General features: G+C 35.3%; 2 protein-coding genes and 1 long non-coding RNA gene across 50 annotated transcripts; 1 reads left to right on the forward strand and 2 right to left on the reverse strand.

Moving 5' to 3' along the window:
- Positions 1 to 31,238: 31,238 nt before the first annotated feature.
- On the reverse strand, positions 31,239 to 891,402 carry ADGRL3 (adhesion G protein-coupled receptor L3). Of its 48 annotated transcripts, XM_063705273.1 has the most exons (28): positions 889,661 to 890,713; positions 708,000 to 708,065; positions 598,265 to 598,492; positions 578,030 to 578,233; positions 507,788 to 508,001; positions 418,738 to 418,847; positions 364,993 to 365,007; positions 362,083 to 362,883; positions 283,768 to 283,848; positions 205,693 to 205,995; positions 202,814 to 202,917; positions 188,868 to 189,053; positions 185,859 to 185,897; positions 162,645 to 162,828; positions 161,625 to 161,747; positions 156,623 to 156,831; positions 155,471 to 155,647; positions 123,964 to 124,173; positions 120,148 to 120,368; positions 107,394 to 107,460; positions 105,490 to 105,581; positions 74,946 to 74,972; positions 72,208 to 72,376; positions 65,984 to 66,109; positions 59,295 to 59,391; positions 40,058 to 40,186; positions 35,507 to 35,524; positions 31,239 to 33,580 (listed from the first exon to the last, which is right to left on the reverse strand). In XM_063705273.1, the coding sequence occupies exons 3-28, from the start codon at positions 598,317 to 598,319 to the stop codon at positions 32,781 to 32,783; spliced, it is 4,761 nt and encodes a 1,586-aa protein (XP_063561343.1). In that variant the 5' UTR covers positions 598,320 to 598,492; positions 708,000 to 708,065; positions 889,661 to 890,713; the 3' UTR covers positions 31,239 to 32,780. The 48 variants fall into 48 exon arrangements, with proteins under 48 accessions (XP_063561343.1, XP_055241252.2, XP_055241251.2 ...); XM_055385277.2 differs by lacking the exon at positions 40,058 to 40,186 and having other exon boundaries at positions 889,661 to 891,103; XM_055385276.2 differs by lacking the exon at positions 364,993 to 365,007 and having other exon boundaries at positions 205,693 to 205,980.
- LOC101147574 (small ribosomal subunit protein eS12-like) lies at positions 321,817 to 322,248 on the forward strand. The gene has a single exon (XM_055385316.2). The coding sequence runs from the start codon at positions 321,825 to 321,827 to the stop codon at positions 322,224 to 322,226; it is 402 nt and encodes a 133-aa protein (XP_055241291.1). The 5' UTR covers positions 321,817 to 321,824; the 3' UTR covers positions 322,227 to 322,248.
- A 46,361-nt stretch (positions 891,403 to 937,763) lies between the features above and the next one.
- Positions 937,764 to 947,780, reverse strand: LOC115934293 (uncharacterized). Its single transcript, XR_004070107.2, has 4 exons — positions 947,661 to 947,780; positions 946,447 to 946,674; positions 944,022 to 944,075; positions 937,764 to 937,879 (listed from the first exon to the last, which is right to left on the reverse strand). It is a non-coding gene; the product is annotated as an uncharacterized lncRNA (long non-coding RNA).
- Positions 947,781 to 1,153,433: the final 205,653 nt, after the last annotated feature.

Here is a 1,153,433-nt window from a genome sequence, read left to right on the forward strand (position 1 = left end):
AATGAGATCAAACTTGCATGTCATTTATCCTAATATTGGGCATATAGTATCTAATAAATGTTAGTTATTATCAGTAATAGTAAAAATATTATCAGTAATAGTAAAAATAAAGAAAATACTGATATATGCATCCCATGCATACCTAGATTTACTTTTATTGATAATAATTGATAAATATGTTTCTTTTCTTTGACTACCCTCTATTTCATAGATAAACCAATGTTGCAGAATCAGTACAGAGAGAAAAATTGTAGGCAGACTTCTAAGATGCCTGTAATGACTCTTCCCTCATGTTATTCATGCCCTTTTCTAACTACCTTCACTTGCATCTGGGATGAACCTAGTAACCCACTTTCAGTGAACTGAGTAAAGCAAAGGTGATGGGATGGTACTACCAAGATTAGATTAGATGGTACTACCAAGATTAGATTAGTGATTGCCATCATGCTAGCACACCTCCCTCTTGTCTTTTTGCTTGTTTGCTCTGATGAGGCAAGCTGTTACGCTGTGAGTTGCTCTGCAGAGTGGCCCAAGTGGCAAGAAATTGACGGCAACCTCTGACCAATAGCCAGTAAATAACTGAGGCTCTCAGAGAAACTGATGTCTTTAGTGTGACAACCATGAGCAACTGAATTTTGCCAACAACCATGTGAATGGGCTTGGAAGGGGACTTTTTTTCCAGCTGAACCTTTCTTCATCTGCAGTCCTAAACCACACCTTGATTGCAACTTGAACCGGAACACTCAGTCTAGCCTCACCTGGATTCTCAAACTATGAGACAATACATGTTTTTGTTTTAAGCCACTAAGTTTAGGGATAGTTTGTTGTGCAGCAATAAATAACTAATATAAGGAGCAAGGACTTGAAACAAGAGCCATGTTTTCCAGTATACCAAATAATCTCTAAAGAGGAATTAGGGAACGTTAAGACCTTTATGTGTAAACTACAAATACAACTGTTTTGTAGAAGAGATTGTACTTACTCTTTTTTCAAATCTAAGCCTTGCTTTTATTTTTTTTTTAAGCATTCTTCTCTTCTTCCATAAAAATGAATCCAAACAATAATTATTTTAGAAACTGTCTTTGTACCCAACTGATGTATTTATGATATTAAAAATGACTTTTATGGGTTTAAAGGTTTTATAAAGATTTATATATGATTTTCTGGAGGGAAATTGGAAATAAAAAAGGATAACAATAGGATATTAGGCAATAAGCTCTCAAGTCCAGAAACAAAGTAATTTATCTTTGTAGCCTTAGCAGTTAGCACAGAATCTGGCACACAGAACACAACACAGATTTGTTTTTCTTGCTCTATGAAAACAATTGTATTTTTAAAAAATAAGAACTATGTAAATAGAGTACAGATTTTGGAGCCAGGACTATTTTATTTCAAATACTGCTTCTACCCCCACTAGCTATGTGACCTCAGGCAAGCCACTTACTCCCTTAGAAACTGAAAATTACAACTGAATTTCATTTTGTAAAAAGAAAAAATTAAGAAAGTTTGTTGAGAGGGATATAGTCCTTGTATTAGTCTGTTTTCATGCTGCTGATAAAGACATACCCGAGACTGGGAAGAAAAAGTTTTTTAATTGGACTTACAGTTCCACATGGCTGGGGAGGTCTCAAAATCATGGCAGGAAGTAAAAGGCACTTCTTACATGGTGGCGGCAAGAGAAAATGAGGAAGAAGCAAAAGCGGAAACCTCTGATAAACCCATCAGATCTCATGAGACTTATTCACTATCATGAGAATAGCATGGGAAAGACCAGTCCCCATGATTCAATTACCTCCCCCTGGGTCCCTCCCACAACACATGGGAATTCTGGGAGATACAGTTCAAGTTGAGGTTTCGGTGGGGACACAGCCAAACCATATCAGTCCTGATAGATATTAAAATATTATAACCATAACAATTTTAAATGAATGTTTATAGAAAAAGAATAGGCACACAGTTCAGTGACTCAATATTGAATGTCCATTAGTCAATCTAAGTACAGTTTGGTAATTTAAGAGTAGTAAATATAGGATTTCAAATAATTTAGGGAAAAAGGATATTTGGATAACAGGATGTTTAAATAACAGGATATATACAAAAAAAACAAAAGACATGGAATACTTAATGACACATATAAATTACCATGTTAAAATTCCAAAAATAAACTTGTTAGTATATTAAAATAATAAATTAATACAAACAAGACCACTAACCTGTAAGGAATGTGTTCAAAGAATATAAAGCATAAATCCATAGGAAAACATACAAGATTGCCTAGTACATCTGGGAAAAAGGACAGATTACCCCTCTTTTAAGTTGCATTTATGAAAGTCCATGTAAAGCACTGACTTATAATTGCTTATTGGTTAGATTGCCAAAGACGAAAAGTAATGGTAGTATCGAATGTGAGTCATGATGCACGGATGTTACCCAAACACCAGGGTTTGGTTGGGGTTCTAATACTCACTGCATGACCAGCCAATAATTGAGACAATGAATATTACAAGGGAAGAAGCCTTTATTCAGATGCTGCAGCTAAGGAGATGGAATATAAATCTTGAATCCATCTCCCCAGTTCTCTGACTATAATTGAAAGTTTATATAGTAAGGAAGGAATGTAGCTATGTGCAGGAAAATGGGAATTAGGGAGGGAAGGAAGAGGAGTTGGTCAGCAGGAAGCAGATGATCAGTTAGAAAAGCAGGAATTAGGGGACAAGGAAGAGGCATTTCAGTTCCTTAATACTATCTGGGAAGCCTGAGGGTTGGTTTCCTGAGGAGGGAATTCAGATAAGACAAATGCAAGTTTCAAGCTTTAAGACCAGGAAGGTCAATTTCTATGTTTATGCAAGCAAAAACAACAATAAAAACAAAAACCATCTGTAAACAAAAGTTCTATGGGGAAACTGAACCGGTTTCAGGGAAACAAACTTTTATAAATTCTATGTGAGAGAATACAATGAACAAGTCTTTATTGAGGGACACTTGTCACTATCTATGATAATTAAGAATCCACACACCACTCTAGGCCAGGCACAGTGGCTCACGCCTGTAATCCCAGCACTTTGGGAGTCGGAGGTGAGGTGCATGGATCACTTGAGGTCAGGAGTTTCAGATCAGCCTGGCCAACATGGTGAAACTCTGCCTCTACTAAAAATACAAAACATTGGCAGGTGGTGGCAGCTGTAATCCCAGCTACTTAGAAGGCTGAGGCAGGAGCATCACTTGAACCTGGGAGGCAAATGCTGCAGTGAACCAAGATCATGCCACTGCACTCCAGCCTGAGAGGCAGAGCAAGACTAACCTCAAAAAAGAAAAAAAAAAAAGAGAACCCACACACCACTCTTCTAGAAAATTCTGAGGAGGCCGGGCGCGGTGGCTCATGCTTGTAATCCCAGCACTTTGGGAGGCCGAGGCGGGCAGATCACGAGGTCAAGAGATCGAGACCATCCTGGCTAACACGGTGAAACCCCGTCTCTACTAAAAATACAAAAAAAGTAGCCGGGCGTGATGGCGGGCGCCTGTAGTCCCAGCTACCCGGGAGGCTGAGGCAGGAGAATGGCGTGAACCCGGGAGGCGGAGCTTGCAGTGAGCCGAGATTGCGCCACTGCACTCCCGCCTGGGCCACAGAGCGAGACTTTGCCTCAAAAAAAAAAAAAAAAAAAAGAAAATTCTGAGGAGATTATTGTAGTGGCATAAAGTTGGAGTTTCCAAAATCATATCGTAAAAAGAGACACAGAAAGTTGGATAGCAAAACAAAACCTCACAGCTAGCAAATACAACAAAAATGGATAATAAAGTATCTCCATGGACTCCAAAATACAAGCAGATGGAACGAACCACCAATAACAATATTATTGCAATGTACAACATCTCTAGGAGGTATGAGAATAAAGCCAATGGGCATCTAAATGACCTGGAAAAGATTCTCACCAGAAAACAATCACTACAAGTGAAACCTGGTAAGATGCAAAATCTAGATTGTTATAAACTCCACAAAGCAAACATGTTTTCTTCAACAACAACAAAAAAAGTAAGAAAAAAAGGGATAACAGGATGCCCAGGAAGCATTATATCTGGTTCCTGATTCAAGCAAACTATAAAACAACTGACAACTGAAAATATGCACGCTGACTAGCTAGATATTTGAGGATTTTTTAAAAGAACTTTTTAATATGTACAAGTTGTATCACAGTTAGGTTAAAATTAAAAGTCATTATCTCTTAGAGAGGTATATTGAAATACGTATAGTTGAAACGGCATGATTTGCTTTATAAAAAGCAATGCTAATCATAAAAATGATATTCTTCAAAATAAAATGGGAAGGGAAGAAGTGGATGGGAATATAGGTGAAATAATACTTGCCATTTGTTGATAATGATTGAAAGAGAATGCTAATTACTTGTGGGTTTTGTACTATTCTGTTTTAGTATATGTTTAAAATTTTTGATAATAAGTTAAAACTGCATACACCATTGACTTGGTAATTTTACTTCTATCAGTTTATCTACAGATACACTAACAAACGTAATTGTAAAGCAGATGTGAAATGAACGGCAAAAAATCTAGAACTAACTTAAAGGAGATGACGTACCTGGTTGAAAAACATAAACTGTTATAACAAATAATAGAAATATATAGGTATTACATAGCAAGTTTCCTGTGGACTAATCATAATGTTAAAAAAAGAAACTTGCAGCAAATTATTTCTCCTAAGTAATATATTAAATCTACATACAGCAGTCCTCCCTTAGCTATGACTTCACTTTTCATGATTTCAGTTATCCACAGACAACTGCAGTTCAAAAATATTAAACAGAAAATTCTAGAAATAAACAATTTATAAGTTTTAAATTGCATGTCGTTCTGAGTAGCATGATGAAATGTGGTACCATCCTGCTTTGTCCCACCCAGGATATGAATTATCCTTTCGTCCAGCATATCTATACTATACAGTATGAATGTATAGAAAAAATACCGTGTATATAGAGAGGTCAGTACAATCTTCAGTTTCAGGTATCCACTGGAGGTCTTGAAACATATTTCCTGAGGATAAGGGCAGACTACTATATATAAATTTAGGTCAGTGAGAAATATATAATTAAATAAAATGTGTGTATATACGCTTGTAAATATATATACACATATGTGTGCATGCACACAAAACCACACATACACATTGCATGTCCCTAGAATGGTTTTGGTAGAATATGTACCAAATTGATACCAGTGGCAAGTTTTATAACATGCTTTTTTGTTTTATTTTGTTTTCATTATCACTTATCCATTTATTCACTCATTCATTTAACATATATTAATTTAGCATATACTATTGCCATGTACTATTGTAGGTATTGGAATATGCTACTTAACAACATGGACATAAATCACTGTTCTCCCAGAAATATAATCTTGAGAGATGGATAATATACCAGATAAATACGTAAGAATTATAGTATGTCAAGAGACAAACAGAAAAGGAGTGGGAGAGGGAGACTGATGAATTTTTAGATAGAATGGCTAGGGAAAGCCACATTGAAAGGGCAACTTTTAAGTAAAGACTTGAAGGAAATGTGGGAAATAAGCTTAGTGATTTTCTTGGCAAAAAGCTGTAAAGCAGAGAGAACAGCAATTAGAAGATTCTGTAGCAAGATTATGCCTTCTAAATTTGAAGAACAGCTTGGAGATCAGTGTGGCTGAGAGGAATGTGGGGAACGGTTATAGGAGATGAATTCAGAGAGGAAGCTGGGCGCTGAATCTTGTAGTAAAGATTTAGTATTTTACAATGAGAGAGATGGGAAAGGGCATCAGATCTTTCTTGTTTCTGGAATATTCGCTTTGGAGATTTTTCTTTATAGTTGTTTTGTTGTGATTTATAAGAAGTTTGTATTATTTTTCATAGGAAGATCCTTATAAAAAGACATCTACAGTTGTCTTCATTTAATTTGAAAGTGTTATGATTTCCAAAAAAGGCTTTCTATTAGCTTGGCTGCCGATGGTCATTCATCTGTGTGAGAACCAATGAAATCAAACCTTGAGTCATTTTTAAATACTCATGAGTTTACCTCTAATAATCTTCACTATTCTTTCGTGTAACCACCTGCTAAAACTCATCTCTTCACTTATCACTACACTTAGATCTACTCTTTGTGTTCGTTCCTTGTAACTCTAGATAACAGAAATACCTGCATGTGGACACAACAAGAAGATGTTGCTTCTATGAACAGAAATTCACTTTCCCAACAAGTGGTTTTACCAACCAATCACTTATAATCTACTTGTAATTATATCATGCTAGTCACATGTCTTGTGTGTAGCCTAAAGAGCGAGTTACATCTTTCTGAAGTCTTTCAGTAAGACGGCATGTCCTCATGAAGAGACAAGTTATATCCCATATATGACCATCTCCTCCCTAATAAGACAGTAGAGCTTTCCTCCAATGGCTACCTCATGCTGTGTTTGCCAGTACAGCCCTTGCTAAACCTTATTTAGTGCTGGTTCCTAATTGAGTAGTTAAGTGTTGGTATAGACAGCTTTTATTTATGAGTCAAGAAAGAAAAGAAAGATGTGTGTTGCTATCAAGTTTTAATTGAAGCACACTTTACTCTCTTTTGACTAAGTACCTCATTGCCATTTTCATAATGATTACAACTTTGAGAGGAAGCTCTTCTGATAACTGCAGGCTGGTAATGAGAAAGCATGCTGTGCTGTAGCTAAATGACAGCTGAGATTTCCCCCACAATAATATATAATCCATGAAGAGATTAGAATTAAATGGAATTGTCCTGTTTTAAGGAGTCTAAAAGGAGCCTTTGATGTGAACTTGCAGCTTAATGTTGAAACGTAAAGCTCTGTCACCCTCTCCTTCTGTTTAAAGAAATGGCATGATTATTACTTCCCCTCACCTCTACCAAAAAAAAAAAAACCCAAAATATTAATTTTCACTGGATGTGCTATCAGTTAGGAATTATGTTTAACTGTCTATGACAGGAAAGTCTACATAACTATGACTAAAACAAGACATACTTATTTCCTCACTGATTAAGGAGGCCTGAAAGTGGACAGTTTACATTCGTACAGAAGCTGCAGTCAGCAGCAGGAACTTCGGCTTCTTCATTGTTTTTCCTTTGCCATCTTTCGTGCATGGCCTTTTTTTCTTTTTCTTTTTTTTTTTTTGCCCAGGCTAGAGTGCAATGGCAGGATCTTGGCTCACTGCAGCCTCTGCCTCCTGAGTAGCTGGCATTACAGACTCCCACCACCATGCCCTGCTAAATTTTGTATTATTTTTGTGTGTGTGTGAAGATGGATTTCACTATGTTGGCCAGGCTGGTCTCAAATTCCTGAGCTCAAGAGATTCGCCCACCTCAGCCTCTCAAAGTGCTGGGATTACAGGTGAAAGTCACTGTGCCGGCAGCCTATAACTTTCTATTTCAAGGTTTCCTAATGGTCCAAGACGGCTGCTAGAGTTCTAACTATCATAGCAACATTCCAACAAGAATAAGGAAGAAGAAGAAAGATAAAGGACTCATTGCTAGCTGAGGCAGCCCCCTGGAAAAAATATCAATAATGTCTACCTACATCTCATTGGCCACCTCTCACTATAAGAATCAGTAATATAGACTTTTAGCTGGGCTAATTGCATCTTTATAATATAAGGGTTTTATTAAAAGTAATTGCAAACACTGCAGTTGCTTTTGCACCAACCTAATAATAAGAGTACTTATAGTTTACTTGGCTGACCCCTGCTGATATTGATCCTGTCTTTTTAAAAGGGAAGCTCTGAATGATGGCTGGGTGTGTAACACATAGTTGTTTAGTCACTAAAGAGTGAGTTTACTCTGTCACTCCTTTCCAACATTTTAACTATAAAAGAGAGCATAATTGAAAGCCTGCTGATTGAGGATTGGTCTAGAAATCAATGATTGTGGACTTAGTAATGGATCCCTAAAGTTTTTTCTAATTTGATTTCCTTCCTTTATATCCTATCATTTATCTTCCAAATAAATATTTGGTTTATGCTTTCTTTAAGGAAACACAGAGTGAAGGTTAGTATGTTAAAGCTTTTGCTGACCCTGTTGTTAAGAAATGTGTTTAAAGGTGGGTACAGTGGCTCACACCCATAATTCCAATGATTTGGAAAGCTGAGTCAGGAGCATCACTTAAGACCAGGAGTTCAAGAGTAGCCTGGGCAACACAGCAAGACCTCCATCTCAGAAAGAATAAAAGAAAGAAAGAGAGAGAGCAATACATTTGAATATGTTTGATCTAGTCTTTCTGAAATTACTTGACCTTCAGAAACCACCCCCTCCTGCCTCTCCTTGAAAACACACATAACATCTCAAAGAACAGAAAAATATCAAAATAGTTTGGGAAACATGGAGATAAGTCTTAGAGGAGCTTCTTTATGCTTCATCGAGACAGAAATGTTATCATGATAGGGATTATTTTGCAGGCATGATAACTTTTTCTAACTCTTTGAATAAGAGATATAATATGAATACCAGTTTACTGGGAACCACTAAGCTTATTTTGAGATCAGTAAATCAGTTTTTTTTTCTTTTCCTTTGAAGAACTACAAAATGGAAATACTTATCCAATAGCTTTATCTTTAGCCCTTTGTATTTCAGTTTTTAACACAGTAAACCTTCTCTTGCCAACCCATGGTAGCTTTTGGTAGAGAAAAGAACCCTAGCAGAATGTGTTAAAAAATAAATAAATAAATCTCTGGTACTTGTAAGAGACACTCTTTATTTTTCCATTTTTTTTCCACATTACTTCGCTTCACCAAGTTCATTTAATGTAGTTTGGAGTTCCATTTAAAGTTCTAAGTGGATCCCTATATGGTTTATTACAAAGGAGATCACATAATAGCAGCTAAATAAAATGCAGGTCAGGTCTTCTATTCTTTCATTTAAAAAAACAATGTTTATTAGAATAGTTGGCAAGATGGTGGAATAGGAACAGCTCTGGTCTGCAGCTCCCAGTGAGATCAATGCAGAAAGCAGATGATTTCTTCATTTCCGACTGTGGTACCTGGCTCTTCTCACTGAGACTGGTTAGACAGTAGGTGCAGCCAACAGAGGACGAGTCAAAGCAGGGTGGGGTGTTGCCTCACCTGGGAAGTGCAAGGGGTCAGGGAATTCCCTCCCCTAGCCAGGGAAAGCCATGAAGACTGTGCCGTGAGGAATGGTGCATTCTGGCCCAGATACTAGGCTTTTCTCATGGTGTTCGCAACCTGCAGACCAGGAGATTCCCTCTGGCGCCTACACCACCAGGGCCCTGGGTTTCAAGCACAAAACTGGGTGGCCGTTTGGGCAGACACAGAGCTAGATGAAGGAGTTTTTTTTCATACCCCACTGGCACCTGGAAGCAAGACAGAACCCTTTATTCCCTTGGAAAGGGTGCTGAAGCCAGGGAGCCAAAGTGGTCTAGCTCAGCGGATCCCACGCCGACAGACCCCAGCAAGCTAAGATCCACTGCATTGAAATTGTCCCTGTCAGCACAGGAGTCTGAAGTCGACCTGGAATACTGGAGTTTGGTTGGGGGAGGGACGTCTGCCATTACTGAGGCCTGAGTAGGTGGTTTTCCCCTCACAGTGTAAACAAAGCCGCCAGGATGTTCGAAGTGGGCGGAGCCCACTGCAGCTTGGCAAAGCTGCTGTAGCCAGACTGCCTTTCTAGATTCTTCCTCCCTGGGCAGGGCATCTCTGAAAGAAAGGAAGCAGCCTCAGTCAGGGGCTTATAGATAAAACTCCATCTTCCTGGGACAGAGCACCTGGGGGAAGGGGCGGCTGTGGGTGCAGCGTCTGCAGACTTAAATGTCCCTGCCTGCTGGCTCTGAAAAGAGCAGTGGATCTCCAGGCACAGTGCTCAAGCTCTGCTAAGGGACAGACTGCCTCCTCCCTCATGGTGGTCCCTGACCCCCATGCCTCCTGACTGGAAGACACCTCCCAGCAGGGGTTGACAGACACCTCATACAGGAGAGCTCTGGCTTTCATCTGGCAGGTGCCCCACTGGGACAAATCTTCCAGAGGAAGGAACAGGCAGCAATCATGGTCGTTCTGCAGCCTCTGCTGGTGATACCCAGGCAAACAGGATCTGGAGTGGACCTCCAGCAAACTCCAGCAGACCTGCAGCAGAGGGGCCTGACTGTTAGAAGGAAAACTAACAGACAGAAAAGAATAGTCTCAACACCAACAAAAAAGACATCTACACAGAAACCCCATCTGAAGATCACCAACATCAAAGACCAAAGGTAGATAAATCCATGAAAATGAGGAAAAACCTGTGCAGAAAGACTGAAAATTCCAAAAGCCAGAACGCTTCTTCTCCTCCAAAGGACCATAACTCCTCACCAGCAAGGGAACAAAACTGGAAGAGAATGAATTTGACAAATTGACAGAAGTAGGCTTCATAAGGTGGGTAATAACAAACTCCTCCGAGCTAAAGGAGCATGTTCTAACCCAATGTAAGGAAGCTAAGGACCTTGAAAAAAGGTAAAAGGAATTGCTAACTATAATAACCAGTTTAGAGAAGCCAGGGAAACATAAATGACCTGATGGAGCTGAAAAACACAGCATGAGAACTTCATGAAGCATACACAAGTATCAATAGCCGAATCGATCAAGCAAAATAAAGGATATCAGAGATTGAAAATCAACTTAATAAAATAAATCATGAAGACAAGATTAGAGAAAAAAAGAATGAAAAGGAATGAACAAAGCCTCCAAGAAATATGGGGCTATGTGAAAAGACCAAATCTACATTTGACTGGCATACCTGAAAGTGACGGGGAGAATAGAAACAAGTTGGAAAACACTCTTCAGTATATGATCCAGGAAAACTTCCCCAACCTAGCAAGGCAGGCCAACATTCAAATTCAGGAAATACAGAGAATGCCACAAAGATACTCCTCGAGAATAGCAACCCCAGAAAACAGAATCCTCAGATTCACCAATGTTGAAATGAACAAAAAAATGTTAAGGGCAGCCAGAGAGAAAGGTCAGATTAACCACAAAAGGAAGCCCATCAGACTAACAACAGATCTCTCTGCAGAAACTTTACAAGCCAGAAGAGAGTGGTGGCCAATATTCAACATTCTTAAAGAAAAGAATTTTCAACCTAGAATTTCATATCCAGCCAAACTAACCTTCATAAGCAAAGGAGAAATAAAATCCTTTACAGACAAGCAAATGCTGAGAGATTTTGTGACCACCAGGCCTGCCTTATAAGAGAGCTCCTGAAGGAAGCACTAAATATGAAAAGGAAAAACTGGTACCAGCCACTGCAAAAACAGCCCAAATTGTAAAGACCATCAACACTATGAAGAAACTGCATCAACTAACAGGCCAAATAACCAGCTAGCTTCATAATGACAGGATCAAATATTAACCAAAACCATAACAATATTAACCAAAAATGTAAATGAGCTAAATGCCCCAATTAAAAGACACAGACTAGCAAATTGGATAAAGAGCCAAGACCTATTGGCGTTCTGTATTCAGGAGACCCATAACATGTGCAAAGACACACATAGGCTCAAAATAAAGGGATGGAGGAGTATTTACCAAGCAAGCGGAAAGCAAAAAAACAGCAAGGATTCCAGTCCTAGTCTCTGATAAAATAGACTTTAAACCAACAAAAATCAAAAAAGACAAAGAAGGACATTATGTAATGGTAAAGGGATCAATGCAACACGAAGAGTTAACTCTCCTAAATATATATGCACCCAATACAAGATCACCCAGATTCATAAAGCAAGTTCTTAGAGACCTACAAAGAGACTTAGACTCCCACACACAATAATAGTGGGAGACTTTAGCACCCCACTCTCAACACTAGACAGATCAATGAAACAGAAACTTAACAAGAATATTTAGGACTTGAAGTCAGATCTGGACCAAGCGGACCTAATAGACATCTACAGAACTCTCCACCCCAAATCAAAAGAATATACATTCTTCTCAGCACCACATCACACTTATTCTAAAATTGACCACATAATTGGAAGTAAAACACTCCTCAGCAAATGCAAATTAACAGAAATCATAACAGTCTCAGACGACAGTGCAATCAAATTAGAACTCAAGATTAAGAAACCCACTCAAAATTGCACAGTTACATGGAAACCGAACAACCAGCTCCTGAATGACTACTGGGTAAATAACAAAATTAAGGCAAAAATAAAGATGTTCTTTGAAACCAGTGAGAACAAAGACACAACGTACAAGAATCTGTGGCACACAGCTGAAGCAGTGTTTAGACGGAAATTTATAGCACTAAATGCCAACAAGAGAAAGCAGGAAAGATAATGCCCACAAGAGAAAGCAGGAAAGATGTGAAATTGATACCCTATCATCACAATTAAAAGAGCTAGAGAAGCAAGACCAAACAAATTCAAAAGCTAGTGGAAGACAAGAAATAACTAAGATCACAGCAGAACTGAAGGAGATAGAGAAATGAAAAACTCTTCAAAAAATCAATGAATCCAGGAACTGTTTTTTTGAAAAGATTAACAAAATAGACTGCTAGCCAGATTAATAAAGAAGAAAAGAGAGAAGAATCAAATAGATACAATAAAAAAGGATAAAGGGGATATCACCACTGATCCCACAGAAATACAAACTACCATCACAGAATACTATAAACAACTCTACGCAAATATACTAGAAAATCTAGAAGAAATGGTTAAATTCTTGGACACATACACCTTCCCAAGACTAAACCATGAAGAAGTCAGATCCCAGAATAGACCATTAAGAAGTTCTGAAATTGAGGCAGTAATTAATAGCCTACCAACCAAAAACAAAAAGCCTAGGACCAGATGGATTCACTGCCAAATTCTACCAGAGGTACAAAGAGGAGCTTTGAAACTAATCCAAACAATAAAAAAAGAAAGACTCCTCCCTAACTCATTTTATGAGGCCAGCATCTTCCTGATACCAAAACTTGTCAGAGACGCACAAAAAAAAGCAAATTTCAGGCCAATATCTCTGATGAACATCGATGCAAAAATCCTCAATAAAATACTGGCAAACCAAATCCAGCAGCACATCAAAAAGCTTATCTACCACAATCAAGTTGGTTTCATCTCTGGGATGCAAGGATGGTTCAACATATGCAAATCAATAAACATAATCCATCACATAAACAGAAGCGATGATGAAAGCTGCATGATTACCTCAATAGATGCAGAAAATGCCTTTGATGAAATTCAACACTCCTTCATGCTAAAAACTTTCAATAAACTAGGTATTGATGGAACGTATCTCAAAATAATAAGAGCTATTTATGACAAAACCACAGTCAATATCATACTGAATGGGCAAATCTGAAAGCATTCCCTTTGAAAATTGGCATTAGACAAGGATGCCCCCTTTCACCACTCCTATTCAACATAGTATTGGAAGTCCTGACCAGGGCAATCAGGCAAGAGAAAGAAATAAAAGGTATTCAAATAGGAAGAGAGGAAGTCAAATTGCAGATGACATGATTGTACATTTAGAAAACCCCATCATCTCAGCCCAAAATCTCCTTAAGCTGATAAGCAACTTCAGCAAAGTATTAGGATACAAAATCAATGTACAAAAATCACAAGCATTCTTATGCACCAATAATAGAGAGCCAAATCATGAGTGAACTCCCATTCACAATTGCTACAAAGAGAAAAATATACCTAGGAATCCAACTTACAAGGGATGCAAAGGACCTCTTCAAGGAGAACTACAAACCACTGCTCAAGGAAATAAGAGAGGACACAAACATGAAAACATTCCATGCTCATGTATAGGAAGAATCAATATTGTGAAATTGGCTATACTTCCCAAAGTAACTTATAGATTCAATGCTATCCCCAATTAACTACCATTGACTTTCTTCACAGAATTAGAAAAAAACTACTTTAAATTTCATATGGAACCAAAAAAGAGCCCATATAGCCAAGACAATACTAAGCAAAAAGAACAAAGCTGGAGGCATCATGCTACCTGACTTCAAACTATATTAGAAGGCTACAGTAACCAAAACAGCATGGTACTGGTACCAAAACAGAGATGTAGACCAATGGAACAGGACAGAGGCCTCAGAAATAACACCACACAACTACAACCAACTGATCTTTGGTAAACCTGACAAAAACAAGCAATGGGGAAAGGATTCTCTATTTAATAAATGATGCTGGGAAAACTGGCTAGACACATGCAGAAAACTGAAACTGGATCCCTTCCTTACACCTTACACAAAAATTAACTGAAGATGTATTAAAGACTTAAACAGAAGACCTAAAACCATGAAAACCCCAGAAGACAACCTAGGCAATACCATTCAGAACATAGGCATGGGCAAGGACTTCATGACTAAAACACCAAAAGCAGTGGCAACAAAATCCAAAATTGACAAATGAGATCTAATTAAACTAAAGAGCTTCTGCACAGCAAAAGAAACTATCACCAGAGTGAATCAGCAACCTGCAGAATGGGAGAAAATTTTTGCAATCTATCCATCTGACAAAGGGCTAATATCCAGAATCTACAAAGAACTTAAACAAATTTATAAGAAAAAAAACAACCCCATTAACAAGTGGGTGAAGGATATGAACAGACACTTCTCAAAATAAGACATTTATGCAGCCAATAAACATATGAAAGAAAGCTCATCATCACTGGTCATTAGAGAAATGCAAATCAAAACCACAATGAGATACCATCTCACACCAGTTAGAATGGTGATCATTAAAAAGTCAGGTACCAACAGATGCTGGAGAGGATGTGGAGAAATAGGAATGCTTTTACACTGTTGGTGGGAGTGTTCCACCGTTGTGGAAGACAGTGTGGCAATTCCTCAAGGCTCTAGAACCAAAAATACCATTTGACCCAGCAATCCCATTACTGGGTATATACCCAAAGGATTATAAATCATTCTATAGAGACACATACACACATATGTTTATCGTAGCACTATTCACAATAGCATACACTTGGATTCAACCCAAATGCCCATCAATAATAGACTGGATAAAGAAAATGTGGCACATATACACCATGGAACACTATGCAGCCATAAAAAAGGATGAGTTCATGTCCTTTGCAGGCACATGGATGAAGCTGGAAACCATCATTCTCAGCAAACTAACACAGGAACAGAAAACCAAACACTGCATGTTCTCACTCATAAGTGGGAGTTGAACAATGAGAACATATGGACACTGGGAGGGGAACATCACACACTGGGGCCTGTCAAGGGGTGGGAGGCTATGGGAGGGATAACATTAGGAGAAATATCTAATGTAGATGATGGGTTGATGGGTGCAGCAAACCACCATGGCACGTGTATACCTATGTAACAAACCTGCATGTTCTACACATGTATCCCAGAACTTAAAATACAATAAAAAAATTAAAAATGTTTATTAGATGCTTTCTATGGACAAGGCATAATTCTGGGCATAGTGTTAAATATTTGCAAAGTAATTGGAAATAATTTTTTGGCTAAGCTGTTTCTATCTAGCAGCAGTTATGTATTTATTATTCCACCGACTCTAATGGTGTACTCTAACTTAATATGTAGTAGTAAATAAATATCTAATGGGATAATTAAATCTCAATAGGGATATAATTGCTGAATAGCATTCTAATACTCTGGAGACACCAGAGCTTTAGCTCATTTAATCAAATAAATTTTATTATATGCATAGACAGCTTCTATTTTCTCTCTAAAGGATGGTCTTTACAGCACCTGTTTTTCTGTAACAGTCACATCAGTATGTATTTGTAGCACAATATGCTTAGTTACAATAGTCTTGAGAGTTATAATCCTTTTAAGCACTCCCTTCACTTGAAAGCATTTTCAAACACTTTGGGCATGCGACTACATAAGCCCCAAGTGTGATTTAATCCTCAGTATTGTGGGTTGATCTTGAAGCTGATACTCCTCTGAGAAAATTTAAAGTATATGTTGATTTTCTATGTTGTTATTTATCTGGGATAACAGGAAATGAAAGATGTCACCTACAAAACTATAGTTTACCAAAATTATGCAACTGCTTTAATGTGAAGCCTATATACATAGATAAGGATAGAGTTCTTTTTTTATAATTAAATTCCACAATTCCAAAATAAATCCAGACTTTTAAATCTAGCAAATCTTCAATCAAGCATTCACTTGAACCTTTTTTAACTTGATAAAATTTAATCTTATCTGTAATTAAATCACAATTAGGTTTTAATTATTCTAATTAAAGATTCGTATGATTTTCTTATGATAGTCTCCTCTGTAACTTGTTTTAAATTAAATCTACTGGAAATAACAAGTAATTCTTCTGATATATGTCCAAGTCACTGAGTCTCAGATTTGGAACATTTCAAACTATTTTTTTAATGAGACCACTCAATAGGTTTTTATTTTTGTCTAGGTTTTAATATTTCTGGAAATGCTTCAAGAGAAAAATCAAATTTTAGCAGCACGTCTTCTTTTTGTTTACTTATAAAACCTCAGACAACTTAGAATAAAACTGAGAATCCCAACAAATCAAACATAACTCTATATACAGATGGATCATTGAGCAGAAGAGGCAGAATTGTAATTGTTCTTAACTTCTGCATTCTTTTGGTAGTTGGAAATCCTATGGCATTATACAAGGAATTGTATCTTCTCCTTGACTCAAAGAATGTGCATCCCCCAGTGTATATTGCATACATACTCCTCTTAGAGTCTCTGTGAAATTGGAAAAAAAAATTCTAGGATTCCTTTTTGTTGGCTAGAATTGTGTATATATATACACACACGTACACAGCACTCATCCTACACTGCTTAAGTGTTGCTCCTGGGGAATGAACCCCCCGTGCTTTTGGCTTGCCCCAGACATGAGTCTGAAGCCCTCTGGCAAAAAGACTCAGAAGCTGGAGACTGGAAGTCACTGAGATGATGGAAGATAAACCTCAAAACATGTTTGGTCCTGGATTTATCTTCTCCTACTTCAAAGTGCACTGCATGTCCAAATATTGTGGTCTAGTAGAAGTTACTCTGAGTTAAGAGATAAGATAGTTGGGTCTTAGTTCTGATTCTGCTGTGTGAGTAAGCCAGGTCCTCCATTTCCCTGGGCCTATTGTCCCACAGTTCTGGAGGCTGGGAAGTCCTAGGTCAAGGAGACTATAATCTGGTGAGGGCCTTCTTTTTGTCTTTCAGACTGTCACATTTATCCTTCTTTGCTGCTGTTGGTGACTCTGCTCCACAGAGAACAATCTTCCCCTCTCATCCCTGTTGTGAATATACATATAAATATTTTTTTCACTTCTTTCTTTTCCAATAGCCGAGTGTGTTTGTGTTTGTGCGTGTGTGTGTGTGTGTGTTGTGTGATAAGATCAGTAGTCCATATTCAAATAAGATGCTTAGGCGCAAAGTACGCCTTGGGGAAAGTTCCCCCAGTTTTATCTGAAAGATTGTTTCAAGCTGAAAGAAGAATCCTTTTGAGTGTAACAGTTCTTTTATTTAGATGTGTATATTGTGGTGGTGTGTATCCCTCAGCTATAAGCCTTCAGACTTGGTGAGAGTAAAAGCCTTTCTGGATATCTCTTGCTAATCCTGGATTAAACCTAATAGCATTTTTATTTCTATCCTATTTTGAGAAAGAGTTTTCATCAAAACCAATTTAATTATATTTTCAAGTACATATAAGTGTTTAGAAAAAGTAGTATTTCTGTATTTGAAAATTTCAAATTTACAGAGTGAAATTTAATGCTTTGTTATGAAAATGAGAAGAGTAAATAGAAGAACTAAACTTTTTCTGATTTCCTAATGTTTACAATCAAGGCCTATTAAGGATAGCACAGAAATTAATTGCAACCAATAGAAATGTGCAGCTTTGTAATATTGATTGAATTGTGACTTTAACTTTTGCTTTTTATTAGCATTACACTGATGAAATGGAAATGGAATTGAGTAAAGATAAACAGTGAACTCAGTCAGATATGAAGCACGATTTAGATATGAAATAATGAAGTTCATAAAGTTCACGTCTCACACAGACTTGGCAAGCTATAGTATTGTAAGAACTGATGCTAATACCAGTGTATCTGGTCAGCTTCCCCCTCATACCAGCTTCTAGTAAGACTTTGCTGTTCTAGTCAAAGATATCGTCAGTAGCCTAGGGTTGACCAATCATGGTACCCAATCCTTTGGGCAAAACTGGTCCAGGGAAAGGTGAAAGAATCACGCATGGTGGATCTGAATCCTTCCTGGCAGCGTTCTAACCAGTTTCAGGGAAGAGACCTTTCATAGTCTCATGGAGCCATTTGATTGAAATTCCAAGCTGCTTTCAAACGTGCCTCTGTCTATGAAAAGAGGCGGTCCTGCTGCAACAATGATAGGTTACAATCCTTAAGTATTTATTATGTGTCAGGCACTATTCTAAACACTTTAGTAACTCATGCTTTTAACTCTATTACCCAGCAGACCTTTGTAGTAGATTTTATTATTTTCCCAATTTTACAGAGTAGGCAGCTGGGGGCAGACAGGAATTTGCTCAAAATCACAAAACTAGAAAATGGAGGAAGCAGGCTTTTAACTCAGGCAGTCTAAACTCAAAGTCTGGACACTCAGCCACCATAAAATTGTGCCTTTCAGTAGAAAAAAAATCAAGTTATTACACAGGGAGAAACAGAAATAAGACACAGAAAAAGTCTGTAGTGTGTTTATTGTCCTGGTTCCCAACCAGCTCTGGCACCAGCCAAAATCATCCCTGATGAGGTGAATCAATAAATTCCACTAATTCCATTAAAAGTACTTTTAATTCTATTAAAGCGTTGGTTCTTTATTTCGTTTACTTTAAGTAAATGTGAATTATGGCTCTATTATTTAAAACCAAAGTCTCCTGAAAAATACCTGGTAAGAAAGGAGAAACTAGACCACATATGAAACAGATACATCATGGTAGGAGGGTTTAGCAAGGTAAATAGAAAAAAATAACATAGGAAAATGTGCTGATTAGGAAACGCTGATCAATAATTAGCTCCACCATGAATGAGGTATGGTCTTGAAACATCAGATGTCCTCTGTAGTTCTCAGTTTACCATCTATAAAGGAATTGGACTAAATGGTTTCAAGAGTTGTTTCAGGTCTTCAGCCCTGTGAAGTTACATTATGCACAGAAAAGACAAATAGCTTAGAGTGATAGGTGGAGAAGCCCAGAGAGATGAACGAAAATGGCTAGAATAAAATGCAGCTGAGGTCTGAAGCAAACTGGGGCTGGGACTACTGAGAGACAGAAGGGAGACAGGAAAGAGCTGCTTGATAAGTAAATCTCTAGACCAAGTGAGACAAGGCACTGCTGATTTATGGAACAAAGAAACATCAGATAAAATATAAATGACTTTTATGCAACATAGAAACAAAAAGAGAAAAAGACTAAGGCTAAGATTAAACATAAAATGAAGACGGGAGTAAAATTGATAGGTAGGAAAAGAGAAAACAGATGCTGTATTGCAATGAGATTGAATACACCTTAGTCCAAATCTTAAGGGAGACTGGTTAGGGATGCGGCCAGATGCAAGTGATGATTGGATAAAGAAGAAAGCTCAAGTATTTACCTCTGTGAAAAGTAATGGAAAAGAAAATCATTCTAAACTTCACTTTATGTAAGTAATATAAATTAAGCATCTGTAACAAGCAGAATACATGATATAAATAATTTTTCTGCTCTCTTTAGAAAATATTATCTATCATTGCATAACCAAAGTAGCTATCATCAAAAAAAGAATAGTTTAGGGCTCCAAACTCTTCTAAAATATGTGTCAGTTATTTGTGTTAACAACTTGCATATCAGAGATGTCATGTAAATTGCACATGAGTTGATCATTTTCACCTGTGGTTCTTTTCCCTGTCATAGCAGACATAAATAATCCATTAAGGCATTATTTATGTCTTTCTTACTAATACTGTAGAAAACGTTTGAGGACAGTGCTCCAAACAGACATTACCAGTTGATCAGGGGTTGTCACTAGAGTCAAAAACTATTTTCCATCCCATCACATTATCCACAAAAGTTATGTGTTATTTGGTTTAGGCAATTTAGATGTATAATTCTATGTGTTATTCCAAAAATTGAGGGAGAATACTGGTGGGTGTGAGAATGAAACAGAAGTGATTTTTCTATCTAATGAATTGTTCTTATCTTCCATGCAGTCCTCCATACTATTCCTATCTAGAGAACCTTTTAGAAATCACTATTAATTATTTACTAAAACTTAAAAGAAGAATGTGAATTGGGTGGCCCACAAAAGCTAAATACAACACTTAAAGTCATATTGAAGAAACAATAATTATTATTTATTATGAATAAAAAAATGACAATCCTTCAGCTTATAGCTTTATTCTATGGAATTATAATCAACTCAGTTTTACAAAGAGTAGGTTTTTGATAGTTGTCACACTGTGCTAAATGCCATGTAGACATATGGTCTAATGATTGTTAAATTTTCCAGAAAAACTTGAAGATGCTTTTGTTCCATGTAAATAGTTCCTGATATGTGTCTGTGATTCTGCCTGATTTAAAATTAATAACTGACCTCTTTCTACTGTGTAATATTCATAATCCCCCCAAATGATGATAGAAACACAGATATTTTTAATAAGAATATTTATTCTGTGAATTAAATCATGAAAAAGATGATTTAATAAGCCAGTTGATTTGTACTTGAATAATATACTATCCATAAACCATATTTAGGCAATTAGCAGCATTCATCTGGGGACAAGAAATTTTCTATTTTGAATTTCCATATTCATCTTTCTTTCTTGCTTTAAAAAGTAAGAAATATTTAAAATGTTGTTTTTAAATGTTTTAAGAATATTTAAACATGATGAATGCAAATACCCAATATGTATTAAGCAATTAACTCTGTGATTCTCAGCCCCAACTGCACATCGAATCATTGGTAAAATCTAATCACATTAGAATTTACTTACACCTGAGAACCACCCCCGGATATTTTGATTTAATTAGTGTGGTGTGAGGCCTGGCCTTTTTTTTTTTTTTTTTTTTAATGTGCTTTAGTGATTCTAATGCAGGGAAGGCTGGGAAAATACAAAACTAACTACTCTATTGACGTTCATAATATTTGAAAATAGCAAGATAAGTTTAATCAAGGTCTTTGCAAAATAAGTGACTAAAATGTAACACTGAATTATTGTATTTTTCATAGGGTCAGTAATTAGTCTTGACTCTGTCTTCTTGGATATTATTCCAATTTTAAAAACCAAATAGTGTCATTATTTATTTTTAATCTTTTAGGCAATGTACGTACACATAGGTTACAACTGCAAAAAAATTCTATTAATTAAATAATTTTAGATTATAGAGACAAAGCCTAATAAATCATGAAAATTTGTTAAACGAAAATTTGAACTAAAGACTAAGTTAGGGCTGAAGAACTACCTATTGGGTACTCTGCTCATTACCTGGGTCATGGGACAATTCTTACCCCAAACCTCAGCATCACAAAGCCTACCCATGTAACAAGTCTGCATATGTAACCCCCTGAATCTAAAATAAAATTTGAAAGTATAAAAAAAAGTTTTTATGCATTTTTCCAGTTTGTCTATTTCTTCTTACTGTGTTATTCTGCATTAATGGAAATTAATGGAATTCTGTTTTCTTCAGTTACAATGGAATGATAGAATTAACAATGTGCTAAAGACTTTCTAAGATGTGAGAAATTACCAGCTTTAAGAGGCATAAAGGGTAAGACAAGGGGAATTATATTTGAGTATACCTTATCTTTTCTTCCCAATATTTAAAATTCATTGTTAATTTTTGGAATATGGGCTTGATTGGTGGAATTAAGGCTGTATACTAAATATCAAATACAAATTCTTTACATCTTATGGTAAGCAAAGCATGAATATCAAAATCAAAATAAAATATTTTAGTGAAATTTTTTTCCCAATTGGAAACATAAAGAGAATTAATATCTTGGAAATTCAGTATGAGTCTTGCTTTCAAATAATTTTGATTATCTGAAAGACCATGTTCATTATAAGAGTTATCTAATTCATAATTACACATTTTTGTTTAATACAATGATGTGTTTTGACATTAATACACTTAACACACAATCACCAATCTGGACACGATCTTTTATTTCAATGTATACATAAAATCTTCAGAGCAGTTAACATCCTTGAAACTTTTGGATAAAACATTTATATTTTCTACTCCCGTTAATGGCAGTAAATCCTGAATAAAGTGTCTCAGAGGTAAATAGAGAAGACAAGTTCACTTTTATCTTATGAGATATTTTAATCAAAGAAGATTATTTGCTAGCAATAAACTTTTTAGTATTATAATGAAACAAAAATTATAACTGATTTTTTTAAAGTATTTATAAAACTCAAAATGATATTGCTTCCTGGACATTCTTTAATTTTTCATTTTTTGTCATATGTACCTATGTGATTATTCTACACTTTACACAAAGATCAGCAAGTATCTCCAATTTCAACAGTCAGATTGTTTCACATGCTAAAAACGTTAGTTATCTCTAATAGCTATTTCCACCATGTCTTAGATAAGTGTTTATGAGGAAAATAACACTTAGGTAAAATCTTTTTTCATAATAAGCAATTACTTCATGTATATGTGTATATTTTACATATATATGCAATTATATATATGCAGTTACAGACATACGCATAAACACATAAGACACACAGACACACACATATATACACATATATACATACACACATATGTATGTGTGTGTGTGTGTGTATCGTTTTCCCATGACATTTTTCACCTAACATGCTGGACTAAAAGAGCCGTGGCTTTAGCTTCAGTACTGGTGTAACCATTACCAGCTTTGAGAATATGCTGTATTTATTTCCAAAAATCAAAACATATATATCTTTTGGTAAAACTGAGCAACATCTAGACATGTCTGTCTCCTTTCCTGTAATATATTCCCTAGTACCTAAAAATAACCACTTAGGGGGAATAATAAACCTGATCACAGGCATATGGAAGACATGGAGAAAGCCCAAGTGGCCTGATAGTAGCTGGAAGAGCCACAGAAGCATCATTGAGCACTTGCTTCAAATGCACAGCTTCAGACCCCTCACCCCCAAAGACTGACAAAAACCAAAATTTGCATTTTAACAAGATTTTCATTTCATTGATTTGCAGGTATCTCTGCAGGTATTTGCAGATATTTGCAGGTAGTCTCCTTTTCCCTCCAGTTGCTGCAGCCAGATAGATACTTGACATTAGAAGATAGGAAGCTATATTAAAATATAGAGATTCTACGGTTATGGCAGAATACTTAGGGCAGTATTCGTCTCAATTTTTCTTTCTCCACCTAAAGATTAGGAGCAGAAATTTAGTGGGGATACTTTAAAAATATTATTTTATCATGAGTTATAAAGCCAATTACTACCTGTATTGGAGGAGTCACACCTCCAGTATTTCATGAACATCAAATATTCAGAAAAAAAACTCAATAGTAACAAGAATATTTTGAGGGGTGTTTCACAAACTGTGTTTCATGGATCAATAGGTTTGCAATGTATTGCTCTTCAGATTCCTTGAGGATTTCAGGTGCAAACAGTCTTAGTAAACAGCACAATATATACTCCTCTAGGAGTTTTGCAGTGCAGTCTCTGAAATCCTACAGTTTAAAAATCTGTGTTGTGTTTTGTTTCACATCTCCCAAATGTATTTAAACTTAGAACCATCTTTTTTTTTTTTTTTTTTGAGACAGAGTTTCGCTCTAGTTGCCCAAGCTGGAGTGCAGTGCCATCTCTTTTTATCAGGTGCAAACTGCTGAATATAGACTAAAAAATGATGTGTTATCACATTGGAAATACAGTTGTTAAAACTGTTGTGTAAAGATTAAATTTTGAAAAATTGTGTACGTAAACTTCTAATTATTATACATGCCATAACAATCGAATGAGCCAGCCATACATATTAAGGTGGAACTTTAACTAGAATTTGATTTAAGAAACAGATTACTACTATCCAACCATTATTAGGGGTGAGAGGACTAATAGCGTCAACAAGACACCAACAAAATTTACTTAGTATTAACCCAGAATCTGTTTAAGAATTTTCTGGATGAAAATTTTATGTGTGCCTGGTACGCTATATATATATGTATATTACAGACAAAATGCTGTATTTAGATATTTGGAGATGAGAAACCCTATTCTTAGAGAAGTTAATGTGCTGAAACTTACAGAATAAGTGACAGAACCAGAATTCAAAAATCAGTCCTCTCTTTTCTCTCAATAGATAGATAGATAAGTAGAAATAGCTATATTGATCTCTTTCTTTCTCTCTCTTTATATGTACATATTATATTTATAGATATATTAAATACCTTATAAAGTGGGTTCACATAAACTTTTAGTTCCATGTTATTGCAACATTTCCTTGAATGCCTGTTTCCTCCCCTTAATTAAATGAAAAGGGTTTGCTTCATTTCTTTTCAACTAATCATTTAGTTGATGCAGTATAAAATGATTAATAAATAAATAGACTGAGAGATTTTGGTTCAAAATACAGTAGCTCTGTGACTGTGAGATCTGAATTTCAGTTTCCTCCATAAAAGGAGTACACAGTAATATGTTCCATTTTGTCATATTATTGGGAAGATCAAATGAGGCTACGTAAAGTGCCAGGCATACACTAGGCACTCAGGGGCTGCTGATTCTCTTCCATTTCCTTTGCAGAATGTTTCTTATGGAAATGCATTTTCAATATTATAAAAAAGTGGCTTCCGAATTCGACTTATCCAGCTGATATTTGTGCTCATTCAACCAACACTCAGAGTTAGTAAGCTAAATAATCAGAATCCGTGACACTACAGAATAATGATTATATGACATCTATCTTTGTGATCCAAAATATTTACTAATATATATACTACTTTTTATTCAAAAGAAGAATGACATGTCACAATGCATAGCTCTAAACTCTTATTTGGACCAGAGGTTCGTTGATGACTGACTGTCCTACTCCCTAGTTTGAGATGAGGAAAAATAAGACCAGGCAGTAGATATAAGACTAAATTTGATTATATCTCATTAATAGCAAATTTTAAGGTCAAACAGTAAATTCTTAATTTAACTTTCTATTTTTCTGGAAAAGAAAAATTGCTTTATAGATGCCTCTAGTGGCGGCAGTTCTCTGAAAACAAAGGTTAAAAAGGTTTTACATTATATTTCCAGTGCATGAAGGGGAGGGTGGCAGGGTGTGAGGTAGTGGACATAGGAAATATATTTGGAGCCCATGTTTCAGTTATTATCCTGAAATTTGAAACACTATCCCAAAATCAAAGTTTTGGTAATATCATATAATAACAGTAACTACATCACTTCTTGTTTACTGATATTTTTATTGAGGTTTGTAGCTCATGACTTTACATGTGATTGTACAGAGCATTTAAGGAAAAAAAAGGATGTAAAGGTTGTACAAGGGAAATATCCAATAGCTTGAAATCTGGTAGGTGTATATGAAAAGAATAATGCCATGTGTAAATATATGAGAATCCTAAGCGACCAAAGCCACAATAGCTATATTCTTGTTTCTAAAAAGTGACTTTCTTATCAACAAGGAATAACACAATTAGTTGTTAGTTTTAAAAATAAACTATTGTTTTTTAGAAAGACATATTTTGAATTAGATTTAATGCTTGGCGAGAGGGAAAACAGTATGGAAAAACTTCCAAGTTATCCATCCACTTCCAATGCATTTGCAGGAATTAAATGAAGGCAAATCAACCTGACTCTACAAATCTTGATTTTCTAGTTCACAGGCAAAGGTCAGCATTAAAATATACAAACAAGTGATACTTTATAAATGAACACATTCTGATTGTCTATAGTTGTTTCAAGACATATCAGCTTTTATTACTTAGGGTGATGAAGGAAATCTTTATTCTCAAATGAGACATGAAAACCAAATTTAAATGTTTTTTCTCATTTTTATTGATTCAAAATGTCATTCAATATGTAAACCAGTTTGACAACTTGAAATTCAGGGCATTAAAAAATACTCCAGAGGACTAGGCACTGGTTAGCCTAAGAATACACTCTGTCCTAGTCACTGTATCCTGAGTTCCAACCCCAAAGACCTCTACCTACTGTTAAAGCATTGAAGATACTGACTTAACTTTGTCAAACATCTTTTGATAGCAATCAATATATCTCATTTTGAAGTCAGGATCATTTTGCCTGTTTTACATTCAGATGAAACAGAGGAATTTTTAAATTTTAAAAAGCTATTTTAGGTCTCGGTTTTAAACGTATTTCCTTGCCAATGTAGCAAGAAATTTTGTAGTCTTGGATCATTGAGACAAACTTAACTCCTTTAAGATTTAAAATCCTCTGATTTTGGACTAATTGTAAATCTTTTGTAACCTCGTCTGTAGATCAAAGAGTGGAGCATCATCATTTAAAAATTATTCAATCTGAATGGCAATGTTTAAATTAAATAGTTAGAAGTCTGCTTTACTTTCCTCTCCTTTCAAATGCTTTCCTCTAGTATTCTAGAATGAAAGGCGCATTTGGAATACTTTTAGATGCATTTGGATTATGGAGTACTTTGATAACCCACCATGTACAACTGTATGTAGAATTTTATGAATTGACTACAATAATTAAAGGCAGAGAACTTGAGAGTAATATTTGGAGCAGAGTGGTTATTTGTTCAGTCTCAATGTAAAATTCATATATATAATAATAAATTATTCTATAGTGTGAATATTGCTTGGTTATGAATTATTTTGTACAATGTACATAATTCTAATATAATATTAATTTCATATGTATTAGAAAGATTCATAATAGAGCTTTAAAAGGTACAAAGCTACTAAAAGCATTAACTCTGTTGGTGTTCAATAGAGTCAGCAGATTAGAGAGTGAAGATGAATTGAGACAAAAAAGTTATATTTAAGAAACATTTATAAAATATTGATGTTTCCTTGAGACAAGGTATAGCTAGATAAGAAATATCTCAAGAGTGTTTAAAGTATTTAATGTTTCCCGTGGAATTAGCAGAATGAAATCAGAATATAGGAAACTCCAATTTTACTTTTCAGAATACATCTGTAACATTTGGTGTAGTGTATAAGATTTTTATCACTACAAATGACTTCATTATTCTTTCCTGGAAAACTTTTCTCTGTAACTCTAGTTTAGGTCCTGTCACCTTACCATAAGTTTGCTAGCTTGTTTGGTTTCTGCTCTTCCGTTGTTCATATTGTGGTTGAAGAGACTTGTTTATCCCAATAGAGATTTATTCATGTATAGTCTTTCTTGATTTCTTCACATAAATCAAAGTTCTTTCACAAGCCTTCTTAAAAATTAGTTTGCATTTACCTTTGAAATACTCTAACGGGACACAAATTATCAAATGAGAACAATGCTTTTGACATACTATTAAGAGAAAAAGAAACATCAAAACTTAGCTGAAATCAAGACATTTGAATAGTAACTTATAGGTGCTAGATGTGAAAGAAGTGCTGACTTTTAAATTTTTTTTAAACAAAGAAGGAATAGCAATATCTTTCAATGAGATTATGCGAAACTATATTAACTACCTATTTTATTTGCAGAAATCACAAAGTTTTAAATATCGTAAACAAGCTATTTCTTCTGCAGGCTGTAAATAAATGGAATCAGAGTGTGTGAGTATGTGTACAGGTGAAAGTTTCCCTTTTAAACCAAAGAGAGTGTTAATTAGTAAATAGGAAAGTTTCTTCTTATGGCCTAATCAGGAAAGAAGCAACTACCAACACATTTAAGTTCTGCTAGCCTACAAATGAAAATTTAGTTGTTTAATATTTTTAAGATGTTATAAAGAACATATTTGCTGATTACAAAGTTAAATTTAGTGTTGGGATCCATTGAATATATTTTATGAGCTCAAAAAAGCTTCTTATGTAAAATCCATTCGCACAAAAATGCTTCCATAAGCTATTGTGCAATGTTGCTGCTTTGCTTTTGTGCCATCTTCGTAATTTAATGATGTGCAGAAATCTAACATAAGCTATATTGAAAACGTTACTTAGAAATGCATAGTAATTGTTTATGTGGTAAGTTAAAATTATGAATTACTAAAAATGAACTAATTAAATTTTAACACCTTGGTCTACAATGTACTGGGAACTTCATATATATTCTTATCTCAAAAATTTTCTTAGAGAAGAAAGGATATTCATGCCAATATCTTCAGATTTGCTCAAAACTAAATAGCTGGACTTTGGGTTTTTGTTTTTTACACTCTTTAAATCTGAATTGACATGCATTATAGTTCTGTAGTGTTGGTTTTTTTCCCTCTGCAATACATCACAGGCCAAGTGCTGTGGCTCAAACCTGTGATCATGGCTACGCAGGAGGCTGAGACAGCAGGATCACTGGAGCCCAAGAGTCTGAGGCTGCAGTGAGCTGGGATTGTGCCACTGCCCTTTAGTCTTTGTGACAGAGCAAGACCCCATCTCTTTAAAACCACAACAAAAACATCCAAGCAGTAGCACTTCGGTACAGTACTGATAGACAACTTCCAAAAACTAATTGTTTTTTCATTATTAGGGGATGATATAGATTAGTCTGGAGTTGATCTTTAGAAAACTCATAAACAATTTTTCCTCTCCCTTTTGATCTTTACAGTAATGTAGAAAGTCAGTCGAAATTTTTAATGTCATTCCTTAAAAAAAAGCAAGCTAGTCAATAACATTTCAACATGTGTTGGGGGTCCAGGGAAGCTGAAGACAATGCCCAAAATGAAATATGTGGGTCCTTTATAAATGTTACTAATTCCCTTATATGCTTATATCTATTATGAAAAGTTTTGTCATACCAATTAAGTTAATATTAATAAGAATCTTAAACCTAGATCTTAAAGATCCTTTCCTTAATATGTCAACATTTTTAGTTATGATGGATATTTTAAAATACAGATGATAAACTACATCTTAATTTAGAGTCAATGTGAATTTTTTTAAGGATATTTCCCTTACGCGCTTTTTATTAATATATTTTCCTGATTATTGTTACTTCAAGATAATTGTTCTGTCAGTTCATTTTTGTTATTACAATTATTTTAGCACAGTAATTTATTATTCAACTTCAGTGTGTTTAATTATAATAGAGTGGAAACAAGAAGGGACGCCCATAAAATTCAATTCCAACGAATTTCTCCTTCACAAAATTTGGACTTTGCCGCAAATATTTATCAGTTAGGAACAGAGGTTGTGCAACAATCCATCAGTTTCAGAATTAACTAAACATGAGGTCCATTAGCTAGTGTCCCTGATAAAGTATCATGTGAACTAGACTTCAAAGAGGAAAAACAACCAAGTCTAAAAATGTGACAAAAATATTATTTGACAAGAAAGTAATCATTTGTTTGTTTCGGTGGCATAAGTTTTACTTCTAGCTGGCTAAATAAGCTGTATTATAGCGGTATAGTATATCTGTTTGATGGAAATTTACTTCTTACTGGAAATTCAGATGAACACATAAAAATATACAGATAAGCAGGTCATAAATGTCTCAGGATCTTAAAAAAATTGAGTCACAAAAGGTGGTAGAAAAAAGAAAAATTAAAAAATTATTAATTCATTCATCAATAGCTCTATAAGAAAATGTATATGAAGAAAAAGATTCAAGTTCAGGAATTCAACCCTTGCTAGTGCAAACAGGACAAAATGAATATGTTAGATATATGCAAATTTCTATTGAAATGTATGTAAAATTAGCTCCTTTATCCATTTTTTTAAATTATGGTTACATAATACTTGCAGGGGAAATTTCTCTCTGTTTTAATCTTTGGGATCTTAATTCTCTCTGAAAGCATGCCATTTATGATGTATAGAGTTCAAAAATCTCACTCTTTTTTCTTGATGCAAGAGCTTGGTAGTAACTTTATATGCTGAATGTTCTTCTGCACCAGTTTGTGTATTCAAGTGATCTTTCTTCAATTTGGTCTATGTAGAGCTTGAGAGGCTACCTGCTTCAAATTTCCATATAGAAACACAAAAATAATGGGCAGGGAGGTAGCAATGTCAGAAAATCAGCAAGCTGAATTGAGGTAGTTTCCCCATTTTTCTGTGAAACCAGCTTCTTACTGATAGAGTTGCTTTCATGTAGATTACTGTTTGACAAAACAAGCATTAAGTGCTCATAATCCACAGACCACATTTGTGTTTCTGAAGTTACCATAAACACATCTAAAAAGGATTCTTTTATTGCCAAATGTATTCTATGTATCAGGTGGGTTAAAAGCCTTGGACGTGCTAATATTGCCATAGTGTGGTGTGAGAAAACCTAATTACCATTAACGCTTGTGATTCTCCTCCAACATAAAATCTGTAGACTTAAAAAATATTCATGCCAATTCACTAAAAAAGAATGAGACATAAAATATTTTGAGGTGATGTGAAGGTTATGATGCACTCTGGCTCAGCAGAAATTTTTTTGTCATGTATTTATAAACTATATACAGATTATTGGCCATTCTCTAAACTTGATTTAAGATAGTCATTTATAGATGGATAGTGTTTAGATTTTTGAAAAAGGAAACCCCGAGATAAAACACACTACAGGAGAAATTATAATTTGGCAGGTTCCTTTTAGCTTTGCCCTAACAGGGGATCTGTACTTGGACACTGCTATAAAGGATCTGCAGTAATGAGAGATCTAGAAAGTTTCTTTGAAAGAACTTCTTCATCTTTTCCGATTTCCCTCATATATAGAATAAGAAAAAAACACAATAAAAGTCTTATTATATCTTTATAAAATGAATATTCTCTTTGCAGCTTTTAGCAAATTGAGGGAATTTGAATTTCTAACATCAAAATGCAATGTACAAAGGAGGAAAAAATATGACTCACCCAGCCCCCAAATTTGATATTTATATCTCTGATTGAATCTGGTTTTAAAGGTAAGCATAGTGACTGCAGCTGGTTTATAGATAAGCAAATAGTAACATATATGTTAACCTGCTCAACATTAAGTTATGCATCTGATTTCAGCCAAAATAAACATGCCCATTCCATTTTTCTGGTTTACTTTGTCGGCAAACCTGTATGATTCTGTGCTTAGCTTATTCATCTAGGCAGATTGATTTCTTTTGCATGGCTCATTTGGGCCACAGAGGATTAGCAAAGTTTATGTATTGAAAACAGAAAGAAAGAAAGAAAGGCGAGAAAAATAAAAAGACTGATTAATCATATAGTACATACATCAATACAATATCTTCTAAATCTCAATCAGTTGTTTATTGGTTGGCAAACAAGTTTCACTTTTACAACAAATATTAGTAATGAGGTCATCCAACTTTGAGACCATACAAAATGGATCATAAATTAAAAAAAATTATATGTGCTGCTAATTTACCTTTTGTATTCCTACATTACTCAAAATCCTGTCAAATAAATAAATTTTCCTGTTAATAAACAGAAGACTTTTTTTAAAAAAAATCACTTCAAAATAATTTGACCTTCCAATGCTTATGAGGGAGTGAATTTCCTCTAAAAAGTGGTAGTGCAGGTGCCCACTTGGGGATCAGACTGAGCATTCAGCACTTTAATGCCTATGGAAAACCGTTTTTCACATGCAGAAGCCCCACTAGTTCTATAGACACCTTTTGACTTCTAGAATCATAGCTAGCATCCTGGTGATGAACTGCTTGCCAAATATGCTTTGCATTACAACAGACGTGCCCTGTAAACATAAAAGTTTGTCCTGCTCTAATTTGCAAAAAACACTGTTGGAAATATTCTGACTGCATAAAGATATATAGTGAGGGAAGGAAGTCTAATTTTATTTATTTTATTTTTTTTGTAAAAAATAATTTGTTTGCATTACTAGAAAATGATTCTTATAAAGTGATAGTTCCATTTATTTATTTTTTGCCAGGTGAAATTTTAAAGGAATAAAAGGCAAAAAAGAAAAAAAGAAAATGAAGAAAGAGAAGAAAGGAAGGAAACTTTGCTCTCTTACTGGTAGACAAACTTGCAAGACCAGCACAAAAGAAAAAGAAAATTTCTTTTTTTTTTTTTTCTACTACATTAACAGGACTCAAATTCTGGAGGAACAGAAAGCAGACTATATGTGCAATGCTAGTATCTGTACATTACATAGAAATTGTTCAACTTTTTTTTCTGCCATTAGTTTTATCATCAGTTAATACAGCAAATCATAAAATATGCATTTAGCATATAATTCTAGAATTCCCCTCCATTTCATTATTAATTTTGTTGTTTTATTTTGTTTTCCACAGCTATTCCAGCTGTGGTGAATTCAGGTTGTGAGTGACCAAAAACCCTATGTGATACAGTTTTGCTTTGCTCTTATGTTTGTTTGTGCAGCACTCCAATCTAGATGCAGCATTGTTACTAATTTCAGACAATTGTTCTGGCCTTTTAAAAAGCAGGTCCTTGTAATTTTAGTAACACAGCATCAGAGATGTTAAAACATACACAACATAATTCAACAAGGCCACAACGAGTGCCATTTTCTTCATATCTTGTTCATTAACATAATGAAGTCTCCATCTGAAGGGGAAAGGACAAGAAAGGATGGGGTACAGGGGAATTTTAGCAGTTATCTTTCTCCTCTGGGCTGACCTAAAAATCCCATTAAAAAAAAAAACGTCTGAGAGTTTGTGTTTGTCTTTTGAGGACAGCATAAAGACTTAGGAGTACACACATTATTACCACTGCTTATATCAACTCAGAACAGTCAACAAGGTGTTAGCAGTTTTGTTGGTTTCAATTTCTGTGTCATCTTCTATAAACTAGTGACCAAATGAGCCGGTCCTTTTGAACTTCCCTCGGGAGGGGTCCCATCTTTGTTTGGAGGAACTATAAATCCATCACTGCTGCCGCGACCTAGCTGGTAGTAAGTATGCAGCTGATGGACGTGGTTTCTGGAGCCTAGGTTTGGCATGCTTTTGTAGTAAACATCTTCGGCATCACCACATTTGGCCGGTGGGGGTTCGGTCTGGGTGCTGGTGGTAACACTCTCTGTGGCGGCCACACCAGCCAGTGTCGGCATGCTGGTATAGAGAGAGTCTCTATGGGGTGACTGGAGATCTTCTGTGTGCTCGTTGGTTAGCAAAGGGAAAAAGCTCTCACTATGGTCTTGGGGGATCCGCCTTCTGGTATAATGGTGTGGCTGGTGGTTCTCGGTGGAGTATACTCTTGGGGGCAGCAAAGGAGCATCAGATTCCTCATGAATGAGTTCTAGGCCCAAACTCTCCTCGTGGTTAAACGAGGTGGCATCATCCAGGACAATGGCATCATCTTCCCTTCCACTGCCAAGGTTATTCACCAGCTTGTTCATCAGATTCCTGTTCTGTTCACTGGAGCGCTCATGGTTGTTCAGGTAAGAAGGGATATAGTTGGAAGTGAGTTCCTTCAGAATCTTTTTCTCTAGGGCGGTCTCGTTATGGTTATAGCCACGGTCTATGATTTGCACACAGTTGCTCAGGTATTCGCCGCTGGCAATGCTGTAACTATTGCCATGGTTACCATTCAGTGGTAGAGTATCCATGACACTTGTATCCCTGGCATTGTTCAGAAGCCCCTCTGAAAAAGATTACAAGATACAATGACATTTATATCCAACAAGCCATAGAACACACACACAAACACAGAAGCAAAAACATTCATCGACTATGAAATATGTATAAATTGCTAGCATTTACTTAAGTATAAAATGTTTGGAAGGAAACAGAAAATACTATTAAATCTATATATGTGTATAATTGGACCAGTGATTGAAACCATATAAATGGGAAAATCATATTTAAAGTAGATCTTTAAAAGAATTTTTAAAAACCTATAAATTATCAATTTGCAATTGCCACACAAACATTGGCTGACATTATTTGAAGTATATTTGGTTATAACTTGGACAAAATAACATAAAATTTTGGTGTAGTCATTCATAGCTTTCAATTTATACACATCAAAGTCAGTTAAATACTCCATTACCTTTAATTTTACAAATTGTCTTAGCATCAAAATAGGTATAATATTAACATAATTCATGTGTGGTACTTTGAATATACTGGTCAAAAGTAAAAGCAACAAGCAGTGTTTAATAAATTGATATTTAATTTTGTAAGATTAAAAATAATCCCTTAATACAAAACCACAAAAGGATTATGTTAAATTTCTCAGAATGATGAGGTCATGAAATAATGTTTAGTCAGATAAATGGCACATCAAAAGAATTTACACCGAGGAATTTTCGAAACAAAAGTATTTGGATTTACTTTCTAATTTTTTTTTCTGCTATAAGCATTTTGGCTGTTATTATATACTATCCCATCAGAGATTTTTTTAGGGTCATTAGGTAATACTACAAAAGAATGTGTAAAGACACAGGTATCTGGTGCCTAAAAACATTGTGTCAGTATTAATGTTACCATTATATAATGAGTGATGGATTTGTGTGCATGTTAAAGTTTGGGTTTAAAAGAGGATAAACATTTTATTCTGGTAAGAAACAGCTGCAGTGAAATAAATCTGACCACATATTTCTTCAAGGTTTTTGCATTCCATTGAATGAACAGAAATACAAGAATCTATAATAGCTTCATAAATCACTTCAAATGCAACCACAAAATGAAAAAACACATTTAACCAATATTGGTAAATAGGAAAGGGTGTTTATTTACAGAAATATTAATTGGAGAATTCTATTAAACTTCTTAATATATTGCTAACTTGTGAAAATATAGCATTCATTCTATATCTGTGATGCAATTATTTATCAAAACTCAACTAGTTCATTACTGGTTTAAATTATGTGATTCAAATATGCCAATTTTTATTTGGATTCCTGATGCATACTGTGTATTCAAGTAAGACAGTTTTCAAAATTAGCAATGCATAAAGTGTATTAATAAGCAGCCATCACAGACATAGGGTGAAGCGATTTATTTTCATTTTATATCTTGTAGACAAATCCACAATGTTAGGAAAAAATAAAAGTAAATGCTTCTTAAAGGGCTGTATGTGATGGGTGATAGCTTTTGCAGAAGCTGCTATGATATGCTTGATGGCTATGGTTGGATGGCTGATGCATTGAAACACGTGTTTATTATTTCGGTTTGTCAATGCATTAGGTACGGGCTGAAAACAGCCATAGTAAAATAAAGTGGATATGTTGCACGTGACACATTTTTATGATGGAATGTACTAATAAAAATTAAAAGTTTATGAATTACTTAGCAAAAATAAATGCTTAATTTAAAAACAATTTAACTCACACAAACATTACATGAAACTTAACAACTATGTTGATTATGTGACAATAAAAGAATCAGACAACAAAAGCGTCTAATCTCTATTAACATATATTTATATAAGTCGATTCATAGGCTTTTTAGTTTTTAAATTGTGAGATGAACTGTTTTTAATAACTACATCATCTATATGTGATGCAATAAAAGTGAACTAAAAAAAATTACATTTGATATGCAATGTTTAGCTTTACTCCCATACTTGTCTCTCTGTAGGGCTCTAAACGACAGCATGAAGAAAAGGAAAGAAAAAACAACAAGTAAGCTTACAGCGACAGTAGAAGAAACATGAGTAAAAAGCAAATTGATGATATGCAGAAAAAAGAGTCAAAGGAAATAATTTCCACTGCCCCAAAATTCATGAGTCTGGGTTACATGATTTACCATAATTAAAAATACTGAAATGTTAGTCAGAAAATAAGAAATCCCCCTTAACACATGCTAATATACCGAGTCTTTAACAAGCGTTTCCACCATTTGTAAATTTCAAACAAATACACACTTAAGATTATCGCATAAACCAAGGAGAGTAAAAATTTGAGGGCAGACCATGACTATTTTCACCAATATATTTCAATGTCACATATGTGTGTGTATGTTAGAGTATACCTGCTTCAAGGAATGTTATTTAATTTTAAATTTTTTCAGTAAAAGTATAAATAAAATCTGAAGCTTTTATACAGAGAGAAACCAGAACTGAAGACTTTCATAATTGTGTTCATTTTTTCCCGCCTTATGTATCTTCTCTTTTCCTGCACAAAAGTTATTTCTCTATTATACATATATGAATTTTTTGATCAGTTTTAAATAAAAACTGAGCAATATTGTCATTTTTGGAGCTCATATTCAAAGGTTGTGTAACTATGGAGAAAAAAAGGTTAAATTTATTTATTATTCTGAATACAGAAAATGTGAGAGGCGAAGAACGCAACCAACAATATTAGGTTTTCTTCTGGATTGTTGCACAATTGTATGCAATCAAACATTTTGAGAGTTGATCCTTTAAAAAACAATCCTATCAAAATTATTTTTTTAAGGAAAAAAACCTCTTATTTTAGCCTGGTTAACAGAGTTGTTCTTGCTGATTTTGTCTACAAAAAGAGTAAAGTATCATAAAATAAAAACCAGCAAATTCACTGGGCCAGATCATTTCAAAGGGTTCTATCTTACTATAATTTAATGACAGTTTAAAGAGACAGTTTTGGTTCTTTAAAGGTTGATTTGCTTCTCAGCAGAAAGATCAACAACATTTCAAAATGCAGAGGAAATCTCTTTTAAAGTTTCAAAAGAACTTTAAAGTAAGAATTTGAAAGGAAGGGCCAAGCCTGTATATCGAGAGATGTAAATGCTTGCAGGCTCATTATGGCTCATTCCTTAAATGAAAGCATTTTAGAACTGGAAAGCACATGAGAGATCATTGAAATTCAATTCCCACTTTTCAGAGAAGAGGAGACTGCAGCCCAGAGGGGCTGAGCCTTTATCTAACACCACCCTGCTAATATGGCAGAACTGGGATCAGAAAAAAGTCTTCCAGACTTCTTCCAATTTTGTCTGCTGCAATCTCCTTCACTTCACATCTGCCTTAGGCTTTGAAAACTATCACAGAAAATCTATTTATATACATTCTAAAATGATCTTGTATTCTTACCAACTATAATATATTCTTCACTATATTCTGTTCTAGGACTATGTTTCTTTAAAGTTTTAGAATTGAATTAAATTACTTTAAAATGTAAATTATTTTAGTAAAATCATGACTTCCTCTCTAAATTATGTTTTGTTGACAGGTTTTTGTATAATGTGATTTATCTTTACAAAAATTAAATTCTTAATGCTGACAAGAAGATAATGGTCCAGAAGTACTCTGCGTGAAATTTAAAATATTTCCAGATAGACTCCAAATTCAGTGTAATAAAAGTATATTATTCATCTTCATTCCTAATTCTGTATGCCTCAGTAACACAATAAACACATCTTTACATATTTTAAATAAATGGTGTTACAACCAAGAATAGGTACTTTAAATCAGAATGCGTCTATGCTTGGATAGCATTGGTGCAACTGAACCAGAGGACCCACAGAATAGAACCAAGTGGTAATTCAACATAAACCACTCCAGTACATACCGAGCCACCTATATTTCATGTAAGATTTCACCTTGCCAGTAAGAATATAAGTGCATTCATCTGAAAGCATAAGATTAGTAGCAATATGACAATCACCAAGATTTATTTTTGGTCAGTGGTAAAAAAGAATTATTTTAAGCACTACCATAGTTTCTTAACATCTTAAAAATATCAAAATATTAAATAGTGTACAATTCAACTTCTCACTCTGGAAAACATTAATAAAGTTATTTACTTTGGTTTTTTAAAAAAGTCAGTAAAAGTTATTGAATTTACTGGAATAAAAGACAAATCCATTCAGAAGAATCCTTTGTGTATTTATTGATAATCCAAGTAGCAATAACCAGTCATAGATCCCAAGAATAAATATTTGTATCAATACAGTATTATTTAAAATTCTTACATTGTGAGAACTGCAGTTTGATAGTTTTTATAGAAGTATTCCATCCTTGGGAAAATCTCATACTTTAAGATACCAGTAAAAATAAAGTAAGACAAGAAGGCAGATATTGAATATTGAATTAGGAAAAACATACAGATTAATCAGTTTTACTTTTTCATTATATAAGAAGTTAGAAATTATATCTGAATTAGCAAAAAAGCTAAACAAAATGTGGTCCAAATTTATTATTTGTTTTAAAATAAATACCTATGACTCTTCTATGTACTGAATACAGTAGAATACATTGAATTTCCAGATAGGGTGAAAATCTTCATTTAACATCATTCAAAATTTACTAATAGGTCAGCACATGTTAATATGTTTATAATGACACAATTACCTGTCACTTGTCCTAAGGAAAACAAAGAAAAAAGCAAAATAAAACAAGCCTTTATAGGGTTTACTAAATTGTTCTGCCAAAGCACATCTGATGAATTGTGTAATGTACAATTCATTGAGTGCTACAATGAAATAGGGACATTGAGATATAAAGAGACACTTTAGGTGGAGTAACCAAGAAGAAAAACCCAGATACTGTCTCATATTGATGGTTCTGATTCATTACAGAAATGGAAGACTAAAGGAAGACAGGTTGGCTGTTTCCAAGTATTTAAAGGATTGCCACAGACAACAGAAGAATGCTTTGCTCTTCTTTGCTCTAGAGGCCAGAGAAAAATTTCAGCTTAGTGGAAGAAAAAAATATATACACAACAAATGGAGTGTTTCAACAATAGAATATATGAGATTCTGAGGTGGGATGGGCCCCATTATAGGAAATACTTAAGCACAAGCTGACAGAATGTCAGCAATGATGTAAAGAGAATTCAATGAGCTCTATGCCATCTAATTCTAAAGACATGTATCCCTTAAGAAATTTGAAATTCAAAGTGAGCTGAATTATTTCATTGTATCGACAAACGACTTGCCTATATTCCTGTAGTCACTTTTGATTATTGACTTTGGTGTTTCTGAAATAATGTAAAATCATCCTTCGTATCTGGCAAGATGCCTCCTGGGGAAGCTCAGATGGTTTTAGACACACAATGGCCTTGTTTTAACAAATATATCCTTTTCTGCAATGGCACATTCTCACTAAGTTGCACACACTCACACCACTAATCTTTCACCTGTGACCCAGAAAGAAAAAAAAAAAACAAAGATTTCCACGGAGGATAGTAGAAATTTTATTAAAAATTGCCTAGAAAATTTAAATTCTGCCAATCACATTCAACTTGAAAGAATCATGGAAGTCTCTTTGTAATTGTGAATTTTCTTTCAAGTATAATTTTAAGTAAGTGGATCACTGACTAGGACTTTTATAAAACTTTTATTTGAATAATTTTCTCTTATGGTTTCTTTACATATGATGTATTTTAAGCTTTCTGTGTTCCTAACACATTTTTATACTCGGGAAAGGTAAAACCATGTCCGAATGCTTATATTGTAAGTGGTTTTAAAGAGATCTATGGTGGGTTTTTTTTTTTTCTGAGATACAATTAATTTTTGGATCATTTTCAAGCTGGAGGATGTACAGAGGAACCATACTCAAAAGCCTTGTTTTTAACATGTAGCCATAGAAGAAAAAGCAATTTTATGACCTGCCTGAGGCAGCTCTTACTGGCAATGGCAGAGCTAAGGCGGAACCCAAGCTGCTACTGCCCAGTACACTGTCTTTATCCTCCACTGCTTAGTTCAATGTAATTCTCCCCAGAGTTGATTGAAATGCTTTCATCAGTACTAATGGTTTGTGCTCAGAGTGTACTTTATGGTATAACAAAGTAAGATTTGTTTTCTTGATCTTGTAATATTAAGACTACTGAATCAAGTCTTCTTTTATATTACTTACCTTAAGAAAATATCTTATTTCTCAAAATAAATACATAGATATTTAATATAAAAATAAATGAACAACAAGTACTGACAAACCACAATACATTTTATAACGTTATGGAGAAACAAACACATATTGATGAATCAGGCATTTGTTTATCAGAAGGAATCCATTTTTTACTAAGGAAAACCTAAGGAAAGTGGAAAATAAAAGCACCAAGAGGGGTGGAATGCGAAAGGAGTCTGCATGTCTGCTTCCAAAACAAAGGCAGGAGAAAGAAAAATAGAATGTGCCCATAAAAGCTACATAAAATGGGACTCTCACTTGAAAAAATTAAGATAAACTCCAGCACACCTTGTGCGTTGTACATGCTGACAGAAGGGTTGTTACAGACTGCCGGTTCCCCAAGCAATGTATTATAGGGATTGTTAGTACCATGCGGACGAAGCAGGGCATTGCTTATAAGATGATTAGCCATGGCTCCTGGAGCAGCCCCATAGAAAGACAGAGAAAAAAAAAAAAAGGTCAATCAGGCAAATGTGTTTGAAAAAAAGAAAGGAAACATTTAGAATGACAACAATTGATACAGTCCTGATTACAGGCAGGCAGCTAACTAGACTAAAATAATATGCCACTTAGAGCACACATTTCCAACAATGCACATATCTGAGTCAATGGGAAAGAAAGAAAATGATTTACAATGTTGATTAAGCTACATTTAAGGTTTTATCTTTCCCAAGGTGTATGCAAGAATATATTCCCATGCTTGCTAAAAATTAAAATTAAAGTGAAAAAAAGCAAAATCTAATCATTCATACAAACAAAACACAAAACACAAAACAAAAGCCAAAAAAAAGTTTAAAACACACACAAAAAAGCAAAAATTAAACAAAACATTCCCTCATTCACAGAAACCATTGGGTTGTTTCCAATGAAAGTAAAAAAGGATAAAAGGCCGCATTTATGATAAAACACTCATTTGGAGAGCAGTTGTTGACACAACAGAATTTGACATTTCTGAAATTCTATGAAGAGGAATCATTTAAGATGAAATAAAATAAAATATAATCACTCATTAGTACACCATGGTAAGCATACTAATTTGGTGATCTTACAAATCTGATAAAAAATCATACAGATGCTATTTTTAAATATTTTAAATAAATTATTAACTTTATGATGTCAAGCAATATACACATATATAATTCCATTTTCCGTTTTCCATTTTCCAACTGGTTGTTTGGAATTTGACATAGCAATGAAACAATGTTAAATTCTTTCACCCTTTTGTGAATACTTTTTGTTCTTAGTTTCTAACACCGTCAGTATGAGTTGCAACTTTCCATCCTCCAAAGCCATTTAACCAAGAAGCAAAGATCAGAGGAGAAGTTTTATTAATATACTTAGGACATTTATGAAAATAATAGACAGAATTGTGTATTTGTGTTAGATGAATAAAGAAAGAAAAAGTCACAAAGGAAAGCAAAATACAAATTGCATGAGAATAGTCATGTTGAACTGACAGGTGTATGTTCATTTAAATATATGTATTAGAGGATGAAAACACAAGCTGTAGGCTGAGAGACAGATTTGTAAAACAAATTCACAAATATTTGTAATCCAAAAAAGAACTAGTATCGAGCATGCAAAAAGAAGTCTCAAAAGTCAACATTAAAAAAACTAATAGCAACAACAAACTCTTCAATTAGAAAATGGTTCAAAAGCATAAACAGATATTTCATGGAAGAGGATATACAAGTGGCAAATAATCTTATGAAACAAATTGTTATTGGCCTTAGAGAAATACAGGTTAAAACCCCAATGAGACATTACTACATATCTAAAATAAAAATGGTGAAAAACATTAAACGATGGCAAGAATGCAGAGAAATGATTATTCATACATCATTGGTAGGAATGTAAAATAGCACAGCCGCTCTGGAAAACAGTTTGGCAGTTTCTTATAAAACTACTTGTGCAATTACTATGACGCCCAGCAACTGCATTATTGAACATTTATCCCAGAGAAATGGAAATTTACATTCACACAAAAACCTGTACATGAATGCTCATTGCAACTTTATTTGTAGTAGCTCCAAACTGGAAACAACCCAAATTTCCTTCAACTGGTGAGTGGTCAAACAATCTGTAGTATTCCCATACCATGAAGTACTAGTCAACAAACAAAAGGAACAAACTGCTGATACACATAAAAACTTGGATAAATCTTTAGAGAATTATACTGAGTAAGAAAAGTAAATCCCAAAAGTTTACATACTGTGTAATTCCATTTATACGTGTAATGTTCTTGAAATGACAAAATAATAGAAATGGAGAACAGATAAGTGGTTGCCAGGGGTGAAAGATGGAGGATGGAGGTAAGTGAGTATTGTCATGAAAGGACAACATGAAGCATCCTTGTGGTGATAAAATTATCTACTCTGTATCTTCACTATGATGGTGTAAACATGAACTTACTTTGTGGGTAAAATTGCATAGAACTAAACACATACATACAAATACAATTAACTACAGGTTAAACTAAAGAAATCTGAACAAGAGTGGTGGATTGTATCAATATTAATATTCTGGTGTGATACTACGGTATAGTTTCACAAGATATGAGGGAAACTGGATAAGTGATACAATATTTCTCGGTATTATTTCCTACAACAGCATGTGAATCTACAATTATCTCAAAATGAAAAGTAATCTAGGCAGGGCACAGTGGCTCACACTTGTAATCTCAGCACTTTAGCAATCCATATTAAATTAATGAAACAAAAAAATGCCACTCCTAAAAAATGTTAAAAATGAGAAGGGAAGTGTGGGTAATAATATTTTCAGTCTTTTCTAAATTATAACTCTTTGTCAGAGTAAATTATCAGTCAACTAACAAATGTCTTAACCTCAACATTGAAAAAATGAACACCTCTTGATTTAAAGGACATTATCACTTGTCAGATCTCTAGAGTTGGAAGGCAGCAGTTCATTCAGGAAATAACTCATGTGATTGCATCCTGTATTTCCTGCAAAGAATTAGCATAGAACTGTCACAGAATTTTTCACTTTCTAAGTGTTCAATATTTGCTTTCTGAAGATATAAAACATACACATCTAAATGTTCTTACATAGTGCAATGGCAGATTTTCAATCTAGTGTGTAATGGGCCTATAAGGGTATTATTTTCCATTAATGAATTAAATATATGATATTTTATGAGAAAAAAGAGTTCATCATGGTGCCTTTTGGACAAAAAAATGAAAAATTGTACATCTTAAACATTTATATTGTTGATGTTCTACAAATTTAAGATTAATAAGAGGATTTAGTCTGCATAGCATATTAGAAAACCAAATTATCTGTAAATTGTACTTCCCATCTTATATTTATTATTCTAGATCTTTTTCAAGTAAAAAAGTAAAATTAGTTTTTTAATACAAATAATTTCTAAAATCACTCTAAATAAGCATTTAAATAGAAAATGAAAGGTATAAGTTAAAATGAACTAGTGTAAAAATCTTAAAAAACATAATTGCCCAAATTCTTTACACTCCCTCAAAGATTAAAAAAAGGGCAAAATGTTTATGGCTAAGGCTTACAGCTGCATCTCTCCGTATTTCCCTTCATTGCTATACATTATCTAATTTGAACTAATTGGAAAACAAATAATAAGGTAAGGAGATTGCACGCCACTCTTCCTCCTTGCTTTATATAGCTTCAAAAGTAAAATATTTCTTTGTCTTAAATACATATTTTTTTTCTATATTGATCTAAAAGAAGATAATTTGAAAAAAAGAAAAATGCACTTTTGAATAAGGAACAGTTGACTGGGAAGAATCAAAGGCAAGGAAGAAGCAGATGACTCAACTTTTTGGTTTCTGTGTTTATCATTCAGTTTATTGAAAAGCCAAGAATACAAGAACAAAAAAGGATTAATCATACAAAAAAAGAGGAGTTTCATACTGGAATTCTAATGAAACTATCAAAGATTTAAAAAATAATCTATGTGGTTATATCTATCCTGGCATAAGTTTCCTTTTCAGTTTTTGTGTAAGTGTTTTCTAATTTTTAATGTATTTTAAAAGTACTTTGATCAGTGAAACTATTAATCTGAGAAGACAGTTAGTTCTAAAGTTCATTTTATTTTTCCGTCATTTCTGCAAAGCTGGAAAATCCAGCAACAATGGCAGAAATACTATATAGCTAAGTGTATGACACAATGGTGGCTACATGGAACAATATTTAGTCTCAGCCATGTGGCTTTGGTAGGTTGCTTCTTCACATCTCAATGCAATCCAGAATCAGTTATTGATCTGTAGCTATAATGAGTGTCATGCAGTCATAATTGGAGATCTATTTGCTGGTTACACTGAAACCATATAAACACTTATAAAAAATAATATAAAACTGTTAAGGAAAATGCATGTCCCTCTTTACCGTTGTTATTAAGGACCTTTTCCTGACAAAAGAAACTAATCGCTACTTAAAAATCACTTGCTTCTTTACTGTCTAGCACTCACTTTCATGCCTCATGCACCATTTGAAATCAATGTAATTATTGTTTCTGAAATTAACTCTACAAATGGAGGGTTATAATTCAAATGAGGTCTTCAGCAACAGAAACAAAAAAGAAAGAAATGGAATTTGATGATTAGTGTTTTGCAAAGTGTATAAAACACAGACCAGCTCTGTGGGTTTGTTAGTATGAAAGAGTAAGGGATATGTCCGAGTAATCAAACAATTATCCCTCATTTGAAGCACCTAATGTAAGAATTAAATACTTTTCCGTGACTATTCAGGACTTGGAGTGACCTCAAGAGGACATACTTCCTATCGCTCTACCAAACAAGTACAATTTTCCTAGAAGGTACTATCTCATAGTTCCTACAGTCCACATTCACTAAGTAGAATGGTAGCACTGACTGTGCTGAAAACAAAACCTAGCTTGCTGCCAATGCCTAGATCTTTTAACTAAAATCTTGCACAGAAGCTGTCTTCCTCCCCCTTTTATGTGCAAAGTTACTTTTGTCTTTTCTCTGTACCTGCACTGCATTTCTCTTGCCTTAGCTGAAGTCTATTCTGTTTGCTTTTGGCTGTCTCCCCAGTTGACTTAAGTCACTTTTAATTCTAATACTGTCTTCCAGGATTCTGTCTACCCTGTCTCTTCCTCTTCCTTCCAACCAGCTTCTGATTTGTAAACTTCCCTTCTAATAGCTGCGAAATTGTTGAAGACTTCCAAGAACTTCAGTGTTTACAGACCATCTGTCACTGTTTTTCAGCTGAAAAGCTGGGCTTACCAGTTAGTCAGTTTGAAGACATACATACGATGGTGAATTTTGGGGGCTCAGGGAGGACGAGATAGTTACATTACATACGTGAAAAGAATGTTCATGGGCGCAGTGGCGGGCGCCTGTAGTCCCAGCTACTCGGGAGGCTGAGGCAGGAGAATGGCGTGAACCCGGGAGGCGGAGTTTGCAGTGAGCCGAGATCGCGCCACTGCACTCCAGCCTGGGCGACAGAGCGAGACTCCGTCTCAAAAAAAAAAAAAAAAAAAAAAAGAATGTTCATGTGCTAATTTTTCCTGGAAGGGAGGCATCATGAAAAAGAAATACACAGGGGTTTTTCACTGCTCTACACCAAGTGTCTAAATAGTCCCTAGAACTCAAAAAATATTTGTTTAAGTAATGAAAAATGTATGTGAAATTGATGGCATCTTGAAAACATAACATTAAATCAAAGTTATTTTATCCATTATGAGTAGTCTTATAATTTTAGTAAATTTTTTAAGAGTGTCAATTGTCCAGCTCCTAATGTAATTTATTTCCTTCTAATCCTGTACCAGGTACTCTACTATCTAAACTTTAAAAGCAGAAATAAACAATCAATCATATATTATTTGGAAATACAAAAGGCTACCTGAATACTAACTGTGGATAACAACAGAAAACAAAACAAAACAAAAAACAACTCACTACTTGCCATAACTCAAAGTAAAAAGCTCAAATTGGGGTTAAAAATAAAGTGGTTATGTAAAAATGACAGCTCCTTAATTATTTAACTCACAAACTCCTGGCTACGGTCTAGTCATGCTTGCTTATTTGCTGTCAGAAACAAGAATTAGCCCTTTAATAAAGCCATGGAAAATTATTTAAGATTGAATTACAACATATGTGTATCAAGCATGACATAGTGTCTCATGCCTGTAATCCCAGCACTTTGGGAGGCTGAGGTGGGTGGATTACTTGAGATCAGGAGCTCGATATCAGCCTGGCCAGCATGGTGAAATCCTGTCTCTACTAAAAATACAAAAAAATTGGCCAGGCGTGGCTGAGAGTGCCTGTAGTACCAGCTACTCAGGAGGCTGAGGCAGGAGGATCACCTGAGCCTGGGAGGCAGAGGTTGCAGTTAGCTGAGATCACACCACTGCATTCCAGCCTGGGCGACAGAGCAAGACCCTGTCTCAATAAATGAATAAATAATAAAGAAAAACAATATATGTGAATCATTACCATGGTTGTCAATAAAAGGCCAAGCACAAAATTTTTATTTCTGATGAAAGTGAGATACAAAGCAAAACTGATTTTCGTATTCCATATTGAAAAAATTGGGGAAGTTTCTTTACCACATATTTAGAAGAAAGTCAGATCCTAAAGCCACTGTAATAGATTCAGTTAAAATCATAGTCATTTTAAGAAGGGTTCTCTTCTTTTTTACTTTATTTATACCTGAAGATCTAGACTGATATAAAAATTGTGAATGAGTGAATTTTGAATGAAATAATGAGTCACACTCTTCTCAAATGTATAGTTTTAACACAAAACTGTGATATTTCTTTTCTTATGAAAATAGAATAGGTGTTTTGACATTGGGAGGCCCTGAATGACAGCACTGTCTGGGCTGGTTCAGTGTAATATATGTAACTGAGGACTGGAAATCTAAGGCTGAATGATGTGCTTTGAAACTGTAAAGTAAAAAACAGATCTGAAAAAGGATGACAGTTGGATCTCACTTGAATCTATCATTCAGAAACATAATTCAAACAACGCTTCTTCTTGACAGCAGGCTAACAAAAGTATACTGAAAAGATCTTAAAATAACTTGAATTGCCACTCTACTCTGCCCTCAGACTTTATTTTTTTTAATGCACTTACATTCTTGTTTGATCATATTGAATGGCCAAAGTTTTAGAATTCAAAATCTTGGTGATCTAATGAACTAACTGAATACAACCATTCATCAATAGTCATATAGCAATATGCCTCAATTTTAAAATTCTTATTTCATAAATATTTAAGATGGCAAATGTCCTGTTTGCTTTATCCTAATAAAATAGTTTTACTCTGATGGTTCTTCATTCTCTGATATCCTCCAGTCCGGTCCTTCATGTTTCTCTCTCCTTTGTCTTGACATACATTTCTTATGAAGTCATTTCTAATATATACATTAACGTATATAAATTAGAGTTTTGCATAAAACAGAGTTACTATTGAGTGATGTCTCTCTATTTTTGTTTTCAGACCTTAATTTTGGCCCACAGTGGAGACTTCATTTTTTAACAGGTATAAACAGTCTTTCTAATGGTTGTATCTTCTATGGCATTAGAACACTAACTTCAGTGTAAAGCAAGGGATCTTTCACAGGGAGGTGAGATCTATGAAGTTGGGAAATCCTTAACACTGCATGTAAAATGATTTAGGTATATGTTTGTACGCTAAATTGTGCACATTCTCATGTCTGCACTGCCTTCTGATGAAAGATTCCAATGGCTTTTATTTTCTTTACAAAGAATTAAAAAACTGGTATAAAGGAATAAGAGGTAAGTTTCTTTCCTTAGTGAGTAAAATATAATATAAACAAGAAAACTGAAAAAAGTAAATTAGAAGTACTCCAAATATATATTACATTTATATCACCTAATTGACCATAAGATTGCATTATGGAGAAAGGTTATAACTCAGAATTTATAACTGAATAAGATTTTTAACATCATCTAATCTACCACCATTATTTAATACATAAAGAATCACAGGCTGAGGTATTTATAATTTATTCAGGGTCACACATGACCTCTGGTAGTTTTATTTAAATATATCTAAATCTTTGATTTTCAAAATTTTTTAAAGATCCTCTTCCTCAAAAAATGTTTCAATGTAATTTTATTAGGAGCCTTGTAGGAGTTCATTAATCTTTCCATATACTTTTCGATAATATTCAATTACTTTATTTTCATATTCTTGTATTAAATTAAATTAAAATAAATGAATAAAAAAGAAAGTAAATAGACAAAAGAAGAGGCTTCCAGAATTACAGAGAACAGATTCAATAGGCATTGTCTGTTTTAAGTATTTTGTTTCCTATTTTTAGCTTTTTGGTGTAGCAAAACAATATCAACACACATAATCTACAGAAAGTACAAACAATGATTAGTTCAACTTTGTCGGGCTACTTTATAAAACAGGAATAACTATATAAATCAATACCAAGTCACTTATTAAAAAAAACAACGAATAGAATCTACATGACACCTTTCAAAGTTACATGTTTTAAAATCACAGAAACCATAATTTTAGATTTTAATGTTTTAATTTGAACAATGAAATTAGAGTCAAAAAAGAAATATTTTACTGAACGCTAAGAACTCTTTCATCATTTTTTTCTAAAGTCCTAAATTGAAGAGCTGACATCTTGATTTATCACACTGTGCACTTTTAATAGCCAACAAGTTTGCTATTAAATTTTAATCAACCTGCCTATTAAATTTCATTCAAATGGTTTGGAGATACTTCAGCTTCTTTTAATAGCTAATTCATTCACTGGGAATCCATTAGTATGGATTTCAATGACATATTTTCTCTAAAGTACAGATTAAGTTATTGTTAGTTCAATATAAAATGACATAGTCTGATTTCAGAGGTGTTGCCTCTGTTTTAACATACAAATCCGAAGATTCAGAGTTGGGAAGCCTAGAAGTTACCTCTTCAATTCCTCTTATTTTGTATTAATTGGCTACATATGTGTCTTCTTGTCCAGACACATGAGCTTTTCCACAGCAAATACTTAAAAGTCAAATTGCTGGGTCATATCTTGTGCACATTTTCAATTTATTGAAGTAACATATTGCCTAAATGCTGTCAAACGTGTTCATACAATTCACTTTCCCATGAACAGTGCACTTATTCTCTCAAATTCTTGCTAGGATTTAGCATTGTCAGACTGACATTTTTGCCAGTCAGATAGAGTATGAAATGGTATTTCATATCACTGTTACACTCTGCATTTCTTATTACTATAAAGGTAGGTAATTTTTCATATGTTTATTCGCTATAAGGGTTTCTTTTTTGTGAGTTGCCTGTTCTTATCTTTGGCCCACGTTTCTATTGGGTGGTTGAATTTCATTTATTAATTTGTAGACATTCTTTATACAACATGGGCACTAGCATTTTGTTTTTTATATATGTTGTTTACACTTTCTCCCAATGGCTTATGTGTTATGAGTACAGTTTCAATGTTGAGAAAATGATCTTATCTGTCTTTTTCTTATAGGTGTGATCATTATTATTTTGTTTTTAAAAATTCCTTCTTTAATCTAAAATCTGAACTCTAATTTTTAAAGTTTTAAGGTTTTATATTTAATATTTTTCCATATTATGCAACACAACACTATCATATTGCAAATGAGAAAACTACTGTCATTAGATATTCAGAGACATTATTCATATAATTAGCTAGAAACCAAAGCTCTTTAGAGATTTTAGGTTTTCCAACTGCTTAAGCCAACAGTGGTAGGATTGAAACTCAGAATTGTTGGTGAATCTGCTTCAAAGCAAAGTGGTTGGTTTGCAGAAGTGAGGGACTCTTATTAGTAATTTATTAATCTCTAAAGCTCATCTTTTGTAGTCAAAGCCATGTATTTCTGTGTTCTTTTAACTTGAACATTTTGAATTCTTTTGCATAGTACTCAAAGAATACTGAGTCTGAAAATCCTGGGGCAATTTTCCTTAACCACAGGCAAAATAGCAGTAAACCGCAGTTCTTTTTAGTAAATCAAAGGCACTTAGCAAAAAATATTTATCTTTGTCATTCACACAGTAGCAACTCAATTCATTTCCTCTAAATCAGATTATTCGATAGTCTGCTAATGGTATGTAGTCAATCCTATAGCTATATTTATCTGTTACTCACACATTGCTTGTGAATTTGTGCTGAAATAAAACAAAATGCAGAACAAATGAACGTATTATTAATAAAGACAAAATAATTTACCAAAGTGAAAAAAATATGACATTTAGTATAACTCACTGCCCAATATTGGTGTATTTTTAATATTGTGCAAATTATATAATCTTACATGCAGCAGGTCTGTCGTGACTAAAATTTGATCTTTTAAATTGGAAGCTATATTTGAAAAGTGTGTCTGAACAAAATAGACATGAATTCAAATAAGATATCCGTGAATAAAGAGATTTTTGATAATGTTACAGAAGGCTTATTTTATACTATGATCATAATCAGCTCTGTTCTATTTAGACTGAGGCTGATTCAGGAAACATATTGTTTCTATTTTTCTAAATCAAGATTGACTATCTTCCTTCTATCTATATATCCTCTCAAATCTTTCTTAATTCTCCAGTGATTTTCCAGGGTTGTAAATTATCTTCTATGAATGTGGTAGCTGACTTGTCTTACATTCTGAAGCGGCCACATTCCTTATTATGACAAATTATGAAGAAAGCTTATTATAAAAAATCATAGGAGAAGCTATCACATAAACAATTAAACTTTTAAATGGCATGTAGTATATAAAGCTGAGCTATATAAAGTGCAAGCCTTTGTATGCAATTCAACAGGAGCTAATTTAATCAAATACTACCCAATTATTGGTTGTCACAATTTAAGTACTTTCTTTCCAATGAGGCCTTTTTCTCTTTGCTAAACATATATCCTCCTTTCACATTTTAATTTTTTAGGTAATTGAATTAACTCCCATTTACCTCACAATAGCAGACAGAAATTAATACAGCCTATTTCTTAGAAAAATAATTTGAACCAATGATGACTCTGATAGAATTAACTTTGAATATTATATACGGTATTTATATCATCACAACCTTTATGTTTACAATATTAGCAGGAACATTTTTCCAGATGAGAGACACAGTTCAGGTTTTATTTGTTTTAAAATTTTGAATTATAAAACATATCATAGTTTTTGTTAAAACCAGAATTAGCAATACAATAATAAAAATTTTAATTTATAATATTATCACTGAAATTTTAACTGAAATATATATTCTGCTTATTCCAGGTATTACTGTATTGTCCTGACAGAAATGGGCACAGCTTCAAAAAATATCAAATTCAGGAGCACAAAGATCTGGGAAAAGCTATATCTTTTTTATTACTACATGATTATAGGGAAAAGCCATTTACCTGTTTTTCTAACATAATCTTTGCCCTCACCAAAATATTCATCCTTGTACTGAAATATAAAAATTTAAAATTAAAATAAAAACGATTCTACAAATAAAATACTTTGAAAGCTTCCAGGAAAGAAGAATGACAATGAAATTCTTATAATCTAAGCCCTACAATTGGACAATAATGTATAATAATTCAACATATTCTATGTCAAAAATAGTTTTGTAAAAGTAATATGTGGTTTGCCAATCTATATCCTCATATATTCAGTTTTTTCAAGCATTTTTTTCCTTACACGGATAGGAAGAATCCACTCTAAAAAAACTGTGCTTAGAACAAAATAAAATGGAAGCAAATGAATAATACATGAAGGAATTTTAGAAATAAAGATGTGAATAACTTTACTGTTAAGAATATCTATTTTCCATATTAGGTGATAAAAATAAAGGTCACTTTGAAATACTTCCTTCAAATGACTATATCTATATTCTAATCTTCAACTTCATGAAAAATTGTCATTATATGAAAAGAATGAATGTTTTTGTTATCCTGTATAGGGCTTTGTGGTCTGAAAGACCTTGTTTGGAATCTAGATGTTGCCTTTAATAGTCATGTGATCTTGGACAAGTTACTTTGACTACCAAGAAATTCAGTGTCTTCATGGATATACAGAAAATGGATAATAAATAATGAACAGAGTACAATATGCAAATGACTACACACACACTAAAGGAGAAACACCAAATTTATCAACAAATATAAGGAGGCATATTGTGTTCTATCAGAGAAAAGAACACCAGCAACTCCTAAGTTGGAATCTTCACACTTAGCTCTAAAAATAGGAATTTTTAAAAATTACATCCTCAGTAACTTACATGAAACAAATAGTAATATTTTAGAGCTAAGTGGAAATATTCTATAGCACTTATATTTAGAATTTATCAAGGTAGCTCACTGCAGCTTGTTTGATTCATAATAGAGGTAAGAAATACTGCTCATAATATGTGAGGTAATAACGTAATAAATCAATAAACGTGAGGAAATTAAATAGAATTTTTAAAATCTCTCTTTTTAAAAGGATCTATGAGAGCTTTAGGTTAACAATAATAATAAATACAAACTGTTTATTACTGTTTAGTTGGCTGTGAGAGACTGGATTACTTGGATGAGTCATATCAGAGACAAAGTTGAACACAATGCATAAGAAGGACGTGCTGAGTAAGCAATAAGAAGATTTTTTTTTCTTTTTCAGATCCTGCCAACAATTTATAGCCAAGGACCTTTGCCCTGGATTGATGGACATCAATATGTCATATATTTCATTTTGCCACTTGAATGGAGACTTAACTCTGAAAATTATTTGGCTTCCTTGGGTTAAAAACCTGGATATTAACAGCCTTGTTTAATTATCTGACTCAGCATCTCACTTAAAAAATCTGAGCCTATTTTGCCTTTGTGTTATTAAACTGATTTTCCTAACACAGCCTTCTTTATTTTATTGTTCCTTTTCTGATTGTGTCTATCAATAACATGTACATATATATCCTTTGTGTATATATATATATACACACACACATGTTCTTTGTGTATATATATATATGCACACATATATATACACATATTCTTTGTATATATATATCCTTTGTGTATATATATATATATACACACACACAGAACGCTGTTGCCTCATTTACACAGAATATAAAGAACAAAATTATAGACATACTAGACATAAATATAACAGTAATTCTCAAAATAAAAATTTACCTATGTCATTGAATACTTATATTTGCATTCATATCAGTATAATGCTTGTTCAAAATAAAAATAGTTTGTTATTTGGTTACTCTGATTTGTTAACTTGCATAGCTAACATTATTAACTGTGTTTGCAAATTTCATAAGTAGATGTCAGATTATATTAGGAGCTGGTTAATATTTACAACCAATGATTTTATAATCCTTCAGAACAGCAAAGCTTTGGGGCAATACAGACTATTTTATGCATATGAATCAAATTATATTTATTGACATTAATAAACTACAGTGAATGAGTATGAGTGTTTTGCCCTAGTAGCTTTAATTTATATAAATCATTAATTGCAGTAAAACATCACTTAGATTTTTTTCATTTGCATTTTTTCTTTAAAAATATAAAAGCAAAATATGTTTAGAAGCCTGAATATTAATGGGATGGCAGGTGATTTATTGTAAAGTTTCTTCTGCCTCAGTGACCAACCTCCTGGGAAAGACAATACATGCTCTGAGAAAACTTTTGTTAAAAACGGTTCTGAGCCACATCCCTGCTCCACTACATAACTGGTTATTTAGAAGAGCTGTCTGAATTGGAATAGTGTTCTCTAAGCTTCTGAAGGGAGAGGACAGGACTTAGAAGAAAAGTGAAGGCAGTGTTTGCTTATGTCATTATCTAAGGTAGGGAGAAGAAATATATTACCTTTATTTCTTCGATGCTAAAACATGGTTATAAATCAAAAGTGGGAAATACAAATAAGCAGATGCAATGTGCATTTAATTTCTAATTTAGAAGTGACAATTCAGTTTTATTATTTTATTTTTTTGTTAGCCTCCAGGGTAGCGCAATCTATTATTATTTATTTTACTTGGCATTCAGTTAACCACTTCATTCTTCCCACCGCTGCAAAATAAAAATGTAAACAAAACTACGGTAGTGAATGATGGATTTTAATATCTGATTATTTGAAGGCACTAGCAAGAACAAGTTTTCATTTTTTAGAAAGTATAAGTGAACTTCTGAATAAAACAATAATAATAATTATGTTCCAGGCCCTGTTGTAAGCAATTTACATATTAATATATTCATTTACTCCTCTCAAGGACCTTCTGAAGTGACAACTATTTATTTACCTATTGCATAGACCCTGAGAAGTTAAGCAATTTGCCAGAGGTCTCTGGATTAAAACTCAGGTGTCCATTCTTAGAACTATTAATGCAAAACTAAAATGAGTAAGTCAACTACTTGCAAATATCTATTTGATAGCAGCATCTTTCCCCTCTGTACCAACCATACTCCTAACAGGTGGGGTCACTTTTCAGTAGGTAGTAATGCCACTAGCTACGAGCCAAAATTTACCCTTAAAAATCTATGAAAATAAATCCATTGTCATAGGAAATCGCAATTTTACCAATTACATATATTTACTGAGAATGCTTCTGCAGATTAATAAAGGTCTGAACTCTGAAAAGAGAATCCATCAGCATTTATAAATAAGTGCCACACATCTACAGATCAGTCTTCCTATATATAACAACTAAATTTGGCTTAAATAAATATACCCTTACTAGTCAGATCTCTATGCATAAAAATCTAAACCAAATTAACTTGTGTGGGAGGTTGACAAGATGGAGGATAGGAGATCAGGGAAAAATAAAAACCCATGATGCTAGCCAAGCAATTGTTCCAGAAGAAAACAAAATGCCCTTTTTTCTAATTCTACCACTCAAATTGAATATTTTTACAATAACTTCAGGGCTGGGGTGGGAATGGGGCACTCTTTTGTGATTCAAAGATCCATATTGGTAAGAGCTACTTACCAAAACTTGATTTTCAAATGGAAGTCTCTAACCTCATTCTAACTAATTAAATAAAAATAAAATGAAAAATATAATATTTATGATGAGATAAAGCCAATAGATAAAATATTTATGATGACATAAAGCCTAATAAATATAATATTTACAACAAGATAAAGCCTAATTTCAGAAAATATCCTAATTTCTACATAGAGTTAATAAAAAAGTAGAAATATTTAACAATTCATGCCACTGTCAGAGGAAATGTCTCAGTAAACATTTCATTTTTGGATCAAACTGAAGTTTTAGAGGTATTGTTAATCTAAATAGTTCAAGGCTAGGCACACAGGCTCTTGTCTGTAATCCCAGCACTTTGGGAGACTGAGGCAGAAGGATTGCTTGAGGCCAGAACTTCAAGACCAGCCTGGGCAACATGGCAAAACCCTATCCCTAAAAAAAAGTTAAAAAAAAAGAAAATGGTGTGGGAGCCTCTAGTTCTAGCTACTCAGGACCCTGAAGCATGAGGATCACTTGAGCCCAGGAGTTCGAGGCTTCATTGAGCTACGATCATGCTATTGCACTCCAAACTGGGTGACAGAGGGAGACCCTGGCTCAAAAAAATAAAAATAGCCGGGCATGGTGGCTCATGCCTGTAATCCCAGCACTTTGGGAGGCCAAGGCAGGTGGATCACGAGGTCAGGAGTTCAAGACCAGCCTGGCCAACATGATGAAACCCCGTCTCTACTAAAAATACAAAAATTAGCCAGGTGTGGTGGTGTGTGTCTGTAATCCCAGCTACTCAGGAGGCTGAGGCAGGAGAATTGCTTGAATTGGGGAGATGGAGGTTGCAGTGAGCTGAGATCATGCCACTGAACTCCAGCCTGGGCAACAGAGCAAGACTCTGTCTCAAAAATAAATAAACAAATAATAAAATAAATAAAAGTAAATAAATAGATAAATAGCTCAAGATAAGATTTGACCTGCAGAGATTATTGGTAGGAGATATGGGTGGCAAAGACTACTCTAGCTACAAGTCCTTTCCACCACTACCAGAAAGTTGGAGCTACTAGAGATTTGAATTAGATTTCCAACAGCCCTGGGAGGAGACTGGGGATTGAGTGCTGACTACACCTTCAAGGTATGAGCAAAATAGTAAATATTTAAATGAACCAATGAATAAACCATCCTGAAGTCCTATGAGTTTGTAAAAACTTGGGTCTGGCCTAGAATACATCTTTGTTGAAACTCTCTATAATCAACCATCACCTTACAGCTCTTCTAAAGCTCCTTCTACTTGTGTATATAGTTGGATCGCTAAAGTTAACTTGATAGTAGTGCTGGCCTATTGGCCTCAAGGAATTCTGAATTTGTCTAAGTGTGTAACATTGTGCCAAAGAAGTTGGCTGGAGAAAAATATTTGAAAATGTACAGAAAACATTTTGTGAAACACCTTCATATTTATAGATATTCAAAGTACAATTTTAATGAAAGATTTTAAAGAGATAAAGTGATGAAACAACAAACCTCCAAAGAGAATATAAAGGAATTAATATACTCATTGAAAATTATTATATCAATAAATCTTCCAAGGTTTCACATGCTTCCAAGGAGTAAAATCCCAATAGTAATCAAATTTATCACATTGGGAAATCTAGAAAGGTAATCTCATACTTATGATACAACAAGCTGATTCAAGAACAGAATGTTTCAGATGGTTTAAAAAAATAAATACCATTGAAAAGTAGTTCTACACTGCATGATGTATTCTTTATTCCTAATGGATCCTAAAGATGATAATGATTGATTCTTGTTTGTAAGAATAGATGACAAGACATACAAAATTTTAAAATAATACTCTTTTAACGAATTGACCAGCGGAATGAACAGGGAAGAAAACCTAAATTAAAAATAGGACTAATTTTTGGACAACAGCTTCTCATTTTCAAGGGTCAGAACTATCTTAAAGACAAAAATAAGAGATTCAATACATCTAACTTACAAAGAAAGGAAAATGGAGTCTGAATTTAGAAAAAACCACTATCTATAAAAAACTAAATGAATGGGAAGTTAGAATATATGAAGATGTAGTATCTAGATTTTTATTTTAGTAATAGAGAATATAATCTTTTGAATAAACAAAAGTGAATAATTATGTTGCTTAGGTGGCTGTTTATCTGAAAAGATGAATCTTCGATGTCACCTACCTAAATATGATACACACGCCTGAATGCAGGGAAGATAGGACCCTGGGAAATAAGACAAGATTAAAGAAGGAGGTTAAAGACTATCTTCAGAGACATAATATGAAGAAACAAAATTTCAAGTAGCCCACTCATCTAAGATAAAAAAATAAGATGAGAATAAAACTAGGAGTTTCTGACTTGAGGGGACTAAGAAATTAATACAGGAAATGAAGATCACTATGAGTTCTAGCATGAATAAAGTCACTAAGTGAAAGGAAGAATATATATCCTGATGAAATGGTCACTACCTGGGCACCCTTTAAATTATAAATGCAATTTAATTCTCTACACAAAGTCATCATTAAATTAATTTATTCAACGTCACAAGAAATTGTATACCCTTCCTTTAACAGCTGTATGAAATATCTTTTAAAACTAGAGATTTTGATAAACAGACTTAAACATATGACCAGCCAATATAAACTAATATTATTTCCTTTAAATATATTTCAAATTGATCCCGTTATCCACAAATCACTATATTCAAAGTTTATTAAATTCTTGAGAAGCAATTAAAAAGGAAGAAACTAGTAGTGTTATATAGTGATTAACTTTAAGCCCATAAATAGTTTGCATTCATAGCAGTTTTTACTGAACTGACACACCTTACTATCTTTACATGAATTTAGACAATATTAGACAAAATAATAATTTTACATATTTTGTTTATCCTAATATACAAACAATTCATCATTAAAATCATATTACCTCATTCTTTGTTTAATCAATAATTATTCAATGGCTTCTGGGATCATCAAATGAAAGATAGTTCTATCAATAAATCCTATAGGTAAGGACAGTTCTCTTTCTTGGAACATGGCAGTAAATTTTCTTATATATGGAATTGTTTAAAGAATATAGAAAATTAGTCATATGTAAGCAAATTAATCCTAGGTTATGGAGGCATTTGTAAGTAATTTGTTCTTTATGATTTAAAAGTAATGTCAAAAAGTTAGAATACTCATATTAAAAGAAATTTTCACAAACTAAACATTAAAACTAAATTGAAAAAGATATGAATACTTGAGAGATATTGTCTAAATTAATATATTCTAGCCTATAAAAACAAACTAATAATGAAACAAAATACCAGGAGGTAGCTCTTTTATTTTAATACATTTTCTTAATATTTGGAGGAATATTGTCACTCACTATTCTTACTAATCAAGAAAAAGTGATGTAGATAATTTTAAATCATCACTAGGTTATAGTTACTATATTGTTGCCCCAAATAACACATGAAACTCAATTAAGATTATATTAAAACATGGATCCCTGCATCAGATTCAATTTTGACACTGCCTGTCCTAACTTCTTCATAAAGATAAGACGAAACTTACTTGAGTACAAATAATTGAGAGTACTAGTATCTGAATCTTTCTGAATCATAAGCCATAATTATTACATTATTTCTTCCTAAGTAGCATAAAATATAACAAAAAACTAACAGAAATAAGTTAAAAACAAAACAATAATTCTAGTTTGGGGATACAAAATAATAATAACGATCATAAAAATAACTTAAATTCATGCAAATGCCTCCTTCCCAGATAAAACTATATTCTAAATATTTCCCATTGCTGACTGTAGTAGCCTCTTGGTCTCCACAAGTGTTACATCTAGTCATTTTTACTGCAGCAAAATGAATTCTAATCATATCCCCACACATACACACACAGAAAGAGAGAGAGGTTGAGAGAGAAAGAGAGAAAGAGAGAGAGAGAGAATGCAAAGATCAAGGAAAAAAACTCAACCACAAACAAAACAACAGATTAAGGGAACTTCATTTCTTCATTTCAAAAATCTAAATGCCACCCAGGGAGCACTGAACCACAAGCACATACACAAAAATCGTAATATACCCAAAAGTATCTTTTCTCCTATATCTTTAAATATCCAATATTATCCAGATAAGTCTTTTAGATATTAAGATGTGATTTTTTCCAAGTACACAGGTTGGCTTAAGTATGTATTAGACAGTATACTTTTACTTCCGCAAAGACTATGAAATTGCTTTATATCTAAGACAATGTGGAACTCTATGATGCTTAGCCGACTATACAGCCACATAATTGCCCATTTTCACTGCTTCCAATGAGGCCTGACAGCTCTCCAGTTTATAGCAGCAGCAGATGACTAGGAAAAGAAGTTTCTTATTTTCTAATTTCCTTTTGGAAAAGACTTCTGGAAAATTCAGGATTTTTTTAAAAGCAGCTTATGAATAATGGAACACATTGCTACACTCAACCAAGTTTTATGTTCTTACAATATTTCTATCACGTGGAACAGGTTCAGAAGTTGCAAATAAAGCAATGAATTTAAGGACTTTTTAAGTAATCAGAAAAGTAATAAATATGAAAATTTATTTCTAATTACCTCTGTTGAGTGACGCTGAACTGTTTATGTCTCCAGTAATAAAGGAAGACTCTGACTGCTTTCGAACCGTGTCATTCCACATTCTACGGATTCGGCTCTGGGTGGGGGAAAAGGCAGAAAGAAAATGAACTCATGATGCAGTGAATTTTCACACAAATCATTCTTTTCTTTTCTGTCATAATTATATGAGACCTTTGTTTCTAGCATTTGCAAATACACAACTACATGTTTGCAGTACAGTAGCATGAGAACATCAGAAATAACTTTCATGATAATACATGGTTCTCATTAACTGTATTCCTAAATGCCTATATACCAAAGATAATTATAACCATGAAAAAAGAAATAAATGTAAAGTACTATACCAATTTAAATATGTTGAGTATATACAGAGGTATATATCTTCAGACAGTTAGAATTAGAAGATTTTAATTTCCAAGGTAAAACAAATTATTTTTACTATAACTTTTATTGGAATGGGAATGTTTAACTATGCATTAAATTGCCAGTTCTAACAAAAGATTTAGTTTAAGAAATCAGAATCTTGCAAAAGAGTTTGCTAAGAAAAGAAAATAGAACATTATTAAAATGCTACTGAACTTAAATTTTCCATAACTTTTAGGGGAAGATCAATGTAATTTTAGGAATTACGTAACTATCCTGACTTTTCTTTCTTTGAAGAAGATAAAGTTAGTTGATTCATTGCTTCCATAGGAAGTTTTATAGATAACTAAAAATTCTTAAATTATTATTGACATTCTTAAATTCAAATTTCTAAGGGTCAGATATTATAAACTTTTTCCATTGGGGGATTTTTTTCTTTTTTATTCTGTTATATCAGTTTACTGAGTTATGGGTCAAAAAAGTATTAACAATCTTGTGAGGAAGAAACAAAATATTTTCAGAAGTTTTTCCAAGGCTGAAATAGTTATAAGAAACATTGCTACTACTTATGAAACCATGCCTACAATGGGTTATGTTCCAAATACATTTGAACTCCTTGAATAATGGGAGTAACCAATCTTAGAATATTAGACAAGTGATTTTATGAATCTTGGAACATGCTTATTCTTCAGAAATATTGTTGTATATCACATTTTCCCTAGGTTGACAAATGCGTGCATGCACACACACACAGACACAGACACACACAGAAAACTAATAAACAAAAGGACAATGTTGGGAGCCAGTCTCTCACATTTGTTTTATTAGTTGGTTAATTAATTAATTAAAAATATTAATTACCCTCTATTGCCTGCCAAATACTAACCTATAAGATACAAATGTGAAATGTAAGCACAAAATGTCTTGACCCTTATGGAGATGTTAAACTAGTAACAGATTAGTCAAATTATCACAAAAATAAATGCGAAAGTACAATATGCCCACAAATCTCCATACGGTCATTAAATATTATAGCTGAAATATGATCAACCAAAATGACTGTCAATGGTAGGATGGATGAATAAACTATATAATAATATAAAGCAAAGAAAATTAAAAGCTCATAGCCTCCTGCAGTAATGTAGATGTCTTGGGAACAAAGGAAAACATAAAAGAGTATGTACTAAATGATTTCAGGTGAATAAGTATCAAAATATGCAAACTAAAATGTGCTATTGAAAGCTAAGATAGTGGTTATGTTTGGAGGTTAATGACTGAGAGGGGTTCAAAGGGTTTCCAAGGTATTCTCAGTATACTAATACTTGGCCTGGGAAGTGGTAATAATTAATTGTGCCATACACTTATGTTTTGCATATTTTTGTGACTATTCATTATATTACAGAATTTTTAAAGATTTTTACCAATTATACCATTTATTTTTACCATATATTAAGGGATATGTCCTTGTCTAGGGAGTCTGAGAACAATGCAGACTGAGGAAGTAACATTTTATCTAGGAGTTGATGAAGTTATTATTGTTAGGTGATATTTATATGAGCTGTCCCCATTATCTCATCTCCTATTAATCTCCCCTGTCTGCTCTAGCTGCACCTGTCCCCTTGCTGTTCTCTAACATGCCAGGCATGTTTGTGCCTCAGAGGTTGGCAATGTTGGTTGTTTTCTCTGTCTGGGGTGCTCTTCTCCAGATACAGGTATGCAAAATTCCATTATTCTTTTAAATCTAAAATATTTTTTTTCTGAAGGTATAACACCCTACTTAGAATTGTAGGCTACCCACACAATCCAATCACATCTCAGTCCCTTTTCCCCTACTACATTCCCCCAACAGTCACTAACATCTCCTATAATACCATGTATTATATAATTATTTCTTACATTTATATTTAATAGCTATCCATTTAATGTCTAATATTTAATGTCTTATGTCTGCATTAGGCTTGAGGCTCTATGAAAACAGAATTTGTGTCTTTTTTGTTCATTGAGGTACATATACTTGGCATATACATACATAGTGTATGTATATTATATATGTGCATGTGTGTGCATATACATCTATATCAATTAATTTTTTCTATGCTCTCTTTTCCATACTATATACCTTTCATATATTCACCCATCAAAACCTCACAAGAACTCCATGAGGTAGGTAATATTATACATTAGAAAAACCGAAGCACAGCGGTTAATGAACATGTCCGATGGCACAGACCTTATAACCAGCATTGGAATGCAGTCATCTGGCTCCTGAGTGCAGGAGGTTAACAACTCACTGCACTATACCAAATATAGTTTAAGAGGAAAAGGAGAAAAAGGAGAAGTATTGCAGGCAGAGGAAAAGGTATATAGTATATGGCACAGAGGCCACACTTATAACCAGGAAGGGTTTTAGAATATGGGAGTGAAAAACACAAGTCAGAGAAGACTACACACAATAAAATACCATTTTTAAACAAAGGTTTAAAAAAGGAATGCTGAACAAGATTTTTTGGAGGGAGAGAAATGATTAGAATAAGTTGTGGGAATGGAAAAACAAAATTAAGGAGCCTTTCTGGAGGAAGGCATAGGGATTTGTTAGGGAGGTTAAATAAAGAGGAAAACATATTGAAAATGTTCTATTTCCTAGGTTGGATGTTGAGTTCACATGTGTTCATCTTATTAAAATGTTTCAATATTTCATATACATATTTCACTTTTTTATTTTTCAAATATATAATAAAAAGCAAATATATCTAAAAATCAATAAAATATATGAAAGATAAATGACAAAACAATTACGAGAAAGTCAAAAGATATTATTTCAGTCCATAGTTTAAAAAAAGTTACACCCATTTCTGTGAATATATGTTTGTGTGACTGATGCATATTATAAAACTTTTATAAGTGATTAGGACCAGGAAGTAAGTTTGGAGGAGCAAGAGGTGAAGAGGATTTTTACTTTTTAGTCTTGGCCGTCATCCCCTGCATTATCCACAATGTAGCAACATAATGTTTACTACATGCGGATTATATCCTGTCACTTTCATTTCTAAAGTATCTCACTGGCTATCCAAAGTAATCATAATAAAATGTAATTTTAATACTGTTACAAATACCCAGGGATCTGTCTCTTTCCTTTTTCCTTGACTTTCTATCTCATTCTCCCTCTAACCCACTTTGGCCAATATTTTTTGTAAGTTCTCCAAACCGTAAAGGCTTTGCATTAGCCATTTTCTCACTTAGAATTCTGTTTCCCTGAATTTCCTTTTCTCCTTTCATTTAGAATCTTGTAACTCATACTTTGGCATAAGTATCACTTCCAAAGGTAGTCTTTCTCCAGCATTTAATCCAAGTAGCCACCTGGCTAATTGACATCATCATATTTTTGTTCTCCGTCAGCTTTCCCATTTGATATTTTTATTGGGTTGTTTGTTATTAATACATTTTCTGTCTCCCAACACTAGAATAAAAGTTCCAGATCACAGGGGAAGTTATATGTCTTTTAACCATTTTATCCCCAGAGATTAGAAGATTGATGGCATTATATAGGAGGCACTCAATATTTCTAAATAAAAAATCATAATATATAGAGATAGTTATTTTAGAAGTGCTCTTATGAGAAAGATGCATCCATACTCCCCAAATTTTGTCTTAATATCAATATTTTAGCATTTGCTTATGGGTGGCCATAATTAGTGGGAAATGCATTTATTAGTCTTACCTAAACAAATAATATAGATTTAAGTAACTATAACCTGACATAGGCTTGGCTGGTCATAGTTAATCAGAATTAGTACTATATTAAGTATAAGAAAAAATGTAAATTATTTTCCAAGAGTAGAATTGTGATATTACAAATTACAAGAGTAAGGAGAAAAATATGATACAACTTAAAAATATATATAATAATATTCTATAATAACAACAGTAATAAATGGTAGCCACCACTGTTTATTGAGCACCCACTATTTATTCTGTTTTGTGTATATTACTTCAATCTTCTTAGCAACTTAAGATGTCAGTATTTATTATCACCATTTTACAGATGGAAAAACTGAGTGTCAATGAAATTAGTAACTTGTTCTGTGTCATAGCTGGTACGTGGCAAGGCCAGGATTCAAAACAAGGTATACCCACCCACAGAGTTTATTATTATTCCATTGAGCTGCACTGCCTTAACTCGTAGTTTAGAAGTATTGCTAAACATTGCACAACTCTGTTGTAAAGTAGTAAATGAGACTCCTAAATATTATTATAATATTAATGATATATGTCCATAAAATGACTATCGGATGGTGGCTGATGAGCTCAGTAATGTGAAAAGCATGCGGGATCTAATCATGCTGGATGATATAGGGAATCTTAGCAATATCAATTGAAAAGTCGTGGAAAAGTTATTACAAAAAGAGGAAGAGCAAGGGATTATGAGTCTGAAAATAAAGGCATTAATTATAAAAGGGGCTCATGCTATAAGCATCATCCTGGTCTGCCCCCACTCTTATGTGAAAATTCAGATCTCTATTTGGCAAATTTAGTAGTCCTAAACTCAGAAATTTCCATCCATCTGAGTTGGGACAATTGTTCTTCTGATTTGCAACTTTACAACCTCAGTGTGGTGTGTAAAAAATAAATCAAATTCAGATTATTAATAATCATGCAATTATATTTAAGTTTCATGATTGTGGTTAGTAAAATTATTTAACATAGCCTGATATTTTTGACAGTTATATGTTAGTTTTTAAAATTTTAATTGGAAATATTAGATTGATATTAAAGACATGGTTTTATTTGTAAGATTAAAACTCAATTGGTGAGGAAACTGTTTATGAAAACACTGGTCATCCATTAATTTATAACTGTGTTCAAGTGCTAGCTAGGTGTGTATGACTAGTCTGACAGTTGATGTGTTTGAGACAATCAGATATATTAAATTTATAAATGATATTTAAAAGGTATAAATAAGTTAAATTTTCTAAGCATATAAATGAATTTAGGGAAATTTAATCTATTAAGCTTACAAGCCAATTGAACATCCATCAAATAAAAAATGAAGCAATCACTCTTATTTTATATAAAATAACCAAATTTATGAAACAATAATTAGATTTATAGGTTGAGCTAAAAGAGTTAAGAAAAATTAATTCTTAATTTATAAGTTTATTTATCAATTTAAACTCAAGCCTTCCTCAGAAAAATTTAATTGGCAACACTGAAAACATGCCTTTTTTTTCTACTGAATCATGCAATCTTAAAAACACTAGTCTGGGTGACTCACAGCTATAATCCCAGCACTTTGGGAGGTCAAGGCAGGCGGATCACTTGAGGCCAGGAGCTTGAGACCAGTCTAGCCAACATGGCAAAACACCATCTCTACAAAAAACACAAAAATTATCTGGGCGTGGTGGCACACGCCTGTGGTCCCAGCTACTCGGGAGGCTGGAGGCTGACGTGGGAAGATTGCTGGAACCCAGGAGGAAGGGGTTTCAGTGAGCTGAGATTGTACCACTGCACTCCAGCCTGGGCAACAGAGTGAGACTCTGTCTCAAAAAACAAACAAATAATACTAGTTTGCTAGCTTGAACCAAACTCACTCATGACCTACACCACTCTATGTCTTTTATTTGACTGGCTCATCTTAACATCCAAGAGTTGCTAAAATTTCTATGTAATAATCTTTGAGCTGATACTGTGCCCTGGGAAAAACGGCACACAGTTTACCCAAAAGCTTAAAATGTTTCTGGTAAGGTACTATGCTGCTATGTCTAGTGCTGGGCGAATGGGAGTGGAGCTTAGACCAGCTATGTTAATAATGCTGTTGTAGTATTCTTTGCTGCCCTGACTTTTCTTCAACTTCTCAGCACATAATATAGTTGAGTCATACTTATTTTTACTAAACATACCATATTATATGTAAATTGTGTCAGTTTGTGATAATTATTATACTAGTTAGAAGAATTATAAGAATTAGAATCATATCAATATATCACATTTCTATATATATGAAATGTTACTTTCTTTGAATTTTGGGTGAAACGGCAAATTCCTTTCTTTACCTGCTGCATTTATTGAACTGAAAACAATCTGAAGTCATTATTATGCAAACTTCAAATTTGCAGACTCAAATTCCATCATATTATTACAGTTTTAGTTTCTTCCATTTCTGTCAGAATCATTCCCATGTGAGACACAGTGAAACAACAAAAAACAAACGATGTGTTAAACACAGGCTAGAAATTAGCTCCAATCATAAGGGACAGTAACTGGTATAGTTAAGAATTACTTCATTTCAGTGAACAAATATTGTTTACCTGTGAGCCTGTGGAGTAGCGTCCAGGAGTTCGAGAACCAGATGTTTTCCCTGAACCAATGGAACTCTCTGTACTTTTGCCACTACAGCAATGTGTTCGCAGGCATTTCCCATACTCTTTTCGTACCTAGCCAATTAAATATTAACTTCTGTTAGCAAATAATTCATTGCAGGTAGGAACAAAAGTAGACAATGTATGTGAGTTTTATTTTTAGATAATGTAATTATTTCCTTGCCCTACAGATGTAAGAAAGTCTGTTCAGCATATATTTTACAATACAACATAATTACATTCATACTGTCAAGCTTGAAATTTTGCCTAACTGGAGCCTTTTAAAACACACACACACACACTCATACACACACACTCACACACCTCCCATCACATCATAGTGGTACTTTCTCTTAGTTCCAAGAACATATACTTAAGCCCATTGAAAATACTATTTTTAGCTTCATAAATTTGATATAAAGTAGCCTGTTGGTGGAAGGGCATGGTAGCTGTTGTTCTTTAGGTAGAAGCCTACTTAGGAAGTTACAGAGAGTGGGGTGGAGGAAGTAGGGTAAGAAGTGGGGGAGAGAGAAAGAGAGAGAGAGAAATATCAGAGAAAGTGAGAAAGCAGAGAAAAGATATTTAAAGACAAAATATGAATATGTTGGGCTAATCGTTTCTTCTAAGTCTATATTTCTCTGAAGTTTATTTCTCTTAAAAGAGATCAAATGTTCAAATTGAGAACAAAAATTCAAAAGATTGTAAATTTTGTCCTTCAAAATAGTTCTACTCAATAATCACAGAGAAATATAATTACTTTATAGCATTCTTGATTAAATACTTAATCTTGGTTGTAGTATAAAATTACAGGGAAAAAGAAGAGTTTCAGCTGATGTTTTCAAGCAGAGAAATATATCAACTTTTGGTAAAAATTTTATCATGTCTAAAATTTTTATTACTGCCTATTTAATTGAATAAGGCATATAAAAATAAACAGTAACTGCCTTAAATCACATATCTATTATCAGTAACAACAAAGGGACATCTTATTATATCAATTATATGTTCAGGAATTTATATTATGAAATAACATCATGTATATAATACTATTCTTAAGCCTTTATGTATTTGATTTCGCATTAGTGCATTTTTTCCACAACTTATGATAATGTAATATTCAAATAAGATTTTATTTAAATCAAAGTTTTGAACATGTGCTTTAAAAAGGGATGTTATTTAGAATCAAAAGCAAAAAAGGTATGTAAATGATACATTAAATTTAGTATTCCAAATGGGAACATTTCATCTTATTATTGTAAAATTCATTGTGTCAAAGATATAGGAGAATTAAAGACAGAACATATACAGATTTGCTCAAAGAACTCACATTTATTGAGTGCTTATTATGTGGTAAGAACAATGATAGAGATAGGGTCAGGTGACTCAAGCATAGAAGAGGAGTGGCTGCGGCAAGTAGGCGTGGGAGGCCAAGAAGGGCTTCTTGGGAAAGAGGGCTTCCCAGAAAGTCTTCAAAAGAGTGGCTGGAATTAATTTACAGAGTGAAGTTGAAATAAAGGATAGGGGAGAAGAGGAGAAAAAGGCATTCTCACCATAAAGAATAGAATGAAAAAACAGGGTTATGATGTGCTGGTCTTTAAGGCCTTTCTCTGCTCTGGTATGGCAAAATTACTTATTTTTAATTAAAATGCTACTGATTTGTTTTGCAACCAGTCTCTTCTGTGCTACATTTATCAATGATTAGAATTAGAGATAATTATTTTTGTTCAGTGTTTACAAGTCAGTCCATATTTTGTGCATTTTAAAAAAGAAATCGGGCTGTAGCCAGTTATGTGTGTTTCTAAGATGCATCTGTAGGGAGGGTGAAAAGAAGAAACTTCTACTTTTTAACTATTATGTGTCAGGAATTGTGCTAGGTATGTCCCTCAAAATGACTCTGAAAATAACTATTACCTTCATTTTATAGATGAGGAGATTGAAATGGGTTAAGCAATGAGAGTAAACTACAAGACTGAAAAGTCAAGCGATGTGCCTTAGGAGAAAAATCTAAATTTCATGGGTGCTCTACGATCAAAAAGCTCTAAGATGCCACATTTGGAACATGAAATCACTGACCAGCACAGGCATTGTATATTACTAATATTATTATTAAAGTAATCTATTAATTATCTCCTTTGTGTCTGGAAAGAATGAGGACAAATGCTTTAATTAGAACTTGAGAAGGCTTAAAATAATCTCTAACCAAAAGTAAGCATTATCAATGATAGTTTAGTAATTTCTACTGATTTATGAAGCATCTCTAAGAACCTAAACTTTGATCATAACTTCCCCCTGCAACATCCCACATTATTTTCCTGAGGTACACAGCAAATGATATATTTCCTTCTAGATGAGAAAGGGTATTTGAATGAAGTGATGTAAACCTAAACAAATATTTCAGTAAAATGAGGAATAAAGGCAAAGAAGAGAGAAAGAGAACCATTCTCCCTCCTGTTACAAAATCAGCAATATTGTTTAAGCCACAATAATTCATCGTGGGCTATTTGCATTTTCCAACAAAGATTAAATGTTCTGAACCGGTAAAATAAACAACCAGAAAATCAAGATATTTGGTGATGCCAAGTCTCACATTAGCTACATTACTTACTGAATCATTATACTGACTTTATTTTGCTGTGATTTGATTTGAAATGGTAAGCATATGTCTTAAAAAGAAGAAAAAAAATAACATGGACCATGTCCAGGAAACATTTTTTAGATTACAAAAAAGCAGTTATTTGATTGTTCAATCATTTGCATATTCTAATCTACTATTTCACATGGCACTGCATCTTAGTTACCCTAGTCAGATGATATCCTATTTTGGTGTGATGCTGTTCTAGAATATAGAAGACAGGAAAGATAATATACCTTACCAATAAAATATTTCTGATATTTCTCATATCAGAAATAAAATGATCATGGAAGCTCTGGGAATATATCAAATATTTGAATGTATGACAAAAGTAAAAGTGACCACTTTAATGTGACCAGTGGAAAACTGTTTACACAATCCATACTCAGAAAAAGACTGAGACACAAAAATTTTAATTTTATGAGTAAGTTGAAACAATCGACGAATAATTCAATAAGACAGCAATTTTCAAATATGAAATATTTCATATTTCTCTAATCAAAATATATAAGCAACTATACCAGTGATGGCATATTAGTGAAATTTAATCAGATGGCTTAAAAGAAAAAGTACCTCCTAACCATTTCTTCAGTTTCAAAGACAAGTACATGACAGTTTTTATACAAAATAAAAACCAAAAATAATTATACATTTTCTGTATTTTCTGATGTTGGCCCATATTCTTGACACCAAATACAAATGTGACCAAAGTTTTAAAATTCAAAACACAGAATGGATGAAAGAACAATATGTATTACTTGTTATTGTAAATCATGAAAATAAGCTTTCAAAATCAGGGCCTGGCAAGTTTTTCTATAAGGTCCAGATAGTCAATATTTTAAGTTTCTTGACTCAGGAGCCAAAACTAAGGATAGGGTGTATATACTTATTTTAAACTTTATGTATTGAAAATGTAGTAACCATTCCTGACTTCGTGGCTGTAAAAATAAAAGGCAGCTGGATGAATTTCGCTCATGAGCCAGTTTCCGGAACTCTGTTTTAATGAATCACAAAATGGAACTTGATGACATATATATTTTAAAATTTAACTTATGTTAAATATACTAAAAACTCTAAATTTGTTTGAGGGTCTTGAGATGTAAAATCTCTACCTGGGTACCAAATGCAATTCTTACTTATTCCAGTGATATGCTTACGTTAAGACAAGAAAAATTAAAATAACATTTTTATTAATATTGGGAAAACTGAAAGAGGCGTTGGCTAATAAAAAAATACTCAAAGCAAAAGAATGTGTGTAAAGTACAAAAATTTCTTTTCTGCTTTGTAGAAAATTTCCAAATTAACTTTAACATTTAAAAATTACTTCTTAATGAGTTAGTAAAAAAATTTAAATAAAATTTAAAAATTATGTTGGTCCAAATTTCCAGCTAATGTACAAAATAAAGATGACAGGCAAATAAATCTACTGTACTTCAGTATGTTATGACTGATCATAATGACCTAATATATTGCCTTTTTATCATGGGCAAATGCTACCATTTTCCTTAATCTCCTGATTTTGCTCACATTTTTTGCATATATTTCTCTTGAGCATCAGTTATGGCTTTCTTCTAACCAAATCTAGACATCTTCCTCAAGTTTTAGTCTCTCTGACTTCTCTGAAGTCTTTTAGAATACCAACCACTGACTTCTTCTTGACATTTTCTCCTATCTTTAATTCAGTGTATCATCTTGATTCTTGTTCTTCCTTACAGCTCTATTCTCACTCACCATTTACATGTCTCCTATTCTTTAAATACATTAAGTGTGGCAGACTGCCATCTATTCACCATATCCAATTTCTTCTCTTTCTGACTAAAAAAGCTATACTATGTTTTTCTGTCTCCCTTGCAGTTTAGGTGGTACCATCGATAGAATCCTATCTGATTAAAAAAAAAAAATGAGTAGAAGCCATGTGAACCACTTTCAAATCACAAAATCATCTCTCTCTCTCCCAGACTTCCTGTTGGATGTCAAAACCCAAGAGGACTATAAAATCATAGATTGAGGTTGTTTGAATCTTCATCAGCCTATGTCTCTTCATGGGGCAACCCCATCCAATGGGCAATGAGTAAAACATAAACATATGTTGAGGCAGGCTTCTGTAATTTGGGGGGTGTACATATTAATTATTTGGAGGGTTCATCTATTTTATTTTATTTTTATTTTTTTAAATATCCTGTTATAGCAGGATTCATCTATTTTAAAACAACCTCTTTTTAAGGAGAATTCTAATGAATTAGATTAGAATGCATCCATTCTAATGTAACCTCTTTTCTTTTCTGTAATCTACATTTAGAAACCTGACTCATCATTACTACTCTATTCTGTATTTTCGATCATGTCAACACATTTTAGATATCTACCACCATCTAAAATTGAAAAAAGAGTAGTGTTTTCTTTTATGTTTGTCCATCTTGACAAGTGGACACTCTTTTCAACCTCTTGTTTTGGTCCCACCAGTCTCTAAAACTAAAAATCCTAGAAAGGGATATCTTTACTTTTTATTTCCTTTGTTTTCCAAAGAAAAAGTATAAGTCTTATTGTTTCTTTCCCACAAATTTTAAAACATAATTTTCGATTTCATTTTCAGAGCCATTTCTTTGAATATTTTATAATTATTTTTACCCCCTCCATGTCACACATGAGTAAACTGAGACATGGGGAGGTTAATTAACTTGCCGAAAGTCACATACGTTTTTAAATAGAAAAACAGAGATTCAAACCCAGGCAATCTGGCTGAGGGGTCGTTGTGACTGGACCTATCCAGACCACATTTTAAATAAAGTTAAAGTGTATAAGATTGGAAAATCAATCTGGGGATTTTAAAAAAAGTAATAAAAATATTTAGTGTTTAAAATTAACTTTGAAAATTTATATATATATTATGTCCTTACAAATGTAAACATTTGCAAAAACAGATACATGCAAAAGATTGCATTCTAATAATTCAACTCTTAGATTTCATAATAAATGCTTTTAAGGGAAAGAAATATAGAGACCATTATTAACTATTCCATCATTCATTCAAAAAATATAAATGTATATTATTTTACCATAAGCTGTGTAGACATTTATATGTTCTAATGTAAACTAGTGTTTGAAGAAACAGAAATATATACACATATACACATGTATATTTCCTATACTGTGATATATATCCATATGTGTGTGTGTGTGTGTGTGTGTGTGTGTGTATAACTCATGCCTCCACAACATTTTCAGAAAATAATTACTTCCTAATACACAAATCCATTTGGCCACCAATGGGAATATTAAAGACTATAAAGTCAAATCTATAAGAAAATAATTTTTGTTCACTGTTTAAATCAGAAAATGTTTTTATTGTTTTTTACTGTTGGACACTCCCACCAACTATTATGCTTGTATTTTGTGTTTGTTTTGCTTTACTGTTATAAAAGATGAGTATCTTTATTTCTTGTAGACAAACATATCAAGAATAATATATTAGAATATGTTGTGGCTGCTTTGCTATCATGAAATGTATGCCATTTATATTTTAAAAAGAATTCTAGCTTACCTTCTTCTGTAGGACACAATGGAAAATAAATATAAACATTCCCTGTAGAGAATTGAAAATGGTGAAGAGATACGCCATGATGACTGTGCTTTCATTAATATACATGAGTCCAAAGGCCCAGGTCAATCCTAATAGGCAGAGAAGAGCTATTGCACCTATAACCCATGACCTGTAGAGAGAAATGAGAAAATTAAGGGTTATTAAATAATTGATCTTTAATTAACAACCATATCAGATCAACAATACGACACTGAAAAAAATGTTACAGTAACTTTTATTGACAGAAAATGTAAGACAGGTGGTGTAAGTACTTTAAGGTTTTAATGAGACTACAAGTTTTCAAGCTTCAGGAGATATATACATGAATGAAAATGTTATGAACACAGAAATTCATTTAAGCAAAAGCAGATTTGTACCATAAATTATTCATGTATTTGAAGCACATATGCAAATGGAATGAGGTGTAATTATGGTGAATGGCAACAGGAAAGCAGGCTATAAAGCTGTTAGTCTTCACTGGTCTCACAGTGGTAACATTTGTTTGATTGATTTCCCTCTATTAGTGCTTCTTCTGATACATTTTTACCTCGCTTTTTCAAAATTTCCTCTTTTTCCACAAAAATTTTATTGTTTACTGACAAAAATATAACTTGTATTAGGAGGAAATACATGGATTTGAAGTACATGTATGAATTTAATGAGCCCCACTTGTCTAATTCTATATTTATAAAGACTAAGCGTGAGGGATAGTAGATGGAAAAAATAGTTCCACTCTAATGGAAACATTGTTTCTACTCTTCTTCAGCCTTTGGATCACTCACTTCTACGGTATGTTGTAGTAGATTTTAGAAATCACTCATTTGGCAGCTTTGTTGAAAAACATTTTGAAGGCTCAGGGAACCTTCATTTCTTTGAAGTGTCTGTAAACTCAAGGGAGAAGATGAAGCTGAAGCTGAGAATGAAGATGGGGTGGTATGAACGGAGTAGTATAGAATAAAAGACAACTTCTCACTCCCACTCCATTCTCTTAGTTTCCTCCAAGATGTCATTTGCAAGAGTATAAGCAGGTAACAAAATTCATATATTTGTGGTTAAGTTATGTATTGAATATCAAGATAAAATGTTCTTGCAACAGATGGGACTCATAACTGAAATGAAATCCTTCTCAACTCCCAAGTATATGGGAGAACAGGACCAAATCAGTAGAGATCGCTATACACTAATAAGCCCAACCTCTTTATTCCCAGCATATCTTCCTTGAATAGGGTAAATTCATATTTCTTTCCAGCAGATTATTATCCTCCACTATAATGTCTTAGGAAGATATATTTACAGGGATGGAAACTTTGTAAAATGAAGGGAAAAAATCATATATGTTTATCATAATCTGAAGCTGAGTTCAATTTGTTTTTTAGAGAGAACTGCATCTTAAGAAAGATATGGTCCCAAAGTAGTTAATTATTAAAGTCTTATTAAAAATAATTATAAATATTTACTATTTTTCTCCCATAACAATCAGCCACTATATTTCATGTTTAAATGCCCACTATATTTAACATGTTTAATTGAAAACATCAACATTCTTGAATAAAAAATCTCTAAGGGAGTTTTGCTATTACATATTACATGTTTGCTTATATGAATTACAAAACATTTTAGGTGTTAATATTTTATTCTACAACTGGATTCAGAAGTATACTAACTTTCAAGGAAAAGCTCTCAGCTTCTTATGGACGTTGGAAAAAGAAAAAATAAGAATTGCCATTAAATCAAGGCAATATTGCCATTTAGATTTAAAAACAAAATAATAGGATCAAATACATAAGTCAGTCATTAACCACTGGAAAACACATGATGGGCCCAAGGGTTAAGTGGTAGAAAACTGCAATGAGCCCCGATTTCTAAAAAAAAAAAAAAAAACAAAAGAAGGAAAGCAAAAGCATGAAGAAGTGAAATGGCACTGGAGAAAAATGAAAACAAAGGACTCTTCACCAGAAGAACAAACTGAAAGTCTATAGCAAGGTTGCCCATAGGTTACCAATCTTAGTTTATTCTTGCAGGACTTGTAATTTTAAAATATGTATCCGAAAATGTCTAAATGTTAACATTTATGTTCATATTTATTAGATTAGTACAGACTTGTAGCTTTATTTCAGACACTGAAATATATTCATACAGATTAGATCATTAATCAAGTGACAGGTGTCAAATTTGAAAGGGATAATTTTGCATATGTAAAAATTAATTTTGAAGAAGGCATTTTTTTCTTTATTTATATTTAGTATAGCAATTCATTAATATCAATTGCAATTGGGTAGTTTTATACCCGTAAGATCATTTTGAAGATATACCAGTAAATGACAGAATAATTTTAGATGAATGATGCCCAAACAAACAACAGAAAAGCGGACGTATGTGGCACAGAGGAACACATCACAATGAAAGGGAAGCTATTAAAAGAGAAACAAGTCTGTACCACAGGAAATTGTTATTGCTGTGGCACTGAATTCAGGTGATATCCAATTAACAGAGGTGAAGCAGAATTTTTTTTGGCAATACACCTGCAGCATATTTATTCTGCATATAGGTTGTATGCCAGATTATTTTCCTGCACAGTTTGCTCTTCTGCCTCTATGTGAATGACAGAAGCTCTAATGATTTTTCAGTACTGATCTGACAGCTGGTTCATGGGACCACACTGATAAACGGAATTTATCAGCCATTCAGGTCATTCTTACTTGATGAAGGGTCTGTTATCCTCATAGCTAAAGAATGCATAGACATAAAGACAAGAACACCAACATTAGCATTTTATGACAAAGAATTTCATATGAAAAATATTCTCCTGGTCCCCAAAGGCCTCTGTCCCCCACCTCCCTAAAAGAAATCATTATCCTTTATATCTAGAAGGTAAATCCTAAAATGACCATGAGAACTTAAATAACAAGAAATAAAAGCAATTTTATAATACTGCAATATCCCTTCTAAGACTCAAAATTCCATTTTTTTATCATGTGCTCATATTACTTGTGACTTGAAAGAGACATTTATTTCTTAGAGATCACATTTCTCTAGAGAGTAAGAAATTTTATGAGCAATCTTGAAAAGGCTTGGGGGCATGCTTAAAATGACAGATTTCATGTCACCTAAAGGTATTCTTATTCCATAATATTAGTAGGTAAGATTACTTAATTATGGACAGTACGCTTCTAAGTAATTTTAACTTGGAGATGATTGACCTGAGTTAAATCTTAACATTATAGCCCTTAGAAAATAATCTATCTTGAGTACTTTAAAACTATTTCTGTTTGTGTTTTGAGTAAGATAAACCTGAATAATCTTTTGTAGTAATAGGAACAAACATACAATGCCTGCTTATTTTCACTTATGTTTACTAATTTTTTAATATCATTTGGATAAAATAAGATCCTAATACTCAATTAGTGAAGATAAGGAATGTTTTGGATCAATTTTTATAAACGTATTTTTTTGCTTGTGATAAGAAAAAGAAAGAAGAGAAACTGTTCCTTTCTCTTCTCACTTGCCAGAGGCAAGATAGTTTCCTATATTATGCATACACAAATAAAGCTCCTAGACAGGCTGCAACTGTGATGTATTTTGAATAAAGAGAACCACTGATGAAAACTCACTCTCCAGAATGATGAAATAATAAAGAATCGTATTTGAAGCCAGTTTGCCTGAGGTTTACATCCTAGCTCAGCCACTTACTAGCTGCCTATTTGATCTTAGACAAAAATTAATTAACCTGTGGTTGTGTCCTTTTATGCATATATAAGATGGTGATAATTATAATGCAAGTTTCTTGTGATAATGAAACAATTTATTATGAATAAAATGCTCAGAACCGTGTCTAACACAAAATGTGTTCAATGAATATTATATACGGTTATTATTATTAGACTATTCAAAGCTAGGGTAAAATCACACCGAAAATACAAAATTTCTCATCCAGAGAATAAAACCCCACATACATAAATGTTGAGTAAGTAAATTTATTTAAGGATATTTCAGGAGTAATATGATGCAGTAAAATAGATGTGGCTGAAATAAGTTGGTAAACGAAGCAGAGAGTGACTAGAACTGTACGTCCAATGGGGTGATCACTAGTCATGTCTGGCTATTTACATTTACATTCATTAAATGAAATTAAGTTTAAAATTCAGTTCCTCAGTCACATCAGTCACAACACAAGTACTCAAAAGCTTCACATAGTAGCTGCCATAATGGACATGTCCATCATCACAGAAAGTTCTATTGGTCAGTACTGGACGGGGACATTCAAAGAGAGTTTTAAGCCAAGAAACGGAAATCCAAGAGATATTTAAATAATGCCATGGATATGTGAAAGATAAAGAGAGAAGAATTTGTAAGAACTGATGGTATTTAACAGCTGTAAAACAGGCCTAGAAAGAAAAATCCTGTACTTATATTACCATCAAAAATTTATAAAACATAATAATGTGATATTTATTATATTATATGCATCCCATTGCATCAGTATATTCCATCTCTTATGTCCTGTTCACGATTCGAATAATTCTATCTTAATTCGTATAGTACAATGGCAAGAAAAGAAAGTTACAGAGGTTGACACATAGGCATCCATGCAAAAATGCTCTACAAAATGGACTGAGCTTTGTATAGATTTTAAATACATTTCATTATGTGTATCTTGGACACACAGCATGATGCTATGGGATACACGTAGATAGTAAAACGTTTACTATATTGAAGGAAATTAATGTATCCATCATCTCACATAGTTACCAATTTTTTGTTTGTTTGTTTGTTTGTTTTTGTAGCAGGGCAGCTAAAATCTACTCATTTAGAGTGAATCCCATACACAATACAATTTTATTACCTATAGCCCTCATGTACCTTATGTCTCTAGATTTGTTCATCCTACATATCTGCTACTTTGTTTCCTCTGACCTACATCTCCCCATTTCTTTCCCCTGCCCCTGCGTTTTGTTCTCTATCTCTGTACTATAAAAACGCTTTTAAAAATTAAAATACAAAGTTTGCAATGGTGAGGTGACATATTTTTTATTTTTAATATGAAATATCAAAAATAGAGATATCAGGGTGCAATTCAGCAGTTTTTATCAACTGGTGGGGACCATTTAGTTGCTCCATTTAATAACAAAGACAACAGCAACTCCAGCTTCACTTATACTTTGCTATAGTTACATGTAGAAGTAGTGTCCACAGAGATGTGGCCACAAGTGAACTGTGACATTTCTGGGTCTTGTCAATTAAAGGATTGGAATTGGTCTCCTCTTTACAATTTGCTGCTGTCCTTTGACTAAAAGACAGTGATGCAGAGCCTTAGGCATCAAAAAGGAAGCTGCTTATTTATGTGGAGCTGAAATACTAGGTTTAGACTGCCTACTATGAGACTCTCACAAAACAGAGTTTAAGGCACAATATTTTAGTTTACAGTGGCTTGATTTGTGCAATAATTAACAAAGCATTTATTTTATCCCAAAAATGAGATAAGTAATATACAATGATTTAAAATCTACAGATCACTAAAGATTACCTAGGATATGTCAGTACCCTCCATAATTTTTGTCAAATATTCTACTGGCCTAGATAATCTAGTTTTATAGTTTTCTCTAGCAAATCCAAATTAAATTGATGGTAATGTTGCCATGCTGTTGTTTCTTTTTAATTTGAAAAAGCAGATCCACAGAACTAGTTCTATAGCTGAATAATTTTTATTATGTTTTACTAATGATAATCCATTTAAACAAAATACCGTTACAGGTTGTATGACTAAAACAATTTTACTGGAGTATATTTAAGAATTTTGTAAAAATGTGTATGCAAAGGCCTAATATGTTCTTAGCAGATGTTAAGAGGAACTTATAGGTTTACCTTATCATTTATAAGTAGTGACTTACAGATTTCTCAAGATAAAACTATTCCTCATAGAAGAGAAAACAGGTAATGTATACTAACGCATCTGTATGTTGAATGGGCTTTTCCTCAATCAACAACGAGGCCTCCAAACTGAGGACTAAGAAGATTCAGTTACCCATATTCGAAAAGGAGCCAGCAGTAACCTGAGATAAAGGACTTCCACAAGCTTCACTTGATCTAAGAGACACTGCTTTGCCATACTACCAGGCCAGGTGCTCCAAGTCCTTATAAATGCAAGGGGACAAACAAGACCATTTTAGGACTGTAGTGTTCACAGAATATATTAAATAGTAGAAAGAAGAAACAACTTTTCTTATACTAATCCCCTAGCCACAGATCTTAGCAGGCAGTGGAGGAAGAATGTTTTACGTGGGATATGTTATTAAAGTTTTAAATTGGTCAGACATATAATAACACGAATAGATTGGCAACATTACAATGTATATCTAAAATAGCAGTAAGTGATCTGCTACCCAGTGGTTTAAGGATATTTATGATAGCATAGCTAGATTAGTGAGCAGAAAAAAAAATCTAAACATTTCATCTTTTATTCTATTACATTAAAAATGTTCAATCAAATGGTTATACTTATGATAGAAATCTTGACAGCTTAATATTTCTTCCAAATGTACCTTACGTTGATGGGACTATACCATCCTGAAATTATATTATTATATTTGTTCTTTGTTCATCACTATAGGAAGAATAAAAATAAAAGGCATTCAGAATTTTTTTTTTTTTTTTGAGACGGAGTCTCACACTGTCGCCTGGGTTAAAGTGCAATGGCACAATCTCGGCTCACTGCAACCTCCGCCTCCCGGGTTCACACGATTCTCCTGCCTCAGCCTCCCGAGTAGCTGGGAATACAGGTGCATACCACCACACCAGGCTAATTTTCTGCATTTTTAGTAGACACAGGGTTTCACTATGTTGGACAGACTGGTCTCAAACTCCTGACCTTGTGATCCGCCCGCCTCGGCCTCTCAAAGTGCTGGGATTACAGGCGTGAGCTACCGTGCCCAGCCTGGCATTCAGAATTTAATTCAATGGTTCTGAGTAAAATATTAATAATTTTTCTCTATGGTCATATAACAAATAAATAAGCATTAAAGATATTAAAAATTCTTCAAAAACATGAAAGTCACATAATATACAAGTAAACATTATAAATGATAGAGATCATTATATTTCAACTATGAATTTTATTACCATTCAAGTATTACTACCAAAAGCTATATTCCTATGTTTTGTTCATAGGAAATGTATTAAGAGGAGAATGAAATGAACCAAATAAATAAAATAAATGGTTTAGAATACATCACAAACATTTTAGAATATATCATAAACATTTTATCCCTATGACTCAATGATCCATATCAATATTGCAAATTTGAAGGCAAAACACCAATATTAAACTTTAAATAATAGATTGTGCGCTGCTTATGAATCAGGTAAGTCTGAAATTAGGAAAAACTGAGTATAATAAATTAAGACCAATAAATATCGGATCAATGACAGATAAGATTTTATTTTCTCTACAACTCAATATTATACAAATTACGTTTCCTCTACAACTCAATGTTATATAAGTTTCTTTAACTCAATATATTAATACTAGCAAAGAATTAATTTATATGTGAGAGAAGTTAAGGGTATCAATAAGGAGAATGAATAATGAAGTATTAAGTTGTACTTCATTTATACAATTAAATACTTATTAGAATTCAGTATCCCTCTCTATCAGATTTACAAAAATGAATTGGTAGGTTGCATGCAAATAAGATGCAGGCATACCTGAGAGATACTGCAGGCTCAGTTCCAGACCATCACAATAAAGTGAGTCACAAATTTGGGGATTTCCCAGTGCGTATAAAAGTTATGTTTACATTATATTGTAGTCTATTAAGCACGCAATAGAGTAAAACACTATACATACCTTAATTTAAAAATACTTTATTGTTAAAAAAAAGTTACCAAATTCTGAGGCTTCAGCGAGTTCTAATATTTTTGTGATGGAGAGACTTGCCTGGATGTTAAAAGCTGCTGAATGATCAGGGTGATGAGTTGCTAAGGGTTACGGGAGCTATAGAAATTTCTTAAAATAAGTCCACAGTGAAGTTTGCCACATCGATTAACTCTTCCTTTCCTGAAAGATTTCTCTATAGTATGTCATACAGTTTGATAGCATTTTACTCACAATAGAGCTTCTTTCAAAACTGGAGTCAATCCTCTCAAACCTTGTTGCTGCTTTCTCAACGAAATATGTAATATTCTAAATCCTTTGTTGTCATTTCAACAATGTTCACAGCATCTTTACCAGGAGTAGATTCTATCTTAAGAAACCACTTTCTTTGCTCAACTGTAAGAAGCATCTCTTCACATATTAAAATTTGACGATGAGATTGCAGAAATTTATTCACATCTTCAGGATCCACTTCTACTTCTAGTTATCTTGCTATTTCCACCACATCTGCAGTTATTTCCTCCACTAAAGTCTTGAACTCCTCATTCACCCACAAGGGTTGGACTCAAATTCTTCCAAAATCCTATTGATGTTAACATTTTTACTCCTCCCATGAATCACAAATGTTCTTAATGACATCTAGAATAGTGAATACTTTCCAGAAGGTTTTCAATTTAGTTTGTCCAGATGCATCAGAGGAACCACTATCTATGGCAACTATAGCCTTAAAAAACTTATTTCTTGAGTAATAAGACTTTAAAGGAGAAATTACTCATTGATCCATGGGCTGCAGAATGGAGGTTGTGTTAGCAGGTATAAAAATATTAATCTCCTTGTATATCTCTATCAGAGCTCTTGGGTGACAAGGTGCCTTGTAAGGGATCAGTAATATTTTGAAAGAATTTTTTTTTTTTTTTTTTTTTTTCTGAGCAGTAGGTCTCAACATGGGCTTAAAGTATTCAATAAACCATGCTGTAAACAGGTGTGCTGTCATGCAGGCTTTGTTGTTCCATTTATAGAGCACAGGCAGGGTAGACTTAACATAATTCTTAGGGATTTTCAGAATGATAGTAAGCACTGGCTTCAACTTACATTCACCAGTTGCATTATCTCCTAACAAGAGAGTCAGTCTATTATTTGAGGATTAGAAGCCTTGAAGCCAGACATTGACTTCTTCTCTCTAACTAATAAAGTTCCAGATGGCATCTTGTTCCAATAGAAGGCTGTTTTGTCTACATGGAAAATCTGTTGTTTAGTGTAGCTGCCTTCATCAATGATCTTAGCTCTATCATCTGGATAATTTCCTGCAACTTCTACATCAGCACTCTCTGCTTCACCTTGCAGTTCCATGTTATGGAGCTGGCTTCTTTCCTTAAATCTCATGAACCAGCCTCTGCTACCTTCAAACAAACTTTTTTTCTACAGCTTTCTCACCTCTCTCAGTCTTCATAGAACTGAAGAGAGTTAGGGCCTCGCACTGGATTAGGCTTGGCTTTAGAGATTGTTGACATTGGTTTGATCTTCTAACAAGACCACTAAAACTTTCGAGGCAATAAGGCTGTTTTGCTTTCTTATCATTCATGTGTTCAATAGATGACTACTTTCAATTTCCTTCAAGAACCTTACTTTGCATTCACAACTTGGCTAACTGGTTAAAGAGGATTGGCTTTCAGCCTATCTCAGCTTTCGACATGTCTTCCTCACTAAGCTTAATGGTTTCTAGCTTTTGATTTAGAGTTAGAGACACTTTCTTTCACTTGAACACTTACAAGCCATTGCAGGGTTATTCATTGGCCTAATTTCAATATTGCTGTGTCTCAGGGAAGAGGGGAACCCAAGGAGAGGCAGAGGAAAAGACAGAAGAACAGCTGGTCGGTGGAACAGTCAGAACACACACATTTATTGACTAAGTTTGCTGTCTTATATGGGTGAGGTTCATGGGGCCCTAAAATAATTACAACAGTAACATCAAAGATCAGTAACCACAGATAACCCTAACAGATATAATAATAATGAAAAAGTTTGATATATTGTGAGAATTACCAAAATGTGACATAGATCTATGAAGTAAGCACATGCTGTTGGAAAAATGGCACTGATAGACTTGCTTGAAATAGAGTTGCTACAAACTTTCAATTTGTAAAAAATGCAATGTCTGGGAAGTATTAATACAAAAAAGAGAAGCACAATAAAATGAGGTATGCCTGTATGCAATTTTTGAGTCTTATGTTTGAATAAAATAATAATATCATTCCATGATTATTTATTAATATTAAAGTATGAAACGCTATATGTCAGTGACTGAAAACACGGACGTGCAAACCAGCCTGCCTGAATTTGAATGCCAGCCGAGCATTTTAATAACTCTGCAATGTTTCGCTAATTGCACCTCATAGCCCTCTTCTGTGAAGTGGGGATACATGCTGAAGTTCCTTCATAGGACCATTGTGTGTATCAAGTAAAAGATCTTGGTAGTTTTATTTGCTACACAAAACTATGCAAATATACAAACTTTAATGTGCAAAAGTACCATATAAATATTTGCTATTATAATTGCTCTTGTGTATTGACCTTCGGACCTCAAAAAAGGGGCTGTAGGAAAAAATACATACACGATTCTGTATTAGGTTTATTAGGTTTTTTTTTAAAGTATTTTGGAAGTTATATATTAAGTGTAAATACAAAGAAGATGAGGGAGACACTGCCTCTGAGTTGATCTTTAATACATACATTTAAAGGGCCTCAGTTTATATAAAGTAGCATTTTCTTTTAGATTATTAGTTTAAGTTTAGTAAATGCTATGAATTTTCATACTCTGAATTGAAATGGAAGTATTTCCAAAATTCCTAATGAACATTAAAAGAGATAACCAAAGTACTTTGGTTTACATGAGAAATCTAAGTTTAATTCATGAATATATTATATCCTTAGTGTTGAAAAGTCCACTATATGACGGCAATGTTCTACTAAGTGCAATCATTTGACTATAAAGAATAAAAGACATAACATCACATGTGAAATGTTCCTGAAGATTCAATTAGAAATTTAAGCCCCAGAATTGGATTGTTTAATGTTTTTTTCTTATGACTTTTCAAAACTTTGAAATTTGAATAGGAAAAATGAAACAAATGAGAAGATGCCTGTATATACACATTTATATTTGTTTTTATTTTGTAATCAATGAAAACTTACTTTAGTCAGTAACGCTTCAAGAACCATAAAATATTTTTAGCAAGTTGACATATCTTACTTATTGATATTTATGATTAAAATTTATAATGTTTCCTGGTTCACTTTTGGAGGTCCAGTATTTTCTACACTTACATTGAGCCTTGAATTCCTTAGAACCTATAACTGTGGGGCTGATAAAATAGGGTCATTGGAATGTAAAGAGATGAAGTACTTTAAGGACTGTATTAGCTACTCTCAGGATTTCTTTTTTCCACTTAGAGAATATACAAACTTTTAATTTAAGTAAAATAAGTCAAGAAATTAATAACTTTTTGTAATCCTTGCCAAACATGCTCTGACTGGGTGAAATTCTGTTATATTCTTTTTCATACTGTATGGGATTTTCACCTCTCTCTTCACCAACTTCCAACAGAAACATTCATTGAATAAACAACAGATTATAAACTGCTTGGGAGAATAACTAGAACACAAGAAAAGCACAACTCAGTATTTAAAATACATCTGTACTAACTAAAGATTCCAACAAATTGAACTGTCAAAGGCACTGCAGCACAGTTGGAAGCAGGCAAGGTTTATTTAATTTTGGAAGTATCTTATCTTTTATAAGCCTCAGTTTTCTCACCTCCACAATAAATAAGATAATCTCACTGGGATCTTTTTAGAGTTCAGTAGACTCAAGAAAAGAATATTCGATAGTTCTTAAAAAGTTACAAATTAGTAAAAGCTTTTGAAGTATAATCTGAAGTACTGAATTTATCATTTATATGGAACAGTGAATGTCCATTGTAATTTTTCTTGTAAAGATTTTGAGAAAAATCACACTGCACATCTACTGCACAAGAGCTATTACTGTGTCAGTGAGCAGACCTGATTAATTACTTAAGAGCTCTATCTCAATTCTGCTTTTAATACAGAAGCCCAATGAGATATAATTATTCCTAATTCAAATTGTTAAAAGAAATTGAAAGATAATCTTCTTAAAAAAGTCAATGAGAAAAACATTAAGAAATATTATAGAACATTTAAACAAAATAATAATTCAAATTTTATAAATACATAAAAAGCTACATCACAAAATAAAAAATCTTAAATCAAACATATTCTAAGCCAAATGACAGCTTCAAAAATGTGTTAAGAATTAACATCAATTGGAGTTTACTCTCTGATCATAATAAAGTTAAATTAGATACCAATAACTAATAAAATATGTATATATGCATATGACTACATGACAATTATCCATTTGCTGCTCTCTCTAAGAAAGCCTCAAGCCCCACAACACTTTGCAAATAAGTTCTACCTAAAACTCAACGAAAAATTCTTCTTCTAATCTAGGTTAGGCCTAAATGAAAAAAGAAAAACTTTTATATATATATAAAGGATTTAAAAATTCAAATTTAGAAAAGCAAATGTAAAACGGCTTGGGTTTATAAAACCAGAAGTTATAATTATCTGTGAATAGTGAGAGATAAATCATAGAACCATTGCGATTACAAATCCAAAGTAATGTTAATGTTGGTTACAGAGTCACTTTCCTGCTCCACTGATAAGTGTCCAGGTGTTAAATTGTACATATGCCCACTGCTACGCAAACTCCTTCATCTTGTTCTCTTCAGTGTTTCCACACCCCAGCTGCATCACACACATGAGGCACATCTTCCCTTTCATAGAGCATATCAGGATGGTATCTCCTTTTGGCTTACATCAACCACCTTCTGTTTACAAATACCGTACCTACTGCCCCCAGTGCCTGAATTCTTCCAAGTCTTCTGCTTCCACAGACAGCCTCCCTCAGCCCCAGTTCCAGCAGGACAGGCCTTCCTCTAAAATGAAAGCTAGGGCAATGAGGTCACACTAGTCAGCATTCCGTCCTTCCTACGCCAATCCCAGCTGGGCTCCTACTTGTCTGCCACCTTCGCACTCAAGAAAGTTATATTGTTCTTCTCTCTCTCTCTCTTCCTCATTTCTTGCCAGTATTCTGCCTTTTCCTGACATCTATGCCAACAAAATATCTGGTCATTCCTAGGTCTTGTCTTGCACAGCCTTTCATTAATAATTGAGTGATTGCAATCACCACTGCGATGCTGAAAATCTCTTGGTCTTTTCTCCTCTAAATCTGTATATACTTCAGTGAAACTGAGTCTCTTCGGGGAACCAGGAATCTTATATCAGAGACTCCTCTCCTGACACCCTCAGTCTCCTAACTGATCTACTCAATAAGAATCTGTTATCCTGAGATGCCTACTGCTCTGCAAACTCTAGTAAGAACACAACACAAAGCTCTTGAGAGCTCTGTCTTTTCCTCTGCTTTTAATACGCCTAGACTCCATCACAGGGAGCCAAGGAAGCACCTGCTGGCCTTTGGGATGTCTGTTAAGATCTAGCACCTACCAGGTTAAAGTGTGTCATCCATAACTAGTTACATTTTATGACCTCCGTGCAGTACATGTTGCAGCACTGCTCAATTTGCAAACAGTGAAATTTTTCAGGAATCTATATTCTTTTGAATCTCTCATCTTAAGTGCCAGCCTCTTATTAGCATTAAAATGCTCTACTTTGAATTGCTTGAAACCGGGAGGCTGGGGGTTGCAGTGAGCCAAGATCACACCACTGTACTCCAGCCTGGGTGACAGAGCAAGACTCCATCTCAAAACAGAAACAAAAACAAAAAAAACAAAAAAAACAAAGCTCTACTTTTAGTATGTCCACATTAAATGCTCAACAAAGGGTTACTTAGAGAAAACATGGAAGATTTCTTTAAGAAAGGAACCATGCTTTCTTCTCCAGCACAGCCAGTGGGTTGAAGGCCTACTTCTATCCTCCTTTCCATTCTTTCAAGAAAAACTTTTATGAGTCTACTCATAAAAGTTTTTATAATATATTTTTTGTCCTCTGAAACTATCTTTACCAGGACAAAAAATTATCCTTACCAGAGTACAAAAAATACATTATACTAACATTTCACTTCAGAACTTAGTTAAAAGCCTTAAATAAGCTACTAAATAACAAAATGTAATGGTGCATAAACATCATAATCAATTAAGATTTATTCCAGACAGTAAAGAGAGTTAAATCAATCATGTCACTTACTTCATAGTCTAATAGATAGTCTAAAAAAAAAAAAACTCCCAAGTAAATTAAAAAAAACTATTTATGAACTTTAGTATTTTTCAAGAAAATACAAAACAATTTAGAAAACTAGTATATAGTAGTTTCCTTAACTTGGTGGAATCATTCATTTTTTTAAAAAAAATTCATAGCAAATATTATATTTAATGGGAAAACTTCAAAATGTGTATTTTTAAACTTCAGGACCCAAGCAAGGATGTAGGTTATCCTGGGACCTGCTCAACTGTGATCCAAATGAAATACCAAAATAAATAAATAACTGGTATAAACCTTAGAAGTATAGAGATAATTTTTAACTTATTATTTAAGTATGATATCATCATCTCCATAGAAAATACAAATGAGTGCAGAGAAAAGTTGTTCTATCTATTTAATAATGCTCAATACATTTGTCAGATATAAGATCAACATGCAAAAATCAGTAACATTTTCTTACTTAGTAATAATAAACTAAAAAATTAAAGGGAAATTAGATATCATACCTAATAGCAACAAAACAAAAAGAATCTATATACAAATTAACCCAGCAAAGAATGAATGGACATTAATGGAGAAAAATCTTAAAAACCTATAAAAGGATATAATGGAAGGCCTCAACAAAAGAAGATATAGACATGTGTATGAATGGTATGACTTAACCTCATAAAGATACCAGTTATTACAACATAATCCATATATTTAATGTAATTCTAATTTAAAAAGACAAATATATTGAAAGAATTTTAACAACTGATTCTGAAATTTATGTGAAGAAATAAAAAAATTCCTGAGTAGCTAAAACAGTTTTGCAAGAGATGATCAAAATGGGAGGACTCGCCCTACCAGATATTAAGCAAGTTCTAGTAATAATGTAGTAATGATAGAAAAACATAAAGTATGCCCATGGAACAGAAAAGAAAGCACAGAAACAGATTTAATGTAGGATACTGTGGTAGCATCAATGTTCAGAAAAAGGATGGATTATTTAGCAAATGGTGTTGGAAACTTAGCTCATTACATAAAGAAATGGAAAATATCCTTCAAAGAGATTAAAGATTGTAACATGAATTGTAAAACTGAGACAAATAAAATATAGAATAGAAAATAAAAGGACGGGCATGGTGGCTTATGCCTGTAATCCCAGCACTTTGGGAGGCCGAGGGGGCAGATCATGAGGTCAAGAGATGAAGACCATCCTGGTCAACATGGTGAAACCCCATCTCTACTAAAAATACAAAAATTAGCTGGGCATGGTAGTGCGTGCCTGTAGTCCCAGCTACACGGGAGGCTGAGGCAGGAGAATCGCTTGAACCTGAGAGGCGGAGGTTTCAGTGAGCCGAGATCAGGCCACTGCACTCCAGCCTGGTGACAGAGTGAGACTCCATCTCAAAAAAGAGAAAAAGAAAAAGAAAAGAAAAGAAAAAAGAAAATAAAAGGGAATGAAGGGAAAAATAAATTTTTAAATTCTTAGTTTAAAAGGATTTCAGTTAAAAGACTTTGAAAGCATACACCTTAGAGGAAAAAGTTGATAGTTTATATATTATAAATTATATACTTATTTATATTTGTACCAAAAGGAAAAATTAACAGAGAGGTAACAGACTTGAAGAAGATATTTGTAATAGCAAAAGCATTCAAAATGTATATCAGCAAGCAAAAGAAAAAGGAAAGGGAAGCTAACAGAAAAAAGTGGAAAAAATTAAAACCATTAAAGAAGAGAGAGAGAAAATCTAGTAGAAACAAATAGGCACACAAGTTTTACTAAAATGTCCCTGTGAAAATTAAGGGATATGCACATTATTAAAACTTACAGAATGGGAGATCTGGCAATTTTAGAAACCTTTCCACAGCTAATTGTGCAAGATGCAGTAAATTCAATGGAGGAAGAAAAATCAGAGCACTGTGATGATGACTGTTACAAAGAAAATGTGCTACCTTTTGAGTCATATCTTGGTATGTATAATATATTATCTAATATTATCAATACTTGTGCTAATAAATTGTTCCTTTTTATGCTCATGGGTTATTATCTTAATCTCATAATTAAATAGTTTTAAATTATAGCCTTAGACTGTCAATCTCAGTTGCGGAACAAAGAAGGTTTTTGAGTTAGCACATTGAAGTATCTGGTTTAAAATATCGACTTCCATAGGCAGCAATCCAGAGTATTGCAGAATGCATGCTAAAGTAGCACATTTATAAAAGTGCCAGGGACCTTGATGACAGACCTTTTTAGAATACATAGCTGTATGTAGTGGAGAAAACCAGCAACAATTGGTTCTCAGCCAAGAGAAAATTAGATTAGGAAATTTTCAAGTGAGGACTGAGCGGCTCAAGATGCTTAACACTCCACTATACTGTCTGCACATTTTAATTACAAATCCAATGATTTAATACAGTCTTTTGTCTTAGGTAACTCTGACTTGTGTACTTCCAGCACTTTTCAAATGAGGTAAAGAAAAAATAGCACTTTAAAACCAAGTAACACTCCTGCTGGAAACCACCGCCGAAAAATAGGAGAATGAGAAAAGCTGAAATCTGTTACCTTATTGTTGTTTTGCTTAAAGGGGAGGTATTTGCTTGGAATTGGGGGAAACTGATAAGCACCTGGAGTATGGTGACACGTTAGGCATTCCACTTGTGTAATCCACTAACCTTTGTGGTGATTAATTTGCTAATCAGTGATCATCTGTGGTAACTTCAATGATAGAGCATTTTACAGACTCCTTTTACGAACAGTGGTAAAATTGAACAGCTTGAGCCATGATTCTCAAGATTTATGTATAATAGTATTTTCTGGAATTTGGGGAGAATGTGTATGTATCTAAAGCAAAGCAGAAGTAGTGTTCTCACCCATCTACGGGGCCTTTCTATTGCTAATGAGTGTGATTCTATTGCCCAAGATTGTAAGTGACTGCATGAATATAGTAAGTAATGAATTTAGGCAACAAAAATTATAAAAAACTTGTATTATAGGCTATTCCTTCCATTATTCTGACATTTTTGTATACTTCCTAGACCAACTAATTTTCTACCATTTCCCTTTCTCCCCACAAATTATATCCTGTACTTTGAAACTCATGGTCCAAACTCAACAAATTCCCTTATATCCTAAACTTCATTTTTGGGTGTTTCTGTCACCTACTGCTTTTAAGTGAAATTGTTGCCCACTGGCAGCACTTTCCCTGAGGAGCACACAAACTCAAAGGATTGGTTCTCTCCCATCCCTCAGGTGGTGGAAGTGCCATCACCAGATCATGATTTCCCCAGTGTAAAAACCCCAAATCCTCTGAGGTTTTGCCATGAGCTATTTACTACTATCTTCTTGTTTTGGTAACTTGAACATTCCTAGACCTCTTCTTCTTCTGTCTCTCCATCTTTTCACCACATTATCACCCAATTCATGTTCATACCTTCCCCCATCACCAGCCCAGATACTATGACCATTTACTTTCTTATATCCCCTCTCCTTTTTAATGATTTGAAAAAAACACACATACATTGAGGTAGCTGAATAATGCTGAAGAAAAAACAAAACAAACAAACAAAAAAAAATTTTTTTTTTTGAGACAGAATCTCACTCTGTCACCAGGCTGAGGTGCAGTGGTGAGATCTCGGCTCACTGAAACCTCCGCTTTCTGGGTTCAAGCGATTCTCCTGCTTCAGCCTCCTGAGTTGCTGGGACTACAGGCATGCGCCACCATGCCCAGCTAATTTTTGTATTTTTAGTAGAGACGGGGTTTCACCACATTGGCCCGGATGATCTCGACCTCTTGACCTTGTGATCTGCCCACCTCAGCTTCCCAAAGTGCTAGGATTACAGGCATAAGTCACCATGCCCGGCCGTTTTTTGAAGACATGTTAAATTCATAACAACAAATTTCTTTCTTTCTTTCTTTCTTTTTTTTGAGATTGAGTTTCACTCTTGTTGCCCAGGCTGGAGTGCAATAATAGTGTGATCTTGGCTCACTGCAACCTCCGCCTCCCAGGTTCAAGTGATTCTCCTGCGTCAGTCTCCTGAGTAGCTGGGATTACAGGTACGCACCTGTAATCCCAGGCGTGCCACCACGCCTGGCTAATTTTTGTATTTTTGTAGTAGAGATGGGGTTCCACCATGTTGGTGAGACCATGTTGGTCTTGAACTCCTGACCTCAGATGATCTGCCCTCCTCGGCCTCCCAAAGTGCTGGGAATACAAGCGTGAGCCACTGCGGTGCCCAGCCTATAACAACAAATTTCTAGTGGCAATTAACAATATCTGAAGGCCAATCATACTTCCCCAGTGCATATGATTTCCCATTCCCCATAAGGAATATTTCACAATTCCAAACCTCTTTCCCATCACAACTCCCTCAGCTGAATACTTCCTAGTTTCTTGAAAAAATGGAAACAATCTGACAGTCGCAAATGTTTGCATTGTCCAAACCTGTCAATTTCTTGTACAGCTCCCAAACTCCTCCCCAGCTGCTGCTCCCTTTGATTCTTGGCTTCCATGACATGTTGTTTTTACATTTACCTCAGTGACTTTTCTTCCCAAGTCATCTTCACCAGAACAATATTCTTCTTGAGTAGTTTCACTCAGTAATTAACTTTACATACTAATAACGCTGAAATCCCTGTCTCTCATCCTGAGAAGATTACTGTACACTAAGATACCTCATAATTGCATTGTGCTGGCCAGATTTTATAGTTCATAATTTAAAATATTAATATAATCATAGGTGTTAAACACAGGGCCCTTAACGATCATTGCTATCCAGTCAATATCAGGATTAAAGCTTTTTGAGCATGGCCTAGAAAATTATCTAAACTGATATGTTTACTGAAATGGCAATCTCTTAAAAATTAAACACATTTTACTAGATTTATAGGTATGCAATTTGATGTGACAAAGAGTATATCTAAGAGTTAAGTAAATGGACAGTGAAGCCAGACTGTCTGTTGAAATCCTGGTTCTGGCACTAACTAGCTCTGAGGTTTGAGGTGAGTTAATTAACCTCTCAGAAACCTCAAAGGATTATTGCAAAGATTAAATAAATTACCACATGTAAAGAACTTAGAACAGTGCCTAGCACATAGTAAAACGTCAATGAACTAACTATTCTTATGATTTTGCACACATTTTCCAAATAGACACAATATTTAAAATTCAAGTTGATGTTTAATCAGGAGCATAGATTACAGTTGATATGAGGGCAGAACCAGGGAGCACCTGTCTTTTACTTCAGAATCTATGACTACGTTTTGAATATGTGACTCAAAATACAGTGGAATGTTTAACTTCAATGCCTCACAAAGTTTCACTTTATCTCCAAGAAGCTTTAAAAACAGGTTGGTTTGAATTTGGAGGCCCAAAGTCTTTCAGTCTAACATCACTTATTCAAGCTCTCGCACAACAAATTTTTTAAGTCAGCAAATTTTGGTCAATTTTCACATAAAATTATATATAGTAATACATATAATCATTGTACTAAATAAAGCCCTCAATTTAAAATAAGTTGTGTCATTTTAAAGAAAGCTATGTTAGGAAAAAAAAATGTATTCCTAGCTGGTTTTTGTTATAGCAGCCAAGCCAAACTCCTAAAAACCACAAGATTACGTTATCAAAGAGATTTCATGTTTATTTCACTTAGCCTTTAGAAGAAATTGTATTTTCTGATTAAGACTTTTAAGAACTTTGACTTTAAGTAATAACTAACTGGTGAAAAATTGGCTTTTATATTTTAAAAAAGTTTTGTTCATTTTTCTGAAAACCGTATTCAAACAAACAAAAAAAGACATGCTCAGAAATAATTAGAAAGAGATTTATTTGATACAGATCCAGACATACTACGCTAAAATATGATGCCTTTGGATCTGAGAAAACAGCAAAAGTAGGAAGGTCTCTTTGACATTCCCCTCACCCTTCTCCTCTGAAATAGACCATAAAAGAATTCTCTGACCTTTCTCTCTGAAGTAGATCATAAGACACTTACCCCAGAGATAACCACCCTATACCCAGAGGAAAGGAACATTTTTATACTCTAAGACATAGAGACACCCACAATAATCTGAATAAAAAGACCTTGCTAAGCTCTCCTCAGTTTATTAACATTGAATTGTAAGCTTTTGTCTTCCAATCATATTTCTCCACATATATCCACTTCTTCATCAAACTTACTAAAAAAATTCCCAAGTTTAACTGTGTTCGAGTCTCCATTTCCGAAAGCTCTCATAACATGTAAAACTTGTAATAAATAAATTTGTATGCATTTATCTTGTTAATCTTTAGTCATAGGAGTTTCAGCCATGAACCTAGTGACGGGTGAGAAAAGAAATTTTTTCTCCCTTATGGAATCAAATACTTTATTTTTGAATGTACAGTTCCAAATCCTATTTCTTGTGTAGTTGTTTAGGAGCTGAAACTACACTAAAATAAATAAGCTAAAAAGTCTATGAAGTCATTTTGGGATATTTTTGAGTTTTACCTATAGTGCACGAGACAATTTTACAAGTTGAAACTAAATATCATTAAAGATATGTACTTGGTTTTGAAACTTTATTCTAAAGTTTAAAATCCAAGGTAAATAAACAGCAATTACCTTTTAAAAGTGAATAAAAAAGATAAAAACAGAGTAAGTTTTAAAAATTTTATCCCTGAATCATAACTGGATTCTTTCACTAATATTTTAATGATATAAATAAGAGCAATTCTAAATATTAGAGTGAGTTCTACCTCATAAAGAATTTGAAGACAGATAAATTACAATAATTAAATGTTCCCATTTTCATAAGACTTCATTAAATTTTCATTACGTAGATAGAGCCACAGTAGCATATTAACAATAGAATATTAGACTTGATTTTTTAAAAACTTTTTCACAGCTTAAAAATATAGAAGGATAATCCTTTCAGGGAAATGACATTCTTATATTGTTCTTTCACAAATATATTTTCAGACACTATGTAGGGTGAGATATTTTTAAAATAAAATGTTTTTGTAAGAGTACTATGTATTCATCATACTAGCTTCTGAAAACTCAAGAGTGAAATGGTGTAATAAAAAATAAATATTTGTTCTTTGTACCTGATTCCTGGCACAGAGCTCCTAAAGCCCTTGGAATCTTCCACGTGCCTTCTGCGTACTAACGAGATGACTAGGTGTGTTGAGGGGGAAGGTGTGTGGCAAGGCGATGGTGGGAGGCTAGATAACTTCAGTATGGGGCCTCGTTCCCAGAAGGACCAAGCTAACATTAAAAGGGTAGAATGTTCAGCCTCCTCTCCCCTCCTGCACAATCACTGGGGAAAAAACGGGGGCTGGAGATAAGAGTAGCCAACGTTGAATCAATCATGCCTATGTGATAAAACCTCCATAATAACTTCCAAAGAATGGGTTTCAAGAAGCTTCTAGGGTGGTGAAAACATCCATATGCATGGGAGGGTGGTTTCCTAGAGAGGGCATGAAAACTACGCCTTCTCCTCCATACCGTGCCCTGTGCATCTCTCCCATTTGGCTGTTTCTGAGTTGTGTCCTTTATAATAAAGCTGTACTCAGAAGTACAGCACTTTTCTAAGTTCAGAATTGTTCTAGTAAACGATCAAATTTGAGGGATGGTCACTGGGACCCCTGAATTTGTAGTGGCCTGAGCAAAATGTGGGCATCCTGGGCACTCCACTGGCACCTGCTGCCTAAAGTGGGGGCGGTCTTGAGGGACAGAGCTGTTAACCTGTAGGTCTGCACTAATCCTGGGAGTTAGTTTCAAAACTGAATTGCATTGTGGGACACCAGTTGCTGCTGGAGCACTGGTAGATGTGTGAAAAAATGGCATGTATTTGGTTCAGAGGGGGTTTCAGAAAATACCATGCAAGTGCTTAAAAAAGAAAATGTTAAATTATGCATAATCCTGGCAGTAAAACATTATCATTATTAACTTCAGTACATTTCCATTTAGTCTCTTTTTTCTCTCTATATAACCATTTATTTCTGACAAACAACAATGAGTGTACATTTAATGTCCAAAAAGGTGTATTACACACAGCTATTTTATAAAGTACGCTTCATAAAATTTTATGATATATAACTATATTTTTAGAAAGATAGTTAAATAAAAAATTATAAGGTATCAAAATGTATGCCTTATTATTTCTTGAAAGAAATGAACTGTGTTGCTTAGTAATTTTCATTGACAAATAATTTTTCTCCAAAATATATAATTTATTTAGTTTCTTAAATTCATGAAATTACACAACAAAGCTACTAAATGTGTTTGACATCTAACTGATTTTTATTTGTTAATAAAGCCTTTCGACAGTTGCCTTTTCTAGAAAGCATATACAGTCATGTGTCATTTAATGACGGGAATATATTCTGAGAAATGTGTCCTTAGGTGATTTCGTAGTAGTGTGATTATAGAGTGTTCTTACACAAACTTAAAAGGTTTAGCCTACTACACATCTAGGCTATATGGTAAAGCTTATTGTTCTTAGGCTATAAACTTGTATAGCATGTTACTGGGCTGAATACTGTAGGCAACTGTAACACAAAAGTATTTGTATATCTAAGCAAATGTAAACATAAGAAAGGTACTGGAAACAAATGGTATTACAATCTTATGAGATCGCCATCATATATGCGATTGTCATTCACTAAAATGTCATTATGCAGTGCATTACTGTGTGCCTGGATATGCGTGTATCTATTTTGATTATATATATGCATATATATGTATATTTGTATCTATATATACACACACATGCATATGTACATATAGATATAAATAGATTTTATAATTGGAATATTAATTTTTAACCTGTAAATATATTACTATATATTAATATGAAGGAGAAAAATAGAAGATTAAAACAACTTCATAATAATGTTATATTTTTCAATATTACATAATTCTTTTCTAGGTAGATAAACGTTTTTCAACACACTGAATACTTATGAACCATGATAATTTATTGCACTACTTTAAAAGAAAACATCTACTGGTCAATAGGTTAGCAGGTCTCAGTCATAATTTTATCACATAAAGAAATAATGGTATTGTCTGCGTCCTTCTTATATAAGATCAGCCTTCGCTTGTACACTATACCCCATACTCTTTTGCCTACTCAAGTGTAGATGCCAGATGCCATACAATTTCTACTCTCTTTTCAATATCAACTAATTGTGTATTCTTACCAAATTAAAAGGAAGAGACTGTAACATATCTCATGCTTAAAAACAAACCAATTATTATCAACAACAACAACCTCCCCAACCTAAGATCTCTGTCCACTACTACATTTCTCAGCTCTTGTTTGCAGCAAAAGACTTGAAAAGATTGTCTTTACCTGTGGTTTTTAACTCCTCCCCTCCCATTCTCCCTTCACCCCACTCTAATAAGTCTTCATCAACGGCTCTGCCAAACAGCCTTTGTCAAGTTCACCAAAGATCTCCATGTTGCTAAATTCAGTGGTCAAGTCTAAGTTCCCATCTTATTTGAAAAGCTAGATTCACCTAGCTTCCAGGATCTGTAGATTTCTTCCTATCTCACTGGCTACTCCTCAATCCACTTTGCAGGTTCTACACTTCTAAGATCTCTAAAAGTCAGAGTGTCTCAGGGTTACAGTCCCTAGTCCTCTTATTTTCAGTATCTACCCTCAATCTCAATATCTTACCCAGTCTCATGGGTTTAAAATAAAATCGACCCTGACCCGTTTTCCCAAGGTTGTCTAGGTTTGAGGAGTGGCCAAGGGGTGCCTGGTTGGGAGAGGTAGAAAGAGCTTGAACGTGTGGGGCACAGTGTCCACATACCTGTGCATGAGGCCCCACATGTTGTGGTATCTAGCTGGAGGCAGGAAGAGAAGGAAGATAGGCAGTGAGCCAGGAGCCACATCCTGGCTCCTGGATGGAACTCTAAGATGTCAAAGGATTCTAAACTCATACTTGATCTTCCAAGTGGTTTTGAAGGTGTAATCTATCACCAGAGGAGGTTAGGAGATATATATATACATATATATAATCATTTTGTCCTCTTGCCCTGAGCTCTGCAAATGTTGAGAATGTCCTGTTCCCACAGCCCCTTTGCCAGACCTTTGCTTTCCCAGATTCCCTTGCAGCCGGGAGTGGTCGTTTGATTCAGACATGTGATGCCAGCAAGGGCTTCTGAGGAATATTTTACATCCTGAACATGTGAGACAAGCCCATGAGGAAAGGCTCATGAAGAGAATCCCTTCTCTTATCTCTTCTTTCCTGCTTTTCAATGCAACCAAGAAAGGATATAATGATGCTTGGAGCTGAAGAAGTCATTCTTGGACCACAAGATGATACAGTGAATGACAACAGCCAGCATTCCGAGGGTGATGTAACAGCTTTGGTCCTTGTTGACATTATTGAGCTTTTGAACCAACTCTAGAACACTTACTTCTGAATTTTAAGTTTCATGTATCACCAGTGTCACTATGATTTAGGACACCATAGTGGTCAGCATTTGATACTTCCAGCAGTGGCCATTCTAACAGAAACATACTTTTTAGTGACTAGTGAGATAAATTAGTTTGGCTGGAAAGTCACCACTTCAATTGTTTGCTCTATCTTTATGCCATTTTCACTGTTGTATTTTTTTCAAATCATCTCACTTTTATTTTCTTAATGTTTTAAAAGTAAATATATAACTGCCTTAAGCTTTAGAAAACCAGGATAATTTGCTATTATAGAAAATAATAGATATATAAAGTGAAACCAATACCAAAAATAAATAAAACATAAGTAACATTAAATGCAAAAAAAAAATAAAATCTATACATTGATGATTCCAAATTGTATCTTCAGCTTTCACTACTCCACCTTCCAACTCAGCATCTGCACTGAGATGTCCAGCAAGTTATCTTGCAAAAAAACAAAAACAAAAACAAAAACTGTCCTACCCCCAAAAGTGAAACCTCCACAGTTTTCTGCATTTCAGTAATAACCACTCACTGTTCTAGTACCCCAAGCCAAAAACCTTGGAGTCACACTCCACTCCATTCTCTTAGAATCTACATAAAAATGTAGGCTGGGCTCCGCGGCTCAGGCACTTTGGGAGGCCAAAGCGGGCTGATCACCTAAGGTCAGGAATTCGAGACCAGTCTGGCCAACTTGGTGAAACCCCATCTCTACTAAAAATACAAAAAATTAGCCGGGCATGATGGCACATGCATGTAATCCTGGCTACTCGGGAGGCTGAGGCAGGAGAATCCCTTAAACCCGGGAGGTGGATGTTGCAGTGAGCCGAGATCATGTCACTGCAGTCACTCCAGCCTGGGCAACAAGAGCAAAACCCTTTCTCAAAAAAAAAAAAAAAAAAAAATATATATATATATATATATATGTGTGTGTGTGTGTGTGTGTATATATATGTGTATATATATGTGTGTATATATGTATATATAAATAAAATAAAAACTAGCGAATTCTCTAAACTCTGAAACATATCCACAATTTTCATATTTCTCATTTGTTGAATAAATTAATAAACAAGGATAAAATCAAATTAAAGTTCATACATTAAAATTAAAATTAAAATATGTGAATAATATGGAACACAAAAGTTAATTATTATAACTATTCTCTGATTTATTCTACTCTTATGAAATCTTACTCTTCACCATTTGGGGGAAAAACTATAGTCTTATGAATAGTTAGTTTAAATTAATTCAGATTTTTAAGCATTTCCATAGTCTGACTGCACATTTCTTGTGGGATATAAAGGTAATCTGAGTCTAAGCTCTATAAAAAGAACAGAGAACCTGCTAATTTTTATGTTTTCATTATGAAGAAGACATTTTCCCCTTAGATAGGTTTTTAGACTTTTTCATCCTTAGCACTTGACTCTCCTATATCTGATAGAAACCTAATTATTTTGGGGAAAAGTGAAACTATAATTTGATCTCAAGGAATAATGTAAAACAATTCCATTGTGCCTATGGCAGTCATCCTTCAAACCAGTTTTCTCAAATGTGAGCTTCCAGTCGACAAAATATGTTAAATACACTTATGCATAAACCCTGATTCATAGAAAGATCATATGGGAAATTTAATGCATTTTAAAGAAAAGCCAAAAAAGAGAGCAGCCCTTTTACATCTCAGAAAACTTAAAACTATAGCCTAAAATAAAGGATACAATGAGATGGACAATAACACTTGCAGAATGAACAGCTTTTTGAATCAGTGACTGAAATTCAGTTTTCAAAGAAGTGATTGCTAAATGCATTTAAATGCTAAAATTAAGGCAATCAGCAAAGGACCCACTATTACCTTAGGAAAGTCTCAACTTGTCTGAAGCAAGTCTAGTAGTGTCATTAAAAATACACAAAGCTCCACACAATGTCGTTTGGATTGTATTACTCTTTAAATACACTTGGATCGCTTATGATATCATTATGGTGATTTCTAGTAATGTTTAAACACTGATCAAAGAAATAGAGGGAGACAGAAAAAAATGGGAAAACAGACAAATTAAATTCACTTTCAGAATTCTCTTTAAAAATGATTCTATCTTATTACAATGAATCAAATAAATGTATTATTGTTTCTAGCTAATTCTTAAAACTAAAGTATTCACAGTATATACATGGGCATGGAGAAGTACATTTGATTTTTAAAATTTGGGAAAACACATCTTCAGTATAGCATGTTGACCTAATAATCTTTTTTACAAAACGTGTAACAGTTTTTAAACGTACTATCTCTAAATATTTAAAATAATTAGAAATCTGTAAAATCTTGATTTTAATTGAATAGCTTTGATGGTGAAAGACAAACCATGAATAAAATATATAGAGATATAAGCTAATATTTTTGTTTGCATAGACAATTTTGAGCCTCCTTCTTAAAAATAAAAATCAGTATATCAGTATTTTTATCAGTAACTAGTATTTGAGAATAAGAAAGTTCTAAAAATTTTCCTCAAACTCATCCAGAAAACTCTGCAATTGATGAAATTTTTACTATACAACTCAGAGCTAGATTTACTGTTCTCATAAAGGCTTAAACTTTTAAGTTACTGCTTTGACTATAGTATAGAAACGAGATAATTTTAGAAAGTAGGCTATATATATTTATTATTAACATTAAGATGCATTTTTCATAAGTATATACATTATATTAATGTGAAATTGAAAAATTAAAGCATTAAAATATTCTTGCGATATTGTTGTATTTTTCAGGAATATGTCCATTTGATTTTCTGCCTTTACTTTTTTAGAACTCAACTACAAAGTACTAATATAATACTCACCAAGCTGAATGTAATTCTGACTTAATTGTTTTTACTAACATTTAGACACATGTTTCTTAAAGTAAAGGTTACCTTCTTAAGAAATATAATAAGTTATTACGGGTACTGGTAAGGTATTTTACTATTCATCCCTGAAGCTATTCAGAAGCTTTCTTAGATTTCTTAGCATATGGCAGGTGTCCAAGCTCAGTGAGCTCCAAGCTCACTTTTCCTCCAGAACTAAGAACAGAACTAGCTATTTATTAATCAAATGAGCATTCCACCCCTGGAGCCAATTCTTCCATAATAAGATAAGTTTGGCTTAAAAAAAGAAAGGATCATATCATGCATAATTCTTCATGATACCATATGGTAAACAAAGCCAGTCAAATTCTAATGGGATTTTGATAGAGGCTGAGCAAAGCTTCACCATTAAAAACACAAAGAATCAAAGGCAGCAGGGCATTTCCATACAGAGTGGTTAAAAATATTCAAACCATCCTCTACGGGCAACAAATTATATGCTGTATTCTTTACCTATGTGATTTCATGTAATTATCACAAAGCTCTATGAAATAGGTATAATTATTCCCAATTCAGAGAAGAAAGTAAGACCCAGACCTCTGATGTTACTTGCCAAGGTCGTGTAAACATTACAGGACTGAACAGAAATTCAAACCCAACTGGGTTTGACACTCAAGTTATTACTCTCCTTGACCATTATGTCTTCCTTGACAATTAGAGACTAGGGAAGAAGAAAAAAAAGTAAAAGGTGTATCTTTAAGCAAATACTTGTTTAAACCATCTGACAGAGTCTTTGCCAACCTATCACTCATATAAAACCTAAGGAGAGAGACTAGAAATTAGAAAACATGACCCGGTGACATCATAAGCCTTTATGCAGAAGTCCGTTGATGAGAAGGCGCAAAGGGACGGATACAGAAAAGCAAAGCCTGGTAGATTCCGTGTTCCCTTCACATAGGCACCAATGTTCTTTTCTACGTCTTAAAATGGCCATTATTTCATTTTTTCTTCAAAATAACTTGAGATGTTATTAAGCAAATTATTTTGAAATACATTTGTTAATTAATATTTTTCAATAATAGAAGTGGGTGATTAGAGAAACTATCAATTTTTATTTTGAAGGTAAATATCAAGAGAGTTCTAAAGGCTCCTTACAAATGTTTCACATGTCATAGTACTTCAGCCGTACTGTAAGTTAATTTTGTGCTGGTAACAATTCAATAACAGGTTTATTCATATTTATATATACTATTTTTAAATTAGGTTAGAGTTTTGCTATGATTATTGTAAGCACTGATTTTGACCTGTCAGAAACTCAATGAGAATATTCAAATGATTGGAATTCTTTCCTCTAACTATAACTACCTATTTGGATGAAAAAGAGACAAAGGACAAGTAAGCAAGCAGCAAACACTACAGGCATGTATTATTTAATTTTAATTACTTTTTAAGTTAAATCCAAGACTTGGCATTACCTCATTTCCCCTGTAATCATATTACCTATATTACTTCACTCTATTTTTTATTATTTTTTCCAGAGAATTCTTTAATATAGTAATGAGCCAACCAATTAAATGTTCTCTATTAAAATCAAAAGGGGTTTTCTATGATGACTTGCAATAAATTTAGAATTTTAAGAAGTTAATTTTTAAGATAATAAAATAATAATTTAATTAATTAGGATAAATAGGAGTCAGCCAGTCATAGCGTTAGGGAAAAGAAAGTGAGTAGAGAAACAGCAGAGATAAGATCTGAGGCAAAAGAGAGCATATCTAGAAGGGCCAGAGGGCCAAAATGCATAAAATGAGGCTGAAGAAAGACAACCGCAACTAGATCAGGGAGGTTTAATGGGCCTTGGCAGGAAGTCTGACCTTTAGTTAAGAGTAATGGGCTCTTTTGAAGAGTTTTACCTCAGAGTGTTGCATGATCAGATTTAAGTTTTTCAAGAGATCTCTCTAGCCGGTGAAGGCAGGGACAAGAATTGATGTGGACAGAGAAGTTAGGAGACCACTGCAGTGATTCTGAAGATGATAGCGGCTTAAAGAAAACAGTGGCAGTGAATATGGTGAGAAGCAAACACATTTTAGATAAAGGAGATACATGTGTGTGAAAGAACGTGTATAATCAAAGCAACAAATACTTGGTAACTGAATGAATGACTTGTTTTAGAAAGACACTGACTTCCAAAGGGCTTTACGTGGTGATTTTTTATTCTTAATGAATTGAACAAGGGGGCCTGTCTTGTTCACCATTTTACAAAAATTTTTGAAAAATACAAGTAAACATTAACTTTTATGCTTTCCCCAATATACTAAAAAAAAGTTTTCCAGATAAATGATACTTATATCTTTAAAGCGAACACTCTCACATTTACTATACCATTTTGAATACATATTATACAGAGCCTTATTCTTGTTTAAAAACATGCCAGATTTTCAGTTTTACTTAATGTTCAAAATCATTATTACTCTTCTTAACTCCTTTTTTCTTTAGCAATTATGCCCTGCTGATTTCTTTACAACCACTTCTTAAATTGTTAATATAATGTATTTTAAATAAAAATGAAATTTTCTTCAGATTCTGGAAAAGATTAAGGAATATTTTCTGGAGATACCTTCCTTGTTGTTTTTCTTCAACATGTCCTGTTATCCTGCCAAAGACTATCTTTCCTACCTCACTGAGGAGACTAGGCAGAAATCCCTCAATTCACTGAGCTACCCCACTTCCACCAACATATCTGCATCACACCTACTGTTATTTATTCCATCCAGTCTCAGTGCAAACGGATCCTCCTGTTTGGCTTCTTTTAGCTTACTGGAAAAATGTCCTTCCTGAAATCCAATGTAGTGGAATTGCTCTACCACTGTTCTGGATCACATTCTCTACACAACCTCAGATCACAACTATACAAGTAATTCTCCTTTCCTATATTCTTAATTTCTCTATCACTGGTTCTTTTCCATCAATATATCTATATTCATAATTCTTTCAACTTAAAACCATCCTCAGCCAGGTGCAGTGGCTCACGCCTGTAATCCCAGCACTTTGGGAGGCTGAAGCGGAAGGATAGCTTGAGGCCAGGAGTTTGAGACCAGCCTGGGTAACATAGTGAAAGCCCATCTCTATAAAAAACACAAAAAAATTAGCCAGGCCTGATGGTGCATGCCTCTGGTTCCAGCTGCTAAGGATGCTGAGGTGGGAGGATATCTTGAGCCCAGGAGGTCTAGGCTGCAGTGGGCTTTGATGGCACTACTGCACTTCAAACTGGGCAACAGAGCAAGACTCTACCTCTTGAAAAAATAAATAAATAAATAAAAATTAAAACAAAGAAAAAAAATCGTCTATACCCCTTCTAACAACAACCCAATTTATCTTCTTCATTTACTAAATTTTTAAAAAAGTATCATCAAAGGTTTATGTTCTTCTGCCCATTTAATGGTCAGGTATATGTCATTATTATACCCATTTCAAAGAGAGGAAGCCTCAGAAAGATTAAATACTTTCCAAAGAATATAACCTAGAAAACAGTTTAGATATAACTGAAATTAAGATATTTTCATTTAAGACTTTATTTGCTTTGTAATATAAAACTTGATGCTACCAATGCCACTAAATATAATTATTGATTTTTTCATGTTTAATTATTTTTCTAAACAATGATATCATAAAGATTCACCCACATTACCTAAAGAAATACATATGAACATTGTACAAACAAATTGATATTTTAAACTATGTGACAGTCCTAAATACAAATCATAAAGGTAAGCAAAAGTCTTTACCTTTTGTTGAATTAGACAAAAAAGTAAAAAAGAAAAAAAAATTACCTAAAAAGTATACTTGAAATATAGGACAAAGAATGATCCTTTTTGCTAATTTATAACCTAGTGCTACATAAATGTTAAAGTCTTACTCCCTTATTTCTGATAGTATTTAAATACATAATATAAATAATAAATAAAGTATTACTTATGTTTTATTTTACACTACAAAATAGGTACAAAGATGTAATTTGTGCTAATGTGGGTAAAAGTACAATATGATAAATTTATGTGCCTATTTAATTTATGCAAATTCAATTTCATCAGGAACAAATAGTCTAAGAAACCAACACTGTACTTTAGAAGGACAGTTTAATTGTACATAATTAAACAATACAATGACTATTATCTCAACTAAGTAATATTGAGAATTACAAAAGACTATCACTCATTGTAGATAATGTCTACTTTGCACCACTATATTTTAATTTTTCTAATTCCTTGGTTATCTTTTTTATTTAATGTAGACAAATAATTCCTTCAACAAAATTAACTACTTAATGTCAATACACCTTAGTCACTAAAGTCTTTAATATATTACTTTATTCTGTAAACATTCATTGAGGGTCTACTATGGGCCAGGAACTGTCAGGCACTGAATGTAGAAAGATGGAAAATGGGTGACATAATTGCTATCTGAGGTAGTTCAAGGAGAATGTCAGTAGCACAGAAAAGTCACAGATTACCTCATGAAACTTCTGAAAATACATTCATTTAAGTAAAAGCATTTAATAAATATAACACCAGCATAGGCAAATTATATGAAAATGCAATTTAATATATCATATCTTAATAACTAATTTGCATCTAAATATTACTATCTTTCTAAAATATTATACATTCCAAAGAAACACGATAATTTTGTTGTTATATCAAGGACTGCAACTATTTTTCTTTTCAGAAAATGTAAATTAGCTACTTTTTTTGCCTGTGTAAAGTACTACTACTGTTGAAAAGTAATGTGAATATTTTCATATTTCTGCATGGCAGATCTTTCTGAACGTACAAAAGTGGAACTTGGGTTAAAGAACAAACTTTCAAACTTGAAAGATTATTAAATAGATAAAGACTTCTGGAGAGATTTAGCTTTAGCTCCCAGGAGGTTAAGTGTTAATATTTCAAAGGGAGGTAAAACTTAGAGCCATATTTTTATATTACAAAGTATCTATTTACATTAGGAAGGTTTCTTTATCTCTCTCAGAAGGGGATGGCAGCCATCTAACAGCTCCTATATAAATGCCCACATTCATAATTCCAGGGTTCCTCTTCTGTGATGTAAAATATCCCTTTTGGTACATGTAGGTACCATCATCTGGCTCTCATCACATTGCTCTGGAGGGGGAGATAGAGTGTGAGGAAGTGATGCGGTAATTGCTCTAAGGAACAATAATCAGGCCAGGTGCGGTGGCTCGTGCCTGTAATCCCAGCACTTTGGGAGGCCAAGGCAGGCGGATCATCTGAGGTCAGGAGTTTGAGACCAGCCTGGGCAACATGGTGAAACCCTGTCTCTACTAAAAATACAAAAAAATTAGCAGGGCGTGGTCGTGGGCACCTGTGGTCTCAGCTAATCGGGAGGCTGGGGCAGGAAAATCGCTTGAATCCGGGAGGAGGAGGTTGCAGTGAGCTGAGATCACGCCACTGCACTCCAGACTGGGCAACAAGAACAAAACTCCATCTCAAAATTAAATAATAATAATAAAAAAGAATAACCTGCCCTAAATGGAAACGTTGTGTTTGTTTTCAGGACACAATGAATATAGATATTTAAAACTTATCATGTTCCAAATTAGAATTTAGGAGAAAAAGTGTCTTTGAAAACAGAACTTTATTATACTTATTTTCAGGCAGATCAAGTCACTTTGATAGTCAATCAATAATCTTATTTAGCAAAGACAATACACCCATATTCTTTATCCTTTTGTCATAAGATTTTGATATAATAGAAAGGACAGTTTGGAGTATAAATGTAATGCAACCTATAGAAAACAAAAATAAAAATCACTTACTTGATGTTATCAAGACAGCCTGATTCAGGTTTCAGTATAGCAGTATGATGAAACATTTTATATAAAGCAATCCCAAGGAAGATTACATTAAGCTGGAATGCAAAAGGTAGTGTTATGTAGCATAATTGGAGTAGGAACAAAAAAGCAAATTTATTCTCTGTAACAGATGAGTTCTTCTGGGAAATTAGGTCTCACTACACTTTTAAAGGAATTGGATCATAGATGACTTCCTAGTGTTTTAGTAAAGGCAATAAGCCAGTTTTGAGAATTGGGATACTACTGAGTTACAAAGCACTACTATGCCTGCTATGCCAAATCACACAAATACAAAATCAGCATCAGCTGGAATGATGCTGTGGAAATTTTGAAACAATTCAAAGTCTAGTGTATGTCAAAACAAAAACAATACTTTTTTAGGTGTGTTACTATTTCTACACTCTGAATATTTATCTAAATTTATTATTTAGTGACACATTTTCAAATACTGTATTACAAAAATACAAATACTAAAATCAATATATTTCTGTGTAGCTAGTTCAAAAGGATTATAAAATGTTGTTTAAATTCTGATGCTACAATAAATGAGGACTAAAGTAAAGGAAACCCCCAATGGTATTGTCATATCACTGGAAACAGAGAAAGCATAAAATTTGAAACAAAACAAAACAGAAAAACAGAAAGCTCTCATGTGAACTTCATATATCACACACAAGTAAACTGTATAAAAAACCACATAGTGAGTTGCCCTTTACCACTTGATTAATTTATGTATTCCACAACTTGGCAATAAAAGCCCTCCTGAAATACTCTCAAAAATACATGTTCGCAATACTTTATCAATCATCCCCGAATCCAAAAAATCTGCAAAATGAAGGTTGTTAAAAAAAAAAATCCATTCAGTGGCCAAAAAGCCTAACATGAAGTAAATCTATGTGGTGGGAAAACCTAATTTGAATTGACATAAGGCTCTCCATGGTCTTTCCACTATTTGCTCTTACCTTTCCTTTTTTTTTTTCTGTTGAAATACTGTATTTGATTACAGAGTGCTGCCTAGTCTCTGCTGTGAGTATTTGTTGATGTGTTTGATTTTGGGTAACTGCCTATTCCTCACTAGGGTTATTGTGTATTATGCAATATATGTACCACATTATCTTTCCAAAGTCTGAAAAATTTCTGATTCCAAAATACATCTTGTCCCAAAGATTTCAGATAAGAAACTGGAGACCTATATTTATCCAAAGTCAATAGGCTAACATTTTATTCACAAAATGGATAGCAACTTTGTATTTTTAAAATGATAAGTACATAAGCAATTATACTAACAGTTTTATCTAAATTAAGTTAATCCATTCTTGAAATCAGAATATTATGGATCTAAAAACAGAAAAGAAAACGTGATTACAGAATGCATCCTTAATGTGATTGTGCCATTCTCAAGTAAAATGTTAAAGTTTTGCTTTTAAATTTTAAAGTTTTCAAGATTCATATAAAAAACAAAGCTGATAGGAACAGTCAGGTGTTTTCCCACCTTTCTAAGTTCTGTCAGTTCCCAATTCAAATTATCCAAAAGAAAAATAATGGAAATACACTGTTTTCAACCTTAGAGTCATCCTTGTTCAAATATCTATAAAACCAAATGGATTATGTTGGATTGGACCCTTGAGTACCTATAACACTCCATAAGCTTTTGCAAATGAATATTTTCTTCTCCCACCAGTTTTGATTAACTATTTTACAACATAAAAGTAGACTATAATGAGTGTTTAATTGCTTGAATTATGTAGGGTCAAATAAGTACATGCTTTCCCCAAATTAACCTCTGTAAATTAAAGACAGTCAGTACTGGGATAGTGAAACTTTTACTTCTTGAGCTGGGAAACACATAGTTAATTAGGAATTCTTACCATAATTATCAAGGTTGCTGGCCCTATAAAACTCCAAATGAAGTAGGTGTCAAGTCGGAGCCAACATCTGCAATGAAACACAAGGGAGAGAAGGTATTCAAGGACTGGGTATGGGATATACATCGAGAGTGAGCGAGTGACAGAGAAGAATGTGAGCTGCAAAGCATTCCACTGGGAGACAGGAAATATTACATTGCTTGTTCATTTAAATGCTGAATTATGTGCCCAATTTCTGACAGCACTATTGATGGAGTAAGATAATTACCCCTGGAGGAAGCAGGAAAACATGGCACTGGGCCTATTTGCTAAGGCCTTTTGTGTCTGTCATAGAAACTTTAAAAAAAAAAAAGAGAAAGAAAGAAAAAGCCATACACATAGCCATTAAATCAAGTAGCTTTAAGCTATCCTTTTCTCTCCGATTATGGTGCTACATAACCTGTCTATCAGCTGTCAGGCAAAGTGACATTTTCCTGTCAGGAAGATCTGAGGAAATGCGGTACAAAGAAGAAATAAATTTGGTATCAGAAGATTGAAGTTTAATTAGGTTGGGCAGCCAACCTTTGAGATTTCTGGAGTCTTAAAAAGTGCATTGTTACTGCTCATACTTCTGGGGTTGCAAATGATCCTTAGCATCCCATGAAGTTGATTCATGACCCAAAAGTAAATTATTAATCACTTAATTTCAGCTACATTTAATACTCCCCCAATTTTTAAAACCTCTGGGAAATTACATTTTCATTCTTCAGGATGACAGGAAGACAAAATGGAAGTGACTAGTTATGAGAAAGATTAATGTAAATTTTGAACAAATTACATTTGATGTTAAAAATAATATCTTGAATTATTTGCCATTTTGCCATAATTGAGGCATCAGAAGAAAATAACTCCAGTGGTAAATATTCAAGACTCGTTTGCTACATAATATAAACATGGAAATCCTAAGTACTCAAATATTTCTGTGATTATAAAAGTTACTTAAACCTAAGCAATAATGGAATAACAGAAAAACTATTAAGAAGGGAAATTACAAATGCCTATCAAAAAAGTAATGAATAAATACAATATTTTCTATTCATATGATGAAATGTTATAAAACAGTTAAAAAGTAGGAAGTAGATCTACATATGTCAATAGGATAAAAAAAAAAAAAGTTGGGGGCTGGGTGTAGTGTCTCACATCTGTAATACCAGCACTTTGGGAGGCCAAGGAGGGTGATTCACTAGAGCCCAGGAGTTCGAGACCAGCCTAGGCAACATGGCAAAACCTTGTGTCTGCAAAAATTAGCTAGGCATGGTGGTGTGCCCCTGTAGTCGCAGCTACTCAGGAGGCTGAGGTGGTAGGATCACCTAAACCCGGGTGGTTGAGGCTTTAGTGAGCTGAAATCACGGCACTGTGCTCCAGCTGGGTGACAGAATGAGACCCTGTCTCAAAAAAAAAAAAAAAAAAAACCAAAGTTGAGTAAAAAAGTACGGTACAGAATCTAAACTATATCAAATGTATATATAATATAACATGTATATATACATGTTAAACATACACACACAGACATTAAAAACTATACACAATATATTTTTGATGGATATATATATGTTATTTAATGGAAAGAAAAAAAAATCACCAAACTCATGTTAGTGGTTGCCTCTCACATAAGAGTAGAGAGCACTAGAAGTGAACAAAATGGGCTTTAGCCATATGTTTTAGGTTAGTAATTACTGACAGCAAATACACTAAAATGCTAACAATTTTAACATCTGAGTAATGGAGGCAATGATGTTTATTATGGTTTTTGGCTTCCTTTACTTTGCTATAATGTTTAAACTTATTTAAGAGCTAGATTTTTAAGCAAAAAAAAAAAAAAAAAAAAAAAAAAAAGCCTTGAACCAAAACAGATTGCCTACAAAAAGCCCACTTTAAAACAATGAAGAGGCTAGCCACAGCGGCTCACCCCTGTTATCCCAGGACTTTGAGAGGCCACGGCAGGAGGATCGCTTGAGCCTAGGAGTTCAAGACCAACCTGGGCAATATAGTGAGACCTCATCTCTACAAAGAAAAGAAAAAAAAATAGCTGGGGATGGTGATGCATGCCTGTGGTCCCAACTACTCGAGAGGCTGAAGTGGAAGGATGGCTTGAGCCCAAGAGGTCCAGGCTGTGGTGAGTCACAAACCCGGCACTGTACTTCAGCCTGAGCAACACAGCGAGGCTTCGTCTCAAACAAAAACAAAACAAAAACGAAAAACGAAGTCTGGCCTTCTTCTATTAAGTTAAATACATGTAAACTAATTTCAGTAGAAGTACAATAGGCACTCTAACAGGAAACTGACTACAAGTTCTCATTTTTTATGTAGACAAGATAATTTCTTTATTCAAAGTAAACACAATAAACCTGTTCGAAAAAATGCTATTAGTGAAGCAATCAATGCTCAGTTAAACACCATTGGTTTTTTTGGATAATTAGTTACCCTTTTGTTGTGATGGTGTTCAAAAAACTTGGTCATATGAAACAGAAGTGTAGTGCTAAATATAAACAGAAACAAACCAGAGAATTCAAGGTTGGAATATGAACATTGTCTTCATTCTGACCGTAAGGCTAGCTTGTCACTAACGTAATAAAAGAGAGAGAGAGAGGGTGTATGTGTGTATGAGAGAGAGCGAAAAAGAGCGACAGAGAGGGAGAGAGAGAGAGAGAGACAGAAAAGAAACTCTTGGGGAAGGAAAATTTTCAAAGGTCTAAGTTCTGAACAAAGATCGTAATTGTATTTTCCCTCAGGGTAGAAACAATGAAGGAGGCTGGGCACGTGGCTCAGGCTTGTAATCCCAACACTTTGGGAGGCCGAGGTGGGTAGATCACTTGAGGTCAGGAGTTCGAGCCCAGCCTGGCCAACATGGTGAAATCCCATCTCTACTAAAAACACAAAAATTAGCCAGACCTGGTGATGCATGCCTGTAATCCCAGCTAATCGGGAGGCTGAGGCAGGAGAACCTCTGGAATCTGGGGGCAGAGGTTGCAGTGAGCCAAGATCGTGCCGTTACACCCCAGCCAGGGTGACAGAATGAGAGTTCATCTCAAAAAAAAAAAAAAAGAAAGAAAGAAAGAAAGAAAAAAAAACAGAAACAAAAACAAAAAAAAAACAATGAAGGACAAAACCAAAACATGGACATTTTCCCAGACTAGATCAGACACACACACACACACACACACACACACACAACTGCAGCCCATGAATGCTGCTGAAATTATAGCAACATGATATAATAGTAATAATACGTTTTAAGAATGACTTAATAATACAGCTTTCATTATTTTGTAGGTCAAATAAGTTTTTGAAAGCTAATATGAGAACTAAAACACATTTTCAGAAAAAGAAATGTGCTTCACAATCTTCTATAGAAGATTATTTTACAAGTTAAGGAATCTAAACAAATACCTTTAATTATATTATTAACAGTTGTCTTGGACTAAGGGAATTTTAAAATATTAAATAATCTCACCAAATGTTTTGTTAAAGTAAAATTATAGCCTTGCAAAACTTTGCTTTTTTGAAAATGGTCTCAGCTTAGCCAATGCTTTATTTGGAAATGTGCTTTTGGCATAGTAATCTTTTCTAAATGTAAAGGAGCATTTCAAAGTGATTATTTTTATACTTTGAGAAAAAATTTTATATCTATTTGGTAAAATGGATTTACATTTCCTTTGGAATTGAACAGTGAAAGAGGCAATATAAAATACGTAAAATGTACTTAGTAAATCATCCCTCCATGAGGGCTGCTGGGGCTTTACTCTTTTCTGGAAGGCTGTGTGGCAAGAATCCCTTTTCTAATTTGATTGCCATATGGCCACACCTGCTGTTGTTTCTGGCCACATGCTGGCTTTCTCAAAGCCTTCTGTGTTTCCTCCTCTTCCTATTAACTACCTTAAAAATTTGCATGATTCCTGTCCCAGTTCACTGTGCCTATGTTAAAACAATTCACTCAGCCTTTAAGGTGGAGAAGAACATTATGTGGGGTGTATATATACATGCCTGAGCACATATATCCTACCTCAGAGTTTTATAAGTCTGACCATTCAATGACATTTAGATACAAGGTAAAAAACACTGGTTAAGGTGAGACAAAGCTAGAAGAACAATTTATCACACTAAACACACTGAAGTCCAGCTTGTGAATGGTAAGACAGACCCGCTATTGAAGAATACAATTTATCTGAAAATTGCCTTTATCTACCTAGCAACATTTAATTTGTGAAATTAGTAATTTGGATTGGCCATTCACATTTAATTTTTAAGATATGGCAATTTCTTTTTTATAGATGAAATTCAATCATATGTATATCATCTATACATTATGTTTATAAAAGTACTGTAACAAAAGACATGAGACTTGAGAAAACAAGTGCATTCTGACCACACTCATGTTTATTATATATGTATATTATATATATCATGTAATATTATAAATATATTTATATATAAATGTATTTTATAAATATAATGTATTATATTTATATATATATGGCAAGATTGAGAGAATAAGAAAGGAATAAACTGGGCAAGAAAGAAGGACAGAAGAGAGAAAAGGGACAGGTATATATGCCAAGTATAATAAATCTAGGCCTCAGCTTATTGCATAATATGATTGTTAGGAATTTTTTTAATGCCATTTTCATTGCCGCACATTCATACATCTAATGTTGAAATGCTTTGCAAGCAAGTGCATGAATTTTTAGAAAAGGTTGGTGGAGTGATACAGGGATGGAGTGCAATCAGTGGTGGTCAAGACTAGCATTTGAGGTTCTGCTACAGTTTTGGATCCTAGAATTAAACACTACTTCTAATATATCAAAAATAGATTGTGTTGTCTTTATTTCCTCAACATGTTATATTTTTTAAAAGAGTTTCATTAGTTTTTTCAGCAAAATGCATCCTACATTCTATGATGGACTATAAAGATAAGAATTATGGCTATTATAATTTATTAATACTACTAAATGTTGAGTGATTGCCATGGTCTCATCTTAGTAGAAGATGATATCATAAGAATTGTGTACAAGAAGCCCCCGTGACACAAGTTTACCTATATAACAAACCTTCACACGTACCCCTGAACCTGAAAGTAAAAATAAAACAAGAATTGTAATCGCTACTCTAGTAAATGGTTGCTTTTTAATACAATCTATTTTGTAATTGAAAACGTTGCTGATCATGTTTGTATTTCTTTATTTGTATCAGCCAAATAATAGTACCAGTAATAATAAAAGGTCTAATTTAATAAATACTTAACTATGCTAGACATAGATATCTAGCATATATTTTACATATATACATACTGTTTACATACATACATACACGTTGTATATATATATACACTGATTCATAAATACGTACACACACACACACACACACACACACACACACACACAGTTTCAAACATCGGAAGAGTCTTGCAAGGTACTTATAATAACTCCCACTTTACAGATTAGGAATGTGATACTCAGGTAAACTACCCACAGCCACACAGATAATAAGTAGTTGAGACTGAATTTTATTCTAGTCTACCTGACTCCAAACTCTCTGTGGCTACTAGATGTTTCTCCAGAGAATAATGATATAAGTTATAAAACAACTAAAGGTGTAGATTGGTTGATAATTATAAATTCTCAATGAGTAGGTGAGAAATTTATATGCTGTATATAATGCACAGATTACTGAAACACGTCTTAAGTCAAAATATCAGATCTTTCTAAATATAAGGTCATCTCGATGTTAGTGAAACTTTTAGTATTATTAAACAGCTTCACTGCAATATGATTTATATATCATAAATCATTTATTTAACAGAGTATAACTCCAAGGTTTTTAGTATATTTAAGAGTTGTGAACCCATCAGCATAATCTAATTTTATATTTTCATTTTACCAAAATGAAACTCTGTACCCACCAAAAGTCACTCCCCATTTTCGACCTCCCACTGCTCTACAATGATCCATCCACAGTCTCCCCAATCTTAGCAACCACTATATTTTCTGTCTTTAAAGATTTGCCTATTCTGGACATTATATATATATGGGAACATATAATATATAGTCTTTTATAACTGGCTTTAGTCACTTAACATAATAATTTTAAAGTTTATGTGTTTTATGGCATGTGTTAATACTTCATTTTTATTGCCAAAAAATACTGCATCATTTAGGTATTACACATTTTATCTTTTCATCAGTTGATGGGCATTGGGTATTCCCATGTTTTGGCTAACATAAATAATGCTGCTATAAACTCTTGTATACAAGTTTTAACATGGACCTTAGTTTTTATTTTTATTTTTTATAAATGCTTAGGAGTAGAATTGCTGGATCAAAACTAGGTTTAACCTTTTGAAAATCTGCGAAACGATTTTCTGAAGTAGCTAGCTACACCATTTGACACTGCCACCAGCAATATATGAGGGTTCTCATTTTCCACATCTTCAACAATGTTTGTCACTATGTACCTTTTATTGTAGCCATCCTAGTGGATAAAGTCATCATATATTATACATGATCTTTAGATGTCTAATGATAGCTGTGGAAGTTGTTATACTTCTTTGGTACCAATAGGAACTCAGGTCCAATATTCAATTTTAAGTCTAACATTTCATTGCATTTTAAAAAAACAGCACAGTGGTCCTGATGATCTCTGATATAGTCCTGGTATTGATAACTTCTTAATAGAAAAAAGTTATGCTCAACCCAGAATTCTTAGATATGATGATAATTTTATATGTCCAATCAATCATTGGCTTTCTGGATGATAAAATGGTGACACAATAACCCTTCAGTATTTACTACACATACACATAACATGTTCTTGGCCTTGAATAAAATAGTATATAAACATACACATGTACTCCCTGTAGACATATTGAATGATGACCTTCATATGTCAATAACAAATACTTCTTCATTATCTGTATTATTTCCTACTGGCCAAGCTCTAGTCAAACACACCTGGTGATAACATTAAGCAAGGTAAATGCTTTATGTCAATGAAGTGTTATAAGAACATTTTATAACATCATATAATAATTGCTTAGCAAAATACTCCTTAAGTGAAAATATGATTCTCTATGAATTTGAAATGCTAAGGAATTGTGAACAAAATAATTAAATAAATCTATGCATATAACTTGCCTATACCATCAAGTTCAATCTTCCTTAACTAATCTCTTTCTTGAATAATACACTAATCTGATATTTTTTAGAAATCTATAATCACTTTTCTACCTACATGATTATGCTGGTTAGATGATGAAGTGAAAATAAGGAAGTCTGGGGTCTTTTAATTAACAGAGGAGAGAGTACCCCTTTTAAAGATACTCTTAAGCTAGTGAGCTGGGAAGACAAATGTAAAGTTTAATAGATAATTTACAACAATTTTCAGATCATAAAATTTGATTTCAATTATTTTTAACAGCTTGGCTATTCTTCTAGCACTCAAGAATGTTCTTATCGATTATAAATGTTCATGACTTCATCCACATATTTAGAAACTACTCATCAATTTTTTAGCCCAGATTTTCTCTCCTAGACAATTCTCTGGGCTTTACCCCTTCCCAGTGTGCTCTCTCCCTTTTCCTGGTACCCACTTCTAATTCCTTCTTCCAATCCACTCATGATGGTAACCACTGCTTTTTCATACATGAGATTGAGTCGAAAATGCTATAAACTATCAATGTGATTTTTTTAAAAGTAAAAATTTACTGTTCAAACAGTTTGCATATTTTGGTAATATTGGAATAATTAAAGTTTAAATGAAGTGATTAGTTTCAGGTCATAAAACCAAAGTATTTAGCACTGAATTTCCAAATCTGTCCTGATTGAATTACTGTTAAGTCAATGACAGCCTTTGCTATAATTATCTTCTGACAGTATCATACTGATGGCAACCCACTGAATATCCATATGAATAACAGTACGAGAGACATAAAAAGATATAAGAAAGAGATAAATGAAAATAAATGTCCATTATTAACAGCGCAGTTTATACCTGTGGTCTACTAGCAGAGTTTTTTTAAGATTATTGTTTTTTAAAATGGATTTTTTAAATATCTAATTATTTTAACCAAATGTTATTCTAAGTACATTCTTGAATATAATGTCAGTACAGATAAAAAGGTTTTGTTAAACAAATAATGGCTCCTTACAAGCACTGCAAATTGATGGCAAACTAAGCAACTTCTCAGAATCAAATTTGTATGCTTTGTGTGTATGTGTTTTATACATAATAATAAATTCAATAGCCCTAACAACATTTCACAGAAAAACATCAAAATCCATCAGCCAGATGGAATATGATATTTATCTCCATATCTGTCAAAATAGCATTTATTTAACCTATGAAACAATTTTATCTCTGATTTTATCTCCTGCCATTAATATAATTCTCTAAATTTTAGAAACGTAAGGTATTATTATTATATTAAAGGTTTCGGAAATAAAACCTCATTGTCAGTATAATAAATACATTAATAGGAGAGAAAAGGGAGACATGTCTATTATCTGAATTATTGTAATAGACATTCAGTGGTTTTATTCTAGATGTACTGTAAGAGGGCAAGACCGAAGAATAAAAACTTAAGAATCACGAAGTTCCAAAAACAAGTAAAAAAGATTTCCAAGGCATACAATTTTGCTGTATTGAGCTTAATAATAATTTAAAGAAAATAGTTGACAATATATCTCTGATTTCTGGCAAACTCCACTTTATTATAGGCTGTGGACTATACATTTTCATATTTAAAGAATCAGTGTAGTACATAGGAAGGTAACATTGCAAACAAACAAACTTGAGACAGCAGAGATGTGTGAAAAAAAGATGCACGTGGTGAGCATGGAGTGGGAAATGCCATATTAAATAAAATAAAAGCAGGCTGGGCATGGTGGCTCACACCTGTAATCCCAGCACTTTGGCAGGACAAGGCTGGCAGATCACCTGAGGTTGGGAGTTCGAGACCAGCCTGAAAAACACGGAGAAACCCCATCTCTACTAAAAAAATATAAAATTAGCCGGGCGTGGTGGTGCATGCTTGTAATCCCAGCTACTCGGCTGCTCGGGAGGCTGAGTCAGGAGAATCGCTTGAACCCGGGAGGCAGAGGTTGTGGTGAGCCAAGATCGTGCCATTGCACTCCAGCCTGGGCAACAAGAGTGAAACTCCATCTCAAAAATAAATAATAAAATAAAATAAAATAAAATAAAATAAAATAAAATAAAAGCAATATACAACAGCAAGAGAAACTGGAACAAAGAGTCTCGACGATAGGAAACAAGACATATAATTCTATATACAGAAATTCTTTGAGTTGTGTAAAAATTAATGGCTTATATTTTCACTGTGATGTCTTGATTAAGCCCTGATGGAAACAATCTGTTCACTTCAACTTCTCAAGTAAACACCATGGCTCAGTACTGGTTCTCTTTTCAATATCTGCTTCTTTAGTGGGAAAACAGCACTGTATAGATGTTGGATTGCATGAATTCCGAAAAAGTAGAAGTTAAACATTTTTTACATGTATTCTGAAGGCTTCTGTGTGGACAATTTATTTACAGTGTACCACAAGACACTAAAATGTGTTATGCCTGCCTGTGAAATAATTGAAATAATGAAATTTTCCCTTTCTTTTCCTATCTCTTTTCCATCTACCCTCCCTTTTCTTTGTATCTGTTTTGCTTCTCTTTGTGTTGGAAAAAGTGATAATTGCAAAACTGAACTATTATTAAGGCTTGTTTTAAATCAGTGTCTGGGAAATAAATTAGCCCCTAGTCTCACACAGTAATAATGTCAGTAAATGAGAGCTTCCAGTTACGGTGCAGGAAATTAAAGCAATGATGGCCAAAGCTTTAACAAAGTCACAAGAGACTACATATTATTGATTCTAAGAAAAGATAGATTTCTACTATCCAAAAAATGACATCTGTCTCAAAGTAAACGACTAAAACACAAACAAAACAAACTGAATGAGTTCAGTAGTAACAGGACAATTTCCAAATACCTAAGGAGAAAAAAACTGATGTAAAAGAAAAATGTAATTTGAAACTTCAAGAGAGCAAAATGGAGCTACTTAGCAACAATATTTGAAATAGCATAAGGTCACAAATAACTATATTACTCAATTTTGTGGTAGAAAATGCATTGAGAAAAATGTAAAGTCCCATGATCTAGGTGAAATGACTGCTAGGGGTTTCTTTTTTGTTTTGATGAAAATATTCTAAAATTAGACAATAGTGATGAGTACATAATACCACAAACATCCTAAAAACAACTGAAGTGTATGCTTTAAAGACTGAATTCTATGTTACATGAATATATCAAAGATGTTATTTTTTTAAAAAAAACAAACCTATATCAACCTAACACCCCTCCCCTAAGATATCTTTAGGGACAACCTCAGATAATGTGTTTTTTTCTTTTTTTTACTAATCCTAGTCTGTTTCACAGATGTCACTGGAATCAACAGAAAAATCACAGACTTGATTACAATTCACAAAGTTGAGATTAAAAAATAATAGTTATTGGCATATTTAGACAAATGGTTTTATATAGCCTGTCACTATACTCAAGACAAAGGACTCAACGGGAATAAGTCTTCTTTTAATTGTATTGTTGGTGCTTAAAATAGCATAGTTCACATATGCTGTTTTAACTATGCTCCCAATAATTCTGGCGTCCTCTTCTTGTCGTTCCCTTTTTATGAATCCTCACTTCTGAGAAGCAAGCTGTTTTATTGCCAACATGTTCAGACTGCTGATTGCCAGCGGAAAGTCATGAAATTTGGCTTATTAACTTCTGTACAAATTGAAGTTATCTAACCTCATCTGAGCCTACACTGCTGCTTGAAAATCTTTTTATTAATGTCTAATTGGCTCCTTAGCACATTTTCCATAGTGTTCATTTCAAAGCTCTCCAAATCTGTTCTCTTGACATGACCTCACCTATTCACTCAATAGAAATCAGCATCTTTTACTTGAAGGAAAAGTTCCTCTGCTTCAAAATGTACCTTGCCTGTCCTTTTCTTCACACTCACCTCAAAAAAGTGAGGTCATTTTACAATTTCAAAAAAAAAAAAAATCCTAGTTTATTTGAAATAACCTGACTTGGTTTATCTCAAATCTGCTACCAGCTAACTCTATAACCACAGGCAATGCAATTAATTTATCTAGTATTTTATTTTCTCACCTGTAAAATTAGTGTCATGGACTTTGCAAATTCTAAAACCACTTTTAGTAATAAATCAAGATTTTCCAATCTTGTGTTTAGTCTTGTGTCTTTCTACCTCCCAAGACTTTTTCCTTTCATTTGGCCCATATATACTATAAGGAATTTTCTCTCTATGAATCTCCTCCTATTAATTTGATTCTTCTCACCCTAGATATGCTTAAGACTTCATCTTTAAAATTTTCCTTCATGATTATCACGTAAGTTAATATTTTCACTATTTTTCAATCAACTTACTTCCAGGTGTAAATAACGCTCTTACTACTAACTTATGTCTTCACGCCTTCCAATTTGATTTCTGCTTCCAGTACTTTGCAAAAATGGCTGTTGCACTACTTGGGAGGCTGAGGCAGGTGGATCACTTGAGCCCAGAAGTTCCAGCAGCCCGGGAAACATAGAAACCTCTGGGGGCCTCTTAAAAAAACAGACTTGTTGCAGAGGTCAAATGGTTTCTTTTGTTTGTTTTTGTTTTTTACTTAAATTAATTTTGACATAAAACACCACTGATGGTGGTTTTTTGTTTTAGTTTTGTTTTGCTTCTTAGAGATGAGTTCTCACTCTGTCATCCAGGCTGGAGTAAGGTGGCATGATCACAGCTCACTGTAATCTCAAAGGCTGGGCTCAGGCGATTCCCCTGCCTCAGCATTCTAAGTAGCTTTATAGACATGCACCACTGTATCTGGCCACTGATGGTGTTTTGAAACACCATCTTGAGACTTTCTTCTCCCTTGCCTTGAATCTAAACCTCATGGTAATCTTTCTAAGCCTCTGCTTACCTCTTCTTTTTCTCTACTTGTATTTTTTTCTCCTGGGTCTAGTTCTAAATATGATTATTCATCAGAGGTCTATCTTGGTTTACTTTCTAATCTCTTCTCATAAAACTTTGATTTACTCTGGGTATCTCAACTGTTACATGTATGTAGATTGCAAACATATTTTTATCTGAACTCCATGCTAATATGCTTCACATCTTGATATATATGTCTTAACAGCTTAAAGCTATGTTGAAAGCAAAATTCATCACTCTACCTCAACGCCTACCCAGGAAAAAAGGGGAAAAACACAGGCTGTCCCTGCTCCTATACTCCTTCTGTTGATGACATAAAAGGCTTTCCAGTGACTTGAACGGACTTGTCAGGAAGAAGAGAAGCCAGCAATGTCAGGGACTGCACCATCCTATGCTAGCAAATAGCTCTTCATACAGCTAGTTCTTCCTTTGACTAATGTCTTAATGTTCTGAAGAAAAATAAAATTATGATCTCTTCATAATTACACAAGGTTATGATGTAGATGTAGAAAAATTACGCTGTTTTAAAACAGCATCATGATAAGTCTCAAGGTATTTTTTTCTTTTTACATCATAACCAAAGTATAACCATGGATTGAATTATACATATTTGCTGCCCAGTTTCTTCACTGTGAGGTAATATAAAGACCTTAGCTTCCAAGAAAATCCAACACTTTTATTTCACCTAGATTTAAAAAGAAAGAAAACAACAAACTTACACTTTATCTGTTCCATAACTCCTGTAGTCTACTGCAGCTGACACAGCCACAATGAGTGCAGGCATCCCATAGCCGACCAGATAAAAGTATTTCCTACGTGAATGTTCACTCTCAAAAACCTCCACCAGCATGATATAAAGCTGCACCCCCTCCAGGAACATCCAGGTGAAGGCAGCCAAGAAGAAGAAATGTAACAGGGCAGCGAAAACAGCACAGGCAATCTAGGAAAAGGAACAAATGATTTAGTCAAATCACTACCACATGGGATACTAGTCAACTGCCATAAAACCAAATTAAATATTTACCAAAACTGCATTACAATAGATCTGCAAAATAATAACCTAGGGAAGATTCTTAAAACACAGATATTAAAACTAATATACTTAAATATAACCTATCTTTGAAAACTGCCTTTAACATTAATAATGGCTTATGGATTACAGTGTATCATTAGAATAAAAAAATATAATACTTAGAAAAAATTCTAATAAGAGCCTATGAATGATAATTTCTGATATTACTGTAAATATTTTAAAATAGATTTTAAGAATTTTTTCTCTTGGCCATAATCATGAGTTACAGTTAGAGTCAGAGTTAGAGTTAGAACATACTAACATAGTAAGTTCTTCAATAGTCAATGAAAGAGAAACATTAAAACTAAGGGGAAAATTAAATAGTGTAGTTAATTGCAGTCTTTTCATGATGAGATTATTACTAATTGTTTCATGATGAAATTAATCATTAGTAATTGTTTGTTTATTTCTACCCTGCCTTGTTTCAAAAATGATTTAAGGTGGTGTTGGAAAATTCATGGTGAACATGAATAAAAATGGATCTGCTTAAAATTAAATGTTCCCAAACTGCTTTCTTTCTCTGATTTTTTGTTATTGTACTAAATATTGGTTTAGACAAGCTTGGTCAAAAAAGGCAGCCAGCTCTTATTTTTGTATATTTTCTAAAGTACTACAATTTTCAGCTGACCAACTATCAATTTCTTACTCTTAAGTCAGTTCCTTAATTCTCATTTCTTTGAGTTATTCTTCCTTATAGGAAACCCCGACTAAAATCTATAACTGCTACTAGAAAAGGTCAACAAACTTACAGAAGTTATCAGAGTAACAGAAATTCACCGATGAGTATGATCCTTATGAAATGAGACAAAAGGGCAGGTCAAATTTTGGGTGACAAAGATGACAATGAAGGAGAGATCAGCAAGTCTTACATCTGAGGAGCTAGAAAGAAAGCTGGTCCTAAACACTATGTGGAGTGCAGAAAAGGATACCTCGCTAGCAAGGAGAGGAAAGACAAGTTTTGCTGAGCTGCACTCTACCCATGTTTTTCATATCAATCATTGTTCTTTATATTACTTGTTAGAAATGAGTTTTGTGTAGTATGCAATATTTGGCAAAGTTTTTCATACCATATATATCATCAGGAAACAAAAATAAGAATAAGGTCTCTAAATGAAAAGAAATCACACAGCATTTGAATTGCAAGCTAACAAGAGAATAAAATGATACATTCTTGGAAAATAACACAATTTTCCATTTCTTGCTTTTTAGAGTTAGAACGTCAACTATTAATTTTTGTTATCATAAGGCTTTACTTTTTTGGGGAAAGAAATGTGTACTTTGATTGCTTATTCATAGGTATGCATTTATAGGGAAAGCTGTCACATTAGTATATGATGCCCAATTAAAAATATAATCACCATAATTGTACCCTTTACAGTCATTAATCATGAATGTGTAATCACAAACATGAATCCAACTGCATTTTTATTGTAAAGCACTCCATACATATGGACACATACCAGAAAACAGCATTAAGTAAGCGAACTATTTATTATGCTCAAAAGTCTTCTACAAAATGAAACTTTTCTGCTCTTTTGCAATTTTACTCATGATAACAAACTTGTAACATGTGCATAAATCTTAAGTAAACTGAAACTGGCTCACAAAAATTATAAGTGGGCATAAAGTCTGTGTAATATATGAAGATATTGTCTATTATTTATATTTTCTGTTTGGTTTTACCAACAGTTGGCTAGTGCTGTTCTTTTTTTTTCTTTTTTTTTCCCTTTTCTTCCTCCTTTCCTTGATATGACTAAATGTAGGTTGCAATAACGTACAAGGCTGGCAACTAAAGACGTGACCAGAACTCATGCAAATATAAAGTGCCAAACAAAATTTGGGAAGAGTTTACATATACTAAAAATGCTTTGCAGGTTGTACTATTTTCCAAAATACATCAATTAGAAAAACCCATTTTAGACCTGCAGATTTTAATATAATATTGGCTGTTTTTAAGGCATATTTCAAACTTTAAAGCATTATTCTATTAATTGGAAAAAAAGATATTCTTTCATTTTCTAAATAATTTTACCAAAGTTTCCTCAATATTGAGCCCTATGGTTAAAACAAAAGAAAAAATAAAGACAATATGTAGTTCCTTAGAAAGACAAGTTTATGAAATAATTTCCAAAGAAATGTACGTCTCCTTTATTGTTAATGGGAACACAAAATGGTACAGCCACTTTGGAAGACAATTTGTCAGTTTCTTTAAAGCTAAATATACTCTTACCATGTGATCCACAAATTGTGCTCCCTGGTTTTACCCAAAGGAGTTAAAAACATATGTCCACACAAAAACCTGCACACATATGGTTATAGCAGCTTTCTTCATAATTGACAAAAGCACAGATGACATCTTGGAAGCAACCAAGATGTCCTTCAGTAGGTGAGTAGATAAACTGTGGTACATCAGACAACGGGATATTATTTAGCACTAAAAAGAAATAAGCTATCAAGTCAAAAAAGGCATGGAGGAAATTCAAATATATATGACCATTTAAGAGAAGCCTTGGCCAGGCGTGGTGCCTCACACCTGTAATTCCAGCACTTTGGGAGGCTGAGGCGGGTGGATCGATGGAATCCAGGATTTTGAGATCGGCCTGAACAACATGGCGAAACCCTGTCTCTACTAAAAATACAAAAAATTAGCTGGGCATGGTGGCAAATGCCTGTAGTCCCAGCTACTCCAGAGGCTGTGGTGGGAGGATCGCTTGAGCTTGGGAGGTGGAGATTGCAGTGGGACAGGATCATGCCACTGCACTCCTGCTTGAATGACAGAGTGAGACCTTTTCTCAAAAAAGAAAAGAAAGAAAAACAAAGAAAGAAAGAGACAGAGAGATGCCAATCTGGAAAAGCTACATACTAAATGATTCTAATTATGTGACATTCTGAAAAGCCAAAACCATGGAGATAGTAAAAAAAAAAAAAAAAAAAATTAGTGGTTACCAGAGGTTAGTGGGAAAGGAGGGATAAACAGAAGAAGCACAGATGATTTTCAAGGCAGTGAAAAAATTATACTCAAACCCAGAGAATGTACAATACCTAGAGTGAAATCTAATGTAAACTATGGAATGTGGATGATAATGATGTGTCGACGTAGGTTCATCAGTTGTCACAAGTGTACCTCTCTGGTGGAGGATGATGAAGGACACTATGCATGTGTGGGAGCAGGGAATAGATGGGAATGTCTGTAGCTCCTGCTTAATTTTGCTGTAAAGCAATAACTGCTCTAAAAAACAAAAGTCTATTTAAAAATGGAATATACACCTTATTCATAAAGTTTGCTGCTTATTTATGACGATGGGATATGAAAAATGGAAAACTGAGTAAGGCCTGAAAATTAGGATCTATCTTAGATGACTAGAAGAAATGATACTTTCAAACATAAGTATTTTTAGTATTGGCAGTACTGAAAAGCTGGAAGTGGAAAAATTCTTCACTGGTATCAATGTAGGTTGCTTACTGGTTGGTCAGTTCGGTTGATCCCAATCAGGAAGAGCAGCTCTGCTACAAAGAGACTGATGCAGAGGTTCTTGTGGATGGTGTTACGGTCACTCTGGAGCCCGCGGAAAAAGCAAAATGTGAAGATGCAAATCAGGAGACAAACAAGGGACAGCAAAATTCCAACCCACGTGATCACATCCAGAAGGAGGTCATGGACCGCATCACTGTGCTGGAAACACAACGAAAAAGCCATAAGTTGCGCTTATGCATAACCAATTACAAAGTTTTATAAGGGCCTGGATGCACAAAGCATGATAGTAATAATGCACAAAATACCCTCTATACCCACAATGAGTAAAGTAACTTAATGATTTGGGTTTTCTCTTCCACAGATAAAGCATTTTGTCTTTTCTGTGAGGTGTAAATCAGTTTGATATTCAGAGACGCCAATAGCGTTTGCTTCTTTCTTAACTACAAGCATTTTCAGAATATAAGTAGTTAAAGCAGACCGACTTAATTCTGGCCAAAGATTTCAAGGTTAAAACATTTTATTCTTTAAATTTATATCACTTTTTTAGACTAATTTTCAGACCATCTCCAGTAGGGAATACTATTTACAATTTTAAGCTTTACACTTGGGGAAGTTGTATCTCAACTAATTTTTGAATCATCTAAGGAGTTTTAAAATTAAAAATGCAATTCCTTTGTCCTCTAAATCTTGTATCATAATTTCCAAGGTTGTGTCATATAAGTATGTATTTTCATAAAGATCCCCAGTGAATTCTAATGAATAGCCACACATGTGCACCATTTATTTTGGGGAAGATCTAAAAGAATTAGGATATTCATTGGATTTATATTCATATTGAATAGCTTAAAGACATCAGCAAGTTTGATCTTTGAAAGGTTTTGCATGAATAGAGCCTGTTATACATTGACAGAAAATAAATATTCAGAATTGCTGTATTAAACAGCAGCATATAGAAGACAGTAGAGCTAAGAAACAAGAAAAAGTTCACGAACTGTACTGAAACATCATGTTCTGGTTCTGTTAAAATAGTCCAGGAAGCTCCATGTCTGCCATGTTCCTTGGTTGTCAATTACTTCATTTCTGTCCTTGTTCTAAGATTCAGAACTCTTATTTCCACCTTAAGATATTTTGTCCCTACCCTAAAAAATCTTCTGTGAATCTTTAGAATTTATAGAGGCCCAACAAATAAGTAGATCAAGATGTTGGAGCAAAGTTGAGAAATTGTTTATGACTGTCAATTCTTTTCCTTCAAGGTTTTTTGAAGATCCCTAAATACCTAACTTCTATCAGTAGCAGAATAGATAAATGAATGGGTAAAAGGTTAATTTCTACAATGATATTTTAAAGAATAGTAGAAAATCAGTGTACTATATTTAAAGTCACAAACATGGATAATACACAAAAATCTAATATTATTTTTTTTAAAAAAGCAAGCATCAAAAGGATCTACACACTATGACAGCATTTTTGCAAAATTTTAAAAGATGAAAATCAATGACATTGATTTTTATGGATATATGCAAAATTAATAAAAGTATAAACATGTACATGGAAAAATTTTGAGTTGACAAGAAAGAGTTGTCTTTCTAATTGATACCTTTTTCAACTATATAGATCATACACACTGACTTTTGTTTTAGGATGGAAGTTGCCACATTTAGTTGGCTTCCACAATAAGCCCAATTTTAACCTATATAAATATTCACGTTTTCCAAATACTGCATGTTCTCACTTATAATCAGGAGCTAAACACTGAGTATTCATGGACATGAAGATGGCCACAATAGAAACCTGGGACTACCAGAGGTGGTAGGGAGGGAGGGGGCAATGGTAGAAAACCTACTGGGCACTATGCTCCCTCAATACCTGGGTAATGGGATCATTCATACCCCAAACTTCAGCATCACACAATACACCTATGTAACAAACCTGCCCATGTACCCCATGAATCTAAAATAAATATTGAAAAAAATTGATTTTTAAAGGCAAACATTTAAAAAACACATATCCAGGTTTTCTTCATTTTTTTTAACTTCATCCTTTCAAAGATTTTTCTGGATGTGGAAATTCTTAGAAGTAAGCCACCATTCTGTAATCTGAATCATAGCACTCCTCATACTGCCAGATACGACTTCACAGTTGTTATTTGATGAAGACCTCCACTAGAATACTGTCAATGAAGCAGTTTTGAAATATTCCTGCATAACTCTTGATATATTTCTCAGAAGGAGCTCAAGTCATGAAAGAAAACCACATGAAATTTTGCTTTAACTGCTTTGTTCTCCGGGGGATGCTACCAAAGCAGTGTTGGGTCTGCGACAGCTTAAATTACTTTTAGTGTTTGAGAGTGGAGAGTGGTTAGTGCTACCTGGTTCCCTGAATAGAGGGCTATTTGCTCTCTTCTTTGACTCAAAGGAAAGATGCTGCGATTGAGAATCAAGCACCAACGTTTAGCACAGCAGTCTTTCATAATGGAAAAATGGCAGGTATAACACCATCTCAAATGTATCCAAAAGACCTAAAACACCTTTAAAAAAAAAAAAAAAGAACAAGAAAAAAAGAAAAGAAACCAAAGAACTCCCACTTTTATCTGTGTAGGTGCATTATTAGAAATGTATTTGTTTTACTCAGTGCCTTAGTAGGCTCTTCAAAAACTCCATGTAGAGTTACTAAGAGAAGAATATCAGATCTTGAAATGTCAGTAGCAAAAATTTGTAACTCTCAAACATAGAACAAAAAAGCCTAGTAAATAATTCACCTTTTAAGTATGACTGTTTAGCAGGAAAACATCAACACCAACCACCTATATGTCCATGACACTGGGAGGGCAGCACTCATCAAATACAACTCAATACTTGAATTTTACCAGTAACATGAATGGGAAAGAACAATGGTGTATTAGTCCATTCTCATGCTGCTGATAAAGACATACCCAAGACTGGGTAATTTATAAAGAAGAGCAGTTTAATGGACTCACAGTTCCACTTGCAGGCTTCACAATCATGGCAGAAGGCGAAGGGGGAGCAAGACACGTCTTACAAGGCAGCAGGCAAGAGAAAATTTGTGCAGGGGAACTCCCATTTATAAAACCATCAGCTCTCATGAGACTTAATCACTGCCATGAGAACAGTATGGGGGAACCACCCCCATTATTCAATTATCAAATGTCACCTTCTCACAGAGGGTTTTTTCTGAGTCATCCTATCTAAAATTACAGACCCCTTTTCTGTATTCTGACTCTCTCTATTGCTTTTCTTGCATTATTTTCCCCTTACTCCTTATCACTTGATTATTGCAATTCAAGGTGATACTTGGATTAGGACACAGCCAAACCATATCAAGTGGACATTGAATGTAAATAACAGATGTAAATATGAAAAGCCTTGTTTATAATTAATAGTCTGCCATAATAGAACTTCTAGGAAGGCAGTCTGTGCATAGAAAAAAGCAAACTCCTTTCAAGAGGAAGACCAGTTGAATTAAACTCCTAGGTATAGTTGTACCAATGTGATAATGGCACAAGGATTCCTATTTCTGAGATTGCATATTTGTGAACACTATATAACTCAATCACCTATAAAACAAACTATATACCATTATGTACCTTGAGAGCAGGGATTATATCAATTTTATTAATATTACATCCTAGCACCTAGTACTGTGTTTGACATTTAAAAAATCTATAAAAAATATTTGGTTTTGAATGATTATATTCCCACTTCTATTAGGCTAAATGCTTTAGAGCTGGACCCTCTCATGTCAGTACAGTTTAAGCACCCATTTAATCTCCACTTGGATATTTAATAAGATATCAAATATTATATGCCCAAAACAGCTCCTGATCTTATCCTATTCTGCCCTCCTGCTTCCAATCTGCTCTTCCTTCTGTTTTCCTCATTTTAGCAAATAGCAACTTCATTCTTGAAAATGTTCTGGCCAAAAACTCAGGAGTTGTATTGACTCCTCTATTTCCTTCACACACTACATTTAATCCATCAGGAAATCTTATAGGTCTTACCCTCTAAGCCTGACAGGTTCTTATCATCTCAACTGCACCAACTTGATTGGAGCCATCTGATTTCTTATGAAGAGCCTCTTAACTGATCTCCCTACGTTGGCCCTAATCCCACTTCTCTCTATATTTAGCAGAGCAGAGAGATTCTTTTTATATATAAGTCACACGACATTGCTCCTCTAATCAAAGCCTCCAATGGCTCCCACTCAATGAAAATAAAACTAAATCTTTACAAAAGCCTTACATAGCCCTAAGAACTGCACCCCTGTGACATCATTTCCTATTTTTCCCTTCCTTCAGTGCCTCAGTTCATTCCACTTCCATTGACCTGCTCTGTTCTTTGAATGGTTGAGAGATATTCCAGCCCATGGTCTTTGCATCTGATGCTCCTTTGGACTGGAATACTCTTCCAAAAGATATCTGCGTGGCTTACTTGCCACCCTCCTTTTATTATTTATTCAAATGTCACCTTCTCACAGAGGGTTTTTTCTGAGTCATCGTATCTAAAAATACAGACCCCTTTTCCGTATTCTAACTCTCTCTATTGCTTTCCTTGCATTATTTTCCTCTTACTCCTTATCACTTACCTAAACTATATATTTTAATATTTTTTCTACTTATTTTCTGTGCCCTCCCCAACTAGAAAGAAAGCTCTAAGAGAATAAGTTGTTTCATCTCTTCTGATTACGAATCCTCCAGCTCCTGGAGAAATATGTAATATACAGTAGCTGCACAATTAATGCACTGATTGAATAAATGACTTCTCTTTAATCATCTCTCTCTTCTACAATGGATTTTGATTCAAACTACAAGTTGTATCATGCTGCCCACTAAACAGTCCTTGGGATTCTTCCTCTTAAATCATCAGCTCTAAAATGTTGAGTAAAAGATAAAGAAAATTAGAGCTAGAAAATAAGAAGGTTGTTACATCATAATACCTTAAGATATCCTGTAATGTCAGGGTGCCAAACAATTATAAAAATGAAGACAAAAGTACAGATGTAAATAAGAGGAATCTTGAGTAATTAATTCTTGGAGTCTAAAGCCTTGAATTTAATCTTGTCACTTCAATTTAGTCATTGTTACTTTTAACAAAGTACTTAATCTCTTCGAGTATCAGAAGCCTTATCCACAAAGCAGTAAAATAACTGAGGCTTCAGGATATTGTGGTGAGTAATTCACATAATATATGTGAAAGTAAGAAAGTGAGTATTTCTTTACTTTTTAAAATCTGAATGTATTCTGAATTTTTTCATGTTCAATAGCAATTTTCGTTTAATAAAAAGCCTATATAAATGATATAGAGAGGATCAGAAAAATAACCATAACAATAATAAATGCTAATGTTATTTTAACTAAGAACACCAAAAAATATTCCAATCAAGTATGAGTTATCTAATTTCACTTTATAACGTTTACAGCTTAGTTATTATTAAATATTTGTGGTACTTATAAATTAAGGCTATAAAAATGCCTATAGTGGTCAGGAATGGTGGCTCATTCCTATAATCCCAGCGCTTTGGGAGGCCGAGGAAGGTGGACTGCTTTGAGTCCAGGAATTCAAGACTAGCCTGGGCAACATGCTGAAACTCTGTCTCTACAAGAAATACCAAAATTAGCTGGACAGGGTGGAGGGTGCCTGTAGTCACAGCTACTCAGGAAGCTGAGGTGGCAGGATGGCTTGAGCCCGGGAGGTGGAGGTTGCAGTGAGCCAAGACCACGCCACTGCACTCCAGCCTGGGTGACAGACCCAGACCTTGTGTGGGAGAAAACAAAACAAAAAATGTCCAAAGCATCCGAAGAAAGCAGATGAAGACAGCAGATTTTAACTTTTGAATCTGAATTGCATCTTGATTACCATACAATTGCACTTATGACTTTTAAATGATAAAACAAGAAAAATACTAATTCATTTGTATACTTTTCCTTAAGTTAGAACAAAAAGACAAATAAAGTAGCAAATAAAGATGACACTAAAAAATTTTGTCAGGGACTATACCATAGACTAGTGTTAATTTTTGCAAGGAACTCTTGGAAAACTCATTAAAAAAAAAATAAACAAAATATCAAAGACTTCAAGGAAATTAGCTTCTTAAAGGAAGATAAGGAGATGTGAGAGAAAAATCAGAGGAGAATGACAGAATTATTCCTCAGAAGATAGTTTCAGAAAATTGAATGAATCTATCATCTCTAGAAAGAAATTTTTATACAAACAATAATTGTTTTTCAGACTTTCTATGAAGTTTCTATTCATATATTTGAAAGGCCAAATATTTTGTAAAATATTTGTAAAACTTACATGAAGCTTCTGATTTTCCTTTCATTTTTGTCTTAGCTAATCTGCTTTGTCTTTGTCACTGAGCACTCACATACCTCGAAAGTGGAGTGATGGGAGGAAAGGATGGCTTACACAATGAATGTCACTTGTGAAAGTGACTCTGTCCATGTAAAACCCTCAAATATACCATGAGGTACACTCAGTGATACTAAGTCCAAATTTCTGGAACAGGGAAATGTGACTTTTGCCTTATGATTTAAAAAAAATAATAATCACATAAAGTACACTAAGACTTTATGTGAAACTGTTGATATTTCTAACTTTATTATCAAAAAAGCAAGTAGGCAAATGAGATAGAGAGACAGATCTTAAAATAGTTTTCATTTTAACTATGTAAGTGTTTCCAGATGGGATACAAACTATACAAATTAATTGTGAATGATTCTGGATAGGTTTTTTTTCTTCTTTTTTGAAAAAAATAATTTTAGAGAGTTGCATTTTTCAGACTGCTTGAACAACCACCCTGTAATAATTATCAACTGCTTGCCAATAATTATCAAGAACCTGTTTTACTTTTTGCACAATAATGCATTATTTTAATGTTGAGCTGGATTTAGTAAAGGAGAATAATATGAGTTTAAAATTGTCTCTTCGATACAAACAAATGGAAGAACATTCCATGCTCATGGGTAGGAAGAATCAATATCGTGAAAATGGCCATACTGCCCAAGGTCATTTATAGATTCAATGCCATCCCCATCAAGCTACCAATGACTTTCTTCACAGAATTGGAAAAAACTACTTTAAAGTTCATATGGAACCAAAAAAGAGCCTGCATCGTGAAGTCAATCCTAAGCCAAAAGAACAAAGCTGGAGGCATCACGCTACCTGACTTCAAACTATACTACAAGGCTACAGTAAACAAAACAGCATGGTACTGGTACCAAAACAGAGATATAGATCAATGGAACAGAACAGAGCCCTCAGAAATAACACCGCATATCTACAACTATCTGATCCTTGACAAACCTGACAAAAACAAGAAATGGGGAAAGGATTCCCTATTTAATAAATGGTGCTGGGAAAACTGGCTAGCCATATGTAGAAAGCTGAAACTGGATCCCTTCCTTACACCTTATACAAAAATTAATTCAAGATGGATTAAAGACTTAAATGTTAGACCTAAAACCATAAGAACCCTAGAAGAGAACATAGGCATTACCATTCAGGACATAGGCATGGGCAAGGACTTCATGTCTAAAACACCAAAAGCAATGGCAACAAAAGCCAAAGTTGACAAATGGGATCTAATTAAACTAAAGAGCTTCTGCACAGCAAAAGAAACTACCATCAGAGTGAACAGGCAACCTACAAAATGGGAGAAAATTTTCACAACCTACTCATCTGACAAAGGGCTAATATCCAGAATCTTCAATGAACTCAAACAAATTTACAAGAAAAAAACAAACAACCCCATAAAAAAGTGGGTGAAGGATATGAACAGACACTTCTCAAAAGAAGACATTTGTGCAGCCAAAAGACACATGAAAAAATGCTCATCATCACTGGCCAACAGAGAAATGCAAATCAAAACCACAATGAGATACCATCTCACACCAGTCAGAATGGCAATCATTAAAAAGTCAGGAAACAACAGGTGCTGGAGAGGATGTGGAGAAACAGGAACACTTTTACACTGTTGGTGGGACTGTAAACTAGTTCAACCATTGTGGAAGTCAGTGTGGCGATTCCTCAGGGATCTAGAACTAGAAATACCATTTGACCCAGCCATCCCATTACTGGGTATATACCCAAAGGACTATAAATCATGCTGCTATAAAGACACATGCACACGTATGTTTATTGCGGCACTATTCACAATAGCAAAGACTTGGAACCAACCCAAATGTCCAACAATGATAGACTGGATTAAGAAAATGTGGCACATATACACCATGGAATACTGTGCAGCCATAAAAAATGATGAGTTCATGTCCTTTGTAGGGACATGGATGAAATTGGAAATCATCATTCTCAGTAAACTATCACAAGGACAAAAAACCAAACACCGCATGTTCTCACTCATAGATGGGAATTGAACAATGAGAACACATGGACACAGGAAGGGGAACATCACACTCTGGAGACTGTTGTGGGGTGGGGGTAGGGGGGAGGGATGGCATTAGGAGATATACCTAATGCTAAATGATGAGTTAATGGGTGCAGCACACCAGCACGGCACATGTATACACATGTAACTAACCTGCACATTGTGCACATGTACCCTAAAACTTAAAGTATAATAATAATAAAAAATAAATAAATAAATAAATAAATAAATAAATAAATAAAATTGCCTCTTCAACATATCATATTCTGAAATATTTGTAATATAGCTGAGTTTCTTCTTTTAATGAAAATGTATGAGTGTTCACCTTACTACTAACATATCCATGAGCATAAAACATTGATTTGAATCGTAAATTAAACTGAAGCCAGCAGGATTCCAAAAAGCCTATTTTCAGATAAACGTGGCATGAACTCTGTGAAAAAAATTCCTGGCATTGATCTAACTCTTGAGAACCAGGTCATCAGACACAGAGGTCACCTCACAAGCTCTTGGGAAAGTGAAAGGATTAATGGTCTGAAGAAATTAGGATTTCCTTTGCAGAACCTGTCATAGTTGGGTAACCCACTAAGAAGGACAATATTATTATATTTCTTACTTCTTTTTAGGGCAAATTAACTGAAGCAACCTACTAACAACATTCAAGTTTGTATCAAATTGAAAAACCAATCTAAATATTTTCATGCTTTAACTGGTAAAAGAGAAACACTAGCAAGTGTGTGCTCTTAAGAGCATACAACATTCATATACAATTGTCCTTTGAATTCAATGGAACTTATTTAGCAAAATTTCTGGCTTCAGAAGCATACTTATTATGCTTAGCACACTCTAAGTTATTGGCAATCTTCTTGCTTTGAATTAAAAAAAAAAAGCCAAACTAAACAAAACTATATTTGGTGTACCAGATTTGCAACTACCATAACAAATGAAAGAAAACAGCAGAAATTGTTAAAGGAAAAGGAATGATCAATCAATAGAAAGAAAATAATTTAAGAGTGTCTGGGATGAGAATGAAGGCAGGAAATGAAGCTAGGCAGATAGAAAATTTTATCCTTAGCATTTCTGAGTTAAATAAAGTGACTAATGATGATAGCAGTAATAACCAACACATAATTTTCAAAATGTCTGATTCTATTAGAAGAGCTTATTTATTTTCTTAAGGTACTCATTTTAATTCTATAAAACACTGTGATGTGATACTATTATTATCTCCAACTTACAGATGAAGAAACTGAAGCAAAGAGTATAGAGAATTTATCCACAATCATTCTACTAGTATGCAATAGAGATAGAATTAATAATAGGGCAACCAACTGCCCAGGTTTGCTCACTACTGTCTTAGTTTTAGCAGTAAATTTTTGCTTTCTGGAAAACCCTTCTCCAAGACATAAAAAGCCTCAGATTTCAGAGATGGATGCAGAAGGTTGAAAGAAATGTACAAAATCCACAGGACCACCTAGAAAACGGAGGCTGCATGCCACAGTATTTTTAGTGTTGAATGGATGAAGCATCAATTGTCCATTTTTCTTAATGGCTCCTGCAAGTTTTCTCCTGACTACTGATGTTGGTAATCAAGATCTGTGATCCTAACACCAGTTCATCCACTGTTGCATTACTCTAGATGATGTGACTTGAGTATTTAACCCACATGCATTGTGACCCAGAGCTCCTCTTTGATCTTGCCTGTGAATTAACTGTATTGATTTGTATGAAGATTGTGCTACTTTAATTTTTATATTGTGAATATTGTGACCATGTTTTCTTACAGTTCAGTGATGCAAATGAGTATGACTATAATACCAAAGCTAACATGACAATACTGAAAAAAAAGGCTAAACAACTGTGTTACTTTAAAAATACATAGAACGATCCATGGATCTAGATTAGGGAGAAAATCAAAACAGAGTAGTCTACAATAAATAGAAATAAATTTGAGACTAGACAGAAGGTAATATGAATACAATTGTGGAGCCTACATCTCACAAGTTTAGGATGAGACAGGCAAGTTTTTGTAAGTCAATCAAAACCATTTTTTATCTCCTCCCACCCCCCAAAAAAATCAACACTCTTTTGAAAATGGCAGTTGTTAAATTAGCTTGAATATACAATAAGAATAAACATTCATTATCATTTTGTTCCCTTGATTGCTCAACACACCTGAGTACAGTTACTTTTTTCTGATTCAAAGGTTGCAACTAAAAAGTCCTGAGGGTAAACAAGAGAGGAAATTTTGAGGACCAATATGCTGACCGCTTAGAGTGTAGAGCTGATTTTGTCAGGTCTTATTAATGATCATGGTGCTACAATATATCAAATGATACATTGAATCATGCCAGCAAAACCATGTTCCCTCTAGCTCTTCGGTATTTTGAATTCTAAAATGGAGTTTCAAATCATCTCCTTGATTTCTGTAAAGATTTTAATGAAACTTCAGATGACATAAAAGATGTAGCATCTTGTCCAAATTTAAAGTAGACTGTACTCATCTATCTGCATATTTCACAGACTGTGCAAATGTAAATGTTGGAAAATTCCATTCAGCCTATAAATGTCTTATAAGAGAAAATGAACAGTTTTTACCTATTAAATGTCCTGTACATCTTTACACAATATTAATAAAAAGGTATGTGGTTTTCTTAGCTATGATATTGCGGTTTTATAATGAAATTTTTTGGTCACTTTTCAGTTTCCCCAAAATGTGCAGAAGCACTTAATGAGCCTTTTGACTTTCTGGAAATGGGAGAAGATACGTGCTTTGAGACATATGCTGACAAGATGTCTATCATTGTGGCTGGCCATAAAAATATGTTAAAATATTGGCCTTCTGTAAAATTATATTTTCAAAGCATGGAGCAAAAGGAATGTTTCTCTTTGATTTTTAAATATATGACAGATGAGAACAAAGAAAAAGATTTCCATGAGACAGAAATGTAAATGATGTTTCTCTAAAACTGTTTAATGAACTCTAAAGAAGATGTAAGAAACCTAGAAAAAGATGAACTGACTCTACTTGAGTTGTTTGAAGTTCTGTGTAGTTTAGGACAAAAAGCCATAGAGTGAAAAAAGGACTCATTTTTAGGATTTAAGACTGCTTTCAAAAAATGTCACCAGAAAAGGGCAGTCAAGTTAAACAGGAATTTCTCACTTATTTACTAAAAGCTGTAACTTGTTTAGAATCTGCTCTGGTTTGAATATGGCCCCCAAAGTTCTTAAGTTGGAAACTTAATCCTCAATGCAACTGTGTTGATAGGTAGGAACTTTAAGAGGTGATTAGGTTATGAGGGCTCTGCCCTAATGAATGGATTTACATTGTTATCATGGGAGTGGGCAAGTTCGGCCTTCTCTTCCTCTCTTGCCCTCTTTAGCACCCTTATTCTCTTGCCCTCTGCCTTCTGACAAAAGTACCCTTGCCAGATTCTGGTGGTGTGCTCTTGGACTTCCCAGCCTCTAGAACTGTAAAAAATAAATCTCTGTTTTTTAAAAATTAATCAGTCTGTGATATTCTGTGATAGCAACACAAAGTAGACTAAAACAGCACAATTTCAGAAGGTAAAACTATGTGCTTTACAACTATTAATCCTGATGGTGTTTTAATTTATGTTGACATCCAATGTACTTGCAAGTGTTTAAAAATGATGGACATTTTGGACATAGACAACATATAGAATGAATTCATAGATGCAAAGGACTTGATTGAAAGGCAACTGGTCTACCAAAATAAGCATGTACATAAAAAGTGGATGGGTATTTTTGCAGAGCTGGGAATTCCTACAAGTCTAAAAAGCTATTTAGTAAAGCTACACAGTAAAATCGAAAGCATTCCATGCTCAAACCTTTTTGTTGAGAGGATATTTGGCTTTATGTTATCACATTGGACTGACACAAGTAATTAATGTAATATGGACTTAATGGGGGCAGAATTGTGAGTCAAAGTAAATTTTACTTTTGACTGTATTCATTTTCACCTCTATTAAAAAGAAAAGAAATGAAAGGCAAATATAAACATGCCATAGTTATTTTATTAAATAAAGGTAATATATGTTCAATTACTACATTGTATCTACCTTTTAAAAAAATTCTTATATTTACTTAAAAATGCACAATAATATAGCCTAAAAATTTAAATATCCAGTGAAGACTTAAAAAGCATTAAAACAAATGTCTGGATCAGAAGACAGAAGGAAAAATTAAAAAAATTAATACATTTTTTCACACTATTGGCCCTACTATTAACTAGCATTAAAGTACTATTAATTTTCATTGTTAAATAGTAATAACACATATGTGAATATTTATGGTGTACTAAGCATATTTTTGGTCTTGCAGTGCTATTTCCCATTGGCTGTCTAAAAACTTGGTCACCCTAACTGGTAGCTAAATATTGCAAGTTTTTAGCAACTTCATTAACAGTGGGAAGGTCCACAAATGCTTGCCTATATTTCCTTCTGTGACCAAATATAGGTGGCCCCAGATTTACAGTAGTTTGACTGATGATTTTTTGACTTTACAATAGGTGTATGAGGACATAACCCAGTCATAGACTGAGGAGCATCTGTATACTAACCCCCTTAGAACAGGACAGAGCAAGGATTTCATGGGTAAAAATGTCTTGACTATCCTTTGAATACAATGATTAAACCCAGAGATCTCACTGAAACAGAGTTTTCTGGGCTCATTTCTAGCTCTAAATTTTCTTATTCTCTGATAAAATAGATAACTTCTCCTGTTTGTTTTCACACACACACACACACACACACACACACACACACACACCCCTTTTGAAAGTACTTCTTAAAGGGGTTGGGTGATGTGGAGTGGGGTAGAATAGCTGAAGAGTAAGGAAAAGTAATCATAGAAATACCAGATATGAGTTACCCAGATATGTATATTTTCATCACTTTATCATTCTTACAGAGTCATTACCTTTGGCTTGGATGAAAAGAGAAATTCACCACAGTGAGAAAGAAAATTTTGAATCATAGATGAACAGAATTAGAATTAAAGGAGAAGGTAATTTTTTATATCTAGATTATAAAAACCATATAATAGACACTGCATGAGGCAAGAAATATTCAATAAAATTTTGGTAGATTCATTCTAAGAATATTTATTGGGTACCTATTATGTGCCAGGTACTGAACAAAACAATATAAGTATAAATATAAATATGTACATGTGCACATACACACACCCATGTCATTTTTATTTCATTTTCATTTGGTTTTCTTAGCTATAGCAATTTCAGAAAAAAAAGAATATTTATTAGACTCTCTTTTTTACATTCTCATGAATAAATGTATTGCATTTTAAGCAGAATGAGGATCTTCCAGATATTCTAGAGACAATTATCCCACAGGCTTAGTGACAATAATGTGAGATAATATAAAATTCAAAAAATAATTAACATCTTAAAAGTTCCATGAATTGGATTTTTAAATTAGCAAGTAACTAACTATAGGAGATCTTTAAATTGTATTATTTACATTGTAATGATACACAGAGTAAATTGGCAATCCCTTGAATTGTACATATCAAGATAGGCAAAATGGTTTAGTTTAGCCATATTTCTGTTAAAATACTTTTTTTTTCTTTTTGTGAGTCGGAGTCTTGCTCAGTCGCCCAGGCTGGAGTGCAGTGGCACGATCTCAGCTCACTGCAAGCTCCACGTTCTAGGTTCACGCCACTCTCCTGCCTCAGCCTCCCGAGTAGCTGGGACTACAGGTGACTGCCACCAAACCTGGCTAATTTTTTTTGTATTTTTAGTAGAGATGGGGTTTCACCATGTTAGCCAGGATGGTCTCAATCTCCTGACCTCGTGATCCACCCGCCTCGGCCTCCTAAAGTGCTGGGATTACAGGTGTGAGCCACCGGAACGGCCTCAAGTGCTTTTAAAATCTTGTTTATACAATTTGTCATTATTGTCTATTTTATAAAGCTATATAAATAACTATTCTGGAAAACCTAGCCTAATTCCAGTAGAGTCTAGTAGTTTTCTAACTTTATCACTTTATTTACTAGAGATAGCCAAATGAAATAGGCCAGAAAAAGGCCAGGTACAGTGGCTCACGCCTGTAATCCTAGCACTTTGGGAGGAAATGGCGGGGGGATCGCTTGAGCCCAGGAATTCGAGACCAGCCTGGGCAACATGGCAAAACCCCATCTCTACAAAAAATACAAAAATTAGCCGGGCATGGTGGTGGGTGCTTATAGTCCCAGCTACTTGGGAGGCTGAAGCCGGAGGGTCACCCAAGCCTGGGTCAAGGCTATGGTGAAACATGATCATGCCACTGCACTCCGGCCTGAGTGGAAGAGTGAGATCCTGTCCAAAAAACTAATAGGCCAGAAAAAAAGAAAAACAATTACGGAAATGTTGCCATGTTAAAGTAAAATTTTGTGATCTGGAACAAATAGAGTATAGTTAATAAACACCTCAACTAGTTCTTACCAAGAACAGTATACACAATTGAAAATATTTTGTAGGATATTAGGATGGAAAGGTTTCTATGTTTCTTCTGCTTGGTTGATTGATTATGCTTTCCTAAGCATGAATAAATTGGATGATTAGAACCATTATATTTAAATTTTTTTAAATAATAATTCCTTCAGTTAAGCAATGCTAAAATCATTTCACTAATGAAGAAGAAAACAAATCAATGAAAAAGTTTATTTATTTTTAGTACTGATTTATGATTGTACTTAAAACTAAATTTAGTGATACTGATATTGTGGGAATTCCCAATGTTCACATAACCAACATTTGAAAGAGTTGGGAAGTTATATGTAGTTATATCTTTCCACAAAGCTATTATTAGACAATTTCATTATGAAAAAAAAGAGTCTGTCACTTCTAAACCCAAGGCAAAGCACTGGCCTAAACATTTCTCTTTCAGGAAAAGTTTACCTGATTAGATGTAGATAAAATCATTATTTTTATTAGAATCTCAATCATGTGTTTGTGCCTTGAGAGTTAACTACATCCAGGATGAAGAGCTTTAAAGGCTTTGAGAGTAGTTAAATAGTGAATTAATAAGTCATGTTTCCAGAAAACCTTATAATTCTCAATACGATTCTTATAGATTTTGTTATTCAATCCCTAAAATAATTGACAAACTGTTAGAAAAAATTGTGATAGTCATATTTGATCAATTAATAATGGAACAAGAAATTCAGATGATTTGTCTAAGAACAAAAAGGAATTACTTAAAACACTGGAATCAGAAACCTAAGCCTCCTAATTTTTAATTCTTATTCCTACTTTCCTGAATTATAAACTTGGGAAATAAAGAATTGTGATGACAGTACCTTTTGTGATGCTATGGATTAAATGAGATAATCTATGTAGACATTAAAGGAATGATGTTCATCCTTATTATGAAAGGTCTTGAGACACTCTGGGCCCTTCTGAGAGTTGAAGTCTTCATCCAGTGTTCACATTTTAGGATCCCTTATGTACTTGATTACTTTTTTTCTTACAAAACTTTTCTCACTAGAATTGCAGACAGACCTCTAGCTGCCATTTTTAGCCAATTTTATTTGCTGAAGATGAAATAGAACCTAAATAGTTTAAGTGTGAGGATCCAAGCTATGCATAGGAGGATCACAGGATTCTTTCTGCTTAAAAGTTCTATTGTCCACTATTCATAATAGCAAATACATGGAATCAACCTAGATGCCCATTAATGGTGGACCAGAAAAAGAAAAATGTGGTACATATACACTATAAAATACTATGCAGCCATAAAAAGAATAAAATCAAGTCCTTTGCAGCAACATGGATGGAACTGGAGGCCATTATTCTAAGAGACTTAATGCAGGAAGAGAAAACGAAACACTGCACGCTCTCTCTTAAAGTGGGAGATAAATATCGAGTACACATAAACACAAAAAAGAGAACAATGGACACTAGGGCCTTCTTGAGAGTGGAGGGTGGGAGGGGGTGAGGATTGAATAACTACCTATCAGGTACTCTGTTGATTATCTGGATGACAAAATTACCTGCCCACTAAGACCCTGTGACATGCAATTTACCCATGTAACAAACCTGCACATGTATCCCCTGAACCTAAAATAAAAGTTGGAAAGGAAAAAAAAAATAGTCATAGTAAAATAAAAAAAATAAATTCTGCCATAATCCAGAAAAAAACTCAAAGAAAGCATGTTATTAAATAATATAAAATTTATTGAAAAAATATATATTGCAAAATAAAAAAAAACAGCCTTAGATCACGCTATCATAATTGTGTCTCTCATTTTGCTTAAACAAACTGTCCTAGGAAGTGATGTCACTTCCTCTAGGGTGTCTTCTCTGACTCTTCAAGGTCCAGGTAAAGCTCTTTCCCATGTGTTTCCACAGCATCCTCTATAGTTGTGAGAACTATAACACATTTCCCACAAGATGCTGATTTTGCTGATTAGTTGTCTATACTACTAAATAAACTGTAAGCTTTGCTTGTCACAAAGATGGTACTCAACTATTTGGGGAACAATAAAGGATGGATTGAGCACATTATAAATTAAAAAAATTAAAATTAATAGAACAAAGTTTCCAAATACGTTCCCACAGATTCCTCTTAATTACAAAAAGTTCAATGTTTCTGTACAATGTAACTTTTTAACGAAGTGATCCAAATTCAGTAATACAAATGACTAAATTGATAGTAACTGGACATCTTGATGCAACGGGAAGGATACAGCATCTACTACATGGTGTTCTTGACAAAAATGTTTTACCCAAATCTAATCATGAGGGAAAAAAATAAGAAAGGCTGTGACTGTGGAACATTCTACAGGTCAACTGACCTGGACTTTACAAAATATCATTCTCATGAAAGACAAAAACAGGCAGAAAGACATAAAAGAAGATTAGCAACAAAGAAAATGAAGGCAATGTATGATCCTTGGTTGGGTCCTGCTTGAAAAAACAATGACTCTCTTGGGACAACTGGGAAAATTTTTTGTGGATTATACAGTAGATTATAGTATTGTATCAATGTTAAATATCTTGTTTGTGTTAACAATAATGTTCTTAAAATATAATTGCTTGAAATTTCAGGAGTTAATATAATATCAGTAATCTACTTTCTATCTTTCTTTTTTTTTTTTTGAGATGGAGGCTCGTTCTGCCACCCAGGCTGGAGTGCAGTGGTGTGATCTCAGCTCACTGCAACTTCTGCCTCCCAGGTTCAAGCAATTTTCCTGCCTCAGCCTCCTGAGTAGCTGAGAATATAGGCCCATACCACCATGCCTGCCTAATTTTTTGTATTTTAGTAGAGACGGGGTTTCACTGTGTTGCTCAGGCTGAACAACTTACTTTCAAAAAGTCAAATAATCCAGCAAAATATACACACATGCACAACATATACAGAAAGCCAACTGTGTCAAATAGTTAGATATGAATTCAGAAAAAGGGGTATATGAGTATTTATTGTATCATTCTTCCAACTTTTCTATAAAAGTTCTGTAAAAGAGTGGAGAAAAAAGAAATAAAATGATTTCAATGGTTTGTTTTTCTTCAAATCCATAATTTTAGCTGCTCTCTTTCTACGAATAATTTTAGACATATCTTTTTCTTTCATGAATTTAAGAAGATATACCACAAGTTGGTGTCAATTCCCCTCCTCAGATAGAAAGATTATCTTTCTCAATATCTCTAGGTAGATTCTCTTTCTTCTTTTTTTCCTCCCTGCACTTCACAGAGATAAGTAATGGGGAAAATACATATAACTTTTACTCTTCTTCCTCCAATGATTTTTTTCCTATTCACAACAACTTCATCAGAAATGAAATAAAAGAGGATTTAGGTAATTGGTGGTCCACTGTAGATGGGAGAAAGCAGTAAGGAAGGCAGCTTTCTCCTTTTTCTGTTTTATAACAGGAAATGCACAAAAGAGAATTAGAGTCAAGGTTGATGTTCCAGGAGCCATCATGGTAGGAAGACAATTCTCCCATTATACTCATTCATATTTTGAAATACCCTTTCTCTGCCCATTGTATGCAAGCAAAATATAGTTCTACATACTCTCTACAACCTGGGGAATTAAAAGATCAGTGTTTGCAAGTGTCTGGCACAGAAGGAGGGAAAGCAAGTGGGCGAGGAAGGTGGCAGCTATCTTTTCTTAAGCAAAAGGGATGTGTTGTTTCTTGGTAGCCTGGGCAAAAATTTAACCAACTCTTAACAAATGGTTAATATCTAGTTCTAGACAATTATAAATGGTTAAGAACTAGCTCTAGATAGGAAGCCTGGGTAAATATGCTAACTGATCTCAAAATTTAGAGGGGTTAGACGTAAAGACCTGTATTGTAAAATACAGATTTATTTTAATGTAAAAACAAGGCCAGGTGCAGTGGCTCACGCCTGTAATCTCAGCACTTTGGGAGGCCAAGGCGGGCAGATCATGAGGTCAAGAGATCGAAACCCTCCTGGCCAAAATGGTGAAACCTCGTCTCTACTAAAAATACATAAATTAGCACGGTGTGGTGGCGCACGCCTGTAGTCCCAGCTACTTGGGAGGCTGAGACAGAGAATCGCTGGAACCTGAGAGGCGGAGCTTGCAGTGAGCCGAGATTGTGCCACTGCACTCCAGCCTGGGCGACAGCACCAGACTCCGTCTCAAAACAAAATAAAACAAAACAAAACAAAGAAAACCACTAATCCATATTTTTAGGAAGTATGTACATCATTACATCATTTAGGATCTGCACATGGGCATGGCTGAAGTTTCCTTCTCAGTAAATATAAAATTGGTAAATGTAAAATATTAAATATGTTATGTATTTATAAAACAGGCCATGCTGCTCCTCTGCTCAAAACTCTCCTGTGGCTTTCCAGAGCGCTCAGAGTAAAACCCAAACCCAGAGTCCTTCCTATGTCCTACAAAGTCTTCTGTTCTAGACCCTCCGGCCTGTTCTGCTAACATACTCTCTCTCACTTTTTCAACTCCAACCACACTGTTCTCCTTGCAGCTCCTCAAACATATCAAAATCATCCTGGTTCAGGGTCTTGTTTTTGTTCCCTCTGTCTTTCCCCAGGTGATCTTCAAGGCCTACTCTCTCACTTCCTTCAGGACTCTGCTCCTAATACTGAACTTGGACACAAGAGGAAGAAGTAAACAATAAAACAGCATACTAGCAAATAAATAATTTCAAATTTGAATAAGTGCATGAAGGAAATATATTATGACAAGAGTGCTCAGTGAGAAAACACCAAAAAATTCTTGGTTCTAAAACGTTAGCTTTTGGATAAAGTTAATATTCAAGATAATGTAGTAAAATCTTACGTTTTTGAAACCAGTTTCTTTTCAAGAAATTTTCTATATTTTGAGGTACTCAACATGCAAGTTATGTAGTTTTTCCTTAAATAAATACATTAGTTAAAGTACTATTTATACTAACGTATTATACTAAAGTATTAGCTATGATTTTTAATCTCCACCTCCACCTAAATCCCACCATACTATAGATAGCAAAATACAAAATGAGTGTAAGAACTAGGAATAGGATTGCGCAACCTTTAGCATCATAAATTCAATATTTTGTTTTCTAATAATAAAGCTAATTTCTTAAATTTTCTAAATTTCTAATAATAAAGCTAATTTCTTAAATTTGGGGCTTTAAAAAGTAAAAATATTCTTTTTGAAAAACAAGTACTTTCATGTTCAACTGTAGAGCCTTACAATGTTAAACTACCTAGTGTTTTCTTCTAGCCTAGAAAAAGTTTAGCCATAAAATATTCAACACACAGAATCCATGGTATGGAATTAAAATGTTCCAAACTGTGACTGTTTTGAATCAATCCTACATTTAGAAAGAAATACAATGGCTTTAAACAACAAATCAAGGCCCATACTTGGAATGAGGTGAAGTTGGGATGGGGTGATAAGATAATAGTAATCTTTAAAAAAAATACAATCATCAAACCAAAGAAAGTGAAGTCTTTTAAAGATAATAAAGATCAATGTCAAGTTGAATTGACAGGAGAGAGTAGGCAGACTTTTTGTATTATCTCCAAAGAATTATAATTTGACTAGAGAAAAGAGCTAGTAGTACAAATTATAAGACCATTTTCTGAGGCATTTGTTACGGTGCTCTACAAAACCACAGTAGAAATGTTAATTTAATTACTTTGAAACTTATGCTGCTGTAAATTAAAATATTCCCTCCACAAAGGGGGTTACAAAAGAGAATTACTACTAAGAGATGAACAGACATTTGGATTTAGTTTTTTAACATTCTTCTAAACAACAGAGAAATCTGCAATTCCCAATAATGGAAGGTTTTAAAATATCATAAACACTATATCTCAGTTAAGTATACAATTACATTACCTAAATTTTATAATGGTTACTTTTGGGTCTAAAAGAGAAGACAATCAAATGTTTCCTTAGACAGTAGAAGCAGGGGGAATTCAGTAGTTAACCAGCTGTGGTGCAACCTTGGGGTTTATGGTAGCAATTCAGAAAAGTTACAAGTAGATGAGACAGGCTCTTCTCACCTTTGGATGTTAGCATAATTGGGAATTCAGAGATAACCCTGACATGGTTTAGCTCTCTGTTCCCACCCAAATCTCATCTTGAATTGGAATCCCCCTGTGTGGAGGGAGTGACCAGGTGGGAAATGATTGGATCATGGGGGCAGTTTCCCCCATGCTGTTCTTGTGATAGTGAGGGAGTTCTCATGAGATGTGATAGTTTAAAAGTGGCAGTTTTCCCTGCTCTCTCTCTCTCACCACCTTGTGAAGAAAGTGCCTGCTTCCCCTTCACCTTCTGCCATGATTATAAGTTTCCTGAGGCCTCCCCAGGCATGTGAAACGGTGAGTCAATTAAATCTCTTTCCTTTATAAATTACCCAGTCTCAGTTATTCTTTATAGCAGTGTGAAAATGAACTAACACAATCCCTCACAGCAGTTAGTGTTGTGGTTTCTAATAAAGAAAGAAAGAAAGAAAGAAAGAAATAAAGAAAGAAAGAACCTTTACAACATTAGCATTAATAAACTTACAACCAATTAGAAACAAGATGAAGACAAAGCAAAACAAGACACTTTTTGGATATTTAAGAGGTCTTATACCATATAACATGGTTTTTCTTTTAATGAATTCTGTCCACTTGGTCAAAAAAAATTATTTTATATACCATAAAAGGCACTGGGGTTGCAAACAAGAAGAAAAGACATTCCCTAATAGGAGGAGGTCACAGTCTAGAGAAGATAAATATGTTTCAAGAGATGATTATAATATAAAATGATGAGAGGTACACAAAGTATTTTAGAAATATGCGAAAAGAAAGTTAACTTTTACTGAATACTCATTATGTGACAAGCACAGCTCCAAATCTCTAAATTTGCACAACTGCAGCAATTTCTGAATACACAGATTAGAAATTAGTAACATTTGTGAAACATTGAAAACGATAGTTTTTTATAGAAAGCAAGAGGCAGAGTGTGTTTTATTGGCAGACAGCATGTATGAAGGAAAGAAAACAAATGAAATAAAAAGATGCTATAGGATAATTTTACATCTGACTCATTAAAGCTTCAACATTTTTCAAATTGCAATTAGCTATATTTTTCATAAATTTAAATATTTAAGAAATAATCAAAACAAAGCTTTAGCTAGTTTTATTTGTATCAACAGTAGTGTCCTTGTACAAAAAAAAAATTAATTTAGTTTTTTTTTCCTAAGGTCTTTGTCAATTCCAAATTGTAAACTACTTTATAAATGTAACCTCCAGCCTGGGCAACAAGAGCAAAACTCTGTATCAAATAAATAAATAAATAAATAAATACACACATACATACATACATAAATACATAAATGTAACCGAGAGAAAAAAATGCACCATTAAATTAATAAGTAATCCTCTTTTATATAGAGAGATTACTTATAATTTGGCTATGCTTATTTATGGACTATGAGATGGCCAGGTGTAACTACTCTTTTATATAAAAGTTCTCACATAGCCAACTCTAATAAATTGAGAGGTATAAAATGACAAGAATTCCTTTATGCCAACAATAGACAAGCAGAGAGCCAAATCATGAATGGACTCTCATTCAAAATCACTACACAGAGAATAAAATACCTAGGAAATAGCTAACAAGGGATGTGAAGAATGTCTTCAAGGAGAACTACAAACTACTGCTCAAAGAAATAAGAGAGGACATAAACAAATGGAAAAACATCCCATCTTCATGGATAGGACGAATCAATATTGTGAAAATGACCATACTGCCCAAAGTAATCTATAGATTCAATGATATTCCCATCAAACTACCATTGACTTTCTTCACAGAATTAGAAAAAACTACTTTGAATTTCATATGGAATCAAAGAAGACCCCATATAGCCAAGACAATCCTAAGCAAAAAGAATGAAGCTGGAAGCATCATGCTACCTGACTTCAAACTACACTAAAAGACTACAGTAACCAAAAAAGCATGGTACTGGTACCAAAACAGACATATAGACCAATGGAACAGAACAGAGATCTCAGAAATAACACCACACATCTACAACCTTCAGACCTTTGACAAACCTGACAAAAACAAACAATGGGGAAAGTATCTCCTATTCAATAAATGGTGCTGGGAAAACTGACTAGCCATATGAAGAAAACTGAGACTGGATCCCTTCCTTATACCTTATACACAAATTAACTCAAGAATGGGTTAAAGACTTAAATATAAAACTCAAAACCACAAAAACCCCAGAACCAAACCTAGGCAATACCGTTTGGGACATAAGCATGAGCAAAGACTTCATGATGAAAACACCAAAAGCAATTGCAACAAAAGCCACAGTTGACAAATGAGATCTAATTAAACTAAAGAGCTTCTGCACAGCGAAAGAAACAATCATCAGTGTGAACAGGCGACCTACAGATTAGGAGAGAAATTTTGCAATCTACCCATCTGACAAGAGTCTAATATCCAGAATTTACATGGAACTTAAACAAATTTACAAGAAAAAAACAAACAACCCCATCCAAAAGTGGGTAAAGAATATGAACAGACATTTCTCCAAAGACGACATTTACGCAGCCAACAAACATAGGAAAAAAAGTTCAACATCACTGATCATCAGAGAAATACAAATTAAAACCACAATGAGATACCATCTCATGCCAGTCAGAATGGCAATTATTAAAAAGTCAAGAAACAACACAGATGCTGGCAAGGCTGTGGAGCAATAGGAACACTTTTACACTATTGGTGGGAATGTAAATTAGTTCAGCCATTGTGGAAGACAATATGGCAATTCCTCAAGGATCTAGAACCAGAAATACTATTTGACCCAGCAATCCCATTACTGGGTATATACCCAAAGGAATATAAATCATTCTACTATAAAGATATATGCACATGCATGTTTACTGAAGCACTATTTACAATAGCAAAGTCATGGAACCAAACCAATTGCCCACCAATGATAGACTGGATAAAGAAAATGTGGTACATATGCACCATGAAATACTATGCGGCCATAAAAAGGAATGAGGTCATGTCCTTTGCAGGGACATGGATGAAGCTGGAATACATCATCCTCAGCAAACTAATACAGAAACAGAAAACCAAACACTGCATGTTCTCACTCATAAGTAGGAGTTGAATAATGAGAACACATGGATACAGGGAGGGGAAAAACACACACCAGGCCCTGTTGTGGGATTGGGGGGTGAGGGGAGGGAACTTAGATGACAGGTCAATAGGTACAGAAAACTACCATGGCACAAATATACCTATGTAACAAATCTGCTCATTCTGCACATGTATCCTGGAACTTAAAGTAAAATAAATAATAATTATAATTGAGAGGTGTTTCTTTATTGAAATGACTTCCCCCAGCAGAAATTCATCACTAATTAGTTCAAATTAGTTTTTGTATTTAACTGTCATGTACTTAAAGAAAAGTCATTTCAAAGTATATTTGATCTTTGATATGGGATAGCTACAATGAATGAAAGTATATGTATCTTAATTTAGTAAGCATTCATTATTATGTAGTTTAATTTGTTTAAGTTATTATGTTCTAAAGTTTGAAGAACATATCTGAGGTACAAGTAATCAGTAACTCTAATTTAAAGTGTATTTACAATGTTTTTACTACTGTCTAGTTTGAAAGCTAAGGGCTAGATCACTGAAAAACAGTTACTCAGTATTTTCTTATTCAGACCTCTGGTGCTAAAGTCAAAGTTTTGAACAAATAATCAAAATAGGAAAAAATTAAAATTTAGAAACAAAACAAAAAACACCCACGCTAACCCACTATCCCCTACTCTGTAGAACAAAACGTAATGTTAGTGAAAAGGTAGAAAAGCTTCAGTGCTCCTATTTAATTTTCTAAGCAACGTTCAGCTGGAATCATGCCATTTACTTTTCTTGTCTGCCTGAGGGGACCTAGCTGAAATCTCTCTGAGCACCCCAGTGAACAATCAGCCTTGACATAACCTTCCCTTGATAAACCGTAAATTCTCCGAGGCCAGGGACCTGGTTTGCCTTACTCCCTCTATATTTTGTGGAGATGGGGTAATCTAAAATTTTAAATAGGGTAACAAGGAAAGCCTCATTGAGAAGGTAATATTTGAGCAAAGACTTGAAAGAGATGAGGAATCTTGGCAAGCGCTATCTTTGCGGTGGTGGGATGGGGAGTGTTGAGAAGAGAAAGACACTTAGGTCCAACTAGGACACATCTGATGTTTTTGTGGAAAGGCAAGGAGGCCAGTGGCTAGAGAAGGTGAGCAAGGGGAACAGTGGTAGGAGAGGATGTCGAGAGATGCTAATGCGGGCCAAGATTTGAGATTTTGCTCTTACTGAGATAAGGAGTCATTAGAGATTGAATCAAAGGTATGAAGTGCCTGATGATTTGCATTTTAAAGGGTTTTGGGAATAAATTTGAGGAGTGACATGATCTAACTCACATTTTAAAAGTATTCCTCTGGCAACTATTTGAAAATTAAATTAAGAGAAACAAAGAGGGAAACAGACAGCAGTTAAGGGGATATAGCAAACAAGCAGAGGGGAGATGATAGAGGTTTGAAACTAGGTGGTAAGGATGATGTTGAGAAGAGATCAAATTCTGGATCTGGCAGGAGATGCTGGTGGGATTGAATGTGCAGTATGAACGAAAATAAACAAATAAAAAATGATGCATGCTTTAGGACCAGAGCATCTGAAAGAACAGAGTAGCCTTTTACTAAAATGGAGAAGACTTAGATGAGAGAATATCATAAGTATATAGTTCTAGAATAGTTACATCAAGCCACTGGTGCAATCTGCGTCTGGAATTTTAAAATGGAGATAGAAATATGTGAGTCATGAGATGAGGTATACAGCCATATGACCATGACATCTCCGAAGGAGAAGGGCAGGTATATAGGATTATGCTCAGGACCAGAATGACAATGAGAGGTCAAGCAGATGAGGAGAAAACAGTAAAATATGCTAAAAAGGACAAGTTGCTGAGAAAGGAAAGAAACTAAGGAGTGGTGTACCCAAGGCAAAGTGAAGAACGTGTTGCAAGAATGCAGCCAACTCAAAGTGTCCATACATTAACTTATGAAATACATCTGATCTTTATAACAGGACACTTCTTTGATAAGCCCTCTCTGAGGACTCCTGGCTCACACAGATGATTTTCCCCTATGTCTCTAAATCACAGGGCAGGCCTTGGTTATAATTCTTATAAAATTATGACTCTAGCTGCAGTTTCTCTTCTGTGTCCTTCTTCCCTATCGCCACTTCTCTAAAAATATGAGCTTTTTGAGTGCCTGAAGTTTCCACTGGAATCCTTGGAATTCAGTGATACATCTGACAATTAGGAAGGAGGAAGTTACATTTATTCAGAGCCTACTGTGTATTAGGCAATGTGTCAGTATCTTCATGATGTTTATCTTAACTTAGGTGATCAGAAATGTGGATAAAAGAATAAAGAAAGTGTTGACTGAACACATATGACAAATAAAAGCAATTCAGTGCATTGGGAGAGCTCTGGAGTGGAGAAGGATGCATCAGGATACCACAGCTTGATGCCAATAGCTATCAAGATTATTGAGCTAACTCTTCTTGCACTCTTTCCAAATTCCTCAAACAAAATTCTCCAATATAACTTTGTTTCCTTTACAGATTTTCCTGTAGAGTTAGAAACTGACAACTAGAAGACATAAATATCTGTTCCAACTGGCTGCTGTACTTCTGTGTATGAATAAATTAATGTTCTGTTTGAAACATTAGTCTAAGGTAAGTTTGGTTAGTGTGTTTCTTTTTGAAACTCTAGAGTCTCCTTGTTTTCTGTTTTTCATTGATCGCTAACATTCCAAAATCATGTTGTAAGATCAAAATAGGGTTGACGCAAACAATCACAAGAGATTATGATACAAGAATTCCAGGACACACATGCTTTGTGATTGACGCTAAAGGAAAATATTGATTTCCATTTATTTTATCTCTTGTTGACACACAATAGTGGTCACAGTCAATGACTGTTATACAATGGATTGGGGAAAGGTTGTTAGGCAATGAGCTGAGCATAAAATGATATTTCATTGCTGCCTCAAATTTGATTCGTTTTTCTGAGTGTGAGTTTATTACCTAGGCTAGAATGTAGAATCTCGGAGCCAGAGTAATACAATCCAGATTTAAATCTATTACTTGTTAATATATAGCCAATCTTGCTAAGATGGATCAATTTGTGATGCTCTGACAAAATAGAGTTTGTAGTCCTTCGAACATCAAAATTTAAACTGTGCTGACACAGGTAAGGTAATTTTACTTTTAAGGTGCTAATTGAGCATGAATTTGTTCTCCCTCTGGTATACCTGCACCATCTCTCTCTAAATTTGAGTCAAATAAAATTCTGGATGAAATTTTTTTTTTTGAGACAGGGTCTTACTCTGTTGCCCAGGCTATAGTGCAGTGGCACAATCACAGCTCACTGCAGCCTCAATCTCCCAGGCTCAAGCAATCCTCCCACCTCAACCTCCCAAGTAGCTGGGACTACAAGGGTGTGCCACCACACCTGGCTAATTTTGGTGTTTTTTAAATAGAGATGAGGTTTCACTATGTTGCTCAGGCTGGTCTTGAACTCCTAAGCTCAAGTGATCTGCCCGCCTCAGCCTCCCAAAGTGCTGAGATTACAGGCTGTAAGCCACCATGCCTGGTCTGGATGAAATTATTTGGATCAATAACATAAGGTAGCTAAAAAATTTGCCATCATTTTTACTTTGTAAAATGTAAAGGAGATTAATACTTTCCCTATTTTTACTGACTGCAGGGAGAAGAGAATGTACATGCATATAGCCTTTCTATCGACCTCTATAACCAAGGTAATAAGCCATTTATATTTTTGTATCCTAGTATATCTGAAATATAAATCCTCTTCATGACTACCACAACAGCCCTTGTCTACGCCCTAGACACCCTTTACCAGGACTTACTGAAATAACTGTCACACTACAACCAGTCTAATCATTTTGTTTGTTTTGTTTGTTTGTGACACAGTCTTGCTTGGTCGCTCAAACTGGAGTTGCAGTGGTTGATCTCAGCTCACTGCAACCTCTGCTTCCTGGGCTCAACTGATCCTCCCACCACAGCCTCCTGAGTAGCTGGGACTACAGGCATGCACCATCACGCCCAGCTAATTTTTGTATTTTAGTGGAGACGGAGTTTTGCCATGTTGCCGAGGCTGGTCTCAAACTCCTGACCTCAAGTGATCCACCCGCCTCAGCCTCCTGAAGTACTGGGATTACTTGCATGAGCCACTATGCCCAGCCAGTCTAATCTAAAGTTGAAATCTAATTGACATCTATCATCCACATAGAATTGGGAATAATCTGTCTAATACTGCAACATAAACTGGTGCTATTATTGCTTAGAGATCTAGCAATTGTTTCTTAGTTGCCCATGGAATCACAGCAAAGATCCATATCACAGGTATATCCTGAGACCCTGGAAAGAGAGCCCTCAACCCTGGGCCTCCTACTTTTGAAGGGGTTGGGTAAACCACTGACTGTGAGCCAGGAGTCGGCTCTCCTGACACTGCCATGTACAGGTGCAGAACTCTGGGGATTCTGAGAATCCTAAGTTCAGATTGTGTGTCTTTGGTGATTATAAAGCTATATTTTGTTAAGTCAGGTTATATTTCATTTTTCTCAGCTTTATGTATTACTTGTAAATATTTAGACATGTAGGATATTGAGACTCCTACTCTGAGCCTGCAGATGTTAAGCCCATCTAAATTTCCACATTGTCCTGATTCAAGCACAAGAGATGGAAATAAATAAATAAGTAAAAATAAAAAATAAAATTTTATATTATGCCCTTCATGGCCACAGTCCTAATAAGTTCTTCAGTTCACCTCCAATTTCTAACTACAGTGAAAGCTGGTCAAATGAATTGGGTTATTCTTGTTATACCAACTAAAACAGAGGCAAAAGACAGGAAAGAAAGCATTCAGGGCACAAAACATGGCTCCAAGAATGGAATTCACTGTAAGCCTCCATGCTGAAACTGCCTGTTGCAACCTGAAACCAGTTTTATCCAATAGCTACTGAAACAACCTCCTTTGACTCCAAGACGCATCGCCTATCACTCACCAATCAGAGCTTGCCAGCTCTCCACACTTTACTAGTGCCAATGAACTTTCTGGGAAGAAAATATGTAACACTTCTTCTTTTTATGAAATCTCCAACCCTCTTTTTGTTCTTCAGGCATAAGGAAGACCACCCAGTCTGTGTGTATACCCTGAACTGCAATTCTTGCTTCCCCAATCAAATCTTAAATTTAGATATTTGTTTCTGTTTTTATTTTGACTTAAACACTAGCCTTGTTATACTTATCGTGTATTAATTCTAAACTCTTTTAGCATGCTCTACACACCATGATATATAACATCTTTATGTTTTCGCTCCTGCTGTTTTTTCTGATTGAAATGTTCTTCACAACTTTTCTGGCTAATACATTAATCTCTTAATATACAGCTTTTAAATCTCTAAGAACTTCTCCAGACTTTTATTATACTTATTCAATTTTCCCACAGTACACTGTTCAAACTTCATTCTTATCACTACCTTATTAACTATATAGCTGCTTTTTTCTGTCTCATCTGAAAAGAAAACCTGTAAACTTTTGAAGGCAGTGTTCATATCTTATTCATTATTATTACACTACTAACACATATGTGCTGAACTGAACAGTACGGTTAAAAATACATGTTATTTCACATTTTATTGAACTTATAAAGACAATTGTTTTGAAAATACTATTTACCGGTTACTAAAGTTGAAAGCTAAGTAGTGTTAGTTAAATAGTGAAAAATTTTAATGAATTGTATGAAAGAATGTTCGATCTTTGCAAAAGCCATTCCAGGGTTTTAAGTACTCATTTTCTTTCCACAATGAAATATGTACCAGATAATTATAGCAGAGGTATTATAATATAAAATGCTATGAAAACTAAGCTTTAACTTTTGCATAAAGTGTTGAAGCTATGAGTGCTTTTCCCTACCAAAGCAAAATACCAATGCTTGTTCTAAAGACAAATAATTTTGTATATATTATACAAGATTAATAATCTTAAAGACTAATGCATATGGAATTGTATTTAACTTATAAAGACATTTTAAAAAATTAAGAAGTTATATTTTAAGATTTTTTTTTTTTTATTTGAGACAGTGTCTCGCTCTGTCTCCCATGCTGGAGTGCACTGGTGTGATCTCGGCTCACTGCAACCTCTGCCTCCCTAGTTCAAGCGATCCTCCTGCCTCAGCCTCCCGAGTAGCTGGGATTACAAGCATGCACCAACGCTCAGCTAATTTTTGTATTTTTAGTAGAGAGGGGTTTTGCCATGTCAGTCAGTCTGGTCTCTAACTCCTGACCCCGAATGATCCTCCCATCTTGGCCTCCCAAAGTGCTGGGATTACAAGGCATGAGCCACCATGCCCGGCCTATTTTAAGATTTTAAATGTAATTATCCATTTAGTTTATGACATACAACATTCAGAAAAAAATGCATTATTTTTGTTGAGCATCTTGTTTGAAAGTTCAAAAATTAAATTTTTAATGCCACATAATGTATATAATTTATTAATAGCCTTCTTCCAAATATAACAATTGGTTGAACCCAACATGGGATCTGAGTCAGCCTCAGTTCTTAACCATTGTGATGAGGAAAGCAAGATATTTGCATTCTCAAACATCTCTGGCCATGAAGTAACTTGCTTGAAATAAAAACTGAAGTTTTCAACCCCATACATTTCTACAGGTTGAGTATTAGTATTACTCAGTGTTAGCAATAATCTTACCTACTACTGATGCACTGACCTGCTAAGTGTTTTTTTTTTTTTTCTGATTTTCCTGACCTAGGCCTCCTAAAATCTGATAGTTACTGCATTTCTAGCCTTCACTGTTAGCCTGCTTGAGTTGATCTCCTGAAACCCTGCCAGCCTTCTCTTCCCTTGCAAACTCATAGACTCCATCTCACAACCCTCGATACATATGAAAGCTAGTCACACTGAGAGGAAATTGATGTAGCCATGTTTCTGACTTTGGAAACTACCTATCATCTGGATTTTTCCTTAGAGTCGTGTCTTCTTGCATGGGCAGAACCCGTTTCCTTATGTTAGGGTATGCCAAGTCCTTTGCACTACCATGCTCTGGGTATCGTGCTTGAGGGTTGCTTTCCCAAGAGTCAGTTTGACTGTATTTAACCTATGCATAGCTCTTTATTCTTCCGCCTCCCCAGTCCCAGCTTTCTAAACCAACCCCACTGGCCTTTGGTCCTGGAGTCCTATCTTACCCTGTTCATGAGGTTATGGTCTGACATTTATTATACAAAATAACAGGGAGACTAGGGGAAGTTTATTAAGCAAACTTCAATTTTATGAACTATTTTGATAATAGGAAAAGAGATAACAAGTTCTTTGAATCATCCACAAGGATATGGTTTGAACATCAGAGAGTTCCTTAATAGAATTACTATGAAAGTAGGAAAACACTGAAATATGATAGCCCATATAGTTAGGACTATTTACAGTTAGTGACCATATAATATACTAAAACATTTTCATTGTATGGTATATATCTTACCTTAACTTCCACATGGGCCATCAGTACTGCAAAATTTGTTAGGTGGTTACAAGCGCATGTAGTATGTGTCTTATTTGTTGTCAGGAGCCGACAGCCTTGTGTTGACCAATAACCTGTCATTGTACGCTTGGAGTAGCTCCAAAATGAACAGTTAGGGTTGAAATTTTCCTCTGACTGCTATGGGAGAAAAAAAATCCATAAAATCAACAACTACTTTATGATCATGTAAATTAGGCTGGCATTTTCTTTACATATAATACAACTTCATATTCTGTTCCAATTTTTTAGAGATGTCTACCAATGTTTTCATAAGTGGGCCTCAACAATTCTAAGTGAAACTGAATATATGCTATTGTTTGTTCCTTCTGACTAGAGAGGAGTGCACTATTTTTTTAAATTAAAACTAAAATAATATACTAGTACCAATGTTTCAAAATCACACTAATTAATACACATTGCAAAATAAAGAGGTTAATTGCTCTTAACAACCAACATCTGAAAGGATGATCTTTAGAAATCTTTGTTGAATTTACAACCTCAATCTTTGTATATATGCAAAAATATATCTTCACGTGGACATAATTGCTTGAAATATCAAATATAGAACCATCTCCAGTTCTGTTTAATGTACTCCTATTCTTCTTTAAAAACACAAATAGTATTGTGAATATTTAAGGTATGCAACATAATGTTATGAAATACATGTAGACAGTAGAAAGGTTACCAAAGGGAAGTGAGTTAACATATCCATCGTCTCACATAGTTACCCATTGTTTTCTTGTTTTTGCGGCAAGAGCAGCTAAAAATCTATTCATTTCACATGAATCCCAAATACAGTAGAATTTTGAAATATTATCTGTGGTTTTCAGGCTGTAATTTAGTTCTCTACACTTGAGCTAGCTCTTTTTAGTTATGGAGAAGCATTTATAAATCCATCTATGAATGCTTTCACCATAAGTATTTACATATACAAAGATTATTCTCCTCCTCCAAATCTTATTTCTGACAAAAAAATTACCACTACATTGTACAGATAATGAACTGCTATATGTCAAATAGAAAAAACATTAAAAGAAAATTAATACACTTAATGTTCAGTGTTATAAAAATACAGATAATATGAACAACCAAGTTAATATGCCATTTTCTTACCTTGATATGTTTAACAGTAAATACCACAGGATCAGCCAAATAAACCTTGTTACTGAACTCTTTGTTTATTGCTGCCGTAATAACAGGGGAATTGACAATAACAGAATGATTTGTGGACAAAGCTTCCGTTCCCAACTTCATACTGGCATTCTCCGTGGATAAATAAGGACCCAAGTTGTTATACAGGACAAAGGCCACTCTGATCTCTCCTAAAGTAAATGCAAACTCTGATTAGTTTGTCCATTCTACTTAAATTAGTTAGTACTAATGAGATAGAAAATTAAATCCATGTAGTATGTATTCACACAAAAAAATCCAGCATTCATTTCAACCAAAGTACCAAGTCATTTATGAGGAGAGGAAATTCAAATTATGCTAAAACAACTACATACCAGTATTTTTTAAAATGAGCCTCAATCCCTATCTCACTCCATACTCAAAACTAAGTTTAAGATAGATCATACACCTAAACATAAAAACCAGAATCATAAGGCTTCTAGAACAAAATATAGAATAATATCGTTGTACTTTGAAGAAGGCAAAGATGTCTTCAATAAGATCCCAAAACATTTATCATAAAATGATAAATTAAACTTTATCAAAACCAACAATCTATCAAAATATATCATTAAGAAAACAAACAAGGAAACTGAATACATTTAAAAATAAGATTCATTAATATACAAAACATTTTTACCAACAAAAAATAAAATAATGGCATCTTAAAATGGCAAAAGATGTAAATACACACTTTAGAAAAATAAATAAAGGAAAGGCCAATAGACACATGAAAAATGATCAGTATCATTAGTAATTAGAGAATGAAAAATAAGACTACACTGAGTTTCAACTTCATACCCACAAGAATCTCTAAAATTGAAAAGACCGACCACACTAATGTTGATAAGGATGTGGAAGAAATGGAACTCTCGTACACTTCTGGTGGTAGTGTAAAATAGTTCAATTGTTTGTAAAAATGTTTGACGATTTCTTATAAAATTAAACATACATCTACCTTTCCCAGGTAACTGAAAACATACATCCACCACAATATATGGGGAAATATATCCTTATTCTTAACAGCCCAAACTGGAAACAAGTCAATTATTATTTATAGGAGAATAAATAAATTATGGCACATTATATAATAGAATATACTATGCATCAATAAAGAACAAACTATTGATACGTGGAACATCATCAGTGAGTCTTAAAAATATTTTGCCAGGTTAACGAATTGAGACAGCAAATGGTATATACTGTATGATACCAGTTATATGAGGTCTAAAAACTGGCAAATTTTGGCCGGGTGTGGTGGCTCATGCCTGTAATCCCAGCACTTTGGGAGGCTGAGGCGGGCAGATCACGAGGTCAGGAATTCCAGACCAGCCTGACCAATATGGCGAAACCCTGCCTCTACTAAAAATACAAAAATTAGCCAGGCGTGGTGGCACATGCTTGTAATCCCAGCTACTCAGGAGGCTGAGGCAGGAGAATCACTTGAATCCGGGAGGTGGAGTTTGCAGTGAGCTGAGATTGTGCCACTGCATCCCAGCCTGGGTGACAGAGTGAGACTCCGTCTCAAAAAAAAAAAAAAAAAAAAAAAAAAAAAACTGGCAAATTTTGTCTACAGAAATAGTAAGAAGAAGAAAGTTTTATTAGGTGAGGAGAGGAATAAGAAGACTGGTAAGAGACACGGGAATATTTTCTGCGTACAGAAGAGATTTATTTTCCTTCTTTTTGTGATATTATAAAATTATGTACAACTGTCAAATTCCCAAGCTAAATGCTTCCTCAAGCTAAATGTATATTTTAGTGTATGTAAATTATTTCTCAATTGCAATGTTAAGGAAAACACACAAGAATTCACAATCTTTACCTGTCTTAAAACTCAACTGTCATGTTATTTTAAGGTCACTGTTTCCACAAAGTCACCAAGTCTTTCCACCTTATTTTTTCCTTTATGACAGTCTCTTAAATCTAATCCTCTATGAAGTGAATTGTCTTCTAACACACTTTTTCAAATTGTATTATTTCCTTTATTTTAAAAAGTCAAGCCCTATATCTTATTTCTGGCCCCAACTAGTATGGTTACTAAGATGAGGGAGTCATAGTCTCTATCTCTGAATCTTAGAATCAAGTGGAAGAAAAGAAAATTGAGTCATGGGGGGAAATAGGAAAAAAAAAAATTTTTTTTTTTGAGGACGAGGGTTATTTAACATCTAACTCCCATGTTTGGGAAATTCCCTACTTTTCAGAATTTATAGACACAAAATGGACATATACTTGCTTTCCTAGCTTATTGCGGAGACGTTGCTCTGGGCACTTCCGCTAGATGCATCCAATCAGATGCAGAAGCCTCAGATACCAGATGAGGAGCTAGTGACACAAAGAAGCAGGAAGTGGTACAGCAATAGCAGCAGCAGCGGCAGCACAGTTACTGCAACAGAGTTCACTTGCGGCAGCAGTGACATTTCACAGCAGTGATTCTGTGATGTGGTAAAGGCTGCTGTCAGCCTCCTTGCTCTAGTATATCTTCTGGGACTGATTCTCCAGCCTTCTCAGTGATTCTATGAGATATCCATTATCATTTCAGTAATCCAGCAAAGAGATTATGATGAGAGCTACATAATGGAAGAGAGCATTCTTATCTAATCTACAAGTGTTAATACAGTACTGAGCAAATCATAGTAATTCACTAAAGACTTATCTGTTATAATTTAATTTTGTTCTTTCCCTCTAGATTTAGTATTAAAATGCTGATTTTTGAAAGGTGAAAATTAAGAACATCCATGCATTTTTCTTGTTGACATTAAAAACTTTAATTTTAATTGGTTTATAATTGGCTGATAATTCATGCCAATTTCCACTTCGGGGATGGTGTCATTTTGCCATCCCACCGTGAGTTACCAGCACACTTAGTCACTGGCAATTCTTTCATATTCTCTGCTCCAAAATTAATGCTTAAATGTGACTTTCACAAACAAAAACAAAAACAGGCCGGGTGTGATGACTTATGCCTGCAATCCCAGCACTATGGGAGGCTGAGTTGGGAGGATCCCTTGAGGCCAGGAGTTCAAGACCAGCCTGGGAAACATAGAAAGACCCTCTTCTCTATTAAAACAAAACAAAACAAAACACACAGAGAAACTATATGTTAATTTAGAAAACAAATGAACACACAACTTAATTTGACTAATATATTTCTACATGTCTTCAGATACACAGCTTTTCGTCTGAAGATTCACACATTTATTGTATACATAAGTAGTGAGTATATAGATGTATAGGTGGACCAGGCACTGAAGTACTAGGGTTACATCAGTGAACAAGATTAGACAAGGCCTCTGCTTTCATGGAACTTACTGCCTGGAGGGAGACACAGGCAATAAGCAGGAAGATTAAAAAGTAATAATAATGTTATTTCTTATAATGGTAAGTGAATAAATGCTATGAAGAAACATTGGCATAATCATGGCTAATGGGGAAAGAGTGATTGGGAAAGAGGAGTCTACGTTAGAGGAGATAGGGAAGACTCTCCCTATAGAGGTAGACTTATTCTAAAAAGTGAATGATAGAGAGGCTGCCATGCAAAAAAAATGTAAAAATTGTATTCTAAGAAGAAAGGTTTAAAAAAACGCAAAAAAAAAAAAAGAAATGCCCCAAACCTGATGCAGGAACATGCTTGGTGTGTTCAAGAACCAGAATCAAGATTACGCTGTCTGGATCACACAGAACATGCTGAAGACAAATGTGAGGTGTGGCAAGTGAGGCAGGAAGGAAGTGGACCAGGTAGCACGTGGCGGGCCTAGTTAAGTCATGAGATTTCATTCTAAGTGTAATTGGAGGTCAACTGGTCAGATGTATGCTTCAGAAGAACCCTTTGTCAACAGGCTATACTGTTGGAGGGCAAAAGAGTGGAGGCAGGGAAACGATTTAGGAAGCTAATGCAGGAATCTAATTTTGCTCTACTGAATCTTATTGCTGTCTCAAAATTTTCTTAGTCAAATGAGTAGCACAAAAATGATTTCTAAGTTTAGTCTTACAATATTTCTAACATTTACAGACCATTTTATTCAGACGACAACAAATGTTAAGTTGTTTTTCTTGATATCATTTATCAAAACTATTCACCCTGCAATACGAAATATTAGCATTAAGTTGGTTGCTAGGAACTGAGGTCATCTTCCTATCACTTGGCAGATTAAATGATCTCCCTTTCTTGGCAAAAGAGAAATATATCTGTGTGTGTGTGTGTGTGTGTGTGTGTATGCATATGTATATATGTACAAATATGGGAAAGAGGGGTCTACTTTAGAGGAGATGTAAATATATACATATTTATATATATATACACACACATCTATACATACATATATACACACATACAGATACATGCACATATATGTGTGTACGTTTAAACATTTTTTAATATTAGTGAAATGTGGACATACTTTATAAGATTATTTATTGAATTTTAATTATTTTCAATTTAGTAAGAAGCTAAGCTGATTTATAGTTCCATTTCCCAAAATCATCTCCTTACATTTAAATGTTTGTATGCTTTGCAAAGAAAAGCACAAAAACACTCTCAAAAAGAAGCTGAATAACCAAAAAATATTTTTTTTAATTACAAGTAAAATTTACATTAAAAATTTTACAAGTGAAATCTGCAAACTCAGTGAGAGTTCCTCTTTTTGAGGAAAGATGCCAGATCCTCTGAGTTTTCTTGTCCATAATTTCCTTCATATTTAAGTTTCTGGCAACTGAAAAGTAATGGAACAATTTCCAAATCTGATTGAGAATTTTGTACAACAAATATCACTGTAATATTGATGGTGCTGTACAGTAGAAAGAGGAGGAAGAGGAGGAGAAAGAGAATAGTGTAGGAAGAGGAAGAGGGGAAAAGCTCCTAAATAGTGGACCTAATATTCCTGGCCAAAAAGAAATGAATTGATGCAAGTTCAATTCCCTCAAGCTTAAAAAGTAAACTCTAACTTACCATTTCGGCCATTTTGCTTTAAGGTATTTGCAGACAGCTGGATAGTGCTTCCATGGCCCATGTTTTCTGGAAATTTTAGGTCTTCTAAGTTTCCTTCTGTGCTCAGTCTTGCAACTTCCAATTCTGTTAATATCAAAGAGATATCAGTGCTCATTGAGAAACATACCTAAACTACAATAATTTCCTAAACCATTGCAGCATTTCTGAAATCAAAACACTGGAATTCTCATTCTATTTGTCATGCTTTATGAAAATCTTTAAGAAAATATATTGTTAGTATTTTATCAAAATAATGCAAAAAAGTTATTAAAATTATGTAAATAATACAAACACGTCAATAATAAAGCCTAAAATTTAAATTCAATCCCAAATTCTAATACATTGTCATTGGTCTTAAGTTTCAAAATATAATCTTTATTTTATAAATTAAATAAAAATCCTTTGACAATCTAGAGCTGTACTATCATATCAATATTGAACTATCTTTAAGCCCAATAAATTTGAAACAGCTTCTTCCTAACTTCTGAAATAAAACTGTCAGCTACTCCTAATCCACAATAAAAATAGATTGATATCCTTTATAAGCCAAATAACAGGATTATCAAACACTGTTTTATCATTTTCATTCAAATGACTTATTTCTTTATAATGTGAATTCAAAGGTACTCTCATTATAACTGAAATAACTCCTAACAGTCCTGTATTAAGAGGATGAAATTTTAAATAGTATAATACATACATAAAAGTCCTTTAAAAAAACAAACCTCACCGTAAGTGATCTCAGGCTACTATGTTCAATTTTGAACCTAATATTGAAATGTCCTAAGAAAGATAGCACACATGATTTTCTATCCTTTTAAGCCAATGACAAGTGATGCCCTCTTTATTTTAGAAAAAGAATGACTTTTCTCCATTGAAATAAAGCATCACTCATATCTAGGACACCAGAGATACTTTTTTCTTTTCCCTCTTCTGATATACAAGAGTGTCTGGACCTTCTGAATAACAAAGGCCACTTACTAATATTGTCTGTGTTCTCCCTGACAATGTCAGTCTTCAAAAGGTTATCAGCCAGCACAAAAGCACTTTCCTCCACAGTATGAAGCAACATGGTGGCCGCACGCAGCTGATCGCTCGTAGTCAGGTCTCTCCATGCATTCAAAGCTTGTGGCTGAAGGAGGTTGTTAACTGTCTCGACCATTGCCTGTAAGAGGATGAAAAGAATGACAGAGGTCTCTAGTGAACCCACATAGCTGTCAGAAATCCAGGTGTACATGTTGCCCAGCAAGCAAGGATCAGCAGTGTGCATGAGTTCAGTATTGTCCCAGCCTCCCCTGTGACATGCTGCAGCAGAAGCATTCATTATTTTGTTCTGTAAAACCCTAGCTGAGACTTTGCAAAGCAAGAGGAAAACCTGTTTTTGTTTTGAAGGACAACAAATAAAGGCATGCTTGCTTCTTAGAATCAATAGCACAAGCTTCAACAAGACTATGATCACATAATTAAATTATTTGGCTGGGGAACTGTTGAAAAAAAAACTCAACCAAGAGTTTTACCACATGACTCAGAGAAAATAATTTTTTTCTGTAGGTTACCATAAAACTGGATGCTGAACACAACAGAGATTAAAAGGATGACCATAAATGTGACAATCCAAGAATTTGTTGCTTATAGGTTGATGACTCACATAGCAAACCTATTTGTTTTTAGCCAGCTAGTAAAATGTCAGAATGGGGAAAATATCAAAGCATACATACTCCTAGGGGCTTTGGATATATTATGTATAAAGAGAAACCTCCTTCATGCTGTTTACTACTAGGGAGGGGAATAAACAGTTGAACCTTACTACCTATGGTCCTCAGGTGTTTTATCTTTTAAAAAATCAGCAGTAGGTACACCCACACATAGATACAAAGCACTACAATTCTCATTGCTTCATCCAAAAGAATCATCTCTGTAGTTACAATTTATATATTTCCTGTGGTTTGCTTTATGCTGTAGGTTACAAAGAAAAACAGTTCTCCCAATAAGGTCTTGGGTTTCATTCAAACATAGAGAATTGCAAAACAGAAAACTACAATACCTGCAGCTTGAAAGTGATCATCCCTGAACCCAATTCATTATGAAATATGCATCTAATCCAGAAATAAAGTTGAATAAACAGCCAACACAGGCACAGTTAACAGGCAGCACATAAGTGTTTTAAAACAGGACTCACATTATTGACACATTGGCCGAGGGGCTGGGAGAGACTAGAGAAATACCCTCCACAATGCAGTGTTTTCTCCTGGCTGGTGTTTTCATAGTAACCAAGTAACAACTGTTAAAAATGCAGCTTCATAATGAAACACCTTGGCTGCCAATTAACACCAGCTTCAAAAACTAATTTGCCTTTGATACAAGTTGTTTTTTCTTGATATTTTCCTAGCTATTCCAAGTTTTGGTCAAAAATCAACATCACTGTACTTTTAAGTAAAATAATCCTACTCACAACTTGCATGCTTCGGATTATTTTTTAAAAGAGAAACAACACAAACAAATCAAAAAAAGTCTCTCACGAGTTTAAACACTGGACGTTTTCATATAGTGTGCTTAGCTCCGTCATTTGTTCTTGGTGTAAAGCGTGACCTAGTAGCCAGAAAAAAGTACTTCTGGATCACAACAAAATGATCTGCTTTCCAGTAAGTTCTCTATAAGGGCAACGCCAACAGGATATGCCAAAAAAAGAGGTGCCAGATAGGAAACCAAAAAAATAAAAATAAAAATAAAAAAACTTTAGATACTTTCTGAAGCCAAACAGAGAACATAGACCTCTTCAGTGTAAAGAAGTATTCCTTCAGGGATTAGATGATACTGTGAATTCATTAAAAATGCTCTGAAAATCCCACATGCAACAGAAATTATGCCTGTTCCTTATGGAGCAGCCATTTTAGCTGCTGATAATCTTAATAATTAGTTAATAATCTTATAATAATTAATTAAAATCTTACCTAAGGGGAAATTTTATTGGGGATAATATATTTCTGTTCTGTCCTTCGTTGTTTTTATTTTCATAATTTAAAAAAATACAAGATGAGAATAAAGGAAAAAAAAACAACTATGGTCAACTCCGAGAATGTTCTAAGAGAGAACATGTTCCAAGACTAAATCAGGAAAAAATAGAAATTCTGAATAGACCTACAACTAATATGGAGATTGAGTCAGTAATCAGAGCCTCCCAACAAAGAAAAGCTCAGGATCAGATGGCTTCACTGGTGAATTCTACTCAATTTTTCTACACTTAAAGAAGAATTAACACCAGTCCTTCTCAAACTCCAAAAAAATATAAGAGGAGGGGACACTTCCAAACACCTTTTTATGAGGCTAGCATTACTTTGACACCAAAGCCAGACTTAGACACCACGAGAAAACTGCAGGCCATATCCTGATGAATACAGATGCAAAAATTCTCAACAAAATGTTAGCAAACTAAATCCAACAGCACTTAAGAAAAAAATTATAAACCATGATCAAGTGCAATTTATCCCTGGATACAAGGAGAGTTCAACATAAAAAAATCAACGAATGTGATACACCACATTAACAGAATAAAGGATATCACGATTGTCTTAGTAGATGCATAAAAAGTGTTTGACAAAAGTCAGCACCTTTCATGATAAAAGCTCAACAAACTAGGAACAGAAGGAAGTTACTTCAACATGATAAAGGCCATGTATAAAAGCTCTTAGATAACATCATACTCAACAATGAAAACCTGAAAGCTTTCCCTCTAAGATCAAAAACAAGGCAAAGGTGCCCACTCTTGCCACTATTCAACATAGTATTTGAAGTCCTTAGCCAGAGCAATTAGGTAATAATAATAATAGGCATCAAAATTGAAATGAAAAAGTAAAATCGTCCCTGTCTGCAGATGACATGATCTTATATACAGAAAACCTGAAAGACTCCATTAAATATATATATACATAAAAGACTGTATATATGTGTGTGTGTATATATATATGACTGTATATATGTGTGTGTGTATGTGTGTAAATATATATATATATATATAAACTAATGAACAAATTCAGGAACCTGTTTACAACAGACTGCTTTATCTAAAAAACTTTGTAGGTCTTTGAACTGACGGCAGATAAATCAAAGGCACCATTTATTAATTTATCTTAGTTTTGCAACTGAAAAAGTACAAGGTGCAATATTTTTTCACAGTTATAAGTTTTCAACAAGTGTATTCTTCAAGATAAGGCAGTCTTTAGGGAAGCTTTCTACTAAAGCCCAAACAATTGCCAAATTTACTAAAAAGCAACACACTCGAAATGTGGCCCCCAAACCTAGGATTTGGTGAGTTATGACACCAATTTAACATTGATTTAATCTGCTCAAAAACGCACCTGTTCACAGTTGCTTAAGTATAACCTGCAAGGAAATGTTTACACAAGGATAGAGAGACAGTATTCTGTAAAATCAGAGTGTGGGATTTGGAACCACATCCCCGAATTGTACCTGCACAGTGCCTCTTACTCTGTGACATTGGGCAAGTTACTTAACTTCTCTATACTTCTTCTACAAATTTGGTATGATAATACAATCATCTCAGAAAGTTGTCTGGCTCATAACAAGTGCTGAAGTTGCAACCTTGTTTTTACTTTTGCTTGATATCACAGCACAGTGTAGGAAGAAGGGACGTCTTCACTTAGAAAGCACATTTCATGTCTGATAATTGCTAAATAGCCACACTGAATTGAAATCTGGAAGGAATAAGTCTTCGGTAATGCAATCTTCATAATTTGGTCTCTTACACAACTACAGAAGCCTATACTACCTGGAGCTTTGAGGAATTGGAGAGTAAAGGCAACATGTGTATTAAATAGTTCATAATGAGTTTTTTAGAGACTTAAATAATGTGACCCCTTTTCTGCTAGTGAGACAGCACAATTAAGTCCATCTTAGAAGCTTTATAATCATAAATGATTTAAACTTTCTAAAGCTTGCTGACATGTCCCTTTACTAGCTAAATGAAGGTTAATTAAATAGCTACAACTCCTCAATGAATACCTATATTTGGATTTCCTTATACATTTATGTATTGTATATTTTATTCACACACTATGACATCTGGTCACAAAATAATTTTTTTTCTCAAACTAGTTATTTGCATTATTTTCATAAGCTCAACATAAGACTCATTATATTTCAATTTGAGGGTAGATATTATCCTTTTCATCGTACAGTATACTCACTAAACTCTCAGTGACTTTTGACTGTTTCTAAAAATCGAATATAAATGGGAAAGAGCCAAAAGTCATTTTGATTCACACCAAGATTATGGACATACCATATCCTACTAGATACACATTTGCATTATTTTTTAATGCAACATTATTAGGACTCTTATCATTAAATTCAGACCTTAGGCAAATTCAGTTGACGAATATTACTCATAGCATATAATTCTGATATGTTCGTTAAGATGTTATATACTTTATAGTTACACTTTCTATATTTCAAAATACAGAGTTTATTTGTTATAACTACTGCAAAAACCTTTGGGAAAAACTGCTATATATTTTTGCAATGACAACTTTTGTCATTATTCCAAGAGGATATATTTGTGAAATAGCTTAAGAATTCTCAGGAAGAATACACAAAATAATGAATGATGAGAAACACATGAGTGGCACTTCTTACCCAGGTAAGCAGTAAATATCAAACTACGAAAGTAAGCAGAATCATCTGGGGGAACCTAGTTACCCCCCTTCCTCCATTTGAAAAACGTAAAAATAAATACCCCAATAGAAGGAATGTCTTATGGAAAGATGTATAATTTTACCACCATGGCATTTTTTTTTTTTTTTGAGACAGACAGAGTCTTGCTCTGTCGCCCAGGCTGGAGTGCAGTGGCACGATCTCTGCTCACTGCAAGCTCCACCTCCCAGGTTCATGCCATTCTCCTGCCTCAACCTCCCGAGTAGCTGGGACTACAGGCGCCTGCCACCACACCCGGCTAATTTTTTGTATTTTTTAGTACAGACAGGGTTTCACCGTGTTAGCCAGGATGGTCTCAATCTCCTGACCTCATGATCCGCCTGCCTCGGACCTCCCAAAATGCTGAGGTTACAGGCGTGAGCCACCGTGTCTGGCCTTGCAGACAAGTTTTTAAGTCACTAGCTCATTCAGGTTTTAGCTCAAATATCATCTGCTCCAAGAGGTCTTCCATTATTAGCAAAACTGGGGGGCGGGGAGGGGAATCCCCCCATCCTTAAATCTATTACCTGTTTTGTTTTCTTTGTGTCATACGTCATTATCTAAAGATGTCTCATATTTGTTTACCTGCACAACTATCTTAAACCTCCCATTGGACAGACGGCAAGCTTTATGAAGGACGAGATGCTGTCTCATTTACAAGAGCCAAAAGCGGTGTTCCCTAACTCTTGGCTGAGGGATTTGCCATGCAGGATAACTCATATGTAAGTCAGTTTTCTCCATTTTCATATCAGCCAAAATAAAAATCTCTGAAGTTATTAATTTGATGAGTATAAGAGCAAAGAATAACTAGAAATGATAAAACTTATTAACTAGCCAATACTTTCTTGAATTAGTCTCACTTTGGAGAATCAATACCCCACTGGGCTCTTAGTCCATTTGGGCTGCTAGAACAAAATACCTTAGACTGGACAATTTTATAAACCACGGAAATTTATTGCTCACAGTTCTGAAAGCTGAGAAGCTCAAGATCAAGGCACCTGCAGATTCGTTGTCTGGTGAGGTTTCACTCTGCATCCTCACATGGTACAAGGGAGAAACAAATTATCTCGGGCCTCCTTTGTAAGGGCACTAGTACCATTCATTCATGAAGGCTTTGTTCTCTTGGCCTAATCACCCCACCAGAAGCCCCACCTCCCAACACCACTATACCGGGGAGTAAGTTTCAACACATGAATTATGGGGAGACACAAGCAGTCAGACCACAGAAAGCTCCCATTTCAGTATTTATTTATCTTTAACAGAATTATCTATATTTGTTCTGATTTTCTCACCAGACTATCATGTCCTCAGAGAAGACATCATATTCATTTGTGTTTTCTCGGAGTAAATTTTAGTGCCGTGATACCTTTTGGGTATTCATTAATATTTATCACACAAAGGTAAGTTACTTTTATTATCAAATTATTAATGCCATTATATACAATAGGAAAACTGAAAGCATCCTTTTTTATTTCTTTAATTTTTGCCCTGTCTCCCCAAAGACTTCTGAGGGAATAACGTGTTCAGATATCACCATGATTTGGGAGGGAGGCAGGGTGAATGAGAGGAAGTTAAGATGACAGAGTTCAGAAGAAGAAAATCTGAACCACAGGTTATTGTAGTGCATACAGGACACTATGAATAAGAAATACATATTTATCTTATAAAAAGTTTTCCATAATGTTTCCAAAGGTAATTTCCAATGTAATTTAACAAGATTTCATTAGATATGTATTATGTGCAAAGAACTAGGTAAGGCACTGTTGAATGAGGTTAGAGAAGAAAAACATAAGAGTTTGCCTTCAATTTACCTATGCTCCAGCACAAAACAGATCTAGAAACCCACAGCATACAGTACAAAAGTAATAGACTCTTGCTGAGGAGGACCATAAAAACATCCCAGAAAATGTTTATTTTTCAGTTAGACGCTAAAGGATGAATACATTTTCTTTGACTCTGAAGAGGAAATCCAAAGCTAAAGTACATAATGAGCAAGTTGATGATGGTAAAATAAAAAAAGCAAATTGGTATTAGGCAGCCCATTTGAAAGTTGGGAACAATTATTTCATAGTAATAGATAAATTTATACTAATGAATTGCTTAAACTCTTTTGAAAAACGGCCTAGTAATATAAATTATATTTTACTCTACTTCCACTTTTTAAATATGTTTCCTGAATGCATTATTTCCTTATCAATATATGCCATAATCATGCTGAATAATGCTATATTATTATTTTTATTATATTATATATACAGTTACATTTAAACATTTTTCTTCACATCTAAATATCAGGATATATTAAGGAAGAAAAATAAGTTTTCAGGTCTCTGCTCCCATTTATTGCTTTCTGAATGTATGCACTGTAGATAGATAGATAGATAGATAGACAGATGAAAATAGTATCCATTGATTTATAATTTGAAATAATAAAAACAAAATTTTCTTTAATTCTTTGATTTCTTGATATAAGGTTTATCAGTTGAAAATAAAGAAAAATGAAGCAAAAGTTTAAAATCATTACTGAATAGGACACATTGTACTGCAATCTGCGTTTAGATATTGATTCAAATCAAAATGTAAAGGTCAAGTGTTAGAAGTGTCTTCAAAACAGTTTATAACTTGCAGGTTTTTTATTACAAGTCAAGTTGAGTGACTGATATTTACCCATCTGATCAATAAACCTAAGGTACTTTTTATAACCACTGTCATTTAATATTATTAAGTATATAAAAACTGCTAATCTCTGAACTACCTTTTATATTACAGTGAAGTGCTGGCATTTTCAAGTCTTAATTAAAATTAGATCGTATAACACAAGTGACCTTAATATATTAATAGGGACCTTTAAGAGTAAAACAAGGTGAAACTAAAATTTCATAGAACAGACTGTGTCTTTAAGAGACCTCTTATTTTTTTTTTTAAAAAGCATTGTCTTTTTGCAAACTGTATTTGATCGTATCACTTTTTAATTCTACTTTAGAATGAAATGACCGAATGCTGTCAAATAAATCTCTATCATGTTACAGGAATTAAATGGATCTACAGACCTGACTTAAACTCCTTGCTAACCTAATATTCATTCAACAAATATTAATTGAGCATCTTCAATGTGGCAGTCAACTGGGATGCAGCAAGAAAGACAGATGTTCTCCCTTCCCTCAAGGTAATGGCAATATAGGGAGGCCAGGCAATTAAACAAGTAATTAAAATCCAACATGGCAAGCATTATAATGATGGAAACATAGGGTTCAAGCTCTGTATTGGAAAAGCTCCATGAAGTAGGAGAATTCCAAGATGAAACTCAACACTGAACAAAGAGGCAAAGGGCACAGCGTGTACTTACAGGCACAGAGGTGAAAGAGAATAGGCACTGCAAAGAAACTGAAAACAAATTCCTTATGGTAGAGCAGAGAGTATAAGGGGTTCAGTGGCAAGATTGGTAAGTGAAGGATAGATTTCAAAGAGGTTGCAAACTACGTTAAGGTATTTACAATTCTTCCTAAAGACGACGAATAGTCACTGAAAAAAAATGTAAGGTAATAGAGCAATATACAGTAACGGTTAATATTTGTGGAGTGTATTCCAGACCTTGATATGAATGCTTTACATGCATTAACTCCTTTAATTTTCACAATAACCCAGTGAGGTAGAATTTATTATTATCTTCATCTTACAGTGAGAATATTGAGACTCAGAGAAGTTAAGTAACTTGCTAAAGGCTAATTAGCTAACATAGAGTAGAACCAGGACTCAAATCCATGAATTCTGGTTCTGGAGAAAAAGAAAAGCAGAGATTATTCCAAAGATATTTAAAATGATTTGCTGATTAGTTAACGCCAGTTGATGAGGAAAAGAAAGAAGCGCAACACATAGAATTTGGGGTAGTCAAGGAGGTAGCACTCACTTCAAATGGGAACTTTGTTTTTCAAAAGGTAAAGGTAGTGGGTATAAAAGTATATGTGTGGGTGGACAGTATGAGTAACATAGTAAATTCAGGTTGCCTACTTTGAATGCAATATACAGTCATGCACTGAATAATGATGCATTGCTCAATAATGAACCATGTATACCATGCTGGTCCCATAAAATTAAAATGGAGCTGCTCTATACAGGTGTACTAGCTTTTATCTTTTATATCATATTTTTACTGTATCTTTTCTATGTTTAGATACACAAATACCATTGTGTTATAATTGTCTACAGCACTCAGTACAGTAACATGCTGTACAGGTTTGTTGCCTAAGGGGCAGTAGGCTATACCATGTAGCCTAGGTGTGTAATATGCTGTCCCATTTAGGTTTTCGTAAGTATACCCTATGATGTTTGCATGACAACAAAATGAAGCATTTCTCTGAATGTATCCTCACTGGTAATGCATGACTGTAATTGAATGGCATCAATTCAGATGGCCTGAAGCTTATATAAGATATCTGATATTCACATATAGTTCATGAGATAGTTTGGATATTTTTCCTTCCGAATCTCATGTCGAATTGTAATCCTCAATGTTGGAGGTGGGGCCTGGTGGGAGGTGTTTGGGTCATGGGGGCAGAGCCGTCATGGTTTGGTACTGTCCTCACTATAGTGAGTGAGTTCTTGCGAGATCTGGTTGTTTAAAAGTGTGTGACACCTACCCCACTCTCTGTCTCTTGCTCCTGTTTTTGCAATGTGATATGGCGGCTCCTGCTTTGCCTTCTTCCATGAGTAAAATCTCTCAGAGCCCTCCCCAGAAGCTAAGCAGATGCCAGTGCCATGCTTGTAGAGCCTGCAGAATCATGAGCAAATTAAACCTCTTTTCTTTATAAATTACCCAGGCTCAGGTATTCCTTTACAGCAGCACAAAAACAGCCTAATACAATGCACGCATCATAAATTTAAGTAGGCTTATTAAAGCCATTGGTATGTCTGAAATTACCCAGAAAAACTGAGTAGAGGAAGAAGAATTGATGGTACAGAAACACTAACAAAATAGAGGGGCAAATGAAGTAAGAATAGTTGACAATGAAGATGAAAGAGTAAGCAGTCAGAGAGTGCGGTATCACAGATGGAAAGAGCGTTTTCCTTAGTTTCAAAAATAATCGTGAAAGTATCCAAAAATTCTTCTTCAGGAACTAGAAATAATAACTCTATTTTTGTTCTGGGTAACAGAGTGACTGTAAAACGAAAAAGAAAACCACAGAGATACTGCTTTTGAGGGGCAATCAGTACAATTGTATATCATTACTTCAAAGCGGGACATTTATTCATTTAATTAATATTTCTTGAGCACTTAACATATGCCAACACTGTTCTAGACTCTTGAGATATATCTTAACAAAGCAGAGAAAAAGTGATCTCAGAACTGAACATTCTGGCAAGGGAAGCAAATAATAAACCATATACTGTTAGAAGGTAAAATGTACAGTGTGAAATGAAAGAAAATAGACAGGATGGAGGATTTAGAATCAGGGATGGCTTTCAAATAGAATGGTACAGATGGGCATCACTGAAAAGGTAACAATTCAAAAAAGACAAAGGAATTGAGTAAGCCATGCAGGCATCTGGAAGAGAAGCATTCCAGTCAGAGGGAACAGCCAGAATAAAAGTCTTCAAATGGAACTTTTGAAGGTTTGCATGGTCCAAAACCTTAAAATGGCATGTGTTTGGAGTAAAGTGAAAGAAAACAGTAGAGGTGGGAGGTGGGGCTCAACCACTTCAACTGAGATGCTGAAGAGTGGTTTGCAAGTGAAGACTGGGAATTCAGTTACAGATATGGAAAGTTTGAGGTGTTTATTAAACAACAAAGTGAAGATATGGAGAAATTGGCTGGAAAATTAATTCTGGAGTTCAGGAGAATGGTTTGTGCCATTGATAATATTTGTAGGTCATAGACATATAGGTGGTATTTAAATCAATGAGATCACCAAGGGTGTGAATGTACAAAGTGTAGACAAGAAGACTAACTATTGTGCTAGGGGGCACTCCAAGCTTAAGGGTTTGAGAAGAGGAGGAACCAATGAAGGAGACTGGAAAGAAGTGTCAATTAGGTAGGAGAAAAATCAAGTGAGTTGTCCTGAAGAGAATATATCAAGGAAGAGGGGGTGATCAGCTGTGTTAGATGTTGCTAATTGATCAAGTAAGGTATGCATTGACTACCGACCATTGGTTTAGCAGCATTTAGAAGTCATTAATGACCTCAAAAAGGGCAGTTTCGGTGGTGTAGTGGGGACACAAGCCTCAGGAGGTGAATTTAAGGGAGAATGAGAGGAGAGGGATTGACAACGGCAAATGTTGAAAAGTGTTGTCAGAATTTCTGCTGCAGTGGACATACTAGTAGTCAATTGGAAATTTGAGCCTGGAGCTTCAATTAAACAGTAAATATTTGGAGACCACTTAATGTGTGCTAAGCACAATTTAAAAGGTCCTGAAGATGTAGAAATAAAAGTGGCACTGTTCCTTCGCAAGCAGCTTAGTGATAGAGGAGTCAAGAGACATTAAAATACAGCTTGATAATTGCTGTAATAGAGGAAAACTGAGAGTGTTATAAGTTCACATAAGAGGTCATTTATTCAGACTAAGTGGGACAAAGAATGCTTCTTTAGAGTAATTGACATACGAAGTGGGTGTTGACTTCATATGTCAAAGTTACTGGAATGAAGAGAAGGAGAAAGGAGAACAAATCTAGAATTAATCCAAGTAGAAGGAACTGTGACTATAAAGGTACAGAGACACGAACTGAAAGTATTTAAATCTCCTGGCAGTGTAGGATCCTAGGAGGAGCCAGTTAAAGGTGTGAGAAATTAGCAACAGGAGTCTGATACTCAAGCACTGTAGTTCAAAAAGGGATTTTTTTCTATAAGGGCAAAAGAGAGTAAGGGACAGGCTGAGTAGGGTCAAGTCATGATCAGATTTGCATTTTTAAAACATTACTCAGACAGTAGGTGGAATGGATTAACAGAAGAATTTGGCAATGTGTAAAGCAGTTAATTTTCTTTTTTAAATCATCTACACAAGGATAATAGCTGAAGTTATAAGAATCAGTATCAGAGGAAAACAAAGTTTGTAGCCAAAGTCATTTTGCAAAAAATATGTCATGACCCTGGTCAAAGGATTTTAATAGCACTCAGACTCTTGAGTTTTTTCCATAGCCTTCTCCCTCAACCCACTGCTTCAGGCATATTTGTCTTCTTTCTATTCCCTGAACTCTCCAACCACTTGTCACTTGACCATCTCGGCCTTGGGTGACCTTTGATCTTGGAATGCTCTTCTCCAGGTAGTCACATTGCTGAATTGCCTATCACTTCCTTAGAAAGTCTTCCCTGATCCGCACGAAATGAAGTAATCAAAAGGTCATATTTACTCATATGGGTCATATTTACTCATATGACTGTGTTTTAATTCTTTGAATAGCATTTCTGCAATCTTATTTTATTACTTTGATTGATTGACTGATTTACTGGCTATTTTCCTTCATAACTCCAGGCTGAACTAGGGTTTGAGCCCTACAAGACAGAAACTCTGTCTTCACCCGTGAATCCCTGCACCTGAAACAGTGTCTGAATGAGCTCAACAAATATTGCCTGATTGAATGAATGAATAAATCTATGCTTTTCTTAAAGTATATGTGTTTACTATTTTTTAATAAAAAATGTATTTTTCAGACTTTGAAAAGGACATACTTGTTGGAAAGTCTGAAAAACTGCCACAGCCTAGCAGAGCTAATTAAATGTAATATGATATGCTGGATAGGATCCTAAAACAGAAAAGGACATAGATAATAAATTTAAAAATCTGAATAAACTGTGGACTTCAGTTAATGATAATATATTAAATTGGTTCATTAATTATTATAAATATACCATACTAATGTAAGATGTTAACAATAGAGGAAGCTGTTCATGTCAATGGGAGGTATATGGGAACTTTCTATAAGACTTGATCAATTTTTCTACAAATCTAAAACTGTTTCAAAAAATAATATCTATTAGTTTTAAAAAGACAAATTTATAAACAGTTTTAAATTACAGAAGTATATATGGTAAAAGCTCAAATTCCATTTATAGAACAACACTGTAAAACTCCATACAAAAAGAATCACTTTAGACAGTTTATTGTGGGTCTCTCTAGACCTGTAAATATTTACACATTCATAAGAGCAAACTCAGTCTGGACAATAAGGCTGTTATCTGTTGTTTTTGGCTTGCTTGTTTATTTTTACTTGAAAATATATCACATCTATCTTTCTAAGTCAATACAAGTTCTACCTCACTGTTTCTGCGGCTAGGAAGTATTCCATTATTTAGTTTAGTAGTTTATTCAACCGATTTCCTACTGATGAAGAGGTAAGTTGTTCTGTTGATACAAACACTACCCAAATCTAGCTTGTGATCCTGTCTACACATTTACTCTTTTCCGTGGCGGAATGCTACCCTATTGTGTGGGTCGGCCACAAGTTATCCCCAAAGTCTTTTCTCTAGGCAAGGAGAACAACACTGTTTTGTGATTGTACGACAAGATTTATAAAGAAACAGTATAAAAATATAGATGTGAGTAAAAATAGTCTTCTCTGGTTAAGATATTTAAAAAGCTAACAGGCCGGGCGTGGTGGCTCACACCTGTAATCCCAGCACTTTGGGAGGCCGAGGCAGATGAATCACGAGGTCAGGAGATGGAGGCCATCCTGGCCAACATAGTGAAACCCTGTCTGTACTAAAAATACAAAAATTAGCTGGGCATGGTGGCGCATGCCTGTAATCCCAGCTACTTGGGAGAGAAGCGCTTGAACCCGGGAGGCAGAGGTTGCAGTGAGCCAAGATCACGCCACTGTACTCCAGCCTGTTGGTAGCAAGACTCCAACTCAAAAAAAAAAAAAAAAAAGCCAACAGTGATCATGCTTTGGAAAAGGACTGCTGAAAGTCTGTAGAGAGAAATGAGAGGCAGGGTTGAACTACGCAACCGCAAGGGAGCACCACTGAAATAGACAAAAATGTCAGTGGCGTGCCCTGGAGTTAGCAATGCAGAGGTTCTAGTGGGAGGGAGAAATAGCTATTATTCTATCTTTTGAATTTTATACCATGTGTCTATATTAGCTATTCAAAAAATTACTTAAAAGGTAGAAAAATGCAATCTGAGAAGTTTCAAATAGCTTTTAAAAGTTTTTTTTAGACAAAATGATTAATCTCAAACTATGACTAACAGAACAAGCAGAAGAACATTTTTATCTATATCTAGGGTTCAAAAGTTACCCTTGTATTGTCATAAATCTATGGTAGTTTATTACATTAAAACTGAATAAGATTTCACTGTTATTAAATAAGAAAAAGAAAAAGCATTTTCGTTGCATCTGAGGCTGCTAGTTGCCCAATATCCCTCTTGTGTTAGACACAGAATCGTTGGACACTATGCCCAGCTGCAAAGCTGCACCTACTAATGAAGTATTTAACCATGCAAATAGGGTAGCCCTTAAGATATAATAAGGAATAGTTTGGAGAGATTCCTGGAAAGTACTAAAAGGGACAAATCCTTCTGATACTTATCCTTTTCCTTCTTCCTTTTAGAAGATTAGCATGACATGATGATTGGAACCTAAGTAGCCATCTTGTCATCTTGGGGATGGAAACCCATGTGCTAAAGATAATGGAGCAAAAAACCAGATGCAGCCTTGGTCTCTGATGATTTCATGCAGTTTCCAAGCTAATCTTGGACTGCCTCATCTGCATTTTTCATGTGCAAGAATAAAGCCCTGGTTTGTTTAAGCTACCATAGCTAACTTTCTGTTACTACCAGCTATACAAGATTCGTATATTAGATAAAGGAAAACATAAAAATTGTAACTCTGGGAGCAGTCCTAAAAAATCATTTGTTTGGATCCACGCTCTCAGACAACTACTTTACTGTAAATTGCACTTTAAAATTTCCATTGCTTTTCTGACCTGTACCAAAAAAGTTAATGATAGTTTCAGAAAGTAGGATCTTAAATCTGTAATGCTGTTTTTAATATCCTTTACCTTCTGGTTAGCTATGTAATCATCAAGCTATTAAAGAAATAGAAAAGTAAATTGATGTGTATTCTCTTGCATTTGCATAGAAATAATATCTATTTATATTCTATGTATTTAAAACTTTTCTGAAGGTAAACTTATGTTCAGAAAGCATTGGTGCATAGAATGAACTTTAAGTAAACAGTTTTACAACTACATAATGGCCCAGGCTTTGATCAGAAAATTAAATAAGAGAAGAGAATACAAGTTGGTGCAAAGAAGAGAGAAAATATTTTTGTTTTAGATGAAAACATTTTATTTAAAAACAGAAAGACACTTTTCTCACACCCTCATTAGAATTACTTTCTGAGGCATTCACAAACCATGTATATACAAACAGCAGCTGGAACATTTGTTTATTTACAGGAAATGTGCAAAATGGAGGAGGCAGAAATGGCTTTCTAAAGCAGCCATTTCTATCTAACCTGACACATTCGCCAGGGGAATTGTGAGAGATTCCCAGAATGATGTTCTTTCCACGTCAATGCAGAATCTCCATCATCAACATCTGTCATTGTCCTTTGGAAGTTTTTAAATCATTAGATTTACAACTTGACCTGTTCACATTCTTCAATAATACCTGTATGAATTACTCTGCTTACATTACATATGATTTTACTCTTCTGATTCAATGATTGCTTTGTATGTAGTAGCGTTTAATGTCTACAACTTATAGAAAGGAATTCTTATAACCATTCTTTATCTGAAAAAAACTACAGTACTCTGGTTTTGTAGATAGAAGTCACTGTCTTTGATCTCAATGTCTTTTAACAATAGGTTTAGGGCACCAGAAACATGCAGGGTGCAGATTTATATTTTCTCTCTTACTGACATAAATCAAGTGCAGATTTATCAAGCTGTGAAATATATTAAGTTCACAGGGTTTTAACAAAGGGTTACCAAACCACAAGAACCTGCTGTGATTCAAACTACTTTCAGATGTCCTTTTAATTATATTAAATGAAAGTTTGGGTTGGCTTTGATGCTTATGGGCAAACATGGAAATCTCTTGAAAGAACTGCTAAAAGTACTCCCTGTTGCTGCAGTTAATATACTACATTGTATGCACACTGCTAGCCAATTTATTCTAGCCACTTTAACAAGGACATCCAGCCTGACAGGCCACACAGAATAGTATCACAAGTCAAGCAATGCACAAATCATTAGAGGACTCTGAAAGTTGTTTGACATGCACCACAGAGCTCTTTGTCACACAGCCAATTAAGTGACCAAACAAGGAACTTGAAAATACTCATTAATTTCTTCCTAGCAGTATAAATGGAGCTTAGAATCCTTCTTGTCTTATGCACCAAAGGCACGCAAGTAAAACTGGCATAATTCAATTTGCACTTTGTCAAAGGTGCAACAGCAATTTTGGTTCACAGAAAGTGTGCATTAATAATACAAAAAAGTTGAAAAGAATGGGCAAAAATGTTTAGATATTGCATGTAATAATGTAGACATGTGGGCTTTGGAATTTTTTTAATTATCAAAAGTTGACATTACTTTTATCTTTGAAAAGCTGTATCAGCATTTCTGAGCAGATTCAGCAGTGCTTCACATCATTTCATCCTCTCTGCAATAACTTCAGTTGATTTCCAGGATATCATGCTCTCCTGGTGCTCCTCATTCCTTAAGGCTGTTTTTTAGTCTCTATTGCTGGCTTCTCTGCATTTCCCCAACCTCTTCATATTACAGTGTCCTGGGGCTCAGTTCTAGATTCTTTTCTTTTCTCTCTTTACACTCATCCCCTTGATGAATTCATCTAGAACATTGATTTCAAATGCCACTCTAAGTAAAACACTACCAAATAATTATTTCTAGGCTAATCTCACAATTGAACACCATGCTTGTATATTTAACGACATATTTAACATCTATATTGCATGTCTAATAAGAATCTCAAACTTAACATGAGCCATAGTGGAGTTCTCTTCCTGCCCCTCCCAAATTGGTTGCAAATAGACCATCTCAACAAACCACGACTTCATCCTTCCAATTGCTCAGGCAAAAAGCATTCTGTCATTTCAACTCCTCTTTTTCTCTGAAAACTCTATACAATCTCTTAGCAAATCTTATTTCATTTTTTTAAAAACCTCTGAATCCGAATAATTACCTCAGTATCCCGCACTAATATGCTAATCCAAGTGGCTGTCATTACCCAAATGGTAACCCAGCTTCGGCCCTTACTTTTCTTGCTGTTGGCTACTGTCCACTTGTAACACGCGTTAGAGAGTTATCCCTCCTCAGAAACCTGCAGTGGTTTGTTTACTAGGCTTTTCTGAATAAAAGCTGAAGTCCTTACAATGATCTATCAGAATCTGGGCCTTGAGCTACCACAGGCTCACACCCTGTGATCCTCTTTTTCACTCTGTTCCTGTTGCACTAGCCTCCTTCATCACCAACAGGAATATTTCCATTTCAGGAACTTTCTGTTCTCTCTGCTAAAATGCTCGCTCCTGCATATCAGCATAGTTGACTCCTTTTATCTCCTTCTGAGTTTTGTTCATATATCACCTCGGTAATTCATTTCCTGCTTTCTTGCTTTATTTTACTCCATAGCATTTATCATCATCTGGTATACCATATATGTTACATATTCAGTGTATTGTTTATATTCTTTCACTAGGATTTTCACCTTAGAAGAGAGTGCAGGGATTTTTGCCTATTATGTGTACTGCTATACTCCTAGAGCTGGTAAGATTATACAGGGCACATGTGCTTAACTAGTAATTCTTAAAATATTTTTGTTGTTCACTATGTGATGGTTTTCCATTACTAGGATATAGTATTATATCATACTATACATATAAAATATATTACAGTAACAAGTCTTCTATACTCTATATACCTATATAGTATATATATTGTATACTATAGTATACTATAATAATACTCTTTAAGCATTAAAAAAATCACATAGACTACCTGCCTTTCAAAAACAAAAGAAGAAGAAAAACCAGGTGTGTGTGTGCTTTTTTGTTTTCAAATTCACACGTAACATTTTTTTTTTCTGATCAGTTCTCAACCGAGCTATGCAAGTGACCACAACAGATTCTACACAGTGACTCAAAGGAATCACATCAGTACCTAGATGAACTTATATTTTCCATTAAGCATGGTCAACTGCAGACTCTCTAGCAAGTACATACTGCCTCTGAGATTTGGTGGGCAAAAGCAACTATTGATAAAAATGAAAATATTTTTAAAAACTAGGAAAATGTCCTGTCTTAGAAGTAGTGAAAAATAAACACCAGTAATTCTTAATAGTTCCCGCTAAAGAGGAGAACAATGCTAACAAATATTACTATTTAAAAGATGACAATCTGAGGTTGAAAGATAAGAAAAAAATACAAATCTGAGTTCTGGTTACATTTACAAAACACAAAGGCAGTTGTTCTTAAGCTCTTGGAGGTCATACTCTACTCCCATATTCTCATGAAAACCATGGAACTCTCTATGAAACCACATGATTTGTACTGGTTCATGAATTATATTTTTAAACTTTCCTCTGCCCCCCATCCCATGACTAGAGTCAAGAACTTCTGCAATTCACAAATACTAGCATGGCTATAATAAGAAAGACAGAAAATCACATGTGTTGGTGAGGTTGTGGAGCAACTGGAATCCTCATATATTGCTGGTGGAAAATAGTACTGTCTCTGGAAAACAGACAGTTCCTCCTTTAACATAGTTACTATATCTTTCTGCTGGTTTTTTATTCTCTTAAGATGGTAACTTTTTCATCAGAGTCTCCTCTGAAAGTAAAAAGACCTCAAAGCAAATTATATTTGGATATGACCTTAATATGGCAGCACAAAATAATTATCACATACCATTTTACCTCTGTCTTCAAAAAGAGATTGAAAAAAATTGTTGTACTGCATTCCATCCCTGAAATACAGTGCAAAAAATCAACAAACATAAACCTAATGATATGTCTTGCCTCCTATCACCAAAAGATGAGGTCAGTCCTGCAAGTAACAGTATCTCAGAGATTAGGAGGACACGCCTCTGAATTAGAAAGACTTAGCTTTGAATTTAAAGCACCTTCAATTATTATTGTGTGATCTTGTGAAAGTCATTTAACCTTCCCTGGGTCTCCATTTTTTCATCTGTTAAGTTAAAAATTGCAATAATTATATCATACGGTGTTTGTGAATATTAAATAAGAATGTATTCTAATTGCTCTGCACAATAATGGCACATAATTAATGCCTAATAAATAATTTTTTTTTTATTTTTATTTTTTTTTTGGAGATGGAGTCTCACTCTGTCGCCCAGGCTGGAGTGCAGTGGTGCGATCTCAGCTCACTGCAACCTCCACCTCCCGGGTTTAAGCAATTCTCCTGCCTCAGCCTCCTGAGTAGCTGGGATTACAGGCGTGTACCACCATGCCCAGCTAATTTTTGTATTTTTAGTAAAGACAAGGTTTCACCATGTTGGCCAGGCTGGTCTCAAACTCCTGGTCTCAAGTGATCTGCCCACCTTGGCCTTCCAAAGTGCTGGGTTTACAGGAAATTAATTTATTCTTAATAACAAATCATTGTTATTCTTAGTCATGGTGTTGAAGCAGCATAGGACACATGTGAGGAGAGAAGCAATGGTACCATCAGTGCTACTTGTGTGGCCTTGGGCCAGTACACTATCTCATCTTCATCTATAAGGCCCCTTCTGGTAATATTAAATCACCGCAACTGTTTAATATGCATGTGTAACACAAGCCTTACTTGTTTTCTCTAGTATAAAACTTAAAACTCTCTATTTTTTTTTAAGAGACATGGTTTTCACTATGCTCCCCAGGCTATATTCGAACTCCTGGGCTCAAAAAATCCTTCTACCTTAGCTTCTCAAGTAGCTGGGGCTATGTAGGCCCATGTCATTGTGTCTAAGATATGGAAGTAATATGTTTTACTATGACACATATCAATTTATATCTTGTGATACTCAACACAAATCTAAAATTACAATTAAAATTAAAATATGTATATTAAACTCAATTTTTTTTTTTGTTAAAACTCTTGGGATGCAAACATAATGGCTTTTAGGAGATTCACATATTATTTAAAATATCACACCAGCCACTTTTAATTGTACAACTACAGGTCAGTTATCATAGTTGACAACTGATAGTTAAAATTTCACTGTGCTTTCATTTGTGTGTGAGATAAACAAAAGGTTAAAAGTCAGAACATACAAAAGATAACTCTGGATAATTCATAAAATAGACACTGAACTTCTAAGTAATTGACATCTAAATGGATTTAGACAGCCAAAATCAACCCTAAAAGATTCATTGCTTGCACTTATGAAAAGGCTATATTAAAAAAAAAAAATTATGATGACTTAGAAATCATCTTATTTCAAATTTAATGCCTAAAGCACTTCAAGCATATTTCACACCTATTTCATAGATAGCTCTGAATGTACTCTGAACATAGAAACAATAGGACACATAAAACAAGTCTTTAAAATGCAAATAGACTAAAGTTTAAAGGATTATTCACTCTGGAATTTCATGGAATAATGATCTACATTAAGAGGAAGAGAGGTAGTGCAATGTATTAGCAGAGCATTTCTGATTCACCAATATTCTGTTTGTATTTGGTCTTATAAGATGTTTACTCAATAGCTGAAACATTTATTCATAGTCAGTCAATTATAACCCAGGAAATCAACCATTGAATAAACTGCTATTAATTTTCCACCAGAGATTCATGTTTGAATGACCATGCATTTCATAGGTTTAAATACCAAAAGACTAATTATCCCAAAGGCCCCATTAAAAGGATAGCATAGATTGCAATCAAAAACAATCCTAACATTGCTCAGCTCAGAAATGATCTTCAGCTTTTGATGATAAAGGATATTTTGATTTCTCTACCTATTGCACTCACTTAGAGTATAGGTCATATATAGATATATATTGATATATATTTATATATACAGATATAGATATATATGTATATGTATATAAACACACCTATATATACCTCCCAAAGCAACTTTTCCCCAAAACCTTAGAAAAATAAACCTGAAGTTTCTTATACACAGATTCATTATTTTATAAAATAAAATGCAAATTAAAAGTTTATCTTCCTAATCTCTGTTCAATGTTGAAATTCTCTTTTTCCTTTTAAATAATATTTTCACAAAATGCCTTTATTAGCCTTATTCTAATGGCTTCACTTCACATTCAGAATGAAATGCGCAAGAATAAAATAATATTTTTTTCACTCTGGTTTTTAAGTTTCTAACTGCTCATTCTGCAAAACAATGCTGAGATTAAAGTAATAAGAATTGATGAGACTCAGGACATGTGACTCCAAAATATGGCACATTGGCATTTGAGAAAACAGCAAAAGCAGGAAGGTAACTCTCATCTTTACCCTGCCTTTTTCTCCTGATGCAAACCAAACAACTGAGCAAGAATTTTCTAACCTTCCCCTGAATCAGATCATAATATTCTCCTTAGAGAATATTCAATTCTCAATTCTATACTACCCAGAAGGATAGTGGAATGTGAATATTCAGATCATTGGAAAGGCATAAATGAACAAATTGATTTTTAGCATTTACATCAACCTAACTCACATCTCCCTATACCTGCAAGGAAGGATCCCAAGACACAGAGATGCCCAGAAGAATCTGAACAAATGCCTTGCTAAGTTCCCCCTCCCATGTATTACCATTAGATAATTCCCCCTTTGTCCAGTTGCACTTGCCCATGACTGTCTACTCTTTATCAAACCTACACATAAAAAATACAAGTTTTTCTGTTTCTTGGGGTCATTCCCAAATGCTGCTATCTCACATAAAACTTACATAAAATAAATTTGTATGTTTGTCTCTTGTTAACCTGTCTTTTGTTATAGGGGCCTGAGTCATGAACCTAGCTATAGATCAGGAAAAGAAATCTTTCCTTCCCTACGGAAACCATGCATAATCATAATAGACACATTTGGCCAACTACAATTTTAGCCGACTTATAGGGAACATTTGTAATGTGTTCTTGTGTTGCTCAGGAGACTTGGAAGACACCAAATCCAATCAAAGTGATCAGTATACATTTCCAGAACGAGAGTATATCCAAAGAAAGCTGAATCTACTCAACTGCATTTTCATTCCTCTGAAGTGTTAGTGTACTAACATTTATTCATCAATATTTTCTCCTAGATAGTAAAATCCTAGACAGGGACTGTATTATATTTGCCTTGTTCACTAATATTTGTTGAGGATATCAAGATATTCATGTATAGAATTTACAAATGGGATAGCTGCAAGAAAAAGAATTTGCCAGCCAGAATTAAGCAAATGATTATAGCTGGCACACAGAGATATTTCCATTCATTAAAAAGTCTACTGTATTGTGCTTTTCATAATCTGACTAAGTTTGCCCCAAGGCTATCCAATTCCTTTTGCTATGATTTTATGCTCACTAAGTCACTTTCTAATTATAAATCCAGTTCTCAATTCTGTACTACCTAGAAGGATAGCGGATGTGAATATTCAGATCATTGGAAAGGCATAAACAAACAAATCAATTTTTACTATTTATATCAACCTAACTTAAGAGTTTTGGTTAAAAAAAGTAAATACCTTGATATTATGTTCACCTGCAAATTAACTGATAAAGTTTTGTTTTTAAACTGCCAATCTCATACCCATTAATTTGGTTCTTGAGGGTATCTCTTTATAAATGCAGATGGCCTTTTTAAAAATGCTGTGAAATGTATACATGCAGAATAAAGTTTACAGCTAAACATTTTCATATTTCCTCCTGCCTTCTTTGTTTCTTTCCTTCATTTCTTATAAAACAAAACAAAACAAAAAACTAGAGAGCTTGCTTCTAAGGTTGTTCTCTGTCATACAAAATCCATAAACATAGGTATGGTTTATTGCTTATAAATTACAACATGCTTACAAATTAGAACATGTCAGCCGAAACAAAGTACATTTACATTGGGATTACAGTTTTTGCAATAAGTAAGAGAGTAAGATAGCCACAATCGTGCCTTGAACCAATAAACAGCTCTACTAAGGAACAGAAGCATGATATTCCAAGTATCCTGGATTACTTGTTGTCTTATAAGACTGATTTAGTTTCATTTCTGAATGACTTGCTACTCAAATATGGGCTGACCCAATGAAAAAATGAAACGTTTTCAAACCCACCTCTATGAAAAAAATAGGGATTTTACAGATTATACCCAACTCACCTCTTGGTGATGATGAAAAAGTTCACACCTCAAGTTGCACCTCCTTCTCAGTCTGTGTTCCTCTTGTTTGACAGAGCATTGGCACTGCCAACGCTTTCAGGCTTTCTGTTCCCACCCTTCTCCCCCTCCATGAACTTCCTTTATTTCAGTAAGGTACATTATCATTTTTCTGTCAGGTGTCCATTCATGCCATCACAACAGAGACATTCAACAACTTAACACATTTATAAAAACGCAGAAAGTACCTGGACATAGGCTCTGCAAGAGCGCTCTCTTTTCTGAAGCTGAATCCATTAAGACAGCAGATTAAACACAGAATAGAAAAAACAAGTTAGTGACAGAAGAAAACAAGAAAAATAAAAGAACACATCTACACAAAACACCTTATTTTGTCATTCACTACTTTTCAGAAGAAAATGAAAGCTAAGCAGCAGCAAAATGTAAGCAAGCAATGGCTTGAAAAATAGTAGCCAACATCCTTTCAGAACAACCTAAGTGAAAACTGTATGGTATAAAGTTGTTAATGATAGCAAGAAATCTTTGAATACATTTCGTAGAAATTAGTAAAAATCAATATACTTCATTCGTTTGAAATGATTCATTTCACATTAGGTTAGTTATGAATTTATGGGTGACAAAGACATGAAGTTAAGGAAATTGAGTCAAAAGTTTGGAACCCATTTTTCAAAGATAGATTATTTGTGGTTTACAGATAATATAAACGGTTAATGTACACCACAAATCATATGTTCTTCATATATACAAAAACTTCTGTTTATCAGGAAAAAAGAAATGCCCATTCATTATGACTCTTTGATTCTAATGGGCACATACTAGAGATAACTAGCTACTGATTAAAAGGATGTGATTATTCTGATTAATCACTGCTTTTATTTCTTGAAGAATTTATTTTGACAGTTTTGACCAAAAAACAAATGATAGAAACTTTGGTGGGTTAAGAAGTATATTTCTGTTTGTTTGTTTGCATAGAGAGTGATGTCTTTCTCGGCAAAAGGATAGCAGCAACTCATGTTACATCCCAAACATTATTTCCTGGTGATAAAATGAATAATTAATAACAGTTCATCCACCATGTTTAAATAAATAAGCCAAATTTTTATAAATTCATTTGTGGGTTTTCCTCTTCTTTCCAATTTTTTTTTTTTCCTCAGTAGCCTTGATTGTTGAAGGAGAAAATTACCCAGTTTTAAGAAGCAGTTACCCAGATGCCTTTTGTGTGGCCTATACTCTCCCAATTCTAATTCACGCATTCTTCAATGAGCATAGAGCAGTTACTCCTCTAAAGAATTAAGTGAGGAATGAGTGCAAGTAAATTGCCAGGGCTGTCACTTGGATCACTGACTTGGATCGTGGTTTGCAGGACTCTAAACCCTCCAGAATTTCAATACAGAGCACGATTGATTTGTACTGAGTTGACTTTGCAAATCTGATGGGTTATAACTGCTTCAGGGAAAGTGAGAACCACAGGAAATGAGAGCAAGCCAGCAAGCATGTGAATAACCTTTGCCCTCCCATCTCCTTACCCCATCATGCAAATTAACATATGACAAACCACATTATACAAACAACTGAAAAGAGCCAAATGGGTAACAAAAGAAAAGCATTAAAAAGCTTCACAAATGGAAATTTGCCCATTATTTAGTTATTTGATATTCAGAGTAGGCAAGCTGATTAGCTGTAGCCAGTTAGAATGTGACATTAATTGCCAGCTTTACCTGATATTGTCAGACATCAACACCATTTTTAAATAAAGATACAAAGTATTGCTATAACAAGTCATGTTATGGATATGTAACATTAATAGAAATGACTACATCTGGTACATTATGATAACAATAGTTGGCAGCAATATTCATTAATAGCATCCAGCCAGTCTGGGCAACAACGCATTAAAATCACAGCACGCCCAGATTATGTAGGTAGCTGTGGATTATATTCCATCAGGCAACTGGTTGTGATTCTATCAAGGGCATAAGTGACAAAAATAACTCCTTTATGCTCAGAATGAAAAATAATAATAATTTATATCTAATAATAAAACTGTACCTGTTTTCTACAGATGAAATTGCAGGGGGAAAAAAAAAACAAACTGTTTGCCAGATAAAATATCTGGCTTTTCTGTGTTGAATAATCATTATTTAGAAAATTTCTTTCCTTTTGATGACTGAAATTCTTACCCTAGTAAGACACAGAAGAACTAACCATATTAAAAGATTACTTTGCAGAGTCATTTTTCATTCTAAAGGAGAATGTTCTTTTAGTGAATTCCATACAGGAATATTAGTCTGGCAATGTCAAATTCTTGTTTTTTAAAGTAGTAAGGCTATCATGATATTCAAGGCCCTAAAATTGTTTCAATCATTGAATATCTCTACTACACAAATGCCAGTCAGGGAACCCATGTCATTTGAAGGTAGCTATGCTAATATGTTTTACCATGGGGTTAATTCACCATGTGATATTTTGTTAAATAAATAAATTATATTATTTATAAATATATGAAATATATTTTATATGTTTATGTAACTAAATGCCTATTTCATTTATGTAAATATAAATGAAAATTCATAAAATGTATTTTCGCTGAAGTTAAAAAATAATTTCTTTTACTTACAAATTCAAATTTGCTGGAATATATTTAAGCTTTTAACATTTTAATGTTAGTGATACAAAATCTGAGTGATTTCAAAGTCAAAAGGAAGTAGAAATTAATTTCTTGCCTTATGAGATTTTTAAAAGTCTTATTAATTAGGGTAAATTATCTCAGTTTTTAAATCATCTATAATTGATGATAGAGATCCATCCATTCTTCCACAAGAAGATCTATAACATCTTCTTGTTATTATGTTCTAAAGTTTTACTTATTGACTAGACATTTGTTTTATTGTCAATTATCTTAACATAAAAGTTTGAAAGAAAAAAGAAATTGCATTTATCTACATTAACCCTGTCTGAATTTAGCATACCAGAATAACTGCCATGGAAAACAGAATTATAAATTCAAAATATATATATAGAGAGATTATCATTTATCATTTCTTTAGATTAAGAACCACGTAGTTCTATTATTATAATAACAAAGGAATTGAAAATAACTTGATTCTCTTTATAATGATCATATTCTGTAGAAGGAGAAAAATTAAGCAGTGAAGTCTTTTTGATTTTATTACAACTTTAAAGACATACACACACACACACACACACACACACACACACATAATTAGGGTCCTTACCTTGTTCAAACTCCGCGCAGCACTATCTTTTCCACCTGGGGTCAAGTTCCGAAGCTGTACATCTAGGAGGCCTACCAGCTGGTCCATGGCCCGGACAGAGTAGGTGATGTCCCCAGCATTCAAGTGATTTCTTGTCTGTTCAGCCAGCTCTCTAGCAATGTTGGCAGCTGTTTCACCAGATTTCAACTATAATTTTTAAATGGAATACAAAGGAAAGAGATCTCACATAAATACTTTTATGGCTTTCTTTCAACGATCATGTTTGCATGTAATTGTAATCATCGATTCAAGAAATAGTTGTTAAACTTCATCTTCATCGGAATACACTCCCCAATTTTTCCTGCGAATTCATCTTTTTCTTGAAAACTTGACTTTAAACTCATGTCTTCAGAAAGCTCCTCCTGAGGAAACTTACTTTGAAAAATCATGCTTACCTTAATTATCTATTTGGGTGGTTAAGTCTAAGGTTTGCCCTATTATTTTCTCTGTGAGTTTCTAAAGTGGACTTAGTTGCGTGTGTATTGTAAATCCCCAACCACATTGTAAGTTCTCAGAGGCAAGTACAAATTTTCCTTTGTGTCTGGTTTAGCACTTAGTTCACAGTGAATACTCATCAGCTACTAAGCTCTGTGAAAATTGACAGAAATAAAATCCGGGCTTTTCAAAGTGATTTTCATCTTCTTACTAACTGTATAAGGAATTTTGCTCCCAGTATGCTGGGTAGCAAACTATTGCTTAGTTTCAAGTATTTTTCTTCTCTGAAACTACATGCTGATTTTTTCAAGTACATTCTACAAGAATATGTCAAATGGTCAACACTCCAAAAATATTAAAACAGATAAAGACCTAATACCTCATCATCACTAGAACAAATTTGATAGCCATGGGTAATTCGAAGATAGGAATATATATTAATTGGTAAGAAAGTCATGAGAAACAAGAAAGAAGAAACAAGAATAAGTAAATAAGCGTAATTTCCCAAGTTATAATCTTCTTTGTTTTAAAATTAATAAACTAAAACAGGATTATAACACATTTACACTAATTAAATAAAAAGCGTACAAAGTAAAAATAATGAACATCTCTATTTCACCTTTCTATATTCTCACTTTCCAGAGACTTTTTTTTTTTTTTTTTTTTTGAGGCGTTGTTTTGCTCTTGTCGCCCAGGCTGGAGTGCAATGGCATGATCTTGGCTCACTGCAACCTCTGCCTACTGAGTTCAAGCCTCCCGAGTTCAAGCCTCCCGAGTAGCTGCCTCCTGTCCCAGCCTCCCAAGTAGCTGGGATTACAGGCGCCCGCCACCATGCTCAGCTAATTTTTGTATTTTTAGTAGAGATGGGGTTTCACTATGTTGGCCAGCCTGGTCTTGAACTCCTGACCTTAGGCAATCTACCTGTCTGGGTCTCCCAAAGTGATGGGATTATACGCATGAGCCACCACGCCCGGCCTTTTTCTTTTCTTTTATTTTCTTTTGTAAGACAGGGTCTCACTGTCACACAGGCTGAAGAAGTGCAGGGGCACAGTCATAGCTCATCACAGTTCACTGTAACCTTGAATTCCTGGGCTCAAGGCATCCTCCCAGCTCATCCTCCAATGTAGCTGGGACTACAGGTGTGCACCCACTATGCCTGGCTAATTTTTTTTTCAATTTTGTAGAGATGGGGCTCCTGGTCTTATGCTATCCTTCCACTTTGGCCTCCCAAAACACTGAGATTATAGTTGTTAGCCACCAGGAGTTTGTTAATCATTTGATATGTATCTTTCCAAACTTTAACCTGTCCTACTGTCAGAGGCCTTCCAACCACAGTAACTCCATTTTGAGTGAGGGCTAGGAAAATAAGGCTGGGACTTGCTGACCTGCATTCTCAGAAAGTTTGGCATTCCTAGCTTCTAGATATTTATGGTTAAGGGAACAAATTAGTAATGTTTGCTAAACAGACCCAGGCTTGGGAGATATCCCGATATCTAGAGAACAAAGGCATTTCTAATTTTGCTTTAAAGATAATAATACCAATTTTTGCAAAATATAGCAATTAAGAAAATTAACACTTTATCACAAACCCTTGGAGCACAGCACATCTCCCCAATGTCTCTTTTTATAATATATCATATATATATATCATGTGTGTATATATATATGTATATACATATATCATATATATATCATGTATATATCATATATATACATATACAAGCACTGGGCTGGGCACGGTGGCTCATGCCTGTAATCCCAGCACTTTGGGAGGCTGAGGCGGGTGGGTCACGAGGTCAGGAGTTCGAGGCCAGCTTGGCCAACATGGTGAAACCCTGTCTCTAGTGAAAATACAAACATTAGCTGGGCATGGTGGCGCATGCCTGTAGTCCCACCTACTTGGGAGACTGAGGTAGGAAAATTGCTTGAACCCAGGAGGTGGAGGTTGCCGTGAGCTGAGATCGCACCACTGCACTCCAGCCTGGGTGACAGAGCAAGAGTGTCTCAAAAACTAACTAACTAAATAAATAAATAGAAAAAATATATACAAGCATTTTACCTAGGGTGGATGCATTCCTCCTCTTACTTTTGGGAACATCCTATACTGTCTATGGAATAGCTATCCTTTCACCATTGTACTTTCTTAATCAACTTGCATTTGCTTTGCACTGCGGACTCACCCTAAATTCTTTCTTGGGCAAGATCCAAAAGCCCTCTCTTGGGGTCTGGATCTGAACCCCTTTCCTGTAACACCATTACTATTTAAATATATAACAGTGTCATTATGTACAAAATTATTTTCTTACCCTTTTTAAAGGCAGTCCAACACAGAACATGGGAACATAAAGAAAAAGCTATTCTCTTTGTAACCTGTTTGACTAATGGGTATTCAGAAAGCTCAAAGGGGCACAACTAAAACTCTTATTTAAATAGGTAGGTTATCGATTATCATGATCTACTTGGGATGCTTAGCATTTATATCAGGATTGAATGTTAAAGAAACAATAAATTAATTAAACTGATTAGAACACCTAAATTATTTACAGTCATATTCTCATGTATGTAGGAAAGCCTAACTCAAAAAGTAAAAAAAAAAAAAAGTTTAATATCATTAAGTGGTGTCAAGGGTTTGTTTCAATGAATATCACCTCCATAAACTACTATTGGTAGTGTATATTTGTATTGCTCCTATTAGAGTAAATTACCATTGTCTATTAAACTTTGACATGTGAAGACTGTGTAACTCAAAGTATCAACCACAAGAAATAATCCCACAGATATACAAAGAGAAATGTTCAAGGATATTGATTCCAGCTTGTTTATGATAAACAATAAAATGGATTATGACTATATAAAACTCTGCAGGCAGATTCATACCGTGGAATTTTTTTAAATTAATTTTTTAAATTAAGACAGTCAAATTTGGCAGTGTGGGGGTTGTATAGCAAGTACATTGACACTAATGTTAATAAATTTTGATAATCCACTACCATCTGATCAGCCCATACCATGAAATATTATCCAAGTGTAAAATTATGAAGGAGATCAATAATGTTAAGATTAGTCTTCAGGATATACTGTTGAGTTAAAATAAATGCAGATATGAGAGTTATTTACATATATATGCTAATAAATATTTGCATGCTATTGAGAAATACAAACACACTACATAAATAATTGTAAATATGCTACTTGTGAAAAAGATAATATATACAATATTTTTGTTTATTTATATATGTGAATTTCTATATATTTAAATATATAGAACAAAGCCTAAAAAGAGACTCAAAAGAGAAATCCTTACCTATAATGAAAAGAGAAATCCTTAATTATAATGTTAAAATTTTACATGAAAAATATGTTAAACAATTATTATATAATCAATATTTTCTAGAATTACTTTTTTTTTTTTTTTTTTTGAGACAGAGTCTTCCTCTGTCTCTGAGGCTGGAGTGCAGTGGCATGATCTCGACTCACTGCAACCTCTGTCTCCCCAGTTCAAGCGATTCTCATGCCTTGGTCTCCCGAGTAGCTGGGATTAAAGGTGCATGCCACCATGCCCAGCTAATTTTTGCATTTTCAGTAGAGATTAGGTTTTGCCATTTTGGCCAGGCTGGTCTCGAACTCCTGATCTCAAGCCATCTGCCCGCCTCGACCTCCCAAAGTGCTGAGATCATAGGCGTGAGCCACTGCACCTGGCCCAACTTTCGAGAAATTCTTAAAATAGAAAATATCAGGACTGAGTATAATAAATTTGTAAAATATGGTCAGGGTCTTTATACCTAAAATACCTGTAAGACTAAATGGAATACATTATAGGGTTCAAGGATATGTATGTAACAAACTCAGTGTAGATCAAAGTAGCATTTGTGGCCCACTGGTGGGTCATGAATGTACTTTTAAGTGTTCATAAAGTGATATAAATGTGATTAAAATTCATACATTTAAATTTCTGTACATAAATTAGGGCTACTTACTGATAATATAGTAAATCAAATAACATTCTAAAATTCAGTATTCATTAGTTAATTTAGTGAGATGTTGGTATACTGTAAGTATTCAAATTCAATATTCCATCAAGAAGTCTGGATATCTGATACAACTCATACTTTGCAAAACTCCCCCACTGGGCATAGGAATATCTAAGATAGCTGGAATTCCTATAATGTTCCAAAGGGACATTATTTTAATTAATGTGCCATTCATAGTATCCTGCAGGTTATAATTTTTCACCTATTACACTCTTATAATAATATGTTTGTAGAATTACTATTGTTTTATTTTGTTAATCATGGGTTCTTATGTAATTATTTTGTTGTTATTATTATTAAGTTTCCTTCTCCGTCTTTGTTACCACCTAATATTGTTTCTATAAGAAAAAAGTCAGAGTTTGATGGACCTCTGAGGTTTTATGATTCACTTAAATGTACCACGGTGACAAAAGTTTGAGATCTACTAAATTAGGTAATTCATTTTCTTCACTAATATATCTTCAAAATGAAGGATACAAGTATTGACTTTAATTACATCTATCGATGATCATTATGAATAGCAAAATTAGTCATCAAATAGAGAACAAAATGAAATAGTGGTACTGGTATTTTCATATTGTAATTCCATTTCTTTTTTTTCTGTGTAGTTATACAAACATAGTTTTCAATATTAATTATTGTATTATTGGAGTGGGAAACGAAAAGGTGGAAAAGAAGGCCTATGCAATTCTCTTATATAAAAATTTATTGATATCAAAGGGTAGGAAAAAAATTAAACATTATGTGCAGTAATGAAAAAGTTGAAAATGTAGATGACCAATAAGTCAAAATGTAATTATTCTCAATACAAAACATAATAAAGAAGGCCAGGCAAATGGCTCACACCTGTTATCCTAACACTTTGGGAGCCTGAGGTGGGCAGATCACTTGATCTCAGAAGTTCGAGACCAGCCTGGGCAACACAGCGAAACCCCATCTCTACAAAAAATAGCCAGGCAAATTCATCTGCCCATATATGTGTCAACAACAGTGCAGTTTTATAAACCAATAAGTAAAATAAGAAAATCTCTAATGAATTCCCTTAAAAATAGTAACGGTATTTTAGCATTCAAGATGTGTTTTTTTTTTTTAATGAACAATAAACTTAATCCTTCAAAAGAGCCTGGGAACTCAATGTTTAACAACAAAAATGTTGGAAGGAAAAAAACTGAAGTGAAATAGGTTATAAAAATATTTGTAGGCTGGGCATGGTGGCTCACACCTGTAATCCCAGCACTTCGGGAGGCCAGTGCAGGAGGGTCACTTGAGCTCAGGAGCTGGAGACCAGCCTGGGCAACATAGGGAAGCCCTATGTCTACAAAATTAAAGAAAAAAAAAAATTCTCAGGGCCCACAGTGGTCCCTGCTACTTGAGGGGTTGAGGTGGGAGAATTGTTTCATCCCGAGAGGTTGAGGTTATAGTGAGACATGGCCATGCCACAGCACTTCAGCCTGGGTGACAGAGTAAGACCTTGTCTTTAATGAATAAATCTTTAATGAATGAATAAATAAATAAATATGTTTATAGTAAAAATATAAAAAGTATCTCTTTAAAGCAAAATAAAAACTGCTATAACAAATTATTTTCTGACCCTCTATTCTTTTTTTTTTTTTGCTGTTTCCCAAGCTGGAGTGCACCAGCAGAATCACAGCTAACTGCAGCCTTGAACTCCTGGTCTCAAGCAGTCCTCCTGCTTCAGCTTCCCAAGTAGCTAGGGCTACAGGCCCTCTCTTCATCTTAAAGTGAATAAATCATAGCAAAAATTTTTCATTATTTCAATGATTCTTTGCACACTTGTTATTTCCTGAGGAAATAAAAGATGAATCTTATACAGCTCTTGCCCTCATGGGGTTGGGACAAGGTGCATAAAAGATCATATGAATTCAACAATTCAGCTGTTGTGACAGGAATGTGTATGACGTATTATGGGAATACAGAACAACTGGAAAGGTGAGGGAGGGCAAGAAGAAGTAACCACCAAGTGAAACCTTGAAAGGTAAGTTGAGGGATACAAGGTACAATGGAATACTAATGGGTGCTATTGAGGGGAAAGAATAAGCCAAGAATATGATACATAAAAAGTAAGGTCTAGAATAAACATGGTTTGAGTAGACATAGTACTAGGTACAACAAGAGGAAAAAACATTTTTTATACCTTCAGAATCCAATATTGCTACCTGCATATCCATGTGTTTGTGTCTAGCTATCTCCATCCGCTTATCTATCCATCTATTATTTCAATGATTGTTCATTCAGCCTACATATTCATTTGTTCTCTGATGAACATTTGAATCTCTATAGTCCTGTGCTAAGGTCAGTGTTGAATAAAATATTTTCTAATAAGAGGGAGCTTATATACTAGCCATGGAAAGAGTTATTAAAAATTTATCTGTACAAATATATAATTTTAATTTTGTTGAGAGCAATACAGAATCCCAGTGTGGTAGAGTAGACATTTTAACCTGGTGTATGTGATTAGGGAATAATTTAGGAAATGCTTCTCTGAGGAAGAATGTTTCATTTGAGATGGAATAGAAAGAAGAAATTAGATTGGGATGTGGGTAGGGGCCTCTGGGCAGAGGGAACAGCTTTTAGGAGGGAGGGGCATGGAGTCTTAGAGAAACTGCACAAAGGGCACCATATCTGGAGTATAGGCAGCTGGAGAGGTGAGCAAGGAGAAGATTAAGTAGTTCTGGTTTAGAAGTAATGATGAAGATTTGGGGAATTACATTAAGAATAATGGGAAGGTCCTGAAGAGCTTAAATAGGATCCGTGTAATTAGGTTTGTATTTGAAGTCAAATTCAGGGGAAAGGATTAGAGGGTTCAGGAGTGAATGAAAGGAGATCTGGGTGATGAGAAATTGCTATGGATTGGGGTAGTGGGCATGGAGAGGAGTGAAAAGCAGTGGCCTGGCCTGAGAGGAATTTACAGTTACACCTGACAGGACTAGTGTCTGAATGGGTGCGGGAGGGGAAGGAAAGGGAGTCACCAAAAGCCATTCTTGGGTTTCTGGTTTTCCTAACTCCACGGTGGTACCATTAACTGATTTCTCCCACAGCTGCTCCCAATTCAGTTTCATGGCCACATTTTCTGTCCAGCTGTAATGGCCCACATCCTCTCCAGTGGCACCCAAAGTGAATACCTTTCTGATCCCCCTGTTTACTTCTCTCACTCCAGTTATTGTAGACTATAATGATCTTATTTCCATATAAAAATATACATATACGTTGAATGTGCCTCAAGTTTTCTGTGCAAATAGGCAGGGCTGAAATACATTTATTCCACATCTCATAGCTTAAAGACCTCACTAACTTCTTTTACTAAATTCTACTAAAATTTTTCTCAGAAATAAGCACATACACACTGAGAAATGTTATGAGTTTTGTGAGGATTAGTAAATTAATGCCTATATTGATATGGTGGGATTATATCTAGGACTTGAATCAGGGAGGGAAAACCCAGTAGCTTTAGTTAAAAATAATAATTATGACAGAGACAGATAACATGTTAAGTTTTGATACAAGTCAAAACAATTTTTTAAAATTCAGCATTGAGATTTTATCATATCAACCACTAATCAAGGGCCAAAACAATTTATAAAGGAATTACACATAGCGTTGAAGTACATAGCTACCATTTCTTTGAAAGATCTGTCTATTTTACTATAAATCTGAGTCAGGTGGGTATATAAGCAATAAAATGCTTCTATCTTACAATTAAACATAAGTTAAATAAGTCTAAAATTTTGGAATTGCCACCAATCTCTGATAAAATAAAGAAGCAATTTATTTTCATTTCATACTAGATCTAAGGAAGATAAAATGGGGAATTTAAGATATAGGAGACAGGATTCAACCTAGTTTCTAGGGGAAATAACTGACTCGTTGTCAAACGTTGTAAAATGCTGTAAAATGTCAAATGATGTAAAATGGCAACATTATTTCTAGATTTTCACATCCTTCTTTAGAAAGTACAGGAATAACCTCGCAGTATCTGAAAATCTATCAGTAACTTGTATACAAACAGAAACAGAGACACTTTGGTTTGTTAGAAATAGGAAGAGACTATTCTCACCGTTACAATATAGACAATTCTTTTTCATGTAATAGTGGAATCATGTAACGGAGTAGGAAGCTGACTTCCCTTTGCATGTAAATAATAAAGAAGCTATACAGAACTATACTACCACCAAAGTTGAAGTGAAAAAAGACGGGTGAAATTATAAACCACAATGCATTCTTTAAAAGCATGCAAAATAGTCTCCTTTTTGAAAAACTGAGTGCAAGCTGGAGATCAAGCTGAGGCAAGAGACTATGATTTTACAGCAGTCATTAAGATAGGTGAGAAACGGGATATTTTGCCTCATATGTTTCAGGAGGCACGGCTCTGAGTCAACTTGTTGGCTTTCAATAAAAACTGGAAACTTTTTTAAGAACATTAATTTGGAGACATATATCTATCTTCCAATGTATGTAGATATGTATATAGATATGTATCTATTTATGTATCTATCTGTTCATTTATCCTTCTCCCTACTTTTCCATCCATTCATCCATCCATCCACCTACATCCATCAAGACTTCCATCCACCCACCTTCTGGTCTTCCTTTTCCTCTCCCTTTCCCTCTCTTTTTTCTCTATCTCATTGCTGGAGTAAAGGTCCCCTTTTGTACAACTTATGCTTTTCTCCTTTCTCTTCTGCACAAATTATGTTTTTTATTAAATCTCATCTTTATGAATGTATTCCAGCTAGTTTATTCACAACAAATTCCTTTGTGATATTCTAACTTTAAAAGCTTACATCTTCTCTAGTGAAAAGTAATCCACTCTTTAGTGTCACACAGAATTTAATCTCTAACTTTACCAGTACATAAGGGACTCAAATTCATTTTTGAGTTGAAACCATCAAGATTCTTTACCTGTTTTCTTCCACTTGGCCTGATTGCTGGGGGAAAAAAAACATAATTCATGTTTTCAAGAAAATGTAAATGTAAAATTTCTTTTTTGAACTAAAGTCAGCAACTTGGTTCATTTAGTTGAGTATAATTGCTACCTATGCAATTTATAATGGTAGTGACATACAGTAAGCACATACTGATAATAAAATTAATGATCTACTCCATTTTACAGATGGGGAAACCAATCCAGAGGTTAATGATATGTCCACCATAACTCAACTATCAAGATCCTCAAGTCAGTGCTCTTTCCTTCAATGTCCTCAGGAGTTCTCCAGGGACACTGTAAAGATGAGAAGGAGGTTGCATGGTCTGAATGTTTGTGTCCTTCCAAAATTCACATGTTAACACTGAATCCTCAATGTGATAGTGTTAAGAGGTGGGGCCGCTGGGAAGGGATTAGATCATGAGGACAGAGCCCTAATGACTGGGATTAGTACCCTTATAAATGAGGCCCCAGAGAGCTGTCCCTTCCACCATGTGAGGATTCAGTGAGAAGGTGCTGCTGATGAACCAGAAAGCAGGCCCTCATCAGACAAAGCATTTGCCAGCACCGTGATCTTGGACTTTCCAGCCTCCAGAACCATGGTAAATACACTTCTGTTGTTTATAAGCTACCTAGTCTATGGTTTGTTTGTTTGTTTGTTTGTTTTAACCATAAACCATATCAGTCCAAGTGGACTAAGAAAGAAGTGGTTCACCCTTCAGGGTACATTAATTCACAAAATCCCTGAGAAGAAGAAAACTACTATTTCAAATATATCCTTTTTTTTTTGCATGTGTATATTGTGTTTTTTTTTCACCTGTTTCCATTGGGGGTAAAAAGTGTTCCTTTGCTTTCCAAGTTTGAAATTCACAAAACTATACTGGCAGCAGGGGGAGGGTAGCAGGAAGAATGAAACATTGAAGATATCTATTTGACTTCAATTTTTCAACATGGCAGATGGCAGAAAAAAATGAGTTGCAGAAATGGAAAGAGGTAGGAGATCAGAGCAGAAGGGTGTGAGAAAAAGGAAATCAAAGAGGGAGGAGAGGGGAGGTGAAGGGCAAAGGAAAGAGAAGGAGATGGTGATATAGCAATTAAAAAGAAATTATTTAGGCAGATAGTGAGGGTAAGAAAGTCCTCAGTAAGGTTTTCCTGTTAATGAAAAGCAGCCCCCAAATCATTTCTTTTCTAACAAAGAGCAGCCTGTAAAATGGAGCTGCAGAGGTAGAAAGGCAAGCTAGAAGCTTGCACAGGTGAATGGTGGCAGCTGTGCCAACAGGAGAAGGCTACCTGGGAGTAGGCATGTTCAAAATGGCAGCTCCTTCCCTTTCCCAGCCATGTGTACAGTAAGGATCAGGCAACATGGCCTGCCAAGTGGAAAGCCTATTTGCATAATAAGATTAGGGTGGTGGGGCATGGTGGCTCACTCCTGTAATCCTAGCACTTTGGGAGGCTATGACAGGCAGATTGCCTGAGCTCAGGAGTTTGAGACCAGCCTGGGCAACATGGTGAAACCTCATCTCTACTAAAATACAAAAAATTGGCCAAGTGTTGCAGTGTGCGCCTGTAGTCCCAGCTTCAGGAAGCTGAGGCAAGAGAATTGCTTGAACCTGGGAGTCGGAGGTTGCAGTGAGCCAAGATTGTGCCAGTGCACTCCAGCCTAGGTGACAGAGCGAGACTTCATCTCAAAAAAAAAAAAAAAAAAAAAAAAAAAGATTAGGGTGAGATTTCTAGCCTTCCAGTCTTCCCGGCAGGCTGTGTAAACATCACACCTGGTCCAGCCAATCTTGGGCCTTACATAAATCAGACACCATCTCCTCAAGCCTGCCTATAAAATCTGGTGCACTACCACTCTGGGCCAGAATTCCCATTCTAGAGCCCCTCTCTCTCTCTCACAAGAGAGAGAGTTGTTCTCCTTTCTCTTCTTTTGCCTGTTAAACCTCTGCTCCTAAACTTACTCCTTGTGTGTGTCTGTGTCCTTAATCTTCTTGGCTCTAGATGATGAGCCATGGGTATTTACCTTAGACAACAATGCTGATTCAATGGGAAAAAGAAGAAGGGTGAGAGAACGGAGTGGAGAAAAGCCAAGGACTATGTTGGGTACCTTCCATTTGCTAGTTCAGGGCTACTCTCTACCCTCCTCCATCCTGCCTTCTGCCCTACATGGTGGACTTACATGATAGTCACTAAGTGTGTCCTTCTTTGGCTTCTGGTTGGGTTTGGCCAGTGGGGTCGCTTGACGGGTAAATGGAGGGTGGAGGGTAAGTGAGGTCAGGGTATTCATTCTCCTGGATTCCTTTCTGAAAGGCCACCTGGGGCTAAGCTGTGTCCCTTGCCTTAAGATCATCTTTCTTCCCAAGGACAAATTGCTCCTTATTTTTGGTCACTCCTTTGATCTGGTACCCTACAGACCTGGGGTTGGGAACAGCTCCTTCCCTGCTACAAGCTCTGGGTTTCTGCTCAATCTCTTGCAGTTTGCCTTTACTGCCCCAATACCATTGTAAACAAAACCTCCTCAAGTGTTCCATCTGTGTGGACTCTGGTACTACACAGGTATTACAATGAGAGGAAGGAGATGAGAAAAGGGATGAATTCTATGAAAGACAGCTGGGGAGGAGGGCGATAAAATATAGACAAATAATCCTACGAACACTACAACAGATTCTTGAAGTTTTCAATACTAATATTTAAAAGTGTTAGAGTTTTGTGGTAAAGAAACCTGCTCAACCATCATTTATAGTCAATGAGTAGCATAAATATTTGGAGGCATAAGGGACACAACCAAGTAAAAGAGTAGGCAGAGTGCAGAGGGACAGCATAGGTAACTGAATGTAAGGCTATGAAGCCAATCATAAGCTATCCATGGTTTAACCAGTGTTGTGGTTAAGTATGATGTCTTGATGAAGGTAATCTCAACTAAAATATTAGCTCCACCACTGACCTTGGACAAGTTACATAAGCTGATTCAGAATGCTCAAAAGCCTCTTGTTACACTTTTTAAGATTTTATAAATTTTTGAGTAATCAATCTAAGGTTTTTTTAATAAGTTCCAATCAACTAAGTTCTTTAAATATAATGATCACACAACATAGTTTTACAGACTCTACAGGATGAAACAAAATGCACTGGAAGAATAGGAGGTATTTTTTTACAAAACAAAAACATCCTGTCCATAAATCAGATGGACAACAGCTGTCTGGTCTTTGAAAGGTATTATCTTTTGTCCTAAGATTAGCTGGGCTGCAGAGAAAAGAAAAGAATTAAGCATCATTATCAGTTAAAGTCACCTAGTAATTTCTACAATAAAATGGTCCAACTATATTCAGAAATTATCGTGAAAACATTCAGCCTTCTAGAAGAATTATTATTGAATTTATATTCACCCCTGGGCTAAGTATCTAGGGACTGTTTTTAAAGAATTGCTAATGTAGGGAGATATGCTACTGATCTCTTAATCTGATCACATCCAGCAAGAGTTATTTGCCCAGGGGTCTGAACTACATTCTAATAAAATCAAAGGACATAAACACTGTGGCAGGAACAGTGCTGAAACTGGAGAAGCATCATTATGAATAGCAACAAGTACGGAGATGCATATGTAAGAGGGTAACTAGAGTCAATATAACCACTATTCTTCCATGATTTAGGGTAAATAGATAGTTATGGCTCATCTGCTAAATGATCTACTGGGTAGATATTTATGGATTATTATACAGTATATTATTGAGGATAAGTCTGGTTAAAAACAAATAGAGAAAAGAGCAAATGGCACAGGCAGGCTTTTAGTAAGGCCATCATTTGTAATATTTCTCGGGAAAATCTCTCTCAGAAATTCCTCAGCATAGCTAATGTGCCATAGAAGGACTCTCCATTTTAGGAGTGCATAAATCCACATAAATTGCTATAATAAGGATTCATCCCATAACCCTTTTGGCATAAATGCACATCTGGTCTCTGTTTGTAATGAAATCAATTCAAAGCCCCACAGTGCATTAATAACAAAAATGTTCAACATATTGCAACCAAATAAGCCCTGAAAATTTGAGTCTGCAAGATTCTGTCACACATGTGTATATTTTTAACATTGATAAATGATTAGGTTACAGAACATTTATCAGATGGCTTAAGATTCCAAAGGTAGACTTTGAAAAATTGTAATTATTATTTCCACAAGAAAACTCATAAGTATATATGCTAGAAACTTTGACTTGCTTAATGTATAATGCCTCTTGGACTTTTATATCTGTAGTGCACAATACCATAGAAATTTTATTAATAATAAAATTATTATAAGCAATATAAGAAGAAATTCATGGATTTGCACTTTAAAAACAACAAAATTCTAGAATTAGCTCATAACATATTAGAGGTTGTCATTAAATGTGAAATTTTCTACATTGATTTTAAAAGAATTCTCGACTGTTTTGTTTCCAACAGCTATCATCAACAACAGATGATACAGTTTTAGCAAAGACTTTCTTGTCAGTCACAAGATTTACCTTCTGTGTTATATGATTGACCCAAGGAGAAGAACAGTTGCTGAGATCTGGACCTTGGGGATCCCAAATTCCATCAGGAGCAAGGCATAGATAAGTTGATACACCTATAATAATGAGAGAAATGTATCTGTTTCTTTTTCTTAGAATGACTTCACATCCATGGTATATTTTAAAATAAGCAAAGGTAAAAATGAGATAATTAAATTGATATAATGTTTATTAAAACACCAGTTACAGTGCCAGTAAGCGTTTAGCACTAGAGAAATGTAGTACTCCAAACAAAAACATACAATATGTTCGAAGCATTTGTGGCAGCCACATTAGGTATAGGGACTATTATTATTATTATTATTATTATTTTTTGAGATGGAGTCTTGTTCTGTCGCCCAGACTGGAGTGCAGCGGCAAGATCTCAGCTCACCGCAACCTCTGCCTCCCGGGTTCAAGTGATTCTCCTGCCTCAACCTCCCAAGTAGCTGGGACTACAGGCATCCCCCAACACACCCGGCTAATTTGTATATTTTTAGTAGAGACAGGGTTTCACCATATTGGCCAGGCTGGTCTCAAACTCCTGACCTCGTGATCTGCCCGCCTTGGCCTCGCAAAGTGCTGGGATTACAGGCGTGAGCCACCGTGTCCAGCCGAGGACTGTTTTTAAAGAATTTCATGGGTGAGATGATGTGATATGTGCCTCCATGGAGGTTAGTGCTTGACTTTGTAGAGGCAAGGTAGCAGTTGAGTCTTAAAATAAGTGTGCAGGTTTTTCAGAAAAAAAACAAGGTGGAAAAGGACATTCCAGGTGGAAAAACATATGTTCTTTGGGAAACTTCAAGTTTTTTTGAACTGGGGTCTACTGGACTGGGGAGTTGTATTTAATGAAAGCAGAAAAGTAAACCAGATCATAAACTCCCTTGTCTATCATTTGTGGGTGCTGGAAAATCAATGAGAATATTAAAAGAGGAGATAGATGATGAGCAAATTTGAGTTTTGGAATGATATCTCTGGCAGAAACATGGAAGATGAATTTCAGAGAGTAATGGCGTGATGGTGAGGAAGCTATTGCAATAATTCAAGTGAGAGACTGTGGGGGCCTAGACAAAGGCATAACAGAACGGACACAGATGGGTAAAAATGAGACTGGGGTGTATTGACAGTAATCCCTGAGGGCTTCAGAAAATATCTTTTCCAGTTGTCACTGAAAAATAATGACACATTTCTGTAGAGCAAAGTGCTTTCAAATAAAGTATTTCACTAATCTTCAAAACAAAGGTCTGCAGTAGGGGGCTATTATTATTTTTCTTTTAGAAGTAAAGGAACTGAGACCACAACCAAGAAAACAGAGCTAAGAAAAAAGATGGTTTCCAACTGTTCTCTGATTCCAGGATCACAGAAAACTTTACAAGTAAATATTCTCCCTCTTTTTCCTAAATAAAATGAGTATTTTTGAATATTTTAAAATATTTTGCTGGAAAAAAGTGTATTTTTTATAAAAACCAAGATACCCTTTCGTCTTCCCACCCACCATTTCCTATACCATGGAATATGAAATGATATACCCATATCAGAACTTTCTAAGAAAAACTTTTTTCCTTCAAGTATCCAAATCAATAATACCCAAAGAGAAAGTCCCTGAGAATGCTGGGTGACATACGTTGTGAATTTCTCTTATTTGCATATTTTAGAGAATAATGCAAATGTGCCAAGTATTCATTTATGAATACCAATGTATGTAACAATAAGAAAATCAGAATACCTTTGCTTAAGCAAAATAAATAATAATATGGTTAACAGGTGAAGATATTATGAATGATATCAGTAATAAAATAGGCAAAGAAGGCCAGGCGCAGTGGCTTATGCCTGTACTCCCAGAACTTTGGGAGGCTGAGGCGGGCTGATTATCTGAGGTCAGGAGTTTGAGACTAGCCTGGACAACATGGCGAAACCTGTCTCCACTAAAAATACAAAAAGGAATTAGCCGGGCATGGTGGTGGGCGCCTGTAATCCCAGCTACTCAGGAGGCTGAGGCAGGAGAATCACTTGAACCCTGGAGGCGGAGGGTGAGCCGAGATCATGCTGCTGCACTCCAGCCTGGGCGACAGAGTGAGACTCCGTCTCAAAAAAAAAAAAAAAAAAAAAAAAAAGGCAAAGAAATATTGAGTTCTTATCTATCCCCTAGAGGAAACAATGCAGGATTGTTCTCTGGTGGATGCATGAGTGAGTGCAAGGTTGACTCCTGCAGCATGGTCCCTGACAGTGTTAAGAGCCTTTGAACATCAGAGGACAACTACAATGGCTGATAAAAAGGAGAGTCAAACTTTCTCTTTTGTTACACGTTAGGTCATTTCCATGATAATCTTCTAATATAGAAGTCCTCAACCTCATTTTCTGCAATCAATATCTGATGGTTGGTGACAAGCATGAGTCTAACTCCCAGCAATCAAGTGATCCCCTCTGGACTGCTGTATAGAAAAGCTGAGCCTCTAGAGTAGCCAGTACTTCTACAGCCTAACTTTACCTTGACCCAGAGACCTGAAACTATGAGGGCAAAGTGCAGGTCTCACAGGTTACCTGTGACTTAATCAGGTTACGTTTTCAAACTCTGGAAAATAGATAGCTTTAAATTGTAATTTAGCTAAGTTCAGAATTTAGTCAAATGTGAAGTAATAAAATATGTTGTAATGAAAAAAAAGAAAGAGGAAAGAAAGAAAGAAGAAAGAAGAGAGAAAGAGAGAAAGAAAGAAGGAAGGAAGGAAGGAGAAAGAAAGAGAGAGACAAGGAGGGAGGGAGGGAGGAAAGGAGGAAGGAAAAGGAAAAGAATACTAGAAAATAAAGCCAAAGCAACACAACAGTTTTAACTTAGTGCTTTAGCACAGACTTACCTATAGTTCCTGCAGGGCATGGCTGCTTTGCTATCTGTCCTTGACGAGTCTTAAACCACATGATTTCTCGGGCTTCCACAGCCTCACAGCTCTCTTCAAGAGCTGGGATTTGGGACGATGCTGATGGAAGGTGTGTGGTCATGTCATCAAGTACCTCGACAGCTGGAGATGGGGTGCTAGTACTCCGGTTTCTTCTTCCTGACACTGACGGGGTGGTACTCCTTCCTGGGCTCAAAGTTGTGGTCCGAAGGGTGGTACTGGTGGTAGTGCTTCCCATGCCAAGAGGTCCTGTGGTAGAGATATCTGAAATAAAATTAGAAAGAAAACACCTACGTTGCTTGTTCACAGTAAGACCTCAAGATGTCCTAGTACTTTAGAAATTGTTTTTATTTGACAGTTCAAAGAGCTTTAAAGCTCTAGAAGTCCTCAACCTGATTTTCATTTTAAACGTGGCAAAAATAAGCCAATACCAAGGTATCAGGATGCCACTTGAGTATCAAAACAACCAACTGACCACTGCCAAACACAGGCTTTTTAAGGGTTCTTCGAAACTCAAATCCAAGAAACAAAATTACAGCACAACTCAACTCTTCAGTAAGCTTCTTAATGCTCTCAGCCTTTTTGACAATTAGATGATTAAAAGTTTAAGCCCTCTCCTTAGAATTATCAAACTTTGTATAGAAGGGAGAACTATATATAAAATTTTATTTTCACATGAAGTGTAATATGGATTTCTAAATATGCAGCAAATAGGTGAGAGGACAGAAAAAAAGGAAACAGAAATTAAACTGCTGACAAGCTAAAAAATAAAGAGCAATTCTGAATATAGTCTCCTTAAACACAAACTGGAGTAGCTTAGTGATCTACTTTATTGCTCTTAGAACTGACTCACCTTCACACAATTTTCAAATTTGATTTTCATTAATGTAAAGTATAAGTAGTTTCCAAATAGTTACAATCCTAAATTATCCTCTAACAAGATTTTTTGAATGGGAAAATGTATTCCAAGTTCCAAATAAAATAGTTAGGTTCTTTGTTAGGTAATTTAACCTATGTTTCCAAGGAATAGGCATACTATGGAAATAACCACTGCAAAGAATCATCTTTCTGGGAAAATATATTCATATTCTCATCATGGAAATGCAAGAGTATGCTTGTCCTTCCTGTACACAGACTGCATACGTAGCTGTAAGATTAGAAACTACTCTTAATCTCACTTACTGGCAATAAACTGTAGGGATATTGGCTCTAGTCTGATTCAAGATCACTCATGTTTAAGGAGATGTAGGGCATTCTGATATGAGTCTCTAGCTGTTTGTAATTCATTTTCTACTTCCCTTAAAATATCATCACCTCCGCTGCCCCGAGGAAGTCCCCAGGTTCATCACAATGTATTTGGTGTATATAAAGCTTCCAAAGCAACAGGAGAGAGATGGTGAAGGGATGGGATATTTTTGAATATTTCATCACTGAAATTGTAGTATTTTCTGAAGTGATGCTGTCTATTATGTTAATTGTCTTTTGCCTCTTTCTTCTATTTTCCCTCCCTCTCTTCTCAACTTTCCTTCTCTTTCTCTCATGGTCCCTTTCCATATGAATGGTAATGTTCAGAATTGCATCTACTCAAATTTTATACAAGAAGGCAGAGTGTCTTATTTTCCCTCCTTCTTCCACATATACTATATCTCCCAAATAACCAAGTCTTTTTGATTCTGTCTCATGCCTCTATTTGAAATCCATCTATTTTTTCTTTCTAATCATCACTATCTACGTTCAGCTCCCCATCATCAACTTTTTGTTAACGAAAGCAGTAGCTGAGCAAAATGGCAATATAGTCATTTCAATATTTACTTTTGCCAAATCAAAGCTCGTGATTCATAAAATAAAGTTGACACTGAACTTATAACACAATCCCAACATAAAATTCAATAACATATTTCAAAATATTAAGTGCAATTGAAAGCTTAAAACTATACACAATAAAAATGACTCTAATATATATAATTTGCATATATAATAAATCAAATGTTTTAAAAAGAAAACATTACCTACAATAAAGAAAATTGAGTAACTTAAAAACTAAATTTTTAGATAGTATTAGCTTAAAAAAAAGTGTGTCAATGGTGTCATTGCCGAGATGTAAGAACATTTTGTGCTATTTTTCCAGCTGACAAAAAAATCCTTTTTGACATCATACTACGTGGGTAACGCTACAGTTTAAATGCGTCCCCCAAAGTTCATGTGTTAGAAACTTCATCCCCAGTGTAAGAGTGTTGAAAAGTGGAACCTTTATGAAGGAATTAAGTCCTGAGGGCTCTGCCCTCGTGAATGGATTAATGCCATTATTGTGGGAGAGGCCTAGGTATCTTGGAAATGGGTCTCTGATAAGAGGATGTGTGTTTGGCCCCCTCCCACCTGTCCCCGCCCCTCCCCCCAACTGTATGCTCTCTTGCCCTTCTGCCTTCTGCCATGGGATGATGCAGCAGGAAGACTTTTGCCAGTTGTGGGCCCCTTGACCTTGAACTTCTCAGCCTCTAGAACTATAAGAAACTATTCTGTTTTTATAAATTACCCCATCTTGGGTATTGTTACAGTAGTAGAAAATGAACTAAGATAGGGAAGTAGTAAGGCAATAGTTAAAAGCTAACTCCAACTATTTTCTCCAACTCCTTTAATTCAAATAATGCCAGCTCTCATTTGTACTTCTGAAGGGACCGTTTTGAGCAACTTTTAATTTTTTGACAGGGACTATAATCTTTTCATTGATAATGAGCTACAGTTTTTGTTTCAAACAAAGCATTGCTATTTCTTCTTTGTCTTCTTTAGTTTGATCATGTAAAAATGGAGATTCATAGCAGTTACCTGTTATTAGTTAAATAATCTCATGCTCAAATGAACTTGTTCAGGATGCCTCTGAACTAGAGTAAGAATTAATTGTAAAATAGAAGCTCTGTTTTTCAATTGTCTTCTTTCCCTTCTGGAGGATTGTGTAGGTACTGACGAATACTTTCTAAATGAATGTACCTTTCTTCGATTAGATATTTTAATCAGCATATAACTCTCTGGGAGGTGAAAAGATTTGTTCAGCAATCATTTTCACTATGACAAACTACACAGTTACACATGTAGTGCAAGATTTCTCCAGCCTATTGTCTCAACTGCACAAATCATGCACAGCGGGCCATGGCACACCACCACAAGATTTTTGCTTGCTGTATGATATATGTATTTTAGCACGGGTTTAATAATATACCTTTATCCTCTATTTAAATGGTTTAGATTTCAGATTTTTAAAGATAATAGAATCAAACCAAACATAATTTAACAACAGCACCAGTACCATGTAATGAAAATTAATGTTCTTTCTTTATTTTTTTTCTAAAATTACCCTATTCAAATCATTCTCTACCTTTTTCCAGAGATACTCCTAGAGTATAAGTTGGAATATGTTAGTTTACTGATTAAAGTGCTTAAATGGTTTCCGTCTGCCCTTCAAACAAAAGCTGAATTGTTTTCTTCATGCCCAAGCCCTTCATGAATTTCTCTCTCCAACTCATTATAATGCTTCCTCATCTTTTAAGTATATTCTTTAAACCATAGAAAATTTCCAGTGGTTCCCCAGCTGCACCCTGTTCTTTCTGCCTCAGGGTCTTTGCACATCCTGCAATGTGTTCTTGCCCCCATTTTCACCTGGCTAACTAACTCCTATTTATCTTTTCAGCTTAGCTTGGATGTTATTTCTATCAAGAAGCCTTTCCAAATTTACCAAGACTGGGTTATACACTAATATGTGTTGTTAGGGTTAATTCCTTAGCTTTTAGTATTGTGCCCGACTAGGAGTAAATGAGCTCTCAGTAAAGGTAGGTGAACATCAGGACTAGGTCAAGAAGGCAGTGGAGAATATAGTATCCCACAAAAAGAGAAGCATCACAAAATAAGAGAAAGGATAAAGTGGGACAAGCAAATGGGGTGGTTAAGAGTGTGTACAATTAACAGACTGAAAAAATTATTTCTTAAATGCATTTTACATTGTCCATTAGACAAAGTGGAAATATTCAGGAAGAAAATAAAGCTCCCTCTCCCCCAAATGATCCTATCTCAGAACAATTAGATTTAAAGTGAATATACTCTTATGAAGCAATAACAATGATACGATATTTTTTAAAAACTTCAATTTGTTATGAAAGACATTGGAAGGACTTAGTTTAATAGACATACTAATGTTAGGGATCAATATAGAACTTATTTTCATGGAACTGTGCCACAGAGAGATGTCTACAAGCAGGGTCATACCATTCCATTTAACTTTAAGCAGAATTAAAATCGATTTTAAAGGATGTCCCTGATCCCCCATACCCACCCCTCCATTTACTGCTATGTAAGACTACCGCAGGCTCTGTTCAATGCCAATTTTTGGCAGAATAGGTCCTAGTGATAGACATGCTGTCACCAGCGCCCAAGAAAGGATTCATCTTATTGCTAAATACAAGAGAAAAAAATCTAGATTTGCTGAACAGTCACTGATTGGTAAAGTTCTAGCCTATATTATAGGCTATGAGAGTTTATATTCCAGCAATGGAGAGGCGATATGACACTTTTTCAATATATACTGTTATTGAATCTTACCTGATGACATAGCTAGCTTAATAAAACTATGTGTTATAAGTGCTTTGTGTGTTTGTATATCAGAGAAAAGTTATTGTCTAAAAGAAATTAAGTTTGAGTGACTATTTACATATGACATTTTATTAAAATTTTGCAATTTTCCTTATATCATCACTGTTTTTGTGCTCATTGTGCTTATACGGACTAGTATTTTCATAAAAATAACTAAACAAAACTCCTTCTTAGCATTTTACCCTCATAATCTTACTTCCCAAAGAAAATTTTAATTCTCCTGTCCTTTGAAATTTACTGTTCATAACTCGTTTCTTTCTTAGAATTTGATTTAATTTTTTTTCCTTCAGCCTGCCTTGAAAAGAATAAACATTATTTTGAATGCTATTATGAGTTATAACTTGTGGAGTACAATAATAGAAAACAGTGAAAATAAACACTTGTAAAGTTCTTTACATTTTGCAATTATTTTTTATTTTATTTTTATTTTTTATTTTTGAGATGGAATCTCACTCTGTTGCCAAGCTGGAGTGCAGTGGTGCGATCTTGGCTCACTGCAATGTCCACCTCCTGGGTTCAAGTGATTCTCCTGCCTCAGCCTCCTGAGCAGCTGGAACTACAGGTGTGTGCCACCATGCCCAGCTAATTTTTGTATTTTTAGTAGAGACAGGTTTTCACCATGTTGACCAGGATGGTCTCGATCTCTTGACCTCACGATCTGCCCTCTTCGGCCTCCCAAAGTGTTGGGATTACAGGTGTGGGCCACCACGCCTGGCCTATTTTGCAATATTTTAAAGTCACTATCATCTCATTTAATTCAGACCAAAAAAATGTGTAGAGTAATTATTACTATATATTCCTAGTTTTAAAAATGAGAAAATATAGGCTTAACTAGTAAGTGAATTATAATCATACAAGTAGTAACTAAACAGGCATTCTCTGACTCCATATTCCATGTTTTTAATACTTTGCTATTAAAAATGTCATTCTCAATGATTTCATGAATTATATAATTATAAGTCTTCCTTAACACTTTAAGAAGAAGCTGAAGGAAATAAAAAGAATCTAGTAAAGCATTACTATTCTTGATCACAAATATTTTTATTATTTGGGATGGGCATCTTCTAAAAAAATTAGTAAGAGAGAATATAAAATTATACAATCAAAAATAGTCTAGGCTGGGCACAGTGGCTCATGCCTGTAATCGCAGCACTTTGGGAGGCCGAGGAGGGCAGATCACCTGAGGTCAGGGGTCTGAGAGCAGCCTGGCCAACACAGTGAAACCCCATCTCTACTAAAAATAAAAAAATAAATAAATAAATAAAATTAGCCAGAGCATGGTGGTGGGTGTCTATAGTCTCACTGATGATATCAGTAATAAAACAGGCAAAGAAGGCTGGGCGTAGTGGTTCATGCCTGTACTCCCAGAACTTTGGGAGGCTGAGGCAGGCGGATCATCTGAGGTCAGGAGTTTGAGACCAGCCTGGCCAACATGGCTAAACCTGTCTGTACTAAAAATACAAAAAAAAAAAAAAAAATTAGCCGGGCATGGTGGTGGGCACCTGTAATCCCAGCTACTCAGGAGGCTGAGGCAGGAGAATCGCCTGAACCCAGGAGGTAGAGGTTGAAGTGAGCCCAGGTTGCCCCACTGCACTACAGCCTGGGTGACAGAGCGAGACTCTGTCACAAACAAACAAACAAACAAATGTAGTCTAAACTTCACAAGAGAAGAAAGGTTTATCTTCTACTCATAAAATGTATTAATTTTTTTTTATTCTCCTTCATATTTTCCTTTCCTCTCTAAATATGTACCTTTCTTCATGGTTTTCCCTTTACAAATCTTTCTTTTGTGCTAACTTCACTCTAGTAGACAATCTTTTGGCTGACTACAGAAGCATTTCCTTCTCCCCACCCTTCAAGTGTTCATTTACATCCAAAGTCCACTACTGAAGAAACCTTCCCAAGGGCCTAATAGAGGAAATAAGAAAACTGAAACCGTAATAATGCTGTCAGTAGCTTTTGGCTACTTGTGCAGTGCCCTGGGTAGAAAGAGGAAATTCTGCCTGAGACCCCATGGCTATCAGTTGGTGGCAGCAGATTTGATTACATCTAGTTTTTAAAAAGAAGCATTCATATTATCGGTCATGAGATTATCTAATTCTCTTCAGAATTCATTTTAATACTTGGCTCCATGGCCTCCCGAGATAGTGAAACTCCACAGACTATCAGCAATATGAAAGCATATTTATTTTTGCAATTGGATCCATTTATACTTTCTAGTTCTTTCATGGCAAGGATATTGAGGAAGCTATCTGTTTAAATAAACACAAAATTGTAGTGGCTTTATCATATAAGCAAAAATATAAGATTTTGGGGGGCATTTATTTATATTATCTGGTGCATATTTAGCCCCTACCACGCCAGAAACTGTGCTGAATGTTTTACATATGTGCTGTCTAATTTAGTACTCCCAACAAGTTTTGGGTAAGCATACTCATCTTCATTTCAGAGATGAAATAGGTTAAATTAAATAATTCCCCCGAGCTTACATAGCTGGTAATTGATAGGACCATGATTCTAATCCAGGTCTATTAAAATCTATCCCTTTCCACTAGGACAATGCTGTTGAAACTTTAACACATATGTGAACATATGTAAAAATTTTAATGGATTTGGAAATTAATTTGTCCCAAATACTGCTCACATATGCTTTTATAGGCGTTACTATGGTCCAGACCTGCTGGGAGCTTACTGAGCACTTATTATGGGCCCGGCAATATTCTGAACACTTTACAAGGACTAACTCATTTAATTAGGACAACAAATCTGTTAGAAGGCACTATTAATTGTCATTATTTTACAGATGGCAAAACTGAGTCTCGAAGAGATTCAGTAATTCTCCAAAGGTTACAAATTCATAAGTAGAACAATGGAACAACATGGGCACTGTTAAGGAGACCCACTGTTTTTATTTATTTATTTATTTTTATTTTCTGAGAAGGAGTTTCACTCTTGTTGCCCAGGCTGGAATTCAATGGCGCGACGTCAGCTCATCACAACCTCCGCCTCCTGGGTTCAAGCGATTCTCCTGTTTCAGCTTCTGAGTAGCTGGGATTACACGCGTGCGCCAAGCGATTCTCCTGCCTCAGCTTCCTGAGCAGCTGGGATTTCAGGCATGCACCACCACGCCAGACTACTTTTGTATTTTTGGTAGAGACGGGACTTCGCCATGTTGTTCAGGCTGTTCTTGAACTCCTGACCTCAAGTGATCCACCCGCCTGGGCCTCCCAAAGTGCTGGGATTATAGGCGTGAGCCACAGTGCCCGGCCACGCTGTTTTCTTATGGATCAAGTTCAGGTTCTCAATATTCCAAGTTATTACAGTTAAGAGTTGGGTCTTGGCCGGGCGTGGTGGCTCACGCCTATAATCCCAGCACTTTGGGAGGCCGAGGTGGGCGGATCACCTGAGGTCAGGGGTTCCATACCAGGCTGACCAACACGGCAAAAACCTGTCTCTACCAAAACTACAAAAATTAGCCGGGCGTGGTGGCAGGCGCCTGTAATCCCAGATACTCCACAGGCTGAGGCAGGAGAATTGCTTGAACCCGGCGGGCAGAGGTTTCAGTGAGCCAAGATCACGCCATTGCACTCCAGCCCGGGTGACAGAGCGAGACTCCATCTCAAAATAAATAAATAAATAAATAAATAAATAAATAAATAAATAAATAAATAAATAATAAAAGAAAGCAGCCTGCTCACTGCAGTTGAGAGTAGAGGAAGTAATCTTTATAGAGCTAATTTATTTTTGTTTACGGCAGTTTAAATCCCCTAAGTAAGGATTCAGGACCACCTAAGGAAAAAACTGTTGATTCCAGAAAGCTTGCTATAGTGTTCAGCATACAAATAAGTCAATAAACAACGAGCAAACAATAGTGTGAAATAATCTCTGGCATTTCTTGAGCATTTATTATGTACCAGGCAGTGTTCTAAAGCTCTACATGCATAACTGAGGCACAGAGAGGTTACATAAATTTCCCAATCTCATAGCATTCACAAGTGGTAGAGCCAGAATTTTAATGCAGGCAGTTTGACTCAAGAACCTTTATGTACCCATATTTTCTGATGAACTGATAAAGGTTTGAAGTAATTTTTAAAAAGTATCAGAATATGGCATATGTTATATGCCTGTGAGAGAGCTCAGCTCTGGGAATTATAAGATTAATTTATTCCATCCATATTTATTAATCAACTATCATGTGACAGGCATTGTACTGGGAATAAAATGTTGAATAATAATTATTATGCTCCTTGCTCTCATGGAAGCCTTCTCTAAAAAGCCTTATGGAAAAAGCTACCACAGAAGATAGAAAATACAAAGTGGAGAAATACACAAACTCTGTTCATTCAGCCTATATTTATTGATTGTCTTGCATTACACATTGTGTAATTGTCTTGCATTACACATTGTGCTGGGCATCAGGGATTCAGAGATGAAGCAAAGAGTACTACCCTCAAGAAGAGTTAATAAACTGTATCTTACGGATGCTACAACATCATCAATTATTCTATGTACCACTTAGAAAGAAAAAAAAAATCTGTCAATTTAACTCTGACGTGCCTTCAATGGTTAGGCACATCCCAACTCATGAGATGTTTAAGGGTAAAATAATGAGACTATTAGAATTAATGAAAAACTGTAGTAGTAACAGACATATCTCCTTACAATATAATGAAATAAACACTCCATCATTTAAAAGCGATGTAACCTTGGACAAATTGTAATGCCTCTCTGTGCCTTAGATTTTTTTCATCTGCTAAATGGAGATAATAATATACTTGTATTTATTTGAGGAGAATAATGGAAATATGCATTTAAAGTACCTAGCAAAGTATATGGCAGAGAATAATAGCTTAATAAATGTTTCATAATGGTAGTAATATTGTTATTTATTCCTTAACTCAACCAAGAATTATTGATTGCTTACCACATGCCAACTACTATCCCAAGTGCTGGGGATACAGAAGTAAGCAATGAAAACAACCAAAAATAACAATCTCTGCCCTTATAGAGCTTACATTAGTAGGAGAGACAGACGATAAATAGGATAAAAGTAAAAACATGCATTATATTAGATATTAAGAAGTGCTAAGGATAAGAAGAAGAAGAAAAGCAGAGGAAGGGGATAGGCTTGCAAATTTGCAAGCAAAATTGCAAGTGTTGGGGGAGGCGACTTGCAAATTTTTTTGTTTTGTTTTGTTTTTGGAGACAGAGTCTCATTCTGATGCCCAGGCTGGAGGGCAGTGGCACAATCTCGGCTCACTGCAACCTCTGCCTCCTGGGTTCAAGCGATTCTCCTGACTCAGCCTCCGCAGTAGCTGCGATTACAGGTACCTGCCACCATGCCCAGCTAATTTTGTGTGCGTGTGTGTGTTTCTAGTAGAGACGGGGTTTCACCATGTTGGTCAGGCTGGTCTTGAACTCCTGACCTCAAGCAATCCACCACCTCGGCCTCCCAAAGTGCTGGGATTATAGGCGTGAGCCACCATGCTCAGCTGCAAGTATTAAGTGGGTGTCAAGCATAGCCTGACTGTTAAGATGACAATGAAGATTTTGATAAAAGAGGCAAAGTGAGGGAGGTAAATAACTTTTTAAGCAGAGGGAATAGCATCTGCAAAGGTCTAGACACAGTGAGGTGGCAATGTGGCTGGAGCGCAGTATGTGAGCCATATGAAAGGCAGTGTGAAATGAGGGCAGAGAGGTGATGGGGGCTACAGCATATGGGTGTTGACAGGCCAAGGTGAGAACTTTGGCGTTTACTCTGGGTGGTGTGGGAAGCCACTGGAAGGCTTTCAGCAGAGAAATGATGTCATACAATTTTCACTTAATAGGATCACTTGAGTTGTTGTGTTGAAGAGTGACTGAATGGGAGAGGAGTCAATGTACCTATTTGGCTAAACATCTGTGGTGGTAATGGTGATAATGACAATTAGAATGATATGGATATATACATACATAATACAGCATGGGGGTGTGAGACATGTGGCGGTGGCTTTTGAGTATGGATACCATGATACTCACTGGCACATGGTAGCTCTTCAGTCATTGTTGGTTGAATTGAACTAATGTTTGCTTCTTCATTGTAGTGAAATGAATTTGTCCTTCTTATACAAATTCTTCTATAGTTCCATTTCAATTATTATTGTTTAAACTTGAAACAACCAAATAAATATACTGACCTCGAACAGGATGAAAATGTTAATACAATTATGTTAGTGTTCTCATTACTGTGAAATTGCTGGAAGTTTTAATTAATGGAAATGTCAAACAAACTTTGGCAGTGAGAAAAACATAAAAACAAATAAAGAAACAAACTGGGAGATTCAGTTCAACTGAATCAGAGTTGACGGATTTCTCAGTGAACAACAAAACATACCAAGGGCATTAAGTAGTTGAATTGGTATAGATTTAGACTCTTTTCTTAGGGCTAGCCTCAATATTGTATTTTATTTCTCGAGTTTTGACATCATTGTTACCTAGTTACTGAAGTTATTGCCTAATATTTCTAGTGACACATATTTTTATATTAACTTGTGAACTGTAATTTACCTATGATGATAAAGGGATACCAGAATATAAATGTTGTGGAAGATTTAGTTATGAATAAGTATGAAGTTAAAATAAATTCAAGAAAAATAAAATTAGCCAGGTGTGGTGGCTCACGCCTGTGTTCCCAGCACCTTGGTGGGCCGAGGCAGGCAGATCACCTGAGGTGAGGAGTTCGAGACCAGCCTGGCCAACATGGGGAAACCCTGTCTCTACTAAAACGCAAAAACTAGCCGGGCATGGTGGCATGCGCCTGTAATCCCACCTACTTGGGAGGCTGAGTCAGGAGAATTGCTTGAGCCTGGGAGGTGGAGGTTGCAGTGAGCCAAGATTGCACCACTGCACTCCAGCCTGGGTGACAGAGCCAGACTCCGTTTCCAAAAAAAAGAAAAAGAAAATTATCCTCCATGTTTGGAAATAGAAAATTTAAAGTGAACAGTAAAAACAAGCCTATAATTTAAGCTTCAAGTTTTTCTTTTTAAGAATGCAATTCTTTGATCTAACTTTGATCTATTGCAGATGCTTAGAGAATAAATATGCATTCATCTTTATTATATGTGTTCTTTTCTAATAAACAGATAAAATGTAAGGCCCTATTTTGATTATTTGTTTTGTTGTTTATATTTAGAGTCTGGAACACAAAGGAGATTATATTACTTTTCAAGTACCATATCTCAAAATATATCTTTAAAAAAATTTTAGTATTTTATTTTTCATCAAATAAACATAAGGATGAAACAAACAAGAGATCCAACTAGGTGCTATAATGGGAATACATGGTTGAATAAAACAAGGCCCCTTTCCTCAAAGAGCTTGAGACTCCTTGAGGAGTCTAATTTTATTGTGGGTTGTAGAGTTAAAGCTTGACTCTTCAATGTGACTATCTAATAATGAGACTCACTGAATTTTCTCTAAGACTGGTGAGGCCATTAAACATTTCATTTTTTTCAAGTAATTTAAATAACAAAAAAGAAAGAGCTGCATAATTGGCATATAAATGATTCCTGAATTCAAGTGAAACCACAAAAAAATTGTAAATCCTTCTAAATCACTTAATAATCAGTGTACAGAGTATATACTTGATAGATAAATTAAGTCATTCTACCACAACCACATGTAAACTATACAGTTCTTCTTAAGTGCAAGGAAATTTGGCATTCCACTTTGTTTTCCTTATACTACCTGCCTTGTAGTAAGTACTCAATAGATGCATAATGGGTGAGTGACAAAATAAATATCTGTAATTTATTTTGAAAAGTATATTTTCAGAAGATTTATATATACTACTATGTCTGAATTATACTGTGACTTTGATAAATTTGAGTTAAAAATTTGATTAACACTCCAGACTAAATTTTATAACAAAACTTAATACAAGTTTTAAATTTTAACTTGCATATTTTTAGTCATCATAATACTAGAATCAGAAATTATAGATCTAGTGTCTCAAGGAACCTTAAGTATTTGTATAGATACCACTAATTCATAATTACTTTCCTCTAGAAATAAAAGAAAGAACAGGAATCACCTATTTGGAACTAATGACTAAGTGGTTGAGTAATCAGGACAATGTATTTTTAAATATGGATTTGGAAAGAGAATTCTGGATGTTTATCTCTAAGACAAATATTTTCAGTTAGTCTGTAGGTTGAGGACTTAGTAACTTCTCCTCAATCACTTATGCACCACTTTATTTTCTTTCTACTGTTATGGCCAACCAAGCCTACCCACCGCCTTTTAAATTAATAGAGTAGCTGGGCATGGTGGATCATGCTTATAATCTCAAGAATGAGGATTGCTTGAGCCCAGGAATTTGAAACCAGCCTGGACAATATAGCAAGACCCCCTGTCTGTACTAAAATTTTTTTTAAAAATTAGCCAGGCATGGTGGTGCATGTCTGTAGTCCCAGCTATTCGAGAGGCTGAGGTGGGAGGATTTCTTGAGCCCAGGAGTTCAAGGCTGCAGTGAGCTATGATTGTGCCACTGCACTCCAGCCTGGGTGACAGAATGAGACCGTGTTTCAAATAATAATAATTAATTAATTAATAGAGTAATAAAGACCTGAAGACCTCCCAATTTTGCTTTCTCTTGATTGTTTTCTTTTTAAGAATATGGAGTCTTGCTTTCCACAAGTGCATGTTAAGCATCCCTAAGCTGAAAATCCAAAATTGGAAATGCTACAAAATCCAAAAGTTTTTAAGTGCCAACATGAAAACAAGTGAAAAGTTCCACACCTGACCACATGTGATGTGTGCACAAAATTATTAGAGATATTGTATAAAATTACCTTTGGGCTACATGTGTAAGGTGACTATAAAACATAAATTAGTTCCGTGTTTAGACTTGGATCCTATCACCAAGATATCTCATTATGTATATGCAAATATTCCAAAATCTGAGAAGGTCTGAAATCTGAAGCATTTCTGGTCCCAAGCATTTCAGATAAGGGATATACAACCTGTAGTAATAAATGGGTCAAAGCAGCAAATTGCTTAGGGAAATCTGCCCAGAGGATCAATCAGAATTCTTATATTTATTTTAGTAATACTGACACACAATATGTTATTCAGTAACACATAATGTTATTCAGCAATAGTAACATTATAATCAAATTCAGATTATGCCAATATATTGTCAACTCTGTTTCAAGAGAGTTCTAAAGAGACAAAAATATTTCTTCAAATTCTCTTGCCTACTCTATGATATTTCAACATTTCAGATGATAGAAAATTGGGGCATAAAGAATATAACAATCTTTTCAAAAAAAATCTTAAAGGGACATATTACATCAATATTAAAATGTACAATATGAAGAAGATCAAACTATTTTGGAATCATAATTGTAGATGGCCCATAGAATTTAAGAGTCAATGAGTGATAATGGAATTCTACTCATACCTTAGCCTCTTGGAAGCATAGACTGATCTTCACACAGGGGAATGTAAAAAACTTATGTAAGACTCTGCAGACCAAATTTTACCCCAAAAGCACCATGAAGACAGAGACTGTTGCTGTTTTGCTTGACAACAACTCTCAATGTCTTGTGCAGCATGTGACACAGAAGAGGGGTCAAATAATAGTTGATAAATAAGTGAACTCTAACACCAACAATCTTGATTTACTCCAAAATATTAACATTGGGACTCACAAATGTGATCATTCATGTACCCAGAGGAGATCACCCTACTTCATCTTTTGACTGTTCTTACACTAATATGTCTGTTCTACTACAATAGCTTGTTCAAAAAAATTTTATTTCAAAATACTTATAGACTTACAGGAAGTTGCAAAGATAGTCCAGCTTCCCTCAATGACAATGACTTTTATAGCTATAGTAATATACAAAACCCAAAAAACAAACACTGATTACATGATCATTAACTTGACTGCAGACCTTATTCAGCTTTCACCTGTTATGGGCGCAATTATGCTCCCCTTTCCCCAAAATTCATACATTGAAGTTCTAATCTTGAGTACCTCAGACTGTGACTTTATTTGGAGACACAGAGCTTTTATAAAAGTAACTAAGGTAAAATGAGGTCACATGAGTGGTCCCTAATCTTATATGATTGGTGTCCCTATAAGAAGGGGAGATTAGGACACAGACTACACAGCAAAAGGATGTTATTAGTCTGTTTCCACACTGCTATAAAGATATTTCCTGAGATTGGGTAATTTATACCAAACTGGTCAAACTGACTCACAGTTCCACACGGCTAAGGAAGCCTCAGGAAACTTACAATCATGGCAGAAGATGAAGGGGAGGTAAGGCATGTCTAACATGACAGCAAGCAAGAGAGAGAGTGAAGGGGTAACTGCCAAACACTTTTAAAATCATCATCAGGTCTCATGAGAACTCAGTCACTATCATGAGAACAGCATGAGGGAACTGTTCCCAGGATCCAATCACCTCGCAAGTTAATGGTCATGTACCAGGTTCCTCCCCTGATATGTGGGTATTACAATTTGAGATGAGATTTGGGTGGTGACACAGAGCCAAACCATATCAGGATGACCATGTGAAGACAAAATGAGACAGTGGTCATCTACAAACCAAGGAGAGAGGCCTCAGAAGAAACCAAACCTACAGACAGTTGAAGCTTGGACTTTTAGTCTCCAGAATGGTGAGACAGTAAATTTCTGTTGTTTAAGCTAGCCAGTGCCTGTTACTTTGTTATGGCAGCCTTAGCAAACTAATACATCACCATTTCAAAAAGTCTCCATTCATGTGTGCATGTGTGTAGTTCTCTGCAATTTTATCTCATGTGTAGATTTGTATAACCACAACCACATTCGAGATACAGAACTGTTTCATCACTATGAAAGAATTGTGTTGTGCTACTCCTTTGTATTCATACCAACTACTCACTCCTATCCCTATCTCCTGGCAACCACTAAACTGTTCTACAACTCTATAGTTTCACTGTTTCAGGGATGTTATATAAATGAAATCATACAGCAGGGAACCATTTGAGATAGACTTTTTCACTAAGCATAATGCTTTGAGGTCCACCCACGTTGTTGTGTGTACCAATAGTTAAATCATCTCTCTGCATCATCCCATGATTTCCTACCATCTATCTTTCACCTTGCAGCAGGATTGACCTTTGAAAAATGCAAATTTGATGTTCTCTCACTTTAAAAACTCCCATCGATTTCATCAATTCAGAATCCTCAAACTTGTTGTAAAAAGCCCTCCAATCCATGTTCTGCCAACCTCTCAAACCTCCACTTGAGCTCCTCACCTTTGCTCTTTCTCTTCTAACCATCCTGGGTTTATTTCCTGTGTACTTAAAAGGTCCCTTCTCATCTTCAATGATGTGGATATTTCTTTCTCAAACTCACTATTGTCTTCTTCCCTCCCAGGCATTTATTTCTCATACTCTCTACTCTCTTCTCCCCTCCAGGCCCAACTCCGTTTACTTAATTATACCACTAATTGTTTGAATATCTGTGATTTGTAATGATTGTAAGCAGAAAATAAAAAAAGTAGAGTGAAATTGTCATTTTTGGATTACTTACATCTGTATTCATCATATGGCTATTTTCGAGACATTAATTCAGGAAAAGAATTCAAAATTTCATTCTTGCTGGAAAGTGGTCATATTTTACACCACTAGCCAGGCAGGGCCGTGCATCAGGGGAAGAAACAGTTCTTTATGAGCATCAGTTCTTGTATTTTCTTGCTGTGAAACTTTGGGCAAGTCCCTAAACTGGACTAAGTGTTGTTCCCTTAAAAAAAAACACAAACTGGATAAAATAGACTTATGAATGATACTGTAATGTTGAGCATCCAGCAATCCAGCACAGTTTCTGATACATAACAAGTGCTGAATAAAGGTTTTAAATATTTGATATACATGTGAAAAATCATATGAGATATGCAAGCAGTGCAAACATATAGAGAAATTATCTAAAAAGGAAAAAAAAACTATTTGATGATATAATTTCCACATCTCCTAAAAACTGCATTATGAATACAGCTCTTTTTTTCTTTTCTATGTTTTTTAGAGACAGGGTTTCACTATATGTTGCCCGGGCTGGTCTTGAACTCTTGTACTCAGAAGATCCTCCCACCTTGGCCTCCCAAAGTGCTGGGATTATAGGCGTGAACCACTGCACCTGGCCTGAGTACAATTGATGTAAAACAGAAATTCTGGTGTCTCCTAAAAAAGTGCAAAGTACACTTTCAATCTGACATTATGCAGTATCATCAGTCCTCACATATGTTGACCACAGAATATGCCTTACAGTACAAATCAAATAGATAAAATAGTATCTGAAAAGAACTCTAGTTATTTGTAAGTTATCTGTAGACCTTGAAAGAAGACAATGGATAAAAAAATTCAATGTAATCATAAAACTCGTATTTAGCAATATTTGTATTACCTTGCTTAACAATGAATCTATTTAATATTATCTTTTTAGTATTACCCTTTCACTTTTGAAATTAGTTTCCAACACTATGTAGAAATTAAGTTGACTTATATTATAAACAAAGGAAAACAGAGTTCAGTATCAAGGAATGAACATTCAGCTTATACTTAAAGTGTAATAAACAAACAATGTTCTCCAGCAAAGATCTAGTAAACAAAATTTATTATAACAAGTCCATTTTAATTTAGGGTAGAGAGAGATTCAATAACTATTTTTGTGTTATGTGACTCACATTACCTTATTAGTCTTTCACTATTCCATTTATCCTATTTATAATTATGTATTCTAAATGCAAGAGAATTTCCATCTACCACTGGCAATGAAGAAAAATCCAAGATGGCTTTTCCATTCCTCAATCCTCCAACCCCAAATAATGTGGAAAGTCTTTTACATAGAGAAAGAAAATGAAACAGAAAGAAGAGTGACAAAGTGCAGGTCTACAGAACAAAGGGCACAAATAAAACTAGGCAATTTTGTGTGTTGACTATAAAAGAGCATTTTGATGTCATTGAAAATATTTTACACAAATGAAAAAGTAGTGATGGTTATCACATGAGGGGGTTCTGTGGTCTCCCCTTCTCTTAGCTGTCTGGATAATGGTATGTATATTTTACTAGCAGACTTTTCACATTTAGACTATTAACTTTAAATAAATAGCAATATTCTTTAAATGAAAAAAAAAACACATGCAAACAAATGAGAAGAAAGATGACTTTTCTAGGGCACACAGGCTCTAGAGTGGCCCCTCTTGCTGATATTCACAGCTCTGTGTATTTCCCACCCCTTGAATGTGGGTGGAGCCTGTACTTGCTTATACCTTATAGAATAAGACTAAGGTGGTGGGATGTATGTGATTATGTGCACGTGATTACATTATAGCAAACTCTAACATTAATCTTGTAAGTAGATTTTCCATATGGCTTTGAAGAAACAAGCTGACATGTTGTGAGCTACCCAAGAAGACAGCCATGGGACAAGGAGCTGAGACCAGCAGCCAGCAAGAAACTGAAGCCCTTAGTTTAACAGTCTACAAGGACCTGAACACTGCCAACAACCACATGAGCTTGGAAACAGATTCTTCCTCAGTCAAGGTTTCAGATGAGAACTTCGTCCAGAGTAGCACTAGGATTGTGACCTTGTGGAGGACACCAGCTAAGCTGTAACTGGTCTCCTGACAGAGAATCTCTGAAATAATAAATGTGTATTGTTTTAAGCCACTAAGTTTGCCGTAGCATTGTTATTTATTAGTAAGTAACACAAGCCTAATGCTTTTCACAATAGGAAAAGCTTTTAAAATTTAGGATATGATCTGGCTTCATATCTTTATTCAGAGCAAGAGTTCTCAAAGATGGTACTAACTGACATTTTAGGCCACACAATTCTTTTCTTGTGTGAGTTTGGGTGTAAAGAGTTGTTCTTTGCATTGTAGGATGTTTAGCAACAACCATGGACTCTACTCACTAGATGCCAGTAGCACTCACCGCCTCTCATTGTGACAAAAATATCTCTAGAAACTGCCAAATGTCCTTTGGAAGGCAAAATCACCCATGTTTGAGAAACAATGATTTAGAGGAATTTCTTCATTTACCTCTAATCTGTATTTGTTCAGTGAGAGCGCTACTGCATGCTGATAATGGTCTTAGGATCTTTTAAATATATAATAATCTAAACATGAAATGGCTGGATGGTTGCTTTTCAATTTGTGAAATGGCTCAAAGGTTGTAAATAAAAGGAAACTGGATGGCTTTCAGAAATACAGATTATGCTTTTTTCAATTTCTAGTGATTCAATGCTTCTAAGACACACTTCCTCAAACCACACATTACTATTTAAAAATTGGTTTTATTTTGCTATTTTACTTAAGGAGAACATGCGTAACAACATATCAGGAAACTAATGCAAAGCACAAAATACAAAGCGTCTCAATTGCATGCTTGAATTAGGTTAGGGAGGGAAGTTGGAGAGAGAAACAGAAATTGTGGAGGCTTCATGCTTTTTGATTTCAGAGATTATACTGCACAGAAGAAATTCTGTGTGCCTCTTGTTTACTACATTATATCTGCCTTTCAACGATGTTCAATGCCCCCAGTGTCCAGTTGCTTTCTGACTGAGAAATCTGAGAATGAAACTTCTTGCTTCATTGACACTCCATTTGATGATCACAAATTATTAGCTTTCACATAAGCATACCTCATAGATGCGTTCTCAAGTTAAACATTTAAGGAGGAAATCAAGGAAAACAAGCCTGCTCTTTGAAACAAGTTTTATCTTCCTCTTTCTATTTATTACACAGTTAGATTCACATCATTAACATGCAAATCATATGGCACTACAGTGCATTTTAAACAAAGAACTGAAAGAAGGCATTGTAATTTCTTTATTGGTCGATAAATAGATTTTTCCCTTAAAGGGTAAAATAAACACCAATCAGTTTAGGTTCACAATTTTTGGCCTAAATAATAATTTCAAACCAAATAAAAAATTGTTACTTTTCTCACCTTGCCCATGGACATTGCTTGTTACCCTGATTTTGGCATGAAAATCTAAATGCTGCTAATTGTCAAGGAAAGTTGGGAAAACATATATATTTTTTTCTGGATGGCAAAGTGTTTTATCTTGTCTAAATTTCTTCTTTCTTTTTTTTTTTTAAACAAGGTTAACATTGAGACTAGAAGCTGACTTGAAACTGAATAAGTAAATGTCTGAATTAAACCTGGGGGAGAATAGTCTAAAATAAAATAATAAACAATTATAAATTAATCCTACAAATTATATATCTTTAGTGTCACCAATACTTCTTTCTAACTACTTGATAACATAAACTATTATGGAAAGGGTGGGAGAATAAAAAAACAAACAATTTCAGAGACCACTTCTTATTAAGAAAAAAAAAAAGGAAGGAAGGAAGGGCGAAAGGAAGAAATGGTATGTTGGCAGGCATTATTCTCTGCTGCCACTAATGCAACATGACTATCACTTTATTTCTCTGTTCACTTTCCTTCCATCATTCTCTATTTGTCTGTACTTAATATGTCTATGTAAGATTTGCAGTCACAGGGCTTTTCCCTTCCTTTACTGACTTATTTATCATCACATCCGACACACACTATGATCCAGCCACTAAGAACCACTTGCGGTGCCCATACAAACCAGGCTGCTTGAGACCTAAGTGTTATCTGTCACTTCAAATTTTCACTAAACGTACACTGTGTGCCAGGCATTTTCTAGAAGCTAGAATTATAGCAAGCAATCAAACAAACAAAAATTCCTCACTTCATAAGGAAGTAGACAATAAATATGAAAATAAGTAAAATATTTGGATGTTAGTAGTAAGTATAAAGAAGAAATTTTTGACATTTAGATTAGTTATCAAGGCAGGCGTAACTGAAAGGTAACATTTGAAGGCAATGAGGCAGTGAGCCACACAGATAAACAGGGAAGATCATTTCAGGTAGAAGGGATAGCAAGAGAAAAGAATATGCCTCTCTGCATCTTTTTTTCTTAGCTTTTTAAAATAACAGCTTTATTGAGATATAATTCACATACCATATAATTCAGCTACTTAAGTGTACAATTCAATGATTTTTAGTACATTCATAGAATTGTGCATATAACATATTTTAGAACATTTTATAACCTGAAAAAGAAAGCTCTTGCTCAATAGTAGTCATTCCCCATGTTCCCTAACCTCCCAGCTCTAGAAAATAACTAATCTACTTTCTATCTTTATGGATTTTCCTGGTCTAGAGATTTCATATAAATGGAATCATACAGTATGTGCCTTTAGTGACTGGCTTATGTCACTTAGCAGGTTGTTTTCAAGGTTCATCCTTGTTATAGCTTGAATCAGTACCTCATTCCTTTTGATCGCACAATGAGATTCCATGAATCAGTACCTCATTCCTTTTGATCACACAATAATATTCCATTAATCTGTTGCTGGAAATTCAGATGATTTCTACATTTTATCTATTATAACTAACATTCTGCTATGAGCATTTGTGTACACTTTTTTTTTGAGATGGAGTCTCACTCTGTCGCCCAGGCTGGAGTGCAGTGGTGCGATCTCTGCTCACTGCAAGCTCCGCCTCCTGGGTTCACACCATTCTCCTGCCTTAGCCTGCTGAGTGGTTGGGACTGCAGGCACTTGCCACCACGCCTGGCTAATTTTTTGTATTTTTTAGTAGAGACGGGGTTTCACCGTGTTAGCCAGGATGGTCTTGATCTCCTGACCTCGTGATTCGCCCCCCTTGGCCTCCCAAAGAGCTGGTATTACAGGCATGAGCCACCGTGCCCGGCCCCTGTATACACTTTTTTAATGTAGACATATGCTTTAATTTCTCTTGGGTATATACCCAGAAGTGGAATTGCTGGGTCATCTGGTAATGCTATGTTTAACCATTTGAGGAACTATCAGATTGTTTTCCAAACCAGCTACACCATTTAATAATCCCACCAGCTGTGTGTAAGTGTTCCAATTTCTCCATATTCTGGCCAGCACTTAAAGTTATCTGTCATTTTGATTACAGGTCATCTAGTGATTTTGAAGTGGTATTGCATTATAGTTTTGATTGTATTTTCCTGATGGCTAATAATATTGACCACCTTTATAAGTGCTTATTGGCCACTTGTATATCTTCTTTGGTGAAATGTCTATTCAGACCCTTTGCTCACTTTTATATCTGGTTATTTGTCCTTTTATTATGGAGTTGTAAGGATTCTTTATATATTTTGAATATAAGCCCCTTATCAGATATACAATTTGCAAATCATTTCTCCAGTTCTGTGGATTGTCCTTTCATTTCATGCCAGTGTCTTTTAAGCACAATTGTTTTTCATTTTGATGAAGTCCAATTTATCTTATTTTTCTGTTGTTGCTTGTGCTGTTGGTGTTAAATCTAAGAAACCATTGCTTAATCCAAGGTCAAGAAGATTTATTTATTTTTAACAGTTTTATAGTTTTAGCTCTTATGCTTAGATTTATGATACATTTTGAGTTAATTTTTGTGTATAGTATAAGGGATGGGTCCAACCCCATTCACTGGTATGTGGATACCCAGTTGTCTTAAAACCATTTGTTGAAAAGACTACTATTCTTTCCCTCCTTGAGTTGCCATTAACTTCTTGTGTCTGGTGGGCACCTTCCATCATCTAAGCAACTCAAGTTTTACTAAACTGTCAACAATTATAGAACTGTGCTGTTTTAAATCTCAACACCACATTGAGTCCCAACAATAGGAATTATGTTTTTTCCTTTCTTTTTCTTTCTTTCTTTCTTTCTTTCTTTCTTTCTTTCTTTCTTTCTTTCTTTCTTTCTTTCTTTCTTTCTTTTTCTTTCTTCTTTCTTTCCTTCCTTTCGTTCTTTCTTTCTTTCTGTCCTTCCTTCCTTCCTTTCTTTGTTTCTTTGTTTCTTTCTTTCTCTCTTTCTCTCTCTCTCTCTCTCTTTTTTTTTTTTTTTTACAAAGTTTTGCTCTTGTTGCCCAGGCTGGAGTGCAATGGCATGATCTCAGCTCACCACAACCTCTGCCTCCTGGGTTCAAGCGATTCTCCTGTCTCAGCTTCCGGAGTAGCTGGGATTACAAGTATGTGCCACCACGTCTGGCCAATTTTGTATTTTTAGTAGAGACGGGGTTTCTCCATGTTGGTCAGGCTGGTCTCGAACTCCCGACCTCAGGTGATCCGCCCGCCTCGGCCTCCCAAAGTGTTGGGATTATTCCTCACTTTTGGAATCCCAAAGTGTGAGCCACCATGCCCAGTCTCATTTTTAAATCTCTCAGTACTTGCTACATAATAGGAACTTGGTAAATGTTTGGCATGTTAAAAAAAAAAAAATGGGCTGGGCATGGTGGCTCACACCTATAAACCCAGCACATTGGGAGACCAAGGTAGGAAGGTGGCTTGAGCCCAGGAGTTCAAGACCAGCCTGGGCAACATGGCAAAACCCCTCCGTATAAAAAGTACAAAAAAATTAGCTGGGCATGGTGGTGTGTGCCTGTAGTCCCAGCTACTCAGGATGCTGAAGTGGGAGGATCACTTGAGCCCAGTAGGTCGAGGTTGCAGTGAGCTGCCATCACGAGGCTGCAGTGAGCTGCTATACTCTAGCCTGGTGACATATAGAGACCCTGTCTCAAGAAAAAAAAAAATTACCTTTGAGGTGGATCTTGGGTCCGTCGTGGTAGTACTTGGACAACTAATAGCATCGCTGGAAAGCAGTTTAATTAGGTTTGCAAAAGCAGAGTCTGAAAGTGAGTGAGCATAGGAACCAAGGCAGGCAAAGCTGCAAAGATAGGCTGAGGTGAAACTTTTCAGCAGCTGGCAATGCCTTGCCAAGGACTTTAATTGTCTGCGAAATTAGATAATAAAGCTTCTGTTGAGGTTTGTGAACATAGAATGGAGTTCTGTTTTAGAAAGATTAATTTAGCTGGAGAATATAGAAGAGAAAAAAAAGAAAGGCAAGTTTAGAGGTTGTTATAATCAACAGTAAAGTTAAAGGCAAGTAGGGTCACAATGACAGTGGTAGTGAAAAAGGTAGTGTGCATTGTAAAGTGCATTCCTTTCATTAGTTTGTTATAGAGACAGAGATGTCAAGCAGGGATTTGGAAATCCATAACTGGGGCTCAGAAAATGGTTGGGCTAGATATGTAGATCTGGTGGCTACCTATTCAAAGGTGCTAGAGGTAGATGTGGGGATAGATGATGCTAATAATGAGAGAAAGAGAGAAGAAAAAGAGATAGAAATCGCTTGATTTTTAAAAGAATCAGAGCTGAAATTTGAGATTCCCTGAGATCTATGGGGAAAGAAATGGATGGAAAAAAAAATCTATAGAATCTTGTTAAAAGTCTCAATCACTGAATTACTTTCAATTCAGTCTCAATCACTGAATTACTTTTATATTTCTAGGATATTTAAGAACCAAAGACATATTTTATGTATTGTCAAACAAAAGAAAACACACACATATATATATCTCCACAAGAAGGTATACGATTCAATTTAAATTTTTTGTGCATATGTAAACCGTTAGCTAAGCTGAATTTTCTATAACTAATATTAAAACAGGATATTATAAAGCTTCAAGCAAAGAAAATCAAAGCTATAAAGTGACAACATGTGGAGAATGAAAGAAAACCCCATTATAACCCCTTCTCTTTATACACCCACTTAGGGGACTGTATCTCAAGAAAATAATATAAAAAAATCCACATATTTATAAAAAGTGTTATACATCTATGCTATCTATTAACAAGAAGATGAAAGGATTATAAATATGCACAGTTTGAGGATGGCTTAAGTGGCCTCTAGATTATTGTCACCTTTTGTCTAGTCATGTTTCTCCACAACACAGACTTCATCAGACTTAGCATAAAACAGACAAATTTCTCTGCTTCTTTTGGCCTTCATTTCTGAAGGCTCTTGTGTCACATAAAACATATTAAATAAATCTATACGCTTTTCTCTTGTTAATTTGTCTTTTGTTATAGGGATCTCAGTCATAAATCTTAAGATGGGCAAGAAATCTTTCTCTCTTACAGTTATATATACATATTTTTTTTTTTTTTTTTTTTTTTTTTTTTTTGAGACAGGGTCTCCCTCTGTCGCCCAGGGTGGAGTGCAGTGGCACGATCTCGGTGCACTGCAACCTCCACCTCCCAGGTTCAAGTGATCCTCCCGCCTCAGATTCCTAAGTAGCTGGGACTACAGGCATGAGCCCACCACTCCTGGCTAATTTTTGTATTTTTTGTAGAGACAGGGTTTCCCCATGTTGCTCAGGCTAGTCTCAAACTCCTGAGCTCAAGTGATCTGCCCACCTTGGCCTTCCAAAGTGCTGTGGTTACAGGCATGAGCCACTGTGCCTGCCTCTCCTACAATCTTAAATCACTTATGTTTAGATGCCAATTTTTGTTTGGCTTAATCTAATTGTAATAATGCAAAATTCCTTAGGATATCTGCTAAAAAAATAGATATGGGCTGGTATCAAAATTCTTTCTACTATTAAAATTCTTTACCTAAAAAACAGGATTTGAAGGCCAAGTACACATGAATTTTCCATGTTGTAACCAAAAGAAGCTCCCCGCAAAGTCAATATAATCCTTATACAGTCTGTGCATAATCTTTACTGTGCTTATTGTTGACTCTCTGGGAGTGCATCTCAATACCAGGATCTTCAAAAAAGCAGAAGGGCTTTTCTTTGTCTTGTTTAATTTTGTTATTCAACAAGCACATGGAGGATTGATCGATGTGACACTACCTTTAATCCTTAAAATAGAATTACAACAGACATGAGAAAATAACCTTCCCTCAAAGAGGGCCTGAGGGTATTCTCAGGGGAGAGACGCATTTTAGTTAATGCCAGAAGAGTCTTCAGAGAAAGCACTGGCTGTATGAGGAGTTCCTTCATTATGAAGTTTCAGAAGGCATATTGGAAAGCTTAGAGGCATTTTCAAATCTGAGTGTTTTCCAGCCTCAGCACTGACAGCAAGCAAGAGAATGAAGTAGCTCTGGGCCAGTACTAATAGCACCTGAGCTTTTCCTAACACAGAGAATATAATGCTGAGGACAGGCTGACCAGCTGCAGAGCACACAAATCTGATGTCATTAAAGACTGCAGATGGTCCTGAGGAAGTTCACTATGCTTCTGAAAACTTGTGCGTGAACATGAAGAACACACTCCAATGAGCAGAGTATCTCATGCCACCAGCAGGTCTATTTACGTTAGTGAAGGGCTTTGGCATCTCTTCTCTTCTCTCTTGTCCCTCTGCCATACTCAGAACAGAGGTTGATTTGATGCTTTCCCCTCATTTAAACGTAATGATAAGGGATTCATGGAAGCTTAATATGTTTGCCGTAGAGTCTGAGGACAAAGCAGAGAAACAGAGTCTAAGATGCATAGGGAGCTAGCTACAATTCCACTATAAAAGTGAAAGGAAGGCTGCATAAATTTCTCAGGGGCAGGGGATGGTGCTTGCCTGGAAGCCCAAAGCAACTTTCTGCAGGTGTCTGTGATATCCACAGAAAAGGTATACAACTGGATTCCCAGGAGCACAAAAAGGAAATGTAAATGGTCATCCAGATGGAAGAACATGCATCATTCATTTTCACTGTCAAACTTTCCTCAAAGGGGTAATACAAAAATCCCATGAAATCACTTATACTACCATTCACCTTTCAAAAATCTGCCTAAGTGAGAGATTCATCTTTATCCATCTTCCTATGAAAAACCTGAAACTGGATTCTGTCAAAGACAGTCACTTAAGACCTTTCCTGCCCAAACTTGTGCTCCCCTCTCCCTCTTCCTTCCGTCTTAACCATGTAGGAGTCAGAGGTAGTCTAGCAAACAAGAGTCAAGTGGAAATATCAGGTGGAGAAAATGAGAAGAAACCCACTAAACACCTGTTTTGCACGGCAAGAACTGAAAAGAGAACGTTGTGAAGAAACTTACTTTAAATGAAGTTCAGAAATTTTACTGTCATCTGGAACTGTACACTGAATTTCAATAACTGGATTATTTTAGGACTAAAAGTAATGTTTGTGATGCAAAGGAGGAGCTATATGGGCAACGAAAGCATATGGTACAGTCAGAATAAAGTTGTTTTATGATTGGTCTCAAAATCCTCCTTATTGAATGTGCTTATTTACAATCTAGCTGGTTATTTTAGTAAAGTGAAATGTCAAACCACAGCCTTCCAGTTATATATGCTATTTTAAAAAAATCCTGCCCAGATGACACCCCCACAAGCTTCAAGTTGGTGGAAAGGTAAAAGCCTAATAATTTCTTTCAAAACTACTTAAATTTAGAGAAATTTTTTAAAGTAGCTTTGTATATGGGGGTGGGCAATAGCTAACTGCTTACAGATACGGTTATTAGTCAGCCAAACATATCTTAGAGAATTCTTTTGTCCACAGAAAATTGATTATGAAAATACTCATTTTATTCTTAAGACCAAAATTTTATTTCGTAGTTTATGCTTAGTGTAAACCAATCTCATTCTGCGAAAGACGAGTGACATGCAGATTACAAAAATTCATGCATAAAGAAGAGCTTCTATAGTTTACCCTAACAGGCTAAAAATCACTAGGTTCTGCATATTTGGCCATTTGAGTCAAAGTAACAAACATGTGATAGTGTATGTCCCTCAAACAAAACAACAACAAAATACAATTAAGTGAAACATTACATTCTATGCTTCCGTTGATTTCATTTTAGTTCCACAGCTTCACAATTTTACCTGTTTTCCAAAACTGTTATTTTTATGTGTCTTTGGGTCTCTATTCAGAGAACTCTCTCAGCTCAGTAAATTTAACACTATTTTTTCTCAGTTGGTTCAGCACCAGATTCAAAAGAATCGTCGTTGAAAATTCCTTGATTTGCTCCAGTTTCTGCTGGTGACCTTAGCTTTATTTGTTGTCTCAGCAGTATAAAGTTATTCTAAGCACAAATAAAAGGAATCATAGATAAAAATTCTGTCCTTCTAAAGCCAGCATTACTATAGTTTCTGCATGTGTTTTTGGCAGTAAGTGACTATCACAATAACATCTAAAAGCTTGGCTTTTGTGGAGCTCAGTTAACGTTAAGTATCTGATACTCTGGGGCTTTGAAATGTTCAGAATCAAATGCAAGACAGGGAAGAGCCAAGGTTTTATGTTTGACATTCAGATATTTACTGAGGGTCATGAAAGTCCTTTTGCACAGCAGACAAAACTAGTTAGTTTGCCTTCATGCTCTGATCTGGAGCTTAAATCCAATAGGGAAATTGTTATTGACTTAGAGAAGTTATTTTTATGGGCCAATTTTCAATATTTCTTGCCAATTCACTGATATATGAGAACTAATATATGGCAATCATTAATGAATAATCTGATTTAAAAAGAAGATCTAAATAGATTATTACCAGCTTTTAAAACTAAGAAGTTTTACTCAGTAACTGAATTTCCAGAGATAAGGTACATAGTATAGTTTGTTCCTACAGCAGCATTGAGTACAGTATCTTCCACTTAAATATGTCCAGGTTATTTTCAAGATTTTGATGACAACCTAGCTACTGTCATGTAAAATATATGTTATAAATGTTTGAGAGCATTTTCCTTTTATTCTCTTGCAGAACTAGACATTAGAAATAATCAATTCTGACCAAACCTTCATAGGGAGAATTGCAGTACAGGATTTCATTCCAAACACCTGATTGAGCATACTTAAAATATCCTTTGAAAAATCAGCTTTTGCTAAGACCATGCCAGACAAAAATGGATGTTTATGAAACAATGCTTGTATGATTTTAATCTCTTCAAACTGCCCTCATGCTGGCAGTGATTTTTGTGCCTTTTGTTGCCAATAAAAAATTATTACCTTAAAGTTACAAAATGCCTAAATTCCTCCCACAACTAATATGATATATTTGTAAGTCTTCTATTAAATCATGGTTGAAAAGAAAGTTATTTCATGTGTACATATATGTGTGTCTGTTTGCATATTGCTACCAAGATAAATATCCACTTTCCTAAGAGGTGGAACGGAATGAGTGAGAAAGAATGATGCCTAGACATGATGTACACAAACACGTTTCCTTGTCAATAATGTGTCGATCTATGTTAGTCACTTCAGGGTATCATGCACATTGTGGAAATGTCGGAATGAAAAAGGATCACATTGTTCATCTGGTTCCACTAGCACTTCTCAGAGAGGAGTCACACAGTATTGGAGTGGCTCAGCTGGACTGCCAACCCTGGTTTCTGAAATCCAAGTCATGTTTTTCACCTATACCACTGTTTCCCCAGCCTACTCAACTAGAATCACTGTGGTGACAGGACTTAGGAAGCTGAATTTAGTCGGATTTAAAATAAGCTGCCTTCACCCCCACCCCCTCAAAATCCCAAACATTTAGTTTGGATATACTCCCAGGATGAGAACCACTGATCTAGTGGTAGTGTTGAGCAGTGCTTCTCAAACTTTCGCAAGCATCAGAATCACCAGGAGATCTTGTTTCAAAAGAGTCCTAGGTCACCTCCCAATGATTCTGAATTCAGCAGTCTAGGATAGAGACCATGAATCTGGAGTTCTAACAAGTTCCCAGAGGATGCTAATGCTGCTCGTCCAGGGATCACATTCTGAATTGCAATACTAAGGAGGGGAAGGCCATTATTGGCTACAGAGACTTGGAGCAGAGGAGCCCTAATTCCCAAAGCTGGTGGTGGTGGGACATAATATCAAGGAACATGTGTGAAAGGAGAACTATAGGCTTTGTTTTACCTCAGGGTTAGATTATTCAGCATAATATCCCAGTCCCATCTCCTTCTCTCCTGAACTACAGTTGACAATGCCAACAAACAACTCGAGTTAAAAAGTGGGCCATGCCAGCTGAAACATCTTTCCAATGCCTGTGATTTGGCTGATCTAGACTCTGGCTGGTCATAGTTACAGCTCTGTCCCTTAGTTCTCATCTGGGGTGCAGACTGTATTTTGAGCAAAAATCTCTTCTTCCCAATGTTCTTTTGAATGTGACCTTGCCATAGAGAAACCAGCTTGTTCTAGTTTTCCTGGGACTTTCTTAGTTTTAAAATGGAAAGACCCATGTCATGGTAACCCCCTAAGTCATGGGGAAACAAGGAAGTTTTATCACTCTACCTTACCATTTTCCTATGAAAAGGGATAGTCTAATTCCTTTCCTCTACAATCTTGGCTGTCCTTAGTGACAGCCTTGTGCCAGTAGAATGTTCCCAAAGTGATGCTATATGACTTGCAAAGCTATGTAAAAAAGGCTGTGTAGCTTCTACTATTTCTTGGAACATTTGCTGTTTAGAAGCTTTTGTCTGGGACACTCCCTTTCAGAAAGTAGAAGCTGTGTTGTGAAGTCAATCCTACGTGGAAAAGCCACATGCAGGTGTTCCGCTTGTCAGTTCCAGGTAGGGCGGGCCTTCAAGTAATCAAGCCCAGCAGTAGACATGTATGTGTACGACCTCCTGGATGACTCCATTCCATTCACCGAAGTCACCTCCAATCTTCAAATCTTCTTGGCTGTGTCCGTAGACATGGTGGAGTAAAAACAAACCAATCCTACTATGCCCTAGATGAATTTGGTAACATAAACTATCAATAACTATCATTTTATTCTGCTCATGACAAGAATTCATTTTATTCTGCTCATGAATTCTTGTCATGAGCAGTATAAAAAGATAGTTTATGCCACCAAATTTGAGGTAATTGTGCACCAACAGATAATCACAACCCCACCTAATCCAAAAGGTATCATCTTTGTATCTATTTTGGCTTGACTTTGTCAAGATTGTTGCTCAATCAAGCATACTATTTCTTGGTTTAATTTTCCAACCCATTAATTCCTTGATTCAATGCAACCCTCCAACCCAGTCTTTCAGAACCCTTTTCCAAACAAACATTTATGAGCTCTAAACATTTAGCAGGTATTACCATAAATCAATAACCCAGGTTATTTGATTTAATCTTCACAACACCCTGTGCAATTATTATCCCCATTTCCAAGATGCCTAAATTCACATCTTATAAGCACTGGATATAAATTCAAATATACGCCTTATTTCCAAATCCTTGCTTTGAACAATCATGATATACACCCCTACTCTCAGCTTTCCCTGGTCCTTCCCTGGTAATCCTGAAATTGGTTTTCTTAATAAACAAGTGGACACAATTGCTCTGCTGAACCTATCCTATTTCAAAATTGTGTCTTCATCTTCACTATACTTGGAAATAGATTTCAATATTTACTATGTAGAAATCTTCAGTTTGACACAAAATGATGAGTGATTTAATGCCGTAATATTTGGCAGTGTGGCTTAGGAAAAAATGCAAAGACTTAACGATCAGACTGAACATGGTTCCTATCCTGGCTCTATCACTTTCTATTGCTGTTATGTTACTTTGCACTTGCTGAGGCTCAGTTTTGTTATTTGTAGTAAGAGGATGATGATAATAATAACTATCTAATAATATTATGATGATCATTAAATGAGAAAGTATAAAACACAAAGAAGAGTAATTGCCATATGACAGGCACTCTCATGGCAGCTATTAATAATATGAAAGGGTTCTGAGATACGACTGCACTGGAATGAGGCATTTCACTCACAACTTAGCCATGGCACTCAGGGGAAGGACCACAGATGGAGTAGAGTGGATAAGAATTGTATAATGCTGGCAACAACAAAGGGGCCCAGATATTGGCATCGGCACACTGAATTGATGCCAGCATCATAAAAGTCTTCTACTCCACCCCGATCCAGAGAGATAAAAGGATTAGTTGGCAGTGGCTATTACCGAATCTCTGCTTGTGGGCAAATTTGTTCATTTTTCCGATCAGTAACGCAAATAATTCCACATTTCTTTCCAACTCTGATAATTTGATTTTGGACAATGCTAGTTAAGTAAAAGGGCTTACGTTTATCTGTATATTGTTAAAGAAAAAGACCAAAAAAGAGGTGAGGCGATGGAGAAATGGGACTGTTGTTCAGTTCAGTTGTCCTAAGTTGGTTGCAGAGAAAGAACAAAACAAATACACACATGCACACCCACAGAACACAACTGTGTTTCTTAACTTTAAGCTGCATGTTGGAAAGCACCTGGGGAGGTTTTACCAATGCCCAGCCAACCAAAACCTACTGAATCAAGACTGTCTACAAGGAACTCTGAAGCATGCCCTGCAGCAGAAGCTTTGTTTCAAAACAGTAAACATTGATATACACCTTTATCTCTATTTTTTTCAGGTGAGTATAAGGATTTTTATTTTGAGAAATATTTCTTCACTTTTAGTATAGTGTTGTTATTTTGTCAACCTAAAAGCAGTTAAGACCATATTTCTCTAACTCAGACAAGCACTGGAAAAAGACAATGTCATTTATTTCTTTAACATAAATAACTAGGCACTGATTTGTTTCCCTTAAAATTAGTTTTCCTGATGAGAAAACCAGCTCTGTTGAGTGCTTCCCTTTTTAGTAAGAATAATGTCACTTTAGTACTACACACCACAGAAATAGATCATTATCGCAGACACATAGTCTCAGTTATTCCTCAGCATTTAATCTGAACTAAGTTATAAATATGTTCTAATAGTGTTTTAAAACTTATTTACATTTAAATTTCTTCTGTATCTTACAGAACTTCATGAGGTTACTGTTGTTTCTATGTCATGCTTTTGGACAACTTATACATTGTAAAGAGAAAAAATGGTATGGAGTCAATGTGAAGTTTGGTTCACTAAAAGCTACCTAATGATTAGGAGCTTTATTAACTAATGTGTTTTTAACTAATCATTTTTCAACATCACAGAATTATGAAAACAAAAACATTTAACACCATCATGACTGGAGTATAACAAAATTAAATTTAGTCACTAATTTGCCATATTGTCACTACAGATATTTTTATTATTACTTGATTTGCAAATTACTTCAAAGATTTTAAGTATTTCATGTAGCTTCCTTTCTGCTTATCTAAATTAATATGTAGAAAAAACAAAACAGCCCACAACTTCAGGTTTTAAATCAAACACCTCTAAATAAGGAGGTATTTAACATTTTGCTAACCATCCATCCCTTAAACAGACTTTTCAAATGTCAGCTCTATTTCAGGTGGTACAATTACACCAAGCACTGAAAAATACAAAGAAGGCTGGGATGAGTCCAGAAGTGTTCACAGGATAGTATATACACATATATTTTATAAAGTTAATGTATGTATTAAACAATACTATAGGCTTATTCATCACAATTCAGGATTTGTTTTTCCTCCCAAATCTCTTTTATTGACTCCGATCTTTTAAATTTTAATGGTCTCTTAGCCATATCCTAGCCATCCTTTTATCCCCATCAATCCAAAGAGGTGATTGCATTCACAGCCACAGCTTTAGACTTTTCTCTATATGTGAATAACAGAAAACTCCCATTTCTAAGTCAGACTTCTTTCTAGATCAAGGGTCAGCAAATTAAGAACGAAGGGCCAAATCTGACCCACTCTCTGTTTTTGTTCAGCCCACAAGTAGGGTATGTTTTTTCCATTTTGTAATAGTTCGAAAAACAAACAAACAAAAGAAGACAAATACTTCATTATGTGAAAATTATATGACATTTAAATTTTAATATTCATAAAGTTTTTTGTTTTTTGTTTTTGAGACCGAGTCTCCATCTGTGTCCCAGGATGGAGTGCAGTGGCACAATCTCAGCTCACTGAAACCTCTGCCTCCCAGGTTCAAGCGATTCTCCTGCTTTAGCCTCCTGAGTAGCTGGGATTGCACGCACGCGCCACTACGCCAGACTAGTTTTTGTATTTTTAGTAGAGGTGGGGTTTCACCATGTTGGTCAGGCTGGTCTTGAACTCCTGACCTGGTGATCCACCTGCCTCGGCCTCCCAAAGTGCTGGGATTACAGGCGTGAGCCACCATGCCTGGCCAATATTCATAAAGTTTTAATGGCACACAGCCATGCTCATTTGTTTATATATTATCTATGGATGCTTCTAGGCTACAACCACAGAACTGAGCAGTGAGGGAGGCCATACATAGCCTGCAAAGACTGAAATATTTACTATCTGGTGTTTTATAGTAAAAGTTTGCCAAGTTCTCTCTAGATCATTTAATTCACTGCCATTGGTTATGTTACCTTTGTATCCTGTAGGCATCTCAAACTCAATATGCAAAAACTTAATACATTATCTTTTCCCACAAAGCAGCCTCTGTTCCTTTCAATAATGAGAAGTTATTTGTGACCTTTTCTTTACACTTACCACCTACCAATGATCAAGTTCCCAATGATTCTGCCTCATTAAAGTTTCTCACATCTGCCTTTGTCCCTATTATTATTACTAAACCTTAATGTAAACCTCCCAAATGGACTATTAAAACAATTGTGCTATTAGGTGGGAATGGTGGTGCTTGCCTGCAGTCCCAGCTAGTTGGGAGGCTGAGGCGAGAGGATTGCTTGAGCCTGGTGAACTATGAATGCACCACTGCACTTCAGCTTGGGTGACACAGCAAGATTTTGACTGCAAAAAAAGAAAGAAAGAGAGAAGAAAGAAAGAAGGAAAGGAAGAAAGGATGGAAGAAAGAAAGGAAGAAAGAAGGAAGGAAGAAAGGAAGGAAAAAGAGAGAAAAGAAAAAAAAAAACCACAACAGTTGTCCAACACCTTTCTCGGCTGTGTATAATCTATAATCTTAGATCCCCTCCAAAGCTCTTCTCAACTTTCTGACCCATCACTCTTCAGGGCTGTTTTGACACCACTCTTAAGTACTCTGTTTCATCATAGTGGAGAAAACTAGCAGTGGTTGGTTGGCAGAAAATTAAAATCCCCCCAAGACATTCTGATAGGGAAGCCAACCTCATTTTCCTTGATAAAAAGCTGTTAGAATGATTTGATAATCTTATTTCCTTACTTACTCTAGCCTAATGTACAAAGCCCATTACAACCTGAACTATGCCTGTATTTCTAGGCTTTCCCTTATAGAACCTTTTCTCCTGTAGATACTCTACTCCCAGCATGATTAAGAAATTAGCAGGGGCCAGACACAGTGGCTCATGCCTGCAAGCCCAGTACTTTTGGAGGCTGTGGTGGGAGAATTGTTTGAGGCCTGGAGTTTGAGACCAGCCTGGGTAACATAGCAAGACACCTGTCTGAAAAAAGAAAAAAAGAAAGAAAGAAAGAAAAAAAGAAAGAAAGAAAGAGAGAGAGAGGGAGGGAGGGAGGAAGGAAAGAAGGAAGTAAGGAGGGAAGGAAGGAAGGAAAGAAAGAAAGAAAAAGAAAGAAAGAAAGAAAGAAAGAAAAAGAAAGAGAAGAAAGAGGGAGGCGGGAGGGCGGGAGGGAGGGAGGAAGGCAGGCAGGCTGAGCGCCCTGGCTCACGCCTGTAATCCCAGCATTTGGGGAGGCAAAGGTGGGTGGATCACCTGAGGTCAGGAGTTCGAGACCAATCTGGCCAACATGGTGAAACTCATCTCTACTAAAAATACAAAAACCAGCCATATGTAGTGGCACATGCCTGTAATGTCAGCTACTCAGGAGGCTGAAGCAGGAGAATTGCTTGAACCCTGGAGGTGGAGGTTGCAGTGAGCTGAGATTGCACCACTGCACTCCAGCCTGGGTGACAAGAGTAAGACTCCATCGCAAAAAAAAAAAAAAAAAAAAAAAAGAGAGAGAGAGGAAAAAAGAAAGAGAGAAAGAGAGAGAGAGAGGGAGGGAGGAAAAGAGGGAGGAATGAAAGGGGAGGAAAGAAGGAGGGGAGGTGAGGGAGAAAAAAAAGAAAAGAAAAGAAAAGAAAAAAGGAAGGAAGGAAGGAAGGAAGGAAGGAATTCTCAGACACAGTTCCAAGTTCCAAGAAAGGAAGGAAGAAGGAAGGAAGGAAGGGAAGAAGGAAAGAGGAAGGGAGGGAGGGAGAGAGGGAGAAAGGAAGGGAAATAAAGAATGGAAGGAAGGAAATAAGAGAAAGAAGGAAAGAAAGAAATAAAGAAAAATTCACAGACATAAACAGTTCCTTGAAATTTTTGTTTATTTATTATTTATTTTTGTAGAGGTGGAGTCTGGCTATGTTGCCCAGGCTGGTCTCCAAGTTCTGGATTCAAGTGATCCTCCCACCTCAACCTCCCTAAGTGCCAGGATTACAGGTGTGAGCCACTGTCCTTGGCCAGTTCCTTGAATTTGATAGACTGCTTCATGCCTCTGACTATACCTAAGGTTTCCCAACTCTTTTGGTATGGTGAGACATGTTTAAGTTCTGGACTCACCTGTTTTGTAAAGCCTTTTTCAACTGTCTCCTATTGTCTGGGATTAATGACTCCTTTTTCAATATTGTTAATGAACCCTCACAGAATTTACTTAATTGCTCTTTTAATTATATACCCATTGCCTTCTACTGTAACATCCTCAAAATTAGGGACTAGGTTTGTATCCCTATAGCCTAGAAAATGGTAGGCATTCAATAAATAGTGGCTGAAAAAAAAAGAAAGAAATTACATCTCTCACTATTTAGGTGACTATTAGGCAAGTATTTTTTTTTTCTTCATTAATAGCTCATAATCCTCATGGAACTATTTTGAATGGTTTAAGGTGAGTTATTAAGGTCTCCATATATTTAAGCCTGTTAACAGCATGCTGATATCAGAAAGAACATAAATCTCTTGATATTTTCAATAATCCCAGTTAATTTTTCAAAAGTGAAAAAATAATGTTTATCAATATTTCTTATAAATAATCAATATTATTTATCTATAGTTAATCCACTCACTAAACAATGAGTTTTAAGTCAGAACTCTTATCTGTGGAAAAACAAGCAAACATGTACTTTATATTCTTCAGAGTTTTTTCTAGCTTTTACTGCTTCCAGAAAATAGTCTTCAATATAAAAACTAAGTCAACTACATGAATCTGATAATGTGGTCTCCCAATTTTATTTCTTTTTCTGTGTAATTAACATTCTATTTTACAGTTTAGAAAGATGATAGTTCCTAGTTTATTACACAAAACTTGCAAACACATGGGGTTCCCCTAGAGCCAGCATTCAGTTTCTATTTTTAATATCTTACATTACTGTGGTACACTTGTCTCAACTAATCAACCAATACTCATAAGTTATCATTAACTAAACTCCATAGTTTTAAAAATTTCATTAATTTTTCCTCATGTCTTTTTTTTCTGTCCCAGAATCCCATCCTGGATACTACATTATATTCAGTTGTCATATCTTCTTAGCTTCCTCTGGTCTGTGATACTTTCTTACACTTAGCTTGTGTTTAAAGACATTGAGGAGTGCCAGTCAGCTATTTGGCAGAAAGTCCTTAAATCTGTGTTTGTCTGATGTCCTTTTCTCATGGTTATACTGAGATTGTAGATTTTTGGAAGGATGACCACAGAGGTGAAATACCATTTTGATCACATCATAATCAAAAGTAAGTACTGTTAATCTGACTTATCACTAATGATGTTAAACTTCATCATCTGACAAAGGCAGTGTCTTCTAAGTTTTTTTCTCAACTGAAAACTTACTTTTTTCCTCTTTCCTCACTGTATTCTTTGGTAGCAAGTTAGTGCAGCCCACACCGAAAAGGAAGGGATTAAGCTCCATCTCATTAAGGAAGAAGTATCTGCACCAATTACTTGGAATTCTTTTCTACAGGAGATTTGTCTCTTCTCCTTCATGTATTTACTCACCCATGCATTTATTTTTATCAGTAGGAACTCATGACTATTTATTTTATATTCTAGGAGATAATCCAATATTACATTATTTAATTTTTGCATAAATTTTTCAGCTTTTTCATGAGAGATCTTTTAGTTTGACTGCTCTTGTTTCACTTTGACATATTCCTATCAAATTATTTTTTGAGCACTGCCTTATTTTTGGTGCTACAAGATTCTCCAGATTTATTTTGTATATTTCATCCCCTAACCCTAGAATCAGCCCTTTCTCCAAGGAGGCTGGTGTTTTTATTAGAGAATCCTACTAGAAAACAACACATGGGTGCTGGATGGTTTCTTCTGTTTCCTACTTTTACTTCAATTCTGCGAGGGAGGAAAGTATTGTCCAGTAAATTCTCTGGATGCCCTCCATTACAATTTCACCACTCCTTCTAATGAATATGAATAGAAGCATATTCACACACATATACAATCCTACCAATAAAGAGGCAATAAATTCCCAGATGCTCTGGCTTATAAACATACAAAGAGAGGATTTCTTAGAAAATAAACTAAACCGTATCTGCAAATGATAACTGTCATGTATCAACATCCATAATTACCAGAAAAGATAGATATGCTTGCAATGCCAACTAATAGATCTCTTAAGTTCAGGCTATAGAAAAGAGGCTATAAATAAAAACAATTATGTTAGGGAATCATTACACCTCATGCTTCTTACATCTGGCTCTCCCTTGTTGAGCTTTACAAATGAAACCTGTCTTTTGGGACTATGACTGGGAAACCTGGAAAGTAAGAATAAATCTCGAATATTAGGAACCATATGTAATCATCAACTTCAGGAATGCAAATCATGTAGTTAAAGAAAAACAGCTTTAGAAGGTAGCTTTCAGGTAACACTCTTGCTTGGGTAAGAGACTGAGGACACAAACACAAGCAGACTTCTTTAGTGTCTCTACGGGGGAAATGTTCTTCAACATAACTCAAGTAATAATAAAACTTTGTAGCCAGAAGGTGCTTTTACATTTTTCCAAGTATTTTCATAGCCATTATACTAAAGCTCTGCAGCCAAAAGTGAAATTAAGTAGTAAAACATAAAACAATTAGTAACTGATGGAACAGCAAACACACCGTGAAAGCTTACTGATGGTTTGCGAAGGGACAATCTGAGTAATATTTCACCCTCCCCAGAAGTCAGACTGTGGTATACTAAAAACCATATTTGTTCTTCAGCCTTGGTTCCTAGCATAGATCCCCTAAAACCCTAGAATTTCATGAGTGGTAGGAATGTCTTTTGTTATTCATAAGGAGCCCCTTCAAACACACCTGAGTTTATGCTAATGGGGTGACCCAAAGTGGGGCCTCTAATGGCATCAGGATGGGGGCTGGTCACCAGAAAGACCAAACACAGAATTCAGTTAGGGACTTTCAGCCAGGGGCAGTGGCTCCACACCTGGAGAGGAGGGGGTGGTTGCAGTGATCCGAGATCACATCACTGCACTCCAGCCTGGGTGGCAGAGCAAGACTCTGTCTCAAAAAACAAAACAAAACCAACCAACCAACAAACAAAAAACAAGTGTGCAAAGAAGGATAAACTACCGAAAAGAACACCTCTATAGCACTGAAATTTCCTTTCTAGTGAGTAGCTGGTGATGGCAAGAGTGGAGTTAACTGTAGTTTTTAAAAGTAACATGCTCTAAACACAGCTGCATGTAAAAAACAATAAATACATAAATAAATAAAAGATGATGAGTTCAGGATTCCTCTATGTAGAAAAATACCTACTCAGTAACTCTACACACTTTTAGACTTAACTCATAAAGACTTTTTCATATTTAATTTTACACATTCTAACTAAATGTACTAAACAGACTAAATAAACTAACTGGGGTATTCACACTCCAAAACAAATTTTTTTGTTGTACTAAATTATTAAATAGGCCAGGAGCTATGGCTCACACCTGTAATCCCAACACTTTCGGAGACCGAGGCGGGCGGATCGCTTGAGGTCAGTAGTTCGAGACCAGCCTGGCCAACATGGAGAAACCCCGTCTCTACTAAAAAGACAAAAATTAGCTAGGCATGGTGGCACATGCCTGTAATCCCAGTTACTCGGGAGGCTGAGGCACGAGAATGGCTTGAGCCCAGGAAGCAGAGGTTGCAGTAAGTTGAGACTGTGCCACGGCACTCCAGCCTGGGCAACGGAGTGAGACCCTGTCTCAAAAAATAATAAAATAAAATAAAATTAAATTGAAATAAAATAAGTAGTTAAATGCACCAATTTTGGACTTCAGAAACAGTTTTTTTATTTTACTAAATAGTTAAATGCAACAATGTATATCAGTGATAACTAAGCAGAGTGTAGAAAACATTTAAAAACCTTCCTTTTTTATCTTTTAAAAAAGGGTTCTAAGAAGTAAAAGGGAACACAATAATATGGCCACCCTCAGTTTTGCTATTTTCCACCCTCGAAGCTTCCCAACATGTAAACTTTGAGATCTAAATTTTGATTTGCTTTGGAATTACTATGACACTAACCATACATTTACCTATGACACTTTTTTCTCCGTAAACACATGCGTGATGACATAATCAGTTCCTGACAAACTAAAAAGTATGTCAGTGTTTTCTCTAGGTGTGTGGCAAAACAAGTCTATTATCGTATATTGACAGTGCTATTCAAGATTTTTAAAAGTCAACACATTGGATCTATTATATTATGCCAATACCACATAAACAGTTTCACATGGCACTGGAGAGGTTTGTTCTACATGACATCACAAAAAGAAAATAACAAACTTTAAAATCTATCTTTAGGAAACACCATTTTAGAGGGATATTCTTAACAAATGATCTTCTAAAGTTGTTCGTCAGTAATTGTCCCCCGAAAATGACACTCAAATGCATTGAATCAAAAGCCTCAAATGTTTTTTTTTTTTTTTTTTTTGAGACATGGTCTCACTCTGTTGCTCATGCTGGAGTACAGTGGCATGATCATGCCTCACTTGCAGCTTTGACTTCCCAGGCTCAAGCTATTCTCCTGCCTCAGCTTCTCAAGTCGCTGGGACTATAGGTATGTGCCACCACACCTGGCTGATTTTTAATTTTTTTGTAGAGAGAAGGTCTGTCATTATGCTGCCCAGGCAGGTCTCAAACTCCTGGTCTCAAGTGATCCTCCTGCCTTGGTCTCCTAAAAGGCTGAGATCACAGGTGTGAGTCACTGCTCCCGGCCACACCTCACTTTTTATTAACATTCTAAGTATGTAACAAATACTCTTGAAATAAATATATCCCTTTCTAAGTTACACGCCTTTGCTCACTTATGTTACTACCGAAGATCTTCATAATTTCTCTGCCATTCAGATATATCAGTATATTTAAAAAGAAACACTAAAAGACTTGGATATTAAGTATGTAATTAAAAACAGTAGATAGAAAAAATTACACGTTTAAAAATAATGGATATGAGGCAATTAATTCAAATTTCAGCAGGTGAATGATTAAAAATGACACTTGGTTCACTTTTTTATTCACTTTTATTATTAGGAAATGTGCTTTTTAAAATTTCAATAAGGTAATGCCATTGGGGAAGATGATTCCATTTGGGAACTGAATTTTCAACAGCAGTATTATTGTAAAAGTGAGTGATTTATTATTTAATTCTACTTAAAGTTATTTTTTCTCTCTTCCCTTTTGTTGATCCACAGGTGATACTATATAAATAGTCTATTGATAAAATTATATATTTTTCATCTCTATTTAAATTTCCACTTAACTACAATCCTTCTGTAACACCCAAAATATTTATAGCTATTATTAAGGAGTAATAGCCCTGCTGAAATAGAATATCAATTTTAAGTTTACAATGCTGCAAAGAAAATGCTGTTTAGAAGAGATCCCAGAGAATAATGTTTTTATGCTGTCATTTTATATGTCATAAACAATACCATTTTCCCGCATTGTCTTGAGCTCTTTGGCCTACAGAAATTAGACACAGGAGCTAAAATAGATCAGGACTATTCACTTGGTTACTCAGGTTAAATTTGTCATTTCACTAAGAATGGTAAGAGAAGTGAAAGTCTGATATCAGAGCCCATTCTATTCTTTATAGCTCACTGATAGTAGTTATTGGTAAGCTGAATAATAGCATTTAAAATTAGAGCAAGAAGCTAGTTATTACACATTAGGTTGGTGCAAAAGCCATTGGCAAAACTGCAATTGCTTTTGCACCAACCAATATTTAATTTCTCTAAGATTCAGTGTCTATACCTATAAATTGGAGAAAAATAATAACATAGAACTTTCATGAAGATAAAAGGAGATAAGTAGCATAAGATGCTTAGCACAATGTATATACCCATGGTATGTGCTCGGTAAATATTAGAAAATGCAGATTGACCATCACAACGTTCTTAGTTAAAGCACTGTTTGTGTCAAGACCTGTATTAGGGAACCACATATATTTATTAGGAATGAAGATCCTGATGTTCACAGTGGTCAAAACTAGCAAAATAACATTTCTTAGAAGACTGTCTTAACAATGCCTCAAATCTGCCTGACTGTGCTACATTATGTCATAATTCAAGTGAATATTCTTCAAGTCAATCTGTTTGGCAAAAGCGTTCTGTTTACATGTAATGTGTTTATACCTAAAATACCCATGGCAATGTTTACTGGAATATGAAAATATTTTAAGCTCTCCTCAAATTAGAAATAAACTAAATGTGTTTGGTTATGTTGATTGCATTTTCTCTTTGTTTGTAAGAAACAAAGTCACAGCTGGCATTTAGATATTAAACGACCATAATATTTGTAAGAAAGAATTGGAAATTTAACCTAAAGATAATTAAAATCAGACACTACAAACAGAACATACAGAACTGTTTCTAAATGCTCCATATAGTTTATATGTAAAATGGATTACAGTCCCAAAAATGCTGCAGAGAAGGATGTTTAATAGAGTTACATAGAAAGAGTCAAGATACGCCTGCTTGGGCTCAATGGGAGAAAATGGATCCAGTTTTTGAATCATATTCCACAAAAAATAATATAAAAATATTCCTCTCTTCAAAACAATGCAGAAAACACATATTAGAATCCATCCTAATGATACAGAGCTTTAGTGCTAAGTGAGGCTGAGTAGTAAGGAAAACAGACAGTATTTAGATTTTGTGCCCTAAGGAAACAATACTTCATTGGTAATGCACTGCTAAAAATCATTGGACTTAAACTGCAATTTCAGCATCTCTTTGTTTGTGACTTTTACAAAGAGTAATAAGAGTCCTAATAAAAGAAAGTGACATTGTGGTAAAGGTTATGGTGAGAAAAGAACAATTTCAAATAGAGCAAAGGATCGATAGAACTTAGACAAAGTGGAGAAAAAAGGAATCCAGACCATTTTAGAGGAACAATAATTTTACAACAGTGGCTGAGGCATTTCATTAGGATGCTGGTTACTGCTATCATAACTTCACTGTGTATAACTTATAACTTGCTAAAATGTACACACTTCCTATTTATGGGAGTTGATTCAGTTACGAACTAACTTTAGCTTCATAAAGTACTTCTCTGAATGCTGCTATGGACAGAGAGCTGAATGGGTTGGAGCTTTCTTCACTGCCTCTGTCATGATCTAGACACTTGTGACATCAGTAGCAAATCTTAGAAAATCCTCAGTGTATTTTAATTAGGATATTATTTATACACAGGAGAACCTCTGGAACAGATAGTAGCCATAGGAAGCTAATTAAGCCTTTAGAAAGTTTGATCATTTAATTTATCCTTGCATGAGTCAATAATACTAAAATTATTAACCCAGAAGTAACAAATATTATTGTCTTATTACCAGAATTAGACAATAGTCTCTTGGATAAAATTTAGAATACAGGGTGATATGGGTTGAATTGTGTTCCTCAAAAAGATACATTGAAGTCCTACCCCTGGTACCTGTGAATGTGACCTTATTTGGAAACATGGTCTTTGTAGATGTAATTCAATTAAGATGAGGTCATACTGGAGTGGGGTGGGCCCTTAACCTATTGTGACTGGTTTCCTTATAAGAAAAGAAAGGACACAGAGACAGACATACAGAGGAAAGAGGGACTTGCAAAGACAGAGACAACTGGAGTTATGTTCTCACAAGCAAGGACTTCTTGGGGTTACAAGACACTGGAAGAGGTAAAGAAGGATCCTGCCCTAGAGGCTTCAGAGGGAACATGGCCCAACCAACGCTGTGATTTTGGACTTTAAGCCTTCAGTGCTGTAAAAGGATAAATTTGTAATGATGTGTTACAGCAGCCCTGGAAACTAATGCACATGGCTTCAGAATTAGAACTACTACGTTTATAAAGCAAAATTGAAACCAGTTCATATGATAAAATTTGTGATACATGATTTTAAAAGTCTGCTCCTCTAATATATATATTATATAATATATTATATTATATATATTATATAATATATTATATAATTAATTATATATAAATTATATATATTATATATATTATATAATATATTATATAATATAATATATAATATATATAATATATATAATATAATATAATATATAATATATATAATATATAATATAATATATAATATAAATATATATTAATTAATATATTAATATATATTATATATAATATAAATATATATTAATTAATATATTAATATATATTATATATAAATTAATATATTAATATATAATTATATATATCAATTAATATATTAATATATAATGATATATATCAATTAATATATTAATATATAATTATATATCAATTAATATATTGATATATAATTATATATCAATTAATATATTAATATATAATTATATATCAATTAATATATATTATATAATATAATATATATTATATAATATATTATAATAATATTATATAATATATTATATAATATATAATTATATAATAATATATAATATATATATTATATATAATATAATATATATATTATATATAATATATTATATTACATATATAATATATTATATTATATGTAATATAATATATTATATATAATATATTATATATATAATATAATATATTACATATATAAATAATATATTATATATATAATATAATATATTATATATATATATACACACTTCATGTTCTATAATTTCTCATTTGGGACTTCTAAACAACAGGCTCCTATGATAAAAGTTTAAGGATTCTTCACAGAAAAGTATATCTACCTTCATGTAGTACACACACCCTGCCCCTTAGGTTTGCAGACATTTTTTGAAATGGCACTATAGATTTGGTGTGGTTTTGGGGAAAGCCCTCCTCCCCCATACACTGCTGCTTGATCTGTAACTTGGTATAATACTTCTTCTGCAGGGCAATTGTCAGTGAATTTATTCAAGTTAGCACTTTGCTTATCCTTTACTTTGGAAATTTCATACCTAGGAATTCAGTCTTAAGGATACAATCATGAATACATACAAAAATATAACCACATGATTTATAAAGATACTTACTGTAGTGCTATTAATATGAACTAATTAGAATTGTCCAAAATAAACCATAATATGAATAGTTGAATATGTTATCTAATACCCATACGATATACTTTGGATATCTGTCCCCATCCAAATCTCATGTTGAATTGTAATCCCCAATGCTGGAGGCAGGGCCCAGTGAGGAGTTGTTTGGGTCATGGATCTGCCCCTCTAATATATATATATACATACATACACACACACACACACACACACACACACACACACACACACACACATATAAAATATCCCTCGTGGCTTGGTGCTGTCTTTGTGATGATGAGTTCTTATGAGATCTCTTCATTTAAAAGCATGTGGCACCTCTCCTTCTTCCCACCCCACCCCACCTTGCTTGCTCACTCCTGCTTTCACCATGTGACATGCCTGCTCCCCCTTCACCTTCTGCCATGATTGTAAGTTTCCTGAGGCCTCCCTAGAAGCCAAGCAGATGCCAGCACCATGTTTCCTGTACAGCCTGCAGAATTGTGAGCCAATTAAACCTCTTTTCTTTATAAATTACCCAGTCTCAGGTATTTCTTTAGAGCAAAGCAAGAACAGACTAACATACCACACAAATTAAATGCTACATGAACATCAATGATATTATAGAAAAATATTTATGTGGAAGGTTTTTTAATGACCTATTTTGAAATAATAAAAAAGCTTGTAAAACAGAATGCACCGTAGGATTACCTGCATGAACATTAACAGAAGGCTAGATGGCTGTAAATGCAGATGGTAATATTGATAACCTGTGCAAAGTAGGCAATTGAAAATTTTTTTATTTTATTCACTTTCTTTAGTATGTTCTACATGAGTATGTGTAACTTTTTAATAAAAAGTACTTTATGATTTTTTTTTTTTAGAGACAGGGTCTCACTGTGTTGCTTAGGCTAGAGTGCAGTGATGCCATCATAGCTCACTGCAGCCTCAAACTTCTGGGCTCAAGAGATCCTCTTGCCTCAGCCCCCCAAGTAGCTAGGACTACAAGTGTGCATCTCCATACTCCCCTGATTTTTAAAATCTTTTGTAGAGATGGGGCTGTCACTATGTTGTCCAGGCTGGTGTTGACCTCCTGGGCTTAAGAGATCCTCCCACCGTGGCCTTCTGGAATGCTGGAATTACAGGCCTCAGCCACCATACCTGGCCAAGAAAGGACTTTAATTTGCATAAATATAAACATTTGCAATGAACAAATGAAGGAATTGCTGATAACAGAATGTTATGCCAATAAATGGTATAAAATTCTACTAAATACTACACATTAATAGGAATGGTACTAGTAAGCAATTGCTAGTAGGAATTTGTTTACATCAAATGATATAAACATCTGCATTGTCCAATTTTAAGTGTATCAGTATATTCCTATTAATTTCTGATTTTTCTCCAGATGGCCATGTCTCTCACTAAAGCCATTTATTTCTGTCATTAAGTGTTAATAATACCACTGAGCAAATTCTGGGACATTAAATAAAACTTAGTAGAGAACTATATAATTGTTAATAAAAGAGAGGAAGGCTGGGTGCTGTGGCTCACACCTATAATCTCAGCACTCTCGGAGGCCCAGGAGGGAGGGTAACGTGAGCCCAGGACTTCAGGGCCAGCCTGAGCAACATAGTAAGACTGCTGTCTCTGCAAAAAAAAAAAAAAAAAAAGAAAAAAATTAAACTTAGGTAGGCATGGTGGCATGCACCTGTAGTCCTAGCTAATCAGGAGGCTGAGGTGTGAGGATGCCTTGAGCCCAGGAGTTTGAGGGTGCAGTGAGCCATGATCATGCCACTGTACTCCCAGCCCAGGTGACAGAGCAAGGTCCTGTCCCAAAAAATAAAAATTACAAAACTATTAATTAATAAATAAAAAGATAAAAATAAAAATAAAGCAAAAAGAGAAGAAGAGAAAAAGATAATGGGAAATCTGCATAGCTTCTTCATGTTTCTCTAATATTTTGGACAATATAAGAGATTGTCCTCAAAAGAAAAGGTGAGGGGGCATTCCAAAACATTTTGTGAATCAAAGAAAATTAAAATGCAAACAGACTGTGAAAACAAAAATATAGTAATAAAGATTATCAAACAGATTAGAAACGTATTTGAAGACTACACCTAGCCACATAAGATTCTAAAAGTGAATAAAAACAGGAAAGCTGGCTTACTTTAAGAAAAAGTCCTTTCATCTTTCCCACTTTCTCTTCTATTTTCTTTCTTAATATTGAGTGGGTAGATACCATATACCCACTAGTCATGTAGGAACTAATGGTTCTGCTGTTTTTAACTGACATGTGAAGAATAATTGTGCAGTGTATAGTTCAGTGTTAGACAGACATAAATACACAGTAGCAGAAGGGAGTGAGGGAGCTGGTCAAAGAAGAAGGAAGCAGTCCAAAAGCAGTGAAAGTAGCTTGAGTCTGTTGGAAAAAGACAAAGAAAAGATGAAGAGAGTCTGCATTAAGGCAAGACAGTTGCGATGAATGTGAGAGTTTATCAGGATCTTTCAAGCAGTGATGTTCAAACTACAAAACAATGAGGTTATTGCGATTATTCGTTTTAGTCAGTCTTTTCCCTCTTTTTCTGGGGTGAATAAAGTAAATATATATATATATATATATATATTTTTTTTTTTTTTTTTTTGAGATGCAGTCTCACTTTGTCACCCAGGCTGGAGTGCAATGGCACGATCTTGGCTCACTGGAACCTCTGCCTCCTGGGTTCAAGCGATTCTCCTGCCTCAGCCTCCCGAGTAGCTGGGATTACAGGTGTCCGCCACCACGCCTAGCTAAGTTTTGCATTTTTAGTAGAGATGGGTTTCACCAGGTTGGCCAGGCTGGTCTGGAACTTCTGATCTCAGGTGATCCACCCACCTCAGCCTCCCAAAGTGCTGGGATTACAGGCGTGAGCCACCGCACCTGGCCATCTATAGACATTTTAATTAAATTATTTTTCTGAAACCCTTTTTTGACTGCTATTTTTGTTATACTGTTAGCAGCCACTATATTCTGGTAAGACCAGTATAGAAAGAAAAAAACAAATAGGAAGCAAAGATAAAACAGAAAACACAAAATATCCGATTTCCAAAATTTTTATGCATTTTTGAGAGGGCAAGACCCCTGTGAATGTGACGTTGATATAGTCTACTGTTGATTTTTTTTTTTTTTCAAGACAGGGTTTTGCTCTGTCACCAGGCTGGAGTGCAATGGCATCATCTCAGCTCACTACTGCAGCCTCAACTTTCCAGGCTCAAGTGATACTCCCACCTCAGCCTCCTAAGCAGCTGGAACTACAGACACACACTACCCACTATGCCTGGCTAATTTTTTATTTTTTTTTATGGAGATGGAGCTCTTGCTATGTTGCCCAGGCTTGTCTCGAACTCCTGGGCTCAAGTGATCCTCCTGCCTTGGCTTCCCAGCATGATGGAATTGCGGGCATGAAGCACCACACCTGACATACTAGTGAAATCTTTATTGGATCTTAGGCAAATTATAATAGGATTAGGTCTGTTAGTGACAGAAAATCCAAAATAACAATGACTTATTAAAAGGATAATTTTTTTTTCTCTTTTGAGGAAAAAACAGGTTTCCAGAGCTGGTACAAAAGCAGCCATCTTTTTATCATGCTCTTAGTTTTGCCTTCATAGAGTCTACTTTGTGATCCACAATGGCTCCTCTTGTATATTGTATCAGCCAACAGGAAGGATAGAAAAGGGAAAGAGAATGAGACCTTCATTCAATAACACTTCCTGGAAGTTGCACACACCAGCATTATTTATACTGCTATTGGCCAAGACACACCTAGCTGCTAGAAAAAGTTGGAAAACATCTTTATTCTCGAAGCTAAGTGTCCAGCCAAAAACAGGAGGTTCTAACACTGCAGAAGAAAGGGAAAGTATATTGGTGGACATTATCAGCCTCTCCTACATTGGTTTTTGCATATCTATAAGTTTATATCCATAAACTTAGAAATGACATCACCATTACCCAATTTCTGAGAGTGAAGGAAATTAAAGAAGTTTTATAGTATGAGGAGTGAATCAGTCTCTCTGTCTGTCTCTCTTCTATCATACCTTTCCAACAAAGACCCACATTTTGAAAGACTTAATCCTTGGTGCTCTTTACTCCTTTCTTTTTCAGTTGAATCTCTCAATACCAGTATACAGGAGGTAATAATTGCAAGAATCATAAGTTGCTCTTTTTCTCTTCTTACATGTGTTTCCTCATAGCCTACTACTGAAAGCAATTTGTAACAGCCCTTAAAGAACCAGTGCTGAAACACCTGTTTCCAATTTCCAATATAGACACTATCATCTTCAGTGTAGACTATATGCATTCATGACTAGAAAGCTTCATTGAGTTGATCTTTTCAATGAAATTATACTAAAATTATCAGCCACCGAAAACAGCAAATGATGCAGCTTCTTACAAAACACAAACCGCTTTCAGGTGAATTTACCCTCTAGCGTTAGGATTGCAACAAACCTGATGGACTTTATTCATCTGGAATCAATACATTAATAAGATTCTGATTTTCTTAGTGACATAGTCGATTTTTTTTAAGGAAAAACACCTGAGAAGATGGTGTTTCAGCCAGATGCTTTTTTCTCCCAGGGGAAGATAATTCACAGTCCACAGCTGTCTTTGTGTTTGTACCCCAATGCAGAAGAAAACCAAGCTCACTGGCTTTCAATCAGCCAGCTACCTAGATCTAAACTAAGAATGCCCCAAAGCAGAATGATGAAGAATTTAGTGCTTTTAGATTAGTCCCTTTAATTACTCCAAAATAATTAAATATCTTGTACGCTAAAAAATTTATTAGTCAGAAGATAATGTAAACTTGATCATATACTTATCTATGTAGAAAAATCTACAGGAAACAAAAATGAGAGAAAATAGAAGGCGTGTAAGGAAAAATTCTCCCACCCAAAGTATAATTTTCTTAGCCACCTGCAAATATTTACCTCAGTTCTGTCATGTGAATAATATTTTGACCTAATTTATTTTCACTTTTCTCTGTAGTTTATTGCTTTTGGTATTAAAATGTTTTAACTGTATAGAATTTATTCACTAGTGCCTTTTTAACATCTCTGTGTTATGAAATTCTGTTGTACATTTTTAAAAAAGCAGATTTAAATTAGGCTTTGAGAGTTTGCCATTTCATATAATTTTCCCTTAGGAAATTCAGCTAATTAAACAAATGATTGCAAAATACCCATGGTGTCAACCCTGCTGGCTCTTACTAAAGACAACTAAAGCCAAATTTCAATCATTTATCTCCATCCATGGTGGCCTTTTCTCATGCCTTCATCCTACCCCCAGGACAAGTATGTATTATAATAACAATGTGTGCACACATAAGAGTAAAGTCTAGACAGCAAGGAACTCGAAACTTTCAAGAAAACTCCAGCCAGGTACAGATGATTTAATATTCTTATGGGCATTCAGCAGTGGAAATTATTTTTTCTCATGATAAGTAATTTATTTTACTTTATCCAATAACAAAAAAAAAATCCATTCTACAATTTTGAAATTCTCTCATGGGTTAAATGATCTCACAGGTGTATTCCTTTTTCTCCTTAGAGAGAATTTGTCCTCAGGTATGAAATATTCTTCAAAACAAATCTTTTTGCCTTCTTTAACCCATTTTTCTCACCTTCCATTTTCAAAATCTCTATCAATTATGTGGTGCTGACATAAAATTTTGGGTCAATTACAATGAGCGGTTGATGAAACGGTGTGAAGAACAGAAAAATTCAAGAGTTTCCTCCCGGGTACAAGCTACTGTAATTTGGACCTGAACATCACCTGATACTATTTGCAAGGCCTAAGAATATATATGCAAATTTAAGAAATGACCTAATTTATATGCAAATACGTAAGTGAGCCTCCAGCTTATTGGAATAACCTGGTAGCGATCAACAATTTTCAGTTATGCCTAAGGATTTTCTTTCCTTGGATTTTCAAATGTTTAAGCTTTGAACTAGGATATTCATTGTTGCTTTTATTTTTGCAAAATATGAAAGAGAGGAGAGGGTAGAGTAGGGATGGCAAGAGATGAAGAAAGAAAGGGGGAGGAGGTAAGCTCATAGCTTCCCTTTTATGGGAATCTAGAGTTTGTGGCTTTACAAACCTATCCAACGTAAATCTTTAGTTCGCAATGATAAAGTACACCTAGTATCTAGTTATTACTCCCCCTTGTGATTAGAGGAAGTTTGAGGAGAAAGCTCTATTAGATTTGGAATAGAGAAAAAGAGGTGGGGAAGGAAGAAAGCAATTCTAAAAGATAAAATCTAAGCCAAAACCAAGCAAACAAAAACCCAGTTTCCTCTCCTTCTGCCAAAGAAGGAAACTTTCCCCCAGTAGCATGTTTTGATACATCATTCAGAAGCAGCATTAATTATTTCAAACCTTTTTCTCTTCCCAGTTCAGGTGCAAACTCATGAACATAGGCTACCTATTCCTGCTTCTCAAATTATCTGATTTACTCTTTTAGGGAAAAATTCTCATCTAAGGAGGGGATATCAAGGAAACCAAACAAACAAACAAATACACTTACTATAACCTCCCAAAGGCCCTAGTACAGTAACTAGTAAAACAGAGACTGAAAAAGAGGAAAGCAACAATAGAGAAGTCCAGTAGTGTTTCCGCAGTTGAAGGTAATAAAAGGAGATGCTCTCAGGCTTAGACTCAAAAAAGTGTACATTCAAAATGTGTTATTACCAAGTACAAACCAATGGAGTTACCTTTCCTTATATGTCAATAGGATTTAATATCATAACGTGTATTTGTGAAAGTTAAATGAGACAAACAAGCTGGGCGCGGTGGTTCACGCCTGTAATCCCAGCACTTTGGGAGGCTGAGGCAGGTGAATCACTTGAGGTCAGGAGTTCGAGACCACACTGGCCAACCTGGTGAAACACCGTCTCCACAAAAAATACAAAAATTAGCCGGGCATGGTGGCAGGCGCCTGTAATCCCAGCTACATGGGAGGCAGAGGCAGGAGAATGGCTTGAACCCAGAAGGCACAGGTTGCAGGGAGCTGAGATTGCACCACTGTGTTCCAGCCTGGGACACAGAAATATTCCTTCTCAAATAAAAATAAAAGTAAATAAATAAATGAGACAAACTAGTTGATGGTTAATTCATTTTTTAAAAAGGTAAGATTATTCTATGTACATCATTCATTACAGAAGAACCTGGATTTGCTTTTTTTTTTTTTAATGTCCTTTTTTTTTCTTCTAAGATGGGGGTCTTGCTCTGTTGCCCAAGCTGGAATGCTATAGCCTAATCATGGCTCCCTGCAGCCTCAAACTCCTGGGCTCAAGTGATCCTCCCACCTCAGCCCCACAAGTGGCTGGGACTGCAGTTATGCACAACCATGTACAGTAAATTTAATTTTTTTTTTCGGGGGGAGGGGTGGGCAGAGACAGGGTCTCACTATGTTGACCATGCTGGTCCTGACCTCCTAGCTTCAAGTAATCCACCCACCTTGGCCTACCCAAAGTGTTGGGATTACAGGCATGAGAGCTGGCCTTTTCACATGTCTTATCTCCGAAACCTAAGCAATATCAACCAAACAATTAAAAAGAAAAAAAAAATACCTGCCAAATTATGCCCATTATAAAGAAAACAACAACAACAAAAAAACTACCATAAGTATACTTTTTTTCCTCTTAGTTTAAGAATCATATGGCCAGATGCAGTGGCTCATTCCTGAAATTCTAGCACTTTGGGAGGCCGAGGTGAGAGAATTTCTTGAGCACAGGAGTTTGAGACCAGCACAGGCAACATAGTGAGACCTCTGTATCTACAAAAAATAAAAAAAAAACATTAGCTGGGCATGGTGTTGCATGCCTGTGGGACTAGCTACTCAGGAGGCTGAGATGAGAGGATCCCCTGAGCCCAGGAGGTCGAGGCTGCAGTGAGCTGTGACAGCGTCACTGTACTCCAGCCTGGGTGACAGAGTAAGGCTCCATCTCAAAAAAAGAAAAACAAAACAAAATCACAATCTAACTACAAACTTCACAGTTATATAAAAAAGGATACCACAGATAGCAATACATATTTAAAACTACCACATAAGTTGCATTACTTTTAAATACTCCAGTACACGCTCCCTTTCTTCCTTCCCCATTTCCTTGCTCCACCCTACCCAAGTTTCCTTAACAAAAACAAAAAAACAAAACACTCTCTATCAACAGGACTCCTTATATTAGATGACTTTGAAGATCACTTTTGTGTTATTCTAACTGGCATTTAACTTAGATTTCTTTAAAGATCATTCCCATTTGCTCTAGGCACTTACACAAAGAAAAGAATGTAAGTTAAGTTATAGGCAGTGCCTTTCATATTTTATTAAATTAAACCAACTCTCTTCCCTCCTCTGCAATAAAAAATAACAAAGAAAAGAAATTGAATAAAACGGTACCTTCATGCCTTTACTTAAAGATAAAAGGCATAGACCATTTTTACTTTCAACCAGAGAAATTATGATTTTTCTTATGATAAAACTTGATTCATTAACTTAATATAATAGAGTTGGTTATTCTTCAATTTTTCTAGTCAAAGATGTTAAGCATTTGTGTTTCTGTATTAGACATGTACATCTTTATTAAACCAAAGTAACTCAATCATACATGTTCAAATGTAGTTTTAATTTACCTCACATGAACAAAATTTGAAGTTCTAACAAATAGAAGAATGATCTTGAGTTTACCTGCTTGACAATCTTACATCCTTAAACAGAATCCTAAATAAGGCAAATGCTTAACTACCATGAGAAATCCTATAAACATTTCCTGTTTATTTCCATTTCCTTTTTATAGAGCTAGGTTAATATTGTGCCCAGTAATTTTAAACCACTGTAAACACCCTCTTAAAATAGCTGTGTTTTTCAGAAACTGTTTACAAGGCTTCTTGATTTAAATTTGATTTTTATCTTTATATGCAATGAAATGGTCAAAGTGGTTTATAGACATTTCTTTCTCTCTCCTCTTATGATGGAATCCAGCAAGTATAATTACTATTAAATAGCACCATGAGGTATTTATTTAGCTATAGCTTGGGATCTGGGGAAGGTGATTCATGGTAAAGAGAGTTTCATGAGAAAAAATCTTTATTTTCTTTCTCTTTCTTTTTTTTGCTCCCTCCCCCAAACAAACTTTATCAACAACAACAACAATGCCATTCTAGAGCTTACTCCTCAACTGTATGAAGCACATCATGACAATGGAACTCTTCATTTGAGAGCACCTTCCATGGAATTCTCACTTCATTTAACTTTAAAATGATCATGCAATGCCAGCTCCCCACCCTGTCCCTAGGAAATAAGGTCTGTTTACTGACAACAGAATGTAATTGTTTCTTCCTAGAAGACTACCATGACTATTATTTTTAAGTTGTTTCATAAGAGATGATAGTGAGGGGCCACTAAGAACTTCACTGTTGGCATGAAGATTATTTTAAGCTCAAAACCTTTGAGAATCTATAGATGCAGACAGAAGCCTTCCCAGAACTTCCCTAAAAACAGAACTTCTAAAAATATGAGGCTGCCATAAATTCCCATTTCAGGGTGAGACTACTCCTAGTGGGTAGAAAGAGAACATACCGACTCTGAGTCCCCTTTGGAAAATTTTAATGCCCTAAAGAAGACAAATAGACCAATCATACCTGTATAGATGAACATTATCACAAACTTTCCTATCATCTTCCCGTTCTCCTAAAAATCCATTTGTCTTTTCCAAAGAAACCATAGAAGCCTTTCTCCCCTCTCCCTTTCCCCAACTAAGTTAGGTATATAAGCACCACATTCTAATTGCCTTTGTGTAGTGATGATAAGTTACTCACCACTGAGCAGTCTTTGCAAGTGCATTACACTTTTAAATAACCTTTTTCTCCTGTTAATCTGTCTTTTGTCAGTTTACTTTGCAGACCTCTTAGAATAAGACCTAGGTGGGTAGAAGAAAAGTTTTTCCTCCCTGGCACAGTATTTTGCTACTTTTAACATATCTTTTACCAACTCTAAAAAATGTAGTTACTGTTTAGAATCTATTCCAGAGTCCTGACTCTAGCACTTAATAGCTGGATGAACTACTTCATCTCTGTAAGCCTCAGCCTTTCATTTCTATAATGAGGATAAAAATATTTATCTTGTCAAATTTTCAAAAGAATTTGAAATATCCTATATGAAACACCAATGTACCGGGTTTAGAATTGCCATTCAGTCAGTGGTGACCTTTCTTATCCTTATTTTATTTGGTATTGCAATTTCTAATGATATTTCCTAAGGCTTTGATTTCGATTTTTCTTCTATTATTCAGTATTACTACTACACTTACAGTGAGGTAAAAGTCATATTTTAAATTACATGTTTATAAAGTCAAAGTTTTTACATGACGGAATAAATGGAAACCATTTATCAATTTTTTCCTAATCAAGAACATACAAAACGTTCAACAGAAGTAAATTTGTTTCATGACAAATACAGTCATTTTAAAATGAAATGTTAATAGGTACCATAAGTATTCATGAATAACGTTGTTATTCAAGGAAAAATATTAGCATAAGGAAGACATTTGGGTTTTACGTGTCTCTTGATTTGAAATTATGGGTACTTCAGATTCATATAGTTTTAGAAATGCATAATGTCCTAATATCACACATTCAACTTTCATGGGTAAAATTGAAAAAGGGACTATAAAGTTTCATATCAACCATTTAACATTATCTACTCTAAATCACAGAAAAAAAATCCAGTGGATTTTATAAAGGAAACACTACACTTAAATTGTTTCCACTTGGCTTCTATGACTTTTATGACTCCAATGTTTCAATAATTTTTGTCCCAAATATTATTCCATAGTACAGACAATAACAGATTTACATAGTTTAAGAGAAACCTACTTATATAATGTTTTTCTCAGAAATCATAGAATGTTGCAGCTTTAATATAATAGTTTTTCTAGTTTAGAAATTTTAAAGAGATTAATCTTTGTGAAATATAAGAAAGGACTAAAATTGGAAAGTGTGAATTCTCAAAAATTTGTCATTATTTTTAGATGAGATATTCTTCAATGGTAACAAAGTTAAGCTTTTAAGGACACAAAGCAATACTGGATAAAATCTCGCTGTCTTGTTTTTTGTCTTTAAGAGCTTAACTTTGCGACCATGTCGGGCTACTTTTTCTTGGTTTCTGCCATCTGGAGGACAGGAATTTTGAGGTTCATTTCATGGTTACCCCTAAAAATTATCTTGAGCAGTTAAAAGCCTTTGCAAGCTAAAAATTGGCTTCTCTAGGCTCCTTCTGGGAAAAACAATAGAAACTGCCCAACGCTGTGTAGCTCAGTAGTTAAGCCTTTATCTTTTGACAATGGTGGCCCAGGTTCAATTCTTGGCTTCTGGAATGATTCGTTTCTGGTTTGCTATTTATATAACTTTGCCATTTACTGAGGTTTTTTCCCCCCCATGGATAGCTTCTGGTTTCTTGTCTTGAATTTTCCTTTCTCTAAACTACCCATGGGGAGATTCCAAATCTTGTAAAAAAGAAACTCCTTACTATGTCTTTGAAGCACCTGAGAGGTTACCTTTGGCAAAGCTCAAAAGCCAGAAATATTGGCTACTTGATGTGGCTAAAGTCAGATAATAAAAGATTTAAAAGGATTTATTTTTTTTAAAGAGCACTATGGTTAAACATCAGCTTAATTAAAATTGGATAAACAAGTTATAGGAATATTTAAAAGGCCTTTATGTTTTTCTCTTCTTGGATCTTGTTTTTCTGGAAAAAGGTTTTTTTTTTTCTTCTCAGTCAGCTGAATCATTTTTCTCCTTTTTTTTTTTTTTTTTTTTTTTTTTTTTCAGTCTTGCCACTCTTAATGCACACATGAGAGGTCCTAAGATAACTTCTGGTAGTGGTAGCCTGGGACTCCTTGGGAAAAACAGAGGAGGAGCCGCAGAACTCGTTTTGGAAAAAAAACTCTGTTTTCCTCATGAAACCCTGGGAATTAAAAGCAGATAGATTCCTCCCAATATCTAAGACTCTGTTCTGTTTTGCTTTGAGTTATCTGATGGTTTTAAGTTTTGGGGTTATCAAAAATTACTTTGAATTATGGGAAAGCTTTTACCCTTGGTGTATAATAAGTAGGTAAAAACATACACTTTAAGAAATGGCTAATGTCAGTTATGAAGAGATACTTAGCTCTTTGCATGCTTGGATCAGAGAATCATGCTCTTGGCCACATGGAAGATATGGAAACAACTGCACCCCTACTGAGAAGTGACACTCCCATGGGGAATGGGCTGATTACAAAATGCGCTGATTGACTTTGGGTTTTACCTTTAAAATTAGGAATTGTAGTCTTCATCCTAGTACTCATTATTTACCTTATAGTATGCTGTTCACTTCAATACTGTACTACAATTATGGATGTAAGTACTAATGCCTTTGTCATGCAAGCCTTGGACCCCCACCCTGGCTCATGTGAGTTTGCTCAGCCAGGTACAAAGTGGTTTCACTCCTCTCACCTTGGGGTCAACTCCCATTCTCACTATGGCCCTGTCAGCAGGAAGAAGCCAAAGCCCTTGATGGCCTTTTCCCATCGTCATACCCTACACCTTAAGATTAACAAGTTTTAAAACCCAAAGGGAGGGACTGAAACTGCCTTTCGATTCCTCAGGGATCTTGAACTAGAAATACCATTTGACCCGGCCATCCCATTACTGGGTGTATATACCCAAAGGATTATAAAGCATGCTGCTATAAAGACATATGCACACGTATGTTTATTGTGGCACTATTCACAACAGCAAAGACTTGGAACCAACCCAAATGTCCAACAATGATAGATTGGATTAAGAAAATGTGGCACATACACCATGGAATACTATGCAGCCATAAAAAATGATGAGTTCATGTCCTTTATAGGGACATGGATGAAGCTGGAAACTATCATTCTCAGCAAACTATCGCAAGGACAAAAAACCAAACACCGCATGTTCTCACTCATAGGTGGGAATTGAACAATGAGAACACATGGACACAGGAAGGGGAACATCACACACCAGGGCCTGTTATGGGGTGGGGGAAGGGGGGAGAGAGGAGGGATAGCATTAACATGTTAAATGACGAGTTAATGGGTGCAGCACACCAACATGGCACATGTATACATATGTAACTAGCCTGCACGTTGTGCACATGTACCCTAAAACTTAAAGTACAATTAAAAAAAAAAAAAGAAAAAGAAACTGCCTTTGCAAAATTATGACTGAGACAGTGAAAGGGATCTGACCTAATCAACTCCATCTTGCTTCTATCCTCCAAACTGCTCCTGTTCACTCCTGGGCATAGGCTGAACTAACTTTGGGAAGAACTTAGTTTATAGTCTAAAACAAAGACAATAACAATCTTTCCCAAGACAAACCCCCTTCTTGCCTGGGGACTAGTTTGCCTTTGTAGGACTAACAAATTAGCCACAAGATTAGAAATTGTGGTTTAGGAGTCATGCAGCTGGAGGCTACAAGATTCTGACCCTCCCTAACCCGCTCCTAAAATCACTACTTGAGATATTTTGCAGATCCTGCACTTGATGGATCAGCTGGCACCACCCAGACTGATAAACTGGTTCATCTAATCTTGTGGCCCCCACCCAGGAATTGACTCAATCCAGAAGACAGCTTTGACTCCCTATGATTTTATCTCTGACCTGACCAATCAGCACTCCTGGCTCCTACCCACCAAGTTGTCCTAAAAACTCTGATCCCCGAATGCTCGGGGAGACTGATTTGAGTAATAAAACTCCAGTCTCCCACACAGCTGGCCCTCAGTGAATTACTCTTTCTCTATTGCAATTCCCCTGTCTTGATAAATCTGCTATGTCTATGCAGCAGGCAAGGTGAACCCATTGGGCGGTTACATGTTCACCTTTACACATTTTTTTAATGCAAAATAAACCAAGTGTCTTTGCAAGAACTATGCTCCTTATTTTATATAAAATTTCCGTGCAGCCAGTATTTTTTCTACTACCTATAAAGCATGATACACACTTCAATTTGTGATTCAGTCTTGGCACAACCAGCAAAAATGGAATAAATTTGAAGATAAAAATACAAATAAACACTTTTTTCTTTTAATTTCTAGATGGCACTATTACTTAATGGTTTTATTTTCCCACGAAAATCCTCGAAATCTTCCATGTAGGCACTTCAGGAACTATACATGGCTCTACATGAACTCAATGGTCAGAAAGAAGAGAAAAACATGCCCGTAGTCCCAGCTACTCGAGAGGCTGAGGTAAGAGGATTGCTTGAGCCCAGGAGTTCAAGGGTGCAGTGAGCTATGATAAGAACACTGCACATAGACCCCTTCTCTTAAAAAAAAAAAAAAGAAAAAGAAAAAGAAAAAGAAAACAGAGAGAGAAAGAAAGCAAAAAACAAAGATTCTAGGCCAGTCAAGTGATTGATTATATATTCAGATTTTCCAACAAGGTTTCAGATGATTAAGCTAGATTTTTGATATAGTCAATCCAGTGAAGCTGTTAGAAAAATACATATCAGATGATAAGGAAAGAATAGTAGATTATTGGAGGTCCCTGCTATTGGGGCACAGAAAATAATTCCACAATATGGTGCTTTGGCATGCTCAGTGCTTTAAAAATTCAAATGTCTCAGAGCCAGGTCTGATGGTCTTTCTGGAAGCACTGGAAGGGATTTCTGCAGAATTTCCTTTTCTGACTAAGAAAGCTTCTTTCTAATAGAAATGCAATTGTATTAAGACTCCCCTCCCTAGGAATCTCAACAAATATCCAGGAAAAATAAACACTGGAAAAAAGACTGACACAGATCGACTTTCATCTGTTGTCCTGAGGACAGCTCCAAGAGATTACCTGGGAGACTTCATCTGCACAATAAGTCATAACCTGTAGGTCCCATCCTTTGTCCTAAGAGAATCATTTACAAATTAATGTTTGCCTGCCAGGCCCACACATCTCTTGCCTCTGAAGAGAGTATTAAAGCCTAAACTGCTTGGCCCCTCTTCAAGTCTCATACATTGTATATGGCTCCTAAGTCCATATGTGCATTAAATAAATCTTGTATGTCCTTTTCTCCTTTTGTCATTTCATGTTCAGTGAACATTAGAGGGCAGAAAGAATGCTTTCCCTTGGCCCCTACACTGCCAAATGCATCTGGTGGTTTAGAACAGGCTCTGAGGTCTACTCAGGTGTCTAGGGCTTGAACTGGCTCAGGGCTCTTCTATATGAAGCTTAATCTGCAGGCTTTAGATTTTTTTTTGCCAGCCAGCGGAGACTTGCTGCCAGCTACCCCTTCATTCTGGTTATACTTGCCTGAAGGTTAAGATATGTAAAAGACAGCAGTCTTGATCAGTTCTTTTGGGAAGCTTGCACCCCCTAAACAGTCTCAGCCAGAGCCATGCTAGGTCACCTTAGCATGAGGTTTCACCTACTAAACCTTAACAATTTTATTTGAGTTGGCTATTAAAGTATCTTCCCCCATAACCTGGATACCTTAATGAACTTTCCAGCCATTTATGTCAAAGGGATAGTCTAGAGACTAATGCATCTATTGACGACTAGTGTCCACTGGGAGTAAATCTCAGAGGCAGTCCATGCCAGTTATAAATGCATTGGTGTGGCCAGACATTGAAATTGCATTCTTTCACAGTACCAGGGCTTTTAAATTTAGAATGTTAGGAATACCTACCCCACCTCCCCTGCTTCACTCCTGGTTATCCCCCACTTAGCATCTTTTCCTTTCTTCACCTTCATGACGTTTTTTAGCTGTTGAAGACATCTCCAAAATGCACGGTTTCTTTAAGCCTATAGGCCTGGCAGAGAAGTTAATGACTTTCTATCACCTTGTTTCCAGTATGAGTGCCATCAGTCATGAAAATGATACTATGAAAGTTGTCAGAATCACAATTCTCCCTCTCTTAATTGTTATTTAAAATGACAAAGCTAGGCCGGGTGTGGTGGCTCACGCCTGTAATCCCAGCACTTTGGGAGGCAGAGGTGGGTGGATCACTTGAGGTCAGGCATTTGAGACCAGCCTGGCCAACACGGTGAAATCCTGTCTCTACTAGAAATACAAAAATTAGCCGGGTGTGGTGGCGGGCGCCTGTAATCCCAGCTATTTGGGTGGCTGAGGCACCAGGATTGCTTGAACCCAGGAGGCAGAGGTTGCAGTGAACCAAGATGGTGCCACTGCACTCCAGCCTGGGCACACAGCAAGACTGTCTCAAAAAATAAAATAATAAAATAAAACAAAATAATAAAGCTAGAACTAGGAGGAATAAAGCTAGGTCAATAATATTATGACACAGACACGATCTCCTTTTTGGCATCTCTAGCCCTTCAAATAGCTTAAGACAATTCTAATATGTCTATTGTAGATTCATTCTCATACCATCCTTCTCTATTAACAGTTTGTTAATATTTTCCTATTCTGTAGCATTCAGTTTCTTACTAATCTGGCTGGTCAAATAGTTTAATTGATTCTTAAACAGGCTTTGAGACTTCTTTCCCCTACAGTTGGTCTTATCACTGCCCCAGTTCTAAGGTCCTCATTAGAAAATAGGCTAGACATCTCTGAAAGAATCTTTTCATAGATAGTAACTTCAATTGAGAGTCTAAGGATTTCTCTAATAATGATCTTCAATATAGACATGGTGGAGTTCTGATGGCACGTTGTTATGTCCAAAGAAGAGGGTAAAAAGGTTCTGCAGATGCCAGCAGGGAACATTACTTCTTTTTTGTCTGTTTGTTTTGTTTGTTTGTTTGTTTAGAGAGAAGATCTCATCTCACTCTGTTGCCTAGGCTGGAGTGTAGAGTTGTGGAGTTAGCTCACTGCAGCTCACCTTCCTGAGCTCAAGCAATCCTTCTGCCTTAGCCTCCTGAGTAGCTAGGCTAATTTTAAAGAAATTTTTGTAGAAGCCTGGACAACATGGCAAAACCCTGCCTCTACAAAAAAAGAAAAATTAGCTGGGCATGATGGCACATGTGCTTGTAGTCCTAGCTTGGGAGGTGGAGGTAGGAGGATTGCTTGAACCTGGAAGGTCAAGTCTGCAGTGAGCCATGATGGTGCCACCACACTCAAGCCTGGGTGCCAGAGTAGAATCTGTCTCAAAAAAAAAAAAAAAAATTTTTTTTTGTAGAGATGGGAGTCTTGTTATGTTGCCCTGGCCAATCTCAAACTCCTGGTCTCAAGAGATCCTCCTGCCATGGCCTCCCAAAGTGCTGAGATTATAGGCATGAACCACCATGTCCAGCCAGGAACATTAATTATTAAAGCCTACAAAGTACCAGTTCCTTGGCTGTCTTTATTCCTCCTGGTGCCTCTCTCAAAAACCTAAGCTTCTCTTTTCACTGTGTCTTTTGTACCTATGGCTTTGATAGTGCCACAGTTAACTAACTATACCCTGTTTATATTGTCCAATGGAGAAGTTCTTTTTTTAAAAAAAAGTGGTAAAAAACACATAACATGAAATTTACCCTCAACTAATTTTAAGTGTACAGTACAGTATTAACTATATGCACATTATTGTATAGCAGATCTCTAGGGAGAAGTTTTATTTTTTTTCCAAAAAGCATTGTCACTTTACCAAAATCAAACTGAAATTCATTGGTAAAGGAAACTAAAGAATTGTGCTTATTTTAAACAGATACGGGCATTAACATAATTGAGTATGGAATTTTACATCATATGTTATTCACATTTTCCCACTTCTCAAATTTCACAAATATAAAACAAAACATCTTATGTTTTAAAATCCCAAAGGATATCAGATTAAGTCCATGTGCTTAAAAAAAGGGGGTTGGTATTAGGAGAAATACATTTACAGCAAAAGTTACACGAATGGACTATTCATTTGTTTGGTCACTAATTCCATAGGGCAACTGATCATAAATTAAGTGCCTGACATTCAGTAATAGATGATCATATCTGACATAATGAAGTTATAATGGAAGGTGTTCGCACACTGCTTGACTATTAAGTGCCCATTTATTTTCCCTGCACCAGGTGTGATAGTGATAGGCTATACAAATCATCCAGAAGAAACGTCAAAATAGGCTCGTTTACTGATAAAGTACCACACGTTTATTAATATAGCAGCTTGTCTTAAGTCTGGCCCATCTGCTCATTTAAAACAAATCTTTTCCCTACAAATATTTCAGTTAAGAGCATGACCACGAGTAATAGTTTTAGAGCAACAGAAATGGTAAGGGAAGAGGAGAAAAAGAAAAATAGCTGAGCTTAAATAAAATATTATGCTCTTACTTTTGTCTTAGATGCGTTTAACAGAAGAAGGGGCAGGGACATAGCTTTTCATATGACATTTGCTTTAGATTAGTACTGCGTGAGTGTAGGCCATCGTAAATGGGCCAGGCTCCAGCTGTTGCTGATGCCAGGTGGGAAATGGCAAATTTCACCAATGTTTTCAAAGTACACATTTCAATAAAGTACAAAACGAAGTACTCAATTAAGACAGTCTCTAGAGCACTAGTTCATATGCATTTAAACTCATCAGAAAATATTTCAGCTGGGTCGATTTTATAAAGAAAAATAATATTGCAGATTTTTGCGAGGAGGATGGGATGATTTTTAAACTCTGAAGATTTGCTTTTAAAAGCTCATTTTCTGTAAGATACCAACATCAAATTTCTGTATTAACAGAGGAAAACAACAGAAGCAAAATTTAAATGTTTGCCCCTACATCCACCACCCCATCCCCCGCACCCCGCGTTTTTTTTTAATTTATTTTTTATTTTTTTATTTTAGCAAATCAGAACTACAAGGCTAAGACATTTTCCATCTGGTATCTCAGGTTTTATGTGCTTGCATTGCAGCCTGTATGCTCTGTGTTGTGTCTTATGATGGTTTTATCTAACAAACAAACAAGTATGCCCTAAGGGTTCCCTCTTAAATGAACAGGCACATTGAAATGAAGAACTACAATTATTCAAATTTGTGAAACAAAGAAAAGGCATGGACCATTTGGTGACCAGAGGTGGTTCCCACTCTATAGCCCTGGCTTCATTTATTCACTTATTAAAACCTAAATAAATTCTGGCAGGCATGCTTTTCAACTTCCAGGAAAGATCTTTATCGGACTCAGTATCACATAAATCCACTAGTAATACTTTTCTAAATAAATTACATCTCAAGATAACTAACCACCCAGTGACCAAAGGGCCAATTCAATTACTTAGACAAGGCTAAAGGTCTCAGACACTCCTAAAATTATTTTTTTCATCTTTTATAGACTGAAAGGAACCACTTTGCAATCATGTTTCATGCTACATGTACTTTCAAAGAATCAGTAATGGGTGATCTTTAGTCTGAACATGAATTGCCCTTGTCTTCCAGAACAGTACCAAAATCCACCCAAATTAACTAAATTAGAAATCAAGGAATTTCTCTCTTGACATGTCCAACAATTCTAAACAATCAAGGAGGTCTATTTATGCTTTAACTGCAGTCTCTGAATCCATCATGTCTTTATTTCCATTGCTACTGTCTTTTAGTTTGCACTCTCAAGAGCATTTTATGAAATATTCTACTAATTCTCTTTGCTCTCAATCCACCTTAAGCACTGGAATCAATATTTCTATGCAAACTAATTGCATTAATGCCTTCTATGCTTGAAGTCCTTTGTGGTTTCCCACTATCTGTAGGATATTCGGAATTGCTAGGTTTAGTATACAAAGATCGATTATAACCTAGGCTATAATTTCTTTTGTCAGTGTCTTTCTTCCCACTCTGCCCCACATCAGTTGTTCACACTGAAGCCCTACTGAGTACTAGAAGCAATACAGACTAACCTTGGCAATAGATTAACAGAATTCACAATCACCAGTCAAAAGCCTAACACTATTCGTGATTTAACAGAATCAATATTCAGCATGAGAATCTGATTGTGTGGGCACAGCAAATGCGGTCTTTTCATTGGTCATCCGTTAGCAGTTAATGCTCTTATGCTTAGCAAAGGCTTTAACCCCAGGGTATTTATTGGAATCCAGGCATGTGTTCCTTGAGATGCTGCTCTTAGAGACTCAGAATTTAGTCCTGCAATTCGAATATGCCTGTTTCTAAACTATTCTGCTACATCTGATCAGAAAAGTGAACCCATTTTGCCCACGGGACTACAACTAGTGTGGGAAATGGAAGGGAAAGAAGGAAACGGAATCTTCGGAGAACAGAAGGGGCAGGAGGGAATTCTGTAATACTTTTTTTTTATTATTATACTTTAAGTTCTAGGGTACATGTGCACAACGTGCAGGCTTGTTACATATGTATACATGTGCCATGTTGGTGCGCTGCACCCATTAACTCATCATTTACATTAGGTATATCTCCTAATGCTATCCCTCTCCTCTCCCCCAACCCTGTAATAAAATTTTAAGGAAAGGCCACACCAATATGATTGGATTTACCTCTCTCTAAGTCATTCTCCACCCTGTAGCTAGAGTCATTTTTAAAAATTGAAACCATAGTATGTAGTACTCTATGTAAAAACCCTTCAGAGTTATTCACAGCTTTTAAAATAAGACCATAACTTCCTTCACGTCTTACAAGACCCTGCATGATTGTGGTATGATTTAGGTCCCACCTACATCCTCTGCCTATATCCCTACTCTCTCCTCTTATTATATTCTAGAAATTAGCTTATCCGTTTATTTGTTTACTTTTTTGTTTATTTATACTTTCCTTTGTCTAGAATGTATACTCCATGAGAATAGAAATCTTGACAGATTTGTAAACTGCTCAGTCCCACAAATGCCTGGCAAATAGGAGGCCTTGATTAGTCTTTGCTTAGTGAGTAAATTAGTTAACATACTATAAATTTCCTACTTCAGGGCCTTTGAACACACCATTCAACTGTAATAATGGCCAACTCACTTTCATTCTTCATGCTTCAGCTCAATGGTCACCTCCCTAGAGTGGCTTCCTTTGACTAACCATCTTATATGTCTTTTATGGCTATAATAATAATCAATTTATAATCTTGACTGTTTAATCAATAATTTTTTTATTGTCCAAATCTCCCACTACAAGGTAAAGTCCATGAGGGCAAAAATCTTTTCTCTCCTAGGCATTCACTATTGTACCGTCACATCAAAAATTAATTTGATTTACATTCAACTGTATGCATTTAAAGAGAGTTTGAGAAATGATTCTATTTGCCATTTTACTCAGTGAGCACACAGCCCAAGGGACTGAGGAGCAGTGATCAGGTTCCTTCAATGCTGTCTGTGTCTCCCTACACCCCTCATCACATAGGTATCTAGACACCTCGGAGCAATTTTATGACATTTTTAAATTCACATTTTCTGATATTAAGGAATAACTCACTATTGGACCACATGTCATGAATAATTTAAGAAATTTTTCAAGATCTTTTTTTGTTTAGCTTTACCCTATAATTTCAGAATTTAACCCATGCATAAGATGCAACTGCGTAAAAAATATTTGTTGAATACTGAAGGACAGTTGGAGCCCTTAGGAAGAACACAGAGAAAAACTCATGTGTAGTTTTACATAAGACTGTAATAAATTATTTTACATATATTTGAGATTTTTAGTATATAGCCATTCGCAACTCAAATATGTTTTTATATAAAATTAAAACAGTATCATAATTAAACCAATAGGATTTAAGGAGGATAAAAATATTGAAAACTCTGTTGAGAACTTTTTTATTTGATCTTACTATATGTGAGATATACTAAGCTTTTGACTACAGCAATAGAGTATTGCTGCTAAATTAAATTAACCAATATTTGTATAGCATTCTTTAGGTTATAAAGCATTTTCACATATAATATCATACCAATATTTGATACTTAATCTTGGGAAGGAGATTTGTTGGAAAATCTGAGGCACTGTGGCAATGGTTTTGTCCATGGCCACATACTCTGCAAGGTGGGATATCAGGATTAAATGCAGGCATTGGTATTCATGCTGTGTACTTACATTTGACTCCACCTAGGATGTTCTGATGCCACATTTAACAGCGAGGCATATTGTTTTTTGCTGCAGTCTTAAAAAATGGAAATAATTGCTGGACCCAGAGCTATCACTAGCAAAGAGAAAAGTGCTTCTTGGCATTGAGAGAGCCAAGTGCTTCTTAGTGTTGATGCTAAGAAGCATATGCCTTTTAGCAGCTAAGGAGAAAAGATTCTCATTCTCCAAGTGGTACTATGTAGGCTGATGTTGTATGTATAACAATTCCAACCCCTACTAAAAGATCTCAAAAAAGAAGATCTTTAAATGCAGGCAATTAACTCTAAGAGTAAAATTTAAAATGCAAGGATTACCGAATATAATTTTTATCATACATATCTTCTACATCTATTGTCAAGTAGGAATTGTTATATTCAAGAAGATTCTCCTGAGTGGCGTGTGTGTGTGCATGTGTGCATGTGTTATGTTGAGTATGCCAAATAATTTGGAACCTTGCAGCTGTGGATATGCAGCAGGTGGGGTTGAGCAGACTGTTACATTTGGAGGTCAAGGCAGACCTCTTACTTCACCCCCTCAGGCTTTGGTGGTAACAGCCAACACAACTACCAGCCAGCTGTCTGCTCCAGGCAGTAAGGCAATTAATTTTTACTATACTGGTATAAAACTATTTTCTGGTGATTACATAAACATTAACCATTTTGGGGAAGAGAATATTGAAAACATTAAAAAATAGGATATTTTATCAAAGATTACATTTTAATATTTTACAAGATTTAGTACATTAACTTGTACACAATTTGTAATACATCATTAGAATGCCTGACCTCTTTTTGCAGTATGATTTTAGATATGTTTTCTGAGAGAAGCAGTACATGTTTATGAAAACAGTAAAAGGTAAAGGGTGGCACTAGAACAAAGATGTTTTAAAGAAAACAACAAGCACACAAAAAATTATTTGTCACTTGGTGAGTAAATAGTAGATATGTCTTCAAACTACTTGTGTCATATTGTATTCTTAAGATGAATAAATAAGATGATGAAAGATTTTCTTAAAAATACTATACTATGGATAGTCAGATCCTCCCACTCCTTGCTGATAATGTTTCATTAAAGATTATTTTTTTTTTGAGACGGATTCTCACTCTGTCACCCAGACTTGAGTACAGTGGTACGATCTGGGCTCACTGCAACCTCCGCCTCCCAGGTTCAAGCAATTCTCCTGCCTCAGCCTCCCCAAGTAGCTGGGACTACAGGTGCGTGCCACCACGCCCAGCTAATTTTTTGTATTTTTAGTAGAGACAGGGTTTCACCATGTTAGCTAGGATGGTCTTGATCTCCTGACCTCGTGAACCACCCCCCTCATCCTCTCAAAGAGCTGGGATTACAGGTGTTAGCCACCGTGCCCAGCCTATGGATTACTTAGTACAGTGTATAGGACTGGGCACTAAGTCATAGTTCCTTTCATATACATGAAAAACTGCCATATCAGATTTTTTTTAATACCTAGGTTTGAATCCTGGCTCCAAGGCTTAGTATTATCTGTCTTACCTTTATAAAGTTAAACAACTTCTCTATGTCTCAGTTTTCTCATTCACAAAAGAGACAATAATAATTGTCTACCTACTTCATGATATTTGGGAGATTAATGAAATAATAATCCATGTCGAGTGCTTAGAATAGAGCTGGGAACAAATAAATGTTAATACCACTCAAAAAGGTGACATCTATGGAAAATCCTAAAGAATAGTATGATTACCTCTCTTCGGGAAGGAATTATAAGAGAGGGAGTCATATGAATTATATTAGATCAAACACATGATTTCACAGTTAATTTGCATAGTAAATGTTAGCTATTATCATTGTCATTACTGACTAGCAATACCTCTGTCAAAACTTGTGATATTTAGACATTAAACATATTTTTTCAGAACAAAAAAACACAGCTATACCACCACTTTTCTGAAAGAGACTAAAAACAAAGTAAGACAATGAGAAATAAGCCCTGGAACCTATAGTAGCAATCTTAGGGAAGCTGGGCCAGTGAATAACCTCAGAAGAGAGAACACAGGAATCTCCGCATGGGAATTGGGGAGAGGTGAAGTTGAGAGAACTGAGCCTGATCATAGCTACTTAGAGACATACTAATCCCGGTGACTTTCTTTTCTCTGGAACAGTGATTTCTCTTCTCTGGAACAGTGATCAAGGGGAGAATCAACATCGGGGAGCCACTGTATTCAATGTGAGCATCATTATCACTGGATCTGCAACCAGTCACATCAAACCTGAAGAAGAATGTTCAGAGCATGACAGTACCAAGCCTTTATTTAACACCCTTTGAATACTAAGAATACCATTCCATCAGCCAGCATGGAAAGAGAATTTGAACAAATTCTTTTTCCCTTCTCAATTGGCTCCTTTAGAGACCACCAGGACAAGCTGACTAACAACCAAATATGAAAAACTACCAGATCATTCTACTCTCTGGGATAATTATTCTCAGTATATGAATTATAGACCACAAGGGGCAGAAAGAGTATGCTAAATTATTTCAAATTATAAATGTTAGCTTTTAAACAAAAACCTATAATTGGAAACTATGTTACAGGTTTGCAAAACCCTCATACTTATTCCTGACAATACTGAATAACAAATACATTTTAGCATTAAGTTTAGAATATAATTTTAATTAAAGTCAACACATTCTATTAGTATTATAAAGTATTATGGTATCATGCAGGAACCTAGAGATATGATAATCATGATAATTAAGTCTGAATAAAAAAGTAATAGGATCCTTGTGAGACTAATTGAGACAATGTGTATGAAATATATTTTTCTGTGTTTGATACAAGGTACATACTTTAATGGGAATTGTCTTTACCGTTAATATTAACAAGCTATACTCTCTGCCTGTATCTTCTAGGTGTTCACAGTATACTCTAAATAATAATAAAAATGTTTGGCTTTACAAGCATAGGAACACAGGAAAAGAGTTTTAATTTAATGCAATCAAAGAACTCCGTTATATGCAAGTTTCGTTTGTATTCTATTGGGATAAGAGTAGGTAAAACTAGGGAATTTATGTTCCCTCCCCCTGTAATGTCTGCTAATCAGATAAGTTAGAAAAGCATCATCATAGAATATTAGAGAACTGGCCTGCAGACTCTTCAAGGAGAATGCCAGATGTGACATTCCTATTTTATTTTAGTTAATTTCAACTGTTTTTATACTTAACTAGATAATAGCAGGTGTTAATGTCTCCAATTTGTAATAGTAAATCTTTGGCTACAGCCTATTTCTAATATAGATGCACTAGGCAGAACCATCTGCTTATTTTGAACTTTAAAAAATATTTTCACTGAGTGGATTTGCTGAATATAATTCAATTTGCACATGAAACTTAATGCCTGGCATTACTCTAGTTCATTGATTATGTGTCAGTTGAACCATATTTATATTACTTGGTTTATTTGAGGGAAAAAAGGTAAAAATAATTGTAATTTTTCAAATGTGAAAAATTAGCTTTGTCTCAGAGTATACATCATAACTGTCAACAGTTTGCAAATGTATAAATTAGTATCCAATATTAGACTTCTTATTAAGACACTACCTATAAAAAAACTCAACAAAATTCACTAGATTTATAAAAAGTAGTAATTAGCTAGGCATGGTGGTGCATGCCTGTAATCCCAGCTACTCGGGAGGCTGAGGAAGGAGAATCACTTGAACCCGGGAGGCAGAGGTTGTGGTGAGCCGAGATCAAGCCATCGCACTCCAGGCTGGGCAACAAGAGCAAAACTCTGTCTCAAAAAATAAATAAATAAATAAATAAATAAATAAATAAATAAATAAGTAAATAAATAAAAAGCAGTTCACTATATTGGAAGGTGGAATATATTCAATAATTGTCAATTTTTATATAGCAAAATATTCAAAATAGCATCATTAGTATGACATTAGGAGGGCATTTTTTAGAAGTTAATGTCTTTTTTTTTTTTTTGGTAATTGGCAGGAATTTGTCTAACTTCAATTGTTAGTGATGCTGTGAAGAATTTCTATAATGGATTCTACAATGGACTGCTAAGGCTGTCACCAAACTGTACAGGAAAACAATGAAACAGACAAACACAAAATAAAAACAACAAAGTCTCAACTGAAGGATGTGTCCCAACTGGTATATGTAAACCTCAAATAATATATGCCTCTGCTTAGGATTCTGATTTACCTTTAACACAAATTCCCACCCAACCACCTTCATTGAGTGACTCCGTCTGTAATATATTAAGACTTGATTCTGGGGTATGGCATTTTGCATGTGAGTAGTCAGGAGCCAAAATAACGGTTGGGAGAAAGGAGAGTTGGTGGGGACATATGACCTTCAGAACTCTAACTTTTAATGAGTCCTGCTAAGAACTCTCATGTACTTATTTACAAATCTGCCATAAAATCACCGAAGTAGTATTTCTTTCATTTCCAGTTTATGCCTCAAAATCATGTAGAGCTTACTTGCGTACAGAAGTATATAATCAATCCCATTAAATTAACTACAAAATTATAACAAACTTGTTTTAATAATGAAAGTTTTAAAAATAATAGTGCTTTGAGATGAAGCTTTTTAGAAAGTCCTGATTAATGAGACGTATGGCAAGAAGAATTACTATAATGCTGAATGCTGATTCAGAACCTTATTTTTATTAAGTAGTTTATAGTGAAGGCTGTGACTATTTTTCTATTTATAGTGGCAGCTCTAGTTAATTACCTTGTAATGTATTGTGACTTTAATGCACTAGTAAACTATTGGAATTTACACCCCTATTCAGTAATAAAATCTGTAAATTGAAGAATGCACATAAAGCCATCACAGCCATAAATTATGCGACCAAATGCCATGTACGAACACATTAGATTTAAAGAACAGAATCTCTCAACTTTGCTCGTTAGTATATAAATTCAGTGGCTACTTTGCAACTGCAGAGAATACAACATTTTATTCAAAGGTATTTTGTAACTTGTTACTATATTTTCCTTTTGATTACTAAGAGCAGGTTGAACATAATTCAAATGAACACTATCAGAAAAGAAACACACTGTGACTATGGTAAACAAATGTAACAATAACACAAAATACTTTTTCCCTAAAAATATGAAAGTGAAAGTCGAATAAATCAAGCAAATTGAAAGGAGGTAGAATGGTGACCCATGGATTAAAACTAAAATGATTCACAGGTGAGGGGGAAGAAGGCGGTTAGAATGTGATTTTATATATGTATATAATTTTCAAAATAGAGTTTTAAAACTCAGTTTCAAAGTTACCAATAATTACTTCATTGTCTCAAACACTCAAAGCACAATCACTATTATAAAAAGTAAGTATCAAGTAATCCAAGATATTTCATATGACAAAAGAATAAAATGGCAAAGTATCTGAAGCAGTCTTCTGTGTTATTTTTAGATTGAGTTCATATTGTTAGATTGAGTTTCCTCTGCTAATATTTATGACTATGTTAATATATTTTAAATGTTTTTGTTTCATATTGCTAGACTGATGAATAACAGAAAATTAAGTATGATTTTCCTATAGGAATATAGTCAAGTCCATAAACTATAAAAGGAATTAATACATAAAGCAATAATTCCTGAAACATTAACATATATGTAGACTGGTGAAATTGCTTCAGGAAGAGAAAGAAAAAGATGTAGAGAGTCATGGGTGAATGGAGTAAGGGGAAAACCTAGAGATGTTGCTCATATTTTCAATACGTATGAAATTACAGTAGAAAAATAGAAAAAGAAAAGGTAAGATGGTTAGCTAGTGTTAGTTTATAGGCAATTCAAAGGATATTGCTATATAATCTCACAAAAAAAATTACTGGAGATAGAATTTCAATTATTTAAAGAGCGTAATTTGTCATATTTTTTACATTCAAATAAAAACCCATAACATACAAGAGAAACTCGCTCTCTTCCTCCTCTCTCTCCCATGTCCCTTGTCAACAGATGAGCAGATATAGAGATGTATGTACATTTTGCATGTATAATTTGAATGCATATACATATCAACAATAGTGTACAGTATATTTTTAAATTATAAATTAAGATGAGGGGTTATAGTTGAAAGGAAATATTTTATAGTTCCAAGCTAATGATATTATTATACCAACTCTATCTCATTTCTAATATTTGTGTTTAAATATAAGATAGTCTTAAGAAAAATGAATAAGAGTTTTTGCATTGTTATTTTGGTAATTTGTACAAATCTCTTTATTTGTCTAATTAATTTTACTTTTATTTTGAAAATTGCAGGGCAGGGTCACATGAGCTAGTGATTATAACTGCAATTGGATTGAACAATTAATCACAGAACAATTTAGGACAGTCTGATCTGTGCATGCAGAGGAATTTATATAATTCCTCCTAAATCGAATAAGAAGTAGAATCTATCAGGACAACGATTTTAAGGTAGAGAGCACAATTTGAGGTAGATATCAAGCAGAAATGACTGTTGGATTTTGGTTGATATGGTTGGGATCTGTGTCCTTGCCTAAATCTCCTGTCAAATTGTAATCCCTAATGTTGGAGGTGGGGCCTAGTGGGAGGTGACTGAACCATGGGGCCAGATTTCTTATGAATATTTTAGCACCATCCCCCTTCAGCCCTGTTTGTGTTACAGCTCCACAGTGTTGTCCTCCAGACCACAGAATGGTAGGTCCACTGATGGCTTGCACCATGCACCTGGAAAAGCTGCAGACGCTCAGTGCCAGCTCATAAAGGGCTGTGCCCTGCAAAGTCACAGGGGTGGAGCTGCCCAAGACCATGACAACCCACCTCTTGCATCAGTGTAACCTGGATGTGAGACATGGAGGCAAAGGAGATCATTTTGGAACTTTAAGGTTTAATGACTACCCGATTGAATTTTGGACCTGCATGGTGGTTGCAGCCCCTTCATTTTGGCCAGTTTCTTCCATTTGGAATGGCTGTACTTATCTACTGCCTCTACCCCCATTATATCCAGTAAGTAACTAACTTGCTTTTGATTTTACAGGCTCATAGGCAGAAGGGACTTGCCTTGTCTCAGATAAGAGTTTGGACTGTGGACTTTTTAGTTAATGCTAAAATGAGTTAAGACTTTAGGGGAACTGTTGGAAAGGCACGATTGGTTTTGAAATGTGAGCACATGAGATTTGGGAGGGGCTGGGATGGGATGATATGGTTTGGCTGTGTCTCTACCCAAATCTCATCTTGCATTGTAGCTGTCATAATTCTCATGTGTTGTGGGAGGGACCCGGTGGGAAATAATTGAATCATGGGGGCAGTTTCCCCCGTACTGCTCTCATGGTAGTGAATAAGTCTCATGAGATCTGATGATTTTATAAGGAGTTTCCCTTTTTGCTTGGGTCTTGCATTGTCTCTTGTCTGCCACCACATAAGATATGCCTTTCACCTTCTACCATGATTGTGAGCCCTCCGCAGCCATGTGGAAGTGTGAGTCCATTAAACCTCCTTTCTTTTATAAATTACCCAGTCTCAGGTATGCCTTTATTGGCAGAGGGAGAGCAAAGTAACACAGTGAGTAAGGTGGACAGGAGCTTCATTGAAGGACAGAATGGCTCTCAGGAGACCTGAAGTGGGTAGCTTCTCTCCACAGGCAGGTCATCCTGATGAGTGTTCAGCTCTCAGTGGAGAGGAGACTGGCAGTGGGTAGCTCCCTTCTGCAGGCAGGTCATCCCAACGTCTGTTCAAGTATGGCTGAGTCTGGGGTTTTTATGGGCTCAGAAGGGTGGAAGTGCATGCCAACTGGTCCATGGGCAGCCATGGGAGGGCTTGAACAAAAGGACCATAAGTTCTCAATCCAGGCCACAGACTCCATCCAGAACTGGCAGCCCAACCCACAGGCTTCAGGCCATCCCTGCCTTGAAAGTGGGGTTTAAACCGGACACCCGGCCCTTTCAGCCCAGAAACCTGTCTGCCTCCTGCCTTCAACATGCCATTCATGGTGCCCAGGCTTTTCATGCCTTGGTGGGGTGGGGGGGGATCTGCAGACCTGTGCCAAGCTACCTTCAGCCCCCCAAACCTGGGCTTCCATCCCTAAGCTTGTCAGTGTTCAAAGTTTCAGAGAGTGTCAAGGTGGTGGAGTGGGGCTGGGATGTCAGCACAACCCCAAGCACATGCACACCCAGTCAGGTTGCAACAATGCCCATGCTTGGCTTCAACTTTGCTCCAAAATTGGAGTGGGCACCAGGAGCAGGGAGAGGTCAGGGAGCAGGATCAGGTATTTCTGAGCCTGCAGTGGCAGTGGTGGCTTCCTGGGTCCCTGAGAGCTCAGGGATGGCTGGGTCCAGAGCTGCTACTAGAAAGCTGTCCCTTTAACTTGGTAGGGGGTGCCTGTTCCTGGCCCCTGCCGGCTCAGCAGAGCATGCAGCCCCAGGCATGCCTCCCCTGCTGCAGCTGGCATCCCCACAGCAGCTGTTCCAGACAGGTCACTTGGAACTACAAACTGATGAGCCCCTTGCCTGGCCATTTATTGGCTTCCAAATCCCTTTGTCAGTCAGTTTTTTTGTCGTTTGATTTTACATTTATTTTACTTTTTATATGACTACCTATGGTAGTTTATAAATTGTTCTAATTCCTCTTCTTCTTATATTCATGGTCCTTTGAAGTGTGGCTCCTCAATCAAGGGATATAATCTATTTCTGCTCTCTTAAATTGAATTTGCTTTGTGACTTGCTTTGGCTAATGGGACATCAGCAAACATGGCAGTAACCTGCTGAATAAAGAGAGAGACATGTGACCATCACCCTAGAGACATCAGGGCAATTTTCAAAAACGTGAGTGAGTCCCCTCCTCTGCAAAACTAACCAGCCTGTTAACTATAAAACATTCAGCCCCAGCTAAGTCAGTGGACATCGGCTAACTCTCAAAACTATAATAAATATCTTGTTTTAAGTCACTAAGTTTTGGAGTAGATCACTATACTGTCTTATCCATGACCCTAAAGTAGTACTCTTTTTCAAATCATATTGGGATCTTGTATAAGGAACTGAATTCTACCGAAGTCACCAACTCACATTAGTAGGACTCTATCTTTCAAGTTTAGTAGGAATCTTCTACTATGAATTAATGTGTCTAAAGCAATGCATTGATTTATAATTCATATTTACTTCTCATGATGAACAATTATGTCATAAGCATCCATCTCAGTCCGTTTGTGATGCTATAACAAAATACTTGTGATGGGGTAATTTATAAAGAATGGAAGTTTGTTTTCTCACAGTTCTGGAGGCTGAGAAGCCCATCGTCAGGGGCTGGCAGATTCAGTGTCTGGTGAGGGCTGCTCTCTGTTTCCAAGATGGCACCTCCTGCTGTGTCCTCACATTGCAAAAGGCATAAGAGCAAAAAGGACCTACCTAGTTTCCTCCAGCCCTTTTATAAGGTCATCAATCCATTCATTAGGTCGGTGGCCTTATGGCGTAATCATCTCCTAAATGTCCACCTCTTAATACTAATGCAGTTGCACTGATGATTAAGTTTCAATATGAATTTTGGCAGGGATACAAACATTCAAACCAAGTAGCATCCAAGCAGTTAATCAATACAGAAACCTCAGAGGCATTTCTGTCCCTTTCCCTGTATCTATTCATTGAAATGTCATGTCTCTTCAAAATAACTTGTCAGATCCTCACATTGCCAGGACACACACCTAATTTCCCCATCATCTTTTATCTGAACTGCTGAAAAGCCTCCTTCTGCCAATCTCTTCTCCAATCAGCTTATTACCTACACTAACACCAGAAATATGTTTCTCATATCTTGAACTGATAATGTTATGATGTAACACCCAACTGACCTGGGGAAAAATAATTTAAAATATTTCATGTTTTTATCCAAGATAAAACACAAACTCCTTGGTATGGGATACAGAATCCATCACAATCTACCTCGTTACATCTCTCTAGTCTTTTCCTCTAGAACCGCTCCCCTTTTACTGTGCATCCAGCACAATTCCTTAAAAATACCTTCACATATTTATGTTTTATCTCATTTTTCTTCCCTTTCATGGGATTCGCTTATCATTTTTCCTCTCTTTTTCTCTAATAAAGCACAGATGCATCCTTCAGGATCTAGGCTGTCACCTTCACTGTCAGTACCTTAGAAATCATTGTATGAGTTTCCATTATGTGCCAAGCGCAGACCCGATGGCTCAGGGAAAAATAATAAATAGGACATTCTGTGCCCTCACAGAGCAAACAGATAAGGGAAAGGATCATGTATGCCACAAAATAAAATCCAGTGTCTTAGGTGTGTAATAGCTGAGGCAAGCACAGGGGGCATTTGGAAAACTGACACGTGCACATAGGTCCACCCTATCACACAGTCAGGGAAAACTTAATAGAGAAACTAATATAGAGGATGGCCTTGAAACGTTGGTGGAAACCTATCAATTAGGCAAGAAGGGATAAGAGACTCCCAGGAGAGGAAATAGCCTATACAGAAAACATGTTCAGAAACGTCAGACCTCATGAGTTTTAATTTATTAAGTAATTAATACTGTTGAAAATGTAAGAAAATATACTGCATTACTTAAAATCAAAAAGTTAACCTTGGAATATTTGGTATTTATAAAATTAAAAAGCATGTCCACATGTCAGCTGTGAGAACAGGAAACATTTTGAAAATCATTGATAAATATTTATTTAAAAGCAGGAGGATTAAATTTGTATTTAGATTATGAGACAGTAAATGTTACCTTTAATTTTTATTTTGTATGACTATTTACAAAAATCTTTAACTGAAACAGGTGGCACCAATTTAAAAATACATAATTTTAACACATATTTTAAAAACTAAATGATGTTAATATAAAATAACTTAAGAATAATAATAAAATATTACTTTTCAGGGGAAAAAATCTGTCAATATGATTTAGATTAAGACATCTTAATGTAAAAAAAAAAAAAATAGGATAGTAGAAAAAGAAGGTCCCAGTAAAAAAGTTAATGGTTATCTGGTAATTTCTAAATCTAAATTGGTATTCAACTAGTCCTCCACTAGTTGAATCACTATAAATACTGATTTATTGAAGCCATTGTATTTTAGTTTACCAACATTTCTCAGAGAAATATTTCACATTTTTGTTTATAAATGAGACTTGCCTTATCTCCAGATTACTCACATACTTCATTTTACCCCTGCTTTTTGAACAGGCACTGCATTACAAAATACATATGTACAACCATCATTGCTTTCATCAAAGAATGAGCAGGGTTACTTTTTCTTTATATAAAGAAAAACTCACCTTTAACAGAGGGTCTTTCTAGCTCAGAGTCAAGGTGAATTGGTGGAGAAATGTATGAAACTTGTCCATGATGTGCCTGCCCTGTGGACCCAAAACAAATTGTTAAGAAGACATCATATGTATGTCTTTTCCCTTTTTAAATTGTTTTTATGATATAACACTATTTCACTCCAAACTGAATTAATAGCCTAAATTAAAGAGTGTAGACATATCTGCCCAAACATAAAAACAATGTGTCATCCAAACATCACCCAATTAAAGCAGTGCTTTTCCAACAATCTGAGTTATGTTTCTTCCTTTTTTGTTGTTGTGAAATTACAAATTTGTTATGGAGTGATAACTTTAAAAACACAATAAAAATGAGTTATAAGAAAAAAAACTCAAAGCAAAGACATATAAAACAAAAGTCCTTATTTTTTGTTGTTAGATTAAATAAATACTAAGTGGCATATTTATTTGCTGTAAATATTTCTTTCTTATTTATTTATTTATTTATTTTGAAATGGAATCTTGCTCATTGCACAGGCTGCAGTGCAGTGGCGTGATCTCAGCTCACTGCAACCTCCGCCTCCCGGGTTCAAGCTGTTCTCCTGCCTCAGCCTCTTGAGTAGCTGGGATTACAGATGTGTGCCACCACGTCCAGCTAATATTTTATATCTGTAGTAGAGATGGGGTTTCACCATGTTGGCCAGGCTGGTCTTGAACTCCTGACCTTGTGATCCACTCGCCTTGGCCTCCCAAAGTGCTGGGATTACAGACTTGAGCCACTGCGCCCAGCTTGCTGTAAATATTTCTAAACTCTCTCAATTTCTGCACCTACCTCAATGCAGATCAGTAATAAACAGTCTGCAGACTGGCACCCAATGTACAGATAACACTTTGAGAAATGTTTACTTAGGTCACTTTACAATTGTAATTAATTTATATTTTACCTTTAAGATTCACCTCCACTACGTGAACACAAAAGTATTCCTACTGTATTTAATGAAAAAAACAACTAACCACAATTTAAAAGGGAAGTAGATGGATTAATTCTGTCTTCCTTGCAAAACATTTTGTTAGCTAACACACAAATTTGTAATACACTTTCTATTTTATGAGATGAAAGCATTAAAGTGAATTTTAAGGCCAAGATGCTGATTTGAAAAATTGTTAGCTTAAATATAAAAGAATTATCTAATTTTCAAAGTAGCCATTGTTTGTATACTGATAATAATAAGCAATTAGGATTTTGAGGCAAGAAAGCATAATTACACAGTTCAATTTCTAAAGGTACTTTATATACAGAAGGTTTGAGTGGGAGTGGAGGACCCACTACTTTCTTTCTACAATGGGAATATGCAGTTATATATTTCACACATTTACTACAGCAATTTACAGGGTTGTTAATCTCTTTTCCTAAACAAGGAAAGTTAATGATACATAGATTATGATAACAGTTGGAGTAACCTTCCCATTTCAAGTAATATTCGACTTGTAATAAACTCTGCTGATTCCTCTTATGAGGCACATTTCAAATAATTAATATGGCTCCCTGTTGATAGTAGCTGCCTTTGCTCCCAGCATTTTTCCAGCTAACAGCAGAGACAGTGGAGAGACTGTAATATACAGAGTCCCTCATAATGGTAACTAAGAATATTGCACATTCACTGGCCATGTTTCAGTGGAATACTAAAAACATTATTATAAAAAGAATAAGACACCAATTGTGTACTGTTAGCAGTCCATGTTCAATACAGTTTATTGAGAACTTCAGATAATCTTAATTATAAAATCACCTCTTGACCTATGTAACATATTGGTTGCAAAGACATTTCTATTTTTAAGGCCCTGTGTCATTACATATAGATTGGTTTGAAACTTTGTAGATCTTGTAAATATCCTAACTACAATATCGTAATATCGTATGTAATATTGTAAATACAAATATATCATTTACTTTACATTGGTTCAAAATAACCTTAGCACATAGAATAATATTGGTTTTCTGTATAATACTGGAACATAGCTTTCATCACCTAAGACAATAACCACAAAACACTCATACATACCTAATCTCCTTTCATACAACCCCCATCACTATGTACTTTGTTAATATATGTGCATTTTAATACCAAAGAATAGTGGCAATAGAGAAATGGCAGGGTAGATTGCGAATTAGTTTTGATTACATTTACTCTAGGTAAAATGACACATTTATATGGAGATATAGACACACTACATCCATATGTATATATATCTGAATTAAGCATAATTCACATACCACAGCTCACCCATTTAATGTAAACAATTCAATAGTTTTTAATATATTCACAGTTATGCAAACACTACAACCAATTTTAGAACATTTTCATCAAAACCAAAAGAAATCCTAAGTTCATTAGTAGTCGCTCCTCATTTCCTCCCAAGCCATCTCAGCTCTAGGCAGCCACTCATCTACCTTCTGTTTCTGTAGATTTGCCTATTCTGGACTTTTCCTATAAATGAAATTATAAAATATATGTTTGTATATTTTGTGATCAGCTTCTTTTACTCAACATAATTAAAAAAAAACTCATCCATTGTTGTAGCACAAAGCAGTACTTTACTCCTTTTTCCTAAATAATAGTCTATTGCATAGACATACTACATTTAATTTATCCATACATCAATTGATGAACATTTAGAATCATTTCCACTTCTTGACTATTGTGAACAATGCTGCTTTGAGCCTCTATGTACAAATTTTTATGTGCATTTTTCTGGATATATTCCCATGAGTGGATTTACTGTGTCATATGGTAATGTTATGGGTAAACTTTTAAGAAACTGTCAGACTGATTTCCGAAGAGGCTGTGCTATCTTACTTTTCCATAACAGGATATAAAGGTCCCAATGACATGGGGACATTTTGAGGTTTTTGTTTGTTTGTTTGTCTTTAAGGTGATTGCATAGTTAAGTCAGCATTGACCAGATTTTGAAATGATTAATATTATGATGACTGTGAAATCTGGGAAAGGAAAAATCTCCCTGAGTATAGAAAGATAAAGCAGAGAATTTGAGCCAGAAATTATGTCCCCATTGAGAGGGTAGAAGGAGAAAAATGATCTAATGAACAGAAAAACACATAAAAAAACCTTTTGTTCTGAAATGAAAACGTGGACTCTCCACTGTCAGGTATGCCAGAGAAGTAAAAATTTCAAGGGTCTGCTCAATAAAGCCCAGTGCTGTAGCAAAAATCCAAAGGCCATTATGGATTCTGGAAAAGCCTTTATTTTTCTATCTTCAATCTCTTTTTCAACTTTCATTTAATTTCTATTTTATTGAGAAACCATGTGCAATTTCTACTAAAGTTCAAATAGAAAAAGGACTTGACCAGCATTTGGTACAGGAAAAGGCTCTTCTCTCTTTCTACTGTCAATACTTTCCCTGTACATCTGAACATAGAAATACTTTATAGAACCATGGAACTAGGACAGAGAAAGACATTTGATAGCTTATATTCCAGAATCCACATTTTAGGATGAGAAAACTGACATCTTGAGAAGTTGGGGACTTTTTCAAAAGTCAAATCAAGGTGGTGGTTGTCAACAGTGATATCAGAGGCCGGTTAGAAAGCGGATGCTTTACAGCTAGCCTGCAGAAAACTGCCAATAATCCTCATCCTCTTACCTCTCAAGCCTCTCTTAGAATGGCATTATTTTCAAGGTACGTGGGGCATAATCCTTCATGTGTGTTGAGACATTAAAAATATTGAGAGCTATTTATTTATGAAAATATGTACATTTTTCCCCATAAGGCTAGGTTTACAAACTAGAGGCAGTTTAGTTTAATGGGTAAGATCATGGCTTCAGAAGCAGGAGAGCCTGTGTTGCCACCCAGATTTTGCCATTTATTAGTCATATAACCCAACTATTTAAGTAATTATCAAGTTACTTCACTTCTATGTGCCTTAAATTCCTCGTTTGTTTAATGAGGATTATAACAACACTGACCTCATAAGGGCATTCTGAAGATTAGATGAATTTATACGTAGGTAGTAATTAAAACAGTGCTTAGTACACAGAAAAGTACTTAGTAATTTTTAGCTGTTATTATTACTAGAAGTTCATTCTTTTGTTCATTAATTCATGAGGCACAGGTGTCTTTCTAGGTGTTTGGCATACATAAAACACCATAATAAATGAGAGTCCATATTCTTATGCAGAGTGAGAAGAAAGCAAGCAGTAAACATAATAAATACATGAATTATATCATATGTGCAAGATGCTAAGGTCAATGGGAGCAACTTAGGTTAAAGGGTATCTGGAGTGCGACGAGCAGCTAGCAATTTTAAATAGGGTGCTCAAGGAAGGCCTAATTTAATTTTCATGAACAGCACTTACAGAGTTTAAGAGATGACAAGAGGTAATATCGGACTTTTATGAGAAACTCTAAAAGGATAAATGCATAGGTAAAGGCTCAAACCTAATTTTAATAAGTAAGACTTAAAGAACTAAATATGCTGCTATCAGATGCTTTTCCCCTAACCCATTTATTTTAAATTCTATGTATATTTATAGAAATATTAATAATGTCACCATTGACCAATGGATAAAAGAAGATATCAATAAACCATGAAGATATGCAATTGGGAAAATAAACACAACTTTCTTCTTTAAGTAAAACCACATTTTACTGCCATAAAATCCCCATTGATTTCTACAGTTATACCATTTTTCAACTCAACTTTTCGCCATTTTCTATATAGTGCTGCAAACAAGTTTAATAGCTGATGGTCCTCCAAGCAGATTTTATGCCTTTTTGTTGTTGTTGTTTGCTTTAAATTTTTCGACTGTTGATCATGATTATTTTACTCTAGAGATATGACATTTCTGCTCTTTAAAGACAATAAAATGGATGCCACATTTTTACTCTTGAGGTTTTTAATAATATTATCATTTTGCTTTTATAACGTTTTGGATGTTAGTAAGTTATATCTCTCTGCTCTACTACAATAATAACTCCATGTGAGGAAGAGGGAACCCACACCATACTACATTTAAAAATGCCATGTGGAAGTTTTCTAAGTTTTTAAAATACTATGAAAGTAGCTCTGATCCTTAAAAAAAAAAAAGCCCGATTTCTTGTTGGAAATAATCTCTACTGCTGAAACAAACAAACAAACAAACAAACAAACAAACACAAAAACCCATAGGTCAATGTGTTGTTTGTGCTGATGGAAAATTGGACATGCCTAGCATTATAATAGCTTGATTTTTTTTGTCTTCAGGTTCCACTCTGACTATAACCATCTGGCATTTATAAAGTCGGCTCTCAGGTGATGATGTAAACACCAATGGAAAGTCAACATCAAACAAAAACTGTGTAAAGTCAATTTGATACCTATCCTTTTATTCTGGTTTCTTTTTTCCCCCCTTCATCTTAATAATCCTACACATTTGCAGTGAATTTAGTGAAGTATGAGGTAGCAGAGAAACAACTACATGCTTGACTTATCCCAAACATAAAGTCATTGATGGAGGTGCAAAGGTTACTGATGGGCCTCTCCTTAGCGGATATTACTTGCTGCACAGAAAATATGGAGTAATTTGAAGCAAGGTAACTATGTGTTTGTCTGTGTATTTATTCAGCATCTGCTTCCACTCTGTGGTCGGTATTAAGGATACCATATGAAGAAGATAACACTGTCCCTCTATTGAGAGATTTCAGTCTAGGTGCAGGACTAAGCAATTACAGGAAAGTCTGATATGTACCTTGATAGAGGAGAGAGAGAAGAGCACAGCAGCGGCACATAACTGAGGTAAGTAAAGTAATGGACAATCAGTACCTGGAGAAAGCTGAGATCTGAGGGAAGAGCATGTCGTAGTCCAGTTAAAGACTGTGGCAGTGTATGGGGGGCAGGAGGAACATTTTGAGTGGATGCCTACAGATCACAGGAGTGAGACAGATAAGGGACAGGGACCCACATGCCAAAAAGAAGACTAAGAAAGAATTAAAACTTCAGAGATGTTCCAATAAAATAAAAAATAAAAGTAAACACTTATCACTCAGCTTTAACAATCAATTTGGGGCTATATTATTTCATCTCCTTCTTCCTATGCTGCTTTCCCCATCCCAGAATATTATGAAGCAAATCCAGGACATATAATTTCATCTGTAAATTATTCGAGAATGCATCTCTAAAATATAGGGGCTTCTTTATACCATTATGATACCTAAAAATTAAGAAAATACATTTTGAAAATGAATTTAGTGTGAAATTTGATACAGCAACTGTTAGGAAGAAATCAACTAATCTGAAAGAGACGAAAATCTTTTAGCCTGCAGAATCACTTGGTCCCAGTGTTGAGACTACATTGGCGTGAGAAATGCTTTATATTTATGATAAATTTCAAGTACTCACAGATACACAGGGGAATAAAACCATACAAATGGCTTTCTTTCTTTCATAACTGTGAAAAATAGACTTGGTGGTTAAATGACAAATGTTAATTTTGAAAGCACCGTTAAAAAATATATTCCATGATGTCTCAAATATCTATTGTAGCAAGCATTACTACAAAAAAACTAAAAAAAAAAGTTAAAAAAAATGAGAGCAATTATTTTTTGCAAAGATTGAGCAAAATAACACCTCAACACAAATAATAGCAAAAGAGAAAAAATGTGAATGACCTTTCATTAATTCCTTCATTACTAATTTATTCATTTGGACAATATGTAATGTGGGTCTACTATGTGATTGATACCAAGTACTGAAAATAAACTGGTGAACTCTTAACTCTTGAAACTCATAATCAAGAATATAAAATTATTGATTTCAATTGAGAAATCCATTTGCTAAAGGAAAGGAAGCCCAATCAGTATGTGTGTGACTCACAGTAGGTGTTTAAAAATGCTTATTTTTATTATTTCTTGTTTATAAGAAAGACAAAAATAATATTGATATCTGAGAAGTAAAATCCCTTTGGGGTGACTCAGGAAAGACTAGCAGAGGAACAAACACAAAGCAGACATTGTGACTATGCAAGACAAAATTATTTGTCACATTTATACTCCCAATTCTCTTGTGATATTTGAAAATATGATTCATCATATTATATAGTACTTTTGAAAAAAGAAAAAGATGAGGCATTTTCTGTGACATTTTATTTATGCCAAAATTTAGATAAAGGGCATAATTTGTGAATTTCTTGAATCTGTGTTTTTACTTACAAATCAATTCACCTATCAAAACTTTACAACAAAAGAAGACGCCAATTATTTAACCCTTTCAACATGCAGCCTAAATATCAAATTCCAAAGAAGCAAAAATGATGAAATTGGCTCTATACTCAAATTCTGTTATGAAAATGTATTTAATACTTATAATTTTGTATGCTCCAGGAATTGTATATTAAATAGAAAAATACTAATAGCAAATATGTGTTTATAATATATGTATTACATACAAATACTTGCTATTTATATTAGCAAGTATGTGCAATATAATTTATATATTGTATTTATATACATTATAGATCTTTTGTTTATATATAAATGTAAATACACGCATACACACACACACCTTGGCTACCCACTAATTATTCTAGAATTTCTAAAATATTTTAACATTTGCTATAATTTTAAAGACAATGAAACCAAAACATCCTTTCACTTTTCTAACCTGCCTTTATTGGAATAGTAACCTAAATGAAAACATTCAGTGATGACTAACTAGGATGAATCAGATGTAAAACTCCACGAGGGTTGGAAGTACCACCTGCAGCTCATATGTGTACTCTGTCATCCTAGGACCCACCAGAATCTCTTAGACATCGTAAGAGCTCAATGTATTTCTGGTGAAAACACACATCAATGACATAAAAGAAAGTAAGGCAAATGTTAAAATTGCTACATTACAAATCATAAAAAAGAGAAACATTGAAATTCTGGGGAAATTTCAAAAGTTAAAACAAATTCATATGCAACTAATTCTGTTTAATTGAGAAGTGTTGCAAATTTGATAACGATGTTAACTCTCTGTCTACCCATTTTCTAGCAGAAAACATTCATGGAGTTCTTAAAAAGGTCTCTACCAAATGAAGGATATAACAATTCACCAAGCAGTGATTTTAACCCAATATACCTATGTAAAGTAGCTATTTAAACATACTCTCCTAATCTACTTTTCTCAGTTTATTTTTCCAAAATAATATAATTATTAGGTAGGGGGCAATTGTATCATTATAGTAAACTATAATATGAAAAACTTGGATTAATTGGCACCATATTTCTATTATCCATCTATTTAACAGAACTGAAAATGTTGCTGGTATAAAGAAAATATTGAAATTATGTGTTTAGGATAAAGGGTTATGGTGCTGGAAAAATAATATTAGAATTATTTCAAAGGAGAACTAGCAGGAGAAAATTTGCCTCTAGAACCACAGAAGCTAACAACAAGAGTAAAACTATAAACCAGGGAAGTCACAACAAAGAGGTTTATTCCCTAGAGGACAGAGCCAGGAAGTTGGCCTGCTGCGCTTATGTTTTTAAAGTTCTGCTTTAAATCCTATCTTGGCAGGCTAAGAAAAACATAATGCGGTAAATTTTCTTTTCCTCCCTGCTGATAGATCAGAAAACATTCAGTAGCACTAATTCAAAAAGCAGAATAAGAAAGCATGTTAAAGGCACAGGAAACAGGCCAGGCGCGGTGGCTCATGCCTGTAATCCCAGCACTTTGGGAGACCGAGGCGGGCGGATCACGAGGTCAGGAGATCGAAACACAGTGAAACCTCGTCTCTCCTAAAAATACAAAAAATTAGCTGGGCATGGTGGCATGCGCCTGTAGTTCCAGCTACCAGGGAGGCTGAGGCAGGAGAATCGCTTGAATCTGGGAGGTGGAGGTTGCAGTGAGCCGAGATCTCCCCACTGCACTCCAGCCTGGGCGACAGAATGAGACTCCATCTCCAAAAAAAATATTAAAATAAATAAATAAATAAATACATACATAAATAAAAGGCACAGGAAACAAAGTTCATAGGTGGATTGCAACAAAATGCTAACACCTCTCCCCAACCCTCTCCCCGCAAGGAAGGCTCTAAGATACAAAATGTAGTAGCCTGAATTTGACTGAAAAAGTGTTATCAATGATGTAGTGTGACAATATAGATCTCAAAGTAAAAGCTATTTATCATGTATTACTCTCAAATAATGGCCAATAGGCATTCTTCATATCAGCTCTTGAGTCAGTAGACCTTAAAGAAGGCAGATCTATAAGGGAATTAGAATGAGGTCTTTCAATACCAGAGTCGTAATAAACTAAGTGTAGCTCAACTTAGCTGAGAGAAGAGTGAAAAATTTTTAATATCTCCAGTATGGTTCCAGTGTTCAAAGAAGTTCTTTACACTTGTAATGATATGGTTAAGCAAACTGATGAAGAATCAGAGGAGGAGGTTTTTAGCAGAATATGTATAAACGCTTGTGTGTCCAATTAACTGTTCTTATAAAGAAAAGAGACAAGGGGACTCTTATTTTCCTTATAATTAGTTCAGAATCTCCTCTTCTGTTTCATCAATCCAAGTGATCTGTGAGAGGATCTGTCAGGAGGATGGCCCAGCAGGACTTGACAACATGTTAGTTAGCTGATTGAGATCAATATATGCCCCCAAAGACCTGAATGTAGGAAGTTCCTTGCAAAGTACTGCAAGGCTTACAAAAATGAGATCAGAATGACCTAAGTATAAAGAGAACAGATTGGCACATAGAGAAATTAAAAAATATGGATATTCTCCCAGGATGATGACAGTGAATTTTACCACCTAATTCTTTTCAAGATAATTTAAAATATATCATTGTATAGAATAAAACTGCCTATAGTGAAATTTTGACAACTCCCCTCTGTGTGCTAAAATGCTGTCACCTGAGAAATTTGAATTCTTTGTGCAAATTGTTCATTTTTGACAGATTTATCCTATTTTTATGTTTGCAGCATTAATCAAAGGAATTTGGAAAAGTTAAAATTTAGCTTTACACTCAAAGAATAGGAAGCATTATTAGCATAATTTGGAGGTACTAGGTATTTATATTATAGTTGTCTATAAAAAGTAAAAATTGTCATAGAAGTGAAAATATTTACGAAGTAACAGTATAGAGTTTGATTGATTTTAAGATACTGTGTATTAGACTTTAGTAGAAATATCATTTCATAGTTATGCCATATTATTTAATAGTTTTATGTTTTCTTCTTTAACAGACATCTTAATATTTCTAAAATGGTCATTCCATTTCATTATTTCAAGTTAATGTAGGAATAAATGAATCATTTGGTTCCTATTATATTTCCATTTTGGTTTCCTTTATTATATAAAAAATATCATGACATTTCAAGGTAGCTCTTACTAAAGTAAAGAAAGAGTGAGTGAATGAGTGAGAGAGACGTCAGTGAAAGACAAATAGAGCTCTATGTCATAGATGAATAGAGCTTTCTCTCATATCACAGACTCCAAGATTAAATATTCAGAAAATTTATGTATTAAATCAGACCTGTTTACCTAACAACATGTACCAACTAATACTCATTAAAATTCTGGAGAACACTTGAAATGGGGAAAAGTGGAAGAGGTGACTTTAATAGAATATAAAAATTCATAGTTTAGAATTTCAATATTAACTTCAAACAATACTTTTGACTCTTCCATAAACCAAGGCTCAAATAATTTTTTCACGGAACTCCTGTATGAAAAATCAAGCTCAATCAATTTCAGATAATTTACTTTATGCTTAAACAAAAAAAAACTTTTTCCATTTAAATGTTCACTGGGCTATGTATTATCATTGGGGAGTTTTCATAGTTTTTGCTTAATTTGAATGGTTTAAAGATTCTCACTGATACCACTAGCGAATAGAAATAAAAATGTAAAGGAGAAAATTCTGCGTATTATAGTCTCATTTTCTTCCTTCAAGGAAACAGTATCTGATAGATATATTAGCTTGCCTCATGTGGGATTAGAGGTGGTAATTCTTATTCATAAAGGATTTTTCTTTTAAAAATCATATTTTGGGGAAACAAGCAAAGCAACAATAAAAATGACACCAAGGACATCTTTATAGAAAACAAATCACCTCTACTAGAGTAGATTTAGAAGTTTTTGTTATTGTGTCATAAAATTATATGCCTAATGCATCCCTTGTTTCCAGATACCATATACCATTCAATATTAATACTGCTTAGTTTAAATTGTTTGGGGAAGGGCTTACTCTCTCCAGTACCTCTAAAATCAGAGAGGTGAATCTATTACCCAGGTCTGGCCATTCAGAGGGTTTTAACAAGTATGTCAGAAGGCACAATCAGATTGTTCCCTGAAGACCGATGAGCAGTGCTCATAGAGAGAAGGAACACTACTTCTACAAGAATATGAGTTCTATGAAAAATACAGGTTTGAGGATGCCCGTAGTCATACTGTTGACATCTGGAAGAAATTATCTGAAAAAGGAGCCAATCACAGAAGCAAGCAGAATTACAGTGATGGTGTGAGACATAGCCTTTATAGCGGAACATGAACTTTTTAGGTCTGAAGCAAGCCTCACTCTTTGAAAGCCCAATTACCAGAGAGATTAAATTCCTTATTTTAGTTTTGGCGAACTTGTGTTGGGTTTTCTCACTTTCAAACAAAAGCAACTTCACTGATATTGTGTGTGCAAAAGTGCATATGTGTCTGGGAAGCAGAAGTGTTTTCTTCCTTTAATAAGTTTATCAGCTCTTCTTTGGCCATTCAAAAGTTTACTCACATGGTTTCAATTCAACTAATTCAGCCACATATAATTCAACTGACACATCTTAATATTCTGCTTTGAGAATGAGAATATTCAGAGGGCTAGCATATGATCATTTCAAAATTATTCATTTTCAGTGCTCTTCAAGTGCTTATTAGTTGATAAAGGAGAGACAACTTGGACATTTCAGATAGAAATGTCTGCAAATAAAAAACATGGTAAATCACTTCACATGCTAGTGAGAGAGAAACACTCATGTATATTTTACATATATGCAGAGAACATGAAATTACTAAAGCATTAAGGAGCATATTCATTACTGAAAAATTATTTCAAAATTCAAAATGTTTGAGGTACTGATGTGTCTTGATAATATACTTTCAGGACATTAGGCATAAGTGAAAACCCTTAACAAATCCCTTAACAAATATAAGTTGTAAACAAGTTATATTATGGAATGCTGGACTTGATATTATATCCTCTTTTGGTATAGAAGGAGCAATTGATGCCTTATACCACGAGGCTTCACATATCCTTCATTTTTTTTCTTTTTGTATTTCATTGCTAAGTGATTTAAAATGCCACAGTCCAAAGTTCTACTTGTAACAAGAAACTATGGTTTCAGGGAAGCAATGTGGATTATTTCACTTTATTCTACTACAGAACACTTTACCTCCTTGACATGAATGTGGGAGTCTATTTTTTAAAAACAGGCTGAACAATAGAGTTTAAATCCACTCTTAATTTAATTAAAAACCTGTTTCACATCATGCCATATATAAATTATTGGTTCTTATCATCAACATTTTACATCAGCTGCTGGAGCTCAAATAGCCTTGATGTTCTAAGAATTGTTCCTAGAAATTGTATTAATATCTCAAGAAAAAAAATCACATAAACCTACCAAAAGCCATTATCCATTGCTTCCACCTTCATGATGGCTTTATCAAGATGGCTTTACCAAGTACCAATCACTAACCTTATTTCTAAGAAAAGCATATTCTCAAGTAGATTATCTTTACAGAAGAGCCATGACGTTTTCACCCACAGGTGTAAACCAGAAAAGCAATGCTGAATACTAATGTGCCGAACCACCTGCCACTGAACATTTGAGGAGATGCTGTGCTTAGGAAAATATGCAGCTAGTAGACCTTCTTAATGATCTTTTCAACCTGATCAAATTGCAGTTAACTGTGTAGACAGCAGACTTGTTTATATAAACCAGGTATAAAGATCAATACTGAAACTGGCTGAAGAAGTTCCAAAAAAGCCATTTGTCCTATCTGCTATAAAGTGTACCTTTAAATAAAAAAATTAAATTATAATTCTAGAACATTATCATCACATCATCCTGACAATATTACACACAAAAAGGGATCATTTTCATGATAATCTTTTTAGAATTATGCCTGATGGCCTGTAATTGATTCTGATGCTGAGAAGGCTCTAAATGAATTTAGTCTAAAGCTACCTGTTCAGGATAACCCATTAAAATAAACTTCCGTATTATAAAAAGACCAGAAATGTCTAACAAGTATCTTCAGTTATTTTCTAGAATAATTCTAGGAGAGCTTCCCTATCAAAACAACTCGCCAGACATCAACTTTTTTAAGACAGCACTTGCACTGAGGTTAGGAACATCATTGATAGTATCCTTAACTAAATGCCACTCTGCTTTTTATCAAGAAACAATTGACCTAAAAGAAGATGGTACAGACTAGAATGGACCCTCTAAAATAGACTCATGAAAATCATTAGCTAATGGATTGTGCCAAGTTTTCTCAGTGTTCAAAGTGCACTCAATGCTTCAAAACAGCAGTCATTCCTCCTGAATTTCATGATGATAACTCAGGTTCTGCCTTAACTGTATTTACTTGGAGAATCTTTAAAATATTATATATGTATATATTCATAGCTATGTTTGTATATCTGTATCTATATATCCCATATGTACAATATATACATACATTATTTTTCCTGTTTCTGTTTCATTTCTTTGCTCATTGTTACAGATGGTTAAGAAGGTTTCTTTTTGCTAGCCCTTACAAGGCTGAGCCAAGTAAATTTCACTAACTTTAATCAAAGTCACATGTCCCAGTACACAAGAGGTTCAATGGTAAGGCAGTGTCATGCCATGGCATTGAAGACAGGTTCTAGAGATGCAAGACTTGTGTACTAATTGCAGTTACATAACCCATGAACTCTGTGGCCTGGATATATTGATCTCTCAGCTTCAGTTTCTTCATCTATAAAAAGCAAACAATCCCTTTTCATAGGATTGTGGTGAGGATTTTTTTTTAAATCATATATAAGAAGCAGGGTGCTTGTCACATAATAAGCACCCAAATGTTGAACTATTGTCATCATCATTGCCTGTATCATCACTATCTCACAGTTGCTGCCTCTGAGACAAACAAGACAATACTAGCATGGCTAATCAAATCCCTTCTGAGACATAGGGTACTTTAGCTTGGTGAATAAGAAGCTGGTATTTAAAGAGCATATTGTTGCCTGAGGTTCAAAACACTATCTTTAACTGAGGCATGCTGGGCAAGTTGGTTAGCCTCTTGGGGGTTCTGCATCCCTATCTATAACATAGGGCTATTGATAGATATTTCATAGAGTAGGGGTCAGCAAACCATGGTCTGCAGACAAAAGCTGGCCATGGCCTGAGTATGTGTGGTCTGTCATAGAAGAATGTTTCCTCTATTTATAAAAGTTTAGAAGAAAAAAACATACAGAAGTAGTTATAGAAAGAGAAAAAGGAGGAAGAGCAGCTGCAGCAGAAGTACTTCCAACACTGGTAGCACACGTAGCCTGCAAAACCTAAAATATTGACTATCTGGTCTTTTACAGAAGAAGTTTGCTAGTCCCTGTCATAGAATTATTGTGAATAGTAAAGGAACTAATATGTGAAATATACTAAGCAGATAACCTGGCATAATTGTAGTTATCATTCTTGCTACTAAACTTATCAGCATTCCTCTAAAGAACATAGTAAAGGATGCACCATACAAAATTCTTCTTGGACCACTTTTTAACCACTGATTATGGATCTATCTATCTATCTATCTATCTATCTATCTATCTATCTATCTATCTACCTATCTATCTACCACTGTATAACTATACAATATATGGTGTATATATATCTATATATCTATATACTGTTTATATATAATATATAATAATATGTTATATACAAAATATCCTAAACTCATTAGAAAGAGCTTTCTGAAAAGAGTTCTAGCCAGGTGCCAAGGCTCATGCCTATAATCCCAGCACTTTGGGAGGCTGAGGCTAGTGGATCACTTGAGGTCAGGCATTCAAGACCAGCCCAGGCATGGCGAAACCCTGTCTCTACTAAAAACATAAAAAATTAGCTGTGTATAGTGGCATGTGCCTGTAATCACAGCCACTCGGGAGGCTAAGGCAGGAGAATCCCTGGAACCCAGGAGGCGGAGGTTGCAGTGAGCCAAGATCGTGCCACTGCACTCCAGCCTGAGCGATAGAGCAAGACTCTGTCTCAAAAATAAATAAATAAATAAATAAGTAAATAAATAAACAAATAAATAAACAAATAAATGAGTTCTACTTTCCTTGGTTCAAAAAATATGTTAAATATGGCAGAAGAAGATGTACAATATTACCTTTGCCAAGAATCATTTGGCAAAAAGAGTTTAGATGATTTTGTTTCACACATCTGCATTTAATGGCAGTCAGTCCTACAATAAAGATTTCCATTTCAGAAACATATGTGTATGTAAATGTAGACACACACACAGACACACACAGACACACATGCACATATACAGAGAGGAAAGAATCATAGGTGTTGCTTTGTGTGTACCTACCATGTGCTCAATTTTATCATAAGCAATAGTCACATACTATGGGACTTGGAAATTAATTTCCAATGGGATTTAATGTGATTTTTAGCTCTGACAAGTTTTTAAACCTAGAAATTGTTGATCGTTACCCCTTGCTATTTTATTACTAATAAGTACAACACAAGACAATAGTGTAAAAGTTAGTAAAAAAAAAATTGTTTCAGAAAATTCATGCTACCCTACTTGCCCGTAAGGTGCAAAGGTGGAAATGAAACAGAATTGAACAATAAAGATCAAGATACCTTTTCTAAACATTATTACATCATCCTCACTCTTCTATTTGCCAGATGTTCTAGAAGGCTATGCCTTTTCATATTAATAGATGGCTGTGATCCAGCGATTTTCGTAAAGTCACAAAGCCCATAAGAGGTGACTGTGAAAATAAAATAGCTAACAAGTATGACAATACATTAATTATTTAACATTAATAATTTGACATTAATTATTTAACATTGATAATGACATAGATCCTGATACACAAGTTGAACATGAAGGAGAAAATTAACCAATCCATTAAGAACTGGGAATTCATTGACATGAGAGTGAAACTTAATCTAGAAAAGAAAATATGTTGTTGGGTTTTTTTCTCTAGTAGTGTGAATATTTGGAACAAACATGCAGATGTTTTCTTGGTTTATCATTTGGCTTGTGTAAAAAATAAACTGTTATAAAAGGTAACATGAAAATGAGGATGAGGATAATGATCACACTGATGATATTTACTGAATATTTAATTCTGCTAAACTTTCTGTGAACTATTTTATAATCTCACTTTCTATCCTCACACAAATCAATGAGGTAATTGCTACAGTTCTTTCTACTTTATCGGAGAGGAAACCAAGTCTCAGTTTAAATTATGCTTTATTTTTTCCCCATACTCTGCCTAAAATTTGCGTTAAGTTCGGAGAAAATATAATCCCCAAATTAACACCCAGGATCGTTTAGAAACACCTTTTTGTAGGGTACTTAATTCCAATATTTGTTTAAAATTAAACAATTGATAGTTTGAAACATTAGTCTTCATACATAATAAAATGTGAATATCCTTTTAAGACACCAGAGTTGTAACCAAAACTCTGATTTTCCTATGTTTTAATTTACCTTGCTTAAATTCTCTGTAGGCACAAGGCTTTTGAGGAACTGAAAGAAGGAAAGTCTCTAATTTCACTTGATTTGGCCATGTAAGGATAAAAGGCAAGGGCTTCTGAGAAATCTCTTCAGTTCTTTGGAGAAGTAAAGGGGTGCTATGCCTGAGAAGCAAAGGAAAAGCCAAATTGACAGGACAGGAAAGAAAGGGAAGGCTGTGAATGCTGAACTTTAGAAATGCTAAAGATAAGGGGAAAACAATTCCATCACAAAATCACATGGTTCAATTACCAAAGCCCCAAATATAGAACGGGTACTAACTGCTCCATGTTGAAATACTTCTTTGTATTTTTTTATCCTTTTGTATTTTGTTTTCTTTTGAAATTTGTATCTACTCCTTTACATTTAGATTCATTAATGTTTAAACAATTCTAAAGAAAAATTCAAGATCATATCTGGTAAGTAATCAACAATTACTAATAAAAATTATAACGACAGCAAATACCAAAAAATAGAGGCTATCCAGAGTTAGCATGAAAAAAACTCAAGCAAAACAGTAAAGCCATTTTCAAAGTCATGATAGATTTGATCATGTGTTATTATTAGAACAGGCATCTCGTCTTTTATGAAGTCATCAACAAATACTTATTGAATCCACATAATATATACAGCCAGTGATTCTCCAACCCTATCCCCTCAGAATCTACCTTCAGGGCATTGTCAAATTTCATAAGAGCTCTGACTTCAGTTTCTGATTTGGTTCCTTTATCTTTGATCTAGAGAGACCCAGCTTTTCTAATCTCCACCAAGACTTACTATGGTAAAGAGGCACAGACACTGATGACAGAAAGAAGTCCAACAGATACGCTGGGGTGGAAAAATGCTGAGCCTCTCTGTGGAGGAATTATGATGAAGATTCAGAATGATTAAGGCCTAGCTCCTTCCCTAAGAGACCCCATTCTAATAGAGACAGCAGAGAGGTGGCAGCATGTGCAGGGCGTCATTTGCATATCACAGCACAGGGACCACAAGCAGTCCATTGTGTTAGGATGCAAACTACAATGTATAAGAAGTAGGATATGGGTGGCTCACGCTTATAATCCCAGCACTTTGGGAAGCCAAGGCAGGTGAATCAGGAAGTCAGGAGTTCGAGACCAGCCCGGCCAAGATAGTGAAACCCTGTATCTACTAAAGATATAAAAATTAGCTGGGTATGGTGCTGGGTGTCTGTAATCCCAGCTACTTGGGAGGCTGAGGCAGGAGAATCGCTCGAACATGGTGGGCAGAGGTTGCAGTGAGCTGAGATCGTGCCACTGCACTCCAACCTGGGCGACAGCACTAGACTCTGTCTCCAGAAACAAAAAGAAGTAGGATATGAGGCAAGGTATGCAAGTAGGATTAGATTATGCTTGTATTTGCCAACATGGTTGATGCATTATCTGTTTGGGGAAGCGGAATAAAAAATCTCTCATTTTATTTTTTAAGAATAGTAGTTGCTTTGAGTTTCTCAATAAACTACACACACGTCTATGCAATAGTGAAAGCCCCCAGGAACAGCTGAAAAGTATTCATTTGCAGACGGTAGTTGATAAGCTAGAAAAGTGACTCATTTTCTTTATGTATATATATTTTATTTCACAACTTGTACAATATATACTCTCTAGACATAGTTAAATGGAAATGAGTTCAAATGATTTGCTCAAGATCACATATGAACTGGAAAGAATAAAATGCAAGAATTCTAATCAGTAGTTGCTGTCTAATCATTCTTGAGGTGTTCTTTTTAAATATAGGTTGTGGCACACAGAGTGGCTCACACCTGTAATTCCAGCCCTTTGGGAGGATCACTTGAGGCCAGGAGTTCAAGAACAGCATAGCAACATGTTGAGACCCTACCTCTACACACAAAAATAAATATTAGCTGGGCATAGTGGATTGTGTCTGTAGTCCCAATCATTCAGGAGGCTGAGATGGGAGAATTGTTTGAGCCTAGAAGTTCGAGGTTGCAGTGAGCTATGATCATGCTACTGCAGTCCAGCCTGGGCAACAGAGCTAAAAAATAAATACATAAATTTAGGTTGAGCATAAAACTGATATTTTTCCATTTTTTAGAGAATAGTTATAATTGTTTTAGTTGATAGGTAAAAAGATCCTATGAATAGCTCTTCAATTTCTCAGTAGCCTGACATAAAATTATTCATGTAAAGTGCTTTTACTGCATAGGAATTATCTGAACTGCTTAGGCATGAAAAGAAGTTAAGCGATAAGAAGTTATTCATGTAGAAGTAATTGTGAAAGCAATGACAATAAGTAACTTTCCTTAAAATAATTTACAGTTAAGATCTATGCTCAAAATTGTCATTAGTTCACAAGCAAACATGAGAGAAAACTGAAGGAGCCACCACCTAATGGTTTACCTCATTTAGGCTTAAAACTTACATATGAGCTAGTGACTCTTACAACACTGCTACCCTATTCTTTAAGTCAGTCAATCATCACCAAGTACATTTTGAGTTCTTCTTTATGAAGAATATCTCCACAGGCAAGTGAACAATCACTTGTCTTTCCTTTCCAGGAATCTCAATAACAGGAAGCTTTTATTTGTTTCAAATGGGAAGAAATAGACAACAAGAAATGAATCATGGCTGTACAGATTAGCATTATTTCTTCAAATGAATTCACAGAAAAATATCACTCATTATTTAACAAGAGACAGGTGTTTTCTTCTTAGATTAACTCGTTTAAAAACCAACCAATGTGGTCTTTTCAGAAAGTATTACAAGCAGAAATTTCCTTTCTCTTTTGAATACATTAGTAAAAGACATCACAAAAGCATAAGCTACTACAGTGAAAAAAATACTAAAGACAACATGTTGTAATAATTCCTCCACTCATGTCCTTATCTTGTGAGAGCAAAATGACCACCTGACTAATGCACAGGTGACAATGACTTATTTTCTCTCCACTGGTAAATGAAATTATAAGTAGAAGAAATGGCTAAATACATTTGTTTGAATATTATCAATGAAACTAGTTCACGTGTTTAAAACTCTTTAACAACAAAAATAAGTATGATCTACCTGGTTCTCTCAAGGGCAATATAACCTTATCCACTACGACTGTGTCTGTGCAAAGTTAATTATGACATCATGCAAATAGCACCTAGCACCTTTTTTATCTAATAGATTTCCAATGATTCAATGTACTGGTCCTTATGTATTAGAGATTTATTCTACTTTTTCCAGGTTTCTAATGTACTTTAAATCTATATTTTACTTTAAGTTACTATTTTTCTTTTTTGAAATTAAATATGTGAATACATTCTCATTCATAGTATAGATTTAGGTAAATTATGACTACACATTTGTTTTTGGCACGACCATATGTTGAGGTCATATTTCTCAAGGTAAGTTTCATCAAGTTTATTAAAAAAGCAATAGGGATTTAAAAAATAAACTATACTTTATAACTTATCGTTTTGAGTTTTGGAAGTATCCGGTAGCTGTCTGGAGGGTAGGCTGAGAGTGGGAATAAGGATGGGGAGGAGTATGTTGAGAATGGAGGCTGGGGGTAAAATTAGTTGTTGCAAAAGACAAGTAATGTTGGGAGCCTGACATGGTTTGGCTGTGTCCCCACCCAAATCTCATCTTGAATTGTAATTCTCACAATTCCCACATGCTGTGGGAGGGACCCAGTGGGAGGTAACTGAATCATAGTGTGGGTCTTTCTCGTGCTGTTCTCGTGATAGTGAATAAGCCTCATGAGATCTGTTTTTTTGTTTGTTTGTTTGTTTTTGATGGAGTCTCGCTCTGTCGCCCAGGCTGGAGTGCAGTGGCGCAATGTCGGCTCACTGCAAGCTCCGCCTCCTGGGTTCACGCCATTCTCCTGCCTCAGCCTCCTGAATAGCTGGGACTACACGCGCCCGCTGCCACACCTGGCTAATTTTTTGTATTTTTAGTAAAGATGGGGTTTCACCGTGTTAGCCAGGATGGTCTTGACCTCCTGACCTCATGATCCACCTGCCTCGGCCTCCCAAAGTGCTGGGATTACAGGCATGAGCCACCGCACCCGGCTGAGATCTGATGGTTTTATAAAGAGGAGTTCCCCTGCACAAGCTCTCTGTCTTTGCCTGCCTCCATCCAAGACGTGAATTGCTGTTCCTTGCCTTCTGCCATGACTGTGAGGCCTCCCCAGCCACATGGAACTGTGATTCCAATCAACTTTTTTTTTTTTTTTTTGGTAAATCGCCCAGTCGCGGGTATGTCTTTATCAGCAGTGTGAGAATAGAGTCATACAGTAAATTGGTACCAGTAGAGTGGACCGTTACTGAAAAGATACCTGAAAGTATGGAAGCAACTTTGGAACTGGTTAACAGGCAGAGGTTGGAACAGTTTGGAGGGCTCAGAAAAAGATTTTAAAATGTGGGAAAGTGGGCAGGCACTGTGGCCAATGCCTGTAATCCCAGCACCTTGGGAGGCCGAGGCGGGCAGATCCCGAGGTCAGGAGTTCAAGACCAGCATGACCAACATGGTGAAACCCCATCTCTACTAAAAATACAAAAATTAGCTGGGTGTGGTGGCATGCACCTGTAATCCCAGCTACTCAGGAGGCTGAGGCAGGACAATCACTTGAACCAGGGAGGCAGAGGTTGCAGTGAGCCGAGATCGTGCCACTGCACTCTAGCCTGGTGACAGAGTGAGACTCCATCTCAAAATAAATAAATAAATAAATAAATAAATAAATAAATAAATAAATAAATAAAGGAAAAGTTTGGAACTTCCTAGAGACTTCTTGAATGGCTTTAACAAAAATGCTGATAGTGATATGAATAAGGTCCAGGTTAAAGTGGTCTCAGATGGAGATGAAGAACTTGTTGGGAATTGGAGCAAAGGTGACTCTTGCTATGTTTTAGCAAAGAGATTGGTGGCATTTTGCCCCTGCCCTAGAGATGTGTGAAACTTTGAACTTGAAAGAGATGATTTAGGGCACCTGGAAGAAGAAATTTCTAAGCAACCAAGCATTAAAGAGGTGACTTGGGTGCTGGTAAAGGCATTCAGTTTTATAAGGGAAGCAGAGCATAAAAGTTTGTTTGCAGCCTGACAATGTGATAGAAAAGAAAATCTCATTTTCTGAGGAGAAATTCAAGCCTGCTGCAGAAATTTGCATAATGAGGAGCTGAACGTTAATCCCCAAGACAAAGGGGAAAATGTCTCCAGGCCATGAGAGAGCTCTTCATGGCAGTCCCTCCCATCACAGGTCTGGAGTCCTAGGACGAAAAAGTGGTTTCGTGGGCCAGGCCCAGGGTTCCCCTCATCTTGGTACCCTGTGTCCCAACTGCTCTAGCTGTAGCTGAAAGGGGCCAATGTACAGCTCAGGCCATGGCTTCAGAGGGTGCAAGCCCTAAGCCTTGGCAGCTTCCACATGGTGCTGAGTCTGAGAGTCCAGATAAGTCAAGAATTGGGGTTTGAGAACCTCCACCTAGATTTCAGATGTATAGAAATGTCTGGATGCCCAGGCAGAAGTTTTCTGCAGGGGTGTGGCCCTCATAGAAAACCTCTGCTAGGGCAGTGCAGAAGGAACTCCACACAAAGTCCCTACTGGGTCACTGCCTAGTGGAGCTGCGAGAAGAGGGCCTCTGTCCTCCAGATCTCAGAATGGTAGATCCACTGACATCTTGCACCATGCACCTGGAAAAAGCTACAGACACTCAATGCCAGCCCATGAAAGCAGCCAGGAGGGAGGCCATACCCTGCAAAGCCACAGGGGTAGAGCTGCCCAAGACCATGGGAACCCACCTCTTGCATCATTGTGACCTGGATGTGAGACATGGAATCAAAGGAGATCATTTTGGAGCTTTAAGATTTGACTGCCCTCCCTGGATTTTGGACTTGCATGGGGCCTGTAGCCCCTTTGTTTTTGCCAATTTATCCCATTTGGAATTGCTGTATTTACCCAGTGCCTGTACCCCATTGTATCTAGGTAGTAACTAACTTGCTTTTGATTTTACAGGCTCATAGGTGGAAGGGACTTGCCTTATCTCAGATGAGACTTTGGACTGTGGACTTTTGAGTTAATGCTGAAATGAGTTAAGACTTTGGGAGACTGCTGGGAAGGCATGATTGGTTTTGAAATATGAGGACATGAGATTTGGAGGGGCTAGAAGTGGAATGATATGGTTTGCCTCTGTCCCCACCCAAATCTCATCTTGAATTGTAACTCCCACAATTCCAATGTGTCATGGGAGGGACCCAGTGGAGGTAATTGAATCATGGGGGTGGGTCTTTCTCCTGCTATTTTCATGGTAGTGACTAAGTCTCATGAGATCTGATGGTTTCATAAAGAGGAGTTCCCCTGCACAAGCTCTCTCTCTTTGCCTGCTGCCATCCATGTAAGACATGACTTGCACCTCCTTGCCTTCTCCCATGATTGTGAGGCCTTCCCAACCATGTGGAGCTGTGAGTCCAATAAACCTCTTTCTTTTATAAATTGCCCAGTCTTGGGTATGTCTTTATCAGCAGCGTGAGAACAGACTAATACAGAACCTAAACTAATAGTTCTGGTTTTTAGCCTCCAGTTATTTAAAAGGATTAAGACATACTTCCATCAGAAACACTGATTCACAAAGCAGTCATTCTCAACAGAGAGAAAGAGTGAGAGAGACCACATTAATATAACTTTTATTACAGTATATTGTTCTAATTGTTTCTATTTTATTATTAATTATGGTTGTTAATCTTTTACTGTTCCTAATTTATCAATTAAACTTTATTATATGTATGATTAGGAAAAAGCACGCATATAAGCTTTGGTATCATCCACAGTTTCAGGCATCCACTAGGGGTCTTGGGATGTATCTCCCACAATAAGGGCAGGCCTACTATACATAAATGAATGTACAGCCAACCATTGCCAAAGGAGTTGTGTGATATTCCCAAAATTTGGTTTAGAACTTTGTTTAAAATGAACATATATTTCAAGATATGGGCAATTTCCAATAATGTCATAGTAAAAATAACCTATTTGTTTTAAAACCAAGAATTTAAATATGAAATACATGAGGCAGGTAAAAAAGAAACTCCAACATAATGATAATCTGTAGTGACCAAGGAAAAGTTAAAAGTTAAACGGAGTTAACTTTGCTATAAAAACAGTGAAGTATAAAAGTTACAGAAAGGATCTCTTCCAAATGACTAAAATGTATCCTAAAAGTTTTAGTGCTTAAACACTCTCACTTAGGTAGAATATTCTGCTACTCAGCATGACTCATTTTTTAAGAGATTCAAACAGGAAAAGATTTATTCTATTTTTAATAACAGGTGCTGAGGAAAAAGTATGGCTCATTCATGCATTTGTATTTTATATTTTGCCATTCTAGTTTTGATTATTCAACATTTTTTCTGTGCCTGTTTTGGAAGCTTTAACATTGTAGTTACATAATGTATGTTCTAGTATATAAGCATATTTTGGCAAAAGTGAAAATACTGATTAAACATTAATTACACTTCGCTAGTAATGGAGACTTATTTCATTCCTTAGAAAATTGTTTGAAAATCAACTATCAGTCAATTTTACTATGAAGCATCAATTAAATACTTAAATTTCAAACTTGCCAATTAAAAGAAAGGTTAGTTTCCTATTACTAGCATATAATCGCTCAAGCATAATTAGAAAATTGAAGCAAATGGAACTTTATTTTGTATTTTGAAGAAAAAGTAAATCTTAAAAATAAGCTTCTTGCATATAATTGCCAATATATTTGATAATCCTTACATAAAGTGATTATAATACTCAAAGCAATTGCTTTACTCAGCACGCTTGGTGATTAATTGGCCTGTCTTCAAGTGTGTCATATAGTAAAGCCCTCAGAACATTTCTTCTCTCTAGGAGTTTCTTCCTTTGTTAATAAAGACCAACATATATGTGTGTGTACACACACACACACACACACACACACACACACAGAGACAGAGAGAGAGATTTTACTTGTATTATTTAGTGAAAAGTGTTCCAAGAAAACATAAATTTGGTAAATAAATACGTACTTTTCATTCTAATCAGTATAATCTAAAATTGAGGTAGAGTTATCTTTTTTAAAATCCCAAAAATAAGTAAAAAAAAATCTAGATAAACAACATATCTTTAGTTCATCTGTCTATTTTATGTCATAATGCATGAATTTCTAATATTATGACTCTTTTGATAAATTTGATTAAAATGTTTCTTATTCTCTAATTTTAAAAGTGAAGAACTGAGACTTGATTTAAGATTCCATAATTAGACTTTAAGATTTAAATCTTTATTTAAGATTCCATAATTGGTTTTAAAACAAATAGGTTATTTTTACTATGACATTATTGGAAATCAATTGCCCATATCTTGAAATCTTATTTTGGAAAAAGCACTAATTAGTTTCCTTAATTGTAAACTCATGAATCAATGGATGTACATAGATCCTTAAATTTTAATACACTCTCAGTCTACATTAACATGGTCTTGTATTTTGAGTAGCTTAATAATCAGCCTCCTACATTCTTTTTCTGGCAATTCAGAGATTTCTTCTTGGTTTGGATCCATTGCTGGTGAGCTATTTGATCTTTTGGGGGTGTTAAAGAAACTTGTTTTGTTATATTACCAGAATTGTTTTTCTGGGTTCTTTCTCATTGGGGTAGATTATGTCAAAGGAAAGATCTGGGGCTCAAGGGCTGCTGTTCAGATTCTTTTGTCCCACGGGGTGATCCCTTGATGTGGTGCTCTCCTCCTTCCACTAGGGATGGGGCTTCCTGAGAGAAGGACTGCACTGATTGTTATTGCTCTTCTGGGTCTAGCCACCCAGCAGAGCTACCGGGTTCTGGGCTGGTACCAGGGAGTATCTGCAAAGAGTCATGTGATGTGATCTGTCTTCAGTTCTCTCAGGCATGGATACCAGCACCTGTTCCAGTAGAGGTAGGAGGGGATTGAGGTGGGACCTTGGTTGTAGTTTTGATTGCTGCACTGGTTTTCACTAATGCTGATTGTGCTTGCAGTAAAGTTGTCACATGGATAGACTCAGGACCTCTGGTTAGCCAGGATGTTACAGGCGGTAGAGTTAGCTGTTGTTTTCTCCTTTCTTAGGGCAGGGTTGTTCTTTTATGAGTTGCTCTAATGGTTATAGCAGCACAATTCCCAATTGCAAAAATATGGAACCAGCCCAAATGCCCATCAATCAACAAGTGAATAAAGAAAATGTGGCATATGTATGTATGTTGTGGACAGCTATTGGTTTTGCAGTAGCATTTTTAAACTTACTGCTTTCTTCACTTTATTTTTTTCTATCATTTTTTCTAAGTTATTTTCCAGTTTTAATTTATGTGCTCTGTTTTATGTGCCAAGGTAAGGCATCTTAAACCTTTTCTGGATTTTTTAGAGTGATGAAACTGTTCTATATCTTGATTGTGGCAGTGAATTTATATGAATCTGTCATAATTTTTTGTACCCTGTATTAAAATGAGTGAATTTTACTGTATAAAAATAATATTTTATTTTTGAATAATGAAAAACTATTTTGGAAATAAGGCTGGGTATTCATAAACAAAAAAGAAGAGAATATATTTTATAGTTCTGACAAGGTTTCAAGTACTTATTAGTGGAAAAACATAATTCTTTTGAATGAATTTGTTTTGGGTATTAAATTCCACTGGATGGTTTTCTCCCTTCATTGGCATAAACTAATATGGGAGTCCCCAGTACACTCTTTATGTTGTTACTTTATAAAATTGTAAAGAACATACAATAATATTTTCAAAGCATATAGCGCTAGATATTGTCTAGCAAAAAAATTAGTCATTCCCAAATCACTGTCATATGTACCTATGCTTTTTGTTTTAAAAAAAAGTATGACTATACTTTTAATATTTACTAAAAGCTGGGATATTTGAAAGATAACGTGAGGATAGTTGAAAATCTTTATAGAATTTCAGGAAGTCCAATAATGTCTGGATAGCATATGCAATTAGTGAAAAACAATAATTCATCTTATGTGACATATCAATTAGAGAAAAATGATACCTTCAATTGTGATGTTATTGACTTATTCACAAATTTTATCATTTATAGAATATAAGAGGAATCCTTTTATCTTTTCCGGTTGCTTCTAGCAACCTCTCAAGGTATATACCTTGCCCGGGAAACTAAGAAATGTCTAACAAATGTATTTTAATTAATTTTGTTTCAAATTTTTCTTTATCTTTTGTGTACTCATGAATGCCATCAGTCTTAGCATCACAGTATTAGCAGTGTGACAAGTTTATTCTCTTTTTTAATACTGAAGGATCTCGTAAGTAATCAGCTTAAGACTTCACAAAGATCTATTTTTTTATTGCCACTATAAAATGAGAGTTGTCAATATAAAATATTTGATTTTATTTATACATTAATAAGCCTATCCTAGATGTGTGCCTAGATATGTGAAAGCATAATGGGCAAATGGTAGAATATTTTTGGAACAAAATCTCATTTAAGGTAAAAATCTTATTAATTTATAAGCTCATCTATGGGGTAAGAGCTACAATTTTTTAACACATTGCTTATGCTTTCCAATATGATGTCCTATTCAGATAGGGAATCTGTTTAAAAATAAAAACAAACAAAAACTATGGGAAGTGTAATACTCCGATGGCTAATGGCAATAGCGGCTAAGATAAGGGTGCCTTGTCAAATACCTTGCATCTCCTCTTTTTCCCCATGGTCTCCCTTTTCCCTCTTTGAGTATTATTTTATCATCTCACGAATGCTCTTCCTATTCTTTCTCCATCTGGTTTCTTTATTTAAAGTCTGTCCCCAATGGGAAGGTGTTCATTTTTGGCAAGAGTCATATGTTACATCCTCACAGTGCTTGCCAAATAACCTCACTCAAAGCAGAATGAGTGAGTGAATGAATGAATATTTAAACCGTAGGAAGAAGAGTAAGAACTATTGACTAAATGCTACAAACTGGCTGCTTACAAATCCATTCGAAACTTTATACATTTCTAGTAAGAAGAAATCAGCCTTTCTGAAGACAGCCATCAAACCAACATTGAATGGCTTTCTATTAGCATGAATGTAGAATGTATGGATCAGTGGAAACATGAAACGAACATTCTGCAAATAAAGTTGTACATATTATCCAGCTAGTATATATAACTGTCTTAGATATATGTCTTTTAAGCACATAAAAAAATCTCTATTGTCTAATTATATAACCTACACTGCCAATAGCTCTGTCACCCGGCCTGGAATGCAGTGGCATGATCTTGGCTCACTGCAACCTCTCTGGCCCAGGTTCAAGAGATTCTCCTGCTTCAGCCTCCCAAAGAAGTAATTTTTAAAAATACCATTCCAAAAGCTCCACTGTTTCTTCCTAACCAAAGTTTTTACTCTGGAAATGTTACATTAAATTAATCTTAGCAAGAAAGATTCCCCTAAAACCATTAAGAATAATCAAGCTCTATAAAAAGGATAAACTCACTGCAGTATGCCTAGTTGCCAGAATACATCTCTGATAATGTTAGAAATAGCACTGCATTGATGAGCTTTTATTTGGTTAAAGAAGGAGAAAGAGAGAGATTAAGAAAATTCTATGGGTTTATTCAGATAATCTGTGGCAGAAGAGCTCCTGAAACAAGACAAGAAGATTTGCAGTTACCCCTCTAAGTCAGCTATATTATCAGTCAACAGGCAACCATACCTTAACATTGGATTTACTCAGGTTCCAATCATTAACAGATTACATTTTGTTTCCATGTTAGAAGGTAGGTAACAATATTTTGAAATTTTAGACCTTAAAAGCAGTGCCACCTACTTTACACGAAAGGCATCATGTGAAGAGGCAGAGTTGTTGAAGTTAATTTTGCCAATTTTGCATCACTTTGGAAATGAACGAGATTTGGAGCACTGCAGAATAAAAACTGGCCAAATAAAAAAAGTATATTTTATCAAAGAATAAGAATTTGTTTTCACCCAGTGATTTCTGGCTACTTGATCATGCTCCTTTTAGGAAGAATGAAGCATGAATACTTTCTCTTCCAAAGCTTCTTTTCAGATATTTCAAACTACCTTCTATGTCTCTCTCTTAATCTCCCTCCTAACCCCCTTTATTTATTTATCCCCTATCTAGCCACCTATGAATCCTATCAATTTATAGATTTATCCATCTATTCATTTATTTACACATAGCACTCACATGTCACTTACATGTCATTCATTGTTTTAAGTACTTTACAAATATTAACTCACTCTTCTTAACAAACTTGACATATAAGTACTATTATAATTTCTCTTTTACTGATAAGGGTACTGAGGCTGAGAAAGGCTCAGTAATTTTCCCAACGTTATATAACTAGAAAGCAGTGAAGCCATTTTTGAACCCAGGCAATTAGACTCGATAGCCATTAGCTAAATACCCTCATCTTTCAACCTTTCGTCTATTGGATTATAGTTCTCAGAATTCATACCAACACAGGCATCCTCCTGTGAACCAACTCTCACATTTTGACATTCCTCCTAAAAGCTGATACCCAGGAGTTCTGAACCCAATTCTTAGGAAGCGTTCTGACCAAATGGGAATAGCATGAAAATGTTCACCTTTGTTCTGGGTGTCATTCTATTATTAATGTACCTGAAGACTGCATTCATCTTTCACACCCCATACCCCAAACTGTTGTTACAAAGTGAACCTGTGGTTCTCCACATTCTGTAAACTTGTGAAGACAGGGACTGAATGTGTTTGATTCATTGCATCTGCAGCATCTTGTGAAGTGACTGGAAAAAAGTGAGTCAACTAATATGTATTTGCTGGCCTAAAATGAATTAAGGGGTTTTTGTTGTTGTTCACATGTCAAGCAGAGTCTCACATTTTGGAATTGTATAATACACAAGGAAATAAAAAAACCTAAGCAGAGGACTTAACATTTAGCTGTGTTAGATTTCATCTTTTAATTTTAGATCCTTGATATAGGCTGTTCAAAACCATTTGATTCTTGATTTTGTCATCTGGTCTATTCAGGTATTCCTTCTAAATAATCTGTCATCTAGCAATTCAAATTGTCATATCTTCTATATCTTCGTCAAAGTTATTGATGAAAAATATTGAGCAAGAGAGGGCCAAGGACAAAGCTTGTCAAAATTCTCATAAGACTACTTTCTAGGCTAACTCTGATTAATAAACATATTACTTTATTCTCTTTGGGTAATTCAAGCTACTTGTGAGGACGTTACATTATATTAGGTCAAGTCATAAAAGTTGCATTTTCTTACATCAAAACTGTCAGATATTGGCAATTTCATATAGTTTAACCTAATCTAATGTAGTCCACATTTCTTCATTTTCTAGGAGTGTCATATGAGATTTTGCTAAATATCTCATTTAAATAAAAATAAGTCCACATGATGCATAACTTTAATAAGATGTATATTATTTTGTTTAAGATTTATTATTATTAACTTGATAAATTTCACAAAAATAAGAAATTTTGTTATTTGGCATAACTTGACTCTTCAAGTTTGTTGCCTCTATAATCAAATAATGAATTCCTCATCTATGGGGCCAAGGCTCTTACTTTATCTCCCACAGCTTTCAGTAAAGTATTTTGCATATCATAAATATTCACCAAATGTTGAATAAATAAAATAAAATAATTTTGAGTGTGGTCATAACTCATTCAGCAAAGAACCTTCACTGAGAGGCTCTATATACAATTTCTTAGAACTACCTCTCTTCAAGATATTTCCTATCACCAATCTAACTTCTATTGGCTTTAATAATTTTTGGCAAAGCCCACTCACATGTGGACATACCATATATATATAGAGGGAAAACACCCTTTTTTCATTAAAAATAACCTCACAACCTCTGAAGGTCTATGGGAATTAAATACATACTGAATCACCCAGGCACTTGGCTCAGATATAGAGACACTGCTGATGGTGGCATGACAAAAGGATAAGGTAAAGTAACATCATCTGCCACAATCATAATGAAATCCCAAAACGAGTCATAGAATCCCTTAAGCCACTGATATCAAGAAATGCAAGTTTAACCTCTGTTTGGCCCTCAGGCAAAATTGATGCCACATTTAAATACTCTGATATTAGTGTTTTTGTATCACTGTATCAACTACTACATGACACTCTAATGCTGAACCAATAGAAATTAATTTCTGATAATGCCAGGTCTAGTCAGTGGAGCCTGTGAATACGTTTCTTATCAAAATCAAGAGTTCTTAAATAGGCTTATGATACAACAAAGTCACTTATAATTAGAGAAAAATATCAGCAGTGACTATGGGATTCTTTGCAATTATGGATTTCCCAGTGCTTGAATTAAGACTTTGGCTCTAAAATGAAGCAGACTGACACATTCAGACTATGTCTGTCAATATTTCTGGGCTAGAAAGCTCAAATAATTCCAGTATCCTTCGTAAGCTGTCTGACTGCTTTACTGGCAGAGTCTTCTTTCTCTATCAGCATGAATTTAATATTAAAAGATTATTGCTTATTTATTTATTTATTGTTAAAGTAAGCTTCCATTTTCTACCATTTAGTAGTTTTAGGTTAAGAGGGAAAAAACACCAGTGAAATTAGCAGTGTCCTTGGTATGTGAATGTGTATTTATCTGTACTATTCTTTTGAAACCACAAAGCCAAAGCATTCTAAAATATTTTTTCTCATAATTTGACCATTTTCCCCATTTGTCTGAGGTTTATTATGTTTATCTGTGGATGACTACTGTAATATTTTTAGCACTACTTATTAAAACTCATGTCTTAAAGTCTTGCTCAATATTGCTAATTAACTTCTTCATTACCATAAGCAATGCTGCTAAGCTACAGTACCGTCATAAAATTTTTTAAATGAATAAACAAAATCATGTAATATAAACAATGATACAGCTGCTCATTGTTTACACAGCTCAGCAAATAATGGCCAAGTGCTACTGACTGAATCAGTGAATATTATTCCTTCTCATTAATAGAAAAAGAAAGGAATGTAGAATAAGCTGTGCACATCAAAATAACAGGGAACTCACATATTTAGGATGCAATCAATGTTGCATCTCTGTCTGTAGTGCTCATCATACTCTGCCAAAAGATAACTACATCCTCCTCATCCCATTTCAAGTAATACAGTCAGCCTATTTTAATCATAAAAAATTGCTTTGTAATTTAAAAGGATCAATTCCATTACACATTCACTGTAATTCATTTAAGGTCTTAAGCACAGAATTGGGCACAAATTTAGTATTCGATAAGTATTTGTTAAAAGAGTGAAATATGCAAAATTACATAACCTTATCATTTAGAATAATTAAGGACACCTAAAAGCCCTCTGAATTATCTCAGAGACAGTATACTTAGAATCTAAATATAGGTAATCATGATGGCTATTAGTGAAACAAGAAACGGATTCATATTTTAAGCTTTACTTTTTCTTATAGTTTAGAAATGCTTACACTTCCCAAGGCTTGTGTAAACTTTAATTTTACCGCTTTTACTATTTCATATTATTTTAAACAGGAATAATATCAGAATTGCCACACATCCTAATAGAAATAGGGTAGAGTATGAATAAATAAATCAACATCAGTAACAAAAATCAATGACTGTATTTTCATTTCTAAATTGGAGTTAGAGTCGGGATAAAACTAAAAGAATTAATGAAAACCGAACAAAGATCTTCAGAATAACCGGCTACTACTCACCCTAAGTTACTAAGCCAAAGATTTCTGGAAGTAAACTATAATGATGCATATATAAAAGAAGTGAAGAGAGAGGTTAACATACATAAAGAAATGTTTCTCTTAAAAGCACTTATTTCACTAAATGAGACAACATTTTCTTTCTTTTTTTTTTTTTTTTTTGGAGGCAGAGTTTTGCTCTTTTTGTCCAGGCTGGCTGGAGTGCAATGGCACGATCTCAGCTCACTGCAATCTCTGCTTCCCCGGTTCAAGTGATTCTCCTGCCTCAGCCTCCCAAGTAGCTGGGATTACAGGCATGCACCACTGTGCCTGGCTAATTTTGTATTTTTAGTAGAGATGGGGTTTCTCCATGTTGGTCAGGCTGGTCTCGAACTCCTGACCTCAGGTGATCCACCCTTCTCAGCCTCCCAAAGCACTGGGATTACAGGCGTGAGCCACCATGCCCAGCCGAGACAACATTTTCATGCATAATTTTAGAAATTAAAAAGATATGTTTTTAGAGTCCCTTTTAACCATATTAGAATATTTAATTCAACAGATTCAGATTTGAAAAGATGCTTTTACATTTTATAGTCTTAGTTGGATCAAAGTCAAGAGATGCTTCTGTCTTTAAGAGAAAAGTAAGAGCAACAGGATCTGGAACAAACACATCAGCCTGATTCAGGATGGGCAAGATCTCTGGTTCCCTACATTCACTCAGACCTCAGCTGGCAAAGCTGAGTGCCATTCATGCTGGCCTTGCAGAGCCAGAATAAATTAACACAGTCAGAAAGAGGGATTGGTCTCACAGTATTTCAAAACAGCTCTTCATCTGTCTATGTTTAGGGAAATCAGTGGGAATGGATGGAAGAAGGTATCCATCTTGTGTTGTAGACTATGAGTTAGTACACTGAGAAAATTACAAACATACATGAAAAATTGAAGTTCTACCTGTTCCTATTTTTGAGTATGAAACATAACCTTTGCCTTAAGTTAAAATATGGAAATCCAAGGTATTGCCCATGGTGAGAATAGAAGCCTATTGGTTCCTTTTCTAAATTCCTTTAACCTATACTAACAGGTCTAATTTATCTTTTTGTCCATTTTTCATCTCTCCTGCCTCCAACATATGAACAGATCAAAACACTGCATGATTGCCTGGAGTCTCATTGCTCTTCTCACTGTGTTAATTGATTCCAGCTATTCAAGGTGAGGATAAATGGCATTCTGTCTGGCCAGGATAAGCCTGTGAGGGACATGTCCATCCTATATCAGGCGGCTGCTCTTCTCTATCAACCATACAGGCAGTAATTCTGTGAGGACACAAAACAGGGTCATTTACTAAAACAAAGTGATGTGCTTCACTGCCTGAGCAGCCTAAGTCTAGAGAGGGAGGTAGTATATATATATTGCTCCACAGCTTCTTAATAGATTAATACACTTATTCATGCTAAGATACAAATTCAATTAAATGTTAGGAAGTCGAGAACAGTGATTCTTTTCCAAACCCAGAATCACCATAAAAAAAATACTGACCCAGGGCCTTACTTCAAATACTGAATCAACACATCTTAGGGCTCTGATTTGATGGGATGTGGGAGAGACAGAAAATCAGCATTTTAACATGATCCCGGGGTGATTTATATAGTCTCCTTGCATTAGATAGGAAATTTAGAAACATCTAATTAGTCATTAGATAGGAGATTCAGAAACATCTACACAAACATCTTTATAAAGGCAATCAACAAAAATAGTCACAGAAATTTAAAACACAAAAAACAGTTTAACATATTTTTACTATATTTTGTAGCTTATACTAACCTAGTAGTAGCTATGGAATACACAATAATTCTCTCCCCCTTTTTTTTTTTTGAGACAGAGTCTTACTGCAGCACCCAGGCTGGGTGGCTCAGTGCTGGATCTCGGCTCACTGTAACCTCCACCTCGGGGTTCAAGCAATTCTTGTGCCTCAGCCTCCTGAGTAGCTGGGATTACAGGTGCCTGCCACCATGCCCAGCTAATTTTTGTATTTTTAATAGAGAACAGGGTTTCACCATGTTGGCCAGGCTGATCTCAAACTCCTGACCTCAGGTGATCCACTCACTTAGTCCTCCCAAAGAGCTGGGTTTACAGCCAATAATTCTCAAATTTAAGCAGCTTGTTACAAGTAGATCGCTGGGCTCCACCCCCCAGAGTTTCAGATTCAGTCTAAGGTGGGACCTGACAATTTTTCTTTGTAATAGTCCTTAAAAAAAACTCAGTTAAGTGTAATCTATATGCATATAGGTTTGATTATACAAATGAATATGATAGGACACTTCTAATTCACCAAATAATTTAAACTCACTGATCACTAAACAAAATTATTTGACTCCCCAAATAATTACATAACATTGTAGTAAAACATTCTAATATTTCCTCTACAAGCGATTTTTTTTTTTTTTTTTTTTTTTGAGACAGAGTCTCCCTCTGTCACCCAGGCTTGAGTCAAATGGTATGATCTTGGCTCACTGCAACCTCTGCCTCCTGTGTTCAAGCGGTTCTCCTAATTCGGCCTCCCAAGTAGCTGGGATTACAGATGCCCACCACCGTGCCCAGCTAATTTTTGTATTTTTAGTAGAGATGGCGTTTCGCCATGTTGGCCAGGCTGGTCTTGAAATCCTGACCTCAAATGATCCACCTGCCTTGGCCTCCCACAGTGCTGGGATTACAGGCGGGAACCACTGCGCCCAGCTTACAAATGATTTTTAATATTATTACACCATGATAATGACCATCAGTAGTGCTTCTCTCATCAAAAGCATTCACTCAATATTAGGCTAACAGTCAATACTAATGGTTAATATTAATAATAACAAGGTTCGATGAGTATACCTACCTATTCCTTCCAAGGGAATGTAAGTACAACATAAAAAGGGCATAGTTGTATAAATTTTAAAAAACAATGTTGCAGATAGGCAATTTTTACTTGTTTTACTGTGAAAGCTGAAAGCAAAAATTTTAAAGTTTCACCTCTGATTAGAATGGTTGACTCTTCTTTTATTCAAATTCAGTGTTGGCATTTTTACACTTAATGGTTTTCTTTTCATGTTTTTCTACGTTTGTCCTTACAAACAACTGGTGAACGCTGTTTGTTTGAACTGTTCAAATGTGAAAGTCAATAGGGAGTACCGCTCAACCAAATAAAGGTTGAGTATTCCTTCTCTGAAACGTGTGGGACCAGAAGCATTTTGGATTTCAGATTTTTCCAGAGTTTGGAATAGTTGCAAATACATATTTGAGATATCTTAGGGATAGGACCCAAGTCTAAGCATGGAATTCATTTATGTTTCATCAATATCTTATACACGCAGCCTGAAGGTAATTTTATACAATGTACTTAACAATTTTGTGCATGAAACAAAGTTTTGACAGTCTTTTGACCGCAATCTATCACATGAGGTCAGGTGTGGAATTTTCCTTTTGTGGGAGGTTGTTGACACTCAGAAAGTTTTAGATTTTGGAGCATTTCAGATTTCTAATTTTCACCTTAGACATGCTCAATCTGACATGACACTAGAACTATTTCTTAAGTCTCTGGAGTGAAAGACCAACCCACTTTGTTATCCTATGTTTCCCTAGGAGAGTAGATTCAATGTGTTACATACTTTTTCAGGGCTATTTAATAAACAGACAGAAGCAAATCCCCTAGCAATACTCAAAACTTTTAAGAACTGCATTTTTTTCTTCCTTAGCAAATAAATAAATAAATAATAAATACTAGAAATAGAGGAAGGCTCTTCTCTTGCAGTTTTATTTTCACAGTAATACTTTGGCACTTTCCCGGGAATTTGTGTGTCCTAATGACGAGGAGGTGCCAATTAGTTAGCTGGATAACTGTCCTGAACAAAATTAGCAGTTTTTACATTCCTTCATGGAATTCTAAGTGAACTATCAGTCCTGTGTTCACGTGAATTATTAGATTAATCTTCAGAAATTTATTTCAAAATTTCAAAGACTGAATATATTCACTAAAATGCTTGGTATAATACAGAAGAGCTCAAATCTGAACTACTCAAACATTAAGTACCGTTAAACCTTTGGATCACATGTAGTAAAAGCATGTACTACATAAAATAAAAAGGCATATAGTGAGTAATTAAAAAACCTTTTTTTAGAGAAATTTTCTTTTTTTTGAGATGGAGTCTTGTGCTCTATGGCCCAGGCTGGAGTGCAGTGGCGCGATCTCTGCTCACTGAAAGCTCCGCCTCGAAGGTTCAGGCCATTCTCCTGCCTCGGCCTCCCGAGTAGCTGGTTCTAAAGGCGTCCACCACCACGCCCGGCTAATTTTTTGTATTTTTGTAGAGACGGGGTTTCACCATGTTAGCCAGGATGGTCTCGATCTCCTCACCTCATGATCCACCCGCCTCGGCCTCCCAAAGTGCTAGGATTACAGGCGTGAGCCAGCACGCCTGGCCAGAAATTTTCAAATATAAACAAAAGCAGGGAAACGAATAAAGATCTAAATTCCAAATCATTTAACCTGCTTTCAAAAACAATAGCAATATATAATGAACATTTCTCAGATCATTATATATGTTTATTTAATAGTCGCACTGTTGACACACTTAGTAAGTGATCTAATAATTGCATACAACTTTAATGGAAAAGTATAAATCAATACATTCAAGAAGACTCTTGTTGATGCATTATTTTGGGAAAAAGTTCTCACGGAAAAGATTTATCAACACAGAAATACCAACTGAATTTTCTTTTTCTTAATACAGAGGATTTCATTACAGATACATTTAATTTACATAAATTCAAGTAGTTCTTTTATGTTATTACAATACTATAAAATTATACTTTGTAAAGATACTTTTCATTATGTACTCCATACTTTGTACAATAATATATAATAATATCTGTACAGCACATAGGAATATAGTTTTTAAAATTCAGTATATTTTATGATCTATTGAAGAAGTTTCAAAAATAATTTTGATTATACTAAACTTTAATAGTTGATTTCAGACCCTGACCCCAACATATAGTTTACTTCAACTAAGTGATTATTTCAGATATTCAATTTCTTATGTGAATTCTGTCCTGCAATTTAAACCTTTTATAAATCTTTTCTGGTTATCTTGTTTTAGTAGTAAAAAAAATAAAATAAAATAAAGAACTCAAAACCCCTACCTTCATTCACATATAATAGTCTTCTTGCTCACTGTTAGGTTTAGAAAATTTTACCTTTTCGGCGCGTGAGGCCTCTTTCCCTGCTGCCGCCGAGTCGTGCAGAGGCGGAGGCTTGGGTGCATTTAAGATTCGGCTTCACGGCTTGGCGCAGTGGCTCACGCCTGTAATCCCAGCACTTTGGGAGGCCGAGGCGGGTGGATCACGAGGTCAGGAGACCGAGATCATCCTGGCTAACACAATGAAACCCTGTCTCTACTAAAAATACAAAGAATTAGCTGGGCGTGGTGGCGGGCGCCTGGAGTCCCAGCTACTAGGGAAGCCGAGACAGGAGAATGGTATGAACCCTTGAGGCAGAGCTTGCAGTGGAGCCGAGATCGTGCCACTGCACTCCAGCCTGGGCGACAGAGTGAGACTCCGTCTCAAAAAAAAAAAAAAAAAAAAAAAAAAAGATTCGTCTTCACCGGTAACCCACTGCCATGGCCGAGGAAGGTATTGCTGCTGGAAGTGTAATGGACGTTAATACTGCTTTACAGGAGGTGCTGAAGACTGCCCTCATCCACGATTGCCTAGCACGTGGAATTCACGAAGCTACCAAAGGCTTAGACAAGCACCAAGCCCACCTTTGTGTGCTTGCATCCAACTGTGATGAGCCTGTGATGTACGTCAAGTTGGTGGAGGCCCTTTGTGCTGAACACCAAATCAACCTAATTAAGGTTGATGACAACAAGAAACTAGGGGAAAGGGTAGGCCTCTGTAAAACTGACAGAGAGGGGAAGCCTCATAAAGTGGTTGGTTGCAGTTGTGCAGTAGTTAAGGACTATGGCAAGGAGTCTCAGGCCAAGGATGTCATCGAAGAGTACTTCAAATGCAAGAAATGAAGACATAAATCTTTGGCTCACACACACACACACACACACACACACACACACACACACACACACACACAAAGAAAAAAAAAAGAAAATTTTAGCTTTTCCATTACTGTAAAACTGGGAACTTGAATTTGTGTCATGGTATTTCAAATTCTTAACTCTAGAACATTATCAGCTAAATCAATAGTCTTGTTCATCCACTGAGCTACTTTGCCATGTTCCTGAAAGCTTTTAGTTAAAAAAAAAAAAAAAAAGCTGTCATAGGAATCTAGACCATCTGGCAAGTCAATATATTCATACTTGGGGGATAATTCAGTGAAGGTTATGAAAAGTAGCAGAATATGCTGCCCCAAAATATGCCACTTGGCATATTGATGATTTTGAACTGAAGACAATTGGAAATAGATACAAGGCAAGCTCTAAGCAGACTATAAATTTACAAAGGTATCCCCTCCCTCCTCTCTACTAGGAAAAATAGAAGTTAATCACCAGAGACAACTTTAAACCTTTATCAGCCTGGAGACAGCACCAGAAGGATCCACATAATAAACCTTAGTAACTACAGCAGTCTCCTCTTATCCGTGGAGAATGTGTCCCAAGGCCCCCCAGTGGATGCCTGAAACAACCGATAGCAGCAAATAGTACACATACCAGGTTTTTCCCCATACATACACACCTATAACAAAGTTTAATTTATAAATTAGGCACAGTAAGAGATTAACAACAATAATTTATAATAAAATAGAACAATTATAACAATATACTGCAATAAATTATATGAATACAGTCTCTCTTTCTCTCAAAATATTATATTGTACCATACAGTCATCTTTCTGTATCCACATAGTATTGGTTCCTGATCTTCCCGGGGATTTTCTGTGGATGCTTAAGTCCCTGATATAAAATGGTATAGTATTTGCATATAACCTACACACATCCTCCCATACAGTTTAAATCATCTCTGCATTACTTATAATCCCTAATACAATGTAAATATAATTTAGACAGTTGTTATACTGTATTGTTTTTCTAAAAAATCGTACTATTTTTTATTTTATTTTATTTTTTTATGTTTCCCTTTCCTGAATTTTTTCTTTTTCTTTTTTTTTCTTGAGACAGAGTTTTGCTCTTGTTGCCCAGGCTGGAGTGCAATGGCGTGATCTTGGCTCACTGCAACCTCCGCCTCCCAGGTTCAAGCGATCCTCCTGCCTCAGCCTCCTGAGTAGCTGGGATTATAGGTACCTGCCACCGTGCCCTGCTAATTTTTTTGTATTTTTAGTAGAGACAGGGTTTCACTGTGTTGGGCAGGCTGGTCTTGAACTCCTGACCTTAGGTGATCCTCCTGCCTCAGCCCCAAAGTGCTGGGATTATAAGCATGAGGCACCATGCCCGGCCTGTTTCCTGAATATTTTTGATCTGATGTTGTTTACTCACCTGTTTGCAGACCTCGGTTGACCGCAGGTAACTGAAACTGCGGATAGCAAAACTGCAGATAAGGGGGAACTACTGTAGCTCTCATGTTCCATTAGTTTCCCCCATATATTTACCTTCCCACAATTTGCTGCCCTTACAAGCTCAAAGTTCTTTTCCTTTGTCTTGCCACTTCTCTACAAAATCTGTTGTTTTTTTGTTTAGATGCTATATAGCCCTAAATTCCAATCACCCCTTTGAGTTACTCATCAGAGTTCTCCCATTGCATCCATGAAGAACTCCTTAATAAACTCCTGTTTTTCTCTTGTTAATCTGTCTTTTGTCAGTCTAATTTGCTGGGCCCCACCAATGAACCTAAATTAGAAGGAAAAAGGGTTTTTCTCCTTGCCTACAGTGGTATAAAAATATTTTTTTAAGAAATTAAAATATCAAGAATTGTTTAATAAGCACAGTACCTGCAACGCATGGCAGTTATTCTTATAGGCCACACTCCATTAAAGTTTCAGAATAAAATTTTACTTTTCGGAAAAGTGAGGGCTTCTTTTATTAACAATGTAATAATTTGGTGGAAAGAATTATAGGAATAAAAGGTTGCCGGTGCTTTAGGAGGTTATAATCTGGATTGTTCTGCATTATTATTGCAGCTTGAGGCCGAATGAGACAATAGTACTAGGAAAAAGAAAACTCCAGTATAAGATCAATTCTTATTCATTATTTCATATATACCAATATTTGATTTAGTATATTACTAAGGGATAACTAATCACATAATGCTTTTCTCCATGTTTCATGTTGTCCAGGGCTTAAAAAATCTCTGGTGCTAATGCAGATGATTGTCAGATTCAAGTCTTCTCCAGCTCGGTATTATCCACCTGGACAAGTGCATGCAAACTGTGCTCTTTCTTTCTTCCCTATTCCACCCTATAACCTTTTATTGAAGAACAGTTCAGTATGATCAACTTTTATGCTATTTTAAGCATCATTGTAATGAACACCTTATGCATGTCTTTGCACACAAGTATGAGAGTTTCCCTAGGAAGAAAACTTAGAAGTAGATTTCCAATATACCAGGTATGTAAAACATGGTATTTTTTAAACATGGTATTTTAAACATAATATTTTAAAACATGGTAATACAAGGTAGGAAAACATGGGTTTTAGTAGGTGAGGAGGTTGAGAACACACTACCCCATAATACAGAGCTCTGACACATTGAATATTTTAAGCTGAAGAAATTGGGAAATGGCAAATGCAGGAGGGTATCTCTGATTTTCTCCTGAAGCATTTCATAAGAAACTCAAATGAGAGCTGCCCTCCATATACCCAGTGGAAAGGGGCATCTTTATCTCCAAAGATGGAGGGGAAAGAGGAATCAGAATGAATAGACTTTGCTAAATTTCCCCCAGTTTATTTCACTTAACCCATACTTTGCCCTATCACACTTTTTCATAACTGTACACTTCATCAAATCTCACATAAAAATACTCAGGTTTAACCATTTTGGGGGGTCTTCATTTCCTTAGGAAGTCTCTCATGTCATGTAAAACTTAAATTAAATAAATGTGTATATTTTTCTATTGTTAATGTCTTTGGTTACAGAGTCCCAGCCAAGAATGTAGATGGATAGAATGAAAATATTGTTTTCCTTCTCTGCAGTTTTTGGTGATGAGGATGGGACTGCACTGGCTAGGTCACTCAACAACTCTGGGGCTGCCACTGACTAAGCCAGCAAAGAATTCTTACTGAGTCAGTTTCCCGGATCTCTACCTGCAGTGGCCAGTTGAGAGGGAAGGTGAGATTTTTTTTTCCTGTCCAGTCCTTTCCAAATTCAGATTAGCAGGAGAAATTTGTAAGAATTATTCCTTTGAATTGTGACTCTCACAAATTTGGTTCTAAGTACTCAGTGATTATTGATCCTTTTCCTCCCAGGACAGCCATGGCGTTCCTATTTGTCTCACTTTATATCTTGAGAGCTTGGCTTGACTTTACACCTGTCAGGGCACACAGATTGTCAGGCCTGCATCTTCAGGTGGCCAACTGTTAGATAGGGGCCCTGAGATACGAAGATGGCTGAACAGAAATGTGGGCTGCACCCCTTTTGCAGCTGATATCCTACTGGCATGACCAGCTTGTAGGAGGTTTTGTCTACATCTGTCATTCTTCTATCTTTGGTAGTGGCACTGGATCATGAGGGTGGCTTCTTTTGCACCCTCTCTGGGGAAGTCTCTTGTATCTGTGGTTAGCCTATAAAAGGGCTTATTGATTTTGATTTTGAGTCACATGGAACAGATACCCCTTTGGTTTAAAAAAGGTGGTGGGGAGTGGTTGTGGTTGGCTCATGCCTGTAATCCCTGCACTTTGGGAGGCTGAAGCAGAAGGATTGTTTGAGCCCAGGAGTTTGAGACCAGTTTAGGCAACACAATGAGTTCTTGATCTCTAAAAAAATAATTAAAGGAAAAGGGTCCATCTCTTCTGGGTCTTTGTAATTAGGGGACAAAAGGGGATTCAATTGTGTCAGGAAAATTTACTGTTTGTCCCATTCAAAACCTGACAATCATATTTGAAAGGATTTTTTTGTTCAAAATACTCTATGGTCGGAAATGGGCTTAACTGGAGGCTGATCTTCAGAGCCTGAGAGGAACTATTTTTAAGGCCTTCTCTCCTAATATGGAATTATGCAGTTATGAAAGGAGTTATCCAACTTGCTTTAGGCAGACAGTAAGGGAAGGGTCCCTGGAGAACTTCCAACCCACCCCACAAGCATTTATACCAAATGTTTTGTGCAGATAAGGGAACTTGCCCAGGGGTCTTGCCTAAACATGCCCACAGTGGAAAATTCCATTCCTTAACACATGTGCAGTAAGAGAAATAAATCAATATGGAGGGACTCAGTCTAAGGACCCAAATGTGCACTTGAAGGATGGGGTAGAATTCACACCTTAAGCCCTTGTATTCAATTGTGAAGGAAGCAACTGGAAACCTGCTTTCAGGACCCCTTTTTGTTTTTTGCTGAGAGCTTTCCTTTTGCTTAATAAATTCTGCTCCACTCACTCTTTGATGACCTTGTGCCTAATTATTCTTGGTTGTGAGAAAAGAACCCAAATCTAGTTGAGCTAAGGAGGAAAAACTCCGCATCACTTAGAGAGAAAGAACATTAGAAAGGCTTTGTGTAACAATTTATTAAAACATTCTAAAGGCATGAAACTCATAGGGATCTTTATTTCCATTTTAGTTGGAAATATGTTCTTTGATATGAAGTAGCAAATTCAAGATAATGTAATTTGATAGGTAGGTCAGCCTCTTTATTATTCCGGCTGCAACACAGTTTTCTGAAGAGTTTAAAACAACTACCATTGTCTTACAAATTGAGTCTATACAAACAGAAATGCAGCACTAGGAGCAATTCAAAGCCCACCCATCCTTCTTAACAATCCCCAAATCTCTCCTGTTCATATCAAGATGCTTGCAGATACTTTAAAAAGTCAAAACATTGGAAATATAATTGTCCTGCACTTAGAAAATAATACCTTAAATCTATGATAATAGATATGCCTCAGAATGCCCTCAGAGAAACCTTACATCCTTTCTTTGTGCCTTTCAGGCATAAGTATTTGACCCTGTCCTCTCTAGGACCTGAGGGCAATCTTTTTGCTACGCAAACTTCCTGGGAGATAACTCTTGCTTCTAAACAAAAGGAAAAAAAATAATAGGCGTTTTGAAAACAAACTGCTTCAGTGTCCATCACCCAAAATTTAGTCCACAACTTCCAGAAAATTACTTATCAACAATAAACAAAAATCTTAAAAGCCTCCTCTACAAATGTAGGTAAACAGGTAACCCTAACTTGTCCCATTTTCCAGAAATACAATTTGGATACAAATGTAAAGTGGAGATAAACCAGTGATTTTTTACTAATACGTTTTACTGAATCATGACTAAAATTTTAGAATAAAACTCTAAGATCTCTGTTTGAAGCTGTCTGTATGGCTATGTATATTTAGGTTTACTTGTGTCAGGCCTCTGAGCCCAAGCCAAGCCATCGCATCCCCTGTGACCTGCACCTATACTCCCAGATGGCCTGAAGTAACTAAAGAATCACAAAAGAAGTGAGTATGCCCTGCCCCACCTTAACTGATGACATTCCACCACAAAAGAAGTGTAAATGGCCAGTCCTTGCCTTAACTGATGACATTACCTTGTGAAAGTCCTTTTCCTGGCTCATCCTGGCTCAAAAAGCACCCCCACTGAGCACCTTGCGACCATCACTCCTACCCGCCAGAGAACAAACCCCCTTGGACTGTAATTTTCCTTTACCTACCCAAATCCTATAAAACGGCCCCACCCTTATCTCTCTTCGCTGACTCTCTTTTCGGACTCAGCCCACCTGCACCCAGGTGAAATAAACAGCTTTATTGCTCACACAAAGCCTGTTTGGTGGTCTCTTCATACAGACGCGCATGAAATTTGGTGCCGTGACTCGGATCGGGGGACCTCCCTTGGGAGATCAATCCCCTGTCCTCCTGCTCTTTGCTCCATGAGAAGGATCCACGTACGACCTCAGGTCCTCAGACCGACCAGCCCAAGAAACATCTCACCAATTTCAAATCCGGTAAGCGGCCTCTTTTTACTCTCTTCTCCAACCTCCCTCACTATCCCTCAACCTCTTTCTCCTTTCAATCTTGGTGCCACACTTCAATCTCTCCCTTCTCTTAATTTCAATTCCTTTCATTTTCTGGTAGAGACAAAAGAGACATGTTTTATCCGTGAACCCAAAACTCCAGCGCTGGTCACGGACTGGGAAGGCAGCCTTCCCTTGGTATTTAATCATTGCAGGGACGCCTCTCTGATTATACACTCACGTTTCAAGGGTGTCAGACCACGCAGGGACGCCTGCCTTGGTCCCTCACCCTTAGCGGCAAGTCCCGCTTTCCTGGGGCAGGGGCAAGTACCCCTCAACCCCTTCCCCTTCACCCTTAGCGGCAAGTCCCGCTTTCCTGGGGCAGGGTCAAGTACCCCTCAACCCCTTCCCCTTCACCCGTAGTGGCAAGTCCCGCTTTCCTAAGGGGCAAGAACCCCCCAATCGCTTATTTCCGCACCCCAACCTCTTACCTCTGTGCCCCAATCGCTTATTTCCGCACCCCAACCTCTTATCTCTGTGCCCCAATCCCTTATCCCTTATTTCTGCATCCTGACCTCTTATCTCTGTGCCCCAATCCCTTATTTCCGTGTCCCAACCCCTTCTCTGCTTTTCTGGAGGGGAAGAAACCCCCACCCCTTCTCCGTGTCTCTACTCTTTTCTCTGGGCTTGCCTCCTTCACTATGGGCAAGCTTCCACCTTCCATTCCTCTTTCTTCTCCCTTAGCCTGTATTCTTAAGAACTTAAAACCTCTTCAATTCTCACCTGACCTAAAATCTAAGCGTCTTATTTTCTTCTGCAATGCCGCTTGACCCCAACACAAACTCAACAGTAGTTCCAAATAGCCAGAAAACGGCACTTTCAATTTTTCCATCCTGCAAGACCTAAATAATTCTTGTCGTAAAATGGGCAAATGGTCTGAGGTGCCTGACCTCCAGGCATTCTTTTACACATCAGTCCCTTCCTAGTCTCTGTGCCCAGTGCAACTCGTCCCAAATCTTCCTTCTTTCCCTCCCTCCTGTCCCCTCAGTACCGACCCCAAGTGTCGCTGAGTCTTTCTAATCTTCCTTTTCTACAGACCCATCTGACCTCTCCCCTCCTTGACAGGCCAAGCTAGGCCCCAATTCTTCCTCAGCCTCCGCTCCTCCACCCTGTAATCTTTTTATCGCCTCCCCTCCTCACACCTGGTCTGGCTTACAGTTTTGTTCTGTGACTAGCCCTCCCCAACCTGCCCAGCAATTTACTCTTAAAAAGGTGGCTGGAGCCAAAGGCATAGTCAAGGTTAATGCTCCTTTTTCTTTATCCCAAATCAGATAGCGTTTAGGCTCTTTTTCATCAAATATAAAAATCCAGCCCAGTTCATGGCTTGTTTGGCAGCAACCCTGAGACACTTTACAGCCCTAGCCCCTAAAAGGTCAAAAGGCCATCTTATTCTCAATATACATTTTATTACCCAATCTGCTCCCGACATTAAATAAAACTCCAAAAACTAGAATCTGGCCCTCAAACCCCACAACAGGACTTAATTAACCTCACCTTCAAGGTGTGCAATAACAGAAAAAAGTTGCAATTCTTTGCCTCCACTGTGAGACAAACCCCAGCCACATCTCCAGCACACAGGAATTTCCAAACGCCTGAACTGTAGCAGCCAGGCGTTCCTCCAGAACCTCCTCCCCCAGGAACTTGCTACACATGCCGGAAATCTGGCCACTGGGCCAAGGAACACCCGCAGCCCGGGATTCCTCCTAAGCCGCGTCCCATCTGTGTGGGACCCCACTGAAAATTGGACTGTTCAACTCACCTGGCAGCCACTCCCAGAGCTCCTGGAACTCTGGCCCAAGGCTCTCTGACTGACTCCTTCTTGGTTTACCGGCTGAAGACTGACACTGCCCGATCACCTCGGAAGACCCCTAGACCATCACCGACGGCAAGCTTCGGGTAACTCTCACAGTGGAAGGTAAGCCCGTCCCCTTCTTAATCAATACGGAGGCTACTCACTCCACATTACCTTCTTTTCAAGGGCCTGTTTCCCTTGCCTCCATAACTGTTGTGGGTATTGACGGCCAGGCTTCTAAACCTCTTAAAACTCCCCAACTCTGGCGCTAACTTAGACAATACTCTTTTAAGCACTCCTTTTTAGTTATCCCCACCTGCCCAGTTCCCTTATTAGGCTGAGACACTTTAACTAAATTATCTGCTTCCCTGACTATTCGTGGACTACAGCTATATATCTCATTGCCGCCCTTCTTCCCAATCCAAAGCCTCCTTTGGGTCCTCCTCTTGTATCCCCCCACCTTAACCCACAAGTATAAGATACCTCTACTCCCTCCTTGGCGACCAATCATGCTCCCCTTACCATCTCATTACAACCTAATCACCCTTACCCCTCTCAACACCAATATCCCATCCTGCAGCACACTTTAAAAAGATTAAAGCCTGTTATCACTCGCCTGCTACAGCATGGCCTTTTAAAGCCTATAAACTCTCTTTACAATTCCCCCATTTTACCTGTCCTAAAACCAGACAAGCCTTACAAGTTAGTTCAGGATCTGCGCCTTATCAACCAAATTGTTTTGCCTATCCACCCCGTGGTGCCAAACCCATATACTCTCCTATCCTGAATACCTGCCTCTACAACCCATTATTCTGTTCTAGATCTCAAACATGCTTTCTTTACTATTCCTTTGCACCCTTAATCGCAGCCTCTCTTCGCTTTCACTTGGACTGACCCTGACACCCATCAAGCTCAGCAAATCACCTAGGCTGTACTGCCGCAAAGCTTCACAGACAGCCCCCATTACTTCAATCAAGCCCAAATTTCTTCCTCAACTGTTACCTATCTCGGCATAATTCTCATAAAAACATACGTGCTCTCCCTGCCAATCATGTCTGACTGATCTCTCAACCTAAGCACCTTCTACAAAACAACTCCTTTCCTTCCTAGGCATGGTTAGCGTGGTCAGAATTCTTACACAAGAGCCAGGACCACACCCTGTAGCCTTTCTGTCCAAACAACTTGACCTTACTGTTTTAGCCTAGCCCTCATGTCTGCATGCAGTGGCTGCCGCTGCATTAATACTTTTAGAGGCCCTCAAAATCACAAACTATGCTCAACTCACTCTCTACAGTTCTCATAACTTCCAAAATCTATTTTCTTCCTCACATCTGATGCATATACTTTCTGCTTCCCGGCTCCTTCAGCTATACCCACTCTTTGTTGAGTCTCCCACAATTACCATTGTTCCTGGCCCAGACTTCAATCCTGCCTCCCACATTATTCCTGATACCACACCTGACCCCCATGACTGTATCTCTCTGATCCACCTGACATTAACCCCATTTCCCCAAATTTCCTTCTTTCCTGTTCCTCACCCTGATCACACTTGATTTATTGATGGCGGCTCCACCAGGCCTAATCGCCACACACCAGCAAAGGCAGATGATGCTATAGTACAAGCCACTAGCCCGCCTCTTAGAACCTCTCATTTCCCTTCCATCGTGGAAATCTATCCTCAAAGAAATAACTTCTCAGTGTTCCATCTGCTATTCTGCTCAGTGTTCCATCTGCTATTCTACTACTCCTCAGGGATTATTCAGGCCCCCTCCCTTCCCTACACATCAAGCTCGAGGATTTGCCCCACCCAGGACTGGCAAATTAGCTTTACTCAACATGCCCTGAGTCAGATAACTAAAATACCTCTTAGTCTAGGTAGATACTTTCACTGGATAGGTAGAGGCCTTTCCTACAGAGTGTGAGAAGGCCGCCGCAGTCATTTCTTCCCTTCTGTCAGACATAATTCCTCAGTTTAGCCTTCCCACCTCAATACAGTCTGATAACAGACGAGCCTTTATCAGTCAAATCAGCCAAGCAGTTTTTCAGGCTGTTAGTATTCAGTGAAACCTTTGTATCCCTTACGGTCCTCCGTCTTCAAGAAAAGTAGAATGGACTAAAGGTCTTTTAAAAACACACCTCACCAAGCTCAGCCACCAACTTAAAAAGGACCGGACAATACTTTTACCACTTTCCCTTCTCAGAATTCAGGCCTGTCTTCAGAATGCTACAGGGTACAGCCCATTTAAGCTCCTGTGTAGACGCTCCTTTTTATTAGGCCCCAGTCTCATTCCAGACACCAGACCAACTTAGACTGTGCCCCAAAAAACTTGTCATCCCTACTATCTTCTGTCTAGTCATACTCCTATTCACCGTTCTCAACTACTCATACATGCCCTGCTCTTGTTTACACTGCTGGTTTACACTGTTTCTCCAAGCCATCACAGCTGATATCTCCTGGTGCTATCCCCAAACTGCCACTCTTAACTCTCGAAGTAAATAAATAATCTTTGCTGGCAGGACTATGCTGAATCTCCTTAGGCACTCTCTATCAGATATCCTGAGTCGTCCCAATTCTTAGACCTTTTATACCTGTTTTTCTCCTTCTGTTATTCCATTTAGTTTCTCAATTCATCCAAAACCGTATCCAGGCCATCACCAATCATTCTATACGACAAATGTTTCTTCTAACATCCCCACAATATCACCCCTTACCACAAGACCTCCCTTCAGCTTAATCTCTCCCACTCTAGGTTCCCACTCCGCCCCTAATCCCGCTTGAAGCAGCCCTGAGAAACATCGTCCATTCTCTCTCCATACCACCCCCCAAAAATTTTCACCGCCCCAACACTTCAACACTATTTTGTTTTATTTTTCTTATTAAGAAGGCAGGAATGTCAGGCCTCTGGGCCCAAGCCAAGCCATCACATCCCCTGTGACCTGCACCTATACTCCCAGATGGCCTGAAGTAACTAAAGAATCACAAAAGAAGTGAATATGCCCTGCCCCGCCTTAACTGATGACATTCCACCACAAAAGAAGTGTAAATGGCCGGTCCTTGCCTTAACTGATGACATTACCTTGTGAAAGTCCTTTTCCTGGCTCATCCTGGCTCAAAAAGCACCCCCACTGAGCACCTTGCAACCCCCACTCCTACCCGCCAGAGAACAAACCCCCTTGGACTGTAATTTTCCTTTACCTACCCAAATCCTATAAAACGGCCCCACCCTTATCTCCCTTCACTGACTCTCTTTTCGGACCCAGCACGCCTGCACCCAGGTGAAATAAACAGCCATGTTGCTCACACAAAGCCTGTTTGGTGGTCTCTTCACATGGACGCGCATGAAAACTTGTATATGTATATGTAATGTATACATGATACTCTCCTACTTCTGAATAGTGTTACCAAATTAATTTATAAAATTCTGTAATGGTTTATTCAAATTGGCTTAGAGATAAATGAACATTTACATAAAATAAATATTCCTGAAACCCCAGGAAATACAGAATGTGAAAAGTTTTCGTGTTCACATGACTTGGATATGTTTGTTGATATAAAAGATTAGTTTAATACGGTTGGTTTAATAAAAATAGCTATGTATTCTGAGTTATTAGCATTATGTATAATATGAGCATATATTTTTATTCTACTGGATTTAGTAGCCAAATAAGGTTAAAAATAGTTAAGAGGAAAATAAGTTAAAATGTTGGTTAGCTTTGTTTGGTATTATACTATGTCTGCCAAAATTCAGTTTCTAAAAAATATTTATAGTAACTTGCAACCTTAAAATTATGCTAAATTATATATATATGTATATAGTGTTTATGTGTGTGTTTCAAAATTTCCAAATAGAATAAAATACAGAAACATTCATTACTGAACATAATTTAAATTTATGTATTTTTGGCATCTTGTTTTTATATGGTATAAAGAAACTAAATATATTTGGGTATGTTAATACACATGAGAAACTATACCGTGAGGAAATAGCATATACCTATAAAACACAAGATAGTATATTCGTAAATGTGCCACTCAGCTACAGAATACTGACATATGACAGGCAATTCACAATTGTCTATTTCCTAGTTTTCTCTGAAAAAGAAATGTTGCTTACTTTGAGGGCCGAGGCAGGCAGATCATGAGGTCAGGAGATGGAGACCAGCCTGCTAACATAGTGAAACCCCGTCTCTACTAAAAAAAAAAAAAAAAAAAAAAAAATAGCTGGACATGGTGGCACGCGCCTGTAGTCCCAGCTACTTGGGAGGCTGAGGTAGGAGAATTGTTTGAACCTGGGAGGCAGAGGTTTCAGTGAGCCAAGATAATACCACTGCACTCCAGCCTGGGTGACACAGCAACACTCTGTCTCAAAAAAAAAAAGAAATGTTACTAACGGTTAAAAATAAATGAAACTACTATGAATAAAAAGCGTAAAGAAAAAAAATCTTTATGCAAAGTGTGCAAGAAAAGTAGGATGTGTTTTTGATTTAAAAAGAGAAATGTGGTATGAAGGATATATTTCTTTTTTTAAGGGGAAAAAAAGAGTAATTTTGTCCTAAGGTAGAATGACTGGTTGTTCCAGAATGAGAAAAAGGAAAAGAGTAGGATCAAAACTGAATGGATGTTAAAAAACATGTAGAGGGTTTGTAGGAAAAGAATTTTATGTGTAGCCAGCTGCTAAGACAGAATGGATTTATTTCTAAGTTAAAGAAAATGAGACAACATTATAAGCATAATGATGTAAAACCAGAATGATAGTTTTCTTGGATTATTGGTCTGTTCTTATTAAAAAATAAGAGATTTCTCTTTATCTTTTAAGTAATCTACTTAGGAAACAAAGATTTTTGTATCTTAGCAAAATAATTTCCTGTGTTTCATGTTGTATTTATCAGATCTTTGCTTAGGAAAACCAAGTTTTCTCAATATTAGAAGAGCTAAAATTTTTTTCACAGTTATCTAACTTACGGTATTTGCCTTTGAAATCTTTTATTGTCACACTAGTTAAATAAATAAGTATTGTTTCATAGTAGTAAGCCTACTTAATGACATGTTCAAAAGTTTTCACATTTTTGACAAGCACCTCAATATCAAACTTAAATAGTCTTTTTGACCTCAAAACTAACTTTGTGATTTCCCAGAGCACCCCTGGAAAATCTTAAATAATATGTTCTCTCATCTTGTAAAAAGAGAGATGTTAAACTCATTAAATTTATTTGAGATACTGAATTACATAAGAAGCATTGTCAAATAAAAAGTAATGCTTAACCTTCTTTAAGTTGTATTTGTATAGCTATATATTTTTAATATAAATGTTTCAAAAATTTTATGAAATTCCCAGAAATTTGTCAATGTTCTTTCTGTCTACATAAATCACTCATAATCAGTTATCTTAGAACATTATATGCCACATTATAATAAGCTCCTATCAGATCTTTAACCATGACCACTTTAAGTCTTTTGTCATTTACAGACAATTTTTGTTTTACTCAGATTCTTCTCTGAAAATGTTCACAATTAGCAGCAGGCCAAAATTGCTCTATCTTCAAAGAAATTCATGAAACATACTCTAATAAATACTCTGAAGTACAGGTTTCTGATAATTTTATTTATTTGTTTGTTTATTTATCTATTTATTTATTAGAGACAGAGTCTCACTCTGTTGCCCAGGCTGGAGTATAGTGGTGTGATCATAGCTCACTGCTCAGGGAGACTGATCTGAGTAATAATAAAACTCTGGTCTCCCACACAGCAGGGTCCGTGTGAATTATTCTTTCTCTGTTGCAATTTCCCTGTCTCAATATACAGATCTTGGAGGGTGGAGCCAAGATGGCCGAATAGGAACAGGTCCAGTCTAGAGCTCCCAGCGTGAGTGACCCAGAAGATGAGTGATTTCTGCATTTCCAACTGAGGTACCAGGCTCATCTCACTGGGGAGTGTCGGAAAGTGGGTGCAGGACAGTGGGTGCAGTGCACCCAGCGTGAGCCGAAGCAGGGCGAGGCATCGCCTCACCTGGGAAGTGCAGGGGTCAGGGAATTCCCTTTCCTAGTCAAAGAAAGGGGTGACAGACAGCACCTGTAAAATTGGGTCACTCCCACCCTAATACTGCACTTTTCCAATGGTCTTAGCAAATGGCACACCAGGAGATTATATCCCGTGCCTGGCTCAGAGGGTCCTACGCCCACGGAGCCTCACTTATTGCCAGAACAGCAGTCTGAGATCAAACGGCAAGGCAGCAGCGAGACTGGGGGAGGGGCGCCCACCATTGCCGAGGCTTGAGTAGGTAAACAAAGCTGCTGGGAAGCTCGAACTTGGTGGAGCCCACTGCAGCTCAAGAAGGCCTGCCTGCCTCTGTAGACTCCACCTCTGGGGGCAGGGAATAGCCAAACAAAAGGAAGCAGTAACCTCTGCACACTAAAATGTCCCTGTCTGACAGCTTTGAAGAGACTAGTGGTTCTCCCAGCATGCAGCTGGAGATCTGAGAACAGACAGACTGCCTCCTCAAGTGGGTCCCTGACCCCTGAGTAGCCTAACTGGGAGGCACTCCAAGTAGGGGCAGACTGACACCTCACACGGCCGGGTACTCCTCTGAGACAAAACTTCCGGAGGAACAATCAAGCAGCAACATTTGCTGCTCACCAGTATCCGATGTTCTGCAGCCTCCGCTGCTGATACCCAGGCAAACAGGGTCTGGAGCGGACCTCCGGCAAACTCCAACAGACCTGCAGCTGAGGGTCCTGACGGTTAAGAGGAAAACTAACAAACAGAAAGGACATCCACACCAAATCCCCATCTGTATGTTGTCATCATCAAACAACAAAGGCAGATAAAACCACAAAGATGAGGAAAAAACAGAGTAGAAAAACTGGAAACTCTAAAAATCAGAGTGCCTCTCCTCCTCCAAAGGAACGCAGCTCCTCATCAGCAATGGAACAAAGCTGGATGGAGAATGGCTTTGATGAGTTGAGAGAAGAAGGCTTCAGATGATCAAACTACTCTGAGCTGAAGGAGGAAGTTCAAACCCATGACAAAGAAATTAAAAATCTTGAAAAAAAATTAGACGAATGGCTAACTAGAATAACCAATGCAGAGAACTCCTTAAAGGACCTGATGGAGCTGAAAACCAAGCCACAAGACCTACGTGACGAATGCACAAGCCTCGTAGTCGATTTGATCAACTGGAAGAAAGGGTATCAGTGATGGAAGATCAAATGAATGAAATGAAGTGAGAAGGGAAGTTTAGAGAAAAAAGAATAAAAAGAAACGAACAAAGCCTCCAAGAAATATGGGACTATGTGAAAAGACCAAATCTACGTCTGCTTGGTGTACCTGAAAGTGATGGGGAGAATGGAACCAAGTTGGAAAACACTCTGCAGGATATTATCCAGGAGAACTTCCCCAATCTAGCAAGGCAGGCCAACATTCAAATACAGGAAATACAGAGAACACCAAAAAGATACTTATCGAGAAGAGCAACTCCAAGACACATAATTGTCAGATTCACCAAAGTTGAAATGAAGGAAAAAATGTTAAGGGCAGCCAGAAAGAAAGGTAGGGTTACCCACAAAGGGAAGCCCACCAGACTAACAGCTGATCTCTCGGCAGAAACTCTACAAGCCAGAAGAGAGTGGGGGCCAATATTCAACATTCTTAAAGAAAAGAATTTTCAACCCAGAATTTCATATCCAGCCAAACTAAGCTTCGTAAGTAAAGGAGAAATAAAATACTTTACAGACAAGCAAATGCTGAGAGATTCTGTCACCACCAGGCCTGCCCTACAAGAGCTCCTGAAGGAAGCTCTAAAGATGGAAAGAAACAACTGGTTCCAGCCACTGCAAAATCATGCCAAATTGTAAAGACCATCGAGGCTAGGAATAAACTGCATCAAATAATGAGCAAAATAACCAGCTAACATCATAATGACAGGATCAAATTCACGCATAACAATATTAATCCTAAATGTAAATGGGCTAAATGCTCCCATTAGAAGACACAGACTGGTAAACTGGATAAAAAGTCAAGACCCATCAGTGTGCTGTATTCAGGAAACCCAACTCACCTGCAGAGACACATACAGGCTCAAAATAAAGGAATGGAGGAAGATCTACCAAGCAAATGGAAAACAGAAAAAGGCAGGGGTTGCAATCCTAGTCTCTGATAAAACAGACTTTAAACCAACAAAGATCAAAAGAGAAAAGGAGGACATTACATAATGGTAAAGGGATCAATTCAACAAGAAGAGCTAACTATCCTAAATAGATATGCACCCAATACAGGAGCACCCAGATTCATAAAGCAAGTCCTTAGAGACCTAGAAAGAGACTTAGACTCCCAGGCAATAATAATGGGAGACTTTAACACCCCACTGTCAACATTAGACAGATCAACGAGACAGAAAGGGATATCCAGGAATTGAACTCAGGGATATCCAGGGATTATCCAGGAATATCCAGGAATTGAATCAGGTTAACAGGGATTTCCAGGAATTGAACTCAGCTCTGCACCTAATAGACATCTACAGAACTCTCCATCCCAAATCAATAGAATATACATTCTTCTGAGCACCACACTGCACCTATTCCAAAATTGACCACATAGTTGGAAGTAAAGCACTCCTCAGCAAATGTAAAAGAACAGAAATTATAACTAACTCTCTCTCAGACCACAGTGCAATCAAACTAGAGCTCATGATTAAGAAACTCACTCAAAACTTCTCAGCTACATGGAAACTGAACAACCTGCTCCTGAATGACTACGGGGTACATAACGAAATGAAGGCAGAAATAAAGATGTGCTTTGAAATCAACGAGAACAAAGACAAAACATACGAGAATCTCTGGGACACACTTAAAGCAGTGTGTAGAGGGAAATTTATAGCACTAAATGCCCACAAGAGAAAGCAGGAAAGATCTAAAATTTACACCATAACATCACAATTAAAAGAACTAGAGAAGCAAGAGCAAACACATTCAAAAGCTAGTAGAAGGCAAGAAATAACTAAGATCAGAGCAGAACTGAAGGAAATAGAGACACAAAAAAACCCTTCAAAAAATCAATGAATCCAGGAGCTGGTTTTTTGAAAAGATCAACAAAATTGATAGACTGCTAGCAAGACTAATAAAGAAGAAAAGAGAGGAGAATAAAATAGATGCAATAAAAAATGATAAAGGGGATATCACCGCCGATTCCACAGAAATACAAACTACCATCAGAGAATACTATAAACACCTCTATGCAAATAAACTAGAAAATCCAGAAGAAATGGAAAAATTCCTCAACACACACACCCTCCCAAGACTAAACCAGGAAGAAGTTGAATCCCTGAATAGACCAATAACAGGCTCTGAAATTGAGGCAATAATTAATAGCTTAACAACCAAAAAAAGTCCAGGACTAGATGGATTCACAGCCGAATTCTACCAGAGAAACAACAAGGAGCTGGTACCATGCCTTCTGAAACTATTCCAATCAATAGAAAAAGAGGGAATCCTCCCTAACTCATTTCATGAGGCCAGCATCATCCTGAACCCAAAGCCGGGCAGAGACACAACCAAAAAAGAGAATTTTAGACCAATATCTCTGATGAACATCGACGCAAAAATCCTCAATAAAATTCTGGCAAACTGAATCCAGCAGCACATCAAAAAGCTTATCCACCATGATCAAGTGGGCTTCATGCCTGGGATACAAGTCTGGTTTAACATATGCGAATCAATAAACGTAATCCAGCATATAAACAGAACCAATGACAAAATCCATACGATTATCTCAATAGATGCAGAAAAGGCCTTTGACAAAATTCAACAACCCTTCATGCTAAAAACTCTCAATAAATTAGGTATTGATGGGTTATATCTCAAAATAGTAAGAGCTATCTATGACAAACCCACAGCCAATATCATACTGAATGGGCAAAAACTGGAAGCATTCCCTTTGAAAACTGGCACAAGACAGGGATGCCCTTTCTCACCACTCCTATTCAACATAGTGTTGGAAGTTCTGGTCAGGGCAATCAGGCAGGAGAAAGAAATAAAGGGTATTCAATTAGGAAAAGAGGAAGTCAAATTGTCCCTGTTTACAGATGATATGATTATATATCTAGAAAACCCCATCGTCTCAGCCCCAAATCTCCTTAAGTTGATAGGCAACTTCAGCAAAGTCTCAGGATACAAAATCAATGTGCAAAAATCACAAGCATTCTTATACACCAATAACAGACAAACAGAGAGCCAAATCGTGAGTGAACACCTATTCACAATTGCTTCAAAGAGAATAAAATACCTAGGAATCCAACTTACAAGGGATGTGAAGGACCTCTTCAAGAAGAACTACAAACCACTGCCCAATGAAATAAAAGAGGATACAAACAAATGGAGGAACATTCCATGCTCATGGGTAGGAAGAATCAATATTGTGAAAATGGCCATACTGCCCAAGGTGATTTACAGATTCAATGCCATCCCCATCAAGCTACCAATGACTTTCTTCACAGAATTGGAAAAAACTACTTTAAAGTTCATATGGAACCAAAAAAGAGCCTGCATTGCCAAGTCAATCCTAAGCCAAAAGAACAAAGCTGGAGGCATCACGCTACCTGACTGCAAACTATATTACAAGGCTACAGTAACCAAAACAGCATGGTACTGGTACCAAAACAGAGATATAGATCAATGGAACAGAACAGAGCCCTCAGAAATAACACTGCATATCTACAACTATCTGATCTTTGACAAACCTGACAAAAACAAGAAATGGGGAAAGGATTCCCTATTTAATAAATGGTGCTGGGAAAACTGGTAGCCATATGTAGAAAGCTGAAACTGGATCCCTTCTTTACACCTTATACAAAAATTAATTCAAGTTGGATTAAAGACTTAAATGTTAGACGTGAAACCATAAAAACCCTAGAATAAAACCTAGGCAATACCATTCAGGATATAGGCATGGGCAAGGACTTCATGTCTAAAACACCAAAAGCAATGGCAACAAAAGCCAAAATTGACAAATGGGATCTAATTAAACTAAAGAGCTTCTGCACAGCAAAAGAAACTACCATCAGAGTGAACAGGCAACCTACAGAATGGGAGAAAATTTTCACAACCTACTCATCTGACGAAGGGCTAATATCCAGAATCTACAATGAACTCAAACAAATTTACAAGAAAAAAACAACCCCATCAAAAACTGGGCAAAGGATATGAACAGACACTTCCCAAAAGAAGACATTTATGTAGCCGAAAGACACATGAAAAAATGCTCATCATCACTGGCCATCAGAGAAATGCAAATCAAAACCACAATGAGATACCATCTCACACCAGTTAGAATGGTGATCATTAAAAAGTCAGGAAACAACAGGTGCTGGAGAGGATGTGGAGAAATAGGAACACTTTTACACTGCTGGTGGGACTGTAAACTAGTTCAACCATTGTGGAAGTCAGTGTGGCGATTCCTCAGGGATCTAGAACTAGAAATACCATTTGACCCAGCCATCCCATTACTGGGTATATACCCAAAAGATTATAAATCATGCTGCTGTAAAGACACATGCACACATATGTTTATTGCAGCACTATTCACAATAGCAAAGACTTGGAACCAACCCAAATGTCCAACAATGATAGACTGGATTAAGAAAATGTGGCACATATATACCATGGAATACTATGCAGCCATAAAAAATGATGAGTTCATGTCCTTTGTAGGGACATGCATGAAACTGATAACCATCATTCTCAGCAAACTATCGCAAGGATAAAAAAACAAACACCGCATGTTCTCACTCATAGGTGGGAATTGAACAATGAGAACACATGGACACAGGAAGGGGAACATCACACACCTGGGCCTATTGTGGTGTGGGGGGAGGGGGGAAGGATAGCATTAGGAGATATACCTAACGTTAAATGACGAGTTAATGGGTGCAGCGCACCAACATAGCACATGTATACATATGTAACTAACCTGCACATTGTGCACATGTACCCTAGAACTTAAAGTATAATAATAATAAATAAATAAATACATAAATATATATATATATATATATACACTCAGATCTTTCTAGGCAGTGGGCAAGGTGAACCCATTGGGTGGTTATAATCAAGCATAAAAAGAATTAATTACATGGAGCTAAATGAACTCATAAGGAATATTATAATTTTTAAATTACTTTTTTGATTGAGATATTGCTGGTTCTTTAATGTTTTGTTTTTCAAATTAAAGAAAACTTCTTCTCTTTTTCTCTCAAGCTGTCTATACCTTACAACAATCTGGGAAACTATAAAGAAAAATAAAATATTTGTTTGTTTTTTTACCTGATCTCTCCAGATTTTGAAACTATTGTTGATTATTCTTATTTTCAAGGCAATATAAATATATGCATAAGTTCAATAAGAATATGTACTTTTTATAACAGAAAATAACTAGAAACATTGGTTATATTGCTAAGCCTTTGACTGGAAGGTCATATTTGAAAATAATATGTATAGAATCAGATATGACTAGAAAGTTTTAAGGAACTAAATTTGATTTCATGGGGCCAATGATTACAAAGACCCTTCGAAAACTGGCCTTGGACCTGGCTTACAGAATTCTCAGCCTTACATGTGAATAAGGAAGGTCACTTCCCGGCAGGCTCAGGAACCTCCAAATACATTGAGTATCTTGGGAAGAGTGGATTTCACCCAAATCTATAGGTGCCACAGGCAAAGACTGATGGCAAGTCCCTTGGCTTGGTGTCCTAGCCTCCAGGCGCTTTTAAAGGTCTAATCTGAGATTCCTTATCATAAGTTCCAGGGAAGCAAATTCAAAAAAGGACCTATGTGGTCAAGTACATTCTTGCTGCACTAATGTAAATAATGGGGAAAAGTTTAATGGGGTTGGACTTATTTTGCTATCAAATTAGTCTTACTTTGATAGAATTGGAAGTAACTATAGAGAATAAAATTATTCCAATATTATTTCAAACATAGAATCTAATCCTGTTCTCTGTCTTTGAAACTTTGTTATGTCTCTGTAAAGTAGACTAGATCATGCTCAATTCTAGCATCCTCCAATACCTGATTATAACTCTTCAAATTAATGTTTCCAGTTTTTCTCTCACCCTCTTAAGTTGGTACCACTGAGGGTTAAAACCTTACTGCTCAGGTCCTTGTTAGGAATATCTAAGGAAGCCCTGGACGTTGAGACTGGAAACTTCCATACTATGTTCTGAGAAGTAACCGTAACTCTTTCATCACCAGAGGCATTCAGACTACAAGCCAGGAAATTTATTGAATGACTACTTCCATTCTCATGGCATCATCTAAAGACACTTTGAGCCAAATGTCCTGAAATCTTGAGTGACTGCCTTCTGGAATCAAAAACAGAATTTATAATTTGTTCTAACCAGTTATCTTTTTCATTTTTGTGTTTTTTTTTTTTTCATAGAAATGTGCTTTCCTAAATGCTTGATGGTTCATACCATCTAGAGGAGTTCGGGGAGGGGAGCTCCCTATTTCTACCTTTATGATGTCTCCCGAAATGAGATACAATTATTTAACTGAACTGTCTTCTTCCTAGGACTGACAGACTTATTCAATGGAATATGGGACAATCTACCAACTCAGTTTTTGGACTGTAAAACTTCCTGGGGGAAGTTTCAGTTGGGGTAATAATAGGTTCAGTACACAATACCCCCAAATATGGCACCTTGGCATGCTGAATACATATATATTTTTGATACAGGATCTTGCTCAGTCACCCAGGCTGGAGTGCAGTACAGCAATCTTGGCTCACTGCAATCTCCACCTCCCAGGCTCAAGTGATCCTCCCACCTCAGTCTCCTGAGTAGCTAGGACTACAGGTGAATGCCAGCATGCTCTGGTAATTTTTGCATTTTTTTATAGAAACGGGTTCTCACCATGTTGTCCAGGCTGGACTTGAACTCCTGGGCTCAAGCAATCCACCTACCTCAGCCTCCCAAAGTGCTGGCATTACAGGTTGTGAGCCTCTGTGCCCAGCCAGCATACTGAATATTATAACCTGAAGAGAAACCACTAGTGCAGGAAAATACCTCTGACAGTCCCTTGAAGCAGAACATAAGACCGTCATGTAAGAAGTACTCTCCAAATACCCAGAGGAAAGGAGCATTCTTATCTCTGAGGATGAAGGAACACTGAGAGAAATCTGAATGAACAGAACTTGCCAACATTTCTCCAGTCTACTGCTTTTAACTCATACCCCTTTGTCCTATCACATTTTTCCATGGTTTTCCATAATAATATGCTTATTAGGCAATATAATAATAGGCAATATAATAGGCTTTCCAGGCTAATAATAGGCAATATAATAGGCTTTCCAAGCCTATTGTAAAAGCACTGAAGTTTAATCACTTTGGGGGTCTTTATTTCCTTAGGAAGCCTATGTTATATAAAACTTATATTAAATAAAAGCAAAAATTTCTATTCTTTATTCTTGTTAATCTGTTTTTGGTTACAGAGCCCAAGCTGAGAATCTGTAAGAGCAGGAACAAAATACTTTTCTTCCCGAGGTAAGTATGGACAAATTGCTCTCCAAGTGGTTATAACATTTTATATTCCAACCAGCAGTATATAAGCACTCCTCACTTTGTCCTTAATCATATTGTTAACTACCCAAGGTCAGTTAAATCAATCCTGGGACATAACTTTTTAAAATAAGAAAATGCATGTTCTTTCATCACTTTCTTTAGAAGAAAGTGAGCCCATCCATTACTTGTTCATTTATTTTCAAATAAAAAATGTATTTCCCTTTTATTTCTTTTCCTTTCTTCATTCTACTTTTCACCATTTCCACCATTTTGTCAATCCTGCTCATAGATATAAGCATGAGAGTGTTGTTAGAAATACATCTGAATGTCCAGTTTACATCAAAATTAAGAACATGCAAATAATGTATGCTAGAGTTAAATCTAATACATATTCAGTCTCCAAATCTCTAGTCTTTCAAATTGTTCAGAATCTCTGCAAAAGTTTCTAACTAATCTTTCTAATCCTCCAATAATTAAATCTTAGTTTCTTCAAATTTGTCTAAATACACACACATACCACAATCCACACACCACTATACCACAATCTACACACCACTGTATCACTATCTTCTGTATGCTTGTCTGCATTATATGCTTTTTTCTACTGAAAGCACAAAGTATTTCAGCTTTGTAATTCAGAATTGGGCCCAAATCTACACTTATGAAAAGGGTTCCTCTGGGCAGGAGACTTTATATCTCTGAGCCTTAGTTCCCTTCTCTGTACCTAATAGTGTTTGTTTTTAAGGGTTAAATATGTAATCTCAAAAGAAATAATAATAACATTATGGTTTTTAGTTAACCAGTGAATAAGGGGCAATAACATAGTTTAGATTTTATTTATTGAAAAATCATACCTTATTTTCATTTAGAATAATAGGTTAAAATTAATTACCATTTCAGGCTCTGATTTGATAAACTAAAGCAAATTCTTAACTCAGGAATTTGAGGGGAAGGTTTCGGGATGAAACTGTTTCACCTCAGATCATCAGGCATTAGTTAGATTATCATTAAGGAGCACATAATCTAGATCCCTTGCATATACACTTCACTATAGGGTTTCACTCCTATGAGAATCTAATGCCACTGTTGATCTGACAGGAGGCGGAGCTCAGGCAGTAATGCTCGCTCACCTGCTGCTCAACATCTGCGGCTCAACTTCTGCTGTATGGCCCTGCTCCTAACAGGCCAAAGACCGCTACGGAGGAATCCTGCTCTACAACACTGGTTACTGTTTGCTTGTCCAGATTCCACTTCAAGATTCACATGTCCTTGTTGCCTTGCATTTATTTGCTCCTTTAGCTTATCTGCTTTGACTTCAGTTCTAATATATGTCCATCCTGCTTTTCCTTACCTGGTTTCTCAGTTGTGGCACCTGTATTCTTTTAAATCCCTGATGGAGGCAGTGTGACAAAGCAGAAAGTCAGGCAGATGAGGATTCTAAATGTAGCTCTGGACTACGTATGTGACATTTTAATTATTAAAACTCTCTGATGCTCAGTTTCTTCATCTGGTAATCAGTATGATGCTGTCTTTGCATGATTATTGATAGACTTACATCTGATAATCTTTGTAAATGGCCAGCAAACACCTAGAAAATAGTAGGGAATACTGCTTTTTTTTTTTTTTTTTTTAACCATCCCCTTTTTTCTTTCTTCTCAATTTTTTTTCAATAGACTATAAGTTCATGAAGACAGGGCCAATGCCTGCCTTGTTCTTTCTTGTAACAACCACAGAACATAGAATACTGGCACGGTTCAGCTCCACTTAAAGACATAGTACCTGTCTGAAGGAAAGAAAGGAATAAAAAAAGAATCAATCAATGAATCATCCATCTTCTGACTTAAATCCAATTTCAACTCCTGCTTCTACATCTCACAGCAGATCTGTGTGCCTGAATTCCATTTTTCATTTTTGTCTTTTTCTTTTTCTATTTTTATTTTTATTTTATTATTATTATACTTTAAGTTTTAGGGTACATGTGCACAATGTGCAGGTTAGTTACATATGTATACATGTGCCATGCTGGTGTGCTGCACACATTAACTCGTCATTTAGCATTAGGTGTATCTCCTAAAGCTATCCCTCCCTCCACCCCCCACCCTACAACAGTCCCGAGAGTGTGATGTTCTCCTTCCTGTGTCCATGTGTTCTCATTGTTCAATTCCCACCTATGAATGAGAATATGCGGTGTTTGGTTTTTTGTTCCTGTGATAGTTTACTGAGAATGATGATTTCCAATTTCATCTATGTCCCTACAAAGGACATGAACTCATCATTTTTTATGGTTGCATAGTATTCCACGGTGTATATGTGCCACATTTTCTTAATCCAGTCTATCATTGTTGGACATTTGGTTGGTTCCAAGTCTTTGCTATTGTGAATAATGCCGCAATAAACATATGTGTGCATGTGCCTTTATAGCAGCATGATTTATAGTCCTTTGGGTATATACCCAGTAATGGGATGGCTGGGTCAAATGGGATTTCTAGTTCTAGATCCCTGAGGAATAGCCACACTGACTTCCACAATGGTTGAACCAGTTTACAGTCCCACCAACAGTGTAAAAGTGCTCCTATTTCTCCACATCCTCTCCAGCACCTGTTGTTTCCTGACTTTTTAATGATTGCCATTCTAACTGGTGTGAGATGGTATCTCATTGTGGTTTTGATTTGCATTTCTCTGAGGGCCAGTGATGGTGAGCATTTTTTCATGTGTTTCTGGCTGCATAAATGTCTTCTTTTGAGAAGTGTCTGTTCATGTCCTTCACCCACTTTTGATGGGATTGTTTTTTTCTTGTAAATTTGTTTGAGTTCATTGTAGATTCTGGATATTAGCCCTTTGTCAGATGAGTAGGTTGCGAAAATTTTCTCCCATTTTGTAGGTTGCCTGTTCACTCTGATGGTAGTTTCTTTTGCTGTGCAGAAGCTCTTTAGTTTAATTAGATCCCATGTGTCAATTTTGGCTTTTGTTGCCATTGCTTTTGGTGTTTTAGACATGAAGTCCTTGCCCATGCCTATGTCCTGAATGGTAATGCCTAGGTTGTCTTCTAGGGTTTTTATGATTTTAGGTCTAACATTTAAGTCTTTAATCCATCTTGAATTGATTTTTGTAGAAAGTGTAAGGAAGGGATCCAGTTTCAGATTTCTACATATGGCTAGCCAGTTTTCCCAGCACCATTTATTAAATTAGGAATCCTTTACCCGTTGCTTGTTTTTCTCAGGTTTGTCAAAGATCAGATAGTTGTAGATATGCAGCGTTATTTCTGAGGGCTCCGTTCTGTTCCATTGATCTATATCTCTGTTTTGGTACCAGTACCATGCTGTTTTGGTTACTGTAGCCTTGTAGTATAGTTTGAAGTCAGGTAGCGTGATGCCTCCAGCTTTGTTCTTTTGGCTTAAGATTGACTTGGCATTGCGGGCTCTTTTTTGGTTCCATATGAACTTTAAAGTAGTTTTTTCCAATTCTGTGGAGAAAGTCATTGGAAGCTTGATGGGGATGGCATTGAATCTATAAATTATCTTGGGCAGTATGGTCATTTTCATGATATTGATTCTTCCTACCCATGAGCATGGAATGTTCTTCCATTTGATTGTATTCTCTTTTATTTCATTGAGCAGTGGTTTGTAGTTCTCCTTGAAGAGGTCCTTCACATCACTTGTAAGTTGGATTCCTAGGTATTTTATTCTCTTTGAAGCAATTGTGAATGGGAGTTCACTCATGATTTGGCTCTCTGTTTGTCTGTTATTGGTGTATAAGAATGCTTGTGATTTTTGCACATTGATTTTGTATCCTGAGACTTTGCTGAAGTTGCCTATCAACTTAAGGAGATTTTGGGCTGAGATAATGGGGTTTCCTATATACACAATCATGTCATCTGCAAACAGGGACCATTTGCCTTCCTCTTTTCCTAATTGAATACCCTTTATTTCCTTTTCCTGCCTGATTGCCCTGACCAGAACTTCCAACACTATGTTGAATAGGAGTGGTGAGAGAGGGCATCCCTGTCTTGTGCCAGTTTTCAAAGGGAATGCTTCCAGTTTTTGCCCATTCAGTATGATATTGGCTGTAGGTTTGTTGTAGATAGCTCTTATTATTTTGAGATACGTCCCATCAATACCTAATTTATTGAGAGTTTTTAGCATGAAGGGTTGTTGAATTTTGTCAAAGGCCTTTTCTGCATTTATTGAGATAATCATGTGGTTTTTGTCTTTGGTTCTGTTTATACGCTGGATTACATTTATTGATTTGCATATATTGAACCAGCCTTGCATCCCAGGGATGAAGCCCACTTGATCATGGTGGATAAGCTTTTTGATGTGCTGCTGGATTCGGTTTGCCAGTATTTTATTGAGGATTTTTGCATCAATGTTCATCAAGGATATTGGTCTAAAATTCTCTTTTTTGGTTGTGTGTCTGCCTGGCTTTGGTATCAGGATGATGCTGGCCTCATAAAATGAGTTAGGGAGGATTCCCTCTTTTTCTATTGATTGGAATAGTTTCAGAAGGAATGGTACCAGTTCCTCCTTGTACCTCTGGTAGAATTCGGCTGTGAATCCATCTGGTCTTGGACTCTTTTTGGTTGGTAAGCTATTGAGTATTGCCACAATTTCAGAGCCTGTTATTGGTCTATTCAGAGATTCAACTTCTTCCTGGTTTAGTCTTGGAAGGGTGTATGTGTCGAGGAATTTATCCATTTCTTCTACATTCTCTAGTTTATTTGCATAGAGGTGTTTGTAGTATTCTGTGATGGTAGTTTGTAGTTCTGTGGGATCGGTGGTGATATCCCCTTTATCATTTTTTATTGCATCTATTTGATCATTCTCTCTTTTCTTCTTTATTAGTCTTGCTAGCAGTCTATCAATTTTGTTGATCCTTTCAAAAAACCAGCTCCTGGATTCGTTCATTTTTTGAAGGGTTTTTTGCGTCTCTATTTCCTTCAGTTCTGCTCTGATCTTAGTTATTTCTTGCCTTCTACTAGCTTTTGAATGTGTTTGCTCTTGCTTTTCTAGTTCTTTTAATTGTGATGTTAGGGTGTCAATTTTGGATCTTTCCTGCTTTCTCTTGTGGACATTTAGTGCTATAAATTTCCCTCTACACACTGCTTTGAATATGTCCCAGAGATTCTGGTATGTTGTGTCTTTGTTCTTGTTGGTTTCAAAGAACATCTTTATTTCTGCCTTCATTTTGTTATGTACCCAGTAGTCATTCAGGAGCAGGTTGTTCAGTTTCCATGTAGCTGAGCGGTTTTGAGTGAGTTTCTTAATCCTGAGTTCTAGTTTGATTGCACTGTGGTCTGAGAGAGAGTTAGTTATAATTTCTGTTCTTTTACATTTGCTGAGGAGTGCTTTACTTCCAACTATGTGGTCAGTTTTGGAATAGGTGTGGTGTGGTGCTGAAAAAAATGTATATTCTGTTGATTTGGGATGGAGAGTTCCGTAGATGTCTATTAGGTCCGCTTGGTGCAAAGCTGAGTTCAATTCCTGGGTATCGTTGTTAACTTTCTGTCTTGTTGATCTGTCTAATATTGACAGTGGGGTGTTAAAGTCTCCCATTATTATTGTGTGGGAGTCTAAGTCTCTTTGTAGGTCACTCAGGACTTGCTTTATGAATCTTTGGTGAATCTGACAAGTATGTGTCTTGGAGTTGTTCTTCTTGAGGAGTATCTTTGTGGCGTTCTCTGTATTTCCTGAGTCTGAATGTTGGCCTGCCTTGCTAGATTGGGGAAGTTCTCCTGGGTAATATCCTGCAGAGTGTTTTCCAACTTGGTTCCATTCTCCCTGTCACTTTCAGGTACACCAGTCAGACGTAGATTTGGTCTTTTCACATAGTCCCATTTTTCTTGGAGTGCGTTTCTTTTTATTATTTTTTCTCTAAACTTCCCTTCTTGCTTCATTTCATTCATTTCATCTTCCATCGCTGATACCCTTTCTTCCAGTTGATGGCATCGGCTCCTGAGGCTTCTGCATTCTTCACGTAGTTCTCGAGCCTTGGTTTTCAGCTCCATCAGCTCCTTTAAGCACTTCTCTGTATTGGTTATTCTATTTATACATCCGTCTAAATTTTTTTCAAAGTTTTCAACTTCTTTGCCTTTGGTTTGAATTTCCTCCTGTAGCTCGGAGTAGTTTGATCGTCTGAAGGCTTCTTCTCTCAACTCATCAAAGTCATTCTCTGTCCAGGTTTGTTCCGCTGCTGGTGAGGAGCTGAATTCCTTTGCAGGAGGAGAGGCGCTCTGCTTTTTAGAGTTTCCAGTTTTTCTGCTCTGTTATTTCCCCATCTTTGTGGTTTTATCTACTTTTGGTCTTTGATGATGGTGATGTACAGATGGGTTTTTGGTGTGGATGTCCTTTCTGTTTGTTAGTTTTCCTTCTAACAGACAGGACCCTCAGCTGCAGGTCTGTTGAAGTTTGCTAGAGGTCCACTCCAGACCCTGTTTGCCTGGGTACCAGCAGCTGTGGCGGCAGAACAGTGGATTTTTGTGAACCACTAACGCTGCTGCCTAATAGCTCCTCTGGAAGTTTTGTCTCAGAGGAGTACCTGGCCGTGTGAGGCATCACTCTGCCCCTACTGGGGGGTGCCTCCCAGTTAGGCTGCTCGGGAGTGAGGGGTCAGGGACCCACTTGAGGAGGCAGTCTGCCCCTTCTCAGATCTCCAGCTGCGTGCCGGGAGAACCACTGCTCTCTTCAAAGCTGTCAGACAGGGACATTTAAGTCTGCAGAGGTTACTGCTGTCTTTTTGTTTGTCTGTGCCCTGCCCCCAGAGGTGGAGCCTACATAGGCAGGCAGGCCTCCTTGAGCTGTGTTGGGCTCCACCCAGTTCGAGTTTCCCTGCTGCTTTGTTTACCTAAGCTAGCCTGGGCAATGGCGGGCACCCCTCCCCCATCCTCGCTGCTGCCTTGCAGTTTGATCTCAGACTGTTGTGCTAGCAATCAGCGAGACTCCATGGGCGTAGGACCCTCTGAGCCATGTGCGGGATATAATCTCCTGGTGTGCCGTTTTTTAAGCCCATCGGAAAAGCGCAGTATGGGGGTGGGAGTGACCTGATTTTCCAGGTGCCGTCTGTCACCCCTTTCTTTGATTAGGAAAGGGAAGTCCCTGACCCCTTGCGCTTCCCGAGTGAGGCAATGCGTCGCCCTGCTTCGGCTCGCACATGGTGTGCTGCACCCACTGTCCTGCGCCCACTGTCTGGCACTCCCTAGTGAGATGAACCCAGTACCTCAGAGGGAAATGCAGAAATCACCCGTTTTCTGCATCACTCACACTGGAAGCTGTAGAGCGGAGCTGTTCCTATTCGGCCATCTTGGCTCCAGCCCCTGTCTTTTTCTTAATTCTTTGAATTCCACTTTACCTCACCACAAACTACCCATGGCCCTCAGTGGGCTTTTCATAAAATACAGAAGTCTAAACTTTCATTTAGTATTTAAATATGAATGCTAACAGCCAAATTATCATAGATATTGGAAGATTTGCCATGTTTTAAAAATAATCTATTTTATAATTTAATGAGTAGTGTGTTTCTAAATATAGTACTATTTTCTTGTTTTGAAAGGCAAAAGTTTCTTCAAAGACATTCTCACTTAACAAAATAACTAGCATTAGAGATAATTTTCAGATAAATCTTAATGTCAACAAATACCTAACTCTTCACTTACTCCTGTATGTTTTTTGGCAGAATTGTTTTTTTTGTTTCTTTTTTTTTTTTTTTTTGTGACGGAGTCTCGCTTTGTCACCCAGGCTGTAGTGCAGTGGCACGATCTGATCTTGGGCTCACTGCAAGCTCCGCCTCCTGGGTTCACACCATTCTCCTGCCACAGCTTCCCGAGTAGCTAGGACTACAGGCACCCACCACCATGCCCAGCTAATTTTTCGTATTTTTAGTAGAGACGGGGTTTCGCCGTGTTAGCCAGGATGGTCTCGATCTTCTGACCTCGTGATCCGCCCGCCTTGGCCTCCCAAAGTGCTGGAATTACAGGCATGAGCCACCGAGCCCAGCCAGAATTGTTTTTTCTAACATTATTCAGAAAAAAAAATTTTAAGGCTAAAATATTGCAGTCACAAGGCATTTTATATAGAAAGCACTGGCTAATTTTGATTTGTATCTTCGCTAGTATAAATAGACGCAAAAAGTTTGGCCATTGATTTGTACTACTGAAAGGTATAATGAAAAGCAGCCAGAATTCTTTTTAAGTAAATAAGATGAAGTATTCTCCATTTGTTTTCAGGGAAATCAGTTAACATACCTCATCTTGTAAGATTATATAGTATAGTAGATTTTACCTGTCATTTACGTATCTTGAATTATTTTGTCATTAATCATTATTATCCGATAATTTAGCTTTCTAGTGGTAAAGTAGTTATTAAGAAGGAAATACCTTTGTGCTTAAAAACTCATACTATTGCCTGTCAAGCCTAGTCCAAGGTATTTGAACACTACTTAAAAATGCTAAAAACAGGCCGGGTGCGGTGGCTCACGCCTGTAATCCCAGCACTTTGGGAGGCCAAGACGGGTGGATCACGAGGTCAGGAGATAGAGACCATCCTGGCTAACACAGTGAAACCCCGTCTCTACTAAAAATACAAAAAAAATTAGCCGGGCGTGGTGGTGGACACCTGTAGTCCCAGCTACTCGGGAGGCTGAGGCAGGAGAATAGTGTGAACCCGGGAGGCGGAGCTTGCAGTGAGCCGAGATCGCTCCAGTGCACTGCAGCCTGGGCAACAGAGTGAGACTCCATCTCAAAAAATAATAATAATAATAATAAGAAGAGTAAGAATAATAATAATAAAATGTTAAAAACAGAGAAGTGAAGCATATGTCTGACTTGGCTATTCTAACAGCTATTATGTAATAGAGTCAACTCTCACTTATGTGTGCTAAGATGGGTAGAAGCATTGGATTCTTACGGTGGAACCCCTAGATAATCATTACTTTTGGCACTGTTACCAACCCTTAAAAGATGTGCCAATGAAGAGCAACACTATTCCAGTTCCACCTGCCTGCCCTCTGGTGGACATGCTAATGAGCAGTGAAATGGCTACAGAAAGGACAGCTGGTGTGAGTGGGAAGCTTATTCACAAATAAGTCATCTTTCTTTATTACTGTGAAATACACGTAGAAATGATTTTGATTTCATGTCTAACAATTATAGATTTATCAGGGACATCATTCTGTAGAAACAACTAACGTTAGAGCATTTGTGAACCTTTTTATTCCTTGCCTCTTCTCTCATCCATTTAGAAGGTCACCTAGTCAGATGAATAACAAACACTAGGTTCAGCTGTATAGTTAAGTTCAGCTTTGCTTTGTACAGGACTGTGATTCTTTTACTCAGAGCCTGAAAGGCAGATGTCATTCTGGGAAGTTTTACCCTCAATTATGAAGAAATAAAAATACAGGAAAGGTTTAAAAAAAGGGTAAGAGAAAATTCAGCTGCTGTGAAGTGGCAATGGAATAGCTCTTGCAAATTTTACAAGCTTTGGCTGTGCTCCCTGAAAAATCAGCAGCAGCAATGTCCTTCAGGCAGCAGCTGTCACTGCAAGCAAAGCAGCAGCACTGGAAAGAAAAAGAAGGGGCTCCTCTGCAGACAGAGAAAACAGCTGATGCATAAAAATACAGATAGGGCTGAAATTAGCAACAAGTTGCTGACTATTTTTTCCTTTTTGTAAAGTTCACTCAGTTACTAAGATAGATGTAAATTAAACTTTAGAGACAATGTGGTATCTCAAGTGGAACTGTGAAGGAATCATACCCTAGGCTGAGGACAAGTTTGATTTAAGATCCTACTACTTTTAGGCTCTATTTTCTGACGAGGGTGCACCATATTTAACTAAACCATTCAGGAAGCAGATTCAGCTACCTATTAAACACGTGGCAGTTTCAAAATGTTCAGGATTCTCTGCCCAGCACTCACATTACTCAGCTGTCATAGTAAAGGGCTCAGATATATGATGTGAAAATTACATTTTAACGAGGTGTCATGTGTGTTTAAAGTTGTTATTCATCACTACACAGCCACAGCTTTTACTGGAGACACAAATGCACTTAATTTGCATATTATAAGGACAGAAGGTGCACCATATCCTCATTGTTAAACTGTTATGTGTAGGCTTTTTGTTGGTTTAGATTCTACCATCTTTAGCGTACATAAGAATGGTTATATTTACATAATCTCAAATGGCTTTCAAGAAAATGTGGATTGTGTTTGGGAAGCAGAACAGCAGGTAACAAGACAGTAGCTACATCTCTTTATCATTCTATTGTTAGTACTTATTGCTGGATGTGTTTTTCACTAAATCTCAACCAGTAGATTTTTAGATCTGTTAGACATACTAATTTTAGGAAATTTTTGAAACTCAGCTTCTATGCCTGTTATTACCAATTTGAACCTACTTTCCCATCCTCCTTCAGTAGCAAATACTGGAAAACATTTGAATATTTAAGAAGGAAAATTAAACTGTTTGATGGACAGCTTAGAAACAAACTGTAAGAGTCAAAGAAAATACCTCTAATCTCACTCCTCTTTATTAATGAATAATCAATTTGGCAGAAGGTGGTTTGGGAGAGAGAAGAGTTAAAGATGAAAGTCAGTCAAAACCAGGCACTAATCATAGCTAAAGGCAAGTGATGCAATTATCTGACCCCCTCCCACCAGCTGTATCAGGATATAACATATGGTTTTAGAGTTATGATGCTCATGTGAGAATCACTCAAATAACCTGCAAAGCAGCTAAGTATTATTTGAACATTTTAAATGTACATCTTACAAAAAATAGCCAGTTAAAGGTAATAATAAAGGTATACTTTTATATTGTATTTTATAAGATAGGAAATAGGCTCAGGTGAAAGTATATTTGAAGAAAATTCTAGATTTGATAGTTCTGTATCTGGTGCTCTGCCCAGAAAAAACAGAGGAAGTGCTTTCACATGTACTTTGTACTCAAGTGCTAATGCTTAAAATCATTTTGGTACCTGTGTCCAAAGCTGAATCGCTGGTTCTTTAAACAAAATGTATTTTCAAGAGAACACAACTATTATGCATTTCTAAATATAATATATTTTCCATTTTCTTCAAATTGAAGAAATCCCTACAATTTGTCAACTAAACAATTTATGTTCTTAATATAGAATTCTTTACACAGTTGCCCACTTTCTTCCATACTGTAAAATTACTGACTTTAATTTCTTCTGGAAGAAAACACATTAGGTATTAATGTAATTCTCTTTATCACACGCTAAACTGCCCCTTAGATTACCAAAGCTCACAACAATGTGGGTGAAGCAAGGGAGAAGCTGGGGGTACAGGGTGGGGGAGTGACTTACTAAAACTTAGATTATAGATCCATGTGCTGACAGTGAAGATGACTACCTGAGGAGCATACATGTAATCTTAATAAATCACATTTAGAAATTATACTCCTATTCACCTAGTATTTTGAAAAAGCAGATTTAAAAAATATAGTCCATTTATCCATTTAATCATTCAACAGTCTTTACAAAGCACCAACTATTTATCAGACATTTTAAGAATTTGTAGATGGGCTGGGTTCAGTGGCTCCCACCTGAAATCCCAGCACTTTGGGAGGTCAAGCTACTCAGGAGGCTGAGGCTCGAGAATCGTTTGAACCCAGGAAATGGAGGTTGTAGTTAGCCGAGACTGTGTGGCACTGCACTCCAGCCTGGGCAACACAGTGAGACTCTGTCTCCAATCAAAAAAAAAAAGTCATTTGTAGAAGAAACTGACTAAAACAATATCAATAAGATTACAATATGAATCAAAGTCTACTTAGTTCCAAAAAAAACTTTTTATAAAAAATTAGAGATGCTTTGCATTTGTATTTTCCTTAATATGTGAAATTAAGTAACTATATTACTTAAAATTTTAAGAAATTATTTGCAAATATATTTGCTATATGAATGCTAAATAGCAGTATCAAAATAAGTTCTGATTAATGTTTCCACCAATTTCATGCTGAGAAATGACAAAAATGCTGGCAATTTTACATTTAATATCATGCAGAATAGGTGACAACAGGATAGTGTTCCAAAAGTAATGTTTTTAGAGAAACATAGTAAATGAATTTTAAACTTCTTCTAAACTTTGCCAACAAAAACTGGCCAATTAATGATTTTTTTCAAGGAGAAACTTCACTTAGAGTCTCTGAAAGCATTTTAAATACAAGTTTAAAAAGTCAATTGAAACTAATTTCTTAACATAGCTATTGTTGAAAACAATATTTCACAGATTGTACCATTTCTCAAGACATTTCTTCTGAAAAATAATGCAAACATACATGTCATACAATTGGGCAGCTCAACAAAAGGTAGGGATTTTTAAAAATGTGACAATTAAAAGTCAGGGGTTGAGTGTTAGGAAAAGTAAGGAACTGGAATTAATAACTCCTGAAACCACTTTTAGAATACTTTGAGGAGTTAAGCTTTTTTTCCATGTTTTTCCTCCAAAGTTACCATTTCAGACTTTAAAAATGACACTTGTAGAATGTAAACTAGTACAGCCACTATGGAAAACAGTGTAGAGATTCCTTAAAGAACTAAAAGTAGAACTACCATCTGACCCTGCAATCCCACTACTGGATAGCTACCCAGAGGAAAAGAGGTCATTACACACAAAAGATACTTGCACACGTATGTTTACAGCAGCACAATTCGCAGTTGCAAAAGTATGGAACTAGCTCAAATGCCCATCAATCAATGAGTGGATAAAAAAACTGTGATATAAATATATAGAATGGAATACCACCCAGGCATAAAAAGGAATGAATTAATGGCATTCACACCAACATGGATGGACTTGGAGACTATTATTCTAAGTGAAGTAACTCAGGAATGGAAAACATCGTATGTTCTCACAAGTGGGAGCTAAGCTATGAGGATGCAAAAGGCATAAGAATGATACAGTGGACTTTGGGGACTTGGGGGAAAAGGTGGGAGGGGATGAGGGATAAAAGACTACAAATTTGGTTCAGGTGTAATGCTCGAGTGATGGGTGCACCAAAATCTCACAAATCACCACTAAAAAACTTACTCATGTAACCAAATACCACCTGTTCCTCAAAAACTTATGGAAGTAGTTAAAAAAAAAAAGAAAAAATGGAATGATAAAAAGACTAAAAAAAAAGACCCTTATAAAAACAAATCATTTGATTTCATGGTTGAAGAGTAGATACAATTTTTAGAGTACAAATACATCGTGATTAACTTGTAATACTAACTACAAATGATGTTTGTATCTAGAGGGTGCCTGGTGCTAACATCTGGACAATTTTGGAATAAGTTATATGAGCTGCAGTGCTTTAAAAGGGCCTTCATTTAGAAAATGTGGATAAAAATGGTCCTTGTAGGGTTGCTGCAAATCTATTAGGTTGTTACTGTATTGTGCCTATTACATATATTTTCTCATTAAAATATAACAATAATCTTCTGAGGCTGGAGTTATTTTTTCCATTTTATAGTCTGAGGAAATCGAGACTGAAGACTGAACAACCTGCCCATAGTCAAACAAGAGACAGAGAGAATTCAAACCCACGTCCTTCTGACTCCCAAGCTCATGTTCAGAAGCCTATACTACCTATGTGTAAGCATCACCAAGTGTCAGCAGAGGATCTTTATATACCCAAGAGAAGTATATTTGCCTTTTATTTTTCAACACCAGATCTTTTTACAGGAGACATAAAACATAGATACCCCTTTATATAAAAAACTTCAAAAGAATGATTTTTCATTGATTGGAATACAGTTAAAATCATCGCAAAATGACTCAGCCTGCTACCAACAGATGGTAATGACAAATACACTTTGGGTCTACAGATTTAGGATTAGTTTTTGACTCTAACATATTTGTAATAAGTTGAGGGTTTCTGTACATAGACACATAGGACCCAAAATAAAATGGCAATAAGAATTCACTAAAGGCAATTTCTTTGGGGGAAGAAAAAAAAAAGTCAATGTAATTTACTAAAGAAAAATACCCAGCTGAAACTGTTTGTGTGAAATCAGATAAACAGCCTCTATTAAGGTTAATTGAAATTTTCCTATCAGCACATATCATGCATAAAATTTATTTCTATACATATTCTTTCCACCTCTAAACTGCAATAAGTCCATGCTAAAGCACTAGCTTTTCAATTTGAGCATTCATGCATGAAAATTGATAGTTTTTTGTGATTACACTGACAAATCTAACAGGTGAAATTTCACTATCTGTAAAACAGACAAAGTCTTAATTGTAGTTGTTCAAAAGGAATGAAATTCAATCTCCTGACTTAAGTTACGAATTCATTTTAAAAGCTGAAGTCTATCACTTCTTAATGTTTGCTACTTCAATAGCATCCTTTTATTTATTTATTTATTTTCTGAGACGGAGTCTCGCTCTGTCACTCAGGCTGGCGTGCAGTGGCACAACCTCGGCTCGCTGCAACCTCCGCCTCCCGGGTTCAAGGGATTCTCCTGCCTCAGCCTCCCTAGTAGCTAGGATTACAGGCACCCGCCACCACACCAGACTAATTTTTTTGTATTTTTAGTGGAGATGGAGTTTCACCATGTTGGCCAGGCTAGGTTTTTGAACTCCTGACCTCAAGTGATATGCCCGCCTTGCCCTCCCAAAGTGCTGGGATTACAGGCAAGAGCCACCACGCCCAGCCTTCAATAGCATCCTTTTAACAAATATCGGCACTAGTACATGAGGGTGAGATGGACCATGTTTTAACTCCCATAAACAGACAAGCAAATACATTTTTAAAAATTAAATGAAGGTATAATTTTCCTTATGTTCACAATTACAATGATTCATTATCTTACCCCCCCCCCATATGTATGTACATACATACATATGGAGGGGGATATGTACATACATATGGAGGGGGATACATGAATATATGAACATATAAACATATAACAATAACCATATGAATATGTATACTACGACACATATGACTATACATATATACATATATGTATAGTACAAAAAGCATATAGTCATATACGTGTATGAGTATATTCATATGTTTATTATATGCTAAAATTGTATGTATGCTAAAAATATTTTTGGCAAGTTTTTAAACACATGGGATTATGGTACCATCTTATTCTTTAAGGACAACTTAATAAAACTGAGTTAAGAACTTGCTTTAGTTTATCAAATCAGAACTTGAAATTGTAATTAATTTTAACCTATTATTCTAAATAAAAATAAGGTATGCTCTTTTAAATAAATAAAATTTGAATTATGTTATTGCCTCTTATTCACTGATTACCTAAAAAAATAAGTTATTATTATTCCTTTGAGATATTAGAAATCATTTCTTGTTCCAGTTAAGAGTCAAAAAAGGCTAAGAACCATCCATAACAAAGTTTTCACTAACCAAACATAAATTTTAGTTAAAGAATATCACAGCTATGAAAGGAGTGTCTTCCCAGAATACTCTAGATAATGGATTATTGATCAGGTTTTAAACTGTAGAATGCAGTGGGTTAAAAAAACAAACAAAAAACCTTACCTGTACAGCGGTGAGTCAGACAATAGAGTTGGTCTACGAGATTTTGTTGAGGACTTAGGAGAAATTGCTTTTGTTGCTATTGCATATTTAGTCTTTTCTTTCCGTAAAAGCCAATTCAACGTAATATCAGCATTGCTGATTGTGGAAACAAGTGCTGTCACTCTGACTGAAGCCTCTCCATGATTAGAGAAAATACTACCTAATTTGTCATCCTATCTGAATAAGAAGTGAAAAGCCATTCATTCATTCATTCATTCCACAAGAGTGATTGAGCCTTATTATATATATGCGATGTATTACACTAGATATGCGATGTATTACACTAGAGTCAGAGAAGACAAATAATGTTAAGAGAAAAATACAACAAAAGAAAGGGTAAGGCAAGGCCACTGGCCATAAAAAACTTAGAATCTACTTCAGTAAAAAGATATGCATATACTAGACTAAGTTAGAAGAATGTCATGCTAATAAAAGAGCAATTCGAAACATAATGCAGAAAATAAGAAATATTAACAGGATTGCACTTTATTTTAGCAAAGGTTTTGTGCACTTCACTATATAAAGAACTAACCTGCTGAAAATGTTAAATGCCCTTCAAAGAAGGAGGGCTAAAAATTGGAGTTGAGCAGAACAAAGGAGAGTCAATTTCTTGTAGTTATACATTTTTACAGCTGAATGGCAAAAATAATTTAATTTTCGAATTGCTATATTACCATCAAAATTCAGACACCTCTATCTTAGTTTTCCATTATACTTTATCTTGGAGAAGACTATTATGGCTAGTTGATGTGGTTTGACTCTGGGTCCTTACCCAAATCTCATCTTGAATTGTAATCCCCATATCCCCACATGTGGAGGGCAGGACCTGGTGGGAGGTGATTGGATCATGGGGGCAGTCTCCCCTGTGGTGTTCTTGTGATAGTAAGTTCTCATGAAATCTGATGGCTTTATAAGGGACTCTTCCCCTTTCACTTGTTCATTTTCTTTTGCCTGCTGCCTTGTAAGACATGCCTTTGCTTCTCTCTCACCTTCTGCTATGATTGTAAGTTTCCTGAGGCTTCCTTAGCCATGTGGAACTGTGAGTCAATTAAACCTCTTCTTTTATAAATTACCCAGTCTTGTTTATATCTTTACAGCAGTGTGAGAATGGACTAACATAACACACTAGCTAAAAATTTTAACCTTTAAGAGAATGGTGTTCAGTTGAGTACATAAAAATGAAAAAAAATTAAAGGTATTTATGATTGTCTTTAAACAACATTAAAAGGAAATGGTATGTTTTCAATGGAAAAGGGGCACTTTTAAAGAATTACAATTAAAACTATAAAAAATTGCAATGTCTTATACAAATTGAGGTATATTTTTACTGTACTTATCAGTTATGAACATTTTTCTCAACATACAAATTAAGTTAATTCAGAACAGGCAGACTCAAACTGACAACCTTCCCAAAACGGGAGGTCAGATATGATGCGCTCTGTGAGGTGAATACATTGGTGCGGGCTCCTGAAACATAATATCAAGTTAACCCTTTGACATGTTCCAAGTAGACAGCACTTCTGTGGGCATTTCACAATTAATTAGACAGGCTGGCATTCTATTTTTGCAATGGTTTTGTGCAGTTCACTACACAAAGAACTAACCTGTTGAAAATAACAAACACCCTTCAAAGAAGAAGAGCTGAAGACTGGAGTTGAGCAGAACAAAGGAGAGTCTACTTCTTGTAGTTACACATTTTTATAGCTGAAAGTGATCAGCAGCAACCTTCTTTAGATGCAAAGACAAAGAACAATTTTCAGGTACACAGGCCAGAATACCACAAATAAAGTTTAATAAAAACATAAAATGAACTTGCTGAGAACAAACAGTAAATATTTCCCCAAAGAGTACCATAAAAGGTTGAACTTACCTGATCTACTATCCAGAGGTCCAAAATCCAAAGAATATTTCACGACGTGATAGTTATTCCATACATAAAGTAGGTTGTCCCTGGGGTTGTAATCCACAGCTGCAATGTACTGGTATGAATTAGGAAAGGGTACATCCACCAAACTATCCTTGCTTTGGTCAGTGTTGTAAATGTAGTCAATCTTATTTCCAGTAGCCTCATTGTCATCATCCTCATATACAGATTTGACCACATACAGAATTCCACAAATCATAAAGGCATTGGAAGCTGACCTTTTATCATATGCAGTATCCCATGTTCCTTCGATCCGTAGGGTGTAAGGGTTCAATTGACTAATGACAATTTTACCATTGTTTTGTTCTGTTGCATAGATTACCCATAGCCCATTCTCATCTACTGCCAGGTCTATGTCAGATTTGCCTCCCCATCGGTAAGGGGAGGTATCATGGTAATTGGCATTTGCTATGATAGCCTCTCCACTCTTTATCCTAGTCCGCAAATCAAACTTTACTATGTTCCTGGTGCGCTCTTTGTTGAAGAACAAAGCTCCATCATACACTACAAATCCTGTGCCATCCACCCTATGAGGGAGCTTGTAGGTTGTAGTTGGTCTTCCAGCAATGAAGTCATCCTTGGATGAATACTCAGTCAGGGTATCAGTTCTGTAGGGAGTCCAGGGCATATAATAAATCTTGTCAGATGCCTGCAGAGGGTCTTTGCACCACGCCCCAGACTGGTGGTCAGACTCAAACAAATGTTCACTCTGGTATACTCCTTTTAGTAGTCCAGGACAAAGAAAAACTGTTGGAAGGGAAACAGTTAAAATAAATAAATATATTAATTTCATATTTTGTTATACAGTCTTATTTTTCACCAAATGGAATGCAACTCTAACAAAAGATACCCACCATCACTTATTTTGCTGCATTCTTTTAAGAACACAAAGTATTCTTCCACATTAATTTTGGCTTCATTTCAAAATCATTTTGATTTTGATAACTGAAAAATATCTAGCCTTTTTGTGAGTAGCTGTGCATTCCTGTGATTGTTACCTTTGTAAACATGCTACAATATTTTTGGAAATATATATCAGATGTAACATATGTCTATGTATTCTATAGACATATAAGAAATACAAATGTTTACACACAATACTTTTAATAGTTCACTGAAGAACATATTTTGAAACAAAAATATTGTTTCCATTCTGATGAAATTCACCATTCAGTAGTTATCATTAAGAAACAGATGAATATCTCATAGTAATTTTTTAATAAAGGAAAAAGAAAAGCCCTGTAATACAGGCCACTGAATCTTTTAGCAAAAAAGCTCTCAACGTTGCTACAACACACACAGAGCATGCAACCCACACAATTAAAAATGAGTGATGGATGGATACTGGAAGGAAAAGAGAAAGGAAGAAAAAGAAAGGAAAGAAGGAATAAGGAAAGAAGAAAAGGTGAAAGGTTACAGAAAAGAACCCAAGATCTAGATTTTAATCAGTTAAAAATGTCCTGTTAAATACAGTAGTATTGGAACTTAAAAACATGTACCTTTTACTGTTACATGAGAAGAGCATTAAAACCCAAGATTACTTGCTATAATATTTTGCTGCTCATACTTCAGAATGAAAATGGCCAAGAATCATCTGATTCACTTGATTTTTAGTATGATTCAGTAGCATATCATGTGAATGGTGGTAAGAAAGCCTGGCTGATTCATCTGTAGTGAAGGTGCTATAAAGCAATGTTTCCCAAAGGGTGGTCCTTCAATCACGTGTTTCAAGTGGCATAGCTAGACATTACACAGAAAGGAAAAAGGGATCCTTAGCCACATGTGTTTAAGAAATGTTATATTACATATAATTGTGGCAGAGATTCTAATTGCTTAAGTACATTCGTGAATCTCCAAGGCAGAAGTGGGAAGGGTGAGCAAATTTCACACACTAATTGGATCATGGCACCTTTATCATAGAGCTTCTTTAGAGTATAGAATTCCGCTGAACCTACTATGGGAAACACTGCTCTAATATATTTGCAAAGCAAACACACTGAAAAATAATCATGCAGTCTACTGTTATGTTTGGAATGATTAGAAGTGTACTGGGTGAAAAAATTAGAAAATCACAGTAATTTGGATATTGACCCTTTTTTAATGATTAAAGTATTATTATTTTGGCATTAGTGATTAGCTTTTGAACAGTAACTATAAGCATAGATGCAATGGAAAACAATCTAAGATGAAACTCAGGTAGGTTTTGGAGATCATCAAAAAGAAAAGTACATTACTAAAATGCCCAAAGTTTTACTTTTAGAGAAATAACAAGTTTGGGAACAGGCTAACTACCAAAATCTTCCGTAGCAAGGATAGAGGGCCATCATCAATATACAATCCATAATAATATTGATTGTAAGAATTTCATATGCTTGCTATAATTATAAAGGATGAGTATCCATTGTTATCAAAATTGTATATAAGCTTTATGCTAAATAATCATCCTTGATGACTAAAGTAACTTACTTTAGGTGGTTCGAAAAACTTTTTCCCTTTTCCCCAAAATAGTTAAAAATTAATGGAATAGGGAAACCATGCCAGAGCTATGAAAAATTAACTAGCATAGAAATAAAAACAAAGCAACCACTATTCATCACCATGAGTTGGATTTCTAACTACTCAAAAATAAAGGATAATAAAATACACTGTTGAAAATTTTATACTACTAAACTCTTCTTAGATAAAAGAAACTGACTCTTGTCAGTAATACAGATTAAAGTGAAGTTGAGCAGCAGAAGTAGTAAATAAATTTTCATAAAATAGATAATTAATAACAAAATTATTTTAACTAAATGTTAAACTGTTAAATAACTTAGCCTATAAATAGTATATAATTTATGAAAGGTATTTAATTACCTTTTTGTTCCACTTCTATTGGAGAGAGAGAAGTAAAGAGAGAAAGGAGAAAAGAGAATAGATTAATGGTACGGTATTGGCCAAGCACTTTTTATTCACCTCTTCCAAACTGAAAGTAAATAATTTATTTCACTCATACTTGCTTTATTGAACATTATATGTTTTAATAAAACCCATCTCTCTAATACAGTTATTTAAAAATAATCATATGCTTTAAAATGTAAACTTTGAGAAAAAGGGCAAAAATTAATCAAACTATGATTAAATAAACACACCATTCCAAATTACAGACATAGAAAATGCAATATTCATAATAAGAACACCAATATTTTCATTGGAAAGGCAGGTCGGCAATTATACAAAGAAAGCTTTCAAATAGTTTGACTAGTCTCACTTATAAATATTATAGTTTATACCACTATTTCACATAATAGTTGTGCTTTCTATGCATTTCAAAGAATTTGTTTAGAAGGAAATACTCGGCAACTCATTTCCTAAGGCCTAAGATTTCCTGTAGCTTGTCAGTCTTATGAGAAATGCACCTCATGAGACTACACATTAATGTTGAATGATCTTACCCTAAATAAATTGATTTGGAATCCTTATTGAAGAAACTTTTCTCCCTCCCGCTCATTAGTATTTGATATTACTGTGGAAAAATACTGTGCTTCAGAAAAATACATTATCAGAAGGTTTAGAAAAATAATGAGCCACTGGCTCTGGTCTTTTCTGAAATTCTTAACGGAGTCAACATACACTTATAAAAATAGAGATCCTCAAACATGTTATGTTTATACATTTCAAATTAAATTCCATAATTATTTTTAAGGTACTGACCAATACAAGTCAGTAAAAATTTTGGAAAATTGTTAACGTATTCACAAACTCATCAAGCAGCATCTCTTTATCTTATAAATATTTTGTTTCACAGAGACAATTTGCTATATTCTAACATGAAAAAAGGGACCAATGAGAAAAAAGGGGAGAATGTCAGGGAAGAATGAGTTCACAACACAAACTTTAAAAAATCACAGATTTCAAGTGATGTAAAACTAAAGCAATTTCAGTGGAAGAGATGAACTGAGATATGCACAATAAATAAATTTAAAATGCTAGTAAGGTTTCAAAAACAAGTGAGAAATACTGTTTGGCATAATTACATATGGGTGATATCTTTATACTTGATCTAAGCTTGCGTGTCTCCAGTTATTGTCAAAACCATACTCATTTCTCTCCAACGACTTTTTTGAAGCCTCAATATCATGTTGCAAAGTGATATTGAGTGGTGATATTCCTCAATCTCACCAAGGAAAAACTGGCATATATCAAAAGTTCTGCTTAGAAAGTTGCAAATAAGGTTATCAAATTTTAGATCCTTCATCTCACTAATTAATAAATATTATTATATTTTAAATAATTTCAACTTTTATTTTGGAATCGGGGGTACATGTACAGGTTTGTTACATGGATATATAATGTGATACTGAGGTTTGGAGTATGACTGATCCCATCACCCAGGTAGTGAGCATAGTATCTAACAGTAAGTTTTTCAACCCTCACCCCCCTCCCTCCCTCTCTACAAATATTATTTTTAACAATATTTCTTGGATGCTTTTAAAAACTCCATTATACTGTCATATTTATCATCATCCTCAATCTTTATTGACTAACTCCAGGGTTTACTGGACTGTATGTCTCGAATAGGCTAATACAGGCATCTCAAGTCTTATCTGAGATGCACTTCATGCTTATACCAGAATAATCACAAACCTATATTCAGACTGACAACTAAGCACCTTAACAAATTGCATAATCGATAGTCTCCAAAGTATAGACATTATAACGAAGGCTGAGGTTGGGGATAGAAAGTCATATGAAAGTTGACATTTTTCAACAACTAGCCTACAAAGAAGTTTTCAGAACTAATTTGGTTCCTTGAAATAGCCTTAGATAGCAATATCCTCCTGATAAATACAGAGAGAGACAGAGACTTACATTCTAAAACACAAAAATGCTCGTTCATGGAACTTTAGTCTTTTTTCACATAAAACTCATAGACAATCTTATTTTTGAGTGGAAATATCTTAACTTCTTTGTGAGTTTTATTTCTCTCTTCAACAAATACTTAATGAGGAAGACAGGCTATGTAACAAAAAAGTATTGGCAATGGTATCTGCTATATTCTTCAAATATTATCCTACACTTTGATGGAAATTTTTATTTTTTGAAGAGCTTTAACCTCTATTAACTCAACTGCCATTTGGTAAAATTTTGATTTTGATTCTCTGGTCCTGTTTAATATCAGAGAAATTGGCATAAGCTGTAGAATAAGTAAAGCTTGCCTCTGTTGATTGCTGGTTACTCGAAATGAAGATTTATTAGGCTGTTGTGCTTTGGAGAAAATTATTATGATCTTGCCCATGTCATGACTGGTTGTAGCTCATTTATCATTTATTTGATATTTTCAAGACTAAAGTAAAACAGTCCTATAATTTAAGTTGAAACAAGTGCACACAAATCATATTCCCATAACAAAAACCGGCAAGACAACATAATTTGTCATTGAAAAGCTTGGTAACACTAAGGATTGGCCAGTCATTACCTATCATTTAATTCTGATTCTAGAAGCTTCCCTTCACTGAATAAATAATCAAATTACATGAATACAAGAAACAAGCACACTACTGTATCCTGCACAACCACATAATAAATACTCAGTGAATAGCTCTTGAATTAAATACATAATCCAAATAACATTGAACAATTTTGCTTCTTGATATTTTAAGCATGTGGTAAAAAGAAAAAGTGGTGAAATAGAATCTACATTCACTATATAAAATCATATTGCAATGCATTATCTGCGTAATGTCTGTATATTTTAATGGGTGGGGAAGAAAGTAAAATTTATAAGCAATTTGTATCTCTAACCCATTAAATATAAAACTGGAGAGCAAAAGAAGAAAAAGTATATGGGTGGTATTGTGGGTTATATTGGCAAAAAACATTTGTTGCTACAAAACAGCCTGCAGTGATCTAAAAACACAGGCCTAAAATACTCCCTTCCCTCCTCTCTGTAATGAGATAATAAATAAATGAATTGCATGATGACAACTGTGCAAGGGCCTTTTTCAGGATCTCTTGTTTTTTAGTCTAGTCCAACCTCCTGAATTCTGGCATAGCTGTTATTGTTCATTTCCAAACGTTTTTGAAACTAGTTTGTCTCCTTTTCTCTCTACACTTTTAATTTCCAAACTATTTTTACTGTGCATTCGGCCTCTATAAATATGTTTATATATTTCCTTAAAGTGATTTCATTGTTGTCCTTTCTCAAACTTAATGTCATAAGCTATATCCTGTGGTTAGAATAAATGACAAATTCAAACTAAGGAGAATTTTATTCTGTATAAAAGAAAGAAATAGGTAAAAATGACTAGTAAATTTTCCTCTGCATTTCCCAAGAGTTTATAAAATACATATAATATATAGTCATGTTATTGTTTCAAAAAATAAGATATTTGTTCAGCCATTTCTGAATCATATACAATACCTTTGAATTGCATTGTTTTTAATTAGAAAAGGTACGGATCAGAGAGCATAGGTATGTACTGCCAAGTTTTTTAAAATTACATCACAAAATAGAGAGAAATAAATTTGTTGCATGCCAAAAATTGTTAATGCCATAACTAAGAACTATGAACTTGTATTCAATTTTAATGTTTAAATTTTCTTTTCTTTTAAACTATAAAAATCATAGAACACATTTTCTATTTACAATGCAGAATGTTAGAATCCAATAATGCCTCTATATTTCTGTAATCTATAAGAAAAAAGACACTTATAGGGGACATAACGTGCTAATAAAATATTAAATAATTTATAAACAATTTTTTTCATTGCAATGTAATAGTATTGTTAAAAGAATGATTTTCCTTGTAACATTTGGTTTAGACTATTAAAATACATTTGGGTACCCTTATCACATGGCAGCTGGGCAGTTGGGATATGGCAGAAAGGCAAAATAAGAAAGTAATAAAAAAATCACAACCAGTTACCTAATCACAACCAGTTGCATAATCAAAAGCTCACGATAATATAGGTTGAAGATCCCAGATCTAAAAATCTGAAATAAAAAATGTTCCAGGCTGGGCGTGGTGGCTCACGCCTGTAATCCCAGCACTTTGGGAGTCCGAGGTGGGTGGATTACCTGAGTTCGGGAGTTCGAGACCAGCCTGGCCAACACGGTGAAACCCTATCTCTACTAAAAATACAAAAATTAGCTGGGTGGGGTGATGCATGACTGTAATCCCAGCAACTCGGGAGGCTGAGGCAGAAGAATCACTTGAAACCAAAAGGCAGAGGTTGCAGTGAGCCAAGATCGCGCCACTGCACTCCAACCTGGGCGACAGGGTGAGACTCCTTCTCAAAAAACAAACAAAAAAAAGTTCCAGTGAGTATTTCCCTTGAGCATCATGTTTGCACTAAAAAATTTTCAGATTTTGGAGCATTTAGGTTCTCCAGAACAATGAATATATTTCAAAATCCCAAATATCCAAAATCTGAAACATTTCTGATCCCAAGAATTTTGGATAAGCGATACCTAGCCTATACTTTATATATGAACAGCATTTTATAATTTAATAAAATGCTTTCACATGAATCACTTCATTTAATTATTGAAGTATTAACAGCACAACAATGTGATATTGTATTTATTATTCCCATCAGAGAAGAGTAAAGAGGGTCTAAACACTAAAGGATTTGACCAAGGTCAACCCTGGTAGGTGGCAGAGTCCTGCCGTTTGTCTAATACCATATGCTCACAACATACAAACTCAATGAAACACAGTTTAATTGTTGTACTCTTGCTCTCCATTTCCTCCCTGTCATCAAATCCATGAAAAAGCATACTTTAGAAAAGACAAAAATATAAATAGAATCTCCCTGAGGGTAGGCACTATATCTGGTATAATATTCATTCATTAAGTACTGAAATTCTGCATACAAAACTGAGTAGACTTTTGTGTTTTTTTTGTTTTTTTTTGAGATGAAGTCTCGCTCTGTTGCCCAGGCTGCAGTGCAATGGCGCAATCTTGGCTCACTGCAAGCTCTGCCTCCCGGGTTCACACCATTCTCCTGCCTCAGCCTCCCCAGTAGCTGGGACTACAGGCACCTGCCACCACACCTGGATAATTTTGTTTTGTATTTTTAGTAGAGATGGGGTTTCACTGTGTAAGCCAGGATGGTCTCGATGTCCTGACCTTGTGATTTGCCCACCTCAGCCTCCCAAAGTGCTGGGATTACAGGCATGAGCCACTGCACCCAGCCTTAAGTAGACATTTAAATGCAGGCATTCTCATTATCCCAACTTTTCAAATGGGGAAACTGAGGCACAAATACCATGGCTCTATGGCTAATAAGTTTAGGTAGCTAAGCTTTGTTTAGGTCAAGTTGAAACAGGAATTCAGGTTTGGATATTATTCATTATTGATGTTCAATAAGATAAAAATTCATCTTACTCATCTACAGTGCTCAACACATAAACAGAGCTTAATTAATATTTGCCATGCTTTGTGCAATGACTAAATGGCACTATGGTATTTTCAAAGAAAGGGACAGAATGACACACTTTTCAGTGCTATCACCCCTTGAGACTAGTGTACTAGTGTTACAAAGCAACTCTCTAGAGAAGATAAAATACAGGAAAAAAAAATGGTTTCCACATTTCTTGACTAAGGAAAACCAAGATTTCTCTTATCACTGGAAACAAACCTGTGCTGAATAACTCATGTCTCCCTAATTGTTATTATTCCAAAACAGATAATTCTCTTCTTCCATTTCACTTCTACCAAGAAATACAGAAGCACTTCAGTAAATAGAAATAAAAAAAAAATGTGAAGTTCATTCAATTTTTTGGTATATTGCATATCAAAAATTCTGACAGACATCTGTCGCTTTCAGTAAATAAAGTACTAATCCTTTATTTAATGAGAGACAGGAGTAATCTCTGCAGCTCAGCTTCTAAATTATGTTTTTCAAATAATACCCATGCATCACTGAATAAAAGTGCTGCTCAAGTACCTTGTATTACAATGGCTTTATATAATTTGTTTCCAAAATTAACACCTCCTAATGAATTTCATCCTGGAGTGTGCAGATTGAAAATGCCAATAATTCGTAGAATGCTTTTGCTAGCCATATTCTAATTTAAACACTTAAATGCAATATCTATAGATGCTACAGAAACTGAGATGGCCTTTTATTTTGTATTAACATTCCATGCCATTGATGGATCTGCAAAACCTTTCAAACTATTAATTTAGCCTTTTAGAAGAAAATGCAGCTCTCTTAGTAGACTCTTTTGAGAATCTATTTATAATAGCTTTAGTAAAAATAATAATTTTTCAAAGTTATTATTGGTAATACTTAAAGTTGATACAACATTTGCTTCTTCAATGACGTACCCTTGTTACAATGATTTGTTACTACTATGTGATAACCACATGACATTTAAAGTTGCTGAACAAAAAACAAAGGCAGAGTTACCTCAGATTGTATAAGACTAAATATGCTTTATATATTAGATTCACTGAATTCATCTGTGGAGCTCCTGTTATGTGCAACACACTTACAGCTGTGAATAGAGACAAATAGTAACAATCATAACACTTAACAGTTACTGAATGTGTACTTTGTGAAGAGTCAATCTGTGAATCATTTTATTTCATTCTCATCGAAACTCATGACTTTGGTGATACTATTATTACAGAAGTTATTAAGAAATTATTTTAGGTATGTAGAAAGGGTAAGGAGTCCTCGGTAAGGCTTTTTCTTTTAATAAAAAGCTCCCAAAACATTTCTTTTCTAATAGAAAAGTGAAAAGCCTGACCGGCAAGCATTGATATGCAAATGCTGGGAAATAGAAACCTGATCCACCCAACATGGCGGTTCCCTCCCTCTTCTAGTCACCACATACGCCAGGTGTCATGGCTGCCTCTAGATAACACCACCTGTGCAAGACATCATGAGGACCTGCATCTGTATATTAAATGGCTAAGGTGGGAGGGCCAGTTTTTTTCACTGGCTACGTGAATGACACACCTGGTAAAACCAATCCCCTGAGCCCTATGCAAATCAGACACTGCCTCCTCCAGCCTCCCAGTATAACTGACTGCTTTCTGTGGAAAGGGCAGGGGTTTTTATCTGTTCAGAGCCCCCACTCCCTCTGTATGGGGGAGCTTTTTTCTTCTTTCTTGCCTATTAAACTTTCCTCTCCTTAAAACCACTCCACGTGTGTCCGTGTCATTAATCTTATCCGTGCGAGACAAGGGACCAGGGTGTTTCTCCGGTCATTGGAGCCATATCACTATTACGACCATGCTATAAAGGACAAACTAATTTCTGCTTCAGGGAAACTTATAGTCTAATAATTGGTGATTTTCAGTATACTTATTTACTAAAGATAAGCTGTTCTTAAACGCTGTCAAAGAAATCTGTGTAAAGACATTAAAAACAGACAAGAATAGAAGTAAATGACAGAGAAAGGGGGAATTGTCAAGAGAAGCTGAAGTTAGAAACACAAGGCATAACAGTTTGACTAAAATTAAACTTCCTATGGAAAATGTCATCTATTTGTTCCTAAGACATGTATTTTTGACTGATTCTTATTACTGGGTTCTATACATCCAGCTCTGGATATGTAACAAATATGATATTAAAAATGAATCTAGATCTAATTTCAGAAATTTAGTGAATACTTTTAAATTAATAGTCCCAGAGTTTGGAGGCTGAAAGTATGTTAGATGCCATTTAGTTTGAGTTGATATTTTATAAATAAGAAAAATGAAACCAGATAATTGAGATATTAGCTCCAAATCACAGTTTATTTTAGATTAATTGGCATTCCAATTTTATCAAACACCAAAAAAACTGATGAGTAAAGATCTTAAACCTACCTTCTAAGGGCTTCAGTTGACATATATAGGATATATTTGACGTATTTTCTACATGTCAATTTCTAAAGAATTCTACAATTAATTTTATTTTTTGTTTCAGTTCTAGAAATCATATTTGTACTAAGGAACATATTATTATTCACCATGTTATTATTAAATACAAAACATTTTCTGTTCTTTGGCTAGTGAATCCAGCCCCAAGTTGACCAAGGCAGTTGAAAGAATTGTACAAAGTGACAGAGTATTCCATTGTTCTTAAGCATTCCTAGGCTATTCCTCAAGATGTTGGGTTTTGTTGGTGTTTTGTTTTTTTCTCATGGAATGTCTTGTTGGGTTTTGTTGTTCTATTCTCTTGCATGAAATGATGATAGAAACTTACCATTCCAAGATTAATTCACAAGATTTCAAGAGCTCTGGTAGAGACAATAGTTATAATTCTATCAGAAATAAACTAACTTGACTTCTTACAGCTAAAGGTTTATCTTGTCAATAGAATCAGGATAGCAATTTCTGCCTTCACAATCCATAAAATTGTTAAGTGAATCAAAAATTATCACATTACTTACTACTTTATTTTAAATACTCCTAAGGATTAAAAAGTAAACTGTGATTTGAGGCTAATATCTGAATTATCTGGCTTCATTTTTCTCATTTATAAAATATCGGCTCAAATTAAATAATATCCAAATCTTTAGATTCATTACTATAATCTTCCAATATGTGTTTCTTATATATTTTTACATAATTTCAGAAAATTCAATGAATCTGCCATCTCTATAAATAAATTTTTATACAAACAGTATCTGTTTTTCAGGCTTTCTATCAAATTTCTATTCATATTTGAAAGGCCAAACATTTTGTAAAACCTACATGAAGCTTCTGATTTACCTTTTATTTTTGTCTTACCTAATCTGCTTTGTGTTTGTCACTGAGCACTCACATACCTCAAAAGGGGAGTGATGGGAGGAAAGGATGTCTTACACAATGACTGTTGCTTGTGAAAGTGACTCTGTCCATGTAAAACCCTCAAATATGCTGTGATGGTTAGTATTGAGTGTCAACTTGATTGGATTTAAGAATATACAGTATTGTTCCTGGGTGTGTCTGTGAGGGTGTTACCAAAGGAGATGAACATCTGAGTCAGTGGACTGGGAGAGGCAGACCTACCCTCAATCTGAGTGGGCACAATCTAATCAGCTGCCAGCGCAGGGGCTAGAATAAAGCAGGCAGAAGTTGGAAAGAGCAAACTTGTTGAGTCTTCTGGGCTTCATCTTTTTTCTGTGCTGGATGCTTCCTGCCCTCACACATCACACTACAAGTTCTTCAGCTTTTGGACCCTTGGGCTTACATCAGTGATTTGCAAGGGCTCTCAGGCCTTTGGCCACAGACTGAAGGCTACACTGTCAGCTTCCCTACTTTTGAGGTTTTGGGACTCAGACTGGCTTCCTTGCTCCTCAGTTTGCAGGCAGCCTATTGTGGGACTTCACCTTGTGATCGTGTGTCAATACTCCTTAATAAACTCCCCTTCACACATACATCTATCCTACTAGTCCTGTCCCTCTAGAGAACCTTAATACTGTTGCTAAGAAAGATTTGTAATCTGTGGAATTCCTCCTTATTGATATTCACGTTTAAGTTATTCTTAGTCCTACTTATTTAGCATTTACACTATACCAGTATATTTGCTGGGTACTTCCTCTATTATCTTATTTAATCCTCACATCAACCCTGCTGAGATGATTGTCACCATTATGCAGATGAGGACACAGTAGAAGACTCATATAACTAATAATTGGTAGAGCTGGTGTTTGAACTTCGAAGCCTGCACTAAACCTCTGTGCTATGCTCCCTGGCAAAACAGAACATAAGGATTATGATAATTATAAGAACAACTCATATTTATTAAGTGCCTTCCTTATTATCCACTTAATGCATTACCATTAGCAATTAGATAGTGTCATGATTTCAATATTACAAAGGCAGAAACTATGCTACAGATAAGTTAAATAAATAGTAAGTGCCACATTCAAGATACAATGCCAGGCTTCTCACCAGAGCACAATTGCTAAACCACTATCTTTCACGTGCAAGCTACTATTATTGAATATCTCCACTGATTAAAGAGCAAATACTATTCCCAGCTACCCCTATTACTCTCTACATGCCATCAGTGCTTTATCTGCTAAGTTATATTTAGCATAAATAGAAAATTACTTTATGGCCTGCTCTTAATAAAAATATGATTGTGATTTCAGCAAACAAAACATTTGAAAGTTAATATCAGTAACTAGGAATAACTTATCTTAAAAAAGTATCACCCTAGTCGGGCATGGTGGCTCACGCCTGTAATCCTAGCACTTTGGGAGGCCGAGGTGTGTGGATCACGAGGTCGGGAGTTCGACACCAGCCTGGCCAATATGGTGAAACCCCATCTCTACTAAAAATACAAAAATTAACTGGGCTTGGTGGTGGGCGCCTGTAGTCCCAGCTACTCAGGAGGCTGAGGCAGAAGAATCCCTTCAACCTGGGAGGCGGAGCTTACAGTGAGCCGAGACTGAACCACTGCACTCCAGCCTGGGTCACAGTGTGAGACTCCGTCTCAAAAAAAAAAAAAAGTATCACTCTGAGTTTTGCTAAAGAATCTCTTCTCAGAGTCATCTATTTAAGATCTCTTTTCAGATTACATTGCTTTTCTTGGACATCATTTAAGGCAGTATCACATTCCAGACTTACAAGGCACAATGTTGGTCACTTGGAAAGCAAGGAGCCAGCATTTGAGTTAAGTCAGTAATGTCTGACAGGGGGCGGGAGTGGTGGCTCAGGCCTGTAATCTTAGCACTTTACAGGGCTGAGGCGGGCAGATCACTTGAGGTCAGGAGTTCAAGACCAGCCTGGCCAACATAATGAAAACCAGTCTCCACTAAAAAATACAAAAATTAGCCAGGCGTAGTGGTGGGCACCTGTAGTTCCAGCTACTCAGGAGGCTGAGGCAGGAGAATCACTTGAATCTGGGAGGCGGAGGTTGCAGTGAGCCAAGCATGGCCACTGAACTCTAGCCTGGGCGACCGGGTGAGACTCTGTCTTAAAAAAAAAAAAAAAAAAAGGTATGACAGAGGTGAAAGAAATGCAGGGTTAGAAGAATTAAATATGCCAAGAAGAAAGTGGTACACATAAAACTTTTTGCTAGTGTTTGTCTTACTTGAAAGAAAAATCATGTTTTATTAATCATGTATCTTACAGTACACTTGTAGAAATAGCAGTTTTTCTCATGTGGTTCCTCCTGTTTCTTCTTTCATTCTTCAGTGACCATCACAGTGTGTTCATGACAATTCAGTAGCATGATTCCATTGGCTTAACCAAATATACTTAATTGGATAGTGAATGGTTTCTACTTATTTTCCACTCTTTATGATGCATTTAGTTCTGCAGTATTGGGATATTTAATACAAGAATTGCATGCCTCTGAGAATGATGGCATCATATTCCCTATCTGTTTTCCTTACGAATTTATGCTCCTCCTTTGAGAGATAGTGACAGAAAGAATAAATATTCCTTAAAAAGTAGTTATAAATTGGATAGGTCAAAGTTGACAAAGGAAATAATAAGCAGATAGCTATCCAAATGTATATAATGTGATACACAATCCAAAGGTGAGAAATTGAATAGAAAAATTAAATTAAAACAAATAGAAACACAGCATAAAGTATGCTTTCCCTCTCATTCTTTATAATACTCAGCCAACATCTGTGAAGCAATTCACTAAATGCATGTCTTGTTTGTTTTAGTGAAATGTGTCAAATTAGAGGAAAAGTCAGTTTTAGAGAATGAAACAAATGACCACATTATTCTTTGCTCTGTTGGACCACTGTCAACATACTTTACAGTCTATTTAAACTAACTAGCCCCAGCTATTTTTTTTTTCCTTAAAAGCCATCTGTAGAAGGGTCATAAAAAGAAATTTGTTAGTGAGATCATTAAGGAAGGAACTACCAACAATATAACATTACTAGGTGTAACTTTCTCACCAATTAAATCAGCTTCCTGGTAGACAACAAAAAGTGATTGATATCTACTAAACTGATTAGAGTTGAAACTTATTAAATCTTTAATTTTATGTTTATATTCACTGTAAGTACTATATAAATATTAGTACATCTCCCACATAAGGTGATCTTTTTTGTAAAATAATTCAGCTTTAAAGAACAAATACATTTTAAATAGAAGTTATATGTTTTCAGGAACAACTATGTAATGACAAATTCTGCTAACTTACTAGAAAGTAACCTGTGTATGTTTAACGACTGCTTCATTCACTGCTGTGAAATATTCACTTAAAGCAAGCCACTCAATAAGTATTTTCAATTTATTAAATAAATCCAAGGGTTTTCTATCTCAGGTGCTCTTGAATAACAGGTACAACTTTATTTGTATTAAGAAAGGCAAATTTAAAGAAAAAAATAAAATGGCTATGTGGATTGTACCAATGCTATGCTGAAGTGAATACTTTCTGATTATAAAGTTTAATCAATACATCTATTTGTTATTTTTGGTTAATATTCTAATTACAAAAAACCCCACCAAAACCCAAAAAACAAATAACCATGGTCTGTTCCATTATGCTACATTTTTATTGTATTGTATTTTATTTTATTTTACTTTATTTTATTTTATTTATTTATTTTGAGACAACTCTGTCACACAGGCTGCTGTGCAGTGGCCTGATCTCGGGTTACTGCAACCTCCGCCTCCCAGGTTCAAGCAATCCTCCCTCCTCAGCCACCCGAGTAGCTAGGACTACAGGCATGTACCACCATGCCTGGCTAATTTTTGCACTTTTAATTGAGATGGGGTTTCACCATGTTGGCCAGGCTGGTCTCAAACTCCTGATCTCAGGTGATCTGCGTGCCTCGGCCTCCCAAAGTGCTGGGATTACAGGTGTCAGCCACAATGCCCAGCCCCATTGTGCTACATTTTTAAATAATGAAAACTGCAAACAAAATAGCTTACATTTGAGGGCATTTTAAACATAATTAAATAAGTGCATAATTTTAAAACAAGAAGAATTTATAGAAACAATAGCCAACAATTATTGAATGTTTACTATGTGTAAACTCTTACTACTAACTTAATTATCAAAACGACTTTTTGATAGGAACTATATTATCACCATTTCACAGATAAAACAAGTGAGGAGCAGAGACATTAAATTACTTGCTCAAGGTCACAAATCAGGTAAGAAATAGAGCTAGGAATTTATAAGACAATCTGGCTCCAAGGTTTATGCTCATTGGATAGCATATAATTTCCCAAGAAGATTACAGATCAGTTGGTACTGAATTATTTTTTTCTCACCCAGAAAATGAGGTAGCACAATTCCGATGCCCTATTTCAAAGGTCAATGGATTTGAAAAATATATTCAAATGCATGATGTTTTAAATGAAATCTCATGTCATGAATTTTGGATGGTTTGTCATACACACACACACACACACACACATAAACTATGTGGCCTACAGAATTTGGCATCTACTTCAAAAAAAATGATATACACATTTGGAAACAGCGTGGAGGTAAAGTTTTAGGTTTCTGAGATTTATGAGATGTATATTTACTAACCACAAACAATTACATCTTAACCCGCAAGTCTTTCCTTAACATCAGTTCACCTTTCATGCATCTAGATGCATGAATTCATCACACCGTGGTCAAGTTCTAGACTCTTCTGTGCCTTATTAATTTTACAGAAGAAGAGAGATTTATCACAGAAAATATGAACTCCTTAGTGATGGAAGTTAACATCAAAAGCCTACATTATAAAAGGAAAGACAGTATAAAATCCTGGTGTGCTGCAATGCTATGACAATGGGCTTTTTGTTCTTTTTCAAAACACGCATAGTTTCATCTACCATTGTAAAACTGATGTCTTAATAGTACATCTAAGTTTATGCATTTGGAGGATTTGGCAGTCTTTTATGAATCTTCTCCCTCGGTTTAGTGAACTATATATTATCTATTTGAATTCAGGGCCATTAAATTCTTGCAAAGTGTTTATTGCACAATACATATTATTGGTCCTGTCACTGAACAGTGCCCTCTTTCTGTTTTATAGCTAATGTAGCATTTCTCCATGACATCAATAGATTAAAACATTTACTACCAGAAAAATTATGTGAAAATGGAGCAAACTCATTTTGCTACAAGCTAACTCAATAAATCTGTCCAGTTTACTGATGTTCACTTTCCTTTAAAATCGGTACGTATTTATCTTGCAAACTTCAAGAAGGCAGAAGAGAGAGGTTAATTTTCTTTTTTTCTACCCCTGGCAGCAATGCTACATTGTTAATGTTAATAAATGGCAGTTGAATAGAACCAGATCTATATTTCTGATATATACTCAGGAAAATTTAGAAAAGGGTCAATGAGGGATGTATTAAGATTTTTAAAAGCTTCTATCTACTGTTTCTAGAGCCACACACCAGTCTTTCAATAACAGAAGAAGGAAGTACAGCTAAAGTTAATTGGTTGAATTTTATGATGCTAACTTGATGCCTTTCTTAAATTTATCACCAAAAAATAAGCCATTAGCAAATCTAATTTGCTTCCATTTGAGCAAATAAAAATAAAATACAGGCAAATTTAGTCCTGTATTTTTAAGCTGATAATTGAGGAATAAAGAAAATGGTAGAAATAGTACTTTTCCTGACAGTATTGTTGAGGAAAGGATTTTTTTTTTTTTTTTTTTTACTTTAAGGGCAAACAAACTCTCCCTTTTCCAATTCCTTTCCTGTTATGAAAGGAGATGGTTATGAAAATGGCGTACGTTACTGCCTCTAGAGCCATGCTGACCAATTGGCCAAGCATGCAACACTTAGAATAGATGCTCAGAGATAATACAAGCTCATCTCTCCAAGTTCTATGTGACAACTTTGTCCTTAGTTATGGCAATATAGTGGAAAGAAAATAATAAATGTTTATCAAACCAGATCACATCTATAGCTGTAAAATAGCTATGTGACATCTTTTTTTTAACTACCACAAGTGCAAAATATCACTGATTAGATACATGCCAGAATTTTTATTATGACACATTTAGTCTTATTTCTGAAAAGCTATGTGTGAGTGAATAAACATCTTGTTTTCATTTATGTATGTATTTTCTTGAACATATATTAATACTTTCCTTTTACACAAGAAAAAGCAAGTTGCTTATAGAGCCATTCTTCCTTAATTAGCTGTTTTGGAATTAAATATGATTCTCCTATATCTGCACCCCTGCACACACCGCTTACCATTGAATACTGCCTTTAACAATCTCCTATACATTCATCTTAAAATGAATGAAATCCCACCTTCACCATGACGTTTTCAGCCTGCTTTTAAAAGATAAATCTTAGGAAGAAAGTTTTATAGATATTTGCCACTTTGATCTTTGAGTAAGACATCTTCAATTACAGTGTTAACCAGAACTTCAATAACCAGTCGAATGTAAGAAAGAAGCAGATTTTGTATAACATTGGCCAAGTGTTTCAAAAATGTAAGCCTTACTTGACCAACAATATTACAGCTGCTCTTTAAGAAGGTAGATAATATGTTAAATGTTAAAAAAGGTGGTAAGATAATTAACATTCTACCAGATCAGATCTCTAAATGGTTATGTAATATTTTCATAATACTAAATAATTAAATACTTGAAATACTTATTGATTGATGATGCCTACAAATGTTTTGAGTTATTCAAACATAAAATGATCAAATATTACTATATGACATAGCATTCCAGTTTGGGACCCCCTAAAAAGTTGAGCCCAAGACAAGAACTTTGATGCAGGTAGTTTACTGGAGGATGAATCCAGGAAACAAGTGTGAAGGAAAGGAGATGAGGAAAAAGAGGAAAAGCCAAAAATATGTTGCTATTATTACAGCTGTTGCTATTGGCAAGAAGAACCAAATTCTGTCAAGATCCCTGAGAAATACAGACTGCCACCCAGAACCGTACAACTGAAATAGGAAGCTGGAAAAATCTGCATGAGCTCCTCCTCCCCAGTGCTTGAGGACAATCTTTACCAGTATGACATCCACAGCACACAAGCAGATGGCTAGGGTGCCTACCAAGCAAGCCACTGGCGTGGAGGAAAGTCTTAGGGAAGAATGTGTAAAGGCAAATAGAAGGCATTTAAGATAGGAATTAGGTAGCTGAGGTAGGCCTGCGTGCCCACAAATAGTTCATTTCAGCTTGGCCGAAATCAGAATTGGGCCAAGGGGATACAACGTGTGCAGAGGCATCTGCTAAATATGTGTGTGTGTGCGTGTGTGTGTGTGTGTGTGTGTGTACTCAAGTACACATAAACAATACAATACATTCACCATAATCTTTAACTCTGATTTTCTCATAATATCAAGTTTTATATTTATTTAGCTGTCACTTCAATTTTGTTACTGCAAAATGTATTTTTAATTGTGTGTGTGTGCGTGTGTGTGTGTGTGTGTGTGCGTATTTTACATGGCAGCTTTTCTTCATTCATTCTCCAACAACAAAAAAACTTTTTTTTTTGGTTTACTGCTACAACATTACTAGCTTCTTTTTGTAACTTTCTTTCACATGCAGCTGAGAGTGAAAAGTGCAGAAAAGAATTGTAGCTAGAGGTCTAACATTTACACATTCCATAGAACTCCTCCTGCAGGCATAAAAGAGGGGATAAGATAGAACTTGTGGCTAATTCTGTCTATTTTCTTGTCAATCCTGGGAATGGAGAAAGAGAAAGATAAATCACCTAGACCATGAATCCTGAGTTCACAAACAGCTTAGATACACCTGATGATTGGGACTTGAACCAAAGTAATAATTCTTTTCTCCTACTTCATTTTGTGATATAACATTTATTCGAAGTTAGCCCTTGAATAGCCTTTCCTGTTTAGATGAGAGAAAATATGTTTAGATAGACCTCTATTGTAAGAAATTATTAAATAAAATACTTTCTACATAAAAACCATTGTTCATTTTTTGGGCTCTTATTTCTTGGTCTTTTAAAGTACATCTTAGAAAAGAACTTTGAAAAATCATCGTTAGTTCAGTATAATGTAAAGGAGTAGAAAATTCTTGAATAAAAAGTATAAAAGAGACAGAGAATGCTTGGAATTTCAACTCATATACTTTCATTTACTGATTTACATATACAAAAGTGAGCCCTCACAACTTTTAAGATTCTGAGAGAATATAATAGACCTAGAATTAGATCAAGGGCGATTAATTTAACACAGTAAATTAGCAAGGAACTTGAAATGTTTATACGCAATTTAAAGGCAACAGAATGTATGCTTTGGTGAACACTAGGCACACAATAAATACTTGCTGATTCATCAGCTTAATGAACTTAATGATGAGTTAATAAGAACTGATTTCTAGATGGAGAAAGAACATACAGGAAAAAAATGAGTATACTCAGTGCTTGTCACACAAGCATAACCGGCTCCAAAATGTCTTCTTATTGCAGGAAATGAGCACAAGATATCATTACTTACTGGTATAATTAATATAAAAATGCAGGATATGTTTATTACTGTTAAAAAGGGCTCCAGAGTCAAGCTAGTGATATAGTAACATGCATTAATATTTACATAATTAAATAATTATAAAGTTTTATCATTACATATTTATGCAATTACTTTTTAATGCACAGAATTCGTTGCTGCAGCTGTAATATCAGGTCTCATCATTTTTCAGGTATCTGGGTATTGTGCCACTCATACCCCCATGTTTGACTGACATACAGTCTTGAAAGCATGTAATAGTCATTTTTGTCAACAGGGACAATTTTAAATTTTAAACAATACATTTCAATGCAGAAATGCAGAACATAAGTGTATACAGAGAGAGTCATATCCAGAGACAAAAGGAACTAAAACCACAGTGATGAATATATAAGACAGCACTGGCTTCATTCAGATGGAAGCCATCTTTTGAATTTAAATAGGTGACCAAAGTATGTTCACATAGTGGTATCAGTGATGTAACTGCATGGACCATAAGTCAAAACTTGAGGGGATTGGGATATATGGTAGTGAATTACACACTTTAATTTTAAAATTCCATTCAATTAAGTGAATGGAATTCAAATAGTATAAATACTTGGCATTGTACTGAGCACTTTACATACAACTTCTGATTTATTCATCTTATAATATCTTCATCTTGTGGATAAGGGATCTGAGGCTAAATGAACTGAATGGTCTAAGGATACATGGCTTGAAATGTATGAGTTTAGGATTTCAATTCACATTTGTAGATTGCTAAACTTCCTTTTTTTTTCTTTTTTTGGCCTAAGACATGGTCTTGTTCTCTCACCTAGGCTGCAGTGCAGTGTGGCAAAATCATGCCTCACCGTAGCCTCAACCTTCCAGGCTTAAGTGACCCTCCTGCCTCAGCCTCTCAAGTAGCTGGAACTACAGGCATACACTACTGTGCCTGGCTAATTTTTTTATTTATTGTAGAGACAGGGTCTCAATATGTTGCCCAGACTGGTCTCGAATTCCGGGGCTCAAGTGATCCTCTCGTGGCAGCTTCCCAAAGTGCTAGGATTATAGTCGTGAGCCACCAAACCCGGCTCAAAACTTCCTTTCTAACCAAGATGCTATACTGTTGTTTGCGAATGTAACTGAGTATGGAATGAAATGCAAAGGTGAAATATAATTTTTGTTACAATGATTCCTAAAACTCTCAGACATGTTTTTCCCTGATAGTGTTTAAAGCTCGTGGTACTCTGACTGACTTACTGAAAATGGCATCTATTCTGTTAAATTAAGTTTGGCCCAAAGCTGCTCCTGTACATATTTTAAGCTTGACCTAAAGTTTTCTCCATATATATTGAACTGCAATCTCATTTGATGTGTAAATAGACTGTAACTTGGTCTTATTACAAGTAGTGAAGTCTCTGCCAACCACAGACAGCTAACCATTCAAAGCAGGTTCAAATAAGTCACACACTTAACTGTAACCAAACCAGTTGTTTTTGTAGTACACTTTTGTTTTCTGTATGGCACTTTCTTTTTTCTGTCCATAAATGTTATCCAATCATGTGGCAGCCCCAAAGCTACTCTGAACCTATTCTGGTACTACGGGCTGTCCAATTTGCAAATCATTCTTTGCTCAATTAGATGTAATGTGCCTGAAGTTTTTCTTTTAACAGTTCTACAATCATGCTATTGTGTCTGTGTATATACATATATACATATATATATATATATATTATGAAGCATATGTTTTAAGATAGTATTGTTAGGTTTGTAAGGTCCTCTGTTGCCAATTGGATCTTCACTTCAGTAACGGAAAGGACAGAAAGTAACACTAGCAATCGTTGCCTACTTTTTATGTGCAGGATTTCCACATTGCAAACTAAACATCATTTATAACTAGTGCAGTGAAATACATTCTCCTGTGAAAATAGTAATAGGCAAATACAATTTGGTCACATGGTCTGTGAATGTTGATAGTGGTGCTGCAATATGTCTTTTATGAGAACAGCAATCCCTGATATAAGAAGAAGTTGTGCTCCAAAATGGTATTTCCAATTAGATCTTGATATCTTGGGATTGGTTCTCCCTTAGGCACAATGTCCAACTCTTGGTAACTTTCATGGACATAGCCCCCACATCCACATAATTTATAATGTGCTACAAATCCTTCACAAATGTGCCATCAAATTTTGATCAAAGTGGAAAATTTATTAATACAACTGAGAACTATAATGTCTGCTGGATGGAATGTTAAATTAAGTTAGTAGAGTCATGTCATAGCATGTGAGATACCAGTTGAAGTACAGCTAATGTCAAAACAAAAACAATAAACAAAAAAAATCAATATTATTTATTTGAAGTGTATGAACTTTGCTTGACAAGTATATTAGAGTGTTGTCGGATTAGCAAATAGTTACATAGAGAGTGCAACACACTAGGTGAATATACAGTGCTACATTATTGAATGAAATTTAGTTCATTCAAGAGAACAACCAAGATTCTGACATTTAGATGTGTTTTTGAATACATGTGTTTAAATACACATGTACTCAAGTTTAGCATCATTTATCTATACCTTAAGAATAATATGCAATACCCTTGCTTAGTATAATTCATTTAAAAATCCAACTTGAAAATTCAAATACTCAATAAACTGCTACAGTTCTGTTGGTTTGCCACCTGGGCATAAGGACCTGTGGATCCGTTATTCAGGTAAAAGATAATGGCTCTGGTTGGCAGGCACATGGAATCTTGCAAGTAAGAATCTCTTAGAGAATAAGGGACATTCCAAAGTGAAGTCTCAAAAGGCCAACACCTCTCCCTCCATAAATTTAAGGATATTTTAAAGTTCTAGATTGGATCAATGGCCATTCCCCAAGACTGATCCCCATTAGCTTTTCTTTATGTAAATGTCCCCTATTGTTTCTGAACAATAGAGTCAATAATATTTCTTTTACAAATATAGACACACAGGATTTCACAAAAGAGAAAGGCTTTGACTCCAAAGCCTGGGACAAACCTACCATCCAACCACAGACTTCAGAACTGCGTTTAAAGCCATGGTTTAACTATCTGGATAAGATGAAGAACTCATTTCATTTTTAAATGTCTATAAAAGTAGCTTCTGTTAAATAATTCCAGTTCTACAAATAATAAGTATGTTTTCTATGTTAACAAAATCGCATGACTATAATAATAATGTATGCTTCCCTGAATACTTTTCTAAGACATAGCATGGCTGTATCACGGTAAAAGTCAATGAGACCCACAAGCCACTTCCGGAAGTTGGATGCATTTTTTCTACTTAAATTTTATTCTATCATGCTGTGTAATCCTCCATGCCAAAGTACTAGCCCTCTTAGATACACCAGGATTTGATTGTAATCATTAATAAAGTAAATACTAACTACTACTGGCAGAATACAAATTTTTCTAGGTAAAAACAATTTATTCAATAAATGTTGTATTGGATGTTTTTTCTCAGGGGTTGAGGGGCACAGTTATTGGCAAGGTTGTGAGACCAGGCTTTCGAGGCACATAATTAGTCAGAGATTCAATCCCAGCCAGTTCTATCAATGCTTGCCTATGTAACAGTGAGTGAATTATATATAATCTTTCTTTGCTTCAGTCCCCTTTTTAAATAAAAATATAATAAAGATCTCTACCTCCTTGGCTTATTGTGATGCTTATAAAAAGCCTGGCACAGATGTTTGGAAACTAACAGATATTCTTATTATTATATGCAAAATGATTAACGTGACTGAAGGATCAATGGTAAACAGAAAACAGGAAAACACAGTACTTGCTTCCACAGATTTCATAATTTTGCTAAGGAAATGACCTATACTCAGGTAATAATTAGGCAATTAACTGCATAGGCCAATTAGGTAACATTCAAATAAGCAGTAAATTACCAAATTATGCATAAATTAGACCAAAATAAAATTAGCTAAAATAATGGGATAAATTTAAGAAGCTGATACAACGTGGTAGAAATGGTCAGAAGAGTGTAATAATAAGATCAATATAACAAATTAGGAAATTTTCTGTGTATAATAGGCCTTGAAGTTTAAGAACTGAGCCGGGTGCAGTGGCTCACACCTTGAATCCCAGCACTTTGGGAGGCTGAGATGGGCAGATCACCTGAGGTCAGGAGTCGAGACCAGCCTGGCCAACATGGTGAGACATTGTTTCTACTAAAAATACAGAAATCAGCCGGGCATGGTGGTGCATGCCTGGAGTCCCAGCTACTGGGGAGGCTGAGGTGGGAGAATCACTTGAACCCAGGAGGCAGAGGTAGCATGAGCCAAGATCACGGCCACTGTACTCCAGCCTGGGCAACAGAGTGAGACTCAATCTCAAATAAATAAATAAATAAATAAATAAATAAATAAATAAATAAATAATGAATAAAGTTTAAGAACTGGCAAGAATGGAACAGGAGACCTTTCAACTTTGATCTATTTTTATTTTTAGCTGAAAAAACCCGTATAAACAGAAAATACCATGTTCTTCTTTGAATTTTTTATTGTTTTTGTATTCTTACAAAAATAAAATCATCCATCTGATCTGTGCAGTAAACCCATAGCACACATTTACCTATGTAACAAACCTACACATCCTGCAAATGTACCCCTGAACTTAAAATAAAAGTTGGAAAAAAAATAAATCATCCAAGGAAACTGAATTTCCAATATGAAAATTTCAAATAATAATTAAAAAAAAGACCGTAAAACTTTAAATAACAAGTAGCTAGATTTTTTTAAAGTACCTTTAAAAACATGTTTTAAACCATATTTTAAATATTGAATAAGAATAATCAAAGCTCTCTTGCTAATAATATAAAAACACAAAACCCAAAAAACGTAGCAACTAAAATTTAAAAAGCCATTTGGAAGGTCAGATTTATGACTTTGATACATTACTTCACTAGAATGAGACAATATATAATGCCTCTAAATCCCTCTCCGTACCAAGTGACACTCATTGTTGGCACAGTGGCCACTTTCTCCCAGAGCCAATATAAATTCACATGATACTTTTCATGAATAAACATGAAAATATTTGCAGTACTAAACAAAAAGAAGACGGTAAGTTTGGAAATAATCCAATAAAGCAGTGCCAAGTGACCCACAAAACTTGAATCTCAGAAGGGAAGAGCTGAAATTTGGGTAAGGTGAATGTAGCATATTTAAGAAAATTTAGTTAAATCACACATTAAACCCACAAAAGAAGAGAGAGAATAAAAGCAAGAGAGAGTGACCCACACTGAATTTGAAATAAATTAATACAAGCAGTGACATGGTGAGTTGAGCCCTCCACAATGTCTCTCATGGAGTCTTGTTATGCTTGCAGAAGGTATCAAGCACATATGGGCCTATCATCAGGGGGTCTCAGAACAGTAGATGGTCTTACATATCGTGGAAGCATGCTGGGATACATTTGAGGAAGGTTAAGCACATGAAACTCCAGGGTTTTCCTTTCTTTTACTTCTTCTTCATTTGCTTAATCTCTATACACTTACAAATATTTCTAAGGTCTGATTAGAAAATTGAAAAATATTTCTAAGGTCTGATTAGAAAAATGAAAATGTTCACGTTTGAGCAAAATTAATCTAACATAACCTTAAAAAAATCAAGGTCAAACACCTTTAAAATCAATTGAAAAAATAATATGAACTAACTAGGCATATTAAAAGAAATGGACAAGTTGTTATTTATTTTTAAAAATCAACATTATCACTCTGTATTTTACCTTTCTTTCAGAAATATGCACAGGCATATTTCATTTTATTGAGCTTCATTTTACTGTGATTTGCAGATATTGCCTTTTTTGCAAATTGAAGGTTTGTGGCAACCCAGCATGGAGGAAGTCAATTGGTGCCATGTTTTTCAACAGCATGTGCTTACTTGGTGTCTCTGTGTCACATTTTGGTAATTCTTGCAATATTCCAACTTTTCATTATTATCATATCTGTTACAGGGATCTGTGATCAGTGATACTTGATGTAACTATTTTAATTGTTTTGGGGACCACGAACTATGCCTATATAAGATGGTGAACTTAATAAATGTTTGTGTTCTGACTGCTCTACTGATCAGCCATTTCCTGTCTCTCTCCCTCTCCCCTTCTTTGGGCCTTCCTGATTCCTGAGACACAGCAATATTTAAATTAAGCCACTTAATAATCCTGCAATGGCCTCTAACTATTCAAGTGAAAGGAAGAGTACAAGTATCTCACTTTAAATCAAAGCTAGAATGATTAAGTTTAGTAAGGAAGCCATGCTGATAGCTGAAATAGGCTGAAAGTTAGACTTCTGGTGCAAAATGGTTAGCCAAGTTGTACATGCAAAGGAAAAGTTCCTGAAGGAAATTAAAAGTGCTAATCCATTGAACACATGAATATTAAAAAAGCAAAACAGTTTTATTGCCGATATGGAAAACGTTTTAGTGAACTGGATAGAAGATCCAATGAGCCATAATACTCCCTTAAACCAAAGTCTAATCCAAAGCCAAGCCCTAACTCTCTGCAATTCTATGAAGGCTGAGAGAAATGGTGATGTGGAAGAAAAATTTGAAACTCGAGACAGTTGGCTCATGAGGTTTTAAAAAAATAAGCTGTCTCCATAATTTTAAAATGCAAGGTGAAGCAACAAGTGCGGATGTAGAAGCTGCAGTAAGTTATCTAGAAGACAGAAGATCTAGCAAAGATAATTGATGAAGGTAGCTAAACTAAACAACAGATTATCAATGTAGATAGGACAGCCTTTTTTTTTTTTTTTTTTTGAGAAGGAGTCTCGCTCTGTCACCTACCCAGGCCGGAGTGCAGTGGCGCAATCTCGGCTCACTGCAACCTCTGCTTCCCAGTTTCAAGCAATTCTCCTGCCTCAGCCTCCCGAGTAGCTAAGATTACAGGCATGTGCCACCACGCCCAGCTAATTTTTTTGTGTTTTTAGTAGAGATGGGGTTTCACCATATTGGCCAGGCTGGTCTCGAACTCCTGAACTTGTGATCCACCCACCTTGACCTCCCAAAGTGTTGGGATTACAAGCGTGAGCCACCGCACCTGGCCAGAACAGCCTTTTATTGGAAGTAGATACCATCTAGGACTTTCCTAGCTAGATAGGAGAAAACAATGTCTGGCTTCAAAGCTTCAGTGAACAAGCTAGTCTCTTATTAGAGGCCAATGCAGATTTGAATTTAAGTTGAAGCCAATGCTTATTTACCATTCTAAAAATCCTAGTGCCCTTCAGAGTTACACTAAATCTACTCTGAGCTCTGCCTGTGCTTTATAAATGGAATATCAAAGCCCGAATAATAGCACATCTGTTTACAGCATGGTCTACTCAGTATTTTAACCTCTCTTTTGAGACCTGCTCAGAAAAAGGTTTCCTTTCAAAATATTACCACTCGACTGGGCGCAGTGGTTCATGCCTGTAATCTTAGCCCCCTTGGGTGGCCAAGGAGGCAGTGCGGATTGCCTAAGCTGAGAAGTTTGAGACCAGCCTGGACAACATGGCGAAACCCTGTCTCTACCAAAAATACAAAAAATTAGCTGGGCATAGTGGTGCATGCCTGTAATCCCAGCTACTTGGGAGGCTGAGGCATGAGCATTGCTTGAACCCAGGAGGCAGAGGTGGCAGTGAGCTGAGATTGTGCCACTGCACTCCAGCCTTGGCAACAGAGCAAGACTCTGTCTCAAATATATATATATATATATATAAATATATGTATAACTATATATAATCTATAACTTATATATAAATATATATCTAACATATAACTAATATATATAACTTATGCATATCTAATATATATAAATAATATGTATCACTTGTATATATACACAAGTGATCCACCCACTAGTCATTGAAGAACATACCTAGCCACCTCAAAGCTCTGATGTGAAAAATGTACAAAAACATTAATGTTGTTTTCATTCCTGCTAACACAATATTCATTCTGTAGCTCATGGACCAAAGAGTAATTTCAATGTTCAAGTCTTATTATCTAAGAAATGCATTGCATAAGGCTATAGCTGCCATAGATAGTGATATCTTTGATGGATCTGGGCAAAGTAAATTGAAAACCTTCTGGAAAGGATTCACCATTCTAGATGCTATTACAAACATTTGTAATTCATGGGAGGAGATTTAAATCTCAACATTAACAGGAGTTTGTTCAACTCAATCACTAGAAGGTGGTTCAACTTTCATGCATGACTTTGAAGGGTTGAAGACTTCAGTGGAGGAAGTCAGTGCAGATATTGTGCAAACAGAAAGAGAACTAGAATTAAAAATGGAGTCTGAAGATGTGACTGAATTGCTGTAATCTCCTGATAAAGCTTAAACAATGAGAAGCTGCTACCTATGAATGAGCAATGAAAGTGGTTCTTTGAGATGGAATCTACTCCTGGTGAAGATGTTGTGAACATTGTTGAAATGACAATAAAGAATATTACATAAATTTAGTTGATAAAGCAGTGGCGGGATTTGAGAGGGTGGACTTCAATTTTAAAACAAGTTCTTCTGTGGATCGAATGGTATCCAAAAAGCCTGTCATGCTACAGAGGAATTCTTTGTGAAAGGGAGAATCGATCCATGTGAAAACTTCATTGTTTTCTCATTTTAAGAAATTACCACAGTCATTCCAACCTTCAGCAACCACCAGCCTGAGTAATCAGCAGCCATCAGCATCAAGGCGAGAGCTTCCACCAGCAAAAAGATTAGGACTAGCTGAAGGCTTGGATGATCATTAGAATTTTTTAGCAATAAAATATTTTTAATTAAGGTATGTATTTTTTAGACATAAATACCATTGCACACTTAATAGACTACAGTATAGTATAAACATTACCTTTATATATACTAGGTTACCAAAAAATTTATTTGATTTTCTTCATTGCAAGATTTGTTTCATTGTGGTGATCTGGAACTAAACCAGCAATATCTCTGAGGTATGCCTGTACTCACAGAAGGGCACTTCATATGGAAATATTTACTTACTGGTAAGTGGGAGACTCTGATACATTTTTTCAATCAATCTTGGATGTGTTATGATATCAAATAACAAAGTCTGCCTATACATGAACTTCATTAGCAATTATAATTTTTATGTTCCCATTAAAATCTTTCAGCAAGTAATAGAGTTGCCCTGTGAAGCATTGTTAATTAGATTTTAAAGATGGTTACACATTAGGTCTTCTAAAAACCATAGGTGTTATATCTAAAGAAAGAGTATGCTGGTCATCAATTTTTAAGCAAGTATTCTATGCCTGCAATGCCAACTGACCACCTGCTGGGGAACAGATACTGTTCCTCATCTTATCTCCACTCTAACTTCCAAACAAACCCTTTATTTATGTAGGAAAAAAAAAGACTAAAATAAAAATCAAAGCAAACAACAGAAGGAACATATAAAGAAGTATCATATAGCCTGCTGGAGAATAGAGACATAGATTCTGTGATGACACAGTTTGGTCTTTTTTTAGTCCATTTTCTCTTTCATCTGCCCCCCTCTGTCACTACCTAGCAAGACTGTCCTAATTTGCTATCTCCAACAATAGAAATAACAGTCTTTATGCCTATCTCTTATAAATGAATCTTTTTTTTTCTAAAATCTTATCCTATTGTTCTAATACTTCATTTTTTAACTCCAAAATCAAAAAATTATTTTTAGATGTTGAAAGAATAAGCAGTTTTCATTCTTACATATTTTTAACCAGATAGATGTCTAACACAGGATGTTTATGTAAAAATAATTAAATACTAATTTCTCAGCATAACCCTTTCACTGCTCAAGCTTAGTAATTGAAATAAACTTTTGTTTTTACTCAAAATTTTTCTGTTCTCAAAAGCACTTTCACAGGAGGATTGTAAATGGATCATGTTTCTTATTTGTGACTAGAGTACTGAAAAAAATATCAACCAAGATTTGTTGAGCATCTCATTGTTTCAGGTAGTGTTTTAAGCACTTAAATTTATTTACTGCCTGTAATAATTTTATAAGATAGATACTATAATTACTCCCATTTTACTGACAGGGAAACTGAGGCATGGATAATTTATGTAAATTACTTAAGGATTCTCATTATGATAAGACTACTTCACAAATAGTATAATAAAATACAAAGGAGGTTATGGAGAAACAAGGGGACAAAAAATACCTTGTGTCAAAATGGGGGAAATGTATGTTTAAAAAACATCACAGTGATACCGAATTAAGACACAAGCAAGATTCTAGAGTGAATGAAGAGATGGCTCCTCATTACTTAAGAATGAAAACGGAATGAGTCACAAATTATATCAAATGAATACAACTAGAATATCAAGAAAATACAGGAGTGAAGCTTCAACTACACTCTAAATATTCTGACAAAGTTAATCTTGATATAGGTATAGATATAGATATAAGTGCTTAGAATGCAGAAATAAAAGCAATAGTGATGATTCATTTAAGAGGACTGAAAGTTGTAGCCAATGAGTTGGACACAATAACTGTACCCAAAGGGATTCCTGGGTAAGTTAATTTTGAATAATGATTTCTAGAGGCTTTCAGCAAATTTCTTTTCCTTACACTGATCACTTTAATATTAATTATTCCCTTGCAGAAATCAAAGGCATAAAAATAAAAGTAAAACCTGAAATTCACAGAAAACCAGGGGCTCAAATAAAATGAAAGTCAGAATGAATATTTTAAAGAATGAGTTAAATGCCAACCAGGAATAAAGGGCTGATGCTACTAAAATGTAAGTGCAAATTATAAAATAAAGTTATAAAATAGCCTTAAAAAGATGTTTTGTTCATGTGCAAAAGTTGCACAGCTACTGAAAAATCCATGTAAATGGCATAAAATTGGCTGGATTCACAGGGAATAAGCCTTCTGATCATGCTGTCAAAAGAGACAATGCATAGTGCCTTGGAAAGAACCAAAGTATTATTTTCTGTTCTGAGTAGCTTATTTTGAGGGCAATATCATTAAGGACAACTAGTCTGGAGGTTGAAATTAGAAAGAAATGACATCTAGAAAGCATGAAAAAAGGAACTGGAGTATTTAGCAGAACAAAATTTGACAGGAATGGCCTGGTATTCCTATCATCCTTTACATATCTAAATCTCCTTCAGTCAGTCTGTGGTCAGCCCTGCAAGTGACCCCTTCCTCAGTAATTCTAACACACAGTCACTGAACTAGTGATCTTACACTTATGTTCTAATTCTACAATTCCATAATTCCTTGTTTCATGACTTTTCTTCATTTTTTTATTCCTTATCCTCATGCCAGACTTAAACTGTGCTCTTATCTCAGTACCGCCTTCTTTAACATTCCTCAGATCCTAACAACTCAAGACTTTTCTTCTAGAATCTTCATCATATCCCAAAATATGATTCTATTGTAAAAAAATCTTCAAATCTGTATTTTTTAGATTAAAAAAAGAAGGTGCCTTCTAAGCTATCATGAAGTTATCACCTTCCTTCAATTATTTCGGTTCTGCACAGCGGCTTATGTCTGCAATCCCAGCACTTTGGGAGGATGAGGCAGGTGTATCACCTGAGGTCAGGAGTCTGAGACCAGCCTGGCCAACATAGTGAAACCCCATCTCTACTAAAAAAAATACAAAAAATTAGCCAGGCATGGTGACATGCACCTAGTCCCAGCTACTTGGGAGGCTGAGGCAGGAGAATCACTTGAAACTGGGAGGCAGGGGTTGCAGTGAGCCAAGATCGCATCACTGCACTCCGGCCTGGGTGACAGAGTGAGACTCCATCTCAAAAAAAAAAAAAAAAAAAAAAAAATTGTACCTTTAATGTGCTTCTGATATCTTATTATGTTGTCTTATAAACTTACTTGATTATGTAACCATTTTCTTCCCTCATCAAATACATTGTGTGGCTGATATTCCATATAACCTACTTTGAGATAGGCTGCCTTACAGAATTCTATAAAGCTAAGGCGCTTCTGTTTCTTTAAACTCCAGCTTTTTGTGACGTTAGTTTATTTGCTAGATTCTGCATTAGCTGAACTTTGACACACCTTCTCTACAGATGTCTTCATTTGTCTTCCTTCTCCAGTCCTCTAGATTTTACAACTTTTTGTTCTCTACCTTTTCTTCTTTAGTCATTTTTAGACATTTCTACTGCTCTCAAAATTTCAGTTGTACCTCATACAAATGATTCTCAAATGTCTAGTTCATTTCTGAGTGACAGTATTGTGGTATCACTCTGTGTAATGACTCTGAAGGAATCCAAACTTCAGGTCTCTACTTACAAGTGGGGTTAAAGAAGTATTTTCTCAGCAAGTTTTAAGAATTAAATTAACTTTTCAGGTAAAATGCCTCAAACATTTACTCTTAGCTATTGTTATTCTTTCTCTCCCTAGCTCATTCTTGATCCCCAAGCAATTAGCGCTGTTGAGCACTGTATTTCACCAGCATCTCAAACTTAATGTTTAAGACTTATTTTTAATCCTCAAATGACTAAATCCAACAAGTAAACATTTCTTGATTTTCATTTTGGAAATTATGATATCACCACTGTACAATCACTATGGCTCAAAATTCAGTTATCGACTTTTCACTGTATTCAAGAATTTGCTAGTTTCTGTCCAATTTTCTCTACTACCTCACCCCAATCTCATTTGTTCCTATTACCATCATTGGCACCTTAGCTCAGTTGGATTACTTGGCATCCATAGTACGACATTCATCTGCTAATTCAGTTACCTATCTATTCTTTCCTGAATCCACGGTACCCTGAAGGCAACTGCTACATTATTCTATAAAACCGTTTTGCTAATACTTTTGTCTTCTTTTAAACTGACAAGTAAGGAGAGTTCTGTTCTCTCTTCAATCAAAATTTGCTATTTTATTTTCCACTATTTCCTAATGTAAAACCTACTTGTGTTTCCTAGTTGAATTAAATTTCTTTTTTCATATTCTATATTGTGAAACTTAGGGCAACAAGTCAGTGTTAGAGTCCTTAAAGTAATTATGTATACTTTCCAGTAGACTATGAGTACTCTGAATATAGAAAGAATGTGTTATTTACGTCTATATTCTCTTCATCACTTTGTGTAGTGTTTAGGAAATAATACAATATTTGTTGAATTTGTTAAGTATATTTGTACACATTTTATGGATTGACTCATGTACAACCTCTTCGTCCCTCCTTGCTCTTTCCTCAAGTAATGGTTTTCTGCAATCTTATAACAACTTACAGAGCCCACATGACATACATATGTCTTCTCTCTCTCTCTCTCTCTCTCTCTGTGTTTGTGTGTGTGTGTGTGTGTGTATCTCCTTGTTATTTGATCACAGATCTGAATTTTCCTACTAGGTTGTAACTTCTTATAAGCATAGTTTATCCATAGCACTTTTTTTTCAAGTTAAGCAACTTTCAAGTAGTTTCTGAATGAATGAAATGGCATATTATATTTAAAAATTTAATACATTTAACATTATCTCTTCCTATACAATTGCATGATTGCATAGACTTAATTATAGGATTTCTGGAATTAATTATTATGTTTTTAAGAATCACTGAACATGTGGTTAAAAGATAAGATCAAAAATGTCGAACATACAATGTTAGAAATAAAAATCCTAATGGGTCTATTAACCCTTCTATATCCCCAATTTCACATTCTACCAAGAGTGATTTTTTTTCCTTTAAACTCAAAACTGGCTTTAAGCCCTTCAACAAACTTCTGCAACAATCCATAATCCTTTACCTGTCCCACAAGGCCCCACAAGATCTGAGCCATGTGTCTTTCTCTCTAACTTCATCTTATTTTATTTTGTTTCCTGCTGTGCTCAGTGCCTAGTACAGTGCTGGGCATACAGTAGCCAATTAATGTATAATTACTGAAAAATAATAATGAAAATATTAAATATTATAATTGCTAAGAAATATTATTTTTTAAAAAAATTTACATCCTTTTGGAATGAATCTGATATTCACCTTAATCACCCTTCCCTCAGTTTTTCCATCATTTAAAAATGCTTGTTAAAGTCATATCAGAGTGCACTCTCACTTTTGGAGAATTCAGTTTTCTCCTTCACCTAATTTTTCCAGCTGTAAACCTGAAAGCATCTATTTCGGCTGCCTGGCTACATCTTGGGGATGTTGCAAACACTAACAACAAGATCATGTTTTAAAGTGCTCAAGACTTCTTTAGATGAAAGATGTTACCAAGTACAAAGTATTATTACCATTTCTGATAGGATTACATTCTGAACGGGAAAGTATAAATGGAAGTCCCTAGAGGAAGAAGCACACTAATGGTTTAAGTGAGATGCTAAAGCTTCAAGATAAACTAATTTAAGTCAAAACCCTACAGTTAAAAAGTAAGTAATTTTAACTGGATTAAATAATGCCACCCATAGCGTTAAGAATAGTCTTCCATTTACATAATTTTAAGTGGATTTTCGGGAAGTCTATGTAATATGCAATTATCTCAGTTTATAAGCTGTGGCTGGAATCAAAGGTTGCAACACACCATGACTGAATGGAGACTCACACAGCAAAATGATTCTCTATAATACCTAATCACATATGTCATAAGATAAACTCACAAATTACTAACACTTTTGTAAACAATTTATTTCATGTATAATTAATGGAATTAAAAAAAATACTTGAGAATACCACAAGAGTTTGAATGAGTGTAACCTCTTTTCTCCTTTGGCCTCAGCTTTTCACCCAATGCATAGCACAGCACTGGAGCTAGCTCAATAAGTATTTTTGTATTCGTTTTTTTGTTGTTGTTGTTGTTTGTTTGAGATGGAGTCTCACTCTGTCACGCAGGCTGGAGTGCAGTGGCGTGATCTCGGCTCACTGCAAGCTCTGCCTCCCGGGTTCATGCCATTCTCCTGCCTCAGCCTCCCAAGTAGCTGGGACTACAGGTGCCTGCTACCACGCCTGGCTAATTTTTTTGTATTTTTAGTAGAGACGCGGTTTCACTGTGTTAGCCAGGATGGTCTCAATCTCCTGACCTCATGATCTGCCTGCCTTGGCCTCCCAAAGTGCTAGGATTACAGGCATGAGCCACCACGCCCGGCCTCAGTAATTTTTTTTTCAAACGCATCAGTGATGTTCACAATCATTAATACTATATAACTTCAAATAGGCAAGTATGTTTTGGTATTGGTGCCGCAAAGAAAGAGTTAGAATCTCCACAGAGAATGAGTTATATTCTCTTCCACGGCTCCCAATTCCTAATAGTGGGGGAGCCTGTTGAACAGTATTTCCTGATTCTAAGTATTTTTCCATAGCTTGAGAGTTAATGGTATAGAGGAAGATGATCTGCTATAGCCTAATGATCACTCCTGGGCTTCATGTAACAGATTTTTTTCTGGTTAAGTGATAAATATAAAGAGCAATATCCCCTAAGCATAACCAAAGTATGCTACAATTATTAGGCCTTGGGAATTCAGAACAGAGAGGAATCCAGGTGATCGTTTTCTTGAAAACACCTCTGCCACTTACACCTCCTATACTGGGCTGATGTTTGTTACATTGAACTTTTGGATGTTTTTACCTATTTTTATCAGAGTTCAAATAATAGCAAATGTTTGATTCAAAGCTTTATTGAGGCCTATTTATTAGTATACTTCACCAAGAATATTACTTCTTCCTTGAAGTTCTGGATAATATTTCTTTCTTTTTTTTTTTTTTTAGAAGGAGTTTCACTTTTGCCATCCCGGCTGGAGTGCAATGGCGTGATCTTGGCTTACTGCAACCTCTGCCTCCTAGGTCCAAGCAATTCCCCTGCCTCAGCCTCCCGAGTAGCTGGGATTACAGGCACCTGCCACCATTCCTTGCTAATTTTTGTATTTTAGTAAAGACAGGGTTTCACCATGTTGGCCAGGCTGGTCTTGAACTCCTGACCTCAGAGGATCCACCTACTTCAGCATCCCAAAGTGCTGGGATTACAGCCATGTGCCACCATGCCTGTCCCAATTCTGGATAACATTTATTTAAAAATATTTGTCTTTACTACTATAAAACCTGATATGTCATATTTTTGGATTTTACCCATCCATCATAATAGTTATTTGTGCATTTGTACATTTGTATTATTTCTTCTATTTGGTGATAAATTTTTTAAGGATATTGAGGTTACCTTTGTATTTAATCTTCAATTGATTATTTAATCAATGCTACTAAGTATCTACTATATTAAGTAGTGAGATACATAAGGGGTTATGAATATGGATAAGAAAGATACAGTTCCTGACCACATAGAACTTGGAGAATATGGCCGGGCACAGTGGCTCACACCTGTAATCTTAGCACTTTAGGAGGCTGAGGAGGGCAGATCACTTGAGGTCAGGAGTTCGAGACCAGCCTCACCAACATGGTGAAACCTCGTCTCTACTAAAAATACAAAAATTTAGCTGGACGTGGTGGCAGGTGCCTATAATCCAAGCTACTTGGGAGGCTGACGCAGGATAATTGCTTGAACCCGGGAGGTAGAGGTTGCAGTGAGCTGAGATCATGCTACTGCACTCCAGCCTGGGCGAGAGAGCGAGACTCCATCTCACACACACACACACACACACACACACACACACACACAAAAAGGGTAAAAAAAAGGAACTTAGGGAATGTATCACCCATCATACATATAGAAGGCATTCAGTAAATATTTATACAATGAAAATTTAAAAAATAAGATTTTTGTGGTAGGTAGAATTTTGAAATATCATATCTGTAACAATTAAAATTAAAATATAAGCTAGTTGAACTCCAAGTACACTAAATAGTTAAATTAATAAATCATGACTTAATCTGATAGTATTGGTAAAGAAAAGAAATACAGTAGATGATTAAATTCACACTTAGTCTACCATTGTCTTACAAAAGGAACATTACCATAAATATTAAATATCATCTTCAGGTAACTTACCAGTTCCTGGGCAGGAAAAACCCTATCGTAGAAAATATGCTACTTTCTGGAACAAGATATTCCCAATAACTTTGGGAACTCAAGTCATATGCAGATTCAGAAATGACAAATTTGATCAAGAAATTCTGCCCTTAGAATGGCTGAAAGCTATGTCTCTAGCACCAAACAGTCAAGTTGTGAATACAAAGAAAAAGTTTTTGAAGGAAATTAAAAGTGCTACTCCAGTGCACACATGAATGATAAGAAAGCAAAACAGCCTTATTGCTGAAAGAAAGTTTCAGGAGTTTGGATAAAAGATCAAATGAACTGTAATATTACCTTAAGCCAAAGCCTAATCCAGAGCAAAGCCTTAACTTTCTTCATTTCTGTGAAGGCTGAGAGAGGTGAGGAAGCTGCAGAGGAAAGGTTGGAAGCTAGCAGACATTGGTTTCTGAGGTTTAAGGAAAGAGGCCATCTCCATAACATAAAAGTACAAAATGAAGCAGCAAATTCTGATGGAGAGGCTGCAGCAAGTTATTCAGAGATCTAAGATAACTGATGAAAGTCAATAAAACAGCACATTACTACGCTACACTACACTAAAAAACCAATTATCAATGTAGACAAAACAGCCTTCTATTGGAAGAAGACGCTATCTAGTACATTTCTAGCTAAAGAGGAGATGATCAGGTCTGGCCGTAAAACTTCAAAGAACAAGCTAAGTCTCTTATTAGGGGCCAATACAGTTGGGGAATTTAAGTTGAATCCAGTGCCCATTTATTATTCTTGAAATCCTAGGGCAATTCAGAATCATGGTAAACTACTCTGCCTGTACTCTATAGATGGAATAACAAAGCCTGGATGACAGCACATCTGTTTACAGCATGATCTACTGAAAATTTTAATCCCACTGTTGAGACCTACTACTCAGAAAAAGAGATTACTTTCAAAATATTACTACTCATTGACAATACACCTAGTCACCTTAAACCTCTGATGATAATGTACAAGGACATTAATGTTGTTTTCATGCCTGCTAACACAATATTCATTCTGTAGCCCATGGACCAAGGAGTAATTTCAATGTTTAAGTCTTACTATTTAAAAAACACATTTTCTGTAAAGCTATAGATGCCATAAACAGTGATTTCTCTGATGTGAACAAAGTAAATTAAAAACTTTTGGAAAGGACTCACCATTCTAGATGCTGTTATAAACATTTGTGATTCATGGGAGAATAAAATATCAACATTAACAGGAGTTGCTTCTAACCCTTGAGGATGAATTTGAAGGGTTCAAGATTTCAGTTCGGGAAATAACTGAAGATATGGTACAAATAGCAAGAGAAGTAATAGAACTAGAAGTGGAGCCTGAAGATGTGACTGAATTGCTGCAATCTTGTGGTAAAACTGAACACGAGGAGTTGCTACTTATAAATGAACAAAAAAAGTAGATGTTGAGATGGACTCTAATCCTGGTAAAGATGCTGTGAAAATTGTTAAAACGACAACAAAGGATTTAGAATATTACATAAACTTAATTGATAAAGCAGTATCAGGGTTTGAGAGGATTGACTTCAATTTTGACAGTTCTTCTGTGGGCCAAATGCTATCAAACAGCCTTGCATGCTACAAATAAATCTTTTGTGAAAGGGAGAGTCAATCCATGTGACAAACTTCATTGTTATTTTATTTTAAGAAATTATCACAGCTATTCCAACCTTCAGCAACTACCACCCTGATCAGTCAGCAGCCATTAGCACTGAGGCAAGATCCTCCACCAGCAAAAAGGTTAGGAGTAGCTGAAGGCTCAGATGATGGTTAGCACATTTTAGCAATAAGGTATTCTTAAATTAAGAAATACATATTCTTTTTACAGACATACTGCACACTTAATAGACTATAGCATAATGTAAACATAACTTTTACATGCACTGGGAAAGCAAGAAATAAAAATCTTTATTGTAATACGTCCTTTATTCTAGCATTCTGGAACTGAACCCACAGTATCTCTGAAGTATGCCTATATTTAAAAGGACTGGGACCAAGAGCATATAATCCCAATACTTTGAAAGTTTCTATTAGACTCTGATACACACACAAGTAGCCAGCTACCAATTCTTTTGGTCCTTGAGCAATCAGAATGAATCCAAGAGGAAAAAAAAAAGGAAGCCTTGTAGAAATAAATACATTTCCTCTCCAGCAGATAAAATATATATATATAAAATATATATATATAATATATATATAAGATACACTGTTTTGAAGTCATTATTACCATCTTTTGAGAATTACACTCTGAATATATATGTATTTTGTTGTTGTTCAGTATTTGTAGAAGCAGAATTCTACAAGTCACCAAAAGTCAGTTAGCAAATGAATGTCATACTTAAGATCCAAAGATGTAATTCATACTTTTAGCATTCAGAAACTTAGAAGTTATTAACTGCCTTGACAAAGAATTTGGACTTCTCACTCCTCTCCTAAGTGGAATCAAGGTATATCTGTTTCATATCACTGTAGATAGTCTTTACCAAATTTCACAAGATGCTATTTAATATCAAGCTGAAGAAAGCTGACACTGCCAGTCCTTTCTTGCCAAATATTGGAAAATTTAATTAAATAGACATTTGACTGCAAGAAGGCAATGTTGAAAACTAAATAAACTTTATCCTTTTAACCTTATTGACTGACCAAAGTATCACAAAACATCAATACCTCATCCGCAACGAGAACTGATATTGGATGAACTTTGTCTCTGTCAAGGATGTGAGTACTAATGGAGGTGGTGGAGCAAGCCTTAAAATCAAATTACTCTGATGTGACAGCTTAATCTCAGACTTAACATAATCTTTATTCTACGACTTTAAAACTTCTTGGTGATTTAATAATACTGATTTTAGGGATCTAGCATGATAAGCTTTAGACATACCAGTTAGAGTTCTGGCATGCTGTATCTTTGGTTTGTCTATCACATTAAAAAAAAAAATAGAACAAACTTTGGTTGTAGCTAGAGCTATTCATTACTCTGAAGCTTTAGAAAGGTGAACATGACACTTTACTGTTTAATTTGGTTGCTTTATATAGGAAACTAAATAAATAATTGTAATAATAGTGAATTAAAGCATAAGAGAATAGCATCAAACAAAAGGTTATATTTTCTATTAGTATTCCAATTATTACTTTTCTTTTCACAAAGTGGAGATCATTAAGCCTTACAAAGCCAATAATAATAATAATAAAAAAACCTATTCTTATCTTTAAGTTGTTTTACTCATAAATTTTGGCACTGGCATTTTCCCGCAAGTTCTGCTTTCACACAGGAAAGCATTATAACAAATCAAAGTAATTTGGTTACTTTGGTTTGTTTAGGAACATGAAGAGCTGCTAAAAAGGAAACAAATTGGAGCATAATAATTTTCAAGGTAGGAGCTCACATTTTTCCATGACTGGTCAAGAACATGCTAAAGGTACCCAGTAGATGTTTGTTAAAGGAGTAGAATCATAGAATTTTTCAAAGTAAAATAGAAATTGTAATAGACTGAATTGGGGAATAGCTATTCAAAAATTTAAAGAAGTATTAACACTATCATTAAGACAGGAAGAGAAATGCCAGGCGTGGTGGCTTATGCCTCCAAGCACTTTTGGAGACCCAACAGGCAGATCACTTGAGGCCAGGAGTTCGAGACCAGCCTAGCCAACATGGCAAAACTCCATCTTTACTACAAATACAAAAATTAGCCAGGCATGGGGGGCAGGTGCCTGTAAACTCAGCTACTTGGGAGGCTGAGGCAGGAGAATCACCTGAACCTGGGAGGTGGAAGTTGCAGTGAGCTGGTATTAGGCCATTGCACACCAACCTAGGTGACAAAGCAAGACACTGTCTCAAAAAAAAAAAAAAAAAAAATAGGAAGAGAGAGAAAGAGACTAAATGGGGACTAGTGACCAATTAAAAGGCAGACAGAATTAAGCAACCAGTACATACTTTGATTCTGGGTTCCTTATATGGGGTTGAGAAATAGAGGGGAATGAAAGGAAATTCAGAGAAGAGGGTAGAAAAGAATTGCCAACTTGGACAAGCTACTTAATTCTTTTTCTATGTTCCTTATGTTTAAAATAAAAAATCCTATCACCTAACTAAACAGATTACTGTGAGAATATGATAATATTATATGCAAAGTATTTAGTGCTGGCATATGGTACTTGTTCAATGAACAGCATCTACTATTAGGAAGAAGCTTTTAATTTTGTCTAGCAATTTCTCTTCCTTTTCTGATTAAGACAAAGAAGAGAAAATCAAGTAGGAGAGTCATAATCTATTTTTATTAAACACCCCAGAATATTCTTTCTCAATCAATTGTTTCCTGAGCTGTCATCTCCTAAGTCATTCTAGCTTCCACTCCAATCAGAAAATGAGCTGCTAGTGTTTAATGATTAATTTGCATCAAAAAATTACCTAGCAACCATCACTAATATAAAATTAGATCTGAGTTTCTGTAAAAGTCTACAGTCTACTAAAAGGATCTGAAGAGACATGAACACTAGTCAATGTCGTAATTTTAACTCTTAAAAGCACATCCAGGTAGAATATCTCAAGAGCTTAAATCAGAAGAATACAGTAATTTTTATACCTTGGTATTCAGAATTTTATGATTTAGTTTTTCCAACAATAGGCTAAACATCCGTATTAGATAGACTTTGTTAAAGTAATTACAGCAAACTTTTATCAAGCACTACTTGTGTGCTGGAAACTGTTTTAATTCTGTTACATGCATTACTTATTCAAATAGTCAAAGTAACCATGAGGTAAGGGTTTGTCTTGAAGAAATAAACCTTTTTCAAAAGCATCACATTCACTTGGATATTTGTAGTAAGCAATGGGACTCTTTAACTCCAATATCCATAAAAAAGGAAAAAAGTTCCTGTTTTCCATGAGTTAGGTTAAAAAGAAAAACAAGCCCAATATGGCCTTCATAGATTGGTCCCTATCAGCCCTAGATCTTCAAAACCAATAATAAATGGGATTTTTGGTAAACAGCTCCTAATAGTGTTCAAGCTACTGTGTGAGGATAAAGATAAGGTATTTCAACATTTTAGAAACTATCATCAGGTACCTAAGTAGCAGCGAGTGTCAAGATTTGATCAAGTACTATAATTCATCATAAATTCTCAAATTGTGTGTTAGAATCAGTGCTAATCACAAATGCAGACCATATCGATGAGTGAATTAAGAAGTACAGAGTCCTAAAGACACAGAATAACATATGTTTCTCACTTTACACTTACCATTCATTCTTAAAAAGAGAAACACAAGCCATCTGTTGCAGAGCAGTCATTCATAATTAATGAGACTCAAACTTGGTATTTGAACCCATTTAATATGAGTGTTAGTGAGTGCCTAAAAAAGTGGAAGGAGAAATTCTTAGAGCTTTTCCTTGATAATATCCACAGTCATATTCTTTTCTAAGCAGGCAAGTTTCTTGAAGATAGCTTGATGTGTCTGAATGAGTAGCTCTTGATAAGTAACAGAGCAGGACAAGACCAAACTTTTAATTGCCATTAAAAGTTTCTATTAGACTCTGATACACACACAAGTAGCCAGCTACCAATTCTTTTGGTCCTTGAGCAATCAGAATGAATCCAAGAGGAAAAAAAAAAAGGAAGCCTTGTAGAAATAAATACATTTCCTCTCCAGCAAAAGTGAATATGATCTCTCTTCTGATCCCTCCCTGTTACCTTGTTAAATGTAACATCAAATGTGTTTGTTCTCTAAGAGTTGAGGTGAATATGGGAGACAGCAAGTCAAGGAAAACCATAATAGGAAAACTGTTATGTTCTACCTTTTAGGAGATTCAGTCTTTCCTTCTCTCCATAATTCCATTAGTTTTTCCTTTGATTGTTTTTTAACTTTAAATTAAAAAAAAAAATGAGACAGGGTCTTGCTCTTTCTCTTAGGCTGGTGTGCAGTGGTATGACACTGCAACTGCAACCTCCTGGGCTCAAGCAATCTTCCAACTTCAGCCTCCCTATAGTTGGGACTACAGGCATGCACCACCATACCTGGCTAATTTTTTATTTTTTGTACAGACATGGTCTCACTATGTTACCAAGGATGGTCTTGAACTCCTGAGCTCAAGCCATCCTCCCGCCTTGGCCTTCCAAAGTGCTGGTATTATAGGTGTGAGCCACTTTGTCTGGCCAACTTCAGACAACTTTTGGTATCTACGAAGTTTCTGTTATGGAGCATTGAACACATTTCAAACTTCTTTAAAAACTATGCCCAGAAAAGATTTGCCAAAGAAATTTGAATGCATATTTGAAGGCTTCCAAAAAGCAAATGGTTAGTGTGTAGCGATTTAGTGTGTAGTGAACATAAAAGTGTGTAGTGAACATAAAAGCAAATTTTACACCCACCTTCCCTAATAAAAAGTTCATTTACTGGCTTTCTCCAGGTAATTTTGAAACGAGTTTATAAGAAACACCATGAAGTTTGAGAACCAATCATAGGTAAAGAAAGACCGTTCTTTTATAATATTGAGAAAGTTGGTTTTTTGATTTGTCAGTATGCCACCAAGTGCCTTATTATAGATCATATTGAAAGCAACCAAAGGACAAACAATCAATCAGTCACATCAGAATCATTTTGAATACTGAAATTTCTCTGGAAGAATCTGAATTAAAATGAGAAACTGGATAGAATGCAAATTTCAATTAAAGAGATTATATTTTAATCTTTTATATTTTTGAAAGTAAGCCTTAATAACTCCTTCCATCTCTAGAGTATAGAAAAATCACTTTGGAAGTTTAAAGAAACAAAGTAGCATGATGGACAGAGAAGTCAAATGGCTGTTAAGAGCCAATGAGTTCTAATTGTATAATCATTGACTATTTCACTTATTCTAAGTCTTAGGTTCTTCACCTATAAAAAGAACTAAAAGATGGTTTAGATTGTTTTATAATTAAAATCCATTGTTACTATCTAGAGACAGTATGTCAAGACTCATATAATCAGGTTCAGCCAATATTTGTTGAATGAAATAAAAGAACATGGCCCAAAGACCACCTGGAGACATTTACGGACATGGGTAACTCCTTAAGAAGAGGGAGAGGCTTGTTATATCTGGGGAGAGCTGGGCCTGGAGGGAAATCAACTAGTACCAAAAGCTAACACCAGTTGAAGGAAAGTAAGAAAATAAAAGACATATGATTCGTGAAATTGTCAGTACCAGCATATCAACTCCAAAAGGGCTGAAGCACAGAAAATTTCAGTGACAAAATAACCCAGTGAGCTCAGCGTAGATTCAGAAATTTTGCCTGATGCTACAGTGAGCCATTATTGGTGCCACTGCACTGCAGCCTGGGCCACAGAGTGAGATCCTATCTCCAAAAAATAAAAGTAAATAAATAACTAAACAAGAAAATTTGTCTGATGTATTTTAGCTATCACCTGGGGTTAAAGAAAGCAACTGCATAAAAGAGAACTGGTTTAAGAGCTAAATCGAATGACAGATGCCTTTGTAATTAGCTCTGTGTGGTTCAGAGTGGGACATAAAATCCAGCAGTGATCTGAAATAAAAAATGAAGAATTAAGGCAAAGGTTTTGTCTGTGAAATTATACAAATAGTCAAGGGAGGTAGAGAATACTATAACTCTAAGATGCCTGGAGCTCCCCAAATCCTAGGATAAATTAGGTGGATTACATAATTCCAAGCTCCAGTGCCTGATAGCACGATTATCAGAAGACATTACAAATGAATGGCATGCAATAGGTGTATTAATTCGAATGGCTATGAGAGACTGAGCATTCCTAATGTGGCCATCATGGTACAAAGCTGTTTGAATATATTTCATTTTAATTTTTCACAGAAACTCTGTAAATTGATTATCATCTCCATTTTCTAGGTGAAGCCATTCACTCAGAGCAGTAAAGTAACTTGATTAGAACACAGCTAGTAACTGGCAAAACTAGAACACAAATTCAACTCTGATTCCAAAGCTCTTACTCGTAACTTCTAAGTTACATTCTCTAGTGCTTGAGGGAGATCAGTAAGGCAAAGACAGGGAAAATGTGGTCAGACCTAAAAAAGATGTAAATTATAATTAGATTATGTCTTTGCCATAGAGATATACTAAGAAACAGCCACTTCTTTTTTCTCCAAATCACTTACTTACTATTCTATTCTGTATTTGTTTCTGTTTTAGTCAAGGTAGAAAAGCAATTAGCCATAGAGAGAAGGAAGCATATATTTATAATATATAGTATGAAGAACCAAATAGTATGGAGTTCCTTTCCCAGTCTTTGATCCTATCTTGTTATAATTACTTGGATGATGATAGAATGATGAGAAAACCATATGGTTCTGGAAGTTAGGAACCAGTCATGTTTGTATCATGAGGGTGTGGGCATTTGGACTTCATACAATGTTTTCAATATAATTAAGTTTTCATGAAATGTTGGTAAAATTAAATTAATACATAGAAAGCAGAACTGTAAGTCAATAAATATGCATTTAATTCAAGTTTTACAAGTCAATTATTGTAAAAAATTTCTGTCTATTTGAAGTTATGAGAAAATATAAATGGAAAACTCACTACATTTATTCATCCCATTAATCTAACATGTATATTCATAAATAACTCTTTATTTACCCATTCAGTATTTTTGCTGCCTTATATAAATTGTAGATGAGTGTAATATAGTAAAAATAAAATTTACTAAATGCTAATTTGACCTGGGTTTGCCTTGGGTTTAATATATTCATAAATGAATTTAAAATGACTTTTATCTATAATGGTATATTTTACATCCCACCCTTCCCTAGTCCATGACAGAGAACATATATGTTTACATTTTAAAAATAATGTATTAGAAATATACAATAATCTTTATTTAGAAAGCAAAACTATTAGAGGCTAGTGGCTCCTTCCTCCATCTTCTATGTATACCACTCCAACCTTTGTTTCAATTGTCATATATCCCCTTCCCAACATTGACTCTCTTGACTTCCTCTTATAAGGACATTTGTAATTAGATTGGAACTACTCAGATAATCCAGAATAACCTCCCATCTCAATATACTTAATTTAATCACAACTGAGAAATCTCTTTCGACTGTTGAGGTGACATATTCATTCTGAGAATTAGAATATAGACTTCTTTGGGGGAACTTTATTGAGCCTATCATATAATAAGTATTTATTTGACTTTGGATTTTATTAAAGCGTTTTGAAAAAAATTGGGCAATTAAAAATTTTATGGTATTAACAGGAATTATGATCTCCTACCATTTGATACATTTTTTCCAAAATATAAACAAAAGTATTAACATATATATTCCTTTACTAATTACTAATTTTAATGAGGTGTCATGTTAAATGTAAACATAAAAAAGAATGTAATTCTGTCATTTGTGACAATATGGATGAACCTGGAGGACATTATGTTAAGTGAAATAAGCCAGAGACAGAAGAATATCTCATGATCTCATTCATATGTGAGATCAAAAAATGTTGATTTCATAGAGGTAAGAGTAGAACAGTGACTACCAGAGGCTGGAAGATGGGGAGGAGTGAGGAATGAGGAGAGATGTGTCAACAAGTAAAAAGTTACAATTAGATGGGAAGGATAAGCTTTGTTGTTCTATTGCACAGGACGGTGACTATAGTTGACAATAACATGTTGTATATTTCAGAATAGATGGAAGAGAGTATTTTGAATGTTCTTACCATAAAGAAATTAATTTCTGAAGTGCTGTATATGCTAATTCCCTGATTTGATCATTACACAATGTATAGGTGTATAAAAATGCCACACTGTATCCCATAAATGTGCACAATTATGTGTCAATTTAAAACAAATCTTTTTAATAAATAAGTATTTGAATGATGAAGTGCTTTCTAAACCAATTATTTAAATTTTTTAGTTTCATAAGATTCATGATTGTAGTAGAAGAAAATCAACAATGCTAATTTGTAGCATTTTAATCAATTTTACATTTATTTAGAACAGTTTTATCTGGAAATTTACTTCATAGATCTCACACAAAACATAAGATCTTTTCAGCAACAAATACTTTGGGATGAAAACCCTATCTTTGTATGTCTTTTACTATTCTTCTTGTATGCGGTATATTTTTAAAACAAGATATTTTAATTCTACATGTTTATATGGTTCAATTTCAATAACTTATACAAATTTTTTGAATTAAATTTAAGTGCATAAGTTCTATATTTTACTATTTTGAATAAAGCTAAATGAGCATGGTTGAGCTAACCCCTTCAATCTTTTATGTCTATAATAAAGTTTTACTTCCTAAACCAAATATTTTCCTAACTCTGTCAATCCAACTAATTTTTTAATGCTCTCAATTCATCTTGATTCCTTACTAATTAGTATCTAAGTGTACATTTACATATTATTAATCTAAGTCTATATGACTCTTACCTAGATGTTTATACCATCTGATATTTGGTTTATTTGATGTAAGTTTACCTTCATATTACTGTAGTATAATGTAATATTTTCTAAAATATATATTAGAAAGAGAAGGTCAGTTTATTCAATTTTCTTCTGCGAACATATTTTGATTCTCAACAGATCCTAGAAACTTGAAAAAAACTGATTTTCATTATCAGTAGTGGTGACAGTGCTAATTGCTGGTTAGTAGCTCTCCAAGTCTATCTACCTCATCTAACTGGACTTTGGCCACACTGTCTTTCTACCACTTATGAGAACAGGCCAACCTCTTCCATACCTCAAGATCCTTGGAGCTGTCCTCTCTGCCTTGAAAGTTCTTCCCCAGACTCTTGGCCTCTCTCGTTCTCATTCTTCAGGTCTCAAATGTCCTCTTCAGATATTTCATCACACCCTCTGTAAGCCAGCCCCTTCATTGTTCTTTATCATAGAATCATATTGATTTTCTTCTCTTTTATCATGAAGTTTTGATTTTTTTTTAACATTAACTTTTATATTTACATGTATTGGTTCATGTGTTCATTATTTGCCTTACCCGTGGGACTAACGTCTTCACTGCCATTTAGCACAGTTATTGGACCATAGTAGGCAGCAATAAACTTGTTTGATAGAATTATTGCTGCTGTAAGAACTTATTACTAGCTTTTGAGAATTAAAAGAAAAAAATGGGCCAGGTGCAGTTGGCTCATGCCTGTAATCCCAAAACTTTGGGAGGCCGAGGTGGGTGGATCTCTTGAGCCCAGGAGTTTGAGACCAACCTGGGCAACATAGTGAGACCCCTGTCTCTACTAAAAATTAAAAAAATTAGCCAGGTATGATGGTGCACGCCTGTAGTCCCAGCTACTTGGGAGGGAGGCTGAGGGGGAGAATTGCTTGAGCCCAAGAGGTGGAGGTTGCAGGGAGCTGTGATTGTGCCACTGTACTCCAGCATGGGTGAAAGAGCAAGATCCTGTTTCAAAAAAAAAAAGTGCTAACAATTAAGAGTGCTTTTACATCTACTAGAATGAAACTCTAGAGCAACAGTTGCAAATTTAAATACCTTTCAGAAGCCAGGAAATATTTAAAATTATTCAGGTGAACCTTTAGAATACAATACAATGAATTACTGAAAAATACAACAAACAGAAAAGCACAGAATCCACCCAAAGTGGGCAGAACCAAATCAGCTCTAGCCTGTTGTTGCCCAAAGGAACGCAAGGTCTGTGTTGCTCCAGACTTTATGTTAAATCTGACTTTTAGGTGTTTCGGAGGCCTAGGGAACCCCTCGGCAGGCTGAATCTGGCCCACGACCACTACCCTGCAGTCTTTGCTCTAAAGTCTTTACGGGGATCTGATCCTTCCTGGTCACACATAAGCTCTTTGCCAGCCCATTCTTCTTCCTTGGTAACAATACTCCACTACTGGATTTCATGAAGTCTTGATGTCCCAGCCTAGATCATTACAGGAATTAGATTAGCAGGAACACAGAGTCCTGATGAGACTGTCTAGGAGTTCTTGATCTCTAGATCACTGACTCTTACTTTTTCAGAGGCCTGGCCTTTCACCTTTTTTTCTCCTTTGTTTCTGGAACTAATACTTTGTATTTGGCCAAAAAAAACCTCTGCTTTATTTAATTTAAACTAGCCAAAGTTGGTTTGCACAGATTTTCAAACAAACATTTCTTAATAATATATCAATTAATGACATTCAGAAATGGCTCACTACCTTCTCCATGTTGTACATTGTAATTGGTACTAGATTCCAGAGAAATCATAGCATACAGGAAAGTCCAAGATTTCTGCCTTGCCCATCTATGGGTTTATTTTCTGTACCTCTTGCATTTTATATTTCATGCAAATACCAAATGGTTTTGGTTTCACATTCTCCATGCGATTTATTACCTAGCTTGTCCTCTCTGCTAAAAATGATTGCCCTTCTTCTCTCAGGAAAGTCTATTCATATTTTAAGACTCAGCTCTAGCAGGGCACGGTGGCTTACTCCTGTAGTCCCAGCACTTTGGGAGGCAAAGGTGAGAGAATCCTTAGAGCCTAGGAGTTCGAGACCAGCCTGGTCAAAGTGAGAGCAGCAGGAGGCAGGCAAATGCCTAGGCAGATAGGGGTGGGTCCCCAGTGAAACCCCACCTCCAAGCCAAAGACAGTTTAAAGCCTGAAAGCCAAGCTACAAGTTAAATCCTTGGACTGGATTGAGAACTTCCTGTTTGGTGCACTTTCCTCTGATTGATCCCCACCCTTCACCTATTTTACATATAGCTACCCTTTTCTAATTGTTTTTCTACACTGTCATGCCCACCTTTGAGTGTTGTCTTCACTTTAACCTTTTTTGTACACTCACAAAGCAATCAGCATGCACTCCCCATTGTGGGTTCATAAGAGACCCCAGACCCAGACACACGGGGCACTTTCTCATCTTCAGGTACGGGAACCACCCCTGTATCCCCTCATTGCTGAGAGCTTTCCTTTTGCTTAATAAATTTTACTCTACTCACTCTCCAGTGTCCGTGTGGCTAATGCTTCCTCGTTGTGAGACAAGAACTTGAACCTAGCTGAGCTAAAGAGCAGAAAGACCACAACAACAAGCAAAATGCCATTTCTACAAAAAATACAAAAATTACTTGTGTGTGGTGGCATGTGCCTACAGTCCTAGCTACTCTGGAGGCTGAGGTTGGAGGATTGCTTAAGCCAGGGAGGTCCAGGCTGCAGTGAGCAGTGAATGTGCCACAGCACTTCAGCGTGGGTGACAGAGCAAGACCCTGTCTCAAAAAGAAAAAAAAAAATACAGCTCTTGAAGGGTCACCTTCTCTAGAAGAGCATCCATGAAGACCTCTATCCCCACCACCACCACCCTAGTCAAATATCAGCCACTTTGGATCAGTGTGCCTTCTCCGTATATTTCTAATGTGAAATGCTTAATTGCTTAAGCTAACATTGTAAATTTAGGGACTCTAAGCCCCACTTGACTGAACTCCTTGAAGGATGACAGAATCTTTATCTTGGTTTTTGACCCCTAATATTTTATTATAGTGCCTGGTATGCAGTAGGTACTCAATACATGGTGAATGAAAGGAAGATAAAAGAAGGTCTCACAAGCAAGTAATATAATCTAGTTGAGAATAACTTCCATGCACATGTGAAGCAGTTCAACAAAGGTAGGGAGTTTATGACTAGAACCTGTAAGAAAGTATACTTGCTGGGCACAGTGGCTCATGCCTGTAATCCCAGCACTTTGGGAGGCCTAGGCGGGAAGATTGCTTAAGACAGAAAGATTGCTTTGAGACCAGCCTGGGAAACATAGTGAGACCCTAGGTCTACAAAAAAAAAAAAAAAAAATTAAAGAAAGAAAGTAACTCCAGCTATGCTTCCTATTTTCTAAACAGAATGATGATAGCAACATATATGAATATGCAATATTTTTGGCATATAAGCAAGGTTTAATTATTAATTAATCATTGGTTCATTTCCCAGACCTTTATGAATCATCTGTTATATAAGATTCTGTGAAGGAGAGATAAATTATTTGGAGGGAAAGAAACTGTGGTAAGGGAGAGAAAGAATGGGAGAGAAGAAAAAAACATTTTGTTGCTCTTGTTATAAATATAATTCTAAAAAATTTATATAGCTGATACAGAGAGAGTAACATTTAAACAAGGGACAATACTTGCTATATTATACAAAGGCATACATAATAATAATAATATGAAAACAGGTGGTTGCTGGTATCATTCTTGAGGATTGCAATCACCAAGTAATTTGGAGAAACTGAAATTTATATAACGTATATTTTTAAAAATAGATCTTTCTTTTGAATTAATAAGGTCTTATTTGCAGACAAGAGTTTTTGTGTTTATCATTCTAGCAATGAATGCAGTACTTTTGGAGAAGCCATTTGACTAAATTTTCTTTCTTCTTCCAGTCCTTCAATACATATTTATTGAATGTCTACTGTATATATGAAGCAGAAAAAGGCACTGAAAAGAAATTAAAATATACCTTGGACATTTTTGTGATCTTTCTAAAATTAAAAATATCAGTTAATTTCAGCACGATGAGTTAAAAATATGTAATTATTTATTTACATAATAGTAACCAAATGTGTACACATTTAAATATGCACTCATTTGGACATTAGTTGCAAAAATGTATTTAATCATTTATAATTAAATATTTAGATTGTTTTAAATGCTAAACGTGTAATACATTTTTCTTTTAGTAAAAATGATGAAACAGTTACATAATTATTTATAAATACCAATCTTCCGATAATGCTCATTTTTCTTGCCTGTTCATAAGGACAATCATGCACACAACTATTCAAATGGCTAATGTGACTAGTGAGAAAGTCTTAAGTGCTATAACAAGGTTGTTTTAATCAGACATTCATTTCTAGTCACTTTCCAAATTGCGTACTTCCCCCCGCAATTTTCTTAGAAAATTCACCATGAGAGAAGATTGCTAGAATAAGTAATATATGCTTTATTGTTCTGAAAAAAAAGAAACAAAGAATTGAAGAGAAAAGCTGGATTGTGAGAGAAGACAAACACCTTTTGAGTGTAATGTGCGTGAAATTGTATGCCTCTGAAGAAAGACAATTTGTCAGCAGGATACAAAGTAAAGATTCTTTGCTCAGAAATACTCTGAGTGGGTGGTTAGTTGTTTTATTGCCTTCTCTCTAATACAAGTCATCCCTGTAACCCTGCTGAATGAAGGCAGCTCTAGATGACACAATTTCAATCTCAAATCAGGTCAGAAGGGAAGCAGGTAGGGTGAGAAGAAGAAGAAAGATGGAAGAACAAAAACGTGGCTTTGGTAAATGTGAGGTTTAACCTCTTGAATATTTGGGTCATCTCCTAGGGAGAAAATATCCACTAAGGAAGAAATCAAACCTGCTAAGAAAATGCAAAGGCTACAAAAGTCATACCGGAACTGAAGTGTGCTAGGAACAGAGAAAAGTATTGATTCATCTGTTCCAAATTTTGTCAGGAAAAGTGTGCCTGTGAACCCAAACAAGAAAAAACAGAACAGAAGTAAGAAGGTAGGACTTAGAAAAGATTAAATATAACTTCAGTGACTCGGAAAAGTAAGTACAAAACACTCAAAGAAGGTGGTCTGAGTAAACAGTTTAAAAACTAACTCTTCTTATTTTCTTCCTCATTGACATCTTTAAAAGTCGTACCATTTGACTCATTCAAGCTAAGATTCCTCTAAAGTTGTCATTGTTCAATTATGTACCTATTTAGTGACTCCTAAAATTCCGTGCAAGAATTATTGCAAGCTTTTCTCAGATACTTTACTTCTCTTATGTGATACAATGAACTTTATTGACTCTGTCTATATTACCTTTAATGCGCTTCATTATTACGTTTTCCTATAAATTTTGTTTTTCTACATTTTGTCCATGAAAAAGTCTCACCTTAAAAATGAATATTGCCATGGAAACACACACACACACACACACACACACACACACGAGTATGTATAAATTAAAAAAAAAAGTTTCTTCTACACATCAATATTAAGAATGAAACATTCATAAATAGTACATATATTACTACAAGCACTAAAGTTTGTGGTCATAAATTCAAAATGGAAATGGATATTACTAAATTGTATAACAAGCAGAACCTAACACTGTTCATTCAGTTATTTAATTCCAATATTAATATTAAATCCTAAGTCTGAAATTTCCCTCACATTAATGAAATAGGGATCTTTTATCAAGAATCATAAAATATAATTAAGCACAAGGATTTTCTCTAATACAGGTAATTAAAAAAGTATTTTACTTAGGAGCCTCATTCTAAAGTGCAAGTAGTATTTTCATGGTACAAACTAGTTACTTCATAAAGGTTTGGGAAAATAAAAGTTCGCAATGATTCAGCTGCTTTAAGAAAAAGGACAAAAACATCTTTAAAATAAACAGGTAAAGGACTAAGAAAAACGACTTGGGCCCTTGAAACACTTTCTTTCACCACATGCCATTAATGTACTGATGAAAATTATGAGTTAAAACTATTATATAAGATTAAATAGCTCGTTAAAATATAAATGAAAAACAATTATGGAGAGAAATACAGCTAGGTTCTTAAGAACAGGTATTAGAAACAGACCCAAATCTAATCTTTGCCATTCTCTAGCTAGTCTACATTTCACATGGGACATTTCACTTCATCTACTGAACTTCAGTTTCCTCTTCAGAAAAATGGTGATACACGTAACAAGGAGGATCTTGTAAAAATTAAATGGCCTATGCATGTAAACATTATCCACGTAGAAAATGGCATGTGGTTAAGTGTCAATAAACTACAACTATTTTAAATAAGTAAATCTTTTCATCATTAAAGAGTCATTAATTTTATGCTTAAGAAAAGAAAAATAGCTGAGTGTTGTTATAAATCAGAATTTATTAACAGATCAGGGAAGGTCTACAAGGTGAGATCCAGGAAAAGGACCTAGCTTTTTGTTAAGTAATCAGACTGTATTCTAAATCCAATGATATAGTTTGCATGTGTGTCCCCTCCAAATCTCATGTTGAAATGTGACCTCCAGTGTTGGAGATGGGCCACGCAGGATATATTTGTGTTATGGGGGCAGATCCCTCATAAATGGCTTGAAGGCCTCCCTGTGGTAATGAATTCACATGAGAACTGGTTATTAAATAGTCTAGGAGCTCCCTTTATTGCCATATGAGGTAACTGCTCCCCCTTCACCTTATACCATGAGTAAAATCTCCCTGAGGCCTCACCAGAAGCCGAGTAGATGCTGGTGCTATGCTTGTACAGCCTGCAGAATCGTGAGCCAAATAAACCTCTTTTCTTACTAAATTACCCAGTCTGAGGTATTCCTTTATAGCAACACAAAACAGACTAACAAAAACACCCATGCTCTCAGATCTCTGGTTGTCTTTCTCCTAAACCAATCTACCTTTCAAATGATCACTATAGTTTATTTTATGATTTATACTTTCTTTTGGATTATTTTCTTTTCAAATCATGTTAAGTTTATTAAATGAATTCCAATTCTGCATTATACTTTTAACTGAAACATACTCCAGATAATTTAAACAGACACGATCAGGCTACAACGTATAAATTAAACCAGTGTATAAACTGGCAAGTGAGTATATCTGAGTGTATAATTCTTATTTAATAAAATTATTAGATAAATATTTTGATATAATATTTCTAAGGCAGGCAGTAAACTTTCAGGATTATCAGAACTCTCTAAATATAGGACATTAAGGAACCAACTTGCCAATCTCTGAAAATTTATGAGAGAAAGGAAATCTGTGGTAAACTATAATCCTTTTATGTAAAAGTGTATGAGCAAGTTCTTATTTATATTAAAGTGATTTAAGTAGATGATATTTCAGAATGAGTTTGGCAGAAGATTTTGAAGTGGCTATCCTCAAAGACATTTTAAAGTAATACAGGAAATTGAAGAGACAGCTGTGAAATTCTTTAATTAAAAAAAATGATAAAATCTACAATCTGAAATTTTACTTCAGCTTTTATATTTCAAAATATGAACATAAAAATATGAATGTAAGTTGCCTAAAACTGTCTTTAAAATCAAGGTGTGTAACTTATTTTTAAATAAAATTCCATGATAGAACAGGAGTCTTTATAGTTCACAAAGGTCTTATTATGCAACCCAAGTATAATTGTCCCAATTCCAGGATGGTTTACAAATTTTATTTCCTTAAAATATCACTAGTGAACAATAATCGTCAGTAGGGGCTTTACCTTTTCATAGAAGGGCCTATAGAGATAACAATATAAGAAGCATAACCTAAATGAGATAGCAATAAATCCTGTACTCTGAGGCTTTTTCATAACAATGAAGATCAGCTTATAAAACTTCACAAGATAAACTTTCTCTAATCATTCATTCTATAAATGAAGCTGAATGAAATTTTCTCTGAATTGTTTTCACTATTATTTTAAATTTCAATTCTTCTCTTATTGGCCAAATTTCTATTACTGAAGTATTTATACTTCCAGCTCATGAGTAATGTCCTGCTTCTTTAATAAGCGTGAATGAGGAAAGCCTAGAACTATCTTTACAAAAGTAAACTTGCTGATCCCCAGATACTTTGCTTCTTATGAAACATCAAAGGAAGTTGAAACCTAGGATTTGTTTATGATCCCAGGTGTTTTCTATCTCTGGGATAAGCTGAATATCTATTATGAGAATACATAATTTCCTGAGTGATTTTCACCAAGAATCTCATAAATAATTAACGAGTTAGACATAAAAATTGTTTTGAGATGGTGATTCTTATTTTGAGTGGGAAAGTCAGAAAACGTTTCATTTTAGATTTTTTTATTCTTCATTATTCCTGAAGAAAAGACATGTTGTTGGCATATACCGTATCTGATAAAAACATTGCAAAGACATACTTCTTAAAGCTGTAAAACATATAGTCTGAAGAGTACTTCAAGTTCTTTTCATCTTTATTTTTTCTTTCTGGTCTACTCCTTCCGGATGAATGTATTTCTAATTCTCAAAATGTTGACAGCAGATGAAGCTTAGATATAATTCTATCAAATTCAAAATGTATCAACTGCTATACATTACATATAAAATTGTATTGCTCATTTTCACCTCTTATCTGCTTGGACCTGGAGAATTGGTATAACACTCCCCCAACCTTTTTCTAAATGTTTTATATTCTTGCATTAATTAAGAAAAGTGTGTTAGAACAGGTATTCATATACAGAAATAATCACAAGTAAATGCCGTAGGAGAGGGTAGGCAATATCTAATTCTTCTGATGGCAGGGAGGGTCTGTGATTCTCAAAAATTAATATTAGCCAATTTTTTCATTTAATTTATGTGATTTATGTTTTCATAGAGAATATTTGTCAATGCATGCAAAACACAGTTTAATATCTTTTCTCTTTCCAAGAAAAGTATAGGAATATACATACTGTAAGGGACACATTCATACTGCACTTCAAGGTATTTATAGGTTCCTGGACACGGGTCTGGAAAAACATCAGGACCTGCCACCACTGCACACTGGGTTCTGTTATTGCATCTGAAGTCAAAAGAAAGGAAAAGAAGTAGTAAGCTTATGCAAAGTTAAATTATTATCAACATCAACACTAATTTTATTTTAGTTCCTGTTATACAGATTTGAATAAGGTTTTGCTTAATTTGGGGCTTTAGGCCTATTAAGAAAATATCTGTAGTACACTTTTTAGAAACTACACATTAAAATGAATCTATTCAGCTTGCTCATATTAGCTAATTTAATATTTGGTTGAATACGGCATAATTTCTAGTTAGAAGTTAAATATTGCTGAAGCAACACTAACTGGTCCACAGGATATTGCCAACGTGAACACAAGTAGGAAAGACTATTTGATAGGAAAGACTCACTCCAGTACAAAAAAAAAAAGTATTTTAGAAAATATAACCACAGAGTTTATTAGGCAGTTGTAAAATAAATTCACTGACGATGATGACATTCATTTTAAAGGTATGAAAAGTGGTATTGAAAAGCTTTATCTGAGCCTAACAAATTAGTAAAAAGTTAATATTTAAATGTTAAAATGGATATTTGAATTTATTTTGTAAAAATTAATATAATATTACTACTTATTAAAACCACTTTAGGAATTAACTGTCATGTTCCTTTTGTTCAGCCAAATAATGATACAATCCTCGTGGATTACTTATCACAAAGGTCAAAATCTTATAAAATAATTAATTTAAATTTATAAAAAGAATAATGATATACCACTATTAAACCATAAATATAAGATGGAACTGGAGGTTATCATGTTCAGTGAAATAAGACAGGTACAGAAAGACAAACTTTGCATGTTCTTATTTATGAGAGCCATCAAACCCATGGAGCTGTAGGGTAGAAAGATGGTTACCAGAGGCTGGGAACGGAGTGAGGGGTAGGGAGGGGAGGAAGTGAAGAATGTTCCTGGGTACAAGAATGGTTAGAAAGAATGAATAAGCCCTAGTATCTGATAGCACAATTGGGTGACTGCAGTCAAACGTAATTTAATTGTACATTTAAAAATAAAAGAGTGTAAATGGATTGTTTGTAGCACAAAGGATAAATGCTTGAGGTGATGAATATCCCATTCACCCTGATGTGATTATTACACATCACATGCCTTTTTCAAAATATCTCATGTTCCCATAAATATACACATCGACTATGTTCCCACAAAAATAAATAAATAAATAAATAAATAAATAAATAAATAAATAAATAAATAAATAAAACTTTCTAAGCCACAGGAAAAAAAAGCATGAATACAAACTTGGGCACTTTTGTGGCAATTAGGCTAAACAAATCTGAATTGATTAATTCATGGGGAAAAACAAACATGTTGAAATTAATTATAATTCTGAAAAAGATACCCATACTCACAGTGGACTAATTACTGTGAATTTCACTCAGAAACGTTCTAAATTCAAAAATTTATCCTTAAGTATATTGTCTATAAAAAGCTAATGGTTTTTCCTACCCATAATATTGGCACTAAGTCTATAACATGAGATACTCTAATTATTCTCTGTGTTTTATGTTCTTGTTTATTCAGCTCAGAAATATAATACCTCAGGGCTAGATTCTTCTGTTAATTCCTTAAGGAGATGTTCTGTTCTCTGATGTGACCTCAGAATACTTGCAAGGATACTGGCAACATAAAGAGCATCTAGAGCAGAACTCACTTTGATTTAGTGTAAAAATACGTTGTGTTTACCTGAGGCTACCATTTGTCAGGCTTAATGAGGGTTTTATTTAGTTCCTAAATTTGATTCATTAATGAATGTCTGGAGCTGAAAAATATATTCTGTGTTATCAGTGAAAGGCGAATAAAAGCTAATACTCCATACTCATCAGGCAATTTAGCATAACAGCTAATCCTGAGGGTTAACAAGTTGTAAGGATTTTCTATGTCAGAGGCTGATGATCAGACAAATGTATAATAACCTTAAGGTAAATGTGGCTGTCCTCACACATGCACCACAAATATGTTATCTTGATGTTTTGATGTACTCACACCTTCTTAAAATAGTAGATCTTTTGTATTACCAAGAAATTATTTGAAGAAGCTCTTCAAGTCAAGTGACATGTTTTTAGCAATTAAAACAATATAATTTTCACATTACACCTTGAATATACAACCTCATAAATCCACCTCAAGTTTTTAATACAGTAGGCAGGGATATGAACTCATAAAGTTATTTTTGTATTTGTTATAGAAAAATTAGCAATTATCAGGAACACATTCAAAGTAGACATAATGGAAAAGTGGCACTATAAAATTTAATATAATGTAAATATTCTGTAAATGTAATATTAATTCTGATGTGTGAATATTTATACATATCTCCTTTTCTTCCTATCTTGGTCTATAGTCATTTTATTCCCTATTATTAACCTTTTTAATTACCATAGCTCTAATTTTAAAAAATGTATTTAGAAGCAATATCTATTCTTGTAATTTTCAGGTATAAACAGGCAACTGTAAATATTTTATTTAAATAATCAATGTACGATATAAACAGATCAGCTTACTACTCATTTCTGACCAGAGCATAATAGTTAAAATTTACAATTATGGAAGAATATGTTGCACAGAAAGTTGTGTTGAATCAATAGGGATTTCAAATGGTTATGTTTATATAGATTAGATTAGAAAACATAACCTGGAGTCTATACACATCTATCTATCTATCTATCTAAAAATGCATCGACAAATTTACATATTATATATTATGAAGTTGTAAATTACTAATTATTTATCTATATGTAAGAAAATTATAAAAGCAACGATCTGTTGTAAATATTAGTTACCATTGTGAGTTCCAAATAGCTTATTTGATATTAACCGAAGACGAGTCAAGAAAGCCTTCTAATTAATGAGATAGTGTCTGTTCAGTGGTATATAAAACAAAAAATGTTATGCCTATAATATATTTATAGTCATTATCATCATTGTTCTATATAAAACAGCAGTAATTTATAACATTCACCTTTCAAAATAATTTATGATTCTATTACTATGTTTATATCAAAAGTTCATTATAAATTATGACTATTAAAAAATAAAATGGAAAAAGGTAGATTCAATCTCTGGAATACTATTTTTATATAGGATACATTATAATATTGATTGTTTAAAAACTAGCTATATTTTGAAAACAGGAGTTTAAAGATTCTGTCCTTTACTTCGCTTTCTTTTTTTAAATGACTTCAGTTACTGTGAGTTAAAATGAAATTAAGATATAATTAAAGATTTGTAAACAATTTAGTCCACAAAGACTCCTTTTATAGTTATTTCAAAATTTTTAAAAGTAAATTCATTCTAAAATACTATAGATGAAAAAAGTGAGATAAAGTAATCTAATGTTCTCAAATGCTTTAGTTTCATTGTTTATTTTTAATGTAAACATAAATTAAAAACATGCTTTTCGGTATCCCTCTTACCTAATGTTTTGATATATCTTTACAATGTAAAATGATTACCACAATAAAGCTAATTAACATATTCATCATCTTACAGTTATCTTTTACTGTGTTGTAAAAGTATATAATACAGTATTGTTAACTGTGGTTACCAGGCTGTACATTAGATTTCCAGAATTTACTCATTCTGCATTACTGAAACTTTGCCCCCTTTGATCGACATCTCCCGATTTCTCCTATCTCCATAGCTTCTGGAAACTACCATTCTACTTTCTGCTTCTAGAAGTTTGACTTTCTTAGATTCCACATATAAGAGGGATCGAATAGTATTTGTCTTTTGATGTCTCACTTATTTCATCTAGCATAATGTCCTCCAGGTTCATACATGTTATCACAAATGACAAGAGTTTCCTTCATTTTTAAGGCTGAATAATATTCCATTATATATTTATGTATACCACATTTACTTTTTATCTATTCATCTGCTGATGGCAGTTAGGCCAATTCCATTTATCTTATTTATTGTGAACAGTACTGCAAGGAACATGAGACTACAGATATCTCTTAAAGATACTGATTCATTTCTTTTACATATCCATACCCAGAAGTAAGACTACTGGAACATATGGTAGTTCTATTTTTAATTTTTTGAAGTACCTACATACTGTTTTCCATAATGGCTATACCAATTCACATTTCCATCAATAGTATACAAGGATTCTCTTCCCTCTACATTGTCATCAACACTTATCTTTTGTCTTTTTGAACATAACCCTTCTAACAGGTATGCAGTGATATCTCATTGTGTGGTTTTGATTCACATTTCCCTGACGATTAGTGAAGTTGAGCACTTTTTAATATATCTATTGGCCATTTGTCTTCTTTCAAGAAATATTTATCATGTTTCATTGTTGATAGACTGATTCCACTTTTAAATTAGGTTATTTGTTTTCTTGCTATTGAGGTGTTTAAATTCCTGATATACACTGGATATCAACCCCTAAATAAACGTGTAGACCAATGGTACAGAATAGATAGCCCGGAAATTAATCCACATGTTTATGGTCAATTAATTTTCAACAAATGTGCCAAGAATACACAATGAGGAAAGGACTGACTCTTCAATAAAGGAGGCTGGGGAAACTGGATATCTACATGAAGAAGAAAGAAATGGGATCTCTATCCTACATGATATAAAAAGCCAACTCAAAACGGATTAAAGATTTACATGTAAAACCTAAAACTATAAAACTATTAGAAGAAAACATAGGTAAAAACCTTCTTAAAATTGATCTGGGCAATTTTGGGGGAATATGAGCCCAGAAGCACAGGTCAAAAAGCAAAAATAAACAAATTGTAGTGCATCTAACTACAAAGCTTCTGTACAGCAAATAAAACAATTAACCAAGTGAGGACGCAAGCTACAGAACGGGAGAAAATACTTTTAAACCTATTTGTCACTTCTTTCTGAGATGAATAATGCTACCCTCAATTTTACAGAAGATGGAATTGGAATAGAGATGTTAAATGGCTTTTCAGACTCTCAGTAATCAAATAATAGTCAGTGGAGTCCAGAACAGTGGCCTGAAAATCATGATACTGCTGTCTTGTGGGAGAATGAGTCATACATTTCATGGTCACTCTGGGACCCTGATTTAATTCACCCTGACCTGATCAGTTCTCAAGAGTACTATGATGATCTGATGAAATAAAGACCATCTGTGAAATATCTGAGTGCCCCAGAATTCATTCAGTCATGATGTAGATCAGGCATTATATAACCAGGCCCTCACAATTCAAATTGGCATACAGAAATTGAAAAGAGAAATTTCAGAGCATAGTAATAATATGATGCATATTTATTTATACATAGACTTTTCTGCAATCAAAAAGATATGCAATTTTAATTTAACCCACATATAAACCTCCGATTTACATGTAACTGTCACCTATTGATCAGGTTCAATAAATGTTAGTTAATATGTTGAGTTCTATTAGCTATTAGCACTAATTTTAAAGCAATATTGTTTAATTCAAGAATGTCATATGATGACCGTCATAGAAGATACACATCTTCCCAAATCACAGGATTAGTGTTAGGAAAGATAATCATTTACTGTTAATTTGTCCATTTCAACATGGTTCATTGCAGTTTAAGTGAAGTAAGTGTGACAATGAAAAAGTCATTTGTGGGTAAACTTTTCCTCTATTTGCCACAACATAGAGCACCATATAGTAAAAATGATATTGCTGGATTTACATGCATATTGACTATTCAAATAATTAGCCTATTTTTTCCTGCTAATTTCAGTAAAATCGAGAGAGGAGGCAGGTAAGGGCTGTTTAGGCAGATAGAGAGGGAGAGTCTCAGAAGGGGGACAATGCCTGCAAGAACACACCTGTACCACCCCTGTTATGTAGCTAGCAGGAGGGAATGTGGTTAAGAACTTCCTGTTATACCAAAATGCTTGCTCAGAAAGGACTTTCTAGTTGCCAGTGCAGGCACAGACAAGGACCGAGGACATCCTACAATGACCCTGAACTCCTTATAATTCTATGAGCATTGTGACTTTTGTCCTTCTGTGGGTTTCATTTAGGCACTCATGGGTAATCAAGATGGAGTTACTATGGCCAACCCCAGGCATACACAAACACAACACCCCTGGAGGGAACTTTACCTCTCCCATTAAGGCAGAACCCACAGAAGACTCTTTTTCTGACACATAAAAGACCTAGAGCTCAGCATCATTTTTTACAACCATCTTTGGGTCCTCTCTTGCTGCTGAGAGCTTTTCTGTCACTTAATAAATCCCACTCTGCCTTACTCACTCTCTGGTGTTTACATGCCTTATTCTTCTTGGTCATGGGACAAGAATTTGGACCTTGCTAAACTAAGGTGTAAGAAGATGGCAACAAAATGGTGTTTCTTTCACTTCCATTATACAGACAAAAATTAGCAGCCCACTATCTCATGTTCGATTATAACATACTTGTGCATGAAGCATATAAAAATAAGCCTTAAACATAACTATATTTTTAAAAATTCTCACATAATAGACATATAAAGATGATATTAGTTGATTGCACAGCACTATAGATCTAACATGGTATCATTAAAATAATATATATTTTTTTTTGAGAGAAGTCTTGCTCTGTCACCAAGTTGGAGTGCAGTGGTGTGATCTCAGCTCACTGCAACCTCCAACTCCTGGATTCAAGAGATTCTCCTGCCTCAGCCTCCTGAATAGCTGGGACTCAAGGTGCGCGACACCACACTTGGCTTATTTTTGTATTTTTAGTACAGATGGGGTTTCACCATGTTGGCCAGGATGGTCTCGATCTCTTGACCTCATGATCCACCCGCCTCGGCCTCCCAGAGTGCTGGGATTACAGGCATGAGCCACTGCACCCAGCCTAAAATAATTTAAGTGAAATATTGTAGTGTTTACTACATTACTGGGAATGTAATTCACAGGGGTTCTAGGTTAATAAACCCTTCGATCGTGAATGTTTATCACATTCTAAAGTCAGTGTACACAAACAAACGATTCCTCAGAATGCTAAGAAACTTTTTAAATGAAGTTTTAGTCATGTATAAAACTCCACTGAAAAGCACTGACTTTTTAAAGACAGGATAGGATAATGTTAAAAAAGAGTGCCTTGTGCCTTTTTGTTAGCAAAATTAATCATATGAGTTTATATTAGCACTTATTAAATAATATTATACAAAAGCATGTGCTATGCAAAAACACATATCCACTTAGTATACCCAAGAAGTTCATAGCATCTAACAGATGATAAATCAGTGCATGATTCATATAGGAAGATGGAATTATTCTCCAAGAGAAAAATATTTTACAGATATCTTGTAATTTAAAAAGCCACATCATATTATATTAATGTTTAAAATCTCAAAATAGTTTAGGTGATCACAGTAACTATGGGTTTTTAGTTCTCAGGATGGAATGCAGCAATAGAAGAAAACATAAATAGATGCATATATCAGTAGTATTTTGCTCAATGTCAATCAACTGAACAATTCTCTATTTTCCTCCTCAAGACAGTAGTTTCCTTATTTTCTACTGCGTGTCATCCTAAGACTTGCTTAAATGACATTCATTCTGAACTTAGAAGACCAAAAAAGATGAGACAACTATCTAATGGTAGAAAACATATATGTAGGTCATAAAGAGAATCAACTAGATTTCAAATAAAAAGAGACTAAATGGCCATGAAATAAAAACATTAATCATGATTAAAAATAAAAGAAGTTCTCCCATATATATATTGTAGCCATACATTCAGCATTTATTAAAAAGTTTAATGACGTTGTCCACTTACAATTTAAGGGGCAATTTAAGAAGAGTTATAAAAGTAATAAGACTCTTAATCTGGCATTTAAAAAAAATTTTTTTGAGACAGGGTCTCACCGCATTGTCCAGGCTGGAGTGCAGTGGTATGATCTTAACTCACTGCATCTTCGATCTCTGCAGCTCAAGCTATCCTCTTACTTCAGCCTCCCGAATAACTGGGACCACAGGTACACATAACCATGCCCACCTAATTGTATTTACTTTTTGTAGAGATGAGGTCTCACTGTGTTACCTAGGCTGGTCTCAAACTCCTGGGCTCAAGCGATCCTCCCACCTCAGCCTCTCGAGTGTTGGAATTACAAGCGTGAGCCACTGTGCCAGGCCTCCATTTTTTTTTTTTGAGAAAATTGTTTGTAAATCATAAACTAAAAGTACTATAGGATATTTCAGAGGACATTATGCCAATGCATGTAAATGAAGATCTGTGATTCATAAAGTGATTCTCTAGCTCCAATTCTTTCATTTCCTATATTCTTTTATATGTTACTTCAATGAACATTCCTTTACCTTAAAGAAATATAATTTGAATCCAGCAAGTGACAATATAACCAAAGAGATGAGTAAGGAAGAGTGTGGAACCTAGGATATTGTATTCGTTTTTTCTGTTGCTTCTATATCAAACTACCACTAACTTAAAGGCTTAAAAGAATGCAACTTAATTATCTTATAGTTGTGAAGGTCAGAAGACCAAAATAAATCTTGCTAAAACCAAGATGCTGGCATGGTTTGTTTCATAAGGAAGCTTTGGGGAAAATCTGTTTCTTTCCTTTTTTCTAGACTCTAGAGGCTGTGCCCTCATTCTTCGGCTTGTGGCCCCACAACACAGCACCTTTTCTTCCTCATTTCTAAAGTCACATCACATTTTCCCTCTTCTAATCTTCCTATGCCCCTCTTAAAAGGACCCATGTGATTACATTTATGGCCCACCTTGATAATCCAAGATAATCAGCTCATCTCAAAAGCCATAAAGTTTCATCATATATGAAAAGTCCCTTTAGCCATATAAGATAACATTCACAGGTTATGGAGAAGATCATAGTTCAAATATCAGGGTGGGGTGGGGGCCATTATTCATCCTAACACATGTTAAGTAAAAAGACATATTGAAAACAGTGTCTCTTGGGGTGGGCACCTTGAAATCTGACCTAGTAAGATGCATGTCATTGCCAAGGAGCATGGCTAAAGTGGTCATTATTCCTGTGATGTACACTTATTTTTCTTAAAAGGCATGTAAGCCACATTTATACATATTATCCTCTAGTACAAATAAATGTTTTGACTTTAATTTGGTTAAAAGATTATGTTTGTTTGTTTGCTTTTATCACAATGAAGTTCTCAGCATACAAAGCATATTGCTATAGATGACAGAAATTGAGCTATATTTTAGGTGACCAAGAAAGGTAAACTTTTAAAGCATTTTATGGAAATTGGAATGTATTTTCAATTTGGACTTACATAAAACCTCATAAAATGTGAAATATCAAACATTGAGAAATTTTTAACCAAATCCACTGATTATATTAATGTTTCAGTGTTACTATGTTTTTCTAGAAACAAATGAAAAATGACTCATGTTGATGGACTGAAATAAATCATTTTATTCCGACAAAATACAATTTATGAATTCTCTACCGTATTACAAGATCTTATTTGCCTATGCTCTAAAAATTTTCAGTGGCAATTTAAAAAAATACTAACTTCTTTTGATTTTCTTACTATAAATGTATATTTATAAATGTATGAATCTTAAAGGCTTATTCCTAGGAATATATAAAATTGGCTTAATAATATTCTGAAAATGTAGAAATGTGTTTGAAAATGTGGTAATCTTGCAATGAAGTCTAATTTCCAAATACTCCACCTCTGGACAATATTTGATAAAACAAATTATCATATTCATCAGTCAACATCCATAGAATATTTCACAGAGCCCATTCCAAAAATAAAATGATTAGCTATGTCAGACACATGAGTAAAATTCATAGAACGATGCATCCAAAATAAATGGAAATGTGCTTTTAAAATTAACAAGTTCACATACATTGCTTGGAAAAGCATTTCAGCCCTGGCTTCTGTACCAGTGATTTCTAAGCTGTAATCTTTCACTAGTTAAATGCTTTATCAATAGGCAGATAAAATGGTAAAAGATTTTCATTTAAAAATAAGTGGAAGACATCTATATTCATGTATTACTATCTACTTGTAGCAGCATTTTATTGCTGAATATTCTTTATTTGTATGTATGGTTAACCAAATGAGTTGGAGTATGTACCTGAATTCATTATCTGAAAGTGCAGCAAATAAAGATATTGCTTATTTTCACCTAATATAAGGGAGCAATATGTTATATGCACCTTATATATTGCATATGTTATATAATATACTACTTTATTTCTCTTAAGTTAAAACAATGTGCATTTCACTGTGAGTTAGTTAGGATATTACTATCTGAATCCATTTTACCAGACCACTTACTATTCTACTCTTTTTTCCTTTCTTTTTTTTTTTTTTCATCTGGGACAGATTTAATTCATTATACTTCAATGGAGTGCTGTAAGGCATTCTTTTCTTTTCTGAGCAACAAAAATGTCCTCTCCGCATGACTGGGCTGAGACAAGGAATGTCATACTGAATCACTTAGTTAAGACATTTTTCTTTCAATATGTGATATTTCCAAGTCAAATGACTTATGTATGTTTGAAAAAAGGAGAAACAGAATCAAACCTTTAGAAAGAGAAATGGAAAGAAAAGGAACTTTTACTAATCCTAGATATTGAAGTCAAGTTACATGAAAGCCTTTAAAAAGAAAAACATAAGATGAGCTAGGAAAAATGGCTTTGACTTCCTCATATTTGCTTGTAATAAAGTTGTAAACAAAAGCGAAGGAATAACTGTGTGCCTGTGTGTGTCTGTGTGTGTGCATATATACTTAGCTGTTAAAAAAGAAAAAAGTACCAAAACAGGAATACACAACAGAGGGAAATGAAGTCTGGCACCTACCTCTGTCATCTACAGATTTTTGAAGAGTGCAGTAGTAAGTTACACTACATAAAATAATCTTAGTTGTCTTCATGCTTTATAACAATAATGTAACAGACATGGCATAGCATAAAAATCCATGAAGCAGAGCTCACAAATGCCAGTGACTGAAGACAAATAAATCTCAAGGGCCCCTTTCTCTATACATGTTTTATCTCCCACTTGGTACTGAGGCTAGTCAGGCTGACTCTGATGTATTAAGTCAGGCAATGACTTTAGAGAGACTCATCTCAATCCTGTATCCTACTGCTTCAATTTATGGTATCACCAGTAAGCAATAAATAGAAATGTGATGGCATTTCTATTTATATCAGAATGCTTTAGACAAAAACCAGCAAATGTAAATAAAAGTTTCTTAAAAATAAGAATGATATCATTTTGCGTATTAAAAATTGAAAGGTGGGTTGGTTCTAAGTTGATTAATTCAGAGATTTAACCAGAGTCATTCCCATGGCTTGGATTTTATGAAATTCTCTTGGATTTTTCTTATGGTCTTAAGATGGTTAAGATGGTTACTGAATTTCCAGGTATTACTTGGAGATGATAACATAATCAGAAGAAATTAAAGCTCTACCATGTTTTTGTTTGTTTGTTTTTGTTTTCGTTTTTGTTTTTAAGACGGAGTTTCGCTTTGTCACCCAGGCTAAAGTGCAATGGTGCAATCTCGGCTCACTGCAGCCTCTGCCTCCCAGGTTCACCCAATTCCCTTGCCTCAGCCTCCAGAGTAGCTGACACTACAGATATCCGCCACCATGTCCAGCTAATTTTTTGTATTTTTAGTAGAGACTGGGTTTCACCATGTGGCCAGGCTGGTCTTGAACTCTTGACCTCTGGTGATCCACCCGACTCGGCCTCCCACAGTGCTGGAATTACAGGCGGGAGCCACCGCGCCCGGCAGTTCTGCCGTTTAAAGAGTAAGAATATTCTACACATAAATCATTCAGAAGACTACCCCTAAAGAACATTGGCCACATGAGTCACTGCCTATGGCATGACAACATATTTATGCCTAAAATAATCACATAAGGGGAATGATGTTTACACGATCATCTTAGGACCTGAGAGGCATGCAGTTGCCTCTTAAGGACCTGGCTACCTAAAGGAGATGGAACAAATAGGATTTTTCTAGCAAGGAAGAAGAGGATGGGGGTTAGAGGATGGGTTTGTGGTAGGCAAACAACATTATATTACACAACATTCTCTCAAGTTCCCCTGTCTAATGAAAAGTACTTCATATTTAAGATACTATAAAATTTGTACCACAATAACTAAGCACAAAAATAAACCTGAACTCTATAAAAAATATGTTTTCAGACTTTAAGAACAAATATTTTACTTTAAATGTATATGATATGAGGCATTTTAGTGTATAGTCTGATTAAATACATTAAAATGAATCCCCACTATGTGATCTTAGAAAGACATTAAAATGAGGCAACTCTTCCTTTATTGACCTGAAAAGAAAATCCATATTGAAATTTAAAATGAAAAAATTAAAAAAAAGTATTGTAGCTGTATGCATGTATAAAGGTAGAGAATGGCATGAACATATCTATAGCAACAGTGATTATCACTGAGGTGTAGGATAATTGTGATTTTCAGTTTCTTAATACTTTTTCTCCTTTTTTTATTAAAACAAATTGAAGTTATTATTTCTTGATTATTCCAAACCACATTTAAAATTTAAAGAGGATGATATTCTTTCAGGACTATCTGAATTAACAACTCCATATTCTGATAAAATTTAATGCTTTAAAAAATTTTACATATTTTACATAACACCTACAGAATGCAGCTTTCATAGAAGTCATTTTTTTCTGTAATATTTACCAATAGTTTCTCATATATTTACTACATATCTCTTTGCCCCCAAAACATTACATTTGTTTTCAGTACTGAGCCTCTTTTTAGGGATACTGTGCAGGTATAGATCACCTAGGATGTCTGGCATGAGGGGAATCCAGCTTGTCACATGCCTAGGAAGCCAGAACATATCATACACAAATGGATGACATCTGTTCAGTTGCTATAGGCCTTAAGATGATAACTGTGTTAGTTGACCTGTGTTAGAATGACTCTGATGACAACTTATGACATCTTGTAATAAGAGCAGACATTGTCTTCAGGGGGTGTTTCACATTTTTCTTTTTCAAAATTGTGGTTTTTATTTCATATAAAACATAGTAAAATGGAACTATAATACTCAATCCTAAACAATGAATTATCTGAAACATAGTCTTCATAACTTACACATGACTGAGAAAACCACCAACGTTTTAAAGTTTAGTTGAAAAAGGGAAAAAATTTGGTATTGTCACGGGAGCCTTGGGATGTCGCTTTCCCATACAGAAACCTCTGTAGCCGGTGGCATGTTTGCCCGAGTTTTGCTCCGGCCTGCTGGGTTCATTCCTCCCACTTGACCTGGCAGGCTGCACTCAGCTTGTGCTACTGGCCTAGATCCCACACCTGCCTAGGGTGAGCCAGGCGCAGAGTGGTGAGGGGTCTGTGAGCAAGTGAGCAAAGGGTCCATCTGCTGCACACCACCAGGCACACCGGCTGTGGTGGGGTAGGCACCTTTGGGCAGCAGCACAGGTGCCAGCTCCCAGCGAGGCTGTAGTGGACCAGGCATAGTACAAACAGCTTCTACGGCTGGCATCTACGGCTGGCATTGGAGAATGCAGTTTCTGCTGGAATCCAGAAACTTGGAGATGCCATGAACTGCAGAGCTCCAAAGAAGGTGTCACAGCCCTGGCTCAGGGAGCTCCTAGGTCTGGGCTCTCTGAAGGGCCACAGCTATTCTCACCTTCTCTCTTCTCTCCTTCCCATCACCCACAATGTAGTGAGCAAGGAGTGTCTTTCAGCCCTGCTTGTGTTACAGCTGTTTCAGCCCTGCCATTTGGAGGGTCCCGAGTTCTTGTCCCATGTTCAGGAAGAATGAGGTACACAGACAAGTGAAGGGTGAGCAAAGCAAAGAGACGCTTTATTGAGTGACAGAACAGCTCAGAGGAGACTCACAGTGGGTCGTTCCTCTCCACAGGCGGGGTGTCCTGATGAATATTCTGCTTTCAGCAGAGAGGAGACCCACAGTGGGTAGCCCCTCTCCACAAGCAAGGTGTCCTGATGAGTGTTCAGCTTTCAGCAGAGAGGAGACCCACAGCGGGTAGCAACTCTCCACAGGCAGGTCATTCCATCGTCTGCCCAAGTCAGGCTGAATCCTAGGGTTTTTACAGGATTGGTCCATGCATGGCCAGAAAAAGCCCCATAAGTTCTCACTCCATTCTGCGGGCAGTCAAGCCCCCAGACCTCAGGCTGTCCTTCGCCTGAAGATGGGGTTTCACTGGGAACCACCCCTTTCCACCCAGAAGCCTGTCGGCCTCCTGCCGCCATTAACCTGCCATCCATGGTGCCCATGGGACACAGGCTGTTCCTGCCAAGGATTGCCTGCAGGCGCACGCTGAGCTACCCTCAGCCCCCACCTTTGGCCTCCCTCCCATGCTCATTGGCACCCAAAGTCTGGAGGGGGCCAAGGCAGCAGGCGGCTGGTATGTCAGTGCTGCCCTGAGTATGCACACACCTGGCTGGGTTGCAACAGCACTCAGGCTTAGCCTAAACTTTGCTCCAAAACTGATGTGAGAAGAGGCCAGGGCGGTGGGAACACACACTTCTAAGCCTGCAGGGGCAAAGGGTCTTCCCAGGCCCCTAAGAGTGCAGTAATGCCTGGGTCCACAATCATGGCTGGGCAGCTACAGCTGTGCCTGGGAGGGCAGGGCTCCTCCTGCGCCCGGCCCTCAGGAACACAGGGATGCTTGGGTCTAGAGCCACGGCTGGGAGGCCGCAGCTTCACACAGGGAGCACGAGGCTCCTGTCCTGCCTCCTCAGAAGGGGGTGGGACTTCCGTCTGTTCCCGGCTCCTGCCAGCTCCGTGGAGCACAGCCCTGGCCTTGCCTCCCCGACTGTAGCTGGCATTATGGCAGTGGCCACTCCAGATTGGCTACCACTGCCTTCACTATTACAACCTGCTTTTCAGAAGTAAGAAGTAACACTTAAAAGAATAAATACAAGGTATTTATTTTCTAGTTTGCCATTTTCAATAATAGGCATTTGTTGCCTCTTCCTGCATTGAGAACAGATAAATAAATACTTAATGAATATTACATAAAATTTGAAGTTTTAGCCGAGGAACTTTTTTAATATTGATCCCAAATAAGATTGCTCATTTTTTGTATTTTATTAGTTTGCTTTATAATTATGAAGTTAAAAATATGAAATATAAAGTATGAAATCAAATGCCTAATGCAATGTTCTGAAAGATATTATAATGAAATATACATGATCTCTACTTTATGTCTTGAACTTCAGAAATAAAATATTAATCATTAATATTGTCATAACACTGTTCTTTCCTTTAATAATTGTTTCCTTTAAAGAGACAAAGTTTCATAAATATTTCTGATAACGAACAACCACACAATGAAAATAATAATATTTGTATGAATACCTACTATGTAGTAGACTTTATTATTCACATATGTTACTTAGAGAATGCTCTGATGTAAGGCTGTGGTTTTCAATCTTTTCAAGAATATAGTCTCCCTTTATTAAGAAACCATAATTCTACTACAGGATAGTAGTTAGAGTTTTATTAGTTTTTGATTGAAAAAGTCAATAATTGAAAGTGATCATTTCATCTTTACTATTTTTAAATGGATCTATTCTGTGTTATTCACAACAGATTGTATGCATATTAAAAAAATGCAATATGTGCAAATGTCAGGATATTGACAATGCTTAAAATGTTAAATAATTTTTAAAAACTCAGTCTAAAGCAAATAGGTTAGATAACATTAGTGAATAAACTCAGAAGTCTACATTTAATATTGTGAGAAACAAGACAAGTTATGTAACCTCTCAAGGCCTTAATATTTACTTAATTGTAATTTTAATCAGTGATTATTTTGAGGTAATAACATATAGGGCAACACAACATATAACCCAGTTGAATATACATATTCAATAAATGATGGGTTACTGAATCTAAGATATATATGATCATACTTAAAAATAGTAAAAAGTAAGTTATTTGAAAAGGTATAAATAAAACAGGGTTTCTAAAGAAAATTGGTCTAATTAACGTTTTTAATTTAGATTCTAAGTAAAATAAAGTGATTACACAGGCAACCAAGTAAAGTATTCTACATCCAAACCACGCAGTTTCATTTTTGATCAATTGGGTTTAATGTGGAAAGTTACTCAGAAGAAAGACACCTCTTAGCACTGTAAAAATCACTTTTCTTCCTTTACACTGGCTCACCATCTACTAAGATTATTAATGCATGGTAATCTTTATATCACTATGTCATTATACTTTATTCATCAACAGCTTAATTAGAGTACTCCTGATTAACAGAGACAAAAATAGGAAACCATTTAGTTAGGGAGAATTGGCCTGTACTTTAAAACCATCTCCATCTCCACATAAACAATATTTTTGGCTTTAAGGGAGATCTCCTTGCAAATAAATAATGACTAAATAAAAATCTATTCATTTAAAATAGATTTAAAAAAGGAATGCATGTGGGTATAGCCAGAGAAAGTATGATTAAAATTACATATATGCCTTAAGAAAAAGATTCTCAATCAAAAGACAATTTTCAAAGTAACAATTGTGCAAGCAAACAACTTTATCCTTCTGAGTTTTACTATACTCATGTAAAACAATAGGGACTGTAACAGAGCTTTACCTCCTTACATCAAAGTTAACATGGTGTGGGAAACTGTAGAGGAAATGTAAATATTTTATAATTACATAGCATCATAATTTCAAAAGAGGTCTCACTGAGGTATGCATACACAAAGAAAGACATTAAAAAGCCTCACACATTTTTCAGGAATATCATTCAACTAAAGCCTAAACTTTTAGATTCCAGCCTCTATAGCATCGTGTTTGGCATTTGGTTAAGGTGTGTTCCACACAAATTCATTTGAGAGTGCTCCCTGAATATCTTTCTCCTCTGTCCCCCCAATATCCAATCAGTCCATATCCTATGTGTGCTCCTCCTAATCTCTGGTGTATCCCTTCTTAACTGGCTTCACTACAGCTTTTTTTTTTTTTTTTTTGTAATCTTCACTTGATTTTCATGACCCAGCCTAGCATGAATACCAGGCTCTTCATAAGTAGTCTCTACTTTCTGATTAAATTGAGTCTCTGGTGGTTCTAAAATGGGAAATGCAAAATATAAATATCTGAAAGTGAATATGTAAGCTATAATTTCTTTCATTTATATTTTATAGATATGCATGAAGAAATTAAGTAATTTCCCCAAGGCTGTATGAACAATGAAGACCCTGGGAAAAGAACTAACTTCTCTTTGTTCTCGATTCAAGGTATTCCTGCTTCCTTTTTCTGAAATAATGGGATAATATAAAGCCGGCTATTAGACATTATGTAACATTTTTAATCTTTGTAATCTTTTGTATCATAAGACCTGTTTTTTAAATAGCAAATTAGATTATTCATTTAATCAACATGTATTAAAAGACTACCATGTGTCCACTGCTGGGAACAAATATATATTAGACATGGGACATGCTTTCAAGAACTCAGTATCTCTTAGAGGGGACAGGCATCTGGACAGGTTATCAGTATATGATAGGTTTAGTGCATCTATGCACAGATGATACGAAAATACGTAAGGGTCACTATTACAGGTTGAATTGTAGTCCCCAAAAAGATATGTTTAAGAGCTAACCTCCAGGACCTCAGAATATGGTGTTACTTAGAAATAAGCTTGTTGCAGATGTAATTAAGATGAGGTCATACTGGAATAGGGTAGGCCCTCAATCCAATTTTACCACTGTCCTTATAAGAAGAGGGAAATTTGGATGCAGATACAGAGACGCACAGGGAGAATGTCATGTGGTAATAGAGGCAGAGATTGGAAAGATGCAGCTGCAAGCCAAAGAATGCTAAGGATTAACAGCCACAACCAAAAGCTAAGAAGAGGCAAACAATGATTCTTCCCTAGAACCTTCTAAAACAGTATCTTGCTGATACCTTAGCACTTCTAGCCGCTAGAACTGTCAAAGTAAATTTATGTTGTTTTAAGCTACCCTGTTTGTGGTACTTTGTTACAACAGCTCTAGGAAACCAACACAGGTCCCTAACCTGGGCAGAGTAAGGGCTTTCAGGGCAGGTTTCCTGAAGGAGGAGACTCCAGAATTGATTGTTAAGGGACAAGTGTCAATCAGCTTGATGAAATGAATGAGGGTAGAAAAGGCATGGCAGGCAGATAAAACGAGAAAGGGAATTGACACAGGATGGTAATGTAGTGATCTGGAGGTCATTGTGCTCTTAGATTAGAAGGCACAGGCTGAGAAGAGAAAACGTTGAAAGGTAAGCAAGGCTCAAATATAGAGATTGTATATAACATATTAATAACTAATAGTTACTAACACACATTCATCACTTTCACTGTGTCCAACACTATGCAATGTGTTTTTCTTACCTTATCTTGTGTAATCTTCAAAATGACTCTACTGGGACCATTTAAGTGAAAAAAACTAAGGCTTAGAGAAATTATGTTATTTATGTAAAAGTTATCCAGCTAATAATTATATGAGCCTGGACTGATATAGCTGATTATATGGAATCATAGAATATGTTATAAGCAAGGAATAATACAGTCTCACTGCTTTTGATCCAGGTAAGCCTGTCATTTTCGTAGAAAATGAATCGGTACAGCACAGGCCTGAAGGCTTAAGGAGCTCATAATGGAGATGGAAAAAATAAGTAAAGTCAAGAAATATTTAAGGTGGAAAATTGGCAAGTCTTAATAATTAGTTGAAATGTCAGGAGTTAAAAGGAGGGAGGGAATAAGGTGGGCTCCAGCTTTGGAATATGAATGGATGGTGGTGCAACCCATGAAGAAAAAGAATACAAAAAGAAGCATAAATTATGGTGGACTGACTTTAGGAAAATGACAAATGAATTACTGGTTGTGTGTTGATTTGCATACAGTAAGAGCACTGAGTTGCTGCTACCAAACCTCCAGTGTCTTTCATCAAGCATTTGATCCTCTGCAATACCATGCTAGAATGTGCCATGGGGGCAGATAGAAGCACTCCTCTCTCTTCCTCTCCAATGTTTATTGCAGTCCCTAAGAGATTTAGTCTAAATCTCAACCTCTGATGTCAAGAGGAATAACTTGGGCATTCATTTGGTTTTCTAACAGATATGTCTGAAATGTTTAGCCCTTTCCAATGCAATATGCATACATTTATAAAATTTGAATGTTTCATTGTTGTTTGCTTTTTTCTCCAAAGCAAGGGGACATTTTCAAAATTATTCAGAAGGCCTTGACTTTCTCAGAAATAAAATTTGAGAAATGGTTCAGGTAACTGTAGTTGGTTAAGTATAGTATTAAAAAGACAATTTTGTTTGTTGACTCTTGGTGTTAAATGAGAATTTTTATATCACCTTAAAAAAACTGAATCTATAGAGAGAACAATACCTATATGAATAAAATTCCCATACTCTCAGATATTGATTTGAGTTACCATTGATTGGCAATATATTTTGAACATATGAAATGATAAATAAACATTTATTTACCTAAGGCATATATATATAGATATATATATCTATCTATAGATAGATAGATAGATGATAGATGATAGATAGATAGATAGATAGATAGATAGATAGATAGATAGATAGATAGATAGATAGGTATCTATGTTTGCAGTTGGGGCTCTTGGGGGATATGAAGTTTGAGTGTGCTGCAGGGATGACAGACAGTCCCTTTAGGCATGAAAGAAGGTGGCTGTTTCCTTCTGCAGCATTCCCTATAGTCTAATTATAGAGCAATACCTGCGTCAGCTTAAGGGAAAGTCACTCTTATGGCTTCTCAGTTGGAAGCAAGTTATATAAAAATGATGGGGAAAATGGAGAACTCTAAGAGTGAAGTACAATCACAAGAGCAGAGAGGGGAAAATCACATGTTTTTTATTGGCTACTGTATTTCAAGCATTTTAATCCACTTGATAAATAAACACATGTTTGCAAATAAAAAGTATCAAAAGAATAGATATTTGGCAAGAGTGTGCAAACTGAAGGATGTGTTTGCTGCTTTTGCAAGGGGAAAGGAATACTGGGAGACTGCCATTAAGAGCATGCCAGCTTAGAAATGCAGCAGAAGTTTAACAGAGAGAGAAAATAGCAACAGAGAAAAATTAAGCAGCTGAAATGTCCAAATGGACATCTAAAATGTTTAAATTGACATGAATAATTAGTCAACTAGCAAGCATGATGGTATATGCTGAGTGAAAATACGGTTAAAGCTAGAAAATTCATTGTTTTACTGTAACTCCCTAAATCCTACATTGGATTTCCTTTCTGTCAGTAGTGACCCAGTCTCAGAATGTAGCATACAACTGCTACATCTCAACTTGCCAGAATTTACACAAATACCTTTTGTAAAAAACAAAACAAAATAAAACCTTTTGCATGCCTTTCAAATATCTTTAGAAAAATCTTTTCTTGACTTTCATTTTACCCAGGAACCAAATAACTCCCTTATATAGTCATTTTTTACCTGTGGTTTCAAAGTTTGGATTCCAAAACTAAGGAATATTGGTCTCAATAAGTATTTACCCTAATCTTCAAGGACTTCTTGAGGCCATTGCATGCAACAATGAACAAAAGCCTCACAGAATGTGGCTTTCGTATATTTCAACCAAAAAAAAAAAAGTACCTTCATTGTACTTTTCTTTTTCACTCAACAAATGGTCACATATAAGTTTAGCTTCGTATAGAAATCATAATCTGAGTCATACTAAGTTTTTAAAGACATTTTAAAATCCTGTATTACAGTCACACATATAAGTGATAGTACCAAAAGATAGCATTAAGAAGCATTCATAAAATATGTGTTATTGTCTACTGAAAGATGAAAAGTATGCCTTACTAGAACACTGCCCTTTCATTTTATTGCCCTTTTGGCAACAAAGTAAGCATCTAATGCTTTACTTCAACATCAAAAACCTGTGATTAAGAAAATGCATTGCAAGCCACTGGGGAAAACGTTCTAACAGAGAAAACATAACTAAGTCAACCACCAATCCTGAATTTCAACATTGACAAGGAAACAGGTATTTTTCTTTTTAATATCAGTGAGTAACCACATTCCAAATATATCTAGAATATCAGGAATTTAAAGAAAAACACGTCTTTACTCAAAATTTAAAGATACAAACATTCTATTTGTTTCGTTTGAATTAAATTCAAGTTTACTGTACACTTAGAGTTCTCTAAGAACTAAAATAAATCTTATTTGGGAACTTCATTCATGTGAAAGTATAGTTTGCCATTTTATATCACAATTTCCCATACCACTCAGCAGATGGAAATCACTGATTAGAAAACTTTTTGAATGAATCTATCAATTAAGAGAAAGATGACGGCCTTCTTGCTACTGACCACAACCCCAGCTTTGAGCCAAAATGCTAAACAAGAAAGACGGACATTTACATAAAAACAACTCAAACTTTAGCTTAATTTTTTCCAAGTGTAAGTGCATTTCTGTTTTTTTCAAAGTGTATTTTTTACTTTTAATTTAATTTATTATAGTTAATACTGATGACTGATGGGTAAGCATGAGAAAACATTACTGTTAAAGAAAAAATAAATAATTTACTAGTGAAAAAATTTATATATATACTTTTGCTTTTATTAAAGTGCTTTTTGAATGTATAATTTTCAAATTGCATCACAGAAGCAGAGAGGCAGGCTTGTATCCGTTAAAAATATTCTCTTAGAAATTAGGCAAACTTGAAGATGAATTCTTAGTCACTTGTCAGCTATTATAGCTTACAAGTTACTTAATCTCGTCTAGTCTTCAAACTCATCTACATAGTGTAGATCTTAATTGTACCCATACTTGATAGGGTTGCTGTATGAACCCTAAAGGCAAGTCATACAGTATGTGTGAGTACACTGCTGGCCACAAAGAACACAATATTATTATATTTTAATACAGCTGATAGTAGGAGTCACACATAAAATAATAATAATGAAAAGACAACTCATTTAGAAAAGTCATAAGTCTTAGATAATTATTTCCTCAAAACACTGTTTCATCCTCATTTCTTTCTATAGACTTACGTACATGAGTTAAAGAATAAAGTTTATTTTTTCTGTTTTCTTTTTTCTTTTTGAGATGGAGTCTCGCTCTGTTGCCCAAGCTGGAGTGCAGTAGTGAGATCTCGGCTCACTGCAACCTCTGCCACATGGGTTCAAGCAATTCTCCTGCCTCAGCCTCCTGAGTAACTAGGATTACAGGCACCTGCCACCACACCCAGCTAATTTTTGTATTTTTAGTAGAGATGGGGTTTCACCATCTTGGCTGGGCTGGTTTTGAACTCCTGACCTTGTGATCTGCCCACCTTGGCCTCCCAAAGTGCTGGGATTACAGGCTTCAACCACTACACCCAGCCTAGTTTCTTTAAAAGTAGGCTCAGGTATTATTACTATATAATACAAATTTCATAATTAATTTTATTTTAAAAAATAATAGAACATAAAATGGAATAGAATTCTAAAAAGTACAGAAGTGTTAAAATCCTTTTAACATTTAATTTAAAGACAGTACATCCCTACAGCATATTAACAATTTTATATATTCATCTGGAAATGCTTAAAATTACCCCATAGTTAATAAAGAGTAAAAAGAATCAAATGTAATATTAAAATCATGCTATATTTATACGCATATCCAAATTTGATATAAAGTTTTGTAAAATTTTTAATGTTAAGAAAAAATTCAAAAATTTTTAAATAAAAAGTCACATTCAATACAAATTATGACATTTCCATTATCAGAGATATTACAAAAACCAAAATATTTGTTGGAAGTTTCAAATTTCTGAATTAACTAACTACCAGTAGGTACATAATATGAGAAATTAAAAATTTAGCAAAAAAATTGCAGTTAGTATAATCCTCTCCTGTAGAATACTTTTCCCATGTATGTTGCCTAAGACAAAAGTTACATTCTTTTTAGCCCAAAATATCTTTAAAAATGTCACTGGAGGAAATCCTAAATATATGGAACTAGTATACTATTGAAGTTTCTTGAGAACAACAGCTTTTAGGCTAATTGAATGTAGAGACATCTATTTGCCCACCTAGTATTTACTCCTATAAGAACACCTGGATTTTTCTCTGGAAAGTCACTTATTCATATTCTCTATCTGCGCAGGTATGTGACCCATGTGTGCCCACTTCATGTCCCTCGTCACAGCGATTGGTTTAGGAATAGGCATGCAATCCAAGAGAGGTGAATGATATCCAAATCTGGAGATTTTGCTAAAAACAATGGAAAAAAGTTTGCTGGTTATCTTAAAACTCTGTTTGAAAGGTTAATCAAATAAATCTGGTGGTGCTGAGGGACAGTATGTGTACCTAAAAATGAAGCCCAATACAAAGGACAAAAGAAGTGGAGGAAGACAGGTTTCTGATTACATCACTTGATGAAGTAATACCCAAATGAAGAGATACCCAAAGCTAGTTAAACCCTGGACTTTTCCATTAAAAGAGAAATTTCCTTCTCTCTAAGGCATTTTTAGTTAGGTCTGAACTCCTTGCAACTGAGAGTCCTGAATAGTTGTGGCTCCTTCCAGCCAAACTCCATTTTGTCTTGGGCGTACAACGCATATATTTTAGTCAGTTCAGGCTGCCATAACAAAATGCCACAGACAGGGAAGCTTAAATAACATAGATTTGTTTCTTACAGTTCTGAAAGCTACAAGTCCCAGCGCAAGGCCCAGCAGGCTTGGTTTCTGGTGAGGGCTCTCTACCTGGCTTGCAAACAGTTGCATTCTTTCTATGTTCTCATATGGCTCTGTGTGTGTGTGTGTGTGTGTGTGTGAGAGAGAGAGACAGAGAGAGAGAGAAAGAGAGAGAGAAAGGCTTTCTCTTTCTCTTATAAGGCCACTAATCTTATTGCATTAGAACCCTGCCCTTATGACCTCATTTAACCTTAAATAAGTTAAGGTTAAACTTACTCATTTCATCCAAAACAGTTACACTGGGGTTTAGTGTTTCAACATATCAATATGGCCGGGGGAAGGGTGGGGAGACGCAGACATTATTCAGTGCATAGCAGCATGGATTGATTTATATTATCAATGACCCTCCCACTGGATTGTGAACATTATTCACTTCCATATCATTAGTATTTAACACATTTTTCTGCCTATAGCAAATGCTCAGTAGTTGATTAAAGCATTAATTATTCTATTAATAGCAGTTTTATGAAACCTGTTCTTACAGGGGGAAAAAGTGGTTATAATTATGACAGAAATATAAATGTTGTAGTTCAGGGAAGCATATATGGAGATAATCTTAGGTGAGCATACAGGTGTCCAGATACTTTTCTACAAAATGATTTTTTAAATATACACCATAATATGGCTGATGATGTATGTATAGCACGTATTTATTAATATTTCAGAGGTCAGCATGAGTTTTTGTTAAAAGTTCAGATAGTAAATATTTTAGGTCATGTAGGAGAGATGGGTTCTATTATAATTATTCAACTCTGTCACTGTAGCAAGAAAGCAATAAACACATAAAGTGTGTTGAAACAGGCTTAGTTCATAATGATGACCATTGCTTGCTGACCTCTGCTTTATTTAATCAATCAATCCAAAGAAACTTTCGTGATGGTTTCAACAATAATATGTATCTTTAATCTTCAGACTGGGTAAAAAATATAAGTAAAAGTAATGCTAAAATTCTATAATTCAAAATTTTATGAAATAATATGAATGAAATCCTATTTTAATTATAAAGCTTTGCACTCCATGCATTATCTTGGTATCTTAAAAAAAACCTCCTGATATTCTGACGAAGTTATCTACACTATAGGCCACTCTTTGAATGCTTGCCAAAATAAAGAAAATAAGCTATGTTTTCTCTTACACATTTTTTCCAGTTCTTTTAGAGGGTGTTAAATACATTCCTTTTCAATATGCACATGGAAACTATGTCAGAACAAAATTGTTAACAATGAATACTTAATCTAATTCTTCATTTTTGGCTTAATACATTTTTCCTTTTTTTAATACAAATTTTGTTTTTAAACATTATTAAAATGACCTTAAAAAGTTATTTATTTTGGGCCAGGTTCGGTGGCTCCCTCCTGTAATCCCAGCACTTTGGGAGGCAAGGCAGGCAGATCACTAGGTCAGGAGATCGAGGTCATCCTGGCCAATATGGTGAAACCCCGTCTCTACTAAAATACAAAAAAAAAAAAATAATAATAGCTGGGCCTGGTGGCATGAGCCTGTAGTCCCAGCTACTCAGGAGGCTGAGGCGAGGGAATTGCTTGAACACAGGAGGCGGGGGTTGCAGTGAGCCGAGATCACGCCACTGCACTCCAGCCTGGTGACAGAGCAAAACTCCGTCTCAAAAAACAAAAACAAAAACAAAAACAAAACAAACAAACAAACAAAAAGTTATTTATTTTGAAAACATTACTCAATAATATTTTAAGCCCTCCCCCAAACAAATACTAGTCTATAAGGAGTTTTGATTCCAAATTGCAGAAGCATTACCACTTGGGATATATTTTCAAAACTAAGGATGCTGATAAGGCTACTGCAATTAAAAGTGCTTTCATATAGCAGTTAAAGGCACAGGAATTTTGGTAATTTTTGATTTAGGAAATAATATACATATATTTAGTGATATTTTATGATTTAGGAATCAGAATAAACATGAAAGATTTATATTTATGGTGTACCTTTATTAGCTTTTCTTATCCCATTTGTGCTGTTTGGAGATAACAATTATTCTTGCAATATGATCCCCCAAATAGAGTAATTTCCACTTTTTAATGGACAATTAACAATTTTTTAAGATTTCTATGCTTTTCTCATATAGAAAATGCCTCCATAAGCTAGAACTTTTCTTCCTAACCTTTTTAAACTGCCAAGTAAATAGAAAAATATTTAATTTTGCCCCAAGAATCATAAGAATTGAAGCTGAGTATGAGTGATAGATTACTTATTTAAATCTCTTTGTCATTTCCTTGATTCCTTACTATTTTCCATTATTCTTTTTATTTTTGTCCAACAACAAAAACATATTCAAAAGATATCCTTCCTAAAATTATTAATCATTTGTTGCTCAAAATAAACATGAGTATTGTCAGCTCACTCCTGCTTCATTTATAAATCTAGAAACCATATTCACTTTCATTATTTTCATAATTATTTCATTTTCATTTTTATGTACTATGGTTCAGGTGAAGTATGCACTCTAATCACAACCTTGCAGTTGGAAAGTCAAGTTGTCCTCCTCCGTTTATAAAGACCTCTGTCAAATTATTACTATTTACTCATTTAGCTTACTTGGTAGTCAATTTTATGACAAAGAATCTCACAATTCCCCACCCTCAAAAAAAAGAAAGGAAAAGAACCCAGAAAATATATTTAAAGAAAATAAAACACCACCACCACCACAAGAGCTAGGATTCCAAGCTCTTCAATACTGTGAGTAAAAGTGTTAAAAAATACAATTTACTATTTAAGTTTTCACAATATGTCATTACGAAAAATATAGAGAAACCTCAGCCAAGATAAGAGCACAGGGTTAATAATATAACTGCATATTGAAACTGATAAAAATCTTTGGGAGCATTGTAACATGCTTTTACTCATTGCTTCTCATGTTACTTAGGATGTATTTCTTTTACATTTTACTTTTTAAAAAGTAATACAGTAAGTATTTTGAGAGAATTAATCACAGTCTAATTTTGATTATAGTTTCTAAAAATAGGATTTTATTTTATTAAAAATGGTATTTTATTTTACAAAAAAATTATCCTGCTTAACAAATTTACAGTATACATCCTTATATGATGGCATTTAAAACATCTACTCCTGTTGAAGACAAATATTAAATAACATTATTTCTCTCAGTAGATTTAGTTGCCCTAAAATGTTCCGCCACTTTCCCACAGTTACTGATTGCAGTATTCTTCCAAAAGAGCAGGAAACAGCCAGACAACAAACTGCAGCTTTAACTCCACTTGCCCATCCTGAAAAATGTCACAGTAAAGTCTAGGCAACACTGAGTCAGTAAATCTTTGTCACTTCTACTGGAACAAAAAATCACAATTCCCTCCTAAAATATGAAGGGTCACTATAACAAAAAAGCAAACTGGGTTGTTACTCAAGTCCATATTATACACACACATTTTTGCAGGTCAATATTTTGTAGAGGTAATAACTGATACAGAAAATGTACCATGTCTGTTGGTTCTGGTTCTTATTATGCTGACTAGTTGAACAATATTAAGACTGACACACTTATTTTACTACCTATAAAAAAGAGACCGGAGTCTCTCTAAACATTCGTTTTAAACAAACAAGGATGCAAAACGATAAGACATCGAATTATTAAATTTAGCCCAAGGGAGGTTTTGTGTTTTGCTACGTGTTATAAAAGTATCAATTAGTAAAATAAAGACAATGATAAAAGGCTAAACTCTTCTACAAAATACATAAACTGTAAATCCAGCAAAAGAAGTAAAGAATCTCCAGAAAATAAATAAAATACAAAAGAGCAAAGTTCCACCTACAAATCTATGGAGGACTGAAGGTATACAAGCAATAGGCGAACAGGTTCTGAGAATTAAAAAAGACCTACAACCTTAAACCTTTAATATGGTAAATTTAGATGTTGCTGCTATTAAGAATGAATTAATTATAAACCTACATCTTAATATAATACCAAATCCTAGAGGCATACATATCTGGTTATCATACTATCTTAAAAATTTATAAACTTGATTTTTTTAAATTGGCAAATAAGCGATGTTACATCCATATGTAACTACTAAGAGGAATGACGTGCTAGTAAACTATATTTACTAGCATGCATTTCCAAAATACATTTTAACTGCAAATATCTAGTTACAGATCAGTAGATAAAGATCTTATTTTCTTATATATAGTAAATATAAGTGTCATTAAAACATGACTGTTAAAAGTGGTTACTTTTAGGAATTAGATTTGGGGTTGCTGGGAAACACAATTTAAAGAAAAACTTAAAAGTAAGAAAGATAGTATAGAAAATACTGAAAAGAAATAACTTCAAAGTCATGGAAAACTGTGTTCTTATCATGTCCCTAACAATTTTAAATTATACAACTATATATAAGAATGACCACATCCATTAGGCCTCAATTTCTTCATCGATAAAATCGGAACAATATCCAGATGAGTAGTTTAGATGAGAAATAATTGAAATGATATATGTAAGGTGCTTAACAGTGTCTGGCACACAGCAGCTACTAAAAGAATGCCAGTTCTCTCATTTTTCTGCCTGTTCATTAGTGAAAGGCAATGATGTTTTCTATTCTAGACTGTTCTTTCTCCTCTAGTTAGAGAATAGAAGCATAGCTTATTAAAAATTTAGTTTCGCAAACTTAAAAAGAGGATTACTCAGCACAGAAAAAGACTATTAAAATCTAAAAAAAACCCCAAAAGAAACAGAAAATAAAACAAAAAAAAAATTCCTAATGCAAATTAATCTGTGACTGATATGAATGACAAAAGAGATAAATCCTGGACTTGATTAACTTACTGACCTGGAAAGGAATGTTTCTCATTTCAACATAGCCTAGCAGAAAATCACTCATTAAGGGTTGTCCTCAACTTAAAAAAAAAAAAAAAAAAAAAGCCGATTTCATTTCCTAACTCTTAAAAGCTACTCACTAGAATCCTGGATTAAGTATAAAAGATTTCTTCTTTTACATATTTTATTTCCATTCTATTTTTTTAAGGTGGTATAAGATCTGGAATGCTTAAAGTCAAATAGCATACAGCTTATTCCAGGAGTATAAAGGGTGTGCACAGTGTCTTCTATCCCTTCACCTAGCTTTGGTACAGCTGATTAGCACATATGGAATTGAAATAATAACAGCCATTATTTAAATACATGTCAGTTCAGTGGAATCTCTCTGAAAGAATTATTATGAGAAATAAAAGGAAATGGAACATACACATTTTATAAGAATATGTTGTGTGTGTGGTTATAGATAAAATGTCTTCCCACAGAATAGGAAAATTATGGATCATAAAAATTTACTTGAAGATTATTTTGCTTTGGAGAAAGTTTACAATCTTCCTTTTAAATACAGTAATATCCAATATCTGAGAGGCCATGAAAGAAAGAAAACTTACAGTGGAAAACTGGTGGAAATAAAATAAAGGGCTATTAATAAATGCATGTTTTCTATTTATATAATTTCTTATACAATTTTTTACTCATATATAATAAAAAGTGAATTTCAGTGTGAAAAGTCTATTGTTAATTTTTGCATTCTTATTGATAATTTCAGTATATTACAATTACTGTATCAATGTAAAACACTGGAATATAAAATAAATTTATATCAGCTCTTATGCAGAATTTTATTTTTTAAATGATGTTCTCATAATCCTCTAAAAATTTGAATGGCACACCTACCATGAAAAGGCTAACATCAAAAGAAAATACTTTTTCCCCCTCATGTACAAACCATCAATGAGACTTCAATGCAGCATAAAGTCACGATTTGATACTGTTGTCTACCGATGTGTGAAAAACCAGGTACTCAGATATCGGGACAAACACTAGTTCTACTGTCTTTATAAGATAATAAAACTCAACTAATTTTAATTTTTTCATCTGTAAATTCAAAGTGATGAAACCAAAGTTTTTAGGCAATTTTAAAAGTTAAATCGGGGAGGAGCCAAGATGGCCGAATAGGAACAACTCTGGTCTACAGCTCCCAGCGTCAGCGACGCAGAAGACGGGTGATTTCTGCATTTCCATCTGAGGTACCGGGTTCATCTCACTAGAGAGCGCCAGACAGTGGGCGCAGGACAGTGGGAACAGCGCACCACGCAGGAGCCGAAGCAGGGCGAGGCATTGCCTCACTCGGGAAGCGCAAGGGGTCAGGGAGTTACTTTTCCTAGTCAAAGAAAGGGGCGACAGACAGCACCTGGAAAATCGAGTCACTCCCACTGGAAGACTGCGCTTTTCCGACGGGCTTAAAAAACGGCTCACCAGGAGATAGTATCCACACCTGGCTCGGAGGGTTCTACGCCCACGGAGTCTTGCCGATTGCTAGCACAGCAGTCTCAGATCAAACTGCAAGTCGGCAGCGAGGCTGGGGGAGGGGCGCCAACCATTGCCCAGGCTTGCTTAGGTAAACAAAGCAGCCAGGAAGCTCGAACTGGGTGGAGCCTACCACAGCTCAAGGAGGCCTGCCTGCCTCTGCAGGCTCCACCTCTGGGGGCAGGGCACAGACAAACAAAAAGACAGCAGTAACCTCTGCAGACTTAAGTGTCCCTCTCTGACAGCTTTGAAGAGAGCAGTGGTTCTCCCAGCACGCAGCTGGACATCTGAGAATGGGCAGACTGCCTCCTCAAGTGGGTCCCTGAACCCTGAACCCCGAGCAGCCTAACTGGGAGGCACCCCCCAGTAGGGGCAGACTGACACCTCACAGGGCCGAGTACTCCAACAGACCTGCAGCTGAGGGTCCTGTCTGTTAGAAGGAAAACTAACAAACAGAAAGGACATCCACACCAATAACCCATCTGTACATCACCATCATCAAAGACCAAAAGTAGATAAAACCACAAAGATGGGGGAAAAAACAGAGCAGAAAACCTGGGAACTCTAAAAAGCAGAGCGCCTCTCCTCCTCCAAAGGAACGCAGTTTCTCACCAGCAATGGAACAAAGCTGGACGGAGAATGACTTTGACGAGCTGAGAGAAGAAGGCTTCAGACGATCAAATTACTCTGAGCTACGGGAGGACATTCAAACCAAAGGCAAAGAAGTTGAAAACTTTGAAAAAAATTTAGAAGAATGTATAACTAGAATAATCAATACAGAGAAGTGCTTAAAGGAGCTGATGGAGCTAAAAACCAAGGCTCGAGAACTACGTGAAGAATGCAGAAGCCTCAGGAGCCAATGCCATCAACTGGAAGAAAGGGTATCAGCGATGGAAGATGAAATGAATGAAATGAAGCAAGAAGGGAAGTTTAGAGAAAAAAGAATAAAAAGAAATGAGCAAAGCCTCCAAGAAATATGGGACTATGTGAAAAGACCAAATCTACGTCTGATTGGTGTACCTGAAAGTGATGGGGAGAATGGAACCAAGTTGGAAAACACTCTGCAGGATATCATCCAGGAGAACTTCCCCAATCTAGCAAGGCAGGCCAACATTCAGATTCAGGAAATACAGAGAACACCACAAAGATACTCCTCAAGAGAGCAACTCCAAGACACATAATTGTCAGATTCACCAAAGTTGAAATGAAGGAAAAAATATTAAGGGCAGCCAGAGAGAAAGGTCGGGTTACCCACAAAGGGAAGCCCATCAGACTAACAGCGGGTCTCTTGGCAGAAACTCTACAAGCCAGAAGAGACTGGGGGCCAATATTCAACATTCCTAAAGAAAAGAATTTTCAACCCAGAATTTCATATCCAGCCAAACTAAGCTTCATAAGTGAAGGAGAAATAAAATACTTTACAGACAAGCAAATGCTGAGAGATTTTGTCACCACCAGGCCTGCCCTAAAAGAGCTCCTGAAGGAAGTGCTAAACATGGAAAGGAACAACCGGTACCAGCCACTGCAAAATCATGCCAAAATGTAAAGACCATTGAGGCAAGGAATAAACTGCATCAACTAACGAGCAAAATAACCAACTAATATCATAATGACAGGATCATATTCACACATAACAGTATTAACTTTAAATGTAAATGGACTAAATGCTCCAATTAAAAGACACAGACTGGCAAGCTGGATAAAGAGTCAAGACCCATCAGTGTGCTGTATTCAGGAAACCCATCTCACATGCAGAGACACACATAGGCTCAAAATAAAAGGATGGAGGAAGATCTACCAAGCAAATGGAAAACAAAAAAAGGCAGGGGTTGCAATCCTAGTCTCTGATAAAACAGACTTTAAACCAACAAAGATCAAAAGAGACAAACAAGGCCATTACATAATGGTAAAGGGATCAGTTCCACAAGAAGAGCTAACTATCCTAAATATATATGCACCCGATACAGGAGCACCGAGATTCATAAAGCAAGTCCTGAGTGACCTACAAAGAGAATTAGACTCCCACACATTAATAATGGGAGACTTTAACACCCCACTGTCAACATTAGACAGATCAGTGAGACAGAAAGTCAACAAGGATACCCAGGAATTGAACTCAGCTCTGCACCAAGCGGACCTAATAGACATCTACAGAACTCTCCACCCCAAATCAACAGAATATACATTTTTTTCAGCACCACACCACATCTATTCCAAAATTGACCACATACTTGGAAATAAAGCTCTCCTCAGCAAATGTAAAAGAACAGAAATTATAACTAACTCTCTCTCAGACCACAGTGCAATCAAACTAGAACTCAGGATTAAGAATCTCACTCAAAACCGCTCAACTACATGGAAACTGAACAACCTGCTCCTGAATGACTACTGGGTACATAATGAAATGAAGGCAGAAATAAAAATGTTCTTTGAAACCAGCAAGAACAAAGACACAACATACCAGAATCTCTGGGACATATTCAAGGCAGTGTGTAGAGGGAAATTTATAGCGCTAAATGTCCACAAGAGAAAGCAGGAAAGATCTAAAATTGACACCCTAACATCACAATTAAAAGAACTAGAAAAGCAAGAGCAAACACATTCAAAAGCTAGCAGGAGGCAAGAAATAACTAAAATCAGAGCAGAACTGAAGGAAATAGAGACAAAAAACCCTTCAAAAAATTAATGAATCCAGGAGCTGGTTTTTTGAAAGGATCAACAAAATTGATAGACTGCTAGCAAGACTAATAAAGAAAAAAAGAGAAAGAATCAAATAGACGCAATAAAAAATGATAAAGGGGATATCACCACCGATCCCACAGAAATACAAACTACCATCACAGAACACTACAAACACCTCTATGCAAATAAACTAGAAAATCTAGAAGAAATGGATAAATTCCTCGACACATACACTCTCCCAAGACGAAACCAGGAAGAAGTTGAATCTCTGAATAGACCAATAACAGGATCTGAAATTGAGGCAATAATCAATAGCTTACCAACCAAAAAGAGTCCAGGACCAGATGGATTCACAGCCGAATTCTACCAGAGGTACAAGGAGGAACTGGTACCATTCCTTCTGAAACTATTCCAATCAATAGAAAAAGAGGGAATCCTCCCTAACTCATTTTATGAGGCCAGCATCATCCTGATACCAAAGCCGGGCAGAGGCACAACCAAAAAAGAGAATTTTAGACCAATATCCTTGATGAACATTGATGCAAAAATCCTCAATAAAATACTGGCAAACCGAATCCAGCAGCACATCAAAAAGCTTATCCACCATGATTAAGTGGGCTTCATCCCTGGGATGCAAGGCTGGTTCAATATACACAAATCAATAAATGTAATCCAGCATATAAACAGAACCAAAGACAAAAACCACATGATTATCTCAATAGATGCAGAAAAGGCCTTTGACAAAATTCAACAACATTTCATGCTAAAAACTCTCAATAAATTAGGTATTGATGGGACGTATGTCAAAATAATAAGAGCTATCTATGACAAACCCACAGGCAATATCATACTGAATGGGCAAAAACTGGAAGCATTCCCTTTGAAAACTGGCACAAGACAGGGATGCCCTCTCTCACCACTCTTACTCAACATAGTGTTGGAAGTTATGGCCAGGGCAATTAGGCAGGAGAAGGAAATAAAGGGTATTCAATTAGGAAAAGAGGAAGTCAAATTGTTCCTGTTTGCAGATGACATGATTGTATATCTAGAAAACCCCATTGTCTCAGCCCCAAATCTCCTTAAGCTGATAAGCAACTTCAGCAAAGTCTCAGAATATAAGATCAATGTACAAAAATCACAAGCATTCCTATACACCAACAACAGACAAACAGAGCCAAATCATGAGTGAACTCCCATTCACAATTGCTTCAAAGAGAATAAAATACCTAGGAATCCAACTTACAAGGAATGTGAAGGACCTCTTCAAGGAGAACTACAAACCACTGCTCAAGGAAATAAAGGAGGATACAAACAAATGGAAGAATATTCCATGCTCATGGGTAGGAAGAATCAATATTGTGAAAATGGCCATACTGCCCAAGGTGATTTACAGATTCAATGCCATCCCCATCAAGCTACCAATGACTTTCTCCACAGAATTGGAAAAAACTACTTTAAAGTTCATATGGAACCAAAAAAGAGCCCACATTGCCAAGTCAATCCTAAGGCAAAAGAACAAAGCTGGAGGCATCACGCTACCTGACTTCAAACTATACTACAAGGCTACAGTAACCAAAACAGCATGGTACTGGTACCAAAATAGAGATATAGATCAATGGAACAGAATAGAGCCCTCAGAAATAACGCCGCATATCTACAACTATCTGATCTTTGACAAACCTGAAAAAAACAAGAAATGGGGAAAGGATTCCCTATTTAATAAATGGTGCGGGGAAAATTGGCTAGCCATATGTAGAAAGCTGAAACTGGATCCCTTCCTTACACCTTATACAAAAATCAATTCAAGATGGATTAAAGACTTAAACGTTAGACCAAAAACCATAAAAACCCTAGAAGAAAACCTAGGCATTACCATTCAGGACATAGGCATGGGCAAGGACTTCATGTCTAAAACACCAAAAGCAATGGCAACAAAAGCCAAAATTGACAAATGGGATCTAATTAAACTAAAGAGCTTCTGCACAGCAAAAGAAACTACCATCACAGTGAACAGGCAACCTACAAAATGGGAGAAAATTTTCGCAACCTACTCATCTGACAAAGGGCTAATATCCAGAATCTACAATGAACTCAAACAAACTTACAAGAAAAAATCAAACAACCCCATCAAAAAGTGGGTGAAGGACATGAACAGACACTTCTCAAAAGAAGACATTTGTGCAGCCAAAAAACACATGAAAAAATGCTCACCATCACTGGCCATCAGAGAAATGCAAATCAAAACCACAGTGAGATACCATCTCACACCAGTTAGAATGGCAATCATTAAAAAGTCAGGAAACAACAAGTGCTGGAGAGGATGTGGAGAAACAGGAACACTTTTACACTGTTGGTGGGACTGTAAACTAGTTCAACCATTGTGGAAGTCAGTGTGGCGATTCCTCAGGGATCTAGAACTAGAAATACCATTTGACCCAGCCATCCCATTACTGGGTATATACCCAAAGGACTATAAATCATGCTGCTATAAAGACACATGCACACTTATGTTTATTGCGGCATTATTCACAATATCAAAGACTTGGAACCAACCCAAATGTCCAACAATGATAGACTGGATTAAGAAAATGTGGCACATATACACCATGGAATACTATGCAGCCATAAAAAATGAGGAGTTCATGTCCTTTGTAAGGACATGGATGAAATTGGAAATCGTCATTCTCAGTAAACTATCGCAAGAACAAAAAACCAAACATTGCATATTCTCACTCATAGGTGGGAATTGAACAATGAGAACACATGGACACAGGAAGGGGAACATCACATTCTGGGGACTGTTGTGGGATGGGGGGAGGGCGGAGGGATAGCACTGGGAGAGATACCTAACGCTAGAGGAGGAGTTAGTGGGTGCAGCACACCAGCATGGCACGTGTTTACATATGTAACTAACCTGCACATTGTGCACATGTACCCCAAAACATAAAGTATAATAATAATAAATAAATAAATAAATAAATAAAATAAAAAAAAAAGAATAGGATTTATTTTTATTTACTACATAACAAGCACTGTGCCAAGTAGGCATCACATCATGTAATCATGAAAAATTCATCATCAAAATAACCATGTGAGGTTGGTATTATTATTCTTATTCCTATTTTTAAATTAAAAAAATAGGTGAAATAAGGTTAGCAGGAACTTTATTTGAAGCCAAATTTATCTGACTCTATCCTTTAATGACCACAGCATTCTGTGTTCTTTTCAATTTCAATACTACTTAGGAAATATAAACTGTTTAAGTGGAAACAATATATAGTGATCAAAAATATATTTTGAAAGAGCTTACAAAAAATTTTGAAAAATGTATTGTTGAATCCAACAAACTGAGTATTAGAAGAATATTAAGCAGAACCTTGTTCTCTCAAATTCTGGTTAATTCACAAAGGACAATAAACTTATTATAGACAAAGTATTTTTGTTAAAAGAACAAAACAAAAGAGCCCATCCAAGCAACACTCAAGAATAACAATGAGATCTGCTGACTACCATATGTAAGAAACTAAATATTGTCTCATTGTCTTAGCACTGTCAGGTGGAAGTCAATAGAGTTTTCTTAATAAAAAGTGTTATATGCAAACAAAAATTCCTATTGATTGTCTAATATGTGTCACGTCCTGAACCAAGAACCACTGGCACATAAATGAACAAAACATAGTTCTCACCATCATAGAATTATTCCACAGAGAAGAGACGGATATGGATAAATAAATCAAAAGTCTTATGATAATGTGTCACAACTACAAGATCATATAGTGGGAAAATGGAGCAAAGAGGGTTTGCTCTCAAAATCCCACATAATGGAACTGTTGGTTCTAAACAGGCAACTGAAGCTAATATGTAAACAGGGATCTTTGGGGCAACATGAACCTTTTTATTTAACACCATAGAGGGCAGATGTCTCTGGTGAATCTTGTCTGAGGGAGAACGATCTGTTCTGTAACTAATTCTCATAAAACAGCTGTTACAAACCTGGTGTTTGTATTTAATTCCTTTTTTTGCATTTTTTTCTATTCAAAATGAAAACATACTCTATTATTTCCTCTTGCCATATTCTGCTTGTTGAACAGCTTTGATTAGTGGCAGCAGCATGATCTGATAACTTGGTCACAGCAGTTTAAATGATTCTAAGTAGTAAGGCTGCTGAAAGTAAAAGGAAGTGTTAACTATTCTGGCCACTTCTTGCAGAGGGAGGTAAGAATATTATACTCTTAACTGCTCCCCAGGTTCCAGCTGTCAGCAGGAAAGTCAGAAGTAATTTATTCAGACAATTCTGTGCTCCTTTAATGAGTGTGGGTGCTAGTTAGCCTCTATGAAATATAGACAGTCTCAATTGTTTGTCCATGTAACTTCTAACATGAAAGACTAAGTAGAAATCTAGATACTAAATTCATTAGAAAAGATGGCCAATATTAATTAGAATTTAATATGGGCTATATGATTGAAGTTGAAAAATTATACTTATGAACACATACTTCTGAAAGAGAAAAATGTGGATTCATTTTCCTTAATTTAACTCACTACTGAGACTACAATTTAAAAATCCTGTTTAATGAAATTTTATAACCTCTCTATTTCAGTATACAGTTGCTTCAGTAAAGTCTTCAGCAGAAAGTATATTTTATTAATTGAGTTAAATAACTTCCCCTAATGAATCAGTATTATTTTGGATAATAAACCTATTTTCCAGAGAGATTTTAATTTATATTCACCCTTTCCTATGTCTGCGAGTGTAACTGTTGAAATTTCCTTTCTATGTTAAAAGTATACAGTATAGGTTTTGATAACCAATTTCAGAACATGGCAGTAATAATGTTCAATCCTATTTTGGGAGATAGTTTTTTCAAATTTTTTAAATTTTGTATATGATTATTTTATTTTTATAGGTATGGCATTTATTCATATACTACATTAAACATCATCCCAAACTCATATCTTACACCTAAGACACTTATAAAGACCAAAGGCCTCAAAAACTTTAGATCTTTTAATAATCATCACAATACACCTAACATTCATGAGGCAATAGGGGAATGGGGACTGGAAGACAAATATGGCTTAAAAATGGGTTTTCTATTTTAGAGTGCAAAGGCACTTTGAATTGTCACTTCTTCCATTTCTAAATCTACTATACTCACACAGGAAATAACCTCACTATTGTCTTTGGTTTTCTGGCTTCTTTCAGTAACCAGGTTTTGTTGAGGGATGTGGGAGTACAGTCTGACTGGCTTAGGAAATGTGGTCAGCATAAAAGGCCACCAAGCCTTACACCACACAATGCTAAAAAAGAACTACTTCACATATATGAGACATGGGACCACTCAAATTAAGTGAAGAGGAAAGCAGGAGGAACTAAATTTACATATAATTGAGTTTTTAATAGAAGAAATTCACTGAAGTGAGTCAGAGCCAAAATATCATCATTTAAGATTTGCTTTAACCACTGATCACGTCACCAATTCTGGATAAACATATGAGCAACATTATGCCTCTACAGGGGAGGGATAATTATACTGAGCCTTTCCTGTTTAACTTAGAGTAATTTTGAAGCCTAAATAAAACACTATTTGTGTAGAATATTTTGTAAACTGGAACTCAGTGTATAAACATTACTGCTAAATATTTGTAGTAGTAGTAACATAACAGGAGATTAAATCATGGTGTACAGTGGTTAGTAAAGATAAACTGTACTATAATTTAAAAAGCGGACTGTATGCCAGAATAAGTAAATGTTTCTTTTTTTATTGCAAATTACATACCAAAAACAAAGTGATTTTAAATGTATTTTGGTCAGTTTTGACAAATGCCTAGATTCATTTAACCCACACCACTATGAAGTTTAGGATATCTTACTACCCCAGTGTCTTCATACTCTCTTTCACTGAACCCCCACTCAACTGGCCCCCAAAAACAACTCATCTGATTTCTATGATCAAGAAATCATACAGTATTAAATTCATGGTTCCTGGCTTCTTTCATTCAACATTATGTTTCTGAGAGTCATTCATTTTGTTGCATGCATCACTAGTTTGTCCCTTTCTATTGGTGAACAATCTTCTATTGTAGGAATATGCCAGTTTGTTTATCCATTTTCCTATGGATGAACATCTAAGCTACTCCCTGATTTTGACTATTATCAAAAAGCTACTATGAATATTCTTATACAAGTGTTTTTGTGGATGAAGGTTTTCATTTATCATAGATAAATACTTAGGATTCAAATTACAGAGCCATAAAGTTGATATGCATTAATTTTTAAGAGAAACTGACAAACAGTTATTATCCAGTCTGTCTTTTAATTGGGATGTTTATATTCAATGCAATTATTGTAATGTTTGAATTTAGGTCTACTATCCAGGTATTTGAATTCATCTCAGACAATCTGTATTTTGTTTCTTTGTTCCTTCTTTTTGCCTTGTTTTGGAAACAGATAACTCCACTATTTTTAGTATTCCATTTTATCTTTCCTATTGACGTTTTTGGGGGGTGGGGGAACAGAGTTTCACTCTGTCACCCAGGCTGGAGTGCAGTGGCATGATCTTGGCTCACTGCAACTTCCACCTCCCGGGTTCAAGTGATTCTTGTGCCTCACCCTCACGAGTAGCTGGAATTACAGGCGGGCCACCACGCCTGGATAATTTTTGTATTTTTGCATAGACGAGGTTTCACCATGTTTGCCAGGCTGGTCTCAGACTCCTAACCTCCAGTGATCTGCCCGCCTTGGCTTCTCAAAGTGCTGGGATTACAGGTGTGAGTCACCACACCAGGCCTCTATTGACCTTTTACTTATGCCCATATTAGTTTCCTAGAGCTGCTGTAATGCAGTACCAAACAAGGTGGCTAAAACAACAGAAATTTACAATCTCTACTAGTTTCTGGTGATTTGCTGGCAATCTTTGGCATTGCTTGGCTTCTGCTGCATGAGCCCGGTCTCCGCTTTCATTTTCACATGGTTTTCTACCTATGTGTGTGTGCATGCCTGTGTTCAAATTTCCCCATTTATTAAAAGGACACAAGTCATATTGGATTTGAAGTCCACTCTACTCTGATATGACCTTATCTTAACTAATTACATCTTTGGTGACCCTGTTTTCTAATAAGATCATGTTCTGAGGTACTGAGGGTTAGAAGTTTAACATATGCACAGTTCAACCTGTAACAATGGCTCTCTGTGCTGGTCTTAGTTTTTGCTCATAATATTGTTATATGTACCTTTAATATATATCACAGTCTACTTTCAAAAAATAGTCCACTAGTTCATGACAAACCTGAGAACCTTATAATAGTATACCTTCAATTATCACCCTCCGAACCCTTGTGTTCTTACTGTTACGTTTTACTTTTATATATGCCATAAACACATTATATTGTTATTATTTTTCCTTAAGTCAGACAAATGTGTTTAACAAAACTAAAAATATATGTATATTTATTATATAAAAATATTAATGTATATACATCCTATATGTATTTGCCTATATATCTTCCTACTTAAATATATATTCTTATGCACATACATATTATATTCCTATTTATATAAATGAAAATTTATTTATATTTATTTACATATGATTCTCTGAAATGTTCTTCAACTCAAAGATCACTACATACGTATCTGGTAACATTTCTTTTTAGCCTAAAAACATTTTAAAAGCATTTCTGTAGTATAAGGGCTTTAGAGAAAAATTTAGCTTTTTAAATTTTGGGAAGTATCTCCATTTCACCTTCTTTTTAAAAGATATTTTGGTGGAGTATTAATTCTAGGTTGACAGTTTTTTCTTTCAGAACTTCAAATATGTTATTCCATTATCTCCTGGCTTCCACTGCATCTGATGAGAAACTAGCCCACATGTTGTACACCATTTCAAATAAACCCCTTCATATATTTATTATAGGAATTTTAAAATTCTTTACTGATAATTGCAACATTTGAGGTATGTCTACCTCTGATTCTATTGATTCTTTCCTTCTTTCTTGGCAAAGGATTATATTTTCCTGCTTTTTTGTGTATTGTAATTTTTTTAGTGAACGTGAGCATTGTGTATAAAAAATAAGGACTGAGGGAAGTAACATTCACACACAGCAAAAAGTACATCATTTGTTCAGACAGGTTGACAGTACAGTCCAATGAGTTAGTCTAGTGTGTAGTTTCGATAGGGGTTAGGAGGTGAATTGTATCCCTTTTTGCCCAAATTCATATGTTGAAGTCCTAACTCTCAGTTCCTCAGAACATGTCTCTGTTTGTAGATAAGGTCTTTTAAGAGGTAAAGTTAAATGAGGCCATTAAGATGTCAATAACTGAGACTTGTATATAGTGCAGCAGTGATACACAAATATGGTAGGTCCTGGTCCAATACAATTGGTGTCCTTTGAAGAAGAAATTAGGACACATATACACACAGAGGGAAAGACAATGTGAAGACACAAGGAGGAGATGGCAATCTTCAAGCCAAGGAAAGAGATTTCAGGAAAAAACATCCCTGTCATCAACTTGATCTTGGACTTCCAGCCTCCAAAATCATAAGAAAAAATTTTTATTTAAGCAACCCAGTCTGAGGTTCTTGGTTATGGCAGCCCTAGGAAACTCTTACAATGGGTCTGAGCCTTGTTGTTTTAAGTAAATTCAGTTCACCATGGGCTTAAATTTTGAGGTCAAAATCAGAACCCTCTCTGTAGCAGGACTTAAGAGTCTCAGTGCCTAGAGCTATTTTTCTTAGTTCTTGTGTGCTGTCCTCGGATGCATGAGAGGTATACCTCAACTCTCTTTTGCCTGTCCCAACGGTATAGGGCCATCTCCTGGTACTTTTGCAAGGCCAGAACACCTGTGGGATTTATCTCAGTTCTTATCTCTACCATCAATGCACTGCACTTGTGAGGTAGAAGACTTCTCTCTTAACTCTTCTCTCCCTCCCGAATGGGAGATATGCATTGGGTCACTCAATGGAGAGTATCTGTGGGGCGTCTCTCAGTTCTCTCCATTGCTCTCAGGCTTTAGCACTCTGCAAGTGAAGTCTCAGCTCTTCTTTCTCCCCTCCTTCCCCAGCTTAAGGTCCAGTCTTGTGCATATGTACCTATGATGGGAAGGTGGATCTCAATTTTCCTTCCCCTTCTCCTGAGGTAAACTGTCTCTGCCACTTGCTCAGTGTAAGGCCCAGAATGCAAAGGCCCTTCTTTTAGTTCTCAGTGAGACTACAGTAGACTCAGTACACCTGCTCCTTAAAAGATTTGCTTCTCAGTTTTCTTGCCCTCGCCTCAGTCTTTCTCATGAGTTCTCAGTGAAGATGAATGGAAAAGAGATGTGGAATAGGAAAACGTTCCCCTTTGTAAATAGGGCTCTTGCAGATTTCAAATGAAAAATGTTCATTTCAAAAATTAAAGTCGTTATATATCCTGTATATAGTAGGAGGGATCACATTTGGATTTTAATTCACTCAGTTACTTTGTCTTTGGACCTTATTCTTTGATGAGCTAAAATATTTTATTTTTTAGGTTATGCAGCTTACTTTTATCATTAAGCTGGGAAGGGCATTCACTTTTTATAACTTTCTACATATTAAATAAAAACAGCAGCCCATCACATTTCTTTTTAATTACCCCTTCTCATCTCCCCAATTGTTTATCTTCCTTTTCATTTCTTTTTTCTTCGGAGCTGTGTGTTTTGATGTTCTAGGGCTTGCATATAGTTTGAAGTTTTCATCTTATTTTTTTCATAGCTAACAATTTTCAAGTGTTTACTAAATAGACACACTGCATTAAATATCTCACACATATTGTGCCATTTAATTTTCAGAGAAACACTACAAGAAAATCACTTTAATGACGGCCTCTTTGCATGTAAGAAAAATGAGTCTTCAGTAACTTGGACAAGGTCACAGAGCTTGCAATGGATGAATTTAAGCCACGGTACTCTGACTTTGTATGGAGCTCTTAAGTAGTACACTTCTTTACTTCTCAAGTAGAGAATTGACTTTCTCTACTAACACTTGCTTCATTTTTGTGCCCTTAATGGATGTGAAATCATATGCTGACAGACTGCTATAATTCAGGGGTGATTTACAATTAGCGTTAATACTGTGACTGTCCACTTTATTTTTATGTTATAAAAGGAACACACAAAAGATAAAATAAACTTAGGATTGTACGTAAAATAGATGTCAAGTCGAAGTATGTGTGTCAAAACAATACTCATACTTTAAAACTCAAAATTGCAATATAGGTCCAGTTTTATCAAGTTACATCTCCAAGAATAAGAGAGTAAGAAAAATTGGTATTAGAGTTGCTCCAATAGTCAGCTCCAACACCCACTATGTATATGAGGACACAATCCAATTGACTTTCTCTAATGTGCAGTTCACTCCTTCATTATATAGAATAACAATGTCTATAATCTTCACAGGGTTCTGCCAGGACCAAATAAAATAATACATGATGTCAAGCCTAAGTATGTGTGTCAAAACAATACTCACACTTTAAAACCCCAAACTGCAACACAGGTACAGTTTTATCAAGTTACACCTTCAATAATAAGAGAGTAAGAAAAATTTGCATTAGAGTTGCTCCAATAGTCAGCTCCAACACTATGTATATGAGGACACAATGCAATTGACTTTCTCTATTATGCAGTTTACTCCTTCATTACATAGAATAATACTGTCTATAATCTTCACAGGGTTCTGCAAGGACCAAATAAAGTAATACATGAAGGTATATTTGAAAATCTGTAAAATAGTTTTCAAATATTAGATGTGAACAACCCCATTAATATTGGGAAGCTCTAAGCTTTAAAAGTTATCAGTGTTATTTCCTGAAAAAAAAAGTAATGAGCCTTTTAAAATGTGAATATCTCAGACTTGTATATAACGCATCAATCCTATACAAATATGGTAGATCAACTAAGGTTAAAACATTCTGGAAACCCAGAAAGGTCATTTATCTCAGCTTGTGATTATAATATACTGGTAATATGTATTTATACTTTATAAGGAAACAATAAGAATTATTGTAATTACACTTAGTAAGAGAAATAAAAAAGCAAGAAAACAGAACAGTTGTGTGGGTATAACAAGGCTCTGAAAAGGAAGCTGATAATTAACTTCCTGGTATAAAACATCAAGGGCCAATATCTAGGCTAGATTATGACACTAGTTCAATTTTATCATGAACTTAACAGGCATGACACCAGACTGTACATCTAAAGGCTGAACAAAGACTTTTCCTAAGCTTCCAGGCAGGGGAAGAAAAAAATGAAAGTAGAAAGAGCAAGAAAGAGGGCAATTCCTTCATTGATTTTTAAACAATATATGCTTTGATGATGACTATTGCTTTCTTTCATTAACTTAAAAGAACAAGCTAGTACTCACAGAGATTTAAAGACTCAGTAAGATATTCTCATTCTGAATGTGACTTTCACAATATATATATAGACATTTATTTAACATGAAAAGATTATTGCAACCTTAAAAATTTCTAGTGTGCAAAAATAAATGTTTTTTTAGGTAGGAATTTCAAAACGAAAAACTCATTTCCTAGTGTTCATCATTTTGACTGAAATAATAAAATTAGACATAGGCAAATAAAAATGAAGAAAGCAATGATCAAAATTAATAGCAATTGACTTGTCCTATTAGTAATTATCTTCGACTTGGTGAGTGTGTTCTAAGAAGTTGTCTAGATACTGTTTTATAGTTCTCTTATAGGCACCTCACTGATATAGGCACATAAATAAGAGTTTACTTTTAAAGAAAACACTACTAGTTAGATTGTTCTTTTTGACATTATATTCGGCGGCCGGGTGTGGTGGCTCACGCCTGTAATCCCAGCACTTTGGAAGGCCGAGGGGGACAGATCACGAGGTCAGGAGATTGAGACCATCCTGGCTAACACGGTGAAACCCCATCTCTACTAAAAATACAAAAAAAGAAAAGAAAAAAAAAGAAAAGAAAAAAAATTAAATTTAGCTTATTTTAGTTGAGTAACAAGTGTCACATTTCTGATTTTAATTAAACTCATTTTCTTCTTCATCTGTGTAGTTAATCTAGCCAACAGAAGTTTGGTAACTACTTTCTATCTGCCCATTACCTGGTGCTATTTTGTAATAATTATTTTAACAGTAATGTACAGGGTGGAGAGACTCAGCAAGATAATAAGCAAAGAGAAAATAGGAATCCCTTCTAAGAGTCTACCTCAGCATTTACCAATCGTTGATCTATACAACACCAGTTTTATGAGATACTAACAGGTACTTTATGATGAAAAGGGTTCCTTGGTTAGATGCTTTAAAGAAATGTTGAGTTAATCAATATTAAATGGATTTCTTCATTATAGAACTTTTAAACGCATTAATGTGCATTGTGAATCTCCAAGGGGTGAAAAAGTATGCAGCTTTCCTAAATTTATTTGATCTTAGAAACCTTTTATTATTTTCCTCCAGAACATTCATTAATATATCACTGGTTATGACTATTCCATAAAATTGAATTTAGAAAGTGCTGATCTAGGTGAAGTCAGGATTACGGAGATGTCACTAGAAATATGGAGAAAGGTGCAAATTCGTTAGACATAACAAAGGAACAACAAAAAGAAAACCTTTGAGAGTATTGTAAAAGAGTACAAAAGAGAAGGAACAGTCAAAGGTAACTGCCACAATTTTTAGCCCAGGAGATGGGAATATAATAGAATTACCAACACAAGTTGAGCTATGCTAAGACATGCCTGCTATCGATTACTTTATTCATTTAATCATGTAGTAAGCATTTATTTAGCACTCAGATTTATTTAGAATAGTAAGATAGGTAGTGAAGCGAAAATTACAGTCCTATTTCGACCATAATACCTAATGACTGCTATGGTATCTTCTAAATGACAAGGTACGTAGACATCTTTCAAGGAGCCTACGAACCTCATATCTGAGAACTACCATCTATTTCCCTGTCCATAAAACGGCTCCATATGTGCTTTGCACACATTTGTATATCTACTTTGTGACCATGATTTACAACCTAACCAAATATTCTTTCCCAGTATCTGGCTAGCCAGCTGTAGCTGATTTCTTAAATTACAGACATGTAAACATGATGACTATGAGAAAGTTGGCCATTTGCACACTTTAGCAGTAAGAATCATTTAACAATGACAAAAATAAGAGTGAAAAAAAGAGAGAGTTACAAAGAGGGTAAAGGATAAAAAGAGAAAGAGTGAGAGGAAGATAAACAACAACAACAAACAGCAAGTAGATTTCTGACTCCTTGATATCTTTACAGTTTTTGTCCCAGGACATGCAGTCAGCTAACAGTATTTTTCCAAAAATATTTCTTTCTCAATCAAGCTATTCTTTACTGAGTTCCTATCACTTGCAGTAAAAAGAGCTATGATTAAAACAGAAATGTCATGAATAAATTACATATATGAAATTTTAATAACATCAATAGTGAAAAAATTACTTCACCTTTCAAGAAACATTATATTAATTAGGAAGGTTTAAGTATGCCTGAAATATTACATGTGTATAAACCCTATGAGAATTTAATGGTCAATTCAGTTCAGAAAACTGGGATAATACTCTGTTCCAATCTATACAGTACACTAAAATCCATGAAAAGCATAATAACTTTGAAGTGCTGACTTCATAGGGGTAGTCTTTCACATTTAAAGAAAGTGTGCATGCAAAATACATAGATGAAGATATCTGTCATATGGCTCGCACTCTGGGGTGTTAAAATAGAAGTACTGGGAGGCATTTGCCCAAAGATTGGCAGGAATTGTGTCAAGGACTTAGCATAGTAATTGATGGGAAATCCAGAATGTTTAGACAGAATTGATTAGAATTAGTCTCTACAGAATATCATGCCAACACATGGATACAATTAGGACACATGTTCAATGCAAATGACTGTGATTCTGGCAGTCTGCATTATAATTTTTGGATGAATCCAAATTACTTGGACTTTTTTTTTTTTTCCCGAGACAGAGTCTTGCTTTGTCGCCTAGGCTGGAGTGCAGTGGTGTGATCTTAGCTCACTGCAAACTCCGCCTCCCCAGTTTAAGCAATTCTCCTGCCTCAGCCTCCCGAGTAGCTGGGATTACAGGCTTCCACCACCACACCCAGCTAATTTTTGTATTTTTAGTAGAGAGGGGATTTTACCATGTTGGCCAGGCTGGTCTTAAACTCCTGACCTTGTGATCCGCCCACCTCGGCCTCCCATAGTGCTGGGATTACAGGCATGAACCACTACGCCTGGCCACTTGGACTTTTTTTAAAATGGAGAAAAACCATATAGAACAACTTGAGATACTAATAGTTGATGGCCCTGAATAAACAAGATGAATAGATTTATGTTGTTAAACTGCAAATACATGTCTACAAAGTAAGTAATAATAGGGGTGTAATTACTCTCACTACATTGCCAAGAAGGTAAACATTTTTCTCTACTGATTTCTAATAGTGTCAGCATCAATTATTTGCAAATGTTCCAGGTTGTTCTTTCAGAAAATGAAAATGAATCTTTTCTATCTCCATAGTACTTTTAAGCGAAAGAGGTTCCCAAAGAGTCTCCATCTGTATATGACAAATTTCACTAATTCTCACCCTGCTTCTCTGCAAAGCATATCATTCTCACCAAAGTCTCACTTGTTTTCTCAGCATGGATTTATTACCCTAGTGCTGTAGCAAGATTTCAGGTCCCAGAGACTGGGACGCTGTCATGCAAGTGAAGCTGTATTTGCTTTGTAGAAATAGGTGCTATGTAAACAGAAAGTACCAATACTATCCTGTGGCAGCACTTACTCTCTGGGGGTTTTATATGCTGTCAACAAGAACAAAGTCCAATTTTATTTTCTTTAATGCTAAGATTCTTATACAGGGCTCTCCCTGAGCTGTATTTTGAAGTAGAATGAGTTGAATTTCTGCAAAGCAGTTCCCACCATCTTTACAGCCCTCTCTTTGAGAAGAAATGAACACTTCCGTCAAAACCTGAACAAGAATGAAAAAAATGCTAAGAGTAATCTTTTCTGCAGGAGAAAAGAACCAACCATCTTCCATGCTAGGAAACCATACCAGAACTTTCTAAGTAGGGAGGTTAATATGTCAAACTGTGATTTAGACTCATACCCTTCATTTATAATTAAATTAAACTTGTCATTAGTAAGATGAAAAATGTTAAATGAAATTGCTGAATGAACTCAGTGATGGGTAAACCACATGATAAATACTCATTATTCTCTAAGAGCTTCTTTGTCTTAAAGTGAATACTTTGTCAAAGATTCTGAAACATGCATTATTTTCATCCTACTAATCATTAAGTTACCGTAGCTGTCAGCAGTAGATAGGACCAGCAAGGCTGATCAGATTGGCAGTGCAGGGTAAGAGTGAGGAGCAGAGACACTCTAGGACAGAACTGCTCACATTTGTCTCCAGACTTCACCACTTCATAGATGTGTAATTTTTGGCCAAGTTATTAAACCTCTCTGTGTCAGTTTTTTTTCCACAGTGTAATAGGAGACAATATTAGTACTTAAATTTAAGGGTAGTTACATAATTAAGTAAATTAATAGCAAGCCTTGCACATAAACATGTTATGTAAGTATTAGCTGCTATTATTATTACTATTACCATTATCATTAGAATGTGTACCATGTTATTAAATTAACTCCAAGGAGAGTTACTCTGTAACACGAACCCATTTGGTCCAAGCATCCTTGTCATTCAGGTTTGCTCCCTGCCTATCTGTAGAGCCTTATTTCTGAATGTCCTCCTTTCATTTCCTCAATCCCCTAGCCCACCCAAACACAAAACATATGACAGTGACTCAGATAATCTTCAAAGCAATGTGTTCATATTTTTTTAAAGTTTAATGCAAAAGAGAGGTTTAAAAAATTGGGAAATTAAGGCAATATAAGCAGGCAGGGTGGACTTAGAAGGGTACTATCCCCTTGGAAATACCCAAACCCTACCATTTATTCTATTTTGTAAAATGCAGTCTTTTGTAATTCCAATATACTGAAAGGCACTATTTACTTTTTTGTTTGTTTGTGTTTTTTTATTTGTTTGTTTGTTTGTTTTTTAGATTGAATCTTACTCTGTTGCCCAGGCTGGAGTGCAGTGGCATGATCACAGCTCACTGCAACCTCCGCCTCCCAGGTTCAAGCAATTCTCCTGCCTCAGCCTCCAGAGTAGCTGGGATCACAGGCACCCGCCACCATGCCCAGCTAATTTTTGTATTTTTAGTAGAGAGGAGGTTTCACCATGTTGGCCAGACCATGGTTGGTCATCGGACTCCTGACCTCAGGTGATCCGCCCACCTCTGCCCCCCAAAATGTTGGGATTACAGGCATGAGCCACCACATTCGGCTAACTATTCATTATTAATAATTACCACTGTGCCAACTCTGAAGGAATATATATGAACATTTCTAAAAAAAGTAAGTTTTTTTTTTGCACAAGCTATAAGTAGAAAAGACAAATTTTAAATAAGGGAAAATTAATATAAGATCAAGTAAAGTTTCAAAATTCTGCAAAATACTAGTAATACAACGTTTCATGATTCATCAGAGAACTGGTAATTGATAATAAAATATTAATCAGAGGCAATAAAGGGTAGAGGGTTATTTTAATTTATTTGAAAAGGAGCAAATCCAGATTAAAATTATGAATTGATGAAGTATACTCTTATTGTAGGTATTAAAAAAATGGCAAAAACAGCAATTATTTTCACATCAACCTAATAGTTAAATGTAATGACAGACATTTAATTTAAAATACGGAGAGGAACTCAAAAGAAACTGCAACGGTGCACTACCTCTAAGTCAGATACACTGAAGTGTCTGAGTAGTCTATTACATTTCATTTAATTTACATAAAAACCTATACGTTAATATTTGATAATATTATTTCCTTTTAGAGATTAAAATAGTAAAACTCAGGAGGATTATGTAAAGATAATTTCACTGATAAATAAAAGCTGTTACTGAACTTATGTCTATATCACTTTAAAACTAGGTTCTTTCATCAGCATCAAACTACTTCCAGTTTTCCTTCATAAAGTTATAATAGAAAATACAATTATAAAATAAGGGATTTATATAAACATAACTTAGGAAACATATCCTTGGTCTTGAAGTTAAATTTTTAATTAGTGATTAATGATTTTGTTGTGCTTGATCCCTCTTGAGAAAGAAGAAATTTCATGTTTCAACTTTGCCATAGGGTAGACAGTACTAATAGGATATTAAATTAGAGATCAAAAGAGAAAAAAATACCTTTAAAGATGTTTGAGGAGATGAAAAATGGCATACAGTCAATAACACCAACTTGGTTCTTACCTAAATTTTGCGTTTGAAGAAATAGGCTGAATTATGAATTGTATGAAAATATGAATACTTGACGATAAGCAGTTTAATCCAAATAAATGGATATTTAGAGAAAAAGAAATAGAGCTAAAGACACACTTAAACAAAAGTCACTATGTAAAACATTAATTTAATCACTATACAGGAATATTTTTAAAATAAATCCTTAAATCACATAAAAAAGTAAATTTTTTTTTGTAGATTTTAAAGTGAGAAATGACTTAATATTTTTATCCAGGGTTTTCTAATTTGATTTTAAGGTCAAATAGAAAGCCATGTAAATATATATTTTAAACTGTAGAGTGTTAAGAAAGTATAATGGCATTTAATTTACTCTGCAAAAACTAAGGGGTTCTTAATAGTTAGACACTTGCAGACACTTAATCATGGTTGTATTCTATACAGAAATACATAAAATAGAGCCACTGCTAATGAACGCAGTTTTCACCCTTTACTTACTTACTACTCAAAATTAGTTTAATGTTATGCCTAGAATACCCACACCCACACTTCTGTTCATCTTTATTCCTCCTTTAAGAAGCTTAGTTGTCTCTGTAAAGTCTTCCTTACCATATTATGCTGAGACATATGATTTACCAGTGTGATCCTGTATCACCCTGTATTGACCCCTATCCAAATTCTTAGCTTTGTATTATGCATTTTTATATATTTGTCTGACCTCTCATTAGGAATCTACGGTATGTGAAGGGACAAATGGCCTATATTCAAATTCAAAAATACTCAAATTAATAAGTAGAAAATATCTAGGTAAGGGTTGATATAGAGAGAAATTATAAATTAGCAACGTAACGAATGTATGTGCTGATATATACACATACACCAATTCATGTTGGTATGAATGTATGTATATATATGTGTGCATATATTTGTATGCTTTATTCTAACAACATTATTATCTAAAGCAAGTAAAAAATAGCATTAAAGCATCTAATATTTATACATTAAGTTCATGTAGTTTTTGGAATAAATACTACCAATTATGTTTATGACTGAACTTTTCTGAGCACTCCATATAAAGAGCAACATGGCCTACCACACCCACAAACATATGCACTTTATCTAGTTTGTTCACTGCTTTATCTCAGTGGCATGAACACTGCTTGGCATATACCAAGCACTAAATAAATAACCGCTGAATGATTTGGCTGGATGAAAAACAATACTTAACCTTAATGTAATTACATACAAGATTCAAAGTTCACATGACATTGTTTTATTTTCTACATTTCACGTTCTACATTTGCAGCTCTTTTTGATTCAGTATCATTATCTAGGCAATTTTTCAAAATAATTTGCATTTTTTAATAAAAGGCAAAAAAATTATCCCTAAAGTAACTGAGAATGAGGACATTAATGAGGCATATCTACTACAATAGTGTAATTTTAAAGTAATTTATAAGTTTTAAAAAATAGATTTCTTAACTGTATATAACAAAATATTTAAGCTGCTTTGGGGGGTAGTTTAGTACATAAAATTATATCATTATAGTTAATCTTATGACAATGGTTTATCTTCACTTCAAATTCTTAATGGCATCTTGTATCCATTAGATTCAAGGCATAGGTAGAATATCTGGCATAAAGTAACTCAGCCTTTCTCAACCTGAGTTCCACAAAACAATTAAACTCTATATAAAATGACTTTATGGACTATTTTTTCAATTCTTCCAAGGATTACAAGACTGGTATCATTCTAGATGCATAGGAAAGCAGTAATTTGTTACATATAATAAACGTTTTAGGAGGCATTTAGGGCTTAATTCTTTCAAGGAACCCTGGTTGGGAAGGGCTTGAGTTGGCACTCATAAAATATTTGCTGAATGAATATTCTGCCCAAAACTGTTCTTCTTCCAGGTTTTCTTTCTTACTATGATCTATCTAGTAATATAAACCAAAAAACCCAGGAGTCATCCAGAATACATCTCATGGCCTCATTTTCTATATCCCATTCTTCACTAATTGTCTAAAATGCTATCATAGCTCCCTTAGACTCTAATAACCTATAAAAGCTGTTTGCTGACTCCAGTTTGAATATCTACTCCGGCCCAACAAATCCACTCTACAGCCATATCTCTTCAAAATGCAAATCGATTTTATTTTTTTCTCTTTTCACTATGCCATTCATTTCCTAAAAAATGCAAATTGAATAGACTATTTTTCACCATTGCTTGAATCCATTCAGCAAATCTTTACTATCTATAGGCTTAAGCCAAAATGTTGTCATGTAGCCAGTAAGACCTTTCATGATCTGAAACTTGCCCGAATCTCTAGCAACACTCTTTATTCACCCCCTTGTACTCTGAGTGCCAGTTACAAACTTTAAATGGAGTCTTTAAGGCTGGTTTTTGGCTATGTTGTTTCCTCTTCTTGAATTCCATTCCACCTTCAAGCACTTCCTGACTCTTCTTCTTGGTTTCAGCTCATGTCCCTTTTAGGGGTTACACATGACACCCACCACCACCACCTCAGACTAGATCACATTCCTTTATTAAGTGCTCTTATATAACACTGTTATCCTTCAGAGGACATCTATCAGACTAATAATATGCTTCTTAGGGTTATTATCCGAATGTTTGCCTTCCTCAATAGAGACTCCCTATAGCCTAGTAAGTGCCAAACACATATGAAGAATGTAGTAAATACTTGCTGGAAGAATTAAGGTCAGGCACAAATTGCCTACCAGTTACTGGAAATTAGAGGTAAGGATGGGAGAGACTGAATCAGTTCTTGAAACATGAAATGTGTTTTATTTTTGGAGAAAACTAAACAGAAATATTTCTGAAAGGATTGCATCCTAAAATTCAAACTTCACAAAATAAGGTGATACAGTATTTTCTGTTTTTCATTCATATTATTTTAAATTTATAGGGCTGTGACTACATACTTCTGCTTGAACACAATCCTTTCTCTTAAAAAAAAATTAAAGATAACTTTTGTTGCGCCCACTTTTGAAAGAACCAAAGCACACTGATTGGGATGGTCTCTTGGAAAGTCAAGACATTGCTGAGTGAGAACTGGTTTTATCAGGACAGTGTGTACGGTTAAACTAAGAGAAGCAAGAACAACTGAGGAACTTAGGGAAGAAGACGTGGCAAAGACTAAATGAAAGAGGGTAGCAAGAACAGAATAAGGTTTGAAGTCAGTGAGCCTGGGTCAGTTCTTCAAATTGGTATACATGTTATTCTAGGTCTTTGTGGGAAAGATTAATGCTTGGTTTTAAAGGCAAACAATTTAAAGTTAGAGAGATTTCAAAACCATTTTCTATTTATCGGTCTATTAATGTGACCTCTAGAACATTAATATTTTGAATGTTGTTTCCCTCTGAAATGAAAAAACTCATGAGGAAATAAGTGGTTTTCTCAGTTTTTGCTTAATTTTTCCTGAAAAGGATGACATTATAATAGTTTCTTTATGATATGACTAAACTTGGCATTGAGGAGAAAGGAGTAGAATGTTATAGTTAGAGTGAGTTCTTGAATATGACTGCTTTGAATTCAATCTGAAATTTATTACTTACTAGCTATGTGATTTTGAGAAAAAATATTCAAATTCTCTGAGATCAATTTTCCTCGTTTTAAAAATAGAAACACAATTTGTATCTACCCATTTTTATGGGGATTAAATGAGATAATCCACAGAAAGTGCACACCAGAATGCCTAGCACATAGTAAACGTTTCACAAATGTTAACTATTCTTTTTTCTTTTTCATCATCATCTTCATTGTTGTCTCTTCTTCTTCCTCCTCCTTCTTCTTATCATTATGATTTTTACTTTAATTATTATTATCCCATCTCATGTATAAAAAGATTCTTAATGGATCAGACTAAATTGATAAGAAAATCTTTGGAAAAATGGGAGGCAATGATGAGAATGTTAAATTAAGACATTTTTTCCAATAAGTCCATCCTCTCATTGTTGGATATGTGTCCTTTGTAACACCCAGTGAGAACATTATATGGACATTTTTGTTTAATCCAATAGCTATAATGTCAATATTGGTATGAATTAGCATTCTCTTTTTTTAATAGAATAATCTGCATATGGTGGGATTTTACTCTGAATATAGAAGCTTTACAGAATATTTTAAATGAAAATGAAGAGATTTGGCTCACTGTTGTCAGGTCAATGGTTGCATATAATTTTACCTTAAAAGACTACTTTTATTTGAAATGTTTAATTCAGCCCCAAAGTTTCCTTGTTCTGTACACATGCCTCTAACTTGGTTCTGTAAATTCTTAGAAATCACTAAAAGCAACACATAAATATACCAACACAGCTACCGACATGCAGGCAGGCTCTTGATGAGTAATTACTGCAGTCTAATTGTCTGACTAAAGTTTTGCTTACAAGTACAGGCATAGACGAAAACAATAATTTCTTCTACCCTTAGTCTTCACACGAATTAATTCTGGAGGTGGGGATTAATTGCCTTTTTCTCCCTTTAAGGCAAAAAAGGAGACGTATAACTATTTTTCTTCTTTAATTTTAAATTTCATAGCAAAAATTAAAACCGCAAAGGAAATAAAACACTAAAATGTCCTGGTTTTATTCAATTAATTAGCTCTGCTATCTTGACGACCACAAGTAAAAGGAAAATTAGCTGTTTAGAAGAACTAAATAAGCCTACTGAGGAAAAAAAGGGCTATGTTTGTCATACTGAGAACAGTTATTTACAAAGATTTTCACTAATATTAAGATTATAGTATTTTTTAAAAAGATAATGAAGAGGATCAAGGTGTTAACACATAATATCCCAACACTGAACATTTATTAATTAAAAATATTCAAAATTAATAATTCTCCTTTTCCATTCAGGTTTTTACCAATTTACCATATAAAGTTCTCCAACAACTCTAAACACTAAGAAATTTGCAGCAAGGATACTGTATCCTGGGGTCAGCTGGCTAGGGAAAGGGAAGATAGTAATATCTTTCTTAGAAAGAATGTTATTGTTGTATTTATCACCATTGTTGCTGCTTAAAATCAAGACAAAAATTTTATCTGTGATAATTTCATTGTAACATCAAGGCCTCAATCCATCAATGTTATTAAAATAAACTATATAATTGAGACAGGATACAGATAAAAAATGAAGCTAGAAAAAAGAAAGTAAGAAATGTAAAAAAAAGGATATAAAAGCACTAATCAAAGTTAAATAAAGCCATAAGATTGTTTATTATCAACATGTATTTGTTCCATAAGGTAAGTCCTCTAAAGAGTCCTAAAAATACTTTACTGTTTAAAACAAAACAAAACAACAAATAGAAAACAGAAACAAAAATAACAAACAAACCGATAAAATAATAATCATAAAATCTGTTCATAATACAGAAATGAACTATCCTTTAAAAAAGGTCACAATTGGCTGGGCGCCGTGGCTCACGCCTGTAATCTCAGCACTTTGGGAGGCAGAGGCGGGTGGATCACGAGGTCAGGAGACGGAGACCATCCTGGCCAACATGGTGGAAGCCCGTCTCTACTAAAAATACAAAAATTAGCCGGGCATGGTGGCGAGTGCCTGTAGTCCCAGCTACTTGGGAGGCTGAGGCAGGAGAATCGCTTGAACCCGAGAGGCAGAAGTTGCAGTAAGCCGAGATCGCACCACTGCACTCCAGCCTGGCGACAGAGCCAGACTCCATCTCAAAAAAAAAAAAAAAAAGTCACAATTTACACTATATATACCATACACCAGATTAGAAAAGCCAGCTAAATTGTTTGTCTACTTCTTTAAGAAGTGAAGGAAAGAGAGTGCCAAGCATACAAGAGACACTGGTACCCGGCTTCAAGTACCTAGGCTTCTTTCGGAGTCTGACTTACAAAGTAGCTTTACTTTCATTTTATTTTCCACCTCAGGAAAAGCCATCATTGGTACCATCACTCCCTTAGACATTCAGATGAAGGTCATTTTAAGCTTTTCTCAAAATCAGTTTAGATCTGAAGTTTCTCAGGTATCTTCAATTAGTTACCACTCATCCATCTACCTTCCAGTTTCCAAAGCTGTCTAGCTATTATCGCCAGTCTTGTGTCTTGTTCTTTCCATTGCCCTAGGATGTATGTCTTAAAAATCTCTTCATTGTCATTTTAGTAAAGGTTTCAGAATGTAGTGAAATTAGTTATATGAGTTTAATCTGTTATATTTACTGGGAAGTATTCCTGTTCATAAAAGATGCCCTCGCATTTTTTTAAAGGAAGAAGCATAAAGCCAGCCTTATTTCATATATATATATATATATTTCTAAAGATATGAAAAAGTATCCTAAATTACTTAATAAGATTTAAATATTTTTCATTCGTGATTTTACTCACGAATTCTACTCTTTTTACTTACAAAAACTCCCAGAAAAGAAACTTGACACAGATGAAATTTTAACTATTTGCCGTTAAAAGAATGAGAAGCTGCACATTTTTGCTTAGCTAGCAGTAAGCTCCAGAAATTAAATTTGCCTCCTCCATAACACAGAGTTCAAACGGTTGATATAGCTGGATTGAACAAAGAAAGAAAAACATGAGATCAGTTTCAGTCCCCAGAACTTTCAAGTGTGAACTGCAGTGGCTCCAGTGGCTCTGCTGTGAATGGCACCCTGGTGGCCAGAAAGCAGCAACCAGCCACCTTATGAGTTTCAATTACTAGCTAGAAGTACTTCGAACACCAGGGAAAAACTGAATCAAAACTATCATAAAGGTTGCTGTAAATCAAAAGTATAACAAATACATAAATACACACACACAGGAGGTTATGATTACAGTGTGTGTGTGTGTGTGTGTGTGTGTGTGTCTCACATTCTCCAAAAACCTAGCAATAAAGCAATGAAACAAAAATGGAACATTTCAAATGTCTGTGCTGAGTAGCATGGAAATTTCTTTAAAAAATAATATCAATATCTCCTTCCAAAGAAAATAATTTTTTTGCCTCTGATTTCTTAACAGAGTTGATAAATTAAAACTGGAAAAAAAGGGTATTGGAGGAAGATTTTCATGAAAGATTACAATAAAAAAAAGTCAAGTAGACAAAACAAGGACATCCATGAGGAGGCTGACATACTCATGATAAAACTTTGTAAAAGTCTATGCACAACTGGTAGATTACAAAGACAGCCACCAGCCACCGGTTGTTTCTGTCCTACTGTATTCTCTGTTTTCAATGTGAATTTGCAGCTACTCTCTTAAAAATGTTGCTTCTTTCTCCACAAATTGTCTCTGTGACTTGCCTTCTACAAGAGTTGGCCATGTGATTTGCTTTGCCTAAAGGCTCATTTAAAAAAATGTGACTTAAACTTAAACTTGGGACCTGGCATGGTGGCTCATGCCTGTAATCCCAGTACTTTGGGAGGCCCAAGGAGGGCAGACGGTTTGCGTTCAGGAGTTAGAGACCAGTCTGGGCAACATAGAAACCCTGTCTCCACAAAAAAAACACACAAAAATTAGCTGCGTATTGTGGCGTGCACCTGTAGTCACAACTACTTAAGTGGCTGAGGAGGGAGTGTCACTTGACCCAGGGAGGTTGAGGTTCCAGTGAGCTATGATCCTGCCATTACACTACAGCTTGGGTGATGGAGTGAGACTTTGTCTTAAAAACAAAACAAACAAACGAACAAGGAAAAATCATAGGCTTGAAAACTGCTTGCACATTTGGCCTTGCTCTTTCTTGCTGCTCATTGGAACCTCGAGACCACCATGACTGTTATGTTAGTGAATCAGAGATCAAGTAAAGCTAAGATAAGCAATCCCAACTAAGATCCCTCCTCCCCTAACCAAACTAATCAGTGCCAACCACTAGAAATGTTGGTGTGGCCACTTGATCCATCAAACCCCAGCCTAGTAGGCTCAGATCAGATCAGAACCACACATCTGACAAACAGAATTGTGAATGTGAGAAATTTGTTACAACTCTAAGTTGGGGCAATTTGTTACACAGAAACAGCTAGCTGATACAGTAACTTTATGCGCAATCTTGGTTTGTCTGATTGAAATTCACAAGGATAATAAAATTACATTTTGAAACAAGCATTAACGATAATCTGTGTTTTACTAGATAAAAAGATAAAACATAGTTTTCCTTACTCCCATTCTATTTCAAATCTCAGAGATTCTGTTATTAGAAAACATTCATACCCGCTTACTTTTCAAGGCAGCATCTTTTTCAGAAAACTCTCCCTTGGTTTTAAGGTTGCACCAATAAATCTCTTTCTGGATCCCAATATAACCCCAATTATTCCTCAATTCCAGGGCTTACAATATTAGACTGAAATTATCTATTGATGTGACTTTATCCCCCACTAGACTCTCTCTCAAATGTGTTACTGTCATTGAAGCCCTAATACTCAGTCCAGTATTAAATATTTCAAACAGTAGATATCTAACCTATGTTCATTGCTGCAAATTTGCTAGTACAAGCACTCTGATTTCCTTGCTACAGAGCAGTCAGAGAAAATCCTAGCTAGCTAATGGAAGCAGATAGATATTCAAGTAGGATTTATAACACATGTTAACAGAGAATACGTTGAGGATTTTGCTTAGGGAAGAAAATATGTAGCATGTCTTCAGAATTCAAGTAATGCAAATAACATTCAGATTTCCAGAAACAAAAACTAGAGCTACTGTGCAAGAAACACTGAAGTGGCTTGATTTGGGAGCAGATGCTGTTTGAATTTTTTGCTACCTCTTACTTATCCCATTTTATACATGTGGAGCAGCTTTAACAAGGAAGGTTCTTTCTAATTGAGTTGCAGAGGTGTTTTTCTTACAGGAAACTTTGCAGTAATTTTGGGAAAAATCTAAGAGGTGCAAGAACCAGTCGGTGACCACGGAAAATAATGAGAAGAATCAGAGACCTGGAAAGATAGTGTTCATGAAATGGCTTAGAGTAAGCAAGTTTTTTTTACTTTACCATGCTTAAGGAAATGTGCAAAAAAGGTACAGTGAAGAAAATGTTTAAAAAAGAGAGAGAAGAAAATAAGGAAAATACGAATGAAATCAATCACCAAAAATTCTGAAGGCTACCATTTGTCTTGAATAACATACACTGGAATTAATAAAAATCTTATTAAATGAAAATGCTACTCTGTTTATATGTGAGGTTACCTTTTCACACATTTAAAATATGGGGAAAATGTCATCCTAATGAACAATGCAGACCACCTGAATTTCGTGACCAAATCTTAGGAATCAGAGTTAATCAATCCTATGCCTACGAAGGGACCCCTGAAATTATAGTCTGGATTTTCATTAAATGGAATAAATATAAGGAGTGTTCACTGTACCACAAATATAAAAAATTATTTTAAGGATAAATCAGAAATTATAGGATCTTGTATAAATATTAAGAATCCATTCAAATTAATAACATTACTGGCTGGCCCCAGTGGCTCTTGCCTGTAATCCTAGCAAATTGGGAGGCTGAGGCAGAAGTATTGCTCGAGGCCAGGAGTTTGAGATCAGGCTGGGCAACACAACAAGACCCCACTTCTAAAAAAAAGTTAAAAAAAAATAATGATAGCATTTCTGATTTTGGATACCAAAGTAAGAGATTATATATTTATAACATGGAAGTTTAATTTTTTTATATTAGGCACATCATATAGCATGAGGAATAGAACTGAAAGTCACAAATTACTATTAGAAATCCAGCCTTTCAAGTTTCAAGTATCAATCAAAATCATAAAGGAAATCTTGGTCAATGTGGGAGGTTGTAGTCAATAGTTGGATAGAGACTATTTTTCCAACTGGCAGCACTGTTTTTGTTTTGTTTTGTTTTTTAATCTTCAACTAATCAAGCTGTTTGAGAAAGACAAGGCGTCTCTTGTGGTTTTTGTGTTGCTTAAAATTCTACATGATATCTTAAGGACAGCAACATTCAAGTTCCTTTCTCTGATTATTGAAGTGAAAATTAATGTCCAGTAGTAATGAAATTGTTTTGTCCACTTAACTATTCAACAGTTTTTACTATCAAAATAAAAATATTAATGGCTTTAAATTATATATACACATGTCAATTATATGAGTTTTAGGCATCTATCATACATATTTTCAGTAAAACACTGCTTTTTAAAACTCCCATTTCCAATACTGTTATAGTTCCAATAACTTATCCCTAAGTCATAGCAATTATATAACTACCATTTTTATCAAGTTATTTCTATCAAATAACTTATTCAAATTCATGTTTTCTTTTCCAATTACTTACATTGTCAGCCTTTAAAAATAAATATCTTTTGGACTATTGTCTGTCTGTCTAATTTCCTCATAATGTTCAATATGACCTGTACAATGTTTGCAATGTTTTCCCTTGAATCTAACGAAATAGCCAGTTTTATTGAAATATATGTTCTTAGACTGTGAGAGGCAAACTTCCCTACTCATTATAGAGCAAGTTTGTTCCTTATCTCAAGGTGTCTCTAAGGAATTTTTGAAAAGAACCCTGCCTTTGATTTCATCTAATCATGAGAAGAGTAAATCAGACTATTAAATTCAAGTATACTTGTATTTGAAATTTTCAGTACCATATATATATACATATAAATACATACACATATAGTCAATAAATCTATGATAGTTTTCAATGCAAGTCATAAATTCCCAAAAGCAACAAAATGACTCATTAAATAAGGTAAGGCGGTCTCTTTACCTTCTACCCCAAAGTATCCTTTCTTTTTCTCCATCAGAGTTTCCTGCTATTCTGTCACATAACACACATACACAAACATACACACACACACATGCACACACACACACACACAATATTCCAACCGACATATAAAATTCTTTCTCACACTTCTGTTCTTCTTTGTTCTTTTGTCTAACCAACCAACAAATCCCTATTCATATTTCAAAATTCAATTTGAATATCACCCCTTTTTTGAAGCTTCCCCTTAATATTGCAAGGCGTTTTTCTTCTTTATTCTCACAGACCCTTTTACCGGTGTTTATTTTAGCACATACATTACTGATAGAAATATTTTCTACTTGTTCTCATCCCTCTCGACTGTGAACTTTTGAAGGACAGGACAAATGATCAATTACTCTTTTTATGTAAAGCCCAGCAAAACCCTGGGCACATTAAAGATAATTTAATAATTATTATAAACAAATTCAGAAGAGTTATTTCTCAAAATGGTAGATTTCTTAAAATCTTCATCCTTAGGCATACCTCAAACTAATATTTTCATTTACTTTCAAACTGTACTCATTTTTAATCATTATGCCATAAATTAATAGCTTCTCTTTCATTATAAAGGGTTCTTTTAAAAGTCTTTCTATATTCTGAGATTGCTTACGGAAAATGCCTTATTTTTGTCCCAGTGAGAAAGAAGAACAATACATTCTTTCTTCCTCCATATCATTCCTATACTTATTTCTTTTCAAATGTTGCTTATGTCCAGGCACTGCTTTTAACACCAACATAAAGCAACGAGCAAAAATCCAAAGTCTCTATGCTCATAGAGCTGATATTCTAGTTGGTTGAGACAAAAATAAATAAATCAAAATTAAAATAGAGTATAATGACTGGTAGTCATGTCTGAAGAAAAATAAATCAAAAGAAAGGAGTAAAATAAGTGTGTCTGATGGGGGTGGGTACTATGACTTCTATTTTAGACAGGGAAGTCAGGAAAGACTTATTTTATGAGGTGACTTTTAAGAAGACACTGAAAAAAGTGCTCACCATTCCACATACAATATGTCCTTCCTTGAAATCCTGGATTTTCTTTCTGTATTAGATTTGATACATTTACCTTTATTCTGTTAGCAGTAGGGTGATTACTATGCTAAAAGTTGCTTTAAATCTAGTGTAGCTTGTTGAAACCAGCAGAAGCTAGTCTTTATATTTTAGTCATCAGGATCCCAACTGATTGCTCACATCCTGCAGTGAAAGTATTTGAAGGAGGGATGAATGGCACACAGAATAAGGAGTGACCTTAAACATTAACTGCCTCCTAGCAGACAACAGCAATTGCTTAAGAAGATCAATCACTTTCTGAACTGCATGCTACAAAGTTTGGAAAGAGATCCTTCTGAAGTTTGCCACTTGGGATAAATTCAATTTTTTTTGAGGTGATTCTCAATGTAAGCATGCATAATGTTATTAGTGAGAGGTCTGTATTGAGCATTATGCTGGTAGCCTTTGAATTTTCCAGTATACAGACAATTTTCACTTCTGTGCTGGCTGGTAATTGTGAATACTGCAAATATAGTTAGCAGCAGTACTTTTTTATTTTGTAATTTTTTGAGCTATAGATATTGTATTTCCTTTGTAAAAATACTATTTTTCAATTTATTAAAAAAAATAAACGTGGAGAAATAAATTCATTATTCACTAACCATCCTTACCGCTAAAGTTTGGACAAATTCACACTGACGACTTTGATGCATATCATTTTGAAACAGTATACATGCCTCTTTCTTCACAGTTGGAATCTTGCACACAGTAGTATCAAGTTGCAGCACTGCTATTCCATTGTTCATTTTTATAGGTGATATATTCCCCCCATTTGCATCTCAGTTTACATATTTTGTTTAACATCATACTAATGTGATTACAATTAAATGTATTATTACAACATGTAAACAGGACTCACTTGGAATCTAGCTCTGTCACCCAGGCTGGAGTGCAGTAGCAGAATTTTGGCTCATTGCAGCCTCTGCCTCCTGGGTTCAAGCGATTCTCCTGCCTCAGCCTCCCGAGTGGCTGGGACTACAGGTGTGCACCACCACACCCAGCTAAATTTTGTATTGTTAGTAGAGACAAGGTTTCATCATGTTGGCCAGGCTGGTCTCGAACTCCTGACCTCAACCAATTCACCTGCCCCAGCCTCCCAAAGTGCTGGGATTACAGGCGTGAGCCACTGCACCCAGCTCAGGACTAACTTTTGATCAATTTTTTAAAACACACAACAGTTTTTAGAAAACATCAGTGAAAAATTTCAGGATACAAGAATTTCATGACTATGTCTTAAATATACCATGTCAAATGTAAAAGATGATTCTTCTTTGTAGGAAAGATATTCAAAACAAGACAAGCAAAGAAGAAAAATAAAAATTATACTCTCATTTAAATGTGCTTCAAAGAGTCCCCAGATCAATCTAAAGAACAGGTAACAAAAGAACATACCCAGCACCACAAATCATGTGAATGGAATTTGATGAGCATGGGGAACACGGCAGGAGATGATAGGATTTAGAGGTTCACATCATGTTGAGCATTGAAGTCCATGGTAAGGCACAAGATATGATTACTTAATTTTCAGAACGAATTTACCCCTTTAACACTTCTGTTAAATTACTTCAAATCACATATAGGTATTCTATACAGTGATTTAGGATGATAAAAAAAAGAAGCAAATAAATGCACCTGGTTGAGATTTTAAAAAGCTCTAAGATTTCTTCTTCTCTCTTTTCTCCCCTTATGTAGACAGGAGCTCCCAGTCATGCCCTGGGGGTTACACCTACTAGAACCTAATGTGGAACTGCCAATCTTATGCTCAATGGGTTAGACTAAACTAAACAGCACAGCACTTCAGACATCCCATATATAGTAATAAGTAATTAAGGGTGTTCAGAGTAATAAAACCTATAAATGGCCCTTTATTCTGCATACTAGGTTGCAAAAGCCAAAATCCATCACTTTTGGTTTTAGCAACATACTTCATTTTCCAAATGATAAAAAGGGAGTGATTTTTGCATTTTAGGTTGTTTAAAAGTGTTTTTAGTATTTTAGTGATCTTCCAAAGCACGTTACTCTATCTACTGAAGGTAATAACTATCCTGTAGAAGTAAGGAAAAGGTTATTGTGCTAATGTGAACGCTTTAGAAACTAGTCAAGAGATTCCTCGTATTTTTGGTTGATCCAACAAATAACTAAAAGGTGTATGTTTTCAGGACAAAACACAGAAATAACTATCATTCTTTTCACCATCTAGTGGCTGGTGAGCCTTTGACTATTGTTTCTGGTTTCTAAGGAGCCATTTAGCAGACTATCATTTGGAGATCTGTCACAAGTGAAGAGAGAAGGCTTCCCAACAATAAATGATTCATTTGATAAAATTCACAATAACCTCATGGCTGAAAGACAGAAGGGTATCAAAATCATGCCAATAATTGTATTATACTTGCTTTCATTTCTGAAGCATTCATCATAAGCTTAAATTGGCCACAGTTCACTCTAACTAGCATAAAGGTAGTTATTTTTTATTTGTTTGTTTTTTATATGGGAACATTTTCCAATAGAAAAATTAAGCAAGTCCTATTTTATGTTTTCAACTTTATTCTCTTCAAATGACCAAATTTCCATTTTTACCATTCTTACCCTGAGTGAACAAGAAATGTATGAGGCTTATTCTAAAACACTAAGGCAAATGAGTTACTTAAAAGATTTCTTTCCATATAATATATATATATATTTTAGACACGATCTTACTCTGTCACCTAGCTGGAGTGCAGTGACATAATCATAGCTCACTGTAACCTGGAATTCCTGGGCTCAAGGGATCCTCCCACCTCAGCCTCCTGAGTAGCTAGGACTATAGGCACACACCACCACTCCCAATAAATTGTTAAATTTTTTGCAGAGATGAGGTCTCACTATATTACCCAGACTGGTCTTGAATCTGGCCTCAAGTGGTCCTCCAACCCCAGTCTCTGAAAGTGCTGGGATTACAAGCACGAGCCGCCGTGCATGGCCTTAATTTTTAAACAATTAATTCATGCACATAGTATTATTTCAAAATGTAAAAAAAGATATTTACTGAAGATATTTTTCACTTAAATTTCTGTTCTCCCAGGGAGAACAGCTTGCCTCCCTAGAGGCACTCTAACAGCTTGCTAATACTCATATTATAAATGGGTTTTCACCATCAAATTAAATTTACTATAGCTACTATGACATAGACAGCTAGTTTTTCAACAAAAAATCTAGGTTTTTTATTTCTGCATGTGAGAAGTGGCTGCTCACTGGAAACTATATAGGCCAGCACAACACTCTCATCAGGTATGGCCATGTGACTGGTTCTTGCCAGTGGCTTGTGACTGGAAGCAATGGTGATCTTTCTAGGCAATTGTTTTGAGTACCTGTAAGGGTTCTTCCGCATCTCATCTATTTCCTCTGTCTGCCCCATAGGCTGGATGCAGGGGACTCCTGAGCCACAGGGATGATAGGAATCACAAGTTTCATATGAAAGAAAACTACCTGTTAAGCATCAACTCTGAAAAACGCATATGGACAAAAAATAAATTTCTATGTGTTAAGCAACCGAAATTTCAGGGTTTATTTCTGAGAGCATCCAACATCTGCCTAACACAGAATGGTCCTACATATATTAACATTTTGACATAATGGTCTTGTGTGGGGAAAGAAAGACAATATTTTCTCTATGCCTAAGAATATTAAAAGATTTGATAAGTAGTTGTCACTTTTTAATCAAATTCCTAATGCTGATTATATGCAAACACTCTACACCCCACTATCTTTTTAATATTTATTTTTTGACCTCTATAAAATGGATTCTAGTTTAAAAGAAAAAAAAAAAAGATTTCCTTTTCCAGTGCATTAATGTAAGGTTCTGTTTGCCACGATTAAAGTCACTTTTCTTTTATCTGTCCACCGACAAGCAGATAATATGTTAGGAGAATTAACTGAACATTTGAATGTTTGTCTACAGTCTTATTAAAAATCAAGAGAAAATGTGACATTCTCTAGCCACTTGACCGTCTCACTATAAATTCAATGAAATTATATTTTGAGAAATTATCTTAGACTTGGAAAAAATTCTTAGACTACGGTTACTCTTAATCTGACACATCATTTACATTATGAAAGGTTAAGTTGTATTTCACCAAGAAAGATTGGAAATATTTTTTCTCTGTTCATCACAACTGTTAAAGATCAGTCCTGATAGAAGAAGGTGATCTATCATGTCTAAATCTGAAATTACACACCTTATAAACTGTAGTTGCTGACATACCCCTGGGTAATTCTTGGCAGTAGAACTAATCAGAGATGAAGAAACAATGCATTACGCAAATAAGTTTAAAATTAAGAACGGGTTACAGGAATGTGACACTTGACTCAAAGAAAGGTACTAGGTTAGAGATTTAAATATTATATATTAATTGTTCATGTCATAGATTCCCTTGCATTAGAAATAAAACCAGGCTCTTTTATAAGAAGTATATATATATATATATATATATGTATCACTTCCCTTATTTTAACCTAAAATGCTCATAAAAATATAATTAATTCTTTTCATTAGACTTCATACACACATTCCAGTTAGTACAGAACCCTCTGGGTATACTACTATAATCTTGATATAATTACTAACACTGCCCATTTTTACTTTCAAAAATGTCTGTATTTAGACATAAATACAAACCACCCTGTGCATGACACATCTTTGGTACCTATTATGTATCTTTCATTTCAATTTCTTTGGGGGTGGGTTATTAAAGGTAGCTAAAATAATCATCCATAATTTATGCCAAATTTATTCCGTATATTAAAAAATGACTGCTCACAGGCCATTTTAAAATTCAGATCAGAAGCTGGAGGGTCCTAATTTAATATATTTGTTATCACAATGCTACACATTTGAAAATAACACAGGGCATGCCCGAGGGAAGGAGGGATTAAGACATAACAATATTAGGTGAAGCTGGGCTGCATAATCAGGATTGTACATAAATATAGGAAAGAAAATTCAGGAGGAAGAACTCTAAAATACTCAAAACATACACAGACAAACTGAACTCAATATTAATAATGTGATTTAAGACATGAAATACTTTAAAATTAATCCTAAATATTTTGGGTGTTTTCTGCATGAACCATGTTTACTTCTTTAATTTTAAGAGCTAGTCTATTAAATATTAATAGCCATGAAAATTAATCAGGCACTGTCTTACTCATAAATGACTTTATGAAACCAAATAAAGGTTTTAAAATAGTCTTTAGGGTGTAGTCCAAAATAGTACATACAGCATATTATACCTTGCTTATTAATTGTGTATTTGCACTTCTGCAGAGTTAAAACTTATTTTTTTAGGAGGTGAGGAATAACACATGAGTTTAGATTTCTCTGAGAATACTGATAAGCAAATTTTAATTAATCTCAACATTAAACAATTTGGAACTCAGATATCTTTTTCATGTAAAATTGGCAAACGGACTAACCAATATAAATATTGTTGGCAATGATTTTCCTGCCTTATCCCTGCTGTGACTTCCTTTTTACAGTTAATAGCTTCACAGTTGATAAGGCTTATCTACATAAACACTAACAAATAAGCATTATCTCCCATTCTAACTGAACACTAAACTGTAAAGAAAAAAAAGACAATTTTTAAAGTGAAAATAACTATTATTTTTTTCACCTTAATCTTAAGCAAGCAATTCCAAATGGTTCACAGTCAGTGAAATATTAATTTTCCAAAAGATAATAAGCTTGTTTCAAGAACACTGCCACATGATTTGACTGAGATGACTGAATGTCACTATCAATATCCGTTATAGTTCTAATCTAAGTCATATCTCTATGCTGTTGCATATTTCAATGATTTAGACTATTGTCAATTAATAGTACAGATAAATAAAAGTTATAGTAAATTCCATGTATCTATGACCTTATAGTGTCCCAAAAAAGAAAACAGAGACATATTTAGAAAACAAAATTCACAGATGAAAATTTTACTTCCTCATTCTTATTATCTCCTTGTACACATGCAGTAAAATAGAAAGGTCAGCAAAAGAGCCAAATAAATAATAAAATAGCTAAGTAACAAATTTTAATACATTAAAAAAATGTGGATTGAATGAGTTTGCAAACTGTTTTTTTTTCCTTTTGCATTTCTAATATTCGCCTCAGTTTTTATTTGTTTTGGGGTTTTGTTTGGTTTTTACTTCAGTTTATTTATAATGTCAACTGTAAGAGGGTTTTTGTTTTTCTGTATATTCTCTGAAATAGTCTTTAGCATTTTACAGTAAATTAATATGAACAGTGTTTATGCTGTTAACTTGATCAATGGAAGAACTAACAGCATTGTTAGATGCTCGGCCTCTGCCAAGTTCAAGGACATCATCATGACTGGATCAGATGGAACAAGATTGGGAGTATGAAAAGTCAAAGCTGTGTGTGCAAATGTGGGAAGCTGGTAGGAGGCAGTCAGTGGAAGCAGACTGGTCCAGTATAATGGGCCTTACAGATGTTTATTCACTGCTCTCCTCCTGTGGAATGCCACCACCTACTTCCTAAGACAGAAGCTGTGGATTTATTCTGTACTTTTTTCTTTTCTCACGGTCTGAATCCAGTTAACAATGAAAACATCTTTGCGAAGATGGTGACAGTGAGAGAAATCTAGCCTGGTTGACTCCATCTTGCTTCCAGCCTCACAGACTGGCTGTTCTGGCTCTTAGAAAAGAGCATGGGCCAGGCTAACCCTAACCACGGGAGGAATTTAGTTTATAGTTTAATTATGAAGCAAGGATGATAATAGTGGCTCCCTAAAACTGATCTCTTCCTTGTTCAGGGGCTGAAACTGCCTCTTTAAAACTGATGAAAAGTCACAAGATTAGGATTATTGCAGAGGTCTGAATTCTGCAAAAATGTAGGCATAGTTTTTATAATTCTTTACCGCTCAGGAGTCAGGTAGCCAGAGGTTACAAGATTTGTGACTTCTTCAATTGTAGGTAATATCACTAGTGTAGAACTTAAGATTTTTTTTGTTTGTTTGTTTGTTTGGTCGGAATCTCTGTCACCCAGGCTGGAGCGCAGTGATGCAATCTTGGCTCACTGCAACCTCCGCCTCCTGGGTTCAAGTGATTCTTCTGCTTCAGCGTCCTGAGTAGCTGGGACTACAGGCGTGCACCACCACACCTGGCTAATTTTTTTTGTATTTTAAGTAGAGATGGGGTTTCACTATATTGGTCAGGCTGGTCTTGAACTCCTGACCTCGTAATCCGCCCACCTTGGCCTCCCAAAGTGCTGGGATTACAGGTGTGAGCCACTGCGCCCGGCCAGATTGGTCTTTTGAGAATTTTTTCAGACTTTTTCCAGACTTTTTCATTCTGGCAACTGACTGGCTCCACCCAGACTCATGACTCATGACTCATGACTCCACCAGTTCTGTGAACACCCAACCAGAGGCAGACTTGATACACTGGGAGTGTTTTCCACACCCCTATGATTGCATCCCCCACTCATCAGCAGCACCCATTCCCTAGTCCCCCGCCCACCAAACTGTCCTTGGAAAACCCTAACCTCTGAGTCTTTGGGGAGACTGATTTGAGTAATAACTCCTCTTCTGCATGGCAAGGCTAGTGTTAATTTAACTCTTTCTTTACTGCAATACCACAGTCTCAGTGAATTGCTTTTGTCTGTGTAGAGGGCAGGAAGAACCTGTCTGGCAATTTCAACACTATGGTTTTCTGTCAATTCAGTTTCCCTTCTCCATTCATTCCACAACCGCCCTAAATCAATCCTCTCATATCTGGACTTGTTATGTTTCCAATTGGTCCTCATACCCCCATTATTTTCCCCTTAATTCTATCCTCATTATGCAAGACAGGGACTCTCCTAATGCAAGAATTTATTTTGCTTCCTCACTTAAAACTTCAGTGAGACCTCTTCATGGTCATTATTATGGACTAAATCGTCCCCTCTCCCTGCCCCCAAATTCATATAATAAAGCCCTAACCTCCAATGTGACTGTATTTGAAGATGGGGCCTTTAAAAAGACTAAACGAGGTTAAATAAGGTCATAAAGATGGGACCCTCGTCCAACAGGACTGATGTCCTTATAAGAAAAGAAAGAGACACAAGGGGTGTAAGGGCACAGAGAAAAGGCCAAGTAAGGACACAGTGAGGACCTGTCTGTCTACAAGCCAAGGAAAGGCCTTGACAATACCTTGATCTTGAACTTCTAGACTCCAGAAATGTGAGAAAATACATTTCTGATATTCAAGCCACCCAATATCTGGTATTTTGTTATGGCAGCCTTAGCAAACTAACACAGTCATTAGAAAATCCAGTGCTCTTAACATAATAAGCAAGCTATTATTTTGCCTTGTCTGTAGATACCTCATCATTACAGCTCTCTGATTTACACTTTAACTTCAAATGTTCACCAAACTGCATTAGTTCACTTCACATCTGTGCAATCCCATACTTCCCCTTTAGCCCATGGTAAAGCCTTAGCCTAGAATGCACTGTGACCCCTTTTTTTATGTACAGTTTAAGACTGAGCTAAGATTCCAACCTCTCTATGACATTTTCTAGCTCACCTCAGGCTGCATTAGGAGCCCTTCCAGGTGATACTTTAATTACCTGTATCACTCTCATTGCATCTACCATATTTTATGTAAAGTATTTGTCGTCTCTCCCATTAAATCTCCTTGTAATTAGGGACTATTTTAGGCATGTTTAAATTCCCAGCATTTAGTATGATTCCTGGCTGAGCAGTGTATGTGGCAGAATATCTTAGATGAAGGCTTATTTTCATGGGCATTTTGAGTCTGTTTATGCTGTCAATCCTGGACTTGCTTGGCATCAATTCTCAATACTCATTTCACATACATAAGCTTTTCATAAAGGTCTATAGAAATACAGAAACCATGGATATGTGTCACTTGCTTAAAAAGTAAAACTTGTACTTTTTTGTATCAAGGTAATATTATTGCCAAAACAACAGCATTTTGGTTTCTCTTATATGTTAAGTTTGAAATCAATGATCTTGAATGATACATAATTTACTTGTATCCCTAGACTATAACTACTTACACATCACAATGTTCACATAGAATATGGAATAATTAATTAGAGTGTATATTCTTGCACTTATTCTGATTTCAGTAGAGTTTGCCAGACGCTTCTACAGAGTACCATCACATTATCTATTTAGTATTATTGTGGACACACATTTGCTGTTGACTTTTCTTATGAAACATCAAGTTCTCTCTGACAAAACAAAATTAACAATCTTCTCCACTCCATGCCTATACACAAAAAGTAAAAAATATTATTTACTCCTTTAAGATCCAAATTCTATGAAAATTACTTCCTTATTTTCTGTGGAAGTGAAAGTTATAATGAGACGAATTTAAAGGCTTCCTCAAAACACAGAATAGTTTACTTTTGATTTCCATTTTGCTGCAAGATACTTTCTTTTTATAATCCAAATTTTCTAATTTTAGTAGATTTTGTGATCATAATATACTTTTTAGGTTTTTTTTCTTCTCTTTTTTTTTTTTTTTGAGACAGTCTCACTCTGTCACCTAGGCTGAAGTGCAATGGCATGATCTCAGCTCACTGCAACCTCTGCCTCCCAGGTTCAAGTGATTCTCCTGCCTTAGCCTCCCAAGTAGCTGGGATTACAGGGGTGTGCCACCACACCCGGCTAAGTTTTGTATTTTTAGTAGAGATGGGATTTCTCCATGTTGGCCAGGCTGTTCTCAAACTCTTGACCTCAGTGATCCACCTACCTCGGCCTCCCAAAGTGCTGGGATTACAGGCATGAGCCACTGTGCCTGGCCACTTTTTAGTTATTTTCTATTCAGACTGAAACATTTGATTACTGCTAAAAACAAGTTTTGTTTTTTTCTGTTACAAATGAATCATACCATTTACTATGCATTGTCTAACAATGCCTCTTTTGGTATATGTGTTAAAAAACAAGAAATGTTAGGACTGTAAAAACTGCAGCAATTATTTTTAGAGTAGAACACATGGAATTATTTTACTGCGTTTTAAAGTTCAAACTGAACTAAAGAAAGGGGAAGAAAGGATCATTTGAGTTTCAATATTATTTCAAGACTTTTCTTTGCTAAGTCATATTATACAATGTTAAATATTTAAACAATTTTAACATGCGATTCATTGGTTGTTTCATTCCAAGAGAAAAATATTATGGTATTTCTTTGCACCTTTTATAGGCATTTTATTCCAGAGCAATAATACCAGCAATTAAATAATTTCAACATAATTTTAAAAGTTATAGTTAGTATAAGCATGGCTCATGCTTCTATATCATTTTAATTATCTAGACCTCAACAACCTAGAGTGGAGGGCAGACACTGACATAATGAAGGCATCCAGGTTTCAGCTCAAAATCAGAAGCACAGCTGCGTGGTTCTAGTCTTACAGAGGAATGTGTTTATAAGCAAAGGAGAACTCTGATCCCATTTTCACTTTGTAGCCTTTTAACCTAGAACAGCCCAGGGCTTCAGTATTTGTTTCCCATACCAGTGATGATAAGACAGGGAAAAGACCTTAGGTGCAAAAGCTATGACAAAACTAAAATTAGAATTCAAATTTAATTAGTGCCAAATGTCTCTCTCATGCAGGATCTCCAATCAGATCATAGGGCACCCAGCACTCTAAATGCCTCAAGATGAATACTGAGGTATTGATTTTTTTCTTTCGGAATGGAAGGACCACCATATGGGAACAGTGTTTGTCTCCTTTGATTGACTTGGGTTTTGTGGATGCATATGGTGCTGCTGCAGGAACCTCAAAGATTCTGAGATTTGGAATCTCTGTGACCAGGGTAAATGGTGCCATTAAACTGAATCCCAGATGTCAGGGAAAACAAACAAACAAACAAACAAACAAACAAACAAACACACACACACACACACACACACACTAAGAGGGATGGGAGTTGGTAAGTTTAATTTTTCAAAAGCATCTGTTCCTTTTTCATTTTTTCTTACTGAAAATATTCTAAGTGCTGAGATATAAGTGCTGTATTCCAAAAACTTTGACCATACATAAAAGAGCATAATTAAATACTCGTGGTTCTAGCCTTACAGTGGAATGTGTTTACGAGCAAAGGAGAACTCTGATCCCATTTTCACTTTGTGGCCTTTTAACCTAGAACATGACCAGCTATATAGAAAATGAGTAGCAATATATATTTGGAAAGAGCTCTGAAGTTTTCTAAACTCCTAAGCTGGACTGTTTAAGAGGCATTTCCTTACAAGTGTAACTCATTGGTAACAAACTTTATAGTCAAACCCTTCCCTAAGAGTTTGATAGTTTTGATTCCAGAATTTAGCCCACTAAGTTAAAAAATGCAGTTGGCCACCCACTGTGCTGGTTATTTCATTCAGAGGAAAATGCTGGAGTGTTGGTAATGCCTCTAATCCCTAAAATTCTATTCCTGTTAATTACTAATGTAAATACTGTGTGGGTGACTGTTACTTATGTGGTCTATCGAAATGTTTCCAACAATATTGACAGAATGAAATGTCACTGTGAGACAATATTCACAAGGATAAACCCGCTTCTGTAAAAATCTATGAATATTATTGCTTGAAATATCTTACTTTAATAGAATAGAGAAAATATAAGAAATTCAATTATTCAATACACAGGCCAAAGGAATGATTTGTAGGTGATATGATATGCTACATTTCTGATTAATACAGTGACATTTTCATAGCTCAAAATATAGCCCCTTTTAAGTATGTAGATGAACTCCTAAGTTTACTTTGAGAAACTAATAATATCCCTGCTCATAGTTGTAATCTATTACACAGTATTATACTTGGCATTGTTATTTCTAGTGAAGGATAAACTGTTTTGTGATTGTTCTGCATAATAACACTGAATTGCCTTTGAAGTAAGGGATGGATAGTTTTGATTGTTTCCCCAGCATCTGTCTCTCAAGCTTTCTGTCAAGAACCTGCAGACTGACCTTTGGTGAGCTTTGTTCCTTCATTTTTCAATATGTGCTTCACATGGGATTGAAACTAATCTTATCTCAAAGGGTAGGCACTGATTGGCTTAAGGCAGGGTTTCTCAATATTGGTAATATAGACATTTGGAGCTTGCTATTTTTTGTTGTTGGGGGCTTTCTGTACGTTACAGGATATTTTGCAGCATGTTTGGCCTCTTCACAGTACAAATCCCTAACATCTTTCCAGTTGTGACAACCAAAAATGTCTCTATGCATTGCCAAGTATTCCATGGAGGCAAAATTACCCCCAGATGAGAGCCACTGGTTTAAGGCAATCTATGCTTCCCATCCTCTCACCAAGTAATTACTTTAGGGATATGATGTCAAGCGGATCCAATAAGGATAAGTGGGTTTTTCTGGAAAAGTAGGGATAAAGAGGCTTTTCGTTGGACTTGCTGAGTCTTGAAACTGCTTTAGCCTTGATGGGGAGACCCTAGGGCTATTGGGGGTTATTACACATTGGAATTCTAAAGAAGCAACCAAACCAGGGTTGGCAGATATAAGACAGGGAGGTCATTTTAGCATGGATCAAGCGTTTATTTATTAACAGTTTACTTATTTTACTAGTTATTATTATTTATTATTTATCTTAAATTAGATTTTATCCCACTTAAAAATGAAATTTCCTTAACAAACACATTTTTGATCTAACAACATATATTCACGATCACGCAGAAGGCAGAATACTTGAAAATTTGTTTTAGAAAACATAAATCACTTTAAGACACATGGATGATGGAAATACCTAAGTATAGTAGTTTGAAAGCCCTTAAAATGGTAGTGCTTCCACTTATCTGCTAAAGGAAGATACAAATTTATTTTTATTTCTCCATGAACCTCTGAAAATCTTTTCAAAAACAATTATGTTGTCTTCCTTAGCAGAACGGCCACAGCTGAATGCTGACAGAATAGTCCCTACCACCACTGGCATGAGGTATGATAGAGAAAATTAAACTTGCAATATTTATGAGTCTTAGCATGTAAACAGATGCTTTTGTAATATCATCTAGGTTCTGAAAACTGTAGGAAAAAAATGATAATTTATTTCCAATCATGGTTATTTGGGTTTCATGAACACAATATCAAATATGTGCAAAAACTTGTTCCCAAAATTATGACCAAAGTTTATTGTTCTCCATGGGAATTAGTAGTTTGAATTCATTGAGTAGAGCTCATTCATATTTTTAAAATTGTGTTTAATTGACATAAATTGATTAGGAAATGACATATTTTGTTGTTTTTATAGTTACTAAAATTAAGATTGTGTTCTATAGGTTTCAAAAACTGGTCGAATGGTAGAATATTAAAGAGTATATATCATTCTATAAAACGAAAAGATAAAGGAATGGGTGTTCCCTGTGTGATTTGAAAGGAAACAAAGTATCTTTATTGAAATTCGCCTACAAGATTTTTGGCACATTCGGTAACACATAAATTGAAAACTTGTAAATCACAACGACTCAAATTCATACAGAGATAATTTTAAAGTAAAAAAGTAACAGCATTCTTATACAGAAATGTAAAGGAAGGAGTGGGATAGGGAAAAGATACTATCCATACTATAGAAATGAAGATTGATGTCCTGGAATCCTTAAAAGACTGAATGCCCCCAAATAAAAAAAATGCCCCCAATTTCTAAAACTTTTCTGATTTTGAAGGTTAAACTGCATATGTTGTAAGGATTTTCCCAGAAACAGAATTCTATACCGAGAAGTCATATAAGAAAATAATTAAATATCAATGGGCAAGTAAAACATTCACAAATGTAAATATACCATGTTTTTTTTAGAACGTGAAGCTAATGTATTGCTAAAGGCATAATAAAGAGAGATCCTTTTTGAGACAGGTATTCTTTAAACCCTTCTATTTTGACTTACATAGAAAAATAAACATTATCAAAATCGGGAATGACACCTCTGATTCAATAACAGAGGACCATGTAAAAACGTTGATCTCTAGTCACAATAATAACCTCTTTGGCACTCTGGTGCTATCCTTGTGGAAAAAACAGATTTTTCTATGTTTATAATAAGCCTTCAAAGCAAGTATTCTAAATTGCTCCAAAGCAGTGTGTACCAGGACATGTGGCTTGGATGCCAAATCAAAGCCTATTGTAAAGATTTCAAACCACATGCTCTGAATTTACAGATGAGGCATAAGTATCTGAGGAGTAGGGGGGTCTGACTGCTAAACACCTTCCTAAACCTAACATAATTTTGGAGCTCCAGGAGACAACTTTTTCTTAAAAAAAATCTGCAGTTGTTGAATATCTCATTTCCAATTCATTTCCTCTTTTTTTTTTTTTTTTTTGCAAGGCAGCCTCACTCTGCTGCCCAGGCTGGAGTGCAGTGGAGTGATCTCGGCTCACTGCAACCTCTGCCTCCCGGGTCCAAGCGATTCTCCTGCCTCAGCCTCCTGAATAGCTGGGACTACAGATGCATGCCACCACACCCGGCTAATTTCTGTATTTTAGTAGAGAAGGGGTTTCATCATGTTGGCCAGGATGGTCTCGATCTCCTGACCTCATGATCTGCCCACCTTGGCCTCCCAAAGTGGTGGCATTACAGGCGTGAGCCACCACGCCTCGCCCATTTCCTCTTTTAATTAGAAAACTTTCAGTTTAAATTAATTTTTTATCTTGCCAATAAATGGAAGATACACTTGTCTATCAAAATAACAAATATCAGTCATTTTGCTTTCCAAATAAACTAGTTCAGAAAATTTATTTATAAAATTAAACTTGGAGTAAAAGCTGTTGTGACTCAGAAAACAATACCCCAAAATGAAGGCCTCAGAAGTGGCTGCAGAAGCGAAAATTTTTCTCTGACCTTCTCCTGTTCTCTTGTCTCAGTCCCATTCATGCTGGAGGCTAGCCATAGAAACCAGAACCCCTTTTCCCCAAGGCTAGCCATAATACCTAAAATAATTACTCTATCTGTCCCTCCAGCTTTCCTTGGAAAAACTGACCATAAAGAAATTATCTAGGCCAGGCGCAGTGGCTCATGCCTGTAATCTCAGCACTTTGGGAGGCCGAGGCAGGTGGATCACTTGAGGTCAGGAGTTCAAGACCAGCTTGGCCAACAGGGCGAAACCGCATCTCTACTAAAAATACAAAACTTAGCCAGGCGTGGTGGCAGGCACCTGTAATCCCAGCTACTCAGGAGGCTGAGGCGGGAGAATCGCTTGTAACCAGGAGGCGGAGGGAGCCCAGATTGCGCCATTGCACTCCAGCCTGGGTGGCAGAATGAGATTTTGTCTCAAAGAACAAAAAGGAATTATCTGACCTACCTTGTTTCACTGTAGATGATAAAACTCCCATTCCAGAGAGGGTCCTGCCTCATACCCAGAAGGAATGAATGATCTGAGAGGCCAAGAAGAATCTAGACAGATGGGCCTTGCTGGGTTTCCCCAGTCACTCAGTCTATTAGCATTAGGCCATAGCATTTTGTGCAATCATATTTCTACATGGCTGTCCATACTTTGTTGAGCCTAAGTATAAAAATGAACAATTTATCCTGTATCTTTGGGTCTTCATTCTGAAGGCTTCTGTGTACACGTTCATAAAATTTGCATGTATTTCATCCAATTCATGTGCCTTTAGTGAGTTTATTTTTTCAGTGAGCCTTCAGAGAGCAAAAGCTAAGTTTTCCCTTGGCCCCTAAAAGGCATAGGGTCATATCCTTGTATTAATCTCTTTACCAGTTGGAGCATCAGCTCTGTCATCAGTAAAATAAAATAATTATGTCTGCTCTATCATCCTGACAAAATCAAAAGAAAATTTTAAATAAAAAATGGATAAAATATAGTCATTTATTCCTTAATAAATGAAAAAAGTAAGCTTTTTGAAATCTTAAACCATTAGATAACATTTTTTTCATGAAATTAATTTGCATTTTACAAATATATGTCATATATACCTTATATACTTACATCAGAAGTTATGATCTCACTCGTATGTGTGTAAATGTGTTTGTGTGTTCACATGGATGCCAACAGCACTGGTGTACTATTTTCAAAAGTGCCACTCTAAGGATATTTGAGTTCATGCTGTAACCATCAAAACACATGTTCTTCAATCATTTCTGACAAAAAATTATAGTACAACAGATTAAAGGAATGTAGGGGATGAGATTTATGTTGTAGCTTCTTTTTGTTATTTGTTGCTGATATTATTTTATAATGAATTACAGCTATGAAATATGTATAGATACGTATCTGATAGCATCTCATGAGAATAATTTTTCCTTCACGTTCACTCATGTGTAACATTTTAGATTTTATGTACTTCACAAATTACATTAAGATCCACTTTTCTGTTAGTTCGCAGGAGGTTCATGTTGCCCTCCAGTATCCATGTGGGCTTGTGCTGCTAATATTATTTATGCTTTTCCAATTCTATGCCTTTCCATAAAAAATTATACTACATATGTTTGTTGTTATAGTTGAACATTTTTTTTTAATGTCACAGCAGGGAAATGCTAACTTACTATAAACCATTTGAAGGGCTCTATGTTTGCTTTAGAAACAAACTTAGAAAGTAATTCAGGATTGTATCTCCTCAGGCAAGGATGATCTACTTGAATTACCTAGAAAGGTGAAAAACCTGTATTATGACAAATTTTGCAGAGACTAATTTGTGAGAGAGCAGTATGTTTTGTGTCCCTAATTTCTAAAATATGTACAGATAAATAATTCCCACTGTCCAGAAGATTTTAACTGATGAAACTGGCTATAGGTATTTTTATGCCAAATTATAATAAAAAGACAGATATTTGTGGTTTGGAGAGAGAAAGAAGATAAAAATGAGTGTCTAAGTAGTTAGAAATATGTAGCCATAACATATATGAGAAATACATATGAAATATATATCACCTATAACAGAAAACCTGAAGGCTATACCATGTATCCAGGCTTTGGTGGACTTCACGTGTATAGTTGTAAAAGTTAAAAAAAAAACAAAAAACGACCATTACCATGAAACAAATAAAAAAGTCAATGTTACTCAATGAGGGGATCATATTATAATATGATATTTTTAAAAAATGTTTGTATTGGTAAAGAACTGTCATAAATATTTCATATGACATTGATGCACTACATTTGCTAAGTAAATTCAAATCTCCAGGAGAACATTAATATGTAATCGTAAAATATACAGAGTTGTTCAGATGATCATTGGTGAAGGTTTGGGATCAAAGTGGCTCTAAATAATTCAACAACATCAATAAGCTTAAGTGAAAAGTTCCCTTTAGTTCAATTATCATCTACTCACCTTTTAACCCATAGACAGCTAGTCTCCTTTCGTAACAACTATCTCCCCTTCTTGTCTTTTTATTACTTTTGAAGTATATTTTCTTCTTTTTATATTACAGCATTCCTGTAGACTTATATTCTTTGCCAAGCATTACTTTCTCAATACACAAACGAGTCCAAGAAACAGCTCCAAATGTTTATTTTCAAAGATTGGTAGTACTAATAGTTATGGGCACTTAACATTTTTGGAAAGATCTCAAGTCTTTTTGAGCCAGAACACAAACACATAATATATTTATATATTGAAATTAGCCCTTATGCATGAAAAAAAAACATACTTCACTTTTACCATTTGGAAATCATAATCACAAATAGATATGATTTATATATCTTTTTCTACACAAGCGATAAAGTAAATATCTAACTTTACAGAAACCATTATCAATTAATGCATTTTATCATATTAACAAATACTAGGGTAACAGTTATTTCCCAACAGTTTTTTGAGACAGGGTATTCCTCTGTCACCCAGGCTGGAGTGCAGTAAGGCAATCGCAGCTTCCTGCAGACTTGAAATTTCAGACTCAAGCAATCCTCCCACTTTACCCTCCCAAGTAGCTGTGGCCACAGGCTTATGACACCACATCCAGCTACTTATTTAATTTAATTTTTGGTAGAGACGAGGTCTCACCATGTTGCCCAGGCTAGGGTTGAACTCCTAGGCTTGAGCAATTCTCCTGCCTGGAGAATAATAAATAAACAATGAGTCAATTAAAGCTTATGATTGGTAGACAGATACAGTATTCAAGGAGGCAAATTTCATAATATGTTTTCAGTGTAAGTTGAGCTCTGGCAGAGAATGAAAAATAAAATCATAATGCTACACAATAATAAACTTAAGTATATAATAAACCAAAGTTACCAGTGTGGCACAAGTAAAAATTCACTTTCATTTTTATAACTTATTAGCAAAAGGTTTGACTGTGAAGATTGCTCCGTCTAAAGTCTTAGTATATAAAACATTAGAAATTATACAGTACTCAGTTATATTCAAGTCTGATTACAAAAGGCTGGCATAATACATTTTCTTATTTACAAGTATTAAAAAGTAACTAAGGGGCAGAGCAAGATGGCAGAATGGAAGCATACACTGTTTGTCCGCTTCTGCTGGAACAGCACATTTTAACAACTGTCTGCACACAGAAAAGCTCCATGACAAGAACCAAAAATCAGATGAGCAATCAAAGTACCTGGTTTTAGCTTCATATTGCTAAAAGAGGGCACTGAGGAGAGCAGGAGAGGCAGTCTTGAATAGCCATTGACACCCCTCCCCATTCCCCGGCTGTGGTCATGAGGCACAGAGAGAGTATTTGTGCACTTTGGGGAGGGAGACACAGTGACTGAGAAATTTTACATTGAATTCAGTGCTGCCCTGTCACAGCAGAGAATTAAACCATGCTGGGCTCAGCCAGCACCCACACAAGAAGGGAGCATTTGGACCAGCCCTAGACAGAGGGGAATCACTCATCCCATGGGCCGGAACTTGGGTTTCATGCAAGCCTCACCACTGAGGGCCAAAGTGCTCTGGGGTCCTAGGTAAACTTGAAAGGAAATTTGGGACACAAGGACTGCAATTCCTAGTGCTAGGCTAGGCTTAGAGCCAGTGAACTTGGGTGGCATGTGACTTAGGAAGACACCACCTGGCACAGCTCAAGGAGTGCTTGTGCCATCGCTCCTCTAACCCCAGGCAGTGTAGCTTGTGGCAACAAAAGTGACTCCTTCCTTCTGCTAAAGGAGAGAAGAGTGAAGAAGAAAAAGGACTTTGTCTTGCATCTTGGATACCAGCTCAGCCACAGTAGGATAGGGCGCCGGGCAGAATTATGAGGTCCCCATTCCAGGCCATAGCTCCTAGATGACATTTCTCAACACATCCTGGGTCAAGAAGGACCACTGCTTTGAAGTGAAGAGCCCAGTCCTGGAAGGACTTATTACCTGCTGACTAAAGAACGCTTGGGCCCTGAAAAACCACCATTGATACCCAGGGGGTATGCAATGGGTCTTGGGCTCTGAGACGTGCTGGCTTCAGAAAAGACCCATCACATTCCCAGCTGTGGTGGCTATGGTGAAATACTTCTGTTTAAGAAAAGCAGAGGGAAAAATAAAGGGGATTTTGTCTTGCACCCCAGCTATCAGCTCAGCCACAGTGGGATAGGGTAGGAATCAGGCCCTTGGAGTCCCTGAGTCGAGGTCTAGGCTCTTAGACAGCATTTCTGGACCTGCTCTGGGCCAGAAGGGAATACACTTCCCTGAAGGGTGAGTTCCAGGCCTGGCAACGTTCACCACAAGCTGAGGGAGATGCCTTGGGCTTTAAGTGAACATTGGCTGTGGGCTGGAGAAACCCCATGGACTAGTAGTGGTGGGAGCCACAAGAGAGGATCCTCAGCCGTAGTAAGAGGAGGGAAGAGTGGGAAGGACTTTGTATTGTGGTTTAAGTTCCAGCTTAGCTGCAGAAGAATAGAACATCAGGCAAATTGGTAAGGTTTTTGACTCCAGTCCTTGGCTCCCAGAGAGCATCTCTGGACACTCCCCAGGGCCTGAGGAACTCACTACCTTGAAGGGAAAGGCCTTGAGCAAGTCCCAGTACCATGCTGGCTTCAGGTCTGACCCAGCACAGTCCCAGTGATGGTGGTCACAGGGGTGATTCCATCATTACACACCCTGTTCCAAGTGGCTCAGCACAGAGAGAGACACTCAATATGTTTGAGAGTAAGGGAAAAAAACAAGTCTCTGCCTGGTAAGTGAGATAATTCTTTCAGGTCTTATCCAAGACCACCAAGGCAGTGCCTCTATGAGTTTGCAAAAACCACAACATTATTGGGCTTGGGGCCCAAGTCCCTCCAAATACCTGGAAGGCCTTCCCAAGAAGGACAGGCACAAACAAGCCCAGACTGTATAGACTACAATAAATATCTACCTCTTTAATTACCAAACACTGAAGAACACCTATAAGCATCAACAACATCCAGGAAAACAGGACCTCATCAAATGAACTAAATAAGGCACCAGGGACCAGTCCTGGAGAAACAGAGATATATGACCTTTCAGAAAGAGAATTCAAAATAGCTGTTTTGAGGAAACACAAAGAAATTCAAGATAGCAAAGAGAAGGAATTCTGAGTTATATCAGACAAATTTAATAAGCAGATTGAAATACTTAAAAGGAATCAAGCAGAAATGCTAGACTTGAAAATGCAATTGATATGCTGAAGAACGCTTCAAAGTCTCTTAATAGAAGAATTGATCAAACAGAAGAAAGAATTAGTGAAATAGAAGGCAGTCTATTTGAAAATACACAATCAGAGGAGACAAAAGAAAAAAGAATAAAAACCAATAAGCATGCCTAGAAAATAGCCTCAAAAGAACACATCTAAGAGTTATTGTCTTTAAAGAGGAGGGAGAGAAAGAGACAGAGAGAAGGGGGATTCATAGGGATAATATCAGAGAACTTTCCAAACCTAGACAAAGATACCAACATTCAAATACAAGAAGGTTATAGAACAGCAGGCAGATATAACTCAAAGAAGACTACTCTGAGGCTTTTAATAATCAAACTTCCAAAGGTCAAGGATAAAGAAGGGATCCTAAAAGCAGCCAGAGGGAAAAAACCAAACCGAAACAAAACAAAAAAACCCAAATGACATAAAGCTCCAATACATCTGACAACAGTTTTCAGTGGGAACTTTACAGGCCAGGAGAGAATGGCATGACATATTTAAAGTGCTGAAAGAAAAAACTTTTACCCTAGGATAGTATATCCAGTGAAAATATCCTTTAAGCATGAAGGAGAAATAAAGGCCTTGCCAGACAAGCAAAAGCTGAGTGATTTCATCAAAACCAAACAGGTAATGCTAAAGGGAGTTCTTCAATCAGAAATAAAAAAGATGTTAATGAGCAATAAGAAATCACCTGAAGGAAAAAACAAAACAAGAAAAGAAGAAACAAACAAACAACAACAAAAAATCTCCCTGGTAACAGTAGGCCAAAGAAAAACAGATTAGTATAACACTGTAATTATGATGTATAAGCTTCTCTTGACTTAACTAGAAGGACTAAATGATGAGTCAATCAAAAATAATAACTAGAGCAACTTTTCAAGACATAAACAGCACAATAAGACATAAAGAGAAACAACAAAATGTTAAAAAGTGGGAGGATGAAGTTAAAGTGTAGAGTTTTTATTAGTTTCCTTTTTGTGAGTCTGTTTATGCAATCAGTGTTAAGTTGTCATCGGTTTAAATAGTGGGTTATAAGATAGTGTTTGTAACCCTCATGGTAACCTTATGAAAAACATGCAATGGATACACAGAAAAGAAAAAGCAAGAAATTAAAGCATACGACCAGAGAAAAAATCTGAGTTTGACCTTGTAGCCTCCTTAAAAGGGATTCCAAATTTCCATGAACCATGCTTTGAGTATGGCTGCAATAAAGGGTTAGTTCCTGTGGGCAAAGGAGACCTAACACAATTCCCTTTAGCTTTTCCCATAAGCCATAATGAAATATTTGAATCATTTACTAAATTTTTTAACTTTGAACAATGCATACGGTAACACACAATTTCTTTCAAAATTAAATTAATAGCAAGAAATACTTGAAAGTAATTTAGCAGACATTATCAAAATGTACTTCCAGAATTGAAAGAAGCTAAATATTAGAGGAGAAAAATAAGTAAATGCCCTCCATATAGGAAATTTCCCATTTCTCCATATTCTCTACATTTAGGCCTTGGAAAAAGTTATCTTCCTTCTCTCCTTTCTTTTCCTTTATATTTAAAAAGACATGCACACAGACAGTAATCCTTAAGAAATGTATTATATATTACAGGTTCTATGCCTTTCTTTCTTTTTATTACATAGAATGTGGATTCAATGGAAAAGTTCCTAACATGAGGAATTGTTTCTGATCTGTTATAGTTTATAAGAGAAATACGAGACAACATAATGGATCTGTCAAAGAAGTAAAGGAGAATACTTGAACGGAATAACTCATGTATATAAATGCAGTTATTGCAGAACACTTACTAGGCTATGTACACTCCAAAACTGCCACTGGCATTTCACCTCCTCATACTATTGAAAAAATTCTTAGCATCACCCCGAATGACTTCAGCAGAACGCAAGATCTTTTGTAAGCTATAAAATTACCTTCAGTGCTATTGATATGAACTGAAAACTAACTTTTCAGAAAGATGGGGAACAATTCTTTCTCTATTTTTTTTTTTTTTGAAGCAGTTTCATTCTGTCACCCAGGCTAAGTGCGGTTTTATGATCACAGCTCACTGTAGCCTTAACCTTCTGGGCTCAAGGCATCCTCTCACCTCAGCAACCCGGAGCAGCTGGGACCATAGGTGCACCCCACCAGGTACAGCTAACTTTTTATTTTTTGTAGAGATGGATGTTTCATAAAACATCCAGGCTGGTCTTGAACTCCTGGAATCAAGCAATACTCCTGCCTCGGCCTCCCAAAGGGCTGCGATTACAGGTGTGAGCCACAGCACCCGGCCTTCTCTCTCTCTCTCTTTTCTGCACGTTCCTAATGTGACTATTATATGTGAACACCCTGAGTCTAAAACAAAACTTAGATCGCTCCTTTAAATAGAAAAAAAAATACTCCTACTTTGTACATTTAACACCTATACTTGATAGAAAACTCAAAAGAAATATTTTTAAATGTCTAGATTCATGATGTTTGATTCTAAGAGCATTCAAAATACTAGCAACATATCTATTTCCATACCTCCAGAAATAACTGCCAATATTTCTTCTATATTGTACCCACTGAAAAGCCCATTAAATTTAACTTGATTTTAAATACTCATTTTTTAGCTTTAAAATAATACATTGAAGATAAACATATAGACAGAAAGTAGATTGGACACTGCACAGGTTGGGGAAGGAGATTGGGATGAACAGTAATCGGCATGCAGAATCTTACTGTGGTGACAACAATATTCTAAAACTGATTTATTGCAGTGGTTGCAACAGTTGCTAAGTTCACTAAAAACATCATTGTACAATTGAAATGAGTGAATTATATAGTATATACAAATGCTTCAACAAATTTACATTAAAAATAAATCATTACATGAGAGAAGCCGGACAAAAAGTATATAATATATGAAACCTTTTATTAAAATTACAAAGTGGGCAAAACTAATTTAGTTTTTCAAGTCAGGATAGGGCAATCCTTGTAGGAAGGAATATGGCTGGTGCAGAGCACAAGGGGGCGCTTTCTGAGGTGACATTAATTCTCTGCCTTATCTGTGATAGTTACATGGATGAGCTTGATTTGTGAAAATTCATTGAGGTGTACATGTATGATATACGGAATTTTCTGTAGGCATATTATACATCAATAAAACATCCACAGCAGAACAGCAATAAACTTGTGAACCAAGTTTGAGCAAAAGATTACTAGAAAAAAGCTATGCCCTTGTGTGCTTTTCTAGTGTTCTTCCACTTACATAGCTAGTATCACTTAGGTCTCTTCTGGTTCCACTAATGCTGCCATCTTTCAAGAAGCAGCTCTAAGATTTCCTCTCCAGTGAAATGCTCTCTTATATCATTCAGCTGAAAGAGCCTTCTTCCTTTAATCTCTTCAATACATATAAATGAGATAAAAAGTAAAATGTTGAGCAAATGGTATAGTTGAGTTTTCTCATCTGCCAAAAAATACATAGTTTTATGGGGAGAAAACACGACTAACTTATTTATCCATCAAGCCCAAAAGTAACTGTCATGGTAAACTGCACGTTGTAAACTTTCAAGTGCTGGTTAACAACTGAAATATTTCCATTAACAGTTAAGAATAACATGAAACCTAAGCTGAATGCCAAATGTAAAATTTCTAAAGTTATCCAGTTGCTAAACTGTAATTTTCATATTTAGATTTCCAAAGTTACGTGTAATTTTTTTTAAAAAACTCTCTAAAATATATAAAAAAAAAAGAAATAGAAACCATTCAAGTAATAGAGTTAAGAAAGCTTTTAAGTGGCATAACAAAATTAGAGCGCATATTTATTTATTCATTTATATATCCAAAGTTGGTTTTAGGTAAAATCAACAGGCAGTCTGCCTTCTAGAAGCCTACAATTTGCTTTAGACAAGGCAGCTGTATGATAATATAGGTTTGTTAATGTTTAGATGAGATTAAAGAGAGATGTAGATGATAATAACTGAGTAAAAGTATAAGTTCCTGAGAAGGACAAATAAATCTGTTGCGATGTTTTAATAAGTTCTCTGGTAAGATAATGAAACAGAAGTAAAGCATGGACGATTGGTGGGTGGTGGACAGAATGGCATGAGAGCACACGTGATTGGAGAAAATGCAATCTGGAAAGCAATGAAGAAAGTGGCTTCTCTAGACCATATATCAGATTGCAAAGCTCTACTGAAGAAAAATATGGAAATCAAGAGTTACAGCCTTTCAATTCAACTTCCAAATTTTTCACACTTAGCTTTAATTTACACATCAGTATGCAGTTTAATTTATGCCTTTGTTCACGTGTATTCACACATCTGCCTCAATGGCATTTCATATCTCTCCTTGCCTAGGATATCTGTCTACTGCATCACTCTGAAGCAAGTTATGGGCTTTTTAAACAAGGTTATACAAGAATACGGTGATAATCATGCTGTTTATACTGAGTAATAATCCTTCATAAGACATGCTTAGAAATGTTTAGACTCTGATATAGTCTCTTTCTAGAAGTTTAAGCAAAAGAAAAGGATTAAGATACCTTTTAAAAAAACATGTTTTCCATTATGATTTCAGTTTAAATGCTTTAATCTATTTAAACGGTTTGTACCATTAGTATGATGTCCATATCATAAGTAGTAATTATTAGCATTATTTAACATGCTGTGGTTGGCGTAATAGTGTAACTACGTTCATTATAAAGCAGCTTAAATGGCCATGACCATCGTGTCTCTTGGGAGCTTACAAAATAAAACCTGATTTCTTTTCTCAGAGAGTCAAAAACATTTACTTTGGACAAGTCTAAATCTAGTACATTTCACAGTTAAAAGGCAAGTGAGAAACTTGCTTCCATGGAGAATTAACCAAAGTTATTTCAGCTAACTGACAACTCATATTTAAGAAACCACCAGGAGGGTTTACACAAGTGATTTACTAACGGTGCTTAAAGTATTTTTACTCTACACATTTGTCACTTAGTGTACGCATCCCATATAGTTCAGTGACTCCAAAGGATCCATTATAACTACTTTTTTGAAATACTTATAAGATTAAAGGCTTATTTTTGGAGCTGTTAATAATATTAATGAAAGGATTAAAACAATTTCAGTGAAAATCATATAGAGATGAAAGAGCTAATGCTTCTATTACATTTTAAGTGAAAAATGAATCAGAGAAAGGCAGAATTTCCTTCTCAACTCACATTCCAAATGAATTCTACAGAATCTTATGTTTGGTTAACTAAAACAAATAAAAATATCAGTTTAGTCGTAGTGCCCACTGCATACTACTCATAGAAAACCACTCCTGAGACACCATTACAGTACCTACACACAACTAAATAATCAGAACTCTTTCAGGCGTAGCATTTAGTATAGTTGGAGGTATGTCAAATATGTAACGATGATAGAGACACACAAGAACAACAAGATGTAACCAAACTTTTATCAAATGAAATCCCTAATTTTAATATCTTATTTCTTATTAATGCTCACCTTAGCATGAGCCATCATTTTAGTAATAGACAAATAAAAGCCCTCAGATTTGCCCATATTTCATTACTCTTCAAGTACACATCAGTGCTTTAATCATCAAAAACCTGACATATTATAATTAGTATTAATAATTTATGTAATAGTAATTTATAAAAATAACATATTGACTATGAATGTATTAATTACACACAAAAATACTTATCAAAATTTTGAATATGAAGAAGACAAAAGGTGAAAAATAAGGAAGGCTTTCTTAAGTACAAAAGAGAGAATCCTTGAAATCTACTGTTTTTGTCTTTAGACTTCAATTTGTTTAGTTTTATCTAAAATATAGTTTTCCCTATATTTAAAGAAGTCCTTAAATAATAGAAGGAAAAGAAATAACTGAATAGCTGTAGGCTTATAGTAAAGGAATGACTTTATCCCTGATTTCTGAGAAAGCATAGTAACAGTGAACAAATATCTAAGAGATATATAATACTTAGCTAACTTATGAAGACATTTTAACATAATTTAAACCTTATATAATATGCATTCCTACTGACCAGTCTCTTTAGAATCAAAAATATTTTTCTTACCCACTGATATTATATGATACATTCATTTATATGATGTTAATATGGCCATATTTAGATTGCTCAAATATTTAAATTAATTGCATATGCTGAATAGCAAAAGAATACTTTTAAAATTATTTTCCAAGGCCAACTAATCCTTAATCAATACTCTTACTACATTTTGATTAATGATTATAAATTACCTATTAATTTTTACTTTTTTTCCCTACATTGTTAGAAAGTTATTGTTAGCAGTAAAATAATTTTTCTGCCATATTTGGAGAAAATCCTATTTTTGCAAATTGTGAAAAATACATTTATTCTTCTCTCATGTAATGAACTCAGTTCTAAAGAACGCTATCAAAATAACAGCATGCAATGTCATGCAGACCGTGAAATGTAATAGATAATCCAATAAATTGTAATACTTTCCAAATGCTGTTTGCAATTAGCATTTTGGTGATATAAGAAATAGTCAGATACGGAAAAACTGTTTCGAAGTATCCTAAAATACATAACACTGTTTATGTTCTTATGCTTAACATGTAACACAGATTGATGTTGAAGGTTTATATTGTGCACAAAGAAAAGAATATTAGAAGTATCATACCTTTGAGACATAATCTTATAGGCATCTGGCAGATAACATCGGATATTCTCCATCTGAGCAGGGTCAGAGTCACAAATTTTGTCATCAGTCCTGCCATAGTTGGCACTTTCTATCATGATGACGTCTGTTCCTGGACAGCGAAGCTCTATAGGATAGCTCTCACAGGATAGCTCTCTGCGGACCACAGCCATTGGAATTGGGGCACGGCTGAAAGCTGCCAAAAGGAAGAGGAAGAAAAGAGATGCCATCATTACTACATACAAAGGAAAATTACATGTGTTCTCTTTTCCAATGTTTGGCGTAAATCAATAAGAAGATATAAAGCAGTTAAGATTCATAATTTTAATTAAACTAGAATATTTTTCTCTTCAGTAACTTTATAAATATTTTTCTTCTAATCTAACAAAAACAGTTATTTCTTAAAACCTGTATCACACTTTTTTCTTATAAATGGAAAAAGGCACTGTCGATTTTCTATTAAACTCTTGGCCTGGTGTGTCAGATTAAAACTAGATAGAAATATCATCCAGTTTATACAGTCAGATATTCAAATAAACCTCACAAGTGTTCCTTTCTTCTCTCTTTTTAATAACAAAATCATCATTGAAAAATTGCACTATTGTTGACTTTAAATATACTTATTTAAGTAATCTATTTCAATTTTACAACATACGTCCATTGTTTTAGGCAATACTTTGTGAGTTCACTGTAGAACTAATGCTTGCTATTTATTTTAGAAAATGGAGATTCGTTTGGAGGAAAAGTTATATTTTCCTTTAGCTCCTCCCCATACTCTTCCCCACTGTCAACAGGTAATTAGTTACCCATGTGGAGACCTCCCAATTAGAATTTTCTTCACAGAAACAGACGTGTGTGTTCTCCCGCTCCTCTTTTCATTTTACTCTGAAAATTTTACTCAGGTAGTATCACACTATACATATTGTTTGATATTTTGTATTATTTTATTTATAAATGTAATGATATATGATGGAAATCTTTCCATATCTGGATATTGTTTCATTCACTTTTAATGGCTACATCTCATAAATATATAAGTTATTTAACTGGTCCTATGCTCATGGACATTCTGAAAGGTCTTGGTGTTTTTGTGTCATAATACTGCAAGGAAGCCTAAACCTATCTGCGCACCTTGGCTGTAATATATTTGAGAAAACCTAATTATCCAAATACATTTTAAGGTACATTTCTAAAAAATGAAATTGATGAATCAAGAGGGCAATACATTTCAAATGTGGCAAATATCAATAGATTTCAAATAAACTTGAAAATGAATACTTTCTACCAACAATACTTTCTTTTTCAAAACTAAATATTATCAATTCCTTTAAGCTTTGTCAATTTGATAAAGAATGATATAATATCTTTAACTTGTACTACTTTACTTGTACTGTGGAATATATTTTCATATGTTTATTGACCTTTTGTATTGCTTTTATTTGTGAATGGCTTGCTTACATTTATGTAAAATTTGCTGTTATAAAAGTTTTTTGTATAAGAAAAATAAACATTTGTCCTTTATATTTATGAGAAACACACTTTTTCTAGCTTGATGTTTAAGTTTACATGTTTGCTGGACATATATATTTAATTTTTATACAGAAAAGGTCTGCCTTTTCCTGTCAAGTTTAACAGTTTCCCTCTCCAAGATTGTGAACATAATCACTACATTATTGGAAAAGAGTCAAATGTTAAGTTATGATAACTCAACAAATCTTCTTTTAGAAGCATGTAATTTAAATTTTAAATGAAGCGTTTACTAACTGTCAAATAAGTTGATTTCCACACTAAGAGAATCAGTTATAGAGAAACATACATGATAGCTTAAATTTGCATTTATAGTTGATTAACTCACTAATGTGCACATGCACAAAAGACATGTATTTAAACAAATATGTGCTTCTCTTGTGGCTTTTTTACGAAGCATGAAATGTGAAAAGAAGGGAGGAGAGAGGTAGGGAGGTGAAAAATGGAGGGGCAAAGAAAGAGAAAACATGTAGCTATAAATATTTTCTCTTGAAGTTTAGAGAAAATATTGATTTGGTTTATGAAACATATCTATAATTTAAAAGTTGAGAGAGATGTTGGTTTTTACCTCATTTGTATGATATTTTTGAAAAAGTAGGACTGTACCATAGACCCTAGGCAAAACTTCTTAGCAGGTTAACAGGTCACTTGAAGTTATTCAAGCTGCACTGCACAGTTAATTCCATTCTGGTTGGTGTTCAACATTTTATTTCTCTCTCTCTCTCTTTCTTTTTTCTGTGCACACACATACACACACACCCACAGAAGAATCTAGCACATCCACAGCATTGATTGAAGAGAGTTAGCACAATTAAAGGTTGGTTATAATGTTACTTTTAAAGTTTGTTCTTGTGTCAACACTTAGCAAGGTACTCTCACAATGGACACTGAATTTGTGATGTGTGCATTTCTGTTGTCCCTAAAATAAAATTCTTTGTTTATCACTCAGAAATTGGATGCTTATTTAAATCTGAAGTCCTTTTCAATACTGAGATGCTATTTTCATGGATATAGACATTTTCATTAGTGTATTTAAAGTCTTATATAATAGAATCATTGAATTAAAAACAGGACTTTGGTCAATTTAAATGCAATCATAGAGGTGTTTTTGTTTTTGTTTTCACAAAAGGTCCTTAATATCAGAATTCCCAGAATGTTTTAGAGTAAACTTTTATACATTTATTAAGAGACAAATTGTTTCTTAACTTTTATAACCATTTTATAAAAAATCATATTGAAACTGCTTCCAAACATTGGATTCATCTAGCTATAGTATGTTGACTAAACCAGTCAATTAAGTTTTTTTAAAAAAAGGTTAATGTAACAAAAAAAAAAAACAACAAATAAGCAAAAGCATTTGTTTCAGTAAGTGGGGAATTTGGTTTATTAAACTCATGGGTCAGTTTTGTCAAAACCTTGACATAGCTTTAATCTGGGTCTTCACTGTTAAAAATATGATTTAGTACCAGACACTAGGCAGTTGCAAAGTCAGTTAATATGTCGGGGTCCAAATTTTCCATGTATCTTTTGGACTTGTAAGAATGATTCAAAAGTTATGGATATGGCAATTTTTATGGAGTACCAGAGTTTGTGTATGCTTTCTTCCATTGAATGTATAATTGCATTTATATCATCAGTAACCCAGTGACAAACTGCACTCCATAAATGATGGATACTTTGTTTACGGGAATTTGTTAATGGGAATGTATGGCTGGAAACTACTCTATAACATTATCTAATTAGCTATTTAAATTACTTTTAATTATGTTACTAACTGTTTTAATAGTAACCAAACTCCAAAGGAAAAAAAATGATTTTTGTTAAGAAAAGTTTTTTGCCATTCAGTTATCACGCTACTAACGGAAAGACTTGGTTAGAAGAGGAAAACACTAAAACATGGAAAATGCCAACAATTCAAATGCAGAGTAATGAGTCAAATAGTCTACTGCATGTTGTGCCAGGTTAACATTGCATTGGGCATTGTGGAGTGACTCATAACGTAATAATTTGGAGGAAAGAAGGCATATACATACCTTCTTATGCTCCTTACCACTTTTTTTTCATGAGGTAATATGTTATATCAAAGAATACAGTGTCATCTATTAGGTGTGTAATAGATATCTGCTGAATAAATTGGAAAAGTTTTAGATGTGAAATCTGGAAACCTTCTGCTTGGATGCCACACTATGGAACTACTCACTGACCATAGGACTGACTGAAGGGACATGAACTAATTAAACATCTCTGATAAAGATGTCAGAACCTCAGAAAGTTTCCAAAATTCATATCAAACATACAGCTAGTGAAAAGTGCTTTTGATCACATATTAACTGTGAGGAAAGCACATAAAATATAAATATCAAATAATAAAAGAAATAGCTCCCTATTCTTGCTCACTTGTTTTCCGCAGAAATTAATCCTATTCTTTACTTCTTTTCTGAAATTTTAGCCACTTCATTATTGAAACCTCTTGTCATTCTGTTTCCTTCTCCTTGGGCTCTCTCCCCTACTGATAAGCCTATTTGGTGCTTTTTGACTCGATATGCTATAAGGCCTTGATGAACTTGTGTGTGGTGGTAACTAAAGATACCAGACTAGGGATGGGAAGTCAGGAGGCTAGAAGTAGGTGACCAATCAAGAGTCAGGTGACTCCTCTTGGTCTCCAAGGACTGGGGTCAGAGACTTGCCAAGGTAACCCTAGGCTGTTAACTAGGGGCTTTCATAGAAGGGAATATTACTTTGGACATGAAATTATGGGACAAAACATATCAATAAGTAAAAGACTAAATATAGTCTAAGAGGCAAGTAGCCAATTAATTGGTTGAGGTTATAACAAATATAATTAATTCAGTTGAAATACGTTAAATTTAAGGTGTCAGGATATCTGCAAATGGTTAATAACCAGTTGGATTCATGAGTCTAGAATTCAGGAGTAGAATATAAGCTAAAATCATGTTAATATATAAAGTAGCCAAGTGAGTGTTTCTAGAGTAAGAGAAGAGGGATGAACAAAGAAGTTGAAATATCAGTGGTCACTGATGACTTGAAGAAGGTGCTCCTTAGTCATGGGACAGATACACAGAAGGTCATTTCATATCTATTCAAGGAAGATTTTGACTGTATGGACTAAATCACCTGCCATTGCACTAGGGGAAGGGAACGTAAATAATTACATGATAGATGAATCAAACATTTCTCTGTCTCTCCCTGGGCCAAGTCTTCAATGTCCTAGTCAAATCTGTTTTTTTTTTCATGCATTACTCTACATATTTAGTGATCCAGTCAAAAATGAGGGCTACACATTAATGGTAGACTGGTTAAAGAAAATATGGTACATATACACCACAGAATACTATGCAATCATAAATAGGAATGAGATCATGTCTTTTGCAAGTACATGAATGGAGCTTGAAGGCATTATCCTCAGCAAACTAACGCAGGAACAGAAAACCAAACACCACATGTTTTCACTTATAAGTGGGAGCTGAACAATGAGAACACATGGAGACAGGGAGGGGAACAACACATACTGGGGCCTGGGGGCAGGAGCAGGGGGAGGGAGAGCACCAGGATAAATAGCTAAAGCATGCACGGCTTAATACCTAGGTGATGGGCTGATAGATGCAGCAAACAACTATGGCACCATTTACCTATGTAACAAACCTGCATGTCCTGCACATGTATCCAGGAATTTAAAATTAAATTAAATTAAATTAAAAGAAAAAAATAATAAGAGCTACAGCCTAATCTCCATATAGCAGAGATGAAAATCTTCAGACTGCCCTATTTGTCTGTTTGCGACAATTATAAAAGCATCATCAAAATGGCTTATATTTATATTTATTTTCTATTTCCTTCCCTTCATATTTTGTTTACTCCAAATCCTATGTATTAAAAACAAAACAACAAGAAATCTATCAAAGAATTTTTTACAAAAGAATCAATAAGAAATGCAAATTAGAAGGCTATTTCATAGTAATAAAGATAAGAAAAGATGGTTGTTTTAAATAGGTAATGATAAAGAATGTATTTGATCAACGTTTAGGAACAAAAAATTACATGATTTGATGACTGACTGAACATGTAATGTAAGGGAGAGAGTGACAAGAATGGCTGCCAGGTTTCTGACATATAAGCAAATGGTTAGATTTTAGTGTCATGAGCAAAATTTGGTAGGAAGTTAAATATACAAGTCTATGAATCAGAAGAGTGATCTTCATCAATTTGAGAGTTAAAAGGTAGTGCTTAAAAATCACAGAAGTAGATAAGATAACCTAGGGAGGGAGATATTTAAAGAGGTCCATTTGAGTCAGGATAGGTAATCAAGAAAGCCACCATGTCCTGGAGACACAGCAACTATGGCCCTTTAAGAGCAATTCTTTCAGCATTCACATTATAGTCAAGTTCATTCAAAAAGAGCTATCTCTAGGAGGGAATTGTCCCATGGAGGGCATGCGCATTTTGATTTTACCTGTTCTCAAAATTACTCTTTGCTGATTATAATAGTGAAAAACACACCCCTGGATGGAGATTTAAGATGCTAATGAGACATGTAATGTATGAACAAGAATGTACAGCTACCGTGCATGTGCACCCAGAGGACCATCCAGAACATGCTTACTAGTAACAGCTCTTCCCACCCTCTCATGAATAATCATGTAAGGTGACTCCCATAAAGGGAGTTTTCCCAGTAACTGTGGCTGTCTCATCCTTATAAGCAGCCCTCTCTGAATCATCTCTCAGGGTGTACTGTCTATTCTGCACCTAACTTTCAAAATATTCTTTCTTCTTTGCTATAAATTGCTCCATGCTGCATCTCCATTGCTGTGTGTCTCTTGTTTAAATTCTTTAAACTAAGAATACAAGAACCGAACTTTCACAACAGCCATCAACACGTGGCAATTTTAAAATGTGCTCACAGTTCTTTAATACTCTTCCAGTATTCTTCCCTTTTCTCTTGAATGTGGATGTACTGAGTGACTCGCTTCTAAAGGACTTAGTGTGGTATAAATGAGTATGTGATTTCAGAGAGTAGTTCATTAAAAACACACTGCCACTTCAGCCTCCCTTCGGTCCCTCATTTTAGACAAAGCCAACTATCATATCTTGAGAGCACTCAAGCAGTCCCATGGAAAGGTCCAGGGAGCAAAGAACTGAGGCACCCAGGATGAACTTCGGACACACATGAGAGAGGCACCTTGGAAGCTGGTCTTCCATCCACCAGAAAGCCTTCCTTCAGGCAACTGCAATCCCATGAGAAACCCGGGGGCTATACCCAACTAATTAAACTACTCCTGGACTCCTAACCTACAGAAACTGTGTAAGATAATAAATGTTTATTGTTTTAAGCCACAGAGTTTTTGGCTATCCAATACAGCCCAGAACCAAGCCCGAAAGAATGTTTAAAGAATTGACACTGAAACTGTTAGATAGATATTGAAAAATTACCAAATAAATGAAAGAAAAATATTATGAATGATCATACAAATAGTCTAGCATTACCATCCGTTTGCTTAAACAGCATTTAGGCTATTAGTTTTTTATGGAAACGATGTTGAATTACTAATAGGTGCTAAAAACGATTTTTTGCCCCTGCATCTCACTGATCATACGAAAAAAAGAGCTCTTTTGAAAATTAAAAAATAAAAATGAAACAGATTTGATTCCTCTGAGGAAGAAGTTAATTAAACTATTTGTAAGTCAAGGCTAATGATTCTAAAAGAGTTTCTTAATTATAGATATGAACACTTACATATCTGAAAGTGGACATGATTCTACTTATTGGCAATGCCTTTGAAAAACATTTCATTACTTAAATGCTGCCAAAAAGTAAATATTATCAATTTTAAGTTTCAGCAGAGCTTTTGACATAATTTTCTTAAATACATGTATTTTCTCTGTGTCATTTTACATGCCAACACATTTATCTGAGTTTTAAGAAATGTGCTCTGAAAATCTAATCCAAAACACTTGGCAGCAAAAACAACACTGGTAACCAAAAGAAATAACCCATCATCTACTTTCTTTAAAAGAACACATGCTCTCAGTAAGCTTCTAATACACTGAATTCTAACAATTCTATTTCAAAAAAGAATACATATAATTGAAATGGCATTTTAGAATTTAACTAAGTGTAACAAAGTGACAATTAAAAAAGAATAACCAAAGACAACTATGTTCTGAGGTCAAAAGAAAAGCATGAAATTCAGATGTTTTAATATACAATTTCTGAACTTATAGAAAAAAGTTCTAATGAGTGGTACATCATCAAACAATTAAGCAGCTATTCTTTTGACTTACGGAGCTTCATCATGAACCTCATCCTTTTTGAGGGCACATACACAAAGCTGTGACCTTCAAATGAAATCGTCTACCTGAGGATTGCCTAAAAAAGCAGCAAGTGTGTAAATAAATGCATTTCATATCTACTTACTATAGCATTTCAACATTTAATAGAAATCACTTTCCACATTGTCTTCCAATTCACGAGAAATAACATTTCTAAAACTTTGTCAAATTTCACATATCACAATTTTCCCAATCTTCTAAATGTCAAAAATTCCAAACTGGCTGTTTAACATGTTCTTAAGAGTAAGAACTGTAATTTCAAGATAAGCAAGAATCCACTAAAAAGAATTATTTGGTTCAAAAGAAATGTTTTAAAATATGCCAATTTAATTCTAAATGCATATTGATCCCTTACAACGTGGATGCTGGGAGTTATTACACATAAGACATGGGTGTCATCTGAAGTCTCCCTTCACATTAGGTATTATCTCAGGCCTAGGAGTGGTCCTATATGGGATGAAGTTCCAAGAGTCGAAAAGAAGCTTCAGAGTTAACACATGAAATCAAGGAAATGATAAAACTTCATGTATATGAACAAGCTCCCAAAGGCAAGGGATGTTACTCATGATTAACAAGACCAGAAGGGGGAAAGTTCAGAGCAGGAGAGAAGAGATAGGCCGATGACCCAGAAGATGGATAGTAAGAATCTTTCTGTCTCCATGGGTCTCTAGAAGCTTGTAGTTGGAGAAAGAATGAATACATGCCTATGCAAAGCTTAAAACATTATAAAGCAGAATGATGTGGAACAGATAAAAAGTAAGAATTTCAGAGAAATCAAATAAACATGTGCTAGTGTGCTTAAAAAAGATTTCTCGAATGATGAAGATTTGAGTTGGTCTTTAAAGATGAAACAATATGTATGGATATCGGAGAGGGGATAGTAAAATACTTCAGGCAAAAAATCTGAGCAATGAAGGGTGTATTTACAAGGGAGGTAGGAATAGAAGTGAACAGAGAAAGCCTTAAAATTAGACACAGAATATAGCTCAAATTAGTTAAAGCAATAAAAGATTATGATATAATATAATGACATAATAAAGAGATTTATCAAATTAATCTTAAAAATTATTAGCAAATAGATTATTTAAACAGATTAGGGTTAAAGGAAAGAGAGTGTGGGTATTAATGAGGAAGATACTGGAATGAGCTATTTAGGGCAATATGACAATGGTAATTGCTAAAATTTATCAAGTGTTTTTCCTGTACTGGTGCTTTAAAAGTATCACTTTATTTAAAATTCCCAATGATAACAGTTTAGAAAAATTATGATCCCCATTTACCAAATCGTGGCTTAGACAAAGATAGGAAGAATAGAAGGCATGAACTACAAAGTCATAGAGATAAGATGCAATAACTCTCCTTGGGTGTCACACACAGAGAAAACAGGAAAGGGAACTTCTTTTAGGAAATGTGTAAGGAAATACAAGAATATCACACCAATAATCAGTTGTATAATCTTTATGGTTTCCCATTTCATTAGTGAAGTGAAATCTAATTCCTGAATATGAAATGTAAGTTAAACGTTCTATTCAATTTATTGTGCTTGGCAGGAACTTTTTTTCTTAACAGCACAAAACATAATATAATTTTAAGAATTCTTTACTAACTAATATACTATAAAAGTTAATATGAATCTTTGTATAAAAATCTACTGTACTAATATAGAAAATCATTACTTCCACTTTAAAATGTGACATTCATTGTCAAATTTGTTCATTACCCTTTTTTTTTCTTTTTTTTTTTAAGAGACAAGCTCCCACTCTGTCACCTAGGCTGAAGGGCAGTAGCATGATCATATGTCACTACAACCTCGAACTCCTGGTCTCAAGTGATCCTCCCACCCCAACCTCCTTAGTAGCTGGAACTACAGCCATGCGCCACCATGCCTGGCTAATTTTTTTTTTATTTTTTGTAGAGACAGTATCTCACTATGTTGCCCAGCTAGTCTCGAACTCCTGGCCTGAAGCAATTTTCCCACCTCTGCCTCCCAAAGTGCTAAGATTACAGGGGCAAGCCACCTCATCTGGCCTCAGTATACTTTCATAGCAGTATATAAACATCAATATTCTTTATTGCAAATCAACAAGTACAAAGTTTATGTTATTCTTATGGTGGAGCCAAGAAAATTTGTAATCATGCAGATTTTAACAGAAGAGACTTAGTGAAGAATAAAACAAGTTTTGAATGAATGGAGGTCACAGTTAAAACTATACAAAATTTTAATTTTGAAGGAAAGGAGTTATTAAGCAACAAACAAATGCCTCACTGCACTATACATGCTTTTGAGAAATGCACAATCTATTCACATTCTTCCCTTCCCTCCCTCATCCCCCCCATTTCCCTAACACACACATGCACACACACACACTCTCTCTCTCACACACACACACATACACACACACACACACACACACACAATTATTCACTGGAAAGGACAAAGAGCTTTCAGTGGCATATAATTTTTGTTTTGTTTTGTTTTGTTTTGTCCCTAGGGAAAGTAATACTAAGGCTTTTCTTTCTAATTCTGAAGCATAAATCTTCCACAACAGAGACATTGTAATAACTTCTTTGGTAATACCTTCAACATTGAAAAACATGTACAACAATATTTATACATCCATTATCCACAAGCTTTACAATGACTTTGGAATGGAAAATATTCCCCTTTATTCACCCATTCAGAATTGGACTATTGCTGTCTACATAATCCACCTGAGATTAGAACAATAAACCTAACGTAAACAGTGTGACCAAATTTGTATTTTCACATTGTTATGTTTTCTAACTAAATTTTCGGAGTGCATGTTTGTAGCAACTAGAAGTTGATATGTATTCCACTAGAGTATATTTGTTAGGAATAAGTCTGCAAATTGACTATGCTGCTTACAAAAATCAAATGCTTATTCTTTATTTTATTTCCAGTGAAACTTTCATTAACAGTGTTTCCAAATATATTTTTATTAAGAAGTTGACTGCACGCTAGATGCTAAATGTAAATTCCCACTCTAAAGACAGTGAATCTCTACTTGTTATATCGGTAAATGAGGAATGCATTAACCAACCAAGTCTCTAAACCTATGAAAGCCCAGATCATTGCCAAATGCTAGAAATGTGGGACAGGAAGACTAGCCAGTTTGTTTGTTCATAAATTCTAATGACAGTTTTCTTCCCAAAGCACAAAAAATAATCAGGATGTGATAGACTAGCCAAAATGAAACCATCAATTCTAGGCAAAATATACCCTCAAAACCAAGGAAAAGCCCCATATCGTATGCTGGATAATGCTGGACACTAGTGAAGACCTTTTGAGTGAAAATGAAATATGTAGCCGGTTTAGAAAGAAACTGTCACCTCTCCCAAGCTTTGCAGCAAAACCATCAGAAATATTCTGAATGAACAAGTTTTTATGGTCTAAGAGGAGTAACAACAACAGTAATATTCTGAAAGGACAAAAACCAGCTCACACACTTAACTTTCTAAAGCTATATGAATTGACTTCAAAAACCACATAAAGAAATCACAGGAAACAGGTGAAAAGGCTTTACCAAGGATTATATGTTGGAAAACTGTCATGAAATGACACAGGGCACGTAAAGCACTCTATTATATTTGTTCAGCTCAACCACAAAATACACCATTGGGGTTAATAAAACACATTTTCCCTCCTACAAAAAAATCAATAGAAAGTCTTTATAAAATACATTTTTCAGGGCCACACAGCTAGTTTCTAGACTAGATTAAAGTAAAGGTTCTGGATTTCTACACATATGTTTCCTCAATTCATTAAACATATAATTAAACACAAGTTGTGAAAGAAAAATGAATTTTCAAAATGGTGGTTGAGAAATACATATTCTGACATTCCTGACTGATAAATATCAACCCTTCACCTCAGTGATTAACTTCATTAATTTGTCCAACAAATAAAAATTGAGCACCGTTTGAGGTGGGTGAGTATTCAGTGGTCAATAAAACATTGTTTCATCAGTTTATGAAATTCACAAAGTAGATGGGGGCAGGAGATAAACATTAAAAATGAATAAATACATAATAACATTTAAATAACCCCAAAATGTCCACAAGAACTATGATGGAAAAACAAAACAAAATATGATACCATGAGACAACATACCACAGTTTCATCCATAGGTCACCTGTCTCCGTATCTGTCTCTGGCTCTCCCAAGAAAATGGGGGTATCCAAAATGATTTTAAACAAGAGTATTTTTAAAATTACTAGAACACGAATTTAAAATCTCATAAAGCATCTGTTCTCTATGTTACTCAAAATAAATTATTTCATTAAGTCTTGCTAAAACTCTTATTAGAGGAAGCTGAAAACATATTATTAAAAACAGACATTTACTTGAATCAATAAGTTATTGAAGGAGAAAGTAGAAAGGATGATTAAATTCTCAAATGGCTTTCTGTGATTCAAACCAAAAAAGAATAAATGAGGGGATAAACTGCATTCCTTTTTCTGCTTCAATCAAACCACATCACGTTGCAAAAATATTCAAATACAGATGGTTAAGAAAAAATCAACTGACATTTTTAAAGAGATTTTTAGTTCTTTAATTCAATTGATGTAAAAGATAATATTCCCGAGAAAGCAGCTGTAAAATGATGATTGCAAACATTAATAATAATATATAAGCCTTCTAATATTAATAATAAATAACATACTAAAATTTTCTCATATAAATTAGCCAATTTCTCTATTTCTAAAAAATTTACATGAGCAAAAACAGTAAATCCTAAAATTATCATTTCAGGATTACAAAGTGAAATGAACATTGTTTTTAATGAAAGAATCCTTTCAATGCCTAGAAATGTACCCCAGCTTCAAGAAATACATCCATCATTAGAAATATATTAATTCAAAATTGTTTTGTATGTCAACCCATCTTCCTGTCAAACCATATTGATTCATTGAGTTTAACTTTAATTATATCATTCTGATCATCTATTTTCATATTTACTGACAACTTGGCTGTGCTCTAGTATCTCCAAGATTCTTGTCTGATGTTGATTATTGTTGATATTTTTCTACCCTTTAAATAAGATTCTGTCATTAACATTTGTAATAAAATATTTTTTCAATTACCTTGCTCACTGTATTTAGACTGTAAGTTCAGAAGGCATTTTGCCAACATTTTACTATTTCAAAATTAACATTTCTACTTAATTAGTAAGGTTCTAAAGTGATAAATTAATAAATTTTTATGAATGATAGTTACATCCACATACATTATTGCAGTTATTTTATTTATTTATGCTGGATTTCTCAATATATGCAAGATGTTAAAAAAGCACACACACAAATATACACAGATGCACATATGGCTGCTTTACGAAAAATGTGCATTTTTAATTATCTTTCTAGTAATGCTGATGGTTTAGTTTAGGTCTGATGGAGTTGCACTCTTTCTCTTAGTTTGAGTTGAAGCAGACATTTATGGTGACTGGATAGGTGTAAATGCCCTAGTTATAAAACAGGTTGAGTGACAAAGGCCTTTTGGTTTGAGAATGAAAGTATTTCCCTTTAATCAAACAATTTTAAAAATAAACTATGAATGTATTTTTCAACATTCTTCATTTTTATTGTCTATACACTCAAATGGTCAAAGTTTTGTATTGCTTTTTTGCCACTTGAGCTTTCAAGAAAGAAAGGTTAGCGGTTGTTAAAGTCAAATACCATTCCATAATAAAATGGGAATAATATCCAGTATTTCACAGTCACTATGCTTTCTCTGATTGTTACATATGTCTAAGCCTGTAGCACAGTGAACACAATTTAGTAGCCTTATTTATTGAATGTAGGTCAATAAGAAGTATTTTTCATTTCATTCTTTATATTTATCAGTTTTGATTGAATGGCCTTCTTGTCCAAAGATGCTCCAAAGACACACAAAAGAAGATATTCTAGTTGACAAATTGATGGCAAATATGAATTAATGGATTTCTATTTTGCTAAAAAAATAATTTAATATTACATGAATATCAATTTAGAAAAAAACTGTTACATCACATTAGGAACAGAGTGGGATTACCTGAAGGGAATAATGGAGAGGGGGAAGCATTAGAAATTAGATATATGTTCTCACAATCATTCACTGATTCAATGTGCATTAAATGTCTATTTAGCATTTATGAAATAAGTTTAAGCATTTGAAAGATGGAAAATGAAAATAAATATTTTCTCTATAGGGAGCCATGGCTAAGATGAATGCAGATATATTTAAAATCTGTGTACTTCAATGATGATAACACAAATTCAATTTGGCGACTTCATAATTCTAATTTGGAAAAAAGGAAAAATATGAAACTTTCCAGAATATTCAAAATTATATAATATTACGGCCAATATAAGCAACATACACATTATATTTAATGGGGTTATTCTTTCAAATACAACAGAATATCCTGCTGGATAGCAATACCTTACACTATGCTTAGCAACTGTTGGTGTTGAATTTTTATTGAATAAATGCTTTTACATCCCTAGCTTTCTGTGCTAATAAGTAACTGTTATATAGGTCCTAAGATTTGGCTCAGATGACCCATAAATCTTATTTTACAAGTGCCCTAAGAGTTTGGCATGTAAAATATCTGAATTTTTGGCAAAAGATGATCATTTACATAAAGATCCTTGGGAACTCAAAATGCTGAAAGCAGTTCTTTATTTGGGTGGTCTCATACATGAGGTCAGATCACACGATGGAGCCTTGAAGACATCATGGAACTTTTACATTTGAAATAATTATAAAGCTCCAAAGTGCTTAATTTTGCATGACACAAATTAACACACTACTATTTATGGGTCAAAAAATTATGACATAACTAAGTGAAAATTTAATTAATCACAACTTGCTGGTATATTATTTAATTTATAGTATTTTGAGATACCACATTGCAATAAATCCCACCAGTCACAGAGGCCATGGGTTAAAATTTCTAAGGATTGAGAAATGTATTTGTTAAAATATATATTTAAAAATAGCTTTATCTGTAGTCACTTAGATAATTCACACTATCTCATAAATTACTTTTAAATTTATACGCATTTAATATTGTGTTTCCTTTCTCATGTTATGATATCTGGGTACACTAAGAGTTTTAAGTAAGTCTAGTAACAGACTATGCTATAAACTGGTACACAGAACAAAATAGAAGATCATGACAAGTTGAGTGAATTGTGGTTTTCACTAAAGCACAAAATGACTCAAGGAAGAATAACTGCACACAAAGTATTTGCTAAAAGTTAAAGTTTCTTCAGTACTTGGGGTCCCTTGATCAGTTTCCATAGAGGAACTACAAACCCACTGGGATAATATTTGCACTTTTAAAGAAATGATGAATTGCATGATTATAGTGTTTTGTATGGTTTATGGGCTTGTTTACCATAACATAAATCTATTACAGCAAGTATTGCCAAGAAAAAGGATTTATAAAAAGCCAAAAGAATTTTCAAAAACTCTCTAACAAATATTATTAAAATCTTCAAAAACATACAAACAGTTCATTTGGGAAAAATCATATAATGTGAATCTCTTATTATTTGTAAGTTAATACAATTTATTTATCTATCTGCTCAACCATTCATTCAACAAACAGCTGTTGAGTTTTATTACATGCCAAGAAAGAGGCTTTATTCTCTGGGAGATGAATATGAATGTAATGAATATGAATGCTGTGATTCTTGTCCAAAAGCTATTTATTCATGACCAAATTTCTCAAACTTTTAAAGTAGTAAATAGTTAATGAGGATAATAACTTGAATTTCTCTCATTGGAATTAAATCAATTATCAAGCACAGTGCTAGGCACATAGTAAATGATTAGTCAATGTTCTATTTCTAGTATGTTTTGATGCTACTAGGGTTTCAAGTGAATATATGAGAAATATAGAAAATCATTCCCAGTAGAAGGAATGGTATGAACGCAGGCACAGAGAGCCATCTGGGGGCCTTAAGTACACACAGGTATCTAATAAAATAACTATTTGCCTCCATGCAGCCCAAACTCTCCAGGTTCCTTAGGTCTGAGACTTTTTATGTTTTATTTTTTGAGACAGGGTCTCTGTCACCCAGGCTGGAGTGCCATGGTGCAATCATAGCTCACTGCAGCCTTGAACTCCTGGGCCTAAGCGATCCTCTCATCTCAGCCTCCTGAGTAGCTGGGACTAAAGGTGGGTGTCACCACACCAAGCTAATTTTATTTTATTTTATTTTATTATTTTGTTGAGACAGGGTCTTGTCATGTTGTGCAGGCTAGTCTGAAACTCCTGGCCCCAAATGATCCTCCTGCCTCAGCCTCCCAAAGTGCTGAGATTATGAGCATGAGCCACTGTACCCGGCCTTTGAGCCCCTTAATAGACCTGATGTCTGTAAATGTATCTTGTGTTTAAGGCCTCCATTTCTATATAAATCTTTGGATTTTATGTCTTTCCCCTAAGACCATCTCTTGCATCCCCTACTTCATCTTTACTATTTGCAAATATCTTTTGAGATAACCTTGATTACAGCTTCTAAGATAAAGGGCCATTTGAGCAACCCCCATTAATCCTGAGCCATAAGCCTCCAGCCTCGGTTATTTCCATGCTTACCCACTTCTTCGTTTGGCTTAAACTGAAATAAACACAGAAGTAAGAAAACATGCATTTATTCAGAAATGACAGAATTACAACTTTGTAATACAGCTACAGATACAAGACAAGAAATAATGCAAATGACCTGGGAGAATATGTGTTAGATTATGTTGAAGAGAACACTGGATTTGGTTCCACAAATAATTATTGAGTTCCTTGATATAGTGCAAAGAGCTGGGGCACAGAAGTAAATAAATGGAAAAAAAATTCCCTCTACTCTCATGGAGCTTAATTTCCGATTGTGAGAGACAGAAAATAAACCACAAATTCATACTGTCCATTAGTGTGGTAAGTGTAATGGTGCAAAATTATAATAGACTATGAAAGATAGGGAGGTGTTTCAGAGATGAGGCATTGATATCTTTGAGAATAGTCTTGATTTGGTTCTAGCAGCACATTAGGAAGAATAATATGCCTGAGACAAGCAAGATGAATTTGAGAGAATTTAGAAAGAGGCAATGGTAGAAGGAATAACAAGATGATAATTGTAATCACCCAGATAGATGGAATAAAAGTTTGGATTATATTACATTAGTAATGAAAATAGAAAGAGAGTAATACCCTGAAAGATTTGAGGAAATTACTATGAATTTTGTTAACTATCAGGATGTGGACACAAGGGACAGGATGGTATCAAAATGGACAGAGATGGCTGTATTAATAGCAGAAAAAGTGAAAGTCAGGGGAGATAGCAAAGATAAGTTCGCTTATTTTTTAAGGCAATACAAAAAGCTTACTAACTAGCCCTTAAATCCAGAGTTTGTATGTAAATAAGTTATGTAAATGATGACCATATGAATTAAAAATGATATATGAAGTTCCTGAATGAAAAAACATTGCCAACAAAACTTGTGCAAATACGTTCATAGTAGCAATATTCATGATACCCAAAAATCAAAACAATCCAAATATTCATCAAATAATGAATACATAAACAAAATGTAGTGTATTCATACAATGTAATGTCACTCAGCAATAAAAAGAAATGAAGTAGGTGATAAAAATACTTTTGTAATTTGATATATGTGGTTGTTGAACATTATAGTGAAGTGCTAAGTGCCACATAAGTGCACATTTTAAACTGGCTAATCTTATATGACTTTCACCTCAACAGAAAAATTAAAATTTAAAAAAAAGGATTGAAGTACGGATATATGTTATAACTTGTATTAACCTTGAAAACAATATGCCAAATAAAAGAAGCCAGACACAAAATACTACACTGTACTATTCTATTTATGTGAAATGTCCAGAATAGTCAAAGGTGTAGAGTTAGAAAGTAGATTAGAAGTTGCCTAGGGCTTGGGAGTATTTTTATTAATGTCATTGTCAGAGACAAGGTATTGCTATATTGCCCAGGCTCCTTTCAAATCCCTGAGCTCAAGTAATCCTGCTGCCTAAGCTTCCTGAGTAGCTGGACTACAGGTATGCTCCACCGCACCCAGCAGGTTTGGGAGTTTGAAGGAAAACTGTGAGTGACTGCTAATAGGTAGAGCTTTCCTTTTTGGGATGATTAAAATATTCTAAATTCTAGATTGTGAAGATGGTCATACAACTGTATAAATATACTATAAAACCCAACTGAATTGTATACTTTAGGTGAATGAGTCTTATGGCATGTGAATTACATATAAATAAATTGTATTGTGAAAATAATAAAAATAAATTTTATCATAACATGTATTATGAAAAAGCACAAAAATAATGCCAAGGAAGACAATCTAGTCAGAGAGGTGTTTCTGAAAGTCTTTTAAGCATGACTTTATAGTTAAGAAATACATTTTCTCTTAAACCAATACAAATCCCCGCCCCCACTCCCACCCCTGCCACACTACCACACATAATGAAAAAAGTCTCTCGAAACAAAAGTAATGCTTGCTATATGAGATTCACTCTGTTCTATTCTGGTTTATCAAAATAATTCTCATCTGATTCCATTAAACTGACTTCATTATGCAACCATTAGTCACAATCCATAGATTGAAGACAGCCACTGTTCTAGAAAAGGCAAGATAGGTGAACATCATCTCAACGATTAGATTAAATTTGAGGGAAGGCAGAGACATAGAAGAAGGAATCATGAGAAAAAAGGAGTTAAAGAAGAAAAAGGAGAACCATGATTATGCTTTATAGAAGCAAATGGCAGAAAAGGGATCATGAAGGATATAATAGGATCAAATAGTGCAGAATTTTCAATGAGGATGAAAACTGAAAAAAAGACCATTAACTTTTGCTTTAGTAAAATGTTAGTCCTATTATAGCAGGACTAACATAGACTATGAAGAAATTCTTTGTTAAGGAATCCTGACTTCACCACTTTTTAAGTATATTATCATGGGAAATTTATCAGTTTCTCAGAGCTCCAACCATAAATGTAAGCAATTACTTCACAATGCCTTTCTTCTTCTACCGCTTCAATTTATTAAAGCATAGTTTCTGTACCATAGTGGGGGTAGTTAGACCATGAATTTCAAAGAGAAAAGAAAGGAAAATACAAATTTGGATCCACTGAATATAAAGATTAAAGTTAGTTACAAAGTATTAATATAATTTGAAGAAAATGAGAAGAGAGACAGTTGGAGAGTAGTGTAGTATATAGACTTCTAGAAATTATCATAATTCTTATTTTGTTTGTTTGGGCATGTCTTGCTGGAGAAGCCTTAAAAATGTTTATAGATATTTGATGTGGGGCCGTGCAAAAAGAGATTAAAAATGAAAGGAGATAAGATTATATGCTGATAGAGAAAGAATATTTCCGATGAAATCAGATAATACAATAATCACATAATTGGTAGATTCAAAGATAAATGAAAATTGAATGAGAAAAAAAGATAAGGCACCACAATAAGGGAAAAGACCACAACAAAATGAATTAATAATTAGACTCAATTTACTCCTGCCTTGACAAGAATGGTATGAGGAAGACATCAGATAATTCAATGGAGGTTCCAGGAGGGAATAAGGAATAAGTAGCAATCTAATTAAATATTCAGATGGTGAGAAGACAAAGCATCTTGTTTAAGCTTTACTATTATTTTTTCTTCTTAATAATTGGCCAGTTAATCTGATAATAGTACAAATTGAGGTGCAATTTCAATAGTTCCAAGACTGCAAGATACATACTCTATTTTCCCTACTTATGTATGTACTTGCTAAAACTTTTAGCAGTTTTATTGAGGGTTGTTTGGAGGAAAGGGTTGTGGAAATCAGTGTAGGTTACTTAAGGCTTTGTCCTAGTCTCTTTGGGCTACTAAAACAAAATACCATAAACTGGGTGACTCATAAACTGCAGACATGTACTTCTCATCGTTCTGGAGGCTGGGAGGTCCAAGAACAAGGTGTTGACAGATATGGTGTCTAGTGAGGACCCCTTCCTCATAGACGGCATCTTCTGGCTGTGACCTCACATGGTAAAAGGGGCAAGTCGGCTCTCTGAGGCCTTTTTTATAAGGACACTAATCCAACTTATCAGGGCTCTGCCTTCGTGATCTTATCACCTTCCAAAGGCCCCACCTCCTGATATCATCATATTGGTCATTAGTTTTCAACATATAAAATTGGGAAGGGTGGTGGACACAAACATTCAGAACTTAGCAGCTACTAAAACACCCCTTGACAATGATCTTGATTGAACTGATTTAGAAGTTAGTGCAGCAGTTAAGCCTGCACTTTGGTAATTACTCTACCAGTGAGCTAACTGTATGACTTTGACAAATTATTTAACTTTTCTGAGTCTTAGTTCTCTCATCTGGAAAATTACAGAGCTGATGAACTCAAAGGTCCTTTAAAATTGTAAAATTGTTGAATTTTTTTTCTGTAACATTTAGGTTCTTGCCCTGCATTTTCTACTAATTGCATAGCATTTGGCAAATCCTTTCCCTGCTTTAGACATCCACTTCCTTATCATACAACATGGAAAGTAATTAATAATGTTCTTAAAGCTTGGAGTCCAAGATGAATGGGTAATTGATGAGACAATATGGGTAATTCTACGTTATATAAGTTAGGATGTTACATTTTTGTTGAGAAAATAGATTAGATTTCCTTCAAAAAAGAAAACTTTAAGTAATAGTAACAGTCAAAAGGAGCAATAAAACTACATACGCATATTGTAAAAATAGTAAATGTGTACAAATTTTATACTAAATCTATTATTCAAAAATATTATTTATAAGGATAAATTTCCTGCAAACTACCAACATTCCATTATATATAACTTAGCTTTATTTATTATATATTTTTATCTTCATCAGATACACTAAAAGTATTCAGTTTATGCCAAAATTTATTTTGTTAGTCTCCTCCAATACATACCACAGATACCACGAAAAGGTTGATATTTTAAAAATATCTTAAAATTGCAAGTACAAACCTGCCAGAGGAAAAAAATTTTCCAGATCATTCTTTTAAATTCAACCTTTCCCTCCTGTTATGTGTTGAATTGTATCCACTCCCTCCAAGTTTCTATATTGAAGTCCCAACCCCCAGTACTTAAGAACAAGACCTTATTGGAAGATAGGGTCTTTACAGAGGTGACTAAGTTAAAGTGAGATCATTAGGGTGGGCCCTAATCCAACAGAACTCATGTCTTTATAAGATGGGGAAATCTCGACACAGACACACACAGAGAAATGACAGCCAACTACAAGCGAAGGGGAGACGCCTGAAACAAATCTTGTCTTCATAGCCCTGAGCAGAAACCAACCCTGCAAACATATTGATCCTGGATTTCTAGATTACAGAACTGTGAGATAATAAACTTCTATTTTTAAGGCACCCAGTTTACGGTTCTTTGTTAAGGTGGCTCTAGCAAACTAATAAACTCCTATAGTTCAATGTTCTGGGGCAAATCCCCTTACCTACCTTTCCTTGAATCGATTATAATTTTAGACTTTTCTCTTTCACAACTGTAAACTGGAAATCATATATTCCAAGAAAAACTTGGTATATTTCATAGATTTCCAGTTTAGTAATCTATGAAAACCCAAGAAAATTAGGGTGGAAAAGGATCATTTTAGTAGTAGCATTGCTAATCTATATAATAGATGCCTAAATCCGACTGGGTGTGGTGGCTCATGCCTGTAATCCCAGCACTTTGGGAGGCCTAGGCAGGCAGATCACCTGAGGCCAGGAGTTCGAGACCAGCCTGGCCAACATGGCGAAATCCCATCTCTACTAAAAATACAAAAATTAGCTGGGTGTGGTGGCAGGAGCCTGTAATCCCAGCTACTTGGGAGGCTGAGGCAGAAGAATCGCTTGAACCCGGAAGGCAGAGGTTGCAGTTAGCCGAGATCATGCCACTGCACTTCAGTCTGGGCGACAAGAGTGAGACTTCATCTCAAAAAAGAAAAAAAAAAAAACCCAAATCCAAGTATATTGAAGAGATCCCATGCATAAGCTGATATATCCAAGTCCCACTGAGTTTGTCTTCTATTTAAGTTCCAATTTTTGTCAGTTATACAAGACTTATTTCCCATATCATCATCAATTATGCAAAAATAATATGTCATTAAATATGAATTTCAAGTCTCCTTTGAAACATTAATATAAACTTAGGGTTATCTCATTAATAATATATACATTTTCAAGAAGGCGAGCCTGAGTTTTTTAGTAAAACCATGCAATAGATGATATGAAAAGAACAAACATTATGTCAGTGTATGTGTGTGCATATACATACACTGGCATACCTTGTTTTATTCTGCTTTGCTTCATTGCACTTCCCAGATACTGTGTTTTTCACAAATTGAAGGTGTGTAGCAATCCTGCATTCAGCAAGTCTATTGGTGCCATTTTTCCAATGGCATGTGCTCACTACCTGTCTCTGTCACATTTTGGTCATTCTTGCAATATTTCAAACTTTTTCATTTTTCATTATTATCACATCTGTATGGTGATCTGTAATCATTAATCTTTGATGTTACTATTGTGATTGTTTTAGGGTGTCAGGAAACATGTCCATAAAAGGCAACAAACTTTATCAATAAATGTGTCTGCTCCAACCGCTCTACCAGCTGACCATTTTCCCATCTCCTCTCTTCCTCTCTTTGGGCCTCCCTATTCCCAGAGACAAAACAATTATTGAAATTAGGCCAATTAATAATCTACAATGGCCTCTAGGTATTTAATTGAAAGGAAGAGTGGCACATCTCTCACTTTTAACTAAAGCTAGGAATGATTAGGTTTAGTGAGGAAGGCATATCAAAAGCTGAGAAAGGCCAAAAGCTAGGCCTTCTATGTCAAGGAGCAATCAAGTTGTGAATGTAAAGGAAATTTTCTTGAAGGATATTAAAAGTGCTATTCCAGTCACACATGAATGGTAAGAAAGCAAAACAGGCCAAACGCTCTGGCTCAAGCCTATAATTCCACCACTTTGGAAGGCCAAAGCAGCCAGATTGCTGGTGCCCAGGAGTTTGAGATGAGTCTGAACCTGGGCAAAATCCCATCTCTAAAAAAATACAAAAATCAGCCAGGTGTTGTGGTGTGTGCACCTGTAGTCCCAGCTACTAAGGAGGCTGAGGTGGGAAGATCTCCTGAGTCTGGAAATTCGAGGCTGCGATGAACTGTAATTATGCCACTGCACTTCAGTCTGAGTGACAAAGAGAGATCCTGTCTCAAAAACAAACAAACCAACCAACCAACAAAAACAAACAAACAAAAAAACAAAGCCCCCCAAAACGAAAGCAAAACAGCCTTATTGTTGAGAGAAAGTTTCAATGGTCTGGATAAAAAAAAAAAATCAAAACAGCCATAATATTCCCTTAAGCCAAAGCCTAATCCATTGCAAAGCTCTTACTCTTTTCAATTCTATAAAGGCTGAGAGAGGTGAGGAAGCTGCAGAAGAAAAGTTAGAAGCTAGCAGAAGCTGGTTCATGAGGTTGTATTTTTATTTATTTATTTATTTGAGACAGAGTCTCGCTCTGTCACCAGGCTGGAGTCCAATGGTGCCATCTCGGCTCACTGCAATCTGCACCTCCCCCAGTTCAATCGATTCTCCTGCCTCAGCCTCCCGAGTAGCTGGGATTACAGGCGCGCACCACCACGCCCAGCTAATTTTTGTGTTCTTAGTAGAGACAGGATTTCACCATGTTGGCCAGGGTGGTCTTGATTTCTTGACCTTGTGATCTGCCCGCCTCGACCTCCTAAAGTGCTGGGATTACAGGTGTGAGCCACCGTGCCCGGCCCATGAGGTTTTAAAAAAGAAGTAATCTCCATAGCATGAAAGTGTGAGGTGAAATAGCAAGTGCTAATGCAGAAGCTGCAGCAAGTTACCCAGAACAGTTATCTAAGATACTTGTTGAATGTGGCTACACTAAAGGACAGATTTCCAATGCAGATGAAACAGCCTTCCCTTGGGAAAAGGATGCCATCTAGGACTTTCCTAGCTGAGAATAGACAATGCCTGGCTTCAAAGCTTCAAAGGACAGGCTGACTTTCTTGTAAAAGGCTAATGCAGCTGGTGACTTTAAGTTGAGCCCATACTCATTTACGACTCTGAAAATCCTAAGGCCCTTAAGAATTATGCTAAATCTACTCTGCCTGTGCTGTCTAAATAGAACAGTGCCTGAATGACAGCACATCTGTTTATGGTATGGTTTACTGAATATTTTAAGCAAATTGTTGAGACCTACTTCTCAGAGAAAAAAAGACTCCTTACAAAATATGACTGCTTATTTACAATGCATTCTGTCACCCAGGAGCTCCGATGGAGATGTTCAAGGACATTAATATTGTTTCCATGCCTACTAACACAACATACTCCAGTCTATAGATCAAAAGTAATTTCAACTTTCAAGTGTTATTATTTTAAAAATACATTTTATAAGATTTTAGTGTTATATACATATAACACTCTGTATAGCTGCCATAGATAGTGAATCCTCTGATGATTCTGGTAAGTAAATTGCAAGTCTTCTGGAAAGAATAATTCATGATTTAATGAATCACCATTTTTTTTTTTTTTTTGAGACAGGGTCTTGCTCTGTCATCCAGGCTGGAGCGCAATGGTGCAATCATAGCTCATTGCAGCTGTGAACTGCTAGGTTCAAGCAAGGATTGAGGATTTACCACCCTTAATGCCATTAAGAACATTCATGATCGACTGAAGAAGATCAAAATAAACAGGAGCTTAGAAAAAGTGTATTTCAACCCTCATGGGTGATTTTGAGGGGTTCAAGACTTTGGTGGAGGATGTAACTGCAGTTGTGGTTTGAATAGCAAGAGAGCTGGAATTAGAAGTGGAGCCTGAAGATGTGACTGAGCTGCTGCAATCTCATGATCAAACTTGAACAGAAGAGGAGTTGCTTCTTGGGGATGAGCAAAGTAGTTTCTTGAGATGGAATCTACTCCTGGTGAACATTCTGGGAGCATTGTGGAAATGACAATGAAGGATTTAGAACACTGCATAAACTTAGTTGATAAGGTAGCAGCAGAGTTTTTGAGGACTGACTTCAATTTTGAAAGAAGTTCTTCTGTGGGTCAAATGCTGTCAAATAACGTTGCATACTACAAAGAAATACTGTGTGAAAGGGAGAGTCAATCCATATAACAAACTTCACTGTTGTCTTATTTTAAGAAATTGCCACAGCCGTTCCAGCCTTCACCACCACCCTGATTAATCAGCAGCCATCAGCATCAGGGAAAGATCCTCCACCATCCAAAAGATTACAACTCACTAAAGGCTCAGAGGATCTTTGACAATTTAAAGTAATTTAATTAAGGTATGTATACTGTTTTTATAAATATAATGCTACCGCACACCTAATAGGCTACAGAATAGTGTAAACATAAATTTTATATGCATTGAGAAGTCAAAAAATTCATGAAACTTGCTTTATTCTTGCTTTATTGCAATATTTACCACAGTGGTCCAGAACCAAACCCTCAATATCTCAAAATTATGCATGCACATATAGATATAGATATGTGAATTCCTAAAGGGATCTTCCAGCTAAAAATAATTTTAGCTGAGCATGGTGGTGCATGCCTGTAATCCCAGGTACTTAGGAGGCTGAGGTGGTACGATTGCTTAAGGCTTGAAGTTTGAGACAAGCTTGGGCAACATAGTGAGGACTCATCCCTCCCAAAATAATAATAATAATAATTCTAAAGTCAACCTTATTGAGAATTGATATAATAATTCATGTTTATATGATACATTTTTATGAGATTTATAGGTTATAAATTACAAATTTCTATGAGGTAGAAATTGAACAACTGTTAGTGTGTTTCCTAATAGAAACATGTGCAGAAAATATTTGTTTTCTCTATAAAGATTTAACCAATATTCACTTAGCATAAAGCTAGATATTTAAGATCTAAAATTTCAGCTAAAGTCAGTCAAATACCCTAAAGACATTTTTGTCACTCCTCTTCCCCAGCCCCCTGAATCATTTGTTTTAAAAAAGCCAGAAATGTCTTATTTTTCTTCCTGGAAGCTTTGTCAGGAAACAGAGAAGCTTTGTCAGGAAACATAAAGATTCTAGTGTACCTGGAGTTAAATGAGATTATAAAGGAGATGTAGTTTGAAGCAATTAAATCTTGATCAATAAAATGTCTATCATTTTCCAACATATACATTACTTTCTCAACAACTGTCTTAAACCAGAAGATTGGGTATGGAATCCATTCTTTCAAAATTACTTTAAAATGGCGTTGTTAAATAATGCAAGATAAGCAGAATTACCTCCTCTTCTATCTTCTACCAAATAAGGTATTAAACATGAAGCATTGCATCCTAATAGAACTGAATCTAGAAGGGCAGAATTAATTTTCTCTGAATGGCAAATAAATCTGATATAAGATTTTGCAGTGTAACTACTGATCAACCTTATTAATAATGCACATTCATCCTCCTTAGGCACCTTGAGATAGTGTTAAATTAAAGATACTTGTTAATTTATTTATGTGATACTATATCTTTTACCAATATCTATATATCTTTTTCAAGTTATTAGCGACCCGTTACCATGACCTTTCACCTGAAAGAAAATAGCTACAACCTTAAACAAATCAGAGAATCTATATTTTAGTAAAATGAAAATAAATCTATGATTGGAGAACTGATAGGCTTATCTCTTTCCCACTGGTTTATTGACATAAATAGGGAAATCCATATAGAGCAGGCCTTAAGTAGACGGAGAAGCCATATTGAGTCAGTTGCATGGAGATAATAGACCTCCGTAAGTTGTTATAAAGGGAGTAAATTATTCTCCATTTCTTTAAAGGAAGGCAAAAAATAAAAAATAAAACCCCACAAATTCAATGGGATTTGGATGTTGGGCAGATGTAGTAGGACTGTGTTTCTCCATCCCTGCTAACTTAATGACCTCCAAAGGCTGGTATCCCCCATAGTTACTGCAGGTGCTCAGATTGTCCCACCATTTCCCACAAGACAAACCCAATTATCATAGAACAATTTCAAGACTCATTAATTTGTACTTTGGAAATTTAGATTCTCCTGGTGACTTAAAGGTCAAATATACTCAGATTACCATTCTTTTTTACAATTTCTACTTTGAAGTGGAAAGGAAATGGTGTTATATTTCAGGTGACTTCTAGGTGCATAAAAGATACCTTATTAACCATTATACTCAACATGCATTATCTTATGAAACAGTTTTTTATTGCATATTACAAGCTAATCATTATGGTTTAAAACAACAATAAAGGCATACTCAGCAGTTCCCCTAGTTTCTCTTGTGTTTCCAGGCAAATAAGTAGTGACAATATAATAGGCTAAGTGCCATAATAGAAGTATGGAGGTTAGACAATGGAAGCAAAGAGGAGTCTCTTTAATGCTCTCTGGTCAGAAAAGGAGTAAGGCATAGGGAAGCCTTTTTAAAGAAGGAATGAGTCTTGAAGCTTAATCTTGAAGGATTAGTACTTTTTCATTTGAATATGTGGGGGATGGTTAAGGATCAAAGAGAAAGAAGAGAATGCCATGTAAAGGGAATAGTCATGAATAAATAAACAGTATGTTCTGGGAGTGACGATCACACAGAGCATCATAGTTTATTTCTTCTCAGTTAATTTTTTTATTTGATAAAACATATATAACACTAGAATTAAAAAAACATGATTATGGTTTTGCCTAAGTACCCCATTATTTCCTCTTTAGGCAAGTATATTATATTTACTAGTATGGACATAAGCAAATAGAGAAGAGAGACACAAATATTTCGCTCATGCTTTTCTTGTTCTCTACATTTTGAGTCACACTTTCATCCCCTTGTGGCATGCCAGAAAAAAAAGTAACACATAACAAATATGTCCACAAGCTAAGTACAAAATATTACAAAGCATGAACATTTGTGCTGGAAAAACCTACTGCCAATGTGTCAGACGCACTGACTATTAGTGCACAAGGAAGAGCCAAATTCAGGCTAATCATACTAAAATGCCATGATGGGTGCAGTCCAAGCTTTTATTTTTAAACTTTTTCATTTTCTAATTTTTATTTAAGTATTTAGTCAGGCCATAAACAAAAGCAGCTTAGACTGGCAAAGGAATGGCAACTGACAGAAGATATTCAAATCATCCACAAAAATTAAATGGAATTTAAAAACAATTCATATCCACTGAGTTATTTCTCTACAAGCAGATTTTGTTTATTATTCAGGGAATAAAAGTTGACATTTTATGTAGTAAGAAGATGTCAATGGTTTGGGTGGTGGTCGTGATGATGATGAGAATTAAGCTGCTACCATTGCCAAGTGCTTATTATGGGCTAAACACAGTATTAAATTTATTCTATAAACTGTCTCATTTCTTCTTTACATAGAAAAATACATGATAATTATCATAATCCTGCAATATGGCAAAGCACTTATTCTACACCAGTACCTGTGCTAAGCATTATTCTCATTAATCCTTATTATAATTACTATTTTGCATACAGTGTTTTGTTTTAATATTTATGATAACTGAAGTATTATGATCCCCTATTTACCAATGAGGAAAAAAACGACTTAGGAAGTTTAAGTCATCTGCCCAATGAAACTTTAAAAGAGATTTTTATATGTCAGATATGTTCTTTGTGGCCTAGAAAATGATGCTGTTTTTGCCAGGGCTTAATAAGATTCATTTTAAAAATAAAATGGTCCCATGGAGGAATTTTAAGAGATTTTGCAGAAAAAACTTGAATAACGATGATGTTCCTGGAGCAATTTTAAAGGCAGTAAATCTAGATAGCCAGATATAGTGAAAGAGATAGATAGATAAATAGACACGTAGACAGGCAGGCAGGCAGGCAGACAGACAGACAGATAGATGATTGATTGATAGATAGATAGATGATAGATGTTATATAGACAGATCAATGAACAGATATTTAAAAAGAGAGAGATCTAGATAGATAAAGAGTGGTAGAGAGAGAGCGATCTCTAAAAAGAGAAAGAGATCTATTTTATCTCTGGTCTCTAGTATTGGTAAAAGACAGTGGGAACCAAAAGCAATATTATGGATTAGAGGATTACCAAATAGCTAAATATCTATTTTAAAGTGCCATATTTTCTTACTTGGCCATTAAAATGAGCATCCAATGCAGACTAGAAAAGTCCAAGAAAGAAAGGATCCCAGGAACACATAAGAAGAACTATTTAAAAGTACAATTCTGTCAACCTTCATTCAAGTAGACTACCCTAAGATTTTTGTAGCCAGAAAATTCAGGATACTGTGATAAGACACAGTGTAAATCTATATATATATAGTGCATATCTATATATATATACATATATATATATATGTAGGAATTTCACACAGAAGTGTCTCAAATTTTGAACTAACTCAGTAGAGCTATTAAAATGCAGAATATGTATTCTTACACTCTCAAAACTGGAGACTCTTTTGAAATCATTTCACAAGCCCCAATATCAAGGTTGCTGTAAGTTGCACGATGGATTTTGAAGGTAAAGATCCACATGACCTCAATTGAGTTGTTTTGTAAATATACTTATCCAGGCAACCTATATTCCCTTCTTATGAAAACTGCTGGGGCCATAGTTCTCTAATATACTTTGTAAACAAACAAACAAACAAAACCAATCAAACAACCAAGAAAAAAAAAAACACTAAAACCCTGATCAATGATTCAGAGCAAAATAGCCAAAGTATATACTTTCTCACTAAAGAGTGCACACCCTGTGAGGAATTCCTAAGGTTAGTGTTTGAGTGCTCTTATTAATTGCAACTCTGGAGACCTAAAGCACTTTAGCATTAAAGAGTGAAAGGCAGTCAGCCTGCTGTACAATTTTACATTAGTAATGACTTATAAATGCCACTGTAAGGCAGCTCTATCCACTGGAATAGGCAGTGCCATCATTAAAATGCCCATTTCTTTAGAGGGTACACATTGATAATAAATGGGTTATCGACTTTTACTGCTTTATTTTTACTAAAACTACATAGTGAGTCTATGGATTCCAGCAATTCCTGGTGCCTGAGGTCTGTGAATCAATGATGTATTTGTAATAAAAACAACTGAACCATCCATCTATTATAGGTTCATAAAGGAAATTTGTTTTAGATTATATGTTTGTATGAGTGTTCCTGCTATTTAAGGATGAAGTATTCTAATGTGTATTTCTGTGAAGAATCATTTTAAACTGATAGCACATTAAAAATCATTAAGGCAAACATTGCCTTAATTTAGGCCATAATCATTATTGAATTATGACTAAATATTTCTAAGAAGAAAATTTTATAAACTTTTCACCTGAAAAAAAAATAATTTAGAGACTGATCTCTCTCCCATCATCTTTTATCTTACCTCTGATTTATTTACCAGTGTTGAAACTACTGGCTTTATCTTGCTGTAGATTAGAAAATGCAAACTGAAGGCTTTCTGGTAAATTCCACCCTTAGACATGCTTTAATTGGCCCAGACATTCTTGTGCTGAAGAGAGTCTAAAATACAAATTAGTGTCCATATGTCTAAAACTCAGGGGACTTATAAAAATTCAGAGTCTAACCTTCTTTTAAAAACTTTGAAGACCCAGCAACACTTGGGCCTATGTTAACACACTGTAAAAACTGGAGGTGAGCAACATCTACCACATCTACCCCTCCAAAGTGGGCACCCACCATTGAACCTGACACAATCTCAATAACTCCTTCAAATCCTTGTCACCGGGGTTAAGTACCTATTGCCTTTTATCATTTTACATCCAGCTGCTTTAATCATTTATCTTTACTTTTTCATATTATCTTCTGGCCCAGTAAGCAAAGCATCTGTGTTTGTTGAGTCCAGCTTTAGTAGGTATTTGGCCACACCTTTAATTTCAAGTCAGAAAGGTCCTTCCCTACTGCAAATTGTTGTCCATAGTGCAGGGAGAGAGACTCTTTTGAAACAGTGAAGTCAAATCATGTTACTGCTATGTTCAAAGCCCTCTCATTTTCTGCAGGTCCAAAGTCCTTACTCTGCCCTAACACCTCCCACCTCCATGACTCTGCTCCCTCCCTGCTGCTCTCCCCCGGCTCATTCTGCCTTAGTGGCACCAGATCTCCTTGCTGTTCCTCAAACTCCTGTCTCACAGCCTTTTGTACTCCTTGTTCCTTCTGCCAGTGTTCTTTCCCTAGATATGCCATTGCTCAGAAGTCACTTTTTCACTGAGATCTCCTCTGACTATATTCTTTATATTTGCAAACTCCTAATAGATCAACAATCCCATTCTTTCTTCCCCACCTTGTTTTTCTCCATTGCACATAAAAATATAGGTAAGGCATATTTTTAACAATATTTTCATACTTCTATTCTCTCTCTGCTCCTGTCAGAGGCGTGTGAACCAGAGCAAATCCATCTTGAATAGGAGCTGGACAAATAAGGCTGAGACCTACTGGGTTGCATTCCCAGATGACTAAGGCATTCTAAGTCACAGGATGAGATAGGAGGACAGCACAAGATACAGGTCATAAAGACCTTGCTGATAAAACAGGTTGTAGTAAAGAAGCCGGCTAAATCCTAGCGAAACCAAGCTAGCCACAAGAGTGACCTCTGGTTGTCCTCACTGCTTCACTCCCACCAGCGCTGTGATAGTTTACAGATGCCATGGCAACATCAGGAAGTTACCCTATATGGTATAAAAAGGGGAGGCATGAATAATCCACCCCTAGTTTAGCATACAATAAAAAAAAACCATAAAAATGGGCAACCAACAGCCTTCAGGGCTGCTTTGTCTATGGAGTAGCCATTCTCTCATTCCTTTACTTTCCTAATAAACTTGTTTTCACTTTACAGACTCGCCCTGAGATCCAAGATCCCTCTCGGGGTCTGGATTGGAACCCCTTTCCTGCAACACTCCCACTAAAATGCCTTCCCATGAGGGCAGGCTATTTTGTCTGTTACTTATCCCCATCTGGCTGCTGTGTTCTCAGCATCTAGAACAGCTCTGAGAGCATAGTATGCATTCATTTAATATTTATTGAAACAGAAGTAGAATGAATACAGTTCTGGCTTTATTTTCTGAAGAGCCTCATGTGTTATTTGCACTCACAAAGAGAAACATTTCTGCTATCTTTTAGGTGGGAGATAAACAGCTAAGGTATATAATAAGGTAAAATTAAAATATGTCTATACAGGCCGGGCGCGGTGGCTCACGCCTGTAATCCCAGCACTTTGGGAGGCCGAGGCGGGCGGATCACGAGGTCAGGAGATCGAGACCATCCTGGCTAACACGGTGAAACCCCGTCTCCACTAAAAATACAAAAAATTAGCCGGGCGTGGTAGTGGGCGCCTGTAGTCCCAGCTACTCGGGAGGCTGAGGCAGGAGAATGGCGTGAACCCGGGAGGTGGAGCTTGCAGTGAGCCGAGATCGCGCCACTGCACTCCAGCGTGGGCGACAAAGCAAGACTCCGTCTCAAAAAAAAAAAAAAAAAAAAAAATTGTCCATACAAATTGGAAGAAATTTAACTTAATGAACCTTTAATAATATTCTAAAGTAGATGAAGGGGATCAAAATATGCCATCCCCAAATATTCCACTTTGGCATAAGGATTATTTTGAGCTGAAGGCAATTAAGAAACCAGCAAACATAGAAGGAGCTCTCTCTGCTTTCCTCTTATTTGCCTAAAAGCTGGGCAGAAATTTCACTTTTGTAAGATAAATTAATATTTGTAAAGGAAATTTACATGGGTAAAGGTGTTCTCCTCTCCCGTACCAAGAAGAAGAAAATGAGACAGCTCTTACTACCAGAGGGACAAACTTTACTAAACAATCCTTGTTTATCATACATTTCCTGGTCAATTTACCTGCTTCAGTCCAAACTTCCTTTTCCTTTGTCTAATATCTTCTCCATACTTTATTACTCTTTGTTAAAAAGGTATTTAAGCCCCTGGGTCTAACTCCCTCTTTGGGGTTTTTGCTTCTTTTCTGGGAAACCCCTGTGTGTGAATTAGACTTCCGTCAATCTGTTTTCCCTCAGTTTAATTCACAGTCCCCAGCTCCATAACCTAAGGGGACAGAGAAAAGTTTTTCTTCACTTACACAGAGATACAGTTTAATTCAGTATGGCCACTGAAATTAAAGTATAGGAATGTTGTAAGTTTAAAAGCATGTGCTACTCAGCAATTTTTTTCAAATCAATTTTATCCTCTGTCTCCCTCTCTCTCTGTCACATACACATGCACACAGTGCACACACACAAACCTACACAGATGGTGGTAAGAAAGCAGGTGGATGAAATTTTAAATATGAATAAAAATAAAATACCTAGGCCGGGCTCAGTGGCTCACACCTATAATACCAGCACTTTGGGAGGCCGAGGCGGGTGGATCATTTGAAGTCAGGAGTTTGAGACCAACCTGACCAACATTGTGAAACCCTGTATCTACTAAAAATACAAAAAAATTAGCTAGACATGGTGGCACGTGCCTGTAATCCCAGCTTATCTGGAGGCTGAGACATGAGAATCACTTGAACCTGGGAGGTGGAGGTTGCAGTGAGCCGAGATTGTGCCACTGCACTCCAGCCTGGGCAACAGAGTAAGACTCTGTCTCAAAAAATGAATAAAATAAAATAAAATAAAATACCTAAGTTAGGAGAGAAATTTTTTTATAAGCAAATAGGATCCAATATTTAAAATGTAAAAAAAAAAAAAAAAAAATGGTCCAAGCCTAATTTCCAGTATATATCTGTAGCTATGACTTTGAGATTCTTATTACCTTTTTTTGTTCTTTTATCAGATTTCACTCAAAAGCTTTCTCCTCTGTTCTCCGGCACGTAGGAGCATTGCCCTACACTAATTTAAAGAGAACCCTACATACCACTGATATGTAAATTCTGATTGCCAGGGCTCAAATACTCTTCATTTGCATAAGCTAATTTAAAAGTGGGTTGTTAACTCTGCTCTGTGCTTGAGAAACTAAAAACCCAAAGATGTGAATTGTAGGAGTTAGTTCAGAAGTTTAGAGAGCTTGGACCAAGTCTACAAAATATCCTGTTGCCTAGCCACTGATTAACCAAACACTCCCACTGGGCAAGACATTTAGAACAGGATAAGCACTTGAAAAAAAAATGTGCAATGAATTAAAATTATTGAAGTTTCCTTTTATGCCTACACTTGTTATTAATACCTAAATAATACTTATTTCTCTTATTATATTGTGATGTCAGACAATAATCAATAAGTGCATATGGGTAAAATAAAAATAAATAATGGCTCATAACTTGGAGGCTGAATCTATTTTAACACTAAATCATTAATACATTTTAGCTTCATTTAGTATTCTGAGAAGTATTGTATGTTTGTGAGAGAATAATCAATAGTTGTATTATTTTATCGAGCTCAAGAAAATCTCTCTCATCTGCCTAAAAATCTATTTTTCCATTTTGTCTACTGTATTGAAAGCTTATTTATACTTATTTGTATTATGATTATTTTTGATCTCAGTTATATATTTTAGGTACAGAGATACTTATGTTGAATAGAAAAGCTCTTTTTGCCTGTGGAATTTCAAACCAAAGGACAGTGAAAATACAGGAATAATAGCTGTTTCACTTATTTCACAGCACATTTATATAAAATTTGATTAAGAGAGATCTGTCCAGGCAATTCAGTAACATATCCAAATGTGCAATATGTACCTACGAACTATGCTTATTTCTAAAAGCGACTGGAGGCAGCTTACAATTCAAATGGCTCAGGCGCAATAAGCCAAAAACCTTTAACATGCACTGAAATTACCTGTTTTCCTGACTACTAGGTGGAGATTGATAGTATATATCTTTGTTTCCCAGAACTCACCATGGTCTGACACACTGTAAGGCCTTCATAAATATTTATGGAAATAGACCAATACAAAAAAAGCTGAATATAGGACAGTATATGAAGAAGACACAAGACAACAAAGAAATAAGCTAGACAGGGAAGCAATTTTAGATATTTTAAGTATACAAAGTCTAATAGTGTATTCTTGGCCTTGATATTAAAAAGGCTGATGGGACACGGTGGTTCATGCCTATAATTCCAGCATCTTGGGAGGCCAAGAAAAGAGGATCACTTGAGCCCAGGAGTTCACAACCAGTCTGGGCAATGCAGGGAGACCCCATCTCTACAAAATAAATAAATAAAAAATTAGCCAAGCATGGTGGCACACACCCCTGATGTCAGCTATTCAGAAGGCTGAGGTGGGAGGATTGTTTAGGCCTGGGAGGTTGAGGCTGCAGTGAGCCGTGATTGTACCACTGCACTCCAGCCTGAGTGACAGAGCGAAATCCTGTCACAAAATAAATAAATGAAATTAAATTAAAAATTAAAAAGGCAAGTGACATGTTACCTTCAACACATTCAAAAGAAAATGGGAGTCTGTTTTGTGGTACTCACCCAGTGATATAGTTTGGTGATCTTCCGGGGATTTTTTCTTATAAAGAAAAAATACTTTTAAGTTGAAACATGTGAATCAAATGTCTGAAACCAGTTACCTGAACTATAGATTGAAAAGTAAAGAAAGCAACCGGTAATAAATGCTGAGACAGTGCCTGATGTTATAGTAGGTGCTCAATAAAAGGTTGAATGAATTAGTAAGTGACATATATGAGCCTGTTATTGTCATTAAGCAGCTGCTTCTGTGTTTATTGGGTCTGTTACCTAGGCACTCACAAATTCTATACCTTTAATCATACGTATTTTAAACACTTAAAACAGCCCCTAAATTGGTATTATTATAATAAATGTAATCCATCTAATAAAATGTTGTGATTTTACTTACCCCTTAGTGGAGTGATAACCTCTACATTTTGGGCAAAGTTGCAGTATGTAATTACATTAATTTTGAGGCCATCCCACACAAGCATCTTATACAATATATGTATATATAAGTGTATATAAACATACAGTTCCATTTACAGTCATAAATTCAGCCTTTTCAGAATATTGCAAACTATTGTCTTTCTGCAACTACCAATGTATGTTTTAAAAATATATGTCCTGAGGTTTTATTTACTCCTCAGTATTGTCCAGCTCTGTGATTCCTTGCAGAAATTCAGTTGTGACTATGTTTGTTTGAGATGAATGTGTAGCATAAATTATGCAATTTATAATCTGTGTATATTACCCCATAATTAGAGATTTATCAACCCAAGGGGTGAGAAAACAACCTGGTTTATCTTAGCAAAAGGAGTCACATCCAACTCTCATGAGTTTTATATAAATGTAATCACAGCTTGTATAAATGCCAACCATACCTCATAAGAGTAAAATGCTGGATTCTTCAATTATCACAGTTCTTTCAGTATCCTCTAGAATTAAAATTCTTAGTTTTGATGTATGAGAAAAATAATCAAAACACTTTTTTAACATAAAAATACCCACAGTGTCATGACTTTTTAAATACATATTTTTAACTCTAGCTGAACTGATGCATTCTGATTATGACCTTGATATGTGTCATTTCTTTTTCACTGACTACAAAACTTTTATATAAAAATCACTATGCATTTGATAACACCTTTAATAGGTTGCTAAATAATTAAGTTTTAAGTGTTTAAGGAGTTACTGTATAATTGCGATTACACTTGTCTCAAGGCCTGGTTCTGGAGAAATAGCCTCAGAATCCTTAATTTAATCTAAAAGGAATATTCACAGTCACCCTTGGATCAGGTGTTTACTTACAGCCTACTAACATGTAAGCTGATATGAGAAAAGAAAAAATAGCTACCACGTGATTAATATCTTCAATGTAAAAATTTACAAGTGCCTAATCACACACATACACATACAAGCTGACAGAGAACAGTAAGGCGGGCCCTGTGGCCAGCTTAACTTGTAATCTAAGTAGTGAGATATGTAGGAATTACCTGGATTTGTAGAGCCATTATTAAACAGGGTAATTACTTAGTTGGCCAGCTCCCTAGATTAATGACCTATATATTAATAAATATATCATGGCTCTAAAACTAAGCCTTAGCCAGCCTCTCCAAATCAATTCACTTCACAAATAAGAATACTGTTAGCATCATATGTATATTCTTTCCTTTGCTACCCCCTTGACTGCTACTACCAGTATCATTGATCTGCCATTCCCCACACCAAAGTATTCTGAAAATTTTTTAAGAAAATCTTAAAAATTTTCCTTTGCTATCCTCGCTTGACTACTACTTCAAATATCACTGATTCACCACTCCCCACACCAAAGTATCTTAAAAATGAATCCACAAAGGTTATAGGACATAGAAATAATATGTTATGTCATAATATTTTATTGTCATGTCCAATTGGGGTATATACACATGCATGCATGCATATCTGAATTACGGTAGAAATAAGGCATAGCACTTTCTGAGAAAGTAAACAAGTTCAAAATTGTCTTTTTAAGAAAAGTGAATTATTTTAATTTATCATACCAACTTTGTAATTATTAACACTGTTGCCTTTTAAAACAACATCTAGGTAGCCTTTTAAACCTAGAAACCACAAAATAAGTTAAAAAAAATCTAGTTCCATTAACCTACCTATGTTCTTGACCTCAGCTGAATCCCAACGTAAAATTATTCCGATCAAAAATATTTTCATAAAGATGAATATACTATCTGAATTAAATAAATCTTCAAATAATATATTACATGATATTTCTATATTTTGGTAAGTAATTTTATCTCTCCTTGTGCTATTGTAATATGATTAAAATTATACACTAAAAATTACTCTCAAATCAAAACACCATTAGTTTTGACAGTTGATATGCTGCATTTGAGTATATTAAATGTGATTTAACAATGAAACTACAATTTTTAAATGTATACTTCTAAGATTAAAAACAGGAAAAAGCCACATAAATTTTATTTAAATATAAGAATTCATTGCTGGGTTGAAATGTGTATCAATACGTTGCTGAAAGAAAAAACTTATCCCTTCTTAAATATTCACATTATTAATCATCAGATTCAGAAACTAATTTTAATCAGGGAAGTTATATTAATTTAGTTAAAAATATATTCTAGTGCTTAATAAATGCAAGATATTGTTCAAGGCCCTGTAAATACAGCTGTGATTAAGCCAGGCAATACTGGGACCTGAATCTTATGGTAAATTATATTTTAGAGGTATAAAGTAAAATTTGGTAGGCAGATAATAAAATTTAAAAAAAAAACATAAAAAATAACATCTAGTCTTCCACAGAGAATTGAAATAGAATGATGCAATAAGGAGTAACTGGTAAACCTGTTTGTCAGAGAGCGTGTCTCCACAAAAATGATAATTACACTGAGGATAGCAGAGGAAGTTCTCAGGCAAAAATGAGGAGGAACAATCTAAGCAGACAAAATAATTAATGCAAAGTTGGGCAAAAGCTGAAAGCATTCCCCTTGAAATCCTGAACAAGACAAGGATGCCCTCTCTCATCAATCCCATTCAACAGAGTACTGGAAGTCTTGGTCACAACAATCAGGCAAGAAAAAGAAATAAAAGACATCCAAATAGGAATAGAGGAAATCAAATTATCCCTGTTTGCAGTATGATTCTATACCTAGAAAACCCCAAAAGCTCCTTGATCTGATAAGCAACTTCAGCAAAGTCTCAGGATAAAAAATCAATATACAAATATCAGTAGCATACCTATATACCAACATTCAAGCTGAGAGCCAAATCAAGAATGCAATCCCATTCACAATAGCCACAAAAAGAATAAAATATCTAGAAATACAGCTAATCAGGAAGGTGAAAGATCCCTACAATTATAATTATAAAACACTGCTCAAAGAAATCAGTGATGACACAAACAAATGGAAAAACACTCCATCCTCATTGATAGGAAGAGTCAATATTGTTAAAATGCCCATATTGCCCAAATCAATGTACAGATTCAACACTATTCCTATCAAACTACCTACAACATTCATCACACAATCAGAAAAAAAACTAGGGAACCATAGTTCTGAAAATTCACATGGAACCAAAAAATAGCTCAAATAGCCAAGGCAATCCTAAATTCATATGAAACCAAAACAGAGGCCAAATAGCCAAGTCAATCCTAAGCAAAAACAACAAAGCTGGAGGCATCACATTACCTGGTTTCAAACTATACTACAAGAATACAGTAATCAAAAAAGCATGGTATTAGTACAAAAACAGACAAATAGACCAGTGGAACAAAATAGAAAGTCTAGAAATAATACCACACATAGGTAACCATATGATCTTTGACAAAGTTGACAAAGGCAACAGGGAAAGGACTCCCTATTCAATAAATGGTGCTGGGATAACTAACTAGCCATATTCAGAAGATTGACATTGGACCTTTAACTACACCATATGCAAAAATCAACTAAAGATGGATTAAAGGCTCAAATGTAAAACCTAAAATTATAAAAACTCTTGAAGATAATCTAGAAAATATCATCGCGGACACAGGCCCTGGCAAAGATTTCATGATGAAGATCATCAAAAGCAATTGCAACAACAAAAAAAATTGACAAATGGTACCTAATTAAACTAAAGAGCTTCTGCACAGCAAAAGAAACTCTCAACAGAGTAAACCAACAACCTACAAGTGGAGAAAAAACATGCAAACTATGCATCTGACAAAGGTCTAATATCCAGAATGTATGAGGAACATAAACAAATGTGCGAGCAAAAAGCAAACAACCCCATTAAACATGGGCAAAGGACATGAACGGACTTCTCAAAATAAGACATACATGTAGCCAACAAGCATATGAAAAAATACTCAACATCACTAATCATCAGAGAAATGCAAATCAAAACCACCTTCTTACACCAGTAAGAATGGCTACTATTAAAAAGTCAGAAAATAACACATGCTGGGGAGGTTGCAGAGAAAAGAGAACACTTATACACACTTTGTGGAAACGTAAATTTATTCAGCCACTGTGTGAAGCAGTTTGGCAATTTCTCAAAAAACTGAAAGAAGAAATATCATTTGACCCACTAACCCTATTATAGGGTATATACCCAAAGGAATAGAAATTGTTCTACTGTAAAGAGACATTCATGTGCATATTCACTGCAGCAGTAATCACAGTAGCAAAATATGGAATCAACCTAAATACCCATCAATGGTAGACTGGATAACATGGTACATATACACCATGGAAAACTATGCAGCCGTAAAAAAGAATGAGACCATGTTCTTTGCAGTAACATGGATGGAGCTTGAGGACATTATCCTGAGTAAACTAACACAGGAACAGAAAACCAAACACAGGAACAGAAAACCAAATACCACATACTCTCACTTAAAGTGGGAGTTAAACATACAGACACAAAGAAGGGAACAACAAACATTGGTGCCTACTTGAGATTGAAGGGTGAGAGAAGGGTGAGGATTGAAAAACTACCTATCAGGTACTATGCTTATTACCCGGTGACAAAATAATCTGTGCACCAAATTCCTCTGACATGCAATTTACCTACATGACAAACCTGCACATGTACCCCTAAACCTAAAAAAAAATAGTAAAAAAAACCAAAAAACCCAGAAAATTATTGTGGCTGATAGATACACAAAGAGCAATGGTGTGCTGGTAAATATTTAACAACTAGTTCTTTAGAAAGACACATGTATGTATACAGAAATGTACATTAAATTTATTATAATTTACTGATGTAAAATATGTAAAGCACACAATCTGCAAACAATAAAGAAATACACAATGCTTTCTATAGTAATTTCTATACAGCTAATTGATTCTCTCAGAATATGTTCACTGAGTTTTGATGAACTCTTGTATCTGTTATCAAACTATGGTTGTAACTGATAAATGAGTTTAGTTCTGAAATAAATATTTTTTGATATTTTTGTGTACTTTCATGAGCAAGATGAAAGTGAAACAAAAAAGACATATGGTGGAACTTCACTTGTTCATCAGTGATGTGAATAACTTTTTTGCTTCATGGCACAAGTTTCCAAATACTGGAATATTTCTTCAATTTTTTTTGTGCTATTCACAATGTAACAGCTACAGACACACCCTTTTTTAACTTTAGTCTGCATTTTAAACATTTTCTCATGTCTGGAGAATCAGCAAATCATCAAATGAAACCCTATTTTGTAATATTTGCCCATTTCTATGGTGTAAATACTCCCTTCAGGGTTGATTTCTGGCTATAAACATGACTTCATTGAACATGAAGTTGGGAAAGTATGTGCAGTAGTACAGCATTATATGGTATTTCTACTGTACACATACAATATATAAAAAGACTCCAAGAGCAATGAGAATAGTAAAATATAGTAAAATAACTAGCAAATAATAATAATAATCTTGGAGTAGTTATTATATTTCCTTATATTGCAGTCTATTTAACTGTAAGATTATACAATATTTGTAATAGTTGGTTTTAACAACTGACTTGCAAAATTCCTGAAAATTTAACAACAGGTTCTCACAGGTCAGTGCAAGCCAGCATGAGCACACTGGTGTAATACAGACATATAGTAATATAAATGAGGCTGCAGATGTAAACAGAGACATATCGGGCAAGGGCTTTGTAAACCAATGCAGGGAGTTTTTATTTCATCTGAAGAGTAAAGTTAAGCCATCAGAGAGTTGAAATCCGGAGAGAGATATGACTCAATTTGTGTTTTAAAATGTTCCCTCTCAGTGCTCTGGAGAATTAATTTCAAGTGGGTAAGAGCAGAAGCAGTGACACCAGCCAGAAGCTACTGGAAATAGTCTAGGCAAGAGATAACCAGGGCTTAGACAAGAATGAGGATGATGATTTGGAAGCAGACTGACAGTGCTTATTGATGTGGGGGCAGCACAGTCCTTAGATTAAACCGAGGACCCACATATTGCAGTCATAAAAACATAGAAAGTTTTTTTGTTTTTTGTTTGTTTGTTTTTTGTTTTTTTAGTTATAAGACAGATTTTTGAAACCTCAAACACCTCAAATATAGAGAGAGAAAGACACAGAGGCCCCGCGCGGTAGCTTACGCCTGTAATCCCAGAACTTTGGGAGGCCGAGGCAGGAAGATCACCTGAGGTCAGGAGTTTGAGACCAGCCTGGCCAACATGGACAAACCCTGCCTCTACTAAAAAGTACACAAATTAGGTGGGTGTGGTGGCGTGCGCCTGTAGTCCCAGCTACTCAGGAAGCTGAGGCCGGAGAATCACTTGAACTCGGCAAGCGGAGGTTGCAGTGAGCCGAGATGGCGTCACTGCACTCCAGCCTGGGCAACAGAGTGAGACTCAGAGAAGGAGAGACAGGGAGAAAAGCTGAACTGGCTCCCTGAGGCGGAGGAAATGCGTTTGAGAGCTAATGAGCAGTCTGGAAATCCTGAGTTGGAAAAGTAAGATATGAAAGAGAGGCACTGCCCCAACCTCTGTCTCTAGGGTTTCATTAGGTCAGTCCTAGCTCTGGGTGGATCCTGAGCTGAACTCAGCTTCCACTTTTTCCCGCCACGTACATCAGTACTAACCAGGTTTGTCAGGGTTGGCCCTACAAGGAGGGGAACTCCTTTTGCCTCTAGATTTCAGAATGATAACCTCAGTGGGAACATGGGCTGGGTAACGGGGACAGCTTGGTCTGTAATTTTTAATTACAACTTATGATATGCTGACTTCCGTTTAAACTCCTATTTTATGTCCCACAAATGTTAAGGACAATGCAGGAGGAGAGGTAAAGGAAAGAAAAATCCAAGATTACTTCTAGATTTTTGACTGGATATCAGCATGATTCACTTAACTTCCCACAAATCAATCCAAGTTCAACAAACTTCCAGTCAAAATCCAATTATACTTTTATAGAGGAATTTGACAATGTGTTTAAACATTTTTAGCTAATTCTGAAAAAAAAGAGTAAAAGAAAAAAATACTTGTTAATGAAAGTATTAAGTCATATTGCAAAGCGTTAGTGAAATAGATTCAGACTAATGAAGCAGTGAAAGAGAATAAAGAGTTTATGAATACATGGGAATTTGTTCTAAACAACAAACATCATAAATCATTGGAAAGAGGTTCCATTATTTGGTAATATATGTTGAAAACATAAGACTCGCTCCATAAAAAATGTATTTCTAACTCACAAAATATAAAAACTTCAAATTAATGTATTTAAATTCTTAATGTGATTATAAATGTGAAAAGTAAAATATTTTTGATACTGGGTAAACAATGGTTTATAAGCTAATACTTGCAAATATAAAACCAAAAGGGAAAAAACAGAATTTTCTGATTACGTCTCAATGAAAGATTTCTGTACACATGTATCTAAAGGGAGATAGACAGGAAGAAGTTATTTGCACATTTGAAAATGGCAAAGGCTTACTTACCATCAGTAGTTCTTACAAGCTAGGGTGAAAAAAATACAAAGAGAAAAATAGGTAAAGACTATAAAGAATAAATTTACAGAAGGTGTTGTCCAAATAGCTAATTGGTACTGAAGAAAAGTTCATTCTCTTTAGTAATCAGAGAAATGCAAATCAAAACAATGAGATACCACCTAATGTCTCTCAGGTATATAAAAAATATCAGAAAACTGAACACCATTAAGCTTGGGTGCAGCTATGAAGAAAGGAGAGCTGACTCACTGGTGCAAGTGAAAACTGATGCCGTCATTCTGGAGAATGGTCAATGTTGCTCAGTAGTAAAGTTACCTATGTGTATAATCTACTCCTAAATATATTCCCAAGGAAACTCACACTGATCCACAAGAAGACATCCAGTACAACGCTTGTCACATTGTTTTTAATCATAAAGAGTTAGAAGCATCCTAAGTAGTTCCATCACTTAAGTAGACTATGATACAAACACAGAGTGGACTAATATGAGCAGACAAAGTCTCAAGGAGACTGGATGGGTAAAATGTGGTATATGCCTAAGATGAAAGATGATACAGCAGTGAAATATTCAAATAATGGAATATGTTGAAATTAAAATCACTGAACAAACTTCATAGCAATACAGATGCAGTTTAAATATAGCATTGTGTGAAAAAAGTAGTAAATAAGATGAATAGCACAACACCACCTATGCATTTATGCATGGTTAAAAAAGTGAAGCATTTTCTATTCTATTAAGGATACAGGTATGTTTAAGTAAACTTTGAAAGTAAGACTGGAAGAATAAACGTTAAATATACTAGAGTGAGGCAGGAGAATGAACTTGAAAATGGAAGAAGAGAATGTATTAAGTTTTCTATTGCGCAGTAACAAATTACCACAAAGTAAGTGGCTTACTACACCACAAATTTTATTATCTTCTAGTTCTGCAGGTCAAAAATCTGGCATGCTTCTCTCCGGGCTAAAATCAGCCAGTCAGGAAGGCTATGTTCCTTTCTCTGCCAGTAAGGGAGCATTCTAGCTTTTAGAAGCTCCTTTCCTTCATCTTCAAAGATGGCAAATATTGCATCTCCTTGTGCCTTTCTCCCTTCTTCTTCTCACTCTCCCCTTTGCCTCCTGCTTCCACTTTTAAGGGTCCTTGAGATTACAATGAACCCATCTACATAATCCAGGATAATCTCCCTACCTCAATGTCCTTAATTTAATCACATCTGCAAAGTCCTTTATGCCATGTAAAATTAGAAATTCTCAGGTTCCAGGGATTCAAATGTGGACATTTCTGGGGAAGCCGAGGTGCGGAGGTGGGTGGGGAGAGGGATTATTCTGCCTACCATAAAGAAAAGTATTAGTAAATACATAAAACAAATACTGAACAAGTTGCAAAGAACGATAATAGTGTGCCACCCAATGAGGAATAAAATCAACTCAATTCTGTGAGTCTGACTAAAAAATATAATAAAGAAAAGTGGAAGATGGGACTGAGGAGTTGTTAATGGTGTCATACAATGCTGAGAAGTCAACTAGAATAAGGTAGAGGAAATAAACATTGGATATGGCAAATAGAAATACTTGACCTTAATAAAAGCAATCTTAGTGTAGCGATAGCAAAGAATGTAGGATTAAAGTGTATTGAAGAGAGGATGTGAGGTGAAGGAATGGTAAGAAAGCACAGTCACACTTCCATAAATATGTATTTGTGTTATGCAAAAATCTCTTTCTAGCAGAAATAAAATGCCACAAAATAGGGAGTGCATTAAAGTAAATCATTCCATCCCCTTAATGGACTATGATGCATAAGCAACTGCTATAAACACTTTCAAAGAGTCTAATATTCTCAAAAGAAAAAAACAGGCAGATAAAATGTACTTATATAGTACAACCGCGACTGCATTAAAAGAAATAAATGCATGGATAAAGCAAGAAAATACATGCAAGCCTCCATAGTGGTTGTCTTTATCAGGTTGATATGTAGATTTTTGTCTTTTAAATTTTTCTGTACTGTCTTAATTATCTATTATGGACAGAAATTATTTTTCAATTCTCAGAAAATGTTTAGACATAAGGGAACTTTTTGCAGCTGTTTTTATTTGAGCAGCTACAAACAAAATGTAAATATTTCACCTAAAATATATATTTGTTCACAGTAAATAAATTGTGAAACTTGATTAGAAATGGAACCAAGATTCACTAAATTGGTCTCAGCCCATTAACTATGAGGAAGTTACATAAAACCTCTAGGCCACAATTTCCTCTGGATTGAAGCTATGATCCCAAAGGTTCCTTTTAGCTTAAACATTTTATGAGAGTATCCAGATTCCAGTTACAGTGTTATAGTCACATAGTCATCTCTACTTACCTAAAAATCTATATAGTTAACTTAGATTAAAAATTATCAGGAAAAAAGAGAAAAATCTCTTGAACTAATTCTAATAATCAGAGTTTGTTAAAGTGTGGATAAATTGGCCACAACCCCACATCACATTATCACAAAACATGGTGATAGTCACACAGAGAATAAAACGATTTAAAATGGTTTCAAAAACTCGACGAGCTCAGCTACTGAAATACTAGTGTGTGTGTGTGTGTGTGTGTGTATACACACACACATATATATCTAAAGTCAAAAAATTCACTTGCCTGGTTGGTTGCCTTTCTTTACAGATTATTTGCTTTGATAAGAGAGAAAGAAAGGTCACGCATAGAGCCACAAGGGAACACTGGATAATCAACGAATTATCTTTTTAGCAGAGAGCTCCCTCTGGAAATGTAGCAAGGAATTGCTGTCCAGGTAACCAAGCTGAATAGAGCTCCCATTTCTACCTTCTGGCTTTCTTAGGAGCAACTTTCTGGTCCTAATGACTTTGGAGTTCAGCTATCACACGGGACCAAACCACCCTTAGTGAAGAATGTCAATACTTCATTTCCAATTCTTTCTGTTGATATTTCCTTAGACACACAGGCTTTCAAAGATAAAAAATGGCAGCCTGCATGCATGGGATTACAGGAAAGTCCATTACAATGTGTGGCTAAAAGAGTCAACTACATGTGACTTGCCCAGGTGTCAGAAAAAAAAAAAAGCAACCTCTACCAGAAAACAGCATCTGCTCCACCCCTGCCCTCACTGACAGCCAGCTGTTTTCAGTTATTCTCACCTGCTGTACAGGTTCTTTCAGGGTGAACTCTCACCAGGGGTGGAACAAATAAAGACAACCAAGACTAAGCAATCAAGCTGCTTCAGTACTTTTTTTTTTGCTGCTGGGGCCACGAACTCCTTCTACCCATCTCACCCAGGATCTTTCACTTCCTATAACTCTCCAGACTGCCAGCAGTTTCTGTGAACTTTGGAGTGCCCCTCCTACCCTGCCTCTGATAACGGTGTCCTACTGGTTTCTGCTTACCAAGCCTCTGGCTCCTTACCTCCTCAGCTCAGCTGATCATAATTACATTGTGACTAAACATATATAGCTATTTTTTTTTCTTTTGGGGAATATGTTCTATACCAAATTTAGCCTTTGACAAAAGTTCAGTGAAATGATCGTTTTATATTTTAACTTCTTTTGTATACCCAAGGATGCCCCTTGCTGTTCCTAATCAGTTATAGTAAAAAGTAGATCCTGATATGCACATATTTAATATTTTTTTGTGTTCTTTCAATATATCTGCCTGGGCATTAAATTTACATTAAACTTCAAGCACAATGAACTTAACCTGAAAATTGTGTTCTATTCTCAAATATTGTCCCTAAAAGTATCGCTACATTCAATCCAGTTTTAGGAATGTGCTTAATAATTTTAATATCTAAAATACATGGAAATCTTACATCCCTTGAAGAAAATCCAGTGTATATTTTTTTCTTTTTATCTTTTCTTTTCTTTTTTTTTTTTTGAGACAGAGTCTCGCTCTGTCAACCAGGCTAGAGTGCGGTGGCAAAATCTTGGCTCACCGCAACCTCCGCCTTGTGGGTTCAAGTGAATCTCCTACCTCAGCCCCCTGGATAGCTGGGATTACAGGCTTGTGCCACTACACCTGGCTAATTTTTGTATTTTTAGTAGAGATGGAGTTTCTCCTGATTGGCCAGGCTGGTGTTGAACTCCTGACCTCAAGTGAGCTGCCTGCCTTGGCCTCCCAAAGTGCTGGGATTACAGCCATAAGCCACCATGCCTGGCAGATTTCCACTGTATTTAACTCAGTATCAGGGTTTAAAATGTGGTAAAGTGGTAAATATTTCAGACTTTGAGGGAAGATTCCCTGAGCTCAAATCTTTAGCCTGATATGACTTTGGATGAGTTATTTAATTTCTTTATTTGTAAAAGGGGTAATAATGGTACTTACATCATAGGTTGGTTATGAATTAATACATGCGTAGTGCTGAAAAATGTACCTGGCATTATTTTTTTCTCAAGATGGCTGACTAGGGAATGCTTAGTTCAAATGTCAGTTCTTAAGAAGAAGATCAAAGTGGTAGGTGAATGGTCAGGATTTGAATGGAAAGCTGAGGGAGGAGAGCCAGGTCCTGTCAGAGAGCCCATGGGATGAAGTCAGGGCACAGAAAAGGGAAGCAGAAAGGCTCTGGCAGAGACAGTCCCCTGAGGGACTTGGAGCCCTGTGGGAAGGGTAGGTGGGGGTTCTTGTCTGCTCCCCTTACCCCTGCAACAATATGCTTACCACCAAATTGTCGGGGAGAAAGTCTGCCCTTGTGACCCTGGGCAACACTGTCAGTGGTGATCTGTGAACTTCCCAGAGACAGAGCACCAAGTAGCCAGCTTGGACAGGTACACTGGCGCTCCCCCTTAGGCCTGAACTGAGACGATGCACACCACGGTGTTTGGTACCCACTGTGGGTTACTGCCAGGCCCTAGAAATCTCAGCCTTTCTGTCACCACATCACCTGATCCCCTACAAAAGGACCCCAGAGCACACTCTGACTTTTGCAACTGTAGGGGACTAGCAGATCCTTGGAGAGTTATGGGGCCCCTGAAGATCTAACGCTCAGTGAGGGCCACCCGTAGGGGATGGGGGAGTGCAGCCTGCCAAAGCCCACTGGGCATTGTCAATTGTACTGATAACCAGGAATAGAAGGAATAGGCGTGGAGAGAAGGCCATCTCCTGTTCCCCAACCCACTGTTACAGACGCAGCAGAGGCTCTCCTCACTGGGGGCTGGCATCAGTGCCCTGGAGACAGCCACTCTGTGCATTTTGCGGCAGCTGCACCCCTATTGAAAGTAAGCTAGCACTGCACAGGTTTGCACGAAGGGTGTAGCCCATCTTTCCCTCCCTACATAAAGCACTAGCTTGTGTAGGGGGTGACACAGGGCAAAATAGTCACAGAGCTGTCAACTCTGGACTAGGGGAAGGGGCTCTGCCCTGAGCCCATTTTGGTGGTAGCCACCATGGTCTGCAATCACCCGGTAGCCAGAGGCAAAGGACAGTCTATATGAGCTGAAGGTCATGATCCCTATGACAGGGATGGAATAGGAAAGTTGATTACATTCCTGCCTGCACAGGACAAGAAGCTGGTGCACCCACACCTACCACCCCTGCTCCTGAGACTTCAATGCAACCCAACACAATCTTCCCCACCCACCTCCAGTCAGGGCAGGGGCTTCCATTCATTGTCAGATTACCCAAAGGCACATGCCCATCTACTGGACTGGAGATTAAACTGTACCACCAAATAAAAACCTGCTATCAGGCCAGGCATGGTGGCTCATGTCTGTAATCCCAGCACTTTGGGAGGTCGAGGTGGGTGGATCACCAGAGGTAGGGAGTTCGAGACCAGCCTGACCAACATGGAGAAACCCTGTCTCTACTAAAAATACAAAAAAATTAGCCGGGCGTGGTGGTGCATGCCTGTAATCCCAGCTACTCAGGAGGCTGAGGCAGGAGAATTGCTTGAAGCTGGGAAGCGGAGGTTGCGGTGAGCTGAGATCGCACCATTGCACTCCGGCCTGGGCAACAAGAGCGAAACTCCATCTCAACAAAAAAACAAACAAACAACAACAATAAAAAACTCCTGCTATCAGAAGGGCATAGTCCTAGTGTATGAGATAAGCTCCCTAAGACCTCCACACTCTCAGACCCGCAGAAGATAGTGTGTCAAATCAAACATCCAACACATCACTACAACAAGCATCATTTGAAAAAGCCACTACGTAGACAATAGCTATTCACAACAAAGAAGCACACAAAGAGTCTTAGCCCCCTGAAAACACCTAGAAATGAAGCCAAAATATACACAACAAACACTATAGACCTCAAGGGGAAAAAAGTTTTTATTTTATTTTATTTTATTTTTTTATTTCCCATCCAACTGAAGCCATTTCAAAAATAAGAAGCAATAGCTTCTACAGATGAGAAGGAATCCATGTAAAAACTCCAGCGGTACAAAAACACAGAGTATTCAGAGACCTCCAAAGCATTGTACCAGCTGTCAGGCAATGAATCCTCACCAAAATGAAAATTCTGAAATGACAGATGAAGAATTTTAAAAAATGGATTGCAAGGAAGCTTGATGAGATCGATGGGAAGGTTGAAAAGCAGTACAAAGAAACCAGAAATATAATTCAGGATATGAAAGACAAGATAGCTAGAATAAGGATAGAGGAAACAAGCACTGAATTTGGATTTATTAAAATGGAAATACTTGATTTTAATTGAAGCAATCTTAGTATAGCGATAGTGAAGAATGAAGAATTAAATGTCTCTCTCTATACAGAACGTTGGGAATTTAAAAATTCACTAAAGGAACTCCAAAATACAGTTGGAAGCCTAGATGACAGATTAGACCAAGTAGAAGAGGAAAGAATTTCAGACATTGGAGTCCTGTCTTTTGAATTAAGTCAGACAAAAAATAAAAATAAAGATTTTTTAATGAACAAAGCCTTTGAGAAATATAAAATTATTTAAAGTGACCAAACCTATTACTTGTAGGTATTGCTGAGAAGAAGAAAAAATAAGCAATTTGGAAAACATATTTGAGGGAATAATTGAAGAAAATAGCCGTAATCTTGCCAGAGAGGTAAATATCCAGATACAGGAAATTAACACCTGCAAGATACAACACAAGCTGAACATCACCAAAGCACACACTCATCAGACCAAAATCAATGCTGAAGAAAAAAATCTTAAAGGCAGATAGAGAAAAGGGTCAATCACTTATTAAGGAAATTCCAACAGACTAACAGTTGACTTCTCAGCAGAAACTTTACAAACCAAAACAGATTGAGGGTCTCTTTTTTAGACTACCTAAATTAAAAAAAAAAAAAAATGCAAGGCAAGAATTTCAAACCTGTCAAACTAAGCTTCATAATGAAGGAGAGATAAAGTCTTTCCCAGACAAGCAAATGCTAAGAGAATTCTTCACCACTAGACACATTCTACAAAAAAAATACTCAAAGGAGTTCTAAACGTGGAAATAAAAGGATAATATGCACTAACATAAAAGCGCACATCCGTAAAAAGTTCACAGGTCTTATCAAAGCAGTTACACAATTAAGAGTACAAAGCAAGTAGTTAACAACAGTATGACAAGAATAATACCTCACATATCAATATTAACTTTGAATATAAAAAGCCTAAGTGCTCCACTTAAAAGATTTATCTGGCAAATTGGGAAAAAAAGAGCCTACCATCTGTTGTCTACAAGAGACCTACCTAATGTGTAATGACATCCACAGGTTCAAAGTAAAGGGGTGGTGACAGATATATCATGCAAATGGAAAACAAAAAAGAGCAGGGATGGTTATTCTTGTATCAATTAAAAGACACTTTAAACCAACAATACTAAAAAAAGACAAAGAAAGGCATTATATAATGATAAAGGGTTCAATGCAACAAGAAGATTTACCTATCCTAAATATTAATATATATGCACCCAACACCAGAGCACCCAGATTTATAAAACAAATACTACTAGACCTAGCAAAAGAGATAGATATCCATACAATAATAGTGAGGAACTTCAACACCGCACTGAGAGCAGTAGATAGATCATCAATGCAGAAAACAAACAAAGAAACTCAGGACTTAAACTAGACTCTTGAGCAAATGAGCCTAGTAGATATCTACAGAACACTCTACCCAACAAATGTAGAATATACATTTTCCTCATCTGCACATGGAAGATTCTCTAAAACTGACCATATGCTTGGCGATAAAGCAAGTCTCAATAAACTCGAAAAACTGAAATAATATCAAGTATCATCTTAGACCACAGTGGAATAACATTAGAAACCAGTACCACAGGGAACTCTCAAAACCACACAAGTACATGGAAACTAAACAACTCACTCCTGAATGACTTTTGGATAAACAACAACATTAAGGCAGCAATCAAAAATTTTTTAGAAACATATAAAAGGCATAACATACCAAACCCTCTGGAATACAGCAAAAAAACAGCAAAGCTTATAGTGCTAATTGCCTACGTCAAATAGATAGAAAGATTTCCAATTAACAACCTAGTATCACACCCAAAGGAACTAGAAAAATAAGAACAAACCAAACTCAAAGCTACTAGAAGGGAAGAAATAACACAGTTCAAGAAGACCTAAATAAAATTGAGCCTAAAAATACAAAGAATAAATGAAGTAAAAAATTGGTTATTTGAAAGGATGAACAAAATTGATAGATGCCAGCTAGATTAACGAAGAAGAAAAGATGGAAAAAACACAATGCCAAAGAAAGACAAAAGATTATCAAAGACTATTATGAAAATCTCTAAGTGCACAAACTAGAAAACCTAGAGAAGTGGTTAAATTCTTGGAAACATACAATCTCACAAGACTGAACAACAAGGAAAAAAAATACAATCCTGAACAGGCCAATAATTAGTTATGAAAATGAATCAGTAGTAAAAAAAAAAAACTACCGACAAGAAGAATCCCAGGACCAGGTGGATTCACACCTGAATTCTACCAGATGTACAAAGAAAAGTTGGTACCAATCTTAATGAAACTAATCCAAAGAGTTGAGCAGAAGGTATTCCTCTTTAACACATTCTATGGAATCAGTATCATCCTGACACCAAAATCTGGCAATGATACAACAAACGAAAACTACAGACCAATATCCCTGATGAACACAGATGCAAAACTCCTCAACAAAATACTAGCAAACCAAATCCAACACCCCATCCAAAAATAATCCATCATGATCAAATGGGTCTTATTCCAGGGATGCAGGGATGGTTAGACATACACAATTCAGTAAATTTGATTTACTCCATGCACCAAATTAAAAACAAATGCCATGTGATCATCTCAATAGATTCAGAGACAGCATTAGATAGTATCCAACATCCCTTCTTGGTTTTAAAAAGCCCTCAACAAACTAGGCATAAAAAAATACCTCAATATAATATGAGCCATATATGACAAACTAATGGCCAACATTATACTGAATGGGTAAAGGTTGAAAGTATTCCCCCTAAAAATTCAAAAAAGATGAGGATGTCCACTTCTCAGCACTCTTATTCAACATAGTATTGGAAATTCTAGCCTGAGCAATCAGACAAGAGAAAGAAATAGCAGGCATCCAAATTGGAAAAGAGGAAGTCAAATTATCTCTGTTCACTGATGACATGATCTTATAAAATCTTAAAGACTCTTCCAAAAGACACCTAGACTTGATAAATGACTTCAGTAAAATTTCAGGATACAAAATTGATACGCAAAAATCAGTTGCATACCTATATGCCAACAATTCTCAAGCTGAGAACCAAATTAAGAACTCAATCCCATTTAAAATAGCCACACACAAAAATAATAAAATACCTATGAATACATTTAATGAAGGAATTTAAAATCCTCTACGAGGAGAACCACAAAACACTGATGAATGAAATTGTAGATTACATAAACCAATAGAAAAAGTGCCATGCTCACGCATAGGAAGAGTCAATTATCATTAAAATGACTATATTCCCCGAAGCAATCTAGAGATTCAGTGCATTTCCTATCAAATTATCGACATCATTTTTCGCAGAATTAGAAAAAAAAAAAAGTCTAAAATTTATACGGAACCAAAAAAGAGGCTGAATAGCTAACGCATTCCAAACAACAAGAGCAAAGCTGGAGACGTCACATTTCCTGACTTTAAACTATAAGGCAAGAGTAATCAAAATAGCATGATGTTGGCATAAATGTAGATACATAGGCCAGTGGAACAGAATAGAACGAAAAATAAAGCCACACAGTGACAACCAACTAATCTTTGACAAAGCTGACAAAAATGAACAATGGAGAAAGGATACCTTATGCAATAAATGCTGCTGGGAAAGCTGGCTAGCCATATGCAGAAAAACGAAACTGGGCCCCTATCTCTCAACCATATAGAAAAATTAAGATGGATAAAGATGACTTAAATGCAAAACCTGAAACAACAAAAACCCTAGGAGAAAACCTAGAAAAAACTCTTCTGTACATTGGTCTAGGCAAATGATTTATGACTAAGACCTCAAAAGCAAATGCAACAAAATCAAAATTGTGTCACCATCACACAATATACCCATATAACAAACCTGCACGTGTATCCCCTGAATCTGAAATAAAATAAAATAACAAAAAATATGTACTTAGTATATAGCACTTTTTCACTAAGTTACTTATTATTGATGTCATTGTTATTAATTTGCATATTTTTTATGCTAAAATGTCAAAAAGAGTGTCCATTTCACGAGTAATAAGTTATTTATTAGGAGAACCTCATCAGACATTTGAGTGCAAAGCTATGCTTTAGAAATCATAATATTAGAAAATTAATCCATGTGGTCATTTCAAAAAATAGAAAATAGACAACCTAACCATTTTACAATAGACATAAAAAACAATTAAGCATGCTATGATACAAAGGCTAAGGTCAGAGAACAAAGAAAGGGATCTCTGAAATTTATTTAGATTTTATTCAATGGTTTATCTTCCAGTTACTGAGGTAAGTAATGGTGAAACTAGTGAAAATAGTTACAATGAAGGTGATAAAGAAATACAAATGCTCTCAGAGAGATTACAATCTAGCCCAGTTTCCCAGGAAATATATATTGTCTAAGTCTAACCTAGTTCCTTTGTTTTCACAAATGAGGACTCATACACACAGCCCAGAGGTGCTGTCCTAATTCCCGTGGTTTGGAAGTGAGTCAGAGCTAAAACCAGTCTACCTCTTCCTACAGAGATCCCACTTGCCACATCACAATGACTTCAACCTTTGAGATCTTAGGTTGAAACTGCCAAGGGTGCATGTTGAAAAACTTCATTATATATACATTTTACTGAAAAGACTCCCACAGAGTATAAGATTTAATTCTGGGTCTTCATTGGCCAGAAACGTCCTTATCAAAATTCTATCAACTTTCCTGTCAATTTGCTTATTCTTTTGTTTTATGGCAGATAGATTTTTCCCTAATTAAGGCTGCTTTCAGAATGTAGAGATTATGCACTACACCTTGTCCTGGGAAGTAAATCCCTTTTTCCAAAGAGTCCCATGTTCTTAATATCTAAAGGAAAGAAGCTGAACATAATCCAGTCCTCCTTTTCCAACTGAGCTTTCATTTCATACTTCACTACAGTGTCTCTAATCCCCACTTTCTCTTTGGGTTGCAGTGTATGCCAAACACATAGCAGGTTTAAAATCCCTGCTGATCCGCTGAGATGCTACACAGTGCATGGCAGAGTTTGGCAAGCATGTGCGTTGAGACCTTTTTTTTTTTAAAACATCTAAATAAAACAGAGCTGGTGTTACTATCGGTTTTACTCTGTATTTGAGGCCACTGAATCCCTTGGCTGCTCCCAGGAGTGCCTCTTCATCTAACAGGCATCATCCTAATTGGGATCTGACCAAACAGCTGGATTTACAATGAAGCATTAGCCATCACTTGAATTCCTTACACACACACACACACACACACACACACACACACACACACATGCGGGCGCGCATGCAGCATCCTGCAGAAACAAGACTTACAAATGAGTACTTGAAGACTCATTTCTCACTCTGACCCCTGGGGTCAATGATGTCAGAGAAACTATTTCTGAAAAGAGCTCTACAGTGGGAGTGAACAATCAGGACCAACAATAATGAGTAGCTCTTGAAGGTCACAGCTGTTGAGCAGCTAATTGTAACTTGAAAAGCTGAGTCCCAAGTTATTAATGATCTTGCTGATAAAGTTTTTTCCCACTCCAAGTCATACAAGCTTTTATTCTAACTTTGAAGATAAAGCAAAAAGCTGCTCTGGCTATAAATGCAAGACTTTTTCTGTCTAGATGCAGTCACGCATATCTGACTGCCTTCCTTCCTCACATGCAGTATAAACTGGTGACCTTTGTATAAATTAAGGTATGCCTTCTGATTCCAAGATCAGTCCTAAGGGAAGAGATCACCAATTCTATCAAATATTTCATTTTAGCTTGTTGATTATTTCATGTGATAAAACAGATTGAATGATATCAAATAATGAATCTACTCAGAGAACCAAAATGATCCTTTCCTTATTTTATATGCATGTGGTAGAACACACCACCTTCACTTGAAACACAGACATTGTATTACACACTCTAAAGTTAGGTTATGAAAGGTGAAAATAATATTTCCATAGGCTAACAAAAATTATACTGGATGACAAAAAGATCTTTCTGCTTTTCTCAATAATTACTAAGGGCACAGCAATGAAGACATGAGGAAATGTAAAGTGTACTATTAGAAATTTAGAGTACATCATACGTGGAAATTCCATTACAACAAGCATCCTGCACACTTCATAGATTATTGAAATCAGTATTGGTCTCTTTGCTTCTTATATTTTATCTATTCATTTGTAATTTCTTCCCAAGTAGGAGTTAAATCTTCAGATTTCTATCATGGGTCTGGATGCAGTCATTTATGTACACACAGTAGGTGCATAGTAAATGCTTGTGGAAGGAAGGAAATGAAATGCTATAATAATAATGTCTTTCCAGTGATGAAGGTTGTTCATCACTCTCACCACATCAAGCCACTAAGGCTCTTGAATGAATCCCTGAGGCTGCCACAGAATGATGCAAGGCACTCACCTCTTTTCCCTTTCCACAATCCCAAGGGGATTAGTGAGCAGCTTCTACAAAGCCCAGAAGCAAACAACTGAAATGTGAACTTTAGCCTGTTAGTATAATGCAAGTTAGACTAGGGGAAAACAGAACAAAACAAAACACCCTTGTTTCCTAAGGGTGCAGGTGGGGGCAATGCACCTAATTATTTTTACCAAGATTCAGGTCTGTGAAAGAACATGTATGCGTATACACACACACTCATTTTCTTTGCCTTTATTTGCTCAATCGGCTTGAAGTGATATGCCAATATAATCATCGCAATATTTTTGCAGCAACTTCATTCTTTCATAGGTGGTATTCTATAAATCACAAATATTTTGCCATTTGCATTACAATTAATAACCAGTAAGGAAATATTTATTGAGTTAATACTATGAGCCACGGACTATATTAAGAATGCTGGCAAATATATGATAAATAGAGCACAGGTCCTTACCTCAAGGATTTTATAACCAAATAAGGAAGAAACATACACATAACCATAATTAAAGAGAATGTGATAAGTTCTCTAGTACTTTTAAGTGCCAAGTGTTGCCATCTACATTTATACTAATTTCCGTAAACTGCCAAAAATACACAGATGAATATGTTTCCAATATTCTTGCTTCTCCATATACCTATAAGAGTGAGGAAGTTTTCACCAGCTCAAGTCACTTAATCACCTATCAAATCTCCTGATATTTTCAAAATTAATGCGGCACTATAGAGAGCTGGTAGTATCATATTTGCAGTAGAATCAGATCATCTAAGCTGGGGTGCAGGGAAACTTAAATAATGAATTAACATATTATCCCACCCCCTCAGAACTGGAATAACAACAGAAGTATAAAATTCCAAAAGGCAAAAATCTTTCTCCGCACAGTCTGTGTTTACCAAACTCAGCACTGAGCCATGGAGCTTTCTAGCCTTGACAAGAGCTGAAACAAGTACTCTTGCATTAAAAAGAAATAGTTCAAATATCCATATACTCTGTGAAGATTTTTTTTTTTTTAGGGAGGGTAGCTAACCCAATTTCTGTATGGCAAGACCATATAGAAATTGGTCCATATAGTTGTCCTCTTGAAAGACCATATAGTTGTACCTCTTGACAGACCCAGGGAACAGCTGACCAGCAGAGAGTCAGAAATGCTATATGCATTTTCTTCACTACCCTTCTATATCTACACTAACACTTTTGAGACAATTCATGCACTTACACAATTTTCTCTCTGTAGATAATGTCCAAATCTGTGGCTAAATATTCTATTTAATTTAATACACATTATTTTCAAAATCCCTATAGAACTGGCTCATGGACACCTGGAAATACATCATACTGAAAACTAAAATCATTAATTTCCTTAGAAACTAGTATTCCTTGCCAACTATTTAATTCCATGTACAGATAAGGAATACAAGCATAGGTTGAATTTAAAGCCATAAAATATTTTTAAAGACACATGTAGTGATTTCAAAGCCCTTTATTTAATATACTCAATTCTAAAGGAATTAATAAAAGCACTTTTAGTTTCTTTACTTTTAAATCTATGGTCATAATGTCTTAAATATTTTGTCCCAAGTATAAATTAAAACTTTAATTTTGCACATTTCAAAGCAGTTAATGCATACATTTATGCTAAACTTGCATTTAGAACCATTTGTAATGAAAAAAAAACTGGTACTGAATAGCCTTATGAATAGAAGTCTTATGAATAGACTTAAAGAAGTAAAAAGCTTTATATATCATTCCATAAATGTCAAATAATTTCAAATTTAGCAAGAGCTTTACAAATAACCTAGCCCCAATCCACTAACTTATAGATATTAAATAATTTACTTCAATTTACATAGTTTTGTAAGTAGCAGACGTTGGATTATAACCAAGGTGATTATATAAATTATCACCCAAATCAGGACACTTTGGGAGTGAAAGAAGACACTATTAAGGATTACTGCAGAATACCAGGTGTAAACTGAGTCTCTCTAAGCAAACTAGAACATATGGTTAGCCTAACTATAATACATGTAATATAGTGTTTGCTGTTTTAATTGAGAATATCCAGTCTGCTGTAGGTTAAAAGAAACAAAAGGCATTAGCTAAAACTTATGTGTTAAATATACATACTGGATAGACAAGTAGCTTGGGAAACATATCCAGAACTCATAAGATGTACTTAGAATAGAAAGTAACTTAGTAAGCTACAGACATATTATAAAATACAGTTCTGCTGAACATCAATAACAAGAATGGAACAAATAAGACTGTCACTTAGAAAAACATGAAAAGACAATAAATTTTGAATATTCATAAAGCCCAGATCATATCACTTCCAGATTGTTATTCATTGACTCTAAATCTGTCTCCTTTAGTGACATCCATTATGGCATCATTATGACCATAATGAGTTCTCTGCTTGAAAAACTCAGTTAGCCTTAGTAGCTCACCAGGTTATATCAGTGAACTACAGCTGTGGCCAGGTGTCTGAGTCCCAGTATCTCTCCAATAGAGTAAGCCTTGTGCTACTACCTCTAGGCACCTTCCAGCTATTGAGCTTCCTTGCATATCTGGTCTTTGTAAGCACACCATCAGCAGAAATAGCTGATGCAACAGAAAGTGAATTATGATATTGCAACATGGCATAAAACAAAATTAAGGAAGTGTGGCCCTTCCACCTCATGGATTCCTATCCTAATTGTGTAAACCTACCCCCATCTGCATCCTTGCCTCTGGCTAGAGAATTAACAAACGACATGATTCTAGAATTATGGCACCTTGGTCTCTTAGCCTTTCAATTTCCTAGCTTCTACTAGAGCTTACTCAGTATGGTAGGCTATTGTTGAATCTATATAAACCCCCATATGGTGGCACGTATCTCCAAAATCCTATAATTTATTTACTCATTCAACAATTGTGAGTACCTTCTACACAGCATGCTCAATTCTGGGTGTTTGGGGTGTAAAGATGAAAGATATATCCTCTGTTCTTAAACAGAGTCCAAGGAGAAAAACAGATAAGGAAACATACTAGGTATGATAGTGTTGTCATATTCCAACCTCCAGAGACTGAGAAAGACTTCCCAGAGGAAGTGACACAGAGAACATAGAACAGAATAAAACAGAGAAAAGAGAGAAGAATAGAATCACTAACACTGATTGCTTGCTGCAAGTGATAGAATTTTTCTAAGTAATTGATGTGAATTAACTCATGTAATACTCACAACAATCCTATGAGTTATGACTGTTATTATTTCTATTTGAAAAATGAGGGAACCGAAGCATAGTGACGTCACACATCTTTCAAGTGAGTCATGATTGGACAGCCGGCATTGTGGACCAAGCATCCATCTTCTTAATCACTAAATTACACTGCTTCACACCCCCAAGTGCCAAGAACTAAAAGATGACTGGAGGTTAGAATGGCAACAAAAGAGAGGAAAGGGCATGGTGGTGAGAGAACGAAACCAAGAAAAGTGGAGTTTGAACACGGTGGAGGCACCAGGAACTGTATGATATGATACTGTTAAAGTGGGAAGGCCCAGTCAACGAGAGGGTTTTAAGTTATGCTTAGTTTTAAAGCTCTTACCTTATTGTCTCCTCGCTATATTGCTCTATAACTCAAAGTCTACACCACAATCTTGTTAATGGAAAAAAAGTGAATACATTTCATAGCATTAAAAACAAAAACCAAAAGCAAGACTTGAAATTTTCAATTAAAAATAATATTCTTTTAATTTACATCAACATCTTACAAAAATTCCAAATGGAGGATTCTCTGAACTACAACAAAAACTTAAGTGGCATTCATAGTTAATCTAAAGTAGACTTCTATCCATGAGTCACCTAAACATTTCTAACTTGTTTAAATTGCATATATGCAACAATTATGTATACATTTATGGATATGTACATATGTGTATATATGTCAATTAAAGATGGGAGAAATACAATAATAGGTTTCACACAAGTACCTTTTCAGTAATACTATGTTGCTATAGCTGTTTCTTTAAGGATGACAAAGAATTTGAGAAATAACATAAAGGTAAGAAATAAATCAACAAAATATATACCTTCACAGACCATTCAAATAATTCTGCTAGATTATCTCCCATTAGACATAATTACATTATTTAATATAAATGAAATGAAATTTTTAAGCATTAGATGGACAGAATGGTATATTTTTTCTTTCAGATATGAAACTATGGAAATACATTTATAAGAAGTTTTCAATAAAATTGAGAAATCTATACATTTTTGAATTCCTGATATTTTTAAATTATGAAAGTACTAATGTATTTACTTCTTGGCAGAAATAAAGATGAATATAAATATTTCTATGTCTAAAAATGTGTTGCAAATAATGTTAACTTACTTTTTCATATTTCAAGGCTAGTTTCAATAAATGTATCACTCATGACAAATATTTCGGCCATAGTGTAATTTTTGAATTTTAAAATGACTTTTTTAAAGTCTTCACTTTATTTTTGCTATAGACTATTTGAAAATATATTTATATTCATCTACTTACTGATTCAAAAATATCCCAATGTTTCTCTACTTATCTCATAAGATACTACAACATTCCTCGAATTAAACATTTTAAACTTATTTATTTATGTATTTATTTATTTTTTGAGGTAGGGTCTTACTCTGTTGCCCAGGCTAAATTGCAGTGGCACAATCATAGCTCACTGCCACCTCAAACTCCTGGGCTCAAACACAGACTCTTGATTACCTGGGACTGCAGGGATGCACCACCACACCCAGCTATTTTTTTTTCTTTTATAAAGACAGGGTCTCACTACGTTACCTAGGCTGGTTTCAAACTTCTGGCCTCAAGTATTCTTCCCTTCTTGACCTCCCATAGTGTTAAGATTACAGGCATGAACCATCTTGCCCAGCCAAGTGTATTAGTCTTCCAATTTGTGTTCACTCCAACACTACTTTAGCCTAACGATTTACAATTAACCAATGATCAAAAGCAAAAAAAAAAAAAAAAGGTATAACAATTTCAAAATGGAGCAAAATCACTAAACTTAGTCATATTTCCTCATTTCTATCACATAAAACTCACAAGTCTAATCCTCTACTACTTGCTCTCCTTAAAAATATGGGATTTAGGAAAGGTCATTGAGTCAGTAATTTATCAGTGAGAACCAAAACCAATCATTTTCTCATCCACTTAGCTCATGCTCGGTGATCACCCTGTTACATCTGTATGAACTTTCTGTGGATTAGCATTAGCAGAGGCTGGCCAAGGGGCGAAGCGTAAGAAAAGTATGGAACTTCACTTCAGTTTACCAATTGTATCAACCCATGTCTTGATCACCCTCAATGGCTTGCATTTTTTCCTTCTCTAAAGGTAAGTGGGTCCCCAGCATCCCTCCTTGTCCCTCCCCTGCTTCGGCAATCTCATCAACCCCAATCAATCTCTTTATCAGCTCTGTCAGAAATTGCCAACTTTTATCACTAATGATCGCTTTTCTCTTGACAAAGATTCACATTTTTAGAATCTGCTTCACATTTGCACCTCTAACTCAATATATCTAAGACCAACTTCACCATTATTTTTTTCCTGAAAAGGCAATGCTCCCTCTTGACATCCTAATTTTGTGAATGGTACCACCCAGTCACCTCAGCATCTTTGATTCTTCCCTCGACCTCACCTCTTACATCCAATTAGTAGCCCAGTAGTACTATCTGTGCATCTCTCACATCATTCCTCTTCTTTCCATCCCCATTGCTATCTCCCCAGTTCAGACACTCATTACCTTCTGCCCTACGGCAATAACCTAACTGAGCTCTCTACTTTTAAGTCCCACTCTATCCTAACTTTTCCCACACAATTGTAGCAGGTTCTAAACTGCAACTCTAATTAGAAGCTTCCAAAGAATCCCCACTACAGACACAATTATGTACAGAGTCTCACCCTGACATTTAAGACCCCCTTCTAAGGTAGCTACAAACTGCCTTTCAAACTTCCTGTCTCACTATTTCTTTCCCCGTGTTCTTGTTGTTGGTTAAATTAGACTATTTGACATTTCGTAAAAATGTCATAATTCTCTCCCACTGTAATTTTATTCACATAACTCAGTTCTCTGGAACACCCTCCTCTACTACCTCTCATCTATGATTGCAAATTATCCTAGGAATTTTTTCTCAAGAGTTAATTAAAATACTACCTTATCTAAAAGAGCTTTATCAATCCTCCTTTCTCCTTTATCTCCATCTCATACCAGGAATGTCATTTCCTTCTTCTTTAAAATATGACAGCATTTAACTGACACCATATTCCACCAAATCATAGAGTTGACTGCATATCTGGTTTACCTATTCTTTCTCTTGCTAGCAACAGATTGCAAAGTCCTTGAGGAAAGGAACAACCTTATAAAGGGTACCATAGATGTTGTAGGCACAAGAAATATATGAATTAAATTACTGTCTCTCCCAAACGTTTATAATCAATGTTCAGTTACCCAAGCTACGAACCCTTGAATGTGCCCAAAATATAAAGCCAGTATTTTCAAAAATTATTTTGCTTTTCCCCAATCCATACAGCTATATTAACAAGTAAATAAATGAATTTATTAAACATTTTTCATGGATCTTCCATTATATATCTCTGTTTTGATTATTATAAAACAGAAAGTCAAAAAAAGGGATAAACAGTAGTGGGGAACACTTACTAGGTCTCAGGAACCACATGCTTTACCATTTCACAACATCACTACAATATATGCATTTTTATGTCACACTTTATAGATGTGATAACAAGATTTTAAGAATATAAGTCCCTGGACTTGGGTAAGATAGTTAGTAAACAGTAAAGCTGAGACTGAAACAAATCTGACTTCAAAGCCCATTTACTGCAATTCCATACTAGTAGCATCTTTGCAGCAGTAAAAATAAAGTAGTGAAGAAGAATTAAAGATATGGCTAATAACCAAGAAAAAGAAATAGCTCCTTAAGCAGTAAGAATTAGAAAAAAAATCATCAATTTAATTCATTGTATATATGAAAGAAAGAATAAGTTGGAACACCTGGCCAAATTTCTGCATTTCTGTACTGGAGACTTACATATATGGGAAATGCAGATTCTAAAAACAGGAGCATAAGGCAGTCTACGAAAGTTTGATGTTTTATGGACATCATCTGATTTGCCCTTTCTTTTCACCTGAATTTTGTGTTAAGGCTTCTATAAATATAACCTAAGTTTCCTCTTTGTATCTGGGATACACTTCAGATCTTTATTATACCACACATTGTTTTAGGTAAGGGGATAGAGAAGAAAAAGGAAGACATTTCCTAGTAATTGACTTATTCTGAGAAGTATCTGTCATTGTATAAAATTTGCTCCTTTGCAACACACATGTAATACTTTGAACATGGCAGATGCTCAATAGTTTAATGAAACAATTTAAAGCACATTCTTAATTAAATTTAAAACCAAAATGTTTTGAGCACTAAATATCAAAGTTTAGCACCTATTTTCTAGTTATTCATACTCTTTGTGAAAAAATTCAATAGTCAAAAGTATAATTTCTGTAAGTATTTTGAAAAGCTACTCACATGCTTTTTAAAGAGGGAATATAAATTGTAATTTACACCAATAGAAAAAAAGACTGAGCTTATACTATTCTGGAAATACTTGAAGGTCAAGCTCGCACATTTATTTTCAATTGGATACATCCTTCTGGTATTTATACCATTTAGGAGAAAAACAGGGTCTTAAAGAAATTCTTTGAAATTATCTTTAGGGCTACCAAGCATTTAAAAAAAAAACTCAATAACTGACCTATTTCCCTAGAGGCCTATTACCTTTCTTCCCACATAAAATAAGAATATGACTGATCCTAGATGCACATAAGACTTCTGAACAGTGATGTGCAAAGAACGTATTATGCATATCAATTAGACTCTAAGTCTTGTCTAAAATGGCAAACCTCACTGAAAGACATAAATAAATGTGAACAGGGGATTTTACCTGAAATAATATTACAGTGTCATATAGAAGAAGGCAGCTAACACAGCACTCTAAAAGCCACATTATATTATTCTTCTGCAGCAAAGAGACACATCCAAAAGGCTGAACTTGTAAAACAGAGTTTTCCGTTGCTGTAGCAAAATTGATCCCTGTTCTTCTGTTAAAATATCTTTCATCTTCATACTTCCCCACAAATTCCTAGACTTCACCTACACACTTCAGACTACAATGTGGTAACAAAATTAGAACCACGTTTTCCAAAAGTTTAGGAGTAAGGGAAGTAAGAACATGAGAAGATGCCAGAAGGATGACTCATCACCGTCACATATGCATGCACAAGCACACGTACATACATACATACACACACACACACACACACACACACACACACACACAATTTTCAGACCAGTCAAATTCAAAATCAGGAGAATAGAAATTGTTCTGTCAGGAATAAGGCTATGGATGAGTGAAAGTGGGGGAAAATCACTTGGATTCAACGCTACAACAAATGTTTAAGCTGAGTTGAAGAAGAGTTAGGTGGTCTATAGGACATTCCGACCAGCAAAGATAATATTTGCCAAAGGTATATTGGCAAGCATGTTCGTCTGGTAAATTGACGCAACCTCCATGTGGCTGAAGGATAAGACGTGCGGTGATGTGATTTGGAGCAAGAGAGAAAAGTGCTTCCTACTAACTTTGTTAAACTAGATGTAGGCCTTCTGGCTTACAGGTTTTAAAGCAGCGTATATTTACCTCTTTGTGTTCTTCATTTAGCCCAGTGTGAATGACTTCTGTAGTTAGTGATCTCATAATGTAGAAAAGAACTGGCTCCCTCTATTCTCAAATCATGGTGTTACAAGCAACCCAACAAATGAGGTTTTGCCACCCTTTTCCTGCTCCTAACAGTTTATTACATCATCGTATGTAAAATCATGTAAGCTTGGCAATTGTGGTCTTGGATCTTCAACTTTGAAAGCACTTCCTTTCTGATCACAGCTTTTATTTTCAAGAGTCTTAATCAATGAGAACATTAACCATTTCTTCAAGATAAAGCATCACTTTACACTGTCATCAAGGGTTATGCTATTTAATAACCAGTTATAATTAGGCAAGAGATTAATCAAGGTTCATTTTTGAGGCATTCTCAAAAGACACAGGGAGATTACTCTTTGTTATTATTTTACTGAAGTGTGTGCTATGTTACATTATTAATGAGAGCAAATATGGGCAGAGTGGTCTCCTGCTTCTCCAAATTTTGCATTGGAACGTTGTACTAAGAACTGAATGAATGTCAAATATATCTAGGCCTGGAAAGACAGCAGAGCTCAAAATTCAGAAGCAATCTTGGCTCCACTATATCCCTGCTAGGTATTACTGGGAAGTAGAAGGAAGGATTGAATGAAAATCCTAGCAGATACCCTTAATGTTTCTGGACATCTTATCACATCTGGGCCAAAAGAAGATGCCTAACAAATAATAAGGCTACCTGTTATTATTTTTTTATTAAGAATCACTTATCCTAAACACATAACATTTTTAGTTTAGTTTTTTTTTTTCAGATTTGTATATTGTATTTAAGTTATGGGTCCTTAAATTTGGGGCCAGAAAGTTGGGTTTCTGTTCAATCAGTAAATGGTTGGTTAACAGCATCATTATTCCTTGCCTACATTCTCCATCTCCTCTTGTCTTTCTTATCTCAGTAAATGGTACACTCATTTATAATGCAATCTCTCAAGCCAGATACTTGGTTTTCTCCTTCGGGTTTTCCCTCTGTCTTACTCACATGTGCAATGAATATCTAAGTCCTGTTATTTGGCCGTCATCATCACTACTGTCACTCACTCCTTGAGTCAGACCCACCAATAGAACAGACTCTTCTATTTCTTATCTATCTGCATCAACATGATGAACACTCCATTGGTCTTGAAGACTGTTTTTCTTAATTCTTCAAATGTGTCACTCCTTGCTTAATTCCTCTAAGATCAACTTAATTTTTCCCTCACTACCATCAGGAAAATTTCAAACTCCTCATAATGTTATACCATTATGTTCTTCCTGGCCAGATCTCTGACCACTTCTCCAGATCATTACTAGACTGATATCTAGAAATTATCCTTGGGACTTCTATGTTTCAATCATCCTGAACTAGGCCCTTGTGTTGCTGTTTCCTCTACTCAGAATAGTATCTTTCTTCTTCCATTTCTGTGCTTGGCAAACTACTACTTGTCTGTTAGGTTGCAGCTTAGAGGCCACTTTATCTTCAGGGGCACCTTCTCTAACCCACCAAATAGATAATCCCCCTACATGCTCCACAGAACTTTATTCTCACCCCTATAATAGGTATTCCTAGTACTGCCTCTGTTACACAGTTGCTACTGTGTGGGCCCTGGGCCAGGGAATGACTAGTGACATGAGTAATTAGATAAAGGATATTTACCTAACCCAATGGGGATTAAATTTACTTTCTTAGAAATCTGAACTAAGAGGCGAGAAGGCAAGTACCAGTTGGTTGTTGGTGCTCTGGCGGGGAGGAGTTGTGCGCAATTCAGGTTGACAGTCACTTATAATGACAATGAGCAGAGAAAGCTGTTGGAAAGATTGAGAAAAACAGAAGAAAAACTGGTTTCACAGGAAAAAAAAATCCCTGGGTGTTATTTCCTGGTATCTAAGGTTTAGTACTCAAGGGTCCTTAGAATTCCATGCTATGACACATTGTTAAAACATCATTCCTGCATTTAGTACTCCCCCTCAGACAGACAGACAGACAGACAGACAGACACACACACACACACACACACACACACACACACAGAGGTTTATAGAAGCCTCCTCATCTATAAATATTAAAACCCAAGTAGGAAGGAAAAAGTTTTTTTGAAAAAAGATTATAGTAGAGTTTGATGTAATTCTCCAAATGGACTGATCAAATATATAACCCTCTTGTGGGAGCATTTGTGGCTCTTGCAAAAGATGAACTTTAAAATGAGCCCAGAGTAGAGTTTTTCAGATGTTTTGTCAGGACTGAAATGCTTTAGCTGTTTTCCTAGTGAAAAGTTGTACTGGTCTGGCACCACTGTCTGTGTGGTTTGTAGGAACATTATTTGTAGATCTTCTCAATGAACTTTTAATGCAGCTGCATGGAGATAAACAATAAACCAAGAAATATGCTGATTAAAAAAACACATTAACATGCCTTTAGCTTCTAGGGAAAGCCTTGATATCTAGTCATTAACTGGGAAATCTGCCCTCAGACTTCCTTCTGCTTTAACATGCTAAAAAGAAACTTAGGAGAACTATTTTTAAAACTTCTTCATGCTTTGCTGTTTTACCAAGATGTCCTAATTTGTATGAATCCAAACACTCATTAACTCTCAAGTGCTATTAGCTATCAAGAGTCAAATGAATTCAAAGGGGGGAAAAACAAAGTTTAATTTCAAGCCAATAAGGGCATTTTGTTATGTTGTTATGGCTGCTTTCATTGGATTCCTACTTGCCTGTTTGGCTATCTACAGAACGAACAGAGGTTAATATATTTTTAAGTAATATCAATTTTGTTTTTGAATCAAAGATTGCATTAATATCAGCCTTTATTCTTTTATTTATTTTTGAGCTTTATATTCTTAAAGTATCTTGTTTGTAGAACAGACTTGTTTTTGTTTTATGAAGGTGGAGGAGGGGAGGAAAGGTGAGAACTTGAATTCACTGACATTTTCTTGTTCGAATTCCTCCATGTCTTTTCAATTTAAAGAGCTCAAGATAATGTGATATCTCTTACTTCAATTTCATTTTTAATACCTGTCCAAGCATTCTAGCTGTATATACTGTCTTCCATATTAGGAAAGATTATGCCCCTATAATATTTACTTATTCTTCTTTATTCTTTCTACAGGGAATATTCTAAGATGACCTTTATTTTCTTTCTCCTTGATAAAATTACTTTCACACTAAAGCAACTTTCAAAAAGTGTCATCTCATCATGACAGATTAACACAATTCTGTAAGCGCCTGTTAAATCACAAGACGTTTACCTCAGTCTCCATTAAAAATATCACATAAAATTGGCTTGTACTCTCGTTTTCATCTCTGTCCAAAACAGAATATAATACAGCTTTTCTATTTGTAAATTGATTAAAAAATGTGATTTAAAACCCGTCACTGCACTGTAACTTGCCACATACATGCCAAAAACTAAAATCTAGTGATTTAGAAAAATCTTATTAAGCTATAAAAACTGGGGAATAAATTCAGTATAAAGTTCTTAGAAACAATGATTCTAATTGATATTCTGAATTTTTTCAGGAGAGTTTCCAGCAGCTGTGTGTTTGTGTTTACATTAGTTGCTGATTTAAATATTTATAGGATTCATATAAATTCAATATTATTTCTGTATTTCTTCTTAATTCTAGAAAGTCTGATGAATGTACAGGCATTGGAGTTAATTAACTAATATTCATTATATATTATTGTTTTACAATATAAATCATAAGACAAAGTTATGATGAAATAATTGTGACTGCTGAAGCACATTCTGGGAATAATAAAAGCCCACCCAATTTAGAAAACTTCAAGTTTGAAAAGGTAATACAAATAAAACAGAAAGGGAAAAATAGGAAGTTCTTATAGAATGTTTACTATCCATTGCCCTTGAATTTTGAGAACACACTGGAGTCCATTCTACAGGCTTCTACGGTATTGCATGGCCTCGCCCACCACTTTGCTGCCTGTCATCACCACTGCTGCTGCCAAACCACCACTACAAGGCAGAAAGGCCAATCTGAATGGAGAGATTGAACGATGTGACTTAGGAGACAGAGCTACTGTGAATGCAAAGTTACACATGCTCTTACTCTGCCTCGTGGCCACAGTAATTGAAGAATTACATTTAACTCTCACGGGTCTCTCAAATCTCAAATGGATTAATGATGCACCTCCCTTAGGTCCTGACTGGAACAAAGTATTCCAACTTATTTTACCAAAGAACTCTTCAACAGGGCTTAGAAGATAAACTCAGCTAATACTGTGATGTTTCATGTTCTTTTGCTAGTATTACTTATATGTGTATCCCTCTCAAGAAATTCTTGGGTCAGAATAGTGACTGTGTTTTAGGAAAGATTTGATATTCATAGTTCCACTAGCCAAATGCTTCCCAGCTTTTTTATTTTCCACTAATAAAGTTACAAATATTATATTCCTTGGGGTAAATGACAGAAATAAGAGTACCCATATGAAGTTTTGTGAGAAAAATAAAAATTACATTGCCTAAATATTATGTAAATAAAAAATAAAATGTAAAGTGTTCGGGAAAAGAGTAAGTACTAAGTTTTGTGCAAATATGACCTAATGTTCCTCACTGGAGCTTTTGGGGCTGGATGCCACTTGCTATACTTTCCAGCTGCAGAGGCAATATTATAGAAAGAATGTTCCGCCATTTTCATAAGAAAATTAGTTTGTTTCAGTAACTATAACTTTTCTACCAAGTTTTACGCTTTAAATGACTAATATGCAATTCCTAACCAAGACGTCTTAATCATAATCTTTTCAAAATCTTGATAGTTTCCACTGGTGAAAATTTTTTCAAACAAGCAGATGATCAGACATGTTAAAACTTATACAGCCTTTCAAATTTTACAAGAGTTGAAAGTGTCACTAAAAGTAATTTTAAATTTCCTGTGATAATGCAAAAATATTTCAAACCCAATCAAATATTTTAAATAAAACATTTCAAAATAATGATGAAGCTCTGATGTAGAACAGGCATGCATTGTTAAAACTGGCCAGGATATCACTGAGTGGTAATATCAGCCACAAAAGTGAATGCAGACAGTAAACTTACAAGAAGACACGTTTGGGGCACTTCCTGGGGCTGAGCCTCTCAGGAGCCCCTGCCCAGCCACCCCCAGCCCTCTCTCCCCACCGCTGGCCGCACCTTGCGCTGCAATCTGTGCTCCTTGGGCACCTGGACCGCGAACTCCTCTGGTAGCTCCACGGGGCCCTTGTCCATGATGAGCAGCGGTGCGCTCTGCAGCTGGCTGCTGAAGCAGATGTCTGGGTGGAAGAGCGCCTCCTGGGCTGCGCTCAGCGTGTCGCAATGGAGCAGCAAGGGCAGGATGTCGTTCACTGTGCTTGCCACCTGCGGGGACCGCAGGGCGCACCATCAGACCCCTGCTCACCTCAGTCCCGCCTCAGGGGAGCCCTGGTAGAGGCTATTCCCAAGGCTGCTCTCTGCCGCAGGCTATAGGCCCAAGACTCCAGCCACCCCAGGCCCTACTCAGACAACCCTACAGCTGAGAGGATTACATCTCCTGGCCCCTAGTATAATGCTATCCTAGTTAAACACTATCTTAATTAAGCTAAAAAAAAAAAAAACTCATCCTAATCTCTAATAATGATTAGAAAATTAGACATAATTATTGAAAGCACAGTAAGCTACCTGAAAAAATATAAATATTATTTTTATTTTTATAGATTCACAGCACTCTAATGTAAATTAAGGGCACTAATATCTACATAAGTGTAAATAAGAATAATGGTTCCTAACTCAATTTTTACACAAAATGTTTGATAAGGTAATGGGTAAAGAAAGTCCCAGAAAGGTGTTTTTTGTATGTTTGTTTGTTTTGTTTGATGTATGGTTACACTTATATGGATTGTTTTATACTTATTTATATGTTTTCAGGTCATTTAACTACCATTTTTGGAGAGGTGCTGTTTTAAGATCTGTGCTGGACGTTAAGGTGAAAAGGATATACACACATTTTTACCATTTATATACACAGTGATTTTACTGACAAATGGTACATATTACATAAATGAGTAAATATGAAAGACCAAGACAATAATGAAAAAAAAGTATACATGATTTTTAAAAATAATTCATAAAACACCCATATATTTTAGCTTTGAAAATAGAGATATTTAAATATAGGATTTTTTTGATAAATTGATACATGAGATACACATTTCCCTACACTATTTGCAACTAGTTTAATAAATAGGAATGATAATGAAAATCTGTCTGTCAACAGAAGGGATAAATTTTACGAAGAAAAAGATTTTGCTTCACACAAGTATTTTTTAACAGGTTATAACATGCATGTATAAAAACACATTAATAATGTTATGTGGCTAACATTAAACAGGAGAGGAACTAAGAACATCAATAATGCAAGAGAATTTTATGATCATCTTGCTAACACTAGAAATTTATACAGTGGTGCCATAATTTCTTGCTATATAAAATATTTGCAGATTAGAAGTGTAAAACATATCCCTCCCAAAACACATAAAATAATACAACTTTTATAGAAAAAAATCATATTAAGAAATATGTTAAACAATATATCTGTAACGGAAAACTTTAAAATATAAGTCTGAGACATTGCCCCGAAACATTTTTATTTGAATTTATTACAATGTATGATTACTAAAATATCTAGGCAAAGGTAATCTGAATGCCATTTTTATAGCCTGTGTAAATGAAAAAGGTGCCAAAGAAGAAAATAAGTTTCAAGACCAAAAAGCTGCGAAAATCAACATCTCTAAGTAACTGCCTTCTTTGATGTTTCACTCTAGTGGCATCATTTCTGATCTTTTGGCTCCTAAGATATCCCTCTCTTCATTGCCTAAAATGACAATATGACTAATATAAAAATATTTTTACATGAATATATACAGGCATGTTTTCTCTAATATCTTTGTTACTACTCTATGGAAGAAAATTAGCCAAAGCTTATCAAAATAGGTTACCTATAAGCTTCTGTTATTCAAAAATTGAAAGATTTTATCCTCAGCCAAGTTAAAATATAAGCACATTTAGAGTGGGGGAGAATGTGCTTATTTTTTCATTCATTCAACAAATATTTATTGAGTTCCCATTACATGTTGTGTCCTCTTCTAGGTGCTGGAGAATTTGGTGAAGAAAACAGACCACAAAGCTACTTTAATGAATCATGCATCTGGTAAGGGAAATTAGAAAATACACAAATAAATATTAGAGAAAAAAATACCATATAAATATGAGTAATCTATGAAAAAATAAATAGAGTATTATGTAAAGGTTACTTCATTTAGGTTTTTGTGAAATATTTGGATATGGAGATAAAATATAAATTGGGATTTCAGTGAGATTTAAAGTCATTAACCATACAACATTCAGTTGTGTGACTGTAAGTTGCTAGTCAAAGAACTTCCAGGATACAGGAAAGGCCTCCAGGCTAGAATCCCTTGGTGTGTTTGAGAAATAGCACAATGGCTGGGTATAGTGGTCAAGGTGAAGAATAGTCTGGAAGGCAGAGAGGCAAGCAACATCCAGATCACGAGCTTTGTAAGCCAGGGTAAAGAGCTTAGTTTTAAGACAACCTGTTTAGGATAATTATTAAAACTCTTGGGAGGGAAGGGTAGCATAGGACAGGGACGTGGCAATAGGGATCTCTTCTGAACTAGAGATCAAATATTTCTAGAAAAGGTCAATTTCTAGAGTAGGCAAAGAATGACCATTTAAAAATGAATAAACAGTGGAATCAAGCATCAGCTAAACAGTATAATAGTGCCTGTATCTAAATGAACAAAATCTGAAAAATAAACAAAACATAAAAACACACGTCAATAGAACGAGGAAGCAAACTCTTAGGGATCTAGAAAGAGTTGTTTGGCTTGAGGAGTAAAACGATTTCATGGAGTAAGACTAAAGAATACAAAATACCAGGAGCTTAAGTCGACTTTGACTGTAAATTGAAAAAAGTAGACTGATGTGTTCTATGAAACCAAAGTATCTTATGTGTCTGTAGTTCATACTCTCATTTAAATTCACTGTATCTATAAAAGAAATCCAATGGGTGACAGAAAAACTAGAGAGGCTGTTACACTGCCCACATAGAGAAGGATTATTAGAACAAAGCCAAAATGTCAACTTTTGCTTTAAAAAAATATGTGTGTACTATACTCAAGATATTGTATGACTTCTGTGGAAATATTTATTTGAATTATAAATATAAATCCAATTTGTCTTCCTGAAGCTATTATACAAATAAGTCTTCAAGATAAACAGCACACTTATAAGTCTGGTGTCAGGTATTCCATTAGAAACACGAATCTTAAGTCTGCAAAGATTCCTTCAATTCACATGCTAGAAAGTTAGAATGTTCCTGCTATACAGATCTCCCAAGGTTCACGTCAAGAGGTTTTGCTCTGAAACTCACTCTCTCCTTGGGGCACAATAGCATCTGAAGCAGCTAGTTTCCTTAGGTCAAGGAAGGTGGTATCTATGCCCTGGCATTCTCCACTCACTTGTCTAAATTGAATACATGGGCTACAAAACCAGCTCAAATTACTCCTCGAAGGTTCTTCTCAGATATTTGAAGATAGTTTTCACATTCTAAATGTCTCTTTTTTTCTCCAGACCTTTAAGAGAAAGGATTCTTTCAAATTAGCTATGAAAAATACACCAGCATGTTGTGGCATTAACCATAAGTTGAAGGCAACCCTCCAAGTTTCCTTCCCAATACCATTAGAGGCCACAGTTTCAAACTCTGTTGCATGTAATTTTAAGATGTCGCCAAGTTAATTTTGGCTCTGAGACAGGAAGCTATAATAAGGTCAATGCATCTTGTTCTTTCTATCCATCTTCAGAGAAACTTCATGCTTATCTTTTAAAAACTGCATATTTGATTAGGATTTTATTTGAATTGAGCGGGAGATTTTCTATTTTTATTTGTTTTCAAAGTTTTAACTTTTAAATCATACATAATATATAATACTCCTTGTAAGTAATATGAGTTATTGCCATATACAAATCATCCTTATATTTGATTCATATCCAGATATTTTTACAATGTAAGTACTTTCATTCTGCTTTCCTAGTGGGCAAGCATGAAATATAAAATTAGTATTTCATAACCTACTATAATGATCAAAATATTTATCCCATGTTCATGTCTCTTAAATATCAAAAGCCATCAGAGCATCACTGTGAGCATCACTGTTCCAGAATGTTGGTTGTGGGCAGATAAGATGGCAAGAGATAAACAAAAGAAAAATAATGAGTTTTAAAAAGGTAAAGTATTTGTGATGATAATACCAGAGTTTTCATATTATCTGTGGAAGATATAATTGGTATAAATACCCATAAATATCAGAATTCAATGATAGATAACTTTCAGAGATCAATACTGATTTATAATTTTTTTAAAATTAAGTAAGTACTGTTTCTAACCAACTTCAGCTGTTTCTATTTTCTTGTTCTTCTTACATGAGCAGCTTTGTAATTCAGTCAATTATTCAGCTTATTCCTCCAAATAGCTGTTAATCATAACAGTGAGCTGGGACTCTAAACAAAACAATGGGCTAATTCTATAATGAGAGAAATGCTAAAAACAAAATACAACCTGGGCGTATTTATCAGAGTTACCAGGGCTTTAATTTTCATAAACTAACAATTTTTCTCACAAGTCATTTACTTTTGTGTTTTAGGGTTATATTTCACCATGTCTTTATTAGCAACCCAACCATGAGCCTTACAGAGTTTGAAATGTACACTAATATAGCTACGACTCTAGCCTACATATTACACTGTCATTCACCATGGTAGTATCTCTTGGAAAGAGAATACTTATCCTCCTGAATATACCCGCCTAATCCTTTGTACAAAGTATCCTTCCTAGTAGGAAATCCTTTCCCTTACTGCTCAGGCTTTCCAAATCTCACCACTTTCTAATATCACTCTTTCCATAATTTTACCAAACAGTTCTCTATCTCTATATAAAATGATAATCACATTTCATAATATTTCCCTTCCATTCTCTACTAAAACATACTCAAAATCTTGTTCCTTTTTATTTCCAAGATTTAAACAAACACAGTATTGCTGTCTTCCCTAATTGAAGATTTTAAAAATTTACTTATTTTATTTTATTATATTCTAGCTCAATCTCATTATGCTACTTTGGTTTGTTTATTTATAATTTAAATCATAGATCTATAAAATAAGGCAAATGCTCAGTAGGTTATAAAAATGCCTATGGACGAAGCCTCCACAAGATGGCTAAGAAATTTTGGGTTGAGTTTCTCCTCAAAAGTCACTTAAAATATATTATTGCATCATTACATTCAGAGCTCTGAGTCTATTTTTTCATCTGAAAATTACCAGTCCTACTACCTATGACTCATTGGATTGTTTTGAGTATTCACTGAGCTATTATGTGCAAAACTCTTTAGCTAACAGGAAAGTATTGTGTAAATGCTGGAAATTATATAAAAAGTTACAATAGCAAATGGCCGATTGCTACTGAAATGTCTATTCCAACTTCACTGCAACATATATAATAAAAGGGAAAGAAAGAGAAGGGTTGGGGGCAGAGAAGAGACCACTATTTTCATTTCCTTTTCTATAAATAAAGGCACATTTTCAATCCTGCTTTCTTATGCATACCTGAAAGGCTCTCTTCCACAGCACCTTCATTTTAGCCATATCAAACATTATGTCTTTCTTGATTTCTCCCTAAGGTGTATATGATAGCTGCATAATTTCTTTATAGGCTGGGTAGTAATCTCTAACAATAGTCATAAAAGATCCAATTCAAGCACCTGAGTAAAGATGCCATCATGTAGAAATTGCAGCATGAAAGTCCTAACACAGAGGGGTAAATCTGTTTCAATTCTGGGTCTTATAAGAAAACAGCTAAGCTAAGTAGTAACAAATTGTCCTCCCGTGTATGATGAAGCCAATTTTATGGTATACCTAAATCTTATAAATCTTATTTAACTCAGCAGGTTCCTTCTCTAGACTACCTTGTTTCATAAAGTACTGGTATGCCTGATGTGGGCAAGAAATTACACTTCAGACTACGTTCCTCATTAATTTTCTCCTAAACATAACTTGTTACAATAAAATAAATAGTAAGATAAACTTTTGTAGTCATTCAAATAAGAAAAGAAGTAATCAAATAATCTCTCTTTGCTAACAACATGATTCTATATCTAGAAAACCCTAAAGGCAGGAGAAAGCTCCTAGACCTGATAAATAACTTCAGTAAAGTTTCAGGGTATACAATCAGCATACAAAAATCAGTAGCATTTTTTTTTTTTTTGACAAGAGTCTCACTCTGTCACCCAGGCTGGAGAGTGCAGTGGCATGTGATCTCGGCTCACTGTAACCTCCGCTTCCTGGGTTCAAGTGATTCTCCTACTGCAACCTCCCGAGTAGCTGAGATAAGGTAATGAGGTGGCACCCGCCACCATGTCCGGCTAATTTTTTTGTATCTTTAGTAGAGAGAGGGTTTTGCCAAGTTGGCAAGGTGGTCTTGAACTCCCTACCTCAAGTGATCAGCCCACCTTGCCCTCCCACAGTGTTGGGATTACAGGCATGAGCTACCTGTATACACCAATAACATTCAAGCTAAGAGCCAAGTCAAGAACATAATCACATTTGCAATAGTCATCAAGAAAATAAAATATCTAGGAATCCATCTAATCAGGGGGGTGAAAAGATTTCTACGAGAAGAACTACAAAACACTGCTCAAAGAAATCAGAGATGACACAAACAAATGGAAAAACATTCCATGCACATGGATAGAAGAATTAATATTGCTAGAATCGCCATACTGCCCACCCAAAGCACTCTACCAATTGAATGCTATTCCTACCAAACTATCAATGTCAGTTTTTACAAAATTAGAAAAAAACTATTGTAAAATTCCTGTGGAATCAAAAAAGAGCCCCAATAGCCAAAGCAATCCTCAGCAAAAAGAACAAAGCTGGAGGCATCACATTGCCAAACGTCAAACTATCTTATAAGGCTACAATGACCAAAACAGTGTGGTACTAATACAAAACAGACAAATAGAACAATAGAACAGAATAGAGAAGCCAGAAATAAAGCCACACACATACAACCATCTGATCTTCAACAAGGTCAACAAAAAATATGCGATGGGGAAATGACTCCCTATTTAATAAACAGTATTAGGATAACTGGCTGGCCATGTATGCAAAATAATGAAACAAGGCCCTTACTTTTCAGCATATGCAAAAATTAAATCAAGATGGATTAAAATTCTAAATGTGAGACCCTAAACTATAAAAATCCTACAAGCAAACCTATAAAGTATCATTCTGACATCAGCCTTAAGAAAGAATTTATGACTGTCCACAAAAACACTTGCAACAAAACCAAAAATTGACAAGTGGGACCTAATAAAACTAAAGAACTTTCACACAGCAAAAGAAACTATCAACAGAGTAAACAGACAACCCACAGAATGAGAGAAAATATTTGCAAACTATGCATCTGACAAACGTCTAATATTACAGAGAGCTTAAATGATTCAACAAGCAAAATACAAATAACCCCATTAAAAAGCAGGCGAAGGACATGAACAAACACTTCTCAAAAGAAGACATACAAGTGGCCAACAAACACAAAAAGAACACTCAATATCACTCATCATCAGAGAAATGCAAATCAAAACCTCCATAAGATACCATCTCACACCAGTCAGAATGGCTATTATTAAAAAGACAAAAAATAACAGATGCTGGCGAGGCCGTGGAGTAAAAGGGATGCTTACATACTGTTGGTGGAAATGCTAGTTAGTTCAGCTGCTATGGAAAGCAGATTGGAGAGAACTAAAACCAGAACTATTATTCTACCCAGTATTCCCATTATTGGGTATATACCCAAAGGAAAATAAATTATTCTATCAAAAAGACATATGCATTTGTATATACATTGCAGCACTATTTATAATTGCAAAGACATGGAATCAACCCAAGTGCTCAACAATGGTAGACTGGATAAATAAAATTATATATATATATACACACGCACACACACACAGCATGGAAGAATACTATGCAGCCATAAAAAATAATGAAATCATGTCCTTTCCAGCAACATGGATGCCAGTGGAGGCCATCATCCTAAGTGAATTAACACAGGAACAGAAAACCAAAGATTGCATATATAGACTTATAAGTGGAAGCAAAACATTGAAACTTATGGACATTAAGATGTGATATGTGCCAGGCGCAGTGGCTCACGCCTGTAATCCCAGCACTTTGGGAGGCCGAGGCGGGTGGATCACCCGAGGTCAGGAGTTCAAGACCAGCCTGGCCAACATGGCAAGACCCTGTCTCTACCAAAAATACAAAAATTAGCTGGGAGTGGTGGCGGGTGCCTATAATCCCAGCTACTTAGGAGGCTGAGGCAGGAGAATCACTTGAACCTGGGAGGGGGAGGTTGCGGTGAGCCGAGATCGTGCCATTGCACTCCAGCCTGGGCAACAAATGAGAAACTCTGTCTCAAAAAAAAAAAAAAAAAAAAAAAAGATGTGATATGGTTTGGCTCTGTGGCCTCACCCAAATCTCATCTTGAATTGTACTCCCATAATTCCCACGGGTTGTGGGATGGAACCCGTGGGATCGTTTGAATCATGGGGGTGGTTTCCTCCACACTGTTCTTATAATAGTGAATAAGTTTCACAAGATCTGATGGTTTTATCAGGGGTTTCCACTTTTGCATCCTCTTCATTTTTCTCTTGCTGCTGCCATGTAAGAAGTGCTCTTGCCTCCCGCCATGATTCTGAGGCCTCCTGAGCCATCTGAAACTGCAAGTCCAATTAAAACTCTCTTTCTTCCCAGTCTCAGGAATGTCTTTATCAGCAGCATGAAAACGGACTGATACAAGATGAGAACGATAAACACTGAGAACTAAGAGGGAGAGTGAGGCCAAGGTCGGAAAACTACCTATTGGGTAGTATGCTCATTACCCTGGGTGACAGGATCATTTGCCTCAGAGTCATGCAATATACTCCTGTAACAAACCTGTACATTTACCCCCTGAATCTAATATAACTGTTGAAATTATAAAAATAAATAACTTAACAGATGACATGAGGAAAAAAGATCCAGATATGCTTAGATATGTAGGTTAAAAAAATTTTTTAAAACCTCTATTTATGAAAGAATAAATAGTCTGCTTTTACTCATTACAGTCATTATCAGAACACTAAGCTACTATGTTACAAAAGCTTTATAAAACACGCTGAGAATAGTAAAAGAGTCAAACACGTGGCTGTGAATAAAGCTAAAGGGAAACATTTCATTTTGTTAAAGAACAAAAGAACCAACTTTTTAAGATTGCTTTTTAATTGGCTTTCATAGCTGACACTTTATATATTCTATCAATAAAGGGAAAAATAGTGACTTTCCTTATAATCGTTGCCTAAATTGTAATACTGTGATGTAAATACCTTAAACACTTCTAAAAATGAGTAAGTAGAGATTTCTGTTAGTGATATAAATTTATTAGAGATTTGGCTCCTGACAAAAAGGATGATTTTTTTTATTCCAGTCAAATAAAATCCATATTATGTACCTTAAGAGGAGTGATAACTAATAGTAAGATTTTCCAAACACCAGCCTCCTTGTAAACATAATGCAAAAAAATTTAAGTTCATGGTAACAAAAAACCTTTAGAATTTGTTATTTGGAGAACATTGACTTTTTTTTTCCTCTACTCCTCTCCTCAAGAATATAAATTTTTTAATGGTATGGCAACTATACTTTCAGAATGTTGTAAAGTAAATTATTCCTTTAAAAATCTTTACAACTATAGTAATGAGGCACTCTGCCTTAATCATACTGCCAATTGTAACTAATGTGTGGGCAAAATGAGCAAAAATGATCCACATATTGACAGAGGTCTGTTTTGTTAGGGAGTTCTAACTCCCTCTCCTAAGTAAATAATAACTGGCATTTCTGAAGACAGCTGAGAAGAATGAGAACTGTTTTGCTTTTTAATGGTAGCAAGATATTTCTGCCACCCATCCACCCTTCTCAACACATACACACAACAAAATCAATCTGTTTTAAAGTCCCCCCCCCACAACCTGTGGGAATTATAGAAGTACAATTCAAGATGAGATTTGGGTGGGGCCACAGAGCCAAACCATATCACATCTTAATTTCCATTAGTTTCTATGAATGCCTAAATTCTGTTTAACAAGACAGCAAATATGTTAAAAGGCTCAAATGTCAAAATGATCGATTACGTTATGTTGGTGGTATACATAGGATGTGATTATTATTGGACACCTACTTTTAAAAATCGACATGGTGGTTTTTTATCTGTCTGCAGAGGGACAACATAAAGCCTGCCAACAGCCTGTAACCTCTAATACATCTGTGCTATCACAGCTATTCCAACAATCCAGCTTTTGTAACTAATCTAAAAGGCCTCCTTTTAAGCAATTGTGTAGTGTTCCCTGGAGGGAGAGCATCATACCAGCTTGTTGCTTTAAATTTTATGCATTATTTGTCTTCATTATTAAATAATGTGCCCTTAAGGTCTGCATGGTTTCACCAAGTTCCCTATCAAAAGGAGAAAAAAAAGAATAAAAATGATCATTGCTAAATTGTCACCACCATTGTCGATTTGTATGGAGAGCTCTACTAAAGATTAGTTCTGATCTAATTCAGGTAATGTTTATGTTTACTACTCTTGTGATATCTCTAACAGCTTGGAGAGAATCAGTAATGAGTGAAAGCAGACTATTTGTTCTTTTATAAATACAGAGGGTTTTTTTTTATTTTTACGTTTTTAACCTACATATCTAATCATTAGGTTTTTTTCCTCACATCATCTGTTATTCTCCAACACAACAACAAAATCAATCTGTTTTAAAGTCATCTGAGTCCAAGAAAAAGAATGAAATGTTATAAAATGCTATTTTATGTTTGCACGTTATTTTTATCTTTACATTTAATCAAAACCATGATTTCTCTAATTTAGGTCACTGAATTTACCCTTTTTAACTTCACATAAAACTAATGATACCAAAGTGAGGGTGTATCTGTCACTCACTATTCAATTTTTTCAAACTTAGAAGAGTGATGACAGGATATTTTATTGGGCTTAGAGTCTAATTAAAAGTGACAGAATTGCACTTTGAATAGCTTTTCAACACCCTTTAACATTTTTCTTTGAATGCTGATCTAAGCTTAAGATGTTCATTAGTAACTCATTAAAGACTTAGTTACAGTTCAGTGGGCGAGTCCTAAATATAATGATGGGATGTGTGTACAAACGTGTAGACTCATAATTAGAGAAACTGTCACACTGGGGATTAAGAATATACAATGCAGTCTTTGAAAAAGAACTGTGGAATGTAAGTGACCCCAAGATGGTGTTGTATTTTAAATTTTGCTTACTATTCAGATCATTTGGTTTTTTTTGGTTCTAAATCCTAAAGGTATGTTTTAATGGCCCCATTCTGCCAGGATTAAATGTGTAAGGCTTTGTATTAGGGCCTTTTAATACATTATTTTATTTAATCCTCATACTATAACAAAGTAGGCCTAATTACTCACTTAACAAATAAATAAACTGTGATTTAAACTCTTTAAGGCCATATATCTTGGAAGTAATAGAACTGGAGTTAAACTCTAAGGCTTAAGATCTTTCTACTTCATTTAATAGGACAATACAATATAGGATTCTAAAGCAGTTTAGATTAGATGATACTGTAAACTTCAGTTTCTGGGCTTCATGTAAGCAGTGCTTCCTAAATATGGTGACATCATCTTCTATAGTTCCTGAAAACTACAGGAGCTATTCAGTATCAACATTTATTAACCATTAATTATCCTTGCCATATAAAACACCAGGTTCTCTGCTGATTTCCATTTTTGTTTGTTTTTTTTTAATTAAAAGATGTGATGTGAGTCCAGAGGACACTAATATATAATATGTGGATTTGATAGAGAGATGCAAAGCTATAGAATTACTCTTGAGATGAACTAAAAGAGGCATTCAGCAATTTGCAGAACATATTAGAGAAAAAACAATCTACAGAAATAAAATGAAAGACTCAATATTTATAATTTGAGCAAAGATATAAAAATATAAAAAAGAGGATTTCCAAAATCTCAACAAAATTCAGACTCGACCAAAAATAGAAATTTTTCTTGGCTACCAAAGTTTAATCATCTTCATCATTTTCTTAGGAAGAAATAATTGAAAACTAATAGAACTCAATGAATTGCCTTGCTGTTTTGTATACAATTCACCAGTATACAGGTCTCCTATAAAAATAAAGTTTCAACTATGGACAATTATTAATTTTTATAGTCATAATAACAATAAAAATGTGAGGAGACAACCCACAAGAATGGAAGAAAATATTTGCAAACTGTCATCTGACAAGGGTTAATAACTCAACAGGAAAAAAATCAATCTGATTTTAAAATGAGCAAAAGATGTGAATAGACATTTCTCAAAAGAAGATATGCAAATGACCAACGGGTAAATGAAAAATGCTCAACATCACTAATCATCAGAGAAGTGCAAATTATAACTACAATGAAATATCATCTCCCACAGTTAAAATGGCTGTTATCCAAAAACAGGCAATAACAAATGCTGGTGAGGATGTGGAGAAAGGGGAACCTTTGTCTGTTGGTGGGAATATAAATAGTGCAGCCACTGTGGAGAACAGCATGAAGGTCCCTCAAAAGACTAAAAGAACTACCGTATGATCCAGAAATCCCACTGCTGGGTATATGTGGAAAAGAAAGAAAATAAGTATACTGAAGAGCTATGTGCACTCCCATATTTATTGCAACACTGTTCACAATGGCCAAGATATGGAATCAACCTAAGTGTCCATCAATGAATGAATGGATAAAGAAAATGTGGTTACACATACACAATGAAATTTATCCAGCTATAAAAAAGTGATGAAATTCTTAAGCCAAACATAGAAAGACAAACATCGCATGTTATCAGTAATATATGAGAAATAAAAAAATATTAAACTAATGGAGACAGAGAGTAGAATGATGGTTACCAGAGGATGGGAAGATTAGTGGAGAGGAGAAAGATGAAGAGAAGATGGTTAGTTGGTACAAAAATACTGTTAGGTAGAGGGAATAAGATCTAGTGTTCAGTAGCAAGATATGGTGACTATAACCAACAATAATTTATTGTATATTTCAAAATAACTAAAAGAGTAGAATTGTAATATTCCTAACACACATAAATAAAAATATTTGAGATGACAGACACCCTAATTACCCTGGAGTGACTGATCCTTACAAATTGTATGCTTGTATCAAATATTATATGTACCCCATAAATGTGCACTATTAAATATCCATAATGATTAAAAATTATTTTTTTAAAAAAATTCTGAATGAATGAACTACTTTGAGGAATCAAATACATGAGTAAAAGGGGGCTGGGTACAGTGGTTCACACCCGTAATCCCAGTGCTCTGGGAGGTCAAGGCAGGAGGATTGCTGGAGGTCTAGAGTCTGAGACCAGCCTGGGCAACATAGCAAGACTCCAACTTTATGAAAAAATTTTAAAAATTAGCCAGGTGTGGTGGCGCATGCCTGTGGTCCTAGCCACTTGGGAGGCTGAGGTGGGAGGACTGCTTGAGCCCAGGAGGTTGAGGTTACAGTGGGCTCTGATTATGCCACTGCACTACAGCCTAGGTGACAGAGTGAGACCCTGTCTTACAAAAAGGAGGTTGGAGAATTTGAAGTGATGAGGGTAGACAAATGGTGCATGATTCAACATAAAATAGATGAGAATTTAAGTGGGTAACTCCAGGCAAATAGCCTCCCAGAAAATCTGAAACATTCCCAAAACAAAAAAATGAAAAATGGTTGAAGTGACGAATATCCTAAGTACTCCAATTTGATCATTATACACTGTATGCATGTATCAAAATACTGTATAAGTACCCCCATAAACATGTACAAATATTATGTATTAATAAAAAATATTTTACTAATAACAATATTTGAAATTTTTACTTAAAATTGAAATTTTAAAAATAAAAAATTTAAAAGCTATTCTTAGAAAATATAGTCTAAAAATCTCTTAAAACTAAACGTCTTCTAACAATATCTTACCGTCTTTTCAAAAAACATGTTTTTATGAAGAATGCTTATAATTTGACAATATAAAGAAAAATGACTCATTTATAAATAACCCAATTACACTGAGGATTAAAGTAAATAGTAATCCAAAGAATAAGAAAACAATGACTTTATATTGTATATTCAAATATTTTTAAATTTGTTCAACATTTTAAGTATAAAATAACAACCCTATAGAAGTCAGAGTCCACCACAGACAAAGAAATATAAAAAGTAGGATAAATTACAAGCACCTCAAATAGTCACAATACATAAAATTTCAATATAGAAAAATGCTATTTTACTCCAAATATGTACACATCACTCATAGATTATTACTACAATTAAATTCATACGTAACACCTTTTGCAAGTACAAAAGCAAAAAAAAAAAATTATTTTCCAATTGCCAACCTGCATACTGAGTATTTGGGGAAGTTTCTAAACCAATTCTTACACATAAAGTAAAGCTACCAGCCATGCATGTTTGTAGCTTACATTGTGGTATTAGCGATTGAGCAGTTAGCTTACAAAATACCTATTTTAAATCTCAGTACCCAGTGGATGGCGTTGGATGTGTTAGCAGTAACCTCATATATCATTACCATGACACAGATTTTTCTGTATAATGTATTTGACTATAAACATAGTTATATTACTGCAGATATTACAAATTACCTAGGTTGGCAAGCGTTATAAACATTTCAAGGATGATTAATTTCTAAAAATAACCAAGTTAAGCAGAGCTTAGAAGTCAACCTGACTCTTTCACAACTAATAAAACACATCTTCATAGAAAGAATTATATGATAAAATGCCATGTAGTTAAGTGTAATTTTGTACTTTTTCAAGTTTCATATCTTTGAAGTTACAAAATATATGACTATTATCTTAAATCATTGACATTAGTATTATAATTGTAAACAGAGATTAACAATAAAGTGAAAATTATATAAAAACAAATATGCATCTGATCATTCTTTTGTCCCTACTAAGAACTGTTTATTATAAGTAATTTGTTGCATATGATAAAATGCAGGCTAACCAGTAAAGTCCCTGAATATATAAATACAGATGCAACTTTAACAATAGAACTGCAGGAAAAAAAAAAACATGTATAAGCTGGTTCTACAAGCATTTTTTTTATATTGCAGTTTTCTTTTTCTGTGAAGACGCTATAAAACATACTGCTCGCCGTTATTCCTAGTTTAAGTGCCAGTGATCCTGCTTTGTACCTCTTCAACTATGATTCAGTTTTTACAAGTGAGGTTCAATTAAGCTGAGACGTAGTTGAAATATTTGAGCACCACAATCACCTTCTGAACTCCCAATCATCTGGGGCTTAGGTGTAGTTACCTCCCAGGAACAGGTCTCCCAGCCCAAGGTCCCACATTGGACCTTGATGTTTCTTTACTGCCAATCAAAATGAACCCCAGGTACCTACGTTATTACTGGGTTCTTGCTCTCCAATTTCCTTATTTTCCCTTGCTCCCAACCACATCAACAGAACAACAACAAAAAGAATCCTTTATCTTCATGCAACACTACAGTAGTACAGAGCAAAGAACTGGCCATCTGCTTCAGCTGCTCCTCTTTACTTCTGCCAGGTCTCATTGCATTATAGATAAGGATATTATGGCTCTACAGAAAGGGGACACAGTCATGGAAAACAGAAAAAGAGAAATACAGAAGTACACAGAGACACGGAATATGGACAGATAAACATAGAAGCAGGGACATTTCCTAATTTAAAAAATTGTACATATTTATGTGATATTGATGTACTTGTTTTGTTTTTCTACACAAAACATTGACCAGACTATTTAGAGCAAGTGGGGATTATTCAACTAACCTAAACATTATCAGAATTAATTCTTTAGCTTAGTTTCTGATTTTGTTCATGTAGAGATTATGCAAAAGTATAACACTAACAAATATATATAACCAATTAAAATAGTAATTTAAACATTCCTACACGGTGAGAATAATTTTGTTTAGATATTAGTAATATTGACAATAATTTTGTTTAGATACTAGTATTTAGAAATGTTTGGCAAAACATAGATACTGAGGTTTGAGTAGAAAAAGATTTCTTTCCATTCTCAGGGTTAGAATAACAGTAATTACTTATTTTCCTTACCTAGTGCTCAGGGGTTTACCACTATTTCAAGGTAAGAAAGGAGCAGGGAAAAAAAATGAAAGGTTTATCAAATGCCAAAGCACCATGTTAGAAGTTATACATCCTTGTATTCATTTCTTAAAATAGCTCTGCAAGGAATAAATGTTCATTTTTACAGATAAAAATTATATTAAGCTACACATTTTTAGGTTACTGTAAACTCAATGAGGGAAGAAATACAAGTCTGTTGTTCACTGTCCTGTCTTTAGTACATCTAGCAGTTTTCTAGCTTGTAGTGGGTAAATTAATGATATTTATTAACCAGTTGACAGATAAACAGGATTACAGAGCCAGTAGGTGGCAGAGCTGGAATTTCATCTCTGGTCTGTCAGGCTTCAGAACCACAGTCTGTCTGTCCCAAGAACATGGAAGAGGCAGATGGTCAATGTTTCTGCCTCACCTGCTCCCAAGTGACCAGGAGAGTTGAGATGAGATTCTATGTAAAGAGGAATGGCCTTGATAGGAATTGGATATCTACTGCCAGCAAGAGCAGAGCTCAAAAGCCAAGTCCTTGATTTTAAATTCCCTCTGTGTCCCTTAGTAGCTGTGTGACCTCAATTTACTTTACCACTGTGTACCTCAATGTCTTTACCTGTAAAGATAGTGATTATGATAATAAGAAATAATAAAAAATAAACCCATGCAATTATAGTGAATATTAAGTGAACTAAAACATTTAAAGTTTATGGCTATAAAATCAGTAGTCATCATCATTATTTTCTCTGAGGAAAGGGATAGCAATTCAGATCATTACCCAGAAGAATTAATTCCCAATGGTCAAGAGGGCAAAAATTCTGGACATCTCAATAACAGTAGCAAGGAAACGTCAGCAGAGGATATGTTGGAACCAAAAGTACTTCTATAACTGTGACATACATTTTAACCCAGTCATCTAAGGTTTCAAGTTATGCAGTATTCTCTTAAGCCAGGATTGATAGGGACTCTAAAAATTCCTATGCTATTATATTTCAGCACTTGATCAAAGGTACATTTTTCTATTTATGAGCAAGTTAGGTTCCAAAAGGCTGCTTATAAAGCCCTTCATTCACAAGTCAGAAGTGGTATCACAAAGGCAAAAGAAAAAGCCTTCTTAAAGAAGGAAGACAAAACTGACTTGTATTTTCTCAGGTGCAAAGTTTTAAAATAAAGGATAAAGTTTATAAGTAAAAAGCTTCTACATTGTTTTGTCCTCTATGGTTCAAAACTCAAGATAATATTGAATAGTCCACATAAAATGGAAATGATTACTTTATTTTTTTAACCCAGAGTATTTTAACTACCAGGTTAGTCTTTTATGTGTCCTATTATTATACTAGGGGTTGATTTAATACTTCGAAGAATTACTTGGAGATATTCTCTCTCTCTCTCTCTCTCTGTTTCTGTGTGTGTGTGTGTATGTGTGTGTGTGTGTGTGTGTCTGTGTGTGTGTGAGATTTCAATGCAGACTATCAGTTCCCAAACCAAGACCCAAGACCCATGGCTCAGCCACATTTAGGGGTCCACTGAAACACATAGTTTGTGTCAGTTTTAGGGACCAGGAATTTTAGTTTTGAAAAAGGAATCTTTCTTACAATGTCTGTTTCTGCTATTTTTAACCTAATTTTATCTAACAAAGGTAATTTTAGATTGATCTTTTGAATACGAATTGTGTGTGTGTAAATATATATGTAGATATTTTTCTTTTTTTCCTTAGTATCAACATTAAATATATCAGCTTTTATGGCTAGCTAATTCCTGGTTGTTATAATTTACTGGAAGAAAAATTAACTAGAGGGATAGATTATATGATGAAGGAAATTCACATGTTCGAGCACTTAATATTTTCTATGCACTGTACTACATTATTTACATATGCTATTTATTTTATTCTCAAAATAACATTATAAGGGAGGAATTTTTATCACATAAAAAATCTAATTTAAGTCATCTTTACATATATGGATAATTAGAAAAGCATTGTCTCAAGTAACATAATTATTTTTATTTTCCCACATCACAAAACGTTATATGTGCCCATGCAGAGAATGTGAATGTATAAGTATATGAATTAAGAAAATATTTTGAAATTTTAAACAAATTTGCTTAAAACAAGATGGTTGAGATTGTTGAATAAGTAGGATACTCCCATTTTACAAATATCTCTACCTTATAATATAGTGAATTGTTAGAACTAAATATGTTGCATCCAGGGAACTTTAGAGGAAAACGTCAAAGGAAGTTATTTTACCCAGTATTTAGAATGACAGCAAAATGCAATTCGTGTTAAAACTTAAGAACACAGGCCAGATTCAGAATTGCATCACTGACGAACTACAATGGGTTTCTGTAATCAATTAAAAACCAAAAGTGAGCTAAAGAGGCTAAAAATTCATTTCAGCTGCTTGCTACACTATAATATTCTGAGACCTAAGCAGTGGCAAATACAGCTGTGTCCTTTTTTCTTTGCTATAATTATCATCAACATACAAGAGAGTGACTATATTACAACATTTTCATCTTAGTGAAAAAAATCAATGATAATTAGCCAAAAACATTAAATTGTGTAAGAGGAACATACATATAGACTTTAATTTACCAGGTTTGAGAGAGATTCAGTGAATATTACTCTAAGTTGTACAGAATATAAATGTCTCGCTTATATATTAAATAATGTCATATATTTTATAAAATTTGCAAAGGTACATCCTTTCTAAACTATCATATTTCTGTTACAAATACAAAGATGTCTAAATGAACAACATTAAGTATACATGTCTATTAAGTATATTAGCATGTTTCCATAATCACACCTTTCTTTAAAAAGTGAAAACATGCATTAATATTATTTTGTTATTGTGTATGTTTTCATTTTTTTTTTGAGACGGAGTCTCGTTCTGTCACCCAGGCTGGAATGCAGTGGCACGATCTTGGGTCACTGTAAGCTTTGCCTCCCGGGTTTATGCCATTCTCCTGCCTCAGCCTCCCGAGTAGCTGGGACTACAGGCATCCGCCACCGTGCCCAGCTAATTTCTTTGTATTTTTAGTAGAGACGGGGTTTCACGGTGTTAGCCAGGATGGTCTCGATCTCCTAACCTTGTGATCTGCCCAATTCGGCCCCCAAAGTGCTGGGATTACAGGTGTGAGCCACAGTGCCCAGCCGTTCTTTTAATTTTTTTATTTGTTTGTGTTTTTGCATTTCAAGGTGTAGTACCAAAACAATTTCCCTTTATTGGGAGGTTATAGTTTGTGTTCTGTATATTAAAGATTGTGCATAGTAGTAAATACTCAGAGAAAAAATAATTACTTGGTTTTGGAAAGCAGATACTTTTGAATAAGTGGGATTTTACTTTTGGAGTTTTCTTTCAAATGCCCAAATTTACTACATTAAAAATGTTTTTTTTAAGTATGAAACTATGCAAGCCAAAAAATTCACAATAATGGGATAATTAATATTTCAGCTGATTTTCCAAAAGTGTAGTAAAGACTAAAAATAAAATGCAAGAGCTCTTTTTAAAAAGCCTTTTGGTTTTAAATACATTTCAATAGGCACTTTAAGAAATGCAACTGGAAACTCATAACTATTTCAGCTTAAAATACACATTATGGGCTGGGCGCAGTGGCTCACGCCTGTAATCCCTGCACTTTGGGAGGCCAAGGAGGGCGGATCACGAGGTCAGGAAATCGAGACCATCCTGGCTAACACTGTGAAACCCCATCTCTACTAAAAATACAAAAAAAAAAAAAAAAAAAAAAAAAATTAGCCAGGCGTGGTGGTGGGCGCCTGTAGTCCCAGCTACTCAGGAGGCTGAGGCAGGAGAATGGCGTGAACCCAGGAGACAGAGGTTGCAGTAAGCCGAGATCGTGCCACTGCACTCGAGCCTGGGTGACAGTACAAGGCTCTGACTCAAAAAAAAAAAAAAAAAAAGAAAAGGAAATACACATTATGTTCTTTTATTTTAACTTATACTAACATATGATAAGGAAAAACTACAAAGCAGTCTCAGAGAAAAGATCCCAAGGAAGTGTCCAGTATGAATAAGTGAGACAACATTAAGCATTACACAAAAATCTGAAAAATCTTACCATGAATTATTGGAGCTAAGAGCATCATGAAAATTAGTAGCTGCGATGGCCACATGGCTGTCTACTCAGGTATGGAGTATTCCTCAAGAATGACTGTTCAAATGTGAAACAAAATACGTATATTTCTAGTTTCTCTTCTGTATTCCAAGACTGATGATTTTTCTTCAAATTAAAAAGAAAAAGAATAATTTCTCCAAAACAGAAACACCAATATCCCAAATCTGAAACCTGCAAAAAAGAAAAAAAAAAGGGTTATTGTATAAAATAAGTAAGTAATCCAAAGACATTATTTATACAATACATATATTGCCATCATGTTTATATCCTGGCCTCAGATCTTAACGAAATAAACAATTCAGTCTCTACTGAGCAAATTAACTGAAATATACTGATTTTTCTTTCTTTTTTTTTTTTTTTTAAGATGGAGTCTCGCTCTGTCGCCCCGGCTGGAGTGCAGTGGCGCGATCTCGGCTCACTGCAAGCTCCGCCTCCCGGGTTCCCGCCATTCTCCTTCCTCAGCCTCCTGAGTAGCTGGGACTACAGGCGCCCACCACCACGCCAGGCTAAATTTTTGTATTTTCAGTAGAGACGGGGTTTCACCGTGTTAGCCAGGATGGTCTCGATCTCCTGACCTCGTGATCCACCCTCCTGGACCTCCCAAAGTGCAGGGATTACAGGCGTGAGCCACCACGCCCGGCCTTTTCTTTCTTTTTTTTGAAATGGAATTTCGCTCTTTTTGCCCAGGCTGGAGTGCAATGGCACGATCTCGGCTCACTGCAACCTCTGCCTCCCGGGTTCACGCGATTCTCCTGCCTCAGCCTCCCGGGTAGCTTCACCCCAGCTAATTTTGTATTTTTAGCAGAGAGGGGGTTTCTCCATGTTGGTCAGGCTGGTCTTGAACTCCCGACCTCAGGTGATCCACCTGCCTCGGCCTCCCAAAGTGCTGGGATTACAGGCGTGAGCCACTGCGCCTGGCTAAATATACATATATATTATACCATGTTAAAGCTTACACAAAGTAAGTCCCATGGGGTTATACCACAGTATAATTTCACTAACATTAGAATAGTAAAATATTTAATTCATCACTGTTACCATAAATAAGTTTAAAACAAAAGGTAAATATATGAGTCTTACTTTCATCTCAGGCTGCAATATTCATTCAGAAATTATTCTACATATTAACTACATTACTTTTCTAAACATCTCTGTAAATCTGTGAACATCATAGATTTATGTTTACAAAAGATGTTATTCTTTTTGTTTGAATGTCAAAAGCTTCATTCAGTATTGAAAATCAAGGCAAAGTATTACCTAAATAACAATGTACGATGATTAAAGACAGATTATTATGTCCGAAATTTCATTTTCATTTATGTTTCATTTATCTTATTCTAAATAGCTTGTTTTTAACAGTAAGCATATAGATACAAACTAAATTAAAATGCAGTTCGAACATCATTCATTCAACAGAGGTGAATTGAATGCTTACTAAAATACAAAGCAGTGGTCTAGAAACATGGAACAGAATATTGAAGAACACATGCAACCTATTCTCCAGGATTGTACAATTCAAGATGAGGAATCTTGCTTAGAGGTGTCAAACATTAATAACTTTAAGCACTGAAAAAGTAACTTTATTGAACCAAACTAGTGTAGTTGCCTCCTCTTCAAGTCTTCCCAAGATTTATCTTAGGAAACCAAAATACTAAAGGAACATAATCCAAATCCTGAAGACACCATCTTTTACAATCTGCACCTTTCAAACTGATCAATCAAGCACAAATTGGGCCTTCCTTCCTTCGTTCCTTTCTTCCTTCCGTTCTCTTCCCTTCCCCTTCCTTCCCTTCCCTTCCCCTTCCTTCATTCCTTTCTTCCTTCCTTCCTTCCTTCCATCCTTCCTTCCTTCCTTCCTCCTCCCTCCCTTCCTTCCTTCCTTTTTTCTTTCATTCTTTCTGTCTTTCTTTTCTTTTTTTGTCTTGGAGATTGATACATATTTTCAATAATTTCAGAGTTTTAGAATTAAATTTTAAAATCTTCTGAAAAGGGATATTCAAAATTGTTTACTGATGAATGTATTAATACACTTCATTCTGTCAAAATAAAAACCAAAGTCTTTACTAAAAGGCAAAAATTACACAAATTTATCAGATGTTTTGATATTGTTATTTACGGCATGGTAGTTAAGAGCACGTACTCTGGAGCCAGACAACCTGATCTCAATTACTGTTCTACTACGTTGGGCAAGTCATTTAACTATATAGCATCTCAGTTCTCCTGTCGATGGTCATTTAACTATAGCATCTCCATTTTTCTATCTGTGTAATGGGTAGGGTGATATTACTTAATTCATATGGTTCTATGAACATTAAATGAGTTAAAATTTGTAATTTTTAATTATATAAAATACATAATAATAGCCAAGAACAGTGCTGGCCTGTGGTAGGTGCTATAGCATTAGCAATTATTTTAATCTACTCATCCTTTCAATGTGAATCCATAAGAAGCAAGATCATTTGATAATTTAACTAAAAAATATTTATTGATTACTATTGTATACATAGGCTCCTACAGTACTAAATATGGACACAATATATATAAAGAGTTTTCTCTTTAATTTCATTGATATTATGGGAAACAAAGCTCATTCTAGATAATCTCATAATATTTTACCTTTACAAATAGAGAAAGCATTGACAAGAAACGAAATATGTGGTGAGATAAAACAGAAACTAAGTGAAAAGGAATCGTTGTGCAACATTTTCATTTTATTTTCTCTTACCCAACTCTGACTCACAAGAAAACCTGAAAATCTATTCTCAATTGTCATAAGTGTATAACTCAGAAAAGAAATTTTGAAAGCAATTGCTAATTTAAAATTACATTATTTAACATGCACAAAATAACTGACAGCTACTTGAAGAGGGATATTGAAGTTGACAGATAATTGTCAGATTCATGAACAAGATCACAATGCTCTATCCTAACAAACCTCAACATTCCTTTTCTGTGTCTTTTTTGCCTTCCTCTGTGACCATGGAGTACACGAAAGTCAAAAGTTGGTATTAGGAGATGTATGTATACACACACATACACATACACATACACGTGCATACACAAAAATAGAAAGTAAATGTATATATAGCATTTCATTACTGGAAGAAATTATGAGCTGCCATCTAGATGAATTATTTATTCATTTTCTCAAACATGTATACTAAATTTCTACCACAGTAGATTTTATAGAAAATGCAAATTAGCAGAACAGTTTTTCTCATAAACCACACTGTAGTGAAAAAAAAAAAGGACACAGTAAAGTAAATGAAGTCACAAGATAGAGAAGAATTAACCTTCCTTTAAGTACTTATCACATGCTACACATTGTGCTAGATATTACACAAGTTTCCTAATGTAATTATCCATATAAATATATAAAGCAGATCACATTGTTCCATGTTTACTGAGAAGGAAAATCAGACATGTTATGTGTCTAGAATTTCAAGCCAAATTACTTCAACATTAGTGCTCTTTCCTCTATGGCACAAATAAACAAGAAAATGGATGAAAATAATTAGGAACGTTAATTGTGCAAAGGAAGGGTACAACACGGGATTTCCAAAGAAGACTTAGGCCTTGCTTAAATGAAACATTATTTGATTGTGAAGAGTGGAGAACCCGGAACAGCATGGATACATGAGGCAGGCAGGAAAGCACGCAGAGAAGAGAGGACAAAGAACACACAACGGGTGGTGCTTTTCAGGACACTACCCTAATTACAGTGGCGCATTTTTCGGAGGAGGAGAGAAAATTATTTCCATAGTGAAAGAGGAGTATTGCTATTGTTAACTTTGGCTTCAATTACAACCGGAATCATTTATTTCATATGATACATATTTTACATTGTTGAAACAATGGGTGAAAGTTATTTTATAGAAAGAATAAGGAAGTACATACCTATTAGTTATTAATAATGATTTCTTCTAAGGTATTGCAGCAGGACATAGAGCCATCTCTACTCGGACATTTGACATTTGATTTAGGCATAGGGATTTGTTTCCATAATTATAATGTAAATAGAGGTGGGAAACGGAATTTATAAGAATAAAAGCTATTATTTGAAGAGGGTGACGTTCTCACATTCCAGCCTCACTGCCTGCCTCTCTCTTACTCACAACTCCAGTACTGTGCTAATTAGAGGATATATATAATAAACTTGCAATAATTGTACAGTATAAGTTTTAATAGCTAATAGATTTCTCATAACCTACAGAAATATATATCACCACTCTGAATTATAACAGTTTTTTAAAAGAAAACATTTTATGATGATTTTTCCATTGAAATGCTGTCATTAACTTCACCAAACAAATTTATTTTCTTATAAAAATCTTAGTGGTTATCTGTCTTTAAACAAAACTAAGTTCACTATTCTTCACAATATCCAAAATTTAAAAGTAAAGTTGATTAAAATGACCTAATTTGCATCATTAGTGTTTACATTTAGAATTTTAAAGTTGTGTTATTTGACATGAGTTCCACTAAAAGTTACAAAAGAATACAGTGTGGAAAGAAATTCTACAAAAAGCTTAAATAACTAAAGTCTTCCCTCATCAACTACTTGGAAACTTCCTTACTTATTAACTATGCTAATTTTTATTCAAATCTAACACAATTATACTCTAAAAGAATTTGAATTTTTTTTGTTATTCCTTTCAACAAAAGTAAGTCTTCTAAACGGGAGACATTGATTTTACTTTCTGGAAACTTTCATCTTGAATTCTGGTGTCGTAATTGTTTCCCCAGTTTTATTTTTTAATATTCTCTTCTTTTCAAATCATGCTAAAAATTTATATTTCTATCTTATATTAGCTTCCTTTCTATACACCAAACAGAGGTTAACATTACAGTCTCAAAACTGCTTATCCTGGGAATGTGTTAGCTACTCTTAAATCACATTTCTGTAAGAAAATTTACTCTCAAACATTCCCCAAAGTATACTGAATATTATTGTACCTTTTCTATCATAATACCATAGACAAGAAACTATATCTTGTTTATAAATGTTTAAATTTCCCCAACTCTTAACTTTTCACTTGTTATAAATTCTAACTACAAATTCTACTTCAATATTGACTTTACAGATTCTTATTAATCCGTAACTTATTTTGCATATTTACTTGTATTTGTCATATACTTTTTGGAGGCCAATGTTTTCTGACATGTTTGGCACATACAAAATATAAAAAATGCCATTTGGCATTATTGTAATGGTGAATTGGTATACAGACCTATAGCCTAATTGCTAATTGTAATACAGGAGTTTCCCATTAAGCAATGTTTTCTTTGTTTGTTTGTTTTTTTCATTGTTCCATAGAGGGAAATCATAGCTATGACCTTACAACTTACTTTAGGAGCATTCAGAGTTATCACTTGGGTGTTATCTGTGTTCTTCCAGGGTTAGTATTTGGACTTTAAAATTTGAAAAATTTGAAACCATTTTGGTTTAAAAATCAAAACAAGCCTTCTCCATAAATTACCTTTTTTTAATGATATAAAATTAATTTATAGTAACGTGGTATAAAATTGTATCAAGGTATAATTTGGCACCTTGATAAAATGGTAAAAATAATATAACACTGACATATGGAGAAATGAAATAAGGACAGGCATGGTGGCTCATGCCTGTAATCCCAACACTTTGGGATACCAAGGTGGGAGTATTGCTTGAGGCCAGGAGTTCAAGACCAGCTTGGTCAACAAAGCAACACCCTGTGTCTACAAAAATAATGAAAAAGAAGTGATATAAATTACAAAGAAGAATAACCAGTTGTTTTATTTAATCATTTGTCACTTCATTAACAAGTAAAGAAAATATCTGATATCAGAGCAACAAAGTAATCGTGATTTGTGTGCACATAGCTCTCTACCTTTGTAAATAATATCTGTCCATAGTAACCAAAGATAGCCAAGCATTTCTTAGAAATTTAACTTAGTAAAACTAGAAAATATATTTCAACTAGAGTAATTATGCATAAATGCTTAGGTGAGGGACTTAAATGCTTATTATTCAATTCAAGATTCCAGTATTTCCATTATTTTACAATATTGCAGAATCATAGGTACATTACAGCAATGCTTCATAATCCATGCCCTACGAAGTGACAGAGGACATCTCTCACAAAAAAAAATTATCTTTCCAAAAGTGGTTCTACATGGAAGACTCCTTCTGATGTGAATGAGAGCTCTATGATACAATTAACCCAGGGGAAAAGAGTAGGACAGCAAGAAGAAAAATTCCCTGAATATAACACAGGTTCTTTCCATCACCATCCTATCAAATGTTAATATATTTGGTATGATCATCATTGAGCAAAAGCAAAATGAGTTTTAAAGGAGTTTGAACTCAGTAAAATATATTATGTTTTGTAAATTTTAGCTATAATTTACATTGTCTGAAACCTACACATATGCTTCTCCTTTAAGGTTTTCTTGTTTTCTTGAAAAATTACATGTATTGTTTCTCAATTTACAGAGTGCATGTGAATACACTATGGAATTGTAAAGCATCATTAGTTTGGGTCCTCCCATTATTCATAGAGTTTCTCCTGAAAATTTGACTCTGAAAACCAAGGCACCTACAGTAAGACTCAAGGATCTTTTCTTTTTTTTTTTCAGTATTGAGGGGGTCAAATAACCTTATATTAAATAAGTATGAAGAAAGCATTTAACTACTGAGTTTAGTCAGCAGCAACAATGAGTTAAATGTTCTAATCATGAATACTTTCTTAAATAGTGCTAACACCCTTTGGAAATTCATAGAGGACAAACTTTCAATCATCTTCTTTAATATTTTCAAGAAACATTTAATTCAACAAATTTACATGTGTGTTTCTTTGTTAATTTATTACAAGTATGCACTGTGTTTGGTCATGGGGTTATGGTAAGATATACAAGGCATAATTCCTGCGTTAAAGAAGGAGGAGGAAGAACCAGTGAAAGAGGAGAAGGAAACAATGAGGAAGAGAAGGAAGATGAGATAAAACAGTAAATACAAGTGGTAAAATATAAATCCAAATTTGATAAAGAAGAAGAGAGTTGAAAAAAACAGAGGAGATAACACAGCTTGAAAGATCTGGAAGACCTGTGAGAGTGGTAATTGTGCTATAATTTGAAGAATGACTAAGATCTCACTCAACAGTAGGTGGAGGAAGAAACGTTTTGGATTAAGAGTTGCTATGGTAAAGGTAAAGAGGTGGAAAAAGGCAGCATGTTGCAGAACTGCAAGTCATCTGGTTTCTCAGGAAGAAGTGAGGAGCAGTAGACAGTAATAGGAAGAATCTATTAGGGTGGAATAGGAAATATTTTGAAGGCTATACCAAGGAATATAAATTCATTTTGATTGGTTTCAAATCATGAAATTTATAATAGTTAAAGGCACAAAATATATCAACACATATAAATTACTCCAAGTATTGTCTTTTAAGAGTGGGGGTAAATATTTACAGCAAATATATCCCCAAAACTGTTATAGTCCTCTACATTGCTCCTAAATATTCAAACACTTTGTTGCGAATTCAATTTTTTAAATATCTTTGGTTTGATATGAAGAGCCTGAGTCAATAGAGGTGTTAAATGAATCAGTATATTAATAAACTGTTATTTAGATAGTGACATCACAGAAAAAAATGCAGCTTTTGCATTTTTTAGTATAATACTTTTGTCAGAGTTCCAAATTTGCATAACACAGCTTAGCAGTCATTATGCTATTTGAGATCAAATATTGATTCCAGATAATTACAGCACTTTTAGATAGAATGGTATTGTTTTGCATCTGGCAGTAATGACTTATCTGGATAGATGTACATTTTATAACACATTCAAGTCAAACACAACTTGGCAGAAATTTCGTCTATAATAAATATGTATTTACCTTGACCTAGAACTGAATGTAGCCATATTTTCCTAGTCCTTTATATCTGCACAGATTTTTTTTTAAAAACTAAGCTACTGTTTTCAAGTATAAAACATCAAAAAGTCTGGGTCATGAGAAGCAGCATGAATACAGGACATAATAGGAGCTTTAGAGTGTGAAAAGGACTGTTTTAAGTCCTTTCTCTTTGAGTTGTGAGCTGTATGACATAAGCAGATTATTTACATTTTCTATACCCTAATGTTCACATCTGAATTTAATACTTATTTTACCAGGTGGTTTAAGGCTTACATAAAGGTAATATATATAAGAAGCTATAAAGCTTCCTGGCAAGAGTAGGCATTCAATCAATGAGAAAAATTCTTGTTCTCATTTAGTGAAGGATTTATATTTAAAAGTGGGGTTATGAATGGTAAATGAGATTGCATTTAGTGGTAAGTGGGATAGAAGAACATTCAATAAAAGATTGTGAGTGGTCGACTAGAAAAGGGGATAGAAGCAGAAGGTCCATTGTAAATACCATGCTTTTAGAAGATTAAATTGGTCATGGTACATAGGAGAAAATGGAGAGAAAAGAAAAATACCTTAAGCAATCTCTGTCAGTAACAATATTTGCCAGAGTTAGTATGGTGGGAGTTCACAATGACCTATAAGTCCAGCATGTGATTTAAATTAATAGATTATTTGAAGAACGTTAAGCCAACAATTTTTCAAGTTGTAGAAATATCACTGTTATGTCTTGTCAGTGTGGAAGTAAACATAAGTCAGGAGGGAAAACAGAAGGAAAAAAACAGCATGGGTACAGAAGATATGGTAAAAAGTTGAATCAAATTGGGAGTAGGGAGAGTAGTTCAGGTATAAAGTGACACTTCCACTAGAACTTTGAGTCATGCCTCCATTCTTCCCTCATTTCTTCCCTGCAGTGCCCTACATAAGTTTCAGAGAGATCAGAGCAAGGAAGACTTATTTCTCTTCGGTGAATTTTATGGTTAACCTTAACTTTAAGGTTACCCAAAACAAGTTTCAAGCAATGAAATGCTAAATCTCAACACATCATCTGAAACACTGGCAAATAATATTTATTTTTTATTGCTGAAGTAAAAAAGGCACTTCCCCTTATAATTATATTTTAAATATATAACTTGATGCTAAGTTAGAAGACAATCTCTCTAGGGTAATTTTAATAGGAAACTTTTCTAGCATAAAAGTTTCATTTAATTGTCTCTCAGGTAGTGTTGTGATCTAATAAATGTCTATTAATGTTTAGAAACAAATTTATATTTAATGAACATTGATATTTTTTGGCTTTAGAGCAGCACATATGTTATCCATGAAATAGATTAATGTTCGACCCAGGATCACTTTCTTGTGAAGTGTCCTTGAGTTAAGATCTTTTCTGAGATCCCGCAAAGCATTTGATTGGAGAACATTACCAATAGGCTTTGATAATATTTGTCTATATTGATACGTTCAACTGGAAATAAAATCAGTGAGTTTTAAACTAAAGGTGTATATAAATAATTATGTTAAAATCAATTAATTTGGAAAACACTTGCTTGACTCCCCAATAATTAAAACTAAAAAATGAACCTCATGTTCTTTCTATATATACAATTGGTAAAATAGAACCTTTGCTCTTTAAAAATAAAATCACACATAAAATCTCAAATATTCATGATAACTAGTTATGAAAAACAAGTCTAAATGAACATAGCTATACTTTTAAAATATATTTTAAAAATTAACAATTATTAACAATATGTCATTTAAGACAATAATCAAAGATTGATTTTTATGATTCCAAGTCTACTAGAAATCAGGAAGGGCAAGTAAGCTACACTTAAAACATTCAGAACATAATAGGTGCCTACTTCAAAGTAAATAAATCCAGTTCAAACAGGAATGTATGAATTTATTCCAAAATCTACAGAGAACCAAGAAAAATAATCATCTTCCTAATAATAACTACTAACATTTATTAAGCCCTTACTGTGCCAGACACTGTTCTGAAAGCCTCCCCTGTATTAACTCATTTGATTGCTTCTAACTATAAACATTATTGTATGTCCTATAAAAACTCCATAAGGAAGGGGCTACCTTATTCCTAATTGGCAAATGAGGAAATCGAGGGATGGAGAGTTAAAGAACTTGTTGAGGCCACATAGTTAAAAGTAATAAAGCCCAGATTTGCATCAAAGCCGTCTAGACCCAAGGTTTGTGTTTTCAGTCATTAGATTCTACTGCTTCTCGTCACCTGTACTGACTACAGATTCTGTAGCATACCTTATGTAAAGGAGTTTATGTGAGGAGCTTTCAGCTAGGTGTGATTAGTCTTTAACTTGTAGGTTGAATGGAGTGAGATGAAGACCTAGAGTATAGCTATACACCAAAATATTAAAACAAACTTTAGCCTGCAAGAATCATGCCGTAAACAGGCCTTCAATATCTTCACTCTGAATAATTTTTATCTGGCATTATATATGTCTTTGGCACATCTGAAGAGATAGCAATAACCCATTTTACTCATGCATGTATTGGGTAAATGAAGGGCAACATCACAGATTTCATTAGGAGAGTAACCAAGAACCATGATCTTCCAGGATCTCAGAAGGCAAGCATGTGCTTTTTAAGTTACAGCAAAAGTTTAAAACAATCAGAAAAAAAGAAAGGATTTCCCAAATAAAACTTTTTAAAAGATTTCAAAATATATCAATATGATTTCAATCAGTAAGAGTATTTAATTCTGTTATTCATTTTCCTTAAAAGGGAACTGAGATTATTCTGAATATTACTGAGAATAACCAAATATATCTTCAAAGTTGAATTAGTTGTCACTTTCTCATACTAATTCTAACTCAAAGATGGAACTTGGTATATGATAGGTCAACGTATCCTCAAATGTTTCTAATATTTGCTGGATTTTTACTATCTTAGAGCCTTTATGATTAGGATAGACTAATAAGCCTTATACCTATGGCAACTGTATAAATAAAATCACCTGAGTAGTTCATGATTGATAATTGTGACAATATATTGCATCTAGTGACAATGTGTGTTATAAATGGAATTCCAGGATTTGATTTAAATATAAAATCAGTATCATCCTTATCCTGTGAAATTCTAAAATCATTATCAATGCAACTGGCATTATAGTCAAGTTTGGTTAAAAAAAATTCCATAGCCGGGTGTGGTGGCTCACACCTGTAATCCCAGCACTTTGGGAGGCCGAGGTGGGCAGATCATGAGGTCAGGAGATCGAGACCATCCTGGCTAACACAGTGAAACTCCGTCTCTACTAAAAATTCAAAAAAATTAGCCAGGCGTGGTGGCGGGTGCCTGTAGTCCCAGCTACTGGGGAGGCTGAGGCAGGAGAATGGCGTGAACCCAGGAGACGGAGCTTGCAGTGAGCCAAGATTGCACCACTGCACTGCAGCCGGGGCGACAGAGCGGGACTCCATCAAAGAAAACAAAAAACAAACAAACAAAAGAAACAACAAAAAAAAAAGCATTCCATAGCTGAGACTAATGAGCTTTAAATATCTTCTTAAATAATCCAAATCATATTAAGCTACAGTATGCATTTCAGGGTCTAAACTAGGAAACATCTCACTTCTTAACACTGTTTCTCTGAAAACAATGACAGTTTCTAAGTATCTGACTTAAAAATAAAGCCTAGAATAGAGAAGTTGTAAGAATTGAAGTAGTAAAGTCAAATTCATACTATTCCAACTCCTTCCAGTGGATAAGGAAAAAATATACATTTACTTACACTTTCTTTGAACACTTTCCAAGACAAAGAGGAATGCAGGGGAAGGTATACCTCATCATGAGCTAGGTTAACATAACATAGTTTCACTGGGGTTTGGTTATCATGAGGGTCAGTCACATATATCTCTTTCACATAGACAATTTGAGTTTAAAACGCTTGATATTCACATTTTTTAAAAATTTCAATATTTTTTCAAAAGGGGCTCAAACATTAATGAGAAAAGATTACTGTAAAATAATGGAAATAAATACATCTACAACAGAAAAATTAACACATTTAAAAAATCTTTACATAAAAAGGATATCTGTATAATAAGTCTTAAATTGTTCTTGAGATTATGAAAGAAATGTGGTCTCTTTTGCAATTCTCAAAATATCGCAATATAATTTTCCCATATTTCATTCTCAGTAGTTAGTGTATCAGTAGCAACCAGGCAAGAGAGAAAATACACATGTTTTGAAATTATCTCATCTCAGTATGGTGCACCTAGGTGGGTCTCAAATTAAGCACCTTTCTTAATGGCTCATTATAGAATATCAGTGCTCAAAATACCCAAAGGGGGGCAGGGACAATTACTGCCAAGGGAGAGTTTCTAAAGTTGTGCTACATGATGCAATATTTCTGCTGTAACTTTAGCCTGATTAAGAGCTTATTTAAATACATATTTATGGTTTCAAAATCAATAGCTAACATAGTAAGTTTACAAAGACACATTTTGAAAATATAAGTTCAACAACATAGTTTTTACAGTAATGGTTTGATAATTTGCATTTATACGTACCTACCAAATTATGTAATAGGTGGTTTTACAAAAGCTAACTTTTAAAATAGATGGTTGAGCCACAAAGTATAATCTCCATGGGGAAGAATATAATACTGAAAGTAATTTTAATCTTTGAAGTTCTTCATAATTATACATAATTATTGAATTATTCAATTATAAGAACCCTTAAAATGCATACAACTTAGTAGAATAAAATAATAACAATAGTAACAGCTTTTTTGAAGGGTTCTTAATAGGTGCTAATACACTGATGACATTATTTCATTTCATTCTAACTATGATAATGTTTAATATTTGGCTCCAGCTGGAAATAAAGTAAGAGAACACAAATTGACTGTGATGGAAAATCCATCAGAAACAACCAAGCTGGCAGATTATTAAAAATATGATATCTAATACTCTTAAGCTAACATTTTATTTAAATCCTCGCAAAATTGACTTCACAGTGATGACCAATAAAGCAGTGATGACGTAACTAAGGCAAGTATTAGGTAGGGATATTGACATTCCAAGTTCCAGGATAAGAAGACTGCTTTACAGTCAAAAACATCTCCTCAGCTTTTAGGGTTTTAATTGGTAGTCAAAATGGAAAATTGGTAGGCAAAATGGAAATAGATCCAACAAATGGAATGGATCCATTTGTTCCATTCATCTCACTTATTTAGTCCTATCAGTGTAGAAATTGAACTGCAGCAGCATCAGGATAAACTATAAAGCACCGTACCATGTTCCAGGAGTCACTTAGCAAAAGGTTGTGAGAAAACAATAAGTAAAAAAAAAATCGGGGATGAGGGGAGAATTTCCAAGTGATAGGACCTAAGTAGAAAAGGAATCACCGGACTAATCTGGCTAATATCTTTAAATATATGAGTAGAATTTATTTAATATATTTAAATATACGAGCAGAATATATTATAAGTTAGGTCCTATTTATATGCCCATAATTAAAGAACTTTATAACAGAACACACTATACTTAGTTATTAACGTAATCTTATTAATTCATATATATCATATATTTTATATAAATGTACATATAACTACATATGATAGCATATAGTTTTTAATTATGACTTCATTCATGTATTTATAAACTAAATATTGGAGCTCAAAATTTTATAATTTATTTATTTATTTTTTTGACGGAATTTTGTTCTTGTTGCCCAGGCTGGAGTGCAGTGGCATGATCTCGGCTCATAGCAACCTCCCCCTCCCGAGTTCAAGCAATTATCCTGCCTCAGCCTCCCGAGTAGCTGGGATTACAGGCATGCGCCACCATGCCCAGCTAATTTTGTATTTTTAGTAGAGATGGGGTTTCTCCATGTTGGTCAGGGTGGTCTCGAACTCCCGACTTCAGGTGATCTGCCCACCTCAGCCTCCCAAAATGCTGGATTTACAGGCATGAACCACTGCGCCAGGCCTTTAATTTTCTTTAATAACACAGCACAAGAGAATGTCTATGAATGCATAATTCAGTGCTATCATTATTTAATTGCTATGTATATACATTTTGTATACTTTGGTATATTTTATAATGGTAAAATCAATGGCACCACAAATTAAATATGTCAAGCACTTATTTTTAAAATTACACTGAATGACTCCTAAAGATGTCTATACAAATAATACTATAAATTTTATGATGCAGAGAGATAATTAAATCAATCAAATACAGTATCTTTAATTAAGACAATAGGAAAACCCCAAAGAGGATTTGGTTACTGGAAAGAACAGCACTTGAAAAAGAACAGCCTCATTAAGAAATGTGAAAGTTATGAAGAGTTAAATACAAAAGTGGACAAACATATCTCACTTAGAGTTCTTTACACTGCATACTCTGGGAGTCTATGCTATTCAAAGCACCTCAGATTTGGAAATTTCAATGAACTCATCCCAATTATTTGAGTCAGATAGTATTATACAAGGTAATTATTTTTATTTCCCATTAGGTTGCAAGATATATCATATAATTATCTCTAAGTTACATTTGAATTAATTTAGGCCAAGCAGCAACCCATTCTAGAGACCATGCACCTGAAATACAGAAAACTTGCAAAATAGCAGCATGAAAGTGGCTTTCCAAAATTATTTTGACAAAGACTACTTTTAAATATAAAAGCCTGTAGAAAACTTTTAATACAATTTTATTTTCTTAATAATTATAACATTTCCTAAAATGGTTTAATGGCTCCTATTTTTATTTAAAGATACCACCACTTTGATCCCTGCAAAAAGCCTTTTCTATCTTGGGTAAAACATCCTTGAGTTATGTAGCTTAAAAAATACATTGATGTTTCAGTAAATAAATCATTTCTTTGTTCAGTCTTTTCTCGGAAGAGTGGTGATTCACAAGGACAATTCAGGAGCACCTAGGTTCCACAGTAACCCAAATTGGCAAATTGTACAGAAAGATATATAGTGTCATTGTTTAATATTTGGTTCCAGCTAGAAATAAAGTAAGGGAACACAGATTGACTGTGATGGAAAATCCATCAGAAATAACCAAGCTGGCAGATTATTAAAAATATGGTATCTGAATACTTTTAAGCTAATATTTTACTTAAATCTTCTCAAAATTTCACAGTGATGACTGATAAAGCAGATAATTTTTTACAATGAAAAGTGTTGAAGCAACTTGAGATTAAAACATTGTTTAATTCAGTAAGTACACTTGTGCCAATTTTTTGAGAGTTAAAAATTTTGTGAGTTAGAATAATTAGATATGTTTCTTTTGTCTGTTTTAGAATCAAAGGTTATCTCTGCTTTCTTGTTTTGGTTCTTCTAGCAAGTCTGTGATTGTTAAAACAAGACACAGTTTTGACAGATAACCTCCAAATTATTTTCTTCTTTCTTTTTGGACATTGATTTATTTTTTAGTGATATTTTTGGTGTTTCCTGAAATATCTCAAGACAATAGCATTGAGGAAAAAAACATATTTTTGCTTTTATGAAGATTTATCTTAGTAATTTTGTTAAAAATGCTATGTATGGAAATGACAGTCTAATCACAAAGTTTACATCTTTTATATTTTTTCTAAAAATGTTAAAGAGAAGATAAATACTTTTTTCTGTGAAAGAGTAAGAATATTATTTAATCAACTAAATAAAATAGAGGCCTTGTGAAAACAGTTCCTTCTTTCTTTTTCCTCTATAGTATGTCTTATTTTATCATTATTAAAATGTATATTCTAATATGTGATTTTAAAATAAAACATGGATATACTATCTTTCAAACTTCCACGTGGTCTCGACAAAAAAAACCAAACACTCATTAATATATAAAATCCCAATCCCTTCCTAACATTAAGGTTTCCATGGATTAATTTTATTTTATGAGCTTTGGAGCTCATAAAATTTCACCATTTGTCAAGAGTGTGTTTTTTTGTTTGTTTGTTTGTTTGTTTTAATCTCAACAAACTGCAGTGGTTTTGCCCACATGAAGGACATGTACATATATGGTGGCTCTTTCCAGCCTTTTAGAGTCGAATAATTTTGAGGTCCATCTTCCTATAAAGAGGCTGAGAAAGCCAAGCCCTAAATACTGACATCCTCAGATATCACACACTATTTACAGAACACCATCCTGACTTTCTTTTCTCTTCTTTGCCTTTTACTTTTTATTCTTTTCTATATTCACTGCATGAATAAAACTTTATAATCACTTGGTAATTTTAGCAAGAATGAAGAAATGCATGAAATCCTTTAATTTGATTAAATCCTATCATTGAGCTTAATTAGGTCATTGTATTAATTAGGTCATTGCAATTATATAATTTGAAATCCTGGCTGCCTGAAATAAATGAGTGTTCATGACCACGGCCAATATATTACTAGGGGTATGTTAAGTACATTTTAATTTTTCTATATTGAAGATATCAATATTGATTATTGTAAACTGTTCAGCAAATATCAATGTCTTTTAGAGTGATTGGCTGTGATTGGAAAATAAGAATTCTGGATTTTATCTGCAGTTCCCTGATGTTGAGCACCGTTTCATATACTTGTTGGCCATTTGTAGGTCTTCTTTAGAAAAAATATCTACTTAGGTCCTTTGCTCATTTTTATATTTTATTTATTTTTATTTATTTATTTATTTTGAGAAGGAGTCTCCCTCTGTCACCCAGGCTGGAGTGCAGTGGCACGATCTTGGCTCATGGCAACCTCTGCCTCCTGGGTTCAAGAGATTCTCCTGCCTCAGTCTCCTGAGTAGCTGGGATTATAGGCACCCGAAACCCCGCCCAGCTAATTTATGTATTTTTAGTAGAGACAGGGTTTCACCATGTTGGCCAGGCTGGTCGAACTCCTGACCTCAGGTGATCTGCTTGCCTCGGCCTCCCAAAGTGCCGGAATTACAGGCGTGAGCCACCATGCCACCTTTGCTCATTTTTAAACTGTTATTTAATTTTTTTTTGCTATGGAATTTTAAGAGTTCCTTACATATTTTGAATATTAACAAACTGATACAGAAAATGTGGTATATTTAGACAACAAAATATTATTCAGCCTTAAATTTGAAGGAACTATTGCTATTTGAAGCAATATGAATGAACCTGGATGGCATTGTGCTAAGTAAAATAAGCCAGACACAGAACAACAAATATTGAATGACCTCACTTATATTTGGAATGTAAAATAGTCAAACTTATAGCAGTAGAAAGCAGAATGAGAGTTGACAGTGGCAGTGGAGAAGGAGGAGATGGAGAGAGGAGAGATGATGATCAAAGGGTATAAAGTTTCAGTTATGCAAGCTAAATGAGTTCTGGAGATCTAATGTACAGTATGGTACTACCATTAATAACAGTACATGCTTGAAATTTGCTGAGAGTATAGATCTTAAGTGTTATCACAAATTTAAATCAAAAGAAAAGAAAATAGTAGCTGAGAGATGAATATGTTAACTAGCTTGATTGTGATAATAATTTCACAACGCATACATGCATCAAAAAAATAACTTGTGAACCTTAACTATATACAAATCCTAATTGTTAATTATAATTTAAAGAAGCTTAAAATTGTTTTAAAAATTAAATTGATAATTTTGTATTCTTACAGATAACAAGCATGCTAGTAAAAAAAGAGAGAAAACCCATATCATTAGGAACACTGTTGATATGAATATCCAAATTTTAAACCATTATGCAAACACTATTATGGTCATTTCACCTCTAACATACATGTTTCAGTGAATTTACACCATTCTTTTACTCCTCAAATTTATTTAATAACTTTAATCAAGGCTTATGCACCATGGTGTTTTCTTCAGCGCTGGGCTCTGCAAATAGTTTCTGGTAATTTAATCTTCCCCAATTTCCTACAGTTTTTATTCTACTTATAATAAAACAATTTAAAGGCTTTCATACAATAGATCCCTTTTAAGAATCATTCCTATCAGTGGGCAGAGACCCTACATTGGGTACTTTTATAGATATAAGGAATGCTTTACATCCCAACTCTATTTTTCACCAAGGTACTCTATAGGAAGGTAGGTAGGTAATATAACCAATACATTTTTTTAAGAATGGCCCTTGCATGGGGGGCGGTGTGTGTATTTATATGTTTAAACATTACGTACGTCTAAACATCTCTTTATAAGCTCCTTTTTAAATTATGTAAATTTTCTAGCATAAGTAGTTGATTTATACTCAGGGATTATATAAGGAAAACTTAGGATCTGGTTGGAAGCTTGGTGTCAAAAAAAGAAAAAAACGTTGAAGAGTCAAGATGTCAAGAGGCATCTCCCTGATACTTTTGTCTAGAGTTGATCTGCTAATAGCTCACATCTAATAATTTTTAAAAGAAGGGGAAAAAAAGAAAAAGAAAGAGAAAAATTTTGACAGTTCACCTGTCAGTTCAGCTGAAGTATAGCTTTAATGCCTATCAATCGGACAAAGATCTGTTAAGTATTTTCTATATGACCCACATTACAGAAAGAAACTCTTAAGAGTTTTTTAGGGTATATCTCCATAGGTTTTTTCTTTACCATGGAAACATAACATTAACTGAAATAAAATTTGTGTTTTTCTTTTGAGTTCACATTAATATAGATAAAACTCACACATGTGCACACAGACATGTACCTAAAATTTTTTTTGATAGGAAAGCATGTATTATTATAAATCAATACTTAAGGGCAAATTTGCTGAATACTGCCAGTAAATATCAAATGGCAAGACATCATTATCCAGATCCAAGAAAGACATATAACAATGATCCCCTTTATTTCATACAGAAAGAGTCAAAGAGCTCTATATTGGATTGCCCAGATTTTGTAGAGATTCAGATATGAAAACACATAGCAGAAGCCAAAAACAAATGTGATTGGCCATCTGGAGAATATCAGTGTTCCCAGTGATTAAAACAGTTAATCTAATGGAGAAGTTTCTTTGAATTCTAAGGAGTATTAAAAAATACATTTTAGAGATCATTAAACCAAAAGCATCCATTAGCTACTCTCAGACATGACCTCTGTCTGTTTCTTTTTTTTTCCCTTTCTCTTTTGCTTTGTTGATTCACAGTGGTCCAGCCAAAAAAGCAAAAGTTCACTAACACTATTACCAAAATCCCTCTGACATCACTAGAGATGCTTTTAAACAAACACATACCTCAATGTGAGCTTGTATATCTTAACATTAAGCAGAAGATCTAAAATTATTAGAAAAGAAGTGTGGCATTAATCCTTTTAGCATATAGTTCATCCTAAATGCCCATAAGTACTCTGACATATATAAACTTTTTATTGGCTATGGAAGATTCTGTCCCAAATGAAAGTGATTATTATTTTAGCAAATTCATAAGAAAAAATGAAACATGTGACTTTTAAGACATTTTTATGGAGAAATTAATTAAAATAGTTTAATATATGTAAAAAGTATGAAGTCCATATTTGGATAATCACAATGTTTCAGAACTAATGAAAACTCTTAAACTATTTCAAGCCTTTTTTTGAAGATGAGAAATGTAATACTTTAAACATTAAAAATTGACAAGTTTTTTCAACAAATTCTGTAGTAAAAAATGATACATATTTCAACACTATATATATACTTATATATATAGTGTCAAAATAGCTATAGCTTTTAAAAATAATAGAGATAAAGACATATCATCACATTATGGCAGGATGTACTGACTCCAATCCACAAATCCACAGTAAGATAAATTTTCAATTATGGACAGCCTCTTAAATCCCTGAAGACAAGTGAAGAGGAGATAATATTAGCTTTCTATGTCCTCTTACACACACTTCTGTTGCTGGGCCACATTAGCCAAATGTCTCAGAGAAACTGAAGAAAATATACAATGAAATTGGGAAGCAACTTCTGCTTATAATGAGCTAAAGCGTATACAATTAAAATCCTTGATTCCATAACATTTTTGTATCAAGCACTTTGGTGCAGATAATTTATTCATGGTATGTTAATATCTTTACAGATCAAATAGTCAGCTTTCTTTTGCATAAAATTGCGTGTGCACATGTGTGTGTGTGTGTAACATCACTATTCTATATACAATAACTATCTTTAAAAAGTTAATGCTACCATAGCTTAATAATAATAAAATAGGAAGGACCACCTCACCAAAACTTGACCATGTTGTCAGATTAAAATCGGGCTATGAATTTTCTGACTTAATAATGGAAAATTCATTCTATTTTTCTGGTGCATTTGACTGTTTTGATTTTACATAATTTCAATAGAGGCTCAAACTATGGCTGAAATTAAGTTTAGATTTACTGAACTGAAAAATTACCAAAAAGCTATGAATCTTTTTTTAAATTATGTATCAGATATATTTCTGAATGGTGCTTTTTTCAAGGTTTAGTAAAATATTTTTTTCATTTATTTCTGTATATTTATTCAGTGTTTTCACATGAACTGAACAAAATAACTAACTACATAAATAAATAATTTTATTAATAAATAAGTAAAGAAATAAAATAGGGAGGAGGGGATAGCATAGAAAAGTCCTAACAAGAGTCATTGCTGGCCAGGCTCCATGGCTCATGTTTGTAGTCCCAGCATTTGGGAGGCTGAGGCAGGCGGACTGCTTGAGGTCAGCAGTTCCAGACCAGTCTGGCTAACATGGCAAAACCCTGTCTATTCTTCTTCTACCTTTTTTTTTTTTTTTTTTTTAAGACAGTCTTGCTCTTGTTGCCCAGGCTGAAGTGCAGTGGCATGATCTTGGCTCACCACAACCTTCGCCTCCCAGGTTCAAGCGATTCTCCTGTCTCAGCCTCCCAAGTAGCTGGGATCACCAAGTAGCAGGTGCCACCATACCAGCTAATTTTTGTATTTTTAGTAGAGCCAGGGTTTCTCCATGTTGGTCAGGCTGGTCTCGAACTCCCAACTTCAGGTGATCCACCCGCCTTGGCCTCCCAAAGTGCTGGGATTACAGGTATGAGCCACCGCACCTGGCCAAAACCCTGTCTTTTCTAAAACTACAAAAATTAGCCAGGCGTGGCGGTGTGTGCCTGTAATCCAAGCTACCTGGGCGCTGAGGCACGAGAATTGCTTGAACCCGGGAGGTAGACGTTGCAGTGAGCCGAGATCGTCCACCCGCTGCACTCCAGCCTGGGCGACTGAGTGACTCTCTCTCAAAAAAAATAAAAAAAAATAAAAGAAGAGTCATTGCCCTTATAAACTATTGATACACAAGAATATTTGTTAAGTAATTAATTATGGTAAGAAACAGTAGAAAGAATAATTAATTGAGAAAGGCATCCGCCAGAAGAGAGAGTACTATGGCTGTTGTGCAACAGAAAATCTGACTCCTAAATACAATGATGAATATGAGGAGTCATATGACCAAACTCAGCAAAGCCCAAAGAAATGCCCATGAGCCAAGATAGACTGTAGTGCTGCTAATCTACCTACATTTTTTGAGTTGATTTATCTTTTTAAATCTAAATTCTTAACTAAAATGCTTGCATAAGATTGTAGATGTTTGAAACTAAAGGCTATCTTTATTTGTGCATCAGTACATGATCTACACATACGCTTAACAGTGAATAAGAGAACGTCTACTGGTTTCAGCACTAAATGCATACAGCCTATAAATCTATGAAGTAACATAATTTAGAAGCTTCATTTATCACTGATTTAATATTTTTGAATTGAAATTTAAATCCTTGAAATATTATCAAAGCTACTAAGGAATCTGTATAGTCACAGCAGTTAACACAAGATCTTGGCAAGTAGTTTGATAAAACAAAGAAAATGTAAGATATATTTTATGAATATTAATCAAGATCTACACTTGGTAGAGTCATACCTCATCATTACATCAAAAAATCAGAGTGGCTTTGCTAACATTTCCTAAATCCACCTTTAATATGCACCTTCATAGAAGATATCTTGCCATTAGCACTAACTGTTTCTTATGTACTTCAAGAAAGATATAGGACCACGAGGACTAAGTGGGAATGACAGGAAAAAAAACCCATAAATCTTTGTCAGACTTTCAGAAATGAGCTCTGAATTCAACCAAAATGAAATATTTTCCTTGGCTGAGCTAACATAGTGGTTTTGTTAATTGTATCCCAGCTAATACTATCCCCTTCCAGTTCCAACAAAATATGCTTAAAATGTCATGATTTAAACAAATACTTTTATTTTTTACAAATAAGTAAGACATCTTACGGCACGTGATATGCAATAAAGGCTACTACAGAGCAAGTCAATGATAAGCAAGGAAGCATTAGAAAATTTCCTAGTTTGGGATAACTCCGTTCAGAATGTTGAATTAGAGTATGGAAAACATATATTTCACATTTTTCCTCCCCGTTCTAAAATAGTTGTTAGATTAGCCTAAAATGGTTTAATTGATTGTTATGAGATGCACACATTCTTTGGTGAGAGATTAATCATTTTAAATTAAAAATGTAACTGTGCAATTGGGCAGTAGTAATTTAATAAGCCTGGGACAGTAATTTATATTAATTTAACCGGCAACTTCAAAATCTTGTGGGGGAAATGATTTATCTTTGGAAGAGATATACTACATTTGGATAAATAGGTGAAATATAATAGTACTCAAGTGAACTATATTTATGCTTTTAGATAATAGAGAACTGGTAATCCCTCAGTGCTAAAGCTTTGAGATATATGTGCCTTTTCTTCTTGTAAAGAATGCTGATGAAGTTAACATATTTCTTTCTGTTTAAGGGGAAAAAGAAATTATAAAAGCAACACAATGAAGACATTTCTCATATTTGCCTTTCTTGTTATTTAAAATGTTCTCACTCTTCCTTATTGTTAGATAAATTTTCTTTTTCTTTTTTCTTAAAAAACCCTTTAGGGCAAGAATGACATTACTTCAGTTTTATAAATTTAGCAACTAATAATATTCTATAAAACACTGCCCTAAACAAATGCTGTGAATAAATAAATTACCTCAGTGTCCTACAAGCAGTATTTATCACAACAGTGAGACTTTTTTGTTGCTTGTCCTTAACTTTTAGATCCTCACAAGGTAGGGAGGCAAAACAAACCCTCTGGCAGAAAACGGTCAAATTGATTTTTTCACTGTCATTCACAGAAGTTCCTAGGATTTTCACATTCTGTTATTTTCCCTATTTAGAAGTTATTCGCATAAAAGGACACTTGCATGTAAACGCCAAGACTGCATTCTGAATATTTCAGAGGAATTTTGCTCAAGTTGTCTTACATTCTCAGTGCACACCAAAACATAACCTTCTAAAATGTTCTGTCTGCTGGCTGTATTGCAAAAGTAGAAGCTCAAGCATGAACTGCCTAATCATCTTTATTTCTGGAACAAAATAATCCCTACTTCTGTAATATTCACAGATTTTTTTTTTTCCTCTGCAAAGATTTTCCTGACAATCCCTCAAAATGCCTATTGACAATTCCATTTCAGGATCCAGAATACTTTATTGTTCTCATTTGTCCACAGGTGTATATCCACTCCTAGACAATAATGCCCAATATACAAGTTCATGTTTTATTCATCTTCATGTCTCCATCAACTAGCACAAGACTTGGCATCTAACAGACAGTCAATAAATGTCTGCTTATCTAAATTGTGCTAAAACAAACCAATGATTAAGATTCCACAATGATTCCAGGCCCCACAGATAGAAGTAAGCTTTTCTATTTTTTTTTTAAAATGCTGAAAATATTTTTTTCTAGATAAAACAGATAATAGGAGTAAATACTTATTAAGCTCTTAGTGTGTCTCACTTCCTATTATAAACTCTATACATGTTTTGTTTTTTTTTCCTCCTCATTTATTTCTTGTACAGACTGAAATTATATCACTTTTACATATGGAAAAGCTGAGCCACAATAACTTTTAGAAACTTGTCCAAACACATGTCATTAAACAAGTAAGTGCTGGATCCATGTTCTATTCAGGGAGTCACATCCTAGAGCCTTCTCTTAACTATATATTCACTGACTAAAATAACAGAAGGAAAAACTGCTTTCCTTTCACATACACACCCTCGCCGTGTGTTTGGTTTGTTCTAGGCACTGTGTACAGTACCCAGGGTACAAAAGTGAATAACACGAGGGCTTTTTTTTTAAAACCTCTAGTCTCTATCTTTCTTGGAAATATTTTAAAAGTTTCCCCTACTTAAAAAAAAGAAGACACACACACACACACACACAAACACATACAAATAGGTGTTTTTTCCTTTCACTGCCGAAATTCTCACCTTATCAACCAATGACTGTTGGCTGTATTAAGTCAAACACACTTCAATCTTTAATTTCTTCCAGGTTGCCCTCCTCAGTCACTGAAAATTCTCTGAAAAAATTCCCCAGTGGACTTATTGTCAAATCCAATGTCCTCTTCACAGTTTTCAATTTACTTAATTTATTTGTAGCACTGACAAGCCCTACATTCAATCAGATTCCTTGGCTCCTAAAATTCAATCAGATACAAGGGACAAAAGAAAATGTGCCAAATAATAACAAAACTTTAGGTATAATTGAGCTCAGTACTTCACTTTACATATGAGAAAGCTACAACCCCCAAAAAGATAAATCAGTTCTCTCAGGGTCACATCTTGAGTTAATCATGGGGTTATGATTAAAAGTCAGGGCCATCTCTCCAAAGTTTATCAAGACTTTCTTTGAAATAGATCTTTCTATTACTTCTGCCAAATCTGTATCTCAGGCCTTAACTTCGTAGTAGGCAGCCTTATAATGGACCCATTGGTTCATGACTGCATTCTATTCCTCTTCAGACTGAGCAGAACTTACTAATTTCTAACAAGTAGAATATGGCAGATGTGATGGGATTTCACCTCCAAGATTAGATAACAAAAATACTAAGGCTTCCATCTTAGACATCTTCTTTTTTGAATGGTTTACTCTGGGAGAGGCCAGCTGCCATGTCATGATGTATCCCTATAAAGAGGCCTGCATGAATAAGCTTGGAAGTAGATTCTCCACAAATTGTGCCTTCAGATGAGACTGCCGCCCTGGCCAACAGTTTCACTGCAACCTCATAAGAAACACTGAGCCAGAGGCACTAGTTAAGTAACATCCAGATTTGTGACCCATCGAAAATATAAGATCATATTTAAAGTTCTAGTCTTTGAACTTTTCAAGCAGTAATAGATAACATCAAAAATAACATCTCGTCCCAGGAATACTGTAATTGTTTAAACACTTATCAACTCCAAAGTAATTTGTATTGTTCTATCACTTCATTCTTCCCACAGCATCATATGAACCATGTTTTCCTATTAATCAGTGTTCAATAAGCAATGTCTTTAAACACAATAGCAGAGAAAGGATATGTTGAAAGTACTGAATCTAGTACTCAAAGCTAAAATATTCCACTTTGTGTTAATTGGCTTACTGTTTCTTAAATACATTTATTGTATTTAATGTATTGTATTGTGTATAATACAATAATTGTATTATAATAAATAATCGTATTATACTGTATTTCTTAAATACATTTCCTTCTACTTCTGTAATCATGACATTTGGAGATTTTAGAAGAGGTATCCAAATCTTACAAAAATGTTTACAATTAAGAAAATCTCTGTTCAATAATACCTTAATCGACCATTTCTGTGATTACAAGAAATCCCTGTAACCTAAATGCTTTTGTCAGTTAAATACTGCACTGTTGTCAGAAACTGAGAAAATAGAAATGGTCTCTAAAGGGTATGGCACTCCAGATCATTTTAAGATAATCAACTTTCAGATCTTAAAATTCAATGTAGTCTCTTTTTTAAAATGAATTTGCCTCAGAAGACACTTAAAAGATCAAGAATCACTTCTGTAGCCTTTTTCAAAATCACAGCTTTTTCCATTTTATAATAGAAATTCCTCTCAGCTATCTAGAACGTCACTATGATATACTGCCTAAAAGAATGAAAAAACAAACAAATCGGTATTTAAACTATTTATCTGTATACTATTAACATCACTTCCATCTATGTAACTGAAAATTTTATTACCAATATTTTCTATTTTGTAATAATACTTATCAAAAAATAAATGCATTTTATATAATTTTGATCAATTGGATACTACTATTACATGTAAAGATAAGTCAACATAGAGGAGGCTTTTAAAAAAACACTTAAAGCTTTATAGTTCCATGGAAAATATAGACTGTTGAATATTCACATGCTAAAAAGAAGCTTCAGAGAGTAAACAAGTAAATACTTGCAAGCACAGAAGCATATTACTATAAGATACAATTTTGTGACATAATTCCAAAGGAATAACGAATTCAAGCAGTAAAAAGGACAAAGTAAAATATCAGCCTGTTAAAAAGACATTGTTCAGAGATGTTTTTAGTTGAATAATGGTAAATATCTAATATATACTGTATTTAAGTCCTACTGAATCAATTTAAAAAAGTGACTGTCAATGTTTCCAGTGTTCTAAAATATATTCTTTGCAACTTTAAAAATTTGTAGTGAAAATGTTTTCAATGTTAATCTAAAACATTAAAGAGGTACATCATGAATTTAAAAATCCCTTCAGGTGGTAAATGAAAAAACTCTTTCAAAACCACTGTTTTATTTTTTTTTAAATCTTTGTAGTAATTATCATCCTCCCTTATCAACTTCATTTTAAATGTCATTAAAATGAACCATATTACATGAATGTCTTCTTAATTGTACCATAGCACAGAACCTTGCTCATAGTTGCTAAACCAGCATTTGTTTAATTTGGTAAGTTCCCCAAAGAGGAATACTACCTTTTAATATAGAAAGTTAAATTATTTCCTGCAGCATATATTTATATTCGAAATCATAATTCAAAATTTTAAAACAAGGAGTACTTATCTATAAAGAAGCAAATAAATATGCAGTCATTATAGGAACTCAGATTTCAGGAAAGCACGTGGATCATTTTCATTGATTTAAGAATTTAATCATGTTACTCAGTATTACTAACAACAAAAAAGGCAGTGTCTATCTGTTACTGGTAGGAAAACCAATGCTGAGAGAAGTAGTTGACCCTCCTGCAGACAATTAGGCTACTTCTAGATCCTGTAGCAGCTAAATACAAAATATTACCTGGAATGAGTCAAGGCGTTTAAAAGAATGAATGCCCTTCCCTAGATGCTAGTATTCTGACTGATTTCTGGAATGCTCAGCATGGACTTGAGAAACATGTGAAGGTTTTGGAATTTTATCCATTGTATTATAACTTAAAAATATTATTTATGTAGTAATGCAAATTATGTTAATGTTTACTCTTTCATACTTCCATTAGGAGTATGATTTATAATACGTGGATAATTTTAAAAAGTTACAAGGGATATGCTGAATTTAAATTAGCCCACCTTATTCAGTGTGTAAAACCTATAATGATAAATAAAGCATCCAGCTGATAGAAAGCATAAGTAATAATACTTCAGAGTGCTGGGGGTTTGTTTTTTTTTTTTTTAAACAAACTAAATATAATAAAATTAATTATTATTGTCATGACATAAGCATATTGTCTTCTTTGACTTCATATGCATATAGAGTTTCAGACCTTGGAATTATCTTTGACTTCTCAAGTAAATCATCCTATGCCCTAAATGAATTTCTATACTACTTGTTCCCTTGGCACTTGTATTTTGTGCAACATTCTTATGCTGTAAACTATAAATGACCTTGAAAATAGGGAACATTTAGACCTTAAAAGATTCATATGGCCAAATTTATTTATTCTCTTTATCTATCCTAATATTTTACAACAAGGAATAAAATGCTGTTAGGATTCAAAAGCAAATTTTAATGTAAAACAAGACTTGAAATGTCTGAGAGAGCACAGGCCCCTACTGGAAACACAGACTTGAATCATACACACAAAAACACACCCACCCACACACAAACTAAAACTGACCAATGCTTCTAACGAGAACTACATGGGTCATGAGAGCTTATTAACAAAAGTCTTTACTTAGTCAGAAATGGCTTCCCGGTACTGAATACTTACTACGTGCTTGTCCTTGCTCAAAACACTTGGCAAAGGTTAATTCATTTAATACTCATAATAATTCTTTAGGGAACACACTGTTATTATCAGTTGACTTTACAGGTGAGGAAACTGGGCACAAAACAATTAATTTCCTAACAATACATCACTGTCATAAAATCACCTAAAGGCAAAAGAGCAATCCACACCAGGCAGGCTGGCTCCAGAGCCCTTAACTTAAACTAGAAGGTAATACTGCCCTGCTAAGATCTGAGGACTGAGTAGGAGTCAATTAAGTATATGGGTAGTGGGCTTCCCAATAGGAACATAGAAAATTCTAATATTCTAATGGTTCCTGGAGCTGGGAAAGAGTCATATGACTAAACCCAGACAAGTAGAGCGTACAGTCTAGAGCTCTGAGTCTGGCTCAAGGTACACACACAAAATAAGAAGAGTTTCATTATAACTTTTTATATATACTTTATTAACCTATTTTAATTTTATCCTTCATTTTCCCTGTTACTTGAGAAATGGGGAGATCTGTCAATAGAAGGGGGTGGTTATATCGATAAAACTAAAGCAGACAAACTAGACGTCTTTTTTTCCCTTGGTTGAGTCTGTGGTGTAGACTCTGATAAACAACATTCACTCTCTTTATGCCAGCCACTGGAACAGAGCCTTTTTTATTAAGTCCATTAAACAAGAAACCATGGTGTCTCACAATTGTTAATAATTATCTTAGTCCTATTTTCCAGCCTCTATGGCAAGACTCTCAGTTCTGTCTCTCCACTATTTGTAACATGCACATTCATAAGATGCTATTATTTTGGACAAAGGGAAAGAATTTTTAACTCATTTGAGGTTAAGGCTTTGATAAAGTGAAATCTTATCTAAACTCTAATCATCCTGTGTATTACACACTATTTAGGACACTCAGAAAAAGACTTTTAGAGAAAAATGGTTCCTTTCAGGCTGATATGACAAAAGCAGATCTGTTGGAAAAAAGAGATCCTTCTCTAGCCATCAAGTACCGGATTTCCAGCTGCACCTCATACTGAGTCACCAAACCCACAAAGTCAGGAAAAAAGCTGAAGCTGAGCTACCTGGTATTTATAAGCCTAGTAGTAAAGCATAGTCATGGTTTTACAAAAAGTTGCCTCATTATTGCTTAAGAGACTGTGGCAGCTATACGAGTAGAAGCTGAGGAAATCGGATGGAAGAAATTATGCCAGTGGTAACTGTTTTCCAACAATGGGGTTTTTACGTTGCTTTTATTTCCTTTTATGTTTAATTCCTTTGCAGCCACCTGTTGCAATACAGACTGCAATGATTTAAAGAGCTGTGGGCCTAAAGCGATTTTTACAACAATGAAGTCTACAGGGGAAAGCCTGTTAGAGAATGGTTATTTATTGCTACCCTAGCACACACATAAAAGAAAGCAATATGTGCATAAATTTGTCAGAACATAAGTTTATATAGGTTAAATTACTTAATGCCAAATTATTGTATGTTATACATACATAGGACCATTAAGATGTGAACTCTTAAAAAGCAATATTTTATAAGGATAGTAATAGATGTTTGAAGAAAAGAACAAGTAATATGATGTAGTTAGGCATTTTGCATCAATATTTAATTTCTTAAATTAAGGATAATTATTTCATCTGTACTACTGAAAATTAATCAAACTTTACAAACAGGATAATAAGGTATCAAATAATTATGAGGTGATTTAGCTATATTCACACAAACTTTGATAAGAAAACCAGAGATCATATCCACTTCAGAGTGTTTCTACTTTAAATGAGAATGCTTTTCATGGACACAGTTTTTAAAGTTATTATTTTTCATCTATATCTATCTCAGTCTTCACTTATTTCTCTCCCTCCCTCCCTTCATCTCTCTCTCTCTCTCATAGACACACACACACCCACATCTGAAATGCAATCAAACTTCTCATTAATTTGTTCTTTTATTCAACATTCAACATATATTTCTAGAGTATCAGACACTATGTTAAGCATTGAAACTCTTTAAATGTATGATTTATTGTACCATAAAATTAATTCCAAGAATAGAACGTGAATGTCAAGTGGAACGGTAATATTATCACGTGCTTTAAGGAAGCTCAACAAGCTTTGACATTGATGTTCAAAAGAGACTGAAACAAAACATATCTAAAATAAAATGCATGCCTTAACATTTTAATGTTTACACTTCTCTTATGAACATTAAAAACATTGGTATTATAATTAGTTGTTTACATAATTGTTCTTTCTGCTTGATTCTGAACTCCTTCAGCTTGCGTCCTATTATTTTCAGCCTCCACAAGACCTAAGTCAGAGCTTGGTGTCACAAGCACTTATCACATATTGATGAATAAATCAATTCATACATAGTTACTTTTAATAGCTACTTTAAAAATGTGTAGTTTCCATGTTTTGTGCATTTGGCTAAATACCTGTAGCATTTTTTTCATTAAATCTTTACAATAGTTTTATAATTTAGGTATCAGCATCCACATTTCATTAATGTGGCCACTCAAGATAAAAAAAAAAAATCTAGGAGCTTGTCTAAAATAACCAAAGCTGACCTTCAAGCTGCAGTTTGTTTGATTTTTAATCCCATTTTATTAATAGATATACAATAGAATTTTCCAAAGTATTATTGGTTTAATCAGCACAGAAAGATGGTGTTCATTCATTGAACAAATATTTATTGAGTGCCTACTTTGCACCATACATGGTATGTCTTAAAACAGAGCAGGAACAAAACAGGAAAAATCTCTGACCTCATATAACTTACAATCTCCTGACGATATTTAATTTTCCAAATAGTACCAGGTCCACTCTTTGGCAATATAATGGCATGAATAAGGAAATGTAAAATACATTCATGCATAATCTGATTTATGCATCCTCCTGCTCTAGCAAACCAGACAAAGTATAATTTCTACAATGGAATTATAGAATGAACATTTTATTCTTGGTACCTATATTAAATACTAATAATACAAAATGTTTAGGGCTTTTGAAAAGCTATCTTTTCTTATAGCAAAAGCGTATGCTGAGTTAATATACATTTTGCAGTCATTTTAGAGATGACAATTTTTCTAAAATTTGTATTCTGATATTATTGGGGATAATCTAGAAATTAGATTGAAAGGAAACAGGTAGTGGAAATTATTTTAAATGTTACTATCAACTTTAAAATACTCTCAAGTTTTCACATTAAAAATGAGTTGGATTGTTTATTTATTTATTTATTTTATTTATTTATTATTTTTGAGATGGAGTCTTGCTCTGTCGCCCAGAGCTGGAGTGCAATGGCACTCTGGGCTCACTGCAACATCCGCCTCCCGAGTTCAAGTGATTCTCCTGTCTCAGCCTCCTGAGTAGCTGGGATTACAAGTACATGCTGCCACGTCTAGCTAATGTTTTGTATTCGAGTACAGAGGGTGTTTCACGGAGTTGCCCAAGCTGGTCTCGAACACCTGAGTTCAGGCAATCCACCCGCATAGGCCTCCCCAAGTGCTCGGGTTATAGGCGTGAGACACTGCGCCCAGCCATGAGTTGGATTATTTTTATTTTGTTATGATTACATAACGAAAATATATATTCCATGTAAGATTTATATATATATATATATATTTATATATAATTTTAAAATCCAGAGTCAGTCCAAGTATCCAAGATAAACTATGTTGCTTTGTCCATGTTGGACACACTTATCAACAGAAAAATTAATTTTAGACAAAATTCTTATCATTTAGCAGTCAGAAATATACACATTCTAGTAATTATTGCATATTTTCTTTTAACATTTAATTTAAAAAATAGAAGACATAGGTAGAAAGTATATTTTTTTCTTTTGGTAAAATACAATATAAATTCATTTTGATTATTAATAGAATGAGGACCAATATGGCTTTGCAATTGTATCTCAATTATATTTAGACATAATTCTGTGTATTGTGTTGGAGTTGAGTAACTCAGAGCTGAGTAACTAGAATGAAGCAATTTCTAAGAACTATACGAACTATTTTTAAAACTTCTCACAAATATTTCATGAAAGCCTACCCATCTTCCTTTGGACATGCTATACTAACTTTAATATGGCAAAATATTTAATAATAAATGAAATGGTATTTAAAGTTTGGGCATATTCTTGTATTTTTATACTTTCATATGTCTATGCTTATAAACTAAATGTACCTAAAGATATTTTAATTGATATACAAAATACTTTAAACTGTTGCATTAACTAGGCTTTTTCATCAACTATGTGGGTCTTCTGAAATAGTCACAATATTTTAAATTCACTTAAATTTATTTTCCCAATATACTCTGACATCAGGATCCCGTGGTTGAGCATCGGGACCCCATTCCTGAGCAAAACAATTTATCATGGACATTTCTGAAGGAGACCCCAAAGTTTTTTGGTTCAGTTTGAGATTCAGAAGGTAGGGATGTAAGAGAAACAGTTATAATGTTCTGCTGACTAATGTGCCTGTTGAATTGCCAGAAGCATTCAGGCAATATGCCCTAAATACAACCCATTGACTGAGAAGAGGCAGTAAAGGGAAAATGAATTTATGTGCTTCATCCTTAACTAATTTTCTGGGGAACAGATAATTAACAAATACTTTGCATAAAATATGAAGCAATTTCAAATCAAATGGTCAAAACTGAAGAATATCTTCCATATCAGTTATATGCAATTCATGTTCCTGATCCTAACGTTAAAATGGGTATTATGTCATATAGACTATGTAGAAATTGCCATATTAGTTATGTATTATTTTTTAATAATAGAAACATACTTCAAAGACTCTGATTTTCAAACTTCAATTAAAAAATTTTCTAAAAGTCTGAATTAAATGCAAGAGATTTCTGGAGCAAATTAATATTTCAAAATATCATATACAGAAACAATACAGACCAAAAGTTAAATTTTAGAAATGAAAAAATCCTGGTCAATTGAGGGAGCCTGATTTAGCATGTCCCACCTAACAACTCTGCACATTTACACTCTTAAGACAGACATTAATGACTCCTGAGTTTCACCCTTTTGCCATATGCCTATATACCCCTTTATTCTAACATGCCAAACTTTTAAAAACTATAGTCAGTTCTGCTATGACACTTGTTTTGAAAATGTAAATTTGTTCCAAAGCAACTGATGTGTTAGGGAATTATATGAGGATAACGCTACTTTTCCATTTGCTATGTGAGCTTTTACAGGCAAGAAACACTAAGTCATGGATCTACAAACTATGCAAATCTGGTAGGTGGCCTGTTTTTGTAAATAACGTTTTATTGGAAGACAACCAAACCATTTTTTATTAATTGCCTTTGGCTGCTTTATGTGTTAAGTAGATGTGCGTAGTTGTAATAGAGATATTCTCTGGCCCTTTAGGGGAATGTCTGTTGAGCCCTGCAGTAAGTGTTCAAAGAAATCTGAACCCTACTGAACCAAGTTGCAGAAAAATACACAAAATGCACAAACACATCTTCAAGTATGTACCAGCTACTTCCATTCACTGTGTATGTTGTGATCCATGCCCATCCACATCTGGTGTTACAACTTTTGTTTAATTTCAGATAACCCTCATACCCACCCCATCCTCATAATAACTCACAAGCTGACACCCACTTCCACAGCAAACTTCAGGTATTTTTCAAGGTAAAGTACCATATTTATTATCTTCCTGTATTTTTTCTTTTCAATGTATCAGATAAAATTTTAGAGTGTTGTGCCCTTAAAGTAGGATTGTCACATTTAGCATGTAAAAAAGAAAAAACTAAGGTGACATGGTTTGGCTCTATGTCCCCACCCAAATCTCATGTCCAGTTGTAATTCTCAGTGTTGGGGGAGGGACCTGGTGGTAGGTGACTGGATCATGGGGGCGGATTTCCCCCTTGCTCTTCTCATGATAGTGAGTGAGTTTTCAAGAGATCTGGTTGTTAAAAGTCTGCAGCACTTCTCCCTTCACTTTGTCTCTGCTGCTTTGCCATGTGAAGATGTGCTTGCTTCCCCTTCGCCTTCTGCCATGATTGTTAAGTTTCCTGAGACCTGCTAGCCACGCTTCCTGTACAGCCTGTGGAACTGTGAGTCAATTAAACTCCTTTTCTCCCTAAATTACCCAGTCTCAGGTAGTTCTTTATAGCTATGTGAGAACAGACGAATATAGAAGGCTATTCCGTGAAATTTGAACTTCAGATGAACAACAAATGCATTTTAGTATAACTATGTCTGACTATTGCAGGTCATTACACACACCCCTTGCTCCTCCCCTTTAACCATTTCTAGAAACTAGGAACATTAAGAGGAGCCACATCTGATCCTTTTGTTATTTTCTATATTCACTTTACTTTTAACCTATTTCACCTTTAGAAGACTGTTAGATCTGTAACTGGTCTTTTATTTTTCTAGCAGAGACCTTGGAGGTGGAAAAAAGCAAACCTCTGAGCACTGGGCTGTTGAGACAATTCTGACTAGGCCCAAACGTGACTAATCTTTAATCTCTTTGATGCAGGGATTGTGCTATTTAGCTTTGGTTCTCTTCCTTTTGCCAAGAATCAGGTACTGTATATCCATTACACACATGGGACAATAGCTGCTTATCCTGAGTAACACCGTAATGCCTGGCTAGGCTGATTGCCCAATATACTTGGCCAAGTTTAAAGTAAAACTATCAATATAACTTTTCATAAATCTTCTCTTTCTGTAGTTTTTTTATTTGCCTAAAATACTCAGCTCTATTACGACCTCTGTTAACTGACACTTAGATAATTTATTAAGGGAAACTAGCACGATCAAGTCATCATATCTTTAGTTTATTATGTTTTAGTACATATTTTTCTGCTGATTCATGTGAACAAGATGAAACCAAGCCCAACATATCTAGAAGATCACCACCCAGTCTCTCCTATTCTGGAGCTATTGTCTCCAATCTAATATTTTCCTTCTCCTTTACAAGCCCCTTTTTCTCAAACTCTGACTTCTTACCTGCCAGAATAAGAAAGTAATGAGAAAAGCCCCCTCACCTAAAGTTCTGCCGTGACTCGAGTTGTTATCTTTCCCAAGAGCATATGTATTTTAATAAAAGACAAGATTTGATCTTAATATAGATTTCATGCAAGAGCAAAGTAAGAGATTAGTGGATCCAGAAGCTTTCTGGCTCCCCTGAAATCTCAATACATAGGCTGTAACTTACTCTAATTCTAAATTCAGCCCAAATAGGAAACACTGGGGTTATTGTTTTTTCTTGTCTCCATTTATGCATTCAGTGGAGATTACCAGGTTTGCAAAAGGGCTATTAAAATGAAAGGTCAGGTTTAAATTTTATAACAAGATGCTATTTAATTACATGTATAAATATTACATTTTTATTTTACCTCTTGTACAGTTAATAAAAAGTGCTTAAGATGTTTCAGTGCTTTTGTTTGAATTTTGTAATTACCTACTTTAAGTAATTAGGAAAAGGCAGTCTTTCTGGGTAGATTAATTAAAAAAAATAAGAATGCATTTCTGAGCTGACACATTCCAGCTAAGAGGCATGGGACTGAAACTGGCTGTAATCTTGGAGTAAGTCATTGATCCAGCCTGGGTCTTATTTGTTACACAACAGTGTTTCTATAGATCCTTTCAATATGGTGGCTAATAAGGTTGCTTTTGTGTCCCTAATATTTCATGTGATGAGTTTATAAATATAATTCATACACAATAGAACATGAGCTGATAAACTAAAATTCACTTTTGTCTGTGCCATAAAATTTATACATTTTGTTAGTAAATACACATTGTTTTTGAGAAATAACCATTTTTCTTTAAGATATATTTTTGGCATATAAGAATATTTGTTTATATGAATATTTCTATATTTATGTATTTATTGATACAAAATAATTGTACATATTTAGAGAGTACATATGTTATTTTGCTATATGCATACAATGTGTAATAATCAAATCAGAGTATTTAGGACATCCATCACCTCAAACACTTATTATTTCTTTGTATTGAGAACATTTCAAATCTTGTCTTTTAGCTATATTGACATATACAATATACTATAAAGCTGATTAAAGTCACCTCACTGTGCTGTCAAACACTAGAATTTATTACTTCTATCTAACTGTTTGTTGGTACTAACTGGTATGGTTTGCTGTGTCCCCACCGAAATCTCATATTGAATTGTAGCTCCCATAATTCCCATGTATCGTGGGAGGGACCCAGTGGGAGATAATTCAATCATGTAGACAGTTTCCAATACTGTTCTCGTGGTAGTGAATAAGTCTCACGAGATGTGATGGCTTTGTTTTGTTTTGTTTTGTTTTGTTTTTTTGACGTAGTCTCACTCTGTCACCCAGGCTGGAGTGCACTGGTGCAATCTCCACTCACTGAAACCTCTGCCTCCCAGGCTCAAGCAGTTCTCCTGCCTCAGCCTCCCGAGTAGCTGGGATTACAGGTGCCTGCCACCGCGCCTGGCTAATTTTTGTATTTTTAGTAGAGACAGGGTTTCACCATTGTTGGCCAGGCTGGTCTTAAACTTCTGATCTCAGGTGATCTGCCCACCTCGGCCTCCCAAAGTGCTGGGATTACAGGCATGAGCCACTGCGCCTGGCCGATCTGATGGTTTTATAAAGGGTTTCTCCTTTTGCTTGGCTTCTCTCTTGCCTGCTGCCATGAAAGATATGCCTTTCTCCTCCTTTGCCTTCCACCATGATTGTGAGGCCTCCCCAGCCATGTGGAACTGTGAGTATACTAAACCGCTTTTTCTTTATATATTACCCAGTCTCGGATATGTCTTTATTAGCAGCATGGGAACTGACTAATACACTCATTAATCAACCTCTCTTCATCCCCCCTCCCACCCTTCCCTGTCTCTGTTAATTATCATTCTACTCTCTACCTCCATGAAATCAACCTTTCCACATGTCAGTGAAAATGTGATATTTGTCTTTGTGTGCTTGGCTTATTTCACTTAATATAATAAACTCCAGTTCCATCTATGTTGCTGCAAATGACAGAATTTCATTCCCTTTTATGGCTGAATAGTATTCCACTGTATATACATTGGGGAAAGGACACCCTCTTCAATAAGTGGTTATGGGAAAACTGGATATCCTTATGCAGAATAATGAAATGAGACCCCTATCTCTCACCATATACAAAAATCAACTCTAAAGACTTAAATGTAAGATCCATAACTATAAAATTACTCGAGGAAAACATAGGGGAAATGCTTCAGGACATTGGTCTAGGCAAAGATTTTATGGCTAAGACTTCAAAAATACAGGCAACAAAAACAAAAACAGACAAAAGAGATCGCATTAAACTAAAAAGCTTCTGTACAGCAAAGGAAGCAGTCAACAAAATGAAGAGATAACCTGCAGAATGGGAGAAAATATTTGCAAATTACTCATCCAACAAGGAACTAATATCCAAATATACAAGGAACTTGACAGCAAAAAACCCAAATAATCCATTTTAAAACATGGGCAACGGATCTGAATAGGCAAAGACAGCATACAAATGACCAACAGATACATTACAAAAATGATCCAGAAGTTTTGCACAGTTGCACTAAAGAAGAAAAAAATGCTCAATATCACTAATATTTAGAGAAATGCAAAACAAAACCACAGTGAGATAGCATCTCATTCCAATTACAATGACTTTATCAAAAAGACAAAAAAAAATTCTGGCAAGGAAGTGGAGGAAAGGAAACTCATACACTGTTAGTGGAAATGTAAATTAGTACAGTCATTATAGAAAACAGTATGGAGGTTTCTCAAAATACTAAAAATAGAATCACCATATGATCTAGCAATCCAACTGCTGAGGATTTATTCACAGGAAAGGAAATTAATAATATATCAAAGATACCTCTTTACCAATGTTTAATGCAGCACTATTAATACTCAAGATATGAAATCAACCTAAGAGTCCATTACTAGATGAATGACTAAAGAAAATGTGGTAGATATAGTAAATGCACATTTATTAATATCTTACATACAAGATTCTGTAACTTATTTTCCTCCACAGCATTTTTCATTAAATGTCCTATTATTTTATTTCTAATGTATTTGTTTATTGTTTGTCCCTCTAGTCAGAATATACACATTCCAGGAGGACAAAGACTTTATTTGTTTTTTACTAATATTTATAAACCAAACACCAAAAATGTACTGAATATCATGAAATATTTGTCAATTAAATAGCAAATGAATGGAATACAAGAATAGTTTACAACGCAACTTCTATACAATTTTTTGACCATATGTTTTGAAAACTTAAGTACACATTTAAAAAAAATTCTCTCTATATTATTTAATAGAATGTGAAGAAAATAATCTTTTCCTTAAATGTTGGGGTTCTGTTTAATATTCAACAGAACTCTTAAGAAAATAATTACTCTGCATTTGTCACAAAACATTAACATATTTTTGAATAAGCATTCATTGATTATATTTTAAATGTGTTAAATGCTTTATAGAAAAATGTGGTAAATAGTTAGAAAAATACATGGAACTGAAAATTTGAGATCCTAGTATCATGCAGACTACATCAAAATTTTAATATTTTAAAATAAATTATCTAGAGAACATCTAGAAAAACAGGGTTCCAAAAATAAATAAATACCTAATAACCTAAAATGTATTTCCTATATAATTTTAAATTAATTTTATTCACAAATATTAGCTACCTAAACAATTTGTGTTGATTAATTTGATAAGGTAAATTTAGTTTCTTGGCAAGAAAGCATTATATTTTTGTTATTTAAGAGTTACCATAAGTTGATATCTGGGAGTCAAATTTCAGAAATTTGCCTATTTCTGTTGCTATTATTTTCTGAAATTGTTGCTTCTATGACAAATCATGGGAACCAAGAATACTATTGGCCTATCTAATAGTAAATTTCTAAACCATATATATAATTAGTATATTTTTAGTACAACACTAGAGATGTTATTTCTGGTCCTAAAATTAATAATATATTAATCCTTCTCATCAAATAATTATTAATAAAAATTATTGTTTTTTATAAATCTCTTTAAAAAACAAGCATCAGAATAATAACCCATTTAGCTGATGTTTAAAAATATTAAAAACATAAATTATAGGTGAAGTAAATAAGTTTTTCATTTTTTATATTATAACAAAGTTAAATAATAATATTTATATTTATGGACATATAAAATGATTTATTCCTACTTCCTAAGAAATAAGTACAAATTAAATAACAGTGTAACAAAATCATAAGGCAAAATACCTTACATATTAAAACAAGGAAAGAACACTTTTATATACAATCTATTTTTAGGTAGTTGCTATCTGCAAACATACTAACTCCAAAAAGTGTCCTGGTATCTTTGAAGCAAAAAGGCATTTCACAATATCTAAATATCTCCAACAAGACTGAATTATAGATTTGGAAGAAACTTTAAAAATCAATGGTTGTTTATTCACTTTTCAAGATTAGGAACGCCAGGCCAAACGGCTGCATCTATCTATCTATCTATCTATCTATCTATCTATCTATCTATCTATCTACCTATCATCTGTGATTTTATACAAAAACACAAGGCCTTCAGGAATAACTGATCAAAAAAATTCAATTGTACCCAATCTAATCATTTTACATGTCAGTAAAATAAGAGTTGTTAAATAATTTTCCTAAAGCTCAAGCACATAGTAGCAAACTTTAAAACAGAAAGCATGAATCCTAACTGCTGGTTCAGGTCTCATTGTAGAATAATATACTGAATTTGATCAGACTGAAAGAACAAGAAACAAGTCAGGAGGGATTAAAAATGTAAATTAAAGGCCAATTAATTTGATTAAATTTTCATTATTTAACAATATGTAATTTGCATTTTAACAGAGGATTTCAAACCAAGCTGCTGCAGAACATAACTGTTACATGATTTAAGCTGAGAGTTCTGGTAATAAAATTGCATTCACAGGAAAGAATAAGCTAATAATATCTTAATTTTAAATTTCTCTCCATTTTTTCTTAATGTATGAAAAGGTAAGTGATTTAATTAAAATAACATTGCATTAACTTTTGTTTAATAATCAATTATTTATAATCTTGTAAGTTAAGCATTATGACTACCAGATGCCAGCCCCTAAATATTTGAGAATGACTACAATACGACTATGAGAAATAAGTTTTTAAACTACTAAATAACTCTATTTTACATGTTAAAAAAGTATTAAATTGGGGCATTATAAATTTTCAAATCATGTTTTAGTAAACGGAGATTGATTTTTTAAAAAACATAATGGAAATAGTCACTGAATCCCATTTTGAAAAAAATTTAAAGGCAAGAATAGTACTTCATGATAAATTAATTTAAAAAGAACACACAAACTGAACATGTATTATTGTCCATAACTTAGAAAAACTATCATAAGTATACATTTTTTAAAAGACTAAAAAGAATTACATGAAAACATGTATAAAAAGATATTTATTGGTAGAAAAACAGCCTACTCCTACAAAAGTGAGGCAGTACCAGTATCAAACCTCAAAAAGAAATTTAGAAGAAAAATTGATGTATACAATTCTCTAATTTTCACCATATCATAAAACATTTATGACTGAATTTTAACTGACAAATGAAGTGTTTTCCATTTTCTCATTATGACTTCTTATGCATATTTCAAGACCCACCTCAAAACACAGCATTTAAAAACTCTCAGTTTCCCGTTCTAGAATAAAAAATGGTCGCCCATGGTTTTATCCGAGCCACATATCATTTTGTACTTACTTCTTCTCCAAACTTTTTATCTGTCTCTGCTACACAGGAAAAACAGACAATAAGTATGGGATAAAGCCTGGTTAAATAAGTAAGTCACTGAGCACCTTTAGTGTGATATATATATATCTATATATATCTATATATATATATCTCCTTCAAATATCTGGTTTGTTTTATTATTAAATATATGTGAAACTAGTGGACAATTTGGGAGAGGTCAAGAGAATGAAACAGATATGTTCACTATTACTTATGAAAATTATTTTATGAATAGCCAAGCATATATATCCTCTTTTTTATTGATCAAAGATGCTTTACATCTCATTTTAAAGTAATAGGCTTCATAATTTCACACAGCTCAATAGTGTAAAAAGAATGTATTTCTTAAAATAATGTAGGGTCGGCCGGGCGTATTGGCTCACGCCACTTTGGGAGATCAAGGCGGGTGGATAACCTGATGCTAGGAATTCGAGACCAGCCTGGCCAACGTGGAGAAACCCCCTCTCTACTAAAAATACAAAAATTAGCCGGGCATAGTGGCAGGTGCCTGTAATCCCAGCTACTTGGGAGGCTGAGGTGGGAGAATCACTTGAACCCAGGAGGTGGAGGCTGTAGCGAGCCGAGATCAAACTGCTACCTGCCAACCTGGGAGATAGAGTGAGACTCTGTTTCCAAATAAATAAATAAATAAAATAATGTAGGATTATTCTCTGAGAATATTTATTCTTACTTTAGAATCAGGTAAAGAATAGAATACAATAGCTGAGAAGTTGCAGATTATTAATATAATAATACTATTTATTACACCTATAAATATTTATTTAATTATCTACTTCCCACTATCAGAATATACAATGAAATAGAATAGCAGAGTTCAGTAGTTGCAGACTATAAATATAATAATACTACCTATTTTACTCATGAATATTTAATTGCCTACTTCTTCCCAGCAGAATACAAATTCCACAAGTCAGTGCTGTCTGTTTTGTTCTCCCCTACAATCTCAGGGCCTAGATGGCTAATTCTGAGGAAACTTCTTGAATAAATGAATTATTTAAAAACTTGTGGTCTCAGAATCCAGTCTCAGATATGGCTAAGTGCTCATCATATATTTACTTTTTCTTGTTGCAAGTGTCCTCAACTATAACCTTTGTCATAGAAAAAACATTTTCAACTTTGAAAATATTCCAAAGTTATCATTAATTCTCCTTTTTCATTTTTAGTCATATTGCTTTGATGCTATTCCCACTGATTTGTCCACTGCCCCAACCTTCATATGATCTTCTCTCAGCTTCAAGAGTCATGCTCAGTTGAGAAATAACTAAACTCTTTGAAGTGTTCCAAATCCAGAAAATATCTTTTCCTACTCCAACCCACCGTTACTATTTTTGACTGATTAGATTTAGGTGCAAAAAAGGGAAAGCCAACTAAGAACTTAGTTCGAGTATAAAATCATTTGGGTTGTTTTTTGTTTTTTTGCTTTGCTCTAACTTACAAGAAAAATGTACTACTGGCCACATAATGAAATTTCTCATCTTTAATCTGTTAACACCATTGTCACTGAGGAAGAGTTTCCAATATGAAAGTTGGATTTAGCATTCATGCCTTCCCAGTAAAGCGGGCTCTGAACAAAGTCAATTCCAAAGACATACACTACTCTCATTTGTAAATTAAGGAAAAAAAATCTATCTTCCATTCTATTCAACCACATATTTGTATGAGTGTCTACTTTTTGTGATAAAACAGCATTCTTATATGAGTCTTGCATAGACAAAAGTTAATATATAAAACACTATGTATGTATGCTTATATATATATCATGTAATATTTATGTACATATCCACATAGAAACAACAAGCTTACCACTTGTTTAGCCAAATTCATACAGACTATATGCAAAATAAGGTATTCTAAAACTTAGAAGAAGCTCACTGTTATAATTTATGATTTATTCATGTTAACTATCCAAGGTTATAAATCAAGCTCTTCACACTTCAGTACACTGTAATAATACATCATACTTCTCACCAAAAAAGTCTTATTTGCATACATTCACATTGTTTTGTTCTAAAAATAAATCTTTACTTTGAAGTAAATTTAAAATGCAAAACATTTGTGTTATAAGATATCTGAATATTATTCTAAATGAAAGGTAGAAATAAAAAACAAGCCAAGCAAAAAAGTCAATAATCAAAATGCACCTATATTTCTTAATCTTTTTTTTTCAGGTAGCACAGATTGTTTTTAACCTCTTCTCCAAGACCACAAAATTTAGGTAAACCCTAGTCACAGGAGTTGTTTAATTAAAACCTTATGTTAGTGTTGCAGGAAAACTAGTTCCTCGGTAGGCAACCACGAGAGCTGAAGGTCTCCTTTGTGCCACCCACTGTGCTGAGCCCTTTATATGGAATCTAAAACAACAGAAATATGAATGCAGATACTAATCAAATCAATTTTGAAATACTGGCTAAATGGATTACCCAAACTAATTCAATTACAATGAACAACTGAACAATGACAGCAATTTGAAAGTAATTTAAGGTAAGATTATATATCAATTTATATATATAATATTAAAATTTGTGTTGTGGACAGGTACTTAGGCAACTCTTAGATAATATTGTTCCTAGTGCCACTACTTATTATAATGTTTCTAAAATTAATTAAAGAAGCTAGAAGAAACTAGCAAGTCTCTCAGTCACAGTAGAGGTTAAACTTTGTCTTTTATGTAAGAAATGGACAATTATAATTACAGATTGATGGATAGTTGTGAATTCAAATCAATTTTCACTTATCTGCACAAGCTTGAGGTACTAGGTAGGAACGAACGTGGATTTATAAAGTATAAATACTTCCAAACCAATTTAATTTGCTCCTGTGATAAACTTAGAGGCAATGTAGATAAGGGGAAAGCAATATATTTAATCTGTGGACTACAGTGATTGTTTTGATTTTAACCCATACAGCGCCCATTAAAAAAATAAAAATAAAAATAAAAATTTTGAGACTAAACAAGCCAATTCCCAGCTATCTACAGGAGGTGTGCCAGGAACACAATACTCTGAGATAATGCATGTCAATCGTTACCCCAGGAATCAATCCAAAAGATGATAAATATAAACATATTTGTGAACATTTTGAAAAGAATTGAGAATGTAATTATCAAGTCTCTTTGCTACATTATTAAGATTGCTTCTTAATGGAGTCTTTCCACCACTGTCTTCCTCTCCCAGATCACTTACACATTACTGTTATATCTGTTATATGTTTCTCACATGTTACCAATTCTTAAATCCTTTAAAACTACATAATGCCTAAAAAATAAAGTTCAATGTCCTTCAGACATTCAAAATGTTTCACAATCAACCTTCAGGAATCAAAATGTTTCACATTCAACCTTCAGGAAAGAGCTAGTCCCTGCTCTTTCACTGAATCCTTTACAATTACTCTATTATACTTCTGAATTACTGGGCCACCTATGGTTTTATCACTTAATTATAACTTAGTATATGATTTCTAATAATATTATCTATGCATGGATCTCTGTGCCACTGGAAAATTAACATGAAACCTAATATGAGTATTTCCTAACTAGTCTATACAATATTTTTTTTAAAACTCAGAAAAGTAATAATAAATCATTCATGAATTACCAAGCCATTTTACATGTTGACATTTTTGTTTCAGACATTCTGTAAATTAAGGCTCATCTCACTTGGCTATTCTGTTATCTAAAGAAAGTAAATCATGAGAATTTATATATCACAAATGCTCCAAATTTCATACCAGATTGCAGACATATTATATTCATTATAGCCATGCCAACAATGTTAGTGAAAATGAGAAAAATAGAGGATTAGACTTATATATTTTATGCCTCAAAACTCTATTAATGCTTGACAAGAGCTGAGAATGATTTCAAACACTAAGCAAGGAATCTCTAAAAGTTTCTCACACATTACCACCAAAATTTCAACAAAGAACAACAGTTTGCCTTCCTGTTTCAGAAATCAACAGAAACTGAGACAATATCTGCAAGATTTGGAATGTCATCATGAATGTGGCTACCATTGTAGGTCAGATTCCCCGATTCTGAGTTGGAGATGTTTTTTGCAGCCAGGTTACTGCAGGAGGGTTACACCCAAGAAGAAAGGGAAGCAGAACTGGGCAGAAGGGAAGCAGAACTGGGCAGAAGGCAAGGATGAACTGTTACGAGTATAACAGAGGCCTCAGCCTGTTCCCCCAGGAGGCTGCAAGATGACCTTCCAGAGCAGTCCCAGAATGAGGTAATGGAGAGTGTCTTGGGACCCTATTATCGACTACTCATTGGAGGAAGGCCTCCAGGGCAGAAGCATAACCTGGAGCATATCACATCCTTGATTGAGGGACATTCATGCAGAGTTATTCAGCTGTGAGCCCAAGCAGCCACACTCCATGCAACTGGGGAATTACTCTGAAAAAGGGTAATCTGAACAATGAATACAACATCTATCACAACCAGTTATTTGATTTATGTAGGTAGATGGCAATGGCTTTGAAAATAAAGTGATGCAAAATCAAAGTTCAATACATAACAAATGTAGTCTATTGTAGCAAAAGCCCTTTATCTGGTCTCTCTGTTATCATATCTTCCTATTACTTCTGGGAAACTGACCTCTATTCTTATTCCACTAAAATAAAAAATGATTAAGGAGGACTGCCATACCGCTGAAGCAGTAACCAGAATATATCCAAACTAGGTTATGAAATGAAGTACCCCAGACGTATAAACATATGTATGCATACACAGAGGCAGGTCTGGAGGATTAGAGTTGGGCTTCTAGAATGAATAATGTAATCATCACTTAGTCAGGTGTCATTTTCTGCAGCTCTGTATCTTTTGGTGAGGAACTTTAACTCAAAGAATAAACCTCCATTTATACTAGAAAATACTGCTCATCTCTTTGCCTTGTATGTTGACTGCTCCAAAGTTTTGTGTAATGTATTAATAAGTAAACTATTTATCTTGGTGATATCTGAGGTAGCATACTTATCAATCTGAACATTGTTCAATCTATTAGCATTCAACACAGTGGTTGGTTGTACAGCCTTGGTGACTTTTTTATTACCCATAAGCTTATAAATCCTTCCTCATTCAGAGCTAACTCATATTTTGCCCTTTTTTCATTAAAATGTTATATATGTTACACTTAGGTCTCTAAACCATCTGTAATTTATCAGTTATATGGTATAAATGAGGGTTGATGGATTTTTATAGGAATGTCTGACAAATTATCACAGTAACAATTCTTACATAGTCCAAACTCTTGTCTGTATATTTGAGTCATCTATTTTATCATATAATCAGGGATTTTAAAAAATAGGGTCAATTTCTTTGTTATCTATTTATTTTAATGCTCTAACTATTCTTGTACCAAGCTTTCTATTTTAAAAATACAATTAGATAATGAATGCAATGATCAGCAAACAGTAAGTGCTCACAAAATGGTTACTAACTTTTTTTCATCTGGTTACACTTTCAGATTAAATTTAGAATAATCTAATACTATTGTAATTGTGTAACTCATAAGAATTTATATATTAGTTAATAATCAAAATCTTTTTTATATTCACTCTTCTCTGGGGAGCAGTTATGACTCTTCATTTGATAAAGCCTCGTCTTCAATATTTTTTCAAATTTTTAGAATATTTTTCATGTGGTTCTCAAATATATCTTATTATGGCTGTTCATAGATGTTCGAAATGTTTAAGGCTATTGTACATGGAAATGCTAACAACAAAATTTCAAGCTGCTTTTGCCTGTATACAAGAAAGCTATGATTTTTGGGATCTGTGTTTTTCATCAGTCCATGTTATTACACATATATTTCAATAATAAGCAATTGCATTTAAAATAATCTAAGACAAACAAAAGCAGACAGAACAAATAAAAATGAATTACTAACCTGCTAGTCTTAAAGCAAACTATATCAATATTTATATTAAGTGTAAAAGAACTCAATATGCCACTTAACAGGCAAAGATTGCAGGCCTGGAAAAAATGTAAGACTAAACTATACAGTACTTATAATTGTGCTGTAAGATTTTGATTTTAAATCACAAATGGGTGAATGTATGACAAGTGACCCAAGAATTCATTCTTTAAAAGAAAATTATTGCATTATTAGGACCTTCACCATAATCAATTAGCAATTTATAATAGTACATATTCTACTAGGTATTTTGGTCTTATAATTTTAGGGATTTTTAAAACTATAGTGAAATTAACAGTTTTCTTTAATGTAGAGGTTGATTAAACAATTAAAGGAAGTTAAAAAATAATTTTCTAAAATTACTTTATAGCCTATTAAAATCATAAATGTAGTCTCTTCAGAGCCACCTTTGGTTGAGTGACTGTATACCACACCATCCCTGAGCAAGCCTGCAGACAAATCCATTTGGGTTTTCAGCCCTTACTATTCTAACGTGGCTTCAATAAATTGGTTACTGATCAACTGTAAAACAAAACTCAAAATAAGTCAATCATTATTATTTTAAATTAGTAATATCACATTATAGTTTCCAATAGACATCATGCCTAGAAAAACACCATTATATCATTTTCTTTGTAAGGCTCTTTGCATTTTCTAATATGCTTGTTAAATGTGGTGGAGAAACTCAGGTTGCCATTGACTAATATTAAGTGTGTCCAGTGAAGGTGGTGAATATGAACACGTTACCTGTCATTTCTAGAGTCCTTGGTTAACTAAAAAGCAGGGAACCAAAACAACTTTACCTAAAGAATGAGATGTTCCTATTATCTAAATAATAGCTTTGTGTGTGGAAATACTTTAAGTAACTAAAGTCAAGTTAGAGACTATTATATATGAAACAGTGCTTTGTTAAAAGTCCAGACTGGGTATCTAGGAAGTTGTGTGATTTAGGACAAGTCATATTACTTGACTGTGTCTAATTATTCTTTGAATAAATAGATAGACACAATTAGTACTTTTAAAGTGTACCTGCCTAGGTACAGTCTTGCATTTATCTTTTTTATCCAAATAGTATTTCACTTAAAAAAAAAATGGAAAAAATAGGCCAGGCGCGGTGGCTCATGCCTGTAATCCCAGCACTTTGGGAGGCCGAAGCAGGCAGATTACGAGGTCAGGAAATCGAGACCATCCTGGACAACACGGTGAAACCCCGTCTCTCCTAAAAATACAAAAATTAGCTGGGCGTGGTGGCACGTTTCTCTAATCCCAGCTACTAGGGGAGGCTGAGGCAGGAGAATTGCTTGAACCAGGGAGTCAGAGGTTGCAGTGAGCCAGGATCACCCCATTCCACTCCAGCCTGGCAACAGTGAGACTCCGTCCCAAAAAATAAATTAATTAATTAAATTAAATAAAAAATAAAAGGAAAAAATAAAGGACAGTCCTTGAATTAGAAGATCTCTAAAGGTCCCCCAATGTCTTCAAATTATAAGTGCTCTAAATAAAATATATCATTCTTAACAATTTCTTCAGTGTATTTAAAAGGGAGGAAACATATATCTCCACATAAACATGGTTTTCTCAAAAAAATCTCCTAATTAATAACTGTATTTGCTTTTGATGTTAGTTCCCCTCCCTCCCTTCCTTCCTTCTTCCCTCCTTCCTTCCCTCTCTCCCTTCTTCCTTCCTTCCTTCCCTCCCTCCCTTCTTCCTTCCTTCCTTCCCTCCCTCCCTCCCTTCTTCCTTCCTGCCTCCCTTCCTCCCTCCTACCCTCCCTCCTTCCCTCCTTCCCTCCCTTCCTTCCTTCCTTCCCTCTCTCCCCCTCCCTTCCTTCCCTCTCTCCTTCCTTCCTTCTTTCTTTCCTTTCTTCCTATCCTTCTACTGCCATTTTTGCCCCTTAAACTTCTAATGATATATATTTGAATCAAATTCCATTTAAATAGTTGAAGCCAACAGAAATGATCAAATGAGGAATATGCTGTAGTGTTCCAAGCACTTTACATACATGTTGTCATTTAAACATCACAATAACTTTATAAAGTATTTTTATTATTCTTATTCCATAAATAAAGACAAAAACTAGGGCACAGATAGGTAAAGTAACTAACCCAAAGGTCATCCAGACTCTAAGTAATGCAGTAGGATTCAAGCCAAAACACGCTCATTCTTAACCACTGGGCTTAGAATTGTTTCCCGCAGTATTTTATCTCTCATTATTGTTCCTATCTCCACTCCTCCTTCCTGGTTATTTTTAAGCTTTGTAACAGCAAACATTTTTTTAGCAAGTGTATTTTGTTATACCCTAAGCCTAAAAGAAGTTAAATAAATACACACCTGACTGTGTATGACTTGAAAGGGGAGCAGGGAAAGATTTTATCAGCATGCTATTAGTGATCTCAACCAATATGTATTACTACTCTGTGCACACCACTGAGCTACATTCTGGTGATTTAACAAAAACAAGATTGTTCTTGCCTTTGTATAAATCTCCTCTGACTTTCACTATACTCATCTATATGTTCTCAACTGCTCTAGGCTGGACATGTAGAATACATCTCTTTCTATAGGCAGCACTGCCAGTATTAACCTAGGTTCAGGCCCAGGTCCGTATTTTGTTGTTGTTTTTGTTGTTGTTTGGAAATCAAGTTTTGTTTTTATATGAACAGAAGAAGACCATCTAGAAATATTTCAGTTTACCTAAATTGTTAAGTAGAATATGAAACCGAATTTGTAGCTATTACCAGAGAATGGACTTAACTGTTTGGTGTTCAATGAGAACAGCTTCTACACAGGATCCCAAAAGACTTACAGAAAAGGGGCAAAGCTGTAATATTAAGCAAATAAAACTCATGTTTCAAACAGATTATACAAAAATTGATTTATCCCTTTTTTGATATTTAGAAAGTGTGGATTTAACAAAAAGCAGCCGTATCCTTTCTATGTACAATGCTGATTATATTTATGCAAATAAAACTGTCAGTCTGTTATCCAAAAATCCGAATATACCAAACCTGAATCACTAAAGAAAATCCCACCCATAAGTATCATGTTTTCATAATTCGTCAACTCTCGATCATATCAATCACAAACTCAAGAAATCTAATCCAAAATGTTTGTTTTAAGAATCCAGAGATTACTGAGGGACAGAAAGTATCATAAAACCTGGCTGATGATTATCTTATAACCATGATTTGACCAGTGGCAATACAGGCCACACTGAATCCATTGAAAATCAATACTGGATTATAAAATACAAAGTGCAGGGTGAGAAAACAGAGAAACAGTAACACAAAGGGATGTCTATATTAAAAGATCAAACTACAAACAAAAATAATGTACAAAATGCAAGAGTCACTAAAACGAAAGATCCAGTGCCAAGAAACCAAGACCCCTGGTGTTTATGAGAAGATTAGAAAACAGGCAGTTATCATGGGGCCAGGCAGGTGGCTGGCATCCAGCATCCAGTCATCCATAAACTGGGGTGAGAAAACTGGGAAAGTAATTCATTTAGGATCCAAGTTAACTGAGCAAATTATAGCTGATTCCTAATAATAGAGCTTATTGGTACTTGGAGCAGGGGTATGCATACAAGTAGGGGGTTAGACAGCTACTCAGTGATCCTGACGAAGCTGCCCAAGCAGAGAACTACATGAAATTTGGCACCTACCTTTTATTGTGATGCAATTATTACTCTTCTATAGCAAGTAGGGAAAACAAATGGGTACAGGTTCAAAAACAAGCATTTTTTAAACACCTACTAGGAATGATGCTGATTTCTGTATATTCATGAATACCTAGCACACCTGCTTCTCCTTTTTCACATTTTATGTCCTCATACTACTGAATTGGACTCAGAGCTCCACATTTACAAACTGCTAAGGTCAAATGTGGATATGATCAACCAACATATTATCTTTATTTATTCAATTACACCTGGACAATCAAGGCAACATGGCGCCAGACAGACCATTAACTAGTATCGTTGGTATTTCATCCTCTATGTAGATGTAGTAGAAGGTATGATGTGAAGAGTTTGGAGGGTTTCCCCCATCTCTTACAAATGTATCTCCCTCAAGAGCTTGGAACCATACATTCTTAAAACATATGACATTGCTCAAATAAGACCAATTCATTAATACCATCACATAAGAATAAATTAGTTCATCAGACTAACTTGCCTGAAATCATGAATAAATATATTTGCTAGAAGAATAGAAAAGGTTAGAAGTGGATTAGACAAGTCTGAAGTGGAAATGAAGGGGAGCATACGTTATTGCTCCTAACTATACACTTTAGAATTACACACATTTAGTTGCTTTTCCACATACAAAAGAAAGTGAAAGAGGGAGACAGAGAACAAGTGAGAGATATACACACACATGTGTCCAGGGCAGAGCTCATATTTACAGTCATGCTTAATGATGAAGATACACTCTCAGAAATAATGTCATTAGATGATTTTGTCATTGTGCCGACACCACATACCTAGTATGGCCTACTACACATCTAGGCTGTCTGCTATATACAGCCTATTGCTCCCAGGCTATAAACCTGTACAGCATGTTACTGTGCTGAATACTGTGGGCAACTATGGCACACTGCTAAGTATTTGTGTATCTAAACATGTAAACATAGAGAAGTTAATGGTTGTGCTAGGGTATCACAATGGCTATGACATCACGATGTCACTAGGCAATAGTATTTTTTCAGCTCCATTATAATCTTATGGGATCATAATTTTATATGAGGGCTTTCATTGACTGAAATGTCAATATATGGTGCATGGCTGTAGTTTAAAAGCATTTAAGGCTAAGAAATCTGACTCAACTGAGAGCTCAATGAAAGTCTCTCTGAGAAAGTAATGCTGAAATTAAGATCTAAAGGATCTACAATGAAGGAGAGACGATGATTTATGTACAAATAGAGCAACCACACTTTGGTATTACTATAATAGCAACTGCCTCTTTAACTAACCTGCTCCATTACCTCATTGCCATTACCCACTTATCTCTAAGTCAACACTATCTCTCTCAAGGCCTATGACACTCCTACTACATCTTTTTCTTTGCACTTTAGAACCCAAGTTAAACAGTGAACACACCTTCCTGTGACTTCCTTTTGTTAAAAAATTATGTATTTTGTCTAATTCCATGAAATAATCTGAGTTCTAACATCATAAATGGAATGTTCAGTTGACTTTTATTTTAGCTAGCCCTCAGGTTGATATAGCAGAGTGTGGGTTTCTTTTATAGTAGGCAAGCTTGAGATCAAGTCCTGGCTCTGTTGCTAACTTCACAATTCTTTGCGGATCTATCATCCTCCTCCTAGTACCAGTGCCATCATTCGTAAATGAAGATAAGAAAACCAATCTCATATGATTTCTCTTAGATTACATAAGATAATGTATAGAGAGTATCTGAAATAATGGAGAGATTCAATAAACAGTGAAATTATCCTCCACATTTGAAGTATAAGCATTTTTTTTTCTTTTTTAGACAGGGTCTCACTCTTTCACCCAGCCTGGAGTGCAGTGACACGATCACTGTTCACTGCATCCTTGACCTCCTGGGCTCAAGCGATCCTTCCACCCCAGTCCCCGAGTAGCTGGGACTACAGGCATACACCACTACACCTAGGTAATTTTTGTATTTTTTATAGGGACAAGGTTTCGCCATGTTGCCCAGGCTGGTCTGGAACCCTTGAGCTCAAGTGACCCACCCACCTCTGCCTCCCAAAGTGCTGGGATTACAGGCATGAGCCACTGTGCCCAGCCAGTATAAGCATTCTTAATGTGTGAAATTGACTGCAGAGATTCTTGTATTTAACCTGAAAGAGTTTTTTAATGACAAAATACCTCATCACAATAAGTAATTCCACCAACATTTCAGCCTAATAAAAAAAAATCCTGGAGTCAGGGAACATATGCATGGGAGAGGGTGAAAGTATAACAGAGCATGGGAGAAGAGGGGGAATTTTTTTTAAGTGGATGATAAAGGATATAACTTGACCACAAAGTGGTTTTGGTGCATCAAAAGTTGTCAGCTTTGAGAAGGTTCTAAGGAAGGTAGGCCAAGGTCTAGTTCTGAAAGATGTTCAAGAACAAAAAAACATGGTGAGCTCCAGTCAGGGGCTGGCTGGAGATATCAAGACAAAAGTCACTCATGGAATCTGGTGGAGGCAGAAAGCAGGTAGGCGTGTCCATAGACAAGTCCAAAAGTTTGGCAAGAAGACAAGGCTTGGGATTCAAGAATTGCCAGGCTGGGAAAGCTGCACCAAAAGCCTATGAACACAGACAAAGCTCCAATCTTTCTAAAAACTGCTTATCAGAAGGAATTAATCATATTAACAAATACATCAAGTGAAGAAAAACACAAACATGCCTTCATAAATGGAATGGCATTATATCTCTAAATGTTAAGATATTTAATGCATAGAATGGATTTGCATATTGGGAACAAGAAGTGCTTTTTTATCTCCAGCAAAGACAGTCCCTTTGTCTGTATTACAAAATATAAATACATTCCTGTCATTGTTTCTCAATGACACTCACGCTGATTCAGGCACACACTGATACTACACACTGATTCAGGCATCAAAATCAAATATATTTGCAATGTATTTAAAATCACACCGACTGAAAATGAAACCACCTAAATCCAGTGTTACTGAATTAGTAAATTTTTGATATAAGTTTCACATAATTTGTATTGGAATTTGTCTATTACCCACCATTGCTCTCATCTAACAATGAAACGATTTTGATATTTGAGATTAGTTGTGGCTTATCTCCATCCTGCTTTTTTTCCTTGAACAATTGATGAGTGATTTTTCAGTGAGGAATAAAATGAGTATAGAGAGCCAAAATGTTATAGATTGTATACTGCTCCCACACCAGCCTCAGAAGGAAATAAAAAAAACATAAACACATGAAGTATACATAACACAAAATTAGTAACATCATTATCAATTTTAAAGAAATGTAGAAAAAATAGAATTAAATATTAGCTGTTTATGTGCTAACTTCATTTGAATATTTTTATGGGTTCTTTTTAGATAAGATAAAAACCATAAATAACTTAGCACACAATGATATTACTTATTATTTACTTTGTATCTTTTAAAGTCAATTAGTAATAATAAATATCATTGTTAATGATAAAAGAACATGCCTCTAATTGACTTTAAAAGATAAAAATGACTTAAATTTTAAGATTAAATAAACAGCACTGAAATATTCTTCAGAGCATGAGTTCCTTTAAGTTTCATTTAACTTTTTAAAACAGAGTATTTATTTGCAAAGAACATAGCTATGTATGTCTAATAGGATTTCGAAAATTACTTCAGTTGCTGGTAAACAGACTATGTTGCATAAAACAAGGACTAAATGGCCGTTAGTTGAGAAAGCTACATGACTCTATTGATATAAAACTCACTGAATTTGGCAAGAAAGGGTCAGAAACAGTGCACTAGATTTAGAACAAAATGGCTTTGTATCTAAGTCTTATAACTTCTGTTTACAATACAGTCTGTTTTATGTTTCCAAGATACATTATATTAAACATAACTTAGAACAAAAATTAATTCCAATTGAAAAATTCCCCACAGCAGTCAGTGGCTTGAACCAGAATGTTTTACATTCACTCTCTCTTTCTGGCCATCAAAAGCCTTCCATGCTTGGAAAGGAAAAACTATAATAAAAAATATATGGTTATACTGGGCTTTTTAAGGTATAAATTATTAAGGCGCATAATCATATCTTAACTTTGAATAACCCAGATATTACCCTAAGTATTTATCAGGCATTAAGACCAACTCATTACACTTGCTCTCTCTCCCAAATCCTCCTGCTTTCTATTCTAAATTGGTAGCACGATCACCCAACCCAGATGTTCAAGGAAAACATCTAAGTCATCTTTAAATTTTGCTTAACAGTACTATTTTCTTCTACTCCTCATAACTGCCTTCTTCCTCTTATTACCTCTCCCAGTCCAAGCATGACCTTCTCTTCTAGATGATCAGAAATAGTTCCTAAATGATCTCCCTGATCAGCTTTTCACCCTCCCCAATCTAACAATTACAGTGTGTCACAATATGATTGTCACCTCTTTACTTGCAATAATCGAATGGCTCCCTTTTACATATTCCAGCCTATTTTCAAACTAACGTCTAGTCATTTTCTCCTACGTATCTGATTCTCTAGCCACATTGGCTGCACTCACCTTCCTCCAGCAAACCATAGTCATTCCTCCAAAAGTTAACATTATCTCCTTTACTTGTCACAGATTTCTCATATTCCAATTTATGCCTCAGGGTTCAACTCAGATATAACTCTTCCATACAAAATAACCAACTCTACTATCTATTTCCAAAATATTTTACTTGAACTAACATTACAGTTATCATCAAAATGATTTTTTTATGAATAGCTTGCATTCTAAGCACTGGGTGGGGGTCTTACTCACTTCCAGGTACTCAGTACATTGTACATCCTAGGTGCATTAAACATTTTCTTGAAATCAAAATAATTAAATTTACATGTTATACTGAGATGAGTACTACTTTGTAAGGAATAAAATAAACATTGAGTACTCTTTATGAAGAAAACCATTTATGCCCTGGAATTCAAATTATTCCTTTATTTGAAACTACTATTCATAATTTTCACTGGGTAGCATAAAATATTAATTCTTTGAAAAGAATATTATGAACATCATCTCGAACCATATTATCTAGTCAAAAGTGGTGATACTAGAAAGAAAGCATATTCAGTCAAATCAGAATCAATCTGATTCCAGCAAAGACAGTACTTCATGTGAAGTCAGAACTTTAAAATTATCTACATATTTTAATAGGCAAGTTTAGAAAAAAAATTAGCCAGGTGTAGCGGCATGCACCTGTAGGCCCAGCTACTCGGGAGGCTAAGGCAGGAGAATTGCTTGAACCCAGGAGGCAGAGGTTGCAGTGAGCTGAGATCGCACCACTGCACTCCAGCCTGGGCAGCAGAGCAAGACTCCGTCTGGAGGAAAAAAAAAAAAAAAAGAGTGAGAGGGGGAGGTTACAAAGGAAAAAGAGAGCTACAACAAGGAAACGACATTAATGAGAAATGGACAGGTGTCTAGCTTGACTGAAGTTGTGAGAACAATTTCTGGATATATCCACTATCTGTTGGCATGCCATTATGAAAGATAGTGAATACCAAATGGAAATGGTGGCCTCTATAATTATTTTTATGAAATGAGGAGGTGGTGGTGACAAAGAGTATGTTGTAAGTTTGAATAATTAAGGGGAAAATGATATCATTAACCAAGAATAATATGAAGTACATATTAGTAGAAAGAAATATTCCCAGAGTGTTTTCAGGCAGAGGAACTGGTCAGGCTTTTGGAGATACAGATCAGAGATCAGAAGAAGGAAAAAGATAATAAATACCAATTTAGGAATTATCTAAGAGGAGATTAAAATTGATGCCATGAGAATGGGTCAGTTTGACAAGAGTAAGAAAGTATAAAGAGAAATAATAGGAAAAAAGGAATTTTGGAGAGTAAGTCTATAATCTCTCAGAGACCTGTATTCAGCTATTTGTTCTGCCACTTTGTAGTTCCAAAATGTTGGGCAAATAATTTAACCTCTAAGTCCTAGAAATCAAATGGCATATTTAAACCAAAGGGTGCATGACTTCATATATATTCCAATATCAAACAGTTAATTGTAATTCTGTTATTATTGTTGGTGTCATGGTCGTTATCATCATTACCACCATTACCACTAGGAAAAATGAAAAGGAAGAGAACTAGAAGAATTGGGATAAGATAGTACAATACAAATCATGACAGGATAAATGAATAGAACATCATGGACCAACAACACACTGTGATGTATCATGTGCATTCTGATCTTACATTTTTCAGACAGCAACTCAGCTCCTACCATCTGTAGATTCTAGCCTCTTATAAAAATCACACTCAATCATGTTCTTAAGAAAAGCCACTCATAAACTATAAGGAATCAATTAACATGGCTGAGAAGTCTGAGAAATCTCTTGAGACAACAGATGGTACTTTATAAATAGGCTCTGAATCACCTGTTACATGATTTGAGCTGCCCAATTACTAAGTCCTTCTTCCAAACTTTGTTGTAGTTTCCAAAACGAATTATGGAGCAAAAATAGTCAAAACGCAAGAACCACAAATTGTATATTAAAAGCAATATAGGCTGGGTGCAGTGGCTCACGCCTGTAATCCCAGCACTTTGGGAGGCTGAGGCAGGCGGATCGTGAGGTCAGGAGTCTGAGACTAGCCTGACCAACATTGGTGAAACCCTGGCTCTACTAAAAATACAAAAATTAGCCAGGTGTGGTGGCGCATGCCTGTGATCCCAGCTACTCAGGAGGCTGAGATGGGAGAATCGCTTGAACCTGGGAGGTGGAGGTTGCAGCAAGCCAAGATTGCACTACTGTACTCCAGCCTGGGCGACAAAGCAAGACTCCGTCTCAAAAAAAAAAAAAACAAAAACAAAAAACAAAAAAAAAAACAAAAAAAAAATAAAATGAAATAAAATAAAAATAAAAATAATATGTAGCACAGATATGTATAGCACAGATGCATCATTGATGGGAATAGCAGAAATTGCAACAATTTCATTGCATATGACATGTATAAAAATTAAATGTATATGTTATGTATGTGTATCCATGTGTATATGTATAAAAGAGAGGATGGAATGGAAAAAGAGAAGGATTGAGTTACAGGGCAAGTGTAGGAGAAGACAGAAAATAATGCTTTCTAAAATCTATACTTCCAAGGTCATCTTATTAAAATAAACAGGAAAGGGACATGGCTGAAGCTGGAAACCACCATTCTTAGCAAACTATCACAAGAACAGAAAGCCAAATACTGCATATTCTCACTCATAAGTGGGAGTTGAACAATGAGAACACATGGATATAGGGAGGGGAACATTACATACCGGGGCGTGTCGGGGGTTGGAGGGCTAGGGGAGGGATAACATTAGGAGAAATACCTAATGTAGGTGACGGGTTGATGGGTGCAGAAACCACCATGGCACGTGTACACCTATGTAACAAAACTGCACGTTCTGCACATGCACCCATTATTATATTTCGTATAATAATAAAAACATCAGACAATACAACATTTACATCTGTTTTCTTAGCAAGAAAATTGTCACCTCTGATTTATAAAAGGGTCACTCACTTTCAAACATTACTTGAAACCATATCTTGATGGAAGAATAAGCTGAGAATGAGTTGCTCTTCTCAAATATTATCTTTCAAGCCCCCATTTTACTCTTTTAAAAATTTCTAAGTACAGTGGCCTCACAATTAATAAATCTCAGATAGATTCACAGAGAACAGTACAACAGATGGTACTTTATAAGTACAGAGAAGCCTCTTTTATGAGATGCAACCCATATCAGAAATTTTTTATTTAACACAATACTATAACATGATGATGTTTTCATGAGTGCCTTGGTTTTGCTCTATAATATTATTTACTTAGCTCAGTATCTTTTTTTTCTGGGTTTCTGTTTCCTTCAACTTACCACCCAGTGAGTACAAGTAACATATTATCGTTAGGTCCCATCTTAAGATCGTAACAACAGCACTTTGGGAGGCAGAGGTGGGCGGATCATGAGGTCAGGCGATCGAGACCATCCTGGCTAAAATGGTGAAACCCCGTCTCTACTAAAAATACAAAAAATTAGGTGGGCGTGGTGGCGGGCGCCTGTAGTCTCAGCTACTCGGGAAGCTGAGGCAGGAGAATGGTGTGAACCCGGGAGGCGGAGCTTGCAGTGAGCCGAGATCGCACCACTGCACTCCAGCCTGGGCGACAGAGCGAGACTCCATCTAAAAAAAAAAAAAAAAAAAAAAAAGAAAGATCGTAGCATAGTATGACTCTGCTAAACGTATTTAATTCATCCATTCATTCAACTAATATTTAACACTTATCAACTTCCAGGCACTATACTAATGCCAGGACCTAGCAGTGAAGACAGGAACATCTTCTATGGGGCCTCTTCTATGGGAGTTAAATATATAGCAGATTTTTTTTAAAAAAGCAAGAAATAAAAAATAAAATAAGTTCATTTCTGATAGTACTTAGTGTACTATCACTAAGTACTTCCTTCATCACAGCCTGGCACATGTATACATATGTAACTAACCTGCACATTGTGCACATGTACCCTAAAATTTAAAGTATAATAATATTAAATAAAAAATAAATAAATAAAAATAAAAATAAAAAAGGAAGGAAATACAACAGGTTAATGTGAAAGTGATAGAGTGATTCAAGTACATACAGTTTTATATTTTCATATGCATTTTAGCATGCAATTTTCCAAAAGAGGTACTAAAATATTCTTACCTCCTTTCACCCATGTCATATTCATATTTGTCCCCTTATTAAAGACACATTTGTTCGGTCATGTCATCAAAAACTGCTTACAGAAATGAGTAATACAATGATGAGTATCAGAAATTCCAAGAAGAACAAAATAAGTTGCCAGCCCCTGAGGAGTTTTCCAGGAAGCCAGGAAAAACAAGGTACACAAGCCTGAGGAAATCAATAATAAAATTCTGTTAAGTATGCTGACAATTATCTTTGGATCAAGTTCCAAATGTGAATGTGTGTCATAAGAATTTGGAGAAAAGTGTCATTAATGTCCAGTGGAAGAGAGTGGGACTTCACCTGGACACTGAAGTGTGGGTAAGTGTTGCAAGGGGAGGGAGGGAGGAGGACGAGCAGAATTCCAAGGCAGGGAAAACAACATGAGTTAAGTATGGAGCAAGCTTGTCTGAGGTGGAGCTGATAGAGAAGGAGAAGCTTGTATGGGGAGTTTGTTTGAGGACAATCTTGCCCATGGATTTTGATCTGTATACATCAAGTAGATAGAATTAATTCAATATTTCTAAGGAGAATTATAGGATGAAAGTAATATTTTATAAAGAAGACTCTGAGATCAGTACGCAGCTTGAAAGTGGCAGATGAGAGAAAATTTAAATCAGTTAGAAGGTTAAACCTTTCATGTAAACTCAAATAGCAGTGGCAGCAAGAAATCACACATATAAAACTGTTAAAGATCAAATAGACAAGACACTGTGAATGATGAGATGAGTGAGGTAAGAGAAACGAAAACGAGAGGGGCCCAATTTATCCTGGCCAAGGAAATAATGCAAAGTGTCTCCTTCACTGTCAGTAATATGTTATACTGAATAAACTTTGCAATGACAAAAATGCAAAGAATATTTTTAGAATGTTTTCAAATTTCCAACAGGTAGCCTAAATTTTTTTTTAACAGCATTTATTACCTTGCATATGTTTTATATAGGAGTTTAATCAACTTTCCAAAGCGTCGAATAAAATTTAATCTGAACATTCTGTATTTTTAGTTTTGGATCAATGGTGTACTGGTCACTACTATTTTACCTTAAACATAACTTTTCTAAATTTAAATGTAACAATATTTTGACAAATTCTTCTTCCGTTTTCCTACTTTTAGGTTCCTATCAATACTATATAACTCAGTATTATTTATGAACTTTAGATATCTATGCATTATAAAAATAAAGTTGGTAAGGGCTATTATGTTCATAGTTCCTGAAATTTTCAGGCAATTTGCTTTTCTCTATTACCTATGGGCTGATCAATCCCAAATGTTTATCTCCAGCTTAGACTCCCTTTTTTTTTGATATCAAGTACCACACATTTAAAAGCATTATTCTAATGCTCTCTGTATATGAACAGTAACTGTGGATCCCACCCTGTATTTCACATGAGGTGTTAATGTTCCCCTCTATAAACCTTACCACTATGATTTTCAGGAAATTGGCCTCAACATTTACAAGGAGACTGCTCTACCTTTGTATTTTCACGTTAGGGACCACCATGATGTTTCACACCACTATGCCTTTGAATATGTTCTCACTGCCTAAAATGAGCAACCTCCAGTGCTAGGTCTCCTGGTATTTACTTCTTTCCTCTATGAACTTTGGCAGATTTCATTGCTCACGTATATGTCAGCAATGCTCCTTGTTCACATATCTCTTAAGGAACTATCACATTTCTGTAACAATTTATTTACAAGTCAGTCTTCGCAAAACAACTATGACCTTTCCCTACTAGACTATGAGCTCCTTGAGAATAGAATAATAATTACCAGCTGGTATAAATCCATATGCATGTTTTCAGCTGACATAAATGTATATTTTTTCATATGCAAATGTGAATGTCCAAAATGTAAGTTAAGAAGCTTGTGAAATAAATCTTCAGTTTTTTCCTAATACTTGCCTAACACTGATTTTTTTGGATCTAGTTGAGATACTTCCTGTATTCTATATGAACAATGTTTTATAACCTCTTTAGAAATAACTTGCCCAACAAGAGACTTTTAATGTTTTACAATAAACGTAATGCTAACAAACATCTGCAAGACTATAGTTTATTCACAAAAATAGCCTGCAAAAGGAAGTCTGTATTACATAGGCAAACACTGTTTTTAAATGGTTTTGTAAACATGGATAGGGATATTAAATCTGCATTCAAAAGGTTTTTAATTTGAATTCCCATTATACTTGGAAATATTTGACATAATCTACTATTTAAAATTATTATCTAATTTGTTTTAATTTTAAAATGTGACTACTACAAAAATGATCACCAATAAATGTTCAGTAGAAATACTAACTAAAAATGAAACTGAGACAATGAAGATTAACTTCCCATTGATAACTTTACTACGGACTTCCCCAAATAACCAAATAATGGTGTCTAATTGGAAAGTTTTAAGCAGAGAAGTAATGAGATTAGATTAGCCCTTTGAGATGGTTTCACTGACTGTTTTATGGAGAATGGAAGGTGAAGGACAAGAGAGAAAGCAAAAGACTGGAGAGGAGGAGAATGCAATTGTCCCAGTGAAAGGTAACATATTGGACAATACATTTAGGAATTTGTGAAAAATAATAAGATTTAAGACACATTTTAGACTTCAACAAAAATATATAAAATACAATGCAGACAAATTGACTTGCTGAGTCTATATACAGAAACCTGAACCAACCTTTCCATTTTCACACCGGTAATGGGCCCACATGCATTCATCAAGAAATGTACTGATGTGGAAAACTTAACATATTTATGATGAATCCATACGCTTCTGGTGGAAGTTCAAATTTAAGCAGAGGATTAGGAAGAGACCTTTACTTTTACTATCTACATTTGCTGTTTTGTTATTTTATCATTTATTTATAGTAATGATCATGAACTCCTTTGGAAAAAATTACATACTTCTATTACAAAAAATTTTTATGAATGGCAATGTCAATTATTCACTTTTAATTTCAGGGACCATATCTTGCATAAAATAAAATAGCTCTATATCAAATTTAAATTGTCACATCACATAAAAATTTACCAAAATATCATAATTATATATGACAATATGTGTTACTGACAAAATATTTTCAAAACACACAGCATACCAACATTGTTCTGGCATTTAAAAATGTAGATTACTTTGCTTTTACTTCAATATCATCTACCATAAATGGAATTATGAATTCTATGTTCTGCAGTTTAATGTCTGAAAACTTCTCATAGAACTTGAGTGATATTTTTAAATCTCAGTGGCCATCCTGCCATACGAATCAGTTTTGTTTTATAAAATGTAAATTAAAACATTTGCAAAGCCATTTTGTTTCAAAATGAGAGAGATGAGATGTACATCTTTAATTTTACAAATCTTAATTTTTACAAATTATATCAGTTAAAACAAGCTGTGAGTATGTTTTAAAATCAGCTCTAATCGAAACCTCAAAAGTAGCATATTTGAAGAACCTTGGTTAATTTTGAAATTATTCAATGAATCAAAAGCTAAAATTTCACAAAATACAGTAGTACAAAGAACTGTGTTTGATTCAAAATTACTGCAAATGAAATTTGAGAACATTTTAAAAATAGTCAGCAGGATTCGGAGTAATCATTAAGCAAGCATTGATAAAGGAGAAAGAAACCATTCTGTGTGTGTCCATTATCTATTCTGACTACAGAAAGAAAAGGTCAAAATCAAAATATCATTTCATTTTTAGCACTACATGAATGCACTGAATTTCATAGTCAAATACCATATATTTTAAGTTAAAGATATATGTATACATAACATATGTATACATGCATATCCATAGTGTGAGTCACCCTGTCAATATGCATCATAGCGTCAAAATTCCAGAAAGCGTTCATCAAAAGGGTCATTTAAATTTACCTCAATAATATCTGTGTCAATTAATACAGAATTTGCCAGCATTTTTCCCACCATGACCATTGCAGACCTCATTATCATAGTATCATTTATCAATGATTACAGAAGAGACTCTTTAAGGAAGCCCCCATCAATCCATTCACTCCACAAATAATTGTCAATATCTAATGTGAGCCAGACATTGATCTAAGCACTTGAAAATAACCAGATCCAAAACAGAACTAATTGCTACCCTTAACAATTTTACATTCCAGTGAAGGAGACTGAATCAGAAAATCAGGTGGCTTGGATTAATTGGATGGCAGAGATATAATCAAAACTGAATCCATTTAAGACATATTTTGGAAGCGTTCGATTAATACGACCTAAGGATGGATTTGCTCTGGAGCAAGTAATATAGAGGCATCAAAAATAATTCTAAAGTCTTTGACATGAAGGGAATATTATTTATTGAGATAAGGAAGACTGGTGGATAGAAGAGTCTGGAAAGGCGGAAAAACATTTTTAAAAAAATTTGTGAAATGTTATATTTAAGAAGCCTATGAGATATCCAACTGATATGTCAATTAGGCAGCTGATTATATGAGTCTGGAGCTCAGAAGGAAACTCAACACACGTATAAATTTGGGAGTCAGTGACACAGATTCAGTACTTATAGAGAAATGTTAAGAGTCAACTAGAATAGAAATCCAAAGGGTGAACAGCCAAGCTATGAAGAACTTTAGCATTTAGTGAACAGGGAAAGGAATAAATGCAAATATATTCTCTAAAACTGAAAAGGAAGAGCAAGAAATATGATTTGTTTCACCACATTAAAAAAAGTTTTCAGAAAAAAAGTAAGTCCTTAAATGCTTAAAATACTATTGATATTTGAGTAAGGTGAGACTGTAAAGTGTCTATCAGATTTAGCAACATAGACATTATAGCTTTAGTAGGGAGAGAGGTGGCCTGATTTAAAAAAAAAAAAAAAAAGCTATTCACAGTCCTGAAACTACAAATTATCTAACATCAAAAGCTATTCCTTGGTAAACATTTAATCATCTGAGACAATATTAAAACATCTTACATACTACATACATACTGGCAAATTAAATATAACAAACTATTACTAAATTCATTCTAAGTGACAAGCAATCTATTATGGTCTGACAATTCAAATGAAAATAAGAAAATAGACATAGTCTTTATATATAATGAGCCCATAACATTATAGCACAAATATACATATAAAATACTGAAAATACCAGATATAAGCCATGCATAGTGATGCCCAGGGGCCACTGGAATGCAGAAAAATAATAATTTTGTCTGTTCTATGCATCTTTGATCTAGAATTGCCAGTTTTAATGTTAAAATAGAAATCTATAAAAGCGGCCTGGAGCAGTGGCTCACACCTGTAATCCCAGCACTTTGGGAGGCTGAGGCAGGCGGATCACCTGAGGTCAGGAGTTCAAGACCAGCCTGACCAACATGGAGAAACCCCATCTGTACTAAAAATACAAAATTAGACAGGTGTGGTGGCTCATGCCTGTAACCCCAGCTACTCAGGAGGCTGAGGCAGGGGAATCACTTGAACCCAGGAGGCAGAGGTTGCAGTGCGCCGAGATCGCTCTATTACAGTCCAGCCTGGGCAACAAGAGTGAAATTCTGTCTCAAAAAAAAAAAAAGAAAGAAAGAAAGAAAAGAAATCTATAAAGGCTATTGGTTTTGTAGCTTACACTAAACCTGAGCTTTAGGAAATTAGCAACTTCATACCTATGCCAAGAATAAGTAAGTAAAATAGTATGGTTAATAAAGTACTTGCAATACTGATTTAGGATTAGGAGAGAATACAATGTAATTTTTACTTATCAGGCTTCTTTTGTCTTTCAAAAGCAAAAGCCTGCTTTATATGTAATCTAACTGCATGGCAGAAGTATGTAGATGTGGAATGGACTAAAAATTGATGAGTATGAAAGAAACGTGGCAAGGGAGAACAGTCATAACCAGGCTAATATGACATAATAACTTGATTTTAAAGAATCAAGCTTTTTGTCTTTATAATTACTACCAACAAAAATTTATGACATTCACAGAATCATAAAACTGGCAGCGTAATTTCAATTATATCTTGAAATGGGTCAGTATCAAGAAACTGGTCTTACACTAATTCAGGAGAAAAGATCAATTGGATTACATATGTCAAGAAAGGCAACTGATTCTGCAAAAGCTCCGTAGGTCCATTTTGTTAATATAAATACTACAAATGGTAGCAACTTACTCTTTGCTGAACACAATATATATTGACTCAATCACCAACACAAAACTATGAAAGCAGCTAGTATTGTCCCCATTTTACTTATGAAGAAAGAAAAGCAGAGATAAATTCATTAACTTATCTAAGGTTACTTAGAGAGGAAGCATTATGACTATTATTACATGTTATTTAAGAGTTTAATCTTTGAAGTGTTACATGATTCTAGTAGACAAGAACTTTATAAACTATTATTGACATCCATATTATGACTTAAAATACATTCCTTTCTGAGGTAGATTTAATATTAGTCAGCCTCTTAAAATGTTCTTGCTTTCCTTCTATCCCAATAATTTCTTATATGGTGTCATCACAACCAGAAATTTGTTACATTCCAGTCATTTTGTTGATACTTAGTTTGTTCTCTGCCCAACACTTTTATATGAAATTGTCTAAATTCTATCAACAAAAATATTTAGAACAGTTTAATCTCAAGGGAACTTGTTGGAGGTGGTAATAAACAGGTCTAGTCACCTGGGACTGATCACTCTTTAAAAGAAGAGTTGTCCTCTATCTTAGTGGCTCATCGACTATTGAGTGTTCAGCCTCTGAAAGACAACCATTTCCCCTGACAAAGGCTTGAAGAAGCACCTGCTATCCAAGGACGGCAGCCATGGGGAGGACAGCTGCTGCTGCCAGATGGCCCTGACACCTCTTGGTTGGTCCTATTTTATAGAAGATTGTTTAAGCACCTTAAAGATCCTGTTTCATGGTCAGTGAAATTTATTTCCGATACCTCACAAGGATAGATTGTTTCCATTAAAAAGACGGAATCTATAAAGAGATTGCATCCCCAAGCTACCTTTTTTCTTTGGTTAGAAGTGATGATGATCATGGTTATAATAAGAAATTTAAAATTAAAGGAAGCAACTATCTATCTTACTCTAGCTCTGGCTCATACTTCAGGGAAAGGCCAAGACCTATGGAAGGAAAAGAGATATTAGTAGCAATCAATGACTATTTGTACATCAAAGACATTGATTATGAAACTATCATTTAAGACTCATTACTCTTTTAACAACCACCTTGAAGCTTTCCTGAACTTGAGGTTATAATGTTATCACTAAACCTCTACTATCCTTAATACCAAAATATGCAGGAGAATATATTCTGATATCAGCATATCAGATATGTGTTGCACTCACAAAAAAATTTAATTCTACATAGTCATTTAGTGGTGAATTTAATTTCTCAACCCCATATTATATAAGGGGCAGTGAGAAACACCGTTCCCTGAATAAGGGATGAACAAGGAAAGAAATTAGGTATATTTTATCAAGTTTTATTTATGTATATTTGTTTTTCAGTTTTATTGATTGTGGGTTTTAAGTACAACCAATGTTAAAATGTACATTTCAGTAGGAATAAAATATATTGGCTAAAACAAGAATGAAAAATAGAAATAAATTTTCATTTGAATTCAATATTGTTAATGCAAGTTGCATGTACACTGTCTTACTCTCCCTACAGTGGTTGTACTTTAAATTGAAATGTCATTGATATACTTTTATAAATCAGAAGTGCTAGTTCATGTATATTTTATTCTCTATACCAATCCTTTTAGGACATAATTAAATGCAAACAAACAGAAAAGAACTAACTTGAATCAATGTGTCCTTCTGAATGACATATCCTTCATATCTGCAAAGCCATCTCATCAGCTAGACTATTGCACTCATGCTCATAAATTTGACAAGGTTGGTTGATTCTCTTCCAATCCCATTTACATTTAGAAATATGTAGCCATACAGGATATTTTTCTATTAATTTATAAAGTGCTTCAGTTATGATGAAAGGCAACATTACCTGTTTGTTTCCAAAGCACAGGTTAATATTTTTATTATCTTTGTATCTCATTGTCGATGTAGAGTTTGAAATGCAGTACAGATTTTGCTATGTTTTAGAAGATAAAGTATTCAGTTAGAATAGTCCAAAACTGTCCATGGGATCATCTTTCATTAGGGCCGCTTAAGCCAATAGATGGATAAAATGATTCATCACTTTAACTCTAGAAGCCATTATTTCTAATTAAAAACTACCCCATAAATACCTATTTTATTATGACATCTGTGTGGTAAATAAATTCAAGCTATCAGTAAAGCACTCACCAAGGAAATTACCTTAAAAAATTACTTCATTTCCAAGTGTATCTTCCTAATTAACATGACTATTTCCCATCCATATTTCTAAACTGCAATTTATAATAACTTTAGAGTCTCTGAATATCTAATACTTAGGGAAGTTATTATCTGGATTTCTTAAATCACAATGCCTACAAAAAATTTAATCATTTATTGACCTTTTACAATTATGTGCATGAAAATTTATAGAGCTCGCTGATATTCAAAGAGAAAAGGAATAAACTGATAAAACTCTATAATCATTTTTCTCCAACTCTAAGCTACAGAAGTGGGGGGTTAATTCCAATTCAATTACATCAACTGTACAATTATCATTGTAGTTCTTTGGGATATAAAAAGATACATAATACATGAATTCACATACTGATGAAGACAATCATCCAAAGCATCTTGTCTCTCCAATATTTACTTAAGGTATGACTGATTCTTTCACCTTTAACTTTTAAGTTTGCTTTCTACCCACCTTTCTTTTCTAGGTAGACAACATGGTGCAAAGAAAACAACTCAAGGGTTGTGTTTCTTTAGATTCAGATATGAATATTTACTTTGCCATTTACTAGCAATACTTTTTTGAGCAACATAATTTCCCTTACTAACGTTCAGTTTACAATTGTCAAGCTTCAATATCCTATCACTGTCTCTAATTTCTCAATCTGAGCTGGTTTATGTTCTCAAACAATACTGTGATTGTTGGCTGTGCTAACAAAACTGTAAGCAAACATTGGACAGTGTTTTCCTGGAGAACAGAATACAAGCTTTGGAGTTAAATTACACCTGGGTTTGTAACCACATCTTCCTACCAATATCTGTATTTATAATAGATTATTTCAATGAAAAATGCTTTTTTTTCATTAAGCCATAATTATATGAGATACACATATATTTATCTGGAATGATAGATAGATAGACAGATAGATAGATAATGGATAGATAGATAGATAGATAGATAGATAGATAGATAGATAGATAGATAAATGATAGCTAGATATCCAGAACATGTGAGATATATGATAGTTACAGAGATACAGATAGATAGGTCTATGTTACAGATACCGGCTAAGCATTTCACAAATATTAATTCATTTAATACTCATGATGTATTCATGAAGTGGCCACTATTATCACTCCAATTTTACAGATGAGAAAACTGAGGTTAGGCATGACATAACTACCAAATCACATAGCCGGTAAGTGGCAGAAACAGACAACACACTCCTGAATCTACTCTTACCTAGTAAGTTATATACACTGTCTCTCAATATTTGAATATAAGCTAATTTTCTGGCACTAGAATCTTTTCAGATCTAACTTCGGTAGCCTTTGAAACTATTGATGGTCTTTCCTTAAAATTCCCTTTAATATTATCTTCTGTCACTGTAAGGAAAATGGCTGTGCGGCAGTCAAGAATAGGCCAAGGTAAACATCTGGCACAGCATGACACAGCAGGGTTGGAGCACAGGTGCACAATCCCTTGCATTATATAATCACAGTTATGTAACCATGTTATGAGTGGGCTCACCACCTGACTCTGAGCCACTGTTGTCTGTGAAGTGCATAACTGTATCACTGACACTGTGAGGGGCAGCGCATAATAAAGCCATGTCCCACCTGCCTATGCCCCTCCACCCCCTGAGTGTTCTTTCAATTACCCACCACCTGTCCATCAACTCCCCTTGGACCCCAGCTCAGGTTAAAACCTGACAGTCACATTGTCCTATTTTTGTAGGTTTCCTTCTAAATCTCTCATTAATATTCACCCTTATTGGCCTCCTTCACTCACTCTTCATTTTCTACTTCTTTAAGTGGAGGTGTTCATCAAAAACTCACCTTTAAATATGTTTTTACTCTGTGCTCCTTCCGTGGCTTATGGCTACCATATACACACATTAAACCCATCTCTTCTTATCTCAGGTTAACCATGGCCCTGGTTCTAAATTCCAAAACAATGCATTTCCAACTAAATAAAGAACAACACAACCAGGACTTTCAGCAGGCTTTACAAGTCTGAAACATCTCACAATCATGACCCTCTCCTACTAATCCCAGCTCTTACACTCCCTGTGATTTCAGTCTATTAAAATGGCATTACTGGCCCTAATCCATTGGCCTCCACCTAGTCCCTTTCCACTACTTATCTTCCATACTGCTCTCTGTCAGATCAAACTATGTTCATGGATTCTCCCTATACCTTCATCAAGGATCAGATGACATCATGTTGATGTAGCATAAAGTCCAGATTATCTAACACAATGTTCAATAGCTCTGAAGTTAAACTCCTATACACTTTCCCATCTTGTCTTCTATTAATCCTATCCACACTGGATTCAATGTTTCCTGAAATATGGAAGTTCATGGCCTCTGGGTTTGCCCATGCTGTTCCAAGAGCTGCTTCTATTTGTTCCTTCTCTATATATCCAAATCTTAATCATCCTGTTTGTCTACCGAAATGGTCAACGTTTTCTGGTTGTTTCATTTGGGTAGTCGACTCTCAACTTCAACATCCCTTTCTTTGGAATCTTCTCATCCTGCTGTACAAAAATACTACATAAACCAGATACGTAAAACTGCAAAATATGGAGAGAAACTAACTCAGATAAGCTGTATAATTTTACCTCAAAATTTTACCTAGTTCTTAATGTCTTAGCCATGTGCCCCCAAATTGATATCAGAAAGCACATACTACAGGCTCACTTAGGTCTCTCAGCTCCACCTCTTTATAATTCTAAGGCTAAGAATTAATCATGAGGAATTTTCACCTTTCTTTGGATTTACCAAAATTGTTACTTTTTCAGTCATCTATATAACATTCTTATTTTTTGCCAAACCAAGATAGCAACCCACCATTTATATGCACACATATATATTCTTAATCATACATATTTCTAAGAATATATATTATTTATATTTTTTATCTATTTATATATATTCTTAAAGCTTCACACAAAAATCAAATCACATAATTAATTATTTTATGTAAGTGAAAACTATGTGGGCAGATTACTATTCATTCATAGAACAGATATTCCCCCAAGCAGGGTGCTACTAACTTTTATAATATCAATGAATTAGGTACACTGAAACATCTACATTAGTCTCAAACGCTTATTGGTCTATTCTACTTAGGAAGATAAGTTGGACCAATTTTGATTTTATCATGTTTACAGAAAAAGTCTTAGAAACATTAGTAAATAATATAACCAAGTATAAAATAAGGTACTCCATAATTCTTCTACTTTTCCATATCTGTGTGTATGCATAAACATGGCATGTTTGTGAATATGTTAGTATACATTCATAAGCATGTTAGTGGCATATGTTTGCCACAATCTTGGCTGAAAATACATGATGAGAAATGAAAGAAACTACTGTTTACTCCTTAGAAAAAAACAAATATTTAAGAATGTTTTAAGGAAGATATTGTAGTTGGTTATCTTTCTAGGGACACTAAAGTTGATACATTGAAAATGTTATACACCCATTTTAACTCTGAGGCTTTAAACTTTACTTTTAATGAAAAATTCTCAAGACTTCCCAGTCAGAACACATAAACACTGAAATCTGTAGATCACTTTCTCAGACGTAGAAAGACACGAAAATGCAAAGCAGTCTCTCACTTTGTTGGGACATATCTTTGATTGGACAATTTTTTAAGTATATCCTTTATATGTTATAAATATTGTATAAGTTAAAAATCAAGTTACAAAAAAGTTCACACAACTTGTGGTATTGAATTGGGTCCTTAGCAAGGATGAATAGATGAATAGATGAATGATGAAGGATAAATAGATGTTTTTAGACCAAAAAGTGGTGCAGGAATAAATTAATAATGAATGAAGAAAAGTCATATCTAATTACAAATGTTGTGGATAGTTTTCCTGAAAATAAATACTAAAATCTTCATGATCAAGGTGTTTTGACTCACGGGCATCAATTGTATCCATAGAACTATCTGTCATTACAATACTTTACTAAAGTCCCTAATACACCTTTACTTAATGGTATCGATCACAATATTTATAGAAATTAAGTGATTTTAATTACAAAATTAAAAATAATTAAATAATTTTAATCATAAAATTAAAAATAATTAAATAATTTTAATCATAAAATTAAATCATGTTGAAATCATGAGGAAGTTCTTCCTACTTGTAAGTGGCATCAAAGCATTTAGAAATATTTTTCCTGATTTCTCTGTATAAAATGTAAGAAAAATAAGCAGGCCAAATAAATAAGGCACTGGAATAACAATAAATAGTACTTTTTGAAGTGCCAAAGAGATAGAAATTATTCTTGTTGTTGACACTTTATTAGATTTCTAGTGCTTTTCACATGCATCTCATTTGATCCCACAGCAACTGTGTTAATTGGTTAGTAAGATGACATTTGCCAGCTTTTTTTTTTTTGGTTTGTTTGTTTTTTTGAGACGAAGTCTTGCTCTGTCGCCCAGGATGGAGTGCAGTGGCGTGCTCTTGGCTCACTGCAAGCTCCGCCTCCCGGGTTCACACCATTCTCCTGCCTCACCTCCCGAGTAGCTGAGACTACAGGCGTCCGCCACCAAGCCCAGCTAATTTTTTGTATTTTTAGTAGAGACGGGGTTTCACCGTGTTAGCCAGGATGGTCTCGATCTCCTGACCTCGTGATCCGCCCGCCTCGGCCTCAGGTGATCCACACACCTCGGCCTCCCAAAGTGCTGGGATTACAGGCGTGAGCCACTGTGCCCGGCCGGCATTTGCCAGTTTTATAGAAAATACAGACAAGTATTTTACCCCAGGTTAGACAGTTATTAAAAAACAGAGCTAAAACTTGAATATAGGCCTTCCACTAATACTACAAAATAACTAGAGTGGAATTTTTCAGCTAGTGTGAAAATGTGTTCTTTGATACAAGCCATAAAAACAAAGATTTATATAATGAAGTTCTTATTCACCTCCAAATGTAAGTAGACTTTTTTTTTTTTTTTTTTGACCTTGGGTATGACCTTAGGTACTCTGTGCTTTAGTATTTCCACTTACACAAATGAGACTTTAAGCCTATCTTTAAACTTTCCTGCAGGGAGCGGTGGCTCACGCCTGTAATCTCAGCACTTTGGGAGGCCGAGGCAGGCGGATCACGAGGTCAGGAGATCGAGGCCATCCTGGCTAACACGGTGAAACCCCGTCTCTACTAAAAATACAAAAAATTAGCCGGACGTGGTGGCAGGCGCTTGTGGTCCCAGCTACTCGGGAGGCTGAGGCAGGAGAATGGTGTGAACCTGGGAGGCGGAGCTTTCAGTGAGCCGAGATGGCGCCACTGCACTTGCACTTCAGCCTGGGCTACGGAGTGAGACTCTGCCTCAAAAAAAAAAAAAAAACACTTTCCTTTGGAGTAAATATTTTATTATTCTAGGGTTCATCACGATAAAAATATGTGAAGAAACACTAACTAATGAATATCTTATGGAAACCAAAATATTTTTAAAATAGTGATTAGAAAATCAAATCTACCATCATATAGTGATATTATTTTGCTCACTTAAAAATACTCTGTATGTAAAAGATATCATGGGAGAACAAATGAAGACAATAGAAAAATGTGGCATAAAATGTTTTATTATGTTGTCATGCCCAATCAGATTTAAAGTAAATTAAAAAGATAGTTTAAAATATCTAAATACGGGCTGGGCATGGTGGCTCATGCCTGTAATCTCAGCACTTTGGGAGGCCGAGCTGGGTGGATCACCTGAGGTCAGGAGTTTGAGACCAGCCTGGTCAACATGGTGAAACTCCGTCTCTACCAAACATATATAACAAAAAATCAGCCGGGCATGGTGGCACACGCCTGTAATCCCAGCTACTGGGGAGGCTGTGGCAGCAGAATCACTCAAACCCGGAGGTGGAGGTTGCAGTGAACCAACATTGCACCATTGCTGTCCAGCCTAGGTGACGAGAGCAAAACTCCATCTCACAAAAAAAAAAAAAAGTCTAAATATGTTTAAATCTGTGAAAATAACAATCAAAATTTTAAAAAAATCACAATGCTACTAAAAATTGACTGCGTACAGCATGTCCTCAAATAAGTTCTTTCATTGTAATGTTGATGAGAAAAACAAACTGATTTCCAGGGGCCACTGTCTGTGTGGAGTTTGCATGTGTTCCCCATGTCTGTGTGGGTACTCTTGGGGTATTCTGGTTTCCTCCCATATCCCAAATTAAGTATGTGCACATTAGGTCAACTGTTCTTACTCAGTGGTTCCAGTCTGAGTGTGGGTGGCTGTGTGAGTGTGCCTTGCAATGGACAGCCATCCTGTCCAGGGTGGGTTTCCACCTTCCCTGGGTTGGCTCTGGCCACTGGCAACCCTGAACTGGAATAAGTGAATAAATAGTTATCTCACTTGTTTTCATTATTCTTTCTTAAATGTATATAGAGCTCACATTTATTTCAATGTTAATATTAGAAGTATTTTCGTCTTTATTTAGAAATTGGTGATGTTTTTGTGATCAGAAATATACCTTAGGAACTTAACTCACTTCCATTAATTAGCATATAGTAAAATTGGTTTCATTATACATCACTTCATTTACTTATAATAGCAGTTTCCAAAGACCTACTAATTATGTTAACTGAAGATTTACTGTGTATTATATATTAAATCTACCTACATTTTTTAAATTGTGAGAAAGTATACCAACATTCTTAACAAAATAATTGTCGTCTAAGCTATGCATTCTGAGAATTACAATGTCATTGAAACCATAGTAAAGCTTTCTAAATCAAGTAAATTATTGAAATTCATGACATAGGATTTCTATTTATAGTCACTAAACTGTAAATAAACATCTAAATTAATTTAACTTTTTTCTTTTTATACATGATAGAAGTTTTAATGTTACTGTATGCTACCTGTATATCCAACTGAGTATCTCTTCTTAAATGGCCCTCATGGAAGCATGAACATTTAACACAGTTAATAATATTAAGTACCATGCCACATTAATTTCATTAACACATATTAATGTGAATGAATAGATCATTTTATTTAAAAATGAACAAAGATTTGGCCCTACTGAGAATTATCTGAACAGAATGCTGCTTCTCTATTTAAATAGTCTGTTTTAATTCAGTGCATTGTTTTCCTTTGTGGAATTTATCAATCTGTATTATTTTATCAAAGAACAAAGCTCTTAGTGAGACAAGAGAAAGTATCAATAGGAAGAAAAACATATTGCAAAAAGACAAAGGCACAGATCATGCTGAAGATACAGAAGAAATGCACACAAGATGACCCCAAACAAAATTTTATCTAAATTTGCTGCCATTGTGAAGACAAAACCATGTCCGATGTTCACAGCCTGAAATATGCTCAATTGCAGAATATCAGACAATTGCTACGGCAGAGACCACTAGGTCATTACCCAGTATTGATTCTCTACTTCCCCCTTAACAGAACTCCAATTGTCTTGGCAGCAATCCTGTTCTCACCCTAAAGAGAAATTGCACTTCTACTCTTTCAGATATGGGAGAACACATGATATTTTGTCCAACGAAAATATAAGAGAAAGTTGTTGAGCAAAATTTCCAAAATGGGTAGCAATCTTACATGAAATGTGCCTTTTGCTTCTTGCTCTTCTCTTTTTCTAGCGAGAGCATAGAAACTGGCAGGCACTCTAGCCACCATTTATAAGCACAAAAGTGAAGGTCACATGTAAGGACAGTAGAAAAAGAGTTCTTTGCAGCCACAGAAGCCTCTCCTCCCCTTGTCCAGTATTTAAGCAATTTAGACCAATCTCAATCCCCAACTGAAACCCTTGCCTAAAATTCATCTTTCATTTTCTAAAAAATGCAACAAGTCTTACTGAAGGCCTTCATTGCTCTACTACCAACATACAATCAGTTTAATCTCTTTAACGTATGCTGCAGTCAAAGGTTAACCCCCAAAACTATCTCCCTCACCAAACTCCATATTCTGTATGTCTCATTCAAGGAGTGGACCCAACTTAAGCACAAGATGGGATCCTATGCACCTCCTCTAAAAGTGAAAAAAAAAGTCATTTGGCATAACCTATTTTAAAACATCGATTATCATTTTATTAAACATTAAAGAAGGTTTTTCTAAATTTTTTCAAGAATAACCCTACACAAAAAAAATCACCTCAAACAAGACTTTTTTTTTTCGAAACCAGTGCTTCACAAACTGTCTATGGCGAAGGACCTCTTTGATTTTTTTTGTTTGATGTTTGTTTTTTTTACATTTTTGTTTTTTGAGACAGAGTCTGGCTCTGTCACCCAGGCTGGAGTGTGGTGGCACAATCTCGGCTCACTGCAACCTCGACCTCCTGGGTTCAAGAGTGATCCTCCCACCTCAGCGTTGCAAGTAGCAAGGACCACAGGTACGCACCACCATGACTGGCTAATTATTTTATTTGTAGAGATGGGGGTCTCACTATGTTGCCCAGGCTGGTCTTGAACTCCTGGGATCAAGTGATCTGCCCGCCTCCCAAAGTGCTGGGATTACAGGTGTAAGCCACCACACCCAGTCTTGTTTGTCAATTATTTAATGCAGGTATCCCCAACCCCTAGGCCATGTACTGGCCCATGGCCTGTTAGGAAGCCGGATGCACAGCAGGAGGTGAGCAGCAGGCAAGCAAACATTACCACCTAGGATCTGCCTCCTGTCAGATCAGCAGTGGCATTAGATTCTCACAGGAGCATGAACCTTATTGTGAAGTGTGCATGGGAGGGATCTAGGCTGCCTGTTTCTTATGAGAATCTAATGCCTGATGATCTGTCACTGTCTCCCATCACCTCCAGATGGGACCATGTAGTTTCAGAAAAACAAGCTCAGGGTTCCCAATGATTCTACATTATGGCGAGCAGTATAATTATTTCATTATATATTAGAATGTAATAATAACAGAAATAAAGTGCACAATAAATGTAATGCAGTTGAATCATCCTAAAACCATCCACCACCTCATCCCACCCCAGGTCCATGAAAAAACTGTCTTCCACAAAACTGGTTCCTAGTGCCAAAAAGGTTGGGCACCACTGTTTTAATGCATCTGTTTTATATACCAATTCTTTTATAAAATTTACCCTCCTCAACAACAACAAAAAAAACCCACTGATCATATGCATGAATGTTGTAACAAATATTAAATTGTTATAAAAGTTTCCAAAAGCTTATTCTCAACTTTTACTTGGCTTGTTGCAAATAGGAAACAATATTACTCCTACATATACTAGCTGAGTTTAATGTTCAACTGTCCTTTTTTCTTTACTACAAATAAAAACTGAATTAAATAACAGATCATTTTGAGAAATCTGTGAAATTTTCAATGTCCTTATTCTTTAATTTTAAAAAGAAAAATATGTCAGTCCAATTGCTTTTTGAAAGAAGTTTAAAGGCTTTTAAATTTTTTCTAATAGGCATAGAAATATTAAAATACAGTTTCAGCTTTTCCTGAAAAATTACTAGTTTCTTTGATTTCCATCATGTTTTTACCCAAAATTGAGACAGACATATTTCATTATTATGCTTGTAAAAATATGCTAAAATAATTTCAAATTAACAATGTCATATAGCCTTTTTATAGATTTTTACCTAATCTAGATATCAGCACATGGTTAAAATAATGAAAAATACCTTCATATTTGAAAAACTATATTCTATATTAATGTAAACTTTTTAGCACTAGAGATTAGAGAAACTAGGTGAATGTTTATTAATTAAACCATAGAAGAGACAGATGGAGAAAAACGTAGCCTTTTAAAAGACAGAATACTTTTGAACTCTGCAATGTTTTATGGAAAAAACAGTTCAGAAGCAATACGCATATGTCAGTGTCAGGACTCGGAAAAAATGCCGTCATCTAGGCTCCCTACTTTGAGAAACTTCATGCCATATTATTGAAATGTATGTTCCTGGTTTAATTAAGTGATTATCTAAAAAGCTGACAATATATGCTATATTGAAAAAAAGATAATTTAGTTTAAATAAATATCATTTCTTTCATGAGCTGGTAGAAGAGGAGAAAACAAAAAAGGAAGAAGGGAAGGTTAAAGGGAGATCTACACAATGACAGAATAGGGAAAATTGGGATACATTTAACAATGGTCAAATTTATGTATGACAGTTAACATAAATTAACTTAGAAATTAAAATTACCATTACTATATTTTAAAAACCAGCACTTCAACCCTAGGCAAACAATGATGTGGTAGATGGTAAAAATCATAAACATTGTTGTTGCTTTCGTGTAATAAATTTCTAGTTTAGAATTTTCCATGACAATTCAATATTAATATTCCACAGAAATTCTTTTGGATACACTGTGTTGGAAAACAAATTATCTTTCCTTAGTAACTCTTTAGTTCTTGTGAAAACAAATCCTCCTAAAATAAAAAGACTTCAAGGAAATAAGGCAAGTACTTATAAATAATATTTTTCAATAATTACCAATACGTGAAAGACAACCATGAATGTATTGGTATACGTCTTTTAATAAATAAATCTAGTGTTTTAAAAGTAGTAGTATCTCAGCTGAGGTCCTTGATATTATAATAGAAATAGGCCAAAAATAGGCATTCCTGAACTAATGTATTTTAATATTCCTATTTCTAAATGTTATGTTTCTATAAAGACTGTCTTCACTAAAAAATACCTAAAGTTATTTTCTAATGTCAAAATAAAATAAGAAATACCTCTAAAAATAAGCAGGCATCTCTTTTCATTTAGACACAATACAGTTTGCACATTTACCAACTATTTTTAGAACAAGCAGAAAGCTACTATGCAGAGTAAATAGATAATATATTTACTCAGGATCTTGATGAAAATTTAGAGATTTTAAGCTGAGATAATGTAAATATCAAAATTACTATTATCATTATTTCTATGACTATGATTGAAAAACTGATTATGTCCTTTACAAGACACTAAATGAAAAACCACTTTAGATGAATAAGCTTTGGTAATATATAACAACTTATGTAACAACCAGAGATCAAGCAGAACAAACATAACCAGAAATATACCTCTTTGATTTGATATATTATTCCAAAAAAAAAACCATAAAGCAATTCTCATATTTTGACTGTCTCTGTCTCCTCCTTTTCCTTAATGTAACCGCAAAACCGCTCAATGACCAATAACCAATCAGAGTAAGCAAAATACCAAGCGTAATTATCCAATTGTTGGAAATATTAATTCAGATCATGTTATCTGAAGTAACTCATCTATTTACCAGAGGAGAAGAATAAAGAAATTTAAGATAATACAATTTTCTCTGGGAATAACAACAGTATATTCTTATAAAGGAATACAGAAAGCCCTCAAATTTCAGGTCCACTGTTCAAAATAATTAACATATGTTTAGTAGTAGAAAATTTTTCTCTAAATCACATACAAGGGACAATGTATCTTACGTCTGAGAAGCATTGCTTACTGAAAAGTTTATGAAACTTTGCATATTTTAATTAGACCTAACCAAAGGTAGGAAAATGCTTTTGTTATTATTATTCCAATTTTTCCAGGTAAGTTAGTCCTAGGCTGCCATCTGCATGTAATGCTTTCAGCCCTTCAGAATGGTCTCTGGCAGACTAATAGTGACTCCTGAGATAATTTCCTGACTTGTTTCACTTTCCTACAGAGTTGACAAATTCTACTCCCAGCAGTGTTGTTTAATTCAATAATAGAAACAGGCCTTTGGGACATAAATATTCACAAGACTATAGAAAAATTATACACAACTGTCAAATATGTAGAAATTATTTGCAAAATGCACGATTTTAATAAAATGGTCCCAAACCAGTATTCTCTGTGAATAAAGGAGGACTACTGTATGTAAAACAAACGTAAGAAGATGCTGAAGGATGGAGAAAATTAGGCAGACATGCCTCAGACTCATGGAACAATGTGGATTCATGGAACAATGTGGCTCTGAGTTCCCTGGTTTCATTCGTTTGTTTGTTTGTTTGTTTGTTTGTTGTTTGTTGTTTAACTCATACTTCCAGATTTGGAGCAGAAAAATCTGGCAACATGGAAACACCAACAGATATAGACCGAAAATGGCCCAGTAAAGCTTGCTTTCCTGAGCCAAAGAACCAGGAAAGGGGCAATGTAGTAATTCAGAAAACTTTTAGATAAACACTGCACTACTCCAGGCAAACAACAGAGAAAACTTTAGCCTCACCCACACCCACATTATCAAAGACCAAAGAAAGCCTAGAGTTCCATCTCCACTAGGTTATAACCCCAGCACCTCTATGCAACCCCCAAAAAGGTGGTGTTAGGCAGGGCTAGTGGGGACCTTGGACTTTCATCCCCACTCCAGAGTAGCAATGACCTGCCACCCCACATCGTCAGTAAAGAGCACCCGTTTCCCCACTTCCTAAGATGCTGGTGTAAACAGAGGCCAGGTGAAGACTTTCATCACTTCCCACCAGTAAGGAGGCACACCGACCCCCGGTATCAGTGGAGGTCACACAGGGTAACAAGGCACTCATACCCATCTCAGTAAGGGCAGCATCAGTAGAGGCCTAGTAAGGAGCCTAACCTCCTGAGCACATCCAACAATAATAAAAAGCTTCAATATCAGCAGTAGCTGAGTGTGGAACGTGGACTTCTATCAACTCCACCTGCAGTAACAAGGCAGCTACAAACTAACCTTCCTGTGAGAAAAGAAACCAGCTCAAACGGAAGATTTAAATAAAAGCCAGAGCCTCATAACCTAATACACAGATTATCCAGTTTTCAACTGAAAATCATTCATTATATGAGGAACCAGGAACATGTCAAACTTAATGAAAAAACACAATCAATAGAATCCAATACCAGGATGATAGAGATGTTAAAATTATCTGACAAAGATTTTTAAAGCAATCATCATAAAAAATTCCCGATAAGCAATTACAAAAATGCATGAAAACAAATGATAGAACACCATCTTAGCAACAAATAGAAAGTCTCTAAATAAAAAAATCTAGAACAGGAAAATACACAATAACCTATATTAAAACAACACCTGGGCTCTAGAGCCAAATGGAAAGGAAGGAGAGAAGAATCAAGTTAGCTAACTTTAGGATACAGCAATAGCACTGTCCAATGTGGACACAGAGAAACAGACTGGAAAAATGAAAAGAGCCTCAGAAACTACAACAAAAGATTTACCATTCCAGTTGTGGTAGGCAGAACCCACTTTACCACCAACACCAAAGTTGTTCATGTCCTAATCTAGGCTAGGCTGAGTCAGGCATCCACATCAGTATTCCCAGAACAACCAATGCCTGCCTTTTTCATAGGATTTAATCCCACCGAATTGAAACTGTAGTATCTGTGGCCAAGAATTGAGTGTACTGGCCTGGTGTGGGAGACCACACCTATAATCCTAGCACTTTGGGAGGCCAAGACAATAGGATTGCTTGAGCTCAGGAGTTCGAGACCAGACTAAGCAACAAAACAAGACCCTGTCCCTATGAAAAAAATTTATTAAAAAAATAGTTGGGCACAGTGATACATGCCTGTAGTCCCAGCTCCCTCGTGAGGCTGAGATGGGAGGAAGACTTGAGCCAGGTCAAGGCTGCAGTGAGTTGTGTTCATGCCATCACATGCCACCTAGACAACAGAGTCTCCAAAAAACAAACAAACAAACAAAAATATCACAACAAAATTGAGCTTTCTGAGACAAGAGAACCATAGCACCTAGTTTACTGAAGTAGAGGTGTGAGCAATGACGTAATATCCAGAATTCAATTCATATTTATTAACATGAATATATGAGGGTTAACACATTGTTAACTTTTCATCTAAACAAGAAGAAAAGTTTCAAAAACTTAGTGAATTCTCATATTAAGATGGAATTATCACTTTCATAGCTTAATTTTCAAAGTGATTTTCTCTTCAATATCATTTCTTCTGAAAATGTTTGGGGAATCTCTGAAATACCCCAAGTATTTCCTGACATCTAGTAAATAAAACATAAGCAGTCCTTCCACCAGCTCAGCCTAACATGTGCATGAAATTTATGACAGATCTTGAATGTGGAGATAATTTAATAAAGTTAAGAGAACTGGTAATTTGTCTGACAAAAGATAAGGAAGGAAAGAGAAATTAGTCAAAATTGTATGTAAAGCTGCAGAAATATCATTAATGACTCAAACCTGGAAGTTGAATATTGCTTTGAAGTATTAACACAGGTCATCTGAAATTGGAAATAGCTGATTATTCACATATTAGGCAAAGAAAAATTGGGCAAGCTATTTAAGAAAGAATTATGCTGTGTTACAAAATAATATCTATGGAGGAGGGATGCCTGGAAAATTACTGTTGCTGACATCACTTGCCTCCTGATATGATGCACTGAAAAGAATATTACATCATTTCTGCAGTATTCCTGCCAAAACTTACAAGGAGAAAACATCTGAAAAGCTCAAATTGAGAGACAGTCAGTGAAATAACTGTCCTATATTCTTCATAAATATCAATGTCATAAAACACAAAGACTGACAAACTATTCCAGAAAAAAAGAAACTGAAGAGACATGATCACTGAATGTAACATACGATCAGAAATGTTCTTTTGTTATAACTGACATTGTTGGGACAATTGACAAAATCTGAATAGGTTTATAGACAGAGCTGACATCATGGGCATATGACCAAGTGCAGTTGCATGAGGCTCCATACTCAAAAATCAACACTTGGGGTTTCATACCTCAATAATCTCCCTGAAATTCTTACCAATTTTATCTCTGAATTTGTGTTTTGTAAGTAAAGCCCGATGGGATGACAGACGCCAAGGGCCTTGGTTGAAGTATAATCCGACATCCTGCAACCTCCATAGGATGGGTTCTCAGTTACTTGATTCAGACCTGTTGGAATCCCAGTTCCTGCTGACATTCCACTCTCTGCCCCAAAACTGCATCAGCAGCTCCGTCACCAGACAGGATGTCTGATTCTGGGGGAGCTTGGGGCAAGGAGGTGACTCCTTGGCTCAGGACAGCAGCACGCATGATAGTGTATTCTGTGGGCATTCAGCAAAGGTTTCTAACTCAACCCTGATCCAGGATATACTGAGTATGTCCAGGCACAGAAGTTGGAATCACTTGGAGATCACCTGTCCACCACGGGTTGGGGTGGTAGGTCCACTGGAGAGGAAACTGATTTCCCCTGCCAATGCCTTGAATTATCAGTTTGCACTGGGTCCTGCTAATTATATAGATAGACTTGTTCATAGATTACACAATAGTATTGTAATATTGTTGATTTCTTAATTTTGATCACTGTTGTGTGGTTATATAAGAGAATATCCTTATTTTTTCAAAGAAAATATGCACTAAACACTAAAGTATTTAAAGAGAGGGCAAATACAGAATACATACTGAAGTAAAGAGAGAGAAAGAAAAGGAAAGGGAAAAAAGCAATGTGATAAAAGGTACAATGTTTATATTTGGGGAATATAGTTGAGAATATACAAGAATTATTTGTATAATTCTGGTAGTTTTGTCAAAAGAAAGAAAAAATCCTGTTATATCTAGCTCATCTCCAAATGCTACTCATTTTTAGAACTCATGAATATAAATTTACAAATAGAGTCGTTTTTTAAAAAATTAAAAATGTCCAACATCAATTATTTTAATGTCATGAATTACTAGAAAAAAAAACTTTCAGAATTTAAATTATTCCATCCTTCACTATTTGCCAAAGTAATAATTTAAGCAGTTTTTGGTTTGATTTGTTTCTTTAGAGGAGATTAAAAACACAAATGCAAAGATCTGATTATTGTAAAAATCTAGTATACGCATCCACATATACAAAAATGTACCATATTATGTTCTTTCTAAACTTCCCATTCTGTGATCCCTTAAGTTCTGACCTGTTTTAATACTATAAAAATTGAATTAAAAATGCATTTGAAAATATAAAAATAACACGTATTTAAAGATAAGAAAGGCATAACAAACCCATTCTTCTTTTGGATTAACCTTACAAATCAAATCATTGTCAATTTTATTGTAATAATAAAAATCATAAAGTTTTATTTTCTGAATCAAATTTTGGTTAAAAAGGGCTTATGATCGTATTATTTTTAAAAATATTGCTAAAACAGAGTGAAAAATGCATGAAGTAACTTTTTCTATAACGAAGACATTTAGACCTCTACACAGTTAGGCTTTCTGAATGCCTTTCTTTCGTATGATTCATGTGTACTAGCGTTTTGGAACTATGAATTAATTAAGACTATCACAATGCCTTATTTTTAAACATCAGAAAAGAAAAATGAAATATATCCTGTTTGATAAATATGAAAAAGGAAAGCTTGGAATGAGATAGACATATATATGATATATATATATTATATATGTCTTATATATAATATATATTATATATAATATATGTCTAATATATATAATATATATTATATATTATATATGTCTAATATATATATTATATATAATATATGTCTAATATATAATATATATTATGTATGTCTAATATATATAATATATATTATGTATGTCTAATATATATTATATATGTCTAATATATATATAATATATATTATATATAAAATAAAATTTTTCAACTAACTGGGATTTTTTTGGTGACTTTCTTGCCCTCAAAGCATATCTTGGCTTTTATTTAAAATGTAACTTGAAAAGCAAGTTAATGAGTCAGGCAGAGATAGTCCTGGGGCAGAATATGCAAGTATTGTAATTCATAGCTAAAATGATTGTTTTTGGTGACACATTAAGGGTCAGGAATACAAAATTAATGCAGAAACTGCATAAAACTTTAAAGCCAATATATTTAATCTAAAGAATCAACAGCTTTCTTTATTTCTGACGTTTATTTGAAATTAATCCACAAAAAGGATTTAAACACTCTTAGAAATAAGTTTGAAAGTATGTTAGACTTAGCAAGAGGCAACACAAATACTTTAACATCATCCAAACTCAGTGTTTTCTCACTTCCAAGAAAAAAAAATCAGGTTATAACTCAATTTAAATTTGAATCTTAGTCTAAAACCATACATATTAATTTTAAGAGCTTTAAAATGTATCATTACTGATTCTTCTGAACTCTATATAAATAATTAAATAATCTAGATTAAATAATTTATTTCCAATTTAAATATTGGTAAGTAGGGGACATTTTCACAAGGCTTAAGACAGAAAACCAGGCTACAGTCCAGCCAGTTCTTCATACCAATAAGAACTGGAAAATACATGTAGGGCTTAAGGAAATCTATTCTCATAAGCAGGGAACGATCAAAGTAATCTCTGTATAGTCAGCAACAAAGCAAGTCTTTACAAGGAGCAGAGCAGGAAAACAAAAAAAGGACAGCAGCTAATACCCCCATGGGCTGCAAATACCCAGGTGCAGGGTCAGTAGTTTAAAATAGCCTTCTTACTGGCCAACAGGGGCTCAGCAAGAGAGGTAAGAACCAAGCTAATAAGCTCAATGCATTTGGAATTCATTGAGGACCAAGGGAAGGAAAATCTTTAACAAAAAGAACACATACAGAAGAGTTTAAATAGTCAATTTTATGTGATCTTTAAAAAAAACCTTGCAGGAGTTTAAATTCTGGTGAGATTTCCCTGACAGCCTTAGATCCATCTTATAAATAGTACTGGGTTCCTTCATTTTAATTTGTTTTTCTCTTATTTTCCTTTCCTCTTCCCTCGCCTGGCTCCACAATCTCAGCCCCTGCCAGAAGCCCCAATTTCTCATTTCAGAAATGACGTAATATAGAGTTACTAACATATGTATTTAGATAGCTATTTTTCCAGATGCATTCCTCATAACGATAATCTACAAAATGTTTGTTATGGAAAACCAATTTATAATTTTGAGTTTGGGATTTATAAAGGATCCCTGTATTTACTTCTCCATTCAGTCATGTATTCATTCATTCTCTAGTGAATTCATTCATTTAGAGAGTACATACATACTTGAGAATGCAAGCCAAAAGTGTTTTTATAGCTTTAAATGCACGTGTTTGTAAAATTAATGGTAAAGTATGTACATTGCATATGAGCTAATGCAGTCTCCCTCATCTCTTGGGATTTGAATCTCTACTGCCTTTTTCTAACCCTTCAAGCTGTTCTTCAATGATGACAGAGAATCTGTTACTGCAGAGCTTTGTTTGGCAGGTAAAACGATGCAAGTTAAACTAAAAATTGGTTTACACAGCTGGTTGTTTTCTTCAGTTTTTTGTGGACACCTCTGTGACACCATCAGCATGTTGTGAATACAGAAAATTTGTGAGAACCACCAACTCTGAAGTTTGAAGGCTTCATAAGATATAAAGAAATGAAATTAAGGGACTATTTATTGTATTATACTTTCAGACTTTAAGTTTTAAAAGGCAGAGACTATTTTTCCACTATATATTTTGAGAAAAAAGAAAATCAATATGTGAAGACTAATGACATATCTACTTCTGTAATAACAAAGCAAGTTATTTTTTAAACACCTTACTTTAGTATAATTTTAATGCAATTTTTTCATGCGGCTGCCATCTTGACTTCCAGTTACAAAAAAACCTCAAATTATCTCTATTATGAAATCTGCAAAATTATAATAAATTATTGTAAGGGTTTATTGTTTCAGATTTAGGCACTGAATATAAATTTTATCACTGAAACCAATTACAGACATCCTGCTGAATTATTTGTATAATTATTTGCCTAACTTAGAATGCCTTAGGAATGCAATAAGACCTATACAAATAAGACTAAGTTAATCGTATCCATAATATTTTATTTTGTTATTTCTAACCTTAGTTGAAATATAAAACCTTACACTCTCATTTATGACAGTTGGTTCCATGGAATGATTTGTAGTATGTAGCATACTGTTATTAGCTGAAGCAAATTCCAATGACATCATTTAGCCATTATAGGAGATAAGCTCACCTATTAAAGAACAATACTAACAGTGTTTTATATTTTTACCAACCTGGCATGCTGAATAAGTTGCACAGAATATTTTTCTTGTACAAACACATTACAGTTAAAATATCTGAGCTACCCTTGCCTCTCCAAACACAAATGTGGAATATTTCAAATGTTTAATAACTCCAATGATTTATTAACCACATATATATCCTAGTATTTTTTAATAAATAAAAAGAAAAAAGTTAAATTTAAAATAATATAAGCCTAGGAATGACATAACACCCCACTTAGTTTTTTATTGAAATGCATTATCAATAGAGAGACAGTAAAAACAACATTAAACACCAAAAAAAAAATCTGCATGTTCAATGGAGAAAGACATATTGATAAAATAGTAACTTATCTACTTTAATAATATATAGCATCTTTAAAATGTATTATTAATTTATATAAGCAATATGTACTCCCTCATTAATTATGAGAATTAAGTCATTTAACCTATGAAATTTAACCACCCAACATTTTTTTATAGGTAGGGTCAAAAGTTACACTACACTACAGCCAAACAGATGGAAGCTTTATTGTATGGCACTTGGGTCTCAGCCTGGATTCAAAGCTTCGCTTTCCCACATGTTAGCTATGTGATACTCCACAATTTTTTTTTTTTTATCCTCAGTTTTCTCATCTGTCTTTAAGGAGCACACAGAATCTGTTCTCACAGAGTAAAAATTAAACAAGATAATGCATACACAGACAGTAGATATATAGGGCATTCTCAATAAGTGTTAACTATTTTCATTATGAATGTTTTTACCACTTCAATGAGTGAATGTATAAAATGTTTGAAGTTTGTTTATTCCTGGTGATATCTTTGACTTCTTTTCAAATACATTTTGCCGAACTGAATAAAGTATAATGTAACTATAAGTCACATCTGGCAAAGAGTATTTCTGGTAAGTTTAGCAGTATAGTGACAACCAGATGTTGAATTATACAGAAGAAAATGCGTTCTTTTTCTGATTGTGGCTGACCACTACACAGAGTAATGTTAATTATTTAGAAAGCTTACCATTAGGCCATGTGGAAAACATGTTTTTGCATTTAATACAAAAAAAGCTTCTCCACATAAGAATTTGGCAAAGTTAGGGTAAAAAATCTGTGATTCCAAATTCTATTTTATCTCTAAATATTTAAAAAAAATACTGTATCTCATAGTCTGTACTAATATTTAGCATATAATTTTACATTTTGTATTCTTATCTGAGGACTACAGGGGGTTTGAATAAACTGAAATAAGTGATGTTTGCCAGAAGACAGTTTGGTATTCCATTAGGCTTAATGGACAGTTCTCATGATATAGGAATGTTTCAGTAACTCTTAACAAAATTTTTATTGTCATAAATCTCAAATTATAGAATTACTATAGATATGCATGTAAACTAGGTAGCTCATAATAAACACAGCTCATATGCAGTGCTAAACATCTACAAATAATACCTGTTACAGAACTGTGTCCTTTACGTATAGTAACAAGAAATGTATAGTTACTATAATACTAATTACACACACATGAAAGTATGTTAAAGCCTAAGAAATTTCACGTTTCCTTTCCTACTGGAATCGCTTATTCAGTGTAAAATCAATTAGTTTTTAATCTGCCATTATTTCTGAATTCTCCATAATGGGCAGGTAGCAGTGGTTCCAAAGACTCATGAAGTCTAAAACTCATATAAGATTCCTTCCTCAATGAATTTCATTTCATTCCAAAGAAGTAAGTAGCTACTATGAAGGCTTTCCGAGATCAAGTCTGGCAAAGGGGTTGACAAAGAACTTCTGACCAAGTGGAGTCCCATGTAAGCATAGTTACTCCATTATTTTTATATCTCACCTGTTTATATGTATCCCATCATTTTAAATGATATTCTTATGTGCATTTTAAACATTGTTAGATATTCCTCTGCAATATGAGGATACTAGTAATACAGTAAAACATCAGGGTTCTAAAAACTAAAAAGCTTTACATCTAAGCCATTATTTAACCACGACTCTGACACTTTTTGATTACTGAAAACATGAATGGATTTGCCTTCTTGATTAATATTAACCAGACAGTTTTTGCAAAGCACAAAAGTGAACATGGTATTGATTTAGACCAAATGACTTACATATAGCAAAAAGATTTTTATAATTTTTATTCAGGGTGGTAATTTTTTAAAATTGACATATTTAAAGAGGGTTCTCACTTCTCAGCAGTCACACCCACCTGAGGTATCCTCCACAATAATAAATATTAAAGCCAGAATAAAGAAATGCTCAATGACATGATTCTATGCTTTTTCAGGTAAACCGTTTGAAGTTCAACCAAGTAACTTTTTATAGCCCATGGATTTATTCCTGTATTTTTGTACAGCAAAAAGTCAGTTGCAATTGGAAAGCAGCAAGGTACTAGTCTTCCTCAGAGTAACTAAACAGGAAAACATGCTCCCAAAATGTTTCCTTTCTTTAGAACACTCCTTTCTAGTCCTCAGGGAGGTCTGCTCTGAACCCATTGGGCTAGGTTAGATTGGTTTATTGTATATGGCATATATATTATTTATAATTATAATGTAGTCAAATGATATTGTTCCATTCATTCAGAGAATTTATTTCAGTTTGCAATTACACATTAGTTAGTGCAATTATTTTAGTTATGCCTGTCTCTGCCAATGGACTGTAAACACCATGCTGCCAGAAACTGGCTAACTATTATATATCTATTAACTAGCATAGAGCCTGGCACAGTACAGATATTATAGACTGAATGGTATCCCCTAAAAGTTCTTATATTGAAGTCCTAAACCCCAAAGTGACTGTATTTAAAGATGAAGCCTCTAAGGAAGCAATTAAGATTAAATAAGATGATACGGGTTGTAAGGAAAAATGCCTGTTTTCTCACTATACTACTATTACTGTCAATACTTCTGGTCACCAAATGTGTGGGGATTTTGCTCACACCAACCAATTCTCCAGCTCTCCAGGTACCAGCTGTGTGTCCTATAATTTAGTTCAATACTGACACCATCTACCTAGGGTTAGCACAGACTCCACAAGTTAAGAGATCAGTCACACAAGCCTGTCCCCCAACTTCAAACACCCATTGCAAATCCAGATAATCAACTGCACATCTGACTCCCTAGCTATGAATAGCAGATTTCCACAAACAACTCCTTGGGTTCAATAATTTGTTAAAATTGTTCCACAGTTGATTACTGAATTACCAGTTTATTATAAAAGCATACAACTGACAAACAACCAGGTGAAAGAGATGCATAAGGGAAGGTATGGGAGAAGGAGCACGGGGCTTCAAGGTCTTCTCCAGTGCAATGGCCTGCCAGCACCTCCATTGCATACCAACCAAGAATCTCTCTGGGTTATGAGACTTCACTAAGTAGGCATGATTTGTTAAATCATGAGCAAATGGTGGCTGATTCTATTTCCAGGCCCTTTCCCATTTCTGGAGGTTAGATGGTAGGACGTTCAGTTCCCACCTTCTAATCACATGGTTGATGTCCCTGGAAACTAGTCCAGATTCTGAAGGTATTTAGGAGCTTTCAGCCACTATTAATCTCATTAGCCTACAAAAAGACATTTGCCACTTCAGAGATTCTAAGGGTTTTAGGAGCTGTGTGTCAGAAAACTGGAATACAGACCAAATATGTATATCTTATTGTGTTATAAGGATGAAGCCTTTTTCCAGTAGGATTAGTGCTCTTATAAGAAGAGACACCAGAGAGTTCCCGCTCCCTGTGTGCACACAATAAGGAAACGCCAGGTGGGGATATAGTGAGAAGGCAGCCATATACAAGCCAGGATGAGGGCCTACGCTGGAAACTGGCACCTTGAAACGGGAGACTTCTAGCCTCCAGAAATGTAGGAAAATAAACTACTGTTTTTAAGCCACCTAAACAATGGCATTTTGTTAAGGCAGCCCAAGCAGATAAATACAACAGGTAACTAAAAAGATTTGTTAAATGATTAAATGAATAAAAGAATGAATGAATGAAATATGATGGAAAAGCACCTCCCCAATTCATTTTTATTAAGAAAGAATAACATTTAATGTAACTTTCTGGCAGTTGCCAGCCTTTCTTCACTCTGCTGGAGGGAAGAAGGGTGACTTCTCTAGCTGATAAGTTTAGGAAAAGAACCTGACATACTCAGTTCATTTCTTTTCCCTCTCCCCTCTCTGGGCAGCAAAGCATGCAAAGGGAAAGAGATTCTGGTGTATTATTCCACACTATTATGTAGCAACATCACCCTCCCTAGGAGATATGTACGCTCCAACCACTTTATTAACATCTTTAAGTTGATCTGTCCAAATCTTCATCTAGCTCTCAACTTGATTAAAATTCGTATGTGTTAAAACAGTGCTACTTATTGAACCTACCAAATCCATGTAAATGAGAGCATTATAATTTCAAAATGGGGAATGGATCATCAAATGATTAAATCATTGGTGGAAGCAAAGAATAATTTTTTTAAAAATATTTTTGAATATTTAAGCACTAACTTTTCTCATGCAGGTAAATAATATCAAAATAAACAAACAAACAACCCCTTCCTGTACAAAACACACGACATCCAATAGACCAGGCTTTAGCAAACTACAGCCCACAAGATTAATTTGCCACACTGCTTGTTTTTGTAAATCTTTCAAGCTAAGTTTTTTACATGTTGTAAGTGTTGAAGAAAGTCAAAGAGGAAGAAATATTTCATGACATGTGAAAATTATAGGAACCTCAAATTTCAGCACCTATTAAAATTTTATTGGAATACAGCTATGTTCATTTGTTTACTTATTGACTAAAGCTGCTTTTGCACTACAACAGGGAAGCTGAGCAGTTAGGAAAGACCACATATCCCTCAACGCCTAAAGTGTTTACTATCTGGCCCTTTACTCAAAAGGTTTGCTGACCTCTTCAACAGATTAATGGTCTGTAAAATGATGTTTGATCTTCAAAGCTGAAACACTGGCATTCACCTATGCCTAAGAGAAATATACCTATTACTAGAGAAACACTGAATCTACATATCTGGTTTGAATATATGTTACTGGTTTTTGAACCACATTGTGAGAAGTATTAGTCTTACTAGCATTTTCCGTATTTAGAGATGAAAATGTAGAAAAATCTGTGTCCTTATGTTTACTTATTTTTGACAAAAATACCACTAGACCATATGTTTCCTGAAACATTTCAATTTAGATGATAATAAACTTAGCAAAACTTAAACCATAATAGTTATTCAATAAATCCCTCTTACCCAAAAAGCTCTATATTTGAGCAGGCTTTTCTGTTCCTACAGCAGAAGCATTTCTACTCATGCTTGTACATGTATTTAATTGTGTGAAACGTAATTGTTTTCCATTACATAGTAAATATTTCATTTTTATTTAAAATCACACTGGAATGTAATATAATTGTTTAATGATTATTATCTCTGAGCTAAATGTGTTCTTCAAAAATAAATGTTCTCCACATATATTTTGTCTGTAGTGATCAGTGACTTCAACTCCTTTTTACTGTTACACTCTTTTTAATAGATCCAGTATTCTACCACACCCTGAATTAATCAGTATAATTTGTTGCTTACGTTGTTTTATGTGATACAAATTAACTTAATAAAAATGAAACTTTAAATAACTTTCTTAACCTCACTGTTCAAAATGAAAAATTATCAGCAAAAATTCCAGGACTATAATTCTATCCACTGCATTTTCAAAAAATCTTTTTTTTTTAAAAAAAATCTTCCTTCCACATAAATTGTCACAGGGTCCCTAAAGTCAGATTCTATAATTATTTTTAAAATGCGAAAAGATAAATTCAAAAATGGAAAAGGTGCTATAAAAATAATCATTTAAAATCTAATGCAAACAGAGCATCCTCATGAGAATTCTAACAGACCTTTCAGTGTACTGCACAAGCACGTGACATACCATTAAGCAAATATAATTAAGGACAAGGGAGCAGGACTTTTTTTTTTTTTTTTGTAACTTTAGCTGCACATATGGAGCATTTTTGTTTCACTTCTGGTTTACTTTCTTTTAATCAAAGACCCCCACTGTAATGCCTTCACACAGGACTCAGTGTTGTGGTTACCATGGAAACCATAATTCTGAATGTCCTAACTTGTGTGATTAAAATTTAACACAAAGTAACATTGATAGTTTTCCCCATTTCCACTACCACCAATATCCAATTCTAATTAGCAGCACAATAACTGGTTTGGAAGGAATAAAGAGCTGTGACTACTATAGCCTCACATTGCCAGTTATTCACAGGGAATCCCAGGAACAATATATAGTGATGGTTCTCTTTTACAAGATGCCTGGTTTAACAGAGGAATTATTTCTAGTTCACTTTTCATCACCTCTAGAAAATAAAAAGTACATCGTTTTTCTTCTTTTTATATACCGTAAAAGTTGTTGGGGTATTTTTTCCTATATTTATTTTACTCGCTTGTTCAACTGGAGCAAAACTTTTTAACACAGCTCTGATATAGTAAAGTAATAAATGAAACTATGTGACATTTTAATTCCTCAAATCCACTGGTAATATTTATATTCACTTCTATAATTACTACACTGGTTTCTTCGATATAAAATTAACCCTTCTAGATATATTAACCATGCAAATAACATAGGCAAAATCTTTTTATTTAACTGAAGTTTAAAAACTCAACTGAATTTTTCTCTTTTCTCCTTTTTCTTAATCAGCACTCCAGTAGAAGCTAATAAACTCTCAGTACTCCATTAAGGAAATATATGCTCTCTTGCTGATTATTTTGATTCCCTGAAAATTATATTGTCTCAGGGGTATACTTGCACTGATCATATGCCTTGGTACTCATCGCCTCTACTTATAACTGAGTACAAATTAATTGCATTAGTCAACACAACATTTTAAATGTAGAAATTATACTCTGTCATTCCAACTGAGTTTCTTGTCTACCTTAACATCTATAAGAGCAAATACAAATGACATTCCTTCTCATTCCTAAAATCCCAAAGAAAGCAGGTTAAGTTTATAGAGCAAGAGGGAAGATTTTAAATATTAAACATTTAGAGTTCAGTGGATATCTTAGTCATTAAGTCCAACACTCTCAATTTTTAGAGTAGAAATTGAGGTCCATGAAGCTTAAGGGGTATCTTTGCAGCAGAACCAGTACTAGCAGTTTTAGATGTTGATTTAACATTTTTAAATTATTCACTACGGAAGAGTGACATTTCTCTTACTATTTGTTGACGTCTTCTACTTTTATTTACAAACCTAATTACCTTGAATATGCACACATGGCATTTGTAAAACAGATCTTGAAAATTAATGAAATGAACCTAAAAAGATGAAATTGGGATTGTTTTAATAATTTTGCTATATATCATTGTCTGATATAAATTGTCATTTCAAATTTTATTTCACACTGAAAATATTTTGTTTTTAAGATATATCTTAATGTAAACTTTCAAAGTTATGGCTAAATTAATAAGCAGTGCACTTTACTAATTAATATTAATTCCTACTGTAAAAGATATTTTAAAATCATCTCCATTCCTGAGCATTTTACATATTTCATTTAAATATTATACATCCTTAACTAAAGATCTGAGTATTAACTGACATAAAAAATTTTTACTTCAAACATCATTTTGACAGCAGAATAAATAATAATTTTAGTAACGTCTCATTCCATCAACAATTTCCATTTCCATATGCTTTCTACTTACAAGTAAAGGATTGTCCTGTCCTATAAATGGTCCATTCAGGACTTTAATTTCTAATTAGAATATATGAATAAATTCAAGTAACCCAAGAGTAAGTTATTCTTTTCTTTGCAGTTAGACAGAATGATGGAAGAAAAAGCACATATATGTGTTTTGGTGGGGGTTGTGGGAAGTTAAGGAAACACAGTTTTGGAAGGAGAAAAAGTACACATAAAAGACAAGAGGAGAGGAAAGAGGAAGATAAAAATTAAGATTCCTTTATTTACATGTTCTTACATCAGATTAGATATTAGATTTTGAAAGATCCTTTGAATATATCAGTTCTTATTTCAAGACTATGGCAAGGGAGTAAAATATATTGAGAGACAGAGAGAGAGAGAGAAGAGAGAGAGTGAAAGACATTGTAGACCAGAGGTTCCATAAGTGAAGTGGGAGGATCAAAAAACAGAAGAAGCCAAAAGGATGGAATGGTCAGCAAAACCTAGGGAAGACAGGAAAGGCAAAAAAGAAGTAATTACTTTACCAAGTAATACATCAGGTTAAGTTTGCTAGATAGGACCAACATGAATTAAACTTGCTAATCAGGTCTGGCTGAAGATTTTAAATTCAAAATTCTTGCCAGGTCTTAAATATTAATAGACATAAGAAAAAAAGATAACTGATCTCAGTGAAAAAAGAATAATCAATCTTCAGGTTGGAATGTGGTGTCATTTATTGTCAATACATTTACGAAGGCTCATCATTCTCACTCCATGATATTTAATGAAGGGTCTACTAATATTGATTTTTTTTTCAATTCACCCAAATTCAAAGTAAAAATCATCATTTTTTTTCTTTTTAAAGTTTCAAAATCTGCTTTCTAGTAAAATACTCTTTAATCATATTCCTTTCAACTATTTCTTATTCTTAATTCTTGAACATATCACAAAGAACATTAACACTTTCAGGATTGCAGTTTCAGTGAGACATTGTTCAATGATTTTGTTCACAAGGTAAAGTAAAACACATCAAAACCAATATCGCTTTATTATTTCATCACTCAGAGTCTAGCCTAGTGAGTGTGATAAAGACATCTACAATAATATGAAGAATGGCTCCCTCCAGAAATTTCAACAGAACATCTGTTTACAGAGTCCAGATTTACTTGCCTGTTCAAATTACAGCATGGGTAGCTCTCCAATGACCACTTTATTATTTACCCATTATATTTTCAACAGCTATACATCCCAGTGATCTTGGGAGTAAAAGACAGAGAAATAGAGATTTTCATTTAAAGTTTAAAATCTGTCTTTGGAGAAATGATTCTTAGTGATAAGAGGTTCAACATACCCTTTGCAGCCTGAAAAGGCCAGTTAATACTGACAATTTTTTTTATAGGAAATTAGCTAACACTATGGGTTCTCAAATCTTCCTGGTAGAGGTATTCATATGAAGCAATTAGAAAATTGAAGCACAGAATTGTTCTCACCCAGAATCTTAGGAATACTGGTATTCTGGCTATGTGGTGCAAAAGAGTGGAAAAGTAAGTGAGGAAATAACAGAGCAAACCACGAATTGAGAGCTAAAAAGATGCTTTCAACTCGTAACTCTCTAGGCAATAAAGTGGGTCCTGAAGGAATCTGAAAAAGCAGGACCACAGAAGGTCATGTGCTTTCATATTTCCCACCCCACATCCCCATACTTGCCTCATTTCTTTTTGACTATTTGTGTTTAAGGCTGGATAGAACACAAATGGAGCGTGACTCAGCTTCAGTCACATCTGTCCTGTTCCTTAATTTCTTTTTCTGTAAATGGATTACTTCCTAGAATGATTGTGAAATTCATTTGCAATTTAAAAAGTTTGTGAGGAGAACAAGTGAAAAGGTTTTAATAACAGGAAAAAGAGGCAATGTTAATCTGCAAGAAAAAAAGTTTGTGGTTTAAAAGACATAACTTTATATAATTTGGTAACAATTATAAATAATGTCATAAAATTTGATGATATTTGCTAAAATATTGAAGTCCTAGAAACTGCACTATTGTTATTGTTTTGTATTATTTTATAGTATAAATATATACTTATCATATTAGAAAACTAATAAAATATAAACCTTTATTTTCCTGAACCAAAGTCTCATTCAGCAGGAATAATAATAATAATAATAATAATAATAATAATATATTCCTTACTAGGCTAACAAATTATTTAGTAAATTACATGAAAGCATGTTTCATATTGCCTGGAACATAATAGACACTCAGTGAATTTAACTTGAATATGCATTTACATGTGAGAAGTTTCGAAAAGGCCAAAGTACTATAAAAATACATGTTATTAGTGTTGAATTATAAATGAATCCATTTGCTGGAAAAAAAGTAGATTTATAGTAAATTTATAGTTACTACTTTATACATTAATAATAATGACAAAGATTTCCCTCCTGGATGATATAAGCTTTGATGCAACAGAAAAGGTAGTGACTGGGAAAGCCAAAATTGTGTTGGTTACTCATCATTTTGACCTACACTGTAAAATATGTTAGAGGTCAAAGTCCTTAAAATGAAATAATGCCAAACACCTCAGTTCGACTGAATCAAGTTGGCAATCATTCAGCCAATGTAAACCAAGTAAGAATCTCTCCTTACTGATTAACATCACAAATGTGATTATGTAATTTGATATGTGCATTCCTATAAAAGTTTTTTCTTTAAATACTCAATTTGGTCTGATTTATGGCATTATCAACAAAGGTAAATAATTTCTTTTTTAAAATTAAAAACTTTATCATCAGTAATGACAGAAATGGGCCAACATTATAACTTAGTTTGCATTCTAAATATATTAAACATAAATATAAATAATGAGAAAAATCTAATGGTTTTTCATTAATTTTAAACTTTGTTAAAAGTTCACTTTCTGCTACATCTAAAGCTAAAAGGATGTTGTACTAGATGACACGTATGTACGGGAAATCTGTCAAGCATTTGGGTGAAAAGCACACTGTAGGTAGCACTTTACAAATAAATCCTTTCCCTCCTTAGCTAAAACAGGCTATAGTAAAGGCAATTTGAATATGATCTCAATTCAGATGTGGTTTTCCCAACTTACGGTCTCACAACAACAAAACAACCTGGTTAGTTTGGTGGAGACTCCATTCATTCATTATTCCTTGTTTGTCAATAAGCATTAGCACAATGTGCTGTCAACAGGTGGGATAATACATCTGTGCGTTCCTCCTTCTACATTAGCAGTTCAGCTATTCCCCTCCCTATCAAAATTTTCTAAGTTGTTTTATATTAAATTTGTTCCCTCGTATTTTATTGAAGTCCATGCCAGTTAAAACATTTTCAGATATCTTATCATTTTCTGATATCTTATCATTTTCTGGTCTCTTTCAAATGGGTTATAATTGGCTATTTTTTTCAGTGAAAGCTTTAATTTGTTATATTTTACTGAACGAATTCAGAATAGGTCATTACCTATTAAAACCTTCATGTTTTTATTATATTTGTCGTATAAAATTAACATATAATAGTGAGTATGTTTTAACTGCAGCTAGAAAATAGGCCAGCTGAGAAAGCACCTGAAATAACATAATACAGTAAAGCAAAGTTAATAGAAATTATCTGTATAAGTTTTGTGAATAAATTATGGTCTCATAACAACAAAACACCCTGGTTAGTTTGGTGAAGACTCCATTAATTCATTATTCTTTGTTTATCAATCAGCATTAGCACAATGTGCCTTTCAGAAGCCATATAAGCATACATACAGCAAAGGTTTTTATAATACATTTCCTCTGTCCTTGTCCTGTTAGCAATTCTTTTCAAAGGTGTTATCATAGGGAATTACTGCTGCAATACTGACTGATACTGGTGTAATGAGAAGCAGCATTCATTTTTCTTGGATATTTATACTTTGTCCAGAATAAATACCACACTTATATTTTCAACCACCTTATCACTAGATTGTCCCGGAACTGACAATCCAAAAATACTATTAATTCAGCGTATTTAATCAGGTATGAAATTAAATTGAAATGAAACATAATCTATTAAAATTTTTATTTGTGGAATTAGTAACACTGAAGATTTCTTCATTTGTGGCTGAGAACACAATTAACAAAAGTATGTATAAAATTTAGTTTCTTCATTATTTAGTTTCTTCATAAATTTAGTTTCTTCATTTTAAAATGGAGAGTTTACAAGATTATACATACATTATACCCAAGTTTTATAAAAATCTAGCCATTCAGAATTTTGGCAGCAAAGCCAACAAACAACTGCTTGCTTCCATTACACTTGTAAGAGGCAATTTGAGAATATACTCCCCAGGAATTAAATTTTGTGAATAAACATTTTAGCTAATTGCATTATTGTTCTCAGAACATTCAAGGCAGCAGTAAGCCAAACCAAGCAATCCAATTTCTTTATTTCTTTTTTTAAAGCAATTAAATTCTCTTCCACAAACACATTTTAGAAATCAAGGGAAAACAACTACATGTATTGTATACTGGATGGATAGGGAAGATACGTATTTTTTTTTTTATATTTAAGTGCAAATTTGTAATGTTTTAAAGAAGAAAAAGTGTGGTATTCCTGTGCCAAATAAATTGTAAATGTATATATTTCAATGGTTTGTGTAAAAGTTCAGTAAGGGGAGTTTGTCATTTGAACTTTTCATCAGTGCTCAGGGCACTGCATTTTGGGAACAGTTCAAAGAATACTGTAGCTATCCGATCCAGCCATCCATCTCAGATTTTTATCTGATCATTTTATCCCATCTTTGATGTATGTCTTACACTCTTTAGAGATCTTATTCTTTAAGAGAACAATATTATATGTATACTTAGGTCCCTACTAAACACATAATAATATAAAAAGATTTTTCCTTATATGTCCTTAAATTTCCTCTTGTTTGCTTCTTTATCCAATACTCTATCACTCAGGAAAATTATATTCTCTCCAAAACAGATTATTCATTATTCTATAATAAATAATATGGTCTTACCATGACCATACTCTTAGAATGACCATTCTCTGTTCTCCACTAATAAGATCCTTTTCATACGCTATAAATTCTGCAAAGTTTTCACAAAGAATTTTATTAAGAATTAATTACTCTCTATTCCTCATGTTCCTATTAGAGTACTTGTCATATTATCATACAGCTAGCAGTACATGTTTCTGTAGCCCCAACTAGACTTCCAATTTTCTCCAGATGGTATGACATTATTACTCCAAAACACAGCCGAGGTCTTATGCACACCAGACACTAATACAATATGTACTAAATAAATGATTTATTTTAAAGTAAATTAAAATTGACATATTTTATTCTTCATTCCTCTTCAAGAGTTATGATGATATTCATTAGCATTTCAAATTAGCATTTGAAAGATGGTACTTAATGTTCTGCATTACACCAATAGAAGTAAAAGTAATATTTTTAATGTCTCCTTTTCTTGTAAGTATATAAGCTTGAAACTTTTAAAAATGTATATTCACCCTGAAAAAAATGATAATTTATAATAAAGCCTGTGTTTCATAATTAAGTAAAGGCTCTAAATTATTATTGACATTTTAAATTCTGAAAAAAATCGAAAAATGTAATTCTCAATAAAATCTCATTATACTAAAAAAATGAGGAAATGAGTTTACATTTACTCTTGTATTTGCTTAATCTAAATTACATCTAAAAGTTTTTTAATATTAAAATTTTGAAAAACATTACAAAAATTAATGATTCTATAATATTTAAGCTTCTGGATTAATTAGTGGATTTCTGTCAGGCACCAAAACTGTTTTTCTTTAAGTATTTTTTTAAGGTCTTTAAAAATGTGCATATCATTGACTTCTGACAGAGTATGCTAAACACAGAGGCCAACTAACTTTTTCTTCTCAATGACCCAAGACCATCACAGAATTGCAACATCATATTTTTTTAGATCAAGAAGGTCATTTATGGATAATCTAGTGCTGTTCTTGCTAATTGGACAAATGAGAATACTACAATCCAGGGAGACTGTGTGGTGTGTCCTGGGTCTCAGAGCAAGTTAATGGCAAAACCAGGCTTAGAATGAAGAGAACTTTATCCAGGGTTCTTCCTAATAGGAACCACATTCGAAAATTGTGTATAACTCAGCGGCTCTTAGATAGAGAAACTTTGCTGTGACATATAAGAGATGTAGCCAGCTATATTTAATAATTTTATGATGATTTTTAGTGTTTATTTGGTTCCTATTCCTAATATCCAATGCCAGATTCATGTTTTGTTGTTAGTATTTCCATCGTTTCATAATTTGGTGTATTTAATCTGAGAGGTTTTGTATACTAGATGACCAAATTTGTTAGAATATATTTGTAAATATTTTCTCATGAGACTCTTTTCTCTCTTTCTTTTTTTTTCCTTTTTTATTTTTATTTATTTATTTATTTTTTTTTTTTGAGACGGAGTCTCGCTCTGTCACCAGGCTGGAGTGCAGTGGCGCGATCTGGGCTCACTTCAACCCTGCTTACCGGGTTCAAGCGATTCTCCTGCCTCAGCCTACGAAGTAGCTGGGACTACAGGCACAAGCCACCATGCCCAGCTAGTTTTTGTATTCTTAGTAGAGATGGGGTTTCACCATGTTGGCCAGGATGGTCTCGATCTCCTGACCTCGTGATCTGCCTTCCCTCTGCCTCCCAAAGTGCTGGGATTACAGGCGTGAGCCACCGCGCCCGGCGCCTGAGACTCTTTTCTATGTAAAAAGAAAACCATTTATGCGTGTAAATTCTGAAGGGCACTTGACGTGAGCTTTAATTAGAATAAAACAGCTGAATATCCATCCAGTACCGAAAACAGTTAAACCTTATTTCTATGGTCAATTGTTTTGGCATCGTCTACGATAGGAAACAAGACAAAACTCATAAAGAAAAGACAAAAATATCATGGAAGGAAAATATCATAAAAGTAGCATTTTGGCCGGGCGTGGGGGCTCACGCCTGTAATCCCAGCACTTTGGGAGGCCCAGGCGGGTGGATCATGAGGTCAGGAGACCGAGACCATCCTGGCTAACACGGCAAAACCCCATCTCTACTAAAAATACAAAAAAAAAAAAAAAATTAGCCGGTCGTGGTGGCGGGCGCCTGTAGTCCCAGCTACTCGGGAGGCTGAGGCAGGAGAATGGCGTGAACCTGGGAGGCGGAGCTTGCAGTGAGCCGAGCTCGTGCCACTGCACTCCAGCCTGGGTGACAGAGCCAGACTCCATCTCAAAAAAAAAAAAAAAAAAAAAAAAGTGGCATTTTTCACTTGGATAATTTTCTTACTTAAATCTAAACAGCAATAAAAGCAGGTCTTGCCATAGTCATCCTAGTGTTAAAAAAATTAACAAAATCCAGTGTTTGAAGAAGATAAAACTTTCTGCATACCAACAATTTAATAAAAATGGCACCATAAATAGAAATAAATAGAAACTGGAACAAAACAGGTAATAGAAATGAAACTTAGAAATAAAAAAAAAATCAATAGATAGACTTACTATATGACCAGCAATCCCACACTTGGGTGTTTAACCTAGAGTGATGAAAACTTACGCACATACATGCAGACTCACACACATCGCAAATGAATGTTCATAACAACTTTGATGTGGTTTGGATGTTTGTCCCCTCCAAACATCATGTTGAAATGTAATCCCTAATGCCAGAGGTGTAGCCTGGTATGAGGTGATTGGGTCATGGAGGTGAATCCCTCATGAATGGCTTGGTACTCTTCTTGAGGTAAGGAGTGAGTTCTCACTCTGAGTTCACGTGAGATCTGGTTTTTTAAAAGAGTGTGGCACCACCCCCACCTGTGTCTCTTGCTTTCTCTCTGGCCATGAGCTACACCGGGCCCTCTCTGCCTTCTGCCATGACTGTAAATTCCCTGAGGCCCCCTGCAGGAACAGATGCTGGGGCCATGCTTCCTGTGCAGCCTGGAGAACTATGAGCCACAATAAACCCTTTTCTGTTTATAAATTGCCTTGTCTCTAGCAGTATTTTATAGGAGTACCAACGAACTAACACAATCTTTATTATCATTACAAATTAGAAATAACTCAAGTGTTTTTCAACAGGTAGATAAATGAACTGAGATACATCTATACAATAAAATATTAATCAGCAATTTAAAAAGGAATGAATTATTGGGGCACTCAACAACAGGGATGAACCTCAAAGGCATTATGCTGAGAAAAAGAAGTCAATCACAAAAGGCTACACATTGCACGAAACACAGGAATGGAGAACAGAACAGTGGCTGCTGGGAGTTAGGGGCAGAGGCAGAGTCTGACTACACAGAAGCAGCAGTAGGGAATTTTTAGGTGATAAAACTGTTTTGTATCCTAATTATGGTAAAAATTACACAATTCTCTACAGGTTTTCCATTTCATAGAATTTTCTACAGAAAACAAAGCATACAAACAAAAAGACTACAAGCATAAATACAGATGGAAAGGCAACAGTTGTGGTTGCATGGGTGTATCTATTTGTTAATTCATCAAATATTTACAATAACTAATTTTAAATGTATGTTCTCAAAAAATTTAAATGTATATTGTCAACTGAAAGAGAACAATGAACAAATCCCCCTCCTGCAAGAAAACAAAATGTCAATAGCTAATAATGCACTGTTTAGCTATGACACAAAACACCAATCTATAAATATTTATAGCTCAGAACAGACCTCACTCTATTCAACGTAGCATCCTTGATTCAGACAAAAATAAGCAGCCTTTTTTGGACCATCATAATATTTTTTCAATGCTGTGGATTAGACACAGCCGTGGACACTTTAAGATAAATAAGGTCTGGTCAAGACAAGGATCAGAACACAAGATTTTGACTGGGCTACTGCTAGCTCAGGGTTTAGCCGTAAAAATAAGAAAAAATAGAGAGTTAACATAGCAATGAGTATGCACTCACTTTATAACATAAAAATCTAGTAATAAACATTTATTTTAAAATAACTAAATTTTAAAATTAGTCATTATTTTAAAATTTAACATAAGTTTTAACAGATTTAGTGAGAAAAGCTATACACACCAAAAATACTGATCCAAATAATTGGTTATAACCTTCGTAAAATTCTGTTAAAAATGAATTTTATTTTTGTTTTGGAGGGAAAAAAAAGTATTATTGTTGTTTTGTATACACTCCATTTGCTGTTCATGGCTTCACAGCCCGCTCTGTGGATTAAGTAGTAGCTGACAACTTTTGCTTTGCTCAACTGACTGGCAGCTATCATTCAAATGCCAGACTTATCTTTATGTAGATTTCTAAAGGTCACCATTTATGCATGTAAATTCTGAAGGGCACTAACTATATACAGCTGACAGATTCTGACAGCCACGATATCTCCAAGAGTGGAATAAGCAGGAATGACTGTCTGAATAATTAATGTGCTTTTACCCTGCCCATAGCCAGTTTTTACATCCCACACATTCTGACTGTGGTTTTGAAATTAATTAGAAAACATAATCTCATAGCAAACCAAAACTTCTTTTTAAATTTTCTATAAAAAAGGGGTAAAAAAGCGAGACAATTAATGACCTTCAGTTTAAAGTGTAAATTTATAGAAATCACTCCTACCTAGAGATGAAAATTAACATCTGGCTCTGCATATTATTTCTGTAAAAAAACAGACATTACTATTTCTGTGAAGACATTACATCGTTACTGTATAAAAAGTGTATAAAAGCAAATAAGCAAAGAATTCTGCTCCCTACACTGCTCAATAAATGGCCCCATCACAAACAGGGTTGCCACTTTCAAACCTGCGACTCATTCCTGATTTCAACTTTTCTCTCACTACTCAAATGCAATCAGTCACTAAGACCTATTAACTGCCTTCTAAATAGTCTTAAATGTGTTACTCCCACTCAATCCCCATTGTTGTTGTGTTAAACTGGTTCTTTCTCATACCTCACCTGAGTTATTGCAAATATTTCCTGGGTAATCCACCTGCCTCCAGTCACATGATCATGCATGCTGCTTCCAGAGTTATCTTTCTAATATACAAATCCATGAGCAAAGCCAATGGTGCAATATAAAAGACACATAAAAACAGAAATTAAAAGGATGCTATAAAGAGGAAATATTCAGAATACATAAAATAATGGAAGGAGGCAATAAACAAATTTTGTGTAATGTGGTAATATATGCTCTGGAGAAAAAATAAGGCAGGAGATGGCGGTAGAGGCTACTCCCAAACAGTTTCCATTTTAAATGGGAATGTGCAGGGAAGGCTGCCATGAGAAGAGAATACCTGAAGTCTAGGAAACAAGCCACATGAATAACTGGGGAGACTGATAGGTAGAAAGGCCCACACTAGGTAGAGTGGCCTAGTGTGTTCCACACGCAGCAATAAAGCCAGGGCAGCTGGAGAGCAGAGAAGGTTGAAGATGGAACAGGTCTCCATTTGCTGTCTGTGACAACAGTGGAGCAAGAAAAACAGGAGGGTGATGTAATTATCCACACAGAAGAGGACTGTGATTTGGACAAAGGTAGTAGCCTAAGAGGTGTTAGAAGTGGTCAGACAGAATATGCTGATGGATGTGTGAGATAGAGGATTAAAGAATTACTCCAATAATTTGTGCCCAAAGAACTGTAAGAATGGAGCCATTAACCCAAACTTCTGTGAGAATGATGTTACTACATAGGATTTCCTATTTTGAAAACTTTGGTTTCACCCTGTGTGTTTAAATACACTGAAAGAGGTCATTTCCTGTGGAAAACAGACCTTCTGCAGCACATCTTTCCTTTTGAGGCTCAAAAAACTGTAGTGTATTTTACAAACACTTACGTAGTCCTTAAGATAGGCATTGTTCTATTCTAAATGCTGTATGGTAGATCACATTGTTAACCCAATTATGCAGGTGAGGAAAGTGAAGCAAAGAGAGGATAAATACCATGCCCAAGGTCCTCTATTGACTCTGTCTTCAAAATTTGAGCTCTTTATTTCCTCTCAGTTGTTTTGTGTATTTTATTATTAAAATGGAGTCCAGAGGCCCCCAGAGCTGATAGTGGGAGAGGGGTGGATGATGATGGATACGTTTGTTGTGGGAAGTCAGGGACCCCAAACGGACGGACCCGCTGAAACCATGGCAGAAGAACATGGATTGTGAAGATTTTATGGACATTTGTTAGTTCCCCAAATTAATACTTTTATAATTTCTTATGCCTGTCTTTACTGCAATCTCTAAACATAAGTTGTGAAGATTTCATGGACACTTATCACTTCCCCAATCAATAAATACCCTTGTGATTTCCTATGCCTGTCTTTACTTTAATCTCTTAATCCTGTCAGCCAAGGAGGATGTATATCGCCTCAGGACCCTGTAATAATTGCATTAACTGCACAAATTGTACAGCATGTGTGTTTAAACAATATGAAATCTGGGCACTTTGAAAAAAGAACAGGATAACAGCAATTGTTCAGGGAATAAGAGAGATAACTTCAACTCTGACCGCCGGTGAGCCGGGCGGAACAGAGCCGTATTTCTCTTCTTTCAAAAGCAAATGGGAGAAATATCACTGAATTCTTTTTCTCAGCATGGAACATCCCTGAGAAAGAGAATGTGCACCTGGGGGTGGGTCTCTAAACTGGTCCCCCTGGGGCGTGGTCGTCTCTTATGGTCGAGGCTGCAGAGATGAAATAAACTCCAGTCTCCCATAGCGCTCCCAGGTTTATTAGGAAGAGGAAATTCCCGCCTAATAAATTCTGGTCAGACCGGTTGATCTCAAAACCTCCTCTCCTGATAAGATGTTATCAATGACAATGGTGCCCAAAACTTCATTAGCAATTTTAATTTCACCTCGGTCCTGTGGTCCTGTGATCTTGCCCTGCCTCCACTTGCCTTGTGATACTCTATTACCCTGTTAAGTACTTGATGTCTGTCACCCACACCTATTCGCACACTCCCTCCCCTTTTGAAAATCCCTAATAAAAACTTGCTGGTTTTTGTGGCTTGTGGGGCATCACGGATGCTACCAACGTGTGATATCTCCCCCAGATGCCCAGCTTTAAAATTTCTCTCTTTTGTACTCTGTCCCTTTATTTCTCAAGCTGGCAGACGCTTAGGAAAAATAGAAAAGAACCTACGTGATTATTGGGGCAGGTCCCCCGATATACGTTATAGATCTTGATTTCGGTGATATTTTCACAACTTTATGTGCTTGTCAAAACACATTCATATGTTGCGAAGACTGAATTCATTATATATAAAATAGATATCAATAAACCAGCCTTTAAAAAATACAATCTAGCAAATATAAATTGACACATGTTGGAAATACATACATTTTGTCCAAATGAAGACTGAATTTCTCATATTATATAATCCATTCTCATACTTATTTTTTCTGATTAAGGCAGTGTTTTCTATGTCATCTTCTAAAAATATTTGCTGATAAAGTAATACATTTTTATTTGTTGCCATATTTTTCTCATGTGATTTCAGCCATTTTTACCAGAGCAGAAAGAGCTACACTTTCTCTAATGACTTTATTCCTTCCCTGCAAGAAATCTCATATGAGGCTTCTAAAGATTTATCACAAAGTTTAGTAAAAATTGATAAATTGCTAGATTGACCATGAGTATAAACCCTGCTGAACAAAACCAGAGGTTTTACATGTATGTTCTAGGTGTTAATTTATTACAAATCTTACTATTTATTTTGCTGTGTACTATCATTAACTTATACCTCAAAACAAAATATGTTCTTAGGACAAGTTTAGTCACTTAGAATTTAAGAGTCAAATCCATATTTCATAGTCTTCTTGATTATTTTAAGTTTTTGGCTAGCTCCTTAATAAATCTGAGTAGTGTTTATGTTATATAATGAAACTGAAAAATAACCTATAATAGAAGTAGGGGAAATATCAGCTGCCATTTTCTTAATGTTGCCTTGGTCATGTATTAGTAAAATAATCTTCATTTTTCCAATTTTGACGTTAGGGCTACATAAAAGCGATTTTCTAGATGTGAGGACTCATTTAGTTAAAAATGATAGTAATTCCATAAATACACTTAACCAAATACATGCAACATGAGTACAGTAAAATACCCTTTCAAACAACCACCACCATCAAAATCCCAATGAGTAGCCACTTGATATCCAATAGGATGGCTGTAATCAAAATGACAGACAATAACAACTTTTGGCAAGCATACAGCAAAATTGAAACACTCACACGGTTCTAATGGAAATGTAAAATGGTGCAGCCACTTTGGAAAACAATTTGGAAGTTCCTAAGAAAGCTAAACATACAGTTAACATGTGACCCAGGAAATTCAACCCTAGGTATATATCCAAGAGAAATAAATACATACACCTACACAAAAACTTGTACAGAAATCTCTAAAGAAAAGTTATTCATAAGAGCTTAAACATTTCAAAAAGCCCATCAACTAAAAAATGGATAAACAAAATGTGGTGTATATCCATATAATTGAGTATTATTCAGCCATAAAAGAAATGAAGGAATGATTCATGTTACAAGGGTGAATCTTGCAAACATTATACTAACTGAAAAAGACAGACACAAAAGGCCAAACATATCATTCTATTTATATGGTAGACCCTCAGTGATAGTATGTTAGTGGTTGCCAGAGGGTGGGGCAAGAGTGGAACGAAAAGTAACTGCTAACGGATACAAGGTTTCCTTTTGGGGAAATAAAAATATTCTGAAAGTAGAGAGCAGTGATTGCTGCACAACTTTGTGAATATAGTTTTAAAAAACAGTGAACTGTATACTTTGAAATGGTAAATTTATGGTATATGAATTATATCTCAATTAAAATATTAGAAAACAAACCTGCCAAACATTTAACGGGGCAACAATCCCTATGATTTCTCCATAAACTTCATATCTGGGACCTGTGGCAGTCATTAAATTCAACATTATTTAGCCGTAATGCTTTCTGATTTTTCGTAAAGAAAGTAAATATGAGGAGATGTTCTGAAATTTTATTCTAACATCCCCCTGAATACTTTTGAACACTCCGGGGGCATCTAGAATAGAAAATTAAGCTTTTGTAAGGCAAACATGATACTTCACAGACTGTTCCAAGCCAACTTCGCCTGACTCCTCTCCTAACATTGTCTCACCACATATGTAATCCTGCAGCCACAGTGGAAACAGCAATCCTTCAATGGCCATCCCTTGCTCTTTCACAAACTAGTGTGTGGGCCTGGAATGTATAACCTCACCTTCCCTGTCACAACAACTCCTCCGTGAATTTCACAGCTTCTCTGAAGGTTTCAGCGCCTCCAGCAGAAGTGAACTGCTCCCACCTTTCTTTCTTCAGCAGTCTGTCAGGAACTCTCAAAATGTGCACAATAGTATCTGCAGTACTTCATCTTTCTCACTAGTTTTTAATATGTCCACAGCAAACATATCTAAGTTTGTTTGGATTAATTTTTGTAAAAAGGATGATTGCCTGAGCGTGTTTTGTATATTGATTTATTTCACCAACATTAAGTACCAAATAAACTATTACATATTCAACTTTGTAAAAGAATGTCTGCCAAATTTAGTTGTTAATGTATAAATAAGCTAATAAATATAAATGAAAGAGTCAATCACATCTATTCTGAAAGAAGGAAATAATATTAATTGTTTGCAAATGTGACTGAGTGTGAAGAAGAAAACACTGACAAGAAATTCCAAATGAAAGAGATTCAATCAAATCTCTTCTGTAAAACAGGAACAACATTGCTTGTATATAGAAATAAATACGGGGAAGAAAACAATGACAAAGAAATTAAAGCAAAAATATTTAAAAGACAAAACATCAACTGGAAAACGTAGTGCACAGAAAGGCAAGTGCAATATTTTTACAGCTTTAAGTCACTCTTTACTCCTAAAGCTCAGAAAAAAGTACGGAATATTTGAAAATAGATGATAGCAATTAAAGTACATATCAATTATGTCAATAACTAAAAATGAAATGAACTTAAATCATTTTAATATGAAGAACAATAAGAAAGTTGATATTTCAAATATTAGGCTCTGTATTTATAATAATGTACATGCTAAACTTTACAAAGTAACTTTACAGGAATTACTTTCAGTAACTTCAAGAAAAGAGGAAATTCTCATTGAACTGTTGATTGATTAATATGCGGGCTTGTTTTGCCTTCTATGATTTTCTGGGGAAGACGTAAATATGGATATTGACTTAAAGTTACACTGCTTGAAATGTTTTATGCTGGACTTCATAAACATATTTCTGATAAATAACAACATAATTTTTTAAAGTAATTTGCTTAATATTAAACAACGTGTTGCTACCAAAAGAATATATTTTATTACCTAATATTTATATTCAACATTATGAATATGTAATTGTGTTAGTGTACATGTAGCAACTGAAAAAAAACTCAATATGGTTATTCTACATTAGTTAAGAAAGTAATAAAACATATGTGCCTTTCCGAAAAGGTGGAGACCTACTAAAACTTCTCTTTTTAGCTCATTTATTTTTCATATAACTGGAGTATATTTCCTCACAACAGCAATATTTTTAATTAGATCACTTATAATTTGTTCACAAGAAATATGATTTTTGGAAAATGTATAACAAGAAATGGCAATTTATTTTCCAAAAATATGTAAAATTCCATTTTAGTAACACATTACAAATATGCTGATGTTTCAATATGATAAAAACTCATAAAATAATATATTAACTTGAATGTAAATTTTTTAAATAAATTTTGAAATTATATGGTTGACAATAATAATCTACTAATTACCTTAATTTGCTCTTCAATTGCTAAAAATCCATGTTTTTTTCCTCCGATTTACCAAATTAAACATTTCTGAAAAAAAAGAAAAAATATTTAATTTGATGATGAGAAAAATTAAATATTGTGTTTTACGGTTACAGTTGTAGAACTATTTGAATATTTCTTGTTGGTTGTCAAGTCTATTATTTCCCACATCGCCTGAGGTCTCACAGCAGAACTATGGTATGTAGAGGAAATTTAGGGTGCAGATGACATATCTTCCTAGACTATCTAATTTATTATAATGTTTACTGGGAAAATTGATGGATTTGGTAGCTACAGATTTCTTTTCCTAATTAAAAGAATATAACAGTTTTTAATATAAATTTTGCTATTTCCAAGAAATGTCCCTATTTCTTGCCACAGGCTTTTCTAGCTAAGATACTGGGATTAGTCTTACCACTTTTGCCATTAGGTAACAGGCATAGAAAACAAATTGAGAAGCACCTTAGCACATCTAATCATACACATATACATACGTACACCCTTATTTATGTATACAGACACAAATGCTGTACTCTATTTATTCACAATAATCTAAATAAATTTGGGTTTTAAAAAATAGAAAGAAACAAAAATGTAAGTTTATTTAAAGGAAAGATTTATAGAGGCATTTGAGTTTTTATTTTCTTTAAATTACCATAATTTTTAAATTTTATTAAACAGATAATAAAACAGACTTTTTACACGCAGAAAATAGTATTATCCTTCAAAGTATTTTCTTTAGATATTTAATATTTTCTAATGGTTTTGCAACTGGACATATCAATTTTTGAATGTTCTAGTACGTCTATTTAAAGAGCTTTACACAAAGCTCTTTAGTTTTAGTTACTAGTTTTAGTGACTACATAAAGAGCTTTACACAAAGCTCTTTGTATTAGTTAATTATTACTATATTTAGTATTTATTTATGCTATTAGTGGTAGTATGCAATCAGGAGGTTAAGTAACTATATACATGCTAAACAGTGACAAAATCCATTATCTATTCTAGAATTTTGCCCCCAAATGGATAAAGAATGAGATACAGGGCAGAAAGTCAATAGCATAAAATTAAAGTTGAGCTCTACTTTACCAAATCACTATTGATTAAAATAAGATATACTATGATATAAAATGAAAACAAATTAGTGAAAGCTATTCACTAATAAAAGCGTTATATTTTGTTCAGGGACTTAAAAAATATTAAAGCAATGAAACTCACTGTATCTTTTGGAGTGAGTGTCCACTTGTATTTGCCCAATTAGTGAGGTTTTTGTACCACAAGAACAATTCAAGTTCATACTTGAATACCACACTTGACTGCTTGGGCAGGAAAAACAAATTTTTAATCAACTGCTTAAATTTCACTGGATGATCATTCTAGCATGCTCTCTCAATAATTATTGGCTGTCACTTTTTTCCCTGGTTTTTGAAGAACTGGCGTATCTCATCTTCAAATGTTCTACATATCTAAACAATCATGGGTTGTTCTCTACAGGTTTACCTACAATACTATCACCTTTAAGATCTTTTATTTTTTTCCCTCCCATCTGGGAAATACATTCTGACATCCAAGCATGACTAATTTCACAAAGTTCTCCCTGATACTACCAAACCCACTCCACCACAGATAAAACCAATCTTATCTTTCCTGACACTCCTATACCTCTTTGTACATTTCTCTATTTTGTTGAAAGCTACACTACAATATGAATTGCTAGAGAACAGAGACTGTGGCTTCTTCAATCTGTATCACCCCTCTCTAAGGAACCAAACACCTAACCACGCCATGAAATGCTGACTGGATAAACAAAACATTTCCATTTCTTAATTAAACACACACACACACACACACACACACACACACACACACACACACACAAACTTGTTTATTGGAAACTGTCTGTATTGGCTGCACATAAATTGAGACCAAAAACAAAATTACACTATTATATGTGTCTTTGAATTTCTTTGTATAGCTACCTTTATAGATTCTTTTTCTTTTTATAGGTAAGGACAGAGAATCTTCCATTTACACTTTGGCTATTCAACATCTCAATGCCTTTCTCAATTACAGCCACTTATGACACTTCAGAGTCAGCAGACAGCTCCAACCAAGGACAAGCTTACATAGAGCCACTTAGCCTGCTAATGAGAAGGCAACCAGGTGTGAGGGAAAACACCAGAAAGAAAAAGGCGAGCAGGAGGGTGAAAAAAATAGAAAAGAAAACTGCAAAAAGGGCAGGAACAGGTATTATATCAAATGATACTGTTCTATCAGTAAAAAGTAATATGACTGAATTTCTTTTGTAATTAATAAACTTGATCTAAAAGGGATCTTTTAAAAGGAGCTACTAGAAATATTGTTTTGAGCAATGTGATTATTTAGGAGCAAAGCACTGAGGAAAGACAAAAAATGTAATTTATTTTGGATAAAAATAAATGCCTGCAAATATATGTTCATAGCTTCATTACTTTATAGTTCCATATCGTTCGAAAGCGACATAAAAAGCAATGCACCAGAAATTATTGCAACTCACTCTAGGTCTTGAGAATTAGATGGAAATGTTTTGAGTTCGAGTACTAGATTGCTTTAATTAAAAATTAAAAGCTAAATTAATTTCTGCTTTAAATCAAACTTTGTAAAGCAATCACATATATAAGATCACAAAATGCAAAATAAAATAAAAATGACATTCAATTCATCAATTACAAAAAAACTGGAATACATGATAAATATGAATGTTCAAGGTACATTTTCTAATCCTAAAATAGAAAGTTTAAAAAGTAGAGAAACTTCATTGATTCATCAAATATTTACTCAATGCCAGGCACTGCTCTAGTTGGTATGAATTCAGGAGTGAACTGAACAGATGAAAACAGCACTCACAGAGCTAACCTCTGCATTCCAGTTGTGGAGCAGTAAGTGAAAGAAAGAGATAGATACATACACATACACACACACAAACACACACAGAAAATGTGAGTCTGTGTCTATACATATACATATACATACACACATTTTTACATATTTATAAAATATATTACTATATTACTATGTGTAATAGATATATGTATAAATAATTTACATACATTTTCTATTTATATGTAAAATTCTTACTTTTTTGGCAAGTTAAATTCACATTTAACCTTTAAAACAATTCTCTGAGGTTGGTATGGATATTAGTGGCAAGGCCAGAATTTGAAGGCAAAAAAGCCAAATTCAGACTCTACATCCTCAAGCCTTTCAAATAACATACTGATTATTACTGTCTATGTTTCTTACAGGGATGTTTATAACAAAAGACAGAAAATAAACTTCCCAAAATCAATATTTTAGAAAATGATCATCTCAGAATTTCATGACACTGATTACTGTTGGAAGACACTTTCACATTTTGGTATTAAAATAAGATTCCAGGAATCCCATTATAAATTAATGTGGAATTAAGATGGAAAATATGTTATTTTCTCAGTCCAAGTGACATTAATTCCAATATTATGTGGCATCACCTACTGAACTATCCAGTCAGGGTTCATGAGTCAATGAAGAAGTGACATGAACAAACATGTTTTTAAAAGACTATTGTGTTGTCAGTTAATAGATGGCTTTCAGCCTAAGATGACAGTGATATTTTTTAAAAAGGTCAGTGATAATTGAGACTTAAAAAACAACACAACGAGTTAGAGAAATTTTTATGATGGAGTATCTTTTTGTCTACAAAAGTTAATCCTTAAATCATTCTTAGAACTAGACAGTTACATATTAGGTATTAGTAATATAATTTTATGATTTGTGAAAAGCAGTATATGGCTTTCATATCCATCATTTCAATTTTTTTGGATGTTAAATAGGAAAATGTGAATCAATGATCTGAAAATAGACATAGTTATCACATTTACGACAGTCCACCTCCACAACTAGGCCTTCAAATGTTATCTTTTTACTTATGATGGTCAAATCCTTTTTCCAACTGCCCCCTTCAGGTCTCACCCGACTAGTCTATGTGTGATTTTCAAATATCTTCTACTTTGGTTTCTTATTGATAAGCATCATCTTGTGCCACCTCTCTCTAGATAGTGTTCAGATTGTTTTTTCATCTCTATTTCCAATATCATAATCCTCATCACTGTGTAAAATAGACAGAAAATAAATTTTCACCCTATTTTACAGATTAGAAAGCTATAATTCATGAATATTACCATGGTTATTACATAAATATTTTAAAGGCAAAAGTCCAAGACAATTTGTACTTCGTTCAACCGCCTGCCACTAATCTTGTCTCACTGGTCTATACACCTCAATAGTACCTCTCAGAACACCATTCAAGCCCCTCTCAAATCTGCCTCGCAAATGGTTCCCAGAACAACCTAAGACTTCATTTTTCTCATGACGATTTTCTGCTCAATAATCCACAAAAGCACTGTTTTATTTTTCACAGAGTCTGGTTTTCAAGAATTTATAAAGGATGAATACAATTTTTGTATTACAAACACCACTTTTTGACACCACCCTACTCCAAATAGAATTTCCATAACAGCGAGCTTGGGTTGCTGACTGGCACCTCAGACAAGATTATTCTGAACAGAGGCTTGTCAGCTAATGTGATCCCCTGTACACTTGTTCAAAGTTTTAAATACTGTGCTGAAGTCTCATCTTCCCAAAAAATTAGGCTCAACTGTTTTTGCACAAACTCATCTCTATATGCTTGGTAAACTTTAAATCAGTAGCACAAAGTTTAGTCCTAAATGCACCCATATTTTCTACCTGTTAGCCAATGGCCCCAAGAAAGGGTACTCCATTATATAAAGTAGCTGGGGGTAGAACTTTGAGAACAGCTAAATGAGTAGGCTGGCAAATAGTCTCCACAAAAATAAATGATAAAACTGGACAAAATTGCCAAAAAACAACTGTTTCCGGACTATAGAAATTAGCCAGTCATTTAACAAATTAGGAAATGTTTATCAAGAAAAACTACTGAACTTCTGGTAAGCAATGGGGGTCCTATGTCATTTTGCTTGGGAATTTTCCTGTCTCTCTCCCATCCCCAAATAGGCTTAATGTGAGATCAAAAAACAAATCTTAGTAAATATAAAAGGATGAAAAATCATATAAATTGTGTTGCCTAACCAAAACAGAATTAAATAAGAAATAAAAAGAAAAATAGATTTTGGAAATCCCTAAATATTTGAAAGTTTTAACATTTCTATATATCCCAAGGGTCAAAGATGAAATCACAAAAGAAATTAGAAAATATTTTAATTAAATGGAAGCAAAAGCACACCATAGCAAAATTTATGGGATGCGGTGAAAGCAGTACTCAAAGGCAAATTTATAGCTTTAAAAGCCTACATTAGAAAAGTAGGAAGATCTCAAATCAATAATCAAAGCTTCTACCTTAAACAAAGAGAAAAAGAAGAGTGAGCTAAATGCAAAGGAAGCAAAAAAAGAGGGAATAAAGGAAAGAATAGAGGAATAAAGGAAAGAAGGTGTAAACCTTACCAGAAGACCAATGTTAAAATGACTACTAATTATTTAAAGTCCCACTGATTATTTATTTATGCTATGAAAAAAAATCCCTTACCTTTTCTATCTGGTAGCATTTTCATTTTTAACATGAAAAATAGATGAAATTACTCTTAAGCTTCCTCCTCCTTGAAAAACATATAATTGATTTTTTGGTAATACTCAACAGATCTATAAAGGACATAAAAATGTACAACAAAAAGGAAACTCATAGGTTATTATTAGGGGAAAAAATGCAGAAAATCCAGAGAATGATCCTCAAACCTTAGTCAATATATTACCCAACAATTTTGCTTATAGAAGGCTGAGTTTCATATAAGGCTGAGTTTTGTTTATATAAATACTAAAATACATTATAATTGATGCAAGGAAGGGAAGAAATATATTGTGGTGACTGTCAGTTTGCCTGTCTGCATATATAAGGTAGGGTAGGATAGGACAGGATAGGAGGATGGGATAGGATATGATACTATACCATTCCGTACCATTCCCTACAATACCATACCATAGGATATGATAGGGAAGGTAAAGGCAAAAGAAGGGAACGGAAGAACCCGTGCTGAGGTGTCTTCTATATACCCAGCCAATGTGGTAACAGCTAGGAATAGGGCAGTGTAAACAGATACACATACAGTTCTTGCCCTCAGAGAAGAGATTTTATTAACATTAAAACCAAGGATTAGGTCTTTTCTCTATTTCCTTTAGTGCAGAGAACTATTCTTTCTCAAGTATCAAAAGCTACCCAAAGCTCCCACAGCTTCCATAGCCACAATCAATTCCTTCTTCAAGTTTAGCCGAGGATTGACTCACAGATGCTTCAAATTACTGCTAGTATCTAAGAACTATGTAGCCATTGTCCTATGACATAATAAAGGAGAAAACAAGAACTGCTGTGAATAACCCACCCTCAGGAAGAGTTCTAGCATTCTGCTGTAGATAGGAAAATAAGAAGCTTCTTATGAAGGGAGAAAAGATGGTAAAATACACAGCAGATGTGACTGATAGAGGCTTGAACAGACATCTAGAAAACGATTCAGTACAAAATGGAAATTCCATATGAGCAAGATGGACTAATGACCTGGGGCAGGGGGTTTCCTGCTCTCCTTTAAATACTTCTGCATTACAAGTAGTCAGCAGCCCATGTCTGTAACCCTAGGAAGACTTGGTGGGCGTCCAGGAAGATATTTCCTCAGCAACGCCTGCTCCTTTCTTTCTCTGCTTAAGAAATAGCTTTCAAATTATCAATATTAAAAAAAAACAGCATTTAATTTACCCTCTGTTTTTATCCCTCAAAATGGCTATGTTATGACTATAATTACACATGACAAGTGGTATTTGCATACTAATCATGGTTTCCAACTTCTATAATGGAATTACTAAGCTTCTTTCATTTATAATAAAATGTGACTACCCTCTATACTTTTAAATGGTAATTTTCTAGTAGAACATGCTGAAATCTACCCTGCAGTTTATATCATGAAATAATAATTCTTAAACAGTACATACATTTACATATTCTATGACAAAACAGTTCAAAACAATTGGAAGTTTGCTTTGCAAGTAATGAAAATATAACAATAATTTATATTTAAGTACTTAAGAAGTTTTAGGAAGAAGGGGATTACAAAGATCAATGTTCATTTGTTCAACTTCAGTAGCAATACAGTATATTTTAATAATAAATATTGTTCAAAATACAAGGGAGTCAAGTCAGGAAAGAAAACATGTGTTCTCAGAATTCCTGTTAAAATGAGAAACTACCACTCATAAAGCAAATAGATGATTTTCAATATATACCTGCAATTAAGTGACACTGATTGCTACTGCTTCTACAAATATGAATTCTAAACTCATGTATTTTTTTCTAAGATGAATATACAAAGAGAACATATAGACCCCTTGGTCTTTACAGGAGCTGTATTTTGGAAAAATTGTATATTAATTAATTCACTTTGAATGTCTTAGAGATATTTACCATTTACAGAGGCTCTATACTAAAACATTTTGAAATGTGTTGCAAAATAATCAGCTTTCAACATATATATTATTTAAGCACTCTACCATTGCTCCATCTCATTTCCTTTCACACTGGTTAAACATACCAAAATCTAACCTGAAACATGCATGCTGGGACAGTGTAAGTCAGAGTAACTTAGGGAGTCCGCTTGATGATTCATATGATAATTATCTCAGGGTTATGGATCTAGGAAATCTTGTCCCGGTTTATGTCCAAAATGTGAGCAAGAAATTTAAAATTTCATTCAAGCAGAAATGCTCTACCTAAGAAAAAATCCTTTTCTTTAAACATTTATTTATCCTGTCTTTAACCCTCCAGTTTTTAGTTCACAAAACTGTACTTTCTCTTCATGGTAAATTTAGAAAAATAAATTTAGTTTAATCTTGAACTATTAAATACAAGGAAAAATAGCCTAAGAACAAGTTATTGTGCCAACACATGCTACCAAATACCTTCTACAGACTCATGATAGATTTTTTTTAAGAGTTACCAAATTTTTGTAAACTTACACAGTTTCTGAATGTCAGTTCCAGAAAAATGATTTTTATGTCACATATCTAGAAGGCCAAATTGTCAGGTGATACGAATCTCACAAAAATCCAATATGCCAGAATCCTTACTGTTTTACTAAACACAAGAACCTGGCATCTAATGAAGTGTTCTCAGAGGTTTAAAATAGTTTGGATTGCCAAGCCAGACACTGAATCTCAGATGAGCTTTTTCCAAAAATCCTCATTCCTCTGGTCATTACAAAAAAAATCAATAAATGTATTCTAACTAAAGTTTAAAAAGCTTCTGAGAAGTGACCTCTGCCAAAGTGTTTTGGGAACATTCCAACTGTGCAGGGGGCAGAATGTGGGATCAAAAAGCAGAAAGAAGGAAATAAAGAAATGCTTCTGCACAAGTGAAAAAAAAAATCTGGCTGGAGGTCTGAAAGGGATTAACTTACATATCAAATATCAGATTTCCATTGCATTGCCATTCTGCTTTCTCCTTTTTTCTCTGCCCCCTTCCCACATTGCCTATAGTTCATCGCATGAAGCTTTATTTCTCACTTTGTCTAAGATTTCAAGCAGAAAATCTTCAGTACTGAGGTCTTAAAAATGTGCTTCATGTTCCACAGTAATAGTCCCTTATCTGAGACTCCAACATCTGGAAATCAAACCAATGTAACTTACAAGCCTGAATCAGAAAACATGTTTGTGAAAAAAAAAAGGCACACTGCACTAAAATTCAACTCAACTTCATGGAGAGGCCCTCAATCAAGACCTACTTATTCTTTCTTTCCTATACAGAGTTCTAACAAAGAGAAATCAGAAGAAGCAAAAGCAGAGTATTGACAAACTGACATCCAGAAGAAATACCTAAAGCTCTGAGGAAAACAGAAAGAACGTTGGAAATAGTTCTACTATTCAAATGCAAACATCTGCAGTGGACACTTGAATAGGAGGGATATTTGCCCCAACTTTTCAGAAATTTTTTCTACCCAAAGAATTCCCCCCACACCCACCCAAACAAGATCCTAGATAACTGACGTTTTACTCATACATGATTCAAGCTAGTCATAATAAGGTTAGGTAATACTGGTATTACAGAGAAGCAAAAGTTAACCCCCTTGATGAAGTTCAAAGGATTTGTGTATGTGTGGGTATTTTACTCTGCCTTTTGAGAACATTACTTTTAAGTATTTATATTTTATGTCTATATGTTATAGACATAAAAAGAAGAGTATATAATTCTACATTTTAAGTTATTTAGATATTGCATGCCTATTGGGGGAAAATTCATATCATCCTTTCAAATAAGGTTCATTAAAATTTTTTTAACCTGTTGCCTTTTGTAGGAAAAAGTTAATGCATCCATAGACCTTTTTAAAAATAATGGATGTTGCATACAGCTAGCAACACAACTCTTTAAAAAGTAAAAAAGCCTATTAAAGTGAAACAATACTTTTCAGAATAACAAAAGTCAAAAACAGCAAACTATGAAAATGATTTACCTGAATTAAAGTATTGCATTATTTTTAAATTTAATTGATGAATTTAATTTCCATTGTTACTAAATGTAATCAATTCGTTTTGAAGTATGCATTCAAGAGATATAAAGGAAATGATAATAACAAAAATTTCAACATTTTAACATTTTTTCTACTTTCCCCCTTAACAATGAAAGTTAAATTCTCAAATTCATATGGGATAAATATGCAAACATAATTTTATGTATATCTATAAATGAAAAATTGTTATGTCTCTTATTTCTTTAGGATACTATTTCAAATTATATGCTTATTACAATTTTAAGAATAGCATGCTGTGGTTATTACAATAAAAAATCAAGAGCAAAGATGAACTAGATATTTTAGAAAAAGCCACAGAGTTGGAGGAGCCAAGATGGCTGAATAGGAACAGCTCTGGTCTACAGCTCCCAGCCTGAGCGATGCAGAAGACAGGTGATCTCTGCATTTCCATCTGAGGTACCGGGTTCATCTCACTAGGGAGTGCCAGACAGTGGGCGCAGGTCAGTGGGTGTGCACACCCTGCATGAGCCGAAGCAGGGCGAGGCATTGCCTCACTCGGGAAGCGCAAGGGGTCAGGGAGTTCCCTTTCCTAAACAAAGAAAGGGGTGACAGACGGCACCTGGAGAATCAGGTCACTCCCACCCGAATACTGTGCTTTTCCGACGGGCTTAAAAAACGGCGCACCACGAGATTATATCCCGCACCTGGCTCGGAGGGTCCTACCCCACGGAGTCTCGCTGATTGCTAGCACAGCAGTCTGAGATCAAACCGCAAGGTGGCAGTGAGGCTGTGGGAGGGGCGCCCACCATTGCCCAGGCTTGCTTAGGTAAACAAAGCAGCAGGGAAGCTCGAACTGGGTGAAGCCCACCACAGCTCAAGGAGGCCTGCGTGCCTCTGTAGGCTCCACCTCTGGGGGCAGGGCACAGACAAACAAAAAGACAGCAGTAACCTCTGCAGACTTAAATGTCCCTGTCGGACAGCTTTGAAGAGAGCAGTGTTTCTCCCAGTACACAGCTGGAGATCTGAGAACGGGCAGACTGCCTCCTCAAGTGGGTCCCTGACCCCTGACCCCCGAGCAGCCTAACTGGGAGGCACCCTCCAGCACCTCACACTGCAGGGTACTCCAACAGACCTGCAGCTGAGGGTCCTGTCTGTTAGAAGGAAAACTAACAAACAGAAAGGACATCCACACCAATAACCCACCTGTACATCACCATCATCAAAGACCAAAAGTAGATAAAACCACAAAGAAGTGGAAAAAACAGAACAGAAAAACTGGAAACTCTAAAAATCAAAGCGCCTCTCCTCCTCCAAAGGAACGCAGCTCCTCACCAGCAACGGAACAAAGCTGGACGGAGAATGACTTTGACAAGCTGAGAGAAGAAGGCTTCAGACCATCAAATTACTCTGAGCTATGGGAGGACATTCAAACCAAAGGCAAAGAAGTTGAAAACTTTGAAAAAAATTTAGAAGAATGTATAACTAGAATCACCTATACAGAGAAGTGCTTAGAGGAGCTGATGGAGCTGAAAACCAAGGCTCGAGAACTACGTGAAGAATGCAGAAGACTCAGGAGCCGATGCCATCAACTGGAAGAAAGGGTATCAGCGATGGAAGATGAAATGAATGAAATGAAGCAAGAAGGGAAGTTTAGAGAAAAAAGAATAAAAAGAAATGAGCAAAGCCTCCAAGAAATATGGGACTATGTGAAAAGACCAAATCTACGTCTGACTGGTGTACCTGAAAGTGATGGGGAGAATGGAACCAAGTTGGAAAACACTCTGCAGGATATTATCCAGGAGAATTTCCCCAATCTAGCAAGGCAGGCCCACGTTCAGATTCAGGAAATACAGAGAACGCCACAAAGATACTCCTCGAGAAGAGCAACTCCAAGACACATAATTGTCAGATTCACCAAAGTTGAAATGAAGGAAAAAATGTTAAGGGCAGCCAGAGAGAAAGGTCGGGTTACCCTCAAAGGGAAGCCCATCAGACTAACAGCGGATCTCTCGGCAGAAACCCTACAAGCCAGAAGAGAGTGGGGGCCAATATTCAACATTCTTAAAGAAAAGAATTTTCAACCCAGAATTTCATATCCAGCCAAACTAAGCTTCATAAGTGAAGGAGAAGTAAAATACTTTACAGACAAGCAAATGCTGAGAGATTTTGTCACCACCAGGGCTGCCCTAAAGTAGCTCCTGAAGGAAACACTAAACATGGAAAGGAACAACTGGTACCAGCCGCTGCAAAATCATGCCAAAATGTAAAGACCATCGAGAAGGAAGAAACTGCATCAACTAACGAGCAAAATAACCAGCTAACATCATAATGACAGGATCAAATTCACACATAACAATATTAATCTTAAATGTAAATGGACTAAATGCTCCAATTAAAAGACACAGACTGGCAAGTTGGATAAAGAGTCAAGACCCATCAGTGTGCTGTATTCAGGAAACGCATCTTACATGCAGAGACACACATAGGCTCAAAATAAAAGGATGGAGGAAGATCTACCAAGCAAATGGAAAACAAAAAAAAGCAGGGGTTGCAATCCTAGTCTCTGATAAAACAGACTTTAAACCAACAAAGATCAAAAGAGACAAAGAAGGCCACTACATAATGGTAAAGGGATCAATTCAACAAGAAGAGATAACTATCATAAATATATATGCACCCAATACAGGAGCACCCAGATTCATAAAGCAAGTCCTGAGTGACCTACAAAGAGACTTAGACTCCCACACATTAATAATGGGAGACTTTAACACCCCACTGTCAACATTAGACAGATCAACGAGACAGAAAGTCAACAAGGATACCCAGGAATTGAACTCAGCTCTGCACCAAGCAGACCTAATAGACATCTACAGAACTCTCCACCCCAAATCAACAGAATATACATTTTTTTCAGCACGATACCACACCTATTCCAAAATTGACCACATACTTGGAAGTAAAGCTCTCCTCAGCAAATGTAAAAGAACAGAAATTATAACAAACTATCTCTCAGACCACAGTGCAATCAAACTAGAACTCAGGATTAAGAATCTCACTCAAAACCGCTCAACTACATGGAAACTGAACAACCTGCTCCTGAATGACTACTGGGTACATAACGAAATGAAGGCAGAAATAAAGATGTTCTTTGAAACCAACGAGAACAAAGACACAACATACCAGAATCTCTGGGACACATTCACAGCAGTGTGTAGAGGGAAATTTATAGCACTACATGCCCACAAGAGAAAGCAGGAAAGATCCAAAACTGACACTCCAACATCACTATTAAAAGAACTAGAAAAGCAAGAGCAAACACACTCAAAAGCTAGCAGAAGGCAAGAAATAACTAAAATCAGAGCAGAACTGAAGGAAATAGAGACACAAAAAACCCTTCAAAAAATTAATGAATCCAGGAGCTGGTTTTTTGAAAGGATCAACAAAATTGATAAACCACTAGCAAGACTAATAAAGAAAAAAAGAGAGAAGAATCAAATAGATGCAATAAAAAATGATAAAGGGGATATCACCACCGATCCCACAGAAATACAAACTACCATCACAGAATACTACAAACACCTCTATGCAAATAAACTAGAAAATCTAGAAGAAATGGATAAATTCCTCGACACATACACTCTCCCAAGACTAAACCAGGAATAAGTTGAATCTCTGAATAGACCAATAACAGGATCTGAAATTGTGGCGGCAATAATCAATAGCTTACCAACCAAAAAGAGTCCAGGACCAGATGGATTCACAGCCGAATTCTATCAGAGGTACAAGGAGGAACTGGTACCATTCCTTCTGAAACTATTCCAATCAATAGAAAAAGAGGGAATCCTCCCTAACTCATTTTATGAGGCCAGCATCATTCTGATACCAAAGCCGGGCAGAGACACAACAAAAAAAGAGAATTTTAGACCAATATCCTTGATGAACATTGATGCAAAAATCCTCAATAAAATACTGGCAAACCGAATCCAGCAGCACATCAAAAAGCTTATCCACCATGATCAAGTGGGCTTCATCCCTGGGATGCAAGGCTGGTTCAATATACGCTAATCAATAAATGTAATCCAGCATATAAACAGAGCCAAAGACAAAAACCACAGGATTATCTCAATAGATGCAGAAAAGGCCTTTGACAAAATTCAACAACCCTTCATGCTAAAAACTCTCAATAAATTAGGTATTGATGGGACATATCGCAAAATAATAAGAGCTATCTATGACAAACCCACAGCCGATATCATACTGAATGGGCAAAAACTGGAAGCATTCCCTTCGAAAACTGACACAAGACAGGGATGCCCTCTCTCACCACTCCTATTCAACATAGAGTTGGAAGTTCTGGCCAGGGCAATTAGGCAGGAGAAGGAAATAAAAGGTATTCAATTAGGAAAAGAGGAAGTCAAATTGTCCCTGTTTGCAGATGACATGATTGTATATCTAGAAAACCCCATCGTCTCAGCCCAAAATCTCCTTAAGCTGATAAGCAACTTCAGCAAAGTCTCAGGATACAAAATCAATGTGCAAAAATCACAAGCATTCCTATACACCAACAACAGACAAACAGAGAGCCAAATCATGAGTGAACTCCCATTCACAATTGCTTCAAAGAGAATAAAATACCTAGGAATCCAACTTACAAGGGATGTGAAGGACCTCTTCAAGTAGAACTACAAATTGCTGCTCAGGGAAATAAAAGAGGATATAAACAAATGGAAGAACATTCCATGCTTATGGGTAGGAATAGTCAATATTGTGAAAATGGCCATACTGCCCAAGGTAATTTACAGATTCAATGCCATCCCCATCAAGCTACCAATGCCTTTCTTCACAGAATTGGAAAAAACTACTTTAAAGTTCATATGGAACCAAAAAAGAGCCCGCATTGCCAAGTCAATCCTAAGCCAAAAGAACAAAGCTGGAGGCATCACACTACCTGACTTCAAACTATACTACAAGTCTACAGTAACCAAAACAGCATGGTACTGGTACCAAAACAGAGATATAGATCAATGGAACAGAACAGAGCCCTCAGAAATAACGCCGCATATCTACAACTATCTGATCTTTGACAAACCTGAGAAAAACAAGCAATGGGGAAAGGATTCCCTATTTAATACATGGTGCTGGGAAAACTGGCTAGCCATATGTAGAAAGCTGAAACTGGATCCCTTCTTTACACCTTATACAAAAATCAATTCAAGATGGATTAAAGACTTAAATGTTAGACCTAAAACCATAAAAACCCTAGAAGAAAACCTAGGCATTACCATTCAGGACATAGGCATGGGCAAGGACTTCATGTCTAAAACACCAAAAGCAATGGCAACAAAAGACAAAATTGACAAATGGGATCTAATTAAACTAAAGAGCTTCTGCACAGCAAAATAAACTACCATCAGAGTGAACAGGCAACCTACAAAATGGGAGAAAATTTTCACAACCTACTCATCTGACAAAGGGCTAATATCCAGAATCTACAATGAACTCAAACAAATTTACAAGAAAAAAACAACCCCATCAAAAAGTGGGCAAAGGACATGAACAGACACTTCTCAAAAGAAGACATTTATGCAGCCAAAAAACACATGAAAAAATGCTCACCATCACTGGCCATCAGAGAAATGCAAATCAAAACCACAATGAGATACCATCTCACACCAGTTAGAATGGCAATCATTAAAAAGTCAGGAAACAACAGGTGCTGGAGAGGATGTGGAGAAATAGGAACACTTTTACACTGTTGGTTGGACTGTAAACTAGTTCAACCATTGTGGAAGTCAGTGTGGCGATTCCTCAGGGATCTAGAACTAGAAATACCATTTGACCCAGCCATCCCATTACTGGGTATATACCCAAAGGACTATAAATCATGCTGCTACAAAGACACATGCACACTTATGTTTATTGCGGCATTATTCACAATAGCAAAGACTTGGAACCAACCCAAATGTCCAACAATGATAGACTGGATTAAGAAAATGTGGCACATATACACCATGGAATACTATGCAGCCATAAAAAATGATGAGTTCATGTCCTTTGTAGGGACATGGATGAAATTGGAAATCATCATTCTCAGTAAACTATCGCAAGAACAAAAAACCAAACACCACATATTCTCACTCATAGGTGGGAATTGAACAATGAGATCACATGGACACAGGAAGGGGAACGTCACACTCTGGGGACTGTTGTGGGGTTGGGGGGAGGGGGGAGGGATAGCATTGGGAGATATACCTAATGCTAGATGACCAGTTAGTGGGTGCAGCACACCAGCATGGGACATGTATACGTATGTAACTAACCTGCACCATGTGCACATGTACCCTAAAACTTAAAGTATAGTAATAAAAAAAAAAGAAAAATCGACAGTTTTAAAAAACTTGTCTGAAATCATTTTTGTACATCCCAAATTTGCTATTTTCTTCTAATGTTTGGCAAAACTCCTGACAGCAGCTTTTTAATATTTTAATATTTCAATGTGCTACTTTAACTTTTATTTCTATTAAAATGGATGACAAATTAAATTACATAAAAGGCAAACTTTTATATATTTAGATTTCAAAAGAACATTGTTTACAATCATTTTCATTCAATAATCAATCTAATAAACAAAGAAAGAGCCACAGTAAACCTAAAGCGGGGCTAGCTAACTGCGCTACAAAACTGAGTTAAATATTGTTCCTACTACCAGGACATTCACAGTCAATTTTAAACTTTCTTAACAGTACACAACAGTCTTGGTTTGACTATTCAATTATCAACATTAGGCATATGAATAACAGTAAAAATAACAAAGCAACAGCAATAATAAGCTTAAAAGGTCAACTAACTTAATCGGAACACAATTTAGATCATAATCCAGACAAACTGTTAATAAGCACAATGGAATACAAAAGCAAATTTACTAAAAAATATTACCTAAATATTAAATAGCAAATAAAAATAAAATATCTGTCTCTACTTCACTGCAGTCAAAGACAGTCAAATGCAAGTTGATCCAATTAAGCCAATTTAGGATCCACAACTACTTAAAAGCATGAGCTATACACTAAGTGATGAAGGCAAAATGGATTTGGTCCAAATCCGCTTTATTTGCTTAGATGCTATTTATTACGGCTATATTTTATTACACAGTAGTAAAAAATTACAATGCAACATCCTGTTATTTCCCACTGGGAAAAGTGATACAGATGCACTATTAAACCTCAGCACAGGCATCAGGATGTCAGGCTATACTCCACTTGTGCCTTTATAATGTGTCAATAGACATTGATGTTTATGCAGCTGATGGTAAAGCCAGCCAAATTACTGCCACTTAAATGTTCCATAAAATCATGGCTTTATAGAAATCTAGAACCTTTTCAGCATCTCTGGTGGCTGTATACATATTGGAAAGAGAATGCTTATTTTAAAAGAAAGCAAGTAATGACCATTATTTCTTTTTTTTAAAGAAAATATTTAAATGCCTTAAATTTTCCCTAAAACTAATCTACTATTTTCAAGGAAAGGATTTAGCATATCACAGAATACCTAAACATTTATCTTTGCCAAACAAAATTTTAGGTAAGTTGTAAGCTCTAGTTCAGACCAGTTCTAAAAAAATAATTTGTTGAGAAACAATGCTTCACAAGAAAATTAAGATTATAGCTTTTCTAAACCCCATAAATATCTTTCCACCTTTCATCATTATTCTCTTCAATTTATATTCATCATGTGTTGAAAATGTTGCAGGTATTATATAGAATTCTAACTATACAAATAGAAATTCTCATTTTTTTCTGTTATTTGAAAGTGAGAGAGAGATAATAAGAGAAATTAATTTTTCAGTTAATAGTTGCCAATTCTGAAGATACTAACTGGTGATCTACAGTGCTATATGCTTTAGGCAGGAAAATATTCAGAGACTCGCCTGCAGAGATTCAGGTGTTCTAAAATTTGTTTTTCCTCTTGAAGCTGAAGCAATTTTAAATTGGCTGCCATGGGGCATACCCCCAGCCTCAGCAGATACTGAAGATGAGACTTCCTAGTATCCAACAGCACCGCTGCAAACTATATCTAGGCCTCCTGAAAACACAGGGTAAGTGAGGCACCAAGGCAGATACCTTTCCCTTTCCTCCAATATATGAATGATCTAATTCTTTCTGAGATAGTTTAGCCCAAATGCTCTTGAACATCAAGAGCCTCTCTTAGCTGGGAGTGTGTTCTATGCCTTTTGCACTTGCCAAGATATTGGTCCCCTTAGCAGTCTCAGTAGAGCAAAAGAAAACTACATTATATGTTTTAGAACAATCAAACTTTTGAGTGGTAAACTGTATTCAATTTTTTTTTGTAATTTTCTGTGATCACCCAGTCAAATAACCTCAATAACAATGATGTCATTTTTTTAAAATCTTCCTATTTAGAGAACCAACTTTGGCTAAAGAGATGTCTGTGCAGTATGTATCTGCATTATAGTCATAATGTCATAACCATTTTCTATGACTTGGGCATAATGATATTAGCTTATAATACTTATCTTCCATTCCCTTCTCCAGATAAGCATCTTTTTCTGTCTTTTAGAGAATATCCTTGTATTTAATGATCCCTCTAGAAATTCAACTTCAGACTAAGTAAGGTTTGTCACAATTGTTAGAACTTTTAAGAACATGAGCACTGAATTATTATTTATCGTATCTATTAAAATATCATACCACAGTCATTCAAAAGTTGACATTGAATGACATTAACGTTCAGGTACTATTGAAGAGAAAAGACGTCCACAAACAACATTACAGTAACCATTGCTATTATTACTGAATTTTGGTGATGATTATTGTCTCTCAAATGCTCTGTCTTCATCTCTAACTCCAACCTGTTTGTACATGTGGTGACTCACATTTAGAATGTCCTTCTCTAATTCTCCATCCGTGTTAATGGCTTCATTTACTTATTTATTCATTTATCTTACAATAGTTATTCTAAACCTGCTGTTTTCTAGACAGTGTGCTATTTCGTGTGCTACAAAAATAAATAGCTGCTTAAAGCCCTGTGGAAGAAAGTTGTATAAATAAATATTTTAAAAACGCAAGGTCAATGTTTTGTTTAAAAAAAAAATGAAAGCAGTGAAGAAGTACAATAGGTTTTTAAGCAAAACAAACCAAATCCTCAATACAGTGATACCATTAATTTTTATAAATCACGACATATATTGCCCATATACTCATATTTCGTGATTTTTAAAATTATTATTATTATTATTATTATTTTTTGAGACGGAGTCTCACTCTATCACCAGGCTGGAGTGCAGTGGTGAGATCTTGGCTCACTGCAATCTCTGCATGCCAGGTTCAAGCGATTCCCCTGCCTCAGCCTCCCGAGCAGCTGGGACTACAGGTGTGCACCACCATGCCTGGCTAATTTTTTTTTTATTTTAGTAGAGACGGGGTTTCACCATGTTGGCCAGGATGATCTCGATCTCTTGACCTTGTGATCCACCCGGCTTGACCTCCCAAGGTGCTGAGATTACAGCTGCGCCCAGCCTATTTCATGTTTTATTGATCATTCACTATGATAAACCCAGAGGACGGCATATATTATTTATTATTTGACCACACCCACCAATTATTTATCACAGATTATATATATGACATATAAAATATATATGCATAACAGTAAACAACCCAAAAGATGCATGCTCTGGACACAGGCCGCTCGATTACAAATTCTACCTCTTACATTAGCTGCATGAACTTACTTAAAGTATTTTTGCCTCAATTTACTCATCTGTAAAATCGGGACTATGAGATACCTTAAAGCGTTACTGAAAAGATTAAAAAAAAAATCCAAGTAAACTATCCAGAACTATCTCTAGCACACAATTGGCACAACACATGTTCAGCTAGTCAGGCCTTAAATGCTAACTTGATGTTTCATATGTACATCCTTTTTGAAATCCTAATTTATAGAGTAAATAACATTATCACCATTTAACAGATGATGAATCTGTAGTTCAGGGAAGTTAACATTTTCTTAACATGAGAGAATTTCTAAATGGCACAGCCGCAAAGCAACATATATCTACAATACTCAAAAAGGAGAGAAATAAGCATCATGCATATATTAGGTTGGGCATCATAACCTACGTGTTTACAACTCTAGCCATTTCAAAAGAAGCAAGTGAGTCTCACTACCAGATAAAAATATAGCAGAGTAAATGAAGAACAAACTCTGTCAAATATTTAAAAATCCAAAAAAAAAAAAAAATTACCGGCTTTTACTTCAATTAATTGGAGCTTTAGAAAGGAAGACTGTAATTACAACTGAAAATTTCACCCACAGCAGTAGGAAGGTAGGACATCTCTGGGAGCACTGTGGGCTTTCATTATATTACAATAATCTCCCTGAAACTAACATTAGGACAAATGCTACTCATATCCAACATATTGCTTAAATAGAGAAAGTGCCATCTTAGCATCACAGTCTATTCAATGTAAAGTTCTAAAAGAAATATTTTAAGTTCCTCAAGCTAGACAGCTATATCAATAACACAGATTTTAAACCCATGAAAACGTCAGTTAAGGGATATTCAGGAGACATTGGTGTCAATATGGTATGCTTTGAATCAAAATATAGGAGGATGAGATTTTCACTGGTAAATGGCTATACAAAGCTTTGAAAACTATACATTAGCAATAGACATGGAGATACATTACAGCAGAAGTGATCAGAAGGTTTTTTTTCAAAATCATATATATTTATATGAAAAAGTCATCTATATATGAAACTTTATATAGTTTGACTCTTAAACAACATGGGTTTGAACTGCATGAGTCCATTTATAATAACTGGGATTTTCTTCTGCCCGTCACCCCTGAAACAGTAAGAACAGCCCTACTCTTCCTCTGCCTACTCAATGTGAAGACGAGGCTGAAAACCTTTATGATGATCCACTTCCAGTTAATAATCAGTACATTTATTATCTCTTTCATATGATTTTCTTAATAACACTTTCTTTTCTTCAGCTTACTTTCAGAATACAATATACAATACCTAACATATAAAATATGTGTTGATTCCTGTTTAACTTAATGGTAAGACTTCCAATCAACAATAGTCTATCAGTAGTTAAGTTTTAGAGGAGGAAGAAGTTATTCTCAGATTTTCAACTACATGGTGTTGGGTTGGGGGATAGGTGGAGGGGTGGTGCTCCCAACATCTGAGTCATTCAAGGGTCAAGTGTATATATGTGTGTGTGTGTGTATATATATATATATAATTTTAAAATATACGATCGTATCAGGCAGGGTGCCATGAGTCATGCCTGTTATCCCAGCACTTTGGGAGGCCGAGGAAGGCAGATCACTTGAGGTCAGGAGCTTGAGATCAGCCTGGTCAACATAGTGAAACACCGTCTCTACTAAAAATACAAAAATTAGCCAGGCGTGGTGGTGCAGACCTGTAGTCCCAGCTACTAGGGAGGCTGAGGTGGGAAAATCGCATGAACCTGGGAGGTGGAGGCTGCAGTGAGTAGAGATTATGCCACTGCACTCCAGCCTGGCTGACAGAGCAAGACTCTGTTGCAATTTATTAAAAAATATATATATTTATATATATATTTTTATATATATGATTATATCATTAAAAAAGCCTTCCTCAGAGAATTGTTATACTACAGCTCATAATTTCATATCTTCTTTGTTTCTAAACATTTTTCAATTTTATGGTTGAGTATACATGTTTTATACTTTATGCTTATTTATTTAAAAAACACAAAACTCTGTGATATTAACATTTTAAACATTTTTTGCTAACATTAATTGACAAAAATCTTTCATAGTCTTCACCATCTCCTATTCTCTTTCTTTCAAGGCTTACTGTTTATTGCTTCCATGGTGTTTGTCCTAAATACAGATAATTCACAATAAAAATAGCTGCCTTTATTGTGTGCCACAAACTGCTCTTAGCCCTTTGCCTACAGTGACTCATCTAATCTTCACAATATCGTGAAAGTGGATATCATTACTGCCCTGATTTCAAGATGTACCTGTGGAGGTCTAGGAATTAATTTGTAATTGACAAGGCCTGGACTAGAAATCAAGCCTATCTAACCCCAAAGGCCATACCCTTAAAGTACTTCATTTTACTCTTTACTTTCTTTGACTAGTATAATGTTATTTATACTTTAAGGCTTAACTCAAAAGCAGATATTTCAATGATGCTTTTTACAGTCATGCAAACTGAGACAAATCAAAGCTTCCCTCTCATCTCATGATGCTGTTATTCTTCTCTGATGGCTTACACTTAATGCATATTAACACTGTTTTCTACACATAAATCATCTCACAGATGATATAATTATTATTATTAAACCCACTTTATAAATGTAAGAAATGAGAGCTACAGACATTTAAAAAGTCACAGGAAATCAAAGGGCTGTTAAAGGATTCAAGCCCACGCAGCTGATAGCATGCTCATCACTGCATTCTAGCACTTGTTAGAACAACACTGGGGCTAGGGGCACAGGGTTTGGAGTGAGCCATAAGTGCTCCTAACTACATCTCTGTACTTATTAGATTAATAGTGTTTTGTGGGTTGCATTACCTCCTAGCCTCAGTTTCTTCACTGGCAATACAAACATAATAGTAGTATCTACCTCACAGTATTGTTTTGAAGACTAAGTGAGACAACACAGACACATGCTTACTTAAAGAATGTGATACATAAATTTCAGGTGCTATTATTATTGCTGTTGTTTACATGACATTGTCATGCTTTAGAGGAAGGCTATTTGAGAGTACACCATACACTAAAAAGTATTGTATCTCTAGTATGTGGTATATGACAAATAGATAATAAATGTCTAAAGGATTTTAGCCTTCATTATGTGCTACTGTTAAAATTTCATTGAAAAATGTTGCATTCAGCAGCTATGTTTTTGCATCTAAAATGCAAACCCTTCTTAGAGTTTAGATCATTGACTCATTTCAGGAAAGAAGTTTTATTTTATTTTTAAACTACCACAAAAGATTAAAAGAAAATATTTTATTAAATAACATATCCTCATGTTTAACAACTATAACTTGCCGGAATTTTTTTAAATTTGAGCCAAAGACCACTGCATAATTTCCTTTCTTCTCTTTTTGGTAGCTATAGAAACTATTTGGTCAGTGCTGTCTGACATACACTTAAAGATGGACATTTCTCAACTTTTCTTAAGACTGAATAATCTCAACATCTTTAGAAATTTTTCATATATCATCTTTTTTAATGATTTTGGTCACTTTTAGGTCCCCTACCTCTAACAAATAGCTCTTTGGTTTGGCTTTAGTAGTCAAAGTTACTGAGAAATATTTAAAATCCTTAAGATCACAGCATGAAATTTTCTAGCTCTCATGTCCACATCAAGCATAGATTATTATCTTCTGAGATCCCTCTCAGGTATATGTGTTGTGTCCTAATTCTCATATATTTTATTGAATGAGAGAAAGAAATACCCTCACTCTGATGTCCCTCTCCACTAATAGGAGTGTAGCAGTAGATAATTTAGAAGGCATTTTATTCCATACAAATGCAATTGAGATGAAACATCAGCTGAAAAATTAATACTACAGAAAATGACTAATCAGTACTATACATACCACTATATATAATAATAAAATCAATAACATCATCATAATATTGCTTCCTATGAGCTGAATATGTACTATGTGATTTAAAATTCATTCATTCAATGAATATTTAATTAATTCAACAAATGTACTCAGCTGTTTCCATGTGCTAGGTATTTTTATAGGTACTGGGAATAAAGCAATGAATAAATAAATAACCCTAACTTTGCGGAGTTTAGAGCAATAACAAAACATGACAAACAAATAAAATACAAGGTACGATTCAGTGAGCAGTGATAATAGTGCATGTAAAATTTACAATTTTACATAGTATGACCAAAGACTTTCACTGAGAAGGTAAAATTCCAGTAAAAACCTGAATGTAACTGGTAGGAAGCTATGTGGAAAACGACAAGGAGAGCATTTCAGAGCATTTCTGGCAGAGGAAATAAGTGAAAAGGCCCTCAGGCAAGAGCTGAAAGGGATTTATATAGCAGTAAGGAGGCTAATGTGAGGCTGCAGAGTGAGGGAGGAGAAGAATGGTAGGAGGGATCAGACAGCTAACAAGGGGCTAAATCCTAATTCTGGTAGAAGTAGGTAGGCTATTATTCATACTCTAGCTTTTATTTCATGAGCAGAAACCCACTATAAGATTCTGAGCAGAGGAGTAACATGATACAACTTATATTTTAAGTTGATCATCTGGCTTCTGTGTTGAGAACAGATTATAGGCAGCCAGTCCAACTAGTTGCAAAGATACACAATAATCCAGATGAGTAACGAGGGTCGTTTGGTTGCAAAGTATCAGCGGCATAAGCAGTGAGAGGTAATATCTCAATGTACGTAAGGTAGAAGCCATAGGATTTGCTTATGGATCCTATATGTGATGTATGGGAGGAAGAAGTCAATGTTTTTGGCTTTTGCCAATGAAAGACAGGAGTTGTCATTTTTGAAACTGTAAAAGCTTTTAAAAAAGACATTTTTAGGGGTGTGAGTGGAGAGTAGAAGTTTAGCTTTGGACATATTAGTTGGATGGGCCTATCAAAAATCCTACTGAAGATGTTTGAGAAAGTAGCTATATACCTAGAGTGGAACATTTGGGCTAGAGGTAAAAATTTGGAAATAATAAGCATTCAAATCACATACAATGTTAAAGTAGAAGAGACTACCAAGGAAGTGAATATAGAAAACACAAGAAAATCCAAGACGGAGATTTGGGAATCTCCAAAACTTGTAGATTAGAGAGGATCATGAGAAATCATTGAAGAAAACTAAGGGAGATGCCAGAAAAATACAAGGAAAGTGGGATGCCCCAGGAGACAGTTGAGAAAAGTTTTTCAAGAAGACATCAATGGTCTGCTTTCTTTTTTTTTTTTTTTTTTTTTTTTTGAGACGGAGTATCGCTCTGTCGCCCAGGCTGGAGTGCAGTGGCACGATCTCCACTCACTGCAAGCTCCGCCTCCCGAGTTCACGCCATTCTCCTGCCTCAGCCTCCCTAGTAGCTGGGACTACAGGCGCCCGCCACCACGCCCGGCTAATTTTTTGTATTTTTAGTAGAGACGGGGTTTCATCCTGTTAGCCAGGATGGTCTCGATCTCCTGACCTCGTGATCCGCCCACCTTGGCCTACCAAAGTGCTGGACTTAGAGGCCTGAGCCACCGCACCCGGCCCAATGGTCTGCTTTCATGAGCAGAAACCCACTATAAGATTCTGAGCAGAAAAATAACATGATACAACTTACATTTTAAAATGAACATTCTGGCTTCTGTGCTGAGAACATATTATAGGTGGCCAGTAGTTTATAATAAGAAATAAAGTAAAATGGGAACTGAGAATTAAACTTTGGATTTGACAACATGAATAGTTTTTCAGAAAAACAACAGCTTTGGTAAAATGGTTAAGAACTAAAGCCTGATGGGAATGTGTTCAAAAGAGGAAGAAAAGAGAAATGTTTGATCAGCAACTTTCACCCTCGTAACTACTTGCAATTCCCTATTAGAATAGGGAAGCTAAATAAATTGTTCATAATTAATCATTCTAATTCTAAGGCCTGTACCTTGACCACTGACTATATTGTTTATTTAAACCTTGAAGTTTCCTTCATATATCATATGTAGGTGTCGGCTTGTGATTTATTTTAGATTTTTTTTCATAGAAGTGTTCCATTTTAAATATAGTAAACAATATCTTCTCAGATACTTAGTTTATGTTTTTCTTTTTCCAAACAGATCAAAGTGTTTATTGGTAGAAGATAACTTTCATATGTGTCAAAAAAATTTACATATGTGTATTTTCACAGGGGCCAAATTTGGCCAGTTATTAATATGAAATGGCTACGAAAATTGACTTGATGCACAAATCAAACCACAGTCAATATAGAAAATGTAAAATACTCTTTAAAATACTTACAATGTAAACTAAAGAAAGCAGGAAGCCAACGTAGGAATATTATAACTATGTAATTTTAAATACCTGTAAAAATAGGTAAACTGATATACATTAAATAGTTTTAGGATTTGGTTAACTTGCAAGAACAAATTTCCTATTTTCCTCTTTGTTGTATTTATTCCTTAATAGACATACATTAATATGACAGTGGAAAAACACCAACATGCTCTACTATTATCCTACAATGGAACTCAAAAAATTCTACTACATTTTTTAATTATAATTATATTGGAATTCAACTTTTCAGAAAATAGTTTTCATATTCCTAAATATTATTTTAATTAACATCATATGTGAATCAAAACATATATTAATCATTAAGCAATTAATTTAGTACATTCACACTGTAAAATCAGAAAATGTAATTATTTGATAAAAGTAAGGCTATGGTTCATTACCTTCCCCAGATAGATATTAAAAAATAAACATTAAAATCCCTAATGCTAATGAACAGAATATGTGGGGACAGAATTTAAAATTAATGACACTTTAATGGACTTGTTGAGTCATTTCACACACACAATTTGACCAATATTTTACTGAAAAAAAAAATAAAGCACTGTATTTTGTCAGTAAATTATATCAGCAAGTTGGCAAACACCAATGAGTACATTGAGAAAACAGCCTGAAAGTGTTCAGGGAGGAAAAAGTGCCTGATGTTTTGACTAGTTGTGTCAAACAAAAAGAAACAGAACCTTTAAGGCCAGGGCTTTGCAGTCATGGTTATTTTAGTGGGTTGTTTTTTTTAACACTTATCTTTGTCCTTTCTATGATAAATGATAAAATGTATTTCCAAGCCGTTTTGTTTATGATAAGTAACTGCAAGGAAAATTTTTATGTTTGTTTTTAATTTAAATCAAACCAAGCAAATAAAATTAAGAAGCAAAAACTCAAGAAGCTATTTGATGCAATGACCTTGTCAAATACTCCATGGAATGACATGTGTTTGCTTCACTGCAGTATTACAAAGTGCTTACAAAAATGAAAAAATGCTTCCAAAAATGAAATAAAAACTACAGTTAGTATTATGGAAATTAATAAAGCTGTTGTATATGATCATTAGTTAGATAACTAATTTTTTTTCTCTTTGAGGAGAAATAATTTTGTTTTTTTCTTAATATCTAGAATCATTTTTACTGAAATAACAAAACAGTGTTCCATTTAACTAATGATGTACCCCTAGACAGTGCATTTGATGTAGCCTTAAGTATTCTGTAGAAAAGAATTAATCAAATCCTGCATAACAGATTTCTTAAGGCTTAAATGTACTCTTATCCAAAATCATTTTTATGTTAAAATCTATAACCTTACCTAGACACCAATGAGAATATCAGTAGATGCGTAATCTGAGTAAGTAGTGGCAAAAGATTTTATGTTCTTCTGTTTTAGGAAGAAAGAAAAGAGTCAAATAAAAATGGATTTATCACAAATGAAAGAAATGAAGGTGTAGTCAAATTTGTATCATCTTCACCATTCGTAAATACTGCATTCTATGTGTATGTATCAAATGTTAGTTTTCCTACAGAAATGGCATCCCTACCGTATATGGATCAAATAAATTATAAATTATTAAATTTTTACTAAAACTTAAATTAATAACTGGAATCATATTACACATTAAGAGCTTCAAGATTACACTTCAAAACTTGAATACTGCTATGAATATCATCTGTGAAGCCAAAAGACTATCCTTAAAATATAAACTTTATTCTTCATCCATTTATTCAACACTTATTGAAAAACTGCCATTTCTTTTATTCTGTGCTAGATCTATAACTCCCATAGGAAGATTAGCATAGCTGTACCAAGAGGTGAAATGTTCAACAACTAGACACTATCTACATATTTTATGGAGACAGTGGATCAATGTTTGCTGTAACTGCCAAGGTGTATTTTGTCTAAATAGACTTGGATATAAAGGGCTCAGTCACATGTCTGTCACAGATTAGAAATACCAATTTAATTTTCAAATGGTCGCTTTTAGAAAGATAGGTAAAGTACAGGTTTCCATATTTTGATATGCCCCATCACCTGAGAATTTAGGAAATGCTTTCAGACCAAGAACAATAGTTGCACTTACAGATAGTAGGAGTCAACTATCTCCGTGAAGTGAATAATGCATTACCATTAAGAATTGAGAAATTATCAAAAAGATGAACTATAGATACACATAATATATATTCTGAGAATAAGATATATTGCCTCTGAGAGAAAGGCACTTCAGAAGAGGCTTAAAGTAAAACGGACACAAGAATATTAACAAAAATCAGTCACAATAATATAATATGAACAGATGTGGGAGCTGCTAAAATATTTTGTCTTACTTGAACCTGACAGCATTTCTATACAGCAAACAGAGTACATCTCATTTTGCCAAATTTTAATATGAGAACATTGAACCTTAGTTAAATGTCTTGTGTAGTAACATCACCCACTAGAGAGTTAAGGAACTGGCCTTAGAATAAGAAGTCTCTGCTCCCATTTTCATCAAATAAACCTGGTCTTTGTATTGTTACTTTTAAGGACCTCAGTAAAGGACCAAGGACAAATTATTCTGGTCCATTGAACATAAATATTCCAATCAATTCAGCCTGTGACTAAAGGAAAGTTGAAACCAGAGACTGACCTGCTGTAGCAAGTATAAACTAAAACGAGAAAAAAAGGTCACAAAACTATACCACTGTTCAAGGCAGAATAGAGACTCAAGGTGAACACTAGAAGCTTTTTAAAGAGACTTGGCAAGGTCATGCTGATAAACTGAAATGGATACGACTTGGAACTACTAATAAATCATGCTAATTTCTTCAGAACCCACTGTCCTGGCCTCTCTGAACCCAGAGGTAATGGGCAGATTATTCACATTCCTAATTAATAATTTTGAAAATTTTATGTATCTTACAATAGCTTATTGAGTTGGTATTTTATTTGGGTCACTAAAGCACACACACACACACACACACACACACACACACACACACACAAAGTCTTATCATCTATGAGTAATAAAAGACTTCATATGAAGTATAAAATATATGCTGCTTTCACGATCATACACCATTTCAGAACTAAACAACCTCAGTCATTAAAATTTCTTATCATTTTAACATTTATTTCAATCCTGTAATTATTTGTATTGCCTTAACATATTTTTTAAACAATTTATATATGCGGATGTCCATTGTGTAATGTACTGTTGCATATGGAGAACTCTCATGTATTTGAAATAAACTGTCCTAGAGAAGCAATATAGCTTATTGGTTAATAACCTGAGCAACACAGCTACATTGCAAAGGATCCCATCCCTAATCTTTCAATTATTAGTCGTGAGAACTAGGACAAGCCATGTAATTTATCTGTACCTCAGTTTGTTACTCTATGAAATGAGATTATATTATTACCTACTTAATAGGGGTGTTGTGAAGATTAAATGAGTTTATACAAGTCGATCACTGAGGTAATACACGGAACATAGTAAGCCACCAGTAAATGTTTGGTATTAGAGTTATTATTTATAGATGATGTTTTTTCTGAAAGGAAAGAAGAGAAATAAATACAAAGCACTGCTGGCTATAGGGTACACATAGAAAAATGAAAATGAGAATGTTAAATTCATCTGTGATATTAGAAATAGTAAGGGAAACTGTATGGTAAATTTTATTACTTAAAAAATTTAAATTAGAAAAGTGGAGAGAAAAATGTAAAGCACATATTTATGCCCATCATCTACATATAAAAAATGCTAAAATTTTTCCCTGTTTGGTTCATCTATTTCGGGGTGAGTAGAAGCTGAAATATTTTAAAATAAAGAACACTTAGGATGCGTACAGTGACCCATGCCTGTAATGTCAGCACTTTGGGAGGTCAAGGCAGGAGGATCACTTGAGCCCAGGAGTTAGAGACTGGCCTAGGCAATATAGTGAGACCTCGTTTCTACCAAAAAAAAAAAAAAAAAAAAAAAAAATTGAAAGAAAAAATTAGCCAGGTGTGGTGGTACACATCTGTAGTCCCAGCTACAAGGGATACCTATTAAAACACCTCTTTTAGATAAAACAGAGAACAGACTAATAGCCTTTTTACATATATGTATTTTTAAATCCACATCTTTACAAAGCTCTGAATAGCTAAATGGGCTTTTAAAACATGTATTCCATGGAAACAACTGTTAACATAAAATTAAAATTAAAATGTCTTAAAAATGGAAAGAGTATAAAATGGGTGTATGTGTGTTTATATGTATGTAAAATGTATATATTCATAATAAAGTGAATATTGTGATAAAACACATTATATAACTATATATAGCATATATACGCAAGTATACATATGCACACACACATAAATAAATATATGTGTACCTACATATTTATATGTAAAAATACAGACTTATTTATTTACTTATTCAAAATAGCACACAAATAAAGGACAATATAAACTACCTGGATCACTTTGCCAAAAGCAACAGCAAACTCCTCCTTCTGGGAAATTCTTGGGCCTGTCTCCCTAAGATATGGTAACTGAGCCAAAAAGATTCCTTTCATAGGATTTTCGAACCTCGGGCCAAATAGATATAAAGACTAAGTTCCTTTCTATTCATACTGACCTGCAAGTTTGGATACTAGCACACTTGGAATATTTTCAATTCATATCTATCACTCAAATCATTAGATGTACTGGGTTGGTGCAAAAGTAATTGTGGTTGTTGCCACTGAAAGTAATGGAAAAATTTCAATTACTCTTGCACCAACCTACTACAAAAGTAGTATGGGCATGCCTTGGAGATATTGCAGGTTAGGTTCCAGACCACCACAATCAAGTGAGTATTGTGATAAAGCAAGTCACAAAAATTTTTTGGTTTCCTAGTGTATATAAAAGTTATGTTTTGGCTGGGCACAGTGGCTCACACCTGTAATCCCAGCACTTTGGGAGGCCAAGGCGGGTGGATCATCTGAGGTCAGGCGTGCAAGACCAGCCTGGCCAACATGGTGAGACCTTGTCTCTACTAAAAATAGAAAAATTAGCCAGGCATGGTGTTGTGTGCCTGTAATCCCAGCTACTCGGGAGGCTGAGGCAGGATAATTGAACCTGGGAGATGGATGTTGCAGTGAGCTGAGATCGCACCACTGCACTCCAGCTTGGGTGACAGAGTGAAATTTCATCTCAAAAAAAAAAAAAGGTTATGTTTACTGTAGTCTATTCAGTGTACAATAGCATTATGTCTAAAAAAAGTATGTATCTTAATTTAAAAAGTTTATTGCTAAAAATGCTAACAATCATCTGAGCCTTCAGCAAGTTATAATCTTTTGGCTGGTGGAGATTGTAGCAATTCAGTAACATCTTCCATCTCCATTGGTAATTCTAATTCTCTTGCTATTTCTACCCCATTTGCAGTTACTTCCTCCACTGAAGTCTTGAGTCACTCAAAGTCATCCATGAAGGTTGGACTCAACTTCTTCCAAACTCCTGTTAATGCTAACATTTTGATGTTTCCCCATGAATCCAAAATTTCCTTAGTGGCATCTAGAATGGTAAATCCTTTCTAGAAGGTTTTCAATTTACTTTGCCTGAATCCATCAGAGGAATTACTGTCTATCACAGGTATAGCCTTATGAATTACATTTCTTAAATAATTACATTTGGAAATTGAAATTACTGCACTTCAATTGATCCATGGGCTGCAGAATGGATGTTGCATTAGCAAGCATAAAAACAAGATGAATCTTCTTACACATCTCCATCACAGCTCTTGGGTGACTGGGTGCATTGTCAGTATTTCAAAAGGATTTTTTTTTTCTTTATCTTTTTCTTTTTTTTTTTTTTCTGAGCAGTAGGTCTCAACAGTGGGCTTAAAATACTCAGTAAACAGATGTGCTGTCATCCAGGCTTTGTTGTTCCATTTATATAGCACATGCAGAGTAGATTTAGCATAATTCCTAAGGGCCCTAAAATCTTGGGAATGATAAGTGAGCACTGGCTTAACTTAAAGACATCAGCTGCATTAGCCCCTAATGAGAAAGTCAGCTTGTCCTCTGAAGCTTTGAAGCCAGGCACTGAAATTTCCTCTCTAGCTATGAAAGTCTTAGATGGCATCTTCTTCCAATAGCAGGTTGTTGTCCACATTGAAAATCTTTTGTTTTGTGTAGCCACCTTCATCAATGATCTTAGCTAGATCTCCTGGATAACTTGCTACAGCTTCTACATCAGCACTTGCTACTTCACCTTGTACTTTTATGTTATGGAGATGGCTTCTTTCCTTAAACCATATGAACCAATATCTGCTAGTTTCAAACTTTTCTTCTACAGCTGCTTCACATCTCTCAGCCTTCACAGAACTGAAGAGAGTGAGGGCCTTCCCCTGGATTAGGCTTTGGCTTAAGGGAATACTGTGGCTGCCTTGATTTTCTATCCAAACCGCTGAAATTTTCTTCATGTCAGCAAAAAGGCTGTTTTGCTTTCTTATCATTCATGTGTTCCCTGGAGCAGCACTTTTAATTTCCTTCAAGAACTTTTCCTGTGTATTCAAAAGCTGACTAACTGGGACAAAAGTCCTAGCTTTCAGCCTGTCTCACCTTTGACATGCCTTCCTCACTTAGCTTAATCATTTCTAGCTTTTGATTTCAAGGGAGGTGCAATTCTTCCTTTCACTTCAGCACTTAGAGGTCTTTGCAGGGTTATTAATTGGTGTAATTTAAAAATTGTTGTGTTTCAGGGCACAGAGGGGGGGGAAAAGAAGGGAGACAGATGACATAAAACAGCCAGCTCAAGGAGCAGCCAGGACATGCATACATTTATCGAATAGGTTCACTGCTGTGTTTTATGGGCACATCTCATCATGCCCCAAAGTAATAACAGTAGTAACACCAAAGATAACTGATCACAGATCACTCTAATAGATATAATAATTTTAAAGTTTGAAATATTGTAGGAATTACCAAAATGTGACACACGGACATAAAGTGTGTATATGCCACTGGAAAGATGGCACCAAAAGACTTGTTTGGCACCAAAAGACTCGTTCAATGCAGGATTGTCCCAAATCTTCAATTTGCAAAAATCATGGTATTTGTGAAGTGGAATAAAGTGATGCACAATAAAGTGAGGTATGTATCTAATTGGGGATAACGTAAAGAGCACCATATCATTGCTCTTAAATTTATACTCCTGCAAAGACAGTTATTATCAAGATGTACATTTCCCCAGACAGAAAAAAAAAAAAACCTCCATCAGAATGTTTTTTGGGAGGCATACGTTTTCATAAAAATTATACTCTCTATTTCGTAACTATTCCTCTGTACAGAATTCAAAGTCCAAAATGGACAATAATGACTGTACTATATTAACTGAAAATATTAGATATATGGGTTTACGCTAAAGGATATCAAGAGTTCCAATTATTTTCTCTAACTGATATCAGCAACATGTTTGAATTTGTTTCTCTACTTTCAATCTACAATATCATCTACATCACCTAGTCCTTAGTAAGTATTCAATATATATTTGGGAAATTAATGAACTTTCAAATAATGAAATATATCACTGGCCAGATGATAACCTTAAATAGTGTTCTTGTTCTGAGTGATTATTCAATAAGTATTTGTAGAATAAATAAAAGAATTAATGCATGTTTATATTTTCAGTGGCTAACTCAAAACCAAATAAGATCAAGGTATGGAAATGCCATCCATGAAATAGTCATTCATTCATCTATTGATTCATTTAACAAATATTTTCTATGGGCGAGGTACAATTTTAGGAGCCAGGGATAAATATCACAGAGAAGAAGGCCTTATAGGCCCCGCAGTTTAATGGAAAATAATGACATCTAACAGTTATTGAGTGCTTACTTTATGTAAAGGTACTAGTATTTATTGAGCATTATTTCATTTAATCTTCACTACAATCTACAACACAGGTACTAATAGGATGCTATTTAACAGGCGGTAAAGGAGGTAAGCAGCTAAAGTCTTACATGTAACAATGCAACCAGGAGTCTGGACTTGATCAAAGTTATAAAGGGATACTGTTTTAAACTATGGTGAGCTTTATACAGGGAATCGTGGTGCAGCACTTTAGGAAAGAGAGATTTATTGCTAAAATAACCATCGGTAATTGTTGAGCTGTTATATTTTGTAAAATCATTCACAGAAAAATAATGACCAAATACTTAATTACCTTTAAAGTAAAAAACACATAATGGTTCTCAGTAGAATGAAAATATTTAAAAGTTACTATTATCTGCTTTTCAGAGAACACTTTTTAAATGTTGAAAATTATGAAGGAAATAAATCCACATATTGATGGAACACATTTCTGAACACCAAAATAAAAGTCTATTTATTATGAAGTTTTGCTACTTAACAAGATTCAAAATGTTCTGTTATTTTTAAAACTAGTCCTGCCAATTTTACACATGGTAACTAGTAACTTATTATAAAAATATTATTTGCTTATTCAACAATAGCTGGTTCTTAACTATTAGGAGTAAGATAAATATTTTAAGGCAGTTAAATTAAATATATTTGTCTTAAATAACTACCCCTCCCACATCCCCTTGACTGCTATATTCAAACTTCTGAAAATATACCAAAAAAACTCAGTTAAAATAATAGTTTTAACTTTTTAGGTCCAACTCCAGAATTCTTTACTTACACTGTATTATTTCGTTGGCAAGACTTCAGATTTCCACATTCCTCAAGACAGATTTAGCTAACTATTGCAGTAAAACACAAAGAAATAATTTATTTAAAATATTAACCACTGAATATTAAAAGGCAGATTTATCAGATTGCCAGGTCTTCCAGTTTATGAAACAATGTCTAATAAAGTGGTATAGTCATGATTTACTAAGGTATTTAAATTCATTATTATATCAACTATATTTTACACCTTTGACTAGTCCTTTTCTCACATTCAGGCTTGCAGTATTGCAGAAATTTATTTTCACCAATTAAATAACCTTAATTCTGTCTTGTAAAAATTTAATTTGAGAATTATGCTTCCACCTTCCAAAGAATGTAAGTTTGGTTAATGTATGTTAAGATTATACATTTATTCTGGCACTACTACTAGGATACTCATTTGAATATGCCATGTTTTTTCCCACAACTCTGCTTTGCAATAATAAAGAACATTTATTATGTGATCTCATTGAAGTATTCAGGGAAGAATAATTACAGAATGTTAAAAAAGCACACTGTGATTTTTTTCTTAAATAAAGACAAAGATTAACAAATGTCTCAATATACATTCAAAAATTATGCTCCTTATTATTTCAATGTATGTGCCTTAAACATAATCAAAATAATGCATCAACTACAAAGGAAAATAATCATATTATGATCGTTTTGATTAAAACATTTTTGGCCGGGCGCGGTGGCTCACGCCTGTAATCCCAGCACTTTGGGAGGCCGAGGCGGGCGGATCATGAGGTCAGGAGATCGAGACCATCCTGGCTAACACAGTGAAACCCCGCCTCTACTAAAAATACAAAAAATTAGCCGGGCTTGGTGGCGGGCGCCTGTAGTCCCAGCTACTCAGGAGGCTGAGGCAGGAGAATGGCGTGAACCCGGGAGGCGGAGCTTGCAGTGAGCTGAGATCGGGCCACTGCACTCCAGCCTGGGCGAAAGAGCAAGACTCTGTCTCAAAAAAAAAAAAAAAAAAAACATTTTTATGTGCACATAAGAATAAAGAGTGTCTGTCTCTGGGTTTGGGGGTTTGCTTTGATGTAGTTTCTTCCTTTTGGTAATCTACGTTTAATTTTTTCAAATAATATTGTTTATCTTATAAGTTTGAAAAAGTGCTAAAATTATCCAAGGGTGCTTTCTGGTTTTAGATGATGAGGAAACATTAACAAGTCACCTTGTCTGCCTTTAATAAATGATGAACAAGAAATGATTCACTAGGGGTGGAATCACTCACTAAGAGAGTCTGTTTTAAGAAATGAGAAGAAAAAAATGTGAATATAGTCTTTTTAGATAGATTCAGAAAGAATAAAGATAGACGTTTTCTAATAATATTTTTAACAATGATCTCAAGCTGACTTTTTATTTTATTGTGGTAAGATAAATGCAAATTCTCCAGATATAAAATGTACAAAATATGAGTAAATGAAAAGACACCAAGGATCATACTGATTAATCCTTCTCTTTTGATTCTGATTTTGAGCACAGTACAGGACTTCAACATTTTTTTCTCACAGAAAATGCACAGTTTTCTAGGGTCCAACTTAATAAAAAGCAAAGCACTGTGATAGACCCTTTCATTTGAATTGAGTCATTACTTTCCAAGGACTTTAAATATGAGGCCGGAGGGAAGGGGGGTTAACGTAGGCATACATTGCATTTGCTTTCTTCAATTTGGTGAATTTAGCCATCATACTGTAGGACTATAGTTCATAACACCATTCTAAGTAGTCATGAATTACATACTGAATACTAGAATGGTGTGTTAATAACACAATGTGCTCTATTATATCCATAATGCATCGAATGATACCTGCTGGCCTAAAAGAGCTAATGTACCTTCCTATAGCTCTAGGAACTTAGTCGCTGGGGGGAATCAAATTTAATATACCTCTCTACCTAGTAGCAGAAAAAAAAAATAACTATGCCTCTTTTTAAAAATTTTCCTAAAGCCAGAAATTTTCTTTTGGTGTAATGAAAGGCACATGAAAAGTTTGAAACAATTACCTTTACAAATCTAGGGTAAGTTTCACATTCAGTGAAGATACTTAAGGTTCTGAGCACACTCACTGTATGTAATTTAAGGTGCTAGGAAAGTTGTTTTAACTCTAACATTCTAGACACTTACAGGAAGCTCTAATAGTGAGAGCACAGACTACGGCATTTGCTAACATCTATGCAAAGCTATCATGCCCCCTCTAGTACTCTCTTCCTTAGGCTAATATTTCTTTATGTGACACAGTTTGGAACCTCACAGTCACAGTTTTTCATAATTAAGACCTCTAAAAATGGTACTAATTTTTAAAATTCCTTTTTGTCCAACACTAATAACTGTCTTATTCAGGATAATATTAATTATTAACACAATGTAGATTCACCTTAGCTTTTTTTTTTTGAGACAGGTCTGGCTTTGATGCCCAAGCTGGAGTCCAGTGACACAATCACGGCTCACTTCAGTCTCAAACTGCTGGGCTCCTGGGCTAATGCAGTCCTCTTGTCTCAGCCTTCAGAGTAGCCGGGACAATAGTCATGAGCCACCATGGCTGGCTATTTTTTTTTTTTTTCTATTTTTCTTTTGTAAAGACAGTGTCTGGCTATGTTGACCAGGCTGGTTTCAAACTCCTGGCCTCAAGTGATCTTCCCACCTAGGCCTCCTAAACTGCTGACATTACAGGCATGAGCCACCCCACCTGGCCCATCTTAGCTTTTTATGACACCACCACAATGATCAAATTTTGTTAAGATTACTGAAATCTCAAACTTCTAAAGTGATGCCCAATGTTAAAACTACTTTAATTTTCTCCCCCATACAAGCCATCTACTTCTGACAGAGCTGTGTGTGTGTGTGTGTGTGTGTGTGTGTGTGTGTGTGTAGACTGTGACAGAGAGAGACAGAGAGAGAGAGCGTGGGGGGAGAGAAAGAGAGAGAGAGAGAGAGAGAGAGAGAGACTCAATATGTTACTGTGTTACCCAGTTGCTCAGGCTGGACTAGAACATTTGGGCTTAAATGTTCCTTCCAACTCAGCCTCCCTAGTAGGTGGAACTATAGGTGCATACCAGTATGCCTAGTCACTGACAGAGGATCTACACTTTTGAACCGCACTAATTTGTTTATATCTATTTCAGCTATAATTACACATGCCGTGAGCGCAGGAGCAGCTGGGCCTCGAATGTACTAAGACCTTGAAAAGGTTTGACAAATGAATAAAAACCCTTCAATCTTATCAACATGAGCTGGTCCTAACCCACGTCACCCCAACATGGTATTTTTTCTGATAAGTTCTTGGATAGAAGAGGATGAGATGCCAAAAATCTACAACTCATGCAAATTTTATAGACTGTCTAGACCAGTTTTGGAATTTGCTTCTGAAATGAAATATTATGCTACTAAATAATTGTCCTCCACAAATATACAGAAATTCTCTTTGATATCTTTATTCAAGTCACTAACAAAATGTTGAACATTTTATAAGAGGACAAAAGAAACAGAAAAGTGTAACTTTCCTTTCAGAAAGTTCCAATAATGACTACATTCTAGGTACAATTTCGTTAATGAGTTAATAATACATATGCAATTGTCCTTGTACATGGACCATAGTTTTTATTCTTGCCCATGCAATAATCATAGAGCTTTTGCTATTAACATGAGTTTTTTGTTTGTCTTACAAAACATTTTCTATAAAACAAAAATCAATTAAGTGAGTGAGAACTCAGTCAACATCACAACCAATAAAACAAATAATTTAAGGAAATAACAAAATATGTAATTATTTAATCATAACAGTTATCAAAATTAAATATAATTTAATTACTTATTCAGAGTCATTAATCATGTACAGTTGAAAAATTGCACTACTGAAGCAATCATTTAATCATTAGAGCTACAAAAATGTCTAAGTACTAATTCATTATTTCTGCTATGCTCTTGGGAAATTATATCCCATATTTATAATAAAACCAACATAATTATTTTTAAATCCATAACTAATAACATTGGCATGGATCTTTAATATACTAACATACTATATTTTTTAAAGGTCAAATTTTAAAATATTTATTTAAAATAAATTTAAGGCCGGGCGTGATGTCTCACACCTGTAATCCCAGCACTTTGAAAGGCCGAGGCGGATGGATCACCTGAGGTCAGGAATTCGAGACAAGCCTGGTCAACATGCTGAAACCCTGTCTCTACTAAAAAATACAAAAAAAAAAAAAAATTAGCCAGGCATGGTGGCAGGTGCCTATAATCCCAGCTACTCGGGAGGCAGAGGCAGGAGAATCGCTTGAACCTGGGAGGCGGAGGTTGCAGTGAGCTGAGATCACACCATTGCACTCCAGCCTGGGTGACAAGAGGGAAACTCCATCTCAAAAATAAATAATAAATAAATAAATAAATTCAAGACAATGAATCCAGTAAACAAGCAAAAGAGATGTATGCAATCTATAGAGCTATGATTTACATGTAGTACACTTAGTTAACTTCATTAAAAGATACATCATTTTATTACTTAATGACCAGGACAGGCACAATGATCATTCTCACCAATCTCACACTGTAAAACTTGTAAAAGAAACTTCAAAAGAAAAAAAAAAGTCTTATAGCTTTCTTGAGCTTCAGGATGCCAGGAAATACCTAAATTTGAAAGTTCTTTTCAAGGGAATAGTAGACAGAAGCAGGACTTTGGCTGACCTTTTAGGGGACATTATTCAAGGATTCATATGCTGCAGAATTACAATTAGTCTCTGACAGTGACTTTTGTTAATCAAGTTTGCATTTCCTTTGAACTTTACAATCCTGTACTTGCGTGCATCTGTTTAACTTGTACTTTACTCAGGCAACCTATCAGAATCACTAAATTATGCAAAGCAACTGTTAGCAATTCTTATATATATGCAGTGGCAAAAAAAATGTATCTACTTTTCATTCAAGTGACTTTGAAGGAAGGTCTTAAAGAAATCTTCTTTTTCACTGAGCAATGTCAATGGAATAAGGAATTACTTGCCACACCATAGTTAATAAATCATAGCAATTGTTTCTCTCTTTCTATCTCACATAGCAGATAAAATACTGCTGATCTCAAGAGAATACTTCTTTTAAAAGGACCACTATCAGTGCACTATTTCATTATTTTACTTGTGGGTGATATGCTGCATAAATCCATCTCACTGAATTATGGAGATGCTGAAGTATACCTATCACAGACATTCAGAGTGACTAAACAAGCACATAAAGTGAAGTTATAGAATCACAAAATTGAAAATGAAAAGTAAATAATGCTAAAGATAATCTGACCCAGTATTTCCCAAAGTGTGTTTAATTGAACTCAAGTTCTGCAAATATGAATTAAGGGTGAAAAGCTCAGTAGGCAAATAGGTTGAGAAATGCAAGGATAAACAATGTTAAATCATTTTTCCCCCTGTAGGAATTTGCAGAGCCTTTAAGATATTATGCACTGTGGATTTACAAGAAGAAAAAAATATGCTGTGTTTGCCAAACTCATTTGACTGTGGAACTTTTTTTTCATGTTAACATCCAGGTCTAGTATCTATTATGTTTTAGAATATGATGCCCTAGTCCAAACACCACAATTTATTTATAGCCTAGATTAAAGAAGTGACTTGCCACAGGTTATATAGCTAGTAAGCATGAGACATGACCAGAGCCTGAACTGGCCAGATTCCTTCTCACACATCAATTTTGATACAGGGTAAGGCATCTTGCCAGGCTGCTGTGATTGAGGGATAAAAAGCAAGGTTTCTGAGAGTACTTGCAAGGCTGTAAGAAAAAGGATGACCCAGGAACCTAATATGGGTAAAGAAGAAAATCAATGTATTGACAATATTGACATTATGAGGATATCTGAGAAAGCAAGTTGGAAGAATAGGAGTCTGATGGCAGAAAGTTAGCGCTGATTTTTGTGGTTTTGAAAATTAAAATATCTGGTGATAATGAGATTTAGGATTAATATGGTTTGGCTGTGTCCCCACCCAAATCTCGTCTTAAATTGTAGCTCCAATAATTCCCGTGTGTTTTAGGGGGAACCCTGTGGGAGATAACTGAATCATGGAGGCAGTTTCTCCATACTGTTCTGGTAAGTGAACAAGTCTCACAAGATTTCATGGTTTTATAAGAGGTTTCCCTTTCACTTGGCTCTCATTTTTCTCTCTTTGTCTGCTGCCATGTGAGACATCCCCTTGCTCTTCCTTTGTCTTCCACCACGACTGTGAGGTCTCCTAGCCATGTGGAACTGTGAGTCAATTAAACCTTTTTCCTTTACAATTACCCAGTCTCGGATGTGTCTTTATTAGCAGCATGAGAACAGACTAAAACAAGGATAATCATGGCAGAGTGGTGAGGCTACTAGAGATGGTTAAGCCAAAGAACTGAAATGTGTTAAAATTATGGCTGCTTGAAGTCACTGAAAACAAGTTTAAGGGTTTGGCGAGACAAAAGCTATGAGACGGGTGCTAGAATGTTTCTTAATGAAGAAAATGACAAGGAGATCAGTCACATCAGCAATAAATGGGAAAGAAGGTTGGAGAGCCAGATGGCAAGAGTCTCAAAAGAGCACGGCTTGTCAAAAAAGAGGATAAATATGAAAGAGGTAATGGCATCCAAAGAAGAGACTGACAGAGACTGTCCTTAGGCAAGAGGGGTGTGGGAGGCACGAATGCAGAAATATGGTCTCCTCAGAGATCACCCAGAAGTTGACAAAGCATAAAAGAATTGTATCTGTATGGCATTTCTCTAGGGAAATAGCCTGAAGTTGTCATTATCACTATTAAATATTTATATAATTTAGTAGTTTATGATTAGTTATCCCCACAATGTTTATAGACTATAAAGTAAATAACTGTTCACGAACTGCTTAATAAGTTTGGTCAACTGTCAGACTCAAGAGGTTTAGCCAAGTTGTAACTTTAAGCCAAAACTAGAGAAATGCCTATACACATAAGGAGTTAAATGGATTGTAGGCCTCCAGGAATCATAAAAACCCCTCAGCAGCAGCAAGGAAAATTTGAAACGCCGGCTAAATGTATAAAAATATCAATAGTGTTTACTTCTAGATAGTAGGATTATAAAGCTTTTTTTCTTCTCATTTAACACTCATATATAATTCTAAAATTTCTACAATGAATATACATTATTTTATAATCCAAAAAAAGTATTTATCTGAAAATATCAAGCTCCTATCTTTAAATAACCATAGATAAGAAAGAACACTTACATTTTAGAGTATTTTGTCAATATTTAACAAAATATTAATTACAAATTTTATGATTTCCCTTGTAATCCCACTTTTACAAATGTATTCTCCACCAAACACGAGTGCATCAATAAGTATGCCCATGGTGTCTGCTGCAGCTATGTTTAAAGTATGAAAAAGCTGAAAGCAATGTTAAATTCCCAGAATAAGAAACTGAATAACTAAATTGTGGGCCTTGCATATAGAAACTACTATGGGACTGATGAAAAGAATGAATTAAATATACACTAACAGAAGAAGATATTTAAGATAAATTTTGAAATAACAAAAGCATCTAAGAGAACATTTTGCATAACAGCTATATTTCTATTTTTAAATAAATGAATATCTTATGCATTACATGTGCATAACATAAATGTGTGTGTATATATATATGATAAATATATATATATATGATGCCCCATATATGACTCTGTATATATGAGGAAAAGTCTAGAAAAATATATGATAAATCACTTACAGCATTTGCTGTGGGCAATGAAGTTAGGGGTTCGAGGTTCATACTTTTTATTTTACATACTTCTGTACTCTGATATCCTTATAAAAATTCATGAATTACTTGTATAATAATATACTAATAAAGTTTACTCAAAGGAAAATATTAATCAATATCCTCATACTGGCAAATCTCCCCACAAGCAAGTTTTGAAAATATGAAATATAGCTATTCCTCAAAATTTATTGATTTCAATAGATTATAAGTTTAATGAATGGTTTTGCAATAAAACAAGAACCAAAACCCCACATACAACTTATTCTGAGCAAAAGAAGAAAAATGAAGGATAGGTAAATGTGTGTGTGTGTGTATATATATATATGTTAGTTTGCTAACACATGGAAATGTCATTACTTCACAACTGATATAAATTAGACTATCACAATACTGATACATTCTCTTAGTTTATTTAAATTTTGTTGGAAAACTATAATGATGCATATTTACATAAAATGTTCATTATGATGCTGACTTTCACTTAATATTTATTCAATAGTTTTTGAATGATGAATGGAAAACATATTGGTATATATTGGTATATGGTTCTATCTGTACAATATTTTATATATATATATACACAAACACACACACATAAATATATAATAGAGCAAACAAACCTAGGTCAAAATCCATTGGCTCTTGATCTATCAGTACTTATTATAACTGTATTGTTGCTAAATACTAGTAAATTAGCTTCAAAAGAGGCTTTAAAGGAAAAGTCTGTGCATAAATCTCCCAGATAAGCAGTGGTATTCCACATAGCATAAGATACACGGCATAAGAGAGATAGACTGATATAAATTATATTTAGTTTTAAGCTGGACAATAGCAACACTTCACTCAAGACCCACAATAGCATATTAAAGTCTACCTTAGAAAGATGTATCCAATGACAGACTTATTCATTTACTTTTATTAAGCATTTAGTATGTACTTAGGATTATACTGGGAACTTGAAAAATTAAAGCTGTACAAAAAAAAAGAGAATGCCTATCCCACTGACCCCATGCTCCCAAAGTAAGACAAGTTATAAATCTTGAATTGCTATAATAGAGAAAAGCATGGAAGATGTGGAAGCAAAGAAGAAACGAGAGAACAAATTCACTGAGAAGCGTGATATTTTGGACTGGGCTTTAAAATGAGGATAATAGAACTGGTAAGGCCACCCTCCAGTAAGCAGCAAAGTCAGATGCGGGTAAAGCAAAATATCCAATTTAGTTTGAATCTGAGGGATAATGACTCTGATGCATGTCCTGTCTAAAATACAAGCCTAATCACCACATCACAGCTGCCAAAATAAAGTGCTGCATCCTCAGATGGAATACTTTATGAAGTGCAGAATAAGCACAGATACCCTACTCAACTTCACACTCTTTACACAGCCGCCAGGGCCAGTTAACAAGGATTTATCCTGAACAGGGATCCCAATAATGTTGTTTTTCAGTTATTTGACCAAACTGACTGCTTCTCTCTGCCTGAAGAGTTACTGCCAGAGCATTTCCTCTAGAAATATGCCAGCTGGCAGCAGACTGGCTCCAAAACACCTGGGCTTCACAAACCCAAAGACGGAGAGACCCAAGATTGTACCCTTGGGCTCCATCACCATGTAGAACCACTGCCAAACCACAGAACCATCTTTGACAATTTATATTAATGTACAAAGGGCAAGACAATTTTAGTTACAAGGCTATGTAGCTATATGTTGTTAATAGAACAAATTCAAAAGAATTTTTTTTAAATTGTAATATGAAAAATAGTTCACATTCTTGCCTATATTTAAAAAACATATGAAGTCTCTTGCATGGTATAAATAACTAGAAAGTGGGTGCTATTTGATGGCAATGAACTCAACCTCTGTGAATTAATGCATCCTAATTTAATATTTGCAAGTACAGTCCATTCCTGGATCAAGTAAACCAAATCCAATGCCTGCTCACTTATTATTCTATTCATATTTTCCTCAGTTTCTAAAATGACGGTGGACATGGATATTTACTTAAAATGTCTAAGATCTCTGCATTGTTGAGTTTAACAATTATCGAAATAAAACAAAACCATGCTGATACAATCACCAAATTTGCAGATTGTATGTGCTCGTTTTACACCCCTGAGCACCTAATTAAACATATAGGAAAGGTTTTGTATGTGTGAAGCATTGTGTTATGGGCTTGTTCATATATGCTTTCATCAAACCTCAAAATAAACCTAATAGGACTACTCTTATAATCATTTAATAGAAAGTACTGAGAAGTCAAGCATCTTTGGTCAAAGACTAGAAAAGACTGAAGTTGGATCAATCACTTCTAGAGTCAATCTGACTCTATAGCACTTAAATACTCTATTAGTGGTCTATGAGGAGAATTGTATAAATCTTCCCCACACTATCACTATCATCAGTACTCATTAATAAGGGCTGTGGGATAGATAAGGATTACTTTCCATGTGTAAAACATGAGTTAACTTTGCTAACACGTGGAAATGTCATTACTTCACAACCGATATACATTAGACTATCATAATACTGTTACATTCTCGTAGTTTATTTAAATTTTGTTGAAAAACTATAATAATACATTTTTACACAAAATGTTCATTATGATGCTGACTTTCACTTAATATTTATTCAATAGTTTTTGAATGATGAATGGAAAAACATATTGGTATATATTGGTATATGGTTCTATCTGTACAATATGTAAATAATCACATATGTACATAAAATGAAAGTATACAAAGGATAAATTGTTCTCCTGGACATCCAATTCGGAAATAGCAACACATAGTTAAATCAGTTCAGTTTGTGAGCAGAGTCTCACTCAAAATGATACATTTATAATGCTGGCTGCCACATACAATGACTTTTCTTAGTGATCCTCAAACTATGGTCTCTGAGCCTTTTGCACAGAAATTAAATGTTTATTTAACATGCAGATCCCTGTGCCACCGTAACACCTGCTAAATCAAATCAATCTCTTCTCTCTCTCTCTTTCACACACACACACACACACACACACAGACACACACTGAATGATAATCATACTAACTTTTGAGAACCACCTAAAAACATGAATAACAGAAAGATGTTTCCTTGATTCTGTATTGTATTGTCATGGAAGTCTTTTTTTTTTTTTTTAATTGAGACAGAGTCTCACTTGTCACTCCCAGGCTGGAGTGCAGTGGCATAATCTCAGCTCACTACAACTTCTTCCTCCTAGGTTCAAGCAATCCTCTCACCTCAGCCTCCCGAGTAGCTGGGATTACAGGCCTGTGCCTCCATGCCCAGGTATTTTTATTATTATTATTTTTAGTAGAGATGGGGCTTCACCATGTTTACCAGGCTGGTCTTGAACTCCCGGCCTGAAGTGATCCATCTGCCTCCGCCTCCCAAAGTGCTGGGGGATTACAGGTGTGAGCCACCGTGCCCGGCCTGTCATGGCAGTCTTCTAAGTACTACTCTGAATGTATTAAAAGTCAATGTTAGAGATTATGATATAACAATGACTTTTTTCCTTTATTTAGAGAGAGAGAGAGAGTATGTGTTTAAGAGTAAACATATAAGAACCTTGCAGGTTAATGCTCTGCCCAAATAATTGAGAGACACAATAATATAAATAGATTCATGTGCCTTAAAAGCCAAAGAATCTTCAAAGGAAGCAAGCACTGACTTTCATGGTCACATATAAGTACATCAGTTAAAAAAGAAAATACACGTGAAGCATAACACACAGCAAGCGCTCAATAAATTTTAAGGTTACCATTTAAATGTCAGTTTATACTGATTTTTTACAAACAGAGTGAACACATTATCTCCACTGGAGTCAAAGATTTCAAGAAAAACTAAACAGTAAAAGAAAACGAGGAAGGTAGTCCCTTGACCTTCACAAAAACCTCTGCAAGACCCCTGAGAAGGGCAGGAAATGGCCGGAAAGCTGAGGCACGGCAATTCTCCAGTCTGCTGTAGCAACCCAAGCATGTTGCATTTCTTCATAACTTGGAGCCTTGATTCTAACTGTAAAGTAATGGGTGGGAGTGTGGAGTGAAGGAAAACAAATCTTCCCTGCTTAATTTGTAACTGTCACTTGTCTGCTGACACTTGTCTGTCATTCAACTGTATTCTCAAAATGACCTCAAGGCCCCACAGACAAGAGGGAATAAACAAAACACATCAGACAAGGTACCTACAAAGGGGTCAGGGGTACATCTTCCTTGGAGATGAGAGTTCAGAGCTAAGAATTCTACAGGACTGCTGTGGACAAAGCAGGAGCTTACAAGGATCAGAGAGGCACTTCTAAAGCACATGCCAGGAATAATCAATGTGGCCACCTGCCAGGCAAGGAAACTGCAAAAAAACAAAGAGCAATTCATCCACACCTCCACAGGTAGGAAATTAGCCTCAAATTTAGCCCATTTTAGTCTAAGGAACAAATCAGCTGTACCTCCCCATCCCAAACACCGCTTTATGAAAGTATGGAACAGAGTGGTGACTGCATGCATTTTCATCCCTATTTTAAGAAAATCCCTTCTTCAAAGCAAGTAAAAAAAAAAAAAAAAAAAAAGGAACTGTAAGAAAACTAAGAAATACAAAGGATGCCTTTGTTGCTCAGCACACTGTTTATACCCAGATATCATGAAGCTTTGCATTCAAAACCCAGTCGTAATGGAGTGCCACAGTAGAATGGGTACAGTGAATGTAACCACCATGAATGTTGGCAGATTATTACACAAAGGGCAGTTATCCCACAGAGAGGGCTGGCAGGTTGACAGAGGACCAACAAACGAATAAACTGAAAGGCATAATGAGCCCTATTTCCACCCTCACACCACCCTACCCCTCACACGCTGAGGAAAACAAGCCACCAAAATAACCTGTAACCTCCATGCTCTTGACTGCTTTTTAGAGAGGAAAAGCCCAAACAGATAGACCGTCTCAAGACAGTACGGTACTCCTCAGAGAACGCAAATGTTACAAAGGAGCAGAGACTTAGCTTCACAGACCTTCCAGGAGGACTGCATGACTCCCACAACATGGGAAGGTATTTGCAATCCATATGGAGTGTGGATAACAACCAAATCATTCCTCAGGTCCAAATCGCTTATGAAATGAAAAAGGAAAACAGCCTCCCCAATCCATTTTCCCACAAAAGGATAATTTTTCAAGAGGCTTCAGGGGAAACTAATTGTTTGGATTTGACCCTGACAACTTGAAAATAGGGATATATACAGTTTGTGTAGTCTCCACTGATCTGAATATAATTTACAGTATTTTTAAAGCAATTTCAGTATTTTATATTATTCATTCTATACACAATAAATAAGTACATGTAGAATATACCTAATACAGTATTTGTTCTCTATCCAATACCTTATCCACATATATATGACTCCCTTGGTTTTCTCTTTATCAACATGTTTACAATAAATAAATTTAGAATTATCCATGAAATGAATTTTGAAAATTATGAGAGCACAGCTTCAAATAGTGAGGTGTAAACAATACTTAATTGAAAACTTCTTTTCTCCTACAATGACAATGATATACTGGGTTTCAAAACAGAAGTCACTCAAGCATTTAAAGAAAAGAGTTTATAGAAATTAAGAAATATTTCTCAAAACCCTGAAATTTAGGAGTTAAATGCAGCTCTTTTCACACACATACACCGAATTGATTTGTCTTTCCACTTCACCTCATAAATTGTCCTAGAGGTATATAAATGCGGGCACCCTGATATATATTTGAACATTTATTCCTATTTCCTCAAATCATCAGCCAATCTTTGCCCTGACAGCTATGACTGTCAAATCTCTTCCTTTTTGTGCTGGCTAAATTGCTCTAAGTGAAAAAGAAACTGACATTCTACTCTTAAAAAATGAAGCTTTTGACATTTCGGGATGTTAATAGATGGATAAACTGTATAACAGGAACATCAGTCCTGAAAGAGAATATGACCTGAATAGCCATGCACTGCACTCATGCATTTATAATTGTGCTAGCAAATGAATGAGAAAAGATGAAGTGGAACCATTTTTCAAGAGGCATGCTGTGATTTCTCATTACAGGGATAATCTTAAACAGTAATGGTATTTCTTTAAAACCTGAATAATCTTAAGAGTAAAACGTAATGAAAAGAAATCTATGCTTTAAATCCTGCTTTTATAGGTATCCCCCATGTAAGTAATACAAGCCCATTCTCATTAACTCCAGAAATGAATTCTTCTTAAAGATGAGGCTTGTTTAGATGCCTTTTCTTCAAACAAAAAATAGAAAACTAGCTATTAACCCAACATTTTATTAATTTTTAATAAACCAGTTCTATTATTTTAAGCAACCCCTTCCAAAAAAAGCAGAAATCATTCTGCTTTTTTATCGATACAAACAATTCATTTGTAAATGTGTTTTTTAAAGAGTTATGAATTCACTTCATACGGATTATAGTTCTTCTTTTGTTTAATGAGGAAGAAAGTATTTTACCTACAACATAAATTTTGGTAAAATTGTATTCAACATCATGGTAAGATACAATTGAAGTCTAGATTTTATCCCTATTTAACCTATTAGGATGACAGATCTCTTCCTAAATCCAACTTGATGAATAGAAAAATCCCACCAGAGTTGTCTCACATATATAACTCAATTGAATTTGAAAAAGACGTACTTTATATTCTTGCCTAGCAAAGTCTTTAAAATATATATTGTATAATTTTTTTCAGGTTTCGTGTTCCTAACCCAAAAAAGCAATTAACATAGTAAAATCCAATTGGAGACATAGCTGCAGAAGTTTTCCAGCATCTTAAAGTACAGCCAGAGAAACCTCACTTAGAAGACACATTTTCTAGACCTGTGGGAACTGATCACGGTTCATATCAGAAAAGGAGAGTTGCCCCAGACAACACTCAGCCATGGTTTTCTTTTGATAGTCGTCACTCTGGATCTTTCTTTGACACCATTTAAAATTCTTCCTTTCATTTACACTTCATATCAAATATACCCTTTAAACTTTGTTGAAAGTAACTAATATCTCTCCACCGCACTGAATCGTCAGAGTTTATTTCTAGGGTTCACCAGATGGAGGGGACCAATTTACAAAAAGTTGCCAGGGTAGATCCTCTTATCAAATGCCCTGGTAAATCTATTCTAACCCTTGGATAGAGGAGAAAAATATTATAGTTCATGTACACTATAAAAAGCATTTAAAAAAATTTTTGGCTGGGCGCGGTGGCTGACGCCTGTAATCCCAACACTTTGGGAGGCTGAGGTGGGCGGATAACTTGAGGCCAGGAGTTTGAGACCAGCCTGGCCAACATGGCAAAACCCTGTCTCTACTAAAAATACAAAAATTACCCAAGCGTAGTGGTGCACACCTGTAATTCCAGCTATTTGGAGGGCCTAAGGCATGAGAATTGCTTGGACCAGCGAGGCAGAGATTGCAGTGAGTCAAGATCACACCACTGCATTTCAGCCTGGGTGGCAAAATGAGACTTTCTAAAAAAAAAAAAAATACAGGCAGGGCACAGTGGCTCATGCCTGTAATTCCAGCACTTTGGGAGGCCAAGACAGAAAGATCACTTGAATCCAGGAGTTTGAGACCAGCCTGGGCAACATAGTGAGACTCCCTCTTTACAAAAAATAAATACATTAATAAATAAATTAATTAATTGCTGGATATGGTGGCACATGCCTGGAGTCTCAGCTACTCCAGAGGCTGAGGCAGGAGGATGGCTTGAGGCCAGGAGCTCAAGGCTGCAGTAAGCCATGATTGTGACCTGCATTCCAGCCTGGGAGACAGAGTGAAATCCTGTCAAAAAACAAAAGAAAAAAATACATAAAAAGTGCAAATGAAATTTTATTATAAAGGGTTTGGTAATACTAAGATTAAGAAATGCCATAAAACTAAAAATTTAAATAAGTGTTGAACAACATGTGAAGAATAAATACAACACCGTATAAGTGATACACCACACTTCAATTAAGGTGGCTTTTAATTTGGCAGGTTCCCAGGATATTACATTACTGCATGTATTTTGTGATGTTTTATACGTACACTGAAAAACAGAACACTAAGTAAAACAGAACCCCATTAGTTTATAAGGATTTCAGAGTTCCAGTAATGTCCCCTGAATCATTATGGCTCTTTGTGGTAAGACCTTATATAATATAGCTATTTTATAATGAAGATATTAGTTCTATCAGCAATACCAGTACTATGTACACCACAGTTAAAATCTTCCAATATATTTTTTTATTTACTTTACAAAGAGCCCAAAGAAAATAAAATTTTAATAAGTATTTTTATGTGCTTATAACTTAAACTCAAAAAATGCCATTTTTATCTGTAGTATATTGGTAAGGAGACAGCTTTTTAAGTTAAGACAGGCATACACACATTGCTTCATTTCCCTGAAACAGAGGAAATAAATCTCATCATTATACTTCTCTGTAATGTATACTATTTATCACAAGGGTGAGAAGTTCACCCATTAATGGAATACGGATTCTTTCACCATGCCTTCACCATGCCAGCAACCCAATCGTCAGAGCCTTCAAAGACAGCAAATTCCTTAACCTTGGCCTAACATATAAGTGCATTTTTTTCAAGACAGAATATGCAAGCTTGAGATGATGGCTTTCTTTCAACCCTAACCATTTACTTACCTGAACTAATCTTTCTATAGTCCATTTTGGTCACCGGCATTGACCAGCAAACGTCCTTGTATTTGACAGACACATTAAAACCTTAATTATCAAGAAAACATCAACTAACTTTCTTTATTGCACTAGTTTTTCAGAGAAAAAGATAAATCATGAGAAAACACATTATAAATTATTATTATTAAGACACTGTTAGCAGAGTCAGTCCTGGACTCAGGAGACATATAACCTGAAATTATAATTAGAAACTTCATATTACAAAAAATGATCCTCAGGCATTATAAGCCTTTATCAAAGAAGGTATATCATTTTTACTGCATCCTCCATACAAATAAATGTGCTAAAACATTTTAGGCATATTTGTAATAGAACTGAAGATTGAAGTAACTGGTCCACGCTTTATAAATTTCAAGCTCCCTTCACTCAGAACACTTAACTATCAAAGAATCAATTTGTCAGTGATTTCTTATACTTTTGAGTATCAAAAATTTGCATTGTTAATAGTAACACAGGTCCACTAAAGCTTTTCTTTTAAGAATTTAGTCAAGATATAGTTTGTTTTCAAGTCAATTTATGATGGTAGTGCAAAATATAAATAGAAGTCACTAGTAAATTTCCAAAGTTTCTCTCTTATTCATGGGTATTAATTCCTGTTCCTAGTTTCCTTACAAGTTACATGTGATCACCTCCTACATTTGACAAAATTGAGTATTTGAAGCAAATAATTTAAAATTTTCTGGAATGAAGCCTTTGGAGAAAGTAAATTTTAATAAAAAGCTGGCCTGTAAGCCACTTGTCCACTCCTACAGAACACTGACTATACCCATTTCTCTCATTAATAGTATAATGAAAGGGTTTCAAAATTTGTGCTCTTATTTCCTCAAATTGGGAAATAAGAGACTGATTTAAAATGACAATGCATGCATTTACATTAAAAAAATGACTATACCGTAATGTAATTATATATATTTTCATACCTTTATTAGGAACTTATATATAGGAATGACTAAAACTATTATTGACAGCTAGGGTTAGTCTTAAAATGTGTATTCTTTAAATCCAAAATTCTATAGTACTTAAAGATAATTAAATACAAAATTCAAATATCTATATGGCAAAATCACCTCAAACACGTTTGAAAGCCTAAATTGGAAAATAATTTACAATCAATGACAGACAAAGTATCAATAACACAAGTATTAAGGAAAACCTTTTACAAACTGAGCAAAAATGATAATAGAAAATGTATTGGAAGAAAATTTAAAACAGAAGAAATACCAGGAAACTGTGTAAAAATTTTTAACTTTACTTTTAAATAAATTTTATTGAACCAAAATTGGTCATAATTGTTGGGCTATCATATAGGTCAAAGTGAAAAATATTGACATCCCAATATTGTTGGTATAAGTATCAAGGACAAAAGTATTTCAGGAAATATTGGAGGAAGTATCTCCTACATAACCTTTCTGATGATTAAGTTGATGACCTATGTTAAAATTTACAACGTGTACTTTTTAATCTTAAAATTTACGTATAGGTATTTATACTAGAGTTATAATTTGTTGTGCACAAAAATGTATGCAAAGTTTGTTCTCTTTCTATCCTCCCCACTTCTCTTTAGAAAACAGACACAACATACTATCTCCATAGTCCCTGCTAAGGAGCAGTCTACATGATCCCTCCCCTTGAACCTAACTGGTTTCAAAAGCAGGAACCACTTGACCCATGCTGATTGTATTAGTCAGGGTTCCCCAGGGAAAGAGAACCAATAGAAGATAAATACATGTGGAGATTTATGAAATTGACTCACATTGAGAGGTGAAGCCAGCTGGACTTCCTGGGTTGAGTAGGGGCTTGGAGAACTTTTGTGTCTAGCTAAAGGATTGTAAATGCACCAATCAGCACTCTGTAAAAATGCACCAATCAGCACTCTGTAAAATGGGCCAATCAGCAGACCATGGGCAGGGACAAATAAGGGAATAAAAGCTGGCCACTCCAGCCAGCAGCAGCAACTTGCTGGGGTCCCTTTCCACGCAGTGGAAGCTTTGTTCTTTCGCTCTTTACAATAAATCTGGCTGCTGCTCACTCTTTGGGTCCGTGCCAACTTTAAGAGCTGTAACACTTACCGTGAAGGTCCGCGGCTTCATTCTTGATGTCAGCAAGAACAAGAACCCACCAGAAGGAACCAACTCAGGACACAACATGATTATGGAGACCAAAGGATCCCATAATCTGCTGCTGTGTGCAAGCTGGAGAACCGGGAAAGCTGCAGGAATAGTTTCAGTCTAAACCCAAAGGCCTAAGAACCAGGAGATCCAGTGTCTGAGAGGAGCAGGAGAAGATGGCTGTCCCAAGCTCAAGAGAGAGAATTTACCCTTCCTCTACCTTTTTTCTATTTGAGCTCTCAATAAAATTGGATCATGCTCACCCACATTGCTGAGGGCTATCTTCTTGGCTCAGTCTGCCAATTCAAATGCTAATCTTTTCTGGAGACATCCTCCCAAACACACCTAGAAATAATGTTTAACCAGCTATCTGTGCATCCCATATCCCAGTCAAGTAAACACATCAAATTAACCATCAATCATATTCACCAAATAATACATCTGTCCTTGAAATTGGGAAATAAAAAAGAAAACTTCAATTAGTCTTAAATTGTGAAGTCATGTAGGAGTGGAGCAGGCATTTTCCAGCATATGCACAATGCAAAGATAACCAGGAATCTTATTAAAAAGACAACCAGGCAGATACCAAAGAGGAGCTAAGCCAAGAGAATGTGTCAAAGTGATTGCAATTTCCTTCTTGATTCCAGGCCCTCAAGGAGGCCCAATTTCATGGACTAACCTTAGGTTTTCTGAGGTGTGTCTGTACCCTACTGACTCCCCTATTTGCTCATACAACTCAAATCATTCTTTTCTGACAATAATCTTTGAATAAGACAGTTATTCCACAGCATTGTTTATACTAAACACTCCATATGTCCACCATTAGAAAATCAGTTAAATATCTACATCCTGTGCAATCATAAAAAGGCAACACAAAACTGTATACTATATTTTTTGTCTTATAAAATGGTCATGACATACTGTTGAGTAAAAAACAGTTTACTGAACATCAATTCCGTATATGTGCACACCACAGAAAGATATCTAGAAAGATACAGAACAATTTAACAAAATTTATTTTTGTGTAGCTGCCAAGTGATTTTATTCTTCTCTTTATATTTTAGTTGAGCATCTATCATTTTTTATAAATTAAAAAATTAAATTTGTACATTTAAAAATAAACCTGAAGAGAAATTTTAAAAAAGAAATAAAGAAAAAGTTCAGTGCAACATCAAAGGACTGATTTTTGATTTCAGACAAAGGATGGTTTGATCTCTGCAGGAAGAATTACTTAACATCATTATCTGCTTTTTAGAGTAAGTACAAGAAATAATACAATACTGTTGAAGATTTCTTTTGAGCTTTTATTAACCATCTAAATATGTCTTTTTTCAATTATAAATCTTGTTTTACTTTATAAAGTTATTTGAAACTGCATCAGTAAGACTTGTAAGAGTAGAGGAATATTTTTACTTAAATGGTAAGGTTATATCTTTTAAATACGCATCCTTTCATCTAGCTGCTCGGGAGGAAGAGGGAGAAAATCAATAAACACCAGTCCTTCATGTCTGCTCAATTTAGCTCTTTTTGTTGAGCAACTAATTCCTTATGGCACACATCCAAAGCATACAAATTTCAGGCCACTTGACAGTCCTTTCAACCAGGTCAGTCCTAACAGAGATAGTAATCAAGTCTCCCATGATGAATTTCATTCACACAGTGGAACTGATTACAGAGCAGGACGAATCACTGCACACTATTGACTGGAGATCAATTTTCAGCTTGAGGGATTATGGAGAACAGTGCACAACAAGGCAGGAGCAGGAGTAGGAGAATTCAATAAACAAACGAAACCAAATGAGACCCTCTTAGTATAAAAAGAGGCCAATTGTGTCATCTAACATCCCTAATATATTATTCTAGAAAAATACTCTACTTTGAAAATTAAATAACTTGAAATATGCAAATATAGTTTTATCTGAAGCTTCTTTGTCCCCATTTGACATAGCTCAAATTAATCGTTAATAAAAATTAAAATGAACAAATAAATAAATGCATATGTTTAAAAATCTATACTTGCAGCTATTTTCTCTTGTAATAGATAGGAGTTTCTTTGTCAGATTCTTTTATATGCTATAAAAACATCCCCTATAAAAATGCCTTAAGTCGTAGCTGTGTTTCTGCCTTTTCCTTTCATTGCAAGGAGGATATCCTTTAACATATAATGAGATCACTGGCATATGCCTTACAAGTTTTGCCTATGCATATAACCAATCACTGGGAAAGCATCACTAGTTCCTATTATCTCCGAAATAAATGTCAAAATGTTGCTGTGCTCTGTATCATCCAGAACCCTAAAAGCTTTCTATGCTACCCCAGCCTATTCACTCAATAGATTAGAATTTAAAATTGAAGTTAACTCACTCAAGCTCTACATTGGGGTTTCCACAGATTTAATTTACTAGGCACAGTCACAGTGTATGCCTGTTATCCTGGAGTCATTGCCTCATTTTCACTGTTAGAAGCAACCCAGTTTGGAATACATATTAAAAGCTCTTCCTTCTACTAAATGTATGCAAATTTTGCCAATCCAAAACAATCAAGTCAGAAAAAAAAATCCTCCCCTAACTCATGCTCCATTGCACACTACCATTTTACTGAATGCCTTCTCACTGCCAATTTCTTGAAATAATTTTTGACAGTCTTAATAGCAATTTCCATTTCTTCATTTTCCATTCATGCCTCAATATTTCATAATCCAAGTCCTATTTCTTTGAAACTACTGAACATCATCATGGATTAATAATTAAACGGCCATTTCTCCATTTATATGTCTATAATACTATGGAACATTAAATATTTGATCACCTCATCTTAAAATTGTTTCTTCCTTGTCTATCATTTCTACAATCTCTTCTCAACTCTTCAAATTCTCTTTGTCAATCTCTTTATTGGTATTATTTCTCCATTCATTTCACCTCTTATTCTACCTGCTTTTCCTTAGTGATCTACTCCAATCCTAGAATTTCAACTGCCACCTGTATGCTCATGACTCCAAAATCAGTCCTTTGAATTGACTGTTTCCCCATCACAAACTTTAAATTTTAATCTGATTAGATGATACTTTATGGCATCTAGAAGAACTTTGAACTCAACAAGTCTAAACTAGTTTTCATCATTCTTAAATGTGTAATCTCTCTCCAATTCCTAGTACTTCATTTTTCCATTGTAGACAGTTCTAAAATGGAAAAAGAAAACAGGTAGGAGCATACTTTACAGGAAATCTCTATGTACCCTAGCCAGCAAAATTAAAAAAAAAAAACTGAGTAAAACTCAATGTGTAGCTTATACTAGATAGAATACTTTTGAAGCTCTGGATGTACATAAATTAAAAATAAGGACAATAGGGAAAAAGAGGGAAGCTCTAAGAATACATTTAACATACAGCATTATATTAGCAAGCCCGTTGGGTGCTCTCACTTTGCGCCTTAGTGGCTTCTTTTTAAGAATCATAGCAAGGAGTAAAACGAACTCAAAGTGAAGCAAAGTATCTCTGCCTTGTGTGAAGTGAAATATATAGTTTGGTTGACTGAACACCACTATTTCCAATATTAAAAGGTGGAGTGTTTGTATAACACTATACAAGCACCTAGGTTTGGTGCTTGTATAACAATTCACATAACCCTATATCAAATAAATATTTTTTAAACTGTCTAAATATATATTTATATTGTGGACCATAATAACTCTATTTTAGCATCAATGATAGCCAAGAAACTACTCAAGCATTAGGGGGTACATTTTTAGCACAGCATGAGCAGATTTAGCTGAGAGATTCCCATTAATGTCAATAAGAGATGCATGGTTCAATTTTAACACATACTGTGTTGAAAATTTACCCCAAAGCTTTTGAGCAATAGCTCCCCAAAAGAAGGGAAATTTTAAATTTTCCAACAAAAATTTAGGTTTTTCAGGATAATTACCCATTCACCATTCTTAAATTTTTGTGTTTTTCTAATTACACACACACACACACACACACACACACACACATTATCTGGCATAACTGGCTAGCTGGAGACCAATAATACTGCAAAAAAAAAATCACAATTAAAATTAAATTCTCCTAAATAAAATATAATAAAAATTCATGGATTTTTTTCACACTAAACGACAAATTGTAGCTACTATTAGGGGTAATACTAGTTTGTTACCTCAATTTTGATTTACATAAGTTATAATGGTTAAAAGAAAAACTTAAGAACAGTTACGATTATAAACTTTTTTATATTGAAAGATCTAATAAAACGTAGAAAATGGTCAGGAATCTCCTTCTGTGTCTCCTGAAAATTTGAAAGGATGTGAATATATGTCTAGATATTTAGGTCCTAGAGGAAAAAAACCGGCTAATTCATCTTCTTATACCCAGCACCTAGTAAATAGTAACTACTCAAGAAATGCTTATTGAAAGCATGTATACATTTAAGCATGTATGCATTAACAGCATACATATATGCACTGAACATCTCACTCAAGGGAATGAGTAACATAAAATCCAAGAGGTCAGATTTTATTTGAGTTAAGATCGTAGGTGTTGGAATCAAACACACCTGGGTTCCCATCTTGGCTGAGGACTCTTATTCCTCACCTGTGCAATCATGGGCAAATAACTCTCTAGGTTCCAGTTTCTCTGTTGCCATATTTCTTAATATGCTATCTGGAAGTTAGACTTTTGAATGTAATGAGTTCTAATATTCTCAGAGGGACACAATTCTCTTCAATATGTTAGTAATCATGACTTTTATTCACTTAATGACTCTCTTCTCTATTTCCACAGTAAGTTACTTAATACCTTTAGTTCAAATGACGATAATTTGATTAATTTATTAAACATATTTTTACTCTACTAATTTATTTTATATCTTCCGTAACAAAAGAATAGTATCATAAAATTAGCAGGAAAGATAACAAAGACTTATCATGTTAGAAAAAAATAAAATAAAGCTAGACTATAGGATGCACAGGGGCAGAACTTTTTCTCTTCTGTTACCCTGTCCCTCAACACTTAGAATTATAGGACATGCTCAGTAAGTATTTGCTAAATGAAAAAGAGAAAATAAGCCTGTTAAACAAATGAGAATTCACACTCAACCTTCAAAGTTTTCTACTGAGCTACTGAGAAAGTTCTTTCCACTTGCTCATATTTTGAAAGTACTACTGCAGTAATATATGAGCATTTGTTAGTGTCAAATACTGCTCTACAACATAAATAAAAATATCAATAAAAGTATGTTATAAATTGTCTACATGCTATTTTTTGTTCATTTGTTTTTGTTTTTGTTTTTTTGAAATTGAGTCTCTCACTGTCGCCAGGCTGGAGGACAGTGGCATGATCTCAGCCCACCGCAACTTCCGACTCCCTAGTTCAAGCGATTCTCCTGCCTCAACCTCCTGAGTAGCTGGGATTACAAGCACACGCCACCACGCCCAGCTAATTTTTGTATTTTTAGTAGAGATGGGGTTTCACCATGTGGGCCAGGATGGTCTCGATCTCCTGACCTCGTGATTCACCCACTTCAGCCTCCCAAAGTGCTGGGATTACAGGCATGAGCCACTGCGCCTGACCTACATGCTATTTTTAAGCAATGCACTTAGTAAAGTAATCTGTAAAGTCAGAATTCCAAATGGTAATAAGAATATTATTTGGTGCTTTAATAATTTAAAATTCTATTTAATACAATAAGTTAATGAATTATACTATGCAAATGATTAGTGAAAATTTAGTTTCTTTCCATGCCAATGTAAGTACTATATTCACAATATTTGTCACAAACAGGAATAGTAAGAGCCAAGACAAAAATGCCAAAATTTTAGTATATGGTTATTGCTGTCAAAAATCTTAAATCTAAAAATTGCATAAAAAGTGTTCAGTAAAAATTTTCAAAATCAATGTGAGATATAACATTTTGTTGCTTCCTATTTGCTTGTTGAGCAGAAGGGTCCTAATAAGTGCAATATTGGGCAGATTACTGTTCATTTTCAACAATAAAAATTATAAAAACAAGTCTATGTGTGAAGTCAATTTTATAATCCAATGATTTTGCTTTTGATTTTCTAATCTGAAAATATTACATTTAATCATAGGGCTATTTATTCTTAGAAATAATCAAATCTACCTTACTACATCTTCTCAAACTTGTGTCTCTTCCGTAAAATCAGGAGAAAAGCAGGAAAAATCAGGCTCTCATTCAAACATTTTTTTTTTAACATGCTTATTAATCTTTTTGGTAATGCATTATTTATTTCCACTTCCAGGTATATGTTTCTCAAATATAAAATGTATTTGATTTAGTAGGTACATATGTGTATACAGAAAATGTCACTGTGTCTGTAGACTGCAAGATAAAACAGAAAAAGTGGGTGATACGGTTTGGCTCTGTGTCCCCACCCAAATTTCATCTTGTAGCTCCCATTATTCCCAAGTGTTGTGAGAGGAATCCAGTGGGAGATGACCGAATCATAGGGGCAGTGTTCTCATTATAGTACATGGGTCTCACGAGATCTGATGGTTTTAAAAACCGGAGTTTCGCTTCACAATCTCTCTCTTTGCCTGCTGCCATCCATGTAAGATGTGACCTGCTCCTTCTTACCTTCCACCATGATTATGAGGCCTCCTCAGCCACATGAAACTGTTAAGTCCAATAAACCTCTTTCTTTTGTAAATTGCCCAGTCTTGAGTATGTCTTATCAGCAGTGTGAAAACAGACTATACAGTAAATTGGTACCAGGAGTGGGGCATTGCTGAAAAGATACCTGAAAATATGGAAGCAACTTTGGAACTAGGTAACAGGCAGAGACTGGAACAGTTTGGAAGGCTCAGAAGAAAACAGGAAAATGTAGGAAAGTTTGGAACCACCTAGTGACTTGTTGAATGGCTTTGACAAAAATGCTGATAGTGATATGAGCAATAAGGTCCAGGCTGAGGTGGTCTCAGATGGAGATGAGGAACTTGGGAACTGGAGCAAAAGTGACTCTTGTTATGTTTTAGCAAAGAAACTGGCAACATTTTGTCCCTGCCCTAGAGATTTGTGGAACTTTGAACTTAAGAGAGATGATTTAGGGTGTCTGGTAGAAGAAATTTCTAAGCAGCAAAGCATTCAAGAGGTGACTTGGGTACTGTTGAAGGCATTCAGTTTCAAAGGGGAAAGAGAGCATAAAAGTTTGGACAATTTGCAGCCTGACAATGCAATAGAAAAAAAATCCATATTTTGAGGAGAAATTCAAACCAGCTGCAGAAATTTGCATAAGTTAACGAGGAGCCAAATGTTAATCACCAGGACAATGAGGAAAATGTCTGCAGGGCACACCAGAGACCTTTGCAGCAGCCCCTCCCATCACAGGCCTGAAGGCGTAGGTGGAAAAAGTGGTTTCCTGGGCCAGGCCCAGGTTCCTGGTGCTGCGTGCAGCCTAGGGACTTGGTGCCCTGCTTCCCAGACACTGGCTAAAAGGGTCCATTGTAGAGCTTAGGCTGTGGCTGCAGAGGGTGCAAGACTCAAGCCTTGGCAGCTTCCACGTGGTGTTAAGCCTATGAGTGTACAGAAGTCAAGAATTAAGGTTTGGGAAGCTCTACGTAGATTTCAAAGGATTTATGGAAACACCTGGATGCCCAGGCAGAAGTTTGCTGTAGGGGCAGGGTCCTCATGTAGAACCTCTGCCAGGGCACTGCAGAAGGGAAATGTTGGGTGGGAGCCCCCACACAGAGTCCCTACTGGGGTACCACCTAGTGGAGCTGTGAGAAGAGGACCACCATCCTCCAGACCCCAGAATGGTAGATACACTGACAGCTTGCACCGTGTGCCTCGAAAAGCTGCACTCAATGCCAGCTTGTGAAGGCAGCTGGAAGGGAGGCTGTACCCTGAAAAGCCACAGGGGTGGAGCTGCTGCAGACCATGAGAACCCATCTCTTCCATCAGCGTGACCTGAATGTAAGACATGGAGTCAAAGGAGATCATTTTGTAGCTCTAACGTTTGACTGTCCTGCCAGATTTTCACATGGGGCCTGTAGCCCCTTTGTTTTGGTGAATTTCTCCATTGGGAATGGGTGTATTTATCCAATGCCTGTATTCCCATTGCATCTAGGAAGTAACTAGCTTGCTTTTGATTTTACAGGCTCATATGCAGAAGGATTTTGCCTTGTCTCAGATGAGACTTTGGACTGTGGACTTTTGAGTCACTGCCAAAATTAGTTGAGACTTTAGGGGACTGTTGGAAAGGCATGATTGGTTTTGAAATGTGAAGATGTAAGATTTGGGAGGGACTGGGGTGGAATGATATGGTTTGGCTCTGTGTCCCCACACAAATCTCATCTTGTAGCTCCCATGATTCCCACATGTTGTGGCAGGGACCCATTGGGAGATGACTGAATCATGGAGGTGGGTCTTTCCTGTGCTTTTCTCACAATAGTGAACGGGTCTCACAAGATCTGATGGTTTTAAAAATGGAGTTTCTCTGCACAAGCTCTCTCTTTGCCTGCTGTTATCCATGTAAGATGTGACCTACTCCTCCTTGCCTTCTGCCACAATTGTGAGGCCTCCCCAGCCATGTGGAACTGTAAGTCCAATAAACCTTTTTCTTTTGTAAATTGCCCAGTCTCAGGTATGTCTTTATCAGCAGTGTGAAAATGGACTAATAGAGTGGGTTTTCCTGGGTTGCAGAAAATTTTTTTAAAAAACTATGTAACAACCTGATGACTATTTAATCTACCTCCTTCCTCCTAACCAATTTATATTATTTTTATTTCTCTGAAACAACCACAATTGAAATCTGTGATTAAAATACAGTCAAGGCACCATATAACAACATTTCACTCAACAACAGACCACATGCATGACATGGGTCCCATAAGATTATAATATCATATTTTTACTGTACCTTTTCTACGTTTAGACATGTTTAGATACACAAATACTTAACATTGTGTTACAATTATCTACAGTATTCAGTAGTGTACAGATTTGTAGTCTAGGAGCAACAGGCTACACCATATAGCCTCAGTGTCTATCTAGTAGGCTACACCATCTATCTTTGTGTACGTACACTCCATGTTTCCACAATGATGAAATCGCTTCAGGACCCGTGCCTCAGAATATATCCCCAACCCTATAATTAAGCAACATATGACTGTTATAAAAAATAAGTTAATGATTTCCTGATACATGCTTTTCTAGGTAATTCAACTTATTGAATCCTCTCAAGAATAGTTAGTTCAACTTACAGATGAGAAAAATGGGGCAAAACAATTCAAAGTCCTTGCCAGATGTGCAGATATAGTAAGAGGAAAAGCTGGGACTACCAACTTAGGTGATCTGACTCCAAGATCTCACCTCAACAATGAACATACATTTCTTTGTCCATGAAGATCAGCCAGTGTGGTAGGCAGTAGAATGGCCCACCAAAGATGCCCATGCCCTAAAGCTCAGAACTTATTATGTTACATGGCAAAAAGGAATTAAAGTTGCAAATGAAATGAAGATTGCTAATCTGCTAACCTTTGGATGGAAAGATTATCTAGGATTATCTACGTGGGTTCAATGTAATCACCCTTATAAATGAAAGAAGGTGATAGAACAGAGAGCTAGAGAGAAGGCAGTATGAGACAGACCTGGCTTTGAAAATAAAGGAAGGAAGCCATGAGCCAAAGAATAAAGGCAGACTCTAGCAGCTGAAAAAGCAAGGAAATGGGATATTTCTCATAGGATCTCCAGAAAAAAACTCTGCCCTGAAAACATCTTGGTTTTAAGCCAATGAGAACTATTTCAGGCATCTGACCACCAGAAGAGCAAAACAATAAATTTGTGTTGTTTTAGGCCACTATGTTTGTAGTAATTTGTTACAGCAGTGTGATAGTTAATTTTAAGAGTCAACTTGGCTAGACTTGCGTTTGGCAAAACACTACTGTAGATGTTGCTGTAAAGGTATTTTTTAGATGTTATAACATTTACAGTCAGTTGACCTTAAGTAAAGGGGATTAGACTTCATAATATGGGCAGGCCTTAAGAGCAGAGATGGAGGTTTCCTAAGGGAGAAGAAATTCTGCCTCCAAGCTGCAACATGGAAAGGCTTGAGTTTACCAGCCTTCAAATTCAAGACTGCAAACAACAACTCTTACCTGAATCTCCAGCCTACAGGCTTGCCCTACAGATTTTGCACTTGGGAGCTCCACAATTATGTGTGCCAGTTCCTTAAAATAAATCTCTGTCTTTCTTTCTCTACTGTTAGTTCTGTTTATCTAAAGAACTCTGACTAACACAAGTAGGAATGACACACTGATACAATTAGTAATTTAATACTGGTTTGAGTTGTTAACAAGGATCCTTAGGTATATTTGCATATAAGAAGGTACATTAGTCAGCTTGGACTTCCAGTAACAACATACACAGATTAGGTAGCTTAAACAACAGAAATTTATTTCTCACAGTTCTAGAGGCTAGGAAGTCCAAGATCAAGGTGCCAGCCAATTCATTTCCAGAAGAGGGGTATCTTTCCAGCTTGCAGATGACCACTTTTTCACTGTGCCCTCATATGGAGGAGAAAGAGAGCTCTGGTGTCTCCTCCTCTTCTTATAAGAGCATTAATTCTATTGATTAGGGCTTCATCCTTAGGACTTCATTTAACCATGATCACCTTCTCAGCTGTATTTCCAAATACAATCATATTAGGAGTTAGGACTTCAATATATGAACTGGGCTGCAGAGAGCACAATTCAGTACATACCAGAGGAGAAACAATTTTTCAAAGCTCATGCACATATTTTAGTAGATTTTATATGTAAAATGTAAGAGAATTAGACAGAAGCACCTTACCTTACTCAGTTGCCAGAGATCTCTAGTTTACTACATTAAAATAGAATTAATTAATTTATATAGCACTTTGGAGTTTACAAAGTACTCTTGAACAGATTACAAACAACATCATTAATAATTATTCTCATTTTACGTACAATCAAATTTGAGCTCAATGAGATACATTAATTCTCAGTTTATTAGTCTGGCAAACAGTAAGTTGGGCCTTGGATCTAAGGCCATTGATATTAAATAGGCTTTGCATATTCAGATCTGCTCATCAACTGCAACACATGAGGGAAAGGGGAGGGAATTCTAGACTAACACAATATGGTGAAGTCAATTTTCAGGAATTAACCAGACATTTCTATCCTTATCTTAGATCTAACTATAAACATATAAATGTTCTCAGGATCTTAATATAATAAAAGATAACCAAAGCTTTCAGTATCTTGGGCATATGGGGCAGAAAGTAATGCTGATGTGAAGATATTTTTCAAATTACTTAGTGATTTATTTGAAGTGGTTGTAGGGAGGACTGAAATTTTCTTTCTCCAGAATGAGACTAAAAGTTGTCATGTATTTTCATTGAGTGGTGTTTTTCTGGTTTCTGGAAATGCTACATCTCTAACAAATTTTTACACTTTTCACCAAAAAATGACCCCAGGGAGATGTTATAAGGCACTATTTCAGTGTACACATTGGACTTCCAGGAACAACATACAGGCAGCCTATTTCTTAATGACACCATTCACCAGTTGTCATCTTGAACAAGCCAATTAGTATCTTTAAGTTTCCATTTTCTTTTCACTAAATTGGGCATAAAAATATGGGACTGCTGCAAGGAGTAACTAGAGAATGAATTTATAGAACTTGCCAAATATCTGACAACTCATAATTGCTAAATAAATGTGAGAGGTAATGAGTATTGACTGTCAATATAAAAAATTATATTATGTAAAATATTTTAAATTCTCTGGAATATTAAATTTGCTAAGGAAAAATCATAGAAAATTGAACTGAAGAAGTTTTCATTTTTGCAATCATATAGTTTATAACTGGGCAAAAGTGTGGTGTGCACTATAATCAGAGTTGTAGTGTACTAGGGTGGTGCAGAGCCATTATCCTGATGAAGGACTCTAATGGCGTTTACCAAAGATTAAATTCATAATGCTTTTGTCATGTTGTAGCCTAGCCTGGGTTAAGGCTCTAGCACAGAGTGATAAGACTTCAGCAGACAGCATGTTCAGTTAATTCTTCTAAAAAGGGGTGATGAGTCAAATCAGGGAAATTATAATGATATTACACTACTTCATGGTTCACAAACTTTTCTAAGCATTACCTCACTTGATCCTTAAAACAATCTTGAGATAAAGGCAAGGCAGATATTATAGCCCTTTTGTGATGAGCGTACTGAAGCTCTGAGAAGGTAAAATGTTGGCCCATCAGCAAATCCAGAGCTAAAATTCATATCTTGAGTCTTCTTGTCCAGTGCTGTTTATGAGTCTTCCTCCAAAGTTGTTTAAGCAGACTATTTCCAGAATCATTCATTTATAATATTATCCTATATATTTTCTTTTGTGTGTGTGTGTGTGTGTGTGTGTGTGTGTGCGTGTTTTGAGACAGGTTCTCACTCTATCACCCAGGCTAGAGTGCAGTGGTGCGATCTTGGCTCACTGCAACCTACGCCCCCCAGGTTCAAGTGATTCTCCCACCTCAGGCTCCCAAGTAGCTGGGACTACAGACATGTGCCACCACGCCCAGCTAATTTCTTATGTTTTTAATAGAGTTGGGGTTTCACCATGTTGGCCAGTCTGGTTTTGAACTCCTGACCTCAAGTGATCCATCTACCTTGGCCTCCCAAAATGCTGGGATTACAGGTATGAGCCACCATGCCTGTCCCTATATATTTTCTTTTTATAATGCATAGACATAATAGTTGTCTTGTAAGTTTTTGTACTGGGTTGGAGAAGAGTAAAATAATTTTAAGAAGGTATTTTACTATTAATATTGTTGGTGTGGCAGATTGGAAGTATGATATATAGACTCTGGTTACTCTACGTAGGATAGAAGCTACAATCTTCAGCCTCTGTCTTTCCTTCCCCAATCAAAAAGTGTAACTAGGAACAAGCTACCTTGCTGTCCACTAATCTTCATTCACATTTCACAACTCATTCTCCTCTGTCCTTCAAAAAAGTACCAAACCTAATACACAAAGAAAAACCTACTATTATAGGCCTTACACAAGAAGGAGAAAGAAATGAGTTAGCAGCTTTTGATGTAGAAAATTCCATTTCCAGCTCTCCTGTGAAACCCTTAAGGATCTTGGCAGTACATAATGAATGTACTCTAACCACTCTTTGAAATACGTGTGAAAAGTGTTTGTAAAGATCCTATTGATCTTTGGGTCAAACATGCCTTACAATCTACTAGGGTACTTTCATATGGTTCCACAAAAAATCTGCTGTAGATTTTTAAAAAGCTAAAATAATTACTTCTTCTTTAGCAGTACAAATAGCTAAGATATTGGTCTGCCAGATACACTCCCAGATTTAGTTCTAAGAAATGTATTAATGTACTTGAAGAACAGGTAATCCAGGCCTCGAGGTTTTTAAAAGAACAATCACACAAAAGTGACCAAAGTTTCCAGAGATGTAAAGGAATTTAGAAATCAACAGTGCTTTTATTTCCACAAGTTTCAGGGTTTACTCCTCTCTTATACCTTTCTAGATAATGAAAGAAATACCTGCAAAGGTAAGTATTGGTGGAAGCTTAAAAGGTTCAAAGCTTTCAGGAAAAGGCTTAAAAGAAATCAATTTCTATGTTCAATTTCTGTATTATCAGGAAGAAAAGTAGCCTAAAATTCCTTATTCCCTTTTTACATAGTTTCCAGACATGTCACAAAAAAAAAAAAATAAAGAGAAGGCATAGACACTTATGTAATTATGTATCAGCCACTTAATATGTTGTTAGCAAAACATGTACTAAAATATTTTAAATGACCTCAAAGTAAACAGTCATACAAACATGAAAATGGCATAGAACTTAATAGAATCATTTTCTGAATAGCCAGTTCTTTTTGTAGTTCACAGCTGCAATCTGAGCAACTTATCATTATCTATCACCTGGAAAACTGCAGCAGGCTTCTAACTGACCTCCTGCCTTCTAGTCTTACTCCCACCGCACCAGCAGTCCATTACCCATGCATACAGCAACCAGATGATCTTTTTACGATGTAAACAAGATACGTCATTCTTCCTTCTTACAATTCACCAGAAGAATTCACAAGAAAGTATTAGGTTGGTGTCAAAGTAAATGCGGTTTTTGCAATTACTTTTAATGGCAAAAACCATGACTACTTTTGACCAACCTAATTTTAAAAAATCCGAATTTCTTGCTCTGACGTCTTAGGATGCCACCTAATTTAGACCCTGCCTGTCTTCCTAATTTTTGTCTTTTACCCTACTTGGCCTACCATACTAAATGCCAGCCACACTGGTCTTTCCTACCCCTGAAATAAGCCCAATTTGTTTGTTTCAGGGCTCTTTCAAATGTTATTTTCACAGATCATCAAGAGCTTTCCTGTTTCATATCATTTGGGCCTTATTCCAAATCTTATTTTTTTAATAGAGCCTACCTGAGCCTCATTCCCAAATCATTCTCTGTACCTGTATTCTGTGCTATTTTAATTATATTCAACAGTATCTGGAATTATTTTACTTAATAAGTTATTTATACTTTTTTTCACAATCTGTCTCCCCCAAATGGAATTAAGCTTCATGAGAGCATGGAACAAATTTGTTTATTGTTATATCCCTAGTGCCTCAGCCTTGGGACGTAGTAGGTGCTCAATAAATATCTGATGTATGAAAGAGAACATATGATACTTCTGAACTGTATTTTTACATGACAAATATGTGGAAAATGGAAAGGAGAAGGCAAACTTAGTCTACAAGTTCATTTGGCATTTAACTTGTTGCCAAGAAGCAGCATTATCTTGAGGATCCTTTATCATCTAAGACCGAAACAGCAGGTCTGAAAATGATTTAATGGCGGTTTAAAAAACAGCTGCCAAGAGCCCTAAACAGCCCATTCAAGTATGGCTACTTTTATGTCTCTACACTCCTTTCTTTCATGGTTTCCAGGAGTTGCAGGTAAATTGAAAGATGCTATTACATTTATATCTCCAGGGCTCAAAATCAAGCCCAGCCTGGTTGCCTTTCCAGCCCCTCCTTCTCCACCAGGTTCACGTGAACTATACTTTTTAACATTTTTACTAACAGGCTTAGTTCCTGACCTCATAGAAGGAACTTTATACAGAGCCCTTGCCTAACATCCTGAGGCTCACCACCATGAATGGTATTTATGGCTAGTCTAGGTTAGACACTGAAAGTTCCACTCTGTTCCTATAAGCAGTTCGACAGGACCTATAAAGCACAATCAATCCTGTGTCCTGGAAATGGGGTAGAAAAGCAAATACTTACCATCCATGGGGCAAAATATTAGATCACAAGTAAGGAAGGGGACCTATGGACAGGGCAGCTGCAAATTCAGAACTTGCACAAGAACTTCCCCACGTTGAGAAGCCTGTCTAGACTCAACCATATCAACCATAGGGAGTGTTCACTTTGCTTTGAAGACTCTTCCCTCTCCACAACCTTCCTTACTGTGATTACAAATTTCACTATCTCTTATTCTTCAAATCTCAGCTTACATGTCCCTTCCTTAGGTAGCCTTCTTTTATAACCCAGGTTAGATCAAGATCCCATGTACAGATTCACCCATAAAAATGAATTGCCATTTCCAATTATAGCAGTAATCCAGTAAGTATCCATTGAATGAATTAATGAATGATACAGATAATCAGATAACAGATTCAGTTTCCAACCAACCATTAAAAATAGCTAATAAACATAATTTCTTAACCACAAGACTATTGACACTTGGGAGTGGATATTTCTTTGTTGTGGGAGGCAGTCCTATGCATTATAGAACTTTAAGCAGCCTTCCTGAACTGTACTCACTAGATTCCAGTATTACCACCTTCAGCCCAAGTTGTGACAACCCAACAGTATCTCTAGGCATTGCCAAATGTCTCCAGAAGGGCAATAAACCTTGGGTTTGAGAATCACTGGGCCAGAAGTAAACTAATAGAATCAACTGCAGCTGTGTTAGTAAAACTTTTCAACGACCCAGCAAGATGATGAAGACTTTACCTCCCATGAGTGGCAGAGCTAAAGCATCCATAAGATCACTGCATGAGATCAGTGGTAAAAATCAAGGTAGGGGGCCCGGCGCAGTGGCTCACGTCTATAATCCCAGCACTTTGGGAGGCCGAGCGGGTGGATCATCTGAGGTCAGGAGTTCGAGACCAGCCTGAACAACATGGAGAAACCCCATCTCTACTAAAAATACAGAATTAGCCGGGCATGGTGGCACATGCCTGTAATCCTAGATACTCAGGAGGTTGAGGCAGGAGAATTGCTTGAACCCAGGAGGCGGAGGTTGCGGTAAGCCGAGATCGCACCATTGCACTCTAGCCTGGGCAACAAGAGCGAAACTCCGTCTCAGAAAAAAAAAAAAAAAAAAATTCAAAGTAGGTATACTCAGATAAAACAAAGTTAGTTTGTGCTAGATGGGTTTATTGATAAAGAAAAGGACAAGTGCAGCAGTCCCTTGAAAAATGTCATTTTGTTCAATGTTATTCCATTAAAATGTTGATGAGAAAAATAATCAGTTCCCGGCTGCCAGGAGCCACTGTCTGTGTGGAGCTTGCACATTCTCCCTGTGTTTCTGGATTTTCTCTGGGTACTCCATTTTCCTTCAACATCCCAAAGATGTGCACGTTAGGAGAGCTGGCATGGCTGTAGGTTCCCAGTCTGAGTGAGTGTGGGCATCGTTGTGAGTGCTCCCTGCGATGGGATGGTGTCCTGGCCAAGGCTCGTTCCCGTCTGTGCTCCGACCTGTTAGGTTAGGCTCTGGCCACCTAAGACCCGGAACTAAAATCATTTTGTAAAAAACCACCCTGCTTCTTTTTATTAATCTTTCTTAAATGTATGTATAGTTTACATTTATTTCAATGTTTAACATTAGAAGTATTTGGGGGTCTTAATTTAGAAGTTTGGTAATGCTTTTGTGACCAGAAATATGCTGTAGGAACTTAACTTTTATTTACATCACTTACTCCGTGGTAAAATTGGTTGTGTTATACATTGTTTTCACTTAAGATCACAGTTTCCAAAATCCTATTGACAACATTAAGTGAGGACTTACTGTCCAGAGTTCCCATATAATACCTGGCCTTCTCCCCTGCATGGGCACACACAAAGTTCCCTCTATTAATATTTTTCATTCCTGTGGTACATTTTTTACTGCTGATGAGCCAATAGCAATACATTGTTAACTAAGGGCCATAGTTTAAATTAGGGCTCACTCTTTGTGTTGTACATCCTATGGGTTTTAACAAATGTATAGTGGCATGTATCAGCCATTGCAGTGCCATATAGAGTACTCTCACTGCCCTAAAAATCTCCTGTGCTCATCTTTCTTCATCTCCCCATGATCCTCTGGCAACCACTGATCTTTTCACTGTCTGTATAGTTTGCCTTTCCCAAAATGTCATATTGTAAAATCACACAGTATGGAATCAGACTGGGGTTTTTCACTAAGCAATGTAAGATTCACTTAATGCTTACATTTCAAGCATTTAGGATGTCCCCATGTCTTTTTTTGTGGTTTCATAGCTTATTTCTTTTTATCTCTGAATAACACTCCATTGTATGGATATACCACTGTCTGTTTATCCATACACTTATTGAAAGATATCTTGGTTGCCTCCAAGTTTTGGCAATTAAGAATGAGGCTGCTGCAAACATTAATGTGCAGGGTTTTGTTTGGACATATGGTTTCAGTTCATTTGGGTAAATATCAAGGAGCACAACTGCTGAATAGTAACGGTAAGAGTATTGTAAGAAACTGTCAAACCATATTGCAAAGTGGCTGTACCATTTTGCGTTCTCACCAGCAGTGAGTAACAGTTCCTGTCGCTCCATATCCTCACCAACATTTGCTGGTGTTGGTGTTTTGGATTTTAGTCATTCTAAAAGGTATGTTGTGGTATTTTGTTGTTTAACTTGCAATTCCATAATGTCATATAATGTTAAGTATGCTTATTTGTTATCTGTATATCTTCTGTGGTGAGTTGTAAATTCCAGTCTTTTGCCATTTTTTAAATTGGATTGTTTTCTTATTGGGTTTTAAGAAGTTTTTGTATGTTTCAAATATAAGGCTTTTATCAGGTATGTGTTGTTCAAATATTTTTCTCCCAGATATGACTAGATTTTTCATTACTAGCTTTTAATTTTAATGAAATTATACTTATCAATTTTCTTCCATGGACTGACTGTGATTGTGTGTATAAAAAGTCTTTGTCAAATTCAAGGTCACCTAGATTTTCTCATATGTCATTTTCTAGGATATGTATAGTTTTTCATTTTACATTTAGGGCTTGATCCACCTTTGAGTTAATTTTTGCGAAAGGTGTAAGGTGTGTGTCTAGACTCATTTTTTATGTTTTTCATGTGGATATCTAGTTATTGCAGCACTAGTTGTTAAAAAAGACTATCCTCTCCCTATTAAATTGCCTTTGCACTTTTGTCAATGATCAGTTGACTATATTTGTGGGCCTATTTCTGGACTCTTTATTTTGTTCCATTTATTTTTTTAAAGGTTTTATTTCTTTCAGAGCAGTTTTAGCTTCACAGAAAACCTAAGCGGAAGGTACAGAGATCTCTCATATACCCTCTGCCCCATAGATGCATAGCCTCCCCCATTATTAACATCCCACATGAGAATGGTACCTTTGTTCAATTAATATACCTGCATTGACACATCCTTATCACCTAAAGCCCATAGTTTCTATCACAGTTTTCTCTTGGTTGTGTACAAATGTATATGGGTCTGGACAAATGTATAATAATGTGAATCTACCACTGTAGCATCATCCAGAGTATTTTAACTACCCTAAGCATGGCTTTTTTGACAATAAGAATCTGACTATTCTTTCACCAATACCACAGTCTTGATTACTGTGCTTTTACAGTAATTTTTGAAGTCAGGTATTGTCAGTCCTCCTACTTCATTCTTCAGCTTCTCAATTTTAAATGATGTGTTATGAACACTAAGACACATAAGGTAGTTAGGTGTGAGTAACATTATTCGACAGTGCCACTGAGGGCAAAAGCATGGGTTGTATTATGTGAGTTCATAGGAGCACTAACTATGGCAGAGACAGTGTAGCCCATTCATCACATTGTTTCTTCTTCCTGAATACACAGAAAAGATTACTCTTCCCAGATCCCTTGCAGTAAGGTTGCAAATGACGTGACTGAGTTTTGCTTATAAAATGTGAGCAGACCTGGCCTTCCAAATACAGCTCCCAGTATTTTGGGCCTCTAATACATCCACAGCAACTGTAGAAGCCATATATTCCAGAAGGAATAACAACAAAATGGAAACAATCTTGGTCTACAGAGCACCATTTGGAGAAGAGATACCCAAGAAAATGATCTGTCATGCACTGAATACAAGAAACCAAACTTTATGGTGTTAATACCTTATTTGTCACTGCAGCATAGTCTATACTATCTTGAATAATATACTAAAAATATTAGGATTTTGTTTGTGTTTTTGTCAGCATCACTCAGCAGTCAGGATGAGGAGTTCAGAAAACATTATATTTTTTTTTTCCTAGAGTTGAAATTTGGCACAAAGTAATATGTCCTTGCCTAAGATCTAGATATCCATTTTTTTCCCTATCAAAGTAATATAAGGCACCTAAGATATTAACTAATCATCTGAAACTACAACCTAGACTGGAATATATCCATTCCACTCTTTCTAACTTCTCTGTAACATTCATAATTTATTTAGAGGCATTAAATTTACAGGGTCCACAAGCACTCAGCCGGAGGTGATTCAATTATCTTCCCCTGAAGTGGGACAAGTAAAAAGCAGCAGATGAAAGAAAAGGGAACAAAGGAATTAAAAAAAAAAAACTGATCTTACAGGGTATGGAAAAAGAGTTTCTTAGAAAGTAGTAACTGTAATGAGGGTGCTCATCATTTTCACAAGGTATCTTTATTCCAAAAAAAAGCTCAAAGGATTTTGGATTTGATCTTGCAATTTCAATACACATATGACTGCTTGAGAAAACTAATAATTCTCCCAAAATATTCTCTTTGAAGGCACCAAAGCGTAGGATATAATTGTGTGTCCCAATGGATTGATCACTTGACTACCTCCTGGAATAACCCATGCCCTTGGCAAAACATGGAAAATCGGTATTGTTCTTCACAGACAGAAAACAGTCTGCCTTTAAACACTCATTATATAAAGTCAGGAAAGACAGTAAAACTATCAGTGCATCTGTCAGAAACCAATGCTTTGGGCAGAGTTTACCAAGAGCCTAAGAGCTCTATTCCTCTGTAAACATGGCTATTCAATAAATAAATAATCACTGAGTGGTTAACCAGAATGAAACCTGGCCCATTTTATATATTTTCATTTATTGGGTTTTAGCTAGGGGAAATAAAGTCTCTATTTTTATAAGAGCTTTCATATTCTGCACATGATCTAAGAAAGTGGGCATCAAGAGAGACTATCTGGAATGTCTTCTAGATCTTAACCTTCTCATGACTTTTTGAAATTCAACAAGCAGAAGACCCTTTAATAGTATATTGCATTTATATCTAATGTTTAAAGGTTAAACAGTGCATATACATTCAGCACACAGTTGTACTATGTGCCAAGTGCCAAAAAATAATAACTTAGACCTCAAAATGAGTGAGTGAGTTCCTTATACATGTAAAGTTGCTTGCAAAGGAGAAAAATAGATAAATTAGCATAGTTTCTTCTTTCCTCAATATCTTTGGCAGCAAAGAACAAAACCCCCCACTGGTAAAAAGCTGTTCCATCTGCCATCCTATTGCAAGAACAGCTCGCTTTCTTGGAAAGATGATTTATGGAACAACTAAATCCTATCTTTCGCTTTTTTGGGTGGAAGACAGTGGTAGTGAGATTTTTGTGGAGAATGTCCATCTACTGTAAGTCCATTGGTGAACACATCTAAAAATTAAGACTCTAAACCAATGAATCATCAGCAATCTATCTTCTCTTTCCTTCCAACCTCTTTAAAGCATGACATTCTGACTCTTCAGTGAAAAGCTTATTATACTATAGATAACTTATTAGGAAAGTTGTATACATAAGAAAGAGATTTTTTAGTATGATAGATGATTATTGCTACACAGCAACAGAAAAATATTATGGTGGACGTAATTGTCTTGGTAGTTTTCACACATATGCAATGAGTAAATAAGGTGCTTGTAACATACTCCAGGGGTTACTAAACTGCATTTTAATTTGTAGAGGCTTGATGGAGTGAAAAAGGTGTTTAAATGACTTGACCCAAATCCCCATTGTATAACAGTGGGAGAACCAAATTAGGGTACCAGATGTCCTGACCTCGGATATTGAACCACATAGTAGACAAAACCATCTTTTAATTTACTGAATTCAAATAGGTTTACAAAAAGTAATTAACAGATGTGACTTCCCTTCTTTCTTAACATTTTCTGCCCTCTAGAAAATTAAGTCGAAATTAGTAACATTTAAAACTTTATATTTTCATGACTCAAAGTAAATTTTGATCTCTTGAAACTTACTTTAAAATCATATAATGTGAAGGTAATTCTTTTGTCTACATGTGCAGCAAAAATATAATTGAAGAACTTGCCAAACATATATATTACCTTATTGTAAAGAAAGAAAAAATGAAATAAGGTGGCCAAATAGTATCATATATTCTGTGGCACTAATTTTTAAAATAAGACAGTAAACTGTAAAACCCTATCACTAGTTCAGTCAAGCTGATTGTGCACTTTCTTCTTTCTTTAACTTCATGACCTTCAAAATTTCAAACTAATGATGAGAAAGTTTCAAAGACCTGTTTAAGACAAGGTGTATCTCCAGGACTATCATTCCATCCCATTTTAGATATGCATTTTAATTTTTCTACTTTATGACTCCATTAATCTCTCATTTTCAACAGCCTCCATTTTTAAACTACAAGCTTTGCAGACTTTATTTTTATTACTGACTGATGCCTTTACTAATGGTTTTTATTTTATTGTGAATTTCAGATGCAGTTATGGTGCCAGACTGAGTTAACACACTAGCAGCAGACTCAAATGAACAAATAGGCATAGTAAGTGTGCCCTAAGGAAGTCTTAAAAACACCTAAAGTATGTACACACGAACACTTTCCTGTCACTCAAACTGAAACCTCAAGTGTATGACAAAAATGAGCAACAATTAATACAGGGAGGATACTTTTATCCCTTCCTCTCTTCTCACTGTCACCCTTCCAGGAAGTGCTGGTGTACTTCCAGCAACCCTTCCATTCTCAGGAACAGTGTTAGGGTGGGAGACTTTGCCCTCCCTCCTCCTGGTGTTTCCTTCTCCCAAAGGAGTGGAAGAATTGCTAAGAAACTAGATTTCAGTAAGTCATACTCATTTTGGGTGGAGCAGCTAACGCATGAACATCACCCCTCCAGGGTGAGGCCCTTCTCTGGGTCCTTTCCCTTTCTCACAGGTCTGCATGCTCATAAGCAACTTTTTCTTCCCAAGTGGCCAGTAACTAGGACAAGTCTTGCTCTTGTTTTCAGAGAGATCTTTATTCTCCAGCTTCTTCCTGGACAAATAAGCAGGCGAGACCATTTTAGGGGATGTAGTTGGAAACGCTGCTTTGTGAGGCAACTAGCATTTTTAAAATCAGTCTTAACAATCTAAAAATGACAACATGATCTTAATTTTCCAATTAGTTGAGAAATGACAGAGAGGAAGAATATGATTAATTCATACTATTCAGCCTCCAACCAACAGGACAAAAACTCAAATTGCTAATTATCCAATGACTGGATTATAGAATTCATCCTTCAGTATAATTTGCTATCTATCTTAAATGCACCCCACATTGGTTTTACTTTTTCATATTATATTACATTTATATACAAAACATATCTTTTTCATCCATTTTGTTCTGATACTTTTTGAAACATCCATATTGTTTGCATACTTTCATACTTCATGTTCATTAGCTGATATTTGCAATTCACAAACGTATCTGTCACAGAGTGAATAACATAGTAAAAATAGTTTTATTTCAAAATAAAAATCAGTACTTTACAACAGTAAAATATAATTTAAAAAAGTAATTTTATGAAAACAAAGTCTTTAAAGTTAAAGGCCCCTGGTTTCAATTCAGCCTCGTGATTCATTTGCTATGTGAATTTGGGCAAGGTACTTACTAACACTAACATTTATTTTGTGAAATCTGTGAAATAGTGATAAAAAATTACCTCACAAATTTGAACATAAGGTTAGACATAATATCTCAGAATTGTGTTAGTCAACTAAAATATGGTCAAATATTTTAGATATTGTCATAATCATGTAGTAATAACCATTTTTCATTATTATATTAATTTTCAAAAATATCTTTCCAGTCTTATAGCAGTGAAAAAGTAATCAGGAAAACTGTGGTCTGATTTTTCATTTTCATTTTGGCTAAAAGCTGTTTAAGATTGGGCAAGTCACCTATTTATTATGCACCTCAATTCCTGCATTTAGAACATGATGCATTGAAACTCACAGAAATTTTTACACACAGGGATTCAATAAAATTAAGTGGTGTGCACAAAAAACATCCAACAATTACTATTTTCCTTCTCTTCATCCCATCCAAAGGGATAGTACATTTTATTTTGCTTTATAGCAGGAGATTGCCAATGGCAGCTGTAGCCCTTGGGCTTCATTTGGTGTAAAGACACAATTTCTTTGCTCTATAATATAAAGTTCTAGAAAATGGTTGCACACGTGAAGGAATGATGAATTGACTGGCATAGGGCAACAGAGAACTTCCTGGGGTGAGAGAAATGTTCTAAATTTTGTTTGGGGTGGTGGTTGCATAGTTGTATATAATTGTCAAAAATGATGAAAGAAAACACTTAAGAGGTGTGCATATTATTTTCTATTAATTGTGTCTCAGTTTTTTAAAGCACAGGCTAATCCTAGAGTTGGAGAAATGAAAGCTTTTCCAGAAAGATATTGCACATCTGCTCATCTATGAGCCAGGCATCATTAAATAAATATAGAAAAGCAAACATTTGAATTAGTAGCCATCGTTTTAAAACTAGGAAAGTTCACATGGAAATTTACATGTTACTCAGTGTAATGCCTACATGGCCTCACGGAATTTCTACCCCATCTTAACTCTGCTTATCTTTAAGAAACAGGAAGCCCACAGTCAGAAGTTCTTGGCGGGGTGGGGTGACTCACGCCTGTAATCCCTGCACTTTGGGAGGCCGAGGTGGGTGGATCACAAGGTCAGGAGATCGAGAACATCCTGGCTAACACGGTGAAACCTCGTCTCTACTAAAAATACAAAAAAATTAGCCAGGCGTGGTGGCGGGTACCTGTAGTCCCAGCTACCCGGGAGGCTGAGGCAGGAGAATGACATGAACCCAGGAGGCAGAGCTTCCAGTAAGCCAAGATCATGCCACTGCACTCCAGCCTGGGTGACAGAGCAAGACTCTGTCTCAAAAAAAATTAATTAATTAATTAATTAAAAATAAATAAGTTCATCCTTGTGACCAAACCAGCTAAAACTGGTAGGATCCAAGAAGGCAGCTCACTTGAAGAATCTCTAACTTCATTATAATTGAATTTTCCTGCTAAATGACACCCCCACCAGTGCCATGACAATTGGCAATCATAACGACAATGACTGGAAGAAACCATAAACAAGGAAGGCAGCACTCTGGTTCTCCACACACCTTCAGAGAAGACGTGAGTATTCCTCCACTTGCTTATAATGCCCAAATCCTTCATTAATGATGCCTTATATCTACGGTTTCCTGGCTTTCATGAGTGGAGAAGTGGATTTGTGAGCCATGCTCCCACTTCTCCATTCCATGGCCACCAAATAAAGCCTTAACTGCTTGACGCTCAAGTTCAGTTTCACGTATTGGCTTCACAACACCAAACAGGGAAAGACCCTATCTTTTGGGGGACCGACTTTGTCAATAACATAGATTCTCTACTTCTCTTAAAAAATCAGAAGTTCTAGGAAGAGTGAACCCAAATTTCCTCAAGGCTATAATCACTGAAGCTGAGTAAAAGCCAGTCCATTTAGAAAAGGTTTGCCCCAGACCCTCCAACTCCAGTGTTTCCTACAGCAACTACATCTACTTATGTAAACAGAAGCCTCACTGATTTTACAACCCATTCCACAACACCATATGTACTACAGTTATTTTAGTACTTTAAACTTGAACTCCCTTTGGAAGAGGTACAAGATGCTACAAATTTTCTATAATGATATAATAATGTAGAAACTCTTAATACATGTGTGTTGCTACTGAGAAGCCTCAATCTAGACTGAAATTCATTCTTCCAAGGAAGATATTCACAATTTAAGTGTTGTGATAATAGTGTATCTTATTTATTATAGACTCAAAATAGTTAAAAAAAAAAGTCACTTGCAAAATCTGCCGTTCCAAAGAATTCAGTGCTTCAAATTATTCCTGCAAATGGTTTATGCAAGGCACCAGGCTTATGATTAATAACAAAACATGAGATGTTTGATTTTGAATAAAACAGTCTTCTCTTCCAATTTAATTAGTTATAAATATAAGCCAGGACTCTGCTTTCTTTATTTACATCTTGAGCAATAATCTCCAAAGACAACATATTCCAAGGCAGGTACCAGTGTTACACTGTCTAAATTGATTCACTTCTAGGACTATCAGAATCACTTTAGGTGATTCTTATCTTAAGATAGATAGAACCTTCCTATCAATGGTCCAGGCTGCTCTGGGATTTTAGTAAGCATTCACTACATGAGTAACACTCATTTATGAGATCAAAATCAATGAGAAGACACCCAAGAAAAGTTTCACCAATCAAAACCCCCTTAGGAGCTTGTTAAAACAGACATGATCAGAACTACAAAAACATTTTGTCACAAGGAAACCACAAAAACACACACATGCGCACACACACATGAATTACATACTCACCCAATCAATTTCTCCTAAAATGAAAATGTGAAAGTTAAAACAAACACCAGAAAGGGAAAAAAAATGACAGGGATACTTTTGCTGGAAAACATCCACACACAATTAAAGGGTAAGAATGCATAAAGTACAAAACCTCAGGCATAAAGCTTTAGAAAAGACTACCTTTTAAAAAAGAGCATCTCCTCACTGCCTGCTGCCATTCAGGAGCTTGTTTTTTAGTAGCATAACCTAAAGGTTGGTATGTAATCACTTCAGTCAATAATATAAACAAAGAGGCTGAAAGCCTCACAATCTTAAACACATAGAGAGAATTTCATCTACAATAGCAAGGTGTGTATTCCCTTGAGAACTGCACAACTACTGGATTAAAATCAAAGGCATTTCACTACAAAATGAGAAACAAAGATTGAATCAATTACCTGAAGGGAAAACCAATCCACACAATGAAGTCTTTACCTCTATGAATCAGCAGAAAAGCAACATAGGTGGGCTACTGCACAAATATTCTACAATTATCAGCAGCTGCTACACAAACAACACTGTATCTCTCATTTACCTGGAGTGCTATCACATCTGTGCACAGCAGTCACAGCTGCTACCCAAGTCAGAAAATAAACATGTTCACACCCTTGAAAAAACAAGGTATCTATTATCTCCTAATACTGAACAGGATGCCTTGTGAATAGGACAGAGATTCTGGGTTGTATTTAAATGTGTATCTTTAAATTGTGATTTGTGTAAGGTTTAATACAGCTTCATTTTTCTGTCAGATTTGTGTTTTGTGTAACCATTCAAAATTGGTGTGCATTCTTTGGTATTTATAAAATAAAATGAAGTAATCAAACTGTACTAGAGAGTCTGTAAAACCACTCATAAATTCACCACTAATGTTTGAGAACGCAGAAACATTTTAAAATCCTGAGAGGGAAAGCTGTACTAACTTTAAAAATCCCACTTTTCAGACACTTAATGATGCCACCTGAAATGTACAATGTATAAATATCTAACCAATTATTCTTTATTACAAAAGTGTAGGATTTCAAACAATTAATCAAAAAAATGACAGCTTTAGTCACACAATGATATTTTCCAGAAACCGTTTCTGTCACAGCTAGTTTTAGGTAAAAACATTTTTAAAGGCCATTTAATATTACTTTTGTTAGTGAAGAAAAAAAAAACTGGCAAATCCAGAGTTATCTGTATCACCTTATTGTCAACAATTAGGTAATATTTTCCATGTGCAGGGCACCATTCTAAGCACTTCGCATGCACTAAGTCATCAATCTTTACAACCTATAAGGTTATTATTCCCAATTTACTGAAGAATAAACTGTGATACAGGAAGATAAAGTGATTTGCCCACTGAAAACCACACAGCTGGTAATGGCTAAAACTGGGCTTTCAAAGTAGGCATTGTATCTCCCAGTCTTTGAAAGTAAAACTACTTTGCAATTAGTTATCCAAACCACTCTTCCAAAAAGCAAATGTTTGGTGTGTTAATTCTATCAACAATGGTTCTAAATTTGGATAGTCACATGAGTTGATATTTGTACTCATTAATTCACTAACGTTTTGGACGTGTCAATGACGTCTATATTATATTTAATAGTATACTGCCATCTTTTGTGAATGGATTTCATTTTTTTGGAAAGTCCTAATATATTGGAAGCCAAGCCCGATGAGGTGAAGTGACAGAAAGAAATAGTCCATGTAGTTTTCAGCAAAGCAATGAAATTTATTTTCTTATCCATTCCTAATTACAAAGACAATACAACTGAAATGTTTCAAAAATGATTCATTACTATCTTCATCACTGGAATAAGTATATAGTTTTCCAGGATGACTACTTGTAAAATGTGCCTTATTTGCATTAATTACTCTAACTCGGGTACTTGGTTTTTAAAAATTACACTACTTTATAGTTATATCTCAATCTAAAATGAATAATGAGTTAGAGTTTTGTTTTCTGGGTATTTTAAAATATTAATATGCATAATGAAAAATGTTAGCAATTTTGAACCTGAATAATCAAAATATCACAAAACTTTAGGAGTTAAGTTAAATCTTTAAAAACATCTATGACAAAAGAATTTTAGTCTAAGTAGGACAAGGAAAAAAGAGAAAATGAAAGATTAAAGTAAATAATGCTCAGTTCCACACAATGTTCAACTTTTAATTAAAAAAAAATCCAATACCTAGTTTTTTAGATAAAAGCATAAAGACAGAACCAATTATAAACCATTTGCTTCAAAGGTTCCACTAGTAGTAGCCTTTCACTTCACCTTCTTTGGTCTCTGTGAATTCTCACTCTCCAAACAAACTCATGATCTCTTATTAACACACTGGCCTCGTCTTATTGTTCCCCCACCTCTCTCCTTCATCATTTTAACTCTATTATTGCCCATCATTACCCCTTCAATAAAATCAAAGGCCCACCTAATCTAGGAAACAAAAATTCATCTGATCAGGTCTCAAGCACAATCTTCTGCCATTTTTATCCTTTTAATCCACTTCTGCAATAATACCATGCACTCTGATTCTCATCTACCTTAAAAATAACTTCTTGAGACCAGGGATTATAATATAAACTTTGTATTATAATGTAAAGAGTCAAGTAGACAATTATTCCCAGTTTAATACATCCCTTCGAACTGATCTCTAGGAAGTTATTTCTTGCCTTTGCCAACACTGATCTTAAGTTTCCAAAGATTAAATTCTGGGCTTTGATTATTTTTTTCTTTTTAAGCTCTAGTAATAGCACTAAAATTCACCACTGAAATATTTGCTGAACTATTCATTGATTACAATTTTTTATGTTCTTTTTAGTGTTGTTATTTCAGATTTGTCCTTGTCCATGGACAAATTGAAATTTGTTCTTATTCCCAATATTCCAGAAAAATCTTTTTCTACAAAAATTGCTGCTATGTCACCACTAGAAGAGTAAAAGAAGGCAAAGCATCAAAAAGAGATATCTGTTGGCCCTTTTGGGGGAAAGAGAAATTTTTTACACCAGTTAAGATGGTTCTAAGTGTGTTTAAAATATTGACACAAGATTGGCAGCTGCTCACATTCTGCCTGAAAGGTTTACTACTGGCAGGAACTTCCAGCAGCTGCTTGCTTGAAACGTGAGAAAACATTTGGACAGTTAGGATAGCCTGATTTTCCCCTTAAAATCTGTTTGGCAAAACTTTCTGGCAGTTAATATGATCCTGTGAAAAAGCTTTTAAAAAGTGTTCACATCTCTTCGTAAAACTTGTTTTGCCAGTATAGACAATATTTCTTAAAGTGATATTTTAAATTCCCAATCTTCTCATTGCTGGCTAATATTTTTCTTTATTTAGCCGATAAAAATGGAAAATGAATTGCAAGGTCGTTTGTGTATTTATAATAAAATGGCAGTCTCAGGTGAAATATTTTAAACAGATTAATTACTAGTATCTTCCAGACAAGTTAATATTTTATAGAGAACTGAGATTAGAACAGAGACCATAATCTGCAGCTTTATCAACGACTTCCAAATCTTTCTTATGCAATTATTTTATGCTAGAATTTAGAAAACTCTTTCTTGGACTGGCGCAGTGGCTCACGCCTGTAATTCCAGCACTTCGGGAGCCCGAGGTGGGTGGATCACAAAGTCAGGAGTTCAAAACCAGACCGGCCAAGATGGTGAAACCCCGTCTATACTAAAAATACAAAAATTAGCCAGGCATGGTGGTGGGCGCTTGTAATCCCAGCTACTCGGGAGGCTGTGGCAGACAATTGCTTGAACCCGTGAGGCGAAGCCTGCAGTGAGCTGAGATCACGCCACTGCACTCCAGCCTGGGTGCCAGAGCGAGACTCTGTCTCAAAAAAAAAAAAAAAGAAAAAGAAAGAAAAGAAAACAAAACTCATTCTTAAGCATTAGGGACAAACTTGCAGAGAATGATTCAAACATCTTAGTCCTGGAGCAGTCATATAGTGAAGACCAGCATGAGCCAGCTCATTCATCCACACACTCTACATAAAATAACCACTACCCAGAGACATGTAATTTGTGTACTCAACTTTTATAATAATTTTCTGAGCATTTCCTTTCCTTAATAGGTGTTCCTTTCTCACTTTAACTGCTTTCCTCTCATTCACTTTCAAGTATGTCATGGCCTCTGCAGTGTTACCCCTTATCCAAGGCAGAGCAATCTAAAGGATATTGATTTATGATGGCTATGTAATTTACACACTCTGCAATTTTCCAGTATGATTTATTCAAAAAATAGATTGTACATTAAGCTTGGCATTCATTAGACTGGCCCATTCCAGTTTGATATTAATCCTGAATCAGATTTGTTTGCAAGATTTATGCATTTAGATCATGTAGAGTTGTCTGGCAGATTTTAAAGTATTTGCAAAATCCAAGCAACCCTTTAGACATATTTGTATTGAAACATTGAATGAAGGCCATGATACCAGTAACCTGGGATTACTTGGAGATAAGATACTGGCATTATATATGAAAAATGAGTTATTCAGTAAACATGAATTTCCAGTAAGTTAATAATCTCAATAAGTAAAATACAAGAAAATTGTAAGAATTATTTACTATTAACAAGTGTAAATTGGGTATATTCTTAAACCTATAAAAAGCCCACTCTGCAACATACAGCTATGGCTTGTCTATAAAAAGAAAACTGGATTTCAATATGTGATAATAAATAAGACAGTAAGTGAAAACCAGAAAGGTAATAATAATAATAGATGGCATATATTCTACTTTAAAAGTTAAATTTTCTTGGTAATCTTTTAGAAAAGCATTTCTATTGCATCAGACTTGCTAGGGAACTGTGAACTGTTAATTATTAAGCTTTTACCAAGAACTGGGAAAATGTACAACATAAATCTTTATATAAAGAGTTACATTCAGATACTTACCAACAGCCCTCACATATACCAAAGTAAAAGAAAGCAGTTCTTTGGGTCATGTGACATAAACATCTTATTTTTAACCAAAACTGAATTTAAATGAATATAAAGCCCCACATTTGCTTAAGTTGATGCTGACTCTGAAAGTAAAACAGATCTTTACAAAGATGTAAAGTGTTCAGCAGAAGGTGGCAACATTGTGCATAGATTGATGTCTCTAATTCCATATGTGACTTAAAAGCAAATTGCCAGCAAACTGATAATCTGAGTCAGCATTTACATCTCATTTTCTTTATTTTTAGAATAAGAAAGAAATTAACTGAGGATGCTGACAAAAAACACAGGCTTTCATTTAAGACACTAGTATGGAATAACACAATCAAAGACATTTAAAATAACGAGAACCTGATGTTAAATAAAGGAATTCTATGAATGCATGTCCCTGACACAGCCTCACTATGATGCTGTATAAATTAATATTTGTATTTACGCTTTGCTTGTGATATGTGAAGTGTTATTTCAATGTTCTGAACGATGCCACTGAAATCTAAGAAAGACACATCACAGAAAAGGGGGGGAAGATGGGGAGGGTGGGCATGTAGAGAGAAAGATGGAGGGGAAAACAAGTTGAAATTTAAAATATTTTCTAATTTAATCACAGATGCATTATGTATTTAAAAGCAAGCTAAATATTGAATATTTACTGTACTTATTATCTCATTTGCAAAAGTAGAATCTTGCATGCATTAAAGGTATTTCAAAATTTATAATTATTCAAATGGTACAATTTTTTATTGCTGTCACTAAACTACTAAATGAAAAGCCAACATCTGATTAAGTTATCATAGCCTCTAATAAATCACTTGAAGTCATTTATTTGGAAATGGAACCCTTTATAACCTTCTCTATTATTAAAACATATCAATCTAATCAATTAATTTTCAACACAGATACTGCTTTTCCCTACCTGTCAAAACGTACAATGGGATTTCTACTGAATATAAGTAATTAATTTTTTAACTACAGAAGTAAAGAACTCTGCTGTTTAAGGATTTTATTTTATTATTATTTTTAATGTAGAAATTGTTGTCCTGATCGTCATTATTTGGCTGAATGAATTGAAGTAAGCCTCCCTGGGCAGCTGCTGACATAATGACTGATTGTGTGCAGAGCAGAGAATGTGAATGATAAATTTTGAAAGGCTCTGGAATTTGTGAATAACAAAAGTAGCTACAGTTCCTAAAATCTAATCATTTGTTCTCAGCAACAAAAGAAGACTCAAAAAGGCTTTTGTTTAATGAAATGATTCAAAAACTGGATAAGGAGGAATTAAGGGTTATCTCTACCCGCACAATTGAGCAAGCAGCACAATTGCCCAACTAGAGGGACCACAAACGTAGGCTGGTTAACATGGTATAAATGAAATTAATCTAATTCTATTCCCTTGAATATTACTATGATATTCTCATGACAGTTGTATCTTCATGCATTTGGGGGGCGAGGGGGAAGGATATAGAAATAACAATTTAAATAACTTTTACACAGAGAGGTTAATAATTACTTTAACAATATTTGATAATTAAAACATACTCAATTTAATTAGTAACAAAAGTATAATACATGAAAAAATAAACAGTAACTAAAATTCCTGAATGTTATATATACTAGTTGTATAATCTTGAAGAGCTGATTCTTCTTTCAATCCAGTTTGCTTATGTATATAATGGCTATTTAAAGTATTATATAATTGCCTTAGAGTGAAAGGATGGAAACATAAAATAAAATAAAGTATTATATAAGCTTCTTAAGGTAAAACACACAGCAGGAAGTCTCGCAAATGATACTGTAATAGTGGTCAGTAGTAGTAGCGGCAGTGGTGATGGTGATGATGGTGGTGGTGGTGGTGGCGACGGTAGTGACGGTGGTGGTGGTAACAGTTGTAGTGGTAGTACTAAGTAACATTCCAGAGGGTATTTCATTTAACACAAGAATCTCTTGAGATAACTAAAACAAACCCTGCATCAAAAATAAGAGAATAATTTAGGGTTAAAAAAAAAAAAGGTGGGAATTTAGTAAGTTCTGCCAATTCAAAATCCCTCCTCATCTCCAGGATACCTTGTGCCTTCAATTAAAGTCATATGACTCAAGTAAAAACCAGGAAAAAAAAATCTCTTGTTAAAAATAAGTACTGTTCCTTAAAACTTTACAGAAATTCAAGGCAAAAACTAAAAATAATGCACATTTTTATAATCATCATTAATAAATTAAAAATTTATTTTCAACATCTTTATTTTTCCCATAGTTCCTCAAAGTATAGATATGTCCCCATTCCACTGATAAAGACTGAAATCGGCAGTTTAGCATATATTATATGAGGCACATGCAAACTAATAAACTGATTAGGTAGCTGTCTGTTCAATGCAATGAAAGAGACACACAGACACCCCAAAAAAGGTTTTCTTTTCAAAAAACATTTCTGGGATCTATTTAGTAATGTTTTTAAATGTAGCCGAGATCAGAATTATCTATTTTAAAAACAGACCAGTTGTAAAATAAACTTGTTACCTATGCAATCAAAAAGTGCAACAGACAACATCAAACACAGAAATAGGCTCATTGCTCTTATTAAGAAACATATAATGACTGGAATAATGTTGTATTTATAATAATGTGCTACACATTGATCTATTATTTTTTGTTGTTCATGGTATCTTTGGAGTAGGGGGAGTGTCAACTGCTCTAAAAGTGATCTTTCTCTTTTGAAATAGTGACCGTTTTCAAATAGTATCAATATGATGTATGTCAAATATATCATAGTGATGCATTTTTAATTTCATGATATACTTAACGTAAAATTAAGTGAGTCAAAGAATGGAAATATTAATCGCATATTTGAGCATTGCTTCTTTCATGAAGTAATATTTTATAAATATAATTTAAGTTGTTTAGCTTTGTGTAAAGGTGCTTATTTTCAGAAATAAAGGTACACAATATCATATCTTATAATGATACTATATTTTGAAAATGAGAGTCTTCATTTCCAAATGAAGTTTCAGGTAAAGCCTTTTTCTATTTACATTTTCTGACAACACTGTTTTGACATGAAGTAATCTTGATTTTCTGAGAAAAGGAGACTAAATAAATCCCTTAATTCTAATCCAGTATCTATTATCCATACTGTGCATGGATTTTAAATCCTTAAGCAATTTATCTATCAAAATATAAGGCAAGGCAACTGCTGATTTTTATTTCACATATCTACTGAATTTACAAATCTGCTGAAAGGCACACCAGGGCATCAAAGGCTCTCGTATGCCTAGGTTTGCAGACATTTACCATGAAAGGGCAATAAATTTGTCTTTGTTCCCATCCCCAGACTTTCAGTTAACCTGAGAGATTTGCTCTGAGTAAAGAGTCACTCAGCCTTCTGTTTCATTTCCTGTGACTCTCAACCTGTCAAGTTCTGATTCTGATTTTTCATCGCTGCACTCCGACACAAGTCTCCCTCATCACATAATTTGACACAGCAACAGAAAAAACAGTATTATTAAGTTAGCTTTGCTTTTGTTTCTTATCCAAAAAATTAGTGTCTATTTTAAAATACCTTTTTTGTACTACACATATAAATTGCACACATTCATACCATGCAGCCACCAAAATCAATTTACCTTAGATAAGAAACCACAGAATTTCAATTTTAAAACACATAACATACACTAAAAGGTTCAGTTATCAATGTCATACTGTGCTCTTGCTTGTGTTTTTGTTTTGCTTTAATTTTTTGAGACAGGATTTCACTCTGTTGCGGATCCACAGCTCACTGAAGTCTCACACTCTTGGACGCAAGCAATCTTCCTGCTTCAGCCTCCCACGTAGCTAGGATGATAGGCACATGCCACCACCCTTGGACTTTTTTTTTTCTTTTTTTTAATCTGTGTAGTGACAGTGGTCTCTCTAAGTTGCCTAGACTGGTCTCAAACTCCTAGGCTCAAGTGACCCTCACACCTCTGCCTCCCAAAATGCTGGATGGGATTACAGGTATGAGCCACTGTGCCCAGCCCGCTCTTACTTTTTAAAAATTCCTAAGTATTATACAGAAATCAATGTTTTATAGGAAATTTGATGAGGTATGAAAATATATTTAACTAAATCACAACAATTATTAACTTGCTCAGTTTCAAAAAGTTTAGTACTTTTATACTTGTTTGATATTTGCTAGATCTCTATTTTATTAATTATATATACACAGGCATTCCCCCTCGATTCACAGGGACTGTGTTCCAAGACTCCCAGCAAATGCCAAAACTGCAGGTAGAATTGAATCCTATATATACCATGGTGTTTTTCCTATATATATATACCTATGATAAAGGTTAACTTATAAATTAGGCACCTTAAGAGATTAACAACAGTAACAAGTGATAAAATAGAAAAATTATAACAATGTGCCAGCATCACTATTCTTGTACTTTGGGGCCACTATTAAGTCAAATAAGGGTTCCTTGATCACAAGCACTGCAATACCTTGACAGTTCCTCAGATAATGGGGACGGCCACTAAGTGACGGAAGGATGGGGCCCATAGACAGCTTAGAGATACTCGACAAAGGAATGATTAATGTCTCAGGAGGGACAAAGCAGAACAACGTGAGATTTCATCACACTACTTAGGATGGCAGGCAATTTAAAACATATGAATTGTTTATTTCTGGAATTTTCCATTTAGTATTTTAAGACCATGGCTAACCTCAGGTAACTGAAACCTCAGAAAGTGAAACCGCGAATAATGGGGACTACTGTGTGTGTGTGTGTGTGTGTAAAATTTAATCTGAAGACCACAAAAGGAGTTTACATTGAGTCCCAGATAGCAATATTAAATACTAATATTAAACAATGGCTGACAGATCCAAATAACAGTTCCACAGTAAAGTAAGGGGCAGTAATAGCACTTATTTCCACATTGATGAGATATTAAGATGCCTCTAATCAAAGGGCAGAACATTATTTTATATGCCATTTTATGAACCATATTTCAACAATGATAAGATGCCTCTGATTATAAGACAGAACATAATTATTTTATGTACCAGTAAGGAAAATAATTTGCCAATTAAACTGATGCACTATCCATTACCACGATGCATCCAATTTCAGATATGTTAAAATGTGAAGACAGATAGTCCTCGACTTATAATAGGGTTTGGTCCCAATAAACCCAGCCTAAGTTGAAAATATCATAAGTTGAAAATGCATTTAATACACCTAACCCACCAGAACACCATAGCTTAGCCTAGCCTACCTTAAACATGCTCAGAACACTTAAATTTGCCTACAGTTGGGCAAAAGCATCTAACACAAATCCTACTTTATAATAAAATGCTCAATACTTATGTAATTTATTGAATACTGTACTGAAAGTGAAAAACGGAATTGTGCTATGGGTACTCACCACACATGTACTCAGCTGGAAACACACTTGACCTGAAGGTTGTTTACCCTCTTGATCGCAGGGCTGACTGGGAGCTGCAGCTTACCGCCCAACAAAACAAGAGTGCCTTACTGCACACAGCTAGCTCAGAACAAGATCAAAATTCCAATTTCGAAGTATTTTCGAAAGTGGTTTCTACTGAATGTGTATACTTTTGTGGCATTATAAAGTCAGAAATCATTTTGAACCACTGTAAGTTGGGGACTGTCCATACCAATGTAGGTCTCAGAAGAGATAAATTACAGTATGTTTCAGTCACTATGCAAAGCTCTTAAGTTCATTACCTATTTTATCCCTAAAACCCACAAGAGAGCTTTTCACATCTGTGAAGTGGAGAAACTGGCAGAGTGAGATTTAGTTACTTGCTCCAGGTAACATAATTAGGAAGGTCAGAGCTAGGATTTAAATCTATTCCCACATTGGTTGACCTTTCCCCAAAGCTCACTGCTTGCTATATCAGAATTCTCATTAACAGATTTGTAGTTGGATTAGCTTATTAAAAAGTGAATTTACAAATATTCTATGCTTTATTCTATGTATTATCAGCAAATGTAGCATTAATCAAAACATTGTCATCTGAATCTATTAATTTCTGATTAACAAAGGCAGCTGTGACATGGAACACATAAGTAGGTATTTACTAATATTATATGCAGCACAGTTGTGTATATCATAACTAAAATAAGTCATAAGTCTGAAATCTGAGTACTTCAGCTACTTATATATTTTCATTTACAGTTAAAGTACAGTTTTGATATCATTGTGAGAGCATGAAAATAAATCCATTTTAGAATTGTGAGCAACCGCTTTTAAATCATAGGGTTTACAGGCAAAATCAAGAAAGCTTTGTTCAACAACCATATTTAATATAAACCTAGCAGAAATCATGTTTTATGCAGATCCCTATGAATAGGCTGTGGTAATGATGGTTTAAAACACGAAAGAGGAAAGAGAATCGTATACTCTCCACTCTCTGTGTCTGCGCTCTTCCTTCTGGTGAGTCTGTTTCCCGGCTCTTTTCCTCTCAATACACTCAGAACTTGAGTTTGACTTTGGTGTCTTCCACTTCACAAAACCTCCAGCTGCTACACAACGTGTCTCAGCAGTTCACCAACACTGCTCCCTGCTCAGCCCTGCTCTGCTAAGGCAAGTGTTCAGTATTTGATAACTAGCTATAGGTGGGACTGAAACAGAGGAAGCAAAGACGACGATTAACCTGAATGGTCTGTGAAATCCCTTTTTATGTTCCTTTGGGGCCTCAAATTGGACAGGCGATCTTAGGAAATTACAGCTCAGAAGATATACTCAAGCCACTCAGGTACGCATTTTGTTAAAAATCACTCTTAGTTTTGGTCAAGAAGGTTCTATTTGCCTTCCCAGTGGTGCAATCTGAAGGGGAACATTTTGAGAATAGGCATCAAAAAGAACATAAAAAGCATCTAAGATCTCCACCTTTGCAAACAATATTATTTCCTGCCTTCCAGCTTCCCAATGGCTTTCAAGATTTTCTTTCTTTGACTCCAGGTCTCTAAATTTGGTATTGACAAAGAAAGCCCCCAGACAGATGCTCTGGTATTTGTGTTACTCACTCTAGTACGACCATGCATCGGATGCATAGCACAGTCATATGCACTGTTGGCAGTCTTTAAACTGGCAAGTTAAAGTCCAAATTATGAATACACAGTTACACATTCACACGTGGCATGTTTCTATATAAACAAAAGATAATAACATGCATGTACAAGCTAGCTGAACAATAATCTGGTTCCCAGACACTATCAGTCTCTTTCATATAAGTTGTAGTTAATATTACTAGTTTCACAACTATAGCCTCAAAACTCCCAGAGATTGTTTTGTTATTATACTCATTTTTATCATCACATTTAGAATACTTTCCCGTTGAAGTAAACACACAAAATTAAATTTACTGTCTTTCCCAGGATATTTTATGCTTCAGCCCTAATGGAAAAGGAATATGTTTCAGGAAAGCTTAAGGTTATAGTTTTAATTATGAAGTGATTTAGGTCCTCTATAAGTTGCACCTGCTCTATTTATTGAGGTTCATGCTGACTTCAGTATTAATTGTTGCTGTATACTTTTGACCTTACAAACCTTATACCATCAATGAGCAGTACACAATTTCTATCTCATTTGTTCTCCCATAATATGTGGAATATTTTCTCCTTCCTTTTAATAGTGATTAAAAATGCCATGACTTTTTAAAAAATCATTGTTTAAAATGGACACTTTCAACAAAGGAAAGCAGTGCATACATCAGCCTGTAAAAATTATCATACCATAAAATGTAAAGACTCAGCCTAAAGAATGCATACTAGATGTAACAGAAACAAAATATTTTCCCAAAATGTGATAATAATTACACTCTTCTTCGCATATAGAACGTCTCCATTGTATATTAATACTTCTGTCTCAACAGCAGTTTTTTATAAACTAAGAACAGTATAAGGACAATTTAATACTTTCCATGACAAACTATTGCTCAGCTTCTGTATTAAACCATTCATTCATTTTCTCTCTCTCACTCTTTCTCTCTATACATGTATATATAAATAAATATTTTATATATATATATATATATGTATATATATAGTCTTCCCTTCATATCCAAGGAAATGGTTCCAGGACCACCATCCCCAAACTCCAGGATACCAGAATTCACAAATGCTTAATTCCCTTATATAAAAAGCTGTGATATTTGCATATATCCATGTACATCCTCCCATACACTTTGTCACCTCTAGATTATTTACAATACCTAATACATTGTAAATGCTACATAAATCATTGTTACACTGTATTGTTTTATATTTGTATTATTTTTATCATTGTACTGTTATTTTCAATTTTTTTTCCCAAATATTTTTGATTCTTGGTTGGTTGAATTCATGAATGTGGAATCCATGGACACAGAGGTGTGTGTGTGTGTGTGTGTGTGCGCGTGCGTGTGTGTGTGTGTGTATTGATCCAGGCAAAATCTTAGGCCTTTAAAATTCAAAATACATATAGCAAAGTTCTTTAAAACTGAAAATAAACATCGAAAATGTCTTAATAAGGAACCATAATGGCATAGGCAGTAATCTTTCCTTCACCAATTTGTAACTTACCCTTTCGGTCAAGATTAGTATTTTCACTAGTGACCACAAGTGACTTAAAGATAGCAATCCAGTTTTTTAAAAAATCAAACATTCACATTTTTAAGAGCTCATTCATTTTTAATATTTTGCATTTATAATATATTGCATTATTCTTATCTAGAAGTATGAGAAACTAATAAATCATAACATGCCACTGGATAAACATGAAATTAATCAGTAGTCAACCTGGTCAGGGCCTAACACATTGTAAATAAAAGAACATATGAAGACTAAAATTAATTTCCTTCCTTTCCTTTTCTTCCTTTCCTTCCTTTCCCACTTCCCCTTCCCTCCTTCCCTCCTTCCCTCCTTCCTTCCTTCCCTCCTTCCTTCCTTCCCTCCTTCCTTCCTTCCTTCCTTTCTTCCTTCCTTCCTTTATATTGAGATGGTCTCACTCTGTTACCCAGGCTAGAATGCAGTGGTACAATTATAGCTTACTGCAGCCTCAACCTCCTGGGCTCAATTGTTCCTCCCACTTCAGCCTCCCAAAGTGCTGAGATTACAGGCATAAGCCACCACACCTGGCTAAAATAATTTAAATGTTATCCTTATCTTCCTTACCATGGTGTGTGCACATGTGCTTAAACATAGAGAAATAGTGAGAAAGATAGAATATAAGCCACTACATTAAGTTTGTAATGATATAACAATGTAATAAATTAGAATGCTAAATTTCTTAAGTATTTTAATTTATTAATCAACCTAACCATATGTTCTGATAATATATGAATGCCAAGTCCAATAGGTCATCAACTCTAAATTAATCTCAGATAAATTTCATAAAGATTATAAAAGCTGTGGCTGATTAGTGTGGATAGGTTCAAAATGTGGTACTAATCAACATAATTCAATGATCCAGATACAATTATGGAGCCTAGTATATGTTCAAAGCTTTCTGTACCTATGATCTAATAGCTAGCGGACACACAAAGACCCACAATACTTCCTTCGTAGGGGAGGTATGTTCTGTTTATTTGTTTTCCATTTTTCAAGATACAACTTTACATTTAAGTATCTCTTCCATAAGATTCACAAATCAAATTATAATGACAAGTGCTAACAGCTACTAAGTGCTTACCATAATTTAAGCACTATGCTACAGATTTACATGGGTAATTTTGTTTAACCTTCATAACAGCCATTGTATAGAAGAGTAACCTGAGGAACCAGTGGCCCAGGGTCACACAGTTTGTAAGTAGTGAGCCAGGTTTTCTGCCTAGACATTCTGCCTTTAGTGTCCTCTTACTATCTCCTTATATTATGCCAGAATCCCTACTTTGTCTTTTGTATTTATTTAAATTTGCCCAACCTGAACAAAGATAACATAATCATGTAGAAAATCCTTGGAACATCAATATCCAATTATTTGCCTAGTTAAAAGCTTGGAAACACGGATTCAGAATATTTCTTATTCTGATGGCGTAAGAGAGAAAAAAACAATTACTTTAGATCTTAACTCTAAATGGGTGCCTTACTATATTATAAATTATGACTATGCCATAAAGGCGTACATTATTGCCAGATACATTATTGCCATAATGTATATTCCTATAATCTACTACGCAATATGTTAATAGTCTTCTAATGTTGGAAGTGACCAGTGAAACAAAATTATTCATGTCATAATTATTTATGTTTGGTACAATTATAAATATCTTATTAATCAGATACAAAGTGAGAAAAGGAGAAAGATGGTATGAAACACAATAAGCAAATTTTACTCAGAGGAAAGGCTAATATTTTAGGGTGAAATATTTAAGGTGAAAATATATCTAGCATCTCTTACATATAGCCCTCATGAATACATACCTTGAGTGGACAGATAGCCAGTCATGCCTGTTAGAATTTATGAAAGAAGAAAAGTGTGGGAATAGGAAATGAAAGAAAATATGATAAGTCTGTTTCAAGTTACTAGAATTCCTCAGCTGTGCTACATCACAGAACTTTACAACCTCCATATTGCGTTAACTTATGTACGTATATCTAGGTATCTTGTGTGTGTATATATAAATATATGTATAATTTTACTTTATATTTTACATTATTAATTTATTTTGACCCATCCTGTTTCTGAACGATTAGTGCCCTGGTTGAGGAAGCACGCTAGTATAACAAGTTTAGTATAACCAGTTCTGTTATATGAAATATTTGACTAAAATGGCACTGTCCTAAAAATTTAGAACCGCTGAAAAGCTCAAGAACTAAACCACAGAAGTGGATCTCAATGCAAAGTTTTCAGTATGAGACCGACCTCTTACTTACATGACTCTATATAAAACAAAGGGAGCTATCTCTTATTTACTTTAAACAGTTTTGGGAAACATTGGCCATACAACTATTCTCAAAACGTTCTATGTGATGCAGCCCCTACCATAGAAACTGAAAAATTCAGATATGCATTTACCAGCCTGTCTTGTAGCTAGGAAATATTATGTAACCTAGTCCTAGCTAATAATATATAAATAGAGCGCTTGAAGACTTCTGAAAACCATTTATTCAATTCACTATATTCTATCTTTGAGTGTTGTTACGTCAAGACCTGATGTGAAGACATCTGAAATCCATCTTAACCAGAGATTTTAAAAAAACAGCAGCGAAACAGCAGCAACTACCAACCAAAGATTTTGAAAAGAGTCAGTCCTTGATGATTCAATTTCAAGGCCAAATCATCACAGGGACCACTTTGGAAGTAATATTAAGTAAACAAGCATCCTTTTAGTTAATGCTAATATTAAGTAAACAAGCATCCTTTTAGTTAATGCTAATGGTTAGCTTGGTTTTCTGTTATGTATAGTCAAAAGGATTCTACATGATTAAGCCAGAAGTATCTATTTAGTGAAATAAAAATACCTTAGGGAGAGAGTAAGGGATGTTATTTAGTGAGGGGAGGAACATTACAAGGAGAAAGCATAAAACAGTTTTCTCAGTGAAAATGCCCCTCTCCCAACAGACCTGGGTTTGGGGGATGTCCATAAGAATTGTATTAGATACTGTTCCAGTTATGGTGTTCAATTTCATTTTTTCCAATACACTGGCTGGATGTAGTATTATGAATAAAAAGATCCTAAAAGTAAGGGGGAGAGAGTGAATGTTAATGTTCAAAAGCATAAAACTTTAAGCTAAGACCCGCTCAACCCATAGATAGTCTCAATGACCATGAGTTCCATGAATATTTGTTATTTTCTGCCCCTGAATTTGTTATGTTTTCCAAACAGTACCGCGAATTTCCTAGCCATGGGAAATTGGTCTCACACCCATCCAGGGATAAGCCTTGATTGAGTTAGGGCAATTAGTACATGTCATCTTCGTGGCACTCCAGATGGATTAGGACGCACACACTCTCCAAATCAAGCCAGTCAGACCCAATAATATGAATCCTGGGACTTTTATAAAACACAACGGGGAGGCAGCTTTTCTCCTTTCTATCAGAATGTTAAAGATTTTACATTTCTATGCCCTTGATTGTCAGACCGAAAGCTACATATGGAATTCATTTATAGTTTGGTAATGCACATAAACAGTAACATTTATTCAAACAATTGTTTTCCAATAATATAAAAATAGTAAATTAAATGATCTCTTATCCCTCGTTGCGAACACTTTTTTTCATTTAGGTAATTTTTCTACTGTTTTAAGAGCATATTAAAGTTATCCTTACCAGACAAGTAAAGTGCAATAAAATGGAAATGTCGATATGTTAGAACAGGATAGGTCACCTTTAACAACATCATCAAATGTATTTTTACTCCTGCAGGCGATACCACAGCATAGAAAGAGACTATATTAGTATTATTAAAATTAGCATTACTAAAATCCTAAAGTATTCAAGAAGTCAAATGGTCTTCACTGCAGTATCCTTCTATGATATGATTACAAAAACTGTAAACATTGTGTACTTGGACTGTTTCTATCTTGGTGTGGTAAAACGTATTTTCTACTCAAGTACAGAGAATATGGAATCTTCTAGATATTGGAAATCGCTACTATGAAAAAATCCCTTATTTATTGGTGATGTTAATCATTAAACATGAGTCAGTGAAAGCTGGATACTGTTTTGTTTTTCTTATAAACTGATAGAGGCCTTTGACTTCCATAATTACTAAAAAAATAGATATCCTGATAACCAAAAATTTAAAAATAATTTAAAATTTGAAAAGAGAAAATGTATATACAACTAGTGACCTCTAAGAAAAGAAATGTGAGGATTTTGTAATTATTAAAGAGAGATGATTCCCAAGATTATACATTAGAAATTGTGTGTGTGGTCCCCTTTCTCATGTCATTGACGTTAGGGCCTCTAAAAAAATACTGTTTTTTCAAAATATCAATGAATATGATAAATTTACATAAGAATTTACAACTATCCACTAGGTTTATCTCGATATATAAAAGGAAAAAAAATCATGTCAAACTGAATTATTATATTTAATTATTTGCACAATCTCCCAATTACTGAGTAATGATATATAATTCACCAATTTGCTTCAGTTATATAGGTACTATCTCAAAGTCAGACTGAATTTATCTTCTCATGTAATGACTTCTGCCAATATCTAAAATGCTGTAAAATATTCTAGAAAAAAATTTTAAATTTTACTCTCAAAGAAATATAAATGACTATAAAAAATCAACATCCTTTTAAAATTTCACTGCTAATGTCAGCTAGCTGGCATGATGAGGTGAAAATCTTAATTGCTGAAAAAGATACTAAACAACTGACTCCATACTCTAAAATTTCAAAAAAAAAAAAAAAAAAAACCTTCATTGCTCTCTGAGGATTACATGAATTCGGCAGGTAACCCATGTGAATTATTCTATGGGTTCAAATAATGGAGCCAAAAAAGATAAATCAAGTTTTAAATAATTATATTTTTAAAAATACACAATATCTCCTTATGCCAAGAAGTTGTACAACTGACCACAAAAAGGATTAATTTTATAGCAGAATAAATCAAAATATTTTAATATATTTAAGATCTAGTTTCATTTTTAAATGATTCTGAGAGAATGAAACACTTTTCTGTAGTGAAACAACTGACCACAAAAAGGATTAATTTTATAGCACAATAAATCAAAATATTTTAATATATTTAAGATGTAGTTTCATTTTTAAATGATTCTGAGAGAATGAAACAATTTTCTGTAGCTCTCCTTTGCATGAGTTGGAGGGGAAAAAAAAGTAAAGTAGAAACCTATGTCAAAGCTGTCAAGTAAAAGCAAGTGATTCCTTTCTAAATTTTCTAACAGGAATTAGCCTCCTCTCTATTCATATCTGGTACTATATTAAGTGAATTCAAGTTCACAGGCCTGTAAGGAGAGCACCAAAAGGACAAAGCATTTCACAAAATATACAATAATTTTTAGGATAATGCCAGGTTCAAAATTGGGTTCCTTTAAACCCCTAACTAAACAAAGAAGAGATTAAAAGTGAGGTTAGAATACACATGCTTTCCTTTGTTTACAACAATGCCTAACTGTCTTGAATCGCCGTATTTTATCAAATAGCACAGGACAGCTTTGAGGATACTAACCCATTTCTGTGGGGCAACACTGCTAAAAAAATATATAAATACATGAGAACCAACCCAAATGGATTTGCAACCTAAGCAGATGGTTGAGAAACCGAGGAAAAATATTAAGAGAATCATTTTAGAAAATGTATTTCCTCAAATTTAAGATCAAGACAATTACTGAAGTAGTTGACTTGAAACACAGAACAGTATCCCAGATATGAAAACTAAAACCATATATATCTGCCCTCCCATTTGTCAATAAATATTTGATAATTTTATGCAGTAAGCTAAATCTATAATTTAATTTGTTAAAGGATCAAATTTGTCCAAGTGGTAAAAACTTTTACTGTAATTAGCACCCAGTGATACGATATTTTTTATGTCTGATATACTAGTTGGTTAAAGTATTATTCAAAATAAAGCCAGGGTCATATTTTTTTCTTTCTCTACAGATTAAGTAGTTTCTCTCTCATTACGAGACTCCATATCCAAGTAACTACGTGCCGCCAACCATCTCATAAATACATACTTCTGGACATTAAGATCAATAAGTATATTATAGAACGATTTTAAACAAAGATTGGTAACATACATGAAAAAACAAAGAGCAGGGCTTAAGAGGGAAGGATAATTTGAATGACATGAAGAAAGGAGAGGAGAAAAGGAGAAAAGAAAGTGAGGAAAAGAGGCATGAAAAATATCTTTGTTGATTTATATATATAAATTATTTTCCATTTTTATTTTCCACCCCCTCCCCCACAAGATAATGCAATTTCACCATTTGTTTAAGAAAGCACACAACCAATCCTAAAATTTTCATTACCAATGTCCAATTATTTTGATACCTAGACAAAGCTTTCTCATAAAAATTTAAACCATATTTTTAAAACATGAACGTTAAATGTATTTAGTAATAAAAAACTCTCTACATATATTTACACAGAAAAGATATATTTCTGGATTAGTCATTAATATGCAGCTCACAAATGATATGTGGTAGGAATCCTTGGTAAACAGTAGGTGCTAAACCTTTATCTAAATTTGTCATATAATTTTCTGTACCTAGTGGTGTAGGCTTTATTGGTTAGAACAGGCAATTATAAAACAAGAAACTGGTCCACTGTTTCTTGTAGCAGCACTAAAAACAATGGAATAACCTGAAGCTGATATTTCAGAAGGGAAATAAGTTGTCTCAGTGGTTAAGGAAGTTGAGTCTATGTTTTAAGTAAGTTAATACTCTATCAGCGTGTTGCAATGTGATGATGAGCTGCTACCTCTAAAGAAGTAAGAACTTCTTCAAAGTCAAAGGTATCTCTCACTTTAGGCCTCTCTCACTTATATGACTGCAAATCAATGCATGTTTGGGCAGTTGTTTGTAAGGTATCTGGAGTTAAGTACATAAGTATCCCTTTACATCAATTAAGACGCCATGGAAGACAATTGGACTGGGCAGGTTATTTTATCAAGGACAAACTATCCAAAGTGCACTGGGATCCATTAGGTACTTGGTTCACAAACACAAGGTCTACAACCTTGTGATTGTGTATGCAAGCAGGTATCGTTACATAGTTATACAATTAAATTGAGGGGGATGTTCTAGAATGTGGACCTTAATACTATAAATCATTTCAATCTAAAGAGAGATAGGGACTTTGGGCAGGGCCCTTTCAAATTTGGGCAAAAATGCAGGGACAATCAGGTGCTTAAAGTACTCTACTTGGTAAGGTAAACTGGTCCAGCTATTTGCAAACAGGGTAGGAAGCAAGAAGACCCTGAGAATAAATTTAGTCTCTGAGATCTGAGAGTTATTTAATAACATAGTAATCTGTAAGTTACTACGTCGTGTTCTTTCCCTTTATCCTTGAACTTTCAGTAAAGTCTGAACCATCAGATCTGTACTTCGGAGAACTGAAGAAACAATCTGTACCATTTCTGAAACGAAACTGCAGATGAGGAGAGTGGTGTCCCTCATTTCCAAAGGCCAGAGCTAGTGACAAAATTTGTGATCAATAGAGCTGAGAAGACAGGCTGGGCAAATCTCATTAATGTCATCAGCATATGAAGCAGCTATTGAAAAAAAGGAATGAAAAGAGAAACAGAAAAAGATGGAATTGAAGAACCTGAGGTCCTATTCTTGAACACAGTTGAGAAAGCTCCCTGAAAAACTCTCAGTTCTTAGGGATCAATTTTTTCGGGTGCTAATTTTTAGCCATCAAGTTAGCAGTGGCTGCAGTTACCATAAAACTAAAACAGAAGTTTGAGTTAAACATTTGTTACTTGCAGAGAAAATATGAACACAAAGGGAACAGAGAGGAATACTTTTATCTTTCTAAATTACAAGCAGTGTGTAATACAATTATTCATGGCCTTGTAGATAATCGTTCTAAAGTGTGATCTGCCAGTTAGCTAAACATAACCTTCCATTCTGGCCTCTTAATGTTCTGTTTGCCATAAGAATGTATTACAAAGGAAGAACCATGTAGATAAAAATATATCTGAACCATGATCAAACAAAAAAGGCTTGATATCCACTGTGAGAATTCTACATGTCATATTAAGAGGAGGGTCTTCACATTTGAAGTTTTTCAATGGATAACAAAAACTCTGGGTCTGTCAGGTAACAATGAACAAAATATTAATAACTCCTGGCTGTCATGCTCTATGAATAGGTTTAAACTGTTTAACTGAAATTTATTTAATTTTCATTGTGAATCTAAAGATCAGTAACAAACCTCAACTACAGAACTGTGAAATATGAGGTTTTATTTTTTATCAGTGCTATTCATTTTAAATCTGTTACCAATATTCACACTCAGTAAACAATTTTAGGCAATATGAAACAAGATAAAAAGATTTGTATGTATAGGAACTAAGAAAGAATTTACTATGTTTAGTAAAAAAAAGTTAGCATCCCTTTAATGAAGCCACAAGTCATCCAAAAAAATGACTAAAAAAAACTCAAAAGTTATGGTTGCTGAAGACCTTCAAAAGCATTATAAATCTAACTTCCTGCCTCCAAAAGCCAACTTCTCACTATACTACACTACCACATGTGCAAAAAACCCACACACAAAATGATCTTATATGAATATTAAAATGGTTACAAATCAATCAATTTAATAACCAAATGCAGATTTTAAATCTGATGTAAAATGTGATATAAAACCTCATTATAGAGTCCTGAATTTGATCTTGTGAAAGTAGCAGTTTAACATGGTCTTTAAAATTATGAGACTTACCTTTTTCAATCTTCTTTAGCTGAAAATTCTATTATCAGCTGCCATACTTTAGAGAAAGAATGAAAGCATATAAATAGCATTCTTTGCAGACTACTCATGAAGCCTCCTTAGAACTTGAACATACGCAAATTAGTATTCTCAGCTTCATCTTAATGAATGATTAGAGGAGACTGAAGTTATCAGTTTTTATTTTATTATATTTAATTTTATGACAATATTCCCTATTAGCAGAAAGGAAAAGCAGAAGTCATTCTGTACAGAATCTTGATAGCCAAATGAAAGATAAGTTAGATATAGTTCCCACAGCTAGAGGAGCTAGAGGCAGAGCCAAGTGCCCTACCAGTACAGAGAAACAAAATGGGTGGTTTGGAAGGTATATTCACATTGGTGAATCTAGAAAGATGATGTTGATGAGATAAACTGAAAAGACTTTCTAAACTTTAAAAACTATTTTTAAATATAATACTTCCAATTTTAAAATGTTCTTTTCCAAATCAATGTTATGGTTTTGTCTAAATAAAAGAAATAGAATACTGCACAAGAAGATTTTAACAAGACAAACAACTAATGCTCAGTCAAGGCCAGCTAACATCCTGGATCTAATAACGAAATTCTACTGATTTACTTTGCCCTAATCTCTCCTGCATTTGCTTCATGGCGATAAGGCATCTAGAAGGAACCAAAGGGAAGCAGTACCTTAATCTGAAGATTCAGAAGTATAAATTCTGCCTTCTCTTCCACACCTGTTAGTAACTTAATGCTTCATCCAGGAATAAAGTCCCCATAGCCATTTTTAGTGATTAACAATTTCTAAATGCAATAAAATAAAGCTACCTGCAAGCATGTAAGTCCTCTTAAAATATTTAGTTCTCATTAGAGAGTACAATTTTATGTGCGAGAGATTTTACTCTTGGGGTACCCAAAGGTTAGGTCAGAGAAATATTGTGAGATAGCAAATGGAAGCTTACAAGTAAAACAGCTTTAAAAAATAATAGCAGCAATGGACAAAGCTAAAAATCCAGATGTGAATATTATAATTTTGCTGGTCTTTGGGATGGTACCCCATTCGGTACTACCTTTTAAAAATGGCTACTCTCTTAAAAAAAAAAAAAACTATTACCTTTTTTAAAAAACTGAAAATAGTTTTATTACTTTGATGATAAGGCAATATTTGTCAACCTTTAAAAGTTAGGCATATATATGTATATATATGATAAATACCAGTAATTACTGGAAGTATTAACTAATATATATGATAAATACCAGAAATTACTTGAAGCATAACATTTTGATGCATAATATTCCAGAGCTTTATATATTATTATATCTACCTATCAATATGTTTCTTCAAAAAAAATTAGGTCATATTAGGTGACTGATTCATGTTTCTTGTTCCATAAAATACCACAGCTATTTTCCAGGTCAGTGAGTGTAAATTTTGTATCAATAGTTTTAAATGTTGCAAAGCATTTTGCTAAGTGGATATATTACAATATATTTATCTATCTCTTTTTGTTAGACATATAAGTTAATTCTAGTATCTTGCTATTAAAATATGCATCCTTACATGAACTTCTGAAGTTAATTATCTATTTCCTTTTAAAAAGATGTTAGATACATTTTTAATCATTAAATAATAACAATCTTGTAATTCAGAAAGCCAATCTACTCTGAAATAATTTTCTCAGGAAAAATAATTTCAGACAACACGAAACTATCATTTGGGGAAGGAAATTTTAATTTAACATTATCTAATGTTTAATCTCTATTACCTCTCCAAAAACAACATGGTGTACTTAAAGGTAATCTAGTATACTAGGTGTATTAGGGAGAAGAAGTAACACCTTTTACAGCAACCTCTTTTATTTTCATTATTTTATACTTCTTGAAAATAAAGGCCAGGTGCAGTGGCTCATGCCTGAAATCCCAGCACTTTGGGAGGCCAAGGTGGGTGGATCATGAGGTCAGGCAATCGAGACCATCCTGGCCAATATGGTGAAACCCGTCTCTACTAAAAATACAAAAATTAGCCAGTCATGGTGGCGTGCTCCCGTAGTCCCAGTGACTCAGGAGGCTGAGTCAGGAGAATCGCTTGGACCTGGGAGGTGGAGGTTGCAGTGAGCTGAGATCACGCCACTGCATTCCAGCCTGGGCAATAGAGCGAGACTGGGTCTCAAAAAAAAAAAAAAAAAAAAAAAAAAAAACAAAAGAAAAGAAAATACTTTAAACCAATTTAAGAAAGAAATAAACTGCCTGGGTTTGTATCTCCTCTATTAGTGTCAACCTTTTCTGGGATGAAGGTACCACAACACTTCTCAGAGTGCATTCCTATATATTTGTACATTTGATATAGAAGTCTCAACCAGCTACTACTACCCATTAAGTAGTTGCAACAAATATTTATCCTTATTTTGCAGACGGGGAAACTTTGGCCAAAGAGGTTAAGTGACTTGGCCATATCACATATTTATCAATAGAACATATAAGAATAATGCACTTGATATCAATTTCCTGAATCCAAGTGCTCTTTTCATGGGGCCTGGCGGTGGATGAGGGGTACAGAATTGGAGAAAAAATATATACATAATAGATGGACAAGGAGGAAAAGCAGCAACAGAGACATGTAAAGTCCTCAAATGGAAAAGTAAATCCATGAAGAAACATGGTAAATCCAGACACATTGGATTGTATCACTTTTATACATATAGAATCATAGATGTGGCCTTAGATAGCATAAAGTCCAACCATATCTTATAGATGAAGGGCTAGCTGTAATTTTTTAGGTCTGAGCTTAAATGCTGTCTATTTAAAGATGCTTCCCTTGACCACACTCTCAAAAGGAAGTCTCTCTTGTTACAATATTCATATAAGGTGCTCAGCAAACATATTTTGAATGGATGAATGGGAAGACACTAACCTGGATGACAGGAAAAAATGAATCCTATTCAGAGAACCTAGCATTCACCTAAACTAGTATTCAGGGAAACTATTCACCTAATAGATGCAAAACAAAATACTACTCAGAAATGTCAATGAATACCCAATTTTGATATAGCAGTTTACTTATAAGTAAACTAAGTATCAGTAATGATACCCATTTGGCTTCAAAACTCAGTCCAAACAGATCCATATTTTTAAAGTATCTGCCCCTAAGCTGAAATATTACAACTTCCATTACCACATAATGCAATATCCTTTTTGAAACCTGTCTAGACAGTCATGATCTGCTGGAGTCTGAAATATTTTTCTTCTATGATCATGAACAGACGTAGAGCAACAACATGTTTAAAGCACTAAATTGTAGACACACAAGGATTTTATTACTAAAGGAGTTTTGCTCAACATGAATTAAGCGTTGGCATGCCTGCATGCAAACATACAAAATCTACAGTAAAAATTAAGCTTTGATATTGTATTTGCTCCTATCTGTTCCTTTTTGTATATGTGCTCAAAACCATTTCTTACTACTGAAGTGCTTCTTTTGCCCTTTGAAGTAGTACCACGGCAAGGTGTGGTGGCTCACACCTGTAATCCCAGCACTTTGGGAGGCCAAGGCGGGTGGATCACTGATGTCAGGAGTTCGAGAACAGCCTGGCCAACATGGTGAGACTCCGTTCTCTCATAAATATACAAAAAAATTAGTGGGCATGATGGTGCATGCCTGTAGTCCCAGCTACTCAGGAGGCTGAGGTAGGAGAATCACTTGAACCCGGGAGGTGGACATCACAGTGAGCTGAGATCATGCCACAGCACTCCAGCCTGAGCAACAGAGTGAGACTCCGTCTCAAAAAAGAAAGAAAGAAAAGAAAAAGAAATAGTACTGCAATGTTTGCTAAGATATTTTGGAATCTGATGTCATGTTTCTGATTTTCAACACTGAGACTACTACTAGAAATAGCATAGAAAACGTTTTAGTAGTTTTCTAAAAGCTAAAATTCAATTTGTTACTAGCTCATTAATTATTTTTGCTCAAAACTCCAGGGTTTTGATTTGAGGAGAAAATTCCCTTGAGGAAAAAAGAAATACTTTTAGATCTTAGCTGCATGTCTGTCAGGGAGCAAGAGAAAGGGCAGATGAAAGGGACAATCTTTTCAACATATAAACATGATTCATTCCATAACTATAGGCAGCCAAAGCCAGTTATAATAGGTTTTTTCTTAAAAAAAAGTGAAAGGATCAGCTGTGTCTCAGTTGAACAATTTTAAGTATCAAGATCCAGGGGAAACATTACCCAATTTTACTTTAATCTGTTCTCTTAATTTCCTGACCAGCACTTTGGAAATTGTTGACTGCTCACAGTCACAAAGCCTTACAATGGAGAGTTTACCCAGCAGGTATAAAATCTTGGCTGGCTTCCCTCATGGGATTAGGTCATTACTGCTTCTTCTACAAGTCTGAGAATCTGTCTATATGCCAGTTAAGTGGCCACTCCTAATATTTACATTGCTAGGTCTAATATGAACAATAGCATTTATTTTTATAATTTATTATAAGCAATAGAGCTTAAAATACATTTTGACACATATTAATTTATTTGATCCTCACAACAGTCTTTTTTGGCACATTGGATAGATATCATTATCCTATTTTTATAAATGAAACAGATGGATTTCAGGAAGGTTAAGTAAATTGTTCTGAACAACACAGCTGGCAAGGCGTGGCTCTGTAACTGGAATTAAGATCTTTAGACTCCTATTCAAGCATTTTTTTCCCACTATATCCCTGTGATTTTGGATTGTGGATTCTAGTCAGTTCTACACCAAGATGCTGACTCTACCTAAATAATTTAAATTTATTTAAACCTTGACCAAAAAAAGAGTATTTAAATAAGTAAATATGACATAAATAAATTAAATAAAATAAATAGGTTTAATGAGAAGGGGAGAATGGAACTAATATGTGTGTTTCTACCTGGGTCATGCCGTATAATACGTACTTTTCATATTATCTGCATTCATCAAGACAAAGCAGTATGAAACATTTACTGAACTACTTTAATCTATGCACCGTTCTAAAAATCGCATGCATAGTTCTAGTCCTTATAACTCGGTCAGGCTTATATTACCTTTCAGAAAATGTAGAACTTGAGGCTCAAGAGAATAAATGATTTATTGGTCCCAAATTACACATCCACTATGTGGCAATGTCAGAAACTGAACTTAGATGCCTGGCCCTAGTAATGTTTCAGGGAATATTATGTAGGTCTTATAAACTCCATCCATAGGTAGTCAGAAACCATCTAAAAAACACTTGCTAAAATTCAGACTTATCTTTTAAATAAACAAATGAAATAGGGGGTAGTTTCATTCTAATAGTTACAGTAGAAAATAAAAATTTAAGTTTGTACAGGACTTCAAGTTTCCAATTTCTTTTAATCATTAATTTTTGTATTCTCACAACAGTATCTGTTCTGTTTAATATTGGGTATTATGATGTCTACTCTGATAATATTGGGTATTATCCCTATTTTACAGATGAGCACAATATGAGTGTTAAGCAGTATGCCTAGGAATTCATGGTTAAATTTATTTTATAAAAAATAAAAAGAATTAAAATGCAGGCTTTCTTTCTAAATTTTAGTTGTCTTCTTACTAAAGTCCCAGCTTGCAAAAAACAAAATGGGAAGACTGTCTAAACAAGAAAAATAAACCTGACTAAAATGAAGATCAGTTATATTTTACTAATTGACAAAAATGAATTAGAAATGTACAGAAAGGATTCAAAAATCTATAACACAAAATGATTCCTTAAACACAACTGTGGAAATCCCACTAAACAATTTTAGTACAGGAATTTCTAGCCCCAGAAGCCAAAACGAAGAATAAATGTGATCAAAATCTGTAAAATCATGACTAGTGACAATTCACTAAAGTCATATATAGCAGAATTGAATGCTGTTCCTTTAAGTTTAAAGGAGGCAAATGTATAACAAATGAAAAGATATATTATCTATACTGCAAGCATTACACATAAAAACCCAAGAAGTCATACAGACAGAAATATAAATGGTTTAAAAGCATCTAGACTTATGGCTGACATACCTCTAATGGGGTTTGTCAGGGAAGCACTAGAGTAATGATGGGGAAAGAGCCTTCTTTGTTGAGGATGTCAACATCCTGAAGATGTTGAGGAAACTATAATATATTCCTTTCTCCCCAGCAGCATGACCTTTATTTAATGGATTGGTTTTCAGAGTAAGATAATCAACTTCTTCTGTCTAGCAGCCTTTGCACCTAGGTACTTACTCTTCATTTCACTAGAATAACTCTCCCGTCTTTCTGTTTTGGTCCTGCACCCTTATATCATGAACTCTGATGCCAGCTTATTGTCTTTTCACTAACGTCTTTCTTTGGCCTGTGCTACAGAGTCTGAGCTCTAATGCTTGGAAAAAATAATAAAATAAAAGTTGATTCACAAATGTCTACTTCTTTAATCTTTATTTAGTTTTCTACTTTTATTTTTAAGAGAATAAATAGATTCAACAGGGTCTCCCCTGAGGCCAACAGACATCACTTTTATTTTAGATATGTAAGTAACCAAATGCCCAGTCTTGATCTGTCTAGACATGGTTCACACTTAAAGGCCTACAGGGACCAGGCAGGTTATATAAATGAGTCAAGTGGGTTGAGAAGAAGTAATAGCAAGTGGCAACATCTATGCCAAACTGAAACATGCATGCTCCCTCTAAAGCAATCTAATTCAAATTTTCAAAGAACATAGAGAAACAAACTTTTCAGACTAGATCGACTATGCAGGACACTCTGAGATTTCTGGGGAAAAACAGAAAAACCAGACGCTCAATGCTTTATCTTCAGATAGTATGTTGATTAGATAGCATACTCTTTATCAACATGAACTCATGTATGCACATCCTATGAAAATGAAAGCAAATACCCTTTAGCTACCAACACTAGGCAGATGCTCTAGGAGATTTAGCTATCATTAAATGGTAACTTTTGTGATTACTGAAGAAAGTGTTTTATCAGGTTTTAAAAAGCACTGTTTCAGGTACCATTCTAAGTTGATAAAGGCAGAATCCCTACCCTCAGATAAACTTATAAAGATAGTTACTCTGATAATACAAAAGAGTGAATCACAGGTTTAAATGGCACAACTGACAACATTGACAGCCAAGAATAATTACCTTGTCCCAGTTGTATGAACAGTATGTAGTTTGGGGCAGTATAGCAGGTTGACTCCATCATCTATAAATTCTGTAGGCTAAAGGTGCCCTGAGTTGCAATTCTGGGCCACTGCTTTACAGAACAAACAGTGAACCCTAGAAAAAGAAAGTGACTTTCCCAAGGTAAACAAACATACAAACAAAAAACTAGTTAGTGGCAAAGCCAGAAGCAGATTTCAAAGTGTCCATCTTGTTTTGTTTTGAAGACAGGGTCTTGTTCTGTCACCCAGGCTGGAGTGCAGTGCAGTGGCATGATCACTGCAGCCTTGATCTTCTGGGCTCCATCTTCCCACCTCAGTCTCCCACGTTGCAATGACAACAAGCGTGCACCACCACACCAAGCAGTTTTTGTTTGTTTGTTTGTTTGTTTTTTGGTAGAGACGAGGTCTTGCTATGTTGCCCAAGCTGGTCTTGAACTCCTGGCCTCAAGCAATCCTCCTGCCTCTGCCTCCAAAATCATTCCATTTTATCTGGCCCAATCTGGTTTTCTTTACTAACCAGCACACTGTCCCTGATAACCAAAAAAACAAACACAGAACTTACATTTTTTAACCCTTAATATGTTGTTTTTTAAATCACATTCTGGTAAATATAGTTATTCAACGCATTTACTGAGAAGCTCTGGGCTAGATACTGAAAGTATAAATTGCTGAACACAGCATAAATAGTCCTGCTCTCATGGAAATTCAGTGTCACGAGGAATTTGATGTTTTCAACATGGGGCCAACATAGTTTAAAGCTCATAACATATTCTTCTCTTCTTGTCTTCCATTAATGGGATACAATTTGAAAGTAACTCCTTAATTTCATACTGGAGATGGCAGTCTCTCCCATGGATTCTATAATAATGTTAGCATTTATCATTTTTATATTTGCTCATTAAACTGTTAGAGATTCTCCATGACGCAAGGTAGAAAAAGACTATTCATGCCAGGACTCTGTCATCAAATACTTTTCAGACTTCTATACTTTAGCTAACTTTTTCTTGCCAAAGCTATTCAAAGTACAGCAGCTTCTTCCTCCGATATTGCTACATATGCACTTTAAGGTTTCTTAATCCTTTGCTCATTTATTATGTTGTATATGGATTCACCTTTTAATAGAAAGATAAAGGTCACCTTAGCATGCTTTATTATAAATGGGATTGCTGAAGACAATAGAGTCTTTATTGTAAGAGTCAGAATTTTCACAGTTTTCAAGCTATTAATAGCTACTATGTCAAATTCTCTCAAAATGCCATTCTTCTATGCCTAGGAACAGATATCGTTGTGGGAAGAAATATCTTTAAAATAAATATTAAAATATATATTAGTCAATAACACAAAATGTAATTAAGACTTGCACCACCAATTCCAAGGGGTGCGGGGAAGTAGTAGTTAACAGTGAAAGCATTTGTGATAAACTTCAAATGTTTTATTATATGCAGCTGTGAATTGATAAATCTGAAAGTATCTGAAGCCACTCTTACATCCACATATTCGAGGGTAGGGAATGAAGTGTAAAAAAAATTTTACTGTAGCTCTTGTAAAATGGCACATTTGCTAATGCTACTTCTTTTTTTTTCTTTTTCTTTTAACGTTGGCTAGGAAACAGATGGTAGCAATTCAATGCCACAAAATACGCCACAAGGCCTTTCCATGCAAGCAAATTTCTCAGCAAGTACAGAATCTGTGCAACTCTGCAGAAATGGCTAAGTGCATGGGCGCATTCATGGTGGAGGAGGGTAAATATGTCACTCACACTGAGTAGACCCAATTTCTTCATATCCAGGACCGGCCATCTAAGCAGTGACTTGCCTCTCCCAGCTGGGAAAAGACACTATATTGCATAATTCCTTTCAAATACCATACTTAGGGAAAACAGAGCTCCAGCGTGATGACAGTGGTCTTATTTAAACATTATTTTCCATGGTAAAACACAAAAATCCAACAACAGTAAACTAAAATCTGGTCCTGAGTACATCATGTCTCCTTACTCTGTGTTAAAAACAATAGCAACAACAAAAATAAAAAGAGCTAACAGCTCAGAAATTGTATTAAGCATTTACATAAAACTCATTCCAGTCTCACAACAATCCTAACTAGGTTTTATCATCATCCCCTATTTACAGATAAGAATACTGAGTAGTAGAGAGTATAGGTAACTTACCCAAAGTCACACAGCTAGCATGACTGAGGCAAACCCAGCCACTCTGAGTCTAGGATCCACATTACAATGTCCTACACCTCTCCAGAATACCACACAATAGCTAAAAGCTGATTTGACTTATCTTCAACATACTACTTTAGTAGAGCATGTTTTATACAGGAATATCAAGTATTTTGATAGGCATTTGATTACACAAACCCTCAGTAAATTTTACTTTAAATGAAGATCATTTCCTCAGAAATATCAAAATTAATTCAATAGTTTTGACAATTAAAGTCACTCAAAAGCTACTTTTCATTCTAAATTTGATATATGTCAATAAAACAGCAGAATCAATGTTGGTTTTAATTAGCGTCACACTGAAGAGTCCTACTAGAGGCCATAGCAGTGTATTCCATGCTGTCTGAGGAAATGTTAGAATAGGGCATTTCTAATTAATGAAAATCATGAGTACATTATTTTTTTAATTTAAAACGAATGCTCATAAAGTAAAATCTGTCCTATAGTCCTCATTACATAAAATGCAGGGCAGATATAGACATTAGATTTATATAAGAAGTGAAAGCAATATTATTCTTACCAATTAATTTTCTTTTATTTCTCTTGAAAAAAGTAAGATATTACTCTATTTCCCATTTTCTTTTCTTATTTTTAAAACCTAGGGCTGATGACTTCCATACACTGATTTTTTGTCATAAAAATTTTCTCATTAAAATTCAAAAAACTGACACATAAAACTTTAAAAATTAGTATCATGAAACCATTTTTTGTAAACTCTGTAGAAGCACTACAGAGCACTGCTTTTGCATAAGAAATCATCTGCATGATAAAGTAAAATGTTTTAGTCTCTTATAAGAAACTACAACTTAGAGAAATCAGGGATTCTAAGTAATAATCACATATCCAAATTACATGGAACTGACTGTGAATTTATTCAAATACCCAAAGACCTCACAAAATCAAACACTTAAAAAACAATGTATTTTCATCTCTAGTGGTAAATTTAACATATACTGAAAAGATCTTTGTTAAAGACCTACATTTTCCTTCCTCTTGCTTTGTATTAAACATCCCACAAATGAACAGCAAGCATCTAGAAGTAGATGGAACTATATATCACCCATTCATTCTATAAAGAGAACGAAGATTTATGAAAGGGAAACCCTTTTACTATTTAGCTCTAAGAGAAGCCTAGAGATGTTCATGACATCTAAATATCCACCACTTCCAACGTTAAGTGACGTCTTCCTCCATCCTGGTTCTGTGAAAGGTCATTTACACATTAATTCTGGGCTGGCCATGAATGCTGTTTCTGAGTAATCTGAAACAGTTCAAAAGCAGTGTATAGTCTGTCATAAACTAGTAAGTTCTAGGACACAGCTGCCTTCAGCAAAGAATTCAGAAATGTGGGTAGACTCCTCTGTTTCCTCACCTGTCTCAGCCTTCAGTAATTTACTTTTTGTTGTTGTTGTTCAATGCTACAAAATCAATCTCATAAAGAACTACTTCACATTGATGTGTGTATAAAAGCACTATGTACCATAAGATAGATTTCACTTTGCATTTTTTTCCATTTAACGTCTAAAGTACTAAGAAATCTTAACAAAACTCTTATTCTAAGCCACAAATAGCTCTAGGGGAGTTATATTTCTTAATGCTATAATGCATAACCTCATGTGAGATGAGATATTTGAAAAACAAGGTAACAGTCATTTCTGTCAAATCTTGAAGAGCAAGGCCTTAGACATTCAATGCTATACAACTGTGAAGAGCAAAGATTTACAAGCCATATAAATTTCACAATTTCATTTTTCCTTCCTGGCCCCGGAAGTCACTTGAGTCTATAGTCCTGACTTCAACTCTGAAGACCTGGATTTGAATTCTGCCACTTCATAGCTAGATTTCCCTGTTACTATTATTTTTTTAAGAACAGTAATACCTTCCTTTACCATTTTCTAAGGGTAGGTGTCTTACATGCCTCTCATATAGGAGGCTCTCAATAACTGATACTGTTTACTCTTCTTTCCTGTAACCACAGGTTTCCTCAGTTTATTATGAGACAGAGTTTTCCAAAGTACAAAAGTGCCATATGAATATTACTCTTTTCTATTTGAACTTAGAAAACAACAGTATCAGGTCTTCCAAAATGAAGTCTCAACATGATTACAGACAATGCAAAAACTGATCAGTAAAGTCATAAAGAGAAAATCAGGTGTTTTGGGCATGGCAAACAGTAGACTCCATATGTATTAGCTGTTATAAATGGCAGGTGTGAGGATATTTTTCCATTTCTTGGTCATTCTTATGTTTAGTCTGCCTAATGGCCACAGTAGTATAAATATACTTCTGATAACAATAATTTCCTGCCTTGGCATTTTATACTTCTTTCCTCTAATGTATCGCTATGTTATGTGCAAAGTCTAAACTACTATAATTGCCACTCTCCTAATATGATTAGGACCTTTTTTGATTAGACAGATAAGCTTCAGGAAATGTCTAATTTCAAATAAACAGGTTTTTTTCATATTAAGAGTATTAACTGAAAAGTAAACTAATAGTATTATTCCAGTGTGGGAAATACTGGTGTTAGTAACATGTAAAATTCTCTGAAATTCTCACCTTCTTTGGAATATTTAATTATTCAGGCAACAATATTCTGTGAGTTCTCGGACCTTTAAGGTTTACTTTTATGAAAACCTAGAAAACATGGTCCTGGCACTTACAGAGCCTACAATTTAAAGTTTAGGCTTAAAAGCTGTACCTCTTATTTCTGGGCCTCTGACATTTAACCTTTATGTATTCTGACCTTTAAACATGATTCCTTTTTGCATGTCCCACAGGTTTAAATCATTATGTATTGTATTATGATAACTCTAAGTAAATTGGGGTGTGAAAACAAATCAGTGTGTCTATTAATAAATAAATTTAAACAAGTATTGTTTTTTATATATAGTAACAAATCTCTTTGACATGTTATTTGGAAAGAGAACTAAATTAGAGGAGCTGGTTTCTGTAGCAACCATTTGACATGTAACTTTGAGCATGCCATTTAATTTCTCTTGGTCTCAGTTTCTTTATCTGTAAAAGAAAGGAGCAAAACTAAATGATTTGTAAAAGATTCTGCCAGCTCTCAAATCTATAAACTGAATTACGTATTTTAATGAAATGAATTAAATGGCAAGTTAATAAATCATCTAGCAGATTAAATGTGATAGTCTGGTTAAGATTTTGTTGCGGGGAAGGCAGAGACCTGCACCTTCATTTAATTTGTAAAATAATAGATCTAGCCAAAATTAGAGCTTGTTGAATGTGACAGCTTATTCTGCAAATGACTTTATTACTTGAATAGAGCATTAGGCCATATTTAGAACATTTGAAGTTGCAAAGCAAAATAGAGTTTTTTATGGCTTTATTTAATGTCATGTTTCCAAAAAAATCACAAATCAGTTCCATTAAATTTAAACACAGATACATTAAAAACTTGGCAAAGGTGGGCATGATAATGAAAGATGATTATTTCTCTACCTGTCTCGTACAATGAGGCTACACAACCATCATCAGATTTAATCTACTCAAACTTGAAACACATGCGATCAAGTGGATAATAGTTAAATTTCTCAAAATCAGACCTTTTGTTCTCAAATTCCCTTTAAGAAATACCTTCTAAAAAGGGCACACACCAGAGAAAAGGAAGAAGGAGAAGGTAAAAAGCTATTAAAAAGCATATATGCTATTAAAAAGAGAGAAAAAGAATGTCTGAATTCTCATTCTACCTTGATGTTCTAATTAAAACTGGTCATACAGCAGACACTGCACCTGCCAGCCAAAAGTTTATAATGAACAGAGAGACTTACTGCAGAGTCTCTTATCAGTGCAGCTCCCTTGGGGCCAAAAATATTGATCTCTTTCATTGAATAAATACTAAAGTAACAACAAGAATCCATTATGTCTGACCTAACAAGAATTTTTAATTGAACAAGTTACTGTCTGAATGCCAAAGAAAGAGTGGATATACTATCCCTTACCATTCTTTTCTTAAAGCTCTAAGTATAAAGGGCAAATGATGAATGAGTTGATGAAATTACTCATTTTCCCAACAGTGCTCTCCAAATACATAAATGTCCCTAGTTTTAAAGAATTAATGTAGGTTTTTGCCATCTTAACAACTTGATCATATATTTTCCATAATCTAGTAGCAATGCTTCTCAAGAAATTATCTTGCTCAATTAATCAAATGATGCATTACAGGTTTAACATTTAATTTTATATAATGTATTTTTCCAAATATGTGTCATATTTTAACATGCCACACACCACTGGAATAAAATGAAAAAGAATGCCATTTCTTTCTCTTTGGAGTCGGTTATTAGCACTAAAAAGTATGCTAGCAACTAGATGTTAAATATTTCATAGATCATTTCCTCAGGAAATTAAGTTACATGAAAATTTTTCTCAAACTGCAGTATTTACCTCAAATTTATGGCTGAGGCCCAAGAAATTCTTATACAACTTTATTAGACCCTAGGCTAAAACAAAACAAAATAATAAGATGTATATTTGGTTAGCTTAATCAGCAAATAAAAGATAACTATTCCTCTTGAGATAAATTTTGCATTTTGCATCTACATAGAAAGAAGAAATAAAACCAGAGGAAAAAAGCTGCTGCAGTTATTTCAAATTGCACTTTTAGGCCTGTGACTTTTGCACCAAAAATTGGACTTTTTCCTTTAAAAATAGGAAAAAATTTTGAAATAATTGAAGCAATTAGTTAGCTTACTGAGACAGAAATTTCCCCCCAAGTTACCAATACTTTATTTTGTTTTGGTCAGTTAGTAATTTAGATGCATATTAAAAGGAAAATAAATGTTATGAACTTGAATCCATGTTTGAGAAAACCAGTCATACATTTACATGGAGTCATTTAAAAATGGCACGTTGGCCAATGTGATGATTATATATAAATTTTAAGGTCAGATATCTATTTTTCCTCCCCAAGATTTTGTGCTAAAAGTCTGCTCCTATACTTCCATAAAACTTACTTGATTAGGATGTTTTTATTTTTTTAAGTATTTTCAACGTCACTCTGTAGATATAGTTATGCAACCTATTTTATAATTATAGTACTCTAATCAAAACTTCAAAATAAAAAAAAGTGAAGTCAACTAAAACTCTCCATACCCTAACTCCAATTTGAGACAGATATCTTCTCTGAAATAGATACAGTGATTAAGTTCATGTACAGCCTGCCTTTTTATTGAGAGGCTCACAGTTTTTGTATGCCAGTACATGAGAGAGAGGCAGGAAAAGAGAAAATAAGGCATCTTTGTTTATTTGTTACTGAATCATGATATCAGGAAAAGGGGCAGCCATCCCTATTAATCATACTTACAATATCAATTCACAGTAAATGTTCATTCTATTCTGTGCTGTAATGTTGAGAGTGGTTTTTAGGAAAGCTAAAATCAAAAGAAAGATGAGAAAGCTGACACTGTAGGTGCAAATGAATCCATCTGTGCTTCCTCAACTTTCTAGGCATGATATAGCATGGTAGTGGAAAATAGGAAGGTGCTTGCAAGTTAGCCAGTCTCTGAGCTCAATGATGGTACAGTAGGGTTACAGATATTCTCTCTGTGTGACTCTTATTTAACACACATGAATCCTTCTTAGGGGAGGGAGCAGAGACTTTTATTCCTGCTAAGTTGCAGCTATGACCTTCCTTGAAAATAAGAAAATGCTGATTGATGCTTCATAAATATCACATGTTGGCAATTCATTACATTAGACATTTATTTTGTTTTTAGAAAAGGTTATTATGAATACAGTCCAATGGAATTGAAAGTTTAATTTTTCAGCTAGTACTATAACTGTTTTCATTATGCTACTTATTTATTTTGAATCTGCTTAAATCTTTTAAATATGTTTTAAATATGACATTCAATACATCAAACCTACTATTAGGCTCAGTATTATAATACTTTGACAAAGTCTAATACTAAGACTAAATTTAAAATATTTGGAAAAATACTATTAAAAACTAAACAAAAATAAATTGATTAGTGATAGTCCAGCATATTACCATTAATGAAATTATGATTTTGAACTCTCCACTACCTTACTGCAGTAACGTTCCTATGATTTTACTATTAAAGAATGATGGCACTGACATTAGTTCTGGCTTACTTCAATTACTGGACTACTCTAATTTGGAACAAAAAGATGTTTGTATTAAGCATAAAATATATTTGGAAGGCTTAGATTTACCTTATATATAAAACAATTTTCATTCTATAAGAATAAGCATTAAATTCAAAATGACAATTATGACACTCAGAATTATGTCATAAAATTTGTATCGCTATGTTTTTATATTAGTCTGTAAATCTCAAATGGGATCCACAAATTTCAATATGGGATCCACTGCAGAACATTTCCTATCTACAAATTCTGTCCACAAACATCCAGTAAGGATGTAGTAAATCAAAGCAACATATGATAAATCTCTTTTTTCAATAGAAGTGATGTTAAAATTGAATGGCATGTTCTTAGAGTCTAGAACTCCCACTATGTAAAAGTCCTCCCAAATATAAGTCAGCTGTTTGTTCTGCTTTATGAATATGTTTGAACACAATTTAATCTAAAAGTATCTACAAATGCATTTAAAGATGTAAGAGAAGTAAGGCATAGAAAAAGCCTAGAAAACATCTCTGTCTAAAGTAGTCCCAAAGCCAGAAAGATCATGAAATGGAGAACCAAGGCCAGTGTCAGAAAACCTTTAGAATACGGACCCTTAGGATATAATCGTTCAGGGTGGCTAGAGAAGGCATGAAGCAGAAAGCCCAGAGAACCTCTCTGAAAATGGAATCATTGTTAGAATAACTATAAAGTATAAAAAAATTTAATCAGTAGGTTACCTGAAATGGTGCAAATTACTGTTGAGTTTGTTATCAAGTTATCACATCCTGTATGAAAATTCTAGAAATATAAAAAGACTTAAATATGTGAAATTCAAAAATTAGTATTCCAGAATTGCATGTTAAATTTACACCACTGTAGATCATTTTCCCCACATATCAATGTATATTGATGTATGTGGTTTTGCAAGGGACAGGGAAAAGACAAATTCCAAAATGCAAATTTTGAAGATTATATTTTAAGTTAGAATTGTACTGAAGGTCAAAAATCATAGATTGAAGCTAATTTTTCACATTATCTTACTGTGTGTGCCAGGACCTCCTATTTGCTGGAAATGACGAACCTCTACAGTATGTTATATTGCTTTAATTCAAAGGCCAGTTTGATTCAGCACTTTCAGTTATTCATCATTGCTCAAGGCTAGTAAATTTCAAAACTTGTCCATTTCGGCCAATTATCTCACTTTTTTTCTCCTGAAACAAAACTCCTGATATTACACTCTTTATCATATTACATAGCACTTTTAGCCCACAGAAATTGGAGGTTGCTTAGAATATAAGGTATTCCCAGCACATTTTTCTGCCACTGTTCAAAGCCACTTTAGTTAACTACTGTCCTCCGCTTAGCTGTCCCAGGGATATAGGGAGTAACTGTTGCTATCAAGGGGTGGATATAAAACCTAGAAGAGACAGCCCAGAATCATCAGGCATATGGCAGCTCTCATGGAGCATGGGAAAAGTCAGTAAATCAAACCCACCTTAGAAATAATCTTGTGAATTGTGAATGTGATGAATAAAGATCATCAGCAAATGACAAAGCTTCACGTATTGAAACCCAGTATTAACAGTTTTTTTTCCCCAAGCTGTTCTTTGGTAGATTCTAATTTCCCAGAAATAAGAACTATTACTCAAGTTGATACAATTAACGAAAATCAGCCCAAAGATTCTGTATACAAAGATAACACCTACTACTGATCATCAAATAAGCATGTTTTGAAGAGTTTGTAATTTTGTCTTCTCACTTTTCTTTTTTTCTTCCCTACCTTTTCCAAGTAGGAAATCCTACCAATGCTCTCTTGCCTCTTACTTGGGTGACCAAAAATACAACTTTATAGACCAACTGTAACCACGAAATACACAAGATGCCTTTTACTGACATACATGGTTACTGAGACCTATGACCTTGGCCTTCTTAGCTTGTACTGGTACTTACTGAAAAGGTTTTGTTTATTTAAAGAAACACTTTTTCCCAAGCATAATGTATACTTTCAATACAATGCATCTCTTTTTCCCTCCCACTGTGTAGAGCACAAGAGATAAACAATGGAATTCCAGTACTAGCAGTATTTGCCATAGGTCAAGTATACTACTCTAAATGACAATTCTCTACTTTATTAGTAAAGGGCACGTTTGATAGTTTCCTACTGTCTTCCAAGCACAGTATTTACCATTATAAATTAACAATTTGACATAAAGAAAGCAAACCTTTGTGTAATATACACTGGTTTTACTTTTCTTGAATACATACATGGGTGATTTTTAAAAAGGGAGAAAGGGTAGGAGAGAGAATCTGAATTTTTCTGTAATTTAGAAAGAAGGAGCAGCCCTCATACACTTACTATATGTCAAAAACCTATTTTATAATGTCTTTCCAAGTTTATAATCACTCTGAGAAAAACCTAAATCTAGATAAAATGGTCCTTTGCTATGTTTGCCCATTTGGGGTTCCAATTGTGGAGAGGGTAGTTTAAGGAAAAGGTTAATTAACACAGCTGGACCTACATGAAACATTTTTGAAGCTAACACAATTTCAATTCAGTCCCCCTAGAAATCAGTTCACTGGAATTCTTGGCTTTCTCCCAAGCAGTTTCTTAAAAAGGTTACCAGCTTAATTGAACGAAATCAGAGTCTGCAACCGTCAACAATTATCTATAGAGCAATACTTGTTATTAGGCTGAATAAAATCAAAGTTAGAAACCAACCACAATTATTTATGGCGCAGTAATTCTCAATATTGGCCAGTCTGATTGCATTGAACTATTAAGAAAACTTCCTGAAAATCTACTTGTTTCCTCTTTCATGCAGACACCACACAGATAATCAAGGATACCAACAAGCCTATCTCAAAATAATTTCCAGTTATTACAAAGGAAATCAAAATTAACCTGGAACAAAGTGAAAAAAAAAAACCTACCCTAAATGGATAAATAAACATAGCCTATTTTATCTATAACCATGAAGCTCTGGACATTACGTTTTCTGTTAACCAATGAATCACTTCTACTTTATGGTATGGGTGTTGCTTACTGTTTCAATACTTATATCTCCCTGGTCCTGGAAACTCTTTTTGATTCATTTGAGAAGCAAGTGCCTACAATTTTGATGGACAGAACTTGAAATGACTGAGCAACAGAGTCATAATCATACTGCATTGAATGCCTCATTAAACGACTAGCAGCACATCACATATCATTTAAGGCTTTTGCTGGTACCTCATGGAAAACAGAGACATTCTATTGAAATGAGTAAGATTTAGAAGTGTTTATACTTTTTGTAAAATGAAACGCTAGAATTATACATTAAAAAGTCAGAGATGAGACTTTTTCAGGGTCTTTTTTTTTTTTTTCAAATGCACTCTATGCAAGACAACTGCTTTACAATTTACATTCAATTACAGCTCATACTGAAAGGGTTAAACCCCAGTTACCAGGTTTCTCCCCATTAGGAATAGCCTAATATTTTTTGAATGCCAAAGTGAATTTAAATATTATTTTTCTGGGAAAATTAGGTTTTTTTTAACCACAAAACTCAATTTCTATTAAAATATTTTACATATTCTAAATTTCAGTTTAATTATTTGCACTTGATAATGTTAATAAAATGATATATATTCAGGAAATAATACAGCAAAACGTAAATTTGAATATGAATTGTTTCTGCAATTATTTTACATTTGCATAACCTTGTAATTTAGCTATTCGTTATCTACTTAATAAATAAATATATCAAGATTGCATTCAACAATTTTCAGAAATCACAAATATGAAACTTTCATGTTTGTCTTAGAATCTAACCTCTTATAAATATGCACAGATCCTAATTTTCTGGGGGCTATTTTGCAAATCTTCCCCAGTACTACCACTTGAGAGATAAGAAACTGGTGGCTGGTCCAGAAACATTTTTAAAGATATATCCTTCTCTGGTTGAGTTACAGCAGTTTTTAAAGAGTGGCTGTAGTGCATCAAATAACAAAAATAATGAATTGGTTCCACATAATTCAAATTATTTGATAAAAAGGATAAGGAGTCTGTGATTCCGTGGTAAGTTGGTAGAATTGTATAAAGTAGAACAAAATTAGAGAGAGCATAAGTCCTCAGCTCCTGCTTTCTTTTTCTTTTTTCTGTTAAGATAAACGCTCTTAACAATGACTATGATAGAATAAATACGATTAAGATAAAAGGAGGGCCCAAAAGAGAGAAAATGATAATAAGAGACCAGAGAAGTTCCGGTTACTGGCCCAGGTAAGCAGCAGCCCGGGTGAGTAAAAGATACGAGAATGACGAATGCTAATACAGTGTCTGGAGAATCTGAAAGCAAATGTTGCCCAATTTTTTTTAAAAAAAGAGTGAAATCTAGAAACAACACAATGGCGACCTTAATTTTTTTCTGGTAAAACCATAACTGATATAACACAGATTAGCACTTACAGAGAAAAGGGGTGACTTTTAGTGAAATCATGCCAAACTGATTTTATTTTCTAATTTTGAAAGGGTTACTATGATCAGACACTCAGCATACTGAATTTCACAAAGACCTTTACTACAAAATAACACATATGATACATAATAAAAAGAATGTATTATAATTACATTGTCATAGACGGCTGAATGATCATACCACACGCCATGACACTGCTGTGGCACTGCTAAAATGTAAAAATCATTATTATAACGTGAGCATATCAAAGATGACCCTCAGAGATAAGTCTTGATTCCATGATGAGCACCTTCAACATGGAATTGTGCTCAAAAATAAACCTTTGAAACATAGTTTACTAAGCCCTTCCTTGGTCTCTCTTTTAATATTTCAATCTCGTCGTTCCCAAACATCTCTAACTCCCCTTGAAGTCTAAGCTCTAACCCTACTGAACTCAGTTGACTAAAGAACAATCCTGTCTTAGTTTTGGAACTTCACACACATTGTTTCTTTCTGCCTCAAATATTTTTATCCTCACTCTTTTCATGGCAAACCCTAGCATTTTTCAGAAGTCAATTTAAATGTTACTGCTTTTGAAAGGAGATGCTCTCCTTGACCTCCCTGGCTGGTTTAGATGTCCTTGCAAAGACGACATTGTAACACTATATTATGTTTTGTAGCATACTTTATTGTTATTCTTTCTTTAATCATTTGTCTCTTTTATTCAGCACTATGCCTATAAACCAGCTCTTGAAAAAATAAAAATTCCTTATTTATAGTGTTGGCCAAATTCCATGGGAAAAATATCCTACCACCACCACACACACACTCTGGCAGATTTCAAAATACAATTGCTCTCTGTATCCGTGGGTTCAGCATTAATGGATTCAACCAACAGTGCATCAAAAATATTCAGAAAAAAATTCCAAAAAGTCCCAGATACCAAACTTGAATTTGATGTGTGCCAAGTGCTACATCGAACCCACGCAAATGAAAAAATGTGTAGGCCTTGTATTAGGTAGCATAAGTCATCTAGAAATGATTTAAAGTATACAGGAGGGCCAGGTGCAATGGTTTATGCCTGTACTCCCAGAACTTTGGGTGGCTGAAGCAGGAGGATCTCTTGAGCCTAGGAGTTTGAAACCAGCCTGGGGAACATAACAAGACCTTGTCTCCTTTAAAAAAAAAAAAAAAAAAAAAAACAGAAGATGAAAAAGAACAAAAAATAGCTTGGAGCGGTAGTGGATGCTTGTAGTCCCAGCTACTCAAGAGGCTGAAGTGGGAGGATCAAGCTTCAGCCCCGGAGATTGAGGTTACACCTTGGTAAATGGATATTTTTCTCTTAATACAGATAACAAATGAGAATGGTGAGTGTGTTGGCTCATGCCTATAATCCCAGTATTTTGGGATGCCAAGAGGGGAGGATCTCTTTAGCTGAAGAGTTCGAGCCCAGCCTGGGCAATATAGTGGGAGCTTGTCTCTACAAAAAATACAAAAATTAGTTAGGCATGGTGGTACACGCCCATAGTCCCAACTACTTGGGAGGCTGAGGTGGGAGGATCACTTGAGCCTGGGAGGCAGAGATTGCAGTGGGCTGAGATCATGTCATCGCACTCCAGCCTGGGTGACAGAGTGAGTCCCTGTCTCAAAAAAATAAAAAAATTTTTTTAAAGGCCACTAAGATTTTATTGCATAAGATTACAAAGCTCCTAAACCAGTCTCTTAATTCAAGTGACGGTCAAATTTCTATGTATTGATGCATATTCTATGCCATGCATTCTGCTAGGCACTTTTCATTTATTATCTTACTTAACTCTTACAACCACCCTAAAAGAGAAAATGAGACTCAGTGACATTAAGTAACTTTTCCAACATTAGAAAGGCAGTAAATGTCAAAAATAACATACAATACCGCATTATCTAACACCAAAGCCTTTGTTCTTATCATTGCACTCTATTTCTGGCATAAACTGCACTACACTATACAGTCTCTATTCATTTCATTATTCATTAACACGGGAATCTGGCGATGCTCAGAGAAAAGAACAGACAGAGATGTACATTTTTGGTTTTTCATGTCAACAGCACTTGGTTAAATACTTTAGTAAAAGGTAATAATAAAATGAATACAGTTCATTTTTGGCTTTATCTGTTCTATCTCTCATGCATATAATATAAAACAACCATCGTTAGGTTTCAAATACCCTTCAAACGTTTCATATATTTACAGGTTTATTATTCAATGAAACCATCTTCAAATATCTGAATCATTCTGATCTCTCCCAACTCTGACCTTGAATGGTATTAATATCTAGCATGTTTATCATATATTTTGACATTTAATCTTACACATCTCAGAAGCACCAATGAAATTTGAATTTCCTCGATTGCAAGAACCATTTTAATGTTTTGGGGGGAATCCCTGAAGCCTCTGGTAGTGTTAGATTCAAGTACTTATTCAAATGCTTCCCAAATTGAATCATAAAGTAATGATTTTTGAAATTGTGGAAAAGAGAAAATCTAATATGTCACAGGCCTGTATCTTGGTAACCTATTTGAGTCTGCACTGATTTGCCTCATGTTATATTAGAATGTCAAAGATTTCCAATGAAAGTGAATATTTGAGAATATAAATATGTTCAAAGGAGAAAAAAAAGGTAACAGAAAAAAAGATGTAAAAAATAAACACTCCTGCTTTCCTCCTTTCTCACACCTCATTGGTGAGGAGGACATTTCCTAGTGATTTCAGCGGCGAGCATATGGACGTGCTGTTCAGGAAGGCTTCATGCAATAGAAACACTACGAGGATAAAAGTGAAAACCCTAGGCTGTGGGAACAATTGCTTTGTTGAGTTTGCTTAGAATTAGGAAGAAGCCTGACCAATACTGAGCAGTAATGATCTTCTATTAAATTGTCATGCCATATTTATTTATTTATTTATTTATTTATTTAGAGACAGAGTCTCACTCTGTCGCCCAGGCTGGAGTGCAGTGGCGCAATCTCGGCTCACTGCAAACTCCACCTCCCGGGTTCATGCCATTCTCCTGCCTCAGCCTCCTGAGTAGCTGGGACTACAGGCGCCCGCCACCACGCCCGGCTAATTTTTTATATTTTTAGTAGAGACGGGGTTTCACTGTGTTAGCCAGGATGGTCTCGATCTCCTGACCTCGCGATCCGCCGCCTCGGCCTCCCAAAGTGCTGGGATTACAGGTGTTAGCCACCGCACCCGGCCCATTTTTATTTCTTAAATGTTAGATATGGTGATAATGGGAAGATGCTAGTGAATGATTTTATTGGCATATATCTTGAATTCGTTTTGAGATAAGTTCAATTGATGGGGAAGTGTGCCTGGAGTGATAGAGCTAATGAGGCAAATTTGGGAATGCTTTAAAATTTTGGAAAGATAGAGGAAAGTCCAAATTAGTATCTTCTTATTTTGATATGCGATTTAAGGAAGCAAAGTAAATAAGGATTATTTTTATTGCATTAGCAATGTTCAATATTATCTACTTATACTTCCTAGAAGTAGGTTATTTTGTTTATTTTTGTGATATATATGAGTGAAGTGATTACCGTTGAGGTAGCTAACTTATCTATTGTTTATAGACTCCCTGATGTTATAGTTCTAGGGGCTACAAAGAAGAAGAAAGAATAGTACACTGGGTGTACGCTCCCACTGGTTAGACAACACCTTAGAAGTGTCAATAATAATTCACTGATTTCACTGTATATAATGTATACACTGACTATATAAACATTGATTTCAATATCACTGACTGAGAACTTCGTATGTGCCTAAAACAGACCTACGCACCTAGGCATTATGTCATTTAGTTCTCACAACAATCCGGAGGCAGATGCTATTTGTAGTGCCCTTCTACAAAGGAAAGAATCAGGAAGGCAACATTTCCAAGGTCACTCATCCCAGAGGAGCAGAACAAAAACCAGAATTCAGGACTCCTGGCCCTAAGGCTTCATGAACCACATTGCAATGATGCAACATAAACCACATGCTTATGAATTCCAGGGGATCCTGTGGGTACTAAATATAGCAAGAGCTGTATGTAGAGAGGATTCTAATACAGAAGAAAAGTAACCATCAGCACCAAAACCATGGTGACTTGTGGGGCAAAGTGTCTCCTCATTTGGGGATTCTTTGCTGTTATAAGAAAGAGGCCTGTATTACTGGAACCCCCACTATAGTTTATCAAGAGACCTGGTCCACAAGTCCATTCAGAGCTAGCAAGCAAGATCTCTTGTGATAATCAGTATTTAGTCTGGGGGGGATAGGTCCTCGCACTAAGGTTTAAAAAATATTAGTCCTGGAGGAAGATGGGGGCTGGTAGTACCTAAAGGAAGACAGACCTTGGGGATTCCTAACCTGTATGTACTCAGACACCACTTCTGACTCTCAGAGAAAAATCAGGCAGCTGGGGCCACACACACATTTTCCCCAAAACTGCTGTGCCTCTTTCCTAAAGCATGGGGTGTGCGCGTGCGCACACGCACAGACACACACACACACACACACCTCTAATTCAATTAAGCGAAATAAATTGAAAAATGGTATGAAGTGAAATAATCTTTAATAAGTTTGTATAAACTGACTACAGATGATCACTGATACCATATTAACATTAATTATCATATCTTATTTGATTTTTACTTTCGACTGTTACTCATCATATCTACCAAAACACATCCATATTGGGTTTTGGGGGGAGTTGAATTTTAATATTTATCTTTGTCTTTAAAAACTGCACTAATAAAATACATTTAATGTCTTCCTGAGCTACCTATTTAGTATGTCTAATACTATGTTCAAAGAACCCTAATCTTCTTAAATACACATCTTGTCTACGGACTTAAACAAATAGGTTCACTGGCCCACACAACATATACTTGCTACCAAAGGATTATTGTGGTTTTAAGAATAATAATCAACAGAACTAATTAGAAACCATAAATAAATATTATGTTAAAGCTATTGTTTTGAATAATTGTCTTCTTTCTTCTCTCCACAACTTGGAAGCAAATGGAATTTTTTATTTCTTTCAACAGAGTTAAAAATTGAAACAAGATCAGTTTCTTGACATTGTGATCTATCACAGACTACAGTGATATTATTCATAGGAGGGCAAATGTGTCAGTGATAGACTTGGGAATATGGATTTAATAGAAATATCACATTTTGATCCTGAAGAATTCAAAATATTGGAAGGTGAAATAAAATCATGGAAAATATTTTACAATGAAACTGCCTCTAAGAACTATGAGAAAGATTTGTCAATGGCTTTGTGGAATGTACATTAAGATTTTTCAGCACACTTTTGTGTTCAGCTGGGAAATACTGTGTTATAATTTTCATGTTTCAATTCATGCTAAAATTTGATTTTATGTGTGTGTGTTAAGTATGTGCATAAAAGACCGCAAGTATAAGAAATAAGAAAGAGAATCAAAAAAACTGTTGGCATTTTTGTAGGAAATATTGAATTTAGTTTTTCAAAGGCACAGATTCTTTTTCCACTAATAAAAGTAGGATATGAGACTACAGTTAGTCAAATGCACTGCAAATTTAACCACATTTTTAAAATGTGATTTTAACCTGGATGTCTGCAATCATCCTTAGAGTTTATAAACTCAGTTTATTTCCAGATTATACTTGATAGAAGGTAAAAATTAACATAAAGCGAATCATTCGTAAGGCAAAAGTAAAAATGCGCTTTCTGTGTTTGATTTGGTATTCATTCACTCACAATACTTCTTCACACAAAATAAACAAACAAACAAACAACAGATGCTAATCTCCGAAAATTTATCTTGAAGGATTTAAATGATGTTCTTGAAAATGTCAAGTCCTTTTACTGGCTCATACTGAGAAAAAAAAAGGATAATTATTGTATTATTGTTACCAGTTCAGAAAAAAACTCACGGTTTTCATCAATTCTAGCCAGCTTTGCAGAAAGATAACTTCTGATGAGTTTTAAAATTCCTAATTATCCAACAAATGCTGCTACAGTTTAAATCAATACTTAAATACACACATAACAAGGAAAGAAGAGGCATACATTTTGAGATTAATGGTGTAAAAAGTAAAGGATAAAGAAAAAAATGATTAAAAAACAGCTAAACAACCAATTGTTATGTTGTCTCAGAATTTTCTGTAAAGAGAATGGCCACCTGATTGAAAAGAACAGAAGAAAAACTTATCAGAAGGAAAAGTAAAGTTAATGCTTAAAAAATGTGTTTTGAGAAATGAAAACTTTTTTATTCACTGAAAAAGTGTTTCAGTCCCCTGGACCCTTTGACTAAGGACCATATTTTTTGAAAGGACGTGCAAAGTAGATCCAACAACTGCAGCAATCTTTGAAGGAACTTAAAAGATTGGGGAGGGGCCAGAAGACTGCAGGCTGACGCAGACCCATGCATATCCACTTTGCAAAAGAGGAGAACAGCAAATTCTTCAAAATATCAACAGAGGAGCTTTACACTATTCTTACAAAATCTTCCATAACAACTTACTAGGGATTGATTTGTATGGTGCTAGGAAACAATTTATTGGACCCTGCCTACACTAACCGTGAGCTATTTCAAATGAAATAATGAGAGGCAGACAGGATAGTGGTTAAGAATGAGATTTCTGTGTTAAACTTCCAAGACTAATTTCCTACCTGTGCGATGTGGCCAAGTAATTTCCACTCCTGTATCTTGGCTTCCCCTCTGTAAAATAATAATAATGGAACTTCGTAACATTGATGTGAAATATAAATGCATTTAATAGATTTTCATGACAACATAAGAATAATTACATGTCTCCTTCTGAGTAAATAATCAAAAATAGTATATCTAACTATAAATTCTATTCTTTCAGAACATATCAGACATGTATAGCTTCGCAATGTGGAAGATAATGTCCAACTGGTTTTAACAAGGCAATTGCCAAGTTCACTCATCACAGTCTTCTCCATACAGCGGAGAAGAAAAAAAAATTTTACAGAAACAAAATCAAGCCAATGTTTACTAAGAAGAATCTCAAAACTATTTCATAAGAAGACCAAATGAATCATTTCGAAAACTCTAGCGCATCAGTCTGAATATACTATAACTTCTGGCCATAAGATTTGCTTCAGACAGCAGCTCTTGAGAACTTTCTGCCTTAAAAATTTCACTGAAGTGAGCAAGTCTGTGTTCAAGAACAACGGGATATCAACCAACCCTGACTGTCAGCAACAAATGAATTTAGCAGTCAGGAGATGTCATTCTAATGTCAGCCATAGCAACATCTTTTAATCTAATGTATGTTCATGATATTTATGCTGCAATTTGAGTTAGTTTGTGTACATTATCCATCCTATTCTTTCAGTGATGAAAAAAGTACAAGAGTGTCATATTATGAAATTACTTGAAAAAAATTAAAAGACATAAGAATGAAGGAAGCCATTGGTGCTGTGGTGTGCACTGGGTCAACAGCAGGGATGATACTGAAACATAAAAAATAAACTGGAAAAAATGTAAAAGGTTCTGAGGTGATCCACAAGGAAGAAAAATGACTGATAAAACTAAGTTTTGAGTGTGCAGATAACCAGAGAATCAGCATCCATCCTGGATGCCTGTCAACCTGATGTTAATTTAGGAGATAAAAATTTGTTCGGGAACTTAATAAGCATGGTAACAACTACTGAGGATCTTTTGTCAAAATCCACGGATAATTATAGTTTCCAGGCATGTTCACACTTGTACAACCGTGCAGTGAGGGAGTAAGTGGAAATCCCCAAGAGGAGGGATCTATAAGGGTAAATGATTCACAACAGAATATCTAGCAGCATGATGTTGAAGAGTATGCCTGGTTTTCAGGTAGAAGTTAAAGAATGAAGAGACCTGGTCATGCACAGTCATGTCATTCTTATTTATTTATCTCTTTAGTATTCAAGATTTTAAAATAATTTCAAACAGCACTAAGAAGGTAGAAACTTTCATAAGAAAAATCTGGACTAATAGTTTCTTAAAAAATAATGTGAGGTTCTGGCAACATTTACACACTATATCCCTAACTCATTAATGACACCTACCTGACCCATGAGGCTTCTGAGTTTACAATCCCCATTTTAAAACTTCTAAAAAAATGACTCACAATTCTAGAAGATGGAAGTGAATTGGGGACTGTACGGTGAATGCTTTTTCACCTTGACTTAACCCAAAGATGCTGAATGTAAATGAACTCCTCTAACTGAAAAAGAAATAATGCATAATGAGTTTGAGCAGTGGTTAATATGAAAAAAGCCCAAATTAGCAAGCTTTCTTTTTCTCAACTACTGATTATTGATAATGCGACTTGACTGCTTGTACAGTATTTTGATAAAGATGTATACACTCAGAATTAAGCAAAGGCCAAAAATCATATAGGTGGAGGCTTAATTTGGGAAAAAATAATCGTGGTTCACAGAATCATAGGGATTTAGAGCTGCAAGAGCATTTAGAGATCATCTGGTGCAACTCTCACAGAGATAACAATTTACTAACTTATATGCAAAATTTCAAAGCCTTTGAAGCTCACTTTCATTATAAAGTACAAAGTAATTCTAGAAATAAATTTGTAATACAAACGGTATTGATTGGAAAGGCTATAAATATACTTAATCCTATACATATATGTATATATGTGTGTGTGTGTGTGTGTGTGTGTGTGTGTGTGTGTGGAACTGAACATACAAAGTTGTGCACATATTACAAAATAGGCCCATGTCAGCTCTCTAGGCTCTCACCCCTGTGACACAGTCACTGTGCTTTAATGAATACCCAAGGGGATCCTGCAACACAGTATATTCCCTGGCCTGTTTGGAAATCAGACAACAATTCCTCTTGGTGTAAGTCTTTGGTACAAAGACTTTCCTCTCTTTTTTCCCAACAAATGAGACCCCATGTTTGTCAATGGAGTAAGAGAATACTGGTTACCTACCTCCAATAAGTACACTGAGTCAACAACCTAAAGGTTTGAGACAGTCAAGGGGTCTGGTAATGAATGTCCTACTCATTCTGCAATATAAAAGTAAATTACCAAATAATAAATGCTGAATCTTTGGAATTTGGAATAGTCAGCTTTATATTTTTTAAAAAAGAAAATCTTGTGCATGAGTCAGAATCATTAACATAACTTTGCTGTGTTTGCAAATTTCTGGCAGGTTAATTTTTGATAGCTGGGGAAGAGCAAAGCTTCCAACCAATTTTCTAAATCATCTTTAGGCAAACATCCAGGCGCAATCACCTGTAGATGGCTGCCTGAAGGCCCAGGTATGTTTTCAGAAAGCAGCCAGATTCCTGAATGATTTACAAAGTTAACCATTAGAGCTACTCATATAACTGGCTTAGACTGAAAATAAGTAAAAAAATACATGCATGACACACCTTAACCTCAGTGTCCTCACCTCACTCGGAGGAGAAAAAAGCATCCAGAAAAGGCAAGTTTACCTGGCTTTTCAAATCATTTTCAGACATGAGCCTATGTAAGGTATTCCTACTCTGAGGTCACTAAAAATAAAAATTAAATAGCAGATATGACGAGCAGAAGACAGTATGGTCATTTAGATGTAAATATATTTCCTTTTTGATTTTAAAGTTTAGAATAGTATCATTAACTACTGAGTGCCAAAATGTCACATTTTGAATCAAGCTACCGGGACTTAAAAAAAAAAAAAAGTTCATCTAATTTGAGACAAACGAAATCAGAAACGATCTAAAATACAGTGATCTGACAAAGCGAGCTATTAGCTGAATTTGATATTATTGTGCTGTCACTTCCAAACAAATAACAGGAATCAATTTATAAAGTTAATGAGACATTTACAACTGAAACACAATTACAACTACAGCCCCTAGAACAAAGTTTTAAAAATATTCATTCACTGTCATTCAAAAATTTGAATCACTTATTTGTCTGTAATGAATTCTAACTTTAAAACATTTATCAAACTCACTTTTTTCAAATCTTTTGACAAAATAGTGTAATGATGATGTTAATGATACAATATTAGTAAATAACATACTGAGTTAAGAATAATTTACCTCCTGTTGTTCCTTATAGCTTTTAAAAGGGGTTTACAGACATGTTTTTATTTAATTTAATGTACACATAATGAACTTATATGCATGATACTGATCTAGACATTTTTAAAATAGGCAATTTGTCCTCATAAGAATCGTAGGGGCTGGGCGCGGTGGCTCATGCCTGTAATCCCAACACTCTGGGAGGCTGAGGTGGGTGGATCACCTGAGGTCAGGAGTTCGAGACCAGCCTGGCCAACATGGCAAAACCTTTCTCTACTAAAAATACAAAAATTATCTGGGCATGGTGGCAGGTGCCTGTAATCCCAGCCACTCGGGAGGCTGAGGCAGAAGAATAGCCTGAACCTGGGAGGCGGAGGTTGCAGTGAGCTGAGATCAGGCCACTGCACTCCAGCCTGGGCAACAAAAGTGAAACTCTGTCTCTGGAAAAAAAAAAAAAAAAGAATCTTAGAATAAGAAACTTCTGCAAGAAAAATAAAGTATCACTGCTTGAGGATCACAATGACTTTTAAACTGAAAAAAAAAAAAATCCTAGAGTTGAGAGTGTGAAGATCCAAGATTAAGAAGATGAAAATCTAGGATTAAATTTACAGTGGTTTTAGGCCTCTGATGGAAACCTGAAACTGCTTGCCCATAGTAGTTGACACATTATAGTTAAATTACTTTCTTGAGAATAATTTACAGAAAAACTGTTTTCAAAGTTAATCATGTTTACTCCTTGTCATCTCATTGGCGATAACCACAAGTTGCTCGACACTGTACCAAGAAGACTTAAACGTCGGTGTCCTTTCACCTTGAATCTGGGAGGGCCTGTGAATTCTTCAACTAATAGAATGTGGCAAAAGTGATGCCATGGGACATCTGACATCTGAAGTGAGGTCATCAAAGGCCATGCAGCTTCCTCGTGGTTACCTGATACACCTGCTCTCCGAGCGTTCCCTTTCCAAACACAGCTGTCATACCGGGAGAAGTCCAGGTCACATGGGGAGGCCATGTGTAGGTTCTCTAGTCAATAGTCCAGCTAGGCACAGCCTTTGGTCAGCACAGCCCAGAAACCAGGCATGTGAGTGAAAGAGCCTCCAGATGATTCCAGGCCCCAGACGTCTGAGGCCCACTCTGCCTTTGGAATCTTCCCCACTGAAGCCCCAGGCATGACGGAGCAGAGACAAGCACTCACCTTCACTGCCCTGTCCAAATTCTGCCCACATAATTTGTGAGCATAATAAAACAGTAGTTGTTTTATGCCATTAGATTTGGGAAGTTTTTTATACAGCAACATATAAATGGACTATCACTCTAGTTAAATTATCTAGTTTTCTAAGTTCATTTCCATAATAGAAACGGTGGTAATAAAATAATTTTAATGATCTCTTGCTCCAGATATACTGTTAAGGCTTCATATTTATGATTTTATTACAACACTCCCATTTAACCTATAAAAAGAGTATTATAAATATTCCCATTTTATAGATGAGGAAACTAAGTCTTTAGGCATTTAAGTGACCTTACCAACAGCACAGAAGTAACAAATATCAGAACCAGTATTTACCTGGAGTTATTTGTAACTTCTCAGCTGTCAGTAACACACAGCTCATTTGAGATAAAAAAATATGCAGTTCTTACATAAGCATGCACGTCAAAAATGTACTAATGTAAGTATCACTAAACGATTTCACTTTCAGGAAAATTTACTTGAAGTGGTTCACATCTGAATAACTGGCAATTCTTAGAATTCAAGAGAGAAAAACAAAGAAGTCAGTATCTTAGGCAACAAAAATCAATGGTATAGATTATAGGAGCTCCTTCAAGGCCATCAGATCAGGCCCTTACTATCCAGGCTACATATAAAAGGCACCAAACATCACAAGAACCTGTGTGTGACTTAAAAGATGTGAGGAAAATGGAATTCCTAGAATCATGTTATTTAAGAAGTAAGAAGAACCCCAAAGATCAGCGAATTCAACTCCTCGTTTAACAAGAAAACAGTCCTGTAACCCACTTGAGGCTGCCTTGGTTCCTCACTGCCATTGAATGCTCTGTTCTAAAGAGCTTGTTGCTTCCTCAGGTAGATTGATAGCTTCAGGGAATTCTGTAGTCCCCAAAATTTCAGAAGGATAGATTTATCAACCCTGTGGTAAATCCTTTTCCACTTCAAAGAGTGACTGATCCTCAATTCTTAGTTATATAGAGCATAAAGACAGAATATACTTACATCCCAACACTGAGTAAGGCATTATAGAAGGGAGACAATGCAAGGAGACACCAATTGCAAAACAAAGCACATATTAGTCCCGAAAGTGAAATAATTCACAAGTTAATGTGGATCATCATAAGAGTCCATAAAGCCTTGAGACTTCCCGCTGCTTTAATGTTACAGTAATGGTAAGTGAAATGAGAATTAGAAAGGCTATGTTAATGTTTACTATGTTCCAGGCCTAAGAATCATTTACGCAGTATCCCCCTTAATCCTCATAAAACTACCATGAGAAAGCCACTCACTTGCTCATTTTAAAGATGAGGAAATTGAAAATAACAGTGACTGCTAATCGTGCATAGTATCCATTCTCTCCTTTTCAATTTTATTTATGGGGCAATACACTCAGTTAAAAGACTACGTTTCCCAACGTTTTCAGCTAGGTGTAGCCATGTGATTAAATTCAAGCTAATGATACATGAGCGTTGTGTGGAATTTCCTAGAAAGCTGCTGATTAGCTGGAAAATGCATTCCTTTTGTCACTCTGTTTGTTTCCTTTGTTTCCTTCATGCAATATGGAATGTAGATGAGGTAGGTGTAGCACCAGAAGCCATCTTTAATGTGAGGTGATCCAGAGAATGAACGCCAGAGTCAAAATGCAGGAGGAGGAGGAGGGTGAGGCAGGAGCTTTGGTCTCTCCAGATCATGAAGACAACATAGAGCCATGCATCACTTACTGCTAAACTTCTTTTTCCAAGACAGAGAAATGTATTTCTGTACTGTCTAGGCCCCTAATATGTTGGGTTTTCTGATAAACACTGTTGGACACAGTTAATCCTTATGAATGTATTACCTTTACTGAAAGATTTTGCGGAACACAATGTTGAAAGCTTCAAAAAAGAAAAAGAAATCCATTTATTCCTAACAGTCCACTTCACTGTAATTTCTATTTCATCTTGCAAAAAAACCCGTACTTCATTTCCAGACTGAATGCATGAATTTAAAGATAGACACGAAGACTCTAATTGTCTAAACTTCACAATTCTGTTTGCATCCTGTTGGAAACAGGAAGGTTAGATGGAGAAGCAAGCTTAGCAAGAAAAGGAAAGCTTACAGAAGAATCAAAATTGCTACAGTTAGTTGACTCAAGCTTTATGCTGTACACGTAGAATACAACCATCCAAGAAATTCGACCTATTATTTACGTAGTGACAGATAAAGGAAAATGAGGTGTAGCTCGATAAACAAGCTCTCTCCTAAAGCAGATTTAGACACTATTCATTCCCTTCCTTTCAGTCCAGAAGCCTGCTTAGGTGGAACTGTAAAATAAATTCCAGCACTCTGAACATTTCAAGGAGAAATAATTTTCAAAACTGGCTCGGACTCTATTTTTCTTCACTTTGAAATTGATTAGATGTGCTTTTAAAAGAAAACTTGGTGTCTCAAGGAATAAAGAGTATTTTAGACAAATATAAGATAGCTAATTTTAAATCCATTTAAGATTTTGCCTACATGTTCTAGCCATTAACCATTTCATCCCTTTTGTCAGCAACCTACAAATAAATCATGTCAGATTATACCAAAAGACAGTCAATATTATAATATCAACCTAGTATTTGCCGTTTAGCTGAGCTGATTATAAAATAGCAGTGAAATTTGTTCTTTAAAACACCTTAAATAAACAATAAATTGACTGAGGCAGTGAAAACAAAATCACTGATGAGTTGCTTAGTAAGTAATCAGACTCAATACTTGGAAAGAAATGTTACATAAGCAATAATTTAATTTAACTTTCCAATTTAGGGCATGCTTAGTCATATGTAACTTTCTGAAATGAAGCATTTCAATAACTCACCATGGGTCTGCTTTAGAAGATAATCTGAAAATCTATGAGAATGACCAAAAAAAAAAATTACTCTACAGCAGCACTTGATCTAACTGCTAAAGAAGCAAAGAAAAGCAAATGAGAAGGTTTCAATTCAGTGAGTCAACACTGCATTTCACACATAGAGCAGTTCGCCCCTCTAAACCTTTTAAATGAAATTACTACACTCTTCTTGTACGGGGATATCTAGAGTAAATAAAATAGCTCTAAAACATATATCAAATTAATTTTTCTTTGAATGGTTTTGCATTTCTTCAAAGTATAAATTGGGGATTCATGTGGTTCATTTCTTTGCTATTAACTCTACGAGCAAGGAAACATATCACAGGATAACTTCCTTGGTTACTATAATGTATCGTTCTGGTATCATTCTTGACAATTGCTCCTGATCTATAAATTATAGCTATTATTATTATTATTGGTACCTTTGAGTATCATTTTAATATCTAAGAAAGGAAAATAACAATTTCTCATAAACCTAAATTATACGGGGGTAGGAAAAGGCAATCATATATTTTAATGTAAAATATGTAGAATACAAAACTACAGAATGTAAACGCTATCACAAGTATCCTTCTGTTGTTTAATTAGAAAACCCTAAAACTGACTGAAATTTGCCTGAAAAGAGTCAATATCTAATTAGCATTCGGGGTGAGGAGAGATGGGCAACTTTGAATTGTGGCAATACATGGGAAATAAGTTGAAAAACAAGCCCTTTGAAATGTGTCTAACTACCATCACAACCAACGCAGATAATGATTTTATCCAAGATTTACAATTTGTGCTGTCAAAAAGTGAATGCCCCAAGAACTTTCGGAAAAGAGCTAAGTATGTTTATAGAATCTACATTACAAGAATTATCACGTATATCTTGGTCTGTCTATAGGAGAACATACACAGGCAGGGTTTCTATTTATAAAAACACTCTCTGAATTGCAACAGAATGCAATGAAGGCTCTTTATGTGTTGTACCCAGCACCCTATCCCCAGGATGTAGCTCAGTGTCTGAAACTTTATGAGAACTCAATAAATATATGAAAACTTAATGGTTAAATGAATTTAGCTAAAAAAAAAAGTGACTGCTTTTCATCATGGTTTGAAAGCCAATATGCTCATGGCAAAGATGCCTGAAACGAAAATTTACAGAAAAAATTATTTCTCTTCCTTTAAAAAAATCTCAATCTCACATTGTTATATTATTACATATCATGTTTGCTTGGAAGATAATCCATAAGTGGTAGCATTCAATTTGTGTTGTGTTATATAGTATAAATTGGATATCTTTCCTGTAAGCACATGATGAATTTTAATGCCACACAATCAGTAATCCTAGTAAATCTTGGCATTTATTCCAATTCTGAGCCATCCCCTTCCCCCCATATATATATTCTTTTTCTGAAGAGGAACTTTATTAGAAGGTATATATGGGAAGAGGGACGGCTCAGAATTGGAATATATGCTAAGTTTTATAATATATAAATATATATACACACCTCATTTTGGTTAATATATTATATAAGAAAAGGGTTATTATCATAAATATGTTATTTAGGGTATAGTTAACTTCATTTTTGCTGGAAAACACAAAATTAAAATTATAATGTAACAAAAATAAGAAAAATAATAAAACATAAAATTTACATTAGACTTGGGTGTCTTCAAAGCCAATATTGCTAAGTTTCAACCTAAATAACACGTCTAAATTTAAATGTATGGTAAAACCAAAACAAATTTCGGTATACAAAAATAACTCCTGTAAATTTTTAAATTTTGTCATAAATCATCTCTTTTAAGAAACCCTAATATACAGCAACATAGCAATGACTAAACTCCCCCTGATGCTTGATATAAGTTCTGTCAGGCACCATCTAGCTAACCTCATAACTAGTCTTGTTATTAATCATCCTACAGAAAGCTCTTCCCTGATCACCTGTTACAAGATAGATAGCAGCTGGGCTATTTTATGTAATAAGGAACTTGGGCTTTCAAGGCAGTGAGGGAAAAGAACCAGAAGCTTGGCAGCTGTGAGCTAAGGGCCCCACCCTTTCACTACATAACAAAAATCAGCTGTTGCCTCAACAGCTGGCAAGTGGCTGACAAAAATGAGATCTGAAAAGAGTTGTAGATTTTATGTAGAAAAGGGCCATAGTTAGGAGACAACAGAGAGTAGAAAAGAAAAGTGATGATAAGGGTGGGAAATACAGAGAAAGCTAATATAAGTGGTAGCTACAGATCAGATGCTAACAAACTGTGGCAGGGGGGACTCACAGATATCACAGAAGCCTATAGCCTGAAAAATCTTGTAAAAGAAAATAAAGACGAAGAATAAGGACAGACAGCTATCTGCCTGAAGGTATTTTATTGCCCTATCTGAAAGTAGGGAACCTAGATTATCATGTGAACTATTTCTTCACCCTTGCATCTGTTTACCACTTAATGCTATTACTACACAGTCATGTGTTTAAAATAAAGTAGGATAATTATAAATAGGAAGACATTTGTGACAAATGTGAATATGATGGCTCTTGCTCCTCTTGCAAACTGCATTTTGAGACTGGCAACATATTCACAGGCATTGATTTACTAAACAAACCTAAACTAATGCCAACCATGTGCCAAGTACTGGGCAAGACAACAATGAGGCAAGGACATGGCCTCCAGTAATTGCATGTGGGAGAGAAAGGCATAAACAATAATGACAATGCCTCTTGTGTTGTACACGAAAGAAAGAAACTAACTCTGCTGGGGACAAGACATGAGGACGATGGACAGGAGGAAGTGGCAGACTATAAAGCTTCATAAATTGACGTAGCATTCCAGACTTGTCTTGAAGGATGACTAGGCTTTATCTGGAGAAGAAATTTTTTAAATGTATTTCAGGAAAAGAATAGCACATGCAAATACAAAGAGCATGATAGATGAGAAAGGGAGCTGCCTGGGAGACAGGGGAAAGGATTTGCTGAGCGGTACTCAAGGTTCGGCTGAGGCTAAAAACCTTTATGTGTAATAGCACTGATCCACAAGTCTGTCTGATTTTTCTTCAGCTGTCCTTGACAGTCTGGCAACGGAAGCAGAAGTAAAGACAGCAAAATTGAATGTGCTTCAGAGAGAAGAGGACAAGAAGGAAACAAGAGAAAGAATGCACAAGATGCTGTCTCCTCATTTCCTACTGCCCAACCCACTCACCAGTTTGCAGCCCCGTTCTTCATGCCAGTATCTCCAGAAGAGTAAAGGAAAGGAGACTGTGTGGATAGTGCCCCATTCAGTGAATCCTTCACTTATCTCTAAACAAACACTCTTCCATTACAAAAAGCAATACCAGCAATATAGCATAATAAGCAAAGATGAGTGGTAGAAATAAACCAGTAGAAAAGCAGAAAGATGGAACAGAAGCCATCGGTGAAGTTGTATCACAGTGCTAAGTGCAAATATTTAGGTGAAAATGATCAATTTGTCTACTTCTCTGACCCACTATTCAAGATTCCTAATATCATTCCTATTTTTGCCAGAGTCCATAGGTTCTATCGAGTCAGAGATTGTGTTTTTATGGGGGCTGATTCCATCTGTGTGTTCCCAATTACTGACTCAGGGTACAGCCGTTCCATAACAAGAAATCCAAGAATGGGTTTTAATTGGCTCTTTTTTATGAGTTTATCATAGCACAATAACCCTAAAAAAATTAAATGCTAGTTTAATTTTATCAGCATTATAGATATAAATTCATGTCATATAAGAGAACACATCACACATGTATTTACACATGCATAAATCTATTTGAGGAGAGAAAGAGAAAGATCAGTTTTATTTTTTTATTACTTGTGCACCTATTAGGCCTTATGGAGAAAGAAAATTCAGTTCTGCAACTCTTCTATAATACTGTTTAATTGATAAATATTTATATTCTATTAAATGGGCATTTATATCATTGAAACATTTTTATAAGGAAAATATGCCCCAGAGAGTAGATGACTTGAAATACAAGTCTAATCCCCTCTGTTCTACTGTTTTTCTTACCAGTAAAACACAATCCCTCCCCTTTCATCATATTTACTACTGCATAAATCAGTGTAACTGGAGTCAGCTAATAAACTTTCACAGCCAAAGGTCTCACACTGAAGTCCATAACCTACAAATATTTCCTCTATAAAATATGACAGATAGGGAAAGTTAGGTAGACCCGATAGCAACATATGATCCTAGTCTTTGCATTCTATCAAACAACTTTATTTACAATTGCCAATACAAATTAACCATCACTATAGAAACGTTTCTTAAATCTAAGGATAGTATTTCATGAAAATATTTTTAGTAGTAAAGTAAAATTGAATTTAACTGAATCTTAATAGTGTGGTTAGGTTTATTAGATTGCACAATGAAATAATGTCCTTTAACTTATTTTATGATGACTGTATTAAAATCAACCCTGGGTTTCATTCACAAATCAAACATAATATCTTTTTAATATTATTTGCCGAAGAGGTCCACTAGTACAAACATGACTTCCTTTTAAATGTCTTTGAAGGAAGAGGGACTAAAATGGACATTAAGTAGTTTTTCTTCCAAACAAAATGATGGCTTTAAAGAAAAGCCAACATTAGAACCAAAAAGGCCTTGTTTAAGTATTACAAGTATATATCTTTAAAAATTTAGGCAAGTTTCTCTTTAGAAAAATACTGCTAGAGGAAACTCTAAGTCTCTCTCTCATGGCAGAAACCTGTAATTCGAAGACAAAAACATCCTAGAAAATCTCTTCATTGCTCAGTTGCTGCTGCCCAAGGGAGAAGCAGAGATTGGGTGGGACCTCATGTGTCTGTCATTGATGTCTATATTCTTCAATTTAGCAAAAGAAAGTGTAAAATTTCACAGTTCACACAGGACCTGGTTCTCTTCTCTCTCTTGGTCTGGGTAAGTTTTAACTCTAGAAGAGAAATACTTGCAAAACCATTTGGCTGCAAGTCCAGACTTTGGTTTTTAACTGAGATCTACTATTAATAAAGCAAATAGTTTGATCTCTACCTGATGGTTTTGTTGACTTCCCATTTACTTTGAAATTGAAACCCCTATACTAAACACACAGAGGGTGTCATATAATTCTTACCAGTCTAACAGAAATCTTACTCATCTTTAAATGTTCATGTCTAATATCACCTATTTCAGTGAAGGTTTAATTGATTCCCATGTTGAAATTAATTGTTTCCCCTCATGTCCCCATGGCTGTTTGTAGACTGCTTATGGCACTTGCCCTATTTTCTCACTAGCTTACAAATAGACTCCTTAAAGCCAGAGATTATGCCTTATTGGTTTGCACGCTAAAAAGCGCCTTGCATAAAACAACTGTTCAATAATTGTTTAAAATAAATTATAGAATTAATATATTCCTTAATGTTAAAATATTAAAATTAAATAATGTTTATTGTGAAGAGAATGACAGTCTGTAAAAACAAAATAATCACATATATTCTATTTACCCAACAAATAAGAGCACATTCCTATACAGTTAAGGGTAATCTGTTAGCCAGCAGCCTTAAGGCAGTGAATACATGTGTACTGGGAATTTCTATGTGTTTTCTGCACTGCTAATTCTAATGTTCATAAAAAATGCATGTAACTGTTTCATTGGAAAGCTCCTCACTGATATACCCAAACACTGGTTTTTGTTGGGGTTCAGACATTAATTCTGAATGCAAGCTTACATAAAGATAGGGGATGTAATGCTTAAAACAGTGTAAATGGCCATTGATTCAAATATAAATCAATATACGAGATAATAGAAAAAAGAAAAATTGCAGAAGGCTTCAAACAGCTAACAGGCTTCCTTGTGGCAATTCACACTCCGATGTGTTTGAAAAACATCAAAGTACAACTTAATTGGTCTGGGAGACATTCATTCACCTCATTTAACAAATATTTACTGAACACCAACTACATGCCTGATCCTCTGCAGGGCAACGAATGTACCACAGTGTGACATAATAGACACAATCTCCATCCTCATTGAGGTTACAATCAGAACAGGGAGTCAGATATCAAACAGATGATCAAGCAAATACAATCATGAATAAGTGCTGCCCAGGAAAAAGTGGATGGGGTGAAAGATAATGCTCTAGGTAAAGACAATAGTCTGCATGAATATTCTCAATCAGGAAAGAACCACAACTGAAGAAATGGTACAGAGTGCTGGAGCAGAGCTGGCCATGAAGAGAGTGATGTGAGAGGAAGCTGGAGGGATGGATAGAAGCCATAGCACCTGGGATCTGGCCATACTAATTATTTGGATTTGTATTCTAAGAATAATGCAAAGAAAAGGGTTAAGCAAGGAATTGCATTATCAGATCTATTCTGACATCTAATTCATGCTAAATACCATAGCAAATTTAGTATGTTTAGATACATTATAAAACATAAAATATATTTCTCCCAAATATAGCAATGTTAAACAAAATAATGGAATATAAGATTCAAACTATAATAAGAGTCAGTGGTGTCTGAATGTATTTCTGTGCTCACAAGTAAAAAGGTTTATACATTAAGTTGTAAACAAGTGATAAATATTGTGCTGCTTACTAAAATCTCAGGAGTGTTAAGATTACAAAGGGATATACGGAGAAGACAGGTCACTTCCAATTCAAACTGCACATTTTGTTTCTAAGTAACCTATAAATTTAATAAAAATCAAATATGAAATAAGAATTAATTTTTTTACAATGGCAAGCCTAAAAATAAGTAATCTTTAAAAATATTTCCAAGCCATTTGTAGATTAGTCCAGCTAACATGGGTATTGATAAAAGTAGTTTCAGTATATTGATACCTAATTTAAGAATCTACATGGTGCCCAATTTCCTGATAAAGTCAAAAATCCTATGGCTATCATTCAAGATCTTCTGGAATTTATATTGAACCACATATCCTCTTTCAAAACTGTGACCTTACATGCTCATGAAAACTATCACAAACACCTTCGTTACCTTTATCAAATCATCCTATCTCTTTATTCATCTAATCTCTAAATTATTTCTATTTTTAAGGCCCAAATGAGCTATATCTGCTTTATTCAGCCATTTATTATATTGTTCTGATGCTTCCTAAGAATTATAAAAGATTTATACCTTCGCTATAAATCTGCACAATGTTTTATATGTATGTGTGTGTAAAAGATACATATATATACACACAGTTTTTTCATCTAAAAATGAGTATAACAACATAATTTTTAGGATTTTAAATGAACTAATGCATAAGATTAAACAGTAAGTGCTCAATGAGTATTACACATTACAACTAGATATCATAGCCACTAAAATCATACCTATACATCAGTTTCAACAAAATCTTTCATTATTTCATTCAACAAATATTTATCAAGCATGTCCTATGTCCCTAGCCCTATGCATAAGATTGTAATCAACAAGATAAATTAGGTTCTTCCCTCATGAAACATTAAACAAGTAAATGCATAAACAAAAAATTACATCTTGTAGCAAGCATTAAAAAAGAAATAAACATTTATGGAAACTCTGCTGGCAACACATGAGTATATCCCTAGCAAACATCTGTAAATAGCTCTACATACCCATTGAACTTTCTTAAAATTTGTTTTAAAAAATCGAGTTAATGTATAGAAAACTGACACCTATTCAACTAAATTTTATTTCAGCATTAAAAGAGTTAAAAATTACAGATAAAGACATCTACATCTGTTTCATAGATGTTTAGGCTCTACTTTATTTGAAAGAAAAATAAAGTTTTCTTATACGAAATTTGTGATGCAGAAAGTCTTCCTTAGAGATGAGCAGACAATGAAATCTTGCAAGATCCTTTTGGAAAATACTCCTGCTATGGTATGGGTTGTATGTATTTGTACCCCAAAATTCATATGTTGGAACCTAAGACCCAATGTGACAGTATTACGAGAAGGGGACTTTAGTAGGTGATTAAGTCATGAGGGCACTGCCCTCACACATGGGATCAGAACCCTTATAAATGATCTCTAGGGAAATAGCTGGGCCCCTTTTTGCCCTTCCACTTTCCACCAGTGAGGATACAGTATTCACCCTTCTGCCATGCAAGGATGCAGCAACAAGGCACCATCTTGGAAGCAGAGAGTAACCCTCACCAGACACCAAATCTTCTCATGCCTTGATGTTAAATTTCCCAGCCTCCAGAACTGCGAGCAATAAGTTTATTTTTATGAACCACCTACTCTCAGATATTTTGTAAAGCAGAATAAATGGACTAAGACAATCCCAATGAGGTAGGTCTGAAAACCGAAGTTATTGCCAAATAATCAATGGCCTCTAATAGCGAACTAAATGTACACTCAAGTAAACATTTAGGTTGATGAACTTAAACATCATAGCCAATTCTTTCTCAATAATCTATTTCTTAACTATTTTCTAATTCTAACATAACTCATTTCAATGCCATATTTTGTTTTACCTATTTTGAATGAAAGTGATACACTGAAAGAAAATCCTGTTTTCTCTTCATGCTAAAATTTAATTACATTCAAGCACCACTTAAACTCTCATAGAAATAAAGCATTATATTTCCTGCTTCTTCTTTTTTCCTGTTTTTCATTTGAAAATCTACCTTGACTCATTTTGTTACTCCTTCTCTGTGTTTGTATTTAAGTGGGGAGGCAGCAAGCAGTGGGGATAGAGATTTAGACTGTCAATCATTCTGTTCACTCAGAGTTTAAGTGTTCTGTTTGTTGTCTCCTGGGAGAGTAACATCCATAGTAACAAATGCAAATGCATTTACTTTAGGGCTATTTTAATAGCCATCAGTGGAGTGGGGAGGGGGAATTCTATATAGGACGAAGTCTCTCCAGGCACTAGGGATCAGCAGCAATTTCCTCTTTGAATACTAATGGCTAAAGTTTCATCATGCTGAAGTTTGATACACATTAAGCAGTCAACCACATATTTAGCATCTCTATAAAATATCACCCCACTGTCTACCTTCACAGCCCTAAAAATACAGCCTACATTGTTCACACAGACAAACTGCCCCAAGTTTAGATGTACATTTCATCATTCATGCTTTGACTCTCCTAACCACCACCATTTGTTAATAGAAACCATTTAAAACAAAAAATTAAAACAGCCAGTGCTTGGTGGTATTTTAGTAAGGACAACCAATCTATCTATAAGGATTCCTTGAAGGAGTAACTATGAAGAAGGGCTAGACCAGAGACACAAATGTCTTTCTGGAGAGTAGGTAGAAACTTACATAATGCCCACAAGAGTGTCTAAAAAGCCTGCAGCTTCGGAATAAGAGAACTTATTTATTTTAAAAAGATTTAGTTATTCTGTAGGTCTCTAATAATTTTTATGTCATAAATCAGCTAAAATAAGTTTTTTTAATGTAGGCCATATACAAGAATGTGTATTACTTCAAATACATAGTGTTTTTAACTATAATAATCCCTCATTATTTAATGGACACCACGTGCTTTATGTGAAATATGTTTTAACCTTCAAATAATTCTATTACAATCTTCATTTTACACATGAGGACACTGAGAAGTAAGTGGTTAAATAATTTGCCCTAGGAGGTGGGAACATCATAATTTCAATCTAGGTTTGCCTGAAGGAAAACTCGAAGTCTTAACTCCACTGACTGTCTGTAGTTGGGGCTCATCAATCTTAGGTTGATGCTCAAAATAACTTTGGATATACAGTGGGTACTACTGCTGTAAGCACAATCCAGAAACCAAGACTGTGGACATGTCCAGAGAAATACACACGTGCATACACACACACACACACACACACACCACACATTAGAATTTACCCTTTAATAAAACTAATGTTTAAGTTTCACTATGAAGTATTTAGATAAACCTCGAAAACAGAACCTTATAGAGATAACAGAGAGTATAAGGGAGTTCAAAATATTTGTATCTTAAGTGAATCCTCAATTTGTTAAAATGTAGTACCACAGTGAATAAGTATTTTAATAATTTTAAACCTCTCTCATAAAGAAGATCTAAAGAGGCAATGTAAGGAGGACACGGTGGTTCTATCTGCTGCAGTACTTAGTTTGTGCTCTTGTACTATAAGAACAAATGCTAATTACTGTTCAACCCTAATGCTAATCTCAGCATCTGCTAATTAAAAGATCACATCTTCTGCAAAATCAACATTACCATTCAAATGAAGACATTAATCAGTTTGAAAAATTCAAAATCAATCAGCCGAAAGGAGAAAGTTGTAGGTCTCCAATGAATTGATAACAGCACAAACTCAGGAGTGCAAGAGAGCAAGTGTCAACTTACGCGTCTCAGCAACACAGACTCACACTGTTACAAAAGTTACCCAGCAGTGTATTGTACTGTGTTTCAATATTTCACCCTAACCATTTCACTAAGTATGATGTTGATATGCAAAATGACAATATCACCTGGCTCCTAAAAGGGACTTGTTTTAAATTTAATGTACTAGAGATGTGATTACCTACCAGATTTTCAAAATAAATGTTGCAGTTTTCAAAAAGCTAATGCAAAACTTCATGAGATAATTCCAGAATACTAATAACTGCAGAGAAGCTCAATTGTATTAATTATTTTACAGCTAATTTTTTGCTTTTTCAAAGCTAACTAATAGTTCTATCTTTTATGGTCCTTATCAGTATTCAGAACACCTCAAGTGCAGACTGGGGTTATATTTCAGGGTCAAATCAAAAGATCCTTCTTTCTCAGATTCACTCATGGAGCTGTCAGGGACAAAAGATTTAGATTTTGTTCGTGATGATCTCTTTTGTCACATTTTGTGCTCCTCCTTGTGTCAAAGAATAAGGACTAACAGAAATCTTCTCTCTGTGTAGCATAATACAGCAAACATAGCTCTGTTAGCCAAATGAATATTTAAACAACCAACAGAAACCCAGGACCAAAACACTAAAAATTGTCACTTATGTATGGATAAAACCTGGCAATGTAAAAATACTTCATTTAATGCTACTTAAAATTGAAAGGATTTAATATACATAGAATTTCCTGCAGCCACCATGAATATATACAGTTGGAAAATGTGAAGATTCCTAGCATTTTCAGAATCTCATTGCTAACTACTCATGCATTAAAAGAAAACACTATAGGGAAAATAAACTTAAGTGAACTCTTGCTGCAACAACCATAACGTAAAATATAAAAATATGAATTGGGACTACCACTGTGAAGGAGTAAATAAAGTTTCTTTTCTTTTTGAAAAATAAATGAGTAAACATTATACGTGAATTCACATGCAGAGGAAAGATATTAATGTAATAATATCTGAAATAGAAAGTCAAATTCATAGCCTTGTTTATCTAAAAAGGTAGGAAGAACTCAGGTCCAGACAGATTTACAATAATGATTTCATCAAGCAAACAGTTTTGATATATACCACGCCGAGAAAACTTAGCTCTAATTCACTTTATCGAATTAAGAAATGAATAACAACTTCATGTGACAATTATATTTCAAAGAAATTATTACTGAAATTTGCTGTTTTCTTTAAAGTTAATAAGGCAGACAACATGAGCCTATATATCTTATACTGACCTCTACTTATGGAGGCTAAAAATCATTAAAGATAGTTTGCAATCATCATATTGATCCATACTCATAAAAAATTTATTTCATATATATAACCTTAGAAAAATCTTATTAGAATAACATTCAGGGGGAGGGACAAAAAAAGAAATAAAAGAATAATATTCATATGTAGTAAAGAGTATTTCCATCTAATACCAAAAAATAAACAAGAAGAGTTTTGAATGGTATAAATTTTTATCACCATGATACACACAGTAGAAAAATGGCCAAGGTGGTCACCAAAGAAAAAGCTCCAGGGTGTCTCACCTGTGATCACTTTAGAAAGAGAAGGATTCACTCTCTCATGGTTAGAAACACTGATAAAGAGGCAGTGCACAGTGGCTCAAGCCTGTAATCCCAGCACTTTGGGAGGCCAAGGCAGGCAGATCACCTGAGGTCAGGAGTTCGAGACCAGCCTGGTCAACAGGGTGAAACCCCGTCTGTACTAAAAATACAAAAATTAGCCAGGTGTAGTGGTGGGCACCTGTAATCCCACCTACTTGGGAGGTTGAGACAGGAGAATCGCTTGGACCCAGGAGGTGGAGGCTGCAGTGAGCTGAGATAGAGCCACTGCACTCCAGCCTGGGCAACAGAGCAAGACTCAATCTCAAAAAAAAAAAAAAAAGAAAAGAAAAGAAACACTGATAAAGAAAGCACATATAGGAAATAAATGCTCTCTCATGAGCAAAGTCACTGGATCCAAAGTTCATAGAAGCTGATATACATAAATGGAATGTGACCTTATTAATTTACAAAGACAAATAACCTTCACAGGGACCAGGATATTAGGGGTCCCACCTACTAGTCCATTCTCTTCCTAAAAGCTGGCTTCAGAGAAGTCAAACAAACATGGAAACAGAACAAAGGGGAATTAACTAACTCAAATACTTAATGGCTTCCATAGGTTAGTGAAGTTATCTATCTTACCATAGTGATGTTCTTAGCCAATAGTAGCAGGGTTTGTTTTCTATATATCCACACTTAACTAGCTCTTATTTTGAGTGATGCATTATTCTTTCGGGTTTGGTGATACTCCAATCCAGTCCTAGGAAAACTCCTGGCCTGGGAGAAATTACACATCTATGCTTTCTCCATCCTATGCCCATCTCATTGTTTACGGGATTTGTACTTTGCTTCTTTCTCACTTCTGTAAGCAACACTTTAGTCTACAAGCTCTAATACACTACAGTATCATTCTGAACTATAAACATTATAATTTGTAAAGCTTATAATCAAGGACATAGCCAGAAAAGATGTGTTAATTTAAAAACTGGCCAAATTATAAGTTTATACTACAAAAAAGAATTAGCAATCAACTAGTTCTCAACCCTTTCTTAATTATCACAAATACAGGGTAAAAACATAGGACAGTTGAGTACTTTCATTTAATACATATCTACTGAGTACAAATTGTAGATAAGCAAGGCACATTTTTGCAGTGAGGATTGGGAGGCTGGAGGACTTAACATTTACTGAGTGTCATCTACTCATCGCTCTACTAGACAAACAAGGAGGTCGTTTCTCATTTATTTCTCATAGCCTTAAAGTAGATACTGTTATCTACATGTGCACAAGAGAAAAGAGGCTCATTTCCATCTCTTCTGGGACCTTATTTGGTTGGTTTTCTTGTTTTGCTGTTTTCACTTCTGGCTAACTTCATGCAACTCATAATCACATTCAAGCATCTCATATCTTGAAAGAGCAAATGAGCAAGGCAGTAAACAAAAACCAAACTTCACAGCTGTCTATGATTCTTGTTTGCACACTGCCAAAACCTTCCTTTTTTTCTTTCCCAACCAATGGGGAAATAATGTACACCTGCTGTCCACTACTACCCCTCATTCAGTCATCAACCTACTGCAGTCGTCTTTCAGGTAACACCACCCTTCACTAAAACTGCTCTATAAAACAACACTAATTACACTTGAACAAGAACTTCTGAAACATTTTCTTTCCTTCTATTTTAAGCTCCAAGCTCTCTGACCATCCCTCCAAGCTCACTGACCATATCTTCTTATTTCCGTCTTCTGATTTCTATCCTCTAATATCAGAGTTCTCCATAGCTTTCTCCTTGGCCATATTCTATGCCCATTCTTTCTGCCTCCTCCTAGAAATTTAAACCATATACTTGGTCTCAACCTGATATAGTTTGGCTGTGTCCCCATCCAAATCTCAACTTGAATTGTATCTACCAGAATTCCCACATGTTGTGGGAGGGACCCAGGGGGTGGTAATTGAATCACGGGGGCCAGTCTTTCCTATGCTATTCTCGTGATAGTGAATAAGTCTCATGAGATCTGATGGGTTTATCAGGTGTTTCCACTTTTGCTTATTTCTCATTTTACCTTGCCACCACTATGTAAGATGTGCCTTTTGCCTCCCGCCATGATTCTGAGGCCGCCCTAACCATGTGGAACTGTAAGCCCAATTAAACTTCTTTTTCTTCCCAGTCTCAGTTATGTCTTTATGAGCAGTATAAAAATGGACTAACACACAACTTCCGCCTGGAGGTGCCAAAATCTATACCTCTAGCCCAATTCTACCTCTAAGCTCTGTAAGTCTATATCCAGCCTATATCCACTTGTAGGGGATAGAAATGTCCTACATTGAAAATAATTTCTCTCCCTTTCCCATAAATTTTTTCATAATCTTCTAAGACCACAAAATGACATCACCATCCTCTCTATCCCCCAAGTAAGTGAGCTATAAATTAACCTAGACTACCTTTATTGTCCATCTTTAGTTTAGTCATAGATTACTGAAGATTTCCTTAGAACCTTATACATCCAGTAGACATTCCCACCATTTCCATGGCTACTACTTGGTTAGGTCCATCAAGGCCCAGAATTAGGCTCTTATCTACCTTTCTAGCTTTAATCCTCAGAATTCTTAAGTCTTCCTAAAAACTTGTAGAACACACACACACACGCACTACACACACACACCACTTTTATTTCCTTATTCATGTCTTTTCCATGTATACATTTATTTCATTTATCCATTTCCTTAAATGTGCTGTTAACATGTTTGTATTTAACTACCCTGTATATATTGACACCCTTCAACTCTTTGTTCAAATGTCACCTTCTCAGTGAAGCCTCCTCGACTGCCTGTTTAATAGAACAAGCTGCCTTCTATGCCTCCCACTCAATCTCAGTCCCCTCATACTGCTTTTCTTCTTCTTTCCTCCATAGGACTTATTACCTTCTTTATTAATCTACTAAGGCAGAAAGAAGAGAAAAAAGAGTAGTATAATGGTAGAAAAGTAGGGCAAACCATGGTCTTAAAAATCAGAGGAAGGTAAAATTTCTAAAAAGATTTAAAAAAAGAAAAGAGTAACTGTAGAAATTTTACCTACCTACTCCAATCATTCAAATGCCTACGTAGATGGCACAGTTCTAAGTAAGAGTATGTATGTGGAAGCTCTTAAATAAAACCTAAGTTTAATACCTTAAATGATATTAGATGATATTATTATTATTACTAGGGTGATACTACATTTTCATTAATGTAATCAAATAAACTGTATAATGACTTTTTCCTTTTGAATTTCAGTAGTAATTGTAATATAAGTAAATCTGTTTGATAAATCTATACAAATATTCAAGCACATAATTCTGCAACAGAACTACATTATAGAGTCATTGAGCCATCATCACTAACTACATCTAAGCTGGCATGGAGGCAAGAAAACTATGAGTCTGATTACAATGTTGGGTAAGTCAAAGTCCTGATGACAGTTTCACAGTATAGCATTGCCTCCCACTTTGGCTATATTCTGGCAAATATCCTCATAAAGCTGAGGGCTTATTTCTAACATCATATTGTGAGTGTCTTTACCTACATAATAATTACCTTAAAGCATATTTTCTATGTTCCAGGCACTGTTCTAAATGGTTTACATGTCTTACGTGATTTAATCCTTGTAACAATCCTGTGACAATAATAATAATAGCAAGTGCTATTATTACCCCACTTTAAAAATGAGTAAGCCTGTTCTTCCAAAGTGACATTGTTGGGGCTGGGCACGGTGGCGGCTCACGCCTATAATCCCAGCACTTTGGGAGGGCAAGGAAGGTGGATCACTTGAGGTCAGGAGTTTGAGACCAGCCTGGCCAACATGGTGAAACCCTGTCTCTACTAAAAATACAAAAATTAGCCGGGTGTGGTGGCACATGCCTGTAATCCCAGTTACTTGGGAGGCTGAGGCAGGAGAATTGCTTGAACCTGGGAGGTGGAGGTTGTAGTGAGCCGAGATCACACCATTGCACTCCAATCTGGGGAACAAAAACAAAACTTTGTCTCAAAAAAAAAAAAAAAATGAAGTGACATTGTTGGTCACTGGTAAAACTGGAATTCAAACTTAAGAAAATGAGCTCCAAAATTGACATTCTGTCTCTTCAGAGCACTTGGATAGTTGGCTTAAATCCAAATAAAAAAATATAAGCTTAAAAATTTGATCATTTACTCTTTAACAAGCATGATTCTGAGTGCTTCATATGCATCAAAACATTTGACCTTGACAGCAATCCCAGAAGGGAGATATAACAGTTATCTCCACTGTCTTCAGACTAGGAGACTGGGGCTTGAGGAGGTTAAGTACTTGCACAAGGTCAAACCTGTTTACAATTTTCCTAATTTATCTGTCTACTAATGCTTCCCCACACACTGCCTCCTTTGTTTCTTTATGCTAAGCTAGTGGTCTCATTCTAGCATTGTAATATTATGGAGTCATAATTACCTCCTCAGCATTATATGCTGAAATACACTCCTCCCAAGGTACTGTAATTACAGTGCAGGTATCTGATACCATGGATACCTTTTATTAATTTATATTTAGTACTTACCACGTGCCGGGAGGCTGGTTGGACCCAAAGGATAAAATGAAGAACATTGATACCACCCCTCGACGTCTTATTTATTTATGGGAAATAAAGCAAGTAAATAGACCATTACAAAAAGCCCTGAGAAGCACTGCGGCAAGGGAAGTGCAGTTGCTAAGGAAATGCACAGAAGCACAACCTTACCTAGATCCGGGGGAGGCAATGACTAATCTGAGCCCTAAATGAAAAGTTTGAAACAGCCAGGTGAAGAAGGAAGGATGGAGATGTAGAAATAAACTACAGTGTTCTCAAAGAAAGAAAAGAATGAAGACCCAACACTGGGAGGCTGGCTGTGCTCTGTCCCTCCACTCCACCCCCACAACCCCTAGAAATTAATTCCCTTGGGAATCACTAGTCAGCTGTTGGTCTCTTCATCCACCAAACCCTCTCACCTGGAGACATAGGATGTCTTCCAATTTCTGTTTCTGCCTCACCCAATTGCCAGTGACATCTGCAAGTATAACATGAGCATAAGTCTAGAATATGAACATTGCTAAATCCAAAAAAACAAAAATTCTTATGAGATAATATCAACTGAGGTCACATGGATTTAGTTTCATTACAGTCAACTGACATTTTTGCATGCCTGGGTCTACTACCTCCGCACAGACTTTTTTCTACTGATCTTCATTGTTGATCCACTCCCAAAAAACTGGACTTCCGCCTCAGTTTATTTGTCTAACACAATAATTCATTAGTGGTATGTTACAGGGCCACCCTAGCTACAAGGGTGTCTGGAAGAGCAAGTAATTTTTAAATAAGCATAGTAAGTCCTACTTGGACTAGATGCTTGCACGGGACAAAAACCTGACAAACTGTGGCCAAGCCACCCTGCCTGGTTTTTATCAGCACTTTTCCCCAGGAGGCTGTACTCTCCTGAGATTTAAATTTTGGAGAATGAAATGCAAGTCTGATTAGCTTATATTATCAGCCAAATCAGGATACAAACTCCTATTAGTGCTATGTCACATATTGTCAAATGGTTAAGTTATACTACTATAAAACTCATACATGATAGGTGGATGGGATAAACAGTAATTTGTATTTTTTGTAAACATAAGCCACAGGCTACGCACAGTGGCTCACACTTGTAATTCCAGCACTTTGGGAGGCCGAAACAGGAGGATGACTTGAGGCCAGAGTTCAAGAACAGCCTGGGCAACATAGTGACACCTCATCTCTACAAAAAATAAAATAATTAAATGAGTAAAAATTAAAAATAACATAACCCCCAAATCAAAGAAACACATTCAGGATGAAAGATTTAAATAAATTGGGAAGAATCCTTCTCTCCTTACAATTTCTTAATAACTTTTGCCATCAACTCCACATTACTAAGTCAGAAATCATAGGGAAAGGCTGCAGCATGTGGAACACTTATAATATCTGAGATGTCTACTAAGCACTGTTTCATCTTAATTAAACCAAAACTAATCTTGACAATCTAAAAGAACTCAAGTGTAATACAGTAACAATAATAATAATGGTAGTAGAATGGCTGCCAGCCATGGAGCACTCCCTATGAGCCAATAGCTGTGTTAAGGGCTTCTAGCAGACAGCCGTGATCGCTTACCATCACTAAGCAAGAAAACCTTCATTTTATTCACCATCATGATGCGCTTCTTTTAAAATTACTTGCTTTCCAGACACCCTTGTAGCTAGGGTGACCCTATAACATTATACTGATGAAAGATACATGGCATTCCAGCTTTAAGACATTTTTGAGTCCTAATGGTTACAAACACTTAAAAATCAGATACTGAAATAAGTTTTCCTAAAGTACATTCTATCTATCTATCTATCTATCTATATAATATGTATATACATATATGTGTGTATATATACATATTTTTAAGAGACAGGGTCTCACTCTGTCATCCAGGCTGGAGCTCACAATCTCGGCTCACTGCAGCTTCAAGTTCCAGGGCTCAAGTAATCCTCCAGCCTCAGCCTCCCAAGTAGCTGGGACTACAGGCACATGCCACCACATAGAGCTAATTTTTTAAAAACGTTTTGTAGAGCTAGGATCTTGCTGTGTTGCCCAGGCTGGTCTCAAACTCCCGGGCTTTGGTGATCATCTCACCTTGGCTTCCCAAATTGCTGGAATTATAGTCATAAGCCACCATGCCCAGCCTAAAGTTTTGACTCACAGGGTCATTTAATATTAGCCTGACTTCTTTTCACATATTTACAAAATTAAAGATACCCAATACAGGATTAAAAGAAAACAGTTTAAAAAAAAAAAAGCAGTACTTCCAGAGTTCCTCTGAAGGGTATGATGTATACTACGTTAAAATTCAAATCTAAAAAAAATCCTTGCTAGCCCCAAATTAAAGTTCTCTCAAAACATACAATAAAGCTAATAATGTCCAGATAGGGCTACCAAGGTAATTACTTTCACTGACTTATTAATAATTATTTACAAGTTTTACTTCAAACAGTTGCTATCTATACAACTCATTTGGTATAGGTTATTTTATAAGCATTCATTATTCATAAACAAGTAAATAAGGCTTAGGTAAGCACATAAGCAAAGACAAACACAGGAAATGTTGAGCCAATTGGGCAAACAGTTGGCTGAGTGAGAGTTAAGAACGTACTGGAGACCACTTTAAAATAATCAATGCCTCAGCCTATAGGCTAGAAGATCACAGCCCTCACCTCTAAGGCCCTTGCTTTTTCTCTACATCACAGCCTCTCTCAAGTAAAAGGACATTTACTGTATCTGTACATGTGCCAGATACCATATTCAGCTGAAGCACACAAAGATAAATAAGAGGCCAGGTGTGGTGGCTCACGCCTGTAATTCCAGCACTGTGGGAGGCTGAGGCGGGTAGATTGCTTGAGGTCAGGAGTTCCAAACCAGCCTGGTCAACATGGTGAAACCCCATCTCTACTAAAAGTACAAAAATCAGCAGAGTATGGTGGCGGGTTCCTGTAATCCCAGCTCTAGGGAGGTTGAGGCAGGAGAATCACTTGAACCTGGGAGATAGAGTTTGCAGTGAGCCCAGACCGTGCCATTGCACTTATTAACTACTGTTGACAAAATAAGAGGGATTTAATTTATGCTGCAGTGTAAGTTCAGACATAAAGACAAATTTCTCCACATAATGGGTTGTTAAACATATTAAGGACTAAGGAAGCTCTTTTACAAATAATCCAAATTTTCATCTGTCATGGTTTGCTCTTCTTAAAGGTCCTCTCAGTCTAGTTTTAATCTAGAACATTTACATTTTAGCACTTCCTACTCTCTACTATATAAATAGTGGTTATTGCGATTGATGACACTGATGAGTTCTATAACTTTCATAGTATTACAGATCTAAACATCAAATTAGAATATGGAACTTGACTCTATATCCACAACCACATGGAAATGTGGAATGTATCATGCTACTGAGATCACTGAAATGGGATAAAAATAAAATGTTAGTATCAGTAACATTTAATGATTTCCTAAAATAGTAATGATATTCCTTTTCTCAAGTGGTAACATTCAAAAATGTGCTTCAGAATAAGAAGAAAAGGACATCATCATTCTCATAGCATCAGAGGCTTGTCAAAATTCTGTCATTACTTTTTAAAAAGTCAATTAATAGCAAAACTTACCAACTGTACATAGTTACAGCTATGAATTACTTCACATTTTAAAAAACTCCTACATTAATGGAAACGCTGGTGAAATTTGAACAAGATCTGCAATTCAGTTAATAGAACTGTATGAATGTTAAATTTTCAGATTTTCATAAGTGGACTACAGTTATGTAAATAGTAATACCAGAAGCAGATAATTAAGGAGTATACAGGAATTCTTTGTACTATTTTTGCAATTTTTATCTAAGTCAACAATTGATCCAAAATAAAAAGTTTAAAACAGTCCCTACTTCTTTTAACACAAAATTTCACAGTAGCAGGCTGAGCAGCCCAGATGCTACAGAGCATTAACACTAACCATTTCAAACAGTCAAAGCTTTAGAATATCAGCAGATTGCAGCATATGTCGACTGTGTTTAACAATAATGGCTTATTACCCTTTGATTTTTGACAAAAGAATAGTTTTAAAAGATGGATCCATGAATGATAAATGAAAATGTAACCCCTACATTTGAATGTGGGAGGAAAAACATTGTATTTCATGGTTATAAAATTCGACTCTCAGTTCAGTCAAAGAAAAAATTTAAAAACAGATTATTCTTTGCCATTATGACTTTGATATAACTCTCAGAGATCAGAGATAAGAAATACTTAACGAGAAAATGAGGGCTGGGCACCATGGCTTATACCTATAATCCCAGCACTTTGGGAGGCCGAGGAGGAAGGATCACTTGAGTCCAGGAGTTCAAGGCCAGCCTGGGAAACGTAGGGAGACCCTATCACCACAAAAAATAATTTAAAACTTAGCCAGTCATGGTGGTGCACACCTACAGTCCCAGCAACTTGGGAAGCTGAGGTGGGAGAATTGCTTCAGCCCAGGAGGTTGAGACTGCCATGAGCCATGATCAGATCTCTGCACTCCAGCCTGGGTGATGAAGTAAGATCCTATCTCAAAAGAAAAAAAAAGTGAGGTGCCAGAAGAAATGACAAAAAACCTCCAAGTCATCTTCTGCAGACATTTTTATGAAGACAAAACAAAGTGTTACTCCTTCATTCATGCAACATACATTGTGATGTCCTATTATGTGCTAGGCACTATAGTTCAAGTTAAACTTCAGAAAACATAAATTAAAAAGATTTCATGATCATTTAGATATAAAGCTTACTCCCAAAGCAAAGATTACTAAAAAATTACATTCTAAATATCTAAAAGAGATTAAATATGATTTCACAGCAGGATATCTTTCCCATTTATTCTTCATGAGAGTTCAAATATCTAAATTTATGAAGATAATGGCATTACACTCTTATATAGCTTTACTTATTCTGGGGATGGTAGCAAAGAGTTGGATTGTTGTAAAGAATCCATTTTCCTTAGTTTTTTTTTTTTTTCTACTAACACCTAACTATCCTGAATAGAGTGAAATTATAACTTCATGCCACATTCCCACCTGAGCTACCCTTCAGGTATTCTGCCAGGCACTTTGAAATAGAAGTAGAAACTTCTCAGGGTCTTCCTCCATCATCCTATACAATAAGGCAAATAAACAGAGATCACATATATTCTACTTTATAATTCAGAGATTACTGACCTTTGTATTTCACCTAAGGTCAAGAACCTGAAAAATATCATAAAATGAACTCTCTTCTACTATTCATTGCCACATCAAAATCTGAGTTCTGCTATTAACAGCTGTAACATTAAAATAACCACACATGTGCACAGAAAACAAGAGATTTCTGACACTGTAGAAAGGAATGGGACATCTCAAACAAAGAAATGAACAGAGATTTTTCTTGTCTCCTATACTTCAAACTGCAATTATTTATTTGCTGTTACAAATCCTAAAGACTGCCTACTTACAGCTAAAATAAACCCACAGTGTTTTCTTTTAAGAAGTAGTCATTAATCACAGCCAATTGGATAACTATAGATTCTAAGACACCCCCTCATAATGCTAGGAGAAAGGACTGTGCTAACGTCTGATGGAAGGCAGGATAATTGTAATTGTTTAGAAATGTTAATGTTTATGTTAATATTTGAACTGAAAAAAAAAACAATAGAGAACTAAATTTAAGTTGGGCAAAGTGACTCACAGGTAACCCAAGATGAGTCATCATAAATTCTATATGGTAATTTTGGGGGAGACAAAGATTTGGGAGTGGGGAATACTCTGAGAGCTGTTACGGAAAAATGAGAACTTGACAGCTTTTAGCAAAAGAATTCAGAGAACAAGAAGATAGAAAGCAGTGATGGAAAAGATATTAAAGAAGACAAGGGAAATATTACTGGATTTTCACGCTGACCATGGGCCAGGAAAGAAAACAGATATGGAAACAAATCCAGAGAACTTAAGGAGCTGGAGTTGAGTCACTGAAAGGAGAACGTTTTGACTGTTCACTGGGGGTCCCAAAGAAAGGACTTGGGCTCCTTAAGAATGAAGCAAGCTTAGCTCAGGAATGAAATTGGATATCACTGAAAGAGCAGAAGGAAGTAAAACTAGAGATGCCTATTCAACTGATGCCTGTTAATATACATTAATCTATATTTTGCTAAAGTGAATTACAAAGTGGTGTTTGTAATTACTGACACAGATACATCTTGACTATGGTATTGGGACTGATTTTCACATATCTTACATAACGAATCATATTTAAATCATAGTTAAATGATGCATGTTTATACCCCAGGACAGCACTGAGGTTGAAGAGGATGAGGGCAGGAAAAATAATGCCCCTATCAGAATAGAGACAGGCAAGTGGAGAAATGGGAAGGTTATATATTGGCACAACAGCTATATAAAACTGAACGTTTCTAAAGTTTTTGGTTTTACATAGCCCTTTAACTGTGGGGCCATCAATTCAAGGAAGAAAGGTTTGGCTAGGAACCAATGAGCCCACAGTACCATCCAGGAAGCGGCATAGGTAACAACAGGATACTAAAGGAACATGACTGTTCCCAGTCCCTGGGACCATTGGATTGCCCTTCTGCTCTGCCAGGCAGCTAAGCTGAAAGTACCAGAGTACAAATTACTACATTCCAGGCTTGAATTATAATCAGAGGTTGAAATGACAAAGCTGATTTATATTTTTCTTTCCTTTTCCACCAATAAAATACAAAGCAGATCCTGGTTTAGAAGTGAGAAGACTGGACAAGAGAATTAAGGAAGCATAAAAGAAGGATGCTTTGTCCTTCCCCATTCTCCACAATGCTCAGGGTTCGTGCAGACAGGGATGGTTGGCATTACATTCAGAAGACAAAGCTCAATAAATAAGAGGACCCTCTCCTTTTGAATACAGACTGTTTCAAGCTCCATCGCCCCTAAAGAAGACATCAGAAATGGTTGTGTGTCGCCATCCACTCAGAGAAGTCAGTGAGAAGGTGTCTGCCAACCCTTGGAGTCCACCATTCCTTCCCTCGGGTCCTGCCAAGGATTTCTGAATGGCTAAGAGCCTAGAGTAGCATGTAGTTAGCCAGGCCGCTGAGTCTGGACCAAGTTTACAGAGAATTCAAGGAGGTGGCCTCAAGCAAGCAGTTGTGTGTTCATGTCTGCACCTCTAAGTGACCACTATGAATTGCGAATCCTCTACTGACATACTTTAAACAACACCATCCCCTACGCATACACTTCTTTTTCTGGCCTGAAGAAATATAAGGCCAACTTTTCTGTATTTCCTCCAGAGAAAATCTGGAAGACCCAGTTTCAGTTTAAAAACATAAAGATACATAATGCTTTAGTAAGAAGCAATAAATTTCTAATCTGGAAACTTTTAAAAATGAAAGACCAAAATAAACCTGTGCATTTAAAATGTTTCTGGCCACTACTATATCAAACTGTAAAATTAAAGGGTGGCTCCCACATTGAAACAACATATATTTAACGGCAATAAAGACCCAAATTAAGATACATAAACACATGTTAAATATTTATGAGTTCACCCAACAAATTTTAGCTATGGATAAATAAACATATTTAAAGTTGTCTGGAAGCTGAAAGAAAGAGTAAAGATAAAAGTAGTTATTGTAGTTATTAGATATGAAATTTTCATTAAATCTGATTTTGCGGCCCCACACAGTATACACGAAGATTATTTTTGAAAATAAAAATTTAAGTATTATTTTTGAAAATGAAAATTTAACAATTTTTAAAAATTTAATAATTTTTAAAAATTATTTCAAAAAATTTCTAATTTACCAATATAGAAATTTTGTGAATAGAAAGTGTTGATTAATTAAGCAATGCATGAAAAATTTAAAATAAGCAGTTAACAAATATAAAGACACTTACCTAGCATTTTATAAACTCATAATTCAGAGTGTTATATTTGGAAACGCCCACAAATCATTCCTTCACTTAAAGTCTGGGATCTGTTAGAATTTTGCTCTTAGAAGCTGATGGCTTGCTTCTATATTGTCGTTTCTATTGTGTTTCACAAGGCATAGGGAAGCAGACAGAAACTGGCCAGTGTAAGAATGACAAGGTAACCCAAAATGCCCAAACAATCACTGAGTCATAAACACTCAGACACACACCCTCAACATTAGAGAAAACAAATAAAAATCAAATATAGGTTGTTACCCCATAGTGTGTGAGCAAAACGCCCACGACGTTGACTTATAAATCTTACACACAAGTGGAGGCATTTGACCTACACACACCTACACACACCACCACTCACCAATCTGGTTCTACACCTACTTTCAAAACCACTGTGCTTCAGAAGCTGAGAGTATTGTTTCACTTCTCATTCCTCAGGTCACTGAAACAAGAGGCCAATGAGAAATCCATAAAAAACAATTTTGCATCACTCTCTGCTTATATTGTAAGTTGTATCCGTAACTGCAAGAGAGCCCATTAAATGCACTTTCTACTCTTTCATCAGAATGCCATAATAAAAGCAAGAGAAGATAATAAAACTATATGTATCATTTCACCCTTTTCTTTGGCACTCTAACATCTCCCCAAAGAGAATTTTGTGAAGTGCTTCTAACCACTTTTCTATCCAGTAATTAAGAACCCTTTGCCAAACTTGCTTTCTGAAGAGGGTATCAATAAAACTGAGATGAGAGAGATAATCTGACTTTCAAAAAAAAACCTGACAGTCATCCTTAAGAATTATTCTTAGAGGTGCAAATAAAATTATGCCTTCAATCTTCATTTTCTAAATTTCCTCAATAAATAGCCTAGACAAACATCGACATGAACTGGAACAGTTAACTCTGGTAATTATTACAGCTCATAGTGGTTTTCTACTATCTTAACAATTTTCCCTACAAACGTTCCATACATTTGACAAAAATCAATCATTATAACCATAATATCGGACCTCTCATTACAATTCCTTTTATACAATTAAGGACCCCTAAGAGGAAATATAAATTTAAATTTCAAATTTTATTATTATGGGAAAGTGATGTTGCTGGTATTGTTTCAAGAGGAAATTATTCACTTTGTAGTCCGGGTTTCCTTTTCTATCTTTCTTGACTGCACACTATGAAGACTAGAATATGGAACCTCATTCTTTACCAAGCTGGTTCCTGTACTTAATGAGTCCCTGCCATTCTTCTCACTGGCATTTCCAATGGAGCTTGAAATTAACATTTTTTTTGGCCTTATGCCTTATTTTGTTTTGTTTTGTTAGTCCAGAGTTGTTTTCCTTTAGTGATTTACTTTATGCAACATTTTCTAGGAAGTGAGTATAACTACAGAAGCAAGCAGTTTGTCTTACCCAATGCTATAGAACCAAAGAGAATGAGAGATACATAAAATATTGCTTGTTATTTCTTTGTGTTTGAGATGATGGATATGCTAATTACCCTAATCTGATCACTCTATATTATATATCAACACAGTGCTATGTACTCCATAAATATGTACAATTATGAATTAAAATAAAATAAAAACAAAAACATATATTTAAACTTCTCCCATGAATTACAACAGATTTAAAAGAAAGGTAAAGATAAGCTTTATGTTTGGGACCCAAAAAAATCTTGACCAGACCACAGTGTTCTATTTGGACATTAAACTACCCAAGAGTATCTTAACAAGGCATCTCAATATGAGATTAACACAAACATGAATGAGCATATAATCTAAATGAAAAGTAGAACCTAATTCAATGCTTCCAGAAGGATTAAAAAAACAGAATTCATAAAAATAAGAAATCTGAAAGGCTTTCCTGCAATTATGGTTATGATAGAGTTGGCACAGCATGGTTTTAACCACATAGAAGATTAATATTTATTTTCAACAAATGCAGCTAGAAGAATGTTATTATATCTCCTCTTTTTTTCACTAGGAGCATGCTTATTGAAATGGATTCATTTATCTAAGCTGACAGCTAGACAAAACTATATTGCGAATATTTTTTATCTTTGATTAAATAACAACTTCGCAACATCTGGTTTGCTACAACAATTGCACAAAATTATCCAAAATAAGTTTTTTGAATATGTTTAAACATGTCACAAAGTGTTTAACAGCTCTTTTAATATACTACTCAGAAAAAATAAATAGTAAAGCAACTTATTGTAAAAGTATTAATTCTAATAAGAGACTCAAAAACATGGAAAAATTACCCATTCACTTTTATAGCAGTTAGGATTACAAATAAAATATGATACTTGGTTACCCAGAACAAGAACTTAAGGGTTTTTATGTCCTTTCAAAAAAAATATTTTCAACTATCAAGAGAGGTTTAAAATTGTATCTCTCTCTTTTGAATACTATAATTAGAGAACAGACGATGTCTTATGTTGAAATAGCAGTTCTTGAAGAGGACACAAATATTGACATCATATTACAAGCCCACCTTTGAAGGGCAAGTTCTCACAGGCCAAATACAAAGACACACTGAGTCCTAGTTCATACACATCTACAGGTGCTTTCAGAAAACCTGGCTTCAAAATGTTCTTGAAAACTATACTATTTTATTACGCATGTCAATTATATGTTTTTCTCATAATATCCAATACATTTGCTAAATGTTATTTAATTATAGTCCCTAATTATTAATACACGTTTATAAAACTATTACATTCAGCATGAGAGAAGTTAACTCAGGATAAAGGTCTCTGAGCTCATATTCCAGCCTCTGTCACAGTAATTCTTTGCAATAGTCACACTGTTTTCTTAAATTGTCACTTTTAAAATAAGCAATTTTCTTAAAGTTCTAAAAATAATTGATTCAGGGGAAAATGTGCATTGGGGAAAAAGAAAGACTATGTCTATCCTAAAATGAAAAGTATGCAAACTGTATTTTACAGTCCATATATATTATGTATATATGCCTGCAGAATGCAGTATTAGAAATAAGTAATAAAGGCATTTCTGGCATGCTTATCTGACGCTGCTGTAAGTATTCAGGCTTCCATTTGTATCTCACGAATTGCTAGATAATCATTCCTTTCAGAATAAGTCAGAGATAAAAAAAGATAGTTTGATATACATGAAGTAACATGCCAGAATGATTCCAAATGGAAGTCCCTGAAGATTGAAAGCAACAGATATAAAATGCAATGTCAATCTTGCAAAAAGAGCAGGAGCAAAGGGGAAAAAAAAGGAAATGGCTTGAACCACTGTGTTCCACTCCCTTTTTCTACATGAAGCAAGGGTGGTGATAGCACTAATTTTTCCTAACTGAATCTTATAATGACTAAACCTTCTGCCCGTGTATTAGATTACATGACTGAATTTAATTCTCAAGATCTTTCTATGAAACAGATATAATCAGTCCCATTATATAGAGCATAAAATGATACTTAGGAAGTGACCCAAAGTCACATAGCTGCTATGTGGCAGTACCATGGTTTAGGCTCAGAGTCTTCTGATTCTAAAGCTCGTGTTCTAAATCACTAAGTATCATGAGACAAACAAGTTATTAGAGCTTGTCCTATTACCTTTTTAAATCATACAAGACACATTTCACGTATGATGTTTCATCTAATATACTAAGCCCCTACCTTCGAAAAAAATCAAATCTCATTTTCATAACCAAATACTCTAGCTTATGAAAAGACTAAAAGAAGATCCAGCCATCGATGACTTTGTATTTTCCTTTTTTTTCTTTCTTTTTTTTTGTTTTTGAGACAGATTTTTGCTCTTGTCGCCCAGGCTGGAGTGCAATGGCGCACGCAATCTCAGCTCAATGCAACCTCCGCCCCCCAGGTTCAAGCGATTCTCCTGCCTCAGCCTCCCGAGTGGCTGTGGTTACAGGCGCCCGCCACCACGCCCGCCTAATTTTTGCATTTTTAGTAGAGGCGGGGTTTCACCATGTTGTCCAGGCTTGTCTCAAACTCCTGACCTCAGGTGATCAGCCCGCCTTGGCCTCCGAAAGTGCTGTGATTACAGGCGTGAGCCACTGCACCCGGCAGATGACTTTATATTTTCAGAGGTTTGAAACAGGAAGAGAAATAATCGAAAGTCATGGCAGAATGTCAGAAATGCCATAAGAGAGAGATGACAAAGAGCAATGATGAGTTAGAGGACAGAACACGGGGAAAATAAAATATTTACATTATTAATGAAAAGCATAAAAGCTGAAGTGTTTCATAAGTTCTTAAATAATACAGTCGACTATTTTGCATCTGTCACTCAGAATATTAAACCACTGTTCTAAGAAAAATGTACTACTCTCTTTTCAGGTATCATAGAAACAGGAATCCCTGACTTCAGTAATGAGTATTTATAAATAAATCACTATAAACAAAATGAAAGATTTTTGTAGTTTCAACCTTCTTAATTAAATTAAATGCAGTTTCAACATCTGGCTTTATGGTTTTGATACAGCATTTAAAATACAAACATATTAAAAATTCTAGTTACGTTACAGGTCTTCAGAGAATGGCTTTTAACTTTCAGGTAAAAAATAAATCCAGATCAAACAACTGGATACAGAATAACTGCAACCATATCTTACACAGGTAGATCAGTAAAAAACAGTAACAAAGTTTAGATGAGGTCATTTAACCAATGATCACCATCTCATTTAGGTCCTCCATATCCTTATAATCTAATTAGAGTACAGCATAGTACAGTCAAAATGGATACTATGCAATGCAAACCACTTCTTTACACAGGAATCAACTGAGGCCAGAAAGAAGCAGGATCTATCCTTTGCTGCTTAGCTGAGAAGCGGTAGGGCAGTGGCTTAGACTCTCATGTAACTGGTCTCTCCACAGCCCCCCTTGATGCCTCCTCCAATTATGTCTACATAGAGCAGCCAATATAATCTTTTTAAAATGAAAATCTGATCTTGTTATTACCTTGTTAAAACCTTTCATGGCTTCCCATTGCTCCTAAGATAAAAATCCCAAAATACTTAACCTTAGAAAATATTACAAATTCTGGACTACTACTTACTAGCCAGATCTCATACCACTTCTCTCAATCGTTATGTTCCAGGTTCTCTAACCTCTGAGTTCCTCACAAGAACTGAGCTCCTTTCTTTAAGCCTTGAAACAGGAGGTTCCCTTCTTCAGGAAGGTGCTGCTTGACCAGTTCATAAAATGCAGTATTTTTTCTGTTTAATCTTTATCACAATTGTGTTTAACTGTGTCACATGAGAAGCACTCAAGCTGGGCACACTAGTGGCTTATGCCACCAGCACTTTGGGAGGCCAAGGTGGGTGGGTAACTTGAGCTCAGGAGTTTGAGGCCAGCCCAGGCAACAAAGCAAGATCTCGTCTCTACTTAAAAAAATAAAAAATAAAAAAAAAGTAGCTGGGCATGGTGGTGCACACCTGTAGTCCCAGCTACTCGTGAGGCTGAGGTAGGAGGATCCGTCCTGTTAGGAGGTCGAGGCTGCAGTGAGCCATAATCGTGCTGCTGCACTCCAGCCTGGGTGACAGAGCAAGACGCTGTCTCCAAAAAAAAAAAAGAAGCACTTAATAATATTTCTTGATAAATGAATGTAAAAGATTAATGATTCTAAATATAGTATCTTCTATTATAGGACTCTTCCTCTTTTAAAAATTTGAATTCACTAAGTTGCTTTTCCTAAACCACACTTACTTAACATTTTGCCCAAAGACTCTTAAACAAAAAACATTTTTAAAACATACTTCACTATTATTTTATTAGTATTAAATAATTTGTTCCAAATAATTAAGAAATAATCTTTATAATTACATACTGTAGGAAGTCCCCCCAAATTTAAATAATAACCTTAATCCCAGCAGTGAAAAGAAGACAAAGTCTACTGTCTTTACTAAACAATAATACCACAGTTTCCTTAAAAATTGTTTTCCAGATTGATATTTTACTGCCATTGTTTGACAAACAGAGTCATAACCATAGCCTTGTCTTTAGCACTGGTATTCCTAAAGCTGGCTCCTCTATTTCTACAGCGTTTCTCAGGGACAAAAGATACCAGGTACTTAATAAGTCAATGGGGATGGGAAGAAATAAGGGTAAGAATGAGTAGGAACCAACCTTCTGGAGTAAAACTCTCCTCGTCACAATACGAACAGATACATATCTCCAAAGCTAAACTCTGAAATCTTCATTTCAATATTTGTATAGATCTTACCTATTCCTGCTCATCTCAAATCTTCAGTGCCTGACCACCGTTTATGGTCAATAGAGAGTTTATTTTCTGGCATCCTGAAATTTAATATTAAAGCTAGACAAGTGATATTAAAACATTCTCTACGTTAACTCACTTTCTCTGATAAGGAAAACTTCAGATTTGTTGTCTCTATTGCCACATCAAGGCATCAATGTTCAGTTTTCCTCTCTGTACTCAGCTCTATTAACCTCCTCCACCAGAACATGCTTGGGTCTGTGATGAGCTCTTCTGATGACAGAAAGTGAAGAGAGCACATTCTCTAGGGCTGCCTAGTCAACCTTCCTATCTCAGTTCACATGTCACTGGCTCTGGGAAGTCTTTTCAGATCCCACTCACCACCCAGCTCAGACAAGGTCTGATTCTGCTGCTAAACTCTAATAGCATCCTGGACTTGTCCTCTGTAGCACTTACCACAATTTTAACTATAACTAATTAATGAGGGATACATTGCTTGATTCCTCTTTATTTCCATGATTTTGCATGTGCCATAAAGCCAGAGGCTCTGTCTGCCATGTTATGCTCCATATCCCCTGCACCCTGCAGACATCTGGTGCTAACAAATAAATGGTGAATTATAAAATTAATGATTTAATGAAGCTAGTCTTTTGGGAACTGCAGAAAAATAGCAGAACAATTTAAAGACCCACTTAGGAAAAGGTATCAGCTTCAACAACAAATTGATGAAAAATTAACACAAATAATAAAATGTATTGGGTGCTTACACAAATCTAGACAGTGTGCAATAAGTTTTATGTGCATTACCTCATTTAATGCTCACAATAACTCTGAAAGGTAGGTATTATTTTTATCCTTTTCAACACATGAAGAAATGAGGCACGGAGAAGTGAAGTAACTTTTCCAGTGTGACATAGAGGAAAGGTTTGAAATCATGCTTTTATGACTCCTTTGCCCTCTACTTTTCCTCTTCGATTTTCATTCATGTATATATATTTTTATTACTGCAATTGGTACTTTTCTATTTGTGTGTTTATTAAGCCCAGTAAAGATCATTTCATTAATGTAGAACTAAATACAATTTAATGTTGAACCTTATAATAAATTGTAATAATTTTACATAAATAAATTCAGCCATAAGAAAAAAAAAGGAGTAAAACGGGGACACTGAGAATTCTACACTCAAGGTATACACTTCTGCTTTATAAGTGAAGAAAAGTTGAAACTGCCTTGATACAAGGTAACACTGCTATGGGCCCAAAGCTCTGAATCTAAAAAGTATTTAATATAAACATAAGAAAAAAAAAGCTGAGATAAAAAACTATACCAAATCCTAAAATCATTTATTAGGAACAAAACGTATTACTATCCTTAATAATAGAGAAATATGATAAAAATATATCAGACTCCTTAATGGTTTCAAATCATGCAAAACATCTTCATTATGTCACTTTCTCTTTAAGCCATCACAAAAAGATAGTCTAATCTATTTCGTCTTTTTAAAATATGCTATTACCACATGCAATACTGAGCCTTAGCTCTTAACGAAGGAAGAAACGTAAAAATTCTTACAACATCAACTACCTATTCAGTTTTTTTGAAAAGCTCAACTTGCAAGCAGAAGCATTCTAATAAGCCTTACCATTTTATTTTATCCCATGGATATTTTAGGGAAAAAGGACCACCCACCATCCTATCTTCTACTTACAGATGAAATAGACCTACAGAAGTTACATGACTAATTCGATACAAGTTAGAGAGTGATAACATCATTCCTGAAATCAGAAACGGGAACTCTCAAGTGCAACACTAAGAAATTCCAGGCCGAGCGCGGTGGCTCATGCCTGTAATCCCAGCACTTCGGGAGGCCGAGGCGGGTGGATCACGAGGTCAGGAGATCGACACCATTCTGGCTAACAAGGTGAAACCCCGTCTCCATTAAAAATACAAAAAAATCAACCGGGCGTGGGGGCGGGCGCCTGCAGTCCCAGCTACTCAGGAGGCTGAGGCAGGAGAATGGCGTGAACCCGGGAGGCGGAGCTTGCAGTGAGCCGAGATCGGGCCACTGCACTCCAGCCTGAGCAGCAGAGCGAGACTCCATCTCAAAAAATAAATAAATAAATAAATTCCATAATAGAAGGCACCATGTGCTACAAAACTGCCATGTCACTTTGGGCAAGTTACTTCAACTCTTGACAATATATTTTTAAGGAAACTAAAACCCAGGAGAGTCTGGCTTTCAAGATTCCTTCTGTACCTTTCTTTATTTCACATGCATGTACAGAGCAATTTTCAATGGCACTTAAATTTATCTTGCAACAGTAACTTCAAAAACTGCTTTCATGTTCACTTGTTTCTTCTAGGTCCATAAAGCACATTCATGCAGTTATACAATCATTTATTTATCAAGCATTAAACTCTGTCCCATAAATATGTTCTGGTGCAGATTTAAACAAAATATTGATACTGAAAGTAGAATATGTTTCCACTCTGACTGCTACAAATGTATCGTAAATATGTCTGTACAATTGGAAGCAGAAGTCTCAAAGATATTGTTTAAAGTCTCTCAGAACAAAGAATGAACTACAATGAAATCAAATTCAGTAGGTACCAGCATTACTGGAAAATTGATTTCAAATTGCATTATCCACCTGCTGTTTTCCTCTTTAATTTTACCTGAATACTACCGGACATTTCACATTATGTATCTATTTTTATTGATTTTTTTTTTTTAATAGTCAAGGTCTCACTCTGTAGCCCAGGCTGGAGTGCCGTGGCGTGATGATGACTCACTGCAGCCTGGAACTCCCCAGCTCAAGGGATCCTCCAGCCTCAGTCTCCTGAGGAGCTGGAACTATGGGCATGCACCCCAATGCCTGCTTAATTTTTTAATTATTTTTATAGAGATAGGGTATAACAATGTTGCCCAGATTAGTCTCCAACTCCTGGGTTCAAGCGATTCTCCTGCCTCAGCCTCCCAAAATACCGGGATTATAGGCATGAGCCACAGCATCCAGCCTGTACCTAACTCTTATTCCTACAGACAGATCTCTAATTGAGGTTACACCTAGCAAAACTTGTGTTCATGTTTACTCATTATAAGCCAAAATGTTGTTTAATTACTTTTCTGACCCATCTACTTTTATAGACAAACTTCATTTATTTTAAATGCATTGACTGATAATTTGCTCCTACTTTTCATACTTAAATTTTAGAACAATAATCCAAACCACCATTTGTTTTTGTCCCATAAGAAGTACGGTAAAGAAAAAGTTTTATTAAGTTGATACTTTAGTTGAACTTAAGAGATACGAGGTCCGTTCAAGAGCAGTGAAAGACACTAAGAACATTTATGGAAATATTAGACACATGGTGGACTCAATTCTTCATGGAGAAAATTCACTGTATGGTTTTGCTTTAGTAATATGTTAAATTCAAAGACATGAGGCATAGCTTTCCTTAAATATTAATAACCAGTAAATTTGCATTTTTGATTATTTTACTGACCTCTGCTTTTATATATTGGTGTACGTGCAGCTGAGCATTAGTAATTCTTAAGAATCACCAAAGAGTTAGTAAAAGTTACTATACATATATACATAGTAAAACTATACATAACCAAGAATTAGTAGCTATGAACTATACACAACGGAGAGTTAACAATTCTTAAGAAAGAGTTCCCAAAACTTTCAGAGGACCAGTTATACAGAAGGTAATGACGCATCTGGATCTATAACCAAGTAGAAAAAGTCAAATGATTATTTACTCTTTGATCTAGTAATTATACTTCAAGGAATCTGTACTAGAGAAAAAAATTAGAGAACAGGCCAAGCTTTCAGCACTTGGATATTCATGGTGACACCACTTATTCTAGCAACAAATGACAACCCACATGAATAAGTAAATGTTTAAATAAATCATAGTATGTCTACATTATGAAATATTTTATGATACTTAATGCTTTCAAAAAAATAATGGCATTGAGAAATTGGAGATAATTATACAAACTATATATGGTTTAATCTCATTTCCATTAAACACACACAATACAGATGCAGATAATCAAAGCAAAAATTAAGTATGACATAATCTCTGTGAACACAGTGGTATGCCAGTATGTTATGTTATGTTGAGTGATTTCACTTTTAACTTTATGTATCTCTGTATTTTAAAAGTGTTCAACATAAGCATGTACTATAATCAGAAAAAAAATTTAAATATGATCTTCAGAATGTACAATTAGCTATACTAGGAAGAAAGACTGGGAATCAAAATTCAGCCATTACCAGCACCCAAGTAGAATGGAAAAAGCACGCACAAATGATGTATGTGGAGGAAAAATTCATTCCAGAGTAACCTCTACTAAGCCAAAAGAGAGTAGCCGGCAAGGAATTGACATAGAAGGACTGCTAAAATAAAACATCTGGACTAACACAGTGTCCTCTGACATTGATACTATGAGTCCCTCATACAGACTGTTCATTCATTTGTAATAAAGTAGGTTAATTTCTCATATATAAATCTAATGCTTTCTTTCATACCCCATTAATTCTGTTGTTGTTGTTGCTCTAGCTCAACATCCCCTAAATTCAAGGAAGAAAACACACATACACATACCATTGTTATCTCACTATCATCTATTATTCAAGAAAGTTCTCATTGAATAAATGTCTGCTCAGAGGCTCTAAGCAAATTTCATTTCTGAACACTACTGTCTGCAGCCCAGCAGGCTATTTCACCAAGATAAGATCACACATTTAATCAAACGCACCAGAAAAAGAAATACTCGCAAAAGTTTGCTTAATAACATCAAATCATTTAAAAAAATGTTGACAGCATACTAATTTTTAGTGCTCCTTCTTCTTTGAGGATTTGCAATAGTAAGGAAGGTCATTGTACATAAGATTTCTGCTGATTAGGCCTTCCACTAGCCTTTAAAAATTCTTCCAAATTATCTTCATATGTTACTACTTATATTGAGTTGGTACTCTCAAATGAAAATGAAAACTGAACATAACTTTCTTTTTTGAATACATGAAAAGTAAAATAATACATTTAGGAGTATTCCAAACAATACATATAATAGCTTTAGGGCACCTCAGCTGGTCAAGTGTCAGCATTAATATTCAGTCTCTGGTTTTGGTAATAATGAGCCCATATTAGATGTCTATCATTTGAAACATACGACTGGATACACTGAAGTATATTTTCTTTGGATGCTTTAGGCAACTATAAAGTTATCCATGCTCAATTATCTGAAATATCCTACTTGATACAGTTTTGAAGACTCTGCCTCTAAACAGAAGGTTTACTTGAATAAACATATATTCTCATCAGAAGAATGATATAATGAGTACACAGCAAGTGTAAAATAATTAGATGTCTCAAACAGATGGATGGATACATATCTACAAACTCACTTTTTCTGGTTTTACTTCTATTTGCATTTATTTTATGCTGTATTTGTTCCTATGCCATAAGTCTTTTTTCTTCAGTTTCTTCTGGCATAACTTTTTCTTCTGTGCAATCTCCACTTCTGGTTTTGGAACAATTTGTTCTTTTTCAGTAATGTGACCAGCAAAGCTCATACACGGGTTAATTCAACCATGAGCACTATCAGATGTCACATCTTGGGGATTTTGTTCATCTGAATGTACTCAATGCCTAGACGGTCTATATTTAAACCTTGAAGATCAGCATTATTCTCTGCATTTTTAAGCATGTGCAGGAAAAAATCCAGCTCTCTTTGTGCCAGCAAACCTGTGTCCAGCTCTCCCATCTGGCATTGTACATTGTCATTGTACAGTGGCTCTACCACTGTAGGACTGAAATGGCACACTGCTTCTGTAAAGGGACATCTTTCAGATATTTGGTGGCTTCTCATATATACAGAGCCTAGATGTCTTGAGCAGTTTTATAGATAACTTGGGTGCTCTTGAAATGAACCTGAAGATTTGAACCCCGTGATTTGCATAATTTTGTTGGGTTTTGTTGGTGAAGTGAGTAAGGAACCATTTTCTAAGATCACTCTGGCCTCTTACAGGAAAAGGGTAAACCCATTTTCAAAGATTTTCCTAACCAATTCTTCTAACACCTGACTTGTCCCAGTTATTAAATAACTATTCAGATACTATCAGCACCTCTTTCTTTTTGTGTGAACAACATCCCTCTCTTAACTGAGCCTTTTCTTCTTCAAGCTAACTATCCATTCGTCCACAGAGGAACTGCAATATTCTTACTGCCTCCACCAAGCTGATGACAGTAGATCAGTATAAGTCTGAGTACTTAACTTAGACTGTGGGGAAAGGGAATGACTCCAGCAGTCAGAGAAAAAGAAAACTGGTAGGCTGGGTAGGGGCATGGAACTGAGGCAGAAGCCTAGAGGTATCCAATTTTTTCTGATACCTAAGTAAAACTTCACTCTTTCCCAAGAATCTTTAGGTGAGAAACACAATAACTTCCCAATAAATTAATCAGTTCAGCAGAAAGCTAGCTGGAGGTGTCTTTGCAATTAAAAGAGAAATAGTGAAAACACCCATTCTATTAAATATTTTAAGTTAAATTGAAGTACATATAACTTAGATACTATCATAAAATTGCACCATTTTAGAATGACTGTAAAATAATATTTAAACATCATACATAAAAATTGTTAAGAATCAAAGTGAAAACTAATTGAAATTGCCTAAATCTCAAAAGATGATTATATATAATTTTTTTAAATGGCTGCCTAGCTCTTCCTCCAAAGTCAACTACAGTTAATAATATAATTAAAACTCCTTAGACAACATCAACCGAACATTTAAAGCCAATATAAATAAAGGCTATAGATACACACATGCCTTGTGTTAACAGAAAATGATTTCTCAATAGGTTCTTTGTCCACACCTTGAAGTCATGATCAGTATTCTGAGTCAAGGTTCAAACAACAACCATAAGCCATTGACAAATCAAGAACACTGAAAATTTGAAAAAACAAAAGGTGTTAATGAAAACCAGTTGAATCCTTCCATTCTTGCCAGAAATAAAATCTCATACAAAAAGATGACCATCAGTCAGGACCATTTCCTTTTATTCAAAAGTCTTTGGAAGAGTTTGAGAAAAAGGAAACGGGGAAGGGGGGAAACAAACCAAATCAAAACAAAACAGGAGACTGTTGAAAACCCTCTTACAGGGTCAGCGTCAATGGAATGCATTTTAGTATTCAGGTTACCCACCCAAGCAGAACATCAAAAACTGGGCTTGAGTCTCTCCTTTATTCTCACAGGCTCAGGCTACTGTGGAGCCACTGGGGCTGTCCTGAATAGTAACACACTCTGCCTCTGCGGGATGCGTAAACACCAACACAAGCTGATCAAACAGGAGGGGGTGTCGTTTCTACTTGGCTTTCAGTTCCTTGAGTCATACTTTAAAACACCTAATTCTGGTACAATTTAGCAAGCCAGTTGTCCAGTCCAATGTGCAGTTTACTTTTTCATTCATTTTTACCACCTACTATATCATATCATTTCCTTTTCAGTATACATGCTGGATAATTATAGTAAAAGTCACACATTTTAATAACTTCTCTTATTGGCACTGTAACTGAAATACATATGTCAATTCTAAAATTTCAACTCATTTATGAGCCTTTCAAAAGCTTTAGTCTTTAAAGCAATTTTGGGATCTGAATTGTATAGGTTTATCTCATTTATGGCATTCTTATGAGACTTAAAATCTGGGATTATAAATCTTTTAAAAATATGAAAATCCTGGTATCTTCGACGTTTATGATGACTTGATATGGTTACAGCATTATAGAAAATTCTGATGCAGTTAAAGCTTAAAGAATGATTGACATGTGAAAAGATAATAGGGCATTTAATTTAAAACATCTTAAATTGTTACTTTCATTTTATACCTAATTTAAAGTCAATCTTCGGACACAGTATTTGGTGGATGTCAAAAATATTTCTCTGTCAGGATTATAATTTTTGATGGGGAATTAGTAGCAGAGCATAACATTTTAAGATGAAGAAGAGCTCAGAAATAAGTACTTAAAAGGTTAAAAAAGGACAGAGGGAAAGAACATAGTAAAGATAAATACAAGACTTGAACCTTTCTCAACTACTTAAGAAAATGCTATTGATTTTCCTAGCTCATCAAGAACTCTTCAATTAAGAAAATGATATTTGATTTAACTACGTTTTCTTAATAATGGTACTCAAGGACATTTCTAATAATACTATGACTAATAACAAAAGGTACTATGCATGAAATATTCACTCCACCAGGTACTTTTATATTTACTTCCTATTACTCTACTCAAACCAGAAATGTAAATTTTATTATCTCTATTTTGCAGATAGGGATGACAGAGCTAGAAACTTGCACATTTGGGGTTGTATTCAAGTGACTCTCAGTCCAAAGACCATTTCTGAGAAGCTCATAATTAAAAACATTGCCCAGCTATGCCTATCTATGGAGTATAATTTAATTTCTACAACACTAAATCAGAATTGACCAAAGTTCTGGAAGGAAATAAGTGCTATAGCACTAATTTCATAGCGATAGGCTGGGTCAGAAATTAGCCATAGAATATACCCCCAAAATGTATATAACTTACAAATACATCTATAACTTAAAGTTTTCAAATAGTTGCCAAAGTCTCATTTAAAAGTATTACACAGTTCTCCAATTAAACTTTAGTATCTAGTAAAGGTAATCTAAATGTATAGCTTCTTTCACTAGACATATGACCACTCACAAACAGACTGAACTACAGTATATAATTACCCCAAGGATCCTTTGCACTGAAAATGGCTTGTTGTGGTGCTTAGATAGTGATTAACAGATTAAGAGTATAGTGAGTCATCTTGATATCACTTCAGAAAAGTGATTTCCTCTCTAATAATTCCCAAGATATATAAATATTCAATTGGGGTCTTTGAAATCTAGTTTTAATTGGGCATTCACATTCACTATCAAACTTCAAACTTAGCTCAAGCTAACAAAGGTGTTTTATTAATTCTTCCTCTAAAAAATGCTAATAACCCTTCATGAGTTCTAAAGTGTGAGAGTAAAATAAAGTCGATTATCTTTTATATGAAATTTTAAAATTTACTAACATTTTAAGACATACTCTATAATGGTGTGAAATATAATTATGTATCTGAATCACATGGGGAATTGATTAAAGTTTCCTAGGACTCTCATGAGACCCAATAATAGTGATGATGATAGTAATAATAATAGCAGAAAACAATTATGTTATTATTATGCACCAGGAACTGTTTTAAGGACTCTGCATAGATTTACCAATTAAATCTTCATAATCTTCTGTGAATTTGGTACAATTGTTAAATCCATTAAAAATATCAGGAAATTAAAGCATAGAGAGATCAGGTATCTTGACACAAATCCAATAGCTTATTCAACCTAGGCAAACACACTCCAGAGTCCCTTTCTGTTCATCTCTACACCACTCTGCCTTTCTAGGTATCAAAATATCTTGATCTAGGGCCTAGATCAAGATATTTTCCCCTTGACTCCTTTGTAGGCTTCCCAAGAGCAGTCAGCAGATCAGGCTGCATATCTGCTGCTTTAAAGTTTCCATTTCACTAAATGGGGACAAAAAATCTAAAAACAAGTTTTCTACACTGGATTATTTGGAAATAGAATGATGAAAATGCCAAAAAATTAATAACTATATCCAACCTGCCTATCTTTTTACAGGTTGGACATCTAATCATTTTCTCATCCTACATGGCTCTTTATGTGGCTGGATGGATGGCATTTTAGAGCACAAGGAGGCAGATCTCAGAAAAATCTACTTGAGCCATTCTCAGACTTTCTGGCCCAGGACTCTTTTATACTCTTAAAAATTAATGACCTACATTAGACAAATGCAAATCAAAGCCACAATGAGATACCATCTCATGACAGTTAGAATGGCGATCATTAAAAAGTCAGAAAACAATAGGTGCTGGAGAGGATATGGAGAAATAGGAATGCTTTTACACTGTTGGTGGGAGTGTAAATTAGTTCAACCATTGTGGAAGATGGTGTCGTGATTCCTCAAGGAACTACAACTAGCAGTACCATTTGACCCAGCAATCTCATTACTGGGTATATACCCAAAGGATTATAAATCATTCTACTATAAAGACACATGCACATGTATGTTTACTGTGGCACTCTTCACAATAGCAAAGACTTGGAACCAACCCAAATGCCAATCAATGATAGACTGGATAAAGAAAATGTGGCACATATACACCATGGAATACTATGCAGCCATAAAGGGGGATGAGTTCATGTCCTTTGCAGGGACATGGATGAAGCTGAAAACCATCATTCTCAGCAAACTAACACAGGAACAGAAAACCAAACGCTACATGTTCTCACTCATAAGTGGGAGTTGAACAATGAGAACACATGGACACAGGGAGGAGAACATCATACACCGGGGCCTGTTGCAGGGTGGAGGCTAGGGGAGGGATAGCATTAGGAGAAATACCTAATGTAGATGATGGGTTGATGGGTGCAGCAAACCACCATGGCACGTGTGTACCTGTGTAACAAACCTGCACATCTGCACATGTATTCCGGAATTTAAAAGTATAATAATAATAATAATAATAACAATAATAAATGACCTAAAGTGACTTCATGTTTTTATTTTATTTTATTTATTTATTTATTTTTTGAGACACAGTCTTGGTCTGTGGACCACGTTGGAGTGCAGTGACACGATCTTGGCTCACTGCAACTTCTACCTCCTGGGTTCCAGCGATTCTTCTGCTTCAAGCCTCCCGAATAGCTGGGACTACAGGCATGCACCACCATGCCCGGCTAATTTTTGTATTTTTAGTAGAGACAGGGTTTCACCATGTTGGTCAGGTTGGTCTCAAACTCCTTACCTCAAGTGATCTGCCCACCTCAGCCTCCCAAAGTGCTAGGATTAGAGGTGTGAGCCACTGCACTCAGCCTCTAAAGTGACTTTTGATTATGATATCTGTAACTGTCACCATTCAAGTATTGATAAACTGGGAAAATTCTAAAACTTGAGAATACATAAGAACATATGACATATGCCATCAGAGCAATGATGTCATCACATATCATATACCTTCTGGAAAACTCCACTGAACACGTGTTAAAGAATATGAGTGACAGGCAAATAATGTCTTAGCATTATTATAAAAATGTTTTCTTTTCACATTTCCTCTGAAAGGGTGTCAGAGATCCCCAGGGTTCCCCAGAGGACACTTTGAAAACACTGATAAAAGAGCATTGTTTGCTTTACAAAGTAACTGACATGGAAGTTTTGCCAGGCAGAAACATTCAGTTGGATGATTTATTTTCCCATCCCAAAAATAGTTTTCAAAATAAGTAGGATTACCATCCACAAGAATCCATTTAAATTCTTGAATAATATGGACCAAATTTTCACTTCTTTTAACACCTATTTGTAATCACTTTTATGAAGACATTCATTAAAATTGAAACTAAGTTCCTGTTTTAAGTGTCAATAAGACATAAGGATGACATGATTTATCAAGGTCTATAGAACCTATTATGAGCAAATATAGAAACTCTCCCCTTTTATCCACCCCTCAAAATAAATAAAGAAGTTCAATTAATTTCAAGTAGGACAGCTATTTTCTCTTTTACATTTTGTGCTTATGAATCCATAAGCACATGTCACAATTCTAAGAAAAAAGTTACACCTGGTTTCTTATGCAGCAGTAGAGTTAATTTTATTGGACCATGCTGACACTCAGATCAGAGTAATGACATCCAAGATTTGGGGAAAAACTTGCACACCTTAGATGCATAAATGCTATTTACAAGCATGCTCACGCTACATTCTCATAATGTATTACAATGAATGAAAAATCTGGATTTTTCTCTCCATTGATCAACAACTCCCTAGCCTTCACCCTACCCTACCCGACAAAACACAGAAAGATAACCAAGGAAAAAGTCAGGAGGACCTTACTCATACTTGCAAGTTTTACTTTTTATTTAATTATAAAATTGGTTATTCTATAAAGAAATGCATTTGCATGAAATAAGAAGACATAAATATAATAATAATCTAAGTGTAAATATGTCCTGTGGGCAAACAAATAATAAATTACAATACAGCCGTATTCTTTAGGGTTCCTCCCAAAGTGAGCAAATGCATATTTTGAATATAATGCAAATCTAGGAAAGAGAAGGCAAAATAGCCATTTGCAAAACTTAAGGACAGATCATCCTTTTTAAATTCCAACTACTCTAGCCATTCACACCATGCTAAATTAAGGCTGCACAGCATTTCTTAAAATCACTGTTTGATCCTAAATATGAAAATCGCAATCAGTTTTCCTTGCTGATTTCTGGGCCAAAACTCCCCACTTCTAACAGTAACTGTCACTTCTACTTGGCAGTCCTTTTCAAAGAGAGTTTCAACCAACACTTAAAGTGGTCCAAATCCAATCTGAAAAACAATTCAGTTTTGCATCATATTATTTGACTAACTTCAATCCTCATGACTTTATAGTCTTTTTAATCTACTATTTATGATTTCCTTGGCTATAGCTCACAAAGGAATCAATGGTAAATCAAATCCATAAAAAAAATCTGCCTTTCCTAATTAGTAGAAACAATGCCAGCCACAGTAGCTGCAGCCAGTAAGTGCCATACTTGCTATTATTCCCTGTGGAAAAGAGTACTTAAATCTGCAAAATGTTAAGAAGATCACGATTAAGAAAATCATTTCTGAAAGACTTTCCATTCATATTTTTGAGGAGCACTCTCAGTCTGAAGGATAATCACACCAAGCAACCAAAAATGAGACATCAAAAGCATTTACCCATCAGGCAAATCACATACTGGCTTATCACTCTTCAGGCCGGGGATGCCTGATGCAGCCTAACATCTCTATCTAAACAAAAAAAATTAATAGTTCATATAAAACTTTGTGTTAATCATTCCTCCTACCCTGATTTTGTAGAAATAGTCTAGTCAACCATATACACAAATAGATCAGGTTACTGAATACTTAGTGATAAGGAAGAGCTATGGAATGGCATTCAAATACTCTGACACATTCACCTTCAGCTAAAGACAGCACAATACACTGACACACACAGTTCTAATGACATCAGGACCTGTGGAATGTATGACTGCTAGGGAACACATGCTGCTAGGAAACAAAGAACAGATCTGATCAAATCTTATAATGTAAGGACTGGGAATCATTGTGATTAGATCTTCGAAAATGGGAGGACAAGTATTCTTTAATCCTCAGAAATATTTGCAAGTATAAAGACTTTAATATGTATCATCTAGAAATGAAACAAATACGTGAAGCTAGATTCTCATGAATTAAATCAAAATTTTCTAAGTTTTCTATTAGGGTGATGGCCATTAGCAATATCTCTCATAAAAATATAACTTAAAGTCAGGCATCAGTGATTCAGTGTCTTTTGCAATCTATGCTTTTTCAAGAGGTCAAGGTCTTTAAAAAATAATGAAGATATCCAGAAATTATTGTACCTAAAAATAAAGTACACTGTTCCATTAACAGCCCTATACTTTTTAAAACAAAATAGAACACAAGTATTTGCAACAAACACCAAAGCAGTCAGAGCTAATCTAGACCTAAGGAATTTAATACATTTTAATTATTGAAAGTAAAAAGCAGTTTCACTTGCAAAAGTAACACTTTATAAACTGTGTTTATCTATGTACAGTCTTTACCCTTGCTTTGGTTACAAAAAAAAAAAAAGACTGGGTGAAACAAAGCTGAGAGATAATTCAACACACAAATATCCTCTTAACTCCTATACAAATTATCTGGTATCCTATTTTGGTGATTATAAAAGAGCTGAGAATTCTATCCTATTTGTAATCCACATGCAGATAAATTGGGCGCCAGAAGTCCAGATCATTTAGAATCATTACAGATGGAAAAATATACAAAAGAAATCTTACCAAACTCTGTTTATTCTCATAGGGAAATATAGGAGAGTCTCCAAATGAAAAAATGCTAAAGAAGTGTTTCTTTGCAGATTCTACGATGACATTCTTTAACTAGTGATGAAAGCCCATATGACACTAAAATTAGCAGACTGCCTATTTACTTCAGAGCAAAACACAGAAGGCAATTTTTCCTTCCTGCCAGAGTCTATGCGTCTCCTCATTTCCCCAGCAGCTGGCTGGAAGGATGTAAAATCAGAGGTGCAAGAAGCCTTATACTTCCTAATGAGTAATACAACCAGGAAAGTAAACACAACAGACGACAGCAGGTTAGACTCTAAAGGAGACTGTGGCAGGAGTGCTTACACCGTTGTTTACAATGTGCTCTAACTACCGCAGGCAGGGATCACACGCAGACACAGGGAGGAGACACCCTGGAGGTGGCTCGCAAGCCTCGAGTTCTCCCAACTGCTATGATATCTCTGGCCATAAATAAAAGCAGCGCATGTTTCTATCAGAGGTAGGAAAGTGGCCAGAGAATTCCAGGGACCAGGAGTTACGCTGGCTGGACTCGATTACTTCAATCTGCTGGAGAGATGACTACCCTATGAGGTTCTCATCAGGGCCATTCTGGGGTGCATCGAGCGCTGCACCAGCGACTCTCACGCGCCGCACGCATGTCGCCGAGCTGCGCCTCTCCAGGGGAAGGGGACACGGCAAGGTTTCCTCGCCACCCTGCGGGGGCCCCCGTGGCCTCCTCAGACCAGATTTTCCAGTTAAGAGGATCCCAGGCGATTTCAATAAGCAAGCTCAGCTCCAGCAGCATCAGCTCCGGCATCCCCGCAAATATCTCTCTGCCGTCCCTGGGGCGCAAAAATGCGCACACACTCAAACGCTGACTCCGCCGCCAAGTAACGCTGGTAGAGGAGGTCGCCCCCACCCCTACACACCACACACACACACACAGAGAGACACACACACACCCACCTATAGTGCTGGGGGCCTGGCACCCTAAGCTTCTGAGCTCCGACGTGGGACCGGAGGCTGGGTCGCGGCAGCTCAGACGCTGCGCTGCAGCCTGGAGCCTTCCCTTCTCCCGAGAGAAGCGCCGAGGTGCCTTCTCTCCTACCTGTAACCCGCCAACCGCGACCACCAATGCTCTGCCCACCCCGCCCCGGCGCCGCGGCCGCCCGGATTCGTGCAACACCGCCGCCCCCCGCCCAGTGCCCACTACCAGCACAGCGCAGCCCGGGCCACCCACGAAAGTGGCAGCTTTCTCCAGCCAAAACCGCCCAACAAAGCCTGGGCACGCAGGTCTAAACCAAACTGCCGTGAAGGAGACACAACAGGCAGGGCGCGGGGAGGCAGCGCGACTCCAAGACTCAGGGGCGCGACCTGGGCAAAAGGGGCCAGGGATGCTCCAGGCAAGCGTTGAGGGAGAATCGCGCCGGGCTCGGCACCCTGCATTTTCCATCTTCCCAGAGCCCAGCTTCTCACCCAGACCCTGTCCGTCCTCCAGCCCGCTCCCGCCTCCAGCCGCACCAGTTCCAGCCTGACGGAGAAAAGTAGCCCTCCTGTCCGTTTTCTGCCCCCACCAGGGGATGGCACTGGGGTGAGAGGAGAGGGAAAATTAACGGGGTGGGAACTGTTCCTATTCCCCAGCGTGTGCAGCTGCGAATGCGCCCAGTCTCTTATCCCCCTCACTCCCCTCGGCCGGTCAAATCGCCCAATGGCTGGAAAAAACTCCAACCCGCGCCAGACCCGAGCGCCCACCAGCCAGGAGGTTCCCTTCCCGCCCCGCACCACGACCGGATGAGTGTGTGTGTGTGAGGGCGAGTGTGTGAGTGGAAGGGCGAGTGTGCATGCACCCCGCACCCCCTCTTGTTGCCCGCCCGGTGGATGCCGCCGCCTGCGCCCGGCCAGGGCGACCCCTATTATGAAGAGTGCGAAGAATAAATTACCTTTCGTCAACGCCGGTCCCTGAGATCGTCCCATCAGTTGCTCAACAACCTGAAGGCGGGTGCAGTTTCCACAATCCAGCCATTGAGCCCGGGGCAAAAGACCGGCCGGCCCCTGTGCAGACACCCCCAACCACACGCGGCAAATAACGAGAATCGAAGCGCAGAGAAAGCAGCAGGAGGGTGGAGACCCCAGTCAAGGAAACAACAACAAAAAGTCTCTCTTCCCTTTCTTCCGCTACACAGCCACGGAGAAAGGGGAAGGAAAAAGAGAGCCAAATGCTCGCCTTCCTTTACGTTCCTCGCTTCACACACCCCAAGGGGGCAAAAGCGGAGCGAAGAGAAAAGAGGGTTCAAATGTCTCTCCCAGTCCACAGTTGCACAACTTCGGAGTCAAGCTCTGTCTCCAGCAGCAGCCGAGGGACCCAGCGGCAGCTATTAACATGCGGCAGTCATAGCTGGGGCTGCTTCTCCTCCTCTTGCTGCTGCTGCTGCCGCCGCCGCTTAAGAAAAGACGCTGCCGAAGAGACCAAAAATCTTCCACCATCCCCCCAGCCAATCTTTATATCCAGTTCTCCCACCCCACCCCCCTTCTCTTTCTTTTTCTTCTTCCACGTCCTCCCCTTTCCGCCTCGGAGCGGGAGCGATGGAATAGGTAGGGGGAGCCGCGAGGGCCAGGGGTGGCTTCTCCGCCAAACCGTTCTCCTCTTCGTCCTCCCGAGGTTCTCTCCCAGCCGAGGGTCCCCTCTCAAGCCCGCAACCTCCGCGGACAGCCGGAGCGAGAGCCACACAAACTCCTTCCCCGGTGCACGGAGGGGGCGCGCGGACAGAGCGGGCGCCCGGCCGCCGAGGGCTGCGTCCCGGGGGCCGGCGAGCCCCGAGCCCGTGGGGTGGATGATTAGCTCGCCGGCCGGGCCGGGCAGCTGCGGGCATGTGGGAGCTCCATCGCGCGGCCCCGGGCTCCGCGCCGCCGCCGCTGTCTCTTCGGTTCTTTCTCTTCTTCGACTCCCCAAGAGCGAGCGAGGCACTGGCGCTCTCCAGACACGCACACTCACACACGCGCACACACGAGCGAGCTCCTGCCAAAGCAAACCGTGCAACCCGCGCGCGCGCACACCCGTAGGAAGAGGACCAAGGCAAAAAGAGAAGAAAGAAAGGGGAGGGGGCGAGTCACAGGCGGCGGCGGCGGCGGCGGCAGCAGCTGCCGGAGCGGAGGCAACGAGCAGTCCGAGAAAAACCAGCAGCGGCGGCGGCGGCGGCGGCGACGGCGCCCACCCCGACCAGCTGCAGCATCTGCATCCCCGCTCCTGGGAACTGGAGCGAGCGGTGCCGGGCCAGCAGGCGAGGGGGGCGACGCGCAGACAGCGGGTCAGAGCGCGGGCGCGCGGGGGCCGTGCAGCCTGCGCGCGGGGTAGGCGCAGCCGGGGCCGGAGCGGAGGCCAGAATGAGCCGCGGTCGGGCGGGCCAGCGGCGAGAGCTCCGAGAGCCGGGGAGGGGGCTCGCACCAGGGAAAGGGGTGGCCGGCAAAACCCGGATATGGAGTGCTCGTGGGCTCCGCGGCGCGGGCTCCACCTAGCAGTTCGGCAAACGCTTGGAGGTGGGAACGGGAGGGCTGCTACTAGAGGCTTCCCTTTCAGGGTTTGTCAGACAAAGGGTACCTCTCCAGTGGCTTCGAGGCCCGCCTCGGCGCTCGCTCTCCCTCTCTCTCTCTCTCTCTCTCTCTCTCTCTCATTCTTTCTGTCTCTCTCTCCTCCACTTCCTCCTCTGTCCCTCCCTCCCTCTCTCCCCCTCCCACTCTCCATCACCTCCCTCCCCTCCTCCCTCCTTTCTCCTCTTGTCTTCCTCTCCCACTCCACCCTAGGTGAGTAAACGACATCAGCTTGAAAGTCCTGCCAGTGTCTCATTTTTTCAGGTGCGGATTATTCCGTATTTTCATTATGCAAGTACCGAGTCTGAAAATGTTTCCTGCCTTTGGTCAATTTTATGTTCCTTCAAACTTAACTCGACCTGCAAGTTCATTGCACGGTTTAAAGTATCCCTGTGTGATGAACAATCGTGGAGATTCAATTATCTTATTTCACATCATCAGTGGAAATTACCATAATGGATACAGAAAGGTGCGGATTCCAAAACCATGCCTTCTGACAGAGGAAAAGTCTGGTCAAGTTAAATGAGTGGCCTTGGTCAATTGCTGAACCTTTTGGTGCCTTCTTTGTAGCGGAGACTGTTGAGTACATAATTTGTAAGGTCTTTTCCTGCTCTAAAATGTCGTGATTTCAAATGGCTAAGATGTTATTTTCTATACCAGTACACTCAAATCATTAAGATTTATCATATTCATTCAACAAGCACATTACATCCGTAGCTAAATTTCCCAAATTATATTTCATTGTATACATTTAGAATGACCTAACGACTTCTAGGAGCTCTTTAAGAGGTAACATCAATCCTGGCATATCTGAAGAACCTGAAACCTCATTAGAATTAAAAACATACCCAACACAAAGTGACAGTTAAAATGTCATTCATTCTTTAAAGCTCAACTCCAATCCAACGTTCTCCAAGAAGCCTCTTCTCACCAAGACTCTTTCCCCAAAAATCACTCCTTTCATGATACCCTGTAACATTTTGATGGCACCTCTTCTCTAACACCTATTTTATTCTGCCTTTTTCCTTGTTCCTTTTTAATCATTAATGGTTTGTCCATTTGCTTCTTCAGATTACAGTTTTTCTTGAATGCAAATTGCTAGTTTTAATCATCCGTATAAGGAAAGATTATATCTACAGTCCTTTGCGCATAGTTAGTCCTTTAAAAAAATCGGGGGTGGGAAGGGAGATTTAATGATATTGCTGAATTCTGACCAACTAGATGTTCACAAGCTGAAGTTATGCTACTTGAATTTGCCTAATACAGGACATCCATGAACTCCCCTGGGTACTTAAAGAAAATACAAATTGACATCTGGAGTCACTTGTTACTTAAATAGTTTTGGAAAGAGTAAACTCTAGCCAATTGTGACAAGAGGCTCTTATTTGTAAAGGAGGAAAAATGGAAGTTATTCAATTCATTTCTCAAATGCTTAATGGTTGTATTAAGTATAATAAAACAACCAAGTAATAAAAATAATATTGTAATAATATATATAATGACAAGTATAGATATTAAAGATTATTAGTGGTAGCATCAGAAACATTAAATACATATTTAATATTTATTTAGATCGATAAAAATATATAATGACAATATATAGATATTAAAGATTATTAGTGGTAGCATGAGAATATTAAATAAATAGTAGCTATAGATCAGTTTTTAGAATCATCTTTAACACAACAGAGGTCTGGAGGGATGCAGGAAAATGAAATTTCAAAGTAAAAGTTTTACATGTATATTTATACACACACATATGTACACACATAGATATACATATATGTGTATCTATATAAATGAAATATTAACTGAAAACTAAGCATAGTCAGTTAAATAAGTAATTGGAAGTGTTCACCACGGAGGAGTTGACCACAAATAAGCAAAATTACAAAGACAATAATGAGGGAGAAAGAACCAAAAATCAGGGGGGTGTGAATAAAAATAACCAATGAGTAAAGAAAAGCAATGAAAGAAAGAGAATAGGTTAATTGTTTATATAACTTAATCAAATGCCAAGGCAACATTATTTAAGGCAGCTGCTTATATTTTAATCTCAAACTTCATGCTTCCAAGTCATTTTTAATCTCATGGACATAGTCTTCTATATCTGATTTAAGACATAAAACATCCCACTTCATTGCCAGGAAATCCATGACTCTTGCCAATGTTCTTCTAAGGTGAAGCTTCCATAAAAATAAAATAAATTCTGTGTCCTCTTAGCTACTGTATTTAACACCTATGTTACATATATTTAACACCTTCTTCTCAAGGAGAAGACATCATACAGATGATGTTTGAGCACAGATACTATCATATGATGTAACTCTGTGCAAACTAGAGTGGTTTTTTTAGAAAGATGGCACTGTAGGCTTCAGCACCATTAAAATTGAAAAAAAATAATTTTTACCAAAGGGAAAAGGGCTCTAAAAATGAAAAAAAAGGTGATTATCTAATCAAATAAGATAAAGAGAATTAAAACATTTAAATGACTAATTAAAATTTTTAGACCAAAGACCCTTTCAAATCAATAAGAAATATACTAAGATCCCCACAGAATGGAAGTTTAGAAAAGACCTTAAAACCATCTGTTCACAGAATAAATACAAATGGCCAATAAATGCAAGGAAATATGTTCTGCCTATAGAAATCTAATACATAAAAATATATCCATTTAGGAGATCTATCATGTTTCATGTTTTTACCATAAAATTAACTGAAATAGCAACAGTGCTCTATTACTAAACTCTAACGAAAGTGTGTTGAGACAGGCATGCCTCCATGCTAGTAATATACAGTGACACAATTGCTCTAGAAAGGAAGCTGACAATATGAAACAACTGCTTTATAGAATATATATGCCACTAAATCCAGCGTTTCTATGTATAGATATCTCTTCCACAGAAAAAAGCAGAGATATGGACAAGGATTTTGTATAATGATATACATCTCAGCCATAATTGCTATAAAAGGGGAGAGGGTATGTAATGTTTACATATTCAAAGTAATCTTACTTTTTTCATACTCAATAAAAGCCCCCTTATCGGAATGAAATCAGTAGTTAGTGGGAAAAAGTTGATAAGCAAAAATAATTTTTTAAATGATGCATACATACTATATTAGTTAAGATTCAATTTGGCTTCAAGCAACAGAAACAAAAAGTAGCAGTGACCTAAGCAAGACAAATTTGTTTCTTTTTCAAATGAAAATCTAGAGGTAAGTGGTCTAGTGCAGGTATGGCCCTCAAAAGCATTCCAAACTGAAATAGACACTTTGTCTTCTTGCTCAGCCATCTGTGGCCACTATTGCTAATTTCAGTTCCAGCAATCACACCTACCTTGCAAGAGCAAAGACGAAAGGGAAGAAGGAGGAAGAGAAGAGCATTCTTGTATCCAGGAAAAATTTCCTAAAGTTGCATACACCATTTTCCCTTTCATTCCATCCTTTACATGGAAAATGTAGACTACTCTAGGCAGTCATGTGTCCAAGTGAATATCAGGATTCTTTCATGATTTATCCTCATCCTTTGACTTACCATTGCATACCACCCTGGTCTGGGCTTGCATATATTAGTCTTTCAGTAACCAAATGTGTGGATAATGCAGACACGTGACAGTGCTACTCTCACATGAAATGACCTGCTACTTCAACCAGATGTAAGCTTTCACAAGATTTCAAATTACTGAGCTATTGCCATCAGGGACAATACTCTCTAATACTCAGTCAGATATCCGCAGACAGTTACTATCTTAAATGCTACTGGGCCTAAATTCACTGACAAATCAAGGTAATCAGAGTTAAATCACATCTGCAACGCAGACAGCAAAGCATAGCACTCAGACTCCTAGGATGCCATGGCGTGATTAGAATTTTAAGGCATTTGGAATTCAGTAGAATAATGATGCAAATATGGATTACATAGGGCTATCAGAACATATTAGACTACCCTATGGGATAGCCCAATCCCAAGAAGCACTCAGTGACCCTTTCTGTACCCTGGGATATTTCTCAAAGGACCATTTTAAGTCTATAAAATCTTACCCAGATTATATTGCCCTGCTAATTTGGTATCTTATATTCCCTCCTTGCTTCAAGTTATTCACCCTTCTTCTTTTTCAATCCAAAAAAGACCCGTGAATTCTACATTCTTAATGACTTGGAAGCTTAGCTATAGATACAGATATCAATATAGATATAAATCTAAATATTTTTAAACAGCTTCTCCTAAGTAGTAAACATTTTCCCCATGTTGACTTCTTTTCTTCCAATGGAAGTGTCTCCTTAAAACTCTTTATTATAATTTCTCAAATGTTTGCATACAGCATGCCAGTTCTGAAAGACTGTGAAAGCAACAACAGTCTTTTTTTTCTTGTAACTTGGTTTTTTTCCTGTGACTTTTCTAGCTACCTTGTCTTAGATCCCATAGTTAGATTACCTTTCGTAACTCCTCATTAGTTTCAACACAGAATGCTTATAGCTACTCACTATAAATGTTAGTGATAGTACCCTGCTCTAGTAGAAGTATTCAGCACTCAAAGAGTTGCGTTAAAAGCGTAACATCACGGTGCCTAGATTCTAGTCTCCAGAAATATAAAAGTATTCAAGAGCCCAACACTATTTTCTTAAGATCCTCTCATCTTTATAAGATAAAGTATACAAATATGTTTGTACTGTACGAATGAAAACATCGTGGTCAACCAGAGATAGTCAGTAATAACTGTCATAGTCTAGAAAGGAAGAAAATGGAATTTTTGATCCTTTATAAAACACTGCCACTTTTCTGGGCTCTGCTTTTCAGCCTCACTCCTGTAAGACTATAATAGACACAGATAGTAGAGGCCTGACCCATAATTACCCCCCCTTCTCTGAGAACAGCTTCCACACATGATTGGGCAGATGTGTCTGTGAAGTGGCCTTGTTCATACTATTTGGCCCTGACTCTTGGCCATGGTTGAAGGGTCCAGGTACAGGCAACTAATGCAGGCTTGGCTAATCAGAATTATTGTCAAGAATTTTTCAGACTGTACTATACCAAGGGTCTCAATATATTCTTGATGGTAAGGAAAGCTAAGGAGCTATCTACAATGGACTGGATGTTTGTGGCCCCACAAAGCCCATATATTGAAATCCTAACTCCCAACATAATGATATTGGGAGGAGAGGCCTTTGGAAGGTAGTTAGGTCATGAAGATGGAGCCCTCATGAATGAGACTGGTACCCTTATAAAAGGGACTTCAGAGAGCTCACTTACTCTCTTTCTGCCGTGAATAGACATGAAAAGCTGGCACTCTGCAGTCCAAAAGAGGGCCCTCACTAGAATCTGATCATGCTGGCACCCTGATCTATTTCTCAAGAACTGTGAGACATAATTTTCTGTGTTTATAAGCCACCTAGGTTATGGTACTTCATTTTAACAACTCAAATGGAATATGACACTTTTCACAGCTACATTATCTGCCACATGGTGGTATCTAAACCTGACTTAGTGCAATATTGTCCTGAAGAATGCAATCAGATTAAAATAAATATTGCTAGCCTTTATCATAAATTCCTGTTTCTTTTGAATGCATATTTTAAATCCCAAATCAGATAAGCATAGGGAAAATTCTGTATGGATATGCAGTTATAATGCTAACATGCAGTCTGTGTTACAGTGATAGCTAGGAAGTTAGCTTCTTCAGATTACCTACTGGATTTCCTTAAAATCTGAGCTCATGGAAGGCATACAGCATTACTCTTCTGAGAATGTTGGTCACATTATTTCTGCAGTACTCTCAGTTAGATGATTTTCTCATATCTGACATCTTATTCTATTATATGGCTCACCTCTTTTCCTATAAATAACAAAAATAAGATTGATCAGAAAATAATGGTTATTCTCCACTCGGAAATATGAGGGGTCTTCAAAATGTTCACAGAAAATACATATTATTAATAAAAACTATGCATGGATTTCAAAACTTTACTGCACCAAAATAAACTCATACTAAATTGTTTTAACATGACTGATGATGATCTCATTTAAGGCTCTGAGAAAGGTAAGACAAAAGTTTGAAAAGAGCCCCTAGCAGAGAAACATGCATTCTGCTACAATTAAAGCAAAACCAGTCATCAAATTTATCATGACACTTAGGTAGAAGAATGGTGAGCTCACTGAAGCTTTAAAAAGTTTATGACAAGAATGCCCCAAAGAAACCAGTCATTTACAAATGGATAACTAGTTTTAAGAAGGGATGAGACAACACTGAAGATGAAGCCCACAGACGCAGACCATCTACATCAATTTTCAAGGAAAAGAATTCATCTTGTTTGTGACCTAACTAAACAGGACCAATAATTAACAACAGAGACAATAAGCAAGACCGTAGACATCCCAATTAGTTTGGCTTACACAATTCTGAGTGAAAAATTAAAGTTGAGCAAACCTTCCACTCAATGGGTGCCAAAACCATTGAGCCCAGATCAGCTGCAGACAAGAGCAGAGCTTTCAATGGAGATTTTAAATAAGTGAGATTAAGATCCTGAAGAATTTCTTTGAAGAATTTTAATAATAGATGGAACATAGCTTTACCAGCATGATCCTAAGGACAAAGCACAATCAAAGCAATGGCTACCAAGAGGTGGAAGTGGTAAACTTCCCAGGACCCTCAGTTCTCTAGGGATGTACTAGATGGCTGGGATCATTGTTTACTAAAGTGCCTTGAACTTGATAGAGCTTATGTTGAGAAATAAAGTTTATATTTTTTACTTTTATATTTTAATTACATTTCCATGAATTTTAAGTCCCCCATACATTGCTCAGACCCATAGCAGGTATTCAATAAATGTCTGGTGAATGAAATAATTCAAGATAAGTGCTGTATAATATATAATATTAAATACATAAGATGTATAAATACATCAGTATCTATTAAACTATGTCTGATTAATATTAATATATCTATCATTCTCTTAAGATTATAGATTAATAGAATTTATTCATCTAAATGAGAGTTATCAAATTCAAATTAGTCACCTTGTCCAGGAGAGGCTGCCGTTACTCAAATCAAGTTGAATCCTTTTGAAATCCCTTTCTACTGTGGCATGATTTGGAATAGCCTTAAGATATGAACAAATCTCCTGATTTTAAAGTGCATTTGATTTTTTGTTTTGTTTTATTTGTTTAATGGTTTGGAATCAACTGGGGGAAAATCATTGGCATTAAATAACTGGAATAGAGCTTGGAATCATCTAATTATGTTATAGAGTCAGAAGACAATGTTTTTACTCAAAATAAATAAGAATGACAATTTTTTTCTTATGGTTTGATTTCAGACCATAACCTTCTTTAATGCAAGGAGCATAACTTTCTATGTGCTAGGGCTTTTTTTTTAATTGTAATTAATCCTCCCCCAAAACAAGCAACGTAGGCATTATTTCTACTTTATTAACAATGATGTTAAAATACAGAGGGTATAATGACTAAGGCTAAAAAATCCAGTAAAGTATATACCATATAGACATGTTTACTTTACTGACTCTCTGCTTACATGGTGGAGATTCCAAGGGCAAGTTTTTGTAATGAGAAACTTCCCCACTGGCTACAGTTTATTGGATCAGAGAGGGAAAGAGGTAACTTCCTTGATTAGCAAGCTAATCAGTTCTTCTTAGGGAAGTTGGAATTGGAGCTAAGAGAATCATTGTTTCTTTCTCTCAACAGGCCATGTAAACTGTCTAACTGTGGTGTGGCCCTCTTTTCTCTGCCATAGCAATTCAAGAATCAGAGGTGATTTGCGTTTGATGGGAGACATGAACTATTATATCATCAGTTGAACCTGCTTTTAGCCACTGAGCAGAGGTGAAGATAATAGGAATCTGCAGAAAGCGGCTTGAAGCACATGCAGAGAGAGGAGCCCAGATGAAATGCAGGGAGAGATTTTGGGTGGTTTTCTGAATCTTCATTTTATTTCTTTCCTAAGATCCAACTACATGCCTATATTTAGTTTCTAGAAAACAGCCATTGTAGTGTTATGGTATATTCACCTTTTGATGAAGCCAGCACAACTTCATAGCAGTTATTAATGGGTTTTGTCTTATCATTTATCTCTTTCCGCTTCTGGAAATAGCATGCCTCTTCCTTGGGTATCCTTCTACTCTTCATTTTATGTACTAGTAGTGGTATGTCCATCATGATACCCAACCCACATAGGAAAGGCAAATTATCCAGGCCACATAAAATATTGCAACCAGCTTTACCCCAGTGATTTGTTTAGGGATAGCCACATGATTTAAACCAGGCTTCCCTGGGTCTTTTTTTTTTTAATTATTATGAGCACTGGAATAGATAAATATTCCCTCCTTCTCTAGCATCTTTTTAGTTAGAATGATGCAAACCAGAAGCATTTATTTATTCATTCATTCATTTATGTGCTTATTTATGTATTTGTTTGTATTGTTCCATGTTGCCTCTCAGAGATTTAACAATTAGGAAAATAACATAATAATAGTCTCTCAGTTTATCTCACTAAATGGTCAAAAGATTGAACATGTACTTGCCAACAGCTTTCTATATTCTTAGGTTAAGCTATTCAATATTAGACTTAAATAAGATATATTGGTTATACTTATGCAAAGTGCCATGAAATAAAATTCCAAATCTATACTGTAATATTCCACATAAGGATATGCATATTGTGTTTCTGATTTTTCTAATGATTGAGAGAATCCTGGATCAGAACTTCAAACTGGAGGGGAGTGGTAGTGTGTGAGTATCTTTGTTCTATTTAGACATTCAGAGGTCCAGGCTGATGAAGATTCCTTCATCTTAACACATGGCTTTCAAGGCTGTACTAGGCAGCCCGTGGGAAAAGAGGAAGGAGTGATTTTCTTAGCTTTTTTTTATGGGTCTGGATGATCTTTATCACCTCCATTCAGATTCCATTCATAAACGCTCAGTCATATGGCTACACCTAAATGTAAGAGGGGTTGGCAAATGTAGTCTAGGTTTAGGTCTAGAATGAAATTGATGTGAGTTTGACAAACAGAAATCCAGTTCTTCCTATACACTCCCTTGATGATTCAGAAATAATGAAGTGTAGAAGAATATGCAGAAGTGTGTAGCCTGAGCACTGCCACATAACCAAAGTAATACTTAAATCAAATGGCCTGGTATGAAGAGCTCAAGACATGGATTCAGAAGACCATGTTTTCAGTCCCATTCCTAACACAAACTAATTCTGTGTTATTGGTCAAATAACTCAATATTTCTGGGCTTTATATTCTTTATAAGTAAAATGGGCATATTAAAATACCTGTCTTTACCTACATCACAGGGTTATTGTCGCCACCATATTAAGTACAGTATGTTAAACATCTTGAGTGCTGTACAAATGGAAGATCCTTGCTAGGACATGTAAACACACAACTACGCTATTCATGCACACAGAATTCCGTGCACTCTAATATCCGTGTTTTCTTGTGCTGTTTGAATCTCTCCTCTGTAGGTGCAATGTCCCGTTTCAAGGATGCTGTGAACAGCTCAAATATTCCTCCTCCCCAGGATGAAAGTATTCATTTCTGCAGCTTGAGGAATGTAGCTGCTCACAGATGAGTTCCTCAAGTATTTCCTTCTGTTTGCTGAAGGAAGCTGTCTTGCTCAAGGTTATATCTGTGCTCAAATGGGTTAGCCCACATTCAATACCTATACTACACAGCGTTACTTAGAGTCGGCCCACTCCTCACATGTAGATGATGACTGGGAAAGGCTATTCCATATTCACCACTCCAGCTCTTTCTCCGTTGGAGTGCCTGGGGGCTCTTTGCCTCTTCTTTGCAGCCCCACTTCTCTCTCTTGCCAATGCTAAGTTCCTCATTCCTCGCACCATGCAACACCACCCCCACCCCATCTTGCTCCCAAGAGCATTCCTGGAAAAACCTCCTATTTGCAATTTCCTATGAATCTGCCTCCGAGGACACTTGATCAAAGTTAGCCTCCTATTCTTACCCTAGACCTAGCTCTAGTTTATTCTCAACATTCAGCCAGAGAGATACTATTAGAACAAAGTCACAGTGTTAGTTTCCTGGGGCTTCCATAACACAGTACTACAGACTGCATCACTTAAAACAATATAAACTTGTCTCACAGTTCTGGAAGTTAGATGTTCAAAATCAAGGTGACAGCAGGGCCATGCTCCAATCCCTCCTTGCCACTTCCCAGCTTCTGGTGATGGCCTTCAATCCCTGGTGTGCCTTTGCTTGCAGCTGCAGCACTCAAATCTCTGCCTTTGTCATCACATGATGTTTTCCCTATGCGTCTTGCTTCCACATAGTGTTTTCCTTTTCCTGTAAGGATACCAGTCATTTGGGATTAGGGCCCACCCTAGTGGCCTCATTTTAATCTGATTACGTCTGTAAAGACCCCATTTCTAAATAAGCCACATTCACCAGTGTCAGGAGTTAGGGCATCAACATAAAGTTTTTTTTCTTTTTTTGAGATGGAGTCTTGCTCTGTCACCCAGGCTGGAGTGCAATGGCACAATCTTGGCTCACTGCAACCTCTGTCTCCCGAGTTCAAGGGATTCTTTCGCCTCAGCCTCCTGAGTAGCTGGGATTACAGGCATCTGCCATCATGCCTGGCTAATTTTTGTATTTTTGTAAAGACAGGGTTTCACCATGTTGGCCAGGCTGATCTTGAACTCCTGACCTCAGGTGATCCGCCCACCTCACCTCAGGTGATCCGCCCACCTCAGCCTCCCAAAGTGCTGGGATTACAGGAGTTAGCCACTGCATCCGGCCCAACATAACTTTTGGGGGTCCACAATTCAACCCATAACAGGGTGCTTGCCCCAAAACCTCCAGTTGCTTCCTATCTCACTGAGAATAAAGCTGAAGTGGCCTACAAAGCCCTACACATCTGATCCCTGAGGCATATGGCCTCGCCTTTAGCTCCTCTCCCCAGAGATCACTTTGCTGCAGCCTAATGGCCTTCTTGTTGCTCCTTCTATCTTGGGGCTTTGCATCTGCTTCTAGAATATTCTTCACCCAGAGATCTGCATGGCTGTTTACCTAACCTCCTTCCACTCTTTGCACAAATGTTGCTTCCCAGTGATGCTTTCTCTAACACTCTATGTAAAATTACAAACAACCTTACCCGACAGTTTATCACACTTCCTTTTCTTCCTCCACAGAGCTTCTCACCTTCTAATACACCCATACTCATTCATTGTGCTTTTTACGTGTCCACAATATGACTTCCCTCGGCCTCTTCAGCCATGAAAAAATATTTTAAATTATATTTTATGTCTACATTGATATAAAAACAAATATAATCTACCATGGATGTATTATTGTAATATTTATAAATTTTATTTTTATTTTAAAAGACAGTGAAATGAAAATATTTTTTGTGGGACCCTTTGGGAATTACAAGCCTTATGCTCTGTGCCTACCGTGCCTAATGGATTAGTTGGTCCTGGTTTGTATCTCTCTTTTCCCATCAGAATGTAAGCTCCTTAAGGATGAAGACTCTTCTTTATTTTCTTTATTAATGTTTCCCTACCAAGTAAAATAGGGCCTGGCATATCATAATGCTCAATAAAGATTTGTTGAACATATGGATGGCTAAAATTATCATTTTGATTTGCCATGAGAATTTTTTATCGTGGTAGTGAAATAGGTTTGTGTGGCCTAACATAGAATGTGCTGTTGTTTACATTTCAGTACTTCATTTGTCAACATGAAGAATACTTCTGCTATAGGCCAACCAATCTCTGAACTATCAACTGGACTCTGGCCTTACACAACCTTACACAATTCTTGGGAACCATGGGAAGCTTATAAGAAGTGAACCCGAGGAATTACTTTTCTGTAGCCCACTTTGGCTCTCTGGCGAGTCCCATGTTGGGTCAGGAAATTATTACAAATATTATGAGACACAGCTTTTTGAACTTTTAAAAAAGTTCCATAGAGGATTAGAAGAGAAATTTTTGCTGGTACCTTGAGGTTAGCCATAATATTGAAATATTTTCTGGTTAACAAAATACATCAGGAAAAACCTCAAAATAATTTTATAGAACTAAGCAAGCGTGGTTGCCATATTACACAGATTTGTTTTAATGAAAAACTTTTTAAAAAGAACTCTGAAAACTGGTGGGTCTCAGGTGGTAGAGCAAGGATAAGGGAATAACTAAATTTGATTTGTATTTATTAGAAAAGGAGAGATCAGACTTTCAATTTGATTTGGGAAAACTGAAGCTCAACATGCAGGGATACAAATATTGCTATTTTGTACTGAAGAATCCAGGGTCTTACACATTTCTTAGGATAAAATGTGACCACTGAAACCTTTTTTTGAGAGGAAATGTTATTCATGGAAGGCAAAAACTCACTACCGTGCTGCATACATTTAATAATATGCACAATATTTAAATGTACGGCTGATTAGCAACCTTCAGATTTATTTCTTTACCCTTAGTAGAATGAGTGTGAGAGGTCTCATTTGTTCACCTTTCAACAATCTCATAATGTTTTTCTCAGAACTTGACTAACACAACATTTAGTTACTAATGTCTGTGCTCCATTACACTATTTATTTTAATACATATGTTACCTGGCACTATGCCTTTCATCTTGAATAAGGTATTTAAGGGTGGAATTGTTGAATCCAAAACAATTTAAGAATGGTAATATAGGATTATTTTCTTAAGGTTGCTTTCATTGTATAAAGATTAGGAAATTCTTTCCTTTGAAGGTTTCTTTTTTACTATATGGCATGTCTATGTTTCATTTACCTACTTTAGATATGGAGTGCCAATCCCGTCAGAGCAGAGCAGAGGATAGACCCACTACTTATCAAATATATGCCTAGAAACTTGCTGGGGACATTATATATAGAACCTCATTTAATAGTTGTATTGGTCCATTTTTGGTTGCTTATAATAGAATAGCTGGAACTGAGTAACTTATAAAGAAAAGGAATTTATTTCTTATATTTGTAGAAGCTGAGATATGCAGGGTTGAGGGGCCACATCTGGTAAGAGCCTTCTTGCTGATGGGGATCCTCTTCATAGTCTTGAAGTGGTGCAGGGCATCACATGGTCAGGGGACTCAGCGTGCTAAGCTGCTAACTCAGGGCTCTCAAGCCACCAGTCCCACTCTGTTAATCCAGTAACCCATCAATTCATTTCTATTAATTCATGAATGGATTAATTCATTCATGAGGGCAGAGCCCTCATGACCAAATCACCTCTTAAAGGCCCCACCTCTCAATACTGCCACATCAAGGATTAAGTTTCAACATGAGTTTCAGAGGGGATAAATTATGAAACCATAGCATATTGTCAACAACTATTTAGAGCTAAAGAAGTTATTTACTTCATATTATACTTTTAAAAAGGCCAAGTGCCAAGTGACTGACTTCCTTAAGGTCAGTCAATAGGTTACAGCAAAAGAGGTTAAATTCAAAACTGGATCTATCTAATTCCAAAACCTACATTGTTTTTCCTATACCTTCACATGAGCAAAAGATCAACTCTATGTAGTAATCTGGCATTTAGAAATGGAGCAAGGCTTTTTTTAAAGTAACATAGTAAAAGATAACATAATAACTTTATATAAAACAGCTTAAATTTTTAATTCAGTAGCCACCACATTAAAATAAGAGTTCTTAATACTAATTATTTCTGTCAAGGAAACCTATACGGAAGTGATGAGTACATTCCTGGGAAAATGTAGGCATTTACCCTGACAGATATTGGCCAGTGGGATTTTGTACCATTTTTACATATACATTTTGTCATATTCAAGTAAATTGTGAAAATTATTCTGTGATTTTACCTTCTTTGTGCTTCCTTTTTTTGTGATTACTTATTTCTGCCTATCTTCTTTAGTCATTTTAAACAATTTTAATTAATACATAAAAATTGTACATATTTCTGTAGTACCATGTGATGTTTTGATACATGTATACCCTGTGAAATGATGAAATCAGGGTAATTAGCATATCCCTCATCTCAAGTGTTTATCATTTCTTTGTTGTAAGAATATACAAAATTCACTCTTCTAGCTATTTAGAAATATTAGGTACATTATTGTTAAATAGAGTAATATCTTTGTAGCTACAATGGGTCTTACTTAAGATTTTGTATAATTATAAGAAGCTATTTTAAACTGTGACAGCTTAACTCTGGTCACGTACAAATACTCTAGACTTTTCTCCTCTCCCACTTCACAGTTTAAAATTTTGTGGTGTTGGTTTAGATCTTTTTATGTTGTCTATTATTTAATATGTTATTGTAGATGTAATCATTGAGCATTCTGATTTTAGCCTTCATACTGGAGATTTAGAAGTTTATATACTGCTATTATATTAATGGAATACTCTGTGAATTTGCCTCTACCAGCAAGGTTTATCCTTTCATATGTTTTCACATTAGTAGTTATTATCCTTTCACTTTCAGTTGAAGCGCTCCCTTAAGCACTTCTGGTAAGGCCTGTCTTGTGGGGATACATTTTCTCAGCTTTTGCTTGTCTAGGAAAGGCTTTATTTATTCTTCCCTTTTGAAGGATTGCTTTGTTGACAATAGTATTTTTGGCTGGCAGTTTTGTTTTTTTTTTCAGCACTTTGAATATATCCTTCCACTCTCTTGTAGCCTGCAAGGTTTCTGCTGAGAAATCTGCTGATAGTCTAACATGGATTCCTTTATATGTGATTTAATAGGTTTTTCATGCTGCTTTTGTAATTCCCCCTTTGTCTTTGATTTTTGACAGTTTGATTATAATGTGCCTTGGAGAGGACCTCTTTGGGTTGAATCTGTATGGGATCCTTTGTGTTTCTGGTATCTGGATGTCTGTATCTCTCCCAAGAGTCAGGAACTTTTCAGCTATTATTTTGTTAAACAAACTTCCTCTGCCTTTCTATGCCTTTGCTTAATAGTGTCCTGTAAGTCATGTAGATGTTCTTTATTCTTTTTCATGCATTTTCTCTTTTTCCTCTCACTGTGTTTCAAAAAACCTGTCTTCAAGTTCAGAAATTCTTCTGTTTTATCTAGTGTGCTATTGATGCTTTCAACCATATTTTTATTTTATCTATTGATTTATTCAGTTCCAAGATTGTTGTTTGGTTCTTTTTTAATGATATCCATCTCTTTGTTGAATTCAGATTATAGATTTTTTTGCTGATTGTATTGAATTTCCTATTGGTATTCTCTTGCAGCTTGCTGAGTTTCCATAAAGCAATTATTTTGAATTTCTTTTCAGGCAATTCATAAATTTTCATTTATTTAGGGTCATTTACTGGAGAATTTTTTTGTGTGCTTCTTTGGTGGTGTCACGTTTATTTGCTTTTTTATGTTTTTTTTTTTTTTGTCCATATGTTGATATCTGTGCATCTGGTGGAACAGTCACCTCTTCCAATTTTATAGAGTGGCTTTTGTAGGAAAAGACTTTCACCTGCAGATATGCCTTGGGTTGTTAGTTGAGTAGAGTGTGTTGGCTTTGATTCCAGGTGAGTGCAGTAGTGTAATCCCTGAACAGTTCATTCAGCTATAGTTGAATTCAGGAACATATGCTAGTTCCTTGGTGGTCTGTCTGTAGGAGTTTGTATGGCAAGTACCCTGAATCAGGATAAGGCTCCCCTGGGAGTAACACACCTGGCTGGTGAGTTCAGGAGTCCACCAGCTTATAGCAGGGTCCCCTGGATGTGGCATATCTCCCTGGTGAGTATGCTGAATGTTCCACAGCTTTGGGATGGAGACCCCCTGGAAATGATGCACCTAGCTGGTAACTGTGCTTGAGGCATGTGGGGAGCCAGTCTGCTGGGTTTGGGCAGAGATCCGCTGGGGATGGCATACGTGGGTGGTGAGCACAGGGGCTGGTGCACTGCTTTGGGGCAGGAAACCCCTGGAAACTGTGCACCTGGCTGGCGAGCAAGTTGGTGGCACTTCTAGGCCATCAAACTACTAGTTTGATACAGGTATCCCCTGGGGGCAGTATGCCTGATTGGTGACCACACCAGTGGTGAACGTTCGATATTTCCTTCAGTCTTCTAGATCTTGTCTTCACCTGCATCGGTGATTTTTTTCTATTTTATCTTTATGAATTAATGTATTAATTAATTTATTTATTATTATTTTTTGAGATGCAGTCTTGCTCTGTCTCCCAGGCAGGAGTGCAGTGATATGATCTCAGCTCACAGCAACCTCCATCTCCTAGGTTCAAGCAATTCTGCCTCAGCCTGCCAAGTAGTTGGGATTACAGGCATGTGCCACCACACCTGGCTAATTTTTGTATTTTTAGTAGAGACAGGGTTTCATCATGTTGGCCAGGCTGGTCTCTGGAACCCCTGACCTCAGGTTATCCACCTGCCTTGGCCTCCCAAAGTGCTAGGATTACAGGTGTGAGCCGCTGCACCCAGCCTGAATTCATTATTTACACCAAGTTACTATCTTCTTTTTTTTCTTTCCTTCAAGGCCTAATTACAATATTATATGTAATTCCAAAAAGTCCCCAAAATAGACTCATGCAATGTTACTTCTCAGATTTCAGACCTAGGAAAATATCTCTATCCTGATAATTTGGTTTTCTGTATTATTAGCTATTGTGAGTGATAGATCCTGTTATGTTCCTGTTTTGCTTTGTATGCCTGAAAGATAAGCATTTGCTTTTGTGCACCATAGCAATAGTATCTCTAGTCTTCACTGTCTGGGGTAACTATTGTTCCCATCATTAGTTGTCCATTGCCATTTTTTAAAAATGATGTTACAGTTTTTCCATGTGTAACCTTGACTTTTAAGATACGTCACTTTTATATTGAAGGTAAGAAAAAAATAAAGGGAAAGATGAGAAAGATGCTGAAAGAAAAAGAGAGAGAAAAATGGGAAAATGAAACATTTAATCAAGTTTGCTTGAAGTCTGGCTTTGCTCTGTTTTCTTCAGTTTAAGTTAATGATTTCTGTCTTGATCAACTGACCAAGTTCTTGCTTTGTATGTAACTTGGAGCAGTTAGGATGGCTACTTTACTCTTTTGTGCTTGGGAACACTTCCTCATATCTCTTTTCCTCTGGAACTGAAGCACTTCTTCGTTTTGAAAAACTGTTTTTATAGCTTCTCTTTGTCCCAAACTGTAGCCCTCCTTCTGAATGCCACAGCTATGTAAGAGGGTCTTATCGCCATTGGTTAATATCCCCAACTGTGGATGTGCATTCAGAAGGAGTTATGCAACTAACATAATGCATTTTTCTAATTCAATTAATCAGAACTTTACTGCGTTTCCACTGTATACAAAGTGCTATACGAGCTCCATAATCATGAATATGAATAAAACATGAATTCTATTCTTTACAGAGTTACAATCTATGCTGATCTACATGTATGTCTACATATATGCCTGTAATACAGTTCTACATATATACCTGTAATCAAGCAGATGGAGACATGGATCATAATAGTGCTCCTCAAATTCTAGGACTAAAAGTGTTACCTAATGGCACATTCTTAGGGCAGACCCAAGGATGTATGTGAGCTCCACAGCACCAGCTCTCACTCTGATCTTTCCCTGTCTCTTCACTGTTGGCAGTAGTGGTGGTGGATTGTTTTAGGAGTAATCCTGAATTCAAACTCCTGAATGCTAGCTAAGTGCACCTAAATCAGTTACTTATCCTCTTTGTATTTCATTTCCTTGTTAATAGTATATAGCCATATGCATTTGTTAAATGAATGAATATAGATATAATGTATGTACCTCGCACAAACTATTCTAGGCCCTGGAGATACAGTGGTGTACAAGAGAGTTAAGTTTCTGTTTCATAAAGATTAAATTTGGAGGACATTTAGTGTATAGTCATACTGGTCAAATTGTAGTAACATAGAGTTACATTTGCAATATATAGTATATTATAGTGATATATGAGTGATTATTTAATGTAATATATTCTGTTTGTTAATATTTATTAGAATATAGAGTGAATTTGTTCTTGCATTATTCAGGAATCAAGGTGGCAAAGATATTACAATCACAGAGTGTTTTATATATATATCAAATATATTTAATATTTTGTCACAAGGTATAGAATAAAGTATAGTAATTATATTTGGCAACTTTCCTTCAATGCAGAGATGTAGCAGCTTTTTAAAATGCAGCTTTATTTGACATTTTACTGATTCTTCTGTCTGGCAATGGAGATGAATACCAGAACTCCTAATATGCTATGTCCTAGGTTTTAAATCACCTTCTGGCTTCTCTATTATTCTCTGAACTTAATAAGGGCATTATGCCCATGTGTTTTCCAGATCTCATAAAGCATAAGAAGATGTAACCTAAGGTGTTAGGGAAAGGAGTCAGTAGATACCTCAGAATGGCCCCTTTCATCCTAATCACACTGCACGGGACATTAACAATGATCTATGCCCTTCTCCAGCAGCTCGACCCCGAGGTAACCTCTGATAAATGCTGACCTCTGCACTGGCCTTATGTAGAGATGAAAGAAATGTATGTGTGTGTATTTTTAAAAGCAGTTATTAAAACTATTTCAGGCTTTCTAATATTCTTTCATCGTTTACCCAAATCTATGAGTGTGAGAAAGTGTGTCATTAAAGGCTTTTGTCAAAATGTGAACAAATGAGATACACTTCATGTCGTGTTAAAAAAGTTATTCTCTAGTGCTCAGTGAGAGAAAAGGTACGTATGAATACAGATATATTGGACCTCAGTTTACTTACCCGTAACACAGGGACAATAATTGCAGGTCCTTGTGAAGATTAAGTTAGAAAACTTCTTGGCACATTAAAAAGTGTTATATATGTGCTATTATTGTTAAATTCTTTAAAACCAGAGTACCTAAATAATTATAATGTATTTGTTTGAAGGATGTACATCCGCAGTGATGGATTTCTGGGTAGCAAAATTACAGGTAATTTTTAGTTTCCTTTCTTACGTCCCTGTTTTTTCTAAATTTTCTATGATGAATACGAGTTTTATTTAAGTAGTAAGAATTTTGTTAAAAAGTACTTCTTAAAACTATTGAAAAAAGATTATCCACTAGGAAGTGTTAAGTGTGTTATCATGGTAAAGGATAAAGGATGACCAGGCACAATTTAAATATTCTAAGAGCTACAAGGGCAGAATAAGAGAGGAAAATTACATTTCGCAGTCCTATCCTTTTTGGGCAGGAACTGAGCTAAGCCAAAGGAAAAAATATGTGAAGGAACTCAAGAAAATCTCTTTTGCTGCTACCCTTCCAGAAGTGAGGTCCTCTACAGCAGTCTACCAGCTGTCAAAAGAATGTCTTTGCTGTTTACCAATTAAACAGGGTATTATTTATCTACTTCTGCATAGCAAATTACCCCCAAACAGAGAGATTTAAGACAAAAGATATTTATTATCTCATAATTTATAAGGCTTGGAAATCAGAAGTCAGTTTACCAGGGTTATCTGCCTCCAGCTATCTCAAAAGGGTGTGATAATGGTACTTGTTAGGGCTAAGGTCATCTCAAGGCTAGACTGGAAAAGGATCTGCCTCCAGACTCACTCGTGTGGCTGTTGGCAAGCCTCAGGTCTTCATTAATTGTTGACTAAAGTATCAGTTGCTAGCCATTTGCGCTTCTCCATAGGTTGCTTACAACAGGGCAGCTTGCTTTTCCCGGTGGGTGGGGGAGGGATGTGTGTGTGGGGGGGGGAGCGAGAGAGAGAGAGAGAGTCTTTTAAAGTAATCTAATCTCAGAAATGATAGCTCATTACTTTTGCAATATTCTGTTTGTTAGAAGAAAGTCGCTATGCCTAGCCCCACACTAAGAGGGGATTACACAAAGGCCATGAGTACTAGGACACAGTATCAGTGGGGACATGTTAAGTCTGACTACCAAGATGTCCTGAAAGACGCTTGTTAAGCTACATTGTAGCTTGACCAAGATGTCCTGAAAGATGCTTGTTAAGCCGCATTGTAGCTTGATCATCCTTCTTTCGTTCATAAATACTTAAACAAATGTTTGGCATTGATATTTCTAAACACACACACATTTTTCTCATTCTGTTGGTTTCTGTGATAGCTATGATGTTAAGTTAACCAAATTATAGAGTTGAAGGGATCTTCTAGAGCATTTATTCCACATGAAATTTAAGACGAGAAAAAGGGAAATGACTTCGACCAAGTTATATATATAGCTGGTTGCTAACTACTTACAATACTAGAACAAATATAGGTTTCCTGACTTCGAGTTTTTAAGAAATTGAGGAAGATATACAAATGAGGTTAATCGTATATGTCACTGTGTTAAGCTGCTGAGATTTTGGCATTTATCTCTTAAGCAGCTTGTGTTACTGTAACTAATACACAAGTTGCTATTAGAAGTAAGTAGGAACTCTAACCACAACAACAAATCTAAAAGATATCATGGCTGAATAGGAAGTCAGTGGGTGTCAAGAACATTTGTTTCAGAAATTGGAAAGATTCAGACTCCAAATATGTTGTGGCAAAATACCACCTGCAAATCCTGGAAGGTAAACTAACTATATGCATACCAAATAAATGAATGGGTCAAAGGCTGGGCCTTACCTGTTATATTTTAAGTGAGTGAGAAATACACTTTATAGGTTAAGTAAGCCATTGAATATTTCAGGTTCATCTGTTATTACAGCTATTGTTGCCTTAACTAATTCAGTCTTCTGTGTACAAAGCAATCTGTTGTTTTGGTGTTATTAATTTTTGTATTTAAGAAGAACTTTCTTCCTATGAATTACTTCATTTTGTGAGGTTTTGTCTAAATTATTTTAAATTCACTAGAGATTACAAATAACTAGTATTTCATCAAACACTGGCTTTCTGCTAGCTGCTGTACTAAAACATTTAAATTATCTCACTGAGGATTTACAGTAATCTATAGCAAATATACCGTCATTATTTTAATTGTACAGATAAGAAAACTCAGGATGAGAAAACTTCAGTAACTCGGTTAAAGTTATATCTGGTACATGGAAATTGTTAGAAACTTAAGACTGTAGCTAGGGGATAAAAATGAGATTAACTATAATCAACTAATTAATATGGATGATATATCCTAGACAGAATATGTTATATGAGAAGAGAAAACAAACAAAAAAATAAATAGAAGACAAGAGAAAAGAATCTACTGCAGAAATTTAGAAATAGCTGACTTTAAAGCTTGGGTAAGAGAAACTGTCAAATGAGAGTGATCAAAGAGTTAGAAAGGTAGGAGGAATGACAACACAATATGTTTTTGCCAAACTAGGGAAAGTAAATGTTTCAAAGAGAAAGTAATAGTATTAAGTGTTGCAGAGAGAACAAATAAAATAAGGACCAAAGGACATGTTTCCATTAGAATTATGAGTAAAAATGTGACCTTGACAAGAGCCATGTCAGAGATGGAGGTGAGTCAGATTTGCAGTGCAATGAATGGAAATGAGGAAATGAAGACAGTGAGTAGAGATATCATTTTAAAGAAGTTTGGCTGTGGAGAGAGAAGAAAAATAAGGTGGTAGCTGGAGTGGACTGTGGGACTGAATTTTTCTGTTTGGATAACAGGTTGTGAAGGAATAAGTAGAAAAGGAAAGGTAGGTAAGGCAGAATAGAGAATAGATATATGAGAAAACACATTGGTCTTCTGAGAAATCTAGAAGGATGCAATCTAATTTGCAGGAGGAGGATTTACATTTCAACCTGAGGGAAAAATCAAACGAATAGGTGGTGATGAAAGTAATTATGTAGAATAATTTTAGGTAAAGAAGGCAACACAATTCTCTGGTATGTTCTATTTTCTTTTTCAAGAAGGATGTAGAGTTAGTGGCTGAGATTAAAAACAGTTAAGGGTTTGAAAGGAGTGGTTATGATTTTAAGCATCTTCAAAAACTGGAAAGAGAGCTGATAGTAAAATGCAAACACAATGCAGCTCTGTAGCTTGGAGAACCCCACTCAGGTTGGAAGCCACAACACTTTACAGATTAAAAGCACTGTAATATTTCATAGTCTTTGATCTACTGTGTTTGGATTAGAAATTTATTGTAAAGAAATAATCATGAATATATCCAAGATAGAGCCATAAGGATGTCCACTGTGATCAGACAGAGCAAAGTAAATGCCCCTCTGTAGACTAAGATGGATCCTAAGGTTAAGGAAACAAAAGTTACTTACAGGTAAAGGATTCAGTGATTGGCTGGCATAGCAAGTTCCTAAATACCTCTGTCTACAACAAAAACCACACTTGCTGACACCCTAACAACAGGAGCTATAAGGCAAATTATCAGATTCTTCCTAATTTTATTTTACAACACAGACCATTACAACTCTGATTGGATGGAGGACTGGTTTTACATCCTTTCCTGATAAGCAACTGCAGACCTTAAGCATATTTCAACCAGCTTATAGAGACTGCACACAAACTGTGTCCTATGGTTCACTTATTGATGTAAACAGCCAGATTCCATAATTTTAATGCCAAAACCCCACCCCGAAGTAAATATGGGATGCATATTACATATGTTTGCATATTATGCGTGCATTCAACACCCCTCATAAATATGTATAGCCTTTCCCCCAAACTTGCTGAATATGCATGAATCTATTATCTAATACAGGCCCTGTGAGGCATAAAACCCAACTCTTCTCTTTTCCTCTTTGAGGAGAGAGCACCTCTGGTACAAGCTGGAGACTGTCTCTTCCCAGTTTGCAAACTGATATCGCCACTAAAACTCTCCTCTCTACTATTAGCCATCCTGGTGGTCTTTTGGATGACACCATGATAGAATTTACAATAGTAAAAAACTGGAAACAACTTAAATGCCTATTGATAAGATTTGGTAAGTAAATTATGGTTCATCTGTAATTAGAATATCATGCAGCCATTAGAAATTATGTTTCATAAGGAAATTAAATAGCTTGAAATATGTTTGTCATATATATAATGAAAATGGAGGTTATAGAAATAAACTTGTTGTATAATTCCATTTATTTTTTTGAAAATGAAAGCACTTATTATGTACATAGAAAAATGACATAATGGGATTACATATGTCTTAGTTTTGGACTGCTATAAAAAAGTACCATCTACTGGGTGGCTAATAAACTATAAAATTTCATTTTTCATCATTCTGGAGGCTGAGAAGTCCAAGGTAGGTTACAGGCAGATTCAGTATCTGGTGAGGATGGCCTGCTTCCTGGTTCATAGAAGACTGTCTATTCCCTATAACCTTCCGTAAAGAAAGGGGCGAGGTACCTTTCCCAGTCCTCTTTTACAAGGGCACCAATCCCATTCATAAGGGCTTTGCCCTCATAACTTAATCACCTCCCAAAAGTCTGATCTCCTAATACTGTTCTTAACTTGAGAGTTAGGATTTTAGCATATTTTGCAGGGACACAAATACTATATGCAGCAACATGTGAGTTATATTTCTGCTAGTCCTTGTCTGTATTTCTATTTCTTCCTATTATAAACATTTCTAATTGCTGTAATTAAAAATACCTTCCTTTTAGAGGATTTATTGAGAGTTAACTGAAGATCTAAAACATGATTCATGACATAGTATAGCAACCCCCTTCAGCAGCTATTGTTCTGAAGGATATCATTCCATGGGCTATTAGTAGGTATGTGTGGGGGGAAATGTTCACATCGATTTCAAAAATGTTTTTTTAAATTCATTTCACAGTTATGATGTTTAATGGTAGAAATCGTCAGAACTTCAAATATGCTAATTTTCATTGTGACTCTTCTTTCTCAATTTTAATTAACCACTGAATCATTTCCACATGAAATATTTATTGACATTTTTTTAAAAACTAGTTTTCCTTATATTTCTTTGCAAAATGGTGTGTTAGCATAAGTTACCTTATAAATATGATCCTCACTATCATTGAATGCCTTATTGTCATGACAGTGATAAGCAAGAGCGAGGATATGAAATTTTATGGGCTGATAAAACCTGTCAGATTTTTTAAGTCTATCTTCAAGAGCACACTAGTCAATGTATAAGGTTTGGTATTTCTCATTTCAGAGGTATTATTTCTTTTAGGTGACAGAACTTTTGCACTGCTTTAGAAATGCAACTCTTGTGCCTTTTAACCAACTTAAATTAATAAAACTCTCTGACTGAACAGTGCTTGTAAAAATAGTGTCTTAGAGATATACCAACCAATGTTATGAGAAATAAAGATACATAAAAAGGTGCCAACATAAAACTGTAACCCATAAGCTTTTTCTTTAATAGCTTCTCTAACTCATTTCATAGATTTTGTTGTATCAAAATGAGGTTTTAATTATATGCTTTAAATTTATTTAAGATACTTTACGTTAAACCTGTGGAGGTACATTTACCTTTCTCTTACTTATTCAACTGTAATTTCTACTTACCATAACCTGCTTCTTATTTTTTAAAAGAACATATGGCAGAAACTCATTAAATTCACTAAATAATGAGGAAACCAGTAAGATGTTACAATCGGTTTTTAGGAGAATCCAAAGAACAGGCACCTATATAGGCTCATGTGAACACTGGCAAAATGGGTCAATATCCCCAGAGCTATAATCAGTTTCATTCCATTGAACACAATAAATTTGCCTTGTATGACACAGAATCATTCACATTATTATTGGTTTTCTATGCATTTTACAGAGTTATAAAATAGTCAAATACAATGAAAAGGGTAAATCCCATAGAGTCAGATAACCCAGAAAAGTGTGCTTTAGACAATGCAGTTTTCTATTGAAAATACCTGGTAACCCTTTTGATGTATTTCAAAGTCTTCATAATTTTTCCTGAAGGTGTCTTTCTATCTTGTAATCATAATAATTTAAAGAAAAATGCTCTTGAATACAAGATAAGGCTAGCTTTACTAGGTTTGGCCTGATATGTAAGTGGTAAGAATATTAATTTTGCATACAGGCCTTTTTCAGTTTTTTACAAATCAAGAAAGGCAAATCATTGTAAATCAATATGGCTTTTGATTTAATTGGACAATTAAAAACACCACATGATTAACTTCTGTATGGAAATATTCATAAGTAGTTTCATATTTGACTATAAAATGTTTATTATTTACTATGCCAAGGCTAGAGAAGTAAGCCCAAGATACTCTTTCCACCATAGCTCTAAATTTGGGAGATTTTTGTTTTCTTCTTAAAGCACTGCGAATTTTTTTAAGTTCTTTACCTATCAGGAAGTGACTTTCCTTAACAGCTATAAGGCTGGGATGCTGCAAACCACATATTAGGCAGTTTTCCTGGGAGAGTCTAGTATTCATTAGCTCCATAAGAAAATCAACCTTTGTTTCTCAAAAGCAGCTTGTTATACCTGATTAAGTGATCATTGTTCTCAAATATGACAGTCAATTGTACAATTGTACAATAATTGTAAAATTATTTTATTCTATTATATCCTGGTAAAAAAGGAGAGCATTGTTATTGAGCCTATGCAGATAACTATATTGCCATAAAAAGCCAGAAGCAGCATAGAGTTTCTGAACTAGGTGATCAGTAAGAATCAGGGATCTTTTAAATATTTCATTTCAATTACAAAAGCAAAGTTAACTCATTTGTTCTGGGTTTTAAATAGTTTAGATGTTCCCTCATTCGTTCATTTGGTCTTCTGTAATTAATTCTTATTCTGTTGGATCTTGGGTTAGTATTTTCGTGAAGGCATATACTTCTTCAGTAAAAAGAGTTGGGGAAATCTTGACTTAGTCCACTGCTACAGTCTAACAGTGGTCTAAGCAATGTTGGGTCAAAGTGTATACCCAACATCCTAATCTTTGAAGGATCAATAGTTGGAAGTACCTGGTGTAGGTTTTACCCACAAGTTGTGGAGACTGTCCTTTACGGAAAGAGACTGATCATTTTTGTGTGTTTTAAAGACAGTGGATGCTGTATCTATTTTTTTTAAGGATGGATTTTTATAGGACAAAAAAATCTTGAAATATTACACATAATGATTCTTGAACTATACATATCAAGAGTATACCAAGAATAACAAGTAAAGTCTGGAATAGAATCTGCACATTTGTATTTTTATAAACTCCATAGGTAAGTCTAATGTTCATCACTGTTTGAGAACCACTGACTTAGAAGATGCTAGATTCAACTTAAAAAATTAAGGCTGTGGCCTAAGAACACTTTAAGTAAACTGAAACTATGACTCATAACATTTTACTTTTGTTAACTAATATTAGATAAAGCACTACTTAAACTCTGACAAGTATAGGAAAACAAAAAAAAAAACTATTTCATAAGAGTTTTTTCAGTGTTTTCCTGAGGTTGATACATATTGTTGAAAGCAAGAGTTTTAAAAAGTACCCAAAGACTTCCCATAGAGCATATCGTTTCTGAAATACTTACATTAATAACATTTAACAAATAGTAATATAACCTAAAGAATGCTAAGTATCTCTTCTGATTTGACAGTTCTTATCATGCAACTCATCAAACAAACCTAATTAGATACTTCTGTCATCTCCTTTTAAAAGGTAAAAGAACAAATTGTTGTGATTTTCTAGAGACCCTCTGGAAAAGCATTGATAGTTTTAGGTATAAAAATATCCTGCAAGTTTAATCTTTTTTTTTTTTTTTTTTTTTTTTTGAGACAAAGTCTCACTCTGTCACCCAGGCTGGAGTGCAGTGGTACGATCTTGGCTCACTACAACCTCCGCCTCCCAGGTTCAAGCGATTCTCATGCCTCAGCCTCCCAAGTAGCTGGGATTACAGGCATCTGCCACCATGCCTGGCTAATTTTTGTATTTTTAATAGGGATGGGGTTTCACCATGTTGGCCAGGCTGGTCTCAAACTCCTGACCTCAGGTGATCCTCCCATCTCTGCCTCCCAAAGTGCTGGGATTACAGGCATGAGCCACTGCACCTGGCCTGTTTTTCTGTATTTAGAATCTGATTTGGGGAAGGTAAAAATTTTTTTTTGAAGTTTTCAGAAGAGATTTGAATACTTGATTAAGATAGAACTGTGAGTACTTGGAAAAAAGTACCTGGTAAAGTATTTAATTAAAGAGACAATACCGCCCCTCCCACCCCACAACACACACACATCTTGGAGCATAAAGAGATTATAAAGAAACTTAGCTCTTTGAGAAGTGAGAACTTTTGTCTTCTGTCTTTTGTTTCCCCTGAAATAATTGAGGATATAATTGAGTTAACATAATGAACAGAAAATTATTCTGGTAAAAAGTGGAATTTAACAATCTAGGCAGATTACACAAAATACCTTTCACATTGTAGGTACCGGTATTAATTGATAAACCAAGGAAGAAAGATCATCAGGATTGACCATACAGCTAAAGTTTTAATGATTTTCATAGCTTCTTTATCTTTTTAGCTATTTTTGTATCATCTATCTAGCTACATATGCACAGTATATACACATATATATGCAAATATATGTTTTATATTTATTGAACATGTGCTTTTTAGAATTATAGGAAATAAAGATGTGAAATATAAAGTAAAATTTACTTAATAAATTTTCAAAAGTAGTATACTATAGTTCTCCTAATTTCCAAACATACTTTATTATATATATTTTTTCTTTTATTCTCTTAACTCTAAGGCCCTTTAGAAAATGCAGTTCTGCCAAAGTCTTTCAGTATTCAATTTTCATCTATTCTGCCAATAATAATTCACTAATGCCACCGTTCAATACCTGTAATTAAGTGCTAAATAATTTTTTAAAAATTCAAATATTATAATTTTCATTATTTGCTTTATTTATCTTTTGTGAATCTCATGTTTATTCCATAGCTTTCTTCTTCTTTTTTTTAGTTCTACATAACTCATTATCACCAAGCATATATATTTACTGAGTGCCTGTTTGGTGCAGGACATCATAACTTGTTAGTTATATAATATTATTAGCTCATTTTCTCTTTCCAGTGTGAGAAACTGCAGTCCTTAACCCACTTTAATAAATGTGAGGGGTTTTTTTGCACAGTCTTTGTTTCTCTTAATATATCTTATGACTTTTACTCTGAATAATGTTTTTTTCTATAGGTATATGGTACTTTATGTTATCAATATCTGTAAACACACAAAGGCAATTAAAATGAATCGTTATTTTAAAAAGGGATCTTTTTCTATATTATGCTGAGGAATTGCTTCACTAGTAATTTTTATAAAAATTGGATTTTGGAATTTCCAGGATAACATCAGTTACATGAAAGAGAAAATACCTGTGCCCATTTTTCTCATTTCATTGTTTTCTGCGGAGACATTCTTTCGCATGCCAAAACACTCTTTTGTCTTGGTAATATCTGAAAATATTTGCAGCCTAATTACTTAGGCCTATATAACATTTCTCAGTTATTATTACTAATTAATTTCTCTTACGGAAGACGTGACAATGAGTAACTCTCAGAAAATAAAAGAGGTGTTGTAAAAAAAAATCAAAGGTCTCAAATAAACATAATAAAATTGAAATGTTGCCACTCTTCCTGTATTTTTTTCTTCTTATCATTATCATTCATTTATCTGACAGCAACCCTCTGTTTCTATAGATATTCTGCTACTTGAAAATGGAGACAGTGAGGTGTTCAATTTGTATTCCAGTCAAGACTTAGTGGGAGCTCAATAAATGTCTATGGAATGGTTTCAATAAAACAGTGAATCTCAAATTTATACATGGCAGAGATAGAGAGTCTGACCTCTATCTCTAGAAGCTGTAAATTTCTTTAGAATCTCAGGTTACATTTAAAAATTAGGCCTTTTTAACATTCGTATGCATTTATGTGTATATATATATTTGTATGTATTCACACTCATAATTTTTAGTAGTTTTGTGATTTTATCAGTTAATATGAAGGGGCAGAGGCAATCCTAGATTTTGTAGATACTAAAGCTTATAAAATTATTGCTGGCTCATTAAGAAAATGAATATAAAACGGTATATAGGCCGGGAGTGGTGGCTCACGCCTGTAATCCCAACACTTTGGGAGGCCCAGGCAGGCGGATCACAAGGTCAGGAGATCGAGACCATCCTGGGCAACATGGTGAAACCCTGTCTCTACTAAAAATACAAAAATTAGCTGGGAGACGTGGCGCATGCCTGTAATCCCAGCTGCTTGGGAGGCTGAGGCAGGAGAATCGCTTGAACTAGGGAGTTGGAGGTTGCAGTGAGCGAGATCGCGCCACTGCACTCCAGCCTGGCAACGGAGTGAGACTCTATCTCAAACAAACAAACACCCAAAAGACTCTATATAAAAGTAAGTATATAAGTAAACGTTTATTTAGAAAGAGAAAAGGAATCACAATACCACAAGCATCACAAAATCTAAAAAACTTTAAATTAAATGCATAACACACTGCTATACTACTTTCTTTTGTCTTCAGACCCTTTCATTGTCACTTCAAATAACATGAATTATACAATATCGTTTTTTATAAAAAATAATTTAGCCTTCCTATCATAATTGATTTTTTTGCTATTATTAATATTAGAAAAACTTTACTTCTGCATCATGACTCATTATTTATAATGCTGTGTAAATTTTTGATCTATTTTAAAATGGGGAAAAGTTCTGTCAACTTTATTTCATGTATAAGCTACAAGATTTGGAAGAATTTGCTAGAGTCCAGCTTCTGGCTGTATACATTTCAAACCTCTATTACCCACATACTTAGTGACAGGTGCTACAGGACAAGTTAATGTATCTTGTGATACAAGCTCTTGTCTTTCACCTTCCTGTCATGACACTGGGAAAATCAGCACAGGAGTTGTAACCCTGGAATACATTTCTTCACCAAAATGGTAATATCTTAACTATATATGCAAATTATTCAGCTAAAACCAAAGCATCTCTCCAACTCAACTTACCCATAGCTGAATCTGAAAAGTGCCTTGTCCCATTCCAATCCATCTGACATGAAAGAAACCTGATGAAAAGGGAATAAGAATGGAAACGAGTCTCTGCCTTAAATGACTATGAATAAATGTCTTATTTTTGTATATTTACAAAAAGAAAAGAGCTTGTGCAAAGATTGCAAGGACATGTTCCAAGGCTTGGAATGAGCTACGCAAGAGAACTTTCCTAATGCCAAGGTTTATAGATTCATGGTTAAATTCAGCTTTAGTTTCAGGTGCTATTCTTTTTTTTTTTTTTTTTCAACTTTTATTTTAGATTCGGGAGTACATATGCAGGTTTGTTACATGGGTATATTGGGTGATGTTGAAGTTTGGGACTTGATTGATCACATCATCCAGGTAGTGAGCATAATATCCAACAGGTAGTTTTTCAGCCCTTGCTGCCCTCCTTGCCTTCCTCGTCTAGTAGTCCCCAGTGTTTATTGTTGCCATCTTTGTATCCACAAGTACCCAATATGTAGTTCCCACTTATAAATGAGAACATGTGGTATTTGGTTTCTGTTCCTGTGTTAATTCTCTTGAGATCATGTACTCCAGCTGCATCCATGTTGCTGCAAAGGACATGGTTTTGCTCTTTTTATGGCTGTGTAGTATTCCGTGGGGTATATGGACCACATTCTCTTGATGCAGTCCACCATTGACAGGCACCTAGGTTGAATCCATGTCTTGGTTATTGTGAGTAATGCTGAGATAAACATAGAAGTGCATGCATCTTTTTGGTAGAGCAATTTATATTACTTTTGATATATATCCAGTAATGGGATAGCTGAGTCAAATGATAGTTCTAAGTTATTTCAGAAAGCTCCCAAACTGCTTTCCAGAATGGCTCAATTAATTTACACGAACACCAGCAATGTATAAAGTATTCCGTTTTCTCTGCAGCCTCGCTACCATCTACTGTTTTTTGATTTTTTTTAAATAACAGCCATTCTGACTGGTGTGAGATGATATCTTATTGTGGTTTTGATTTGCATTTCTCTCATGATTAACGGTGTTGAGCATTTTTCATATGTTTATTGGCCACTTGTATGTCTTCTTTTTACAAATGTCTTTTCATGTTCATTGCCCACTTTTCAATGAGGTTATGTTTTTTGCTTGTTGAATTGTTTAAATTACCTACAGATTGTGTCTATTAGGCCTTTGTCAGATGCATAATTTGTGAATATTTCCTTCCATTCTGTGGGTTGTCTGCTTACTCCGTTGATAGTTTATTTTGCTGTGCAGAAGTTCTTCAGTTTAACTAGGTCTGGCTTGTCAATTTTTGTCTTTGTTGCAATTGCTTTTGAGGACTTAGTCATAAATTATTTCCCAAGGCCAATGTCCAGAATGATGTTTCCTAGGTTTTCTTCTAAGATTTTTATAGTTTTAGGTTTTACATTGAAGTCTTCAGTCCATCTTGAGTTAGTTTTTGTATATGGTGAAAGGTAGAAGTACAGTTTTATTCTTCTGCATATGGCTAGCCAACTGTCACAGCACCATTAATGAAACAGGGAATTATTTCCCCCATTGCTTATTTTTATTGACTTTGTCAAAGATCAAACGACTGTAGGTGTGCAGCTCTATTTCTGGGTTCTCTATTCTGTTCCATTGGTCTATGTGTCTGTTATATACCAGTACCATGCTGCTTTGGTTATTGCAGCCTTATAGTATTGTTTGAAATTGGATAATGAGATGCTCCAGCTTTGTCCTTTTTGCTTAGGATTGCTTTGGTTATTGGGGCTCTTTTTGGTTCCACATGTAATTTAGAATTTTTTTTCTAATTCTATGAGAAATGACATTTGTAGTTTGATCAAAATAGTATTGAATCTGTGTATTACTTAGGGAAATGTGGCCATTTTAATGATATTAATTCTCACAATCCATGAGCATAGGATATTTTCCATTTGTTTGTAATATCTGTGATGACTTTCAGCAGAGGCAGTGCTCTTCTAACTGGTTTACTTGTATTAACTCAATTAGTAACCATATTAAATGCTATACTATTATACTATTGAATATCCCCACTTTATAGATGAAGAAAATTGAGGCAAACAGATGTTAAAAAACTTGCCCAAGTTCATGAAGTTAATGATTGGCTAAGATAAGCATATGAACTGAGGCTCTCTGGCTTTAGATACTGTATTGTTAGCTATTTGTTCATTATTATGCTTGTTTTGATATTATACATTGAATTCCCTTTTAAAAGTCTTCCTAAAGTGGAGCCTATAGGAATATATGCACTGTTTATCTAGTGCAGTTCACTGGTATTCCCAGCACACTACTATACACATCTAGATAGGTCTAAATCACATTTTAAGAAGCATGGAACAAGCATCATGGTATTTTTTGTTTTATATTCCTCAAAAATGAAAAAATCAGAGACTATGTGACTTCTTAATTAGTGCACCTGTACAAAGAACCAAGAAACCTGTTGATATCTAATACTATTGAATATAATGCCAAGATATCACCAATCCACTCTTATAAAATAACATTTTTAATTTAATCGTATCATCAGACTACCAATATCAATCAAACGTGATGCTCAGAGGCAGGTGTATCACTTGTAATTATGCAAAAAAGGGGATATCTGGTAACTCGTTTATTTTCAAACATAATCCTGATGTATTAATATTCTTAAAAATCACAGGTATGCCTTAGATCTTCCAAATCTGAAGTATAATAAATCTAAGAAGACATAATTTAAAGTCTTGGGTTATCTATTTTATTAATTATGTCACCATCAGAGTTCTTGGAAGTTGCAATCAGCAATAGGACCCTGTATAAAAGTAATCACTAATAGCGTTATCACTGTTAATGCTGATAAAACATCTCCTGTGTATCAGATAACATGTATGCTTTATTTCTATTGATTTATTAAAAAAAAACATCTAGATATCAGCATATCCTTTTTATAGTTAAGTTGAAGCTAGAAGTTAATTTAACCGAAGCTACACAACTAGTAAAAAAGGCAGAGTCAGGACTTAAGACACCAAAGCTCAGGTGGTTTTTACTAAAGCCCATTTCAACAGAAGAAAGAAACTTGTGGAAAACATCTTTTGTGATCAATATATTAGTTTCTTCGGGCTGACATAAAAAATTGCCACAAATGTGGTGGCTTAAAACAACAGAAATTGCTTGTCTGATAATTCTGAAGGCTGAAAGTCTAAAATCAAGGTGTCAGCAGGGCCATGCTCCCTCTGAAGTCTCCAGGAAAGAATCTTTCCTTGCCTATTCTTTGCTTTTGGTTGTTGCCATCAATCCTTGCTGTTTGTTAGCTTGTGGCTGCATTACTCCAATCTCCACTTCTGTTGTAACCTGGCCTTCTTCTCTGTATGTGTGTCTGTGTATCTCCGAATCTTTGTCTCCTTATTAGCACACCAGTCATGGATTTAGAGCTCATGTTAATCTGGTATAACCTCATCTTAACTTGGTTACATTTGCAGAACTCCTTTTTTCCAAATAAGGTCACATTCACAGGTACCAGGGCTTAAGACTTGCACATATCATTTTTCGGACATAATACATCTTGTTGAGACAGTCTTCAATCTGTAGAGTTCAAGTCTACTTGCGTCTCCATCTCAACATCAATACATTTATACCTCCTCTGTTACTTAGCTCAGATATCCCTTTGTTTTCAGTCTTTTCTTATTTTTCAGCTAGAAATATACTTTGCACTTGTCTTTATAACTCATAAAGTACGTTGTTCCACTTCTTACATAAAAATAAACAACTTCTTTCTGTTATATTCATGCTTTATTTCACTTAAAGCACTGTTACCTATTAAATATAGAAAATGATCATTTCTGATATGTCCTTGTTATCTGCAATGTCTAGCCCAGAAGTAAACATAATATGCATTCAACCATTATTTGCTGAATGGATTAGTTTATTTACTTGATAGCAAAATAGACTTTTCATTTTTGCTTTAGGTATTTCTGGATTTGTTGTATAGTACATAGCACATTTTTAATTTAATTCTCTTTGAAGTTCAACAGATGATTCCTTTAGATTTGAGAATTAGATTCTCCTGATGTCCAAAAGCTGTAAGTTATTGAGATATCTCACCATGGAAAGAAGGGAAATCTTCAAATTATTTAAATGTGGATAGCAAATGTTAGGACTATTTGTCAGAATCTGCTAATTTTCAAAATCAGAAATAATAAACCACTGAAGAGGGAAGAAACACCTCCTCCAACGATAATTTATTTGGTGGAATGCTATTCAATTCAATTCAATTTGATTTAATTTAATATAACACATTTTTAGTGAAATATAATTATGCACAAAAAGGTTCAGCCATTTCAAAGATGTGTAAAACATTCTATCTTTTCGGAAGAAGATAAAATTTAAATTAGTGTTTGAATATTAGGAAATATTCTAGATATTCTTTGCATAAAATAGCATACTTAATTCATGCAATGTTCCCGAAAAGACAGCCTGATTACATTTATTGGTAACGTTAAAATTTAGAGTTTAACCTCAAAAAAGCTGGGAAAAAAGAAAAAAAATAGTTTAACAATATTGATACTTTTATAATATAATTATTCACTTTAAAAGCAAGTATTTTTAATGTCTTTGCCATGTCCCAGTAACTGTTCTGAATGTTTTACATGAAATGTCTTATTTATTCATCACAACGCCTATATATTAGCAAAATACTCTTATCTCCATTTTATAGATGAGGAGACTGAGACACAGACAGGTTAAGTATCACACAGGATACAGCAACTGGTCCAAGATTAAGTAACTATTTCAAGGCAAACCAGCCAGTAATTGTGAGGCTGGAATTTCAACTTGGGTCTGTGTGACATTCAAAGTCCATGCTCTTTTGTCTCCCTTATGCTGTGCCAAGTGTTTTGAAGAAAATAAAGTCATGTGCATACAAAACTATTATATAAGGCCAAGTGTGATATGAACTGAAAGTATTATAAATTGCTATTAGAATTCAGAGATGGGTTCAGCTGATTAGGGAAACTTAAATGTTGGAGTTGACCTAACTGGATCTCAAAGAATGGGTCAGATTTAGCAATAACACATATCTTATATAATTTCTATAAGTGCATTCATGTGTTTTAGAAATTCCTTAGTTTTTTGGCATGGATGCTTCACCTAAAAATGAACTCTGAATAGGAAATGAAGACCAAGAGAGAAATAAAGGCACATATACCTCAAAGTATGCAAGGAAAGCATTGAGTACAGTTATAATTTCCTTGAAAGGGAAGATGAAGACAAGCATTTGCAATGGGGAGACTAGAGAAGTGAAACATATTTACTCACCTCCTTCACATTTTCTAATTTTCATGAGCAAATAGTTCTTTAGGAGGAGGGAACAAAGATATCTACCAATATTATGAGTAAATAGAGAGACTCCCCTAATCTAAGACACTCATCTGAAATGTACTCCAGGCAAAGGTATCTTGAGTGCCTAAGCAAGAGTCAGAACCAGGACGAAACCTGGTGCAGCTCACAATGAAAGCTACTGTTAAGAAATGCATCACAACACTTGTGTATTAGCAAGTTGAGAAACGATCATTGTGGGATTTGATTCCACAAGGCATAGCATACCATAAGGTTTAGTTTAAACCCTTACAGACTTCAGATTTACTGTTGATCAATGTTGTTTTCTGTTACTTAACTCTTTTGAACCACTGGATAGAACACTTGCCTATGGAGGGCCAGGCCATCCAGGAATATCTACTATCTATTGAATGGCTAATGGCTAAGAGCTTTAAATGTATTACATCTATTTCTCCATAAGTACTTTAGGGACAAATTCAGGTTAAGATAAATTAAGTAACTTGTTTAATGTCCAACAGCTAATAAAGGATAGGAGCGGGACTGAAACACAGATCTGTCAATTCCAAAGTTCATTGTCTTGTACAAAGCTGACTCCAGTGAAATATTTTTTTCTCAAGTGTTGAACAAGGGCAAGGACAACCAAAATGCTGTTTCTTTCTTCACCTTGACTACTGCAGCATAACTAGACTGCAAGCCCCAGGCATCTTAGACATAGGAGTTACATAAACCATAAACCATATTTAATAATGATAAATATAGGCAATATATTTCTTCAGTATCGTCTCATCTATTCAGTGTTTATTAGCTATTCTTTGATCTAACAATTATAATCTGGGAAGCTGGAAACCTTAATATTAGTACTTTGCTAAGTCATTTTCAGCATACGGCCATAGTGTACAGTTCAGGATCTAGTCCTGAAATAAAAAAAATTCACGTGCCAATGTGAAATTTTATACTGATCAACCTTGAAATAAATAAAAGTGTTGAATTATTGAAAGGCTCTAAAATTCAGAAGAGGTAATTCAGAGTGAAGTCTAAAGCCCAAATCTTTAATGTTTTACAGATTTGTTTCATTTTAATGAGTATCAAAAAAGGAAGCATTGGCAGAAAAAGTTCATTTTTCACATTTCAGGAGGCTAGTCTGTAATAGTCAACAATGGATTTAAGATGAGAGAATACTGGCTTACTGTAAGTGTAGGAGCATATAATTCATATATAGGAACAAATCTGGAGTCAAATTATTTCATAATAATATCCTATAAGTTCTCATAATACTAGCATTTGATATTATTTACAAACTGATTTTATGTTTAATTTCAACTTAACTATTGTGATATCTTTTAATATTTTATTTTGTTTAAAACATGTTTTCAAACCCTTTGGGATATGGCAAATTATGATTATGCAAAATATTTTGTTTATTTAAAGAAAAATGAAATTATGGTCCTATAATTACTAAATATCAGTGCATCCCCCTTAACCAGAATGGGGAATTTCAATTAATATGTTTCTTTGTATTTGAGTGTTAAAATATAATAATTTTCTACCTGCAGTAGTATTCATAGCTAATCACCATTATTAATATACTATCTTAAGAATAATACAATAATTAGGTGTTTCTTCATAAAAGCCTATCTTTCAAAAGCAAGTTCACACCATTTTGGGAGAGTAGAATTTTCTGAAGTAGAAATGAACAAAAACAGTTTAAGAAATGCCTATTCTTGTATTCCTTATGTAAAATGTTTAAGCTAATGTGTTAAAAAGCACTTCAATTTTATATTTAAGAACAAAAGCAAAAACAATTAATACATGTAGAATCGATACCATATAAGTAAATGAATATTTGTGTTTTCTTGGATCAAGTAGAATACAGTTCGCATGGAGTTGATAAATTATTGTTAAACATTGTCTGAGTTCCTTTATGACTAGGTTATGACAAGAGATTAAGATTTATCTTCAGGCTAGTTTCTTTTCAGCGCCTCACACTTCTAAAGGAAATAAAATTAGATTAAAGACATTTCATAGTAACACACCTGTGACAATGTTTATGAATTTGAAAGGCAGTGTTTTAAAAACTTTTTGTTAACATCTGGATTGCTTGCGGATTTGTTTTTATTGTCTGTTGTTTTTCTGTTGTTTCAGTCACATGGTCCTGACTTTTGGCATGACTAGTTATGTTTGATTAAATGCTGGTAGTGAATACAAAACACTGTAGAAACTCTAAATAATGCCATCTTTCTCTGGAGATGGTTTACCCTTTCCATTAGTCAGAGAGAGTGATCTCTTAATCCATCATGGATTTTACTGAGTAGAGGCTGATTGTAATCATGGTAAGGCTCAGTCAGGTTTTGGTTCATTTTTTCCTTGCAAAATTTTCATTTGAGAGTCTAGGGAGTTTTCTTGAAATTTAACCCTATCTTGCTCATTTGCTGAAAAATATGATTTTTTTCCAGAGGTTTTCCACTTAAGTTTTTAGTCTCCTACTCTAACAGAAACTGGCCAGCTACTTAAGGATCCCTGAAGTCCAAAAGCTTTTCTGGTTTTTCTGTGTCTTGGTCTTTTATCAGTATAAATACCAGATTCTTAGACTTCTGTCTTTGCTTGGAATTGCTGCATAACACATTGACACAAACTTATTATCCTAACCTACACTTATTAGGTTATATTTCTGCAGGTCAGATATCTGGGTGTATGACTGGGTTCTCTGGTATGTTTTCACAAGGCTGAAATCAAAGAGTCAGCTGGGCTTTGTGCTCATTTGGAGATTTGACTAAGGAAGAATTTGTTTTCAAGCTCATTCAGCTTGTTGGCAGTTTATTTAGTTCTAGTTCCTTGCAGTCACAGACCTGAGGTCTTCATCTTTTTGTTGTATTTTGGCCAGGGGTTATTCTCAGCTATTAGAAGGTACTGCTGTTCCCTGCCATGTGGCCCCCTTCATCTGTAAACCCAGCCTCAGAGAACCTGCCTCATGTCAAATCCCTCTCACACCTGGAATCTCTTCACTAGGAATAGTCTAGTTTCTTTTTAGGGCCCGCCTGATTAGATTAGGCTTGTCAAGAATAATCTCACTTTCTTAAAATCTTAAAACCTGTGCCATATAACATAACTTAATCATAGGGACGACATCCATCATCTACAGAGTGACTTCTACACTCAGGGGGAGAAAATTATACAATGGCATGGGTCAGAGGGGGTCATCTGAGAATCTCCCGACTATGGTTGGCAAATGCCATGGCTATAGAGCTAAACTTACCTTTTCAAGCTTCTTCATTCTCTGGAGTCTTAGCTCTTCCAATGTGCATTGTTTAAACAACTCTCTGAGCTTTCAGTTATCTAGCTGTTGTTGTTGTTGTTTTGAGATGGAATCTCACTCTGTTGCTCAGGCTGGAGGGCAATGGCACAATCTTGACTCACTGCAACCCCCGCCTCCCAGGTTCAAGCCGTTCTCCTGTCTCAGCCTCTCAAGTAGCTGGGACTACAAGCATGCGCCACTATACCCGGCTAATGTTTGTATTTTTAGTAGAGGTGGGGTTTTGCCATGTTGGCCAGGCTGGTCTTGAACTCCTGATCTCAAATGATCCACCCGCCTCGGCCTCCCAAAATGCTGGGATTACAGGAGTGAGCCACTGCTCAAGTTTGTTATCTAGTTTTTCTAGGTAGGTCATTCATCTGTTGCAAGTTGCTCCATTCCACTTGAATGCATCTTTATTAAGATTTAAAAATTCTTGAGTTACAAATTTCTGAGTATAGTGATAAAAGTGAACTGTGATTTAATTCCATGCATAACCTCACAGTCCTCTAAAGAAAAAGTGATATCGCAAACACATCTGATTATGTGACTTGGTAATTTGCTCTATAAAACTCATCATATCAGAATGTTAGTTTTGTTAGATATGACTCATATGGTTTAAATATTTTTAAATGACTATTTCTAATTCTAAATACATTTCTATAAAATGATGTTGAGATTTTGAGACTCTGGGATTTCAAAAAAATATTTTTCAATAAATTAAAATTGAAGCTTCTATCAATATTAGAAATATTTCTGATTATATTTTAAGATCACACAGCTATTTTTTTTTAAAACATGAGTACACACCGTGCTATGGTTTGGATGTTTTCACTCCAAACCTCATGTTGAAGTTTTATTCTCAGTGTTGGAGCTGGGACCTAATGGGAGGTGTTTGGGTCAGGGAGCAGATCCTTCATAAATATATTAATGCCCTCTCTCAGTGGTGAATGAGTTCTCACTCCATTAGTTTCCATGAGAGCTGGTTGTTCGAAACAGCCTGGAATCTACCCTCTCTCTCTCTCCCTTGCTTCCTTTCTCACTATGTGATCTCCACACATATCAGCTCCCCTCCGCCCTCCTCCATCAATGGAAATAGCCTGAAGCCCTTACCAGATGAAGATGCATAATCTTGAACATTCCAGCAACCAGAATCATGAGCCAAATAAATATTTTTATTTATAAATTACCCAGCTTCAGGTATCCCTTTATAGCAATACAAAATACACTAAGACACATGGGAAAAATAAATTTACTGAACAAACTCAGTCAATAAGGTAATTAACTTACTTTTAGGAAACATGCAAAATTCTGCTATTATAGTACACTAAGGAAACAGTAATTCTTTCTTTCATTCGTCTAGATTGTGAGAAGAAGTTTTAGAACTTCTACTACAGCCTGTAACATACACTGACTACAAATTTAGAATTTTGGGGGCTTATTTTAAGCCTGGTCGGGCACCATGGCTCAGGCCTGTAATCCTAGCACTTTGGGAGGCTGAGGTGGGGTCAGGAGTCTGAGACCAGCCTGGTCAACATGGTGAAACCCTGTCTCTACTAAAAATACAAAAAGTAGCTGGGCATGGTGGCAGGCACCTGAGGCAGGGGAATCACTTGAACCCGGGAAGTGGAGGTTGCAGTGAGCCAAGATCGCACCATTGCACTCCAGCCTGGGTGACAAGAGTGAAACTCCATCTCAAAATAAATAAATAAATAAAAGTAGTTAGTTCTAACTAAGATGACAGTATTTCACCCAAACATATACATAATTAAGAGGAAATTTTTTAAAAGAATAATTGAAAAATTAAACCTCATTTTCAGTTCAATTGAAGTAGATGTATTGTATATTAGAATCCAATGTTTGTATTGCATTTAAGTATTCATAGAAATATATGCCAAATGCCTACATGCAGCTAGGCAAAACTTAAAAATCAATAAATTAATGATTCAATTCTTTTATCACTTAAACACACTATAGAAACAACACTGACACTGCAAGAAATTTTTTTTTAATGTCTTTGTAAATCTTAAGGTATTTAAGCGCAAGTGCCATAAGCAGGTATATGTTAGAAATTTCCCATATGCTGTGGTGCTGTGGTTTGGATGTCCCCTCTGAAACTCATGTTGAAATCTAATTGGCATCATGAGAGTATTAAGAGGTGAGACTGTTAAGAGGTGGCCAGGCTACAAAGTTTCTGCCCTCATGAATGAATTAATGGCATTATTGTGGGAAGGGGTTAGTTACTGCAGGAGTGCATTTCTGATAAAATAGATGACTTCATCACCCATCCTCTCTGATTCTCTGCTGCTCTTTTGTCCTTCCACCGTCTGCCATGGGATGACACAGCATGAAGGCCACCACCAAATGCCAGCACCATGCTCCTGGACTTTCTATCCTTTAGAACAATGAGCCAAATAGACTTCTATTGTTTATAAATTACTCAGTCTCAGATATTCTGTTATAGTAATACAAAGTGGACAAAGGCATGCAGCAATTCTCATTTAAATTCATTATAAATTGTGATATTAAAATATTATTAAATACCACCTGTGGATACTGCTTTCTTAAATATTTTAGACAAGTGATATTTTCTTAGCTTTGGATCTCAAGAAAGATTTTATTTTTGATTTTATTTTACTGAAGTTCTTATCTTTGCTCTGTGGATGACTTTTGTAACATAAAAATCTTCAAATTATATCATCTGTCTTCACCTATCCACTCCCTCGAAAAAAATCTCTGCAGTATCAATGAGAGGCCATCTTTGCTTTTAGTACGATAGAATTTGTTGAGAAAAATGTTCATGACTACAGATTTTGTTTTAAATTTATTCAAGAAACAAGTATAGATACTGTGTTTAATAAATGTAAAAACGCACATATTTGTAAATATGTCTTGAAAGAATTGGCCCAGCATTGTGGCTCATACCTGTAAACCCAGCACTTTGGGAGGCTGAGGTGGGCGGATCGCCTGGGGTCAGGAGTTTGAGACCACCTGGCCAACATGGCGAAAACTCGTCTTTACTAAAAATACAAAACTTAGCCGGGCATGGTGGCAGGCTCCTGTAATCTCAGCTCCTTGGGATGCTGAGGCAGGAGAAACGATTGAACTCGGGAGGTGGAGGTTAGAGTGAGTCGAGATCACACCAAGGCACTTCAGCCTGGGCAACAGAGTGAGACTCTGTTTCAAAAAAAGAAAGAAAGAAAGAAAGAAAGAATAGGCAAGAGATCATTCAGAAGACAAACTGTGATTAGAAAAAAGTTTTATTATTCACTTGCCTACCAAATATATATAAGCACAATGTCAAAGATAAGGGAAAATTTGAAGAATAATAAAAAAACTCATAGCCACAATTAATATGTGTTTGCACTGCAGTAATAATATTTAGGCTATGCTTTGTGTTATTCTTAACTTCTAGGGATTCTTCACCATTGAAAGGACCAAGGAAGTAAACTGTCTAGTATATTCACTCTCTTTGGAGCAGTGTAGTATCGCGGACTAAAAGCGTGACCTGTAGAGGTCATTAAATCTGTTTTCTTACCTGTGGTCACCTGTGAAACAAAGAAAATAACATATACCTTAAAGTACTGTGAAGATTCAATTACATATAAAAGCAGCTAGCTGAAGGAATGTGCATGTATTCTTAAGACAAAAACCAAAGCAATTAGTACTTAACTGAAGATTTCAGCAAACGGATATTTTAGGAAAACTGCATTTCATCTCAAATTTAAATTTTTTTGTCATTCACACATTGGACAGATAGGTTTATGTGCTCAGAAAAGTTTGTTTAAACTTTTTAAACAAAAATTTCAAAAAAGTTTTCAAAGATTGTTTTAGATATCTCACTGCAATTATTCCATGAACCAGAATGAATTTCTGAATGTCTGAGGACATTTATAAATGGTCCCGTTTTCCTTGATACTAAGTTGTAGTGTCCCCAATGCTGACTACTACTTTATACATCATGATTTTAATTTCTATGTTGGCATTAATTCATTTAATACATTGTTTTGAGACTGAACACTGATATTTCTGAACTCTTATTAGCTCTAGGAACAGAAGCTATACATTTTTGGTAGCTGGAAACTGTCTCTTGATAAATATAGGCAGTTCAGTCTCTTTCACCAATACTTCTGATGTTTACTTCTCTTCAACTCTGATCATTGCACATTAATTACTCCAACAAGTGTGGAACTCCTTGAGTCACTTCTATTACCACATACACACACCAAGCTCTCTCTGTTCCTTAAATTACCACTCATCTGAAATGTTTAAATGAAATATTCCAAATGCTTAAAATAACATTAAAAAGTGATAAAAATAATGATTAGAAAGAAAAATTGATCTTCAAGACTAAGAGCCTCCCCATTATTCCATGTTCTTAGTTGTTATTCCCCTTTGGCCAAACTTATCACTATGATCCTAGGGATCACTTCTTACTTAAACTATAGTCTCTTTTTTATATTTTCTCTTTACTAAGTCCCTTTACCTAATATCTGGTCTCTGAATTCTCAGATAACATAATAATTATCTGTAGAGCGATATCCCTACCTAAAAAATTTACATTATGAAACAGTTTAGCATCTGAGCCTGAAACATCTGCTTTTGAATTATTCACTATTTGGATGTCTCTATAGAAAGATGGAGTTGGCTGGATGCGGCAGCTCATGCCTGTAATCCCAGCACTTTGGGAGGCCAAGGTGGCTGGATCATTTGAGGTCAGGGGTTCAAGACCAGCCTGACCAACATGGTGAAACCTCTCTACTAAAAATACAAAATCAGCTGGGCGTGGTGGTACACGCCTGTTATTCCAGCTACTCGAAGGCTGAGGCAGGAGAATCACTTGAACCCAGGAGGCAGAGGTTGCAGTGAGCCGAGATCGTGCCATTGCACTCCATCCTGGGCAAAAACAGTGAAACTTCATCTCAGAAAAAAAAAAAAAAAAAAAAGAAAAAAAAGAAAAAAGAAAGATGGAGTTTTTTTTTTTTTTTTTTTTTTTTTGGTATTTACCTTACATCTACATGACTATAAAGGCTCTTCAAAATGTTAGCTTCTAGAAACAAGGATGACTCACTCAGGTACCAAAAATGTATAGCTTCTTTTCCTAGAGCTAATAAGAGTTCAGAAATATCAGTGTTCAGTCTCAAAACAATGTATTAAATGAATTAATGCCAACATAAGAATTAAAATTAGGAATTATAATTAAAGTAGTAGTCAGCATTGGGGACTCTACAACTTAGTATCAAGGAAAATGGGACTGTTTATAAATGTCCTCAGCCATTCAGAAATTTATTCTGGTTCATGAAATAATTCCAGTGAGATACCTAAAACAATCTTTGAATAATTTTTTGAAATTTTTGTGTAAAAAGTTTAAACAAACTGTCTATAGAATTTTGCTGCACCCTGAACATTTTTGGTTAAACTGCTTTTGGCATGCCATGTCAAGCATCCTTTTGCTTTCTTATTGGTGTTAACAAATTAAATTATTTTTCTATAATTTTCCCTCTAATTTGTAAACATGTAGTCATAACTTTTTCTCATTTTTAAGATATCACAATGGACATTTACTTTTCTAGAAGGAAATAAACTCGATTTTCTCTATTCTAGAGAACATCTTGACAGGTTATCTGCTTCTTATGCTCTAAAAGGATGGTAAAAATAATCAATGCACAGCGAAGTGTTTATGTGCATAATTTCATTTCTAATACATTATTAAAATATCTGTTATCTATACTTTTTTTTGAGACAGGGTCTCACTCTGTAACCCAGGCAGTTACCAAGGTTCTGAATCTGATTCACTCCTGTGAATAATGTACTATTTTATAAATAAAGGATCTAACATAGCAGTCATCTATTGAATATGTCCTGTCTATGATAAACATATATTATAAAGTTTGTGAATCCTAGAACTTCTGATTCCATCTTATTTTTAGTCAAATTCAAATAGGCATGCAAATAGATAAATGTAATAATATTTCTGATGTTTAAATCCTGGAACTTTTCTCATTATCTCTTTTGCCTTGTCGCCAATTCTGTACTACCTTACACTGCTTTGGAGGCTGCCTTTCTCTAAAACAAAAGCACAAAAATATATCTGGGTAGATAACAAGTAAATAATAATAAATCCCCTTTCAATGCTATCCGATCAATGCAGATTTTTTCCTTTCCCTATTTTCCAATCTCTAATTATGTTTATTATGTAGGTAATATTAGTGCCTTATAAAAGGTCTCTCCCTATTCCACTTCTTCGTTCCTTTCTCTACCTATTCTATGATTCTGCCTCATGAAATTCTGAAAAATAATTTTTTAAAAGGATGGGTAGTGGAAAGGAACTCAATAAGGAAAAAAGACATTCTTTTTCTCTTTATTTAATGAGGTAAAATGGCTGGGAAAATTTATAAGTTAAAAATTTCACCCTTTTAACACATTTACCCTGGTCAATATTCATAGATGCCTTCAAAGGCAAATCCAATATTTAAACAGGACTTGCAGATGGTCCTTTTATTGATAATTTATTACACATTGACCCCCTTTCTTTTTGTTCTTTTACTGGGGGCAAGAGAGGAGGAAGGCTTGGCAAGTGCTGCATAATTGATCTTGAAAAATTCCACAAAGCCTGCCAAGCAAAGGCTTATTAGATTCATCACAGTTCCACCTCTCAAACTGTAGGCTGGGGAGGGGGACTTACGATTTATTACCTTTACTTTCCACATGTCTGTAAATAGTAGCTTCATAAAGGAATTTAAACCGTTTACTTTATAACAATATTAATAACTGTTTACCACAAGAAGATGTTCTTTGCCCAAACCGAAGCAAATATGTAACCAATTTTAAGTCCCCTGTTAGCACCCCATTCCCTTGTGAGGATTTGATTTTGACCACTGAGATATGGGAAGAAGCCCTCACTTATTCATGATAGGTGAACTTGGAACTCTTCTTACTTCTCACAGTGACTTTGATTTCTTGAGAAATCAAGTGTGGGGATGTGAGAATGTGTGTGTCAATGGGCAGGTAAAGACTTTTCTATTTCAACACTTAATAAAGGGATATTTTAGCTTCTTTAATGTCATAGACTATGTAGGTCTGTGTTTGTTTAGTTCTGTGGCTGGTATGTCCACTTTATAAATAGGTATCTTCTTCAACTTTGTCCTTCTGAATTCATTTCATTGTCATCTTCTTAATGGTTCTTTGACTTTCTAATTCAGAGAACCCTGATTGACCTTTGCTCTTTTGTATCATCATTCTAAATCCATACCAGTTCTGTTTTTTTTTTTATGCCAGGATTATTTCAAAATTTTATCACTCTATCACCCAGGCTGGAGTGCAGTGGTGCAATCTCGACCCACGGTAATCTCTGCTTCCCAGGCTCAAGCGATTCTCCCACTTCAGCTTCTGAGTAGCTGGGACTACAGGCACATGCTACCACGCTCAGCTAATTTTTTAATCTTTTGTAAAGACAGGATGTCCTCATATTGCCCAGGCTGGTCTTGAACTCCTGTACACAAGCAATCCAACCGCCTTGGTCCCCAAAGTGCTAGGATTTGATTTCTGGACCCATGTGTCCGGGAATTCTGGTGTTTGAATGATAAAGCTTCATCTAATGAAAAACTCCATCCATCTATATAGCAGTTACCTTCACTACCCAAATATCTCTCTTCATACTACTCTAGCCCATATGGCTTCTATTTTCTTTCTTCTTTTTCTCTCAAATTCATTATATGTTTCTACTTGGCTTTTTTTTTTTTTTTTTTTTTGAGACGAAGTTTCACTCTTGTTACTCAGGCTGGAGTGCAATGGCGCAATCTCAGCTCACTGCAATCTCTGCCTCCTGGGTTCAAGTGATTCTCCTGCCTCAGCCTCCTGAGTAGCTGGGATTACAGGCATGCGCCACCACGCCTGGCTAATTTTGTATTTTTGGTAGAGATGGGGTTTCCCCATGTTGGTCAGGCTGGTCTCAAACTCCCAGCCTCAGGTGATCTGCCCGCCTTGTCCTCCCAAAGTGTTTGGATTACAGGCGTGAGCCACTGCGGCCAGCCCTTGGCCTCTTATATGATACTACCTGGCCAGTTCTTCTCTTCCTCCCTATTCTCCCATCATTTCTTTTCTTGTGTAGTATCAATTTCTGCAGCACAGAAGAGCTACATTACAGAGGGCAGGTAGTTTAATGGGGAGAATCTGAGGAAACAAAGATAACATTATTTGTGGTGGATGAGATTTTGATATGTGTAAGGTGTTAGCAGTATTTGTATATTATTAATCTTAGGCTTCATAACAATATCAATAATTAGAGGAAGAGAAATCTACAGTTGCTCTCAATACTAATATTATTAATAATAATGTTTATAATAATAAAAACGTCTGTTCTTCATTTATATTTTGTTCCAAACATCTCTCTGATCTTAATGAACATTTTGAGAAGCTAACTCTTATTTCTCATTTCAGAACTATATACTGTTGTTTAGGTAAATAACTTGATTAATTGCTCTCAAAGTATAAATGGTAGAATGATGGCTATACTTACCATATTAAGTTTTTCCTAGTTAGTTCAAGAATAGTTAAATAAATTCTAAGAAACTTTGAGTAAACTCTAAATGAAAGAATTTTTTATTCATGAGCCTTAAAATTAATCTAAAGTTAATGTTCATTGAGTTTTAAATGAAAGAAAGTTGTAGAACAACACTTACAGGTATCTAAGTACTCTGACAATTTCTCTAAATTGCTAGCCCAGACCTAAAAACATTTAGCTTACACTCAGTTTCCAGTTTCTCTATGTACCTGATATAAACAACTGCAGCAGCTTTTCTGTTACAAACCTTAAAAGTCTGTGAATATTAAGCAACTTGTATATGAAAAATAAAAATACACCAATATTAATAGCATTTTATTCCTTAAAATGAGTACCTAACCCAGAGTTTTAGTCCAGAAAACTAGCATTTCGACATAGAAAACATTATGAAACTGCAAGCATTTTCTTGTGTTGGCCAGTATAGGTCCTAGCTAGTTTGCAATCATCTCCTACTGCAAATGTCTCATGGGGAAATGGCATTTGGTATTCATACATTCCTTCCTCTCCATCCTACCCTGAGGCTACTTCACCATCTTTAGCCACAGGCTCTTTCCCCCACGACAGTTGATCTACTCTCAACCAGTAACACTTCTTGTTGGTCTGCACAATGAATTGCCAAAGTTTTTTCTGGGGCCTCTCTTCTTACATATCAGCAAGCAAGAATATATGATTATTTTCCACTTTTGCTCTGCCTTTTCTACGCAAACATTTTCTTAAACAAGGCAGGTTGGCCTGGTAAAGTCAGAGAGTGCTGCTGAAGTGGCTGCAAAATAAACTATTCCTGTTGAGCACGGATTTCCATGCATTTTTTTTTCTTTACTTTTCACTGTGAGTTTATTTAGTGGGTACTATTTTACCCTTAATTCAAAATGAAGAAAATTAATACTTAAAGGATGATATTTCTGATCAAATGTAATTCATCAATAAGTAAAGAGACTGGGAAACTTCAGTGTAATTATAATCCTGCCCCATATTACAGGATTGAACTCATGTATTAATATGATTCATGAACTTGGCCTAACCACTTAACTTTTTAATTTTCCAGTTACTGATTTTTTAAAGTAAAGATAACACTATCATTTTTTCTCACTTCACACAGGATCAAACTGACTCCAAAATATAATATGTAAACATCTACCAAATGTAAAATATTTGCACGTGGGGTCATTTAAACATTTGTGTCTCTTCGCTACCATCCCACTGTTGCATTTTATCCACAGAATTTACTATTTCTCTTTCTGTCTTAAAGAGAGAGAAAAATAGTTCTCACACATATGAAAGCAAGAAAAGTCTTGCATTTTGAATTTGAAGTCATCATAGCAAATAATCTCTAGAACCTTTAAAAGTATCAAGAAATCTCTTTCAGCTTCCTTATGACGCCTTCCCATTCTCTTTAAAGTACAAATGATTTCATACCACAAATCAGACACAGGTACTTTCATTTGACACAAACTGAATTATTTTACTGAATAATTGCTAGTCTTCCATTGGACTTAGGACTAGAGATATAATTATCAGTGAATCATATTTACCATCTAATTTTTAAAGCACATACACATATACACACATAATTAGAAATTAATAAAATACATCCTAAAATTGAGTGCTGTGTTAATCAAGCTGGCATTCATTCAGTCTGGAGTGGGTAGTATAAAATTTGGAGAGAAAGGAGAGAGGAAAGCGAAGGTAAAGGGATCAGTATTGAGAGGAAGAATGCAGAATATTTAATAAAAGAAATGTCTTGTAACTTAAAGCAACATTGCAAAAAATTGGATGAATGAACTAGTGAATGAAAGATCTATGCATTAAATTAAATAATTAGAAATTTTACTGTGCACTTATAGAGAATAGAGGGATTTTAGGCAGTTGAAAAGTGAGACACTTTACAAAATTCAGGGATTCAAAAGTCTCAAGCCATGAGATGATGACTTCCTTATTTTTAGAGGGCTCTTTGAAGAAAGACTTTAAAGTACGCATTCTTCAGAATGTTGCTGTTGAGTAAAAACCTGTCCATTTCCCCAGACCTAAGCTGTCTCTTTTGGTTTTTCTGGCTCTGGGCCTACTCCAGGGGTGCGGATATATACTGGCCAGATGGCTACATCAACCCCTGGTTGATTATGCCTGTTTTAAGGATTGACGAATGGTCAGTTTGACCTTGAAGTTTTGAATGCAGGCATTGCCCTGGACGTAGAAGACAAGTCCATGCTTAAACATTTACCCATGCTTTCATTCACTTATTCATTATTCTTTCACCTGAAATGGAGCAAGCCCTTCTAGTGAAGAGGGACAGTGCTAAATTTTTAGTTATATTTCATTTTAGCACACACTTTCCTTAGAGTGGAAATTTTCACATTAGCAATAAGCAGCTTTTTATAGTCCATATAGAAGACACGGGTAGATACAATGGCTCTTTTTTCCCTTCTCTTGCTGTTTATGTATTTATTGACAGAATCCATTATTAATTGAGACTTTTATGTGGCCTTTCCCCAAATACTGCAGATGAGAGCATGTAATCCAGCCTCGGTCAATCAGACTGTATCATTTTCCTTGGCCTCATTGATTGATTTAGGGAAAGACAATGTCCCATTTTTGCTGGGACAATCCAAATCCCCCTAAGGCACATTCTCTTGACCTATTATTGGTAAAGAGGTTATTTTACTTTTTAGGTCTCAAAAGCTAATATGAAACTTAAAGTTGTTGTAGCTGCCATTTTTGCTACATGTAGAGAATCTGCCTGAGAAGAAAGCCAATATACGTGAAAGCAGAGACAAGAGACAGAGATATGAATAGGGATAGAGTTGTACATATGTATATACATACAACACACACACACACACACACACAGACATATATATATGTTGAGAGAGAGAGATAGAGAGAGAGAAAGTCCTGCTTTAGTCGTGTACTCTATGCCGAGATTTCATCTTTGTACCTATTTCCATTTTGCTTAATTTAGTTTAAGCTGAATTTCATTCATTGCAAGATTCTTGAAAGATACAACACCTAATATCTACTTTAATAATAGAAACAAAACTAACCCACCTTTTTTTCTTTACCTGATAATTATAAGGTGGTAGCATTGTTCTGATATTTAGCATCTTAGGAAAGGAAAATTTAAAATAGCGTATTTTTAGTTTTGTTCTCTATGGCTATATTTTGGATCAACATAATTTCAAAATAAATTTGGAAAAATATAATAGATTTTAACTAGAGTTTGTATTATATTTGGCATATAATTCTTAAATGGATTTCCCATGATTGTGAATTTTATGAAATTCTCATCAGTCATTATAATTAGTATTGGGATTAGCAGTTAATAACTGAAACAGTCTAATGTGGAAAAGAACAGCTGTGCTTTAGAAATAAAGATAGTTATGCAAATATTGATTGAAATAACATTAAAAAAATTTAAATAATAATGAAAAGTAGGAAAAGCCGGATAATCAAGGAAAGCTATATACATTGCTTTAGATCTGTATAAGCTATGCTTATTTTATTTTAGTGGTGGAATTATGACAAAAGAAGAAATAGAAGAAGAAAAACAGAATCCAGTAAAGACCTAGAAAATAAGAAGCAGAGGTTTAAGATCACTCTTAGGAATCTCAAAGTTGCAATACAGCTCTTTGGAAAAAACATTGACTCATCACTGACTTACTGAAGTCTGTGGCTGGAGTCAAGAGGACCTTGGGTAATGCAAAACTGAAGGCCAAGATGGAGACATAGATTAAGTCAGCAGCCACACAAAGGAGAAACTGATATATGGTGCTGGAGAGATTCAGAGTTTAAACAAGAGATAAAATCTACCTCTAATGGTAGGATTTTGTTAAACTTTTCTAAAGTGTACTTATACCAGGGTCTGGGACCTTAAAATCTGCTTCTATTTAAAATCTCAATAAAACTAACATAAATTTAGGGAGCCAAGATATGTACTCCTATATGAGAAAGCAAACACAAAGATTAGGAAAGAAATGTGTAAACCTTTTCAGGGAAGATGAGGCTAGCCTCTCCTATAATAGTGAAAAACAAAGGCAAAGGTATAAATGGAATAATCTTGCTATAGGGTTCTGTGTTACCAAGGCTGGAAATTCACCCAGCATAGTTCAAAACAGGAATGGGCAAATATTTTTGCAAACAGCCATTTAGTAAATATTTTAGGGTTTGCAGGCCAGATAATCTATGCCTAAACTACTCAAGTCTGAGTTGTTGTAAGAAGGCATATGGAGTACATAAATAAATAGGTGTGGTTGTGTTCTTTATTTAAAAAATGTTGCTTTAGTCTGTAGACCCTTAGTAGAGCAAATAAAAATACTCATAAGTGATGTCTTACAGGTGAAAATGGGTGGTGTTTGCTCATTTCTGTGGTATGAATACTAGCACTGTGGCTAATTTTAAACAATCAGTGGCTGAAAAATTGATTTGAAAAAATTCCTGAAAAATTAACAATCAGCACTTTGAGCTCATTTTGAACAGTTGTAGGACACTACAGAATATGATCCATTTACAAAGGAGTAAAGGAGCTCATGTCCTGAAACTTAGTTTTTCAGGTTCTACGATCTTACATTATCTTCCCTCCTTCCGGGTTTCCCTGTCCCTGTCCCTCATATCTGCTTACAGAGTCACAGTCTTAAAAACAATCTGCCTGCAAGCATTTGACTTAGGCATAGCTCAACCTCAAGAGTTATAAGACATTTATACTTCATATTCTTTTTAATTGAATGGCTTATTTATGCATATTTCCCTAATATGAGTAATGCGATTTTGAGCAAGCACCTATATTATAAATTATTAATTCAAGAAAGGTAGACACCTAGATATCAGTTGATGAATATATATGGTAGACTTATAATAAAAATGACCACGTATAAGGAGGTATTCACAGTCAAAGGAAACAGTACAAAAGAGAATATGTTCAGGAGGAGACCACAGAATGGGCTGAAAGGGAACATAATTATAAAAGAAATGCCGAGAAACAAGCTTGGCCTCATTTGGGGATGGATAAAACTCTAGGTCCAACTACTCATTATTAGACCATTTTCATAATGAACCTGTTTCAAAAAAAAGTCAAAGTGGATATGCACTTGGTGCTAAATGAGTTTAGAAATAAAACAAAGCCGCGAAAGCCTTCTTTTATCCTCTGTCAAATTAGAAAAACCAAGTACGTCTTTGTACTTGTAATAGTCTATTTGCTTAAATACATAGACAAGCGGCAGGGGAATCATTTAAATGTTTGCAGGCAGTCAACCGCATTAAAGAATCACAAGAAAACAGGCTGAACTCTGTAGTCAAACTGCTAACTTTATTCTAATTAATAACCCTAAATCGTGGAGCTGTTCATGGATTGCTTACTTTTGGGATATATGAATGTTGAAGTTAGAAGCTGAAATTCGAGGTAAAATAAAATAAAACCATCATCGTATGTGAAATTTTTGGTAATCCTTGTACCAGTAAAAGGAGATTGTATATCTGTTGAGATTTAAAAGATTTTGTGATAGGAATAGTGGGTACCAACCAAAATGCTCTTATTTCATAGTTATTTCACAGTCTTATATTCACATTCATTTAACCCTCACTAATCTGTCAGCTGGATATTGTGCATCCAGCATGAAATTTCTCCTTAAAGGTTGTTTATAGATGTGAGATATGAGAATGTGGAATATAGTCCACAAAACGTCACTACATAGTTTTCTAAAAATGTGTTATATCCTTCATATTTAGGTAACAAGATTCAGCTCCTGTCCTCCAGAAACTTACAGTTTCTACCTCCATTTTCTCTGCTTCACTTTCCTGGGAGGATCTTGCTGCAAACTTTAATGAGATAAGTATGGGTTATTATAAAGCAGTTTGGAATTTTAAATTACAAATAGTAATAACCCTTAAGTGCAGGTAAGATAAAACCCTTCCGCATCCCACCTTTAGAGGTTCTGCCTTATCAGAGTCCCTGACCCACAGTGAGAAATTAATACACATGTTTTTGAATAAATTTTGAATAAGTAATTGGGGATTTAAGTAAACAAGAAATTACCCTATAGTGAGAGAAGAGTTTTAACGTGTGGTGAGTGGTACAAAGTAGCACACCCAAGGTCGTGGGTTAATGACTTCCTTTCTTGTGCTCTTTCTCTTTTTCCACATCAGGGATTAGCTGATTAGAGTAATTTTATATAGAGTTGGTAAATTTTAATGAAGGAAGAGTGACAGTAGATAAAGAAAAAGGGTTGAAACAATGAAGCTTTATAAAAAGCAATATTCAGTATCTGAAGAGGAAAACATTACTGTATTTTTTTTTTTTTTTTTTTTTACTGAGATGGAGTCTTGCTCTGTTGCCCAGGCTGGAGTGTAGTGGTAAGATCTCGGCTCACTGCAACCTCTGCCTCCAGAGTTCAAGCAATTCTCCTGCCTCAGCCTCCTTAGCAGCTGGAATGTACAGGTGTTGTGCCACCAAGCCTGGCTAATTTTTTGTATTTTTTTTAGAGATGGGGTTTCACTATGTTGGTCAGGCTAGTCTTGAACTCCTGACCTCATGATCCACCCACTTCAGCCTCCAAAAGTGCTGGGATTACAGGCGTGAGCCACCTCGCCCAGCCCTAACTGTCTTTTATAGACTATGTTGGAGGCATTTGCTTAGTCCACAAGTCATATCCTTAGCATTCTTCCAGGGAGAAGGCTTGTGGGCAGCTAACTTTGTTCTGCATGATCCTAGGTCTTTGTCCATTAGTTAACTGGGCCAATCAGACTTTTTTCTCCTTGGAATTTGGAATTAGCATTGAAAAATGATTAATAAGTCTCTACAACCTGCTGAAAATGGAATATGTATAGACTGCGGACCATGGAGAGCCATCATCAACCATGTAGACTGTCTAGTGGAGAGAGTTGGTCTGCTCGAAGAGAACAAGGCAGATATGAAGAGAGAAGCAGAGAAAATCAGCAGGGAGACAGCACTGCCAGGTTTCTTCAGGCTTTCTGGGTGGTGATCTTGGGGCTTTCCTCAGGTCTTTTCATGAGTTCTCTGAGGTAATACTTCCTTCTTATGTTAGTTAGCTTTACTTGGTTTTTATTAATTGCAAATTTGGTTTTTATTGCAAACTTTTATTATAAACAAAATTGCAATTTAAATTGTTTTGTTTTGTAAATTATCTATTTTGTGCCTTTGCCCAAACGTTACCATTTCAATAAAATCTAACTTGATCATTCCACTGAAAATTTTAATTTTACTCCCCCTGCTGTTATGAGCTGAATTGTGTCCCCTATCCCCCCAAGTTTTTATGTTGATGTCATAAACCCCAGTACTCCAGAATGTTCCGTGCTTGGAGATTAGATCTTTAATGAAGTAATTAAGTTAAAATATAGTCATTGGATTTTGAGGCTATTTGTGAAAAGGAATGACTATTATAGAAAATCCAGTTTTATAAAATTATGTGATTATTATGATGTATAAAATTACTTCCTCATTGGAGTTCCTTTCTTCCTTTTATTCTGTAAATTTACTAGTTATCAGGCATTCCTTTTAACTTAACCCAAGCTCTATTTAGGAAGAAGTTACAGCTTGTGTTGCAAGGTTAGTTCAAATTTTATTATTCATTTTATCCTTGACCTCAGTGGTTAAAACTATTAAGTAAAGTAATGTTAATTGTGGTGGTGTTTTTTGATTTAGACACTTGTCCACTAGGAATTGGACTGAGACCAATTCATTTCATTCCAGCCACTGAACAGACATCAAGCTGTAATGATTTTTGGTCACTGTTCAAGAGTTTACATTAATATAAAGGGCACACAGGGTAAAACTCAATCATAAATACCATCCTATACATTTAGGTGGACGTTTATGTACTAAACTGTGTGATGTAATGGGGAAAATTATGAATACATATATTTTAATATTTTGCAACTGAGTATGAAGCATCACTATGAATTTTGTTCTGATTTTTTCTCGTTGTATAAAAAAAGACAGGGCATTTAAAATCTTTAAAAAGAACTAAAAGAAATTACTTGTCTCAATCCACTAATTATTTGATTACCTAATATTCCTTAAGTACTACAGAGGAAATACATAACATCTGAAATTGAGTAAGGTATGATCTTGGCCCTGAGGAGGGTTATGGTTTCGTATAAGAAATGAGATAAGTAAATGTGTAATAAATGGCAGATTTAAGATGATGGATAACACTTATTGAGTACTCACCTGTTCCAGGCAGTCTTCTAAGAGCTTTATGTATATTATGCCAATTGAAACTTTTAACCAGACGTTGAGGTACGTATTGTTTTATAGATAAGAAGACAAAGTTACAGAAAGTTGAAGCAAGTTTGTGAGGTCATGAAGTTAGTAAGTAAACATGTTGGCATTTGAACTCACAATTTTGGCCCCTGCATCACATGCTTAACCTCTGTAGTTTGCCTTTAGGGTAAATTCCTTAAGAACAATGTAAAAACAAAACAAAATTAAAACCCTACAATCTGGTGTAATACATCACATAAGGCAGAAATCACATCTGTGTTGGGGGATCCTAGAATACTTCTTGGGAAGGATGCATTTGGAAGGGTCCTTAAAATATTTGAATATGTGGAAATCTAGAATGAGACATCATCTTCAGTAGAGAGACTATCTCTTAGACTGCCTAGTTAATCACCAAATCTTCCTGTACACAGAGGCAGACTACCTTGCTCATCCTCCATTGTAAAAGGGTACAATCATGTGACTGAGTTCTCTATCCACAAGAATGTATATTGTATATACATTGTAATGTATATAACATACACTATATCTACAGTAGAAATGCTATAAGATCTGCAGACTTCTAGGCCGGGCCTACAAAATTTCTTATGTAGGATTTTTTCCTGCTTTTCCTGCTTATTGCAGAAGATTCATAGATCTTAGATGAAGATGGTAGACCACATTCACAATATAAAGAGGCGCAGATCCTTGAGTCACAACTTGAACAAGAATCAACCACCTACTAGGCAAACCCATTTTAGGCATTTTTGAATGAGAATAATTGCTTACTGTGGTAAGCTACTGATATTTTCACATTCATGGACTATAACAGCCTACCTTCACTTATATAGGAAATATAAGAAGCAGTGTCCTATAAGGAGAATAAATTAAATTTGCCTGTCATCAGTGGTTGGGAAGTGTAATTTGAGGTCATAAGAAGCCAATATAAGAGGTTAAAATTGCATATGGCAAAACTACCCTTAAAATTCCCTATACAGTTCAGTATATACAACATAGCACAATACAAAATAAAATTTACATAGCTGAGTATTTTGAGACCTATAGATGATTGTATCAGTCCTTCTCAGTCTTGCATTGTTAATGTTTTTCTAGTGTCAATTAATTATTCAACTTCTTCCTTTAGGATATTGATGAAACCATTAACCACTTATTTGTCTGCCCACCTGAACCATATGTTCCACTTCTGTAATGGAGAAGAAACATAATCTTTCTAAAGTGTTTGGCAAGTAGTGTTGGTTATTTCAGCCTAGGTTTCTGCCACTGCCTGAGGCATATTACATAATGTGATTTCATGGAATTCAGAGGCAGTTAATATTCTTAGAAAGAACACGGGCTTTATCAGCAGAGAACTTGTGCTTGAATTCCAGCTTTTACGTTGTTCTAGTTATGTTGTGGACCTTGGGCAATTTACTTTTTTGAACTTCTGTTTTCCAATTAGTAAACTGCAGATAAAAATATAGACATTAAAATTTTGTTCCAAAGATATGTTTATTTATAATAACTAATTTTTATTGAGCATTTATCATGTTGCATTTTCTAAATCCATTGGTCTTTATATTTTCTATAATTTTCAGGTTTCTGTGCTTTATAAAGATTGTTGGTTTTGGTCTGTGCATGTAATACATTCTGTTAAGTATATATAGAATTCCCAACTCAGGAATAGACAGCATTTTGGCTTATTTATTTCCTTGTTCTCTTTTTTTTACTTTTTATTTGTTTATTTTTTATGAAACAAAGTCTTGCTCTGTCACCCAGGCTGGAGTGCAGTGGCACGATCTCGGTTCACTGCAACCTCTGTCTCCTGGGTGCAAGCGATTCTCCTGCCTCAGCCTCCCAAGTAGCTGGGATTACAGTCATGTGGCACCACGCCTGGCTAATTTTTGTATTTTCAGTAGAGACGGGTTTCACCATGTTGGCCAGGCTGGTCTGGAACTCCTGACCTCAGGTGATCCGCCCTCCTTGGCCTCCCAAAGTGCTGGGATTCCATGTGTGAGCCACCTCACCTGGCCCCTTCTTCTATTTTTTCCTTTATTCGTATCTCCCATTTACCATTATACCTAAATTCAACACATCTTTAATCCCATTTACTCCATTTCTGTTAAGGTTAATCAGTTACACAAAAATCATATTTTTAAGTTAATATGTAAATTACTAAAATTTTTAACTTTTCATTTACGGCAAACTTAGTACCTAGTTAAGGAAGGTGCTGTAAACTTCATTTGACAGAGAGAGTAAATGACTTGTCTTACTGTGTTCCACATTATTTGGTGACAAAGCCAGGACTGAAAAAACAAAAAACAATTAACAATTATGGAGCGCTTATAATTTGTCTAGCACTGTTTATATATTAACTAATTTCCTGCTCACAGCACTTCTGTGAGTTAAGTACTATTATTATCACCAAATCATACACGAGGAAAAGGAGGCACAAGGATGTTTGAGTAGCATGCCAAGGTCATATAACTACTAAGTGGTTGATACGTATTTGAACCCAAATGTTTGCATGTCTAAACCATTCTAGGATGCAGATTTTCTTAATGTATGATGTTTGGTACAGTGACTATATATGATATCAGTAAAGGAAAGACATTGTTATTGGACTGTTCAGGAATCTGAAGAAGTCAACATAACCAAATCATCCTGTTATACAACAGTAGAATATTTAGCTAGTAAGGCATAGTAGGCACACACATTGATATTCTTATATGCTATGTCTTGCATCTACATGGTTAAACATCGAACATTATTGTTGTTTCCTTTTTAAAAGCACAAAGTTTAAAAAGTGAACAAATAACATAACAGTCTTCAATTCTAGGGCTACAGTTAAAATTTAAAAAATAAAATAATCCTCCATGTGGATACTGGAAAATGTTGTCTTTTACTGTGATAGGGTAAATTTCAGCTTTTGGAAAAAGTAGATATGACAGTACCAGCAAAAATAGATGATTAAATCATTAAATTTAAAATTCTGATATGATAATTTTTGGCTTTATACTGAATATTTATATTATAAGAATCTGTAACTTTATGATATATACTGGTCTAGTGAGATTATTTTAAATAGCTATATACATTATCTGTTGGTAGGCAGGAACAATTTTTCTGTAACATTATGTCTACCTTTTGGAGCTTTGGTTGATGCCTGAAATGTATCAGGAACATATTATCACTGTTATATTTATTCTTTCTATGTGATTTCCACATAAAATGAACTCACCTAAAAAGTTAAAATTTATCATTTTCCAGCCAGCACTGTGGTCTCAACCTAGGGCTTGAAAATGAAGTTGTGCTCCTTCTCCCTCTCATATATTTATATGAAACAGGAACTCTGCTGCTGGAAATCAGCTGACAAATTTGATTATGATCCTGTAGTAGTAGTTGTGTAGAAAGACCGCAATGGGTCTTGCCACAGAGCCAATTATCTTGATTATTAATGTGCTATTTTTAAAAACGTGACCTTTGTAATTCCTTTATAGATGATCTATAATATGGTAATTCATGAGCAATAATTAAATTTTTCTGCAATTATTTAGATATGCATATAAAATAACTATATTTTACATACTTATCCAAATTAAATGAAATTCTATATTTACACGTAATCTCAATCTACTATCTGAAAAGCCTTAGTTTTCAATAACTTACCATCTAACTAGTAGGATGATTAGTTGTGGCCAAAGGGAAAGTTGAAAGAAAAATTGAATAGCTTTTTGCTTCAATAACATTTAATTCAAATCTTTAATGTTTATTATAATCAAAGCACTAAGGTTAGAAGTGACTCCAAAATTTTCATGAGTCTGTGCTTATTGGTTGCAATTTGGTGAGAAAAGGAGATTAGAAGACTACTTTTGTTGGCAGTTTTTGCATAACAATTGTGCTTTTTATTTAGATTATAAATGGATAGGGTTATAATGGAGAGCAGTGAAGAAATGATGGAGAGGGCTATAAAGCCAGATACTTATGGACACCACCACAATGAGATGATATAAAAATAATTAAGAGGCTTTGTGTGTGTGTGGTATTTAATCTGCTGATGGACACAGATACATACAACTCACTCTAAGACTGATACCATGAGAAATGTAAACCGAATGCCTACATTAGCACAAAGGGAACAATTTATTCGGAGCTGTGGATTATAACAGGTGTCAATGAAAAAGTTGTATTTGAACTGAATCTTGAAGGATAAGTGAGACTTTAAAAGATAGAGGGGATGGCAGGGCCCAGTGGCTCATGCCTGTAATCCCAGCACTTCGGGAGGCTGAGGCAGGCGGATCACCTGAGGTCAGGAATTTGAGACCAGCCTGTCCAACATGGTGAAACCCCATATCTACTAAAAATACAAAAATTAGGTGTGGTGGTGCATGCCTGTGGTCCCAGCTACTCGGGAGGCTAAGGTGGAAGAATCACTTGAACCTGGGAGGCAGCGGTTGCAGTGAGCTGAGATCGTGCCATTGCACTCCAGCCTGGGCAACAGAGTGAGACTCTGTCTCAAAAAAAAAAAAAAAAAAAGAAGAAGAAGAAGAAGAGGAAGATGGGAGTAAGAAAAATGTTTCAAGCAGAGGAAATGCTATCCACAGTAGTTAAGGCCAAACACAGTGGAGAATCACCAGTATCCAAAATGCTAAGAGTCTATTAGCAGAATGGAGAGCAATGTGAGTGAAGTCTGAAGGAAGGTATGAAGTTGAAATGTGGAATTAAGAATTTGAAACCAGGAGCATATAATGAGTTTTAGCAGGTCAGAGTGTGGGCTTGGGGAGAGATGCAGGTCCTGAATCATTGGTTGGCTGTCATTTGTCATTTGCTTTTAAACGCTTACAGTGACTGGTTGCAAAGTCAGCTTAAGAGAGCCCCCTGCACCCCAAAAAGTCAGGGATAAAATTGAAATAGCCAGAGAAGAAAATAAAATCAAACATGTAAAATTTTGCTCCCTCCTATTTTCCCTTTGAGCAGTTGACTCTTGCTTATTTCATCTTCTCATGATTCCAGTTGCCCCAAAGGAGAATGGACTATGTGGAGTCAAGTTAAGCACTTTTGTTTCTGTAAGGGAAGGGCAAAGGCAGATCTGTGGTGGCAGATCACTGGGTACTGTTTACGCAGTGCCTCCATTCTTACTTTTTAGCTGACTCTTCTCAAGTACTGAGCCAATAGGGTAGCATTCAAAGAGTTGTACATTACAAATTCAATTGAACAAAGCTATATCCTGTTCAAGAACAAATTTTCTTAGTGGGTAAATAGAGAAACACTAGTTACATAAGGTAAGTGAAATGGAATTACTGTTTCCATGGAGCCAAAGAAAATGCAAAGTAGAGTGGCAAACACTAAGGATACAGTATTTTCATACTTTTGCATAGGATTGGTCCTTCCTCTTCACCAGATCAAATCAAGTCATCCTTTGTTATATTCCCTTCCCTCTCCAATGTTACCTTCCTGACCTATAAGTTCCTAGCTCCTTACTTCAACCTCTCTTGAATTGCCCACCCAGATTACTAATCCTCAGTTGATCCCTAGATACAACACTGACTCTTCTACATCATCTTTCAAGAACACAATAGTTATCAACTGAGTGGGTACAGATTCTCTTTCGTGTGAATGGATGCTGCAAGTGGTTGAACAGATACAGTCCTCTCAGAGATGAGAAGTGGGGAATCTAACTGGGTGTTTGTTTTGGGTGACTCTCTTCTTTTAAAAGGGTCACTAGTATAGCATCTGACACATTGCTGAAGCTTAATAAATGTTTATTGCTGTTAATCAAGGCCAGTGACTTCTTGTCATCTTCAAGCTGAAGAACCAGGAAAGTCAGTGGTGAAAAGTAGTTTATGAAATGACATATCCAACAGGGAAAAATGCATAATTTGTCTGACTGGTTTGCAGTGGAGAAATAAGCCAGCTGTATATGTGGTGCACAAGAACAAAATAAAAATACTATTTTGAGATTTATTTGGAAATACCTGTTTCCCAAGACCTTGCAGATTGTGGGCCAGATTTCAGCCTTGTGTAATTCCATAGGACAGCTCTCTAATTTGCAATGATCAAAACAGAGCATTTCAACACAAAGATTTGTTATTTTATTTTTTATAACAGAAACTTCTATTGTTAATAAGATCATTGCAAAATCAGTATATTCTCATCAAGTCATAAATACCATGATGTTGAAATAATGAATTTTGAAGTTTGAGATCTCTATGTTAACAAAGATAAACTGACCGATTATATGAATCATACATTGAAATAAATATTTATTCTTTTTCTCCAATGCCTCAATTTTTTAAACCTAATATATGATGAATAAGGATCCTTCTCTCCATCAAACATTTGGTAATTTCCTAAATCTTTCTTATGGTTAGAGCTTCAAAATGACAATTCAAAGCATCTGTATTAGTCTGTCCTCACACTGCTATAAAGAACCACTGAAGACTGGGTAATTTATAAAGAAAAGAAGTTTAATTGTCTCACAGTTCTGCAAGCTGTACAAGAGGCATGGCTGAACAAGCTTCAGGAAACCTACAATCATGGTGGAAGGTGAAGGGGAAGCCAGAGTGTCTTACAAGAAGGAACAAAATAAGAAAGAGAGGAGGGGAAGTGCTACACACTTTCAAACAACCAGATGTGGTGAGTACTCTATCAGGAGACAGAAGTCGGGGGATGGTGCTAAATCATTAGAAACCAGTACCATGTCACTCCTGTAATCCCAGCACTTTGGGAGGCCGAGGCGGGTGCATCACGAGGTCAGGAGATCGAGACCATCCTGGCTAACATGGTGAAACCCCGTCTCTACCAAAAATTAAAAAAAGAAAAATTAGCCAGGCGTGGTGGTGGGCGGCTGTAGTCCCAGCTACTTGGGAGGCTGAGGCAGGAGAATGGCGTGAACCCGGGAGGCGGAGCTTGCAGTAAGCCGAGATAGCACCCCTGCACTCCAGCCTGGGCGACTGAGAAAGACTCTGTCTCAAAAAAAAAAAAAAAAAACAGAAAAAAAGAAACCAGCACCACGATCCAGTCACCTCCCAACAGGCCCCATCTCCAACACTCAGAATCATAATTCAACGTGAGATTTGGGTGAGGACACAGAGCCAAACCATGTCAGCATCTATCAACCATCTATCAACCAATAAAATACCAAAAATCCAAATGAAAACATGAGACTTTGTCACTTTCTGGATGTGATAGCCCCAGTAAGTTGCCATAATTTTATTTAGTGTGGTCTACTCCATCACTTTATTATTTGAGAGGTCCATCTAATAAGACAATTTCTGAATTGATATAAAGTTATGCATTTACCATCATAAACTAACACTTATGGAGTTGTTTTTTACTATGAATTATTATACCCATAATCTTCAGTCTATTTATAAAGATGAATCAAAAACCTTTTGAAAGACCATTTTTCTTCTGATTTTCTTTCCTCCAAAAACTGGACTAGAGAAAACAAGTTTACAAATAAGAAGAGGTCAAGGGGAAAGCTTATTTCTTCTTATTATAAAAATTTTATTTATATTTTAAAAAACACAGTAGTTTAATATTCTGTGTGAATATGCCTTTTTGTTGTCCAAGTATTCGAAGTAAAAAATGGATTCATAATTAACATATGGCAGCTCTCTGATGCCTTAATAAATAGAAAAGAGCTTTTGTTCAAAGCTGTCAGAGCTCTTTTACAAATTAATTGACCCAACCTGGCGAATGCAGTGTAGCCCCATATTCTGAAGGGGGAAATAAGTATAGCCAGCTTAAAATAAATCCTAAGTTGTAGAACATATCCAAAAGTGAACAAGAAAAGTACTTCTGAGAGGTATATTTAGGGACAGCTTTACATTTTCCTGTCCTCGACTGGTGACAGAGGCACCACTGCTATCCTTTCATTCTGACCTCATATATTATAGAACTAGTTTTGTCTTTTGTTCCAAATGCATGGGCAGATGACAAAGCTGTATTTCCACAGTTACACTAATGAGTTCCACATGATTATATTAAGAATTTGTGTATGTGTGTGTGTATGTGTGTGCATGACTGTTGTTTGCACTTACATGGAACATTCAACATTAAAAGATTAAATACTTTAAAATTTCACTTATGTGACATTCTGGAAAAGGCAAAGGTATATTGAAGAGAATTGGCTCTTACTAGGTGTTGGGGCCTGCTGTGACTATAAAGGGTAGCCCCAGGAAGATTTTTTTGTAAGTAATATAACTATTCTGAAGCCTGATTGGTGTGGTGGTTACACGAATCTCTGCACGTGCTATGATTTCTTGAACTGATCTCCAAAAAAGGTCAACTTTACTGAAGTAAATTTACAAGGTACAAAAAAAGTTGAAAAATGATTTAATTTTTTTTAGTATTAAGTCTTACTTGTGGTCCTCTTCTTATATGATAGAAAGATATTGAAATGATTTATAGGAATAGATGACGAAAATATTTCTAGAATTATGAAAAAATTTTTGGATCGTTATTTTTATTTTTTTCTTAACTTTATTATTATTATACTTTAAGTTTTAGGGTACATGTACACAACGTGCAGGTTTGTTACATGTGTATACATGTGCCATGTTGGTGTGCTGCACCCATTAACTCGTCATTTAGCATTAGGTATATCTCCTAATGCTATCCCTCCCCCCTTCCCCCACCCCACAACAGTCCCCACTGTGTGATGTTCCCCTTCCTGTGTCCATGTGTTCTCATTGTTCAATTCCCACCTATGAGTGAGAACATGTGGTGTTTGGTTTTTTGTCCTTGCGATAGTTTGCTGAGAATGATGGTTTCCAGCTTCATCCATGTCCCTACAAAGGACATGAACTCATCCTTTTTTATGGCTGCATAGTATTCCATGGTGTATATGTGCCACATTTTCTTAATCCAGACTATCATTGGACATTTAGGTTGGTTCCAAGTCTTTGCTACTGTGAATAGTGCTGCTATAAACATACGTGTGCATGTGTCTTTATAGCAGCATGATTTATAATCCTTTGGGTATATACCCAGTAATGGGATGGCTGGGTCAAATGGTATTTCTAGTTCTAGATCCCTGAGGAATCGCCACACTGACTTCCACAATGGCTGAACTAGTTTACAGTCTCACCAACAGTGTAAAAGTGTTCCTATTTCTCCACATCCTCTCCAGCACCTGTTGTTTCCTGACTTTTTACTGATCACCATTCTAACTGGTGTGAGATGGTATCTCATTGTGGTTTTGATTTGCATTTCTCTGATGGCCAGTGATGATGAGCATTTTTTCATGTGTTTTTTGGCTACATAAATGTCTTCATTTGAGAAGTGTGTGTTTATATCCTTCACCCACTTTTTGATGGGGCTGTTTTTTTCTTGTAAATTTGTTTGAGTTCATTGTAGATTCTGGATATTAGCCCTTTGTCAGATGAGTAGGTTGTAAAATTTTCTCCCATTCTGTAGGTTGCCTGTTCAATCTGACGGTAGTTTATTTTGCTGTACAGAAGCTCTTTAGTTTAATTAGATCCCATTTGTCAATTTTGGCTTTTGTTGCCATTGCTTTTGGTGTTTTAGACATGAATTCCTTGCCCATGCCTATGTCCTGAATGGTATTCCCTAGGTTTTCTTCTAGGGTTTTTATGGTTTTAGGTCTAACATTTAAGTCTTTAATCCATCTTGAATTAATTTTTGTATAAAGTGTAAGGAAGTGATCCAGTTTCTGCTTTCTACATATGGCTAGCCAGTTTTCCCAGCACCATTTATTAAATAGGGAATCCTTTCCCCATTTCTTGTTTTTGTCAGGATTGTAAAAGATCGGATAGTTGTAGATATGTGGCATTATTTCTGAGGGCTCTGTTCTGTTCCATTGGTCTATATCTCTGTTTTGGTACCAGTACCATGCTGTTTTGGTTACTGTAGCCTTGTAGTATAGTTTGAAGTCAGGTAGCGTGATGCCTCCAGCTTTGTTCTTTTGGCTTAGGATTGACTTGGCAATGCGGGCTCTTTTTTGGTTCCATATGAACTTTAAAGTAGTTTTTTCCAATTCTGTGAAGAAAGTCATTGGTAGCTTGATGGGGATGGCATTGAATCTATAAATGACCTTGGGCAGTATGGCCATTTTCACGATATTGATTCTTCCTATCCATGAGCATGGAATGTTCTTCCATTCGTTTGTGTTCCTCTTTTATTTCATTGAGCAGTGGTTTGTAGTTCTCCTTGAAGAGGTCCTTCACATCCCTTGTAAGTTGGATTCCTAGGTATCTTATTCTCTTTGAAGCAATTGCGAATGGGAGTTCATTCCAAAGGAGATACTTTTAAAGACAGGACCCACCCACCACCATCAGGATAATTAAAAAGCATACTATTTAAAATGCAGTTTATTTTCTTGCTCTGAGAAAACTTTTAATGATTCCTCGGCAAGCAATAATTATCTAGCTATGTCTACAAATCTTCTGAACTTTATTTTGGGCATTAAAAGAAAGTACAATAGCAAGGAATGGATAGGATTTGGTTGCCATTTCTAGAAAGATTACTAAGCCTCAGTGCAGATAAACAGCCAGTTATTCTGAAAAAAAGGAAAAAAATCAACATCATTGTCTTCCTGGACTAATTAGTCAATTCAGATTAAAAAAATAGATCTGGAAATTCCAGAACAGCCCATGAACTTCTCATATGTTATGATAGCAATACAGGTGCATTTTGAAAACTTAGCCAAAAAAGAATTAATATTAAAAGCCACTTTATTCTTTTTTGTGTAGAGTCTTCCTGAGTTCTCTCTACGAAAAGCAAATTAAGCCCAGTCTTTGGACTGGGATCTCAACCTATGCTGTTGGCCTGTTACCCAAGAGCCACATCTCAACGACTGGCAGGACTAGCAACCCAGCTATATAAAATGAAAGCTTTGGAAACAATCTTAAGCATCTCTTTCTTCTCTTACACCAAATCTGTCTTCAAATTTCCATCAGTTTTAGCTTCTAAGGATCTATGGTCTTATCTCCACACCCACTGCCACCATCTTGGTCCAAACTGTTGTCATCTCCTACCTGAAATACTGTGGTGGTTGTCTAATATGTCTCCTTCAATCACCCTCCAGCCTTTAATTGCTTCTCCATACAACTTCACAGCAAACTTCTTAAAATGTCAATCTCATCATACAGAAGACAAAATTTCTTAGTATAGCCTATTAAGACTTTGCAAGGTCTGACCAGAAACTATGACTGACCATGTATGCTCCTTTTCTCTTTAATCCCAAATACACTGTAGGTAACTTTCAGTTAGAAGAATGCACTGTGAAAATTTCAACCAGATTCAGACATTGCTCATTCTAAAGTATCCCTCTTTTATCATCATCTTAATTGTATATTTGCTAATGCAGAAAATATTCAACTTACAGTAGATCCGTGTTAGATGATCCTTCTGGAATTAATTAGATCCAAAACATTTGATCAAGAAAGACTTAACTAACATCTCAGAAACATTCCTGTTTTATCTGAGGCTGCATACATTTTTAAGTAAGTAGTGTTTAAATCAAAATATCTTAGAAATTTTTTTCCTTTTTGTTGATAAAACTTTTATATCTATTATGAGTAATGTTTAACAATATGAAACTCATTTTATGGTGATAAGCAATTTTAAAAAGTCATAAAATTGGGTAACTTACAATGCATACAATGCAACTGAAACACCGTTTTTGTTTTGTTTTGTTTTTTGAGACGCGATCTTACTCTGTCACCCAGGCTCGAGTGCAATGGTGTGATCTCAGCTCACTGCAACCTCCATCTCCCATGCTCAAGTGATCCTCCCACCTCAGCCTCCAGAGTAGCTGGGACTACAGGCGTGCACCTGCACACTCAGCTAACTTTTGTACTTTTTGTTGAGATAGGGGTCTGACCATTTCGCCCAAGCTGGTTCAAACTCCTGGGCTCAAGTGATCCACCTACCTTGGCCCCCCAAAATGCTGGGATTACAGACATGAGCCAACACATCCGGCCTGAAACCACTTTAAACTTTCATTTTCTTCAATTAAACAAAAATACTTTCATATTTTATCATCAGTAAGATCATGTCAAGGTAGATAAAAGTTAGAATTATCCAAACATCTTAAAGTCATGCTCTAAAAATGTTAATATTCTGACTAAAAATGAAATCAAGGTTAAAACAAGAAAGAAAACACAACCTGAATATTCTTGGAGAAAAATAAAATTCCTTTTGAAATTTGAATTTACACAGTAAGGAAAGCAATCATATACAATATGGGAAAATCAAAACTATCAAGCAAGAGAAAGCTTCCATTTAGAAATAATACTTCAGAATGTAATAGACTTTAAAAGAACACTTTCAAGGTTGTTAGGCCATTTTTGTGTCCTCTCTAAAGAGTTGTTTTATTATAAGACTCTTTCCCATAGAAATAGATATTTTATTCCCAATTTATCTTTTCTCTAGTAGGAGAACGGAGAGAAAAGAAAAGTCAGATTGCCCTGCAATTTTTTTCCCAGAAACACACCATTACACCTATCCTCTAGTTACTTTTTACAATAGAAAGATCTGGCAAATAAGTTGCTATTCTTTTTGAATATAAAGGCATTCTGCATGGTGGATTCTTGCAGCAAAACTAAATTAGATGGTGGAGGTATTGAGTGGTAAGAGGAATTTATGAGCGTACTTGCAAGAGTTAAATTAATATATTTGTCAATGTTGGCATTTTTGGTTCAGTGTAAATAACAAGGCCACATATTTCTATGTATTATTGATAAACTGGATACATCGAATAAAATCCAGCATGTATTAAGAAATGGGACATGAACAATGTAAGTCCAAGAAATAGTGTCTTCACTGAATAAAAGCATATCTTCAATCTTGGTTATCCTGAATCTCTATATAAGCCCAATATAAAAATTGCTTGTATGATAAGAAGAAATAAATGATACCCCTAATAGAGGAGTAAAAACTCAACTGAGCCAGAAATCGTTCATTCTAGCTAGCTGTGGGTCAGCTGCTCACTATTTAAAATCCTTTTACCCTGAATCTCAGATATCTACACCCCTCCCCAAATGAAGGACTACTATAAAATTCTGAAATTAAATGTTTTTAAAAATTTCTTTGGATGTCGCACCTATTCCTTTACTTACTTATTTAATTAATTAACTTACTTATTTATAACTTTTAAGTTAGGGGGTACATGTGTAGGTTTGTTACATAGGTTACCTTGTGTCGTGGGGGTTTGCCATACAGATTACTTAATCACCCAGGTATTAAATCTAGTGTGTCATTCCCCAATATTTTAATATAATATTTTGTTAAGACCATTTTTATGGGTGGCAATGGCTCTAAATGTACTAAAAACTAATCGGGAAAATTGGAAATTATAAATATTTATAACTAAAAGAGAACCTATTATGTTGGAAAACTTTAGTAATAAAGGTATGTTTGTTTTGTTTTTTACTCATTTGGAATAAAATGTATACACTTGAGAATAAAAAGAATAAAAAGAAATCATCCCCAAATTTAATGAATGCAAATTTAAGCACAGCAAATAGTTTTATCAGTTTTGTTCTTTGTTTCTACTCTAAAATTATAACAATGATCAACTAGTTGGACAACTAACTAGTTATATCTTTCAGCTGTGAGCATCACAAATAAAAGTACAGCTTTCTGGTATGTAACACTCAGTTCTTTCTGTTGCTTAGATTTTCTTTTTTGATTAATACATATTTATTAGAAAATTACAGTTATTTTTAAAAAATACTAAAGATATGTCAAGAGATAGACATTATGTCCTGTAGTTTCAACAATCTTATATATAAAAAAAGCCTCAATCATGTGAATGTTTGGCAATATTGTTTTTCACAGATGATAAAGAATTATTTTATAATTTGATGAAATCAGAGCTATATGCCATTCATTTCAACAGTGCAATTTGATCAGTTGTGTAACCTAGCCTGGTTTAGAACTGATTATTTCTTTTTATTTTTTTCAGCAAAACAATAAGATCCAATACACCAACTGTGATGGTTAATACTGTCAACTTGATTGGATTGAACGATGCAAAGTATTGATCCTGGGTGTGTCTGTGTGGGTGTTGCCAAAGGAGATTAACATTTGAGTCAGTGAGCTGGGGAAGGCAGACCCACCCTTAACCTGGTGGGCACAATCTAGTCAGCTGCCAGTGAATATAAAGCAGGAAGAAGACAGTGAAAATGTGAGACTGGCCTGGGCTCCCAGCCTACATCTTTCTCCCATGCTGGATGCTTCCTGTCCTCAAACATTGGACTCCAAGTTCTTCAGTTTTGAGACTTGAACTGGCTCTCCTTGCTCCTCAAGCTTGCAGACAGCCTATTTTGGGACCTTGTGATTGTGTAAATGAATATACAATAAATTCCCCTTTATGTGTGTGTATATATATATATATATATATATATATATATATATATATATATATCCTGTTAGTTCTGTCCCTCCAGGGAACCCTGACTAATACACCAACACAGCATCCTAACTCTAGCGAAAATAGATAACCTGGCAAGATGAAAGGCTCTTAAGCTTCTGTTAAAACCTTTATGCTTGCTATAACATATTGGCTTCCAAGGTGGCCCCACAGGATCCCAACTCCTTCGTTGTCATGGCCTACCTAGCTCCCACCACATTGGATAGATCTCATTTATGTATTCAATAGAGTATTGAGAATATTGAGTGTAACTATCAAGACTAGATGATAAAGGACGTTGTGGCATCTTTGTTACTCGGATTCTTGGATTGCTTAGTTTGTGAGAAGCTAGCTGCCATGTTTCAAGGACACTCATGCAGTACTATAAAGAGGTCCATATGGAGAGAAAGTGAAGCCTCCGCCAACAGCCAGTGAAGACAACAGACAGCAGCTATGTCGAATGAGCTATTTTGGAAGTAAATTCTCCAGGCCTTGCCAAGCCTTCAGATGAACATAAGCCCAGCTGACATCTTGATTGTAACCTCCGGAGAGACTCACTGCCAGAATCACCAAACTAAACTGCCCCAGATTCCTGACCCTCTGAACTCTGTGAGATAATAAATGTTTCTTGTTTTAATTAGTTAATTGGGGTAATTTGTTATGCAGCAATAAGTAACTAGTACACTTACTAAGGACCTTTAATCTTTTATTTTTAAAAAAGCATCTTGTCATCACTACTCTACCATAGATGCACGCATGCACAGGCACACACCCTCATATGTACTTGTACATATACCAATGGAAAACATACCCTAAAACTTATTTTTTCTACCCCAAATGCACTCAGTAAGAAAATATTCACATTTTCTCTAAATAACTCCCTCTAACTTAATTTTACTGCATATTAAAAATTGCTTAACTTTAGAATATCTTAAAATTATTGCATCTAAAAAGTCAAGAATTAATTTTACTTTTTAAGTATTTGTGTATGATAACAAAATGAATTTAACCTAACAGTGCTACTTACTAAAAATAATAAGCCTGAACTCTGTTACACTGCATATCATATAAAAATAAACCACTATAACTCTCTCAGACATTTTGTGTTCCCATGACTAAGAGTTTATATTAACACTACCAAGAGAGATTTTATTTTGACATGGACAAAGGTAGTCTCAGGAACCACAAAAACACTGTGTACATAACATGAAATACAAGGTAAGTTTGCCATCAGCACACAATGCTTCTTGCCTAAGACCTTTACCATAACACGTAAACAAATTTATGTGTTGATCGTTTCACTGCATTAGCTGGTTTGTCTGCCTACTACAAAGAACTCCTAAGTGCAACATCTTAAACACATTCCTTATATTTAACACCACAGGAGACCACTTTTGCACTTCCTATTTGTTGTGTGTGTGTGTTTGTTTTTTATTTTTTGCTTTATTTTGAACTGGGGACACTAGAGGTTGGAAAGGCATGCAAGGGTTGTTTGTTTCCCACAAACCAGTAATCTTGCTGTGAGAAAAGGGAAGCTCCCGTCTTAAGCTTCTACAGAAATGCACTGATTGGCACTCCGCTGATTCGTTGATCTTAAGCACAGCCAGTAGAAGTCTGATTATAATTATCCTTTTTCCTGTTCTCTCTGTATATATCAGGTGCAGCAGGGCTCTCAGGGATGTGCTGTTTAATATCAAAACCCAACAAAGTTGGAGAGTTCCCCTTCCTCATTCAATGGTAGGCAAGGAAACACATTTAATATGTCTAAGTTGTTTGCAAGCCAAGTCAAACATAGCACAGCTCATGATCGGAGCCTAGCCAAGTGCTCATAGTGGGTGGTCAATGCACATTTGTCTAATTTAATTGAATGATCGCAAAGAGCTTTAAACTAAACTGGAGCTTTAAAAAGTTTCCATTGTAAGCTCCAGCTTTTAACACAATAATATGGTGGCATATTCGTGTTCTCAAAATGTGACTATGAGAGTCTTTCTGGAAACTTCCTGTGGTGTAGACTCTAATTACAATATGTGACCAGCAGAGTGACAATGGAAGCTCCCTGCCATAGTTTTCTAACCCCCTCCTAGAGAGTTAATGAACTGTCCAGTATCTTTCTAATGAATTCTTTCTCTCTTTCAATTATCCAGAGTTATTTTCTGTTTCATACAACTAAGAGTCTTGACTGATACAGAGATTATTTAAAGAATAGATTCCAGAATTTGAAGATTTTAGGCCACTTAGAAGAGAAAATAAAAATATATTAAACCGATAAGCGCTGAAAATATCATGAAATTAAAATATGCTATTTCAACGTAATATGATTTTGCAATTAAAATCATAACATTAAACAAGAAACACTAAACATCATAACACCAAAAGCAAGAAAAATATAATTTCTGATAAAAAAGTCACTTAGTATACCATATTTTGATGCTGGAAAAGATAATTTTTCACAGTGGAACCAGTGATCCATAAGCATTTGGAAACCGTTGCTCTAGCTGAAGTATATTCTTGACCATCCCTTACAACCATCTTACTTTGTTTTATGCTCTGCTTCCTCTTGAATGCTTTGATGCTTAGAAATTTCTTCCCCCAAGTACCATAAATCATCTCTCTCAAGTTCAAATTTCCACAGATCTCTAGGGCAGGGCAAAATGCTGTCAGTCTGTTTGTTAAAGGATAGCAAGGGTCACCTTTATTCCAGTTACCAACAAGTTCCTTATCTCCATCTGATACCACCTTAGCCTGGACTTTATTGTCCATATCACTATCAACATTTTGGTCAAAGCCATTCAGCAAGTCTCTAGGAAGTATCCAACTTTCCCACATGTTCCTGTCTTCTGAGCCCTCCAGATTTCTAGGAAGCTCTAAACTTTCTCACATTTTCCTGTCTTCTTCTGAGTCCTCCAAACTGTTCCAACCTCTGAATGTTACCCAGTTCCAAAGTTGCTTCCACATTTTTGGGTATACTTAAGATAGCATCCCTTTTTACCAGTACCATTTACTGTATTATTCTGTTTTCACACTGCTATGAAGAAATACCCAAGACTGAGTAATTTATAAAGGAAAGAAGTTAATTGACTCACAATTCCACATGGCTGGAGAGGCCTCAGCAAACTTGTAACCTTGGCAGAAGGCACCTCTTCACAAAGTGGCAGGAGAGAGAAGGAGCCCTGAGTGAAGGGGAAGCCCCTTATAAAACCATGAGATCTCATGAGAACTTAAACACTATCATGACAATAGCATGGGGGAAACTTCCCTCATGATTCAATTACCTCCGACCAGGTCCCTCCCACCACACATAGGAATTATGGGAACTATGATTCAAGATGATATTTGAATAGGGACACAGCCAAACCATATTATGTGATATTAACATAAGTATATACATATAGATCAATGGAATAAAATTAAAGATTTGGAAATAAGTCTATACATTTATGATAAACTAATTTTCTATAAAGCAAATTCAAAGGAGAAAAAATAGTTTTGTTTTGCTTTTCCAGCAAATGATGCTGGGACAACTAAATAGCCACACAGAAAATTGTGAAATTGGACACCTTCCTCAAAGCAAATACAAAAATTAACTCAAAATGGATCAAAGACCTAAATGTAAAAGCTAAAATGATTTAACTAGTAGAAAAAACAAACAAGTGTAAATCTTTGTGGCCTTTGATTATGCAATGATATTCTTAGATGCAATGACAAAACCAAAGAAAAAATAAATTACATTTTATCCAAATTTAAAAACTTTGTTCTTCAAAAGATGCTATTAAGAAAGTAAAGACAGCACCTAGAATGGGGAAAAAAAACCTTTGCAAATAATGTATATATATTATAATGGTCTATTCTCCAGAGTATATTAAAAAATCATTACAATTCAAGAATAAAGTCAAATAACCCAATTTAAAAACTGGGCAAAATATTTGAATAGACATTTTCCCTAAAGAAATACAGAAATGGCTAATATGCACATAAAAAGAGACACAGCCTCATTAGTCTTTGAGAAAATACAAATCAAAACTAAAATGAGGTACCACTTCACATCTAGTAAGATGACTATAATAAAAATGACAGACTAGTGTTGATAAAGATGTGATAAAGATGTGGATATATTGGAATCCAAATAAATTGCTGATGAAATGTGAAATGCTGTAATAACTTTGGAAAACAGTTGGTGAGTTTCTCAAAAGATTACATGTAGAGTTACCATAGGACATGCCAATTCCAGCCTTAGACGTATGCTCAAAAAATTGAATACATATGCCCATAAAAAAGCTTTCATATGAGTGTTCATAGCAGCATTATTTATAATAGCCAAAAAATGGAAACAATCCAAATGCAGAAAAGGTCAACTAGTGAACTGGTAAACAAAATGTGAATTTATACAATGGAACATTATTCAGCATTAAATAAAATGAGGTACTATAATATGCATAAACCTTGAAAACATTATACTAAGTGAAAGAAGACAACACAAAAATGCCAAATATTATATAATTTCATTTCCATGAATTATACAGGCTAAATAAATTTATAAAAAATAAATTAGTGTTTATCAGGAAATGGAGGGAGTGGGGAAGGCAGAATAACTACTAATGCATATGGCATTCTTTTAGGGCAGATGAGAATGTTTATAATTAAATAGTGCTCAAGGTTGCACAATTTTGTATATACACTAAAAATCATTGTACTGTATACTTTAAATTGATTAATATAATGGTCTGTGAATTATATCTCAGTTAAAAAGAAATAAGTAGAAACTTCCAGTTTAAGTTCAGAGATGATGAGAGATATAAAGAGCATCACCCCTACAATAACAAGCAGAAAAAAAAACAAAACAAAACAGGAAAAAGGAAATTAAAATTTTTTCTTGGGCTTATCATAGACTTAGGATTATAAGGCAAACAACAAATCCAAAATGTGGGGAGATCCAGAACCTGTTCAATTGCTTACAGGAGCAGATAACCCCAGGTACCAAATAAACTGCTATAAAAATTTATGAAAAAAAAAAGTTTTAACAAGTTGCTAAAGGCCATGTGTGGCTAGCATGAAGTTAAGAAACCCTAAGGATCTTGCATAGTGGAGGTTGAGTTGGGGGAGGGGACTATTTTTGTAGCCTTATTTTTCATTAAACCCACCAGGCCCTCACAAAGAACATTAGGAATGATCCTGAGAAAGACTTCCTTGTGGTTCTGGCTGAGGGTAACAGCATCTACTGCTGAAACTCCATTCAAAATCATCTCTTCTATCAATCCTATAAAATGAAAGCCTACATCTGCATATTAAAGAGCAAAAAAAAAAATTGTCACCTTGGGGCACTCATGGAACTACAGTGCAGGTGGAGAAAAAATAGCTAAGCCATAAAGCTCTATCTTTAAGGATAGGGTAGGCTATATGCTACATGTGTAGGAGGGGAAGTTGCAGCTTTCAACCACAAATGCAAAAAAGGTCTCCATCCCCACCACTCACCACCATACCAACATGTCAGGCAATGATTACATTGGAATACAACTGGGAGAGCTCCAAAACAAAGATGCTACCTGGGAAGCACTGCAAAGGGGAATCCCGAAGCCAAGTAGGAAATGCGCACTGAGAACTACCTTCTTAAACACAAGGCCACACCAAAAACACAAGGCATCATTAAAAGAATATGAAGCTGGTGGTGCACTGAGGTAACCCCAGCAAAAACAAATGTTAAATCCAGCAACATTAACAAAAACTCCCACACTAAAGTCCTAGCAGAAAAAAGTCATATATATTGACAGACAGAAAAAATATTTACATTATCTGCTGTCAATTACAACACTTACGAATTTCAAACAAAATTTTAAATCATACAACATGGGAAGGAAAACTCAATCTGATAAGACAAAACTTTCATTAGAATCAGAGTAACGTGTGACACAAATAGTAAAACAATCAGAATTTGAATTTAAAATAATTATAATGAATATGTTAGAGGATCTAATAAAAAGGTAAACATCATGCATGATCAGACAGGTTATTTCAATGTGGAGATAAAGTTTAAAAGAAAAATAAAATAAAAATGGACAATAGAAAAAGACTTGAAACTTTCAAGGAAAATGGGAACTTGAAGATAGGTCAGAACAAATCACCTCAACTGAAATGGAAAAAGAAATAAATGTGGGGATTGTAAAGAGAGAAGAAAAAAAAAAGAAGAGAGCATCCATGAATTATGGGATAATATTAAATGCTATAATATATCTGTGTAACTGGTAACATGGAAAGAGAGAAGAGAAAGAATGAGTAGAAAAAAATATTTAAAGAAATAATGGCCAATTTTTTTTCAAAATTAATGGCAGATACCAAATGACAGATCCAAGAATTTAGACAACAGGCTGGTTAAATAACAAAACAGAATAACAACAACAAAACCAAACCAAACAAACAATAACAACAAAAACCTGAGCATGTGTAATATTGAAACCACTAAAACCAAAAACAAAGATCTTTAGGAAAGCCAAGGAATAAGATATATATTACCTGTAGAGGGACTAGAATAACAAATATAGCAGAATTATTTTCAGAAACCCAAAAAATAGGCTGGATGCAGTGGCTCATGCCTGTAATCCCAATTCTTTGAGAAGCTGAGGTAGGAAGATCACTTGAGGCCAGGACTTTGAGATCAGTCTGGGCAACATAGTGAGATCACGTGTCTAAAAGAAATCTTCAAGAAATTAGCCAGCTGAGGTGGCAAGAGACTATAGTTTCAGCTACTCAGGAGGCTGAGGTGAGAGGATCACTTTAGCCCAGGAGTTGGAGACTGCAGTAAGCTACAATCCCGCCACTGCACTCCAGCCTGGTTGACAGAGCAAGACCCTGCCTCTAAAAAAGGGAAAAGAAAAGAAAAAAAAAGCATGCAATCATAAAAAACAATGCAATGACATATTTAAAGTGCTTAAAGTAAAACAACTTTCCAACCAAAATTTAATATTCAGTAAAACCACCTTCAATAATAAAAAGAAGTTAAAGCTTTTCCAGATCTAGAAAATCTGGGAGGATTTAATGCCACAGTATCTATTCAATGTTTAAGGAAGTTCGTTGGGGAAAAAAATATGTCAGAAACCTAACCTAAAATGTCAGTAATGGAATAAATAAAGCCAATTAAATTAAGTTTTTATATTAATTGTTCTAAAATATAAGTGTAAAGCAAAAAGAGTATATATTATAGGATATACATATATCACATACAATGTGTGATATATATATATATATCCCATACTCTCTCTCTCTATTTTTATATATACACTGTATATGTTATATACATACATATATCTATGTAAATATTATATATATAGTGTGTGCATATATAAATATATATATTTCAGAACTCACCAAAAATATTCTAATAAAATATTTGTAAAATCTGTATGCTGCAAACTACAAAACACTGATGAAAGAAATGAATGAAGAGATGTACCACTTTTGCAGAACAGAAGACTGAATATTTTTGAAATATCAATTCTCCCAATTTAATTAGTGGATTCAAAATAATCTCAATCCAAAATCATGGCTAGTATATCCACAATGTGTTTCTAAAAATTATATAAAAAGTCCATAAGAATAAGAACAGCCAAAGTAGTTATGAAAATGAAGAACAAAGTTGAAGAACTCACACTATCTGGTTTAACACTTAGTGTAAAGCTACAGTTAAAAAGGCAGCATGTGTTAACATAAAGTTAGACAGAGACATAGACTGATGGATCAGAATAGAGAGCCCAGAAATATACCTAATCAATGTAGTTTGCTTTTTTACAAAGGTGGAACAGATATCCAACAAAGAAAGAATAGTCTTTTCAAAAAATGGTGCTAGAACAATTGGATGCCCATATGCAAAATAACAAATCTTGATATATAACTCACATCTTTTGTAAAAATTAATTCCAAAAAGATAAATGATCTAAATGTAAAATATAAAACCAAGAAGTCTAGAGGTAAAAATAAATGAAAATCCACATAAACCTTTAGTTTGATAATGTTTTTAGAAAAAAACAACAAAATCACACCTGATAAAGGACTTGTAACCGCAATATACACAAAACTGTTGAAGCTCAACAACTAGGAAATGAACACCCCTGTTTAAAAAAAAAATAGGCACAAGCTAGGCACAGTTGCAAGGGCCTATAGTCACAGCTATTCAGGAGGCTGAGGCAGGTAGATACTTGAGTCCAAGAATTCAGGACTAGAGTGCCTTATAATATCACCTATGAATAATCATAACACTGCAGCCTGGGCAACATAGTGAGATCTCATCTCTAAAAAAGATAAAATAGGCAAAAGATCTGAACAGACATATCTCCAAAAAAGATATATGGATAGCAAATAAGCAAATGAAATGACACTCGGCACATCAGTCATTAGAGAAATGGAAAAATAAAGCCACATGTGATACTCTAGAAATCTATTGGAATGGAAGGAAGGAAGTGAGGAAGGAAGGAAGGAAGGAAGGAAGGAAGGAAGGGAGGGGCGGAGGGAGGGAAAACCTGACAATATCAAATGCTGGTTAGGATGTAAGAAACAGAGATCCTTGTTCACTGATGGTGGAAATGCAAAATTGGTACAGTCATTTTGGAAAACAGGTAATTTTTTATAAAGTCAAATACATACTTACCATATGACCCAACAATCCCACTTCTATTATTTACACAGATGTACTTCAATGAGTAAATGGTGCCACATCCATACAATGAAACAGTGCTCAGCAATAAAAATAAATGTTATTGATTCACATAACATTGATAATTTTTAATATGTTGCATTAAGCAACAGAAGTTAGAACAAAAGGATACACATTGTATGATTATGTTGATCAGTGGCACCAGAGGTTGGGAGTAAAAGAAACAGTTGCCTACAAAGGGGCCTGCAGAAGGGACTTTTTGGGATGATGAAACTTTCCTACATAGTACTGGGGTGGTAGATACATGACTCTATGCATTTGTCAAAACATATAATTATATGCAACAAAGATTGAACTTTACTGTTTGTAAATTTAAAAGAATCAACAAGGATGTCAGGGGATCACAGGATGGAATGTAGACTGTGACAAGTCTTATTAAATTACATGCATATGACAGCTTTACTGGAGGGCATGGAGGGGGAAAGGAGCTGACCTAAATAACTTTAGAACAGCATTGACTGGATATTGTAAGGCTAAAGACAAAAAGAGCAGTACACAACTATTCTCTTGTTGGTAAATTTGTTCCTCACGAACTTTGAATTGCTAATATGAATTAGCAATTCTAAAACTACTTTACATGTATCTAGAGTTGAACATATAGCTAAATGAATTGTACATAATGGGACCCAGTTTCTCTCTGCCAGAGATAAATGTTACAAATAAGGAAGGAAGACTAGAATGAGCCTTGTGGTGCTGAATATGCTTCAGAGGTATCAGTGAGAACTTACGTTTATTCTACAATGTCTAAAGATAGATAGGTTTCATAATATAGATATGCGTACAATACATCAGTTATGATTCTACGACTGGAGCTGAGGAAATGCATGATAAGCCCAGAGTATCTCGTAGTAAGAGAAAGTTAGAATGTGCTCAAGAAAAGGAGAAGAGGAGACAGTCTATGTAAAAGGGGCACAGAAGTGAAACATTAAGAGTTCCCAGTGATCAAAGCTGGAACCACTTCTGTAAGTACAATAAATGAAGATCATATTGAATTATAAATCCAAAGAATACAATATATATTTATATATCCATTCTGCTATACATAATTGAATAAATAAATAGGGAAAATGAACAATCTCTTTAGAGAATAATTCCAATTAGTGAATAAAGAAGGAATAAGGGAAATAGAAAATCACCATTAGAACACTACACTAATACCTGTTGCAGGCAAAATCCACGGATGAATACTAAAATTACTGAGCAAATCTTTTAAGAGAAGCAGAATATTTGCAAAGACTTGACATATTTCCCAAAAGCGTTTATTAGTTATTGTGGTGGTTTTACCATGTGTCCACAAATTATTTGACACTCCTTCCTCTAAATGATAAAGCTTAATTTCCTTCCCCTCGAATGTGGACTGGATTTAGTGATTTGTTTGAAAATAAGGGAATAGCTTTACAGTAGCTCTTTCAATAAGGGAGTAGCTTTACAGTAGAGAAATTTGGCATACACCACCTTAACAGGTATATTAGATTTCTAGGGCTATGGTAAAAAAAAAAAAAAAAAAAAAAAGAAAGCAACTGAGTGGCTAAAACAACATTAACGTATTATTTCATAGTTTTAGAGGCTAGAAATCAGAAAAAAAGGTGTAGGCAGGGCCATGGTTCCACTGAGTTCTCTGGAAAATAATTCTTCCTTGCTTCTTCTATGGCTGCCAGCAGTATCAGACATTCCTTGGTTTATAAATACGTCATGCCAGTCCCTGCCTCTGTCTTCCCATAGCCTTCTCCCTAATGTGTCTGTGTCTATTTCCGAGTTTTCCTCTTCTTAAAAGGAAAACAGTCATATTGGATTTAGAGCTCACAGTAATATAAGATTTAATGCCCTTTGACATATTAGCAGAAGGTTGTAAGTGAAAGAATCACGATGTCTTCAAGGAGTGGGTTGAAGCAACGGGAATACATCTGCCATGTTTTCATCAGAGGACAACTAAAAAGGGAACAGGTTTGGGAGGTTTATCAGTAGGGATTCATTATTTTCCAAGCTCTAATTGTTTAAATGGAAATATTATTTATACGTTCATTATTATAAAGCAATGATAAACATCAAAAACTGTTTTATTAATATTTTACAACAAAGTAACATGGAAGGAATGTTATGTGTGTAAGTGGTACTTTATTGATTCAACATAGTATTGTTTACCACATGAGACAGTAAAGTATTAACATTTTATGGTTTATATCAATAAATAATTGTCTTGTTGAAGGCTGGTTCATTTCGTCATCCATAGCAGTGATGAAGGAATATCTAAGAGGAAATCCATATGGAAGTGGGGAATATAGGATATAATTGTACAATCTTTACGATTATTTTCTACTATTATTTAAACCTGTCCTTATAACAATTGTCAAAAACATTACAATTCCTTTCTTTTCTCTCTTTCTTTTCTTTTAAGATTTAAACTACATTTTAGAAACACAAAATATTTTCAGCTGGGTGCAGTGGCTCACGCCTGTAATCCCAAAACTTTGTGGGGCTGAGGTGGGCAGATTGCTTGACCTCAGGAGTTCAAGATCAGCCTGGGCACCATGGCGAAACCCCATCTTTACAAAAAATACAAAAATTAGCCGGGCCTGGTGGCACACATCTGCAGTCCCAGGTACTTGGAAGGCTGAGGTGGGAGGATGGCTTGAGCCTGTGAGGTGGAGGTTACAGTGAGCCAAGATCGCACCACTGCATTCCAGCCTGGGTAACAGAGCCAGACCCTGTCAAAATAAAATAAAATAAAATAAAATAAGATAAAATAAAATAAAAATCCAAAATATTTTGTGACTATACAACTCGGCCCAACATTATAGAAAGACCTAAGTTTTCATGAATAGCTTATTTTCCCTTCTACTCAAACATCAGCCTAAGTTGCTGGGGAAACTACTTTTTGTACGTTTGAAAATACTGGTGAATATGAACAATTGATTCAGTAACTACTGCAGTGATTGTCTAATTTAAATCTAAATTATTTTATTGGATCCAAATGCATCCAGAATGTTAACAGTTTTACAAGAAGAGAGACTTCAAAAAGTAGTTGTGACAGTTCCACACCATCATGGCCTAAAAACTGTTCTGAAGAAATTTCCAGCAAAGGTGTTTAATCCTGCAGTTATATACCCCTTTCTATAAATAAAGAAGTGAGTCTGTAATATAAACAAAAAGGAAACATGTAATAAAAGTTGAGCAACATATTAAAACGGAAACTGCCCTTTAGAGGTAATGGATCTATTCTCCACACCATACATGAGTGCAACTCTCATTAACACTAATGGAAGTTACGCATGAGCATCAAGAAAATATATCTGGTATACGAATTTCCAAAATGGGTAATAGCATCTAATCTATTCCTGGCATAGTCTTGTCTTTATGCAGCCAAACAAAAGTACTCCTGAAATCTGGAGCCAGAGATCAGCATTTAAGTAAAGAATTTTTAAAATAATAAGAAATACTAAGAACATGGCAGTCCTCTGGGTACTGTGCTCAGTACCTGGATGACAGAATCATTCATACCTCAAACCTCAGCATCAGGCAATACACCCAGGTAACAAACCTGCACCTGTTCCTCCTGAATATAAAATAAAAGTTGAAAAATAGGAATAACCAATTCCTTGTGGTCACATTGACGTGACTTTCTCCTGCCATTGGCAATGAGGTCACCTAATCAATTTAATAGGATAACCTATAACACACTACCATAATGCCTAATACAAAGTGAGTGCTCAGAAAAGCTTAGCTGTATTCCCAATCTCATTTAGATTTTCTGCATATAAAATTATCATAATATTAGCTATTAATAAATGGCTTTTATCTTCAAGAATTGTTTTTCTGGTATTCAAAAGATTCAAAGGCTCTTGATTATAGGTTATCTATTGATATTTTTGATAGTTTAGGGTAGCTGCCTGCAGCTTTTTAGTGTTTTTTTGTTGTTGTTATTGTTGTTGTTGTTTTTGAGACAGGGTTTCACTCTGAAGTATAGTGGCACAATCGAGGCTTATTGCAGCCTCAACTTCCCGGGCCCAAGTGATCCCCTACCTCAGCCCCCCGCCGCGCCCAGCTATTTTTTATTCTTTTTGTAGAAAGGGGATCTCACTATGTTGCCCAGGCGGGTCTTGAACTCCCCAGCTCAAGTGATCCTTCCACCTCAGCTTCCCAAACTGCTGAGATTACAGGTGTGAACTGCCATGACCCACACTTGTAGCTTTTTGATGGTAGAATTTATTTTAAAGTCAGACGGTCATAACATTCAAGCAAATAGAGTTTTTTAAATTAAGCAAATTTTAAATATAGGCTGGACACAATGGCTTATGCCTGTTATTCCAACAGTTTGGGAGGCTGAGGTAGGAAGATCAGTTGAGCCCAGGAGTTTGAGACCAGCCTGGGCAACATAGCAAGACACTGTCTCTACAAAAAAAAAAAAAAAATACAGACACTGTCCTGTTGTGGTGGCATGCGCCCATAGTCCTAGCTACTTGGGAGGCTAGGGTGGGAGGATCACATGAACTGAGGAGTTTGAGGCTACAGTGAGCTAAGGTCATACCGCTGCACTCCAGCCTAGGAGATAGAGTGAGACCCTAGCTCTTAAAAAGATAGATAGATAGATAGATAGATAGAGAGATAGATAGATAGATAGATAGATAGATAGATAGATAGATAGATAGAAACAAACTTGCCCAATTTATTGAAGAAAGTTGTTAGATATTAATATAATATTTCAATAACATGAAAATATAAATTGAAAACTAGGTCAGTTTTGTTAATCCTTCACCGAAATATCTTCAATGATTTCTCTCAGAGATGGAATGTCAGTGTTCCGCACAAGTTCTTCCGTTCAAAAGTGCTTCAGAGAAGTCTCTCTGTACAATTGGTCTGTGTTCAACCATATGACAGAGAATAATTAATTGTTTGAAATAAGCTGTTTCACAGATGATGATCTTGGTTTTTGTTTCAGTCATTAATTACTCAGTTTATCTAAATAAGGAGTTCTTATCCATACTATGTATTGATATTTTAGGAGTTTTCTGTGCTTTTTCCTCTGCAATTGTTTTTTTCTACTGAAATTAAGTCCCAGAAGCTTCCCAGTCACACTTCTTGCTTTTTGTTCAATAATGGGAATTGCTCCTGGTCAGCACGTAGATCTCTTTCTCGCTCCCAATCAATCTCAATACCACGTGCTTGCTTGCTCACCCTCTATCTCCCTGCCGCACTCCCTTCCTCCCTCCCTCTTTCCCTCTCCCCTCCTCATTTTACTTTTTGTTTCTGCTCTGTCAACTATAAATATGGGATAAACATTTCTCCTTCCCTCTTCCATTTAATAGGGTGGAACAAGTTAATTCTATTGAAGTTATCAGGAACAGTGTGCAAGACAGAAACCAAACTGGCTACCTACTGACATAAATGTTTTCATATTTTCCGTGATAATCACATATATGAATATATTACTAAAATGTTAAGAAAGATTCATCTGTAACTGGAGAGAGGAGAAAAAAATAGAGATCCTTTCAGAGCCTGGAAGCAACATAGATCAAACAAGTAGTGGAGGGAGCTGGAAAGAATAGAGCTAATATGATTGAAAGTTTCCTATATGCCTGACATTTTAAATATGAGCTATTATTGCCATACATTGAGTATCATTCAAAGAATCTGAAGTCTGAGAGATTTAGTAAATTTTCTGAAGTTACACATCTTGTAAATAGTATTTGCACACATATTTGGTTCCAAAGCTCCTGAAATTTCCACAGCTAGCCAAGACTGCTTGCTAATAAAATATTTAACCAACACTCCCTGTCCCCCGAGTAGGTCATTAAAGCCATCAAATTAGCAAGTTTTGGTCTCTGTGCCCAGCAAAACTTCCAAATATACACACCACAAACCACAGCATCCATGCACTATAAAATAATATCTCATTTTCAAAAATGTGACCAAATTATTTAATATTTCTTATGGCATGTACATTGCTCTTAATCCCAAATATAAGATCTTTTAGGGTACATGTTTTTCCATACTCATTCAAGAGAACATCATTTGAACCCCAATTTCCTAATGACCTGTGATCGCTCAGTTCCAAATGCCTTACCACATAAACCATTACCTGTTATATTACAATTAAAAGAATCCATTTTAAGTGTTCTAAAACAATAGACTTTAGATTAACTTCCATTCTCTTTATCATTTTCTTCATTTACATCTGTTAATCTTGCTTTTGAAGAGGCAACATGGAATAATAGAAAAAGTATAGGGAAACTGGGTTCAAATTCCCCAAAATATTTCTTATAATGTTTATAATCTTTATGAAAGGTTAAATAACATTTTTGCTTCAGTCTTTACAGCTGCAACATTGAGCCTTAATTTTTCCCTCATTGATTTGTTATTAAGTTGAAAAGGCACTGTACCTGTTACATAGTGTACAAAAAATAAATTATTATACTCTATTATCATCACCATCAACAGTATTAAAGTCAATACAATGAGGTTGGAAAGAACTACTTCATAACCTAGCATTTATATGCACAGTTTACTGAAATTTGCTTTTTAGATTGGGAACAATACCTGCTAATTGATGGGCATTAAGTTAATTAAGATACACAAAGCACTAATTGCAGAGAACAAAAGATTTCCTAACATAAATGCCTTACAAAATACAGAATGACTGTGATATTATCTATCACAGTGTATGAATTCTATCAGCACAACACTACACTTTTCCCTGCAAAATCTAAATCTGTATAGCCAAGCAATAAATTTGTACACTTGAAAGCTTAGCCTAAAACCTAACTTTCTCCTTGTTCCTTCTTTCTTGCTTTCTTTCTTCTTTTTTCATTTCCAAAAAATTAAAATTCATTCAGTATTTCAAGAAAATAAAATAATTTACTGATTTCCCACCTACCATTTTATTTTTTTCTGCTTTTATTTCTTCCTTTGAACTCTATTTTTCAGGTCCATTTCTTCCAAGAAAGTCTCAAAAACTCCTTTACCCTAGAATATAAAAATATAAAGACCAATTCAAAGTTATAATATTATTTGTGGAAAGAAGAAATATGGTATTTTACATTTAGCTTAGACTAAAATGCTATATCATCTAACAAGCTCTTCCGGGTATGAAAATTCAGAAAAGAGGTCGCCTATGACTGTCAGATCTTTGGCAGCTGGTGACCCCTCTGTACATTCTACAAACTCCCTAAATATTAATTCAACACTCAGAGAAGAAAAAATACATATAACCATCAGAAGGCAAAACAGATGTGCCAAATGCACAGGAAATCAGCTATACAATTGTAAAGCATACGTTATGAGTTTATCCCAAACATCTTGTTAAGATATAACATTGAATGATAATAATACATAAATATATCCTGAATACTATCTTGTGGAAAAATCTACCACAAATATATCTAAGTTATTTATGCCCCTCTCAACATTTTTTTGTTGTTCACATTATACCTATGTCTCCTAAAAATATGAAGAGCACCAGCTGTATCTGCTTAGAATTGTTAAAGGAGAATACTTATCCTTCCAACTTGGTCCACATTTACACCTTGTATGTCCTTTATCAAACAATAGTCCAGTCACCATCTCAGCCAGATGCCCTCCAATCTTTGATTAGCACAGTAGTATTCCAAGTATGCCTTACATAATTGCCTCTGGTCTATTCTGAACCCACCTTTTCCTATGCTATATTTCTTTTCAGGTCTTAATAGCTAAAATTTAAATTTGATGGATTAAAGCAATGATTTTTATTAGAAACACACACTGAAAAAAAATTTAAAAAAGAATATAGGTTGACTCTATAAATTGGAATACATAAAGCTTAAAACACAAAAGAGTGGAGTTACATTAAAATAAGTATAATTTAAAAGTCAAATAAATATGTACAGAAAGCATGTGAAATTGTGTGTATTTTAGCCTTTAGGAACAGACAATATTATTTGCCATAAAATTATTAAGTTCCTTTAATGAAATAATACAATGTTTAAAATATGGGGGAAACCACTGTAAAAACTGCGTAGTGTTACTATGGCAACAGAGAACCATTCAACTAGTCTTAGGCACTAAGAAAAGTGAAAATGAGTTCTTGCTCCATGAGAAATAATAGTACAGATGATATGCAATACACTTGTTACACTTTTGACTTAATAAATATTCCAGTAATATTTAAAAACACAGTTCTTATAGAAACATCATGTTCTGAGTCTTTAGAAATGAATTAAAATAAAATTAAAAGCACCTTAATGACGCTAAAAATCTGAGGACAGTATATGACTTTTTTGGGATAAAGATGGTATATCAAAAAATTGATGTTATGTTTTGCTTCATACAACATACATTTATTAGTTTCTACTGTGTACTAGCACTGTAACAGGTACTGTAGATAAACTAGAATACAAAGAAACACAATGCCTATTATTTTGGAAAGAAAGTACAAAATAAGACATGAATCCTAAATATAATTATGTATAACCATAGGAATTTTGCATATATTATTCCTGCTGTCAAAGGCAAGTGGTGGGGAGGGACATAGGGAAAGAATTCCTGACATAAGGAGAATATCTGGTGAATTTTACAAATTCTTTTTTTTTTTTTAAAGGGTGGGGGTTGGGCAATATGGCCCCTAACATACAGGATTTATGAAAGAGTTGCCTTTGGCCTGTAGTCTTAAGGCAATATAAAACTACTGAAATGCTAATCAGGGAAATAAAAATGGTCACATTTTCATTTCAAAGAAAATTAAATTTCAGACTACATCATTCAGCTTTGTTGTGGAAACAAACATCAAAAGCTTATAAAACAACAAAAGGAATTATATCTCATTGGTTGCTTGTTCAGTTGCAGATCAATTCTGGCTGCCAGGCTACACTTTTGCTGCCCAAGACTTTCGTTTTTAGATTGGGCTGAAGGAGCAGGTTCTACTTGGGACATATTCTTTTCATGATGTATCAAAAAGACCAACAGCACTGAGCAACCCACGATATTCTTAAAGCTCCTGGCTAAATGTAAAACTCCATCTCTTTTGCTCAAATTTCATTGGTTCCCACAAGTCATATGGTGAAAACTAAACAAGTAGTCAGAAAGTGTACTCAACCATGCAAGAAGTATGGCAATCCACATGGCAAAGCGATGGGTGGGGGGTGAATACATAGTTCATTATCAAAGAGGGAAGAGAATAGTTAGGAAAGATAAAACAATCCACCACAGAGAATTTTCTAACTTACCCACCTTTAATTACATTTTGTGACCCTAATAAGTAAAAGTGTAACATTATATAGCAAGGACATATCATTCTTAAAATCACCTTGCTTGTTACTTAGATATTAGGAGACAGGTGGTAGACATCATGAATGAGACATTTAGATGACGTATTTAAGGATGATTACTTCAAGCAATAATAACTTAAAGGCATATCACAATTTCATAAAATATGTACCCGCCAATACAAAAGGAAAACAAAATTAAAAATCATCACAGCGAATAGATTTCAAAGCTTGTACTTGTGACTCATATGTATTATTTTATTTCACCTGCAGCAAATAATTGAATTTGAAAGATTTCATGATCAGAATATTAAGACTTATCTCTAATTATTTGTGTCCATCCACCTCACAAATATACACTGCACTATGTCATGTAAATAAGCCTTAAAACGTAGCCAACCACTTTCCTATAAAATAACTGTAGTTAATTAATGAACTTAGTGAAAATAATTGCTTGGCACTTAAATATGAATTATATTTTATTTGAAAATTGATTGCTCAACTTCATCAGAATCAGATAAACAAAAGTTGTGTGCTAAGGTAATAATGTCTTCATTTGTAATGTTTAATGATAAGGGAATTTCTAAACCCATAAACAATTACTCCCTACCACTGAAAAACCTGCCTAGTGTTCTGGCCACCTGGGCATTCCACCAGTTTGCCTAGAAACTTGCACACCTCCTGACTGAGTGCCCCCAAGCACAGGAATTTTAATGTTCCTTAAGAATTATCTTATTTATGCTAATAAATACTGATTTTCATAAGTATTGTTCCATGAACATTTTTTATGAGCAAGTATGCCCTTTTAAAAATAATATATTTGTAGTAGATTAGCTTTCTATTGCTACATAACAAATTATTACCAATTTAGCAACTTACAATGAGATGAATTTACTACCCTACCCTTTCCTTGGGTTAGGAGTCCAAAATACAGATTACCTGGGTCCTCTGAGAGTTTCTAACAGGCGAAAATCAAGGTGGCAGCCAGGACATCAATCTCATTTTAGGTTCAGGTTCTTCCATACTTACTGGAGTTGGCATAATTCTGTACCTTGAGCCTGTAGAGACTAAAAGTCTCCACCTTTTTGCTGGTTGTAGGTCAGGCACTGCTCCCATCTTCTGCAGGCCACCCTCAGAAACTTGCCAATGCCCATGCCATAGGCAGTCCAGGACATGGTAGTTTGCTTCTTCAAGGACAGCAGGAAGAGCTCCCTTTTGATTAATTCAATGTCAACTGATTAGAGACCTTAATTGTATCTGTGGAATCTGTTTTGCCATGTGAGATAACATAATCACAAGAATAATCCCATCACAGTCACAGGTTCCACCCACTCAAAGGAAGGGGATAGAATCTTCAGTGTCATCTTAAAAGCCTACCCACCATACATGGCTACACTTTATTTTTTAAAAAACTGGCTGTGCTGACTCGACAATGTAAAAACTGTAGAAATACAAATTCAACTCTACAAGATTAATCAAAAGTACAGTTCGATATGTCTAAAAGATCCTTCAAGAAAAGGAAAGAACATTTTATAATATATATCATGTTAAATAACCTTCTATAATTAAACATTCATTTCATATAAACATATACTTAAATTTAAAGTAACTTTACTGTAAACAATGAGTGAACCAGAGGTCTAAATGGCAACTGAGATGGATTCTATAATTGTGAAACTCTCACGAATTCGTCTAATTCAATTCTTTCTTTGCACTTATTAGGAAAGAACACTCCCTTTTTCATTGGATGATCTTGCATGTACACTAGCAACCTCAAAAGTCATGGAATGAGTGAAAACCATCATCCTAGGATATTCTGCATTCCTGCAATTTGGGAGCTAGATTTTTGGTAAACAATCAAACCAATCAGTTTGAGAGAGAGAGAAAATATTGAATGGCAACCCTAATTTTACCCCAATTACTGTAAACCATGAAATTTGTTTTAGCCAAATAACTGGTCAGAAAATTCCAATTCTCTTGTTTTAAAATCTCAGGGCAGCCTTTTACTATTCAAAAGAAATATATATATATATACCAATTTTTTCTTTCATCATGAGTTTGCAACAACCTGAATATCTGCGGGTGAAAATTGGTACATGTTAAATGACCAAGGAAATCATTAGCTTTTAAAAATAAGCAGAGAAGTTCTAAGGCTAATGAGGGATAAATACAGACACGATCAAAGTTGTCATTTATTACTGAAAATCATATAATTTCAGCATGGTGTAAGACACAGTATAAACATTTAATTGTTTATTGAAACTATTCAAGAAAGAGATGGGTTTTTAAATACATTCTGCATGCAGGCATAAAGAAGTGATAGGTTATCAAATCCAATTAGAACTCAAAAACTGCATATTGAGATCCATAGCCAATTTGAGTGATTGGATATTTACCAAATTATTGTTCTGTGATACTTTTTATTGTTTGTAAGCTTTGTTCCCTTTTATATATATTTTCCTGCTATGAAGTATGTGATTCAGATTTGAAACTTTAAATAAATAAACTATAAATTATTGTTTTACCAAACTGAATAAGATTAACTTGTATACCCAAGTTAAAAGAAATTAGCCAAAACATAACTTTAAAAAAATAAGAACATTCTACTCTCTGTACTTGGAAAAATCTGAAAAATGGATGGCAAAACACAATGAAATCTCACTGTAACATTTTAATACAAAGAATTCAGCAGAAAGAAAGCTTATCTTTCATTTCACCAGAGAAATTTGAATAGTAAATATAATAAAGGATCCCAGCTCTGAAGTGATCTCTTGCTTTGATCCTTAGAGGGCTGTATTACATAAAGATTTCACAATATCCCTTTAGTCATCAATAAAATGAACAGATGTGTTAGTTAGGGATCTCCAGAGAGAGAGAACCAATAAAACACAGATAAATACATAGATAGATGAGAGGGGATTTATTAGCAGAATTGGCTCATTCAGTTACGGAGGCTGAGAACTTTCCTTACAGCCCATATGCAAACTGGAAACCGTGAGATGCTAGTAGCATGGCTCAGCCCAAGACTTAAAGCTTCAGAACCAGGGAAGTCAATGGTGTAATTCCCAGTCCATGATTAAAGGCTGGAGAATAAATGGTTGGGGGCGGGAGGTTTCAGGTAAGTCCTAGAGTCCAAAGGCTGGAGAGCATGGAGTTCTAAGGTCCAAGGGCCAGAAAAGAATAGTGTCCAGTTCCAGGAGGGTGGGAGGAGGAGGATCAAGGAGCAGGGCTGGATCGCTTTTCCTCAGCCTTTTTTCTTCTACCTGGGACCCCAGCCGATTAAATGGTGCCCACCCACATGGGGGGCAGACCTTTGGCACAGAGTCCACCAACTCACAGGCCAATCTCCTCTGGAAACACCCACACAGACACACCCAGGAGTAAAGTTTTACTAGTTCCCCAGGTGTTACTTAATCCAGTCAAGTTGACACCAAAAATTAACTATCACAACAGACATTTAAAGATCCAGAGATTCTGGTATGTTGTGTCTTTGTTCTCACTGGTTTCAAAGAACATCTTTATTTCTGCCTTCATTTCATTATTTACCCAGTAGTCATTCAGGAGCAGGTTGTTCAGTTTCCATGTAGTTGAGTGGTTTTGAGTGAGTTTCTTAATCCTGAGTTCTAGTTTGATTGCACTGTGGTCTGAGAGATAGTTTGTTATAATTTCTGTTCTTTTACATTTGCTGAGGAGTGCTTTACTTCCAACTATGTGGTCAATTTTGGAATAGGTGTGGTGCTGAGAACAATGTATATTCTGTTGATTTGGGGTGGAGAGTACTGTAGATGTCTATTAGGTCCGCTTGGTGCAGAACTGAGTTCAATTCCTGGGTATCCTTGTTAACTTGCTGCATCGTTGGTCTGTCTAATGTTGACAGTGGGGTGTTAAAGTCTCCCATTATTATTGTGTGTGAGTCTAAGTCTCTTTGTAGGTCACTAAGGACTTGCTTTATGAATCTGGGTGCTCCTGTATTGGGTGCATATATATTTAGGATAGTTAGCTCTTATTGTTGAATTGATCCCTTTACCATTATGTAATGGCCTTCTTTGTCTCTTTTGATCTTTGTTGGTTTAAAGTCTGTTTTATCCGAGACTAGGATTGCAACTCCTGCCTTTTTTTGTTTTCCATTTGCTTGGTAGATTTTCCTCCATCCCTTAATTTTGAGCCTGTGTGTGTCTCTGCATGTGAGATGGATTTCCTGAATACAGCACACTGATGGGTCTTGACTTTTTATCCAATTTGCCAGTCTGTGTCTTTTAATTGGAGAATTTAGCCCATTTACATTTAAAGTTAATACTGTTATGTGTGAATTTGATCCTGTCATTATGATGTTAGCTGGTTATTTTGCTCGTTAGTTGATGCAGTTTCTTCCTAGCCTCGATGGCCTTTACAATTTGGCATGTTTTTGCAGTGGCTGGTACCGGTTGTTCCTTTCCATGTTTAGTGCTTCCTTCAGGAGCTCTTTTAGGGCAGGCCTGGTGGTGACAAAATCTCTCAGCATTTGCTTGTCTGTAAAGGATTTTATTTCTCCTTCACTTATGAAGCTTAGTTTGGCTGGATAGGACATTCTGGGTTGAAAATTCTTTTCTTTAAGAATGTTGAATATTGGCCCCCACTCTCTTTTGGCTTGTAGAGTTTCTGCTGAGAGATCAGCTGTTAGTCTGATGGGCTTCCCTTTGTGGGTAACCCGACCTTTCTCTCTGGCTGCCCTTAACATTTATTCCTTCATTTCAACTTTGGTGAATCTGCGAATTACGTGTCTTGGAGTTGCTCTTCTTGAGGAGTATCTTTGTGGCATTCTCTGTATTTCCTGAATCTGAATGTTGGCCTGCCTTGCTAGACTGGGGAAGTTCTCCTGGATAATATCCTGCAGAGTGTTTTCCTACTTGGTTCCATTCTCCCTGTCATGTTCAAGTACACCAATCAGATGTAGATTTGGTCTTTTTCATAGTCCCATATTTCTTGGAGGCTTTGTTCATTTCTTTTTATTCTTTTTCCTCTAAACTTCTCTTCACGCTTCATTTCATTCCTTTTGTCTTCCATTGCTGATACCCTTTCTTCCAGTTGATCGCAGCTGCTACTGAGGCTTCTGCATTCGTCACATAGCTCTCATGCCTTGGTTTTCAACTCCATCAGGTCCTTTAAGGACTTCTCTGCATTGGTTATTCTAGTTATCCATTCATCTAATTTTTTTTCAAAACTTTTAACTTCTTTGCCATTGGTTCGAATTTCCTCCTGTAGCTCAGAGTAGTTTGATTGTCTGAAGCCTTCTTCTCTCAACTCGTCAAAGTCATTCTCTGTCCAGCTTTGTTCCATTGCTGGTGAGGAGCTGCGTTCCTTTGGAGTAGGAGAGACGCTCTGATTTTTAGTTTCCAGTTTTTCTGCTCTGTTTATTTCCCATATTTGTGGTTTTATCTACCTTTGGTCTTTGATGATGGTGACGTACAGATGGGTTTTTGGTGTGGATGTCCTTTCCGTTTGTTAGTTTTCCTTCTAACAGACAGGACCCTCAGCTGCAGGTCTGTTGGAGTTTGCTAGAGGTCCACTCCAGACCCTGTTTGCCTGGGTATCTGCAGCGGTGGCTGCAGAACAGCGGATATTGGTGAACCGCAGATGCTGCTGCCTGATCGAAGAATCAAATAGACGCAATAAAAAATGATAAAGGGGATATCACCACAGATCCCACAGAAATACAAGCTACCATCAGAGAATACTATAAACACCTCTACGCAAATAAACTAGAAAATCTAGAAGAAATGGATAAATTCCTCGACACATACATCCTCCCAAGACTAAACCAGGAAGAAGTTGAATCTCTGAATAGACCAATAACAGGATCAGAAATTGTGGCAATAATCAATAGCTTACCAATGAAAAAGAGTCCAGGACCAGATGGATTCACAGCCAAATTCTACCAGAGGTATAAAGAGGAGCTGGTACCATTCCTTCTGAAACTATTCCAATCAATAGAAAAAGAGGAAATCCTCCCTAACTCATTTTATGAGGCCAGCATCATCCTGATACCAAAGCCTGGCAGAGACACAACCAAAAAAGAGAATTTTAGACCAATATCCTTGATGAACATTGATGCAAAAATCCTCAGTAAAATACTGGCAAACTGAATCCAGCAGCACATCAAAAAGCTTATCCACCATGATCAAGTGGGCTTTATCCCTGGGATGCAAAGCTGGTTCAACATACGCTAATCAATAAATGTAATCCAACATATAAACAGAACCAAAGACAAAAACCTCATGATTATCTCAATAGATGCAGAAAAGGCCTTTGACAAAATTCAACAACGCTTCATGCTAAAAACTCTCAATAAATTAGGTATTGATGGGACATATCTCAAAATAATAAGAGCTATCTATGACAAACCCACAGCCAATATCATACTGAATGGGCAAAAACTGGAAGCATTCCCTTTGAAAACTGGCACAAGACAGGGATGCCCTCTCTCACCACTCCTATTCAACATAGTGTTGGAAGTTCTGGCCAGGGCAATCAGGCAGGAGAAGGAAATAAAGAGTATTCAACTAGGAAAAGAGGCAGTCAAATTGTCCCTGTTTGCAGATGACATGATTGTATATCTAGAAAACCCCATCATCTCCGCCCAAAATCTCCTCAAGCTGATAAGCAACTTCAGCAAAGTCTCAGGATACAAAATCAATGAACAAAAACCACAAGCATTCTTATACACCAATAACAGACAAACAGAGAGCCAAATCATGAGTGAACTCCCATTCACAATTGCTTCAAAGAGAATAAATTACCTAGGAATCCAACTTACAAGGGATGTGAAGGACCTCTTCAAGGAGAACTACAAACCACTGCTCAATGAAATAAAAGAGGATACAAACAAATGGAAGAACATTCTATGCTCATGGGTAGGAAAAATCAATATTGTGAAAATGGCCATACTGCCCAAGGTAATTTACAGATTCAATGCCATCCCCATCAAGCTACCAATGACTTTCTCCACAGAATTGGAAAAAACTACCTTAAAGTTCATATGGAACCAAAAAAGAGCCCGCATTGCCAAGTCAATCCTAAGGCAAAAGAACAAAGCTGGAGACATCACACTATCTGACTTCAAACTACACTACAAGGCTACAGTAACCAAAACAGCATGGTACTGATACCAAAACAGAGATATAGACCAATGGAACAGAAGAGAGCCCTCAGAAATAATGCCGCATATCTACAACTATCAGATCTTAGACAAACCTGACAAAAACAAGAAATGGGGAAAGGATTCCCTATTCAACAAATGGTGATGGGAAAACTGGCTAGCCATATGTAGAAAGCTGAAACTGGATCCCTTCCTTACACCTTATACAAAAATTAATTCAAGATGAATTAAAGACTTAAATGTTAGATCTAAAACCATAAAAACCCTAGAAGAAAACCTAGGCAATACCATTCAGGACATAGGCATGGGCAAGGACTTCATGTCTAAAACACCAAAAGCAATGGGAACAAAAGACAAAATTGTCAAATTGGATCTAATTAAACTCAAGAGCTTCTGCTCAGCAAAAGAAACCACCATCAGAGTGAACAGGCGACCTATAGAATGGGACAAAATTTTGCAGCCTACTCATATGACAAAGGCCTAATATCCAGAATCTACAATGAACTCAAACAAATTTACAAGAAAAAACAAACAACCCCATCAAAAAGTGGGTGAAGGATATAAACACACACTTCTCAAAAGAAGACATTTATGTAGCCAAAAAACACATGAAAAAATGCTCACCATCACTGGCCATCAGAGAAATGCAAATCAAAACCACAATGAGATACCATCTCACACCAGTTAGAATGGTGATCATTAAAAAGTCAGGAAACAACAGGTGCTGGAGAGGATGTGGAGAAATAGGAACACTTTTACACTGTTGGTGGGACTGTAAACTAGTTCAACCATTGTGGAAGTCGTTGTGGCGATTCCTCAGGGGTCTAGAACTAAAAATACCATTTCACCCAGCCATCCCAGTACTGAGTATATACCCAAAGGATTGTAAATCATGCTGCTATAAAGACACATGCACACGTATGTTTATAGCGGCACTATTCACAATAGCAAACTTGGAACCAACCCAGATGTCCCACAATGATAGACTGGATTAAGAAAATGTGGCACATATACACCATGGAATACTATGCAGCCTTAAAAATAATGAGTTCATGTCCTTTGTAGGGACATGGATGAAGCTGGAAACCATCATTCTCAGCAAACTATCGCAAGGACAAAAAACCAAACACCGCATGTTCTCACTCATAGGTGGGAATTGAACAGTGAGAACACATGGACACAGGAAGGAGAACATCACACACTGGGGACTGTTGTGGGGTGGGGGAAGGGGGGAGGGATAGCATTGGGAGATATACCCTATGCTAAATGACGAGTTATTGGGTGCAGCACACCAACGTGGCACATGTATACATATGTAACAAACCTGCACGTTGTGCTTATGTACCCTAAAACTTAAAGTATAATAATAATAAAAAAAAGTATCTCCTGGCCAGGTGTGGTGCCTCACACCTGTAATCCCAGCACTTTGGGAGGCCCGGGTGGGCCGATCATGAGCTCAGGAGATTGTGACCATCCTGGCCAACATGGTGAAACCTTGTCTCTACTAAAATACAAAAAGTTAGCCAGCCATGGTGGCATGCATCTGCAGTCCTAGTTACTTGGGAGGCTGAGGCTGGGGAATTGCTTGAAACCGGGAGGTAGAGGTTGCAGTGAGCTGAGATGACACCATTGCACTCTAGGCTGGTGGCAGAGTGAGACTCGGTCTCAAAAAAAAAAAAAAAAAGAAGAAAGTATTTCCTTTTCTCTGCTACCTCTATCGCCTCTTCCACCAATAAAAAATAGGCCGCAGCATAACTCTTAGGAAAAATACTCCTTAGCTATTGCTTTTTAAAGCAGTTTTTTCTCCCTTGCCACCCAGAAAGAAATAGATATGGGATCAGGCAATGTAGGGGAAGTTGTAGGAGAAGGAATCATTACCTTTACCTTTTTTTTTTCCTATGGGAATTCCTTCCCTCTCATTAACTTCTGCAATTTAACATTTATACCAAGTTGTTGAAAATGAGCCAACTATTATTTTCATCTCGAAGTGAAGAATCTCAAGGTCCACTCACAATTGCTGACTAGAATGAAATTGATGAGTTAGGATTATACTGTCTGGCTTCATTCAGTGAACTTGGTCCAGCATTTTTCAGATTCTTCTAAAGCCTCCTTTTTTTGTCTTCTTAGAAAGTCTAGTTTATCCAGTAATTTGAACTATGCAATAATTTTCTCTGCTTCGTTTCTATCTTGTGAAAGACTAAGCTAATTTTTATTGCACTTTTTGGTCAATGTTCAAATAAATCCTTTTTTTATATTGCACTTTTCGGTCAATGTTCAAATAAATCTTTTCAAGCATGGGTCTTATATTTCAATAAAAAAAGTTGTTTGAAATCTGACTTGGTGGACTCCCTTTGCATCACCCACAAGGCATTCTAACTGAAAATCTGTCTTTTCTGAAAATCAAGTCTTTAGCTCCAGCTTCAGGCCATATGTTCTTTTCTGCTTCCTTCCATCTTTATGTAATTACTATTTGTAATAAAATGGAAAAAAATTAATTAACAATTAACAATTGTTACAAGCTTCAGTGAGTTTGTAACAATTTTCAAAGCCCTCTTAGTGAAGAACTTAACATTTATTTGAGAAGAGCCAACTGAATATTGCTGGTGGAAGAGGATTCTGAATATCTAGTATATGAATTGACCCATTATGCAAATTGAGGAATAAAGGATTTGTTTGTTGCCTCAGAGAAGGCATGAGGGAGACAGAAAGAGGGAAAGAAGAATCAGTGAACTACCACAAAGGCATGTAACCTCTACTAGTGATGCAGTCTTAGTTTTGGCACCTCCTCCTCCAACAACGAAATGAAAAACAAAGAGAACAACAACAACAAAATGAACACAACGCCCTGAGACAAAGCCTTAGGTAAAGGTAGTTATTGGGAAGAGATTTTAGCAGACAAATGTGAAGAAGTGGGGATGTGAGACAAGGAAGGGGAAAAGGCAACAAAAGATGCACTAAATCTGTTACTGCTGTGGAATTCCACATTTTTAGAAACAGTAATGAGTTTCGGAGTGCCCCACTGGAGGCCAAGGTTGATAAGGAGGCTGGGGCATCTCCTAAAACCCATTTTCCATTGGTTTAGAGTTGCCTGTGCCTCTGTCCTACTCAACCCCTGTTCTTCAGGATTGTGCCTATGGGCAGCAGAGCAAGCTTTTTGATGCCAGAGAATGTACAGAGTCCTCCAACAACTGCCTCTTCTCTCCATCTAGATCTTGAGTACAGGCTACTGAAATCATGATATGCTTAATGTGAGGGGATATTATGTGGAAATTGATGAAGAGACTAAATTGTTTCCAGGGTGTCTCAGGGCGAGAGATTGAACTTTCATGGTGGAGAGAGAGAAAATCATGACCCCAAAAAGTTGCAGGAACTGGTGGAATCTGTTGGGAAGGACTTAAACTGTCACAGGCTGAAAGACTGGGGTTCAGCTACAAATTTGGCTAGATCTCTGAGAGGTAAGAGATCTTGACTTGAATCAACAAAATGCACAAATCCCAAAGCTAGGGAGTCTTATGATTAAGACAAATAATATGAGTGAAGCAGTTTAAAAGAAACACAGGATTTCAGTATTTCATTGTTAGAGACATGAGTTAATGTTTTAAAAACATTTCTCCAAATACTCATCTCCAAGACAATTAGAAGCCATGGGTATTGTATGGTCCTGGAGAGGCTGGATTCTGTTTTAAATGCGCAGCTGCTGCTTAGCACTAGTAGATTCAACTGAAATAATGTCTATAAACTCAGGATTTTTTCATTTTTTATTTTTTTATTTTCTTTCCTTTCTTTTCTCATTTTTTCCCTCTGTTCTCTTCCCTTCTTTCCCTGCCTACCTTCCTGCCTTTCTCTTTCTTTCTCCTTATTTTCCCTTCCTACCTTCCTCCCTTCTTTCCTTTCTCTCTCTGTTTTTGCTGTTGTTCTCTGATAGATACATTCCCAGTAACTGGAACAGAGCCTGGCCCCTATCAGAGCTCGGTGAATATTTGCTGAATGAAAGACTGGGTTACATGTGGGAATTTGGACATAGTGTTATCCAAAAAGAAAAAAGATTTCTTTTTTCAAATATGTGAGATAGGAAACTGAATTTTTAGCTCACATATTCTGATTTTTTGGTGTTGGAAACCATCTAAAAATGTTTAAGGATCCTATCATTCCCATTTGGTGGGCAAAATCAATACCAAGGAGGACTGCTAGTTTACCATTTGGGCTTTAGGGAGTTTTGCGTGCATGTGTGTTTGTGTGTGTTAGCAAATTTGTCACTCAGCCTCAAACTTTTTTTTTTTTTCAGAGACAGGGTCTCACTCTGTAACCCAGGCTGGAGTACAGTGGGGTGATCATGGCTCACCATGCCTGGCTCATTTTGTAAAATAAGTTTTTGCAGAGATAGGGTCTCACTATGCTGCCCAGGCTTGTCTGGAACTCCTGGATTCAAGCAATCCTACCACCTCAGCCTCATACAGGCATGAGCCCTGTGCTCAGCCCTCAAACTTTTAATCTTTGTGTGTCACCCAAGCATATCTAACAGAGTCTCTAATACTAATGTCTACTTCTTAGACATAGAAGTTTTTAATTAACGGTAATTTTGAGAATATATAGAATTATTACACATGCACTTCTAAAATTGCGTATGTATATAATTGTACATATATGTATACAATTTTTAATAGGAAGAGGAGCAGCCAATACTGGTTCTGAAACTTTCTTCGGTAACACTATCTGATATTGTCAACTTGTGTCTTGTGTTGCTGAAGCCTAGAAGCTTTCAGAAAATTTATATTCAATATTCTCTCCTTCAGTAATTTTTCTCCCAACTCTAGTCTGCCTTGTCTCTTGTCTCTCAATACCTACTGAGCTTGCCATCTTTGGCATTAGCTTTTATAGTCTTTTTGTTGTTAAACTGTTTTATGTGTATTTGCTTTATTGTTTTTCAACACTATTTCAAGATTCACACAGGCTGGAACCATTTTGATTTTTCTCTTGTATTTTATCTATCATCAAGTATAGCATTGGGCTTATGGGGGTGTTCAACAGACATCTGTCAGAAGAAATTACATCAATATCTGAACAGGGAGACACAACTTTTCAGAAAACAAAAACTTTTTCCCCTTGATCTTTTCATCACTGTTGGAAGTTCACCCGTTTCCCATTGCTCTCAAACATGAAATATTATATCAGCCTTTGCTTCTTCAGTTTTTCCCCCTACATTGATTTCAGTTTAATTCAATTTCTTCATTCTTCTTAGTACCTGAGCTGGAACAATATCAGGCAGGAAAGTTCAAATTAATATTTTATGGATTATCTTCTCCTTTTTTTTTTTTTTTGAGACAGAGCCTCACTCTGTCACCCAGGCTGGAGTACGGTGGCACAATCTCGGCTCACTGCAACCTCCACCTCCCGGGTTCAAGCGATTCTTCTGCCTCAGCCTTCTGAGTAGCTGGGACTGCATGTGTGCATCACCACGCCCGGCTAATTTTTTGTATTTTTAGTAGAGACAGGGTTTCACCATGTTGGCCAGGCTGGTCTTGAACTCCTGACCTCGTGATTCGCCCATCTCAGCCTCCCAAAGTGCTGGGATTACAGGTGTTACCCACCGTGCCCAGCCCTTATGGATTATCTTCTAAAGGTTTCTTTTTTCTAACATAAAACTGTAAAATATATTCCCTTGATTTGACTAAATTCCCATCTTCCTTAAAATCCTATAATTCTTCTTTATCAGTGTCTGAATCAAATTTAAATTTTGCACAATTTAATTTCCTGTATTCTTGTTGCTCTTTTTTTCCCCCATTATCTTTTCATCTTTTACTAATACCCTAGTATCTTCGATCCAAACAATATGGCCAATAAGGCCTTCTGGTTTCTGTGTTCAATTGTATTTGCTAAATTCCAGAATATCAACTTAATTTTCAATGATAAACTTAATTATTGCACACTGAATTTGCTTGATTGTTGCGGTTTCTTCTCTTGGCAATTTGGATGGGAAGTCACAGTATAATATAAGCCATTTATTAATTTTCTATAAAAAATTGTAAACAGAAATCATAAAAACCTCAAAATGCTTTTGATCAGCACATTTTTTCTTGCTTGCAGAACCGCATGAGAAGCCAAGTCATAATCAGAAGGTTGCTTGGTAAGTGTGGAATCAGAACAAGTAGCTTTAGATGACTCAAAAGTTTAATGGGCTGAGGCAAAGATTGCTTCTGAGCAACTCTTTATACCTGAGAGGTTTCCTAACAGTGTGTTCTGAAATTTTGATAGGTAGAAGCTGTAAAAACTGTCATATAAAAGATGCAGGCAACTTGTGTCTCTGAAGGGGTAAAGATGAACACTCCTTTGGAGCTGATTGTTCCTTCACTCTGGGAAAACCTGACTGGGGCTTTAGTTGCACAAATGTAAAGCAAAAATCCCTTATGAATTATGAATTATTCTTGGGAAAAATGTGATGTAATTGTTAACGTGAATGAAAACATTTTGAACTGCGAGGCTAAGCGTTCTGTTTGCTAATGTATGATTTTGCCCAAGCTTGTGCAAGTTCGTCAGTGTCTGCTAGCGTCAGTTTTCTCTTCAATAAGATGGGGACAATGTTCATGAAGATTAAATAAGGTCATACAAGTCAACCTCTTAGAATGGTGTCTCACATTCATTAAGTGGCTCAATATTAGTAATGATGTTTCTGAGAATGTCACTACTCTTTAAAAGACATATTTTATTTTTCTGTCTGGATTTTGACTGCACTGTGCCAGAAAACTGAATTTTATTCTTCCCGGCGATGTGGGTATTTGGTTGTACAGAAGGATGGGGAATAAACTCCAGGTCAGATCCTGGCTTCTTGCAGAAAGACCATGTATAAAGTACAGGGATGAAAGTGCAATGCAAAAAAGCTGTTGATTTCTTGCACGTGATTAACGCAGATGGATATAGTAAGGCTGCGAGGTGATTGGCTGTTTCTGGAAGAGAGTTTTTCTTATACTAATTTTCCCACTCACACATATCTTGAGGAGGGGAAGATTGCGGGACAGAAAATTAGAAGGAGAGCTTTTAAATGAGATGGAAGGGAATTTTTGTTGTTGTTGTTCTGGCTAAGTGATTGGTGTCTGGACTTGAGGTGGGTTGGCATCCTCCTGTATTGGTGGAGCTAAGTCAGCCACTATTCCGTGAAATTAGGCTAGGGCTAAGGCCTATTGGGATTTGGGAAATAATGCTGTTCATGTACATTTATTGTCTCTTTTTCCATTGGAATGGGAATTTGGGGTAAATGGTTGGTTAGCTACACTACATTCTCTAGCTTTCTCTGTAGTTAGATATTGCCATATGACTGAGTTCTTTCTAATGGAATGTGAGTGTAAGTGTTGAATTCCACTGCCAGGCCTGGCTCTCAAGCCTTTGAAGTATTTTACCATGCTCTTTTTCCTGCCTGACTAGCATGGCAATAAGCAGAGAGATCTTGGAACTCATGCATTGAATATGGTAAAGTGGCCGTCAGACTAATTCCTGAATGGCTGCACGGAGAAAAGCCAGCGCTGGGTTGGAACCCCTACCCTGGACTTCTATATGAGAAAAACATATTTTTTAGGACACTGAATTTTTGGTATTTTCTTCAAGAAATTTACCTTCTGTAAGAAACCCAGAAATTAATGTTTGGGCGGTGGTGCTACAGGCTGAAAAGCTGAAGAAATACATTATATTGTGGTAAAACATTGCAATTTAAAAACCAAACACCACATATTCTCACTCGTAGGTGGGAATTGAACAATGAGAACACATGGACACAGGAAGGGGAACATCACACTCTGAGGACTGTTGTTGGGTGGGGGGAGGGGGGAGGGAGAGCATTGGGAGATATACCTAATGCTAGATGACGAGTTAGTGGGTGCAGTACACCAGCATGACACATGTATACATATGTAACTAACCTGCACATTGTGCACATGTACCTTAAAACTTAAAGTATAATAATAAAAAAAATTAATTCCAACTATAACCTGGAATGCAGACCACATGCTCATATAGTTTTAGGTAAAGTGGCTGGAAAGTGCTCCACGTTTATAGGTGTTAGCTGCTATCCATTGCTTCAACTAAAGTATTACAAATTGACTGGTTTGTGCACAAAGATTGAAGGGACAGAATTAGACATGAAAGGCTTCACAGGGCTGGAAAAGCTAACTGCTTCTGGAACCCAAACAGGAAATAAGATGTAACATAGCTTCAAATACAAAGGCTTAATAAGATGTCTAAGTTAAATTAAGGCAATTAAGCTTGCAGCAAAAATCAGATGAAGGGTGATATGTTTCCACTCAACTGTTTCAGATGATCTCAAGGTAGCTCTCATTACGTTGACGCTCTCTCTCTCTCCAGCAAAGTTTAAATAAAAAGAGCAAATTGAAAAACTATGTCTAAAAAACTATTTTGGGTGTGGCTACTGGCACCTGGAAAGGAGAAGAAATAGAAAATAAATCTACTTAGTTTTTGAGGGAATTGCACTGCCAAGAAAACCGTAATCCTCACCTGAGAAAGATTTGACTCTGACCTGTAAAATAATCATTAAACCATCGAACTATCACAAACAAGAAGTGAGTTTGCGGACCCTGCAACCCTGAAGTGGGACATACACTCTGATGATCATTACGGAGTGCTGCGAAAGACTACAGAAAAGGAGAAACATCTCAGAAAGCAAATCCTGGTGCCTTTGAGGATTATGGACCAGAAAGCTTCTCCCAGAGAGCAGAATCACACCTAATGTGGGGACTTTATTTAATACTGGGGCAGAGTCTTACATAATGTAAGCCCAGCAGGAATGTGCCATTTCAATGGACTATGATTGGTGTGTGTTGTGTGTTTCCTATAGTCCAACTCCCCTTTATTAAATGGACTTTTTTTGTGTGTTTGGAGGTGGGGGGGCAGCAAATTTAGGTTTACAGAAAAATTGAGCAGAAAGTACAGCGAGTTCCAATATACTGTCTCATGTCAACTCCTGTTCACCAGTTTCACCTATTATTAATATCTTCTTCTAGTGTGGTGCATTTGTTACAATTGATGAGCCAATATTGATACATTATTATTGACTAAACTCCAGTTTTCATTAGGGTCCAGTTTTTTTATTGTATGTTCTATGAGTTTTGACAAATGCATAATGATGTTTCCTCACCATTACAGTATCATATAAGATGATTTCACTGCCCTAAGTATACCCTATGTTCCTTCAATTCATTCCTCTCTCACTCTTCCTCCTTTCTGCTGGCAACCACTGATCTTTTGGCTTCTAGAATGTCACATAGTTGTAATCACACAGTACGTAGACTTTTCAAGTGGACTTATTTCACTTAGCAGTCTGTACTTAAGGTTTTTTCCATGTCTTTTTGTGGCCTGATAGTTCATTTATTTTTATCACTGCATAATGTTGCATTGTATGGATATACCACAGTTTGTTTATGCATTCAGCTTTTGAAGGGCATCTGATTGATTCCAGATCTAAGCACTCTTGGCAATACTCATTTGTGAGCATACAGTATAACAAAACATGATTGCTGGAACATGCAGTAAGTATATACTTACTTCTCTAAAAAACTACCAACTGTTTTCCAAAGTGGCTGTACCATTTTGCATTCCCACCAGCAATGAATGAGAGTTTCTGTGGCTCTGTGTATTCTCCCCCTTTTCAACAGACATTTTTATTGTGGCTATCCTACTCTATTAACGTATATTGACTGGGTCTTTGAGTCGATAATTTTAGTTAAAGGTCTCTGTTCCATGAAGAAAAATATCCAACTCTCTAGAAAAACTTCTCCTGGTGGAGATCTTGGGCTTGGGACTAGATACCACAGCTGGATAAGACTGAATTGTGTCCTTGGGAGAGAGTAAGTCTGTGAAGGGAAGGACACAGCAAAGGTTGCTGCCTAGACATTAAAAGGGGAATTCCACGCCCAAATGGCTCAAGCAGATGGCCAGGGATGAGAACTTAGAGGCATTGCTCTAACCTAGCAGGGAGGCCTGCTTCCTTTACATGGACTATCCAGGCATTTGCCTGTGAAATTTAAATGCCCCATGCCCTATTCACTTATATAGACTGTGGATTGACATGGCCTTTCTCTCTGTGTATGTGTGTCTGACTTTTCCTTCCGGCCTCATGTGACCTGGGGATGAAGGAAGACTGCCCTCCTGACTTATCACACTCTCTCTGCCCAGGATCTGCAAGTAAAAATCTTTGAACTTGCTTCCTATTGTGGTGGTATATTGAATTTGTGCCTTCCATCTGAAGAACGAGGGACTGCCCCAGGCAGGGTTTTCCCCAGGACACAGAGGGCAACGTAGGGTTGGGCTTTCAGGGCCAGAGCAATGGTCAGGCAGGCGTAAAGTGGACATGGGTCAGACATGAGCCACAAGAGCACTTTCCAGTCTGAACAAGTTTCTTGTGTGAGGGATCCCTACTTGTGGGTTGGGCAAGTAGGCATTAGGCCATCTGACAGGCAAAGGAAGAATCTTGCGCAAGGCACGCTGTAAACACCTGTGTCCAGCTCTCCTGCATTTCCTGTTAGAGCAGGGTCACTAGCAGCTGCTGTAGCACTGGAACTCCAGTTTAGCTGGGGGCTCTGTTTTATCTGCCTCAGAGAGATAAACTGTGGTGGAGAGGACTATCTGACCTTCACAACCTATTGTCTTTTTCATCCACCGTAATGAAGTGCTGGACCTACAGCTGGCCAGATATACTGTTTCCCAACCTGCACCACATTTAGGTGTAGTCATGAGACAGTGCTCTTTTTATGGTATGTGAGTACAAGTAATGTGTGCCACTTCCAAGGCTGGCTGTACAAACTTCTAGACATGCCCCTCCATGCTGTTTCTCACTTTTCTTTGGGCTGGAAAGGTGATAGTATAAGATGACCAGAGAGACATTGGAAGCCATATATTATGAATGGCCAAGCCTTGTTAGTCTGGGTTCCTGAATAACAGCATTGAGGGAGAACCATCCTGCTGACCTAAATTTTTCCCATTAGACTACTGTGTGAATAAGTGATGAACTTCTATTATATTTGAGCTAAACTTGGTTCTATTTGTAACAATAGTTGTGCCTATTTTAATAATCCATATGCATAATGTAAAGTGCATCATTTTCTTCTCCTTCTGGGCTCTCACAATGCTTCATATCACCTAAAAAATAATGGTCGTAAACAAGAGGTTTTGGTCTCACCCTAAATTGATTATTTTCTTTGTTTTATTGATGGTCTGAGTGGCAATATAACATAAAAGTAAAGAAACTGGCATATAGGAGTTTCTTTGCTATCAATATCTACCTACATTTAAATCCCTGGTTTTGTTAACTTAGGAAGGTTTCTTTAACTTTTTAAACTTCAATTTCATTATCTGAATAAGGAGAAAAATAGTATTTATTTTATAAGCTTGTTGTGGAAATTAATTGAAATAAATCATGTAAAATATTTAGCACACAATTTGACATTTAGGTGCTCAGGCAACATTAGCTATTAGCTAGTTCTTCATTCTGTGAGGTTGGGTTCTACACTCACATTTAGTGGAAAGACTTGGGTTTAAAATAAACAAAAATTTTCCTGCTACTCTCATAGCCTCTAGGTGAAATAACTTCTGATTTTAGTAAGAGTAAGAAAATGAGGAAATATAAAAGATAGTGATTTTGTTTGATTTCCTGGGGGAATCGCCAATTTCTCCAAATCAAGTACAATAATAGCACCTCCCATTGGGCAGAAAGTTTGTAAAGAGAATTGCTGAACCTCATCATACATGAAAATCCAGCAGTTAGGGCAGATGCCAGAAACAGCACTAAGGGCGTAACACAATGAATTGCGAATGTGTACAAAGAGTTCGGCAACTGGCAAGAGTAATTAAAACTGCAGTAAGCATGTGCTGCGTGGAAGTTATTGGTAGATTGAATTCAGAAATCCAGCAGCAGCTGAAGCAGCGAAGACAATAAATAGTTTAAATTGGCAACCAACACTTTTTCCAAACACTTATATATACATAGTGAGACAAATACAAGAGAAAGTGTGAAGGAGAGTGAAAATGGGGTTGACTGGGATTCTGAGGAAGGTCACAAAGCCGAAATGCCTCGATTAACTAAACTATGCATCATTGCCAAGGGTCTTTGCAACACCCTCCCACCCCCCCACTCCATAGCATCAAGGAAAAAAACAGAAGAGCAGAATAGCAATGAACAATAAATCGAGTCTCACTTTCAGAATTGGTTGGTGAAAAAGTGAGGGAAGAGATTTTCAACTTTCTAGGTAAGAAGGAATTGATGGTCAAATCCAAACTTAAAAAAAATTATACGATTTGCAAGGTAAATTCATTTAAGATGTTATTAAATATTCTCAATTAAATTCCTCCCTCTTATAATTCCAAATTCATAATTATTTCAGGAAAGTATTCTATATTTAAAAACAACATATAATCTGGGCCCTCACACCAGTGTGGATATTATAATAATGCCCAGTCAATGTTTGATTATATTGGGTCATATCCTTTATCACTTCTGAACCTATTAAGTAAAGGGAGATAGACTTTCGCCATCAAAGCTGAATTTAGGTTCTTTTCTAGCCTGCAAATCAAGGGATTATAAAAAATGGATCAAATTTAGGTATAGAAAAAGTCTGTAGGTGAAAACCTTGAAGAGACAGGATAAATATTCTTCTTAGAATGTTATCTTTCTCTAAGGAATGTAAATTTTTAGAGATCAGAGACAGTCTTTGATCTTTTGTTTTGTTTTACAGCAGGACAGTCTAATAAACATTATTCTTGTTTTATCCATTCTATCTTATCTCCTACTGTTTCCCAACATGAAGCTTCCAGTCCAGGCAGGCTGGCTGCTCCCTTGACTTCACATTGGTCACCCTTCTTCTGGCTTCTGAGCCACCCTTCTGTGTTCACACCATTTTCAGTCTTTTTCTGATGGTTTTCATTTTTTTTCCTTTTCTATCAAAACCCTCTTCATTCCTCAGAGTCCACCTTAAATCCTCTGACCTCTTTCCTATCATTGAACTTCTGTAGCATATTGTTCTTTGAATCACACAGTTTAGCAGTTTATTTTATTTTATGACTATTTAATCATTTCATGTGTGTAAATCATGTTATGCCAATAAGATGATAAGTTCTTTGATAAAGGGCATAGGTCTTCTTCTTTCAGGCATACGGTAGACATTCAATGAATATTTATTGATTGATTGTTTAATATGCTTCCTAATGCACATAAGTTACTCTTGGGAAGTAATTATACAGTGGAACACTCCGGCTGGAAAAGAATTGATGCAGGAAGAAGTTGAGCAGAGAACTGGATAAAAACAAAGCTTACATTAATGGTAGCAAATGACATGATTAACACCTTTTATGGCAGCCTTGCAGCTTGAGTTTGATAAAGGAAGGTAATTTCTCTAAAGAACCAAAAGCTAAATTGAATGATTGAATTTAACTCCGTAGTGGAAGGCTGTGTTAGTCGATTTTTAAAAAGATGACATTTGAGCGTATTTTAAGCGCAATGCATCAATCTGCCATTGAGCTAATGAACTTGAAGTTAAAAATCACTGAGGAGGTTGGTGCAGATGACTCTTTCAAGTATCCTTGGGGAGGCAAGATGTGTGGGTAATTGAATGAAAATCTATCTTGACTGACCCCAATGACAACAATGTCCAACTAACATTACAAATCACCTGTAGTCTTTAATGAACTATTTTTTAATTGCTTTAAAAATGTTAATGGGGCCTACAAGGGAGTAGAGCAGAGTGTTTCTTGTTTGTCTATTCCTCATCAATAAAATATATTTTTAGTTTTGTTTTTATCACTGGTAGTTTACAAGTAACTTCAGTAGCTCCAGTTTAAATTTCATCAGAGGGGAAAATAGCACATTTGGTTGTCTTTACATTGCCTAATCTTTCTGTCTTTATGAATGCCTTGAGATTATAAGATCAAATTAGTTCAACCATAAAATGTAGGAATAAATGAGAAATTCGTTACTCTAAACTAATTAAAAGGAAAATAAAACAGAGAAATACCTTTTTCTATGAGTTCTAGTAGAATTCTATCCAAATTCACAGCTCAATTAAAATGTGATTTTCTGTTTTTCTAAAGGGGAACATAAATGTTTAGAGATTGTTATACAAATAATATATTATGAAAGAATCATAAAATGAATACAGTTTTGAGAAGTGGTGGAAATAGGTGTAACTGAATTCATGAAAATCTGTAGAAATATTAACCAAAACATAAAATCAAAAGAAGTTTTAAATTAATGCTTGATAAAATGTGGTCATAGAGAGGACATCATCAGAATCACTTGTAATGCTTGAAATGCAGATCCCTAGGTACTCTGGTTTGAATGTCCACTCCAAAACTCATATTGAGATTTAACTGCCTTTGCGACCACCTTAAGAGCTAAGACTGTTAAGAGATGATTAGGCTATGAAGGCTCTGCCTTCATGAGTAGATTAATGTCATTGTCATGGGAGTGGGTTTATTACCTCAAGAGTGCATTGTTAAGAAATGAGTTTAGCTTTCTCTGTCTCTGTTGCCCAGGTATGTCCTTCTGCTTTACACCATGGAATGGTGCAGCATGAAGGCCTTTGCAAGATGTAGTCACCTTGATATTGGACTTTCCAGCCTCCAGAACTGTGAGAAACAAATTTTCTTTCCTGGCTGTTATAGCAACACAAAACGGACTAAGACATAAGATCATACTCAAAATCTACTGAATCAGAATTTCTGAAGGTGAATCACAAAAATCTATGCAGTAAAATAGAATCTTAGATGAATCTTTAAATGCAAAACTTTAAAAAACTTTAAATCCTACTTGACTTTTTCATTCTCGAATTTCAAAAATATGTCTAGATAAACATCTATCTATTTACAGTGTTAACTTGTGACTGTAATGTGGAAGTAGGGCAGTGTCTTACTTTTCAAGTACAGATCTTTGAATTGTTCTTTTCCCCAAATCTGTCATTCTTTAATAATAAAGAAAATATGTGAAATTTGATGATCTCTGGTATTACGAGTTATGTTTTGTCTGTAGATTTCTCCCTCCCTCATCTTTTGCTGGAAAGGGGCATATTGGGGAAATGGTGATGATATAGTGAGGAGTCTAACTTGAGATTTCAGATCCTGGATGATTGATAGTATCTGAGAGAGCTATTGAGAGGAGTAATGGAGTGAGAAACTTAGTCAAAATTGTTGATGGTTAGCCAAGAATCAAAATGTAGATACCAAATGCCAAAGCCAAGTTTAAGTGGTAGAAATGATGTAATAGATGTAGAATAGAGCAGGTATAAAAAAACTGGGAAAAATGAGATTAAAGTAAGAAGAATCCAGAAAGATGACCACAATGAGCAATGGATACTTCCCTTTAGGGGCTAACAATTACATAGTGCAAAGGAATCCATCTCATTTAAAATTTTGGTGTTGAAGTCTTGAAGGGTCAGAGATGACCCCTAGTCTGTTAAACCATATTTTTCCATGATTTCCCTTTCTAAATTATGAAATATAAATATTTAATTCATTTTCATTTTAAAGATAGAAGTGTATTACTTAGTTTAATGCAAATGTCTTGAATTTATTACTGAAAGTCCCAACTATTGATAATAAGTATTTCTGAATAAAAACTAGTTTGTTAGTTTGTTAACAAGAGAGACATAAACAGTAGAACTTGAAGACATCAAAATAAGGAATAATCTTCATATATCCTGGTACATAATCTCAATGGCTAAATCTAGTTCATTTAAAAATATTTCTAGGGGGAAAATATAGAAAGAACTTTCTATATTTTGACATTTTGAACTTTGTATTTTTTACTCTATCACTCTTTCTGGGCCTCTGAATGTAGGTGTATGTGATGTAAAAGTTCTTGTGGGCCTAGAAGAAAAAACGGTTTGTTATATATGTGGGCTGCTGGCAATTTCTGCATCTTCCATTTCTGCTCAGCTATGGTTGTCCCTGATCTTTATGTGAAGATGCAGGCTTGCTTTGTTCCTAAATTCATGTTGATTAACACGAAGAACACATTTAGAATTTTGAACCCTACAAATGTGGTATAATCTAGAAATGGTTTTGATGCTACTCACTCAGGATCTGATCTGCCTAAAATGAATTTCTTGGACCTACTTGTCTACTTAGTCTGTACCTTCAACATAGGGCTCCTGAGTTGGTGCAACTCTACCTTCACGTATTGCTAAGCACTAATTTCTTCCAGGAGTTAAGCCTTGTCCTGAACGCCTACTAAAATGAACCATAACACTTTGATTAACTTTTGATATTGCTCTATCATAAGAAGGTATGTCTTGTTCTTGTATAGCTATTACTCATTTAATACCTTCTGCGTAGCCTTATAGCCTGATATGAGAACCCTACAATAGACCTGAATTCAAATCTTGCCTGCTTTCTTGAACCTTTGATCTGTGTCCCCGCTTGACTATTTAGAGTTTCTCAGACCTTGGTGGCTGCCGAAACAAACCATGGCCTTTTTGGGTACTATTGTTTACACAGTGGGCCCACTTCAGAACTCTGCACTAAGGGAATGTCCGTTGTGTTCACTTATCTCTCTTTCTGGTCCTAGTTCTATCCTCTTGCCCACTGGTCATGTTACTTGGTCATTATGCTTGTTTCTAAATGAAACTTATTCAACATTTAATGTCATTCGAAGAAATTTTGAGTTATATTTCCTGGAATACTGTGCCCAATAAAAGGAGTCTGGTTCTACAGGAAGAGTTATGTTTTTGAATCATAGACAGACTGGTAGAAATATCTCTTTTAAGAATTCCCCAGAGCTTGGTAACCTCCAATCATTTGTGCAATAAAATTGATTTAACTACATAAATACAGGAAAAGAAAAAAAATTCTCTTGGGGAACCTCACCACCAGAAAGCATCTTTCCCTCTGGACCAGATCTAGTGCTTCGGAAGAATTGTGAGCTTCATGCCATTAGTTTTCAGAGACTGACGCAAACCTGTACTTACCCCTTTCCTGAACAGTTTTTTGCTATTTTGTGCTTTGCAAGATCTTTTGAGCACAGGATGCTTTATGCTTCAGCTTATTCTCACTCTGCATTTCTCAATACATACCTGGAATAGAAGAAAACAAGCCATGAATACAGTATGTACAACTCTTTTATTATATTCCATTAGCATTGTTGTAATTCCATTCTTCTCAGATACAAACTTAGCAACAGCATACCTACTTTGTCTACCTATTCTCTGACTGACAATCTTATGCTGTTGCTAGATGATTCCCAATAAGCTTTCATAGTCTTACATATTCAGATTGAAACAATGCCACAGCTAGCACTGCTTATTTGTGAAACTAATTATTATTATTACGTGCATTGCTTTGCACTTTTGCATGGTGCTTCTCATTATTGCAATGGAAGAATGTGTATAAACTCCATTCCTCTTTTTCCTTCTTTTATTAAAAAACTTGTCTTATTGGACAGAGACGGTGGCCTATGCCTGTAATACCAGCACTTTGGGAGGCCGAGGCAGGCAGATCACGAGGTCAGGAGTTTGAGACCAGTCTGGCCAACGTAGTGAAACCCCATCTCTACGAAAAATACAAAAAATTAGCCGGGTGTGGTGATGTGCGCCTGTAATCCCAGCTACTTGGGAGGCTGAGGCAGGAGAATTGCGTGAACATGGGAGGCGGAGGTTGCACTGAGCCAAGATCGCACCATTGCACTCCAGTTCGGGCGGCAGTGTGAGACTCCATCTCAAAACAAAACAAAAACAAAAACAAAACTTGCCTTATTTATTGACCTTTCATACCTTGAGCTGTTAAACAGACTCTATTCTCCTAACCTTTAACACAAGAAGGTATTTCCAGACAAACTTCTCTGGATCTAGGCCTTCTTTCCCTTACCTTCCTTTGTGTAACTCTTAATTTACCTGTTGGTCTATCTGTCTCCTTTACTTTACATGTGTTTCATAGAGAATTAACATTTCACCAGAAAAACCTTGAGGAAATATTATTTAGATTCTTTATGTGTCAGTACTTTTTAGACTGTACAATACATTAATTTTGCTTTACGAAGGAAAAAAAATATGAGCTTCATAGAGTTTAAAGTGCCTTCCCCAAGACCAAATCATTAGCAAATGATAAAATCAGATCCAAAAAGTGGTCTTCTGATTTCAAGTCCAATTCTCTTTCAGTGATACTGTTCATTAATAGATGACTATTCTCTCATCAGCTGATTTGTTGGTGGGAAAGTAAGAGCATGAATTTATTAGCACTCATTGACGTTTTAGGTAGTCATTTTATATAGCTGCCGGACTCACTGAAGGATAGTAGTAAAAGCTCAAACTGTAATCCATAAATGTCTTCACTACCATCATGATTATTCTTTGCCGAGGTCTTGATCTAACTAAACTGTCATCACTCTGTTAAAGTATGGTTAGAGGGCATTTTATGAAGTTTAAAGAGGAGGAGAAAATGAGGAATTAAGTGTCTGACAGGACAGTATCAAATTTATTTGTTGACACATAATTTTAAAGTCAAGCCATTTCGAGAAAAGAGCAAAAGACATTTTAGTGTGAAGTAAAGGGGATCCCACTAGGGAAAATATATATTTACACATAAGTGTGAAACTTAAAAATTCAAATGATAGCTTGATCTTTAAATTTCTCTTTCTTTGCCCCAATTTTTACAGAGGGAAGAACTATTGGAGAGACTATACACTTATGATTATATATTTACATATTTGATTTGATGCAAGTATATATCTAAGGGTTCAGCCAGCACTGAAATTTCAGAGGAGTTGGTTTTGTTAAATATGTATTTTTAAATTAACTCTGTAGAAAGTTGAACCTAAATATACGTATATAATATTTATTAAACCAAAATATCTATTAAACTAAGTTATGGTGTGGACTTAGTTCTGGATAGGTTATACTCCTTTAACTGCTTATGTTTAATGGTTGATATGGTTTGGCTTTGTGTCTCCACCCAAATCTCATCTTGAATTGTAATCCCCAGTGTTGAGGGAGGAACCTAGTAGGAGGTGATTAGATCATAGGAGCAGTTCCCGCATCCTGTTGTATTGATAGTGAGCAAGTTCTCATGAGATCTGTTGGTTTTATAAGTATTTGGCGAGTTCTTTCTTCGCTCTCTCACTTCTCTCCTGCCACCATGTAACACGTGCCTGCTTCTCCTTCTGACATGATTGTAACTTTCCTGAGGCCTCCTCAGCCATGTGAAACTGAGTCAACTAAACTTATTTTCTTTATAAATTACCCAGTGTCAGGAATTCTCCATAGCAGTGTGAAAATGGACTAATACAGTGGTTCAAGTTAAAAATAAAATAAGCATGATATTATTAACATTGGTAATTATTAAAATAGCTTTTTTCAGAATAAAAATGTTGAAGAAATAATCTAATCTTCCTTTTATTGAAACTTAGTATCAACTTTGTCACCCATCACCTTGACCTTAATACATATTTCTTTCTAATATTGCTATTAAATTAATTTCTTTCACCATCCTTACTACCTCTAACTTTGATTTACTCTCTAAGTGCTTTGTTCTGGATCACAGTAATAGCTTTCTAACTGATTTCCCTGGTCTCTCTTATTCAAACCTATCTTTCCATACTGTTGTCAGCTTAAACTTGCTAACATATCACTTTCTTCATGTTACTGTATTGAAATGATCAATAATTTATAATGAGTTTAGGTATGTATAAAAATCCAGGGGGCAACACTGAAAAGTTGATTGTGAAATTTTGCAGGGAGAGCTGGCAGAGATAATTGAGGCTTATAGGTAGTCAAAAAAGGAGAGGATCGGTATCAACGAGGTAAATGTAAGAGCAGGAATTAATAAACTAAACTGGGAAGGTTAATTACCATGACTTGCAAAATTTTCATCATGACTTGCAATGAGAAATACATTTTATTTTTACATTTTATATTTCTTATTGATCAGGCACACATACCATGCACAGTAACCCATACACACACATACACACACACACACACACACACACACACACACCTGAAACAAATATGTCACCAAAAAAATGCTTACTGTAACTAGTGTGATGTATTTGATTTTTTTAAAGTTTGTTCTATTTTATTTTATTAAAAAACAAATTTCTAATAGAGGAGGCTATACATGTGTGGGGGTGGAGGAATTTTGGAAATCTGTATATCTTCTGCTTTTTTTTTTACGATGAAACTAAAACTTTTCTTAAAAAATGAAGTTTTAAAATTGAAAACAAAGTAAAACAAACGATACCTCCCAAATTCTTGGTGATGATCTGCTAATTGAATTCACTAGTGAGTACTGACCTATAGTGCAAAAAATACTACTACAAAGGAAAGTAATAGTGTAGTGCCAGTAAGATTTGGGAGGAAGGAGTTTTCAGGTATGATTAATCAAGGAGGTCAAAGGCAGCAGAATGATAAAATAATAGGTAAAATGTCTTTGTTTAATTTGATAATCAAAAAGCGACAATTAGGAGGTGATTGCTGTAGCGCTAATTCCAGTGACCAAGAGTGGGATGAAACGAGACTGCTAAGGATTAAGGAATGGTCAAGATCAGAGGAAGGTTATATCCCTAAAGCCCACTTTACAGATTAGAAAACTGGTTCACAGAGGATAAGAAATGTATTGTAACTTGCACAGCCCGTGGTGGTCAAAACCAGATCCTACTCTGAAAACCAAGGTTTTTTCATCGTGTCACAAGAAGGGAGAGTTGATGAAGGCCATCGTCAGATTGATACCGTGCCTTATAGCCTGTCCTTCATTAAGCTTATTCTGTTCCTCTAGCCACAACCTTCTTGTGAGCATCTATTGAATGGTATTTGTTGTATTCATAAGATGTTTTTAAAATATTGCCTTCCTTATCTTATCTGTCTCCCCAGGTTTTAAGTTGCATTTCAGTGAAAAACGGTGTCCTATTGTCTTGTTTGTGATTGGTGTCAGGTACTGGATATGGTATGTTGTATTCCTCACAGCACTTCAGCATAATACCTTGTACTTAGAAAATATTCAATAAGTATCTGTTGCATAAACAAAAACACAAGATACTGCCAGGTCTGTGTAAAGATTGCTGCTTTAGGAATTAACATGGACTGGTTATTTCATAATTAGAGTGGCAGCATGCTCTATAGCTAATAAGTTATATTAAACTCTTCATTGTTCTTTCTTTTTCTGTCAAGGACTTTATTAACATGTAGTTTCCTTGAATTTTTTTAAAGTACTATAATCTTTATCTTTTCTGTTTTCTTTCTGAAAATACCTTTAAGCCAACTTAGTGTAGTAGAAGCAGTAATTTTTCTTCTTAATGAACCAAATTATATCCTATACTCTGTTGCACTTGCCTTTCTTTTCTACCTTCACCATTCTTCCCTACCAGATTGGAGCAGATCTTTTCTAAGAACCAAACAACCCAGCAAATGTCTCATATAAATATCCTGACAATTACAGCAATTTTTCATTTTGTGTGTGTGAAAAGTCTAGTGATAATTGGATATACTAAACCTGCATCTTTATTTGTAATCTAAAGTTATGTTTTATTTGAGTTTTTAGTGTTTTTATAGAAGGTGCAAATTTTATAGACTAAATATACATCTTAAAACTTGAAGTTCCAAATTTAATTTGCCTGCAATTAAAACCTTTCTTGTTCTATGAATTTTGTAAGCTAGTTCTGTTAAGCCAAGTCAAGTTTAGTGTGATATCTTAAATAAAAATCCAGTCCATCTTTTATACTCTTAACTCTATCCCTAAGAAACTTCCTCTTTTTTAAACTATGGGAAGAAAACTACTGGAAGCCATACTTTTCCCGACCAGCAGCATCTGAGGGATGAGGCTACTACTTTGCTCTAAAGCAATTATTTCTCAGAAATTTTGCATCCTGTTGATATTGAAGGTATTCCTCATCTTTGAATAAAAACAGAAAAAGCCACTTGTTAAGTGCTTACTCTGTACCATCTAAAATGTTAGGTACTTTATATTAAATATATCTTTTAAAATTAATTATTTTTTTCAGTAGTTTATGGATTAAATCTGTTATAGAAAATTCTAAAGCTATACAGTATATTTAGTAAAAAAAATAAGTCTTATTTCACTATAGACTCTCAGCGACACTTTCATTTCCTTGGAGTCAAAATGTCTTCATTTTCTTGTGCGTTCTTCCAGAAATACTCTATTATTCAAGTCTTTTTCAGTACAAAGTTCTCACTTTTTCCTATAAAATTATGCTTCTCTGAAATAGTATTTTATATATTATGTTTATTTTGGATATCTTGGAGTAAAATATTGTGAAGGAGAAAAATGGCTTCATATGATTATCTTTCAGTAAAATTTTTGTCTGTCTGGTGTTTCAAGTTGCTTAAGTCCTGCAAATCTTAGAGGTAGTTGAAAGTGCATAAACTTTGGTATGCTGTATGAACTGAGCCTGGAAAGCTAGCCTCTGGCCTGTTAGTAGTGGGACTCTAAGAAAGTTGTTTGAATTCTTAGAATTTCAGTTTGCTTATCTGCAACTTAATCTTATAGTATTATAGCCTACAAGATAGAAGACTTATCTCTGGGTCACGCATCCTTGGATCTGAATCTTAGCTTCATCACTTGTTTGCCACTAGGAAAATTATTTAACCTTTCCATGGCTTGCATTTTTATCCATATGATGGAAATACTACCTACCTTATGGGTTTATCAAAAAGTAAACGAGAAAATACATGTACTGTAGGGCCACTCATATCAAAAGCTAGTTGGTAATTTTTATTCATTAGGTTGATTGACTTAGATAATGCCAGGAAACTACTTGGCACCTATTAACAGCCAACAAAATTTCCTCTTTTTCTGTGAATTAGTTATGAATTTCTTTATAAATTGAATGCTGTGTAATTTTATAATGTGGATTAATATGGGTGGTTTTTTTGTATGTGAAGCTAAAACAATAGGATATCAATTTAATACAAAGCTTAGAGTTGAACATTCCATTTTTTATTCACTGTCTCATGAGAATTGTGCTCATAGGGCTATTAGAATTTAATAATTATCTAGTTTGATGTATGGCTATCAAGTATTTGTCTGAATTTCTTATTAAGAAATTGGGAAGAATGGGGAAGGGAGACTATTTTCTTACATAGATTATAGGAGGGGATGTATCAAATAGTCAAAGTTTATATAGAAAGGTGACAAATGAATTATATTAGTAGCTACCATTAGAGAAAGAAATATTTTATTTAAAGAAAACTCTTCATAAGCCACAGTGTAGGGAGAAGAGAGCCAAAACCTGAAGTGTGTAAGATTCAACAGAGAAAATAGCACAAAGTACTTTGCAATAGGATTTGAAAGAAGAACAATATGACTAGATCTGAATCTAGAAAAAAAAGATAAGGACTTTTTTTTTTTGAAAAACTTTTTATTTTACGTGGTTTATATTTCTATGGCATAAATTTTCCGTCTTTAGTAGAATATTTTGCATAAGATATTTTGCACCATAAAATTGATGGAAATATAGGAAAACAACTAATGTCTACTTGGTGTATGTTGTATAAACGGAAACTTTTTGAAAGAAATGATGAAACAGTTTCTGTGCTGAATTATTTAAATAATCAGAGAGATGAAGATGACCATGAGATCCACTCCTAGCCTTACAGTCAATTCAAATTTTGGGGAAGTGTTGACTTTCTCAATCAATGGACTGGGAATGTACATGTCTTGTATTGATTTTAAGAGGCAGGAGGATCCCAGTTGTTACTCGGTTATAGTTTGTGAAAAAATCGTTCTCAATGAATGCATTAAGGATTTTATTTCCATGGCCTAACAAATTACCACATATGTACTGACTTAAAACAACACACTTGTATTATCTTATAGTTCTATAGGTCAGAAGTCTGACACTGGTCTCACTGGACCAAAAGCAATGAATTGGCAGGGATATGTCTCTTGCTGGCAGCTCCTGGGGAAAATGTTTCTTTGACATTTCCAGGTTCTAGAGGTTGCCCATATCCATTGACCTGTGGCCCCTTTCTAGCATCTTCAAAGCCAACTATAGTGGGTAGTGACCTTTTCACTTCTCAGCCCTCTGAACCTCAACTCTCTCACTCTTTTCCATAGTTGCGTCTCCCTCTCTAACTATAGCTGGGAAAAATTCTTAGCTTTTAAGGATTCATGATCATCTTTTTCAAAATTTTTAACCTTACTCACATTTTCAAAGTCTCTTTTGCCATCTAAGGTAATACATTCACAGCTTCCAGATTAAGATGAAGACATATATACAAAAGCTGAAATAATGGAGAATGAGTGTACTATGTACTCAGTATTGTTTCTTAATTTAAGCAGAGTTTTAGCATTTAATTTAATAATATGCTTAAGACCTCAAGTATGAAAACAGTAACTATTACTCTGTTGGTAATGATACTTTGGTAGCAAACCTGTTAAATTCTGTTTTCCCAGCTATCAGGAAATGCTATACTTTCTTCACTAGCAACTGTGTTATTGTTTGTCATGAACCTTCACCTTGGGGAAACAGCAGAAATATTTTTGGGGGGCTTCCCTTTCTTGTTTATGGAACTGGCACTGAGGTGTATTTAGTACAATGAATTGCATCCTTTTGTACTGTTTCCCATAGTGGTGGTTACACAAATGGTGATTAGGTGCTAAAATACGATTCATATTATACTTCAACTAAGTTCTAGGTAAAATCCCTTTATGTGGCCTTGCTTGCCTAAGGACATAATACTATTTTTTAGTAGAAATTGGGCTATAGTTTATTCACAACTACGTTACAAACAAACACAAAGTTTCTAGTCAGTTAACAGTAGCTGGCATTTACAATCTTTGATTGTGCATGTAAATACATACATGCATGTGAGAAAACGCAGTGTATGATAATGGGAATAGCCTTTGATTGGAAGGCAAGTTCCCAGAGTTCAAGCACTACCAGTGAAGAGCTGTAGGAGGAAATTGGACCAGATGATCCCCAGGGTCTTCTAGATGGAGTCTAGACTTCTATTTCATGTCTTTAGAAGCAGAAATCAGATATAGCTTTTAACTCCTTTCTGTAGTGAATTTCTTAGGTTTCATGAGACCTACTGCTGCAAACTGGTCAGTCTTCAAGATAATTGTTAGGATGAAGCTTCTCAATAGCACACCTATCTTTTTTAAAAAAGTTTATTTTTACTTATTTTTTTATTTTTGTAATTAAAATATTTTGACATTAAATTTTTTATTTTTGTAATTAAAAATATTTTGACTTTTTTCAATTTTATGGATTTAGGGGTACTAGCGCTGTTGCAGTATACGGATATATTGCATTGTGGTGCAATCTGGGCTTTAAATGTAACTGTCATGAAAGAGTACACATTGTATCCAATATGTTGTATTTCACCCCTCACCCTCATACCACTCTACCAGCATTTGGAGTCTTCAATGTGTGTTATTCCATGTATGCACACATTGTTTAGCTCCCACTTATAAGTAAGAATGTGTGGTTTTAGATTGTCTGTTTCTGAGTCACTTCACTAAGGATAATGGCCTCCAGGTCCATCCATGTTCCTGTAAAAGAGATGATTTTATTCGTTTTTATGGATGAGTAGTATTCCATGGTGTGTGTGTGTGTACATGTGTGTCTGTATATATCACATTTAAAAAAATCCTGTCATCCATTGATTGAAACTTGGGTTGATTCCATGACTTCGCTGTTGTGAATAGTGCTGTAATAAACATATGAATGCAGGTGCCTTTTTAATATAATGGTTTATTTTCCTTCAGGTAGATACCCAACAGTGGGATTGCTGGATCAAAGAGTAGCTCTATTTTTAGTTCTTTGACAAATCTCCATACTGTTTTCCATACAGGTTTCCCACCAACAGTATATGTGTTCCCTTTTCTCTTCATCTTTGCCAACATCTGTTGTTTTTTTTTACTTTAATAATAGCCATTCTGACTGGTGTGATATGGCATCTCATAGTGGTTTTAATTTTTATTTCTCTGATGATTCATGATGTTGAGCATTTTTTTCATATGTTTGTTGGCTGCTTGTATGCCTTCTTTTGAAAAATGTCTATTCATGTCCTTTGTCCACTTTTCAATGATTTTTCATTTTTTTACTGTTGAGTTGTTTGAGCTCCTTGCAGATTCTGGATATTAGTCCTTTGTTGAATGGATGAATACTTTGTCAGTTTTTTCTCACATTCTTTAGGTTGTTTGCTTACTCTGTTTATTATTTCTTTTGGTGTGCACAATCTTTTTAGTTTAATTAAGTCCCATTGTTCTCTCTTTGTTTTTGCTGCATTACTTTTGAGGACTTAGTCATAAATTCTTTACCTAGACCAATGTCCAGAACAGTTTTCCTAGTTTGTTTTTTCTAGAATTTTTATTATTTCAAGGCTTAAATTTAAGTCTTTAATCCATCTTGGTTAATTTTTGTATATGGTGACAGATAGTCATGCATGTGGTTCTCCAATTATCCCAGCACAATTTATTAAATAATGTTTCTTTTTCCAAATGTATATTTTTATCGAGTTTGTCAAAGATTGGTTGGTTGTAGGTAGGTGGCTTTACTTTCTATTATGTTCCATTGATCTATGTGTTTATTTTTATACCAGTACCATGCTGTTTTGGTTACTAAACTCTTGTAGTGTAATCTGAAGTCAGGTAATGTGATACCTCCAGCTTTATTCTTTTTACTGAGGATTGCTTTGGCTATTAAGACTTTTTTTTTGGTTCTAAATGAACTTTTTCTAATTCTGTGAAGAATGATGTTAGTAGTTTGGTAGGACTTCCGTTGAATCTGTAAATTGCTTTGGGCAATATGGTTGTTTTAATGATAATGATTTTTCCAATCCATGAGTATGGGATGTATTTTGATTTGTTTGTGTCATCTATTATTTCTTTTATCAGTATTTTGCAGTTCTTCTAAAAATCTTTCACTTTCTTGGTTAAATGTATTCCTAGCTATTTTTCTTTTTTGTAGCTATTGTAAATGGGATTGAGTTATTTATTTATTTCTCAGCTCGCACATTACTGCTGTATAGAAATGCTACTAATTTTTGTACATTGATTTTTGCATCCTAAAATTTTACTAAAGTCTTTATCAAACCCAGGAGTCCTTTAGAAGAGTCTTCAGCATCTTCTAGATATAAGATCGTATCATCAGTAAACAGAGATAACTTGACTTTCTCTTTTCCAGTTAGAATGCCTTTTATTTCTTTCTCTTGTCTGATTGCTCTAGCTAGGATTTCCAGTACTATGTTGAGTAGGAGTGGTGACTGTGGGAAAACTTGTCTTGTTCTAGTTCATAGGGAGAATACTTTTAACTTTCCCCTTTCATTATGGTATTGGCTGTGGGTTTGCCATGTACAGCTTTTATTATTTTAAGATATGTTCCTTCTCTTCTTAGTCTGGTAAGGGTTTTTTTTTTTTAATCTTGAAAGGATGCTGGAGTTTTTGAGTGCTTTTTCTGCATCTGTTGATATGATCATATGGTTTTTATTTTAATTCTGTTTATGTGGTGAATCACATTTTATTGGCTTGTGTATGTCGAACCATCCATGCATCCCTGAAATAAAGCCCACTTGATTGTATTATCTTTTTGATGGGCTGCTCGATTCAGTTTCCCAGCATTTTATTGAAGATTTTTGTATCTGTGTTCACAAGGCATACCGGTAGGTAGTTCTATTTTTTGTTGTGTCTTTGCATGGCTTTGGTTTCAGGCTGATACTGGCTTCACAGAATGAGTTAGGGAGGATTCCCTTCTTGATTTTCTGGAATAGTTTCAGTAAGATTGGTATCAGTTCTTCATTGTATGTCTGGTAGAATTCTGCTGTAAACTTGGCTGGTCCTAGGTTTATTTTTCTTAGGAGGTTTTCTTGTTACTAATTCAATTTCTCTACTCATTGTTGGTCTGTTCAGGATTTCCATTCCTTCCTGGTTCAATCTTGAGAGGTTGTATGTCTCCAGAAATGTATCCTTTTCCCCTTGATGTTCTAGTTTGTGCACATATAGATGCTCATAGCAGTCTCTAATGATCTTTTATATTTCTGTTGTGTCAGTCATACTGACACCTTTATCACTTCTGATTTATTAGAATCCTCTCTCATTTTTTGTTGTTAATCTAGCTAGAAGTCTATCAATTTTGCTTATCCTATAAAAGAACCATCTTTTCTTTCATTTTTTTTTTTGGTCTCAAATTCATCTAGATGTGTTTTTGTCTTTGTTATTTCTTTTCTTCTGCCCAATCTGAGTGTGGTGTGTTCTTGTTTTTCTAGTTCCTTGAGGTGCAATGCTAAGTTGTTAATTTAAGTTCTTTCTATATTTTTGATGTAGGCATTTATTGCTATAAAATTCTCTCTTAGCACTGCTTTTGCTGTGTCAAAGAGGTTTAGGTATTTTATGTCTCTTTTTTCATTAATTTCAAAAAATGTTTTGATTTCTGCCATAATTTCATCATTGATCCAAAAATCTTTCCAGAAGAAATTATTTAGTTTCCATCTATTTGTATAGTTTTGAGGGTCCTTTTTAGTGCTGATTTGCAGTTTTATTCCACTGTGGTCTGAGAAGTTACTTGATATAATTTTTATATTTAAAAATTTATTCAGAATTGCCTTGTGGCCTAGCATATGGTCAATTTCTTTGACCATCAATTGGAAAATGCATCTATTAAGAATTATATAATTAAGACTAAATTTCTTTGAATATTCCATGTGCAGGAGAGAAAAGTGTATATTCTGTTGTAGGGTAGAATGTTCTGTAAATGTCTGTCAGGTTCATTTGGTCCAGAGTCTAATTTAAGTCAATAGTTTTTTGTTGATTTTCTGCCTTGATAACCTGCCTACTGCTGTCAGAGGAGTATTGAAGTTCCCCACTATTATTGTATTGATGTGTATCTCTTTTCTTAGGTCTATTAGTATTTGTTTTATGAATCTGGGTGCTCTGGTGCTGAGTGCATATATACTTAGAATTGTTATATCTTCTGGTCGAATTAATCCATTTATCATTTTAAGGGCAAAGATCATATATAAAGATCATATATAATGATCTTTGCCCTTAAAAAGAAAAACAAACTATTGTTGATTCAAAGTCTGTTTTATCTGACATAAGTCTAGGTACTCCTGCCTTCTTTTGGTTTCTGTTGCATGTAATAAGTTTTTCCACTCTTTTGAGTCTTGAAATGTCTTTACCAGTTAGGTGGGTTTCTGGTATGCAGCATACAGTTAGAACTTGTTTTTTTTTGTGTGTTTTTTTTTTGTTGTTTGTTTGTTTTGGTTTTGTTTTTCATTCCACCAGCCTATATCTTTTAAGTGGAGCATTTAACCTATTTTTGTTTAAGGTTAGTATTGATATGTGAAGATTTGTTCCTGTCATAGTACTTATTATTACCTAGTTTCTTTGAAGTTTCAATTGTGTGATTGTTTTATAAGACCTGTGAGTTTTATTCTTTCATATGTTTTTATGATGATGACTATTGCTTTTTTGTTTCCCTCTTTAGAACTCCTTTTAGCATGTCTTGTAAGGATGGTATAGTGGAGATGAATTCTCTTAGTGTTTGATTGTCTGAGAAATACTTTATTTCTCCTTCATCTGTAAATCAGAGAGGGCATGGCTGCACTAAGTTTTTTTTTTTTTTCCCATCCAAATGCTGTCACACCGGCCGCTTATAAACCTTATGTTCTCCAGAATATGGGGTGCTCTTTGCTCCTTGGGTGAATTCCCATATTCCTTCTTGAATAAAATCTCACAGTGTTCAACTTTACACACTGTTTTGCCTATTTTGCTGTCTCCAAGTGGATGAGTCATGTTAAAAACCTATAATTCACCATCTTAGGAAAAAAACAAAACAAAACTACAACAAAAAAACCCTCACCTATCTTCTATCTCTCTTTTTTTTTTTTTTTTAGACAGGGTCTTGCTCTGTTGACCCAGCTGGAATGCAGTGACATGATTTCAGCTCACTGCAACCTCTGCCTTTTAGGCTCAAGTGATCCTCCCACTTCAGCCACCTGAGTGGCTGGGACTACAGGTGTGTGCCACCATGCCCAGCTATTTTTTTTGTATTTTTTGTAGATCCAGTGTTTTACTATGTAGCCCAGGCTGGTCCCAAACTCCTGGCCTCAAGTGATTTACCTGCCTCAGCTTCCCAAAATGCTGGGATTGCAGGCATGAGTCACTGTGCCTAGCCTCTTTTATCTTCTTAATATTATTATTTTCATACTATGATCTCTGTGTACTAGGACTTACAAGTACATCTAAGGCTTATCTAAGTCTTGGTTAAGCAGGATGAGTCTGAGATGCATTTTTCCTTAAACTGTAACTGGGATCGTTAATGCATTGGAAAATGCATCTATTAAGAATTATATAATTAAGACTAAATAAATGAGTTGCAGGATGATGTTATTCAACAAATACTTCATGAACATCTCTCTTATGTGCCAGGCACTGTTTTAGGTACACAGTAAATAGATACACCCTCTGCCTAGTGAAGTGGGAAATTAAAAAAAATAAAGATTAAAAAGAAGTAGAACATATAATACATAAAAAGGTGGTAAGTACTAGGAGACAACAACACAAAACAGCAGGCTAAGAGAGATATGATTTAGGTGAGCATTGCAGTTTAAAATAGGGAGTCAGCTCAGGCTTTCAAGCACAGGTGAATTCTTAGCAAAGACTTGAAGTATGTGAAGGAAGTAGCATGTGGATATCTTGAGGAAAATTATTCCAGGCAAAGGAAAATCCAGAGCGTGGGCCTGTGATAGGAGCATGCCTTGTGTGCTTTAAAGAGAACTCAGAGCCTGGCGTATCTAAAGTACAGTGAGAAAAGAGGAGAAAAATGGATGTGATTATCACATTGTCTTGGCCATATCACATAAGAGTTTGCTGGTCATTGTGAAGGGTTTGGTTTTTATTCCAAATAAATGGGGAATCTCTGGATTTTCCTGAGCTGTTAAAATACAAGATATGATTTTCTTATTATCATACTTACTTTGGTTGCCGTTTAAAAATGGACTATTGGGCCGGGCGCGGTGGCTCACGCCTGTAATCCCAGCACTTTGGGAGGCCGAGGCGGGTGGATCACGAGGTCAGGAGATGGAGACCATCCTGGCTAACACGGTGAAATCCCGTCCCTACTAAAAATACAAAAAATTAGCCGGGCGTGGTGGCAGGCGCCTGTAGCCCCAGCTACTCGGGAGGCTGAGGCAGGGGAATGGCGTGAACTCGGGAGGCGGAGCGTGCAATGAGCCGAGATCACGCCACTGCACTCCAGCCTGGGCGACAGAGTGAGACTCTGTCAAAAAAAAAAAAAAAAAAAGACCACTGGGGGTTGGGATTAAAGGAAGAAAAAGCAGAGAGCAGAGAGAACAGTTAGGAAGCTGTAGCAATAATCTCTGTGAGAGGTGGCAGGGGCTTGTACCAGCATGATAACAGTGGAGCTGATGAAAAGTGGTCAGATTCTTGACACATTTTGAAGTTATAGCCAATAGGATTTCAAGAGAGAAGTGCTATAGGGAATAGAGAAAGAGAGAAATCCAAGATGACTCTGAAGTTTTTGACCCAAGCAACTCAAAGGATAGAATTGCTAATAATGGAGATTGGAAACACTGGAGTTCAATTTTGAGATGTCAAGTAGGTAGTGAGAACTATTTGTCAAAATTCAAGGTTGAGCTCTGGGTTGGAGAAATACATTTTAGAATTATTGACACATGAAAGACACATAAAACAACAAGACAATATAAATCGCCAAATAAATGACCAAAGAGAAAAGAGTCCAAGGACTAAATTCTGGAGCAGTCTAATGTTAAGAGGTTGGGAAATGAGGAAAGATTAATTTAAGAAGGCTCAAAAAGGAGTAACCAGTGACATAGAAGGAAAGCCAAGAGAATGTGATGCCCTGAAAACTACTGGAAAGAAAGGAAAAAAGAAAAGAAAACTACTGGAAAGAAAACAAAGAGGATGGAGTTGGCAACATTTTCAAGTTCATTTGGTAGATTAACAAACATTAGGACTTAGAATAGACCAATGAGTGAGCAGCATAAAAGCATTTGGTAACTTTGATAAGAGCACTTTCAGTGGAGGATTTAAAAAGAAGAAGAGAAGTGGAATTGGAGGCTGAATTGACAGTACTTTCAAGGAATTTTGACACCAAGGGGTGTAAGTGAAATTGATTGAAATGGGTTGAAGATTTTTCTTGAATGGAAAAATATTACATGTCTATGTGCAGAGGCGAAAAATTGAACTGAGTGGAGACCTTGATAATTTTGGAGAGAGAGAGAATTGCTGGAGGGTATGTTTGAGTAGGTAAGAGGTGTGTAAGCTAGTACACAAGGGACCAATTTTGTAAAATTAGGGGAACAGAGAATAGATCTGGAGCAGTGCTGTGCAATAGAAAAAGAATAGAAGCCATACATATAATTTACATTTTCCCAGTAGCCACATTTAAAACAAGAAAAAGCAGGGCCAGGCACAGTGGCTCACACCTGTAATCTCTGAGCTTTGTGATCACTTGAGGACAGGAGTACAAGATAAGCCTGGGCTCCATAGAGAGATCCCACCTCTGCAAATTTTTTTTTTTTAAATTAGGTGGGCATGGTGAAGCACACCTTTAGTCCTAGCTACATAGGGAGGCTAAGGTTGGAGCATTGCTTGAGGCCAGGAGTTCAAGACCAGCCTGGAAAACATAGCAAGATGCTGTCTCTACAAATAATAATAATAATAATAATAATAGGAATTAGCCAGACATGGTGGCATACACCTGTAGTTCTAGCCACTTGGGAGGTTGACATGAAAGGATCATGTTAGCCTGGAGTTTGAGGTTACTATGAGATATGATTGCACCACTGCATTCCAGCCTGGGCAACAGAGTGAGACCCTGTGTCTAGAAAAGCAATAAAAAAAGAAATAAACAGGTAAATTAATTTTATAACTTATTTATTCTGCATAATAAATATTTTATTATTTCAACATAGAATAACATCACAATCACTGAGTTATTTTACATTCTTTATTTCGTACTAAATCTTCAACATTCTTTTTTATTTTATATTTACACCTCATCTCAATGTAGTTACTAAATTTTCATCATTAATACATGATTGGTATTTGGATTTTGAAAAGTGTATTGTTCCAGAACATGATTTATCTATCCACGTGTTTGAAACATGGTTAAAATTTGTCAATAACTGAATTATGTTTTTTAATTTAAAATTTATATTAGTTAAAGTTAAATAACATCAAACATTTAGTTTCTCAGTCATACTAGCCACATTCAACTGGTCAATGACCACTTTGTGGTTAGTGGCTACAACATTGGAGAGGCAGCTCTAGACTCTCAAGCAAGATGGCAGAGGAAATTGAAACAGATGCTGGTGATGTAGTGGGACAGGTCTTTGGAATTCTCTTTTGAGTGTCACAATTTTCTTAGTAAAGTGGAAAGCAGTATCATTGGCTTGGGATGAATGCCTTAGTCCAGGCCACACCAGAAAATAGAATCTAACTCAGATGGTTCAAAAAGCTTTTTAATGTATTGGAAAGGTTAGGAAAACTCAAAGGAGACTAACAAGAGCAGGAAATGAGTTCGCTTTTATGCTTACAGGAGGAAGTTAAGGGGAGGAACTGCCCTTCAGAAGCTGCATATTTCTAAGGATGCAGCAACTTCCAGAACCACAGTCCACAGCAGGCAGGGAGCAGGCAGGAACTATCATGATCTCTTTCTTCTTCCCTTTGATGTCCCTCCAAAGATTCCCATTGACAAACTCTGGGAAGCCAGGCAGTAGGGCACCCTAGATGATGCATTTATAGGTAAATTCCCAGAGGACAGAGGCGCAGAGAAGGGGAGAGTGTGCATCTTAGGGGTGGGGGCAAATGGAGACACTAGAAATTTTGGAGAAGTCTAACCTTGAAGAGACAGGAGTGGTGAAATAATCACCTAGAAAAATGGCAGAGTAAATGAACCAGAGAAATACAAAAAAGATTATACCAGTGACTCAAAACATGTCTCCTCTCCTTTCAACAAATATGTGTTAAGTGCTTACTGCTTGCAACATGTACCTAGACTTGTTCTAAGCCCTGGAAATAGAATGATGAACAAGACAAAGCTATTCTTCATTTTACCAATGGGAAAAACGGGCAGAAAACAGTAAACAAACAGATAAACGATAAACCTAGATAGCCATACATTCTATATATACAATTATAGTGTTTGGGATGGGTTTTGGGCTACCTTAACCAATGTGGTGGAGAGGACTTCTTTTTGAAGATTTTATTTGAACTTATCTTTAATTATCTCAAGGAAGCAGCCACATGGAGTTCTAGGAAGAATATTCCTGACATATTAAGTGCAAAGGCCCTGGGACAGGAAAGCTTTGCTGTCTTGGTGAGAAAGAAATAAACACAGTATGGCTGTATGGTAATGAACTAGGAGAAGCACCATGCCAGATGAGATCGGAGAGGTAAATTGGCATGAAACACTTAGGTGCTTTTTTTAAAAAAAAATTCTAAAACCATGGAAGGTTTTAGCAGAGAAATAATATGATCCAAGTTCCTTTTTGGAAAGATTACTCTGGCAGATGTGTGAAGGATAGACCATCATATGGCCAAAGGGGAAGGAAGGAGACCAGAGAGAGACTGTTACAGAAGTCCAGATGAGAGCAGCTTGGATGAGAGGAGTAGCAGCTGAAATGCTCCTGGACAGCTGAGTTATTAGATTTGAAATATAACTTTAGGTACAGGTGCTAGGACTTTCTGGGTTTGCTTCCTTCCCTTCCTTCATCTCTACACTCTCTGTTCCTTTCACAAACACTAAATGGTAGGATGCTAGTACTGGGGATGCTAGGATAAGGTAAATTTCCTGGCCATTAGAACAATCAAGGCAATGGCAGGAAGGAGACTGAATGGAGTAGGGGCACCAGAGCAGGCATGTAAGTGAGAATATGTGCCCGATGCTAAATGTACCACGATATCTACACTTTAAATGAGGGAATGATAATTCTACTGGGGTGGACATCCAGGAGGGAGGAATCTGGAAACTCTTCCTAGGAAAGGTGATACTTGAGCTGAATTTTGAAAGATGAGTAGGTGTTTGTTTGCTAGGCATACAAAGATGGGAAGAACACTCCTGGCAGAAAAAGCAGTGTATGCAAAGGCGAGGCAGCTTGAAATATCCTGGCATTTTTGAGGAACTGCAAGTCATGCAGTTTTGTATGGTTTGAGGTTGGGAAGAGTGGGCGTTGTTAGTGGGTAGAAGGAAATGAGAAGCTAAGTGAGAAATGAGGCTCTAAAGGTAGGCTGGGGCTGGGACACTGAATGTCTTCTGTGCGCTGATAAAGAGTTTGGTTTTGTTCCCTAGGCAAATGAGAATCTTTAAAGGATTATACAAATAAGGAAGCTCTTGATCAGGTTTAATTTTGTAAGAAATGTCACAATGTAGTGGCTTGGAGCATGTGTTAAAAAGAGGACAAGACAGGAGATAACTGGGGGATTTTCTTTCAAATTAATAACTTGATTTGTTTCAAAATCAATTGTTATGAAAATAGTTAATAATTGATTAACTAATTGATTAATAGTTCACCAAAGACTCCTTTTTTTATTGATTCCTCTATCACATGTTCACATAATTCCAATTAAAATCAAGTAAACATATTTTTGTTTCCATGTGTGATATCATTATATGAAAAAAATCCTATTTACCTTATCATTTTTAGAAAATATGTGAAACAGCATAGGTTCCAGGTTGGGATCTGTCAAACACATGGTCTCTAAGGTTCGTTTGGCATTTATAGGTCAATTCCCAGAGGACAGAGGAGCAGAGAAGGGGAGAATATAGATCTTAGGGGTGGGGGCAAATGGAGACACCAGCAATTTTGGGGAAGTCTAGCCTTGAAGAGAGAGAAGTGGTGAAATAATCACCTGGGAAAATGGAAAATGAACCAGAGAAAGACAAGAAAGAATATACCAGTGTCTCAAAACATGTCCGCTGTCCTTTCAACAAATTTGTGTCAATTGCTTACTGCTTGCAGCATGAGCTTTTGACTGAAACTAACACGCAGCTCTTTTTCCCTTCACTCTTAGAGAGTGGTCCAGGTTAGATAGTGTCTATGCTGAAATATCAACTACAGCCTTAGTATGTTAAGTTTCTCAGTGAGCCAAATGTGCTTCGAAGTTGCAATAATCAAACTCCACTTGTGGCTGATAGGGTTTAGGTATAAGTTATATAACAGCATATAGAAATATGTATATTGTCTAATGGTGCTATCACTGAAAAAGAGAGAAAATTGACCTAAGGTCAGCGTGTCCTTTGGAAGGCCAACAGTATGATAATGCCATTGTAACTGCTCTCACACATTTGTATGGACTTTTCTAGTTTGCAAGTTATCTTTACAAACACTCAGTAAACCTCACAGGAAATGAAATATCCACAAAGTAGTCATTTTCTCTCATCATCTGTGTCCTCATGACACTAGAGTCTCCACACTTTTGTGAATATCAAGTGACAGGACAAGATCAATACAAACAACAGCTCATCCCTAGAACACAGCCACTTTCTGAGCATTGAAACCACAATGTTCATAATTCTCACATGCTGAATGAGGCATATGTAAAAAGTGGAAGATGGAAGGATATCTGAGCACCTGCTTTGTTCTAAGTTCCCCTGGGATAATTATGGGAAAGGCAGGAGAAAATGCTGATGGAATTCTGAGTTGCACAATCCTAAACCACAAGCACAGCTCTAGATAACTCAGGAGCAATTGCAGCTGGAAAATTGGCAATCGAGGTAAGGACTGGACCAGCTATGCTGGCAGAAAGAGCTAACCTTAAGTCTAGAAGGCAGCTTCACGAGGCATAGGTGAGACATTCACGGCAGTAGGATGAATATTACGTGTCCACAGGATGAAAAGAACTGTTAGTTCAATACTATCATCTTCCATCTTTGTCGTCCACAAAGAGTTTGGTTTTTCTTTAAGACACAGGACAAATACTCTAATTTTCCATGAAGTCCATTCTGAACTCTTTCTTTTTTCTCATGATAGATACTGTCTAAATGTTAAATGAATAATGCAGTGTCATTTTCAAAAAGATAAACAGACATTTATGCTCAGATATATTTTACTTTATATGTATACACGTATAGGACATTTAAATCTGATGACTTAACAATTTGCAGTGTTATAACTTTTTCTTTATCTCTGTCTGTTTCTATTTCTGTTTGCTTTATTTTTTTTAATTGCCTTAGTACTGTCTCCAGACAGTTATCATATTCAGATGCTTTAGTGATTTTAATTTCCATTTGCATTCTCTGGTCAATTTTAAGATGGGTGTCTGCTTTGCTGTGATTAGTATGGGATGAAAGCAGCTGTGTGTAGGGAAGCGCTGGCAATGAAGATTTTCACTTTTTTTTTTTTTAGCTGTTGGTAGAAATTGTCTAAATAACAGGTGTCTATCATCATAAGTGTGGGAACATGGTATTTTTATCACTATGAGGGCCAGATCCAGCCTCTAGGTATTCATCTGAACTCATAGAGAAGTCAGCTGTACTCAGAATACCCTGAAAGTCAGCTTGTTCTGTAAGATTCTGCATTTTGCCCTTCAATTGCTCCCATATGGAAAAATTCCATGCCTTAAGCATTTTTACCAACCTTTGCCACAAATCTCATGAATATAAACATACCATTGGCTTTGACATAATACAAAATTTCCCTTCCAAATGAAAACAGACAATTGGCATTTAACACCTACAATTATAAGTAGCAGATGAGGTAGTTTCAGTCATTCTGAAAAACACAAGCACTCTGTCACTATTCTCCCACCCAGCTCTGAAAATGCCCAATGCTTGCTTGAAACATTTTTATATTCCAAAGATACGTTTGAAACATTTTTATGCTCATGGCAACAGACCATTAGCAACATGCAAGATACTAAACCCCTTTCTTATTAATTATTTTAATATAAAGTGACTAATTATGTGAAATGGGAAGTCCTAGTGCATGAATGCACAGAAAAGCAGAGCTGTGCCCCATGCACGACTCAGCTTTGTGCACTCAGAGTTCAGATGGCATAGCAAATTACTCTCCCTCCAATCATTTAGGTCATCAGAACCCACTCGCTGTGAGTACATAGCCTTTTAATTTAGCAGTGCAGCTTCTCTACCTAAAACAGCATGAGCCAAGCAAAGTATGACTATAAGAAAAACACAATGTGCTGATTGCTATAGTCCCTTCAGCATGTTTGCTGAGCCATAATATAAAAGAGGAAGGGAAAATGACTACCGGATGCCATTGGGCAAGTATAGAGATGGATTTCAAAAGTGAAGTAATGATGATTCCCAACTTATTGAAGATGGAATGGATAGATGTATATTTTATAATTTCTGTTCGCTAATTCCAGGAGAAATTATGTATTTCATTTTGATTTTAAATTACTTGCTGCCAATGGCACATTTTGTTCATCTTTATATAACCACTTTTTATTCTTAGCAGTGCTGTGCTCATGGTAGGCATTCAATAAATGTTTTTCTTGATTTGAAAGCGTTATCCAAAAATTAATTCTCTGGTTAATTATATGTCTTCTATTTTTAGTAGTTACTGAGAGCAGGAACTGCATCTTTTGTATTATCTGTAAGTTTTATCAAAGTGCTTTGTACATAGTAGGCACTTAAGAAATGTTTTTGAATTGAATATTGTTGTGTTAAAGTTAAAGGAGTTTTTTTTTGGATTTCAGTAGGGTTAGTTTAACAAGTGACTTTAATATGCATCTAGTGTTTATTTTTTAAACGATATTTTCTTTTTTTCATAGGTTTTTACATTTTCCTGCTTGACTGGGATTAGAATTAAACTTGAGTCCTCTTTCTTTATCTCTTTCCCCCTACCTTCAATAGAAAATAAGCTCTGTTGGCTCTGCCAGTAAAATGTAGCCTGAATTTTTCATTGTTCTTTTTCTAAACTATTACCACCCTGGATATTCTGCCTGGGAACTGCAATAGTTTCCCCACTGTCTGTTTCTACACTCCTGTCCCTGCAATCTAAGCTCCACCCAGAAGCTAGATTCACCTTTTAACAACAAAAATAAGGCATTTTTACTCTTCTGCGTAACACTCTTAAATAGATTTTGCTTTAACTCAATATCAAATCTGAGTTCTTTACCAAGGCTGGCAAAGCACTACCTCATTTGGCCCCTAATGGTTTCTCCCTGGTCTCCTTTCTTCTTACATTCTTGGTCACTGTACTGTAGTCATATCAGTTTTGTTTTTTTAAAGGTATGTGGGTCTTGCTGTGTTGCCCAGGCTGGCCTCAAACTCCTTGGTTCAAGGCATACTCCTTTCTCAGCCTCCTGAGTAGCTGGGACTATAGAATGTGCCACTGTGCCTGTGCACCAGCCTTCTTTCTATTCCTCAAATTTTCTAAGCTTGTTCCCTATCTTAGGACCTTGGAATTTTCTCTTCCTTGTGTCTGAAATGCTCTTCCATCAGATCTTTGAATGGCTAATCCTTGGCAAAATTCAGGTCTCAGCTCACAGTTTACCTCCTGAAGGTGGCCTTTTGCTGTCCTCCTATCTGAAGTTTCATTGCGTCATCTAATCACTCTCCAAGCACCATGTTTTATTTTCTTCATAGCACCTATCCTTATCTGATATTTATTCCATGTGTTCATTTTCTTTCCCATTAAACTAGAATTTAAATTCCATGAAAACAAAGACTTTGTTGGTCTTATTTACATTGGCACATAGAAAACATTAAAAAAAATTGTTGAATGAATGAATGAGTGAATGTACACATTTAGAGAGCAGATTTTGACCTAACTGGTACAAAAACAGAGTAACAGCACACTGTGATTATCTTCTTTAAATAGAAGCCCCTGTAAAGATCATAGGTTTAAAAGGACTTACTCCTCAGTTATTTCATATTGATGTGTGGCAAATATCCTATTGATCATGTCTTCCAAAATATAGTCCTGAAGACTTTTATGTAGTATGAGATATATATAAGTGTTTTGAGAGATTTGACTGTATCAATATATACAGTGTTATTTACCAGTCCAGAAAAAGGGGATACATGAAATTAAATCCTCTCTGATTGGTTTGGTGTTTTTGAATATTTTAGTGAGTGACTGAATTTCATACTGGAGAATATGTAAATATATACATATATGTAGTTTGCTCATGACACCTTATATATGATTATTAGATGGTTATAGTACTTACAGACTAGAATCTGAATTTAAATCATATTTATTAACTTGCACAATTGGTGAGAAACAGATTGAAATTCAGCAGGAAAAAATGCAGAACAATACACATTGGGATTAAATGAATTGTGTGTGTGTATGTGCGTGTGTGTGTGTTTTACTCATTTAGTTACCTAAAGTCATTCTAAAATATTTTATGCCAGATTTATGTGTTATGTTAACTAGCTGCATGCATAATGTGGTTTTGGTTGAAATATTCCTTATAGGAGAAAACTGAAAGCCTTCCTTACTACATCTCCCCATCCCAATATATCACTCTATGGCATGCCATACTGCCAGAAATTGCACCATTGCAGAGTCATTACACTGAGTTTAAGTCTCACTATTCCAACCTCTCCTTTGAACATACAACTACTTTCATTTTCTGCAGTATTTTGTCAGAATTCTGGGATCCAGATCTCAAATTTCCAGCATTGTAAAAAGAGAGGCGGATGGTATTTGAATGTGGGAGGGTGCCTGGGTGGTGGTCCCATGTGACGGTACTGAGTGTTAACTCTCTGGAGGTGTGGGCATCAGTGAGGATAAGCAGAATATGGAAAAGACTGGTGTGCAGCTGCTGCTAAAGTCTAATTCACTTACCTTGTGGTTGTGCCTTAGGCAGACCCTGTCATCACACTCCTTTTGGTACTAAGCCCAGATCCGTTGGGCCTGATTAATGCTGAGTACCTTATGGTTCTTACATTTTATGATCCTACTCATGTATCCCACTATCATGTTCCCTTTCTTAACTATAGTCCCACACTGGTGACTCATTGTCATCTTATCTACTATGATTCCTGATCCCTTTTCTCCACACTCATACATCTGGTCCTGTCCCATCTTGTAATTGGGCAGCCCTTTTATCTGAGGCACCAGTTTCCCTTCTTTTATATTTTTTAAAATGAAAAGACCTGAATACATGATTCTGTCAGTATAAGCTCTTCTTATAATAAGTTGAACTGCCAACCCGAATGGAACATACATCCGTATAAGAACTTAAAGATCAGAGTTTGAAAGTGGGCAGTAATATATTTAGCCAGCCTTTGAGTATTTGGGATTGGCATCAGGGACAAAGGAGATTAGAGAAAAGACAACAGATGCAAGAATAAACACAGTGAGAAGTGGAGAAAGTGCATGTAATACATATGATAAGAGAAATCCAAGCAGGTGGCAGGTTGAGGAAAAGCAAGTGACCTTGCTCACCGTCATCCATCTCCCATTAAAAAAAAAAAAAAGATTAAAGGGGAGAGAGATGAAATGTAAAACCTTGCTTTAAAAAAGAGTGAAGTTGATATGCAAAAGTAAACTCTTCCCTAGCCTCTTTACTTCCATCCTTTCAACCCTGTGTCATTTATTTCTGCCAAATTAATCTTCCTAAATCACAACTACGATTATCTCTCTCTTGCTTAAAGTGCGCCTGCACACACACACACATGCGCGTGCACAAACACACCAGCATTTCACTGAATAAACTCCTTAGCCTGGCTTTCAATATTCTTTACTTTGTGATTCCATTGGCTGGTACTGGTATTACAAGCAATACTTATCTACATAGTATTCCCAGATTGTTCTCAAACTGTGAACTCCATAATGTAGAAACTTAATATTCATCATTATATTGCCACTGCTAAGCCCAGTGTCTGGCCCACAGTAGAATAAGCAACCCCGACCCTTTACATTGCCTGAGCTTTTGCCCATTCAATTTTCTGTGTTTGAAATGCCTTCTTCCACTTATCCGTAGATACCATAATGATATCAACATTGCCAGACCCATTTCAGTTGGTTTCATGATTCCACCTGAGTGACTATATGTTTCTTCTAATCATTTCTATATTATTAAAATATTTTTAGTACCTACTTCCAAATTCTATCTTATGCTATAATTATCAATATTATTGTCTTTCTGCTTAGCAGAGTGTAAGTTTTTGAAAGTCAGAGCCTGTTTCTTTCTTTTAACATCTAATACTGTTATTTGTACAAGCCAATATGCTCAATATTTCTTATAATGAAGCCATGAATTGACCAATAAAAGAATCAGCAGAAGAGGCTTACAGTATAAATAGATTACTGTGTCAGAACCCACTCTGGATTTTTGTAAAAATTTCTAATTTGCTTATCTATCACCTAGAAATTCAGGCTTATAAAGAGATAAATAAGTTTCTGACAACTCTACTGTTTATTTGTATAGAATAAGGAATTTAGGATGATTGACATATCTTCCAAAATAGAAGGCTGTGTGATTCATTTCTTTGCTGTCTACCTAGGATAAAATATCTTTTCTATTAAAGACAAAACAGTGCAAAACTATCACTCTTATATTGGGACAAAAATTTATCTAAAGGAAGGCACTGGAGAGATGCTGCTCAGTTTAACCCATATGAAAATATATTTCATACTGTTTTATACATTTTCAGAATACTGTGTAATGTGGTAAACAGATCTAGAATGTCTAACATTTAATTACAGCACAGAAACACCAGCAGGGATATTGTCAGGAAAGAATATGCTAATATGATGCAGAGATATAGCATGACTCTGGAACACTGTTAAAATTGTTGTTTGAAGAGACACAGAACCAATTTGTGCTCCCACTATCTTGGCAAGAGAAGACTGTAGTCCTCTTCCTTAGGGTGTGCTTTTGTTTTCCTCCACACTAGTGTTTATATAAACCATCATTTCCCAACAATTATCAGTCTGTGAAACATTTGTGACCTTGCCAGGACGGGTAGAGAGATGAGATTTGGAGGAAGAAAAATGGAGAAAGAAAAATTGAGCCAGTTTCCATGGGCTCTGGGAGGCCTGCTTGCAGTTGAACAGGCAGTTTAATCCTCACAACTCATACAAGAAAGAAAAGGAGAAAATAGTGTTTAAGGTTACTAAGCTGGATCTCATTGAAGTGCAGACTTGTATAGCTAGAGCACAAAGTCTGGAAATGGAAGGACAAGTCTAATTGTTATCTCCAATTTATAAAGACTCAGTCAAGTATGTGACTCAGCTTATTGTGTGTTTGAAATATCAACTTTCTGAGAGAGAAAGGAATTTTTCTTTTCAAAAACTCATTTCAAAAACTTCCTTCTTTCCTTCCTTCCTTCCCTCCTTCCCTCCCGTCCTTCCTTCCTTCCTTCATTCCCTCCCTCCCTCCTTCCCTTCCCTTCCTTTCCCCTTCCCTCCTTCCTTCCTTCCTTCCTTCCTTCCTTCCTTCCTTCTCTCTTTCTCTCTCCCTCTCTCTCTCTCTCTGCCTCCCTCCCTCCCTCTCTCTCTCTCTCTTTCTTTCTTTCTTTTCTTCACTCTGTCACCCAGGCTGGAGTGCAGTGATGCAATCATGGCTCACTGCAGCCTCGATCTTCTGAGCCCACGAGATCCTTCTACCTCAGCGTCCCCTTTCAAGTAGCTGGGACCACAAGTGTGTGCCCCATGCCTGTTTTTTTTTTTTCCCTAACATTTTGTAGAGATGGGAGTCTTCCTGCGTTGCCCAGGCTGTTCTGTAACTCCTGGGCTCAAGTGATCTTTCCACCTCAGCTTACTGAAGTGTTGCATTTATAGGCAAGAGCCCTCACACCTGGCTGGTGGGCCTTTCAAAATGCAAATATCTGAGTGCCCCTCTTTGACCACACAGGACTATGTTAATACATGCTCTCTACTAGTTCAAAGTTTCAAGCCACAAGATAGAAACAACTTAGGTTTTCTCATTTGCCACGCCAGTTCTTGCTCTTTCTCTTAAAAAGTCTCTTTTCAACAGTTCTAGAAACATTGAGTGACCTGCTCAAAGTTACACTGTTGATTTGTTTTCATAGACAGGTCTACAATGTATGCCTATTGACTTCTAATCCAAAGTTCTTTTGGTGACATCATTTTGCCCCCTAGTTTGCAAAAGAGGATACATACTGTTCTGTGGTAAGAAACCCTAAATATGAAATATCTCTCCAGAGAAATTTCAGGTCTTAACATTAAAATTTGCCAGTAACATCTTAAGCTCTTTCTCCACTGTTGCCAATATTTGTTTTCTTGGCAAGATCTGTGTTTTCATTAAAAAATGTCTGGAAATTTGGTTCTATTTGAACTAAGTCAAATGGTATTAAAGTTGTGCACTTTCAGCTTGTAAGAAAGAAAGACAGGCTCATGGTACTTCAGATGATGGGGCAAGTCAGACAAACAGTAAATGGCAAGACAGAGCAGACACAGAGCTGGCCTTTTGGAAAATATTTGGTGGGGGGACCCTCATGGAAACCAGAGCCATAGTGGTCCACTATTGATCATGGTATTCAAGGACAGTGAACAGTATCTGTCTTTGCTACTCACTTGTGTGCTTGGGTGTTTTAAGCATCATGATTGGGAAATACCAGTCCCTCCCAGGGCATATATGATCAGAAGTTGGGAGGTAAAAACGGAATCACTAAATGATAAACCTGGTTTCCATGCTGTTCTACCTACCTCCAACGTGGAGGAGCACCAGACTTTCCCCTGCTATCATTAGGAAGGCTGGGTTCTGGGACTTCTGTTACAGCTTTTCGGGATGAGTGGACCAGTGGCCTAGTGGACCACTTCCATCCTTTACTTGGATTGATTGGCTTAAACACTCAGCTGTACCCAGTTTCCATGGGCTCTGGGAGGGCTCTGGGAGGCCTGCTTGCCTCCCAGGATTAAACAGGCAGTTTAATCCTCACAACTCATACAAGAAAGAAAAGGAGAAAATAGTGTTTAAGGTTACTAAGCTGGGTCTTATTGAAGTGCAGACTTGTATAGATAGAGCAAAAAGTCTGGAAATGGAAGGACAAGTCTAATTGTTATCTCCAATTTATAACGACTCAGTCAAGTATGTGACTCAACTTATTGTGTGTTTGGAATATGAACTTTCTGAGAGAGAAAGGAATTTTTCTTTTCAAAAACTCATTTGGATGACCTTTTCATATTCCTAAATCATCTTGATCAAGATTCTAACAGACAAGAAATAAAGGCAATTGTTAGGCTAATAATTCTCTTATCTGTAAGAATGATTATTTCCATAGAAGTTTATTCCAATCTTGTAGGGAATATGTTTTGAGGTGTTTAAAATAACTGTTCCTTCGGGAGTGCCCATTTCTACCTCCAGCTACATTTAATTGTTTTTACCTCATACATGGAGATCTCCACAGTCAGGCATTGCTTTTAGTTGCTGATCATCATGACACCAGGCCCTGAAAAAAACATCTATTTTGGTGATGTTCATGATAGATGTTAAGTTACATCAGCCTAATAGTGGTTGATATCAGCTGTCATGCCTGCTGAAATAATGGATTGACTGTGCCACAATTCATATATTTCATATGTAAAGACAAGACTTTAAATAATATGATGAGAAGAGGAGCCAAAGTTCTAGGCTAAAGTGAAATTAAGCAGTCATGATGAAAAATTTCAACTTACAAATTAAAACTTTTTCCATCCTAACATTCAGTTGGAATTTTAAACATATACTCTCTTTGATTTAAAATTATGTTTTTGTTACTATTTCTAATGCTACTATCGTAATATTACAATGCTGGAATGCTGGAATTTTGGTAACAATGATTTTCATAATGCTTTGCTGTCCTTAATATCAGATAGAATATTTACAATAAACATTGTCAAAGTAGACTTTCGAATTTTGGGACAATGAAAGCTTTTTGTCTTGTGATCTAGAATTATAAAATCAATTCTAATGAGACCATTAATAGAAAGAAATTATAGTTGGAAGTCTTGTCTTCCCATTATTAGTAATCTCCTTTAGAAGAAGGCGAGGTGGCCAGGCGCAGTGGTTACACCTGTAATCCCAGTACTTTAAGAGGCCGAGGCAAGAGGATCACTTGAGATCAGGAGTTGGAGTCCAGCCTGGCCAACGTGGTGAAACTATATCTCTACTAAAAATACAAAAATTAGCTGGGCCTGGTGACGTGTACCTGTGGTCCCAGCCACTTGGGAAGCTGAAGCAGGAGAATTGCTTGAACCCCGGGGGGCAGAGGTTGCAGTGAGCTGACATCACGCCACTGCACTCCAGCCTGGGGCAACAGAGGGAGACTGTCTCAAAAAAAAAAAATAAATAAATAAAATAAAAAATAAATAAACAAAAAGAAGAAGGCAAGTATGCTGTAAACAAACACATCATAGAATAGATAACATTTAATTTTTAGGGTTTCCAGTTTGATTAATTAGGCTTCAAATTATTTAGTAGATTTGAAATAACATTTAATAGTCTAATTGCTAACCAGGATGATTTATTATTTTATTTAGTTTACATTAAACCTCACTTATTGAATGAATGTCTGTTTAAAAATAAACTGAAGTTTTAATTGTCAAAGATAGTATAAGATTTTTAGTCTATGTCATTGATCATTTGTTCCCCAATAGAAATCCTCAGGCATCTTGGAAGAGATGAAAATAGAAAAAATATAAAAATATTTTCTGTTGCTTTTGGTTATGTATCACCATCTTTGAGATTTTATAAAATGTTCAACCTTTTGAAATCAGACATTTTAATGACAAAATATTATCATGAGGTCAAAGACATAGATTTCTAGAAGTGTTTAACTTGTTAACATTATAACAATAATTCTATACATATATAAAGAACCAAAGTTGCCACAAAAAATGGTTAAAGATAAATGGTTTGTAAGTGTGATTTTCCATAAAGAACAAATGGACCTGTAAGGTTACAGCCTGCTCTTTTATAACATTATCCTTTTGGCATTATTAGTAACCATATGGCTTTTATAATTGCCAAACATGTTGATCATTTCATTCTTCTCCCTTCAGATTTACTGATTCTCCTATAAGATAAACAAAAGAAATTCAAGTTCGGCAAATGGCAGGGTTTTGCTTAAGATGGTGGTTCCCTACCTTGTTCCAGAGGATATTAAAGCACTTGACATGAAAAGAGAGGGGTTATGAAGTCAAATAAGTTGAAGAAACACTAAATCTAATACAGTGTATAAAGTTTATTGTTTCAGGATGTCTTGGAGGCTTTACTATATTAGCGTGAACTATGAATCAAATGAGGACCTCTGCTCTCTCAATGCATGTTACTACCCTCCCTCTACTGCTACAAAGTACCTGCGGGCTCTGGTATTCTCAATGCCACACGTTTAGTCATCAACATTTTATGCTCATCACAAATTACAACAAACTTATTGGCTTCAAGAAACAAAAAAATTATTATCATGCAGTTCTGTGGTTCAGAAGTCTGACACAGGTCTCACTACGCTAAAATTATGGTGTTGGCAAGATTACATTCCATACTGGAGGCTATCAGGGAGAATCTGTTTCCATGCTCATTTCATTGTTGGCAGAATTCACTTCCTTGCAGTAGGACTAAGACCCCTGTTTTCTGGGTATCTGTCAGCTGAGGGCCATTCGCAGTTTCTAGAGTCCTTTCATTCCTTGGCTGGTAGATCCCTTTCTCCATCTTCAAAGCCGGAAAGCCCTGTCTTCCAATATCTTCTTCTATCTCACCTGTCTGAGTAAAAAAAAAAAACTTTCCATTTTAAAGGACTCGTGTGATTAGATTGGGCCCACCTGCTTAATCCTGGATCATGTATAACAGGTAAAATAACATATTCACAGGTTCCAGGGGCCATTATTCTGCCTAACACAGCTAGTAAAACAATATATAGATATTTTTTAGACGAGTCTAACTCTGTCACCCAGGCTGTAGAGCAGTGGAGCAATTTCAGCTCACTGCAACCTCTGCTTCCCAGGTTCAAGTGATCCTCCCACCTCAGCCTCCTGAGTAGCTGGGGCTACAGGCGTGCACCACCAGGCCTGGCTAGATTTTGTATTTTTAGTAGAGATGGGATTTCACCATGTGGACCAGGCTGGTCTTGAACTCCTGGCCTCAGGTGATCTGTCCACCTTGGCCTCACAAAGTATTGGGATTATAGGTACAAGCCACCACACTAGGCCACCAGTGAAACATTGAATGAGACACAGACTCTGCCTTTCAGTAACTTTCAGTTAATCTGGGTTCCGTGCTACTTAAACTCACAAGTAAACATTAAAAAAATTGATTAGTATATTTAAGAAATGTTTGATAAGATTCAAAAACTGCAATACTCACACACCTCCTTACTGTCAGAATACTTGAGAAATTGCTCGTGTAGCAATGATAGACATGATAGACATCCATAATAGGCATGAGTGGGTATTCTTGAGGGAAATTTTATCTTGTCCATAATGAATCCTGTGTCCTCAATCCATTCCCCAGTGCTTATTTGAAATGGACACACACAAACACACACACACACAAACACACACACACACACACACACACAGATTCTTATTGTCTAATACATGAACTTGAACCAAATATGTTTGAGAGTCAGAAGTAGTTCTTATATACAAGACACTCCATTGATAATCTTTTGAATTATATCTCTCTCCTCCATCCAGACCAGATATAGAAATGAGATTGGGTGAAAGCAGGTGCTGATAAAATTGTATTGAAAATGTTGGTCAGGCATGGTGACTCAGGGCTGTAATCCCAGCACTTTGGGAGGCTGAGGTGGGCAGATCACCTGAGGTCAGGAGTTCGAGACCAGCCTGACAGACAAGTTAAAACCCTGTCTCTACTAAAAATACAAAATTAGCTGGGCATGGTGGCACGTGCCTGTAATCCCAGCTACTCAGGAGGCTGAGGCAGGAGAATTACTTGAATCTGGGAAGCGGAGGTTGCAGTGAGCTGAGATTGTGCCATTGCACTCCAGCCTAGGCAAAAAGCAAAACTCCATCTCAAAAAAAAAAAAAAAATTAGTACTCTACCTTCAACTGCTGCTTTTAATAGTAAGGCACTTCTCACTGCCCCACTCCCAGACATATATCTTTTTGGTTTCTAGCCATTGTTTTTCTCTTATGTTTCATTTAATGTGGGTGGCTCTTTGCAGTCATGGAGGTTCGAAGAAGTGGTGTGCCTTTTGATAAAATTAAACTGAAGGCTGCATTTCTCCACCTACCTCGTTGGTTTAATCATAATAGCTTGCCAGTTTTTTAGGCACTACATTTTAAATAAAGCAGGGTGAAATTTTTTTTAAGCGTGCATTTTGTTGATTAGAATAAGTTCATTTTCTAGTCAGATCTAGTTTCCATTTTCCTGGGCAACAATGCATAAATAGGCCAACTTTTCTTTCTTTGGGCTGGCTCTTCTAAACTTCATGTAGACCATCCCCTAGAGTTAAAACATTCTTCTATCCACTTTAGACATGGAAAGTGTTTTGTTATCCACTGTATTCTCTTGACACTACATCCTGGTCATTTGTATTAGGCTTTGGGTTTCCCCCAGTGTGTGACACACTCTTTTACAGATTATTTTTCAGGATGTGTTACTCCTACATCCCATTAACCCCAGGAAGTGCTTCTACTACCAAGTGGATTATGAACATAGAGTGATTAATTCAGTTGCATCCTTTCTATGAATAAAGGAGTCTCTATTAGGCATCACTTTTTTGTGTGTCTTTGGAATAACATTCTATTTCCAGCTTCTTCCCTTTCTTTCTTTAAGAAAAAACAAAAATAACCCCCCAAACCCCAAACACTCTTTTGCGTGACAGAAGGTCCATGTATTGATGGATTTTCTGAATCCTGTAAGTTTAGTTATTGCCAAACAAATAATAGGAAATGTGGTTTTTGATAAAGAATTGACCAACTGTATTGCAAATGCATTGTCCATATTTGGAAATATTTAAAATAAATATTTTTAGAGATTAGCCAAGCTATTTATGTTCAAGTTATTCTCACCTAATAACGTTATTCTTTTTGATTAGATCTATAATTCTCATACTAGTATTATAAATTGTTTATCTGGAAAATGTATTTATCTGGTGAATCTTGTAGTGGAGAAAATTAGCGAAGTTCTAGTTATTGAATAAACAACTACTCCATGTTATAATCACTGTCTCTTTGGGATTTGCACATTATTAGTACATTAGGTGGCAAACTATTTTGCATTATGTAAAGGGAAAATAAAATCAGACACATGCCCTCAACCTTCTTGCTCATTTCTGCACTGCTTACAGCTTTACTCTAAATATACATTTTTAAAATAGCTCTTTCTCTGATAACAGATTGGCATCTGTAAGGAATATTTTTGAGCAGTTATCATTACTCAAGGGGAGGCTGCAATGTCTTTAGCACGTGCACACTACCAGAGACTCTCCTTGCTCACTAGATGCTAGAGCTCTAATCAGCTTTGGGTAAGGAGATCAGGTGGGAAGCTCTGGGTCTATGGAGAGGACAGGAGGCATCTACAATGTTAAATGAATTTATAGAAAAGAAACCCAGAAATATCAAATCCTGCTGCCCATCCACAGGAAGACTGCTAATAAAAAAAAAACAAGTTTTTAAATTGGATTTTCCATAAATCCCAATGCAGAAAATTTGAGTAAGTTGAGCTGGATAAGCAGAACATTCCTTTTTACTAAGCTATATTTTTCAGACCAAATTAAGTGGGATAACGCTTGCATGATTACATATCTCCTCAACACCCACTCTTTCCATACAAATACAATTCTCAGATGTTGCTACATTTTACTGAGAAGAGGGACGAGGCAAATACAGGTTATGTCCTTTCTGTGGGAGCAGGCTTCGTTTCAGACTACAGTTGGCTGCATGTTTTTTAAAAAGCATAGAAATAAAATTGGTTTAAATACTGTAAAAATTTATTTCTCTCTCTCACACTTAAAGATACAAGGTAGGTGACTCAGGTTGATTCGGGGGAGTTACCAGGGACCCAGTCTCATTCTAACTTTCTACTCCGCCACCCTCAGCACCACCTCCATTCCTAGGGTTTCCTCCTAGACAAAAATTGCTGTTGGAGCTCCTGCCATCACATTTTTATTACAAGGGTAGGACAGAGCAAAACAGAGTCCTTTAAAGCAAGTTTCTTAAAACTCTCGCATGGCATTCATGCTTAGGTTTTGTCAGAACTTAACTATGTAGATACACCTACCTACCAGCAAAGCAAGACCATTAATCCTTAAACTCTATGTGCTATTGCCAGTGAAAACTTCAGGCTCTTGCATCTCTGAAATTCTGAACTTTTTAATTGCCTGCTTTAAAATTATTTAAGAAACCGTGAGAATTCTATACTGTTTTAAAAGTTAAACTGATACTAAATTGAGTAACCAATTGTATAAATTTTATTTTTTAAATCTAAGACAAGTCCTAAATTTACCCTATTTCCACTATACAGACAAAAACATTAGGCTGGGCTTGGTGGCTCACACCTGTAATCCCAGCACTTTGGGAGGCCAAGGTGGGCAGATCACCTGAGGTCAGGAGTTTGAGATCAGCCTGGCCAACATAGTGAAATCCCCTCTCTACTAAAAATACAAAAATTAGCCGGGGTGTGGTAACATGCACCTATAATCCTAGCTACTCGGGAGGCTGAGGCAGGAGAATTGCTTGAACCCAGGAGGCAGAGGTTGCAGTGAGCAGAGATCGTGCCATTGCACTCCAGCCTGGGCAACAGAGCTATAGTCCATCTCAAGAAAATAAAAAAAAAGAAACATAATACTATGACAACTTAATTGCTTTTTTACTAAGATGACTTAACTGTTTTTTTGCTACTGCTGAATGTCATTTTATGTATTATTTTGAAGTATGTTTTTAAAAAATTATCTGAGACTCCCCCTCCCATGTATATAACATAAAGAATGTTACATTTTATGATAGTTACCTGAAAAGTATTTGTTTAACAGATACATCATTTACTGTGTGTAAACTATGGTTCTAAAAGCTTCATAGATATTCACAGCTTGACTCCTCATAACCACCCCACATGATAGGTGCAAGTGTTATCCCTATTTTATAGATGAAGAAAATGAGGCAGAGAAATGATAAATTATTGAAGTTGTAAGATAATAAGAGGTAGTGTCATTATTTGAACTCATACATTCTGACTGCAGAATATATGGTAGATGCCACTATACTCTGGGGTCTCTCAAAATACATGCTTTACTTCCTAAGTACCAAATGTACTTCAAGAACATTCTGTTACTATTATAATTAAGCACAGTAATAATCATTTGATGGTACAGATATAGAAACTCCAGGAAGATTAAGTGAAATGTTGGGTTTTAGCTGATAATGTCAATCAAATTTGTAAATAGAATTCAGGTTTCCTGACTTCAAACAAGTGCTAAAATAGCATGAACCCTCTCATCAATTTGCAAACAGCAATATTCATGGCATTCTTCTATAGAAAACACATTCTGTTCTTTTCAAATAAACTATTGAGAGATGAAATGTGAGTCCAAATTATGTAACCTTATTTTATTTCCTTTTCATAGACTTCATAATTTTTTAGTCACAGAATACTATTTGTCATGAAGTTAAAAACCATAGATTTAATAGGAGAAAACATGCTTCTTATGTCGCTTACCAAAGTATACAATCTACATTTGAAAACAAATTACAGGAAATCTTGTACCTAGAGTCACCTAAAAATGAATTAAGTCTCTTTTCCAGGGAGAATTTATATTTATTACCTGATATACTTTATTGCTTTAATCATTATTAAAGAGTATATACATATAAAACACATAAGGTAATGGCAATCTAACATTTGAAAAGCAGAACAAAAAATCAATTTCGAGACTGCTGAATCCCATCAACTTCAACCACAATTCAAACATCTCAGTTCTTCATAGAGACAATTATGAAATGAAAATGTTTACAAAGCATATGCAGCATGTTTTACAACCTTTGCATTTTGTTTTCAGGAGCTTCTGAATCATTGCTGCTGTTTATAATCTGCATCTGCTGTAAAAATCAAACAAAAAGTGATACAAATGTCCTTCTTATGAGCAGAATAAAAAAATACAAAGAGAATAATAAATTTATTTGTTTAAGGAAGGAAATGAAACAATGGCAAGGTTGGGGTACCTTAAATAGAAACCTTGATTGCCGTCTCCAGTAAGGTCTTATGGAATAGTGTTACCTTGTTGAATTAATGAAGGTTCAGGATGTAAACTTAATCTTCAATACGTCTTTGAGAAGACTTGGGGAGACAGGTAAGACAGTTAGATTTAGAAGACACTGGAGTATATACAATATTGGCCAAGTTATTCTATATTTTGTTTTGCCTTAAGCCTAAGCCATATTCATTCTTGGGACTCAGATACATCTGAAAGTGTCAGACAGACAGACTGGCCAGGCAGGGCTTCCAGAAAACTATTGTATGAGAATTAGAGATGGCTTCTAGGAAAAAAAGAACACATCCTAAGGGATAAAGGAGCTCAGACTCACTTATCAGATAGAAGGAATGATTCTGAGAAGATCACGGTTTCTTTCACATAAGTTAATTCTGAGCCTATTTGTTATGAACTCATGTTTGAATCCTAAGTCAAGAGAGCTTTGAGTATACACTTCAAAATGTTAGCATCATGGCAATGTTGTTTAAATTGTTCTTTAAGAGAATGTGATGCAAAGAAGGAAGAGACATTTTTTCTGATGCAGCCAAAGACCATAAGAGAGCTTTGACTTCCCAATGTCTCCCATGAATCAACTGTATTGACAGGTGGCAGCAGCAGTACATGTTAGAAGGGCCAGTTGTTTCTCAAAAGGTGATAGTCTACAGTGAGGACGCAGCTGTGCTTGGGTGAGGTGATAGTACAGTATCCAGTGGAAGAAGTGGACTTGGTCACAAATGAGTCAGTGCCCTGTGGAAGTGTTGACACATCAGAGGCAGCATTATTACTGCCTAGAAGAGGCATGGTGGCAGTGTGCATTGAAAGTGGTTATATTGCCTAGTAGAAGAGTTTGTACCAGGAAGAAGTGGGTAAATCAGTAGAAATCAGTTTACTTATATCTAGATGCTAGAGGCAATAATTATAGTAGATGCTGTTGGTGTCTCTCTCGGATCCTGTTGACTGGTATTACACTCATGCCTCAGTTGCTGTAAATGTTCTCTGATTCTAACTCATATATGACCCCTTAGCTGTAGAATTGTCCTCTCCTTGCTCTCAATATGCAACAGAAGATGAGCAGTAATCCATGATCAGGGTCCTGCTAGTATGGGTACTCATTTCTTTGCTTTCTGGAAGCAAATTCCTCAATTGAGTCACTTCGATTTCTAGCTGTTGGTTTCCAGACCCATGTATTCTAAATACTGGGGACATACCACTTTAAAACTGCCCATGATTAAAGGTATGTACTGAGTCTTGAAGGGTAATACCTTATCTAGTGATTGTGAAGAAGTGGCCTGAGGCAAGAGTATATACAGACACAGGGCCAGTGTCAACTTGTGTAGCTTGTGGTCAGTAGCTTGGAAGGAGCAAGATTGATACATTAAGGACAAGAATGTCTGAAGAAAAGGCATGTGGATGGATACATAGGAGTAGACACAAAGTTTGAGGATCTTTGATTCACAGAAAGCATCCACTGCAAATGAGGCATTAAACAACCAAATGCACAAGATGTCTCAGCTAATAGATGCCAGCCAGGTTCTGTCTTTGGCTATCCCAGTTCTTGTGCACTATGGTTGCAGAGAAAGAGACTATGCATGCGTCTGGCAGCATGGGCTCCCTTTCATCAAGGCTGAATATTTAACCTGCCCACAACAAAACATAAAACTGAGGTCCCCACATGCCAATGTTTCTTGAGGAGACCAATCATTGACTTGGTGTCATGTAGTTTATATCAGACCCATTACACTATGGAAAGGGAAATAATTGTGCCTGTGATTGACATAGGATCCAAGCATATATTTACCTTTCTTTTCCTGCAGTGCCTCACCCCTCCACATTATTTAAGGGCTACAGTGTCTGATCCAACAATGTAGGATTTTGTAGAACACTTTCTTGGATGAAGAAACTTTTTTTCTATTAACATTTTGGAAAATAAGTTATATCAATACACTCTGACCATAAAATCCACATACAATACCATCCAAAAGCTGCTGGCCTAAGTGAATCAGTTTGGAGATGAATCCCTGAGGGAATGGAGTCCCATCGTCTAGGACATAATATTTATCTTAAACTAATGGCTAGTATATTAAGCTGTGTATCTAATAGTTTGAATATATAGAAAGTAACAGTGGTTCACCTTTTCTGCTGAGGATCCACTTAGGAATTTGGGATTCCCCTTCCTGCAAATTTAGGCTCATAGATCCTCAGATTCTGATTTGTAGAATAGTTCACTTCTATTAGAGGACACAGATTCACACCAAACAAATCTAAAGATGCTACTTGACCTCTTTGTATATCTTCAGCCTGTAGATCATAAAAAAACAAGAAAAGAAATGAGTTAACATACTGTCAGGGGTAATTGATTTTGATCACCATGAGGAAGTATGGGACATCTCTATATGTGTAACTGAAAATGGGCAAGTGCCATAATGATGATCTGAAAAAATGTATGTTAAATAGGAGCTGAGGGTTCTCACGGATGGTAGTCTTGCTTATCCTACAAGGTAAGCCAGAGATTTTGACAAGCAGAAATGCTAGACAATTAGCAGAAGAATCTAGGCTGAAGAGGGACATGATGAGTTATAGTTATGGCTTTAGCATCAGCCACAGCAGCAGGGGATGAAGTTCATCCTACTAGCCCTTCTCTTGTAAATTTTCCCAGAAAATGAGACCAGCCAGAATCCTAGAGAAGCTATGTCTGGATGGGATACATTTAATGTGACAAGTGGATCTGAGTGACGCAAGGAATCCACGTTGTTGATGCATCACACGGATCCCTTTTCTAGTACATATACCTATCTTCCTGTGGCTATGAATGTTGGTTAATACGAGCCCTTAGCTCTCCCCTTCTTCCAGAGATTATTATTGGTCACACAGAAGCCCCCCTCCATCATCTCTTGCAAGCAGACCTTGGCAAGTGACTGTGGGACATGAGTGTCAAAAACGCAGCCCCTTCTGTTAATGTGGGTATACCTCTGTGATGCAATTTAAACTTTGAAATTTCACAGTGAGATCAGAGTATAGCTAGTCTCCTGCTGAGACACATCCTTGTTTAGCATTTTTTCCTTGCTCTATCTGCTCTATCTGCCTGTCTCATCCTATTTTTTCATAAATGGACTCTTCCAAAATACCACTCAGGCTCTGTTTCTGGGGAGCATGACCTAAGATAGAGGTGAAATGCCTTCCTGCCTTTCAGCAGAGATGGAGGTAGTGACCCTACTCATATCTGGAGGCTGACCAAAGAAATAGCAGGAAAATGGTGATGTCATGTGTACTGAATAGAATTGTTTATGAGCACATACAAGACAGCTGTTTGAGCCTTGCCAATATAACTGAAAAAGATTCTGTTCAGAATTGGAGAAATTGCATTTCAGAATAAGAGTAAATAGAATTTACTGCTAATACATCTTCATTTAAAATCCTGGACTAGAGTGGCCTAGTAAACATGGGTTACATTGCCATAGCGAGCAGGCATTTCCAGTCATTGGATTCTTTCATCTTCTATTCAGAGTACTGCACCTCTTGTCATATATGGGAAGTCATTGTGGTAATCTGCAAATGGCTTATTTTGCATGGACTGAGAGCTACTAGAATATGTGATTTTGAGGTATATTTCTTCTGGGCCATGGTGAACCCCGATGGGTGATATCTCCACTCATATGTGATTTACCTGTGTAGTTTTTTTTTTTTTTTTTTTTTTTTTAAGACCGAGTGTCACTCTGTCACACAGGCTGGAGTGCAGTGGTGCAATTTTGGCTCACTGCAACCTCCGCCTCTCGGGTTCAAGTGATTCTTGTGCCTCAGCCTCCCAAGTAGCTGAGATTATATGTGCGCATCACCAAACTTGTCTAATTTTTGTTTTTTTAGTAGAGGTGGGGTTTCACCATGTTGGCCAGGCTGGTGTTGAACTCCTGGCCTCAAGTGATCCGCCCGCCACAGCCTCCCAAAGTGTTGGGACTACAGGCGTAAGCCACAACACCGGGACCCGTATAGTACTTTTAAAACACTGTAAACTTGAGGCTGATTTGGCATCATTTTCTTATTTTCTGCTACTACCTTTGTCTTCATCAAATCATTTTCTAAATGATTTTGTTTCCAAATTTGAACTTGGAAATTACAATCCAACTTTCCTGAGATATCACTTAAATCAACTTCACTTAGTTTTTCTATGTTCCTACACACATCAGTCACATACAGACAGACAATTTCTAGGTTTATTTCTGTCAATGCTACTAACATTGGTTTCATATTGATGGTTCAAATTGGAATCTTGGAGTCAATTTAATTCTTTTAATTACAAATTCTCACTGTATATGTCAATTATTTTCTCTTCTTAAATGCTACTCATCACTTTCAAAAACTGGAAAGAGCCAAAGTAAAACAGTTTTGATATCATTGGTTAGCAAAATATCACTGCATTTTACCTTAAAAGAAGATGAGTCACAGGGATTTTCAAGGCTGTTAGTCTGTCTTCATGCTTTCAGGCCAGGACTAAACTTAACAGTTGAGAGCAACTGATTTAATCTCTTTTTAGTTTATCTTTAGACTAAAGACGATTCCTTTATATTTTAGGATTAATATAGAAACTAAAGATATCATCATTCCCTCAAAAAATCACTATCATTTCATAACTATATAGCTATCAGAAGATTCTTAACACTTAAAACAGCTCGTTTAGACTACTATTTATCAGAGGGTTGATGCCTATCAGGATTCAGAGACAGCTGACTACAGGCATATCAGTCATTTTTGGAACTAAGAAATTTCCTCTTATTCATAAATACTCTTGGATTTGCCTGTCAAAGTCACTATGTCTCCATCACTAGAGATTTGTTTATTTGGCTTAGGGCTTTGCTTCTCTGTGATTTGATTTAACAACCTAGATGTTGGGCAGCTAGGCTGAATTGGCTTGGCATCCTTATCTGAAACTATTTTTGCACAGGGGAAAAATGGTATTTTCCTTCTGGCCCCATTCTTCTTAGTTTCTAAGATTTTTAAATCAGAACAAATAAGATAAGATTAAGATTCCTAAGGACAATTTTCCCTATCTACAACATAAGACTAGTCCACTATTTCTCAAACTGTATTCTGCAGAGATGTTAAAAGATGATAAGGTGTTTTTTTGAATAGATGGTACTCTGGTTACTTTATACCACAGTAAAGAATTACAATGTAATTAGAAGATTTGAAAAATGTTACAGAAAATAAACTGGTTTCTCTTTTTAAACTGTAACTGTTCACATGTATATAAGCAACAAATAATTTTTGGTAGCACGTTTAACCTCATGCAAGCCACCAATGTGGGGTCACTAGTTGGGAAATACTGGTGTGGTATAAAATCAGGGCATTTATATCCCAAATCAAGGTCACATCCTGCATCTGAAATGTATCTTCATCCCTGTGGCTCGTGGGCATATGTCTCATACAGCATTCTCTCCTAAGGACTTCTAATGTGAATGTAATCACCGTGATTTCCTTTACTATTTTTTACCCATAACTTAAATATTGTAATGTAAATATATATTCAGCATTAATGATATAGAATTAAGGTTAGTTGTATAGATTAACGTATAAAATTAAGATTAATTAACCTGTATTAATTAAAAGTTACCAGTTCCAGAAATCCAAATGAAGCCTGCTTATACAAGGGTATTTATCAATTGGTGAAACTGGAAGGTCATAGAGTCAAAGAGCTTCAGGATTAAGAACAGATCTTGAGATGTCAGACTCCAGAGCTAGGGACCTGACACAATTGGGATTCCCTTCAGCTTCTTCTCATCTGCAATTACCTCTGCTTGACTTCATTTTTCCTTACATCAGACAGCTTTTTTTCAATGTGGAGTGAGAGATAATGGCTTCCAGTAGCAACCAATTCACATTCTTCAAACTCCATGACCCCAAATGACCCCTCTCCTCTTGCTTTAAACAAAAATCTCAGGGTAGGGATTTATTTGGATTGCATTCGATCATATAAGAAGGGTGGACCAATCACCATGGCCAGGTGAATTGACAAATTGACTGTCTAGACCTGGATCGTATGCCTTCCTTTTAAACCTAGAAGGTGGGTTATTGAATACTGTTGAATTGAAGGAGTAGTTCCCAAAAGGACGAAGTGGGGAGAGAAAAGGGAAGGAGTTCTTAAATATGCAAAAATTAAAATATTCACTATATTTTACTCTTTGATAAATACATTATATCCTTTAACAATACATAAGTTTGCAACAGTGTTCATATCTAAGACAAGGCAATTAGTTTCTGGGTAATTGGAAACACATTTCATCTCTTCCAACAGAACACAACCTGAAATCTTGTTCAGTTACTGAATTTACAATCTCTGAGTTCTGTTCAGTTTTCTGAGTGAGGTCTGGATGTACCACTTTGTGATCTGGCCATTTATGGGCTAAATGATAAATAAAACCATTTAAAAATAAAAGTGGAGACACAATATAAGCACAATAAGAACTCCCTTTGGAAACAAGAAAAATGGAAAGCAACGTACAACAATCAGAGCTCTAGAATGCAGATTTTATTGTGGTAGAGAATGGTTAGTAATTTCTGCCCCCATGGCTGAAAAGTGACTTCCACAAAGAAGCAGCCATATTTCCCACAGTTGAAAATGGTTGGTTCCTGATATGGTTTGGCTGTGTTCCCACTCAAATCTCACCTTGAATTGTAATAATCCTCACGTGTCAAAGACGGATGGATTATTATCTCCAGATGGAGATAATTGAATCATGGGGGCAGTTTCCCCCACACTGTTCTCATGGTAGTGAGTAAGTCTCAGGAGATCTGGTGGTTTTATAAGTGGGAGTTCCCCTGCACAAGCTCTCTTTTTCCTGCTGCCGTGTAAGCCTTGACTTTGCCCCTCATTCGCCTTCTGCCATGATTGTGAGGCCTCCCCAGCCATGTGGAACTGTGAGTCAATGAAACCTCTTTCCTTTATAAATTACCCAGTCTCGGATGTGTCTTTATTAGTATCATGAGAACAGACTAATGCAGTGCCTCCCTTGCCCAAAGTCCTCCATAATCACTTTTCAAAAGCAGATTGGGAGGATTTCTCATCCATGGACAGTGCTACACTAGAAATACTTTTCCTATCTATATAAGTATAGGGAATCTTGGAATTGCTTTAGGGATTAAGTAGTCATAGGCCTGCCTGGCAAATATATCACTTAAGTAGCTGGTGGGACTGCCAAACAGTTAGATATTTTCTTCAATTTGCACATACTTCCTAGGTGATCTTGTGTATTCTTAAAAGTGTAAATAAATTTGTGAAATCTGGTTAATATCTTTAGCCCCCATATTTCCCCTGAGCATCAGACTTGCATTCCCAACTCCTCCTTGGAATCTTTATGTGGGCAGTTCAAATTTAACAAGGCCAAACCCTTGGGTCTCCGCATTTCTTAGTATGTGGACTTAATGATTCACTCTTTTTCTCAGGCCAATTGTTCTCATTAATCGTATTCACAAATCCAGTTTCATTGTGAATCTGACCACTGACCACCGTTTCCACTGCCATCACCTTGGTTCAAGCCAGTGTAATCTCTTGTGTGGTCTAAAAGCTTCATATGCAAAAACTTCATAAATAGCCTCCCCTCTCTACTCCTCATCCAGTAATATAAATTCATCACATACAGCTAGAGTAGATTTTAAAGTTATATGCCTGATAAAGCAAACTTTCTTGCTCAAATAATTGTCTTTTCATTATTGTAAAATGGAATTTGAACTCCTGACTGTACATACCCTGCAAGGCTCTATATGTCTGGGCTATTGATTTTCTAATGGGTTTCACCTCATTCAGTCCATTCTAATCACATTGGCTTGCTGTCCATTGAACACTTCAAACTTGTAATGCCCTAGGGCTTTTGTATTGCAGTTCCCTCTGCCTTTATCTTTCTGTCCCCAGATGTAAGCAAAGCTTTCCTTGTTGTTTTCAAGTTGCTCCTTGAGTGTCACCTCTTTTTACTTCTATTTTTCTATTTTTCTTCATAATGCATATATTTACCTGATACATCTATTATTTGTATATTTATTTTTTGTCACCTCTCTGAAACATTAGAATATAATCTCACTATAAGGCACTTTCCATTTTGTTCATTGCTGCTTTCTAGAATGGTACATGCAATATTTTTACCTGTGTATCTCTTTATGTGTCTATCCAGGTCTCCATCATTATCTATCATGTAGTTTTTTCTATCTATCAGTTGTGGTTTGGATCTGTGTCCCCACCCATATCTCATCTTCAATTTTAATCCCTGATGTTGGTGATGGGGCCTGGTGGGAGGTGACTGAAAATGGGGGAGGTTTCTAATAGTTTAGCACCATCCCTCTAGTGGGGCTCTGGTGATAGAGTTCTCACAAGATCTGGTTGTTTAAAGATGTGTAGCCCTTGACCCCCCCAACCCAGCACACCCTACCTGCTTCCTCCTGCTCAGGCCTTATGAGATGTGCCTGTGGCCCCTTCACCTTCCACCGTGATTGAAAGTTTCCTAAGGCCTCCACAGAAGCTGTCATGCTCCCCGTACAGCCTGCGGAACCATGAGCCAGTCAAACCTCTTTTCTTTATAAATTACCCAGTCTCAGGTATTTCTTTATAGTCTGAGAATGGATTAATGCACTATGCTTCTACACATGTAATTATTCATATAATATATAATGCAGTTTTTATCATTGTTATAGCTAATAACCAGTGTCTAACTCATTGTCATTTAACATTCACATGCCTTTCTGATTTTTGTTTCTTAGCAACAAGCTAGCATGGACTCTGTATTTTCATCTTATTTCTGACCCTAATAATAAGTGTAAGGCACTGTTTTAAGTGTTTTAGCAATGCATTCATTCATCCATCATTTTAAGCAACCCAATAATGTAGGTAAAATCATATATTTTTATTTTAGAAGAGAAAAGTGAGGCATAAAGAAGTTCGCTTATGTTTCCAAGTTTCACAGCGAATAAGAGGTAGAACCAGGGTCCTACCAAGGCAGTTTGGTTCCTAAGTCTGTTCATGTGACCACACTGACCACACTTCTTCCAGAATGGGCCTTGGCTTCTTACAGCAGTGAGCAGTACTAGGGTAAAAGAGGAGTCTAAGGGAATAATATCCCAGGATTCATCTTAGAGAGGCTTTGTCGGGGGATTGTGTAGCAGGCTGGGCCAGGGGGTTCAGACTTTTCTTCACACTTTTCTCAATTTCCTGACACCACAAAGGGCCCAGGCTCTCTCTTCTATTTGGACTATTATTGCCCTTGTCTTTGCTCATGTGAAATTTAAAATGTTTCGGAGAATTGAGCTATTATAATTATCCAAAATCCATGATTGACTTTCAGTAGTTTTGCACTGCGGGAAACAGGCAGAAAAAGTCTTTTGTATTAAAGTTGAGTTGTATTCTGTTTCCTTTTCTGCTTTTAGTTTGAGTGTCCTCAGTTTTGGTTCTCAATTCTGTTTATACATTTGAATCAGCCGGAGAGCCTTTAAAAATACTTGGCCCTATCACATAACAATTAAATAAAAATCTCTGAGGATGGCACTATGGCAACCCTATTTTATGTAGTTCCCTTGGTAATTCTAATGAGCAGCTAGAGTGAGAACTATTGCCTTAGATCAGTGGCTCTCAAACTTTAGCAAGTGTCAGTATTACCAGGAGGGCTTATTAGACACGGATTGCTTGACCCCACCCCTAGAATTTCTGATTCAGTAGGTCTGGGATGGGGCTGGAAAATTTCATTGTCTAATAAGTTCCCAGGTGATGCTGGTCCTGCTGGTTCCAGGCCATACTTTGAGGGCTACTGCCTCAAACCAAAGCATGGGACTATTTGCAGAACCCTGTGGAGGTTTTAGAAGGAGCCAACTCAATAAACATACGTGTGCATGTGTCTTTATAGCAGCATGATTTATAGTCCTTTGGGTATATACCCAGTAGTGGGATGGCTGGGTCAAATGGTATTTCTAGTTCTAGATCCCTGAGGAATCGCCACACTGACTTCCACAATGGTTGAACTAGTTTACAGTCCCACCAACAGTGTAAAAGTGTTCCTATTTCTCCACATCCTCTCCAGCACCTGTTGTTTCCTGACTTTTTAATGATTGCCATTCTAACTGGTGTGAGATGATATCTCATAGTGGTTTTGATTTGCATTTCTCTGATGGCCAGTGATGATGAGCATTTTTTCATGTGTGCACATGTACCCTAAAACTTAAAGTATAATAAAAAAAAAAAAAAAAAAAGAAGGAGCCAACTCAAGCTGATATTCTGATATTCTTCCCAAAGTCTCCTAAATTTCCAGCCTGCACAGGCATATGAACTATGCACCAAGATTCAACAGGTAATACTTTAACCATTTGCTGAGGAGGTAATATCACACATTCCCAACTTGGTAGATACTTGTTTTGTCTCCACAGATTTATTTTTTGTTTTGTTTTTGAGACAGAGTCTTGCTCTGTTGCCCAGGCTGGCGTGCAGTGGCACAATCTTGGCTCACTGCAACCTCCACCTCCAGGGTTCAAGTGATTCTTGTGCCTTGGCCTCCCTAGTAACTGGGATTATAGCTGCATGCCACCACGACTGGCTACTTTTTTTGTGTGTTATTATTATTACTTTTAATAGAGATGGGGTTTCAACATGATAACCAGGCTGGTCTTGAACTCCTGGCCTCAAATGATCTGCCTGCCTCGGCCTCCCAAAGTGCTGGGATTACAGGTGTGAGCCACTGTGCCTGGCCTCCACATATTTATTATTACTAGTAATTCTCAATAACATCCTTGAACACACATTCTATTACTTTGTGGCAGAGATGGGTGGTCTGCCCTCTCCGATAGGAAATCTGCTAATCACATGTGGCTATTTTAAGTTAAATGTGTTAAAATTGAGAAAAGTTAAATAGTCAGTTTTTCTGTCACTTTAGCAACATTTCAAATGCTAAATAGCCTCTCTTATGGTTTGGATATGGTTTGTTTGGCCGGCTAAGTCTCATGTTGAAATTTGACCTCCAGCTGTGGAAGTGGGGGCTGGTAGGAGATGTTTGGGTCATAGGGGTGAGTCCTTCCTTCAGGAATGGCTTAGGGTCATCCTTATGGTAATGAGTGGGTTCTCACTCTACTAGTTCCCATGAGAGTTCCTCCTAGAGCTGGTTGTTAAAAAAAGCCTGGTACCTGCTTGCTCTCTCCCACTTCCTCTCTCACAATGTGGTCTGCACATGTTAGCTCCTCTTTGCATTCCACTGTGAGTGGAAACAGCCTGAGTCTCTCACCAGCAGCAGATGCTGGCACCATCCTTTTTGTACAGCCTGCAGAACGGTGAGCCAAATAAACCTCTTTTCTTTCTAAATTAATCAGCCCCGGGTATTCCTTTATAACAACACTAAAGAGAGTAAGACAGCCTCATATGGCTAGTGCTGGCCATATTAGACAGCACAATAGAACATTTTTATTTTCATAAGAAGCTCTCTTGGACAGTGCTGCCTAAATGTTTGTCAAACTTGTTTCTTTTACCTGGGCGTGCAGCTAAATACATTTTTGAATCCCCTTCCGTTGAGGTCTGACCTTGTTGCCAGTTCTCATCCATGGAATCTAAGGAAATAATATGTCTCTTTTGGATAAGCATAGAAGAAACTTGAGTCCCTGAATGCATAGAACAGATCATAGGTGCCCTCATCAAGCTAAGATGAACTGAGATTTGAATGAGAAATAAATCTTGATTGTGTTAATTATCTGATATGTTGAGGTATTTAGTTACAACATTTAGCACAACTTAACTAGTACGTTGCCCTATGAAAATGTTAGGAGTTGTAATATAGCATTCTGAAGTATCAATAATATTTCCTTAAAACACTGTAGACATTAATTAATCCATTCTTAATTTTTTAATTATTATAGTCACATGAATACAGTTTCTTTTTTTATTTCTTTGTGGGTAACTTTTTTTGATATCTGTAGAAATGGTCTTTGTTCATAGAAATATTTCTATTTATTTTAAACTTATTCTTTTTGGTACTTGGCAAAAACCTTAGATATTCAAGTTAATGTTCATTTTCAGCTCAGGAATGTTTCTATTATTTCTTTGATCATTATTTTGAATCTGTTTGCCTTATATTTTCATGAATTCATTAAGCTCTCTTTTCTCTTATAGATTGAATTTCCTGGATCTGTTCCCTTTTTCTTTCATCATTTTATTAGTCAGCATGGGTGGCCATAACGACATACAACAGGTTGGATGGCTTCAACAGGTAATTTTTTTTTCTCCCATTTGTGGAGTCTAGACATGAAAGATAAAAGGTTTGTTGGATTTAGTTTCTGGTGAGGGTTCTCTTAGTAGCTTGCAGATGGCTACCTCCTTGCTAGGTTCTCATACGGCCTTTTGTCAGTGAATGAGAAAAAGAGAGGGACAGGAGAGAGAGAGAAAGAGAATTTTTGGTACCTCTTTTTATAATGACACCAAACCTATCAGATCAAAGTCCCAATGTTTTGAACTTATTTAATCTTAAGTACTTCCTTAGAGGCCCCATCTCCAAATGTAGCCTCATCTGAGGTTTAGGGCTTCAACACATGAATTTTGGAAGGGTAGAAACATTTGGTCCTTAACAATCATTTACTTTTTATTGCTTATTGTTCTTGTCAGAATGCTGGCTGAATTTCTTACAGTAGTCTTCCATTTTTACTAAATAGATCTTCAGTTATTAATTTGTTTTTCGAAGCTTCTATCATATTTTAAAACTTGACCTCATGTTTCTCAACTTGTTGCAAGTTTTTCAATATCTCATATTGTTTTTCTTTTCCCATGATTATTTGCTCTAATGCCAAAGATGTGTTTTGATTTTGTGGATATAAAAATTCAATTAAATTATTTTGTTGTTTCAGGAAGTGAAACACTTAAAGGGATTCACTGGAAATATGAGCTAATTTAGAAAATTGAAGGGCAAGTTGAATAAATAAGCATTGAAAAATACAAGAACTTTGTCATCAGAGACTGTCATCAAATGTCTCAGCTTAAATGATAATCATTCTCTGCATGATTCTGCTCAAAATTTAGTTACTTGGAGATAAAGTCTCATTGATCATCATTAGGTCACATTTCTTCTGTTCTGTGCTGTGTCATTTTGGATGAAGTGTGTATGTCCGGTTGAACAGACAAAAGTAATCTTTATTAAGGTGGAACATAGACTATTTTCTCAATCATGCTCTGCTACAGCATATTTTTAAACTTAGGATCAAGAACAAATATTTTTCTGGCAACAAAATTTCTTATTGTAAATATATTCCATAGAGAAAAATACTTTATTTTTATTCTTTAGGATGGATTCTTTCTCCTTTCTTGTGGTATCATTCCATTGCTTCAGTGGTTTCCCGTTAGCTTACTAGCCACTAAGCTACTGTAGTAGCTTATTGTTTTGATCATGAGTCAAAGCCCTCACCTATCTTAGTTAGAGGTTACTATTGCCAAGTCCTTCTTTATTTATTTTCTGAGTATATTGTCCTTTCATATGAGTGAGGATTATCAGTTGGCTCCTGCTCTGGGACAATCTGCATTATATAATTTAGAAACACATTGACTATCTTAGTATATGGATAACACCTTCCTCATTTCTAAGGCTAATGTTTATTTTTCTGTATTTTAAGGCTTCTACTAATATCTAGAAGGTAGGATTTAAATACTGTGATTTCAATATCAATCAAAACAAAATTTTCCAAATTTTTTAAAAATGAAGTTTTCAAACATAACATGCAGTATTTTAAACAGTTTGTGAAAATGACCATACTGCCAAAAGCAATATATAAATTCAATGCAATTCCCATCAAAACACCATCATTATTCTTCACAGAACTAGAAAAAACAATCTTAAAATTTATATGAAACCAGAAAAAGAGCCCACATAGCCAAAACAGGACTAAGTACAAAGAACAAATCTGGAGGCATTACATTACCCAACTTCAAACTATACTACAAGGCTATAGTTACCAAAACACCATGGTACTGTTGTAAAAATAGGCATGTAGACCAATGGAACAGAATAGAGGATCCAAAAATAAAGTCAAGTACTTATAGTCAACTGATCTTCAACAAAGCAAAGAAAAACATAAAGGGGGGAAAGGACACCCTATTCAACAAATGGTGTTGGGATAATCGGCAAGTCACATGTAGAAGAATGAAACTGAATCCTCATCTCTCACCTTATATGAAAATCAACTCAAGATGGATCAAAGACTTAAATCTAAGATTGAGAAACACAAAAATTCTAGAAGATAATGTTGGAAAATCTAGACATTGGCTTAGGCAAAGACTTCATGATCAAGAACCCAAACGCAAATGCAACAAAAACAAATAATTAGATGGGATTTAAATAAACTAAAAGTCTTCGGCACAACAAAATAAATAATCAGCAGAGTAAACCAACAACCCACAGAGTGGGAGAAAATACTTGCAAACTATGTATCCAACAAAGGACAAGTATCCAGAATCTACAAGGTACTCAAATCAGCAAGTAAAAACAAATAGGCCAGATGCAGTGGCTCACAACTGTAATCTCAGCACTTTGGGAGGCTGAGGTGGGTGGATCACGACGAGGTCAGGAGTTTGAGAACAGCCTGGCCAACATGGTGAAAGCCTGTCTCTACTAAAAATACAAAAATTAGCCAGCCTTGGTGGCATGTGCCTGTAATCCCAGCTACTAGGGAGTCTGAGGCAAGAGAGTTGCTTGAACCTGGGAGGTGGAGGTTGCAGGGAGCTGAGATCATGTCACTGCACTTCACCCTGAATGACAGAGTGAGCCTCTGTCTCAATAAATAAATATAAAACAAATAATCCCATCAAAAAGTAAGCTAAGGACATGAATAGACAATTCTCAAAACAAGATATACAAATGGCCAAAAAACATGAAACAATGCTTCACATCACTAATTATCATGGAAATGCAAATCAAAACCACAATGCGATACCACCTTACTCCTGCAAGAATGGCCACAATTAAAAAACAAAAATTAATAGTTGTTGTCATGGATGTGGTGAAAAGGAACACTTTTACATTGCTGGTGGGAATGTAAACTAGTACAACTATGGGAAACAGTATGGAGACTCCTTAATGAACTGCAAGTTGATCTACCATTTGATCCAGCAACCCCACTACTGGGTATCTACTCAGAGGAAAAGAAGTTATTTGTTTATAGCAGCACAATTTGCATTTGCAAAAATATGGAACCAGCCTAAATGCCCATCAACCAATGAGTGGATAAAGAAAATGTGGTATATGTATACCGTGGAATACTAATCGGCCATAAATAGGAATGAAATATGGCCTTCACAGCAACCTGGAAGGAGTTGGAGGCCATCATCCTAAGTGGAGTAACTCAGGAATGGAAAGCCAAATATTGTATGTCCTGACTTACATGTGGGAGCCAAGTTATGAGGCCGCAAAGGCATTAGAAGAATATAATGGACTCTGGGGACTCAGGAGGGAGGGTGGGAGGGGGATGAGGGATAAAAGACTACACATAGGGTACAGTGTACACTGCTCACATGATGCGTGCACCAAAATCTCAGAAATCACCACTAAAGAACTTATTCATGTAATCAAATACTGCCTGTTCCCCCACAGACTACTAAAACAATAATAAAACATTTGGAAATGCTACCTTATATAATATTTTAGCAATAATAAATCACAGTTTATATTTATCTCCAAAGGTAGCACTTGTAGCATTTATCAATAATTGACACATTATTATGCATCAGATGATCAGATGTATAACATTGAGGAAATATAAAATATATGCGTTAACAAGGTCAACAGGATATTTGTTGAGGCAAAGCTTCATTACTTAGTATTGCCAAAAATAGTTGAAAATGAGAGGCTTTGAGTGGCAGGAGACATATATTATCTGAAGAAGTATACATAAAGAGAGAGACAACAGATTCTGCAATGAGATGCTGGAAATTGACAAGCATAAACTATGCGTACTTCAGTCTGCCTAAATAATTGCTTCGACTTTTATTGGAGTTTATTTTCCTAAGGCATGTAGAACAGTCTGGTATTCTCTTTGAGAGCCCTTTATTGTGAATGGGCATAGAGATAACTTTCTCCCCTGCCATGTGTTTTGTGTAAGAAAAACAGTAAAAAGGGGATAACAATTTAATTTACATTTATTTCCATATGAATATGGATGTATGTATCTATATTTGCATGCATATATTGCATATGACTATGCATATATTATATATGCATATAGATGCATAAGTAAATGAACATGTGCATATCCGTATGAATCTAATAACAAGGTTACTGTGAATGAGGTTAGTGAGGGAAGGCTGCACGTGTTGTGAGTGTGTGCCCAGTTCTAGATGATGCCCTTCGTGAGCAGCCATGAACCATCCATGTGGTCATAGGTGGCTGGCTTGATTGGGAGGAAAACATTTTACTGTTTATATACTTTTTAATTGTTTGAATTATGTGAATATATTAACTATTTAAAGTAATAAATGAAAAAGTAAATGGAATCATAATAAATGTCTGGAGGAGAGAAAGTACGTGACTTTGAAAGCAGAAATTAAAATTGCCTGTTTACATCTGCCTGATATTGCAACTAATATTTTTCATTAAGAGAAACACTTATATAAACTCTTGTCATTATAAATTTATTCTTTTTCTTAATTTCTTTATTTCATAAAGGTATACATCAAAATAGCCTTTTTATGATTGTTTCAACTTGTACTGAAATTATTTCACAGGCAAATAGTAGAAATTGCTAAACTATTTGTAAATGATATAAAAGTTTTTTTTCAATAAGTGTGTAAGCTGCAGTCTTGTGTTCAAAATCAGATTTTATAATCTCTCTTTTTTTCAAATATTTGCCTGAATTTTTGGGCGTCTCAGAGAAATTACATTAAGCATTAAAGCCAGATGTTCTGATGAACAATCATTTTCCTCTAAAGGCAAGCTAAACTATCTTGAAATTTGAAATGATCAATTTGTTTTCCATTTTATGTAAATCCTGCCTCAATTGTCAGCCCAGCAGTTGTGTATTAAAAGGATATTAAATCCGAAAATATTGGAACCACATTATTTAAACATTACTTGAGGAAGTGCATTGTGTTCTAATTTCACTCAAATTGCAAAATAAATGTGTCAGTTAAGAAAAGCTAGGCTATGCTGTGATAATGCACAACCTGAAACTCTTAATGATCTAAAAGAGCTAAGGTTTATTTCTTGATTATACTTCCTCTCTGTTTCTGAACATCTAGGGGCTAAGATCCAAATCTTCACTCCAAGCTGGGTTTCTCAACAGTGGCATTACTGCCAGTTTGGGCTGGATGATTTTTATCGCCCCAGGGTCAGAGAAAGGTTGAGGAGGCTATTCTGCACATTGTGGGATATTCAGTGCAGATGTAGCTCCTACTCTCTAGATGCAGGTAGCATCCTTCTCATCTCAATCCAACCAAGAAATGTCTCCAGAGATTGCAATCATCCCCTGAGGGGGCAAAATCGCTCGCATTGAGAACCAGTACTCTTCAAAACATTGCCAGTTGTCCAGTTAGAGGGAAAAGGCAAGTGGAGAACCACATGTTGATGCTTCAGACTCTGTCAGGAAGTGATTCATACCACTTCTCATATTTGGTAGGTCAAAACGTGGTCATACTTAATTTCCAGGAGTTAGAGAAGTACAATCGCTCCATCCTGTTATGGGGAGAATAAAGCAATGCCAGGGTCCAGTACTAATTATTATCACAGTAGTATGGTATGTTTTCGTGGGAAAATGAATACCTTTTATTTCTCAAAAAATAGTGTATTTTCAACAATAGATCATTGATGCTAATTATTAATAGTTTCAGAGTAAATATATATTAAAATAGCAACTATTTGTCACATCTTTGAGAATATATTAAAAATAATTATTAAAAAAACTAGCTGACACACTTGCAAGATCAGATTTTATAAATGTATACTACATCATCCTCAATACATTTTGTGTTGAGTGTTTACCATATACGGAGCTGCCCTAAGGCCTAAGGTTTACAAAAAGAAAGAAGGGAAGAATATACTTTTTTTTTGAGTTTTTTCCTAGGTGACTTTTGCAAATGGCATATTATTTAATTCCCTCAACATTCTTTTGAGAGAAGTATCATTGCATACCTTATACCATTGAACAATTTATGGGCCAGAGAGCATTAGTCTATGCCCACGTTCATTCAGGCGGTAAGAAACAGACTCTGGATTTAGATATTTGTACCCAACTCTGTCCTCTCTCCATTGTATAACATCTTTGCTTTGCAGCCTCCAAAACCAAGGACTTAGTAGTTTATATAAATATAGCATAAATGCAAAAAAACTCTAGCAACAAAAGGTTTAGAGGAATTATCTTCTTGTACTTGAAGTTATACCAGAAATTAGCAGAATTTAGTTTCTTTAAGTTTCTTACAGTCAGTTTGAATATTGAATACCATTGAGTAAAATCTTCATCTTAAAAGTTTAGACAGACTGTATAATTATAATTTATAATATACTTTCTGGTTACTTGAATTAAATGTAGACTGTGTTAAAACCCATAAAAACATAATAAGGTATAATCACATTGTCTACTGTCTTTTTTAAGACAGGAAATAAATGTTATAATAGGTCATAACATTATTAAATAAACTGACAATTTATTTAAAAAATTGTCTTTATATCATGTGATATTAATTGTCAACATTACTGGGTTAAGTGGTGACCGGATATTTCTGGGAATATCTGTGAGGATATTTCTGGAGGAGATTATCATATGAATGAGTGGATTGAGTGAAGAAGATCCACGCTTACCAATGTAGGGTGGTCATCCAATCTGTTGTGGGCTTGAACAGAACAAAAAGGCAGCGGAGTAAGGGTGAATTGAATTCTCTCTTTGGCTGGGACATCCATCTTCTCCTGCCCTCAGACATTGGAGCTCCTTGTTTTGGGGACTTTGGGCTCAAAGTGAATTACACTACCAGGTTCCCTGGTTCTCCATCTTACAGACAACTCATCATGAGACTTCTGGGACTTTTAAACCTCCATAAATGCCTGAGCCAATTCCCATAATAAATCTTCTTTCATATATCTATTTATATCACATTGGCTGTGTTTCTCTGGAGAATCCTGACTAATACAATCGTCTTATTTTAGCTAAAGGACTCTTGTGAATTAGGTGTAGCAGAATGAATGTTATACTTCTTGTTTGGAGATGGTAAAACTCATTTCCAAGAACATAAGAGCCTGGACCAAGGTGGCACGGGTAGGGGAATCAGGAACTGGAACTGAAATCCCCTGACAGGGTTTCATGCACTTTTCATGAACCATTTATACGAGTCACCTGGGAAAGAACTTTCATGCTATCATACTAAATCCTACTTTTTTTTTTCACATATCAAAAAATTTTGGATTCTTCTTGGCAAGTAAATAAACATTGTCAAATCAGGTAATTTCTTTAAGGACTTGATCAATCACAGAGTATAACAGTCTCTCATTATTAAGCCCTCTCTTAACAGGTCCAGAAAAAGGAACCACCATGATACTTCTATTAGTTAGGAGTCTCCAGAGAAACAGAACCAATAGGAGACATATCTACATATATTCCTCTCTGTATTTTCTGCATTATGAGGGTATTTCTAGAAGCAATGATCATTTGAATTAGTAGACTGTGTAAAGAAGATCTACCCTTACCAAAGTAGGTGTCCATCATCCAATCCATTGAGGAGCTGAATAGAACAAAAAGGCATATATAAAGATATATCAAGGAAGTGATGTGTTTTAATGCATTGGCTTGCACAATCATGGAGGCTGAGAAATCCCATGACCGGCTGTCTGTAAGCTGCAGACTCAAGAAAGCTGATGGCTTAGTTTGAAGGCCTAAGAGCTGTAGAACCCATGGTATAGATTTTCACCCATACCTGAAGGCCTGAAAGTCTGCAGTGCTGAGGGAAGAAGGGAATCAATGTCTTAGTTCAAGACTTCATTTGATGTTCCTCTTTTCTCAACAGATTGGCTGATGCCTGCTCACATTGGGGACGGCCATTTGCTTTACTCATGTACCAATTCAAATGTTAATCTCTTCCAGAAATACCCTCACAGACCCATACAGAAATAATATTTAACCAGTTACCTGGGCATCCCATGGCCCAGTTAATTTGGCACATAAAATTAGCCATCACAATACTCTAACAGCAATATGGCTGTCATCTGGGAATCCTTTAAGTTTAGATATATCATGCAGTTTGGCCTACTAATTACTTATTTGCAAGCATCATATTCAGAGACTGATTTGTGTATTTGAGTTGACCTGAGAGCTGCTCTGGAAAACAATTTGGCAGTTCCTTAAAATGTTAAATACAGAGTTACCATAAGACATAGCCATTCTATTCCTAGGGACAGTTGTCCCTTGTATCTGTGGGTTCTGCATCCATAGATTCAACGAACCTCAGATAAAAAAATATTGTTTTAAAAAAGAATGATCATTTCTAGACTGAACAGGTATAGACTTTGTTTTTCTTGTCATTATTCCCTAAATAATGCAGTATAACAATTATTTACATATGACTTACATTGTATTAGGTATTATAAGTAATCCAGAGATGATTTAAAGTATATGAGAGGACATGCATAGGTTATATACAAATACTACATCATTTTATATAAGGGACTTCAGCATCCATGGATTTTGGTATCTGGTGGGGTCCTGGGTTTAACCAAGTCCTCATGGATACCAAGAGATGACTATATATATATTCAAGAGAACTGAAAAAAAAGTGCATACAAAAACATGAACATAAATATTCATAGCAACATTATTCAAAACTGTGAAAAAGTAGAAAAAACCTATATTTTTATCAATGAATTAATGGATACAAATGTATATCTACACAGTAGAATATTATTTATTATTTAGCCATAAAAAAGAATAAAATACCAATACATGCCACAACATAGATGAATCTGGAAAACATGTTATGTAAGAAAAGTCATACAGACACCTACTATATGATTCCATCATATGAAATATTGACAGTTGGCAGATCCAGGGAGAAAAAGTAGACTACTGTTTGCCAGGGTCTAGGGGAAAAAGGGAATGGGAAGTGACAGATAAAGGGGAGGAGTTTTGGGGGAGCATCATGAAAATATTCTGTAATTAGATAGTGGTGATGGTTGTGAAACTTTGTGACTATAGTGAAAAAAAAACACTGGAAAGGGTCAATTTTATGGTATGTACATCAATACAAATTATTAATAAATGACTAACCTGAGAACAGTGGCTACAGATTTAGAGAAAATGAGATCATGAAAGTGTTAAATGATGTGATCATTTTTTCTGTCATATATGCATTTTATTGGACATGGATTAAAAAACTTGAAAGAGGTTCTGAGTACCTTTTATTTTCTATCAACACTTGGGGAAACACTTTTTGAACAGATTTGCAACAGTTAAGGACCTTTGATGGCTAATAAGTGAGATCGACTCATCTAATTTAAGTAAAAGAGAAGTTTATGGAAAATAGAGACGCTCACAAAATTGACAGAAAAATCTGAACAATCAGGCCTTGGGGAAGAGAGAAAGTTGGGGAACTTCCAACATCAGTAACTTATGTCAGTCTTTTCTTTGGAGCAGATTCAACCTGTTCCCTTTTCTCACTCAAACCAATGATCTACCATATTACTGAACCAACCTATTAGTACAGAAGCATAGAAATAAAGAAAAACATAATTTCCCTTGCAAAACATGCCCAACTCTCCAGAATGTGATGATCTTTTTACTTGATACAGTAAGATGCTAGTGATGATAATAACAGAATAAATATATGTCTCAAAATGTGTGATTCCTTGTAGACCCAGCTTGGCTTTTCACCAATGTCTTCTGCTGGAGTTGTGCCTGATTTTATTACCAATATTTTAGCCAAATCCACTGGGGAATGAAATAATTCTTATTTTGTTTTTGGGCTAGCAACCACGTAATATCTTGTGGGATATATATATATATATGCATATATATGTATATATGCATGTGTATATATCGTATAGGGTATATATATAATATATATAACATATACTTATAATGTATAAGTTACGTTAGTATAACTTATACTGTTGGCTTATGGGACGTGAGAATTTATTATGTGTTTTTTAAAATTTATTTTCTGTTTTATGCAAGCTTATTGAGGGCAGGAAAAATTTCATATAATACCACAATATTTTAAAAAAATTGTTGAAATAATTATGAATAATTCTAGGGAAATATGTATTCTCCCTTCGAGGTAGAAAATGTTATTTCTATTTATAGTTGAGGAATTTGGGGCTTAGAAAGACTTGTCTATATTTACAAATGTATTAAATGCAAGTGCTAAATTTCAGATATAGGAAATTTGACTCTAGGGCCTTAACATTTTTTAAATTACAAATAATTCCTCTTTAATATGATGCTGAACATATGCCAGATGCTTCATAAATACCTTTTGAGTTGAACAGAATGACTTCATATGATTATCAATCAGAATACTCATTAATTTGACAATTACCATCATTCTGAATAAACAAGTTTGCAAGCCCTATGGGGTCCTTTAATGATATGGTCCTTTTATTTCTCTGTATCCATCAATATGCTGCCAAAATGAAAGTTCTCTTTCCTGAAAAGAGCAGTAGCTAGTGGCAATGATCTTTCAACAATATTTTAGAGGGAAACAATCTATCACTAACAAAATGAACACTTTTTCATTGGAAACTGCAAAAGCCAGATCACATTCCCTAGACACAGCAGGTGGTTTCTAGACACTTAGAGTCAATAAGCTTCAAGAATAGCAAACAGCAGTGCATCTCCCAAAATTCAGCTCCTATTGGCAGCAGGAAAGAAATTAGTTGCTGCGAGTACCTAGGGGTAAAACAAAACCCAGTACTTACCAGTTTTCTAGGCTCATAGTCTCTACCTGTGACAACAAAGAATAAACACCGCCAAAAGCAAGTGTTAAACCAAACACCGCATGTTCTTACTCCTAGGTGGGAATTGAACAATGAGAACACTTGGACACAGGATGGGGAACATCACACACCGGGGCCTGTCGTGGGGTGGGGGGAGGGGGAGGGATAGCATTAGGAGATATACCTAATGTAAATGACAAGTTAATGGGTGCAGCACACCAACATGGCACAAGTATACATATGTAACAAACCTGCATGTTGTGCACATGTACCCTAGAACTTAAAGTATAATAAAAAATAAATAAAAAAAAAAAAAGAAAGAAAGAGCAGCAGTGAGACTGAAGGGAGGGAAATACACGAAATGTTTTGGGAGAGAGAATGTGAGGAAAACACAGGTACTCTAAGTAAAAGGCTTTGAAAGAAGTATTTGAACCCATGTTCACAAGTTAAAAAAGAAATATCATAATCAAGTAGAAGCCCCACTTATCACAGGGTACAAATTTAAAGTTTTGTATTAGCCATTGTTGAAATGACCTCAGATTATTTTCAATTATGTTTACAGATATCTGTTTCAAGATTGTGATGATTGTCATAATAAGGAGATTATTTTGTTTGTTTTCTTTCAACTTCATCACAAAACGTAAGCGCTCACCATCATAGGAGCATTGTACATTGAAACCTCCATTATATTTCTTAGACCCTACTTTTGAAGAATGTGCAAAGACTTCACATTGAACGTTGCTTCCCCTATCTCCCTATCTTAATCACTTTAAATCGATTTCTTGCTATTATTCCATTTGTAGATTTTCAGGCATCAAACTTAGCTTGCAGAACTCTTGAGTTAACTTCAACCACGTACATTGAAGCTAAACCTATAGTTTTCATTAAGGAGACAAAAACCATACCAGTAATTTGAAAATAATTATTAAATAGTATAATCAGACTAACTACTAAGACAGAGTAAAGGGAATCTGAGAGAATACTGGAATACCGTATGCAGGATGAGGGGAATGTACTCAAGGAAGGAACAAATTTCAAAGAGGTACCTAACAATATGGCTGAGATTGAGTATTCAGAGAAAAGCAGTGGCTGTGGAACCCTGAATGGTGGAGAAGTTTGCTAGGATGTCACAGGCCAAGACTTGTGAGGAGGAAAACACTCACTGGAGTTCCAGGGAAATTTTCTAGGTATCTTTCCATTCCAGTTCTATTAAAAAGTGCTAGGAAACAGCCTACTAAGTTGGTGGTAAAACTGCCTGGGGAGCTTCCCATTGGGGTGTTAGCAAGACTCTTTAAGATACTGCCCAATGGGGTGAGGTGAGACCCTCTAGAGAGCTGTTGCTGAGATGTTGGTGAGAAGAATTTGAAGTTCAAGACCTACCAATTTAGAGGGTCTCAGTGGAAACCTCAGGTTTTCTGTTGAACCACAAGTAGGTTCTAACAAACACAGATGGCCCAGATTTTTGCAATTAGCTGACAAGGCATTTCCAAATTTGGGATGGTGCAGGGATGAACAGAATTTAAGCAAAAAATAGCAGTCTTAATGGGATGAGGGGACAATATTTGGAGTTTGGGTCTACCAGATGACTAGAAATTGAAAATAATATTACTATAATTACTTTCTATATTTTTAATAATTAAGAAAGTATTATACCATCTGTGTCAGTTATCAAAATCTATCCTTCCTTGCTCTGCATTATGGTACTGGAGGTGGACCTTGCAAATATTTTTTCTTTGCCAACTGGCACAAGGTTAGGCCTTGTCAGTAAAGTGGACTGAAAGTACGTTGTAAGAAGAAGGGGTTTCACTAGTACGTCCTTATGTTTTTTGTTTTACTTCTAGAAGATGTAGCCAGTAGGATGCTCAGCTACTCTAGGTGACTCAATGATATATATACACTCTGGTAGAAATGAACCTAGGTGAGGGATATACCCTAGTACTAAGGAAAAAATAAACATAGAACCACATTAGCAAAGACTAAAACTAAACTTCCATAAAACCGGGGTACAAAGACAAATATTATTAGAGGAAGAAAACAAAATCCAAAGTTTCTATAATGCATCATCCACAATATATTATATCCTTTATCAAAAGTTACTAGACAAACCAAAAAACCTCAACAATTCAATGTTACCATAATCTAGAGACAAAAAGTCAACAGAAGCAGAATCAGAGATGACCCAGATGTTGCAATTTACTGATGAAAACTTTAAAACAGCTATTATAAATATTTCAAATAATATAGAAGAGCATTGAATGGGTAAACAAACAAAAAGTAGACTCAAAGATGACCCAGATGTTGCAATTTATTGATGAGAACTTCAAAACAGCTATTATAAATACTTCAAATAATATAGAACATTGAATGGGTAAACAACTGCAGGACATTATTAGAGATATACGAACACGCAAAAAAATTAGAAATTTTAAAACTGAAAAATTTACAGTATCAGCAGTAAGTTTATTCAATAAAATTTAGGGCAGATTAGACACACAAAAGAAAGAATCAGTAAACTTGAATATTGACTAATGCAACTATATTGTATAAAATAATTATATATTATACTCTATAGGTAAATTTTATCTATACGTGTTTACTCATAAAAATGTACATATAAATATATAAATTTTATAAAATTATATAAATTCAAGCACACAGAGATAATATATTCACAAATAATAATTTGTAGCTTTGTGGCCTTTGTAACTATAACAAGTGGTCAAATGTATATGAAGCTGGAATTTCAGAAAGATAGGAAATAGAAAATGGAGAAAAAATTTTTTCAAACTGGGAAAATATGACAAATAGATTCAACAAGCCCAGTGAAACTCAAATAGATTGAATACAGAGAGAATATAAGAATGTCATATTAAAATAGCTGAAGATCAAAACTATAGCGAAACACTTGGAAGTAGCAAGAGGTAAAAAGAACATATCACCTATGGGGAACAGTACAAAGAATTATGTTTGACTTGTCATACAAAAAATGGAAGCCAGAAAAAAATTGAATTATATCTTTAAACTGCTAAAATAAAAAGTAAAACTGTCTACCTAAAATTTTGGTGAAATTACCTTTAAAAAATGAAGACCATGGGAACATTTTTAGATAGATGAAATTTGAGAATTACAAATGCATTTCAAAAAATGTTACAGAAAGTTAACATGAAAAGAAAAATGTCAGAAAAGAAGACTGGATCTAGAGGAAGAAATAAATAGTATTTGAAATGGTAAATATTTAGATGAATGTAAAAATTATCATCATGTGATTTTAGTCTCTTTAAGTGTAATTGACTATTTAAAGCAAAAACAACAAAGTATTATGGGGATTATAACATATGTAGAAGTAAAATGTATGAAAATAAGATCCAAAAGATGGCAGGGAAAATAGAAGTATAATGTTACATGGTTCTTACACTATATATCTCAAAAGGTATAGTGTTTGTTAAAGGTAGAATAAAAGTTCTATCTATCTATCTATCTATCTATCTATCTATCTATCTATCTATCTATCTATCTATCAGGTAAGCACTAGAAACTTCCCTGAAAACAAACAAAAAAAAGGTATATTACTAGTAAGTGAACAGTGGAGTTAAAATTAAGTCCTCAATTTATCCAAAAGAAGGCAGAAAACAAAGAATAAAGATAATGAAGATCAAATGGGATGGGTAGAAAATAAATATCAAGAGAGCAAATTGAAATATAATCATATCAATAATTACATTACTTGTAAAAAAATCTATAAATCCAATTAAGATGCAGAAATTGTTAGATTGGATACAAAAATGCAAAATCCAACTGCTGCCTATAAGAAACTCACTTTATATATAAAGTCACAGTTTGAATGAAAGTAAAGGATAGAAAAGGATACACAAAATGAACCTGGAGTGCTTACATTAGTGCTGGATAATGTAAATTTCAGAACAAAGAACATTAGCAGAGATTAAAAGGTAAGTTTCATTGTGATAAGTCAATTCATCAAGAAAACATAATAACACTATGTATGAATAAAATATGGATTTTTTGAAATATTTTACAAATTACGAGGAGTGCATGTAACACTAAAAATACAAAGAAAAGTTGAGAGAAATTAAAGAAACTAAACAAAATTAAAGAAACTAAACAAAACTAAACAAAGAAACTAAACTAGCTTCCTAGTTTTATGGAATGGAAGACTCAATATTGTTGACATGTCAATTATCTGAAAATTGATCTATGGATTCAAAGCAATCCTATTCAAAATGCAAGCAGAACTTTTTGTAGAAATCAACAAGCAAATGCTAAAATTAGTATGAAAATGTAAAAAATCTAGACTTTCCAAATAACTTTTTAAAGAAGAATAAAATTGAAGAACTTAGGCTGTATAATTTGAGGATTAATTCTAAAGTGATTAGCATCTAGACTCTGTGGCATTGGTTTAAGGGTAGTACAGATAAATGGAATATGATAGACCCATACATGCATGGTTAGTTGATTTTTGAAAAATATGCCAATTAAATTTAATAAGGAAGGATCGTATTTTCTTAAAAGCATTATGCTAAATGAAAGACTTCAGACACAAAATAACTTTTTGAGTTTGTGGTGTCAAAGTCAAAATATAAAGATTCATCTCTAAATTTAAAAATTACAATTCAACTAGTCTGGTCAAATATATATAGTCATGTAACAGCCACCACAATCATAAAATACAACATTTCCATTGTGAAAGTCCATCATACGACTTGGGTCGTTCTTGTCATATCCAACTAAAGCAGAATCAAGAGGCCAGGAGGAAAAAGCACTCAAGGTATACAACATCACTCCAAGCATGTAATTCTCTCTGCAAGCCCAGCTTCTGAAATTCCTTGTAATAACCTGAAACCAGTTTTGTATAATAGATACTAAAACAAGCTGCTGAGACTTTAAGACTAGCTTTACCCACTGCCATCACTCACCATTCAGAGCTTGCCTCCTCCTCAAGGTTTTACTAGTGTCAACATACTTTCCTTTAAAACAACATGTAACATTTCTTTCTAATAAAAATTCACCACCTTCTCTTTGTTTTTGGGCATACCAAATTGTACACTTATATTGTGGATTGTTAAAAGTAATTTACACCTCATTCTGTATTCCAGCCTCGGCCAAAGAGGGACACTCTGTCTCAAAAAAAGAAAAAAGTAATTTATAACTAATTAAATTTGTAATCATATAATGTAATTTGCCACATTGACAGAATAAGGAAGAAAAACTGTGGATGTTGCAGTAGATGCAAACAGAAAAAAAAATAACAGATTTGATAAAATTTACTACCCATTGATAGTAAAAACTTCCAGCAATCTAGGAATAGAGCAGAATGTCCTCATTCTGATAAAAAGGCATCTATAATAACCTATAGTTGATCTCAGTTTTAATAGTGAAGTTTTAAATGCATTTTTCTTAAGATCAGAAAAAAGGCAAGGATGATTTCACATTGTATTTTTTAAATTATACTTTAAGTTCTAGGGTACATGTGCACAACGTGCAGGTTTGTTGCATATGTATACATGTGCCATGTTGGTGTGCTGCACCCATCAACTCTTCATTAACTTTAGGTATATATCCTAATGCTATCCCTCCCCCCTCTCCCCCATCCCACGACTGGCCCCAGTGTGTGATCTTCCCAATCCTGTGTCCAAGTGTTCTCATTGTTCAATTACCACCTATGAGTGAGAACATGCGGTGTTTGGTTTACTATCCTTGTGATAGTTTGCTCAGAATGATAGTTTCCACCTTCATCCATGCCCCTACAAAGACATGAACTCATCCTTTTTATGGCTGCATAGTATTCCATGGTGTATATGTGCTACATTTTCTTAATCCAGTCTATCAATGATAGACATTTGTGTTGGTTCCAAGACTTTGCTATTGTGAATAGTGCCGCAATAAACATACGTGTGCATGTGTCTTTATAGCAGCATGATTTATAATCCTTTGGGTATATACCCAGTAATGGGATGGCTGGGTCAAATGGTATTTCTAGTTCTAGATCCCTGAGGAATCGCCACACTGACTTCCACAATGGTTGAAGTAGTTTACAGTCCCACCAACAGAGTAAAATTGTTCCTATTTCTCCACATCCTCTCCAGCACCTGTTGTTTCCTGACTTTTTAATGATTGCCATTCTAACTGGTGTGAGATGGTATCTCATTGTGGTTTTGATTTGCATTTTTCTGATGGCCAGTGATGATGAACATTTTTTCATGTGTCTTTTGGCTGCATAAATGTCTTCTTTTGAGAAGTGTCTGTTCATATCGTTTGCCCACTTTTTGATGGGGTTGTTTGATTTTTTCTTGTAAATTTGTTTAAGTTCTTTGTAAATTCTAGGTATTAGCCCTTTGTCACATGGGTAGATTGCAAAAATTTTCTCCCATTCTGTAGGTTGCCTGTTCAGTCTGATGGTAGATTCTTTTGCTGTGCAGAAGCTCTTTAGTTTAATTAGATCCAATTTGTTAATTTTGACTTTTGTTGCCATTGCTTTTGGTGTTTTAGACATGAAATCCTTGCCCATGCCGATGTCCTGAATGGTATTGCCTAAGTTTTCTTCTAGGATTTTTATGGTTTTAGGTCTAACATTTAAAGTCTTTAATCCATCTTGAATTAATTTTTGCATAACGTGTAAGGAAGGGATCCAGTTTCAGCTTTCTACATATGGCTACCAGTTTTCCCAGCACCATTTATTAAATAGGGAATCCTTTCCCCATTTCTTGTTTTTGTCAGGTTTATCAAAGATCACATGGTTGTAGATGTGTAGTATTATTTCTGAGGGCTCTGTTCTGTTCCATTGGTCTATATCTCTGTTTTGGTACCAGTACCATGCTGTTTTGGTTACTGTAGCCTTGTATTGTAGTTTGAAATCAGGTAGCATGATGCCTCCAGCTTTGTTCTTTTGGCTTAGGATTGTCATGGCAACATGGGCTCTTTTTTAGTTCCATATGAACTTTAAAGTAGTTTTTTCCAATTCTGTGGAGGAATGCTTGTGATTTTTGCCCATTGATTTTGTATCCTAAGGCTTTGCTGAAGTTGCTTATCAGCTTAAGGAGATTTGGGGCTGAGATGATGGGGTTTTCTAAATATGCAATCATGTCATCTGCAAACAGGGACAATTTGACTTCCTCTTTTCCTAATTAAATACCTTTATTTCTTTCTCCTGTCTGATTGCCCTGGCCAGAACTTCCAACACTATGTTGAATAGGAGTGGTGAAAGAGGGTCTCCCTGTCTTGTGCCAGTTTTCGAAAGGAATGCTTCCAGTTTTTGCCCATTCAGTATGATGTTGTCTGTGGGTTTGTCATAAATAGCTCTTATTATTTTGAGATAGGTCCCATCAATACCTAATTTATTGAGAGTTTTTAGCATGAAGGGCTGTTGAATTTTGTTGAAGGCGTTTTCTGCATCTGTTGAGAAAGCATGTGGTTTTTGTCTTTGGTTCTGTTTATATGATGGATTACGTTTATTGATTTGTGTATATTGAACCAGCCTTGCATCCCAGGGATGAAGCCCACTTGATCATGTTGGATAAGCTTTTTGATGTGCTTTTGGCTTAAGTTTGCCATTATTTTATTGAGGATTTTTGCGTCAATGTTCATCAGGGATATTGGTCTAAAATTCTCTTTTTTTGTTGTGTCTCTGCCAGGCATTGGCATCAGGATGATGCTTGACTCATAAAATGAGTTAGGGAGGATTCCCTCTTTATCTATTGATTGGAACAGTTTCAGAAGGAATGGTACCAGGTCCTCTTTTTACCTCTGGTAGAATTCAGCTGTGAATCCGTCTGGTCCTGGACTTTTTTTGGGTGGTAGGCTGTTAATTATTGCCTCCATTTTCATAGCCTGTTATTGGTCTATTCAGAGATTCAACTTCTTCCTGATTTAGTCTTGGGACTATGTACGTGTCGAGGAATTTATCCATTTCTTCTAGATTTTCTAGTTTCTTTGCACAGAAGTGTTTATAGTATTCTCTGACGGTAGTTTGTATTTCTGTGGGATCGGTGGTGACATCCCCTTTATCATTTTTTATTGTGTCTACTTGATTCTTCTCTCTTTTCTTCTTTATTAGTCTTGCTAGCAGTCTATCAATTTTGTTGATCTTTTCAAAAAATCAGCTCCTGGATTCATTGATTTTTTGAAGAGTTTCTTGGTGTCTCTCTCTCCTTCAGTTCTGTTTTGATCTTAGTTATTTCTTGGCTTCTGCTAGCTTTTGAATGTGTTTATTCTTGCTTCTCTAGTTCTTTTAATTGTAATGTTACGGTGTCAATTTTAGATCTTTCCTGCTTTCTCTTGTGGGCATTTAGTGCTATAATTTTCCCTCTACACGCTTCTTTAAATGTGTCCCAGAGACTCTGGTATATTGTGTCTTTGTTCTCATTGGTTTCAAGAACATCTTTATTTCTGCCTTCATTTCGTTATGTACCCAGTAGTTATTCAGGAGCAGGTTGTTCAATTTCCATGTAGTTAAGTGGTTTTGAGTGAGTTTCTTAATCCTGAGTTCCAGTTTCATTGCACTGTGGTCTGTGAGACAGTTTGTTATAATTTCTGTTCTTTTACATTTGCTGAGGAGTGCTTTACTTCCAACTATGTGGTCAATTTTGGAATAAGTGCGATGTGGTGCTGAGAAGAATGTATATTCTGTTGATTTGGGGTGGAGAGTTCTGTAGATGTCTATTAGGTCCACTTGGTGCAGAGCTGTGTTCAATTCCTGGATATCCTTGTTAACTTTCTGTCTTGTGGAACTGTCTAATGTTGACAGTGGGGTGTTAAAGTCTCCCATTATTATTGTGTGGGAGTCTAAGTCTCTTTCTAGGTCTCTAAGGACTTGCTTTATGAATCTGGGTGCTCCTGTATTGGGTGCATATATATTTATGATAGTTAGCTCTTCTATTGAAGAGTTGAATTGATCCCTTTACCATTATGTAATGGCCTTCTTTCTCTCTTCTGATTTTTGTTGGTTTAAAGTCTGTTTTATCAGAGACTAGGAATGTAACCCCTGCTTTTTATTTGTTTTCCATTTGCTTGGTAGATCTTCCTCCATCCTTTTATTTTGAGCCTATGTGTGTCTCTGCAGGTGAAATGGGTTTCCTGAATACAGCACACTGATGGATCTTGACTCTATCCAATTTGCCAGTCTGTGTCTTTTAATTGGAGCATTTAGCCTATTTACATTTAAGGTAAATATTGTTATGTGTGAATTTGATCCTGCCATTATGATGTTAGCTGGTTATTTTGCTCATTAGTTGATGCAGTTTCTTCCTAGAATCGATGGTCTTTACAATTTGGCATGTTTTTGCAGTGGCTGGTACTGGTTGTTCCTTTCCATGTTTAGTGCTTCCTTCAGTAAGGCAGGCCTGGTAGTGACAAAAATCTCTCAGCATTTGCTTGTCTGTAAAGGATTTTATTTCTCCTTCACTTATGAAGCTTAGTTTGGCTGGATAGGAAATTCTGGGTGGAAAATTCTTTAAGAATGTTGAATATTGGCCCCCACTCTCTTCTGGCTTGTAGAGTTTCTGCGGAGAGATCCGCTATTAGTCTGATGGGCTTCCCTTTGTGGGTAACCTGACCTTTCTCTCTGGCTGCCCTTAGCATTTTTTCCTTCATTTCAACTTTGGTGAATCTGACAATTATGTGTCTTGGAGTTGCTCTTCTTGAGGAGTATCTTTGTGGAGTTCTCTGTATTTCCTGAATTTGAATATTGGCCTGCCTTGCTAGGTTGGGGAAGTTCTCCTGGGTAATATCCCGAAGAATTTTTTCCAACTTGGTTCCATTCTCCCTGTCACTTTCAGGTAAACCAATCAGACATAGATTTGGTCTTTTCACATAGTTTCATATTTCTTGGAGGCTTTGTTCATTTCTTTTTACTCTTTTTTCTCTAAACTTCTCTTCTCACTTCTTTTCATTCATTTGATCTTCAATCACTGATACCCTTTCTTCCTCTTGATCGAATCAGCTAATGAAGCTTGTGCATGCATCACATAGTTCTCCTGCCATGGTTTTCAGGTCTGTCAGGTCATTTAAGGTCTTCTCTATGCTGTTTATTCTAGTTAGCCATTCGTCTAATCTTTTTTCAAGGTTTTTAGCTTCTTTGCGATGGGTTCGAACATCCTCCTTAAGCTCGGAGAAGTTTGTTGTTACTCATTGTCTGAAGCCTTCTCTCAACTCAACAAAGTCATTCACTGTCCAGCTTTGTTTTGTTGCTGGCAAGGAGTGGCATTCCTTTGGAGGAGAAAAGGCCCTCTGATTTTTATAACTTTCAGCTTTTCTGTTCTGGTTTCTCCCCATCTTTGTGGTTTTATCTACCTTTAGTCTTTGATGATGGTGACGTACAGATGGGTTTTTGGTGTAGATGTCCTCTCTGTTTGTTAGTTTTTCCTTCTAACAGTCAGGATCCTCAGCTGCAGGTCTGTTGGAGTTTGCTGGAGGTCCACTCCAGACCCTGTTTGCTTGGGTATCACCAGCAGAGGCTGCAGAACAGCAAATATTGCAGAACAGCAAATGTTGCTGTCTGATCATTCCTCTGTAAGCTTCGTCGCAGAGGAGCACCTGGCCGTATGAGGTGTCAGTCGGCCCCTTCTGGGAGGTACCTCCCAGTTAGGCTACTCAGGGGTCAGGGACCCACTTGAGGAGGCAGTCTGTCAGTTCTCAGATCTGAAGCTGCATGCTGGGAGAACCACTACTCTCTTCAAAGCTGCCAGACAGGGACGTTTAAGTCTGCAGAAGTTTCTGCTGCCTTTTGTTCAGCTATGCCCTGCCCCTAACATTGTTCTGGAGGTCTTATCAGTCAAAATAAAGAAATAAGAAGCATAAAGATTGAATTTAGCATCTTCCTATGGCATAAAATCAATTTATAAAAGATAATTAAATTTGTGTATACTAGCAACAATGCATTGCTACATTGCATAGTACTATATAATACTACCGTACATTGTTGAGACAAATTTAAAAATCACTAAATAAATGGAGAAATATGCAGAGTACTCAGTTGGAAGTCTCAATGCTTAAGATGTAAATTCACTTCACATTTAGCTATAGAAGCAATGAAAATCCTATCACATTTCCAGAAAATAAAATTTTCTTTAAAGAATAAGCTGATACTTCAATGTATAGGAAAACAAAGTGGCCCAAGAAAAAACAAAATAATCTTGAAAAAGAAAAGAGATGATATATATTATCTGAGTCCAAGGCTTGCTTTAAGCTTACCAGTGATCTGGACAGTGCGGTATTACAATTAGCACAGACAAATAGTTGAATGAAACATAATACAGGTACAGAAATAGGTCCACAATATATGACGAAGTATGCTTTTTAAATGTGCCAATACCATACCATGGGAAAAGGAAACCCTGTGAACAAATGTTTCTGAAACAACTAGATAACTATGGGGGAAAAGAAGAATGCTGACTGTTTTGAATAACATTCTCCAAAATTAAGACAGATTATAGAACTAATTATATAAGCAAAAAGAATAGGTTCTAAACTTTGTATTAGTACAATATTTCTTAGATAGAAAAATAAAACGGGCACTTAATGAAAAATTTTCTTTTTTTTTAATCATACTTTAAGTTTTAGGGTTCATGTGCACAACGTGCAGGTTTGTTACATATGTATACATTTGACATGTTGGTGTGCTACACCCATTAACTCATCATTTAACAGGTGTATCTCCTAATGCTATTCCTCCCTCCTCCCCCCACCCGACAACAGGCCCTGGTGTGTGATGTTCCCCTTCCTGTGTCCATGTGTTCCCATTGCTCAATTCCTACCTATGAGTGAGAACATATGGTGTTTGGTTTTTTGTCCTTGCGATAGTTTGCTGAGAATGATGGTTTCCAGCTTCAGGCATGTCCCTACAAAGGACATGAACTCATCATTTTTTATGGCTGCATAGTATTTCATGGTGTATATCTGTCATATTTGCTTAATCCAGTCTATAATTGTTGAACATTTGGGTTGGTTCCAAGTCTTTGCTATTGTGAATAGTGCCACAATAAACCTACGTGTGCATATGTCTTTATAGCAGCATGATTTATAATCCTTTGGGTATATACCTAGTAATAGGAAAGCTGGGTCAAATGGTATTTCTAGTTCTAGATCCCTGAGGAATCGCCACACCAACTTCCACAATGGTTGAACTAGTTTGCAGTCCCTTCAACAGTGTAAAAGTGTTCCTATTTCTCCACTTCCTCTCCAGCACCTGTTGTTTCCTGACTTTTTAATGATTGCCATTCTAACTGGTGTGAGATGGTATCTCATTGTGGTTTTGATTTGCATTTTTCTGATGGCCAGTGATGATGAACATTTTTTCATGTGTCTGTTGGCTGCATGAATGTCTTCTTTTGAGAAGTGTCTGCTCATATCCTTTGCCCACTTGTTGATGGGGTTGTTTGTTTTTTTCTTGCAGATCTGTTTGAGTTCATTGTAGACTCTGGATATTAGCCCTTTGTCAGATGAGTAGATTGCAAAAATTTTCTCCCATTCTGTAGGTTGCCTGTTCAATCTGACGGTAGTTTCTTTTGCTGTGCAGAATCTCTTGAGTTTAACTAGATCCCATTTGTCAATTTTGGCTTTTGTTGCCATTGCTTTTGGTGTTTTAGACATGAAGTCCCTGCCCATGACTATGTGCTGAATGGTATTGCCTAGGTTTTCTTCTAGGGTTTTTATGGTTTTAGGTCTAACATTTAAGTCTTTAATCCATCTTGAATTAATTTTTGTATAAGGTGTAAGGAAGGGATCCAGTTTCAGCTTTCTACATATGGCTACCAGTTTTCCCAGCACCATTTATTAAATAGGGAATCCTTTCCCCATTTCTTGTTTTTGTCAGGTTTGTCAAAGATCAGATAGTTGTAGATATGCGGCATTATTTCTGAGGGCTCTGTTCTGTTCCATTGGTCTATATCTCTGTTTTGGTACCAGTACTATGCTGTTTTGGTTACTGTAGCTTTGTAGTATAGTTTGAAGTCAGGTAGTGTGATGCCTCCAGCTTTGTCCTTTTGGCTTACGATTGCCTTGGCAATGCAGGCTCTTTTTTGGTTCCATATGAACTTTAAAGTAGTTTTTTCCAATTCTGTGAAGAAAGTCATTGGTAGCTTGATGGGGATGGCATTGAATCTATAAATTACCTTGGGCAGTATGGCCATTTTCATGATATTGTTTCTTCCTACCCATGAGCATGGAATGTTCTTCCATTTGTTTGTATCCTCTTTTATTTCATTGAGCAGTGGTTTGTAGTTCTCCTTGAAGAGATCCTTCACGACCCTTGTAAAATGGATTCCCAGGTATTTTTTTCTCTTTGAAGCAATTGTGAATGGGAGTTCACTCATGATTTGTCTCTCTGTTTGTCTGTTAGTGGTGTATAAGAATGCTTGTGATTTTTGCACACTGATTTTGTATCCTGAGACTTTGCTGAAGTTGTCTATCAACTTAAGGTGATTTTGGGCTGAGATGATGGGGTTTTCTAGGTATACTATCATGTCATCTGCAAACAGGGACAATTTGACTTCCTCTTTTCCTAATTGAATACCCTTTATTTCCTTCTCCTGCCTGATTGCCCTGGCCAGAACTTCCAACGCTATGTTGAATACGAGTGGTGAGAGAGGGCATCCCTGTCTTGTAGCAGTTTTCGAAGGGAATGCTTCCAGTTTTTGCCCATTCAGTCTGATATTTGCTGTGGGTTTGTCATAGATAGCTCTTATTATTTTGAGATATGTCCCATCAATACCTAATTTACTGAGAGTTTTTAGCATGAAGCGTTGTTGAATTTTCTCAAAGGCCTTTTCTGCATCTGTTGAGATAATCATGTAGCTACTGTCATTGGTTCTGTTTATATGCTGGATTACGTTTATTGGTTTGCATATGTTGAACCAGCCTTGCATCCAAGGGATGAAGCCCACTTGATCATGTTGGATAAGCTTTTTGACGTGCTGCTGGCTTCAGTTTGCCAGTATTTTATTGAGGATTTTTGCATCGATGTTCATCAGGGATATTGGTCTAAAATTCTCTTTTTTTGTTGTGTCTTTGCCAGGTTTTGGTATTAGGATGATGCTGGCCTCATAAAATGAGTTAGGGAGGATTCTCTCTTTTTCTATTGATTAGAATAGTTTCAGAACAAATGGTACCAGCTCCTCCTTGTACCTCTGGTAGAATTCAGCTGTGAATCCATCTGGTCCTGGACTTTTTTTCATTGGTAAGCTATTAATTATTGCCTCAATTTCAGAGCCTGCTATTGGTGTATTCAGGGATTCAACTTCTTCCTGGTTTAGTCTTGAGAAGGTGTATGTTTCAAAGAATTTGTCCATTTCTTCTAGATTTTCTACTTTATTTGCGTAGAGGTGTTTATAGTATTGTGATGGTAGTTTGTATTTCTGTGGGATTGGTGGTGATAGCCCCTTTTTCATTTTTTATTGTGTCTATTTGATTCTTCTCTCTTTACTTCTTTATTAGTCTTGCTAGTGGTCTAGCAATTTTGTTGATCTTTTCAAAAAATCAGCTCCTGGATTCATTGATTTTTTGAAGGGTTTTTTGTGTCTCTATCTCCTTCAGTTCTGCTCTGATCTTAGTTACTTGTTGCTTTCTGCTAGCTTTTGAAAGTGTTTGCTCTTGCTTCTCTAGTTCTTTTAATTGAGATGTTACGGTGTCAATTTTAGATCTTTCCTGCTTTCTCTTGTTGGCATTTAGTGCTGTAAATTTCCCTCTACACACTACTTTGAATGTATCCCAGAGATTATGGTATATTGTGTCTTTTTTCTCATTGGTTTCAAAGAACATCTTTATTTCTGTCTTCATTTTGTTATGTACCCAGTGGTTATTCAGGAGCAGGTTGTTCAATTTCCATGTAGTTGAGCAGTTTTGAGTGAGTTTCTTAGTCCTGAGTTCTAGTTTGATTGCACTGTGGTCTGAGAGACAGTTTGTTATAATTTCTGTTCTTTTACATTTGCTGAGGAGTGCTTTACTTCCAACTATGTGGTCAATTTTGGAATAGGTGTGGTGCTGAGAAGAATGTATATTCTGTTGATTTGGGGTGGAGAGTTCTGTAGATGTCTATTAGGTCCACTTGGTGCAGAGCTGAGTTCAATTCCTGGATATCCTTGTTAACTTTCTGTCTCGTGGAACTGTCTAATGTTGACAGTGGGGTGTTAAAGTCTCCCATTATTATTGTGTGGGAGTCTAAGTCTCTTTCTAGGTCTCTAAGGACTTGCTTTATGAATCTGGGTGCTCCTGTATTGGGCGCATATATATTTAGGTTAGTTAGCTCTTCTTGTTGAATTGATCGCTTTACCATTATGTAATGGCCTTCTTTGTCTCTTTTGATCTTTGTTGGTTTAAAGTCCGTTTTATCAGAGACTAGGATTGCAACCCCTGCCTTTTTTTGTTTTCCATTTGTTTGGTAGATCTTCCTCCATCCCTTTATTTTGAGCCTATTTGTGTTTCTGCACGTGAGATGGGTTTCCTGAATACAGCACACTGATGGGATTTGAATCTTTATCCAATTTGCCAGTCGGTGTCATTTAATTGGAGCATTTAGCCGATTTACATTTAAGGTTAATATTGTTATGTGTGAATTTGATCCTGTCATTATGATGTTAGCTGGTTATTTTGGTCGTTAGTTGATGCAGTTTCTTCCTAGAATCGATGGTCTTTACAATTTGGCATGTTTTTGCAGTGGCTGGTACCAGTTGTTTCTTTCCATGTTTAGTGCTTCCTTCAGGAGCTCTTACAGGGCAGGCCTGGTCGTGATAAAAATCTCTCAGCATTTGCTTGTCTGTAAAGGACTTTTTTTCTCCTTCACTTATGAAGCTTAGTTTCACTGGATAGGAAATTCTGGGTTGAAAATTCTTTTCTTTAAGAATGTTGAATATTGGCCCCCACTCTCTTCTGGCTTGTAGAGTTTCTGCTGAGAGATCAGCTGTTAGTCTGATGGGCTTCCCTTTGTGGGTAACCTGACCTTTCTCTCTGGCTGCCCTTAACATTTTTTCCTTCATTTCAACTTTGGTGAATCTGACAATTATGTGTCTTGGAGTTGCTCTTCTCGAGGAGTATCTTTGTAGCGTTCTCTGTATTTCCTGAATCTGAATGTTGGCCTGCCTTGCTAGATTGGGGAAGTTCTCCTGGATAATATCCTGCAGAGTGTTTTCCAACTTGGTTCCATTCTCCCCGTCACTTTCAGGTACACCAATCAGACATAGATTTGGTCTTTTCACATAGTCCCATATTTCTTGGAGGCTTTGTTCGTTTCTTTTTATTCTTTTTCTCTAAACTTCTCTTCTCACTTCATTTCATTCATTTGATCTTCTATCACTGATACCCTTCCTTCCAGTGGATCGCATTGACTACTGAGGGTTGTGCATTCATCACATACTTCTCGTGCTGTGGTTTTCAGGTCCTTTAAGGAGTTTTCTTCATTGGTTATTCTAGTTAGCCATTTGTCTAATTTTTTTTCAAGGTTTTTAACTTCTTTGCTGTGGGCTCGAACTTCCTTCTTTAGCTCAGAGTAGTTTGATCATCTAAAGCCTTCTTCTCTCAACTCGTCAAAGTCATTCTCTGTCCAGCTTTGTTTCATTGCTGGTGAGGAGCTGCGTTCCTTTGAAGGAGGAGTGGTGCTCTGATTTTTAGAGTTTCCAGTTTTTCTGCTCTGTTTTTTCCCCATCTTTGTGGTTTTATCTACCGTTGGTCTTTGATGATGGTGACGTACAGATGGGGTTTTGGTGTGGATGTCCTTACTGTTTGTTAGTTTTCCTTCTAACAGTCAGGACCCTCAGCTGCAGGTCTGTTGGAGTTTGCTGGAGGTCCACTCCAGACTGTGTTTGCCTGGGTATCAGCAGCAGAGACTGCAGAACAACGGATATTGGTGAACAGCAAATGTTGCTGCCTGATCATTCCTCTGGAACTTTTGTCTCAGAGGAGTACCCGGCCGTGTGAGGTGTCAGTCTGCCCCTACTGGGGGGTGCCTCCCAGTTAGGCTACTCAGGGGTCAGGGACCCACTTGAGGAGGCAGCCTGTCAGTTCTCAGATGTGAAGCTGCATGCTGGGAGAACCACTACTCTCTTCAAAGATGTCAGACAGGGACATTTAAGTCTGCAGAGCTTTCTGCTGTCTTTTGCTTGGCTATGCCCTGCCCCCAAAGGTGGAGTCTACAGAGGCAGGCAGGCCTCCTTGAGCTGCGGTGGGCTCCACCCAGATCGAGCTTCCTGGCCGCTTTGTTTACCTACTCAAGCCTTGGCAATGGCAGGCACCCTTCCCCCAGCCTCCCTGCCGCCTTGCGGTTTGATCTCAGACTGCTGTGCTAGCAATGAGCGAGGCTCCATGGGCATAGGACCATCTGAGCCAGGCATGGGATATAATCTCATGGTGTGCCATTTGCTAAGACTGTTGGAAAAGCACAGTATTAGGGTGGGAGTGACCCGATTTTCCAGGTGCCATGTGTCACCCGTTTCTTTGACTAGGAAAGGGAATTCCCTGACCCCTTGCACTTCCTGGGTGAGGCAATGCCTCGCCCTGCTTCGGTTCATGCTTGGTGCACTGCACCCACTGTCCTGCACCCACTTTCCGACACTGCCCAGTGAGATGAACCCGGTAGCTCAGTTGGAAATGCAGAAATCACCCGTCTTCTGCATTGCTCACGCTGGGAGCTGTAGACTGGAGCTGTTCCTATTCAGCCATGTTGGCTGCGAAATTATCAATTTTCTTTATAAAAAGTCATCTTTGCCAGAAAAGCAAGCCAAATAATAGGGAAATATTCACAATATATATAACTAACAAAGGACTTTCATGAATGATGTATGAAGAACATCTACAAGTCAATAATACAAACAAAATCAACAAAAGAATGGGAAAAAAGGCTTGAGCAGATTATTACAAAAGAAAATATAAAAAATGGCCAATAGGCCGTGAAAAGTTGCTTAACATTATTTGTCATCAAGGCATTATGTGTTAAATAAACCACAATGAGATATTCCAGTTCACATTTTTCTAGATTGTTGAAATTTAGAGACTGACAATGATAAATGTTTGGGAGAGTATAGAGCAACTGGAATGCTCATTTATTTTTGGAGTCTGTAAAACTGCACAAGTACTTTAGAAAACTGTGTAGTAATTCTTAAAAAGTTAAAACATCTATCCTATGACTCAACAATTTTATTGCTAGTTATTTTTCCAGGGGAATGATATTTCATGTCCTCAAAAGAATGTGGCCAAAAATGTTTACAACAGCTTTATTTATACTAGCCTTAGACTTGACACAACCCAAATATCTCTCAAAGAATACATAAATAAACAATTTAAATCATACAAAAAAATACTCCTGTGCAATGGAAAAAAAAAGTCTGATTCTAGAATGGACTGTGTATAGGAGAAAAGGATAGCTTAGAGAGCATTACCGGGTCTATTGAAAAAATGAGAATATGGTGTAGTTTATTAAAAAATCTTGCTGAAAACAAATTTACTTAAGTTGAAAAATGTAATGAGATTTTCTAAGGGAAAATCTATTTTTAAGTAGCATGGTGAATATATATTGGTAAAGTGCCATGATGCATGTAACTCTTCAAATGTTTCAAAAAATTTCTATTTATTATATAAAAATGTATATATGGAGATATTTACATATATGCATAACTATGTATGCGTGTGTATGTATGTGTGTGTATATATGCACGTATAAAACAAGAGAGAGAGAGCACATGCAAATGGTAAAACAGATACAGAAATCTGGCTAATAGGCATAAAGTTGTTTGTGGTATTACTCTAATTCTTGTTATTTTTCTGTAAATTTAAAATTACTTGCAAATAAAAAGATTAATTTTTTAAAAAACAAGAATAAGTCTTATTTCTGTTAACAAGCAAGAATGAGTTTCGAAGTATTATTCTGAGTGAAAGAAGTCAGACACAAAGACGTACTCATTATAATATCCCTTTTAGATGGTGTCCTAGAATAAATAAAGCTAAATCTATAATGTTAGAAATCAGACTATGGTTGCCTGAGCAAAGAGTAGGATGAGTTTGGTTCTTGACTGGAAAAGAAACGAAAGAACATTCAGAGGTGATAGGAATTATCTGTGCCTTGATTTTATTGTAAGTTACATGAGATATACATCTGTTAAAACTCATGGAGCTGTATTAGGATCTGTGCATTTTACACTATGTAAAATACACCTCGATAAAATTATATGATCATAAAAAGTGTATTTGCAAATTATCATCCCAGTAGACAATGTGCTTAAGCGAAAATCAAGTTGCTTCTTTGGCTGACACTGGAGTCTGTATTAAAAATGTGTTTTTTTTTTTGTTGTTGTTTTTTCAGACAGAGTCTTGCTCTGTTGCCCAGGTTGGAGTGCAGTGACGTGATCTTGGCTAACTGCAACCTCCACCTCCCGGGTTCAAGTGATTCATCTGCCTCAGCCTCTCGAGTAGCTGGTATTACAGGTGTGCACTACCATGCCCAGCTAATTTTTTTGTATTTTTAGTGGAGATGGGGGTTTCACCATGTTGGTCAGGCTGGTCTCCAACTCCAGACCTCAAATAATCCGCCTTCCCTGTCCTCCCAAAGTGCTGGGATTCCAGGTGTGAGCCACCGCACCCAGCCAAAAATGTGTTTTCTATACCTAATATTAACATCACTAACCAACATAGCCCATGACTAATTCTTTTATTGTAAACTTTATCCATCAGGAGAGTTTGTATATGTGAATATATAATCCTCAAAAATACAATTAGGATTCCAAGGTTGTACTAATACATTAACAATTGGCATTATGGGAAGGAGAGTCCTAATATGTAGTGTTTGGAAATTTTCATGTAAATACTTCCATCATGACCAATTTCCAGCTACCATTGTGGTTTCACTAAAGAAATAGAGTTAGGAAGAGACAGTCAATATGTGCTGTGGCACTGGCTTTACCACACCATTAGAATTAATTATATACATACAGTTTCTATGTCCTTCAAAATGCTTTTCACAACACTATGGCAAGTTCTGAAATGATAAATATAGGATGCATACCCACTGCCTGCTGTTTGGCAGTTTGGACACCATTGATTATTAGTGATCATATATCTGATTTTGAGTCGTCTTTTTTAGTGACTTTTCTTTTTAAGCTGAATTTCAGCTTCTTTATCTCTGTAAATCTTACAGCAGAAATCTGAGTGAGGGTCATTTAGGTCCATGGATTGCTGAATAAGCATTGGATACTGCTGATGGTGATTATTTTTTACCTGGTGGCATTAGAGGATGTTTGCAGACATTGACATTGTCAGAATACTTATCCTTTCCTGCAGGTATTGCTCTGAAATGTCTTGATTTTGTGTCATCCCTGATTAAGAAAGGCCTATCCTCGTCCCTTCAGCATGTGAGGCAGTTCTTCAGTGGATTTCAAACTGCGGGCTAATTTAAAAAATGGATGGAAAGGACATATTCTTTCTGTATCTATTCTCCCTTCCTTTCCCCTGGTTTGTCTGGTTGTAATTGAAGGAACATAAACACTGATCTCAAGTCACTGGGAAAGTTCAGAATTTTTTAGAAAATTGTATTTAATGGGTGTTGATAGGCAAACCTTAATGGCTTCTATGATTGTAAGTGAGAATTCCGCCAATCTGTCATTTGATTGGCAATTTTACTTTATATTTCTTTTCTCACTATAGATTTTGTTCTTTTGAAACCCAGGCAATTAAGAAAGGCTCATTAAAGTTCTGTTAATGTTCCCTGTGTGCATATTTTGAGGCCGTATCTTTCTCCTCTGCTATCTAAACTGGTCATTATATCTGCACTGTGCTACAATAGTGTAAAGAAAAGAAAAGAGTCAGCTATTTCACGATGCCTACAAATATTATTTCTTACCCATTTTTTAACAAGGAACGTAATTCAATTGAATTTTGATTGTTGAATTTTTGTTATTTTAAAGTTATATGATTGTGACTCAGATGACATTAAAATACATGGCAAAGTATAATTCATTGAATTTATCCCAAGGAAAAATTATGGATGTATATAAAAATCTAATTTTGTAAAAGTTCATCTCAGTATTATTTATAGTTGTGAAAATTTCAACGTAATCTAAAGGAAAAACATAATGGTAAGCCACATGACATGATTCACATTGTATAAAATAAACTATAGGCATAAAAAGAAGCATATAGAAAAATAAATACATGGGAATATTACTGATATGTTAATAAGTAAAAAATCAAGTTATAAATAATTTCAGCCATTGTGACTTAACGTTTATTTAAAATGCATGCAAAAAGCATTATCAGTAATATTCCGTGGGTGATAAGATTATAATACAGTTTTGCTTGTTCTTAGAAACATTTGATGAAATAATTTGTAGGATATAATAGAAACTATAACCAAATAAAATTATTTAAACTTTTTCTGCTTTTTTTATCAGTGAAGAAATAAGTAGAACTGCCGTATCCTTAAATGGTCAGTTTTTCTCTGCCATTACTGCTACTCTTATAAGATTTTCTTCCTTCTGTTATTAAGGAGGAATTGAAATATATGCAAGCTACTTCATATAAGTACAAATTTATTAAGCTCTAGGTTCATCAGATGACCAGGAAAACATAGACTATCAGGACACAGACAAAGCAGAACTGCAGAATTATAGAAAATTCAATGTCTCATGGAGGAAAAGCGGTATCTACAATAAGAAAGAGACCCCAAAGCAGCACTCTAGATTTCTTTAAGAGGAATTATATTTCCTCCTTCCTCCCACTCTCCCTTCATTTCTTCCTACCTCCCTCTTTTCATCCTCTTCTCCTTTTATCTTTTCATCATTCCTTTCTTAAGCGTTTTACTTAGTTACTACTATGTTCTAAGCACTGGGAATATAGGCAAGGTCTTTGCCTACATTTCCTAGGAGGCGAAAGGCTGAAAACCTTAACTAGTAAACATATAAGAGAACTGCAGCTAGTGACAAGTGCTAAAAAGAGAATACAACTAGGTTATGTATAAGTGAGTGGTAGAGGGTTTAGGGGGGTAGCGGTGGTACCTAACAGTACCTTAGAATGCGTGGTTTGGGAAGTCCTCTGAGAAGGGCTGACATTTGATCAGAGCTCTGAATACAGAGAAGATTTGGAGACAAAAATGTTTAAAATACAGATGTTAAGCGAGAAGAAAGAGAGAATGGTACAAGATGGGCTGGAGCAGGAGGAACTGGGTAGCTCTTACAGGACCTTACATTGTATTCTCAGTAAAATGCGAAGATGTTAAAGGATTTCAAGCAAGGGTGCCAAGTGAAATGATGCTTAATTTAAAAGCCTACACTGGCTATTGTAGGAGAATAAGTGGATCCTAGTGAGCTAGCCTGACAGGGCAACAATTAGGATGCTTTTGCGGTACTCCAAATAGGAGTGGGCATATACCTTCTATCTAGTGTCAAAGCATTAACCCTGTTATTCTTTTTTCGGTATTTCCTTTGCTTCTGACTCAGTATTTACTCTCCTTCCTTTATTCAACTTTTCTGTATCTCATAACTTCTGTGTGCTCATGAATTTGGCTTTCTGTAATTCTTTATTCTCAGATTTGATTTCTGCATCTAAGCCCAGATTATACCTTCTTGATCATGTGTATACATCTGTTCAGCTTTAGCTCCACCTATTACTCAGTTCTTTCCAAGCAGACATTCCAGAGAAAATCAGCTTAATTAAGCTTACCTTGTTTTAGCAGGCAACATCATGTTTTGCTGGACAACAATCTATAGATTATTGTTGAACTTGAATTAAGTGCCTGTTTCTGGTTTGGCTAACAGAGAGCTAAGTCACGCTGCACAAGTCCCAGCCTTCTAAAGCTATCTCCTTGTGAGGAGCTGTGAGTAAAATGGTTTCACTTAACTGGAGCCCTGAGAGTACCAGATATCAGAATTGGCATGCTGGTAAAGCTATGTGACATTTTTCTTATGGTTGGTTATTTCTACTGAAATATATAAAAAGAACTGTGAGAAAAAAGCAACATACTACCAGAGAACAAGGGTCAAAAAACTCATAGTTAGGCACTTATAACTTGTGTGTGCATATACGTGTGTGTATGTATTTTTCTAGTTAGTAAGCCACAATTAAGTGGGAGAAAGGCATGACTTCTTGTTTTGTTTTTTTTAATGGGCTTATATTGGACCAAAACTTCTTGTTTTGAAAGTGTGAAATTGTGGACATAGAGCAAAAATAGTATTCCATTTAGAAAAGTCTATAAATGCCTTCTTAATTTACTAAAGGACAAGCCACTGTATACCTGAGTTGATAAAAATGATATGATAGCTATTTGGGCCCATGATGATTGAGAAGTAATTTTGGTAAGTTTGTAAATTCAACTATAATGCCTAGAAATGTCAAAAGTCTTGAAAAGATCTTTGAAACTTGTATTACACCTACTGTTGTTTTTTTTAGCAAGGTTGGCCAGCAAGGGTAAAATGTGAAATACTAGCATTTCAATCTTTGCTTTAGGTAAGTCTCTGTATCATTTCAGTGTCTTGTTCTCTGAAATAATAAATGAATGACTTTTAGTCAATTGAGTTTTTCCATATCATTGGAGTTCCTTATTTTAAGACTGTATCTCTGAGTACATGTAGCAACAATTAAATAGTTCTTATTTAATAAACATAAATAAATAAAAATAAAAATAGCCAAAAATGATGGGAAGATTATTTCTGAAAGTATTTGTAATTCATTTATTGTGGTATTTGGTAACAAATTTTGCAACTTATTTCAAAAAGCAATTTCATTAAGAAGATTGTATCTTATTTTGAGCACAAACATAATGGAAGAATCTCCTGCAAATGGAAGAAAGGATAGCTCTAACTCATTTATTATTTTCTATTTCTTAGCCAAGATTTGAGCTCTGCAATGTGTTCTTCAAACAACCACATTTTTGATTAAAAGAAAAAAGCATTGTGTCATTCTGTTTTAATTACACATTTTGTGTCTGGCAGTAATGCTGCTCTTGGTACTGCCAAAGCTACGAGTCTCTTTTCAAGGATATTCCTTAGGATTATGTTCAATGTTATACATGATTGTACCAGAATTGGGACACAGAGAATTGTTGGCAAACTTTAAAATTTCATGCAGATAAAAGGAAAAGAATTAAGTTATAAATGTTTTCTTAGTTCTGTGGGGCCGATTGGAATAATTCATAAAAATAATTGATTGACATCTAAAGAGACTAAATTGATCTACATAACATACAGCTGAATATGGAAGGGTGCAGTGAGAGAGCATGTTACAACAAAAGCCAATGCTGAATCATTAAAGGTAGGTTTGAGGAGAGTTTTGGAAGTAAAATATGGGTCAGAGAGGGGATATTTGGAGGACAGAATGTAGCAAAGAGAAATTCTAGAGCATTTACTCTGTGTCATGCAATGTACTTCCCTTTGCCTTCAGAAACTTGAGTAAAAATACATTTTAGTGCATTTGGAATGTGGAACTTTTATTAGTTGAATGTGATGTATGTGGAAATGTGCCTCAAGGCAGAAGCAGCAAGGCCTGGGTACTGAGGTTACTCAGGAGTAAACACTTGTCTGGAAGGCACCTTAGTTTTCCATCCTTATCCTCTCAGATGAGAGACGTGAGCCAGATAAGGTTAAGTAATTTGCCTGAAGTCACACAGCTAATAGGCAAAATCCAGCACTAGTTCCAAGGTTCTTGCTCCTGCTTCAAAATCTACACATAATCTCAGTTAATGCTACACAGTTGCATGGTGTTAATATACTCAATTTATTATTGAGTGCCATTAAATTGAAGTTAGGTAAGATAAAAAATGGATTGAATGTTAATATAGGAGGACATAATGAATAATACTAATCTGTTACCAGTTACTTTGAACAAAGATTAACAAGTACAAGTCTCTGACTTCACTACTACACAATTAGTTCATGTAACCAAAAACTACTTGCACCCCAAAAGCTGTTGAATTAAAAGTATAAATTAGAAAAACAAATAAAAAACTAAACAAATCCCCAAAAAACAAAAAACAATGATGCTAGGTGTAGTGGCTCACAGCTGTGATGCCAGCACTTCATGAGGCTAAGGCGGGAAGAGCCCTTGAGTCTAGGAGTTTGAGACCAGCCTGGGCAATATAGGAAGACCTCATCTCTATAAAAAACAAAAATAAATTAGGTGGGTGTGGTGCTGCATACCAGTAGTCCTAGCTACTCACGGGGCTGAGGTTGGAGGATCACTGAAGTCCAGGAGGTTGAGGCTGCAGTGAACCATGGTCACACCACTGTACCCCAGCCTGGGTGGAAGAGTGAGAACCCCATCTCAAAAAAAAAAAAAAAAAAAAAAAGCCAACAACAACAACAAAAATGAGAAAAGTATAATAGGTTACCACATACACTCATTCAATCATCTTTTAAAAATTTACCCTGCTAGAGGATTTTGCCACTGGTTTAATTGATAGCCCTGTTAGTGCTTGGTTCAATTACTTTATTGATATCTTTGAACACTTTATTATCAATCAATCATCAAAATTTATTAAGCATCAGTAATTTATATAGCAACAAAAATGAACAATAAATTTTATTTATATTTATATACATATTTATATAAAATTAACACCCGACAACATTCCTGGCACTGTTCTATGAAGTCTACATATATTAGCAAATTAATCCTCATAATACATTTATGACATAGATATATTTATCCTATTTTAAAATATTTAAATAGGATATTTAGGCAAGATAACTGACTGGTTGGTTGTTGCAGAAACATTTAACATGAAATTTACACTCTTAAATTTTTAAGTGTGCAGTTAACTACATGCACAGTACTGTACAACAGATCTCTAGAGCTTTTTCATCTAGCATGACTGAAATTCTTTACTGATGAAACAACAGCTTCCCATTTCCACCCCTTTCACCAGTGCCTGGTAACCACCATTCTACTTTCTGCTTTGATGTTTTACTTTGATGATATACTTCATATGAATGGAATCATGCAGTATTTACCTTGCAATTGGCTTATTTAACTCAGCATAATGTCCTCTAGGTTCATTCATGTTTTTGCAGATAGGATTTTCTTTTTGAAAAAGGCTGAAAAATATTCCACATATATATATATATATTCTATATTCCATCCCATTGTATATTATATATGTGGAATATTATATATAATATATTCCATCCCATTATATATTATATATGGAATATTATATATAATTATATATAATATATATTATAATATATTATATATAATTATATATAATATATATAATATATAATTATATATAATATATTATATATTATATATAATATATTTATAATATATATATTATATATATTATATATATTATATATAATATATTTATAATATATATATTATATATATTATATATAATATTCCATATTCCACATTCCATTCCATTATATATTTCATCATTTATTCCATATATATGTATATACACACACCATTTTCTTCATTTATTGATAGACACTTGATTGTTTTCATCTCTTGACTATTGTGAATAATGTTACAATGAATATGAGAATGTAAATATCTTTGAGATTCTGATTTCAATTCTTTTGGATAAATATTCAGGAGTGAGATTGCTGGATCATATGGTAGTTTTATTTTTAAGGAACATTCATTCTGCTTTGCATAATGGCTACACCATTTTATATTCCTGCCAATAGTGCATGAGAGTTCCAATTCTCCGCATCCTCACCACCACTTGCTGCTTCTGTTTTTTTTTTTTATTTGATGATGGCCATCTTAAGAGTTGTAAAGGGATATCTCATTGTAATTTGCATTTACCCAATGATCAGTGATATTGAGCATCATTTCATATACTTCTTAGCCATTTTTATGTCTTCTTTTGAGAAATGTCTACTTTGTGACTTAAAAAGTGATCTATTTTGGGGAATGTCCTATGTGTGCTGAGAAGAATGTGGATTCTGCTGTTGTTGGGTGGAGTGTTCTGTATACGTCTGTTAGGTTCATTTGGTCTATAGTATGGTTCAAGTCCTCTATTTCTTTATTGATTTATTTGTATGTTCTATCCATTGTTAAAACTGTCGTATTGAAATCCCCTATGTTGTGTTGCTGTCTATTTCTCTCTTCAGTTCTGTCAATGTTTGCTTTATACATTTGGGTGTGCTGATGATGACTGTGTATGTATTTGTAATTGTGAAATCTTCTTGCTGAATTGACTATTTCAGTATTATACAGGGTCTTTCCTTATTTCTTGTGACAGTTTCTGACTTAAAGTCTATTTTCTCTGGTATAAGTAAGGCCACCCTACTTTCTTTTGGTTACTATTTTCATGTAATACCTTTTCCTATCTTTTCACTTTCAGCATATGTGTGCTCCATTTAAGGTGAGTCTCTTGTAGACAGCATATAGTTTTGTCTTTTTTTTTAATTCATGCAGCCACTGTATGTCTTTAATGGAGGAGTTGAATCCATGCATTTTTATAGTAATTATTGATAAGAAGAATCATACTATTGCCATTTTGTTGTTTTCTGTGTTGTAGGTTTTTTTTGTTCCTATTTTTCTCTCTTGGTCTCTTCCATTGTGTTTCTTTAATTTTTTGTAGTGACATGCTTTGATTCCATTCTCATTTTCTTTTGTGTATGTTTTATAGGTATGTTCTTTTTAATCACCATGAGGCTTACATAAAGCACATTGTAATTATAACAATCTGTTTTAAAATAATACCAAATGGCATGTGAAAATTCTGTTCTTTTACTTCTCCCACACACTTTACATTATTGATGCCACAAATGACATCTTTATATATTGTGGATCCATTCACATATTTTTTATAGTTATAGTTCACTTTTATACTGTTCTTTTTTAACTTCTATACCAAAGTAAATGTGATTTATATGCAACCATTACAGTAATGTAATATTCTGTATTTGACTACATATTTATCTTGACCAGTAAACTTTATACCTTCATACGCTATTGTGTTGCTTTCTAGCATCCTTTCATTTCAACTTGACCAATGTCAGAATTTCTTTCTAAGGTAAATCTAGTAGTGATGCTTTCCCTCAGCCTTTGTTTATTTGAGCAAGTCTATTTCTCCTTCATTTTTAAATAACAGTTTTTCTGGATATAGTGTTGTTTGGCATTTTTCCTCTCAGCATAAGGTTTTCACCAGAAATCTGTTGATAGTCTCATGAAGCCTCCCTTGTTTGTGTCAAGTTGATTTTCTCATTCTGCTTTCAAGTTTTTCTCTTTGACAATTTGATTATAAAGCGTCTTGTTGTGGGCCTCTTTTAGTTCCTCCTAGTTGAGATTCACTGGGCTTCCTTCTGTTTGTTTGCTTGTTTGTTTTTGAGACGGAGTATTGCTCTGTCGCCCAGGCTGGAGTGCAGTGGTGTGATCTCAATTCACTGCAACCTCTGTCTCCTGGGTTCAAGTGATTCTCCTGCCTTAGCCTCCTGAGTACCTGGGATTACAGGCATGCATCACCATGCCCAGCTAATTTTTGTATTTTTGGTATTATATTTATAATTTTTGTATTTTGGGGTTAAATTTATAATTATTATTATATTTTATAATGGTATTATATTTTATAATTTTTGTATTTTGAGATTTCACCATATTGGCCAGGCTGGTCTCAAACTCCTGGCTTCAAGTGATCCACTGCCTCGGCCTCCCAAAGTGCTGGGATTACAGGAGTGAACCATCACGCCCAACCTCACTGGACTTCTTGAATTTGCATATTCATTTCCTTCTCCAGATTTCTGAAGTTTTTGGCCATTATTTCTTCAATAAAGCTTTCTACTCCCTTCCTCTCTCTTCTTCTGGAACTTTCCTGTGTATATTGGTCTGTTTGATGGTGTAGCATTTGTCCCTTAGGCTTTCTTCCCTCTTTTCATTCTTTTTTTTCTTTTTGCTTTCAGACTAGATAATTTCAAAGGACCAATCTTTGAGCTAACTGATTCTTTTGCTTGATCAAATCTGCCGTTGAATTCTCCCCGTGGACTTTTCAATTTAGTTATTGTATTCTTTTGCTCAAAAATTTCTGTTTGGTTCGGGATTATACTTTCAATATCTTTACTAACAGTCTCACTTTGTTCATGCATATTGAATGCTTACTGCACATTTTTATGATCTGTATTTTGAATTATTTGTCAGGTAATTCATACTTCTCTGATTCTTTGTGGTAGGTTTCTGGAAATTCATTTTCTTCCTCTGATTGGGCTGTGTTTCCCTGTTTCTTTGTGTGTCTTGTAATTTTGTGTTGTGATCTTGTATTTGAAAATGCAGCCAACTCTTCTAGTCTCTATGGAAGAGACTTTGTGTAGGAAAGAATTCTTTTCCTTTGTGTAGGAAAAGAATTTCATTAACCAGTTTGGCTAGAGATTTTGGAGGTGTCTAGAGCCTTTCCTGTCAATGCATCTTATCTGTACTCACACATGCAGATTCCCAATTTGAAGCATTTGCCTATCTTTTCTTTTTAGAAGCTTGCAATCTCTTGCTGTCTCTAATAAACCCGTGGCACTATAGGTTCTCTGAGGTTGCTGCAGGCTACTCAACTCTTCTGTTTTCAGTGACTACAGGTTCTAGAGTATGCCAAATCCTGTTAGTGCTATGAGTCAAGCGAGGCAGATATGAGTCCTTTGGCTAGCCCACTAAAATGCTAGAATGTTGGATGCATGCTCCACTCTTCTTTTTACCCCTTGAGGGAGAGGCTGTCCAGCTACACTGGCTTCTGTCAGCCTCACTGCACATTCTCTGGAACAACAGCATGCAACCAAGCTGTTTTTGTCCTCAGCAGCCTTCAGCCATCTACAGTATTCCAGGTCTCATCAGCATGCCTAGTAGGATGAGACAGAAACCAGTCCATGGACAGCCCTTCAAAAAGCTGGAAAACTGGCCTTACACTCCAACTCTTTCCATTCCCAGAAAGAAGCTGGGAGTTGGAGATTTTCTCCTACTCATTCCATGCTGAACTCGAAAATGATACTACAATAAATGAGTACTTCAAACCATTGCCTTTGTTCTCAGATTTCCCAGGCTAGTGCCTTTTCCTGTCAACATGTAGATTCAGGCAAAATATAAAATAGTTCTTTGGGCAGCCTCCCCCAAAAGTCTGAATGTTGGATGATGTTTCAATCTTCATTTTTCCCCTCTCGTGAAATTTGGAGCGAGGGAAAATTTAAGCTGGGAGCTTAAGTTTTTCTGATTGTGCCAGGGTGAGTCAAGATGAGGGGCTATGGTAAGTGAGTGCCACAGTTTCCTACTGGATTCAATGTGACTGGTTTCACACTTGCTTGGGGGTACAACAGTATCTTAACTGGCTTCTGGATTTCTCACAAAGTGAATTGGTCTATGTGTTATTACTGAATCAGTAACCTATATGGAACAACAAAAGACCCAGAGTAGCCAAAGCCATCTGGAACAAGAAGAATAAAACTGGAGGAATCATATAAACTGACTTCAAATTATACTACAGATCTATAGTAACCAAAAATAACATGGTACTGGCATAAAGACAGATACATAGATCAATGGAACAGAATAGAAAATTCAGAAATAAATCCAAACATCTAAGGTGAACTTGCTCTTGAAACAAGTGCCAAGAACATACATTGGGGAAAGGACATTTTCCTTAGTAAATGGTGCTGAGGAAACTGGATATCTGTAGGTAGAAGAAGAAACCTAGACCACCACTATCTCTTACCATATACAAAAAACAAATCAAAATGCATTAAAAGCTTAAATCTAAGACCTCAAACTATGAAATTCCTACAAGAAAACATTGGGGAAACTCTCCAGGAAATTAATCTGGGCAAAAATTTCTTGAGTAATACTTCACAATCACAGGTAACCAAAGCAAAAATTTACAAATGGGATCATATCAAGTTAAAAAGCTTCTGTACAGCAAGGGAAACCATCAACAAAGTGAAGAGACAACCCACAGAATGGGAGAAAATATTTGCAAACTGCTGATCTGACAAGGGATTAATAACCAGAGTATATAAGGAGCTCAAACAACTCAGTAGGAAAAAGAAATCTAATAATCCTGTTAAAAAATGGGCAAAAGACCCAAATAGACATTTCTCCAAAGAACACAATACAAATGGCAAAAAGGCATATGAAAAGGTGCCCAACATCATTAATTATCAGAGAAATGCAAATCAAAGCTACAATGAGATATCATCTTACCCCAGTTAAAATGGCTTATATCCAAAAGGCAGACAAGAACAAATGCTGGAGGGAATATGGAGAAACGGAAGCCTCATACACTGTTGGTGGGAATGTAAATTAGTATAACCAGTACAGAGAGCAGTTTGAAGGTTCTTCAAGTAAACATAGAGCTACCATGTGATCCAGCAACCCCATTCTAATTATCTAACAGAAAGAAAGGAAATTAGTATATCTCATGGAGATAGAGAGTAGAAGGATGGTTACTAGAGGCTGAGAAAGGAAGTGAGAGGTAGGGGGTAAGGTGGGGATGGTTAATGGGTACAAAAATATCGTTAGAAAAAATGAATAAGACCTAATACTTGATCTTATTCTGCACAGCAGGATGATTACAATCAACAATAATTCATTGTACATTTAAAAATAACTCAAAGAGTATAATTCGAATGCTTGTAGCACAAAGAAATGGTATATGCTTGAGGTGAGGAATTTAAAAAAAAGTGTGAACCTGAAGGTCCATTTCAGTTCTAAAATAATTTGATTTCTATATATAGGATAGGGAGTCATAGTTAAAGGCAAAACATATAAAAGACTCCTGTATTTTAGTTGAGTTATATGGATATACAGTAAAATGTTTTTTAAAAATAAAAGACAATGAGTATATATGGCTTTGGTATGTAAAACTCAATATAATAATTGGTTTTCAAAGCATAAAAATCTAAAAGATAAGTGTTGATTAAGATTTTAATCTATAACTTTGATGTTTCATTTTTAGAAGGCTTGAGCAAAACCTTGAATATTCTTGAGAGAAAGAAGAGAAGAAAGAGTATGTTGTAAATGAATTTACCTCATTCCTTCTCAACATTGCTTATTAAGTACTGCTATCTCATCTAGTTTGATGATACAGATCCTCTTATATGTTGAGAGGCCTTTAGGCTGGTTAGATATTTATAATTTGATCTAAATGATAGCAGATAGATAAAATTATTACAAAATTTAAGATCTGCAATTTAAGTAACTATTATTGTACCATTTTATTCAATGTTTTACCTTTACATAGAATATTTTGCAGGCTAATTTTCCATCCTTAATATTTTCCTATGTTACAGAAAACCATCTTTATGCTTTCACTAGGTAATTTTAATGAGAGATGATGTTACTTTAAATATATGTATATTTTCTGTTAAATCTGGCAGTTCTTAGTCTTGGCTGCACCATTAGTACAACCTCGTACTTTTTTGTCCCAACTTTAAAAATTCTGATTCCTGTGTTCTAGGATGGGTCCTATGCATTAGGTAATCTTGAAAAGCTCCTTAGATGACTCCAATGTAGAGTCTTGGTTGAAACCCCACTTCTATAAATATTACAGGAGTGTGTATATATATACATAACAATATTTTCCTGTTTATCCTGAGTCCAGTCTGGCTATTTCACTAACTTGCAGTCCAGAATCTTATTGTGAATATATAGAATATTTCTTACTATAATGTTTGTGTAAGTAAAAACAGTATTGAAAAAATAGCCAAATTTAGGAATTAAAAACTATGTAAAATATTCATAGATACTGTAGGTTGAATGAGATATTGTTACACATCCATGATATCCTGTTACTCCCCTGACTAGAAAGTTATTTTGTTGTTTTAGTTATTATGCTAATAACATTTAAATAGAGCTCAATGTGGTTTTAACTCTGATTGAATCCTTCATAAAATGACTTTTTTATAATTCTGATACATCCTGTATGTATATTTCTGACACTAACTAATATGTTCTGAGATAAATATTTATTCATATCATTAGTTTTTGCATAATGACTATGACTTGCATACTGTTCTCTAGAAATTGCTAGGAATATCATGTTCATATGTAAAAAAATTCCAGTAAGGATTTAATATTAGGGTAAAGTGCGAATGGTAAAACTCAGCAGGAGACACCAAATATAAAATATTTATTTTTGTTTCAAGCATCAGGTTTTTATCAAAAGTTTTCTTTGGACGTTTATTCCCTGCACTATTTCCTGCAAATTGTCTACAATTACTTAGTTTGAGAATGGCCTTTCTCTAACTGAAGTAGGTTATTCTTGTGTTTGTTGCTATTTTCTTTATCTTCTGTGCTCTTGGATTGATCAAGGGTATTATATTTATTTATTCATTCATTCATTCATTCACTCATTCATCCATTCACTATTTCAAGCATCGTAATAAGCAATGTCACTGTTAGTTTGGGGACCAACTAAAGACAGATGTCCTGCTTGGCAACATCATGACATTGCCTTGTCTACTATCCCAAGCACCTACCTGGTGGCACTGATGGTGTTACTCAAGGGTCTTCATGGGATCAGATCATGGTCCTAAAGTGAACTTCATTTGTTTATCTGATCCTGCCTTTGGTGTTTATGTTTCACTGTAATCTTATACTAGTAATTTTCTTCTACAAAAATATCAGATTTTCTTTTAAGATAATTTAGTTGAACTTCCTAATTTTCTCTGGATATATTCACCATTTTGTTATTAATGGCTTATTTTCACCTTAACATAATTGAGATTTCCATTATTTATGGCTTTGCTTCTTTTTTTTTTTTTTTTTTGAGACGGAGTCTCGCTCTGTCGCCCAGGCTGGAGTGCAGTGGTGCAATCTCGGCTCACTGCAAGCTCCGCCTCCCGGGTTCACGCCATTCTGCTGCCTCAGCCTCCCGAGTAGCTGGGACTACAGGCGCCCGCCACTGCGCATGGCTAATTTTTTGTATTTTTGGTAGAGATGGGGTTTCACCGTGGTCTCGATCTCCTGACCTCGTGATCCGCCCACCTCGGCCTCCCAAAGTGCTGGGATTACAGGCGTGAGCCACCGCGCCCGGCCGGCTTTGCTTCTTAATTAAGAAGGTGATTATTTTGGCCCTTCACAATAAGTTAAGGAAGGAAAATACACTTTCAAAATAATAGAACAAGGCTGTGGAGAACCCACAGAGCCATTAATAGAGAAAAATTTGTGTGCTGAAAAGGTCCCTGACTTCTATTGGCTAAGGTTATTTTGAGCTCTTGTTTTCTTTATCATCAAGTGCTCCTGAATACATTATTGTTAATCTGTCAGTTAATCTAATGAGTTATTCCATATATAATATTCATGCTTAACTAAGTAGTGTCATAAGGGTGAAAGGAAATTTTTTCTTTTAAGAGAAATGACCAGACTGAAATACAAAATGGAAAACAAATTATTCTGTTTCTTTTTGGCTTTGTCAATGATTTCAGTGAAAAGATAACATCAAAAGTTTCATGCTCCGTTCATCTCTTATAAAAACAACTCTCTGTCTCTTACTTACGTTAAAGGTAAAATTGACATCCTGCATGTAGCCCAAAGTATTTTAAGGTTATAAGTGCTTTAGTTTTAAAATCATGGCTTCAACTATATATAGAAAGATACTTGACCTAAATGATTTATTCATCATTTCTTCATTATAGTCTTTTCAGTCTGATATAAGGAGGGGGGTGTCGACTAGGGCACATAAGAATAAAGAGTGTGATAAACATTCTCACTCTGTTGTTTGTGCTACTTGTATTACTATTTAGCCGGAAGCCTCTGAAGTGCATGTGGCAAAAGAAATGTCATGTTCTAATACATTTAGATCACATTTCAAACTGCCAGAAGTGGTTTAGCATCTATTTTCCACAGCCTGGCAAATTAGGCTATTTTGATGTGATAAAACATAATCTTGATTAAAACTTTTATTTTTAGTGTGGCATCTAATAAAGGAGGCTTACAAAATCACTGTGTCTGTGTATGTGAATGTCTGTCTTCTCCCATATGCTGTCATAGTCCGTTGGCATTGCCTTGGCTACTTTACAGGATCAAATTGCTGAGTGCAATATTCAGTGAAAGAAAAACCAGTACTGCCTCTTCTCTTTATCTGTAAATGAGAGAAATCTCTTACCAATCTCTGTAGGTTTGAGTACTTTTGTGTTTTTTGTTGTCATCATATATTTATAAAAATTGTAATAAGTTCCTTTGGGGCAGGGATATGTTTATTTGACTTTCTACAAACAGAGCCTTGCCAGTACCAGAGTCATAGAAAGCACTCAATAAATCTTTCCTAATCAATGGGTCAAAATAAAAAAGGAAATTGTCCCATCACTTTTGAATTGTTATGGAAGTTTAAAAATGTGCAGTAAACTATGTGGTGATGGCCACAGCTCTAGAACTGAGGTGGGTGATTCACAGGAAGCTTCCGCAAAATCTTACTTTGTTGAAGACCATCCTGCTTTGCTTCTTACTTTCAAATCCTTGAGTGCCTCTCATTGGTGGAAATTAACCCAGAGATTCCAGGAAATGTAGTTCCTAGGCTTGTAGCACTTGTGAAAAGTCACAGCATAGAAATGAGAAGATACTCTCACTGAGTTGACAAAAGGTAATCTAACACAGCTTCCTAGGGACAACTCATAAAAATTAACTGGAAATTGCTTTATCAATACTGTGTATCAAGCACCATTCAGTATGACTGTTCCAGACCATAGACTATACAAGGATTGATTACATGTAAATTTCAAGATGACTTCATTCTAACGTTTCCCCCTACAATTTGAGATGATACCAGTATATAGACAGGCAATTTCTTTTCATGACATCTGATTTTTTAAAGGGTCTGCTCATTGAATTATCACTTTGAAGAGTCCATGTCAAGAAGGGCTAGTTATGGGAAAACCTTGGGAAGATACTGCATATGGGTGCAGAGATCCTCTGACATCTCCAAATTACTGATTTTCTTTTAGAGAAAGCTTAGTGGACTAACTACTGAGCTTAATATGTTAAACAGAATCTGTAGCTTTCTCCTGCCAAAGTCAGGCTAAGCAAGTTCAACAAGAGAAAAACATGTATCATCTGCAAACTTTATCTTACAAGCTTCTCATTGTTTTGAAGTAATTTTTTGCTAACTTTAGAATGTGTCAACTAAAAGCTGGGAGAAATACCTCTTTGTGAATGAGGTATGCCATGCTAGGCCCACAGTCTCCGCCTTTAGGGAAGTAATAAAAGGAATTTGAAAACAGTTCTTCCCCACAAATCTTGAAGAGTGCCTGGTACACAGTAGGTACACAATACATATTTGCCAAATGAATGAATGAACGAAGTAAGATTTAGGGTGTCATTGTTTACAGAATATCTTTTATTTATTTTGTTTGTTATAAAACACCTTTTTGATGTGGCTGCTGGCTGAAAAATGAGTTTGACTTCATTTTGTGTTAGCTTTAAATGTTGACTCAATGCTATACACTACCTTCCAGGAAACCATCTTCATGAGGGAGCTAGTAAGCCTACTACTACCAGATACCTTCTTTCTATAGGAAACCATGAGGGAACTAGTAAGGCTGCTACTACCAGATACATGCTTTCTATAGGAAACCATTTTCGTGAATGGGCCAGTAAGGCTACTACCAAATACCTTCTTTCTATAGTTAGGAGTGAGATGTGTTGGAATTAGAAGTGGGGATTAATGCTATAGCCTTTCAGGAGGATAAACACTAACACCTATAATTGAAACTGTTATTCACCCATCAAGACCCAGGCTCCTATGTGATTTAGACACTTTCCTGCCTTCACTTTCCCTTCTATTTCCACAACATTTTACAAATGCTTCAATTAATATTCAATTTATCAATATTTATTGAATGCCTGCTATATTAAGACTGATATGCAAATAAAATATGTCAACCTTCCTTTAAAAAATGTGCAGCATATTTGTGGAAATAGTAATACTAGAATTTTAATATTTTGCAGCAAATACAGGCATAGAGATATACATTGCCTACAGTGAAAAAAAAAAACTAAACTAAACCAAATGCATTTAATTTAGAGTAGATTGCAGGGCCAGAAGAAGATGTTATTCACTTTGTACACCTAGGAATAATTAATAGGCTTCAACTAATGTGCAATACATTGATTAATAAACTCTCAAAGCAATATTATTAGTAGTAATGAGTAATTAAAAGTATGTTTTCAATTGATTTAAACTCTGCACTATGTATCATATTATTAAGAACAAATTTTAAACATTTAAGATAAACATAATTCTATGCCAAATTCTGAGTTTGTCCTATATATTTTAATTTTTTCTCTGACATTCTTTTGTGCACAGCATGTTGAAATGCACCACTGATTCTAAACTGGAAGTAAATTAGAAAGTTTGCTTGCATTCCTTGGTAGTGACGGAAATACAGTTTCCATAGTTTTGAAAATTGGTACCTCTTGTGCTACCATGACTACCTTTGGTTTATATTTAACTGAGAAGGTAATAATGGAAGTGATTCCTTGGGTTTTTCAATGGGTAGGCTCAAATCTAATTCCAGGTATACTGAGAATAAATTTTGCTGCAATTATGCACATATAAAGATGTTGCTGCCTGTTAGGTACACATTTGACTCATCCTTAACTCATACACTGATGTGAGTTCCAGACACATCACACCAGCCTCCCACAGCTTTCTTCCCACAAACATACAACTAACTCCACATGGTACAACACCCACCCGTCCTCAGGCCAGCAGGATCACTATCATATATTTCCACAAAGATATGCAAGAAAGAACACACACAGCTCTCCCACACAGCTCGGAACAATCATGCAGAATGAAGCATAATCTATTCTAGTTTCATATTCTTGTTTTCCAAAGGTGAGTAGGCAGATACAGAGATGATGATGTTGTAATAATCTTTGTGGTCATAGAGGATCTTGAAAAATATTCAACAAATGCATTCCTAGTATTATTAAGCCTTTAAAATGAACTCTTAGTTGATAGACATCAACTAACCCATTTTTTAAAAGAATGATAGGTTTTTTAGCATTGATTCTTCTTCATTATCATCAGTCTCCTCCTTATAAAGGTATCCAGTCTAGATGGTCAAGAAAAGTCTACTCTTGCATTTCACATGCCAGCAAGCCTTATTATTGCCAGAATTTGAATCCCCATTAAAAACAAAACAAAACCAAGACAATAAGTTGGGGCACAGCCAAATCAGGGTGCTTCACAGATACCACCTCTGAAACAAGAAGGTAATTGTTAAAATGTGGGAGTGGGAAGATGTCCTTTAGGCATTCCAGTTTCTACAGGCTGCCTAAATTTTAGCATTGATATTTCATGTGTACTCTGCAGCAAGAAACTGAGAACCAGGAGACATGGATCCTTATCTCAGATCTGTAGCTTACTGCCAGTGTGACCTTGGACAATCACCATGTTTCTAAGGTTCAATTGTCTCATCACTAAAACTGGGTATCTGTATTCATGTGATGCTCTGTATATGTATTATAATTCAACTGAAAAGCATGCCCACATACATTTTTATAAGATACAACTCCAGAAAAAAAATTCAGGAGGTGGGGGTGTGTGTAGAAAAAGCTCACATTTATGGAACATCTACTATAATAATCTTACATAATCTTTAAAACAACTGTAGTATTAGGCTTTCTTTTGTTCCTGTTGCTTACTAGAAATAAAGGTTAGAAAGCAGGAATACCTTGTATAATGTCCCAAATTACCAAATGATGTAGATAAAAGCTCAATCTATTATTTAATTTAGTAAATGGTGTAGCTAAAAGCTCAATTTATTAATGTTTTGTAATTATTATAAACTGCCAGGAATTATAATTATTTGACAAGATGGTATTTTAATTGTGAATATGTTATGTATCGAATTTTTAGATCTTTAAGTATTTAAAAGGTCTAAGATTATTAATAACTTCTATGCCAATAAAATATATTCGCCTTCTAAAATAGTCTTCCATCTTTAAACTTCTGAAATTTTTGAATTTTATAATCTATGTTAAATTACAAAGCAGTGGACATTTTTATTTGTGCATAGTTTTACATATCTCTACGACTAGTTTCCTGTGGCTGGTTAAACAGTATGAACTTTAAAAAATATCTTTATTCATATTAAAAATATATTTTCTATAAAGTTGTAAATAATTATACTTTCACCTGGGTGCATGATTATATCTTTCCCCAGAACCTATTCCAGAATTAAAAATTATAATTCCTCTAAATATTTACTAACTTGACTGACAAAAATGACGTTTGTTTAATTCTATTGAAGGTAAACCTCCGGTTTTATACACAGTTTTACATTTAACAAGTTAATCTATCTAAGATTCATTTTGTTATATGAGGTGAGGTGAGAATCTATTTGGAAATTTTCCCTAATTGCTAGCCAGTGTTTTCAACATTATCTGTTTCTCAGCATTATGTCATTATTGATCTGTGATGCTTCATTTATAAACTCAAGATAAATCATGACCAAAGCACAGAGTGTGAGGCTGGGTTATTACAAGCACTGATACTGGTGAACTAAGTGGGGACAAGAACAAGAAGGAACTGTATATTAGGACTCTTGCTAGTCACAAGTGAAAGAAAATCTTATCTACAATAACTGAAGTAAAAAGAACATTTCCAAGTTCCTGCAGCTCAGAAGTCCAGGAGTAGAACTGATAGAGTTCAAACAAAATTCTCAGGATCTTATCTTTCTCTATCCTTCTGCTCTGACTTCTTCTCCAACCATTTAAACTCTCATGGTGGGAAGACTTACCTTCTCACAGTTTCTAATACAGGAGAAAAGACGAATCCTTTGTCCTGATCATTTAGCAGAGGTTGGTGAACTATGACCTGAGGGTCAAATCAGTTCTGCAGCTTTTTATTACGAGACTAGCAAGCTAAGATTTTAACAAGTATTTTCAAGACTTGTAAGCCAACAAACAAAAGAAATATAAATATGTGATTGAGACAGTTTGTGGCTGGGTCTTCAAGGCTTAGATCATTTACCATCTGGCCTGCTACAAAAAAGTTTGCCACATTGTGCATGTGTACCCTAAAACTTAAAGTATAATAATAATAATAAAAATGTTTTCCAACTCCATTTTTAAGGTGAAAGTCCTGTGATTTTTTGAGTCTGACTGATGTGGCTTGGGTCATGGGACTATAGCTGTCTAGCCACACTGGCCATGTGCAGATTGGCTGGCTTTAGGTTTCATGCCTACCCTTGAAACTAAAGATAGAAGCAGCTTTATCTGAAGCAGGTGGTCTAAAATGGGAGAATAATAGTTGCTTCGAGAAAAAAATCAGAAGAAAAATAAATGGCCCATGAAAATAATAAACGTTCAACACAGCCTTGAAAGCCATTTCGAAGAGAATGTTCTCCTGAGAGCTTGAGATTACCACTGGAGGCTTTTTATGATATAACCTGGCATGCTTATATATTTATATTTTAATATATTCAAGTGTTAGGATTAATTTCACACATTTAAACTGGTGTTTCCTGTGAGGTTATCTGCCCCTTAGCACTCAAAGAATCCTTTCACCTGTACCCTGAGGGCCATTTCCCTTTCCAGATCAATCTGATGAGTGTGACTCACAGATTCTGGAATTACAAACAGAGACGAGGACTCAAAAGAAGCTTCTGACTAAGGTTCCAAACAAAGATTTACATGCATGATAGCAGAGTATGTTTTTCTGCTTTCGGAATCTAGATAAAGTTCAAAGCGAGAATGGAGAAAGAGGCCATGGCAATTGAAAAAGAAAGACATTTAATCTTGGAGGAAGCAGGGCCTGGGTGAGGATGGGAGGGTGGATGAAGAGGAAACTTCGTTTAGAGAGTAGTTTCTCAAATTTTAATGTACATGTGTGTCACCTGATATATGGTGAAAATGCATATTTTAAATTTAGTAGGATTGGGATGAGCCTTGAAAATCTGCATTGTTTCTTCCAAGATCCCAGAAGATGCCACCACTACTGGTCCATGAACCCTGGTTTGAGTAGCAAGGCTGTAAAGTACTAGGGTGCTACTCGGAAACTGACTCTCTTTCTTGTGCAGAGAGAATTAAAATACATCAGTGGTCAGCTTATGGACCATCAATTCAAAGTGGCACTTCTGGCCAGGCATGGTGGCTCATGCCTGTAATCCCAGCATGTTGGGAGGCCTAGGCAGACAGATCACTTGAGATCAGGAGTTCGAGACTGTTCTGGCCAATATGATGAAAACGCGTCTCTACTAAAAATACAAAAATTAGCCGGGTGGGCTAATCCCAGCTGTAATCCCAGCTATTGGGAGGCTGAGGCACGAGAATCACTGGAACCCAGGAGTTGGAGGCTGCAGTGAGCTAAGATCGCACCACTGCACTCCAGCCTGGACTACAGAGTGAGACTTGGTCTCAAAACAAAACAAAAACAAAAACAAGAAACAACACAGTGACATTTCCTCAGCTTTTGCTTTCCCTCAACCCTATCATTCTATTGATTATAAAAAACTCAGAAACAGATGGTCCTTACAATTTTAACTGAGCTCTCTACTAGAATGGAAAGTAGAGATTTAGGCAACTTGGTGGGTCATGGCAAAATGAAGGGAAAACCTTGCTTCATGCACAGGATGGAGCTAGATATAATCAGTGTGAAATTTCTCTGTGAACTAGGGAAGCAGTAAACATGCAACTCTTTTCACACTGTAGCTACTGTATGGGTAATGGATTAGAACAGGAGGCAAGACAGAAAATAAAGACACAGGATGCTATAATATTCTAGAGAAATGATACGGTTCTAAATTGACATTGAGACAGGCAGTTGATAGGACAAAAGAGATGTGCTTGGGGAGATATTGTCAGTAGAATTCACTGAATTTAGTTTTGATTTCACATAGGAGATAGATGAGAAGAAGGAATCTTGAATAGCATCGAGGCAGAATTTGGGAAACTGGATTTCAATATTGTTTATTGTGCTAGAAAACATACTAAAAAGAGGAAGAGGAGCTGTTTGGGAATGAATATTCAGGAAAATATCTATACAGAGTGAATTTGGTGTGGAGACTTGAAGAAAAGGTGGGAGTTATATAGACGGAGACGTGGAGTTTGTCAAGGAGATGCTTCCCAGCAGAGTGAATGGCAAGTGCAAAGGTGCAGGGGAATTAAATATCATGAGTGGTTCATTGCATGACTGGTGATGGGACTGTATGGGGCAGAGGGTAGCGAGTAGGGTGAGTCTTGAAAAGTGGACACAGGTCAAATATCAAAGGCATTTGAGTGCTAAGTACACTTTAAAAATTGTATGTGAAAACTAAAGAGAGCCATTCAGGAATTTAAGCAGAGGGATGACATGATCTAACATAGAATGAAGGAAGACGGGAAGGGAGCCATCATTTCATGAATGCATTTCATGTGGCAGGCTTTATATTAATTATCTTGCTTCAGCATGGAGGATTAATGACAGTGGGTTTCCAAAAACTGAATGATGAATTGCTGCAAATCTAAGCATGAGAGGTGAAGCTTCATTTTTAGGACACAGGGAAGTTTCTCTTTAAGAAATGCACCCCAGATTAGTATTCACTATAGTCAGAATGTTTGTGTTTCTCCAAAAATTATGTGTTGAAATCCTAACTCCTAAAGTGACAGTTTAGGAAATGAGGCCTTTATGCAGTGATTAGATCACAAGGGCGGAACCTGCATGAATGGGATTAGTGCCCTTCTAAAAGAAGCCCAAGAGAGATATCTCTCTTCCACCATGTAAGGACACAGCTAGAAGGCACCACCTATGAACCACAGAGCAGGCCCTCAGCCTACATTAAATAAGCCTGCACCTTGATCTTGGACTTACAAGTCTTGAGAAGTGGGAGAAATGCATTTCTGTTGTTTATACGCTCTCCAGTTTATAGCACTTTGTAATATAAGTCCGAATGGATTAATTTTGTTTATAGTAACAAAGGACACATGCTGACTTCCCCTTAGTTCTATTCCATGGTGGCAAACACCGATTTCTTTTTTTTTTTCCTGGTTCTTCTGCTGATAAACTGTATATTTTGAAACAATACACTCCTAGTGATATGCTTCAATTTTTCTAATTTAAATTTTACCTATGACTTCCAACATAGTTCTCTTACACCATCCTTCCTCAAACATAAATAATTTCATCTCCCACCTTCTCATTATTTATATATCCACACTTCTGGTTTAAATTAACATTCAATATTTACTTAATTATGACCCTGTGAATAATGTTGAAGTTGGGCCACATAGCTAACTATGATTATTATCTATTATTATGATGATGATATTATCTTTTTATAAAGGGTCCTGTGGCCACTCTCTACATTTCCATTGTAGGTATTTATTTATTGTTTTTTCAGAGGGGCAATACAAAGTCATCTATGTATCTGTCATTAATACATTCCAAAATTTATGGCAAATCTGTAATGCTCCTATCAATGCATTTATCCACATTAGAATAAATGTGGATAACTTTTATTCTTCAAGTTATTCAAGAATAACTTTTATTCTTGAAGTCGTCTTTCCTGGAGGTTTTTACCTATAAATTACAGATTGCTTTCAATGCTGGAATAGACATTGTTTTGAGATCTCCCTTTGCCTTAATTGTGGAGATTTCCTTTCTCTTCTGTAGTGTTGAATCTCTTAGTTTCAAGATATCATTTTCTCCTCTTTCTTGGTTTACTCCCACATTTCAATGGAGCACATGCTTGGTAGATTCTTAAGAAACGTGGCATGAGAGTTATACTTTTTTTAGATATTGCATGTTTAAATGTTTTTATTCTATTCTTTCACTGATTGATATTTGGGATGGATATAAGAGTTTATACTGCAAATATTCTTTCCTCATAATGATATGGACAGGAGGAAAGGAGATACTGGGTAGAAGAGGGCAGTTTCCCAGCAAATGCCCCACCCTCAAGCCTGGAAACCCACTGCCCTAAATGGGAACAGGCATTTCTGTTTTCATGTCCAAATGTTGCCTTTTGGCCCACCCCGCCCCCCGATCCTATACCCATATTAACCCCAAATCCCAGGCTCCACAAGCAGATGAGTGGAAGAGCAGAGGAACAGAAGAGCAGCATGACAGAGAAGGAGAAAAGAGAAGGAGCATCTGAACATTCAGAGGAGTTCGGCTGGGGGTGATCAGAGAGAAGATCAGCTGTGGGACAGCTGAACTCCAGTGGAAGATCATCTTCCACTCCATCCCCTTTCTAGCTCCCCATCCATTCCTCTGAGAGCTACCTCCATCCAGCAATAAAATCCCACATATTTACTATCCTTCAATTTCTCCATGGGACCTGATTCTTCCTGAATGTCAGACAAGGACCTGGGTACCAAGAGGGCACTGAGCTGGTTAACGCTTAAGCCATCTGCAGATGGCAGAGGTAAAAGAGCACTGTAACACTCCCACTGGGGCTTCAGGAGTTGCAGGCATCCACCCTAGATGCTACCTTGTGGCCAGAGCCCGAAAGAGCTCACCACAGCTCCTGCACCTGCCCATTTGCGTGTGTCCCCTCCTTTAAGGGGTTTGGTTTGAGCACAATGTGGCAGAAAAGATAAGCTACACCCTTGTCACACACCCTGAGGGAGGGGTGGGGGGTGGGGTTCAGGGAACTCTCCCATTTCAATAATTTTGGAGATACTAATCCATTTTCCTCTATCTCTAGTGCTGCGGTTGAGATGTTCTATGCCATTCTGATACCAGATATTTCCTGTGATTTTTTACTTTTATTACTGAAAACTTTTAGGATTTTCTCTGTATTACCAGAATTTACATAATTTTATGATTTGTTGTAAATGTATTTTCACTTATTTTACAAGGGTTTGGATAGGTCTTTTTAATCTGGAAATATTTTTATTCATTCAGAAAAATGTTCTTGTATTATTTCCTACCTAAATTACTTTTCTAATTTTTTTCTTCCTAGAAATGGTAACGTTTAGATATTAGAGTTACTGTATTGTGACTCTAATTGTCTTATGTTTTTTTCTCATTTAATATCTATTTTTTATTTGTCATGCTTTTTGGAATATTTTCTTTACCTTCAAAATATGATATTGATTTTAATATTCAACATCATAGTTTTAGTTTCAAATATCTCTTTATCCTCTTCTGATTATGTTATTTATCCTTTCCTGTTCTTGTTTCTTGAAAAAAAGGTATTTTCTTATCCTTCTGGAGATATTAATTATAGGTTTTTTAAAAAAAATCTTTTGTTTGCTTCATGTTGTACCACTATTTCGTCTGATTCCTTTTCCTTTCTTACTCATTTTCTATGAATTTATTAGCAAAGGATTTTTCAAATATGTAGAAATATCCAGTGGTTCATGCAGAATTAAGATTCCTGCCTCTGGTATACCTGCCTTATATAAACCTCTCTCCTTGTGTATGAATATGATGGGGTTGTTTTTCCCTTGATTGGCTATGTTAATTAAATTACATTGTATGGTGCTCCATCTTGGCAGACTAGAGAGGGATACTTCTCTGTTGGTCCTGAAGAAGCAAACTGGTCTGTGGCCAGGATCTGAGGTTAGTCTCAAATAGCTGAGAGTTCCTCCAACCAAAAAATCAGCAGGAAAACTTGAACCTCAGTTCTAAAACCATATTGTAAGAGATTGATTGTGACCAACTACCTGAATGATCTCGCAAACAGATTATTCTCTAATCAGGCTCCAATCATACAGCTTGACTGGCATTTTGCCTTTAGTCTTTAAGACACATTTATTAGCTCATAGTTCTGTAGGCTGGAAAATGAAACATGGATCAACTGCCAATAAATGGATATCATTTTAAGCTTCTAAGTTTATAATATGATAATTTCTTACACAACAGTAGAACACTAATACATCTGGTGATCATGCTACACCTTCTGCTATTTAAGGGAGAAACACCACAGAGCAGATTGAAAGCGCTGAGTACATGAGCTATTTAAGTACATGAGCACGTAATTCATGCCTGTGGCCAAATTTCACAGCCAAAGATTGGTCTTTCTTTACCATCTTTTAAAAATAGTACCCCTAAGACTATATTACCTTACATTTCCCAAACTTGATGAAAAACAATAATCTACACATCCAAGAAGACCAATTAACTCCTAGTAGAATAAATACAAAGATAATCACACCCAGACACATCATAGTCAAAATATTAAAAGCCAAAATTTGAAAGCCATAAGAAAAAGATGAGACATTACAATGAATGGAATCCCAATAAAATTAACAACTAACTTCTCTTTTGAAACTATGAAGGCCAGAAAGCAGTGAGACAATAAATTCAAAGCACTGAAAATGTAAAACAAAACAAACTACAATAAAGCTTTCAACCAACAATCTTATATCCAGCAAAAATATCTTTTTAAAATGAAGGTAAAATACAGTCAAATGCCACATAATGAATTTTCAGTCAATGACGGACCACATCTTAAGGTGGTCTCATGAAAAATGTATTACTATATTTTTACTGTATCTTTTCTATATTTAGATACAGTTGGATACATAAATACTTACCATTGTATTACAATTGTTTACAGTATTCAGTACTGTAACATGCTGTACAGGTCAGGAGCAAAAGGCTATACCATTAGACTAGGTATAGATTCCCACAACAATGAAATTTGTTCCTACAACAATGAAATTCCCTAAGTACACATTTCTCAGACTGTATCCCATTTTTTAAATGACACATAATTGAAAGAATTTCCCAGATAGGCAAAAACAGAAAATTTGTTTGTAGGAGTTCCGCTTTAGAAAATTATTAAAAAGTAAAGAATGTTCTCCAGGTTGCAAGCAAGTTACATCAGACAGTAATTCGAATCAACACACAAGCAAAAGGGTGCCAGTAAAAGCAACTATATTGGTAATAACACAAGTCATTATAACCGCACATTTATTCTTTTTTTAAAAACTGATTTAAAAGTAATTAGATAAAATAATATATATATAAATTGTTGAGCTTTTAACACATAGAAATGTAATATTTGACAAAAAGAGTGAGTGGGTGGGAGCAAAGTGTTATTGGTATAAGTATATGACACCATATGGTAACTAGTATCCACAGGAAAGAAAAAATTTAAATCAGCTGTTATAAATAGGAAGATTAATATAACAAACTCTGTAAATATGCATTTGTTCTTATGTCTTCTTTCATCTTTAAAAAAAGATATAAGATTCCAAAATAAAATACTTATACCATTGTATTTTCGGGTTTGTAACATACATAAATATAATATGTATAAATATAATAGCACAAAAACGTGGGGAATGTAGCTACACAGGTGTAAAATTTTCATATTCCACTGGAATCAAGCTAATAAAAATTTGTGGTAGACTTTGATAAATTAAGATGTATATATTTTAAGTCTTGGCATAATCATTAAGAACATTTAAAAAATATATTTGACAATTATTAAAGGAATTAAAATGTTACTAGGAAGTATCCATGTGATTAAAAAAAAAAGACAGTAAAAGTGGAGCAAAAATGGCATGAGCCTTATAGTAAACCAAATGTAAAAGGGCATTTATATCTGACTATAGTCATAACAACATTAAATATAAATGAATTAAAAATCAAATCAAAAGTCAGGTGTTATTAGATTAAATTTAGAAAAAGAATAGGATTTAAGTATATGGTGTCTTTGTAATACACACTCTAGATTCAAAGATACAAGTGGATTGAAAGTCAATTCGGTACAGTGGCTCATGCCTGTAATCCAAGCACTTTGGGAGGCTGAGGTGGGCAGATTGCTTGAGCCCAGGAGTTCAAGACCAGCCTGGGAAAATGGTGAGAGCCCGTCTCTACAAAAAATAAAGAGTACTGGGCGTAGGGGCATGTACCTGTGGTCCAGCTACTTGTGAGGGTGAGGTGGGAGGATTGCTTGAGCTTGGGAAGTTAAGGCTTCAGTGAGCTGTGATGGTGCCACTGCACTCCAGCCTGGGTGACAGTGTGAGGCTCTGTCTCAAAACAAAACAAAAACAAAGAGGGTGAAAGTGAAAGGATGGAAAAAATAGACCATGCAAACAGCAATGATAAGAGAGCTAAACTGGCTATACTATTATTGCCAAGTTAACTCGATTCTGGTAATCATTTCACAACGTCTGCATGTATCAAATGATCACCTTGTACATCCTAAATATATTCAATTTTTATTTGCCAATTATACTGCAATAAAACTAGAAAAAAAAAGATAAAACAAGCCAACGAATATACGAAAGGCCACAGAATGATTGGGCAGAGACTGCTGTTTCCCTGAGGGACTGAATTGAAAATTCTACAGGGCTTTTTTTCTGGGCTGATCAGTTATTCCAGAGAGGAATCCTCCAGTTTCATGACTGGGGCAGAGTAGGTATGGCTTTGGTGGTGTTGATGTGGTGTGAACTTACTAGACAGCATTCTGAGAGTTTAGGGGCTTAGGTGGGCCAGGGAATTCACATTCAGATGTGAATTCTCCATGTCCACTTTTCAGGATAGCACATCTCTTCTACCCTAAACTGTGCTTATTCTCCCTACACTACATTTTTTCAGCTTCATTTTTTCCCCTGAAACTGTGGTCTTCTGCTAGGCTGAAATAGAGTAATTGCCTAAATGGGAAAATTAGGGAAAGGAATTTATGGGGAATTTTTTAAGTTTTAAATCTTTTTCAAGTTTTCAGTCATAACTACTTTTTAAACCCTGACCCACACTTTGGCCTTAATCTAGTCTGGGAATTCCAGCAGGAGTTTGAACTTTCCTGTCTGCCATATTAGTTACCCTACATCTCCTCTTAATTTTCCATACATTTACTTCTGTTATGTATTGTCTCTTCCTTTCCTCTATCTTCTTGAATTTCTGATTTTGATAATACTTCCCTTTACTATAATCTCCGTGGGATTTTGGAGGCAGCAAACAGAAATATACTTATTCAATCCAGCATGTTTGATCTTAATGTGTAATTCCTCAGAAATAAGTCAACACGGTAAAAATAAAACAACTTTGGGCTAAGGAGACTTAGTTCAAATACTGAGTCTATGTCACACTGATGATAGCATAATAATGAGGTTACATATTTTCTCTGAAGCATTGTTTCCTCAATGGGGAAACATACATAATAATATCTATTTCATAAATGAGAAAAGACAGAGACAGAGCTTTTTTGGCTTGCTTCTTTGTGGCTGTATTCATCAGCATCATCATCATCCAGGCTCGAAATAAAAGCCATATGGTCCGAAGTGTCTATTGTTCTACCTTTCCAATCAGAAAGAATTTGCTTTGAAGAGAACACGAATCACAATTTTGGAGTTGATTACATCTGAAATATAGATGAGAAGGCTGAATTCAGTTTTGAAGATTGAGTGGGATGAGGTGATAGTGAATAGAGGGACCATAAAATCTCAGTGGTATAATAAGTATTTAAATCCATAGAAATGAGATTTGTGGGCTGCACGTGTTGGTTCACCCCATAACCTCAGCCCTTTGGGAGGCTGAGATGGAAGGATCACCTGAGGTCAGGAGTTTGAGACCAGCTTGGCCAACATAGTGAAACCCCATCTCTACTAAAAATACAAAATTTATCCGAGCATGGTGGTGTGCCTATAGTCCCAGCTACTTGGGAGGCTGAGGCAGAAGAATTGCTTGAACCCAGGTGGCAGAGTTTTCAGTGAGCCAAGATCATGCCACTGTATTCCAGCCTAGGAGACAGAGCGAGACTCTGTCTCAAAAAGAAAAGAAAAATGAGATTTGTGGTTTAATTAGAGTGGATTAAACTACAAATCTATTGTTTAATAAGAGTTTTCACAACAGTTATATCATTCCTGTAATACTAGCAGTATTGGAAGGCTGAGTCAGGAGGATCAATTGAGCCTAGGAGTTTGAGAAATGACATCTGTGAGGTGTCACAACTTATTTATGATACTTAAGGGGAAATTACATATATATATATACACACACACATACATATCCTATGTATATACACATACATATCCTATCATATGTATGTATATATGTATATATGTTTATGTATATATGTATATATGTATATATGGGTATATGTATATATGTACATGTATATGTATATATGTATATATGTATATGTTTATATGTATATATGTATATATGTATATGTTTAAATGTATATAAGTACATATGTATATATACATATATGTATATAAGTACATATGTATATATACATATATGTATATAAGTACATATGTATATATACATATATGTATATAAGTACATATGTATATATACATATATGTATATAAGTACATATGTATATATACATATATGTATATAAGTACATATGTATATATACATATATGTATATGTACATATACTTATATACATATATGTATATAAGTATATATGTATATATACATATACGTATATGTATATATACATATGTATCTATGTATATATACATATATGTATATGTACATGTATATATACATATACGTATACGTATACGTATATGTATATGTACATGTATATATACATATACGTATATGTACATATGTATATGTATATGTATATATATGTATACGTATATGTATATATGTATATGTATATACGTATATACATATACGTATATATGTATATGCGTATATACATATACGTATATATGTATATATGTATATACGTATATATGTATATACGTATATACATATACGTATATCTATATATGTATATGTATCTATCTATGTATATATGTATATACATATATACACATATATAGGCAAGATGTATATATGAATGCATATATACACATGTATGCATGTATATGTATGCATGTATATGTATATGTATGTATATGCATGTATATGTATATGTATATGCATATATGTATATGTATACATGTATGCATATGTATGTATGCATATACATACATATACATACATATGATACTACTTGAGGGGAAATTATATATATGTAAATCTATATATTTTCATTGTTCAACTAATTGCATTTTTTGAAATTTACTTTTTCCTCTTTTCTGTCTTTATGATGGCTTTACGGTCATAACCCTTCCTTGCTTAATATTACTTGCTTATATTCATGGGTAATACTGTCTTTGGCATGAATAATTCATTTATGAAATAACAAGAACATCCTCATCATCCCAAATTAATCACATGAGTATTAAATGGAAAATTAAATAGCTCATTGACATCCTTGTGAACCAGTAACACCACGGTAGAATCTGATTGACAGAAATAAGAACTAAAAATCACAAAAAATATTTAAAAATTCAGGAACCAGAAGAAGTAAATGCAGATATCTGTCATAAATAATAAAAGCTTGCTATTCAATATTTAATATAAACACCAATGTATTTTAAAATGTGATTAGCATCACAAGCAAAAACACTTTTTATTTGTATAACATTAATTTCTGGACAAGAGCCTTCTAGTCTTCACGTGCCTTGTAAATATTTTCTCTGTATACAGGGAACTTTATTTAGGCAAGATAGTTTTTGACTGGAAAATTATCCCATTAATTAAAAACTTTTCAGAGTGACTGCTTTGCACACAATTTCATGCTACTAGATTTAAAATTACTTTATTTTAAAATGATTAATAAGTTGTCCATGTATTTTGTAAACATTCCCAAAGAAGGTAGTCAGTAAAACAGTAAAATCGCTGGAGTGCAAGTATTTATCACTGATCCAATAAGATTTTATGTAGCCTGTAACTGCAATATTATATATTTTATGCTTCCTCTGTCTTTGGTGCGATATACATTAAGTTATTTTCCATGAAGTTAATTTCACAATCAGTAGACATCTCTAAACAACATTTTGTTACAGTTTCATGGGTACTAGATGTTTACAGGGGTCATTACTTTCCCCTTAGGTAGTGATAAGAAGCCAGACAACCTGAACTCACATTGTTTATATTCTGAAATGATGCTTGATATATAAGCTATAATTATCTTTTATTTCCTTAGATCTATCACATTTATAATTTCCTTAGATCTATCACATTTATAAACTTCTCCTCTTACTTTGCGATATATTACCTAAGAGCTTGCATAGCTCCACGGACACCAAAGGCATGTCTAGAACAGGGTGTATTTTTTTAATTAAAAAAAAAAAATGAGAAACTTTTTCAGTTCTTGTTTTTTTTGTAGATAGGAAGTAAAAAGGAATTTTCTATACTACAAGTTGAGGAAAAGGAAATTTTCTATCCTACAAGTTGACTGAAAATATAATATTTCATAATTCAAGTATATAAAATCAAATATTTTATAAGTGTGTATGTATATACATGTGGAATATGTACTTATATAAGGTCTGTAGCACCATAAACCTGTTATAATAAGTAGAATGAGTTTTATAAAAATAGAGTTACTCAGTTAAAGCAGCTGGATAAGGATTTGGTATTTTTAAATTTTAGTGCCAGCTCTGTCACTGACCTATTTTGTGAACTTAACACAAGTGGCTCAGTTTATTTATTTCTGTTCTAAAATAGAGACTGCCATATCGACTCAAGTAATGGTTTTATGAGAAAGAATAGTGAATGAAAAGGGGTGTGAAACTAGTGACCAATGATTGGTATTGAAATTGTTTATTGCCTCAGGAACTGTAGTGATGGGACACCTACCTTTGTACATTTAAACATATCTAGGTTATTAGGATCTTCAAAGTCACTACTTGGTCATAAATTTTGAAGGCAACTGCTTGGGAACCTACTGGTTGTAGTGGAGAGATAATTAGTGCTAGGATTAGTACTGAGTTTGGCCTGAACAATGCCTCTCATTTTGCAAAGTCAAGTGGTTTCTCCAGAAAACATACTTCCCCACTTGGAAACAAAAGGTTACACATCGTTTTTACTCATATGATTATTTTAAGCATCACAGTGCTTTGAAACCAGGAAAGTTGCTGTAAAATTCAAAGTGTAATATAAATGTAAAATATTTCTGTAAGTATTTCAGAATCAAAATGTACAGCAGGTAAATTATTGGGGATATTTAGAAAACTGTGATGACTTTAAACTTAAGTGTTCATAGCTTTAATTTTTTGAGTTGAAATAATTTTCCTTCTGCTAAAAGTTTTAACAATAGTTATCAATGATCAGACCACGATCTTGCAAACTTCTAAGTTAACCAACCACTCAGCCACTATCCTTTCTTTTATTTCCAAATTTCTTTAAAAATATGGCCATATGATTTTGCTTTATTGTATTTATAAAATTTTTATTCCTTACCGGCCATAGTTTAGCTTCCTCAATTCAAATAAAACCGTTTTATTCAGCATTTGCTTGTCTGTAAAGGATTTTATTTCTCCTTCACTTATGAAGCTTAGTTTGGCTGGGTATGACATTCTGGGTTGAAAATTGTTTTCTTTAAGAATGTTTAATATTGGACCCCACTCTCTTCTGGCTTGTAGAGTTTCTGCGGAGAGATCCGCTATTAGTCTGATGGGCTTCCCTTTGTGGGTCACCAGACCTTTCTCTCTGGCTACCCTTAACATTTTTTTCCTTCATTTCAACTTTGATGAATCTGACACTTATTTGTTTTGGAGTTGCTCTTCTCGAGGAGTATCTTTGTGGCATTCTCTGTATTTCTTGAATTTGAATGTTGGCCTGCCTTGCTAGGTTGGGGAAGTTCTCCTGGATAATATCCTGCAGAGTGTTTTCCAACTTGGTTCCATTCTCCCCATCACTTTCAGGTACACCAATCAGACGTAGATTTGGTCTTTTCACATAGTCCCATATTTCTTGGAGGCTTTGTTCATTTCTTTTAACTCTTTTTTTCTCTGAACTTCTCATTTCATTTCATTCATTTGATCTTCAATCACTGATACCCTTTCTTCCAGTTGATCAAATCGGCTACTGAAGTTTGTGCATTTGTCATGTAGTTCTCATGCCATTTCAGCTCCATCAGGTCATTTAAGGACTTCTCTACACTGGTTATTCTAGTTAGCCATTTGTCTAATCTTTTTTCAAGGTTTTTAGCTTGTTTGCGATGGGTTCGAACTTCCTCCTTTAGCTCAGAGAAGTTTGATCATCTGAAGCCTTCTTCTCACAACTCATCAAAGTCATTCTCCGTCCAGCTTTCTTCCATTGCTGGTGAGGAGCTGCGTTCCCTTGGAGAGGGAGAGGCGCTCTGATTTTTAGAATTTTCAGCTTTTCTGCTCCGTTTTTTCCCCATCTTTGTGGTTTTATCTACCTTTGGTCTTTGATGATGGTGACATACAGATGGGGTTTTGGTGTGGATGTCCTTAATGTAAATGGGCTAAATGCTCCAATTAAAAGACACAGACTGGCAAATTGGATAAAGGGTCAAGACCCATCAGTGTGCTGTATTCAGGACACCCATCTCACGTGCAGAGACACACATAGGCTCAAAATAAAGGGATGGAGGAAGATCTACCAAGCAAATGGAAAACAAAAAGGCAGGGGTTGCAATCCTAGTCTTGGATAAAACAGACTTTAAACCAAAGAAGATCAAAAGAGACAAAGAAGGCCATTACATAATGGTAAAGGGATCAATTCAACAAGAAGAGCTAACTATCCTAAATATATATGCAACCAATACAGAGCACCCAGATTCATAAAGCAAGTCCTTAGAGACCTACAAAGAGACTTAGACTCCCACACAATAATAATGGGAGACTTTAACACCCCACTGTCAACATTAGACAGATCAACGAGACAGAAAGTTAACAAGGATATCCAGGAATTGAACTCAGCTCTGCACCAAGTGGACCTAATAGACATCTCCAGAACTCTCCACCCCAAATCAACAGAATATACATTCTTCTCAGCACCACACTGCACTTATTCCAAAATTGACGACATAGTTGGAAGTAAAGCACTCCTCAGCAAATGTAAAAGAACAGAAATTATAACAAACTGTCTCTCAGACCACGGTGCAATCAAACTAGAACTCAGGATGAAGAAACTCACTCAAAACCACTCAATTACATGGAAACCGAACAACCTGCTCCTGAATGACTACTGGGTACATAGCAAAATGAAGGCAGAAATAAAGATGTTCTTTGAAACCAATGAGAACAAAGACACAACATACCAGAATCTCTGGGACACATTTAAAGCAGTGCATAGAGGGAAATTTATAGCACTAAATGCCCACAAGAGAAAGCAGGAAAGATCTAAAGTTGACACCCTAATATCACAATTAAAGGAACTAGAGAAGCAAGAGCAAACACATTCAAAAGCTAGCGGCAAGAAATAACTAAGATCAGAGCAGAACTGAAGGAGATAGAGACACAAAAACTCTTCAAAAAATCAGTGAATCCAGGAGCTGGTTTTTTGAAAAGATCAACAAAATTGATAGACCGCTAGGAAGACTAATAAAGAAGAAAAGAGAGAAGAGTCAAATAGACACAATAAAAAATGATAAAGGAGATATCACCACCAATCCCACAGAAATACAAACTACCATCAGAAAATACTATGAACACCTCTACACAAATAAACTAGAAAATCTAGAAGAAATGGATAAATTCCTGGACACATATACCTTCCCAAGACTAAACCAGGAAGAAGTTGAATCTCTGAATAGACCAATAACAGACTCTGAAATGGAGGCAATAATTAATAGCTTACCAAGCAAAAAAAGTCCAGGACCAGACGGATTCACAGCCGAATTCTACCAGAGGTACAAGGAGGAGCTGCTACCATTCCTTCTGAAACTATTCCAATCAATAGAAAAAGAGGGAATCCTCCCTAACTCATTTTATGAGGCCAGCATCATCCTGATACCAAAACCTGGCAGAGACACAACAAAAAAAGAGAATTTTAGACCACTATCCCTGATGAACATCAATGCAAAATCCTCAATAAAATATTGGCAAACTGAAGCCAGCAGCACATCAAAGAGCTTATCCACCATGATCAAGTGGGCTTCATCCCTGGGATGCAAGGCTAGTTCAATATATGCAAATCAATAAACATAATCCAGCATATAAACAGAACCAAAGACAAAAACCACATGATCATCTCAATAGATGCAGAAAAGGCCTTTGACAAAATTCAACAGCCCTTCATGCTAAAAACTCTCAATAAATTCGTTATTGATAGGACATATCTCAAAATAATAAGAACTATTTATGACAAGCCCACAGCCAATATCATACTGAAAGGGCAAAAACTGGAAGCATTCCTTTCGAAAACTGGCACAAGACAGGGATGCCCTCTCTCACCACTGCTTTTCAAAATAGTGTTGGAAGTTCTGGCCAGGGCAATCAGGCAGGACAAAGAAATAAAGGGTATTCAATTAGGAAAAGAGGAGGTCAAATTGTCTCTGTTTGCAGATGACATGATCATATATTTAGAAAACCACATTGTGTCAGCCCAAAATCTCCTTAAGCTGATAAGCAACTTCAGCAAAGTCTCAGGATACAAAATCAATGTGCAAAAATCACAAGCATTCTTATATACCAATAACAGACAAACAGAGAGCAAAATCATGAGTGAACTCCCATTCACAATTGGTTCAAAGAATATAAAATACCTAGGAATCCAACTTACAAGGGATGTGAAGGACCTCTTCAAGGAGAACTACAAACCACTGCTCTATGAAATAAAAGAGGACACAAACAAATTAAATTAAAAATAATTAAAAAAAAAAGTTCTGTTGTCACTAAGAACTGTTTTCGTCACCAAAATTGAAGACTTCTTTCATTTTTTTATTCTCATTGAACCATCCACAGTAATTGAAAGTTTGATTATTCCCTATTTCCTGAAATTCTTGTTCTTTTGCTTTCTTCAAAATTATCTGTGCTAGTTATGTCAACGAGTTATTTTCCTGTTTCTCCCTTTCCTTTGCATTTCACACCCCTATCCTAAGCCAAGATGCATAGTCACTACTCAATATTCTGTCCTCATCTTTTTTCATTTTTCTTTCTTTTCCATTCTTCTTTTCATTAAATTTTTTTCTATGGCTTCAACAATCATTCAAATGAGATTAAATTACAATTCTATATCTATCCCTGATTTCTATCATTTCTCCATTATTATTTCCTATTACTCCCTTAGATAGGGCAAATGTAACATGAACATGTCTGATGCTTCTCACCTTTATGATCTGGGTCATTCTCTGATTTTGGTTTCAGCCATTTTCCTTTCTTTTCATGCCAAAATGCTAAAACTACAATTGTTGCATAAATTCCATGGCTGCTAAAAATTTTTAAACCAGTTAAATTAGAAAGACTAGAAATCAGTGGCTAAGTGAAAGCATGCTGAATTTTAAATAAAATAGGTTGTAAGTTATTAAAATTTGAAAGAATTGAAAACAATGCCACAGGCTAAAATTTTATATTTAATTTTTCTCAGTTCGTGTGGATTGAATTCTCTCAGTGGGGGTTGATATTTCAGAGGATTGATATCTATTTTTATTTTTATTTTTGGCACGAGGAGGGAGTTATATGAAGAATCATTTGTTATAGGGAGAGTCAAAATTTAATCCAGATAAGTAGTTCATTTTTTTAAGTAAATTTTTGTTTTACCCAACTTCCTGATGCAGGAGACATTTTTGTTCTATTATGCAAATATGGTTAATGAATGTTTAAAGAATATGGAAGACCATACTAGGATTTTGAACGATTAAAAAAAACAGGCACAGTTTTTATGTCAGGGAATTTAGAGTCTTGATATAAACTTATGTGAGAGAATTTATGTAAAAAATATTTATAATACTGGGTAGAGTGAAATAAGTGTTTTAAGAGAGAAAGAGATAAAGTGCTTTGTGGAGTTTATGATATGTAATAAAATGTATGTGGCTTGGTGTTTTACTCACATGCAGGCAGCGATTTTTATTTTTCCTAGCTATCTGTAGTTTTGCATAATGAGAAACTGAGCTGTGTAGTGAGCAGGCTCATGGCCTCTAGAGCCAAACTCCCTAGGTCAGATCTGTAATCACTTACTAGTTCTATGCTGTCTGTGAATTTCTTCATCTGTAAATTGTGAATAATAATAATAGTTTGCCTCATATAGTTATGATAAAATTAAATTGAGTATATTTGTAATGCACTCAGAACAATGACTGCCTTATAGAAAGTGGTACGTACATGAAAGCTCAATTTCTTAATAATATTACTATGATTTTTCTTCAGTCGGATTAAGAATAACTTCCATTTCAGACTCACTTTTACTTCTAAAACTTTGAGATATTCCCATCTAAGAATCTGACAATAGGCAATGATCAAAAGTCTTTTTCATAAAATAAGACAGAACTTAGGTGGATTTCATCCAAAATTATGGATGAAGATATCCTGTGAGTAAAGCACATACTCTATGTGACATAATGCTTTTGGTTTTTGAAAGGTATACTTCAAGCAAAAGGATTTTTAAAAATGAGAATCATAAGAAGTTAATTTCCCATTCTTTAGCGTATTTGTCCTAAAGTATGTTGTCTGACTTTTATCGAAGTCTCCAGGGACAGGCTAAGTTAGAAATACTATCAGTATGTTTATATACTCACATTTGCTCCAGGCGCTTTCAACTATATTGGATATTAAATGTTGAAAATGTTTGAATATAATTCCCTACCTCTCCGTTTTAAAATTTTTTTATAAAATTGGAATCTACAAATTTATTAACAACATCTTGGCAACATTAATCTCTATTTCATATTGTTTCAAATGCAGAAGTTTGCTCTTATTAGACTTGTGAGAAACTAGTTGAAATGTGTAACTTTTGATTATAGTTACATTTAAAGCTGAATTTCGTTTTGCTGTTTTAATAAACATTTATAAGAACTTCATAGGATGAGATATAACACTATTTTTCATTATTTTCCAATTTTACAATTTGAGATTAATGTTATAACATCCTTTACATTAGGATATCAACAAAATACAGGAAAACTTGGATAACAAAGTAGATATAATTCCTTTTTTCAGTTATGGAGAATTTGATATTGAAGATTTACTATTGTGTCTGACACTGTTGTCATTATTATCATTTTTTCATTGAAAAGAATTTGAGAATTTGAGATTAAAAACTTTAGACACAAAGCTAGACTCCATAGTTATTCAAAAAATTATGAGCATATGTGATGGGAAGGGAATAATGAATGTGTTCAAATAGAAGCTGGATAAATTTTACAGCATCCCTCTAAGCATTTACAGCAATATTGTTTAAATCATTTGACTTAGGGTAATGTTTGTATATTATTATGATGAAATATAATATCTGTCTTTAAAATTGATAATATAATTTAAAAATATATATTTTATTATGTGAAAACAACACATAAGTTATTATATAATTTTAAAATATAAGACCTAAACATAATTATACGAAAAATTTAGACGTAGTATCTATATAAATAGCCTCTTGTTGGTATTTTAAAAGATGATTTCACAAATAAGTCGGAACTAGAGCTCAAGAACTTGTTTAAAAACAAGGGTGGCTGAATCCTATGATTGTACAACGAGAGACGCTTAAATCCTATGAAAGTGAAGGTGAGGATGATCCCAGCCTGGCTTATTGTTGATTTAAAAATAGTCTCAGCTGCAGGAAAAAAAAAACAAAAGAAGGAGTGTAAAAGAAGGTCACCCCGAAACATATGCAATAAAACAAATAGTTAACACTTTAGTAAAGTAATCCAGAAAGAAAATCAGATATATGCTGCCAGTGATGGATGCAGGTGTGAAGTAGAAAGACATTGGAAAGGTTCACATTAAAAAATGATCTGTACAGATGAGTATACAGACAAGGAATTAGAAAGTATTTGAGAACCAATTACACTATGGCTCTGAAACACAAAACTTGAGACAATTGTGAAGAAGCCTCAACTGACTCTTCTACCTTTATTTATGAGTAGAAGAGTGAAGGAGCTCAATATCTCATTTCTCTCCAAACCTCCCCTCCCAGCTTCACTCTGTCATAAAAAAGTGTTTCTTAGCCATTAATTGGATTTAATTATTCTCAAAAATATAAATGATTAATATATCATATTGTGTTCATGGCTGACTACTCTTTCTATTTGCTAAGCTGGGCTGATCTTGGACCTAATAATTTTCTTCCGTTTTTTAAACTTAAGTTCTGATTCCAAGTTTTGAACAAGTTGACTGAATTTATCTGATTGACTCCGCATTCTTATTCCTCATTTTATCCATCCCTAAAATGGGTTGTTAACTGAACTGTAATAACAAATAACCTTTAAAAAATGTTGATGAACATGCCATTTAATCAAGTGTAAGGGAAATGATGAAGAAATATTAGTGTACCAGAAGGCAATCAGAATATTTCCAGTTTACAATGCAGAACTAGATAATACATGAAACTGGTAAAAAGACAAATTGTACTTTCAGAAGTGTTCAACTCTGATAACCTGACCAACTTTGCAAAAGTTCTTGTTGACCTGCTGGAACTATTAAAATTATTAGGAGTAAGAAATGTCCTGGTTTGTGCAAATTATAATGTAATTTGATTTTGTCTGTCTTTTGAATGAATGAAAGGTGTATTTCCTGCTTAAACACATGTGGACCTTATATCCAGGGTCTCAAATGCACAGATAATGCCTAATTACATTTTGAAATGTTAAATACTTATTTTGTTCAAGCTTGAAACTCTTATTTATTACTGATAATTGTTCTATGGTATTTCTTGCTTTAACCTAATGCAGCTATATCTTCCTTACTTTTTGTTTATTTGCTTAATGATTGTTATTTAATTTACTCACATTTGCTATAATAATAGGCTCTTTTAGTACAGGACCCTGAAAGTAGATTGCTTTTTATGAAGAATTTCAATATAATCAAAAGAGAAGCTTCATGTTCTCTTAAATGCTTATTAAATGTTACTTGATGGTGATGATAACCTTTTTGTGCTTTAAATCCAACTTGCAGCATTAATTCATTTGAAACAGAATTAATTTGAAAGAGAATCTTGATTTTCATCTCAAACTCTCTTGCTTGTACAGTTCTTGAAGATAACTTATAATGATAAAATAATAAATTCCTTCAATTCTTTATACTGATTTTAGAGTTCTTTCACTTAAATAACTAAGTAATATACACATTTATTTTAAAGTCTTACCTTTAAATATTTTTCCTAAACTTATGCAAATGAAATGCATTCAAAGGTGAATAAAACTAAAAGATTTTGAGCCTACAAGAATCTATGGGCTGGTTAGAAACGAATAATCATTAAAATATGTTCCACTTAAGAGATGACATGAGGAAGTTTGATTTGCAAAATCGATTGAGATATGTTAATGAAATCAAATAGCAAATAGAACCGTAATTTTGTTTGCTACTTTTCACTGTCACTGATTTTAATTGTTGGTTGAAACAGGGAGATTGTATAATGCCTTTAAAAAATCCATGTTTAATTGTTTTAATATTGATTGTCTTTCCTATAATTTAAATTCTTTTTCATTATGTAAGCATTTCAAAGATTTGCCTTTTTTTGTGTCAACGACTTTGCCTTCTAAAGCACCTTCATAAAAGCCTTTGCAACAGTTTTCAGCTGTTCAAGTATCCTTAAACTTATAACAAATGATATCCATTTGGTAGTTAAGAGAAAGTGGCAGAGAAAGATTGTATTGTATACCTCATCCTTAGTTATAACTGAAATAATATAAATAATTTAGAATTCAGGAAATTAATTATTTTTTAAACAGCATACCATTATTTAGTGAAACAATTACTGCTATCTGGCATGCTTTTGTTGTATATTAATAGAATGTATTCCATGTTTTTAAATAAAAATAAACAATATAAATGTACAATTCTAAGAATAAAGAAACTTTTTCTTTAATGTACTTGTTATTATGAAAGCTCCTTTTCAAGGGGATCAGGTTTACATACGTAAAAAATTGGATATGAAACCATAATACATATGCTCACTGTTTCATGTAGATGTTCTTAATAGTGCCCTGTGATAGGTGAAAACTGTGTTATTCAGGTAAAACCATGTGATGCTGTCACAAATAAGTCTAAAAAGCAGTTAACCTGAACTACTATACTGTTTCATTTCAACGTAATTCATTTGCAATCAAATAATAAGATTTTAGCAAAGCTCCTGTGTCTGTTTACCACAGCTGGTATGATTGTAATTTACTTATATCAATGGAATTATAGCAATATATTCAGCAATTATGTTTAAAGTGTTAATGGAAATTGACATTGCCTTACAATGAAGGAGCCAATAGTATTGCTACTTTGGGATGGATAAATCCATAGGGAAGAATATCAGATATTATTTTACTAGATTATTTTATGATTTTATTCAATGGACAGTTCAAAAATTTATATAATTCCTATTTTAAAAAGCTTGAATAAAATGAAACCCTTGATTGAAGAGATCAGAGTCTACGGGAATTAAGTGTCTCTAAATAAAGAATTGTCTTGTAAGTAGGCATAGTAGTGGGAGAAATAAATTCCACTTGGAGTCATCAGGGAGGGATGTGATAATATTCGTAAGGGAAGCAACTTTCAGTGTGAGATTGTAGTTGATATTTTAGGTATGTAGAATATGTGCAGCAACACAGAGGTAGAAATTATCTTCTTTTACTGGATTGTGTTGGGTAACTGGCAGCAGCTAGAGTGTATTTTACATTATAAGGAGTAGAGTTTGTAAGTGGGCATGACACTGAAGGAGCAGATGAACCTGAAAATGTAGTTGAAAGAGACTCCAAATATATTTGAATGGTGAGTTGTTTGAACTTCGTTTTGCATGAAATGAAAATCCAGAGACAGTTCAGCAGGAAAGTGACATGATCACCACTTTATTTTAGAAAGCGAAAGGTAGCATCAGAATGAAGGCGTGGGACATTAATACAAGAGAGGAGATGAAGAAGGCAGACTCAATGGCAGGCTATTGAAATACTTAATGTGAGAAATAATGTAGTTTGGGTTAAGGAATTCTACATGGACTACAAGGGAAATTAACACATGGAGGTGATATGAAACATAGAAAAAGTAATGTTTCAATCTGTTGGATAAACATCTTGTGATCAATGTATCAGTCATTTACATTTGTCTCATACATACACATTTATCTAAAAATTAATTGGTTCTCTTAATAGACTCACTAAGCTTTGGTAATAAAACAGACCCTCTGTAAATGGGCTTAGATGAAGCGGACCTAGAAAAACCATGAATGGCATAAGAATATAGTTCCATTTGATTATGCCTTAAGGTGACTATGAAACTGCTTAAGTTTCCTTGAGATTTCTCTAGAGATAAGATCATCTGGAACACTACTCCAAAAACAGTCTCAGGTTCTTGAGGCTGAAACTTGTTATTTTACAAGGACTGAAATAACAAATTAAAATTGCTGAAGTACCTTTAGGTGAATATTTTGCCTTGCTGTTACTCAGCTGACAAAACAAGAAAATTCTTAAGAAAGAACGAATTTGCCCTTTGACAATAAGAAATTATAGGTGACAACTAATTGTTTGACAGAGATGCAAAATATGGATTCTGTTTCCTTCTGTGTTGACATCAGACTAAACTTTGACTTACTTTGCACAGAAGGTTCCAGTCACATTCAGAATGGATTATGGCATACTGAGCACCGTCTCAACATGTTCTTACAGTCAGCAGATCGCAGGAGGGATTCCCTGTGGAGGATGTTGTAATCTCCCACTGGATGCTTTTTTCCTTTTCCTTTCTTCTTTTCTTCGCTTTGAAGAGCTGGGCAAGAAAGGTATCTGTGCTGAAAGCTGAGGAAACCTGGAGGGCAAGTGCTGACATTCATGAGATCAGAGTTACTCTTGCAAGAGCTAACCAGCAGGGTAAACAGTTTGCTACAGCTTTAATAAATGAGCCTAATAGAAATAGATGAGTTAATCTGCACATTTTTCATTTTCTTACACAGCTAGTAGTCACTGAGCTCTCTATCATATAATTTTTCCCTCATACCCTTTGCTCTTTCTTTCAATTAACTCGTCATCTGCCTTCAGTCTTCATAAATCAAAAGCAGCATTCAAAAATGTGATGTGATTATTGGAAACATTTTGTTGATAAAAGATATTCACAGAAAAGATGCTCACAAAACAGAAGGAAATTAAATTGTTACTGATATTTCTCCATAAAACTGGAAATTTTTGCAACTGAAAGACCACACAGTGGAGTTTCCACTCAACAAACACTAAAACTATGAGAACTTCCTGGAAATATTAGATACTGCAACTTTGGAAATATAGACTTTATAAAAAAGAAATATAGACTTAAATGAATAAATGGCAATGTTGAATATGCTGTAGCGCAGAATTCTAGCTCTCTAGGGATTGTCCAGTGTCCTACATAATAAATCATAGGAAAAGATTAAAAATAAATTAGGACAATGCTGTATTTCCATTTTATCGTTATACTTAGACCCTTGGAAATGTAGAAGAAAGGTTGTTCCTTAAGTTATTTTCAGTCACGTCTCTATAAGAAAACAGGATGAACACTGCATACGAGACAAGCCTTCAAAAAACGTATTTTAATTTTTAAGTATTGAAAATTTACCCATTGCTGGAAATTAGTTACAATCTAAGATTATATAATATCAGCAGAGAAGTGTCCTACACGGGGCTACATATGTTTCTGTCCACCATTGTGATCTTGGATGTTTTAAAAGCTGCCAGGCATGTGGAAAGATTACCTTTGCTTTCAATTAGAGAAGGAAGCCTTTTCCCATAATGGCCATTTGGTGATATATTCTAAATCAATCATGTGTCATCATTACAAAAACTGTCTTTAAATCCTACTTTTTTTTTTTTTGATATGGAGTCTGGCTCTGTCACCCAGGCTGGAGTGCACTGGCGCAATCTCGGCTCACTGCAAGCTCCGCCTCCCAGGTTCACGCCATTCTCCTGCCTCAGCCTCCCAAGTAGCTGGGACTACAGGCACCCGCAACCACGCCCGGCTAATTTTTTGTATTTTTAGTAGAGACGGGGTTTCACCGTGGTCTCGATCTCCTGACCTCGTGATCCACCCGCCTCGGCCTCCCAAAGTGCTGGGATTACAGGCGTGAGCCACTGCACCCGGCCTAAATCCTACTATTTTTTATGTCATCGAGGTTATGATTAGACTAGGTGTCTTATTACAGCATTCAATGTAGTAAGAAAAATAACCTTTGTTTTCGTCCAGTGACACAGTGAGATTCATGGAAAATCTATTTTTGCAAATGTTTAAACTGGTTTATCTCTACTGAAGATGAGAAAATAATAAAATTTTCCCATGTTGAGACTTCTTTGCACAACCTTATGATGTTTTCAAATACCTGGGTGGTATTTTGATTATATTATTATGGTTTTCTCTTTGACTTTCTGTTTATAAGGTCTTTAGATAAACTAGTTTCTCTTAGCTTTAGAAGATGAGTAGGTAGCATTAGTAATCTAATAGCAGTTTGCAAAGATTAAGATAGAATTAATGTTGAATTTCTAAAGACCAAAAGACAATATTTCCATAAGAAAACTGGTTTGGAAGGAAAACTTTGGAGTGGATATTTTCTAAATTTGCTTAACATACCAATACGGAAACATCAATGGCTCACACTTTGAAAATTCTTTCCTAAACATAGAGAAGACTCACCTTTCAGCTTCAGTGATAGTCCTCATAGGTTGGTACCAATGATAGGGAGAATCATTCCTATCTTTACATTCCATGTAATGCATTGATGTAAAATCAGTAGATAGATGGCGCAGAACCTGTCCTTTGGTCACAAGGAATTTTGAGAGAGAAAGGCAGATGAGTGAAGGGCTGAAAAATCTGGTACACCCAGTCTCCTATTTTCAGACTTTGTCTTGGACAGGAGGAGGTATCTTGTATAAGTTGAAGCAATTACCAAGGCTGGGAGCACTTTAGAGTCTCTAGGTTGTGGAACTCTCGAAGGAGATTTCATCTCTGAGGTTACAAAAAAACCTAAATTTTGGGACTCAACATGGTTAGGCTGAAGAAGAGATGTAATTATTCTTGAGTTGCTTGCTGTACGTATGAAGTGTAAATGGAATCCAGTGTTCTTGAATGACCCTGCTCCAAGTGAAACTGTTTGAGTTGGTATGATCCAACTGCGGTGATTAGAGGATAGGAATGGGTTGCTTATTCCTGGCGTGGATGGAAGATATAGCAGAGGTTCCTGAGAAAGTTCACAATACCAGCAAGGGCTGAGGTACTGCCTTGGGAATTAGAGCTCATCATTAGGCCTTGATGAAGCCCTAAGAAATCTGACAGGAGTTCCAGCAGGGGGAGCAGAAGTCAGACAGATGAGAAACTTGTCAAAGAGACTGGAGGAGCCCAAGGACACAAGGTATAACTGCACCCCTCACTCGCTGTCATGAGAACGACATAAGTCTCCTCATATACTCACATCCTCCTCTGAGGAAGAAGAAAAAAGTGAAGGGGAAAGAATGTCAAGATGGAGCATCCATCTTAAAAGATTGAATGATCCAAAAAAGATTCTTTAAAACATGTCTGTGAAGGATATGGAGTTTGAAGAGACTAAGTATAAAAACCTGAAGAGACTGAAATATTGTTATTTGGCAAGAATAAGTTTTCTTTTGTGTGGGGTAGGCTCCAGCAGAAAATTAGACCAGGTTTAGAGAATAAAAGAGCTATTTTTTTTCTATGTGTACCTTTGTGTTCTTTTAAGCTACTAAATTTGTTTCAAGAAATAGAAACCTGATACACTAATAAACTTTCCTTATTTTAACATGGAGGTCCCAATTATTAATAAGTTTGTCCTATACTAAGGGTAATATTGTGCTGTGGTTATAAGACCCAAATGAAGATAGCAATATCACATAAACATAGAGGATTTATACATTTTCTCAAAGTTATTAGTTCATAGTTCTGTAAATTAGAAGCCTGGGAAGGCTCGGCTAGATTCTTTACTTAGTCTCACAAGGCTGAAATGAAGTTGTCAGGAGTTTTGGGCTTTTATCTGGATGCTCTCGGGAAGAGTCCACTTCCATCCTCATTCAGATCATGGGCAGTCCAGTTCCTTGCTGTGCATTGTGGATCTGAAGTCCCTGCTTCTTTCTTGCTGGGTGTCATCTGGGCCCTATGCTCTGTTCCTGGAAGCCACCTGCATTCTTTCTCATGTGGTCCTCTCCACCTTCAAACCAACAATGGCAAGTCAAGTATTTTTCATTCTTTGAATCTTTCTGATTTTCTCTTCTGCTACCAGTTAAAGAAAATTCTGTGCTTTTGAAGAATCAAGTGATTAGAACTGGCCAATTTACTGAAAAAAGTCTGTCTTTCCATGAACGAAAATCAGTTGATTCACAGCATTATTTCATCTGCAAAATCTCTTTTGGCCTGTAGTCTACTATAATCACAGGCATAATATCCCATCCAATTCACAGTCCCAGCTCTGGGAGTTAGGATGGGAGATCACAAGCGTAGGAGGTGAGGCACAGAGAGGGGGGTCATTTAAGGATTCCCCTGCACCACACATTTATAGAATCTGTTAAAGAATGGATAGGATAGATAAAAGATGGTAAACTTCAACTGAAATCTCTTCTAAAGTATTGAAAATTCCAAGAGATCTTGAGTTAATTGAACTTACAATGCCTGTGTTAATCTTTGAAATGTATATTTCTTTTTTACCATAGAATTCTGCAGTTGATTTGATGTCATTTTTTATATCAAATGTAGTAGCAGGAATATCATTGATAGTTGATAATTTAGAAAAAAAGAAATAAGAAGTATGCATGGTTTTTAGAAATTTGTTTAGAATTTTGGTCTTATATATAAGAATATGTTTTAATTTAGGAATAAAAGTATTTGCTATGGGGAATAGGCCCTTTAAAACTGGTCCCATTTAATATCCCACAATACTAATTGAAATGGATCTTTAATATATTTCCCCCAAGTGAAATAAAATGCAGATTTCAATTCTCATGAGATAATAAACTAGCAATATCAGAGAATGTACTTCAACATCAGTAATAAATTTATTGGTTTCCTGACGTAACCAAGAACCTTAATCTTGACGAGAGCTTTTCAAGTCCTATGATTAAGTAGATAATCCCAGATTGCATGGCCTTTATCTGAGTAAGGTCAGAAAGGGTTAGCACAGAGAATGTAAATCCTATCAGCCATGTAAAAGGGGCTGTACAACATTTCTGAATAATACTGAGGGGGAAGTTATTTGGTTGTTTAAGAATAAAGATTAAAACCTATCGTTATCATAATACAGCATTAGGTCTACCATCAATTCTGAGATTTTGAAAATTGCAAATGAATTATACATCACACATTAATCTTATAGATTATTATTTGATTTTAATTGCTTTTGGGTTTACATTCCAAAGCAATGTTAATATTTTTTCCCAGTTAAGGCAAGGGGAAATTAGTATTTATGTTTTATTCTTTTGTTTCTCTAAATTATAAATGTTTTCTGATCTTTAAATACTAACGAAGGGAAATAAAATAAGCATAAAATATTTGTCTAATTATTTTGTGTTTTTTGCTTCGTTAGAAATCTTCTTTTAACAACTTAATTATTCCCAGTGTCATTGTAGGGGAAAAATTTCAAGCGGGCCACTGAAATGACATTTGGGGTTTTCAAACAATTTCTGAAAGCAAAGGAGAATCACACAGGTAGCACCATTTATTAATATAGATAATTTGACTGCATTATTTACAATTCACCAGAGTTACTACTTTTATACCAATGTCCTGAGGAAAGAGGGAACCATTCTTATAATAGATAAAGGCTACTATATCTGAAGCTGGTGGTTTCTCTGGAGAAATTGTAATTTGGCAAAACATAATACACTTTTTAAAGATTATTTTACTGTAAATAATCAATATCCTTTTAAGGGCTTGAAAGATCACAAGAGGTGAGTTTTTTCTCTGTCTAATTTTATGTATACCCCTACTTGCAAATAAAATCTTAGAAATGATCTATACCTAGTGAAACCTGGATTTTAGGTAATACAGACATATTTGGTTAGTTATGCTACCATGCTATGTCTTAAATGTTTTTCTTTTACAAACTAAGGAAATAAACCACATATCTTTAAAATGATATGGTTGAAAGTTTATGTATCTGGTGGAGTATGGAATGGTGAGAAGGGGCAACCCACTGATCAGCTATTACTGTTTGATCTATTTAGCCAGCGTTCTAAGAATGAACAGGAGCAAGATACGGTAGACATAGATGACACAATTTAGTGTAGCCTTCTCCTTGCCCTTTAGTACCATTGGGCCTATAGATGTCAGAGATAATTTCTGTATAGGTGCGGTTCTGCCAGATTGAGAAGGAAGTCAAGAGAAGCTTTGTCTGTTTCTATTATTAAACTAACATTCATGAGGAAACTGTACCATTTACATACCTCAATATATAACAATATTACTAATAATACGTTATGGGTAGAAATATAAATTTTATAATCTTCTGTTCCATAGACGCGCTGTCCATTGCACCACTGGCTCCATCATATAAATTCTAATCTTACTAATGATAATAGTAAGATTTTCCATTTGCTCTATTCCAGATACCATTGTTAAGGCTTTATATAGATGGCCTTATTTAGTTGTGAATATAGTCTTAGTAGATAGATACCATTACTATTCTCATTTTACTTATGGGAAATGGAGGTACTGAAAGCTTAAGTAACTTGTCCACCGTAATCCAGGTTAAATGACTGGTTATTTAAAAGCCCAATAAAAATATTGGGCTTTTAAAATTCATGAATTAAGCTCATATCTACCAATTATCATCCTGTTTTGTAGCCCAAAGAGAGACACATCTTATTAAAAGTGTTCCTTCTGGTTGCAGAACCCCTTTTATTTCTTCTCATTTTATTTTCAACCATGGCTCACTCTCTTACCTCAGTCTCCAACTTACTTTTTCTATTATTTGCTTTTTTCATATAATATGCAATATATCGATATATACAAAACAATACTGGTACTACTTTTTGTTATGGAAATATATATAATATATACTATATAATATACATTATATTATATAGTATATATTATTGTATATACATAATATCTTGTATATATACACATATATATACACATACACACACACACACACACACACACATATATATATGTATGTAAAAGAGGCAGGGTCTTCTTCTGTCACCCAGAGTAGAGTGCAGTGGCATGACCATAGCTCACTGCAGCCTCAAACTCCCAGGCTCAAGTGATCTTCCTGCCTCAGCCTCCTGAGTAGTTAGGACTACAGGCATGCACCACCATACCCAGCTATTTTTTTTTTTAGTAGAGATAAGGTCTCACTATATTGCCCAGGCTGGTCTTGAACTCCTGGCCTCAAGGAATCCTCTTGCCTCAGCCTCTCAAAGTGCTGACATTAGAGGCAAGAGCCACCATGCTTGGCCTTGTGATGGTTAATAATACACATCAACTTGGTTAGACTATAATAACCACATGTTTGGTCAAATATGTCTGGATGTTGCTGTGAATGTATTTTTTGGACGAAATTAATCATTAAAATCAATACACTTTGAGTAAAGATTACTCTCCATAATGTGGGTGGACCTTATCCGATCAGTGGGAGCTAAAGAAAAAGACTGAAATCCCAATAAGAAGAAGGGGGAATTCTGCTAGCAGACTTGCTCCAGACAGCAACTGCAACTCTTCCTTGGCTCTCCAGCCTGCCTGCTTACTCTGTAGATTTTGAAGTTACCAGCATCCACAACTACATAACTCAATTTCTTATCATTAAACTCTCTCTCTCTCTCTGTGTATGTGTCTATAAACACACATAGATGATATATGCATATAAATATCTCCATCCTATTGGTGTTGGTTCTGCTTCTCTGGGGAACCTTGACTACTATATTTATATAAATTATAAAGCTTAATGATATAACAAACGTGTATCCAAACCAATAATCCCCAAATTTCATATACCACCCACTGCCTCCTTTGTGAGGTAATCATTATTCTGAATTTTGGATTTATTATTTCATTTTTGTCATTTATGATTTTATCACATATGTATGTATGCTGGAAAAATTTATTATTTTGTTCTGTCTGTTTAAACTTTATAGAAATGTATCATATTTGTATATAGGTTTAGTTTTCTGAGATTTCTTTTGGAACTTAAAATTATGCTTTAATGATTCGTCCATGCTGTTGAATATAGCTGTAGCTTATTTATTTCACTGCTCTATCATATGGATGTGAACATACTGGAATTTAAAATTTATTCTCTAATTGATGGACATTTTATATCATATTTAATACTTTGCATACTTCCATGATCTTTCTTGTACAAGTCTCTTAGTATACATGTGAATGAGTTTCTTGAAATGTACTTTGAAATCAAATTTCTGGGTAGTAAGGTATGTGAATGTGTGATTTTTCCAGAAAATGCCACATTGCATTTTTTGAGCAATGCATAAGTGTTTCTATTGATCCACATCCTTTCTTACTGTGGACTTCTTACATTTTGCCAAGCAAGTAGATGTAAAATGTAATCCATTTGTCATTTTATTATGATATATAAGCATTCTTCATATATTCTGGATACTGAGTCTTTGTCAGTTGTATGTGTTACAAGTATCTTTTCACACTCTGTGGCTTAGTTTTTTCACCATCTTTGACATATTTTTGAGGAACTGAATTGAAATAATCAAGTTTATTGCTTTTTTGGAGGTGGGTACATTTAAGAAATTATTCTCTCATTCCAAATCAGAAAAAATATTGTTCTATAGTTTTATTCATAAAGATCCTGTGTCCCCCCCAATACTTAATTATTTAATCCATTTGAAATGGTTTCTATAAAAGTATGAGATAGAAATTCTTAATTTTTTGGTCCAAAATGGATTCAAAATTTCTATCAACAACATTTATTAGTATCTCCTTTCCCCCTGCTCCCTCCTGATCTGCTATACTATATCCACCATATGTCTCAGTCCTGTGTATATTTGGGTCAGCTTCTGGGCTCTCTTACCTGTTACATTGCTTACTTTTTATCTCCTGGCACAAGTGCCACATGTCCAAACAACACAGCTTTATATTGGGTTTTGATATCTGTAAAGAAAAATCCCCTCACTTTATGCTTCTATTTTGCATTTTTTTTTACTTCCACAAAAATTTTAGGATCTGCATTTCAAATTCTTGTTAAAATTCAATTGAATTGACTTTTTGGATTCATTCGGCATAAATTTACATTTTTTGCTAATTAAGCGTTCTTGTCCATGAATGCAAAATATTTGTCTGTTTATGTTTTTAATGTATGTCAAAACATGCTATGCATTTTTTGGTACAGGTCTTACACATCTTCTATTGGATATATTCCTAGGTACCACATCAGTTGCTAATGTACATACTGCATTTTCAAAGAATTATATATTCTATGTGTTGTGGATGTATAAAATGCAATTGATTTTTTAAATATTAATTTCAGAGCAACCCACCTTGCCAAACTCTCTGGTTATTTCTCATAATTAGGCTGCAGTGTATTTGGAATTTTCCAGGTAGACAATCAAGTCATCAGTATTGGAAAATAGCTTTATATTCTTTCTAATCCTTAGGTATTTGTTTATTTTTCTTCTCTTAATGAATGTTAAGTACTTCTAGTACAGTTTAAAATGGAAAAGTCTTCACCTTAAGGAATATATGCAGAATCTGATCCACTTATCACCACTTGCCCAGCACCGCCCTGATCTAAGTCATCTTTATCTCTTGCCAGAATTACTTTAACAGCTTTCTACAGTTCTTCCTGTCCCTAAGTTTGCTTCTACTCCATCAACCAGTCTATCCTTAATACCACAGCCATATATATGATTCCATAACCCTCTAATGGTTCCATATTTAACTTAAAATCATTACAAGATGTATAATGCTTTTATAAGGCTTCCCTTTCCTGAAGCCTCCTCCTGTTTTTCTCCATTCCTCTTGTTCTCACTGCTTGCAGCAGACACTGTTGATGCCCCATCTCATATCATATTGATCTACCTCTGAATTCACTTACAGCTATGGTGATGGGTATTTTCTATGCTGACTAGCATGATTGCACTGCAAAAGCTTGTGTATCTGGCCTCTTGCTTCTGTGCCCAAGGGCTGACTCTGGCAGCATGGAAATTTGCTGAGCCCACTGCAGGACAGCCCAGAAGTGTTTGGGATATAATAATCCAAGGACAACTGTTAATCTGTAAGACATGGGAATCTGTGGATAAGCACTGCTTTCCTCTGTCATGGTGGAAAATTCTGAGATGCTGTGTAAATGCATCCTCAGCTAGTCCTCAGCAAGTCCTCTACAAGATGGGGCAGCATTTGCCCATTCTGGTAAACTCTCATCCACTCACCTTTTATAAGCCATTCTTCTTTTTCTGCCTTCTTGCCTTGCCTGCTTCTCAGGATCACCTGTTAAGCAAACTACATTCATTCAATTCCTTGATAATGAGATTATTTCCAGGGAAACCCAATCAAGAATACTGCATTGGCCACACTGACTTCTTTGCTATTTTTCAAACACAAAGGCATGTTAATGCCTTAGCAAAATTTCACTGAGAGGAATTATTTTTCTTCATGTATCTGCTGGGTCAACTCCTTCATGCCTTTCATGTGTTTGCTAAACAACCTTTTCTCTGTCAGGCTGAAGATGACTGCTTATTTAATGCTACCTCCTGCACCCCTCCACACCCCTCCACCCTCTTGCACTCCTGATCTAATCTAATCTGTTCAACTTAATTTTTTTTTGCCATATCACTTTTTAGATGCTAGCATTCTCTGTAATTATTCACTGTATTTATTGATTGTTTTCTATTATCTCTTAATAAATGTAAGTGCTTTGAAATCAGGGATCTTTGTCCATTTATTCGCTTATGTATCATAGATGCCTAAGAGGGTTCCTGGTATAGGCTTAATCAATATGTTTTCAGTAAACGAAAGAGTAAAATAGAATAGATGAACATCTTGTCTTGTTCCTGATCTTGAATTAAACTATTGGAATGTTTCTTCACTGAGAATAAAATTTGGTATGATGAAGTCCTCAAAAACAATTGCAACAGAAACAAAAATTGGCAAGTGGGAACTAATTAAACTATAGAGCTCCTGCACAGCAAAATAACAAACAAACAAAAAACCTGTCAACAGTCAAGAGAGTACCCAGACAACCTATAGAATGGGAGAAGATATTCGCAAACTATGCATCTGATATGGTTTGGCTGCGTCCCCACCCAAATCTCATCTTGAATTGTAGCTCACACAATTCCCATGTGTCCTGGGAGGTACCCAGTGGGAGGTAACTGAATCTTGGGGTGGGTCTTTCCCATGCTGTTCTCGTGATAGTGAGTAAGTCTCACAAGATCTGATGGTTTTATAAAGAGGAGTTCCCCTGCACAACTTCTCTCTTCCCTGCTGCCATGTTAGATGTGACTTACTCCTCCTTGTCTTCTGCCATGATTCCCCAGCCACGTGTAACTGTGAGTCAATTAAATCTCTTTCCGTTATAATTACCCAGTTTCAGGTATGTCATTATTAACAGAGTGAGAACACAGTAATACAGCATCTGACAAAGGTCTAATATCCAGAGTCTGTAAGGAATTTAAACAGTTCAACAAGCAAAAAACTTCATTAAAAAGTGGGCAAAGGACATGAACAGACACTTCTCAAAAGAAGAAATAAAGCAGCCAACAAACATGGAAAAATACCCAACATCACAAATTATCAGAGAGATGCATATCCAAAACCATGATGAGGCATTATCTCATATCAGTCAGAATGGCTATCATTAAAAAGTCAAAAAACAACAGATGCTGGTGAGGCTGGAGAGAAAAAAGAATGCATATACACTGTTGGTGGGAATGTAAATAGTTCAGTTACTGTGGAAAGCAGTTTGGAGATTTCTGAAATAACTTAAAAACAAAGCTATTCGACCCAGCAATCCCATTACTACAAAAGAAAATAAATCATTTTGTCAAATGGCACAGGAACTTGTATGTTCATTACAGCACTATTCACAATAGCAGAGACATGGAATTAGCCTAGATGTCCATCATTGGTGGACTGGATAAAGAAAATGTGGTGCTTATGTGCCAGATACTATGTAGCATAAAAAAGATGAAAATCATGTCCTTTGCAGCAACATGGATGCAGCTGGAGGTCATTATCCTAAGTGAATTAATGTAGGAACAGAAAACCAAATACCATGTATTCTCACTTACAAGAGGGAGCTAAGCACTGGATATTCATGAGCATGAAGATGGCAACAATAGACACTGGTGACTACTAGAGAGGGGAGGGAGGGAGTGATGCAAGGGGTGAAGAACTAACTTTTGGGTACTATGCTCAGTACACGGGTGAGAGGATAATTGATACCCGAAACCTTAGCATCACACAATATACCCAGGTAACAAACCTGCACATGTACTGCATGAATCTAAAATAAAAGTTGAAATTATTTTTTAAAGAAGAAGAAGGGCAATATTTAAGCCAGTTGCAGTGGCTCACATGTGTAATCCCAGCACTTTGGGAGGTCAAGGTGGGAGGGTCTCTTGAGGCCAGGAGTTCCAGACCAGTCTGGAAAACAGAGACCCAATCTCTACCAAAAACAAACAAACAAAGAAGAAAAATAAAAAGAATGGGCATGGGGTGTGGTTGCTCAAGCCTGTAGTCCCAGTTACTCAGGAGGCTGATATGGGAGGATCACATGGGCTCAGGAGTTGGTGTCTGCAGTGAACTGTAATTGCATAACTGCACTCCAGCGTGGGTGACAGAACAAGACCTTATCTCACCAAAAAAAAAAAAAAAAAAAAAAAAAAAAAAGTATTTGTTGTAAGGTTTTGGTGGCAAACCTTTATTAGTTTAAGAAAGTCTTTTTCTAGCTATGTTTATGACTCAAAATGGACTGTTTTTTTTCTTTAGGCACTATGCTTGTCTAATTTTGCTTTCATAAAGCGAGCTAAAAGAATGGTTGCATCTTATTTTCTAGGATACTTTTTATAAGAATGGGATGTTATCCTTGAAAGTTTAATAGAATTTACTCTCATCTTTTCTATATTTTTTCTATTTTATATTTTCTTTGAATTTATTCTGTTGTTCTGTTGCTAACATCTTAATGTGGATACTTAATTTTTCATCATTTTATTTTGAAATATAACCATTTAGAAACTTTAAAAAAAGTTTTATATTTAGATTTTCAAAATAGTTAAAAAATTTTTTTAGTTCCTACTATGTACTCTGATAAAGAAGTTGAATAACTCATAACACTAATTGTCAAGTCCATCAACTTTATATTCCACAGTGAGTGATGAACACATAAAGCAGATAATTTACAGTCTGATGGGATAGGTGCTGCAACACAGGAGGTAAAAGGTTGCATGAGCGCATAGTTCAAAAATAATGTCCTTTCCAAAGAAAGCAGTAGAAATTGGAAACAAGCATTCAATTACTGAGGAGATATTTTTAGTGGCTCAAATGTCATCATTACAATGAAAACCATATTGCTACTTACGCATCATTATGAATTTTGGTGGCTAGGGGAAGAGGGGAATTCCTCACACTTATTTCACAAGTTTTGATATGTAATATTGTCTGTATCATTTAGTTCCAAGTATTGTAGTTATCACTATGATTTCTTCTCTGACTCAAGAATTATTTAAACATCTGTTTGTTATTTTGTAAATGTATGAAACATTTTTAAAAATTATATATTTTATTAATATCTAACTATATGAGTCAGGGTTCTTCATATAAAGAGAACCAACATGATAAATATGTATGTGTGTGTGTGTGTGTGTGTGTGTGTTTATGTGTGTATAATGCAATTATGGAAGAAAGTCCCAGAATCTGCAAGGTGAGTCAGAGAGTAGAGGACCCAGAAGAGCCTACTGATGAGTTCCAGTCCAAAGGCGAGCAGGTTCCAAACCCAAAAAGAGCTGATGTTTAAGGCCAAATTGGAAGGGAGGAAAAAGCAGATGCTGCAGCTTGAAGAATCTGATGCCGCAGGCATGAGGAATCTTTCCTTACTTTTGAGAGGGTCAGGCTTTTTATTGATTTAATGAAGTCTACCCACATTAGGGAGAGTGATCTGCTTTACTCAGTCTACTCATTCAAATGTTCATCTCATTCAGAAGCACCCACATAGACACACCTAGAATTATGTTTGACCAAATGTCTGGGCACCTCATGGTCCAGTCAAATTGTCACATAAAATTAGCTGTCACATTGTATTTCATAATGATTATAGAATTTGATATTATGACAAGTCTTTGAAATTTGTCGAGAACATATTTATGGTCAACTTGTGATCATATTTCATGTGGGCTTGAGAATAGTATGTATTCTCTAACTGTTGGGTAAAAAGTGTGTGTGTGTGCGTATAAACATATGACTGAGCCAGGTAGTCATTTTAGCAAATAGAAAATTTGTGTCATTTTCATTTAAAATTCACTGTGATTAGAACTTTAGGAACTCAAACCAACAATTGAAAACGACAATAATAGGTTCCTGGGCTTCTTCTCAATTATGTAGTGCACTTTTCTAATCAAATTTTTTATTTAAAAACAATTGAGTGTCTGACCTCTACACATTTGTTTAACATTTTATTCATGATATTTTTCTAAATGATCATTTTTCTTTTTTCTGTCAAGTGTTCTTTCTAGTTCCTTAAAACCTACACAATGGAAACTTAAAAGAGGGGAAAAAAAGTACTTACTCTCTGCTCTGTGAAATTATAGTTATTCCCTGAAGCAAAGAATACTGAATTTTCTGGCTGACTGGGTGGAGAGTCTGGGTAAGCAAAGGGAAAGAGAAAATAAGGACAAAAAATCCCAAACTAATTTTTTTTAAATTACTAAATTTGATAGAACTTCTCCTTCAGCTAAGATAAATTGGCCATTCCTATACACAACCTATTCTTTCTGATTTCAGAATATGTCTTTCTAAACTCACATCCTTTTCAAATTTGCTTTGGATAACAAAATAAACCAGTTTACCTGTATTTATTTGGTCTGTGTAGGGATGAGAGTATAACACAAACTACCAGGGGGCTGTTAGGGGTGGCATGATGTAAGTCCTCTCTTGGTACCAATAACATGTTTCATGCGAATTTTAAAACTTAAACATAAGCAAGCAAATGAAACATACGATGTTCTGCCTGACATCGAGTCTAATGTTTCTGCTGCTGTCATGCTATATGCTTCAGTTGGCATCCTCAGTTGCAAGTTGAAAATTATTGAAATGCTTCTACCCTAGACCACAGTAAACAATTCCATGATGTAATAGTTTTTTCCGTGACAGCATTACTGGCTCATGTTTCTGAGCCAGCTTAATCATACTTTGATCGTATCTTTCATTTTGGATTTGCTGATAGATATATAAGCTTTGTTACTTTGTCAAAATATATATAGAGAGAATAAAAATATCTATATATGTGTATTTTACTACCATGACAGATAGCTAGTGGAAAGTTATTTATTCATTAGCACTTTTTAATATTCTATCTGCCTAAGTTTATATATATAAAATGTTATAATTTGCAAATTTATATCTTAGTTTAAAATAATAATTATAGTGTGTAATTTTGATTTTTCATTCAGATCTCCCAGCATTCCTTTTACCCCTGTTTGTGTGCATGGAGGGTACCATTTCGTTTGCTTTTGCTTTCAATAGTTTGAGGCTTTCTTGGAAGATTGCCTTAGATTCTGGAGGCCTCTTTGCCCACCTAGATGACACCCCTGAACTAATGACTATTGGGTGCTGGAGTTTACAAATACCAGCCTCCTTCCTTTACTTAGCTTAGTACAACTCCTGGGCATAATGTGTACTCCAGAGTATCTCTGCAGGGTCAGGTTGAAAGTGTCAGGTTGAAGCTACTGCTCTGGTTCTTAGCCTCAAAGGGCTTTTCCACTTGATCTTTTCCTCTTCCTTCTCTTGTTGCTGCCATCATTTTTTGGTTTCCTCAATAACACTTCCTTATAAATCACTTATGCATGGATACTCAAATCAAGGTGTGCTTCAGAGTACTAAGCATAAAGATATTTAACCTTAAAATTACAGGTAAAAATGATCTTTAACCTCATTTTTATTTTGAAGGAGTTTATGCTTTAGACTCCCTAATTATCGCTTTTGAGGCTTCATTTTTACAATGTGAATACTAATACCAGTTTATGCTTTGCATTTCATTCATAATTTATTAGGTAATAATCCTAATATGCAGATGATATGAAGCCATAGCATTTCAAAGTACCATGTTATCAAGAGAGATGTAATAAACTGGACTTGAGAGGATCAGAAGTTACCAAGCATTCTCCAGTGTGTACTAGAGACACAGTCGCTTGTTTTCATTGCACTCTATGTGAGATTGTTAAATTCCTTCAGACTTCATGGTCATTTTCAAAATTCCTGAACTGTTAAAATAAACTGACAGTCTTATTAGCATTAATACAGCTAGACAGGTAACTGAGAAAGCTACAAAAAATATTTTTATTTCCTTTTGAGAATTTTTGCACATAGTATATGGCTAGGGAGATAGGTCTTTTGCAAAAGGCAATCAATTAGTCATTTGATATTGACTAAGCTCAAATATGTGCAGTCGAGTCAAATTAAATGTGGTTTCCCAAGAGGAGAGTGTACTCATGGGAGAAACCTTATAGAAGAAAGAGAATTTTTACAAATGATCCAACCATAAAGAGATAGATCGCACACCTAAAATTACACAATTTTTGTTGCAGAGTACAGGGGATTGAGTTAAAAAGAAAGTAGGGAACCAAGAACAGGGAACATGCAAATAAAATGGAGACTTGTCCCAGTAGAAGAGACATTTAATTGTCCACAGTAGTTATAGTGCTATATTATGCACTGTAAGAATGCAACTAACTTATGATTACAAAACACTGTTTGACAAAATTTTATTGCACTAGATTAACTCAAATTTTTATTGTAAAACCTAAATTCCATTTTTCCTCCAAACATTTATATAATATTCATGAAACTTGTTTTTACCCAGGCCACAAAAATAAGTCTCAGTAAATTATAAAAAATTTAAGATTGTGAAGGTCATATTTTATATTATATAGGTCTAGAAGTTAGTTTTGACGAAAGACAAATAAAACATTAACAAATCTATCTTGGGTGAAGAGGAAAATACAAATTATACTATTAATTGCCGGCCAAAACGCTTTTCTTTATTTTACAGTATTCTAAACTGGATGTGTGCATTATTTATTAAGAAAAACAATACAATTCTGTATCCAATTTTTGATGAATAAATATATATTTTTTGTTTTAGATAAAATGTTAAATATATTTGAATGAATTAACTTTTCCCATGTATGCAGATGTAGGAGGCAGAATTCTAAGATTACCCCCAATAACCCTTGCCCTTGTCTTCCTCATGAATGTGTATGAAACTTGTGAATATCATGATATACTACTCTCCTGATTATTTCATATTGTAGAGCAAAAAGAGTTTTTAGGATGAGCCTGACCTAATTAGGTAATTTCTCTAAAAGTAGAAAATTTTCTTTGGTAGGTAGGTGACAAAAAATTTAGAGAGACACACTTCTCCTAGCTTTGAGGATAAAGACATGAGCTGATATGTTTGGAATTGCCTATAAGGGCCATGTGTCAAGGAGCAATGTGCAGCCTGTAGAACCTCAGAGTGACTCACAGCTGACACACAACAAAAAAAGCAGGAGCCTGGGCCCTGTGGCTGTGAGGAGATAAATTCTACCAAAACTCTAGTGAGATTGAAAACAATTTTTTTTTATTATTATACTTTAAGTTTTAGGGTACATGTGCACAATGTGCAGGTTAGTTACATATGTATACATGTACCATGTTGGTGTGCTGCACCCATTAACACGTCATTTAACATTAGGCATAACTCCTAATGCTATCCCTCCCCCCATCCCCCCACCCCACAACAGGCCCCGGTGTGTGATGTTCCCCTTCCTGTGTACATGTGTTCTCACTGTTCAATTCCCACCTATGAGTGAGAACATGCTGCTATAAAGACACATGCACACGTATGTTTATTGCGTCACTATTCACAATAGCAAAGACTTGGAACCAACCCAAATGTCCAATAATGATAGACTGGATTAAGAAAATGTGGCACATATACACCATGGAATACTATGCAGCCATTAAAAATGATGAGTTTATGTCCTTTGTAGGGACATGGATGAAGCTGGAAACCATCATTCTCAGCAAACTATCACAACGACAAAAAACAAATTATTTTTGAGTCAAGTTTCCAGATGAGAATGCGGCTTGGCCAACACTTTGATTTCAGCCTTTAGAGAGCCTGAGCAGAGGACCCAGCTAACTCACAGTTCTGAGTCATAGAAACTATGAGATAGTAAATTAATGTTCTTTGTAATTGTTACATTGATAGTAATTTGTTACACAGTGCTGTGGCTGAATGTTTGTTTACTTCCCAAATTCTTATGTTAAGATACTAACCCCAGTGTGATGATATTAAAAGATGGTGGCTGGTTGTGGTGGCTCACATCTGTAATCTCAGCACTTTGGGAGGTGAAGATGGGAGGATCACTGAGGCCAGGATTTCAAGACCAACCTGGGCAACCTGGTGAGACCCTGTCTCTACAAAATACTTAAAAATAATCCAGGCATGGTGGCACATGCCTGTGGTTCGAGCTACTCAAGAGGCTGAGGTGGGATGATCACTCAAGCCGAGGAGGTCAAGGGTGCTGTGAGCTGTGACTGTGCTGCTGCACTCCAAACTGGGTGATGGAGTGAGACACTATCTCCAAAAAAGAAAAAAAATAAAATAAAAGGAGGGGCGTTTGGGAGTTAATTAGGTCACAAGGGTGGAATCCTTTTACATGGATTAGTGCCCTTATATTAGTACCTCAGAGATCTCTCTCAACCCTTCCACCATGTGAGAACACAGAAAATGGCCATCTATAAACCAGCAAGTGGGCCCTCACCACACGCTTATTTCTGTTAGTGGCTGTGGACTGGGTGGCTTAAACAACAAACATTTATTTCTCTCAGTTCTGGAGACTGAAAGTCCAAGATCAATGAACTGGTTTGTTGTTTAAGCCACCCAGTCTATGATATTTTTGTTATACTAGCCTGAACAGATTAGATAAAAATTGGTATCAGAAGTGGGGTGCTACCATATCAAATACCTAAAAATGTGGAAGTGGCCATAGAACTGGGTACTGTATAGAGGCTAGAAGGGTTTTGATGTGCTTGTTAAAAATATGGACATTAAAGTTGATTCTGCTGAGGGGTCAGAAAGAAAAGACGAGTATGGGAGAGAAAGCCTTAATCTTCATAGAGAATATCTAAATAATGAACAGAATTTGAGTTCTGTTCTAAATAATGAACATGTCATGGAACAACAGAAGAAGGGCAATTCTTGTCATAAACTGACAAAAAACTTGGCTAAATTGTGTTTGTAGTCTAGTGTTTTATGGAAGCTAGAACTTGGAAGCAATACAATTGGATATTTAGCTGAGGAAATTTCTAAGCAAGGTGTTGAAGTGTGATTTGGTTCCTCTTGACCGCCTATAGTAAAATGCAAGAAGAGAGAAGTGATTTAAAGATGAAATTACTAAGCATAAAGGCAGAACTTAAATATTTGGAAAATTCTTAGCCTATGCATTTTGCAAAAAATGAGAACACTGTGTGTGGACAAGTGGCTGTTTTATAAGTAGATTAGTATAGATCAACCATCCAAAAGAAGCCAGGCACTATTCTTCAAGATAATGGAGACATGACCCCAAAGGCTATTTAAAGATCATCAGGGCCGCCACTCATATCACAGGTCCGGAGTGCATGGGCCTGGGATACCAGGCTGTTTACACTTAGGTTTAAGAGGAAGAGGTCATCCAAAGCCATGGAGCCATAACCCCAGCCTGGGACAGTCATGAGCATGGAGCTGTAACTCCAGTCTGGGAGAGCTGTATGGCCCCACAAAGTCATTGTGGGAGTGGGGTCATCACAGAGAGCCTCAGTGTGCGTAGCATGATGCTGAGTCATGATGTTATCACCCCAGTGGGTCTGGATGGCAGAGCATCAAGACAAAGGGGATTATTCTTGAGTCCTGAGGTATAAAGGAATTTATCTTACTGTATTTTATTTACTTGGGACCTGCCACTTCTTTTTTCCTATTGTCCCTTTTGGAATGGAGTTGTCTATCCTAAGCCCATCCTAGCATTGTATTTTGGAAGCACATAAATTATTTGATTTCACAGGCTTACAGATGGAGAAGAATTTTGCCTCAGGATAAATTGTACTTCAAATCTCACCAATATCTGATTTAGCTGATATTTAAATAAGACTTTGAACTTTAGGCTTTAGATTTCATTGCTGGAACAAGCTAAGACTTTTGGGGTTGTTGGAATGAAATGAATGCATTTTTCATGTGTGAAGGACATAACTTTTGGGAATCCAGGCATGGAATGCTGTGGTCTGAGTGTTCGTGTCCTCCTGAAATCTGTATGTTGAGATCTTAACTCCCAATGCGATGGTATTAGGAGGTGGGGCCTCTGTGAGGTAATTAATTCTTGAAGGTGGAGTCTTCATGAGTAAGATTACCATTTTGGAAGAGACCCCAGACATCTTGCCCACCTCTTCCTCAATATTAGGACACAGTGAGAAGATATCTATATATGAACCAGGAATTAAATCCTCACTAGACATCAAATGTACCAGCAACTTGATCTTAAACTTCCCAGACTCTAGAACTGTGACAAATAAATGTTTGTTGTTGAAGCCACTCAGTCTACGATATTTTTGTTATACTGGCTGAAATGAACTAAGATACACAAAGATAGAAAACTAATACAGTTGAATAAGTGATATCTTCATTACTTTTCTTGCCAAGTCTTTAGAAATTCTACTGTTGTTTATTTTGAATTCATCATTCAACACGGGCAGCCTTAAAGCAAGGGCAAAAATTTTGTCCTTTGGGTTAAGGACAAAATAGAATATTAATTATTCATCAAAATGGTATTTTAGAAGTATATTACTTGACATAAAAGTATGATCCAAATATATTGTTAATTGAAAAATGTATTTTAACTACATTTGGTATTTGATTTCTTTTCTTTTTTATATGTGTTTATATGATTGTGAGCATATACGCATACACGCACTACATACACAGATGATACTTTGCAAGGTAAGTGTTGAAATGTTGAGAAAAATGTCCAGTGGTTGGCGGGATTGTGGTGATTTATATTTTCCATAGCAAATATTAATTGTGTGATTAAAAATATTAATACATCCATAACAAGTTAATCAAGGGCTGTCCTACCAAAATTTTATGATTTTTTAATATGAGGTTCTGGACCTTTACTTTTCTTTCCCTTTTCAAAATTTTTCATTATTATTATGTTCATTGGACCACTAACCATGTTTGTGATATTTGTCAAATATGAGAATAATATAAGTAGGGTTTACTCTCCAACCACACATTGAACAGGAAGGCCATGACATGAGTCTCATGGTAGATCTGTCATATAAATCAACAGTAAGGATGTGTTATGACATCAGCATTGCTCTTGTAAGCACTGGAGACAAGAGTGAGGCAATGTGTCCTTGTTTAGTTGACATTAGAATACTGTTTATTCACAGTAGACATTTCTTTGTACTGTATTTACATAGCTTAATGGGGTTTTGAAAGGTCAGAATCAGAGCTGTAGACATTTGTAACTGTGAATTACATACAGAAGCATTGTTGAATTCTTAAGTATATTATTAAAGAGTTTACACAAGCTGAGTTTCTACCAAAGAATAGATTTTTATTCTTGGTATACATTAATGTAAAACTTTTATTTTCACTTACCTTTCAATCCTCTATATCAGATAAGAAATTACTGTGTACCAGGCTCACTTCAAATAAGAGCCCGGTCCTGCACGATTCTATATTTTCCTGTAGTGTATTTGATTTTTTCTCTTTCTCTAATTGTTGATTACCAAGAATTATCTCTGAGAACAAGATGAATGTGTTTTCTGAAAGTATTATGAGAAGAGTTTGGAAACAGAATGCTAACTAAATAAAGAGACTGATTAGTTTAAATTGTTTTTTCATTACTTTTTTTTAGTTTCTCATAAGCATTTAAAAATAATCCCAGAAGGGGGCCATAGAAACAATCGAAGTTCCAAGTGACTTAAGATAAATGACTATGCCAATGGGAATTATGCAGTGAGTTTGCAGAAAACACAAGTAAAATCTCTCCTATCACAGTGGCCTTATTCTCTTTATTGGTTCCTCTTAGAGTACATATGAGAAAAAGGTTTCCTACTTTTAGGTGAATTTTTTTTTTGTTGTTTCCTGCAAGGAGTTGTCGCTGTCTTAGTCTAAGAATGTCATAAATTGGAAGAGAATAGGTAAATAAGTCGAAAATAAAGTGAAGCCTTACCAAGTAAGCAATTCCTTTGCAACATTAATGGAGAGTGAATGTTTGAGAACCAAATGAGTTTTCAAAACTGTTTTAAGTTTTAATAAGTTTTGCCTGACTGCCTTTGTGAGGATAAATATAAGATGTTAGAGTAACCTTAGGCTGACCATTGGACCGAAAACATTGTTTTAGTTCAAGAATGAAAAATAAATGAATAGAAATTGTTTGATAACTATAATAAGATAAACCCTACAATGCTAAAAAGATAGCTAATATTCTGGATGAAAGTACAGAGCTGAAAGACTTTTGACAAGTTAAATTGTATGGGATAAAATTTACTGAATATAAATTTATAGCTTTGTGTCATTCAATAGTGTAACTACAAAGTGGAGATTTAAGGAGATCTAATTGGCAATAGTTCTTGTGAACGAGTCTTGAGTCTTTGCACTGATCTTCTCCTCCATTAGAGTCAACCGTATGACCTGACTACCCCAAGCTTGTGCTAGCTTAAACTACATTTACACTACTATGGTCTTTAGATGAAGTGGAAAAATCAACCCTCAAACATTTTCCTGAGTTATGCCACATTCAACCTATTGTATCTGATTCTGAAAAGTAGCAGTTTACACACAGGATAATTCAAGAGATTGTGAAGACACTCCAATTCTTGATATATGAAAAATGATAGAAATGCACGTATTTGAGAAGGAACGACTTAAAGGCAATTAAGAGCTGCATTATTATAGCACAATATTTAGCTTTCTCAGCTGTGGAACCAGGCTCCTTAGGTTTGATCCAGTCCCATCAGGCAAGTTTCTTAACCTTTGGCAAATATCGTTGATATATTTTCCCCATTTCCCCATATTTGTAAAATGACATTAATAACTGGGTCTACTTTTTAAGAATGTTGTTACTGTTAAAAGATCTGCAGAAAACAAAAACTGTTCCTGAAATTATTATATTGGAAGAGTAATCAATAAATTTATTATTAATGTTATTGTTAATACAGTTACTACTAAATATTTGAAAAGATGCTCATATAGAAGGGGAATCAAGAACTTCAATTAGTTTCATAAAGGAGAACTACTAATGGTAAGTTAGGCTTAATGTGAGGAATATTGTTTTAGTACAATATAAGAATTTTAAAACAAAGTATCATGGTCTTTCTATTGATGTAACAAACTCCAGTTCACAGAAAATTTTTTAAATTTGTTTTTTAAATTGAAAAATAAAAGATATATACATTTATCTTAAACAACATCATGTTGTTTAAAATATGTATGCATTATGGTATAGCTAAATTGAGCTAATTAACATATGCATTACTTCATACAATTTTTTGTGTGTGGTAAGAACGCTTATAATCTACATTCAGCAATTTTCAAGAATACAATAGGTTATTATTAATTATGGTAACCATATTGTACAAGAGATCTCTTGAAATTATTTCTTCTATCTACCTAAAATTTTATGTCCTTTGACCCATATCTCCCTGATGCCACTTGCCTGCCACCAGATGATTTTTTTAAGCAGACAGGAGGGATCATATATAAGGGAATCCTAGAGTGAATGTTAGATTCTCTGAGATAATCTCTATATTTTATTTCAATATTGAAGAGCCTGTGTTTCTAAATTTTTTTAAAAAATTTTCTACTTGAGAAAATAAATACTTAAAATACAGGTTATCATAATTTATAGAAACTAAAATAATACATATCGTGACTTTCACTCACTCTCTTTTGTCATTACAAATTTGTAAAGTTGGTATAATATGTGAAGTAATGTTGCTATGAAATCAGTCTGAGCCTGGTCCAAAAGTATAGCTTGGATGACATTGATAAGGCAATCTTTCAAATTGCTGCAGTGAGTCTGAAGAGTTTGTTTGATGAAGATAGAGGAAATTTTGATTTTTCTGTATGTATTCCTGGATGATTTAGGAAATCACATTTCTGAGTGTAAGAAATCTCTTATGTAAAAATACTATTACCATTTTTCCAAGTTTTTTGAAAAAATAAAGATCATGTATACATTGATTACTCACAGGCTAACTTTCCCATATAGGTATTTTCAGGTAGTTCTGTTTAATTAAAAGGACCATTTTCTTATGTAAAATCACCAACTTCTGTAATGAGGTCATCAAGGAGTACAATATGTAAGACACATAATTGTGCATATTTTGTAAATGAAATATATTACAACTTAGAGTGAAAAGACACCCCCTACACACACTTTTTTTTTTGAGATGGAGTCTCACTCTGTCACCCAGGCTGAAGTGCAGTGGCACGATCTTGGCTCACTGCTACCTCCACCTCCCGGGTTCAAGCAATTCTCCTGTCTCAGCTTCCCAAGTAGCTGGGACTACAGGTGCGCACCACCATGCCTGGCTAATTTTTGTATTTTTAGTAGAGACAGGGTTTCACCATATTGGTCAGACTGGTCTTGCTTCTGACCCCAGGTGATCCACCCACCTTGGCCTCCCAAAGTCCTGGGATTACAGGCGTGAGCCACTGCGACTGCCCAAGATCCATTTTTAATAAAGAAGTCTTGAGTCTTTAACCATAGAAGAGGAGCAGAGAAATAAGCACATGCTGTATATAAACTGTGATTTGTATGTACAGATGGCAACATCCATACACTCACATACAGTATTGCCAATGTATAGCCAGAGAGGGCCTCTGAATATTAGTAGACTATAATATACAGTAGTAGTATACAGTGTGTGTTACAGATGATATATTATAGATGATGTAGTATACATATAATATATAGTATCTCTTGAGAGCTATTATAAATAATCTTCTTATTCCTAATTTGAGTTACATTCAGATAGACTATTTCATCTTTCAGAGATGTTTTAAGAGAACTTCTAATCCCAAATTTTGTTTTCCTTCCAACTCCAGGGCACAGGAGATAGTTGCGATGCACCTTACAATAAAATAAAACAAAAAAAAAATTTCCCACAAAGCTAAATTTTTTCATAAACAAAGAAGAAAGGAAATTAGCAGATGTAGTTGCATTTTAATTTATTTGTCTTCTTAGACAAGTTTTTCTCTTTAAAGCAATGAAGATAAAACTAGAGGCTTGGCACCACATACATTACAACCAATAAAAACAAAATGAGCTAACTCTCTCAAAGGGGCATTACCCTTTTTCAAATTGAGCTCTGTATAATGCTATGCTCTATGAAAATTTTAATAGTGTCACATAGTGAAGCAAGCTAAGGGACCATAAAACCCTGCACCTTGTCTGTGCTCAAACAGTAAACTAGCATTGATCTTTTTTTGTACTGATATCCTAACTGCGGGGACAATTATGAGGTTGAACTTAGTTTAACATATGGACCTACCAAGGTAGAATGCCAGCCCAAATCAAATTTATATACTGCATGCATTCTAAATTAATGCATTTCACAAAAGCATTTGAGCAACTTTTTACCATCTATAGTAAATGTCGTCATATATATTCTAAAATTTCAGAAGCTCGCATGATAATTACTTAGACATTGAATTATCTTTGCATTGTTGCTGCTCTTACAGATCTGTGCCCTTACTTTGAGATGTATTGCATGTGGGCAGACATTTAGTTATGGATGATTTCCAGTTTTTTTTAAAGCTCATTATCAGAGTGCTCTTCATTTTATAAAAGTACACCGGGAGAAATGAAGATGCAATTTGGATGAAAAAGACCTATTCAAATAATTATTCTTACCTTGAGGTAGAAGGAAAATTAGACATTAAAAATATAGTGAAAGCTTGCCTAAAAGTTAAGGTTTTAAATTTAAACTTACCTTTGATATCAGTTTTATTTGTATTATATACATATAAGTAATACTTTATTATTTCCTTATAAATTTTAGTTTTCCAGTTTGATAAAATGAGAATAATAAATGACTATATAATGGGCATAAATAATTTAATGAGATAAATAACTACAAAAGAAATTTGAAACTTTTACTCAAAAATGAGTTTAAAAAATATTCTTTAGTAATAACTGAACTATATTAACAATTCAGGAAATGAAAACTCAGAGAGTGGCATATAAATAAAAAGATTAGAAAACTGAAACAAATACTCAATTTAGTCAAAACAGCCTATTGGTATGAATAAACAGTAGTCACAAAATATTATCAACGTTTTTGACCTGGACCATGACCAGTTAATGAAGATATTACTTTACTGAGGAGAGTTATATTACTTCTCCTCTTCATCATCCAATTATTCACTTATTCATGTGGTTATTGACTCATCCATTTAAATAGCAAGTCCTTATAAAATGGTTAATATATGTAATCTACCATAGTAGTCTACAAAAAAAATGGTCACATAATGTTTTGTGCTTGTATCCATAAACAATGCGATGTGACATTGCAGCTCTTCTCACCATATGATGGAGTCTATTTCTCTACTCTTTGAATCTGAGCTGGCCTTGTAACTTTCTTTGGAAGAGAGAATGTGGCAGAAGCAATATTGCACCAGTTCCAAGCATAGGCCTCAAGAGATCTTACATACAAGAGCCTCCAGGGAAACCTGTCCAGCTAGCACATGAACAAGGTTGAGCTAACCTGCTGGAAGGTGAGATACATATGGCCCAGTTTATCTTGTCTCTCCAGCCAACAGTGACCCAATACAAGCACAGCTGCATTATTGCCTGCAGACATGTGAGTAAGTCCAACTGGGATCAGGAGAACAGCCTAGCTCGCCTAACCCACGGAATTGTGGGCTAAAGGTTGTTGTTTTAAGTCACTGAGTTGCGGTGGTTTTTTTGCAGCAGAAGCTAACTGGTAGAGCTAATCTACTCATTTACAACATGATATCTATGTAGATCATTATATGAATTTAGATAGGATTTCTACATTGAAATATGTTTTCTTTGCACAGCTAGATGGATAAATGTAGAATGTGGCAAATAGATTTTTAGTTCATTTTCTTCTTTGGATTGAATTTAATACAGCCAAAGCTTTGCTTTCCTCCGGAATCTGTCACCGTATTCTCACTTCAGGAAGGGGTTTTTCTTACATCACAGAGACAAAGTACACTAACCCACATCGAAACTGAGAGCACAGCATGTGCTACTAAACAGTTCTGGAAAAAAACCCACAGCCATTGTTTTATATTTCCAGTTTCTGAGATCAAAGAATATTTATTTTTAAATGTACTCTCCTACTTTTATTCATTAATTAAGAAGAATTAAACATTCTATGTCAACTGTTTCTTTTTTTTAGCAATGCAAACGTATGTCAGCCTATTACTGTGGTTTATTTACTTTATTCAGTGAGATACTAAAAATTCTCTACTGTAGTCTTCTTTAAAACTACTAATTCCATTTCACATTCTGCATAATAGGAAAAAGCTTTCTATTTCTGAGGAAGTGAAATTTGAATTAATAAGGAAATATACTAAAAGAGGAGATGAACTGTGATATGTCAAAATAAGGCCACCTAATAAATTCTCACAACCAGCCAGTGATTTTAACTAGAACTGTTTTAATTTTATTAATATTATTGCAACAATAGTCTACAGCAGAAGATAGAAAATTTTCAGGTAAAAAGTATTTTAGCTTCCTAAATATTTGAAAGATACAGTTTTCATAGCAAATACTTATTCCAAACAAGCTAAATTATAAGTAAGGAGTTGATTTCTTTTTATTATAACCAATATATCTTATGATTCATGTAGTTCTTGAATGATAATAATATTACCATGACTATTCAGTTAATAAAACAAAGTTACTTCCTTGTGAGACATGCTAAAGTTAGTATTATTTTATCCTTTAAAACGTTTTTGCTATTATTTTGCTAAACTTTTCTAAAATTTATGTAATTCTACTGTTGGCTTTTGTTTGCAGTATCCTTGACTAGTGACAGACAATATGGATATATTCGGCCTATAGTTTTCCTGTTGAAATTTTATTAAAGTAATATTCCTTTAAAATGTCTTTCAAAATGATGGTGGTAGAAGCAAATTGACAATGGTGAAATGTGGCGGCAGTTCTGTGTGTGCATAGGAATGTGCACATGCATTTATGTAATGTAGAAACAGAACAAATCTAAGTAGGAGGCATGACCTTTTCCTTTATAGAAGATATAAATGAGATTTATTGCATTTATTGATAGATGAGCTACGTAATTATAGTTTAATGAATTGGGATTTTTCTAAATTTTAAATATATTTGAAATAGTCTCTAATTTTAGCTTTTTACGCAATGTCTTAGTCATCAGATCTATTTGGGATAGATAATTTATAATGTCACATCTGTTCTATGTATTCAAGTAAAAGTAGCATCAAGGAAAAAAATATCATTCTAATTACCAAGTTTGCTAAGACAACTTACCTTCCGATTTGGGTTTAACTTTTGTGGATGTTGTGAGTCATATACCTCTTAGTTATATTTAAAAATTTTAAGAAAGACATGTAAATGCATATCATTACCTCTTTCGAGTTATATAGCAGATATTCAAAAGTTTGAATGGGTTTGAGTTTTGAGAGATTTCCTTTCAT

Source organism: Gorilla gorilla, chromosome 3, assembly GCF_029281585.2.
Source record: "Gorilla gorilla gorilla isolate KB3781 chromosome 3, NHGRI_mGorGor1-v2.1_pri, whole genome shotgun sequence".
Lineage (NCBI taxonomy): Eukaryota > Metazoa > Chordata > Mammalia > Primates > Hominidae > Gorilla > Gorilla gorilla.

Coding starts and splice junctions, on each gene's coding strand:
- LOC101147574 (XM_055385316.2), top strand. CDS start 321,825: ATGGCCGAGGAAGGTATTGCTGCTGGAAGTGTAATGGACGTTAATACT.
- ADGRL3 (XM_063705273.1), bottom strand. CDS start 598,319: ATGTGGCCATCGCAGCTACTAATTTTCATGATGCTCTTAGCTCCAATA. Junction 418,848..507,787: donor TATAAGATTATGTCTCAAAG/GTATGATACTTC, acceptor TTTTGACTTCAG/ATGCAATAACAGAACCCAGT. Junction 72,377..74,945: donor GATAACAGACCCTTCATCAA/GTAAGAATGACC, acceptor TTCTCTCTACAG/GTCATGGGTTATAGGTGCAA.